The sequence below is a fragment of the Triturus cristatus genome, chromosome 1_2 (assembly GCF_964204655.1).
Source record: "Triturus cristatus chromosome 1_2, aTriCri1.1, whole genome shotgun sequence".
Taxonomy (NCBI): domain Eukaryota; kingdom Metazoa; phylum Chordata; class Amphibia; order Caudata; family Salamandridae; genus Triturus; species Triturus cristatus.
The window spans coordinates 1,183,412,496-1,184,565,928 of NC_140580.1; the positions used below are offsets into that span (position 1 = coordinate 1,183,412,496).

Consider the following 1,153,433-nt stretch of genomic DNA (forward strand, 5'->3'; position numbering starts at 1 on the left):
ACTAGTGGTGCCACTCTTAGAATTCATAATTGGAATTGATATTTTGAAAGGAATGACTTTGCATTTAGATGATGGATGTTACCAATTTGGAACTACGCATTATATATCGTCCAGGCCTATACGGGTTGGTCGTTTAAGAATGCCCCCCATAAAAGTTCCTCAGGCGACAAAAGTGGTTTGTCAGAAGCAGTATCGTATTCCAGGTGGTCATGAGGAGATTAGTACCACTATTCAGGAGTTGGTGGATGCAGGTGTTATAACCCCAGTTACTTCTGCTTGGAATAATCCTGTTTGGCCTGTACGTAAGAGTGATAATTCTTGGCGTATGACTGTTGATTATCGAGAATTGAACAAACACACACCCTCGTTGACCGTTGCAGTACCGGATGTCATTACTCTAATTGAAAGAATCCAAAAACATCCAGGTACATGGTATGCATCCATTGATATTGCTAATGCTTTCTTTTCGATTCCGATTGCCCCTGAGTGTCAGGAACAGTTCAGTTTTACATGGAATGGGCGTCAGATGACGTTTAGAAGTCTTCCTCAGGGCTATGTGCATAGTCCTACGATATGTCACCGGCTGGTGGCAGAGCATTTGGCTGAGGTACCGGTTCATCCACAAATTCAGATGTGTCATTATATTGATGATGTTTTGATCCAAGGCGAAACACAAGAGGAAGTTCAGACCCAATTGGACAGAGTCATTGAGTGCCTGCGTGAGAAAGGTTGGGAAATGAATCCGGATAAATTACAAGGCCCGTCCCAGGCTGTAAAATTTTTGGGTATTAATTGGCATGAAGGGCACCGTGAAGTGATCCCTCAGGTTAAACAGAAAATCCTTGATTTTGCAGTTCCGAGGAATAGGAAAGAAGCCCAAAGCTTCATTGGTTTGTTTGGTTTTTGGCGTCAGCATATTCCTCATTTGAGTCAAATATTGGCCCCCTTGTACCGTGTCACTCGTAAAAAGAATGCATTTGAATGGGATAAACCACAGCAAGATGCGTTCAACCTAGCAAAAGAGGCAATTCAGCATGCTTTGAATTTATGGCCCGTACGTGATGGTGAGGTGGATTTGAATGTGTCTGTACAGGGCCTTTATGCGAATTGGAGTTTGTGGCAGAAGCAAGGCAGGAGTAGAGTGCCGTTGGGTTTCTGGACCAAAAAGTTACCTGATGCTGGTGAGCGTTATACACCTTTTGAGAAACAGTTACTTGCATGTTATTGGGCTCTGGTGGATACCGAGCAACTGACTTTGGGACATGATATAATTTTGCGACCTGAAATTCCTATCATGCAGTGGATTATGAGTTCGCCGAAAACTCACCGAATTGGACATGCTCAAGAGGCGAGTGTGATTAAATGGAAATGGTATATACAAGACAGGGCACGTGTGGGACAAAAAGGAGTTGCATCTTTACATGAGCAGGTGGCGCGAGCGCCATCGACTGAGACTGAGAGTGAATGTTCCGTACCTTTAGTACAGGAGTCTCCTGTCAAGTGGGGTAGACCTTTTGATGATTTGTCCGCAGAGGACAAAAACCATGTCTGGTTTACGGATGGTTCAGCAAGGTTCATAGGGACGAAACGGCACTGGAAAGCGGTGTCCTATAATCCGGTCACACAAAAACTGCTGAGCACAACTGGTGAAGGTAAGAGCAGTCAATTTGCTGAACTTTATGCTGTTTATCAAGTTCTGAAACAAGAGTTACCTGGCACATGTCATATTTTCACCGATTCTTGGTCTACTGCCAATGGACTGGCAGTTTGGTTACCGACTTGGCATTCCCATAATTGGAAATTGCATTCAAAAGAATTGTGGGGAAAAGAATTATGGCAGGAGATTTGGGAGATGCTCCCACAGAGTACTGTTACAATCTTCCATGTGGATGCTCACACCCCGATAGATTCTCTTGACAAATTTTTTCATAACATTGCAGATGAGAAATCTAAAATTGCTGAGGCAGTGGTGGACAGGCAAGATTCTGATATTGCGGGATTGGCGAAATGGGCCCACCAGAAGGCAGGACATTTTGGAGAGAAAGCCACTAGCAGGTGGGCTGCTGATCGAGGAATTTATATTCCCCTAGATTTAATCAAAAATGTTATTTTACATTGTCCCATTTGTCAGCATATCAGACAGCGCAAAGTGCCCCAAATTGTTAAAGGTCATTTACATCGCGGGAAACTGCCCGCTCAAATTTGGCAGATTGATTACATCGGTCCACTTCCCATGAGTAGGAATTGTCAATATGTTTGCACTATTGTTGATACATACAGTGGCCTGTTGGTAGCCCTTCCCTGTAAGCAAGCTACCCAATTGAATACCATTAAAACATTGGAATTGATTATGATGTATTATGGTGTGCCATTCCAAATTCAATCTGATAATGCATCCCATTTTCGTGGAAGATTGGTACAGGAATTCTGTGTGGAAAACAATATTGACTGGGTATTTCATATCCCATATTATCCGCAGGCCTCGGGTCTTGTGGAGAGATTGAATGGTCTGCTGAAGGAGCAACTGCGTAAATTGACAGATGACAAGTATAAGAATTGGCGAGACTTTTTGCCCCAAGCGCTATTAATTTTGAATAATCGTCCTTTTCTAAATGCTGAATCTCCACTTATGCGTTTGTTTCCTCCGAATGTTAATGCTCAGCAAAATGAAATCAGAGAGACTGTGATGTACTGGGAAATTACTCCCGGAGCTTTGGCTCCATGTAGAGCGACCCCAGGGTCGGCAGGTTTAGACTTGCATGCCATGGATGACACCGTTATAAAAGGTAAAGATCGGGTCATCATCGCGACCGGTGTTGGTGTTCATATACCACCCGGGAATTTTGGATTAATCGCCCCTAGATCGGGGCTGGCTGTAAAAGGCATTCAAGTGCTTGGAGGGATCATTGACAGTGATTATCAGGGAGAGATTAAGGTGCTCCTGCTGAATAGCAGTGAGGCTGACTTACTGATACATCAAACTGACCGAGTGGCTCAATTACTCATAATGCCTGTCTTCAGCGGTGAGATGGTAAAAGGCACTGCCCCAACTTTGCTAACTGTACGAGGCCAGAAAGGTTTTGGCTCCACAGACAACCCTGGGGCCAGGGTTTGGGTGCAGTCGCCTAAGAATCCCCCTGAACATGCAGAGGTCATCGCCACCGGTCATGACAATACCATTTTAGTTATGAGACCAGGGAAAGATAGCTGGGAAGCGGTCCCGGCTGACAAATGTTACTTACGAGAATGAATAATGCCTGTATTTGATTCTCTTTCAGATCATTCTTTGGACTGTTGCTGCAGGATGTGTCGGCGTCGGACTATTTTCGGGTTGGTTCGACGAGAGAGGAGGGATCCCGTCAACCCGGGATGATTTACGCACCCGAGTGTCGCGCTCCTTCGCTGCGTGGGATTCGTCATCGAACTTTTGGACCTCACTGGCGAAAAGGGTGACTGATGCCCCTCACTTCTGTTTGATGCCGATGAGATCTGTACACGACATCTTGGCGACCTGCCTGGTTGCTGTCCCTGCTTCGCTAGAAACTTTGACTCATATTTTCAACATTTCAAAGGCTCGCCCCAATGTTCTTCTGGGCGATTTTGCCACCCATGCGTATTGCCCCTTATGTACTGAACTACCAGACCAGATACCCCCCATCCAGTCCCAAATAGTTACCTATAATATCACACAAGGAGATTTATGTTTTTTCCTTACGTGTAATCCTAGTGCAATTTCTGAATGTCTGCGTCTAAAATTGAAAGGTGCTACTTCCTTTACCCTGCATGAGCGAACTTTGTGCTTTCAAAGGACACCGAAAACATGTGCTTCTGTCCAAAACGATATGACTTGCAAGAGTTTGGTAGTTACCCCCAGTCATTATCGCATGATGTTACTACCTGCTGGATGGCTTTTCTCATGTGGTAATACTTCCTGGCCATATGTCCCCGCAAATATTTCTGGAGGCCCTTGTGCCATTACGAGACTCAGTTTACTGATGTTCTCGTCACATCCGAATGGCAATTCTCGTGTGATTCGAGATACAGTGATGTTACAGGAGGATTGTGACTCGTCTTTGCATTTATATTCCAAGTCTGAATACCTTAGCCTGGCTATTTCAATTATTGGTGTTCCTGCTTTGGCGGTTTATAATGCCAAATCTATTGGGAAAATGGCCTGCTGGATGGTAAAATCCATTAATCATACTTCTACAGTCCTGTCTGACATGCTGTTAGACGCCCAGGGTGAACGCAGAGCCATCTTGCAAAATCGAGCGGCCATTGATTATCTTTTGCTTAAACATGGACACGATTGTTCTGATTTTGAGGGTCTTTGTTGTTTTAACTTGTCTGATCATACACAATCCATTCGCGCTCACATCGATAAGCTACATGACTTGACAGAAGAAGTTAGAAAACACATTGACCAGGGCTGGTTTGACTGGCTCTTTAATTGGTTACCTGATTTATATCTGTTACGTCAAATATTAGGAGGTATTCTGATTACCATCGCTGTTTTGATTTCTATCTGTTGCTTTATTCAGTGTATTCCTTCACTACTTCAATTCTGCACATTTGGTACTAGACATAGATCAGTTAGCTTTGTTTCATATTATTCTTCCACAGATGTTAGTTCTGTTTAATGAATGTATAATAGACTGAAGTCAAGGGTGAAATATACTGCTCGATTTTCCCGGCCCTATTGTGTTGACGGGTGATTTTTGTGACTTCAGTCTCTTACCATCCAAGTCTAAGGGTTAGAGTAGTGAATGGAGCCTATTTACTAGGCACTTCGACATGATCCTGTGTTCTTCCCCATAGATCAGGGCTTGCACACATAGCCTAGGGGATAGATTCGTTAGTATTAGGGATAACCTGTCCTGTAGTGAGGGTATTTCATGGAGCCGTGCTGAATTCAGGCCTGGTAGGCCTCAAACGGGAGAGACTCCATCTTTCTTTCTGCTCCGGCAGCTTGAGATGCTTCTAGGTTAAGGGTGATGTTTTAGTTATGAGGTGTTATTCGCTTGGAGAGAACCGGTTCAGGCCAGCCCTTATCGAAGGATTGTATTTTTCTTCATGCCGAAGACACTACATCAGTCCGGCCGGCTGGGAACGTGTCCTTGGTACGGGGAGGTACAAGAATTTGGTGGGCGGCAGGTTACGGGCCGGAATTTTCCATGAGGAAATGCACCTCTATATTAGTGAAAGTCTGAGGCAGATACGGTGCACTTACTTCAGCCCGTAGGCGGCATCTAGCCGTTAGCAGTAAAGCTACTACTTATTCCAGGGAAGACAGACGAAAAACTTGAAGGCGGAATAGCCAGAGAGGAGAGAGTAGCCGATGAGGAAGAGGTCCCAGTGACTCGGAGAAGGGAGGAGGGAACAGATCCGTGACTGCGGAGGTGTGACTTCCAGACGAGCCGAGGCACAGACGAGAAGGGAACCTAGATGACCATTGAGTGCAGGCTACACACGACTAAGGTGATGTCGACCCCTTTCTTATTAGAGTGTACAACATAATCTTTCACTTTTCTTTGCAGGTTATGTGTTACATAGTAATGTTATGTGATTGCGTATGTAATGAATAATAAAGTACCCAGTTTGTAGTGAATCAACATGTGCTGCGTGTTCTTGTATAAGAGGGTAGCCTATTCTTCTAGTCAGCTGTGACTTGACATGAACAGATGTTAACCCTGATCAGGTAAGTGGTATCTGAATAAGGGAGAGAGGAGCCCCTCGAACCAGAGAACAGGTTGTGCTCAAACTGGCAGTTCTTGTGTGATCTGATAAATAGTCCCTTGTTGTATGTTATGGTAATCATAGGATGAACTTGTGCTGAGGCTGCCGTCTGGGTAGGAAGTCCTGGGTCCGTCTGGGACCGCGAGGCTGAGGCTGCCGTCTGGGTAGGAAGTCCTGGGTCCGTCTGGGACCGTGAGGCTGAGGCTGCCGTCTGGGTAGGAAGTCCTGGGTCCGTCTGGGACCGTGAGGCTGAGGCTGCCGTCTGGGTAGGAAGTCCTGGGTCCGTCTGGGACCGTGAGGCTAAGGCTGCCGTCTGGGTAGGAAGTCCTGGGTCCGTCTGGGACCGTGAGGCTGAGGCTGCCGTCTGGGTAGGAAGTCCTGGGTCCGTCTGGGACCGCGAGGCTGAGGCTGCCGTCTGGGTAGGAAGTCCTGGGTCCGTCTGGGACCGCGAGGCTGAGGCTGCCGTCTGGGTAGGAAGTCCTGGGTCCGTCTGGGACCGCGAGGCTGAGGCTGCCGTCTGGGTAGGAAGTCCTGGGTCCGTCTGGGACCGTGAGGCTGAGGCTGCCGTCTGGGTAGGAAGTCCTGGGTCCGTCTGGGACCGTGAGGTTAAGGCTGCCGTCTGGGTAGGAAGTCCTGGGTCCGTCTGGGACCGTGAGGCTGAGGCTGCCGTCTGGGTAGGAAGTCCTGGGTCCGTCTGGGACCGCGAGGCTGAGGCTGCCGTCTGGGTAGGAAGTCCTGGGTCCGTCTGGGACCGCGAGGCTGAGGCTGCCGTCTGGGTAGGAAGTCCTGGGTCCGTCTGGGACCGCGAGGCTGAGGCTGCCGTCTGGGTAGGAAGTCCTGGGTCCGTCTGGGACCGCGAGGCTGAGGCTGCCGTCTGGGTAGGAAGTCCTGGGTCCGTCTGGGATCGCGAGGCCGCCACTTGTATTGTAAGAGGTCTAGATATATATATATATATATATATATATATATATATATATATATATATATATATATATATATATAGTAGGAATTCCCTGTCCTTAGGTGGTATATATCTGTGGTTACTTGTTGTGAATAGGCCCTAGGGAGAGGGTAACGTTCTGGCTGGGTTAGAGAGGCTCTGATGAGCGGGTTCTATCTGATCCGAAAACCCAAGCAGAACAACACGGCACCAGCGTTGGCTGTGTCATTGCATTTTGTTTTAAGCTGTACCTTTAGGCATAGTTATATCTCATTGGGATTCGTGCTTTATTTCAGAGTAGTAAACTAGAGACCTGGCAGGCTAAATTACTTATTATTTATCTGAAACGCAACTATTTCGTGCCCGTTTTTTCCAGAGTGCCAGGTGTAACTCCTTTGTCATCAAACAAATATTAGGTCATTGTTTAGCATTCATGATCATCCAGTTGCTTGAGCTATCTTTGTTTTTCTCCAGACTGGTTCGTGACCGCATTGTGTAGCTATTCATGCCCTGGCGGGACAGCACCAAAATAATATGCACCATGGCTAAACACTTATAAGGTCCCAAAAGCGAGACCTATTGGCTATGCCAATGCTTATTATCTCACAATATTCCATTGTATGAGCAGTGTACAGAAGCAAGCCACACACTCGGCCCTACTCACAGAGCTTGGTGAATCTAGCTCACTGCATCCTTCCTTGTACTCTGGAGAGATATAGAAGGGGTATATATATGTTCTTCACTATTGCACATTAGACCACAGCATGTCATGACCCACACATGCAGATCTGCTGAATGGAACATGCTACCTAGTGAAATTGTTGAGGAAAGGGGGTCCCCTTTCCCGGTTGCTCAAATTGTGTCTTAACTGAATGTGCAACAATGGTAATAAAAAACAACCCCCCCCCCCACACACACCCATTAATTTGATTTAAAAAAATCATAATTACAGGTGGCAAAAGCTTTCTTAGGCCCACGCTGCTGGCGCTGTTGAATGCTGGGTTGATGGATACCATACTTGTGTCCTTCCACTGTTGACATTTGAAGCACTACTTTTTTTGTTTGAGCACTCCAAGAGAATGCATGTTTACCAGCAGTGTTCCTTGCGCACTTCTATTCCACCCTCTGCGCATTCAGTGTTACTCTTTCTTGTCCCTCTGCTTCTCCCTTGTCACCCTCCATTTTGTGCTCGCCCTTGTGTGCTTCTCCCTCATGTTGTCTTCTCACCCATGGGTTCCCCCTACAACAGCTCCATGTTCCTCTCCCTAGCCCATGTGCTTCTCTTTCTCCCTGCTGGCGTTCCTCTTACCTCCCTCGCCCATGTTAGGTTTCACACCGTCCTGTGTATTGTTTCCACCACCCATGCCATTCTAGTTGCTTCCCCACCCCGCCCTCAGTATTCTTGTGATTCTTTGTGGTGCTCCCTCTGCACCCTCGGTATTTTGTCCACACATCGGTGTCACAAATCTTTTTATAAAAAAAACGTATGTGCTACTTTTTCTTTTTTATTTACTGAGTAAAAAACAAACAAACATTGGCATAGCAAATAGGTCTCGCCTTTGGGACCTTATAAGTGTTTCACCATGCAACAGTTAATGTTGTTGCACCAAGGATATTGTGCTGCATAACTAAACACTTATAAGGTCCCAAAGGCGAGACCTATTGGCTATGCCAATGCTTGTTTCAGGGGTGACAGGGTCTTCAGTTCTTCCTGACCCAGATACTTGTGGGGGCAATGGTGTCAATTTTCAATGGGAAGCAGTTGTCATTTACTTAATTTGTTCATGTTGGCTATATTATACACATGTCAGGTTGGGGGGCACAGAGTGGGTTTCTGCACACAGTATTGCAGGCAGGCTGGCCAGGGCTATTATGTATGTGTATTCTTCCTTTATGTGTGCCCAGTGGTGTATGTGTGTGGTCATCTTGTGATGGCCAGTCATCCTAGTCCCATGGCTTACTTTCCATGTGTGCCCTTGAATGGTCAGGTAGTGTGCAGTGTGGAGGGGGTGAGTGTGTGGGGAGTGTTGATGTGTGCATGTCCCTGCATTGTCAACTGCACGTGACACCCAGGATATGTTTGCCTCTTGTTTTGATTGTTCAGCCCTGTGGATGTGGTTGTATTCACATGTGTGAGTTGTATGTTGTGCACTGTACAGTGTGTTGGTGTGTCCTTGCAGTTCTGGCTGACTCCTACTTGTTGTTTTTGTCAATTGTAAGTATGCAGAGTGTGTGTCTGGCAAATCAGTGTTGTGTTTTGTTGCACATCCATGTGTCTTGTTACTGTTTGTGGGGACTGTGCAGACCTGCTGTTCCACACTGCCATTGTGGTTGTGTTTTCTCATGCATTCCTGTCACATGGTGCCTTCTTGCCTCCAGTGTGGCATGTTGTGTGTGTTGTCATACCATCCCCTATCTGTGCTTCAGATGCCTACCCATTGTGGGTCTGCACTCCCTCTCTTTGTTTATGGTACACTCCTACCATGTCCCCTACTGACCTGCAGCACACTTCACTTTGGTATCAGCTGTTCCCTTGGTTTACATGTGTGTGTGCCTCCCATCACTTAATTTGTGACACTGTGCTTTGTGGTGCAGTTCTTTGGCGAGGGTCAATGTGTCACTCAGGGCATATTCCCCAATGGGTTGTATGTGATGTTCTGGTGCTGTTTGGCAGTCATGGTTGCTCCTATGCAGTTCAACTGTGTGTGCTGCCCAGTCCTCTGGTCAAGTTTTTTCCACCTTTGTGTCCCAGACTTGTGCATCTTTTGGTGTTGTTGGATGTATGTGTGTTGGCTGTGTTATTGCTTCACTTCCTGGGTGTGCTGTTGTCTTTGTGCTGTATGGTGTTGTGTGGGTTGCTGTTCTGTCACTGATGTCTGTGTGTGGCTGGTGTGCTTGGTGTGCACATACTGCTTGTTGTGCATGTAGTGCTGTGTGTGTGTGTATATGTTTCTCTTCAAGGGGATAATCCTCAATAGTCATAAGCACTGAATTATCTCCGCCCACATGCGGGAACCCGGAGCATATACAAAAAAATACATATATATGTATATGTTTTAGAAAAGGAGTACATAGTATTAAATTAACACACACATATACATGTATAACATAAAAATATGCAGCCCCACACATATCCAATAGGCTAAGAAGCCAAAGTTACATGTATTTCTCTAGTATGAAAATAACCCATAAACATATAATGTAAGAGAAGGACATGCACAGTAATAGCATTCTGCAATAACCTTTTATTTTCATAAAGGAAAACAGGTAATGGCAGGCAATAAGCCTAAAAAAGGCTGCATAAATAAATAACATCCTTGCACAGAAAAGGAAACTGGCACCTCGCCTTTAAGGCCTCAGAGACCCTGAGACCTCTAGGAGCCCTCTGCTCCCATCACTAACCACAGGTGACAGTTAGGTCAGTTCTTTTGTACGGTATAAGAAACCTGTAGGAACCTGCATCTAAGATGTAACAATACCGTATAAACTGTTAATGCTCGTCGGGGGAGACGGGAGGGTTGCCTATGACTTTGATGAGTATACCCCTGGAAGAGAACTAGGATTACAGGTAAGTAACTTATCCTTCTCTTCCAGGGGATACTCATCAATAGTCATAAGCACTGAATACAGTAGCAAGCCCATACCCACTTCCTCGTGGACAACCAAAAAACAGCAAACAAAATTGACATACACATGTTAAATGGTATTAGCAAACAAGTTTCTCAGCGAGGCTTGCCCAACCTGAGCATATGCCTGCGTGTCAGCATCTAAACAGTAGTGGCGAGTAAACGTGTGAACTGATCGCCATGTAGCTGCTTTACAAATCTCTGCCATGGGGACATTCCTCAGGAGAGCTGTGGTAGAAGCTTTTCCTCTAGTGGAATGAGCCTTAGGTTTCCCCGAAAGGGATTTGTTGGCCAATTGGTATGACAGTATAATACAAGAAACTATCCATCTCATGATGGATCTTTTGGAGGCTGCAGAACCTGTGTTAACAGGACCATAGTTAATAAACGTTCTGATTTCCTCAGTGTCTTTGTTTTGTCTAAGTAAAACTTCAGAACCCTCTTGAGATCTAGGGAGTGTAGAGATCTTTCCAGAGGATTCGAAGGATTCGGAAAAAAGGTAGGTAAAGTGATAGTCTGGTTAATATGAAAGTCCAAGACTACTTTAGGCAAAAAACTAGGATGTGTTCTGAGAACTACTCTGTTGGCGTGAAACACAGTGTAAGGTTCTTTACAACAGAGTGCCTGGATCTCACTCACCCTGCGAGCAGATGTAATAGCCACCAGGAAAGTGGCTTTTCGTGTTAAATGCTGCAAGGAAGCTTTATGAATAGGCTCGAAAGGGCCCCCCATCAACTTCGTTAACACAATGTTAGTTAAGCTCCCATGGAGGAGAGGGAGACATGACTGATGGGTAAACCTTTCTCAAGCCCTCAAGAAAATCCTTTACCACAGGAATCCTAAACAAAGAAGTCTGGATGGGGGACTTCCTATAGGCTGTGATAGCTGCAAGGTGGACTTTGATAGAAGCGAACTGAAGACCAGATCTAGCCAAATGCAACAAGTAGGATAAAATCACCTGTTCCTGACCCCGAAAGGGATCATGTCCATTGTCCACACACCATAGGAAGAAACGCTTACACTTGAAGGCATACGATCTCCTCGTGGAACGTCTTTTAGCTTCTTTGAGAATAGCCATACAGTCTGGATTCAATTGTAGGTGTCCATATTGTATGACTTCAGGAGCCATGCTGTCAACCGGAGGGTGGACAGATTGGGGTGGAATACTCTCCCTACCTGTTTGGATAGGAGATCCGGGCGGCATGGCAAACTCCTGTGTGACACTTCCGATAGTTGAAGGAGGTGCGGAAACCTCCACTGGCGAGGCCACTCCGGGGCTATTAGGTTTATGAAGATAAAAGGTTATTTCGGAATGCTATTACTGTGCATGTCCTTCTCTTACATTATATGTATATGTGTTATTTTCATACTAGAGAAATCCATGTAACTTTGGCTTCTTAGTCTATTGGATATGTATGGGGCTGCAAATTTTTATGTTATACATGTATATGTGTGTGTTTATTTAATACTATGTACTCTTTCTAAAACAGATATATATGTATTTTTTTGTATGATGCTCCGGGTTCCCGCACGTGGGCAGAGATAATTCAGTGCTTATGACTTTGATGAGTATACCCCTGGAAGAGAACTAGGATTACAGGTAAGTAACTTATCCTGCCTTGTCATTGCCTGGTGTGCATCCCCTGCTGTGTTTGCTATGTGACTTTTTTTTTTTTTGCCTGTGCATCTGTTTGTTTGATGTGGTTGTGTTGTTCTGTGATGGTGCACTTCTTGTGTGTGTTGTGGTATGTTGTCTGTGCATTGTTCCTGAGTGATGGTTTTGTGCACTCCTGTTGTGTCTGTGCTCCCATTGCCTTTCCACAGTTTAGCTGCACAGGATATGTGTGGTCTTGTGGTTGTGTGTGTGTTTCTGTTGGGTTATGTGTTTGTGTGTTGTTTTTATGCAGACATTTGTTGTGGCGTTCCTGTGTGTGTGTGTGTGTTTGTTATGATTGTGGCTACCCCCAGGGTGTGTGATTGAATGTTTATTGCCTAGCAAGTATTGCCAGCCTTCAGTGTGTTTGACACTGGTGTTGTGTGCTGCTGGTGTGTAGATTCCTACTGGTGTTTGTCAGTCATGGAGTGTGTCAATGTGCCCAGTGTGTAGTGCTGCTGGTGTACTCCTATGAAGTAGTTGTATAGATGTGTAGATGTGCGGCTGTTCACAGTTTGACTTCAGGGCCTTCCTTTCATCCTCGTGCCTAAACATGGCTTGCCTTGCTGTCTCCCTGTGTTATTGCACTGTGAGGTTTGACCTCACTGACTGTACCAGCCATGTGTGCTTTGATGGTCTGAGGTTGTTGTTCTCTGTTCCTTGTCTTGCATGTGATGTGCACATGCTTGTTGTATGTCTCCATGGCCTTCCATTTGTGTGCAGCCCACTTTGGTTTTCCTATTTGTTGTGCTCCATTGCTGTTGGCATGTGGGGTGTGTATGTGTCTTTGTGTCAGTCTGTGGTATGTATGTGTGACTATGCAGGCTGTGTATCCATTTGGATGTTTGCTCCTTGTATGTGTTCATTTGATGCTTGTACTTATTTTTTTCACCCGAGTGTGGTGGTGTCTGTGTTTCCCTGGCCCCATGCTACTGTGCTGTGTGTTCCTATGCAGCCACTCCTGCAGTGTCTGTCTCCCTGGTTGTTTGTTGTGTGGTGCAGGGTGTGTATTGACCTGGCTTCTTGTTGTGCATGGGGTGCACAGGAGTGGCACATGGCATGTGCCTTCATGGGGTGTGCTAGTGTGTGGTGGGAGGGGGTGTGGCCCTGTGGTCTTTGTGATTACTAAAGAAGGAAACAATACCAGTCCAAATGATATATGTTAGGGCCTAAAAAATAGGTCCCTGATAACAGACCAGACTAAACAGGAAAAGAATGGACAGATTAAATGCCATAAATCTCCCAACAAAAGCTGTGGATAAAAATATATCTCTCATATTTTTTTTTTTTTTGGTTGAATAATTATTTTCAATTTTTACAAAAGACAATACGGTTAATACATACATAAATATTCAACATTTAATCAAAAAAAGACCTACATACATATATATATATATATATATATATATATAAATCAAGAAACATAGTTTAGTGCCCCACACGAGAATCTAATTCATGCACACATTCAATCATTCCAGACTACATTCAAAACAAACAATTCAGGTCAAAGATGGAGCAAACTATCCGTTGGTGCTCAGATGGATGGTATAACTAATGTATCATCCAGGACAAACTAGGAGATACTCTAGAAAAAGAGAGGTCGACAAATCAGGCACCAACGCGCGTTTCGGTATAGGACCCACAGGGGGGCCCCACCTTCGTCAGGGCGTAGACCAAAGGGTAGTAGGGGGCAAGAACAGAACTTAAAAATGAACCACCGATGTCGGAGATGGCAACACAATATCAATCTAAAGTAGATATACACAAACGCAGTTGTGCGTTAAGGATAGTATTCACCTTAAGAAAATACTTTTATGTGAAAACAAAACTATCTATCTAACTTTCAAATACTGGAGAGCCTTGGGCCACTGTCACTAAATCCATGCTCATTATCTTAAAACAACACACAAGCTAATATTTGTTCCGTTCACAAAAAGTAGGCTATTTTAGTGCACATCATAAAAAAGAATACTAGCCCAATAGTTTCCCACCTCATAAAAACAAATTTTAAAGCAAAAATGTAGGTTAACTGACACTATCTTTGCCCTTCCAGCCTTTAACAACAGTAACATATTATATATGCATTTTTTTACATAATTAAAAATTAGAGCAATTCAAACATAAAAAATATTTATTTTACAAATCAATATAATGCTGCCTGTCAATATCTTAAAAGCATACAAGGCTAGGGTGCCCCTAATAAATGTTTATTCATTATTACATAAGCACACAAAGTTGAAAATAGTTAAATAGTTTCTTTCAACAATTTATGATACTTTTAAAACATCTAATAGGAAAAATAAGATTCTACCTGTTAATGCTACTTTTGCAGAAATAGGACAAAAACAACTTAAGCGAACACTTGCCCATTTTGTATAACAGCTCTTTACTGTTACTAACACTACCTGGCCCTTCAAGCCTTATACAACTGGTAACATGGTATTTTTGGAAAAATAAATGGTTATACCTTATACCTATTTACATTATCACAAAGTGTTTTACCAAACAAAATAAATACTACCTGTCTGTCTCTTAAAAACTGCAGGGCCTTAGCCTCCTTATTATCAAAAAAGCCACGCAGAAGTTGGAATTAGTTTATTGACACAATTTATGCAAATTTTTTATTATTTACACACAATTTCAGCTCTTCAAGCCTTTCAAAGTAAGTAACATAGCATTTCTTTATTTTAGAAAAATATTATACATTATACCTATTTACGTGATCACAGATTATTTAATAAGCATAATAAAACACCAACTATCTCTATCTTAAAGGCTGGAGGGACTGGGGCACTGTAAATTAATACTTGCTCATTATCTCTTACCATCACATTAACATCTCAATAACACTTTCTTTTACTTCCATACAGATTCCTTTGTTCAACAAAACGCAGATAAACAAAAAGGTAAGAAAACATTTTCAAAAACATTTCACACACAAAAACATCAGCACATTTACTACAAATACACATCTCTTTCAAAACGCAAGAAATAAACATAAACAGTATATAACACCTATCCCATACAAACCTATACATACACTGTGAATGAAATTTTACAAGCTAGTTAGCATCAAGGCCATCAAATATTTAATAGCAATTCACAAGAAAGACAATGCCTACCGAATAGTACTTTTGCAATTATACATAACATCTATGAATCTGTTAATACATGGGATTCAAATGATTTACATTATATTATGAAACTTGGAGATGCTTTATATACAGAAGTGCATTCCATTAACCCCTTCGCTGCCAGGCCTTTTCCCCTCCTGTGCCATGCCCTTTTTTGGCTATTTGGGGTAGTGCGCGCTTAGACCCCTGTAACTTTCTGACCACATAAGGTATCCATGCCAAATTTGCGTCCTTTTCTTCCAAAATCATGCGGATTCTAAAGGTACTCAGGGTTTGTGGATTCTCCCAGAGGGGTCACAGAAATTAGCCAAAATACAGCAAAAGTTTGGTTTTTTTCGGAAAAATTGGAAAAACAGGCTGCAAATGAAAGCATCTGGGTTTTTCCCTGCAAATGTTATCAAAAAAGGGTTTGTGGGGTTGGAATCACCATTTTCCCAGCTTTTCGGGGATACCAGACTTTTGTCAGAAACACAACATTTTTTACACAGTTTTGGCATTTTTCTGGGACATAGCCTAATTTTGCTATTTTTTGTGCTTTTGACCTCCTTCCAGTTAATGGCAGAAATGGGTACAAAAGCAACAATGGATCCTGGACAGCTATACATTTTCGAGAAGAAGACAAAATTCTGAATTCAGCAAGGGGTCATTTGTGTAGATCCATCAAGGTTTTTTCATAGAAACTAACAGTTAAATATAGGATAAATTAAAAATTAGTTGAAAAAAAAGCCTTTTGTGTTAACGTTTTCACCTGTAACTTCTTCTAATTATGACAGCTCTTTGAAAGCAATATACCATTACATCCGCTGGACATTACTGGTTGTGGGGATATATAGGACTTGTAGGTTCACCAAGAACCCGACGAACCCAGAGCCAAAAACTGAGCAGCAACTTGCAATGGTTTTTTATTATGTACCGGGTATATAGTAATTATTCTGTAAAAATGTGTACATGGAAAAATCGGTATGAAAGACACCTATGTATTTCTGAAATGGGAACAAAATATAGAGTTTAGAAACAGTAGATATTTGCACATTTCTGAAATTGGGGATACTCATACTAGCATGAGAATTATCAGTCATTTTTTAGAATGACTTCTTTTTTACACAATATCTTTCATTTGGAAGGCAGAAATGCATCGAAAGTCAATAGATAATAACAGTTCCTTTACAAAACTGAATTACCCTAAGTCTCCCGATAAAAATGGTACCTCACTTGTGTGGGTAGGCAAAACGCAACGTGGTCACACCTCAATTTCGCAGTGAAAAATGACCCTTTTTTGGCAAAATGTCTAGCTGTAGTTTTTGAACCCTAGCTCTGCGAGCACCTTGGGAAACCTAGCAAACCTATACATTTGTGAAAACTAGACACCCAGGGGAATCCAGGATGGGGTGACTTGACTGCCTCCCACCAGGGTCTGTTACCCAGAATCCCTTGCAAACCTAAAAAATTGACCAAAAAAAACACATTTTCCACACATTTCTGTGGTGGAAAGTTTCGGAATCTGCATGGATCCACAAATTTCCACCCACCTTGCGTTCCCCAAAGTCTTACGAGAAAAACGGTACCTCACTTGTGTGGGTCGGCCTAGTGCCCGCGACAGGAAACGGCGCAAAACGCAACGTGGTCACAACTCAATATCGCAGTGAAAATTTACCCCTTTTTGGCAAAGTGCCTAGCTCTAGTTTTTGAACCCTAGCTCTACGGGCACCATGGGAAACCTAGCAAACCTATACATTTTTGAAAACTAGACACCCAGGGGAATCCAGGATGGGGTGACTTGATGGCCTCCCACCAGGGTCTGTTACCCAGAATCCCTTGCAAACCTAAAAAATTGACAAAAAAAACACATTTTCCCCACATTTCTGTGGTGGAAAGTTCCGGAAACTGCGTGGATCCACAAATTTCCACCCACCCCGCGTTCCCAAAAGTCTTACGAGAAAAACGGTACCTCACTTGTGTGCGTCGGCCTAGTGCCCGCGACAGGAAACGGCGCAAAACGCAACGTGGTCACACCTCAATTTCGCAGTGAAAAATGACCCTTTTTTGGCAAAATGTCTAGCTGTAGTTTTTGAACCCTAGCTCTGCGGGCACCTTGGGAAACCTAGCAAACCTATACATTTTTGAAAACTAGAAACCCAGGGGAATCCAGGATGGGGTGACTTCATTGCCTCCCACCAGGGTCTGTAACCCAGAATCCCTTGCAAACCTAAAAAATTGACAAAAAAAACACATTTTCCACACATTTCTGTGGTGGAAAGTTCCGGAATCTGCGTGGATCCACAAATTTCCACCCACCCCGCGTTCCCCAAAGTGTTACGAGAAAAACGGTACCTCACTTGTGTGGGTCGGCCTAGTGCCCGCGACAGGAAACGGTGCAAAACGCAACGTGGTCACACCTCAATTTCGCAGTGAAAAATGACCCTTTTTTGGCAAAATGTCTAGCTGTAGTTTTTTAACCCTAGCTCTGCGGGCACCTTGGGAAACCTAGCAAACCTATACATTTTTGAAAACTAGACACCCGTGTGCTTCCAGGGAGGCATGGCTTGCGTGGATCCCCCAACGTTTCCTTACCCAGAATCCCCGTGCAAACCTCAATTTTAGCTGAAAAAATCACATTTTTCACACATTTTTGTGTGGGAAAGTTGAGGCATCACCGGGCTGACACGAATTTCCTACCACCCAGCGTTCCCCCGAGTCTCCCGATAAAAACGGTGCCTCACGTGTGTGGGAGGCCCAAGGACCCGCGACAGGCAAGGCCCCAAAACGTATTGAGGCGACATGAAAATTGCCTACCTCAAAACGACCTGGTTTTGCAAGGGGGGTCACCTGGGTTTTTGGCCCGGTGCTCAGCGGCCACCTAGGGGAACCTACCAACCCCACACATTTCTGAAAACTAGACACCCGGGGGATTCCAGGGAGGTATGGCTTGTGTGGATCCCCCCACGTTTCCTTACCCAGAATGCCCTGCAAACCTCAAATTTAGCTGAAAAAATCACCTTTTTCACACATTTTTGTGTGGGAAAGTTGTGGCATCACCGGGCTGACACAAATTTCCTACCACCCAGCGTTCCCCCGGGTCTCCCGATAAAAACGGTGCCTCACTCGTGTGGGAGGCCCAAGTACCCGCGACAGGCAAGGCCCCAAAACGTATTGAGGCGACATGAAAATTGCCTACCTCAAAACGACCTGGTTTTGCAAGGGGGGTCACCTGGGTTTTTTGCCCGGTGCTCGGCGGCCACCTAGGGGAACCTACCAAACCCACACATTTCTGAAAACTAGACACCCGGGGGATTTTAGGGAGGTATGGCTTGCGTGGATCCCCCAACGTTTCCTTACCCAGAATGCCCTGCAAACCTCAAATTTAGCTGAAAAAAATCACCTTTTTCACACATTTTTGTGTGGGAAAGTTGAGTCTTCACCGGGCTGACACAAATTTCCTACCACCCAGTGTTCCCCCGGGTCTCCCGATAAAAACGGTGCCTCACTCTTGTGGGAGGCCCAAGTACCCGCGACAGGCAAGGGCCCAAAGTGTATTGAGGCGACATGATAATTGCCTACCTCAAAACGACCTGGTTTTGCAAGGGGGGTCACCTGGGTTTTTGGCCCGGTGCTCAGCGGCCACCTAGGGGAACCTACCAAACCCACACATTTCTGAAAACTAGACACCCGGGGGATTCCAGGGAGGTATGGCTTGCGTGGATCCCCCAACGTTTCCTTACCCAGAATGCCCTGCAAACCTCAAATTTAGATGAAAACATCACCTTTTTCACACATTTTTGTGTGGGAAAGTTGAGGCATCACCGGGCTGACACAAATTTCCTACCACCCAGCGTTTCCCCGGGTCTCCCGATAAAAACGGTGCCTCACTCGTGTGGGAGGCCCAAGTACCCGCGACAGGCAAGGGCCCAAAACGTATTAAGGCGACATGAAAATTGCCTACCTCAAAACGACCTGGTTTTGCAAGGGGGGGGTCACCTGGGTTTTTGGCCCGGTGCTCAGCAGCCACCTAGGGGAACCTACCAAACCCACACATTTCTGAAAACTAGACACCCGGGGGATTCCAGGGAGGTATGGCTTGCGTGGATCCCCCAACGTTTCCTTACCCAGAATGCCCTGCAAACCTCAAATTTAGCTGAAAACATCACCTTTTTCACACATTTTTGTGTGGGAAAGTTGAGGCATCACCGGGCTGACACAAATTTCCTACCACCCAGCGTTCCCCCGGGTCTCCCGATAAAAACGGTGCCTCACTCGTGTGGGAGGCCCAAGTACCCGCGATCGCCCTCCTGTGGCGATCCCCAAGCAGGGATCCACTGGGGTACTCCCCTTTCCAACGATACCTCTCCTGTCTTTGTACGTGCTCAGGGGGCTGAGATAGCCCCCTGAGCACGTACAAAGTGAAACCTGAAATGAGCCTCTTGGCTCATTTCAGTTTCACTTTCACTGTAATGACGTCGGCGCGACGTGCGCGACGATCGTCATTGCAGTGAAAGGGGGAGGGGGCTCGGGTGCTGGGGAGCTCCCGAGGCTATTTTGCACGAAAGGGAATCCCTCTGGTGCCCGCACCAGAGGGATTCCCAAGGGTATGCCTCATGACGAGCTGGACTCGTCATGGGCACAGCGCGACTGTGCTCCATGACGAGTCCAGCTTGTCATGGGCATACAAGGGGTTAATAAAGGAACACTTATGCATCCAGATGAATTACCTAAACGTATACAGCACAATAACAACATATATTCGCTAACACTGAAAAAACCTTATTATGGTGACATTCTACATTGTATTGATCCCTTATATCCACATAATACAACTGCATTAAATTTAACTATAAATAGGCATTCTGGCATACTACTTTGTATGAATGTATATGGTATTTCAATTTTCAAAAATATACAAACATACTTTGTATTTGATTCCCATAGCAGAAATAACAAAGGGATGCCTCACCCTAATGGAACATGCATTACTATTGAAATACTTACCTTTGAAGGACTAGTGGAATATATTTAACAACTTGCAAACAGTATAAAAGTTCCAAATGAGGAATATGTCGCATTTGAATTAACTCCAATAGATATAAGTACAATAGGGGAAAAAATCACTCCAAAATGCACTTAGAAAAAAACTATATGTACAAAAAAAAAAGTATCTATAAATACAGTTAGTAATACAGTTATCCCTGCTACAGAAAATAGAAAATAATACTGGTGACGATAACAGTAATGATTTACGTCTGTCATCAACAACAATATCTATAGTGCAAACAAATCACTATAAAAAACAACTTAATAATGTAGAGAGTAATTTGTTATCAAACGCACAAAAAAGAACATGCACTATTCTTAGAACAGAACAAATAATATCCAGCAAACTAAAGTGTACCGCATAACCTACACAATGCAGTTATCAATATTAGACACATACAAACACACAAAGAAAACATAAAATCATTAGAAAATTCCGTAAGGAAATATTATATGGTCCAGAATACATTTGCACTATTTGCAATCAATAATGGCATAAACAATCCTTAAAAAATACCCGTACTATGTGCACACATCAAAGGTTTATGCAATGTAACATTAGCGAAAGCAAAACTAACTATATATGTATCACTTGCTATAAACACATTATTAAAGATAAAATACCACCATGTTCTTCTATAAATGGAATGAAGTTTCCAAATGTCCCAATGTAATTACACTTACATAATTTGGAAGAAAGATTAGTTTCAACAAGAATTCAATTTCTACAAATTAGAACATTGCCACGTGGATTTCAGAAATCATTATTAGGTCCTGTTGTTAATGTACCTGCAGATGTTATGACAACAGTTACCATTTTACCAAGGCAAATTAATGACACTATGACAATTCCTGTAAAACTAAAAAGGAAGTTAGCTTATAAATCATATACACATTTTGAAAATGTTAGACCGAATAAAGTCAAGCAAGCAGCAGTATGGCTAGCAAACAGTAGTGACATGTTCAACGAATATGGAGTCACAGTAAATCCAGATTGGGAGTATATACCACCTCAAATAAACAATTGCAGTGAAACATCAGAAACAAATGGATCATCAGATACTTGGAAGCAGGAAGTTTAGGTACTATGTTAACAAATGAAACTATTATCACTGACAGTGTTGGTATCTTAAGTTTAGCACCTGCTGAACATAACACACCAAGAAGTTTATACGAAGATAAAGATTCTGAATTTTTTGCTTTTTCAACAATTTTTAGTGGCGAGCGAAGACTGAACAATAATGATAGACACTTACCTGTACATTATAGTGCAATATGTCAATGGGAATTAAGGAGCTATTACAGAAGAGTAGAAACATCTATCACTAATATTTTCTTTAAACAAAAAAAATTGCACATTAAACTAATACAAGGTAAGATGAACATATCGCTAAGAAAACATTTTACCGATGGGAAATGTATTACCGCAAAAGACATAAAATATAATTTAGAAAACGTCTTACAGTACAATGAAGGTTACAAAATACTAAAAACTATCCGCAGTTCCCCACCGTATTGGGAAAATTGCAAAAAAGATCTCATTGCTATGATAAGGCAACTTGGAATACCAACATTTTTCCTCACTTTATCTTCAGCAGAAACAAAATTGCACAATTTAATAAATGTACTATTACGAGTAAATGAATGCACAGAAGAAGAGTTTCAAATAATGCCTTGGGAAACAAAGTGTAAATTAATTTAACAAAATCCAATTACATGTGCGAGGCATTTTGACTATCAAGTTAGAAAATTATTTTGATTGCATTCTAATGCACAAAAATAATCCCACTGGAAAATTGACTACTTAAACAGGGTAGAATTTAAACAGAGAGGTTCCCCACATATACATGCGTTGTTTTGGATTGAAAATGCACCACAATATGGGGTAACAAATATAGAAGAAGTAATTCAATTTATTGATAAATATATTACATGTAGTAAATCACAAGAGCCACAATTAGAGCCTTTAATACCTATATTAAGGCATGCACACACCAAAAATTGCAGAAGAAAAAACAAACAGACATGCAAATATCAATATCCTAAATATCCAATGCCACACACTATAATACTAGAATCTTTACCACGTGACGAAACAGATAAACAGTTACCAGAAAACATTAAATCAATTCATGAAGCTATGAATAGTCCTGAATTTAATACACTAGATTTTTCACAATTCTTAGAAGTAATACATTTGGATAATGGGCAATATATTACATGTATAAGATCAATAATAGAAAAAACAGAGAGCACCAGCAGAATGCTTTACTAATAACTATAATTCTATTATTTTACAAGCTTGGAGATCAAACATTGACTTACAGTTTACATTGGATGCTTGTGCTGTCTACATAATATCAATATCAGTAAATCACAAAGAGGAATGAGCAAAATAAGTAAATTACAATACTAATGTAAAAGAACAACTTAAACACATAGGAAACAAATTCCTAAACTGCACAGAAATAAGTGCTCAGGAAGCAGCGTACCTCCTTCTTCAAATTCCATTACGGAAAAGTTCTCGGTCATTTGTATTTATTAATACTAGCCCTCCAGAAAAAAGGACTTATTTAATGAGAGATGTAGATACTATAAATTCATTACAAGATTCAATGTGAAAATATAGTAGTAAAATATTGCAAACGGCCAAAAGCATTAGAACAATGTACATTAGCTGATTGTGTGTCTACTTATAATTATATTCCTAAAAGAACATTGAGAAAGGATAACAACCACAGTGACAATTTACTCACTCAAACAAATTTTTATAGCTCAGATGAGGAAGAACTTGAAATAAACAACATAAACCAAGAGGTAGAAAATATACACATAGACACAAACTATACCTTAAGTAAACGCACATGAAGAAAAATTATACGTTACTGCATATTTAACAAAAACACAGACTCTGAAAATTATTATAGAGAATTGTTGATGCTTCACTATCAATGGAGGGAAGAAAGCAAAATAATGTTAGATAACACATACTACGAAAGATATATGCAAGTTAAGAACATTGTAGATGGGCATCATAATGAATATAATAAAAGTAATGACATTTTTACAGATTATACTTGTAATAGCAACAATGAAATAGTAATTATACCTCCACTATCACCAATAATAATACCATCTGATATAGCATGCACTGAGGCCCAAAATACTGAACAGCAGATTATATGACTTGTCATTAGTTTTAGGTATTAGAAGCATTATTCAAGAAGAAAGCCCTACTAATTCTATCTTGCCAGATGAAAAATACTGTAATGTCATGCATAATTTAACATAGGAACAACTAAATTTTGTTTACCATAATTTACACTGGATAAAAACTAAAGAAACACCATGCTATATATTTTGCACTGGTGGTGCAGGAGTTGGAAAGAGCTTTCTCATTACTGCACTTTATCAAACATTACTACGTTATTACAATACCAAAGCTGGTGAAAATCCAGACAATATGTATATATTACTTAAAGCTCCAACAGGCAAAGCAGCACATAATATTAATGGAAAAACTCTGCATAGCACTTTCAAAATACCTGTGTCACAAAGTTTGAATTATAAACCGCTTACTCATGAACACAGAACTGCTCTGCAAAGTCAACTAATGCATGTTAAAGTGCTAATAATTGATGAGATTTCTATGGTTGGAAGAAATAAGTTCAATTTTATTCATAACAGGCTATAGGAAATAAAAGCATCTAACCAACCTTTTGGAGGCATTTCAATTTTAGCTATTGGGGACTTATATCAATTAAAGCCAGTTTTCGACAGCTATATATTTGAAAATGGAAAACATTCAAATGGACCTCTAAGTACTAACTTATGGGTAGTACATTTTAAACTATTTGAACTAACGAAAATAATGCACCAGCAAAATCGCCTTCAATTTGCAGAATTACTAAACAGATTAAGAGAGGGGAAACACACCCACAGATATTTCAGACATAAAGCAACGTGAAAAAAACCAGATGACAGTAAGAGCAAAATAATACCATATATAATGTCAACTAACAATAAAGTAAATGACATTAACAATAAAGTTTTATCACAACATAGCCAGCAATATCCAGTTTTCACTACAATAGCAAAAGATACCGTTAGTTCAGATCTTGCAAACAATTACCAAAAGATCCAACTAAAACAACGGGACTTGCCCACACATTACACATAGCTTTAAAACTACGCTATGATTTCACTTGTAATGTTGATGTTAATGATGGGTTAACTAATGGAGCTTCAGGTTTAGTCGAGTTAGATGAAAGTATTAATAATACACCAGTTATCGTTTAGATTGCATTTGATAATAAAACAATTGGAAAAATTACACGAGAACAAAACAAACACTTATATCACTCACATATTTCAGCAACATGGACACCCATGCATCCTATATCAAGACATTTTCAATTCACTATAAAATTGATATCAATTATACGCAAACAATTTCCATTAGGCAAGCATCTGCAAGAACTATACATAGGACACAAGGTGAAACTATAGACCACTTTATATACGCTTTAATAACAGTAAAAAACATCACTTGCATTATGTAGCTTTAAGCAGAGCAAAATCTATATCAAACATATACATACAAAACTTTAATGAACACAAAATTATAGTACATCCCAAAGTCAAGGAAGAAATGCACAGATTAAGAACACATATACTAGAAATATCGGTACCACAAATAGAAACATACAGCACACATTTAAATATTATCACATAAATATAAGTTCACTTCAAAATCAATGATATCAGATAAAAACCTTATGAAAGCTGACATTATTTGCTTAACAGAAATAAACACTACTAGAAAAGCAACACAAAATAACTTTTTTATTGGGCAATATCATCATATGATATTTGATAAATACCATAAGCAACAAACAAACCATGGAATTTTACTTTACTACAAAAAGGAGCTTTTCATTCTACCTATTTATGAAACACAACAAGGGATTGACATTATAAATTTTACACTACATATTAATAATACCAACTACCTAGTTGTAATATTGTACAAACCACCACATATACTAATACAAACACTATTGCAGACAATACAAAACAACCCACTTCTACCCAAATTATAAATATATCATTATGGGAGATTTTAACGTAGATTTAAAAACAAAATGCCCAAAAAGTGCACAACTTCTAGAATTTATGGACATACAATTACAATGCAAACAAATTATAAACACGTACACAACAAACTACCAAACATTATTTGATCACATATACACAAATTAAGTATTGCAAGGCTTTGGAACATTAGAATGCTACTATAGTGATCACAAAGCATTATGGGTAGCAATTTAAAATACGATTAATTATTTTTCTCATTTCAGATGCTTACTATTCAAGAAATAATTAACAAGCCAACAGAAGAAAACAAACCTTATCAAAAGCCTATCAGAATAAACGTGAAATGTTCACCAAATGCGTATAACAAAACTGCAAAACAAGACAACAAAGTACTACACCATATGGCATTAGCTGATGCAACAGGGACAATAAAAGCAACTTGTTCCCATGAAGATTTTTACACTCAAACAAAGGAAACAAATGGTTTACTAATTCGGAACATTATTATCAAAAACAATACAATTATAACAAAGCAAACAAAAATAACCAAAATTCCTGCAATGGCAATATTAGATTTCATGGTAATAGAAGCGAAAAAAATATTCCAGCCACCAGCACCTCCAGCATTGCCAATAAAGGCTATTAAAGAAGCAAGCCTAAAAACACTAATGACTGTTTGCGGAACAATTGCAGAGGTAAGTCATTATACAACACTTCTGCAAACTAAATTAGGCTCATTTCTTAAATACCTACAACTATTCGAATAAAGTACACTTAGCTAATCTTTATAGTTCAGATAATTCTAAAGTTTGCATACTATACCCCATACCTTTAGCAAAACAAGTTAATTTAAATGTACAGGTTAAAATGCACATAGTCATATTGCAAAATTAAAACTAAAAATACAGTAAGCAGTGACACATATTATGAGTTAGGGGTACTCCATAACTTACGTAGACGACTAAGAAGATCCCTTAAAAACAAAGAGCACATAATGCTAAACTATTCAGTGGTGGTCCCATCCATCAAAAAAAAAACACGCACAGTTTTATCCAAACATACATTAACAACTAATAAAACCCTCCAAAGCACTATGGGACATCATTTATTACTGCAGTAAATATTGTAGTATCCAATAAAAAAAAATTCCTAAAGAGGCAGTGGCTCTACTAGCTCAGCTGGGGGCTAATACTAGAAAATTCACTACACTCTAAATTATTGAACCATAATGCTTTGTTAGGCCTTTAATTAGCATTATATTTTTTAAACATACCTTTGCTTACGGTAATCCTACAAGGAAAGGACCACCACCAACTAATTCAACATCATATGCTCTTTATATTAAGCATATGCTTAGTCCTCCACATAGATTAGAAGTGGCAACAAAAAAGCACCTCTGTCATTCACTAATATATTTCAAAAGTCACTTTTGTTAATTAGTTATATACTATTTACCATATAAATAATAACAAATGGATGTGCAGTAAATATTCTACTTAACCCCTTCGCCGCGGCACGAATTCCGCCGCAGCGCTGGGGGGGTTTGGGGGCAGCGCGGCGCCGCCATGCTCATGACGGAACCACGCCGTCATGAGTCACGGGCGAGCTGTGCTCACGACGGAGTGGTTCCGTCACGACTCCGCCCACTCGCGCTAATCGCCCGCACAGGCGGGGAATCAGCACCGCGTGGGGGGAGCGGCCGCCAACGGCCGCAGCATGGCAGAACCACTCCGTCATGAGCACACGGCGCCCGTGGCTCATGACGGAGTGGTTCCGTCATGAGCAGCGATGAGGTTAAAATCCAATGTCAAAACATTCCTCAAATGGCAGTAACTCTCCCAAATCAGCTCAAACTTAATACCATAATAATAACTACACTCTATAATATCAAACTATCATACTTTACTAAATATGTAATCATTTTATTCTTGTGTATAACTATTCATTAAATAATACTGAAACTATAAGACCACCACCAAATAGGTCACTGTAACAAACCTTTTTATGTTCAACTCGTCTGTTTAATGCTCAACATAGGTTAAAAACAACACCAAAATAATCATCATTCTCATTCCCTTATATTTTCTAAAGTTAACTTTTAAACATTATATGCTTTTTGCTATATGCTTTTTAACATTTAGGGGCCGATTCAGATTCCGGCCGCAAAATGAACAGACCGACATGGACCCGGACCGAATACCGACTGACACGGACCAGCGCCGTACGACCCGTGCAGTACGATGCAACGTGTGTGAATTACAACTGACACGTACGGAATACAAGCCATATGACCGAGCCATAGGGAAAATAGTGAACCGACGCGATTTTCAACGACCGACACAAACCCAGAACGAACCCGACCGACCGCGTTGTACAATTAGCGCAGTACGATGCAATGCGTGTAAAACCAGACCGACTCGCACGGAGCCCAAGCCGCACGACCGACACGCACAGACAACCGGGCACACAAGCAATAGAGACCGCCGCGTACCAAACACAGAAGACAGGCAGCGTGAACGAGGCGGAGAAGCCCGCACGAGACAACAGCAGCGTCCGTTTCCGTCACATGAACGTCTCCTTCATGCCTACAAAACACAAAGGAAAAAAGACAAAAAAAGGACCAAACAAGCAATGACAAAGCCAATAAAATACCACAAAAAAAACATGGGACAAAGACACACCCACAACTCCAACTATATAAAGGACCACAATCACTACCATCATCCCTTGCAAACAGGAGACACAGCCAGCAGCAAACAGCAGTACACAGCAACCACAAACACACTCACAACTCACCCATCACACAACTAACACACCATCAGCACCTCATACAAAATCACACACACATACACACAGCAAAACCAACACCAACCCACCATCACTTGCACCCTCACACACACACACATCACTCACCACCACCACCCATCACCATGCCTCCGAAGAAGAATCCAAAGTTCACAGAAAGTGCTGGTAGACGAGATCATCAGAGTAGAGCCACATTTGTTTGGTACATTGGTTCAAAGGACCCCCATCTCACAGAAAACCAAGATGTGGGCAAGGATTGTGGACAAGGTGAACCCACAAGCACCAGCAAGGCGCACAAAGTACGACATCCAGAACAGGTGGTATGACATGCGCAGGAGGGTCAAGAAACTCATCGAAAAAGATCACGCCCTGAGTCAGTGCACCGGCAGTGGCCCTCCTGCCAAACCAGTCTACTTCAGGACCTGGGAGGAGAAGGTGCGGGACATCCTACCACCAGAGAGCGTCCTTGGCCTAACACACATCCCAGAGCCTGGTGAGTACACAAACAACATACCCAAGATTGTGTGGCAAGGGGAAAGTGAAACCATGCACCGCAAGCAAAGCTACACTAATTAATAGATAATCAGTCTAAGATGTGTATGCCAGTCACACAAACACAATACCTGCCATCTCATAGAGACTGGGGACTGTGTCATGACATGCACCAACCTACCAACAAATAGAGCAAGCCAGTGGCACTAAGCCAAATACACCCTGCCAGACAGTTTGCCACCACAAACGCACCACCTCACAGTGCAGCTGACTGTCAGGAAGGAATAGTGGGGATGCAGGTGAAGTGAGTGTAGCCAAAAGCATGATGGGGCCTGTAGTCACAGATAATGCACACCCTCCTAATTGGCCTATCAAGACCACTCTGAAACATCTCCACATCACAGGGAGTGGAAAATGACTGACAAGATGGCTGACACTGGGTCCTGCTGTGGGGAGCACAAGGCCCTGCTAGGGCTTGTGTGCAAATCACAAGCAGGACACCACTGACTGACATCATGAAAGACAACTTGCACGCCCTACAATGGAAGCACGTTTCATGATAGGAAGGAGAACTGACAGCCCTGACCAGACTACTCAGCATGGGGAGACACCCCCCTCAACACAAACTCCACACAACTCACCGGGTACAATGCATTGACACACACCTCATTGAAATATCAGCAAAAAATACCCCGTACTGGGTGCTGCTGTGTGAAGCACAGGGGTTCACTTGGGACTTGTAGCCAAACAAACACCAGGATTTCACAGTCAGCCATCTTTCCATTGCTGTCACATCCCCTCACAGGGAAGCAGAGTCAAGAGGGAGGAAGTATGGGCATGCTGGGAAGGGGGGGTTTAGTCAAGAGTATGATGGGAGTCGCAGTCACAGACAACCTACACCCACCCACATGGCCCAGCAAGATCAAACTGAAACATACTCGCCTCACAGGGAGTGGGAAGGGACTGACAAGATGTCTGACACTGGGCTCTGTTGTGGAGAACACAAGGCCATGCTGGGAAATGGCCAACAACAATAACAAACTCTGTCTGTGACAAGCTGGGAAAAAGCAGTGTACAGGCAGGCATCTGTTTGAAAAGTAGAAAATGTCATGTTTGTGAACCAACGATGCATGTAGAAACATAAATCACATTGTGTGTCTCTTCCAAACACAGGTGGTGCTGGGCACCCACCACCAAATAATGAGGATACCCAGTCCCAGACTCTGGTGGACACTGAGCTCTCTGGTCTTACTCTCTCACTGTCCTCTTCGGATGACGACGACCAACCTGGCCCCTCCGGTGTGAGCCATCATGCAGCAGCATCAACATCTGCCCACCCTGTACCCACGCCTCCAGCATCTCAACACCGACAGGGCACCCCCGCCAACACGGACAGACCAAGGACAATCAACACCCACAGCACAGGGACACAGGACCCCCCGGAAGCTACAGCCAACACCACCAGCAGCACCACCCAAGGGGTCCCAGTGTCACCTGTGCGTACCGCCGCTGGTCCTGCCCATTTAGAGAGGGGTGCTGGGAGGGGTGAGAGGCACAGGGCGCGCCTTGCAGAGGGGTCTGGACTGCATGATGACCCCCAATTGGCACGCATCTTAGATGCATACCAGGATAGCACCGGAGGATTTTGCCAGGTAGTGGGGATCCTCAAGGACATGTAACACGAGCAGGTCGCCCACCATGCCCGCATAGAGGCCAAGTGGGATGACATCACTGCGGTGCATCGGGACATACTACAATGCCTCCGCCAGATCAACACCAACCTGTCCACACCCCCCCTGTGTGCCCACAACATCTGTCGCAACACCATCTGCCAGCGCCACAGGGAGGGAGGAGGACTCTGGCAGAGAGTCCCCTGCACCGCAGAGGCCTGCACATGAGGTTCCCACCCCCCCAGAAGAAGAGGGATCGTCTGAAGAAGGACATGTGAGAGGCAGATGTCCCAGCACATCCCCCAGGGCCTCCAAACCTGTTCTTTGTGCGCAACCCATTCACCTTGTCCAATCGCAATGACTGTGGACTTTACTCTGGACATTTCATCTACCACCACTTCCAACTCCAATGTTAACTTTGGATTCCAAAACCACTGTACAGCACCCACCATCCTGTGCACTTCCCTCACACATGTTTGTAAATAAACTCACCAGTACACCATACTTGCCTCTGTTGTGATTCCAACTTGTCATGTTCAGGGAGATGTCGATCTGCTACACAACACAGTGCATGCCAAATACTGCAACAATGTGACCAACGTAAGGTGAGTCATGGGGATGTGACACATGTGAGAGAGAGACACACCACTATGGCAACACAAAACATACTCATCTTGGCCATGTTACTCATCACACACAATGATGTTGACCTGAAACACATTGGCATGCACAGACACAACACCAAGCCCAGTCAGTGGTAACAAGTCCACAGGTGAGGTAAGCAGATGTCACTCAGATGTGGGAAGACAGACAACGCACATAACAAAGCGTAGCACAGGTTCATTACACATCAGCAACACGTTTATTCCACACTAGTTGCACGGTAATTCTACGTAACAGTGGACACACGCTCACAATGTGTTGGAGAATGGATGTCCAGGGATGTGGGGTACATCAGTTGATGGGAATTGTCAACTTCCACACTGGTGTTGGCTTCTGGGTGTTGGGGGTCAGTGTTGACCACACAACAAGCAAAGTCCCCTTGGAAGGACAGACAAGATACAGTCAAAAGCACAGAAGATCAGGAGAGAAATGCAATACACATGCACAAAACATGTTGCAAAACACCTACACAAATACTAGTTAGCAGTACTACCCTATTGTGGAGTACACACCAGCTGAATGGACACATCACGGCACTCATCTAGTCAAGTGGCACACAGACACACTCAGACAGCAACAGAGCTGGCTCAACATATTCCAGGCTACCTCCATACATTCACACAACAACCCTGGAAACTCACATTCAGGTGAAGAAGTTGTTGATGAGCTGGGAGCGGACGTCACCATCATCTTCATCATCACTGGCATCTTGTCCCAGGCCGGGATCCTCCACAGGTGCCGGAGGTTGGTCGTGTAAGGAATCTGAGGTCTTTCTGCAGGAGCGTCAGGAACCAGTAGAGTATGCCTCAATCTTCCCCTGTGGTTCTCCGACTCTATCAAACACTAGAGTGTCGGATGACTCAACAGGGGAAAACAGGGAAACAAAACAAGGGAAGGAGGGGGTCCGGTTTATGGATGGTTGAAGAGGACTTCGAGAGATGGCAACACTCCGCTGTAACATAAAGAGTGGAGCCCCCTCATATCTACAGGAAATACATTCTGTATTATTGCCTACCAAAGCACAGGTACTTCTGATGTGGAACAGGATGGGGCAACACTCCGCAAAGTTTAGGCACTTCGAATGTCGACCAGGATTAATAGATGGCTTCACTCTGGAACATTCTATATCACAAACAGCAGAGGATTATTACTAATTCTTCCTAAATGTATGTATTGTCCCTCTTCCCACTCCGCTAAACTCACATGTTCTTTGGAAAGGTTCTCCTAAGAAGGGTGGAGTTGTTGTGTGGCTTAGTGCTGCATTACGACAGTGATTTGTAATCCTAGGAAAGAAACATCACAAATTACGTCCCCCTCTTTACCGTCCAAATGAGAACAAAATAAAGCAGCGCACAGCGCTGTTACCGTTTTCTTCTGTCGCTGAAGAGTTTGTGGCACGGTGGTTCACGCTAGATATCCCTTTTGCCCAAGGGGCGACAGAACCATGCTAGCAGTAAACTACCAGGAGACAGCGCGGAAGAACGAGCTCCTCCAACTCTACTTCAACAAACTTGACCCGCAAGCATAGGGAAGGATAAGGACTAACTAACATAAACCAGAATAAGGGGAAGATAGGGGTGCTGCCTAAGAGCAGACAAAGAACACAAGACAGGGAACCAACCAAGGAACTAGGTTAAAGTGGATTCTGCAACGACGGAATGGCGCAGATACACTCACTCAGGTGATGGGGATGTGAGTGGATCCACGGTGCAGCAGGAAATTCGTGGCAGCGGCGAAACACGGAGATGAGAATCTTGTGACACCGGGAAACCATGCAGCTCAAGGCACAAGTGAAACGAACTGCAACGGCGTCGCAAACGCCCACAACAATGCCGCTGAAACTTTTCTCTCTACTCGCTAGATGAACGATACGGGACTACGACGCCTCCGGGACAGGAAACAGGAAGTCTCAGAACGGAAGTCAGGCAATGGGAGCCAAAGACGGAAACAGGGCTTGGAGCTAGAACGCTAAGCGCGTTCGTCCGTGTTTCCAGTCCTTATATACTGGACCTGCGCACCCGTCCGTTCTCCAGGCATGACAGGTCGTCGTCATCCTGGATGAGAGGCACCTCCTTCCGCACCGCCATGTTGTGTAGCATGCAGCAGACCAGTATTATTTTGCACACCTTTGCAGGCTCATATGGGAGGGCCCCTCCGGTCTTGTCCAGGCAGCGAAAGCTGCTTTTCAGGAGGCCGAATGTCAGCTCAATCACCCTCCTGCTCCGACCATGTGCCTCATTGTAGCGCAGCTCGGCTGGTGTCACAGGGTTCCTGAGGGGTGTCAGCAACCACGGCATGTTGGGGTATCTGGAGTCACCTACACACACGCTGAGCTGGCATCTGTGACATCAGCGTTGCAATGCGACTACTCCTCATAATGTAGGCATTGTGCACCGAACCAGGGAACCGTGCACACACACGTGTGATCGACATGTCAGCAAGACAGACCACCAGAGCATTGATAGAATGGTAGTGCTTCCTTTTCCGGTATGCCTGCTCATGTGCCTGTGGTGGTAAGGGGATCTAGAAACTTGTGACAACTTTTTCACTTGGGTGAATTCTTTGGACCCCTATTTGAAATTCACCAGATCAGTTTCTCCAACCGAAATACATTTCCTGGACTTGACAATCACATTGCACAATGGGACCCTATCGACCCACACTTACAGAAAACCAACGGACCGGAATAGTCTGTTACAGTATGAAAGTCACCACCCTAAGACCCTCAGGGATAATCTCCCCTTTGGCCAGTTCCTACGCCTCCGCAGGAACTGCGATAAGACCAGTGACTACAAAAAGGAGGCCTCCATCCTTAGCAACCATCTAAAGGCACGCAACTATCCCACCACCATCATCAACAAATCTAACAAAAGAGCTCTCAACAACAACCGGGAGGCATTGTTAGAACCAATAATGAAGGAGACGGAGGACATCATAACCTGTGTTACTACTTACACACCAGAATCCAACAAAATACAAAGAATCATCACGAAAAATTGGAAGATCTTGACCACCGGTACTTTATCTTTACCTAAACCAAGGTTTGCTAATAAACGTACAAGTAATCTCAGAGACATCTTGGTACACACACGCCCTAAAACCACTAAAACAACAGCTCAAGGTACCCTTTGGAGTTCCACTCCAGTCAGGGGCCACTACCCATGTGGAGATTGCGGAGTATGTAACCTGACTAAGGCAACAAAAGAACTCACCCTAGAGGCAGGCAAAGTTTGGACGCAAAAAAACCACACGAACTGCAACTCTAGGAACTGTGTCTACATGATCACATGCCCATGCAACCTTTGTTACATAGGCATGACCACACGTCCAGTAAAAACAAGGATCATGGAGCATCGGAGTAATATACGATGCGGGAGAACCACCACAAAGATGAGTACCCACTTCATTGCCAATCAACATGGAGCTAATGAATTACACTGGACAGTACTTGAAAATAACCCTGCTTGGTCCAGTCAAAAACTCTTCGAAACTGAACAAAGGTGGATTTTCCGCCTTTCTACACACAGACAAGGTCTTAATGATGATATTCCTTGGACAGAAGTCAATACTACAGCAAAACGATAAAATTTATCTTCCACGTCTAATTAGATTTGAACATCTGCTCCAATCATAACTTGTTAATCCACACGACCCTGGGGTCTAGACCGTTGATATCTACAACTATGTACCATGTTTTTATCAGGACCCCTTTTGCAAATAAGAATATGTTGCTTCAACTGCTCTTTAATAGCAGTCTCCGCCTGCTTATAATCTCTGTGATCGATACCTTAGATTCCATTCAGGGTCAGGCATCTCGTCTTGTGACAAAATGGCGGCTAAATCTCACGAGATTTAGATCGCCGGTTGAAAGTTCATAACCCGGATCCTACCGCCTACGGTAACACCAAGGTGAGATGGAGACGAGTAGGTTCTAAGACGAGCCCACGTCTCGTTCAGGGTAAGTCTGACTCCGCTTCCCTCTTTCACTCCCCGAGACACGAGTGCATGTAGCCTAGCCGCAGCATGTCGGCCCGCTATTTCTCGGCACGGTCACGGCCACATACCCTTAGACCGTAACTCTGTTTTTATATTTCACGAAAGTCCGTTAAGATCCTCGGTTCCCATTATTTACGGGCTCCGTATCATATGAGCACAACTAGACTTTCTCCTTGGCACGGCACACCAGTGCCTTCACTTTTAACCCGTCCGCGGCGAGTCTGCCATAACCTCGGTTCCCATTATTTACGGGCTCCGGATCATATGAGCACAACTAGACCTTGACTTTCTCCTTGGCACGGCACACCAGTGCCTTCAATTTTAACCCGTCCGTGGCGAGTCTGCCAAAACCAACACCCCCCCCCGGTATCACGCCCAGTCCGGGTTTTCGATAACGTTGTCATACTACTTCACGATTACGGTCAGTGAATTCTCACCCCGCCGGCATGACACGCACAGTCGATACCAAGCAGGACCCGCTTTACACTCACCCCTCCCTCACTGGATCTTTAGTTATCTATGCACCGGTCTTCCCACTCACGCTGGCACGAATGTGGCACCAGGGGTTTGTGGGATGCCGTCGCTTGTCCGTTAGTGAACAATTTTGCAACCATGCATGTTATTTTTTATATAACCCCCCATTATCGACAGATCAGTATGTTCTGAGGGGAACACTTGTTGATAAAGTTTTTTGTTCAAATTACTGTTGTACAATGGTTATTGATGATATATATTAGAATCGAACAATCTAACAGTTTTTCTACCTGTATCAGTATATACATGTATGTTTTATTCAGCAATTTCTCCGCTGACAGTATCATGTTGTAGGCTTGATGTCTCCTTTACTCCCTGTCATATAGTACACCCGCTCAATTGGTCGGGTCGTCTTCCCTCATCTATGAGGCTCCACACCCTACCTAGAGGAGGTAAGATTATTTTCTCGTCCTTGACAACGTTACCCCCCGTAACTGTTTGGTCCTACCACATTTGTGTCACTTTAGTCATGTCATGCTGTGAACTCTTTCATGCCATGTTCTTTTAATTGTTCTCCTAGCGTTAGTTCTTTTATTATCCCCTTGTTATTAATAGATACCGGCCTCATTTGGCCTAATCTGGATGATATACTGTCTTTTGTCTGGATGAGATCCTGTTTTCTGTCTCAGCTGATTAGATCACAGTCATGAATTCTGATGGTATCCATATCCCTTTCTTTTCTCCTTGGCCTTATCTACACAGGACGAATGCCTTTAGGATAACCCCAAGCTGAGGATTCTACCCCTCTGAAAGGGTACTTACCACCCATGACTGTTAACTAAGCGGTCATATTATTCCGGTCCTGAAGAAGTGTCGCTTGACCTTGAAGCACATGACACGAAACATGTTGACCTGATTTAGTCCACCAATGGCTACTAGAATACCTTTAATTATCATACGTAGCCTCACTGTTTTTAACAAAGTCCCATCCTTGACCATTTAATAAAGTGAACTAAAAAGGTTAGGGGCCTTTTTTAACAATCACAATCTACACCTTCACCAAACAATGTTTTTCTTATAGCCCCACACACCGCACTCACCATACGGCGTTCACAGATCAAAAGATCTCCGATAAAGATGCCACCAGGCCCGTCGGACATTGCAGCGCCGGTCCGACGAGGAGCGCCCAATGATGAAGCATGACACCCTAACAGGTGTGTGAGGGCATTACGATCTGGATTTGCAGATCCCCCCGGATACCATTTGTAATAGTGTAGTAGGTCATTGTAACCCTCTACCCAGGCCCATAGAGAGGAACTGTTTCCCTTTTTTGATATTAATCTACTTGCTTTGGAGCATGGAAACAGGACCTCGATAAATAACTAGCTCTGTTGTCCCCCTTTTGATTATACCCCCCCCTGTGGTGGTAAGTGCAACAATATCTCAGCAGGATATATTTAGATTATTTAGACTGGTATGTACAAGACATTACAAGCAACAGCACAAAAAGAGGAGGCTTCAAGTAGTTCTTTTCAAGCGCCTATAGGCGTCATGTATTTAGAAGATCAAAGAAAGGATACAATGGTAGTTACTGCACTACAGGCTATCAATACCAAGGCAACCCTAGTGTAGAACGTGTGTAAAGTGCTCGTGCTGGTGAGGTAACGGCGCTAGTGACAACGTGAGAAAACCACAGCAAGCGGCGCGGAAGAATATACAATATATACAAGTTAAACGGTTCACTCAACAAATTATTCAATGGTATAATTGCTTTTTTTCATTGATTTAGTGAACCGAATGGACATGCGCCAGAGGAGTTGGTGCTGGTGGACAATGGTCGACGGCGTTTCGATCCTCTCAATTTAGGATCATCATCAGGACCTGGAATGCCTATGTTGTGGAGTGCTCTGGCTTCAAGAGGTGAGGCGAAAGCTGGAAGGCCGTGAATTACTGGCGGCGAATCGCGGTGCAAACCGGGGGTCCAGGGATTCCCTGGGGTGTCAAAATTGAATTATGATGTAGGGTAGTGGCAGGCAATGTCAATTAGTGCCGCGGTGCAGGAGGGCGGGACAGCGCCCGATTAATGGAGCGCGGGAGGAGGAGTGAATCCGGTGCCAGGAGTAAATCAGCGGCAGCGAAGCGAGCCACGGACGTAGTGCTGTAGTGCAGTAACTACCATTGTATCCTTTCTTTGATCTTCTAAATACATGACGCCTATAGGCGCTTGAAAAGAACTACTTGAAGCCTCCTCTTTTTGTGCTGTTGTTTGTAATGTCTTGTACATACCAGTCTAAATAATCTAAATATATCCTGCTGAGATATTGTTGCACTTACATTGTATCTACCCAGATCTCAGTTGGGTTTACGGGTAATACTCCTGCGATTGTTCTACACTGTGGTGGTATCAGGGCAACATGTGTCCCATCAATATATCCAATGACGTTTGGCATCCTCCCCAGTGAATAAAAGGGATCCTTAATTTCAGGGAGTTCATTTGGGCTCGGGAACTTGATATACAGGTCGAGGAATTTCAACATCCCCTCAAAGACATTGCGTAGCACCCGACTAAACATCGTTTACGACATACCACCAGTAGCCACAGTGTACTGGAAGGTACCGGTAGCAAAGAAGTGCAGGGCTGCCATCACCTTCACCTCTGGGGTCAGTGCTGTAGGGTATGTCCGGCCAGGTAGCAGATGTGGTGCCAACTGCTCCGCCAACTCCGCAATCAGTGGCCTGGTGAAGTAGTACCGTCTGATACAGTCACGTTCCTGCATGGTTGCAAGGTATGGGAACAGATGATGGACAGCTGGTGCCCTGCAGTACAGAGATGCACAAAGGAAGATTGTCAGTACATCCACCCATGTGGCCATGACCACGATCACTATAACATGCTAGTTCATGACACACGAGGTGTGTGCTGTTGGGCATGGACACATATGTCACCTACAAGACCACCACCTCACATCTCAATTCCACATGTCCACATGAGTCCCATGTAGTGCAATGGGCCAATCATCTGGCTGTGTCACCCAACCTATGTGCTGCTGCAACGTTAAAAAAACACACCCCAGTGACAATTGAGGCCTCATGTCTCCCAGGCATCACAGATCTTTGCCATGCAGAAACCCAGGCTCCCTGTATTGCTACATAAACACAGCAATGGACATGGCGTAGCACGTACACACCACAAGGCAAGCGTAAGTCCCACAGGTAGTGGCCACTGTTGTTCCTGCCGGCCCCACATGTACATCTCTTAGACACACACACCATCAAGGTTGATGCATATACCACATGGATGGTAACATCTGATCAGACACATCTGAGACACAACATGCACACAGACTGTGGGTGCACATCAGTATTGGAGCTACAGGTCTCACTGTGACGTACATGCCATCACCCCCAGGACTCAGGGTGTATGTGACATGTCTTAAACATATCCAACCTGACACTGTGGCCTTGACTCATGCCCATTACTGTCCAATTGCACATCACAGTGGTAATGTGCACAACACACAAAGGATTCTGCCCTCATGTACACGTGCACAGCCTGGGAGTGGCTGCACAAAGTGCCAGCCAAAAAAACTGCTGTGGCCCCCCAAACACCCAGGGAATTCAGCCTTACATGCCATGGGACACTGTGTGGCCAATGCTATAGTGTGGCAGGTGTGCGCAGGTGTCCATGGCCAGTATATTTGTGTTGCATCCGTATAATAGTCACACTAATGAGGTCCGACGCGGGTGACAATGCGTACGCATTGCACGGGTCATGTCCGAGCCGTGCGTACGCTTTGTCATTGAATGCAATGAGGTCCGACACAGGTGACAATGCCTACGCATTGCACGGTTCATGACCGAGCCGTGCGTACGCTTTGTCATTGAATGCAATGAGGTCCGATGCGGGTGACAATGCGTACGCATTGCACGGTTCATGACCGAGCCGTGCGTACGCTTTGTCATTGAATGCAATGAGGTCCGACGCGGGTGACAATGCATACGCATTGCACGGTTCATGACCGAGTCGTGCGTACGCTTTGTCATTGAATGTAATGAGGTCCGACGCGGGTGACAATGCGTACGCATTGCACGGTTCATGACCGTACGCTTTGTCATTGAATGCAATGAGGTCCGACGTGGGTGACTATCATGCATATGCGTCGGGCAGGCATGGTCCGAGACAGGCGTACGCCTTGGCTATTGAATCGTATGGAGACGGGTGCATGTGTATTTTCAAAATACGCGTTGTACAGTCAGTTGAACGAGCCGGGCGCACCCATTGGCTCAGGACTGTCATGGAGACGGATGCGGATTCAAAACTTGTATGAGTTATGCACTGGAAATTCAGTTGGATGCCTACAACAATGTTGCAATTTCAAGTGTTCCATGAAGGGGAAGATTTGAACGATGTGGAAGGCGTGTACGAGTCGTAGTTTTGAATGGATTGGCCAGATTCATAGAATGGAACCGTGTTGGACCTATCACTTAGGACACATGGCACAGAGTCTGCCTCTGCAGCACAGATATAAGGCTGGCTGGCCCCCAGGGAGCTCACTTGCCTGCACTACATGCTACTGGACCACATCCCTGCTACCACTGCTGCTGTCTCTGCATCCTCTGGCTCCTGCTATGGCACGTACTCTGGAGAGGGCCCCAGCCTTCACTGAGGAGGAGAACCAGGCCCTGCTGGACGGGCTCCTTCCAGAGTACAGAAAGCTCTATGGGACACCAGGGGAGCAGGTGAGTGGGCAGTCCACTGCATTTCCTAATTATGCATGTTGTCTGACTAGCAGTACTAGCAGTGTGTACACCAGTGGCAAGCATTCTCACTGACTACTTTCATCCCCCAAAGTGTGTAGGTACATGTAATGAATAGTTTTCCTGCTGCTAAAGTGCATTATTGCAAGCTTAAACTATCCACGCATTGTTAACATGTCAGACATGCATGTGAGTTTTCATTCCCCATGGTTGCACTACCTGTGTAATTTATTTCCCTTTGTGATGATGACATGTATATCCAAATGTGTGTTAATGTACTTCTCACTTTGTCCTCCTCACAGGTTGATGCCCACCAGAAGCAGGAGATCTGGCTGACCATCGCCCGGGCTGTTCGTTCTGTGGGGGTCTACAAGTGCCGATCCGCAACTGCCAGAAGAGGTGGCAGGACCTTCGGGGCTGGAGCCGGAGGATAGCTAGAGTCCAGCTGAAGCTGTCACCTCCACGCAGGAGGGGTGGACACCGGACCCTGACTCCCCACATGCTCCGTATCCTGGCGGTGGTCTTCCTGGACCTGGATAGGCAGTTGAAGGCCAGACAACAACAGGAAGGGGGTGAGTCCATGTCTGATCTGTGTACTATGTCTGACATGCAAATAGCAGTCTTTTGTCCTGGTCACACTTCCACATTACGTAGGTCTTGTAGTCCCAAACTCAGGTCCCTCATTTGTGTGATGCACCGTCCTCATCTGTTCCACAGGTGTGGCCCCTCCAGTCTGTTGCTTGTGTCACTAGGGCACTGTGTCCCTGCAATCAGCTATGCTTCAGGTACCGGTCAGCATCAGTTCCCGTGAATCTGTTGTGTGTTTCATGGGTGGGTCAATTGTTTACACAATGCCTGAGATCTGACATGGTATCTGTGTGTGCCCTTGAGATGTGTACCAATTGCTGGTCTGACTCGCCACATGTGGCTGGGGTATTCCAAACAAACCCATGCAGCAGGGGACTCCAATTTTTGGGCATCAGGAGTATGTATATCAAGTATGTCACACTTGCTTAGCCACCTGACTACTGTCCGGGGCAAAACACTGTTTCACTTAGTCCTGGCCAGTCATGCCCCCTCAAGGGCATTCAGAAACACTCTGTAATCCCACTCCTGTGTATGAAATTGCAGGTTGTGCTTAGTGACATGTGCCCTCAGGTGTCTGACTCTGTGTCATAAGGGTGTGGCTTGTTGCTACGTACAACTGGGGTGTCCATGATTCAGAGTGTCAGCATGACATCTGAGATGTGACTGTGAGAGACAAGACCTGTGTGACATATAGGTGTGTGATCATCTGACAGCGCACAATGGTGTATGCAACTGTGTCCTTCATACATCTGGGTTACATGCATGGCAGACTGTGATGTGTTAATGTACAGGGATTTGTGTTTGCTGAGACTCATATGAATGATTTGCATGATGTGGGGTCTTCTGGGTCCTGGATATGTTGTTTGCATGGGATGGGCAAGTGTGCCGGTCATCTACAGAGTTAGCTTTACCCCTGAGCTAGGATTGTGAGTCAGTGCATATTGTTGTTGTCTGGATGCCCTGCCCCTGTGACAGGAGACAGTGTTGACTGACTTTCAGGGCATCCCAGTGCCATGGCATTTAACTTGCTATGAGTGAGCCTGCATTGTGTTCAAGTGTGCACCATGCACCCCATTGTGGCATTGCCCATCAGGACATGAGTACATCTTAGTGTGTGTTGCTTGCATGCATCCCAAGCATGTGAAATGAGTCTCTGCCCATCCCTTCAACTGGACACCTGTACTGAGTCAGTAGCAAGAGATGTGCTGTGTGTATAGTGACATTCTCCTACATGTTCACTTGCATGTAAAACTAATGTGTGGATGGTGCATGTTGGCACATTGGGGTGTTAGCATCCAACATGCAGCGGACATATGTGTGAAAGTCAAGGAGGGATATGTGTGCCATGGTTGATGTTGAGAATGACAATTGTCTTATCCTAAACAGTGTTGGCACTTTGAGCTGTGTTCAGCTGATGATGCCAGGGATTGCCCTGTGATGTAATGTACCAACTGTGGTGTGTGCAGTCGGTTCAGGTGACTGATGTTGTTCTCTTACTTCCTTACTTCCTATTCCTATCCAGATACATCCACAGCTCCACGGACCAGGAGGAGCCACAGAGCCTTACAGGGACAGGAGAGGAGTCGGGTGGACCCAGTGGCACGGAGGGCAAGTAGAGCCACACAGAGGAGTCGTCAGCACCATTCCCCCCCAGCTGAAGGCCACAGCAGCTCTGAGGATGACTCCCTTGTGGAGGCGGGTGTCAGCAGCCACCAAACCCCAGCTAGTGAGGCTGTCTCCCCCCCCCCACCACCACCACCACCTCCCTCCCATTGGCTCCCATCCCAGAGGTCCCTGTAGGCTCCTGTGTTCGTCTCCTTTGTGCCAGGCACCACACCCCCTGCCCCTGTGTCCCCTGCTGCCATGAGGAGTCTGTGGACTTACTTCGACAGATCCATGTAGGGCAGACGTCGATGCTGAAGGTCCTCCATGCACACACAGGTCTGTTGACACAACTGGTGCCATTCATGGAGGGCATTTCCTCGGGCATGTCTGCCCGACAGAGGACCAATCAGTCCGTGGCCTCCTCCCTGACGGCAGCAGTGTCCCTCCTCCAACAGTCCCGCACCCCTCCTACCCCTACACCACCCACGATTCCTAGCACCCTACCTGTCCCAAGCACAGAAACCCCCAAGCCAAGGTCTAGATGTGCACACAAGCAAGCGCGGGGGACTGATTCCACACTCACAGGGGCTGGTCGTCACAGTCATCCACAACCACTCCACAGTCCTCCGAGACCTCTCCCTCCCAGCCCCCTTCCCTTGCCTCACCTGCAACCCCATCCCCCCAGAAGCTCTTCCTCTGTGACCTTGGCCTCTTCCCCACCGACCCTGCAGATCCTGATTACAAGGGGAAGAGTAAGTCCCCACACACAGAAGGGAGTGCCCCTCACACCCGGACACCCTCCCCCAGGCACGGTCAGACCGAGACGCCCACCCGCAAGTCCCCCCGGCGCAAGAAGAGCAAGACCCCCCGCCACCACGCAGATCCAAGGCAAAGTCTCCGTCCTCCATCCCCCAGGCCACCACTCCAGAGGTTCCCAGCCACTCCCTGCCCCGGGTTCCCCCACACACAGATACACCATCCCCAAAATGCAAAGGCCATCCCCCCCAGCACTTGCTCCTCCACACCTGGTCAGACAGTTGGTGCCACTGATGTGGGGACCGTGTCCCCCCCCCCCCTGCCCTGCAGACCTCACCTGTCCCCATTCCGCTCCCATGGATGTAGGCACAGCTTTGGAGTCCACGACCACCCCGTCTGACTTGGGCACTGCAGTGGTGAGCCAATCCACTCCATCTGACCTGCCCCCTGGAGTTGTGCCGGCACCCACCCCATCTGACTTGTGCCCCACAGTTGTGACAGCACCCACCACTTCAGTCAGCTCCACTGCAGTTGTAAGTGTCTCGCCTGCATCCACCACCTCTTCACTGCCTCCTTCTGCTGCGCCCTGATCCTGTCCCTGCGGTGCCTGCCCCCATGTATGCCCCTCCGAGGGGATGACCCCGGTCCTTAGCAGTGCAGGCAAGCAAGGTGTGACAGTTGTCACTCTAGTTCACTCCTTGGCATTTGGATATGGACTGGCCATTTACCTTTTTTTAAATTTTTTTATTATTCAACTCCAAAAGAAGCACTTACAGTATTGAAATATACAGACATCTGTTATCCAGCACAAGAAAGTACAAAAAATAAGAAAACGAAGGAGTTACAGAAATCAATTAACAGATATAAAATACATTGCTTATACAATTCAATTCATTATATTGATTATACATGGATATTTTAATCATAGCGCACGTCTACCTATTTTAATTGGCATGTTTTTTATTTTAAATCGTTCTTATGGTTATGCTCCAGGTTTCTATTGGGGCCCAGATCTTAATGCCCCGTGCTCTGGAATGCCTCCCTCTCGTGGCATAAATAGCTTTTTCTTGATTGTATATTCCCAAAAAACGGGTTAGCCACATTTGAAAGCTCGGTGGATCTACATCTTTCCAGTGTGCCGCTAATATTATTCTATATACTCCTGTACCAATGAACAAACAGGGCTCCTCTTCTTGGCTAAGTTTGATAGTATTGTCATATCCAAGATTAAATAGAGTAGGGGATTCAGCTACTTTATGCCCAAACACCTCTTCCCAAAATTCTGAGAGCATTTTTTAAAGCAAGGTTAATTTATCACAGTTATAAAACATATGTATTAAAGTGGCTGGGCCACTTCCACATCTGGGGCATTCGTCCGTTGTCCTTTTGCCCCAAGCGTATAGTTTAGCAGGGGTATAATACAGATTATAAATTATTTTATATAGCTGGGCCTTTAGGTTCAAGGATAAAAGCAGTCGTGATGTTAATAGCAAATATTTATCAATGTCAACATTTGGGTTAGCTAATTTACTGGCCCATGTTACCTCTGTTCGTTCTAGGTCATCTGGCAGTTTTTCAAGTAGGAGATTATATATGATACCGATCTTTGTTCTTTGTTTATTTATAATCTCTAGTAAGGGGATTTTTCCCAGTGTAATCATAGGAATTTTTAGCTTCAAGATAGTGTTAACTTGAATAAATTTAAGGTAATCCTTTCTGGGTACCCCAAATCTCTCTTGTAATCTTATAAAGCTGGCGGAGGAGTCTTCGCCATGAAAGTCCAATACAGTAATAATCCCTTTATTTTCCCACTTTCTAGCTAAGGCATCATTGGCTTGTGCCTATAGTATTGAGGAGTGCCATAAGGGAGAGTATCTGCTCATTTTAGGAATTGCCATATGCTTACATATTTTGTTCCATGTATTCCCTGCACTACTGATAATTTTAAATTTAGTTTTTTTAAAATAGCTCGGCTCTAATTGGCTCAGTAATAATCCTCTGGCCGTCTTTCCGATTGAAAGTTCAAATATAGAAGGTATTTCTATATTCCCTATATACTCAAAATCGGATGCGGTACTAAAGAGAGGTGCCATTTGTTGGTGAAGCGCAGCCCATAGATAAAATGTCATATTGGGGATTGCTAGCCCACCCCTATCCTGGGGCAATGATAAATAATTCAGGGACCTCCTGATTTTCCCATATTGCCAAATAAACTTGGCGATTTGTGATTCTAAAGTTCTAATGATGTAGTCATCAACCAATAGCGGAATAGCCCGAAATAGATATAATAACCGAGGAAGTATATTCATTTTTATAAAATTTCCTCTGCCGATAATAGACAGGTGTAAGGTATTTATACGCTTTAGATCTTTTCCAATGATGCTCACTAATGGATCGTAATTTAGTTTGCAGATATCTTGAATTTTTGTGCTTATTTGTACCCCTAAATATGTTGCTGTTTCTGCTTTTCTTGGGTCAGCATAATTTAGGTTATTAATGCATAAAATAATCGTCTTATCTTTATTGAGAGAATATCCGGAATATTTACTGAATAGCTGCGTGATTGCCTCTATTTCAACCATGGCTTTACACAGGTTTGATGTTAGTACAGCTATGTCATCAGCATAGGCAAGTATTTTTGTTTCGTATGGACCCACTATTACTGGCTCTATTATTTGACTCTGAAGAAATTTCATAATTAGAGGGTTAATGTACATAGCGAATAAAAGGGGGGAGCAGGGGCACCCTTGCCTAGTTCCTCTTGATATATTAATACCTCCGGATTCAATACCCATAATTTGGAGTGTTGCAGTTGGATTTAAATACATCGCCTTAATAGCTTTTAATAGATTAGGTCCAAAGTTGTTCCGAATTAGAACCCCCCATAAATATTCCCACGACACCCGATCGAAGGCTTTTTCGGCATCTAGTAGGATCATCGACATCCAGTCCCCCGTGCCGGCCATAATATCGAAAAGCGAGATAACCCTTCGAGCATGGTCAGTGGTACCTCTACCGGGGATAAAGCCACGCTGCCAGGGGGACACTAGATGCTCGATGACCCCACCAAGCCGATTAGCCAAGATCTTAGCGTATAATTTTGAATCCGAGTTAATCAGAGAGATTGGGCGGTACGATGAGGGTGAATCTGTGGGTTTACCTTTTTTATGAAAAATAATTATGTTATTCTCTTTCCAGGAGTCCGGTTGGATTCCACTCCATTGGATACCAACAAAAAGATCTAAAAGTAATGGCAAAATTTGTTTTCCTAGGATTTTATATAATTCTAGTGGGATTCTATCCGGGCCTGCTGCCTTTCCTGAAGCTAGGGATGCCAGGGCAGTTTGTAATTCTTTGATAGTAATTTCTTTCTCAAGGTCTTCCTTTGTTGTACAATCAATGGCAGTATACCAGCCTGTATTAGTTGTAAAATTGTTCCAGAATGTTTCGATTTCGTCTAAGGCAGTTATGTTATCCTTTTTTACAGCTTTTGATAATATTGTTGGAATATTTCGACGATTTCTTCAGGTTTGGTATGGTTATGACCTTCTGATTTAATAGATGTGATTGTATTATAGGAAATATGTTGTCGTGTCCGTAGAGCAAGATGTTTCCCAGGCCTTTCACCATTTTCATATATATTATTTTGATGTGTTTGGTATGTTTCTGCCGCTTTCTGTGTAAGCCCTTTATTAAGATCAGTTTTTTAGTATTTGTCGTAATGAAGTCTTCCCCTCCTCCTGGCGGGCTAATGACGCTGCATGTTCCTCTTCTGCTCTAGCTAGCTTCAACATCAGTTGGTAGTGTTCCTTATCTTGTTGTTTTTTAATTCTTGCCACATAACTGATTGTTTCCCCCCTCAAGGTAGCTTTAAGGCAGTCCCAAACCACCCCCCTAGAAGCACTGTATCTGTTTACGTCGAAAAATCCTTGAGCCCATTTGGTGATGTAAGTTATATAATCTCTGTTGACAAGGAGTTTCCTATCGAAAGTCCATTTTGAATATTGTCTGGTGAATCCCATTAGATCGATTGTGAGAATTAGGGAATTATGGTCAGAGATTGTTTTAGGACATTTAAGGATTGTAGCTTGGTTAGATAGGTCCCTTGTAGTTAATATGCAATCTATTTTAACATATTTATTGTGAGGGTATGAAAAATATGTGTAGCCTGGATCAGAGTGGTTTTTTAGGTTCCATATATCCAAAAGGTCATAGCTATCCCTAAGTTGACAAATAGATTTAAATACTCTTGGTGTACGTCCTATATATATTTGTTGCGTTTGTTTCTTAAATGCCGTCCCTAGTGATATATTAAAATCACCAGAGAATACTAATGGTCCTGGCCATGATGCTAATTCTAATTCCAAATGTTCAAATATAGATGGGTCGTCTTGATTTGATCCATACACTGAGCAGATAGTTATTCCCAGTGCCAGCTTCACAATGACCCATCTCCCTTGGGTATCTACCGACTTTCGTGTAGCTATTCCTAAAGGCGTTTTAGCTATGATGGCTATCCCACGGTTTTTTGATGTTTGAGACGTACAGGCCAATAAGTTATAGCCATACATTTTTAATAGATCTCTTTTCTCCCAAGGGAGGTGGGTCTCTTGAAATCAGATAATATCAGTAGAGTTTTGTTTAATACTCTCGGCTAGGCGGGCACGTTTATTCCTGTCATTCAGCCCTGCTACATTCCATGTACAAATTGTTATCCTCCCCATTACAGTTTACAAATCGGTCTCTTACGTACATGTATTCGAGGCAATTTTGCTGATTTCCCTTTTCGTATTACCAGGGTGTTTCGGTTTTCTTGTGCTATTTTTCCTAGTATAACTAGTTTAGTTATTGCAATTTTCTTTTTAAAATTCATCATCGTATAGGAGTTGATTCTTTTATTTATTTTGACCCTTTGCCCTCCCAGCCCCAACCTTCTCTCCCTAACCCAAGCCCTCCTACACCCAATGTGAGGCATACAGACTCTATAAGAGTCTGGTTATGATAAACATGCATCAATTGATCAGAGCTGACCCCCGTTACATTATATCTCTTCAATCCATCTCTGTATTATGATACTGATTCCGGGCTAAGTCAACTTTTTTTTTTTTTTTGAAAAAAATTATTTTTTATCCCCCCTCACCACTTCACACCTTCCCCCTCCGAAACATAGATTTAAGATACAATATCTCTTATTCTGACGGCCCTGTTTCCATACTATTCATTATAATTGCATATTAAAGCTTTTTGTTGAGGCCCTCTAAGTATTCCTTTGCTTTTATCTCAGAGGTAAAGAAGTTGATTTGACCATTATAGATTATTTTGAGCCGTGCAGGGTTATTCAAAAATGCTTGTGCTTGAATATCTTGGAATGATTTAATTAGCTGACGCAATCGCCACCGTCTTTCATCCGTAGAATGGCAAAAATCTGGGTGTACAAAATATGTAATCCCGTTTGCAGAGCGTTTCGCCTCGGGCCTCGCTTTTTCGAAGACAGCCTGACGAAGCAGAAAATTGCCAAAAAATACAAGGATGGCACGGGGGTATAATCCTGGTTTTGATTTCACATTGAAGGGTACCCGATGGGCGCGTTGCACCTCTACTTTCCAGGTCCAATGCGAGAGTTCGGGCAATGATTCGCGTAAAAGGTTATCAACAAATGAATGAATATCCCCCCCTCAGCTTTCTCGGGAACCCCCAAAATGCGCAGGTTATTTCTCCGTTGGCGATTTTCAAATTCTTCCAGCTTCCATCTAACATCTACAAGTTCGGTTTCGTGTAGTTCTGTCATTTCCTTTTTTTTGGTGATTTCTGCCTCATTAGAGACTATTCTGGATTCAAGCTCTGTCATGCGGTCTCCAAAGGTACTGCAGGTCTTGGTCAATTTTCGAACTACCCCTTGTACTTTACGAAGGGCAGCTTGTGCCTTGCGACCGTCTTGAGAAGTCTCTTCACGATGTGATGCTATTGCTTGCAAAACTGTGTTGAGGGTTTCAGCTGGTATATCCCCTGGTGTTAAATGCTTTAATTGCTGTATTGGATCAGCTTCGCAAGAGGGGCTAGTGAGTTGGTTTGAAGGGGTATAGTCCCAAGCTAAGTCTGTCTCATTAAAGTATTTTTTTTCCCCCCGTTTTACCATTGTTTTAGGTCTAGCGCTAGTTGCTTGTATTATCTCACCGCTGGCACTCTTATCCGGCTCGCATGATGTTGAATTGTCTGACCATTCCGCTTCATCCGAGAAAGAGAAAAAATCAGTGGGGTCTTTTTCAGGGTCCATATGAGCATCAGTATTAAGTGTTTCCCTCATTTCCCTAGTTTCCCTCATTTCCAGGTCAAGTGTGTTTTCGATATTTATATTCGGGTCAGGGCTTGGTGTCTGAAGTGCCTGAAGTTGATGTTTTTGAATTACGTATTGGGGTTGAAAATCTGGGGTCAGTGTTAATACTGCTTGCTTCTGATAGGGTTTTTTAGATTTCTGTGTATTTACATCAGCGTCATTTAAGTAGGGAGTGTTATTTTCATGCTCTGTGCATATGTTTGCATTATTACTATTTAGTGTTAGATTCAAGGTTACGGGAGGCGTTGGCATACCTGAATTCTCCCTGTCGTCAGTCTCATAGGGGGCGTTGGTATCACTTTTACTCACTTGAGCTCCTTCAATGTTATCGCTCGAGGCCGTAGGCACCACTACCGTCGCCGCGGCTGGAAGGATCACGCAATTAGAATCTCCTGTCGTAGCACAACTTGCGATCGGGGTCCCCCCTCCCGCTTGCCCTTCCGTGTTAGCTTCCAGATTTCCTGCGCGATGCTCGTTGGGCCATTGGCCTTTTGTTTGCACAGACGTTTAAATTTTCATATACTGAATTTGTCACTCTAGTTCACTCCTTGGCATTTGGACATGGACTGGCCATTGGCCTCTTGTTAGGACAGACGTTTCACTTTTAATATGCTGAATAAAGCTTTTTTCTTTGTCCCTGTGACCTCGATTTAGCTGTACATCATGTTGATGTTGTTTTACATGCCCTTGCACCTGTAATGCTTGGTTTACAATGTTGCATACTGATGTGTTGATGTGAGGTACTCCCTGTGGTCCATCATTGTAATAGGAGCAACTGGGGCCTCTGTGCAACTTGCTAGACATATGTTTTGGGTATGTGCAGATGGCTTAGGGGAGACTCACGTACCCAGGCTGTTGTGACCAGAGCCTTCATTGTGTGGTAACTAATGGCTGACTGACCAAGTGTGCTGCAGACATGAGTGTGACTTGCGGTGAATATGTTTGGCACAGCTGGGCCCCCACAGGAGTTGTGTCCCCTCAAGTTAGTGTGTTGTCCAGTGACATGGCCTGGGCCCATGGTGTGTGTTGTATGAGCATGTGTGTGTGTCCACATCCCTGTTCATACACAGACAGTGTTCCCTTGATATGTTCCTGTTGTTGATGCTTGCTGAGTGGTACTGGGTTCATCCCACTACTTTTCCAATGGGCTACCAGATGTGTGGGGCATGACACACTACTGTTAATTGGTGCATCATCATTGTGATTTGTCAGTTCTGAGTGGTGATGATGTTGTCAGACACAGATGGGACACAGTCAGGGTTCCTCAAGGCACTTGTTTGTTCGCAATATCATGTAGTTGTCCCTAGGTGGTAGTTTTCAGTGATTGAGACATTTGTATGTGTGTGTGACTGCTCCCACTTGTCGGGTTCACGGCTGCGATGCTGGCAGGTGTCAGAATGTGTGCCTTGTGTTTCTCCTTGGCATCTGCATTGTCCTGGGACTGTGGCAGGGATTCTGAAGGTTACATGAGCTTTGAGGTCATGGCCATGTACCGCATACTGTGCAGTATGTCTCTCATTCCCCAGGGTTGTAAACAGTCCTTGTGTGATGTGTCTGTGCACCTTAGTTCATCCCAACATTCCTGTGTTTGTCTTGGGTGTATGAGCAATGTCACCTGTCCATGTGGACTTCACAAATACACATTGTTGCAGTTCAGGGTGTGTGGTGTTGAGGGTGGACTGATGTGAAGGTTTGCATAGATGGTCCCCTAGCTCCCGTTTGTCCATGGATGAGGGGCCATGCTGAGTGATTTGTGTTTGTGTATGTGTGATGTACGTTTGTGGCACAGGACACATGTGTGGGTTTCCCAGTTTGTACGACATCTGCCTTTGTCATCACAGTGGAGGTGTCATGCATGCTTGTGTCACCCCAATGTCTGGTCCCTGGGGGTAGTGGTGTTGTGTGTCAGTCTCATGCTGTGTTAGTTGGTGTTCATTCCAGCTTGTGTCACATGTGTCTGTTGTGCTCACTCTCATCTCCCAACGCCTGATTGCCCACTGAGGGTGTCCCAATGATGGTTTACTTTTGTATGACACTGTGGAAATGTAGCTCGTAACTGAACATTATCTGCGCCATCTTGTCTCTCCCCAGCGCGACACACAGAAAAACGCACGGCAGCCATTTTCAGGCACTCTGGTCTCTCTCCCTGCTCATTGCCGATCGCCGGCGCATCCCCCTGGCGCTGCGAACACCCCCCCCGCGCGCCAGCCACCCCCGCTCTCTCATACATGGGCCATAAACCCTCTCCTTCTGCGCGACCCTGCCATGGAACCACATCCCACGCCTGACCGACATCCCATACATGGTCATACATCTCTTTGATAACCCCCTTCCTCTGCGCCCGATTGTCCGAACCGATCCCAGGCCATCACCTAGCCCTGCGGATGCAGTTTATTGCCCCTACTGTAAGGAAAACACCCCACATCAAAGGGATTACAGTAGATCAAGGCCTCCCTCCCCCTGAGACCCGGCACACACCCCCGGGAATTGGCGGAATGTCCAGCTGTGTGATAGCCATCTCCTACTGTGGGTGGGATGGGGACTTCTACTGTAGCTATGTGTGGGAGCGGATCTGAGCCGGGGATTCTGAGGATGTTCTTTCATGTATCAAAGCGATCTCAAGAATGTGCCATGTATGATAAACCTGCAATAAAGTCATAAACGTGTGTATAAGAGACCAGGTCTCAGAGATGCAGTTAGAGCACCTCGTGACGATACCTTGCTGTCTGATCTGATGTGTTCCACTCCGACGGAATAAAACTTTGTTTCCTGCCTTCCAGTCTCCGGCGCCTTCCTCTTTGTTGGTTAATTTTCGAATGGTATAAGAGGCGACTACCGCCGGGCAATACTTGAAAGGTTATCGACTGCAACTGCCTCTACCATTTAACAATTGGCGTCCCAAGCGTGGGGCCCATCAGCGACACGTGGATCCAGTGGGAGAGGTCCTGACGACAAAGTGAACGACTGCAACGATCGGGAAGAGCTCCTGCCTGATAGACCCTCGTCTGGCAGCCGATCATCCGAACTTCACTGGTTCCGAGCAGACCTCTCTCGAGTGATCTACGGTCCTGACTGGGAACCATCAGGAGTGCCGCAGCAATAACGGAGAGTAGAGGACGATCGGGCGCTGGAGGCGGAAGACGAGAAAACTGTCCACGCGGTCCGGGTAAGGTCGTGAAATACGACGAATTGCTAAATGATTGACTAATTGATTGAAAATACTAGTATTACTTATTGATTGTTCCTTTTGAGGTATTCGCTGCCTACAAACGGAGAAGAGTAGAAATACTCTCTCTTCCTTTGCAGATAGTGAAGGGTAGGTAGCGCGGACTTTTGTCCCCCATTGTAATCTGTCGCGCCTATTTTTCCTCCCCACTGATTGATTGACCGAATATTGATTGTTTTGAAGAATAGTACTTCTTGAGATATTCTCTGTTTGCAAATAACGTAGAATAGAAATATTCTGTCTAATCTTTGCAGATAGTGAAGGGTAGGTAACGCGGACTTTTGTCCCCCGTTGTAACCCGTCGTGCCTATCTCTTTCTCACCATTGATTGATTGATTGTCCGAACACTGGTTGTTCGATATTGGTTCTTTGGAGGTATTCTCTGCTTACAAATAACGAGGAATAGAGATATACTGTCTATTCTTTGCAAGCAGTGAAAAGATAGGTAGTGCAGACTTTTGTCCCCGTTGTAAACCGTCATGCCTGTCTTCTCCCCACTGATTGGTAGTTGGTTCTGCCCGGACCGCTTATTAGAGATGAACCATCCGGCTCCACTGGAAGGCACCCCTAATAAGGACATGTTTACTAAATATGGACTAGTCGCTGTAGCTTATAGCAAACTATGGCATAAATATACAAAGAAGGACTCCGAAAGTCAGTGGCCACTGATGGGATCCTTCGATGATCATAAAATAGAAGCACTAAAAATAGCTCTACGCAGTAATAAAACGACGCCTACTATGCTTGACAGTATCGGCATGTGGCGCAAAGAAGCAACACAACGGAAAAAGAGGGAGGAAGTAAAAGCAGAAAGGGAATTACGAAAGGCAGCTCACCTTGCCGCTAGAAAGTTAGAGGAAGAGATAAAGGAGAGAAAGGAAGCTAAACTAAAACAAGAGTCTGAAACATCAGGCCAGTGCCCTGTTAGGACCTCCTCTACGCTCTACCCTGAGTTACCTTCCAAGCAACGAGCGAATGACAAATTGCTATTAGGTCCCCCGATCATCTACATGCCCCCTCCATACGCTCCCTCCCAACCTGTAGTACAGCACCCGCAACCCCCAAACGCAAGTGAAAGCAGTACCAGGGCCTCGGTCCTCACGGCCTCCGCGCCGGCCGAGCCTCTTGTACTGAACACAACGTTAGCAATAACGTTAGATGACCCGGAGATGAGAAAGAAAGATTCCGCCAGAATGAATCGACTAACAAAGGATGAACAAGCCGGAATCGATAAGGTAGTAAGGACACTAGTAGAACGAGAAGAAAGTGAGGAATATGTAACAGACATGTATAACTCGTATGCCGACAACCGCAGACGACACTTTGTCGTACGACTTTGTTATCACACCCTGAATGCCTATGAGGATAGGTACCAAGATAGAGGTCCCGAAGGCTTAGCGACCTTGTATAGGAAGGTAGACATTGGGGAGGAAGGAGAGGGCGATGTAACGAACCTCTTCACTCGTACACTCGAAGTCTTCCGGCATCTTAGAGAACACAGACAGACAACCAAAGCAGAGGCCCCCATAGCGACTGAACCCCAGGCAGGGAAGGCTGATACCATGATGCCCATCAAAGAAGCCGCCCCCTACTGGGTCCCCCCACGAGGTCAGGGAACACACGACGACATCAACCACCAAGATGCGAAGGGGAGGGTTGTATATTACTGGGTTTATCAGCCATGGGACCGACAAGACATCTTGACCTTTAGAAAAACCCTACCCGACTTAAGAAAGAACCCGACGGCCTTCTACACCGAACTAGGTACGGCCTTAGGTTCAACCATAATGACTTTAGCGGATATCGATTTGTTCTTCGGGTTATGTCTGCCGGCTGATGTGTGGAAGCAAATCCGGAAAGTCGACCACGCTGAGCCGTTCGGATATACCTGGGTACAACTCGATACCATAGATAAGCAGCGAGAACCTGGACAAAAACCCCTAAAAGCCATATTGGAACTCCCAGACAAGATCGTACAGAAATTGAAGACTCTAATCCCAGAAAGAAAGGTAGACTGGTCAATAGTGACGGCTTGTCGCCAGAAACCCCAGGAGGATGTGTCTGAATACTTCTCTCGATTCGAGACAGTGTTTTCCGATTATAGTGGCCAGGACATGACCACCGCAACCGGACATCACCTCTTTGTCCAGAATTATGTGAAGGGTCTGTCACAAGAAGTCTCCCAGAAGCTACAGACCAGCGAGAGTAGTTGGGCAGCCTCCAAACCCGCTGCTATCCTCCAGATGGCCCAATACTATGAACATCAAAAGAATGAGAACGATAGGGCGTCCGAGAAAAAGAAAAAGGAACTGAAGGAGAGGGTAATGATAGCACAGTTGCAAGGGGTGACCATAGGAAGGGAGCCCCCTAAAGGAAATTACCAACCAACCGCCCCTAGAAAGCTACCCCCTAGAGACCATACACCTGCACCCTACACTGGACGAAGAGACTTAGACGGGAACCAATGTGCGTTCTGTAGAGGGTTCGGACACTGGAAATCCCAGTGCCCGGTCCTTCTGGAAATGAACAAAAATAGAGACACCAGAGACATAGTATATGACCCCAGAAGTAGAGGACAGGGACGAGGGTACACGAACGACACCGCCAACGATAGGCCAGGCAGACCAAACGCCTTTGATCGCCCCCGACAGAACCAGTGCCAGCAGTCCGACTACGAAAACACCCATGACTTTGCATAGGACCGCCAGGGGCAAGGGAGGGATCCAGTCGAACTCCGTGTTGACCAGCAAGGCCCTTACGTCACTGCTAAGGTCTTGGGCACAAAGTCTCCATTTCTGGTAGATACTGGGGCGACACGTAGTGCGTTATCTAAACGACTGATTCCTAGGGCACCCTTCTCTGGCTCACACGTAACCTCAATAGGCTTCGATGGAACGCCCTCCACTAACCCCTTGTCAGCACCAATCTCCTTTGACTTAGAAGATAACACCACTGACACGACATTCCTGCTCTCCTCCAACACCCCCGATGCTATTATGGGACTTGATTTGCTAAAACATTTCCGAGCTACCATCAGATGTTCCCCAGACGGAGTGCGAGTCATCCTGCACGATAACCCGGATCTGTTCAGGTCTTGTCTCACACAACGTATGTTCTCCATAACCAATGCTGACTTGTCCCTACTCGACACGTTACCCTCACACCTATGGGCAAAAACAGGCTCGGACGTAGGACGCATGGTGATCGACCCCGTACACATAACTGTCCGACCGGACGCGATGCTCCCAAAACTTCCACAGTATTGGATATCGCCCGAAGGCGAGAAGCCCTTGGTAGAAATCATCCAGTCCCTAGTCGATGCAGGAGTGGTAGAAGAAGTAGTCAGTAATGTTTGCAACAGCCCTATCCTGCCCATTGTTAAGAAGCAAGGCGAGGGAGATGAGAAAGCATACCGCTTCATTGTTGACTTGCGAGAGGTTAACAAAGTAGTCATACCTCAGTACCCCGTGGTCTCGGACATCACCACCATCCTCACCCTGATTCCGTCCACTGCCACCACCTTTACCGTTATTGATCTCAAAAACGCATTCTTTTCCATCCCCATCCACCCAGACAGCCGCTACCTGTTCGGCTTCACCTTAAAAGCCCGTTCATACAGATTCTGTAGGGCACCCCAAGGCTACACTGAGAGCCCCAGCATTTATAGCCAAGCCCTCAAGAGACAACTAGATGCAGTCCAACTACCAGATGGAGTTGTGTTAATACAGTACGTCGATGACATTCTTTTGGCGGCCGACACCACTCCACTTGCAGTCACAGCCACCATTCACCTCCTCCACTTCCTTGCGGAGAACGGTCACAAGGTCTCCAGGAAGAAGTTACAATTCTGCCAACCCCAAGTAACATACCTAGGCCACCTCCTATCCAAAGACGGGAGGAAACTTACACCTGACCGAATTCAGACCATCCTAGAAACCCCTGTCCCCAAAACTCAGAAGCAAGTGCGGTCCCTGGTCGGCCTCACCTCCTTCTGTCGACAGTGGTTGCCGAACTTCAGCCTTATTGTAAAGCCTCTGCTTTCCCTGCTAGCTAAAGACGCCCCCTTCCCCCTCCCCTGGACACCCGAATGCCAGTCCTCCTTTAAAGAATTGCGAAATGCCCTTTGTTCAGCACCAGTCCTAGGAACCCCAGACTACACTAAACCTTTCTCCCTCTACACCCACGAAAGGGAGGGATGTGCGTTGTCTGTCCTAACCCAGTCCATAGGTCCTAAACAACGCCCTTGTGCCTACTTCTCTGCTACTCTTGACCCTGTAGCCAGAGCTTTGCCCGCCTGCCTTCGAGCAGTAGCCGCCGCTGCTGTCTCTATCCGGCAAAGTGAGGTGATCGTGCTCTCGAACCCCCTCACTGTGTTAGTACCCCACGCAGTTGACACCCTCCTGAACCAGACCAAGACTCAACACCTGACTAGCGCACGACTGATTGGTTATGAACTGACTCTGCTTGCACCCCACATCACATTGAAGCGATGCACCACTCTGAATCCAGCTACTCTACTACCTCTCCCTGACACTGACCCCAATGCGTCCCCTATACATGACTGTGTGACTCTCACCGACGAACAGACCAAGAGTAGGGTTGACCTCCGAGATACTGCCTTCCCAGATCCTGATGGAGAGCTGTGGGTAGATGGCTCATGCATCAAGCTCCCCGACGGCACCACCTCAGCCGCCTATGCAATCACCACGGCTCGAACAGTTGTCGAGACAGCCCGCATCACACAGCGATCCGCACAGGCGGCTGAACTGATTGCTCTCACACGAGCATGCATCCTAGCAGCGGGGACAACCGCAAACATTTACACCGACAGCCAGTATGCCTTTGGGGTGGTTCACCACTTTGGGCTCCTATGGAAAGAGAGGGGATTCCTAACTTCCCATGGCACACCCATCCTACATGGAGATCTAGTCTCCGCTCTGACCGAAGCAGTCCTCCTCCCCACACGGCTAGCTGTGATCAAATGCCAGGCACACAAGAAGGTGACAGACATTATAGGACAGGGAAATGCTCTGGCTGACATCACTGCCCGAACCACAGCCGAGAATAGGTCAACAACATGCATGTACGTGACCAGGTCACAAACTGAGAAATGGAAGGATGCTAGGGAAACGATTAGGGACATCCAATTAGCCAGCTCACCACGCGAATTGACTGAATGGGCACGGGTGGGATTGAAGGACGATGACGGTTGCTGGCGAACTAAAGACACGAACAAATGGTTGCTACCTGACTCGTTCCTGATTCCCATGCTAACCATGACACACTCCCCCGCGCACATAGGGTCTGCCCCCATGATCGAACTCATCTCCAAGGTCTGGCACAACGACAAGATCCCAGACTCAGCCAAACGTCTGGTCCAACAATGCCTGGTATGCCTCCAACACAACCCTGGTAAAGGAACTGCTGTACCCCGGGGAGGGTTTGGGGTTCCTAATCATCCCTTTGAGGTCCTACAGATGGACTACATCCAGTTAGAAAGGTGCCAAAGCTTGAAGTACGTACTTGTCGTTGTGTGTGCTTTCAGCAAGTGGGTAGAAGCTTACCCGACCCGCGACAACACTGCTATGACTACCGCAAAGGTATTGCTGAAAGAATTCTTCCCCCGTTACGGCTTTTGTGGAGCGACAACGGCCCCCACTTTGTAGCCGAAGTTATCTAACTCATCTTAAAGGGGTTGGGTATAAAACAAAAGTTCCATGCGGTCTTCCATCCCCAATCTGCAGGCTTGGTTGAGCGACATAATGCCACACTGAAGCTCAAAATAGCCAAAATAGTTGCCACCACAGGACTGAAATGGCCAGACTCTCTCCCACTAGCATTGCTATCAATGCGTTCCACTCCCACCAAACACCACTTAACCCCCTACGAGGTCGTCTTCGGGCGGCCCATGAACCTTTGGACCGCACCAAAACCAACATCCATTCACGACGTCCCGGACGTCCTCATGTCTGACTATTTGTACAACCTAACTAAAACATTGTCTGTTATCCATCAGCAGGTGCTGCAAGCCATTCCCGATGCTTCCAGGGGCCCCGGACACGATATCCAACCGGGAGATTTCATCCTAGTGCGTAATTTCCAGCGTGCAAGGAGTCTGGAGCCCCGGTGGACGGGCCCCCTGCAAGTCCTGATCACCACCCGAACAGCTCTTCGAGTGGAGGGGAAACGCAATTGGCTGCACGCACATCATTGCAAAAAGGTATCACCGACCCTGTCGACAACCGACAACATCGCCGGCCAAGAAGAACTCCTGGACGAAGGCCGACCATCCCTGAGCTGCTACCCGGATACAGAGACACTTGAATTAATGAAATATCCCGATCCCACTGTGCCGTCCAAAGAAGGGTATAACCTGCGACAAAAGGAGGGAACTTCGGCTAAACAGACCACAAACTAAGTTGAAATCTCGAGCCGGGAGCCTAATCACCTCAAAGGCCTCCAGAAGAGAAATTAAACAAAGTCTGTGTTTCTGCCCGCTACCGAGTCCCTTGAAGGTGATGGAAGCGCCCGACATGAAGATGATGGAAGCAACCGGACGTCCGAATACCCACTACAAAAACCCAAAGACTGACAAAATGCACAGCTCAAAGACTATCGTACTTTATATTACCCTACTCTTTTGCCTTCTCCTCATGATCACCTTCTGGATCGTGGAAGAGAGTGCACCCGCTCATGAGACATTGTTGACCACTGTCCAACCTACCACCATGAAAGAACACTATCTGATCTCACTTTCACCCCAACTCCGAGAAAGGCGTAAGGAGTTCTGGAATAACTCTTTTGTACAGTTGCTCCACCAACACAATCTTGCCGCCAATGCAACCAACTGCTGGATCTGTGGATTGCTGCCACATGCCACTGGACATTCTATCCCTTTCATCCCTTCACCCTTCTCTGTCCATGGCTCTTGCCTCGCTTGGCTAATCCTCCTGCAAGAAAGCTACAAGGACAATGCTACTTCCGGCAAAACTATGTCACACTTCTACCATGGGTTCTGGCTGAACAGAACTGGAAAAACTTCTGCTCCCTTCTGTCCTTTGAAATCAAACGCTTCCTTTCATATGGACATCCCTGCCAAAGAGCGAGTCGAAATGCAGGTGTTCAACAACCCAGCCAGACCTACCTTCTCTTACCTCCGGAAACGAACGGCCACCACCCTGACGGTGGCCCTATCCGTCATCAACATCACAGGTCTTGTGTGTATCGAAGGTCTGGGAACGCAGTGGTGGGCCACAGTTCCTGTCTCATCACCCGAACATTGGACTCAGTTGACCCACCCTCCTTTGTTACCTCCCCAAATATGTACTTCGTCTGTGGTACTAAGGCCTACACCTGGCTCCCGAAAGGGTGGGGAGGCACCTGCTACATCGCTTTTATCCTTCCTCCAACATATGTGGCTCCAGCAAACCATCACCGGCAGAAACGTGCAAAGGACATTGTACAAGCCGACTCCACTGGAGCACAGTTCATGGATGCAGTAAAGGGACTTGTTCCACTGTGGTGTCCAATGGCAAACAGCCGTGCCATCCGGCACCTGACCCAGGCAGTCGAAACCACAATGAACATTACAGCCGGCATCCTCACCAACAACACCGCTGAGCTTCAGGCCGTCCGCCTGGTAGCTCTTCAGAACCGCCTCGTTCTAGACGTGGTTCTGGCTGATCGTGGAGGAGCATGCCGCATCATTGGGTCCAGCTGTTGTACCTACGTACCGGATAACTCACCCTCAGTCTACAAGGCGATTGAACACCTCCACAGACTTTCCGCAGAGGTCCATCAGGAGCAAGAAGGATGGTCGCTTGGGAGTTGGTTTTGGGACACTATTAAAAGTTGGGGGTGGAGGTTGTTTACGTTTATCCTAATACCAATTGTGATCCTATGTGGATGTTGCCTAGGGATTCAGTGTTTGCCACCCTTATGTTCGCTCTTCATAAACTGCATCTGCCCTAAGACTCTGAACTTTGAACGTATGAAAGCTTTATACGAGGTAGAAGTTTGTGGCATTATGGGGATAGATCCGAACTAAACAAGCTGGCGAGATATGTTAAAAGGGAGGACTGTGGAAATGTAGCTCGTAACTGAACATTATCTGCGCCATCTTGTCTCTCCCCAGCGCGATGTGGTAAATATTCTTTTACCTGGACTGAATTTCATACGGAATCTAAAATAAAATAGCTCAGAATAATAAGAGGCAGAATCCGTGGTATAAGAGGTTTCTGAATGGGCTTTATTCCAAAAATGGCTGACTCGAGTCGCGGCCTTCAGGTTCCGTCACCACGGGGGTTCAGGAAGTGAAGTACGATACTTTATTGACAGGAAATTGCTTTTATAGGACATACATTTACAATGAAACCAATATAGAAGGCGTAACAATTGATAAGAGGAAAGATACAGTAAATACGTAACCGAAACTGGGCGTAATAAGGAGCAAAAAGAAACATGATTGGCTATGATTATCATACATAGGTGGATCTATAAGATAATACTTGACATAGATGCGCGCGCAGCAGCATGACGTGTAATTGACGTGCAACTAGGGGGTGAAGGGGGCTTGACATTTAGCTCTACATGTGGAGACAAAAAGTCTGGGGGTCAAGTCAACCTAATCCCAAATCATATCTAACATCCTATGTTTAAAGAACTATGTTATCCACAAGGAAGGACTCTCGGACAGAATCTATTCTATACTGACTGTGAGTGCGTGTTCAAGCGTCTAAGTGTCTATATGAGATGCGAGGGGCAGAAAACTTTCCATGGCAACAAGGCTATGAATTACTTGCATGAGGACGGAAAGGCCGAGCCCTTCGCTTGAGAGCTAAAGGAAATGTTTACCCAAACTACTAGACAGGAATGCATCGGCTGAAGAGCAAAGTAGATAATTCGAAGGTGAAATACAGCTTCTTGGCAGGCAGGCGAAACTGGCCGAGGCAGGCACCGTTAGCTGCACAGGAAGTAGGACAAAGTTCATGGATACAGATGCGGGCTCAAACTGGTGCTGTCAGAGACAGAGAGCAGGGAAAGGCTTTGAGGACAGAATCAGGCCTCCTCTGCCTGAACTGTAAAAATGGAGTAACTTAGCCATATAAAGTCGGTGGCCTTTCATATTTAGGAATCGAATATCCAGCCCATTGATGGCGGATCTGACAGAGGACATGTTGATGGTGGGCGCACATGTGTTTGCGTCATCAAAACTGGAACTGGAGGGAACATACATGTACTTGTGACATGCACATAGAACCGTTGGGGTCCAAGATAGGGGACATAACTGATCAGGAAAATCCACATTTCCACATTCCCTCCTTGTCCCCTACTTGCCCTTCAAGAGATATCGATCTTCATTAATCCATCGATTTGCTCATGGAGCATCATTTCTTCTTCTTTCTTCTTCCGGGATTTTGAACGAAAACCTTGATATGGAATACACGATGTGGCACACAGACCACAAATCGCTGGTCCACATTGCAGGCATAAGCAGCAACTGAATAGTATAAGAAGGCCAATACCTAGGAAGGACAGAACACTCCATCCCCAGGCTGATATCACACTCCAAAACCACCCGGACCACGTCCAAGTGCCTGGATTCTCGTGTATCTGGCTCACAATCTTATGAAGGCGTGTTATAGCTTTATATATAGATGGCGAATTTTCTGGTATGAATATGCAGCAGCTGGATCCGATGACCCTACAAGCTCCGCCCCTATCGGCCAGGATGACGTCAAGGACAAGACGATTCTGAAGAACAACAATTCTCATCACCGATTGCTCCTCTGTCAGATTGCCTAGGGCGGCTATAGTCTCATTCACTACAGCTTCAAGAGTCTTGGTTAGTCTACGTATCAGCTTACTATTTGATATTGTACCTATATAGGGAAAGATACCTTTATTGAAATCTACATACTTGTCCCATGCCGTCTCAGTATAATCGACAACTGGGAGATCTCTTTGCTCTCTATTGTGTACTAAATGAACATTTCGATAATAATCAGGAGGAGCTAGGAAAACAGGTGGCAAAAGGAATGCTATGTAACAGGTACCATCCCAATCTAGAGGCAGACGCATATATGCGGTTTGACCACATATAAAGTAGGAATGGCGAGAAGCTCTAAATGAAGATTTACCCTGATCACTATATTCTACTGTAGTAACGCATTTGCTATGGCCCATATGTATGGAACCAACTTTTCTTACACATAATTCACCCTTAACTGGAAATACTGACATAGTGGGCAGAATTAGTTCAACTTCGGATTTGACATTCAGAATCATAAGATTAGGTGTAAAATTACCTAATCCATACACTTCATTTTCTAGATCAGTTCCTGTTCTACTGGGGTGACCCTCCTTATCTGGGTAACAGACTTTGAATAAAACTAGATTCAGATTTCCCCATATCCAATGTTGTTGATAAACTGCTGTGTCTGAGTCTATGGAATTTAGTAAACTAAACCATGCTCCACAGGAGCCATTATGTGTGAATGGGTGGGGGAAGAAAGGCAGAACTCCTTTGTTATTCTGATAGGGAGGGAGTCGGCCACACACCCAACAATTGGTGGCATTACTAGTCTGATGGGAATGATGTAACATACTAATGAAAGTGTTATTGCGCAGCGCAAGTCTATAAGATAATTCATGCGGAGGTAAGTCACTAAAAGAATGTTCAGTAGTAACATTATAAACATGTCTAGAAATAGGGTAATATATGTGCAACAACATACTCGTAATAATTATTAAAAGACTCAATAAAAACAGAATTAATAATGTCCCCATACAGTAGCTACGCAGTGATTTACAATACGCCTGTCGTTTCAACATTTTCCGGGTATTTTCTCTACTCAGGTCCAAGGGATACATGTCAGAGACAATTCAACCGCTTCACCTTGGAGAGGACTTAAACAATCAAATTGCTCGACTGTTTGGGCCTAAGCTTTAATTTGTAGTTCTTAGAGTCATTCGGTTCAACAAAGGGAAGTTTTGAATCAGTCTGTGAGGGAGTGCAGGGCACAGTGTCTATATCCGAGGATAGTCCATGAAATTTCTTGATGTGGCTTGAATGAATCCAGCCCTTGCGGCCCTCGATCTTCACGGCTGTTCTTGTGGTCAACAGGACTAGCTTGGGTGTCTTCCACCTGGGCTCCAGTTGAGTCTTTCTGTCAAAGTTCCTCACGAAGACATAATCACCCGGGATTACGTCATGGGGTTTCACCTCAGTGTTGTCAGGAAAGGCTGCAGCTACCTGTGAACGACAAGATTGTAGTGCAGACATCAAGGAAGCCAAGTAATCTGTCAGCATATTACAATCAACATCAGTTATTTTACGTGGTATAGGCGTCCCCCACATATTTGGTGGTCTGCCGAAGATCACCTCATACGGGGATAGCCCTGTTCGAGAGTGTGCTACCATTCTTATGTAAAATAGTGCAACTGGTAAGGCTACTATCCAGTCAACACCTTTCTCCTTACATATTTTAGACAATCTGATTTTCAAAATTTGATTATGTCGTTCCACGAGACCTGCTGCCTCGGGGTGTCGGACACAATGAAACTTCCACTGATATCCCAACAAAAGTGAGACATGTTTCATTAATTCGGATGAGAAAGGCTGGCCGTTATCTGAATATACAACACGTGGTAAACCGTACCGTGGGAAGAATTCTCGAACTAGCTGCTTGGCAGTGGTCGGGGCAGTGTAATCTGATACTGGGTACGCCTCAGTCCATCGGGAGAGAGCGCAGACAACTACAAGAACATATTTGAATCCTCGACATCGTTCCATCTGGATATAATCCATCTGGAGGACTTCAAAAGGATGATCAGGAGTCTGAAATCCACCCTGCTCTACGGGAACACTTTTTCCTGGGTTGAACTGACAACATATCATACAGGTACGGACTTTTTGTTTAGCTGCTGCTCGTAAATGTTTATTGAACCAAATGTGTTGAATGCTATCTAGCATAGCTTTCTCTCCTAAATGCGCCGGACTGTGAATTGTAGCTATAATGGCTTGGACCATAGAGTCAGGAAGAAACCATACAGATTTCTCCTTCGTCATCCATCCCTGATCTGTCTGGATCCCTCCTAGTTCAGTCCATTTCTTTATTTCTTCTGCTGTGGCATCAGTCTGTGAGGGAGTGCAGGGCACAGTGTCTATATCCGAGGATAGTCCATGAAATTTCTTGATGTGGCTTGAATGAATCCAGCCCTTGCGGCCCTCGATCTTCACGGCTGTTCTTGTGGTCAACAGGACTAGCTTGGGTGTCTTCCACCTGGGCTCCAGTTGAGTCTTTCTGTCAAAGTTCCTCACGAAGACATAATCACCCGGGATTACGTCATGGGGTTTCACCTCAGTGTTGTCAGGAAAGGCTGCAGCTACCTGTGAACGACAAGATTGTAGTGCAGACATCAAGGAAGCCAAGTAATCTGTCAGCATATTACAATCAACATCAGTTATTTTACGTGGTATAGGCGTCCCCCACATATTTGGTGGTCTGCCGAAGATCACCTCATACGGGGATAGCCCTGTTCGAGAGTGTGCTACCATTCTTATGTAAAATAGTGCAACTGGTAAGGCTACTATCCAGTCAACACCTTTCTCCTTACATATTTTAGACAATTTGATTTTCAAAATTTGATTATGTCGTTCCACGAGACCTGCTGCCTCGGGGTGTCGGACACAATGAAACTTCCACTGATATCCCAACAAAAGTGAGACATGTTTCATTAATTCGGATGAGAAAGGCTGGCCGTTATCTGAATATACAACACGTGGTAAACCGTACCGTGGGAAGAATTCTCGAACTAGCTGCTTGGCAGTGGTCGGGGCAGTGTAATCTGATACTGGGTACGCCTCAGTCCATCGGGAGAGAGCGCAGACAACTACAAGAACATATTTGAATCCTCGACATCGTTCCATCTGGATATAATCCATCTGGAGGACTTCAAAAGGATGATCAGGAGTCTGAAATCCACCCTGCTCTACGGGAACACTTTTTCCTGGGTTGAACTGACAACATATCATACAGGTACGGACTTTTTGTTTAGCTGCTGCTCGTAAATGTTTATTGAACCAAATGTGTTGAATGCTATCTAGCATAGCTTTCTCTCCTAAATGCGCCGGACTGTGAATTGTAGCTATAATGGCTTGGACCATAGAGTCAGGAAGAAACCATACAGTTTTCTCCTTCGTCATCCATCCCTGATCTGTCTGGATCCCTCCTAGTTCAGTCCATTTCTTTATTTCTTCTGCTGTGGCATGTGACTGTATGTCAATTATGTCAAGTGCGGGATCCTTAATTGTCATACACTGTGTTGGTGTCTGAACTATTGGCTTTGTCATGTCGGATGTGCGAGTCTGAGCAGTCTGTTTAGCTGTTCTGTCAGCTAAATCATTGCCTTGAGAAATGATATCAGTAACCTTCGTGTGTGCTTTACATTTCATAATCGATATAGCAGTGGGCAGATGGATTGCGTCTAACAAAGCATGAATGAGAGACCCATGCTGAATATGGGTCCCATGAGAAGTTAAATAACCCCTCTCTCGCCAAAGCACCCCGAAGTCATGTACGACTCCAAATGCATAACGTGAATCAGTGTATATGTTAACTTTCTTATTTGTGGCTTGAATACAGGTTTGTGTTAGAGCAATAAGTTCTGCTGCTTGGGCTGACAAAGTATCTATACAGTTTGTTTCAATAACTTCAGTGTCTGTTGTAACTGCATACGCGGCCACTAAATCTCCTGTACTTGTTCTCATGCATGATCCATCTACATACAAAGTCAGGTCTGGATCTAACAATGGAACGTCTGTTAAGTCTTGTCTAGGTTTCGTCTTTATTTCAATAACTTCAACACAATCATGAGCTAGTGGGTCTGTTCCAATTACAGGTAAGAGTGTAGCAGGATTCAATGTATTACAACGTCGGATCTCTATGTGTGGCTGAAACAATGTCAGTTCATAACCGGTAAGTCTTGCTATGGTCAAGTGTTGTGTTTGCGTTCGGTTCACAAGAACTTCTACTGCATGTGGTACTTGTACTGTCAATGGATGTCCTAACACTATGGCATCGCTTTGTCTGATTGCTAAAGCTGTTGCTGCCACTGATTTCAGGCACGCAGGCAAAGCCTGAGCTACGGGATCTAATGTACTGGAAAAATAAGCACATGGCTTGCGTGATCCTGCTTGTTCCTGAGTGAGTACTGACAAGGCAGTACCTTCGCGTTCTGTAACAAAAAGTGTAAAATGTTTGCTGTAACATGGTGTCGCTAAAACAGGTGCTTGACATAAAGCTTTCTTTAAGCTTTCAAAAGCTTGTGTGTGTTCCTGAGTCCAAGGGAGGACAGTCGATGTGGCTGCCTCCTGTGTTGTCAACTGAATGAGTGGTTTTGCTAGGAATGCATATTGAGGGATCCACTGCCTGCAATATGACGTGAGGCCTATGAAAGCCCGCACCTCCTTTTGTGTCTGGGGTATTGACATGTTACCAATTAACTGGATGCGATCTGGTGTAAGCTGCCTTCCCTCCTTGGACAGCGAGTGACCAAGATAAATAACTCGCTGGACACAGAATTGCAGCTTAGAAGGAGACACCTTGTGCCCCTTGTCGGCTAGAAAATGTAAAACTGTCAGAGAAGCCTTTTCACATTCGGGTTCGCTTCGGGCGGTGATCAGCAGATCATCGACGTATTGAAGCAGTGCAGTATTGACTGGCATGTGGATACTGTCAAGTTCTCGTTTCAGTGCTTGGCTGTAGATGCTGGGGCTTTCTGTGAATCCTTGGGGAGCGCGTGAGAATTTAAAACTGCGCCCATTTAAACTGAATCCGAACAAATATTGGCTTTCCGGATCTATGGGGACGCTGAAAAAGGCATTCTTGAGATCAATTACAGTAAAGAATGTTGCTTCGGAATCAATTGCTGTCAATAATGATGAGATATCGGGGACCACAGGAAATTGTGGCACAATGCACTTGTTTAGTTCACGCAAATCAATAACCAATCGATATACTGGCGGAGCAGTAGGATCAGTTCGTTTAAGAATCGGAATTATCGGTGAATTACATACATTGGAGTCTGTTTCTACAACTACTCCTTGGGCAATTAGCTCGTCAATGATTTTCAGTAGAGCCACTATAGCATCTTGCGGTAACTTGTATTGTCGCATTCGTGGTAGTACCACTCCTGCCTTCAATGTGACTCGGTATGGTGTAATGTTCATGCAACCAACATCAGTAGGGCCTTGTGCCCATAGATGTGCTGGTAAAGTCTGTAATCGGCGATCCATGTCTCTGGATACATAATGACCTTTAAAATCACGTAAAAACAATCTTACCCCTTCCGGAGAACAACAGATAATAGCCCCTAGGGCTTTTAATGTCTTTATACCTAACAAGTTTTCTGGACAAGATTTGGTAAGCAATAAATCAGTAGTTCGTGTCAAGGGACCAATCGTAAGTGGAAGTGGCTGTGATACCTCATTAACGATAGGCTTTCCTGAAAAACCAAGGGAAACATTTTGAGAGCCTGAGAGGGGTGCCCCTGAAACTTCACTACGCTTTATTGTTGTTCGACTTGCCCCTGTATCGAGTAAGAATTTCCTGTCTTGACCTAATAATTCACTATGTACATAAGGTCCTTCTTGATCTACAGGAATCTCAATAAGGGGTAAGTCAACTTCCCTCTCTAGGCTAGTTCATGCGTAACGCTGATACTCAGGATATTCATACTGTGCAGTCTGATACATTTGTCGTGTTGTGGTTTGTGTGGCAGTAGCAGGCAACGGTGGTGCAGCTGGCACAAACTGTATGGGTTGTTGTGAGGCTGGCATAGACTGTTGCTGAGCTGGCATGGACTGTCCATGCTGCGTGGCTCCTTGTTCATTCTGATCCTGTCTCAGTGGTCGTGGTCTTTCTTTTGCAATACCTATAGCTATATTACGCTTCAGGACTTGACAATCGTGTACATAATGGCCTAGTTGTTTACAGTAATTGCACGTTCCTTTTACAGGAACTGCTGATCCTCCGGAATGCGTCACACCCTTTTTGTGACCATCCGCTGGTACTGTCTGAGAAACTAGCATTTTCATTTTTGTATCCTTCATACGTCTTTGTTCGTGTTCTTGTTCATCTCTAATTCTATTGTGATGATACTGTAACATTTGTAGCATTTGTGACGGAGTGTTACTTTGCCAGGTACTCTCGAATTTCAATATTCTATTCTTCACTGGAGGCAATGCATTTTCTACTAATTTTGTCACAAATAAATGTGGATACGACTCACTACTTGCTTTTATACCACTATTTATACCAAAACATTTTTCAAATCGGGCATAATAATCACTTGTGTCTTCATCATGCTTTTGTTTACAGGCTGAGATTGCACCCCAATCTTCCTTTTTCGTAGTTAATAAACGTGGCAGTACTTGTACTAGTAAACCAGGTAATGCTTTAACTTTATCCCCGAGCCCTGAACCTGCAGTTCGGGCCCTTTCTTCTACTTCTAATGCTGTCCAATCTATCTTTTGGTCTCCCACTTCCCACTCTTTTTCTTTCAGTTTTTCATAAATGCCAGCAGGCATTAGTACCTTTAATATCGTCATAATATCAGGATAGGTATACTCTCCCATCAGTAACATGTCCTTAATTTCTCGGTGAAAACCCGCTGGGTCTTTGTCATGACTGGGTACTACTTTCTTCATTTCTAACAATTCAATTTTTGTTATGGGTGTGTATACAAATACACGGTGAAACTGATTGTCTTCGCCTTTTATTGGGTGCACTTCTCGTAAGGGATTTTGTCTATCCATATAATACGGCGTTCTTTCCTTGCTGGGCAGCGAGAAAGAATCCGGACTTACAAAAAGGACGTACTGTTTACGTGACACTAATATTTCTTTAATTAACTTGTTACTAGAACCTCTCCATCTGTTCGCGAGTAGTTCCGTTAATATATCAGGTAAAGGACCAGGATCAGCATGTTGGCTCTTATATAATATAAGGAGTTGCTGAATCATATAGATTCCAGCTAAACGTTGTTCATCTGGACTGAGGTTAAAAAACGTGTGTGCTACGGTCTCATCACCGTATTTTTCAGGACTGTCAATCCAGTGGACGGCTGATCTGGCTAATTCTTGCTCATCCATGGAATCGAGGAGGTGGTAACCCCTTCGTTCTCGGAGTATTTTATCTGCGGCTTGAAACAACTGTTCAGGAGACTTCAGATTTATTATAGGCGTCGGATACGTTCTGCTATTATTTGGACATACAGAGTGTATGGGATCAGAAAAGCATCTAGTATTATTACAGGATCTTCCTCTACCTACATAGGCTATGGTCTCTGACTGTCTTACGGAATCCCCTGATTCGGACACTTCATCTTGCTCGAACTCGTCTGTTTCCAATCTTTCTTCATGAATACGTTCTATTTCTTTACGGATTTTTCGGCACATGGCTATTATACAGTTTTGCTTATCGTGTCTCCCTTCTGATATATTCTGGCTCCATCTTGTAAGAATAAGCATTGCATTCTGGTCTACCCCCGGTCGGTCTTGATTTCTGATCACACAGTTTATGAGGAAACGTAACAGTTCCCCCTGTATCTCTACTTTCTGGAATTCCATAGCTCTATTAATACATTCTGGATCTCGCCCTGTTTGAACAAAATGATATATCTTATCTAGATGCGTAGTCATTCCTGGTAACTTCGCTAAATACCCTGCGGCTCGTCTGATGCGTAATGATGCCAGGACCATTTCGTCCTCTTTACCGACCACCGGGTCATATCTACAATCTATAAGAAGTTCCTTAAGCGCACGTTCACTTACGAATTTGGGTGTACGTGAATGCGCTGACTCTTGAAAAACAAGTTTATTTATTCTAGGTGGCGTAGAAGTATTGCTAGCACCTCCCGTGGCCCCATCTGGGGCGTCGGGTGTGAATGGATTCGTCGAACGTGACACAGCAACTATAGGTGTGGACACCACTGTAGAATCGATTGCAGAGACAGATGCGGAAACAGATGTGCTTGCCGAAGCTTGTGTCGGGACTTGCTGTTGCACGGGGACAGATACCTGATCCTGACGTTGAACCCCTCCGCCAGACGGTCTATGTGGTGCGGGGTTAGCATACTCGGGAGCTGCGTCATCTAGATATGAGGAAAGAAAAACATCTTCTGCGGTTCTGGGATGCCCTTTAGGATGTACCTTAATTGGAAATAATGGGGGTGGCAAGTCTTTTGGCATCTCTGGAGCAGCCTTAGGTAGTCCTTCGGCTAGAAGGGGATACATACCATTCATAAGGGCATTTCTTTGTCTATCTACTTGTTCTGATTTCACTCGGATACCTTCCTCAATTAATAGATTTTCTTGAACTTTATTTGAACTTTCTTTACTCCTCTCTTCTTGTCTACGTGCTTTTTCTGTACGTCTATGAGATTCTTTACGCCATAACTCAACAGCGTCTTTCTGTGACTGTCTGACTTTTCTTTTCCATAACTCTTCCTCGACTTTCATGATGCACTCTGCATCCCAGGTTCCCGCTGCGGGCCACCTTTGACTTTCTGGCAATCCGTTGGTATAATCTACCCATAAATCAAGAAATAATATGGCATCTAAGCCATGCTTGTGATACATAAAATGCCCTGGAGTGTCCCTAGGAGGAATAGGAACTGCTTCTTCAAGCACCCCTTTTCTAGTAGTAATCTGTCTTAACTTCGAAAAGAGCGGCATATTGACAACTGAATCTGATACCTGGTCTTGAACACACTTAATACGAAAAAACACAATAATGAACAATCACTCATACCACAATATGCAGGACATTTTAACACATTAAATATTGAACATAAAACATTATTAAAAAATGACCAACAATGATGACAGTCTGCATAACTAATCACCAAGCAGAATTCTCGACAACAACTAGATACTTCGGAATACTTGATATACTGCTAAACAGTACATATACACTGCTAAACAGTGCAGACCGGATTTGTGTACCCAAATCCGTCTTGACCGGCACAACCTATGTGCGCGTCAACACGCCTCCCCGGCGATGGTACTCACCGGGTAGCTCCTTGAAACGGAAGGCCTCGGAGAATGGACTGGACTCGATGACTGCGGACATCGGACCCTCTGGACATCGGGACTTCGAAAACCTGGTGGGCCTCTGTATACCTCGGATCTTGCTCTCTCAGCTAGGCTCTGGTCGGGATACTTCGCACTTCTCACCGCCTCGTCTGGGTTGATCGCAGCCTCAGTCGCCCCCGCTTGACCGGAGGGAGCTACAGGAAAATCCTGCTGGTACGCGTTATGGTCCGTCCAGCTGTGGCAGGAGACCGGGCCTGCAACGCACCGCCGGCGCGTGAGATGAGAAAGTGTCCCTATTCGGGCGCCATTATGTGGTAAATATTCTTTTACCTGGACTGAATTTCATACGGAATCTAAAATAAAATAGCTCAGAATAATAAGAGGCAGAATCCGTGGTATAAGAGGTTTCTGAATGGGCTTTATTCCAAAAATGGCCGACTCGAGTCGCGGCCTTCAGGTTCCGTCACCACGGGGGTTCAGGAAGTGAAGTACGATACTTTATTGACAGGAAATTGCTTTTATAGGACATACATTTACAATGAAACCAATATAGAAGGCGTAACAATTGATAAGAGGAAAGATACAGTAAATACGTAACCGAAACTGGGCGTAATAAGGAGCAAAAAGAAACATGATTGGCTATGATTATCATACATAGGTGGATCTATAAGATAATACTTGACATAGATGCGCGCGCAGCAGCATGACGTGTAATTGACGTGCAACTAGGGGGTGAAGGGGGCTTGACATTTAGCTCTACATGTGGAGACAAAAAGTCTGGGGGTCAAGTCAACCTAATCCCAAATCATATCTAACATCCTATGTTTAAAGAACTATGTTATCCACAAGGAAGGACTCTCGGACAGAATCTATTCTATACTGACTGTGAGTGCGTGTTCAAGCGTCTAAGTGTCTATATGAGATGCGAGGGGCAGAAAACTTTCCATGGCAACAAGGCTATGAATTACTTGCATGAGGACGGAAAGGCCGAGCCCTTCGCTTGAGAGCTAAAGGAAATGTTTACCCAAACTACTAGACAGGAATGCATCGGCTGAAGAGCAAAGTAGATAATTCGAAGGTGAAATACAGCTTCTTGGCAGGCAGGCGAAACTGGCCGAGGCAGGCACCGTTAGCTGCACAGGAAGTAGGACAAAGTTCATGGATACAGATGCGGGCTCAAACTGGTGCTGTCAGAGACAGAGAGCAGGGAAAGGCTTTGAGGACAGAATCAGGCCTCCTCTGCCTGAACTGTAAAAATGGAGTAACTTAGCCATATAAAGTCGGTGGCCTTTCATATTTAGGAATCGAATATCCAGCCCATTGATGGCGGATCTGACAGAGGACATGTTGATGGTGGGCGCACATGTGTTTGCGTCATCAAAACTGGAACTGGAGGGAACATACATGTACTTGTGACATGCACATAGAACCGTTGGGGTCCAAGATAGGGGACATAACTGATCAGGAAAATCCACATTTCCACAGCGACACACAGAAAAACGCACGGCAGCCATTTTTAGGCACTCTGGTCTCTCTCCCTGCTCATTGCCGATCGCCGGCGCATCCCCCTGGCGCTGCGAACACCCCCCCGCGCGCCGGCCACCCCCGCTCTCTCATACATGGGCCATAAACCCTCTCCTTCTGCGCGACCCTGCCATGGAACCACATCCCACGCCTGACCGACATCCCATACATGGTCATACATCTCTTTGATAACCCCCTTCCTCTGCGCCCGATTGTCCGAACCGATCCCAGGCCATCACCTAGCCCTGCGGATGCAGTTTATTGCCCCTACTGTAAGGGAAACACCCCACATCAAAGGGATTACAGTAGATCAAGGCCTCCCACCCCCTGAGACCCGGCACACACCCCCGGGAATTGGCGGAATGTCCAGCTGTGTGATAGCCATCTCCTACTGTGGGTGGGGTGGGGACTTCTACTGTAGCTATGTGTGGGAGCGGATCTGAGCCGGGGATTCTGAGGATGTTCTTTCATGTATCAAAGCGATCTCAAGAATGTGCCATGTATGATAAACCTGCAATAAAGTCATAAACGTGTGTATAAGAGACCAGGTCTCAGAGATGCAGTTAGAGCACCTCGTGACGATACCTTGCTGTCTGATCTGATGTGGTCCACTCCGACGGAATAAAACTTTGTTTCCTGCCTTCCAGTCTCCGGCGCCTTCCTCTTTGTTGGTTAATTTTCGAATGGTATAAGAGGCGACTACCGCCGGGCAATACTTGAAAGGTTATCGACTGCAACTGCCTCTACCATTTAACAGCACTGTGTCCACATCTGTGTCACTGTGGTTCAGCCCCCCTCATGTGTTGTGTAGTTGCCTGGGGATACTGTGACACACACACACACATGTTGTGTCCGATGTGCAGTGTGAGTTTGCCTGTTTGTGTTTGTGCATCTGCACCAGTGCATTGGTATTGTTGTTGTGGGCCTTTGTCTGGATGCTGTTTCTGTGATTTTGCATGCTGTCCCTGTGAGTCATTTCACATCAATGTGCACATTCATCCTGGTTGTTGGGTGCCATTGCTGGCATGGAATGTGAGTTTGTGAGCTGACACCTACAGTCTACACATGTTGTTTTGATTGGTGTGTCTATTTTCGATTTGTGTGCATGCTTGGTGATGGTCACTTCTGCTGTTGTGTCATTGTACGCTGTATGCATTGTCAGCCCCCATGTGTGGTGCTTGTCTGCACATGGCTGAGAGTGTTATGTTTTCACAGCACTATTAGCCTCACCACATCTCTGTCTGTATGGGACACAACCACTAGTTTGCCCCAGAAGTGTTTGATGTGTTGGGAGCAGGGATCATACATGCTGTTTATTATTTGCAGCTTTGACCATGATGACACTTACCTTTTGGTCACTGTGATGAGGGGGGTTTGGTCCCCATCACCACAATGCTCCACATCTGCTGCATTTTGTGAGCCCCCACTTAACTTCTGTTCTACACAGTGAGGGGGTGTTCTTTTTACATTGCCACAGTGCTATGGTGATGCTTGCCTTGTGTATGTCACACTCATGTGTTGGTCACACATGTGCTGTTACTTACATTGTATGCTCGTAGCCATAATCACTGTTGTGGGCATTTGTCACAGACTACACACTGTTGTCATGATGTTATGGGGGATGTATTTTGCGGACATACCTGATGTTGGAGTATGCTGGATGTGTTGTGCATCACCCATCCTATGGCTGGGGGTGGCAGGGGTGATGGGCAACATGAGCCCTATGGCTGGGGGTGGCAGGGGTACTGGGCAACAGGTCCCCTATGGCTGGGGGTGGCAGGGGTGATGGGCAACATAAGCCCTGTGAGTGGAGGTGGCAGGGGTGATGGGCAACATAAGCCCTGTGAGTGGGGGTGCAGGGGTGCTGGGCAACAGGTCCCCTATGGCTGGGGGTGGCAGGGGTGATGGGCAACAGGTCCCCTATGGCTGGGGGTGGCAGGGGGTGATGGGCAACAGATCCACTATGGGGTTGTTTGTGGTGCTGGCCATGCAACCCCTATGGTGGGCTGTTGTTAGTGGCCAGGATGTGGATCCCCTGTGTGTGTGTGCCAGTTTGTGGGTACGTGCCGTTTGTGTGGTAGGTGTCTGACTTACCGTCTGCGTCTGTCCCTGATCCGGTCATAGATGTAGAGTACTGGTATGACCTGCGCTATGGGATTCATGATGTGTTCGTGTCGTACACGCTGCTTGTTGCTCCGTCTCGTATCCGCTGCAAGCTGGTCTGTCTCTTAGCCGTGTATTGATTTGTGGCGCGAATCGTAGCCGATATGCTTGTTTTCCGGATGCTGTGACGTCCCGTGCGTGACGACCCATCCGGCGCATAGGAAGTACGCTTCGTACTTGTCATGCCGGAAACTGCTATGGATACTGCTTCCGGGCGACTCGGTTCATCTTTAGGAGTTATGGCTCGGACGGAGAATGGGGCTTGATTCACAGCCCACGTGTCGGTCGTGTTTTTGGCAGTTATGCGCATCGTACTTACTCGACTGGACGGACCGGCTCCGGGTCGGTCGCACGTAAGGCTACGAACAGCTGTCCGACCGGCCATCGTAATCGCCCCCTTAAAGGTAAAACTGTTTTAGCAAACAGATATAAATGTAGTAGCTAACTACGCTACATGTCAAATAAATGTTTTAGCATAAAATAAAAAATTTCAATATAACAACTACTTAGCAAACAGCAAAACACTGCTAGCACAGCAAAGTTCATTACCCACTATTAATAAACTAAATACATTATTTCAACACATCTTACAAATACAACAAATTCTTTAACACAACTTTTTACTGTCATTTTCTCTTTTCTTTCTAAAATATATCTAACTCTATTCACTAGGCCTAACATTTACATCTACATATATCTATCCCTAACTCTATACACCATCTCTACTTCAAAAAATCTCCCTTGTTATCTAACTCTCACTCACATTCTCTCTGTACTTAATATTTTTCACTAAACTTTCACTTAACATTATAACTCATTATCACTAATATAACTAAAACTTTATATCTATCCAACATCTCTCTCTATATATAAATTATTATATATATTACTTCCAATTATAGCATTATCTCTCTACACTAACCCATTTACTTTACACAAGATTTACCTCAACATATATCAATATCCTTATATCTCTCTATCACACTTTCTATCTCTCTCACTATCACTCTCTATCTATACTTACATTTTTTTAAATAAATATACCTTTCAAATATCTATTCATAATACACTATCATATAACAGCAAAACAATAAAAAACATAACTATTCTAATTGGTGTTTTTTCAGGAAGAACAAATAAAAACAGTATTCATCGGCGGACAAGAAACAAACCTAAAATCAATAACAATAAAGGATTCAACAGACTTTGTAAAAATTACATTATGGAGAGAAGCAACAAACTTTCAGATCAAAATTGGACAATATGTAAAAATAACACGTCACAGTACATGAGTTCAACGGAGAGAAAAACTTAAATACAACAAGACACAGCCAACTTCAAGTAAGTACAAAATCTAAAACTGTTAAAAAAAAAAAACGTTTTATGAACAAACCTCATGTTTACCTTAACATCTATTCACAGGCAACAGAACCACCACCAAAAACAATTCAAATTGAAAAATATGGGATAGATAAAACATAGCAAGAAATAAGTACAATAACAACGCAAGTGCACAATATTGAAACATATTAATCTATGGATATTAGTAATGAACTTCTAATGGACTGGTTTCTAAACAATATAGATGTGGAAGACTTATCCGATGCACTTATGCCATAATTACTGCGGACATGGGAAGTAATATTTTGCAATGGCATTATTACAAAAATAAAAGATATTGCGACAGAATTAATATATTTATGAAACATGTATAAATGTACATCATAACTAAAAAACATTCCACTCAACTTAATTTAAAGTACTAAAAATATTAACAACAAATTATTGGAATAATATTTAAACTATCATAAAAAATTCAGTTATTCCTGGACAAACCATTGCCAATATCCTTGGTTATACACTTATAAGGTGCCAAAAAACAACACATTTTAGCAATGCCAATAGCTCAAATCAATACAAACTACCTAGCTCTAATTGGGTGTTTTATGTGTTCTAAAACAATGTTACTGCAAATTTCTCAAAAGGTAAATTGTGTATTTTTAGCCTTCAGGCTACTTGAGCATTCTAACTAATTGTAAAGCTGTTCCACATTTGTTTTTTAAGCAAAAAGGCTACAACAAGAATTTTCTGTAGCAGACAATTCATTACTTTGTAGTTGTGTTTAGAAACATAGTTATGCTATATAAACATTGGGTAGCCAATAGGTCTTGCTTTTGGGACCTTATAAGTATTTAGTTATGCAGCACAATATCCTTGGTTCAACAACTATTGCATGGCTAAACCCTTATAAGGTCCCAAAGGCGAGACCTATTGGCTATGCCAATGCTTGTTTTGTATGCTGCCACCAGAGATAGGTCCTAAGCCCATCACTTTCCTTTGTCTTTCTAATTCCAGGAGCTGGGTTTCTAAACTCAGTAACTTGGTCAATCTTTCTAGCTGAAGGTCCTCCGCTGAGGGAGCCTCCGCTGTTTCTGAGGGGACTGAATGACGTCCACTCTCAACTTCTGTTTATTGATTCTTAGATTTAGTTGTATTTGCATACATGTTACATACTTAACTTTACAAGGTGTGATACATGCCAAATAATAATTGCAATCATACTGTCACGCCGATACATGTGATTTATCCAAGGATTATGTGTAAATTTCAATAGACTGTACGTTTGTTAAGTCCATCAATTAGGCAACTGTGCAACAGATTTAAATATGAAGAACAAGAACTTTTGAGCATAATAGTGCAGTTTCACTACACTGTGTGAGGTAAGTTGTCTGTGGCTTGCAGTTCCCCCTCGTGTTTACACAGTACTATAGTGACATAGCTGACGCTGTGTGCGTCACTGTGCCCGCAGCTTGCCACTGATAGCCCCATATAGGTGATTTAATACCGAGAGGGCTGAGATTCAACTCAACTATGGTGAGCAGTACATATGTTGCTGATATGGTATGTTTGGTTTGTGCTTGGGTATTGTATGCATGACGGTGTGAGTTGTTACCGCTGGGCCCACTCTAGTTGTGCTGTCACGCCCATGCAACACAACACCTCCAGTCCTAGGGGACGTAGATAGGGGTAGACAGGTGAGGCAACAACGTAGGGGAGACGTGGGCTGCGACCTCTCAACGAGGATGGCGACCACAGGGGGGACAGTGTCTGAGGACCCACAGTCTCCCTCCCAGGGCCTGTGAAATTCCTGCAATATGATCTCCCACTGTGTGGCAATAGGCACTTTACGGAGGCCACGGATGTCCTCTACGCAGATCGCTCTGCCCTCTGCTCTGGCCCATGCTAAGATTGATTGACTTCATGCTGCTATGACGGGGGGTTCGTTAACATGCCTAGATCTAAGAAATGGGAGGTGGCTTTAAGCTTCTTGCTTCTAGGGTGAAGGTGCAATATGCATTCTTCCCAAGTGTGTTCGGCTAACGACTCGTGGCTGCCACTAGAGCTTCAGACTTGATTCTAATATGTATGTAAGGATGTACAGGCTCACAGCATCTGTATCAAATCGGCTCCTAAGTGATTACATCTGGGGCACGCTCCATCTGCCCTACTGTAATCCTTTTTTTTCCCAGTATGAGGTAGGTCCTCTGGAGTATGTTGTTGCAGGGATTCTGCTTATGCACAGAACTATGCGCAGGAAACCAGGACCTCAGAGAATTGTGGTGTACCAGAAACTCCCCTCAGAACTAAGAACCCCTATCCGACTAGCTTAGTGTCACATTCGTTATCCGAGATTTAGCTCGGCGGTCCCAATGTATAGACAACCCAGAACAAGCGACTTAGATACTCTCAGGAGTGGTGGGAATCCGAAATACCCGTTGGTAGCTATATATCAGTCCACAACAGAATAACAAAGACACGGTAAAAGTTTAAAGAGTTTATTTTATAAACCTCGCATCCTAAGATGCAGTACTTTGGCTAACACAATCAGACAAATGGTTAGGATCAGCACCATCAGCATTGTTACAATACCATAGAAAATAAAAGGAGCAATCATAATAATAATGACCGTGGAACACAACCACCCTCCTTTCTCTAGCAACTAATAAGGTATTATTAGACTAATAGAAGGTCTCTTAGGCTTGCATGGGGGACCCCATACCTTATAGATCAGCTTAGTGGAATCACATCACAGGATCAGCTAGGCTCTCTCCTGCAACAGCTCTTCGTTTCGAATGTAACAGAAAACATGCTGCTCTGTAATATTAAAGGGCTCGTCTTTCAGGTATTGGCAGCTGGATGTATGTTATGGCTAAGAAGTAGTACGATCAACCTGAACACAACAACCTGCCCCGTCTAGTGACCCAGACTCGTTCCTTACACGGTGTACAGACCAAGGTCACTGCTCGCTGATATTAAACAACAGACGGTTCTCATGTGAAGCAAAGTCTAGTCAGCAGTTCTCGAATGAATAACATGTAACAACAGTGCCGCGTGCAAAAGCAGCAGAAGCAGCAAGCTGGCTTTCTAACAGCCATCGAGGTTATGCTAACTTAGCGTTGTACATAGGGCATGGTTAACCCACACTACATCCCCCTTTGATCGGACTACTAACCACTAGGGGCGCACTTATCAAGAACGCAGAGTTCAAGTTAGAAAGAACGGAACCAAGGGCATGAACTATAAGTCCATATAAGGTAAGTGTAAGTTCGAAAAGAAAAAATATAAAAATAAAAAAAATAAAAAATGTCAGGTGGAAAAAAAACATGAAAAAAAATGGGAAAAACGACACAGATCGATACATCAATGGTCGTGCACGATAAAAAGTCAATCCATAAAAGTATAGGCACAATAAGTTGCAACAGCCTCCAAGAGGAAATCATTGGAGCGTTCCGCAAAAGTATCTGCCATCCAGTTTAACAAGGGAAAGGAACACACGTGTTCACTCACAATCGGAGCCTCCAGCACCACATGGGGACAACAGGAAGGTTCCTTGATATAACTTCGTTCCAGAAAGTCAATCGCAGCCTCTTCGATGGCCCAATTACCAAGGACTCCATGTGCCGTACCCAAGGCCATAAACCCAACACCAGAACATTCATACTCATGAGCCGTTAAGGGGCCCATCAGTTGACCAAAATCCGGTACAGGTGACACCGAGGATGAAAGGCACAAATCCAGAGCCCACTGGAAAGGACAATCCAGGCAGTGAAAGACGGGTTGTACACAAGTAAAGAATGGAAACCGGAAGGACAATCCATACGCGACACTGAAAGTCGCCAAGGGCAACGTGCCATAGTATTCAAGCATCCGGTTGCGCAGATGAAACAGCCGGGGCATGTTGTCTCTGTACGCAAGTTGCGCAGCCATTGCGTAGGACGCAAACCAGCAAAAGTATTCCAGCAATAAGGGCAAGAAGCAAAGGAAGACCTCCGAAGACGCTGGAAAAAATAGAGTGAAAAAATGCGGGAATCACACCAAAAATAGTCTGAAAGGAGGTCACGAGGCCGGAGCCCACTAGATTAAAAAAATGGACTATACCGGCGGTAGACGAGGCATTAAAGATAGTCTGTATCAACGTTCCAAAATGGAAGGGGAGGTCAGTATTCAAAAGCGCCTGCACCTCCGTGCGGGTGTTTGCCACGTGAAGTAGAAAGGTTTCACGGGATGAAGTTAAAGCGACCTCCCTTTGAGACAAAAGAGCCCTTATTCTGCTCATCTGATTGAACTCTGCGCTCAAGGTTGGAATCGAAGGCCAGATAGAAACATCGAGCCGGCCATGCGGGGCTGGGAAAAGGACATTATTACAGCAAACTACACGCTGGGAAACAGTGACTATGTACGGAATGCCCTTTAGCATCCCACAGCAATTTTCACTATTTAAAAGCAAATAACTACCGTTAGCAAGCAGTGTAAATGAAGGGGTTATAACTGGTACAGGTACACCTTTCAAAACGCAAGCTAAATTAGGAGCGTGTACATTGCAAGCACCATGTAATTGTATGTGTCTACACACTACAGAATGATCAGGAGCAGAAGTGCGTTCCTCACCCTTCAGATAAACCTCTGTGCCCTCCCGCATGCATCTATATGTAAATGGGAGCGACCAAACTTCGTGCAGGAACGCACTACCAAGTTGTTCATACCTGCCAAGAGCATAATGTTTCATGCATGAACTAAACTTAAAAAGCGAAAAAGGTAAAGTGATTATGCCGTGGATAAGCCACGTGGCCGAATTTAACTCGGCAATAGAGAAAGGCAAAGGTTCTAATTTCTCAATGTGCAGTAATGAATAAGTGGCATCCTTCATAGACATAAACTGTTGCTTTGCAGTTAAATTGAAAGGGAGGAACAAAGAGGAAACATTCATGTAATCCCATGGCACTTTACCTGCCTTTAACGTTTGCAAAGTCCATGCAAATTGCATAACAGAACGCAACTGATTCTGGCCATGGTACAACACAGACAAATCATCCTGCACAATATCTACGACAGATGAAACTATATTATCTAAAGTATAAATTCTAGAAGACAAGGTATTTATACTATTATCAATTACAGCCAACACTTTCTCCATATTGGCCTGGTCAATAGCACGTAATCTGGAGGCAGCCTCAATTTGCGACAATTTCCAAACCTCGTTGTAAATAGCATATACCCATCTTTTGGACCTGCCTACTGCAGGACCTTTAATAAAATCATTCAAATCAATGTTGTCGTCTAAACGTGACAAATGAAGCTTAACAGACGCTAATGTGGAATGTTGCAGCCATGACTGGCATAACTTACCCACAGAGTAGGTAGTTACAGTGTGTGATGATTCAAAACGAGGATCTACCCTGACTTGAGTGTACCCAGGTGCCAGTGCTAAAAATCGACGTTGACAAGAATCTGAACCAGTTTGCCAAACCAACCAACCCTCAGGATTAAATGCCGAAACATTAAAGGTGGTGTTGGGAATAAGGGACTGCAACTTGGTAAGGGAAAGATCTGTGTAATTACCATAAGCACCCAGATCCGGGATCGTGGGGGAATTCATTCTTTTAGACGTAGACAAGCCAAAACAAGTCGTCTGAAAAATAGATGAATTTAAAAATAAAATATGGTTAGGGATAAGACAGGCACGATGCAAAGCTTCCGTCCCCTGAACCTGCCACGGTTTAGTACCCCAAACCGATTTAAGATCGATAGTAGCTTTCCATAACTCATAGCCTCCGACCGCCAATTCATCCATAAAGGACTTGGAATATAATAATTTGGTATGTGTCAACCGCACCTTCGAGGCGGTTTCAGGTGCCATCTTAAAATAAAAGGAGGCCTGTTTTGACACACTAAAATCCGAAAAGTATGTGAACTTGTTCACTAACGTTGTAGAACTACCCTGATGAGGGGCCGGACAATGTTCCCATTGTGTGTAATTAACAAATTTCGAAAGGTATTTGCTCTGTGTAGGAAATGTGTGCCATAATGTTGACAACAAAATTGTTCACCATAATTAGCAGAATATAAATATAAATCCTCAGCATCAAATGCAGCATAATATTTTAGATCAGAAAATAGTGGTTCTATTGCGTGTACATCCCAATCATCAGATCTAATATTCTGTTTAACTACATCACCCATAGAAACACGAAATACATTAGGCACGTTAATCACTTCGGTAGGTCCATGAATTTGAAATTTAACAGCATCCCAAGCGATCCCATCACGCACAGGCCAGGCAGTAATGTTCACAAAAGTCTGGTCCCTTTTCATAATGTGTGATGAGGAATGGGGGTCCAAAGTTCCAGCAATTGATCCAATTGTAGATCGTTCAGTCAGGTAGTGTCCATTTATAATTTTAAAAAACACTACCACAAAGCCAATTGTCATGAACAAAAAAATACATATTAGCACCAGCCAGATGTAAATCCATGGTGCCACTAAAAAATGTCTCTTGAACCAGGCAAAAAATATAGCAATTTTGGAAGGGGCAGTGGAAGTCATTGATTCAGTGTCAAAGGAAGAACGGGACTGGTTAAACGCTGTTGAATGTAAAAGAGGCAACGGGACACTTGCAGGATAAGCATACTCAGGATCATCAGGCAAACCACCATCAATAGGCGGTATAGGAGGGGAAGCAACAGCATGCATCTCAACGGTACCTCAGGCATGATGGTCGAGGGCGGCAGCACAACAGAATTTCGCTGAATGGAAGGGCAAGAAACTGAAGGTGTCATACTATGAAGTATCGGCCACTCGCTGTAGCTTGACATTGTCAATCGAGATATACCTGTTTTCCTTGCGACCAGGAAGTGGTGGTAAAATGACTGTACGGGTACCCTGGACTCCAAGCACCGGGACTGGTGCACGATAAGAGGGGCCAAACTCTTTCTTGTTCTCCACCTTCTCACGGACCAGATCACCAACTCGAGGTAGCCAGCCGACTACCGGAATCTGGAGCTCAGCTTCGCATGTAGAGGGTACGTGTTCCTTCACCAGAGTGTCTCTTGCTTCTTGTAGATTCTGCAATACAGCACAGTGATCATCTAGGTCAAAAGGCGCGGCAGCCGCCGCCATGTCTAGACCCTCAAGGTCTGGAACAAACATTCGTACTCCAAAGAGCATCATGTAAGGGGTCCGCCCACCCAGAGACCTTCTAGGGAGATTATTAAGTGCACGTTGCACGTCATACAAGTGGGTCAGCCAGCTTCGGCCTGTACCTAATACCCTTGCTGTCAAAGACTGCTTTAGGTCACAGTTCATTCGCTCCACAACACTATTGCCCTCAGGCCGGTATGGAGACGAAAATTAGACTTGGACCCCCAAACTTCTCATGGCTTCTTTGTAAGCCCTAGAGGCAAACGCAGGGCCCTGATCAGAATGAAGGGTACCACATGCAAAACTTCCAATAAAGACACGCAAATCCTTGATGACCGTCCGGGCATCAGTACTCCTTTGCGGCCATACCCACAGAAAACGTGTGCACGAATCCACTGCAACCAAGATGTACTTGTACGCAGTATCAGAGGAAAAAGGACCGCAGTGATCTAAATAAACACATGCAAGTGGTTGATTAGATATAAACAGCTGCGTTTGTGGTGGACGCGCGACAGTAGAAGGTTTAATCTGCTGGCAAATGTCACATAAAAGGACATAAGCTCGCGTTTGTTTGTACAAACCGTACCACCAGTAACGTTGCTGTAAAAGAGTTACAGTCGCCGAAACGCAACACCTTCGTGGGCAGCTGTAATCAGAGATGGTCTGCAGTCTGCGTTGGGAATCAATCTGTCACCAACGTCGTTAATCCTCACTAACGGGACGTTATCAGGACTTAAACGATAATGGTAGCGGGAAGGGAATCCTTTCGGAAAGCCAGTCCCTGTCTCGGACGCAGCAAAAGCTGCCAAGATGTCATCATCAATCCTAGTTTTGGATCTTGTAACTGCTGCTACTAAATATGTTGCCACTGCGTTTTTTGCTGCCTCGTCAGCCAAACTGTTACCGACAGCATGTACACCAACACGCTGGTGACCAAGAGTATGAATTACATTCACGAGGGGCAGGCCTTCTTTAAGTTCTGCCACTCGAACCCAAAGCATTTTGTGCTTAACTGTGCTACCTTTCGAATCACGAAAGTCATTCTGACTCCAAAAGTGTAAATTCTCGTTGTATGTTTGAACACAATAAAACGAGTCACTCACTATAAGAGTGGTGTCCCGAGGATCAGCAAACTCCAGTGCAAGCACCAGAGCTTTCAGCTCTGCCAACTGCGCGGTACAATCACCCAATGACTGCGTATGCACGACATCAGACTGGAACTCACCGTTCACGAAAGTACCTACTACAATTGGCAGGCCGCTGAATAGGCGTGCTTTGATCCAGTTGCGGGTTGTGCAGACCCATCAGTGTATACGACACAATGGTACTCCTCGAGCGGGCGCAAAGTCAGAGGAGCCGGATAAACAAATTCATACTCCAAGAACTCCTGTGTCTGTAATGCCGCGTCAAAGATATATGTGACGTCCGGCGAAGTCAAGGAGGTTGCCCATTGTATCCACCTTGGATGCAAAGCCTTTGAATTGGGTACACTGGCTTTAGTAACCGCCTCAAGGGCCGGGTACGGTGTTACAACCAGCATGTGCTTTCCCTGTGATAGTGCTCGCTCTTTCAAGATCGCCATCTGAACTGCTGTCAGTACTTTCTCGACAGCGGAAAAGCGCAGCTCAGCCGAAGTGTACAGATGAGATTTGTATGCAATGGGGACTGTGTCGCCCTCATTGAACGTCAAGTAGGTGAAACCCACTGCACCCGGTACGATTCTAATGACCAGGTTAGTGTGGTTATCACGAGTTTGTAAAAACTTCGAAGCTAGAAGATCAGACTGCAATGATTGCAATGCAGCCGAATGCTCAGGCAGCCAGCAAGATTTGGTAAAAGTAGGTGGTACCAAGGCATAAAGCGACTTGATACGCTGGGCATAATCAGGAATGTAGGTACGACCGAAATTCAGAAAACCCAGCAAAGATTGTAATTTCTTCAGTGTCGAAGGAGTACTGAGGCGTGCGCATTTCTCAAGGAATTGCGGAGCCAAGCCTCGACCCTCATTATTGAGTTCGTACCCCAAGAACAACACTGTGAACTCAGCAATGTGGGACTTGGCAAAGTTGAACTTGTAACCATAGTCAGCAAACATAGTTATTATGTTATCCACACGAGCAAGGTGTCGAAGCAACTCGTCGTCCGTTAGGTAGATGTCATCTACATAAGAATATGCTTCCGGGTCAATCATCTCCAAAAGTGAGACCACACGAGCAGCAAAGACCCCGAGGCTGTTTTTATAGCCCATTGGGAGCCTTTTGAACCATTTTTGTTTGCCACCCGAGGTAAACGCCGTCCACTCATAGCTATGAGGAGACAGGTTGTGGCTATAAAATCCATTGGAGATGTCAAGAGTAGTTTTAAAACGTTTTCTCACAAGACTATCGACGAGAGCCAAACTGTGTGTATTCTGTACCGCACATGTCCGGCAGTGTGAATTTAAGTGCCGGTAATCCAAAACAAGGCGGTACGATCCGTCAGGCTTCGTCACAGTGAATAAAGGATTATTCATGGGTGACACACATGTTTCAATTACTCCCTGATATTCCAATTGCTCAAGGATTGACGTGACGTGAGACCGAGCTTCGCGACGCATGGGGTATTGGGGCTGTGGCTGGGGTTCCGCCCGTAACGGAATCGTATGGTTGGGAGAAAATTTGTCCCAGCCCACCTGAGTACGGTACAACGCAGGCGCGAGCACCTGCGCCCACTCCCCGGCTAACCTATTCGAATGTTCCAATGGCACTGTGTGCCCAAAGGACGGGAGGATTACCACCTCCCCTCTAGGAGCCTCTAAAACGAAAGCCGGGGGCCAATCCGCCTCCGCCAAAAGTATATCATAGGTGGAGGTTAGATTATCCCAAAATACCACTTTAATTTTATGTTGTATGTCACCCTCAATTAAAAGGATAATTTTAAACATTCTTTCAGGGGTAGCTACGCGAGTATCAGCAGTTTCAACACTTACAAATGTATCAGTTGCTGTCGCCGCCAGAAACGGACGCAGCGCTTGTCGCGCTATTGTAACTTCCGCCGCGCTGTCTAGCAGCGTTAGTGCCCATGTCTGGTTCAGAAGCTGTGTCCGTACCATCTGAGGCATATCTCGCAGTCAGAGCAGCAACTTTCTTCTTTTGAAACGGGGGTCTTTGATGTGCAGATTTGTCCTGTTTGCCTTTACCGTCAGTCTGACGGGGTTGCTCACGACCTTGAGCACCCTTTCCTTTCCCACGATCTCCGCCACCGGATTGATAAGCCGATGTTTCCTGTGAAGAACGAGGAGAGCGTTGTTCAGGAACCTGAAATCTATCAGGTGACTTAATGTTAGAACGATCGCACAAATCATAAGTGCGTTCACTTTGTGTCTGCACCGGTGATGCAGAACGAGACCTCCGTTTCTCTTGCTGCTTCCCCTGTTTCTTAGCTCGCCAACTTTGTTTCGGAAAGTTGGGCTTTTCATCTTTTGTAGACAAACTCACTTTAGGCTGCTGTACTGCAGTCGGAATGATCACGGTGGGTTTCACACCATTCTGTAGGCTTTCGCTATAATTTTAGCGAACTCCTTTGGCCTGTCGCCTGGATCCACAAGTGCCATCATATTGCACACCTGGAATTGCATGGCATCTCCTTTGAGGTTGCCCATAACCATGGAACTAACCACATCGAAGCTATCGACAAGCCTCAATCCCAACTCAATTGCTGCCTCGGCACCATGATTGTCTTGGACCTTCTTGATGACCGAGGGCAGTACAGACATAGACGGAGTGCCGTAGCACTTCGCATAGGTCGCAGCAAAGACCTTGCCCAAATTGTCACAGTCGACAATATCCGGGACCAGGTCCTTAGGTAATGTTATAGTGAGGATCCTGTGTTTATCCACAGGAGAAGTATTGGGAAACACGGCTTCAAATTGATCACATTTTTCAGCAAGCCAGTAAGGGAATTCATCCCTCTGCTGGGGGCGCTTGCCGACAACTGAATTAACCATAACTGGACTTATGACCGTCTCATGATGGTCAGTCGTGTGTCCTGCAACCGCAGGTGCCCCCACCTGCACATTGCGAGACACGTACTGCACTAACGCCCTATGGACCGTAATCAGGGCAGTGTGTAGCACTCGTAACTCCGCCACCGCCACAGTCATGTAGCGTGGATGGGGTGTATAACCGGCTAGCACCGGCCATGTGGCCCCTGCAATTGACAACGGGCCCATTCTCGCCGGCGCTACCACATGGGGAAGGGCGCCATTAAACCAAATAGTATGCTGCCAGGCACTAAGGGGAATTTCAAGTGTCCGATAAGGGGCATAGGCAGCAGGCATCGCGGTGTGACTATAATCGTGGAACAAATTGTCGTTTGCATCCACTTTGTCAAACGTCACCGAAGAGTAAAACAACTCATACCGGAACGCCGCATCAGCGCCGACTACTAAAATAACAGCCAAGCCATCATCCGGGACCCCATAGACCCTCAAATGTGCGGTCAGGGGAACCCCACTATGCGCGGTAACGTTGACCGCCATCGGGACACCTGAAAGAACAACGAAAAGCTATACTGTAGCACTGGGGTTCAGAAAAAGAAAACCTTTTTAATTATCAAGCTTGAAAGAACCTTTAGTCGAAACCTAGGTAGGTTAAGCCGTCACTCACGTTATCCGGAAACTAGAGTGAGGGCGTTGTGGACTAATAAAAGCACTACTAAGGCGTTTCAGATCAAAAGACCAAACGTTAGGTGCGCCATGTTGCAGGGATTCTGCTTATGCACAGAACTATGCGCAGGAAACCAGGACCTCCGAGAATTGTGGTGTACCAGAAACTCCCCTCAGAACTAAGAACCCCTATCCGACTAGCTTAGTGTCACATTCGTTATCCGAGATTTAGCTTGGCGGTCCCAATGTATAGACAACCCAGAACAAGCGACTTAGATACTCTCAGGAGTGGTGGGAATCCGAAATACCCGTTGGTAGCTATATATCAGTCCACAACAGAATAACAAAGACACGGTAAAAGTTTAAAGAGTTTATTTTATAAACCTCGCGTCCTAAGATGCAGTACTTTGGCTAACACAAGCAGACAAATGGTTAGGATCAGCACCATCAGCATTGTTACAATACCATAGAAAATAAAAGGAGCAATCATAATAATAATGACCGTGGAACACAACCACCCTCCTTTCTCTAGCAATTAATAAGGTATTATTAGACTAATAGAAGGTCTCTTAGGCTTGCATGGGGGACCCCATACCTTATAGATCAGCTTAGTGGAATCACATCACAGGATCAGCTAGGCTCTCTCCTGCAACAGCTCTTCGTTTCGAATGTAACAGAAAACATGCTGCTCTGTAATATTAAAGGGCTCGTCTTTCAGGTATTGGCAGCTAGATGTATGTTATAGCTAAGAAGTAGTACGATCAACCTGAACACAACAACCTGCCCCGTCTAGTGACCCAGACTCGTTCCTTACACGGTGTACAGACCAAGGTCACTACTCGCTGTTAAGGATGTTAAACAACAGACGGTTCTCATGTGAAGCAAAGTCGAGTCAGCAGTTCTCGAATGAATAACATGTAACAACAGTGTCGCGTGCAAAAGCAGCAGAAGCAGCAAGCTGGCTTTCTAACAGCCATCGAGGTTATGCTAACTTAGCGTTGTACATAGGGCGTGGTTAACCCACACTACAATGTAGTGTTGTATAAGTCTGAAGTGTGAGTTACACGGAATGTGTATAGGACTGAGCAGCACTTCTCACCATTCCTTATCTGTGAATGTTCATCCTCTATCTACCTCCCATTTCTGTGTAATTGGTGCTGCTGTGTGGAAGTGAAGCGACTCTGCAAACCATCAGGAATGATGCCCACCCCTACCTATGATATGATGACATGTATGTATTGCACGGTAAGGTGCATGGGCCGCTCCACACTCAAGTCTCCCCAATAGCCCCTGAGTGTTGCTAGAATTTAGTAGAAATGTAAGAACTGACCAGGCGGTAGCTCGTGCACCACCGCCAACTCCACACATGGAAGTAGTGCCCCATCTTGATAAAGACCTCCCAGTGTTTGTACCCCCACAGACAATCAGGTCACCAATTCTGCAGCAAGTACCGGGCTGACTCTGCGAGGCATACCCTGTAGTGGTAAGGCTGGAGCATACAGGACTGTTGAGCGCATTATGTACAGGCTTCTATGATACACTTTATGCGCAACTTAAAGCAAAAGTTGCTCCGGTGTTCTGCATCTGGCCATGGAGGGAACATGCGGAGTATATCACCCACAGGCCAGGGAGGGTCCACCGTGCAGTGTAAGCTAGCTATAACCCCGCCACCCACTCTGCCACCAATTGGAGTTCCGATGACGGATAGTATTGCTCCATGCTGGGGACCCCGCTAGACCACCCCCGTCGGATGGAAGGTAAAGCTTTGCAAGAACTACCTGGCAGCGGGAGCCAGTCCAGGTTAATTCCGTCATCATGGTTTCAAAGTTCCGAAAAAGAGCTGGCGCCACGTAAACCGTAAGATTGGTAAAATGGTATAGCAGTCTACGCAGTGTCCACTCTCAACACCGTTATCATTGATAATGTCATCATCCTCAGTGTGGGCTACCACGTCTGGGTGATCTGTCTCAAACTGAGCTATCAGTTGTCGTGAGATATTCGGTTTTGTGACTTTTGCCTATTCTGATACCCTAACCTTACAGGTTGATCTGCAACGCTTATGGTTCAGGTCCATGTAAGGGGTCAGCTCGAGTTCCTGATCCTGGCTACTGGTTTCAGACAATATTTTACTAAAGGTTGGACCTTTTTATACAGTTACTAAAAATAACTCAAACACTTTGTCCTAACTAAAGTACAGATTTTTACATTCCTAACTACTTGTTTCAGAGACTTAACCAAAGCTCTCCACCACAGCTCTGTTGTGCTCCTTTGCTCTCTTCTTTCCCCTGCTCTACTCAGCCACAGCTCTGTTGGGCTCCTTAGTTCTTCTCAGTCCGCTGCTTTCCTCCACCACAGCTCTGTTGGGCTCCTATCTTCTTCTCTGTCCCCTGCTCTCCTCAGCCACAGCTCTGTTGGGTTCTGTAGTTCCCCTCTGTCCTCAACTCTCATCTGCCACAGCTCTGTTGGGCTACTTTGCCCTCTGCTCTCCTCCACCACAGCTCTCTTTGGCTCTTTTATTCTTCTCTGTCCTGTGCTCTCCTCCACTACATCTATGTTTGGCTCCTTTGCTCTTCTCTGTCCCCTGCCCTTCTCCTCCACAGCTCTGTTGTGCTCCATTGTTCTTCTCTGTTCCCTGCTCTCCTTTGCCACAGCTCTGTTGGGCTCCTTTGCTCCCCTCTGTCCCCTGCTCTCCTCAGCCACAGCTCTGTTGGGCTCCTTATTTCCCCTCTGTCCTCAACTCTCCTCCGCCACAGCTCTGTTGGGCTGTGCTGCCCTCTGATCTCCTCCGCCTGTTGGCTCTTTTGTTCTTCTCTGTCCCCTGCTCTGCTCCACCACATCTCTGTTTGGCTCCTTTGCTCTCAACTGTCCACTGCTCTCCTCAGCCACAGCTCTGTTGGGCTTTGTTCTTCTCTGTCCCCTGCCCTCTTCCATCACAGCTCTGTTGTGCTCCCTTATTCTTCTCGATGCCCTGCTCTCCCCTGCCACAGCTCTGTTGGGCCCCTTTGCTCTCTTCTGTCCCCTGCTGACCTCCGCCACAGCTCTGTTAGGCACCTTTGTTCTTCTCTGTCCCCTGCTGTACTCTGCCACAGCTCTGTTGAGCTCCTCTGTCCCTTGCTCTTCTCCACCACAGCTCCTGTGTTCAATGTCCCTTGCTTTCCTCTATCACAGCTCTGTTGCGCTTCTCTGTACTCCTCCGTCCGCTGCTCTCCCTCATAACAGCTCTATTGGGTTCTTCTGTCCCCCGCTGTCCTCCCCCACAACTCTTTTGAGCTCCTTTGTTCTCCCTTGTCCCCTGCTGTCCTCTGCCACAGCTCAGTTGTGCTTCTCTGCACTCCTCTGTCCCCAGCTCTCCTCCGCCACAACTCTGTCAGGTTCCTCTGTCCCCTGCTGTCCTCCCTCATAGCTCTTGTGGGCTCCTTTGATCTCCTCTGTCCCCTGGTGTTCTCTGTCACAGCTCTGTTGGGCTCCTTTGCTCTCCTGCAGACTGGGCTTCCACATCTGGGTGATCTTTCTCAAACTGAGCTATCAGTTGTGTGAGATATTCGATTTTGGGACTTTTGCCTATTCTAATACCCTAGTCCTTAAAGGTGGTTCTGCAACGTGTATGGTTCAGGTCCATGTAAGGAGTCAGCTCGAGTTCCTGATCCTGGCTAATGCTTCCAGGCATTATTTCACTGTACTGTGGACATTTTTATAGAGTTACAAAAAATAGCTCAAACACTTTGTCATAACTAAAGTACAGATGTTTACATTTCTAACTGCTTGTTTCAGAGACTTAACCAAAGCCCTAGCAGTTTATTTTTAGTAATTTAGAAGAAATAGGGCAATCAAAAATTAGACTATCTAATGGCAATTTTGTGATTTACTCGTGTGGTCACTTATCAATAAAAGTGGTCATGCAAATGCAAAATCATGTATACCACCGATGCCACCAATGTAGGACGCAGCCAGTGCGAGAGATCCCCAGAGGAAGATCGAGGCAACAAGTAGATAATACTAACTCTCTTTTTGGTAGTGTTGGCAAGCAGTTAGGCTTGTCAGAGGACAGTGTTAAGCATTTGTTGTACTCACAAAGGCAATAAATGAGACATACACTCAAGAATAAATCCAAGACCAATTTTGTAAAAACAAAAATAAGAGGATTCATTATACATGTTTTGAGAAGCAGGACTTCAATTCGGAAATATACTTTATGCAATTTCATTACTTCAATAAATACATTGTATACTTGTGGTTATTGAAATAAATGCAGTACATTTCAAAGTATGTAGTACTTTCAATACCTAGGTGCTCAGCAGATGATACCGCCAGATTGTTACCATAGCTTCGGCAGGGAAAGCAATGGAAGTGTATAGCTGCAATGGAGTCCAGTAGACTGCCAACACCGTTGCTGTCACCGGCAGCAGGTCACTGGAAGCCAATGGATAGAGAACACTTCCAACCCTGCGGTCGTGGTTGCAGGGGTGGTGTGGTTTCGGATAGCGGTGGACCGTCGACTCGGTTACCGTCGTGGTTGCTGGTAGGAGGACTCTGCCAAGGAGTTTTGGTTGACCCTGGTCCTGTGGAAGGTCAGAGATGGTCTTCACTGGTAGGATGAAGGTCTCTGGGGGCCCAGGACTTGGGTACAGCAGACAGATGAATTTTAACTGGAGCAGGAGTGCTTGAGGTTGTGAGTGCTGTCTTCATAGTTCACCAGCAGCGGTCAGGCCACAGGTGAGTTGCAGGGCAGACCGCCATGGAAGAAGCAGTTGTGCGAATGTTGCTGCTTTACACCGTCGACGCCACTGGCAAGATGGTATGGGCTCTCAGGAACGGGGCTGTTTCCAGCATCAGTTGTTGTGCTGAGAAGATCCCTCGGGTTGATGGAGGCATGCAGGGGTTGATTCCACCAGACTGATAAACCAACAGGCCTGGGATGTTTCAACGTTTCTTTCTCTGGTGAGTCATGTTGACACTGTGTGTGCCGGTCCTCAACCACAGCAGTTTCTTTACTGGCGGACACCAGAGACTAGAAAATCTAGCCCAAAGGGAGGCTCTCGGCAATTTGCAGAAGGTTGGAGGGCTCTGGGGTTTCTTTGAGGCCTCTCAGGTTTCAGGAGAGACAGTGGGTTGCAATGGCTGTTGCATTAGAAGTGGCGGGGGTCTGTGCCAGTTTCTTTTGCGTCTGGTCTCAGTCCTTGAACCACAGTGGTCTTCCGTTGTCATCTTGTGTCTGTCGAATCTGAAGTCAGGTTCTCGAGGAGCCACCTGAATGCTGACATTAGGGGCATTTTTAGGGGAGGCCAGGTAGTAGCTGTAGGAGGCTGACTTAGTATATGGTGCACACTTATTTAGGTGTAGTGCCCTGCACTAATCCAGCCAACCCTTATGATGATTTTTGTAGTCTTAGACAACTATAGAAAGCTCTGTAAGTGGTAGCTGTGTACAGCAGCCTTCAGACTTAGTCCAGAAGGAGTGTTAAGCAGCTTGTTTTACCAGATCTGATCATGTAGTGTAGGTTAAACAAAAAACATCCACACAGTGTAGTTATAAAAATAGGTCTATTTATTAAACAACACTCACTAACACATTGGTATATCTCCTACCCGGAGATATCAACAGAAATATACAAGAATACTTCAATAGCAAGAGGTAAGTAAGCACAATACACCTTGATCTCCAGGAGGATACCAAACGATATGCTAAGAAATTTGAATGTAAACTGCAACCAAAGTGAGGACTTGGACCAGGAGACTCAGAAGAGCTGGGAATACAAGGAACCACCCGAGTTAAGTATCCAGGAACCCCACGGAGGCTGTGAGCAGAGTGGAAACACAGCCGCGTACTCAATACAATTCAATGAGAAGGTTGTGTTGCAGTTTTAAAGAAGGACCCTTGTAGGAAACTGGCTCTGTATATACTGTACCAAAATGAGGTATAGTGTGCACAGAGTCCAGTGGAACCCCAAAGGTAGGCAGAGGTAAAGTTAGATAGAACCTTACTCTCTATTTGTGGTAGTGTGGTCGAGCAGTAAGTAATAATCTTTATTGCTTGATTACTTAAAATCATTGCAATCACAACACCTTCACATCTCAATCTTAAAAACTAGATTAATCATTAAAAATTAATTACGAGCAAAACATCTTCCCATCACATAAAATAAGAAACAGTCCTATACATACAATTTTAAAACTTATCAATAAAATCCAATCCCATAACATCAATAATTACAGAATAATATTGCACATTTTATATTTTAAAGGTGACGGCGGGCACAGCATACTATTTCCTTATACATAATGGAAAGATATTCTAACGAATAACCATTAATTTCAGCTGGGAAACTTTACTCATGTTGTAATTCAAAGCATTAATGCTAAGATGCTAAATTACCTGAAACAAAAAAGTTTCTAATGTACATTTCATGCACAAATTACATTTCAAAGTGCTAATGCGTCAATGTACTGTAAAGTGCTAATATGCGATTATTACGACCATCATATTAAAACAATGATAAAGTGCATCAATTTACAGTAGTAGTGGCACGTCTGTTTTAACATGTCAAATTGTCACCCTTATAGCATTATTATTAAGTAGTAAAGCTTATAATCCAGATAATACTATTAGTCAGCACAACCATAAAATACTGGAGATCTACCTTATTGTATCAAACATTTTTTTAACTGCCAATAACAATTTTGCCAAATGACACAATAATGGAATCGATTCGCCAGATAGTGACATGATTAAGGCCTGACGAGGAGATCTCACCCCGCTTTTCAAGAAATGTGGTCTCAAAACTGTACGTCGAAGCTTAATCAACTTGGGGCGCACACACACACTATATGGACTAGTGTTTCCTGTGGCCAATCACAAAGTCTGCAGTTAGAGTCCGGCCACTGCTTGATCCACAATTGCGTGCCCTCCTTTGTTGGGTTTAATCCCATACATAACCTTAAAAACGTTTTTTTTAACTTCGCTGAGAAAAAAATATTCTAATATGACTGAATACGCAGGGATTGGTATGAAATAATCACATACCATGCATAATTTTTCTCTGCGAATTCAATTTTATCCAATTTAAGCAATTCAGGGCCAGATGTAGGTGGCCAAATAGCAATCGGTAACGCTGAAACTAGAAGAATTTCAGCATTGGCAATCGCTAAAAAAGCATGTGAAATGTAGGAGCAGAAACACCGAATCGCTAAATAAGGAATCGCTAAAAATAACAGAAATCAATTACAGATTCCTTATTTAGTGAATATGCCACACCAACTCACTATTTAGCTACTCGCAAAATAAGGAATAACGGTAAAAAAAGTCGCAAACCTATGGACATAAAATCGCTATTACCGAATCCTTAAGAAATCGCTAATTAAGAGTCGCAAATTACCATGGAGTCAAATCAGGTGGTAACCAGGTGCACAGCATATAAACAGCCCCAGAATGCATCATCATGAACACAATGGCGGCCCTCTACGTCATTGCAAGGCGGTTAAGGATACGAGCTGCAGCACAAAGTATATGAAGGCGACAGGAACGCGTCTACAGATTGTGCATCACCTTATTCCAACTCACAGAGGCTGAAGTCCATGAGAGGTACAGACTACACCCAAACACTATCCTGGACCTGATATGGGACCTGCACCCATTCCTGGAGCACCAGACACCAAGGGCGCACGCAATACCTACTCATGTACAGGTACTCTGTTGCCTGCACCTCCTGGCATCTGGCAGTTACCAAGGGGTAATAGCTGCAGCAGGTGGAGTCTCACAGAGTTGCGTGTCGCATTTTCTCAATACATTCCTGGACGCCATGTTGCAAAGGATGCCACACTACATCCAATTCCCCAGCACACAGGCAGAACTGCAGAAGACCAAGATGGACTTTTACCAGAAGGCCCAGTTCCCACACGTCATAGGTTGCTTTGACGGGACACATGTACCAATCTGCCCCCCTGCTGCGACAGAGTACATCTATCGCAATTCCACCCATTCCATAAATGTACAGGTTATATGTGATGCCTCTTCCATCATCACCAACATAGTTGCAAAATTCCCAGGGAGCACGCATGATTCATACATATTCAGGGACAGTGGGATCTATACCTTGCGGATGAATTTGGAGAAGGCTACCTGCTAGGTAAATACATGTGACACCCCCTAAAGTATACACCTGTTGCTACAAATGTTGACTGTGAATAACTTACTTTCTTCTCACACTTAGGTGACAGCACCTATGCCGTGTGATCTTTCTTCCTGACTCCATACCTGCACCCATCCACCCCAAGTGAAAGGCGATATAATGTTGCACATAGATCTACGCGCGAACATTTGGACTCCTCAAAAGCAGGTTCCGCTGCCTCCACAAAAGTGAAGGTGCACGGCAGTACCGGCCCCTGGTATGCTGCAAAATCATAGCTGCATGTGCCATGCTGCATAACCTTGCCACTAAGAGGGGGACACCCGTGGAAATCAGTGAATCTGAGGAGAAGGAGGAAGGTACACAGGCACAGCACAGCGCTGCAGGCGGCGCAGCTGCAGCAGATGGGAGACAAAGACGGTTAGAGATCACACAAAATTAAGCAATGAGACAAAGCCAGTTAATGCAATTGTGTCAGGGTGTTTAATTGACCTTACATCAGGCAATTGTACAGCACACCATAACACCAATGATGGCGTCACAGTGCCTAATCAAGCACAACATGGCATAGTCACTCCCCCATGCAAAATCACTAGTCCCATCATTGTGTCCAATGGGTTACGTCACCCACCACACAATGGAATGTGATGGCAGTGCTTATCTCCTGCGCCCACGCACACCACTGCTGCGTTCAGCAGGCACACTGTCCTCACCAGTGCTGTGCCCTGCGGCAGAACCATGCCTAACACTGCGCCTCCTGTTCTCTGGCAAGGGAGGTGTTATGCTGCTGCGACTGGTTTCCTCCTCACTCTCAGCCCCATCCCCTGTACCGGTGGCAGCAATTTGGTTTGTCTGAAGCACCTCTAAAGCACTGGTGACTGTTACCAGGCCCTGAGTGACTTCACGGCTGCACTTTGCCATTTCCAGTTGCATGGCCACTGAGCGACGACTGAGCACATGGGTTGCATTGCACAGCCTGTTGACAGACTTGGTGTACCCTTCAAGTTTCTGCCTGTCTCTGCGCCTTGCAGCATGGTCACTATCAGTTCCGCCTAACAGCCTCACTGCATCCGACATCTCCTTCAAGCCCTCTGCCACAGTATTGTTGAAGCAGTATATGGCCTCCATTATGTTGTCATTCTTTCTGTTGTTTGCCACCATCTGACGATGAATGGCCCTCATTGTCTTTCCCTGCAGGCGCTGCACTTTGAGCATCTGCCCCTCCAGACCAAAGACACTGGACTCATCAGCATCAGGACTCTGTGCCCTTTGTCGTCGTCTATGGGCAACTGTGTTGCCATCCTCCACGGGGGACTGTGTCAAAGATGCCTGTGTGTTATCGTACGGCGTGGTCTGTTGTGCTCCCTGGCTGACATCCTCTGTGCTATCTATCTCCTGCAGGCTAGCCACTGTATACCTCCTTGATCGTGCTGGTGGTGGAGATGGTGGTGTGGTGCCAGCAGGTGATATGACTTACTCCTCAATTGTGTTTTCCTCCCTGGAAGCCTCGCCAGTCTCCCCTTCTGCAGCCCGGGGCGATGTTCCACCTGTGGATACAGAATGTTCTATTACTCACTTGTCTGCCAGCATTTGTCTGCAAATAAATTTAATGACTGACAATCTAGCTGTCTGTCCTCCGCTAGGTCATCAATTGGCCCCCACAACGCTAAGGATGCCTGGCCCCCACCTTGGGGGTGCCCAGGAGTGGACGCCTCACAGGGAAAGCCAGGATGGGTTCCACAGCGGTATTCGTACAAGCGCCTTAAGACCCTTGCGGGTGAGTAGCGCGCTATAAAAGTATCAATTTACATTTTACATTTACAATTGATGTGTGTGACATGCTTATGCTTTTTGGGGACTGACTGATTTGCTAATAGTTGATGGGGACTACATCTCCCATGATGCATTGCTGATTTTAGACAAAACATGTTCTGGAGTGGTATTCTTGCAGAGGGATTGGTGTTAGGGAGGGGAGACAGCATGCTGTGCATGCATCTTACCTTGTCTGTTGGAAGCTGTTGCTGAGCTGCCACGTTCCCGATGCCACTGACGCTCTCCGGCTGAAAAGTGGACTCAACCATTGGCTCTAGGGCAGTCGGAACAGGCGCAGCAGAGGTTTCCCCGCCTATCTTCCTGGCTTGTTTCAGCCGGTCAGCCACCCTCTCCTTGGCACGTTTCCTCAGATCATACCATTGCTTCTTTAGGTCATCTGTTGAGCGATGTGCGACGTCAATAGCATTGATCTTCTGCTGGATCCCCAGCCAAATCCGCCTTTTTTTGTGCCTCAGGGACGTGAAGAGATTTCTTGCCAAAGAGCTGGTTGTGATCTTTGACAACCTCCTCTATGAGGATCTCCAACTCTCCCTCACTAAACTTGTGCTTGCGCTTTCTTTCACCAGCATCCTTCCCCTTCTCCTGTGAGGCCATGGTGCAGTTCCTCTGTGTTAGCTAGGTGGTAGCTGTGCAGCTCCTGTGCTCTTGCTCCTGCTCCCTGCCTCTCCAACAGCTTCAGGATCAGTGCAGCTGCATGGGTGAGGCCACTTCCTGGTTGTGATGTCATCAGGAGGCACAGGATTGGCTGAATCTGGATTTTGCGATTTTTCAAACTCCCGGAATCGCTAATTACCGAATCGGTAATAACGATTCGGTAATGTGGATTCGGTATTTGTAATAGCGATTTTTACAGATTCGGTGATTTTTAACAAATTTTTTCCTACATCGGAAATAGCGAGTTCTTAATAGCGATTTGGTAAGAATCACTATTAAGGACTCGGTATTTCGGTTTTACCTACATAGGGCCCTCAGTTTTAATAAGCTTTTTTAAATGAACTTGTAATTGGGCATTTTCCGATCTTGCAGTGCAATTTGCAGGCCGATATCTCTTAGGGAAGTTAAAATATAAAATCTCCATTTAGCCGCATAGACAGACTTGTCTATTTCTTGCCAACAAATGTTCCCTAAGGATGCTGGTACTGATGTTGACAATGCGACCATGCATTTAGAAAAAGCTCCTTTTGATACCTGACTCTGTCCCTGGAGACCAAACTCCATTCTTATTCCTGCTTGACACACTGATTTGGCAATCCCAAAAGTTGCTTTGAAGACCTTGAAAACCAATAGGTCAAGCATCTTCAAATCTTTCCCTCTAATAATGGAAGAACCATATATGAGGGTTGGTTGTAATTTGGCTTTAATCACTTTAAGAATAAAATCATATGATTGGCAATTCAGTGACTTTTTAAGACATTTAAAAGCGTGGATCAAGGTCACTGCCTTGGCCCTTAGATCCTTAAGATGAAATTTAAAAGACACACGATTGTCAAACACCACCCCTAGGTATCTATACGTCTTAACAGTGTCAATTATACCTGCTCTGTTTTGCTACACCAATTTTCACCACTTTGGTTTTTTTTACATTCAATTCAAGGCCATTCTGTTGGGTGTAGTCATCAAAGGCGGTAATAAGTCTTTGTAGACCGATAGGAGTATGACTCACGAGGATGGTGTCATCGGCATAAGGACGTAACTAATTTTCTCCCCCCCCCCATCCTAGTAACATGCCCATTAACAACATCCAAATGTTGGAAAAGATCTGATAAGAATAAATTAAATAGACGGGGCAAGGACACAACTCTGCTTTAGGCCATTATATGTTCTTATTTTCCTTGATAAGGAATTGCCATCAGCCAACTTAACTTGAACCCAAGTATCGGTATACAAAAGAATGATAGCATTCACAGTTTCCTTGAAATGCCCCGATCCACCAATTTTTTTCATAACAGGTTTTATGGCACAAAGTCGAAGACTGCATTAAAATCAATAAAAGCCTATGTATAAATTTTGTTTATTTAAGACAGCCCTCTCGCAAGTAAGGTTAAAGCCAGCAGATTTGTGATAGTGGATTGTTCTTTCCGGAAACCAGTCTGATTAAATGGAATAATGCCCTCCTGCCTAGCCCAATCTTCCAATTCTATCAAGAGAGTAGAAGTGAACACCTTTGCATCGACATCAGTAAGTGATATTAATCGATAGTTAGCAGGGCTGGCCACCGGGCCGCTCTTATAAATGGGTTGCAGTATGCTGCCTTGCCAAGATTCTGGGACCATTCCCAGAGTCAACACTTCCCTGAATAAATGATGCAAAATGCCAGCCCACATGTCACCATTAGCAAGAAACAGGGCATTAGGCAACCCTTTGGGTCCGGGGGCACCATTTGCTCGAAGCCTACTTAGCAGGGTCAATACTTGATCACAACTCAGGATTTCCAGGTCAAGATGTGGATCAAAACTGGGGTTGATAAGATGGTCAATGGCATTCAAATCCAGGCACTCTCCATTCCCCACATTGGTTGATAATATATTATTCCCCACACATCCATCTAATGTATCAATAGGAGTTTCCCTCTGGCCCGGCGAACCATACAAATTAGCTATAAACGTTACCCAACTGGATTCTGATATATTTGACAGAAAAAGCCCTTCAGCCTCCCCTTTCGAGCTTATTAATAACCGCCCAACATTTTTTTGCATTGTTTTGCTTTGAGGCGGATAATAAACTATTCCATAACCCAGATTGGTGTTTAAGTTTAGCTTTCCAGACATCTTGTTTATAGGTCTTCTTAAGTTCCTTCAAATGTTCTTTATGCACAGAACAGGACTGGAAAAATCTATGTGCCTATGCCACCCGAACAGCTCCGTTAAGTAATTTATTTAACATTTGTATTTTGGCGGGAAACTATATTTTTTTAGTATTTACATGGGTGTTAATTTCCCTAGTCTTACCGGCTACAAATTTTCCCACAAGGGACCTTGTAATAAAGTTCCATTGATTAATCATATTCATATCACCCTGGGCTCCCAAGTCACATTCCTTTCGTAATACCTGAGTGGTTTGCATAATTTCCTCCTTTTTGTCTAAATGCCAAACCAGCCTCTTCAGGTTATATGCAGAATGTGCCATATTAGGAAGATCATTCGTTTTAGAGTGATACTTCACAAGAAGATTACATTTTACAACCTGGGGGTTGTGATCACTTTCTGGCCGGCCGATTACCTTATACTCAGACATATTTGATCTTAGGATGTCTGATACAAATGTATAATCAATGATTGAACCATGTTTAGAATTCTTAAACGTTGGAGTAAACCTAGATTTTTCTTTTAACTGGCTGACTCCAGCCTCAGACATAATGTCACAGCATTCTTCTGCCAGACCTTCAGACTTCCAGTTAAAATCTGAGAACCGGCTTAGTTGCAAATTAAAATCACCTGATACTATTAAACCAGCATCTGGGTGTTGAACTACTAATGTGGTCAGCACATCCCGCAAGATATACAACTGTGCAGACTTGTTTTTACTGGCACTCAGATGCACATTACGAATAATTATACTCAGATCAGTGGTATTTACCACAAGACATGGTAGCTGACCCAGATTGAAATCTACCATATCCACAACTAGGTGTAAGTCGGCCGCAATGTAACATGCCAATCCACATTTAGCACGGCCACATTTTTTGGTTTTCACTGCCGGTATACTATATTCATTAAATCCAGACAAAGGGGTCATCTGTTCACACCAAGTTTCTTGGAATAATAGAATTGCAAATGAATTTAGAAATAATATTGTATCTGGGTCTGACAATAAATGGAGCAATCCATGGACATTCCAGGAGCATAGACTTATTTCCTTTACATTAACATCCATAGCTCCGGCTATTCAATTACTGTCTCCACGGAAAACCTTTGCCAATGATGCAGGCAGCCAAGACCAGTCCTCCATTCGCACATTATTTTTGGGTAGCCACTCGAAGAGCCTACCCTCTGTTTGGGAACTGGTGATCAACAGCCCAGAACTGCAAGATTGATTATTTAATGGGCCCGCTCCTCCTCTAAGTACAGGATTAAGCTTGTTACTTTCTACTGGTTTGTAACCTTTATCCACTTTAAGGGCCAGTACTTTCAAGATCGGAGGATATTGTACACTAGCCCAGATCTCAACCTTAATTCCATATTCCATAAAATAGAAACTTGATCCTAAGATCTTAGTAACAATATCGTTAGAGGACCAGGTTGTAATAGTAGACTCTCGAAGAGAGTTGGGCTACCTGTTTAAACTGAACTGACTCCAAATCAGTGGATTTAATAAACGCTAAGTCAGGGATAGTAGAAAGAATTTTCAGGATTAAACACCGATTAAGACTATCATAAGGCCCCAGGGATTCATACAGGGAATGCATTACCAACTAGTTTGGTGTCCCCATTTCTACAGCTATAATCCTGTCTACCACACGGAGAGTTCAATATGCCCAATTACTATCTTTTGATAAAGCAGATTTGAAAGATATTTTTAATAGAGATAGACTCTAAGTATTAACAGATTCTGACATATCTACAGTACTTACCGCTTCAGGGTATCTTTAGGCAAAAATCCTAACCCCTTTGGTTTATTGTCCAACCTGGACACCCCTTCATCATTGATAATTACCAAATCCAATTTTATTGTACCATCAGGTTTAAGAACATCATTATTATTACCATTTGCAAATCCCTCATCATTATCCCTTATTGGAACCGGCAATACTATAGTGGAATTTCCATCTGCCATGACACCAACCTGGGGTAAGCATTTTATAACAACTGATTTAAATATAGGATAATAATCCTTAGGTTTTGCTGCTGTAACTACTAAGGCAGCTGGCCTTATTCCACGCTTTCCGCAGCCTTTTCCTTGAACGTTTAGATAACGGGGGACAATTGCTTAGACCAGTGGTTCCCAAACTTTTCACTCCTGAGTACCCCCATTGAGTCACCACTGGAAGTCGAGGACCCCCAAGCAATTTGTAGGATTTAAATTTCAAACAATAAAACAGTAATTCGACAAAAATAAACAAATACTCAAATTACTAAGGATTTTAGGGGCATATTTACAAGTCCCTATCGCCATGGGAACATCACTTTTTGCAATGTTCCTGTGGCAATAGGGGATTTGCCCTATTTACAAGGCAGTGTTAAGTCACTTATTGTGGCTTAACGCTGCCTTGTAAATAAGGACCCCTTTCACGCAATGCTTAGCGTGAAAAGGTGGGCGGTGGGAGTTGCAGTGGGCGTTTCACTCCAACACCCATTGATTTTGACGCTGCCCTCTATTTACAAGGTCAGCTTAAATAGGAGACAGCACCAGAATTAAGACCATGAAAAGCCTGGTCTTAACTTGGCGTAATGAAGAGAAATGCCTTATTTCTCCTCGTTTTTGTTTTTTCCAACGGAAAAAGCAAATCACCTTTGATTGCTTAAGTTCAGGATGGTGACCCTTCCTGCACATAAACAATCTTTAATAAAAATGACGTTTTGTAACTTCCATGTGTGCTGCATTAGGCAGCACACATAGAAGTGACAAAAAGGCATTACAAAGTTGTTCATGTACAGGAGGTGGGGACATAGCAGCATCAGGATAATGATAGACTGGGAATAAACATATGTTGCTAACTTTTACTGTGCAGTTTGCAGGCAGTTCTTTGACAGTTTATAGGGCACTGTGCTAGATTACGATTGTCCCTTATGAATTGCACAGTGACAAAAGAATCTATGTGACAAAATCAGTAGCTAACTGACCTATGCACATAAAATACTGTTTTTTAAAATGCATTGTACACGTTCTTTGCAGTAGGCATATTAACACTCTGTGTCACATTAGATAAGTCAAAGCTGCCACTAGACAAAACTCTCATCTCTCTCCAGCAGGTACATTAATCACTGGCCTTTTCTTGACACTTTTATAGTTGCTCGAAAACTGCTAATTTTACAAGAAACGTTGCAGTGCTTTTAAAACTGCTGCCTGCGGACCCCTGGGAATGTGCCACGGACCCCTGGGGGACCTCGGACCCCAGTTTGGGAAACACTGGCTTAGACTATCCCCAGCGCTTGAGCACTGTGGTTTAGCAGTAATCAGTGATTTGCCATTCTTGGTTCCATGCAAGATATGTGAAAACTAAACTTAAGAGGGCCCCTGACTAAGGAATGAGAGGGAGAGGAGGGCAGGGGGAAAAAAAAAACTAGTAACAAACAACAGAGCCTCCCCCAAGATAATTCTTAATAGGCAATATGTCCACAAATATTTAAAAACATCATTGTCCCACAGAAAATATTTTCATTTTCATTTATTTGATGAAAAAGGTTATTATTGAAACAAACTTATTACATTAGATATGTATTCAATTTAAACAATTCTAAATGTTTATGCATGTAAACTTCATCTGAGCAACCCCTTCAAGGTAAAGAGTATATTCTAAACGCAAGAAATCACAAATTCAAAATCCACATAGAAATAACATACAACCAACAAAACATAAGTAGACAAGACAAAAAAGCAAAACTGCATCAGTTAAACAATAATAACAAACGTCACAAATGAGACCTACTAACACATATCAGGCTACAAAAAGTATATAGAGCCTTCTATTTCAAATATGTAACAAACAAAGCGCCTATGCGCATTTCGGAGTGGACCTAAAATCCAACAGTTCCTTCGTCAGGGCGCAGAGGATGGAGATGGTCAGGTGGTCAAATGTCCCATCCAAGGATTCTTTTTATTTAGGATATGCAAGTAGCGAGTTGAAGGGGCTCCTAAATAATACAGTTTAGGACCATATATAATTATTAATGACAAGTCAGGGCAAGTCAATGGTTAGAGAATGGATAAGTCAACTATAATGTATCAAGACGCGTGGGCCACTATGATTGTAAGGATCATCAACATAGGTCAGTGTCCGAGAATAGATATCATGAAGTAGAAGTCCTCATCTAGAAATACGGGACTGCCTTCGTAGAAGTAAGCTGTTTAAGGCATGCCAATCAATTCACTTGGTTCGAAGTAGTATGTTAAGGGGACATCTAGGACGTCTTGGACCAAATCCTGATAGGATTTGAAAGCTTCCGATACGCGAGGTCCTAGCGTTCATCCAGGCACCCATCACTGAGCACTGTGGTTTAGCAGTAATCAGTGATTTGCCATTCTTGGTTCCATGCAAGACATGGCCATCCTCTACTTGTACATCCGAACACAAGCTGACCTTTGCCTCCCTTTCTACTTCCTCTAGAAATCCAGAGTTATCCCAACCCACCTTTGTCACAACTTCTTTCTGCATCGTGTTTTCACAATATACTTTATCACCCCCTTTCTTAGTACAAACCAAATTGCGATCCAAAACAAGATACCTTACTGTTTTTTTAACTTCTTTCACAAGAGAACCTACAATTTCTGGGAGATCAGACATTTTATCAAAAATGTGAGAACATGTGCAGCTTATCAATTGGTCATTAACCTCAGTCTGGGCCTTAACCACCAATCCTGTCAGGTTTTGTAGTTTTGAGTCAATACCGGCCACATAGAGTGCTAAAGTATTTAGAAGATCCACCTGAATTTCAAGTTTGTTGGAGTGGAAATCAAGTGTGCTTGTTATAACATTCATTGTATTTAGCAAACTTTTCTATACACCAATATCATCAGCACTTTTATTCATTGTAGTATGTGTGCATCAACATTGGGTAAAACATCATGTTTGTCCAGGAATGAAAGGTCAGCAGGGTTCAGTGAATTTTCCGGCTTACCCAGCTGGTCGCCTCAGTCAAAGATGGTTTTACGGGCCCCTGTGTAGTTGAAATCGACGTGGACCAGCGAAACCGGGGGCCGAGGTCCAAGAGTTGGTGAACTGCGAGACGCGAGGCAGCAGGCAGCGAGGCAGCAGCTCAGCGTCTTCCATGCAGACAGAACAACGTGAAAACCCGGTTCGTACTATCCGAATGGTGAGCAGGACTGAAGTGGTCGAGCAGTAAGGCAGTGTCAGAGGACAATGTTAAGCATTTGTTGTACACACCCAGTCAGCAAAAAAATTTACACACTCAAAGACAACTTCAGACCAATTGCTTTTGTATATAAATATTCTTTTACTTATTTTTTTTTTATTCCTTTTATTTATGATTTTATCACATATAACAACATTACAGCTTTGATAATCATATGACAAGCCGCGGGTATCCAGCATTTTACTCTCTTGTAAATCTTCGCAATATTAATACATTGAATGAAGCAAACCTGTAAGGCACATACTTACAGCAAATTGCATGTTCAAGAATGGTAGAGTGATAGTACATTTGGAACACCAGAGGCATATTACTACAAGCAGACAGTGTTATCTCAGCCACATCTCTCATAGATCCTAGACCCTGTATCCCCGAGCAGCAGCAGCATAGGAGGGTACTCTCAGGAGACTGAGGAAAAGAAGAAAAACAAATGTCACGTAGCGATCATGCATCATTTCGTGGGAGTGGAGTGTCCATCCCATCTGAGCCCCGCAAGAGGAGATAGCTCTCAAGAGGGCCCCATATATCCTTAGGCCTGTAGGCTCGCGGAAGTGTTTCAGCATACGTAGTTGTTTGCTCCTGACAATATAGTAAGTCTGCCAGTCAGTCCTTAAACTTCGGGGCGCGCCCCCTGCCCCATCTGTAGGCCACACTACGTTTGGCCAACAATAGCGATATGGCAAGAAATGTTCGATATGATTTGGGTACCTGCGCAGTATATCCCAGCAGCGCCATTAAGGGATCCCTCTCTAGCATGCTATCTGTCATTTTCTCAAGCGCCTCAAAGACCTGTCCCCAGAACTCCTGCACCGCCGGGCACTCCCATACCAGATGCAGGAATCCCGCCCCTGACCTTCCACATCTCTCGCAACTATCATTATCCGTTAATTTAAATCTGTATTTTTGGCAGGTGTGTAGTATAGACGTTGCAGGAATTTATAATGTATCACCCGCAATCTGCAACTGGCAGAGATTTGCGAGGTTTGAAGACAGCAGTATTACCATTGTTCATCAGTCACCTCCCGTCCCAATTCCTCGCCCCAATGTGTGCGGGCCGAACTGGTGATTCCCTCTTGTTGTGCGCCTATGCAACTGTATAGGCCTGATACTAAGTGTTTCCCGTCTGTGGACCCCAGCATTTGATGTAATGGGTTGAGGTTCACGGGTTCCTGTGGGAAGTGTGGGAAAACCGACAGTATCCCCTGTCTCAGTCGCACGTATAGGAATTCGTCCAGAGGTGCAGGCTGTATCACTTGGAACAAGAGGTCTAAGGAGCGGAATATTCCTTCATGGAAGAGGTCTCCCCAAGTGGTGACATGAATACGCTTGCATAAGTTATGAAACCCCTTTTCTTTGAGTAGTGACACACAGGGGTGATAAGACAGCGGGAGCTGTGAGGAATACAAGAGGGGTGAAGAAAGGAGATCAGTTATGTTGTTCCATGCGTCAACTGTACTTGTGACCGTGGTGGGTGGCGTTGCACGGGTGAGGGTAGGGCCATGTATGATACTACAATAATAGGCATAATGAGCCTTAGAAAATAGACTTCAAAATCTGGGATGTCGAAGCCACCCTGATCGTACGGCCTCGTAAGTATGGACCATTTGAGACTTGGCTGCGTTCCTCCCCAGAGCAATCTAATTAGTTCAGTGCGTAGGGTTTTTAAAAAATAAGGTCCACGGTGGTAAGGTATATTTAAGAAGAGATATAGGAACTGCGGAAGAATAATCATTTTTATGAGGGATGCGCGACCCGCAAGCGAGAGAGGTAGAGAGATCCAGCGCGTGACATTGCTGGTTAGTCGTGCATTAGCTGTACCATAATTAAGCCATATCGTGTCTTCCCTGTCTCTGGTCACCTGTATGCCCAGGTATCGAAGATCAGTGTCGCACCACTCCAGCGGAAATTCAAGCTGAAATTTAGGGACCGCTGGTGTAAGAGGGAAAACCTGAGATTTCCCCCAGTTAGTATTGAAGCCAGAAAATCTACCAAACACTATGAATTCCCGCAACAGGGGGTTGATGTTCGGTTGGGGATCCTTAATATATAATGTCACGTCATCTGCATACAAAGAGATCAGGATTTGACGCAAGCAGCAGCGGAACGCCTTATCTTGGTGGCATTGACGAAGCCTGGAGGCCAGCAGTTCAATCGCTATGGCGAATAAAAGTGGGGACAATGGGCATCCTTGCCGGGTACCCTCGAGATGGAGAACATGAGAGAGAGATGTCCATTTATCAATACCTTGGCTGTGGGTTGGAGGTATAGTAATCTAATCCAAGAGATGAATAAGGGCGGGAAGCCCATACGTTTCAATACTCCGAAGAGATAATCCCACTCTACAGAATCAAATGCTTTGGTGGCATCCAAAAAGACTGCAGCGAGCGGGAATTCAGGTGCTACGGTCTGGATCAAGGAGAATAAAGTGCAGAGATTATGGGTAGCGGCCCTACCAGGGTCAAAACCTGACTGGTCGGGAAGTATGAGCTTATCCATCAGAAGAGTCAGGCGATTAGCCAGAACTTTAGCCAATATCTTCATGTCGCAATTTATTAGTGACAACGGCCGGTAGGAGTCGCAGGAGCTAGAGGGTTTTCCAGGTTTCAAGAGGGACGTGACCAACGCCTCCCTGATTGAGATGGGGGGGTATCCCAACTTCCAGGGATTCCTCGTACACTTCCTTAAGAACTGGTGCCATAATGTCAATATAGCTTTTATAAAATTCAGCGGGAAGTCCGTCTAGGCCTGGTGCCTTCCCATTTATCAATTGCATTATTGCCTCTCTGATTTCATCTATCTCGAAAGGAAGGCATAGAAATTCCCTCTGTGTATCACTGAGCCACCCGTGTGCTACATCTCCCATGAAGCTGTCCAGGTCTACTTTTTCTTGTCGTTGTGTAGTAAATAGCGCTCTATAATGTGTGGTGAATGTATCAAGTATGTTGAGCGTGTCTCGTTGTACTATCTCCCCAGGCCCTTCAATTTCTAGTATATGAGTTGTGAAACGTGGACACCTAGTCACTTCAGCCAGTGCCCTTCCCGGCCACTCACATTCGCCGTATCTGCAGGCCACCCAATAGCGCGCCTTGAACTTCACCTCCCTTGCTGCAGCATCTTCATATTCCGACAGCTTCTCCCGGAAATCTTTTTGCACCTGATCTGTTTCTCCCGTTCCCATCCGCACCTCCAGCTTCTTCAGTTCCTGTTCCAGTTTCCTGATTGTTCTCTGTATGTCCCTAAGTACCCCGAAACTCTTTGAGATGCAGAACCCCCTGATTGTGGCTTTAAAAGCCTCCCATATTACCTCCACACTGTCCACTGACCCTTTATTTCTGAGGAAAAAGTACTTTATTTCCTCACCCAGTTCGGTTTCAAAAACCGTATCTAACAGCATTTGGTTGCAACCTCCAACTAGGCCTGGGCTTATCGTATCCTGGAGGTATGAGCGAGAGTTTCACGGGACAATGACCTGAAAAAGTCCTAGCAGGGTGTACAACATTACAAATAGTTGATCCCAATCCCCTTGGAAGCAGACAGTAGTCGATATGTGCCCATGTTCTTGTGTAGGACGTAAAATGTGTTCCCTTCTTCTCCAGTGGATGAGTGTAACGCCAGCTATCTATTAGGCCACCTTCCTCCATTATTCCCTGCAACACCCCCTGGGAGTTGTTATAATGATGCATAGCAGTATTAGACCTCTCCTGAGCTGGATTGAGGGCTACATTAAACCCCCCCCCCCCCCCCCCCCAGATTATATGGGTGGATCCTACGTTCAGTATTTCCCCCTATAGGTTAGTAAAAAAACTCGGGAGTGTCCACATTAGGGCCATAGCAGTTTGCTATCGTGACCGAGTCCCTGCCAAGCCGCCCCCATGCTATGACATATCTCCCTTGTGAATCCTCTATCGCACCCGCCAGTGCAAAAGGTGTCTGCTTTTTAATTAGTATGGCTGTGCCTCGAGCATACGAGGAATAGGAGGAGAAAAGCCTGCTGCTCGCCCATTTGCTGGCAAATGTGACCAGGGATTGTGAATTAATGTGCGTCTCTTGCAGCAGAGCCACTTGTATCTGTTGCCTGTCTAGATAGGCCAAAATCTGCCTGCGTTTTCTCGGATCTCCTAGGCCCCTGACGTTCAAAGACATCACCCTCAGTATGGATTTATCCTCCAGATCTATCATACCATCCTATACAGCAATATCTACTAAATTGCGAAGCTGCATAACTCGACATTTGTCCATTTAGAGAGTCATAATTCCTGCAAATATACTGCATGCTATTTTTGTCAAAGCATTAAACCTCTAGTGCACTTACCCCCCCTCCCACTGAAGCATCCCAATTATGCCAGTTGCAATCAGCCTTCCCCCCTCCCTAGTACCCAAAAACCAAACCGTTACAATAAGTGTCTCTGACTCATTCCAGAGTAGACCTGAAAGAGAGACAAACAAAACCAAATACAACAAAAGAAGAGTAGTGGGGAACACCCGTATGGGGAAGTTCTGCTGGGTGGCCCACGGATACCTCTCGCCATTCCAGGTGGTTTGCGTCGTTAATCAAGTCCCTGAATAGGCTTCGAGGGCATCCGGCTGCCTGTGATCTTTATGTCCCATCCGATAGTCGTGTCTGTCATCATGCTCCCAGTACATGGGATCGTGTTTTGTGATCGTCCGCTGTGTTGCAACATTGCTGTGTTCATGTTGAGTGACAAGGAAATAACAACGAGCAGCCACTTATCTCGGTAAATTTCATTTTATGTCCAGTGAGTGTGCTCTTGGCGAGTCTTCTGTTGTGGGTGACGCATTCTTGTGTCTCCTAAGCTTCTTTAGGAATTCTTCGACCTGCTGAGGCTTTGTGAAGAACGTTTGGGTCCCCTGGTGCGTAACTCGGAGGCGGGCAGGGTAAGGTGAAGCATAGTCAATTTGGGCTTGTCTCAGTTTTTGTTTTACAGGAAGGAATTTGCGTCGTTCCTCCTAGACGTGCATTGTAAAGTCTGGATACATGGTGAAGGGCACCCCTTTGTAAAGCAGTTGTTTTTTCTCCCTGGCCACCCGTAGGGACACATCTCTGTCCCTATAATTCAATGGGCGCGCAATGATAGGTCTGGGTGTGTATCCAGGGGGAGGTCTCGGCCCGAGGGAACGATGAGCCCTTTCAACAATAAAGTGAGGGGATAGTGAATCCGCTCCTACCACTGCTAACAGTAACTTCTCGATATACTCCTCCATCTTGCCTGTGTTCGTACTTTCCAGTATTCCCAGTACGCGGATATTGTTTCTTCTACTTCTCACCTCTATGTCCTCATTCTTGGCAGCTATGACCTTTAATAGCTTATCCATCTGTGTCACTGCACTTTGCTCATGGGCCGTAGTGTCCTCCGCCTCTGATATTCGCTGTTCAGCGTCTTTTATACGTGTCTCATGTCCATCAATTTTGCAAGCTATCACATCCATACGTGTCGTCAGTGTGTCCATCTTGTCTGCAATAGTCGCGAAGCCCTGCCGCACCTCCGAATGAATCGATTTCACGTCATCGCCCTATGCTGTTTGTTGTTTCTGTTGCGACCCTTCAGCCCCATTATCTGCCTCCACCAACTGCTGACGAGTGTTTTTCTTTGCGTCAAAGGTAAGACGCGGTTGGCGCGCATCTGGCTTCCCCATCTTGAAACACACGGCTGTAGTAGACTATAGTATGAGGCCTGACGTGAGGACAGTAATAGTATGTTGGTCTTTCTGAGTAGCTCACCCTGATCTATTGTTCTCTATTGCAGCGTGTATGACTGTGTAGTGTGAACCCCCAGCGATGGGAAATGAGCATGTCACTTGGCCTGTAGCAAGACCAACAATTCCTGCACTCCCGTCTCGGTAGTGTTTATAATGCGTCTCAGTTATACGGCTGTGGGCGGTGCGTCTCTTTACCGCCAATATGTCCGCCGTAAGCACTTCTCCCGCTGTCCAGCCTGTATTCAAGACAGCGCGGTGCCACACTTATGCGGGGCCTCACATGTGCCATTCACTCAAGTGCCCCAGCCAGGTCCCTCCACAAAATATTGTGCGTCGCACTCCCAGCCCGGGGTCGCCAGTCTTTCAGGGTGTTATTGCTCTCGTTCTGCCGCTCATGGCCGCCCTGCCATCCGCATGGTCTAAAGGGCCGATGCAGCACCTTCAGCTGATATCTCCCTCTGTCGCCTTAGCGCAAGGATTTCAGACAGTCGCCCGGCTTACCAGCATGTGTCTCGGGGTCCGGATAAAGGCGCGCCGTTCCAGGGGACACTCAATACTCTCTCCCCGCCTCCATTACACTGTGCCGGCCTGCATGCCTCGTGGGAGCCGCGGTACTTGCGTGCACGTCATATACCCACAGCAGTAACAGGATAGTCAGGAACGCAGCCCGGTCTCAGCTGCTCTATGCCGCTATCTGCCGCATTTCACCTCGGGCACCACTGAAACCAGCACCGCTTGTTCCTCGCTCGTTAGGCTTCACTTTCCCGTTCTGTCTCGGGCAAAACACATCGTCGGGACAAGGATAATTAAAGGATATCCGCCGAACTGCGAGAGACTCACACAATGGCGGCTATTCCGCTCGTGCACCACCTAGCGCCCCCATTCTTTTAGTTATTTTATTTTCTAGAACCAAGCAAGCCTGGCACAGGTAAGCAATAAATACTTTACAGTAGTAATGCAATGGAAACAGTTTGAATGATAATTGTATATGCACTTTGGTTTGATTTACAGTATGGATGCAGAGAAATGCAATACTTAGCAAATGCAGTACATAGATTGAATAGGCTTTTTAGTAAAATAGCAGGTAAGTAACTTCACTAGGCTTACACAGAGTAGTATACCTAGATACTACTCTGGGACATTTCCTGAAAACAGGTAAGTAAAATAGTTTTTGTTGATTATGCAATTTTAAACGCCACACTTAGAAACTTTTCACAGAAAAACAGTCAATGTTATGCTATGGAGGAAAATAGTTTTATTGGTTTTAAGGTAAGTATTTAGTAGTGGGAGTTGAGGTTCTGGGGGTAGACTCTGGTCCCCCAGGGTCAAGGATGCACTCTAGTTACACCCTCAGCGCCACCAGGGGGGCAGGGTGCAGAGTGTTGAGGCCCAATGGGGGGTAGGGTGCCTCTGGTTGGTGGCTGCTGGCAAGCAAGCCACTTGAGTGTGGGAGCAAAGCTCCTGGACTTTAGCACAGGGCAAATGGGGAACCAAAGTAGCACCTTCAGCGGCACTAGGGCGGCCGGGTGCAGAGTGCTGTTTCGACGTCAGACGCCCTGTTGTTTTCAATTGAGAACCTCCGGTTTGGAAAGACACTGCTGGCTTGGGGACGAAGGTCTTCTGGGTGCGACCACCACTTCGAGAGGTAAGTTAGGGGTTGGTTAGGCACCGTCGGTTTGGGCACACAAGGCCGTGGGGCGTCTGGTGCAGGGGTGCCTTTTGGGGTCGGATCTTCTTACCAGCTCCTGGTCGTGGTTAGTGGGGCCGTCTTTATTTAGGCTGCAGGCGTCAGCTGGAGGCTTGTCATGGGTCGCCCCATCTTGGGTCAGGATCTCCGGGGTGACCTCCTTGTGGTGTTTGCCCACCTGAGCTCGGGCTATGGACAGCGAGTGGGGAGGATACGCAGTGTTCGGCCGGAGCCAGAGGTTGCAGATGAACAAATCCGGTGTTCATGGGAGACAAAGTCTTTGTAGTTGAAGGCAGGCAGGTCCTCCGGGGTTTTCGAGGTTGCTGGCTGCAGGACACATTGGGATTTTGCAGGAGCAGGTTTGAGGGGGAGACAAGCCGGTAGGGCTGGGGCCAAGTCAGTGGGCGTCTTTCTCTTGTTAGCTGCTGCACGGCTGTTCAGTCCTTCTTCTTGTTGCAGGTTCTTGTCTGAGGAAGCAAGGTTCAGGGGTGCCCCTAAATACTAGATTAAGGGGCGTTACAGGTAGGTGGAAGGCAGGGACCAATGGGTCCCTTCCCTGGGGTGGGTACACCCCCTATTATGCCACCCTCCAGTGGGAGGGTGGCATGAGCCTGTCCCTGGTTGTCTGGGCCCCCCTATCTTCAAGATGACGTGGACTGAGAGTTGTGCTTCACCTCACCTCCCCCACCTGAGGGGTGGAGTTGGCAGAGGTGGGAACACCTCTCTTCCTCACTTGTTTTTCCCACCGGTTCTGCCGCTCAAAGTGGGGGTCAGGACCAGTGGGGACCTGTTGCTGAGAGCAGCAAGTGGCCTGGGGAAGCTTACAAAGGCAGTAAGCCTGCCCATCCTGGGGGAGGAGGCTTGGCACCTCGTCCCTAGATGTGCATTGTTTCAGGCCCCAAAGAGCTGCAGGCTCTCGGCCCAGGGGTCCAGAAACCTGTCTGCTGGTGGCAGCTGAAAGCAGCCATTCAGCCTGGACACTAGTGGTAGGTTAGTTTTCAGAGGGCATCTCTAGGATGCCCTCTGTGTACATTTTTCATTAAATCCCACACTGGCATCAGTGTGGGTTTAATGAGCAGAGAAGTTTGATACCAAACTTCTCAGTTTTCAGTGTAGCCATTATGGTGCCGTGGAGTTCGTAATGACAAACTCCCAGCACCATATACTCTTAATGGCAGCACTGCACTTACAATGTCTAAGAATGGACTTAGACACTGTAGGGGTACAGAGCTCAAGCACCTGTACCCTCACCACTGATGTAGTGCACCCAGCTAGAGGGGTGACTGATCTATGCCAGGGCAGTGGGTTGTAGGCCTGGCCCACAGGGATGTGTGCCATGTTGACTCTTCACTTTGTTCTGCCCCAAGACACGCAGCCTGCAAAGGCAGTGTAAGAGTGTCAGGGTACAGGACATCTATGGGTGGCACAATAAGTGCTGCAGCCCTTAGAGGCCTTCTCTGGTCACAGTGTCCTGGGTACCTGTGGTACCATTTAACAGGGGCTGACCTGTGGCCAGAGATGCCAATTGGGTATAGGCTTCAATGCAGTTTTAGGGAAAGAACCTAGGCCCTGGGTACCTTATTAGCAGAAGCCTAGGGCACACTAAGTCAAAGCACATCAGCAATTTAGCAAAAAGTGGGGGCAACCATGCAGAAAGAGGGCACTTTCTCACAACCCTTCCCAGTGGACCCTGAAGAAACCCCGTGGAAGACAGAAGGTTAGAGAGTCACCCCACCCGTGAATACCTAAGGAACCAGGATACCTACACCCGGGAAGTTGGGTGCATAGGTACGAAGTGATGTCAGAAACCGCTGTAGACCACAATGGAGGACTTTAGGAAAGATGCCACTGGCGAAGAAGGTGAAAGAGACCGGTGGAATCCAAAGGTGGAGTCTTGAAGGGAAGAACCTGCAAGCAGAGGGGAAAGAGTCTATGCCACTCTAGAGTGATCAGGAGACACGGAAAAGCAATGACCACCGGTGACGGAAGATGCAGGAGTGATGATGGTGAACTTGTCGCTGCAGCTGTGAGGTACAGGCGATGCTGTGAAAGACTTGGTGCTGTCCCACATCGAAAGTCGATAACCAGGGGGTTAGTTTCCAGCGGGAGCACTAACAAGCCTTGGAGGCAGCAACAAATATGGTAAACTATAAAGGAGCAACGTTGCGACCAGCAAGGTTCAAGGGACTCACCAATTGGAAGAGAGAGCAGGTCTCCGAGCAAGCAGGGGAGCCCACTGAAGTCAAAGACCCTCAAGAGGACCCACAGGCCAAAGGCACAGGAGTCGCAAGAGGACCTCAAGAAGCTTACCAAAGATACAGGCCCACAGTGCAGAGGATGCAGTGAGGACGAAGATCTTGGCAGGAAGAGATGCTGAAGGCTGGAGCTTCTTATAGCCCGAAGATTTCTGGAGTACAGAGCCAATAAGCCTCGGTAACGGCAAGTTGACGCGGTGCACAGGGGTTCCGTTCCAGCGGTTCCGACAAGGGATACTGGTATCAAACTTGCTGAGACCTCCTGTGTTGAGCCTTTCGAATTGCGTGGGACGTCAGGAGCAGCAGACTGGTTGGCTTCATTGCGATACCTGCAGATGCAGGGAAGTGACTCCTTCACTCCAGGGGAGATTACTTCGGGTGTCCTTGATGCCCACAGGCCTGGAGAGGAACCGGGAAGAAACACAGACAAAGAAGAGTTGCAGAACAGCTAGACCAGGAGCAGCAGGAGTCTTTCTTGATGCAGTCTCAGTTCCAGGCAAAGTCCAGCGCAGTCCAGGTGTCCAGACAATCAAAGTTGAAGTGCTTTCGGGTATGAATCTTGTTCCACGATGTGAGAAAGTGGCTCTGTATACTGTTCCTTAATAGGTACAGGGTGTACAAAGTCCACAGTCCCCCAGGGTTTGACAGAGGTTAAAGTTAGATATAACCTTACTCTCTAAAGTGGTAGCTAGGGCCAAGCAGTAAGGCAGTATCAGAGGACAGTGTAAAGCATTTGTTGTACACACTCAGTCAGCAAATGGTCTCACACACTCAATAACTGAACTCTAGGCCAATGGTTTATATATAAAAAATATATGCTTGTTTTATTTTAGAACCAACACTTGGAGTTAAAATATACTTTCTCAAAAGTAGATGTTTCATATAAATACTTTTGCAATATGCAATAGACTTTAGTAAACAGTTACAAGTGGTTGCAGTAGGCAACTCTATTTTTAAACACAACAATACATTGAGCTCAATGGTAAATTCAAGTTATTTGCAACAGTAAGGTAAGGGAGGACAGTGGCAGTGTCTCCCGACTCCGCTTGGCGTCAGGTAATCCTTTGTTAGAGCGGAGCACTTGAGCAGTCAGCATATGAAGCGTGTTACTGTCATTTGTTTAATACGATTTTAAAGTCACTTGCGGCGTAAATTTTAATTTGCACGCCTAATTACAACCACTCTCATCTTGGGTTGTATTTTAACTAAATTGACAGCCTATTGATCGTATCTGCACTGTAAGGGGCTCTGGGGGCCGGATTCTGTCTCAGCTCGGTGTTTCAGCCTGCCCGCCCTGGTCCGACTCGGTAGCCAATACCGTTGAGCGGAGGGCGGGCAGACAAGAGCAAGACACGCCCAGCAACCCCGGAACAGTCGAGCGGTTAGCGCTCTAACAACTCTCCACACAGGGCTATTTAGGCGGCGAGGAGGCCTGGTCATTTGCGGTAAGGGAGGACAGTGGCAGTGTCTCCCGACTCCGCTTGGCGTCAGGTAATCCTTTGTTAGAGCGGAGCACTTGAGCAGTCAGCATATGAAGCGTGTTACTGTCATTTGTTTAATACGATTTTAAAGTCACTTGCGGCGTAAATTTTAATTTGCACGCCTAATTACAACCACTCTCATCTTGGGTTGTATTTTAACTAAATTGACAGCCTATTGATCGTATCTGCACTGTAAGGGGCTCTGGGGGCCGGATTCTGTCTCAGCTCGGTGTTTCAGCCTGCCCGCCCTGGTCCGACTCGGTAGCCAATACCGTTGAGCGGAGGGCGGGCAGACAAGAGCAAGACACGCCCAGCAACCCCGGAACAGTCGAGCGGTTAGCGCTCTAACAACTCTCCACACAGGGCTATTTAGCCCCTCGGAGGCCATAGCGCGCAGCGGTTGCGCGCAGAGGGGCGCCATTGACGGCGCCGAAGACAAGCCAAAGACCTGCCCGTCTGCGCCCGTCCGCGACAGGACGGGGCCAGGGGCCATGGGGCCCAACACTATTGACTACCCACCTTCGCCTACTTCAAGGATGACCTATTCTGCACAGGTACTTCGTGATATAGGCGGAAAACAACGTCAGTTACAAGAGTGTATGATGGGAAGGTGTCTCCAGTTAGACAGCCCATTTTCTTGCCGCTTTTGTCGAGCTCAGTTTGGCATACTTATTCACGAGACTTGTCCTAAAAAGAGCACTATTACTCCCACCTACTCTGCTAGCGCTAGCACGAATAGTTGTAAAACCTTTATTGGATGTAAAAACCTACTCTGTAATATTAGGTCTCTTCCCAAACACACGTCAGAAGTATGGGATTTAATTTCTACTGGTGAACCGGATTTTTGTTTCCTTACAGAAACCTGGCTCAAACCCCATTCTACTCCAGCGATTACGTTAGCAATTCCCTCAGGCTACAAAATAATGAGGCTGGATCGCCCTAGTAAAGCAGGAGGAGGGATAGCAATTGTCCATAAACAAGACATTCATTGTACCATCTTGGCTGAATTGAGCTCGCCAGTTATTGAATTATTGGTTTTTAAATTCTATTATTCCCCTAAAAATATACAGATGGGTGCTTTAGTATATCGCCCCCCAGGACCATGTACTAATTTCTCTAATACGTTCATTGAGGTTCTTGCCCCACATATTAGCATTGACAGGGACTTTTTAATGGTAGGGGATTTTAACATACACAGTGATCTGAAAGACTGCAAAGAGGCACAGTCTGTACTAAATGATCTATCTCTACTTGGGCTAACTCAAAGGAATTCTGGGCCAACGCACCGGGCAGGGCACACATTAGATCTGATTCTAACAAATTTTCCTACAATCTCATGTTCTCCTCCCACTCAAGTAAGTTGGACTGACCATTCTATTATTGAATTTTATACTTCACACCCTAATAACACTCTGCACAGACCAATTTCTCTTCCTTGTCTCCGACGGCAGTGGCATAAAGTTAATAAAGAAGTCTTCACCAGTAATTTTATAGAGCCCTCTGTTACTATGTCAGAAAATGTTGAAAGCGCCCTAAAGAAGCTGGAAACAGCAACTAGAGTAGCCATAGATAATATAGCCCCTATAAAGAGTTTCAAATCTCGGCCTGCCAATAAACAGGAAATCTGGTTCTCTAAAGACCTTAAAACATTAAAACAAGCAGCCAGGAAGCTGGAGAAAATATGGAGAACCTCCCATTTGGAGAGTGATAGAAAGCACTATTGGGACTTACTATCCATCTATCATAAAGCTATCCGGAGTGCGAGAAAAATTCATATAACATCTCAAATTACGGCTGCAGGGAATTCTTCCAGGGTCCTTTATCAGGTGCTCAATTCGTTTGTTAAACCGGTAGCATGTGAAAGCACCGAACTTGCGTCTCAACAGCTCTGTAATGGTATATCATCTTTTTTCTCCAATAAAATCGATACTATTTATGAGAAAATTGTGGAGTCTAATAATGCCATGGCTACTGATACAGTCCTTGCCTTCCAAAACACAGAATTCAATCATGGCATAAACACTTTGGACACCTTTCCCCCCATTACTTATGAGGATCTATCTGTATTGGCCAAGCAGATTAAAAGTGGCAGTCCAGACGATATTATTCCAGCCAGATTAATGCCCACTCTATTTGACACACTATGTCCTACGATCGGAAAACTCGTCAATCTGTCCCTGAGTACAGGATATGTCCCCAGAGAATGGAAACGTGCACTAGGTAGGCCGATCAGGAAAAATACCACCACTGCTTGGACTGAATTATCCAACCTAAGGCCAATTTCACTGTTACCTTTTCTGGGAAAACTTACAGAAAAGTATGTTAATAGACTCCTCTCCAGCTTTATTGAAACTGAGGGCGGCCTCGACCATTCTCAATCTGGTTTCAGGCCAAAACACAGCACAGAGTCTACACTACTGTCTGTTATGGACGACCTGCACATGCTTCAAGATAAAGGCTACTCCGTGATCATGGTCTTATTAGATCTATTAGCAGCGTTCGACACCGTGTCTCATAACATTCTTATTAACCGGTTGTCGAACGTGGGGATTAAGAACAAAGCCCTCGCATGGCTGAGAAGCTTCCTTTCCGATCGTACCCAAACTGTCACCATGGGTACGTATCGCTCAACAGAGGTAAAAGTTTTGAAAGGGGTACCACAGGGCTCTTCTCTAAGCCCAACGCTTTTTAACATCTATGTGGCTCCCCTGGCAAGAGTGATGCGTAAATTTGGCTTCATCCCCGTGTCATATGCTGATGACACGCAGCTCCTCTTCCCTTTTAAAACTCTTACCTCGGAATTGAGGAGCTCTTTCTCTGCAGGCATGGAAGCTGTAGCATGTTGGATGTCCACTAATTACTTACAGTGTAACGTCAACAAAACGGAGGTCATGTTGTTCGGAGAAGCCAAAATACTCTGGACTCCAGACTGGTGGCCACCTGGTCTAGGCGTAGTACCTGAGCCCAAACAGATCGTTAAAAACTTGGGGATTCGCCTTGACCAGGATTTGTCACTAAAACAACATACTAATTATGTCGCAGGCGTATGCTTCCATACTATTAGCCTGCTACGTAAAGTCTTTCCATTACTGCCGGACCACTGCAGGAAGACACTGGTGCAGGCCCTTGTCATGAGTCGGATCGACTACTGCAACGGTCTGTTGCTCTCTGCAAATGAGGGAGTATTGAACAGACTCCAAGTGATACAAAATACTGCGGCTCGCCTTGTTCTTAATGCCCCTCTAAGAACAGCATCAAAGCCACTTTTAGAAGAACTACACTGGCTCTCAATCCGCCAAAGGATAAAATTTAAAACTTGCTGCCTAATACATAAGAGCCTAAATAGACAAGGTCCACTATATCTGGAAAAGAAATTTATTCCCTACATTCCATCCAGAATGCTCAGATCCAGCAATGGGCATTTACTGGTAGTACCGCGTGCCAAGAAGGCCAGGCACGGAAATAAGGCCCTATCAGTGTTGGGACCTAAATTGTGGAATTGTCTCCCTGTAGCTATTCGTTCGTGTTCCGAACACTTGATGTTTAGGAAACAACTTAAAACCTTGTTGTTCATAAATGCAATCTAGTGACTTCCGCTTGTTTCACTCTTGATAAAGGATTAACCCGCCAGAAGCGCAGAGATACTCCAGTTGGAGTCGATTCTAGCGCTATAAAAACCTGCAAATAAATAAATAAATAAATAAACAGATTACTTTTTAGATTACTTTTGGAATTCCAGGACTGGATCCTAGATTCAGTCCTGGGTCAGTTCTCAGAATCAAGTGATGAAAGTCGACTTAAGTACTGTAATGATTTTTAACTAATATTTAGCTATTTTAAAAGTTGACAGAAAATATTTCAGAGAAAACAGTCAATGATTCCCTATGGAAGAAAATGCAGGTTACAGGTACAGTATGTTCTCGTTACTTTTGTAATCCAGTACTGGGTGCCTAGACTCAGTACTGGGACCTTTATCCAAAACAGGTAAGCAATTAAGTTTTCAGATATTATACGATTTTTGAAGAATATTTAAAGATTGCAGAAATCGACACTTAGAAGAAATTTCACAGAAAAACAATCAATGGTTTCCTACGGAAGAAAATTGGGTTACTGGTAAGTACAGTTGTAAGTATTTTTCAGAGTCAGTGCTGGACACCAAGATCCAGCACTGGGAGCTCACCTAAGAGCAGGTGAGTAAATTTGTTTTTGTCACTCGGCTGATTTTTGGTGAATATTGTAAGATTTGAAAAGTCCACACTTAGAAGAAATTTCAGGAAAAAGCCAGTCAATGTTACCCTATGAGGAAAATAGAGTTTGCGGTTTAAGGGTAAGTACTCGACTGGCAGAGTTGAGGTTCTGGGCACAGACTCGGGGGTCTCCCAGGGTCAGGTAGGTACAGTTGGTTCACCCTCAGCGGCTCTAGGGCGGCCGGGTGCAGAGAGAGTTAGGCCCAATGTTATCCTATGAGGGATAGGGGGGCCTTGTTTGGTGGCTGCTGACTAGCAAGCCACGCGGCTGTGGGAGCTGGGCTCCTGGTCACTTACTCAGGGCAAGTGGGGAAGTAGGTAGGTGTAGAGTTTTCACTGCCAGGGCCACTCGGGCGGCTGGGTGCAGAGGGCCTTTGAGCCTTTGGGCGCTCAATGGATTTCAATGGGAAATCTCCGGTTTAGAAAAAGACTGCAAGCTCGGGGACGAGGACTCTTCAGGTGCCACCACCACTTCGAGAGGTAAGTTGGGTAGTTGGAGGATAGGTAGGTACCCCGGGATTGGGCACAGGGGGCCGTGGGGCGCCGCGTGCAGGGGTGCCTTTTGGTGTCGGGAAATCTTACCCTCTGTTGATCGCGGTTGGGGGGGCACCTTGTTCTGAGGCTGCAGGCTTCTTCAGGAGTGTCGAGGGAGGTCCTTGGGTGCCAGACTCGGGGTCACAGTCGCCGTGGGGTCGTCTTCAGGGTCTTTGTTCACTCCGGCACGGGCCAGGATCGGCTAGTGCAGAGTGTGCTGGGTTCGCGGTTTCGGGCTGCTGCCAGGGGTTAGAGATAGGTTTCGAGTAGAGCCTCTACTCATGGGAGTCCCAGGGGCTTAGAGCCAAAAGGTAGCCAGGTCCTCCGGGGTTGGTGAGGTTGCTAGCCACAAGAGATGCCGGGCAGGAGCAGGTTCGAGGGTCCACAGGCCGGTAGGGCTGGGGCCAAAGCAGTTTGTGTCTTCCTCTTTTCAGCAGCTGCAGGGCAGGTCTTCTTTCTTCTTGCTCTTCCTAGTTTTGAATCTGGGGAAGGAAGGTTCAGGGTGCCCCTAAATACTAGATTTAGGGGTGTTACAGGTAGGTGAAGGGCAGGGACCAATGGGTCCCTGTCCTGGGGTGGGTACACCCCCTATCCTGCCTCTCTCCTGTGGGAGGGGGGCAGTAGCCTAGTCCTGATAGGGTAGGGCTCTCCATCTTCAAGATGGCGAGAGCCCGGAGATGTGCTTCACCTCGCCTCCCCCACCTGAGGGGTGGGGTTGGCAGGCTGGCACATCCCCTGTCCTTATTTGGGGTTTCCGGCCAAAGCTTCCCGCCAGAGTGGGGGGTTGCAGGGGCCTGGGGAAGCTCACAGAGGCGGCATGCCTTTGAAGCTTCCCCCGCCCATCCTGGGGGAGGAGATTTAGCACCTCGCCCAGGATGTGCATTGTTGCAGGACCGGGAGAGCAGGGGCTCTCCTACCCAGGGGTCCAGCAACATGTCTGCTGGGTGGCAGCCTAGGCAGCCTCAGAGCAGACGTGGATTTGTAGGTTAGGTTTAAGGGGCCACCTCTAAGATGCCCTCTGGGGTGCTGGGTACATTAAATCCCACACGGGCATCAGTGTGGGTTTAATGTGCTGAGAAGTTTGATACCAAACTTCTCCGTCTTTAATGGTGCCATTATGGTGCTGTGGAGCTCGTGTTTGACGAGCTCTCAGCACCATGTACTCTTAAATGGCAGCACTGCACTTACAGGGCTCAGGAATGGAACTGGGCACTGTAGGGGCACAGGGCTCCCGCTCCTGTGCCCACACCATTGGCATACGCCACCCAGCTAGAGGGGTGACTGATGTATGCCATGGCAGTGTAGGTGATGGGTATGGCACACAGGGATGTGTGCCATGTCGACTTTGCTTTTGTCTTGCACCCAAACACTCAGCCTGCAAAGGCAGTGTGTGTGAGTAAGGGTACAGGGCCTCTAAGGGTGGCACAAGGAGTGCTGCAGCTCTTAGAGGCCTTCCTTGGTCACAAAGCCCTGGGTACTTAGGGTACCATTTACCAGGGGCTGACATGTGGCCAGGGTTTGCCAATTTGGGTTTGGTTTGTTTTAGGGAAGGAACATTGGCCCTGGGCACCTGATTGGCAGGAGTCCAGGGCACAGTCAGTCAAAGTACATTCAGCAATTCAGCAAAAAGTGGGGGCATTCCATGCAAGAAAGATGGCACTTTCTCACACACGACAAATCTGAAGAGCCACCCACAGGCCCTTAACTACCATAGGGAAAGGGCTTGAATGACTTGGCGGTCCCTACCAGGGGAGGGGCTTGACAGAGGGGAGGATATTTCCATGTCCTTTGTCCAATTTCGCACCAGAGCAGGAGCCAAAGGCTCCCTGAACTGGCTCAAACTGGAGTATGCAAGGAGGACACCAAATGTGCCCTTCAAAGCAGTCTGGTGACGCTGGCAATTTCCCCTACCCCGGCCCAGTACACTAAGTCCTGTCTGGGAGGGGGTCACACCTCTCTGTGACATGAAACCTACCTTCCCCATCTCAGTCTTGGCTCGGCAACAAATTACAGAATTGGGTCTGTGTTCTGCAGACCCTGAAAGGCTGTTACCGGGAATACAGGGGGTACTCCAAGGGAGCCCCAGTACATGGGATCATACTTCCGATATTGGAATCTGTGTTGCGGTATGATTCCAACTTGTTTGAAGCCAAACATGACTGGTTTCGGTGAAGCCACTATATAGTTAGACATCTTGTAATGAGTGATGTCCACTATGTATTCTAAAATGGCTGACTGCACTTACAAAGCCAGGAGAATTGACTCTGGAGTTTGTAGGAGTGCTCTGCTCATGCAGAGGCATCCTCACACTTATAACCAGGCACTATACCCTCAGGACTGAAGAGCCTGCCATTGGGATGACTTATAGGTTCTAAGTGTAGTGACGTCAGATATAAGGACACTTACATCTGCTGTGAGAGGTGCAAGCACCAACTTGCACAGATTGCAGTGGCAGGCCTGTAGTCACAGTTTAAGTGGACTCCCCTGGGTGGCACAATACATGCTGCAGCCTCGTTGAGACCTCAGGTGTACCTGTGCCCTGGGTACCTCAGTACCATATACTAGGTACTTCAAAGGGTACACCAGTAGACAATTGGGAAGGTACCAAAATACTCACCACTTTCAAATTTAGGAGGAATGTACAGTGACTGGGGTTCTGATTAGAAGGATCCTAGTCAGATCAGTCATAAAACAGATTAACACCAGCAAAAAGTGGGGGTAACCATGAAAGCAGATCTTCCTTTCCTACAGTAGCCAATGGACTGCTTACCTGTAGGGTGCCTACACCCTCGTTATGCTCACCCCACATGGAAGGTAGGCATACTATGACTCCATAGGCTCCTTTCCCCAAATTCAAGATGGTGTGTAGTAAAAAGTGGGTTCTACATCGCCTGACACACCTGAAAGAGTGGTGCAGGGTGAACATAGACCCACCTCCTACTTTACCTAATTTTCCTGCCAGTCGTCCTGCCAAAAGTGGAGCAGGACTGGGGGGAGGGGGGGTCGCCATCTGCTTCTAACAGCAGAGAGCTGGGGGCAGGTTTCAAAGCCTGCATGTCCTTTGAAGTTTCTGCTTCTGCCGAGGCAGATCCTGTAGTGGGGGAGGTGTGACCACCTTTGCCCAGAGCAGGCATTGTCTCTGGATCCGGGAAGTTCTGGTTCCCTACCCAGGGGTCTAGAAACGTGTCTGGTGAACGCAGGCTGGCTACAGCTAGACAGGGACAGCACCGGTGTTTGGTCGGTTTCAGGGGACTCTCAAGCACTGTCTCCTGGGTGAATTTACTAATAATTCCAATACTGGCATCAGCAAGGATTTATTAAGACCAGATGGTTGGTACCAAACATCTTGAAATCAGTGAACCATCCTGGAGTTAGGAAACGGATGTTGACGAGTATCCAGCCCATGTACTCTTTATGGCTTCCCTGTTCACTTATAACATCCCAGAATGGACGGGACATTGTGGGGGCATATCTGCTCATGCTGAAGTGTCCTCACATACGATATAGTGCAACGGCCTTAGGGATAAAGGCCTGCAGTAGGGGTGACATACCTATACCAGCAGTGTTTTTGGTGGCATGGCACTCAGGGCCTGTGTGCATGTGGACTCTTCGGTTTGTCCTGCACCTGGACATGCAGCCTGCGGTAGCAGCACCGCTTGGTCCGGGTGACGGTTCCCTAGGTGACCTTCTTCTGTCCCCATTCCCTGGGTACCAGCCGTACCATTTACTGGGACTCACAGGGGAGGCAGAAGTTGTGCCAATCGTGACGCAGTTTTAGGGGAAGGAGGTCTGGCAGTGGGAGCTTGGTTAGCAGGGGCCATGAGCACATACAGTTCGAAATTAAATCAGACGGCAGGCACAAAGTGGGGGCTAACCGTGTCAAAAGAGGCACTCTCTTCCATGCAGACTTCTGTTGTCTTTTTCACGCCTCCAGGAGAGAGAAAAACTATCTCATGAACAGACAATGTACTCAACCGTGGACGAACACAGGGAATTTAGGGCAACAAAGTGGCAATTCTGTAAAAGTTGTATGCTGCAACAAGTTACTTTAACTTCCACGTATTTGATAGCTTACAGTATCAACTTTAACAGTCCCATTCAGAAGTCAGAAGAGGAGCTGAGCCAGCGTGCAACCCTCCAGTCGCCAACGGGGCTACCGGCCGCTTCCACAATAAAACAAGCATTGGCATAGCCAATATGTCTCGCCTTTGGGACCTTATAAGTGTTTAGCCATGCAACGGTTGCATAACTAAATACTTATAAGGTCCCAAAAGCGAGACCTATTGGCTATGCCAAGCGGCCGCGAAAGTGATCGCGATCAAACATCAAAGCGGCCGCGAAAGTGAAAGTACTCGCGTCAAGAGCAGCGCGCGCGCCCGCGCACATGCACTGTGCTGTGGCTCTAGGCTGGCCTGGTAGCACTTTTTGGAGCCCTCTCAATAAGTCTCGCCAGACCAGCGCATGCGCTGGGTCAGGCGAGACCTAAACAATGGCTGCAGGTAAAACACGGTCCACATCTTAATATACAGCACCCTGCCGAAGGGCTCGTCAGGCCTACCATAGGGGTAACTTTGGTGCAGATAGGAGCTTCCGAATCCCCTCTACTTCCACGGACGGAGTGGTCTCACAGTCACACGCGCACACACACATCAGCCGCTGGTGGGGCCCATAACACCAACATTCATCCTACCACTCTATCCGTGCCATGTATAAGGGAAACACTTTTCCGTACCTAACCAATCTGCATATACCTTGAGGTCAATGGCATCAACTAGTTGCTATAGATTTAGTGAAACATCATTTTACACTAAATATTCAATAAACATGACAATAAAATAACCACCCGACACAGTAATTCAAACAGAATATTGTTTATCTAAAATTGTAAGAAAAGCCAATTAAATGCAAGTTAATTTCTCTCATATTTACCTATTCTGGCTAAAAGTCGTTTTCTAAGTCAGAACCGGTCCTCAGCAAAATAGTTAGAGTTTCTAGCCGTCATGTAGAGTCACCGTCCTCTCCGTCAGCATCGGGACCTCTGATCATTGGTTCGGGAAGAAGTGGCGCTAGACCTCTCTAGTCTACTAATATTTATACCAAATTTACATTCCAAATGTTGCAATTATATCTTACAAAACAGTCGAATGGCGGAAATTATGTCGTCTTGGTACATTGGGATACAACGATAGTTTTTCTCACACATTGCGAGTCTCAAATAATGAATAGAAATTAGGAGTCCATAACTAATTTGTTACTTCTACGGATGTCTCTTTAGGATAAAATGTATCTCATTCGTGGGACCATTATAAGTTCATCAGGTCGGTATTTGGATTGGCAACAAATCTTCACGTTCAGGGGCATTTGGCATCCCTCCCGGATTTGTCGTCATGATCATGGCTTTTCAGTTCGATGGGAGGGCAAGGTCGCAGTCAGCGCGAAGCCTCCTGTCAAATTTTCCATCTACTCAAATGCAGGCTGTGGGTGGTAGCCATTTTCTAGCAGGCCACAATGGTCAACTTAAGTAAAACGAAACACAAAACATAATTACTGCATGGAAATGATTATACAGTGTTATTCCCCTGCTAATACCCTTATGTGTATGCATTTACCTAGCCATTTGCGACATCAAAGCCATTAATGCGTAATAATTATAAGCGCAAAACAAAATAACATCACATAAGCAACATCTATTCTGTCAGTTTGCTCACCAACTTAGTTCACTTGTTATTTTAGCCATGCAATAGCATTCCCACGTGTAATTCTTCTGTTAATAAGGTTGGTTAGACAAGACTCGACAAATCTTTAGTAATTAATAATTAATCAGTAGTACTTTTAATTATAACATACGAAAATGAAACAGGTATTTGGTTTTAAAGTAAAAACCCTGCTCCATCAATCCCCCCTTTGGTGATATCTTATCACCGCAAAAAACAAAACCCAAAAATCAATATAATTTCCCCTTTTGAAGAAATTCAAAATGTCTTCTTGTTTATTTTTAAACCCTTGTTTCCATATCATCTTCTCTCTTAGTTTCTATATACATGCTTTCTCTCAATTCTTCTAATTCTATTTCTTGTGGATCTCTTTCTGGTTTCTTTTGTCTCTTTTTAACATTTTCTCGTCTTTTTATTCCTTCTATATCTACAACACATACACCCTAACCTAAGAATCAATAATGCAACAATTACACACGTTAATGGAAATAATATCTTACCAAAAATGGTACTACCTATTTTAGCTACAAAATTCTTAATAGCAATCATCTTATTAGCCATTTTAGTCCAGATACTATCAGCTTCCAGTGGTACTAATTCTTCATGCAAATCAGTAATATTTTTGATATAGACTTTTAGATCTTTGCTTTCATCAGGAATGTAAGTGCAACAATGTTGAACTTTCAGCATTCCACAGACTCCACCCTCTTTTGCCAAAAGAATGTCAAGGGCAAGTCGATTTTGCATCGCCATAGCGCGTAAAGCAACCATTTCAGTATTTACCAAAAGAAAGCCTCCAGCGGTGCTTGTTGACAAGCGGTCTACCACTGTTGACAGCTTCCGAATGCCAAATGCATTCAATGAAATTCCCACTGCTGGAATTAAAGCTCCAAAAATATCTCCTACAATTTCTGTCCATGTTTCTCTTCTATAGCGTGTTAAGGGATTAGTATGTTCAGCATTGTCTACTCTATCCATGTGAAAAATCTTTGGAAAGACCAGGCCAACATAACATGTGCCAAACCAATGGTCAGGCAAACGGTAATAAGCCTTGTTCCCACAAATATAATACACTCCCGGAAAAACTGGATCTTCTCCTCCTCTAAATCCCCATCCGGTTGCAATAAAGTATGTATCATGGCACTCACTAGTCCCTATGAAATAATAATCATACTGGGATCTCTTCCTGGCAATGCATAGTTTGCCTTTCTGTGGTGCATCTATATCCATAGTTGGACTGGCTCCATTTTTCAATTATTTTTCTTTCTCAATATCCCACATTGTTTCACTCATTTTATGCCCTTCTGCTTTCTTGTGCATGTTCAACCTTCTTCTCTCAACCATGTCTAGGAAAGTTTTCTCTTCTTCTTTCAAACTGCAAGTTAAATTATTTCTAAAAACATATTCTAATGTTAATTCTCTGGTTTCTAAAAAAATCTCACCTAAAGTGTTAGCTTCTTTTGCAGGATTCAGTTCTTTATTCATAGGCAGTTGCCCAAGAATATTATCTATGTTAGACATATTATAATCTAATTTCCCTAATTGATAAAATATACTAATCAACACACTACATGAAATTCCATACGTAGCCAGAAGATGATGATAAGTCACTCCTTCCGAAACAGAAGCAGGTAATTGCATACAGACGTAGCAATCCCTTACATCCATTGTCTTTACGTATTCATACAACAATTTTGAAAACACATTGCTAGAAAAATCATTAATTGACCTATCCTTATGTATATGTACATTGCTAGTTCTAGTTGGAACTATCTTCTGTGAACTCTTCCCTATATTAGTCCTGTTCTCAGTATGTCCTTCTAAAGTGTCTATAGTTACTCTAAAAGAGATCAGTAGAGCAAGCACGCTCCAAAGCAGCATTAATAATCCTGTACAGCAGCAGCACATCTTGCACCATCTTTTCAAGAAGGTACATCTACTTTGATTATTCTCAGTGTTAGCCATCTTGTTAATTTGACCGTGTCTTTTGACTTAGCCTCTTCTACTCCACTACCGAACTTTAGGGCAGCAAGTACCCAACAGATTATTACAATCTACTAGTTTTAATTTTACTTCTTTTCCTTTCTTCTCCAAATGATTTCTTTGGATTTATTCAATTTGGATTTTCATCACTTTTCACTGTTTCTTCATCATCATCAAACTGTATTAGGTCCTGAACATCCGTCTCTTCTCCAATGTCGGACAAGTTAACTCTCAGGATTCCCACTGCTTCTTCTTCATCAACCACTTTCAGCAAAGCCTCCTCTGGACTTCCTTGACTGTCTGCCTCTTCTCCTTGTTCAGGCAGTGCCACATACGTCCATTCTGGTGACTTATACTTCTGGTTTGGTTTTCTGATTCTTTTAGTTCCTTCAGATATCTTTGTTTCCTCTTCTTTCGTTGGGTTTTGACTTGACACTTCGTTCACTTGTTCAGCTTTCGAAGAGTTAACTCGTGTCAGTAGATACCTCAGTCTCTTTATCTTGTTGGGCCAAAGATCTCCTTTAGCATTTCTCTTTTGTCTTCCTTCTTTATTGTTTCTTTCTCCAATCCAAGTTCTCTTTCTCAGAACTCGTCCTCCATGTATCTCATTTTCACTTTTATCAGATTCTGTCTCAGTTGCCTCTTGTTCATCAACAGTTTTCTCTTCTCCAACAGCTTCTTTTTCTCCAATAGTCTCTTTTTCCACCAATTGAGATTTCCCTACTTCTGTCCCTCCTCGGGTCTCCGACACGCAATCTTCTTGCTGTCTACTTGTCCCTTCACCTAGCTTGTTGTTGATGTTCCCTACACCTCCTCTGGGTTTTTCCGCAATCTGTCCCTCTCTTTCTTTTTCTGTCCCTTCTTCTTCAAGAATTATCTCAGGTGGAACTTGTCCAATTTCCTCATTTGATTCAGGTGTCACTTCTGTTGGAATGTTCTTTTCTTTTCTTTCTTTCTTTTTGTGTTTGTCACTGTCAGTTGGAACTTCAGGCACTGAATCTGGACTCGTCTCAGGAGTTTGCAATGTTCTTTTTAGAACTTCCTCTGGTGGGATGAAAATTTCTCTTGACTCACTTTCCCCACTTTCAGGATTCTTTTTACTGCCTCACTGTCTGCATCATCACTGGAATCTGATTCTTCAAAGTATTCTTTTCCAGTGCCGTCTCTTGGATTTGGACCTCTCAGTGTGTGACTTGCATGTATCCAATTTTTCACTCCAGCACACTTCACAGCAGTCGTTGTGGTCAGAATGACTTGTCTTGGCCTTCCCCACCTTGGAACCAGGCAATTCCTTCTTCTGTGGACTTTTATCCTTACCCAGTCCCCTGGGCTCAGATCATGGGCTGGTTTCTTTTGCGTGGTGGCGTCTTCTCCAACCTGGTGAAACACAGATTGAACTGCATCAGCCAGGCCTTTACAGTAATCCAAAATCATGTCATCAGTTATAGTCATCAGCTTGTTGACTGGTACAAATGCATGTCTCATAGCACGTCCCATGATAATTTCATGTGGACTCAAACCTGTTGTTCTGTCTGGAGTAGACCTAATTGTCATCAGGACTAGAGGCAAGACATCGGGCCATTTCATTCCTGTGGCCAGGCACATTTTGCCAATTCTGTTTTTGATGGTACCATTCATTTGTTCAACCACACCAGAAGCCTCTGGTCGGTAAGCACAATGTAGCTTCTGCTTCACAGATCAGACCCATGATTTCATTATAAAAATGTCCTCCTCTGTCTGATTCAATGGTCACTGGGAACCCATACCTTGGGATGAATTCTCTTAACAGTAGCTTGGCCACTGTTATCCCATCATTTCTTCTTGTTGGATATGCCTCCACCCACCTGGAGAACAAACAGACCACCACCAGGACATACCTCAATCTGTTGACTTGGGGCATTTCGATGAAATCTATCTGCATTCTTGTGAAGGGTCCTCCCTCCCTGCCTATGGTACCTAGGCTCACCACTGTTCTCTTTCCAGGATTGAATTGCTGACATATCAGACATCTCTGACAGAGACTCTCTGCTATCAGCCTGAATTTTGGACTATACCAGGTCTGCTTAAAGGCCCTTATCATAGCATCCCTCCCCAAGTGTCCTTGGCCATAATACATCCTTGCCATTGTTGACAACATGCTATTGGGCATGACTGGTCTTCCATCCCTATAGATCCACACATGGTCTTTTTCTCTTGGTGCACAACCTGCGTTCACCCAATCTTTCATTTCCTCATCTCCTGCCTCATCCTGCAACTGCTTCACTTCCTCCCATGTTCCCACCGCATTAGTAAACATTAAGAAACAAGAAGACATTTCTCTTTCTTTACTCCGATTAATGGAATGATTATTCCTTGCACAGTATTGTGCTATGTCATTGGCAAATTTGTTCCCAACGGTGACAAAATCATCACCTTGACCAGGAGCAGCAGATTTTACAACTGCTAGTTCTTTAGGCAGCTGTATCGCCTCTAGCAATTTTCCAACCACTTCAGCATTCTTTATGGGAGTTCCACTTGAGGTCAGGAAACCTCTTTGTAGCCATAGCTGGCCAAAATCATGGACAACTCCGAAGCCATACTGGCTGTCAGTCATCACAGTCACTCTCACATTTCTTCCAATCTTGCAAGCTTTCGTTAGTGCCACCAATTCTGCCACCTGAGCGGATTTAACTCCTTTCAAAGGTGATGCTTCCACAACTCCTGAAACTGTACATACAGCATATGCGGCACTCAGTGTTCCTTCATCCGTTCTCAAGCAAGATCCATCCACAAACAACACATGATCACTCTCAGGCAGTGGCAGATCTCATATGTCTGGTCTTGGTTTTGTACAGTAATCAAGCACATCCAGGCAGTCATGATCAACTTCATTCCTCACTCCCACACATTCAGCATCAGGCAACAGTGTTGCTGGATTCACATTCACACATCTCTCAAGGCTCACATTTGTTGCACCAAGAATGACTTTCTCATACTTAGTCAGCCGACTATGAGACATGAACTGTGTCCGGCTCCTTGTTAAAAGGATTGCCACATGATGTGGTACGAATACCCATACAGGATATCCCATTATGATTCCCTCACTCTGTTCCAGACTTCTGCATGTAGCAGCTACTGCTTTCAGGCAACCTGGTAAACCCACAGCTACTGGGTCAAGTGTTGATGAGAAGTATGCAATTGGCCTCCTCAGACGTCCATGTTTCTGGATTAACACTGAAAGTGCACATCCATTTCTCTCACTACAGAACAGCTCAAATTCTTTTTCATAATCTGGCATTCCTAGGGCAGGAGCTTCACATAGCCTGTTCTTTAACTCTTTAAATGCTGCCATTTCTTCTGGGTTTAATTCCAATGGGTCTTTCACCTCACTTTTTGTCAATTTAATCAATGGCTTGGCAATCAAGGAAAAGTTACTTATCCACTGACGTCAGTAACCCACCATTCCCAGGAACATTCTCACTTCTCTTTGTGTCATTGGGGCTCTCATCCCTCTGATGATTTTAATCCTGTCAATGGTCACTTTCCTCAGGCCTTTCTCAATATTATGTCCCAGATGCTGGACTTCTTTTTTGCAGAATTGCAATTTGGCTGGGGATACCTTTAATCCTCCATCTGCCAAGTGATTCAGTAAAGCAATGGTGTCTACTTCACAGGCTTCACGTGTTTTTGATGCCACAAGCAGGTCATCAATGTATTGGACCAAAACTGAATTTTCAGGCATTGTTAGACTCTCCAGAGATTTCTTCAAGAATTGATTAAATATCGAAGGGCTCTCTGTATACCCTTGTGGAATTCGGCACCATGCCAAAATTCGCTCTCCAAATCTGAATGAAAAAATTGGCTGGCTGTCATGATGCAACGGGATTGAAAAGAAAGCATGGCATAAATCAAATACTGTATACCATTCTGCATCATGGGGAATCTGATACAAAATCACTGATGGATTTGGCACAATGGGACAGCATGACACAACAATTTTTTTAATTTTTCTCAAATCCTGTACTATTCTGAACTTTCCATTAGGTTTCTTCAGTCCCATTATTGGTGAATTACATGGGCTGCTCAATATTTCCCTTAACACCCCCTGCTGGATCATTTTCTCAATTGTGGGTGTTATTCCTTCAATTATTTCAGGTGTCAGTCTGTATTGTGGGATGTTTGGGTAAACCACTCCTTCTTTTACAGTAATTTTTACTGGATCTACATTTCTCATCAGGCCCACATCTTCTCCAGTAAAATCCCAAACTGCTGCTTTCACTGTCTGTTTCAATTCTGGGGGTAATGCATCTGGATTAAACACAGCATATGTCCCCAAAGCCTCACATTCCCTGTTATCCATGGTCATTCTGTATAAGACATCCTCATCTGGTGTTTCAAAGGTTATTCCATCTGGAGTACAGAAAATAGTGCAATTCATCGTGCACAGCAGATCCCTGCCTAGCAAGTTCACAGGACTAGTGTCACACACCACAAATCGGTGCATGTCTGAGAATTTCCCTATTTTAACCCTTACTGGTTCAGTAAGATGAGTTTTTATCTGTGTGTTGGACACACCAACTACTTGGATTGCTTCATCCGAGAGAGGAAGATTCTTTATATCAGCTGACCTGACAGTTGATCTCGTCGCTCCTGTGTCAACTAGAAAAGTAACACTTTCACCATTGATTTTCCCATCTACAAATGGTCCTGCCTGGTCTATTTCTAGAGTTGCGCCAAGTACGCACTCTTCCTCCTCTCTTCGGCACCGTCAGAAGTCTCCCTCAGAATCACTTCCCTCATTCCTTAGCCAATATTGTGACACAGCGCTTGCACGTTTTGGCTTGTTTACCTGCTCTTCATCGTAGAACCCCGACTCCTGGCTGTACTTCTGGGATCCTCATCTTTGTGGCAAGGGTGGTTTTGGCACCTGATTCTGCTGCTTAACAGCCTTCTGCTGTTGCTAATGCTGACCACACCCCTCACTCTGCACCTGTGAATTCAATGATGGATTGTCATCATTAGTAGACGGTGGATTCTTACACTTGGATTTCCAGTGCCCTAATTTTCCACAGTGTGGCATGGAAACTTCTTCTTTGCTTCCTCAATATTGCCTTTCCCTTTTCCTGGGCCAAACCTGGGTTTATTTCCTGGGTTATTTGCTTGTTCAACCAACTGAGCTTCCTGTCTTTCTGCAACTTTCACCTGTGCCCACGTTGCCTTTTCCTTCAGTTTCCTTTGCTTTGCCTCAATCTCATCACTGAAGTATTTTGCATGTCTCAGGATCTCATCAATCTTTTTGCTCTGCCAGTCTACGGTATGCTGCCTTATCATTTCACTGATTTCAGGTCGCAAGCCATACACAAATCTATATACAAAATGGCTCAGATCCTTGTCACCCAGATGTTCATCTCCACTGAACTGTTTGAAAGCCAGTATTAGTCTTTCATAGTTAGCATGGACTGATTCTTTCACTTCTTGATGTATTCGATCTATTTTAACCCAGTCTGTTTCCTTGGGGGGGTACCATATTTTTCAGGAAGGCCATAACCTGCTCATACTTTTTCATGACCTCCGGATCTGGAGCTCCTGTCTTTGGATCTCTTGGGTATTCTTTAGTGGGCCAGTCTATGACTATCTTACATTCTGCCTACAGGTCTGCTGGTACAATTATATCAAACAGACTATTCAGGTCAATCCACAGCACTTTTGACAACTTCACAAATCTGTCAACCTGTCTATACCACTCGACGGGCTTCTCTCTTAGTCGAGGGAAATCATTTGTAAATGACAAAATATCTTGTCTGGTCCATGGGACATGTACGTACCCTCCTCCTGGAATCTCCCTCATGGGATAAGCTGTCACTGCTTTCTCCTTTTCTTTCAGGGGGAATGTTGAGTAAGTTCTGTCTGCTGCATCCTCTCGTTTTCTATACCATCTATCTTTCCATCTTTCCACATCTCCCCGTTTTCTCAGCAAAGCAATCATCTCCTTAATCTGCCCTGTTCGGCTTTCATTATTCAGATTCTCAATGTCTTTATCTGTAAAATCCACTCTGTAAAGCTTTTGTAAAGCTTTTACCTTGTCCATGTCGATCCCCATTTCACTGGCTATTCCTTTCAACCTGTCATGTATGTTCTTTGCTCTCCATGTGATACTCTTACACAGGAATAGAATCTCCCCTTCCTGATAATTTTTCAGCGTTTCTGTAGGGATTGTTCCTACAATCAGCTCCTCCATTTCCATACGTAGTCTAGCTACATCAATTCCCTGGAATTCTTTTTCTTTCCTCTGCAAAGCCTTCAGCCAATCATTCAAATCTTCAGCAGTTATTCCCATGGATTTTTCTGCACCCCCTGGTTCTGTCACTCTTTGCGGCTCTAGGATCGATCCTCTGTTCCCTTCCATACAACCAGAGTTCAAACCTGAGTTAGTCTGCACATTCAACTCTCCTCCACATATGGTATGTCTCCACTGATTTTCTCCTGATCTCCACTGATTTTCTCCCGTTCTCATTTCTGCCTGCTCTGGAGGAACAATCAATCTGTTGGCTACATATGGAACTGTCAAACCACTTTCACCAACCCTCTGCTTTTCGAACACAGGCATAACCGGACCTATTGTTACAGGCACCGTAACTGCTTCAAGATTTTTAGTCAGTTCTCTGATTTTCTCTGTCAATTCAAATGTGGTCCTTGCTAGTTCTTTGGTCTTTTCATCCTCAATTTCATTCTCCCTTTCTCTTTCTCTCTCTTTCTCTCTCTCTCTCTCTCTCTCTCTGCAAAGGAATTACTGCTTTTCAACTCAGGAGTCATGGCTTCTGTCTTTATAATCCGCAGGGTGTCTCTCATTGGGGTACCTGCTGTTCCTACCTCTGGTTCTCGTCTATACGGGGGTGGTCTTTTGTAGAACATGTCATCTAAGACATCGTCATCAGACTCATTCGCCCCATATCTCCTTGTTTCTACATTATGTTCTTTTTCTGTACACTTTCTCCCTTCTGTCTCCTCTGCAGTTCTTACAGGATATAATCCCTCAGTCATACTGGCATCTCGCCATCATCTCATCCGGTCATGATGAGTTTCGCGATCATACTTTCGCCCAAACATATACCTGTAATTTCCTCCACTCCTCTGCTTTTCTCGCTGATGCATTTCATCTTCCCATTCAGTTAATGCCTCAAACTGCGTTGGCCTAGGCCGAGGCTCTAGACTCATCATCCGCTCCCGTAAATTCCTCAGTATGGCCAGATTAAATGAGCCATGTTCCGGGAAAGCTAAAACTCCATCCTCTTTAGTATACTTTACCCAGTTGTCTAACCAAATACAGGTATGATACCCATATTTCGCAACCATGAAGGATGCGGGGGTTCTTATCGGAGGAAGTAACTGTCCTTCCCTAGTCACAATATCCTTATCAAACCAGTTCTTAACCTTACTAAACAAGGATTTCTTTTTCTTTTCCTCAGCGTGGTAATACATTTTCTTATTTTCCGCAACCCTTTTGTCTTTCTACAACTGTACGATCTCCTGTCCAATTGCAGCGCGACTTACACTAACGCACCAATCCTGGAGCGTCTACGTCACTAACTCAGTCCACGAATCCCAGCGCGACTCACACCAACGCACCAATCCTGGAGCGTCTACGTCACCCTGTATGTCTCCCAATCCTTGTGCGGCGTACACTAGCACACCAATCACCGTGCTTCCACCGTTCTAGCCCACTGTCCAATTACAGCGCGGTCTTCCTGACGTCAGCAGTCGCTGCAGCAGCTTCAGCTCCTGTCTCCTGTCTCTCTCGTCTACCCCTCCTTTACAAAACTACTCGGTAGACTTTGTTTCATCTTCTACGAGTCTGTTAGTTACAACATACAAACATCTCCATTGTCTGCTTTGCTAGCCACAGAACAGCAAAAGACCTTTCCCACGAGAATTCTGCCTTTCCCGAGAGCAGCGCTTACCTCTGCCCTACTACGGAATCGTTACTCCCGTTGATAAAGTAGCACATCCCTCTACTCTACCCTTCTAACAAGCACCAATTAACTGTTTTCTCCGGAATGCTCCTAAAAGTTTCACAATTAACCAGAATGCCTTCTCATTCACTCACTTTCACACCAGAAAATGTAGTACATTCACACAGAATTCTGTCTTTCCCGAGAACAGCGAACAATCTGTCCTACTACAGAATTATATCACACGTTAACAAAGCAGCGCTTACCTCTGCTCTGTCCTTCTAACAAGCTCAGAGAATACCTATTACCTTCCTAGTGATAAGCGTTAACGGAATGCCATAAGGATCCCTGATGCCTAAAAACAGAACTTCACAGATAACCTTCGCTATCATATACACTTCTCTCACACAGAAAATACATTTCTAATGGTAACACACGGTGATGCTACCTCATCGAACCCAGACAATGCGACGCGCAACTTCAATTGTCACACGTTTTCCCCTGTCTACATAGAGGGCCAACAATCCCGCCTCTTCCGAGAGCAGCGCTTCCCTCTGCCCTACTACGGAACTGTCACCGACTTCCTACGTCCCAGAAGCCGTACACACTACACAAAACTCAATACGACTTCAACATACAGTGTTAGTACAAACATCGATATCAATCAATAATCAATAAGCTTATATACACGCAAATTCACCAGATCAAGACAATAGTTAACCATCATTCTGCTACCAAGAAACTGGTGCAGATCGGAGCTTCCGAATCCCCTCTACTTCCACAGACGGAGTGATTTTACAGTCACACGCACACACACACATCACACGCTGGTGGGGCCCATAACACCAACATCCATCCTACCACTCTATCCGTGCCATGTATAAGGGAAACACTTTTCCGTACCTAACCAATCTGCATATACCTTGAGGTGAATGGCATCAACTAGTTGCTATAGATTTGGTGAAACATCATTTTACACTAAATATTCAATAAACATGACAATAAAATAACCACCCGACACAGTAATTCAAACAGAATATTGTTTATCTAAAATTGTAAGAAAAGCCAATTAAATGCAAGTTCATTTCTCTCATATTTACTTATTCTGGCTAAAAGTCGTTTTCTAAGTCAGAACCGGTCCTCAGCAAAATAGTTAGAGTTTCTAGCCGTCATGTAGAGTCACTGTCCTCTCCGTCAGCATCGGGACCTCTGATCATTGGTTCGGGAAGAAGTGACGCTAGACCTCTCTAGTCTACTAATATTTATACCAAATTTACATTCCAAATGTTGCAATTATATCTTACAAAACAGTCGAATGGCGGAAATTATGTCGTCTTGGTACATTGGGATACAACGATAGTTTTTCTCACACATTGAGAGTCTCAAATAATGAATAGAAATTAGGAGTCCATAACAAATTTGTTACTTCTACGGATGTCTCTTTAGGATAAAATGTATCTCATTCGTGGGACCATTATAAGTTCATCAGGTCGGTATTTGGATTGGCAACAAATCTTCACGTTCAGGGGCATTTGGCATCCCTCACGGATTTGTCGTCATGATCATGGCTTTTCAGTTCGATGGGAGGGCAAGGTCGCAGTCAGCGCGAAGCCTCCTGTCAAATTTTCCATCTACTCAAATGCAGGCTGCGGGTGGTAGCCATTTTCTAGCAGGCCACAATGATCAGCTTAAGTAAAACGAAACACAAAACATAATTACTGCATGGAAATGATTATACAGTGTTATTCCCCTGCTAATACCCTTATGTGTATGCATTTACCTAGCCATTTGCGACATCAAAGCCATTAATGCGTATTAATTATAAGCGCAAAACACAATAACATTACATAAGCAACATCTATTCTGTCAGTTTGCTCACCAACTTAGTTCACTTGTTATTGTAGCCATGCAATTGCATTCCCACGTGCAATTCTTCTGTTAATAAGGTTGGTTAGACAAGACTCGACAAATCTTTAGTAATTAATAATTAATCAGTAGTACTTTTAATTATAACATACGAAAATGAAACAGGTATTTGGTTTTAAAGTAAAAACCCTGCTCCATCAACTTTACTTACATATATTAATAAAAAGGGAGTTGTTGGGTTTCCAGTGCTTTGAACGGCAGGGCGAGTTAGCAGCTCAAGGGATCCTTCCAGTCGGTGGGGCGGCCGGGAGCCATGCCATACCTCTGTCACACCCAGGGGAGCACAGCAGGTGTCCAGTCCCTGGAGTGGGTGATCTTTACCTCACAGACCCTGGGTACCATATCCTGAGGTGCTTTCTTGTGCAATAGTGAAGAAAAAGGGGGTGATGAAAAATAAAAGATTTGCCCAAGTTCAAACAGTTTCGTTAAGAGGCGAAGGGAAGCCGCGCTTCAACTCGGCCACAAAGTGGTATCTCTGTGCGTCTCCCTAGAACCTCAAATGTTAACGCCTTGTTGTTTCCTCGATGCTCCAGACGGTGGCAGACGGGCCCACTTGAAGGCTCGGCTCGTTGTGGGCTCGAGATTCGTGCAGGACCTCGAGCCGAGCTTGAGCCGGGCCAGGGTCCAGCTCCCAGCGACTCGCCCACCTCTAGTCAGTGCATGTGCTATGCAAGCCCCTCTCGTGTCTAATTTAAATAAACTATACTGTTGCTCCATGTAAGAATGGATGCCACATAGTGGGTGAACCGGAGGAAACCTGGATGTTTTCAAGTCCATGTTTAAAACCTCAGTGCGGTCATATGCATATGATCAGAAATGCTTCTGCACGTTAAAGAATTGCACTTGTTTTGAAGTTTGAAGAGTCCCTCCATATTTTTCTGTACTGCTTTTCGTACAGTTTACCTGCTAAACCTTGTCAGGGCTCGGCTCGGGGCCACGGGCTCGAAGAGCCAGAGCAGGTCCTTGGCTCGGCTGCTCCTCTTCATGTCTTGCTTCGCCCACCTCAACTACCCCACGTACACTACATCCCCAATGTAGGCGGCCACAAGAACTACACGCCCCATGATGCCTCTTTAGATGGTGGGCGCCCCCTGCCGGCGGCAGCAGGAGGCTGCAGTTTAAATCCCCATCTTTGCGCACAGAGGACCGGGGAGAGCTGCAGAGGAGGAGGCAGCAGCCGAGCTCCGGATCCGGGAGAGGAGAGCGCCGTGAGCCGCAGCAGCACCCCCGGAAGCCCAGCACCCCCTCACCCGCAGCCGCCAGGATGGGCAACCGCGGCATGGAGGACCTGATCCCGCTGGTGAACCGGCTGCAGGACGCCTTCTCCGCCATCGGGCAGAACGCCGAGCTCGACCTGCCGCAGATCGCCGTGGTCGGGGGCCAGAGCGCCGGCAAGAGCTCGGTGCTGGAGAACTTCGTGGGCAAGTAAGAGCCGTTCCGTGGGCCTGGGGGGAGGGACGGTGCCCTCCGTGATGGGGAGCGGTGGCTGCCATCCGTGATGGCAGGGAAGGTGCCCTCCATCCGGGATGGGGAGGGTGGGTGCTCTCCATCCGTGATGGGGAGGGTGGGTGCTCTCCATCCGTGATGGAGAGGGTGGGTGCCCTCCGCCCGTGATGGGGAGTGAGTGTGCCCTATGTGATGGGGATGGACGGAGGGTGCCCTCCATCCGTGATGGGGAGGAAGGGCGTGTGCCTAATGTGATGGGAATTGAGGGTGGGTGCCCTCCATCCGTGATGGAGAGGGAGGGTGCCCTCCGTGAGTGATGGGGGGGAGGGTGCCCTCTGTCCGTGATGGGGAGGGAGTGTGCCTTATGTGATGGGATGGAGGGAGGCTGCCCTCCGTGAGTGATGGGGAAGAGGGGGATGCTCACCTTCAATGATGGGGAGGGAGGGTGCCTTCCATAATCGGGATGGAGGGTGCCCTCTGTGATGGGGAGGGAAGATGCCCAATGTGAGTGGGGGGGGGGGGGTTAATGACCCTTAGTGTTGGGAAAAGGGATGGTGACCTTAGCAGCGGGGGTGGAAGGAGGCCTGGTGGAGCCTCTAAGGGGCACTTCGCCCTCATTCATCGGCGAGAGTGCTCTCGGGGGTGGGGGCGGTGTCGGTGGCCTCGGGGATGACTGGTATCGGTGGTGGGGATGGTGCCTTCTGTGGTGAGGAGGGTGCCGTGCCAGTGATGAATGGTAACCTCGGGTGGTGTCTTCTGTGGTGGTGCATGTGCCAGTGATGAAGGGTGGCCTCCATGATGGGGGAAGGGTTGCAGAAGGAGGAGAGTGGGTGCCTTGATGGGGGGAGGGGGCTTCCCTCTCTCACGGAGGGCTGGGGGCAGAGATATCCCCACAGTGAGGAGAGGCGTGGGGATGCGAGATGAGTGCCGATGCCGTCGGAGATGCGAGTGTGCGGAGAATGCCCCTCGCAAGAACAGGCCGAGGCAGCACCGTGTCCTGCCCCCGTGATAGAGGGCGGTCGGCTTAATAACTGGACTCGGCCCTGATATAATGTCAGGATGGCCGCAGAAGCGTTCCTATACTCCCACCCTGTGCCCTCCATAGGGCCCCCGGCCCCTCCCCTGCCCCGGGTGCCCCCGGCCCCTCTCCTGCCCCCGGCTGCCCCCGGCCCCTCTCCTGCCCCCGGCTGCCCCCGGCCCCTCTCCTGCCCCCGGCCCCTCTCCTGCCCCCGGCCCCTCTCGTGCCCCCGGCCCCTCTCGTGCCCCCGGCCCCTCTCCTGCCCCCGGCCCCTCTCCTGCCCCCGGCCCCTCTCCTGCCCCCGGCCCCTCTCGTGCCCCCGGCCCCTCTCCTGCCCCTCTCGTGCCCCCGGCCCCTCTCGTGCCCCCGGCCCCTCTCCTGCCCCCGGCCCCTCTCCTGCCCCCGGCCCCTCTCCTGCCCCCGGCCCCTCTCCTGCCCCAGGTCCCCCCGGCCCCTCTCCTGCTAAGAGCTCTTCTTAAGCTGGTGCTCTGCCGGTGCCAGGGCACCTCTTGTGCTTGGGCTGCCAGCACCTGTCCCATGTTAGGATGTTGTGATTCGTGTGTATGTGTGGGGCTGGCTATAGAACTACGGACGGTTTACACGTAGCCCCACCACTAAAGAGGCTGGAACATGTCATTTCCACTGCAGACATTCTACTGTTTACTTCCGTAGAGTAAAGATTCCATACCAGGTTTAGTCCTCCCTCCTGCACACACATGAAAGAGACTGTGCCATCTCTACTGCCCCCGTAAAGAGGCTGTGCCATCTCTACTGCCCCCGTAAAGAGGCTGTGCCATCTCTACTGCCCCCGTAAAGAGGCTGTGCCATCTCTACTGCCCCCGTAAAGAGGCTGTGCCATCTCTACTGCCCCCGTAAAGAGGCTGTGCCATCTCTACTGCCCCCGTAAAGAGGCTGTGCCATCTCTACTGCCCCCGTAAAGAGGCTGTGCCATCTCTACTGCCCCCGTAAAGAGGCTGTGCCATCTTTACTGCCCCTTAAAGAGGCTGTACCATCTCTACTGCCCCTTAAAGAGGCTGTACCATGTTTACTACTCCTTTAAAAGGCTGTACCATCTTTACTCTTCCGCGGGCACACACATAATACCTAGGCTGTGGCATCTTTACTCTTCCACGTGCACACACAATACCTAGGCTGAACCATCTTTACTCTTCTGCGTGCACACACATAATACCTAGGCTGTACCATCTTTACTCTTCCGCGTGCACACACATAATACCTAGGCTGTACCATCTTTACTCTTCCGCGTGCACACACATAATACCTAGGCTGTACCATCTTTACTCTTCTGTGTGCACACACATAATACCTAGGCTGTACCATCTTTAGTCTTCTGTGTGCACACACATAATACCTAGGCTGTACCATCTTTACTCTTCCGCGTGCACACACATAATACCTAGGCTGTACCATCTTTACTCTTCTGCGTGCACACACATAATACCTAGGCTGTACCATCTTTACTCTTCCGCGTGCACACACATAATACCTAGGCTGTACCATCTTTACTCTTCTGTGTGCACACACATAATACCTAGGCTGTACCATCGATACTCTTCCGCGTGCACTTGCCATACCTAGGCTGAACCATCTTTACTCTTCCGCGTGCACACTCATAATACCTAGGCTGTACCATCTTTACTCTTCTGCGTGCACATACATAATACCTAGGCTGAACCATCTTTACTCTTCTGCGTGCACATACATAATACCTAGGCTGAACCATCTTTACTCTTCTGCGTGCACACACATAATTCCCTAGGCTGTACCATCTTTACTCTTCCACGTGCACACACATAATACCTAGGCTGTACCATCTATACTCTTCCCAGTGCACACACATAATACCTAGGCTGATCCATCTTTACTCTTCTGCGTGCACACACATAATACCTAGGCTGTACCATCTTTACTCTTCTGTGTGCACACACATAATACCTAGGCTGTACCATCGATACTCTTCCCGGTGCACACACATAATACCTAGGCTGATCCATCTTTACTCTTCCACGTGCACACACATAATACCTAGGCTGTACCATCTATACTCTTCCCGGTGCACACACATAATACCTAGGCCGGTCCATCTTTACTCTTCTGCATGCACACACATAATACCTAGGCTGTACCATCTATACTCTTCTGCGTGCACACACACAATACCTAGGCTGTACCATCGATACTCTTCCGCGTGCACTCGCAATACCTAGGCTGAACCATCTTTACTCTTCCGCGTGCACACACATAATACCTAGGCTGTACCATCTTTACTCTTCCGCGTGCACACACATAATACCTAGGCTGTACCATCTATACTCTTCTGCGTGCACACACATAATACCTAGGCTGTACCATCTTTACTCTTCTGTGTGCACACACATAATACCTAGGCTGTACCATCGATACTCTTCCGCGTGCACTCGCAATACCTAGGCTGAACCATCTTTACTCTTCTGCGTGCACACACATAATACCTAGGCTGTACCATCTTTACTCTTCCGCGTGCACACACATAATACCTAGGCTGTACCATCTTTACTCTTCTGTGTGCACACACATAATACCTAGGCTGTACCATCGATACTCTTCCGCGTGCACACACATAATACCTATTATTATTATTATTAATTAAGGGGCATTTATAGAGCGCCTGGTTACGCAAAATGCGTGTCCCCGCGCTGAACTGAAGCACTCAGAGAGAGAAGTGGGGGAGGAGCCCACTTATTTTGAAAAGAGGTAAGTTTTTAATTTCCTCCGGAAACTAGATTCGGAGGGGTCCAGACGGAGATTAAGAGGCAAATTATTCCAGCTTTTTGCCGCCAGGTATCGGAAGGAACTTCCTCCCATACGGGCCTTTTTCACCCTAGGGACCTTAAGTAAGCCTCCATGCGAGGAGCGCAGTGCACGAGTTGGTGCATACCTTGTAATAAGGTTCTGGAGTGGTGCTGGCGCCTTTTTAGCGAGGATACGGTGGCAGGTACAGAGGGACTTAAATTCAGCTCTGCTCCTCACTGGCAGCCAATGGAGTGACTGGAGGGCGGCCTTGGAGTTCGATCTTTTTGGGAGGTTTAAAATGAGGCGAGCTGCAGCATTCTGTAGCACCTGAAGTCGATTAATCGCTTTACAGGTAGCTCCCAAGTAGAGTAGGTTGCCAAACCTGTACCATCTTTACTCTTCCGCGTGCACACACATAATACCTAGGCTATACCATCTTTACTCTTCCGCGTGCACACACATAATACCTAGGCTGTACCATCTATACTCTTCTGTGTGCACACACATAATACCTAGGCTGTACCATCTTTACTCTTCCGCGTGCACACACATAATACCTAGGCTGTTCCATCTTTACTCTTCCGCGTGCACACACATAATACCTAGGCTGTACCATCTTTACTCTTCTGTGTGCACACACATAATACCTAGGCTGTACCATCGACACTCTTCCGCCTGCACTCGCAATACCTAGGCTGAACCATCTTTACTCTTCCGCGTGCACACTCATAATACCTAGGCTGTACCATCGATACTCTTCCGCGTGCACTCGCAATACCTAGGCTGTACCATCTTTACTCTTCCGCGTGCACACACATAATACCTAGGCTGTACCATCTTTACTCTTCCGCGTGCACACACATAATACCTAGGCTGAACCATCGATACTCTTCCGCGTGCACTCGCAATACCTAGGCTGTACCATCTTTACTCTTCCGCGTGCACACACATAATACCTAGGCTGTACCATCTTTACTCTTCCGCGTGCACACACATAATACCTAGGCTGAACCATCTTTACTCTTCTGTGTGCACATACATAATACCTAGGCTGTACCATCTATACTCTTCTGCGTGCACACACATAATACCTAGGCTGTACCATCTTTACTCTTCCGCGTGCACACACATAATACCTAGGCTGTACCATCTTTACTCTTCCGCGTGCACACACATAATACCTAGGCTGTACCATCTTTACTCTTCCGAGTGCACACACATAATACCTAGGCTGTACCATCTTTACTCTTCCGCGTGCACACACATAATACCTAGGCTGAACCATCTTTACTCTTCTGTGTGCACATACATAATACCTAGGCTGTACCATCTGTACTCTTCTGCGTGCACACACATAATACCTAGGCTGTACCATCTTTACTCTTCCGCGTGCACACACATAATACCTAGGCTGATCCATCTTTACTCTTCTGCGTGCACACACATAATACCTAGGCTGTACCATCTTTACTCTTCTGTGTGCACACACACAATACCTAGGCTGTACCATCGATACTCTTCCGCGTGCACTCGCAATACCTAGGCTGAACCATCTTTACTCTTCCGCGTGCACACACATAATACCTAGGCTGTACCATCTTTACTCTTCCGCGTGCACACACATAATACCTAGGCTGAACCATCTTTACTCTTCTGTGTGCACATACATAATACCTAGGCTGTACCATCTATACTCTTCTGCGTGCACACACATAATACCTAGGCTGTACCATCTTTACTCTTCCGCGTGCACACACATAATACCTAGGCTGTACCATCTTTACTCTTCCGCGTGCACACACATAATACCTAATGTATATAGGAGTGGTTCTGTCAGGGTGTAGCAATTCCTTTTGCTCAATATAACTAATATATCATAAACTTATAAAAATCACAAACATTACAAACTATATGTAGGATTTATTGAAGATGGTTCAGCTACACTTTTCAAGAACCAAATTAGGGTAAATAGAACACACCACAGAAGGAAAAATCGTTTTTTCAAAAATGACGATTGTATTGTAAGATTATGATGTTCATATGGCTGTCAATGAGGCAATACAATATCCGGTAATAACGTGAATAAAGAGCATAAAAAGTGACTTATGGTGACTGATAAAAAAAGTGCTGTACATATAACATACAAACAAATAACAGTTATGTTGAACTGTCCATTCTTTTAAGCATGAATCCTAGGACCCAACCGGATGGTGGAGCCTGTTCGAGATCACTTCATTCCTGGAGACTACAACCTGGCGGGGTTGGTTTACTGCCCCCGTAAAGAGGCTGTACCATCTTTACTGCCCCCGGAAAGAGGCTGTACCATCTTTACTGCCCCCGTAAAGAGGCTGTACCATCTTTACTGCCCCGTGTGCACTCCCATAGTAAAGAGGGTGTACCATCCTTACTCCCCAGTGTGGCACACGTAGTAAAGAGGCTGTACCATGTTTACTCCCCCGTGTGCTCACACATATTAAAGAGGCTGTATCAACGCCCCATGTCACACACATAGTAAAGAGGCTGTACCATCTCTACTGCCCCTGTAAAGAGACAGTACCATCTTAACTCCCCCGTGTGCACACACATAGTAAAGAGACTGTACCATCTTTACTGCCCCTTAAAGAGACTGTACCATCTCTACTGCCCCCGTAAAAAGACTGTACCATCTCTACTGCCCCTTTAAAGAGACAGTACCATCTTTACTCCCCCGTGTGCACACGCATAGTAAAGAGGCTGTCCCATCTTTACTGCCCCCGTAAAGAGACGGTACCATCTTTACTGCCCCCGTAAAGAGCCCTCCCCCGCAGAGAGGCTATACCATCTATACTGCCCCCGTAAACAGACTGTACCATCTTTACTGCCCACGTAAAGAGCCCTCCCCTGCAAAGTGGCTGTACCATTTTTACTCTTCCGCGTGCACCCACATAATACCTAGGCTGTACCATCTTTACTCCACCTGCCTGCGCACACACAGTAAAAAGGCTGTACCATCTTTACTCCCGCCGCGTGCACACACATAGTAAAATTGCTGTTCTCTCTTTAATCCTCCTGCGTGCACACACATAATAAAAAGGTGTATCATTTTACACCCCTGCGTGCGCACACATAGTAAAGAAGCTGCACCATCTCTAATCCCCCTGTGTATACATATGAAATTATAGCATTCACGCCTCAAGCACATATAATGAAGAAGTTTTACTATTTACGCCTGCTTTTACACACACAGATACTAAAGAGGCTCACTAAATGTTCTCCCCCTCCGCGCACACATATACTAAGCAGACATTAACATGTTTACTCCTGCTACATGCACACACATATTTCCAGAGGTTAAATATGTTTACCCTTCACACACGTTAAGGAGGCTATAACATTTAATTGTCCACACGCATATATAAGCCGCAGTGGATGTATATACCATGTCTAGTATTCATGCCCGTATACTGCAGAGGCCCCCATGCTTACTTTTCACAATCGTATATTAAAGAGGCTATGGCATGTTTAAATAGACTAACACGTTTACTCCATTTCATAACCCATATTAAGTCAGGTGTACCCCCCCCCATGCAAGCACACATATAGTAAAGCTACTATAACACGTTTACCGCTGTGCACGCACTGTAGAGGCCATTCCTTCTTTCGTCCTGCCGCGGCTAACGCATATTTGCTCCTCACAAACACACATGAAAGCGGCTATAGGATGTTTACTTGTGCATGATAAATCCGCCCACATTATAGAGGCTATAAGATGTTTACATGTGCATGATAAATCTACCCCACATGAAAGATACTATAAGATGTTTACTTGTGCATGATAAATCCACCCCACAGCTCACATGTAAGAGGCTATAAGATGTTTACGTGTGCGTGATAAATCCGCCCCACATGAAAGGGGCTATAAGAGGTTTACTTGTGCATGATAAATGCAGCCCACATGAAAGGGGCTATAAGATGTTTACTTGTGCGTGATAAATCCATCCCACAGCCCCCATTAAAGCTGCTATAAGATGTTTACTTGTGCATGATAAATCCACCCCACATGAAAGAGGCTGTTAGATGTTTACTTGTGCGTGAAAAATGCAGCCCACATGAAAGGGGCTATAAGATGTTTACTTGTGCGTGATAAATCCACCCCACATGAGAGGCTATAAGATGTTTACTTGTGCGTGATAAATCCACCCCACAGCCCACATGAAAGAGGCTATAAGATGTTTACTTGTGCATGATAAATCTGCCCCACATGAAAGAGGCTATAAGATGTTTACTTGTGCCTGATAAATCCACCCTACAGCCCCCATTAAAGCGGCTATAAGATGTTTACTTGTGCCTGATAAATCCACCCCACAGCCCCCATTAAAGCGGCTATAAGATGTTTACTTGTGCCTGATAAATCCACCTCACAGCCCCCATTAAAGCGGCTATAAGATGTTTACTTGTGCATGATAAATCTACCCCACATGAAAGAGGCTATAAGATGTTTACTTGTGCATGATAAATCCACCTCACAGCCCCCATTAAAGCGGCTGTAAAATGTTTACTTGTGCATGATAAATCTACCCCACATGAAAGAGGCTATAAGATGTTTACTTGTGCATGATAAATCCACCTCACAGCCCCCATTAAAGCGGCTGTAAGATGTTTACTTGTGCATGATAAATCTTCCCCACATGAAAGAGGCTATAAGATGTTTACTTGTGCATGATAAATCCACCTCACAGCCCCCATTAAAGCGGCTGTAAAATGTTTACTTGTGCATGATAAATCCACCTCACAGCCCCCATTAAAGCGGCTGTAAGATGTTTACTTGTGCATGATAAATCTACCCCACATGAAAGAGGCTATAAGATGTTTACTTGTGCATGATAAATGCAGCCCACATGTAAGAGGCTATAAGATGTTTACTTGTGCATGAATCAATAAACTGAGGGGGCTATAACACACTTACTCCACCCCACAGCCCCCATTAAAGCGGCTGTAAGATGTTTACTAATCCACCCGCACGTCCCTACACCTCCTGTGTCTATATATAGAGCTGCGCTTCCGGCTGTCCCCAGCTACCATGGCTGCACGATGCGCACAGCCCCTCCCCAGGCGGATGCACGGGAGACATGCAGCCCCCCCCCCCCCCCCAGGAAAGGCAGAATCATCTATAATCTACCCTTCATCCCCTCCCGCATCCGCGAAACAGGCGCGTAGGTAGGTACCCACGTCTTTTAGGAGCCCCCCACCCCCACCCGTCCGTCGGTTTGTGGCTCGTCCAGTAACACATCTTTCGATTTCAACAGGCGCGAGGGCTGAGTGCCCCCCAAAGCCCCCTCTCGGGGGGCTGGAGGTAGCGGCCCCTTCTTGGATCCCCGAGGTACCCCCGCCAGCCCTAAGGCGCTGTCGCCCTCGTGTGCTGTTCACGGTGTATCCCCCATGGCCCTTCCCAGACCCTCCCGTCCCCCCCTCGAACCGGCACCCTCTTCTGCCCTGAATGTGGCACACGCTGGGAAGGACCCCCCCCCCCCCCCCTCACCCCACACCCCCACCAGCTTCCATTTTGCGAAAGGCATTCTCTTGACTGTTTTCCACGTGACCTTCATTCCGTTAAAATCCTCGGCCCCGCACTGCCGCCTTGTGTAGAGCTGGAAGCAATCATACCCGATGTAGGCAGCAGCGACCTGCCCTGCCCGACAGAAGCCACCCCCCTTCGGCATAGCAGATAACAAGCCCCCCTCCTTCTATGTAGCAGATTCCCATCCCCTTCTGCACAGCAGATGCAAAGCCCCTCCTTATAAACAGCACGTAGGAAGCCCCCTCCAGCAGGTACAAAGTCCCCTCCTTGGATAGAACATATAGAAAAACCTGTCCTTGGACACAGAAGATACAGCCCCCCCTCCCCTTCTATACCTCAGATACAAGCCCCCCTCCCCTTCTGTACCTCAGATACAAGACCCCCCTCCCCTTCTGTACCTCAGATACAAGCCCCCATCATATATACTGCTGATCGAATGCTTCCTCCTTGTATACAGCGGATATAAACCCCCCCTTTCACGCGCACAGCACATACACCCCTCCCCTACAGCGCATACAAGCCCCCCATCATATATAAAGCAGATGCAAGCCCCCCATCATATATACTGCTGATCGAATGCTTCCTCCTTGTATACAGCGGATATAAAGCCCCCCTTTCATGCGCACAGCACATACACCCCTCCCCTACAGCGGATACAAGCCCCCCATCATATATAAAGTGGATACAAGCCCCCCATCATATATAAAGCGGATACAAGCTCCCCATCATATATAAAGCAGATACAAGCCCCCCATTATATAAAAAGGGGATACAACCCCATCATATATAAAGCGGATACAAGCCCCCCCCCATCATATATACTGCAGATCTATTGCTCCCTCCTTGTATACAGGGGATATAAAGCCCCCCTTTCACGCGCACAGCACATACACCCCTCCCCTACAGCGGATACAAGCCCCCCATCATATATAAAGTGGATACAAGCCCCCCCATCATATATAAAGTGGATACAAGCCCCCATCATATATAAAGCGGATACAAGCCCCCCATCATATATAAAGCAGATACAAGCCCCCCATTATATAAAAAGGGGATACAACCCCATCATATATAAAGCGGATACAAGCACCCCCCCCCATCATATATACTGCAGACCCATTGCTTCCTCCTTGTATACAGGGGATATAAAGCCCCCCTTTCACGCGCACAGCACATGCACCCCCTTTCCCTTCTATACAGCAGATAGCAACCTGCTCACACGTGTATAGCAGGTTCGGAGTGCCCACCATGTCTTCATTCCTCATTATGTACACCAGAATACACATGTACATAGTGTATAAGATTATAAACACTGTGCAGTAGACCCTATAGCCTACACCTACATATACAACCGAAAGCACACAGATTCCACCGCGCATCAGTAAAGGAAAGGATCATCGACTAGCCTTATAAATAAATTGGTATATGTACTGGATCATACATATTAGCACGTAGTAGAAAGAAGGACTTCAAACAGCACATACATACAAGCACACATCTGTGTGCGCACAGAATACAGGGTAATCCGACAATACAATATTGTATAGAAAATGTCAGGCCTGTCTATACACGCAGACACAAACATCCACAGACACTATGTACAGGGTTAGCAACAGTAATTATAAAGTAAATTATATACATGTGTGTGCATGCTGTCATGTCTTGGGTAACTCCTTACATACAAGTATGCCTTGGAATGTGATATTCACATACATGAGTGACATGGGTATACTGCATGGTAAACACAAAAGTTAGAAGACTTATGTTGCAGTTTTAGTGTGCTACAATAATTTAATATAACCCCTGGTCTCTGTGCCACTCCTGCCACTGTCCAGCTATTCGGACTGCTGCTTTGCCCGCAGCCGGCGAGAACGACAGTTCTTTCCTGCGGTCCGCTAAATCAAGCTTCTGATATTTTTGCTCCTTTACTCTGTTTCCTTGTTTAATATTGTTTGCCTTGTTTTTTGCACAGTTTAGTTTGTATTTGCTTGTTTTCTTTTGTACTTGGCCCACTGTCCAGTGCCCACTCTCTCTGCTTTTCCTGCCATTTTCCTGCTGCTCTCACCGCACCCGCCTCCCCAACAGCCCCTCCCGTACTACTTTTGTAGGCTGTTGCGTGGTCTCTAGTGAGTAGCATCTGAGCCCTGGTCTCGGCTCCACTCCCCTGCTGCCCAGCTACTTAAAACTGCTATCTAGCTCGCAGCCCTCCAAGACGCCAGGTCAGTCCTGCAGTCCACTAAATTAAGCCTCTGGTATTTTTAGGTCGTGCCTAGCGTTGAAGCGCATGCGCTGCTTGCTCTGCGAGGCATGCTGTAGTAGGGTATGTTTTAGAAGTGGTGTGGAAGCCCTGCCCATATTTTTCATTGGCTGGTGTCATTGTCCATGGTAAATGCTGGCTTCCGATTGATAATGAGGCTTCTTAGTCCCTCCTTGTTACCGCCCTGTCTCCTTTTGTGACCGTCCAACAGGACTGGATCTTTTACTTGTGGGGTTACACTGTCTCCTTCATTAGTCGGTAAGCACTCTTTAAAAAAAAAAAAATGTAAGGACATGGATGGAGTTTGTTAATTTATTATAAAAAAAAGTTTGTTTGTGACGGGTGCTTTACTTGTCATTGAAAAGTAGCTTTGCTGTTAGTCTTGTAATGGTTGAAGTACTTGCCGGGCGTTCATCGGGGTTGTGTTCTTTGCTGGTCTGTGAGGGTTTAGGGTGCAGTTTTAGAACTGGATTAGGGGGCTCCTGCAGGATTTTTTTCTTTTTTAGAAGAGCATATTCTCTGTCATAGCTTCATCACAATAATAATAGCCATTTACTACAGCAGTCTTTCGAACTCGGGAGTTTCCGTATGGCAGTTCTAATGAAGGGTGGGTGCCTGGAGTGTGAAGATTGGGGGGGGGGGGGCTCCCCGTAATTGAGTATTATGTTGGTCGCTCGGTGGTGCCTCAACCTGGGTTCAGCCAGCAGCCTATAGTGACTGATAGGGCTCCTGGGAGTGGTGGACGGTGCCCCCTGTACACATCGCATTGACCATCCCCGATCCCTACGGGGGGGGGGCTGTACAAGGTGTGTTTCATAGATATAGAGCTCCCTATCAATCCATTAAGGAAGATAGGCTGCATACCACCCCTCCCTGCCGCCCTTCCACATCACTCAGTTTCTACTTGCACTTGACCGGAGCCTCCTCAGCCCACCACCCCCCTCCGAGTCTCACTCTGGGGGAGCTTCTGTGTCACATCTTTAGGGCATTGTATAGTGTATCCAACTATAGGGGAGTGTGTGATGGATCGAGAGGCACACTTCTGGTTGTGGGTAGGGGTAGGCGGAATTTGCGTTGTCGTGCTAAGCAAAGCTCAGCGGAACGGTAAAAAATCTCTGCGAGCAAGTAGAGTTCCGCGAACACGCAGAATTGCTTGTTCCGCCCGTTCGCGATGCTTTTTTCCTGTTCGCAATATGGTGTTTGCGTGCTCGGGGGGGGGGGGGGGGGAATATCCTGTGAACACGCATTTTGAAAGCGCAAACAAGCTAAAAATTCCGCGTTCTCTGCGGAACGCAAAATTCCTCAATTTCTGCGAGCGGAACAGAATTTACTGCCCAGGCCTAGTTATGGGTCACTGTGTCCGGAGTAGTTCGCATTGGTGAGGGAGGCTGGCCGTATTTTTGTGCGATGTCCATTTGGGAGGTATTTGCATTATTTGTTCTACCAAAAGACCTTTAATAACCTTTTCCCCACTGGCTTCCGGTCTGTTGTGGGGGTCGGAGGTTAGCACTAGACCGAGGTTGCCATGCTAAGCTTGTTATATTGTCTCTCCATGTATCTAACCTGTATGTTAAAGCATTACATTTAGTATATGTAACACTGACATTTCACTAATAAAACTCCTCTGTGTGTTCTGTGCCCCTGGGTCTGTAATCTATTTCTCTCGACCACCGCAAAGATAAGCATGAATATTAGGGGACCGTGGGAAATAGTAATGCCCCAGCTTCAAAACTTATGGTATTGAATCCATAAACATTGGAGGTACCTACTCTCATAGTAATACAGGACTGCACTACAAATGCTCAAACCACACAAATGTGCAACATAACATTATGGTAGTAGTAGAGCTGAGAAAGGAATGGGGCAATAAACATAAAATGGTGCCAGGGGAATGGAAAGCACCTTTATCGTATTGCTGAATGACCTGACGGTCAGGAAAACCTCTCCAGCATGGTAGCAGACATCCGTTTAGGAAGTCAGCAATTCCTCGGTCAACTGATAGAATAAGCGTAGTGTGAACAAAACCGCTACACCACATTGATGCGAAGCACAACTGTTACCAGATATCAACGAATCACCGTCTAGCTGGGTTCAAGTTATATAAATATATTCATCTACCAAACCATGTATAGACACATATTCAAACAATGACAAAAAAGTACACAGATCAGTAAAAAATTCTCACATGATTTTACAAGGAGACCTTTTGAACGAAAAGGGAGTAACTGAAGTCTGAACCAATGTATACACATGCACATTCAATAAAGCGTCACTGTGTTCTTTCAGTTACCGTGTGCTCTGCAGAGAGCCCCCCCCCCCCCCCCCCCATCCAGTGCCTCCTCTGCTGGGGTTATTTTACATTTTGTAGAATCGTCCCTGCTGCTTCCCCTGTATCTGTATTAAGTTCTGAAGGGCACTGCCTCTTACGTGCCTAAAAACTCCATGGCCGTTCCTCTTATCCATGTCTTGTTGGCAGCTTGAAACAAGCACAGGAAAAAAGGTCAGGGCAACAGAACCCCGCACCAGTCGTTGTAACATATCGTGGCTATTATGAGAAAATTAGAATTGGGTGCAAAGAGCCCAGGACGTGACCTTCATGCGTTCTCAAAGGGTGGTATACAACCTCCCCACACACATTTAAACAAGAATGGCCCTGCACTCAAATGAACAAATAAGTGATTAGTAAGAGGATAGTAATGTCCATAGTCCATTGCACAAAGGTACAGTCGTATCTTCCCAAATGAAAAGAAATGTATCTCCCAGAAGTTGACAACTTCTGGGAGATACATTTCCCATTCACTTGTCGCATTACTACTTCCCTTGTTCTTTTAAGGACCAACTTTAAAGAGCATATAGTATATGTCTCTCACTCGTTAAGCCCTGAAGAAGTCCCATGAGGGACGAAACGCATAGGCTGTCTGGTTTAATGCGTGCTGTGATTTAAAAAAATTTCAAACAAATAAAAGGAACCTTTTTCTACAACTGAAACGCCGACTTATGTATTTTCATTTGGGAAGATACAACTGTACCTTTGTGCAATGGACTATGGACATTAACATCCTGTTACTAATCACTTATTTGTTCATTTGAGTGCAGGACCATTCTTGTTTAAGCTTGAAACAAGCATTTGCAATGCAATACAGGTCTCGCATTTGTGAGAGTTTGAGCTATTGGCATTGTAAATGACAATGCCTTTTATTTACGTGTTGGTTTTTAAAAAACAATTAAAAGGCAATGTCATTTACAATGCCAATAGCTTAAACTCTCACGAATGCGAGACCTATTACATTGCAAATACTTGTTGCTTCTGTCCTCCTGTTTCCGTGTTTCGTATTCTGTTTGCCTTGTTTTTTGCACTGTTTAGTTTATGCTTGTTTTCTTTTGTACTTGGCCCAGTGCATGCTCTCGCCGCTTTTCCCACCGTTTTCCTTCCGCTCTCGCCTCCCCTCTGCTGCCCGGCAGCCTCTCCCACCTCTGAGGACTACTTATGCAGGCGACTATGGGGCCGGGCCAAAGGCAAGCACATCTGCACCTGTCCATGCCTGGACCGTGCGCAACGCCAGTAACCCTGGCACGTCGCACTTCCACACATTCTCTGCCGCGAATCTCCTTGCCCAGTACCCTGGACAAATGAACAACTACTGCCTCACATTGCCTCGCTCCACAACAGAACCTTTCACCTATATGCGCTGTCGGGTCAACTCCACCCCACCACCAACTACCATCGCAGCAACCAGTGCCACGCCAGCCCCGGAGGCCAAGAGCTCACTTGAACAACTAAGCTGCCTCCTGATCAATGCTAAATCGCTGTACAAACACGATACCGAAGTCTAGGACACCATCTCCACCCTCGCCCCTGACGTGACTTTCATTACTAAGACCTGGCTCATCCGGACATTGCCACAATGGTGCAGTTCAGAACACAAAATCTCCTTCTGCTTCCACGGACGGAATGATTTCTCAGTCATACACACATCACACGCTGGTGGGGCCCATAACACCAACATTCATTCTCTCAAACTATCCGTGCCTACAGAGGGATCTCAAATCCCGAACTACAGTTCTTTAGAGGAAACCACATATTCTGAATTGCCCTAACAGTTCCTCCATCCGGAGGTCGAATAGATCATTTAGTTGTTATGTAAATTTGATGAAACACTTAACTCTTGATTTACTCAATAAACATTTCAAAGAAATAATCACCCGACACAGTTCTTGAAATAATGATTTTCTTTATCTAATTAAAATGCAGGTTAAATCCTAATAATGCAATATTATCTTTTGTCATATTTACCTATTCTGGCTAAATGTCGTTCTCTATGTCAGAACTGGTCCTCAGAAAGTTCATCAGAGTCCTAAAGTCCCGTCCTCTTCCGTCAGCATAAGGATCTCTAGCGAAGAGCAGCATGGAGTGTCGCATAGAGTAGCATTGATCAGCTAGCGGTCTAGGTCTAGGGTAATTTCCCTCTCTAGACTACTAATATTTATACTAAAATGTACATATAACAGTAACATTTTCTTTATTCCCAGGCCACCGATTGGCTGAATTCAGATTCGTCTCAATACATTAAGAAACATTCTCAAAATTTCACATGGGGACGAATATCAACTTTTGGTGTATGGGAAAGGCGGTTCCCAGGTCACGAAAGTATCAGTCTATTGGAAATAGGTAGTTCATGTATCCACATTGGCAACAATTGCTTCACGTTCAGGGACATTGGCACCTCGCCCAGGGTAGTCTTCATGGGCCTGGTCTGACGGGTCATGGAAAGGACACGAATGAAGTCAGTGCAGGCGCCTTTCTCCATTTTCCAATTTATGAAGTCATGTACTTTAGTTAGGTTTCAGTCGGCGGCCATCTTTAGGTAGGCCAGGATGGTCAACTATAAGCAAAGAAACACAAAATCGTAATTAATACATGGAAATGATTAAAACAGTGTTATTCCCTTGCTAATACCCTTATGTGTATGCATTTATCTAGCCATATGCAACATTCAAAGCCGTTAATGCTGGTTTATTTAAACGCAAATCACATTAACACTGCCAAAACAACACTCATCGTTTTAATATGCGTACAGACTTAGTTCACTTGTTATTTTAGCCATGCAGATGCTTTCCCACGTGTATTCTCTTGGTTAATAAGGTTGATTTAATAATATCACATCATTCTATTAATCATTAGAATTAATTATTAGTCCTTTTAATATAAACTTATATAAATGGATTGGGTATATAAAAAGAAAACATTTTACCCGCTCCATCAATCCCCCCTTTGGTGATTTTATCACCACAAACAAAACCCACAAAAATCAATTTATTTCCCCTTTTATGTAAATTTGAAATGTTTTCTTGCTCAATTAAAATTCTGTTTCCCTTTCATCTTCTCTTTTGGTTTTGTCATACATACTCTTCCAATTCTATTTCATTGAGATCTCATTCTGGTATCTTTTCTTTCTTTTTGCAAATTTCTCGTTTTACCTTCTTTTTATTTCTTCTATATCTACAACACATACATCCCAATCTAAGTATTAATAATACGAAAATCACACAGGTTAATGGAAATAATAATTTCCCTATTATAGTACTACCTAATTTACCTAAGAAAGCTTTAATAGCAGCCATCTTATTACTAATTCTAGTCCAGATACTTTCAACCTCCAGTGGTTTTATTTCATCATGCAATTCTGTAATATTCTTTATATAGACTTTTAGATCTCTGCTTTCATCAGGAATGTAAGTGCAACAATGTTGAACCTTCAGCATTCCACAGACTCCACCCTCTTTTGCCAATAAGATATCAAGAGCAAGTCTGTTTTGCATAATCATAGCACACATGGCAACCAGTTCAGTGTTTACCAAAAGAAATCCTCCAGCTGTACTTGTTGACAAGCGATCCACTATGGTGGACAGCTTCCGAATATTATTTGCATTCAAAGATATTCCCACTGCTGGTATCAAGGCTCCAAAAATATCACCTACAATTTCTAACCAAGTTTCTCTTCTGCTACGCATTAGTATGTTATTTGGTCCACTATTTTCTACTCTATCCATGTGAAAGATCTTTGGAAAGACCAGGCCAACATAACATGTGCCATACCAATGGTCGGGCAACCTGTAATAAGCCTTGTTCCCACAAATATAATACAGTCCAGGGAAAACTTGGTCTTCTCCTCCTCTAAATCCCCATCCAGATGCAATAAAATATGTATCATGGCACTCACTTGTCCCTATATAATAATAATCATATTGGGATCTTTCTCTCATAATGCATAATTTGCCCTTCTGTGGTGAATCTATAGCTATTGTTGGTCTAGCATCACCCTTTGTCTCCTTGTTCCCATCTATTGCCCAAATGTTTTCCCCTTCTTTATGTCCTTCTGCATTCTTGTGCATTTTCAATTTCCTCTCCTCCACCATATCCAAGAATGTTTTCTCTTCTGTCTTCAAACTGCAAGTTAAATTATTCTTAAAAAATATATTCTAAAGTTAGTTCTTTAGTTTCTATAAAAATCTCACCTAATACATTAGCAGCTTTAGCTGCATTTAATTCATTATTCATGGGCAATTGTCCAAGAATATTATCTATATTAGACAAATTATATTCTAATTAACTTGGTAAAATATACTAGTTAAACGCTACGTGTTACTCCATAAGTTGCTGGGAGGTGATAAGTCACCCCTTCTGAAACAGAGGCAGGTAATTGCATGCAGACATTGCAATCCCTTACGTCCATTGTTTTTACATATCCATACAATAATTTTGAAAAAACATTGCTAGAAAAATCAGTTGTAGACCTATCCTTGTGCATGTGCTCAGTGCTTGTTTTAACTGGGATTACTTTCTGTGAACTCTTCACTATGTTAGTCATGTTCTCTGTATGTCCCTCTAATGTATCTAAAGTTACTTTGAAAGAGATCAAAAGAGCGAGTACGCTTCAAAGAAGCATTAATAATCCTGTACAACAACAACATGTCTTGCACCATCTTCTCATAAAGTATATCTACTCTTGTTATCATCTATGTTAGCCATCTTATTAAATTTAACCGTGTCTTTTGACTTAGCCTCTTCTACTCCGCCTCTTGTAGCTTTTCTACAAGAGCTAGAACCTTATCAGGTGATCTAAACACTTCAATCTGTTATCCAATCCTTTTAAACAAGGATCTGTTTGCAATTTCTCAGCTTGGCCTCTCGTCGTTTTTCACTTCTTTCTCGTCATCCACACACAGAATTTCCTGATCTTCCGCTTCTTCTCCGATGTCAGATAAGATAACTCTCAGGATTTCCTCTGTTTCTTCTTCCTTTACCACTCTTAGTCAAGGAAATCCAGAGGAGACTTTACTATCTGCCTCTCCTCCTTGTTCAGGCAGTGCCACATACGTCCATTCAGGTGACTTATACTTCTGGTTTGGTTTTCTCGATCATTTGTTTGCTTCAGACACTTCTGTCTTTCCCTCTTTCTCCCGGTGCTGACTGGTTACTTCATTCACTTGTTCAGCTGCTGAGGGTTTGACTCGTGTCAATCGATATCTCAGTTTCTTAATTTTGTTTGGCCAAATATCTCCTTTAGCATTTCTTCTTGCTTTGCCATCTTTGCCGTTTCTTTCCTCAATCCAAGTTCTTTTTCTCAGAACTCGACCCTCTGGTATTTCAGTTTCACTGTCTTCAGATTCTGTTTCGTTTGGTTTTTCTTTTTCAACAGTCTCTTTTTCCACCTCTTGTGTTGGCCCTACTTCTGTCCCTCCTCGGGCCTCCGGCACGCAATCTTCCTGCTGACTACTTGTCCCTTCACCTAGCTGTGTGTTGCAGTTCCCTACACCTCCTCGGGGGTTTTCCGCAATCTGTCCCTCTCTCGCTGTGACTGCCCCTTCTTCTCTTTCCAAAATTCTGTCAGGTGGAACTTCTCCTACTCTCTCATTTGGTGTAAATGTTACTTCAGACTGGATATTCTTTTCTTTTCTTCTTTCTGTGCTCACCATTGGCGTTTTGTTCGCCTCCAGAATCTGAATCATCTGAAATCTGCAATATTTTCCTCAGAATTTCTTCCCTTGGAGTCTGGACTAGTCTTGGCTCATTTTCCCCCCTTTCAGGATTTTCTTTTGACTTTATATTTTCATTGCCTGACTCATCACTCGATTCTGATTCATCGAAGTATTCTTTTCCAATGCTATCTGCTGGATTTGGAACTCTCAAAGTGTGACTTGCATGTATCCAATTCTTCAATCCAGCACACTTCACAGCAGTTGTTGTGGTCAAGATGACCTGTCTTGGCCTTCCCCACCTTGGAACCAGGCAATTTCGTCTTCTGTGGACTTTTATTCTCACCCAGTCCCCTGGGCTCAAATCATGGGCTGGTTTCTTTTCGAGTGTGGTGGCATCCGCTCCAACCTGGTGAAACACAGAATGGACTGCGTCAGCCAGGCCTTTACAGTAATCCAAAATCATGTCATCAGTTATAGTCATCAGCTTGTTGACTGGTACAAACACGTGTCTCATGGCGCGTCCCATGATGATTTCGTGTGGACTTAAACCTGTAGTTCTGTCTGGAGTAGACCTAATGGTCATCAAAACTAGAGGCAAGACATCAGACCATTTCATTCCTGTGGCTAAACACATCTTCCCTATTCTGTTTTTGATGGTACCGTTCATTTGCTCGACCACACCAGAAGCCTCTGGTCGGTAGGCACAATGCAGTTTTTGTTGTACACCCAATGCTTCACAAATCAATTTCATGATCTCATTGTAAAAGTTCCCTCCTCTGTCTGATTCTATGGTTACTGGAAACCCGTACCTTGGGATGAATTCCCTCAACAAGAGCTTGGCCACTGTGATTCCATCATTTCTTCTGGTTGGGTATGCTTCCATAAAACCTACAAAAAATAGACTGGGGGTCTAAGAGAAAGCACAATAGGTGATGTATATACTAGTTGAAGGATAGCTATTCTATCACCCCTGGCATTCAGAGCAGAGCAGGATTCCCATCAAATTGCTTCTCGTAGTAGAGCTAAAGTGTCAAGCTCTGATGATCAATGTTATCTCGTGGTTATCCGCCAATTCCAAAACGACAATCCTTTGATCATAAGGATTCCCTCTATGGCAAGCTCATACGCTCTCAAAGAATGCCTTCCCAACCCAAGGCAGACAATAGATGCCGAGAAGTGTTTAGAGTGATGAAAAAACTGATGTGATGCAGTGCAATGAAAAACATTAAAAAGATTATGTGGAAAGACTAGAACGTCTAGACAGTATATCTCTCCTCACACCTAGTAAAAAAAGGAAAACGGAAAAATGCAGTAAACTATAGTCACCGCTATTAAGTCATAGCAGTAAACACAGTGACTGCTAACAAATGGTCAACATGTTTCAGCCTAGCCGGTAATTGCCCAAGGCTTTCTTCAGGACCTATACTCTTGTAGCTACTGCATATCTAGAAATCTCTTCTGGCATAAGAGGAAAAAAAGGTTAATTAAAACCATACAACCTCGCTTGATGCGAAACCTTCAATCACGGGATGTAATCATCACCGAAGGAGATATAAATCAATTACCATACTCTGTGCTTAAAACATAGTGAAACATACAGACAGTAAGGTATGCCCACTCAAACTGCAATTCTTTGCTTACCCTGCATGATCAAGGCCCAAACCTCACCTCCCTGGAACCTTCCTCCGGTAAAGATGAGGCCCCGCTCTATGGGAAAAGAAGGAACCACATGAATCACGCAGAAGGGATGCTAAAGACCATGTCCCAAGTACAAATTCGTTAAGCATAAACTAGTATACCCAGTGTGTCTCCTCAGAATACATACTGACCTATACCTCAACTCTTAAAAATAGAAAGCACTAGTTCTCGGTCAAAAAAGTCTAAAAAAGCTAACAGTATTCGTAGCTAGTGGGGGTCAGTGTGGAGAAGATGACATTTTATCCACATCCTTATGTGGAGGCAGTGGCACAAACCCAAATTCCTGTGTGCATATAGCCCCAAACTCAATATCAAAGAACACAGTGCTATTGCATTGTCTCTATAAACCCTGGCTCTAGCACTGCCAGGGCACAGCTCTTAGGGAGATATGTAGCTAATATGTGTAAATTGCTTGGTGAAGCCCCTCATCCCAAAACCATGAAGGCTCCCCCTCCGGCACAAAGATTACAAATGCCCGAGTGAGTGAATTTCAACACATATCAGACAACGTAAATAAACCGCGGCATTAGTTAATGGCAAAAAGAATATAACGCCGAACTTCGAAAATTATTAATGTAAAAAAATATCATCAGGTCACAGACGGCTTAAATGCACTGGAAGTACTGGCCTAAACTTGTGACAAAAAGCAAGGAAAAATGTCACCGAATTTCAGGGGAGCATAAGCATTTACCCGGCATTATGTGGTTTGTCACGCCAATGTACAAAAATATATCACCCCTATCACGGGCGGTCATCCCGCAGTAACTAACCTGTCCGTCGGTACCTCTGCGTATTGCCGAGTCAGGGAAGGAGGCACCGAGGGACCATCTTCGTGGGTTTAAATACAATCGACCACTTAGTCTACGTTATTGTGTTTCCGGTGCCGGGTTATTGCGTCACGCGCATTGGCCATGGTGATCACGTAGGAGTACAACGTGACATCATGCGCTAGTCTTTTGTTGTTCAAAAGATAAAGATTGCTGGACTGTGGAATACGGCTGCAATGATTAGTGAGTGCAGTGCGTAAATAACCAGCCCACCCAACAGACTCTGATTCATAAAAGTACTCAATAGGATCCTATAGCGTTCTCAGGTGTTCTCAAACGCGTTAAATTCCATATACACTGCAAAGTGAGCAGGACATCGTCAAACACTCGGAGCCCTAATGTGATATTCAGACCAAACAGTGCATAAGCCTACAGCATGGGGTCATTCTCTCATTACTGGGTTTGGGGTAATCGCTCAAAGATAGTTCACGGTAGCATCAAAAGCTGCCATAGCTGCTAATCAAATGAAACTGTGGCTCGCTTCACACTTACACCGAACTTGGTCGGATAAAGTCATGCAGGATGTCTTTGAAAATTGGCCATCTATCTATTTACAATTTGCAACATTGTTTGTTAATATAGTGTACTTGTCATGCACACAAAGGTACCTCTGGTAGCATACATCCTATTTTTTTAAAAAACATTTTTTGTATTATTTTCGGGCCAACATCGCAATACAAATCCACAACAGCCTCAGCCCTCCACCGGAGAGTGTTACACCTAACATTGCAATCCGTTGAGCATGAGAAAAGTCACCCTTCCCGCGTGGGCTCCCCCCACCCTCTCCCTCCCTCAACCCATGTCAGTGTGACCCCCTCTGCCTGTCCTCCTCCCGATGAGATCCCCCTATCACTATGTATCATGTACGGGTACTCAAACCATTCCCTGGCAACTCGGGCTTTCCCCCATTTCTAGCCACGCCTCATATGTCCACTTCTCCCCATGACTCCCCTCCTACTCCCCACTTGCCGCTGCCTCCTGTCGATCGGATGTGCTCCCGTCCCCTCCCGTGTCAGACATCAGCCCCTGAAGTTCCACCACCAGCGCCTCCCAGGCACGGGCCGTCGCTAATGCCTTTTCATCATCCCTCCTAAGTGCTAGTTGCAATCGGAGTGTGCCCTCCGCGCCTGCCCATTTCGCAAACGCCGTCCTCCACCTCAGAAAGCTAGGTCCCACCCTTGATTTCCAATGCATGGTTAGTTCCCTCTTGGCCATAATCAACCCTAAGTCATAGAACTTACTGGTAATCTTTGTTCGGCGGGTGTGGGGAAACCAAAGCAGCATGCAGGCCCCCATTTCCGGGGCAATATCACGGTCTGTCACCTGATTCAGGCAGTCTATAACATCTTCCCAGTAGTAACCCAACTTCGCGCATGACCAAAACATATGTCGAAAATCAGCCCCATCTCCCCCACAATCCGGGCACTGAGAATGTGCACCCCCAAAATATTGCAATATCTTAACCGGCGTCAGATAAGCCCTGTGCAGTGTAAAAAACTGAACCAGCTGAAACCGGGCATTACGCGTTCCCTTCCAGGCCCGCCGCACCAGCGTGGACCATGTCGACTCGGGGATGGGCTTCCCGAGGTCCACTTCCCACCTATCCCTCAACGTGTCTAAGGGCCGCAAGCATGTTGTCGACAGCCTGCGATAGAGGCAGGTAATAGCCTTGGACGTCCCCGCCGCCATAACTACGTATTGGCAGCCCGCGGCGACCGGCGGCTCCGAGAGCCCCATATTCCAATGCCTCTGGAGGCCCACTACGAGGGCTGCGTGAAGTAGATAGTCTCCCCGCGGGAGCCCATAAGAGTCCTGCAAGTCCTGGAAGGGCAACAGCACCCCCTCCCTAAACAAATCACCCACCACTTGTATGCCCAGCTCCTCCCAAACGGCTAGTCCCGACCAATCGCCCCGTGTGGGAGCGCCGTACGCATACCCAGGGGGATCTCCGGGGCATAAGGGTGGGCTATGGCGGCCCTCTTCTGCCACCAGTTCCAGCACAACCTGAGGGTGCGCTCCTCCAGAGTGAGCCGAGCAAGGTCCATCCGCTGCTGGAGGACTATGAAAGCGATCACATGACGAGGAATCAACCTGCCCTGCGGGCCCTCTGGGCCTCTATACTCCCTAGCCACCGCCTGTGTGAGCCATTGGAGCTGGGCTGCTAGATAGTACCATTCAAAGTCCGGGACCGCCAGGCCCCCCTCCGCTCTTGACCGCCGCAGTGTGGCGTCCCTGACCTCGGCAGACTTTTGCGCGTTTGAATCGAAGCAAGAAATCTCTTGAAAACAGAACGAGGAAGGATTTCCCCTGTTCAATCTCTTGTCATGAGAATTTTTGAAAACTGATAGGTTATAGTATCAACCAGAACGCCCTGACCACAACAAAACACGAGTATCGTGGGATTTCTAGAACTCACGAAGGGTCTTATTATGCAATAACTAACTGTCCTGAAGATGGTCTGACGGACTTCTGCCATCCAAGACCGAAACGTCGACTCCATCATCATCTATTTTCCTAATATTCGATAAATGCAGTTGATTATTTTCTCAACAATGAGATTGGTCTCTGTCAAAACTGTATTGAAATAGATGTCTTTTGATGAAATGTGGATCTGATTTAACCCGCTTTTCATGATTTATTGCTCAAACCAATGGTTCTTTTGTACTCCTTTTTATTCTGATCTATATATAAAAAAAATTGTGTTTTATTCACAAAAAAAGAATTCCCGTGTGTGTACTCTTTATATCTGAAGATTGTTCTTGTTGATAAATTTACTGCTGGTGTAAAATTTGTTTAAATACACCCATAAAATAATTTGATAAGAAATAGAACCAAGTAATTAATTTATTACAAACAAAATCCCTTGTTGGCAGCTTCACTTTATCAATTTATTCGCCTAAGCCCTCAAGGGTATATTGGGCTTGCCCTCCATTTGGTGCAGTGTGGTCAAAGCCACCCGCCGCCGTCCCGAGCCCCATATGAAGCCCGTAGACAGTGCACGAAGCCGCTCAAAATACGATGCCAGTATCCATATGGGCAATGTGCGAAAAAAGTATAGGAGGCGTGGTAGCGCCACCATCTTCAGCAGCGCCACCCTCCCTGCACACGAAAGTGGGAGCGTACTCCAAAAACCTATACTGCCACGCAGGCCCCGAATGGCTCTGCCGACATTCCCTTCCAGCAGATCAGGCTGGGTGTGATAGATATTAACCTCCAAATAACGCAGACAGTGACCCTCCCATCGTATCGCGCCCAGCGAGGGAGGGGCTTGTCCATTAGGCAACAACGGGAACAAGCATGTCTTGCCCCAGTTGACTTTGAGCCCCGACAGGTGACCAAAGCCCTCCAATAAGGCGGTCGCTCCGCGCAGTGCGCCATCAGCGTCTGCCAAAAACATCAGCAAGTCATCCGCGTAAAGGGATATATAGTGGGCTTCCCCCCTCAGCTGCACTCCAGCGTAAGAGCGCCCCAGTCGGGCATGCGCCACCAATGGTTCAATGGCCAATGCGAACAACAATGGGGATAGCGAGCAGCCCTTGGTAGCATACATCCTAATAGTTGAACTAGCACCAGTTCGCCCTACAGGCCCAGTGAGCAAAGATAAGTCAAAATCCCTCTTGTTACACGGGGCAAGCTTTGCACCATAGTTATCAAAAACAGTAAACGTCTAGTAGGAAGGTGCTGGCCAGTTGGGGAATGGAGAGGTGCCAAATTATAGACTCACACAAGGTATGTCGTCATTCAGACCCAGAGTGTCACTATGGAGCTTCTATACCCATCTTTGCTCTTTAATAAACAGATATCTGGAGATGTCACTAACAGATAGGGGTATGTTAGGTTTTTCCAGAACTGTCCATTTGAAATCCTCTGGTCCGTGGTGTTCAGAGAAATGTCTCATGAGTCTCGTAGTTAGCTTCTTGCACCGGAAGGTGCTTTTATGTTCTAACATCCGCGCCTTGACTTTGCGGGTAGTCATCCCTACATAATTTATCTGGCACGGGCAGGTGATTAAATAAATCAAATTGCTGCTGTTGCAGTTGGTGAACTGATATTGAACCCATGGTTTGTTGGTTCCTATATCAATAGACGATGTATGTGAAGTCTGTGGACAAATGGAACACTCGCCACAGGGATGATGACCTGTGACCGCTGGTAATCCCCAGAGTGTACCTAGCTGTCTCAGTAACGGTGTCTTGGGGCGTGTATGTACCAGTTTATCCTTAATGTTGCTGCCTCTTTTAAATGCAAATAGAGGCAAAGCAATCTTCTCTTGACAGCAATTTAACAAGCGCCAATGGTGTCTGATGCTCTTCTGTATCTGGTTCGATAATGTACTGAATGTATGTACAAAAGTCAACCTGTCAAGAGGTGGTTTCTGCATTGGTGGCTCAAGAAGAGCCTCTCGGTGGTTATTAGTGGCTCTCTTTAGAGCGCGCCTCACTAATCTGCGAGGATAATGTCTCTCCAAGAGAAGGGTAGTCAGCATCTTAGTATGTGTATTAAAGCCCTCAGAGGTGGAGCAGTTCCTACGGACGCGAAGAAATTGTCCGTAGGGTAAATTATCTCTAAGTGCTTTTGGATGCTGGCTGTCATATCTGAGTAGTGAGTTTCGCGCCATGGGTTTCCGGTAAATCTCACTTTCCAAGCCATGTGGTGTAGAGAAAAGAGACAGGTCGAGAAATGACAGTCTGGTCTTACTCGACTCAACTGTGAAATTTCAGAAATTCATTCTGTGCGTTCAACCAGTGATGAAAAGCAATGATAGAATCTTGATCACCCCGCCAAATAACCAACACATCGTCAATGTATCGCTTCCACAAGCGAATAGATGCAAAAAAGGGGTTGGTTGGAGCTAAGACATATTCCTGTTCGAATGCGTGGACATATAAATTCGCCAGGCTGGGCGCGAAGACACTTCCCATGCTTGTCCCTGATGTTTGCAAGTATAGGGAGTCCTCGTATTTGAAAATGTTTTTTTTCATTGCCAGCCGGGCAAGCGCCATGATAAAGTGAACAGGTGTAATAGAATGCAACTCGGTAGCCTCCAAGATGGAAATAACAGTCTCCAAGGTTTCGTCTTGGGGAATTGAAGTATAGAGAGATTCGACATCGAAGGAGACTAAATAGTCTCTCTCCGTGTCGAATTCAATTGTAGGTAGTAATCTTAATACATCCTTTGTATCCTGCAAATACGTGGGCATTTGTTGTACAATGGGTCTTAAGAAGAAGTCTACAAAAGTAGACAAAGGTTCCAAGATAGAGCCCTGCCCGGAAATGATGGGTCTACCGGGAGGAGGTCTTTGGTCTTTATGTACCTTTGGAAGGATGTAAAAATAAGGAGTGATGGGAAATTGAGTTCGTAAGAACTGAGCTTCCTGTGCTGTGATCCACCCTTCATTAAGTGCCTCTTCACTACATTCCAAAATAGTGTTTTTGAGCCTGTGGGTGGGGTCCTCATTAAGAACTCTGTAGGATTTCTCATCATGAAGCTGACGCAGACATTCAGTCCTATAGTCATCCGAATTTAAGATGACTATAGCCCCGCCCTTATCAGCTGGTTTAATGATGATGTCATCATATTTGGCTAGGGCTTGTAGAGCCAGGTGTTCAGAGCGCGGTAAGTTCTTATAGCTGGTATACTGCTGAGTGCACAGATCAGTGATCTCACTCCTTACTGCATTCTCAAAGGTCAGAACCTGTGGTGGAACCACATGACCTGGAGGGTTAAACGTAGATTTTATTCTCATACCTGTGTTCAGTTCAGTGTCCACTTCTGTAGTCCGTTCCTTATCCTTAAAAAAATAGTGAAGCCTTATTTTTCTAAAGAATTTGGCAAGCTCGCACTGTATTAGAAAAGGATCGCCCTCGGAAGTTGTGACAAACCCAAGGCCTCTATTCAGTACGAGCTCCTCATCCTTAGATAGGGTCCGTTTACTCAAATTGACTACTAAGTTTGATTTAGGTTTGTCCCTGTCTGGGCAGAGTTCTTCCTTGTGTTGCTCCTCGTCCCTGTATGTGGACCGGTGGTCTGGTCCCAGTGGACCTGGGCCTGCAGATTTCTTCTTCTGCCTCTGGATCTTGGTGGGCCATAGCCTAAAAAAGACTGGTCGTCATATGTTGGTTGGTAAGAGGTCATGGGGGTTTGGAAAGGTTTAGGTGGAAAACCCCATGGGGGTGGTTGCCACCATTGTTGAAAATGTGGGGTGTATATGCCTCTTTGATTGTAAGGCCTCATCCCCCTGCCTCTGCCTCTATATCTAGGATGTTGATTGTTTGATTCATCGGTATCACTAGAGGTGTCGTCGGAACTAGAACCAGAATAAGTGGATCCGTATCTTTTTCCATTGCTTATAAATTCTGGTGGTGAATAATCATCACTGGTATAGGGATAGACTCTGTCGTGTTTAAATTTAGCTAGGTCTTTTTTAAATTTCTCAATTTTGGTCAATAAAATTGAGTCTTTGAACTCTTTGTTACTCTTATTAGATTCCTCCAAATTTTTCTTGAATAGAGTTGCTGTGATAGTAGTTTTTATTTGTGCCTCTAAAACCTGTATCTCTATCAGGATAGAGTCAGCAACTTTTTTGGCTGTGCTAATTATTAAAACTAATCAGTCTCTTGTACACCGCCAGGCTATCAAGGACCAGTCTTTGCGAAAGGTCTTATCCTCAAGAAATAGTCTCGGTGCATTGGTTACTATTAGCCCTGGGGGTGCACAGTTTGCCCGTAAATATTCAGCCATTATAGCGCCATGTATTGAGGACCGTGAGTGAGATTTTTTTAGAAGAAGAATTTTACCCCACTCATTGCCAGTATCTGGCAAAGAGGTACCGGCTACATCCAAAATACTCGGCATGTTGTCAAGGATCGCTTGGTATACTGTGTCATCATATGCCAAGCCACTAAATTCTGCCATTGCTGTCGCTCACACAGAACAGACCATCAACCGAGAGAACTAGATAAAATCTAGAAAAGGGAAGAAACTATAGAAAACGCTCCACTACAACAATGTAGAGTGGGATAGTAAACTACCTAATAGTGTAGTTCAAGAACCAGACCCGCAGCTCAACAGCTGCTCAAGAACATCAACAAACCGGTGAAAAAAAGGGTCTAAGGGAAAGTATATTTAATGACCTGCCCATGTCCTCATCCCCTACTACAAACTCATAAAACCTACAAAAAAATAGACTGGGGGTCTAAGAGAAAGCACAATAGGTGATGTATATACTAGTTGAAGGATAGCTATTCTATCACCCCTGGCATTCAGAGCAGAGCAGGATTCCCATCAAATTGCTTCTCGTAGTAGAGCTAAAGTGTCAAGCTCTGATGATCAATGTTATCACATGGTTATACGCCAATTCCAAAAGGACAATCCTTTGATCATAAGGATTCCCTCTATGGTAAGCTCATATGCTCTCAAAGAATGCCTTCCCAACCCAAGGCAGCCAATAGATGCCGAGAAGTGTTTAGAGTGATGAAAAAACTGATGTGATGCAGTGCAATGAAAAACATTAAAAAGATTATGTGGAAAGACTAGAACGTCTAGACAGTATATCTCTCCTCACACCTAGTAAAAAAGGGAAAACGGAAAAATGCAGTAAACTATAGTCACCGCTATTAAGTCATAGCAGTAAACACAGTGACTGCTAACAAATGGTCAACATGTTTCAGCCTAGCCGGTAATTGCCCAAGGCTTTCTTCAGGACCTATACTCTTGTAGCTACTGCATATCTAGAAATCTCTTCTGGCATAAGAGGAAAAAAAGGTTAATTAAAACCATACAACCTCGCTTGATGCGAAACCTTCAATCACGGTATGTAATCATCACCTAAGGAGATATAAATCAATTACCATACTCTGTGCTTAAAACATAGTGAAACATACAGACAGTAAGGTATGCCCACTCAAACTGCAGTTCTTTGCTTACCCTGCATGATCAAGGCCCAAACCTCACCTCCCTGGAACCTTCCTCCGGTAAAGATGAGGCCCCGCTCTATGGAAAAAAGGGGGAAAAGAAGGAACCACATGAATCACGCAGAAGAGATGCTAACGACCATGTCCCAAGTACAAATTCGTTAAGCATAAACTAGTATACCCAGTGTGTCTCCTCAGAATACATACTGACCTATACCTCAACTCTCAAAAATAGAAAGCACTAGTTCTCGGTCAATAAAGTCTAAAAAAGCTAACAGTATTCGTAGCTAGTGGGGGTCAATGTGGAGAAGATGAAATTTTATCCACATCCTTATGTGGAGGCAGTGGCACAAACCCAAATTCCTGTGTGCATATAGCCCCAAACTCAATATCAAAGAACACAGTGCTATTGCATTGTCTCTATAAACCCTGGCTCTAGCGCTGCCAGGGCACAGCTCTTAGGGAGATATGTAGCTAATATGTGTAAATTGCTTGGTGAAGCGCCTCATCCCAAAACCATGAAGGCTCCCCCTCCGGCACAAAGATTACAAATGCCCGAGTGAGTGAATTTCAACACATATCAGACAACGTAAATAAACCGAAGTGCGCGGCATTAGTTAATGGCAAAAAGAATATAACGCCGAACTTCGAAAATTATTAATGTAAAAGAATATCATCAGGTCACAAACGGCTTAAATGCACTGGAAGTACTGGCCTAAACTTGTGACAAAAAGCAAGGAAAAATGTCACCGAATTTCAGGGGAGCATAAGCATTTACCCGGCATTATGTGGTTTGTCACGCCAATGTACAAAAATATATCACCCCCATCACGGGCGGTCATCCCGCAGTAACTAACCTGTCCGTCGGTACCTCTGCGTATTGCCGAGTCAGGGAAGGAGGCACCGAGGGACCATCTTCGTGGGTTTAAATTCAATCGACCACTTCGTCTACGTTATTGTGTTTCCGGTGCCGGATTATCGCGTCACGCGCATTGGCCACGGTGATCACGTAGGACTACAACGTGACATCATGCGCTAGTCTTTTGTATGCTTCCACCCATCTAGAGAACAAACAAACTACCACCAAAACATACCTCAGCTTGTTATAAGGGGGCATTTCAATGAAATCCACTTGCATTCTGGTGAAAGGTCCTCCCTCCCGGCCTATGGTGCCTAGACTCACCACAGTTTTCCTTCCTGGATTGTACTGCTGACAAATCAGGCATCTTTGACAGAGACTTTCTGCTATCAACCTGAATTTTGCATTGTACCAGGTCTGCTTAAAAGCCCTTATCATGGCATCCCTTCCCAGATGTCCTTGGCCATGATACATTCGTGCCATGGTTGACATCATGCTATCAGGCATTACTGGTCTTCCATCCCGATAGACCCACACATGATCTTTTTCCCTGGGTGCACAACCTGCTTTTACCCACTGCTTCATTTCTTCATCACCTGCTTCATCCTGCAACTGCCTCACTTCATCCCAGGTTCCCACAACGTTAGTAAACATTATGGAGCAAGAAGACATTTCCCTTTCCTTTGACTGATTGATGGAATATTGGTTTCGGGCACAATACTGAGCCATGTCATTCGCGAAGCGATTCCCTGTAGTGATGTAATCACTTCCCTGACCATGAGCAGCACATTTTACCACCGCCAGTTCTTTGGGCATTTGTATGGCCTCAAGCAATTTCCCAACCACTTCTGCATTCCTTATAGGAGTTCCACTTGAGGTCAGGAAACCTCTTTGCAGCCATAATTGGCCTAAGTCGTGGACAACTTCGAAGCCATACTGGCTATCAGTCATCACAGTCACTCTCTCATTCCTCCCAATTTTGCATGCCTTGGTCAATGCCACTATTTCGGCTACTTGAGCGGATTTTACACCTTTCAAGAGTGATGCTTCTATAACCGCTGAAACTGTGCATACTGCATAGGCTGCGCTCAACACTCCTTCATCCGTTCTCAAACAGGATCCATCCACAAAAAACACATAATCACTTTCTGGCAGTGGCAGATCTCTTATATCAGGTCGAGGTTTTGTGCAGTAGTCAAGCACATCCAGACAATCATGATCCACCTCTTCTCTTATCTCCACTCTCTCTGCATCAGGCAAAAGGGTAGCTGGATTCACATTCACACATCTTTCCAGACTCACATTGGTTGCACCTAGAATGACCTTCTCATACTTAGTCAGCCGACTATGTGACATGAACTGTGTTCGACTCCTTGTTAAAAGGTTCGCCACGCTGTGAGGTACAAACACTCTTACTGGATACCCCATCACAATTCCCTCACTCTGCACCAGGCTTCGGCATGTGGCCGCTACTGCTTTCAGACATCCTGGCAGACCTATCGCCACTGGATCTAACATTGACGAGAAATATGCCTACTGGTCTCCTTTGTCTTCCATGTTTCTGTATTAACACTGAGAGTGCACATCCGTTTCTCTCACTGCAGTACAATTCAAACTCTTTCTCATAATCTGGCATCCCCAGAGCTGGGGCTTCACAAAGACTGTTCTTCAGCTGTCTGAATGCTGCCAGTTCTTTTTTGTTCAGTTCAAGGGGGTCTTTAACCTCACTTTTTGTCAATTTCACCAATGGTTTGGCAATCAGGGAAAAATTACTTATCCACTGACGACAGTAACCAACCATTCCCAGGAACATTCTCACCTCTCTTTGGGTCATTGGAGCTCGCATTCCTCTAATGATTCTGATCCTGTCTATGGTTACTTTTCTCAGCCCTTTTTCAATGGTATGACCCAAATATTGTACTTCTTTTTTACAGTATTGCAATTTTGTTGGAGATACCTTCAGTCCTCCATCTGCCAAATGATTCAGCAATGCTATGGTGTCTATTTCACAGGCTTCACGTGTCTTTGACGCCACTAATAGGTCGTCAATATATTGGACCAAAACTGAATTCTCAGGCATGTTAAGACTTTCCAGGGATTTCTTTAGCAACTGATTAAAGATGGAGGGGCTCTCTGTGTACCCCTGTGGGATTCGGCACCATGCCAAAATACGCTCTCCAAACCGAAATGCAAAAAGCGGCTGGCTGTCATGATGCAACGGGATGGAAAAGAAAGCATGACACAAATCGATTACTGTGTACCATTCTGCATCATGGGGAATCTGATACAAAATCACTGATGGATTTGGAACAATGGGACAACATGACACAACAATCTTGTTAATCTTTCTCAAATCTTGCACAATCCTGAATTTCCCACTCGGCTTTTTCAGTCCCATTATAGGCGAGTTAATGGACTGCTCAATATTTCTCTTAACACTCCCTGCTGGATCATTTTCTCGATCAAAGGGGTTACTCCTGCAATTATTTCGGGTGTCAATCTGTATTGGGGAATGTTTGGGTAAACTGCTCCTTCCTTTACAGCGATTCTCACTGGATCTACATTTCTCATCAGACCTACATCTTCTCCAGTAAAATCCCAGACTGCTGCTTTCACTGTCTGTTTCAATTCTGGGGGCAATTCATATGGATTGAATACTGCATAGGTTCCAGCAACCTCACTCTCTCTGTTAGCTATGGTCATTTTATACAGAACATCCTCATCTGGTGTCTCAAAGGTATTCCGTCTGGTGTACAGAATATGGTGCAATTCATTTTGCACAACAAATCTCTACCTAGCAAATTCACAGGACTGGTGTCACACACCACAAATCGGTGCATGTCTGCAAATTTCCCTATTGTAACCTTTACCGGTTTAGTAAGGTACGTTCTAATCTGGGTGTTTGACACGCCAACTACTTGGATTGTTTCATCCGAAAGAGGAAGATTTTTCACATCTGCTGATCTGACAGTAGATCGTGTAGCTCCTGTGTCTACTAGAAAAGTAATGTTTTCATCATTAACTTTCCCATCCACAAATGGTCCTGTCTGATCTATTTCTAGGGATGCGCCAAGCACGCACCCTGCTTCCTCTTTTCGGCATCGTCAATAAATCTCTACTGCCTCACTCTCGTCATTTTGCAACCAATACTGTGACACAGCGCTCGCGCGTTGCGGTTTGTTTACCTGTTCTTCATTGTAGAATCCCGTCTCCTTACTATATTTCTGTGTATTCCGGCTCTGTGGTAAGGGCGGTTTTGGCACCTGATTCTGTGGATTAACAGCCTTCTGCTGTTGCGGCGGTGGGCCACTCCCCTCACACTGCACCTGTGGATTTAATGACGGATTTTCATTATTAGTACCTGGTGGATATTTACACTCGTATTTCCAGTGCCCTATTCTTCCACAATTGTGGCAAGGGAACTTCTTTTTTGCTTCTTCTATATTACCTTTCCCTTTTCCTGGGCCAAATCTTGGTTTCATGCCTGGATTATTAGCCTGTTCAACCAGCTGAGCTTCCTGTCTCTCTGCTACTTTCCCTTGAGCCCACATTGCCTTGTCTTTTAGTTTTCGCTGCTTTGCCTCAATCTCATCACTAAAGTATTTAGCATGTCTTAGGATCTCATCTATTTTCTTGCTCTGCCAGTCCACGGTGTGCTGCTTAATCATGTCCCCAATTTCGGGACGCAGACCATACACAAATCTGTACACAAAATGACTCAGGTCCTTCTCTCCCAGACTGTCATCCCCACTGAACTGTTTGAAAGCCAATATTAGCCTCTCATAGAATGCGTGGACTGATTCTTTTGCTTCTTGATGTGTTCGATCTATTTTAACCCAGTCTGTTTCCTTGGGGGGCACTTTGTTTTTCAAAAACACCATGACCTGCTCATATTTCTTCATTACCTCTGGGTCTGGGGCTCCTGTTTTGGGATCTCTCGGATATTCTTTAGTCGGCCAATCTAGGACTATCTTGCACTCTGCCCACAAGTCTGCTGGCACTATTATATCAAACAGACTATTTAGATCGATCCACAGCACCTTTGACAATTTAACAAATCTGTCTACCTGTCTGTACCACTCGACCGGCTTTTCTCGTAATCGAGGGAAGTCATTTGTAAATGATAAAATGTCCTGTCTGGTCCATGGGACATGCACATATCCCCCTCCTGGAATCTCTCTCATAGGGAACTCTGTCACCACCTTCTCCTTATCTCTCACAGGAAACGCTGGAAATGTTCTGTCTGAGGTATCATCCCGCTTCCTATACCACCTACTTTTCCATTTATCCACATCTCCCCATTTCCTCAATACTGTGATTATGTCCCTAATCTGCCCTATTCGTCCTGCAGCGTTCAGATTCTCAATGTCTTTTTCTGTGAAAACCACCCGCTATGGCTTCTGTAAAGCTTTTACCTTGTCCATGTCAATTCCCATCTCACTTGCTATTTCTGCTAATCTGTTATGTAAATTCTTTGCTCTCCAGGTGACGCTTTTGCACAAAAACAATAATTCCTCATCCTGGTAATTTTTCAGCTTTTCTGTGGGGATGGTCCCTACAATTAATTCCTCTAACACCATCCGTAATTTTGCCACATCAATGGTATGAGATTCTTTTTCTTTATCCTGCAAGCCTTTCAGCCATTCATTCAATTCGTCGGTAGTTATACCCACTGATTTTTTCTACATTCCCTGGTTCCGTCAGTCTCTGTGGTTCTAATATTGATCCTCCTACCATTCTGCTTCTCTCTGCAGTATCAGGACAATAAAATGGATTCTTTGACACGTGTAATTCACCTTTACTCATAGTATGTCCCCAGGAATTCTCTTTTGCTCTCATCAGGGGCTGCTCTGCCTGTCTATTGTTCACATACGGGACGGTTAGTCCGTGCTCACTGTCTTTCTGCTTCTCAAAAATAGGCATAACAGGACCTATGGTCACAGAGACTGTAACTGCTTCTAGATTTTTCGTTAATTCTCTTATTTTCTCTGTCAGCTCTAATGTGGTTTTTGCTAGTTCCTTCGAATTTTCACTCTCTGCTCTATTTTCCTTTCCCCGTTCCCTAAGAGAATTCCTTTTCTTTACCTCCGGAGTCACATCTTCTGTCTTAATGATTCTCAGAGTCTCCCTCACTGGTGTATCTGCGGTTGGCGCTTCTGATTCCTGCCTGTACGGAGGTGGGATTTTGTAAAACATATCATCTAGGACATCATCATCTGTCTCATTTGCCCCATACCTCCGGGTTTCTACATGATTTTTCTTCTCTAGGCATTTCCTTCCCTCACTTTCCCCTACATTTCTCACTAGAAACAATCCTTCAGTCATACTTGCGTCTCGCCACCTTCTCATTCGGTCACAGTGAGTTTCGCGATCATTAGGCAGTCCGAACATGTATCGGTACCTACTGCCATTTCTCTGTTTTTCTCGCTCCTGCATCTCATCTTCCCACTCTGTCAACGCCTCAAACTGCGTAGGCCTAGGCCGCGGATCTAAGCTCATCATTCTTTCCCGTAAATTCCTTAATATTGCCAAATTAAAGGAACCATCCTCTGGAAACGCTAAAACTCCATCTTCCTTGGTATATTTTACCCAATTGTCTAACCAGATGCAAGTATGGTACCCATATTTCGCAACCATGAAGGATGCGGGGGTCTTCGCTGGAGGAAGTAACTGTCCTTCCCTAGTCACAATCTATGTCCTTTACAAACCAATTTCTTAGTTTACTGAACATAGACTTTTCTTTTTCTCGGGTGAATGATAATACATCTTCCTGTCTTCCGTGAACCCTTTAGTCTTTTCTGCAACTGTACGATCTCTGGTCCAATAGTAACGCGACTCTTACTCACGCACCAATCATGGCGCGTCTACGTCACTGTTACAATCTCCAATCCTTGCGCGACTCACACTAACGCACCAATCCTGAAGCGTCTACGTCGCTGTAACAACCTCCGATCCCTGCGCGACTCACACTAACGCACCAATCCTGGAGCGTCTACGTCGCTGTCACAACCTCCAATCCCTGCGCGACTCACACTAACGCACCAATCCTGGAGCGTCTACGTCACTGACTAGCTGTCCAATCCCAGCGCGGTCCTCCTGATGTCAACAGTCGCTGCAGAAGCTCCTGCTCCTGACTCCTGTCTCCAGTCTACCCCTCCGTTACAAACTGCTCGGTAGACTTTGTTTCAATTTTACAATACTGGTTAGTTACAACGTACAAACATCTCCATTGTCTGCTCCGCTAACCACAGAATAGCAAAAGACCTTTCCCACGAGAATCCTGTTTTTCCGAGAGCAGCGCTTACCTCTGCCCTACTACAGAATCGTTACGTCCGTTAGCAAAGTAGCACATCCCTCTACTTCACCCTTCTACCAAACATCAATTAACTGTTTTCTGCGGAATTAAGACACATAGTTGGAAACGCAATGCTCCTGAGAAATAAATCCAGAGTTCCGCAATTATTCCGAATGCTATTTCATTCACGCACTTTCACGCAAGAAAAAATATAGTCCATTCACACAGAATCCTGCCTTTTCCGAGAACAGCGAACAGTCTGTCCTACTACAGAATTATAACATACGTTAACAATGCAGCGTTTACCTCTACTTTGTCCTTCTAACAAGCTCAGAGCACACCTGTTACCTTTTCAGTGATAAGCGTTATCGGTATGCCAATTGGTTTCCTGGTACCTAAGACCAAAATTTCACAGGTAACCCTTCGCTATCATTCACGCCTTTCACACAGAGAATATCACTAATGGCAACACACAGTGATGCTGCCGAATCGAACCCAGACAATGTGCCGTGCAACTTCAATTGTCACACGTTTCTCCCGTGTACCTACGGGCAACCACAATCCCGTCATTCCCGAGAGCAGCACTTACCTCTGCTCTACTACGGAACTGTCATCAATTCCCGACTTCCTACCTCCCAGAAGCCGTACAGACAACATAAAACTCAATACGACTTCAACATATAGTGTTAGTACATATATCAATACAAATCAATAATCGATAAGCTATATACATGCCAAAAATCATCAAACCAAACAATAAAAACCATCTCTAGCTACCAGGAATACTGGTGCAGTTCAGAACACAAAATCTCCTTCTGCTTCCACGGACGGAATGATTTCTCAGTCACACACACATACACACATCACACGCTGGTGGGGCCCATAACACCAACATTCATTCTCTCAAACTATCCGTGCCTACAGAGGGATCTCAAATCCCGAAATACAGTTCTTTAGAGGAAACCACATATTCTGAATTGCCCTAACAGTTCCTCTATCCGGAGGTCGAATAGATCATTTAGTTGTTATGTAAATTTGATGAAACACTTAACTCTTGATTTACTCAATAAACATTTCAAAGAAATAATCACCCGACACAGTTATTGAAATAATGATTTTCTTTATCTAATTAAAATGCAGGTTCAATCCTAATAATGCAATATTATCTTTTGTCATATTTACCTATTCTGGCTAAATGTCGTTCTCTATGTCAGAACTGGTCCTCAGAAAGTTCATCAGAGTCCTAAAGTCCCGTCCTCTTCCGTCAGCATAAGGATCTCTAGCGAAGAGCAGCAAGGAGTGTCGCATAGAGTAGCATCGATCCGCTAGCGGTCTAGGTCTAGGGTAATTTCCCTCTCTAGACTACTAATATTTATACTAAAATTTACATATAACAGTAACATTTTCTTTATTCCCAGGCCACCGATTGGCTGAATTCAGATTCGTCTCAATACATTAAGAAACATTCTCAAAATTTCACATGGGGACAAATATCAACTTTTGGTGTATGGGAAAGGCGGTTCCCAGGTCACGAAAGTATCAGTCTATTGGAAATAGGTAGTTCATGTATCCACATTGGCAACAATTGCTTCACATTCAGGGACATTGGCACATCGCCCAGGGTAGTCTTCATGGGCCTGGTCTGACGGGTCATGGAAAGGACACGAATGAAGTCAGTGTAGGCGCCTTTCTCCATTTTCCAATTTATGAAGTCATGTACTTTAGTTAGGTTTCAGTCGGCGGCCAATCTTAGGTAGGCCAGGATGGTCAACTTTAAGCAAAGAAACACAAAATCGTAATTAATACATGGAAATGATTAAACCAGTGTTATTCCCTTGCTAATACCCTTATGTGTATGCATTTATCTAGCCATATGCAACATTCAAAGCCGTTAATGCTGGTTTATTTAAGCGCAAATCACATTAACACTGCAAAAACAACACTCATCATTTTAATATGCGTACAGACTTAGTTCACTTATTATTTTAGCCATGCAGATGCTTTCCCACGTGTATTCTCTTGGTTAATAAGGTTGATTTAATAATATCACATCATTCTATTAATCATTAGAATTAATTATTAGTCCTTTTAATATAAACTTATATAAATGGATTGGGTATATAAAAAGAAAACATTTTACCCGCTCCATCATCCGACGTGACTTTCATTACTAAGACCTGACTCATCCGGACATTGCCACAACACCACCCATCAGCTACATGATGAAAGACCGCGATGGCACCAACAAATAAGGAGGCGGCATCGCCACCGTACTTAAGGAAACGATCACCTGCACCACCACTGACAATGAGACTGTGGCGATCATGGAACATATGAACTTCCAGCTCTGCATCGACAATAACTCCACCTTCAAAGGCACCCTTGCATACAGACCGCCAGAACTATGAACCTGCCTCTGCGATGCCATTGCTGAATACATCACCCCGCTTGCCATTGAATCCGAACACTACCTCTTCTTGGGGGACCTCAATTTCCACCTGGATGACCTCATAGACATCAACTCCACTGACCTACTGGAAAGACTGGACAACATCGGCCTCAAGCAGCTGGTCACTGACCCCATGCACAAAGCAGGACAGACGCTGAACCCCATCTTTACCTCCAGCAACAGAATCTGACACAGCCACATCTCTTAACTCACCTGGCCCGCCCACTCCATCGTACACTTCGCCCTTACAGTTCCAGCCTGCACCACGCCCAGCCACCATTGCCTGCCCCCCCTTCAACAGCTGGACCAGGTTCACTTAGCAGCAATGGACTAACACCCTCATCAACATACAGCCCAGCATCACCACCAACTTGGATAAGGCAGTGCAGAATTTAAATGACTGGATCACCGACCGAATTGCTCCAACCACACAAGTCAAAACGCACAGACCCTCCAAACAAGCCAGCTGGTACACCCCTAAACTCGGCACATCAAAACACAGGTGCAAACAACTGGAGAGATGGCGCACCAGTAGGAACCAGACTGACTGAGCCACCTTCAAATCAGCCCTCAACGACTACCAACACCAGATCAAAGCAACAAAAAAGAAGGCCCTGACTTACCGGATCGAAACCAGCACCAACCAAACCATGGAACTCCTCACCATCGTCGGAGTTCACCTGCCCATCCACCAAAGAATACGCTATCTCCTCTTCGCAGGAACTTTGCGACACCCTCACTGACCACTTCCATAACAAGATAGCAGCCATCTATAGAACTTGGATCGCCAACCATCCGACCTCCTCAGCATCCCAATGACCACCACTGCCGAGCACCCGATCACTGCATGGGAACATCTCAGCACACCAAACACAACTACTCTGAGTAACTCGGTTCACTCATTTTACCCTACTTGACAGTGGAGAATCAGCTACGCTGATCCAGCTCGACCTTTGCACAGCCTTCGACAGTCTCACACCAAGCAGTCGCTGATCTACTACACCAGATTGGAATCTCAGACGATGTGCTCATATGGATGGCATTCTTTTTCACAGGTCGCACTCAGAGAGTCCGCCTCCCTCTCTTCTCCTTGCAAACCAGGCACACCATCTGCGGCATTCCCTAAGGCTCATCCCTCAGTACAACCCTCTTAAACATCTACATGACACCAATCGCAGACGTCCTCAGATCACACAACATCAACATTATCTCCTACGCCAACGACACGCAGCTCATTTTCGCCCCTCTCTCTGAGGACCCTATCTTGAGGAAGACCAACTTCCACAACTGTATGAAGAAAGGTCTCAGCCTGGATGAAGGACAACTTCCTGAAGCTCAACAAAGACATAACTGAAGTTCTTCAACAGACACACCTCTCTCTGAAACCACTCCTGGTAGTTGTCGGAACACGGTCTCACTCCCACACCGCAACCTCGGCCTCTTCCTAGAATGCAAACTCTCCATGAAATGTCAGGTTAACGCCGTCTCCTCAGTCTGCTTCTGCATGCTCTACAAAGTTTTCAGGTGGCTCTCCATCATCACCAGGAAGCCATGATGCAGGCCCTAGCCCCCAGTCGACTGGACCACGACAACAAACTCTGTGCAGCCACCACCACCTAACTCCTGAAAAGACTCCGGACGATCCAGAATGCCGCCGCCATACTTATCCTCAATCTGCCCAGTAAACCCACATCATCCAGCACCTGAAAGACCTCCACTGGCTCCCGATCGAGACAAGGTGCCTTTCAATCTCCTAATACACACCTACAAAGCCCTACATGACCAAGGACCTGCCTACATGAACCAACAACCGCATTTCCACCATCCTCCCAGGAACCTCCACTCCGCACACCTTGCATACGCCGCTGCTGCTCCGGAGGACACTCCTTCTCCCATCTCGCTGTCAAAGTCTGAAACGCCCTCCCCCTCTGCACCGCAACCTTGCTGACCTAATTCAAGAAGGGACTCATGACCTGGCTCTTCAACTGAGATCTTCAGCAAGTGCCTGGATGCCGTCTTGGTTGACATCAGCCAAGAAGACTTCTCATGAACAGGCACACTAGGTGGAAAGATCTGCCAGACACTTAGAGAGCCCATCAAACAAGGAAACAGCTCAGGCACAGGACACCATGCAGGAACATCTTAGACCCTTAAAGGGACCAGCTGTCGAAGAAATGTGTCGGGCCACCTGGAAGCGAGATCCTGCGAGGTCCCTGGAAGAACCAGCTGCCAAGGAACCATGACAAGGACACAGGGCGGCAAGATCTGCAAGACCCTTCGTTGGACCAGTTTCCAAGGAGATGTGTCAGTGGACAAGGACACAGGGTAGAGAATTGTGCCAGAACCTTAGAGCTTCCAGCGTCCAAGTAGAAAGACAAAGTATAAGTTTGTCTCCTGGCTCAGCCAGACCCATAAAGGGACCCATGGCTGACGAGACATGTTCAGGAGCGGGAAACACAGTGAAAAGATGCTTCAAAATCCATACAGGTAACAGTAGCCAAAGAGACCTAAGGAAAAGGAACACCATCTCTGTTCTCTGAGTGCGACCCGTAGATATGAAGTGGCCTAGGAGATCTGCCAAGTAAAGGAGACCTAAGGAATTTGTAGATTCACTGGGTGAAGAGAGAGACCTGGTAGACTCCTAGAGAGACTTGCTGCCAAAGAACATTGTCTGGGAGGCACTCTCATTAGGTCATCGTTTAACAACAATATTAAAAGTATGCCACCAAAACATTTTTCTTTACAAGGCCCCTTCACCCTACAGGTAAATCAAGTCACCAAGAATGCATTTTACAATCACTGCATGCTACGGAGCCCTCTTCATTCTGCAGCTCTCTCACAAATTTGCTGTGGTTCATGCTCTGCTAACCTTCCATTGCGATTACTGTAGTCTGCAATAAAAGTGAAAATCAAATCTCCACACTAGAGAGTGCCGAACAAAGCTATCTAGCAAACTTTTGGTATTGGATGCAGCAACTCTGTTGCACCTGCCTTAGGAACCCTTTACAGTTCCCAGACAAAACAAGCATTGGCATAGCCGAAAGGTCTCGCTTTTGGGACCTTATAAGTGTTTAGCCATGCAACAGTTGATGTTGTTGCACCAAAGATATCGTGCTGCATAACTAAATACTTGTATGGTCCCAAAAGCGAGACCTATTGGCTATGCCAGTGTTCAAAACTGTTACAGACGGGGCCTCCCAAAATACGTGTCCCTAGGACCCCCGACATCCTTAAGATGTCCCTGGGTGCAAGCGAACGTCCCAAGGCCTGCTCGACACTGCTAAAAAGGAAAGCCTAGGCCCGTACTCACTGGTTGGTTGTCCTGCAGCTGCTACTCCCCAGCAATGGCAGAGTCCAGAGACAGGCCCCTCTTAGCTCAATAGTGACTGGAGAACTTCAACATGGCGGAGTGCATGGGGCCTCGCTGCCGGCTGACACAGACGGGCTCTTGAGAGGACAAGATGCTGTGCCGACTTCGGGAGTGATGAGCAGCACCTCCCCTGGGGGCCCATATTTATGCGCAAGTCTTGGCATTGATGGAGCGTAGATTAAGCTGCAGTCAGTCATTTGAGACATTTGATGCCTCATGCGAGATTCAACTCCAGGAAAGCATGTGTTATGTTTCACTATGAAACAGTTTCCTATGCAATTTTCTCGCTCTCGGAGACATGCAAGACAAAGAGAAAGAACATGCTTTTAAATGTCAGTCAGGCGGCGTTTTTACGCTCATTCTGTGGGAGAAAGCCTTAGGAGCCAAATAAGATGTATTTTATGTTTAAAGGTCATATTTAGTTTGATACACTATAAACAAGGAATCGCCTGGGGAAAAGTGTTGTTTAAAAGCAGCTAGACTAATCAAGTAAGAGAGGAATGCACTGGCCGCTACGTGTCACAAGGGCATTTCCCTGCTAGAGCCCTCTGAACATTGGGGGCAGCCTCCCCTCTGAAACAACATATTGGGTCACACTGAGGTTGTTGCATGACCAAAGAGATCAGACAGCCGCATCACATGACCACAGAACTGGAGCCCTCGACATTAAACATACCAGAAGGCCCGGCTTTGAAAGTGATGAGGGCGCGAGCACCCGCCGCAGCGAAAGTGAAAGCACATAAGAACCACACTAAAGTGAATGAATCGAGATAATTTGTAAACAAGCCCGGCTTTGAAAGTGGTGAGAGCGCCCGCCGCAGCAAAAGTGAAAGCACATATGTTTCAAATTAACGCAGACGTAGCGGAGGACGGGCGGAGGAGCGTTGAGAGAGCACTGAAAGCTGGCCACTGACAGGAAAATGAAGCTGATGAGGAGGGAGTGGGAGAAGGGAGGGGGTAGGGGATGGAACGTGAATGCAATCAGTCTTAAATTCTTTGAAGAGCTAGGCTGTTGTGATTTGGAGCGTGTTGCTGCGTCTTCAACGAGAGAAAGGTTTAGCACTGCACAGGTGTGCATTGTCAGATCAACTTCGTTGGCAACTGACTTTGGCCGAGAGATCCATTGTTGCACATGGAAAATCTTTATTCCAGCGACCTACAAATTGGGAGCTGGAGTTGGAGGAGCTTAGAAGGGAGGTCAGTAAGGCGCTTCATTGGGAGCAAAGTGAACAACGCAGACAGTCCAACTATGGCTACATGGAGTGAAACGGTCTATCACCAGTTTGTATGGATTCGTTTTACAAAGTCTGTTCCCAAACACATTTATGAGAGAATGCTATTAAAGGAACACTAGGTCTATTGGTCATGACACCAGTCTGCGTTTTAAGATAGGCATGTGTAATAGATGACTATAAAATCCGTAAGAAAAATCAGGCGATGAATGCACTCGAGTGAGCTCCACACAGTTTTGAATCATCGTAAAAAGTAGCTTAGAGAATTAACGCACCTGCTGCAGAGCAGTGCCATGTCTTCACAGTTTGTGGTCTGTATAAGATAGCTGAGCTCGCTGATTTAATGCATTTGTCACAAGTTCCAGCCCTGGTGAAATAGCTTAGAGAATTATGCAGTAACTGAAAATCGCAGCACTCAATTTACAAAGCATACATTTGAAACCCTGCAAATTTAACGTGCTTCTTTTGCATGTTCACCCATTACTTTTGTAAGTGAACGCAAGCTAAAAGTAAGAAAGAGAATGATATAACCAGAAGTGTACTCGAATGATTGAAATCCTTCCGGAAGTAGATGGCCACCCGTGTTTAATGGCATGGACTCAATAAGGAACGAATGATGAGAGCACAGAGCAGCATACAGCATCCAGTACTTATCGATGACGGATGGTACAGAAAGTGACGGCGTCCCAGGAATTCCGAACGTGTAGGCGTTTACTTAAAATGAACGGCAGCCCAGTAGGGAGCGTTTTAGTGGTAGCCAAAAGTGAATTATTGCTCAGTAAGGTGATTAGTAGTTGCCACCTTGAAAGCAAGCCACAAATTTATGTAATGAATTTTCTCTTTTAAGAGACATCTGCAGTCTGTATTAGCCCAAAGCAGATAAGTGGAACCCCATTATTGGAATTGCCCATTTACCTTCCCCATTGAACATGAGGTTCCAGTTAGAGAAACGGAAGGCACACCACGAGTTGCCAGCTGGTGTATATATTTTTTGGGCAGATATTGTTTACCTGACTAAGCACAATGCTTTCAACTCAATTGGCCTTCCAACGCACACGCTAAAAGAAAATTTTAAAAAAGCACGTGAGTGGTGTGCGTGCTACGGCAAAAGTAGAAGCAGGCTGGCGAGTCCAGATGGCGCCTGATCGGGTGCTGAAAGCTTGCACCTGCGCACGTGCTCGCGCACGTAACCGCCAGTGCTAGGCCAGCAAAAGTGTGTGGCAGGACTTTGAAAAGCCACTTACTAAATGTCTCGCAGAGCAGCGCATGCACTGGCTCAGGCTAGACCTAAAAAGATGAGAATTCAAGACCATATGCCCTGGGCAAGTCATTGCTGATATAGCCACGGAACATACCTTGAGAGACTTCCGACCTTCCAAAGAGCACCCTGTACCTCATGGCCACCTCTCTACAATGAACAAATATTTTAGAAGGTGATCTCAGCAGCTTTAGGGTGTTTGCCTTCCATCGGCTCTGTCAAGCAGCTCTACAAGAAGACCTATGTCTAACTCTTAGTAAGGGCTGGATGTGCTGCACCAAGCTCCAGCTCTACTTGGACATACATCTGACACCTAGAAACGGCTGGATGTGCTGCACCAAGCTCCAGCTCTACTTGGACACACATCCAACACCTAGTAAGGGCTGTATGGGCTGCACCAATCTCCAGCTCTACTTGGACCTACATCTAATACCTAGAAACGGCTGGATGTGCTGCACCAAGCTCCAGCTCTACTTGGACATACATCCAACACCTAGTAAGGGCTGTATGGGCTGCACCAATCTCCAGCTCTACTTGAAGACATACATCTAACACCTAGAAATGGCTGGATGTGCTGAACCAAGCTCCAGCTCTACTTGGACATACATCCAACACCTAGTAAGGACTGAATTTGCTGCACCAATCTCCAGCTCTACTTGAAGACATACATCTAACACCTAGACATGGCTGGATGTGCTGAACCAAGCCCCAGCTCTATTAGAAGATGTATGTCTCACTCCTAAAAAGTGTTGGCAGACCCACCTGCGCAGAGGTATTGCTTGTGTATCTGTTTTGAGGTTAGACGTCTCTATCAGATGAACAAGTCACTTATGTACGGTAACGTCTTATCTTTTAGAGACTATCTGATTGCAGATTCCTTACCAAGTGACCCACCCACCCACCTGTCAAGAATTCCTGTCATACGAGGGGAGGAAAACGGTAACCAGCGAAAACGGACTACATCTCCCAGGATGCTTAGCGGTTGAGAGGTTATGTAAACAGGAGAGCTGTTACATAACTCAAGGGAAACACGCCCTTATGTAAACAGGAGAGTTGTTACATAACTCAAGGGAAACACGCCCTTATGTAAACAGGAGAGCTGTTACATAACTCAAGGGAAACACGCCCTTATGTAAACAGGAGAGCTGTTACATAACTCAAGGGAAACACGCCCTTATGTAAACAGGAGAGCTGTTACATAACTCAAGGAAAACACGCCCTATAAAGGGAGGAACCGGGAGGTACAAGGCTGTCGGATATTGTGTTTACACCGACGTACCTGCTTCGTGAAGAGCAGTGTTCTGGAGTGGTGCTCCAGTAAGGCAAGAACGGAGGTAGGTCGAGTCGTTACTCCCTGGGCCGTGTCTTGCCCCATCGTCACCTGTGAAGGACCCGGAAGCTCTACCGGTCAACCATTGAGCTTCGCTTTTTGACTCGGCTGAGTCCAAGCGCAGTGGCGCTTTTGCTGGTTGGAGTCGTAACTCCCAGCCCGACCAGAGACACAGGGACTGCCAGCTGTAACGCACACCAGGAGGTGTTTGCCGCGTTACAGACTCGGAAGTCCACAGGATCGATCGAGCGGCTGCTCTCGGTTCAGTCTTCTTGCTTGTGCTTGGGGTATCGGTGACGCATCACCAGGAGGTGACTCCGCGTCCCGGTGCAGTCTGAGGAAGAGGTTGAGCGGCTGCTCCCTTCAGGTAGAGACCCCGGCTGGGTGTTTCCCTGACTCCTCGATTCTCCCCAACACTCTTCGTGCCCCTCACAGCCTACCGATTGGCATTGTCGGCCATTTCATTTCTGCCCTCTGTTGGCATACGCTGGGATCGGCGTATATGCAGAGGACGGTTAGGACCATCCGTGCTGTGGGCTGGTAACGTACTTAGCCTGGAGGATTCCAGTGACTATAACTTTTGTTTGTTCTTTGTATTTTATTTGCCTTCATTAAAAGAACTAACCCTTCACAAGTGGTTGCATCCTCATTGTCGTGTCTGTTAAACGATCCTGAGACGTTCAGGGCGTTACAAAATATCCGACCATAATAACACTAACTGTCTCCCGGTCGATAACAGACATGGCAACACTTGATGATGTGCTGGCTGCTTTAGCGGCCATGCAAGTTGAAGTGGCTGCCTCTAGGCAAGAAACAGCCGATGTAAAAGCCAGACTGGATGCTATCCAATTGGACCCGCTCACGCCCAGCACCTCCCTCACGAACCAGACCCCTGCGGTAGTAGTGGAAATGCCGGTAGCCATCCCCTTGGCAACACCAGAGAGGTACAGTGGGGATCCTAACACAGTGCAGGTATTCCTCACACAAGTGGCGCTACATTTATCGTGCAAACCAAAGGCGTTCCCCACGAGTCAGGCTCGTGTGGCTTTCCTTATATCCTATTTGGCTGGAAACGCGGCACAATGGGCCGTACCTCTGGTGAGCAGGGACGACCCCCTCTTATGTGATTGGGGTGCTTTTCGCGAGGAATTCCTGAAGGTATTCGACAGAAGGGCTGACTCGTACACGGCGGACCGTGAAATGCTTGAGTTGAGACAGGGATCCAACGACCTGGTGCAGTATCTCAACGCGTTCCGAAGGCTGGTTGCGGAAACCAAGTGGCCTGTTGCTAAACAGACGGCGCTCTTCCATCAAGGGCTGTGCGATGAGCTCAAGGACGCCGTGGCTCATATTGACCCTCAACCCAAGACATGTGAGGGCCTTATCAACCTGGTATTACGGCTGGAACATAGGCTAAGTGAAAGAAAGGGGGATCATGGGAGAAAAGGAAAATCCCTTCCATCCTATGTGACGGTGGGAAGTCCTGAAACTTCCACCGCATCCAAGGGAGAACCCATGGACATCAGCGCGATACGAGCGAGCCTCACAGCCACGGAGAAAGAGTCACGCCGTAAACAAGGATTTTGCCTATATTGTGGCAAAAAAGGCCACTACGTACGTGAATGCCCTGCCAAACCGAAGACGTCACGTTATCGGGCCAACCGGTCGGTAACAGCCGTGGTGGACATACCGGCGGAAAACTAGAGGACTCCAAGACCAGAGAAGGGGCGTCTCGGAGTCACTCATCCATCCCTTCACTTTCCAACTCGGTCACTAAGGGACAACGACACCTGTTTATCACGGTGCACGTGGGAGTGCATGACCAGTGGATACCCGTTGTGGCCATGGTGGATTCAGGGGCCACTGGCATGTTTATGGACCACAACGAGGCATGCAGGCTAGGGCTAGTGCTTCTTCCCAAAGCAGTACCCGAAGACGTCTATGCGGTAGACGGAAGGCGATTGGTGACGGGGCCCATCGGACAGCACACGGGGGTCCTTCCGATGAGATATGGGAGGAACCATTTGGAACAAATCGATTTTAACATCATCCGAGCGCCCCAATATGGCGTCATATTGGGATTGCCGTGGCTACAGAAACACAACCCCTTTGTGGATTGGCCAACACATCGCATCGAAATGACGTCACCGTATTGCATCCTGCATTGTGGAATAAGAACGGAATCCCTTGACGCAGATGAGAGCGGGAGTCAGACGGTGGCTACAGCGGCAGAAAAAGATGTGGCTCTCCCCCAGGCTTATCACAGTTTTGAGGATGTATTTGATGAGGTGAAGGCGGAAGTGCTACCACCACATAGACAGTTTGACTGCCAGATCGACCTGGTGCCAGGGGCCAGCGTTCCCAGCGGCAGGCTGTATGCCCTGACGGAGCCTGAAAACGTGCATCTCCGGGGGTACCTGGATAAACTCCTCAAGCTAGGATTCATCCGCCCGTCCAAGTCTCCGGCCGCCTCGCCACTCTTCTTCATCCCGAAGGCTAATGGGGAGCTGAGAGCCTGTGTGGACTTTAGGGCATTGAATGCGATACCCATAAAAAATCGGTACCCCTTGCCTCTCATCAGTGTACTTCTGGAACAGGTCAAGAAAGCTCGTATCTACACCAAGTTGGATTTGAGAGGGGCATACCATCTGGTGCGCATGAGGGACGGAGACGAGTGGAAGACCGCCTTTAAGACCAGGTTCGGCCTTTTTGAGTACCTCGTCATGCCGTTCGGTCTGTGCAACGCCCCGGCAGCCTTTCAGTACTTTTTGAATGAGGTATTCAGAGAGGAGTTGGATATCTACGTGGTCGTATATATCGACGACATCCTCATCTATTCGTCCAGTGTGGAGGAGCACGTACACCACGTCAAAGCTGTGCTCCAAAAGCTGAGGGAAAACATGCTGTTTTGTAAACTCAGCAAGTGTGACTTCCACGTCACATCCGTGGAATTCCTCGGAGTGATGCTGAGTCCAGAGGGACAGGAGATGGCAGAACGAAAGATCAAGGCGGTGAAAGAATGGCCGGTGCCCCAAAGCGTGAAGGACGTCCAAAGTTTAATTGGCTTCGCCAACTTTTACAGGCGGTTTATAGATGGATTTTCAGGAGTGGTGGCCCCAATCACACAGCTGCTGAGGAAGTCCAAGGAGTTTGTCTGGTCCCCTGAAGCGAACAAAGCCTTTGAGGCCCTGAAAAGCGCCTTTGGTAAGGCGCCGGTGTTGGCTCACCCCGATCCGGATCTCCCCTACGTGGTGGAAGCGGACGCGTCGGATGTGGTGCTGGGGGCTATCTTGTCCCAACGCAACCACGACACAGGGGTGCTTCATCCCGTTGCGTACATGTCCCGCAAACTCAACGACGCCGAACGCAACTACCATATTGCGGAGAAGGAGCTTCTCGCAATCAAGGACGCCTTCACCGAATGGAGGCATTGGTTGATGGGGGCAAGACATGTGGTCTCGGTGTACACGGACCATCGGAACCTACAGTTCATGACGGCCACTAGACACCTTTCTCCCAGGCAGCTGCGGTGGATGATCTTCTTTGCGGGGTTCAACTTCCGCATCACATATCGGCCGGGGACGGAAAACCGGAAGGCGGACGCCCTGTCCCGTCAATCTGCAGTTAAGGAACCATTGCCTGCAACCGAGCGTTCCATCATTTCCCCGAGGATGGTATTGGGGGTTATCCAACCGGATACTTTCCTGAGGGGAATAAAGAGAGGTATCAGGTCATTCGCATGGCGGAGGTGGCTCCTCAGTCACAGAGAATGGCAGCTGAAGGACGGGATACCCCTGAAGGGCAGGTGCCTATTGATACCCACGCCTAGGCTAAGGAAACAAGCATTCATCTGGTGCCATGACTCTCCATGCGCAGGTCATTTGGGCTTTGAAAAAACGGTGGCTAGCATGGGACGGCATTTCTGGTGGCCAACCATGAGAGTGGATGTCAGGAGGTGGGGACAGGAGTGTCCTACGTGTGCTACCATGAAGGCCGACCATGGCCGAACCCAAGGGCTCTTACATCCACTTCCGACCCCGGATAGACCATGGGATAGCATATCACTGGACTTCGTGGTGGGCCTACCGGTAGACCAGGGGATGACGGCAATACTGGTGGTGGTGGATTACTTGACGAAAATGGGGCACTTCATCCCCTGCAAAAGAGTCCCTACGGCCGGGGAATTGGCGTCACTACTACTAAAGAATGTGGTACGACTGCATGGATTACCTGGGGTGATCGTGTCGGACCGGGGGTCGCAGTTTACTGCGCAATTCTGGAAGACTTGGTGCACTGCGCTGCATGTTAAGACCGCCCTGTCCACCAGCTACCACCCTCAAACGGACGGCCAAACCGAGCGCCTGAACCAAACGCTCAAACAGTATCTGCGATGTTTTGTGGACCAGGGCAGGGAAGAATGGGTCGACTTGCTATGGGTTGCAGAGATAGCCTATAACAACGCCACTCACAGCTCCACACAGTCATCTCCGTTCTATAGCAACTATGGCCAACATCCCAGGTTCTTGCCATTTCTACATCCGTTCAGAGAGGACAGGATTCCCGCCACAGCGGACAGGGTGGCACACATAAAAGACACGTTGATGCGCTCAAGGGCTGTCCTAATAGAGGCCAAGAGAAGATACAAGGCTGCGGCAGATAGGAAGAGAAGGCCCGGGCCACTGTACCGCACCGGAGACTACGTCTGGATATCCACAAGAAACATGAGGTTTCGAAAGAACAGTGTGTTCCATCCCAAGTACATGGGCCCCTATCGCATTACCAAGTGTATGGGTCCCGTGAACGTGAAGGTGTGCTTGCCCCAGTCATTGCGGATACACCCTGTCTTTCATGTATCATTGCTCAAACCAGCACCCTCCAAGCCGTCTGGGACACCTAGGCCGGTATGCGTGGAGTCGGAGGTGGAGTATGAAGTGTCGGGCATACGGGCGTCCAAATGGCGCAGGGGGAAGCTGTGGTACCTGGTTGCGTGGAAAGGCTATGGCCCGGAGGAGCATTCATGGGAACCGGCTGAAGGGGTTCATGCTCCGCGCTTGGTCTCCTTGTTCCATCGGCGTTTTCCTGCCAGCGCTGGACCCGTGGGGAGCCGCTGAGAGGGAGGATGTACTGTCAAGAATTCCTGTCATACAAGGGAAACACGCCCTTATGTAAACAGGAGAGCTGTTACATAACTCAAGGGAAACACGCCCTTATGTAAACAGGAGAGCTGTTACATAACTCAAGGGAAACACGCCCTTATGTAAACAGGAGAGTTGTTACATAACTCAAGGGAAACACGCCCTTATGTAAACAGGAGAGCTGTTACATAACTCAAGGGAAACACGCCCTTATGTAAACAGGAGAGCTGTTACATAACTCAAGGGAAACACGCCCTTATGTAAACAGGAGAGCTGTTACATAACTCAAGGAAAACACGCCCTATAAAGGGAGGAACCGGGAGGTACAAGGCTGTCGGATATTGTGTTTACACCGACGTACCTGCTTCGTGAAGAGCAGTGTTCCGGAGTGGTGCTCCAGTAAGGCAAGAACGGAGGTAGGTCGAGTCGTTACTCCCTGGGCCGTGTCTTGCCCCATCGTCACCTGTGAAGGACCCGGAAGCTCTACCGGTCAACCATTGAGCTTCGCTTTTTGACTCGGCTGAGTCCAAGCGCAGTGGCGCTTTTGCTGGTTGGAGTCGTAACTCCCAGCCCGACCAGAGACACAGGGACTGCCAGCTGTAACGCACACCAGGAGGTGTTTGCCGCGTTACAGACTCGGAAGTCCACAGGATCGATCGAGCGGCTGCTCTCGGTTCAGTCTTCTTGCTTGTGCTTGGGGTATCGGTGACGCATCACCAGGAGGTGACTCCGCGTCCCGGTGCAGTCTGAGGAAGAGGTTGAGCGGCTGCTCCCTTCAGGTAGAGACCCCGGCTGGGTGTTTCCCTGACTCCTCGATTCTCCCCAACACTCTTCGTGCCCCTCACAGCCTACCGATTGGCATTGTCGGCCATTTCATTTCTGCCCTCTGTTGGCATACGCCGGGATCGGCGTATATGCAGAGGACGGTTAGGACCATCCGTGCTGTGGGCTGGTAACGTACTTAGCCTGGAGGATTCCAGTGACTATAACTTTTGTTTGTTCTTTGTATTTTATTTGCCTTCATTAAAAGAACTAACCCTTCACAAGTGGTTGCGTCCTCATTGTCGTGTCTGTTAAACGATCCTGAGACGTTCAGGGCGTTACACCACCCACCACACTCTGCAAATGGATTTCTAGGGACAGGCCTTCCCCTTTCAGGGCCTTAGTTTTCCACACCAGTGCTCAGTGTACTTCATGGCTCAGCAATTCTGGAGTGGAAAGTCATGAAAAATATCTGGCGTCAATGTGCCTGAGTGGCGCCTATATAGGCACCGCAAATGTAAATTCCGACGTGATGTAGGGGTACTGCTCATGAAAACTTTCCTGATCCAGTCTGACGTCTGGGGATAATTCTAAGATAAAGAATCTGTGGCTAGATAGTCTCTACTAGATAAGTCGTTACCAAAGGTAAGTTAATTATTCGTCTAGTAAGTGCTGGTTATGCTGAACCAGACCCCAGCTCTACTAGAAGACATACGTCTAACTCCTAGTAAGGGCTGGACGTGCTGAACCATGCCCTGCTCTACTAGAAGACATATGTCTAACTCCCAGTAAGGGCTGGACGTGCTGAACCCAGCCCTGCTCTACTAGAAGACATATGTCTAACTCCCAGTAAGGGCTGGACGTGCTGAACCATGCCCTGCTCTACTAGAAGACATATGTCTAACTCCCAGTAAGGGCTGGACGTGCTGAACCCAGCCCCAGCTCCTCGTGAAGACATATGTGTGACTCCCAGTAAAGGCTGGATATACTGATGCTGGTGTGCTAGAGTGTCATGGCTCAACCGATGATTGCATTACCGCCCCACTCTCGGGTGCCGAAGACATGTCCTCCTCTCTTGGCATGTGTTGGGTCACAGCGGCCTCCCCTCTAATTACATCAGCCGGGGCTTTGGCCCGAGCTCATACAATGAAGGCCAGTATGTTCATGACACATCCTTTGAGGCTGCCCGTCATGCTGCCCTTTACAAATACCGAGTAACCATGCATTCAGCTCCTGCTTAGCCCCCACTCACACCTGGTTCACGCTGCGCCATCTGCTCCAAATGACACCTCGTGCCATCACCCGTGCCTCGTGGCATGGGACCTCACCTCCTGCAGCACGCCTTTACAAAAAAATTAGGTTTACGTCACAGCCCCTGCATCTACCATGCCTCCTGCCCTACACCCCTACATTGTGCCATAAAGCACACTTTCTACAGTAGAACCCACCTGGGCAGCACAGCAAAGCTCCTTTAAAGAAGCTGGTGCCACCAGCTGGGTGATGTTCTGCACCATGCATGCCTCTGCTGTGTGTTCGACCTTAGCACCCACCCCTATTGGCATGTGCGGATCTGCCACAGTCCACGCCTTCTCTAAAAGCATCTTATACCCTTCACCACAGCTGCCCTGTGTCACGCCTCAAGCTGTGGACCCCCACTCGCGTATCAAGCCCTCTTTACGAGACTATCCTAGACCTGGGTGCAGTTCAGTCGGTGTTTATTACACGGCAGCCTAGTGGCCATCAGTCACGCAGAGGGAACACAGGCCTGTGATTCAGTCTCCAATATTGGCTATAAATACCGGAACAGCAGTTGGTTATGTGTGATCCCTTCCCCTGGGCGGATGGAGTTCTTGATAAAACGTTCATGTGCTCGAGCAGAACTTTTTTTTCTTTTTCTCCTGAATTGATTTGTTAAATATACAGACCAAGGACAGAGGTCGCCCCTTTTTAGATCTCGCCTAGGCAGCGTTTGCGCTGTCTGTTTTCAGGATATGAGCATAGTTCTCCGCCCATCTTTTAAATTGGCTCCTGTCCCTGTCCTTTGTAAATGGTGGCTTTTCATTTGTCAATAGGCTTAGTAGTCCCTCCTTAGTAACACTGTGTCTCTTCTTGTTACCTCCCATGAGGGCACCCCCTGCTACATGTGTTGTTACTCCCTTGGCTTTATTACAGCCTCAAGGCACTATTTCCTTAAAAGGCTTCAGACAGGACACTCACTTGATCCTAAGCTAGGCTGACAGTGGTTACTTCACTCACTAGAACATCTCACATGTATATGAGACAGTCTATACATTTTCCTTAATCAGCTCCACACAGAATGCAACCTATTCGGAAAATAATGTATTAATTATTTTGTCACATTGCAAAGCTACTAATTGTAAATATGGAAATAGCTATTTGAATGTACTCATAGTACTGTCTTGCATGCAATGCATTATGGGTAGGATGGATTTACTATATCTTCTGCAGGGTGCAGTACCATATGTGGCCAAAGGAGGTCCCATGAGACCTCTTTTGGCCACATATGTTACTGCACCCTACAACATGGCTAAGTAAAAAACATTGCCATTTATAATGCCAATAACTCCAACTTTGCAGGGTGCAGTACTATGTGTCCAAAAGAGGTCCCATGGGACCTCTTTTGACCACATACGGTACTGCACCCTCCAGCATGTCTAGGTAAAAAAGAAATTGGCATTCATAATGCCAATAACTTCAGCAAATGCAAGACTGATTGCATTTCCAATGCAATAGGTCTCACATTTGTTAAAGTAGAGCTGTTGGCATTGAAAATGGCAATTTTTTTTTTTAGGTCGAGCCCAGAGTCCGTGCGCTGCTCTGCGAGGCATGCTGTATTGTAGTATATACTTATAACCCTGCCCACTCTCCACCCATATTTGTCATTGGCTTATGTCATTGCCCTTTGTAAATGCTGGCTTCGGATTGGTTATTAGGCTTGTTCGTCCCTCCTTAGTACTGCGATGTCTTCATTAACCTCCCATGAGGACTGGCCCTTTTACTTTGGTTGCTACACGTATGCTTTAATTAGAGCCTGGGAATACAATCTTCTTGGGTTTGTTCTGCCTGCTGTTGCAGACAGGACCTGATTCTTTTTTTCTCTCTCTCCCTCTCCCTCTCCCTCTCCCTCTCCCTCGATGGGATAATGGTGGACTTGCTTTCCTTTTACTTGAACATGGGTGTGCTTGTTTTGTTATAGTGGGTCGTCAGCTGTCCATTGATGTCACCACGGCCTATGAATTTAAACATATAATTGCTCATATTGCAAGCAGCTGTGTACTGCTTCTCGTAGGTAGTTTATGATGTTTACTAGGGACCTCTAGGCGTAGCCTGCGGTACTGCACCGAGGCATGCAGTGCTGGTGCCTTGCTTACTAGGGACCTCTGGGAGCAGCTTGCGGTACTGCACCGAGACATACAATGCAGGTTCCTGGCTCACTTGGGAGCTCTAGGAGCAGCGTGCGGTACTGCACCGAGGCATGCAGTGCTGGTGCCTTGCTTACTAGGGACCTCTGGGAGCAGCTTGCGGTACTGCACCGAGACATACAATGCAGGTTCCTGGCTCACTTGGGACCTCTAGGAGCAGCGTGCGGTACTGCACAGAGACATACAATGCTGGTTCCTGGCTCACTACGCAAGCATTTGCAATTCGCTAGGTCTCAAATTACTGAAAGTATGAGCTATTGGCGTCGCATTATTATTTGCAACGCCAATACCTCAAACTAATATTAATGCAACACCTATTGCATTGCAAATGCTTGTTCTTTGTTGAGAGTATGATCTGTGCAGAGGGACCCCAATGTTAAGCCAAAAAGGTCTGGACTCTCCAATGTCTTTTTCTAGAAGCTGCACATCGAAGTGAAATGGAAAATGTTGATTTGCGAGAAGGGAGCAGTTGCTTGTTGGGCAGCATGGTTGTATTAATGACATCTGCTGCCTCGGTGCCGCCACCGCTGATGCTCCTGGCGGATGCTGACCTGTGGCTGTCACTGAGGATGCTGTAAATAGCTGTGCTGCAGAGTGGTACAGTGTCCACACTCAGTGATGGCTTCAGGGCTTGTCAGATTCACCCAGGGCGATGCTTTGGAACACGTTTTGGCCACTAAAAAGTTATTCGCTGCAGTGAAGACTTCGAACGGGTCCTTTTTTGAATTTTCCTCCTCCATTTTAAGGTTTCTTTATCTGCGCGCATCTACGTCCCTCGGCGCTGGAGGCTGAACTGGGAATTGAACATCATGTTACTGTTACGTTCTAGCTCTTTCCCATTCCCCACCTGCGGGTATCTATTAACGATTCAAATAGCATAATGTGTGCCCAGTATCTTCGATGTGTATGCATCATACATGGCATTGTGCGGCCTCTCACTTGATCCCGTCACTCTAAAAAAAGAGCCAATCGTTGTATCCTTTTTGACCAATGACTGAGGTCAGTAGAGGACTGATTGATAGGAATAACAGAGAAACCATAAAGGCAAATGTAACCTGGTGTTAGGTCTTGGTTCTTTCACTTGGTCAATAACACCTGGATTGACAATCGGCTAGACAGAGCGAGAAAGCTGCATTGTGCAGCTTAGCTCTACTAGGTAAAAAGATTTCTTGGAGCTGACTGGCCTAACCTTGCCCTGAGAAGAAGCCACTAGAGAATGATGTTGCCAGAATGAGCACGAGGTAGCCCATGTTGCTGCCTGGCATCTATCTCCTGACAGGCACATGCCGGGGGAGTGCCACAGATCCTCCGCCATCTTGGAAGATTGTGCTTTGCACCAGATGGAGGGTGTGCCTCGTGCAGACCATAGTGATGGGGGGTGCTCGTCTTTCTTCATCTAGCGCGGGTTATGTTAGCAGGAGCTCAGCTGGAGCCATCCTCCCCAAAAGCCCTATCTGGCTGGGTCCAGATGAAAACACCAGGCGTGCTTCATGCCAAAGCGATGCTGATCTCATGAGGAATCTCGTAGGGAACTGGAAGAATGACCTCCTCCTTGCGGTGGACCTCCAGCAGCACTCTTGGCACGAAGGAAGCATGAGCCTAGAGGGTGGCAGAAGCTCATGTTTGCTCCTGGGCTATGGAGTGGCCATTAAGAGTGGGGGTGCTGGAATGCCACTCAAGAGGAAATAAATGCATGCGACGCAGCCGAAGCCTCTCAGTGGCTTTGTTGGCTACAAATAGGATTCACCAAAGGATCCAGTGTGCCTCCATAGTTCCCAGGCAGCTCTTCCAAGTGTCAGAAAGGAGCTGGTGGCATTGAAATCTGACCTTTTCACAATCCTACACCTAAGGTCAGAACTGAATCTGGGTGAAAGTTGCAGTGCCTGTATAGACCTAAGGAGGGGACACGATGGACATTGCCTTCTCCTGGACCTGGCGGAACCTTCTAGGAGGCGATCCAGCAGTAGGGGAACAACCTTTACAACGCAACTGTTACAACGCACTACACTTACAACACATTTTTTACAACGCATAATCCATTACAACGCACTACACTTACAACGCATGACACTACAACGCATTTTTAAAAACTACCTTTACAACGCATTCCATTACAACGCCTACCATTACAACGCATAATATTACACTACACTATCCAACACTTACCCTACTGTTGCACCCCCTGGAGTTAGAATAGTAATTTTTACCCCTATACTATCCAACACTTACCCTACTGTTGCACCCCCTGGAGTTAGAATAGTAATTTTTACCCCTATACTATCCAACACTTACCCTACTGTTGCACCCCCTGGAGTTAGAATAGTAATTTTTACCCCTATACTATCCAACACTTACCCTACTGTTGCACCCCCTGGAGTTAGAATAGTAATTTTTACCCCTATACTATCCAACACTTACCCTACTGTTGCACTCCCTGGAGTTAGAATAGCAATTTTTACCCCTATACTATCCAACACTTACCCTACTGTTGCACCCCCTGGAGTTAGAATAGCAATTTTTACCCCTATACTATCCAACACTTACCCTACTGTTGCACCCCCTGGAGTTAGAATAGTAATTTTTACCCCTATACTATCCAACACTTACCCTACTGTTGCACCCCCTGGAGTTAGAATAGCAATTTTTACCCCTATACTATCCAACACTTAGCCTACTGTTGCACCCCCTGGAGTTAGAATAGTAATGTTTACCCCTATACTATCCAACACTTACCCTACTGTTGCACCCCCTGGAGTTAGAATAGTAATTTTTACCCCTATACTATCCAACACTTACCCTACTGTTGCACCCCCTGGAGTTAGAATAGTAATTTTTACCCCTATACTATCCAACACTTACCCTACTGTTGCACCCCCTGGAATTAGATTAGTAATTTTTACCCCTATACTATCCAACACTTACCCTACTGTTGCACCCCCTGGAGTTAGAATAGTAACTTTTACCCCTATACTATCCAACATTTACCCTACTGTTGCACCCCCTGGAGTTAGAAAAGTAATTTTTACCCCTATACTATCTAATACTTACCTTAAATGCAATGTAATATTATGCGTTGTAATGGTATGCGTTGTAAAGGTAGTTTTTAAAAATGCGTTGTAGTGTCATGCGTTGTAAGTGTAGTGCGTTGTAATGGATTATGCGTTGTAAAAAATGCGTTGTAAGTGCATGCGTTGTAAAAGTGTGCGTTGTAACGTCATACATCCCCAGCAGTATTGCAGTGTCAGGTTATCTTCAATCAATCAATCATTCAAGACATTTGTATAGCGCGCTACTCACCCGGAGGGTCTCAAGGCGCTGGGGGGGGGGGGGGGGTCCACTACTGCTCGAACAGCCAGGTCTTGAGTTGCTTCCTGAAGGAGAGGTGGTCTTGGGTCAGACGGAGGTGGATGGGGAGGGAGTTCCAAGTGTTGGCTGCCAGGTAGGAGAAGGATCTTCCTCCCTTGGTGGCTCTTCGGATGCGTGGAAACGGCGGCGAGGGCATGGCTAGTCAATCGTAGCTGGCGGGTGGGAGTGTAAAAGGTCAGGCGGTTGTTGTGGTACCTGGGGCCCAGGTCCTGGAGGGCCTTGTGTGCGTGGGTGAGGAGTCGGAACGTGATTCTCTTGCTGACGGGGAGCCAGTGCAGGTCTTCGAAAGGAAGTAGGCTGTAACAGTCTTGGGGAAGATCTAGATGCCAAAAAAGGAGACGGATAAAGCCAGCGAGGTAAAGGACAAAGCAAGGAGAGTACGACAATTTACAAACAGTGTCAGATTACAGAAATGGGTGCAGAAGCCCCAACCTATGGGGCCCAGAGAAGTTGAAATATAACACAAAACTGAGGGACGCAAAATAGTTGTGAACTGGGAGCAGCTAAGGTTGGCTGACTTAAAATGACATGTGTCCGTACAACTTCTGGTGACTCTTGACCTGAAAGTACACGTGTGACCTGTGCGTGTTTCCTGTCTAAGCTCCGCCTTCTAATGTACCCCAGCTTCCATTGTCTGGTCTACTACTTCTCCTTCAGACCTGCCTATTCCAGCGGTTTGCGATGCTTTTGTGCTTTCTTGTCTTACTGTGTCTGACAAGCCTTGTTCTTGGTACTTGCATGTTTGTCCCAGGGCTCCTGTCAACAGTTATCCAATCTCTCTCATCTCAGCCATTTGGCTTTACAAAGATTTAACATAATTGGGCAAGTAAGCTGGGGGTGTTTTCCAATAATGGGAGCAAACCTAAAGAGGGAATCATCGAGTTGGCATGTTTGTAAATTAATCATCAAGTTTTTGCTCCTCAGAGTCCATCAACGCAGAGAAGGCATTTTTCCTGGATGTTAGAAAAATTGCTGTTTTTTGCTGACAATCCCTTCAATTTGAGACCGTGGTCTCCCACTAAGGGTTGGATTATCTGGGGAGGACTTTAGAATCTCCTCCAGGCAAGGCGCGTTGTCCGGTTCACATCCACCTCTGACAGGTAAACCGTCCTGTTCAAATCTGCGCAATTTCTAGTCAGCTGTGCCAAGTGCGAGGCCTCTTTATAGCTGAGACACCAAGACTAAACTCTGAAATAGAATAATGGACAGACCTATAGAAATCAAAAACATTAGGATTTATCAATCATTAGTATTATTCATCTACCTATGACAAAGGTTTTTAGCCTATTTTGCAATTCCAAAAATAGACCAAGTGCACCAGTCTGTGCCCAGCCCCTCAGAAGTTTAGCTCACATTGCTTTCCAGTGTCCAATCTTTGAGTGAGTACAAGCGCCCAGGCTGCGTTTGAGATTTTTATGCATGGCAGCCACTGGAAGAAGTTTGCGTGAATAAACCGATTCTAATCCTGGTGATCCTGAGGGATCCTTCCAACCCCAGATTCTTGCACTAGGCTAGATCCATGGAGGTTAAACAGTAGAGCGCCTGCGCACCCAAAGGTGGCGTTGTGCGTCTCCACATTGGGTTTGTACCGTCTCAGAGCGAAGCCGCACAGGAGCTCCACCCCCACACCGACATCAGGTCCTTCAGGTCTGCCTCTTCTGACGCGGATCCAGAGCTCGGATCCCATCTTTGTCATTCTTCTGACGACTTCTAAGACTTGCAGACAGCGTGTTAGGGAATCATGACTGGCTTCAGTCTGTGCTGAGATTGCAGGAAGCATATGTCAGTCTCAGATCAGGCAAAGGTGTATATTTGATGCCTGGGCTCCAGGCATGACTCACTAAAGTCTTGTGACGTGTGCCCTTATGCATACGAATGCAGTCTGGGACTGGGGCGTGAAACTCTATGTTGCGATACACAAAAAGAGGTTGTGGTCGGAGTACAGTCTCCATTCTCATTTTGTCTCAGGCTCTGACCCTGTACAAGAAACACATAGGCTTCCCAATGACACGGAGGAGGAGGGTACTGGGTTACTCTCCCCTCACTATACTTTTGAGGCACTATACTTAGATTTACGAAATGATAGTGGGCTAGACACTACCTTTTCTTGCCACATGGACTACCAGTGAAAGAACAGATTCATTTTCAGCGGTTGTCTGGGGAGCTAGAGTTGCAGTTGCCCTCCATTTAGATAAAAACCTATTTTTTAAAACAAATTCTCCAACATTGTCAGTGCCCTTCCTCACCGATGCTCTGATGGCTAACAAGGTCTAAGCTATATTCTTGTCCTCTTGTCAGCTGGTGCGCAGTGCGAGACATGGATCTGAATCCTGCGATCCGGTTTCCTAACTAAGCCCCCTGCACCGTAGAGCATTTTTGTGTAGGCCTTAAATAGGAGGATCAATCCAAATTCCATCCCAACATCCCCCAAAAAGCTTGACGCTTTTGGTAAGAGAATGTTTTCTTCTGTAAGCTTGGCCTCAAAGTCAATAAATGTGACCGGGACATCCACGCTTTCTGGGACATGGCTAGTGAGATCTTCCCAGCAGTCCCCGACGACCTTATAGCTTCTGTGGCTTAGACAATGCATGGCTGACCGGATGCAGCAAAGTATGTAATCCGTGCAGGCCTGGGGATTACCGATTGCTTGGCAGAGCTGTTGGCATTCGTGTTGTGCTTTGAAAACACCTATGGATGACGTCTACTGGATTTGCTGGTGATGTGCAGGCGTCCCTAATGGATATGCTGTTTGATGGGTCCAGACTCTTTGGGGGAAAGCAAATTTGGTGCTAGAGAGATTTAAAGATGGGGACCTACTGTGAGCTACTGTAAGCTCTCTGGGTTTATCTAGGCCAGAAAATCAGTTCCCTAATCAGTTCAGAACAGAACATTTAGAGACTGTCCCATCAGCAATGCCAACTCTCCCAATCAGTAGCACAGCAAACAGTCCAGTCTTATTTGTGGATGTGGTACCGGCAGACACCACTCGGGGTAGCCGGGCCGACAGTCCTCCAGTTCCTCCCCATCACTTCAGGTGCGACCAAGCAGCTGTAGTTTGTCCTCAACAGCTCATTTCAGGTAAGAGTAATGCAAGATTCAACTCTTCATCCGCGGCTGGAGATCCATTACATCAGATGAATAGAGCTTACATATAATTCAAAGTAGCAATGCACTACCCTTCATTTTCTCCTTGCCCCCCCCCCCGACCATGTTAATACTGGAAGTAAATCTTTTACTCCAGTTGTGCATCACACCCATCTCAGAGAAAGGCAATGGATTATATTTACGCATTTACGCTACTCCTCTCTGAAGAGGATGGGCGGCTTCGGCCTCTTCTGGATCATTGCCCATTGAATTGCTTTCTGCAGGAGGAAACTCCAAATGATCTTGCTGGCTCAGAATCTACCTGCCTTAGACCCAGGAGGCTGGATGGGATCCCTCACTTGCTGGACATGTATCTTGCAGGCGATATCTGCAGTTCCGGCTGAGCAAAGAATACTTTGCGTTCCTCATGCACCCCTTCGTCCTGCCCCTCAGGTGTTCACAAAAGTGATGGCAGTGGTTGCAGTCCATCTTCGGGAGTACATGTATTCCCAAACCTCGATGACGGGCTGCTAAAGTTGGGCTCACTGCAGTCATTCGGAGGAACTCTTGACATCATTGCATTATCAAAAAGGCTTGGCTCAGCTGCACCCTGCACAGTCTTCTGTTCATTGTGGCAGTTCTGGACACTGTCACTCAAGGCCTTTCCTCCACTGCAGCAAGTCAGGGTATGATCCCAATGTTTCAGGATTAGTCACAGATATCGTTGCGGAAGGTTCTGAGGCTTGTTGGCCCCATAGCCTCATGCATCTTCATTGTCTACAATGGCAGGTTGCACATGCAAGCCCTACAGTAGAACCTCAAATCCCAGAAGGCTGAGCATCAGGACTGATTCTCACAGTTGCTGCACCTAGAAAAGGTGGAAATTAGAGGCCTGTGGCAGAGAGCCAACTCCACATCAACCTGCAGGAGCTTTGGGCGATTCATTTGGTCCTCAAAGCCCTCCGGCTGTCCATCAGGGGGAGGGTCTCACTGACAGTTCTGCCACCATGTGGTACTGCAAAAAGCTGGACAGAGTGGGGCCCTGTACCAGGAGGCACTGTATTTTTGGAGTTCACAGAACAACTGAATACCTTTCTGGTTGCCAACCACCTGGCAGGGTCCCAGAATGGCAGAGCTGACGAACTGAGCAGCCGTCTTCTGGCCGACCGCTAGCGGCATCTGCATCACCAGGTGGTGCACAGTTTCTTCAAACCCTGGGATGGACCCTGGCTAGACCGGTTTTCCAAACACAAATGGAGGGCCAGGGGAGATTTTGTGAACAGCAGGTATTCACTCTGAACTTATAAATCTTTATTAGGGTGACATCCCTCACCCCCAAGAGGTGGCATGCTTCATCACAGGGATCCTCTTCACACCGTAACAGCAAATCACTGCGTGGGCTCCAACTCCCTCTAATCAGGAGGAACTCTTTGGATGTAGTATATGGTAGAAATCCCTATGAAGACAACGGGATGGCCAGGCTAGCAGAGAGTGCACTATGTGAAAAACAATGTGAAGCATGTGATTACAACTAACTACAGAGCAGGCGCACAACTTTATTCTCGTCTGCCTGGGTCAGGAGTAAAAAGAGTGAAGAGACACGGTGGTCGTGCCATGCTGAAAAAAGCAGTTGAATGACCTGTTATAATGCAGTGTGGTGTACGAGGGTGAAGAGCCCATAGACAATAGTTTAGGCTTAGAAGCAAAAAGAGACAATACATGTAAAATGCACTGTGACAGTAACCTCGCGCTCCGATAAAGCTCGCGTCTCAGCGCGGCGCGCACTGAACATGTTGACAGTGACATGCACGAGGTTAGTGGTCTCATAAGGAGACCTCCATCGACTGGGCAGTCACAGATATGGGGCACAAACAGACGGTTCAATCCTCCACAAATGCCAGGCACAGCCTAGACACTCGCTTACGGCCAAGCGTGATCATGTTGAGCACTGTATTATATTGTAAAATGGCAAAGACAATATCTAGGAGGCCAGAGAGGTGGAAGACATCTGATCTCATGGACGCCTTCTAGATAGAGCTGTGACATGCAGAGTATCCTCCAGAAGAGTCAATCCTACAGGACCTTAAACCATAGATGTGATGTCAGTGGTGGAAGCTCCTCAAAGGACAGAAGTGCTTCAGTGAGGGGTTCAGTGTATGCTGGATGATGGTGCAGACAGAGCCAAACAGTCATGAGAGAAATACAGGCCCACAGTATCTCTTCATGGAGACCATTCTCATGGCTCCTCAGCCTGAGCACCCAGCGTTGATCTTTAACAAAAAGGAAGCGGGACATATCTTGGACAGTCGTTCGTGGTGGTGGCTTGTCTAACACTGTGCAGCGCTACACATTGGCAGTGTGACCATGTTCAATAAAATGATTGGTCCGTTTAATTGAGATGTTCCTGCATCCTATGGTACTCTGATTCTCTGTAATGCGTGTTTTGATTTTCCGGATAGTCATGCCGACATATCAGACCACAGGGGTAAGTAATAAAATAAATCAATGTATTGCTGTTAGTTTGTTTTGTCTGAGCTCCCAAGGTGTGTTAGTTCCAATATTAACATGTGCGGTCCGTTCAGTGAATACATACACACATGGCAGGAGCCGCAACGGGACATGGGGGCATCGTATGGTCTGGTTCCCCATGTTCAGTATATGTCACTTGCTGCACACAGGGTCCGCAATTGGCACATACTGAACAAGGGAAACCAGACAATACACCGCCCTCTTTTTGCATTTAAACACTGCCAGAACTTGAGAGACATACTGGTACCTGCTCGGCCTCTTCCTTCTTCCAACATCAGACAGGACACATTATGAGATCTACCACCAGTGCAGGGACATTGCTTTGTGTGTGTCTCTGTTATTTCCCTGGAAAAGTCCACGAAGACCACAAACTCTTAAATGCATTAAAAAGTCACCCCTTTCAACTGTTGTTCAGCCCCTGAAAAATGGAGGTTGTGAAGTCAAGACAGATTTGAGTTGTTCTTTGGAAATCAGCATGTGTGTAAATCTGCGGGTTAACGAACCAAAGCCTCAAAGTTCCCCCCTCGTTAGAACATGAGCTTGACAAGCTCTAGTCCGCCTCCATGTTCTTCATCTACTCTCCATTCTGCACAGCCTGAGTGTCTTCAGCAGCCCCATGGAGAGGATTTTGGAAGTCATGAATGCCTCATATTGAGGCGGCCAGTTTCCCAGAGGAACCATCGGTTGTGCAGCATGAATCCTTTTCTGGATTGACATGCTGTGCATTATTCCACCATCTAGTGGTTGGGTCTGGAAACGGAAGCTGTGAGTGCACCATATTCAGGTGCCAGTTTCCCAGAGGAACCATCGGTTGTGCAGCATGAATCAGTTTCTGAATTGACATGCTGTGCATTATTCCGCCATCTAGTGGTTGGGTCTGGAAACGGAAGCCGTGAGTGCACCATATTCAGGTGCCAGTTTCCCAGAGGAACCATCGGTTGTGCAGCATGAATCCGTTTCTGAATTGACATGCTGTGCATTATCCCGCCATCTAGTGGTTGGGTCTGGAAACGGAAGCCGTGAGTGCACCATATTCAGGTGCCAGTTTCCCAGCGGAACCATCGGTTGTGCAGCATGAATCCGTTTCTGAATTGACATGCTGTGCATTATTCCGCCATCTAGTGGTTGGGTCTGGAAACGGAAGCCTTGAGTGCACCATACTCGGGTGCCAGTTTCCCAGAGAAGCCATCTGTTGTGCAGCATGAATCCTTTTCTGAATTGACATGCTGTGCATTATTCAGTCATCTAGTGGTTGGGTCTGGAAACGGAAGCCGTGAGTGCACCATATTCAGGTGCCAGTTTCCCAGAGAAGCCATCTGTTGTGCAGCATGAATCCGTTTCTGAATTGACATGCTGTGCATTATCCCGCCATCTAGTGGTTGGGTCTGGAAACGGAAGCCGTGAGTGCACCATATTCAGGTGCCAGTTTCCCAGCGGAACCATCGGTTGTGCAGCATGAATCCGTTTCTGAATTGACATGCTGTGCATTATTCCGCCATCTAGTGGTTGGGTCTGGAAACGGAAGCCTTGAGTGCACCATACTCGGGTGCCAGTTTCCCAGAGAAGCCATCTGTTGTGCAGCATGAATCCTTTTCTGAATTGACATGCTGTGCATTATTCAGCCATCTAGTGGTTGGGTCTGGAAACGGAAGCCGTGAGTGCACCATATTCAGGTGCCAGTTTCCCAGAGAAGCCGTCTGTTTGTACTTGTGGCTCAGAGTAGGAGACGGCCTCTCTGCAGATACTTTTGTTGTCGATATTCCTCTGGGCTCGTCTTCTCCACAGTTGAATATGCACCGGGTCATACTTGTTCACTTCTTTTTTGCGACAAACATTTCTGTTTATTTTAAAGATAATTATTAAAAGAAATATAATTTACACGTTCCAATTAACCTTACAAAATTAAGGGTAATGCAGATGATATAAATAATATTCATGCAGATAGTAAAAGAAAACTAAATATCAAAAACATTACAGACCCCTCCTTCATGGTGGCTTCTGTGAGTGTGGCCAGGTCCACACCCTGCCATGCCCCCCATCGGTGACGCGTGATCACATCTCAAAGCTGTGAGTTCATTCATAATCTCTAGGCATAAATTATTCAGAGGCGTCCAGAGCATCAGCAACAGTATCTTGCACTTGGGGCATTCTGGGAAAGATTCTTCACCTGGGGCGTAAATTCTAAGCAGCACAGGGGGAAGGCGGCCCTCGTCAGGAGGCTACTGTGGCTGGCACCACCCGTTGCCCCTGCCAATGACCGCACCAACGCATTACTAATCATCACACTCTTAAAAGTGGGACCATTCCTGGTGCCCAAAGCTTGAACACGCATTTGCAATGCAATAGTTCTCGCATTACTGAAAAGTTGAGCTAATGTGGTTGCATTATTATTTGCAATGCCAATAGGTCAAACTTTCAGTATTACAAAACTATTGCATTGTAAATGCTTGTTTAATTTTGATCTTACCTTGGGATCCCATGACGTTCTTCAGCAGTCCAGTGGCCTGCAGAAAGGGGCCTAAATGTTCCCCCTCTGGATAGCGGCATGGATGGACGCTGCATTGACGTGTGATGGGCTGGGGAGGGTTTGCGGGCGAGAGATGACCAGAGCTGGCCATCCAAAAGAAACTGTTGGTGGTGTCTGCTGGGAGGAAAGCAAGCACTGAAAGGCGCGACAGATGCACAATATAAACAACCAGAGGAAAGAAATGTTAACAAGCATTTACAATGCAATGGTCTCGGCATTGTTAAAGTTAGAGCTATTGGCATTGCTCATGACATTATTTTTGTTTATGTTTTTGTCTTTAAAACATTTAAAGAAACGGGGAATGTACCTTAATTAAATTCGTATGGACTACACAGGATATTCCAGCAAAACTTCGGATGTGAAACATGTTGCTGTTCAGTGCATTTTATACCGTTTACAAAACAAGGGTTTCCAGCCCAGAAGACAGCAGTTTCAGATTTGTGTACACGATACAGTGAGTATTTGGAATATTAATCAACCACTTTACTGCGTGGATTAACCCTCACCTCACACTAACCGTCCAGCTACTCACACAGCTCTTGTACTGCGTGAAGCAGGGACCAGCAACAAATGTCTCAGGGGCCGTACACGTAAAAAGAAAGGGCAGCGCCTGACTATGCACTGTCACAGCCCCAATTTTTGAGAGACGAGTGAAGCGAGGGGTTGGCTTGAAGTTACACAGTGCATGTCAAACTTAGTTTTCACTGACGTTTTATAGGCTGCAGACTCAATCTGAAATTCTAATCCTTCTCATGAGACCACCAAAGCACACAATGAGCAGATATAAATAATGTAAGATACAATGTGGACTTTTTTGTGTCTCGCCTATCCTCGTTGATTTTACAGAGGTCTGCCCATCGCCCCCCACGTGAGGCACACCAGTACCACTCTCATCACCTTTTAACTGGCAGTGTGGCGCACTGGCCCATTCTCTGAAAACACTGCGTGAACCGGTGGGGGTGCACTGGGAAAAGGTGGAACAGCTTAAAATTCTTTCCAGGGGCTCCCTTTGGAAAACCGCTAGGCCGCCCAGACTACTAAACTTTCTCATCCTGCTGCCAACTCAGCCCGGAGTTGCACCTCAGTTACATGCACCGTAGGGACTTCCAGGCGCCCCTGCTTCTCCTCGCATACCCCAGGACAGCAGCACAGAACGTGTCCCGCGGTTTCGCTGCCCTCCCTGAGGCTCTCTGCCGGCCCTGCTCCCCGGGCAGCGCCATGTTGTGGTCCCCCAGCTCCCCCGGACTCACCTTGGCGATGGCCTTCCTGTAGCGGGTCACCGCCTGCTGGATGAGGCTGGAGACCTGTAGGTTGCCGTCCCTGCAGGGCACCACCACCCGGGTCCTCCCGAAGCACACGGTCACTTTCATGCTGCCGCTGGCCGGCGCCACTCCCCGGAGTAGCACGGGGCCGGCTCAGCACCGCCTCCAGCCGCGGCTCAGCAGAGCTCTCACCCCGGGCACCGGCATGCGCGGCCACGAGGGAGCCGGAGCCACTCCAGGGATCAGGAGATTAGCGCGAGTGCGCAGAGTAATAAGACACGGAGAAGGGATTTGTGCGAGCTCTGAGTGGGATCAGCGCAAATAATGGGGGGCAGCGGGAGACGGGAGCAGGCGGAGACAGGCGACAGGGCTCCCCGGCTTACTGAGGGGGTGGGAGACAGTGAGGAGGCAGCAGAGTGAGACATGGAGAGGGGAGGGTGTGCGGGGAGAGAGAAGGGAAAGGAGATTGAAGAGAAAAGAGGGAAAGCCAGGAAAGAGTGGAGAAAAGGAGAGGAGTAAGCGGACAAAACACGAGCGAGAGGAAGAGAAACGGATAAAGGAAGCAAGAACAGGAACCCGAAGAAAAATGGGAGAAGGTAAAATGAGGGGGAAAGAGGAACAGCGTGGGAGAAGGTAAAATGAGGGGGAAAGAGGAACAGCGAGAGAAGGAGAGAAATGTAAAAATGTAGATAAAAGGAATGAGGCAGTAACAAGGATAACAAGTACTGGCAAAACTGTTGCCTTACCTGGCGAGAGCCATGAACACCGCCGCCTTTCTCAGAGGCGAAGCAGAAATGCCTCGGAGAAAGGCAGCGGCGGTTTCGGATTCGGGGGCGTGTTTTTTCTTTTCTCTCCTCTTGCCATTGGCTGGAGGAGATAATTCGAAAAGTAGCAAAAAACACGCCCCCGAATCCGAAAAGGACGGGGGCTGTTCGGAGAGACAAACCTCTTCTCCAATGGCTGGCCAGCATTCAAGAGGCCAGCCAATGGAGAAGAGGAGAGAAGAGGGGCGGGTTCAAGCCCCTCTTCTCCAAGTCATTAAATCTCGCGAGCGAGACTGCGCAAGCGCAGCCTTCGCTAGCCGAGACCTAAAAAGCAGCCCAACTAACCTCCCAAAAGCAGTGGGCGTGTCCAAAGTCCCCGATAGCCTATATACGGAATGCAGCATGCCCCCGCAGAGCAGCACATATGGTAGGCATTAATAAACAGCTGTTGTGCTTATCTCTGAATTCGACTGCCAGTGCCATGTGGCAGACTGTTATTAGTGCCAGGGTTGACAATAAAGTGCAGCTTCAGCTTAAGTGCTCCGTCTCCCTTTCCAGACTCCTGTCTCTGAACACACAGGCACACACGCCCCTGCCTCCTCACCCTACTGCCGGTCTGTCACCTGCTGATGTCTTTGCCAACCTTTCACCTCTTTCCCCTGCACATCACCCCTCTTCCACTCCACTTTCTCCTAAACCCGTTTCCTTTTTGCTCACTTCTCCGTTCTCAAATGTTCCTAACCCTCTTCTGCACCCCACTCCCATCCAACACTATAAACCCTTATGGTCCACTCCTTCATCTTTTTTTGCCTGTTTGCTCCTTCACCCCACTCTATCCTCTTCCTCTGAACCCCCAAACCTATTGTCGTCACCACGCAAAACCAAAGCCTGTACGACCCACCCTCTTCTACCGCTCTCCCCATCTTTCTCTTTCTGCTCTAAACAGCCAAGACCTCTGCAACAGACCCCCCCCCCCCCAACTCCCTGCTTTTCGCACACCCAGCTGCAGCCAGCTGCCTTCAGAGGCAGGGCTACCTCGTGTCTTCCTTCTTAATCTCTGCTTCCTTCAGTTCGCTTCACATTAACATATCCCTGACTTGGGGTTACCTGCCCTGCGCCCTGCTAAGATTGCCCCCCTTTCCAACTGATCCTGCAGTGTCTTGGTGCTTTGGAGCCCACCTTTGGCATCTGTACCTTGTTAAACATTCTCCCATCTGCTCAGCCTGTTCTCTTGTCCTCTCTGTGGAGCACGGGCCGCTGTGCACTCGGCTCTGCACTGCACCTGTTTAGGTTTCTACAAAGCAGACTTCGGGTTTCAGTGGTGTTTATGTAAGGCCGCTTTCAAGCCCCCTGGAGGAGTTTGCGACGAGAGGAACAAACAGCTCAGATCATACATGAAGCCTTTATCATATTTTATTATTTCCACACTCAGTAACTCAAAAAAGATGGCTACGTCTTTCCAGCATGGTACAGAAGGAACACATTCGGACATGGTGAAGGGGTGGAAGGACAGTTGGGAAGAGGGGGTTGAAACACATCAAGGGGAACCCCATCCTAGTCATAAACGAGAAACGTCATTCAGGTTGGGGTAGATTGTATTGGATTGGAGTGCGGTGGATTGGAGTGCGGTGGATTGGAGTGCGGTGGATTGGAGTGCGGTGGATTGGAGTGCGGTGGATTGGAGTGCGGTGGATTGGAGTGCGGTGGATTGGAGTGCGGTGGATTGGAGTGCGGTGGATTGGAGTGCGGTGGATTGGAGTGCGGTGGATTGGAGTGCGGTGGATTGGAGTGCGGTGGATTGGAGTGCGGTGGATTGGAGTGCGGTGGATTGGAGTGCGGTGGATTGGAGTGCGGTGGATTGGAGTGCGGTGGATTGGAGTGCGGTGGATTGGAGTGCGGTGGATTGGAGTGCGGTGGATTGGAGTGCGGTGGATTGGAGTGCGGTGGATTGGAGTGCGGTGGAATAGTGGAGGGCGTACGTGATGTGGAATGGGGTAGATTGGATTGGAGGGCGTACGTGATGTGGAATGGGGTAGATTGGATTGGAGGGCGTACGTGATGTGGAATGGGGTAGATTGGACTGGGATAGATTGGAGTGCGGTGGATTGGAGGGCGTACGTGATGTGGAATGGGGTAGATTGGACTGGGATAGATTGGAGTGCGGTGGATTGGAGGGCGTACGTGATGTGGAATGGGGTAGATTGGAGTGGAGTTGATTGGAGTGGGGTGGATTTAGATAGAGTGAAGTGAAGTGGGGTAGATTGGGGTAGATTGGATTGGAGGGCGTACGTGATGTGGAATGGGGTAGATTGGACTGGGATAGATTGGAGTGGAGTTGATTGGAGTGGGGTGGATTTAGATAGAGTGAAGTGAAGTGGGGTAGATTGGGGGTAGATTAAGTGGAGCAGGGTGGAGTGGATTGGATGGAGTAGAGTGGGGTAGAGTGGAGTGGAGTTGGATAAATGGTGTGCCGTGGAGGGGTGTAGAGCAGAGTGACGTTGCGTAATGTGTCTTAGAGTGGCGGGGCATAAAGTGGAATGGCATGTCGTAGAGTGGAAGTTAGTGGCGTGGCATTGAGTCGGCGGGAATACAGTGGAGTAGTGTTGTGGAGTGGTGTAAAGTGGAGTGGCATAGTGTGGAGTGTGTATGGTGTGGTACCGCACTGCCATTAGACAACACATTTTCAATTGAAATGACCATTCCAGTTTGCACAGATGCACTTTTTACTGTGCACAAGTGATGATGTCTGGACATGTCATCACCTATTGTATTGATGCCTTTTGAGCCTATTCAAATATTTGTTTCCACCACACTTCTGTAGTGCAAAAAATGTGCTTCATTTGCACTTTCCTAATTCTGACATTTTGAAATATCAGCCCAGTTCATTTTTGTTCTGTGCTAGAAAAAATAATAGCCTCTCCTCTCACATGGGCACTCGGCGGGATTGGCACGTAAATTCTCTCATGCGGAAGTCGAAGAAAGAAAAGTAAATGCCAAACTCCCCCGGAGACCGAGCCTGACATTTGACCTCTTAGTCTTTGAATCACAGCAAATGTGACCCGATGAGAACCTGATTTCAAGTATACACACTTGAGAGGGAGGGACAAGGAGCATGGAAGATGAGAAAGGGGTAGGTCCTATACCGATGCTCCTAGAGTAAATACACGTACAAATGAGGTAACAGTTCCTGAGAAAAACAGTGCCACTATGGTCTACTGTGAGGCGAGAGATAGACAGGGCAAGGGGTGGGTAGTGGATAAGGTTCGAGGATAAAGGTGTTGTGAAGACCAGGTACTCCTGGGTGGTACTAGAAGTGCCCTCACACACCCTTGCGGGTGCAAAGCATCATCATCGGGCGGTGCTCCTCGTGGGGGTGGCGCTGCAGTCCCTCACGGGCCCTTCAGGAGGGCTCTTTGTCGGAGATCTTTTGGTGGAGTCGCCGTAGTTGTGCGTGCGGGTGTGTGGGGTAGGGGAAAGACAGTGTAGTGGTGAAGCTAAAAAGACCTTGTGGTACCCTAACAATTTATTAGTGGGTCCGGAGGGTCTAGTAAAATCTAACGGGGGATAGTGTATAATGACACTCTGAGTGGGGGAAGGCTAGATGTAAATAAGCCCCACTGCTCTCGACCCGTAAGTGTGAGGGTTAAAATGAGAGAGAGGGTGTAAAAGGGGTGGTCAACATGTTTCGCGCTGCCCGCGGTCCCTAGTGGATCCTTAGCGCTTCGTCAGGACCTTGGAGGAAAATTAAATCATAGAGGAAAGGGATTCAGGAAAAAAGGAGAATAACCTATAATCCCAACATAGAAAAAAGGAGCACGTGTTATTCGTGTCCTTGGCGTCGAACCTACAGGGAGAGGGAGAGAACAGAGAAGTTAAAAAAACATGAGAAGCTCCTCTCGGACTGGGACTAAGGTACCGTACACCAGTGTAGAGAGCGTACCAGCTGAAATCATGCTGGGGTAAGTGGTTGTACCACGTGTCAAAGAGGAGGCAGGGTAAATGTACAACCGTGCCCTAATGTGGGCCAGAACAAGATACATGCAAGCTCAATTCACAGTGTGAGAGTGACAGATATCCATCCTAGTGAAACATGCGGCACGATATTTGGTCATGGGTGCGTGGCCACACGATGATGGATGTACCGTGAAAGTTTGGAAAGTCGAAGTGCCAGGCAATAACAGTAAACGTGAGCTGCCCGGTCTAGTAAACAGGTGGCGAAGGGGTGAACTAAGTAAGTAGCTAACCGTGATTCTATCGGTGCCCGCAACTAGTGGAGGCTGCATAACTGTAGGGTGAGTACTTTAGGCATAATAGTAGACAGGGAAGGATACGTAAGTAAACACATGCCAGTAGAATTAGATCTCAATATCCTACCCGCAAACGTCAGGGTCCAGGCTGTACCGGGTATTGACCGGCGGGGGCTACAGCTACGAAAAACCAAGTTAAGGGGGAATAAAAGGCTACGTAAGCAAAAGGGAGCCAGGTAAGCAGAAAAACTAGCAAATTCGACTGGTTTTTAAACAAGCGGTATATGAAGGGAAGGAGGGGGTGGGTTCGTTCGTGATCACCGCTGTAGGCGGTAGCGCATATGCGTCTAAAGTACTTACATCTGCCCCGGAAGTTCCAAGTCGGTAACCTAGGGTGCCTCCAGAGTCGCCGGTAACAGTCAATGGTGGGGCGGGACCTTGTATACTGAGGTTGATGGGGAGTTGATGTTCCGAAATCAGAACTGAAACTAAGGAGGGACTAGCCTAGGGGCCGGAAAGGTGGCGGCCATGTTGGAACGGGTAACGGTGTGGAGCTATTAGTTATGGAGAACCATCTCTTGTGTTTAGAAAAACTTATCTCGCGAATCTGGGCGATAAAAGTTGATGGCGAAACTAGTGCGCTGTATAGTAGAGTGGTGATGCGCACCTAGCAGAGTTCGGAATACCGAGTCAGTGGTATATGCTCTGTGTATGGTACCCAGCTGTCTATACGGTATGTATAGTAAAAGGTGCTGCGAGAAAGGAACAGTGTGCCAGCACCACCCAAGTTGACATCATAAGGTTGGTGCATGTGCACAAAGATTAAATGGTAGTTTAGTAGGAAACCCTAACTGCGGGTAGTGGGTGCATGTAAGTGACTGCTACATTGTAGGTGTATGTTAGTTGGCAGAAGTCGTAAGTGTGATCACTGTGCGTGAACGTGACAGGCATACAGCAGTATGTACCAAGGGTACAGCTGTGCAATTAGGGGAAGTAAAGTCACAGCTGTGCGTGTGTTCTTGGTAACTCGGGCAGTGAAGGTAGAAGGTACTCTCCAGATTGTCAAGGGAGGAGAGCACTCCATGGAATGTCGTCGTTGAGGCCGGTGACATTAGACCTGAGTCTGAAAACCCACCGTTGCTCAGTCTTGAATAGGGTCGTCGGTGTCCATGCAGGGTTGTGGTCAATCACAGTCCAGTTAAGACTATCAGGGGAGTGGTTGAGTTCCAAAAAATGGTTCTGCAACCTGGTCTGAGTTCTTTTGCACCGTATCGTGCTCTTGTGTTCCCCGATCCGGGTTTTAACAGGTCTTGCGGTCATCCCTATGTAGCGGAGTCCGCAGGGGCAGGTGAGTAGATATATGCAATTTTTAGAATTGCAGTTGGTGTGAAGTCTTAATTGCCATGGTCTGGGCAGTCCTAGATCCACCTCTTTCATAGGTTTGGTTTGTGGACAGCAAGAACATGACCCACAGGGAAAATGGCCAATAACTGGAGGTAAGTTCCAAAGGGTTTGGGGCAGTTTCGAAATGGTTCTGGGACGGGTGTGTACTAGAATGTCTCTCAAATTCTGAGTGCGTTTGAACGCAAACAGGGGAGGGGGCCCGGGTCAAATGATCCAGTTCTAAGTATCCGCCAATGTCTTTTCACTATTCTCTGGATAGTGTTGGAAAGGGGAGTGAAAGAGGTAACGCACGTAAGAGCGGTACTCTCAGATCTCATTTTAGTTTCCAAAAGGGAGTCACGATGGTTGTTCCTGGCCCTCTTATGGGCTGTTTTTATGATGCTGATGGGATAGTCCCTGGCAATAAGGTTCTTTTTGAGGATGGCCGCTTGGACTTCAAACTCAGTGAGAGTGTTACAATTTCTTCTGAGACGGAGAAACTGACCCACAGGGAGGTTGTCCCTTAATGCTTAAGGGTGGTGGCTGTGATAGAGTAAGAGGCTATTTCTATCAGTGGGTTTTTTGTAGTTAGTAGTCAGAATACCACCATCTTTGAGTGATATAGAAAGGTCCAAGAACGGTATAGACTCAGGAGATTGGGTCCCAGTGAATCTAAGGAAGGGGTCAATTGTGTTCATCCAGATGAAGAATGCAGCGCATTCCTCTACACTTCCTCTCCAAAAGATAAGGATGTCGTCGATGTATCGGCGCCAAAGGAGGATGTTGTCATGGAAGGGGTTGGAGGGTGTTCTGATTTTCTCTTCCTCCAGATCGGCCATGTAGAGGCATGCCAGGCTCGGCGCAAAGGTGCTGCCCATGCACGTACCTTGGGTTTGGTGATATAGTTTGTTGTTAAACGCAAAGAAATTTTCTTTGAGTGCGAGGTGGGCACAGTCACAAATGAAAGGTATTGGAGTGACATAGGGCCAAGGATCCACACTGTGAAGGGCACGTTCAAGGACAGCGAGGGTGGTGTCCTGAGGTATGTTCGTATATAATGCCTCGACATCCAAGGTGACAAGAAGGTCAATCGTCTCAGGGGAATCAAATTGCTGTATCAAATTAAGGACCTCCATGGTGTCTCTCAAATAGGTGGGAGTATTGATTACCAGCGGTCGTAGGAAAAAATCACAAAACTTACTCAATGGTTCAAGTAAGGAGTTGATGCCGGAGACGATGGGGCGTCCAGGGGGGGGGGGGTTTATGCCTTTATGAATTTTCAGAAGGCAGTAGAAATACGGTGTCCGAGGGTTGGTTTGGTTCAGAAACAGCGCCTCGTCATGTGATATCCAATCCTCCGCTTCAGCTTCCAGAGTCAAGCTCTGTATCTTGTTCGTAAGGCGTGGGGTCGGGTCAATGTCAGTAGGTTGGTAATACCTAGTCTCTGAGGGTTGTCGTTCGCATTCTGCTTCGTAGGTCCCTCTATCGAGGATAACGATGGCGCCGCCCTTGTCAGCAGGTTTGAGGATGATTGTCTGGTCATTTGCGATCTTGGTAAGGATGCCCCGTTCTTCCTTAGAAAGGTTATCAAAGTGATGACCGGTGGCTTTAGTATCTGAGACATCTTTAAGGACCGCCTGTTCAAAAGTGAGGACTTCATTGGGTGTCATAGCCGAGGTAGGGGTGAACTTGGATTTGTTCTTCAGGCCAGTCCCTACCGCCGGGATACCAGGTGTCCCATCGAAGAATGCCTTGAGGCGTACTTTCCTGAAGAAAAGGTGAAGTTCTTGGTGCATTCTAAAATCGTCTTCTCTGGGAGTAGGGACAAAACCGAGGCCTTTTTCCAGAAGTCTCTGTTCATCCAGAGTCAGGGGTCTGGATGACAGGTTCACTACAAGGGTCTCGTTGACTTGCTCCTGAGAATCATCTGGTCCTGGTCTTGCCATTGAACGTTTTTTGGTCCCATTCTTCTTCTGCCTCTTCCTCTGCCCCTCCCTCTGTTTAGAAAAGGGGGGTTCTGGAATTGGTTATACTGAGGTATGGTTTGATTAGGTCCCATGGGAGGGTTCCATAGAGGTTGGGGGCCCATCCAAGGTCCCTGATACATGGGTGGTTGGTAAGGGAGGCCTGGAAAGCCTTGAAACACCTTGCCCTGTCTATCTCTCGCCTCACAGTAGACCATAGTGGCACTGTTTTTCTCAGGAACTGTTACCTCATTTGTACGTGTAACCTGATTTCAAGGCCTGTGTACAGAAAGTACACTTTCAGAAGTCCACAGTGACCAGCAAGGCTCTAGCAGAGGGACACACTCAAGCTGGGCAGCCTAAAGCAAAGAAAGCCAGCCAATAGAAAGCAAGCAACCTACAAACTTCCAAAACAGAAAGCAAGCTACAAACCGCAAAGCCAATGGTAAGCAATGGGGAAGTGACTTCCAATGTCCACACGGCGTCATTCGCACACCAGACAGCGCTCTGTCCGGTGGGCCGCGACCTCAAAAGTACTCATTTGTAGAAGGAAGGGGGAGCGCATGCCTCCTCCATCTATACAATGTAATGAAGGCGTATTACCTATGTGTTCACGGCGGCAGGGCTGAAGATGTACATATATACCCAAGTCTGAATCCTTCCCTTGGAGGGAGTGTCCAGGATGATCCTGATAAGGCAATATATGGCCCATATGAGCTGCTTTTCTTCATCTGGGTTTGTAAACGCGCCTGATAGAAACATTTCACTTTGCAAAGCCTGCCACTGTTCTGAGCCGTAATCCTTCCCGCAGCATATAGGGACTCCGCGGTGCCCCACAGCGTTAGCCACATCATTGCCACGACTTCTTTTCAGCATCACTGCGCGTTGTTTTGTAGTGTATCTCGGAGGGGGTTGGGCGGCCGGTGCGTGGCAAGCAAGCAGTGCTCAGGCCTGCCCTGAAATGGGGCGAGTGGGGTCGCAATGGCCCAAGTGACAGGGACTTTCACTTACAGAGATTTCTTGTGAAATGCAAGCACTAAGGAAGTTGCATTTTATATTTTGCATTTGCCTTGGTATTACGTCATACTTGGTATTCTAATGTTTCATCGGCTTTAGCGAGGCAGAGCGTTTGTTTAATTGCATTTCTCTTCAAGAAGGAGACACCAGAAGTGCTGTGTGTGCACTGAGTGTCTGCGAAGCCAGTTAGAAATCAGTGCACGGATGTATTTCAGAACGTTTAAGGCTCCATCAGTGCGAGCTTTGCTTCTGTGTGCAACTTAGGAAGGGGCTGGCGCTGCGAGGAGGCAAGAACACGAGATCTTCTTCCTTGCAGTTCAGCTCATTGATTTTTGTTTGGCATTACTTCGATGTTTTGGGGCCATTTTCTCGATAGAAGGCACTCTCTGCTATGTCTTGTGTCCCTGAGACATTGTATTATTCATTCTTGTGTCTTGTGCTGCTGAGGCGTTCTGTTCTTCATGCTGGTGTCTTGTGCTGCTGAGGCATTGTGTTCTTCAAGCTGGTGTCTGGTGCTTTTGAGACCTTTGCTTCTTAAGGCTGGTGTCTTGTGTTGCTGAGACCTTTGCTTCTTAAGGCTGGTGTCTTGTGTTGCTGAGACCTTTGCTTCTTAAGGCTGGTGTCTTGTGTTGCTGAGACATTAAAATCTTCATGCTTGTGTCTTGTGCTGTTGAGACATTAAGTACTGGAACATTTACTATGAAGCATTTGTGGACGGTGACCTTGAAAATTGTAGAAAGGAGCAACTCCTTCTACAGAACAGCCCAATGTCTCTATAGGCAGGTGAAAAACCTAAACCTGCCCCAGGGGTATCTTGTAAGATGCAGCAGAACAGATGCCACTGAAATGTGAGGACGCTGTAAGACCTCCATCAGAAATAATGCAGTAATTCACACGAAACAAGTGGAAGCCGTAACTCCCTTGGCTGCAGTAAGTTTATTATGCATAGTTAATTAAAACCAGTGCAAACATTTTACAAAAAGTTAAAATAGCATGAAAGTTTGTTCATTATAATCATCATCTTTAAAAGCGTGCAGAAAAAAACCCAGAGTAATTGTCCAGCAGCGTTTTTTCCCTGATGCAGGGCAGCATGTTCCTTGGCGTCCTAATGACCTCCTACTTATTATCTGTGTAGTTGATCGCCGGTTTTAGTGAGTTTAACAGTCTGTGCTCGGTCATCGCAAGGAACTTAACGTATCTGCAGTTCAGATTCGTATTTGCAGGGTTCATGCAGGCGAGCACTGCTTGCCTTCTAGTGCTAGTCCCTAACTGCTTGAACTGGTCCTTTAGAAGGTGTTGTCGGGCTAGCCGAAGCTCTTCACAGAGGCAAGTCAGGTGGAGGATATCACCCTTTTCTTGATTACAGAGCGGACAGGCTTCTTGGCCTTTGCTCCTCAGCCACGGTGGAAGATGCTCTCTGCTCGGCAAGACCCCTAATCTGAGTTTCAAGAACCGCAGTTTTCTGGCCTTGGGATAGCCCTGACTGAAGTATGATTGTGGTGTCAGGGTTTTGTATGAGTTTAAGGTCATCCACGCGTGGTTTCTTTTTGTGAATGCGGCCTTGTCCTCTAATAAGGAAAGAGATTTTACGTTTTTCCAAACCAGTTTTTTAAACATGTTGTGCCCAAGTTGCATATCCCAAGTCGCAAATTAGTTGGTGACCCCCAGGGCTGCCTTCAAGTAAGTTCTTGCTTGAGATTCATCCCTGCTTTGGATGTCTTGCCATAGCAGCGAATTTAGGGTGTTAGCCGTGGCCGAGCGGAGTTTGTGGCAGCAGATGATGTAGGCTCCCTGTCTGGCAAGATCTTGTTTTAGCAAACCAAACTCCAGCCTTATTTGGGCAGGCGAAGCATAGTGCGGGAGCGAGAACATTATTCTGTAGGCTTTTGTTTGGGTTGTGTCCAGGTTCTTAGAGTCTCTTCCTCGTAGTACCTCACTGCCATAGCAGATGGAAGGGAGTAGTTTAGCCTGAATAACCTTCAAGTAAGGAGTCAAAATTGGCCCCGTCAGATGGTTGGCTAAGTTTTTCAATGAGACGGCAATGCAGATCCCTCTCCTTTTTGTTTCTTGTTTATGCTGTGCAAATGTACCATCACTGTCGAAGATGACTCCAAGGTATTTATACTCAGAAGCCGGCTCTATTTTTTGACCACCTAGGGCCCATGACTTCTGATGTTTGTTCTTGGTGTTGATTGACATGGTTCGGGTCTTGTGCTGTTAAGACGCGTTCTTCATGCTGGTGTCTTGTGCTTTTGAGACACTGTGTTCTTCATGCTGGTGTCTTGTGCTTTTGAGACACTGTGTTCTTCATGCTGGTGTCTTGTGCTTTTGAGACACTGTTTTCTTCATGCTGGTGTCTTGTGCTGTTGAGACATTAATTACTGGAACTTTGACTATGAAGCATTTGTGGATGGTGACCTTGAAAATTGTAGAAAGGAGCAACTCCTTCTACAGAACAGCGCAATGTCTCTATAGGCAGGTGAAAAACCTAAACCTGCCACAGGGGTATCTTGTAAGATGCAGCAGAACAGATGCCACTGAAATGTGAGGACGCTGTAAGACCTCCATCAGAAATAATGCAGTAATTCACACGAAACAAGTGGAAGCCGTAACTCCCTTGGCTGCAGAAGACCTAGTCATATAGAACCCAGTCTTGAGAAATATTGCTCAACCATCGGGCCTTGAGTATGAGGGAAGGTGTGAGTCGAAACCAGTGCTCTGTTTCAACTGCTTAGGAATTGGGCAGGTACTTGTAGACAGGACCACTGGAGATATGCAATACTGTGGCCGCAGTGTTTTTCTCATAAATATGGATTTGCCACATGATCTATCATTTGCTGCATACTCTGCTGACTTTAACAAAAAAAATTGTTTCTAGCTCAAACGGATCAAAAGTTACAAACAATATGGCTAATCAGATTCCTGCACACCTGAATGCTTTTGACAAAGGTTGACCAGTCATCTTCCAGTTGCTTATTGCTGTACTTCAATTGGCACTAATTCATGTGAACTCTTTTCTCAGACACTGGTACGTGGTGTAAAAATGGCAAAATAAGAAAGTAAAACTATCACAAAATGTGCCCCTTTGTGCCAAATAATGAGCCATTTCATGCTGCATAATTTAGTAAACACTGCCGCATAATTTAATCATTCTCTGCCACAGTAGCCCTGCTTATAGAGGATGGGTGTCATTTAGGGAACAGGAAAGAGTCCTGACCCAAAGCGTATATGTAACACAAAACTTCCCCTGCACACGCCTGTAGTTTACAAACAAATTAATGACCATGTAAAACGCTCGCCCCCACTGCTCGATTGGTATCCAGGGTTTAGTGTTCCTCTCGTGAGCACTTTCATTCAGAGCCTTAGCCTAGCCTATGAATACAAATCGAGCCGTGGATGAAGAGCGTTTTTACATTGTCATTAATTTGTTTGTAAACTACAGGTGTGTGCAGGGGGATTTTTGTGTTTCATGTTAGTGGTTTTACCACAGTTTAGGCAGAGGGGAGGTTCTCTCTACCCCTTTGCACCGCCCTCAAGCTAAACTACATCCAAATAATTAATGCGTACTGCCTAGGTGCACCATCACCCTATTAGAACAACCAGCGGACGTGCAGCATTCAAAGCGTCTATGTAGCCTATTGAAGACGCCCCACTGACCATAAATAGCAAAAATGTCTGTTCGAGGCATGTGTGCTGTAGATACACATGCTTTGCATAAGTCCGCCATCTAGAATTGGACTCAAATGATGACAATTTATTTTGTTCGAAGAAGTTTTCTTCGAGTCATGAGGGTGTGTGGTGACTCCTCTTGGGAATACTGTGCATGGCCATCGACGTCATCTTCAGATTGTTTTTTCTCGTCGACTGGTTAGGATGTAGTATCTTGCACTCCGGTTCGAGTCTCCTTCGGTCCATTAGATATCTCAATGGTATTGTCTTGATCGGTATAGTATACATCTCAAACTACACTTTCATAGCTGGTTTTCAACTCGTTCCTTTGGCCTACGGGCCATGCCCGGCCGGGCAACACTCCTCTATTTCGAACAAGATGGACAGTGACCCACACTCGCAGAGAAAGTTAAGAAAGGGGAGCAAAGCACTGGGAAGCGACTCTCATGCTAGGGACGATAAAGCCTGTAAAAACTGTGTAGGAATACATGTCTCTAACTCCATCTGTATGAGTTCTACAAAGAAGGAAGGCACCCTGCCAAGACAAATTAGTACCATCAGCACCATTGTCCCACGCCTACACGGACATCAAGATAATAGAGGATAGTACTATTGAGCCCATAGGACCAGTGCGCACTTTAAGACATAAGCGTCTGATTGGGGACACCCCCTCCCCTCCCTCCCCCCAGCATTAACCTCCCAACAGAGATTATATTTACAAAAGAACAGGAGCTGGGCGAGTCAGGCGATTTGTGCAATCTGGGAGGGTAGGAAATTGCGATACAGGTCAGTGGTATAGAAAGACCCACAAACAGACCCATGAACAGAAGACAGAGAAATCAGAAAACCAAAGGGAAAATGACAGCTGTAATCTCTACAAGAGCAGCAAAGACGGCCAAAAAAGAACAACTACAGAAAGGATCTTATCTGAAAGTGACTGCTTAACTACGCTTTTTTTTTTTTTTAAGTACAGGAGAAACCAGTCTTGAGATACGGGTCATCCGAATCCGGGAGGGTCACAGAGAACGAGAGCGGGATAGTGAGTAGTCAACTGAGAAAGTCCCTTCTAACACCATCAATAATGGAATCTCCCAATAGATACCAGGTACTCATGAATTTAGATACAGGACCAAACGAGGAAAACTACACTGGAGTTACCGAAGTGACACCAGAGAGGGTAGGATACCAGTTACAGGGCACTAAAATGAAGGATCAAGAGCAAGATCAAGACCAAGAAGTATCTACGCAGGCAGGAGTCAGCGATTTGGTAGGGTCATTGTTTAAGGAAATGAAGCTCCGTTTCGCTAAATCTGAAAAGAACCAGGAAAAAATTCAGGCCACCTGCGAAGCCCTAGAATCGAAGGTCAACGCTCTAGTTGATAGTCGTGGCAGTTGAAACTGCCCTGGAACAGACCAGGGAGGAAGTGCAACTCTGCCAGATAAGCATGGACAAGCTCTCGCAAGCTGAGAAAGAACTTGGGGATAAAGTTGAGACTCTAGAAAACAACTCTAGAAGAAACAATCTACGCCTGTTGAACATCCTGGAAGGATAGAATGTAAGGGGTTTCATAGTCAACTTGCTAAAGGAGTTCACCCCAGGCCTAGACGAACAAGCCCTGGACGAAGATATACAAAGGGTACATAGAGACTCTTTTAGGCTAAATAAGGATAGGAAAAACCCTAGAAGAGTGCTTGTTAACTTTAAATCCTACTCCTTGAAGGAACAAGTCTTGAATAAGGCCCTGAAATCTGGCACTCTCGAAAGATGGTTTCAACTATAAAATCCGCTCCGATAAATCCAAAGTCACGGCCGACAGGCAATGGGCCCTAGGTAAATAAATGCAAGACCTGAGGACGGAAGGTGCAACTGTCCAATTGAAATTTCCAGCTCTCGTACGAATAATGTGGAACAACAAAACTAATAACATCAGAGTACCAATGGAAGTAGAGTCACTCTTAGAGCAAATGAGAATACATAGTAAAAAATAGTAAATTGTAAGAAAATAGTCCCAAACTGTGGGCCTCTAATAGGGCAACCAATCTTGCCCAAATGAACTTAGGGAGGGTTCTCCAGGGAAGGGGTTGGTTTTAGGGGTGGTTTTAGGGATTTCACTCTTTTTCTTGTGCCCTTTAAACACTTTTTTGGGTGGGGTGGGGAGCATTCGGGAAAAAATAAAAAAATAATAGTCCGATATACAAAACTATTAGTAACCAGGGTCAAGGTGTAAGGTGGAGGAGTAAACCATCTAGCTAAATGAGTATTCTCAGGCTAGTAACATGGAATGTAAACGGGCTAAGAATAAGGGCTAGACGACAAAAGATTTTTGAGTATCTAAAGTTGTAAAATAATTATGTCGCAATTTTTTAAGAAACTCCTCTTATGAAAGAAGAGTGGTTTGAAATTATAAAACAAGAACAATGGGTTGGAGAGAGCGTTGGTACAAACCAAACTTGTAACATCAAAGGAGTAGCAATTATTTTAATAAAGACCGCAAACTTAATATTATTAGGGGAAAGGGTGGACTCAAAAGGTAGGTGGGCCATAGCCAACATAAAGTCGGCCGACATCTCTTTATTGGTGGTTGGGTACTATGGTCCTAACATAGATGACCCAGCACCCCTTCAATCCCTCTATGGTATCTTGATAACTTTGTCTTACCCAATCATTATAGGTGGAGATTTTAATATCTTAATAGACACCAAAAAGGATAGATATCCCCCTGGTAGGGCCCTAAACCTCCCAAAAATGAGAGAATGTCTGAATAGACTCAAAGACGACCTGGGGTTAACTGACATCTGCAGAGCTAAAGGAGACATGATTCATAATTTTACTTCTAGAAACTACAAATACGGTCCTGCATCGAGGATTGACTTTTTCCTAATTGATGAAACCTTAAGTAACAACGTTAATAAGGTATCTCATACGCCTGCTCATCTTTCAGATCATTCCCTAGTACATCTTGAATTAGTAACAAATCACATGCAGGGTGAGAAAAGATGGATCTTGGACCGTACATTATTACTGGACTATCAAGCAATAGATAAGTTAAGTGCTATCACGCTAAATTAATTTATAGATAACATCGATGGGGAACTCTCTAAGATGGTAACTTGGGATGCATTTAAGTCAGTTCTCAGAGGAGCCTTAATTAGCCTTGCAGCTTTTAAGAATGGAGAGAAAAAAATTAAATCAGCACAGCTAGAGGCTGACATATTAGGGAAACAAGGGAGGTTGGAGGCCACTCTCAACGAGGAAGACCGGAATAATATAAAGGAAGATTTATTAAAAAAGAAACAAGAATTAGCTGCTTATCTGGATGATAGGATATGAATAAGATGGCAGGCCAGCTCCCTATCGAATTATGAATTTGGAGAAAATAGTAGTAAACTTTTAGCGTGGAAGCTCAACACTGAGTCCAACAGAAACCATATTATGGCAATACAAAAGGCTAATGGGAAGGAAAAGTTAGAAGACAGGGCTGACCTAGAAGAAGCTTTGGTTGACTTTTTCCAACTTCTGTATGATGAAGATCTCTCCCCTTCACCTACCCTGGTAGACTCCTATTTAGAGAAGTCCCAACCTCCGAAGATGGACTACGATTCTCGCGAATCATTAAACGCTGCAATTACGGTGGAGGCGGTCTTGCAAGTAATCAAGGGCTTGAAAAGGGGAAAAGCGGCCGGGCCTGATGCAATTCCAAATGAGATCTACATCATTTTGAAGGAAGCACTGGCCCCTAAATTAGCAGACCTTTTTAATTCTATATACCTAGAGGGAACTCCGATCCCAAAAACTTGGAATGAGGCAACCATCAGTCTGATTTTAAAACCTGGGAAAGACCCTTTAAAATGCGAATCTTACAGGCCCATTTCACTCCTCAACAACGATTATAAAATATTCACCCTCATTCTGGCACAAAGGTTAGGGTCTCTCTCCAAAAATATAATCCATCAAGATCAAAAGGGCTTCATGAGAGGGAGACAGTTACACGAGCTTGCGCACCAACTCAGTGGAGCCATTGATATTGCAACTCAGGAAAAAGTCCCCCTTGCGGTCTTTACTTTCGACGCAGCAAATGCGTTTGACCGCGTTAACTGGTCATACCTGCAGAAGGTTATCCATCATTTTTGATCTAGGAAGGAATTTCTTAAGGGTCATCGCGAATATATACTCCGCACTGGTGGGGAAAATACTTGTAAATGGTAGAGTATCAAAAGATTTGCAAATTAGACGAGTCACTAGGCAGGGTTGCCCACTCTCCCCACATCTTTTCAACCAATATATAGAACCTTTAGCCAACATGATAAGGTCTTCCGAAGATATTATACCTTTTAGTTTTAATGGATGGGTCTTGAAAGTGGCGTTATACGCTGACGACTTAATGATTTTCACGAGTAGCCTGAATAAATCTCTTGCTAGCATAAACAGTTTATTATCAGCATTTGGGAGGTTTTCTGGCTACCAGATTAACCATCAAAAAACTGAAGTCATGCACTGGAATATAATGACCCTTCTGATAGAATCCTAAAATAAAATCAAATACTTGGGGATAGAAATCCTAAGAAATATATCGAAGAAACTGCTCAAGTTAACCTCTACCTCAAGACTAAAGAAATAAGGAAATTGTTAAAATCATGGAGCTGCCTACATCTTACCTTTATGGGGAGAGCAAATGTCATCAAAATGACCATTCTACCAAAATTCACATTCGTATTTAATGCTATTCCCCTAGAGTTCAATTTAATGGGTATAAGAAAGATACAGAGCCAAAATCAATACTTTTATTTGGGCATCTAAAGGGGTAAGAATAGCTTGGAGAAAGCTCTGCCAAAAGAAGAACCGGGGGGGATCGCTAGCCCAGACTTAGCCATGTACTACAGAGCCTTTCAACTAAAAAATATTTAGGATTATTTTTCGTGCCCATGAGTTCAGCCCCGCCTACTGGAAAGCTATTACTGACCATGACCAATGTCTTTACAAGTTCGACAACCCTAAATACTTCAAAAAGATCAGACTGAAGGTTTTAAGATCAGCATATAAAACCTGGTTCGAGATAAGGAAAATATGGAAGTTTCCGTATTATAGTCCTCTGGCTCCGATATGGAACTTGCCGGGAACACCAGAATGTCTGAAAGACTCCTTAGCAGGCCCTCTGAAAAAAGCAGGAATAAAGAAGTGGGGTGACCTTCTCGAAAATGGAAATCTTAAGCACTGGGACGTTTTAATGGAAAAAACTAATCATGATATATCGAGATTCAAATACTATCAGATGGCCAGCTGGACTAGAGAACAAGTTATATTACCGGATCCTTGCAGGAAGCTGGAGGAAGATATACAGAAAAATCCAACTCAAAAAGAAGTTTTGATGTGGTATTGGCATCTGATCGAAGGAAACAAGGCCGATTTCGACATACCTGACGTTGCATGGAAGAAAACCTTTCCGGATCAAGACTTGCAACACTTCTGGCAAGTATCTTCCACTTTTTTATGGCACATTGTTTCTACACCTCTCAGGAGAAATCTTCTTTTTACTTTGCACAAGTTGTCCAAGAAGAATACACAGGTGATGAAAAAGTGTCCCAAATGTGGAGAGATGGAAGCTAACGATATACACATGTTTTACTCATGCGTTTACCTTGATGCCTATTGGCACGCAGTTGGTAAGATCATTGACAAAGTCCTAGATATTAATATCAAGGTAAGCTCTTTCACTATCATATTTGGCACTTTAGACAACCATGAATCTAGCATTATTCTAATTAAAAATCAGAATCCTTTTCTATTTACTGCTATGTTACTTGCAAGACGTGAGGTGTGTAAAAATTGGAATCTTCCATCACCACCTACAGTAGAGGGTTGGGTGAGAGCAATAAAAATGTTTAGAAACTTGGACGATTTGAGAGGTGACAGTAAATGCACCTAATATTGGGAACTCTGGGATAGAGCCAAGTGGTAGAGTAGGGAGGGACGTCTTATGATTTAAAACAACACGATCAAGCAAGTTCTCGAGTTTTTTCGTGACGGGACACTGTGGTTTCAAAACTCAATGGAACTTGCTGGTTCTTTTTTATGACATCGCCTTATCTTGTCTCCCTGGGCGTTCACTCAGTGCACGATTATGAGACAACCTGGTTGCCACAATCACAAAGATCGTATAAATGAGGACTACAAAAAAAAAAAAAATGTACAGTGACCTGCTAATCGAATGTACTCTGTTTCTATGTGAATTGCCACTCCAAATACCCTCACCCTGACCAACATCCCGTTGGCAACTTATGTCTCTCGCCCGAACATCGAGAAGTCACCTGTGAGGCCTATAAGCTTTTCATACTAAAAAGACTCTTCGAGATCGAAGGGCTAGACGACAAGAAATACAAGAGTAAGAAGAGGCTACAGCAGCGCAGGAAGAATCCTTTTCCATACATGACTCAGAGTCCCAGTCACAAGAAAACTTGGCTACTCTTCAGCCAGCAAAAAAAACAACATACCGTGAGCTCTTCTACCCCTGCTACAAAAACCAAATCCTCAGCTTCCATCGAGAACTGCTCATGGGCCGCCACTGCACACAAGCGATGGCGTGCACTGATAACCTAACTCAGAAGCTGCGCCCTCTGGCTCGGCTCCGAGAATTCGGCCTACAGCAGGAGCCACTCTATCCCTTTCATCTGAGACCAGAACATCTCACTCTTCGGTCTTGGCACCGAAAAAAAAGACTTGTTCTTTCTTAACTGAACCTTCCTCCATCAAAGACAAAGCTTCCACCACCAAAATACTTTGTTTTGGCTCCGAAATCCCCTCCAGAGCCAATCCTTTGATCAATTTCACCAAAAGCTCGATCCGAAGCAGAAAACACTTAAAATCCAACTTAAAACAAAGAAAATGATGCTACAGCCATCAAACAACAAACCCCCAAGAAGCTTGCCCTTTTTCCCGCGCCATTCTCAGAACAGTGTCCTTGTCTCTGAAATGTAGCAGACGTGCAATGATCGGTCTCGGCGGGCAGCCAGGGTTAGGTCGGGGCCCAAAAATGCGGTGTGCACGTTCCACTATGAATGTGGTGGTCAAGGACTCAACTCCAAACATGTCAGTGAACAAGGACTCCACAAACCGGTCCAGCCGCCCTGTGTTTGTAGATTCGGGCACACCCATAATTCGAACATTGTTGCTGCGCCCCCAAGCTTCCAAATCCTCATTTTTTTACTGTAACGGCTTTGAGGAGCTTTTCCATTCGTTCCAGCCACCTGGTGGTCTGAGCTGTGCCTTCCTCTAGGTCCGATATTCTCTCTTCTGCAGTTGTTAAGCGACCCTCCTGGTTATCAAGCCGGGCCCCCAACGCCTCCATTCTCTTATCCAAACTGTCAAAGCATGTATCCAGGGCCTGGAACCCATCCCTCAATTCCACAAGGACGGTGTCAGGCCCCACCATTTCTGCAGTGGAGGATCCACCCCCCTCCGCCATGCTTCTTTGTTTGGCGGCTGCCGTTCTTCCAGGTGGCTTGAAACAGAGGGTGCTTTGTTTGGGGTCCTTACGACCCATGCCACAGACACTGGGCCCCACCGATCCTGCGATGCAGGCCTGCCCAGTCACCGGGCTCCTGGGGACGCACCACGCAGGTTAGACTCAATGCCCACCGCAGGTATGTAGGATGTGGCAGTCACGTAGCCCCTGCCATACCAGGGGAAGGAGAAAAGGCTGGCAAACTGAAATTTCGGATGAAAAAGGCAGTGGCTGCCTCTACCAACGCACAAAAATGGCCGATCCCGATAGTGAAGGGGGGGTAGCCACCAAGTACGCACACGGTGCACCCGGCCTACCGGCCGGTCCTCCAACACAGCTGCGGCACCCACTACCGTGTAGCCTTCGGGGGTGTGCCCCTGTATCTGCAGAACATCCAAGCAGCGCAAACCAGTGGCTCCCCGTCACCGCCCCGTGGTTAACAGCTGGGCGCTACTGCAGCCCCACAGTGCACAGGATCAATGTGCCACCCGTTGCCGTATGGGGGGTGAAAGTGAGGCAGCACGTTATGAGCAGGGTCCTCAGGGAACGTTGCGTTGTAGAGAGATGGTGCGGAGCTCTCCGTGAGCCTGATTCACCGTTCCTGTGGGTGGGGAGGGGAAGGCTGCCAGATAGGCCCCCGCAGCACCCGGCCCACCGGCCGGTCCCTAGGCTCACCCACGGCCCTTGTTGCCACGGGGCCTCCGGGGGTGTGCCTGCGTGGCCAGCAACAGAGGAACAACGCACTATGGCAGCCCCCACCTCTACTCCTTACCCCCACCCTCCATCCGCGGTCACAAACTCTGTTTACAGCTGCAGTTGTACGGGAAGCTCCGCAGCTCCAGCCACGCAAGTCCCCGGCTCCTGCTCATCCAGCCAGGCCTCAGCAGCGCACATCGGCTTCCGACGGTGTAAGCCTACACCGCACAGCTCACGAGCCCTCCAAGGAGTGCCTCGCAGAGCTCCCAGGCCCACGAGCCCTCCAAGGAGCGCCGGCAGAGCTCCCAGGCCCACGAGCCCTCCAAGGAGCGCCGGCAGAGCTCCCAGGCAGACGAGCCCTCCAAGGAGCGCCGGCAGAGCTCCCAGGCCCACGAGCCCTCCAAGGAGCGCCGGCAGAGCTCCCGGGGCCACGAGCCCTCCAAGGAGCGCCGGCAGAGCTCCCGGGGCCACAAGCCCTCCAAGGAGCGCCGGCAGAGCTCCCAGGCCCACGAGCCCTCCAAGGAGCGCCGGCAAAGCTCGCAGGCCCACAAGCCCTCCAAGGAGCGCCAGCAGAGGTCCCAGGCCCACAAGCCCTCCAAGGAGCGCCGGCAAAGCTCCCAGGCCCCTGCATGCCATTTTCAGTATGTCTGGCACCAGGATCTTCCCCCGGCGGTCTCTACGCCATGGACTCGCGGCGGAGCTTCAAGCCAGCACAGCCATGTTGGTCGGCGGCTTGGCCACGCCCCTTGTGTGTGGGGTATTTAGACAGGTTTGGTCTAATATGAACGCTTTATCCTTACTGGGTAAGCTCGTATGCGGCGCATGAATTGCAGGCTTGCCTTCAGGCCCTTACACAGTGATTCATTAGACCTTTCCCTTACTTTCCTTTCTACTTTACTTCTTTCTCCATTATTCCCCAAGTGGAGACTTCATTGAGCCATGATTGGAGCACCTTGGGTGAAAGGATGTTTCACGACACCGTTCAGGATGTTAAAGTGGTGTTTTGGTGTGTTAACACTGAGTTTGAGTAGATAAATCTGTGTTTGTGTTCAGAATATTATCGCAGTGTACGGGATGCTAGTGCTGTTTCGAAAGTTCAAAGAGCGATGAGGTTGTGGTATATTACACCTATGTCTTTTCAGATACCAACGCTGCACTTGGTACTTAACACTGCATTTGTTGGTGATGCTAACGTGTTTGAGGATATTAAATCTGTGTTTGTGGTTTTAACACTGGGAATGTTAATGCTGTCTGTTGAGGATAGTATCCTGTGTTTGTTAGGGACGTTAATGCTGTCTGTTGAGGATAGTATCCTGTGTTTGTTAGGGACGTTAATGCTGCCTGTTGAGGATAGTATCCTGTGTTTGTTAGGGACGTTAATGCTGTCTGTTGAGGATAGTATCCTGTGTTTGTTAGGGAACGTTAATGCTGTCTGTTGAGGATAGTATCCTGTGTGTGTTAGGGACGTTAATGCTGTCTGGTGAGGATAGTATCCTGTGTTTGTTAGGGAACGTTAATGCTGTCTGTTGAGGATAGTATCCTGTGTTTGTTAGGGACGTTAATGCTGCCTGTTGAGGATAGTATCCTGTGTTTGTTAGGGAACGTTAATGCTGTCTGTTGAGGATAGTATCCTGTGTTTGTTAGGGACGTTAATGCTGTCTGTTGAGGATAGTATCCTGTGTTTGTTAGGGACGTTAATGCTGTCTGTTGAGGATAGTATCCTGTGTTTGTTAGGGACGTTAATGCTGTCTGTTGAGGATAGTATCCTGTGTTTGTTAGGGACGTTAATGCTGCCTGTTGAGGATAGTATCCTGTGTTTGTTAGGGACGTTAATGCTGTCTGTTGAGGATAGTATCCTGTGTTTGTTAGGGACGTTAATGCTGTCTGTTGAGGATAGTATCCTGTGTTTGTTAGGGAACGTTAATGCTGTCTGTTGAGGATAGTATCCTGTGTGTGTTAGGGACGTTAATGCTGTCTGGTGAGGATAGTATCCTGTGTTTGTTAGGGAACGTTAATGCTGTCTGTTGAGGATAGTATCCTGTGTTTGTTAGGGACGTTAATGCTGCCTGTTGAGGATAGTATCCTGTGTTTGTTAGGGAACGTTAATGCTGTCTGTTGAGGATAGTATCCTGTGTTTGTTAGGGACGTTAATGCTGTCTGTTGAGGATAGTATCCTGTGTTTGTTAGGGACGTTAATGCTGTCTGTTGAGGATAGTATCCTGTGTTTGTTAGGGAACGTTAATGCTGTCTGTTGAGGATACTATCCTGTGTTTGTTAGGGAACGTTAATGCTGTCTGTTGAGGATAGTATCCTGTGTTTGTTAGGGACGGTAATGCTGTCTCTTGAGGATAGTATCCTGTGTTTGTTAGGGAACGTTAATGCGGTCTGTTGAGGATAGTATCCTGTGTGTGTTAGGGAGGTTAATGCTGTCTGTTGAGGATAGTATCCTGTGTTTGTTAGGGATGTTAATGCTGAGTGTGTAAGTGATGTTGGTACACCCTGAGGTACGTCTGGTACATACAAGGGAAGAGAAAACTGGGCATCATTGTCCATTGGGGAATGCTTTTCTTAGGGCTAGAACCCTCACACACCCAAAGGTAACATGCTTCATCATAGGATTCCCTCCTCACACCTGCACCACAAGGTGCCTGGTGTGGACTAAACTCTCCAATGGAGAGGAGCTGAGGTGTTTTGGATTAGATGAGCAAAAATGTTTGAGTGAGGTGCAGTGTGCGATCTCGTTTTAACAACAAAAGGGAGAGGGTAGTGTGAGTAAAACTGCCTCCTGGTGGGCTAAAAATCCATTTTATTCTGATGCTCCCCGTGGACAAGTTTAAAAAAGAGAAGAATGCCGAGGAGTTTTGATAAGAATGCTCCCTATGAGGTCAACAGGTTTCTGCCCTATAAGGATCCCACAAGGGGTTCAGGGGCATTCATCAGACCCAAAATCCTAACATCCCTCTGCAATAGCAATTATAAAAATCTTGATACTGGCCTCATAGAAGTAAGCTGGATAATTCAGAAAATGGCCCACAGTGTCTTAATCACAGGGTCTGCCTTAGAACTAAATTAAAGAAAACCCAACAAAGGAGTGTGAGGGGGGTAGGAAGGAAAAGAGGAGAGAAAAACAAGAGAAACTGCCAAGTATGGCTTCTACTCCTGGCTCTTGAAAAAGACCCTCTATGCAAAGGGAGAAACACTATTCTGCACCTGCGTTTAAGAAATAACCAGGACATGTACACTGCAACACATTCCTTATTCTTGAAAGTTCATAAGAAGTATGTATTCTGCATCTTTCTGTGTTTGCCCAATGTTTACAAGGCTAGCGCCTCTCTCTTTTGTATTTATGATGTGGGAGTTTTCTTTGTTTGAGAAATTAGAAGTTGAGTTTGCGACGTTGAATATTTACATTTAAGCGTCTTTTCAATTTGTTGAACTGTTCTTTAAAGGCTTAACTGAGTTCCAATTTTCTTTTTGTGTGTGTGTGTGTGACTGTGACTGTGACTATTTGCATCTGAGAATACAGGTCATGCTCTTTAGATAGTTCATAAACTCGAGTAAATAACTTCCAAAGCTACATTTTACTACTAAACAAGCAGTCACAAGTGCAATGAAATTGCAGGCACTAGGTTCATTTGCTGAATGGTGCAGCAGGTGCAGTGACACAGGGGCCAAAAGGTCTAGGAAACCCACTGAACACTGGATGTGTTAGTATATTTTACTACTAAGCAAGCGGTCCTGAGAGCTTATTTTTAGTTCTTTTGTAACCCTTGTGCCCAAAGTAACACATAACCTAAAGCTTCACTTTATTAAAAGCTGTGACCTATTGGACTGTTCTGTCTTCCTACAATTTGTTCCATTCAGTGCATTTATATGGCACATTTTCGCCGTTTTATATGGCCATAAAATGCTTCTGAATCCTGCCACACTCGTTCTCTGTTCTGTAACATTAGCGCTTCAGCTGTTGTCAACTCTATAGAAGTGCTTATAACGTACCACATGGCGCTCCATGTCAAGCTTTGCCAAAGCCAGTAGCTGTCGTCTATGCGAGATGTATTGGCTTTGTCAATGCTTTTTAGCCAGATTATACAGCAGTGCTAGCTTCATTGCAGCAGAACTGAATTTTTTTTTTCAACGCTATAACGTGGACAACGCTGACTGTGTCCGGCAGCTTTTTTACATTACATTCAGCCATTTGCAACATCGCTAAATACAGTAGCAAAGCCAATACATCTCACATAGGTAAGACCTATTGGCTTTGCCCATGCTTGTTTTTTTGTGTCTGAGGATAAAGCCGCTCCACCTGGCGCCGAACCAGAAAGGGTTGTGGAGCCTCGGGTGTGTGTTAGTCTGGGAAAGCCGCAAAGGCAGAGGCTCAGAATGGATGGGCCTCTCCGTCGGCGCGTGTGTGGTGCAGCCAGGCCTTGGGGTCCCTGCTGCCTTCGAGCAGTGCATGGAGGAGGGTTGGGCTGGCCACACCCATCGGACAGGCGAGCGCCTGGGGTCTGCTGCCAGCCTCCGTGTGTGACACATGGGATTGAGACTGGGGCTTGAGTTCACTTGAAGTCCCTCCTGCCAGGAAATGGAGGGGTGCACAGGACGTTTCAAGAACAGTGGAAAGAGAACAAACGAAGCGCCCAAGAAACTTGAAGTAACTCCACGCTGAAAGAAAATAAGAATAGGAACGTTAAAAAGCGCCTTTCGTTTTTAGGTCTCGGCTAGCGAAGGCTGCGCTTGCGCAGTCTCGCTTGCGAGATTTAATGACTTGGAGAAGAGGGGCTTGAACCTGCCCCTCTTCTCTCCTCTTCTCCATTGGCTGGCCTCTTAAATGCTGGCCAGCCATTGGAGAAGAGGCTTGTCTCGCAAAACAAGCCCCGTCCTTTTCGGATTCGGGGGCGTGTTTTTTCGTTACTTTTCGCTGGGCGTGTTTTTCTCTCCTCCAGCCAATGGCAAGAGGAGAGAAAGGAAAACACGCCCCCGAATCCGAAAATGCCGCTGCGTTTCTCCGAGGCATTTCTGCTTGACCTCGGAGAAAGGCAGTGGTGTGCTTGTTTAGGGAATGAGCCTGTGGATGCAGACCGCAAGGAGACAGACTTACGTGGTCGGTTTTTCATGGCGGATTCCAGCCTCCTACGGAGCCTGCACTTCTTGGCCGGAGAATCATGGCTCTAAGGGTGGTGCTGAGAGTCTCCCGGTCCCCCGGAGCTCCGCCTAAGGCGCTACTGCTGCACTGGTTCGGTCTGGGCGTAGAAGCCGTTCTGCAACTGCTGTCCATTAAAGCAGGAGGAGGTTGGCACCAAACTTCAGCCCGGGAGCTCCTCTGCACCGTCCCCCATTGCAGCAGCAACTGTCACAGGTGGGGTGCGAGTGATGGGACTTCCGGCGGACATCTTAGAAAGGAAATTTTCCGATGCATTTTAACGGAATTATTTATTTGAAAGAAGGGCATTTGCCGCTATTGATGTTACTGCATGATGCGTGTCTATGTTCAGAAGCATAAATTGGACATACATTTCCTACTTTGTTTGTCGAGGTAGGCTTACTATATATTACAAAATTTGCAAGTGGAATGTATTTTTGTATTAAGATGTTCCACAGACGGACTTTGTTTTCGAATTTGATTCCCATGATTTCGCTTACATTTAGTTACAATACAGGCAGGGAGGGATCCAAAGAACCATAGTTCACTCGTTCGCTTGTAGATGTATTCACCACGTCTTTCTTTTGTTTCCATGTCCATGCCTTCCTTTAGTTGTTCAAATGACGGGCAGAAGATGACATAAGATCTCGGTTCGTATTCAATTGTCATACATGCCAACATTTCAGAAAAGCAAAGTGGGAGATTTAAAAAAAAAAAAAAGAAAACCGGGGGAAGGGGCCTTCAATCGGGTTTCTGTCATGTATGGACTTTGGAAGTGTGCTGCTGCTGCAGGATCGGACATTTGAAAGCAAATTCATGTGTTTTTTTTATCACCTTTCAGAAGCATGGAGCGCAATGGCAGGCAGAGAAAGAGGGAGATGCAAGAGTTTGCACTGGCCTGGCAGGTTGTGGTCAGAGCATACACCCCCCCTCCTCCCCCGTCAGCCCGGGCTGAAACAGCTTCCGGGCACACACACAGCCGCCCCCCTCCCCCCCCCCACCAGTACTTCACAGAACATTCGCTTGTTAATGAGGCTCACCTCTTCTAGACCTCCTGCATCGCCACTCTGACTATTGCTGGAAGAATTAGCACGTTACACAATACCGAGCCCTGTCTGCTGAAACCCCGAGGAATCGGGTTTTTGCTTGCAGGAATCGGGAGGCGGGAGACTAGCTTTGAAATCGGTAGTCTCCCGCCTGAATCGGGAGTGTTGGCATGTCCGAATTGTTTAAGGGGCAAGGATGATGCAGCGCACATTCCCAAATTTTATTGGTGAGGGTGTGGTGTATTTTAGAGCAATACCGATTGGATTCTTAACGATGGTCCTTGTAGTGCAGCTGTGCAGGTGCAATCTCCACGCATACCATAAAATAATTTTCCAGTACAAATATTTTTATTCCCACGGTTGTAGTACTACTGTAATTCAGAGCAGTGCAGACACATTGATACCATTCCATATTACAGAAAGGCTTTGGTATAAGGGTACAAATGCGAAAATAGATTGTGGAAGCGTTGCTGAACATAGATAACACTTTTATTTGCTGATAAATCAATTTACGTTTGTCGTTAGGATTTTAACATACAAACCATTTTCCTAGAACAACCCTTTATCAAACAAGCATTGGCAAAACCACCAGGTCTCGACTGCCAGAGAGCTATTGGCTGTTTCAACGTCTGTTATTATGGTAAACGTTGGGAGCGGCAGATGAGCGTTCTTATATTTGGGCCGGGTCCAGTCGGTGCTAACAGCAGGTGCTTAGACGGGTCGCTATCAGGCTGTCCGTTTTTGCCCTTATCCTCAGGTTGAAAAAAATAAATATTAACTCTGCAGCAGTACGACCCTAAGCTGCCTTAGATGTAACTTCTTATAGTTCTTTTACAGTCTCATTCTTTCAGAACGGACGCATTTTCAATATGCTCTACAACGTAGCCATGGTTGTTGCTTATTTATCTTCTCTATGTATCAAACAACCATTTGCAAAACCAATAGTCATGGCTTGTTACTTGTATTGTATATTTGGGTGCGATAACAGAAGCATCAAAATACCAGTCGGGCTGCACACTGTGCTAAGCACAGATTTTCAGTTTACTTATTTCTAAGCACGTCCTTAATTACATCAGCCACGCCCCTGTGAGAGACCCACCCCCCCTTTGTGTTTTTCACCCCACTTAAAGCCCTGAACTTGTTCAAACATAGTAGAACCACGCATATCACGCAACTGACCCCCGCCCCTCTCAGCCGATGTCATCCTCAATTGACTTTTTTGCATCCTCCACATAAGCTACTTGCTTCCCTTACACTCAGCTGGGTACCTTTAGTTAGTTACACATTTTACTTCCTCTGTGTGGGTGGCTCTGTGTGTGTGGGTGGCTTTGTGTGTGTGGGTGGCTTTGTGTGTGGCTCTGTGTGTGGGTGCAAATGCAATAGGTCTCGCATTTGAGAGAGATTAAGCTATTGACATTGTAAATAACAATGCCGTTTCTTTAAATGTTTTAAAAACAAAAACATAAACAAAAATAATGTCATGAGCAATGCCAATAGCTCTAACTTTAACAATTTCGAGACCATTGCATTGTAAATGCTTGTTACAATCTTGCTGTAGAAACCTCCTGCGCCCTCCAACCTGGGGAGAAAGGGCAGAGATGAGAGCAGGGGAGGGATGAAAAGGAGAATGTGAGTTGGGGAGAGGGTGGCGAGACAAACTGAGGGGGAGAGGGAAAACGGGGGAAAGGTAGGAGTGAAGAAAACATCTGGATAAGAGGAGGGAAAGGGGAAGAAAGGACAGGAAAGAGGTCAGGAAGGAGATAGAGCGACGGAAGATGGAGGGGAGAGTTTAGAACGAGAGAGTATAGAGAAGGGGGAAGCAACAAGTGGAGAGAAAGGAGACGGCAAGGCAGAAAGAGAGAACAGTAAATGACGATCAAACAAGGGTTGGCGACGAGGATGTCAGAAGTGTTCTAGTCGGTGAGAATAACGAAAGGACGGCCTAGAGCCACGCGCACACCCCTCGGATCTCTGATGGCCCAGCTGTCAATGGCTCGACTTAGAGGCTGGCGGCAGCCGGCTTCAACGATGGTGGGGCCCGGTGCGACAAGGTCTGTTGGGGCCCCCAGTGACCCCACCCCAGAGGTTCCCTCACTACCACCCTTTAACAGTGCCCCTCAAGTCTCCATAACCACTCTCTCAGATGCATTTAGTTTTATAGCGCCACTCATACCATTGTAGGGCGTCAGAGCACTTTACACCACACACACATTTCACAGAGACCATCAATCAAACATGCATGTGTAAATCAGTGTATAGGAAATGTTACACAAGACAGAGGACTACAAGGTGTGGGAGTCACAAGTCACCCCTCCGGGTAGGCAGGATAGTTTGAGTGCTTGCTCTGGAGAAGCACAAACTCCGATTTTAAAACGCGCCTTCATAGTTGGTGGTTGTCTAATAAGAATCGATTTCTATCCAAAGAAACCCTTTTTTGCAACATTAATCTACGCTCTAATCTATACCTTGCAGTTTGCCTGCAGCTTAGATGACAGTTACGCTCACTGTTTTATTTTAGGATTTTAACTTATAAACTACAAGTAACAAAGGATCTCGATGACAAAAGCAGAAGCCCACTGACCGATTTACATTATATGCAGTTTGTGATCTGAATTGTACAACTTCTTTGCAGCAGGCACATTAACCGTCTGCGCTATCTTACCACGAGTCAAAACTAAACACAACACCGATCTCTCTCTACAAAGTTGCTTGAAACTTTCTAGAGGCAAAGAACGCGGTAGCAGCTGCATTTAAAACCACAATATCACAAAATACTTAAAACATGACCCCCCGCCTCTCCAGTCCGGGCCCGGTGCAGTGGCACCGGCCGCACCACCCTAGAGCTGGCCCGGGTTCCAAGAGGAGATGCTAAACCAAGAGTAGAACCCACTAGGGGACTATCCTTCAAGAAATGGATAGTGTGGACAAATCCATACCATCAGGGGGTTCTGCACTGGTTCTGATCTTTCTTTAGCTCTTGGCCAGTCCAACACCCGAGGTAGAGTTCGCCCCCTTCTCTTCCAGCAGCGGACGCACACAGGGGCAGCGCCCCGTTGAATGTGTGGGGGGCGGGTCCTTTTACTGCAAATGTCGAGGTTTGCTAAGGCAGGAAGATACCGCTCGCAGCAGAGCAATAAACTGTACAGAAAGGATACAACATGTACTACTGGACACCAAACACACAACCTGTAGTACAGAAAGGATACAACGTGTAGTGCAGAAAGGATACAACGTATACTGCTGGACACAAATCATACAACGTGTAGTATGGAAAGGATATAACGTGTAGTGCAGAAAGGATACAACGTGTAGTGCAGAAAGGATACAATTTGTAGTACAGAAATGATACAGTGTGTAGTGCAGAAAGGATACAACATGTAGTGCTGGACACAAAGCATACAACGTGTAGTGCAGAAAGGATACAACCTGTAGTGCAGAAAGGATACAACCTGTAGTGCAGAAAGGATACAACGTGTAGTGCAGAAAGGATACAACGTGTAGTGCAGAAAGGATACTACGTGTAGTGCTGGACACCAAGCATACAACGTGTAGTGCAGAAAGGATACAACGTGTAGTGCTGGACACAAAGCATACAACGTGTAGTGCAGAAAGGATACAACGTGTAGTGCTGGACACCAAGCATACAATGTGTAGTATGGAAAGGATACAACGTGGAGTGCAGAAAGGATACAACATGTAGTGCAGAAAGGATACAACGTGTAGTGCTGGACACCAAGCATACAACGTGTAGTACAGAAAGGATACAGAGTGTAGTGCAGAAAGGATACAACGTGTAGTGCTGGACACCAAGCATACAACGTGTAGTACAGAAAGGATACAGTGTGTAGTGCAGAAAGGATACAACGTGTAGTGCTGGACACAAAGCATACAACGTGTAGTGCAGAAAGGATACAACGTGTAGTGCAGAAAGGATACAACGTGTAGTGCAGAAAGGATACGTGTAGTGCTGGACACAAAGCATACAACGTGTAGTACAGAAAGGATACAACGTGTAGTGCAGAAAGGATACGTGTAGTGCTGGACACAAAGCATACAACGTGTAGTACAGAAAGGACACAACGTGTACTACTGGACACCAAACATACAACCTGTAGTACAGAAAGAATACAACGTGTAGTGCAGAAAGGATACAATGTGTAGTGCTGGACACAAAGCATACAACGTGTAGTACAGAAAGGATACAATGTGTACTGCAGAAAGGATACAACGTGTAGTGCTGGACACAAAGCAAACAACGTGTAGTACAGAAAGGATACAACGTGTAGTACAGAAAGGATACAGTGTGTAGTGGAGAAAGGATACAACGTGTAGTGCTGGACACAAAGCATACAACGTGTAGTACAGAAAGGATACAGTGTGTAGTGCAGAAAGGATACAATGTGTAGTCCAGAAAGGATACGTGTAGTCCTGGACACAAAGCATACAACGTGTAGTGCAGAAAGGATACAACGTGTAGTGCTGAACACAAAGCATACAATGTGTAGTACAGAAAGGATACAAAGTGTAGTGCAGAAAGGTTACAACGTGTAGTGCAGAAAGGATACAACGTGTAGTGCTGGACACAAAGCATACAACGTGTAGTACAGAAAGGATACAGTGTGTAGTGCAGAAAGGATACAACGTATACTGCTGGACACAAATCATACAACGTGTAGTATGGAAAGGATATAACGTGTAGTGCAGAAAGGATACAACGTGTAGTGCAGAAAGGATACAATTTGTAGTACAGAAATGATACAGTGTGTAGTGCAGAAAGGATACAACATGTAGTGCTGGACACAAAGCATACAACGTGTAGTGCAGAAAGGATACAACCTGTAGTGCAGAAAGGATACAACCTGTAGTGCAGAAAGGATACAACGTGTAGTGCAGAAAGGATACAACGTGTAGTGCAGAAAGGATACTACGTGTAGTGCTGGACACCAAGCATACAACGTGTAGTGCAGAAAGGATACAACGTGTAGTGCTGGACACAAAGCATACAACGTGTAGTGCAGAAAGGATACAACGTGTAGTGCTGGACACCAAGCATACAATGTGTAGTATGGAAAGGATACAACGTGGAGTGCAGAAAGGATACAACATGTAGTGCAGAAAGGATACAACGTGTAGTGCTGGACACCAAGCATACAACGTGTAGTACAGAAAGGATACAGAGTGTAGTGCAGAAAGGATACAACGTGTAGTGCTGGACACCAAGCATACAACGTGTAGTACAGAAAGGATACAGTGTGTAGTGCAGAAAGGATACAACGTGTAGTGCTGGACACAAAGCATACAACGTGTAGTGCAGAAAGGATACAACGTGTAGTGCAGAAAGGATACAACGTGTAGTGCAGAAAGGATACGTGTAGTGCTGGACACAAAGCATACAACGTGTAGTGCAGAAAGGATACAGCGTGTAGTGCTGAACACAAAGCATACAATGTGTAGTACAGAAAGGATACAAAGTGTAGTGCAGAAAGGTTACAACGTGTAGTGCAGAAAGGATACAACGTGTAGTGCTGGACACAAAGCATACAACGTGTAGTACAGAAAGGATACAGTGTGTAGTGCAGAAAGGATACAATGTGCAGTCCAGAAAGGATACGTATAGTCCTGGACACAAAGCATACAACGTGTAGTGCTGAACACAAAGCATACAACGTGTGGTACAGAAAGGATACAACGTGTAGTGCAGAAAGGTTACAACGTGTAGTGCAGAAAGGATACAACGTGTAGTGCTGGATACAAAGCAAACAACGTGTAGTGCTGAAAGGATACAACGTGTAGTGCTGGACACAAAGCATACAACGTGTAGTACAGAAAGGATACAATGTGTAGTGCAGAAAGGATACAACGTGTAGTGCTGGACACAAAGCATACAACGTGTAGTACAGAAAGGATACAGTGTGTAGTGCAGAAGGGATACAATGTGTAGTCCAGAAAGGGTACGTATAGTCCTGGACACAAAGCATACAACGTGTAGTGCAGAAAGGATACAACGTGTAGTGCAGAAAGGATACAACGTGTAGTGCAGAAAAGAAACGTGTAGTGCTGGACACAAAGCATACAACGTGTAGTACAGAAAGGATACAATGTACAGTGCAGAAAGGATACAACGTGTAGTGCTGGACACAAAGCATACAACGTGTAGTACAGAAAGGATACAACGTGTAGTGCAGAAAGGATACAACGTGTAGTGCTGAACACAAAGCATACAACGTGTAGTACAGAAAGGTTACAACGTGTAGTGCAGAAAGATTACAACGTGTAGTGCAGAAAGGATACAGCGTGTAGTGCTGGACACAAAGCATACAACGTGTAGTACAGAAAGGTTACAACGTGTAGTGCAGAAAGGTTACAACGTGTAGTGCAGAAAGGATACAACGTGTAGTGCTGGACACAAAGGATACAACGTGTAGTGCAGAAAGGATAAAACGTGTAGTGCAGAAAGGATACAATGTGTAGTGCAGAAAGGATACAATATGTAGTGCAGAAAGGATACAATGTGTAGTGCAGAAAGGATACAATGTGTAGTGCAGAAAGGATACAACGTGTAGTGCTGAAAACAAAGCATACAACATGTAGTACAGAAAGGATACAACGTGTAGTGCAGAAAGGATACAACGTGTAGTGCTAGACACAAAGCATACAACGTGTAGTACAGAAAGGATACAAGGTGAAGTGCAGAAAGGATACAACGTGTAGTACAGAAAGGATACAACGTGTAGTGCAGAAAGGATACAACGTGTAGTGCTGGACACAAAGCATACAACGTGTAGTACAGAAAGGATACAATGTGTAGTGCAGAAAGGATACAACGTGTAGTGCAGATAGGATACAACGTGTAGTGCTGGACACAAAGCATACAACGTGTAGTACAGAAAGGATACAACGTGTAGTGCTAGACACAAAGCATACAACGTGTAGTACAGAAAGGATACAAGGTGAAGTGCAGAAAGGATACAACGTGTAGTACAGAAAGGATACAATGTGTAGTGCAGATAGGATACAACGTGTAGTGCTGGACACAAAGCATACAACGTGTAGTACAGAAAGGATACAACGTGTAGTGCTGGACACAAAGCATACAACGTGTAGTACAGAAAGGATACAGTGTGTAGTGCAGAAAGAATACAACGTGTAGTGCTGGACACAAAGCATACAACGTGTAGTACAGAAAGGATACAACGTGTAGTGCAGAAAGGATACAATGTGTAGTCCAGAAAGGATACGTGTAGTCCTGGACGCAAAGCATACAACGTGTAGTGCAGAAAGGATACAACTTGTAGTGCTGAACACAAAGCATACAACGTGTAGTACAGAAAGGATACAGTGTGTAGTGCAGAAAGGATACAATGTGTAGTCCAGAAAGGATACAATGTGTAGTCCAGAAAGGATACGTATAGTCCTGGACACAAAGCATACAACGTGTAGTGCAGAAAGGATACAACGTGTAGTGCTGAACACAAAGCATACAACGTGTAGTTTAGAAAGGATACAACGTGTAGTGCAGAAAGGTTACAACGTGTTGTGCAGAAAGGATACAACGTGTAGTGCTGGACACAAAGCATACAAAGTGTAGTGCTGAAAGGATACAACGTGTAGTGCTGAAAGGATACAATGTGCAGTGCAGAAAGGATACAACGTGTAGTGCTGGACACAAAGCATACAACGTGTAGTACAGAAAGGATACAACGTGTAGTGCAGAAAGGAAACAACGTGTAGTGCTGAACACAAAGCATACAACGTGTAGTGCAGAAAGGTTACAACGTGTAGTGCAGAAAGGTTACAACGTGTAGTGCAGAAAGGATACAACGTGTAGTGCTGGACACAAAGCATACAACGTGTAGTGCAGAAAGGATACAACCTGTAGTGCAGAAAGGATACAACCTGTAGTGCAGAAAGGATACAACGTGTAGTGCAGAAAGGATACAACGTGTAGTGCAGAAAGGATACTACGTGTAGTGCTGGACACCAAGCATACAACGTGTAGTGCAGAAAGGATACAACGTGTAGTGCTGGACACAAAGCATACAACGTGTAGTGCAGAAAGGATACAACGTGTAGTGCTGGACACCAAGCATACAATGTGTAGTATGGAAAGGATACAACGTGGAGTGCAGAAAGGATACAACATGTAGTGCAGAAAAGATACAACGTGTAGTGCTGGACACCAAGCATACAACGTGTAGTACAGAAAGGATACAGAGTGTAGTGCAGAAAGGATACAACGTGTAGTGCTGGACACCAAGCATACAACGTGTAGTACAGAAAGGATACAGTGTGTAGTGCAGAAAGGATACAACGTGTAGTGCTGGACACAAAGCATACAACGTGTAGTGCAGAAAGGATACAACGTGTAGTGCAGAAAGGATACAACGTGTAGTGCAGAAAGGATACGTGTAGTGCTGGACACAAAGCATACAACGTGTAGTACAGAAAGGATACAACGTGTAGTGCAGAAAGGATACGTGTAGTGCTGGACACAAAGCATACAACGTGTAGTACAGAAAGGACACAACGTGTACTACTGGACACCAAACATACAACCTGTAGTACAGAAAGAATACAACGTGTAGTGCAGAAAGGATACAATGTGTAGTGCTGGACACAAAGCATACAACGTGTAGTACAGAAAGGATACAATGTGTACTGCAGAAAGGATACAACGTGTAGTGCTGGACACAAAGCAAACAACGTGTAGTACAGAAAGGATACAACGTGTAGTACAGAAAGGATACAGTGTGTAGTGGAGAAAGGATACAACGTGTAGTGCTGGACACAAAGCATACAACGTGTAGTACAGAAAGGATACAGTGTGTAGTGCAGAAAGGATACAATGTGTAGTCCAGAAAGGATACGTGTAGTCCTGGACACAAAGCATACAACGTGTAGTGCAGAAAGGATACAACGTGTAGTGCTGAACACAAAGCATACAATGTGTAGTACAGAAAGGATACAAAGTGTAGTGCAGAAAGGTTACAACGTGTAGTGCAGAAAGGATACAACGTGTAGTGCTGGACACAAAGCATACAACGTGTAGTACAGAAAGGATACAGTGTGTAGTGCAGAAAGGATACAATGTGCAGTCCAGAAAGGATACGTATAGTCCTGGACACAAAGCATACAACGTGTAGTGCTGAACACAAAGCATACAACGTGTGGTACAGAAAGGATACAACGTGTAGTGCAGAAAGGTTACAACGTGTAGTGCAGAAAGGATACAACGTGTAGTGCTGGACACAAAGCAAACAACGTGTAGTGCTGAAAGGATACAACGTGTAGTGCTGGACACAAAGCATACAACGTGTAGTACAGAAAGGATACAATGTGTAGTGCAGAAAGGATACAACGTGTAGTGCTGGACACAAAGCATACAACGTGTAGTACAGAAAGGATACAGTGTGTAGTGCAGAAGGGATACAATGTGTAGTCCAGAAAGGGTACGTATAGTCCTGGACACAAAGCATACAACGTGTAGTGCAGAAAGGATACAACGTGTAGTGCAGAAAGGATACAACGTGTAGTGCAGAAAAGAAACGTGTAGTGCTGGACACAAAGCATACAACGTGTAGTACAGAAAGGATACAATGTACAGTGCAGAAAGGATACAACGTGTAGTGCTGGACACAAAGCATACAACGTGTAGTACAGAAAGGATACAACGTGTAGTGCAGAAAGGATACAACGTGTAGTGCTGAACACAAAGCATACAACGTGTAGTACAGAAAGGTTACAACGTGTAGTGCAGAAAGATTACAACGTGTAGTGCAGAAAGGATACAGCGTGTAGTGCTGGACACAAAGCATACAACGTGTAGTACAGAAAGGTTACAACGTGTAGTGCAGAAAGGTTACAACGTGTAGTGCAGAAAGGATACAACGTGTAGTGCTGGACACAAAGGATACAACGTGTAGTGCAGAAAGGATAAAACGTGTAGTGCAGAAAGGATACAATGTGTAGTGCAGAAAGGATACAATATGTAGTGCAGAAAGGATACAATGTGTAGTGCAGAAAGGATACAATGTGTAGTGCAGAAAGGATACAACGTGTAGTGCTGAAAACAAAGCATACAACATGTAGTACAGAAAGGATACAACGTGTAGTGCAGAAAGGATACAACGTGTAGTGCTAGACACAAAGCATACAACGTGTAGTACAGAAAGGATACAAGGTGAAGTGCAGAAAGGATACAACGTGTAGTACAGAAAGGATACAACGTGTAGTGCAGAAAGGATACAACGTGTAGTGCTGGACACAAAGCATACAACGTGTAGTACAGAAAGGATACAATGTGTAGTGCAGAAAGGATACAACGTGTAGTGCAGATAGGATACAACGTGTAGTGCTGGACACAAAGCATACAACGTGTAGTACAGAAAGGATACAACGTGTAGTGCTAGACACAAAGCATACAACGTGTAGTACAGAAAGGATACAAGGTGAAGTGCAGAAAGGATACAACGTGTAGTACAGAAAGGATACAATGTGTAGTGCAGATAGGATACAACGTGTAGTGCTGGACACAAAGCATACAACGTATAGTACAGAAAGGATACAACGTGTAGTGCTGGACACAAAGCATACAACGTGTAGTACAGAAAGGATACAGTGTGTAGTGCAGAAAGAATACAACGTGTAGTGCTGGACACAAAGCATACAACGTGTAGTACAGAAAGGATACAACGTGTAGTGCAGAAAGGATACAATGTGTAGTCCAGAAATGATACGTGTAGTCCTGGACGCAAAGCATACAACGTGTAGTGCAGAAAGGATACAACTTGTAGTGCTGAACACAAAGCATACAACGTGTAGTACAGAAAGGATACAGTGTGTAGTGCAGAAAGGATACAATGTGTAGTCCAGAAAGGATACAATGTGTAGTCCAGAAAGGATACGTATAGTCCTGGACACAAAGCATACAACGTGTAGTGCAGAAAGGATACAACGTGTAGTGCTGAACACAAAGCATACAACGTGTAGTTTAGAAAGGATACAACGTGTAGTGCAGAAAGGTTACAACGTGTTGTGCAGAAAGGATACAACGTGTAGTGCTGGACACAAAGCATACAAAGTGTAGTGCTGAAAGGATACAACGTGTAGTGCTGAAAGGATACAATGTGCAGTGCAGAAAGGATACAACGTGTAGTGCTGGACACAAAGCATACAACGTGTAGTACAGAAAGGATACAACGTGTAGTGCAGAAAGGAAACAACGTGTAGTGCTGAACACAAAGCATACAACGTGTAGTGCAGAAAGGTTACAACGTGTAGTGCAGAAAGGTTACAACGTGTAGTGCAGAAAGGATACAACGTGTAGTGCTGGACACAAAGCATACAGTGTGTAGTGCAGAAAGGATACAGTGTGTAGTGCAGAAAGGATACAGTGTGTAGTGCAGAAAGGATACAGTGTGTAGTGCAGAAAGGATACATGTAGTTCTGGACACAAAGCATACAATGTGTAGTACAGAAAGGACACAACGTGTACTACTGGACACCAAACATACAACCTGTAGTACAGAAAGAATACAACGTGTAGTGCAGAAAGGATACAACATGTAGTGCTGAACACAAAGCATACAACGTGTAGTACAGAAAGGTTACAACGTGTAGTGCAGAAAGGTTACAACATGTAGTGCAGAAAGGATACAACGTGTAGTGCTGGACACAAAGCATACAACGTGTAGTACAGAAAGGTTACAACGTGTAGTGCAGAAAGGTTACAACGTGTAGTGCAGAAAGGTTACAACGTGTAGTGCAGAAAGGATACAACGTGAAGTGCAGAAAGGATACAACGTGTAGTGCTGGACACAAAGCAAACAACGTGTAGTGCTGAAAGGATACAACGTGTAGTGCTGGACACAAAGCATACAACGTGTAGTACAGAAAGGATACAATGTGTAGTGCAGAAAGGATACAACGTGTAGTGCTGGACACAAAGCATACAACGTGTAGTACAGAAAGGATACAGTGTGTAGTGCAGAAGGGATACAATGTGTAGTCCAGAAAGGGTACGTATAGTCCTGGACACAAAGCATACAACGTGTAGTGCAGAAAGGATACAACGTGTAGTGCAGAAAGGATACAACGTGTAGTGCAGAAAAGAAACGTGTAGTGCTGGACACAAAGCATACAACGTGTAGTACAGAAAGGATACAATGTACAGTGCAGAAAGGATACAACGTGTAGTGCTGGACACAAAGCATACAACGTGTAGTACAGAAAGGATACAACGTGTAGTGCAGAAAGGATACAACGTGTAGTGCTGAACACAAAGCATACAACGTGTAGTACAGAAAGGTTACAACGTGTAGTGCAGAAAGATTACAACGTGTAGTGCAGAAAGGATACAGCGTGTAGTGCTGGACACAAAGCATACAACGTGTAGTACAGAAAGGTTACAACGTGTAGTGCAGAAAGGTTACAACGTGTAGTGCAGAAAGGATACAACGTGTAGTGCTGGACACAAAGGATACAACGTGTAGTGCAGAAAGGATAAAACGTGTAGTGCAGAAAGGATACAATGTGTAGTGCAGAAAGGATACAATATGTAGTGCAGAAAGGATACAATGTGTAGTGCTGAAAACAAAGCATACAACATGTAGTACAGAAAGGATACAACGTGTAGTGCAGAAAGGATACAACGTGTAGTGCTAGACACAAAGCATACAACGTGTAGTACAGAAAGGATACAAGGTGAAGTGCAGAAAGGATACAACGTGTAGTACAGAAAGGATACAACGTGTAGTGCAGAAAGGATACAACGTGTAGTGCTGGACACAAAGCATACAACGTGTAGTACAGAAAGGATACAATGTGTAGTGCAGAAAGGATACAACGTGTAGTGCAGATAGGATACAACGTGTAGTGCTGGACACAAAGCATACAACGTGTAGTACAGAAAGGATACAACGTGTAGTGCTAGACACAAAGCATACAACGTGTAGTACAGAAAGGATACAAGGTGAAGTGCAGAAAGGATACAACGTGTAGTACAGAAAGGATACAATGTGTAGTGCAGATAGGATACAACGTGTAGTGCTGGACACAAAGCATACAACGTATAGTACAGAAAGGATACAACGTGTAGTGCTGGACACAAAGCATACAACGTGTAGTACAGAAAGGATACAGTGTGTAGTGCAGAAAGAATACAACGTGTAGTGCTGGACACAAAGCATACAACGTGTAGTACAGAAAGGATACAACGTGTAGTGCAGAAAGGATACAATGTGTAGTCCAGAAATGATACGTGTAGTCCTGGACGCAAAGCATACAACGTGTAGTGCAGAAAGGATACAACTTGTAGTGCTGAACACAAAGCATACAACGTGTAGTACAGAAAGGATACAGTGTGTAGTGCAGAAAGGATACAATGTGTAGTCCAGAAAGGATACAATGTGTAGTCCAGAAAGGATACGTATAGTCCTGGACACAAAGCATACAACGTGTAGTGCAGAAAGGATACAACGTGTAGTGCTGAACACAAAGCATACAACGTGTAGTTTAGAAAGGATACAACGTGTAGTGCAGAAAGGTTACAACGTGTTGTGCAGAAAGGATACAACGTGTAGTGCTGGACACAAAGCATACAAAGTGTAGTGCTGAAAGGATACAACGTGTAGTGCTGAAAGGATACAATGTGCAGTGCAGAAAGGATACAACGTGTAGTGCTGGACACAAAGCATACAACGTGTAGTACAGAAAGGATACAACGTGTAGTGCAGAAAGGAAACAACGTGTAGTGCTGAACACAAAGCATACAACGTGTAGTGCAGAAAGGTTACAACGTGTAGTGCAGAAAGGTTACAACGTGTAGTGCAGAAAGGATACAACGTGTAGTGCTGGACACAAAGCATACAGTGTGTAGTGCAGAAAGGATACAGTGTGTAGTGCAGAAAGGATACAGTGTGTAGTGCAGAAAGGATACAGTGTGTAGTGCAGAAAGGATACATGTAGTTCTGGACACAAAGCATACAATGTGTAGTACAGAAAGGACACAACGTGTACTACTGGACACCAAACATACAACCTGTAGTACAGAAAGAATACAACGTGTAGTGCAGAAAGGATACAACATGTAGTGCTGAACACAAAGCATACAACGTGTAGTACAGAAAGGTTACAACGTGTAGTGCAGAAAGGTTACAACATGTAGTGCAGAAAGGATACAACGTGTAGTGCTGGACACAAAGCATACAACGTGTAGTACAGAAAGGTTACAACGTGTAGTGCAGAAAGGTTACAACGTGTAGTGCAGAAAGGTTACAACGTGTAGTGCAGAAAGGATACAACGTGAAGTGCAGAAAGGATACAACGTGTAGTGCAGAAAGGATACAACGTGTAGTGCTGGACACAAAGCATACAACGTGTAGTACAGAAAGGATACAATGTGTAGTGGAGAAAGGATACAACGTGTAGTGCTGGACACAAAGCATACAACGTGTAGTACAGAAAGAATACACCGTGTAGTGCAGAAAGGATACAACGTGTAGTGCTGGACACAAAGCATACAACGTGTAGTACAGAAAGGATACAGTGTGTAGGGCAGAAAGGATACAACGTGTAGGACAGAAAGGATACAGTGTGTAGTGCAGAAAGGATACAATGTGTAGTGCTGGACACAAAGCATACAACGTGTAGTACAGAAAGGATACAACGTGTAGTGCAGAAAATATACAACTTGTAGTGCTGAACACAAAGCATACAGTGTGTAGTATAGAAAGGATACAGTGCGTAGTGCAGCAAGGATACAATGTGTAGTCCAGAAAGAATACGTGTAGTCCTGGACACAAAGCATACAACGTGTAGTGCTGAAAGGATACAACGTGTAGTGCTGAAAGGATACAACGTGTAGTGCTGGACACAAAGGATACAACGTGTAGTGCAGAAAGGATACAACGTGTAGTGCTGAAAGGATACGTGTAGTGCTGGACACAAAGCATACAACGTGTAGTACAGAAAGGATACAGTGTGTAGTGCAGAAAGGATACAGTGTGTAGTGCAGAAAGGATACAGTGTGTAGTGCAGAAAGGATACAGTGTGTAGTGCAGAAAGGATACAATGTGTAGTAAAGAAAGGATACAGTGTGTAGTGCAGAAAGGATACAACATGTAGTGCTGGACACAAAGCATACAACGTGTAGTGCAGAAAGGATACAACGTGTAGTGCAGAAAGGATACAACGTGTAGTGCAGAAAGGATACAACGTGTAGTGCTGGACACAAAGCATTCAACGTGTAGTGCTGAAAGGATACAACGTGTAGTGCTGAAAGGATACAACGTGTAGTGCAGAAAGGATACGTGTAGTGCTGGACACAAAGCATACAACGTGTAGTACAGAAAGTATACAATGTGCAGTGCAGAAAGGATACAACGTGTAGTGCTGGACACAAAGCATACAACGTGTAGTACAGAAAGGATACAACGTGTAGTGCAGAAAGGATACAACATGTAGTGCTGAACACAAAGCATACAACGTGTAGTACAGAAAGGTTACAACGTGTAGTGCAGAAAGGTTACAACGTGTAGTGCAGAAAGGATCCAACGTGTAGTGCTGGACACAAAGCATACAACGTGTAGTACAGAAAGGTTACAACGTGTAGTGCAGCAAGGTTACAACGTGTAGTGCAGAAAGGATACAACGTGTAGTGCTGGACACAAAGCATACAACGTGTAGTGCAGAAAGGATACAACGTGTAGTGCAGAAAGGATACAATGTGTAGTGCAGAAAGGATACAATGTGTAGTGCAGAAAGGATACAATGTGTAGTGCAGAAAGGATACAACGTGAAGTGCAGAAAGGATACAACGTGAAGTGCAGAAAGGATACAACGTGTAGTACAGAAAGGATACAACGTGTAGTGCAGAAAGGATACAACGTGTAGTGCTAGACACAAAGCATACAACGTGTAGTACAGAAAGGATACAACGTGTAGTGCAGAAAGGATACAACGTGTAGTGCAGAAAGGATACAACGTGTAGTGCTGGACACAAAGCATACAACCTGTAGTACAGAAAGAATACAACGTGTAGTGCTGAAAGGATACGTGTAGTGCTGGACACAAAGCATACAACGTGTAGTACAGAAAGGATACAATGTGTAGTGCAGAAAGGATACAACGTGTAGTACAGAAAGGATACAGTGTGTAGTGCAGAAAGGATACAGTGTGTAGTGTAGAAAGGATACAGTGTGTAGTGCAGAAAGGATACAACGTGTAGTAAAGAAAGGATACAGTGTGTAGTGCAGAAAGGATACAACGTGTAGTGCTGGACACAAAGCATACAACGTGAAGTGCAGAAAGGATACAACGTGAAGTGCAGAAAGGATACAACGTGTAGTGCAGAAAGGATACAACGTGTAGTGCTGGACACAAAGCATACAACGTGTAGTACAGAAAGGATACAGTGTGTAGTGCAGAAAGGATACAATGTGTAGTCCAGAAAGGATACGTATAGTCCTGGACACAAAGCATACAACGTGTAGTGCAGAAAGGATACAACGTGTAGTGCTGGACACAAAGCATTCAACGTGTAGTGCTGAAAGGATACAACGTGTAGTGCTGAAAGGATACAACGTGTAGTGCAGAAAGGATACGTGTAGTGCTGGACACAAAGCATACAACGTGTAGTACAGAAAGGATACAATGTGCAGTGCAGAAAGGATACAACGTGTAGTGCTGGACACAAAGCATACAACGTGTAGCACAGAAAGGATACAACGTGTAGTGCAGAAAGGATACAACATGTAGTGCTGAACACAAAGCATACAACGTGTAGTACAGAAAGGTTACAACGTGTAGTGCAGAAAGCTTACAACGTGTAGTGCAGAAAGGATACAACGTGTAGTGCTGGACACAAAGCATACAACGTGTAGTACAGAAAGGTTACAACGTGTAGTGCAGAAAGGTTACAACGTGTAGTGCAGAAAGGTTACAACGTGTAGTGCAGAAAGGATACAACGTGAAGTGCAGAAAGGATACAACGTGTAGTGCAGAAAGGATACAACGTGTAGTGCTGGACACAAAGCATACAACGTGTAGTACAGAAAGGATACAATGTGTAGTGGAGAAAGGATACAACGTGTAGTGCTGGACACAAAGCATACAACGTGTAGTACAGAAAGGATACACCGTGTAGTGCAGAAAGGATACAACGTGTAGTGCTGGACACAAAGCATACAACGTGTAGTACAGAAAGGATACAGTGTGTAGGGCAGAAAGGATACAACGTGTAGGACAGAAAGGATACAGTGTGTAGTGCAGAAAGGATACAATGTGTAGTGCTGGACACAAAGCATACAACGTGTAGTACAGAAAGGATACAACGTGTAGTGCAGAAAATATACAACTTGTAGTGCTGAACACAAAGCATACAGTGTGTAGTATAGAAAGGATACAGTGCGTAGTGCAGCAAGGATACAATGTGTAGTCCAGAAAGAATACGTGTAGTCCTGGACACAAAGCATACAACGTGTAGTGCTGAAAGGATACAACGTGTAGTGCTGAAAGGATACAACGTGTAGTGCTGGACACAAAGGATACAACGTGTAGTGCAGAAAGGATACAACGTGTAGTGCTGAAAGGATACGTGTAGTGCTGGACACAAAGCATACAACGTGTAGTACAGAAAGGATACAGTGTGTAGTGCAGAAAGGATACAGTGTGTAGTGCAGAAAGGATACAGTGTGTAGTGCAGAAAGGATACAGTGTGTAGTGCAGAAAGGATACAATGTGTAGTAAAGAAAGGATGCAGTGTGTAGTGCAGAAAGGATACAACATGTAGTGCTGGACACAAAGCATACAACGTGAAGTGCAGAAAGGATACAACGTGTAGTGCAGAAAGGATACAACGTGTAGTGCAGAAAGGATACAACGTGTAGTGCTGGACACAAAGCATTCAACGTGTAGTGCTGAAAGGATACAACGTGTAGTGCTGAAAGGATACAACGTGTAGTGCAGAAAGGATACGTGTAGTGCTGGACACAAAGCATACAACGTGTAGTACAGAAAGGATACAATGTGCAGTGCAGAAAGGATACAACGTGTAGTGCTGGACACAAAGCATACAACGTGTAGTACAGAAAGGATACAACGTGTAGTGCAGAAAGGATACAACATGTAGTGCTGAACACAAAGCATACAACGTGAAGTACAGAAAGGTTACAACGTGTAGTGCAGAAAGGTTACAACGTGTAGTGCAGAAAGGATACAACGTGTAGTGCTGGACACAAAGCATACAACGTGTAGTACAGAAAGGTTACAACGTGTAGTGCAGCAAGGTTACAACGTGTAGTGCAGAAAGGATACAACGTGTAGTGCTGGACACAAAGCATACAACGTGTAGTGCAGAAAGGATACAACGTGTAGTGCAGAAAGGATACAATGTGTAGTGCAGAAAGGATACAATGTGTAGTGCAGAAAGGATACAATGTGTAGTGCAGAAAGGATACAACGTGAAGTGCAGAAAGGATACAACGTGAAGTGCAGAAAGGATACAACGTGTAGTACAGAAAGGATACAACGTGTAGTGCAGAAAGGGTACAACGTGTAGTGCTAGACACAAAGCATACAACGTGTAGTACAGAAAGGATACAACGTGTAGTGCAGAAAGGATACAACGTGTAGTGCAGAAAGGATACAACGTGTAGTGCTAGACACAAAGCATACAACCTGTAGTACAGAAAGAATACAACGTGTAGTGCTGAAAGGATACGTGTAGTGCTGGACACAAAGCATACAACGTGTAGTACAGAAAGGATACAATGTGTAGTGCAGAAAGGATACAACGTGTAGTACAGAAAGGATACAGTGTGTAGTGCAGAAAGGATACAGTGTGTAGTGTAGAAAGGATACAGTGTGTAGTGCAGAAAGGATACAACGTGTAGTAAAGAAAGGATACAGTGTGTAGTGCAGAAAGGATACAACGTGTAGTGCTGGACACAAAGCATACAACGTGAAGTGCAGAAAGGATACAACGTGTAGTGCAGAAAGGATACAACGTGTAGTGCAGAAAGGATACAACGTGTAGTGCTGGACACAAAGCATACAACGTGTAGTACAGAAAGGATACAGTGTGTAGTGCAGAAAGGATACAATGTGTAGTCCAGAAAGGATACGTATAGTCCTGGACACAAAGCATACAACGTGTAGTGCAGAAAGGATACAACGTGTAGTGCTGGACACAAAGCATTCAACGTGTAGTGCTGAAAGGATACAACGTGTAGTGCTGAAAGGATACAACGTGTAGTGCAGAAAGGATACGTGTAGTGCTGGACACAAAGCATACAACGTGTAGTACAGAAAGGATACAATGTGCAGTGCAGAAAGGATACAACGTGTAGTGCTGGACACAAAGCATACAACGTGTAGTACAGAAAGGATACAACGTGTAGTGCAGAAAGGATACAACATGTAGTGCTGAACACAAAGCATACAACGTGTAGTACAGAAAGGTTACAACGTGTAGTGCAGAAAGCTTACAACGTGTAGTGCAGAAAGGATACAACGTGTAGTGCTGGACACAAAGCATACAACGTGTAGTACAGAAAGGTTACAACGTGTAGTGCAGCAAGGTTACAACGTGTAGTGCAGAAAGGATACAACGTGTAGTGCTGGACACAAAGCATACAACGTGTAGTGCAGAAAGGATACAACGTGTAGTGCAGAAAGGATACAACGTGAAGTGCAGAAAGGATACAACATAAAGTGCAGAAAGGATACAACGTGTAGTGCAGAAAGGATACAACGTGTAGGACAGAAAGGATACAACGTGTAGTGCAGAAAGGATACAACGTGTAGTGCTAGACACAAAGCATACAACGTGTAGTGCAGAAAGGATACAACGTGAAGTGCAGAAAGGATACAACGTGTAGTGCAGAAAGGATACAACGTGTAGTGCTGGACACAAAGCATACAACGTGTAGTACAGAAAGGATACAGTGTGTAGTGCAGAAATGATACAACGTATAGTGCAGAAAGGATACAGTGTGTAGGGCAGAAAGGATACAACGTGTCGTGCTGGACACAAAGCATACAACGTGTAGTACAGAAAGGATACAACATGTAGTGCTGGACACAAAGCATACAACGTGTAGTGCAGAAAGGATACAATGTGTAGTCCAGAAAGGATACGTGTAGTCCTGGACGCAAAGCATACAACGTGTAGTGCAGAAAGGATACAACTTGTAGTGCTGAACACAAAGCATACAACGTGTAGTACAGAAAGGATACAGTGTGCAGTGCAGAAAGGATACAACGTGTAGTGCTGGACACAAAGGATTCAACGTGTAGTACAGAAAGGATACAATGTGTAGTCCAGAAAGGATACGTATAGTCCTGGACACAAAGCATACAACGTGTAGTGCAGAAAGGATACAACGTGTAGTGCTGAACACAAAGCATACAACGTGTAGTACAGAAAGGATACAACGTGTAGTGCAGAAAGGTTACAACGTGTAGTGCAGAAAGGATACAACGTGTAGTGCTGGACACAAAGCATACAACGTGTAGTGCTGAAAGGATACAACGTGTATTGCTGAAAGGATACAACGTGTAGTGCAGAAAGGATACAATGTGCAGTGCAGAAAGGATACAACGTGTAGTGCTGGACACAAAGCATACAACGTGTAGTACAGAAAGGATACAATGTGCAGTGCAGAAAGGATACAACGTGTAGTGCTGGACACAAAGCATACAACGTGTAGTACAAAAAGGATACAACGTGTAGTGCAGAAAGGATACAACGTGTAGTGCTGAACACAAAGCATACAACGTGTAGTGCAGAAAGGATACAACGTGTAGTGCTGGACACAAAGCATACAGTGTGTAGTGCAGAAAGGATACAGTGTGTAGTGCAGAAAGGATAGTGTGTAGTGCAGAAAGGATACAGTGTGTAGTGCAGAAAGGATACATGTAGTTCTGGACACAAAGCATACAACGTGTAGTGCAGAAAGGATACAACGAGTATTGCTGAACACAAACCATACAACGTGTAGTACAGAAAGATTACAACGTGTAGTGCAGAAAGGTTACAACATGTAGTGCAGAAAGGATACAACGTGTAGTGCTGGACACAAAGCATACAACGTGTAGTACAGAAAGGTTACAACGTGTAGTGCAGAAAGGTTGCAGAAAGGTTACAACGTGTAGTGCAGAAAGGGTACAACGTGTAGTGCAGAAAGGGTACAACGTGAAGTGCAGAAAGGGTACAACGTGAAGTGCAGAAAGGATAAAACGTGAAGTGCAGAAAGGATACAACGTGTAGTGCTGGACACAAAGCATACAACGTGTAGTACAGAAAGGATACAATGTGTAGTGGAGAAAGGATACAACGTGTAGTGCTGGACACAAAACATACAACGTGTAGTGCAGAAAGGATACAACGTGTAGTGCTGGACACAAAGCATACAACGTGTAGTACAGAAAGGATACAGTGTGTAGGGCAGAAAGGATACAACGTGTAGTGCTGGACACAAAGCATACAACGTGTAGGACAGAAAGGATACAGTGTGCAGTGCAGAAAGGATACAATGTGTAGTGCTGGACACAAAGCATACAACGTGTAGTACAGAAAGGATACAACGTGTAGTGCAGAAAAGATACAACTTGTAGTGCTGAACACAAAGCATACAGTGTGTAGTATAGAAAGGATACAGTGTGTAGTGCAGCAAGGATACAATGTGTAGTCCAGAAAGGATACGTGTAGTCCTGGACACAAAGCATACAACGTGTAGTGCAGAAAGGATACAACGTGTAGTGCTGAACACAAAGCATACAATGTGTAGTACAGAAAGGATACAAAGTGTAGTGCAGAAAGGTTACAATGTGTAGTGCAGAAAGGATACAACGTGTAGTGCTGGACACAAAGCATACAACGTGTAGTACAGAAAGGATACAGTGTGAAGTGCAGAAAGGATACAACGTGTAGTGCAGAAAGGATACAACGTGTAGTGCTGAAAGGATACAACGTGTAGTGCTGAAAGGATACGTGTAGTGCTGGACACAAAGCATACAACGTGTAGTACAGAAAGGATACAAGGTGTAGTGCAGAAAGGATACAACGTGTAGTACAGAATGGATACAGTGTGTAGTGCAGAAAGGATACAGTGTGTAGTGCAGAAAGGATACAACGTGTAGTAAAGAAAGGATACAGTGTGTAGTGCAGAAAGGATACAACGTGTAGTGCTGGACACAAAGCATACAACGTGAAGTGCAGAAAGGATACAACGTGTAGTGCAGACAGGATACAACGTGTAGTGCAGAAAGGATACAATGTGTAGTCCAGAAAGGATATGTATAGTCCTGGACACAAAGCATACAACGTGTAGTGCAGAAAGGATACAACGTGTAGTGCTGGACACAAAGCATACAACGTGTAGTGCTGAAAGGATACAACGTGTAGTGCTGAAAGGATACAACGTGTAGTGCAGAAAGGATACGTGTAGTGCTGGACACAAAGCATACAACGTGTAGTACAGAAAGGATACAATGTGCAGTGCAGAAAGGATACAACGTGTAGTGCTGGACACAAAGCATTCAACGTGTAGTACAGAAAGGATACAACGTGTAGTGCAGAAAGGATACAACATGTAGTGCTGAACACAAAGCATACAACGTGTAGTACAGAAAGGTTACAACGTGTAGTGCAGAAAGGTTACAACGTGAAGTGCAGAAAGGATACAACATGAAGTGCAGAAAGGATACAACATGAAGTGCAGAAAGGATACAACGTGTAGTACAGAAAGGATACGAGTATTGCTGAACACAAACCATACAACGTGTAGTACAGAAAGGTTACAACGTGTAGTGCAGAAAGGTTACAACATGTAGTGCAGAAAGGATACAACGTGTAGTGCTGGACACAAAGCATACAACGTGTAATACAGAAAGGTTACAACGTGTAGTGCAGAAAGGTTACAACGTTTAGTGCAGAAAGGTTACAGTGTGTAGTGCAGAAAGGATACAACGTGTAGTGCAGAAAGGATACAGTGTGTAGGGCAGAAATGATACAACGTGTAGTGCTGGACACAAAGCATACAACGTGTAGTACAGAAAGGATACAGTGTGTAGTGCAGAAAGGAAACAACGTGTAGTGCTGGACACAAAGCATACAACGTGTAGGACAGAAAGGATACAGTGTGTAGTGCAGAAAGGATACAATGTGTAGTGCTGGACACAAAGCATACAACGTGTGGTACAGAAAGGATACAACGTGTAGTGCAAAAAGGATACAACTTGTAGTGCTGGACACAAAGCATACAACGTGTAGTGCAGAAAGGATACAACGTGTAGTGCAGAAAGGATACAACGTGTAGTGCAGAAAGGATACAACGTGTAGTGCAGAAAGGATACAACGTGAAGTGCAGAAAGGATACAACGTGTAGTACAGAAAGGATACAACGTGTAGTGCAGAAAGGATACAACGTGTAGTGCTAGACACAAAGCATACAACGTGCAGTGCAGAAAGGATACAACGTGTAGTGCAGAAAGGATACAACGTGTAATGCAGAAAGGATACAACGTGTAGTGCTGGACACAAAGCATACAACGTGTAGTACAGAAAAGATACAATGTGTAGTGCAGAAAGGATACAATGTGTAGTGCAGAAAGGATACAATGTGTAGTGCAGAAAGGATACAACGTGTAGTGCTGGACACAAAGCATACAACGTGTAGTACAGAAAGGATACAATGTGTAGTGGAGAAAGGATACAACATGTAGTGCAGAAAGGATACAGTGTGTAGTGCAGAAAGGATACAGTGTGTAGTGCAGAAAGGATACAACGTGTAGTGCAGAAAGGATACAGTGTGTAGGGCAGAAAGGATACAACGTGTAGTGCTGGACACAAAGCATACAACGTGTAGTACAGAAAGGATACAGTGTGTAGTGCAGAAAGGATACAACGTGTAGTGCTGGACACAAAGCATACAACGTGTAGGACAGAAAGGATACAGTGTGTAGTGCAGAAAGGATACAATGTGTAGTGCTGGACACAAAGCATACAACGTGTAGTACAGAAAGGATACAACGTGTAGTGCAAAAAGGATACAACTTGTAGTGCTGACCACAAAGCATACAGTGTGTAGTATATAAAGGATACAGAGTGTAGTGCAGCAAGGATAGAATGTGTAGTGCAGAAAGGATACAACGTGTAGTGCTGGACACAAAGCATACAACGTGTAGTACAGAAAGGATACAGTGTGTAGTGCAGAAAGGATACAATGTGTAGTCCAGAAAGGATACGTATAGTCCTGGACACAAAGCATACAACGTGTAGTGCAGAAAGGATACAAAGTGTAGTGCTGGACACAAAGCATACAACGTGTAGTGCTGAAAGGATACAACGTGTAGTGCTGAAAGGATACAACGTGTAGTGCAGAAAGGATACGTGTAGTGCTGGACACAAAGCATACAACGTGTAGTACAGAAAGGATACAATGTGCAGTGCAGAAAGGATACAACGTGTAGTGCTGGACACAAAGCATACAACGTGTAGTACAGAAAGGATACAACGTGTAGTGCAGAAAGGATACAACGTGTAGTGCTGAACACAAAGCATACAACGTGTAGTACAGAAAGGTTACAACGTGTAGTGCAGAAAGGATACAACGTGTAGTGCTGGTCACAAAGCATACAACGTGCAGTACAGAAAGGTTACAACGTGTAGTGCAGAAAGGTTACAACGTGTAGTGCAGAAAGGATACAACGTGTAGTGCTGGACACAAAGGATACAACGTGTAGTGCTGGACACAAAGGATACAACGTGTAGTGCAGAAAGGATACAACGTGTAGTGCAGAAAGGATACAACGTGAAGTGCAGAAAGCATACAACGTGTAGTACAGAAAGGATACAACGTGAAGTGCAGAAAGGATACAACGTGAAGTGCAGAAAGGATACAACATGTAGTACAGAAAGGATACAACGTGTAGTGCAGAAAGGATACAACGTGTAGTGCTGGACACAAAGCATACAACGTGTAGTACAGAAAGGATACAATGTGTAGTGCAGAAAGGATACAACGTGTAGTGCTGGACACAAAGCATACAACGTGTAGTATAGAAAGGATACAGTGTGTAGTGCAGAAAGGATACAACGTATAGTGCAGAAAGCATACAGTGTGTAGGGCAGAAAGGATACAACGTGTAGTGCTGGACACAAAACATACAACGTGTAGTACAGAAAGGATACAACGTGTAGTGCTGGACACAAAGCATACAACGTGTAGTACAGAAAGGATACAGTGTGTAGTGCAGAAAGAATACAACGTGTAGTGCTGGACACAAAGCATACAACGTGTAGTACAGAAAGGATACAACTTGTAGTGCAGAAAGGATACAATGTGTAGTCCAGAAAGGATACGTGTAGTCCTGGACACAAAGCATACAACGTGTAGTGCAGAAAGGATACAACTTGTAGTGCTGAACACAAAGCATACAACGTGTAGTACAGAAAGGATACAATGTGTAGTCCAGAAAGGATACGTATAGTCCTGGACACAAAGCATACAACTTGTAGTGCAGAAAGGATACAACGTGTAGTGCTGGACACAAAGCATACAACGTGTAGTACAGAAAGGATACAATGTGCAGTGCAGAAAGGATACAACGTGTAGTGCTGGACACAAAGCATACAACGTGTAGTACAGAAAGGATACAACGTGTGGTGCAGAAAGGATACAACGTGTAGTGCTGAACACAAAGCATACAACGTGTAGTACAGAAAGGTTACAACGTGTAGTGCAGAAAGGATACAACGTGTAGTGCTGGTCACAAAGCATACAACGTGTAGTGCAGAAAGGTTACAACGTGTAGTGCAGAAAGGTTACAACGTGTAGTGCAGAAAGGATACAACGTGTAGTGCAGAAAGGATACGTGTAGTGCTGGACACAAAGCATACAACGTGTAGTACAGAAAGGATACAATGTGTAGTGCAGAAAGGATACAACGTGTAGTGCTGGACACACAGCATACAACGTGTAGTACAGAAAGGATACAATGTGTAGTGCAGAAAGGATACAAGGTATAGTGCTGGACACAAAGCATACAACGTGTAGTACAGAAAGGATACAGTGTGTAGTGCAGAAAGGATACATGTAGTTCTGGACACAAAGCATACAACGTGAAGTGCAGAAAGGATACAACGAGTATTGCTGAACACAAACCATACAACGTGTAGTACAGAAAGGTTACAACGTGTAGTGCAGAAAGGTTACAACGTGTAGTGCAGAAAGGTTACAACGTGTAGTGCAGAAAGGATACAACGTGAAGTGCAGACAGGATACAACGTGAAGTGCAGAAAGGATACAACGTGAAGTGCAGAAAGGATACAACATGTAGTACAGAAAGGATACAACGTGTAGTACAGAAAGGATACAACGTGTAGTGCAGAAAGGATACAACGTGTAGTGCTGGACACAAAGCATACAACGTGTAGTACAGAAAGGATACAATGTGTAGTGGAGAAAGGATACAACGTGTAGTGCTGGACACAAAGCATACAGTGTGTAGTGCAGAAAGGATACAGTGTGTAGTGCAGAAAGGATACAACGTGTAGTGCAGAAAGGATACAGTGTGTAGGGCAGAAAGGATACAACGTGTAGTGCTGCACACAAAGCATACAACGTGTAGTACAGAAAGGATACAGTGTGTAGTGCAGAAAGGATACAACGTGTAGTGCTGGACACAAAGCATACAACGTGTAGGACAGAAAGGATACAGTGTGTAGTGCAGAAAGGATACAACGTGTAGTCCTGGACACAAAGCATACAGCGTGTAGTGCTGAAAGGATGCAACGTGTAGTGCTGAAAGGATACAACGTGTAGTGCTGAAAGGATACGACGTGTAGTGCTGAAAGGATACAACGTGTAGTGCAGAAAGGATACCGTGTGTAGTGCAGAAAGGATACGACGTGTAGTGCTGAAAGGATACAACGTGTAGTACAGAAAGGATACAGTGTGTAGTGCAGAAAGGATACAGTATGTAGTGCAGAAAGGATACAGTGTGTAGTGCAGAAAGGATACAACGTGTAGTAAAGAAAGGATACAGTGTGTAGTGCAGAAAGGATACAACGTGAAGTGCAGAAAGTATACAACGTGTAGTACAGAAAGGATACAATGTGTAGTGCAGAAAGGATACAATGTGTAGTGCAGAAAGGATACAATGTGTAGTGCAGAAAGGATACAACGTGAAGTGCAGAAAGGATACAACATGAAGTGCAGAAAGGATACAACATGAAGTGCAGAAAGGATACAACATGAAGTGCAGAAAGGATACAACGTGTAGTACAGAAAGGATACAACGTGTAGTGCAGAAAGGATACAACATGTAGTGCTAGACACAAAGCATACAACGTGTAGTACAGAAAGGATACAACGTGTAGTGCAGAAAGGTTACAACGTGTAGTGCAGAAAGGTTAGAACATGTAGTGCAGAAAGGATACAACGTGTAGTGCTGGACACAAAGCATACAACGTGTAGTACAGAAAGGTTACAACGTGTAGTGCAGAAAGGTTACAACGTGTAGTGCAGAAAGGATACAACGTGAAGTGCAGAAAGGATACAACGTGAAGTGCAGAAAAGATACAACATGTAGTACAGAAAGGATACAACGTGAAGTGCAGAAAGGATACAACGTGAAGTGCAGAAAGGATACAACGTGAAGTGCAGAAAGGATACAACGTGAAGTGCAGAAAGGATACAACGTGTAGTACAGAAAGGATACAACGTGTAGTACAGAAAGGATACAACGTGTAGTGCAGAAAGGATACAACGTGTAGTGCTGGTCACAAAGCATACAACGTGCAGTACAGAAAGGTTACAACGTGTAGTGCAGAAAGGTTACAACGTGTAGTGCAGAAAGGATACAACGTGTAGTGCTGGACACAAAGGATACAACGTGTAGTACAGAAAGGATACAATGTGTAGTGGAGAAAGGATACAACGTGTAGTGCTGGACACAAAGCATACAGTGTGTAGTGCAGAAAGGATACAACGTGTAGTGCAGAAAGGATACAACGTGTAGTGCAGAAAGGATACAGTGTGTAGGGCAGAAAGGATACAACGTGTAGTGCTGGACACAAAGCATACAACGTGTAGGACAGAAAGGATACAGTGTGTAGTGCAGAAAGGATACAAAGTGTAGTCCTGGACACAAAGCATACAACTTGTAGTGCAGAAAGGATGCAACGTGTAGTGCTGAAAGGATACAACGTGTAGTGCTGAAAGGATACAACGTGTAGTGCTGAAAGGATACAACATGTAGTGCAGAAAGGATACTTGTAGTGCTGGACACAAAGCATACAACGTGTAGTACAGAAAAGATACAGTGTGTAGTGCAGAAAGGATACAACGTGTAGTGCTGGACACAAAGCATACAACGTGAAGTGCAGAAAGGATACAACGTGAAGTGCAGAAAGGATACAACGTGAAGTGCAGAAAGGATACAACGTGTAGTGCAGAAAGGATACAACGTGTAGTGCAGAAAGGATACAACGTGTAGTGCAGAAAGGATACAATGTGTAGTGCAGAATGGATACAACGTGAAGTGCAGAATGGATACAACGTGAAGTGCAGAAAGGATACAACATGAAGTGCAGAAAGGATACAACATGAAGTGCAGAAAGGATACAACGTGTAGTACAGAAAGGATACAACGTGTAGTGCAGAAAGGATACAACGTGTAGTGCTAGACACAAAGCATACAACGTGTAATGCAGAAAGGATACAACGTGTAATGCAGAAAGGATACAACGTGTAGTACAGAAAGGATACAATGTGTAGTGCAGAAAGGATACAACGTGCAGTGCTGGACACAAAGCATACAACGTGTAGTACAGAAAGGATACAGTGTGTAGTGCAGAAAGGATACAACGTATAGTGCAGAAAGCATACAGTGTGTAGGGCAGAAAGGATACAATGTGTAGTGCTGGACAAAAAGCATACAACGTGTAGTACAGAAAGGATACAACGTGTAGTGCTGGACACAAAGCATACAACGTGTAGTACAGAAAGGATACAGTGTGTAGTGCAGAAAGAATACAACGTGTAGTGCTGGACACAAAGCATACAACGTGTAGTACAGAAAGGATACAACGTGTAGTACAGAAAGAATACAGTGTGTAGTGCAGAAAGGATACAATGTGTAGTCCAGAAAGGATACGTATAGTCCTGGACACAAAGCATACAACGTGTAGTGCAGAAAGGATACAACGTGTAGTGCTGAACACAAAGCATACAACGTGTAGTACAGAAAGGTTACAACGTGTAGTGCAGAAAGGTTACAACGTGTAGTGCAGAAAGGATACAACGTGTAGTGCTGGACACAAAGCATACAACGTGTAGTGCTGAAAGGATACAACGTGTAATGCTGAAAGGATACAACGTGTAGTGCAGAAAGGATACGTGTAGTGCTGGACACAAAGCATACAACGTGTAGTACAGAAAGGATACAACGTGTAGTGCTGGACACACAGCATACAACGTGTAGTACAGAAAGGATACAATGTGTAGTGCAGAAAGGATACAACGTATAGTGCTGGACACAAAGCATACAACGTGTAGTACAGAAAGGATACAGTGTGTAGTGCAGAAAGGATACAATGTGTAGTCCAGAAAGGATACATGTAGTTCTGGACACAAAGCATACAACGTGTAGTGCAGAAAGGATACAACGAGTATTGCTGAACACAAAGCATACAACGTGTAGTACAGAAAGGTTACAACTTGTAGTGCAGAAAGGTTACAACATGTAGTGCAGAAAGGATACAACGTGTAGTGCTGGACACAAAGCATACAACGTGTAGTACAGAAAGGTTACAACGTGTAGTGCAGAAAGGTTACAACGTGTAATGCAGAAAGGATACAACATGTAGTGCAGAAAGGTTACAACGTGTAGTGCAGAAAGGATACAACGTGAAGTGCAGAAAGCATACAACGTGTGGACATTCACTGTTGGGGTGCACAGCACCAAGCGCCCCCATGTTCCAACCTCACAGCAGTGCTGTGCTCGTTCATTCAATGTTGGGGTGCACAGCACCAAGCGCCCCCAGGTACCAGCCTCACGGCGGCACTGTGCTTGTTCATTCCCTGTTGGGGTGCACAGCACCAAGCGCCCCCATGTTCCAGCCTCACAGCGGTGCTGTGCTCGTACATTCAATGTTGGGGTGCACAGCACCAAGCACCCCCATGTACCAGCCTCACAGCGGTGCTGTGCTCGATCATTCACTGTTGGGGTGCACAGCACCAAGCGCCCCCATGTACCAGCCTCACAGCGGTGCTGTGCTCATTCATTCAATGTTGGGGTGCACAGCACCAAGCACCCCCATGTACCAGCCTCTCTCCAGACTCCACATCCTTCTCCAAGCCTCCACCATAGTGACCTGGACCGTCCCCCTGACCCTCCATTAGTACACAGCTGTGCTCCATCCGACCCTGGAAGCCTCCCTTCTAGATCCAAGACATTTAAACGCTCGCCGCTGTCCCCGTAGCTCCCGGCAACTACCCGCCCACAAGCAGCACAAGACATGTGTGTCTTCTTAATGTTTGGCCCACACACCAGCAGCCCTTTGTTTTTGGCGCTATCTTTTCCGTGGGCAGAAAGAGCAGCTGGGGCCTCACGGCTGCGCCCATCCATCTCACCCACGCACACACGGCCGTGGCAGCTTCTCCTGCCTCTTCAGCTATGTCACACTCACACATGGTACCCATTGTGTGGGGTGCAAGTGTATCAGACGCAGGAAGATCTCTGCAGTCTCTCCTCTCAGAGCCCCCTCCTACCTGCACAGCTTCTCACGCACACACTTCCAGGCCATACCACCTGTCTGGCCATCTTTTCTAACGCATGCATGCATGTGTGTCTCTCGGTCGCTCTCTCGGTCGGTCTCTCTTTCTCTCTCTCTCCCTATCTCTCTATCTCTCTATCTCTCTATCTCTCTATCTCTCTATCTCTCTTTCGGTCTCTCATCTCTAACAAATGCATGCATGTCCCCCTCCTACCTGCACCCTCTCTCTCGCTTACCCACTGTAGGAAAGTAGGATCTGCTAACATGGTTACCCCCACTTTTTGCTGATTTCAGTATGTTTTTTGACTAGTCTGACTGGGATCCTGTTAATCAGGACACCAGTCACTATGCTGCCACCCTAAATATGTAAGGGTACTTCTGTACCTCCACAGTTGGCTACTGGTGTACCCCTGTAAGTCCCTATTAAATGGTACCAAGGTACCCAGGGCATAGCTGCAGCATGTATTGTGCCACCCATGAGAACCCACTCAAACTGACTATACGCCTTCCATTGCAGCCAGTGTAAGTTTTCTTACATCTGAGGTCACTACACTTAAAACCTAGAAGTCACCCCTAAGTCAGGCATTTCAATCCTGAAGGCAGGGTGCTGGTTATAAGTGTGAGGGTGCCCCTACAAGAGCAGGACACCTCTACAAATCCCAGAGTCGATTCTCCATGCCCTGTAAATGTGGGCATCCACTTTGATACATATAGTGGCCATGCGTCATTACGCAATGGCTAACTATATAGTGGCTGTGATTGACCTGGGCATGTTTGGTATCAAATGTGTTGGACTCATACCCCAACACCATTGCCGGTGTTAGGTGTATGATTCCATGCACTGGGGGGCTTTTCCGGGAAGCTCCCAGTACTCCCGGTAACAGCCTTTCAGGGTCTACTAGCAAGCTACAGCTGCTGCTGACCCTAGACACGATTCTGCCCTCCTGCTGCTGAGCTCAAGCAGGAGAAGGTAGAACAATAGGTTTCCTGTCACAGAGAGGTGTGACCACCTCCCAGTCAGGACTTAGTGTATTGGGCTGGGGTGGGGGTGCTTGCTAGCGCCACCAGACTGCTTTGAAGGGCACATTTGGTGTCCTCCTTGCTTACTCCGGTTTGAGCAATTTCAGGTAGCCCTTGACTCCCGCTCTGGCGTAATACTGAACAAAGGACATGGTAGTATTATCTTCTTTGTCCACCCCCTCCTCTAGTAGTGACCCCTGAGGCGCCATAACCCTTTTGTTTTGGTATAAAAAGGGTTACCTGTGGGTGGGTCCTCCAGATTCGTCGTGGCTCAAGACTGAAGCCTGAAACTACGTCACTCGTCTGGATACTTGGACTTCGCTGGACTTTGCTGGAACTGAGACTGCATCAAGGAAGACTCTAGTTGCTCCTGGTCTCGCTGTTCTGCAAGTCTTCGTCAACAGTGTCTGTGCTTCTTCCAAGATCTTCATCAGACCTGTGGGCATCAAGGACACCGGAAGATATCTCCCTGGGAGTGAAGAAGTTACTGCCCTGCATCTGTAGGCACCACAACAAAGCTGACCTGTCTGCTGCTCCTGATGTCCCACGGACTTCGAAAGGCTCAGCAACAGAGGTGGTGGTTCTGCAACTACCTCGAGGCCTGGCCTGTCCTCTCAGCAAGTTAGAAGCCAATATCCCTCTTCGGAATTGCTGGGACCGAACCCCTGTGCACGGCTTCGACCTACCGTTGCCAAGGCTTGTTGGCTCTACACTTCAGAGATCTTCAGGCTACAAGAACCTCCAGCATCTCTTCCTGCCAAGATCATCGTCCTCACTGCATCCTCTGCATAGTGTGCCATCATCTTTGGTGAGCGGCTCAAGGTTCTCTTGCAACTCCTGTGCTTTCGGCCTGTGGGTCCTCTCGAGGGTCTTCTCTTGTTTCAGCTTGCTCGTGGCCTGCTCTGAATCTCCTACGCTTGGTGAGTCCCTTGGACCTTGCTGCTACCAATGTTGCTCCTTCATCTTTTACCACCTCTGTTGTTGTTGCCAATGTTTGTTACTGCTACTGCCAGACACCTACCCCCTGGTTTTCGACTTCTGACGTGGGACAGCTCGTGCACAGCTCCTGGTCTTCCTCAGCGACAATATCACCGTCATCACTGCTGCATCTTCTGTCATTGGTGGGCCTTTCTGTTCCATGCCTTCTGGTCACCCCTGCGTGCCATAGACTCTGTTCCCTCTGCTTGCAGGTTCTTCTCTTCAAGAATCCTCCCTTGAATTCCACCGGACTCTGGCACAGTCTTCTCCAGCGGCATCTTTACTAAAGTCCTCCATTGTGGTCTACGGCGGTTTCCATCGTCACTTCGCACCTATGCCTCCGGCTTCCCTGGTGTAGGTATTCTGCTTCCTGGGGTATCCATCGGAGCCTGCTACACTTCTCTCTTCTGGTTGGACTTTGTTAGGCCCCCCTTTCCACCACTACCTAGAATCTCGTCATTAGTAAAAATACTCTTAATGAACAAATTTATGTCCTAAGACTTGATTCTAGGCAGACATCGAGTCACCTATACGAACCTCTTATCACTGCCTACCTCTTGTGGTTGGAAGGAGAATATTATATGTATGTTTATTACCACAACCACCCAATGGTCGATAACTGTATATAGTGGAATGTTCTGTTGCCCTCTGGGATCACCATGTGTCGCTACGGGTCACCTATGTTAATCATTTATTATGTACCTGTTTTCTACGTAATGTCGAATACCAAATGCCTTATACTACCTCATATCTTTTATGTTTTGTAACTGTATACTGTAAAGCGCTCTGATACCCTTGTGGGTCACGTTCGCGCTATATAAAACCTTATAAATAAATAAATACCTTTACCCATCCCAGCTCTGTGGACCGGATTAGATTGTTAACGATACCTAGACCTCCGGATTAGATTGTTAACGATACCTGGACCTCCGGATTAGATTGTTAACGATACCTGGACCTCCGGATTAGATTGTTAACGATACCTGGACCCTCTCCTGTTTTGTCCGACTTGCTTACTCTTGGTTTTAGCATCCACCTAAGAGTCTCTTCTCCATGCCTGATCTTCCTGGCTTGATACGTATCCTTGCCCTTTTCTTTCCCCCTTCTCCAGCTTTGCTCCTTGGTCTTGTTTTCCATCTTTTTTTTGTTGCTCTAGAAACGGAAGTATTTTATCTTGTGCTCTATTTCAACAGATGTATTTTTGCAACATGCGGTTGTTTTCTTGCTCCAGAAACTAATTATAATCTTTGTAATCACTGTTCTGCTGTAAAAATGTCCTTATTTTAATGCACTCTGATACCTCTGGGTCTAGCCAGCGCTAGCGTTCAGTGGAGCCTGAGAATCGTTGGCCGTTGCCCGGTGGAGCTGTCCTATGCAGCTATAGAGGAGTCTGGCTATGGCTCATCCCCTTGGCATCACCTACCCAGCCGGACTTCGGACATTGTTTCAAACGGTTCCTCACAGCTTTGTCTATCTTTCACATTGACTGCTTTAAATGCTTTATTCCTCCTGAAGTACTTTCCCCCTTCTGGTCTGCCTTACTCTATCTACTTTCCTTTCCCCCCGTTTTTCCTCTCCACCTCTTCCTTCCATTCCCCTTAAGACATTAGTCTTGGCTATGCAACGCCCTAATAACATTTTTATTATGTATTCTCATGTCTTTCTCCTATGCCTGTACTTGTAATTGTAACTGATGTTACTTATGTAACTTGTAACACACTGATCCTCATGTAAAGTGCTCTGATACCTCTGGGTCTAGCCAGCGCTATGCAAAACTCCTGAAACAAATAAAATAAATAAATATAATCCGCGGTTTGACTCTTCAACTGTTTGTCTTCCACAGGGTTTCCTCAGGGTCCACGGGGATGGGTTCTTCTTCTCCAAAACTGCAACCACGTCTTTCTAGTTGACTTGTATTGAGTATGCGGCTGTGTTTCCACTCTGCACACGGCCTCCGTGGGGTTCCTGGGTACTTACCTTGGCTGGTTCCTTGTGTCCTCAGCTCTTCTGGTCCAAGTCCCGACTTTGGTCACAGTTCGCATTCCACTTTCTTAGTATATGGTTTGGTCTCCCCCTGTGTATTGTGCAATTGAAGTATTATTGTGTATTGGTGTTGATATCTTCGGGTAGGAGATGTACCAATGTGTTAGTGGGTGTTGTGTGTAATAAATAGACATCTTTTTATAACTAAACTGTGTGGTTCCTTTTAGTTTAACCTACACTACATGATTAGATCTGGTAAAACACCCTGCTTGGCACTCCTTCTGGTCTAAGCCTGAAGGCTGCTCCCCACAGCTATTAGTTAAAGAGATTTTTAGGGTTGTCTAAAACGACAATAAGGGTTGTCTAGATTAGTGCATGGTGCTTCACGTAAATACACCCACACACAAACACACAATCTCTCTTACTTCCAGGCCACACCACCTGTCTCTGGTCTCTTTTATCTGACCATCTTATGTAACACACGCATGCACATCCCCCTCCTACCTACACCCACACACACTCACTCTCTCCCTAAGTCAAAATACTTTATTCGGCCAATTTAAGCCATAAAAGCAGACCGTTAAAAACATTTTGAAACATTTACAAAATACAATACATTTAAAGGGAGAAATTGCACAAATCCATTAAGAGAAGTCCCATCCTACAGGTATTAGGTATACTAGAATTAACCATTCAGCAGAAAGAATTAAAAATCATTTCGAGGAATCTGGCTGCATATACCAATATGAACTTAAAATACAATGACTAAAATACACAAGTGACAAGTGATAAGTGGACAACTTAATTACACCATGTAAAGTGCTAGATGATGCATATGATGCCCTGGCCATGTCTAGATGAATGGCGAATAACTACAGCTGAGATATCTTCTTCCTGAGTCTTATGGCCCCTGACAGGAAACTCACAAACCCAAAACACACTAACAGGGAGGGAAGCATTTGTAAATATAATAATGCAGGCCTTACTTGAACAAAATTGGCGTTTCTAAGTAACGGCAGTATGAACTTTTTACGCAGGGCTTGTAGAATTCACAAAAAAAGATAAAAGGCAAGGTATTATAACCTATCCTGAAAGGATCGCCTCGATTCACAATGTTCACAAATCTATTATTCAAGTAATGGTTTCGTGCAGAAAATAATTCAGAGGCAGTCTTTGAATTTCAAACTCTGTGGTTTATTTAAAAAACCTTTCAAATTGTTAGATCCACACAATATAGTAACCAATCAATCAGCCAATGCGTTTCGTCCACACTTGGACATCATCAGGGCTGACTAGTAGCGAGTTCAAATCCAGCACGCCTTCTCTCCTGGCCGGTTGATAAATCCCGCCAGGATCACGTAGTACTTCAGTCTTGTCCGAGTTGAGCTTGAGGCAGCTGTTTTGTATCCAAGTGGCAACTGCCTTCATTCCGTTGTAAAGGTTTGTTCTGGCGGCCGTGGGTTTTTTGGTGAGGAAGATGATCAGCTGGGGTTCGGCGTAGGAGGCTATGTTGAGTCCGTAGCTTCTGTCGATGGCTGTGAGGGGAGCCATGTACATGTTGAAGAGGGTGGGGCTCGTAAGGAGTTCTGGGGCACCCCGCTGGTGATCTCTAGAGGTTCTGAGAGGAACTGCAGTAGTCTGACTCGCTGAGTTTGGCCAGTCAGAAAGGAGAGGATCCAGTCCAGTGCAGGGCCGGCTTTAGGGCAGTGCGACTGGTGCGACCGCAGTGGGTGCTGACCTTTGGAGGGGGCGCCAACCTCAGGGTTGGGCACTGTGTTTAGCAAAAATGTATGATTGGAGAGATGAGGGGCACTTATGCCCGGTCGTAGTGAGAGATTCCGAGGAGGCGTTCATGTGGTGTGTGGGCACTAAAAATCATTCTTGCACCGGGCGAGACTAGCACTAAAGCCGGCCCTGGTCCAGTGCCTAGTCACGGATGCCGGCATTGTGGAGTCTTGTGATTAGGGTGCGGTGGGAATCTGAAAGAAACACGTTAGTTAGATTCCTCACCTTAGAATATCCCCAGGCGTCAGACTGGATCCGGAAGATTTTTCGTCAGCAATACCCCTTGCGCGTCGCTAGGCGTCGTCTGCGGCTCCGCGTCCGTCATCGGCGTCGTGCGCCGGAATGACGTCGTCGGAGTACTTAGACGCCGCCCTCGCACGCTGACGTCAGTTCTTCTTTTTTCCGCGCCAGTAAGCGCAGATCCGGGAGAGCTACCGCTTTAGTCATTTTTTGACTAACTTTTTCAATCCTTATTGATCTTGTCTCGACTCCGGTGCCGGTAGGATGCCTGGTTTTAAAGCCTGTGCTGACTGTAGCCGCCTGATGTCGGTTACGGACCATCACCGCCGGTGCCTTTACTGCTTGGGCCTCGACCACGACGCGGAGTCGTGTTCGGACTGCAAGGCCCTGACCTCGAAGGCTAGACGGGAGCGGTCCCGTAAGCTTCTCGAGATTCGCCACTCGGCTCCGTGCCCCTCTCGATCCCGGTCCAGGAGGAGGTCCAAGGATCGGTCGCGAAGCCGCAGCCGACGTCATCATCGGTCATCGGGATCCAAGTCTTCGGGTAAGTCGAAGCACTCCAAGAAGTCCAAGAGGCGACACCGCTCTTCGGACTCCCCTCGCGCGACTCGGCCGAGCGTCAGGGTGGTTCCACCCCCGCGGCTCCGGCGGAGCCGCAGGCGCCGCGCAAGTCCCCATACCCACCGGTCCCTGGGACTGACGCGACGCCGGCGGAAGTCAGAGCCTTCCTCTCGGCCATGAGGAGCCTGGCTCCGCCGTCGACGCCCGCTGGCGCGCCTTCGGGCCCCGCGGATCCGACTGGGCAACCTTGCCTGCCGGCGGCTACGGCCCCGGCGCCGTTGACGGCCCCGGCGCCGTTGACGGCTCCGGCCTCGACGCCGCAAGCGCCCGAGGGACCCGTTCCCGAGTCCCCGCCGATGCCGGTCGACCTCGTCACGCCTCCTCCGCCGGCGTCGACACCGGTACCACCTCCGACGCCGACTCCACTCGGCGTCGAGCCCCGGTTCAGCCCCGGTCCGGGCCCGGTGCCGATACGGCGTCGATGGACGCCGCGTTCGGCGCCGCTGGAGACACATTTTGTCTATCGCCCGGCTCCGATCCTTCCTCCTGCATACCAGGAATAGGATGATGGGGACAACTGGGAGGGATCCGAGGATCCTATGGCCGCTCAGGCTCAACTGTCACAGGACTGGGCAGATGAACTGGGGGAGGCCAGTGGTCTGGATACCTCTCCGGACACTGGATTCATCTCTCCTCCGACTGTGGCTTCGGAGGAGGGTGCTGCTTTCTCTGTGGTGCTGCGCAAGGCGGCCGCAGCCCTTGGGCTCGAGCTACCTGCCGTGGCTGTGAGGACTAACGTCCTCACTGAGGTGCTTCAGTCTGCAGCAAGCTCCACTGAGCCTCTGCTGCCATTCAATGAGGTCCTCACTGACGTTCTGCAGGGCACCTGGTCCAAGCCCTCCACAGTTCCTCCTGTGGATAGGAACGTCGCCAGGCGCCACCGCCCTGCTCCGGGCGACCCCAGTTTCCTGTCCCAACACCCTACCCCCGAGAGCCTGGTTATCCAGGCCTCTACCTCCCAATCCTCCTTCCCGACCGCTCCGCCGGACCGGGATTCCAAGAGGCTGGAACAGTTTGGCAAGAAGCTGTTCTCCTCCCTTAGCTTGGGTCTGCGGTCTTTGAACACCGCCTGCCTCTTGGACCGTTATTCCCACTCTCTGTGGGATACGGTGGAGGACGTGCTGCCCCTGTGTCCGGAGGAGGTCCAGACACGACTTACCCAGGCTCTGGCCGATGGGAGGGAAGCAGCACGACATGCTATCCGATGTGGGCTTGACACTACGGACTCGCTGGGTAGGGCGATTTCTACCTCAGTGGCGCTTAGACGTCACGCCTGGCTGCGGTCCACGTCCTTTTCGGGCGATGTCCAGAGCACCCTCATGGACATGCCCTTTGATGGCACTCGCCTTTTCGGCGAGAAAGCGGACAGTGCGCTGAATCGCTTTAAGGATTCCCGGGCTACGGCCAAGTCCTTGGGCATCTCGGCCCCGCGGTCGCAAACTTCCGCCTTTCGCCCCTTTCGTGGCCAAGGAAGGGGTGCCTCCTCACGTGCGCCTAGCCACCAGCCGCAGAACCAACCTGCGCGCGGTCGCGGACGTGGTTTCCGCCGAGGCGGTTCTGGAGGACGACGCGGTCAGCCCACCTCCACCCCGGCAGCATCCGCCTCAAAACCTTCCTAGTCCGAGCTTTCAGGCCGATTCAACGCCAGTGGGTGGCAGAGTTCGCCATCACCTGCTCCACTGGCGGTCCATCACATCGGACAGGTGGGTGCTGCAAATCGTCCGAAGGGGCTACTCCCTCCCCTTCGAGACGACCCCTCCAGCCATGCCACCGCAGCACCACCGTATCTCGGGGGATCATTTGAATCTTCTCCACGAGGAAGTTTCGGCCCTCTTGGCCAAGGGGGCCGTCGAGCGCGTTCCGAGCCCAGAAGTAGGTCGTGGTTGTTATTCCCACTACTTTCTGGTTCCCAAGAAGGGCAAAGGGGGCCTACGCCCTATCTTGGACCTCCGGAACGTCAATGCCTTCCTCCGGAAGGGAAGGTTCAAGATGTTAACTTTGGCTCAGGTTCTAGCTGCCCTAGACCCTGGAGACTGCATGGTAGCGTTGGACTTGCAGTACGCATACTTTCACATCCCCGTCCTGCCGGCCCACCGGCGTTACCTGCGGTTCACGGTGGGCCAAGAGCACTTTCAGTTTACCGTGCTCCCCTTAGGCCTCACCAGTACCCCTCGGGTGTTCACGAAAGTGATGGCGGTGGTCGCAGCTCATCTGCGCAGATCAGGGGTTCCAGTCTTCCCCTATCTAGACGACTGGTTGTTGAAGGCGGGCTCGCCCCAGACAGTCGTCTCCCACCTCCAGACTACGGCGGATCTCCTGCATTTGCTGGGATTTTCCATCAACATGCCGAAGTCACACTTGAGTCCCTCTCAGAAGCTCCTCTTCATCGGAGCGGTTCTCGATTCGGCGCAGTTCCGGGTCTATCCGCCGGAACAGCGGGTCCGGGATATTCAGGCCCTGATTCCCATCTTTCGGCCTCTATCCTGGGTTTCGGTCAGGCTAGTGTTGCGGCTTCTGGGGCTGATGGCCTCCTGCATCCTACTAGTGCATCACGCCAGGCGGCGCATGCGGGCTCTGCAGTGGGACCTGAAGTTTCAGTGGGCCCAGCATCACGCCAACCTGTCCGACCATGTCTTGATCTCGGAGGGCACTGCACGGCAGTTGCAGTGGTGGCTCACGGACCGCGATTGGGTCAAGGGCAAGAGCCTCTCCCTTCCCCAACCGGAGCATGTCGTAGTGACGGATGCGTCCCTCCTGGGATGGGGTGGCCATATGGGAGAGGCGGAGATCAGAGGCCTCTGGTCTCCGGCGGAGTCTCGTCTCCACATCAACCTGTTGGAGTTGAGAGCGATCCGACTTGCACTGAAAGCCTTCCTTCCCTCTGTCAGGGGAAGTGTCGTGCAGGTGTTCACAGACAACACCACCGCCATGTGGTATTGCAACAAACAGGGCGGGGTGGGGTCGTGGACCCTTTGTCAGGAGGCTCTGTGCCTCTGGACGTGGCTGGAACACCAGGGTGTCATCCTAGTGGTTCACCATCTGGCGGGCTCTCTGAACGCCAGAGCAGACGAACTCAGCCGCCGGTGCATGATGGATCACGAATGGCGTCTGAACTCCGAAGTGGCGCAAGGTCTCTTTCAGCAGTGGGGAGAGCCTTGGTTAGATCTATTCGCCACCGAAGAGAACGCGCAATGTCAGCAGTTCTGCGCGTTGGAATTTCCAAGGCGGCACTCGCTCGGCGACGCTTTTCATCACGAGTGGAGTTGCGGTCTGTTGTACGCCTTTCCGCCTATACCACTTCTGCCCAGAGTGCTGAAGAAGATCAGGCACGACAGGGCCCAAGTCATCTTGGTGGCTCCGAATTGGGCACGAAGGTACTGGTATCCCGAGCTACTCAGTATGTTGACCGATCCTCCGATACGTCTGCCCCTTCGGGAGGATCTTCTGTCGCAGCAGCAGGGGACGGTCCTCCACCCGAACCTGTCCAGCCTCCACCTCCATGCGTGGAGATTGAGCGGCGGCAGTTGATGCCATTTGACTTGCCTCCTGAAGTCTGTGATATCATTCTGGCAGCCAGGCGTCCCTCCACAAAGACGGTATACGCCTGCCGGTGGAACAAATTTGTGGCATGGTGCACAGCAAAGGCTGTGGATCCCCTTTCCGCCCCTCTTTCTGAGGTTCTCCTCTTTCTTCTTTCTTTGGCCCGGCAGGGCTCTGCCCTGGGCACCTTGAAAGGTTATCTTGCTGCCATCTCTGCCTTCTTGCGGCTTCCTGATCAGCCTTCTCTTTTCAAGTCCCCTGTCGTTACACGCTTTCTAAAAGGCATTACTCACACGTTCCCTCCTGTCCCTTTTGTAATGCCTCAGTCGGACTTGAATCTTATTCTCACATTTCTAATGTGCGCTCCCTTTGAGCCTCTTCATAATTGTCCTCTTCGTCTGCTGACGCTTAAGACTGCTTTTCTGGTAGCCATCACCTCGGCTAGACGGGTGAGTGAGCTCCAGGCTTTATCTTCAAAGCGTCCTTTTCTCTCTGTTCATCCGGACAAGGTTGTCCTTCGACCTCGTCCCTCCTTTCTTCCGAAAGTGGTGACCCCCTTTCATCTTGGGCAGTCTGTCACCTTGCCCACCTTCTTTCCGCCTCCGCATCCTTCCAAAGAGGAAGAGAGGCTCCACCGTCTGGACCCAAAACGTGCGCTCTCCTTTTATCTGGACCGCACAAAGCAGTTCCGGGTGGACGACCAACTTTTCGTTGGATACGTGGGTGCTAAGAAGGGGAAAGCTGTGCACAAACGGACCATCTCTCGGTGGGTCGTTTTGTGCATCAAAATTTGTTACTCCTTGGCAAAAAAGGACTCTCCTGTTGGGCTGCGCGCCCATTCTACTCGGGCCACGGCGGCTACTACTGCTTTGGGACGAGGTGTCCCTTTGCAGGACATCTGTCAGGCGGCAACGTGGGCTTCGCTACACACGTTTGCCAGGCATTATTGCCTTGACAGCCAAGTCCGGAGGGATGGCTTCTTTGGCCGTTCTGTCCTCCAGGACTTTCTGGTGTGATCTTGGTTCGCAGACCCACCACCGGGGATGGTATTGCTTGGGTATCTATTCTAAGGTGAGGAATCTAACTAATGTGTTTCTTTCAGATGAACAAGTTACTTCCCTTCGGTAACGATGTATCTGTAAGAAACATTAGTTAGTTAGATTCCTCACCGACCCACCCATCCTCCCCGTTCTGCGAACTGACATCTAGGGTTAAGGTTATCCTTTTCAGGCCCCTAGATTTTATTTTTGGCACCAGTGTCGGTCTTTGCATGGCTCTGCGTTCCTGGCGCGGAAAGCTATGTACAAGAACTGACGTCAGCGCGCGAGGGCGGCGTCTAAGTACTCCGACGTCATTCCGGCGCATGACGCAGACGACGGACGCGGAGCCGCAGACGACGCCTAGCGACGCGCAAGGGGTATTGCTGACGAAAAATCTTCCGGATCCAGTCTGACGCCTGGGGATATTCTAAGGTGAGGAATCTAACTAACTAATGTTTCTTACAGATACATCGTTACCGAAGGTAAGTAACTTGTTCGACGGTGTTAAAGGTGGCTGAGAGGTCCAGTAGGATGTGGGCTGTGGTTTTGCCACGGTCAAGGAAGGAGCGGATGTCGGTGGCAGCAGGAGTGCGGTATCTGTGCTATGGTTGCTTCGGAAGCTAGATTTGGAGGTGTCCAGGATGTGGTTCTCTTCAATGACCTCGGAGAGTTGTTCGTTGATGCCCTTCTCGATGACCTTGGCATGGAAGGGGAGGAGGGAGATGGGTCTGAAGTTCTTGAGGTCTGTTGAGTCAGTGGATGGTTTCTTCAGTAGGGAGTTGATCTCAGCATGTTTCCAGTCGATGGAGAAGGTAGCGGTTTCGATGGAGCAGTTGATTGTGCGGTGAAGCTGGAGGGGCGATGGAGGCCACTGTTTTAGTGAAGAAGTGATACTTGCAAGGGTCCGATGGGGCTCTGGCGTGGATGCTCTTCATGGTCTTGGGTGTGTGGTCTGTGGTAAGTGGAGTCCAGTTGAGCAGGATCTGTGTGGGTGCGGCCTGGTGACTGGAGTTGTGGCGGGGTCATGGGTGTCGAAGCTGTCATAGATCTTTCTGATCTTGTGGTGGAAGAAGGTGCCAAGCTTGTTGCAGAAGTCTTGGGAGGGTGGGATGTCTGTGGTCTTGCTGTTGGGCCTGGCAAATTCCTTGACAATGGCGCAGAGTTCTTTGCTGTTGTGTGCATTGGCGTTTATTCTGTCCTGGAGGGCCGTTTTCTTTGTGGTTTTGAGGAGGAGGTGGTGAGCGTGGACAGTGGATTTGAAGGTTGCATAGGTTTCCGGGGTTTTGTTGTTCCTCCATCTCTTCTCAAGTCGTCAGCAGGAGCGTCTGGACTCGTGGAGGGCGGGAGTAAACCAGCTGGCTTTCTTGGAGCGTTGCTTGCCTGGTCAGTTGGAGGGTTTTCTTGTGGACTATGGCGATGCCTCCTTCTGGTCGATTGGTGCGGTCCTTGCGGGTGATGTTGTAGTCATCTGGGATGGCGAGAGCGATGTCCGGTCCAGAACTGGGGTCGAGCCAGGTTTCTGTGAGGAAGGCGACATTGAGGAGGTTCCATATTTCTGTGGGGTGCTTTTGGAGGGATCGCATGTTGAGGAAAATGCAATTGAGAATGTCAAGTGTGCTGTTGGTCGTCTGGGCGGCGGGAGGAGCTGGCACATTGGCATGGGTGAAAGTGTGGCTGCAGTTCCTGCTGACGAAGGGTCCATGGGTCTCCTCCGGCGACGCTTGGTGGTAGTCACATGGTGCACATGCCCTAGTCTGCTCCTTGCCATGCAACAGGCCTTCCCTAGCCTTATCTTCGACACAAAATGGGCCTCTCCTATCCTGCTTTTCTGCACACAATGGGATTTTCCTAGTCTTCTCTTCACCATACAATGGGCCTTTTCTAACCTGCTCTTCGGCACACGATGGGCCTTTCCTAGCCTGCTCTTCGGCACACGATGGGCCTTTCCTAGCCTGCTCTTCGGCACACGATGGGCCTCTCCTAGCCTGCTCTTCGGCACACGATGGGCCTCTCCTAGCCTGCTCTGCGGCACACGATGGGCCTCTCCTAGCCTGCTCTGCGGTGCATGATGGGCCTCTCCTAGTTTGCTCTGCAGTGCACAATGAGCCTTCCCTAGCCTGCCCTCTGCAAATGTTGGGCCTTTCCTAGCCTTCTCTTCTGCACACAATAGACCTCTCCTAGCCTTCTCTTCTGCACACAATAGACCTCTCCTAGCCTTCTCTTCTGCACACAATAGACCTCTCCTAGCCTTCTCTTCAGGAACAGACCTCTCCTAGCCCTCCCCTTTGCACACAACAATTCTCTATCAGTCTGCTCTTAAGCACACCATGGGCCTTTTCTAGCCTGCTCTGGGGCGCACAACGGGCCTTTCCTAGCTCGCTCTTCAGCACACAATGGGCTGTTCTCAGCCTGCTCCTAAATAGACAAAACAAGCCTCTCTAAGCCTGCTCTTCAGCACACAATGGGCCTCTCCTAACCTGCTCCTTGGCCCGCAACAAGCCTCTCCTAGTCTGCTCTTCAGCACACAATGTGCTTTGCCTAGCCTGCTCCTTGGCCCGCAACGAGCCTCTCCTAGTCTGCTCTTCAGCACACAATGGGCTTTGCCTAGCCTGCTCCTTGGCCCGCAACAAGCCTCTCCTAGTCTGCTCTTCAGCAAACAATGGGCCTTTTCTTGCCTGCTCTTCCGGCCTTTCCTAGTCTGCCCTTTAGCACACAGTGGACCTCTCCTAGTCTGCTCTTCAGCACACAGAGGGTCTCTCTTAGCCTACTCTTCGGCACACAACGGGCCTTTCCTAGTAGGATCTTTGGCACACAGTGGGCCCCCAATAGCCCGCTCCTTAGCACACAAGGGCCTTTCCTAGCGTGCTATTCGGCACACAACGGGCCTTTCCTAGCCTGCGCTTCAGCACACAATGGGCATCTCATAGACTGCTCTTCAGCTCATGGTGGGCCTCTCATAGCCTGCTCCTTGGCACACAGTGGACCTCTCCTAGTTCGCTCTTCAGTACACAATGGGCCTCTTCTAGCCTGCTCTTCGGCACACAATGGGCCCCAGTAGCCTTCTCTTCAGCGCACGATAGGCTTCTTCTAGCCTGCTCTTAAGCACACAATGGGCCTTTCCTAGTGTGCTCTTCAGCACACCATGGGCCATATCTAGTCTGCTCCGTGGCACAATAGGCCTCCCATAGCCTGCTCCGTGGCACACAATGGGCCTCTCCTGGCTTGCTCTTCGGCACACAATGGGCCTTTCCTAGTGTGCTCTTCAGCATATGACGAGCCTTTCCTAATCGGCTTTCTTGCGTACAATGAACCTTTCCTAGCCTGCTCTATGGCACATGATGGGCCTTTCGTAGCCTTCTCTTTGGCACAAAATGGACCTCACCTAGTCTGCTCTTCGGCACACAATGGGCCCCCCATAGTCTGCTCTGTGGCACACAATGGGCCTCCCATAGTCTGCTCTGAGGTACACAATGGGCCTCCCATAGCCTTCTCTTCGGTGCACGATAGGCCTCTTCTAGCCTGCTCTTCGGCACACAGTGGGCCTCTCCTACCCTGATCTGCTGCAAACAATGGGCCTTTTCTAGTCTGCTCTTCCGCAAACGATAGGCCTCCCATAGCCGGCTCTGCAGCACACAATGGGCCTCTCCTAACCTGCTCTTTGGCACACACAGGGTCTGTCCTAGCCTGCTCTTCGGCACACACAGGGTCTGTCCTAGCCTGCTCTTCGGCACACACAGGGTCTCTCGTGGCCTGCTCTTCGGCACACACAGGGTCTCTCGTAGCCTGCTCTTCGGCACACACAGGGTCTCTCCTAGCCTGCTCTTCGGCACACACAGGGTCTCTCCTAGCCTGCTCTTCGGCACACACAGGGTCTCTCCTAGCCTGCTCTTCGGCACACACAGGGTCTGTCCTAGCCTCCTCTTCGGCACACACAGGGTCTGTCCTAGCCTGCTCTTCGGCACACAGAGTCTCTCTTAGCCTGCTCTTCAGCACACACCGGGTCTGTCCTAGCCTGCTCTTCGGCACACTGAGTCTCTCTTAGCCTGCTCTTCAGCACACACAGGGTCTGTCCTAGCCTGCTCTTCGGCACACACATGGTCTGCCCTAGCCTGCTCTTCGGCACACACAGGGTCTGTCCTAGCCTGCTCTTCACCACACACATGGTCTCTCGTAGCCTGCTCTTAGGCACACACAGGGTCTGTCCTAGCCTGCTCTTAGGCGCACACATGGTCTCTCGTAGCCTTCTCTTTGGGGCACACAGGGTCTGTCCTAGCCTGCTCTTCGGCACACAGAAGAGGGTCTGTCCTAGCCTGCTCTTCGGCATACAGACGGTCTGTCCTAGCCTGCTCTTCGGCACACCAATGGTCTGTCCTAGCCTGCTCTTCGGCACACCAAGGGTCTCTCCTAGCCTACTCTTTGGCACACACAGGGTCTGTCCTAGCCTGCTCTTCGGCACACCAAGGGTCTCTCCTAGCCTACTCTTTGGCACACACAGGGTCTGTCCTAGCCTCCTCTTCGGCACACACAGGGTCTGTCCTAGCCTCCTCTTCGGCACACACAGGGTCTGTCCTAGCCTCCTCTTCGGCACACACAGGGTCTGTCCTAGCCTCCTCTTCGGCACACACAGGGTCTGTCCTAGCCTCCTCTTCGGCACACACAGGGTCTGTCCTAGCCTGCTCTTCGGCACACAGAGTCTCTCTTAGCCTGCTCTTCAGCACACACAGGGTCTGTCCTAGCCTGCTCTTCGGCACACAGAGTCTCTCTTAGCCTGCTCTTCAGCACACACAGGGTCTGTCCTAGCCTGCTCTTCGGCACACTGAGTCTCTCTTAGCCTGCTCTTCAGCACACACAGGGTCTGTCCTAGCCTGCTCTTCGGCACACACATGGTCTGCCCTAGCCTGCTCTTCGGCACACACAGGGTCTGTCCTAGCCTGCTCTTCACCACACACATGGTCTCTCGTAGCCTGCTCTTAGGCACACACAGGGTCTGTCCTAGCCTGCTCTTCAGCACACACAGGGTCTCTCCTAGCCTACTCTTTGGCACACACAGGGTCTGTCCTAGCCTCCTCTTCGGCACACACAGGGTCTGTCCTAGCCTCCTCTTCGGCACACACAGGGTCTGTCCTAGCCTGCTCTTCAGCACACACAGGGTCTGTCCTAGCCTCCTCTTCGGCACACACAGGGTCTGTCCTAGCCTCCTCTTCGGCACACACAGGGTCTGTCCTAGCCTGCTCTTCGGCACACAGAGTCTCTCTTAGCCTGCTCTTCAGCACACACAGGGTCTGTCCTAGCCTGCTCTTCGGCACACAGAGTCTCTCTTAGCCTGCTCTTCAGCACACACAGGGTCTGTCCTAGCCTGCTCTTCGGCACACTGAGTCTCTCTTAGCCTGCTCTTCAGCACACACAGGGTCTGTCCTAGCCTGCTCTTCGGCACACACATGGTCTGCCCTAGCCTGCTCTTCGGCACACACAGGGTCTGTCCTAGCCTGCTCTTCACCACACACATGGTCTCTCGTAGCCTGCTCTTAGGCACACACAGGGTCTGTCCTAGCCTGCTCTTAGGCGCACACATGGTCTCTCGTAGCCTGCTCTTTGGCACACACAGGGTCTGTCCTAGCCTGCTCTTCGGCACACAGAGTCTCTCTTAGCCTGCTCTTCAGCACACACAGGGTCTGTCCTAGCCTGCTCTTCGGCACACAGAGTCTCTCTTAGCCTGCTCTTCAGCACACACAGGGTCTGTCCTAGCCTGCTCTTCGGCACACTGAGTCTCTCTTAGCCTGCTCTTCAGCACACACAGGGTCTGTCCTAGCCTGCTCTTCGGCACACACATGGTCTGCCCTAGCCTGCTCTTCGGCACACACAGGGTCTGTCCTAGCCTGCTCTTCACCACACACATGGTCTCTCGTAGCCTGCTCTTAGGCACACACAGGGTCTGTCCTAGCCTGCTCTTCAGCACACACAGGGTCTCTCCTAGCCTACTCTTTGGCACACACAGGGTCTGTCCTAGCCTCCTCTTCGGCACACACAGGGTCTGTCCTAGCCTCCTCTTCGGCACACACAGGGTCTGTCCTAGCCTGCTCTTCAGCACACACAGGGTCTGTCCTAGCCTCCTCTTCGGCACACACAGGGTCTGTCCTAGCCTCCTCTTCGGCACACACAGGGTCTGTCCTAGCCTGCTCTTCGGCACACAGAGTCTCTCTTAGCCTGCTCTTCAGCACACACAGGGTCTGTCCTAGCCTGCTCTTCGGCACACAGAGTCTCTCTTAGCCTGCTCTTCAGCACACACAGGGTCTGTCCTAGCCTGCTCTTCGGCACACTGAGTCTCTCTTAGCCTGCTCTTCAGCACACACAGGGTCTGTCCTAGCCTGCTCTTCGGCACACACATGGTCTGCCCTAGCCTGCTCTTCGGCACACACAGGGTCTGTCCTAGCCTGCTCTTCACCACACACATGGTCTCTCGTAGCCTGCTCTTAGGCACACACAGGGTCTGTCCTAGCCTGCTCTTAGGCGCACACATGGTCTCTCGTAGCCTGCTCTTTGGCACACACAGGGTCTGTCCTAGCCTGCTCTTCGGCACACAGAAGAGGGTCTGTCCTAGCCTGCTCTTCGGCATACAGACGGTCTATCCTAGCCTGCTCTTCGGCACACCAATGGTCTGTCCTAGCCTGCTCTTCGGCACACCAAGGGTCTCTCCTAGCCTACTCTTTGGCACACACAGGGTCTGTCCTAGCCTCCTCTTCGGCACACACAGGGTCTGTCCTAGCCTGCTCTTCGGCACACACAGTCTCTTAGCCTGCTCTTCAGCACACACAGGGTCTGTCCTAGCCTGCTCTTCGGCACACTGAGTCTCTCTTAGCCTGCTCTTCGGCACAAACAGGGTCTGTCCTAGCCTGCTCTTCGGCACACACAGGGTCTGTTCTAGCCTGCTCTTCACCACACATAGGGTCTCTCGTAGCCTGCTCTTCGGCACACACATGGTCTCTCGTAGCCTGCTCTTAGGCACACACAGGGTCTGTCCTAGCCTGCTCTTAGGCACACACATGGTCTCTCGTAGCCTGCTCTTCAGCACACACAGGGTCTGTCCTAGCCTGCTCTTTGGCACACACAGGGTCTGTCCTAGCCTGCTCTTCGGCATACAGAGGGTCTGTCCTAGCCTGCTCTTCGGCACACCAAGGGTCTGTCCTAGCCTGCTCTTCGGCACACCAAGGGTCTCTCCTAGCCTACTCTTTGGCACACACAGGGTCTCTCCTAGCTTGCTCTTCGACACACACAGGGTCTCTCCTAGCCTGCTCTTCGACACACACAGGGTCTCTCATAGCCTGCTCTTCGGCACACACAGGGTCTCTCCTAGCCTGCTCTTCATCACACCAAGGGTCCCTCCTAGCCTGCTCTTCAGCACATCAAGAGTCTCTCCTAGCCGGGTTTTCGGCACACACAGGGTCTGTCCTAGCCTCCTCTTCGGCACACACAGGGTCTCTCCTAGCCTCCTCTTCGGCACACACAGGGTCTCTCCTAGCCTCCTCTTCGGCACACACAGGGTCTGCCCTAGCCTGCTCTTCGGCGCACACAGGGTCTGTCATAGACTGCTCTTCGGCACACACAGGGTCTCTCCGGCGCACACAGGGTCTCTCCTAGCCTGCTCTGTGGCACACCAAGGGTCCCTCCTAGCCTGCTCTTCAGCACATCAAGGGTCTCTCCTAGCCTGGTATTCGGCACACAAAGAGTCTCTCCTAGCCTGCTCTTCGGCACACACAGGGTCTATCCTAGCCTCCTCTTCGGCACACACAGGGTCTGTCCTAGCCTTCTCTTCGGCACACACAGGGTGTGTCCTAGCCTCCTCTTCGGCACACACAGGGTCTGTCCTAACCTGCTTTCCAGCACACAGAGCACACACAGGGTCTCTCCTAGCCTGCTCTTCGGCACACACAGGTTCTGTCCTAGCCTCCTCTTTGGCACACACAGGGTCTGCCCTAACCTCCTTTCCAGCACACAGAGCACACACAGGGTCTCTCCTAGCCTGCTCTTCGGCACACACAGGGTCTGTCCTAGCCTTCTCTTCGGCACACACAGGGTGTGTCCTAGCCTCCTCTTCGGCACACACAGGGTCTGTCCTAACCTGCTTTCCAGCACACAGAGCACACACAGGGTCTCTCCTAGCCTCCTCTTCGGCACACACAGGGTCTCTCCTAGCCTCCTCTTCGGCACACACAGGGTCTGCCCTAGCCTGCTCTTCGGCGCACACAGGGTCTGTCATAGACTGCTCTTCGGCACACACAGGGTCTCTCCGGCGCACACAGGGTCTCTCCTAGCCTGCTCTGTGGCACACCAAGGGTCTCTCCTAGCCTGCTCTTCAGCACATCAAGGGTCTCTCCTAGCCTGGTATTCGGCACACAAAGAGTCTCTCCTAGCCTGCTCTTCGGCACACACAGGGTCTGTCCTAGCCTCCTCTTCGGCACACACAGGGTCTGTCCTAACCTGCTTTCCAGCACACAGAGCACACACAGGGTCTCTCCTAGCCTGCTCTTCGGCACACACAGGGTCTGTCCTAGCCTCCTTTCGGCACACACAGGGTCTGCCCTAACCTCCTTTCCAGCACACAGAGCACACACAGGGTCTCTCCTAGCCTGCTCTTCGGCACACACAGGGTCTGTCCTAGCCTCCTCTTCGGCACACACAGGGTCTGTCCTAGCCTCCTCTTCGGCACACACAGGGTCTGTCCTAGCCTCCTCTTCGGCACACACAGGGTCTGTCCTAGCCTCCTCTTCGGCATACACAGGGTCTGTCCTAGCCTCCTCTTCGGCACACACAGGGTCTGTCCTAGCCTCCTCTTCGGCACACACAGGGTCTGTCCTAGCCTCCTCTTCGGCACACACAGGGTCTGTCCTAGCCTCCTCTTCGGCACACACAGGGTCTGTCCTAGCCTCCTCTTTGGCACACACAGGGTCTGTCATAGCCTGCTCTTCGGTACACACAGGGTCTGTCATAGCCTGCTCTTCGGCACACACACTGTCTCTCCAGCACACACAGGGTCTCTCCTAGCCTGCTCTTCGGCACACACAGGGTCTCTCCGGCACACACAGGGTCTCTCTTAGCCTGCTCTGTGGCACACACATGGTCTGTCCAAGCCTGCTCTTCGGCACACACAAGGTCTGTCATAGCCTGCTCTTCGGTACACACAGGGTCTGTCATAGCCTGCTCTTCGGCACACACACTGTCTCTCCGGCACACACAGGGTCTCTCCTAGCCTGCTCTTCGGCACACACAGGGTCTCTCCGGCACACACAGGGTCTCTCCTAGCCTGCTCTGTGGCACACACAGGGTCTGTCCTAGCCTGTCCTGCCTCCTCTCAGGCAGGCTCCTTTCTCTGGGAGGCTGCCTCCTTTCTCTGGGAGGCTGCCTCGGATGCCACGTACCCCACTTCCTGGTCTCAGGTTTCTCAAACTCACAGGCCCTTGGTTACACTCAGCACACGATTGCTTCCAGATTGAGGGCTGGCGCGCGCTGCTCCACACTTCCTGGCTCTCATTTCCTCTGTGCTTACCGAACAGCTTCACATAATCTCCCAGGTTTCCCCAGCTGCATGAGATATTGGGATCCCCCCGTTGTGCCTTGGACACGAGTACTGACGTAATACGCACAGCAACAAGCAGACGCTAATAGTCGAGTCAGCGAAGGGTTTACTTGTCTTACACTTCCTGCCCCATCCCCCACAGCTCTTTAACGAGGCGCAGTTCCACATTGCCTCCCGCCAGGCTTGCACATGAAACGAACTGCATCACCTGGGCACAGGGCAAACTAAGGAGGCACGTGACTAACAACCCCGAAAACAGGACCAACATCCCCGAGCACAACGCCAACAACCTCAGGACATAACCTGAGAATAGAGCAAACAACCCAGAGCACAGGGCCCACAACCTCTAACAGAGAGCCAACAACCCCAAGCACAGGGCCCACAACCCCAAGCACAGGGCCAACATCCCAGCTACCCCGAGTACAGGGTCAACAACCCCAAACACAGAGCCAACAACCCGAGCACAGGGCCAACACCCCAACAACCCCGAGCACAGAGCCAACAACCCGAGCACAGGGCCAACACCCGAACAACCCCGAGCACAGAGCCAACAACCTCAAGCACAGGGCCAAAACCCCAACAACCCCGACCACAGGGTCAACAACCTCTAACAGTGAGCCAACAACCCCAAGCACAGGGCCCACAACCCCAACAACCCCGACCACAGGGTCAACAACCTCTAACAGAGAGCCAACAACCCCAAGCACAGGGCCCACAACCCCAAGCACCGGGCCAACACCCCAGCTACCCCGAGTACAGAGCCAACAACCCGAGCACAGGGCCAACACCCGAACAACCCCGAGCACAGAGCCAACAACCTCAAGCACAGGGCCAAAACCCCAACAACCCCGACCACAGGGTCAACAACCTCTAACAGTGAGCCAACAACCCCAAGCACAGGGCCCACAACCCCAAACACAGGGCCAACATCCCAGCTACCCCGAGCACAGGGTCAACAACCCCAAACACAGAGCCAACAACCCGAGCACAGGGCCAACAACCCCGAGCACAGGGTCAACACCCCAACTACCCCGAGCACAGGGTCCACAACCCCTAACAGAGAGCCAACAACCCTGAGCACAGGGCCAACACCCCAACAACCCCGAGCACAGGGCCCACAACCTCAGGACATAACCTGACAACAGAGCCAACAACCCGAGCACAGGGTCAACAACCCCAAACAGAGAGCCAACAACCCCGAGCACAGGGTCAACACCCCAACAACCCTGAGCACAGGGCCCACAACCCGGAGCACAACGCCAACAAACTCAGCACCTCAACCTGAGAACAGAGCCAACAACCCCGAGCACAGGGTCAACAACCCCCGAACACAGGACCAACATCCCTGAGCACAGGGCCAACAACCTCAGGACATAACCTGAGAACAGAGCCAACAACCCGAGCACAGGGTCAACAACCTCTAACAGAGAGCTAACAACCCTGAGCACAGGGCCAACACCCCAACAACCCCGAGCACAGGACCACAACGCTGTGCACAACGCCAAGAACGTCCGGACCATAATCTGAGAACAGAGCCAACAACCCGAGCACAGGGTTAACACCCCCTAACAGAGAGCCAAAAACCCCAAGCACAGGGCTAACACGCCAGCAACCCGGAGCACTGGGCCGATAACCCGGAGCACAATGCCAACAACCTCAGGACATAACCTGAGAACAGAGCCAACAACCCTGAGCACAGGGTCAACAACCCCTAACAGAGAGCCAACAACCCTGAGCACAGGGCCAACACCCCAACAACCCCGAGCACAGGACCACAACGCTGTGCACAACGCCAAGAACCTCCGGACCATAACCTGAGAACAGAGCCAACAACCCCAAGCACAGGGCCAACGACCCAACAACCCCGAGCACAGGGCCCACAACCCTGAGCACAATGCCAACAACCTCAGGACATAACCTGAGAACAGAGCCAACAACCCGAGCACAGGGTCAACAACCCCTAACAGAGCCAACAACCCGAGCACAGGGTCAACACCCCAACTACTCCGAGCACAGGGTCAACACCCCAACTACTCCGAGCACAGGACCACAACGCTGTGCACAACGCCAAGAACCTCCGGACCATAACCTGAGAACAGAGCCCACAACCCCGAGCACAGGGCCCACAACCCCAAACACAGAGCCAACAACCCCAAGCACAGGGCCAACACCCCAACAACCCCGAGCACAGGGCCCATAACCCGAAACCCAACGCCAACAAACTCAGCACCTCAACCTGAGAACAGGGTCAACTACCCCAAGCGCAGGATCAACAACCCCAACCCCGAGCACTGAGCCAACCCCCCAACTACCCTGAGCACAGGACCACACCCTGAGAACAGGGCCAACAACCCCCGAGCACAGGACTACAACCTGAGATCAGTGCCAACTACCCCGAGCACAGGGCCAACAATCCCATGATCACAACCTCAAAATTGGGATAGCTACCCCGAGCACAGGTCCAACAATCACGAGCACAGGGCCTACAATCTCAGGACCACAAACTGAGAACAAGCCCAGCTATCCTGAGCACAGGGCCAACACCCCAAATACCCAGAGCACAGGACCACAACCTGAGAATAGGGCCAACTACCCCCAGCACAGGGTCAACAACCCCAAGCACAGGGCCCACAGCCCTGAGCACGCCAACAAACTCAGGACCACAACCTGAGAACAGGGCCGACTCCCGAGCACAGGACCACAACCTGAGAACAGGGTCAACAACCCTGAGCCCTACGCCAACAACCTCAGGACCATAACCTGAGAACAGAGCCAAATACCCCGAGCACAGGACCACAACCTGAGAATAGGGCCAACTACCCCAGCACAGGGTCAACAACCCCAAGCACAGGGCCCACAACCCTGAGCACGCCAACAACCTCCAGACCACAACCTGAGAACAGGGTCAACTCCCGAGCACAGGACCACAACCTGAGAACAGGGTCAACAACCCTGAGCCCTACGCCAACAACCTCCGGACCACAACCTGAGAACAGGGTCAACTCCTGAGCACAGGACCATAACCTGAGAACAGGGCCAACTACCAGAGCACAGGGTCAACAACCCTGAGTACTGGGCCAACACCCCAAATACCCCGAGCACAGGACCACAACCGGAGAACCGGGGCCAACTACCTCAAGCACAGGGTCAACAACCCAGAGCACAGGACCCACAAACCCAAGCACAACACCAACAACCTCAGGACCACAACCTGAGAACAGGGCCAACTCCCGAACACAGGACCATAACCTGAGAACAGGGCCAACTACCCCGAGCACAGGACCACAACCTGAGAACAGGGCCAACTACCCTGAGCACAGGGTCAACCACCCCAAACACAGAGCGAACAACCCCGAGCATAGGGCCAACACCACAACAACCCCGAGCACAGGGCCCACAACCTGAGAACAGGGCCAACTACCCTGAGCACAGGGTCAACCACCCCAAACACAGAGCGAACAACCCCGAGCATAGGGCCAACACCCCAACAACCCCGAGCACAGGGCCCACAACCCGAAACACAACGCCAACAAACTCAGCACCTCAACCTGAGAACAGGGTCAACTACCCTGTGCGCAGGATCAACAACCCCAACCCGAGCACTGAGCCAACCCCCCAACTACCCCGAGCACAGGACCACACCCTGAGAACAGGGCCAACAACCCCCGAGCACAGGACTACAACCTGAGATCAGTGCCAACTACTCCGAGCACAGGGCCAACAATCCCATGATCACAACCTCAGAATTGGGATAGCTACCCCGAGCACAGGTCCAACAATCACGAGCACAGGGCCTACAATCTCAGGACCACAAATTGAGAACAAGCCCGGCTATCCTGAGCACAGGGCCAACAACGCCGAGCACAGGGCCAACAACGCCGAGCACAGGGCTAACAACGCAGAGCACAGAGCCAACAATCTAGGTCAACAGCGAAAGCGTAGGCAGAGGCAATAACTATGACCAGTCCAATAAATAAGACGCAGCTCTAACAAACCAAGCTTGCCTCCAAGAACTAGGTAACATCTTGTACAAACCGAGCAAAAGGTAAACAACTGGGGAACAGGTATAACAACCTGACCTAAATTTTAACACTCAATGCATAGCAGTTATCTTTTGCACTTCTGTATAGCATATTTTTCACCGATTAGCGCGTCTCAATATAGTGACTGTACATGCGGCTCTAAAGTGAGATTGTACACTCAAAACACTGTTTTAACATCCTCCAACACAGTATTAATGCTCCAAGAAATACAATGTTAACATTCCCCCAACAAACAAAGCGTCAACATCCTCAACACACACATCTTTAACATCCCCAACAAACACAGCATTAACATCCCCAACAAACACAACGTTAACCTCCCCAACGTACACAGCATTAACGTCCCCAACACACACAGCGTTAACATTTCCAGCAAACAGTGTTAACATCCCTAACAAACACAGCGTTAACTCTACTAACAAACAGTGTTAACATCCCTTACAAACACAGCGTTGACATCCTCAACACACACAGCGTTGAAATCCTCAACACACACAGCGTTGACATCCTCAACACACACAGCAATGACATCCCCAACAAACATGGCACTGACATCCCCAACAAACATGGCACTGATATCTCCAACAAACACAGCACCGATGTCCCCTACACACACAGCAATGACACCCCCTATACACAGTGATAACACCCCCTATACACACAGTGATAACACCCCCTATACACACAGTGTTAACATCAACTTCTCTTCCAGGGGATACTCATCAATAGTCATAAGCACTGAATAGTCCCGCGCACATGCGGGGATCCCGGAGCATATACAAAAATACATATATATGTATGTTCAGCCAAATAAATGTGTACGCAGTGCCTTCAAACATACATATATACATGTGTATATACACAAACATGCAGCCTAACATCATTTAAACAGGCTAAGATGCCAAAATTGCATTGTAACACAGAACATGCACTTCTCTAGTGTTCCAACACAGCTTTTTATTTTCAAAGAAAAAGGCAAGTAATCACAGGCAATTAGCCCATACGCTGCATTTAAAAACAAAAATAATAACAGGCAGATAGTCTGCATATAGAAAACTACACTAGTAACAAACTGGCACTGTGCCTTTAAGCCCTCCTGGAGCTCCCTGCCCCCATCATGCGCCACAGGTGACAGGTCAGGTCTTTTTTCCGGCTCCTTCTGTGAGGATCCCGGAGCATTGAGCTCGTCAATATTTTATTGTTCTAGCCAGAAATTGATTTCCTGGGAAAAAAAATGTCTTCATCATTTGATGTTCTTTGACTGCTGGCAGCTTTGTTAGTGGTTTTCTGACAATTTTACCAATTTGTTCTGTCAGAAATGCCAGCTTTAGTCATCAAATGTCCCTCCTGTAGGAAGAAAATGGCAAAGTCGGACCCACATACTGTATGTATTGTGTGTTTATCGTCCCCACACAATCCAGTGAAGTGTTATTACTGCCAGCAATATTCCAAAAGGACACTTCGGGACAGAGAAAATAGAAACTGTATGCCTTACTAGGGAGAGGAAAAGGACCTTCCAGAAGTGGCCTTGAAAGCAGTCATGCTTTTGAAGAGCCCTCCTCTCTGGAACGACGCAGACCTGAGAAGAAACGACATTGTTCTGCTTCTTCAGCATCAAAAAGGAAGCAGATCCCTGACTGTTCCCTCTCAGCGTCGAGGCGTTCAGAGCCTTCGCCGTCACAATATAAGTCGCCGTTGAGGCATACTTCGGGCTCGAAGTATGGTACACCGGAGAAGCATAAGTTGACATCTGAGTCGACGTTGAAAACATTCCCATCGATGTCGAGGTACCAGTGGACATCCAGATCTCCGCCGCAGTCACAGCAAGCACGGCCAGCATTGAGAATGTTGAGGGCCCCACTGCAGTCACACAGGAGGTCGAGGAGTCCGCCGTAGTCCCACCGGCAGTCGGCATCAAGGACATTGCCACCGTCACACAGGTGGTCGACGTAGGGGACCCCGCTGCAGCCACACAGACTGTCGTAAGCGGCAGTCCGTCTCTCCGGCTGCAGTTCGACATCGAGAGGCGTAAATCCTACGACCTACGGCATGACTGGCATCACGTCGCTGAGACCTCCCTCGTCTTCAGTTGAGGTATTAGACAAGCCAAGATCGACGTTGAGTTCCATACGGTCGATGTCGAGGGAAGCATCTTCTTCTCCAGGCATCAATATAGTGCAAATCACGCTGGAAGGATTACCGGTTGCAGGAAAACCGACACCTCCTGTTAACCTTTCACCAAGATGTCTACAGAGTGTCTGACATTGGAGGGTTCCACCCAGAAGTCCTGGTTCAGACTACTCTCAAACATTTTCTCCCTCGCCCTTCTTCCAAAACAAGAACAAGTAGGCGAAGATCTCCATCATGGTCTTCATCCTCAAGGTCATCTGTGAGAGGCTATTCACCAACCCTTTCTGCTACCCCCCAGCCAGAGTGTCTCCTATACTGACATGTTTACTTTTAATGAAGTCCTCTGCAGGGGTGCCAGCAAGTTGAATAATGAGATGCCTGTGCCGACTACTTTGTCATCGGTTATATTTGAGACTGTACACCATCGGTCCTCGACAAGGCCCTTACTCCCTTTGGTTCCTGGTCTGCTTGAAGCAGCGCTGCAGACTTTTTAAACTCCAGCTTTAGTAGTTGCTGCCCCTCAACGTATCTCCAAAAAGTACAAGGCACCTGACCAGGATCCACTGTTCCTACAATGAGATCCTCCACCGGATTCTGTGATAGTGGCAGCAGCCAAGAAAACACATCCTGGAGCAACATCCTCTGCAGTCTCTCCTGAGAAGGAGAGTAAACACATGGACTCTCTGGGGAAAGGAATGTGCAGTACATCAGCATCCTTCATGAAAGTGGATAGTGCCTCAGCACTTCTTGGCAGGTACGACAGATCTCTGTGGGACTCTTTATCTAGATTCACAGAGAAGCTGCCCAATGAAGACCAGCAGGACTTTCATGAAATCTTGCAGGAAGGTGGTCTGGTTGCAAACCAGGTCATTAGTGCAGCTGCGGATACATCGGATTTGGCTGCACATGGTTCCTCCCATGGTATTTGTGCTCAGCCTGGTTGCATCTCACTGGCCTCAAACCAGAAGCTTAAAGATGGATTATGAATATTACTTTTAATGGCACTTCCTTGTTTGGCACTCATACCGATGACGAGATGTCCAAAATGAAAACCGAATTGGACACTCTTAAAGTGGTCGGCCTGGAGAAGCAGAAAGGCTGTGGACGCAAGCACCGACCATATGACTGTTGCCTTTTCCAACAGATGGTTCAAGCCCCTCACTGGTCTACGCAACAGCAACAATCCAGGTCACATTACCATCAGCGCAGACCAGGTTGAGGAAAGGAAGCTACAAGACAGACACCTTCCTCAGCAAGACAACCTGCTAAGCAATGAGCCCTGGCTGCCTCAAACTCCGTTACCCACTTCGGTGGGGGGGGGGGGGTGGGGGGAGGGGGGGGGGGGAGTATTGTTTTTCACCTGGAAGAGTGGAGAAGAATCACAAAAGACAAGTGGGTACTCAATATTGTAGAGAATGGCTACTTGCTCAGATTCAAATCCCCACCTTCATCAGTACCACCTCGGGTAAAGTGATGTTCAATGTCACCACTTGATATGTCAATTACAAAAAAGTCTATCTTCAATCCAACTCAAAAAATCCACTACTTGGGCGCATCCCTGGATACCGTAAGTGCAAGCATGTTTCCTTCGGAGGAGAGGTTATCCGCAATACATGACAAGTGCTGCAGTCTCCTCCATTCTCACCATCTCTCGGTCAGGCAAGTGTCTTCACTTCTGGGCTCGATGGCGTCCTGTATCTTCATCGGCCCACATACCAGGCTGCAAATGCGTCCTCTGCAACAAACTCTGGCGGACCAGTGGTCACAAGTATCAGGTCGCTGGGAGTATTTGGTGATTCTCCCTCAGTCAGCCAAGGATTCAATCTGATGGTGGATAAATTCACATTTGTTCAAAGGAGTTCCTTTTCCTTTTAAGAGTCAAACAATTGTCACGGATGCTTGCCTACAGGCATATGGGGGGGGCTCATATGAGGCCTCTTCAGGTACAAGGACTCTGGTCTGAGACAGCAAGGATACCACATCAGCCTGCTAGAACTGAGAGCGGTACATCTTGCACTCAAGTCACTGCTTCCTTCTTTCCGCACATGTTCCGTGTTGATTCAGACGGCCAACACCACAACCATGTAGTATCTGAACAAACAGGGGGGAGCCAGGTCTAGACCCCTCTCACAGGAGGCTCAGACCAGCTGAAAAGAAATCTGACCATTTCGGCAAAACATCTCCCATGTACTCTCAACGTCCAGGCAGACTCTCTAAGTCGGGACTTCGTAGAAGCTCATGACTGGGTGCTAAACAACGACGTCGCACAGAACATCTTCCGCCGATGGGGAGTTCCAGATATCGACCTGTTTGCGTGTGCAGCAAACGCAAAATGCCCCGTCTTCGCAACCAGGTTTCACCAACCAGGTTCCAAAGGGAATGCGCTTTTGATAAAATGGTCGCAGATATTACTTTACTCTTTTTTCCTCCAATTCCGCTCATTCCTCTGGTGATCAACAAGTTCTACAGGGCCAAGACCAGAATGATACTGATCGCACCAGAGTGGCTTCGCCAGTGGTGGTACCCAGATCTGATTCAACTATCAGAGCTCCCGCACAGAAGGTTACCAAACCAACCAGACTTGCTATCCAAGAACGGGCGGAAGGTGTTCCACCCCAACCTCTTATCTCTATGATTGACGGCATGGCTCCTGAGGTCCTCCAGTACGGACATTTAGATTTGTCTGCAGACTGTATGAACTTACTTAAGGAAGCGAGAAGACCATCGACCAGAAAATGGTACACTTTTGAGTGGAAGCGTTTTTACTTGTGGTGCATTTGTAATGACCATGATCTCATTCGGGGGCCGGGGGAAAAGTGATTTTATCATACCTATTGTACCTGGCCAAGATAGGCCTTCAGTTTTCTTTTATAAGGGTCCATTTAGCCGCTATTACAGCCTACAGAAAATCTCCTATGCAGGTCTCTTTCTTTTAACTACATGTAGTGAAAGACTTCCTTGAGGGGTTAAAAAAAAAAGTCTATCCACCGACCAGATCCCAGTCTGCTTTATGGGAACTATATTGTTCTTGCTAGGTTGATGGGTTTGATGGGTTCCTTTTTTGAACCGATCCACAAAGCCTCTCTGCAGCACCTGTGATGGAAGGCCGCTTTCTTAGTGGCCATTACCTCATTTTGCAGAGTGAGTGAGATACAAGCTTTGCATGAAAGATGAGATAAGGTTCTTTACAGCACAAAACGGGTGGTCCTTAGAACTCATCCAGGTTTTCTACCTAAAGTGGTTTTGGATTTTCATATTAACCAGACTATTATTCTCTCGACCTTTTTTCCTAATCCTTCAACTCCTCCAGAAAGGGCCTTGGATTCGCTAGACCTTAAGAGGGTTCTGAAATCCTACCTAGGCAATACCAAGGCGTTAAGGAAATCAGACCACCTATTTGTAAGCTATAGTTCCATTAATACTGGGTGTGCAACTTCCAAACAATCCATTTTTAGATGAATTGTCTCATGCATTACATTGTCTTACCAGTTGTCCAACAAAATTCTCCCTGGCAAACCAAAGGCTCACTCTACCAGGGGAAAAGCCTCTATCACGGCTCTACTTAAAATTGTTCCTATTGCAGAGATTTGTAAAGCTGCCACATGGCGATCAGTGCATACATTTACCCCCATTACTGTTTAGATTCCGACACTCTGGCGAATGCTCAGTTTGGGCAAGCTTCTTTAAGGAATCTATTTAAATGATTTATCCTTGAAGTCTTTGCTGTGCTGTAAATGTACTGATATTCGTCCGCGGGATAGTGGGTATGGGCTTGCTATTCTATTCAGTGCTTAGGACTATTGATGAGCATCCCCTGGAAGAGAAGGATATGTTACCTACCTGTGATCCTAGTTCTCTTCCAGGGGTATACTCATCAAAGTCATAAGCAACCCGCCCTCCTCCCCGGACGAATATACTCGGTATAGTACTTTTTTCCTGTCTTGCTTCATGATTCCTGCATGTTAGTACACCATAAAAAAAGACCTGGCCTAGCTGTCACCAATGGTGTATGATGGGAGCAGGGAGCTCCTGGAGGCTTAAAGGCACGGTGCCTGTTTATTACTTGTGTGGTATTCTCTATGCAGCCTATGGGCTAATTGCCTGCTTTTACTTGCCTTTTTCTTTGAAAATAAAAGGCTGTGTTGGAACACTAGAGGAGTGCATGTTCTTTGTTACAAAAATGCTACTTAAGGTTATTTTGTTTTAAATTAAAAATCCAATGCAATTTTGGCATTTTAGCCTGTTTAAATGATGTTAGGCTGCATGTTTATGTATATACATGTACATATGTATATTTGAAGGTACTGCGTACACGTTTATTTGGCTGAACATACATATATATATATATATATATATATATATCACCACTACTCCTTTCCTCAGTATGAAAGACATGGCACTCTGGGATGAAAGAAATCCAATTTAATCCATCAGAACACAACGGACAGATTATATGTATTTTTGTATATTCTCCAGGGTCCCCACACGTAGGCGGAACTATTCAGTGCTTATGACTTTGATGAGTATACCTCTGGAAGAGAACTAGGATTACAGGGAAGTAACTTATCCATACACAGTATTAACATCATCAACACACACGGTATTAACATCCCCAACAAACCGCATTAACATCCCTAATAAACGCAGCTTTAACAATCCCGAACACACACAGCGTTAACATCCCTCACAAACACAGCATTGATATCCCCAACCAACACAGCATTGACATCTCTAACAGTGTTAACTTCCTCATCACATACAGCATTAACATCCCCATCACACACAGCGTTAATATCCCTTACGAAGATAACACTGACATCCCTAACACACAGTGTTGACATCCCTAACAAACAGTGTTAACATCCTCAATACACACAGCATAAACATTCCCATCACACACAGCGTTCACATCCCTTAGAAACATAGCACTGTCATCCCAAACACACACAGCGGTAACATTCCTAACAAATGCAGCGTTCACTTCCCCAACACAGCGTTAACATCCCTTGCAAACACAGCGTTAACATCCCTTACAAAGACCATGTTAACATCCCTAACAAAAACAGCCTTAAAATTCATAACAAACAGTGTTAACTTCTACCAGTGGGGATCCTCATCAATAGTCGTAAACACTGAATATTCCTGCCCATGTGCGTGGACCCCGGAAATAATAAAAAATTATATATGAAAAACATATATATATATATATATCTATTCACTGAAAAAACCATAGGTTTCACACACGTTATAGTTAGGAATTAGCATTTAAAAAACCTTGCAAATTCACTGAAAAAACCATAGGTTTCACACATGTTATAGTTAGCGGAAATTTTACTGATAAAAAACCAGTGAAATTGCCCCGTTATAGTTAGTGCTGGCAACTATAACTCACGCGACCGCAATCCTCTGCTGATGCTAATACTGTATTTAGACACTTATTTGCCCATGTCTTCTTCCATACATTTTTAGCTATACATATATTACAAATATTTTTTTTTCATAAAGACACATATGTCATCAGCAGAAGATTGCGGTCGCGTGAGTTATAGTTGCCAGCACTAACTATAACGGGGCAATTTCACTGGTTTTTTATCAGTAAAATTTCCTCTAACTATAACATGTGTGAAACCTATGGTTTTTTCAGTGAATTTGCAAGGTTTTTTAAATGCTAATTCCTAACTATAACGTGTGTGAAACCTATGGTTTTTTCAGTGAATTTGTACGGTTTTTTAAATGCTAAGTTACTTTACGCCATTCGAGGCGTGCGCGCCCACTTAACGCAGTTCGTTCCGTGCACGGTTTTTATCAACTTTAATAAGCCCTGTACATTTGGTGGCCTTCGGCCACCAAAAGCACAGGGGGTGGGGTCAATGTGGATAGTGTTTTTTTTATTTCGATTTTATAATTTCATGTTGCCAAAATTTAGTTTTTTTTACCTATTAATAAGCCCTGTACATTTGGTGGCCTACGGCCACCAAAAGCACAGGGGGGGGGGTAAGTGTGGATAGTGTTTTTTTTTTTTTTTTTTTTTTTTTTACCGTACGCTTACGGTAAGCGTACGGTAAGCGTACTCGGCGAAATTGCCAAAAAAAAATAAAACCGTTTTTGCTCTTGGGGGATGTTTGGGGACTCCCTCAACATGACTATGTGGGACGGAGTTGTCAAAACAGCCCCGTAACATGTTTTTGGCCATCTTGTTTGATAAACAACACTCACTGCGAGAGACAAAATGGCGGCCGCCGCTTCCTGGTTTCGGCCGATTCGAATGTTTACTAAGATCTAAGAGCCAATCAGAATCGCGCTCGCGCACGCCACCGTACGCTTACGGTAAGCGTACCGTAAGCGGGCTCAGATATATATATTGATTTAAAGGCTATTTTCTCAGAATCTACTGAACAGATTTACACCAAACCTACAAAAGGCACTTCCTTGACCTAGGGACTACCTCTCTGCCAAATTTCTAGTAATTCTGTTCAGCCGTTCGGGCTGTAGCTCGTTCTAAAGGTCCTATGGAAAAATTCATGGGAAAAACGCGTTTTGGGACCCCCCTTTTATCTCAGCCCCCGCTTGACGAATCCCCCCGAGACTTTCAGGGTAGGAGCGGAGCGTAGCGCCCCACCTATTTTGAGAAATTCACGAGGATTCATCGACCGGCGCCAAAGTTATTCAAAATAGAATGTTGAGGTTTTCCTATGGAAAAGGGGTCCTAACTATAACTACCTACTGGCGACTTTGTTCACCACCCCTAAGAACGGCAGCGAGGACCGGCGCTGAGAGTCGGACGACTCGGGAAGCTCGAAGGTACGCGCTGTTGTGGGGGAGTGTAACACACTGTACGGAAGAGGAGTTGCATTGTTGTAGGACAGCGGGATTAATCCCTCGGTTGCCCTTTAACTCAGTGAGTCCACATTAGTGGTTCCAACATTAACAGCGCCATGTCTGCTGACGCCATGAGGAGTAGGGAGGAGGCGGCCATTGACCTGTTCGACGATTCACCGGCCGGTGAATCCATGTCGACCACGCAAGCAGATAACACAGCCACGGGGGCACCTAACCATCGTGAGCTTTTCAAATCTTTGGAGAAGCTTATGAAAGCAGAACAATCCAAATGGTGGGAGCATCGCTCCTTAAGTCGTTACCTGGAGGTGGGTCGTATTCCACGTGGGCTCAGGATAATGCTTGCCCCAAGTTATGAGCAACCAGATCCCAACATGCTCAGAGAGTGGGCTGAATGCAATTTGGATTCGTCACGCAAGCTAGTTACTATTTTGGTTAAATATGCCGAAAGTGATCGCGCTGCGCTTCAAGTCAGAATCGATGATGTCAATAAGGAAATTCAGGCATTAACCAGTACGATAGACTGTACAAAACTAAGAGAGGAAATGACTCTGCGTCTTCGTAAGGAGGAAGAGGTAATAAAAAAGCGCAAGGCATTCAAGTTTCAGAGCGACAAAATTGACTATCAGCAAGGTCGCATATTTACTTTTGCGAGAAAATTTGATGCCATTAAAGCGTCTAAAGTGCCAATCTCACAACCCTCCTCTGGTCAAGCCCAGGCTGCCATGCCTACCTCCCAACTGGCATCGTCAGTATCTGACCTCAGTTCAATACCTGACAGCGATTCCGACACCGAGCGCAGCAGGAATGCGGCACAATTGGGGTTTACCCGGTTCTCCTTGGCACAAGAGGTGGACTGTTTGCGACAAGATCGTCGCGAAACTTTGAGACCCAGAAGGCAAAATCCCAACAGCGCCAAAGGCGCAACCAAAAGCGCAGATGGCGACGACAAGCCCATCGCAAACACCAAGCCAAAAAGGAAATACAACAAGAGGTGGAACAAGTAATTTTAGCGCCACATCAAATTACTGAGTCTATAGATTCTCCATCTATTGTCAACCTTACGAGCATGCAATTGAGTCCGGCTGAGATCAATACTTTACATCTTGGTCTCTCTTTCAGCCCAGGAAGTAACTTCAACTACTCTAAGACCAGGATCGATTTGTATAAATTTATCCGCAAGCTGAAGCTGCAAAAACATTTTCGTCTCAATCCCAACACACGGAGACCTAGCCTTACATCTATATCAGACTCTCAACAAGGATTAGTGGCCAACGACCTGGCCTTAATGCAAGACCTCCAGGAACTGAGACATGAGGGTTCCAATGTGGATATAATGGAAGAACATTTAAGCTTGAATGTGCCGGGTCACACAAAATTCAAACCCAAATCTACCTACACGCCTTTGATGTTGCATGATAACATCGATATTTTTCATGAACTATCAATTGCAGGGATTAAAAAACTCTACTCATCTACCCTTCGTGAAAAATTCAAATACACAGCACGCAACAATTGTTATTTCCAACTGATCAGCAAACTACAAGCTGACAACAATATCATTGTTCGTCAATCTGACAAGGGGGGCAATGTGGTGCTATGGCCTAAAGAATTATATTTGGAGGAAGCCCACAGTCAACTCAATGACCCACTTTGTTATAAACGCTGTGATGCAATTTCAGTGAAGGCTGCTAGAACTGAATTTTACTCCCACCTTGTTGCCTGGCGGAGCACAGGATTACTCAGTCAAGACGAGCTGAAGTATTTGAAAAATGACTTTCCAGTAACTCCTGTTATGTACTTTATTCCGAAGATACATAAGAACTCTGAGAAGCCTCCAGGCAGGCCAATCATCTCGGCGCGAGGTGGACTATGTGAAAATACCTCTGTATATATTGATGCCTTTTTGCAGGATCATGTAAAGTTGTTGCCATCCTATGTGCAGGACACAAGTGATTTCTTAAGGAAAATAGCAGGGATTGATTGGGATCCATCTTTTTGGTTGGTCACATTAGACGTAACCTCCCTCTACACCAGCATTTATCATTCTGACGGTGTAAGAGCAGTCCAGCATTACTTGGGAACCCGACCCCTTCATATGGTCAATCACAACAAGATGTTGCTAGCTTTGCTTTCCTATTGCCTGCACAATAATTTCTTTATGTTTGGCAACCAATTCTATCAGCAAGTTAGAGGTGTGGCCATGGGGGCCAGTTTTTCTCCCAGCTATGCCTGTCTCCATATGGGCTACTGGGAGGAGCTGGTCCTCTATGGCCAACATCTGGATATTCTGTCTGATCATGTAATCCATTGGTATCGTTTTATAGATGATATCTTCATGGTTTGGCGAGGCACCAAACAGTAGATCTTTGATTTCATCGAGGTCATTAATTCCAACTCCCTTAATCTCAGTTTCACCTCAGACATTAGTCAAGACAGGGTGTTCTTTTTGGATGTTGAAGTCTTTATCGATTTTGGCAAACTCCACACTCGCCTCTATAGGAAACCGACCGCCGGCAATACGGTTCTCCATGCTGCAAGTCACCACCCTGTGCATCTCATTCGCAGCATTCCCTATGGGGAGATGCTGCGCATCAGACGCATTTGCAGCACAGAGTCTGAATGCCTAACATCACAGAATTCAAGCAGAGCTCGTTTCCTAGCTAGGGGCTACTCTGCTTCAACGATTGACAGTGCCATTCGTAAAGCTAACTGTTTAACTAGAGAGGAGACTCTAATCAACAAGGGATCGACTGTCACACCACCTTGTACCAGGGAACCAGTTAGACTGATTTGGACATACAATCGTCAACACCAAGCACTCAGAAAAATTCTGAGGAAAAACTGGAGCTTGGTTTGTAATGACCCTGTCATTGGGGACCTAATGGCAGCCAGTCCAAATATTACCTTCAGGAAAGCTCGCTCTATGAGCGATGCTTTAGTTAAATCCAGTCCTGAAGTAACTTCTAACACAACCTGGATGCAGTTTTGTAAAGGTTTCAAAAGATGCCCGAACTGCAAAGCGTGTAGGCAGGGAGTCAATAAGACGCAGTACACCTTTCCGTTCTGCGACATGCCTCGTTTCATCACAAAACCACTCACATGCAAAACTGAGTACGCGGTTTATGTACTGGAGTGTCCTTGTGGCCTGCAATATGTGGGTAGCACCAAGTTGCAGGTCCACAAACGGATACTCCAGCATCTGCGGGCAATCAGTGGCAGTGATGCGTCTTACCCGGTGGCACGCCACTTTAAAGAACTACACAATAACAAAAGCGAACTATTAAAGTTCTTTGTTATTGATGCAGTGCTCCCATTAAGACGTGGTGGAAACAGAGAAGCATTACTCCGTGCCCTAGAAACGAGATACATCCTTGAGTTAGACACGAAGTCACCGCAGGGTCTCAATGCCAGTGAAGAATTCTTCACTTGTCTGTAAATTTAGTTACATCAATTGCTATCCCCTATGTGTTAGGCTGCTATGCGTGTTGGTCACACCTCCTCTACCCATTGTAGGTTTTAAACACAGTATAGATGACACATTTTTAAATATACACGGAGTATCATATTTTTTTCAGCATCTAGACATATGTTGGCACTTGTCGAAAAATTGGGTTTAAGCATGGATTACTAAGGGAACTAAGGCTTCTTCACATTGGATTTTGAATCACATGTGGCACTGCGTTTGTGAGACAGGCAGAAGTAACAGTGTAATTTACCCTGGCTGATGGATCAATGTCTTGAACTGCCGGGGGCACCTCAATTGTAAACAGTTTGAGTATACCCACTTGGGTCCCTTTCCCAATAGTTTACAATGGATGCATGCTGAAATTTTGCAGGAATGCATATGTATTAGAGTTTGTTACACAAAACTTTATTGCTCTCAGTCTTTTGTGCACGTAATGAAAAAACAAATTTATACTTGCACAAATAATTTGTTGATTTGAAACAACGTGGTTTTAAATTGTAATTACTTGGCAGTCTTGTTGAAATGATTTTTAGCATATTTTTATACATTGTGTTATATAATGAAATTTGCAGTTTAGCACTTTCAAATCATTTAACGCAGGTGCCCTTGTTGCCAGCTCCCCGTTCCTATCCTTGCTCCAATGTATGTATATAACCTTTCTATGTCTATTGATGCAATGTTTGAATTAGCCAATGATGTCATCCTATCAATTAGCATTGTGCACTTTAAAATGCGGGATCACAACTCCCATGGCGTCATGTGATCAAGGCCTCTGGGAAGGCTGAAACGCGTCATGCAGGCGGTGCTGTGAACTAAATAAAGAAAAACAACTCACTCGCTAACAGGGTCGGTCTCCGTTTGTTCCTGCTCTCCTCTTGGATTGTTGGCGTGCAGGTGTGTTCCAGGCGGATTCCCGTCATATATATATATATCTCCAATCCAAACAGTTGCCTGCTGTAAGAACGCCCACACAAGTAACTCGGTTTACGCCATTTATTCAGTTGGAAGGAACACAATGACCAAACATCAGCTGTGCCTCGCAGTGATAAATTGTCTCGCTTAACGCGTTTCGTGTAAAGCACCTCATAAACTGCTTTTGCAAAATACATTATATATATATATATATATATATATATATATATATATATATGTATGTATATATATATATATATATATACACACACACACACAAGAGGGCAAGTAGCACTTGAACTCTGTTTTTAATGAGTAAACCTCATGAAGAAAACTGCAAAATAAAGCAGACATTGTTAGCCTACAGGCTGCAGTGTAAACCAATAGCATAGAAAATGAAAGCATTTTCATACAAAACTGGCACCGTGCCTTTAAGCCAGCCCTGACCCCTAGCTTTCCATCATGCCTCAGGGGTGACAGGTCAGTTGTTCTTTCCGGCTCCTTTAGTCAGGACCCTGGATTCACAGCTCTTCCTTTTTTTTTTTAACTTTCTGTCAAAAAAGATCTTCTAATTTTCTACTTTTTGTGCTTTCACTCGACGTCTTTTTGCCTTAGAGTGAGGGTGATACCTTTTTTGAGTTCCAGAAAAGGTTTATTTTCTTCAGAAAAGCCTTCTTTATTTGATCCCTGCCTTGCCTGTGGCAAGAAGGCCAGATGAGAGACACACCCTGTGTTTATTCTCTGCCTCCCGGATCCTCACTCTGCTACCAACTGCCATCATTGTAAGAAGTTGACGAGAAGGACCATCAAAGCCAGGGCGAGGATTTGACTTTATGGCCTACTGTGAGGCAGCAGAAAAAGAGAACTTAGTCGACGTCGAGAAGCAAGGTCCCGACCTGTTCTCCATCGGCGTCTGGATCGACGTCGAAGCTGCCGACGACAAAGACATCGGCCTCAAAGACTACGGTGATGCCGGCGCATCATTCTCCGAAATCGACAACGAGATCAGCATAGACTAAGTTAACAGGTCCTCCATTGACGTCAACCAGGGGCGATCAACTTTGAGGGACAAGTCTCCGTCGACGCTGGCTAGACGATCGACGTCGAGACACATCACTCCGTCGTCGCCTCGTCAACGGCGATCGACCTCGAGGCAGAAGTCTCCGTCGAGATGATCAGTACAAAGATCTTCGACGTTGAGGCACAGGGCACCATCTTCGACGTCGAGGCAAAAATCTCCGTCGAGGTCAGAGCAAAGATCTTCGACGTTAAGGCAGAGATCTCCGTCGACGGCAGCACACCGCCGGTCGACGTCGAGACACCGGTCTTCAGAGCAAAGGCGGCTGACGTCAAAACACGGTACTCCAGCGTCAGGTAGACGTTTGACGTAGAGAGCGGTCGACTACAAGATTGAGTCCTTCAGCCAAGAGGAGAAAGTCGGCGTCGAGACAGGCATCTCCGTCGATAACACAATCTGTGCAGAGTCGTTCCAGATCAACGTCGAGGCACCAGTCTAAAGAGGCCTCACGTCCAGTGATCCTGTCCTCGTCACCAACACCGACATCTAGAACAGGTTCTCACAGCTCTCACAGAGTATCACTGTCAAGGTCTCCGGAGGTGGTGATATCAACATCCGGCAGTCCAGTGTTCAGAGGACACCAAGGTTCCCCGACCAGACCTGTACAAGAAGAGGTGAACTCTCCTCCCCTTACAGTCTCCTGAAAGGCGAGAGAGGCACATATCACCTTCCATCTGTCGCCACGATGGAATAGGCCTTTACATCACTGGGCCACGGTCACAAGCACAGGGGCGCAGCATTACTCGAGCCCTTTTCACAGATCGCCGTTGGCTCGTCTGGTGCAGGCTGTGGATAGGGAGCGTACTCTTTCAAGAGCCAGAGCCCGCCGCCGCACTCCTGCGCATTCGCACAGAAGGAGGTCTAGATCTAGAAGCAGGAGGAGAAGACACAGATCTCCAACTCCCTCCTTCTTTCACTTGTATGTCCCACAGAGACTACTCGCCTACTTTTACTGACAGACCGCTGTCAAGGGTCTTTCCGGTGGATGATTGTTCCACTTTTCAGGACATTCTTGGTAGAGGGGCAACGAAGCTAGGCATTCCTATGCCGACTCGTCAGAGTAAATCCTCTGTGATTTTTGAGACGCTACACTAAAGGGAAGCATCTAGACCTCTGCTACCATTGATACCGGGCCTCATAGAGCCAGTGATGGACATCTTTCTCACGCCGGCGACAGTTAAGACCGCACCAGCTAGAATTTTTAAGAAGTACCGCTCACCAGAAGACGATCCGCTCTTCCTTCGATCTGATCCTCCTCCGAATTCTGTGATAATTGCTGCAGCAAAAAAAGACTCATGCTGTTGCTTCCTCCTCTACTGTTCCACCAGACAAGGAGAGTAAAACGCAGGATTCATAGGGAAGGAAGGTTTGTGACACTTTGGCCTCTATGTTGAAGGTCTCCAATGCATCGGCTCTCTTGGGCCGATATGACCGGTCTCTGTGGGATTCCCTACAGATATTCACAGAAAAGTTGCCACAAGAAGACCGCAAGGACTTTCAAGAGATCTTGCAGGAAGGCAGCTTGGTGTCTACCCAAGTTATCAGCGCTGCAGCTGATGGGGTTACTCTTTCGACTCATGCCTATGCGCATGGAATATGCGCTAGAAGAACATGTTGGCTCCGACTCACAGCGCTCAAGCCAGAAGCACAGTCATGCATCCTGAATCTCCCCTTCTCCGGTTCCTCTCTGTTCGGGGCTCACACGGACAAAGAAATGTTCCGGATGAAAACAGAGCTGGACACACTAAAGGCAGTGGGTCTCGGGAAAAAAAGAAGGAATTCCGCAAGCGATTTAGGCCTTACACTCGGCGAACTTCCCAACAGAGGGTTCAAACCCCTCATTGGCAGAAAAATTAGGATCAGCAAGGTCAGCAAAGGTCTCCGTATCAGGGGAGGCGTTCCTCCAGAGGAAGAGGAAACCAGTGTCAGAATAACACCTCCGCCAAGATGCAGACCAAACAATGAGTGCCCACTTCACCCGTCGCCGTTAACCACTCAAGTGGGGGGAAGTATTGCAAATCATCTCGAAGAGTGGTGAGCTATCAAAAAAGACCAGTGGGTGTTAGCTACGCTGCAGAATGGGTACCCTCTAGGTTTGCGCCGCCGCCCTCCCTCTGTCCCTTCGGTTCCATCATCGTGTCACCAGCTGAAAAGCTTGCAGAAAGAAGTTGCCACCCTTCTCAAAAAGTCAGCCATCGAGAAGGTGCCAATATCTCAAAGAGGGAGAGGGGTTTACTCAAGATACTTATTGGTAAAGAAGGGTCGAAAAGCAGAATACAGACCCATTCTGGACCTGCGAACACTCAACAAATCAATCGGAAAGGAGAAGATTTGCATGTTAGCTCTCCATCAAATATATCCACATCTCAAGCAGGGAGATTGGATGTGTTCGCTGGATCTGCAAGATGCATACTTTCATGTTCCAGTCAATCAGCATCACAGACAATGCCTAAGATTCCTGGTGGGATCTTCTCACTACCAGTTCAAATTACTACCCTTCGGGTTGAAGTCAGCTCTCCGGGTGTTCACGAAGTGTATGGCAGTAGTGGCAGCCGCACTGCGCCGCAAAGGCATCTTCGTGTACCTGTACTTGGACGACTGACTGACTGAAGGGTCCCTCACAACACAGTGTGAAGAGTCATTTCTTACAATGCCTAGAACTTTGTCACCGGCTGGGCCTTCATGTGAACTTCGACAAATCGACTCCACAACCAAAACAGAGAATCCATTATTTAGGTGCTCTGGTAGAGGTAGGAAAAGTGTTTCCTTCGGAGCAGAGACAGTGTTCCATCATACAGAAATGCAAACTTGTTCTGGACAACAGAAGGCTGTCTGTTCGTCGGATTGCCTCCCTGTTAGGGTCGATGGCATCCTGCATTTTCCTGGTTCCCAATGCAAGACTACGAATGCGTCCACTTAAGCAGGATCTGGAGGACAAGTGGGACCAGCAGACAGTTCGCTGAGACGACAAAATAATTCTCTCAAACTCGGCAAGAGCATTCCATCCCTTGGTGGATGAGGAAGGAGAATCTACGAATCGGGATACCTTTTCATCAAGCACCTCTCTCTCAAACGCTGATCACGGACGCTTCCCTCCAGGGCTGGGGAGCCCACATGGGATCTCTCCAGACACAAGGTCTATGGTCTCCAAAAGATCGGTCCTATCACATCAACATGCTGGAGCTGAGGGCAGTTCACCTGGCCCTCAAGGCTTTCCTCCTATTGATTCAGGCAGGTTCAATCTTAGTACAGACGGACAATACCACCACCATGTACTACCTGAACAAACAGGGGGAAACTCACTCACGCACACTGTCACTGGAAGATCAACCACTCTGGCATTGGCTCCTGGCACGGAACCTATCAATCACAGCAGTCCACCTGCCGGGAGAATAGAACGTGAGAGCGGATGCTCTGTCGTCACTTCGAAGACAGAGAAGACTGGGTTCTCAACGACAAGGTTGTCGAAGACATATTCCAGGCTTGGGGTCGTCCCACCATCGATCTCTTCATGGACGACGAAAATACAAAATGCTGAGACTTCGCCCCAAGATTCTACCACCAAGGGTCGAAAGGGAATGCCCTTTTGATCGACTGGTCGGGGGCATTTGTGTACGCCTTTCCACCCCTTCCTCTCATCCCGAAGGTGGTGACAAAGCTGTCTCATTCCCACACGAGGATGATACTAATTGCCCCGGACTAGCCAAGACAATGGTGGTACCCGAACCTGCTGCACCTGTCTGAATCCCCTCACAGGAGGGTGTTGTGCAGACCGGACCTGCTGTCCAAGATGAACGGGAGGATTCATCACCCCAACCTTCCCTCACTGAACTTGGCAGCATGGCTCCTGAGGTCCTCCAGTATGGCCATTTAGGACTGCCACAGGTCTGCATGTCCATCTTAAAAGAAGCAAGAAGGTTATCCACTCGGCACTCATATGCGTGCAAGTGGAAGCGTTTTAACATGTGGTGTGTTCAAAACAATTGTAACCCAACAAAAAGACAGGAAGTGGCCATCCTTCCATACCTGCTTTATCTGGCGAAAGTTTCCTTCCATTAAGGTGCACTTAGCAGCTATCACTGTATAAAGGCGATCACCTTTTCAACCTTCTTTCTTTCAATTACAGGTTGTTAAAGATTTTCTGCAGGGTTTAAAGAAAGTCTACCCTCCGGTCTGGCCTCCTTCACCACCCTTGGATCTAAACCTGGTGCTATCAGGGGTACGCCTTTCGAACCCATACACAAAGCAACCTTCCAATACCTTTCTTGGAAGACGGCTTTCCTGGTAGCGATCACGTCAGCTCGCAGAGTGAGCGAAATACAGGCCCTTTGCTCTAGGGAACCTTATACAGTCTTCCATCTGAATAGAGTCGTATTGAGGACTGACCCCTTTTTCCTCCCTAAGGTGGTGTCTGATTTTCATGTAAATCAGACCATATCTCTGCCCACTTTTTTCCCTAATCCCTCCACTCCAGCTGAGAGGTCTTTACACTCTCTGGACCTGTAAAGAGTTTTAAAATTCTTTCTGAATAGGTCCAAGTACAGGAGAAAATCTGATCAACTATTTGTTAACTATGGGTTGATTAGGATGGGTTTTCCAGCTTCAAAGCGGTCCATTTCCAGATGGATAATTTCATGCATCAAGTTGGCTTATCAGCTAGCGCAGAAGCCCCTTGGTTTTACACCCAAGGCACATTCCACAAGAGGAAAAGCGGCTACGACTGCTTTCCTTCATAACGTGCCTATCTCCGAGATCTATAAGGCGGCAACTTGGAGGTCTGTCCATACATTTAGGAGGCACTATTGTCTATATTCAGACACCAGAGCAGACACCCAAGTAGGCCAGGCCTCATTGAGGAATCTGTTCAATAGCTGATTGCGGCTGTTGTATGTTGGGTCATTCACTCTCATTTGCCTGCAGGTGGAAGATGGGCTTGCTATTCTATTCTAGTGCTTATGACTATTGATGAGGATCCCCTGGAAGAGAAGGATTAGTTACTTACCTGTAATCCTAGTTCTCTTCCAGGGGTTTCCTCATCAAAGTCATAAGCAACCCACCCGCCTCTCCGGGCAAATTAGATATTCTTCATTGTTAACCTTCAGGGTTACGCAGAGAACAACTGACCTAACTGTCACCCCTGAGGCATGATGGGAAGCTAGGGGTCATGGCTGCCTTAAAGGCACGGTGCCAGTTTTGTATGAAAATGCTTTCATTTTCTATGCTATTTGATTACACTGCAGCCAGTAGGCTAACAATGTCTGATTTTTTGCAGTTTTCTTCATGAGGTTTACTCATTAAAAACAGAGTTCAAGTGCTACTTGCCCTCTTGTGTTTTCATATATATATATATTATGTATTTTGCAAAAGCAGTTTGTGTTTATTACATTGTTTAGCCTCCTGGATGGGAGCTGCAATGGTATAAGAAAAAAATATATATGTGTGTTTGTGCGTATATATGACTTTGATAGGGATACCCCTGGAAGAGAACTAGGATTACAGGTAAGTAACTTATCCATCTAAACACAGTGTTTTTTTTGTTTTTTGAAACCGTTTATTACAGAATCCAAAAGATGTACAAAGATGGGCCTACAACCTTCAGGCCGGCCGCTAGCAAACAGGAAGAGCATATAATACAAGCAGTAAAACACACGCTGCGGCAGAAGAGAGGTCACAGGAGTTGAAAGAAGCGTCGGCAGCCACACCATCCGGACCCCACACAACGGTTTCATTTTTATATAAGAAACGAAAAAACAAATCCACAAGGCAACCAACAGTCGAAGCAGCAGCATGAGCTCCCCTGGGGGGGACCCTACCGATCCACAGGAATAGCAGGGGGGGGATAGGTTGGGACGGAGACAAAGTGAACTCAATGCCCAGAACCAGGGGGACAAGCAGGCTAAGGAGACGGGGCCGGTGACAGATCAGGCGTCAGCGGCGGGGTACAGATTCCCCCACGGTAGGTGTTCCAGGGGCCCCACACTTTCACCCATTTCCCAGGCTTACCTCTCGCAACATACACTACCTTTTCCCGAAACATACACCAATCCATGTTGTCCTTCCACGCCGAGACAGTTGGCAACCTCTGGGAACCCCACAATTGCGCAATATCACGCTTGGCCACCATATATCCCAGAGTCACCCACCACGTCTGCGGCACTGAGTAGTCGGTTGGCTCCCACACATTTAGGAGACATCTCCTCGCCTCGGGCAGCAGCGTCACATGCGTGACTGCCTGCAAAACCGCATGCACACCACGCCAGAATCGCGCCACCTCCGGGCATTCCCACAAAATATGGAGAAAGGTCCCCAAAGAACCACACCCACGCTTACACAACCCGTCCACGGCATAGCCCATACGCATCAGACCCGGCCCCGTAACATAGACCCTATGGAGTATCTTGAGCTGAACACACACAGTGTTAACATCCCTTACAAGCACAGCATTAACATCCCCAACAAACACAGCGTTAATATCCCTTACAAACTCAGTGTTAACATCCCCAACCAATACAGCATTAACATCTCTAACAAACACAACATTAACATCCCTTACTAACACAGCGGTAACATCCCCAAACAACCACAGCGGTAACATCCCCAAACAACCACAGCGGTAACATCCCCAAACAACCACAGCGCTAACATCCCCTATAAACACAGCGCTAACATCCCCTACAAACACAGTGCTAACATCCCCTACAAACACAGCGCTAACATCCCCTACAAACACAGCGCTAACATCCCCTACAAACACAGCGCTAACATCCCCTACAAACACAGCGCTAACATCCCCTACAAACACAGCGCTAACATCCCCTACAAACACAGCGCTAACATCCCCTACAAACACAGCGCTAACATCCCCTACAAACACAGCGCTAACATCCCCTACAAACACAGCGCTAACATCCCCTACAAACACAGCGCTAACATCCCCTACAAACACAGCGCTAACATCCCCTACAAACACAGCGCTAACATCACCCACAAACACAGCGCTAACATCACCCACAAACACAGCGCTAACATCCCCTACAAACACAGCGTTAACATCCCCTACAAACACAGTGCTAACATCCCCTACAAACACAGCGCTAACATCCCCTACAAACACAGCGCTAACATCACCCACAAACACAGCGCTAACATTCCCTACAAACACAGCGCTAACATCCCCTACAAACACAGCGCTAACATCACCCACAAACACAGCGCTAACATCACCCACAAACACAGCGCTAACATCCCCTACAAACACAGCGCTAACATCACCCACAAACACAGCGGTAACATCCCCAAACAACCACAGCGGTAACATCCCCAAACAACCACAGCGGTAACATCCCCAAACAACCACAGCGCTAACATCCCCTATAAACACAGCGCTAACATCCCCTACAAACACAGTGCTAACATCCCCTACAAACACAGCGCTAACATCCCCTACAAACACAGCGCTAACATCCCCTACAAACACAGCGCTAACATCCCCTACAAACACAGCGCTAACATCCCCTACAAACACAGCGCTAACATCCCCTACAAACACAGCGCTAACATCACCCACAAACACAGCGCTAACATCCCCTACAAACACAGCGCTAACATCCCCTACAAACACAGCGCTAACATCCCCTACAAACACAGCGTTAACATCCCCTACAAACACAGCGCTAACATCACCCACAAACACAGCGCTAACATCCCCTACAAACACAGCGCTAACATCCCCTACAAACACAGCGCTAACATCCCCTACAAACACAGCGCTAACATCACCTACAAACACAGCGCTAACATCCCCTACAAACACTGCATGCGCATCCCCAACACACTCAGCATTAACATCAAACAAAGACCGATATTAATAACCCGTACACAATACACAGAGGATCTAATGGGAGAAAGAAACCCAACCAAAAATGTACTGCTCCCTGACTAAGTAGAAACACACAGAAGTACATCTGGTTCATACAAGGGAAGAAAAAACTCTAGCGATCGTTGTGCGTTGGAGAATGCTTTACTTAGGGCAAGAAGCCTCCCTCACCCAAAGGTGACATGCTTTGTCATAGGGTTCCCTCCTCACACCTGCACAGCAAGGTGGCGGGTGTGTACTACAACTCTCAAATGGAGAGGAGCTGAGGTGTTTTGGATTAGATTAGCGAAAATGAGCTGCAGAGTGCTATAATATTGTAACAACAAAAGCGAGGAAGTAGTGTGATAAACTGTCTCCTGGTGGGCTCTATGCTAAAGCCTTTAGAAGAAAATATGGTCTCTTTGATAATCAAGTGATGCACGGTTTGTGCAGTGCTCCGGCTGCTTTTCAACATCAGGTAAATGTTATTCTGACAGAGTATTTGGACAGAGTACAGTTGTGTACATCAATGACATTTTTAATGTTCTCTGAGAATTTGGAAAACCATGTGAAACATGTAAGAGCAATCTTGCAAAAACTACATGAAAACCATCTATATGTAAAACTAAAAAAGCGTTCTTTCCACACAGAGTGAGTGGAATTTTTAGGCTTCATACTCGTCTACTAAATTAGCAGACAAAAGTACAATTCGCTTGCAGGCACTAGGTTCGTGATTTGAATGGTGCAGCGTGTGCAGTGGCACAGGGGCCAAAAGCTAGTTTTACATATAGATGTTTTTCATGTAATGTTTGATGGCTCTTAGATGTTTCACATGGTCTGCCATATTCTTATCCAGCTGGAGCATTGCACAAACCGTATGGCATCACTTGATATTCGTAGAGACCATATTTCGTTCTAAAGCCTGTCTTTCATTCATCCCCCTCTGCTACTCATACAGATGATAAGCCCCTTTCAGGTCCAATTTGGTATAGACCTTTGCTCCTGGTCCAGTAACTCAGATATTAAAGGCACAGGATTTTGATTCGTGATAGTTACTTGATTCAGAGCTCTGTAGTCAATGCAAGCGTGAAGACTTACCTCTTTCTTGGGGATGAAGAACAATGGAGATGACACTGGGGATTGTGTAGGTCGAATAAATCCATTGTGTGAATATTTTTCTAGGTATTTCTTAAGATATTGATATTCTGCTTCCGTTAGTGCATAGATGGGACTATAAGGTAAAATTACTCCCGGCTCCAACTCAATTTTACAATCGTATTCTCTATAGGGAGACAAATTTTCAGCATTTCTTATACCAAAAACATTGGCTAAATCTTGGTATTCATTTGGAATTTCTTTCAATTCATGACACAGATCATGTTAGTTTGTTGAGCCAATTCGGTGGTGGAAGAACCCTCTGAATATTTTCTCTCGTTCTGAAAACAGTGTTCCTTGCAATATTCAGAAGTCATCTCTACTGTGCATCGCACCCAATCTATTTTCGGGTAGTGCATCATTAACCATGGTAATTGTAAAAGTAAATTAAATTGGAGGGCATTAATCAGATTGAACATTAAAAACTCTTGATGTACATTTAGCTCCAATAATGCCATAGTTTCGTCTCCTCAGTAATGGGTCCTGATGTCAAAGTAGTTCCTTCCACTGCTCAAACTGTTTCAAAGATCTTTTTAAGAAAAAGCATACCCATCTTCTTGGTGTTTTTCAAGTCACGAAAATTCCCCGTGGCCCCAGACTTGATCATTATGGAAACTTCATTGATTTCCGAATTTCCAAACTTGACCGTTAATGAAACAATTAAATGATGAGCCACCGATTGAAGTGTATTGGCCACTTGTTGAGTTTCTGGAGTTGGCTCTTTATCTTTTCCCATCAGGGCCACTCCCCCCTACTGATGGAATCTGTATTTTCCCAAAAGAATTGATTTTGGTCTCTTGGAAGATTCTTTCACAAAATGTCCCGAATTTCCACAATACATGCACAGATTTTTTTATCTTCTTTTCTCTTTCTTCTTTGGACAGACAGCCTCTAATGGATCCTATTTGCATAGGCTCTTCACTTGAAGTTGATTCAGTTTTATTGATTTCCATCTTCACTTTGTTAAATCTTTGGAGGAAAAGGGCGAATGTCTCGTCTGTTTTCTGATTTCCTTTCATTAAGTCTTCAATCTGTAATACTATTTCAATTAATTCTGAAATTTCCTGCGGACACTTTGGAATTTGAGCCAGGGCATTTTTCAAATCATCCTGGAGACCTTGATAGAAAATTGTGACTCACTTACTTTCAGGCCACTTTGTTTCAGCAATTAACATATTAAACTGCACTACATATGAAATTAAACTCGCCTTCCTGGTCTTAAATCCAATAATTCATGGTCTGTTGCTTGATTCACAGATCTTCTATAAAGAATTGGAGAAACTCTGATTTAAACTTTTCGAAGTCATACAGAACTAGGTCATTTTGAGAAATAAGAGGCATGGACCATGAAACTGCATCTCCGCTAAAATAAAACAGTATGAAATGCACTTTAGATAGATCTTCTGAAAACACTTTGGGTCTACAGAAGAAGTGTAAGGAACATTGTGTTAAAAATATTTGTGCCTTCTGCGGCTCCCCACTAAATCTCTCAGGCTGGGCTAGGAAAATGATTGCGGAAATGGCATGGATCACTTGAGTAGATACTTCTGATGTACTAACTCGTATATTGTTTGCAAAATATGTTGGGTTTCTTGCAGGGATCGCTTTATTTAATCTTTTAAACTTAGATTTTCTTCCATAGTACTATTTGTTTCTACAAATTATCTTAATGGGCTTTTATAATCTAAACCTTCTGCCATTTTCTGCTCGGGTAGAATTAAATTATAGGGCACTTCAATTTGTCAGAGATACCTTGTTTAGAATTGCACAGTAGCAGAAGTTGGACCCAATGCCCCTCTACGAATACTCACGCCGACAAATATTAGTATCTAGCAGTGTAGAGCAACAGCAGGTGGGACAGAAAAAGTGAACAGAAAAACCTTGTAGAGGATGTTATGGCTTCTATTCCCGGCTCTTGATCAAGATACCCTATGCAGTGGTTGAAATGCTATACTGCACCTGCATTTAAGAAATAAACCGAACGTGTACATTGCTACACATTTCTTATTCTTGGAATTTCATAACAAGTATGTATTGTACATCTTTCTATGTTTACCCAGTGTTTACAAGCCTAGCGCAACTCTTTTGTGTTTATGATGCGGCAGAGTTTTCTTTGTTCAAGAAATTAGAAGATGAGTCTGCAACATCTTATATTTGAATTTAAGCGTCTTTTGAATTTGTTGAACTGTTCTTAACTCTTAACTGAGTTAAAATTTTCTGTTACATAGTAGAATTGAGTGTTTTTAGAGTGAATGTTAATAAGCTATATTTGTGGCTGCCTCCTTTTTTTCTTGAAAGTGAATGGGCTATAAACACTGTAAATTGCCAAACATTACCATATGTTATGCTGATGCTGAGACTGGTATGCGGTTTTGTTCGTTGTTCCTAAAAAGGCAGTTCCACAAATTAAATGGACTCGCCAAAGAAGAGGAATTTTGCAAAAAGAGGGCAAATGTTTATTGCAGCTGAAGAAAGAGATACAGTTTGAGATTGCTATGTTTAAAATGTTTTTTTTTAAAGAGCACAAGCAGGCTCCATGAAGAAAGTACGCTGCATTCCTCTTTCCTATAAATGCTCTTACTTTGAAATCAGCCGAAAGCAAAATACACACCAGGCTCCCACAAAAACACAGCCTGACATTTGACATTGGTCTTTCAATACCCAGCAAATGCAACAATATAACAAGATTTGTAGACCTGTTTATTACAGAAAACGAGTTTGTGGATGTATACTATAAACATGGCTTTAGCTTGGGGAGGAAGGAACTCAAGCTGCACAGCCTAAAGCAAATAAAGCCAGCAAATGGAAAGGCAGAAAATGTGAGTTAAAAACCACAAAGCCAATTTCATGCAAACGGCGAAATGCATTCCCAGGTAAACTTTCTGAAAGTCCCCAAGATGTCTTTCGTACTGCCAGACAACTGTGCTGTCTGGTAGGCAGAAACCTAAAAACAGACCACCAGCTGGTCTGTCACGTGCCCCTCGGACTACGGCTGATTGCGTGCTCTGCCTATCCGACCCTGCCCATGGCCCGAAACACAGGACGTGACATATGGTGAATGACACAGGATGTCACATGTGGCCCATAATCTAGCACCTGGCACATGGGACATTACACAGGACATGACACAAGGCCCTTGAAGTAGGATGGGACACATGGCCTTTGACACAGGACATAGCATGCGGCTTCAGTGGAGACTGGACAGTGTTCACCTTGTCCTTGACCGCGAGTTGGTGAGAGAGACTCAAGAATACAGTATTTAAGGAGGTTTGGGACGCAAGCACTGATGGACCTTGGCATCAGTAAATGACGATCTCTATGGACTGAATTCTTTTGAACCCACTACTCCCTGGAGGCTGATGAGCACATCCAGAGGGGTACATAGCTAAAGTTTGAAAAGCTGGTTGATTGATGATCTTTGAATAAGAACTCCTTCCGGGCTCGAAGGAGTTTATAGATTTAATCTTGTGAATTCCCATCCACCAAGGGCTGTGGCACTTCCTTCTTTCGTCCTTCCTGAAGAAGACCCTACTTGATGTATCTATAAACACATGTGTAGATATAAATATATATATATACGGGTCGAAACTTCGACGAATGACCATCTCATGTCCTGGCTTCGTATAGCAGTTATTTTTTTAAAAATAGGACTAGCTAAAGTAAAAGACCTGAAAAGGATGGAGAATTGACGTTCTTGTTTTGTTTATTGTTTGAATTTGAAAGGTCACCCATTTGCACTATATGTCACCACAGTCACCCATTGAGTTCTGTGTAATTGTTATTGTGTTTTCCATGTCGGACAGCCCCCATTTGTATTATCTGTTTGTATAAAATTGTTTACACAATTGGTGAGAAAAATAGAGAAGCAAAACAAATAATTTAATAAATATATTTTTTTTTTATTAAAACTTACTGAGGTGTGGTACACTTATAAAAGTCTAGTACAAAATCACTTTTGATTGTGAAAGCAATAATCAGGTTCTGAACCAGTACCCCGTGGTACTTACCCAACTGAACCACTTGTAGCTTTATAACTATTAACCCAGGTTCCGAGGGACAAATGGTGATCCCATTGATCCTAATGATTTCAGTGGAGACTAGACAGCATTCACTGTGTATTGTATTGTAATTGCATGTATATAGCGCTTACTATCCCTGGGGAGGCGTCCAATCGCTTTTTCGGCGAGTAGCATGCTACTCCGGAACCCATAAAGGATTAGTTGTGAATTAGTATAGTGAAATATGAAAGTAATTTCAGTGGTGGATATTAATCAGTTATTTTGATTTAAAAGGATAGCGGAGGGATAGAAGAGGGGAAAAAGGTTTGCATTCATATAGCACCTGTCACCCCTAATGCGATGTTGAAGCACTTTCTTGGCGAGTAGAATGCCACTCCGGAAGCCATAAGGATTAGTGGTGAATTAGTATTGTGAAATATGAAAGTAATTTCAGTGGTGGATATGTTAGTCAGTTATTTGGATTGAGATGGGTAGCAGAGGGATAGAAGAGGGAAACAGGTTTGTGTATATATATATATATATATATATATATATATATATATATATATATATACACATATATATATCACTTGTTACCCCTGATGGGGTGTTGAAGCGCTTTTTTGGTGAGTAGAAGGCTACTCCGGAACCCATTAAAAGATTAGTGTTGAATTAGTATAGTGATATATGAAAGTAATTTGATTGGTGGATATTAGTTATTTGGATTGAGAGGGATAGAAGAGGGAAAAAATGTTTGCGTTTATATAGCGCTTGCTACCCCAAATGAGGTGTTGAATCGCTTTTTTCAGCAAGTAGCATTCTACTCTGCAACCCATAAAGGATTAGTGGTGAATTAGTATAGTGAAATATGAAATTTGAGAAGTAGACATGTTAGTCTGTTATTTTGATTGAAAAGGATATTGGAGGGATAGAAATGTGAAGGACTTAGATTATGTATTCTTTTTTTTTCCGGAGGTCATAACAGTAGTGGGAGGCTTGGGATGAGTAAAAAGCGATGTGGAGGGGAAGAGTCAGAGGGAAGCGTTTAGAAGGGCTTGTTTGGGGGATCAGTATAGTAAAAGAGGTGTCAGATGGTGGAAGGAGGGATAGAGTAGGGGAGAGTCTAGAAAGGGCTATTTTGGGGATCATAGTAGTGGTATGGGGTTTGAGATGAAAGAGAGTGGATATAGAGGATATATTGATGGAGGTATTGGGTGAGAAATGGGGTAGTACATTGGAAAGAGTAGTAGAAAAAGGTTCGAGATGAGTCAGAGAGTTGAGGTAGAAGATATATTGAGAGAGGTATAGGGTGTGAAATAGGGTGGTGCATTGGATATGCTGAATTAGAAGAAAGTAATAAATATATAGATCCATAAGTACATGGAAAGTTTATAGATGCATAAAGGAAGTAAGTATATGTAGATTAAAGATATTGATTGAGGTATAGGTATAGGGTGTGAAACAGGGTAGTGCATTGAATATGATTTTTTTTTTTTTTTTTTTTTTTTAAGGAATGTAATACATATATAGATCCAAGTACATGGAAGGTATATAGATGCATAAAGCAAATAAGTAAAAGTAGATTAAAGATGCATTTGATATACTCTGGTTTTCAAGTGTTGTACTTAAAATTTGATTTATTTTTTTAAACATAATTATTCTACATGTTTATGCAAAACACATATATAGGTACATATCTATAGTACAAATAAATGCTTATATACAGAGGGATATGCTGTATATTTCTGTTTGTGTATGGTACTTATGTGGGGAAGAGCCAATTCTTGAGTCGTTTTTTGAAGATAAGGTGGTTGTCGGTGGATCTTATGTTGGGGGTAAAGAGTTCCATATTTTGGCTGCTTGAACAGAGAAGGATGTGCCACCCATGTTTTTTTTCTTGTATCTTGGGATTTTGAGGCGAGGTGCCACTCTAGAGCGGAGATTCCTACGATGAACGTGTTTGGTGATTTTATTCTCGATGAAGAGCGGTCTCATTCCATGTATCACTATGTGGGTGATACAAAGCAGCTTCAACGTGGATCTTCTGGCAACCGGTAACCAATGCAGGGCTTTCAAGGCAGGTGGGATGTGGTCTCGCGGTTTGATATGCAAGAGTAGTCTGGCAGCCGAGTTCTGAATCCGTTGTAGTCTTTTCATAGTTGTTAAAGGTGATCCATGGTAAAGGCTATTGGCGTAATTGAGTCCAGACAGAACAAGGGAGATGGCAGCTTGGACCTTGTGTGGAAATCCCAAATGGGGGAAGATTCATCGCAGAGTTTTTATAGTAACAAAGCTTGATCTTGCTAGTTTGTCCACTTGGGCATTCATCGATAGCTTGGAGTCCATGGTCATCCTGAGGTTTCTTACTTCCTTTGATACTTTAGGCGGTGATCCCAGTTCATCAGGCCAGGCGGCAAGCGGGTCATAATGTTTCCAATCGTCACACGTGAGTATTTCCGTTTTGGGAGCATTCAATTTGAGATGGCTCCAAGTCATCCATTGATCCACGGTTCTGAGACAACTGAAAATTGGCGAGTTTCCAATGTCTTTGGGCATACCAGTTGAAGGAGTATTTGCGTGTCATCTGCATAGTTATAGCACTTGAGTTGAAATTGATTGATCAGTACCGGTAATGACTTCATGTAGATGTTGAAAAGCATGGGCGAGATGATAGAGCCCTGAGGGACCCCAGGTTTTGTGGAGTATGGTTTGGATGAGAAATGTGGGGTATGGATGACATTGGTTCTGTTTCGAAGGTAGGACATGATCCAGTCTGAAGCAGTCCCCTCTAGTCCGGCTTCCTAGAGTCTTTGTATCAGAGTGTCATGGTCAACCGTGTCAAAGGCAGCCAAGAGGTCCAAGAGGAGTAGCGCAGCAACCCCGTTGCGGTCACTGCGTTCTTCAGATCACCCCAGATGGCAAGCAGGGCAGATTCTGTGCCTCTTCCCAGACGGAATCCTGTTTAGAAGTATGAAAGTATGGCATTGTCTTCAATGAAATGCGACATCTGGGCGAACGCTGCTCTTTCTATGTGTTTCCCCAGGAAAGGTCCATTTGTAATGGGTCTGTAGTTGTCAGGGTTCAGCAAGTCCAAGTTTGTTTTCTTCAGTAAAGGGCGCATGTATGACTCTTTGAGTTCTTCTAGAAATATTCCGGTAGTTAAGGAATCGTTGATGATTCTTCTTCCTGGAGTGGCAGCAGAGGTTGTTAGAAGAATTGTCTTGAATGTTTACGGTGGACACGGGTCAGGAGAGCTGCCTGCAGTCCTGCTTGCTTTGACCAGGTGCATAAATTCATCATGTGAACTGTATTGGAAGGAACGGAGAGGCTGAGTTAGAGTATTCTTAGATTGTTGTTTTGTAAAAGGGTTAGTGCTGCTTCTTTGTCTCTTTTTTAAGTATGAGTCCAATGCGTCTGCTTTGTCCGGGTAATGACTTGCCAGTTTGTCTGAGAAATCTTGAGTAACTGGATGAGTCTGGGGCACCCCAGTGTGTGGCTTCAATGGAGACCGGACAGTGTTCACTGTGCATGTCTCTGCAGCACACCAGTGTGCGGTTGCAATGTAGACTGGACAGTGTTCACCGTGTATGTGTCTGCAGTACCCTAGTGTGTGGCTTCAATGGAGACTGGACAGCGTTCACTGTATACATGTCTGCGGCACCCCAGTGTGCGGCTTCAGTGGAGACTGAATAGCGTTCACCTTGTATGTGTGTGTGGCACCCCAGTGTGCGGCTTCAGTGGAGACTGGACAGTGTTCTCCATGTATGTTTCTGTGGCTCCCCAGTGTGCTGCTTTAGTGTACACTGGACAGCGTTCACCATATGTCTGCTACACCCCAGTGTGCGGCTTCAATGGAGACTGGACAGCATTCACTGTATACATGTCTGCGGCACCCCAGTGTGCGACTTCAGTGGAGACTGAATAGCGTTCACCTTGTATGTGTCTGTGGCACCCCAGTGTGCGGCTTCAGTGGAGACTGGACAGTGTTCACTGTATACATGTCTTTGGCAACCTAGTGTGCGGCCTCACTATAGACTGGACAGTGTTCACCGTGTATGTGTCTGCGGGTTCAGTGGAGACTGGACTGCGTTCACTGTGTATACAGCACCCCATTGTGCTGCTTCAATGGAGACTGGACAGCGTTCACGGTATACATGTCTGCGGCACCCCAGTGTGAGGCTTCAATGGAGACTGGACAGCGTTCCCCTTGTATGTGCCTGTGGCACCCCAGTGTGTGGCTTCAGTGGAGACTGGACAGTATTCACTGTGTATACAGCACCCCATTATGCTGATTCAATGGCGACTGGACAGCGTTCACAGTATACATGTCTTTGGCACCCTAGTGTACGGCTTCACTATAGACAGGACAGTGTTTACTGTGTATGTGTCTGAGGTTTCAGTGGAGACTGGACAGCATTCACTGTGAATGTGTCTGTGGCACCCCAGTGTGACGTATCAATGGAGACTGGACAGTGTTCACTGTGTATACAGCACCCCATTGTGCTGCTTCAATGGAGACTGGACAGCGTTCATGGTATACATGTCGGTGGCACCCCAGTGTGAGGCTTGATTGCATTGTGGACAGTTTCACCGTGTATGTGTCTACAGCACCCCAGTGTGCGACTTCAGTGTAGACTGGACAGCACTCATCATGTCTGCTTCAGCCCGGTGTGCGGCTTTAATAGAGATTAGACAGCGTTCACTGTATACATGTCTGCGACACCCCAGTGTAGGGCTTCAATGGAGACAAGACAGTGTTTTCGTGTATGTGTTTGCGGCACCCCAGTGTACGGCTTCAGTGTACACTGGACAGCGTTCATCATATGTCTGCTGCACCCCAGTGTGAGGCTTCAGTGTAGACTGGACAGTGTTCACCGTGTATGTGTCTCTGGCTCCCCAGTGACCGGCTTCAGTGTACACTGGACACCGTTAATCATATGTCTGCTGCAGCCCAGTTTGCGGCTTTAATAGAGACTAGACAGCGTTCACTGTATACATGTCTGCGACACCCCAGTGTAGGGCTTCAGTGGAGACTGAACAGCGTTCACTGTGTATGTGTCAGTGGCACCCCAGTGTAGGGCTTCAGTGGAGACTGAACAGCGTTCACTGTGTATGTCTCAGTGGCACCCCAGTGTGCGTCTTCAGTGGAGACTGGACAGCGTTCACCGTGTATGTGTCAGTGGCACCCCAGTGTGCGACTTCAGTGTAGACTTGACAGTGTTCATCGTGTATGTGTCTGCGGCACTCCAATGTGCGGTTTCAGTGTAGACTGGACAGCGTTCACCGTGTGTGTCTGCTGCACCCCAGTGTACGGCTTCAATAGAGACTGGACAACGTTCACCGTGTGTGAGAAAGTGGCTCTGTATATACTGTTCCTTAATAGGTACAGGGTGTACAGAGTCCACAGTCCCCCAGGGTTTGACAGAGGTTAAAGTTAGATATAACCTTACTCTCTAAAGTGCTAGCTTGGTCGAGCAGTAAGGCAGTATCAGAGGACAGTGTAAAGCATTTGTTGTACACACTCAGTCAGCAAATGGTCTCACACACTCAATAACTGAACTCTAGGCCAATGGTTTATATATAAAAAATATATGCTTGTTTTATTTTAGAACCAACACTTGGATTTAAAATATACTTTCTCAGCATGAGATGTTTCATATAAATACTTTTGCAATATGCAATTGACTTTTGTAAACAGTTACAAGTGGTTGCAGTAGGCAACTCTATTTTTAAACACAACAATGCATTGAGCTCAATGGTAAATTCAAGTTATTTGCAACAGATTACTTTTTAGATTACTTTTGGAATTCCAGGACTGGATCCTAGATTCAGTCCTGGGTCAATACTCAGAATCAAGTGATGAAAGTCGACTTAATTACTGTAATGATTTTTAAACAATATTTAGCTATTTTAAAAGTTGACACTTAGAAAATATTTCAAAGGAAACAGTCAATGATTCCCTATGGAAGAAAATTCAAGTTGCAGGTACAGTATGTTCTCGTTACTTTTGTAATCCAGTACTGGGTGCCTAGACTCAGTACTGGGACCTTTAGCCAAAACAGGTAAGTAATTACGTTTTCAGATATTATACGATTTTTGAAGAATATTTAAAGATTGCAGAAATCGACACTTAGAAGAAATTTCACAGAAAAACAATCAATGGTTTCCTACGGAAGAAAATTGGGTTACTGGTAAGTACAGTTGTAAGTATTTTTCAGAGTCAGTGCTTGGCACCAAGATCCAGCACTGGGAGCTCACCTAAGAGCAGGTGAGTAATTTCGTTTTCGTTACTTGGCTGATTTTTGGTGAATATTTTAAGATTTGAAAAGTCCACACTTACAAGAAATTTCAGGAAAAAGCCAGTCAATGTTACCCTATGAGGAAAATAGAGTTAGCGGTTTAAGGGTAAGTACTCGACTGGCAGAGTTGAGGTTCTGGGCATAGACTCAGGGGTCCCCCAGGGTCAGGTAGGTACAGTTGGTTCACCCTCAGCGGCTCTAGGGCGGCCGGGTGCAGAGAGAGTTAGGCCCAATGTTATCCTATGGGGGATAGGGGGGCCTTGGTTGGTGGCTGCTGACTGGCAAGCCACGCGGCTGTGGGAGCTGGGCTCCTGGTCACTTACTCAGGGCAAGTGGGGAAGTAGGTAGGTGTAGAGTTTTCACTGCCAGGGCCACTCGGGCGGCTGGGTGCAGAGTGCTTTTGAGCCTTCGGGCGCTCAATTGATTCCAATGGGAAATCTCCGGTTTAGAAAAAGACTGCAAGCTCAGGAACGAGGACTCTTCAGGTGCCACCACCACTTCAAGAGGTAAGTTGGGTAGTTGGAGGATAGGTAGGTACCCCGGGATTGGGCACAGGGGGCCGCGGGGCGCCGCGTGCAGGGGTGCCTTTTGGTGTCGGGAAATCTTACCCTCTGTTGATCGCGGTAGGGGGGCACCTTGTTCTGAGGCTGCAGGCTCCTTCAGGAGTGTCGAGGGAGGTCCTTGGGTGCCGGACTCGGGGTCACAGTCGCCGTGGGGTCGTCCTCGGGGTCTTTGTTCACTCCGGCACTGGCCAGGCTTGGCTGGTGCAGAGTGTGCTGGGTTCGCGGTTCCGTGCTGCTGCCAGGGATTAGAGGTAGGTTTTGAGTAGAGCCTCTACTCATGGGAGTCCCAGGGGATTAGAGCCAAAAGGTAGCCAGGTCCTCCGGGGTTGGTGAGGTTGCTGGCCACAAGAGATGCCGGGTTGGAGCAGGAGCAGGTTCGAGGGTCGACAGGCCGGTAGGGCTGGGGCCAAAGCAGTTGGTGTTTTCGTCTTTTCAGCAGCTGCAGGGCAGGTCTTCTTTCTTCTTGCTCTTTGTAGTTTTGAATCTGGAATCTGGGGAAGGAAGGTTCAGGGTGCCCCCAAATACTAGATTTAGGGGCGTTACAGGTAGGTGAAGGGCAGGGACCAATGGGTCCCTGTCCTGGGGTGGGTACACCCCCTATCCTGCCTCTCTCCTATGGGAGGGTGGCAGTAGCCTAGTCCTGATAGGGTAGGGCTCCCCATCTTCAAGATGGGGAGAGCCCGGAGATGTGCTTCACCTCGCCTCCCCCACCTGAGGGGTGGGGTTGGCAGGCTGGCACATCCCCTGTCCTTATTTGGGGTTTCCGGCCAAAGCTTCCCACCAGAGTGGGGGGTTGCAGGGGCCTGGGGAAGCTCACAGAGGTGGCATGCCTTTGAAGCTTCCCCCTGCCCATCCTGGGGGAGGAGATTTAGCACCTCTCCCAGGATGTGCATTGTTGCAGGCCCAGGAGAGCAGGGGCTTTCCTACCCAGGGGTCCAGCAACATGTCTGCTGGGTGGCAGCCTAGGCAGCCTCAGAGCAGACGTGGATTGTAGGTTAGGTTTAAGGGGGCACCTTTAAGATGCCCTCTGGGGTGCTGGGTACATTAAATCCCACACTGGCATCAGTGTGGGTTTAATGTGCTGAGAAGTTTGATACCAAACTTCTCAGTCTTTAGTGTTGCCATTATGGTGTTGTGGAGCTTGTGTTTGACGAGCTCTCAGCACCATGTACTCTTAAATGGCAGCACTGCACTTACAGTGCTCAGTAATGGACCTGGGCACTGTAGGGGCACAGGGCTCCTGCTCCTGTGCCCACAGCATTGGCATAAGGCACCCAGCTAGAGGGGTGACTGATGTATGCCATGGCAGTGTAGGTGATGGGCATGGCACACAGGGATGTGTGCCATGTCGACTTTGGTTTTGTCTTGCACCCAAACACTCAGCCTGCAAAGGCAGTGTGCGTGTGTAAGGGTACAGGGCCTCTAAGGGTGGCACAAGGAGTGCTGCAGCCCCTAGGGGCCTTCCCTGGTCACAAGGCCCTGGGTGCCTAGGGTACCATTTACCAGGGGCTGACATGTGGCCAGGGTTTGCCAATTTGGGTTTGGTTTGTTTTAGGGAAGGAACATAGGCCCTGGGCACCTGATTGGCAGGAGTCCAGGGCACACTCAGTCAAAGTACATTCAGCAAAAAGTGGGGGCATACCATGCAAGAAAGATGGCACTTTCTCACACCGTGTATGAGTGTGCGGCTTCAGTGGAGACTGAATAGCGTTCACCATGTATGTGTCTGCGGCACCCGAGTGTGTGGCTACGATGGAGACAGGACATCATTCACTGTATACATGTCTGCAGCACCCCAGTGTGCAGTTTCAGTGCAGACTGGACAGTGTTTACGTGTATGTCTGTGGCACCCCAGTGTATGGCTTCAATGAGGACTGCACAGTGTTCACCATGTATGTGTCTGCGGCACCCCAGTGTGCTCCCTCAATGGAGACTGGACAGTGTTCACTGTATACATGTCTGCAGCCCCCCAGTGTGCGGCTTCAGTGTACACTGGTCAGCGTTCATTATATGTCTGCGGCACCCCAGTGTGCGGCTTCAGTGTAGAATGGACAGTGTTCACCGTGTATGTTTCTGCGGCACCCCAGTGTGCAGCTTCAGTGGAGACTAGACAGTGTTCACCGTGTATACGTCTGTGGCACCCCAGTGTGCGTCTTCAGTGTTGATTGGACAGCGTTCACCATGTATGTGTCTGCTGCACCCCAGTGTGCAGCTTCAGTGTAGACTGGACAGTGTTTACTGTGTGCGTGTGTGTGTTTGTGTGTGTGTGTGTGTCTGCGGTACCCCGGTGTGCGGCTTCAATAGACTGGACAGTGTTCACCATGTATGTGTCTGTGGCACCCCAGTGTGCGGCTTCAGTGTTGATTGGACAGTGTTCACCATGTATGTGTCTGCTGCACCCCAGTGTATTGCTTCAATGGAGACTGGACAGTGTTCACCATGTATATGTGTCTGTGGCACCCCAGTGTGCGGCTTCAGTGTTGATTGGACAGCGTTCGCCATGTATGTGTCTGCTGCACCCCAGTGTGTTGCTTCAATGGAGACTAGATAGTGTTCACCATGTATGTGTCTGTGGCACCCCAGTGTGCGGCTTCAGTGTTGATTGGACAGCGTTCACCATGTATGTGTCTGCTGCACCCCAGTGTGTTGCTTCAATGGAGACTGGACAGTGTTGCGGCACCGCCGTATGTGGCTTCAATTGCAACTGGATAGTGTTTACTGTGTATGTGTCTGCGGCACCTCAGTGTGTGGCTTCAGTGGAGATTGGACCGTGTTCCCTGTGCAAATGTCTGCAGCTCCCCAGTGTGTACACTGGACAGCGTTCAACATATTTCTGCTGCACCCCAGTGTGCGGCTTCAGTGTAGACGGGACAGTGTTCACCGTGTATGTGTCTTCTGCACCCCAGTGTGTGGCTTCAATGGAGACTGGACAGTGTTTCGGCACCCCAGTGTGTGTCTTCAATTGCGACTGGATAGTGTTTACTGTGTATGTGTCTGCGGCACCTCAGTGTGTGGCTTCAGTGGAGACTGGGCAGTGTTCACCATGTAAATGTCTGCAGCTCCCCAGTGTGCGACTTCCGTGTAGACTGGACAGCGTTCACCGTGTATGTGTCTGCAGCACCCCAGTATGCGTTTTCAGTGTAGACTGGACAGCGTTCACTGTGTATGTGTCTGCGGCACCCCAGTGTGTGGCTTCAGTGGAGATTGGACCGTGTTCCCTGTGCAAATGTCTGCAGCTCCCCAGTGTGTACACTGGACAGCGTTCAACATATTTCTGCTGCACCCCAGTGTGCGGCTTCAGTGTAGACGGGACAGTGTTCACCGTGTATGTGTCTGCTGCACCCCAGTGTGTTGCTTCAATGGAGACTGGACAGTGTTGCGGCACCCCAGTGTGTGTCTTCAATTGCGACTGGATAGTGTTTACTGTGTATGTGTCTGCGGCACCTCAGTGTGTGGCTTCAGTGGAGACTGGGCAGTGTTCACCATGTAAATGTCTGCAGCTCCCCAGTGTGCGACTTCCGTGTAGACTGGACAGCGTTCACCGTGTATGTGTCTGCAGCACCCCAGTATGCGTTTTCAGTGTAGACTGGACAGCGTTCACTGTGTATGTGTCTGCGGCACCCCAGTGTGCGTCTTCAGTGTAGACTGGACAGTGTTCACCGTGTATGTGTCTGCGGCACCCCAGTGTGTGTCTTCAATGGAGACTGGACAGTGTTCACCATGTATGTTTCTGCGGCACCCCAGTGTGCGGCTGCAGTGTAGACTGGACAGTGTTCACCGTGTATGTTTCTGCGGCTCCCCAGTGTGCGTCTTCAGTGTAGACTGGACAGCGTTCACTGTGTATGTGCGTGCGGCTCCCCAGTGTGCGTCTTCAGTGTAGACTGGACAGTGTTCACCATGTATGGGTCTGTGGCACCCCAGTGTGCGGCTTCAGTGTTGATTGGACAGCGTTCACCATGTATGTGTCTGCTGCACCCCAGTGTGTTGCTTCAATGGAGACTGGACAGTGTTGCGGCACCGCCGTATGTGGCTTCAATTGCAACTGGATAGAGTTTACTGGACAGGGCAGTCCGGGGCAGATTACAGCACGGGAGGCTGCCCGGGCAGATGACGGAACAAATGTAGCAGATTACTGAATACAAGTGGCAACCTGGGACAGATTACATAACATGATGTGCACTGGTGCAAAAACGGCATAAATTAATTTGCACCATGTTCGCAGATTTTGCACCAGTGCATGTTGGGACCATTCTCTGAGGGCATGGCAGCAGTAGAGCGCCTTCTTTTACAAGCACAAAGCTTTCTTCAAAGCTTTTCCCCCCGAACTGCACTAATGTTTTGCCTCTGTTAAACTATGAAGGTGCTAACAGCGAACAGCCATGTTACTTTTAATTTTTTTTTCACCGTCATGCTTGCCCTGGACTGGAGTGACGGCAGGCACATCGATGTGCGCGCGCTCACACTGCTCGCTTCTCAGTTGTGGAGAAGTTACATGCTAGGTGAGCGTTAGGGGAAGGGAAGTCCGTTAGAGAGTCATTCATTTTCTCTCTGGATTTCCCTTTCCTTTTTGAGACCCAGGAGCAGCAACATTGTCGTGGTGTCACCAGGGCTGTCCGTGGAAGCTTTTCCAATATTATATACAAGCCATAGTTGCTGCTTATTTATCCTATGCAACTAACCACCATTGACAAAGCCAATAGTCGTGACTTGTTGTAAGTATGATGTTACTTGTATCATAGATCTGGATGTAATGACAGAAACACCAAATACAAGTTGGGCGGCACACTATGCTAAACACAGATTTTTAGTTTGTGTTTTTAAGCCATGCCCTTAATTTCATTGGCCACGCCCCTTTGAGAGTCCCCTCAGTTTTTTCATCCCACTTAAAGCCCTGCGTCAAGCCATATTGATATAAGTATGTAGCTTTCTCCTCCTGCATGTTTCTCATGGACCTCGCATCACTCATCAGCTCGTGCCTGCACTTTCTCACCCCTTGCTGCCTAGTGCTGCCATGCTTGTTTTCCTGCAGCATGCCTGTCACACACCTCTGGTTCAACAGCCAGCTCATAAGGAGGGGCGTGGCTAAAGGTTCACTGAATGCAAGCCTAACACAAAGAATGTAAATCGCAACACAGGAGATTGTACCCAGTAAAATACAAGGATCAGGTGTTAGGTCAGATAGGGCATATGGAATTTTGTTTAGAGTATACTTGCAACCACAGGTGTCATTGCGTAGATTCCATGAAACGGGGGTGAGGGAAGCAGACAGCATTGGGAGGGAGGGGCTAGAGGTAATGGGACTGGGGGTGAGGGAAGCAGACAGCATTGGGAGGGAGGGGCTAAAGGTAATGGGACTGGGGGTGAGGGAAGCAGACAGCATTGGGAGGGAGGGGCTAAAGGTAATGGGACTGGGGGTGAGGGAAGCAGACAGCATTGGGAGGGAGGGGCTAAAGGTAATGGGACTGGGGGTGAGGGAAGCAGACAGCATTGGGAGGGAGGGGCTAAAGGTAATGGGACTGGGGGTGAGGGAAGCAGACAGCATTGGGAGGGAGGGGCTAAAGGTAATGGGACTGGGGGTGAGGGAAGCAGACAGCATTGGGAGGGAGGGGCTAAAGGTAATGGGACTGGGGGTGAGGGAAGCAGACAGCATTGGGAGGGAGGGGCTAAAGGTAATGGGACTGGGGGTGAGGGAAGCAGACAGCATTGGGAGGGAGGGGCTAAAGGTAATGGGACTAGGGGGTGAGGGAAGCAGACAGCATTGGGAGGGAGGGGCTAAAGGTAATGGGACTGGGGGTGAGGGAAGCAGACAGCATTGGGAGGGAGGGGCTAAAGGTAATGGGACTGGGGGTGAGGGAAGCAGACAGCATTGGGAGGAAGGGGCTAAAGGTAATGGGGCTGGGGGTGAGGGAAGCAGACAGCATTGGGAGGGAGGGGCTAGAGGTAATGGGGCTGGGGGGTGAGGCAAGCAGACAGCATTGGGAGGGAGGGGCTAAAGGTAATGGGACTGGGGGGCGAGGGAAGCAGACAGCATTGGGAGGGAGGGGCTAAAGGTAATGGGACTGGGGGGTGAGGGAAGCAGACAGCATTGGGAGGGAGGGGCTAAAGGTAATGGGACTGGGGGGTGAGGGAAGCAGACAGCATTGGGAGGGAGGGGCTAAAGGTAATGGGACTGTGGGGTGAGGGAAGCAGACAGCATTGGGAGGGATGGGCTAAAGGTAATGGGACTGGGGGGTGAGGGAAGCAGACAGCATTGGGAGGGAGGGGCTAAAGGTAATGGGACTGGGGAGTGAGGGAAGCAGACAGCATTGGGAGGGAGGGGCTAAAGGTAATGGGACTGGGGAGTGAGGGAAGCAGACAGCATTGGGAGGGAGGGGCTAAAGGTACCAGGACCGAGACGATGCGGGGAGATCGGCTGGGGGATCTGATGTGGCACTCTCTGATTTTCACTTTTCAGCCGCACAGGTGACCCCTTGCTCTGTCACAAAGACCACTCGTGTACACAAATCAAACAAGCATTTGCAATGCAATTGGTCTCGTATTTACGCGAGTTTAAGCTATTGGCATTGTAAATGACAATGCATTTTATGTGTCTTAACCCCTTCTGTGCCTATGACGAGCTGGACTCGTCATGGAGCACAGTCGCGCTGTGCCCATGACGAGTCCAGCACGTCATGAGGCATTCCCTAGGGAATCCCTCTGGTGCGGGCACAAGAGGGATTCCCTTTCAACCAAAATAGCCTCGGGAGCTGGGGAAGAGCTTCCCCAGCTCCCGAGGCCCCCCCCCCCCCTTTCACTGTAATGACGATCGGCGCGCACGTCGCGCCGACGTCATTACAGTGAAAGTGAAACTGAAATGAGCCAAGAGGCTCATTTCAGGTTTCATTCTCTACGTGCTCAGGGGGCTATCTCAGCCCCCTGAGCACGTACAAAGACGGGAGAGGTATCGTTGGAAAGGGGAGAATCTCCCCTTTCCAATGGTACCCCTCCCCAGTGGATCCCGGCTTGGGAATCGCCACAGGAGGGCATTCCCCAAGCAGGGATCCACCCACTAGACACCAGGGAGGGGGGAGCGGCCCCTTGGGCAAGGGCCTTTGCTCCCCCCATGTAAGCTTGGCCAAATTTAGTCTTTTTGCCCCCCCCTGGGGAGCAGATGGGGGCATTAGCCTCCAATCTGCCCCCCCGGGGGGGCAAAAAGCCCACTAGACCCCAGGGAAGTTTTTTAGCAATGAAAATAGGGGTGGGGGCTGCCCAAAACGGGCAGACCCGTGCCCCCACCCCACCCCCCCAATTACTACAGTCTTTCTGCCCCCCCCGGGGGCAGATGGGGCATTGGCCCCTAATCTGCCCCTTCGGGGGGGCAGAAAGCCCACTAACAACCAGGGATTTATTTCTACTTTTTTTTAGGGTGGGGGCTGCCCGCAAGGGGCACGCCAATGCCCCCACCCACCATTACAGCCTTTCTGCCCCCCTGGGGGGCAGATGGGGCATCGGCGCCCAATCTGCCCACCCCCGGGGGGGGCAGAAAGCCCACTAGACACCAGGGAATACAAAAAATAAAAAAATAGCGGTGGGGGCTGCCCAAAACGGGCAGGCCCATGCCCCCACCCCACCCCCCAATTACTACAGTCTTTCTGCCCCCCCCGAGGGGCAGAAAGCCCCCTAAATACCAGGGATTACTTTCTAGGTTTTTTTTTTAGGGTGGGGGCTGCCCGAAACGGGCACACCAATGCCCCCAACCTCCCTCCCCGCAAAAATGACAGTCTTTCTGCACCCCAGGAGGCAGATGGGAGCTGTAGCCCCCAATCTGGCCCCCCCTGGGGGGCGCAGAAAGGCCACTAGAAACCATGGATTTTTTTGTTTTATTAGTGTTGGTGTTAGGGCTCCCCAAAATGGGCATGACAATCCCCCCACCTCACCCCCAGAGAAACTCCAGTCTTTCAGCCCCCCTGGGAGGGTAGATGGCGGCAGCGGCCCCTGATCTGCCCCCTGGGGGGGCAGAAAGACCACTAGGCGCCAGCGAGTACGCAGGCTTTTTTTATGCGTGGCGGTGGGGGCTGCCCAAAATGGTCATACCAATGCCCCCACCCCCACAAAAAATAGCCACAGTCTTTCTGCCCCTTTAGGGGCATATCTGGATGAAACCCCCTTCCCCGATTCCCCCCCAGGGCGGCAGAAAGCCAACTGGGCGCCGCCTTTTTTTTTAGCAATGTGCATACCTGTGGATTTTGGGCCCTAGCGCAGTTGGCACGTAGGCAAACCTAGCAAACCTGTACATTTTTTAAAACTAGACACCGAGGGGAATCCAGGATGGGGTGACTTGACTGGCTCTCACCAGGTTCTGTTACCCAGAATCCATTGCAAACCTAAAAATGTGTCCAAAATAACAAATTTTCCTCACATTTCTGTGGTGGAAAGTTCTGGAATCTGCGTGGGTCCACAAAATTCCACCCACCCCGCGTTCCCCAAAGTCTTCCGAGAAAAATGGTACCTCACTTGCGTGGGTAGGCCTAGTGTCCGCGTCAGGCAAGGGCCCAAAACCAATTGAGGAGACATCAAAATTACCTATCACAAAACAACCTGGTTTTGCAAAGGGGGTCCCATGAGTTTTTGGCCCCGGGCTTGGCGGCTATCTAGGGAAACCTACCAAACCCACACATTTCTGAAAACTAGACACCCGGGGGATTCCAGGGAGGTATGGCTTGCGTGGATCCCCCAACGTTTCCTTACCCATATTGCCCTGCAAACCTCAAATTTACCTGAAAAAATCACCTTTTTCACACATTTTTGTGTGGGAAAGTTGTGGCATCACTGGGCTGACACAAATTTGCTACCACCCAGCGTTCCCCCGGGTCTCCCAATTAAAAACGGTGCCTCACTCGTGTGGGAGGCCCAAGTACCCGCGACAGGCAAGGGCCCAAAACGTAGTGAGGCGCACTACGTTTAGGACCCTTGCCTGTTGAGGCGCACTAAGGTTTGGACCCTTGCCTGTCGCGGGTACTTGGGCCTCCCACACGAGTGAGGCACCATTTTTATCGGGAGACCCGGGGAAACGCTGGGTGGTAGGAAATTTGTGTCAGCCCGGTGATGCCTCAACTTTCCCACACAAAAATGTGTGAAAAAGGTGATGTTTTCAGCTAAATTTGAGGTTTGCAGGGCATTCTGGGTAAGGAAACGTTGGGGGATCCACGCAAGCCATACCTCCCTGGAATCCCCCGGTGTCTAGTTTTCAGAAATGTGTGGGTTTGGTAGGTTCCCCTAGGTGGCCGCTGAGCACCGGGCCAAAAACCCAGGTGACCCCCCTTGCAAAACCAGGTCGTTTTGAGGTAGGCAATTTTCATGTCGCCTCAATACGTTTTGGGCCCTTGCCTGTCGCGGGTACTTGGGCCTTCCACACGAGTGAGGCACTGTTTTTATTGGGAGACCCGGGGGAACGCTGGGTGGTAGGAAATTTGTGTCAGCCCGGTGGTGCCTCAACTTTCCCACACAAAAATGTGTGAAAAATGTGATTTTTTTTTTTTCAGCTAAAATTGAGGTTTGCAGGGGATTCTGGGTAAGGAAACGTTGGGGGATCCACGCAAGCCATGCCTCCCTGGAAGCACACGGGTGTCTAGTTTTCAAAAATGTATAGGTTTGCTAGGTTTCCCAAGGTGCCCGCAGAGCTAGGGTTCAAAAACTACAGCTAGACATTTTGCCAAAAAAGGGTCATTTTTCACTGCGAAATTGAGGTGTGACCACGTTGCGTTTTGCGCCGTTTCCTGTCGCGGGCACTAGGCCGACCCACACAAGTGAGGTACCGTTTTTCTCGTAAGACTTTGGGGAACGTGGGGTGGGTGGAAATTTGTGGAGCCGCGCAGATTCCGGAACTTTCCACCACAGAAATGTGGGGAAAATGTGGTTTTTTTGACAATTTTTTAGGTTTGCAAGGGATTCTGGGTAACAGACCCTGGTGGGAGGCTGTCAAGTCACCCCATCCTGGATTCCCCTGGGTGTCTAGTTTTCAAAAATGTATAGGTTTGCTAGGTTTCCCAAGGTGCCCGCAGAGCTAGGGTTCAAAAACTACAGCTAGACATTTTGCCAAAAAAGGGTCATTTTTCACTGCGAAATTGAGGTGTGACCACGTTGCGTTTTGCGCCGTTTCCTGTCGCGGGCACTAGGCCGACCCACACAAGTGAGGTACCGTTTTTCTCGTAAGACTTTGGGGAATGCGGGGTGGGTAGAAATTTGTGGATCCACGCAGATTCCGGAACTTCCACCACAGAAATGTGGGAAAAATGTGTTTTTTTGACAATTGTTTAGGTTTGCAAGGGATTCTGGGTAACAGACCCTGGTGGGAGGCAGTCAAGTCACCCCATCCTGGATTCCCCTGGGTGTCTAGTTTTCAAAAATGTATAGGTTTGCTAGGTTTCCCAAGGTGCCCGCAGAGCTAGGGTTCAAAAACTAGAGCTAGGCACTTTGTCAAGCAAGCATTGGCATAGCCAATAGGTCTCGCTTTTTGGGACCTTATAAGTGTTTAGCCATGCAACAGTTGCATAACTAAATACTTATAAGGTCCCAAAAAGCAAGACCTATTGGCTATGCAAAGCGGCCGTGCGGCTGCGAAAGTTAAAGTGATCGCGATCGGGATCACGATCAAACATCAAAGCGGCCGTGCGGCCGCGAAAGTGAAAGTAATTGCGGTAAAGCACGGCGCGCGCGCCCGCGCACATGCACTGTACCTCTATGCTGGCCTGGTAGGACTTTTTGGAGCCCTCTCAATAAGTCTCGCCAGACCAGCGCATGCGCTGGGTCAGGCGAGACCTAAAAAGGGTAAATTTTCACTGCGATATCGAGTTGTGACCACGTTGCGTTTTGCGCCGTTTCTGTCACGGGCACTATGCCTACCCACACAAGTGAGGTACCATTTTTATCGGGAGACTTAGGGTAATTCAGATTTGTAAAGGAACTGTTATTATCTATTGACTTTCGATGCATTTTTGCCTTCCAAATGAAAGAAAGATATTGTGTAAAAAATAAGTCATTCTAAAAAATGACTGATAATTCTCATGCTAGTATGAGTATTCCCAATTTCAGAAATGTGCAAATATCTATTGTTTCTAAACTCTATATTTTGTTCCCATTTCAGAAATACATAGGTGTCTTTCATACCGATTTTTCCATGTACACATTTTTACAGAATAATTACTATATACCCGGTACATAATAAAAAACCATTGCAAGTTGCTGCTCAGTTTTTGGCTCTGGGTTCGTCGGGTTCTTGGTGACCCTACAAGTCCTATATATCCCCACAACCAGTAATGTCCAGCGGATGTAATGGTATATTGCTTTCAAAGAGCTGTCCTAATTAGACGAAGTTACAGGTGAAAACGTAGACACAAAATGCTGTTTTTTTCAATAATTTTCAATTTATCCTATATTTAACTGGTAGTTTCTATAAGAAAACCTTGATGGATCTACACAAATGACCCCTTGCTGAATTCAGAATTTTGTCTTCTTTTTGAAAATGTATAGCTTTCCAGGATCCATTATTGCTTTTGTACCCATTTCTGCCATTAACTGGAAGGAGGTCAAAAGCACAAAAAATAGCAAAAATAGGCTATGTCCCAGAAAAATGCCAAAACTGTGTAAAAAATGTTGGGTTTCTGACAAAAGTCTGGTATCCCCGAAAATCTGGGAAAATGGTGATTTCAACCCCACAAACCCTTTTTTGATAACATTTGCAGGGAAAAACCCAGATGCTTTCATTTGCAGCCCGTTTTTCCCATTTTTCCGAAAACCCCCAAAATTTTAATGTATTTTGGCTCATTTCTGTGACCCCTCTGGGAGAATCCACAAACCCTGAGTACCTTTAGAATCCGCATGATGTTGGAAGAAAAGGACGCAAATTTGGCGTGGATACCTTATGTGGTCAAAAAGTTACAGGGGCCTCAGCGCTCACTATCCCAAATAGCCAAAAAAGGGCGTGGCACAGGAGGGGAAAAGGCCTGGCAGCGAAAGGGTTAATAAACAAAACAAAAAAGGCATTGTGATTTACAGTACCAATAGCTCAAACTCGCGTAATTGCGAGACCGATTGCATTGCAAATGCTTGTTCCTCTTTTGAGGGTTGCCTGGCCGCGGGACCGCCTCGAGCCACCAGAGGTGGTGACTTTGCCAGCCAGACATGCTTACATGTGTTCTATGCTTGTTGCTGTGTGCATCACTGCTGTATTCAAGAAGAGCGTGGATGTGTGATGTGCGTGTCATGCTGTACCTGGTATCAAACGTGTTCTCTATGATGTGCAGCCTCATCAATGTGTCATAGGTTTGGCATCATGAACATGCATGTGCTGGGTGTAGCTTCAGTGTTCTGTGGATGGCTCCATGAACACGTGTGCGCCGCATGCAGCTCCAACAACCTGTGTGCTGTTCCCTCGATCGCTAACACGCGTGTACTGTGTTCACCATCATTAACGTGTTTCCAGTGGGTCCGTGTGTGGGGCGGCCTTAGGACGAGTGGTTTGCACCTCCGTATCACGTGTGCAGCGTCCTCGTTCACAGGCACGTGCTGTGCAGTGAGTGGCATCACTGACGCCCCTTTAATGCCATGCCGCGGTGATGGGCAAGGGAATGTGTCATGGCAGAAGGGAAGGATGGGGGCAGAGGCCTCTGCTGCAGGCTTCTGTCGCCAAGGAAACTGCGGGTCCCATCGTACAGCAGGGAGAAGCATCATATCCCGCCCCCTCGGCGAGCGCTGCTATTGGCTGGGGCGTCTGCCATGGGCGGTTGATTGATGAGTGTTGTGACTCGCTGCGCCACTTCTCCAGCTGAGACATTTTGGGTCCGGCCTTTAGCTTGCATTGTCCTTGCTTTATGCACACGCTTGAAAATGACTTCAGGGTCAGGGAGCCGATGTATTTCTTCATCAAACTCTGGTGAAAGGCAGACTCGAGTAGTGCAGGATTCCCAGACTCAGAAGGACTCGAGCAGTGCAGGATTCTAGACTCACAAGGATTCGAGCAGTGCAGGATTCCTAGGCTCACTCACAGGGACTCGAGCAGTGCAGGATTCCCAGACTGAGAAGCACTCGAGCAGTGCAGGATTCCCAGACTCAGAAGGACTCGAGCAGTGCAGGATTCTAGACTCACAAGGACTCGAGCAGTGCAGGATTCCCAGGACTCGAGCTGTGCAGGATTCCCATACTCACGAGGACTCGAGCAGTGCAGGATTCCTAGACTCACGAGGACTCGAGCAGTGCAGGATTCCTAGACTCACGAGAACTCGAGCAGTGCAGGATTCCTAGACTCACGAGAACTCGAGCAGTGCAGGATTCCCAGACTCACAGGGACTCGAGCAGTGCAGGGTTCCCAGACTCACAGGGACTCGAGCAGTGCAGGATTCCTAGACTCACTCACAGGGACTCGAGCAGTGCAGGATTCCCAGACTCACGAGGACTCGAGCAGTGCAGGATTCCCAGACTCACATGGACTTGAGCAGTGCAGGATTCCCAGACTCACATGGACTCGAGCAGTGCAGGGTTCCCAGACTCACAGGGACTCGAGCAGTGCAGGGTTCCCAGACTCACATGGACTCGAGTAGTGCAGGGTTCCCAGACTCACATGGACTCGAGTAGTGCAGGGTTCCCAGACTCACAGGGACTCGAGCAGTGCAGGATTCTAGACTCACAGGGACTCGAGTAGTGCAGGGTTCCCAGACTCACAGAGACTCTAGCAGTGCAGGATTCCCAGTCTCACAGGGACTCGAGCAGTGCAGGATTCCCAGACTCACAGGGACTCGAGCAGTGCAGGATTCCCAGACTCACAGGGACTCGAGCAGTGCAGGATTCCCAGACTCACAGGGACTCGAGCAGTGCACAGTTCCGAGACTCACAGGGACTCGAGCAGTGCAGGATTCCCAGACTCACAGGGACTCGAGCAGTGCAGGATTCCCAGACTCACAGGGACTCGAGTAGTGCACAGTTCCCAGACTCACAGGGACTCGAGCAGTGCAGGATTCCTAGAGTCACAGGGACTCGAGCAGTGCAGGGTTCCCAGACTCACAGGCACTCGAGCAGTGCAGGGTTCCCAGACTCACAGGGACTCGAGCAGTGCAGGGTTCCCAGACTCACAGGGACTCGAGCAGTGCAGGATTCCTAGAGTCACAGGGACTCGAGCAGTGCAGGGTTTCCAGACTCCCAGGGACTCGAGCAGTGCAGGGTTCCCAGACTCGCAGGGACTCGAGCAGTGCTGGATTCCCAGACTCACAGGGACTCGAGCAGTACAGGGTTCCCAGACTCACAAGGACTCGAGCAGTACAGGATTCCCAGGACTCGAGCAGTGCAGGATTCCCAGACTCACAAGGACTCGAGCAGTGCAGGATTCCCAGGACTCGAGCAGTGCAGGGTTCCCAGACTCACAGGGACTCGAGCAGTGCAGGGTTCCCAGACTCACAGGGACTCGAGCAGTGCAGGGTTCCCAGACTCACAGGGACTCGAGCAGTGCTGGATTCCCAGACTCGCAGGGACTCTAGCAGTGCAGGGTTCCCAGACTCACAAGGACTCGAGCAGTGCAGGATTCCTAGAGTCACAGGGACTCGAGCAGTGCAGGGTTTTCCAGACTCAGAGGGACTCGAGCAGTGCAGGGTTCCCAGACTCACAGGGACTCGAGCAGTACAGGGTTCCCAGACTCACAGGGACTCGAGCAGTGCAGGATTCCCAGACTCAGAGGGACTCGAGCAGTGCAGCGTTCTAGACTCACAAGGACTCGAGCAGTGCAGGATTCTAGACTCACAAGGACTCGAGCAGGGCAGGATTCTAGACTCACAAGGACTAGAGCAGTGCAGGATTCCTAGACTCAGACTCACAGGGACTCGAGCAGTGCAGGATTCCCAGACTCACAAGGACTCGAGCAGTGCTGGATTCCCAGACTCACAAGGACCCGAGCAGTGCAGGATTCCCAGACTCAGAAGGACTCGAGCAGTGCAAGATTCTAGACTCACAAGGACTAGAGCAGTGCAGGATTCCTAGACTCAGACTCACAGGGACTCGAGCAGTGCAGGATTCCCAGACTGAGAAGGACTCGAGCAGTGCAGGGTTCCCAGACTCACAGGGACTCGAGCAGTGCAGGGTTCCCAGACTCACATGGACTCGAGTAGTGCAGGGTTCCCAGACTCACATGGACTCGAGTAGTGCAGGGTTCCCAGACTCACAGGGACTCGAGCAGTGCAGGATTCTAGACTCACAGGGACTCGAGCAGTGCAGGGTTCCCAGACTCACAGAGACTCGAGCAGTGCAGGATTCCCAGACTCACAGGGACTCGAGCAGTGCAGGATTCCCAGACTCACAGGGACTCGAGCAGTGCAGGATTCCCAGACTCACAGGGACTCGAGCAGTGCAGGATTCCCAGACTCACAGGGACTCGAGCAGTGCACAGTTCCGAGACTCACAGGGACTCGAGCAGTGCAGGATTCCCAGACTCACAGGGACTCGAGCAGTGCAGGATTCCCAGACTCACAGGGACTCGAGTAGTGCACAGTTCCCAGACTCACAGGGACTCGAGCAGTGCAGGATTCCTAGAGTCACAGGGACTCGAGCAGTGCAGGGTTCCCAGACTCACAGGCACTCGAGCAGTGCAGGGTTCCCAGACTCACAGGGACTCGAGCAGTGCAGGGTTCCCAGACTCACAGGGACTCGAGCAGTGCAGGATTCCTAGAGTCACAGGGACTCGAGCAGTGCAGGGTTTCCAGACTCCCAGGGACTCGAGCAGTGCAGGGTTCCCAGACTCGCAGGGACTCGAGCAGTGCTGGATTCCCAGACTCACAGGGACTCGAGCAGTACAGGGTTCCCAGACTCACAAGGACTCGAGCAGTACAGGATTCCCAGGACTCGAGCAGTGCAGGATTCCCAGACTCACAAGGACTCGAGCAGTGCAGGATTCCCAGGACTCGAGCAGTGCAGGGTTCCCAGACTCACAGGGACTCGAGCAGTGCAGGGTTCCCAGACTCACAGGGACTCGAGCAGTGCAGGGTTCCCAGACTCACAGGGACTCGAGCAGTGCTGGATTCCCAGACTCGCAGGGACTCTAGCAGTGCAGGGTTCCCAGACTCACAAGGACTCGAGCAGTGCAGGATTCCTAGAGTCACAGGGACTCGAGCAGTGCAGGGTTCCCAGACTCAGAGGGACTCGAGCAGTGCAGGGTTCCCAGACTCACAGGGACTCGAGCAGTACAGGGTTCCCAGACTCACAGGGACTCGAGCAGTGCAGGATTCCCAGACTCAGAGGGACTCGAGCAGTGCAGCGTTCTAGACTCACAAGGACTCGAGCAGTGCAGGATTCTAGACTCACAAGGACTCGAGCAGGGCAGGATTCTAGACTCACAAGGACTAGAGCAGTGCAGGATTCCTAGACTCAGACTCACAGGGACTCGAGCAGTGCAGGATTCCCAGACTCACAAGGACTCGAGCAGTGCTGGATTCCCAGACTCACAAGGACCCGAGCAGTGCAGGATTCCCAGACTCAGAAGGACTCGAGCAGTGCAAGATTCTAGACTCACAAGGACTAGAGCAGTGCAGGATTCCTAGACTCAGACTCACAGGGACTCGAGCAGTGCAGGATTCCCAGACTGAGAAGGACTCGAGCAGTGCAGGATTCCCAGACTCAGAAGGACTCGAGCAGTGCAGGATTCCCAGACTCAGAAGGACTCGAGCAGTGCAGGATTCTAGACTCACAAGGATTCGAGCAGTGCAGGATTCCTAGGCTCACTCACAGGGACTCGAGCAGTGCAGGATTCCCAGACTGAGAAGGACTCGAGCAGTGCAGGATTCCCAGGACTCGAGCTGTGCAGGATTCCCATACTCACGAGGACTCGAGCAGTGCAGGATTCCTAGACTCACGAGGACTCAAGCAGTGCAGGATTCCTAGACTCACGAGAACTCGAGCAGTGCAGGATTCCCAGACGCACAGGGACTCGAGCAGTTCAGGATTCCCTCATTCACAGGGACTCGAGCAGTGCAGGGTTCCCAGATTCACAGGGACTCGAGCAGTGCAGGGTTCCCAGACGCACAGGGACTCGAGCAGTGCAGGATTCCCACATTCACAGGGACTCCAGCAGTGCAGGATTCCTAGACTCACGAGGACTCGAGCAGTGCAGGATTCCCACATTCACAGGGACTCGAGCAGTGCAGGATTCCCAGACTCACAGGGACTCGAGCAGTGCAGGATTCCCAGACTCACAGGGACTCGAGCAGTGCAGGATTCCCAGACTCACAAGGACTCGAGCAGTGCAGGATTCCCAGACTCACAAGGCTCTTCACGCATCTACGTCACAGACCCGGCTGCCAAGCTAAAGAAATCTGGTGGAGCAGACCCCAACAGAAGTCCGAAGCTCTTCCCTTTAAAAGTCAACAATTTGTATATATTTTTCTCTTTAAGTACTTAAAGAGAAAAATATATTCAAATAATAAGTTACTCTAATCACACCCACACACACACACACACACACAGAGTAACAAACTGTAAAGAAGTAGTCAAAGTCAAGTCAAAAATTTGCTTTATTCGGTTAAAATTTAAAACCATCAAAGCGCGATACATAATTCATAGGACGGTCAGATAACATTGGCGCATTACACAATAAAAGTATGTCCAGTAAATAAATCAATTAGCAAATCTCTAAAAACATTTCTTCCATCACATTCCCAATGTTATAAGTGGCAGACAATACTCCAGGGGCCTAGGGGTCATTGCTAATGGGATTGAACCCTATTTCTGCGCCTAATAGCACCAGTAAAAAAGCTTGCTACCCCAAAACATACCACCGGGGAGTCAAGCATTTGCAAATATGTCAATGCCGGCCTCACTTGTACAAAGTTCTGCTTCTTAAGGATAGGCACAATGTATTTTTTACGAAGTATGGAGTAAAAATCACAAAAGAAAACCATGTGCAACAAATTTTGTTCGGCAGTGTTATCACAAGGGCAAGGCCCCAGGGTTCCTTCTTTAAAGAAACCCTTAGGATAAGCCAAAAGCCAGGAAAGCATGCCATGCTTAAACCTTATTAACAAAAACAAATGAAAAGGTTTATTTATAAAGGTCAGATAAGATTGAATCCCTCTATCTGTACTTAGCATGACAAACTGTAAAGAAGTAGTATGTTGAATGAGGTAAGAGGGGCAGGCGCAGTCCAAGGCTCTGTCCACGGAGGGGAGCGAGGGAGTGTCTTTGAATGTAGGGGCTCTCGGTCAGGTCTGAAGTTGCCCAGATGTTTAGAGTTGAAGGCCCTGAAAAGGACTGAGCCACAGTGACCCCGCACACCCGCCACAGTCCCTCGTCTTCATCCTGCTGACCCCGCACGGCACACCCACCACGGTCCCTCAAGTCTTTATCCTGCTGACCCCGCACACCCACCACGGTCCCTAGAGTCTTCCTCCTGCTGATCCCGCACACCCACCACAGTCCCTCAAGTCTTTATCCTGCTGACCACGCACACCCACCACGGTCCCTCGAGTCTTCACCCTGCTGACCCCGCACACCCACCACAGTCCCTCAAGTCTTTATCCTGCTGACCCCGCACACCCGCCACTGTCCCTAGAGTCTTCCTCCTGCTGACCCCGCACACCCGCCACAGTCCCTCAAGTCTTTATCCTGCTGACCCCGCACACCCGCAACTGTCCCTAGAGTCTTCCTCCTGCTGACCCCGCACACCCGCCACTGTCCCTCAAGTCTTTATCCTGCTGACCCCGCACACCCACCACGGTCCCTCAAGTCTTCATCCTGCTGACCCCGCACACCACCATGGTCCCTAGAGTCTTTATCCTGCTGACCCCGCACACCCGCCACAGTACCTCAAGTCTTCATCCTGCTGACCCCGCACACCCACCACGGTCCCTAGAGTCTTTATCCTGCTGACCCCGCACACCCACCACGGTCCCTAGAGTCTTCCTCCTGCTGACCCCGCACACCCACCACAGTCCCTCAAGTCTTTATCCTGCTGACCCCGCACACCCACCACGGTCCCTCGAGTCTTCACCCTGCTGACCCCGCACACCCACCACAGTCCCTCAAGTCTTTATCCTGCTGACCCCGCACACCCACCACGGTCCCTCAAGTCTTCATCCTGCTGACCCCGCACACCCGCCACGGTCCCTAGAGTCTTCCTCCTGCTGACCCCGCACACCCGCCACAGTCCCTCAAGTCTTCATCCTGCTGACCCCGCACACCCGACACAGTCCCTAGTCTTCCTCCTGCTGACCCCGCACACCCGCCACAGTCCCTCAAGTCTTCATCCTGCTGACCCCGCACACCCGTCACTGTCCCTAGAGTCTTCATCCTGCTGACCCCGCACACCCACCACGGTCCCTCAAGTCTTCATCCTGCTGACCCCGCACACCCGCCACTGTCCCTAAAGTCTTCCTCCTGCTGACCCCGCACACCCACCATGGTCCCTCAAGTCTTCCTCCTGCTGACCCCGCACACCCGCCACTGTCCCTAAAGTCTTCCTCCTGCTGACCCCGCACACCCACCACGGTCCCTCAAGTCTTCATCCTGCTGACCCCGCACACCCACCACGGTCCCTAGAGTCTTCATCCCGCTGACCCCGCACACCCACCTCGGTCCCTAGAGTCTTTATCCTGCTGACCCCGCACACCCACCACGGTCCCTCAAGTCTTCATCCTGCTGACCCCGCACACCCACCACGGTCCCTCAAGTCTTTATCCTGCTGACCCCGCACACCCGCCACAGTCCCTAGAGTCTTCCTCCTGCTGACCCCGCACACCCGCCACAGTCCCTCAAGTCTTCCTCCTGCTGACCCCGCACACCCACCACGGTCCTTCAAGTCTTTATCCTGCTGACCCCGCACACCCGCCACAGTCCCTCAAGTCTTCATCCTGCTGACCCCGCACACCCACCACGGTCCCTAGAGTCTTCATCCTGCTGACCCCGCACACCCGCCACAGTCCCTAGAGTCTTCCTCCTGCTGACCCCGCACACCCGCCACAGTCCCTAAAGTCTTCATCCCGCTGACCCCGCACACCCACCACGGGCCCTAGAGTCTTCATCCTGCTGACCCCGCACACCCGCCACAGTCCCTCAAGTCTTCATCCAGCTGACCCCGCACACCCGCCACAGTCCCTCAAGTCTTCAGCCTGCTGACCCCGCACACCTACCACGGTCCCTAGAGTCTTCCTCCTGCTGACCCCGCACACCCGCCACAGTCCCTCAAGTCTTCCTCCTGCTGACCCCGCACACCCACCACGGTCCCTCAAGTTTTCATCCCACTGACCCCGCACACCCGCCACAGTCCCTCAAGTCTTCATCCTGCTGACCCCGCACACCCACCACGGTCCCTAGAGTCTTCATCCTGCTGACCCCGCACACCCGCCACAGTCCCTAGAGTCTTCCTCCTGCTGACCCCGCACACCCGCCACAGTCCCTAAAGTCTTCATCCCGCTGACCCCGCACACCCGCCACAGTCCCTCAAGTCTTCATCCTGCTGACCCCGCACACCCACCACGGTCCCTAAAGTCTTCATCCCGCTGACCCCGCACACCCGCCACAGTCCCTCAAGTCTTCATCCTGCTGACCCCGCACACCCACCACGGTCCCTCAAGTCTTCATCCTGCTGACCCCGCACACCCACCACGGTCCCTCAAGTCTTCCTCCTGCTGACCCCGCACACCCACCATTGTCCCTAAAGTCTTCATCCCGCTGACCCCGCACACTCACCACAGTCCCTCAAGTCTTCATCCTGCTGACCCCGCACACCCACCACGGTCCCTCAAGTCTTCATCCTGCTGACCCCGCACACCCGCCACTGTCCCTCAAGTCTTCCTCCTGCTGACCCCGCACACCCACCACGGTCCCTCAAGTCTTCCTCCTGCTGACCCCGCACACCCGCCACTGTCCCTCAAGTCTTCCTCCTGCTGACCCCGCACACCCACCACGGTCCCTCAAGTCTTCATCCTGCTGACCCCGCACACCCACCACGGTCCCTAGAGTCTTTATCCCGCTGACCCCGCACACCCACCTCGGTCCCTAGAGTCTTCCTCCTGCTGACCCCGCACACCCGCCACAGTCCCTAAAGTCTTCATCCCGCTGACCCCGCACACCCGCCACAGTCCCTCAAGTCTTCATCCTGCTGACCCCGCACACCCACCACGGTCCCTCAAGTCTTCATCCTGCTGACCCCGCACACCCTCCACGGTCCCTCAAGTCTTCCTCCTGCTGACCCCGCACACCCGCCACTGTCCCTAAAGTCTTCATCCCGCTGACCCCGCACACTCACCACAGTCCCTCAAGTCTTCATCCTGCTGACCCCGCACACCCATCACGGACCCTCAAGTCTTCATCCTGCTGACCCCGCACACCCGCCACTGTCCCTAGAGTCTTCATCCTGCTGACCCCGCACACCCGCCACAGTCCCTAGAGTCTTCATCCTGCTGACCCCGCACACCCGCCACAGTCCCTAGAGTCTTCATCCTGCTGACCCCGCACACCCACCACGGTCCCTAGAGTCTTCATCCTGCTGACCCCGCACACCCGCCACAGTCCCTAGAGTCTTCATCCTGCTGACCCCGCACGGCACACCCACCACGGTCCCTCGAGTCTTCACCCTGCTGACCCCGCACACCCGCCACAGTCCCTCAAGTCTTCCTCCTGCTGACCCCGCACACCCACCACGGTCCCTAGAGTCTTTATCCTGCTGACCCCGCACACCCGCCACAGTCCCTCAAGTCTTCCTCCTGCTGACCCCGCACACCCACCACAGTCCCTCAAGTCTTTATCCTGCTGACCCCGCACACCCACCACAGTCCCTCAAGTCTTCCTCCTGCTGACCCCGCACACCCGCCACCGTCCCTAGAGTCTTCCTCCTGCTGACCCTGCACACCCGCCACTGTCCCTCAAGTCTTTATCCTGCTGACCCCGCACACCCGCCACAGTCCCTCAAGTCTTCATCCTGCTGACCCCGCACACCCACCACAGTCCCTAGAGTCTTCCTCCTGCTGACCCCGCACACCCACCACAGTCCCTCAAGTCTTTATCCTGCTGACCCCGCACACCCACCACAGCCCCTCAAGTCTTTATCCTGCTGACCCCGCACACCCACCACTGTCCCTAGAATCTTCCTCCTGCTGACCCCGCACACCCGCCACAGTCCCTCAAGTCTTCATCCTGCTGACCCCGCACACCCACCACGGTCCCTCGAGTCTTCACCCTGCTGACCTCGCACACCCACCACGGTCTCTAGAGTCTTCATCCCGCTGACCCCGCACACCCACCACAGTCCCTCAAGTCTTTATCCTGCTTACCCCGCACACCCGCCACTGTCCCTAGAGTCTTCCTCCTGCTGACCCCGCACACCCGCAACTGTCCCTAGAGTCTTCCTCCTGCTGACCCCGCACACCCGCCACTGTCCCTCAAGTCTTTATCCTGCTGACCCCCCACACCCGCCACAGTCCCTCAAGTCTTCATCCTGCTGACCCCGCACACCCGCCACAGTCCCTAGAGTCTTCCTCCTGCTGACCCCGCACACCCGCCACAGTCCCTCAAGTCTTCATCCCGCTGACCCCGCACACCCGCCACAGTCCCTAGAGTCTTCCTCCTGCTGACCCCGCACACCCGCCACAGTCCCTCAAGTCTTCCTCCTGCTGACCCCGCACACCCACCACGGTCCCTCAAGTCTTCATCCCGCTGACCCCGCACACCCGCCACAGTCCCTAGAGTCTTCCCCCTGCTGACCCCGCACACCCGCCACAGTCCCTAAAGTCTTCATCCCGCTGACCCCGCACACCCACCACGGTCCCTAGAGTCTTCATCCTGCTGACCCCGCACACCCGCCACAGTCCCTCAAGTCTTCATCCTGCTGACCCCGCACACCCACCACGGTCCCTAGAGTCTTCATCCCGCTGACCCCGCACACCCACCTCGGCCCCTAGAGTCTTTATCCTGCTGACCCCGCACACCCGCCACAGTCCCTCAAGTCTTCATCCTGCTGACCCCGCACACCCACCACGGTCCCTAGAGTCTTCCTCCTGCTGACCCCGCACACCCGCCACAGTCCCTCAAGTCTTCCTCCTGCTGACCCCGCACACCCACCACGGTCCCTAGAGTCTTTATCCTGCTGACCCCGCACACCCGCCACAGTCCCTCAAGTCTTCATCCCGCTGACCCCGCACACCCACCTCGGTCCCTAGAGTCTTTATCCTGCTGACCCCGCACACCCGCCACAGTCCCTCAAGTCTTCCTCCTGCTGACCCCGCACACCCGCCACAGTCCCTCAAGTCTTCCTCCTGCTGACCCCGCACACCCACCACGGTCCCTCAAGTCTTCCTCCTGCTGACCCCGCACACCCGCCACAGTCCCTCAAGTCTTCCTCCTGCTGACCCCGCACACCCGCCACAGTCCCTCAAGTCTTCCTCCTGCTGACCCCGCACACCCACCACGGTCCCTCAAGTCTTCATCCCGCTGACCCCGCACACCCGCCACAGTCCCTCAAGTCTTCATCCTGCTGACCCCGCACACCCACCACGGTCCCTAGAGTCTTCATCCTGCTGACCCCGCACACCCGCCACAGTCCCTAGAGTCTTCCTCCTGCTGACCCCGCACACCCGCCACAGTCCCTAAAGTCTTCATCCCGCTGACCCCGCACACCCACCACAGTCCCTAAAGCCTTCATCCCGCTGACCCCGCACACCCACCACAGTCCCTAGAGTCTTCATCCTGCTGACCCCGCACACCCGCCACAGTCCCTCAAGTCTTCATCCTGCTGACCCCGCACACCCACCACGGTCCCTAGAGTCTTCCTCCTGCTGACCCCGCACACCCGCCACAGTCCCTCAAGTCTTCCTCCTGCTGACCCCGCACACCCACCACGGTCCCTAGAGTCTTCATCCCGCTGACACCGCACACCCACCTCGGTCCCTAGAGTCTTTATCCTGCTGACCCCGCACACCCGCCACAGTCCCTCAAGTCTTCATCCTGCTGACCCCGCACACCCACCACGGTCCCTAGAGTCTTCCTCCTGCTGACCCCGCACACCCGCCACAGTCCCTCAAGTCTTCCTCCTGCTGACCCCGCACACCCACCACGGTCCCTCAAGTCTTCATCCCGCTGACCCCGCACACCCACCTCGGTCCCTAGAGTCTTTATCCTGCTGACCCCGCACACCCGCCACAGTCCCTCAAGCGCTGCTGCCGGAAGCACAGACTGGTGATTGAGACATCTCCATGTGTCAGTGACGGCTGCTGCTGGAAGCACAGACTGCTGCCCCCGTGATTGAGACATCTCCTTGTGTCAGTGACGGCTGCTGCTGTAACCACAGACTGGTGATTGAGACATCTCCATGTGTCAGTTTGTGCTGCGTTAGCACAGACTGCCCGTCTGGTGATTGAGACATCTCTATGTGTTAGTGACGGCTCCTGCTGGAAGCACAGACTGCCCTTCTGGTGATTGAGACATCTCTATGTGTCAGTTTGTGCTGCGTGAGCACGGACTGCCCGTCTGGTGATTGAGACATCTCCTTGTGTCAGTGACGGCTGCTGCTGGAAGCACAGACTGGTGATTGGGACATCTCCATGTGTCAGTGACGGCTGCTGCTGAAAGCACAGACTGGTGATTGAGACATTTCCATTTGTCAGTTTGTGCTGCTGGAAGCACAGACTGGTGATTGAGACCTCTCCATGTGTCAGTTTGTGCTGCATTAGCACAGACTGCCCGTCTGGTGATTGAGACATCTCTGTGTCAGTGACGGCTGCTGCTGGAAGCACAGACTGGTGATTGAGACATCTCCATGTGTCAGTGTGTGCTCCTGGAAGCACAGACTGGTGATTGAGACATCTCCTTGTGTCAGTGACGGCTGCTGCTGGAAGCACAGACTGGTGATTGAGACATCTCCTTGTGTCAGTGACGGCTGCTGCTGGAAGCACAGACTGGTGATTGACACATCTGTATGTGTCAGTGACGGCTGCTGCTGGAAGCACAGACTGCCGGCCCCGGTGATTGAGACATCTGTATGTGTCTGTGACGGCTGCTGCTGGAAGCATAGACTGGTGATTGAGACATCTCTATGTGTCAGTTTGTGCTGCCGGAAGCAGAGACTGCTTTCCCCGGTGATTGAGACATCTGTATTGTCAGTGAGGACAGCACCAGGGCTGCTGCCTGACCACAGACTGCCCGTCTAGTGATTGAGACATCTCCATGTGTCAGTGACGGCTGCTGCCGGAAGCACAGACTGCCCGTCTGGTGATTGAGACATCTCCATGTGTCAGTTTGTGCTGCCTGAGCACAGACTGCTCGTCTGGTGATTGAGACCTCTCCATGTGTCATTTGGTGCTGCTGGAAGCACAGACTGGTGATTGAGACATCTCCATGTGTCAGTGAAGGCTGCTGCTGGAAGCACAGTCTGCCAGCCCCGGTGATTGAGACATCTCCATGTGTCAGTGATGGCTGCTGCTGGAAGCACAGACTGCCCTGCCCTTCTGGTGATTGCGACATCTCCATGTGTCAGTGACAGCTACGCCACATACATCCAATCCACACCACACAATACTACTTCATGCCACAAATTTTAACACACCACATAATTAAAGTGCACAACATACCACTACACAACACAAAAGACCATGCCACATAATTACATTTCATGACACACAATCCCACTCTACATAATTCCAGTACACTCAAAACCACATAATTACAATCCACATAATTCCACTGCACACCATGCCACATAATTCCCCAACTAACAATTCCACTCCACACACCACATACCTCCACTCCATAACACAGGGGTAAAACACATTGTCATTTACAATACCAAAAACTAAAACTCTCGCAAATGCAAAACCTAGTTGCATTGCCAATGCTTGTTTTTTATTCTTAGTTTTGACAGCTTTATATTGTGTGACCGATTATTTGAGCGCTATTCATGAGCACCAATTACACTACACAAGATCAGATTTTTTTAGATCTCGCTGAGTCAGCGCGCATGCGCTCCTCGGAGAGACTTTTAGTATGTGAGTTTTGAAAGTGCTGCTGGCTGGCGACAAGCTTGCGTTCCCACGAGCGTGCACGCGCGCATCCGGCAGCTTTGCAATATGTACCCCCGCTGCTGCGCGCGCATCCCTAGCGTGCTTTAGCGCGTCATCACAATCACTTTCGCTTTCAGACTGATCGCGAGGACTTTCGCTTTTATGGCCGCGCGGCGTTACTTTTACTGCCGCGCGGCCAATGTTTGTTAAATGTTTGTGTTCCGAGACCGAAGTTAAATGTTTTAAGATAAGTTAACCATTACTTTCCCTATTTCTGCTAGTACGTACTACCCTTTCCAGTCCCTTCCAATCAAATTAAGTCCAATGTCAATATAAGTGATGCGTGTGTTAAAGTTATAGGTAAACTTTCTTTCATATGTGATGCAGCGTTCTTTAGCGTTTTAAAATAAACTTTCTCTCCAAGTCTTGCCGTGCTCTTCAATAAACTTTTTCTTAATTATCTTGCAGCGTTCTTAAATAAACATTCAAAGGTACTGCAGTGTTTTTAAATAAGCGTTCTCCTAAATGTATTGCAGCTTTCTTCAAAAAATGTTCGCTCACATGTATTGCAGCGTTCTTAAATAAACTTTCACAGGTATTGCAGCATTTTAAATTAAATGTTTTCTCAAATCTATTGCAGAGTTCTTAAATAAACTTTCTCTCAAATGTATTGCAGCGTTTTAAAATAAAGTTTCTTTCACTTTACCTCTCTGGTTTCATTCTTCACTCCTTTTTTAGGTCTCGGCTAGCGAAGGCTGCGCTAGCGCAGTCTCGGTCGCAAGATTTAATGACTTGGAGTCGTGGGGCTTGAACCCGCCCCTCTTCTCTCCTCTTCTCCATTGGCTGTCCTCTTAAATGCTGGGCAGCCATTGGAGAAGAGCTTTGTCTCTCCAAACAAGCCCCGTCTTTTTCGGATTCGTGGGCGTGTTTTTTCGATTCTTTCTCTCCTCTGGAATGTAAACATTCCAGCCAATGGCAAGAGGAGAGAAAGAAAAACACGCCCCCGAATCCGAAAATGCCGCTGCTGTTGTATGGGGGTCTTCTGCAGCCATTGCGTCCCCCGGACTATGGAATAAGCACCAAGACTTCAGGCATGATACACATCAAAGGGATACCGGTAAACTTGATGTTATTTCTGTGCTGACATTTGTCTCCGACTTCATATGTATTTTGGTGACATTCTTATATGAAGATTAGGCGGTAATGCGGCCTCGGCATCGAATATTTATGAACATATGTTTTCGAAAACCTTAGATGTCTGGGTCATCCAATTGGTGATATAGCTTTAAGACACCCTACGTCATCACATGTGCGTCGGTTAGTTAAACGTTTTCCAGCCGCACAGGAAGTGAAAGCACGATTCGACCCCGCTCTGCGGGAGCCTGAACGGCTCTTATCGAGGTGAGACTTGGGAGCGTCTCGGTGTTTATTGGCTCCTTTCCGACCCCGATATCCGTTTGTTGACTTTTTTCAGGCTTTGCGATCGTGCCTTTGTGACTATTTTTAACATAGATCATGCACACGAGGCAGCTTTCTGTCCGGTCAGCTCGTAATAGTGCACGGAGTGTATTTACTCACTTGCTTGAATATATTGGCTTGTCTGAATTTGTCTCTTCATGGGAGAAAAATAAAAAAATTGTTTCTAGTTGCCATCTTGATTTTAATTGGCCTCAGCATTTGTATATATTTTCAGTAGTTGAACCGCGATCAGGCGTCTGGTTTAGATTGGAGCCAGATTGGTCTATCATATTTTAATCATATGTCGACACTTGCCTTTCATAGGCATACGGCGCTGCGTTTTTTCGTTATTTGAATTAATTATACCGTTGCATTTGCAGTATGAAAGTTGGCTCACGACCTTCATACATGAAGGGTTGACCCTGAACTTTCATTTGTTTCTCAGGATTTACGGCCTGCCTGGTTTTCTGTCCAGGCATAGGCTGGCCTCGGCTGCGAAGGCTGCTGACCGGGAACCGGAGGACTCCTAGTGGCGGCTGGAGAGAGAGCGTGCGGCTGTGGCCGTTGGAGCGGGCACAGTGAGCGCACGCGGGGCCGGCAGCGGAAGGAAGCGGCTAGCACGCAACGGCGGGTCCGACTCCGCAGCCCCGGGTTCAAGGGAAGGGACTGAACGAGAATGCAAACTGAGCATCAGGGTTTGAACCTAGGGGAGATGGGTCATCACACACTGAGGGGCTCTCCCAGGCCCCCCCTCCATGTCCTCGGGGTCCAACCTTGATGGGTGTGTGGAGGAATTAACAAGAAATGGAAGAGGACAGCAGAGTCTCATCTGTGATGCATGGCAGCCGATCTCAGGACGGGGGTCTCTCTTTGCACTCTGTCTGTTGACCCTTCACTCTCTTCCTGCCTGGGGAGCCCCTCTTTTGATCTTCTGTGAGGGGCTCGACAAGTGATTGTCGAGACATCCACCACTCGAACCTGAAATGGGGAATCATTCAGCAGTCTCTTTAATACCACTTGTGGCCTCACACCCCCTTCATTGAGGGCGAGGCGGGGCCTGGTCAGTCCCAAAACACACAACTCCGAGCTTCGAGATGAAGAGGGTCTGGAAGGGTCGCTCTGGAAGCAAAGATTTGAGAAAAAAAAACAACCATTGGCTAACTCTCCCATAGACTCGTATGATCATTGGAGAGAAACCCCACTCTCCGAATGAACCGAGGACAAGTTTTAAAACTAAACTGGACAATCGGGGAGCCCGCTGGATGCCTCGAAACGCACAAGGAAGGCGCACCGCTGACATTCACAGGATAGGAAGTGTAGTCGGGCGGGTCCTGTGGAGGCATGTTCATACATTGGTGAGCGGTTTGTACATTGTGTATGACAGAAACAGATCAAACCTTGCGCCAGGCGTCCCTAAATACCCTGAATCCACCTTACCAAGCAGAAGAGCTCTTGAACCTCACAGCTCCTCAGCCACACTTCACAGAAGCTTTAGAGAGTCTCTAAACCCTCCGAGCAGCATTCGGAGTAAATGACTACGTCATATGATGCACAACTCCAGGGAAACTGCTTCGGAAACCTTGCGAGCGTTTCATGCCGGGCTCCTAAACCGATGCCCCCAAGTAGAGTATTACAGCGCATGCGCGTGGGCAAGGAATGGGGCTCAAGGCCAAAGGCAACAGATCTCACACCCGGGGGTGCGGATACTGACAGGAGGAAGGGAACAGCATGGATCCCTTTAATCCTTCCAAGGCCCTGGCTGGGCACTGGAGAGGCGCTGGTAACTGATGCTGGACCAGTCACTGTCTCCCAGCCCTGCCGGCCGTGGAGAACATGCGCAGCCTGCCAGCCCCTGTCTGAGCACCGAGCCACAGTGCTCAGACCAATCACAACGCTGCTGTAAGGCAGGGTTTTGATTGGTCAGGGGATTCTGGGAAGCTATGTGCTTCCTGGGGAAGGAGGATGGAGGATGGAGAAGTGGTGGCTGCCGGCGGTATATGTGAGTGCTTTTTTTTTTATTCCTCCCTCTATCCCCCCATATAACCATCCCTGTTCAGTAGCAGCCGCTACTGCTGAAACCCGCAGCTTCAGTACACGCACACTCGGAGTTGATTTTGGGTCTGCTGCTTGCTCATGACTGAATAGGTTACTTGCCTATTTCAGCTCATGCTGCTGATTGGATGGATTTCTTCTCTATTCTTGTTTCTGCCCCACCCAGCAGGGCATTTTGTTTTCAGCATATTTTCAGGGGATGATTTGTCTCGCAAACAGCTGACATCAAGGAACAGTCTTTTCATTTTGCTAGTTTTCAAAGCATATAACCTTACTTAGTGGAAGTACCTGACTGTCCTTGATCTCTTGATCTCTCCCCTCCCTCTTTACACATGTCTCTCGCACTGTTTGAGGCTTTCATCCTTGCTCCATTAGCAGTCAGTCTCTCTCTCTCTCTCTCTCACTCTCACTCTCACTCTCACTCTCACTCTCACTCTCACTCTCACTCTCACTCTCACTCTCACTCTCACACTCACTCTCACACTCACTCTCACACTCACTCTCACACTCACTCACTCACTCACTCACTCACTCACTCACTCACTCACTCACTCACTCACTCACTCACTCACTCACTCACTCTCTCTCACACTCTCTCTCTCTCTCTCTCACACTCTCTCTCTCTCTCTCACACTCTCTCACTCTCACTCACTCTCACTCTCACTCTCACTCTCACTCACTCTCACTCTCACTCTCACTCACTCTCACTCACTCACTCACTCACTCACTCACTCACTCACTCTCTCATCTATGCTCCCATATCCCCCCCCCCCCCCCCAGTTTCTGTCATTTCCACTTCCTACACGGGTCAATTTGTTTTTTCAGCAAATTGTCAGTTGAAAACTGGGATTCATGGTTCGGTTTCAGCTCACTCCACTTCCCCACACTCCGTTCCGACATCGTTGCTGCCCCACTCTCTCTCACTCTCTGCCTGTGTTTTCCTGCTCCATCGAGACTCATTCCACCACTGTTGATATTGACCTAGCCAGTGCTTTTAGAATTACAAACCCGACAGCAGAGAGAATGGAATGTTATTTTTTTAGACTTTCTTAATACTCTTTTTACTCCAGTCGCTTCAGACATTAGTTTCCCCAACAACATGGGATGCAACTCAAACTACATACCTTCTTTGCAGTCAAAAAAGTGTATAATACAAAGTGTATTCCTGACTTTTGCGGACAGGTCCACCTTGAAAACAAGATGGTCAACTCATAAGTATCTTTTGAACTAAGTTAGATCAAACTACACCACAATATATCCCACTTAACCAAATGGCTGCAACTGCCTCATGCAGGGTTTTTTGGCAAGGACAGCAAACCGTTTACATTATGGGCCAGATTTATCAAAAATTCATGCAACCAAAGCAGCAAGCCATCTTTCTGTGCTGTATGAAAGGGAAACCGCAGGAATGCGCCGTATTTAACATCATACAGTGCATTCCTCCACTCTGCCTGCGCTGGTGCACAAACCGCTGCCCAGCACCAATGCAGGAACCCTTGCCCCATGGCGCAAGGGTGCCTGAGTCGTAGGGGCACCTTCCTGTACAAAACCAATCCCCTGAGACATTTTCATATTTCTATGTGTGCTGCAGAATGCTGCAGATGTGCAAAGAGGGAGAGGATGAGGCTAAATGGCTAGAGTGCATGGTTTTGAAGCTGGGGAACCAGGTTCAAGTCTGGCAGGAAGCTCAAACATCCTGTGAATCTGGGCCAATCACTTAGACTCCCTGTGTCTAAAAATTAATGTGTCCATCTGTAATGCAACTGGTGCACTTTTAAAGTGCGCTAATACCTTTGGGTCGAGTTTGCACTATATAAATCTGCAAAAAAAATTGAGGAGACCTATACAAATTTCTCGTCGTCATGCCTCCCCGGGGGGAGTTAGAATTTTGATGCATTGCGCCAAAATCCACGGGTGGACGAGTGGGAACACCCACGATCCACCCTTGGAATGCCCCCCCTCGGGCAGGGAACCGCAAGGCAGCAAATTGCGCTGCCTTGCGTTACTTGAGATTTACTAAGCAATGCAGAGCCAACTTGCGTAGTTTCTAGTTCAAACAAATAAAAAGTTGCTAAAATGCAGCAAAATGTGTTGCCATGTGGTGGTAGACTTTTTGCAAAAGTTGATTGATTACCTTTCAGTTTCTTTTTGCTGGAATTGAATGTTAAACTGGTACTAATGAGATGAAACCTTTTCCGGGATAGTGTTAAAGTGTTAAATAATTAATACTATCATAAAAGATGCTGCATTACGCCGCATAATTCGTTTTTCCTTGACGCATACTTTGGTGAACCCTGCCACACAATTTGGTCTTCCTCTGCCGCATAATTCCAGTAGACCTGCATATAATGACTCCAATGTGTCTAATTTTTAAAGCTCAATGGTTGCCTGATGGTGTCCTAAACTGGACTTTTAATCGCAGTTTGCTAATAAAGGGAGGACTGCAGGCCAGAAAAACGAAGTTTTGTGTGAAATCAAAGATGATTACTAGTAATGCAGAAAAAAAGAAGGTGCATGTTCTATCATCTGGACGAGGCAAGCTCATCTGGTGTGGATGAGAATTAAGAGTGACTGAGAAGCAGAGTGAAGGCTCGTGGTGGAACATAAGGAGTAAACCTATTTTGAAGAGAGACCGGGCTTTGTGCATTGCCATTTCGATGTACCAGCAAAAATTGATTCTTTCTATCACTAGAAGTCAGTGTTTTTATCTCACTCTTGCAAGATTTATTTCATCCCTGTTTTTCCCTTTGTCACTGTTCTCCTATTGCTTTCTTTCTCTTCCTACTCCCTTTTCTGACCTCCTCTCTGTTTCTCTGTGTCAAAGTCTGGTGGTGAAAAATAAATCCTGGTCCCCAAAAACGAGGGCCATGCCACCTCAAATCTGGCACATATTAAGCACCAGCACCTGGTACAAAAATTAGTTATACAATCCCAGGATAAAGGCCGTAGTCATAATTTAAAAGGGAGAAAATGCCTAGTTGTGTTACAAACTGTCAAGCTTCAAAAGAAAGTAAAGAGAGACATTTCCTTATAGTATATGGAAGAAGAACACACGTGCCAGCTACTGTAGCAGAGAAGAAAATGGTGGTATCAAACAAATGACAAGATTTCTTACTGAGTGAACTGGGGTGAAAAGCAACCCTAGTTTGGTTGTGCCACAAGTCAGAGGTCCACTGCTAATGGGGGCTGCCAAGCATCAAGGCTTCTGTCTTGCTAAAATTAAGCTTAAGGGTGTCATTGGCCATCCCACTGAAGAGGATGATCATGCAAGATGGGAAGTTGCTAGAATCAGTACTTTGGGCTCTGCCAAAGCAAAGGAGAATATGTTGAGCCATCGACATGAGCACAGAAGTGGAACCCACAGGGTCTAATGACAGCCTAAAGATGGGCCACAATGGCACTGAAAAGAGAGGGTCTTTTTGGATCTCATAACATAACACTAAATATTCAGACCTAATCTGGGATAGAGATACCTCCTGAACCACGCCAGTCAAAAAAGATGTCATCAATGTTCGAGTGTTGTGAATCGTACCCATCATGATAAAACAGGAGAGGAATGCTCAAAGTGTAACAAAGTCAAAAGTTCAGGAGAGAGTTGGTAAAATAAAGATAGTGACAACACCATCATCCAGCCTCATCCCATCGATATCCAGAGCGGCTGTCAGCACCGTCTCAGTCCTATGGGTGGTGGAAAACGGGGCCCTAAAGTATGCAAGGACTAAAAAAACCAGGAGCATTGAAAATTGATTGCTGTCTCCAAGTTTCTAGCTGAGAAGAGGCCACAGAAGTTAGGGTGGATTTATATGGCATCAAGAGGATCAACAGAGGGTTTTTGAGCAGCGATACTACAATGGGCTCTCTTTAAAGAAGGTACAATGCTTAAGGAAGTGAAGGGTTAAGATTGCTGCATGTGGAAGAAAGATTTTTGGGTGGACAAGGATCTAAGGGGTATCCACAAGAAATATAAAGTAATCTGTTTGTGACATTATCAAGGGAAATTGAGACGAAGGAATCTAGGTGAATAAAACAAATTGCTAGGAAACATGGTCAGGCAATATAGGGTAAATCACTTAACTGTGGAACAGTAGATAGTGAGTTAAGAATAAATTCTATTTTAGAAATGAAAAAGTCCAAAGATGGAATAACAATAGTTTTGGTGCTGGTAGGATTACTGAGCTCTTTACCAACTCAAAAAATTATCTTTTGTGGTAGGTAAGTTTGAAAACAATAAATACCGCAAATTTTAAAGACCTCTAGCTAGTAATCAACACGGAAGTCATATATATACTAGTTATAGTTAGGTCAGCTGTTCAATAGGAAAACACGTTTTTTTGAGTTGCTAATAACTTTGGCCTCGTTTGACGGATCTCCATGAAACTTTCCAAAATGGTGCTACTTTTTCCCCAGTTTGGGCATGGTAGGTTTTGGGGTGAATTTCAAGTGGGGGACAAGAAAAAAGGGGTGTCCCAAAACACAAAATCCCCATGCATTTTGCATTGACTTCTTTAAGAAGGGCTACAGGAAAAACTGCTGAACGGAATATAACCAAATTTGGCAAAAAACTAGATCTTGGTGCTCAGATTGGTCTTTTTAAGATTTGGTGTAATTCCATTCAGGGTTTTTGTTTAGAACTTAAAGCTAAAAAATATTTGAATATCTGGATGGTGGGGTCCACGAGAGGCTTAAGAGACTCTCTCAGGAGCGCCAAATCAAAAATAGACTTTTTTGATTAAACTACCACAGGGGCATTGGGGAGGGCAGCAGCTGAAAGGCTCTCTTTACTGGTAGGCAGTGGTTATATGGGGACTGGCCATCAGTCTTTCTGTCAATGGTGGACAGGGAAGCAGTGGGCGGAGGTCACAGGTTCGCAGTGACATCCGAGGGATGGTTTAAAGGCGGGCGTAAAAGCATAACTGCGGGTTTCGTAGAAGTGAGAGTAGAGTGTAATGGATTCGTTAGTAGCAGGCACGACAGCAGTGGTCTGTGTTTGGTGGTGATTAACTAAGCGGGCTTCGCTTGGAGGTGGGTCATCAAGTAGGAGGATGTGTTTGGTGGGCCGGCTGGAAGTAGTGGTATGTAACTTTGCTGGAGGGCGCAGCAGCAGTATTTACTGATGTATGTAAATCACCCGATGAGAGGGTGGATGTGACCAATGGAGGAACCAGTATCCTTTTTTTTATGGCTGGGGTGAGCCCATGCAGTATGGCGGTCGCTGGCCTGAGAGCTCCTGACTGGCGCGGAGAATGGGGGGCCCCCTCCATGTACTTTGCAGGGGGGCCCCCTCAAGTTTTGTTACGCCACTGCTGCCGGGAGGCTCGTTGCACCTCTGGATGGTTCTCGCAAACTCCCAGCTGCGTGATTCAATAGCTTCACTGGTGTAAGCAGCAACAATCTTCCGGCCTTGGCCTTTCTTCGTCCTCGGATCCTTCTCATCAGAGCTGGTGTCAATCAGAGGTTATTCAGATGAATGTTCTAATGAGAAACACTGAATGGTGTTCCCTTCTCCAGCTATGGAGACGCTGCCAGAGCTCGAGCTGTTCCTTGGGACTTGTCTTCAGCGCCTGGAGGAAGGGGGTAAACCCAAGCACGAGGGTAGGAGTAGATTTTCCCAGAAGGCCTTTGAAATGTCCCAGAACCTGCAGCTTCCCCCACTTTGTTTCAAGAAGTTATAGCTCCTCTACAGACGGATGGCTGCGGGTGTCTCCTCTACAGACGGATGGCTGTGGGTGGCTTCTCTATAAACGGATGGCTGTGGGTGGCTCCTCTACGATTGGATGGCTGTGGCTGGCTCCTCTACAAATGGATGGCTGTGGGTGGCTCCTTTACAGACTGATGGCTGTGGGTGGCTCCTCTACAGACGGATGGCTGTGGCTGGCTCCTCTACAAACGGATGGCTGTGGGTGGCTCCTCTACAGAGGGATGGCTGTGGGTGGCTCCTTGGATGGCTGTGGGTGGCTCCTCTACAAATGGATGGCTGCGGGTGGCTCCTTGGATGGCTGCGGGTGGCTCCTTGGATGGCTGCGGGTGGCTCCTTGGATGGCTGCGGGTGGCTCCTTGGATGGCTCCTCTACAAATGGATGGCTGCGGGAGGCTCCTTGGATGACTGCGGGAGGCTCCTTGGATGGCTGTGGGTGGCTCCTCTACAAATGGATGGCTGTGGGTGGCTCCTTGGATGGCTGTGGGTGGCTCCTTGGATGGCTGTGGGTGGCTCCTTGGATGGCTGTGGGTGGCTCCTCTAGAAACGGATGGCTGTGGGTGGCTCCTCTAGAAACGGATGGCTGTGGGTGGCTCCTTGGACAGCTGTGGGTGGCTCCTTGGACGGCTGTGGGTGGCTCCTTGGATGGCTGTGGGTGGCTCCTTTACAAATGGATGGCTGCGGGTGGCTCCTTGGATGGCTGCGGGTGGCTCCTTGGATGGCTGTGGGTGGCTACTTGGATGGCTGCGGGTGGCTCCTTGGATGGCTGTGGGTGGCTCCTCTACAAATGGACGGCTGCGGGTGGCTCCTTGGATGGCTGTGGGTGGCTCCTCTACAAATGTATGGCTGCGGGTGGCTCCTTGGATGGCTGCGGGTGGCTCCTTGAATGGCTGCGGGTGGCTCCTTGAATGGCTGTGGGTGGCTCCTTGGACGGCTGTGGGTGGCTCCTTGGACGGCTGTGGGTGGCTCCTTGGATGGCTGTGGGTGGCTCCTTGGATGGCTGTGGGTGGCTCCTCTACAAATGGATGGCTGCGGGTGGCTCCTTGGATGGCTGCGGGTGGCTCCTTGGATGGCTGCGGGTGGCTCCTTGGATGGCTGTGGGTGGCTCCTCTACAAATGGACGGCTGCGGGTGGCTCCTTGGATGGCTGCGGGTGGCTCCTTGGATGGCTGTGGGTGGCTCCTCTACAAATGGATGGCTGCGGGTGGCTCCTTGGATGGCTGTGGGTGGCTCCTTGGAAGGCTGCGGGTGGCTCCTTGGAAGGCTGCGGGTGGCTCCTTGGAAGGCTTCGGGTGGCTCCTTGGAAGGCTTCGGGTGGCTCCTTGGAAGGCTGCGGGTGGCTCCTTGGATGGCTGCGGGTGGCTCCTTGGATGGCTGCGGGTGGCTCCTTGGATGGCTGCGGGTGGCTCCTTGGATGGCTGCGGGTGGCTCCTTGGAAGGCTGCGGGTGGCTCCTTGGATGGCTGTGGGTGGCTCCTCTACAAATGGATGGCTGCGGGTGGCTCCTTGGATGGCTGCGGGTGGCTCCTTGGATGGCTGTGGGTGGCTCCTCTACAAATGGATGGCTGCGGGTGGCTCCTTGGATGGCTGCAGGTGGCTCCTTGGATGGCTGCGGGTGGCTCCTTGGATGGCTGCGGGTGGCTCCTTGGATGGCTGCGGGTGGCTCCTTGGATGGCTGCGGGTGGCTCCTTGGATGGCTGCGGGTGGCTCCTTGGATGGCTGCAGGTGGCTCGTGGATGGCTGTGGGTGGCTCCTCTACAAATGGATGGCTGCGGGTGGCTCCTTGGATGGCTGCGGGTGACTCCTTGGATGGCTGCGGGTGACTCCTTGGATAGCTGTGGGTGGCTCCTTGGATGGCTGTGGGTGACTCCTCTAGAAACGGATGGCTGCGAGTGGCTCCTTGGATGGCTGCGAGTGGCTCCTTGGATGGCTGTGGGTGGCTCCTTGGACGGCTCTGGGTGGCTCCTTAGATGGCTGTGGGTGGCTCCTTGGATGGCTGTGGGTGGCTCCTCTACAAATGGATGGCTGCGGGTGGCTCCTTGGATGGCTGCGGGTGGCTCCTTGGATGGCTGCGGGTGGCTCCTTGGATGGCTGCAGGTGGCTCCTTGGATGGCTGCGGGTGGCTGGCTGTGGGTGGCTTCTTGGATGGCTGTGGGTGGCTCCTTGGATGGCTGTGGGTGGCTCCTCTACAAATGGATGGCTGCAAGTGGCTCCTTGGATGGCTGTGGGTGGCTCCTTGGATGGCTGTGGGTGGCTCCTCTACAAATGGATGGCTGTGGGTGGCTCCTTGGATGGCTGTGGGTGGCTCCTTGGATGGCTGTGGGTGGCTCCTTGGATGGCTGTGGGTGGCTCCTTGGATGGCTGCGGGTGGCTCCTTGGATGGCTGCGGGTGGCTCCTTGGATGGCTGCGGGTGGCTCCTTGGATGGCTGCGGGTGGCTCCTTGGATGGCTGCGGGTTGCTCCTTGGATGGCTGCGGGTGGCTTCTTGGATGGCTGCGGGTGGCTTCTTGGATGGCTGCGGGTGGCTCCTTGGATGGCTGTGGGTGACTCCTCTAGAAATGGATGGCTGCGTGTGGCTCCTTGGATGGCTGCGGGTGGCTCCTTGGATGGCTGCGGGTGGCTCCTTGGATGGCTGCGGGTGGCTCCTTGGATGGCTGCGGGTGGCTTCTTGGAAGGCTGTGGGTGGCTCCTCTACAAATGGATGGCTGCGGGTGGCTCCTTGGATGGCTGCGGGTGGCTCCTTGGATGGCTGCGGGTGGCTCCTTGGATGGCTGCGGGTGGCTCCTTGGATGGCTGCGGGTGGCTCCTTGGATGGCTGCGGGTGGCTCCTTGGATGGCTGTGGGTGGCTCCTTGGATGGCTGTGGGTGGCTCCTTGGATGGCTGTGGGTGGCTCCTCTACAAATGGATGGCTGCGGGTGGCTCCTTTGATGGCTGCGGGTGGCTCCTTTGATGGCTGCGGGTGGCTCCTTGGATGGCTGCGGGTGGCTCCTTGGATGGCTGCGGGTGGCTCCTTGGATGGCTGCGGGTGGCTCCTTGGATGGCTGCGGGTGGCTCCTTGGATGGCTGTCGGTGGCTCCTTGGATGGCTGTCGGTGGCTCCTTGGATGGCTGTCGGTGGCTCCTTGGATGGCTGTGGGTGGCTCCTTGGATGGCTGTGGGTGGCTCCTCTACAAATGGATGGCTGCGGGTGGCTCCTTGGATGGCTGCGGGTGGCTCCTTTACAAATGCCCCACCCTCACCCTCGCCCCAGAGCGCACAGGAGGTGTCTTCAGCCTGATCATAGGCTGGGTGGGAATAGTTCTACATGGGATGCTGTTAGAATGGGACACTAGCACAGCAGGTGTGGCTTTCTCCCATTTATGCTGTTTTGTCGCCTGTTATATACACTCCTGGTAACAGCTCGTCCTTGCCTGATCTACTACATGACTGCTTGATAACGGATTTAATTTAGTGCATGTGTGTTAGACTGCTTGTGCTACCAACACCAGTGAAAAATGCTTCAAGAATGAGGGGGTGGGTACTCCCACCCCGCCAGTTTCCTTTATTATCTCACTTTTTGCCCACCCGGTTCAGAGACCTTTCTCCTGCCAGTTCATTCTCAAGCAAGTCCTGTCATCCAAGAAGGGTTAAAGGTTTTAGGGGAACAAGCTTGAGAGACGCGTGCAGTTTGTCTTCCCCATCCCAAAAGAAATGAAGCATTTGATTTTGATTAGTTTTTGGGATTGATTGATTTCCGACATATTATTAGTAACAAACTTCGGAACGGTCTGTGTCGGTGTCTGAGTATTTTAGATTGGGAAACAGTTCTGACATTGTCGAAGGTGAGTCCTCACTCGCGTGTTTAAGGGGCACCCTGAGACTTGCAGCTCTATGTGCGGTGTAGCCTGCTAGTTCATAGTAATCCATGTTGTGTCCATAGGATAGGGCAGTGAAGCTTCGGTGTTCGTGTGAGGTGGTATGTCCATAGCGTGTACACATGTATGTGTCTGTGTGTCCCAGTACCTGTCTGATGTTTGAACCTGAACCCAAGAGGTGGTGTGTTCTTGTATACGAGGCGTATGTGAAGAAGGGACTACTCTTTCTAGCGAGAGGCTCACTCCCTCTCCAAGGGGACTCCCTCTCCAAAGGGACTCCCTCTCCAAAGGGACTCCCTCTCCAAGGGGACTCCCTCTCCAAGGGGACTCCCTCTCCAAGGGGACTCCCCCACCAAGGGGACTCCCTCTCCATGAGGACTCACTCTCCATGGGGACTCACTCTCCAAAGGGACTCCCTCTCCAAGGGGACTCCCTCTCCAAGGGGACTCCCTCTCCAAAGGGACTCACTCTCCAAGGGGACTCACTCTCCAAGGGGACTCACTCTCCAAGGGGACTCCCTCTCCAAGGGGACTCCCTCTCCAAGGGGACTCCCTCTCCATGGGGACTCCCTCTCCATGGGGACTCCCTCTCCAAAGGGACTCCCTCTCCAAAGGGACTCCCTCTCCAAAGGGACTTCCTCTCCAAAGGGACTCCCTCTCCAAGGGGACTCCCTCTCCATGGGGACTCCCTCTCCAAAGGGACTCCCTCTCCAAAGGGACTCCCTCTCCAAGGGGACTCCCCCACCAAGGGGACTCACTCTCCATGGGGACTCACTCTCCATGGGGACTCACTCTCCATGGGGACTCACTCTCCAAAGGGACTCCCTCTCCAAAGGGACTCCCTCTCCAAGGGGACTCACTCTCCATGGGGACTCACTCTCCATGGGGACTCACTCTCCATGGGGACTCACTCTCTAAAGGGACTCACTCTCCAAAGGGACTCACTCTCCAAAGGGACTCACTCTCCAAGGGGACTCACTCTCCAAGGGGACTCACTCTCCAAGGGGACTCCCTCTCCAAGGGGACTCCCCCACCAAGGGGACTCCCTCTCCATGAGGACTCACTCTCCATGGGGACTCACTCTCCAAAGGGACTCCCTCTCCAAGGGGACTCCCTCTCCAAGGGGACTCCCTCTCCAAGGGGACTCCCTCTCCAAGGGGACTCCCTCTCCATGGGGACTCCCTCTCCAAAGGGACTCCCTCTCCAAAGGGACTCCCTCTCCAAGGGGACTCCCCCACCAAGGGGACTCACTCTCCATGGGGACTCACTCTCCATGGGGACTCACTCTCCATGGGGACTCACTCTCCAAAGGGACTCCCTCTCCAAGGGGACTCCCTCTCCAAGGGGACTCACTCTCCATGGGGACTCACTCTCCATGGGGACTCACTCTCCATGGGGACTCACTCTCCAAAGGGACTCACTCTCCAAAGGGACTCACTCTCCAAAGGGACTCACTCTCCAAGGGGACTCACTCTCCAAGGGGACTCCCTCTCCAAGGGGACTCCCTCTCCAAGGGGACTCCCTCTCCAAGGGGCTGCTTGTCCAGGTCATGATCTCCGGGTCTTTAATAGGCATGAGCTTTAGGGCGCGATTGTCATGAAGGACCCGCCTGGTGAATTGGAAGCATTGATGTCGCCTTAGAAGTGGGGGACATTGACCCAGTGAGCCATTCCCCATTGCTCCCTGAAGGCGCGGACTTAAGGATGATGATGATGGTGGTGTCTAGAGCATATGGTGACCCTAAGGGTGTCTTGGTGCTGTGAATGGTGATCAGTGACCGGGCTTTGCCATCCATCTGAAAGAAGCCATCCATCTATGTACCTTTTTGTTTCCAAACTATTTCTTTTCTTCAATGCAGATAAAGGAATGATTTTTTTACAGCTATTCGAATGTGTTCATTTCTGAAATGTGTTCGGCGGAGCTGGGGTAGAGTCACTCATATCCTTCAGAGCCTCCAGGTCTGGGGAAGAGTTGGTCACTACTATAGTCTGGTATCTCTCTACAGAGGTGGAGAAGCATGGGTGAAACCCCCAACAGCCTTTAAGATGCACCGGTCTTTCAATCATTCCGCCTGGGTTGGGTGAGATCACATCAGAGGGCTTGTCAATACATGTTTGGTTAATGGTGATCTTCTGTGTCGTTTCAGGGACTTTCTGCCCCGTGGGTCCGGCATTGTCACGAGGCGCCCCCTGGTGCTGCAGCTGGTGAACAGCAACACAGGTAAGAGAACATCTAATGACAATCCCCCCTTGTCCTCCCAAACATGATATTTAACACACCATTATTGAAGCACCATTCTCAAGCAGGACTAAGAGATCCCACGGTACTGAGTGATCTGCTTCCTGGGGTACTGAGTGATCTGCTTCCTGGGGTACTGAGTGATCTGCTTCATGTGGTACTGGGTGATTTGGTTCCCATGGTTGCGGTACTGAGTGATCTGCTTCCTGCGGTACTGAGTGATCTGGTTCGTGTGCTACTGAGGGATCTGGTTCCTGCGGTACTGAGGGATCTGGTTCCTGTGGTACTGAGGGATCTGGTTCCTGCGGTACTGAGGGATCTGGTTCCTGCGGTACTGAGGGATCTGGTTCCTGCGGTACTGAGTGATTTGGTTCCTGCGGTACTGAGTGATTTGGTTCCTGCGGTACTGAGTGATTTGGTTCCTGCGGTACTGAGTGATTTGGTTCCTGCGGTACTGAGTGATTTGGTTCCTGCGGTACTGAGTGATTTGGTTCCTGCGGTACTGAGTGATTTGGTTCCTGCGGTACTGAGTGATTTGGTTCCTGCGGTACTGAGTGATTTGGTTCCTGCGGTACTGAGTGATTTGGTTCCTGCGGTACTGGGTGATTTGGTTCCTGTGGTACTGGGTGATTTGGTTCCTGTGGTTGCGGTACTGAGTGATCTGCTTCCTGCGGTACTGAGTGATCTGCTTCCTGCGGTACTGAGTGATCTGCTTCCTGCGGTACTGAGTGATCTGCTTCCTGCGGTACTGAGTGATCTGCTTCCTGCGGTACTGAGTGATCTGCTTCCTGCGGTACTGAGTGATTTGGTTCCTACGGTACTGAGTGATTTGCTTCTTGCGGTACTGAGTGATCTGCTTCCTGCGGTACTGAGTGATCTGCTTCCTGCGGTACTGAGTGATCTGCTTCCTGCGGTACTGAGTGATCTGCTTCCTGCGGTACTGATTGGTTCCTGCGGTACTGATTGATTTGGTTCCTGCGGTAGTGAGTGATTTGGTTCCTGCGGTAGTGAGTGATTTGGTTCCTGCGGTAGTGAGTGATTTGGTTCCTGCGGTAGTGAGTGATTTGGTTCCTGCGATACTGAGTGATTTGGTTCCTGTGGTTGTGGTACTGAGTGATCTGGTTCCTGCGGTACTGAGTGATCTGCTTCCTGCGGTACTGAGTGATCTGCTTCCTACGGTACTGAGTGATCTGCTTCCTGCGGTACGAGTGATCTGCTTCCTGCAGTACGGAGTGATCTGCTTCCTGCGGTACGGAGTGATCTGCTTCCTGCGGTACGGAGTGATCTGCTTCCTGTGGTACGGAGTGATCTGCTTCCTGTGGTACGGAGTGATCTGCTTCCTGCGGTACGGATTGATCTGCTTCCTGCGGTACTGAGCGATTTGGTTCCTGCGGTACTGAGCGATTTGGTTCCTGTGGTACTGAGTGATTTGGTTCCTGTGGTTGTGGTACTGAGTGATCTGCTTCCTGCGGCACCGAGTGATCTGCTTCCTGCGGCACCGAGTGATCTGCTTCCTGCGGTACCGAGTGATCTGCTTCCTGTGGTGCTGAGTGATCTGCTTCCTGTGGTGCTGAGTGATCTGCTTCCTGTGGTGCTGAGTGATCTGCTTCCTGTGGTGCTGAGTGATCTGCTTCCTGTGGTGCTGAGTGATCTGGATCCTGCGGTACTGTATGATCTGCTTTCTGTGAAACAGAGCGATATGAAGCTCAGAATCATTAACATTTTGTGTGCTTGCACCTGTGTCCAGCAACTAACTCCTTCCCCTTGTGGCGCCACCAGAAACTTGAAACTGTTGAAATTAGGAAGATTTGGTGTTATTGCAGGTGTGCGTGTTCCTTTGCATTTCCTGCTTGCCTTTCCTCCCACGTATTGTCTGTGCATCCTCTTCAGTGTCCTGCTTCTTGCCCACCAGCATGGACTTTTTTACACTGAAACAGATTTTTCCTCTTTTGTTAGGTCTCGCTGAGTCAGCGCGCATGCGCTGCTCGGAGAGACTTTAGTAGGTGAGTTTTCAAAATCCCGCTGGCTGGCGACAAGCTTGCGTTCACGCAAGCGTGCACGCGCGAACCGCCAGCCTTCAGCGCCATTTGTCTTTCCTCTTGCTTGCTTTATGCCTTCCCCCCGCCTTCGCGCTTACAAGCGTTCGGGACTCTGTGACCATAGAATAAAGCAGGAATTGAGCTCCAGCAGCCATGTTTTAAGATGGATGGCTTTTGCAGAAGTAAACAGGCGCGCCTTTCAAGAATTACATAAATGTGGGTTTACTTTCTCTTGGTGAAATACTGTAAGTGTTTTGCGCAAACTATTTTACTTTTAAAAGTCGAGGACAGTACTTACAACTCTTCTGCGCAAACGAGCGAGTAAAAGGGATTATCTGTTTGGCAATAACATTTTGATTAGTATCCGCTTGAATGTGTGAACTTTTCATTGTCAAACCTCTATTTTGTAAAGCACTGGGATCCATCTTTTGTGTTAAAACGTCCTACATGCAATGCTACATAATTTACTTTATCCTTGCTGCATAATTCACTCAGTCCTGCCGCATAATTTCGTCCTGTATTGCTGTATCGTTCTAGTGGTCCTGCTCATGTTGATTTTAGAGTCTAAATATTGCCTGTGAGTTTAAATGCGTTCGATTGCGAGAGAGAATGATATACGATTCGTGGTGAATAGACTTGTTTGTCTCTCAAAGCTTATGATTGCAGGTCTGACTAATGGAAGTGGATGTGTAATGTATGTTACTTAAGGTTGTCTCATCCCTTTTACTTTAGATTTTCATATCTCACCATCGCCAAAGTTTTCATTAGGAGCTGTATCCTGCTTGAAACAAGTGACTAAAATAAATGTCTACTTCTCTGAACTTTTTGGTGTATGCCAATTTTAAATAAATCCCGGTTAGTTAGGCATTTGTAAATGACACATTCTCGTAAGTAATAACCCCCATCCGCAGCCCTTGTAGGGGAGTGCACAAGCCAGCATAAGTCCATGTCAGGCACCCCCTCAGTTCTCTTTGTACGTTGAAAACCTCGAGTTCAGTGACCGTGGCTAATTGCAATGCTATCCCAAAGCCTCAGCAAGCGTCGGATTCCTTCTGCAGATCTTTCAAAAGTCAGGCTTGAGAGAGAAGGGAACGCTTCCCGATGAACGGAAAGTCAAAGCTGAGCACGAACCCCCCACAAAGAGTGAGGAACAAGCTTTATTGTACAGTTAATAAAAACCATTACAAAAATTTAAAATACCTGAATTTAAAAGACAAAAGATGAGAATAAGACAGCAAATAGACAGGTAATGAATCATAAAATTTATAAAAATTAATCTCATGCTTAATAAATTGCACTATCTTGTACAGGGAGAACGTTCATGTTTGATGTAAGAGTTCATGATGGGGATTAGGACTTTACCAGGGTTCCTCTCTTTTTCTCAAAATTAATTATGAATTGGACTACTCTGCAAATTAGTTGAGGGTCCACGGAACACAGTATTTGTGTAACAGCGGACCGACAGGTACGTACTCCAATTTCATTGAACTTCGCCTTTAGTCTGCTCCGACGTTCCAAATTCATGGCGGGACAGATGCAGATCAAATGAATTAAGTCCTGTTTTCTTGCATCCGCCATTTTGGTTGATCAAAATGTGTTGGTAAGTTACCCAGCCTCAATGTGAGATATCTAGATTTGTTATATGCTGAGAAGGCAAGTTGTAAATATGCTGCCGGAACCAGCTTTTTATATGATTGTATTGTCATCCAGGCATGTTCACGATGACTCAGGGCTGACTTATCGTTAAGTAACGAATGCCTGCTGGCCGCCTTCTTTGCTGTTTGTTTAAACAGTGATACCGGAAGCCTGGTTTCCCAAAGTGGGGCCAATTCTGTTGATTCTAAAGAGGTTTTTAAAAATTTGGCATACTGGGAGTTAGGACTATTATGAATTGCTTCCCACATGGCGCGATAAATCTCTGTTTCCTGGTTCATCCAGACATTGTACCAAAATTTGACGGTCTCATATTTTTTTAGCAGTACTTGTGATTGCAGGCCAAATTCAAGTCGCACTTGTGCGGGTGATGCATTAATTGGCAAACCAAATACACGCTTGTAGATTTTTGTTTGTATTTTTTCTATGAGCTGTGCACTTATCCCGTGATGTAATACGCTCCCGTAAGATATTGTTGGCAATAACTTTGCTTTCATTACGTTTAAGAGCGGATTGAACATTGGGCCTTTAAGTTTGGTTGCCAAATTGCTAAAAGCGTGTAACAAGGCAATCCCCTTCTTTTCGATGGCATTCAAATGCGTTACAAAGTTTAGGCGCTTGTCTAATTGTACCCCCAGGTACTTATAACTTTCCACCACTTCCAATTTGATCTTATCTATTGCGAAAGTTGGTGGCGCTTTATGCCGGCGAGTTATAACCATAATCTTTGTCTTCTTGCTGTTTATTTCTAATAAGTTTGATTTTGTGTATCTGGTCAGTTCTTGCAATAGGCGTTGTAAACCAATTTTTGTCTGGCTAAGTAAAACCACATCATCGGCATAGGATAGGTGTGTAACATGCAGGTGACCTAGCCGTGGTGGATGGGCGTTGATCTGACCCAAGTTTGTTGTTAAATCAGCCATGAATAAATTGAAGAGATGGGGTGCCAGCACGCAGCCTTGTTTTAAACCATCATGGGTGCTGATCTTTCGAGTTAGCCGCTGGCCGTTGTCAATCTTTACCTGCATCCAGGTGTTAGTGTGCAGGTCAATGATTGGAATTAGGATTGAGTCAGGCAGGCCCTGCTGCTTCAGTTTGCACCAAAGTAAATGCCTGCTAACACGGTCAAAGGCCGCCTTGAAGTCTACGAAACAGGCATAAAGTGCTTGGTGATTTTGTAAACTTTTTTCCGCGATTAGGCTCATGGCCATTATGTTTGCCATCGTGCCTGTACCGCGGCGAAACCCTGTCTGATTTGTCGGGATTTTATTGTTGGTTTCAGACCATTTTGCAAGATCCGCTAATACTAGGGATGCATAGTATTTAGCTTCTGCATCAATGAGAGCTATCAACCGGTAATTGGCCGGATTTTTGCGATCTCCGCCTTTGTAAATTGGATTAATAATTGCTCCCCTCCAACTTTCTGGGAGCTGACGTGTGTTGTTTATAGATCGGAACAGGTGGTTAAATTTACCAGCCCAATATTGTGGGTCCTCCTTGTAGATTGCCTGCGGGATGCCATTCGGTCCTGGCGCACTGTCTTGCCTACTTCTTCTGATTATTTGTAATATTTGAAGTTCGTCGCTTGTCCGCAGACTTTCTGTCTAGACTTTCCTGTTGGATTTTGTACTTGTTTGGCCAGTCATAAGGCATGTCTTTCAAGGACACTGTGCTCGAGGTAGCTTCTGGCAGCTGCAAGATTGATCTTATTGAGAAGGTCTCGGCTACGTGTTGGACCCATGCGCTTTCGGTTATACAGGTCATACTTATAACTTGTGTCGATCTGCTCAGAGAGTTGACTTGCAGCCAAAAGGCCCTGGTGTCAGATTTTTTTGTGTTATACAAAAGTTTGGACCAGAACTCATTGACTTGATGTTTTTTCTCCGTCCAGATTAGCTTCTTATAGAGTTTCCTGATTCTCCTAACTTCTTGCCAAGAACTTGAAGTGGCCTTTTGGCCTTGTGCTCGTCTTGTGGATTTCTGCAAGAGTCTTATCAAAGTAAGTGTGGCTTTTGAAAAGGCAGCACTGTGTGTTGAATTAGCCTTCTTTTTGGTGTTGATACTTGTCCTGGGTAACTTGTTTAGATAATCAGTCCAAGTCTCAGAACACAGATCTTTGTCTAAGACTAAGGATTGGAGTTCCTTCTTGGCATCCAACGCTATTTGTGGCAGAGTGGTACTTGTCCACCTCAATCGCTTCAGATTGATTGTGGATACTTCGCCTACCATTGTTTGTACCTGTTGGTACCTTGAAGGTGTCAGTTTTATTTCAATATGCTGAATTGAATGGTCACTATCTAATGAACTGATTATTTGAATTTTTTTTATCAATCTTAGCAAGGGTAGTGTAACTATAGTGTAGTCCAAAATTGAGCTTGTTCCGTGACCTATGTAGGTTGTAGAAGGTGGTTTATCTTGCACGTATCTTCCATGTAACACCCTTAAACCAATATACTCAAGGTCCCACATCAAGTGCCTACCAGCTGTATCCGTCTTCTTTGCGGGTGGAATCTCCTGGGGTTCTACACACCACTGCTCATTTGCTATAATGATGTGATCCTCTTCTTTCGGACAATGCAGAAGATGGGACATTATCTTGACAGGCGATTTCAATGCCAATTTTGGTTGTTCAAGGCGAAGGTTGGAGATGACATTATTGATGCATTTAAAGAGCTCTTTTTTAGATGCGTATTTTGGGTGGGCGTATACGTTAATTAAAATGATTGTTCCAATTTTACCGTGGGACATCCCATCCAGTTTAATAATTTGCATATCTGCCGATGATGGGGGCAGTTGAGTGGCCTTGATCTTAAGTGCGGTGGATATGTATACTGACAGTCTCCCCCTTGGCACGCCCGTGGCGCTGAGTGCGGGTCGCGATGGCGTGGAAACATAGTCTACCTGGTACATCAATTGGCTCCATTAGCCATGTTTCCTGGAGGGCTATGATGTCATACATGCCCCAAGTGACTGTTTTTCTAGTATCATTTAGAATGTCTTTTGCTCCTGCAATGTTACAGGAGAGGAGTTTGATCGAATTTCCCTCTACTTTGTCTGCCGGGTAACAGGTTCAATCGTCATTAATGCGCTGTATCGGACCCCGGCTGTCATTGTTGTCATCATCTGCTCCCCTGGCACCATGTAATACAGACTGAGTGAGTTGACTTGCCTGTGTGTGCTCTTCTCTTTTTCCATGTTTCCTTAGGAGGGGAGATGGATATCCCGGTTTTGCTTCTTCTTTCAGACTGATTCCCCACTCCTCGAATTTGGTGGTTTCAGCAAGAATGCTCTTAACGTTTCTCTTGTTGCTCCATGTTGTCAATGTGCCTTCCTTTGCTACATTGTCTCCGAGGGAGATAAATTCTATTGAAAGTAGATCAGCTGTTGTTATTTGACTGAGACTTGTGATTGTAGATGTCAGATGAAGAATGTTTCCTCGGTTTAAATAGTCTTGTGTACCATGTACTTTCTAATTTGGAATAAAAAGTAGCCTTCCTGCTGTTGTGGTTTTTTAGTCTGGTGTTGGTTCACAGGTAAAGCGTGTTTTATTGATTGGCCAGGTCCTTCTTATTTTTTTTACTTCCGTGGCCCTTTGTGTCAACACGCGGGTGTTTTATAATTTGCTTATTAACATCCTTCTGAGACTGTTCCATTGGTATTCTGCCCTTGGAAATTCCGTCCTTGCAATCTCGTGTTAGGCCGCCAGTTTGTGTATGGTACCCTTTTTCCCTAGCAACAGACGTGGGACTGGGTCCAAGTTTTACTACATTTGTTGGTTCAATGTTTTGTTGTGATTCTTTATTCCCTGAAGTTAGTATTACTTGTAATTGTTCATGACGGCCCTTATCAACCTTGGCTGTGATTGTCCTGATGTTTTTGTTATCACTTTTGCCTGACCTGCAATTAGCATTTGGAATAGTGATCTGGATGGGCGATGCCTTCTTGTTATTTTCCGTGCCTTTAATGACCATCCTTTGGCATCCCTGATTGGTGGCCTCGCGCTTATTTTGATCAGGCTCATTAATGTTGAGTTTTTTGCGCTTCTGCGATGTATACGCTTTTTGATTAGGGGTGATCATCTTATGATGTGAATCACTTTGTGGACTCGCTGCGGATTGATTTTGTTCTGCTATGTCATTGTCCACTTGTTCCATGCTCCAATCCGCACTACTTGAGACAAAAGATGAGGTCGTTAGGTCGATTGTGGTACCTAGAGTTTGTGGTTGTGCAATCCCCTCACAATTCGTAGGTATTTTGGATGACACCCTATGCATCTGGTCAGTTGATCTTTTGGGCGTGGTTTTAGATCTCTCTTTTTGGGGTGTATGCTTCAGGTCTTTACAATCGATCTTTGCCCTTGTTGATGGTATCTGTGCCCTCAGGTTTGGATCAATTTCAGTTTTATTTTTTGTTTTTACACAATTGAAAATGGGGTAGCTAATCAACACCTGCTTCTCGGCAGGTAGAGAATTTGCTAGATGATTTCTGTTTTTTCTTGCTCGTTTCTTTTGTCGCTTCGTTAGACCTTTTGGATTTATCTGATTTTCCATCCCGTCCAGCTCTGGTTGGTCTTTCTCAATTGGTTTATGACAGTTGGAAAGTCCGACAGGGGATTTGGTTCGTGATGTTTGTATTCTCTCTGATGGAACATCATTTAGCTTTATTAATTAATCATTTTTAATTCTTTGATCCAATATTTGTTGTACTAACACTTCTGTTTTGTTTTTATTGCTCCTTTTGGGTGTGACTGTATCCTTGATTAAAGGGTTTATACATTGCACAAAGGAAATTAGGTCACTTCCATTTAGTGTACTGGTGGTACTTTGATTGGCGAGCTTGCATTCTCGCAAAATATCCTTCAGTATGGATGGCAGATCTTTCAATTTTTCCAATATGGGGTTGCAACTACATATCTTGGATGATCCCCACGAACGGATTTGCTCCTGGATCATATCAAATGTGATGGCCATAGTATCTAGTTTTTTATTTATAGTGGATATATATTCAGCCATGGAGCTCATTAGTTGTATTTGTATATCTAATTTGTCAGACTGCATGTTTAGGGTTTTAATTGAAGTTTCCAGTATACTCCCCATTGCACTGTGTAGTGTGATTATTGATTCTAGATTTTTATTTAATTCTTGCCTTTGTTCTTGCTGGCATTGGTTCACTTTATTATGAGTTTTGTCAGATTCCCAAAATGCCTGATCTTTGGGGTTCCTAACTGTTTTCGGCTCCTCGTCTTTTTTGTGTGATTTGCCTTGACTTTTTGATATAACTAGATCAATCCCAGATGAAACACTTGAGATTTCTATTGCAGACGTTTCCTTGAAGCCCTTTACACTGTGGCTTACGGGTGGGTGGGTGTAGGGACCCATCCGCGTCAACGTCTACACAATGATTCTGCCTGCTTGATATCTCAATTACGTTTGTATTTAGGGTTTCCATGATTGATATGTTATTTACATGTTTAAATGTTGCTTCCTTGAACTCCACTTTCGTTGCTAGTGATTTATTATGGTGTTGTGTTTGCTCCGAGTTGAGTACATTTAATTTATCAGACTGCACCATGTGTATTTGTGTAATACTTTTATTGTCCGTTTGATATTGGGATTGGTACATCAGATTGGTAGCACACTGCTACACCTACCAGTCGTGTTCCCCCAATGAAAATGGTCCCTGAAGGTCAGCGTCGGCGGATACACCTATGCTCAAGAGTGCGTGCAAGTATGCGTGGCGTGTGCCAACCCTGGACACATGTTTCGAGGTAGTTGCCTCTCGTCAGCAGGGAGTAGGAAAATGAGAGTGGGGTTGCTGTGTAAGCTGCTAAAAACATAATCGGGTCTAGTACCTCTCTTAGCGCGCAGGTGCGTAACCATGAGTCCGTCGACTCCACCGGCTCAAGGGAGCCTGATATTGGGATTGGAGTTTGCGCTCCCCCCAAGGTAGTTTGTGGTCCTTTCTCACTTTATTGAGATTTATCGCTCCCAGATTTGGGCGCGGTTCATGCCTTGGGGTTGAGTGACTGTTAGGATATTCATTGTGTACTTCGTTGTGGGCACTGGTGTTACACTGCCCGTCATTACTGCGAGCGACCTCTTGACTTTCAACCATTAATTGATCCAGATTTATGTCTGATGTTGGTGGAACAAAAACGTGATTGTACTTTCATTTATGTTCTGTATTTTACTTGTTTCCATTTTTGAAGAGGTCCCTTCGCTTGCGTCGTCCGTAGTTCTATTATTTGCTCTTAATGATTTTTGACGTTTTACTTGTCCCAAGTCTGTGTCATGATTTTTATTTTCCATGTGCACTTGCGCTTGTAATTGTATCGTGTGTTTTGTTTTTCCCCAAGCCGTTTGTACGCAGTTACTTATTTCCTCCGATCCATTTTTCCTCCCTGGGGTCAGGTTAGAACAAGACTGTGATGCCTTTGTGTCTGATATCTTTGTTGGTTTGCTTGGAGACATTGGTATTTGAAGACCATTCGGTGTTGCTGGAATTGTATACATTGCGGATACTGGGTCTTTTAAGAAGGTGAATTTGCCGGTAGAGTTCATTGTACCGAAGATGGAGTAGACCGGGGGTATTAAAGTGGTCACCGTGCTATCCTCAGTAGAGGAAGTAGAGGTTTTTGTCTTGGCTTTCTTTTTTGCTATTTGTGGGGGGTTTCTTCATGTCCTCCCCGACCTAATCTCTTAGCCGTTGCTCCCTTTTTTTTTTTCCCGTTAGTATTTTACTTTGATTTGTTCGTTGGTGACACCTTACGTATGAATGAGGGCTTCTGAGGGCTTCTGCCTCTTCTTCGTTCTTCCTTGACAATTATGTTATTTATTGTTGTTTAGTGCAGTCTGTGTTGCTTCAGCTCACAGCTCATTAGCTCTCTGGCACACTCGACTGAACACACTGCCTCTGTCCTTCCTGTCCTGCTGAATGAGTGTGACGTGTGGCTTAGGCTGGGAGCTGGGAGCGTGTGCTGACCAGCGATATGACACGATTTCTCTATGCTCTGGATGGGCTCTCTCTTGGCTCTCTCTCAGGGCTCTCTCTCAGGGCTCAGGCTTGGGGCACGAGGTTTGGGGTTTGGGGCTCAGACTCTCTGCCTCTGCTTCTGCCTCTGCCTGCTTGTCACCGGTCGAGAGTTACCTACCAGCCCTCCAGTCCTCCAGTCCTCTCAGCCCACCAGCACCCACCAGCTCTGTGCTCCGTGCGCCGCCGGTCTCTCCAACTCGTTGGTCTATAGCTCAGGGGGGGAGCTGGACAGGATACACAGGTCAAACGGCCCATTTTGCAACCTTGAAATTCACCTGCAGGTTACTCCTAGCTGATGCTGTGGCGATGTTGTATCTCAGCGCGACTGATGTCAAACCTTACAGCTGCACGCAGCTCACAGCCAGCCTGCTCTGCGCTCTGCTCTGCTTCCCGATGGTGGTTCCCCTAGCCACTTGTCCGCTTATGCCACAGGAAACGGAAAGTCCGCAGATGCGGTGAGTGCAGTGGTGGGCAGTGGGGGCGAGGTGGTGCTCCGCGGAGGGTGTGCTGCGCGGATATGGGTATGGGTATGGGTGCGGGTGCAGCTCGAGGTGCCACACTTCCCCCTCCGTGCTCCAAACACCAACGAACACCAATGAGAAAAAAAACTTGCACCAACTCACGCCAGCTCGGACTCCGCTCCACTCTGCTCCACCCGCTCCGCGGGACGTGTCGCGGCCGAAAGCCGAAAGCGGCCGAAGCGACCCCCCCGGGACCGAGTTGATTTTTGATCGGGGCTTGGTCGGGTCTTCTGACTCGCGGCTCACGGCTCACCACTCAGCCGCCCTGCAGCGTCTCACCTCGCGTCTCGCGTCCTCCCGCAGCAAGGCGGAACCGGAAATTGGAGATGGATAGTGAAAACACGATTTGTTGTAAAGATTTAGTGCAAACACCCCACAAAGGAATGTGGATGCTTTCAAGAATGCGGCACCAGTGATTAAAAGCATTTTCCCCTTTGATTCTTGACACAGACTTGTATGTTTGAAACGTACTTGTTTAAGACTTATGTGTTTGCAACATACTTTCTAACTCACATTTGCTTTTCTCTTCTATGCCTCGTCCATCAGTGGCTGTAGACCACCAAGACCCCCTCTAGTGTCTTGCTGAGCCTCCCATTAATGTGTACATCTCACATACTCTTCCGTTTTCCCATCAAGATTAGGATAGAAGAAGTAGAAAGAATTAGCCGATCAATAAAGCATATTCAGTATTATCCTTAGCTTACTCGTGTCATCGTCCTAACTATCCAATCTGCTCCAGGCCTACTGCAAAACAAGCATTTGCAACGCAATAGGTCTCGCATTTATGGAACTCTCATAAATGTGATACCTGATGCATTGGAAATGCTTGTTTGTAAAAGCGCCCATGTGGTGCTTTAACTTTAATGTCAGCCATACCATTTTCCTTAGATGAGCCATGGCTAAAGAAAGGGGCGAATCCGCCATTGTAATGAAAGTGCTGTATGGGGCGTTTTTACAAAACAAAATCTGCATCAAGTTGACAAACAAATGCTCCTTTTTGTAAAAACACCTCAATGCCCGGTTTCACTTTAATGGCGATCGCACACCTTTCTTTAGATGCGGCTTGTGTAAGGAACGGGGTGCGGCTGCCATTGAAGTAAAAGTGCGACATAGGACAGTTTAAAAAAATAAAAATGGAATAAATACTGCACAAACAAGCATTGGCATAGCCAATAGGTGTCGCCGTTGGGACATTATAAGTGTTTAGCCATGCAACAGTTGTTGCACCAAGGATATTGTGCTGCATAACTAAATACTTATAAGGTCCCAAAAGCTAGACCTATTGGCTTTGCCAATGCTTGCTTGCTGTCCGATAGCTTACTCAGCCAAAAGAGTAGACAGAAGGAAATCTCGCTGTTCGAGGCATGTGTGCTGTAGATACACATGCTTTGCACAAGTCCACCATCTAGTGTTGGGTTCGAGTGATTACAAGTTGATTTTGTTCCACGAAGTTTTCTTTGAGTCCAGGCTTACATTTGCCTTATGACTGTATGAACATTCTTTAAGAAGCTCGTAAACCAACTACACGGCGATGTTCTGCAGCAAAATGGAAATGATTTGTTATGCTCTGTCACACACAAAAAGTTAACCCTCTTCAGGTAAAGGTACAAACACTTCTCTTCTACCCATTGCATACAGAAACTGCAGGATTTTCATACACTACTTTAAGACTACATCGTGCAGCCATTGCAGCAAATCTCCAGAATACACAACACACATCAGTGTTTAAAATTCCTGTTCCAAAAGCTTTCGTGGGGGACATAAAAGAATAGTCCCCCCCCCAAGACTTCCCACCTGCCCCGGCATGGAATTTAAACATTGTCGTAACAAGATTATTGGGCCCCCCTTTTCAACCATATTGTCAGTTGCAATATCTTTCATGAAACTTGCCTTTTTAATTTCTGTTACTTTTCTTAGAAGAGTCAGTGAAATTCAGGCGTTAACACTAGAAGAGACTTTCTTTAAACTACGCATGGACAGGGTAGTGCTTAGAGCTAACCCTAAATTCCTACCAAAAGCAGTTTCCAGCTTCCGTAATAATCAGTCTGTTGATTTACCTGTGTTTTTCCCACAACCAGACACAGTTGCAGAACGGGCATTACACACTTTAGATGTACATAAAGTCATGAATGTATTACATTGACAGGACTAAATCATTTAGAAAAACAAAACAATTGTTTGTTGCCTTTGCACCTCCTCGTTTAGGAAAAGCAATTTCTAAATCTGGCTTTTCGAGATGGATAGTTGAATGCATACAGACGTCTTGTGTACAGGCCAAATGACTCTTGCCTGTTCCCCCAAAAGCTCACTCCACTGAGAACGATGGAGCTTCTATGGCTTAAGGGAATATTCCTATTGATGATATTTATAAAGCAGCAACATAGTCCACTCCACACACCTTCACAAAACAATGTTTGCACAGCAGCAAGCCAGTGTTGGTCAGGCAGTACTTAAGACTCTTTTTCAGACAACTGCAACCCCCCAAGTTAACCACTACCGAGGGAGAGGGACTGCTTTACAGTCTATGCAAAACATGCGCATCTACAGCACACATGCCTCAAACAGATTATGTTACTTACCCTGTAAGCATCTGTTCTTGGTATGTAGTACTGTAGATTCACATGCGCCGTCCCTCCTCCACAAATTCTTGTGTAGGTTGCAGTTCATACACCTTATTTCATACTAACGCATGGCCATCTCAAAGCTTACATACACACCATTCTTACATTCTCACCTACCCACGGCAAAACAATCTGAAGATGGCGTCAAGAACAGATGCTTACAGGGTAAGTAACATAATCCTTCTTTCATATTAAGGATCACAGCTGCCCCCTGGTAATTGCAGCGCACTATCGTGATGTCCATAATGTGATCTCATTGTCGATTATAATGTAGCTCAATCTGCACCGTTGCCCTGTTTGCCTCTGGGGTCATGCGCAAGATGCCAATGTACTATTGTATGCTGTAATGTTGATTGTTTGAATATGCAAAAAACTAAAAATAAAGTTATAAAGAAAAGAAAAAAAAGGATCACAGCTGCAGCCTGAGTTCAGGCTGTGCACAGTGTGCACCTGGCAGGCTGAGCAGCATCACCCTGGCTTGTAACACTAGCTTCAGTTTGGCTGCCCCAGTCACCTCCCCCCGATTTGCATCAAATTGACTCGCCCAATCTAGGGCAACATTACATTCCTCCTTTACCAGGAGAAACAAAAACCAAACAGGGAGAACCACAAACATTAACAAACTTAAAGTTCACACTGCAGTCCCGCTTAATATAATAGTCATAACATACTCTTACTTGCTTTCAGGATGCTCTGGTACCTGGCTACTGCAGTAGACTCGTCGATCACCTCGGTTCAGCCAGACACAAAGTCTTTGTATTTCTGGGATGGCTTAGGGTGTGACTGCAGACCATAGTTTCCTTGGCTACCCCTCCCTGAGGTTATTTGCAAGGAGTCTCCTTGTCTCTCTGTCACCTTCGCTCCTGAATTTCCACCGCTGGTGTCTGGGAGTACATGCTCTGTATCGTGAGAGGTACTGAAAGGGGGTGTTGTACATAGGTCTTCAGAGAGAGAGTCTGGCCCTGGGTCGCATTCACTGTTGGTATGTTGAGGGTTCGTCGCAGCAGCACCTTCTGGCTTGCCAGCTGCCGGGAACCTGTCGGTGGGGTCCTCTGGGATCCTTTTGAATTGGGACACATTCTGTGTCACAGTCTCTTGGCTGTTACTTTTGTACCGCTGACATCAACAACTACCCACAGCTCTAATTCAAACGGCAGTCTGAACTTCCCTCCAGGATGGCGATCTTGCACTAGCACTTGGTCACCCACTAGGATGGGGCGTTCTCGAGCGTGTCATCTTCAGGAGGCATCTTCATTGGTACGGGACCTCTGGGTATCTGACTGGTTAGGAGGGTTGGGTGCTTCCTCCCACACCGGTTGATGAGGGATGGTATCCGTCACAGACCTGACAAAACATAGTGTTCAAGGCATATGTGCTGTAGATACACATGCTGTGCATACTCCTGCCATCTAGTGATGGGTCCTGTGTTTGCAAGTTGTTTTTCTTTGAAAAAGTCTTTCCTAGTCACGAGGTAAGGTGACTCCTCCTCTCGGTAATAGTGTACATGGTCATCGACTCCATTGTTAGATTGTTTTTTTCCGCCATCGGGTTCGGAGGTGTATTGCTTTGCTCCGGTTCGAAACCGTTTTCTCGGGTTCCCCTTGACGCGCAATCCTCTCTACCTCGGTGGTACTGTTTCCGTATGCGTTCCCACATCTCCGCATATCGTTTTCGACATCGGAATGACCTACTCATGCTCGGTAGCTCTCTGTCGATAAATCCGACTCCATTTAAATTTTGCCCTCTGTGCCATGCGAAGTATCCGCGTACCTACTCACATGAAGTGTGCAACTTGTGCTTATCACCCGAGAAAAAAGAAGAGAATTGTGACGCCTGCAGATCGTTTAGATCAAAGAAGACTCTTCACGATCATCTAGCTCGACGTCAGGAGAAGCAGTGTCAAAAGCATTGAGGACACACCGGACATCTTCGTTGAAGACTTCGGCCAGGAAGACATTGAGGCATCGGCCGCAGAGGAGGAGGAAGCCTTCTCCGAACAAGACTCGAGCTTGGAACTCGATATCGACCTCGATGCACAGGAACTGCTGCAGGGTCAAGGTGACGTAAGGACTGAACACCCCTTGCCCCCACAAACTATCTCCAAAAAACATAAGGCTTCGGCACCACCTCTGCCTTCTGGCCAAGGTCGGCAACGAGATGACGTTTCAGATGCCCCGCCCTCAGGCCTGCACCAAAACTACCTGTCAAGCCTTCAGGCTCGGTACCGAGTCGACAAAAAAATTCCTTGGAGCCGAAAGCCTCCTGTTCCAAGCATAACTCCGGCTCGGAACCGAAATCCACTACGGCCAAGACCAAGCAACCTTCGGAGCCTAAACCTTCCACGCCAAAAGGTCACCTTCCTTCGACACCGAAACCACTGGCACCGAAAACTTCGGCACAGAAACATAAGGGTATCCCCTCGGATCCGAAAATGGACATTATTCCATTAACAACCGATCCAAAGCAAGAAAGGCTGCATATCAACCCTGATACTGGTCATATCCACATAAAACCACCCCAGAAACGTAAGCTTCAAGAGGAGGAGGACACTTCTTACAAGATCCCCTTGAAAAGAAAGACTGTGGCTACAAGTTCCTTTAATTTTCCTTCACCCTCACCTCCAGCACCCCGTCACTTCCTGAGAATCCTTCACAGATTACACCTCACGATTGTGCTCAATCTCATCATGACGATGATGATACAGATGCTGGGGGAACGCCTATGCCAATAGATCCATGGATGGATTACACACTAGACCCCCCATGATACACTGATCCAGACTTGTGCCCAACCAAACCATCTCCTCCAGAAAAGAATGCCTCACACCATGAGCTCATTGCCAGGGCTGCACATTACCATGGGGTAGAGCTCCATAAGGAATCACTGGAAGAGGATTTCTTATTTGAGACACTAGCATCCACACCTAGGTCATCGCAATCACTAACATTGCTTAAAGGCATGATGCGGCATGCTGAAGAAATTTTTAAACACCCAGTCAGAGCCCACATCCTAACTCCTAGGGTGGACAAAAAATATAAAACCTCTCCTACAGACCCCATCTTTATCAGAGGAGAATTACCTTTAGATTCCCTAGTGGTATCAAACGCTCGTAGGAGAGCGAATTCTCGATCATCAGGATCTGCTCCTTCACCGGCTAAGGAGTCTAAACTAATTGACGCCTCTGGCAAGATCATAGCTGCTCAGGCAGCAAATCATTGGCATATCGCAAATACCCAAGGCCTTTTAGCTAGGCATGACAGGGCACACTGGGCCGAAATGGAGCAACTTCTCCAATAACTCCCAGATGAGCATAAAACTAAAGCTAAGGACTTAGTAAATGAGGGTAAACTCATCTCTAATTCCTCTATACGTTGTGCTCTAGATGCTGCAGACACCTCAGCTAGGGAGATTAACACCAGCATCATACTTAGGAGGCACGCCTGGTTAAGGATCTCAGGTTTCAAACCTGAGGTCCAACAATCGATCCTGAACACACCATTTGATAAGGAACACTTATTTGGCCCGAACGTTGACCAGGGGTTGGAGAAGATGGAAAAAGGACATTGAAGTTGCTAAATCTATGGGGGCACTTCAGGCTGCATCCAGTAGAGGTTCTTTTCATCGCTCTTTCTACAGAGGAGGGTCAAAAACAACTTCCCTAGCTCAGAATACCTCCACTTACAAGGGTAATAACCAGTCCTCTCCCTCCAGAGGGTTTTTTCAAGGAGGTTATAGAGGCAACAGTTTTAAGGGTTGGGGTAAAGGAAACACACCTAGAAACTCCCCTTCCCCCAACAAACAGTGACTTGCTCACACTTCCCCCGATTATACCATACCTGTCTGGGGTAAGACTTCACCAATTTCTCCGCATTTAGTAGTCTATAACTTCAGACAAATGAGTTCTTGGAATTATCCAACATGGTTATTGCCTGGAGCTTACCACCAATCCCTCTAACATTCCGCCACAATCTCACAACTTATCTCTGGAACATGTCCACTTGCTAAAACAAGAGGTCCAGTCCCACTTACTAAAAGGAGCAATAGAGCCAGTTCCCCCTTACAGTACCAAGGTTCGGGGGTTTACTCTCTGTACTTTCTCATCCCCAAAAAGGACGGTTCCTTAAGACCTATTCTAGATCTCAGAGTGCTAAACCACTACATACGATCAGAAACTTTTCACATGGTCACAATTCAACAGGTGCTCCCGCTTTTACAAAGAGCAGACTTTTATGTCCACTCTGCATTTAAAGGACGCATATTTTCATGTTTCAATTCATTCAGCTCATCGCAAATACCTACGATTTGTGATAGCAAACAAGCACTATCAGTTCAAGGTACTTCCCTTTGGAGTAGCTACAGCACAAAGGTTTTTTACCAAATGCCTGGCAGTAGTTGCTGCTCACCTCAGAAGACAACAAATGCACATCTTCCCCTATCTGGACGACTGGCTCAAAGCAAGCACTTACCATTACTGTCTCCAGCACACACAAACCACAAAAGATCTACTTCATCGACTGGGCTTCACCATCAATGCACAGAAATTACACCTGCAACCATCACAGATGCAGACTTATCTGGGAGCTACTCTAGACAGAGTCCAAGTACTAGCCTCTCCCAATATAGCCAGAATGCACAATATTCAAACTGCCATTCTACAGTTTCACCCCAACCAAGCATTAGCAGCCAGAGTATTCATGCAGTTACTAGGGATGATGGTGCGCTGCATCGCAATTGTACTCCATGCGAGGCTTCACATGTGCCCTCTACAAGAATGCTTAGCACGTCAGTGGAATTAATCACAGGGTCTATTGACTGATCTAGTGTTGGTAGACGGCTGCACTCATCGCTCTCTGCAGTGGTGGAACCCACAAAACTTATAAGCAGGCCGGCCTTTCATCGATCCTGTTCCACAAATCGGGCTCACAGTAGACGCATCTCTAACAGGTTGGGGGGCTCATCAAAAAATTACACATTACAAGGCATATGGAGCAACAAGCACAGCACTCCCCACATAAACTATATAGAGCTCTTAGCTGTTTTTCTAGCACTAAAAGCTTTTCAGACTCCGCTCCTAGCCAAAACTCTCCTAGTCTGAACGGACAATATCACAGCAATGTATTATGTACAGAAGGAAGGGGGACACACACTCTCCAACTGTCGACACTCGCTCAAGCCATTTTTGAAGTGGGCGATACATCACAAGATTTATCTTCCGGCAGACAATCACCCAGGAGTAAACAAATCAAATTGCCGAGTGGGAACTTCACCCCAACAGTGGGGGTTTCCGCAAAAGGACCTAGTTGCCACAGCTGAAAACGCGAAATGCCCAAACTTCAGCTCCAGGTACCCGCACCCGCTATCAAAGCGCAATGCCCTATGGATGAACTGGTTGGGAATATTTGCCTATGCTTTTCCGCCTCTCCTGATCATTCCATGGGTGGTTCGGAAACTCAGGTAAACATCTCTAACACTAATTCTAGTGGCTCCTACATGTGCTCGTCAACCATGGTTCAACACTCTGTTGGAACGATCTCTAGTTCCACTTAAAAAACTACACCTAAACTCCAGTCTCCTTACACAGAGCCATGGAGAAATCAGACATCCAGATCCCGAAGATTTGAATTTAGCAATCTGGCTCCTGAAGTCATAGTTTATTTAAATCTTCCACCAAACTGTATGAAAGTTAAAAAGAAGCAAGAAGACCTACCACCAGAGCTTGCTATCCAGCAAAATGGAGATGATTTGCTGTATATTGCAATAACAACAAAATCAATCTTTTAGCTGCTTCTATACAAAACATTATTTGCTACTTGTTACATTTGCAACAATCAGGCCTCCCTTACATGTCTATTCGTTTGCAGCAGTAGCTGCGTACTTACAAAACAGACAACATTTGTCACTATTCAGAGTCCCAGTAATCAAGGCCTTCATGGAAGGCTTAAAAAGAGTAATACCTCCAAGGATTCCCCCTGACCCTGTATGGAATCTTAACATCGTTCTCACAAGACTCATGGGTCCACCTTTTGAACCATTACTCAAGTGCCCTTTACAGTTCCTCCCGTGGAAAGTTGCATTCTCATTGCTATCACATCACTAAGGAGAGTTGGAGAGCTACAGGCATTGACGTTGGAAGAACCTTTCTTTCAGCTACATAAAGATAGGATAGTTCTCAGTACCAACCCAAAATTCCCTCCCAAGGTAGTTTCTGCTTTTCATATAAACCAATCGGTTGAGTTGCCAGTCTTCTTTCCTCAACTTGATTCTGTGGTAGAATGTGCTCTTCAGACGCTTGATGTTAAAAGAGCTTTACTATACTACATAGACAGAACGAAAGATTTTTGCAAAACAACATTTTTGTTGCATTTGCTCCACCTCACAAAGACAGTCCTATTTCAAAGTCTAGTATTGCCAGATGGATTGTAAAATGTATTCAAACTTGCTATATTAAAGCTAAAAGAACTTTAACTATACCCCCTAGAGCGCATTCCTCTCACAAAATAGGGACGTCAGTGGCATTTTTAGGCAACATCCCTCTAGCTGATATATGTAAGGCACAACGTGGTCTACCACACACATTTACCAAACACTATTGTGGAGATCTGTTAGCACGTCAACCGGCTAATAATGTAGGTCAAGCAGTGCTGAAAACACTATTCCAAACAACCGCAACATCTACAGGTTAGCCACCGATTTGGGAGTATACTGCTTTATAGTCTATGCAAAGCATGTGTCTATAGCACACATGCCTCGAACGGATAATGTTACTTACCCAGTAAGCATCTGTTTTTGGCATGTAGAGCTTTAGATTCACATGCGCCCACCCGCCTCCCCGGGTACCTGTAGTTGTTGCAGTTCTTAAATTATAAATTCATATGCATGAACATCTCTATACAACACTTATTTACTCCATTCTCAACCTCTTGTGGGAAAACAATATAACAATGGAGTCGCACTATCACTGAAAGGAGGAGTCACCTTACCTTGTGACTAGGAAAGACTTCTTCGAAGAAAAATAACTTGCAAACATCCGGACCCAACACTAGATAGCAGGAGTATTCAAAGCGTGGGAATCTACAGCTCTACATGCTAAGAACAGATGCTTACTGGGTATGTAACATTATCCGTGCTTCGGGATATGCCTGTGGTGCAGTGGAACGTGAGCCGGTATTCTCTTAAGAACTGGTATAATGCTTGCTCCATGTTGCGACTCTCTGCCAGTGCAATCTGAATCGTTTTAGTAAGGGTTCTCATCAGGCGCTCTACCTCTCCATTGGCTTGAGGCCATCGAGGGGTTATCCGGCGATGCTTGATGTTGCGGGGTGCTAGGTAGTCCTTCAGCTCGGAGCTGTTAAACGGAGGTCCGTTGGTGGTGCGTATTTCTCCGAACAGTCCATGGGTTGCTATGAGCTTCTCTAGCTTCGGGATTTCCTCCTCTGCAGACATTGTCACTATCTCCACCTCTGGGTAGCGCGACTAGTCGCCCACTACAACTAGCATGTATCTTCCTCCGGGGAGGCTACCGCAGTCGGCTCCCACTCTCTGCCATGGGACACTGGGGCATGCTTCGGTGATGACTGGCGATAGCCAATCTGGTAGGCCGGTGGCCAGGCAGACGGGACAGTTCCTCACAACCACTTCTACCTTCTGGTCCAGACCCAGGAACCAGACTTTGCTTCAGAGCCAGTTTTTGGAGTTGATGACCCCTTGGTGGGCTCCATGTGCTAGGAGTGCAGTTTCTGTGCAAGATCTTCAGGCAACACGAGTCGCGGGCCTCGAAGGAGACCACCATCGTTGGTCACGGACAGTTCTTGGCGAACTTGATACAGGGCTTTCAGGATCCATTGGGCCACCTCTGTACGGAGAGATGTCGGGTTTTGTAGCATTCACCAATCTCCCGTGGTGACAGCTCTGATGGCGATCTGTAGGCAGTCATCACAATGAGTCGCTGCTACAACGTCTTCCAAGGATATCGGAATGGGTCTGGATCTTTCCATGATCATTCTCACGTAATCTTCAGTGGCAGCTGCTTCGGGAGGTGTGGCATGCCAGGCTAAGAAATCGTCTGGGTTACGGGTGCCGGGCCAGTATTCCACAGCAAATTGGAATACTTGCAGTTGCAGGATCAATTTTTCGATCCGCGGAGGGGGGGGTTCGTGATGAAGCGCCTTGAAATAAGGTAAATAACGGCTTGTGGTCTGTGGTAACAGTGAATGGGTGGCCATATAAATAGATGTAGAAGTGCTGACAGCCCCATAGGATCGCAATCGCCTTACGCTCAATTTGTGAGTAACGCTACTTCAGTCGCCTCAAATCACGTTACGCACATGAGTCACCAGTCTCCTCCCCCCCTGCGCGATCTGCAACAAATAGACTCGCCCAAACTTGGGCAACATTGCAGTCATGTGCAGCCCTCTTCTGTGTAGGTGTTAATGTTAATAATATGCATTAAAGGCCTTAATGTATGGATTCTGTTTGTGTGTTCAATTGTGTTGTAAGTACGTTCACTTCGCATTAGCACACACTAGCTCTAAACATCCATCTCCAAAGAAATGTGAGCTTTCTTGCTTTATTTTCTTCAAGACACTGTTTTGTGTGTGAAAGATTGCCACGTCGTCCATTCTACATCGCTTCAGCTGAAAGGTATGTTTTCCCCTTCCTGCGGGGTGCTATCTGTACCTGCGGCTGAGAGGCAAAGCTTTTCTGCATCATGACCTGGTGCCTGGCTTTGGTTTCCATTTTAATGGGTTCAACACGTCACAAGAACCAATGCTTCTGAATGGTTCAATCAAGGCACAGTCCTTAGCCACAAGTTGCAAACATGGAGTTGGTTCCGAGTGAGTGGCCCTCGCCTGCTTAATTGAAATACTAAGGAGAAAAATGTACATGAATAAATCGATAAACAGATTCTTGGGGGTGTGATACATGCCGTGACCTTTACCTGAGGGCCCTCTGGTCTGCAGGTCTGTTACATGTTGTGACTCTTACCTGGGGACCCTCTGGTGTGCAGGTTTGTTACATGTGACTCTTACCAGGGGACCCTCTGGTCTGCAGGTCTGTTACATGTTGTAACATGTACCTGGGGACCCTCTGGTCTACAGGTCTGTTACATGTCTTGACGCCTACCTGGAAACTGTCTGGTCTGCAGGTCTGTTATATGTCGTGACACATACCTGGGGACTCTCTGGTCTGCAGGTCTGTTATATGTCGTGACACTTACCTGGGGACTCTCTGGTCTGCAGGTCTGTTACATGTCGTGACTCTTACCTGGGACCCTCTGGTCTGTTACATTTCGTGAATCCTATATGGGGACCCACTGGTCTGCAGGTCTGTTACATGTCGTGACTCTTACCTGGGACCCGCTGGTCTGTTACATGTTGTGACTCTTACCTGGGACCCTCTGGTCTGTTACATTTCGTGAATCCTATATGGGGACCCACTGGTCTGCAGGTCTGTTACATGTCGTGACTCTTACCTAGGGATCCTCTGGTCTGTTACATGTTGTGACTCTTTCCTGGGACCCGCTGGTCTGTTGCATGTTGTGACTCTTACCTGGGGTTCTTCTGGTCTGCAGGTCTCGTACATGTCGTGACTCGTACCTGGGACCCGCTGGTCTGTTACATGTTGTGACTCTTACCTGGGACCCTCTGGTCTGCAGGTCTGTTGCATGTCGTGACTCTTACCTAGGGACCCTCTGGTCTGTTACATGTCGTGACTCCTATATGGGGACCCACTGGTCTGCAGGTCTGTTACATGTCGTGACTCTTACCTAGGGGCCCTCTGGTCTGTTACATGTCGTGACTCCTACCTGGGAACCTCTGGTCTGCAGGTCTGTTATATGTTGTGACTCTTACCTAGGGACCCTCTGGTCTGCAGGTCTGTTACATGTCATGACGCTTACCTAGGGACCCTCTGGTCTGTTACATGTCGTGACTCCTACCTGGGGACCCTCTGGTCTGCAGGTCTGTTGCATGTCGTGAGTCCTACCTGGAGACCCACTGGTCTGCAGGTCTGTTACATGTTGTGACTCTTACCTGGAACCCTCTAGTCTGTTACATGTCGTGACTCCTACCTGGGGAACCTCTGGTCTGCAGGTCTGTTACATGTCGTGACTCTTACCTAGGGACCCTCTGGTCTGTTACATGTCGTGACTCTTACCTAGGGACCCTCTGGTCTGTTACATGTCGTGACTCTTACCTGGGGATCTTCTGGTCTGCAGGTAAGTGCCATGATCCGGAAACACACTTAGTTGTAACAATATGATGCAATAATGTAACACGCATTTGCAATGCAATAGGTCGCGCATTTACGAGAGTTTGAGCTATTGGCATTGTAAATGACAATGCCTTTTATTTACGTGTTGTTTTTAAAACCGATAAATAAAAGGTATTATCATTTACAATGCCAATAGCTAATGCTCTTGCAAATGCGAGACCTATTGCATTGCAAATGCGTTCATGCTAAACATTTTTTTCAAAAGCGTTAGGAGAGAGCGTGTCCTGCCTACAACAGCAGGCAGGACAACGCTGTTTGAGAAAATAGTGCTCGGAGGCTGTAAATAAAGCCTACCGAGCAACAACAAATCTGACGGGGTGTCGCCATGGGAGGTTACAAAATGAGACAAGGCGGTACTAAGGAGGGACTACTAAGCCCTTTGAACAATGAACAGCCACAGTTTGCTGTGGATAATGACACAAGCCAATGAAAAATATGGGCGGAGCTTCAAGTCCCTACCTGCATACAGCATGCCTCGTACACAGTGCATGCCCTGCCCGGGCTCGACCTAAAAAGGGATTTTTAGACTTACCGGGTATGCGTGTGTGCTAAAGAATATCTATATTTGATTCACTTTAATAAAATGCATTATTACCGAGTTAATCATTATTACAACTTTCATTCTTATTCACAGGATGTCCATAAAATAGCCCATAAATGCTCATTGTTATAAAATTCCAATGTTTGTGTGTGCTCTTCCTGGACTCCCTGAGGGAGGCCCTTCTCTTTACCCTGCAGGAGCGAGAGATTCCCTCACAGGCCCACTGTATTCTAAGCCCCTCTTTGTTCCTCTAGGCACAACTCTTGAAGCGGTGGGGATAACTGTTCATTTTCCTTTTTCTGCCAAGGCATAAGTTGCCTTTGTGGATTTGGAAAATCTACTGTGTGTGGCCCCCTCAAATAAAATTCCAAATCTATATTTTAGAAGATTTGTTTTTGGTGCGTCTGCTCATAATGTTCCAGGATTGGTACCTTGTTTATTAAATGTTTTGCTTGCTGGTAACTCTGCCAGTGAAAGCTTGTCCTACTCGGGGGCTTCCCACTTTTATTGGATTTTGCTGATTTTTTTCCAAACACATCATCATCAGGCACAGCCTCTTGACTCTCCATACATAGCATTGTTCGCTTCTGCTAGGAGGTTGGCACGTTGGAGAATTGTTCTAAAATCATTGATGTGAAAGGGGGGCCTCTCCTTGCCCTGAAAGGGCGCTCTTCTGTTCTTCATCATCAGTGAGTAGGTCTTTTTTCATTTGTACCTTTAGTCTTCATTACAGGAGGAAGGTGCTTAAACATGTTCAATTCAGGAGAGCTGGAGAGATGACCCTCTTAGGAAATGTTATGACCTTTTTATGATCTTTTCTATGGTTGGAAAGAGTTTGTACCTGGACGAGGGACAGCTTTTGAATTCGAAATTTCAGAATAAACGTTCATGTGAGGTCAGCGAGGGGTAAGCAACCTCATGGGCAGATATGCTGGTATTTTCGTTGATTGAAGGCTGCGAGCTGCTCTGCGGATTGTCACTCCACGCTTCTTAGATCTTGTTAGGTTCAGATTGGGGTTCCCCTTCAAGGGCTCTTCATTGGAGTAACTGCCCTTAGAAGTCCTGTCCAACGTGGGCTTCTGGAGCTCATTTTGTAACAGAAATGTAATAAATGTTTTTTCTATGAAAATGCATTTTGTTTTTAATTTGGCAGCCAATCTGCAAGCTATACTGGCCCATGTTTTATGTTTTTTTTTTTTTTTAAAGACACCAATTTGAATTTTAAAAAGTCACCATTAGCAAAAAACCAACAGAAATATCTCACAAACATTTCAAAGGAAGAATTAAAGAGAGTGCAGGTAACATAGCAAGATAGTATGCAGAAACAAACAGACGGGATTCCTTTAAGGGAGCCCACATCACGAAGACCCAATCAAGGCCTGAGGGTGAGTGGTACTGTTGTTACCGAGCCTTCGGACCCTGTGTATCACACAGGGCCTTTTGTGATCTTTGCTCTGGAGAAGAGGGAGGGTTGCTTATGAAGAGATTAGCACACCTGCCCCCGACAAAGTGGTGAAAAGAAAAAACTGAAAAATCATGCTCTGCCAAAGAGTTCCTTAAGGAGGCTTGGTCCACGTAGGTGTCAGCCGTGGAGTCTCTACCAAGGCAACAGGGCCTCGTAAAGACGTGAACAGATCTACAAGCGGCTGTTTTTTCTTAAGACCGAATCAGTCAATGGTTTGTTTCTTGTAGAAGGATCCTTCAGTCTACTAAGGGTTTGTTCGGCTTTTGGTGCTATTGAGTAACTCCTAGATCCTATAATGGCTGCGCATGAGAAATACTTTTCGGGCCCAGCAGCCCACAGGCAAATCGCCAGATGCTATAGGTCTGCTCCAGTTAATCCATATATTTTCTCCTCCTATCAGTGAACAAAGTGTCTGGTGGTTCAGACGTCATCAAAACCTAATCCAAACACCTTCCCTTAAGCTATCTTGGACAGGGAATCCAAAAAGCTCGACACCTTGGGGTGCACATTTTCGCCTCTGTTAGCTTGGCTCGCTGCATGGCTAATGCCACCTGTATTTTAGGCTGATATGGCCATGGCACTTGGGAACGTAATCTTGTCGGTGTACCGCAATGTTGCAATATTTGAAGCAGCGATTCTTTGACCTGGCGAGTGATAGCCTGTATGCACCAACAATACATCCTGAAGTGTGGCTTTGACTCCGCAAATACTGTCACATGATCTCTGGTAACCGCCGTCACGCTACTTTGACACGCTTGGAGGTGTTGCATTGGATTTTCAGGAACTGTCCATGCTACAATCGTGAACATGCCATTTGATGGACAGCAGAGATCCGGCTCCTTTTTTGGAACATTTCAAGAACTACAGGGCTATGTTCGCACCTCAGGCCTGGCCCCCCTGCTTGACAGTCTCACCAACAGTGTGGAGGGCTCTGGGGTTATTGCAGGGTTGTGCAGTCCCAAGAATGGCAGCCTTGTCAGCCCATCCAGATGCCACAGTTTTCGCTTCTTTCAAGGCAGGGATGTATCTAGGATGAGTCCACAGCAGCAGATCTAGTCCGCACCATCCTATCCGGGCTCTACTGCCCCAAAAGCCCTTTGATTTCCCCCCCCCCCCCCACTCCTCTACCTCTTTTCCACAACACTATATCGCCATTTTCCAGTGAGTCGCCAAGAAGGACAGATGCCTGAAGCTATTCTGGATCTCCGCCTTCTTAACCGATTCATCCTGCGGGCCAATTTGAAGACTCTGTCCCTGAGCCAGGTGTTCTTGGCCTGCATTGGTTGGTGTCCCTGGATCTCCAGGATGCATACTTTAATGTGGGGTCCCAACACTGTCAATTTGAGATCCTCTTGTTTGGACTGACATGACACCACCAAGCATCTTTAGATATGGGCAGGAGGTTGTGCCATTTTCCATTCATAGATCTCTTTTGCCATGGCCCAGAACAGATGTCCTAATTTTTTTTCATTCATTTCTCTCTGAATGTTTCTCTGGGGAATGCCTTCAGGTTCAACCGGTCTCGCGGTCTGATATACGCATTTCCGTTCTTCCGTGCTTGTGTTAAAAATCCTACAGAAGATGAGGGAGGATTGAACAATGCTGATTCGGATCTCCCCAGACTTGGCGAAGTTGATCTTGGACATCGATCTGATGGACAGCTTTGGGCCAGATACACATTTGCCTGGTTTGACTCTGCTCTCTAGAAACAGATTTTTAATACTTGCACGGTCGGAGAACTCGAGACCCTGTTAATTCATCCACTCTTCAGAGTTTTCTACCCTAATAGGCTGGGTCTTTGCACCTGCCTATTCTTTTTACCCAATATGGTTTCTGCATTTCACATGTCCGAGACTATTACACTTCCATCTGTCTTTGCTCCTCCTCTGCATCCTACCAAAGAGCAGGAACGTCTGCATAGGCTGGATCCAGGGCTCACCAGAAATAGGATAGAGTTGATTACAGTGTTTTATAGGACATTGTGGTCACTAAACACACTGTTTTGTGCTAAGCCATCCTTCGAATAAACATCTGCTATTTCCTGTCCAAGAAAACTCCCTCCGGAGGGAGGGCATTTGTGCTCATTCTCCCAGTTCCATAGTGATTCTAGAGACATCTGGTTGCAAGCATCTGTTGGGCAGCTGTGTGGTTGTCCTTGCATACATTTGCCAAGCACTACTGTGTCGCATCTCAGGCATGCCGTGATGGTACTTCGCCCAAGTTGTGAGGCATGACTTCCTTGGTTAACCATCTCTACTCAATCCCTCCTCCCAGGAGGTGCTGTTTTGGGACTTATTCTGAATGTGAAGATGTAACCAACAGAAGAAAATCACACTTACTTTGGTGACCATATTTCTAGTGGATACATAATATTTCTGCATATTCCTCATCGCCCTCCTTCTTCCCTGATAAGCTAGTGCCATTATAAGATTCCAAGGGATGCACACAAGTTGGGTGCTGTATTTTTGTGGCTTTCACAGGCTTCACATAACTCGATGGGGCGTGGAAGACTATCAGTAACTGATTCCAGCTCATTGACTGGTGCCTAATATACCCCAGTGATCCCACATTCGAAGGCAGAGCCGGGGCTAGTGCTACACGGTGTCACCTGGCTGCAGTTGGCAGTCAGTGTTGGAGAAAGCGTTCTTGACAAGTCTGAAGTTCAGAAGTAGTATTTATAAGGTGACAAATCTGCGGAAAAGATTTTGTGTCCACCAGAAATATTGTACCCAAAGGTAAAGAAACGTTTTGTTTTGTGCCTCAAGCCTTCTAAGGTCAGGGAAATACCTTGTCTTCTGTAGAACTCAGGCAAAGGTTATTGCTCTCTGAATGCCTTGGTTCTTGGTTGTCTAGGGAGTGTGGTTAGTGGTTGTTGTCCTACATATTTTGGGTGTAAGGGGTAGTGTCCATGTTTAAGTCACTAGTTTGAGGGGGTGGCAGTTGCCAGGTTCACTTCTGCTTTTGTGGCATGCCTATCTTTAAGGGCTTGGATAGCTCCATAGTTGGGCATGGCACTATGCTGTCAATGTAAGTTGTGGAATTTGGGTCGGTGAGAGGAGGTTGCTGCGCTTACACCCCTTCAAGCCCTGACTCTCCCCGATCTCCCTGGTGGGCGCTTCCCTTGGTTGCTGCTCTCGCAGCCCTTGAAGCCCTGACTGTCCCTGGTGGGCACTTCCCTTGGTTGCTGCTCTCGCAGCCCTTGAAGCCCTGACTGTCCCTGGTGGGCGCTTCCCTTGGTTGCTGCGCTCACCGCCCTTGAAGCCCTGACTCTCCCCGATCTCCCTGGTGGGGCCGTCCCCCAGGTATTGTGTTCACAGCCCTTGAAGCCCCGACTCGCCCCGATCTCCACAGTAGGAACTGCCCTCTTACCACACACCTTGATTCTGATGTCTTGACTCCCCATGATCTCCACGGTGGAGCCTTCTCTTAGCTACAATACATCTCGATCTTCCTTCCTTGTGCCCTGGTATCAGGGTGGGAGCTTCCTCTGGTTACAGTGCACACATGCCTTGATTATCCTCTTGATTATCTCTGGTCCCAGCTTAGTTCTGCTCCCCTGGGTTAAGCACATGGCTTAAGATTCTGATCTGATTCTGTTTTGTTGTCAATGCTGCTGGCATCCTAAAGCAATTTCCACTAGCGATGTACATTTTCAGTGACTTCTTTTTATTCTTAACTAGAATATGGCGAGTTCCTCCATTGCAAGGGGAAGAAATTCACGGATTTTGATGAAATTCGCCAGGAAATCGAGGCAGAAACGGATCGGGTTACTGGTTCCAACAAAGGAATTTCGCCTGTCCCCATCAACTTGCGAGTTTATTCTCCCAATGGTGAGCATTTGTTGTGTGGGTGCTGGCATGGTTAGGAGAGGCGAAGCCATCATTTCAGAACCTCGTTCACTTCTCTGCGACTGAAGCTGCTGTTCATGGGTAGTTTCCGTAGCGCAGTCATCCCTTTGGCGGATTCGGAATCCATTTGTTGCAAGCGCAGGTTGCAAGCTATGTTTCAGGAGGTTAAGCAGAACATGACCAGACCTTACTTTCTGAACTGTGATGTGCACAGTAAGGACCCTACAGATATGATGGAAGATTCATATTAGACTTTGAGGGCTCCACAGTGCTGATCTGGGAGGCTGTGGGGAAAAGTTGTTCTGAGAAGTTACTTCCGCTTATGAAATGCCCAGGCCGCTTCGGCTCTATAATGCACACTGCAAATGTCCTAACTGACTGTGTCATTGAAATGCTTAATGAAACTTCTTGTCATCCCCAGTGCTGAACCTCACTCTGGTGGACCTCCCTGGCATGACCAAGGTCCCCGTCGGTGACCAACCAGTCGACATTGAGTTCCAGATCCGGGACATGCTCATGCAGTTTGTGACCAAAGATAATGCTCTGATTCTCGCCGTCTCCCCGGCGAACTCTGATCTGGCCAACTCCGATGCCTTGAAGATCTCCAAAGAGGTGGATCCCCAGGGTAAGTAGAGGGGAAACCTGCTCCTTCGAGACTGTGTATGTACCATGGTACTGGGAACCGCTTCTGTACTGCAAACCTTGGGGTTGGAGGGAGTAGTCTGTGCTGCAGACCCCTCCCATGCATGCCTTGCTATTAAAATAAGGTTTGACGTCAGACTAAGAAGCGTCCACCTCCCCCAACTTTATACCTCCCTTTTAAAGCGGAGTTTGTGTGATGTGGGATGTGGAGGCACACTTGCTCAGCGTTCTAAACATTGGCATTAGAACAGTCTTTGCCACTGGGGGACTGGGAAGAGGGCACCCTCCCAGGGCTTCAACTTTATTACTCCTGCACCATCCTCTAGAAGAGAATCGACAGGACTGGCAGGTTCAGCTGCAGCATTCAAACCTGCACCATCCTTGAGAGAGGGGGTTTCATCCTTGCCACACGGTTTGGCAGCAACATGTAGGGCGCTGATGTTTGACTTCTCTTGAGAATGGTTCGCAGTCCTGGCAGCTTGTGGCTCTTGACCTCGGCTGCTTTAATTCCTTACTGGTGAAGTATTAGTTGGGTGAAATCGTATTGCTGTATGAAAAGGGCATCGTTATTATGGCTATACTGAGCTACTTCTACCTATCGTTGCTAAAACAAAAGTTAAATGTTGCTGGCTACTACCAGTCACTGTCCATTGCAACTAAAAGACTACACCCCCTGCATTCCCAGCTGCAGATAAATGCCCAGAGCAGGTTGGATGTGACACAAAAGCCAATGAATGATGATTGTGCTCAAGTGCCCTAGAGAGATGGGGCTAGTACACCTTGTTCACGTGTTTTATTTGACAGTCTTGTGCAAGTGCCTGCTGTTTTTTCCCAGTTTTCTGGCCTCCAACGGCTGATTCCTTGTGCAAATAGGTTTGATGGCTGTGGGCCTTCAAGGTGTGTGTCTGTCTCTGTGTGTATACTTTGGAGATGGTTCAGATCAGGTCTCCAGCAGAGGCCGTCACCAACAGCATTTTGGGGGAATTTTTAAGACCGTGGCCAATACTGATTGTTCCTGCTTTTCTGTTCACAGGCCAGCGCACCATTGGGGTCATCACCAAGCTGGATCTGATGGATGAAGGAACAGATGCCAGAGATGTTCTGGAAAACAAGCTGCTGCCCCTTCGACGAGGTACAAACCCCTGCTCTGCGGCGGTCTCATCTTATACTCTACCTTGCTCACGCCCCACGTCTCCACAGTGGCCTCTTACTAAGGCATAGCATATCATTCTTGGGGAGCAGCAGGGGAGCATCAAAGAGATGTGTTCTTGATGATGTCTTCCTCAAGAACTAATCTTCCTCAAACGAAGAAAGCATTGGTGCATGCGTCTCCTGGCATTTGTTGAGAGGATGGGGTGATGAAGAGGGGGGAGTGCAGTTTACTTTACCCTCTTCATTTCGCTTTCATGTCAGAAGATGTTTCAATTTCTAGTGTAGTCTGTATTTTGTTAACCCTTCAGGCACTCCAGTGTTTTAAAGCTGCTCTAGTTCCTTTTGAGTGGTATTTCACAGTTGTTATCCAATAGGGGCTCAAACACCCGTGGCCCCTTCTCACCCTCTTCTTTGACTTACTGACTCCATGACCATCAGTTCTGTCCCATTTAGATAAAGCTTTACTGAGCTCTGCAGCCTGGCATAGAAGACAGTAAGTCATGCAGTCTGTTTTGAGATTGATTAGTTAACTGTCAGTACTGCAAAGCATTATTCTAATAATCTCTCCTGATGGCCTCATTTATGTAATGACCAGTGAGGGACAGAAAGAAACCTTAAGATGCCCTGAATATGGGAGGGCCACGGGGACTGACATAGAAGGCCTCAGCAATCCGCGAAATCCTACTCCACTGCAGGGTGTCCACAGACCTCAAGCAGCTCCCTTATTGAGTGCTAAGCCTCTCAAACCCCTTATGTGAAAGTGTATGTAAACAATGGTGAAAACCAAAGGCCAGCATCTAAAATAAATAAACACATTCATATCATCCTGGGCCAACTTTCAGACTTCTTCATTATGTGAGAAGCTGAGCCGCAGAGAGCCAAAGATACCAATAAGAATGTGGGGACATCATCCCTCGAGGTGGAGTAAGGTGAGTCGTGGAAGCCCAACCTCTGTGCGGAGGGAGCTGGAGGGCCCGTAGGGGGCCTGGAGATCCTGTACTTGAAGTAGGAGGGGGACTAGGGATAGTCTATACCAAGGAAGGTAATGTAGGGGGAAAGGAGGGGGGGGTTTAGAGGGAGGAGAACTATTGGACATGCTAGTTTGAGTGGTATGTTTATATGCAGGTGATACTATCCAGCTCAGCACTTAGGGTATCTGCTCTAAAATCATTCCTCTTTTCAGGTGAAACGAATGATTATCCTCCATGGGATCTTCTTTATTAGTCATAAGCACAGAACTGTCCCTCCTACACGTGGGACTCGGAAGCACTTTTTACAAATATGTATACATAATAAAGCCCATTTCATACGGCAAACACGCTATTTCTGACAGCATGTAAGATATTCTAAGGTTCACTGTAGTTAAAGTAGTGGCAAGAAAACGTTTTCAAAAACCTTTCTAAAGGAAACGCAGACCCTCATCTGGTAGGCTGCAGCACGAAAGACTTGAAAAATGGATCCGGCTGCTTTAAGAAATCGCGAACCACCACCATCCCTCACGCCCTGTTAGATCAGCCACTTCTTTCGTCCGGTTCCCTGTACAGTATCGTGGAGCACTGCTCACAAAGTGTTTAGGTTTTTACTCTCCTTGAAAACCTTTCCATACCTTTGAAAAACAATTTTACTCAATGTGTTTATGGGCAAAGAGTACATATTATCTGTATTCTAACAGAAAAATATATATTTTATTCACAAAATATCTCCTCTTTTACTGAAGTGCCCTACTTGTAGGATAAGCAGACAATTATGCTGTCTGTATTGTGTGTTTTCACACTACACATCGTCCAAATTTCTGGCAATTTTTTAAAAAAATATCAAGGAGGACTTTGAAGGACAAGGAGAAGGTTAGACTGCAGAAAGACCAGCACAGATGGCAGAATCAGCATCTGGAGGATCTGAAAGACATGAAGAGGGAGCTACCTCTAGTACAGGTCCTTCCACCATTTCCAGGGAACCCTTATAAGGGAGATCCAAGGAACGATCCCAGAAGGAAAACGCCGACTTATCCTTTTGACATTGAGTTCCATGACGTAAAAGTCAGATTAAGATCATCAAGGGCTTATCCGGAATCGAAGACTACATCGAGGTAAACATCACCTATGTTTACCGTCATCTCTCTGCAGCATGGGTCTGCAAGTCGAAGAAGAGAAAGGTTCTGCACACTCTGTATTCATACTACATCGGGATATATCACCATTCACACTATCATCTATTTCTGCTCACAGATATTCCACTCCAGAGCAGAGGGCGTCCTCAGTTCCACCACTGTTTGGCTACACCTCTAGTTACTCCTCAACCTGTGCTGTGCAGAATGTGAAGAGGGACCCCTGAGTCTCACATAAACCGGTTTTATACTGGCATGGCTGGTTCTTTGATTTCCCAGCTGGTACACAAATTTGAAAAATCATATGAAGCCGGAATTTTACTCCTTATCAGTACATACATTAAACTGTAAATGTAGAAAGAAAACACTTTAAAATGTGTTCCACAGCCTCTCTTTTGTTCACTTACTGATAAAGTATTCTAATCGAGACTTTCAGACACAGATTCCTCAAGGTTTGAATTTTCTCCCGGCATCAGACTGGTTCTGGAAAAGTTTCTGCAGTACCTTTGCACACCAGAGGGTGGTGCTGTGCAGCTCTGCAATCATGCTGCTCCACTCCGGTAATGACGTTCAGATGTCAGAGGTGATAGTCTTCCCCTACATCAATGACTAGCTGTTAAAGGCGGCATCTCCTCAGGCAGTCGTCACCCACCTTCAGACTACGGCAAATCTCCTGTCATCTTTGCGGTTCACTATCCACGTGCCGAAGTCACGCCTGACTCCTTCATCGGACCCATTCTGGACATGGTTTGGTTTTGTGCCTTTCCCACAGGAAAGAGAGTCAAGGACATTCAGGCTATGATCCACATCTTTTAGCCTCAGTCCTGGATTTCAGTGATGTCAACTCTAAGGCTGCTGGGACTGATAACCTTCTGCATTCTGTCGGCTGGGCAAGGGAGGTGGCACCTGTGGCCTCTGCAGCATGATCTGGAGTCCCAGTAGCCCAGCATCAAAGGGATCTCTCCGACCATGTTAACATTTCGGAGGAGTCTGCAAAATATCAGCAATGGTGGTTTTTGACTGTGATTGGGTCAGTAGCAGCCCCCTGTTCCTTCTCCACCCAATGATGACTGATGCATCACTACTGGGTTAGGATGGCCCTCTGGGAGAGGTGTGGGTCAGATGCCTCTGGTTGATCTCCTGGAGCTGAGGGTCATCCGCTTGCCGTTGTAAGCAGTCCTTTCATCCATCAAGGGGAGGCTGCTACAGGTACTCATGGACAACACCATCACCATGTGGTACTGCAACAAACAAGGCAGGGTGGGGTCACGGAGTCAGTGCCGGTAGATCTGTGTCTATGGAAATGGCTAGGCTGCCAGAGAATTTTCCTGGTAGTGAACCCCCCGGCAAGATTGATGAATGCCAGGGTGGACGAGCTCATTCGTCAGCTATGCGGGTGATACCCAAATTATTGTTTCCGTATGTGGAAATCAGCAGGAATCTGCCGCTAATTTTCTTAGCTGTATGCAACATGTTAATCTTTGGATGCAAAAAAAATTGTCTAAAACTAAATCCCGACAAAACTGAGGTTTTGTTAGGCAATAAAGGAAACTAGTTGTAACCACTCTCGTTCTCTCTAAAATTGATTATGGCAATGCCTTGTATATTAATCTTTAGAAACATTTACTGAATAAGATGCAGATCCTGCCGAATGCTGCTGCCCGGAAGCTGCTTGGAATACCTAAGCACCAGTCTGCCTCAAAGGCATTGGTCCACCTTCACTGGTTGCCGGTCACAAGCGTATCACCTTTAAGGCTTTTTGTATTGCTTTCATGATGTAGGACCGGGCTATTTTAAAAAGAATTTCATTAGGTATGTTCCTCCTAGATTTTAATCTGATCGTCCCCAAAGTCAAAAGAGCCTTTTGGGGAGGTCGAACCTTTTATTTATGGGACAACCAAAAGTTGGAATGCATTGCCACTCCACTTAAAATATGTCCCTCCTTCAGAAAGAATCTTAAATCCTGGCTGTTTAATTTGTAGACCCTTATCTAGGCTTCTATCTTCTTCTTTCATTCTTCTGTTGGTGTACCAGAGCCAAGATGCCCATGGGCATTCGAGCGCCTTATAAAATGTATGTTCGAGGCATATGAGCTGCAGATTACACACTTTTGCATAGATCGCCATCTGGTGTTGGGCCCGGATGTTTGCAGTTTGTTTTTCCTCTTGGAAAGTCTTTGGAAGTTATAAGGTTGGTGACTCCTCCCTTGGTTCGTATTGCGCATGGGCTTTGGCTCCATCCTCAGATTGTTTTTTTCCGCCATCGGGCTCGGATGTAATACTTCGCGCTCCGGTTCCGAACATTCCAGTTCGACGATCAAAGCGGAATCCTCGCTCTCCGCGGTATTGTTTAGATACTGATCTCCTCAATCACCTTCTTCTTCGACGCACCTTCGATTCCAGTCATCGACGGCGGCCTTTGGGCCTATCCAGGCTCCGGTCCCGGCTGATGGAAAGAACTCCATTCAAGAAGTGCCCTCGATGTGGGTCCAAATTCCCCCACACCGATCTTCATGAGGTGTGTAACCTCTGCCTCTCCCCGGAACACGAGGCTCGAGACTGTCCCGCCTGCAAGTCTTTTAGATCCAAAAAGAATATTCGAGACTGACGGGCCAGATGGAAAATGGCGCACTCCTCGACTACCGTTCCAGTCGACATCTTCGGGGACGACTTCGAAGCTCCGGGACACCAGCACACCGAAGAGGACCTCATCAGTGCTTCCGAAGCCGACGACTCGGATGTGGAGGACATCACCCCGGCGCAGAGGGTCGTGAGTAAAATACCCCCTCCCACACCCGCGCCGACACCCAAAAAGGCTTCAGTCACGCCTTCGCCTTCGGGCCTAGGCAAGACCAAAGACACTGCTTCGAACACCCCACCTTCGGGCCCAGTGACGAAGACAAGTAAGCCTTCCGGCGGCTCGGGCTCGAGCCAACCTGCCAGCGGTGCCGAAAAACACCATTCGGCACTGAAGAAAAGATTGGCCTCTACCTCGACACCGAGCTCCACACCAAAGCCCTCGGTGTCGAAACCCAGCCTCTCGGTGCCGACTAAACATCATAAGGCCCTCGGCACCGACACTCCCGCGCCGAAGCCTCTCTCGGCACCGAACAAAAAATCAAAGGTCCCCAAAAAGCACGGCACAGACAAGCCTAAGAAGCCGTCGGCCCCGAAATTATCGGCGCCGACCGAACAACCAATGTCGCAAGTACTTTTTACTCCGGATCCTTTGCAAAAGACACTTACCAAGGATCCCAAAACTGGACATTTGGCACGGTCTTATAAAAAGAGACATTTGGACAAACCAGCTCCACCTCCACCTCCAAAGAGGAAGGACTGTGCTACCTCCCCTTTCAGAGTGCCTTCCCCACCTCTTCCACCTCCTCCACCCTCTCCACCTCCACCCCCTCCACCCCCTCCACCCCTGCCTCATCGCTCTCTGACCCCGTCTCCAGACCATGATGGTCAGGGGGACCCATACTACGACCCAGCAGATGTGCCACAAGACCCCACCCCTACAGGATCCCCAGACCCCTGGGATGATTATAATAATCCAGACATTCCAGATGTCCCACAAGATGACCTATATCCATCCAGGCCATTGCCACCTGAAGACTCACTAGGTTTTCACCACCTACTTCAGAGGGTGGCACATTATCACGGGGTAGAGCTACACACTGACCCAGTAGAGGAAGATTTCCTCCTAGATACCTTTGATACAGCACATAGGTCTACTGCTATACTACCTATGCTCAAAGCGGTAATAAAACATGCGCCAGAGGTTTTTAAAGACCCAGTCAGGGCTAGGGTCCTAAACCCACGCATAGAAAAAAAGTATAAAGCTGCCCCTACAGATCCTGCCTACATCAAAGGGCCAGCGCCACTGGATTCCCTAGTGGTATCCACCGCAAGAAAAAGATCAAATTCCCAGGCGTCCGGCGAAGCACCACCACCTGACAAGGAAACAAAGCTCCTGGACGCATCAGGAAAACGCACTGCGTCACAGGCAGCTAAAATATGGCATATCGCCAACACTCAAGCGCTATTGGCCAGATACGACAGAGCGCATTATGATGAACTGGAAACCATCATGCACCATCTCCCAGAAAAATATAAAAATAGGGCCAAGGAACTAATCCAAGAGGGTAAGACCATAACCAATATCTCTATACGCTGTGCCTTAGACGCAGCAGACACAGCTTCCAGGGCCATTAACACCAGTGTCCTACTCCGTCGTCACGCTTGGCTGAGAGTTTCAGGCTTTAAACCCGCGGTACAAGCCTCCATATTAAACCACCCGTTCGATCAGGAACATTTATTTGGTCCAAAGATAGATGAGGCCCTCGAGGATGAAAAAAGATACAGATACGGCGAAGTCTATGGGAGCCCTACAGTCACACCCTCCTAGAAGCTCCTTTCGCCGCTCTTCCTTTCGGGGCACGGGCAGAGGCTATTCCTCAGATAGCGCATCCACGTCCTACAAATCCCCTCCTCAGTCCACCTTCACAAAAGGTTACCAAAGAGGCGGCTATAGAGAAAATAACAATAAAGGCAGATGCAAAACAAATACCGCCCACTCTGCCACACCGCCTACCCAATGACTTTCCCCTGCTCCCCCCAGACCATCCCACTCTGGTCGGGGGCAGACTACAAAATTTCCTTCACGTCTGGGAGTCCATCACATCAGACAAGTGGGTGACCCAAATTATTCGTTCAGGGTACTGCCTGGAACTCACATCTACCCCCCCAACATTCCACCCAGGCAACGCCCAATGTCACAAGAACATTCCACCTTACTAAAACAGGAGGTGATCCCCCTCTGGCAAAAACAGGCAATAGAACAGGTCCCCCACGATCAGCAAAATGTAGGAGTCTACTCCCTATATTTTCTGATACCAAAAAGAGACGAGACTCTACGACCTATCTTAGATCTCCGGCCTCTAAACACATACATACATACATACATTCAGACCATTTTCACATGGTAACACTTCAGCAGGTACTTCCGCTCCTCTCCCAGAACAACTTTCTCACCACACTGGACTTGAAAGACGCGTACTTTCACATTCCGGTACATCATGCCCACAGAAAGTACCTTAGATTCGTAGTGGACGGGCAACACTACCACTTCAAGGTGCTCCCATTCGGGGTCGCAACAGCACCACGGGTATTTACCAAGTGCCTAGCGGTAGTGGCGGCACACCTCAGAAGACAGCACATTCACGTCTTCCCATATCTGGACGACTGGCTGATAAAAGCCACGTCCTACAACCAATGTGTACACCACACCGCCACTACAATCCAACTACTTCACCAACTAGGCTTCACGGTGAACCACCAAAAGTCCCAGCTAACACCATCCCATATAAAGCAATACCTCGGTGCCACCATAGACACCTCAAAAGCCATTGCCTACCCCAATCCGTCAAGGATCGCAAGCATTCAGGCTTTGCGTCAAAAATTCATACTTCAACACTCACTCCCAGCAAGAGTGTTTATGCAACTGATAGGGATGATGGCCTCTTGCATTTTCATAGTGCCTCACGCAAGACTCCAGATGCGTCCACTCCAAGAGTGCTTAGCGCGCCAATGGAACTAGGCCCAGGGGCAACGGACAGATCTGGTGTTGGTAGACGGTCGCACCCATCGCTCTCTGCAGTGGTGGAACAATACCAATCTTTCCAGAGGTCGACCGTTCCTGGACCTGGTTCCACAAATAATCCTGACAACAGACGCATCGCTCTCCGGCTGGGGAGCTCATCTACTACACCTCACAGCGCAGGGCACATGGACGCCGCAACAAAGGTTACTCCACATCAATCATCTGGAGCTACTGGCAATCTTTCTAGCCCTAAAATCCTTTCACACACAGATTTTAGGCAAGGCAGTCCTTATCCGCACAGACAATATGACCGCCATGTACTACATCCAAAAACAAGGTGGCACACACTCTCCACAGCTCTCTCAACTAGCACAGAGCATATGGAGATGGGCAATTCCACACAAAATCTTTCTCCTAGCCCAACATGTCCCAGGAGTCCAGAACACCATGGCAGATCTGCTCAGCAGACAGACGCAGCAGATCCACGAGTGGGAACTTCACCCGCAGGTTCTTCACCCGTTCTTTCAAATGTGGGGGCATCCACAAATAGACCTATTCGCCACCCACGAAAACAAAAAATGCCCAAGCTTCGCCGCCAGATAACCACACCCATTGTCCAAAGGCAATGCGATATGGATGAACTGGTCAGGCAAATTTGCATACGCCTTTCCACCTCTCCCACTAATTCCATTAGTGGTGCGAAAGCTACAGCAGCACTCCCTCACACTGATTCTAGTAGCTCCAACATGGGCCAGACAACCGTGGTACACCACGCTGCTGGAACTCTCGGTAGTGCCACACCAAAAGTTACACCTCTCACCATGCCTCCTAACCCAGAACCATGGAGAGATCAGACACCCGGACCCAGCTCAGCTCAACCTTGCGATCTGGCTCCTGAGATCCTAGAATTCGGATACCTTAACCTTCCCCCTGACTGTATGAACGTCATCAGAGAAGCTAGACGCCCTACTAATAGAGCCTGCTACACTGCAAAGTGGAAAAGATTTGTTGTTTATTGCCATAACAACACAATCAACCCTCTAGACGTGTCTATACAGCACATAATATGCTACTTACTCCATCTACATAGGTGTAACGTAGCATATACAACCATTCGGCTACACCTCGCAGCAATTGCCGCTTACCTACAAAACAGACAGCACCTATCACTTTTCAGAGTGCCTGCCATTAAAGCCTTCATGGAAGGCCTCAAACGAATAATTCCCCCCAGAGTACCACCCTCACCTGTGTGGAACTTAAATATAGTTCTCACAAGGCTAATGGGACCGCCTTTCGAACCTTTGCATAAATGTGAACTACAATTTCTCACATGGAAAACAGCTTTCCTTGTAGCCATCACTTCCCTTAGAAGGGTCAGTGAGATACAAGCACTTACTATACAAGAACCTTTTCTCCAAATGCACCCGAACAAGGTTGTCCTCCGTACGAACCCAAAATTCCTACCCAAAGTCATTTCCTCCTTTCATCTAAACCAATCGGTAGAATTACAGTTTTTTTTCTTGCAACCACAAACTGTTGCAGAAAGGGCTATACACACACTGGATGTTAAAATGGCCTTACTTTACTATATCCAGAGAACACAACCTTTCAGAAAGACAAAACAACTGTTTGTCTCTTTCTCTCCACCACATAAAGGCAACCCCATCTCTAAATCAGGGATAGCTAGGTGGATTGTAAAATGTATACAGATTTGCTACCACAAGGCAAAACGCACGCTATCTGTTCCCCCTAAAGCCCACTCTACACGAAAGATAGGGGCTTCTATGGCTTTTCTAGGGAACATCCCATTAGATGATATCTGCAAAGCAGCTACATGGTCAACACCGCACACTTTCACTAAACATTACTGTGTAGATGTGCAAACCAAGCAACAAGCTAGTGTGGGCCAGGCTGTACTAAAAACACTATTTCAAACCACTGCAACAGATACCGGTGGTCGCCGCTAAGGTTGGGAACTGCTATATAGTCTATGCAAAAGTGTGTAATCTGCAGCTCATATGCCTCGAACGGAATATGCTACTTACCAGTATGCATCTGTTCTTGGCATGTAGAGCTGCAGATCTACACACGCCCACCCGCCTCCCCGGCTACCTGTATCTGTTCCAGTCTATCTTATTTAGATACAACACACATGGGTTTCTTCACTGTTATTACTACGCTCCATCTTTCCCTGTTGGCGAAAAACAATCTGAGGAAGGAGCCGAAGCCCATGCACAATACGAACCAAGGGAGGAGTCACCGACCTCGTGACTTCCAAAGACTTTCCAAGAGGAAAAACAAACTGCAACATCCGGGCCCAACACCAGATGGCGATCTATGCAAAAGTGTGTAGATCTGCAGCTCTACATGCCAAGAACAGATGCATACTGGTAAGTAGCATATTCCTTTAGCTATGTCTTATTGAGTGTATGTATGTGATATGTTGTGGCTTTATGTTGTTAGAATTGTAATTGTTAGCTGTGTGGTAGTTTGAAGCATAGCGTTAGGAGGAGAAGAGCAACGCAATAGGTCTTGCAATGCCTTTTATTTACGTTTTAAAAACCAAAACATAAATAGAAGTAACTGTCATTTACAATGCCAATAGCTCAAACTTACGTAAATGCGAGACCTATTACATTGCAAATGATTTCTTTTAATATGATGTCATTCTGAAATCTATTGAATTGTAGCTTTTGATTGTTTATTTTTGTTGGAAATGTATATAGTGTTTCCTTTCATTTTTGCATTTCACAAGCCTACTGCGCCCCTTTACATTTGTGGCAAGGTAGCGCCTTTATAACTTTGATGAATAAATCATAAATAACCCATATTTTCCAATGTGTTTATGTAGGAAAGTCCTCATTTTACTAATGAAATGGAGATGAGTTGTATGCGCTTGCAAACTGGACAAACTTACAAAGTTAAAACCTTGTCAGAACTCTGCCAGCAGAAAGTGCGTCCAACCCTGCTTGCTCTGTATTTCCGAAATGCCTGATATAGATGCCATATTTTGAAACCCGTTCCTGGCTGCCTGGCATGGGATTTACTGGCTGCGGTTTATGGGGGGTGCAGCGGGTGGAAAGTAAGTAAGGCAGATCAGTGTGTTTTTCCGACGCCGGAGCCAGCTGGGGCTTTGCTCATGGAAAGTCGGCAGCACTGGCAGTAAGACCACAAAACTTGTTTTTAGAGTGCTTTGAGACTGCAAAACCGCAGTAAAAAAAGCGCTGTTAAAGAAAAACAGGCCATTATTACCAAAACAACAGATAAGAACATTTTGAAAATAAAAGGTCTATAATAAACATAGCTGCAAATGACCTTGGGGCCTCGTCAGAAGGCAGGGGGTGGGTCCTGACCGACAGGGGCTGTAGAAAGAGCCCCAAGGTAATAGAGGGAGCTGGTCCCCATTTGAGGTGACGTCAAACCTTAAAAGAGAACTCGAAGGCCCTGATTACTGTTGGCCTGGGGTGGGGTAAAGTAATTATTGGACTCAAAATATTAAATCCATGGGTACCAAATGTTTTACAAGTTTGACACCAAGGTAGGGGTAAAACGACTGTATTATGGTGCTTATCGCACCACAATCCGCATGTCCCGGTTTTTATTGGCATTTTCCCCTCTTTCATTTCTGGCAGGTTTGAGAGTTGCTGAAGTTTAAGGAGGGTGCAGTGTTCATGGTACCCCGTGATTACGGCGAGGGATAAACAACATCACAACATTTATAAATGCGATTCCTGCGTGATTGCAATTTCCCAGGCCGCTCGTAACGAGCGCCTAGATGTCACCACTAAACAATAGAAGCGCTGCCTTCTAGGGGCACGGGAACGCGCACAATGCATGCAGCTCTGTGTTAACAAAGGATGCTCTGTGCACTTTCAGGCTTTAGAAACGCTACGTAAACTTGTCAATCTGTGAAAGAAGGAGAAATCGCTTGATCGCGGAGGGAACCGGGAAACAATGATGGCAAATCGCGCCTCAAGGAGGCACCGCTTTTTAAAAGCCTCACTACACTAATCGCTTATTATAGATAATTGTTCAAATCTTTTATGCTATTAAAAAACAAGTAATGCAACATGTGCTCCAATTAAACTTACGACGCGGCTAACTTTACCCTCCGCCTCGGGAAGCTCATGAAAAAATAAAGAGCGCAACTCTGGGAAGGTTGGGTTGGGGGAAGGGAAGGAAGGAGGGGGTAGGATTTCCAATGGGGAGCCAGTATACAAGCTACCAGCACACCCTCCTACGTCACGCCAAACAAGGATGGCGTTGGCCTGTCCAGATGGGCTGTCTGAAAAATGGACAGGGCGGTAACAAAAAAGCCCGATTCCCAATCACATGCCAGCGTTTACCCTTAACGATGACGCCAGCCAATGTAAAAGAGGGGCGGGGGCTTCAAGTCCCCTTCCGAAACTGTATCGATTCCAAGAAGCCCTCGCAGAGCGAGCATCGCATGCGTGGTGCAACGCCAGGCGAGACCTAAAAAGAAAGCAACATTAATCATCCTGAATCAGGAAGGGTCGGAACGTTTAGTTTGCATCGATATCCAGCCATTAGAAAAAACACGGGATTTTCTATTTATCTAAACATTGCAAAACTAAAAACAAAATAAAAATTGAAATTACCCCCCTCCCCCCCAGGATCTTTGGTCCACTATGTGCAGCGTAACACATTCGACGATTGCAGTCACTGATTTAGCAAAAAGGAAATACAAAACATACACATTTTTTTTAATATCTATCCCTAGTCAATAAAAGACATGAAGTAGCATGGTGTTACTCAGGTCCGGCCAGGTTGACTGAAGGGGTTATGGGAGATGTAAGTGGCGCAGGCCCAACCGGGGATGCCGGAGGGGTAAGTGAATCAAGGGCTTTGAATGTTTCTAGCAGTTGGTCCCATTCCATGGAAATAGGAATCTTACGCTGGCCTCGGAATTCTTCTTGCCTAATGATTACGGCATCTGATCATGTCCGTCTGCCAGGCAAGTGCTGTAGGGGGATGAGTGGATTTCCACCTCATTGTGATGGCTCGTTTCGCCACAAGTATAGCCAGATCTGCAAATCTATACTGAACTTTCTGTTTCTTGGGGCATTTATGCAGACCCAGCGGATAGATGTCCACAGTTGACCAAACAGCCGTGCCAGTGACCTCCTGCACTCTATAACTGATTGTTTGCTAGTATACCCGTAGACGAGGGCAACCCCATAGCATGTGAAGCAGATCCACGTCCGCCTCCTGACACCTAGGGCAGGAAAGCTGAGCAGCAGGGTAAATACAATTAAGGCGATGAGGTGTAAGATATGCCCTATGTAGTATCATGTATTGTATGTATTTAAATTTAGCATTACGAGAGACTTTCTTGGGAGATTCCTAAAACAGAAGCCCATTCTTTATCGGTTATCTCTCTCCCCAAATCCCGTGACCACTTAGCCCGAAGTGGAGTTAGCGATGTTCCTGAGTGTATTCGAATACCCCTGTAGAGCCACCGGGTAAGATGACATCCTGCTCCCATCAGGTATGTTGCATATACTAGTTCATGCTTTGGGGGTTCGATCCCATCAGGGGACCAATGGCGTTTGATATAACGGGTGATAGTAGCGTGAAGAAGAAATAGTGTTGAGGGGACCCCTTGACTACGAGTGAAATTATCATGGTCTGCTAGTGTACCCTCTATGAACAGTGCTCCAACAGTTGACACCCCCTCTTTTTCTCAGGGGGACATGATTCATTTTTAGATTAACCCGTGTGCAACAGGGAACCCAAGCAAGGGAATATTGGGAGAATATGAGAGGGCCCTCTTTGTGTATTGAAGAGTCTTCTTCCAGTACACCAGTGCTATCTTAAGTAAAGGGGGAGCTGTAGGTGGAATCTTAGCATGTGGTAGAAGTAGAGTGTGAAGAGTGCCCTGACTAAGAACTCATGAAGTATAACCAATTTCCTGGATGTGTCGTCCCGCTAGCCCACAGGACAACCATTGTAATTGACTGGCCATACAATATGCTCGAAAATCCGGTGCTCCAAAACTGCCCTCTTCAGGTCAGAGTTGTAGTTTTGCCAGGCCCACTCTCCTACGTCCCTTTCCCCAAATAAGTTCCGCCAGTAGAGTATCTAGTGCACAAAAAATTTGAGATGGGATTATAACCGGTATATTGGTGAAAAAATAGGAGGTGGGGGAGCATCACCATTTTAGAGATGGCTACCCTACCCATCACAGATATTGGCAGTGAGATCCAAAAAGAAACCTGCTTCTGGAGCGATCGTATTGCCTTCAGCAGGTTGCCATCAATTAAGTCGTGGGGAGTTCTATAGTTTTGTATACCCAAATACTTAAAAGTGTCTGAGGCAGTTGTTAGTAGTAGATCTCCCAAAGCTATTGAGTCTAGGGTATCTTTATATCGCATATAAAAAGCATATGACTTATTTGCGTTGATGACCGGGCCTGATATCTGCCCATAGTGTTTAAATATGGGCATAATGGGTTCTAGGTTTGCAGTAAGGCCCTTTCACTAAAGAATAATGTAATTGGCATATGCAGACGCTATATGCGTTATGTTAGTAATTAGAATCCCCTTGTCTATGGTCTCTTTACGGAGCTTAATGAGTAGAGGTTCCAACACCGGGACAAACAATAGTGGCGACAGGGGGCATCCCTGCCGGGTACCCCTGGTTATAGAATAAGCAGAAGATATATATGAGCCAGTATGGGCCCTAGCAGTGGGGGGGGAAGTGTATAGAAGCTCGACCCAGCTCTGGTAGCCCCTTGGGATACCAAACATTTTAGTGAAGACCGCATGTAGGCCCAATCAAGCGTGTCAAAGGCCTGTTGCATGTCGAGAGATACATCCAGTTGAGCTGGAAAGGGCTGCTGCAGTTTCCATAAGATAATGGTGGCGTCTAATACTTATGGATGTGCTGTGGCCTGGTACAAAGCTGCACTGGTCAGTATGAATACGTTTCGGGAGATAAGGGAGAAGGCGCTGAGCCAATATTTTGCTGAGTATTTTATACTCGGTAGCTAGCAGTGAGAGGGGACGATAACCTGAAATATCACGGGGGTCCCTATTAGGCTTGGGTAGGTAAATAACCTGGGCTTGCATAGTAGTGGTGGGTAGAATGCGCTTATCCAGCGCCGTCTTGTAAAGGTTCTCTAGATGTGGAGTCAGTTTCTCGGCATAGGTCAAGTAAGAGGCGTCAGGCTGTACACTCGTATATACTTTCCATTCGCTGCCAGCCAGTGGTTGTAGACGTAAGCTGTGTAAATGCCTGAGTAACCCTAAATAAAAATAATTGTTCCATGAGTGGAAGAATTTCTGTATCTGGTATTCGGACAAGAACATTCATCCACCTACCTGCCAAAGAGAAACTATACTTCCATAGTTGCTTAATTTGACCAAATCCGGCTTTCAATTCTCTTCTATTAAAGTCCATTTGAAAGCTATTACTTCCTATAGAAAATGTCCTTCACAAATCTTTTTTCAAAGTACCAATTATTAGAGACTTTCTAGAGGGTATAAAGAAAGTTTTTCCTTCAATATGCAGTCCTTCTCCTCCTTGGGAATTGAGCATAGTACTTTCATGTCTCATGGGACTTCCTTTTGAACTCTTTCATAAAGCCTCATTACAACAACTTGGAAGGCTGCTTTCCTTGTTGCTATCACTTCAGAATGTAGAGTTACTGAGTTCAAGCTTTATGTTTTTACGAAACATATATAGTATTTTATAGTAGTACGGTGTTTGAGGACTCAACCGAAATTCGTACCCAAAGTTGTTTCGAATTTTCACATTAATCCGTCCATTACTTTTCCTACTTCCTTTCAGAACCCTTCTGCTCCAACAGAGGGAAGTCTCCCCACTTTAGATGTTGGACGGGTCTTAGCATTTTATTTGGGTAAAACAAAAGACAATCACAAGTCTAATAAATTGTTTGTAAACTATGGCCTTGTACATACAGGTTTAGCCATGTCTAAACAATCTATATTCAGGTGGATAGTTTCTTGCATCCTGTGCTACCAGAGAACAAATAAAGTTTTGTCCGGTTGGCTAAAAGCTCATTCCACTTGAGGGAAAGAGCTGCTTTGATGAGATGAGGAATATTCCTATTGCTGAAATATGCAAAGCAGCTACGTTGGAAATCAGTTCACAATTTTACCAGACATTGTTGTTCGGACTCAGTTGGTAGAGCAGATGCTCAAGTAGGACAGGCTTCCCTGAGGAATCTCTTCTCTTAGCTTTCTCTATGGATCATCTTTTTTCTCTTGCACCGCAAAATGTACGGATGGACTTGCTACTCTATTCAGTGCATGTCATTTTCAGTGGAGATCTCCTGAGAGAGAAGGGATGGTTTCTTACTCGTAATCCTAATTATCTCTCAGGGGAATCTCCATTGAAATCATAAGCAACCCATCCTCCTCCCCGGTGGAAGAGACCGAGAAGATTAACAGACCGTCTGTTAAGTTATACCACTGTTTGCTCGGTAATAAAAAAGAACTGAGATACCTGCCACCTACTGGGATATTTAATATCTGCAGAGCTGCAGCCTAGAAGTCTACTTTATACTCTTCCATCGTCACCATTTTCCTCTAAAAAAGTACACTTAAGAATATATATTGTAAAGAAGGGCTCTGGGATCCCTGCACGTGAGCGGGACTATTCAGTGCTTATGATTTCAGTAGAGATTACCCTGAGAGAGAACTAGATTTACAAGTGAGAAACCATTCCTTCTCTGGAACCACTCTCTTTGGAATCCATAGGGACGACAAACTGCAGCACATGAAAACGGAACTGGATTCAAAGATGTCCGGCTTGAGAAAACAAGTGTATCGGAAACTCCAGTACAAACCTTATGATTAGCATTACCTGCACACGAGCAGTGAAGCCCCTCAGTGATTGCGGCAACCACTTTGGTATTACAGAAGGGGCCACTGATGCCGGAACGGCTCCTTCTGTAATAGCAGACAGCGCCGGCGCCATCCCAGCATGTGACCCCATTCAGATGAGAGAAACTCTTTGCCTTTACACCTGCTCTGTGTTGTGGACACTGTGGATCTCTGCCCCCCTTGGAAGTGCAGGCCAAAGTGCCCCCGCATAGTTAAAGGTAGATTGGCTGCTTCAGTCAGCGGTCTGTCTTTCAGTAATGCACTGCCCCAAGGAGTTTGCGACTGCCCTGGGGGCAGCATATTATCAGAATTAGGGCACACAGGCTCTGTTTGTGTCTGTTACTCTCTGTAAAAAGTGCACCATGATGCAACTAGGGGACACAGCACCCTTTCTATCATACAGCCCGTGCTGTTCCTAACAGAGCGGATTCTCTCAATAGAGTAATTCAAGAAAGTAGCAAATGGGTGTTAAACCACACACAGTGTCTTTTGTAAATGATGGTTTCCACAAATAGACTTATTTTCAAATGCAGAAAACAAGAAGTGCTCAAGTTATCTGTCCAGGTATTGCTTAGCAGGTACTCTGGACCAAAGACATTTGTGTCTAAGTTTCTTTGATCGTGCTCATTTCATCAGTAGTCATGAAGGTAGTGAGAGACTAAGAGAGAGAGAGATCCTGTACATGTTGAGGGGCCAGATCCCAACTTGGAAGCTTAGCTCCTGAACTCTATCTGCCAGGTGATTGTATGAACATTTAAAAAGAACAAGATGTCCACCCGTAGAACATCTTACTCTTTCAAATCAAAGAGGTTCTGCATATGGTATAGTCAGGAAACCATTGATCCAACCAGATGTCAAGAGGAATCTGTACTACCATATCTTCACAAAAGCCCTTCACAAACATCCTTCTCAAGATCTCAGTTGTAAAAGACTTTTTAGAAGGAGTTAATGTTTTTCCTCCCTTAAGAACACATGTTCCTCCTTTTGGTTGTCCCATTTAAATGAGTGCACCCACCTTTTGAGCGTATCCTTAAGGCTACTTGACAACAGCTTTTCTCATAGCTGTAACCTCCGTCCGTAGGGTCAATTAAATTCTGGCCCAGTCTGGTAAGAAGCCATATACATTTTTTCACAAACGTAAGGTTATGATGGGGACACATCCTAGTTTCCTCCCCAAAGTTACATTACTTTTCACATCAACCAAACCATTTTTCTTCTAGCCTTCTTCCAGAAACCCTTTCCTCCAGACGAAACGTTACATTCTCTGGATGTTAAAAGAGTTTTAAGGTTTTATCTCGCTAAAACCAAAGACATTATCCGGACTGACTTCCTTTTTGTAAATTATGGCCCCATATGTACAGGATTAGCCACTTCAAAACAGTCCTTTCGTAGGGATTGTTTCCTGTATTCTGCTCTGCTACAGCTGTGCGACTAAACCTCATATATTGTTGGCCTGAGTCCATTCCGAAAGATGCAGGGCTGCTACTGCCATTGCTTATAATGTAAAGCAGCTGTCTGTAGGTCCATACACACTTTTACAAGACATTATTTTCTAAATACAAATTGCATTCCACATGCCCTGATGTGGCTAATTTCTGTGCAAAATCTGCTTGTTTAATTTAGTGTTGTTGTTTTTCTCTCTGATTCTTTTCTGCATTAATTTAGTGCTTGTGACTAAAAATGAAGATTGCCTTAAGGAGAAGAAATGATCATTTACCTCTCGTCTTAGTCGTCCTCTAGGCCAATCTTCATATTGATCATAAACGACCATCTCTCCTCACTGGAAAAATGGAAAAGAAAGTAGTTTGAGTTCTACCGGGGTCCTTGAAACTGGCGCCGATGCGCTGTCGCGCTGGCTGAGACGCTTGTAGGAGATTCCTAAAGGAGCAGCGTCCGTTTTCACATCATCTTCAGGCTGCAGCCTAGGAGGCATATTCACATTCCGTGAAAGTTTTCTTTTCACTTTAATTGTACATTCATTTCTTCTTTGAAAAAAGCTTTATTGAAGAAACATATATGTGCCAAAAGTGCAAGGAGATCGCACACTCTGCTGACTGTTCATTGCTTATGACTGTAATGAAGATTCCCCTGGAGGAGAGCTAGGATTACAAGTGATGGTTCCATGGAGGCCAGCTGCGACTAGGCAGTGCCTAGTTACCGGGTCTCGCGAGACTCCACTCATGCTTAGAGTATGGTCACCGATAGCAGATATGGGTGACGGAGCATCTGCCGAACATCAAACCTTTTACAAGCAGTATACTAATGATGCGTCATCAGACTGTGGGGAAGAAGTTTACTAAGACATGAGCTGTCAGATACTGCATCTCTACTCTCAATCTTCAGATGCTGTGCAAGCAGAAGGAAGTGGGGACCAAAGTTACCCTGCTGGTGATTGTCATTCCTGGGCTGTACTCTCTTTCCTGTGTTCAGTAGCCTCCTCTATCCCTCTGCCCTTGGCCAGACCCAGGCCTGCACCACAGAGAAACTGTCTGTAAGCTCTGTTGTTTCTCCTAAAGAGGTTTGTAGAGGGGTCTTCGGCTTCACTCTGTCCCCTCATGCTCCGGACTCTTGAGGCCTCATTACACCTCTTAATGAATGCTTGCATTGAATTGCATCTCGAGTACACTGAACCATGACACATTACATTCTTTAGATCGCGTCTGTTGTATATGGAGAGCAGTCATTTTTTGCTTTGCTTTTTTAAGTAGGCTTTTGAAAAAAGATTGTAATCCGCGCTCAAGATGAAAGCCTCACCTATTAGTTTTGAAATTCTTGTTTAAAGGTGGAACAGACGTGTCTGCTTCGTTGCTGGGTAGTGTGGACTACCATAAAGATTTCCGCAGGTGTGAACTCTTCCAGCTGTACAAAGCTCTGAATTATACCTCCTATGACCGACATGTTCTAGTCCCACCAGAAGTAGCAGAAAATCCGCAGGTTGGGAATATGAGACACTCAAACATTCAGTGACCATTACCTAAAGGTAGTAAATTCTTAACCTCGTGGGACTTTCGTTAAAGTTCATAAACACTGAGATCCTATACTAATATGTGCACAATCTCAGAATGCTTACGTTAGCCCTTTCTAAAACTAACCACAAATGGCCAGCAACTCTAAACATTTTGAAAATAGTCAATTCAGAACGAAATTTTAGGCAAAGCTGCTGTTTTCCTTTATTTCCAAAGTCTGTATTTTCAACCAGAATTAACAAATTAAAACAACCAGGTGTGTAGCTAACAGTTGATAAAGAATCACATCTATTATTTGAAGGCAGCAACTCTGTGCCAGATGTTTACACTTGTGGTTTAGTGTCTGTCCCTCTTCTCGTTCTGGAGAGTAGAGGGATCTGGGGGCTAATGGAGCAGCCAGGGACTGCAGAATCTTAACCATGGTGGCTGAGGCAAATATATAAAATGATATAAGAAAACATATATATATATATATAACGCGAATCTTGCAGCTTTATTTAAGCTATTTTACAAATCTATTTTAAAACGTATTGTTACTCGCGCTGCCACTTCGGCGTTAGGCGCTTCTGCTGTTTACTATTCGGGGGTATTTAGTCAGTCCTGACTGCACCATAAAAATTTGAAAACCCACCTGCACTTTGCGGGAATTAGGTAGACTTCAGACTTCGGGGGGCTATTTAGGAAGCAAATGCGGCGTTCCGGCCGCCATCTTGGGTGAGGCTCCTTAGATCGGCCCACTTTCAGGCGCCATCTTTCGCGGGTCCAGAGGTTTTCCTCACAGGACTCCCGCGCGGTTTATTATTACAGTATATAAGGAGATGTGCGTACCAGCGCACAGCGTAGGCGCGCAGCGAGCGCGACGGAGGTGCGCCAGAGGTAAGCCCGTTTGCGCCCGTTCGCGCACAGGTCGTGCCGGGTGCCGGGGATGCTGCTTCATCTCCTCCTGTCGGGCTAACGTACTCCAGAGACATGCTTCTCAGCCTCGATCCAGGTACTTCTATACGCCGCCATTCTCACACCACCGCTAGGTGGAAGCAGTCCCTGTCATGTAGTTTGCTCAATGTTAGATCTCTTAGCAAACATCACATGGAAATTGCACTGCTCATAGAGTCCAGGGAGTTAGATGTTCTTTTCATGACAGAAACATGGACTAGAGCGGACTGTGCGGTGGAACTGGGGTTAGCCTGCCCTCCTGGTTATAAGATCAGACATAACCCGCGGGAGGAAGCTAGAGGAGGCGGTGTGGGCCTTATTTACAGGGAATCCCTGGATTTCTCTCAGCTTGAGACTAAGAGTATTTCGGGATGCGAGATATTGGGTTTCTCCCTGAAAGGGCAGGGAGGCACTCTCTACTCGGGGCTGTTGTGTTATCGACCCCCTGCAAGCACTTTGTTAGCAGTACCAGAGTTAATTGATACCATCTATGAGCTTGTTAATACTCATGCCAGGACTCTGATTCTGGGAGACTTTAATTTACGGCCAGATGGGTCCACAGGGTCTGCCTTTTCAGACCTGGTTCAGGCCTGCAGCAACATTCATCTGCAGAAGCTGGTGCCCTCACAGACTCACATTAAGGGCCATGTTCTTGACCTGATTTTTGCTGATGCCAGACAGGTATTGGTTCGAGACATCCTCCCCCAGTGTTGGACGGACCATGCCCTAGTCCATTTTTCCATCGCACTCCCTATGGAGACATCTAGGAGTGGAAGCACTGGCACTATGACTAAGATAGGCAGGCAGTGGTCGAGGCTACTGAAACAATCTTGCCTGCCGTCTTTGTTGGGTGGGGGCTCCCCTCTAGGAGACAGTGTGGATGAGAGCTATGAGTCTCTCAGCTGGAAAATCGTTGACTCCCTGGAGGTATTGGCCCCTTTGCGGAAAATTAGGGACAGATCCAAAACCGCTATGCCTTGGTTAACAGCTGAGCTGTCGCAACTGAAACTTCGTTGCAGGCGAGCAGACCGAACTTGGAGAAAACAATATCTTGAATCCGACAAAGCCCTTTTTAAACCGGCACTGACGGACTATAAGACGCAGATTAAGGGTGCCAAAGCGAGATATCTCGGAGTCGCTATTACAAGCAGCGAATAAATCGCAGACCTTATTTAAGATCTTTAGAGATCTCTCTCGACCAGCCTGCGCTGCTAATGACATCCCTGCCTCTCAGGCCCTGTGCAACTCTCTGGCGCAGGCCTTCGAAGATAAGATCGCTCTGATCTTGAGCAAGCTTGCTCCGTCGGTCATGCCTGCTACTCAGCCTGCTACTCAGCCTGTGCTTGTTTCCGTACCGGTGACCGAAATAGAGACCGAAGAGGTAGTTGGCAGACAGGCACAGCTGGACAGTTTCTCTCCTCCGTCCTTTGAGGATTTCTGTCTTCTGGCCAATAGTGTATCCTCTGGCTCCCCCCCGGGACCCATTGCCACACAAATACTGGAAATTGTTCCAGGCGGAGCTTTTTCCCCCGTTATATGCTATTTGCTGCCAGTCCCTCACTACGGCGCGAGTTCCAGAGAGCTGGAAACTTGCGGTGGTCTCCCCATTATTGAAGAAAGAAACTTTGGACCCCACCTGTCCAGCGAATTATAGACCTATATCGCTGCTCCCTTTTCCCATAAAGATTCTGGAGAAACTGGTCACTAAATATCTATCCGGTTTTATGGAGACCAATGTCCGTCTGGATGCGACTCAGTTTGGCTTTAGACCAGCTCATGGTACTGAGTCCGCCCTGGTGACCGTCTTGGATGATCTTCGTTCGCGAGTCGACACTGGACGGGCAGCCTTTTTAGTACTGCTCGAAATGTCGGCCGCGTTCGACACGGTCAACCATGACATCTTGGTCAGACGACTTGAGGAAATTGGAGTGACGGATCTGGCCCGTGACTGGCTGGTCTCCTATCTGGGAGACAGACGTCAGGTAGTAGCCTTGCCAACGTTTCAGTCCGATATCAAAGTGGTCGGGCAGGGTGTCCCTCAAGGATCTGCCATCAGCCCTATTTTATTCGATCTATATCTTCGGCCATTGGTGAACCTGATCAAAGCATTTGGCATTGCGGTCATTAATTATGCTGATGACACGCAGCTCATTTTTTCTATCGAGGGTAAGGATGCGGTGCCTCTGGAGACTTTCCATCAGTGCATGGCAGCAACCGCAGATTGGTTGAGGCAAAACTCCTTGCAATTTAATAGTTCCAAAACAGAGGTATTGCATTGCTCGATGGATTGTGTCCCTCGGCCATTGCCACTTGATTTTTGGCCTATTTCCTTCCAGGATGCTCCTTTGGTAGCAATTTCCGCCCGGAACTTGGGTGTGATGTTCGGGCCCAATCTTCAACTAGATGTTTTTGTAAATAAGACTGTGGCCACTTGCATGGCGCTGCTGCGCATGTTATGGAAAATCCTTCTGTTGTTACCGGTCCATGCTCGGCCAGAGGTGGTGCGTGGCATCATACTGAGTAGGTTGGATTATTGCAACGCACTGCTGCTAGGAGCACCCGCTAATCTGGTGGGTAAACTGCAACGAGTGCAGAATATGGCTGCTAAGCTGGCCCTTTCTCGGCGCCGCTCTGACTCTTCCACCACGGTGCTGATGGACCTTCACTGGTTGCCCATCTCACAGGGGATTGTTTTTAAAGCAAAGTGTTTGGTGTTTAAAGGGCTTCACGGGCAAGGGCCTGTCCCGCTGCAGGAAATGTTTGCGTGGTATGTGCCCACACGCTCTCTTCGATCATTGTCAGCATACCTAGTGGTGGTTCCGAAGGTTTCGAGGGTCCGGATGGGCGGACGGTCCTTTAGATTTGCGGCAGCCAAATGTTGGAATTCTTTACCCCTGGTGCTGAGAAGTATGGGGGATCTTTCCTCTTTTAGGAAAGGATTAAAAACTTATCTTTTTCCTAGGTTAGATTACATTTTTGGTTATTGTATTATCGCGTGCTATTGGTAAAATGTCAAAGCGCCAGGATACCCTTCGGGTGACAGTTTTGCGCTATATAAATACGTGATACAATACAATACAATATATATATATATATATATATATATATATATATATATATATATATATATATATATATATTACCTACTGGTGGTCGCCAGTAGGTAGTTATAGTTAGGACCCTGTTTCCATAGGAAAACCGCAACATTCTATTTGGAATAACTTTGGCGCTGGTCGACGAATCCTCGCGAAATTTTCAAAACTAATGGGGCGCTACGCTCCGCTCCTACCCTGAAAGTCTCGGGGGGATTCGTCAAGCGGGGGCTGAGAAGAAAGGGGGGTCCCAAAACGCGTTTTTCCCATGCATTTTTCCATAGGACCTTTAGACACAGCTACAGCCCGAACGGCTGAACAGAGTTACTTGAAATTTGGCAGAGAGGTAGTCTACAGGTCAAGGAAGTGCCTTTTGTAGGTCTGGTTTAAATCTGTTCAGTAGTTCCTGAGAAAATAGCATTTAAATCAATATATATATCTGTGGCAGCTTACGGTGCGCTTACCGTGCGCTTACGGTAAGCTTACCGTACGCGTACGGTGACGTGTGCGAGCGCGATTCTGATTGGCTGTTAGATCTTAGTAAACATTCGAATCGGTCGAAACCAGGAAGCGACGGCCGCCATTTTCTCTCTCGCACTCTGAGGGGGGGGAGGAAAAATAAAGGTAGAAAACATGTAAAGGGGCAGGTTAGACAGCTCCTAACCACCTTGCCTACAATAAGGTGTCCTAATAACACCCCCAATGCACAAAATTCAATTTTATATTTTTTCGAAAAAACGGCGATTACGCTTACCGTACGGTAAAAATTAATAATAAAAAAAAAATTATCCACATGTTCCCCCCCCCCCCCCCCCGTGTGCAAAAGGTGCCCGGAGGGCACCTTTTGTGCATTGCATATAGGCGCAGTACCACATTTAATAGTTTACCATTCACAACGAAGCCCCTAATATATCCTCCGTGTGCGGACGGTGCGCGAAGCGCATCGTGCGTACATGGCCCATCCAGCGTAACGTGGGCATGCGGTGCGCGTAGCGCACCGTGTGCCCACATTGCGTGCACGGCACTAACTGCGTAAAGTGGGCGCGCGGTGCGCGAAGCGCACCGCGTGCTCACTGTGCGCGCACGGTGCGCGCACGGAACGAACTGCGTTAAGTGGGCGCGCACGCCACGAACGACGTAAAGTAACTTAGCATTTAAAAAACCGTACAAATTCACTGAAAAAACCATAGGTTTCACACACGTTATAGTTAGGAATTAGCATTTAAAAAACCTTGCAAATTCAGTGAAAAAACCATAGGTTTCACACATGTTATAGTTAGCTGGACATTTTACTCATAAAAAACCAATGAAATTCCCCCGTTATAGTTAGTGCAGGCAACTATAACTCACGCGACCGCAATCCTCTGCTGATGCTAATACTGTATTTAGACACTTATTTGCCCATGTCTTCTTCCATTAAATTTTAGCTATACATATATTACAAATATTTTTTTTTCATAAAGACACATATGTCATCAGCAGAGGATTGCGGTCGCGTGAGTTATAGTTGCCTGCACTAACTATAACGGGGGAATTTCATTGGTTTTTTATGAGTAAAATGTCCAGCTAACTATAAAATGTGTGAAACCTATGGTTTTTTCACTGAATTTGCAAGGTTTTTTATTTTTTTATTTTTTTATTATTTTTTGAAACCGTTTATTGCAATCTCAAATATATACAAGTATGGGCCTACAACCTTCCGGCCGGCCGCTAAAGTGACAGAAGCACATGACATACATACCAATAAGGCACGTGGCTTTGCATAGACGATAAAGCAGGAGGTATCAACAACGTGGGCCACATAACTCTGAACCCACAATACGGTTTCGTTTTCTACAACACAACAACATAAAACCACACCCGCAAGGCAACCCACGATCAAAAATGACGACATGTGCTCCTCAAGTGGGGAACCCCAACCATCTAAAGAAAGCCAGAGGGGGGGAGGGAAACTGATCCAGGACTGGGAGAACAATGTGCCCAGGGCTGAGTGAGGGGGTCAACTATGGGGATGGAGCTGGTGACGCAGGAGGCAACAACGGCGGCTCGCAAATACCCCCGCGGTAAGCGTTCCAGGGGCCCCATATCTTCACCCATGCCCCAGGCTTACCCCGCGCCACATATACCACCTTTTCTCGGAACATGCACCAATCCATATGTTCTTTCCAAGCCGACACCGCCGGGGGCCTCTGAGATCCCCACAGCTGAGCAATGTCACGTTTAGCTATCATATATCCCAGAGTCACCCATCGCGTCTGCGGAACCGAGTAATCAGTCGGTTCCCACACATTCAGCAGGCATCTCCTCGCTTCAGGCAACAGCGCGACATGTGTAACCGCTCGCAGGACCTCATGCACACCACGCCAGAAGCACTCCACCCTCGGACACTCCCACAGAATATGTAAAAAAGTCGCCAAAGCACCACACCCACGTTTACACAATCCATCCTCGGCATAGCCCATACGCTGAAGCCTTGGCCCCGTCATATACACCCGGTGGAGTATCTTAAGCTGGACGAAGCGAAGGCGAGCCGGGATGGCCACCTCCTTCGGAGAGGCCACCGCGGAAATCCAGTCCTCGTCGTCCAACTCCAGCCCATCGGCAACCCAAGCCTCGCGGAGGCCAGTCAGTAAGCCCGAGCGGTCATTTATCAATTTCTTATAAATGAGGGAGATCGTGCTGTCCGGAACGTGGCCATCTAGCACTCTATCCTCCAGGGGGGAGGACTCCGGGATGGAGGCCACGTCTGGGAAGACGGAACCCAGTGCGTGACGGACCTGCAGGTAGCGAAAGTATTCACTGCCCTGCAGCTGAAACTCCGCCTGTAGCGTCTCGAATGTCTTGAATCCTCCCCTCGTCCAGAGATCTCCCACTGTACTGATGCCTATCATGTCCCACCTCTCGAAGCCCTTCAAGGTCCACAAAGAGCCAAGCCTCTCCGACGCATACAACGGTGACGCCCGGGTCAAACGGTCCTTCCATCCCATAGCTGCATTAGCCGCGTGCCATACTCGCACCATGACACGCGTGGGTCCCGTCAAGCGGGAATCGGGCACGCTAGTGTAGAGCGCTCAATTGTAGTCGCCACCGGGCAGGAGCATTTTGTCCATTTCAAATGCCGGGTTTAGGGCGGGCCCATAGAAGCCGTGATTAATTGCATGCAAGGTTTTTTAAATGCTAATTCCTAACTATAACGTGTGTGAAACCTATGGTTTTTTCAGTGAATTTGTACAGTTTTTTAAATGCTAAGTTACTTTACGCCATTCGTGGCGTGCGCGCCCAGTTAACGCAGTTCGTTCCGTGCGCGCACGGTGCGCTTGGCGCACCGTGCGCACACAGTGAGCACGCGGTGCGCTTCGCGCACCGCGCGCCCACTTTACGCAGTTAGTGCCGTGCACGCACGGTGGTCACGCGGTGCGCTGCGCGCACCGTGTGCCCACGTTATGCGGGATGGGCCATGTACGCACGATGCGCTTCGCGCACCGTGCGCACATGGGGGACATATTATGCGCATCTTTGTGAAATGTATTTTTTGTTAATTTCATAATTGTGATAGGCCATGCACAAATGGTGCCCTGCGGGCACCATTTGCACACGGGGTGGGGAGAATGTGGATAATTTTTTTTTTTTAATTTTTTTACCGTACGCGTACGGTAAGCGTAATCGGCGATATTCCGAAAAAAGAAAAAAAATTTTTTTGGGCTTGGGGGTTGTTTGGGGACCCCTATATCAATCCTGGGTGGTTAGGATCTCAAGAAACTGCCTCTTTACACATTTTTGGGCTTCGTTTTTGCTGCCCAACTCAGAGAGCGAGAGAGAAAATGGCGGCCGCCGCTTCCTGGTTCCGACCGATTCGAATGTTTACTAAGATCTAACAGCCAATCAGAATCGCGCTCGCGCATGCCACCGTCCGCGTACGGGAAGGGCACCGTAAGCGCACCGTAAGCTGGCTCAGATATATATATTGGTTTAAAGGCTATTTTCTCAGAATCTACTGAACAGATTTACACCAAACCTACAAAAGGCACTTCCTTGACCTGAGGACTACCTCTCTGCCAAATTTCAAGTAATTCTGTTCAGCCGTTCGGGCTGTAGCTGTGTCTAAAGGTCCTATGGAAAAATGCATGGGAAAAACGCGTTTTGGGACCCCCCTTTTATCTCAGCCCCCGCTTGACGAATCCCCCCGAGACTTTCAGGGTAGGTGCGGAGCGTAGCGCCCCACCTATTTTGAAAAATTCGCGAGGATTCGTCGACCGGCGCCAAAGTTATTCAAAATAGAATGTTGCGGATTTCCTATGGAAACGTGGTCCTAACTATAACTACCTACTGGCGACCGCCAGTAGGTAATATATATATAATTTGTCCTACAAGAAAGAAACAATGCAGCCTTACAGACACCAACAGTCTAAGCAATGCAGTGAAACCTTTTCTTTGCACATACATAAATAATCCAGGAAGACCAAAAGGCACTTGAGCTGCTTTTAATAAACAGTAGAAAAGTGGTCCTGCAAAGAGAAAAGCAAGCATTGTCAGCTCCACAGATTTTTTACTTTTCTGTCAGAAATTATATATTTTTTTTTTTCTTTTTTTTTACTTAAAACCCTTTTACTTCGACATTTTACACCTGATGGAGTATTCCTTTACTTTTTTTCAGACGTTTGTCATTTTTTATCTCTCAGAAATGCCGTCCCTTTTTGATCCTTGCCCTTCCTGTGCCAAAACAGACTCCCATTCGGTCTGTATTCTTTGCCTTCCGGATTCTCATGTTCTCTTCCAGGGGATACTCAATAGTCATAAGCACTGAATAATCCCCGCCCACGTGCAGGACCCCGGAGCATATATAAAAATACATATATATGTGTTTATTTAGACAAACAAGTACAGAGTACTTCCAAAACATACATATATACATGGATACATACATAAACATGCAGCCTATTATAGTTCCAGTAGGCTAATATGCCAAAATGTCATGGATTTCTCAACAAATGAAAATAATTCCACATATAAATACTGTAATAGAGAACATACGCTCCAATAGTGTTCCACGACAGCCCTTTATTTTCAGAGAAAGAAACCAGTAATAGCAAGCAATTGGCCCATAGGCTGCATACATGAAGAAAACATCACAGTATTATAAAAAAAACTGGCACCTTGCCTTTAAGGCTTCCAAGAACCTGGACACCGTGCCTTTCCGACCTCCGGAAACCCCCTGCTCCCATCATGCACCACAGGTGACAGGTCAGTACTTCTTTTCGGCTCCTTCTGTGAGGGTCCTGGAGCTTGAGCTCTTCAGTTTTTGATTGTTTCTAGTCAGAAATTGGTTTATTTAATCTTTATTCCACATTTTTGATTGCTGATAACTGTTTTCAGTTATTTTCTGACAAATTTTCAGTCCGAAATGCCAGCTTTGGTCAACAAATGTCCTTCCTGTGAGAAGAAAATGGCAAAATCAGTCTCTCACTCTGTGTGCATATTGTGTTTGCCATTTTCACACAACCCAGAGAAATGCTATTACTGCCAGCAATTTTCCAGAAGAACTCTGCGTGACAAAGAGATTAGACTTCATGCCTTGCTAGTGAGAGAAAAAGGACATTCTAAAAGTGGCCTTGAGAGCAATCCTGCCTGCAAAGAGCCATCCTCTCAAGAAAAACAAAGAAAATGGCGTCGATCCCCTTCCCCAGCGTCAAAAAGGAAGCAGATTTCTGGTTGTTCGCCATCGGAAAAGCAAGTAAGGCATGCAACAACGTCGAGGCACAGATCTCCGTTGAAGCGACTAGCACCTCTGTCGCCAAAAAGTAAGTCGACTTCGAGGCATACTACTTTGGGCTCGAAGTATGTTGGTCCCGAGAGACCTAAAACGACGTTGAAACATCCGTCGACGTCGAGACACCGGTCGGCGTCTAGATCTTTGCCGCCTTCTCGAAGGTCAGCATCGAGAGGCTCGACGGTGAAGACCCCGCCGCAAGTTTACATGCGGTCAACATCAAGGACACCACCTCCGCCACGACAATTGCTGTCGAAGAGGTCAACGTCGAAGACACCGCAGAAAGTCCATAGACGGCTCCATCACAGTCCAGTGGACAGTCGACGTTGAAGAGCCCGACGTCAAGGACATCCTCGCACAGACAAGAGTCCTCAAGTGTCTCCCTGTAGGATCAGTCGACGTCGAAGGCGGCACATTCCGTGTCATCAGTGAGACATCGTTCTTCGTCAAGGGAGAAAACCCCTGTGGTCACTTCAGGAGAAGTGCCAGAAAGGCCGAGGCCGACGTCGAGGACCATATGTACGATGTCGAGGGAAGGGTCATCATCCCCTGGCATTATCATGATACAGATTACACCGAAGGGATCTCGGGTTCCGGGAGAGAAGACTCCTTCTGTCAATCTTTCCCCAAGATGACTAGAGAGCATACGACACTGGAAGGTTCCACACAGGAGTCCGGGCTCGGATTTCTCTAGAACATTCTCTTCCTCCAGAGTCTCTGGTGGCCGCCCTCCTCCTACTTCATCCAGGAAGGCTTCTCTACGCAGGTCCCTGAGAAGGGTTAGGTCTCCGTCAGCTCGATGCTCAGGATCCAGGATCTCGTCCTTCTTCCACACCAAGAAGGAGGCAAAGGTCACCGTCATGGTCCACGTCCTCAAGGTCTTCCATTAGAGACTATTCTCCAACTCTGTCTGCGACACCTCCATCCAGAGTGTCCTCAATTGACGATATAGGGTCTTTTAATGAGGTTCTATGCCGGGGTGCCAGCAAACTGAACATTAATATGTTGACACTGACCGTCTCTACATTTGTCATTTTTGAAACCCTGCATCACAGATCCTCGGCGAGACCTTAGCTCCCTTTAGTCCCAGGTATGCTATAAGCAGCGATGCAGACTTTTCTGACTCCGGCTACCGTGGGTTCAGCTCCCCCACATATTTCCAAGAAGTACAAAGGCCGAAGATCAGGATCCGCTTTTCCTTCGATCGGATCCCCCTCCAGACTCAGTCATAGTGGCGGCAGCCAGAAAGACACATTCAGCGACAACCTCCTCCTCTGTTACCCCGGAGAAGGACAGTACTAACATGGACTCTGGGCAAAAGAATGTGAAACACTTTGGCATCACTGATGAAGGTGGCTAGTGCTTCCGCTTTCCTGGGGCGGTATGATAGATCACTCTGGGACTCCGTGTCACGGTTCACAGAAAAGCTGCCGGAAGAAGTTCAGCAAGATTTTCAAGAAATCCTGCAAGAAGCTATTAGTGCAGCGGCAGACGCATCAGATCTGGCTGCCCATGGCTACTCCCATGGCATCTGCTCTAGACGCTCAGCCTGGATGCATCTCATGGGGCTGAAACCGGATACACAGCAGAGAATTGTGAATCTCCCTTTCAATGGCTCCTCTCTATTTGGATCTCATGGGGATGATGAGATGTCCAAAATGAAAACCGAGTTGGACACTCTAAAAGCTGTCGGATTGGAAAAGAGAAAGGAATTTCGACTGAAGTCCGTCCCTACGACCAGCGCTCCTTCCAGCAGAGGGTTCAAACCCCTCACTAGTCCACTCGGCATCAAAATCAACCCAGGTCAACCTTCCACCAGAGAAGACCTGGTAGAGGAAGGGGAGCTGCAAGACAGTCATCTTCTACAACGAAGCAACCAGCAAAGCAATGAGCTATGGCTTCCTCCATGCCCGTTAACCACTCCGGTGGGGGGGGAAGTATTATGTTTCATCTGGAAGAGTGGAAGAATATAACAAAAGACAAGTGGGTGCTGAATATTGCGCAGAATGACTATTTGCTCAGATTCAAATCCCCACCTCCATCAGTACCTCTGCCAGAAAAATTTCTCCAAAAACCCCACTTGTTGCAAGCGGAGGTGAACAGTCTTCTGCAGAAAGAGTCCATAGAAACAGTCCCAGTTCCACAACGAAGACAAGGTATATATTCTCGTTATTTTCTGGTACAGAAAAGAGGCCCTACCAGAGGATACAGACCAATACTCGACCTGAGGTTTTTAAACAAATCCATCCGCTAAGAAATATTTCGGAGGTTAGCGCTGCACCAAATCTTTCCTCATCTACACCAAGGGGACTGGATGTGTTCTATAGACCTGCAGGACGCCTACTTTCATGTTCCGGAGTCCAAGAAACATTGGAAATTTCTGCGATTTCAAGTGGCTCGCCAGCATTTCCAATTCAAGGTTCTCCCATTTGGGCGCAAATCAGCTCCCCAAACTTGTTCAAAATGCATGGCAGTGGTGGCAGCTTTTCTTCGCAAACAAATGATATTCATATATCCTTACCTGGATGACTGGCTTCTGAAGAGCTCATCTCCCACTCTGCTTCAGAGTCATCTCTCATACTGCCTTCAACTACTGAGCAAGCTGGGCCTACAAGTCAACTACAAAAAGTTGATTTTCAACCCGACACAGAAGATCCACTACCTGGGTGCTTCCCTGGATGCCGCAAATGCAAGCGTGTGTCCTTCAGAGGAGAGGTTATCCTCAATCCGAGTGAAATGTCACAATCTTCTTTTTCAGCATCCCACAGTCAGACAGGTGTCATCGCTGCTGGGATCAATGGCATCATGCATCTTCATCGTACCAAACGCTAGGTTAAACATGCGTCCTCAGCAGCAATCTCTGGAGGACCAGTGGCTGCAGATATCGGGCCGCTGAGAGGACCGTGTTTCTCTCCTCCAATCGGCCAAGGATTCCATCAGATGATGGATGAAGCGATCCCATCTACTGAAGGGAGTTCCTTTTCACCAGGACCTTCCTACTCAGACAATCGTCACAGGGTTGTACACCTAGCTCTCAAATCACTGTTCCCTTCTCTCCAATCTCGCTCCCTATTGGTACAAACGGACAACACCACAACAATGTATTATCTGAACAAACTGGGGGGTACCAGGTCGAGACCTCTTTCTGGAGTCTCAGACCATCTGGAAATGGCTTCTCGCAAGAAATGTAACCATTGTGGCGATTCATCTTCTGGGAACTCTCATCATCCAAGCAGACACCCTAAGTCGGAACTTTGTCGAAGCCCACGACTGGGTGCTCAACAACGAGGTCACGCAAGATCTTTTCCACCAATGGGGAGTACCAGACATCGATCTGTTGGCAGACGCGGGAAACGCGAAATGCCGCCAACCAGGTTCACGGGGGAATGCCCTTTTGATAAAATGGTCTCAGACATTACTATACGCCTTTCCACCAATCCCATTGATTCCTGCAGGACCAACACCAGATTGATACTGATAGCCCCAGAATGGCCTCGTCAGTGGTGGTACGCGGACCTTCTTCAGTTATCAGAGGTTCCACACAAGAGGTTACCATGCCTTCCAGACTTGTTGTCCAAGAACAAAGGGAAGGTGTTGCACCCCAATCTCTTATCCCTATGATTGACGGAATGGCTCCTGAAGTCCTTCAATACGGACACTTAGATTTACCCTCGGAATGTATGAACATACTCAAAGAAGCCAAAAGACCCTCCACCAGAAAATCATACGCTTTTAAGTGGAAGCGATTTTACTTAAGGCGTATGGACAATGGTCATAATCCCATTCGAGGTCAAGAGCAGGTGATCTTACCGTATTTGCTACATTTGGCCAAATCTGGCCTTCAGTATTCCTCTATTAAAGTTAATCTAGCAGCCATCACTGCATACAGAAAGTCCCCTACACAGGTTTCCTTTTCCAAATTCCTGTGATTAACGATTTTCTTGAGAGGATAAAGGTTTACCCACCGATCAGGTCTCCATCTCCACCTTGGGAGCTCAACAAGGTTCTTGCTAAACTGATGGTGCTCCTTTTGAGCCTATTCACAGAGCTTCTCTGCAGCACTTGTCATGGAAGGCCGCTTTTTTAGTGACCATCACCTCTGCTCGCAGGTTTAGTGAGATCCAGGCCTTGTGTTGTAAAGCGCCCTATATCGTTTTTCATGCAAACAGAGTGGTTTTAAGAACCCACCAGAGTTTCCTACCCAAAGTGGTCTCGGATATCCATATTAATCAGGTCATCACTCTCCCCACATTCTTTCCCAATCCCTGAAATTCTCCATAGATGTCCCTTCATTCACTAGACCTCAAGAGGGTTCTGAAATTCTATTTAGACAAGACGAAGGCCTTGAGAAAATCAGATCGCCTATTTATTGACTATAATTCCATAAATACTGGTTCTGCAGCTTCCAAAAGGTCTATCTCTAGGTGGATAGTGTTTTATATATATTTGTCCTACCAACTAGCCAGCAAAGCCCTCCTGGGCAAACCTAAGGCTCATTTTACCAGGAGAAAAACCTCTATCGTGGCTCTCTAGGAATGAACCTATTGCAGAAATTTGTAAAGCAGCCACATGGCGATCAGTTCATACTTTCACTCACCATTACTGTTTGGACTCTGACACACAGGCGGATGCTCAGTTTGGGCAAGCCTCATTAAGAAATTTGTTTGGATGATTCAATGTAAGGTACTATATTTACTGTTTGTGCTGTTGCTCATCCGCGAGGAAGTGGGGATGGGCTTGCTACTCTATTCAGTACTTATGACTATTGATGAGTATCCCCTGGAAGAGAAGGATAAATTACTTACCTGTAATCCTAGTTTTCTTCTAGGAGTATACTCCTCAAAGTCATAAGCAACCTCTCCGGACGAGTATTAACAGTATAATAGTGTGTTGACTGCACCTTATGTCCTGGTTCCTACAAGTTAGTACATTGTAAAAAAGAACTGACCTAACTATCACCTGTGGTGCGTGATGGGAGCAGGGGGCTCCTGGAGGTCTTAAAGGCACGGTGTCCAGCTTCTTGGAAGCTATAAAGGCAAGGTGCCAGTTTTTTATAATACTGTGATATTTTCTTCATCTATACAGCCTATGGGCGAATTGCTTGCTATTACCTGTTTCTTCTTCTGAAAATAAAGGGCTGTCTTGGAACACTATTGGAGTGTATGTTCTCTATTACAGTATTTATATGTGGAATTATTTTCATTGGATGAGAAACCCATGTAATTTTGGCATATTAGCCTATTGGAACTATAATAGGCTGCATGTATATATGTATGTTTTGGAAGTACTCTGTAATTGTTTGTCTAAACATACACATATATATGTATTTTATATATATATTTTATATATGCCCTGGGGTCCCGCACTTAGGCATGGATTATTCAGTGCTTATGACTTTGAGTATATTCCTGGAAGAGAACTAGAATTACAGGTAAGTAACTTATCCTTCCTGAAACTTCCCAACACTGCCAGTCTTTATCAAGACGAATGTCCAGGACAGAGAGAGGATTCGCCTTTATGGCCTCTCTGAAAAAGGTAAAGCTTCTACCTCTAGAGGCAGGTCTCCTGTGAGACAGAAGAGACCCAGATCATCTTCTAGAAGCAAGATTCCGGTCTGTTCTTCATCGGCATCGGGCTAGGAGTCAAGAATGCCTCCACCGGGGAGGAAAACATCAACAACTATCTCATCGATGGCGGGCTCGCCGTCGAGAGAACCTCGTCCGTCGGCAAAGACTTCCAAACCTAGAGGTACATCAGCGACGAATCCTCAGCCACCGTCAACCTAGCGACGTTTAGCGTCGAGGAGTCCCTCTTCGTTGGTGCGGGATCACCCAACGTCGAGACACCACTCTCCGTCGTCGTCTTTTGTACGGCGTTCAGCGACGAGGCGCAGCCATCCGTTGCCCTCACCAGGCGACGGTCAACATCGAGGCCTAGGTCATCAACAACATTGAGAAGAGATTATACGTCAAGGCGGACTCCTCTGTTGCAGCCCACGAGATGATGCTCAACATCGAGGCCTAGATCGATGGCGTCGAGAGGTTCGACATCGAAGGATTTCACCATCACCTTCCCCACGTACGACGTCGAGACTTGGTACTCCGTTGGGTACTCCTCTTCAAACATCGAAGCACAAGTCTCCATGACGGGACATCGGTCGACCTCGAAAAACACACGACTGACGTCTAGGCAGAGGTCTCCTTCATTGGACTCGCAGGTCTTAGTGGAGCATAGTCGATCGACATAGAGACATTCACAATTATTGATGACATCACAACATTCGACCTCAAGGAGACCCCATTTCACTTCAAAAGACCTATCTGAACCTTCAGTGTCTGCTGCAGGATCCCCACAGGTCATCTCGACGTCGAAGTTCATCTTCTCCGTCTCCAGAACGGCACGTACAGAAATCCAACCCGCAGATCACGGCTCCACTTACGCAACGAGGGAAAGAACACAGATCTCCCTCTGTTCATCTATGCCCCAGGTGGCTTCTCCAGGTTCATCATTGGCAGAAAGAGCCTTCAGCACAGGCTCAACAGCCTTTGGACTATACAAGGCCTTGGCATAGATCCTCTCTGGCTCGGCTGGTGCAGACAGTTGACCAATTACCCACTACACTATCCAGGGGTCGCCAGAGGGACAAGTCTCCACCACATAGATCTGCTTCTCATGGACGTCATAGGAGATGAAGATCACCCTCTTGGTCATCCTCCTCGACCAACTCCTTCAAGAGGGATTATTCTCCCACTCTTACCAACAGTCAACCCTCCAGAGTGTCGCTTGTTGATGGCATCAACACCTTCCATGATGTCCTATCTAGAGGAGCACAAAAGCTAAACATAGAGATGTCTGCACCTCAGACATCTACATCTGTCATATTTGAGACTCTGCATCAGAGGTCCGCATCGAGGCCTTTGCTGCCAATAGTTCATGGTCTTTTACAGCCAGTCATGGACGTTTTTATTACTCCAGCAACAATAAAAATGGCTCCAGCAAGGATCTTAAAGAAATATAGACCAGCAGAAGAAGATCCCCTGTTCCTCAGGTCAGATCATCCACCAGATTATTGCGGCTGCAAAGAAGACCCATGCAGTGGCGTCTTCTTCAACGGGTCCTCCGGACAAGGGGAGCAGAACCCAACCTTCTTGGGGGAGAAAAGCTTGCAGCTCTGCAGCAGCATCTTTGAAGGTTTCCAGTGCGGCAGCTCAGTTGGGCCGTTATGATAGAGTATTGTGGGACTCTCTAGAACACTTCAAAGAAAAACTACCCAAAGAAGACCGTCCAGATTTTGGGGAGATTCTCCAGGAGGGAGACGTCGTGGCCAACCAAACGATCAGTGCTGATGGGGCACCTTTAGCTGCTCACTCATATTCGCATGGTGTATGCGCAAGAAGATCCTCCTGGTTGCGTCTTACAGCTTTGAAACCGGAGGTCCAATAACGCATCCTGAATCGTCTCTTTTCTGTAAATTCATTGGACACTCTCAAATCTGTTGGTTTAGAGAAAGAGTTCAGATGTCGGTACAGGCCTGACAATCTTAGGGCGTTCCATCACAGGGTTCAAGCCCCTCAATGGTACCAAAGGCAGTACCATCAGACCAAATCTCATATCGCTCTGCCAGAGGTAGATGAGCGCCCGACAATCATCCTACAACAGCCAAGAACACCGGCAAACAATGAGCATTCGCATCCTCTGACGCCGTTGCCCACTCCAGTGAGAGGAAGTATCTACGGACATGTAAAAGAGTGACGTGAAATAACAAACTATCAGTGGGTGCTGAATGTACTACATAATGGTTATGCACTACGTTTTCGTGCCCCTCAAAAGTGCATCCCCCCAGTAAAGTCAAGAGTTCACCCACTGCCGCTGTTGCGTCGTGAGGTATCCAATCTCCTACAAAAATTGGCCATAGAAAAGGTCCCTCCATCTCAACGAGGAAAAGGGGTATACTCAAGGTATTTCCTGGTGCAAAAGAAGGGTCAAAAAGAGTTTCAGGCCTATTCTGGAACTACGTTTCCTAAACAAAAACATCCAAAAAGAGAAGTTTTGTATGTGCTTCAAAAAGGGGATTGGATATGCTCGATAGACCTCCAGGACGCTTACTTCCATGTCCCGATTGCACCACTGCACAGAAAGTTTCTACGCTTCATGGTAGGCGCAAAACATTATCAGTACAGAGTCCTACCGTGGGGCCTGAAATCTTCAACTCGAGTATTCACAAAATGCATGGCAGTGGTAGCCGCTGCTTTATGATGCCAAGGTCCGTTTGTCTACCCACATCTCGACAACTGGCTTCTGAAGGGCTCATCTCCTCAAATGGTGGAAGACCACTATCCAATATGCCTGAACTTACTGCAACGCCTGGCCCTTCATGTAAATATGGAGAAATCAATCCATCAGCCCACCCAAAGAATTCACTACCTAGGGGCTACTCTGGACTCCAGCATAGGAAAAGTGTTTCCTTTGGAGGAGAGACTGTTATCAATCCAGGAGAAATGCAATCTTCTTCTTCAAGTTCATCAGCCCTCAGTTCGACAAGTTGCATCACTTCTGGGGTAGATGGCATCTTCCATTTTTCTGGCTCCCAACTCCAGACTGAGAATGAGGCCTCTTCAACAGGACTTGGAAGACAAATGGGATCAGACTTCGGTGCAATTGGAAGGCAGGATTCTTCTCTCCCAGTCTCAAAAAGCATCCTTTCCTTGGTGGACTCATCGAAAAAATCTCTTGGTGGGAGTCCCTTTCCACCAACCTCCTCCGACACAATCCCTGATCACAGACGCCTCACTTGGGGATTGGGGAGCACACATGGGTATTCTACAGACTCAGGGCAGGTGGTCGAACAAAGAACAATCGTATCATATAAACATGCTGGTACTACGGGCAGTACATCTAGCCCTCAAAGTGTTCTACCCATCGATACAATCCAAATCAATATTAGTACAAACGGACAACATGACCACCATGTACTATCTAAACAAGCACGGGGACTTACTCTCGCCCTCTCCCTGGAGGCTCAGGCGATCTGGCATTGGCTCCTGGCCAGGCAGCTCTCTATCACAGAGGTCCATCTGCCAGGGCAACAAAATTCACAGGCAGATTCTCTGAGTCATCACTTCGAAGATCAGCAAGACTGAGTATTAAACGACGAAGTGGTGACCGACATTTTTCTACAATGGGGTCATCCAACCGTCAACCTCTTTGCGGACGAGTCAAACAAAAAATGCCACGCCTTCGCGTCAAGGTTTTACCGAACAGGTTCGATAGGGAATCCCCTTTTGATCGACTGGTCAGGAACCTTTGTTTATGCTTTTCCACCTCTTCCTCTCATCCCGAAGGTAACAGGCAAACTCACACGCTCCAGGATGAGAATGATTCTGATGGCACAAGACTGGCCACAGTAGTGGTGGTACCTGGACCTGCTACATCTCTTGAAGTTTCCACACAGGAGGCTTCCGTGCAGACCGGATCTCATATCCAAAATGAACGAGAGGATTCATCATCCCAACCTTCCCTCGATTACTTCAGCTTGTAGAGTAAGCGAAATTCAGGATCTCTGTTCCAAAGAACCGTACACAGTTTCATCACAACAGAGTGGTTCTAAGGACCCACCCCTCTTTCCTTTCGAAGGTGGTGTGGGATTTCCATGTCCACCAAACGATCTCGCTACCTTCTTTTTTTCCCAATCCATCTATGCCAGCAGAAAAATCTCTTAATTCCCTTGATCTTAAGAGAGTTCTGAAATTCTACTTAGATAAGTTCAAGACCATTAGAAAGTCTGATCAGTTATTTCTAAACTATGGCGCCATCAGAACAGATTTCAAGCGTTCCATTTCAAGATGGATAGTGTCTTGCATCAAGCTGGCCTATCAGTCGGCAAATAAACCCCTTCTGGCTTCTCCCGAAGCACATTCCACTAGGGGAAAGGCAGCTACAGTGGCTTCTCTACACAATGTACCGATGGCTGAGATCTGCAAATCAGCCACTTGGAAATCAGTACATACTTTCACGAGACACTATTGTCTCGAATCTAATTCCAGAGCAGATACCCAAGTAGGCCAAGCCTCCTTGAGGAATTTATTTCAATGCTACATTCATTCTAAATGTTATGGTTTTTTATGGTACTCATTTGCCCGCAGGAAGAGAGGATGGGCTTGCTACTCGATTCAAGTGCTTATGACTATTGATGAGGATCCCCTGGAAGAGAAGGATAAGTTACTTACCTGTAATCCTAGTTCTCTTCCAGGGGTATCCTCATCAAAGTCATAAGCAACCCACCCACCTCCCCAGGCAAATGAGCCAAGATTGTTATCTCTTTGTGCCCTGAACTCCGGGTCTCCGAAAAGAACAACTGACCTAACTGTCACCCTTGAGGCATGATGGGAAGCGAGGGGTCATGGCTGCCCTAAAGGCACGGTACCGTTTTTTAATTCTCTACATTTGCTTTCAGTTTCTATGCTATTGAAATTACAATGCAGCCTATGGGCTAACAATTCCTGTTTTTCTCTTTGCAGGACCACTTTTCTGCTGTTTATTAAAAGCAGTTCAAGTGCCTTTTGGTCTTCCTGGATTATTTGTGTCTGTGGAAAGACAAGATTTCACTGCATTGCTTAGACTGTTGGTGTCTGTAAGGCTGCCTTGTTTGTAGAACAAATTCTATATGTATATATATAGATCTGTGTGTGTGTGTGTATGTATGTATGTATATATATATATATATATATATATATATATACACACACGCACACATCTATATTCACTGAAAAAACCATAGGTTTCAGACATGTTATAGTTAGGAATTGGCATTTAAAAAAACCTTAGAAATTCACTGAAAAAAACATAGGTTTCAGGGGGTTAGCTGGTCATTTCACTCGTATAAAACCATTGAAATTCCTCCGTTATAGTTAGTTCTACTAACTATAACTCGCGCGCCCGCAATCCACTGCTGATGACGTCACATATTACATCTACTAGATAATGTCATCAGTGATGTTATCAGTGATGTCACTGACCATGTCATGGATGATTTAATATGTGACATCATCAGCAGTGGATTGCGGGCGCGCGAGTTTTAGTTAGTAGAACTAACTATAACTGAGGAATTTCAATGGTTTTATACGAGTGAAATGTCCAGCGAAATGTCCAGCTAACTATAACACCCCTGAAACCTATGGTTTTTCAGTAAATTTCTAAGGTTTTTTAAATGCTAATTCCTAACTATAACATGTCTGAAACCTATAGTTTTTTCAGTGAATCTCAAAGGTTTTTTAAATGCTAATTCCTAACTATAACATGTCTGAAAACTATATTTTTTTCAGCGCATTTCAAAGGTTTTTTAAATGCTAATTGCTAACTATAACATGTCTGAAACCTATGGTTTTTTCAGTGAATTTCAAAGATTTCTTAAATGACAATTTTTAAATGTAATAATAGTTATATTTATTTTTTTGATACTGAATTTCTACATTTTAAATATTTATTTTTACATATTTTTTTTATTACATTATATACTTTTAATATAAATGGCGATTTTTTTTTCAAATATTGAAACAAATGTTTTTTTTGTTTTATATATTTTTTTTAAGATATTTATATTATTTTCTTTGTTTTTAAAAAAAAAAAAATTTGGGGGAGTCGCGCACCCAAAGCGTACCTTTCTCGATCACTGAGCGGAACCTAGCCGCCATTTTAGGATTGTTGTGTAGGATCCGCGTAGGATGTGCGATGGGTGCTTATTTTCCTGCGCGATTGCTATGCGACCGGTACGCGACTCCAGGCGCATACGCGACACATACGTATTTCTTTACGCGACGCTCGCACGCTTGCGTGTGACATCATATATGTGTTCGCGTTAGGAGTTGCGCACCCAGCGCGTGCACACCAGGGGGCCGCGCTGAGCGCCGCTCTGGGTGCGCGATTGCTAATTTGCCCGTAAAAAATATATTACTGATTTCTATTCTCCCCGGGGACCCCATCCCCTGGGGCCTATATACAACGTTGGGGACCGTTTTGCACACTTCTGTCATTGGGCTACATGTGGGTTACATCTGGGTGATATTTGTGCTGCATTTGGGCTCTTTTGTCTCAGGTGGCCATCTTGGGAGATTTCTTTTTTATGAAGTTTCATAATTTCCTCATTTACTGCAGTCTCCTCAGTAGGAAATGCTTTCAGTTTTTTACTTTGATTCCATCAAGAAGGCATTCAGATATGTCACACATTTGCCATGAATTCTGAATGTTAGCACTCTAGTTGCTCATTAGATCACTGTAGTAAAGCTACTGCTCACCAGGCAAGTCTGCTGCTGGTATTGAAAGTGCATGTTTCAGTCTGCATGTCAGAATTGTTTTATGAAATAGAAGAGGATTTGAGAAGTCACTCAAAATGTGCCCTAATTTTTCTTTCTGCAGCACTAATCATACTTTCTATGGCAAAATGAACCCCCTCATTTTGTTCCTTTTTAAATTAAATGTGTGAAGTGCTACCACTTTATTCCAATCAAGATGGCTTCAGGTGTGCAATACGTTTGTCATAAGTAGGACTGTTAGCGCTCTAGTTGTTCTTTAGAACACGCTGGGAAGCTGCAGTAGAACACAAAGGAATCAACTGACAGTTTCTGCCCTTGTTGGATGTACATGTTTTACTGAGAATGTCAGACTTCATTCTCACATGACTGAGAAAGATAATGTGAATTTACAGGAAATATGCTCTCAGGTTAGCTTATAGATCACCTTCCAAACCTCTGTGGGAAAAGCATGAGAAAATAGTTTTCTCTCGAACATGATTCATGATATCCCAGCAGAAGGCTTTCTCACATGATAAAATCACCATAGAACACACCACAATTCCTAAAATGAGTATGGTACTATCAACAAATGATTTATAATGTAACTAAAGTCTTAAAACCTTCTATTAACTGCAATGCTTTTTAATGAGGTGCTATCATGTATATTGTTCCCAAGATGGCTGCCAACACTTCTTGGATGCAGTGCTGACAGCCAATCAGATCTCACGATGAGACGTGTGGTTAGGCTCCGCCCAGATATATATATGTGATTTTACTTTTGATTTTCTCAGGAAATTCTGAACGGATTTATAACATTTAACCAAAAGGCACGAGTGTGAACCAAGGGCTACCTCTTTGCCAAATTTGATGTAATTCCGTTCAGCAGTTCGGGCTGTAGCTGCGATTAAAGGTTCCTATGGAAAATTGCATGGGGAAAACACGTTTTGGGACCACCTTTTTTCTCGGCCCCCGCTTGATGAATCATCCCAAGACTTTCAGGATAGGAGCAGACCGGAGCGCCCCACCAGTCTTGAAAATTTCGTAAAGATTAGTCAACCGGCGCCAAAATTATTCCAAATAGATTGTTGCAGATTTCCTATGGATAATAGGTCCTAACTATAACTACCTACTGGCGACCGCCAGTAGGTAATAAATATATATATATAAATATTATCTACTGGCGGTTGCCAGTAGATAGTTATAGTTAAGATCGTGTTTCCATAGGAAATCCGCAACATTCTATTTGGAATAACTTTGGCGCCGGTTGACGAATCCTCGCGAAATTTTCAAAATAGGTAGGGCTCTCCGCTCCGCTCCTACCCTGAAAGTCTTGGGGGGATTCGTCAAGCGGGGGCTGAGAAAAAAGGGGGGTCCCAAAACGTGTTTTCCCCATGCAATTTTCCATAGGGACCTTTAGTCCAAGGTACAGCCCGAACGGCTGAACAGAATTACTTGAAATTTGGCAGACAGGTAGTCCTCAGCTCAGGGAAGTGTCAAGCTGTTCAGTAGTTCCTGAGAAAATCAAAAGTAAAATCATATATATATGTGGGCGGAGCCTAACCACACATCTCATCCTGAGATCTGATTGGCTGTCAGCACTTCATCCAAGAAGTGTTGGCAGCCATCTTGGGACCAATATACATGATAGCACCTCATTAAAAAGCATTGCAGTTAATAGAAGATATTAAGACTTTAGTTACATTATAAATCCTTTGTTGATGGTACCATACTCATTTTAGGAATTGTGGTATGTTCTAAGGTGATTTCACCATGTGAAAAAGCCTTCTGCTGGGATATCATGATTGAGAGAAAAATATTTTCTCAAGCTTTTCCCACAGAGGTTTGGAAGGTGATCTATAAGCTAAACTGAGAGCTTATTTTCTGTAAATTCACATTATCTTTCTCAGTCATGTGAGAATGAAGTCTGACATTCTCAGTAAAACATGTACATCCAACAAGGGCAGAGACTGTCAGTTGATTCCTTTGTGTTCTACTGCAGCTTCCCAGAGTGTTCTAAAGAACAACTAGAGTGCTAACAGTCCTACTTATGATAAACGTATGGCACACCTGAAGCCATCTTGCTTGGATTAAAGTGGTAACTCTTAAAACATTTAATTTAAAATGGAACAAAATGAGGGGGTTCATTTTTCCATAACCAGTATGATTAGTGCTGCAGAAAGAAAAACTAGGGCACATTTTGACTTCTGAAATCCTCTTTTATTTCATTAAAAAATTCTGACATGCAGACTGAAACATGCACTTTCAATACCAGCAGCAGTTTTCCCTGGTGAGCAGTAGCTTTACTACAGTGATCTAATGAGCAAAAAGAGTGCTAACATTCTGAATTTATGGCAAATGTGTGACACATCTGAATGCCTTCTTGATGGAATCAAAGTAAAAAGCTGAACGTATTTCCTACTGAGGAGACTGCAGTAAATGAGGAAATTAGGAAACTTCATAACAAATAAGTCTCCCAAGATGGCCACCAGAGACAAAAGAGCCCAAATGTAGCCAAATATCACCCAGATGTAGCCCAAGTATAGCCCAATGACAGAATGTCCCAGAGTGTTCTTAAAAACAACTAGAGCGCTTACTGTCTTCATTATGACAAAAGTATGGCACACCTGAAGCCATCTTGATTGGAATAAACTGGTAACACTTAAAACATTTAATTTAACCCCTTCAGTGCCCGCCCCTTTCCCCGCCCTGTGCCGGCCGTTGAATTAGCGGGCGGGGTCTATGACGAGCTGGACTCGTCATGGGCACAGCGCCACCGCGGCCCATGACGAGTCCAGCTCGTCATGGGCACTGAAAGGGTTAAAACGGAACACAATGAGGGGGTTCATTTTGCCATATAAATTATGATTAATGCTGAAGAAAGAAAATGAGGGCACATTTTGAGTGACTTCTCAAATCCTCTTCTATTTCATTAAAAAATTCTGACATGCAGACTGAAACATGCACTTTTAATACCAGGAGCAGACTTGCCTGGTGAGCAGTAGCTTTACTACAGTGATCTAATGAGCAACTAGAGTGCTAACATTCAGAATTTATGGCAAATGTGTGACATATCTGAATACCTTCATGATGGAATCAAAGTAAAAAACTGAAAGCATTTCCTACTGAGGAGACTGCAGTACATGAGGAAATTAGGAAACTTCATAACAAATAAATCTCCCAAGATGGCCACCGGAGACAAAAGAGCCCAAATGTAGCCCAAAATCACCCAGATGTAGCCCAAATATAGCCCAATGACAGAAGTGTGCAAAACACTTATTATTTTGTGTTTTTTCAGTGTTATATAGTGCAGACTTGTCCGGTATTGGAGTGCTTTACGTGAGCATTGGTTACATCACACAAGAACAAATTCATTTTCGTTGTAGACATGGGGAGACTAAGTGATTTGACCAGAATCACAGAATGTCGAGCTGAAGCAGAAACTCCAACCTGGTTTCCCAGTTGCAAAGTCTGTAGTTCTGGAAGTAACAACACATCCTCTCCCCTAAGTGCAACATTTAATCAAGTGGTCAACTAGATAAAAAAACATAAAGATAACAAATAATTTAAAAGTGCTTTGTCGCTATTTGAAAACTCAGAAAATATGTCCTTATTTTAGTCTTTTAGAGCACTAACCATAATTTTGATGCCAATAAGACCCTCTCATATAAGTAATTTCTAAAGGAAATGCTCTAGGTATTACAGTTTTGATTACATCAAGATGACGTCAGGCGTTCCACACTTTTGTAATAAATATAGAATGTTAGCAATCTAGTTGTTCATTAGGATACTGTTGAGAGGCAGAGGCCAGGGGCACGGACTCTGAAAATTGAAGGCAGGTAGGAGGGTGCAAAGGCAACAATTTAACCACACTGAGCAGGCAGGAAGGGCCGTGGCAGCACGACAGACTATGGAGGGCAGTGGAAAAGGGGGCAGGGGCAACAAACCAACAATACAGGACTTGCAAGAGAGGCTGTGGCAATGTAATAGACCATTGTGGGCAGAAGGAAGAGGCAATGGTAGTACAACCATACATGCCAGCAGACCCGATTCAGCCAGGAAACGTCCAATGTTTTTAAGCTCAAATGGGCTTTATTTGATCTGTCTCCTGTCTACAATCTCCTCTTTTTCAATGTAACTCAAAGGGGAAAATCAATACCCCAGTTTTTTTTCAAAATCTCCCTCTTACCAAGTTCAAAATGTTCGCAAGTATGGTACATTGGATCATGGAAGGAAATGGGGTAGGGACATGGACTTGGATAACAGAGGACAGGAGGGACATGGAGAGGTGCACCAAACTGACCCTGCAGGGCAGGCATCAGGGTTTGCAGCAGCACAATACACCACACAGGGCATGCGGGACGGGAGTGCAGCACAACAATCCATAGAAAGCAAGAGGGAGGGGACAGGACCATGCACATGGACAACAGAGAACAGAGGGGCAAGAGGCAATGGTAGCTAGCTGACCATAATGGACAGACAGGAGAGAAAGCTGCAGCATAACAGACCATAAAGGGCAGGAGGGACGGATCAGGGGCATTACAATGGAACAGACAAGCCAGGAGGGAGAGAGTAGGGGTCTGCACATGTAAACAGAGGGCTGGGGGCAAGGGGGCAGGGAAGGAGCAGCAGGATAGCCATGGAGGTCAGGCAGGATGGGCACTAGAAGCAAGACACACCATGAAGAGCAACAGTGAGACTGTGATGGCATACACACAGACCATGGAGGGAAGGTGGGAGGGGGTCAGGGGCAGCTAACTGACCACATAGGGAAGGTGGGAGGGGCCATGGCAGCACAGAAGACCATGCATGGCAAGTGGGAGGGTTAGTGGCAGCACAATGGCTATGATGGGCAAGAAGGAGGGTGCAGGGGCATGCACAAAGGACGATGGAGGATAGAAGGGACGGTCAGAACCTGTGCACAGACAAAGTTCAGGGGAAGGGGCCTCACAACAGACCGCACGGGGCAGGCAGGAGGAGCAGTTGCAGCACAACAGACCAGGGAGGGCAGAAGGGTGTGGTAGTACAATGGACCATGTAGGACAGGAGGAAGAGGATAGGGGCATGGCATGTGGACAGGCAGGGTGGAGGTGGCAGGGACAGGTTACAGTCATCTGACAATGCTAGGCAGGTGGGAGGGGAGTGGCAGCTCAACAGAACACTCAGAGTAGATAGGAGTGGCAGCCCCATGGAACATGGTGGGCAAAAAGAATGGAACAGGGGCATGCACAAAGACATCGGAGGGCAGGGGGGGAAGGAGAATAGGGACAGCAAGCTAAGCACAGAGTTTAAGCAGGAGGTCAATGATGGGGCATAGAATTGGGCAATGGAGGGCAGGAGGAGGGGACTGGTACATCATACTAAATTGAGGGCAGTGGCAGCACATCAGACCATGCATGGCAGGAGGGAGGAGGCTAGTCCATGGATTCACACAACAGAGGATAGGGAGGAGGGGGATGGGGCAGTAAGCTAACTGTTCAGAGAAGGCGGGTATTAGGAACTTTATTGTTTTTAAAACGTGTGTCTGTGCGAACTACTTAAAATATGAACAAGTATCCAGCATAATCTCACTTTTATTCAGGAAGAAGAGGACGTTTGTGACTGTGACTCCGGGCTCACTTGGCAGAAACACCCCCTGACCCTCCACCCCCTATCGCAAAATGTAATGCCCGTGAAAAGGGTAGGTGAACACAGTGTTATATAGAACATAGTCCTGAGAGCACGATTGAAAATGAAAACTAGATATAGTGTATGGTATAAACTATGCACCAAAAAGTGTGATATAAGATGAACCGGGCGTGAAATATAATATGCAATACATTGTGCGCAATGACAGATTCATTGGAGAGCGCGAGATAGCACAGGCAATAGCGCGTGCTATGCGATGTGCGCCTTGGAGTGTAATATGCACAGGGCAGTGTTGTGTAACCTAACTAGTCTCTAAAGTTGTAATATAAAATATGTGCTGGGGAGTGTAACGTTGCATATGCACTGTGACAAAGATATGGATCCCAGATTGTAATATGTATGGCATAGCACTGTGCATTATAACATAGGCATCGAGGAAGGCACGTTAGATGGGGCAATATAACCCGTGCAAAGACAAGTGTGGCATGACATATTCACGGGGTGGTGTTACAGTGCACATGGGCTAGAGAGTGTCATAGCATATGCACTAGCTGGTGGAATACAACACAGAGGTGTGTGGCACTCGGCAGGCAATGGTGGGTGTAACACAGCATTGGGCTCTGCCAGGAGCGCGCTGTGACTCTCAAGTGATGTTCGTCCCCTTTCCAGAGAGTAAAATAAAAAGTATTACACATCCGGCAGTGGATGTGTGTTTTATTAACCGTGAGGGGGGTTTCTTACATAGTTTTGGTAAAATTTTTGTCGAATCCCCTGTGAATGGCTTGGTGTGCATGTGTATTAAATGTGTCCGTCAATAGCTACCCATGTTTGTATAAATAAACGACAAGGGTGTCTACCGGGATTAGGCACGGTAGGGCATCAGACATGTCAGAGCTTCACTAGTGGTGTAAATACATTCCACGTGGATTCATTGTATGCATAGTCGCCTTTTAATGAATATCACTCAAATCGTCATGGTGATAGGTACGTACGGTTTGTCCAGCATGTCCTAGGTGTGTCTATAAATATATATTTTTTAAAAATAATAAAAAACAGTGGCCGGCCCTGGGGATTGGGGTAAAAAAATATAATTAGGAGACAGGCCCTGGGGGATGGGGTCATCAGGGCCATTAAATTAGAATAAGAAGGGGAACCACACAGCCCCCCTTCTTAAAAAATTAAAATAAATAAAAGACCGGCATCGTGCCGGAGGCCACGCCCCCTCCTTGCAGCACTCTGCGAACGCGCCCCCTGGCGAGTTGTAAGTTGGGGAATTAATTCCTCTTCAATACTGAGGGTCCCTGAGGGCCAACTAGCCCAACAGGCATCTCCAGTATGCGCCAGGGAGCTGCGCTGCAGACAGGTGTTCTGAGGCCAAGCCCCTTTTTACACCTCTGCAACGCAGCTCTGTGGCGCTTACTGGAGGTACCTAGTGGTCTAGTTTGACCCTAGGGACCCTTAGGATTCAAGGGGATTTAATCTCTCAACTTAGAACAGCCACAGGGCGCTTTTACACAGTGGTGAAGGGAGGGGACGGGGCCTGAGGTGACGTGTGCAAACACGCACTATGGCACGTTTTAAATTGGGGATATAATTTCCCTTCAATACTGAGGGCCCCTGGGGGCTAACTAGCCCACCAAGTGCTTCCAGTAAGCGTCACTGAGCTGCATTGCAGAGAGGTGGTCCAGGCTGTGCCACTTTTTACACCTCTCTGCAACGCAGCTCTCTGGCACTTACTGGAGGTACCTAGTGTGCTAGTTGGACCCTAGGGACCCTCAGAATTCAAATGAACTTAATCTCCCAACTAAAAACAGACACAGGGCGTGTTTACACAGTGGTGAAGGGAGGGGACGGGGCCTGAGTTAACGTGTGCAAAAACGGCCTGTTTTAAGAGGTAGTTTTAATCCCCCTGCCCTATTATATACTAGGGGCTTACAGAGGAGGTAATGCTAATCACAGGGGGACCCCAACGCATAATGTTCCCTAGTGTGTGTAGGTGTTTTCACTGTATTCTAAGTGTCTTTTAACATAGCACTGGCTCTAGGACTGGTTAGTCAGACTCAGTTACCACCAGTATCCGTCTGAAAAAGTTGAGGGTACAGGATGATTTTGCAACAAGGATTCTTTCTGCTCTTCTTTTTGTTCTTTCTGCACGTTATCCTTCTTCCTGCACTTTTCTTTGTCTTTGAGGACATCTGTTGCTTCTTTCTGCACTTCTTTTTTTTTTTCTTCCTGTGCATTTTTTCTTCTTTCTTCACATGTCCTATCTCTGTAGGCATAGTTAGAAATTAGCATTTAAAAAACCTTTGAAAATCACAGAAAAAACCATAGGTTTCAGGTACGTTATAGTTAGGAATTAGCATTTAAAAAACCTCAGAAATTCACTGAAAAAACCATAGGTTTCAGGGGTGTTATAGTTAGCTGGACTTTTCACTTGTACAAAACCATTGAAATTCCCCCGTTATAGTTAGTTCAGCTAACTATAACTCGCGCGCCCGCAATGCACTGCTGATGACGTCACATATTACATCACTCATGACATGGTCAGTGACATCACTCATGACATCACTGATGACATCTCAAATGACATCACTGATGACATCACTGATGACATCATCCTTGTGATAGAGTGGCAGACCTCCTCTCACCCTAATATAACCTTTGATACACACATTCAAAAATAGAGACTAAACTTTTCAAAACAATGGACATACCAATACCAGTTACAACAACCTCTTCAGTAATTCTAAGATCCACAGACACATCCACTCATTCACCAACAGTCCTATACAGTCACTCATACATGTACTCACTCATCATATGTACTCATACACTTATACATCCTGTTACACAATGCCACTTATCCATAGAGTTACTCACACACATAGTCACTCATGCTAATAAAGAATCAAACGTACATTTACTTGCATATACAGTTATACACACACCACCACACTTACTTCTACGGAAACTTACACATACTTAGTCTTTTAAACAATCACTTATAGAAACACATACTTATTCATACAGGAACTCTTTCAATCTCTCACTCTCACATATACTCACTTATATACACCAATAGTCACATATACTAGTTTAAAACATATGTAGTTACTCATAAAGACACTATTGAGACAGTCATTCACTCACTAACATACACACTCATCCACCCATACAGTCCTGCACACATGCTGTCTTCAACACATACAAAAAGTGAGTCACTCATTCATGCACCTATGCACTACGTAATACCCCCCACCGAACCATGCAGACACTCAGACTGATACTCAAAAAACCAAATAATAACCTATATGGACACCCATGTAGCTACTCACCAACCCATGCAGCCACTTATACACAAAGTGAGAGACTGATACAGATATTTATATATTTAAACATTACTCACTAAGCCATGTATTCACTATGATGCACTTAATCAGTCAGTTACACAATCAATTTTTCAAAAACAAATCATCCATTTAGACACTTATATACCCATTTATTCTTCCATCGACCTTGAGATATACATATATAAAACATATTTAATTTTCAGAAAAACAGACATTCACTGGATGATGTAATCAGTGATGTCATGAGTGATGTCACTGACCATGTCATGAGTGATGTAATATGTGACGTCATCAGCAGTGCATTGCGGGCGCGCGAGTTATAGTTAGCTGAACTAACTATAACGGGGGAATTTCTATGGTTTTGTACAAGTGAAAAGTCCAGCTAACTATAACACCCCTGAAACCTATGGTTTTTTTCAGTGAATATATATATATATATATATATATATATATATATATATATATATATATATATATATATATATATATATATATATATATATATATATATATATATATATTCACTGAAAAAACCATAGGTTTCAGGGGTGTTATAGTTAGCTGGACATTTCCCTCGTACAAAACCATTGAAATTCCCCTGTTATAGTTAGTTCAGCTATCTATAACTCGCGCCCCCGCAATGCACTGCTGATGACGTCACATAATACATCACTCATGACATGGTCAGTGACCTCACTGATGACATCACTGATGACATCTCAAATTACATCACTGATGACATCACTGATGACGTCAGGCATGTGATAAATTACTGCATCTTCTCACACGCTAATTTAACCGTTGATACACGAACTCAAAATTTCAGACGTCCATTCTCAAAACCATAGATACTCCAATACCAATAACTACATACCCACTTATTAACTCTTAGGTCTACATACACCTCCACTCATTCACATGTACAGTCACTCATACTTACAGTCACTCCATACAAGACTATCATATGCATTTATACAGCTACATAGACACTCACACACCACCAATCATCCATAGAGGTACTGTCACACCTAGTCAGTCATGCAAATAATTAATCGCACTCCCATTTACTCACCTATGCAGTTATACACACACTCAAGTTCACTTACTCATAAAAATAGTACCACATTCTTACGCTCTTATACAATCATTGATACAAGCACACACTCATCCATACAGCCACTCTCACAATCACACATATACCCACTTATATACTCTTACACGCATATATACTGCCTTTCACATATGTAGTTAGTCACAAATGTACCACTGAGATATACATTCAATCCCTAACACACCCATACATACACTCACTCAACCATACAGTTCATCACAGATGCACTCTTAAAACCATGCACCCATAGAATCACCCACTCACACATCTATGCATAGAGTCACACACAGCCTACCCACACAAACACTCAGGCACCCATACAGATACTCAGTCACTAGTCTGCAGTAAGATACATTTAATGACTCACTTATAGAGTCAGTTACGCACCTAGAAAATCATCCATTCACACACTTGTACAGCCACTCATTCTTCCACATGCCTTTCACTATAAATATATAAAACATATTTAAAATTTACAGAAACACACAGTCACTGGATGATGTCATCAGTGATGTCATTTGAGATGTCATCAGTGATGTCATCAGTGATGTCATGAGTGATGTAATATGTGACGTCATCAGCAGTGCATTGCGGGGGCGCGAGTTATAGTTAGCTGAACTAACTATAACAGGGGAATTTCAATGGTTTTGTACGAGGGAAATGTCCAGCTAACTATAACACCCCTGAAACCTATGGTTTTTTCAGTGAATATATATATGTATATGTATATATGTATATATATGTATGTATGTTTTCATATATAATTTTATATATTTTCCGGAGTCCCCGTACATGGGCGGGAATATTCAAGTGCTTATGACTTTGATGAGGATACCCCTGGGAGAGAACTAGGATTACAGGTAAGTAACTTATCCTTCTTACCCCAGGCTTAAGTTGGACAGAAAGACTCAAGTCTTCCCACGTGGCTTCCTTGGAGTACATCTGCGTCCTTTACTCTAGTTACAGTTTAACCCTGGCGTTGCCTGAATGGTGATTTGGCTGGTCACGTGATTAGACGGGTATGGCTCACGCCTTCCACATTCACAGTAGCTTTACCTTGGCACCCTTGTTGATGTATGATTGCAGACCAGGGGCTTACAGGACAGCTTCTGCAGCAGTTGCAGCCTCTCAGTTGTCCTGTCCACTTAGTAGAAACAAGCCAGCATTCTCGGAATAACTTCTGCAGCCGTTGCGACCTCCCAGGTCATCCAGCAAGAACCGCACAGAGACCCACTTACAGTATGAGTTGCTCATGACTTCGCTCTTCAGTGCAGTCAATTTTCTCTCAATGATCCTTATGACGAGAGCCTGCTGCTTCTTCTGATGGAAGTCTCTACTCCTGTCATGCCAGGCACACTCCTCCCATCTCTTTGCCGCAGATTTCAAGCGACTGGTTAGACCCTCATCTTCTCCAGCAGGTTGTATACTTCAGGTGATGTCTGCTCACCTCTGGGAGACTGGCTGTGAGGCAGACCCTCATCTTCTCCAGCTGGTTGTAGACTTCAGGAGATGTCCTCTCACCTCTGGGAGACTGGCTCTGAGGCAGACCCTCATCTCCTCCAGCACATAGTGCAGACTTCAGGTGATGTCTGCTCACCTCTGGGAGACTGGCTGTCAGGCAGACCCTCATCTCCTCTAGCACATAGTGCAGACTTCTAGTGATGTCCTCTCACCTCTGGGAGACTGGCTGTGAGGCAGACCCTTGTCGTCTCCAGCAGGTTGTAGACTTCAGGTGATGCCTGCTCACCTCTGGGAGACTGGCTCTGAGGCAGACCATCATCTTCTCCAGCAAGTTGTAGACTTCAGGTGATGCCTGCTCACCTCTGGGAGAGTGGCTCTGAGGCAGACCCTCATCTTCTCCAGCAGGTTGTATACCTCAGGTGATGTCCTCTCACCTCCGGGAGACTGTCTGTGAGGCAGACCCTCATCTTCCCCAGCACATAGTGCAGACTTCAGGTGATGTCCTCTCACCTCTGGGAGACTGGCTGTGAAACAGACCCTCATCTTCTCTAGTAGGATGTAGACTTCAGGTGATGTCCAGGCACCTCTAGGAGACTGGCTGTGAGGCGGACCATCATCTTCAGCAGGTTGTAGACTTCAGGTGATGTCCTGTCACCTCTGGGAGACTGGCTGTGAGGCAGACCCTCATCTTCTCCAGCAGGTTGTATACTTCAGGTGATGTCTGCTCACCGCTAGGAGACTGGCTGTGAGGCAGACCCTCATCTTCAGCAGGTTGTAGACTTCGTGTGATGTCCTGTCACCTCTAGGAGACTGTCTGTGAGGCAGACCCTCCTCTTCTCCAGCACATAGTGCAGACTTCAGGTGATGTCCTGTCACCTCTAGGAGACTGGCTGTGAGGCAGACCCTCATCTTCTCCAGCACATAGTGCAGACTTCAGGTGATGTCCTCTCACCTCTGGGAGACTGGCTGTGAGGCAGACCCTCATCTTCTCCAGCAGGTTGTAGATTTCAGGGGATGCTGCTCACCTCTGGGAGACTGGCTGTGAGGCTAACCTTCATCTTCTCCAGCAGGGTGTCGACTTCATGTGATGTCCTGTCACATCTGGGAGACTGGCCGTCAGGCAGACATCGGCTATGGTTACACAGAAGCTTTTAGATTAGTCATTGGAGCACTCTGCCTTGCGCAGAAGAACGTGGGACTGGAACAAAGTCGAGTGGGTTGGATCTCACTTTTATATACATTTTCCACACAGAGTATGTGGATCCATTGTCAAACTGTTTATGGTGGTTCTGTTTTGAAGTGTTCTTCTCGGGCTGCTCTCCAGACACAACCTTTGTGTAAAGAGATGTTGTCAAAGAAGGGATCAGTGGACCTCTCTACGAGCAGAAGAACCGATCACGTGCACAATGAACTGTGCATATTCTGCACCTGGCTGTCATCAGCCTTTCTGACAAAGTAATCAAGGACAGACAAAAAGGTTGGCCTGGCCTAGAAACTTCCTTACCTTGAATTGCGAACTACAGTCCCACCCTTCACCCCTGCCATCTGCCATACGGAGGATCTCGGGGAGAGCAGTTCAGCAGCCCTTCGCTAACAACATCTTTATGGAATTTCTACATTTATAAAGGTAGCCCTGCCTCTATCCTCCTCATTTCAGGGTGTGAACTCTCACCTTCCAGCCACAGGAATGCAGGCAATACACGTCCGCTGTCGGGAGAACCTCTCCTCATCCTCCATCTTATGCTGTTCCAAAGCGGGGGCATCCAAAATAGATCCTACTGGCTTCAGTAGGTGGACCCCCACACTCGGAGTCCGACTACCACACGCATCACAGGCGCACTGTACACTCACTCGGCATACACACAGCATTCTAGGTTTCACATATGTTACACCAGAGGGGCAAGTAGTCCACACTCTCACTCACAGGTCACAGGACAGGGCTGGACTGAGCTTTGTCAAGGACGGGCCTACGCCTATATGTACATCCTAGGTTAGCCAGTGCTCTTGCCATCAGACCCGCAGGGCAGAGGAATAGACCCATAACCCATGCAGAGGGCATTCCTGTCCAAACACAACCGAGGGCTGACTGGTGATTAAGCCGCATGTCTGCCCTTATTGGCAGTGGAGCTAGTTTTAGCCTGTCCTGTAGGAATCGCTTGAACATTTCCTGATGGGTAGACTTATTTGCAACTAATTGAGGAACATACAAGATCCCTCTGAGCAAACTGTTTTCTTCATTCTATACAGAAATGGAATTAGCAACGCCCCAATGAGTTCCTTCTTCGGTTACAGTGGGCATGTGCTTTGCATTCTAATTCCTAAGCATGGAGTCCATGCTTCCACTCCAGTGTCTGCTCCCTAGACTGAAAATCGCAGCATGTACCTGCACTAAACTGACTCCTTTGAGTCATCGGGAGGGGGGGGGGGGGATGGCGGAGTCCAAGACTCATCAAGTTCTACTTCTTAGTATGGAAGAGCTTTAATGCACATTAATGTAGTTTCATTAATCCGCGTCATCTTGCTCCTCTGATTCTTTGGGCCTGAGGAGTGAAGCAGGCCCCTACAGTCTGTATGGCACAGGGAGTCCCAGCCCTCCAGGGGGCTTCCAACCCTTCAAGGGGGACCCCATTCAGCCCAAGGCCAATGACTATCAGTGAGATATGGAGGGCTCTGGCCCCTCATCATATCCTGGGGGGGCTCCTTGTTTTTGCAATATGGCACTGGTTTGGTCCTATGAACACAATTCTGTGAATCAAACACATGGTATGATCAAACAGCAGAGCGCATTAGGTTCCTTGGAAATCGACTTTGCTCCATCAACCTAAATTAGGCTGCGCTAGTTTGGCTTCCATCTTGGATGAGGTTTGATACTTAGCTTTCGACTCCTCGTCCTTGTGGTTAATTTACAAGCTGAAGAGGATTGAGGCTAGTACACACTCCAGCCTTACAACTCTGGCAGATATAAAAGGTCATTGTGTTATCCTGTCCTGAATTTCACCGTGGCTGATATTAGATTGTGCATTCATTGAAGAAACCCCACCAGCTCAAACTCCAGTCCCAATTGCCTCTGTCCTCAGCTCTGCAGGCAGCAGATTGCACAACCTCACTGATAACAACCAAATGTCTCCCTTCCTTAGGGATTTGTTTTAAATTGTGATGGACTAAGAGGTTCTGAGCCGCTGAGAGGAGTAATCTCTCAGGCTTATACTCCATGAAAATCTATTTAAGTAAACTCTGCCCGTAAATATTTCTTTAACATCGGTATCTTGAATTCTGTTCATGTCACAGACAGCTAGTACTGCCTACACAGAACAGGTATTGTCAATACATTGCCATTTTGTTGCTAATGCATGTATCTCTTCTTTCATTGTTGTTTGAGAGACCAAACATTTACACTTTCTTGAAGGTTGCTATTTTGCAGTCAATAGTGTTTGTTTCTTGCAATCTTAGAGCTTGTTAACATTAACTCCATTTGTTTGTGTTAGAGGCATCCATTTTCATCCGACCAGTTAATTTTTCATGATGCTACTATAGTTCAAAGGTTCAGGGAAAATTGCCAGTGAGCTGAAATTGTTGTCTTTTAAGTCTCAGCCATGTAGTTTTGACATATGACGCCTATAGCGGTTAACAGCGGTTGTGTATGCCCATTAATTTGTTGAAGCAATAACAGGGGTGCCTGTGCATGCTATATAGTATAACCCCCCTCACTGAGTTATCCTGCAAGAAGTAACCAGTGTGCTTAGTTGTGAACTCTGACATCAGTTCATCTAGATGTCTAATAGCTATGGAATCCACAGCTTTTATTAGCCGCTATGGCTGGACTGGGGACAAGATGGCACTCACTGTGACAGTTCCCACTGGGGACAAGACGGCACTCACTGTGACAGATCCCACGGGGGACAAGACGGAACTCTCTTTGGGAGTGTCCACAGCTTTCATTGGAAGCTATGACTGGGGACAAGATGGCACTCACTGTGACATTTACCTGTCCACAGCTTTTTTTTTTTTTGAAAACCTTTATTTCGAAATTCAGGACACAGCTATTCAGCCGACAGCCCGAAGGTTCGGCAGCATTGCAAGTTAGATACAGTAATGCGTCCCGGATACAGTACGAAGAGTAATGCAAAGGTCCAATTTTAAATAAACACAGAAAAAACACACAACAACCCCCAGCAAGGCAGAACATTGAAATCCCATGGCGAAAGCCCCCAGGGGAGGCAGGACCCCACTCATCTACTAATTATAAGACTGTGTGCGGAGGAAGAAGGGGAACAGCAGAGGCTCAGAACGGGTACCTAAACCAAAACTGTGCTGGATGGTAGGTCAGGGGGAAAGCTGTTCCTCGGGCGGTTCCAGATCCGGGGCAAGACATATTCCCCCCCTATATTGGTTCCACCGCCCCCAGATGGCGTGCCACTTCCGGGGGCGACCTCTAGAGCAGTAGACCGTCTTCTCCCTAAACATGCTCCAATCCATGTTCTCCTTCCACGCGGTCAGTGTAGGGGGACCCGAGGAGCCCCATAATCGCGCGATATCCCTCTTAGCCACCATGTTACCCAGAGTCACCCATTGGGTCTGTGCCTCATCGAGATCAGTGGGCCCCCAAACGTTCAGGAGGCAACACCGCGCCTCCGGCTGTACCACAATGCCCGTCACCTCCCCCATAACTGCATGGACTCTCCTCCAGAACTCCACAACGACCCCACATTCCCAAATGATGTGCAGGAAAGTACCCACCATACCACATCCCCTTCTGCACAGGCCATCCTCCGAGAATCCCATGTGGACCAGCCGTGGCCCCGTAACATACACCCGGTGCAGTATTTTGAGCTGCACCAGCCTCAGACGCGACGGAATCGCAACCTCCTTAGGCGAAGAAACCGCTGACTGCCAGTCCTCATTATCCAACTCGAGGCCATCCCTGGTCCACTGTTCTCTCAGGCCCAATAGCAAGTCCGCCCGGACGTTTATCAACTTCTTATATATAAGCGAAATCGTGCTCTCGGGCATATGACCATCAAGGACTCGGTCCTCAAGGGGAGAAGACTCCGGCACCTTCTCACCCTCCACTAGGACTGATCGGAGGGCGTGACGCAGCTGGATATACCTAAAGTATTCTGAAGGCCCTAGCTCAAACTCAGTCTGCAACTCCTCGAAAGACTTCACCCTCCCCTTATGCAGCACATCCCCCACCTTGGATATCCCTATCAGATCCCACTTATCAAAGCCCTTCGTATGCCAGAGTCGTCCCAACCGTTCCGATTCAAACAATGGGGTAGCGAGGGTTAGCCTGTCCTTCCAGCCCAGCGAGTCGGTCGCCATCTTCCATACGCGCACCGCCACACCTGTGGGCCCCGTGAGGGACGAGTCTAGGGACCGCGAATACAATGCCCTGTAGTAGTTGCCGCCGCGCAGCAGCCACCTATCCATGGCATACCCAGGGCTGAGGGCCGGGCCGTAGAACCCATGGTTGATCGCGCTCAACTGCGTGGCCCAGTAGTACCGTCGGATGTCTGGGAGCGCAATGCCCCCATCGTACCATGGGAGCGTCAACTTTGAAATAGCTATTCGCGGCCGCCCATCCCATAGCAACGTCCTTTGGAGGCCTTCGACCTCCCGAAAGTATTTAGCCGGTACCCAGTCCAAGGTGTTCTGGAGGGCGTAGAGGAAGCGGGGAAGAGACATCATTTTGAACATGGCCGCACGCCCAACAAGGGAGAGCGGCAGCCTCCGCCAACCCTCAACATCCCGTCTCAAGCGTGCCAAGGGGGGGAGCAGGTTCCTCTCATAGCGCACAGCAGGATCCATGGATATAAAAATCCCCAAATACACAAAACCTTGCTGGGCAACCTGTATCGAACATGTTCTAGGGATCGGTGGGACCTCGCCACTAAGAACGTACAAGTACGATTTGCCCCAATTAATCACAAGCCCTGAATTCCTACCGAACGATGCGAGGACGTCACAGACCACTATAAGGGACTTCTTAGGTGAGGCGAGATACAGCAGGATATCATCGGCATACAGTGAAATACGGTCCTCGTGATCAGGCGACCACCGAAGGCCCCGTATATCCGGGTGCCAACGTATCCACGCAGCCAACGGTTCAAGGGCGAGGGCGAACAACAGAGGCGACAGGGGGCAGCCCTGCCGCGTACCCCTTCCAAGCTGAAACGGAGCAGATGCCCGACCATTCACCACAACATTCGCTAGTGGCCCCTCGTACAGCAAACGGACCCAGCTCACAAACCCGCGACCAAAACCAAACTTGGCCAGCACGGCCCATAAATATGCCCACTCCACCGTGTCAAAGGCCATCGTGGCATCGAGAGATGCCACAACAGCCGGTTCACGCAGCGTGCCTGCCCTGGCGATGACGCCATGAAGACGCCTAAGGTTCAATGCTGTGTTTCGGTGCGGGATAAAGCCAGATTGATCCGGGTGGACCAGATCGCCAAGTACTCTAATCAGACGGGTTGCCAGGAGTTTGGCCAGAATTTTCGGCTCAGCGTTGAGGAGTGAAATGGGCCGATAGGAGGCGCATCTATCTCGGGCTTACCCTCTTTGTGTATGACCACAATCGACGCCAGCCGCTGATCCAACGGAAGGATCCCGTCTCCCCGCGCCTCCAAGAACATGGCGCGCAGGTGAGGGGCGACCCTATCCGGGAACAGTTTGTACAGGTCGATCGGCAGTCCGTTCGGTCCAGAGGCCTTACCCGAATTCAACGCGCGAATCGCCCCCGCCACCTCGTCAACCGTGATGTCGCCATCCAAATCGTCCCTATCTATGTCAGAGAGGCAGGGCAACTCGATATCGCGGAGGAGATCAGACGAGTCCTCGGGCGGCCTGTCCGACACAGAGGAATAAACCCTATGAAAATACTCCGCGAAACACTCCACAATCCCTTCAGGTTCCACAATCACCTCTCCCCCCTCTCCAATCAACTCTGGCACCACTCTATTGACCCGTTCCCTCCTGTCCAGCCACGCCAGGAGCTTCCCCGCCTTATCTCCAACGTCATACAGACGGCCCTGTTGTTCCCTGCTGAGGGTCTTGGCGGCGTCCGTCACCAGGTCCCTATACTCCGCCTGCTTCAAGCAAAGCTCATGCAACGAGGACTCTGTGACCCCCTCCTCCATATCTCCTTCAAGGGCCGCAATCTCCTCCTCTACTCGACGCACTTCGCAATCCCTCCGATTCTTGGCAGTCACCACCAGGGAGAGGGCCTCCCCCCGAAGCACGGTCTTAAAAGCTTCCCACAGCGAGATCGCCGAGTCCACGGATCCCAGATTGTCCTTAAAGTAATTATCTACCTTCTTTACCAGGGCGCTGCGCATCTTGGGGTCTCGGAAATACCAAGGGTTAATGGGGGCCACCCTCCCTCCTCCCTCTCGACCGAGATCCAGCCGGATCCACACTGGCGAGTGATCAGAGATACCACGTGCCATGTGCCTCGCCTCGGATATCAACGAGGCATGTGCGGCCAAAGTGAGCAGGTAGTCAATCCTGGAGAGGCTACCATGCGCCCCGGAGTGAAACGTGTATTGACTCTGTGTGGGGTGCCGGAGCCTCCAGCAGTCTATCAGGCCAAATGTGTCTAGGAGGTCTGGAAGCCATTTCTGAGCCCCCCCTGTGTCCCTGGGCGGGTATCTATCCAGCAGTCCGGAACCCACAGCGTTGAAATCCCCTCCCACTACCAGCATGCCCCCCGGGAGAGTCAGCAAAGCCCTGCCCAATTCAGCAAATGTGGCGGCCTGCAGGGCCGGCGGGACATAAACCGAAACCAAAACCAAAGTCCTTCCTTCCCACCGCCCCGCCACCGCCACAAACCTCCCCCTATCGTCAACAATGGTGGAGTCCACCTCAAAAGGCAGCGATGCTCTAACGAGGATGCCCACCCCCCTGGACCCAGAAGAGAATCCCGAGTGTGCAATGAATTTAAACCCCTTCCTATTCAGGGCATAGCACGTATTGCCTATGAGGTGCGTCTCCTGCAGCAGTACAACGTCTGGCAGTGAGCGTTTCAGAAATTGCAAAACAATCCCCCTCTTAATGCGATCCCCCAAACCATTAACATTCCAGCTTATAACACTTAGGCCTCTACCCCCCATCCTCAAACGGAAAGAGGCCCACCCCACACCCGAGGCGCCACCATGGAACAACCCTGAGGATAATCATCATGCCTTGCAGAAATAAACCCCCCAACAACAAACTCAAACTCCCCATAACTCCCCCCACCCTGCACCCCTGCTGCAGCTTAAAAAGCCCCCCCAACGTGCAGTGTGCCTGTCGCCCCACAAAAACAAAAATCTACAAAAAGTACCCCAAGGGAGGAAAAGAGCACCCCTCGCCCTCCCGCAACCCTCCACAGTTACTGCACTCTATCCAAATCTACAAATATGGTCAAATCAAGTCAGGCCGGCTTTGAGTTATCAGCCCTGTCCATCCCGGCCACTGTCTCCATGCTCAGCTGTGTCGTCCCCGGTCCGTCGCCGGGGCAAAGCGTCCAGCCATTCATCAGCCATAACAGGAGAGTCAAAAAAGAATGTCCGATCTTCGTGCACCACCCGTAGTCTGGCGGGGAAAAGCATGGCATACTTTAGGTCCCGCTCCCGAAGCCTTCGCTTCACCCCCAGGAAACTCTGTCTCTGTCTCTGCACCTGCTGGGTAAAGTCCGGGTAAAAATTCACCGACGCATTCTGGAAGGGGACTGGGCCCGTCACTCTCGAAGCTTGCAGGATAGCGTCCCGATCTCGGAAATGAAAGAGCCGGGCGACAATCGGCCGCGGCGGGGCACCCGCCTTGGGCCGTCCGCCCGGCACCCTATGGGCCCTTTCCACCGCGAAAAACTTCCCAAGGCCCTTAGGCTTCAGATGGTTGAGGACCAGATCTTCCACAAGCAGGTCCGCCGAAGCCTCATCCGAGGACTCCGGTACCTCGATTACGCGCACGTTGTTGCGCCTGGACCGGCTCTCGAAGTCCTCCAGCCGGCGGGCGGCGAGGTCACTCTCGGCTCTCAGCTTCCTGACCTCGTTCTGCAGGTCCGCGACCTCACCAGTGAGGCCCGTGGTCTTTTGGTCCAGGTCCTTAACGCGCTCGTTTGTCTTGCCCAGGTCCGAGCGGATCAAGTTGACATCCACCAGGATGGCATCCACCTTATGCGCCAGGGCCTCGAATTGCCTTCCCATCGAGGTCTGCATCCCATCAAGCGCGCCCATGACATCCTGCAGGGAGAGCTCCGGGGTCCCAGGCGAGTCCTCCTTTTGGGCATCCGGCGCCTGGCTCGATCCACTCGGCGATGTCTTCGGGAGGGCGTAGCGGTCCATACTATTTACTTGGGAGTACGTTCCCCGCCTGGTGGACTTAGTCTTCAGCCTATCTCCTTCTGCCTTGCCCGACATAATGGACTCCAAGCAGTCCAATGCAGTGAGGACCGTCCCCTCTCAGGGAGAGGTCTAAGGAGTGAGCAGGTCCGCCTTGTTCTTCCAAAATCGCCCACCGAGCGTCCCTGGGGTTATAGAACCACCCAGAGTACTACAGTGTCCGGGCAGACAAAGGGAACGAAACCGAAAGTGAAAGAGCGAGGGCCTCCGTCCGGTAGTTCACACCTCACCAGGCCGTTGTTGATCAACTAGGAGTCGGGCATCCTGCCAACTCTAGCCCCTGGCATCTCCGGGAGTTAGGCCGCAATCTTTCGCCAGTCATAAGTCCGGTTCCCGGTGGGCGATCCGGTCGCGGGTAGCATCAATCGCCTCCCTGACAACTCAGCAACACGGTGCCATGCATACCATCAGGATTTGAGTCAGGATAGTCGACGGAGGGCGCGAGGGTCTCGGGAGCTCTAAGCTCACGCGGCCATCTTGGTCAAGCGCTAGGCTCCTCCCCCCTGTCCACAGCTTTTGATACCAATGACCAAATGAAAAGTGGTGAGAGGTGTTGCCTGGTCATTTTATTGGTGAGAAACGTTACTGCAAAGATAAGTCAAGGGCACCCTACTTAATCTGTTGAACACAAAGGTGTCGCTTGTGGTATTTCAGAAATATAGGTTTTAGCTGCAAGACCAGGCACTTATGTTTATTGCGTCTTAGAACTTATGATCACGTACAATTAACAAAAAGGGTTTCAGTGCCATCAGCTGGTATCAGCAGATGTTTTCATTAGGCTCGAGAGCTCTAAGTAACACCTGTCAGGAGAAGGATCACTGTCATCTGACAGCAGAGTTTAGTATATTTGTGCTATCATCACTTCCTACCCCTTGCATCGTGAAGCTGAGAATAGCGACTCCTGTAAGAGACTAAAATGGGAGCAGATGAACTTGATAATGTTTAAGGAAAAGTGGCTTGTGCCTCCTTGGAATTTTTTATTAAATGGAAAATATTATAATTAATGACAAAACTGCATTATCCTCTCTGGTGAAAGGAAACTGTGCCTGGCCCACTGCAAAGAAGGGGTTTCTCAAACAATGTTGAATCAGCCTGCCAAACTGCTAGAATCGACATGTGGAAGACTTTAAAAATCCAACCTCCTATCCTAGAAGACATTACATGTCATGGCCGCCTTTTGAGAGGCTGCTGAAGACCGGATGCTTTGGCCAAAAACAAAACTGAAAATTTGCATTTTGCAGGAATCCATCTCACAATTGTGGAAAGTGTGAGGACAGATGACATAAGCAGATCCCTTTCCTAACCACAAGTGAGTCATTCATGACCAGGATTCCAGTGGGATAGTCAGTCAGTTGGGAACCTAGCAGAGCGACAAACGGAACATTATTTCAATTTTTGAGAGTTTACATCCAGCTGTCCGACTCCAAAGGAACGGATCTTTGTATCAATTGTCATCCTTTTTCTCTAGGTGAATCCTCCATCCCCATCTACCAGAAGTCCTTCTAATGCTTCGAGAATCCAGACCAGGCATGATCCTGCAGTCCCCCGTGTCAGCATGTCCACTATTAACACCGGTTAAGAGGAACCACACAGGAGATTGTAGTGCAGACCACACGGCCAGTGGTACTGACTGTATGAATCTTTTTATTTTTATTTTGTTTTTTAACAGTTTTATCATTTTGTTTGTACAGGGTCGGCATGAATCAAATCACAAATCATGTACAGGTCAGTATTATATACCACCAAGAGGGTCACAATTGCCCTTTATGGGAGCAATGAAGGGGAACACACAATAGTATACCCCCTTCCCCAGAACCCAACAGCATCACATATCTTCTGAGAGTAGAGTACCACTTGTGGATCATAAATGCTGTGGCAAATGTCCCTACAGGTAAATTATAATATGATTAGGCAGGACTTTCTGCCCCTGACGATTGTTCTTCTGTGAGGCTCCCAAGCTGACGAGGTCTAGGTATTCTTGTGTCTTTTTCACAAATGTGTGGAGGGGAGTCCAGATTCTCTCCTATTGAATAATTTGTCTCTGAGGAGAGCAGTGAGGCGTTCCGTGGTGTGGCTATTCCACAGCTTATTCCACCATTAAGCCATGGTCGGAGAACTGGAACTCTTCGACCTATGTGCCTCTGTCATCCGAGCAGCCAACAATTGGGTCAAGAGTTTTCCAAAGGCATAGGAGAAGAAGGTAATGCCCTTCTCAGGGGTGTGGAATTTAATCAAATATCTACTTGTCCATGGGACAGGTTGCTTCATAAATCTACTTGTCCTGTAACAAAATCCTCTTGCCCCTTTGGTGCCATGTAGTGCAGCCACAAATTATGGCAGTAATCTGATTATATAAGAGCTCTTGTATAGCCTCTCTGATGATGCCAGGGCTCATACCAAAGTAGTGTTTGAATACTTGCAATCCCCTTATGTTGCCATGTTTCCGCAGATCTACATACTAGGGCTGAAGATAGTGGTAACCAATAGTTCCGGGGTTAGAATGCCCTTTTTGAGTCTGTGCAAACCTACTAACTTGCATGTTTTAAGGGTTTTCAACAACTATTCTCTAATGTTTTCCCATACTGAGAAATGTTGAAAATTTACTCCTGACAATGGCAGACGTAAACCTTCTTCCAGAGTTGGGGGTAAAAAGTGGTTGGAGGGAAAGTGAACTTGCAAACACTCAGATTTTCCCATGAGCAAATCTACACATGCATAGTTCCTCATGCTGGGAGTACTATTTCTTGTCCTACTTCTGTAAATTCTTGGGAATTCACGTATAGCTGCACTTAATGCAAGGACATATACCATGTGTGCACTTTTGAGACTTTCTTTAATAATTGGGCCCCTAATTTGGTCTGGCGTTGACAGTTACCTTTTGTGTTTGTTAAAATTCTGTCTCTCTCTCTGTATTGGCTGGCTTCACTGAGTGACCGCATTCTGCTCTTTCACAATGAGCATCTCGGCACATAAAGTAGTTTTGTTCAGTGCTAGTTACTACTGTGGCAGTGTGTGCTTTTTGAGACCAAAAATCTATTTTTGCTTTTGCTAATGTGTGTTATAATGGTGAGGGCCCTGCAGCTCCCACACCAATAAGGTTTTAAAAAAAACATGCCAAAACAAGTCACACATTGACAAAACTAAAAAGCTGACCACCAATTTCAGACCTACTGGCTTTGCCAATGCTTGTTTATTTTTGTTTCCCATAATCTCATTGAAACTGGTTACACTGATTTTCTATTATGAATATTTTTGGGAAATACTAGCATGCTTCAACACGTTACTAAATGATGCTGCAAAGTAATAGTCCCTGAAATTTTGCAGTAGTTTAACAAAATGTTTTTTTCCTACTTTAATTTTTATGAACATTTTATTTTGAAAGCAAAGAATCCTCAATTTTGCTTTCAAGATTCTGCAAATATTTGCATCAAATCAGAGCATTCTGGGACCATTATACGTAGCTTCATATTGCTAAACTTTGAAAATGAGTGAACACATTGTTATACTGGAACCCATGAGCTTACAACATTTACCTAGAGCGCTCACTCTAAAAATCAAGGCTTTCAATGAATAAACCATAAATGCAAGTCTGAACTGCATTAACATATGGGCAAAATATTACCCTAACTGCAGACAGTGCCCTTCCCTTATCCATAATGTGGTACTGCAAACTAAACTGGCAGCCAAAGGGTTTGTGCTTCAGGGGCTTGGGCCTACTTGTCCCAAGGACAAAATACACATTAAAACTTGTTGCCCTTGACCCCAAACATTATGTCCTGGTCATCGGGTTATAGGAATTCCACATCCCTGCCTTCTACATAATTGGCAGTTCAGTATTAGTTATGTCCCTAATTGTCTCTGATACCTTAGCCCAAAATCGCTGGATCTGCGAGCTCTCCCACCACATGTGAAGGTAGGACCCTCTAAAACCACAACCCCTCCAACACCAATTTGAGCCCCCATGTATTCCCTTCTTGAGGATCAGGGTGAGATACTACCTGAACATGATCCTAAATACGTTAATCCTGTGTTGAAGGAAAACAGAACAGTGCGCTAAATTCTGCCATATGGGGATCCAATCCGCCTCTGACCCGTCTAGGTCGAGGTCGTCTGCTCATTATTGTGTATTTTTTAACGGCAACATGGGAATAGTTCTAGCTAATGCTTGATAGAGCCATGATAATGCCCAGTATGTGTTCACATCTGTAAATATGTCCTCTAGCCCTGTAGTGTCTATGGCCCCGTTTACCTAACCGAAGGATGCCTTGCCCAGTGTAGCAATTGAGTCTGGTGATAAAGGTCTCTGAAGTCATTAGCACATTAATCCCTACTCTTCGGGACTCCATTTGTGTATAATTGTCCCAAGCACAAAGGTTCCCACCTCCCCACAAGCCAAATACTTTGTGTCTACCGCTCCCGGTATAAAGTCAGAGTTTCCAATTACCAAGGTCAAGTGGATGGGTAAGTAGTTATCCTTCTAGATCACTGCCTTAGTCCAGTGCATGATAGTTATAGCTGCGGACCACATCAAGGGGCCTTGAACCTTATGGAACCTGGGGGGGGGACAATAAATGGTGTAGGGGAACCCTACCCATCTCCTGTTCCATCAGAAATCATGGTTTAGTAGCTTCAGGGGAACTCCGTGCTAAAGTTGGTCTCAGTTGGGCAGTTCGTATGTATCAATAACTGGGACTCCCATGCCACCCACCAGAGGACTTCTTATTAACAATGATTTTGCAGTATGCACAGTTTTATTATCCTAAATGAATTCCCACATCCTCTTCTGTATGGCATTGAAGACCTCTGGGGGTTTCTGCACTGGAAGCAATCCAAATAGGTAGAAAAGGTATGGTATAAAATTAATTTGATCTTTTCCATCCATGAACCCTAAAGTCTTCCTCAGCGAAAGAGATCTTTGCACAGTGTTTCAAGTAGTGGAGGTACACTGCAGCTAAATACCTCTGATGTCGGGGGCAAAATCATTACCCCCAGGTAAGTAATCCCCTGTGGGGCTAGTTCAAAGTCATAGTTCGATGTGATTGCCTCGCTATCTCCTCGGGCCTCTTCCACTCCCATTACCCTAGATTTAGAAGGATTAATCTTGAATCCCCCCGAAAGCGTTGCAGTTCATGCAATAGCGATGGAAGGGAGGTGGATGATTAGTGAGAAAACAAAGGACATTGCCACAAAAGTAACATCTTCATCTGTTCTCCCCCTATGCCTATTCCCCTTATGTTGTAATTTGCCATCACATTGTGGAATATGGGTTCCATTGTCTGGGCAAGCAACACCAACAAAAGGGGGCATCCTTGTCTGGTGCCCTGAGACAAGACAATCTGATGTGTGAGACAAGAGTGGACCCGTAGTTGACCTTGTCGGACTCACCTCAACCTCTGTCCTCACCAATCGATGACATAAACACCTTTCAGGAGGTTCTGGGTTTAGGCGCATCTAAATTGAAAATACCTATGGAGGTTCCCACTCCATCGACTTTGTTAATCTTTTAAACTCTTCACCACTGCATGGTCTTGAGACCTTTGCTTCCACTAGTGTCAGGTCTTCTTGAGCCAGCCATGGAATTGTTCTTCACTCCAGCTGCTGCAAAATAGGCACCCTCCAGGCTCCAGAAGAAATACCACCCACCGGAGCAATATCCACTGTTTCTGCATGCTGACTCTCCACCTGACTCAGTGGTAAAATTAGCTGCCCACAAATCCCATTTCTAGTCTCTATCTGCTACTTCTCCCCTGGATAAGGAGGGCAAAAGGTTGGACTTGTCGGGCCGCAAGCGGGCAGCACCACAGCCCTCCTAGGGAGGTATGATCGCTCCTTGTGGGATTGCAGTCTCCACTTCGGAGATCACCTTCCAAAAGAACACTGGGAGAATTTTCTGGAAAATGTCCAGGAGAGAGCCATGGTCTCTAACCTGGTTATCAGTACGGCAGAAGATTTCTCTATTATAGCTGCCCACAGTTACTGTAACGGGGTCTCCTTACGCAGACATGCATGGCTTCTTCTGACATCTCTGAAGCCTGACGCTCAGCTACTTCAGAATTTACATTTTTTAGGCTCCACTCTCTTCGGCTCGCACGCAATGATGAAATGGTGAGAATGAAGACGGAGATGGATACTATGAAAGCAGTGGGATTAGAGAAATCTAAAGAACAGTGGCGTTCATTCCGACCCTATCACCATTGTTTCCCTTCACAGAGGGTTCAAAGCCGGGAGATCACAGCGGTATCAACCGTCCTACCAGTCTCAGCACAAGCAGCGGAGTGGACGCTGTATTCAGCAAGCTAACCAAGGGGGCCAACAACCTATGGCAACAAAACCCTAAATCCTCTCTTCCATTACCCACTCCGGTAGGGGGAAGCATTGCAAATTACCAGGCAGAGTGACAACGCATAACAGATGCCTGGGTCTTGAATACTGTCGAACATGGCTATCATCTCAGATTCACGGCCCTACCACCGTCCATTCTATCGAGGTCATCCACGTCTCGCCTCAAGCTTCCACAGGAGGAAGTCAACATGCTGTGTCAGTAGAAAGCCTGGAATTTGTCCCTAGAAACCAACGAGGACAGGGTATTACTCCAGGCACTTCCTCGTGCCAAAGAAGGGCAAACAAGAGTTCAGGCCCATCCTCGACCTCTGAATCGCAAACAAATGGATCTGAAAGGAAAAGTTCAAGATGCTGGCATTACAACAAATATGTCCTCAACTTCAGCTGGGAGACTGGCTTTGCTCAATAGACCTGCACAACGCTTATTTTCATATTCCCATCACAAAGTTGCATCGGACATTCCTCAGATTTGTCGTGGTGCAGAACCACTACCAATGCACGGTTCTACTATTTGGCCTCAAGTCAGCACCCATGACATTTTCCAAATGCATGGCTGTGGTAGAAGTGCATCTACAGAAACACAGGATCTTTGTCTATCCTGAGCAGGCCAGACCTTCTCACGAAGTTCAGAGGTCAGCTACTACACCCCAATCTCTCCTTGTTGAGTTTGGCAGCATGGCTCCTGATATAGTGCAGTGTGGCCATTTGAACCTACCTCAGGACTGTCTAGACGATCTAAAGTAAGCATTTGGTGCTCTTCCAGACAGATCAATCCCACTTCTTGGCAGGAGGATGTCATCCTCCCATATTTGTTAAACCTTGCTAAATCTGGCCTCCAATTCTCTTCCATCAGAGTCTACCTGTCTGCACTCACTCATCTAGGAAAAGCCCTTCACAAACCTCTTTCTTCAGGATCCCAGTTATTAAAGATTTCCTGGAAGGGTTAAAGAAGGTATTTCCTGCAATTAGATGTCCCTCTCTACCATGGGAGCTGAACACAGTGCTTTCTTGCCTCATGCTACCGCCTTTTGAGCTTACTCGTAAGGCATCTCTTCAACACCTCAGTTGGAAAACTGCCTTCCTTGTGGTTATAACATCAGCTCGTAGAGTTAGTGAGATACAGGCCCTTTGCGCTCATGAGCCATACACAGTATTCCACTCTTCAAAGTAGTGTAGCGGACTCATCTCAAGTTTCTACCTAAAGCGGTCTCGGGTTTTCACTTAAATCAGACGATCTCTTTATCCACTTTCTTTCAAAACCCATCTTCTCCAGCGGAAAGACCCCTTCACTCGCTGGATGTAGAGTGTGTTAAAATTCTATCTGGATAAAACCAAATATATTCGCAAATCGCAACGGCTGTTTATCAATCATGGCTCTGTTTGCAGAGGTCTACCTACCGCTAAACAGTCAGTCTCCAGGTGGATTGTGTCTTGTATCCTGTGCTGCTGTCAGCTAGATAATAAATCTTTTACTGGTAAGCCCAAAGCACACACTACTAGACATCTGATTGGCTTCCAACACTTCTACCAGGAAGTGTTGACAGCCATCTTAGGACTCGGCTTGAAGCAGAGTCCCAACACAGACTCCCAAGCCCTGGGGACCACCACCTCCCAGGACAACATATACAGAAAGGGCTAAATTAAAAGGCATGGCACCCTCCCCTTGCCCAGGGACCACCACCCCCCCTGGGGCATAACTTTTAAAGAGGGAGGGGGCTGCACAGTCCCCCCTCCTGGGCCATTTACGGCCTGGGGATCATGACCTCCCTGGGGCAGTCCCTATGACAAAAAAGGTGTGGGCTGTGCCGGCCCCCTCCTGGAGTCCTACATGGCCCTGGGGACTGCCACCCCCAGGGCCAGCTCCTGCTATGTGCCAGGGTGCCCACCCCGTAGTCATAGCTGCTTGTGTTGGTTTGGCTGGAGCTTTCCCGCCAAGCCACAGCAAACGCTCCGCTTTCTGCAAGCGAGAGCTGAGAATTGCTCTTGCTTGCTTGAAGCGGAGCATTTGCTTTGACACACAGGGATCTGCATGTTTATTAGCTCCCTGTGTGTCAAAGCAATGTCCGCTCCCGCATGTTGGGGAGGGGGAGGGGAGGGGGAGGGGGTGTTACCGGCAAGGACAGCAGAGGCATTCAGGCTCCCCTGCGGTATTCAATGGAGATGCCAGGCCCTGGGGGATAGAGTCCCCGGGCAGAAATCGGCCCGTTGAGGAGAGACCGTGCGGCCCCCCTCCCCTTTCACAATAAAACAAATCACGGGTCCTGGGGAATGGGGTCGTTGGGGCCGAAATTGGCCATGAAGGGAGGCTGCAAGGCCCCCATCCCCTAAATAAATAAAAAAACGAAAACAAAAAGGCCAGGTCCCGGGCGATTGGGTTCCTGGGGCTGAAATCGGCCCAGGGAGGGGGGGCACACAGCCCCCTACCCTAATGAAACCAATAAATGGGGAAAAAATATGGTCTGGCAAGTTGCCAGAGGCCCTGCCCCTATTCACCACCACTCTGCAAACGCACCTCCTGGCGCACTACTATTTGGAGGATGAAGTCCCATCAGCTCCTGAGGGCCAACTAACTCTTCTGTTACCTCCAGTAAGTCCTACACAGCGGGATTGCTGAGAGGTCATCAGAGGCCACACCACCCTTTCTCCACCACTCTGCAAACATGCATCCTAGAGCTCTATTGGTTGGGAGATGAAGTCCCCTTGGCTACTGACGGCCCTTGGGGGGTCAAGGACCCCTCTGGTTACCTCCAGTATAGTCCCACACAGCAGGATTGATGTGAGGTGGTCGAAAGCCCCACATCCTTACTCCACCACTCTTTAAACACGCCTCCTGGTGCACTACTTGTTGGGGAACGAAGTCCCCATAGCTGCTGAGGGTCATTGTGGGCCAAGAACCCCTCCTGTCACCTCCAGTGAATTCCACACAGCGCAATTGCTGAGAGCTGGTCAGAGACCCTTCCCCCTTTCTCCACCACTCTGCAAATGCACCTCATGGCACACTATTGGTTGGGGAACAAAGTCCTCTTGGATGCGGAGGGTCCTTGGGGTCCAAGAAGCCCTCCTGTTAACCTCCAGTAAGTCCGACACCACGAGATACCCGAGAGCTGGTCGGAGGCCCTGCTCCCTTTCTCCAGCACTCTGCAAACATGATTACTAGTTAAAAAAAATTGAAATTCAATGAAAGAGCTAAAGGCTACATGGACGTTATAGTTAGGAAATAGATTTTGAAAAACCTTAGAAATTCACTTAAAAATACAAGTTACAGGGACTTTATAGCTAGGCTCAGATTTCAATCATACAAAACCATTGAATTCAGCTGTTATGGTTACCTTAGCTAACTATAACGTATGCCCCCGCAATGCACTGCTTATGACCTCACATATTACATCGCTCATGACCTGTTCAGTGACCTCACTCATAACATCTCAAATTACATCACTGATTACATCATCTTCAGAACCTCTCACACACCCACACACACCCCTATACAGCCTCTCATATGCCTGCTCACACACCCACACAACCACTCACAAACCTATTCACAGACCCATACCAGTACTTGCACACCCACTCACCCCTTCAAAAAGGCGCTCACACACCCACTCACTCGTACAGCCACTCATACAACCAGTCACACACCGTACAGCCAGTCACATAGCCACACACTCATCTATACAGCTACTCTCACACCCAGTTATTTACCTATACTGTCACTCTCAAACCAACTCACCCATACAGTCTCTTGATACAGCCACTCACTCACCCCTACAAGCCTTCACACACTTACTCACACACTGACACAACCACTTACATACTCATTCACACATTCATACAAGCTCTCACACATTCGCTCACTCACCCATTCAGCCATTCACACAGACACTCACTCTCCAATACAGCTACTCACACACCAACTCACTTAACCAAATACATGCTGAAACAGCCACTCACTCACCCTTATAGCCACTTACACACTCATTCATTCACTCATACAGCCATTCAGACACCCTGTCACTCACTCATACAGCCATTCACACACCCGATCACTCACCCATCAGTCACTACATACCCACTTACCCACTCATACGGCCACTCACACCGCTACTCAGTCACCCATACAGTCACTGACACAGCAACTTAGTCACCCACAGAGCTACTCACACAACCACTTATACATGCATACAGCCACTCCCACACCCATACACACAAGGATACATACAGTCACACAGCCACTCACATAATATATGTTAAAAGCAGTATCACTCAGTAGTACTGCACCTAGTATACTAATTTACCTTTTGTAGTAGGTTAGTATATATGTTTAAAAATCATAAAGTCTTAGAAAATAATTACTCTCACTGGATGATGTCATCAGTAATGTCACTGACCATGTCATGAGTGATGTCATATGTGAGGTCATAAGCAGTGCATTGCGGGGTGCGAGTTATAGTTAGCTCAGCTAACATTAACTACTGATTTGCACTGGTTTTGTACGAGTGAAACCGGAGCCTAACTATAACGTCCCTGAGACCTTTTTTTTTTTGTGAAAAAAAATAAATATAAATATATATATATATATATATATATATATCCACACGAAGAAAACTCCTCTGGGGATCGTAGCCCGTTGGGGGGTGGCACAACGCCGGTGGAGTAAACCGGTACAATGTATACTTCAAAAACGGGATTCCAGTCGTGCTCTCGGATCCTTGAAAAGAAATCACCGCAACCAAGGGTCAATCCAAAGGGGTTTATTCAATTCATAAACCTGTAACGTTACAGGTTTATGAATTGAATAAACCCCTTTGGATTGACCCTTGGTTGCGGTGATTTCTTTTCAAGGATCCGAGAGCACGACTGGAATCCCGTTTTTGAAGTATATATATATATATATGTGTATATATATATATATATATATATATATATATATATATATCTCTATCTACTGGCGGTCGCCAGTAGATAGTTATAGTTAGGACCTAGTTTCCATAGGAAAAGCGTTTTTTCTTTTCCCAATAACTTTGGCGCCGGTTGACAAATCTTCGCGAAATTTTCAAAACTTATGGCCCACTCTGGTCAGCTCCTATCCTGAAAGTTTCGGGGTGATTCGCCAAGTGTGGGCTGAGAAAAAAGGGGGTCCCAAAAAGTGTTTTCTCCATGTTATTTCCCATAGGAAACTTTAGACACGACTACAGCCCGAACTGCTGCACTGAATTACACAAAATTTGGCAAAAAGATAGCCCTTGGTTCAGAAAGAGACTTTTTAGGTCTCGGCTAGCGAAGGCTGCGCTTGCGCAGTCTTGCTCGCGAGATTTAATGACTTCTAGAAGAGGGGCTTGAACCCGCCCCTCTTCTCTCCTCTTCTCCATTGGCTGGCCTCTTAAATGCTGGCCAGCCATTGGAGAAGAGGTTCGTCTCGCAAAACAGGCCCCGTCCTTTTCGGATTCGGGGGCGTTTTTTTTCGCTACTTTTCGCTGGGTGTGTTTTTCTCTCCTCCAGCCAATGGCAAGAGAATAGAAAAAGAAAAACACGCCCCCGAATCCGAAACCGCCGCTGCCTTTCTCCGAGGCATTTCTGCTTGACCTCGGAGAAAGACGGCGGTGTTAATGGCGTCCTCTCCCCCTGCTGTCGGCTCCCGTGTTCGGCTGCTGCTCTGGTCTCTGATTGCTGCTCCGCGCGCAGCGTGTTTTCTAGATTACCGGACAACTCCAGTTACTACACAAGGACACATTCATATATGTTTGATACATGGGTACTGAAAATAAGATTGGTAAGCAAGAAACTTCGGTCCTGACCAATAATTTCCATTTCCGAGTAGCTTTTAGTAATATATATTTCTCAAACTGTTTGAAGATGGCGGTCTATTTTCGCAGACGATGTTTCTTTTGGCAGTTGCAACCAGATTGTCTCTTCATTTACCCTCAGTAGAGTTGAAAGCGGGAGCCTTCGCGGGTAGTCTTTCTTCTACTCACAATGTGATTGGCCGCACAGTCACGAATCGAGTAGTCTGTTCATCTTGTCCCTCATTTCGACACACACACGGACAACATTCCCAAACAGCAGCCGGAAGCCCGATGGTGTGTTGTCATAGCAACCTGCAGAAACGATGCCGCCCGTGGCGCCCAGACTGTTGTGGGGCTGGGGAAAGCTGAGGTCCAGTGGCGAAGGGACGCTCGTTATTGGGATCCGGTGACGCCGAGGTCCAAGCCTCACCAAAAGATAGCAACCGAACCTTGAGTATAGTGCGGAGAAGCAGAGTGTCCTGTTTGGGCCACCGTATTTGGTGCGTAGCACTTCTACTGCTCTTCTCCGTGAACTTAGCTGTCAAATGGAACTGTGTGTTCCCGCTGCTCCCGAGTGACAAGGGGCCACGGCTGTTTCAAGTCACCCTTTCTTTTCAATTGCACTTCACTGTTACACTTTTTAAAAGACGTATATAGATTTTTAAGGCATTATTTGAGCTTGGTTGAGCATTCCCAAAACTAATTATGACTGTCTTATAATCTGTTTGGAAAATGTCTCTAAAAATCATACTGGCAATTGTTTAAAGAAATGCATTAAATAACTAACTTTTTAAAAACATTTATGACTACTGTACAATGCAAATTGAATTTCCTCAATTGCTTTAATATTTAGGGTTTATTGTTGCTAGATTGAGTGGTACTTGTGTTATCAGCCTCAGAAGGAGTCTGCTGACACGCAGTTTAATCGTGTAAATAGCAGATGTCCGAGCTAGTGCTAAAGATTACTGAGCTACCTCATCTGTAATGATAGTGTCACAAATTCAAAAATATCGTTAATGTTTTCTTTTACATAACTAGCATGTTTTAAAAACAGCGTTGCACATTTTTGAATAACTGGAGATTTGCCGTTTGCATTTGCTCATTTTAACAAAGGCATGTGCATATATATATTTTTTTATTTACAGCAATATTAAAAAAAAACAACAATTGTTTTAACATCAGTGCATTTCCTACCGAGAATACTCGTATTTTAAACGCATCACATTTTGTATGCAGTTCAAATATGGTCAATTATTAATTGAATATGAGCTACATTTGCCTAAATTCAGATCATATGGATAGTAGTATAATTTTTAGGTCTCGGCTAGCTGCACAAAAAGATAAGGGCTTAAAAAGGAGATAGAACCAGGGTTAGGATTGTGATTTGGGTTTAGGGTTTGCATCACGGTGACAGGAGAATAGGGTTAGCGGTTTAACCCCGTCCCGTTTATTGGACCATATATACACTTCTTAAAGTGCATAAGAATGCAGCACATGTCCGTTCTAAGAGTAGCTCAAGAATGCACATATGTTTATAGAGATGGAAAGTAGAGGGCACCCTGTGAAGTGACACTGCTTGTGAGATGTAGATTAAAACAGGGAGTGCGTGCTTCGAGCTCCCCAGCGGAAGCTTTGGGGTAAATCAGTAAATTAATTAAAAATATGTAACAAAAGCATTGTCAAAGGTAGGTAAAGCTGGAGACCAGAAAGGCTTGACACACTAGCCGGAGAGTGAATCCCCCTGGTGTGCCAGGAAACTAAATTACCGTACCTGCTGCAAAAACAGCTCGGTGCCGTGCTGGACCAAGGGCCACAAGGAGACACCTCCTTAAAGGTCATTAGCTAAAGCCCGCCAGAGACTGCCTAATCACCACACACTTTATCAAATACATCAGGCTTGTAGGCTATGCACAAAGCTCTTGCACTTTTCTTGTTTAATAAAAAGAACTTGATGCTTTATTGTAATAGATGTCAAATTAACTTGTTCAGTTGTTTTTACAGTATGCTTTTTAATGATGTTTCATATTGTAATGGTTGTAATTAATCATCAATAAACAAATACTGGTGCTGGGCACTGGCACCAAAGTGGAGGTGTCTAGCATAAGTCCAGGACTCCTGCAATAGGTCTCGCATTTGAGAATGATTAAGCTATTGACATTGTAAATAACAATGCCGTTTCTTTAAATGTTTAAAAAACATAAACAAAACAAATGTCATGAGCAATGCCAATAGCTTTAACTTTAACAATGCCGAGACCATTGCATTGTAAATGCTTGTTTTAAATGGTGTAAATCCGTTCAGTAGTTCCTGAGAAATTCAAATAATAGAGGCCAAAAAATCTATTTTCCATAGGAAACTTTAGACGCGGTTACAGCTGAAACTGCTTTACGGAATTACACCAAATTTGGCAAAAAGGTAGTGCTTGGTTCATAAATCGACCTTTTTTTTAAATGGTGTAAATCTGTTCAGTAGTTTTCTAGATATTAAACGAAAAAAATCTTTATATATCTGGGCGGGACCTAACTACACAAGCACAAGCTTGGCTCTAATTGGCTGCCAACACTTCAATCCGGGAAGTGTTGGCAGCCATCTTGGTGCAATGCTTTTAAGGTCTCGCCTAGCGACGCAGCGCATTTGTTGCTCACTACACAAACGCCACTGCACTACCCTAAACCCTAAAACACTACTGCAGCACGACCCCCTACACTGCCTGAACACCACTGCAATGCCCTAAACCCTTAAACACCACCCCCAGCATGACCCCCTACACTGCCCGACCACCACTGCACTGCCCTAAACCCTGAAACACCACCCCCAGCATGACCCCCTACACTGCCCGAACACCACTGCACTGCCCTAAACCCTGAAACGCCACCCCCCTGCACGACCCCCTACACTGCCCGAACACCACTGCACTGCCCTAAACCACCACCCCCCTGCATGACCCCCTACACTGCCCGAACACCACTGCACTAAACCCTGAAACACCACCCCCCTGCACGACCCCCTACAATACCCAAACACCACTGCACTGCCCTAAACCCTGAAACGCCACCCCCCTGCACGACCCCCTACACTGCCCGAACACCACTGCACTGCCCTAAACCACCACCCCCCTGCATGACCCCCTACACTGCCCGAACACCACTGCACTAAACCCTGAAACACCACCCCCCTGCACGACCCCCTACAATACCCAAACACCACTGCACTACCCTAAACCCTAAAACACTGCCCCCTACACTACACAAACACCGCTACACTACCCCCAGCATGACCCCCTACACTACACAAACACCACTGCACTACCCTAAACCCTAAAACACTACCCCCTACACTACACAAACACCACTAAAACACTACCCCCAGCACGACCCCCTCCACTACCCAAACACTGCACTAACCTAAAACACTACCCCCAGCAGTACCCCCTATACTACCTAAACCCTAAAACACTACCCCCAGCAGTACCCCCTACACTACCCCAACACCACTGCACTGCCCTAAACCACTACCCCAGCACGAACCCCTACACTACCCAAACACCACTGCACTACCCTAAACCCTAAAATAATACCCCCAGCACGACCCCCTACACTACCCAAACACCACTGCACTACCCTAAACCACTCCTCCAGCACGACCCCCTACACTATCCAAACACCACTGAACTACCCTAAACCCTAAATCTACCCCCAGCATGACCTCCTACACGACCCAAACACCACCGCACTATCCTAAACCATAAATCTACCTTCAGCACGACCCCCTACACTAACCAAACACCACTGCACTACCCTAAAACACTACCCCCAGCACGACCCCCTACACTACACCAACACCACCGCACTACCCTAAACCCTAAAACACTACCCCAGCACGACCCCTACACTACCCAAACACCACTGCACTACCCTAAACCCTAAAACACTACCCCCAGCACGACCCCCTACACTACCCAAACACCAATGCACTACCATATACCCTAAAACACTACCCCCGCACGACCCCCTACACTACCCAAAGACCACTGCTCTACCCTTAACCACGACCCCCTACACCACACAAACACCACTGTACTACCCTAAAACACTACCCTCAGCATGACCCCCTACACTAGCCAAACACCACTGCACTACCCTAAACCCTAGATAAGTAACCACCACCCCATGCCCAATCCCCCTTACCTCTCTCTCCTCGTGGTTCCTGCTTCATGTCGTCTCTGAGGGGCGATGCACGTCGTTGTGAGGAAACGGAACAGCCTCTGTTTCCTTACAGCGACGTGGATCGTCTACATTTTTTAGAACTCTTGGTCATTTACCATACATACCTTTACAACACAATTTGTTGTAAAGGCATGCGTGGTAAATGACCATGCATTCTCAAAAAATGCATAGTAATGACTTCGCGATATACAATGCATGCGTGGTAATGCATGCGTTGTAATGGTATCGCGAAGTAAAAAAGTTGTAACGGCTGTTTACCGATCGAAGCTGGCCCCTGTTCTACAGTGAGTCCTTTATTTGATAAATTAGGAGGAAGGAATGTGTATTTTTTTACCGAAAAGTGCATTCCCGGCTGTTGTATTGTGAAAGTGTCCGCATGGCCTGGTTTCACTTCCGGTGAGAGAGTGGAAGAGTCTGGATCTGAAGGGATTCTGCTGTTGGACGGGGCCGGCGCGACACGTCATCAGAAAACATAGCTAATGGAAAGCGTTGTACCCAAAGTGTGGAGCAGTGCCATGAGAGGTCAACGAGTGTGCGTCCCACCGCAGTATGACAGTACTGCGTGACCCATGTGCTGCCTCCAGTGTACGGAAGGCAGAAGCGGCATCCATCGCAGGTTCTCTTGTAGCACTAATTCTACATTTTGGAACTAGGGCATTTTAACCTTGTTGTTCCTGTTGGATACAAAGAGAAAATCCTGTGTTATTCAGTGCCCTTGTTACCTTTTCTGTGGGTAGTGGTGCTTATCACTTCGCTGCCCCGCCGGTGCACACGACTGGGCTCCCCACCTCGTGTGCCATCTGCAGGGCCTCTGCCCTTGGATCACTGGTTTCGGTTTCTGGAGTGGCACCACAAACAGTTGCTCCCAAAGGACTAGCCTGAATACTTAGATGAATACCCCTGCGCGAGCATTCCACGGAAATTCTTTCCTAGCTATCCCACGTCGACGACTATGTCATAATAGCACGGCTCCGCTCGCGACACCGTATGACGTCTTAGGAGCCATAAGAGGACCTCGTCGGTGTGCTGACGTCAGTTCCATCCATTTTTTCCGTGCCACCGTGGTAAACCGGTGGACCGACACATTTTCACATGTCTACATAGTATACTAAATATATATATACAAATATATATATAAAACCAAGATTTGCCCACATGAAGAAGCCGCACATGAGGAGTTAAAGCCCTTTTATTGCAGAAGGCAGCAGGTACAGCATACCATCAAACTTTGAGTAAAATTGCCAAAGTTATCACCAGACGCGTTTCAAACTCCATTGAGTCCTTGTTCACAGGCTGTTTGGCAGAAGGGAAGCAACAGACTGTCAGTGGAGCACACTGTTAAATACAACCAAGTCCCGCCTTGAATGGGCGGTGGCACCAATAGCCTCCTGGTACATGTAGTCCACCTTAATGTAAACCCCTGTGGGTGCTGTTGTTGAATAGTCCACAATTAATCCCCAGTGGGCACAGCATGCCTGCTACTGCTGCTTATGTACTCTGCAACAATGACCTCCTCATTCTCGCAAACGCTCGAGATTGCAAGCGCTTAAGATCCGCCCAGTATCAGGCAGCGGGGCTCCTTCGCGGCCGGACGAGCCGCAAACATAGAAAACCAAGATTTGCCCACATGAAGAAGCCGCACATGAGGAGTTAAAGCCCTTTTATTGCAGAAGGCAGCAGGTACAGCATACCATCAAACTTCGAGTAAAATTGCCAAAGTTATCACCAGACGCGTTTCAAACTCCATTGAGTCCTTGTTCACAGGCTGTTTGGCAGAAGGGAAGCAACAGACTGTCAGTGGAGCACACTGTTAAATACAACCAAGTCCCGCCTTGAATGGGCGGCGGCACCAATAGCCTCCTGGTACATGTAGTCCACCTTAATGTAAACCCCTGTGGATGCTGTTGTTGAATAGTCCACAATTAATCCCCAGTGGGCACAGCATGCCTGCTACTGCTGCTTATGTACTCTGCAACAATGACCTCCTCATTCTCGCAAATGCTCGAGATTGCAAGCGCTTCGAAGAAAATTGCCAAAGTTATCACCAGACGCGTTTCAAACTCCATTGAATTTTACTCGAAGTTTGATGGTATGCTGTACCTGCTGCCTTCTGCAATAAAAGGGCTTTAACTCCTCATGTGCGGCTTCTTCATGTGGGCAAATCTTGGTTTTCTATGTTTGCGGCTCGTCCGACCGCGAAGGAGCCCCGCTGCCTAATACTGGGCGGATCTTAAGCGCTTGCAATCTCAAGTGTTTGCAAGAATGAGGAGGTCATTGTTGCAGAGTACATAAGCAGCAGTAGCAGGCATGCTGTGCCCACTGGGGATTAATTGTGGACTATTCAACAACAGCACCCACAGGGGTTTACATTAAGGTGGACTACATGTACCAGGAGGCTATTGGTGCCACCGCCCATTCAAGGCGGGACTTGGTTGTATTTAACAGTGTGCTCCACTGACAGTCTGTTGCTTCCCTTCTGCCAAACAGCCTGTGAACAAGGACTCAATGGAGTTTGAAACGCGTCTGGTGATAACTTTGGCAATTTTACTCAAAGTTTGATGGTATGCTGTACCTGCTGCCTTCTGCAATAAAAGGGCTTTAACTCCTCATGTGCGGCTTCTTCATGTGGGCAAATCTTGGTTTTCTATGTTTGCGGCTCGTCCGGCCGCGAAGGAGCCCCGCTGCCTGATACTGGGCGGATCTTAAGCGCTTGCAATCTCGAGCGTTTGCGAGAATGAGGAGGTCATTGTTTCAGAGTACATAAGCAGCAGTAGCAGGCATGCTGTGCCCACTGGGGATTAATTGTGGACTATTCAACAACAGCACCCACAGGGGTTTACATTAAGGTGGACTACATGTACTAGGAGGCTATTGGTGCCGCCGCCCATTCAAGGCGGGACTTGGTTGTATTTAACAGTGTGCTCCACTGACAGTCTGTTGCTTCCCTTCTGCCAAACAGCCTGTGAACAAGGACTCAATGGAGTTTGAAACGCGTCTGGTGATAACTTTGGCAATTTTACTCGAAGTTTGATGGTATGCTGTACCTGCTGCCTTCTGCAATAAAAGGGCTTTAACTCCTCATGTGCGGCTTCTTCATGTGGGCAAATCTTGGTTTACAAATATATATATATATATATATATATATATATATATATATATATATATATATACAAATATATATATATATACAAATGCATAACCAATAATAGCATAAAGAAATAGCAACAGATCAAGTATTTCTCACCATTAAAACATAAGCATGATTAAGACATATTAAAAACATTCATGCCAAAGAGTAAAAGCATTGTTTTGGTAGAAACAGGTGGACAACGGGGAGGTGGGTGGGACAGTGAGGAATCCCCAGGCAGATACTGTATCCACCAGAAAAAGCGTTACCGAAGGTAAGTAACTTGCTCTTCTGATGGATTTTTCTGCCTGTTGATTCCTCACCTTTTGAATAGAATCCTCAAGCCGTACCTCACCCGGAGGAGGGTGTCCACCTGACTAGACCAAAAAATCTTGCAAAACAGATCGAGCAAAATGGCCATACCTCCTAACCTCCGAATCCAATAATAATCGAATAATTTTTAGTTGAAATTATATTGAAAATAATAATTTAAAAATACTTTTATTAATAAATTGAGACAAACACTTAAAGGAAAACTTTTTATTTATAATTAATTTAAAGATATTTCATACTTTACAAATTACACCGAAGTCGCGACCCCAGTGGGACTTTACAAAACGGCTACCGGAATGTGCACAGCCATCGTGTAGGGTGCGCAAAGGGTCCACGACCTCTGTATAATAAAAAAAAAAAAAAAGTGAATATGTTTTCCTAACTATAAAAAAATCACAATTTTTTTAAATGTGTACATATGTGTGTGTATATGTATGTATGTATTATCTACTGGCGGTCGCCAGTAGATAGTTATAGTTGGGACCGTGTTACAATAGGAAATCTGAAAATTCTATTTTGAATAACTTTGGCGCCGGTTGACGGATCCTCACGAAATTTTCAAAACTAATGGGGCGCTCCGCTCACCTCCTACCCTGGAAGTCTCGGGGTGATTCGTCAAGCGGGGGCTGAGAAAAAAGGGGGGTCCCAAAACGCGTTTTCCCCATGCATTTTCCCATAGGACCTTTAATCGAAGGTACAGCCCGAACGGCTGAACAGAATTACTTGAAATTTGGCAAAGAGGTAGTCCTCAGGTCAGGGATGTGCCTTTTGCATATATGGTGTCAATCTGTTCAGTAGTTTCTGCGAAAATTGCAGTTAAAAGTACATAAATATCTATAGCCGAACACCGTGCGCGGTGCCGTGCGCGAGCGTAATTCTGATTGGTGGTTACATGTCAGTCAACATTCGAATCGGTCGAAATCAGGAAGTGTTGTCCGCCATTTTGTGTGTGACAGTGAAAAAGAAAGGTGGAGAACGTGAAAAGGGGGCAGGGTACAGAGTTCCTGACCCCCTAGCTTTTGTCAGGGGGTACCTGAAGGACCATGAAGGGTGAAAAAAACATTTTATTTTTTTTAGAAAAATCGCGGGGTGCGCGCACGGCGAAAAAAAATCATTAAAAAAATAGAATTAAAAATCAAATTTAAGTGTTTAGATGTTAGGTGGCTCTAAAAAGAGCCGTTGTGTTAATAGAGGGACAGAGGAACAGAAAAATGGCAAAAATTATAGGGTGCCGCACGTGTGCTGCTGTATCTTGCTCTCTATTAGGGGAATGCTGGTGTCCCCATAAGAGAGAAGAGCATTGCACGCATTGCACCGTATATGCACCCTCTTAAACAGAGGGTGTATATCCAGAGGAACAGAAGCAGGTGAAGCTGCCGCCGCAGATAATGTGCTCGGCTGAGCTGCCGATGATGTGCTTGGCTGAGCTGCTGCGGATGTGCTCGGCTGAGCTGCTGGAGGGTTTTCTCTAGCAGCTAGAGCATAAGCCACAGGATGTACATCTCTAACGTGCCTGATCATATTGAAGATACTAAAAGAGTATTTCTTTTTAGGATCTCCTCTTGATAAGTCACGATCACAAAGAGTGCAGGTGACTTTTGGAGCATTCACCTTCTTCTGCCCCTCTGGAAATGTAAAAAATTGCCATATAAAAGAGTCTTTCTGTTTCCTCTGTCTCTGTCTCACAAGGGTCTCCTGCTCACTCCCAGAAGATGACTGCTGCTCTGCCATTCTCAAGTACTGGAGTACTGGAAAAGCGGCTCAGCTCCTTCTCCCAGGGAATCAAAAGTAATAATGAGGGGAGTGGGTGTGGTGTTGGAAGTTTCTGGAACTGAAACTACTATAAACCAATGAAAAGTGTTGTTCCTAAATCACATGACTTGCCGTGCGCGCACGGAGCACGCGCGCATAGAGCATGCGTGCATGCGTATACGCGCACGGAGCACACACGCATGCGCGTACGGAGCACGCGCGCATGCACGTACGCGCACGGAACACGCACACACATGCGCGTACGCACACGCGCGCATGCGCGTACGGAGCACGCGCGTACGGAGCACGCATGATGTACGCATGCGTACGTGGAGCACGTACGCATGCGGACACGGAGCACGTACGCATTCGTGCACCGTGCGCGCACAGTGCGCGCACGGTCAAAAACACTTAAAAATAAATAAATAATTTTTAACGTGGTTATAAGTTTATAGAAGATATTAACTATGCTGTTCAACTCTATCCAAATAAAAAAAAAACTGAGCCATTCCATATTACAGGATAAAGTTAATCTATAACTATATATATAGGCAGCTTATTGTAAAATAAATAGTTAAAAAAAAATAATAATACATTCATAAATTAGCATTTAAAAAACCTTGCAAATTCACTGAAAAAACCATAGGTTTCACACACGTTATAGTTAGGAATTAGCATTTAAAAAACCTTGCAAATTCACTGAAAAAACCATAGGTTTCACACACGTTATAGTTCGGAATTAGCATTTAAAAACCCTTGCAAATTCAATGAAAAAACCATAGGTTTCACACATGTTATAGTTAGCTGGACATTTCACTCGTAAAAAACCAATGAAATTCCCCTGTTATAGTTAGTTCAGCTAACTATAACTCGCGCGCCCGCAATCCACTGCTGATGACGTCACATATTACATCACGGAACCAACTGCGTTAAGTGGGCGTGCACGCCACGAATGGCGTAAAGTAACTTAGCATTTAAAAAACCGTACAAATTCACTGAAAAAACCATAGGTTTCACACATGTTATAGTTAGGAATTAGCATTTAAAAAACCTTGCAAATTCAGTGAAAAAACCATAGGTTTCACACATGTTATAGTTAGCTGGATATTTTACTGATAAAAAACCAATGAAATTCCCCCGTTATAGTTAATGCAGGCAACTATAACTCACGCGACCGCAATCTTCTGCTGATGCTAATACTGTATTTAGACACTTATTTGCCCATGTCTTCTTCCATTAAATTTTAGCTATACATATATTACAAATATTTTTTTTTCATAAAGACACATATGTCATCAGCAGAGGATTGCGGTCGCGTGAGTTATAGTTGCCTGCACTAACTATAACGGGGGAATTTCATTGGTTTTTTATCAGTAAAATTTCCAGCTAACTATAACATGTGTGAAACCTATGGTTTTTTCACTGAGTTTGCAAGGTTTTTTAAATGCTAATTCCTAACTATAACGTGTGTGAAACCTATGGTTTTTTCAGTGAATATATATATATATATATATATATATAATCTACTGGCGGTCGCCAGTAGATAGTTATAGTTAGGACCGTGTTTCCATAGGAAATCCGCAACATTCTATTTGGAATAACTTTGGCGCCGGTCGACGAATCCTCGCGAAATTTTCAAAACTAATGGGGCGCTACGCTCCGCTCCTACCCTGAAAGTCTTGGGGGGATTCGTCAAGCGGGGGCTGAGAAAAAAGGGGGTCCCAAAACGCGTTTTCCCCATGCATTTTCCCATAGGACCTTTAGTCCGAGCTACAGCCCGAACGGCTGAACAGAATTACTTGAAATTTGGCAGAGAGGTAGTCCTCAGGTCAAGGATGTGCCTTTTGTAGGTCTGGTGTAAATCTGTTCAGTAGGTCCTGAGAAAATAGCATTTAAATCAATATATATATCTGTAAGCGCGCTCCGTGCGCTTACCGTAAGCTTACCGTACGCGTACGGTGCCGTGCGCGAGCTCAATTCTGATTGGTGGTTACATGACTGTAAACATTCGAATCGGTCGAAATCAGGAAGTGTCGGCCGCCATTTTCTGTCTCTCGCACTGAGAAACAAAGGTGTGGAACGTGAAAAGGGGGCAACGAAGAGAGTTGCAGACCCCCTAGTGTTTGTCAGGGGGTCCAAGAAGGACCCAAAAGTACGGAAAATACATTTAATAATTTTTAAAAAAAATCGCGGAGTGCGCGTACGGTAAGCTTACCGTACGTGTACGGTAAAAAAAAATAAAAAAATAAAAAAGAATTAACAATCACATTTAATATATAAATCTAAGGACCCCCAAGGGAGAAAAAAACAATTTGATATTTTGTAAAAAATGCCGAGGCGTGCACGGTACGAAATGCGCAACGTGGGTGCTCGGTGCGCAAAGCGCACCGAGGGCACATAGCGCGCGCACGGTGCACGAAGCGCACCGTGCGCGCAAAAATTAAAAATAAATACATAACTTAGCATTTAAAAAACCGTACAAATTCACTGAAAAAACCATAGGTTTCACACACGTTATAGTTAGGAATTAGCATTTAAAAAACCTTGCAAATTCACTTAAAAAACCATAGGTTTCACACAAGTTATAGTTAGCTGTACATTTCACTCGTAAAAAACCAATGAAATTCCACGTTATAGTTAGATCAGGTAACTATAACTTGCGCGACCGCAATCCACAATGTGTAATTTCAGATGTCATCATTGATGTCATGAGTGATGTCACTGACCATGTCATAAGTGATGTAATATGTGACGTCATCAGCAGTTTATTGTGGGCGCGCAAGTTATAGTTTCCTGATCTAACTATAACGTGGAATTTCATTGGTTTTTTACGAGTGAAATGTACAGCTAACTATAACTTGTGTGAAACCTATGGTTTTTTTAAGTGAATATATGAATATATATATATATATATATATATATATATATATATATATATATATATATATATAATTTTTAAATCCAATTTGGAACAGTGTATTTCACATTCTGCTGACTGGTTCTCTATGTACAGTTTAATTCCCAAACTAGGGAGGGTTCATTGGTAAATGCTTGTATCAAAGATGGGCTTGTGATGGTGAGCTTATCAGATGTGGGTTTTAATGCTCTGAGAGCAGCACTGCCATTGTGAAAGCATTTTTTTGCGAGCATGGAAAGAATAAGAAATGCTGTATTAATAATCCATTTAACTCTATTTGTGTAGGGAAACTAATTATCCTGCAAATTAATTATGGAGCTCTGTGACTTACAGGAAATGTATCCCAAGAAATACTTGACAGTGAACACGTTTTTTCTGTAAAATACAAGTTTGGCAAACTTATCTCTGTCTATATATTGCTATCCATATATCGAATATATATATCAAGTCTCACCCGGCTCTTTTGAAAGCCCCCGTCCACTTGGGAGGAATCACAGCAACCGACAGAGCAACACTCTGTGTAGAATAATTAGAATCCAAAGAACGAAATTCACCTGTTCCACTATGTGAAAGTAGGATGCAACACAATGTTTATTGAAAGCAAACAACCATGACTTGTTTCGGCCAGGCGGCCTTCAGCACATGTTGCATCCTGCTCTCGCTTCGTGGAATGGCTGAATTTTGTTCTTTGGATTAATATATATATATATATATATATATATATATATATATATATATTACCTACTGGCGGTCGCCAGTAGGTAGTTATAGTTAGGACCACGTTTCCATAGGAAATCCGCAACATTCTATTTTGAATAACTTTGGCGCCGGTCGATGAATCCTCGTGAATTTTTCAAAATAGGTGGGGCGCTCCGCTCCGCTCCTTCCCTGAAAGTCTCGGGGGGATTCGTCAAGCGGGGGCTGAGATAAAAGGGGGGTCCCAAAACGCGTTTTTCCCATGCATTTTTCCATAGGACCTTTAGACAGGGCTACAGCCCGAATGGCTGAACAGAATTACTAGCAATTTGGCAGAGAGGTAGTCCTCAGGTCAAGGAAGTGCCTTTTGTAGGTTTGGTGTAAATCTGTTCAGTAGATTCTGAGAAAATAGCCTTTAAATCAATATATATATCTGAGCCAGCTTACGGTGCGCTTACGGTACGCTTACCGTACGCGTACGGTGGCATGCGCGAGCGCGATTCTGATTGGCTCTTAGATCTTAGTAAACATTCGAATCGGCCGAAACCAGGAAGCGGCGGCCGCCATTTTCTCTCTCGCACTGAGAGTGATGTTTAAAATATAAAGCACAAAAACATGTAAAGGGGCTGTTTAGACAGCTTCCACACACATAGCAATGTTGATGGAGTCCCCAAAGATCCCCCAAGGCCAAAAACGGAATTTTTTCGCTAATTTCGCCGATTACGCTTACCGTACGCGTACGGTAAAAAATTATAAAAAAAAAAAAATTATCCACACTCTCCCCACCCTGTGTGCAATTGGTGCCCGAAGGGCACCAATTGTGCAAGGCTTATTAAAGATGAGTTAAACTAAAATATTTAAAAAAAAATAATAAAAAAAAAAATTATCCACACTCTCCCCACCCCGTGTGCAAATGGTGCCCGAAGGGCACCATTTGTGCATGGCTTATAACATATACGAAAAATTAAAATATTACCTTTCAAAACGAAGTGCATCATATGTCCTCCATGTGCGCACGGTGCGCGAAGCGCATCGTGCGTACATGGCCCATCTAGCGTAACGTGGGCACGCGGTGCGCGTAGCGCACCGCGTGCCCACCGTGCGTGCACGGCACTAACTGCGTAAAGTGGGCGCGCGGTGCGCGAAGCGCACCGTGCGCGCACGGAACGAACTGCGTTAAGTGGGCGCGCACGCCACGAATGGCGCAAAGTAAGTTAGCATTTAAAAAACCGTACAAATTCACTGAAAAAACCATAGGTTTCACACACGTTATAGTTAGGAATTAGCATTTAAAAAACCTTGCAAATTCACTGAAAAAACCATAGGTTTCACACATGTTATAGTTAGCGGAAATTTTACTGATAAAAAACCAATGAAATTCCCCCGTTATAGTTAGACTATAACTCACGCGACCGCAATCTTCTGCTGATGACATATGTGTCTTTATGAAAAAAAAATATTTGTAATATATGTATAGCTAAAAATGTATGGAAGAAGACATGGGCAAATAAGTGTCTAAATACAGTATTAGCATCAGCAGAAGATTGCGGTCGCGTGAGTTATAGTTGCCTGCACTAACTATAACGGGGGAATTTCATTGGTTTTTTATCAGTAAAATTTCCGCTAACTATAACATGTGTGAAACCTATGGTTTTTTCAGTGAAATATATATATATATATATAATATGTGTGTGTCAAAGCAGTTCACAAAGAAGCATGTTTGTCGAGGGGTCTATGCAGTTCAAGGAGGCAAATGCTCAGCTCTGAATACTCAAATTCTGACATCGAATTACTCAAATAACCCATTCCAATATCATCCTTTCATTGAATGTAGCAACAGTATCTGTAGGATTTTTTTTTTTTTTTGCAGTTTTATATAGCGCGAACTTGACCCGAATCCAATCAGGTATCAGAGCGCTTTACATAGCACCAGTTACGTTACATGAGGACACACATTTTCTTTTTTTTTTTGTTAGGCTCGGGGAGATTAAGTGATTTGCCCAGAATCACAGGATGTTTGGCGTCGTTACCGATACTCGAACCCGGTTCCCCCAGGTCGAGCGCCCTAACCGTTAGGCCAACTCATCTCCCCAAGGATTGTCCGTTAAATTGTAATTTCAATAAATGCAAGTATTTAAGTAAAAAAATTAAGTAATTACATTTAAGCCAATAATAAATAATGCATTTGAAAAATAAATGGGCAATAAACGATGGATGTATGGTTTGATTTGTTTTAAGTTTAGGGCCAATATTGTTTTTTAGGGTTCAGGGATGGGTAGTGTATGGGATGGTGTATATAGGCAACAAGGGCTGTTTGCGCTAAGGGAATGGTAGTTTAAAATTAAATGTAAATTAAAAGTAGTATTATTCTACAATAGAGCAAATATTATAAATATTGATATATAATTACATTTAAAATAAAGAAATACATATATATAAAGAGAGAGAGAGTTCAAGCACAACAGTGACAGGCTAAAGAGAGGCGAGCGGTAGGTGCACTGGAAATGAGGAGCGCCACACATAAATGTATGATAGAAGCCAACGCCGTAGAACTGTTGGGGAGAGGAGTTGGCCTGAAGGCTGGGGCGCTCGACCTCGAATCTGGGGAACTGGGGTTCGAGTCTCGGCAATGACGCTGAACGTCCTGTAATTCTGGGAAAATCACTTAATCTCCCCGTGATTAACCAAAAAAATGAATGTGTCCTCATGTAACGTAAATGTAAAGCGCTCTGATACCCGATGCGGTCAAGTTCCGCTATATACAACTCTGCAAAAAAAAAAAAAACTGTAGTTACCTTGTTTCTTCTCCAGCACGCGTTCTTTCTTAGATTCACATCTTTGAATCAGAAAAGCATGCAATGCAAGAACAGAAAACACATCAAGAAAAGTAGCATTAGACATTATGCAAATATTACTGTACAATGTCCGAGAATACAATGCCTGCAGCTGGCTGTGTGTAGGAATAAAGTAGACTCTTGGTGGGTCGGTTGCTGTTCCTGTCAGTGTAAGCATCCTCTTGGGATTGGCGTTGTGTCCGTAGAGACCATACGTTTGTGGTGATGTTCACGCCGAGTGGCTGCCTGTGTTGCATTGTACTAACGCTGTGTCTGGATCTCCACACGGTGCCCCCTTTCCAGTAGCTTCTGAAGCCGCAGGGTCTAAGCAGTAGCAGCCTCTCTGCTGTTCCCGTGAGCGGTGTAGCACCAGAAGGGTAGGTACTGCAGCAGGCACTCTGCTATGGTCGTCTTCTCCCTCCGTTCTTGGGCAGTTCAAGACTTCCTTAAGTCTCTGATAATCTTTGACACATTGCTGCGAATGTCTTCGGAATTCAAGTGCCTGTGTCTTTGCTTCTCTACTCTCACATCCCATGGGTGGTTAACAACTCTCAGATGCAGCTATACACAGGAGGAGACTCAACCTTCTGCTACAATTATTTTATTTGTAGTGAAAGGTCAATAAAAAATGAAACCTACCATGTGGTGCTCTAGTCTCAGTCAGTACCTTGATCTTTCTTCTCTGTATCCCTCTTATTCTCTCTTCCTTGCTGCACTACCTCAAGTGTTACTTTCTTTATCTTCCTCGGTTTCATGTACTCTTTCTTGGTGTCTTCACCTTCTCGTTCATCTCTTTCCATCTCCCCATATTTTGTATTTCTCTTTTGCACTTTTTCATTTCCTTTTCATCTTTGCTGCTCCTTTTCATCTTTGCTACTCCCAGTGCTTTCTTGCTTGCCTCCTTTATCTCTTTGTGTCACTCGTTCTCAATTTTGGTTTACCAGTGCTGCTTTTTTCATCTTCTACGCACTCCATGGTCCAAGGTTTTTATCCCATTTGCCCTTCTTTTTCAGGCTACATTGGGGTGGTAAACAGAAGCCAGAAAGATATTGATGGAAAGAAAGACATCCAAGCTGCACTAGCCGCTGAGAGGAAATTCTTCCTCTCGCATCCATCATACAGGCACATGGCAGATCGTATGGGGACGCCTTACCTCCAGAAAGTGCTTAATCAGGTAATGTATGCCTTCCTTCTTCAAGATCTTGGGCCAGGACCAGCTTACCTCAGAGGAGACATGGGGAAAAGAAAGAACCCAGGAGACTGAAGCTCTTGCCGCTGGGACCTTAAATGGGTTTAATGAATCCACCAAGGAGAATGAGGTGCTGACGATACAGAGGTTAAATGATGGCACCCACTATCCTATATCCCACGCATCTTACTTCCAAATCAGGGGGTCCCAGACTGGAGTCCACTCAAAAATTGGATGTAGTTAGGTGCCCCTGCTATGGGCAAATCCCCAACACATCTTGGACCCCAGGTGGATAAACAGACTTGCAGAGAAACCAGGAGCCCAAAGACTGTAAAGTCCAAATGTGGTCATTGACCCAACCAAGCTTCTTCGAGCCAATGCTTCCTAAGCTAGATTAGGTAAATGGCCCTCTTGTTAGTTCCATGCTCCACAGACCCACACAGCGCCTAAAGTTAATACCATTAGGCCCAGAATGGGTTTACTAGACCACGCATGAAGTCTGCACGCCATGCTGCCTTAATAGGGAAAATTGACCCATCTGAAACCCCATACTCCCTTTCACCTCCCCGCAGGCACTCACACATCAGTAAATTAGCCTGCCAATGCTTGAGGTTTTTTGTGGGGATGGGGTGTCATACAGATCCTACCAGGGTGGTCTGTCCAGCAACAGGCCACTTTCTGTATTTAGTGTTCCCTGCTGCAGCGGCAGGCAATGTCCTGATGTTAGTGCTTCCACTGCCATAGAGAGAAAACACGTTAGCCAGGAAAGTAGTACCATGTGGTCTTCCATTTTATGGTGACCCGATTGGCATTACCTTTGCTTCTTAGAAACAGACACCCAGATTGGGATTTTGTTTCTGAGAAACAGAATATCAGTGGGCCTTATGCATAGTGAGCTTTCTCACAGCATGTAGGGGTCATTGATTAATCCTCAGGCTCGATACTGCTGTTGACGCGCTTGATGGTTCTGGACAAAAACAATATGTGTGGGAAGAGCCACCTTACAGTGGCTGGGCCTTCCGATCCATAGACCGGGCAGCCCTCTAGTATCGGACAAACCCTTTGTGTGTCAGTACACTTTGGAAGAGTGCAGAGTTAAAAAACCATATCTTTCACAGATTGACCAGCCTCCATGGTAAACCAAGCACACCTGGCAGCCTCTTCAGATTCTTTCAAGCCAGATATTGTGCTGGTTCTGCTTGGAAAAATGTGAAATTGGTGTCAGTGGTGGAGTTTCAACCATTTCCCATCTACCCATTTTCAGCCAAGCAAGGGATATTCCAGAAAGTGTGGTAAATATTTGAAAGGCATCAATGCCGGCAAGCCAGAGGTGCAGCTGAGTACATGTTCTAAAGAAAATATGATTGTGTTTCCCCAAAGTGTAAGAGGATTCCCGTGAGGCAAAGTCTCGAGACGTACCAAACTTTGTTTAGTGTATAAAGAGGAACTCATGACATAACCCTTTGGAGCTTAACTGGAGTACAACGGACCCCACCAAGACCCTGGAGATTACAAAGAACTAATGATCAACCTCTGTGACTCCAGGGTGCTTAGATTGAGGTTACAAGCTTTCCAGGGTGTCTGCAGAAGGTCTGCAGGCTATATCAAATCTTGCGAGCCACAGCTCAACCCTGCCGGCCTCTAGTGTAACCCAGAATGAACAGAGCATGACCCAGCTCAGATGCATGCAAGTGTTTATGGGTGCAGCTCTGGGTAATTGTTTTTTTGTTTTTTGTCCTCATCTCACCTATAAACAACTTGCAGATCTTATCCGGCCGTTATTTTCTATCGGGGCACCCTCCGGCCGCCTGCACTTGTTCAGTTTATCCGACCAATCCCCTTTTTTATCCGGGATTTAGGTGTTAATCATAGGATCAGGTTCCTTATTAACATTGTGCTTCAGGATATTCTCAGCTCTCTACCCATTTTTACAAATGGTAATCAGTGATTGGGGGAGCTAGTACTGGTTCCGATTGTTTCGAGTCGGGCCATTGCTAGTGCAGATTTTAACCTATCTTCGGTTTACGGGGGGGGGGGGGGTCTTTCCATGTAAGACATATTTCCCTGCGGGCCAGCAATATCAGACACAACAGTAAACATCTTTGAGGCTGTTCCAAACATGCAATGGACAGCCGATCATTAGCAAAAAAGACTAAAGATGTATTCAGAGCGATATCAGTTTCAAAGGTCCTACATAGATACTTACACACCCCTGTCCAATATACTTCCAATTTAGAACACTCGTAGAAGATGTGTATATCGTTGGCTTTAGGGATCGAACACCTGGGCCATTTCGGTTCAGGAGTAGGTGCAAATTTCGAGATTTTTTCCGGGGTATAGTAAATTCGATTGGTATCAAAAAAGTGATTTTTCTTCAAGCTGGCTGATTTAATATACTTATACAGCAGATTTAAAGAGGGTACCAAAAGACACTTTATATCCGCTTCAAAGGCGGAGTCATTCCATACTGACGCCTGCTGTGGAATATCCGCATCATCTGCATTTATCAAAAACCTGTACCAAATTGAAATTTCCTTCTTCAGCTGTTGAGTGGTTTTAAGCATGGCCTCCACCTCCCCGTTACCACTGAAATTTTTCTTTTCCATTTCAAACCAGGATTTTAATTGTATAAACTTAAATTTTGATAGCCCCAGGCCTAGTCTTACTTTTAATAACTCCCAGGGATGTATGCCATTTTCATCCCCCAAATCCGACCAGACTCCCGCTCTTTTTATAGGGACAGCCAAACTATCCTGAAGACAGAGTAGAGTCCCAGGGGAATCCCATATCGGAGCCTGATCGGAATAATAGCCTATGCCACATCTGGTACGGATGTTATACCAAACTTCCAGAGCGTTTTTAAGGACCTTTAGCCTTACTCTTTTAAAAAACTTTGGTGAACCAAACCTATAGAGAAACCCGGCCACAGCCCCCCTCCTTCAATAGTGACCAACTCCCTTAGCAGTTTACCCCAAGCACTTGCTGATGGTTCGATCAGAAGCATCCCGATAGCTTTAAATTGAAAAGCAGCCAAATACCAACGAATATCGGGAAGGGCCAATCCCCCTTTGGCTAAACGGCGCCTCAGTTTTTTCCACGATAGCCTCACACCCTTCTCCCCCCCAAATAAAGCTCCCTATTTTGCTTTGAGCTTTGGAAATAGAATGCTGGGGGAACCTCAGAGGACCCGCATTAAACAGGTATGTTAGCTTTGGGAAAATGATCATTTTTACTAGATTCACCTTCCCAAAGATGGATGTGTTTATGGGTGCAGCTCTGGGTATTTGTGTGTATGTTACAGTTTAGAGCTGGTGGTGTCTGCTTCAGGCCTCAACTGTAACCCAGAAAAGCCAGAGCGTGCTTCGGCTCAGGTGCATGGATGTGTTTATGGGTGCAGCTCTGGGTATTTGTGTGTGTGTTACAGTTTAGTGCTGGTGGTGTGTGCCTCAGGCTTTTAGTGTAACCCAGAATGGACGGAGCATGACCCAGAAAAGCCAGAGCGTGATTCGGCTCAGGTGCATGGATGTGTTTATGGGTGCAGCTCTGGGTATTTGTGTGTGTGTTACAGTTTAGAGCTGGTGGTGTCTGCTTCAGGCATCTCCTGTAACCAGAATGGACAGAGTGTGGCCCGGCTCAGGTGCATGCTTGTGTTTATGGGTGCAGCTCTGGGTATTTGTGTGTGTGTTACAGTTTAGAGCTGGTAGTGTCTGCTTCAGGCCTCAGGCCTCTACTGTAACCCAGAACAGCCAGAGCGTGATTCGGCTCAGGTGCATGCTTGTGTTTATGGGTGCAGCTCTGGGTATTTGTGTGTGTGTTACAGTTTAGAGCTGGTAGTGTCTGCTTCAGGCCTCTACTGTAACCCAGAACAGCCAGAGCGTGATTCGGCTCAGGTGCATGCTTGTGTTTATGGGTGCAGCTCTGGGTATGTGTGTGTGTGTGTTACAGTTTAGAGCTGGTAGTGTCTGCTTCAGGCCTCTCCTGTAACCCATAATGGACAGAGTGTGACCCGGCTCAGGTGCATGCTTGTGTTTATGGGTGCAGCTCTGGATATTTGTGTGTGTGTTACAGTTTAGAGCTGGTAGTGTCTGCTTCAGGCCTCTCCTGTAACCCAGAATGGACAGAGCGTGATTCGTCTCAGGTGCATGCTTGTGTTTATGGGTGCAGCTCTGGGTATTTGTGTGTGTGTTACAGTTTAGAGCTGGTAGTGTCTGCTTCAGGCCTTTACTGTAACCCAGAACAGCCAGAGCGTGATTTGGCTCAGGTGCATACTTGTGTTTATGGGTGCAGCTCTGGGTATTTGTGTGTGTGTGTGTGTGTGTGTTACAGTTTAGAGCTGGTGGTGTCTGCTTCAGGCCTCTACTGTAACCCAGAACAGCCAGAGCGTGATTCGGCTCAGGTGCATGCTTGTGTTTATGGGTGCAGCTCTGGGTATTTGTGTGTGTGTTACAGTTTAGAGCTGGTAGTGTCTGCTTCAGGCCTCTACTGTATCCCAGAACAGCCAGAGCGTGATTCGGCTCAGGTGCATGCTTGTGTTTATGGGTGCAGCTCTGGGTATGTGTGTGTGTGTTACAGTTTAGAGCTGGTAGTGTCTGCTTCAGGCCTCTCCTGTAACCCATAATGGACAGAGTGTGACCCGGCTCAGGTGCATGCTTGTGTTTATGGGTGCAGCTCTGGGTATGTGTGTGTGTGTTACAGTTTAGAGCTGGTAGTGTCTGCTTCAGGCCTCTCCTGTAACCCAGAATGGACAGAGCGTGATTCGTCTCAGGTGCATGCTTGTGTTTATGGGTGCAGCTCTGGGTATTTGTGTGTGTGTTACAGTTTAGAGCTGGTAGTGTCTGCTTCAGGCCTTTACTGTAACCCAGAACAGCCAGAGCGTGATTTGGCTCAGGTGCATACTTGTGTTTATGGGTGCAGCTCTGGGTATTTGTGTGTGTGTGTGTTACAGTTTAGAGCTGGTGGTGTCTGCTTCAGGCCTCTACTGTAACCCAGAACAGCCAGAGCGTGATTCGGCTCAGGTGCATGCTTGTGTTTATGGGTGCAGCTCTTGGTATTTGTGTGTGTGTTACAGTTTAGAGCTGGTAGTGTCTGCTTCAGGCCTCTACTGTAACCCAGAACAGCCAGAGCGTGATTCGGCTCAGGTGCATGGATGTGTTTATGGGTGTAGCTCTGGGTATTTGTGTGTGTGTTACAGTTTAGAGCTGGTGGTGTCTGCTTCAGACCTCTACTGTAACCCAGAACGTACAGAGCGTGACTCTGCTCAGGTGCATGGATGTGTTTATGGGTGTAGCTCTGGATATTTGTGTGTGTGTTGCAGTTTAGAGCTGGTAGTATCTGCTTCAGTCTTCTACTGTAATCCAGAATAGACACAGCGTGACTCGGCTCAGTGGCAATGATGTGTTTATGGGTGCCGCTCTGGGTATTTGTGTGTGTTACAGTCTAGAGCTGGTAATGTCTGCATCTGAAAGAGACAATTAGTTATGCATTTCTCACCTTAGAATTACCCCCAGGCGTCAGACTGGATCTGGAGAATTTTTCTTCAGCAGTATCCCTACATGTCGGTAGGTGGCGTCTGTTGACTCCGCGTTCGTCGTTGGCATTGTGGTCGCCTGAATGACATCGCGGTATCTACTTAGACCCTGCTTTTTCCACGCCAGCCAGCGCAGATCCGGAGAGAGCGGTACCTCGAGTCACTTTTTGACTCTATTTTTGCCACTTTTTGTCGACGTCTTTTGAGTCATCACGGCTCCTGGTGCACAGGGATGTCATCTCGGCAGACCAGCTTCAAGCCTTGTGGCTCCTGCCACACGCTGATGCGGGTGACGGACCCACATCTTGTGTGCCTCTGGTGCCTGGAGCGCGGCCACAACCTGAAGTCGTGCTCCGACTGCCGGGCCATGGCCCCGAAGCCTTTCCAGGAGCGGTCTCGAAAGCTTCTGGAGGCCCGGCATTCTGCTCCAGTCGAGAGGGAGTTCGTGGGACCGGTCGCGGAGCCATCACCACCATTCCTCATCGAAGTCTGCGGGTGAGTTGAAGCACAAAAAGAAGGCGAAGAAGTGCCTTTGTTCTTCGCGTTCTCCTGTCCATCAGGCGACGCGGGATGCAGATGGTATTCGTCCGGCTCCGCCCACGGAGCCTGTTGGGTTAACTCCGAGCCTCTCTCCCTTTCCGGGTGCCAGAGCGACCCCTGCCCAACTTCGTATTTTTTATGAATCCCTCCATTCTTTTTTTTGGTCAGCCCCATAAGGCCCGCAGACTCGGCTGGGAGCTCTATGCCTTCTCTGGCGCCAAATCCATTGGCGACATCACCGCCCCCTCCTATGCCGGTTGCGTCTCCCAGCTGACATCGACCCCGGCCTCCCCCTCAATGTGGACAAGGAGCCGGACCGACATTGCCTGATGTCGGGACCGGTGCCGACCAGTACTTTTGACCCATGTTCCCCCCCTGGTGTTCCCTATCGCCCTGAGTGGCTGCCAGAGGAGGGTGAGGAGGACTGGGACAGGTCTATGGACCCTCTGGCAGACCAGTTCGAAGAACCGGACTGGAGAGAGGAGTTGGGTGAGGACAGTGGTCTGGACACTTCCCCAGACCTTGGCATGCTTCCTCCCCCTACCGTGGCTATGGAGGAGACAGCATCATATGCAGTGGTGTTGCGTAGGGTGGCAGAGGCCTTAAACATCAAGCTTTCTACGGTGGCAGTCAGGACTAACCTCCTGACTGAGGTGCTTCAACCGGCGGTGGCCTCTTCGGAGCTCCTGCTGCCGTTCAGTGAAGCCCTCACGGACATCCTTTTAGGCACTTGGTCCAAGCCCAACACAGGGGCTCCTGTGGACAGGATGATTACCCGACGCCACCGCCTAGACAACCTCATTTTCCTCTTCCAACACCCTACCCCTGAGAGCGTGGTGGTCCAAGCCTCGACTCCCAAGGGCGCATTCCCTACTGCACCACCTGATAGCGAATCCAAGAAGTTGGACCATCTTGGGAAGAAAATGTTTTCTTCCTCTAGCTTAGGACTGCGGTCGGTGAACACCACATGTCTCTTGGGCCGTTACTCCCACTCTGTGTGGGACACGGTCGCACAGGTGCCGCCACAGTGCCCAGAGGAGGCCAGGGCCATGCTCTCCCATGCAGTGGCCGAAGGGAGAGACGCAGCAAAGTTCGCCATTCGATGTGGGCTGGACACCACCAACTGGCTAGGCAGGGTGATTTCAACGTCAGTAGCCCTTAGACGCTACGCCTGGCTGAGGTCCACTGGCATTTTGGACATGTGCTTTGATGGCTGTCGCCTGTTTGGCGACAAAGCAGACAATGCGCTTGAGCGCTTTAAGGACTCCAGGGGCAACGGCCAGATCCTTGGGCCTCGCTTCCACATCTCTCCCCGCGCAGTCTGCTTTTCGCCCCTTTCGTGGCTACGTATGTAGTGCCCCGCCATGTTCCACCCAGAGCCACAGGCCTGCGCCAGCTGTCCAGCCTCTGCGCGGCCGGGGACGTGGGACCCACCTTTGTGGGTCTGGGAGCCAGCGAGCGGGCCAGTCCAGCAGCACCCCCTCTGCAGCAGCCTTCAAACCCTCCTAGTCCGACCTATCTGAAAGAAACACGTTAGTTAGATTCCTCACCTTAGAATATCCTCAGGCGTCAGGCTGGATCCGGAAAGATTTTTGTAGCAATACCCCTTGCGTGTCGGTAGGCGTCGTCTGTGGCTCCGCATCCGTCGTCGGCGTCGTGCGCCGGAATGACGTCGTCGGAGTACTTAGACGCCGCCCTCGCGCGCTGACGTCAGTTCTTCTTTTTTCCGCACCAGTAAGCGCCGATCCGGGAAGAGCTTACCCCTAGTCATTTTTTGACTAACTTTTTTGACTTCTTTTGGTCTATCGACTCGACTCTGGGGCCGGTAGGATGCCTGGTTTTAAGGCCTGTGACGCCAGTCATCGCCTGATGTCAGTGACGGATCACCATCGCCGGTGCCTTTATTGCCTGGGGGCCGACCATGACGCGGAGTCGTGCCTCGATTGCCAGGCCTTGACGTCGAAAGCTAGGCGGGAGCGGTCCCGTAAGCTTCTCGAGCTTCGGCACTCTGCTCCGCGCCGCTCTCGGTCCCGGTCCAGGAGGAGGTCCAAGGACCGATCGCGGTGCCGCAGCCATCGTCATCGCTCGTCGGGGTCTTCGGGTAAGTCGAAGCACTCCAAGAAGTCCAAGAGACGACATCGCTCTTCGGACTCCCCTTGCCGGTCGCGCGACTCAGCTGAGGGTCAGGGTGGTCCCACCCCCGCGGCTCCGTCGGAGCTGCAGGAGCCGCGTCCGTCCCCATACCCGCCGGTCCCTGGGACTCCGGCGGAGGTCAGTGCCTTTCCCTCAGCCATGAGGGGCCTGGCTCCGCCGTCGACGCCTGTAGGCGTGCCTTCGGGCCCCGCAGGTTCGACTGGGTGACCTCGCGTGCCGGCGGCTCCGGCCCCGGCGCCTTCGGCGGCTCCGGCCCCGACACCGCAGGTCCCCGAGGGATCCAGGCCTGGATCTCGGTCGGCGCCGGTCGATCTCACGACGCCCCTCTGCCGGCGCGACACCGGTTCCACCTCCGGCGCCGTCTCCGGACGATGCCGTTCCCCAGTTCAGCCCCTGTCCGGACCCGACGCCGGTACGGCGCCGTCCGGCGCCGCACCCGACGTCGATGGATGACCATTTCATCTACCGTCCGGCTCCGATCGTTCCTCCTGTTTATCAGGAATCGGATGATGGGGGCGACTGGGAGGGGTCTGAGGACCCTATGGCCCTCCAGGGTCAACTTGCACAGGACTGGGCAGACGAACTGGGGGATGCCAGTGGTCTGGACACTTCGCCGGACGCTGGCTTCATCTCTCCTCCGACTGTGGCCTCAGAAGAGGGTGCAGCTTTTTCAGTGGTGCTGCGCAAGGCAGCCGAAGCCCTAGGGCTGGAGTTGCCTGCTGTGGCCATGAGGACTAACGTCCTCACAGAGGTCCTTCAACCAACAGCAAGCTCCACTGAGCCTCTGCTGCAGTTTAATGAGGCCCTCATAGACGTTCTGCAGGGCACTTGGTCCAAGCCCACCACAGTTCCTCCTGTGGAACGGAACGTTGCCCAGCGCCACCGCCCTGCTCCGGGCGACCCCAGTTTCCTCTCCCAACACCCCACCGCCGAGAGTCTGGTTACCCAGGCCTCAACCTCCCAATCCTCCTTCCCGTCTGCTCCTCCGGATCGGGAATCCAAGAGGTTGGAACAGTTTGGCGGGAAATTTTTCTCGTCCCTGAGTTTGGGGCTGCAGTCTTTAAATACCGCTTGCCTTTTGGACTGTTATTCCCACTCTCTGTGGGATACGGTGGAGTTCGTGCTGCCCTTGTGCCCGGTGGAGGCCCGGGCACGACTCACTCAAGCACTTGCTGACGGTCGAGATGCAGCACGGCACGCCATACCGTGTGGACTTGAAACCACGGACTCGCTGGGTCGGGCGATTTCCACCACGGCGGCGCTTCGGCGTCACGCCTGGCTGAGGTCCACGTCATTTTCAGGGGATGTCCAGAGTTCCCTCATGGACATGTCCTTTGATGGCACTCGCCTTTTTGGTGAGAAGGCGGACAGTGCGCTGGCTCGGTTCAAGGACTCCCGGGCCACGGCCAAGTCCTTGGGTCTTTCGGCCCCACGGCCGCAAACTTCCACCTTTCGTGGCCAAGGAAGGGGCGCCTCCTCACGTCCGCCCAGCCACCGGCCGCAGAACCAACCTGCACGCGGACGAGGATTCCGCCGAGGCGGTACTGGAGGTCAACGTGCCGGTCAGTCCACATCCACCCCGGCAGCATCCGCCTCAAAGCCCTCCTAGTCCGAGCTTTCAGGCCCATTCAACGCCAGTGGGCGGCAGAGTTCGCCATCACCTGCTCCAATGGCGCTCCATCACATCGGACAGGTGGGTGCTGCAAATCGTCCAAAGGGGCTACTCCCTCCCCTTCGAGACGACCCCTCCAGCCATGCCACCGCTGAACCACCGTATGTCGGGGGATCATTTGCATCTTATATGAGAGGAAGTTTCGGCCCTCTTGGCCAAAGAGGCCGTCAAGCGCGTTCCTGGTCCAGAAGTAGGTTGTGGTTGTTATTCCCACTACTTTCTGGTTCCCAAGAAGGGCAAAGGGGGCCTACGCCCGATCTTGGACCTCAGGCGCGTGAACTCCTTCCTCCGGAAGGACCGGTTCAAGATGCTCACTTTAGCTCAGGTTCTGGCTGCCCTAGACCCTGGAGACTGGATGGTAGCGTTGGACTTGCAGGACGCTTATTTCCACATCCCCATCCTGCCGGCCCACCGGCGTTACCTGCGGTTCACGGTGGGTCAGGAGCACTTTCAGTTCACCGTGCTCCCCTTCGGCCTCACCAGTGCCCCTCGGGTGTTCACGAAAGTGATGGCGGTGGTCGCAGCTCATCTGCGCCGATCAGGGGTTCCAGTCTTCCCCTATCTCGACGACTGGCTGTTGAAGGCGGGCTCGCCCCAGCAAGTCGTCTCCCACCTCCAGACTACGGCCGACCTCCTGCACTCGCTGGGGTTCTCCATGAATGTGCAGAAGTCGCACCTGAGTCCCTCCCAAAAGCTCCTTTTCATTGGGGCGGTTCTCGATTCGGCGCAGTTCCGGGTCTATCCGCCGGAACAGCGGGTCCGGGACATTCAGGCCCTGATTTCCATCTTCCGGCCTCTGTCCTGGGTTTCGGTCAGGTTGGTGCTGCGGCTTCTGGTGCTGATGGCCTCCTGCATCCTGTTGGTACCTCACGCCAGGTGGCGGATGCGGGCTCTGCAGTGGGACCTGAAGTTTCAGTGGGCCCAGCATCGAGGCAACCTGTCCGACCATGTCTTGATCTTGGAGGGCACTGCGAACCAGCTGCAGTGGTGGCTCACGAATCGCGATTGGGTCAGCGGCAGATCCCTCTCCCTACCCCAACCGGAGCATGTCGTAGTGACGGATGCGTCCCTCCTGGGATGGGGGGGCCACATGGGGGAGGCGGAGATCAGAGGACTCTGGTCTCCGGCGGAGACTTGGCTCCATATCAACCTCTTGGAGCTGAGGGCGATCCGACTTGCACTAAAAGCCTTCCTTCCCTCTGTCCGGGGAAGTGTCGTGCAGGTGTTCACGGACAACACCACCGCCATGTGGTATTGCAACAAACAGGGCGGGGTGGGGTCATGGACCCTTTGTCAGGAGGCTCTGCGCCTCTGGACATGGCTGGAACATCAGGGCATCACCCTGGTGGTTCAACATCTGGCGGGCTCTCTGAACGCCAGAGCAGATGAACTCAGCCCCCGGTGCATGATGGATCACGAATGGCGTCTGAACTCGGACGTGGCGCAAGGTCTCTTTCTGCAGTGGGGAGAGCCTTGGTTAGATCTATTCGCCACCGAAGAGAACGTGCAATGTCAGTTCTCAGCACTCGCTCGGAGACGCTTTTCGTCGCGAGTGGAGTTGTGGTCTGTTGTACGCCTTTCCGCCTATACCACTTCTGCCCAGAGTGTTAAAGAAGATCAGGTGCGACCGGGCCCAAGTCATCTTGGTGGCTCCGGATTGGGCATGAAGGTACTGGTATCCCGAGCTACTCAGTATGTCCATCGATCCCCCGATACGACTGCCTCTTCAGGAGGACCTTCTGTCGCAGCAGCAGGTGACGGTCCTCCACCCGAACCTGTCCAGCCTCCACCTCCGTGCGTGGAGATTGAGCGGCGGCAGTTGATGCCATTTGACTTGCCTCCTGAAGTCTGTGATGTCATTCTGGCAGCCAGGCGTCCCTCCACAAAGACGGTATACGCCTGCCGGTGGAACAAATTTGTGGCATGGTGCACAGCAAAGGCTGTGGATCCCCTTTCTGCCCCTCTTTCTGAGGTTCTCCTCTTTCTTCTTTCTTTGGCCCAGCAGGGCTCTGCTCTGGGCACCTTGAAGGGTTATCTTGCTGCAATCTCTGCTTTCTTAAGGCTTCCTGATCAGCCTTCTCTTTTCAAGTCCCCTGTTGTCTCACGTTTTCTTAAGGGCATTACTCATATGTTCCCTCCTGTTCCATTCGTAATGCCTCAGTGGGACTTGAACCTTGTTCTCACTTTTCTGATGTGCACTCCCTTTGAGCCCCTTCACAACTGTCCAATTCGTCTACTGACTCTGAAAACTGCCTTCCTGGTGGCTATCACCTCCGCTAGGCGGGTGAGTGAGCTCCAGGCTCTGTCAGCTAAGCCTCCCTTCCTTTCGGTTCATCCGGATAAGGTTATCCTCCGGACACGTCCTTCTTTTCATCCTAAAGTCGTGACTCCCTTTCACATCGGGCAATCTGTCACGCTGCCCACCTTCTTTCCGCCTCCGCATCCTTCAAAAGATGGAGAGGCTCCACCGTCTGGACCCAAAACGTGCGCTGTCCTTTTATATGGACCGCACAAAACAGTTCCGGGTGGACGACCAACTTTTTGTTGGATATGTAGGTGCTAAGAAGGGTAAAGCTGTGCGCAAGCGGACCATCTCGCGATGGGTCTCGCGATGGGTCGTGTTGTGTATTAAACTCTGCTATTCCTTGGCGAAAAAGGTCCCTCCTGTTGGGCTGAGAGCCCATTCCACCCGGGCCACAGCGGCGACAACTGCCCTGGGATGGGGAGTCCCCTTGCAGTCAAGCACTATTGCCTGGACAGCCAAGTCCGGAGAGATGGCCACTTTGGCCGTTCTGTTCTCCAGGACTTTCTGGTGTGATCTTGGTTCGCAATCCCACCTCCGGGGTTGGTATTGCTGGGGTATCTATTCTAAGGTGAGGAATCTAACTAACGTGTTTCTTTCAGATGAACAAGTTACTTACCTTCGGGAACGATGTATCTGTAGTTAGTTAGATTCCTCACCGACCCACCCAGCCTCCCCGTTCTGCGAACCGACATCTAGGGTTAAGGTTCTCCCTTTCAGGGCCCTAGATTTTTTGGCACCAGTGTCGGTCTCTTGCATGGCTCAGCGTCCCTGGTGTGGAAAGCTATGTATAAGAACTGACGTCAGCGCGTGAGGGCGGCGTCTAAGTACTCCGACGTCATTCCGGTGCACGATGCCGACGACTGACGCGGAGCCGCAGACAACGCCTACCGACGCGCAAGGGGGATTGCTACAAAAATCTTTCCGGATCCAGCCTGACGCCTGGGGATATTCTAAGGTGAGGAATCTAACTAATGTTTCTTACAGATACATCGTTACCGAAGGTAAGTAACTTGTTCTTCAGGACCACCAATCTCCAGTGGGCGGCAGGATTCGCCATCACCTCCCCCACTGGCTCAACATCACGTTGTACAGGTGGGTTTTGCAGATAGTCCGAAGGGGTTGCTCCCTCGCCTTCGAAACTACCCCTCCATCCATGCCACCTCAATTCCATCGCATGTCGGAGGATCACCTGGCCCTTCTCCAACTGGAAGTTACGGCTCTCATGGCCAAGGGAGCCTTTGAGCGAGTTCCTGCCCCAGAAGTAGGTTGTGGTTGTTATTCCCACTACTTTCTGGTGCCCAAGAAGGACAAGGGCCTGCGTTCTATCTTGGATCTCAGGAACGTCAACCGCTTCCTCCGGAAGGAGAAGTTCAAAATATTGACACTGGCTCAGGTCCTATCTGCCCTCGACCCTGGAGACTGGATGATAGCGTTGGACTTGCAGGACGCTTATTTTCACATCCCCGTCCTGCCGGCCCATCGGCGTTACCTATGGTTCACAGTAGGCCACAAGCACTTTCAGTTTACCGTTCTCCCCTTTGGCCTTACCAGCGCCCCTTGGGTGTTCACGAAGGTGATGGCGGTGGTCGCAGTTCATCTGCGCAGATCAGGGGTTCCAGTCTTTCCCTATCTCAACGACTGGCTGTTGAAGGTGGGCTCGCCCCAGGCTGTCATCTCCCACCTCCAGACTAGAGCTGACCTCCTGCATTCGCTGGTGTTCACCATCAAAGTGCCAAAGTCACACCTGATTCCCTCTCAGAAGCTCCTTTTCATCGGAGCGGTTCTGGAAACAGCGCAGTTTTGGGCTTATCCTCCCGAGCAGCGAGTCCGGGATATTTGGGCTATGATTCCGATCTTTCAACCTCTATCCCGGGTTTCGGTCAGAATGACCCTGAGGCTACTGGGCCTCATGGCCTGCATCCTGCTGGTGGACTATGCCAGATGGCATATGCGGGCTTTGCAGTGAGACCTGAAGTTCCAGTGGGCACAGCATCAGGGGAATCTTTCCGATTGCATCCAGATCTCGGAGGGCACTGCACATCAATTGCAGTGGTGGCTAACAAACCAGGATTGGGTCAGCGGCAGGTCCCTCTCCCTTCCCTAGCCAGAGTTCACAGTGGTGACAGATGCATCACTTCTGGGGTGGGGCGGCCACATGGGAGAGGCGGAGATCAGAGGCCTCTGGTCTCCGGCGGAGTCCGGGCTCCACATCAGACTTCTGGAGCTTCGGGCTATCCGTCTTGCACTGAAGGCATCCCTTCTTTCTGTCAAAGGGAGAGTAGTGCAGGTGTTCACGGACAACACCACAGCCATGTGGTATTGCAACAAGCAGGGCGGGGTGGGGTTGTGGACTATTTGTCAGGAGGCACTTCATCTCGTGAAGTGGCTGGAACATCAGGGGATGTCCCTGGTGGTTCAACACCTGGCAGGTTCTCTGAACGCCAGGGCGGACGAACTCCGCCGTCGGTGCATGATGGAGCACGAATGGCGTCTTCACTCGGAGGTGGTGTAAGGTCTCTTTCAACGGTGATGAGAGCCTTGGTTAGATCTATTCACCATCGAAGAGAACGTGCAATGTCAGCAGTTCTGCATGTTGAAATTTCCAATGCGTCACTCGCTCGTCTACGCTTTTCGTCTCGAGTTGACTTGCGGTCTTCTATACGCTTTTCCGCCTATACCACTTCTACCCATATTGCTGAAGAAGATCAAGTGAGAATGGGCCCCAAGTCATTCTTGTGGCCCCGGACTGGGCACGAAGAGTCTGATGTCCCGAGCTCTTGCACATGGCCATCGATCCTTTGATCAGACTGCCCCTCCGGGAGGATCTTCTGTCGCAGCAGCAGGGGACTGTCCTCCACCCGAACCAGTCCAGCCTCCACCTCCTTGTGTGGAGATTGAGGGTGACAGTTGACAGCTTTCGACTTTCCTCTGTAACTTTATCTTGGCAGCCAGGAGTCCCTCCATCAAAACGGTATACGACTATAGATGGAACAAGTTTGTGGCATGGTGCGCAGCAAAGGCTGTGGATCCCCTTTCTGCTCCCCTTTCAGAGGTTATCCTCTTCATTCTTTCTCTGGTCCAGCAGGGCTCTGCTCTGGGCACTCTAAAAGGCTATCGGCCATTTCGGCCTTTCTTTGACTTCCTGATCAACCTTCTCTTTTCAAGTCCCCTATTGTAAATCGCTTCCTTAAGTGCATTATTCACTTGTTTCCTCCAATTCCTTTCGTAATGCCCCAGTGGGACTTGAACCTAGTTCTGACTTACCTTATGTGCGCCCCGTTTGAGCCGCTACATAACTGTTCTCTTAGACTTCTGACACCTAAAACTGCCTTTCTGGTCGCCATCACAACTTCTCGCAGGGTGTGTGAGCTTCAGGCCCTTTCTTCCAAACCTCCTTTCCTGGCTGTTCATCTGAACAAGGTTGTCCTTCACACTAGGCCTTCTTTCCTTCACATAGGACAGACCATCACTTTGCCCACCTTCTTTCTGCCCCCGCACCCTTCTAAAGAGGAGGAGAGGCTCCACTGTCTGGATCCAAATCGTGCACTTTTATTCTATCTGGATCCCATAAAACAATACCGGGTGGATGACCAGCTCTTTGTTGGCTATGTGGGCACCAAGAAAGGTAGTGCCATCCTAAAACCAACCATCTCTCGATGGGTCATTCTTTGCATCAAGATCTGCTATTCCTTAGCGAAAAAAGGAATCGCCAGTGGAGTTGCATGCCCGTTCCACCTGGGCGATGGCAGCTACTACTACTTTGGGATGTGGTGTCCCCCTTCATGACATCTGCAAGGCAGCTATGTGGGCTTGATTGCACACATTTACCAAACACTACTGCCTGGACAGCCAAGTCCAGAGAGACGGCTTCTTTGGTCGTTCAGTTCTCCAGGACTATCTGGCGTGAACTCGGTTCGCAGACCCACCTCCGGGGTTGGTATTGCTGGGGTATCTATTCTAAGGTGAGGAATCCATAACTAATTGTCTTTCAGATGACCAAGGTACTTACCTTTGGGAACGATATATCTGTAAGAGGCATAGATTAGTTATGGATTTCTCACTGCCCCACCCGTCCTCCCCATTCTGCGAACTTACTTCTAGGGTAAGGGACTTCCCTTCAGGGCCCTAGTTTTTGTGCACCAGTAGTCAGTGTCTTGCATGGCTCTGCGCTTCTGGCGTGGAATGTCGTGTAAAGAACTGATGTCAGCCTGCAGAAGCGGCGTCTAAGTAGATACCGCATCGTCATTCCAGCGACCACGACGCCAACAACGAACGTGGAGTCGACTGACGCCGCCTAATGACGCGCAGGGATACTGCTGAAGAAAAATTCTCAGGATCCAATCTGATGCCTGGGGGTAATTCTAAGGTGAAGAGTCCATAACTAATCTATGTTTCTTACAGATATATCGTTACCGAAGGTAAGTGTTCGAGGCATGTGGGCTGCCGAATTCATATCCGTGCATAGATCGCAGCCTAGTGTTGGGTCCGGATGATTGCACATTGTTGTCCTGGAAGAGTCTTTGAAGTATCATGAGATAGGTGGCTCCTCCCCTGGACTACAGTGCGCATGGGCATCCTCTCCATCCTCAGATTGTTTTTTTCCGCCATTGGGTTCGGATGTGCTTATCTTAGCTCAAGTTAGGAAAACTTTATTTAAGGCCAAAAGCCTTTAGATATCATCGGTATCGTTTGTGTTCGGTATCGATAGCTTATTATACTTGTTTTCGAACGTATTCCCCTTTATCGGATCGAGATGGAATCGAGGACTCCCTTCCAAAGATGCCCTCTATGTCACGCAAAATATCCACACGTCGATGTCCATCCGGTGTGTAACAAATGTTTATCACCGGATCATGATGAGACCAAATGTATGGCCTGCGCCCGGTTCCGGTCGAAGAAGCGGCTCGACTGGAGGCCAAGAAATCGGCACCTAACCCGGTTAACATATTCAGTACCGAGGACGAAGAAGCCGAGAGCGTCGAAGAGGTAGACCACTCCGACGACGTTGAAGAGCAGGATGTTCAAGACCAATCGGACCCTGCTTCAGAGCATTACTCCCAATATGACGACGAAGATGAGGAGATCTTCCGGGAAGAAGACGTCGTCGACGAGGTAGGAGACGACGAGGAGGCCCTTGGGGCCGAGGAAGATAGCTCAGGCGAGGAGCTAGGCCAATCCGTCGATGCGGAGGCCGAGGGAGATAGTCTTGATAAGGCTCAGGTCGAGGGATCGCCTGCGGGCCTTACCCAAGATCGGTCGGATCGTTCTACAGCCCCGCACAAAGGCCCGGCTTCGAACATTTCAAAAGAGCCAGAAATATCAAAAAAGACTGGAGTCGATTCCGTGAAATCGAAACCAAAACCTGCACCGGTCAAATCGAAACCGAAAGTGCAACTGGTTCAGGTCGGATCGAAGGCATCGAAACCTTCCAATCCGTCGACCCTAAAGAAGGACATCGGAGCAGACAAACCAAGGAAGGACTTCGGCACCGAGAAACAAAAGAAGGCCCTCGGTCCCGAGAAGCCGCAGAGGCCTATGGCACCGAAGGTTGGGGCACCAAAGACCAAGGTCAAGATGGTCGATCCGACTACATCAACACCGAGGAGTGCTGAGCAGATCGAAGCCCCGAAGACAGGAAGGAAACCGGAGACCGCGTCGAGGCCTGTCTCCAAAGAGCCTGTCGGATCGAAAGCACCGTCGACATTCACGTTGCAACTGGTGTCGGAGTCCCTAAAGCGCATCAGGGAACGAGACACTCTCGAACCGAAAACGGGTCCCGAACCGAAGAAGGTCGCCAAGGCTCACTCGGCGCCCGCACCGATCAAGTTCGGATTGCCACCACCGGCGACACCTAAGATGTTCGAACTTAGGAAGAGTATCGAACAACCACAAACAGTGTTGACAGGAAGGACAGATGTCGAAGACTCACAGGACCAGTTTATCAATGTAGACACTGGTAGACTGTTGTTCCGCAAGCGGAAAATTGTCCCAGAAAAGACTTTGGAATCATACAAAATTCCACTGAAAAATAAAATAGCGTCGGGTTCGACACCAGTGCTTGTGGAACCTTACCAAACATATCATCAGGAACCACAATCCTTTTCTCCCGCACACTCGGAGGCGGATGCAGGAGAGGGCTATAATGAGGATACCACTTATCCTGGGGATATTGACCCTGATGAACAACAGCCAGACCAGGATCAAGCATGGGGAGACCCTAATGACCCAGGAGACCCACAAAATGCTCCTGACACTCATATTTATAATATAAAAACATCTCCCACTGAAGATACTGCTGCTTTTAACGCCCTCATTGAAAGAGCGGCGGCCAATCACGGAGTGGAACTTCATTCTGACTCGGTGGAAGAGGATTTCTTGGTGGACACGTTCTCAACATCAGAAAGAACAGTCAAGACTCTACCAATGCTAAAAGGGGTTATTAAACATGCTAAGGACATCTTTAAGGAGACAACCAGAGCACGGGTATTGAATCCAAGAATAGAAAAAAAATACAAACCAGCACCAGGGGACCCAATGTACATTAAGGGTTAATTGCCGTTGGACTCGATGGTAGTTTCTAATGCTCGCAAAAGAGCTAACTCGCAAACTACCGGTGATGCTCCTCCTCCAGACAAGGAGTCCAAAGTGCTAGAAACATCGGGAAAAAGGATAGCAGCACAAGCAGCAAACATCTGGCGCATTGCCAACACTCAGGCACTCCTGGCCAGATACGACAGGTCACACTACGATACCCTAGAAAATCTAATAGAACACCTACCAGATGACTACAAAGATGGAGCGGAGCTCCTCATCAGAGAGGGAAAACTCATTAAAAATGCGTCCATCAAATGCGCACTAGATGCAGCTGACACTGCAGCAATGGCAATCAACACTAGTGTGATGTTGAGGAGGCACGCATGGTTGAGAATATCAGGTTTCAAACCTGAAATTCAAACTAATATCTTGAATCAACCAGTCAACCCAGACTTTTTATTTGGCCCCGAGGTTGATACTACACTAGAAAAGATTAAAAAGGACACTGAAACTGCAAAATCTATGGGGGCTCTACAGTCGCAGCAGTTTCGGAGTGGCTCCTTTCGTCGCCCCGGGAATAGAGGAGCAGCTAGAGGTCAGGGGTCCCAGCAGCAATACAATAAAGGAGGTACCCAGAGTACCTATAATAAGACCAATAGGGGTGGATATCGTGGATCCAGCACCAAAGGCAGAGGACGAGGAAACAACAACACCAGGTCCTCCGCCAATAACAAACAGTGACGTCTTGTCACTGCCCCCCGACCACATAACACCAGTCGGGGGGAGACTCCAACAGTTCCTGCCAGTCTGGAGATCCATCACCACAGACAGGTGGGTCAGAAAAATTGTCCAGTACGGTTATTGACTGGAATTAACATCCAATCCACCCAACATACCACCAAGACACCGTCCTATGTCCGCAGAGCACTTGACATTATTGCAGCAGGAAGTACTAAGTATGCTGCAGAAAGGAGCCATAGAGCTCGTGCCTGTAGAACAACGTGGGTCAGGGGTGTACTCTCTGTACTTCCTAATCCCAAAAAAGGACGGGTCTTTGAGACCTATACTGGACCTAAGACCTCTCAACCAATACATTCTGTCGGAGCATTTTCATATGCTCACCCTCCAGCAGGTTCTGCTGTTACTCAGTCAGGGAGACTTCCTAGCAACACTAGATTTGAAAGATGCGTATTTCCACATACCCATGCACCCATCACACAGAAAATATCTCAGGTTCACTATTCAGGATCAACATTATCAGTTCAAAGTCCTCCCTTTTGGAGTAACAGTGCCCAGGGTCTTTACCAAGTGCCTAGCGACAGTGGCTGCACACTTACGGAGACAGCACATTCACGTCTTCCCTTACCTGGACGACTGGCTTATTCAGGCAAAGTCAGCCCAGCAGTGTGCCAGCCACATATCCCACGCCATTCACCTTCTTCACAGTCTGGGATTCTCACTGAATTATCCAAAATCACATCTTCAACCCGCCCACGTATGGCAGTACCTGGGCGCGACCATAGACACTCTGGCAGCCACTGCTCAGCCAAATTTAGTGAGGATCAACAGCATGCAACTGCTGATAACAAAGTTCAGACCTCAACACTCCCTTCCAGCGCGAGTGTTCATGCAGTTGATAGGCATGATGGTCTCCTGCATCTTCATAGTCCCGCACGCGAGACTACATATGCGCCCGCTTCAAGAGTGCTTGGCACGTCAATGGAATCAGACTCAAGGACAGTTGAAAGACCTAGTGTTGGTGAGCGGTCGGGCATACAACTCTCTGCATTGGTGGAATCCACAAAACCTTTGCAAGGGCCGACCGTTCCAAGAGCCTGTTCCACAAATAATACTGACAGCGGACGCGTCTCTCCAGGGATGGGTAGCTCATGTACTCAATTACACAGTGCAGGGACTATGGACAACACAGCAAAAGAAGATGCACATCAACCTTCTGGAACTGATGGCAATCTTCCTGGCAATGAAGGCATTCAAAGTACACTTGTGCAACAAAGTCGTGTTGATCCGGACGGACAACATGACTGCCATGTACTACATACAGAAACAGGGAGGAACACACTCTCCACAGTTGTCTCATCTGGCTCAGAGCATGTGGAAGTGGGCCATTCAGAGGAACATGTTCCTCATGGCGGAACACCTCCCGGGCAAGGACAACCAGATGGCGGATCTGCTCAGCAGACACAGCCACCAAATGCACGAGTGGGAGCTACATCCGTCAGTACTCCAACCGTACTTCCAGCAGTGGGGTCATCCAGAGATAGACCTATTCGCCACAAGGGAGAACGCAAAATGCCAAAGCTTTGACGCCAGGTTTCCCCATCCACAGTCGCAGGGCAATGCGATATGGATGAACTGGTCAGGCAGATTTGCGTACGCTTTTCCCCCAGCGCCATTAATACCGCTAGTGGCACGCAAACTAAGGCAACACTCGATAACACTCATCCTGGTTGCGCCAACGTGGGCACGTCAGCCATGGTACACCACGTTTCTAGAACTTTCCGTGGTACCGCATCAAAGACTGCGGCTAACACCCAAACTTTTAACGCAGAACCATGGCGAAATTCAGCACCCAGATCCGCATCAGCTAAACCTGGCGATCTGGCTCCTGAAGTCTTAGAGTTTGGCTACCTGAACCTGCCTCCAGAATGTATGAATATCATCAAGGAGGCCAGGAAACCCACGACCAGAGCTTGCTATGCGGCTAAATGGAAAAGATTTGTCATTTACTGTAAAAACAATGACATTAATCCGCTGGATGCATCCATTCAGAACATCATCTGTTACCTGTTACACTCATACCGGTGCAATCTGGCATACAGCTCCATACGTATACATCTAACCGCAATAGCAGCCTATCTTCAGAACAGGCAGCACCTCTCTTTATTCAGAGTGCCTGCCATCAAAGCCTTCTTAGAGGGACTCAAAAGAGTGATTCCTCCAAGACACTCACCGGCACCAGTGTGGAACCTAAATGTGGTCCTCACCAGATTGATGGGTCCACCTTTTGAACCTCTACATTCATGTGAGATTCAATTCCTCACCTGGAAAGTAGCTTTCTTAGTGGCAATCACTTTGTTGAGAAGAGTTAGTGAACTCCAGGCACTAACCATTCAAGAGCCATTCATACAGGTTCACGCAAACAGGGTCGTACTACGTACCAACCCCACATTCATGCCTAAAGTGATATCGCAGTTCCACATGAATCAGACTATTGAACTGCCTGTTATCTTTCCAAATCCAGAAAATGTCGCAGAGAGAATGCTCCATACACTAGATGTAAAGAGGGCCCTCATGTACTATATAGACAGAACAAAGGATTTTAGGAAAACAAAACAATTGTTCGTTGCCTTTTCTCCACAAGACAAGGGCAACGCCATTTCCAAAGCAGGGATAGCCAGATGGACCGTTACATGTATTCAGATTTGCTATAAAAAAGCTAAACGCACATTAACGATTCCTCCAAGAGCCCACTCAACACGAAAGTTAGGGGCGTCCATGGCTTTTCTAGGGAACATTCCTTTAGAGGACATATGTAGAGCAGCCACATGGTCCACTATACATACATTTACTAAACACTACTGTGTAGATGTACATTCAAAACAGCAGGCAGCTGTAGGACAGGCTGTTCTCAAGACCCTTTTTCAGACTGCTGCAGCTGGCACAGGTAGCCGCCGCTAATGGAGGGACTGCTATGTAATCTATGCGCAGATATGAATTCAGCAGCCCACATGCCTCGAACCGAATATGCTACTTACCAGTATGCATCTGTTCTTGGCATGTAGGGCTGCTGACATTCATATCGCCCACCCTCCTCCCCGGCGCCTGTGGCGGCTGCAGCACTCAGACTTACTGTATAGCATGGTCATCACTTACTGTATCTACTCCATCACTGCCACAATGGCGAAAAACAATCTGGAGAGGATGCCCATGCGCACTGTAGTCCAGGGGAGGAGCCACCTATCTCGTGATACTTCAAAGACTCTTCCAGGACAACAATGTGCAATCATCCGGACCCAACACTAGGCGGCGATCTATGCACAGATATGAATGTCAGCAGCCCTACATGCCAAGAACAGATGCATACTGGTAAGTAGCATATTCGAACTTGTTTTTCAGAGAGCTGCTGTAACCCGGAACAGACAGAGCGTGACCCGGCTCAGGTGTGTGCGTGTGTTTATGGGTGCAGCTTTAGGTATTTGTGTGTTACAGTTTAGAGCTGGTAGTGTCTGCTTCAGGCCTCTCCTCTAGCTCAGAATGGACAGAGCGTGACCCGGCTCAGGCACATGGATGTGTTTATGGGTGCAGCTCTGGGTATTTGTGTGTGTGTGTTACAGTTTAGAGCTGGTGGTGTCTGCTTCAGGCCTGTACTGTAACCAGAAAGTACAGAACGTGAACCAGCTCAGGCGCATGGCTATGTTTATGGGTGCAGCTCTGGGTATTTGTGTGTGTGTTACAGTTTAGAGCTGGTAGTGTCTGCTTCAGGCTTGTAGTGTAACCCAGAATGGACAGAGCATGACTCGGCTCAGGTGCATGGATGTGTTTATGGGTGCAGCTCTGGGTATTTGTGTGTGTGTGTGTTACAGTGTAGAGCTTGTAGTGTCTGTTTCTCCTAAATCAGTCAGTTTTTGTTAGAGAATTGAGTAAGTAGAATGTTTCACAGCTCCGAATGTGCAGTTTTTAGTACATCTCGGATGTTATTATATTTTGTATGGTTACTGAACTGTCCACAAACCTCTTGTTTGTATATTCCTTCTTCAGCAACTGACCAACCACATTCGGGACACCCTGCCTGGGCTACGCAACAAGTTGCAGAGCCAGCTCCTGTCCATTGAGAAGGAGGTGGATGAATACAAAAACTTTCGGCCAGATGACCCTGCACGCAAGACCAAAGCGCTGCTCCAGTAAGGACCTTGCCAATCTTTTGGTGCCTTTTCTCCTGAGCCCTAACATCACTCCCTGCTGCCTCTCCTGGTGCATGTCGCACCTTGATGACCTTTGTAGGTCAATGATACTTCTCATTGTCCTCTCTAATGTCCCTCATTACCTCACCTCGCCTTTTCTCTGCATATGATGCATCTCTCTGGCCAGTGACACCTCTTCATAACATCTTACATGATATACCTTTTTGATTTCTCTCCTGGCACATGATGTCAGTCCGTGCTATGTCTCCTGGTGCAAATGACGCTCTCATGACACATAATTCCACTGCGCTCTCTAGTAGCACAGACCTCCCAAGGCTTTCTTTTCTGACATCGGGCAGTTCTCCCTTCCCCTTTGTGTGACATGCACTCTGGGCCCATGTCCCGCTCTGTGCTTTACAGCACCACCTTACACCGAGGCTGCACACTTTACTCACGCTTTACTCCACCATCATAGCACAGTAACCTTGCTGCCTGGACTGTAATTAGTTTGTGTCCTCTTCAGTCATGACTAGTTCTCCCGGGTACCAGAACTTCTCTTCAGTGGCCAGTTGTCCAGACCCCAAAGTGGTTGTTGGAAAAGCCCTGTTTGACCTCTGGGTCTGAGCTGTGTGGAACATGAACCCAGAAACGGGTCGCATGTCAGGTATTGTTGTGAATGTATACTCCACTTGGCTTAAATCGAAACCTTCATGATTTATCAATGCAGTATACGCAAAAGAGTCCGATTGCTCCAATATTGGATTTTTCATAGTTTCAATTGCTGAATCATTCCCTGTTCCAGACAGGAGCCTGACAGGTTATGATTTAAGCGTACGAGTCAATGAAAGATACTCTCATTGGAGTACTGTAGGTGCACACAAGTAACAGTGTATTATCAAAGCTCAGAAGTACAGTATATCTTGCTTATATTCCAGCTATTTGTAGAGTGCATGTTCAATAGTGATTTCTTGGCACTGGCAATGAAAACCCACTTTGGTTGAAATACCCTTCCTTCCCCAGTTTGGCCGGAATAAGAGTTTAGATTCATAGATATCTGCCAGTGGCTGCCCTCTTGGGAAAGGGCTGACTTTAAAGGTAAAGCCGAGATGTCCTCTACGATTCCAGTATGCATTGGACCCGACCACGGTCTGTCTCACTACAGTGTCTTTAACACTGAGTGCTCACACACCAAAGAAAAAACAAAAAACATGGTTTGAAAGGATTAGAAGGTAGGCTTCTTTTTAGCACAAGCCACCATCAAAACGGGATAGTTTGAAAAAAGGGGGCTCATTCCGAAACAAAATCACTACACATAAATGACTGTAAAACTGAGACATAATTAGATCTGCAAAATGTACACTCATAATACAGCTCTGAGGCCATGGAGGTGAGTTGCTGAACTTTTGGAGTAGAAAATGTAGAAACTTCATGTTTATTGAAGGCTCACTCTTGCCTCCTCCCGCACTCACCATCTTAAGCTTGCCTCTGTTCTGTGCCGTAAATGTTGAGGCCTCATGTTAAAAGCTCAGTTTTGCCTCCTCTGACACTCGCCCTCTTGAGCTTGCTTCTGTTCTGTGTCATAAATTTAGAAGCCACCATTTAGAAAGCTCCGTCCTGCCTCCTCTGACACTCACCTTCTTGAGCTTTCCTCCATTCTGTGTCGTAACTGTAGAGGCTTTGTGTTTATTGAAGGCTCACTCTTGCCTCCTCCCGCACGCACCATCTTAAGCTTGCCTCCGTTCTGTGCCATAAATGTAGAGGCTTCGGGTATATTGAAAGCTCAGTCTTTCCTTCTCCTGCACTCACACTCTTGAGCTTGCCTCCGGTCTGTGCCGTAAATGTAGAGGCCCCATGTTAAAAGCTCAGTCTTGCTTCCTCCCGCACTCACCCCCTTGAGCTTGCCTCCATTCTGTGTCGTAAATGTAGAGGCCCCATGTTGAAAGCTTAGTCCTACCTCCTCCTGCACTCACCGTCTTAAGCTTGCTTCCGTTCTGTGTTGCAAATGTAGTGGCTTTGTGTTTATTGAAAGGTCAGTCTTGCCTCCTCACGCACTCACCCCCTTGAGCTTGCCTCCATTCTGTATCATAAATGTAGACACATGCTCTGATCCACCCATTCTAAATTGATAGGATTTCCTGAAAAGCAGTCCAAGTTTATTCTCTTGTGAGAGCGGTATCCTAATGTTCGAGGCATGTGTGCTGTAGATACACATGCTTTGCATACTGCTGCCATCAAGTGTTGGGTCCGGATGTTTGCAAGTTGTTTTTCTTCGAAGAAGTCTTTTCAATTACAAGGTAAGGTGACTCCTCCTTTCGGTGATAGTGCGCATGGGCATTGACTCCATTGTTAGATTGTTTTTTATGCCATCAGTTTCGAAAGTGTATTGCTGCGCTCCGGTTCGAAACCATTCTTCTGGTTCCCCTCGGTGCGCAATCTACTCTACCCTTGATGTTATTGTTTCATGTGCATTTCCCAATTCCTTGTATCGATTCGTTCATCAAAATCTCCAATTTCGATTGGAAAGTTTCGTGGGCAGCCTTCGGGCCTAACTGCGTTGGTCCACGTCTTCATTGATGGAACGGACTCCTTCAAATTTGGTCCTCTGTGCCACGCCAAGTACCCCCGCACCGACTCGCACCAGGTATGTAACTTGTGCTTGTCTCCAGAGCACAGAGAAGAAGACTGCAACGTGTGCAAATCGTTTAGGTCAAAGAAAACTCTCCGCGATCGTTAGGCTCGACTTTTGGAGATGCAGCGCCAACACGTGATCACATGATCGGTGAAGACTCCGAGCAAGATGACCTCGAGCCCACAGCGGGTGAGGCAGACCAGACATTCCCCTTCCTCCCGCTCCCAAAAAATCTAAGGCTTCGACACCACATCTACCTTCTGTCCAAGGTCAGCACCGAGATGATGTTTCTGAAGCTCCGCCTCCAGGCTCTGCACCAAAACATGTCGTCAAGCCTTCCGGCTCTGGACCGAGTCAGCTGAAATCCACCTCTGAGCAGAAACCTTCCGGTTCTGAGCACAAAGTCGGTGCGGAGCCAAAACCCTCCACTCCGAAAAAGAAACAGCCTTCGGAGCCGAAACCTTCCGTGCCGAAAGGCCATTCCATCTCGGCCCCAAAACCGTCGGTGCCGAAAACCAAAGATGTCCCTTCAGCACCTTCGGATCCGAAAAATGACATTTTACCATCTAAATCGAATCACAAACAAAAGAAACTGTACATTAATCCTGATGCAGGACATATTCAATCCAAGCCGCCTTCTAAGCAAAAGCTTCCTGATGACGACGGTCATTACAAAATACCTTTGAAGAAGACAAATGTTGGTACCAGCCCTTTTCATCCATTACCACCATCTCCTCCACCTTCCTCTCCACTTTTAGATCCTTTGCACATCACACCTCCCGACTCTCCACTATCTCACCATGAGGGAGACGATATTGATGAGGGAGACACAAGCTTACTAAGAGATCCATGGACGGATTATACAATTGACCCTCCATTGGATAATGGTCCAGACCTTTACCCTGCCAAGCCATCTCCACCTGAAAACAATTTGTCCTATCAAGAACTTATTTCCAGGGCCACAAAGAATTCTTAGAAGAGGATGTTCGAGGCATATGAGCTGCAGAATAAATAATTGCGCATAGATCGCCATCTGGTGTTGGGCTCGGATGCTTGCACCTTGTTGTTGTCTTGGAAGAAGTCTTTTGTAGTCACAAGATAGGTGACTCCGCCCTTGGACGATAGTGTGCATGGGCATCGACTCCATCCTCAGATTGTTTTTTATTGCCATCGGGTTCGGATGTAACTTCAGCGCTCCGGTTTTCCAAACCTTTTCGACGCGCAAACCATTGCAAACTCGATGTTATTGTTTTCACGCGCTAGCTCACATTCTCCGTTCCGATCGTCAACTCAGGCTGCTGGGCCTATCGACGCCGTTCGGGCCTTCAGCAAATGGAAAGGACTCCATTCAAAAAATGCCCCCAGTGTGGAGCTGAATTCCCACACAGCGACCAACACAAGGTCTGCAACCTTTGTCTCTCGCCGTAACACAAAGAAAAAGATTGCCAAGCCTGCGCTTCCTTCCGGTCCAAGAAGACTATCCGTGATTGCCGGGCTCGACGACACGTTATGGCGCAACAGGCTGCACTGGTGCCAGAAGACATCTTCGACGAAGGCCCCGACGTTCAGAAGCAGAGGATTGGGAGGATCTCGACATCGTATCCAAAGCAGATGACTCCGACTCCGATGACCAGATCACTCCAGGTCAACGAGTGAGTACAACTGCCCCTGCCCCAACCCCAACCGAAAAAAAAGGCACCGGTCAAGACTTCGCCTGAAGGCCTTAGTTGCGACCGAAAGAAATCTTCAGATGCCCCGCCTCCAGGCCCGCTTCCGAAGACAAAGGAGAAGCCTTCCGGTGGCTTGGGACCGAGCAAGCCGCATGCCGGTATCCCAAAATCACCGTCGGCGCCAAAATCAGGAATGCATCCTACTAACTAAATATACACCCACCCCCAATGATCCCATCTCCATTAAAGGTCAGCTCCCTTTAGATTCACTAATGGTCACCAATGCACGGTAGCGTGCAAACTCTCAAACCTCCGGTGATGCTCCACAAAGACTCTAAACTACTAGATGCCTCAGGCAAACAAGTTGCCTCTCAGGCAGTTAATCACTGGAGAATAGCTAATGCACAAGCTTTGCTTGCCAGGTATGATTGGGCTCACTACGACGAGCTTGAAGGCCTAATGCAACATTTGCCTGACCAATACAAGGCCAAAGTCAATGATTTGATTCAGAAGGGCAAGTTAATCCCAAAAGCATCCATTAAATGTGCCCTCGATGTAGCAGACACTGCATCTAGATCTATTAACACTAGTGTGTTATTGCGAAGACACGCATGGTTGCGCATTTCTGGTTTCAAACAGGAAGTACAGACTACTATCCTGAATCAGCCGTTCAATCATAAACAACTTTTTGGCCCAGCTGTAGACACAGCATTCGAGAAAATGAAGAAAGACACGGAGGCTGCAAAATCTATGAGAGCATTAGAGTCTCCAACACAAGGCTCCTTTCGTCACTCCTTTTATAGGGGCGCATCCAAAAACATCAGCACTGACACTGCTACTTCCTCCTATAAAAGCCCCACACAAACATCCCCCAACAAGGGATATTTCAGAGGTGGGTACAGGGGAAATAACAAAGGGAGAGGCAGAGGGAACAATACTCGCACCTCCCCCACTAACAAACAGTGAGTTCCCTCCAGACCACTCCACTCAGGTCGGAGGGAGACTCTCACAGTTTAGTCATGGGTCCCCCATTTGAGCCTTTATACAATTGTGAATTACAGTTCCTTACCTGGAAAGTAGCTTTCCTTGTTGCAATCATCTCTCTCAGGAGAGTAAGTGAGATCCAGGCTTTAACCATACAAGAACCATTTTTAAAAATATATTGTAATAAAGTGGTTCTTAGAACAAATCCAAATTCCTTCCAAAAGTAATCTCTGCTTTGCATCTTAATAAATCGGTAAAGTTACCAGTGTTTTTCCAAAACCGTGATTCTGTAGCAGAGAGAGCTCTTCACACGCTTGACGTCAAAAGAGCTTTATTTTATTATATCAACAGGACTAAAGCCTTCAGAAAGAGGAAATAATTGTAGCATTCTCTCTACCTCGTAAAGGCAACCCCATCTCCAAAGCTGGGATTGCCAGGTGGATAGTCAAATGCATTTAAATATGCTACCAGAAAGCAAAACACACATTAACAATTCCCCCTAGAACGCATTCAACACGCAAACTAGGGGCTTCCATGACATTCTGAGGGAACATTCCTCTAGAAGACATTTGTAAGGCAGCGACATGGTCTACTACACACACCTTCACCAAACACTATTGTGTAGATGTGCAGGCGAAGCAACACGCTTCTGTAGGCCAGGCTGTTCGTAAAACACTTTTTCAAACCACTGAAACTGATACAGGTGACCACCACTAGGGGAGACACTGCTGTGCAGTCTATGCACAAGCATGCATTCTGCAGCTCATATGCCTCGAACGGGAAATGCTACTTACCAGTATGCATCTGTTCTTGGCATGTAGAGCTGCAGAGATTTATACGCCTACCCGCCTCCCCGGAACCTGTATCTGTTCCAGTGTTATCTTACTTGGATACATTCACATGGACATCTTTTACGAACAACATCATTTCCCATCATGGCGAAAAACAATCCGGATGGAGTCGATGCTCATGCGCACTATCGTCCAAGGGAGGAGTCACCTATCTCGTGACTACAAAAGACTTCTTCCAAGACAACAACATGGTGCAAGCATCCAAGCCCAACACCAGATGGTGATCTATGCATACGTATAAGTCTCTGGAGCTCTACATGCCAAGAACAGATGCATACTGGTAAGTAGTATTTTCCTTTTTATTTGAGACACTAGGATCCACACACAGGTCAAGCTAAACACTGCCTATGCTCAAAGGAATGATGAGGCATGCAGATGAAATTTTTAAAGACCCTGTACGTTTAGAAATCCTGACTCCTAGAGTTGACAAATAATACAAACCTTCTCCAACAGATCCGGTATCTATTAAAGGCCAGTTGCCACTTGACTACTTGGTAGTATCCGATGCTCACACGCGAGCTAATTCCCAAACCTTGGGGACGCTCCTCCCCCAGATAAGGAATCAAAACTCATTGATGCTTCTGGTAAACGCATAGCGGCTCAAGCTGCCAATCACTGGAGTATTGCCAACATGCAGGGCCTTCTAGCCAGATACGATAGGGCGCACTGGGACGAAATTGAGCAATTGCTACAATATCTCCCAGATGAGCATAAAGCTAAAGCCCAAGACTTGGTCCAGGAAGGAAAATTATTTTCCAACTCTTCCAGAGAGAGAACAACACTAGCGCCCTACTCAGAAGGCATGCTTGACTAGATCTCTGGTTTTGAGCCTGAAGTTCAACAATTTATTTTAAATACACCTTTTGACAAAGAACATCTTTTTGGCCCTAAAGTAGATCAAGCGCTCGAAAAAATGAAAAAGGACACTGGCGTACCAAAATCTATGGGACCGCCTATGTCTCTTTCAAACAGGGGCTCCTTTCAGCGCTCCTTTTACCAGGGAGGGTCCAAGTCACATCCTCAGACCAAAACACTTTCTCGTACAAGGGTAACAACCAATCCTCCTCCTCAAGAGGCTTTTTTTAGAGGAGGGTATAGAGGAAACAATTCTAGGGCAGAGGTAAGGGCACCACACCCCGTAACTCCCTTTCCCCTAATAGTGACTTCCCCACGCTTCCCTCCGAATATTCCACACCTGTCAGGGGGAGACTTCAACAATTTCTCCCCATTTGGCAATCGATAACAACCGACAGATGGGTGCTTGGAATTATCCAGCATGGTTATTACCACCAATCCTCCAAATATTACACCTCGCTCTCACAGTTTGTCTCCTGACCACTTACTGTTGCTCGAACTAGAAGTGCAATCTCTCTTACTAAAAGGAGCCATAGAACCATTTCCACTTCAGTACCAAGGTTCAGGGGTTTACTCTCTCTACTTTCTGATTCCCAAAAAGGACGGCTTATTAAGACCTAATCTGGATCTCCGAGTTGAACGAATACATACTATCAGATCACTTTCACATGGTGACCCTTCAACAGGTACTTCCACGTTAACAGCAGAGTGACTTTATGTCTACTCTTGACTTAAAAACGCATATTTTCACATTCCAATTCATCCAGCTCATCGCAAATACCTCAGATTTCTGATAGCAGGCAAACATTTCTAGTTCAAAGTACTTCCGTTCGGAGTCACCACTGCTCCAAGAGTATTTACCAAATGTCTGGCAGTAGTTGTAGCTCATCTCATCTCAAAAGACAACGTATTCACATCTTCCCCTATCTAGACGACTGGCTCATCAAAGCCAGCACTTATTAAAATTGTCTGCAACACACTTAGACTACAATAAACCTACTTCATCAATTGGGCTTCATGGTGAATGCACAAACTCACCTGTGTCCTTCACAGATGCAGTCTTATCTAGGATCCACTATTGATACTCTCAAGGCTCTAGCCTCTCCCAGTGCAGTCAGAATGTACCACATTCATTCTATGATACTACAGTTTCAACCCAACCAGACATTACCAGCCAGAGTTTTCATGCAGCTGCTTGGCACGATGGCGTCTTGCATCACAACGTACCCCATGCAAGGCTTTACATGCGTCCCCTGCAAGAGTGCTTAGCACGTCAGTGGAATCTGTCGCAGAGTCAATTAACCGATCTAGTGTTCATTAGTTGGCCGCACCCATCGCTGTCTGCAATGGTGGAACCCACAAATTGTATCAAAAGGACAGCCCTTCATAGACCCCATTCCACAGATCTTGCTAACAGCAGACACATCACTCATCGGTTGGGGGTGCCCATCTCCAAGATTATACAATCCACGGTCTGTGGGGCGAAAATCACAAAAGTCTCCACATCCACTACCTAGAACTTCTGGTGGTGTTCCTAGCACTCAAAGCTTTTCAAACTCACCTCATAGGCCCAGTTGTCCTAATCCGTACAGACAACATGACAGCATTGTACAATGTACAAAAGCAGGGAGGGACATACTCTCTCCAACTGTCACGCATCTCTCAAAACATTTGGAAATGGGCAACACATCACAGGATCGATTTCCTTGCGGAACACCTTCCAGGAGTCAACAATCAGATTGTCGACCTACTCAGCAGAAAGAGGCAGCAAATTCACGAGTGGGAACTTCATCCCCAAGTTCTGCATCCATAGTTCCAACAATGGGGATTTCCACAAATAGACCTGTTTGACACAGTACACAACGCAAAATGCCCAAACTTCTCAACCAGGTTCCCACACCCTTTATCCAAAGGCAATGTCCTATGGATTAACTGTCAGGGATATTTGCCTATGCTTTTCCATCTCTCCCACTACTTCCGTTACTGGTTCGGAAGCTCAGGCAAACATCCCTCCCCCTTGTCTTAGTGGCCCCCACATGGGCTTGTCAACCTTGGTACACCATCTGGTTAGAACTGTCAGTGGTTCCACATCAAAAAGTACATCTCACTTCCAGTCTCCTCATTCAGAGTGATAGAGAAATCAGACATCCAGATCCCAAGGAACTCAACCTAGCGATTTGGCTCCTGAAGTCATAGAGTTTGGATATTTTAATCTACCACCACAATGTATGACTATTTTGAAAGAAGCAAAAAAGCCTACTAACAGAGCTTGCTATGCAGCAAAGTGGAAACGATTTGTTGTCTATTGTAATAACAAGAGCAAACCTCTAGACCATGGGTACTCACAAACTTTCTCTCGGGGGCCACATTTAGTGGGGTTTGTGGCCGAGGGCCGCACTGGTGGGGGCGGGGTCAGTGGGGGAGGGGGCAGGGCTAGAGCCACAAAAAAACTGTGACCATGAGGTTGAACACAGGCCCCTGCAGCGGACACCTTCGTCCACTGAGCCTCCAGACCCGGCATACACACATATCTCTCTCTCTCCCTCCCTCTCCCCCTCTCTGTCTCCCTCTCTCTCCTTCCGTCTGTCTGTCTCCCTCTATCTGTCTCCTTCCCTCTGTCTCCCTCCTCCCTCTGTCGCCCTCCCTCTGCCTGTCTCCATCCCTCTGTCTCCCTCTGACTCCCTCTCTGTCTCCCTCCCTCGATATCTCCCTCTCTGTCTCCCTCCCTCTGTCACCCTCCCTCTGTCACCCTCCCTCTGTCACCCTCTCTCTCACTCCCTGTCACCCTCCCTCTCCCTCTGTCTCCCTCCCTCTGTCTGTCACCCTCTGTCTCCCTCCCTTTGTCACCCTCTGTCTCCCTCCCTCGGTCTCCCTGTCTCCCTCTCTGTCTCCCTCTCTCTAACTCCCTCTCCCTCTGTCTCCCTCTCCCTCTGTCTCCCTCAGTCTCCCTCTCCCTCCCTCCTTTTCCCTCCCTCCCTCTGTCATCCTCGGTCATCTCACCCTGCGTGTGTGTCAGCCGGCTGAGACAGCTTCCCGGGTACACCAATAGCCGCACCCGAGCACTTCACAGGTCTTTAAAAGACCATTTGCATGTTAATTGTTGTATTTTACCTCTTCTGAGGCCCCTCAGCTCCACTCTGACTATCCCTGGAACCGCCCGGCCCCCACAGAGCAGAGTCAGTCGCGCTGGTGCAACCGGCAGTGTTTAGGAACACTCATTATTATTTATTTTTTTTAAACACGGTTACGATGTCTGCAAGGTCCGCGGGCCGCCAAGGAAGGCTTGCCGGGCCGCAGGCGGCCCGTGGGCCGTACTATGAGTACCACTGCTCTAAACGCTGCTGTACAAAACATTATCTGTTGCACTTGCAGCAAACTGGTCTAGCTTACACATCTATTCGTTTACACCTTTCAGCGGTAGCTGCATATTTGCAAAACAGACAACATTTATCTCTATTCAAAATCCTTGTAATCAAAGCTTTCATGGAATGCTTGAAAAGAGTAATGCCACCAAGAGTTTCACCCGCACCTTTTGAACCCTTACGTAATTGCCCTCTACAGTTTTTTTCATAGAAAGTTGCTTTCCTCATTGCCATCACATCACTGAGGAGAGTTGGTAATCTACAGGAAATAACCTTAGAAGAACCCTTCTTTCAACTCCACAAAGATAGTTGTTATTCACATCAATCCAAAATGTATTTCCAAAGTGGTTTCTGATTTTCATCATAATCAACCAGTTGAGTTACCTGTGTTCTTTCCTCAACCTGATTCAGTAGCAGAACGATCTCTCCACACACTGGACGTTAGAAGAGCCTTATTGTATTACATAGAAAGGAACAAGGATTTTTGCAAACAATTGTTTGTTGCATTTGCTCCACCTCACAAAGGCAATCCCATCTCTAAATCAGGCAGTTCAAGATGGATTGTTAAATGCATTCAAACATGCTACGCAGAAGCAAAGAGAACGTTCTCCATACCCCCTAGAGCGCATTCTACATGCAGAATAGGAGCTACTATGGCCTTCTTAGGCAACATTCATCTAGCTGACATCTGTAAAGCAGCTGCATGGTCTACATCACACACATTTACAAAACACTAGTTTGCGGATGTATTAGCACAACAGCAGGCTAATGTCGGCCAAGCAGTACTTCAGGCACTATTTGAGACACCTACAACACCTACAGCTTAGTCACCGATTGGGGAGCATACTGCTTTATAGCCTATGCAAAGCATGTGTAGCTACAGCACACATGCCTTGAACGGATAATGTTACTTACCCAGTAAGCATCTGTTCTTGGCATGTAGAGCTTGAGATTCACATGCGCCCCCCACCTCTCCTGACACCTATAGTTTTTGCATTACTTCCTATTTACATTCATGTGCATGGACAACTCTATTCTACACTTACGTACTCCATTCTCTCCCTCTTGCGGGAAAACAATCTAACAATGTCGTCGATACCTATGCACACTATCACTGAAATTAGGAGTCACCTTAACTCATGACTGGAAAGACTTCTTTGAAGAAAAACAACTTGCAAACATCCAGACACAACATTAGATGACAGGAGTCTGCAAAGCATGGGAATCTACTGCTCAACATGCCAAGAACAGATGCTTTCTGGGTAAGTAACATTATCCTCCCTCTGTGTTCCACTTTCAGACAAAGGCAACTTGTTGCCTTCCACTACATTTTGCTGAAAACATCTGTATGGTTTTGTAATAACCTAGTTGGCCTCCAGTTTTCCACAAGATATCTGGGGAGATGATAGTCAATCCTTGATATAGCATTTTCAGTGAGCTGTAATTTTTAGATATTATATATGCTTACAAATTGTGTGGTAAAAACACCCATTTCTCCAATAACTATTCTTCTTCCAACGCATAGAAATACCCATAACTAAGCATGCAAAAAAGGGTACATTCCAACTATTTGTGATGATAACTTTTCCACATTCTGCTGTGTTTTAAGACCCCATTTAAACACCATATGCTTTTCTCTTTGAGGACACATTCCTCAAAGAGAAAAGCACCCCTTTTCCTTTGATTGACTGGGCAATTGGTTAGAACATCTTAATTCCCATTTGCTTTTGTTGAAGTATGAGGTTACCATGTTCCTCCTCGCTTGGTCATGGTGTGAGTCTCCATCCTGGTGCACACTCATGCTTTGTCTGACTAGAAGATATATTTTTGTGCTCCCTTTGAAGACTGATATTCTATGTCCTGTATGACCTTTCAACAACTACTGTTACATGCTGTGTATCCTTTCTTCCAATGTACTGTTTATCTCTTTTTCTATCTCTCTCTCTCTGGCCTCTGGGTACAAAGTCCTTGCATTCTTGCTGCATGCCCCATATTTTTGTGTCTGATGCATGTTCTGTGTATTTGGTGCACACTTCTTTTTCTTTTATATGGTACCAAACCCATTCTCTCTGTTCTAAAACGCACTCATTTCCTTACTCCCTTCATTCTCCAGTATTGGGGTATCTTTTATAGATTCACATTTTTTAATCATTCCCCGTCGTCGAAGTGGGAGTCCCACGGTATATAGTAAGCAATAGGTATTAATATAAAAGGCTGTAAAGAGAATGCAAGGTTTAGCTTAATAGCCTATGTATTTTTTTTTTTTTAAAGGACTAAAGTTGAAAAATGACCAATCGGGCAACAACAGCCTTTAGAACACTCCCAACAGAGGCATCTTCCCTCAGATTTTCACCGCATGTCATGTGTGAGGGAGTCTTCCTGAGCCCTGCTCAGTTCTTCAGACTTTGTGACTTTCAAATTATCTTTTCTCTATGGTCCAAGTGCCAGCAGCTCTGGAACAAGACCTCCAAAGCATGCTTCAGGACTATTACACGTGATTCCCAACACCAGCTCAAGTGCAATAACCACCTGTAGTCGTACCTACGCCTGCACCTAAATCACTGGACCATATCCCTCCTCCACCTACACCAAGAATGAGGTGTCCCGCATCGCCATGTCTATTTGGGAAGATCCAGCTACAACAGACGATGAAGATGTGACCGTGATGCAGATAGAGAAGTAGGTAAAATACCAGACAATCAAACCATTACCAATGAATGTGATGACTACCTCATTCCTCCACCTTCTCCTCCAGCTCCACAGTGGATTCTTCACTGGAAGATATTGGGGGTTTTCACTCGCTAACGGAGGGAGCAGCCAAGCGTTTCCAGCTTTCCATTACTGTTAAACAATCAGGCTGTTTTCTGTACGATTTCAAAGAGCAATCCAGAAAAAACAGAGCAATACCAATTGTGTATTATATCTGGGAGGAAGGCGTAAAGATCATGAAGATGCAAACGACCGTCACTGCCGTTCTTCCTAGGATAGATAAAAAATATAAAGCGCCAGAGGACTCACCTACCTGTTTGATTGGTCAATCAAGACCTGATTTTGACATTGTTCAAGCAGCACAGCACAGGTCTAAGAATACTTCTACCCCAATTACTTCTCCGCCTGACAAGGAGAGCAGGTGATTCGATAATATTGGGAACCGATTTTCAGTAATGTCATGGTCTACTATCTGAGCCACAAACTCTCACCATTCTCGGGTGACATGATTGCCAAATGTGGTTGGACATTGCCACATATCTCAACTTCTTACCGAAAGACAAAAAAACAGAAGCCACTCACATTTTACAGGACAGCAAAAAGGCAGCATCTGAAATGATTGACTCTGCAATGGTTATTGCATCCTTAGGCTTCCGGCAGTTAGTGGGATCTGCTTCGACGCTAGAGTTACCTAAAGGCCACATCATTCGGACCAGAGGTTCAGACTAAGATCCTTGATATGCCTTTTGAGGCCAATTCTTTGTTCAGGAAGCACATTGATGACGCCCTGCAGGCCATAAATGCAGACACAGACTGCCTGTTCCCTAGGAAATCTCATGTTCCGTGAGACTCCTTTTCACGGAGCAGGTGGCCGCTGCTCTTTTTCCTATCTTAGAGGATACCAAAGATATCAACCTCAATCCTACCAGCAGTCCTTTCGGGTGTTTACCAACAGTGTCGACCCTATTGAGCACTGCCGTCAGCAGTCGATGCTAAGCAGCAACCAAGAAGACAGGAGACTTCGGCCAGGGAACCTGCTAGGAAGCAGTGACAACTTCAAGGGGCCGGCTACTCCCCCTTCTCATCTCTCGGAGGATGACAGAATATCCCAATACCTGCATCACTGGAGCATAATCGCTACGGACAAGTGAGTCCTGAATCTCATTGTGAATGGCCACACCCTGGAGTATACTCTGGTTCCACCTCAAACTCCACCAACATTATTTCTCCCATCTCACCTTCAGCTTCTTCGCAAGGAGGTTTAAACCATGTTGTCACAAGGGACCATAGAACAGTTTCCATATTCCCAAAAAGGAAAGGGGTTTTATTCCCATTTTTTCCTAGTGAGAAAGAAATCAGGGGAGTGGTGCCTTATTCTTAATCTCGGGAAACTAAACAAGTACCGGAAGAAGCAATCTTTCAGTATAATTTCCCTCCAGCAAATTCTCCACTTCAAAGATTTTTTAACCAGCCTCAATCTCCTTGATGCCTATTTCCATGTTCCCATCCACCCCAAATTTAAAAAGAACAATTGAAGGACAGAATGCAGAACAATGTCATACATTCACCCCAGTACAGAGATCTGGGTCTAAATCCATCTTGTTTTGGCTCCCCATTCCATTTCAGTTTGAACCCAGCCATATGCAAATCACTCTTGACCCTGCACCCCATGGGAACAGTCCAGCCCGAACTGCCATGCCAGGTCCTCCGGCGTGGCATGGTGAGCAAATGAACGATGGATTTAACCCAGATCTGTTGACTGGGGGTGAATGTTTGATTTGCTCTGCATTCCGTCCATCTGTGTATCTTTTGCTTTCTCGCCCTAAGTTGGCAGGGTATGTCCAGACATGAGTCCCGGGCTCACTTTGCCACTGGATTCAAGCTAGCCTGGCTGATGAGGGGTGATGCCCCGAAACCGGTCCCAGAATGCTTGTTTCCGGTCCAGGGAGGACCGGGCTTGGCAGTTCCATCTGGACTGTTCCCATGAGGCACAAGGCCAGGACTGATTTTCATATGGCTGGGTCTAAAGTGGGGTGGCATGATGAGCAAAAGAACGATGGATTTAACCCAGATCTACTGACTGGGGGTAAATGTTTGATTTCTCTGCATTCCGCCCATCATCTGTGTCTTTTGCTTCCCCATCCATCCCAGGCATCGCAAATTCCTCAGATTCACAGTAGTCTCATTACCAGTTCAAGGTGCTCCCCTTTGATCTCCGATCTGCTCCATGGATATTTACGAAATGTCTCACCCCAGTGGTGGCTCACCTGTGGCAAGAAGGCCTTTAAGTTTTCCCCTACCTCAACGACTGGTTGATAAAGGCTCTATGTTTTCAGCTGGCGTCAAAGAGAACTTCCACGTGTCTTTACCGTTTTCAAACCCTGGGACTCGCAGTCAACTTTCAGAAGTCTCTTTTTCCTTCAATGAGAATAACCTCTCTCGGAGCAACTTTAGACACTTTGCTCATCAAGGCATTCTTGTCTACAGACAGCAAACAGAAACTCCCCATTCTGGCCAGCTGGGCTTCAGTTTGCCTGATCAAATCTATTTCAATTCGATGACATCATCCTGATCACACCTGTCATGAAAGCAGCTCTTCCCTGGTGGACAAACTCCAGCAATCTCTCTGCAGTATTAACATTCCTTCCCCCCCTTTTGGAATATGTCATTACAACAGACGCTGCTCTACAAGGGCGGAGAGCTCACTTGCAAGACCCACACATTCAGGACAAGTAGACTCCATAACAGTTCCAAAATGCATTTCATGTTCCTTGAGCTCAGAGCAATCTCGCTGGCTCTTCAAGCTTTCTTGCTGAAGATTCAAGGGTCCTCAGTGGTATTAAGAACAGGCAACACAACGAGTGTGCATTACCTCAACACACAGGGAAGTACAAGATCCAATATTCTATCTCCAGAAGCTCAAACTCTCTGGCAATGGGCACTACTTCATCAATTGACCATAAAGGCAGAACATCTCCCAGGAGAGCACAACTCTTTAATAGATACCTTGAGCAGCACGACCCAAGTTGTCACGAATGGCAACTGAAGCAACTAACTGGTCCTCGATGCCATATTTCAATGATTGGACAAGCCCAAACTGGATCTTGTCGCATCCCAAAAGAACAAGAAATCCTGGTTTTACCCCAGCAGGTACTCTTAAAAGGGGTCCTGGGGGAATGCCCTTTCGATGCAATGGTCCGGACTTTATGCCTATGTTTTTCCCCGATGCCACATATTCCTAGGCTTCTCAGGAAAATGAAAAAGGGACCATGCTGGTTAATACTCATTATTCTACAGTGGACCGGACGGCACTGGTTTACGGAGCTACTCATGTTGTCCGACGAGCACCACATTCAACTCAAGCCCCAGGTAGACTTGTCGATGAACAACAAGCAGGTCCTTCATCCAGTCCCGATTTCTCTGCATTTATCAGCCTGGCTCCTGAGCACCATGAGCTCCAACACCTAGCTATTCTAAAGGATTGTAAGAATATTCTTGTGAAGGCCAGAGCTGAGTCCACGAACAAAACACATCTCCTCAAACGGAAATGATTTTGTCTTGGATGCGAGAAATCTTGCGCTCATCCTATCACGTCTCAGCCCGAAAAAGTGTTGCCCTATTTGCTATCTCTAGCCAAATCCAGTCTAGCGCATTCCTCTGTAAAGGTGAATCTCGCTGCTATTTCCAGGTACAGGCCTCAAAGTACTCTGTAGAGCATATTCTCCAATAAAGCCATTGCCACCTGTACGGCAGCTTAATAATGTACTATCCCAACTCGTCAAAAGTTCTCTTGAGTCTATCCATAGGACTGAAATGAAGTTCCTTACTTGGAAAGTGCAACTGCTTCTAGCTCTCACTTCCGCTAGAAGAGCGAACTCCAAGCATTCACTATTAAGAATCTTTCCTACAATTCAAGGACACTATGGTAATTCTTTGGAGTAATCCCAATTTCATGCCCAAGTTTCCTACCGATTCTTTTTTTTTTTTTTTCTCATCTCAATCAACCGCTTCTGCTAAAGACTTTCTTTCCCAAACCTCAAACGCCAGTAGAAATGCGTCTTCATACTCTTGATTTCAAGAGATGTCCGAAATTTTACTTATATCGCACTAAGCATATTCCTACTACTGATCAACGTTTTATAGCTGTGTCAACAATAATAAAGGTGGACCAGTGTCCAAAGCAAGAAGGATTTCCACAGCCATTCAGCTCTGTCATTCTAAGGCAGGCAGGCCTCTAACACAATAGATTAAAGCGCACTCTATAAGAGCAGTTTCTACAACCTGCGGCTTTGTTTGCTGTGCTGCCCATCAAAGGTACATACCGTACTGCAAACTGGAAGAGTAAGCACACTTTCACCCAGCACTATTATCTGGATTTGGCAAAGAGCGCTGATACAGCCGTGGGTCAGGTGATACTTTGGCGTCTTTTCCAATAAGGTGAGCCTGTTACCATAGCATGTATAATATTGTACCCACCATCTGCTGTCATAATAATATATAGTTTTACTGTTAATATGTTGCATGTGAATCTATGAAAGATACCCCAAAACTGGAGAAAGAACTTGTTACTTACCTGTAACTCCCGTTCTCCAGTATTGGTATCTTTCATAGATTCAAATGCGACCTACCCTTCTCCCCTTAGAGACTCTCCTTCTTGGCCAATGAGGTCTATCCCACAGGTGCTTGGAAATCTGAGGGAAGATTCCTTTGTTGGGAGTGTTCTAAGGCTGTTGTCACCTGATTGGTCATTGTTCAACTTTGGTCCTTTTTTAAAAGGGACATAGATAGGCTATTAAGCTGAACCTTGCATTCCCTTTGCAGCCTATTATCTCGATACATACTGCTTACTCTATAGCGTGGGACTCCTATTTCGACGATGGGGAATGATTCAAACATGTGAATCTATGAGAGATACCAATACTGGAGAACAACAGTTAGAGGCAAGTGACAAGTTCTTTCCTGCAACACACCCTTTGCCCTCTCTCTGAAGAGCACTCAGTCTGTCCCTCTATCCAACTGTTAAGCCACATCCTGTTTCTTCACACACACACACACACACACACACACACACACACACACACACACACACACACTCCTTCCCTCTGTCCTGGCACACACTTCATGCTTTCTTCTGGTTCACACCACATACTATTGCTCTGGGGTCTCAACCCGTACCCTCTCTCTAGACACATATATGAAACTTCATGCACTCTCTCCTGACACTCGCCTTCCATCCTCTGTTTTCACACAAACCCTCCCTCACTCTCTTCTGACACACATATGCTTTCCTCTCGCCTAAAAGACACTCCTTCTCTCCCTCATGACAAATTAATGTAACTTTCTTTTTTCGTGCTGCACTGACTCCTTTTCCCCTCTAGTGACGCACAGTCCGCCTTTTCTTCCACAGTGTATACGTGCTGTCTGTGACTGTGTTCTGTGTTATTCTCTTTAGGATGGTCCAACAGTTTGCTGTAGACTTTGAGAAACGAATAGAGGGCTCCGGAGATCAGATCGATACATATGAATTGTCTGGTGGTGCCCGGATCAATCGGATCTTCCACGAGCGTTTTCCATTTGAAGTGGTGAAGGTTAGTTGGATGTGTCTGCCTCACCCATGCGATCATCCTCCATTGATTCATCATCCCTGCACTTTCACCTCTCTCTCTGATCCCTTGCACCTCCTGTCAGTACTCTCTCCCTTCCCTCATCTTATCTTCCGTCTGGCTCTCCAGAAGTGAATGTGAACAGCTAACCCCACAGCAGACACCATGTCAAAATCAAATGGATTCATCCTGGACACTGTCTTCTTCAAAGTACACATCACTAGGAAAACCAAAATCAGCATGGTTCTAAAGAAGGTGAAGCCTTTCTTCACTGAAACCAACTTCAGAACAGTACAAGCTCTGCTCCACTCCTGCCTGGAAGGAGACATTGTCCTCCACTATCTCTGACCACCCAGCATCTTACTGGTGCCCTGAAAGACATTCTACATTCTGCAGCAGGTCTCCTCAAAGGCCTGAAATTGTTTGCCTATATGTATCACTCCAACTCAACGGTGGCTTCCCCTATAGCCCCACCTCTGTAAGACCAACAGTATTTCCTACTTAATAGCAGGAAACCACACCACTGTATTCCTAGAAGTAAACCACAACAGCCAAACAGCTACACCAGCAGCTAAAACATCTCTGTAATGGAAACAAAAGACTAAACTGCAAAAAAGAGAAAACCAGAAGACAGTTCTTCTCTCTATAGCCCAAGGATCTGGTACAGCACCCTCGAACATGAGAAATGCTGTGTCCCTTCTGCACATCAGAAATACCCGCAGATTCAGGTCTTCAGCGAACCTTACAGCGCTTCACTTTAGAGACCGCCATGTAGAGCGCCATTGCATACATTGTATACTATCTTGAATCATACCCCTGAACTCTTCCCCTCCTCCTCATTTTTCTTGCTTTTACTTGCTTCTCCTTTCCTCTTGGATCATATGTCCATCTAATCCTCTTCTCCTCCATGTTCTTTTCTTGTCATCTCTTCTCCTCTCAGAGTCCTCACCTCTCCTGAAATTAGTATTCATGACAAGCCCCTTCTCCCTGAAGATCCTTCTCTTGTAACTGATCTTCTTGTTCCTGCAGATGGAGTTCGATGAGAAGGATCTGCGGCGGGAGATCAGCTACGCAATCAAGAACATTCACGGAATCAGGCATGTGTTATAGGGAATGCGCATTCGGCACTGGCACCCTGTGGAACCACAGCGCCTTTGCAGCTTTAGTCACTGTCCCTGGCCTTTTGGTAGCTATGTGACATCTCACTGTTCGACTTCAGCTTCTGAGGATTTAATAAGTGTTGTTAAAATATTGCCACTAACCCTACTCATTCCCACTCCCTAGGTGTGAGCTCCATGTGAGTCTGCATGCACCACAGCTGCACTGGGACACTCAGAGGCAGGCACCCCAAGGCCCTAGAGTATACAGCTCTCGAGACCTCCCGAGTTAGTTTGCGACCCAAGACCCCATGAAATGTGTATCCAGTGCTTTCAGCGTCACTGGCTTGACCTGAAGTATCGCAGCATCAGGCCTATGAGCCGCACTCTCCAGGATACCATGAGTAGTTGCACCCATGCCTGATAGTCGTAAGCCTCCTCTGGGGTCCATCACAGACCAGCGTCTGAGGCATCATGCGTACATGAGGGTGAGGCTCGCTGAGGTCATTGAGGCACGTGGTGTCTCAGTATACCTGACTTTGCTTCAAACCCTCGGAGAGGCATGAGGCACCAGATTCCCAGGTCAGAGGCACTTGGAGGCCCCACACAGTGGGGTTGTCCTGCCTGCCCATGCTGGGGAGACGTCATGTCTAACCTTCATATGTGCTGGTCCTGAGACCTTTGTTTGTGGTATCCTCAAAAGCCCTGTGTTTGAAGCGCTGCAAGGCTTGAGCGCCTGGGTCTGGTCGACTCCCTTCAGTTTGTGAGACGAAATCACTGTAGTGATTGTGATCCCAAGAACCACATATTGAGCCCCTCAGAACACCAGAACAGGTGGAGCTCTATCATTTAAAGCTACTGATGGAGAGTGCTGCTTCTGGAAAGGAATAATGTCAAGCGTACCCAAGTCCACCACATCCTGGTACTCACAGGCCACATGTAGCAGTCTGACACTTCATCCGAGGATAATCCAGCTACCCAGGATGTCACGCATAGCACTGTGGCTTCGCTGAATGTCTCTGCCTATCAGCGAGCCAGGTGTGTTGTCCTATATTGAAAAGGTAGAGAGTTCTTCACAACTCAGCCAGGTCTAATCCCATCCGCGAGGTGGAATCTTTGCTATTCCCTGCTCCATTTGTGATAGAAATAAGGACCAGTGTCCTGTCAGAGGTAGAGCCCTCATGAACCCCTGCATCCTCTGGAAGCGATTAACATCAATGACTACTTTCAGAAGTAGAGCCCCTGATGCCCTGTAGAACTCCTGATGCCCTGTAGAGCCCCTGATGCCCTGGCCACCCTCTACACTCATGCCCTTTCTCAATTTTCCCAAAAGAAGAGTTACACATGTATTGCCACTAGCATGGGCGGAGGCATCGTAGGAAACTGTGTTGTCACTGCAGGAGGCACTGTCGCAGCCTATTACCTTGCCCTAGAGTTGGCTGTGCATTTAATTGCCCTCAGCCCCTGTGGCAGGATTCAAACCCTTGGTTTGTCACTGGGGCAGAAGCCCCTCAGCTCTTCCCACCTCTCATAACAGTGCTGTTTTTATCCCGCCCTCAGACAAACATGTTCAGCTGTGTAGCTGTTGTGGCTGTAACACAACCTCTCCTTTAGGGGACCTTCATTGACAATCAGAATCACTGGTATGTTCGGCTCATGCCCAGGATCCTGCAGCACTTTTATAAATGTATATAATGAACACTTTTGTTTAAAGAAGAGACTTTTTTTAAACAAATGTAATTTTATGATAGCTTACCTGAAGGCTTTATTGGTCAAATTATTTTTGTTTTTCTTAAAAGGCCCTGCAGTAAATTAAGTGACTGGAAACATTCTTTCATGAATAATTTTTTAAGAACAAGGGAAGAAATAATAGGCAACATAGCACAACAGAGTGCAGTTCCAGAAGCTGTAAAACTCACACTGATCTTTTAGAGAAGCACACACCACCAGTATGACATGACCTGTCAGTGACAAACCTTCTACTCCTAACTTTGGGTGCTGTATATCTTTGTGTGGAAGACAGATTCCTGCATTCCTGAAGTACATCTACTCCATCTGTGACTCCAATGAGAATCTCACCTCCAAGTAGGACTGACACTCCTCCAAGGAGCTCTTGCACTCTGCACACACATTGCGTTCCTCATTCATCCTCACATCATTCAAGGAGCCACTGGAAGAGCCCGTACAGCTCTGTGAGCCGATACTTATAGAAAAGCCTCTATTCCTCTAAGAGCCTGTACTTTTCAAAGCGTTTGTCCCTCCTGGAGGATCTGACACACCTTGGATGATGACATCCATTACTACTTCTCTTCCATCAGAACATTCTTCTTTCTCCATGTGCCACCGAACTAAGAGGAAGCAGCTGGATTCTGAGGGCAGTAAAGTTTGCATCACATCCACAGCATCAATGAAAAGGTTTTTTCATTGTGGATGGTCTCCAACTGCTGCAGATGGTCTTCTTAGAGAGAGAAGAGCTGACTTTATATGGGGATGATGGTGTGAGACCAGTGGTGCAGCTAGCCCCTTGGCCGCCCGTGGTGGTACCTGTGTTTGCCTGTACCTGCTGGCTTTGACTCACAGGTCTTAAACCAGAAGCCCAGCAGAGGATTCTAAATCTCCACTTTTCTGGTAACTCACTCTTCAGTCATAGCAATGAATGGATGCAACGTGTAAAGTCCTAGTTGTTCAAAGCAACAGGTTTAGGAAAAAAGGAAGGAACATCAGAAACCTCATGTTCATAGCATGTGTGATGTAGATACACATGCTCTGCATACTCCTGCCATTTAGTGTTGGTCTCAGATGTTGCAAGATGTGTTTCTGTGAAGAAGTCTCTTCGAACCCCAAGGTCTCCTGTGACCCCTTCTCTAGTAAGGAATGCCCTTGGGCACCGACTCCATTGTTAGATTGTTTATCACCGCCATCCGGTTCAGACACGTACCGACAAGGCTCTCGGACTCAATGCATTTGATGTACATGTTTTGGAGGCCTTTGTGGTAAGAACTTAAATCCTCACCAGAGAGAGAAGCTTTTCACCACTAAGCACCAATAGACATCATCGAAACAAGACTGGGGAAGTTTGACACACGTTACCCCAACCATTGGGGCGGTGATGTCCCATCTCCTCATTTTTCAAGCAACACCAGAGAATGAGAGCTACAAGGGGTGATGGAATGCATGCCTTTTAAAAAGTACCCTCAGTGTGACTAAAAAAAACCCTGGACTGACTCACACGCAGTCTGCAATCTGTGCCAGATTCGAGACACCAGTGAAACCTTCTGCTTGGTGTTTCGGTGCAAGAAGACTCTCAGGCAGTGTAGAGAGCAACACCTAACTCATCTCATGATACAGTGCAAATCCATTGACACCACGCCTTAGATCTTTGGCGAGGCCAATCTCCTCGGCGCCAAGGAAGAGGATCAAAAAGACGTAAAATCCCAAGGCCTGCCAGCACACCAGCCCAGCCCAGAGGTAATCCAGTCTGATGCCTCCAGGACAGGGAAACTTGAACAGGAAGAAGTTCCCTCCATTTCTACCATGGGCCCTGGAATGAAATCAATGCCAAGGATCGGGAGTATGAACAAACCTCAACAACATAAAACTCATAAATGACCACACACGAAGGTGGAGTACTGACCCCCCTTTGGGGATGGCCATCCAGCCTATCACATAACTCTGCCTTCTCCAGGGCCTCCAAACCCTTCGGGCTTGAGTCGGCCTTGAGGCAAGGCATCGGACCCGAAAAGAGACTCCGACAATCCCTATCGACCCTCTAGCTCCGATAAACTGTAGTCAATGGCAAAGCCAAAAGTCTCGTCGGCGTCCACACCTCAGTCTGACCCGAAAAAGGCTCCGGCTTCTAATTCGACTTCAAAGTCGGCCTAAACTACGCTCGTGCTGAAAACACCATCCGCCTTTGAAGATTAGCCCCCACCTCTGCTTCTGAAGTTTCTCAAAGGCCAATCCTAGAGAGTTACAGGAAGAGATCGACGAGAGGCAACTTTGAATCACTGTTCACCCATACATGGGGAAGATTTATTTCAAGGATCCTATGACTTCGGAACTATGCCAAAGAAAAAGAGACTGACTTTTGAGGAGGCCACACTGAGATTTCAATTGGACGCTCCACCACAGCTATAATACTTTAAGGATGCAACTACTAGCCCTCCTCAAGATCCTGCTTATCCTGCTTCTCCACTGGAAGAGACTCCAGCATCACCTCTGTCACATTTCCCACCAGTGTCTCCACAGTCTTATTTAGACAGAGGCAGCCCTAGTCGTTACCTCTCCTGAGGATGAGGAACCCTTTTATCCTCACCCAACAGAAGATCTGTGGGAGAATTATGATGTAAATATGTTGGTAGTCCCAATAAGGAAGCCCCCACCACAAAGCCCCCACCACATTTGTGCCCATCCCGCCCCGCTCACTCCTCATCTTTTGTGAGAAGACTACTGTGGTTTCTTCCTCATTGGAAATAAATCACCTCAGATCACTAGTTGTAAGCATTATAGATCTGAAAGAAACACGTTAGTGATAGATTCCTTACCTTAGAATTACCTCCAGGCGTCACACTGGATCCGGAATGTTTTCGTCAGCAGTACCCCTGCGCGTCGGTAGGTGTCATCATGCGGCTCCGCGTACGTCGTTGGCGTCGTAGTCGCGAGATGACGTCGCTGGAGCTACTTAGACGCACCCACACACGCTGACATCCGTTCGTTCTTTTTCCGCGCCAGAAAGCACAGATCCGGAGACAGCGGTACCCCCAGTCAATTTTTGACTGAGTTTTTTGGGACTTTTCTCTCTGTTCTTTGAGTCTTTGACTCCTGGTGTATAGGGATGCCTGGTTTTGTCTTGCGCGGCTTGTTCCCGCACGATGTCGGTGACGGACCCTCACCATCAGTGTCTCTACTGCCTGGGGCATGACCACAGCTCCGAGTCGTGCCCAGAGTGCTGGGCCATGGCTCCGTAAACTCTGCAGGATTGGTCCCAAAAGTTGCTAGAGGCCTGGGAGGCGGCTTCGCGCCATTCAAGGTCCCGTGGAATGTCGGGGGACCGGTTGTGGAGCCACCGTTACCACCACCACCACCACCATTGTTCGACGAAGTCTTCGCACTTGGAGTCAGGTAAGGCGAAGCACAAGAAGTCGCTCTTCACCTAGCGACATGGCTGAGGCTGTGGGTGGTGCCACCCCGGCGGAGCCTACACAGTTGCCGATGGCCTACCCACCCTTTCCGGGTCTATCGGCGACTCCAGCCCAGCTGCAGGAATTCCTGTAAGCCATGGCACGAGTCTTTGGACCATCGGGGCACGCCTTCAGACCCCACAGGTCCAATTGGGGTTCTTCGCCCTTTGTCGTCGGCTCCGGCCTCCGCGCCGTGTGACCCCCATGGATCCATGCATGGATCCTAGCTGATGTCGGTTGGCCTCGTACGACCTCCATCGGTGTCTACGTCCCCGGCTGCCACCCCGACGTGGAAACTGTGCCGGACCGGTGTCAATCGACACCGATTCTGACGCCAATGGGGAATTCTATCCCTTTCTCCATCCACCTCCTTTTCCATCTGCCCGGCAGGTTGGGGAGCCCAATGCGAGTTAGACCCGGACAGGGAAGAGGATTTGGAAGATGCAGGTGACCTGGATTTTACTCCAGAACCTGGCTCTCTGTCACCTCCTACCGTGGCTACGGAGGAGGGTGTTACATATTCTGTGGTGTTGCGTAGGGCAGCCGAGGCTCTCCACCTCGAGCTCCCTACGGTGGCCGGCAGGACTAACCTCCTGATAGAAGTGCTTCGGCCGTCGTCTTCCTCTACGGAACCACTGCTGCCCTTTAATGATGCACTTTCGGACGTTCTTTTGGGCACCTGGTCCAGGCCCAACACAGGCTCCTGTGGACAAGAACGTGGCCCGGGCGACCCCATTTTCCTCTCCCAACACCCTACCCCTGAGAGCTTGGTTGTCCAAGCCTCTGCGTCCCCAAGCGCGTTCCCTTCCGCACCACCAGACAGGGAATCCAAGAAACTGGAGCAGTTTGGAAAGAAATTGTTTACTTCCGCCAGTTCAGGACTGCGGTCTGTGAACACGCATGCCTCTTGGGCTGTTATTCCCATTCTGTGTGGGACACGGTTGGGCAGGTGCTGCCTCAGTGTCCGGAGGAGGCCTGGACGGTGCTCTCCCAAGCTATTGCTGAGGGGAGAGATGCAGCCAAGTTAACAATTCATTGTGGCCTCGACACCGCCGACTCGCTGGGCAGGGCGATTTCCACGACAGTGGCGCTACGCCGCCACACCTGGCTGAGGACATCTGGCTTTTCCAGGGATGTCCAGAACACTCTGATGGACATGCCCTTTGATGGCACTCACCTTTTTGGTGACAAGGCAGATAGTGTTTTGGAGCGTTTTAAGGACTCATGGGCTACAGCCAAGTCCTTAGGCCTTTCGGCCACGCGTACTCCTTCCGCTTCTGCTTTTTGCTCCTTTCGTGGCCAAGGAAGGGGCGCCCAAACACGTTCGTTTCAGAGCCACAGGCCTGCTCAGCAACAGTCTCAGGGCAGCCGCGGATGTGGGACCCGCAGAGGTGGGTCACGGGGCCAGCGGGCAGGTCAGTCCACCACCTCCCCTGCCGCCTCCAAACCTTCCTAGTCCAGTGTTTCAGGCACACCAAACGCCAGTGGGTGGCAGGATTCGCCATCACCTCTCCCATTGATGCACCATCACCTCAGACAGGTGGGTTTTGCAGTTAGTCCAAAGGGGTTGCTCTCTCCCCTCCGAGGCTACCCCTCCAGCCATGCCGCCACAGTACCACTGCATGTCGGAGGGTCACCTGACACTTCTCCAGCAGGAAGTTACTGCCCTCTTGGCCAAGGGGGCCATCGAGCGCATTCCGAGGCCAGAAGTAGGTCATGGTTTGTACTCCCACTACTTCTTGGTTCCAAAGAAGGACAAGGGCCTGCGTCCCATCTTAGACCTTTGGAACGTCAATCTCTTCCTCCGGAAGGAGAAGTTAAAGATGCTCACACTTGCTCAGGTCTTGTCTGCCCTAGACCCGCAAGACTGGATGGTGGCGTTGGACTTGCAGGACGCTTATTTTCATATCCCCGTCCTGCCGGCCCACCGGTGTTACCTACGGTTCACGGTAGGACACGAGCACTTTCAGTTCACTGTGCTCCCCTTTGGCCTTACCAGTGCCCCTCGGGTTTTCACCAAAGTGATGGTGGTGGTCGCATCTGATCTGCGCAGATCAGGGGTTTGTCTTCCCCTATCTCGACGACTGGTTGTTGAAGGCAGGCTCGCCCCAGGCAGTCGTCTCCCACCTCCAGACTACGGCCGACCTCCTGCACTTGCTGGGGTTCTCCATCAACGTGCAGAAGTCACACCTAATTCCCTCTCAGAATCTCCTCTTTATCGGAGCGGTTCTAGATACCGGGCCCTAGTCATTCTTGTGGCCCTGGACTGGGCTCAGAGTTTGGTATCCCAAGCTACTCAGTATGAGCATGGATTCCCCGATCCGACTGCCTCTTCGAGAGGATCTTCTGTTGCAGCAGCAGAGGACAGTCCTCTACCCAAACCTGTCCAGCCTCCACCTACATGTGTGGAGATTGAGCGGCAACAGTTGATTCCATTTGACTTGCCTCCTGAAAACTGTGATATCATTCTGGCAGCTAGGCGTCCCTCCACTAAATCGGTATACGCCTGCAGGTGGAACAAATATGTGGCATGGTGCACAGCAAAGGCTGTGGCTCCCCTTTCTGCCCCTCTTTCAGAAGTCGTTTTGTTCCTTCTTTCTCTGGCCCAGCAGGGCTCTGATCTGAGCACTATTCAGGGCTATCTTTCTGCAATTTCGGTCTTTCTTAGGCTCCCTGATCAGCCCTCTCTCTTCAAGTCCCCTGTTGTCAATAGATTCCTCAAAGGCATTACTCATCTTTTCCCTCCTATTCCGTTTGTGATGCCGCAGTGGGACTTGAATCTGGTTTTTACTTATTTGATGTGCACTCCTTTTGAGCCGCTTCACAACTGTCCTCTTCGTTTATTGACTTTGAAGACTGCTTTCCTGGTTGCCATCACCTCCGCTAGGCGCGTGAGTGAGCTCCAGGCTCTTTCCTGTAAGCCTCCTTTTCTGTCGGTACATCCGGACAAGGTTGTGCTTCGCACTCGTCCTTCCTTTTTGCCAAAAGTTGTCACTGCCTTCCACATCAGGCAAACTATCACTGTGCCCACTTTCTTTCCGCCTCCGCACCCTTCCAGAGAGGAGGAGAGGCTCCACCGTCTGGACCCAAAACGTGCGCTGTCATTCTACCTGAATCACACACAACAGTTCTGGGTGGATGACCAGCTCTTTGTTGGCTATTTAGGCGCCAAGAAAGGCCTGCTGCACACAAGAGGACTATCTCCCGCTGGGTCATCTTATGTATCAAGGCCTGTTATTCTCTGGCTAAAAAGGAACCTCCGGTGGGGTTGCGCGCCCATTCTACCAGGGCGGCGGCAGCTACTACTGCATTCGGACGTGGTGTTCCCCTGCAAGACATCTGTCAGGCAGCCACATTGGCCTCGCTGCACACTTTTACTAAGCATTATTGTCAAGTCCGTAGAGACTGCTTCTTTGGCCGTTCTGTTCTCTGTGACTTTCTGGTGTGATCTTGGTTCACAGACCCACCACCGGGGTTGGTATTGCTGGGGTATCTATTCTAAGGTAAAGAGTCGATCACTAACGTGTTTTTCAGATGAACAAGTTAGTTACCTTCGGTAGCAATATATCTGTAAGAAACATTAGTTAGTGATAGATTCCTTACCGCCCCACCCATCCTCCCCGTTGTGCGAACTGATTTCTAGGGTTAAGGTCCTCCCTTTCAGGGCCCTAGTTTCAATGCACCAGTGGTCAGTATCTTGCTTGGCTCTGCGTTCCTGGCGTGGTAAGTCATGTACAGAACTGACGGCAGCACGTGGGCACGTCTAAGTAGATCTAGCGACGTCATCTCGGCGACTGCGACTCCAACGACGTACCCGAAGCTGCACGACGACGCCTACCGACGTGCAGGGGTACTGCTCCACGAAAACTTTCCGGATCCATTCTGATGCCTGGGGTAATTCTAAGGTAAGGAATCTATCACTAGCTAATGTTTCTTACAGATATATTGTTACCGAACGTAAGTAACTTGTTGAACAAGGCTATTGCCTAAAACTCCTTTCATCCCCACCAAGCATTCTACCCTGTGCACACCTCTAAGCACAGAACACCTCCACCTTCATCAAGAGGAAGTACAATGTTTCTACTCTAAGGGGCCTTTGAGACGTGCCCTTCTACCACCAGTGCAAAGCAGTGTACATCCTGTACTTTTTAATCACTAAAGTATGGCTTTCTATGACCAATCCTCGATCTCAGGCCCCTCAACAGATCTATCGTATCAGATCCTTTTCATACGATCACTCTTCAGAATATTATCCCACTACTGCAGCAAGGTGACCTCAGGACCACTCTGGAACTGAATGCCGCCTGCTACCCATTCATCCAGCTCATCAGCGCTATCTTTGCTTCATGGTAAATAGACAACACTTCCAGTTCAAGGTGCTACCCTTTAGGGTTACCACAGCTCCAAGTTTGTTCACAAAAAGCCAGCAGTTTCCACCTCGGAAGAGGAGACAAACATGTCTTTCCCTCTCTAGATGATTTTCTGATCAAGAGTGTGGCCAGATGGCAGTGCCCAGTGCACACTCAAACTGCCATTTCCTCCTTCACGGGTTGGGATTTGCAATAAAGGGCAATGAGTCTCCCTTCCAGCCTCTACACATTCAGCCCTTCCTGGGCTTAATTCTAAATGCAATCACTGACAAAACCTCCCACAACCCGCAAAGGGTGCTAGCCTTCCAGCAGCTACTACCTCTTTTTCAGCCAAATTGTCGTCATCCTGTCAAAACCAAGGTGCGTCTCTTATGAATGACAGCTTCTTACATAGCCACAGTTCCTCACAACCGATTGCACAAGTGTCAGTTGCAGAAGTGTTTCTCGACACAGTGGTCACAAGCAAAGGGTCATTGACCAGATTTAGAGTTGGTAACGGCCAATACTCATTGCTCCCTGAAGTGTTGAAATAGCTACAATTTGCTACAGGGCAGGCCATTTGTAGACACCTCTCCGCAATTGACCATCAGTACAAACACCTCCCTCTGTGTCTGTGGGGCTCATCTCCTCACCATGGCAGTTCAGGGCCTCTGGCCACCCCCAACAACAGTAGTTTAACATCAACTACTTTGAACATCTTGTTATCTACGTAGTCCTCAAAGCCTTCTTCCAGTTCATTCGGGGCAAGGTGGAGCTCATCAAAACCTACAATATGATCGCCTTGTGTTATCTGCAGATCGTCGGGGCTCTCACGTCTGCAGCTGTCCGCACTAGTGCAAAAGATTTGACATTGGGCAATTCACCATCCGATACAGCTCCTAGCAGAGTACCTCCCTGGAGTTGGACAACAACTTCGCAGACCTGCTCAGCAGCATGCATCAACAAGTCCATGAGTGGGAACTCTACCGACAAGTCCTACTTCCCTACTTTCAACGATGGGAGTTTCCTCAAATAGACCCATTTGCCAGTCAAGAAGATGCAAAATGTTAAATTCGCTTCTCCAGGTAATTCCCTTCGGATGAACTGGTCAGGGATATTTGCCTGCTGTTTTCCTCCTCTCTCACTCATTCCATATGTGTTGACGAAGCTATAGCAAACATCCCTTGCCCTCATCCTAACAGCTCCTACATGGGCCAGCCAATCATTGTTGTCAACCCTACCCGAGATGTCTGTTACCCTGCATGATAGACTGCCTAGCAGGCTGGACCGTCTCACTCAGGAACAAGGAAAAATCCGACATCCAGACCCCAAGCAGTTCAATCTAGCAATCTAGCACCTGAGGGTTTAGAGTTTGGTTATCTAAGTCCTCCCCAAAAATATACAGATATTCTAAAGAAAGCCCACAGACCTACTACCAAGGTTTGTTACGTACTAAAGTGGAAGAGATTTGTCCACTATTGTGAATCTAAGAATCTAGACCTTCTTAAACCTGTGGTACAAGACATTGCTATTTGCTCCACGTACAAGAATCAGAGATATTGTATCCTTCGATATGCCTGCATCATGCACCATTGCTGCATAAATGCACAATAAAGAGCATTCCTCACTCTTCGGCATTCCTGTCATTAAATCCTATATGGAAGGCCTTAAAAGAGTGAGTCCACCTATGGTGTCACCTGCACCTCTATGGACCATCAATAACAGTACTCAGAAGACTCATGGGTTCCCCGTTTGAGCCATTGCATTCCAGTTCCTTGCAATTTCTTTCCCAGAAAGAAGCTTTCCTTATAACCATTACATCTGTACAGCGCATAATTGAGCTGCTGTAAGCCTTCACTTTGTAAGAACCTTTTATCCATGTTCATGCAGATAGCCTGTCCTGAGAACTGATGCTAAACTTCTTCCCAAGGTGGTCTCTACCAGTCTTTTCCCCTCACCCAGACTCTGTAGCAAAGAGATCTCTTCACACTCCAGCGATCAAAAGGGCCTTAATGTTCTTCATTGACAGAACCCAACCTTTTTGTAAAACTCAAGCACTTTTTGTTGCTTTTGCTAATCTTGTACAGGCCGCTCTATATCAAAAGCTGGCACCACTAGGTGGATCATTAACATGCTATCTTAGAGCCAAGAGGGCTCTGCCCACTCCCCCCAGGCTGCATTCTACCAGGAAGAAGGGGAACTCTTGCTTTTCTAGGGAATATTCCCCTAGCTGACATTTGCAAAGCAGCTACATGATGAACTCCACACACTTTTACCAAGCATTAATGTGTGGATATTCTTGCCTTGCAACAGGCTTGAGTTCACCAAACGGTTTCAGACAGCTGCATTATCCACTGGCTAGCCACCGCTTTAGAAGAGCGCTGCTATGCAGTCTATGCAGAATATTTGTATCTAAGTCACACATGCTATGAACAGAATGTTACTTACCCTGTACGCATCTGTTTGTAGCTTGTGGTGCTGTACATTCACATGTGCCCATCTTCCTCCCCGGAGTCAGTGTCTTGGTTCCATATCACTGGGAGATTAACTATTTATTTTACTCTTGTACACCATTTGCATTGTCACCACATTCTCCTTACTACCCCTTCCATACTTGCACTCACCTGCTGTGCGGAACACTGTCTAACAATGGAGTCGGTGCCGTGCACATTCCTACTAAGGGAGGAGTCGCAGGAGACCTTGTGACTCGACACTTTTTGAAACAAAAACAATTTGCAATGTTCGCTTCCAATGCTAGATGGCAGGAGTATGCAGAGCCTGTGAATCTATAGAACTACGAACAGATACTTCCATGGTAAGTGAGATATTCCTGCAATGCTTTTACTAATGGCGGGATCAGGCTTCTCGTGACCTCAGCACAGTCATCCGCAGATGCATCCATACCAACAACCGAGGCCAGCAAGGAGAAAAAGAGGTGATCTGCCTCTGTTTGCAGTCTCTCAAGGTTAGCACTTAATACCGCTTTATCTTCTTCAGTCTCACTCTGCTAGGGGGGCGTATTTTAAAATATCAAGACTGGCAAGAGATCACTATGACAAATCAGTGCCAAATATCGCTTGAAATAGTTGTGCTTTGTTGCTCATTGAGCTTCTAGGGCAATTCCACCAAAGAAGTGACAGCATCAAGAAGTACACACCCTTCTGGAGAAACAAGCCATGGAAAAGATCCAGTTTCCCCCAAAAAAGGATTGTATTCCCATTACTTTTGTTCTTGCTTTAGTATCTACATTCAGAATTCAGACACATACTCTGCCTCAAAACCGAACAGTAAAAACCCTTCGAAATGTTGGTCAACCAGCAAATCTATCCTCAATGCTTCTAGGGGACTGGATGTGCTACAGGGATCTTAAGGAAACATTTTCACCTCTCAGTTGCAGGTAAATGTTGAAAAGTTCCTAAAATTTATGCTAGGAAAAAATCGTTTATCAGTTTAATCCATTTAGTCTGATATCCGCCCCAAGAACATTTTCAGAATATGTAGCTGTAGTTGCTGTGCACTTGAGGAGAAGAAAAACACAGTTTAACCCATACCTCAATGACTGAATCATTACAGCCTCTACTCGTAAAGCGCAACAACATTCCCACAGTTTAGTCACCTCTGCCTGTGCTTGCACATCAGTCTTCCAAAGTTGATGTCAGCTCCACTTCGATCCATTCGTTGTGTGGTGGCAGACTAGGTCATTTCGAGAAGCAAGTATATTTTAAAGAAGAGAGGCAGGCTTCTATCCATTATCCATGTGAAATGTTGAGAGCTTCAGAAAAGGATGTATCTTGCAGCCAGACGGCTATCACTTCTTCTGAGCACCACAGCATTTTGTATATTCCTAGTTTAAATGCCCAGCTCCACCATGATAACTGTTCAACCGGCCAATATTGCCAAACTTTGAGCTATTATGGGGGGCAGATTAACTGTTAGTCCAGGAGTGTTACAATCGTTCCTGTAGTTGTATCATGTGAAGAACCTACTGGAGGGTGTTTTTTTCCACAACACATTCCAACTTAAACAGTAGTTATATAACCAAATCCAGTGTTGAATCTTTCAAGGACTCACATGATTGAATCATTCTCCGTCGTCGAAGTCTGAGTCCCATGGCACATTTACAAAGCAGTCATATGTTGTACGATGTCAAACAGGCTGTAAAACAACATAATTTGTAACTAATTCACATTCTTTAAAAATAATTAAACTTCAGCCAGTCAGCCTGCAGCACCCTGTTAACACTCTCCTCAGGGGCTACCATATTTCAAATTTTCAAGTGCATGTCGTGTGATGGGAGTCTCCTTGAGCTCTGCTCAATTTTCCTCAGAAAAGAGTTTAATTTTCAAGATTTCAACTTCAAACAAATCCTCTGTCAGACCATTATGTCAGACACTACCGGCTTTGTGGTTCCTGTGGTAAGAAAATACTTTATTCAGATGACCCCTACAAGGAATGCATATGTTTCCTATTTCCTTAACACAAAGTGAAAGACTGCAAGATCTGTCTCACTTTCTCCGCAAAGACTTTGAAAGATAGAAAGGGTAGGCTACTGCGGTGCCTTCAAAAGCTCCAGACCAAGGACACATCAGTCTCTGGTGAAGAAAGGAAACTACCTCAGAATCCTTAAAAGGTCTCACAAGAAAGAGAGATGAGAGACTCATTCTTTAAAAACATCATAAATACTGCGGAACCTCCAAAAAGGGCTTAAAAGAAGTCATCACACAATTTCCGAATAGCAAAGCCCATCTTCAAAGCACTCCAAAGAGGAGGACTCCTCAAAATCCAGGTCAGAGCCCACGACCCCATCAAATACGTTTTTGATAACATTGTAGAAAATATAGACAATGAGCAAATCGTCAAAGACGTTGAAACCCTCAACGAAATCCTCGTCGGCGTCATTGAGAACACTGTCGACACCAATGTCGATGACTGTAGCTACGACAACGCCGTCCACGACGACGATCTTAACGCCATTGACGGTGACTTCTTCTTCAACAATGACATCCGCACTGCTGACAGTCAAGCTAGCGATTATGAAATTGCAAATGATGCCAAACATTAACCTGATTTCAGAATAGGATCCTCCTATGCCATTAATACCTGAACGTGCACATCCTAGTAAAGATTCACCTTTACCATCAAGTCACCGGTTTGAAATGGAGGAATCTAATAATGATGAGGAAGATGATGATGGTCCATTTGGCCCCAACAGACACCCACGTTAACTATCAGGAGGATGATTATACGGAGGGTGAATGTTTCTCCCTCATGACAACCAAGAGTTAAGGGAAGCGACACTGCCTCAGTATTTTCACAGATCTGAACCATTCAAGCAGGAAAATGCTTATCAGAAAGAGATGATGAAAGTTGCTAGAGCACTGGTTAGAGACTTAAGATGAATGCTCACAGATTACTACAAAAGGTTTACTGGGCCTTCCAAGCCATCACCACCAAAGCAACCTTCGATGCCACATTCTCTGGAGGTTCAGCCTAGAACTTCTCACAAGGTTTAAAGTCCAAAACTCAAATGCCGCAAGGAAGGACTATCCAGCCATACACGCAGGACGATGTATATTCAGATGATGACCGAGAAAAAGCTGCGGTCCAGGATGACCAGAATAAGGGAGCAGAATGGGATGAATGTTTAGCTTCCATTTCTCCACCGCCTGCTCCTAAACTGGATAACTCTCCACCGGATGACAGAGGAGAGTTTTTTGCTCTTTTGGAGAGGACAGCCAAAAGATTTGATATTCCCATTCCGGTTCATCAGGCTGTTTTCTTTGACTTCAAGGAACCATCACATAGGTCTGTGAAATTAATTTCCATAATGGACTTCATATGGAATGAGGGAATTAAAGTAATATAAAAATGTCAGCAATCGTCCCTCGTCTAGACAAGACATATAAAGCACCAGACAATACTCCATCTTGCCTTATTGGTCCTCCTAAAGATAGCTCAGTAGTCATGCAAGCAGCCCAACGCCATTCAAGAAATCCATCTGCACCATGCACTACTCCTCCAGATCGAGAAGGAAGATGTCTCGATAATATAGGCAAGAGGTTTTCCACCATAACCTCAATTACATGAAGAGCAGACAACACCCTAGCCATTCTTGGACATTATGATCGACAAATGTGGTCCGACATCAGTACGTTTATTGAGTTCTTGTCAGAAGAACACTGGTTTAGAGTGGAGTTCAAGAAAATTCTCCTGGACGGAGAAAAGGCATTGTCGGAAATGATTGATTGTGCCTTAGACAACACACCTACAGGCATTAGACAACTAGCAGGAGCAACTGTTCTCCAAAGACAGAAATGGCTGTAATTGAAATTTTTTAGACCTCGCATCCAAATCAAAATTCTTGATATGTCTTATGACGGAGAGGGCACTCGATGATGCAATTCAAACGAATAAAGCACATACTGACATTGCTAGGTCGATTGGGATTCTACAACAAAGGCGTCTGCCCTTTTGAGAGGTCAGAGGTAGAGGACAAATTTCCTGTAGAGGACTTTTTTACTCTTACAGATATCAACAATATCAGTTTCATCAGCAACCTTATTGACAACAGAATCAATAACAACAGCATTATTGTCTGCCACCCTCAGCAGCTTACCCAAAGCAAGCGCCACGAAGAAAGCAAGGACCTCAAGCTAAGGACTTAACCAGAAAACAATGACATGACTCGCGCACCGGTCTCAAAACTGGCGAAACAACATCCATTAGGAGGATAAATAACCAATTACTACTAATATTGGAATCTTATTACAACAGACCGTTGGGCCTTAGACCTAGTATGATTTGGTCACACTTTGGAGTTTTTACAAAACCCTCCCCGTCAAAGACGACCACCCTCTCATCTTAATCTACTGCATAATGTTGAGCAAATGTGCTATAGAAAACGTTCTATGTTCGAGGCATATGAGCTGCAGATTACACACTTAGCATAGATCGCCATCTGGTGTTGGGCCCGGATGTATGCACTTGTTTTTCTCCTGGAAAGTCTTTGGAAGTCATGAGGTAGGTGGCTCCTCCTTTGGATCATAGTGCGCATGGGCATCGGCTCCATCCTCAGATTGTTTTTTTCCGCCATCGGGCTCGGATGTGTTTCTCGTGCTCCAGTTCGGAACCATTACCGATTCCATTTTGACGCGCAATACTTCACCCTTTCTACTGTATTGTCTCGATCGCGAACCCTACTCGTCGCGCATCTCTCCAAGTCAAAGTCTTCAATTCCGGTCGTCGACGAAGGCCTTCGGGCCTACCTGGGCCTTAGCATCTGGCTCATAGAAAGGACGCCATTCAAGAAGTGTCCTCGATATGGGTCGAAGTTTCCACACACTGATCTGCATGAGGTGTGTAACCTATGCTTGTCACTGGAGCACGAGGCCAGAGACTGTCCAGCTTGTGCCTCTTTCTGCTCCAAGAAGACCATTCGGGATCGGCGAGTTCGGAGGACCATGGCCCGCTCGTCGAGAGCAATCCCCGACGACATCTTCCAAGACGGCGTCGATGTACCGGAGCGAGAGCGGATCGAAGAAGGCCTTGTCGGCGCTTCCGAAGCTGATGACTCCGACGTCGAAGAAATCACTCCGGTGCAGAGGGTCATAAGTGAAGACGTCGCCCCCCGACCCCCTCCATACAAAAAAGGCTTCAGTCACACCTTCGCCTTCGGGCCCAGGTGCACATCGACACACCGCTTCCCACGGCCCGCCCTCGGGCCCGGCAAAGAAGCCTACCAAGCCTTCAGGCGACTCTGGCTCGAGGCAGCCTGCTTCCGGTGCCGAAACTCAATCTTCGACACCGAAAAAGAAACCGCCCTCCTCCTCCGTGTCGACCGCTGCTTCAACCTCAAAGTCCTCGACACCGAAAACAACAAGCACCCGGAGCCGACCAAGAAGCTACTCCCCAAGAGTTCAGACTCACACTCTTCGGAGCCGGAAAAATCATCAGGACCGTAAAAACATACAGAGACTGCAAACAACACGGGTCCAAACCCAACGGCACTCCGGAGCCAGTTCCGAAAAAGCCCTCGGAACCGAAACACTCTGCGCCGAAAAACCAACCTTCATCAAAAGAGCTTTTTCGACCAGACCCTGCACAAAAAACTCTGGTTAACGACCCTAAAACTGGTCAATTGACACTAAGTTCCAGGAAAAGACCACTGGACAAGCCTACACCTGCTCCACCACCTAAGAAGAGGGACATTGCTACATCCCCTCTTAGAGTCCCTTCTCCACCTCCTCCTCCCACACCACCTTGTTCTTCTACACCATCTCCTACACCAGTAGACGATGATGACACGAAGGGGGGGTGCGGACGATCTACCACTAGGGGATCCCAATTCACCCGATTCCCCTGACCCCTAGGATGACTATAATACACCTGATGTCTCTACTCTCCCGCAAGACGACATCTACCCCTCTAGGCCTTCCTCACCAGAGGACACCATGGGCTTTAATCACCTCGTACAACGAGCTGCCCAGTACCATGGGGTCGACCTACACACAGACCCCGTGGAGGAGGATTTCTTGTTGGACACTTTCGACAACACCCAAAGGTCCACATCTACTTTACCCATGCTCAAAGGAGTTATTAAGCATGCTCCAGATGTATTTAAAGATCCTGTTAGGGCTCGAGTCATCAACCCTCGCATAGAGAAAAAATACAAAGCTGCCCCTACAGACCCAGCTTACATTAAGGGCCCTGTTCCTTTAGACTCCATGGTGCTATCCAATGCCAGAAAGAGGGCTAACTCTCAAACATCAGGTGACGCAGCCCCACCCGACAGAGTCTAAACTCTTGGATGCCTCCAGCAAGAGAACAGCCTCACAAGCAGCTAACATATGGCGCATCGCCAACACTCAGGGCCTGCAAGCCAGATACGATAGGGCACACTATGATGAGTTAGAGTCCCTATTGCAACACCTCCTGTACAAATACAAAAGCAAAGCCAATGACCTCACACAGGAGGGTAAACTAATTACCAATACCTCCATCTGTTGCGCTCTCGATGTGGCAGATACCGCCTCCAGAGCTGTAAATACAAGTGTCCTTTTGCGTAGGCACGCTTGGCTACGCATTTCAGGCTTTAAGCCTGAGGTGCAAAGTTCAATCCTGAACCAACCATTCGACCAAGAGCACATCTTTGGCCCTAATGTAGACTCCTTCCTGGAGAAAATGAAAGGACACGGACACAGCCAAGTCAATGGGAGCCTTGCAATCGCAAGCTCCCAGGCGTTCTTTTCGTTACTCCTCCTACAAAGGCAACTCCAGAGGCTACTCATAAGACAACCCCTCCACCTCTTACAAGGCTCCCACCCAGTCCACCTTCACCAGAGGTTACCAGAGAGGAGGTTAGAGGCAACAATAACAAGGGCAGAGGCAAGACTAACAACACCTGCTCTGCCTCCACCCTTACCAAATGACTTCCCTCCGCTTCCCCCAGACCATTCCACTCCTGTCGGGGGAAGACTACAACAGTTCCTTCCTGTCTGGACCAACATCACCACAAACAGGTGGGTGTGACAAATAGTTCAATCAGGTTATTGTCTCGAACTTACCTCTACCACCCCAAATATACCACCCAAACAGCGTCCAATGTCACAAGAACATCTATCACTGCTAAAGCAGGAGGTAATCTCCCTCCTGCAAAAAAATGCAATAGAACTGATTCCCCTGCGCCAACAAAACACGGGAGTTTACTCCCTGTATTTTCTCATACCAAAGAAGGACGGCTCTCTGAGACCTATTTTAGACCTCAGACCCCTAAATCTCTACATACACTCAGACCATTTCCACATGGTCACACTTCAGCAGGTCCTTCTCCTTCTTTCACAGGGCGACTTCCTTGCTACCCTAGATCTCAAGGACGCCTACTTCCATATTCCCATTCACGCAGCTCACAGAAAGTATCTCCGGTTTTTAGTGGACGGGCAGCACTATCACTTCAAAGTGCTCCCGTTCGGAGTCACAACAGCACCAAGGGTATTCACCAAGTGCCTAGCGGTAGTAGCAGCCCACTTAAGAAGACAGCACATTCACGTCTTCCCATATCTCAACGACTGGCTCATAAACCAGTGTGTACACCTCACTCACGTGACTATCCAACTACTCCATGACCTGGGGTTCACTGTAAACCACACCAACTCTCATCTGCAACCGTCCCACACACAACAATACCTCGGTGCCACCATAGACACCTCTAGAGCGCTAGCCTATCCCACTCCAGCCAGGATAGCAAGCATGCAGGCTCTCCTCCCCAAATTTCAACCTCAACACTCCCTTCCAGCTCAAGTGTTCATGCAACTCATAGGGATGATGGCCTCTTGCATATTTATAGTGCCTCACGCAAGACTCCAGATGCGTCCTCTCCAAGAGTGCTTAGCACGCCAATGGAACCAGGCTCAAGGTCAGCTAACAGATCTGGTGTTGGTAGACGGTCGCACTCATCGCTCTCTGCAGTGGTGGAACACCAAAAACCTTTCCAAAAGACGACCGTTCCTAGAGCCAGTTCCGCAAATTATCATGACAGCGGACGCATCGCTCTCCAGCTGGGGAGCTCACCTATTACATCACACCATGCAGGGCAGATGGACACCTCAACAAAAGTTACTCCACATCAACCACCTGGAGTTACTAGCCATATTCTTAGCCTTAAAAGCATTCCAAAAGCAAATATCAGGCAAAGCTGTCTTAGTCCGCACAGACAACATGACAGCCATGTACTACATACAAAAACAAGGCGGAACACACTCTCTGCAGCTTTCTCAGCTAGCACAGACCATACGGAGATGGGCTATATCTCAGAATATATTTCTCCTAGCCCAACATGTCCCGGAGTTCAAAACACCATAGCCGATCTGTTAAGTCGTCAAACACAACAGATCCATGAGTGGGAACTTCATCCGCAAGTTCTTCACCCGTTCTTTCAAATGTGGGGACAACCACAGATAGACCTCTTCGCCACCCACAAAAATGCCAAATGCCCAAGCTTCGCCGCCAGATATCCACACCCAATGTCCAAAGGCAATGCGATATGGATGAATTGGTCAGGCAGATCTGCGTACGCTTTTCCACCTCTCCCACTCATTCCACTGGTGGTGCACAAACTACAGCAACACTCGCTAACTCTCATTCTAGTTGCTCCAACTTGGGCCAGACAACCGTGGTACACCACATTACTGGAACTGTCCGTAGCTCCGCAACAAAAATTACATCTCTCACCACGCCTCTTAACCCAGAACCGTGGAGAGATCAGACACCCGGACCCAGCTCAGCTCAACCTTGCGATATGGCTCCTTAGGTCTTAGAGTTTACCTTGATCTTCCCCCTGACTGTATGACCGTCATTAGAGAAGCTAGACGTCCCACCACTAGAGCCTGCTATGCAGCCAAGTGGAAACGATTTGTGATATATTATCATAACAACACCATCATACCCCTAGACGTGTCTATCCAACACATCATAGGGTACCTTCTACACCTCCAAAGGTGCAACTTAGCCTATACGTCTATTAGACTGCACCTTGCTGCCATAGCAGCATACCTACAAAATACACTTATCACTTTTCAAGGTACCTGCCATCAAAGCCTTTATGGAAGGCCTTAAAAGGATAATTCCTCCCAGAGTTCCACCCTCATCTGTGTGGAATTTAAACATCGTTCTCACAAGACTATTGGGCCCTCCTTTTGAACCTCTACATAAATGTGAGCTACAATTCTTAACATGGAAAGTAGCTTTCCTAGTGACCATAACTTCTCTAAGAGGAGTTAGTGAGCTACAAGCACTAACTATCCAGGAACCTTTATTGCAAATCCATCATAATAAGGTTGTTCTACGAACGAATCCTAAATTCCTTTCAAAAGTCATTGCTCCCTTCCACCTCAATCAGTCTGCGGAGTTGCCCGTATTTTTCTCGCGACCACAGACAGTCGCAGAAAGAGCTCTTCATACTTTAGATGTTAAAAGAGCATTGCTTTATTACATCGAGAGAACACAACCTTTTCGTAAGACCAAACAACTTTTTGTGTCTTTCTCACCACCACACAAAGGCAACCCCATATCAAATTCTGGGATAGCTAGATGGATCGTTAAATGCATACAAATCTCCTACCACAAAGCAAAACGTACATTATCTGTTCCTCCGAAGGCCCACTCTACACGAAAGATCGGGGCTTCTATGGCATTTTTAGGGAACATTCCCTTAGATGATATCTGCAGGGCAGCTACATGGTCTATACCGCGCACATTCACTAAACACTATTGTGTAGATGTGCAAACAAAACAACAATCTAGTGTGGGCCAGGCTGTTCTCAAAACACTATTATAAACTACTGCAGCAGATACTGGTGGTCGCCGCTAAGGATGGGTACTGCTATACAATCTATGCTAAGTGTGTGATCTGCAGCTCATATGCCTCGAACGGCAACTGCTACTTACCAGTATGCATCTGTTCTTGGCATGTAGAGCTGCAGATCCACACACGCCCACCCGCCTCCCCGGCTACCTTTATCTGTTCCAGTACCATCTTATTTAGATACAGCATACATGGGCATCTTTCCGGTTTCTTACAAAGCTCCATCATTTCCCTGCTGGTGAAAAACAATCTGAGGATCGAGCCGATGCCCATGCACACTATGATCCAAAGGAGGAGTCACCTACCTCGTGACTTCCAAAGACTTTCCAGGACAAAAACAAGTGCAAACATCTGGGCCCAACACCAGATGGTGATCTATGCTAAGTGTGTGGATTTCCAGCTCTACATGCCAAGAACAGATGCATACTGGTAAGTAGCATATTCCTTTCTCAGAGAAATGTATGTTTGTAATTTCCCTTTTTCCTGATAAGGACGAATCCTGGGGACTGATATTTTCACAAAATGCCTAGTTCCCGTGGCAGCCTATTTGAGACAAAAGGGTCAGCAAATGTTTCCCAACCAGGACGACTGGCTGATAAAGGCTCATCTTCTTGTGTCGTGGACCCAAGAGGCTCTGGACATGGCTGGAACGTCAAGGCAATTCCCTGGTGGTTCAATACTTGACAGGCTCTCTGAACGCCAGAGTAGACAAACTCAGCTGAAGATGCCTAGTGGATCACAAATGGCGTCTCCACCTGGAGGTGGCTAAAGTTCTCGTTCAGCGGTGGGGAGAGCCTTGGTTAGATCTGTTTGGCACCCCTGAGAATGTGCAATGTCACCACTGCTGCGCTTTGGAGTTTCCATGGCGGCTCTCGGTTGGAGACACTTTTCATCTCGAGTGGAGCTCAGGCCTTTTGTATGGCATTCGCCCATACCACTCCTACCCAGAGTTCTCAAGAAGATCAGGAACGACTGGGCCCAAGTCATCCTTGTGGCTACGGACTGGGCACGGAGAGTCTGGTATCCTGAGCTGTTGAGCAGGCCATCTGACCTCCGATCAGGCTGCCCATTCGGGAGGACCTTCGGTCACAGCAGCAGGGGAGGGTCCGCCACCCGACCCTGTCAACTCTTTGCCTTCTTGCGTGGAGATTGAGCGCTGCAGTTGACAGCTTTCATGCTTCCTCCTGAAGTCTGTGAAACTTATCTTAAATATGTGGCATGGTGTTCACAAAAACACATTGAACTTATTTCTTCCCCCCTTTTACAAGTTCTTCTTTTAATTCTTTGTTGCCCAGCAGGGCTCTGGTCTGGGCATTCTCAAGGGTCACCTTTGTGCTATCTCTGCTTTGTTGCGGTTGCCTGACCGGCCATCTCTTTTTAAAATCCCCTGTTGTAAATGGATTCTTAAAAGGACTTTAACATGGTTCCTCCTTCACGCTTTATTATGCCTTTGTGGGATCTAAATCCTGTCTTGACATTTCTCATGTGCGCTATCTTTGAGCCGCTTCATGATTGCCCTATCTGGCTCCTTACCCTCAAGATAGCCTTCCTCATGGCTATAATATCTGCCCGGAGGGTCATTGAGCTTTAGGCCTTCTCATCTAAGCCTTCATATCTCACCATTTATCCTGACAAGCTGGTGCTTTGCACAAGAGCCTCCTTTCTTCCAAAAGTGGTCACTCCATTTCATGTAGGCCAATCCTTCACCTTGCCTACTTTTTAGGCTCTTCCACATCTCTCCAAAGAAGAGGAGCGATTCCACCATCTGGACCCAAAAAGAGTGTTGTCGCTCTACCTTGACCACACAGAGTTCTGGGTGGACGACCAACTCTTTGTGAGGTATGTTGGAGTGGAGAAAGGTCGGGCTGTGCAGACACCGACCATTTCCAGATGGGTCGTGCTCTGCATCAAAATCTGCTATGCACTGGCCAAGAAGCAACCTCCTGAAGACTTACGAGCTCATTCTTCCAGAGCTAAAGCTGCAGCCACTGTGTAAGCTTGCTGAGTTTCAGTCCTGGACATCTGTCAGACAGCAACGTGAACTGCCCTGCATACATTTACCTAACACTACGGCCTGGACAGTCAAGTCTGTAGAGATGGGCCCCTTGCCAATTCGGTCCTGCAGACTTCCTTGTGTGGAATTGGTTTGCAGACCCACCTCCGGGGAGGTATTGCTTGGGTATCTATTCTAAGGTAAGGGATCTGTGGCTAGATGTTTTGACAGATGAAGAAGTTACTTACCTTCGGTAATGCCTTTTCTGATAGAGACTCTATCTAGCTGCAGATTCCTTACCGACCCACCCTCTCCGCTCTGCAAATGGATTTCTAGGAACAAGGTTTTCCTCCTTTACAGTGCCGTAGTTTTCCACACCAGTGGTCAGTGTACTTCGTGGCTCTGCAGTTCTGGCACAGAAAGTCATGAAAAGTAACTTATGTCAACGCGCCTGGGTGGTGCCTATACAGGCACCGAGAATGTCACTTCCAGGGGGGGGGGATAACGTTAACGATGCCACGCGGATCCGAACGACGCCACCTATCGGCCCGCAGGGTACTACTCCCGAAAGATTTGCAGATCCAGTCTGACGTCTGAGGATAATTCTAAGGTAAGGAATCTGCGGTTAGAAGTCTCTACCAGATGAGCCATTACTGAAGGTAAGTTGTTCTTTACAGCCTGTTTGACATTTGCATAACATATTACTGCTTTGTAATTGTACCGTAGGGCTCCCACTTTGCCAACGGGGAATGATTCAAGCAGGGGAATCTATGAAAGATGCCAGTACTGAAGAGCTTCAGTTACAGGTAAGTAACGTTGTCCTTCCTGATGGGCTAGGGAACTCTTAAAGATCATTTACATATGAAAGAAATATGAGCACCGAGATGGCTGATCTTTCACATAAATCTTCTCAAGCTCAGTGAAGTTGCTCTGACTCTAAAATCCTTCTATCCTCCATCCAAGTCAAACTTGCCTCAAGTCCAAAAGAACAACACAACAACATACTGTTGGAATGAGGAGCGCAGCACGAAAATGAGAATTCTATCTCTTCAAGCGCAGACAGTCTGGAAGTGACACATAGTTATGAACATACAAATCGCTACAGTGCGTCTCCCAGGCGTGGACAGTGTGGACGCAGACTCCAAATGTGCTTCGATTGACTGGTCAGGGACGTTTCTATATACATTTCCTACTGATTTTCTCTGTAACAGTCCTTACCAAGCTGACCTACTCCAAAGCTTAAATGATCCTTATGCTGCGATGTGGCTCCAACAGTGGTGGTTTAGAAACATTCTGCAGCCCACTCTTCTATGGTTGAACTTGATGGCACAGAATGGCCCTGTAAGACTTCCTCAGGCCTGCATGGACATTCTAATGGCAGACAAGCGTTCATTCACCAGGCACCACATGCCTTCAAGTGGAACAGCTTCTGCATCTGACGCATTCAGAAGTTTAACCCTTCCAAGGGTGAAATACTCTAGTTACCATTTCTCCATATGTATATGGTATATCTATAATGCATTTCCTAGCCAAAAGACATCGAAGCACTGTACATGGTCAAAGACAAGCGGTATGTCAATGAGTAGAGTAGATGGAGCTGGGGCTGGATTGAGAATAGTAAAGGCAATGTAATGTAGTGTGCGTCTAAAACTCTTTCCTCAAATTAAAACAATGGTGAGGCAGTCCTGATGGCTACGGGGAAGTTCCAGATCCCATTTCTCTTCCAGGGGATCCTCATCAATAGTCATAAGCACTGAATATTCCCGCCCATGTGCGGGGACCCCGGAAATAATAAAATCATATATGTAAAAAACATACATATATACAGCTCTGTATATGTATAAACATATATTATTTTTTCCAAGCAAATGCAGCCCCTAAAAAAGAAGGCTAGGCAATGTATAAATACACATCCAATAATACATATAGGTATAATAAAACACCTAAATCTCTTTTTTTTTTTTTTTTTTAATGAGGTAAACACTCGTGAGAAAGCAAAAAAAAAGAGAAAACTGTGGGAAACACAGATCTACAACACATTGCTAGCCTGCAGGCTGCATTGCAATACAATACCATAGAGACTGAAAAGCCCTGTATAGGTAAAAACTGGCACCGTGCCTTTAAGGCAGCCCTGGCTTCCATATCCCATCATGCCTCAGGGGTGACAGTTAGGTCAGTTGTTCTTTCCGGCTCCTTCAGTCAGGACCCTGGAATTCAGCTCTCTTCTTTTTGACTTTTTAGTCAAGAATTATTTGCATAGTGATTTTTGGGACTTCCTCTTATTAATATCTGGGAAGAAGTCAGTATCCTGTATTTTTCTGACTGATTTTCTGCTATTTTTGTCAGAAAAAAGCCTTCTTTATTTATCCCATGTCCATCTTGTGGAAAAAAGAAGGCTTCTTCAGACACACATGACGTGTGTATTGTCTGCCTGCCGGATTCTCACTCTCCAGCAACATGTCATCATTGTAAAGACCTTTCTAAAAGGACTTTAAAGGAGAGAGAGAGGATTAGACTCTACGGCTTGTCAGAACGGTCGACGTCGAGGCAGCTGGTCCCTGTTTGCTCCCCATCGGCGTCGGGCTCGGCGTCGAAGACTCCAGCGGCGGGATCGTCGCTGAGAGGTGAGGAGTCCAGGGGTAGTCATGCTGCAAAAAGAAAATCGTCGTCGACTTTAGATACAGCGGCGAAGCGGATGCGTTCGTCGTCGACGACTTCGACGTCAAAGAGATCGGCGTCGAAGGATCGGCGTCACAGGTCGACGTCTAAAAGGCATCTTTCGACGTCAAGGGAAGATCGATCGACGTCGAAACAGAGACATCGTTCGACGTCGAAGGAAGGACATCATTCGACGTCGAGGAATGTGAGAGATCAGTCGACGTCACAAGAGGTGCGTAGGCGTTCGACTCCGAAGTCTACGTCGACGTCGAGACCAAGATCACCGTCAAGACCAAGTTCGCCGTCGAGGAAAGATCGATCGTCGGCGAAGAGAACGGCGACGTCGAGGCATTCGTCGTCGGAGCATTCGACGTCGAGGCGGGCGCCTCCGTCAAGACCGACGTCGAGGCAGGAGCCTTCGTCGGAGTCGACGTCGAGGCAGGTGCCTCCGTCGGAGTCGACGTCGAGGCAGGTGCCTCCGTCCTTGCAGGTCTCCAAGGCTTTGGAGAAGTCCATAACGTCGAGGCGAGATTCCCCGTCGGGGTCTAGACCTCCGTTCAGACCAAGTCCTCCGTCGACGACAAGATTCTCAACGTCGAGGCAAGAAAAATCTCCTTTGATCCTCGAGGAGTCAAGTCCCAGGTCTCCGGTGATAGGCCTATCGCCGTCGAGGCGCTCCTCTGCAGAGGGTACTCAGGAGGTGTCGCATGTTCGCCTTACGATCCGGGCAGTTTCAAGGCGCAAATCTCCTCATAGACTGGTATATACAACTTCGGAACATGATTCACCACGTCTTATATCTATCTCGCCTTCAGGATCAGAGGGCTCGAGTTCAAGGTCCGAGTCACCGCAAATTGTGAATCAATCTCCAGTGCCTGCAAGAGAAATTAGTCCGCTGGAAGAGGGACATGCTGTACCTCAAAGTCCCGCAAGAGAGATGCCTCAGGACTCGGCTATGTCTCACGCAGTCAAGGCCTCACTAACAAGGTTAAGAGACATGGACTTCTCAGCGAGACCGGTCAGATCACGTTCTCGGAGAAGAGATTCTCGACGTCGCTCTCGAACACCAAGGAGGCGATCCAGATCCTCCTCCCACAGGAGAGAGCCGACCAGATCGGAGAGAAGGCGCCGTAGGACCCCTTCTTCCTCCCCGTCATCTAGATCATCCAGAAGGGATTATTCGCCGACACTCTCGGAGACACCACCCTCCAGGGTATCTCCGGTGGATGATATCTCTACTTTTCAGGAAGTGTTGTGTAGAGGAGCTACAAAATTAAATATCCCTATGCCGGTTCAGGAGATCACCTCCTCCATAATCTTTGAAACTCTTCATGAAAGAGCAGTGTCACGTCCACTGTTGCCGTTAGTCCCTGGTTTGCTGCGACCAGTAATGGATATTTTTCTCACGCCAGCGACCACCAAATCTGCACCGGCGCGGATTCTAAAGAAGTACCATCCGGCTCCGGAAGATCCTCTGTTCCTAAGATCAGATCCTCCACCGGACTCTGTCATCACCGCTGCTGCTAGAAAGACGCATGCAGTAGCGGGGTCTTCAACGGTGCCCCCAGATAAAGACAGTAAGACGCAAGACTCTTGGGGGAGAAGAGTTTGCGGTTCGGCATCTTCTAGCCTAAAGGTGGCCAGCGCCTCAGCGCTTCTGGGGCGCTATGATAGATCTTTGTGGGACTCTCTCCAGAGGTTCATTGAAAAAGTTCCATCAGAGGATAGACGGGACTTTGAAGAAATTTTGCACGAGGGGAGTCTGGTTTCTAACCAGGTCATAAGTGCAGCGGCAGATGGGGCAACACTAGCAGCACATTCATATGCCCATGGAATCGCAGCCAGAAGATCATCTTGGCTCAGATTGACGGCCTTGAAGCCGGAAGCGCAGGCGAGAATACTGAATCTGCCTTTCTCGGGCAATTCACTTTTTGGGTCTCATGCGGACGAAGAAATGGCCCGTATGAAAGCAGAACTGGAAACCATGAAAGCCGTGGGGCTTGAAAAGAGGAAAGAGTTTCGACGCCGCAGGGGAAATGACAGGCGTAACTACCAGCAGAGGGTTCAAACCCCTCAGTGGCAGAAGAACCAGGACCAGCAAGGTCAAAAGAAGTAGCAGTACCAGTCCCGCAGACCATCCAGGGGACGCGGTAACAACAGGCAGTCAAGCGCTGGAAACAAGGCTCCAGGGAAGCAATGAGGAACCGCTTCCTCCGATGCTGTCCACCGCTCCGGTGGGAGGAAGTGTTGTGCATCATCTTCCAGAGTGGCACAAGTGGGTTCTCCATATACTGCGGCATGGGTACTCGCTTCGTTTCCGAAGCCACCCTCCATCGATTCCTCCTGTTCATTCGGCCCAGCATCTAACGCAGCTCAGAGAAGAGGTGGCGACTCTTCTGCTCAAATCTGCAATAGAAAAAGTACCCAAAAACCAAAGAGGAAAGGGAGTTTACTCCAGATACTTTCTGATTCAAAAAAGGAGTGCGAAGGTAGAGTTCAGACCCATTTTGGACCTACGGATACTGAACAAACACATAAGAAAGGAAAAATTTTGCATGCTGGCGCTCCACCAAATATATCCTCATCTCCGGTTGGGCGATTGGATGTGTTCGGTGGACCTTCAGGACGCATATTTCCATATTCCCATCCAACGGAATCATCGGAAATTTCTCAGGTTTGCGGTGGGGAACTCTCACTATCAGTTCAAGGTTCTTCCATTTGGCCTGAAGTCAGCTCCTCGAGTATTCACAAAATGCGTGGCAGTAGTAGCGGCTGCTCTGAGGCGGGCAGGAGTCTTCGTCTACCCCTACCTAGATGACTGGCTAATAAAGGGTCCATCGCCTCAGAGTGTTCGATCGCAGCTGTCGCTCTGCCTGAACTTATGTCGCAAGTTGGGTCTCAGAGTGAATGTCAAAAAGTCCAATTTTTCACCAACACAGAGGATCCACTACCTGGGTGCAACTATAGACTCCGTAGTAGGAAAAGTGTTTCCTTCGGAGGAAAGACAGTCATCCATTAACCTCAAAGGCAGGCAGATTCTATCCAACAATCTGTCGTCGGCAAGACAAATCTCATCTCTGCTAGGGGCCATGGCATCCTGCATTTTCCTAGTGCCCAATGCCAGGCTAAGGATGCGTCCTCTACAGCAAGATCTCGAGGACAAATGGGATCAAAGGAACTCCCTGTGGGAAGAAAAAGTTTGCCTTTCCTCAGCGGCCAGGCAGTCAGTCAAGTGGTGGCTGAAGCCACTGAATCTACAAGTGGGGATCCCCTTCCATCAAGAACCCCCAACTCAGACCTTAATCACGGATGCATCCCTTCAAGGCTGGGGTGCGCATTTCGGGTCTCTGCAAACTCAGGGACGGTGGTCCAGCAGCGAGCAGTTGTACCACATCAACATGCTGGAGCTCAGGGCCTTTGAAACTCTAAGCTGCGATTACTTACAGATAGCAATTGGAGAGGTGGGGATAGAAGCCGTGTCTGTTTGACTGTTATACTTCTGCACTACAGCTAGGGTGCAGACTGGTGGAATTGTCTCTGAAGCCTTTACCACACAGCCTGACATGTGGCAGGGGTGTCTCTCGTCACCCTATTTGCTTTGCAAATGGAACCCTTGGTGACTACACATACGGTCAGTTGGTCTTTGCGGTGACTTAAAAGCCATGACACAAAGAGTTGACAATTCCTTAAAAACAAGGTTCCTTTGCCCAGGGAGGCGGGAGGGTTGCTTATGACTTTGATGAGGATACCCCTGGAAGAGAACTAGGATTACAGGTAAGTAACTTACCCTTCTCGGTCCTGGGATTCTCCATGTTATTTGTATGCTGTACATTATCTCCACGCATAAGTAGGATCTTCAGAACACTTTTTTGGTTTATATTTTCACTTTTTTGTAATATTTTTGATCTTATCTTAATCGCAAAAATGACATTCAAGTAATAGCCAACCAGTACGTCTGGGTGAAAATAACCACAAATTTTAGCTCTTTTAACAAGATTTAAAAAAAGGAATCTATTTTTTTTCTTAGCACCTTGTGGGAGACTGATTCTACAGCTTCAGGAATTCAAATTAGATGGAAACCTTCCCATCATGTACTGCAAGATCAGCAAAGCTTTTAGCTTTCTGGAAAGGATCCCCAAACACTGCTGCTTTTCAAGGCTGTTTTTCCTTGGCTTAAAACGTATTTTTTGTGTTTTTCCCCACAAACAATGCATTGCGAATTTCTTTTCACAGTTGTATTATTTCTTCTGAGGTAGATGCGCTCTTTCCTGTTGCTCTCCGAGTTGTAAACTCATATCTTTTTCCTTTGGTCATCATGCTGGCTTTATTTCGCAGATGCCCTTTTTGTATTTGTAAAATGTTCTGAAGGGACAGGCACGACTGTCATCTGCCTACAGGAACCTGGTAGAAGTAGCAAGTGCCACATTTGACCCGGAACCCCTCACTGGAGACTCCGGCACAGAGCCTATTTAAGAGCTAATCTAGGGGGAGTAGGATCATGTCACTTCGCAGTCCACTAGCTCCAGCTGGGTCAGGGAGCCTCATCTTCCTCATGTAGCCTGGGTGTGATCCGGTCTGTCCCTCAAAGCCCTCCCTGCCCCACATAAGCCTGCCCGTTGGTGAAAAGTCCTTCTCTCTCATTGCCACTGTTTCCAGAAGATCTTGAGGATGTCCACTTTGAGGTATTGTTTACCGAGGCATTCAAAGAAGAGTTTCAAGGAAGGCTCACTCGACATCCATTTCAATGCTGAGAACCACAGAGTTCAATCAAGGACCTCCTATAAAGTTTCAGTGGTCATACCCTGAGACATATCAAAAAGGTAAGAGCATGGAGGTGCAGTATTAATGTCACTTTTTCTCTGGAGCCTCAGATGTCATCAGAAGGGCTACCCCCCCCCCCCCCATTCTTGTCAGAAGATGACTCCTTACCCAGAACACGTGGGTTCTTCCATTCAGGAAGTAGCCTTAGAGTCTGATACAATGCCTTACCTTACGGTGAAGGTGACCGCTCTGGCACCCACCCTTTCAGTAGCATGGCAATCCCCGCCATTGCCACCTTCACTTCTCCATCTGCCTCCAGCACTGCCTGTGAGGGACAAATCCATAAAATGTCGATGGAATTCCAGTGACCAAGATGACTTACCTCATAGGAATAGGAAACAAAATCTGTTTTTTAGCCTCTCAGGAAGTATAGAAGGTCAGAGAGAAGAAGCTTTTGTTTCTATTCCAGATGTTCTCCATGAAGAGCCACTTCCCCTAATGCTCTTTGGACAGACGTGAGCACCAGTTCTGTGAGGACCTAGGATTAGGGGGATTTTGTGGCATTCCATATGGTCCCCAGAGCATCGAAAAGGCTCAATCTTGAGGCAGCCATCAATTTGAAACCTCTATAGTATTTGACTCTGTGTCACGACCTGTGAATGGTGAAGTACAGGATATTGAGGTCAAACCCTCTCTCTCAATATGCCAGTCCACCCATCTACTAGAGCGCAGTAGCATCAGCCCTGCTTCTGGGGACCGGGCTCTCACTTCCGGGGGCAGCATATTTAACTCGATGCAAAGCCGGATGTGCAGCGGACGCTCTGGCGCGCCAAAGGCAAGCCCGTCTGCGCCAGTCCGTGCCAGATCTTGGCCAGGGACCAGGACCTATGCTGCATCAGCCACAGAACCCCTGGTCTTTTCATCTGCCCAATTGACAGGGCTAAGAGACTGTGGAAAGGCTAAATGCCACCAGTCAATGAACCCAGACATCTGCGACAGGTAATGTGCACACTGCACATTTAGGCTCCACCTGGGGTATAACACTCAGCAAAACATGGCTACCGACCTCAAAATTTACTAAATGTTTGTTCTTAATTGTAGGTCACTACCCAAACATGCGGTCAAACTAAATACCCTCCTCTCTGAAGAGCGACCAGATGTTCTGTTTTTGACAGAAACCTGGCTTCAGAGGGAGTCCACCCCAGAGGTGATTCAAACCCTCCCTCCAGGATACATTTTTCAGCGGATAGACCGCGAGAAGAAGAAAAGGGGAGGGCTAGCAATAATATTTAAAGGGTCGTACGCATGTAGGGTTGAACCCAACCTTGTAGTAGACACTGATAGCCTACATTTTTCCATTGCATTCTCAGCAACATGTTCCTTCGCAGGAGTACTCGTATATCGCCCACCAGGAAAGGTGGGGCAATTTACACATTCCCTGCCAGAAGTGGCTGCAACACTAGTTAGCTCAAGCAGTAATACTACATTACTGGGAGATTTCAATATACACTTCGATAATCAAAATAACACTGAAGCGGTAGAATTGTCCCAAGACTTAGCCGCATCCAAATGAAGCAACTAGTGGCAGGCCCTACGCATACCAAAGGACATACACTCGACCCAGTGTTCTCCAATCACAATATGTTGTCGGTGGGGACCCCAATTCCCTTGCCTTGGTCAGACCACTCTTTGATCCCCATCATCCTAAAAGGTCCTGCACTACGCTCCCACTTAGAAACTAATATAAGGAAGGACCGCCCTTGGGTTAAACTGTCTACTGAGGCGTGCTAAACCCATTTTAGGTTCCAACGTTACGGAAGTCGCAGAAAATTTACATAACTGGATCGAATCCGCATTGGATATAGTGATCCCAGTTAAAGAAATTTCCCATAGGGGGAGAGAAAGGACAACTCCATGGTACTCGCCCCAGCTCAGATTTCTCGAACAGACATGCAAACGCCAGGAAAGAAGATGGAGAAAGGACTACAGCGAGAGTAGCAAAATGGATTATAGAAAGGCTATAAAAACCTACCAAGCAGAAATTTAAAAAAGTCCAGGCACTCTATTATGAGGGTAAATTATCACCTCAGCTGCCAACTCCCCCAGGGAAATTTTCCGTATAGCAAAGACCCTGCTCGAACTCCCAATGCCAGAAAACACCATCTCTTCTGATCGGTGCAGCGAAATCGCAGACTACTTTCAAGAAAAAATCCAAACGCTCCACAACACTTTCCCCACCTCCCCATTGCCTAGTGACATCTCTGCTCCAATGCCTCTTACTGACACGGAGGAGATCAATAGAGCCCCAAACAAGAAGAGGCACACCTTGGAGAATTTTCCCCTCTCAGATCTGGCAACGCTCACAAAAATCTTCTGCCAGATAAAATCGGGCTCACCATGTGACCCGGCAACCCCCCATCAGATGGACAAGGTCAAAGAGGTGGTGTTATCACCAATAATGGAAATGCTAGACCTCTCCATTTCTAACGGTCAGGTCCCACCCCCCTGGAAACACGCAATGGTAAGAGGGCTTCTTAAGAAACCCACCTTAAATCCAGATGTTCTGAGTAACTACAGACCCATATCTCTATTACCCATGGTCTGCAAGATTCTGGAAAAACATGTCAACCTCAGTCTTTCAATCTTCCTAGAAGCCCATAATCTCTTACGCGATTCTCAGACCGGGTTCTGACCTCAGTTGGGTACGGAGCCAGCTCTGATTTCGGTGGTGGAGGAAGCCAAGAAGATCATGGATCAGGGAGGTGCAGCGGCCATTATCCTCCTCGACCTAAGCGCAGCGTTTGACACTGTCAATTTTAACATTCTTCTGAACCGCCTGGGGAAGGTAGGGGTAACGGGAGATGCCATAGCATGGATCTTATCTTACTGGCAGAACCTTTCAAGTCTTTGCAGGAGAAGCCACCTCAAGTGGTCGACCTCTTGGGTATGGAGCGCCTCCGGGATCATCCCTGAGTCCTACCTTATTTAACATTTATATGAGGCCATTAGCGGACATTGTCCTCCCTTTTGAGATAAAAATCATCACCTATGCTGATGACACCCAGCTAGTGATTTTGTTAAAACATCCGAATAATGTCCCCTCCGACCTAGGATCATGCTTGGAGAAGGTGACTTTATGGATGCAAAATTCATGCCTTAGGCTCAATGGCGAAAAATCAGAAATCATGTATCTGGGCAATCTACCCAACACTGACTTTAAACTACAATGGCCTACATGCCTAGGACAAGCGCCCACCCCAAAATCTAAGATTAAAAGTTTGGGAGTGTGGCTTGACAAATCACTTAAATTTGAACAGCAAGCGGTGGAAGTGGCAGGTATGTGTTATGGCATTATAAGAATGCTGAGAAAAATTCTCCCCCTTCTTCCCAGGGGGGCAAGGAGAACGGTGGTCCCGGCCCTGGTTTTATCGCACCTGGACTACGGTAACTCCTTATACCTAGGAGCGCCCAAAGCCACCATTAGGAAGCTCCAAGTGGCCCAGAATTGTGCGGCTAGGATGCTGCTTGGAGTCCCAATCAGCAAAACCATACCTGAAAGACCTCCACTTGCTACCGATTCTGGAAAGAGTCAAATTCAAAGCACTTTGCATAGCCCACAAAACGTTGATGGGAAAAGCTCCCACCATTTTTAATTCTTTTATCATATTTTACCAACCCAGGAGATCGCTCTGCCAATATGAGCCTGGCCGTGGTGGTGAAAATTCAGAGAACTCGTAGCATGGGCAGCTCCTTCGCTTATAGCATAGCCATGTTATGGAACGCTCTACCCCTGAAGCTACGCTCGAAGACTCATCTCTTCATGTTCCGGAAACACCTGAAAACATGGCTATTTCAAAGCATTAGTCTGTAGGCCCTCCCCCCATTTATACTCCTATTCGGCTAGTGCTGGGATACATCCGGGTAACTACGTGCTCTAGAAATGTTAAATAATAATACTGTGTCAGACTTCATGATAGCAAAGTGGACCCATGTGCAAGGCAAAAAAGAAGTTAGGAGGGAGACTGAGAGGGAGAGACACTCGTTCCAGCATGTGATTGGTTGGAACACCTGCCCTGCAATAGCTGGACCAAACGTAATAGCACAGCATCTTGAATGGGAGTTGGGGGACTCCGACTTGCCTGTTGAAAGGTAAAGCACCCAGTAAACCAGGACATTCAATGACCAAGGCACATTGAATGGAGCAAGCAAATCTGATTTTGGCTTACCCGATGCGCAGTGCAGGCAGACTGTGACTAGCCCTAAGATGTACAAGAAATCTTATTCAAGAACTGACTGCGAATGAAGGGACTCTGCAGAGCTGGGAGGGAGAAGTTTACAAGAGGGGAAACCAATCACAACTATTCTCAAAGTCCACGGAGATAAGGACTGAAGGAACTGAGAAAGGAGAAGAACAACAAAGGTGCAGATATGGAAGGCCGGATGCAAAGTGAAGCAAGTGAAGGAGTTGTAACTACGTTTGCCAGACACCTGTCTTTATACAATTCTGCTCTATTTACTTGGAAGGGTTTGTCATTATGGCTGGACCAGTGGCTGGTGTAGTATACTGAACTACAATGTCCTGGAAGTATTGTCTTGCATGTTTGTAGTTTCTACTGCCCTGAGCTCCATCTCCTTCACGTATGGTGTCATTTAGGTCTCTTCTGGGATACTCCATCTGATGACCTGATGCTCTCTTCCAAAGTGCAGAGGTGCAATCCCATAGTGTCCCTTGTTCCAGGACTTCTGACGCCTACTATGCATACATTAGTGACACCATAATCCATCAAACCTGTGTATGGAAAAAAATATATACCCTTCCTCTGGAGTTAAAGTTCATCTCCCCATTACTTGTTGATGCCCTTCGATAAATTCAATACATGATTGAGAGAGTCCACTTATTCAGCTTCTACAAAACAGGGCAACAAGAATATAGCGTGAGTGGACAGAAATGTCTGTCAGACTTCAGCTACTGTGATGAGAGCTGCCAGTTCTACTGCACATCTTGGGTAATACAATATAGAATCTTTATAGACCTCCAACCCAAGGAAAACTGAGATGTGTGAAGGACGTCTTGAAAGAAGTCACAGTACACACTAAAAAATGGACAATAGATGCTCCCAAGAGATATTTGTCATAGTTTTTCCTTGTGACGCTTCTCGTTACTTCGCCTGATCTTGCATTCTCCTCAAATGCAACAAAAGATTCTGGACATGTCTTTCTCAGGTACTTTTCTGTTGGTTGTAAATGATGAGATCCAATGCATGAAGACAAAGGCTGAAATCTTAATCTGCAAATTAAAAAAAAATGCAAGTAGTGTTCAAAGGTTCTGTTTAATGGGTATGGGTGGGGTCAACTAAGCTTCCTTATTCCCTTTTTGAAATAGTCAACTGCAAAAATAAAGATCAAACTATCCTCCTCATACATAAAAAGCTCAGAGGGTTCAAACAGCCTTTTGTCACCACAGGTATGGACACACCCTTCAAGCAGTGACTCTCACTCTGCCTTCAGCTGTATGCTGTAAAGGTCTGTGAAGTACACTTCTTGTTTGCCCAAAGAAAGGCTGACTCCGCCCACTTCCGCATAGCCACTCTGCAATAAACAATGCATATGAAGGGCCCCTGTTACGAGAAAAAAGCCACAAAGTCCAAAAAACCTCCTTAGCTCTTGATTGAAAGTGAAGATTATGCAGACATAGATAAGCAAGGCACCAAACACTCCCTAGAATCAGGGAAGTGAATAAAATCCAAGCAAAGACATCCCGTAGAAGATTCAAGAGTATCCAGACCGCAAGGTACAATAATAGTAGCAAGTGGGTGACGAAAAAATAAGGGAGGAACAATATACTCTGAAGACAGGAGACTGGGAGAAAAGGATTCATATATTCAGCAATGCCAAACAATCCTTCTCTTGGTGATGCAAGGAAGCAAGGAAACTCCTGGTGGTGCCCTTCCAGATTTTTTTTCTTCTCTGTTGTAATGGATGCTTTTATGGAAGGATTAAAAGCACACATGGTGTAACTCTTGGCTCAAAGGAAGTGGTCTTCTGTAGACCGCAACATGCTGAAGCTGAGTGTAGTCTACCCTGCTCCACAATCCGTCCTACCATCAATTTCAGCATTGTCCATTCCTCCTCAACTCCTCCTCAGTGGATAACATTAACAACTGCAGGCACCAGATACAGAGCTCAGTAAGAAGAACAGATGATCCGGCACTCATCCTAGGCAAGAAACATCTCATTCATTGAAGTGCATCTTCCAGGTTTCAGGAAGGGGGTAGCAAATGTGCTGAGTAGACATCTCTTAGAAAAGTAAGAGTGTGTACTAAATGAGCCCATTCTGAGATATCTTTCACTCTTGGGATACAACTCAGTTTGACTTCTTCACCTTGGAAAGAAAGCAAAAAGGACTTCCTTCGTGTCCAGTTTTCCAGATGTTAAGTCCATGGTAAATTCCCAGTTATTAGACTGGTTGAGGACATTGACCTAACCTCTCCTATAATGTCATTGCTCCCCAAGATGGTCACCCCCCCGGGCTGAAATTAATCAATATTGGAGGGGGGGAGGGTGTGACCCCCCTCCCCGAGCCATCACACGCCCAGGGAGCCCAACCCTGGGGCCAAAATTAATTAATATGGGGGGGCACACTGCCCCCCTCTCCAAGCCATCACAGGCCCCACGGGAGTCCATCCGGGGCCCAAATTACTCAAAATGGAGAGGAGGTAACACGGTCCCAGGAGCTCCATCCCCCAGGGCCGCTAAACGAATTAAAAAGGAACACACCCTCCTCCTCAGCCATTAATGGCCCCAGGGACCCCATCCCCCAGGGCTGCTTTACTAGCTATGTTCCAGGGAGCCTACCCCAGGACATTGCGGTTTTCCTGCCTGCACCGACGCGGGTAGGAAAACCTTTTGACTGGAGCTTTTGTAATCTCCCACCAAGTGGGAGAAAACAGTCTGCCCCCAGTGGGCGGGAGCTCTGAAAATGCTCCTGCCAGCCGGTAGCAGACTTTTGATGTGTTTCCCTTCCTGAACTGATGGGTGCAGGGAAACTGCTCCAAATATTGCTCCCACCCGGAGGGAATAACATAAGGAGCTGCTCCTTCCGGACGGGAGCATTGCCGACTCCTGCTGCACGCAGGGAGCCGGCTGGGGCCTTTTGTGCTTTTCCCCCCGTCCCAACGCACGTATGATAGGTGCCCGGGGGGGCACCCGGGCACCAACCTTTAATGATGCAAACCCTTGGGGATGGGGTCCACGGGCTGGAAAAGGTTGGGTAGAGGGGGCAAGTGGCCCCCTCCCCTTTAATTTTAGTTGTTGACCTGGGGGGTGCGGTACCCAGGGCCTAACAAGGCTCAGGGAGGGGGACCACATTGCCCCCCACCCCTTTAATTTAAAAAAACGGCCTGGGGTCCTCAGGGCCTAACAAGGCTCAGGAATGTGAGCCCCATGGCCCCCTCTCCCATTTATTTTAAGTAGTGGCAATGAAGGATGTGGTCCCCAGGGCCTGGTAAGGCGCGGGGAGAGAGGCCACATGGACCCCTCCCATTTATTTTAAGTAGTGGCTATGGAGGATGTGGTCCCCAGGGCCTAGTAAGGCGCGGGGAGAGAGGCCACATGGACCCCTCCCATTTAATTTAAGTAGTGGCTATGGAGGATGTGGTCCCCAGGGCCTAGTAAGGCGCGGGGAGAGAACCCACATGGACCCCTCCCATTTAATTTAAGTAGTGGCTATGGAGGATGTGGTCCCCAGGGCCTAGTAAGGCGCGGGGAGAGAGGCCACATGGACCCCTCCCATTTAATTTAAGTAGTGGCTATGGAGGATGTGGTCCCCAGGGCCTAGTAAGGCGCGGGGAGAGAGGCCACATGGACCCCTCCCATTTAATTTAAGTAGTGGCTATGGAGGATGTGGTCCCCAGGGCCTAGTAAGGCGCGGGGAGAAAGACCACATGGACCCCTCCCATTTATTTTAAGTAGTGGCAATGAAGGATGTGGTCCACAGAGCCTAGTAAGACTCGGGGAGAGAGGCCACATGGACCCCTCCCATTTATTTTAAGTAGTGGCAATGAAGGATGTGGTCCCCAGAGCCTAGTAAGACTCGGGGAGAGAGGCCACATGGACCCCTCCCATTTATTTTAAGTAGTGGCAATGAAGGATGTGGTCCCCAGAGCCTAGTAAGACTCGGGGAGAGAGGCCACATGGACCCCTCCCATTTATTCTAAGTAGTGGCAATGAAGGATGTGGTCCCCAGGGCCTAGTAAGGCGCGGGGAGAGAGGCCACATGGACCCCTCCCATTTATTTTAAGTAGTGGCTATGGAGGATGTGGTCCCCAGGGCCTAGTAAGGCGCGGCGAGAGAGGCCACATGGACCCCTCCCATTTAATTTAAGTAGTGGCTATGGAGGATGTGGTCCCCAGGGCCTAGTAAGGCGCGGGGAGAAAGGCCACATGGACCCCTCCCATTTATTTGAAGTAGTGGCAATGAAGGATGTGGTCCCCAGAGCCTAGTAAGACTCGGGGAGAGAGGCCACATGGACCCCTCCCATTTATTTTAAGTAGTGGCTATGGAGGATGTGGTCCCCAGGGCCTGGTAAGGCGCGGGGAGAGAGGCCACATGGACCCCTCCCATTTCATAAAAAAGGCCCTAGGAGATGTATCTGAGGGCCTAATAAGGCTCCGGAGGCGTAGGCAGCCTGACCCAGGGTAAAGTCACTTTAGAACGCTACTATTCCTAGAAGTAGTGTGGTACCACCGGCAAATTATTTTTATTGTGACTAAAATCTGTAATCCCCCTTCATATGTTTACTACCATGCACTTCAGTGGAGCATGTCATTCATTTTAGTGCGCAGAGGCCATGTCCCTGGATCCTGTAATTGCTGCTACAACTTATAGTGAGTCAGGATTGCCTAATCCCCTTTAAGTGGCCAATCAGAGCAGATCTGGACTAACAGTTCAGACATACCTTTTTTTTTCACCACTTCATGACCGCAACCGAAGGGATTTGCATCAGATCACAAAAAGCAGACTTTGAGTAAAGTTCTAATGTTTTGCCAATCCTGGCGCGACTCACCAGCTGTGTTTTCTGGATCTGCAACAGATGTTTCTATGGGAATTAACACGGGAAATCAACTCTTTTCAATTATCCCAAAACTTTCCAGGAAGGAGCTGAGGTGGATGAATGTTTTGAAAAGTTTAGCAAAGATTCATCAAACATTGGTATAGAAACGCAAACCGTTCTTCCTACGGGGTCCACCCATGCCGTGGGGAAGGAGTCAAGCATTTGACTTCAATCAAGATTCCTACGACACAGAACTAACTACACATACGTAATCCTGTCTTTTCACCTCCTATTCAAGGGCATGGCTCACTGCTGTTTCATGTGCTGGTCACCATCAAAGGTCCCAAGAAGGAGAGGCTTCTAGCCTCTTGTCATACTTATCCTTGAGGCGATTCCTAACTGCAGTCGTATACCACGCACTCTCCTCACCAGTGAGAAGATCGAGAAGGCTGTAAGTCTAAATCACAACAAGCTGAGACAGCTGTGCGGGCATGATGCTGGTGGTGTGTCATCCCTTAAAGGAGCCGTGTCCGTTCTTCAGTCTTAGAAGGCTGTGTCCTGTTTATACTTGTGACCTTTTTGTTTTAGAATTGACTGTATTTTATGGAAAGTAAACAAAATAGTGCCAGTGTACCCTACACATAAAAGGTACTTTTAGTTACACAAAATGGCTTTTCTAAATACAAACATGAATTTTATGTTTTTTTAAATAAAAGTGCTCTATGGTCCTGCCATGTGGTAGGAATATTCAGTGTGTATGATTTTCCTGAAAGAGGATTACAGGTAAGAAACGTTTCTATCCCCTCTCCTTTGAGGCTTCCAAGCCATTAGAATGGTCTATTCCTTGGGCCACATTTGTTCATTCAGTGATAAAAAAGGCTATGTTGTGGGGTGAGTTTATAACCATGTGTACTTTTCCTCGCCCCCTCCTCTCCCGGCCATGCCTCGCCTCTCGTGTTCAGGACGGGTCTCTTCACCCCGGACATGGCGTTTGAGACAATCGTGAAAAAGCAGGTGAAGAAGATTAAGGAGCCATGTCTGAAATGTGTGGATATGGTCATTTCGGAGTTAATCAATACAGTTAGACAGTGCACTAAGAAGGTAACTGCAGTCTGCACGGAGCCTGCCTCCACTCCTAGCCCAAACCCGACTAGAAACTGCTTGCTGTTCCCCTTAGCATGAGTAAACGGGCAAAAGCAGCCAGAAGACTATAGCTGACCAGAAAGGGGAGGCATGGGCGGCACCAGAGTTCTATTCTTGTCGATAGCAGCAGGGTATTCACCACCAGTCCCTTATGTCCCAGAAAATGTATTGCCCCCCTGCGCAGGGCCTTGGTAAAGGGGCGCTATTCCTAAGAGAGTTAAGACGAAGCCTTCGAGCTAACCTCTGAATGATACTTGCACATTAAAACCAAAGTAGTTGATTGGACCGTGAACACAACACACTGCTTAATCCATGACCTATTTGTTGTCCTTGTAACTCCATAAGCACCTTCATTTGTATACATAGGATCTCATGGGCTCGGATAGTACCACAGGCCAGCAGCTCAGATTAGAGATCAGAGAGTGGTGGGCTTGCTGACTCCCAGGCTCTGCTTCATCACATTCTTCTAGGTCATCACAGCTCTGTGCCTCTTCCTTCACCCTGCAGGTAGGACATACCTTCTTCTGGGTCATCACAGCTCTGTGCTCATTCCCTCACACTGCAGGGAGGGCATACCTTCTTCTGGGTCATCACAGCTCTGTGCTTCTTCCCTCACACTGCAGGGAGGGCATACCTTCTTCTAGGCCATCACAGCTGTGTGCTCCTTCCCTCACACTGCAGGGAGGGCATACCTTCTTCTAGGCCATCACAGCTGTGTGCTTCTTCCCTCACACTGCAGGGAGGGCATACCTTCTTCTAGGCCATCACAGCTGTGTGCTCCTTCCCTCACACTGCAGGTAGGGCATAGCTTCTTCTAGGCCATTACAGCTCTGTGCCTCTTCCTTCACACTGCAGGTGGGGCATACCTTCTTCTGGGTCATCACAGCTCTGTGCTCCTTCCTTCACACTGCAGGTAGGGCATACCTTCTTCTGGGTTATCACAGCTCTGTGCTCCTTCCCTCACACTGCAGGTAGGGCATACCTTCTTCTGGGTCATCACAGCTCTGTGCTCCTTCCCTCACACTGCAGGTAGGGCATACCTTCTTCTAGGCTATCACAGCTCTGTGCTCCTTCCCTCACACTGCAGGTAGGGCATACCTTCTTCTGGGTCATCACAGCTCTGTGCTCCTTCCCTCACACTGCAGGTATGGCATACCTTCTTCTAGGCTATCACAGCTCTGTGCTCCTTTCTTCACCCTGCAGGTAGGGCACACCTTTTTCTGGGTCATCACAGCTCTGTGCTCCTTCCCTCACACTGCAGGTAGGGCATACCTTCTTCTAGGCCATCACAGCTCTGTGCTTCTTCCCTCACACTGCAGGTAGGGCATACCTTCTTCTAGGCCATCACAGCTGTGTGCTCCTTCCCTCACACTGCAGGTAGGGCATACCTTCTTCTGGGTCATCACAGCTCTGTGCCTCTTCCTTCACCCTGCAGGTAGGACATACCTTCTTCTGGGTCATCACAGCTCTGTGCTCCTTCCCTCACACTGCAGGTAGGGCATACCTTCTTCTGGGTCATCACAGCTCTGTGCTCCTTCCTTCACACTGCAGGTAGGACATACCTTCTTCTGGGTCATCACAGCTCTGTGCTCCTTCCCTCACACTGCAGGTAGGGCATAGCTTCTTCTAGGCCATTACAGCTCCGTGCCTCTTCCTTCACACTGCAGGTGGGGCATACCTTCTTCTGGGTCATCACAGCTCTGTGCTCCTTCCTTCACACTGCAGGTAGGGCATACCTTCTTCTGGGTCATCACAGCTCTGTGCTCCTTCCCTCACACTGCAGGGAGGGCATACCTTCTTCTGGGTCATCACAGCTCTGTGCTTCTTCCCTCACACTGCAGGTAGGGCATACCTTCTTCTAGGCCATCACAGCTGTGTGCTCCTTCCCTCACACTGCAGGTAGGGCATACCTTCTTCTGGGTCATCACAGCTCTGTGCCTCTTCCTTCACCCTGCAGGTAGGACATACCTTCTTCTGGGTCATCACAGCTCTGTGCTCCTTCCCTCACACTGCAGGTAGGGCATACCTTCTTCTGGGTCATCACAGCTCCGTGCTCCTTCCCTCACACTGCAGGGAGGGCATACCTTCTTCTGGGTCATCACAGCTCTGTGCTTCTTCCCTCACACTGCAGGTAGGGTATACCTTCTTCTAGGCCATCACAGCTGTGTGCTCCTTCCCTCACACTGCAGGTAGGGCATACCTTCTTCTGGGTCATCACAGCTCTGTGCTCCTTCCTTCACACTGCAGGTAGGACATACCTTCTTCTGGGTCATCACAGCTCTGTGCTCCTTCCCTCACACTGCAGGTAGGGCATAGCTTCTTCTAGGCCATTACAGCTCTGTGCCTCTTCCTTCACACTGCAGGTGGGGCATACCTTCTTCTGGGTCATCACAGCTCTGTGCTCCTTCCTTCACACTGCAGGTAGGGCATACCTTCTTCTGGGTCATCACAGCTCTGTGCTCCTTCCCTCACACTGCAGGTAGGGCATACCTTCTTCTGGGTCATCACAGCTCTGTGCTCCTTCCTTCACACTGCAGGTAGGGCATATCTTCTTCTGGGTCATCACAGCTCTGTGCTCCTTCCTTCACACTGCAGGTATGGCATACCTTCTTCTAGGCTATCACAGCTCTGTGCTCCTTTCTTCACCCTGCAGGTAGGGCATACCTTTTTCTGGGTCATCACAGCTCTGTGCTCCTTCCTTCACACTGCAGGTAGGGCATACCTTCTTCTAGGCCATCACAGCTCTGTGCCACTTCCTTCACCCTGCAGGTATGGCATACCTTCTTCTAGGCTATCACAGCTCTGTGCTCCTTTCTTCACCCTGCAGGTAGGGCATACCTTTTTCTGGGTCATCACAGCTCTGTGCTCCTTCCCTCACACTGCAGGTAGGGCATACCTTCTTCTAGGCCATTGCAGCTCTGTGCCTCTTCCTTCACACTGCAGGTAGGGCATACCTTATTGTAGGCCATCACAGCTCTGTGCTCCTTCCCTCACACTGCAGGTAGGGCATACCTTCTTCTGGGTTATCACAGCTCTGTGCTCCTTCCCTCACTCTGCAGGTAAGGCATACCTTCTTCTAGGTCATCACAGCTCTGTGCTCCTTCCCTCACACTGCAGGTAGGGCATACCTTCTTCTAGGCCATTACAGCTCTGTGCCACTTCCTTCACACTGCAGGTAGGGCATACCTTCTTCTGGGTCATCACAGCTCTGTGCTCCTTCCCTCACACTGCAGGTAGGGCATACCTTCTTCTGGGTCATCACAGCTCTGTGCTCCTTTCTTCACACTGCAGGTAGGGCATACCTTCTTCTGGGTCATCACAGCTCTGTGCTCATTCCCTCACACTGCAGGTAGGGCATACCTTCTTCTAGGCCATTACAGCTCTGTGCCACTTCCTTCACACTGCAGGTAGGGCATACCTTCTTCTGGGTCATCACAGCTCTGTGCTTCTTCCCTCACACTACAGGTAGGGCATACCTTCTTCTGGGTCATCACAGCTCTGTGCTCCTCCCCTCACCCTGCAGGTAGGGCATACCTTCTTAGAAGGAAAATATAAATATTTTGAGGAGTTACTTCACCTTTCATAGCAAGACCCTGGACATTCACATTTTTCTTCCTTGGTAGGTTTATTTTATGCCTTTAAAGGTTGGTCTCAAAAATCATTTTAAAGGGTGGGAACCCTTTTTACTTCAGATACCATGTGTTATTCTTACTTTATTTGTGTATTTGGGTGAATGCGTGTTTATTCGCCTTCAGACATCAGCAGGTCAGATATGTCGCTTCTGTTCACCAAACTGCCATCAATCAAATTTCTGTTTCACAACTAAAAGATGTAATGAAGTAGATTTATCAGCTCCTATTCCTCTTCGCAATGCATAGAAATGGGAGGCCTCCTCTGAGCCCTAACCCAGGGTGTCTTCTAATTTGCTCTGTGCTTAGTTTTAGGTATAATCACATTGAGGGAGAGTGGAAGGGGGACGTTGTTGCTAATCATGAGATGAGGAGTTTTGAACCCTTGAAGAAAGCTCAGTCTCAAATGACGTTTGGTGATGTTCACTATCATTGCCTGCTCTCGAGATCCACCCGAGTGTTTGTAAGTTTATCCTGATGCAGGATGGCTCCAGGCCTGATGCTTCTTCAAGACTTTAGTTCTGCAGTAACACAGTCTGTGACCAGGGCAAGCTTCGCTTTGGCTCCAGGCCTGATGCTTCTTCAGGACACGAGTTCTGCAGTGACACAGTCTGTGACCAGGGCAGGCTTCGCTTTGGCTCCAGGCCTGATGCTTCTTCAGGATACGAGTTCTGCATTGACACAGTCTGTGACCAGGGCAAGCTTCGCTTTGGCTCCAGGCCTGATGCTTCTTCAGGACACGAGTTCTGCAGTGACACAGTCTGTGACCAGGGCAGGCTTTGCTTTGGCTCCAGGCCTGATGCTTCTTCAGGACACGAGTTCTGCAGTGACACAGTTTGTGACCAGGGCAAGCTTCGCTTTGGCTCCAGGCCTGATGCTTCTTCAGGACACGAGTTCTGCAGTGACACAGTCTGTGACCAGGGCAGGCTTTGCTTTGGCTCCAGGCCTGATGCTTCTTCTCGACACGAGTTCTGCAGTGACACAGTCTGTGACCAGGGCAGGCTTCGCTTTGGCTCCAGGCCTGATGCTTCTTCAGGATACGAGTTCTGCATTGACACAGTCTGTGACCAGGGCAGGCTTTGCTTTGGCTCCAGGCCTGATGCTTCTTCAGGACACGAGTTCTGCAGTGACACAGTCTGTGACCAGGGCAGGCTTTGCTTTGGCTCCAGGCCTGATGCTTCTTCAGGACACGAGTTCTGCAGTGACACAGTCTGTGACCAGGGCAGGCTTTGCTTTGGCTGCAGGCCTGATGGTTCTTCAGGACACGAGTTCTGCAGTGACAGTCTGTGACCAGGGCATGCTTTGCTTTGGCTCCAGGCCTGATGCTTCTTCAGGACACGAGTTCTGCAGTGACACAGTTTGTGACCAGGGCAGGCTTCGCTTTGGCTCCAGGCCTGATGCTTCTTCAGGACACGAGTTCTGCAGTGACACAGTCTGTGACCAGGGCAGGCTTCGCTTTGGCTCCAGGCCTGATGCTTCTTCTCGACACGAGTTCTGCAGTGACACAGTCTGTGACCAGGGCAGGCTTCGCTTTGGCTCCAGGCCTGATGCTTCTTCAGGACACGAGTTCTGCAGTGAAACAGTCTGTGACCAGGGCAGGCTTCGCTTTGGCTCCAGGCCTGATGCTTCTTCTCGACACGAGTTCTGCAGTGACACAGTCTGTGACCAGGGCAGGCTTTGCTTTGGCTCCAGGCCTGATGCTTCTTCAGGACACGAGTTCTGCAGTGACACAGTCTGTGACCAGGGCAGGCTTCGCTTTGGCTCCAGGCCTGATGCTTCTTCAGGACACGAGTTCTGCAGTGACACAGTCTGTGACCAGGGCAGGCTTTGCTTTGGCTGCAGGCCTGATGCTTCTTCAGGACACGAGTTCTGCAGTGACACAGTTTGTGACCAGGGCAAGCTTCGCTTTGGCTCCAGGCCTGATGCTTCTTCTCGACACGAGTTCTGCAGTGACACAGTCTGTGACCAGGGCAGGCTTCGCTTTGGCTCCAGGCCTGATGCTTCTTCAGGATACGAGTTCTGCAGTGACACAGTCTGTGACCAGGGCAGGCTTCGCTTTGGCTCCAGGCCTGATGGTTCTTCAGGACACGAGTTCTGCAGTGACAGTCTGTGACCAGGGCAGGCTTCGCTTTAATGCAAACCATTTGTCCCTATTAAAAGGTACATCATATACGTAAAGTGATAAAGAGGTGGCGGAGGCTCTTCCTCACACCATTTCCTCTCACCAAGTCAACATGTATTCTGAACCCCATTTCATGGGGACACAAAAATATATTTACTGAAAAACGCAGATTCTGGTGATGAAAGTGAAAACTACCCACCTGCCAAAATACTGCAAAATTCTACTAGTATGTGCAACGACGTGTGGTAACACCTCTGTCACATTTTAAGTGCTTATAAATGCAACAAAGAAAAATGCTGGTGGTTGTGGCAAATCTTTTCACTGTGCATATTGTGGTTCTCCTTCAGGGGAATCTCCTTTGAAATCATAAGCACCGACTAGTCCTTCCCACATGCGGAGAACCCAGCGCACCTCTTCAACATATAACTTCTCAAGTGTACATCTTCACCTTCAGGAAGGCCAATTTTGTTTGTTTTGTAATCGTATTTTCTTGATTTTACAGTGACCAAACACGTGTATAATTAAATCACATTGCAGCCTCTCCACACACCACCTCTCAGTTGCTCTGTGATGGGCCTTCGACGTTTGAGATTGTATCTCCAGTTATGGTTGCAAGACCATAGTATCTCCACCATTTGCCACATATCTTGTGATATTTCTGGGGGCAGTCTCTGGTAGTATATAGAGGTTCTTCGTGTTTCTCACACCAGTCCATCTCAAGTTTCCATTCAGAGAGTTGACGGGTTCTGAGATTTCCACTTGTGCGCAGTGCTCCTTATGGCTACAATTGTTGCCACGCCCAAAATCCTGCGGTCCCATAGAGCTCACCCCACATTTTCCAGGAGACTCAGTAAGGCCATTTTAGGTGACAACTCAAGGTCTCTCTAGTACTCGGTGAGAGTTTAGGCGATTAGCTTCCAGTAATTCACCACGCTTGGACACTGCCATTTCATGTGAAAGAAGTCTGGTTCCAGGAGCAGACATCGGGTGCACCTGTGTTCAGTGATTAGACTCTGAGGCGTAATGTAGATAGTGCACTGGCCAGCTGCACGAATAAGAGAATAGAGACCATATGCGGAGCCATGCACCCTTCTCGCCAATCAGTGACCTCTATGGTACCCTCCCACCTTTCCCATTTGTGTCTAAGATTCTCGATCAAATCAGGGGCATTGCAGACTAAAGAGCCGTAAGACGGAGATTGCGCCATGGCCTAGGTGGTCCATCAACAGTTTTACTTCCATCGGGCAAATCTGTGGTAGACTAGTAAGTTTTGCCTGATACCCAGGTAGTGCATGTCGGAGTTGTAAGTATTTGTAGAATTGGGTGTGCAACAGTTTGTATTGAAGCTGTAGGTCTTGGAACCATTTCATGTAGATCCACCTGTAGATCCACCAACTGTCTTCCAGTGTGGTCATCCTGATTTTGTCCCACTTCCCAAATCCCTCCAGTTAAGCCGTGTAACTCAGTCAGCGACTACTTCATAAAGGGGTTTGACATGTCATTTTTTTGTCCCATCCTGTAAATCTGTTTGGTTCTCGACAGGTGAGGAATACCAACTTTGTGACCTCTATAATGTGCTCAATGGCCAGAGCAAAGAGGAGGGGTGATAGTGGGCACCCCTGCCTGGTCCCTCGCCTACTTGGGAATGTGTGTAAAAGCACCGCGTTTATAAGCACTTATGCAGAGGGCTCCCAGTATAAAACTTTAACATATTTATTATATGTAAAGTCAAATTCCATACCTTGGAGGACTTGGTCTAAGTAGCTCCAGTCAACCGTGTCAAAGGCTTACTCAAAGTCTAAAAGTAATAGTGCTGTAGAGTCAGATATAGCCTGCACATGAACTGTTGCAGTGCGGTCATGCCTGATAAAGTGGCGGGTGCTACAGTTGGGCATGAAGCCACATTGGTCAGGATGTAGCAAGGTATCCAGGACCCATTGAAGCCTATTAAGGAATGCTTACTTGGAAATTTTAAGATCAGTGAGTTTATCAAGGAAATGGTGTGGTGTGAAGCACAGCTGTCTGCTGGGAGCCCTGCCTTGGGGAATACCACTATGGTAGCTAAGTCGAGGTCTGACAGGAAGGATCCTTTTTGCGCCTCTTTGTTAGAGCAGGTGTGGGGTGATGATATCTCTGAATTTACGATAGTATTTGAGGGGAAATCCATCGGGGCCAGGAGTTTTTCCGGTTTCTGCAGTATTGGATCTTTCATAGATTCACATGCTTGAATCATTCCCCTTCGTCGAAGTGGGAGTCCCACGGTACATATAAAGCAGTAAGTAAAAATTAAGCTTCGAAGTTAATGTGGAAAAAACATTCACTTTAATAGCGCGTCATAGTCATTAGAAATGGTCCGAAGTCCAACCAATCAGGTGACAGCACCCTTTAGAACGCTCACCACAGAGGCTCCAGACTCTCAGATTTTCCTGCACATCGTGTGATGGCAGTCTCCCTGAGCTCTGCTCAGTATTTTTGATTTCTGCCCTTCTTGACAGAAATCTTTTCTTCAGAAACAACATTAATTTGAACTGCTCTGCAGCTTCTCTTCACTAGGACACCATGTCTACAGCTAAAAGATCATTGTTTAGACATTGTGATTCCTGTGGGAAGTTGCAGCTTCATTCGGATGATCCTCACAAAAACGCATTTACTGCCTTCACACAGACCATCATGTGAGAATTGTAAAATGTGCTGAACTTTCTCGCAATTAGACTCTCAGAGATAGCGAAGGTAGACTCCTGTGAATACAGAAGTTAAAAACCAAACAATACCCTCTATCATATGAGGACAGTGATGCTTCTATTAAGAGTGTCTCCTCAAAAAAGACAGCAGGTTCTGTGGAGGTTTTGTCTCAAAAGCCTGTAAAGTGGCAAAAAAGCAACAGCATGCTTCTAATGCTGATCACCAACATTCACTTACTTACAGCACAAAAACAACATTCACAGCCTTCTACACCTTCAACTGCCATCACTGCAGTCAAGACAGCTTCAATGTCTTTACCAGAGTGTAAGACAATGATTTTTTCTCCTCCAAAACAAAAGACTACTCTCTGAAGTCGACGTCAACATCTTCGTTGGCGGTAGTCTCAGTTGTCACCACAACTACATCAACATCGACATTCTCGAGGCTGCTATCCAAGCTGGTGATGTCATCATCGAAATCTCCATCGACCATAGTGTCAGTAAATGTAAAACCTGCTATATCGACGGAAATGTTGTTAAAAAAAAAGGCATCGACGAAGACCCCAAGCAACTACTGTCGACGTACTCTTCGTCGTTGGCACTTACGGTCCATCGTCATCAGTAGCGTCCATGGCCCAGACACAGATGAGCCCATCGTCAACCACACTTCTGTCGACGGCGCCTTTGTTGACGGACCAGGTATCGATGCAGGCAAACGTAGATCCACTGAGACCAATGCTGCCAACGAACCCAGTGTCGATGGCGTCCATGCCGTCAACAATTCTACAGTTGACGGTGCATTTGACGGGATTACCTCCACCAGTGGTTTCAGATCCGTCTGCAAAATTGTTACCTTCATCGTCGGCAGAAGATCGAAAGAATAGGGATTATGATATTATTCCACCACCGTTGCAAGTTAGACGCACTTCTTCACAAGAAGTCTTATTGCCTGCACTTACTTCACCAGGTGAGGTTTCACCTGTTCCACCAGAGGAACTCTTTGATTATGATAATGAGGAATACTCAGATAATGAGGACATATTTGGGGGGGCACACAGCCCTTCGGATGTTCACATCAAGTGTCAAGATGACGGTGAGCAGTATTATTATTCTCATCATAATACTTTTCACCAGTATGTGCAGCAGGTGCCTGCAATTCAAATGCCTGCATCTTTAGTATCCAATCTGCAGTATATGTTGAAAGACTATTATCGCAGATTCCCACTCTGAGTTGTCTGCTTCAGTTCCACACCCACCTATTCAAATTCCTCCTCCACTTCTGGCTTCTCCTAGACGTCCCTCTCCAATTCTTGCACCACTTGCATCACCGTTGCCACCCTTACCTGAGACAACTTGGTAACCTGTACTAGAGGATCACCTGTCTACCTATGATGAAAGAGAAGAAAAGGAGCAGGATGACACGTCCCATCCCAATGAGTGGGATGAATACCAGATTCAGACACCATCTCCTACTACTCTGCCTACGTATGAGGACATAGGGGGGTTTCACATGCTCATGGAAAGAGCAGCAAGGAGGTTGCGAAAAGCAGGTCTGCACAATTCCAATAGTGGACTTTATAGAGGAGGAGGGCTTGAAGGTAATGAGGACTCCAGCTTCAATTCCAGCTGTACTTCCTTAACTGGAGAAGAAAGACAAGGCACCTGACAACTCTCTAGTCTGCCTAATCTTGCAAAAAAAGCCGGATTGATGGTGGTATGAGCATTTTTGAGCTACTGGTACGCTGTGGTTGACTGTCCCCGGTAGCCACAGCCGGGAAGGTCGTGGCAGCGGAGTTCTCGCCTTATGGATCCCACTCCCGGGCTTCCTTTGGAGTTTTAAAAAAAAAATAAGAGTGGGACTTGGAGACCAACTTCGGTTGTGCAGGAAAGATCAGCATGTATTGTAGGGACATGTAAGAAAGTGGCTCTGTATATACTGAACCAAAGTAAGGTTCAGTGTGTACAGAGTCCCCAGTGCTCAGAGGTTTGGCAGAGGCTAAAGTTAGATATAACCTTACTCTCTAAAGTGGTAGCTTGGTCGAGCAGTAAGGCAGTATCAGAGGACAGTGTAAAGCATTTGTTGTACACACTCAGTCAGCAAATGGTCTCACACACTCAATAACTGATCTCTAGGCCAATTGTTTTGTATGTAAAAATATATAGTTTTTTTATTTTAGAACTAACAATAGGTATCAAAATACTCTCAGAATAAAATGCTGTAGTTGTATACTTTAAATGAGCAATAGACTTTTAAATGCAATAGTTACAGTTGTTGCAATAGGCAACACAATTCAAACACAATTATAACATGGGAGTTTTTAAGTAAATGCAATTTCAGTTACTTTGCGTATGATTTTCTTACTCAGGGCTGGATCCTGGATTCTGCCCTGGTGCATTTCCTGTAAACAGTTCGAAGAAATAGTTTTTGTTACACAGGCGATTTTTAAAGTAATATTTGTATGTTTCAAAAATCGACAGAAGAATTTCTGGCAAAAACCAGGCAATGTTATCCTATGGAGGAAAATCAAGTTATCGGTAAGTACAGTTGTAATTACTTTTCAGGGTCAGTGCTGGGCACCAAGATCCAGCACTGGGATCTCTCCTGATAACAGGAGAGTAATTTCGTTTTCGTTGATCGGCTGATTTTTTGTGAATATTTTAAAGTTTTAAAACTCGACACAAGAATTTCCAAGTGAAACCAATCAATGTTAACCTATGGAGAAAAAGTGAGTTATCGGCTTTCAGGTAAGTACTCGACTGGCAGAGTTAAGGTTCTGGGCATAGACTCAGGGGTCTCCCAGGGTCAGGTAGGTACAGTTGTTACACCCTCAGCGGCACAGGGGCAGCCGGGTGCAGAGAGAGTTAGGCCCAATGTTAGCCTATGGCGGGCAGGGGGCCTTTGGTTGGTGGCTGCTAGCAGGCAGGCCACGCGGCTGTGGGAGCTGGGCTCCTGGTCACTTACTCAGGGCAAGTGGAGAAGTAGAATAGGATAGATAGATGTTGCACTTCCAGGGGCACTCGGGCGGCTGGGTGCAGGGTGCTTTTGAGCCATTGGGAGCTCAATGGATTTCAATGGAGAAGCTACCAGATGAACAAAGGCTACAAGCTCAGGGACGGAGATTCTTCAGGTGTGACCACCACTTCGAGGGGTAACTTGGGAAGCTATAGGTAAGGTAGGCACCCAGGAGTTGGGCACAGGAGGCCGCAGGGCGCCGGGTGCAGGGGTGCCTTTTGGCGTCGGGAAATCTTACCCTCTGCTGGTCGTGGTTGGAGGGGTCCCTGGTTCTGAGGCTGCTGGAGGGTCCCAATGTCATGGTTACGCGCGGGTGGCGTTGCCGCCGCACTCATGCAGAGCGTCACTACCGCAGCCTGAGGGGAAATCGGGTTAGCGGTCTATGCTCCTGGAACCGGAAGCGGACGTCACCATGCCTCACTTCCGGGCGACGCGCTTAACAGACGGGGATTCCGGCTGCCCAGCGCTTTGGATTCACGCCGATGCCACCGCAGAAGATACGCTGATCCTGAAACCAACCTCCTTCAGGTATCGTACCTTGCGAGGTTTCTCCATTCTCTGGTGCCAATTGTGACTGTTGCTGCCTGCCAAGCGCCAGTGGTGCCCCCGTAGAAGCCTCGTTCCTTGTTCCTTGTTCCTTGCCACTTGCACACAGGTGTGTGTTAGGTGGGCTACTCTGCAGGCCAACTTTATTATTTGCGCAGGAGCGCTGGTTTTGTTATTTTGGTTCTCCCGTGCAAGGGCGCTGACTGGCCTGGACTGCCCTAATGTACAGGCGTCTTACGAGCCTGTTTATCTCAGTAGAAGCCTCGTTCCTTGTTCCTTGCCACTTGCACACAGGTGTGTGTTAGGTGGGCTACTCTGCAGGCCAACTTTATTATTTGCGCAGGAGCGCTGGTTTTGTTTCTTATTTTGGTTCTCACACGCCGGAGCATTTCCCTGTGCGCATATGAGCATATTGGTTACTGGCGCAGGAGTGCTGGTTTGTCATTTGCCACGGATGTATCAACAAGTCTCACGAATAAGGTAATCCCATAGTCAAGAGCGGTAGGGAGGTTTGGGATGCATTGTATTAACAGTTGTTCCCTTATCCTATACAGACCTATCTTCAAGGAAGACTCCAGAGACGTAGTGAGGCTCCCAGACTTGTTACCTGTACTTCTCCTTGTCTGGCTTCTACCCCTGGTACCCCCTCTATCCTAGTGCGTATCCACGCGTTACTAGGGTAAGGTGGGAGACGGTGGTGGTGGTTCATGTCGCCTCTGCAGGATCGCCTCACAAGTATAAGGTAAGACTTGTGGGACTCTGACAGAATCCAAAGCCCACGTAGTCTATCTTGCTCCTCCCGAACGCTTTTATGGCGACAGCACGAAGTATAGCGTCTTCCTTCATCAGTGTCATCTGCACTTCATGGCTTGTGCTTCAGCTTTCCCGGACGACGCCTCTAAAATCGCCTTTATCCTCTCCTACATGGGAGGTGATGCTTCTCAGTGGTCCATACCCTTGGTGGAGAACGATGACCCCATGTTATACAACCTTCCAGCCTTCAAAGACACCATGCGACGGATGTTCGCCCGCCACACCTTTGTGCAGGCCGCAGATAATGAACTGCTCAGATTAAAGCAAGGGAACCCGGACTTGCTGCATTACATCACAACCTTCAGTAGATTGGTGATTGAAGCTCGCTGGCCTGAGTCCAAGAAAGTGTCGGTGTTTTACAGGGGCTTGCGGGACGAGATGAAGGACCTGCTTTCCCAAATACCGGATCCTCCAGAAGACATAGGCCCTTTTATTGATTTGGTGGTGAAGCTAAACTTCAGGCTACAGGAACGGAAGACCGACAGAAACAGAGGCGGTGATTCTCGATTCCTGACGCATAAAGTAAAAACCGCAGATGACTCCGTGTCAACCCCTGACACACCAGAGCCGATGCAGATAGGAAGCGTTCGTGGACCCCTCACCAGAGACGAACGGGAGAGAAGGAGAAGACAGAACCAGTGTTTGTATTGTGGCAAAAGGGGACACTTCGTTAGAGAATGCCCTGTGAAGCCATCTAAACCAAGGGGAAAGAAACCCTTTGTTCTCCCTGTTTCCAAAGGTGACTGGTCGGGAAACGGGGAAACCCAGTAGGCTGTGGGGTCCGGCTACTGGGTTCTTCATCCATCAAGATACCGACCCCTGGCATTTGTGAAGGTTACCATCATCTAGGCGTAGAAGTAACCTTACATACACGGACAGGCCTGGTATGGCAGGTAACGGCCCTTATCGATTCGGGAGCCACTGGAAACTTTATTGACAACCAGTTTATGGGGGGTATGGGTATGGCCACCATATAGAAGAAATCACCGGAAACAGTAAAGGCAGTGGACGGTACGGATCTTACCTCTGGTCTCATCCGTTTTCAAACTGAGCTCCTAGAGATGACATTCAGGAACAACCACACGGAATCCATTACCTTCGACGTCATCGACGCACCACAGTTCCGCTTGATACAGGGACTTCCATGGTTAGTGGAACATAATCCGCGGATTGATTTGGTGTCCAGGGTTGTGCGATTAGATTCGGATCATTATACTTCTCTCTGTTACCCACAGTCGGGTTCCACCAGTACGACGGAAGTACGGGCCTACGAGCTACCCCTCACCAGAACCGTCATGACCCTACAAGGAAACGTACCAGATGTGTACCTAGACCTGGCAACAGTATTCGACAAGAAGGGGGCAAACACCCTACCTCCGCATCGAAGCTATGATTGCAAAATAGACTTGATTCCTGGTTCCAAGTTGCCCTGTAGTCGTATATACTCACTCACCGAAAAGGAAAACTAACACCTCCGTGTCTATCTTGACGAATACCTACGCAATGGGTTCATACGCCACTCCAGATCGCCTGTGTCATCTCCTCTCTTTTTCGTGGCCAAGAAGGAAGGGGACTTGAGAGCGTGCATCGACTTCAGGGCTATGAATGCCATCACGATAAAAAATAGGTACCCGTTACCTCTGATATCCAACCTGCTGGACCAGGTGAAAGGCGCCAACATCTACACCAAGCTGGATCTCCGTGGGGCCTATCATCTTGTCAGGGTCCGAAAGGGTGACGAGTGGAAGACCGCGTTTCGGACTAGGTATGGTCTCTACGAATACCAGGTCATGCCTTTCGGACTCTGCAACGCTCCGGCTGCCTTCCAGTATTTCATCGACGAAGTGCTGAGGGATTTCATCGATCTGTTTTGCATCGTTTACATTGATGGCATCTTGATCTTCTCCAGGACAATAGCAGAACACATACAACATGTATGCATTGTCTTACAACGATTACAACACCACGGATTGTATGTCAAGTTGGAGAAAAGCGTCTTTCACGGCGTTGCGGTTGAGTTTCTGGGACACATCATCACTCCTGAGGGGATTACCATGGACACCAAGAAGGTCGAGGCTATACTGCAATGGCCTTCCCCTGCTTCCGTGAAACAAGTACAACGGTTCCTGGGGTTTGCTAACTACTACCGCCGTTTCATCACTGGGTTCTCTAGGATCGTCACCCCCATCACATGCTTACTGCGCAAAAGCGTCTGCTTTGGATGGGACCATAAGGCCAAACATGCCTTCCAAACCCTGAAGACGAGGTTCACTACAGCCCGTCTTAATACATCCCGACCCAGAGCGGCCTTTCATAGTGGAAGCCGATGCCTCCCAAGACGCCCTGGGAGGAGTGTTGTCCCAAAGAGATACCAACACGGGCCTGTTGCACCCCGTGGCGTACTACTCCAGGATACTACAGCCAGCAGAGCGTAATTACACGATCTCTGACCGCGAACTATTGGCCATAAAGGCCGTCTTTGAGGAATGGCGCCAGTACCTCAAAGATGCTAAACATCCAGTAACCATATACACAGACCATAGGAACCTCCAGTTCCTTCGTTCTGCACGGGCCCTGACCTCTCGGCAGCTGCGTTGGACCTTATTCTTCAACGAGTATGATTTTCTCATCACGTATCGACCCGGCAATGACAATGCCAAGGCATATGCTCTGTCACGTCTCGAGGATACTGAAGACATCACACCCATGGTTGAACCGGCTTCAATCATTCCGAAACGTTGTTTCCAGGGGCTCGTCCTGTCTTCTGGCTTTTTAACCCAACTACACGATGACTTGCAACAGAAGGACACCCTATCTTGGATAGGTGAGCATAAAGGGCTCACCGCTCTGGAAGGATTCATATACCGGGGAGATCGTTATTTCTTACCCCTACCGACCCACCAACAACAGGCCCTATACATGTGCCATGACATCCCCTATCCAACCACCCAGGCCGTCATAAGACTATGGACCTACTGCTGAGGCATTTCTGGTGGCCTACCATGGACGCTGACGTGCACACCTATATAGCACGCTGCACCGTCTGCGCACATGGAAAAAGCACATCTCAACCCTCAGTGGGATTGTTGCATCCTATCCCTGTGCCTCCGTACCCTTGGCATACCATCTCTATGGACTTTGTGGTTGAGCTGCCCAGAACTAAGGCGGGATGCACCACCATTCTCACCATAGTGGACCACCTCTCCAAGATGGCTCATTTCGTTCCCCTCAGCAGCTGACTTGGCGGGGATCGTCATGCACAACGTGGTGCGATTACATGGTATCCCGTCCGTTGTGATCACGGACAGAGGCTCCCAGTTCGTGTCCAAGTTTGGAATGAGCCGCATTCTGCACATGGAAGTTAGCTTGTCCACAGCATGTCACCCCCAGACCGATGGACAGTCGGAGAGGACCAATCAGACCTTAGAGCAATATCTCCGATGTTTATTGCTGTCCGTGGAAAAAGACTGGTCGGAGGTACTATGGCTGGTGGAATACGCCTACAATAACAGCAAACATTCTGCTATAGGCATGTCCCCATTCTTTTGCCTCCAAGGGCGTCATCCCCGTACCGTTCCCTGGGAGGAGCCACTGAACAGTCCCTTACCCACAGTGCAGGCTTACCATGGCTTTCTTCGTGATCTCTGGCAACAAGCCCGATTTGAGTTGGCCAAAGCTAAAGAATCCTACAAACTGTCCGCAGATAGGCACAGACAGGCAGAGCCACGGTACAAGGCAGGTGACAGGGTGTGGGTTTCCATACGGCATCTCAACGCTCATGGTTCCAAGAAACTGCTGCCCCAATACGTGGGTCCCTACGTCATTGCAAAGGTGGTCAACCGTGTTTCCATGAAACTATCTCTGCCCCCTCACATGAAAGTCCATCCTGTTTTTCACGTTTCCCTCCTACGGGCCACGCACCCTGACTGTGTGGCCTCCTCTCCTCCTTCTCCCGTTCTTCGGGGTGCCCACATTGAGTAAGAGGTCTGGGCTATTCTTGACTCTCGGAGGACCAAGGGGCGGCTCTACTATCTGGTGGACTGGAGAGGGTATGGTCCGGAGGAGAGGTCTTGGGAGCCCTTGTCACATGTCCGCCAAGCTTCCGGGTTGGTTCGGGCCTTCCATATAGGTCATCCCGGTTGTCCTCGCCCTGCCACCCCGGTGTGATCGGCCGGCTGTGGGGTGGGGGGTCCTGTTTGGTGGTGGGTGCTGTCATGGTTACGCACGGGTGGCATTGCCACCGCACTCACGCAGAGCGTCACTACCGCAGCCCGAGGGGAAATCGGGTTAGCGGTCTATGCTCCTGGAACCGGAAGCGGACGTCACCATGCCTCACTTCAGGGCGGACGCGCTCAACAGACGGGGATTCCGGCTGCCCCAGCGCTTTGGATTCACGGCGATGCCACCGCAGAAGATACGCTGATCCTGAAACCAACCTCCTTCAGGTATCGTACCTTGCGAGGTTTCTCCATTCTCTGGTGCCACTTGTGACTGTTGCTGCCTGCCAAGCGCCAGTGGTGCCCCCGTAGAAGCCTTGTTCCTTGTTCCTTGCCACTTGCACACAGGTGTGTGTTAGGTGGGCTACTCTGCATGCCAACTTTATTATTTGCGCAGGAGCGCTGTCTTGTTATTTTGGTTCTCCCGTGCAAGGGCGCTGACTGGCCTGGACTGCCCTAATGTACAGGCGTCTTACGAGCCTGTTTATTGCAGTAGAAACCTAGTTCCTTGTTCCTTGCCACTTGCACACAGGTGTGTGTTAGGTGGGCTACTCTGCAGGCCAACTTTATTATTTGCGCAGGAGCGCTGGTTTTGTTTCTTATTTTGGTTCTCACACGCCGGAGCATTTCCCTGTGCGCATATGAGCATATTGGTTACTGGCGCAGGAGTGCTGGTTTGTCGTTTGCCACGGATGTCTCAACAAGTCTCACGAATAAGGTAATCCCATAGTCAAGTGGGTCTGACAATCCTTAGAGCGGTAGGGAGGTTTGGGATGCATTGTAGTAACAGTTGTTCCCTTAACATCCTATACAGACCTAGCTTCAAGGAAGACTCCAGAGACGTAGTGAGGCCCCCAGACTTGTTACCTCTACTTCTCCTTGTCTGGCTTCTACCCCTGGTACCCCCTCTATCCTAGTCAGTATCCACGCGTTACTAGGGTAAGGTGGGAGACGGTGGTGGTGGTTCATGTCGCCTCTGCAGGATCGCCTCACAAGTATAAGGTAAGACTTGTGGGACTCTGACACCCAAGGACCGAGGAGGGTCCTTGGGTACTGGATTCTGGGTCACGGTCGCCGGGGGGACGTCCTTGTGGTCTTTGTCCACTCCGGCACAGGCCAGGCTTGGAAGGTGCAGAGTGTGCAGGAGTCGCGGTCCCTGGCTGGCACCAGGGCTTTGTTACTTGCTTTGAGCAGAACCACTGCTCGTGGGAGTCTCAGTCTTTTAGAGTCACAAGGCAGTCAGGTCCTCCGGGGTTTTCGAGGTTGCTGACCACTGGAGATGCCGGGGTTTAGCAGGAGCAGGTTTGAGGGTCGACAGGCCTGTAGAGCTGGGACCAAGTCAGTTGGTGTCTTCCTCTTGTTAAATGCTGCACAGCAGGTTTTCCTTCTTCTTGTTTTTCTTGCTTGTTTCGGATTCGGGATCTGAGGAAGGAAGGTTCAGGGTGCCCCTAAATACTACATTTAGGGGAGTTACAGGTAGGTAAAGGGCAGGGACCAATGGGTCCCTTCCCTGGGGTGGGTACACCCCCTATCCTGCTACTCTCGTGTGGGAGGGGGGCAGTAGCCTAGTCAAGATGGCAAGAGCCCGGAGTTATGCTTCACTTCGCCTCCCCCACCTGAGGGGTGGGGTTGGCAGAGGCTGGCACACCCCCTTTCCTCACTTGGGCTTTCCCGCCAGTCTTCCCGCCAGAGTGGGACCTAGAACCAGTGAGAATCAGTTGCTGAGTACAGCAAGCGGTCTGGGGAGGCTCACAAAGGCGGCATGCCTTTGAAGCTGCCCCTGCCCATCCTGGGGGAGGAGGCCTAGCACCTCGCCCAGGATGTGCATTGTTGCAGGACCAGGAGAGCGGAGGGCTCTTTACCCAGGGGTCCAGCAACATGTCTGCTGGGTGGCAGCCTCTCAGGCAGGACGTGGATTGTGGGTTAGGTTCAGGGGGCAACTCTAAGTTGCCCTCTGTCGTGCATCTTACATTAAATCCCACACTGGCATCAGTGTGGGTTTAATGTGCTGAGAAGTTTGATGCCAAACTTCTCAGTCTTCAGTGTAGCCATCATGATGCTGTGGAGTTCGTGATGACGACCTCCCAGCACCATATACTCTTAATGGCCGCACTGCACTTACAGTGCCCAGGAATGGGCCTGGGTACTGTAGGGGTACAGGGCTCATGCACCCACACCACTGGCATAGTGCACCCAGCAAGAGGGGTGACTGAGGTATGCCAGGGCAGTGTGTTTGTGGGCATGGGACACAGGGATGTGTGCCATGTCGACTCTTTGTTTGGTTCTGCACCTAAACACCCAGCCTGCAAAGGCAATGTGTATATGTCAGGGTACAGGGCCTCTAAGGGTGGCACAATAAGAGCTGCAGCCTGGTCACAGTGCCCTGGGTCCCTATGGTACCATTTATCAGGGGATGACATGTGGCCAGGGATGCCAATTGGGTTTAGGCTTCAATGCAGTTTTAGCGAAGGAACACAGGCCCTGGGCACCTGATTGGCAGGAGCCCAGGGCACACTCAGTCAAAGTACATCAGCAATTCAGCAAAAACTGGGTGCATACCACGCAAGAAAGATGTCTCTTTCTCACAGGACGTTATTATTAGTTTCGATTTGACTGCATCAGAGGATCTGTGTTGCTTCTGGATCACCTTTGTATAGTCCGGTAAAATCATAATGATGGCTGACTGGAAGAGCAGCTTTCCCCGAGTTTGTGCCGTGTGCAAGATTCTGTCTGAATCCTATGAATCGGAGATTTCACTGAGACCTGGTCTCTACATCTTCTGTAGGAGCCTCCAGCATACTGGTAGCAGAGATTAACTTTGTCACCTTTGCCTTAAGGTCCACCATGCCGTCCTCCAGGGTAGAGACCCTCCCCTGTGCTTCAGTGACCCTTCCAAGCACATTGCGAAGGTCTTGATGAAGGAGGGCAACATGCACTACCACCTCTTGAATTTATTTTTGTTTCCACTTCTTCGCAGGAGGTTTGGATTGCCTGTAGGATCTATGCAACTTTTGCAAAGTCAAGGTGTCTCGGGACTTGGGGGGTGGGGGGATCACGGCCTGATACAGGCCTGTCAGATTCTGAGGAGCTGGTGGTGCACTTATCTATTTTGAACTGAGTGTGCATCTAGGGGCCTTTATCCTTTCCACTGGTGGGCCTGAATGGGGGCAGGTTTTGGCATGGTGTTCTGCTGTAACTGCAGTCAGTAGGGGGGTGGTAGGTCCACAGACCTCTCATGGTGAGGTAGATCTCAATCCCGTGAGCCTCGTCATGCCCGCCTGCCAGTTGACCCGTCTGCTGTGAGGGGCACAGTGCTACTAGTGCAAGTTGTCCCAGGAGCAGGGAGAGGAGAGTCTGCACCCTCGTCTTGCCCACTCCTGTGTTTGGGAGACAGGGGTTAGCATGAACAGCCAGAGGCCCCAACTCCGTTCCTCCCGTACCTCTGCTCCCCATGTGCAAGCAGTCTCTTCTTCCAGATGCCCGAACACAGGGCCGTGCACCCGCAATTAGGCCGAACCTCACAGCCGCTCCAATTTGAGAGTTCCCAGGTCTTCCAAGCGAGGCCTCACTTTGGTGATCAGGCCGTCCCCATGTTGTCAAGCACTTTGGGCGGCGGCTCCACTGTTTGTGCCAACAACCAAATGACGATTCGGCTGCCATTGTCTCATCGGGTACTGGTGTGGAGCTGCAGGAAAACAGGGCAATGGTGTGTTTTGTCCAGCAGTAGCAGCGGGATGGCAATAGAGGAGAGAGGAGGTCCAGGAACGTTTCTAGAACGCGTCAACCATCTTGGCTGCTGTGGCCTCACCCCCACCTTTTAACATGTGTATATATATGTTCGAGGCATATGAGCTGCAGATCACACACTATGCATAGATCGCCATCTGGTGTTGCGCCCGGATGTTTGCACTTATTTTTGTCCTGGAAAAGTCTTTGGAAGTCACAAGATAGGCGACTCCTCCTTTGGATGATAGTGCGCATGGGCATCGGCTCCATCTTCAGATATTTTTTTTCCGTCATCGGACTCGGATGTGTTTCTCGCGCTCCAGTTCACAACCATCACCGATTCCACTCTCGACGTGCAATCCTTCACCCTTCTCCGGTATTGTTTTCGATCGCAATCCCTAGTCATCGCGCATCTCTTCAACATCGAAGTCCTCGGTTCCGGTCTTTGACGAAGGCCTTCGGGCCTACCTGGGCCTTGGTATCTGGCTCATGGAAAGGATGCCATTCAATAAATGTCCTCAATGTGGGTCGAAATTTCCCCACACCGATCTGCATGAGGTGTGCAACCTCTGCCTGTCACCAGAACACGAGGCCAGAGACTGTGCAGCTAGTGCCTCTTTCCGCTCCAAGAAGACCATTAGATATCGTCGAGCCTGGAGAACAATGGCTCGCTCGTTGGCACCTATTCCCGATGATATCTTCCAGGAGGGCGTCGATGTACCAGAACAGGAGCGAATCGAAGAAGGCCCCGTCAGCGCTTCCAAAACCGATGACTCCGACCTCGAGGACATCACTCCTGGGCAGTGGGTCGTAAGAAAAGTCGTCGACTCCGACCCCCTCCCTAGACCATCGAAAAAGGCTTTGGTCACACCTTCACCTTCGGGCCCAGGTGCACACTGAGAGACTGCTTCCCATGCTCGCACTCGGGCCTGGCAAAGAAGCCTACTAAGCCTTCAGGCGACTGGGGCTCGAGTCAGTCTGCCATCGGTACCGCGTGGTCACCGGCACCGAAAAGAAAATCGCCCTCCTCCTCTGTGCCGATCGCTGCCTCCACATCCAAGCACTCGGCACTGAAATCTACAGGCACTGCACCATTGACTCCGAAAAAACACTCGGATCCGAGCAAAAAGCCGATTCCAAAAGCTTCGGATTCACACCCTTCGGAACCGAAAAAATCCTCGGAACGAAAAAAAACACCCGGTTCCACAAGCGGCCACAGAGACTGTAAAACATCACAGTTCCAAGCCAAAGGAGCACAAAACCATTCCAGAGTCGGTGCCGCGCAAGTCTGCTGAACTGAAACGGTCGGCGCCGAAAGACCAGCCTCTATCAGAAGAGCTATTTAGACCAGACCCTAAACAGAAAACTCTTCTAAAAGACCCTAAAACTGATCAGCTGACTTTGAGTACAAAGAAGAGACTATTGGATACACCTGTACCGGCTCCACCACCTAAAAAAGGGACATTGCCACATCTCCCCTCAGGGTCCCTCCTCCACCTCCTCCCCCACCACACCATTCTCCTACACCATCTCCTCCACCAATGGATGATGACACCTCTGATGACACAGGAGAGGGTGTGGATGATGAGCTACTAGGGGGTCCACCTTATTCCCCTGACCCCTGGGAAGATTATAGTACGCCAGATGTCCCTAATGTTCCATAGGATGACATCTACCCCTCTAGGCCTTCCCCTCCGGAGGACACAATGGGTTTTCATCAGCTCCTCCACAGAGCTGCCCAATACCACGGGTGGACTTACATACTGACCCTGTGGAAGACTATTTCCTTATGGACACCTTTGATAACCCACTAAGGTCTACCACTATTATGCCCATGCTAAAAGGAGTCACCAATCATGCACCTGAGGTATTTAAAGATCCTGTTAGGGCTAGGTTTATTAACCCCAGGATCGAGAAAAATTACAAGGCTGCCCCAGCAGACCCAGCTTACATTAAGGGCCCCGTACCACTAGACTCCCTTGTAGTCTCCGATGCTAGAAAGAGGGCCCACTCTCAAACATCAGGGGATGCTCCACCCCCGATAAAGAGTCCAAACTCTGGAAAAAGAACCGCATCACAGGCAGCTAACATATGGCGTATCGCCAACACTCAAGCACTGTTCGCCAGGTGCGATAGGGCACATTACGACCAGCTAGAAACCCTATTGCGACACCTCCCAGACAAATATAAGGACAAGGCTAATCACCTTATACAGGAGGGGAAACTCATCACCAACACCTCCATTCGTTGTGCGCTGGACGTAGCAGATACCTCCTCCAGAGCTATAAAACACAAGTGTTTTCCTGCGTAGACATGCCTGGCTACGCATTTCAGGTTTTAAACCTGAAGCACAAAGTTCCATCTTAAACCAACCATTCGATCAGAAACACCTATTTGGCCCTAAAGTAGATTCATCCCTTGAAAAGATGAAGCTGAAGAAAGACACGGACACGGCTAAATCAATGAGAGCCGTGCAATCGCAAGCTCCCAGATGTTCCTTTCGTCGTTCCTCTTACAAGGGCACCTCCAGAGGCTACTCCTCTGACAACCCCTCCACCTCTTATAAGACTCCCACCCAGTCTATATTCACCAGAGGTTACCAGAGATGAGGCTACAGAGGCAACAATAACAAAGGTAGAGGCAAGATAAACAACACCTGCTCTGCCTCCACCCCTACCCAATTACTTCCCACCGTTCCACCCGGCCAATTCCACTCCAGTTGGGGGAAGATTACAACAGTTCCTGCCTGTTTGGAGCAACATCACCACAGACAGGTGGGTGAGACAAATCATTCAATCAGGTTACTGTCTAGAACTCACCTATACCCCCCCAAACCGTGCCCAATGTTGTTAGAACATTTATCACTGCTCAAGCAGGAAGTCATCTCCCTCCTACAAAAGAGTGCAATAGAACCAGTTCCCCTGCACCAACAAAACACAGGAGTTTACTCTCTCTATTTTCTCATACCAAAAAAGGACGGCTCTCTGAGACCTATTCTGGACCTCAGATCCCTAAACCTCTACATACACTCAGACCATTTTCACATGGTCACACTTCAGCAGGTCCTTCCTCTTCTTTCACAAGGCGACTTCTTTGCCACTCTAGATCTCAAGGACGCTTACTTCCATATTCCCATTCACACATCTCACAGGAAATATATCAGGTTCGTAGTGGACGGTCAACACTACCAATTCAAAGTACCCCCTTTCGGAGTCACCACAGCACCCCGGGTATTCACCAAGTGCCTGGCGGTAGTGGCAGCTCATCTAAGAAGACAACACATTCACGTCTTCCCATATTTGGATGACTGGCTCATAAAAACCAGCTCATACAGTCAGTGTGTACACCACACTCACGCCACTATTCAACTGCTCCACGACTTGGGGTTTACAGTAAACCACGCAAAGTCTCATCTACAACCGTCCCACATACAACAGTACCTAGGGTCCACAATAGACACCTCAAAAGCGCTCGCTTATCCCAGTCCAGCCAGGATAGCAAGCATGCAAACCCTCATAACCAGATTTCAGCCTCAACACTCTCTTCCAGCTCGAGTGTTCATGCAACTCATAGGGATGATGGCCTCTTGCATATTCATAGTGCCTCACGCAAGACTCAAGATGCGTCCTCTCCGAGAGTGCCTAGCACGCCAATGGAACCAGGCACAAGGTCAGTTAACAGATCTGGTGTTGGTATACGGTCGCACTCATCGCTCTCTGCAGTGGTGGAACACTAAAAATCTTTCTAAAGGGCGACCGTTCCTAGAGTCAGTTCCACAGATCGTCCTGACAGCAGATGCATCGCTCTCCGGCTGGGGAGCTCATCTTTTACATCACACCATGCAGGGCAGGTGAACTCCTCAACAGAAATTACTCCACATCAACTACTTGGAGTTACTAGCCATATTCCTAGCCCTAAAGGCATTCCAGAAGCAAATATCAGGCAAGGCTGTCCTAGTCCGCACGGACAACATGACTGCCATGTACTACATACAGAAACAAGGCAGGACACATTCTCTACAGCTCTCTCAACTAGCACAAAGCAATTGGAAATGGGCTATACCACACAACATTTTTCTCCTAGCCCAACATGTCCTGGGAGTCCAAAACAACATAGCCGATCTGTTAAGCCGTCAAACGCAACAGATTCACAAGTGGAAACTTCATCCACAAGTTCTTCAACCATTTTCTCAAATGTGGGGCCAACCACACATAGACCTTTTCACCACACACGAGAACGCCAAATGCCCAAGCTTCGCTGCCAGATTTCCACACCCATTGTCCATAGGCAATGCGATATGGATGAATTGGTTAGACAGATTTGCGTACGCTTTTCCACCTCTCCCACTCCTTCCACTGGTGGTGCGAAAGCTACAGCAACACTCACTGACTCTCATTCTAGTTGCTCTTACTTGGGCCAGACAACCGTGGTACACCACATTACTGGAACTCTCTGTAGTTCCGCACCAAAAACTGCACCTCTCCCCACGCCTCTTAACACAGAACCATGGAGAGATCAGACACCCGGACCCAGCACAGCTCAACCTTGCAATCTGGCTCCTGAGGTCTTACAATTTGGTTACCTTAACCTTCCCCCTGACTGTATGAACGTTATTAAAGAGGCTAGACGTCCCACCACTAGAGCCTGCTATGCAGCCAAGTGGGAAAGATTTGTTATATATTGTAATAACAACACCATCAATCCCCAAGATGTGTCTATCCAACACATCATAGGCTACCTACTACATCTCCAAAGGTGTAACCTGGCATATACATATTTTAGGTTGCAACTCGCTGCTATAGCGGCCTATTTACTAAATAGGCAACACTTATTTCTTTTCAGGGTGCCTGCCATCAAAGCCTTTATGGAAGGCCTCAAAAGAATAATTCCTCCCAGAGTACCAGCCTCACCCGTGTGGAATTTAAACATAGTTCTCACAAGACTAATGGGTCCTCCCTTTGAACCTCTACATAAATGTGAGCTGCAGATTTTAACATGGAAGGTTGCTTTTTTAGTGGCCATCACTTCTCTTAGAAGCGTTAGTGAGCACCAAGCACTAACCATTCAGGAACCTTTCTCACAAATGCATCATAATAAGATTGTTCTCCGAACTAATCCTAAATTCCTCCATAAGGTTATTTCTCCCTTCCACCTCCATCAGTCTGTAGAGTTGCCAGTGTTCTTCTCGCAACCACAAACAGTCACAGAAAGAGCTCTTCAAACTCTGTATGTCAAAAGAGCACTGCTTTATTACATTGAGAGAACAAAACCTTTTCGCAAGACAAAACAGCTTTTCGTATCCTTCTCACCACCACATAAAGGCAACACCATCTCAAAATCTGGGATAGCAAGGTGGATTGTCAAATGCATACAGATTTGCAATCACAAAGCAAATCGAACATTATCAGTTCCCCCTTAAAGCCCACTCTACACGAAAGATAGGGGCTTCAATGGCATTTTTAGGGAACATTCCCTTACATGACATCTGCAAAGCAGCTACATGGTCTACACCGCACACATTCACAAAGCACTATTGTGTACATGTGCAAACAAAACAGGAAGCTAGTGTGGGCCAGGCTGAACTCAAAACACTATTTCAAACTACTGCAACAGATACTGGTGGTTGCCGCTAAGGAGGGGTACTGCTATACAATCTATGCATAGTGTCTGATCTGCAGCTCATATGCCTCGAACGGAAAATGCTACTTACCAGTATGCATCTGTTCTTGGCATGTAGAGCTGCAGATCCACACACGCCCACCCACCTCTCCGGCTACCTTTATCTGTTACAGTATCATCTTATTTAGATATAGCATACATGGGCATATTATCGATTTCTCACAAAACTCCATCATTTCCCTGCTGGCGAAAAACAATCTGAAGATGGAGCCGATGCCCATGCGCACTTTAATCCAAAGAAGGAGTCACCTATCTTGTGACTTCCAAAGACTTTTCCAGGACAAAAACAAGTTCAAACATCCGGGCCCAACACCAAATGGCGATCTATGCATAGTGTGTGGATCTGCAGCTCTACATGCCAAGAACAGATGCATACTGGTAAGTAGCATTTACCTTTTTTGTCTTCACAGTCTACGAAATGGGCTATATTGGCCAATTACTTTCACTTAGTTTTAAAAAGGCGAAATTAATGTTAAAAAATAAGAAAAATTACTATAAACTATATAATATTTCCTTATAAATCTCCTTCACAAATCTTTTTCAAAGGAAATGGAAAAGGGGGGAATATGGCAATGTAGACACATAGGCTGTAGCTATGCTCATATAAAAACTGACTCTGCACCTTTTAAGGCCTCACAGCCCACCAGTATCCCATCATGCCCAGCAGATGGCATTTACCTCCATTCTCTTTTCTGGCTCCTGGTGACAGGATCTTGTTGCAATGAGCTGTGACATTTTTGGCTTTAAAAATCCAGAGAAAAAGACTATGTTCCCTTTTGACGTTCAGAACCACGACGTTACTCACTGTCCAGGATTGGGTCGAAGGGGAGGCATCATTCAACATTGAAATGGAGACTGTCTACATTGAGAGAAACCATGACATCCAGACATAGGAGACATTCAACGTTGAGTGGCCGCTCCACGTCAAGACACACAGAATCTGCATTCTTCATCTCTGATGATTGGATCAGAAAAATGAAGGCGAGAAGACTTCAGACAACTTCAGGTATAAGCAACCCATGCATCCTTCTATTATCCATGGAGGGTTCAACCCCCTTAGTGGCCCTACGATCACCAACAGCAGCAGCAAAGGCATTTCCAACAACAGTAAAGGTGACAACCGAAAGAGGGGTGGTCACGAATCGGTTCAGGCAGGAAAACCTTTTACATGACAAAAACAATGAGCCTCTTCTTCCACTTCTCTTCTTGCCTTGTCTTCCCTTACCCACTTCGGTGGGGGGGACACATATTTTCAATTCCTTGGAAGAGAGGAGTTCAATTGACTACTGAATATTGTATGGAATGGTTACTGTCTCAGATTCATCCATCCTCCATCAGCTTTACCACAAAAACAACATCTACATATGCTTCAACAAGAAGTAAATGCTCTTCTACAAAAGCAAGTAGTGTAGCCTTTATTTTTTTCCCCAAAAAAGATTGGGAATTTATTTCTGTTACTTTCTGGTAAAATGGACAGGTCCAAAGACCCATTCAGACACATCCTAGATCTGAAAAACAAACAAATGGATATGGAGAGTGAAATTCAGAATGCTAGTGTTACATCTAATTTACCCTCAGTTCCATGAATGGAACTGTCTATGCTTCGTAGATCTTCAGGACGTGTACTATTATATACCAATAGCCAGAAAACACTGCAAATTACTGAGATTTGTGGTTATAAACAACCACTAATACAATTGTGATGGAGTAACCCGTCCGCCAAGATCTCAATCAAACCCTTAGTCTATCCGTATCTAGACGACTGGCTCATCTAGTTTCAACACACCATTAAGCTCATCAACATTTTCAAATAACTGTCTCAACGCTCAATCGCTTAGGGACTGCACGTCAATCACTAAAAATAATCATCATCGCCAGTGCAGTCTCTCTATTATCTAGGAGCGATTCTCGATACCATAAAAGCTAAAGTGTATCCTTCGGAGGAGAAACTGTTATCCATACAGCGGAAGTGTCAATCTCTAAGGAAAGCCTCCGAGTCAACAGTGAGACAAGTGTGACCCCATGGCATCCTGCATCTTTCTGACCCTGAATGCCTGCCTCCACATGCGATTGCTACAGGAATGAGTGTAAGACCGGTGGAGTCAATATTTGAGCAATTGGGAAGACAATATTAACCTTTTCCTCAAAGTGAAGCAATCTCTCTGATAGTGGTGTCAATTGAAAAATCTCCTCCATGGGATGACTTTTCATCAGGAGGTCCCATCAAACAATAGTGGCGGACGCCTCCCTTTCAGGGTCGGGTGCATCCATGGGTCACTTTCAGATTCAGGGAATATAGTCCACAAAGGAAATGACTTTCCACATCAACCTTCTGGAACTGAGAGTTGTTCACTTGGCCCTGATGTCTCTCTAACCCTCTTTCAAGACCTACTCACCCTTTTCTCAGATAGATAACACAGCAATGATGTACTATCTGAACCAACATCGAGGAATGAGATCCAACGCCTTTTCATTAGAAGCCCAAACCATCTAGAATTGTTTGCTAGCCAGAAACCTGAGAATCACTTCAGCCCATTTTCTGGGCGTTAAGAACATTCAAGCATACTCCCTTGGCGGATCTATTCAAGAAAATCACAAGTGTGTCCTCAACGACTCCCTCGTTCATGATGTTGTCAATCAATCAATCCGGGGATTTTAAGCACGCTACTCACCCATGAGGGTCTCAAGACGCTGGGTGTGGGGTGTGGGGAGCAGCCTCGATCAGTAGAAGAGCCAGGTCTTGAGGAGCTTCTTGAAGGTGTGCATGCTGGGTGCGCGTCTAATGTCGATGGGTAGCTCGTTTCAGGTCTTGGCCGCAATGTAGGAGAAGGATCTTCCACCTGTTCTTGCTCCACAGATGCGCGAGGTTTCGGCGAGTGCGAGGGCGGCAGATCGGAGGTTTCTCTTGCGTACGTGGAAGGAGATTCTATCGTTAAGCTATCGGGGTCAGGTGTTGTGGAGGCATTTGTAGGCGTGGGTGAGTATCTTGAAAGTTGCTCTCTTCTCGACGGGTAGCCAGTTGAGGTTTTGCAGGGGTTGGATGATGTGTTTGTGTCTAGGGATGCAGAGGAGGAGTCTGGCTGTGGTGTTCTGTATGGTCTACAGTTTGTGGAGCAGAGACTTGCTGATCCTGGTGTATAGGGCGTTTCCGTAGTCCAGTCTGCTGGTTAGGAGTGTGTGGGTGACGGTCTTCCTTGATTGGGTGGAGGATCCATTTGAAGGTCTTCCGGAGGATGCGGATGGTGTTGAAGCAGGTGGAGGTGACGGAGTTGACCTGTCGGGTCATGGAGAGGGAGGAGTCGAGTATGATGCCGAGGTTCTGGGCGTGGCCTGTGGGTGTGGGGGTTGGTGCCGAGAGCGGTGAGCCACCAGGTGTTGTCCTATGCTGTGGCTGAGGGTCAGAGGACGAGGAACACTGTCTTTTCCGAGTTGAGCTTGAGGCAACTGCTGCCCATCCAGGATGCGATGTTCTTCATTCCTTCCTGGAAGTTGAGTCTGGTGGTGATAGGGTCCTGGGTGAGAGAGAGGATGAGCTGAGTGTCGTCAGCTTAGGAAACTATGCTGAGTCTGTACTGTCTGACGATGGCGGCGAGGGGGGCCATGTAGATGTTGAATATCGTGGCGCTGAGCGATGATCCTTGGAGTACTCTGCAGTTGATTTCCGTGGGTTTGGAGAGGAAGGGTGTAAGTCTGATTCTTAGGGTTCTGCCAGTGAGTAAGGAGCGGAGCCATTCGAGGACGGTTCCCTGTATGCTGGCGTTGTGGAGTCTGGAGGTGAGTGTGCGGTGGGAGACGGTGTCGAAGGCTTTAGAGAGGTCGAGGAGGATCAGGGCTGCAGTGTGTCCTCGGTTGAGGAGTGTGCGGATGTCGTCTGTGGCGGCGAGTAGAGCGGTTTCAGTGCTGTGGTTGCTGCGGAAGCTGGATTGGGAGGGGTCAAGGATGGAGTTTTCTTCGATGAATTTAGTTAGTTGGTTGTTGACAGTCTTCTCGGTGACTTTGGCTGCAAAGGGGAGGAGGAAGATGGGTTGGTAGTTCTTGAGGTCCGTAGGATCTGCTGAGGGCTTCTTGAGTAGGGGTCGGACTTCTGCTCATTTCCAGTTGTCGGGAAAAAGGCTGGTTTCGAAGGTGGCGTTGATGGTGCGTCGTAGTTCTAGTGCGATGGCGGCGACGGCTCTGTGGAAGATGTGCGGGGGCAGGGTTATGTGGGTGCTCCCGGGTGGACGCCTTTCATGGTCGATGCCGTGTCTTCAGTGGTGACTGGGGTCCAGGAGGAGATGGTGGTCTGGCTGGCGTTGCTGGAGGAGGCAGTGGTTTTGGAGTCAGGTGTCTGGTCTTTGAAGTTGTCGCAGAGGCCTTTGATTTTGAGATGGAAGTAGGAGCAAAGCTTGTTGCAGAGGTCCTGGGAGATGGTGATGTCCGTGGTTTCACTGGGGGGTTTGGTGAATTTCTGGATGATGCTGAGGAATTCCTTAGAGTTGCTGGAGTTTGCAAGGATCTTGTTCTGGATGAAGATCCTTTTGGTGGATCTGATGCATTGGTGGTATTCTGTCATGGCGTTCTTGTAGGTGGTGTGGTCTTCCGAGGATTTGCTGTTTCTCCAGTTCTTATCTAGACGTTTGCAGGTGCATCTGGATTCTTGGAGGTCGGCGGTGAATCAGATGGCCTTTCTGGGGCGCTGTCTGTCAGGGTTACGTAGGGGTGCGAGCTTTTCTGCGCAGTTGGTGATCCATCTGTTATGTTATGTTATATCCTCTTGTAACGCGCTCGGCTACTCGTAAGTATCTGTGAAATTCAAACTTTGTGCGCTCATGAACCATATACAGTATTTCATAGCAATAAAGTTGCATTGCTGTGTAGGTTTCAGATTGCTTTGGGTGACATTTTCATAATTTCAGTGTAATTAATTATGAGTGACATTCCAACGACTGAGTGACACTTTCTCGCGAGCAAGATCAAGCAATGAAGATGAGGGAAACATTAATATCAGAAATTACACCCATTTGAGCAACGAGAAACTCTAAGAAGGTATTAAAACTGCTGCAAAGTACCAGTATTTCAAAAAGACTTGGCTCAGTCTCTATTCTATAAAAAGTATCATCAATAGCCAAGTGAGCGACCGCCTCGGGGTCTGGCCCGTCACAGCGCTCGCTACCTGGAAGTTTCAGTTCATTAACTGACAGAGTGAAGCAGCCTCTTTCTAGCAGCAAAATAGCTCTGTCCTAAGATGTGTTAAATACCTGCTGTGAAAACAAGGTGTAGATTTCTAACAAATAAGCTCCTAGCACTGGCCATTCAGATGTTTAACGCTAGTAGCAGGAGATGGTATTTTCTACCAAACACTCATTTAAACCTCATTATAGTCTCTGTTCTGCTTATAAAAAATGATATACTTATTTATTTCTTTATTTGCAGAGTTTTATAAAGCTTGAGCATGGGCCATCAGGGTATCAGAGCGCTGTACATCAAGCAGGCAGGTCATACATACAAGAGAAAAAAAAGGCAGGAAGGAAAGTGCAGGGGGCAATGCATACATAGGGAAGGGGAGTGCTCCAATAGGAGCAAGGGCCCTCACACACCCCAAGGTGTGTAATGCGTCATCATAGGGCAGCTCCTCGTCGGGCCGTCGCTGCAATGCCCGACAGGTAATGCGGGGGGCTCTTTACCGGAGATCTTTAATGATGTTAAACTGTTTGGCCCGATATGGTGAAGCAGTGGGGCAAAAGTGAGGTGAGTTAGTGTGGTGTGGTGGTGTTTTAAAAATAGCTACAAGCGTCCAGAAAGTCCTTTATTCGCTGGACACTGTCGCTATGGCTTAAAACAAACTGCAAGAGTCCTGGTTGGCAAGAGAATTAAACCTGCAACAGCTCGTCCCTGGTGTCCAGACGTGGGTAGGCCCTGCACTGAGGAGCTCCGCACTGGAGGCTTCTACCTTCCGTCATTGCTGCGGTTGGTGTCGACGCACAGTCTGTTTTTAGCCATAGCACCAGTGTCCAGCGAATAAAGGACTTTCTGGACACTTGTAGCTATTTTTAAAACACCAGCACACCACTCTACTCACCTCACTTTTGCCCCACTGCTTCACCATATAGGGCCAAACGGTTTAACATCATCAAAGATCTCCGGCAACGAGCCACCCCGCTGGGCCCATCGGGCATTGCAGTGCCGCCCGAAGAGGAGCTGCCCTATGATGAAGCATGACACCCCTTGGGGTGTGTGAGGGCCCTTGCTCCTATTGGAGCACTCCCCTTCCCTACTAGTGTTTCTTCTCTGTCTGGTTGTCCTCCCTTCCACTCCCTGTTGTTCCCTCCCCATAAGCACTGCATACCCTTTGTGTACAGATATGTATTAGCAGGCATTAAATGGCAAATGTGTAGCTATGCTTTGAAGAAAGTCCTGACGACTAAGCTCGTCTTCGGTTAGTGCGGCGCTCTTGGGAAAAGCACTAGTTGGTGTTTTAGTGCATGAAGAAGGGTCCCGGCATAGGTGAACATTTACCCACCTCAAAGGTGGAGATCTTGTGGCTTCTGAAAGATAAGCTCCAGTGCCATTAGAAAGTAAGTAACCCAGGCTGCCCACTGCCTTCAGTTATCACGTGCTCTGCTAATGACCAAAAGGTCTTTTTAAAGACTTTTGCACCCAATGTCTTGAGTTTCCATTATATACGAGCTCAATCTACGGTGCCTGAGATTGGCCTCCCCTCCCAATCAACTCTCCATGATAAACGGATATCAGTCCCCTTCTGAGGTTTTCTACTCGTCTTTTTGCCTTCCGATTTTCTATTCTTTTCTAGCCCTTGCTTCTTCCTCTTCTCCTTCTTTGCCTCATGCCCCTTGCCATCGTTCCTTCTCTGTCTTGCATCTGAGTACTAATGGCAGACTTCCTCCTTCTCCGTCCCATCTGCTGAGGTTCATAGCTGCTAGATGTGTAACCTGCAACACTCACCTGCCTGCAGTGAGCTTGTGAAATGAGAAAACAAGACCATAAAAAGAAAGATGGGTTTTGACAGGTGTTAGAAGAGAGTGAGCTTGAAGAGAGGTGGAGAAGAGATGAGAGGAAACACAGAGACATGAAATGGAGTGCAAAGAGGCACAGTGTAATGGAAAGGAGCAGAGAGAGACGGGGTGATTAAAGAGGGACAAGATGTACAGAGATGGGAGGGCAAATAGCAGCACCTCATAGAAGCAGAGAAAGCACGGTGAGCTAAAGAGTGCAGAATGGAGGGGCAGAGAGACCAAAAGGTCTGTAATAGCTATTTATGTATTTGACACTAGATTCTCTACTAGTGTCTTGAGCTCAGGAGTCAAAGCCTTAGGGATGTGGATTCAGTAGGCGTAATGGTGCCATCACCGGAGGATTCCGAGCGTCTGCTTGGTGGTTGTAGTCTATTGTATTGCCATACTTCAGATTTCATGTCGCCATGTAATGGACATCTGCAATCTTACGCGTAAGAAGTCACAACCTCCACTGTTTGCAACCAGCGCCCTTAGCCTAGGGTTCCCAGCATCTGGTAGTTGGCATAGTGCCCTTCAAAGAGTTGGTGGTAGTGTGATTAATTATTGCCCTTGCAAGACTGATCTTAGTTAACGAATCGTTGCATTAAGTATTCAATGTCACTTCCCCTAGTGGTGGAATAGGAAAACTGCTTAGATTCCCAAAGCTGGTAACACAGTCTTCTCATTCATGCCATGAATCAATCAATCCATCTGTATTTGTAGAGTGCAGCTCATCACTCACATAGGTATTCAGGCGCTAGGTTGCTGGGTTCAGTCCAAAAGCCAGGTCTTGAGTCTCTTCCTGAATTGCGTTAGAAAGGGTGCTGACCAGAGGTGGAGGGGAAGGCCGTTTCAGGACTTGGCAGTGAGGTAGGAGAAGGAACGGCCTCCACTGAAGCTTCAGTGGATTTGAGGTGTCTGGAGGGTTGGTGGAAGTTCAGGCGGTGGTTGATGCATGGTCCTTGGTCGTGGAAGTGCTTTGTAGGCTTGTGTCAGTATCTTGAATTGGCATCTTTTTTAAATGGGGGGGCCAATGGAGGTTCCTGCAGTGGGTGTGATATGGGTCCGTTTGGGCAGGGTGAGGATGAGCCTAGCCACTGAGTTCTGTAGCGTCTGGAGCCTCTTCATGAGTTGGGTGATGTTTCCTGCGTACAGTGTGCTGCAGTAGTACAGCCGGCTGATGACTAGGGCTTGAGTGACGGTTTTCCTATTGCCGATGGGGAGCCATTTGTAGATCCTTCGGTGCATGCAGAGTGTGTGGAAGCAGGTGGCTGAGACTGTGTTAATCTGTCGTTTCATGGTGAGTTTGCTGTCCAGGATGATGCCAAGGTTGCGGCATGGTCTGTTGGTGTGGGAGAAGGTCCAATTTCGGCTGGCCACCAGGTGTCGGTGATATTTGTCATCCAGTTGTGGAAGTTTGTCCTCATGGTGGAGCGGTCTATTGAGAGCGAGAGGAAACGTTGGGTATCAGTGGCGTATGATATGATGCTGAGGTTATGAGTTCTGATGATGTCGGCCAGGTGTGTCATATACGTGTTTAAGAGGGTGGGACTGAGAGATGAACCTTGAGGGATGCCACAGATTGTGCTCCTTGGTTCCGAGGCAAAGGGTGGCAGGTGGATTCCACGCCTATATATCTATAATTCATTCCCCCTCTCTCGCTATTCGGCTCAGCAATTGTGTCTTTAGCAATGTATGGATTTGGCTGTTTGCAGGGGGCTGCAGGGATTAGGAAAGAGTCTACAAATAAGAGTCACCATAAAGGTAACTTAACCTCAGTCCTCCACCTCGGTCTCCCCTATTCCCTACCACTTGGGAGATAACAGCAGATTATTGAAGACAGAAGAGGATAAAGCCACATCTTTGACTGCTGTTAACATCCATATATGCAGCAATGGGGGTTCTTCCCGCGTTTATCTGTCTGAAAATCTCTGGCTCCGAGGAGAAAGAAGGCTTCGGTGTGCTTCTGAGGTGGCCACAGGAGCGCGATGCCCGTGTTCTCCAGCACGGTGAGTGTCTGAGTGGACATTCCTTGAAGCACTTTCACTAGGTCTGTAACTACCTGTTGGAAAGTGTATGCCCTCTTGCTCATTGGTGTTGGTGTCGCTGTCAATGGATGGATCTGTATCTGGTTCAACCACCGTGGCTTATTGATTTGAGGTGGGTTATAAATCATATTGGAGATTTGAAAGCGTTGCCAGAAACACTGGAGCTTGGGCAAGGACTGCCAGTGGAATAAGTGCCAGGGGTACGGTTGTGGTTTGTGGACTGGAGCCGGAATGTCCTTTGAGGGACCCCTGCGATTCTGTGCAGCGCTGCAGGTGTCGGATTCAATTCACTGGTCTTTAGTTCATTGTCCAAGAATGAATGCCAACTCCAGAAAGGAAGATGGGAGAGTGGTGAATCCACTGCGTGACTCAAACACGATCTTCACCCATGGACTGACCTATCTTTAGAGGGCCCGCATTTGTGCCTACCGTATTCTCCGGCATTCTTTATAGATTTGTCCTTTCTGGACAAAGTAACAACTAAAGGAGTCCCTTTACTGTTGGGGTCAGGCGAAGGTGGACCACTCACTGACCTGGTGGCCCTCTCCTTTTCAAGTACATTCTGCACTGATTAGAGTGTGACCTGATGACTGATGAAGAGTAGTCCTGAGTGGGATGGGCGTTTTAAGATGGTCCTAGCCTGAACGGTGCCCACAGGAGGAGGCTTGCGTTACTTTCCAGTACAACTACTGAAGTTACTAGTGCAGATCAAACTTGCCTGAAACGTGGCCAGGGGAAAAAGAGCGTTTACCCTTTTGGTGAAGCATATCTGTGTCACCATGCCCATGCAGAAAGATGAACAGGATCACACCGTGACTAAAGCCATCGCATTTCTGGGTTGGACTCATCCCGATGCTACAACAGTGTCTCTCAAGCAACTGAAGGTATGGACCCTGAAAGGCCCAAAATAGGCCTGTCACCTGGATCTAGCTTGTACCAGGGAGAAGATGAATGTACCTCCTGTCTTACTCTCTGGGGCTACTAGCAAGGGCCACTCGTGGCCTCCCACAGGACCAGGATGGTCCTTGGAGCAGGTGCCTCGCTTCCTGGCTGATTTTTCTTCTTACAAATGCGATTTAGGGTCCTCCTGACTGAGCATTTACTCTAGTCATCAGTAGATTGACCTAATCCCAGTGGTTGCATAAAGGGCACTGCATTCTCAGATTAATTGTTCCCCTGTTGAGACTAGTAGCAAGAACACATTTCAGCATTTGGCTTTTATACACAGTGTATAGGCTGTGTTGTCTGAGTTGAAGATGGGTAAAAGGGGAAAAACAAAAAGCAACATCTAATAAAGAGATGAGGGAGGGACCTTATGGCTGAGTGTGGTGAAGCAGATACTAGTCTACCCCCCATTGGTGGTAAACTGGACCCCTATTGCTGGAGAACTGGGACCCCTATTGGTGGAAAATTGGGAACTGGACCCCTATCAGTGGAAAATTGGGAACTGGACTCTTATTGGGGGAAAACTGGGAACTGGACCCCTATTGGTGGAAAACTGGGAACTGGACCCCTATTGGTGGAAAACTGGGAACTGGACTCCTATTGGTGAAGAACTGGGTAATGATGAAACTGAAGTAGGCCACATACTAGCTTCCCTTGCAAGGACAGTGCAGGGATTTGTAGTAACAGCTTTAAAATGCAGATTGCAGTCCTGTTGCTAAGCAGTAGTGTCACCAGAGGTTGGTATTAGGAGAGGCCTGAACATAGTGTCGGATCCAGGAGTCACTGCATCAGCCACTTGTAAATAGTTCCCTTGGATAAGGGGTCAGGTGGTTGGCAGGACTGTCTGTAGCTGATGATGCCACTGCATCAGGTAGCTGGCAGCATGCCCTTAGCTGAGTGATGTTACAAATGTTCCTCTGGCAGCAGTTCCCAGAGCAGCGCCTGTAAGCTTGCAGCTTCTAGTTTGAAGTAGTCAGAAGTCTCACCTCTCATTTTGCCTTGTGTTTTCTCTTTTCTTTCCTCTGTCTCTCTCTCTCTCAAATCCCTTTCCTCCTTTTCCCTTTGTCTGACTAACCCCCCTATGTCTCTTGGTCTTTGTGGTTTATTGGAATGCCTTCCTTGTCTCTTCAACATGTGTCTTACTTTGCTTTTGGCTATCTCACCCTTCTGCTCTGTCTCTCACGTATTCTCTTTTTCCTTTTCCTCTTTCCCTTTCTCCATTCTTTCTCTGTATCTCACATCCCATGTACTGTGTTCATATTGCCTTTTCTCTCCCCTCTCTGTCGTTCTCCCTACCTTTTGTTCTCTCTTGCTGGCTCATTTGTGTCTTTCTCACTTTCACTCTTCATCTCTTTTCCATTCCCCTCTGCTCATGTTCTCTTTCTCCCTCTTGTGTTTTCTGTCTGTTTGTTGCAACCCTCTTTGTCTCACCCCCATTGGACATGTATTCCTGCCATTTCTCCGTACCTATTCCCTCATTCCACTGTGTTCTGCCCCCTCTCTCTGCTCACCTTCCCTCTTATGCCGCCTCGCTGTGCAGAACTGGCCTTTTCACACCAGACCTCGCTTTTGAAGCTACTGTGAAAAAGCAGATTGAGAAGCTGAAGGTGCCAACTCTGAAGTGTGTGGATCTGGTAGTGATTGAGCTCACGTCCACCATCAGAAAGTGTAGTGAAAAGGTAAAAAAACGAATTGGGACACCCTTGCACTCTGCGAACAGTATAAACTCACACCTATCATCACAACGTGTGACACCTCTGAACCTATCAGTACAGAGATACAGAGCTTAGGTCTCCCATCAGCAGGTGTAGTGACAAAGTGCAAAATACCCTGGGGCACCCTTACCCTCCTAATCAGTTCAGAAAGTGCTGTGCAAAAGAAAAGAGCCCCCCTGCAGAACCTACACCTCGCAGTTAGCAAAAGGGAAGGACACAAAGTGGAGTAAAAGATGAAGACAAAATGCCCTGGGACACATCTGGCGACACACACTAGGTACCGAGATATAGTCAGCACAGAAAAACTGAGAGCCCACGTCATCCATCAGAAAATACATAGAAAAGGTCAAAGAAAGTATCCTAGGACAACCCTCAACATCCGTCTGGGTAGAGGGAGATAGAGAGGACTCGCGTCTACCATCGAAAGTAGAGACAAGGGTAAAACCATAATACCTTGGGCAAACTTTAGACCTCAGTCTAGGTGAAGAGAGAAGGCACATCCACCATCATAAAGTGTAGTGAAACTGCAAAAATGATCTCTTGGGACATGCCTACGCATCTCACACTTTCTGTGGAAAGAGAGCGCGCGAGAGTGCTTATGTGTATTGTCCGGAAGTCTAGTGAAAAGGATAAGAAGGGAGAACATGTAACCTACCACTGACTACACAGTGGTGTACTGGTGCAATCCACACATTGCACATTATTACAGAGAGCTCCCTCATTCTTGGAGGACAGACTGGGTGGGGGTAGGAGGTACATACCTGGAATTCAGCCCTCACCCTTCCATGTGAGAGGGCTTCAAACTATTTGGGCTTCCGAAAATGTGTGTGAGGTTTGCCGTTAGCTGAGAGCACAAGCAGGATCATTACAACTACGCAGGAGCAGGAAGGATCCTATAAAGAAATGGGATTAAACAAAAGCTGTCCAATTTAAGGCATATTTATGGGATTATGGCTCTGCAGGAGTCTGCATCACCCTGTTTGGAATGTGGGGCCCCCAAGGACCTCCAAGGCATGGAAGGTCTGCTGAGGTGCACGACACCACCGAAGACTTGGGAATTGAGTACCCCCACTTAACCACCAGTAGAGCAGGGACTCATGGCAGCTGTAGAGAGCGCAACAGTGGGGGCCCAAAAGGAGTGATTCAAAGAACACCCTGTAGGAAAGGATATGAGAATTGCAGAGGAAAGCCAAGAAGGTAGACCTCTGTAAACTCAATGATCCACTGTCCATTGAGCAGAGTAGGAGAAAGGTTCTGAGACAAGTTCAAAAGCTGTGGGAAGCCAAGGAGCTAGTCAAAAAATAAAGGAATATTTTACTCACTGGAGAGAAGCATTGTGAAGTGTCCCTACGGGAGAAAGCTGGTATCAGTGCCCTGCAGCAGTGGTACAACCAGGAGGAAACCGCATGGCGAGCAGAGAGTCCAGGACTCCATAGTGGAACAGGACCAGAGTTTGTATTCGCCACCTCAGCCAGTCCCAAAAATAAGGGTCAAGTAGCCAAGCTAACCACAAGGACCTATCGGAGGACACCGCCAACTACACTAGAAGTGCAAAAAGTGCCTGTGTTCGAGAGGATGAAGGAAGTCCTTCATCTGCTGAGGGTTTGTGATCCCTGGAAACCAGAGGACCTACCAGGAATTGAAGCCTCCGAAAGGACGAAAAATTACCAGGGACAATGAAGGCGGGGTAACTTTCGGGGGGGGAAGGGGAGGAGATTTTACACTGCATAGTGTGCCACAAAGTTGGCCCGGGAATCCCAAAAAAAGAATCCACACTAAGCATTATGCACCGTGCATAATCATTCTACTTCTCAAAAAGCCTGGCCTGTAGGCCATTCCAGAGTTTAGTCGCAGTGACAGACCGGGTTCTGCATTCTTAGCTGACTTTTCCTCGGGCATAGAAAGAGCTCTGGTATCTGGTGCGAGCAAAGCCTGCTACATTTGTAAATTTTTCATTCTGAGATAAAGTGCCGTAGCATATTCCTAAGGGAGTCTTTAATGTGGTTGCATTTCATAGAAGTGTATTGGACACTGGCAGCTGGTGGAACCCAGCGAGCACCATCGATATGTGCTTCTCATGGTTCACATATATTGTACCGCTTACAATTGTATTCTTACTGCGCAGAAGCTGGTACATGGCTTTGCAGTGCTTTTGGAACAATCCTGAAGTGACACCCAGCAGAAACAATCTTGTTGAGAAGGTATTCAGTGTTGCAAGAATTTAGAGTGAGGTCTGACTTGGAGAGTCCACCAGGAGCTCCATGAGACATGTGCTGAGGTGGCAGAAGACTTCCTGTCTTTAGACTGTGAGCTCTGTAAGATAAAGGCATAAGAGTCCGCTCCCCCAAGAAGAACATCTCCGCGTACACCATACGGAGGTAGAAGCCAAAGAGGTCCTGTCCTGTGGGGGATTTATGTGGACTGGTTCATCCGGAATGAGGGAACAAAAGCACCTTCTGTGAGGGAGCTGAGGAGGAAGTGCACATGGCTACCTTCAATGGCAGGGGTCAGAAGGCGAAGCCTGCATCGTAGAGTGATCATAGGAACTGTTGCCCAAATCCTTTCAGAAGGAGCAACTGTGACTACGGCGCCTGCGACAATAAGAAGGCTGATCCTGCTGAATGCGGTGAACAAGACCACCACTGCTATGGGAATGGGGAATATTGTATCTGAAAGACTGGAACCGAACTCCTTAAAGGGGGAGCGAGGCTACCTCACTGAGGAAGTTTAAGGACACAACAAGAATTCTTAAAAGAGTGAACAAGACCGCTTCTGGTGATGGAAGTGAGGACCAATCCATCGCACGCAAACACAACATCAACATCATCTCCTACGCCGACGACACCCAGCTGATACTCTCCCTCACCAAAGACCCCGCCACCGCCCAAACCAACCTCCAGGAAGGAATGAAAGACGTCGCAGAATGGATGAAACTCAGTCGCCTGAAGCTGAACTCAGACAAGACGGAGGTCCTCATCCTCGGACAATCCCCATCCGCCTGGAACAACTCCTGGTGGCCCACAGCGCTGGGCTCCGCGCCAACACCCTCGGACCACGCACGCAACCTGGGATTCATCCTGGACTCCTCCCTCACGATGACCAAGCAAGTCAACGCCGTCTCGTCCTCTTGCTTCAACACCCTGCGCATGCTCCGAAAAATCTTCCGGTGGATCCCCACCAAAACCAGAAAGACCGTCACCCAGGCCCTCGTCACCAGCCGACTGGACTACGCAAACGCCCTATACACAGGAACTACAGCCAAACTTCAGAAACGACTTCAGCGCATACAGAACGCCTCCGCACGACTCATCCTCGACATCCCTCGCCACAGCCACATATCCGCCCACCTGAGAAACCTGCACTGGCTCCCCGTCAGCAAGAGGATCACGTTCAGACTCCTCACCCACGCACACAAAGCACTCCACGACATGGGCCCCGAATACCTCAACAGCCGCCTCTCGTTATACACTCCCACCTGCCAGCTCCGCTCCGCCAGCCTCGCCCTCTCCACTGTCCCATGGATTCGCAGAACCACCACCGGAGGAAGATCGTTCTCCTACCTGGCAGCCAAAACATGGAACTCCCTCCCCGCACACCTATGACTGACCCAGGACCATCTCACCTTCAGGAAACACCTCAAGACCTGGCTATTCGAGCAATAGCGGCAACCCCCCCTCCATTCAGAGCCTTGAGACCCTCACGGGTGAGTAGCGCGCTCTATAAATGTATTGATTGATTGATTGATTGACCAATCCTGCATATAGTAGTGAACACTGCCTCAATTGAGGTTGCTGAGAGGAGTCATTCGTGAACAGGACTTTCCAGAATCTATTCCTTTATTCAAAATTGCCATGAGCAAGATCACATTTGTAGCAACCTGAAATCCTATGGAGGCAGAATCCCTGCTCCACTGCCAATCGGCGAGGTTCACACTATGTAAATATCACATCCATACATTCCTATCATCACAACTAACCCCAACCTGAAGAACACCTAAAATGGAGAAAATTACAATCTGTCAGATTCTAAGACACAGGTTAAAAGCAAGCACAAAATGCAGACTTAAGGTTTGTTGGAAACCTCAAGCTAGCACCGCGTGCATGCAGTTTGTTCAAGGCTCTGGTTAGCACTGGAAGCATACAGTATGAATGTAGGAGAGTAGGATCTGCTTCACATGGGTACCTCCACCTTTTGCTGGTGTTTCACAGTTTTTCGACCTTAGTCTGGCTGTGGCCCTGCTAATCAGGACCGCAGCCTAGCTGCTTCCTCTCTAAAAAGGTTTCTATGTACATTAGGTACAGTTCTAATTGGATTCTGGAGTGCCTTATAAGCCCTTAGTATATGGTATACTATGTACCTAGGGCATAGGTACCTCAGAGGTCTACCAGGGGCTGAAGCATGCATTATGCCACCCCTGGGAAGCACTCCAAAATGACACCACAGGTCTGCTACTGCAGCCTGGGTAAGGTGGTGCTTGCACCCCTTACTGTGGTATAGGCTACCTAAATCGCTACCATTGCACACACATATAAAACCTATAAGTCACTCCTATGGCAGGCCTTAACAATCCTGAAGGCAGAGTGCTTGGTTTTTATGTGAGAGGGTGCCCCTGCATGAGCAGAGCCCCTCTGCAGCGTTCGGAGTACCTCCTCTGATGCGGTTTGTGGTGCAGCCTGACCATATACTCTTAAGTGCATTTATAACCTCACGGTAAATGCTAACTTTGGACTGGCTGCACGGAAACATGTCGTGTTTGGTGTCAAACGCTTTGGAATACTACCCTCCCGCCAGTTCTGGCGGTGGGGGAAGCATTCCACCCTTCTAGAGGGAGAGACATGTTCACACTGGTCTAACCCGGTAAAGACTTTCTACAGCCCTGGCATCACAAAATGGATGTCACTGCCACAGACACGGGTCTGGCCTCCTGCTGCTGACCGAAACTCCAGCAGGGGAGGCATGGACAATAGGTTTCCTGTCCCAGGGAGGTGTAACCACCTCCCCAGACAGGCAGATGTGTAATAGGGCCAGGCGGGAGCACTCTCTGGTGCTTTGAAGTCTTGCACTGGGGGCACACTTGGTGTCCCTGTGCTTAGTCCAGTTCAAACCGGTTGCAGGGGCTACCTACCCCTTCTCTGGTGCAAAACTGGACAAAGGAAATGAGTGTAACCACACCTCTTTCCAAACCCTCCCATAGGTGGGTTCCTAGAGTATGTCCAACCCCCAATCTTTGTATAAGTATGGGAACCCAGTCCTTGCAACTTTAGATTACCCTGTACGAAACTCTGCAACATATATCCTGGACCTTCGACGTTCTACTTTAACTAGAAGACTGAATAAATCTCTCTTGGGGTCAAGGAGTGACTCCCCTGCTTGGCAGGCACCAAAGAAGCAATTGTCCGGTCTGCAATTCTGAAGCTCCTGCCGGACGCCGAAGTCTTTGCATCCCTAGAGGTAGATTTCCAGACTTCCCCGAGGCTACCCTGAGTCCACAGCAAAGCTGAGTCCTGTGGCTATCGTGGGCGACGTGGAACCGTGACCCCTGGACAGCGTGATCTTTTGCTGATCCAACATCTTTCTTGTCTTCCTCGAAATTGTGCTTTGGGCTCCGAGTAGCCCCAGCCTTAAGCACCTCCTGCACCGAAGATCTCTGGCCCCCACTCCATGAGTGACCTGTGGGCCAGTTTCAAGTGCTACCGCTCGAGGCTCCTTCGCGATCGCCAGCCCATTGGCTAGTGGGTACCCACGAAGGCGACTCCTCTTCTGATTGGGCTTTTCTGGTTGCTCCAGATGTGCCCTGATTTACCCTCGCTGGGTGAGTCCCCCAGACCTTGCTGGTCTGCACTAACGTCCTTTTTCTGTTTCCAAGTGACTTGCCGTTGCCAAGGCTTGTTGGGTCCAATCTGGTCGCCGACACCGCAGCACTCGACAGACTTCGTGGGACAGCTCGAATCCGGCTCCTGGTCATCATCGATGCCTCCTGGACCTCGTGGCTGAAGAATCAAGACACCCGTCATCTCACCTGACGCACCCGACATCTGTAGGCATTGGACTATCGTGCCCTTGGTCACTGGCTAGTGACCCAGACTCTGTCCCCTCTGCTTTCAGGTTCCTTCCATCCTCGATCCTGGCTTGGATTGCTTCGGACACTTCTCTTCACGGCAGCAGCACTTCCTGAGCAGCTTCCATTGAAAACAGCGATGCGACCCGACACCATTTAACACCTATGCACCCGGCTTCCCTAGGTGAGGTAACTCGAGTACTCCGGTGCACCCGTGGGTGTTGGCCCTTGACACCTCTAGGTCCAAAAGGGTTCACTCGTGGTCATCCTCTAAGTGTCCTTAAACTCTTAATTTCCAACCGCGACTTTCCCCATAGAAGTAAAGTGTGATTCGCGACTGTGTTCTCACACTGCACGCGTCCCCGTGGATCCCCTGTGTCACTACCTTGGGGGGTTCCTTGTGGTCCAAGCACTTCTACAGGCTATAGGCCTTGTGTCTAGTTCTGTTGTGGTTCTTATACCACTTTATTGGTATATGGTTTGGTACGCCCCTAGGGCCCAAACGTGTATTTGTGCTTTTACTGTTGAATACTGACTTGTAACCTAAGTACTTCGAACTCCAGCCTCATAAAGAGAGTAGAGGGGTGTGTTTTATCTTAAATACATATATTTTAAATATATACCTGGTGTGGTTGTCCTTTCATTTCATCATTCAAGAGATTATAGACTGGTAAAACAAGCTGCTTTACATTCTTTCAAGACTTAGCCTGAAGGCTGCTCTCCATAGCTACCACTGGTATAGCTTTCTATAAAGGTTGTCTTTAACCTATCACCATAAGGGGTTGTTTGGACTGATACAAGGTGCCCACTATAACTAGTGGACAGCACATATCAGGCCAACTTCTAACATTGGTGTGCAGCGTGTGGGATTCCAGCTTGCAGTTGTTTTACCAGATAATCTCAATTGAATTGATCAACTGAAAACCACTAAAGGTACCTGAGGTACATATAATATCAAGTTTAGCTACAGTAAGTTCTACTGAACTTAGAGTTGTGTGCTAAGGGATAGCACACCCTTTCTACAACTCAAGAGAGTTTAGTAGGCCACACTAGTGTAGGTAGTGCAATACACCACACCACATTAGTAATGTCTAACCAGCCAGGAAACCAGTGGGTCCCTACCAGGAACCAGTGGGCTTCTCCCCTATAAATTTGAGGATCTCTCCTTTGCACAGCTTAGGGCCTAATGTTCCATTCGGAAGCTGAAGACAGGCAAAAGCCCAACCACCCAGTATCTCTTAAAGATACTCTGGCTGGATTATCTCTCAGGGCCTAGTAGGCTGAAGGGGTAGGCAGAGTGGGTGGGGCAGCAGTTGAGGGTGGGCCTAGGGGCGGAAAGTCCCCTGACCCCACCTCTACTGCTGACCAGACTGATGACAATGATCAGGATCTGGTGAACCCAGCTCCCCTGGATGAGGATGAGGAGGATGACAACAATGCTCCCCTCTTTGTCCCCCCAGGAAGAGTTGAAAACAGGGGTAGAAGGGATAGATCTCTCTCAAGGGAATCTGTCCAGTCTACCTTATCTGTAGGGACCTCTGTTTCTTCTCACAGAGGGAGGGAAACCTCCCAGGAGAGGAGTTAGAGACTGCTAAAGTATGAGCAAGATAAGTTCAACCTCAGAAAGCAGCAGATGGCCCTAGATAGGGAAGCCCTGGAGCTCTACAGAGCTAGTAAAAAGGAGGGACTAGAGTCCTTTGGTGGCAGCAATTTCCCTAGAGATAGGGAGAGGTCTCATGACCATAGAAACCTTAGTAAGATTGTCCCTCCCTACCAGAGGGGGGGGGGTGACATCCACAAATGGATAACTGCCTTGGAGAGGGCCTGTAAAGTACAGAAGGTCCCCCAAGGACAGTGGGCAGCAATCTTATGGCTCTCCTTTGCAGACAAAGGTAGAGATAAGCTCCTCACTGTAAGAGAAGAGGATGCTGCTGATTACCAGGTCTTGAAAAGTGCACTGATAGATGGGTTGGGCCTAACCACTGACCAACACAGGTTAAAGTTCAGGGATACCCAAAAGGCACAAAATCAAGACTGGGTGGACTTTGTTGACTGTGCTGCTAAGGCTCTGGAAGGTTGGTTATTGGGCAGTAAAGTGTGTGACTTCATAGGATTGTACAATCTGATGAGGGAGCAGATTCTTAATAACTGTCAAAATCATCTGTTGCACCAGTACCTGGTAGACTCTGATCTGACCTCTCCCAAAGAATTGGGAAAGAAGGCAGACAAATGGGTCAGAACCAGGGTGAGGCGGAAGGTACAGAACCAAGGTGGTGACCCAAAGAAGCAAGATTCTAAGAACTCTGACAAGGGTGGGGACAAGGGTAAAGACCAGAAGTCTTCTCAAGGGCCCACAAAAATCTTCTTCAGGTGGGGATTCACAGGCTAACAAAGGGAAAGGACAAAAGAAACCATGGTGCAAAGTCTGTAAGCAAAAGACACACTGGACCAGTGATTGCACCAAGTCCAAAGAGAATACTCTAGCTCCCACCAATGCCCCTAAGGCACCTGCTCCCCCTAGTACAGTTACAATTGGTGGTGGGAATACACAGCCAAAGGGTTTAGAAGGGTTGACCCTGGGTACTGAGTTGGGCTCTGGCCTAGTCAGAGAAACCACTCAGGCTGTTCTTGTCTGTGATGGGGGCATGGATATGACCCCCTCTGTGAGTCCCAGTAACTTGGGTAAGTACAGGCAACAGCCTTTAATCAATGGAGTACAGGCTTTGGCATTCAGGGACACAGGAGCAAGTGTCACTATGGTGACAAAAGATCTTGAGGGACCTGGGCAGATTTTACTTGGTGAAATGTACCAAGTGACCAATGCTAGCAATGTCAGAACAGACCATTCTCTGGCAGTTGTTAACTTCTCCTGGGGAGGGGTAACTGGCCTTAAGAAGGTTGTGGTGAGTGCAGACCTACCAGTCGAATGCTTGCTTGGCAATGATCTAGAGACTTCAGCTTGGGCAGAAGTAGAGCTCAGGACTCATGCAGAAATGCTGGGCATCCCTGCAGAAGTGTTTGCGGTGACCACGTCACAGGCCAAATTGTCTGAAAATGAACAGGCCTTGGATTCTGGAAAAATGGACCAAGTGCCATCTAAGAGGAAGAGCAGAAGGGTTAAGGCAGAGCCTTCCTCCCTGACTCAGAAGGAGAATCAGTCTCTTGAGGGAGATGATCACAGTCCTGAAGAAGAAACTGTCCCAGAGGAGCTTGAGCCTGATCAGCTTTAGTTCTTGGGGACAGGGGGACCTTCCAGGGCAGATCTGAGCCAGAAGCAGCAGAGCTGCCCCTCTCTTGAACCCCTCAGACAGCAAGCTGCTGCTGAGGCAACTGGGAGTGCTAGTGGTACCCACAAGGTGTACTGGGATGATGGGCTCCTGTATTCAGTGTCGAGACCCCAAGCCTGGTGCCACCAGGAGGTTGGTTATACCTCTGAAGTTCAGGGGCTTCCTATTAACCCTTGCCCATGATATCCCTTTAGCAGGTTACCTGGGCCAGAACAAGACTTGGGACAGACTTGTCCCTCACTTTCACTGGCCCCACATGTCTGAAGACACAAAGGAGTTTTGTCGCTCCTGTTTAACCTGCCAAGCCAGTGGCAACGCAGGTGGCACTACAAAGCCCCCCCTGATACCACTACCTTTGGTGGGGGTGCCCTTTGAAAGGGTAGGGATTACATTGTTGGTCCCATGGATCCCCAAACAGCATCTGGGCACAGGTTTATCCTGGTTGTAGTGGATCATGCCACAGGTACCCAGAAGCTATTCCCCTTAGGACCACTACAGCACCTGTGGTTGCAAGAGCCCTGTTGGGAGTTTTCTCAAGAGTGGGTTTTCCTAAGGAAGTGGTATCAGACAGAGGTACCAACTTCATGTCTGGATACTTAAGGGCAATGTGGAAGGAGTGTGGAGTGACTTACAAATTCACCACACCCTATCACCCACAATGCAATGGTTTAGTTGAAAGGTTCAACAAAACCTTAAAGGGCATGATTAAAGGGCTCCCAGAAAAGCTTAGGCGAAGATGGGACATTCTCTTGCCCTGCCTTTTGTTTGCATACAGGGAGGTGCCACTAAAGGGGGTTGGCTACAGCCCCTTTGAACTTTTGTTTGGTCACCGTGTCAGGGGTCCATTGTGTTTGGTGAAGGAAGGATGGGAGTAACCTCTCAAGCCCCCAAAGCAAGACATAGTGGACTATGTACTTGGTCTCCGCTCCAGGATGGCTGAGTACATGAAAACGGCAACTAAAAACGTTGAGGCTAGCCAGGAACTGCAAAAAGCCTGGCATGACCAAAAGGCTGTACTGACTGTTTACCAGCCAGGACAGAAAGTGTGGGTGTTGGAGCCTGTGGCCCCAGCAGCTCTCCAAGACAAGTGAAGTGGACCCTACACTATTGTTGAACAGAAGGGAGAGGTTACCTACTTAGTAGACCTAGGAATTTCCAGGAGTCCCCACAGGGTTCTCCATGTCAACAGGCTAAAGTCATATGTAGACAGGGCTGACATGGGCTTGCTCATGGCTACTGATGAGGGACAGGAGGAAGAGAGTGACCCACTCCCTGACCTCCTCTCTCAGAACCCTGATGATGGTTCAGTGGATGGTGTGGCCTTAGCAGGCAGCCTCACTGCCCAACAGCAAACGGATTTCAGACAGGTGCTCAATCAGTTCAGAAACATGTTTTCTCTGACTCCAAGTGAGACTACCTGGTGCACTCATGAAGTGGACACTGGGGACAGTCAGCCTATTAAAAATAGGATTTGTAGGCAACTTGACCATGTCAGGGACTGTATCAGGACAGAAGTCCAGAAAATGTTGTCTTTGGGAGTTATTGAACCCTCAGATAGCCCTTGGGCTAGTCCAGTGGTCCTTATGCCAAAACCTCACATCAGTGGTGGGAAAAGAGAGATGAGGTTTTGTGTGGACTACAGGGGTCTCAATGCAGTCACTAGGACTGATGACCATCCGATTCCAAGGGCAGATGAGCTTATAGATACTTTGGCCTCAGCCAAGTACCTTAGCACATTTGACTTGACAGCTGGCTACTGGCAGATCCGACTAGCTGATGATGCAAAGCCAAACATTGAATTTTCGACCCCCAGTGGGCACTACCAATTTGTGGTGATTCCCTTTGGTTTGAAGAATGCACCTGCCACTTTCCAAAGGTTGGTGAATACAGTTCTCACAGGTCTGGAAGCCTACAGTGCAGCTTATCTAGATGATATTGCTGTCTTTAGCTCCACCTGGGAGGATCACCTGGTCCACCGAAGGAATGTTTTGGAGGCCCTGCAAAAGGCAGGCCTCACTATCAAGGCCACCAAGTGCCAGATAGGACAGAGTCAGGTTGTGTACCTGGGCCAGCTTGTAGGTGGAGGCCAGGTTCAACCACTGGAGAGCACAATCCAGACCATCATGGACTGGGTTGCTCCAACTACCCAGACTCAGGTGAGAGCCTTCTTAGGCCTGACTGGGTACTATAGGAGATTTGGCAAGGGGTATGGATCAATAGTGACACCCCTGAATGACTTAACTTCTAAGAAAATGCCCAAAAAGGTTCAGTGGACAGCTAGCTGTCAAAAGGCATTTGACCTGAAGCAGGCCATGTGCACTGCTCCCATTCTACAGAGTCCTGATTACTCCAAGAAGTTCATTGTCCAAACAGATGCATCTGAATTGGGGGTAGGGGCTGTACTGTCACAATTGAATGATGAAGGTCAGGATCAGCCAGTAGCTTTCATAAGCAGAAGGCTGACCCCTAGAGAGAAACGTTGGTCAGCCATTGAGAGGGAGGCCTTTGCTGTGGTTTGGGCTCTGAAGAAGTTGAGGCCATACTTGTTTGGTACTCACTTCCTTGTTCAGACAGACCATAAGCCCCTCTTATGGCTAAAACAAATGAAGGGTGAAAACCCCAAACTGCTTGGGTGGTCAATTTCCCTACAGGGGATGGACTTTACAGTGGAACATAGACCTGAGAGTAACCATGCCAATGCAGATGGATTCTCTATGTATTTCCACTTAGAAAATGAAGACTCAACTGGTCAAGGTTAGTTTAATGTCCCTGCGTTTGGGCGAGGGGTTGTGTAGGAGAGTAGGATCTGCTTCACATGGGTACCCCCACTTTTTGCTGGTGTTGCACTGTTTTTCTACCTTAGTCTGGCTGTGGCCCTGCTAATCAGGACCCCAGCCTAGCTGCTTCTTCTCTAAAAAGGTTTCCATGTACATTAGGTACATTTCTATTTGGATTCTGGAATGCCTTATAAGCCCCTAGTATATGGTATACTATGTACCTAGGGCATTGGTACCTCAGAGGCCTACCAGGGGCTGAAGCATGTATTATGCCACCCCTGGGAAGCACTCCAAAATGACACCACAGGTCTGCTACTGCAGCCTGGGTAAGGTGGTGCTTGCACCCCTTACTGTGGTATAGGCTACCTATATCACTACCATTGCACACACATATAAAACCTATAAGTCACTCCTATGGCAGGCTTTAACAATCCTGAAGGCAGAGTGCTTGGTTTTTATGTGAGAGGGTGCAGCCTGACCATATACTTTTAAGTGCATTATAACCTTGCGGTAAATGCTAACTTTGGACTGGCTGCACGGAAACATGTCGTGTTTGGTGTCAAACGCTTTGGAATACTACCCCCCCCCCCCACCCCCCGCCACTTCTGGCGGCGGGGGTAGCATTCCACCCTTCTAGAGGGAGAGACATATTCACACTGGTATAACCCGGTAAAGACTTTCTACAGCCCTGGTATCACAAAATGGATGTGACCGCCACAGACATGGGTCTGGCCTCCTGCTGCTGACCGAAACTCCAGCAGGGGAGGCATGGACAATAGGTTTCCTGTCCCAGGGAGGTGTAAACACCTCCCCAGACAGGCAGATGTGTATTGGGGCTGGGCGGGAGTACTCTCTGGTGTTTTGAAGTCCTGCACTGGGGGCACACTTGGTGTCCCTGTGCATAGTCCAGTTCAAATCGGTTGCAGGGGCTACCTGCCCCTGCTCTGGCGCGAAACTGGACAAAGGAAATGAGTGTGACCACCCCTATTTCCAAACCCTCCCTTAGGTGGGTCCCTAGAGTATGTCCAACCCTCAAACTTTTTATAAGTATGGGAACCCAGTCCTTGCGACTTTAGATTGCCCTGGACGAAACACTGCAACATATATCCTGGACCTTCGACGTTCTACTTTAACTAGAAGACTGAAGAAATCTCCCTTGGGGTCAAGGAGTGACTCCCCTGCTTGGCAGGCACCAAAGAAGCAACTGTCCAGTCTGCGACCCTGAAGCTCCCGCCAGACGCCGAAGTCTTTGCATCACCCGAGGTGAATTTCCAGACTTCCCGGAGGCTACCCTGAATCCACAGCAAAGCTGAGGCCCGTGGCTATCGTGGGTGACGTGGAACCGTGACCCCTGGACACCGTCATCTTTTGCTGATCCATCATGTTCCTGGTCTTCCTCGAAGTTGTGCTTTGGGCTCCGAGTAGCCCCAGCCTTGAGCACCTCCTGCACCGAAGATCTCTGGCCCCCACTCCATGAGTGACCCGTGGGCCGGTTTCAAGTGCGACCGCTCGAGGCTCCTTCACGATCGCTAGCCCGTTGGCTAGTGGGTCCCCACGAAGGTGACTCCTCTTCTGATTGGACTTTCCTGGTTGCTCCAGACTTGCCCCGACTTACCCTTGCTGGATGAGTCCCCCAGAGTTTGCTGGTCTGCACCGACGTCCTTTTTTTTATTTTTATTTCCAAGTAACTTGCCGTTGCCAAGGCTTGTTGGGTGCAATCTGGTCGCCGACACCGCAGCACTCGACAGACTTCGTGGGACAGCTCGAATCCGGCTCCTGGTCATCCTCGACGCCTCCTGGACCTCGTGGCATAAGAATCAAGACATCCATCAACTCACCTCAAGCACCCGACATCTGTGGGCATTGGACTATCGTGCCCTTGGTCAGTGGTAAGTGACCGAGACTCTGTCCCCTCTGCTTTCAGGTTCCTTCCATCCTCGATCCGGGCTTGGATCGCTTCGGACACTTCTCTTCTTCATGGCAGCAGCACTTCTTGAGCAGCTTCCATTGAAAACAGCGACGCGAAGCGACCCGACGCCATTTGACACCTGTGCTCCCGGCTTCCCTGGGTGAGGTAACTCGAGTACTCTGGTGCTCCCGTGGGTTTTGGCCCTAGACACCTCTTAGTCCAAAAGGGTTCGCTCATAGTCATCCTGTAAGTGTCCTTAAACTCTTAATTTCCAACCACGACTTTTCCCCTAGAAGTAAACGGCGATTCGGTGCTGTGTTCTCACACTGCACACGTCCCTCGTGGGTCCCCTGTGTCACTACCTTGGGTGGTTCCTTGTGGTCCAATCACTTCTACAGGCTCTAGGCCTTGTGTCTAGTTCAGTCGTGGTTCTTATACCACTTTATTGGTATATGGTTTGGTACGCCCCAAGGGTCCAAACTTGTATTTGTGCTTTTACTGTTGAAAACTGACTTGTAACTTAAGTACTTCGAACTCCAGCCTTATAAAGAGACTAGAGGGGTGTGTTTTATCTTAAATACATATATTTTAAATGTATAGCTGGTGTGGTTGTCCTTTCATTTGATCATTCAAGAGATTATAGACTGGTAAAACAAGCTGCTTTACCTTCCTTCGAGACTTAGCCTGAAGGCTGCTCTCCATAGCTACCACTAGGATAGCTTTCACATAAGGTTGTCTATAACCATTCCCCATAAGGGGTTGTTTGAACTGATACAAGGTGCCCACTATAACTAGTGGACAGCATATATCAGGCCAACATCTCACAATGAAGGACAGGGTAATGTACATGGACACTGATGCACAAAGGTATATATTCAATGATTACTTCAGTAGCATCTGCATTTGTTAGTATGTCAAACACACCCATTATCATAAAAATCATCCCATATATACAATTCTAATCAGACATCCGTTTGAATAAGGGAAAGTAACAAAGGTCCAACCGAAGAGAAGATTGGGTTATCCTGTGTTCTTCAGCATTTAGAGACATCCAGCACATGTTTCGCCCCATAGTGGTGCACCGGCCTGGGGCCTTTTCAAGTCACGTGAGAAGATGTGTAACCATTCTCATCCCGGTATGTTGGCTGTTGTCTCTAAATGTTGAAGAACAGAGAATAAGCAAACCTTATCTTACCCAGCTTACAGTCTTGCTGGCTTGAAGACTAGAACCTCCTTTTCTGCCGGTCAAAGGAGCCCTGCCTAATCGAGGCAAGAGATAATCCCTCAGAGGAAAATAATTGGCTCTGACACAGAGAAATGTGGCTCTGTTTTTGTTTGTTTTTAGATTAAATGGAATATTTCCCATTTTTGTTCACATACCTTACACACTATCTCCTGCTAAATTGTTTTCATGGTCAGACAGGACACCTAGTAATGGTGGCGCTTGGATTTTTGTGTAGTAGGGAGGGCGTGAGATAGGCAGTGTCACCCGCGTTAACCCTTAAATGAGTGAGGTCCGAGTGCACTCTGTGTTCATCCTGGATTGGGTCACCTTCAGCCAGATCCCTCACACGCATCTGTCAGCCATTGCAATAGTTTCTGGGTCCTACTGGCTGTCTTCCTCCGCCCCAATACTTGCTGCATGCCACCCTATGTGCCTCACGTGTTCTTGCTTTGTATGCATGTCTGTGGCATGACAGGAGTTCTGCAGGCTCAGTGGGCTCCCAGCCTTTGGAGGACATACCAGCCAGACTCCAGCTTCCATGGCATTTCTCGTGATTTTGTGTTGTGCGCCTTCTTTCGCATGCATCAGCGGGAGCTTCATGCATGCCCTGGCATGGGTGGAGTTCTGTGGGCTGCCAGCTTTCAGAGGGCAAACTGCCCTTCTCTAGTTCCCAGCAAACTTCCTGCTGTTACTTTGTGTAGTGCCCATTGTGATGCTCCCATTTGTTTGCATGCATGTGTCTATGAGAACTTTATGCATGCCCCTGGGAGCTGTACCTGCTCTGAGGGCTTCCGGCCTTCGGGGGTCACATCAGCCTAGCTCCTACTTCATGGCTGTATCAAAGTTACTCTCTGTGGCCTTGGTGTTGTGTCAGTTGTGATGTGTTCCTTGTGCTGTGCATGTGTGTGTGTGTGTGTGTGTAAGTCTCCTGCATTCCCTGGTTTCAGGGGTCTCTGCCTGTGTGTGTAGGGTTGACAGAGTGCCCATGCCCTTTGTAGTCTGCATCCTGGTCTCATTCCTGCTCTCAGGGCATCACTAGATGTACCTCTCTGGCCTATCTAGTCTTTGCCTTGGGCATGATGGCCTCTGCACACCATACTATCTTTGCTAGATTTCCCTGTTCTGAAAGTGATTGTTACTCTCGATATGTGGACTTGGGATTTAAAAAGAAGCAGAGCTTTGCTGAGAGATTTTCCAAGTTTGTTCTTTCTATTTAATGTGGTGTGCCTGTCACCTTCTAGCCCCGGAGGCCTTCAGAGGAAGGCAAAAGTGTTGGTCTAGCCTGTGTTTCTTGTCCATGTCCATGACCAATGCCTCGAGCTGAAGTCTTCAGTGGATGTGCTGTTGAATGTGTCTTGGAAAGATCAGTGTAGAAGACAAACGCAGGATTTGTGTCAAGTGAACACAAACTCAGCTTCTGCTCGATTTTCCGCGTATACTTTGTGCGGACTCTGAAAGAATATTAATGGGCCCCCTCAAATTCATCGACTCCAGAAATCCTTTTGTTTCTCTATTCCCCAAACCTCAGAAAGATCCAGGGCGTACGACATTATTCTGTCAATACCAATGTCACATTCTCCCAGAGTCACCTGCCCTGTGTCCTAATACACTTCTAGAAGCAGTTTAACCACTAGTCTCCTACTTTAAATCCTTCACCTTTTGGCATCTCACACACACTGGTATCCACATCTCCTTTTCAATTTCTCCTCACCAGTGGAGTTGTGTAGAAGCCTTCACTTGAAGAAAACATTAAACCTTGGTGTGTCTTCAAGGAATCTCACGTGTTCTCCCTTAACTGGCAACACGCTAGATTGTGACTCATTCAGGGAGATTCACTCATTCCCCATTACCAGTGTGGTGTATGTCATATTATAACACGGTACGGGCCCACATTACTGGCTTCGTGCCCTTCCAGGGATTTGGAGTCATTTCATGATCACTGGCCACATGTACCTTCTTGAAGTATCATTCATTCTTCTGGCTGTGGCTCCATGAGCTTTGAGGCAGCCGATCTCGTTGCCAAAGCACATGCCTTGGTAGTTTAGCATATTCCTGTTTATTATCAGCTTCATCTCGGACCCTTATTTCAACTATCCCAGGTCCTCAAGGTTTTAGGCTTCAGCTAACAAGTTTGTTTCTTGAAGTCGAAGGCTGCAGCTAGTGGTAGTGTCTATCTTGAGGTGCAGCAGGAGGGTTGTACACAGCCCTCATGCTCTGTGTTCACTTCTTATGACATTGATTGTTGGAGAGCCATCTAGTAAAAGCGATTATCCCAATCTTTTGGGTGTAAACCAGGATCGAGTGCTTCTGGGCCCACCGGGTGGGCCGGCCAGGTCCTTGCTTTTCTGTCCTTCGTACCCTTAGCCCGAGATGTGGATCCTTGCTTTTCTGTCCTTCGTACCCTTAGCCCGATATGTGGATCCTTGCTTTTATGTCCGTCGTACCCTTAGCCCGAGATGTGGATCCTTGCTTTTCTGTCCTTCGTACCCTTAGTCCGAGATGTGGATCCTTGCTTTTCTGTCCTTCGTACCCTTAGCCCGATATGTGGATCCTTGCTTTTCTGTCCTTCGTACCCTTAGCCCGATATGTGGATCCTTGCTTTTCTGTCCGTCGTACCCTTAGCCCGAGATGTGGATCCTTGCTTTTCTGTCCTTCGTACCCTTAGCCCGATATGTGGATCCTTGCTTTTCTGTCCTTCGTACCCTTAGCCCGAGATGTGGATCCTTGCTTTTCTGTCCTTCGTACCCTTAGCCCGAGATGTGGATCCTTGCTTTTCTGTCCTTCGTACCCTTAGCCCGATATGTGGATCCTTGCTTTTCTGTCCTTCGTACCCTTAGCCCGATTATGTGGATCCTTGCTTTGGAAACTTGGAAAATCTCCGCATCTCTGCTCCTTGTGTGTATTTGCCTGCAGTTCATGGCCACCCCATGGCCTTTCAGTGGGGACTGTGCTTCCCTCCCTCACTTCCATGTATGGGTGCTTTCTTCTCTGTACAGCTTAGCCAGTACCCCCTACTGCGAGAAGAGATGGAAAGAATCGTGTCAACACATATCCGGGACCGGGAAGGAAAAACCAAAGAGCAGGTAAGAGTCCAGAATCATGATGTTACAAACATTTCCAGCTAGTCTGTTGGAGAATGGGAGAGGCCCGACGGCCTCTCTTCTCCCAACACCATTGTCAATGCTCTCACATCACACACACGGGCCTCCGCGTTGAAATTAATGTTGATTCATTTCATGATAACTTTAATCTTGCAGGATGAATCTGTTGTATAATGACTTGCTGAGCCTAAAGATGGTTAAGCCATGTATTCCGTCTTGCTGTCAGTGTTTAAAATGTAGGCCTCCACCATGGGTGTGACTCCTTACGACGTCAGTTGACCCCCAAAACAGCCTATAATTTGACATCACACCAGAGGTTTTCTTACGTATTTCATTCATTCCAAAACAGCTCCAGTGGTTGTAGAAGGCTGCAGATGCCCAAAAGATTGTTGTGTTGTCAGAGGCATATAATAATGCATGAGTGATTTAAACTTTTACATTTTCTGGTATATTTGCTGGAACATGATACACAGGAAATAAAGAAAGTTGTGTAAATCGAACTCTAAAGGACTGATTTGCTAGTGGCCTATAAATTACACAAGTCACAGCAGAGCTCATGATTGTTGTCCAAAATCTCTGATTAAATAGTGCAATAACAGACAATCCCAAAACTTCCTTACTGCTCATTGAGACAGAGAACCTCTTGTTAATCATCTGCCAAAGAGAACAGCAGGCCATTATGGGGATAAGAGACAAAGAGAAAACGAACATCGAGGATATCCTATCTGCCCTATTATAATCCCATCCCCCTGATATACTTCCGTAAAAAAATCGTTGTTCAGAGATTTTCATTTTTGATTTGTGTTTTTGGATCATTAGAGAAGTAATGTAGCTTGGGTAGATATTGCTGATCCCGGCCAATTTTTTTCTGGATGACATTTTTAAAAATGGTGGATGTGGTGCAGTGATGATGTAATATTTCAGGAACCATGAGACATATATACTTCATTTTGCTGCCAAAACATAGTAGTCTTATATAGACAGAATATAACTCCTCAGAGCAACCCTTCCACCATTTTCCAAGATGGCCACAAGAAGACATATATAGAAATAAAACAAATAATAATGGAGTTTAATCCTGTTATGAATATGACAAACAATGTTTATGATCTGAATATGAAAAAAATAATGTTGATCACTCCTGTTTTAGGCGCATTTTCACAGTACACTTTATTTATTTGTTTCGGCAGTCACTCGTGGTATATTTGCAGAATGTTGAACATTTGGGAAGAGCATATCGACAGGAACATCTTTTTGTAGAACAGGTTTTGCAAGTTCATGTACGTCTAAGTCCTGTGGGTAGAGGCTTTAGCAATTTCGTAGGTTTTAGCAACCCATCAATATCTTCCCAACCAAATTGACACAGATCTTTCTCTACATATGCACGAACCAAAACGTTTACACATCTGATCATGGAGAACATTTTTTTAATGTGTCCATGCACAGAATATGACATCATTGGAAGGACACTTAGTGGGATTGATCTCTTGAACTCACTGTACCGAAGATCGTAAATGTGTGACAGTCAGAACTCGTTTTCCACACACACACCAAGGTATTTTTCTACATCTTTAAAGTCACACTATTCATCTGTCCCAGCAAATCCATTTAGAAACTTCACAGGTTCAGCAGGTAAAGCTCCAAGCTTTGCTCCAATTTTGCTCATAGTTTCATTACCCATAAGAATATGTCCCTGGATAAAAACGCTGGGAATCTCTGGGTCAAGTTTCAATATTACAAAATATGAAGCGGGGTGAAGTGTCTTTTCTCGCCTGTTCCATAACGAATCCATAACTCTGACAATTCTTGACTTATGAACGTTACAACAAATCTAAGTAGCACAATAATATTTGTGTCATTCGACAGTACAATGAATCGATTGGAACCATCTCGAACAGCCCACTCAACATGTGGCACAACACAAAGGTCGGCTTCCTCCAATTTGCTGTTAAGTTCTTGAACAATATGGCCCGTACCTTTTAAATATATCTCTGCGGGCACCAACTCCTCATGTACAATCATTCCACTTGCAATAATTGAAAATGTAGTGTTACCTGAAGCATCAGCAATGTTTTGGCGAGTTAACATCTCCAGTTTCATCTTGTTCGATGTTGATGACCAGTATTTATCCAGTTGCGCAGGTATAGGTGTCGAATCTTTGATGCAGGCAAGGTCAATTGTTCTAATGTTGACATTCATCTGAGTCTGTCACATTTTTGACAGATAGTTCACGATAACTGTTAAAGACAATGTGCAGTTCTTGCAAGGTGCGCACTGACCTTGATATCTGTAGAACAGTCCGAACGACCTCTCTGAAGTTTTTCATGGAAAACATCTTGACCATTCTCAATTGTTACATGTAGTCCGCAACATCGGCAGTTTTCAATGAGGACACCTTTTCGAATTGAAATTTCTGCCCAAAATGGTGTAATGATCGGACAATCCCACAATATGTCTGAAGTCGCCTAATAGTCCACATCCCCTGCAACAGAGATCTGTTGTATTAGGATATTTTTTAAGTTTGGTGGGGTAGCGATACCAATCGAACACCACCTTGTAATGCACTTCCCTCACTTTTGTGGAGTGGTCGAATTTGGCTATGTCCTTCCATAGTTTTTGCCATTGTGTATCGGAAATGGGATCGTCTAATAGTTCTGCTCAAATCTGCCTATAACTGGGCTACTTCTTGTGAAGGGTGCTGAGCATGTGGGCATAAAGAAAAATAAATGGCTCCTTTCATCCTCTCAGCATGGCGCACATACTTTTCAATGTGGTTAAGCTCTTTGGTCGCTGCTAGTCATATATCAGGGATATAGGTGTAGAACCCAATGCTTTAGTTGCATTTAATATTATCTCTCTGAAGCTGCCAACCCAACGTCTTGCAGGTAACTCTCAAATGTAAGAATTTCCCACCAAAGGAAAACAGATCTGAAATCATTCAACATCCGCATTCCCTCCATAAATCAAAGGGGCCAGGGTGAAGCGCCAGCGTGAACGCAGGATTAAAGTGCATCGCAGTGTATGGGGAAGGAAATGTTGCCTAGTCTTCCATCTTTGTCAAGGAGTCCTACACTCGCGAGGTCTTTCAAGTAGGTGTACTAAGGTATGCGTTGGGAGGGTCTATCGGGTTTGGGTTTCCACAACAAGTCCCATATAAAGGGCCATACTAGTGCTCTTTCCATATGGAGCCAGTGTTTGTCTTAATCCCTCAGAGCCCATTCAGATCTCACCGTAATTGTGCTGATTGATAATATAGGGAAAAATCAGGCTGTGTCAGGCCTCCCGATTCCTTTGGGAGTCATAATTGTTTAAAGGCAAGGGGCGCCTTATGACCTTGCCATATAAACTGAAGTATCAATGATTTAATTTCCAAAAAAAATACTTGAAGAAGCTCTATTGGAAGACCTTTAAAGAGGTATAGGAACCAGGGAAGTACTGTCATTTTAATTGCATTAATTTGTACTAGCCAGGAAAGGTACACAGGGGCCCATCTCTTAAAGTCAATTCTAAGTTGTCTGATCAATGGGGAGGGGGTGGTAGTTGGCACAATAGAATTCGGCAATTCGAGGTGTGATTTTGATCTCAAAATATGTAATGGCTTTTTTAGCCCATTTGAAGGGTGTCGGGTTCACCAGTGCCTCCATCTCTCGTGTGGGCACACCTTGATTAAAAATAAAGGATTTATGAAAGTTTTATGAAATAACCTGCAACCGCTTTCTAGTTATGTAATTCTTGTTGTAGTGCAGCTATGGAGGTGGCGGGAGAGGTGAGGGAGAGCAATACATTATCCGCAAAGAGAGAAATTTTGTGGTCTACCGAACTAAAGAAAATACCGCTAATGGCGAGGGTGGTCCTTATTTTAGCTGACAGTGGTTGAATCCTGAGAGCAAATAAAAGTGGGGATAATGAGCATCCCTGGCGTGTTCCTCGTTCCAATTTAAAAAAGCCAGACCCCACCCCAATAACTACCACCTGCGAGAGTGGATGTGCATAGTTCGCCTGTATCATGTTACTGAAGTGATCACTGAAGCTTGACTTGTGAAGAGTATGGAAGAGGAAGCACCATTCCACCCGGTCAAAGGCTTTCTCAGCATCTAGTGTCACCAGATCGGCTTGAATTTGTTTCTTAGTAGCCTTCTCGACCAGGTGGATCACCCTCCTCGTGCATTTGCCTCCCCTGAATAAATCCTGATTGATCTGGGTGGATCAGCTCCAATAGTATTTTCTACAATCTAGTAGCCAGCATTTTCGTGTACATTTTGAAGTCAAGATTAAGTAGAGCTATGGGCCTCTATAATGCACAGTAAAGAAGGTCTTTTCCTAGTTTGGGGATGACCGAAATGACTGCCTCGCTCATTGGTGATGTTACCATATGAATTGAGGCCATGTAGTTAAATAGCTGTGTAAGAGGTAAGAATAGGTCTGAACCAAATGTTTTCTAAAATTGGGCCGTTAACCCATTAGGCCCAGTGGATTTGTGTAATTTAAGTTCATTAATTGCTGTACGAACCTCCTTTTCTCCTATAGGTCTACTCAATGTTTCATTCTGATCTGCAGTCACTTGAGGTAGTTCCACCTCTTGTAAATATTTTGATTGTGTCTCCTCCCTTGGAGATGCAGACGTATATAAAATGGTGTAGAAGTCCCTGAATGCCTTAGCTTTGTCTATTTCAGACTGAACTATTCTTCCTTCTTCTGTATTAATATGGGGAATGTAGTGTGTTTCACGTTGTATTCTGAGCTGTCATATGACATGGGTGCCCACTTTGTTCCCTATATCTTATGTTTTATGCTGAAGGCGTAACATGGTACATTCTGCTCTGTTGGTGTATATCGCATTCAGTTTTCCCTGAAGGGCTGTAACTTTCCTTTGTAGCGTAAGAATGGGAGTTTCTTTATGCTCTTTCTCTGCTGACTGGAGCTCCTTCTCAAGAGTTAGTCTATCTTTAGTTTTCTGTTTATTTAATGTAGACATCAGTGAGGTGCACATACCCCAAATTGTTACCTTGAAAGCGTCTCATGTAATTGAAGGATTGGTATCTTTTGGATTATTTAATTGGAAAAATTATCTAATCGCTTTCCCTAAATTTTCTTGTAAGTGACGATCCCTAGTCAGAGCTCTAGAAAAATCAGCAATGGAGCTTAGGTGGAGGAGGAGCCTAATCCAACGGTCAAACAGCTTTTTCTCTTTCTATATAAATTTCTCCTGCTTCAGTTCTGCGTATAGTTTTTATCTATGTTTCAGGACATCTAGTAGACGTGTCTTTATATTGTTATTCACATATTGTTTGGTCACAAAGATGTGTAGTCCTCGCACTCAACCTCGGAATATTCAGAGACTGACAACTGGCTTCCCCAGCCTCGACCCACGGAGAGTTCTCCTTCCACCACTGCCGCCAGATGTTCTCCTTCACCCCGACTCCCGGAACCACAGACACCGCCGGCAACGATGCGCTAAGGTGCATCCTCCTCAACGTGCGCTCCATCCACAAACACGCCACGGAAATCTGGAACCTTCTCGACTCTCTCTCGCCCGACATAGCCTTCTTCACGGAGACCGCCATCCCAGACGGATACAAGATCCAGAGGAAGGACCGTCCCAACCACCCGGGAGGAGGACTCACCATCGTCCACAAGAACACCCTCCAACTCACCACCTCCAGCGAAACCTTCGCCGCCACCGAATACCTGCACTTCCAGATCCAGACCAGCCCCAACACCACACTCCGAGGAACCCTCATCAACAGGCCCCCCAGACACCCTTCGCCATCACTGACTTCATTGCACCCCACGCCATTGCATCAATAACCTACATACTCATCAGAGACCTTGACTTCCACCTAGACAACCCCAGCGACCCCAACTCCACCACCCTGCGCGACAACCTCGCCAACCTCGGACTCAACCAACTTGTCAGCACACACAGAGCAGGACACACCCTCTGTCCCATCTTCGCAGTGGGCAACAGTGTCCGCTTCAGCCAAACAACGCAACCTTCATGGACCGACCACCACTGTGTTTACTTTACCGTCGACACACCCAAGGCACCAAAACCTCCCTCCCCCCCCTCCCCGCTGACCTCGAAGGAAGTGGAGCAAGGTCACCGACGAGCAGCTGTGCTCCACCCTCCCCCGAGAAAACCCCACCTGGACATCCGACACACACGCCGCAGCCAAAGAACTCTACGCCTGGATCACCAACTGTGTGGGAAACTCACCCCGCTACGGAACTCCGGTGAACAACGCTCCAGGAAAGCCGCCTGGTTCACCACAGATCTCCAAGAAGCAAGACGCACTTGCAGACGCCTGGAAAAGACCTGGAGGAACACCAAGACAACCGACAACTACTCCACCTACAAGAACGCCATGACTAACTACCACAACCAAATCAGAACAACCAAAAGAAATTTCATCCACAGCAAAATCCTCACCAATGCCACCAACTCCAAGGAACTCTTCACCGTGATCCAGGAATTCACCAACCCATGCAGCGAAGCCACAGACATCACCCCATCCCAAGACCTCTGCGACAAGCTTGGGAGCTACTTCCACCTCAAGCTAAAAAAACTCTATGACAACTTTGTCGGCCGCACACAACATGCCACTGCCAGCTCCCCACCCCCCAGAGACACCACCCAGCCCACCATCACCGACTGGACTCCAGTCACAACCGAAGACACGACCATGAAAAGCATCCACTCTGAAGCCCCCACTGACCCATGCCCCCAGCACATCTACCACAGAGCCAATGACACCATTGCACCTGAAATACAACAGACTATCAACACCACCTTCACAACAGGTATCTTCCCAGACAGCGGAAGCGCGCAGAAGTCAGGCCCCTGCTCAAGAAGCCCACGGCTGACCCCACCGACCTCAAGAACTACCGGCCCATCTCGCTCCTCCCCTACGCAGCTAAAGTAGCAGAGAAAGCTGACAACAGGGAACTGACATGGTTCATCAAAGAAAACACTGTCCTCGACCTATCCCAATCCAGATTCCAGAGCAATCACAGCACCGAAACTGCCCTTCTCGCCACCACAGATGACATCCGCACCCTCCTGGACCAAGGCCACTCAGCAGCCCTCATCCTCCTCGACCTGTCCGCAGCTTTCGACACCGTCTCTCACGGCACTCTAGTAGCCAGACTACACAAAGCCGGCATACAAGGGACTACCCTGGACTGGAGCCGATCGTTCCTCACCAGAAGAAGCCAAAGGATCAGACTACCACCCTTCCTCTCCGCCCCCACGGAGATCACCTGCGGAGTCCCCCAGGGGTCATCGCTAAGCCCGACCCTCTTCAACATCTACATGGCTCCCCTCGCAGCCATCGTCCAATAACACGACCTCAACATCGTATCCTACGCCGACGACACCCAGCTCATCCTCTCCCTGACCAAAGACCCCATCACCGCAAAACTGAACTTCCAAAAAGGAATGCAAGACGTCGCAGTCTGGATGACCAACAGCTGCCTAAACTCAACACCGAGAAAACAGAAGCCCTCGGAACCACCCCCTCAGCATGGGACGACACCTGGTGGGCCTACCACCCTCAGGAGCCCTCCTACCCCCTCAGACCACACCAAAAACCTTGGCATCATACTAGACTCATCGCTCACCATGAACAGACAACTCAATGCCGTTCCCTCCAGCTGCTTCAACACCCTCCACATCCTCCGCAAGACCTTCAAGTGGATCTTCCTGAGTCAAGGAAGACAGTCACTCACACACTCATCACCAGCAGACTGGACTATGGAAATGCACTCCATGCCGGCATCAACAAGTCCCTTCTCTGCAAACTTCAGACCATACAGAACACCGAAGCCACACTCGTCCTCAACATCCCCCATAACGAACACATCAGCTAACACCTGCGGAGACTCCATTGCCTCCCCGTGGAGAAAAGAATCACCTTCAAGATCCTCATCTACGCCTACAAATGCCTACACAACAACGGACCCAAATACCTCAACAACAGAATAATCTTCCACGTACCCAAAAGGAACCTCCGGTCTGCCAACCTCGCACTGGCCGAAACCCCTCGCATCCACAGAGCCAGAGCAGATGGAAGATCGTTCTCCCACATTGCAGCCAGAACCTGGTACGAGCTACCAGCAGAAATCTGACTCACCCCCAACCTGAGCACCTTCAGGAAGACCCTCAAGACCTGGCTCTTCGGCTGAACGGATCTGACGCCAATCCCCCACCCCCCCTCAGCGCCTTGAGATCCTTATGGGTGAGTAGCTCACTTACAATTCCCTGATTGATTGGTTGATTGTAGTCTCACAAGCTCAGTCATTTCAAAGGGGTTTCCTTGCTGCTGCATGAAATGAAGAAGGCTTTCAACATGTTTATTAAAACGTTCCCTTCTCTTTCCCACAGGTTTGTGGTGAGGAACAGTTTCACAATGGTCCATTAATTTTGAATTTGTCATCTCTCTGAAAACATTGCAAAAAGAAAGGACTTCATGGTAAACTAGCTGCCATTGAGCAACATATTCACCTTTATGTGTCTGACCAACAATTCCCTTGGAACTTTTCGGTGATCTCTGGAACGTCTGTTCCAGTTTCATATCTGGAGCCACAGCATTGAACCTTCTCTCTCTCTTTTACCACAAAATGTCTTTTGATTAATTTTCTGTTGAGGTATGGTTTTTCCACCTCTAGCTTCTTCACTCTTTCTAAATACCAGGACCCAGGGGGCGTGGCCAAGCCGCAGACCGAAATGGCAGTGCGGAGTTGAGACTCGGCAAGCATCCCGTGTATTCGAGCCCCCTCTGGGGTTTGTGGCGTGAAATACCACAGTAATCGGCATGAATTAAACAGGTACTGACGGCAGGATCGAGCGAAGTCCGGACTCGACGTCTGAGAGGCCCTGGAACGACATGGCAGAACACGGGGATGGAGCATAATGGCAGCCTGCATCAGGCATACATCCACACTATAGATGAGAGCCCACGTGGTGGAGGAGCCTTGCCCGTCAACCTAGATCGAAGCGGGCCCTGCGGAGAATGTGGAGAAGGCGGACGGAGATTCGTGCAGGGGTCCTCGGGGGCTGCCGCAGTGGCGATAGTGCCACCGTTGGGACCGGGCTGCTGCAGGAAGCTCGCGGCGGTCCAGGAACAGTGAGCTGGGTGGCCCAGAGGGCTGAAGGTGTGGCTGGGGAGCTGTGGGCCTGGGGTGTAGTCGCGCTGACTGACACCCTTGAGATGCCGCGGGACCCGCTTGCCCCCCTCCCCACCTCGAATGCTGGAGCCTGCTGAATGGGGGTCGCTGAAGGTGGGAATGACCACCGGGCCACCGGGCAGATGACAAAGGTGAGTTAGGTTGCGGGGCACTGGGCGCTTCATGGCATGCGGACCCCCCAATGAGACGGCATTGAATGTAGAGGGACAATCACTGGACAGTGCTACCAATCCTTAAAGGCACTTGGTGGGACAGCTGGGAATACACTTCCTTAACGTTGAAGCGGGTGCTAACAGTAGATGTGGTGTTTTTGCAGGAAACGTATCTAACACCCACACGGACATCCACTCTAATAAAAAAAAAAAATATCTGGACCCATATCTCAGGTTGTTTATGCAATCAAATTCGTGAAACACAGTTATAAGTGACTCCACAGTCTTCACATGCAGCTCCCAGTCACCTTCCCGATAAGCATGTACGAAGATTTTCACTGGAGCTATCATGTGTAAAACATTTCCCATGTACTTGCAAAGTTCTGATTTTTCCTCTCATTCTTTGACAAATTCTATGAGCTTGGTTTTCTGATTTTGCACTGAGTTTATTGAACATTGCCTGGTTTTGCATTATATCTTTTGAATGAAGTGCACCCTGTGCCTTGTTCACTTCTGAGATAAGATATGCAAAACCTAATTTGTCATTCTTGTTCCAGAAAGCATTCCAATGCAATGTTTCTTTATCCTCAGATATGATAAGCATACATTATAATGAACAACCATAGTGATTTCCACTCAATACTGAGTGGACAGTTTTGCTTCCAAAGATTTCAGCCTCAATAAGTGCATTGTCTGTTTCACATCCTCTGAGATAGCTCCTTGCACACCGCAACGCAACGTTTGTCATGTGGAAAACACCCCTCATTGGATAATGATCATCAAATTCTACTGGATTGCTCATAAAATTGTCAGCTACAACACGGAAAAACACCTTCAATGCGCAGAAAATTGGCAGGATAGGCTGTTAATCAAGCTGAGCACGTATATTTTGGAAACGTTTTAGAGCTGTGTATACTGTTGCATAGTTTGTGACTGGAAATGGTATTCCTGGTATAAACCCAACCTTCTTCAGTGGGACGATATTCTAGGAGATTAGAGCATGAATTCCAGCCCACAGAGGAACTGGCTTTTCTTCATCCTTCAGTCCACACTGAATAAGCGATCTGATAAATTCAGTTAAATCACCTTTGCAGACCACAGCATTAGGCAAAGAAGATCCATGTCCTTGGCTACTTTGAAACTTTCTGGAAGACTGGGACGTGTTGATGGCTTGTAGTGATTTTGCACATGTTGGCATGGCAGTTGGGTTATAGGTTTACAGCTTCAATTGTTTGACTACAGCTGACACAGCTTTTTTTCCAGCAGCAACTTCATTGATACAGTCTTGGAAAAAGCACCGTGGCCCAACCACGTGGGCTGGATGATCCAGACAAAGAAGAGCTGTCTTCAAAATGATTAAGAGCAGCAATCGTAAATCCTTTCCTGGTAAAGTGACTAGGAAGTGGTGTGCTGTCGGATTCACAAGATTTTACAGCATGAGCTGCTTCGAAGTCTCTGCTCAGTACAATGTCATTATACCTTGTTGATACACCAATCCTATGCATTGAAGTGATTAGCTCTCTACTTTTGCACTTGTCATAGATTGCGTGGGCAGCCCTCCTGTCTAGCAGACTTTTCTTTTTGCCGTGATGTAATTCATAAAACATGGTTTGGAATAGACGGTACATTCGCACAGCATAAGCCTGTCATTTCATGGGATTGTCTTCCCCTTCTTCGCTTATATCTTCAAAGCCATCATCAATGTTATCGGCTTCTGTTCGGAACTCAAGAACTTTATTTTGCAACAGTTTTGCTTTACTGATATTAAACAACGATGTAAAAAATGTTAAGACAACATCAGCTATTCTTTTTTTTTTTCTTTTTTTTTTTTTTAAAGAAGAAACCTTTATTACACATTAAAAAGATACAAACAAGGGCCTACAACCACAAGGGCCGGCCGCTAGAAAGCTCGGGAGCTAGCAAGGCAACTCCACACATTCAAATGAGCCAGAAGCAAAAGCTCCCTAAAGTTCGAAAGCACATATAACAGGCCGCGGCCATAGTCCAAGGGCGATCAAAAAGGACGGTTTCATATTTTCTAAACAAAAAAAAAAAAAGGAAAAGAAAAACCAACAATAACACACAAACAAGGCAATGAGAGTCCGAAATAGCAGTGTGCGCTCCCCAGGACGGGGGAAGATCCACATTATCTGGAATAACTCTTGACAGGAGGTGGTAGTGGGGGGCGGCGGAGAAGAGGACAAAGCATGCACAATTACGTAGAATGCTAGGGGGACAAAGCGACGTCGACCTCTCGCGGCAGAGGCGGAGCGCAGATATTCCCACTATAGGAATTCCATGGACCCCACACCTTAGTCCACCTCCCAGGCTTGCCTCTCGCCACATACACCGTCTTCTCCCTGAACATACACCAATCCATATTCTCCTTCCATACCGAAATCGTAGGCGGCCTCGGGGAACCCCACAACTGTGCGATATTGCGCTTAGCCACCATGTACCCCAAAGTCACCCACTGCGTCTGCGCCGCATTATAGTCATTTGGTTCCCAGACATTCAACAAACACCTCCTGGCCTCTGGTAACAAAGCGACATGCGTGACTTCCTCCATTACAGTATGTACCCCGCTCCAAAATCGTACGACCTCCGAACATTCCCAGAGGATATGAAGAAAGGTACCCAACAAGCCACAGCCACGCTTACACAGTCCATCCCTCGAATAACCCATACGTATCAAACCAGGCCCTGTAACATACACTCTATGGAGTATCTTCAGCTGCACAAATCTAAGGCGGGCTGGGATCGCCACCTCTTTCGGAGAGGCCACCGCCGATACCCAATCCTCATCGTCCAGTTCCAATCCGTCGGCCGTCCACGCCTCCCGCAGATGGGTCAGCAAGTCCGTACGATCATTAATACGTTTTTTATAGATCAGGGAAATAGTGCTGTCGGGCACATAGCCGTCTAACACCCTATCTTCCAACGGGGAATATTCTGGGATAGCAGCAACATCCGGAAAAACCGAACACAGCGCATGGTGGACCTGTGCATATCGGAAGTACTCCCTATCATTTAATTTGTATTCAGTTTTGAGCATTTCAAACGTTTTAAAGGACCCTTTCGCCCAGAGGTCACCCACCTTACTTATACCAATCATATCCCATTTCTCAAAGCCTTTCGTTTTCCACAGACAACCCAAGCGCTGGGAGGCATACAACGGCGTCGCTCGAGTCAAGCGATCCCTCCACCCCATCGCAGCATTCGCCGCATGCCACACGCGTACCGCAACTTGCGTTGGTCCTGTCAACCGTGCATCCGGAGTCGCCGAATACAGTGCCCTATTGTCATCCCCGCCCGGAAGTAATAACTTATCCATCTCGAAGGCCGGATTCAAAGCAGGACCGTATATCCCGTGGTTCACCGCCGCCAATTGAGACGCCCAATAGTATCTTTTAATATCGGGGAGGGCAACACCCCCATCATACCAAGGGAGTGTCAACCCGGCGAGAGCGATCCTCGGTCGCCCGTCCCAAAACAGTTGGCGCTGAAGACCCTCCACCTCACGGAAGTAACAGGCCGGCACGACATCTAGCGTATTTTGTAGAGCATACAAAAAGCGAGGCAGTGACATCATTTTAAACAATGCCGCCCATCCCAGCGGCGGGAGCGGAAGCCGTCGCCACCTCACGACGTCGGCCTTCAATCGCTGGAGTGGAGGGAGAAGGTTTCGCTCATAGCGGACCGCGGGGTCCAGTGATATGAAGATTCCCAAATATTTGAACCCCAATGTAGCAATCTGAATAGGGCACCCCCGCGGCAGGAGGGGGGCCTCGCCCGAGAGGACGGAAACACATGACTTGGCCCAGTTGATAACCAGGCCAGAGTTACGACCGAAGGAATTCAATACGTCCACCAATACAATTAGCGACTGTCGAGGAGAGGTGAGATACAGAAGAATGTCATCCGCATAAAGGGAGACACGGTCCTCAAATTCCGGCGTCCATCTAATGCCCCGCAGCGACGGCTCCCAACGCAACCAGGCGGCGAGAGGTTCCAAAGAAAGTGCGAAGAGAAGGGGCGACAACGGACAGCCCTGTCGCGTACCTCTCCCCAGCGCGAAGGGAGCCGACGCCCTACCATTCACCACAACCTGCGCCAATGGGTCAGCGTATAGCAATTTTACCCACCCAATGAATTCAGGGCCAAACCCGAATTTAGCTAACGCAGCCCAAATATACGGCCACTCTAAAGTATCGAACGCCATGGTAGCGTCCAAAGACGCCAAGATGGCCGGCTCACGCATAAACTCCGCTCTAGCAAGCACGCCATGCAACCGCCTCAGGTTCAGGGCGGTATTACGATGAGGTATAAAACCGGACTGGTCCTGATGAATCAAGTCGCCCACGACCCGAACCAGACGATTGGCCAATACCTTAGCCAGAATTTTGGGTTCCGCGTTCAACAATGAGATAGGCCTGTAGGAGGCACAGCAGTCTCGCGGCTTCCCTTCTTTATGTATCACAACTATGGTAGCGAGACGTTGGTCAAGGGCGAGGGAGCCCGCCGCCCGTGCAGCGAGGAACATCTCACGGAGATAAGATGCTATCTTATCTGGACGCAACTTATATAGTTCAATGGGGAGACCATTGGGACCCATGGCCTTACCAGAAGCGATCGAGCGAATGGCCAGCGCAATCTCATCCGGCGACAACTTCGCCTCCATCAATATGCTATCAGCCTCCGAGAGGGACGGCAATGCAATATCTCTAAGTAACAGATGAGAGTCCTCCTCCGAGCACCCAGAGACCGGAGAGTATACCCCACAGAAGTAATCCGCGAAGCAGTCAACAATGTTTACCGGGTCAGTCACACACACGCCATCCACTCTCTCCACAACCGGCACCACTCTACTCGCTCTCTCCTTCCTGTCCAACCAAGCAATCAACTTTCCGGCCTTATCTCCCACATCATACAGTCGTCCTTGTTGCTCTCTACTCATCCTTTTAGCAGCATCCGTGACCAGCGCTCTATAATCTGACTGTTTAAGGCTGAGAACGTGCAGTTTCTCATCCGTGACACCCCGCTCCAAATCCCCCTCCATCTCAGCTATGTCAGTTTCCAGGCGGACCACCTCTTCCCTCCCGCACCTCCTAGCATGGGAAATAAGAGACAAGGCATGCCCCCGGATCACCGTTTTAGAACCTTCCCATAGGGAGACAGCAGACGACACTGACCCTACATTATCATTGAAGTAGTGATCAATGGACTTAACCAGTTCAGCGCGAACATTAGGGTTACGTAAATACCAGGGGTTAATTGGCGCTACTCTTCCCTCTGCCCCAGGAACAACCTCCATCTGCAACAATAGAGGGGAATGGTCAGAAATACCTCGGGCCAAATGACGCACCTCCCCGATCATTCCAGCCTGGAACGCTGGCATAAGTATGTAATCAAGTCTCGAGAGACTCCCGTGGGCCCCCGAGTGGAAGGTGTATTGTGCCTGTCCCGGGTGCATCAGTCTCCAGCAATCTATAAGTCCTAAAGTATCTAGAAAGCCACCCAGCCAGGCCTGGGCTCTAGGGAGATCCCTGGGGGGGTGACGGTCCTCCATACCGGATACAACAGCGTTAAAATCACCCCCTAACACCAGAACCCCCCCAGGGAGTCCCAGGACCAAACGCCCCAAATCCGCAAATGTAGCCGTCTGCAATCCCGATGGCACATAAACAGCAACGAGCGAAACAGTTCTACCCTCCCATCTCCCCACCAATGCTGCATATCGCCCTCTATCATCGTGGAGCACCTCGTCCACCTCCAACGGGAGAGAGGCCCTGACCAAGATACCCACTCCCCTAGAGCCAGAAGTGAAACCAGAGTGAACAGCAAGGCGATAGCCCCGCCTATTCAGGGCATGGAAGGAGTTCCCAATCAGATGTGTCTCCTGCAGGAAAACAATGTCGGGCGAGATCCGTTTCAAAAACTGCAACACCACCCCGCGCTTGATCCTATCCCCCAGTCCGTTCACATTCCACGAAAGTATTCTCAATCCCTTACCCCCCATCCCGCTCCCGTGCATGATGCCCACATCCCGGAGAACACAACCAGGACAAATCAGCAGCTAACCTCACATTGCCTTGTGAAACAAACAAACATTCCCCAACTCCCCCCCCTCCCCCCCCAACCTTACCGTTACAACTCCCCCCACCCTGCACCCCTGCGTGAGCCCATGTAGCCCCCCCAACTTGCAGTGTGCCTGTCGCCCTAACATTAACTACGCTACAAAAAGAAAACCCAGAGGAGGAAAGAGCCTCACTGAGCACCCCACAAACCCCGGGCATTGAAGGATAAGGCGCTGAATAGAAACACCAAACCAAAATATGGAAGTGCCATCACAATAGTCAGTCACCGGGAACCAAAAGTCTACTCCTGTTCAGCCGAGCCCACTCCGTTCCCTTCGGTCTGTCCCTCTCGACGTCGTTTCTGAGGCAGGGTATCAAGCCAATCTCCAACCTCCTCCGGCCGATCAAAGAAGTGCGTCCGATCCTCAAACTCAACCCGCAACCTGGCCGGAAAGAGCATCGCATATTTCAGGTCCATGTCTCTCAGTCGCCGTTTGACACCCATGAACTCCTGTCGCTGCTTTTGGACCAATTGTGTGAAGTCCGGGTAGAAACTTATGAGTGTTCTCGAACTTCGTCGGCCCACTCACCCTCGAGGCCTGCAGTATAGCATCCCTGTCCCTGAAATGAAAAATTCTGGCGATGATGGGCCTTGGGGGAGCGCCCGGTTTGGGCTTACCACCCGGAACTCTATGGGCCCGCTCAACCGCAAAGAATTTACTCAAGCCTTTGGGTGCGAGATGGTTGATCACAAGGTCTTCCACAAAGAGGTCAGCTGCAAGGACCTCCGATTTCTCCGGCACCCCGATTATGTGCACATTATTACGCCGAGCCCTACTTTCAAAATCCTCCAGTCGACGGACAGACAAAGCAGTGGACGTCCGCAGATTACGGACCTCGGCTTGCAGGTCAGACACGTCCGTTACCAGACTCGACGTCGTCAGACCCAAGGATTTGACCTTTTCATTCGTTTGTGAAAGGTCCGCTCTGACTAGTTTAACATCGATCAAAACTGTGTCCAATTTATGGGCCAATGTATCGAATCGCTGGCCGACCGCCGCTTTCATCTCCTCGATGGCACCCATGACGTCCTGCAATGTTAACTCCGTTGACGATCCCGGGCCATCCTTGGGTCTCTCCGGCGACTTATGCGGGCCAACAGGGGAACCTCTCGACTGGGTATAGCGGTCCATGTTGTTAGCTTGGGTATGAGCTCCCCGCCTAGTCGTCTTGGATTTTTGCTTATCTCCGTCCAATCTAGCCGCCATTGTCTGATGGTCGTCAAGGGTGTCGGCCACCAACACGATGGGCGATCACCGGAGAACCAATCTAGGAAACCTCGGAGACCCCAAGGGGTAGTCCCAGCTAGTGTCCAAGAGCAGGCAGGTTACCCAATCGTCCCACTATAAATGTGTGCTGACAATCCAAGGCCCCTCAGTTTCAGCGAGGAGACCCGAAAGTGAAAGTAGGGGGTGCGCACCGGCCCAAGTCCTGCATGCCGTTGTTGTTCACTTTCTGCCCGGGCACCATGCCAACTCGAGTCCGGGGCAAGGTCCGGAGTGGGCCGCCAACTTGGAATCGATACTATTCCGGCTCCCGATGTCCGATTTGAATTTGGACAGCAGGTATCACCTCCACGTAGGTTCGCCCGTAGAAGCCCGTCGATAGAATCAGGATAAATTCAGGATAGACGTGGGAGGTTGTGGAGGCCCTCGGGAGCCCTGTGCCTACGCGGCCATCTTGGTTGCGTGCTAGGCTCCTCCTCCAACATCAGCTATTCTTGTTGACTCCCATTGTTTGCGGAGCTCAGGGGCCTCACAAAATTTGTCATTAAGTCCAAAATCTAAATCTTTCAGGACATTTCTTAAAATGTTTCCTGCAGATTTTACTGCATCCTAGGATCTTATTTTGGCAGCAGGAACTTCAGGAGTCAAATCAGCTGAGGGACATTATAAGTGGCTCATTCTTTTTGTTAGACTGACACAAACTAATTCTGTCATTGTACATTCTCACCGTAAAAATCTTTATTTCATTACTATGGCTCAATACAGTTTCATCAATGTTGACCATTATTTCTCTGATCTCAATGAGTGTGAACCTGTAGCCAGCACTCGAGTGGCTTTAAAACTTCATTTGCTTTTTCAAAGAGTGCAAATATAACTGAAGGCTGGTGGTTACGTTGCTGCTGGGAGCTCGTTGTACACTCATATTTTAGAATGTTTGCAGGCATGCAATTCAGGTGGGCATACAAATCCACTGCAAATACATTCACCTCGCTGTTAAGATCAGCTACTTGGCTGAAAACTTCATCTTGGAAGAAACTAGCTGCAGATAAAAACATGCTTGCCTTTGAGACTCACATACTCTTTGCTTTGTTCTATCGTCAATCCCTTTGGCCCTTGGTCTGGCTAAACCACAGATAACACATTGAAGATCCTCTGCTTTCTGATCAGTTGTGGAGGTGGACGAGAGGAAGCCATCGATCTTCTAAGTGGATGGGCATTGGGTTTGGTTGTCATCGCTTTCCCAGAAGACTTGGATTCTTTTTCTGATTCACTGGTTTCTGCTATTATTTGACAATTTTTCCATTGTATACGACTTGTAGCACTTGTTGTTGTTACAATGATAAAATATTTGACCCTCTTCACCCATCATTTTCAATCTTTTGTGAACTTCGTCTTGCTGTATTTCTGCAGCATCCCAAACTCTCTTCTGTCCAGCTGCACTTGATTTGAGCTTTACTTTCAGATCAGTTTGGCATATGACACATTTTTTTTGTTGAAGGAGTGCTCCTATTTTGTAGCTAGCAACACTGTTAAGAGGTAAAGATCCCCTGCTACAACCTGCTTCGCTCATGTTTACAAATTTGAATCAACGGAAAACCTGAAACAAAAACAATATTAAAATAAATTAACAATATGATGGCCAAAACACATCATTATAGAGCCACCATTTTGGAAAATGGTGGAAGGGTTGCTCTGAGGAGTTATTTTCTGTCTTTATAAGACTACTTGACTCCCAAAACCTATGTTTTGACAGCAAAATGAAGCATATAGGTCTCATGGTTCCTGAATATTACATCATCACTGCAACACATCTACCATTTAAAAAAATGTTGATGAGAAGAAATCGGTCCGGATTAGCAATGTCTACCCAAGCTAAGTTACTTCTCTAATTATTAAAAAAAAACAAATCAAAAATGAAAATCTCTGGACAACTATTTTTTAACTGAGGTATATCAATGGGCCAGGACTATTACAAGTACTGTGGACTATGCACTAGTAATATAGTGAACAGGATAGTCTGTCACAATCATGGAGGCTATCCTGTCAAATGTGTTACAAGTACCATGGACTATGCGCTAGTAATATTGCAGACGGAATAGTCTGTCACAAAAATGGAGGATGTCCTGTTGCCAGTATTACTACAAGTACCATGGACTATGCGCTAGTAATATGGCGAATGGAATAGTCTGGCACAAACATGGAGGATGTCCTGTTGGCAGTATTACTACAAGTACCATGGACTATGCGCTAGTAATATTGCAGATGGAATAGTCTGTCACAAACATGGAGGATGTCTTGTCTGCCATATTACAAGTACCATGGACTATGCGCTAGTAATATGGCGAACGGAATAGTCTGGCACAAACATGGAGGATGTCCTGTCTGCCGTATTACAAGTTCCATGGACTATGCGCTAGTAATATGGAAGATGGACTATTCTGTCTCAAACATCGAGGCTGTCCTTCCTGTCTGCCGTATTACAAGAACCATGGACTATGCGCTAGTAATATGGCAGACGGAATAGTCTGTCACCAACATGTAGGATGTCCTGTCTGCAGTATTATAAGTGCCATGGACTATACTCTAGTAATATTGCAGACAGAATAGTCTGTCACCAACATGGAGGATATCCTGTCTGCCGTATTACAAGTACCATGGACTATGCGCTCGTAATATGGCTGATGGAATAGTCTGTCACAAACATGGAGGATATCCCATCTGCCGTATTACAAGTACCATGGACTATGCGCTAGTAATATTGCAAACCAAATAGTCTGGGACAAACATGAAGGATGTCCTATCTACCGTATTACAAGTACCATGGACTATGCGCTAGTAATATTGCAGACGAAATAGTCTGTCACAAACATGGAGGATATCCTGTCTACCGAATTACAAGTACCATGGACTATGCGCTAGTAATATGGCAGACGGAATAGTCTGTCACAAAAATGGAGGATGTCCTGTTGGCAGTATTACTACAAGTACCATGGACTATGAGCTAGTAATATTGCAGACGGAATAGTCTGTCACAAACATGGAGGATGTCCTGTCTGCCATATTACAAGTACCATGGACTATGTTCTTGTAATATTGCAGACGGAATAGTCTGGCACAAACATGGAGGATGTCCTGTTGGCAGTATTACTACAAGTGCCATGGACTATGCACTAGTAATATTGCAGACGGAATAGTATGTCACAAACATGGAGGATGTCCTATCTACCATCTTAAAAGTACCATGGACTATGCGCTAGCAATATTGCAAACAGAATAGTCTGGCACAAACATGGAGGATGTCCTGTCTGCCGTATTACAAGTACCATTGACTATGTACTAGTAATATGGCGGATGGTACATCTGTCACGTTTCTGACAGAGTATCTCGTCTGAGATCTGCTCTTAGTCGAGCCTAATGGCTGGTTTTAGATGAGGGTCACTCTGTATAAGAAGGGCAGGGTCAATATGCATGGATTTTAAGAGGGTTAATTCATGGGTTGCTTCGGGTACACCTGGTAAAACATCGCCTCCTGGGCATCGCGTGGACACTACAGGGTGGTACTGCAGTATAACACCATTCCCTTGATAGCACTGAGACTGCACATCGCGTGGACCCTGCAGTACAACATCCCACCATTCCTTTGGTAGCACTGAGACTGGCCCTTGCGTGGGCACTGCAGTACAACACCGCCACCATTCCCTTGGCAGCACCGAAACTGCACATCGCTTGGACCCTGCAGTGTGGCACTTCAGTACAACACCACCACTATTCCCTTGGTACCACTGAGACTGGACATTGCCTGCTTTAGATAAGCTTATGACAACACCAGCTACACCTTTGAAGAAAAGGTTTCCATTTCTGTCACCAGCATTGACGATGGTATCTTTCATGAACTGCGAACGAAGATGACACAGACTAAGTGTAAGACTGTATTACTGATGCACGGTCAGCAAGAAAGACATCCGCATTATTGACAAATTCTCAGATGGCCGTGTTGATGATGGTGGGTCTTTTGAGGCATTGGCTACAATTCCATTTGACAAAGACGATCCCAACAATGAGGTAGACACATTCAATGGCCCATCATTGGCCATGCCCTTGGTAAAGTTCTCTTTGGTTTGACCAATGATGGTTAATTTGTCAATGATGGAGGGTTTTCCAACTAGTAAATCATCCGAGGTTAACAAAACTACACTTTCAGCGACTATTGTACCTCAGTACACGTATTCTGGCAGAGTCTCAGCCCTACTACTTCGTAGACTTCTGGACATGGAAGAATCTGATTATAATGGATCTTTTTGATCAGCCTCAAACTCATTCTGAGCTACAATCACAGCTGTAACCACCCGTGTCTCCGCCCTTTACCATAAGATGACAGATCATTTGATGATGATGATAATGACCATGAAGATGGTGAGCCTCAAGATAATACTCCTCAGATAGGGGGACAGAATGGTATGAATGTCTTTCCAGTAGCTGAACCGTATACACCACCGTCCATGGACTCTCCACGGACAACATTGGAGATTTTCACTCTTTAATGGAAAGAGGTTCAAAAATGTTAATTGCCATTGGTTAGTAGGGAAACTAATTTTTGCTTTATTATTTTAAAGAGCCATCAAGGAAAACTGTCCCAGCCACTCTAATAATTGACCACATTTGGAATGAGAGGCTGAAGGTGATTGATACTCCTGCTACAGATGTGGCTGTCATACCCCCACTTTAACAAAAAGTCTAAAGCTTCTAAGAATACGCCTGAATGCCTTGCCTGTCATCTATAAGCAGATTCTGTAGTGACAACGAAGATCACAAAATCCCACAATGCCCTGTGCCACTCCTCCTGATAGGGAAGAAAGGAGGTTGGAGGTGGTCCGATACGTTCCATTGCTGGATCTAATTCCAGATGATGCGCGGGCTAGGGCCAAGGAGATACAGCAGACAGTATATAGAGCTTCTTCAGCCATTATTGACTCTGCAGTGGATGTGGCCACTACGGAGTTCAGGTAATTAGCAGGCGCAGCTGTGTTATGGCAACAGTTTTGGCCACAATCAACTTTATTTAAAGCTGAAGTTCAATGTAGGATACTACATAAGTCCTTCAATGGGGAATCATCATTTAGTAAACATGTTGATGAGGCTATGCAGTGTATTACGTTGAATATGTATCCTTCCAGGTCACTGTAAATCTTGCAACAGAGGTGTGAGAAGCCTTTTTGGGGTGCCCGTGGAAGAGGGCAATCTTTATGCAGAGGAGGATACCAATTTTACAGATACCAACTCTATCAAATACCCCAATAGTTGTATTGTTTGTCGTATCCGCAGCACTAATATAGGACTCAGCCATAATCAGCCAACTGAAAGCATACGCCACGCCACATGCAAGGAGCTCGGTCTAGAGGTCAAGACAGTGCAAGAGGACACTGCCATCAGGCACAGGCCACAACCTTCATTTCACCGCAAGGTGTCTTCGACTGCGTGAAGAAGTTCGGGTTGCCATGATTAAGGGAAAGCTATCCTAACCTATGTATGGGTCATTGTTGTGGTGAGTTGTGGTAATCCTATAAAAGTCATTCAGAAGCCACTTCTTACTCTTCCACAGGCCCACATCTAAGTCTCTTGCAAGCTGAGATGTCCTCTTTTAGACAAAGATGCAATAGAATTTGAACCCAGATCCCCAACAAAATGGATGATTCTTTTTGCGCTTCTTTCTCTTCCAGGAGACAGGTGAGTAGAGTACAATTGTAGATCTTTAGCAATTAAACGATTACCTCAAACAATCATTTTGCACAGTATCCCTACACAAGAGTCTTCAATTCTTTATGGGAGTAGAATTTGTAACATCTTTTGACCAGTAGGATGCTTATTTTCACATCGCAATCCACCCTAGGCACCAAAAATATCTGTAGTTTGTGATGGCTGGCTCCCATTATTAAGTCAAGGTCTTCCTATTTCGACTAAAATCAGCCCCAAGAATATTTCCGAAGTGCATTGTTCCGGTGGCTGCCTTCTGTATTTCTCTACTTATACGATTGACGGTTCAAGGGAAACTCCCTCCAATCCACACAAAAACAGCAAGTTTGGCTTCTCCCGTAACAAGGAAAAATCACCTCTCACACCTTGACAGAAAATACTGTTTTTGATAGATACTTCTACTTGCAGATTTCTCTCCTTCTGAATATCTCAGAAGGCAGGCGGTATCCAGTAACGCTTCCAGTAGCTCTTGCATGTCGATAGTGTGCGCCGGCTGCATTTCTGACACCACATTGATGTCACTGGAGCCATAAAGTGCCTATTGGTTCTCTTTTTCCATGCTTTTAACACTTATTCAGAGCTTGTTTTTTGGAAGAGATTCCTCACACAGCACACTATTTGTCTGTGGTGTTGGAGTCCTGACCATAGAGTTGTGCTGGTTTTGTCTTAGCATGACCTCCAACACCCTTAAAGAGAGAGAAGCAGAGTTTTTCATGGACTAAGCTTGGGGTGTTCGCTAAGGCAAGCATAGCTCTCATCCTTATACAAGTTCACTTTTTGTGCTTTGACTGTTGCACAGGTATATCAGATTCACTTACTGCTCTGTTGAAGAGGGAAGTAAATAAAGAGCGCTATCTGAAGTCAAGTGTTTGTAACGGGAAAGGCCATCTGCACATGGGCCTTCTCAAAATCCTATCAATATGTGGCACATCACTGTGTTCATATGGATCATCATCAATGAGGGGGAATGATTCCACCTCCTGATCACCCTCCAAGTCTGATTCTTCATCTGAAGCTGGCTGAATAATTAATGGTCCTCGTTTGACATGGCTACCTCAGTGCCAAATCCCATTGAGCGGAACCACTCTGTGCCGAAATCACAAACTCCCCTCTCCGCTGATGGTCATTCACCTCAGACGTATTCCAAGGTGACAAACTGTGTAGCACCAGTAAGGGCTTCTCTGAAAAGGAACACTGAACTGGGAAGTGAGAGTGAAGGTTGCCCTCCATGTAGAAGCCAGACCCAAGAGGCCATTATACCTTTTTGAAGGAAGAATTTGTCCTTGGCGTAATAGCTGCCTAGGGGGTCTGGGTTGGGCAAATGGCCTAGAGGATTTAAAATGGTATACTGACAACCGCTTTAACTGTCTCTTCCCTGATCCCCCGGTATCTCAATTTCAGGCAGTGCCTGCACTCCGAGGCTTCATGCGATCTACATCAGACTTCAGTGGTGATCAAGAAAAATGCAATTTCTCACAGTAAGATCTCTTTTTAGGTATTCACTCTCTCAGCAAGTGGTAGAGGGAGCCTGATCTCCCTGTTTCTCAGAAAAGCATAGGTGGCTACACCACGCCATGATGCAGTCACGGCAGAAGCTTCACAGTGAGGGCCAAGAAACTTTGGAATAGCCTTCACAACTCCATTATGACTCTGCCTTCTTTGACAGCCTTCAGGAAGGCTCTCAAAACTTGCTTATTTAATAAATAGAGGCCTCAGCTCACTCAGGAATGCTAGCGCCAAGATACCGTTTGGCATTCATGTGCTTTATAAGTTTTAATAACATAACATAACAAAAGCAACCTTCCCATAGCGATCTAAGGCTGTGGCGTGATGATGAAACCGAGGTGACACTGGGGTAATGATCCAGAACCGAGGAGATTGATGTCAAACACAAAAAGGAGTAGTTGACAAAGAAAACACGTGAAGAGAACTCGGCGACTAAAATGTAGTCAAAAGATGGGATCAACGGGTATACCCTCACGGCTGCGTCTTGTGCAGCTTCGTATTCTACATCGCTCATATTTCACCAGAAGCCTATTGCACAGACTGGGCAGAGCACCACATCCCTTCTGCCTGCGGGGTTGCGGGGAGGAGGGAACCTTCTATCACCTGCTCTGGGACTGTCCGGTTCTCCAACTCTTCTGGAGGCGAGTGCTGCGAAAGATGTCGCAGGTGTGCGGGGTGTCACTGCTGCCAGAACCCAGACGCTGTCTGTTGAATGTGTGGGAGCCCACGGATCTTAATCGCCAGGCGCAGGGCAGGGTGACGCTAGGGAACATGATGGCTAAACGGATCATAGCCCAAAAATGGGGAGCGGTGGAGACACCGCTGCTGTCGATGTGGAAAAAGGAAATGGATGGGGCTATGTTTGCTGAGCGTTTCGTATTTATCAGGCGGGGTTGTCCTCGAAAGTGGATCAGAGTGTGGGGAGCATGGAACAAATATAGGGGCAACATATGTGATCCGCCACCTCTTTCTGATGAGGAGTCTTCTGACTCAGATGACTAGAGAAACTGAAGGGGAGAAGGGGAGGGTGGATGATAATGATGGCCTCAGGATGCCCGATCTAGGTCTACTTGGAGAAATGATGATTATGTATGGTGTTTTGTCTATTGCAATGTGTATACGATCTGATTTCGTGTCCTTTTGTTGCAGTTATTGTGAAAACAATAAAACTTCTTTAAAAAAAAAAAAAAAGATGGGATCAAGCCAAAAGCCTAGATCAGTGGTAGACCCTCAAAAGTTGGCTCACCCCCAAAACGTGATCAAGAAAGGGGAGGAAAAAGGAGATTGATGCCAAAGAGAAAGGTGTTCTTGACGCTGAACAAAGGGCACTCAATGTAAAAAAGGAAGAAGCACCAGCTCAAGGCAGAGATCGCAGCTGTGAGCCAAAGAAAGGATTTTGATGACTCCCTAAAGAGATTTTGAATTCCACCAAAGGTCAAAGAACGGGAGGAGGGACACATGGAGCTAGAATCTCCACAACGATCTAATCATAAGAGGAAGAGGAAAAACTCTTCTCTGGTGAAGAATACCAAGATGAAGACCAATTCAAACAGGGCTTCGTTCAGTATCTAGGAACAACGAAGGGAGCAGGCATGACCTTGGACAGTGACTTGCCAGTAATGGGTGTTGTGACATACCCCCTAAAGACCTTAACCTCCCTAACTACATTGCTGTTTATAACATTTTCATAAAGAGAGCAGTGGACACATATGGGGGTACACCAGGAAGAGGAGCCAACTGAGTTGGGTTTCCTGCTAGAAACTCTGCCACCATTGCAGAGAGAGTACCAGTACCTGCCCATCTGCCTCGTATCTTGGATCAGGAGAAGGAAGCCTTCAGCAATACAAGCATGCCTTCCAAGTCCACACCGACTCCAAGGGCAGTGCAGTGGCAGACTCTAGAATTGTAATCTTAGCAAGGAAGAGAGTCAGTGCTCCTACAGCCACAGTACCACCACCAGTCAAGGAGAACCAGAGGATGGAAATGGTGTGCTGAAAGTCAGAAAGAGCTGCTGCCCCACAGTGGCAAATAGTCAGTTCAAATGCCTAGCAAAACGCTTATGGCCATCTGCAATGGGAGAATATTGAGGAGTCGACACCTCCTCCAGCGCCAAATCCATTGGCGACAGCTCCGCCCCCTCTGATGCCGGTTGTGTCTCCAACCGAAGTCGACCCCAGTCCCACTCGATGTGGACACAGACGGCGATACCGGCACTGACCGGTACTTTTGTAACCTTGTTCTCCCCTGGTGTTCCCTATCGCCTTAAGTGGCTACCAGAGGAGGGTGAGGAGGACTGGGAGGGGTCTGTGGACCCTCTGGCAGATCAGTTAGAAGAACCGGACTGGAGAGAGGAGTTGGGTGAGGCAAGTGGTCTGGACACCTCTCCAAACCTTGGCATGCTATCTTCCCCTACCGTGGCTACGGAGGAGGGTGCATCATACGCAGTGGTGTTGTGTAGGGCGGCTGAGGCCTTAAACCTTGAGCCCAACGGTGCGGTCAGGACTAACCTCCTGACCGACTGCTTCAACCAGAAGCGGCCTCTTCGGAGCCCCTGCTGCCATTCAATGAGGCCCTCATGGACATCCTTTTGGGCACTTGGTCCAAACCCAACACAGGGGCCCTTGTAGATAGGATTATTGCCCGACGCCACCGCTCGGCTCCGGGCGACCCCATTTTCCTTTCCCAACACCCTACCCTCGAGAGCTTGGTGGTCCAAGCCTCAACTTCCAAGGGCGCATTCCCTACCGCTCCACCTCCAGCTTAGGACTGCGGTCGGTGAACACCGCATGTCTCTTGGGCCGTTACTCCTAGTCTGTGTGGGACACGGTTGCGCAGGTGCTGCCACAGTGCCCGGAGTAGGCCCGGGCCGTACTCCTTTGTGCAGTTGCCGAAGGGAGAGACGCAGCCAAGTTCGCCATACGATGTGGACTGGACACCGTCGACTCGCTGGGCAGGACGATTTAAATGTCGGTAGCCTTGAGACACTACACCTGGCTGAGGTCCACTGGCTTTTCGGGTGATGTCCATGCTACACTTTTGGACATATGCAAAAACAACAATTGATGGACAGAATGCAGAACAATGTCATACATTCACCCCAGTACAGAGATCTGGGCCTAAATCCATCGTTTTTTTGCTCACCATGCCGTTCCAGTTTGAACCCAGCCATATGCAAATCAGTCTTGACCCTGTGCCTCATGGGAACAGTCCAGCCCGAATTGCCAAGCCAGGTCCTCCCTGGACTGGAAACAAGCATCCTAGGACCGGTTTCTGGCATTTCAGCCGTCTTCAGCCAGGCTTGCTTGATTTCCAGTGGCATGGAGAGCAAGAGACCCACGTCTGGGCATACCCTTTCCACTCGGGGTGACAAATGCAAAAACAACAATTGATGGACAGAATGCAGAACAATATCATACATTCACCCCAGTACAGAGATCTGGGCCTAAATCCATCGTTTTTTTGCTCACCATGCCGTTCCAGTTTGAACCCAGCCATATGCAAATCAGTCTTGACCCTGTGCCTCATGGGAACAGTCCAGCCCGAATTGCCAAGCCAGGTCCTCCCTGGACTGGAAACAAGCATCCTAGGACCGGTTTCTGGCATTTCAGCCGTCTTCAGCCAGGCTTGCTTGATTTCCAGTGGCATGGAGAGCAAGGGACCCACGTCTGGGCATACCCTTTCCACTCGGGGTGACAAATGCAAAAACAACAATTGATGGACAGAATGCAGAACAATGTCATACATTCACCCCAGTACAGAGATCTGGGCCTAAATCCATCGTTTTTTTGCTCACCATGCCGTTCCAGTTTGAACCCAGCCATATGCAAATCAGTCTTGACCCTGTGCCTCATGGGAACAGTCCAGCCCGAATTGCCAAGCCAGGTCCTCCCTGGACTGGAAACAAGCATCCTAGAACCGGTTTCTGGCATTTCAGCCGTCTTCAGCCAGGCTTGCTTGATTTCCAGTGGCATGGAGAGCAAGGGACCCACGTCTGGGCATACCCTTTCCACTCGGGGTGACAAATGCAAAAACAACAATTGATGGACAGAATGCATTACAATGTCATACATTCACCCCAGTACAGAGATCTGGGCCTAAATCCATCGTTTTTTTGCTCACCATGCCGTTCCAGTTTGAACCCAGCCATATGCAAATCAGTCTTGACCCTGTGCCTCATGGGAACAGTCCAGCCCGAATTGCCAAGCCAGGTCCTCCCTGGACTGGAAACAAGCATCCTAGAACCGGTTTCTGGCATTTCAGCCGTCTTCAGCCAGGCTTGCTTGATTTCCAGTGGCATGGAGAGCAAGGGACCCACGTCTGGGCATACCCTTTCCACTCGGGGTGACAAATGCAAAAACAACAATTGATGGACAGAATGCATTACAATGTCATACATTCACCCCAGTACAGAGATCTGGGCCTAAATCCATCGTTTTTTTGCTCACCATGCCGTTCCAGTTTGAACCCAGCCATATGCAAATCAGTCTTGACCCTGTGCCTCATGGGAACAGTCCAGCCCGAATTGCTAAACTGGGGTGGTGTAGTGGGCAAAAGAACGATGGATTTAACCCAGATCTCTTGACTGGGGGAGAATGTATGCATTGTCAGCATTCCGTCCATCATTTGTTTGTTGTAACGCTTTTCGCCCTAAGTGGGATGGGTATTCCCAGACGTGGGACCCGTGCTCAATACGCCACTGGAGTCAAGCTATCCTGGCTGATGACGGCTGATAGCCAGAAACCGGTCCTAGGATGCTTGATTCCGGTCCAGGGAAGACATGGCTTGGCAGTTCGGGCTGGACTGTTCCCATGAGGCACAGGGTCAAGACTGATTTGCATATGGCCATGTCTAAACTGGGGTGGTGTAGTGGGCAAAAGAACGATGGATTTAACCCAGATCTCTTGACTGGGGGAGAATGTATGCATTGTCAGCATTCCGTCCATCATTTGTTTGTTGTAACGCTTTTCGCCCTAAGTGGGATGGGTATTCCCAGACGTGGGACCCGTGCTCACTACGCCACTGGAGTCAAGCTATCCTGGCTGATGACGGCTGATAGCCAGAAACCGGTCCTAGGATGCTTGATTACGGTCCAGGGAAGACATGGCTTGGCAGTTCGGGCTGGACTGTTCCCATGAGGCACAGGGTCAAGACTGATTTGCATATGGCCATGTCTAAACTGGGGTGGTGTAGTGGGCAAAAGAACGATGGATTTAACCCAGATCTCTTGACTGGGGGAGAATGTATGCATTGTCAGCATTCCATCCATCATTTGTTTGTTGTAACGCTTTTCGCCCTAAGTGGGATGGGTATTCCCAGACGTGGGACCCGTGCTCACTACGCCACTGGAGTCAAGCTATCCTGGCTGATGACGGCTGATAGCCAGAAACCGGTCCTAGGATGCTTGATTCCGGTCCAGGGAAGACATGGCTTGGCAGTTCGGGCTGGACTGTTCCCATGAGGCACAGGGTCAAGACTGATTTGCATATGGCCATGTCTAAACTGGGGTGGTGTAGTGGGCAAAAGAACGATGGATTTAACCCAGATCTCTTGACTGGGGGAGAATGTATGCATTGTCAGCATTCCGTCCATCATTTGTTTGTTGTAACGCTTTTCGCCCTAAGTGGGATGGGTATTCCCAGACGTGGGACCTGTGCTCACTACGCCACTGGAGTCAAGCTATCCTGGCTGATGACGGCTGATAGCCAGAAACCGGTCCTAGGATGCTTGATTCCGGTCCAGGGAAGACATGGCTTGGCAGTTCGGGCTGGACTGTTCCCATGAGACACAGGGTCAAGACTGATTTGCATATGGCCATGTCTAAACTGGGGTGGTGTAGTGGGCAAAAGAACGATGGATTTAACCCAGATCTCTTGACTGGGGGAGAATGTATGCATTGTCAGCATTCCGTCCATCATTTGTTTGTTGTAACACTTTTGGACATGCCATTTGATGGCCATCGCCTGTTTGGCGACAAAGCAGACAACGCGCTCTAATGTTTTAAGGACTCCAGGACTACGGCCAGGTTCATGGGCCTCGCTTCTATCTCTCGCCCCGCACAGTCTGCCTTTTGCCCCTTTTGTGGCTACGGAAGGGGTGCCGCGCCCAGAGTCACAAACCTGTACCAGCTGTCCAGCCTCTGCGCGGCCAGGGACCCACTGTCGTGGGTCTGGGGGCCAGCGGGCGAGCCAGTCCACCAGCACCCCCGCTGCAGCAGCCTCCAAACCCTCCTTGTCCGACCTAACAGGCCTACCATTTGCCAGTGGGCGGCCCACCTCCCCCACTGGCTCAACATCACGTCGGACAGGTGGGTTTTGCAGATAGCCTGAAGGGGCTACTCCCTCCCCTTCGAGATTACCTCTGCATCCATGCCGCCACAATCTCATCGCATGTCAGAGGGTCACTTGTCTCTTCTCTGCCAGGAAGTGATGTCTATCTTGGCCAAGGGAGCCAACGAGCGAGTTCCTGCCCCAGAAGTAGGTCGTGGTTGATATTACTTTCTGGTGCCCAAGAAGGACAAGGGCATGCGTCCTATCTTGGATCTCAGGAACGGCAACCGCTTCCTCTGGTAGGAGAAGTTCAAAATGTTGACATTGGCTCAGGTCCGGTCTGCCCTCGACCCTGGAGACTGGATGGTAGCTTTGGATTTGCAGGACCCCTATTTTCACATCCCCATCCTGCCTGCCTGCCGGCATTACCTACAGTTCACGGTAGGCCACAAGCACTTTCAGTGTACCGTGCTCCCCTTTGGCCTTACCAGCGCCCCTCGGGTGTTCACGAAAGGGATGGTGGTGTTCGCAGCTCATCTGCGCGGATCAGGGGTTCCATTCCTCCCCTATCTCGATGACTGACTGTTGAAGGTGGGCTCGCCCCAGGCTGTCGTCTCCCACCTCCAGACTACGGCCGACCTCCTTGACTTGCTGGGGTTCACCATCAATGTGCCGAAGTCACACCTGACTCCCTCTCAGAAGCTCCTTTTCATCGGGCAGTTCTGGACACAACACAGTTTTGGGCTTATCCTCCCCAGCAGCAAGTCTGGGATATTCGAGCTATGATTTTGATTTTTCAGCCTCTATCCTGGGTTTCGGTCAGAATGACCCTGAGGCCTTTGGGCCTCCGGGCCTCCTGCATCCTGCTGATGGACTATGCCAGGTGGCATATGCGGGGTCTGCAGTGGGATCTGAAGTTCCAGTGGGTGCAGCATCAGGGAAATCTTTCCGATTGCGTCCAGATCTCGGAGGGCACTGCACACCAATTGCAGTGGTGGCTAACGAACCAGGATTGGGTCAACGGCAGATCCCTCTCCCTTCCCCAACTCAAGTTCACAGTGGTGACAGATGCATCACTTCAGGGGTGGGGTGGCCACATGGGGGGGGTGGTGGCAGAGATCAGAGGCCTCTGGTGTCCGGCAGAGTCTGGGCTCCATATCAACCTGCTGTAGCTCCGGGCGATCCGTCTTTCACTAAAAGCATTCCTTCCTTCTTTCAAAGGAAGAGTAGTGCAGGTGTTCACGGACAACACTACTGCCATGTGGTACTGCACCAAACATGGCATGTTGGGGTCGTGGACTCTGTCATGAGGCTCTTCGCCTCTGGAATTTTCCTGGAAGATCAGGGCATATCCCTGGTGTTTCAACACCTGGCAGGTTCCCTGAACGCCAGGGCAGACGACCTCAGCAGCCGGTGCATGATGGATCACAAATGGCGTCTTCACTCTGAGGTGGTACAAGGTCTCTTTCAGCAGTGGGGAGAGCCTTGGTTAGATCTATTCGCCACCGAAGAGAACACTCAATGTCAGCATTTCTGCGTGTTGGAATTTCCAAGGCGGCACTCGCTCGGCGACGCTTTTTGTCCTGAGTGGAGTTGCGGTCTTCTGTAAGCCTTTCCGCCTAAACCACTTCTACCCAGAGTGCTGAAGAAGATCAAGCCTGACCGCCATTCTTGTGGCTCCGGACTGGGCACGAAGAGTCTGGTATCCCGAGCTCTTGCACATGGCCATTGATCCTCTGAGATTGACCCTTTGAGAGGATCTTCTGTTGCAGCAGCAGGGGACGGTCCTCCGCCCGAACCTGTTCAGCCTCCACCTCCATGCGTGGAGATTGAGCGGCAACAGTTTACAGCTTTCGACCTTCCTCCCGAAGCCTGTAATGTTATCTTGGCAGCCAGGCGTTGTGAGAAAGTGCCATCTTTCTTGCATGGTATGCCCCCACTTTTTCCTGAATTGCTGATGTACTTTGAGTGAGTGTGCCCTGGGCTCCTGCCAATCAGGTACCCAGGGCCTGTGTTCCTTCTCTAAAACTGCATTGAAGCCTAAACCCAATTGGCATCTCTGGCCGCATGTCAGCCCCTGGTAAATGATACCCTAGGTACCCAGGGCCCTGTGACCAGAGAAGGCCCCTAAGGGCTGCAGCACTTATTGTGCCACCGTTAGAGGCCCTGTACCCTGACACACACACACTACCTTTGCAGGCTGAGTGTCTTGGTGCAGAACAAAACAGAGAGTCGACATGGCACACATCCCTGTGTGCCATGCTCACAAAACATACTGCTCTGGCATACCTTAGTCACCCTTCTAGCTGGGTGCCCTATGCCAGTGGTGTGGGTACAGGTGCATGAGCCCTGTGCCCCAACAGTACCCAGGTCCATTCCTGGGCACTGTAAGTGCAGTGCTGCCATTAAGAGTACATGGTGCTGGGAGATCCTCATCACGAACTCCACAGCACCATGATGGCAACACTGAAGACTGAGAAGTTTGATATCAAACTCCTCAGCACATTAAACCCGCACTGATGCCAGTGTGGGGTTTAATGTACGATGCACGACAGAGGGCATCTTACAGATGCCCCCTGAACCTAACCAACAACTAGCATCCTGACTGAGAGGCTGCCTAAGCTGCCACCCAGCAGACATGTTGCTGGACCCCTGAGTAGAGAGCCATCCACTCTTGTGGGTCTGCAACAATGCACATCCTGGGCGAGGTGCTAGGTCTCCTCCCCCAGGATGGGCAGGGGAAGCTTCAAAGGCATGCCGCCTTTGTGAGCTTCTTCAGACCACTTACTGGCCCCTACCAGTTCTGACCCCCACTCTGGCGGGAAAACCTAAGTGAGGAAAGGGGAGTGCCAGCCTCTTCCAACCCCACCCCTCAGGTGGGGGAGGCGAGGTGAAGCACAACTCCGGGCGCCTCTAAAAGACTGGGACTCCCACGAGCAGTGGTACTGCTCAAACAAGCAACAACCCCTGGTGCCAACCCAGGAACCGCGAATCCAGCACACTCTGCACCCGCCCAGCCCGGCCTGTGCCTGAGTGAACAAAGACCACAAGGACGTCCCCCCGGCGACTGTGACCAAAAATCAGCACCCAAGGACCCACCTCGACGCTCCTGACGATGCCTGAAGCCTCACAACCAGGGACCCCCCCAACCACGACCAGCTTAGGGTAAGATTTCCCAATGCCAAAAAACACCCCTGCACCCAACTCCTGGGTGCCTACCTAACCTACAGCTCCCCAACTTACCTCTCGAAGTGGTGGTCGCACCTGAAGAATCTTCGTCCCTGAGCTTGCAGCCTTTGTTCGTGTTGCAGCTTCTCCATAGAAATACATTGAGCGCCCGACGGCTCAAAAGCACCCTGCACCCAGCCGCCCGAGTGCCCCTGAAAGTGCAACATCTATCCTATCTTACTTCCCCACTTACCCTGTGTAAGTGACCAGGAGCTCAGCTCCCACAGCCGCGTGGCCTGCCTGCAAGCAGTCACCAACCAAAGGCCCCCTGCCCGCCAAAGGCTAACATTGGGCCTACTCTCTCAGCACCCTGCTGCCCATGTGCCGCTGAGGGTGTAACAACTGTACCTACCTGACCCTGGGAGACCCCTGAGTCTATGCCTAGAACCTTAACACTGCCAGTCGAGTACTTACCTGAAAGCCGATAACTCACTTTTTCTCCATAGGGTAACATTGACTGGTTTTTACTTGGAATTTCTTCTAAGTGTCGAGTTTTGAAACTTTAAAATATTCACTAAAAATCACCCGATCAACGAAAATAAAATTACTCACCTGTTATCAGGAGAGATCCCAGTGCTGGATCTTTGTGCCCAGCACTGACCCTACAAAGCAATTACAACTGTGATTACCGCTAACCAAACTTTACTCCATAGGATAACATTGCCTGTTTTTTGCCAGAAATTCTTCTGTGTCGATTTTTGAAACCTACAAATATTCCTTAAAAATCGCCTGTGTAACAAAAACTATTTCTTTCAACTATTTACAGGAAATGCACCAGGGCAGAATCCAGGATCCAGCCCTGAGTAAGAAAAACCTATACAAAGTAATCAATATTGCGTTTACTTTAAAATTCCCATGAGCTCAATGTTATAATTGTGTTTAACTTGTGTTGCCTATTGCAACAACTGTAACTATTGCATTTAAAAGTCTATTGCTTATTGAAAGTATTTAACTAAAGCATCTAATTCTGAGAAAGTATTTTGATACCTGCTTGTGGTTCAAAAATAAAACAACCATATATTTTTATATCCAAACAATTGGCCTAGAGTTCAGTTCTTGAGTGTGTGAGACCATTTGCTGACTGAGTGTGTACAACAAATGCTTTACACTGTCCTCTGATACTGCCTTACTGCTCAACCAAGCTACCACTTTAGAGAGTAAGGTTATATCTAAATTTAGCCTCTGCCAAACCTGTGGGGACATTGAACCTTACTTTGGTGCAGTATATACAGAGCCACTTTCTTACAGGCGTCCCTCCAGCAAAATGGTGTACGCCTGTAGATGGAACAAATGTGTGGCATGGTGTGCAGCAAAGGCTGTGGATCCCCTTTCCGTCCCCCTTCTAGAGGTTCTCCTCTTCATTCTTTCCTTGGCCCAGCAGGGTTCTGCTCTGGGCACTCAAGGGCTATCTTTCAGCCATTTCGAGATTTCTTCGCCTTCCAGATCAACCTTCTCTTTTCAAGTCCCCTATTGGAAATCGCTTCCTTAAGGGCATTACTCACTTGTTTTCTCCTATTCCTTTCGTAATGCCCCAGTGGAACTTGAAACTGGTTCTGACCTACCTTATTTGTGCTCCTTTCGAGCCGCTACATAACTATCCTCTCAAACTTTTGACACTCATAACTGCCTTTTTGGTTGCCATCCCCTCTGCTCGCAGGGTGAGTGAGCTTCCGGCCCTTTCTTCAAACAAGGTTGTCCTTCGCACTAGGCCTTTTTTCCTTCCCAAAGTGGTTACTTCCTTCCACATAGGACAGACCATCACTTTGCCCATCTTCCCCCCCTCCCCATGTCCTTATAAAGAGGAGGAGAGGATCCACCGTCTGGATCTAAAATGTGCGCTTTCATTCTATCTGGATCGCACAAAAATATTCCGGGTGGATGACCGGCTCTTTTTGTTGGCTATGTGGGCGGCAAAAAAGGCTGGTCCTTGCAGAAACGGACCATCTCTCAATGGGTCATTCTTTGTATCAAAATCTGCTTTTCCTTAGCGAAGAAGGAACGTCCAGTAGGGTTGCGTGCCCATTCCACTAGGGCGACGGCAGCCACTACTGTTTTGGGACGTGGTGTCCCTCTTCGTGACATCTGCCAGGCAGCCACATGGGCTTCATTGCACACGTTCACCAAACATAACTGCCTGGTCAGCCAAGTCCGGAGAGACGGCTTCTTTGGCCGTTCAGTTCTCCAGGACTTTCTGGTGTGAACTTAGTTCACAGACCCACCTCCGGGTTTGGTAAAGCTGGGGTATCTATTTTAAGGTGTGGAATCCATAATTAATAGTCTCTTTCAGATCAACAAGTTACTTACCTTCGGTAACAATATATCGGTGAGAGACATACATTAGTTATGGATTCCTCACCGCCCCATCCATCCTCCCCGTTCTGCGTACTGACTTCTAGGGTAAGGGACTCCCTTTCAGGGCCCTAGTTTTGTCCACCAGTGGTCAGTGTCTTGCAGGGCTCTGCGCTTCTGGCATGCAATGTCGTGTAAAGAACTGATGTCAGCGCGCAGGAACGGCGTCTAAGTAGATACCGCAATGTCATTCTGGCGATCACGACGCCAACGACGTCGACGTACGCCACCTACCGACGCTCAGGGGTACTGCTGAAGAAAAATTATCCGGATCCAGTCTGACAACTGGGGATAATTCTAAGGTGAGGAATCCATAACTAATATATGTCTCTTACAGATATATCGTTACCGAAGGTAAGTAACTTGTTCGTGTAGAGGGTTCCTCCCGGAGTGGAGAGCAATCGGCTCCGACAAATGGATACTCAAAATCATACAACATGACTATTGCATAGAACTTTTACAGAGCCAATGATGTACTAATGCGAAAAATCAGCCAGGGATTTTATTCTGTTTACTTTTTGGACAGAGACCTATTTTGAACTTCTGATTTTTTTTAATAAGTTCATTAAGACACAAAAGTTAAAAATGGCCACACTGCAATAAATTATCCCACTCTTCAGGAAAGGTGACTGTGTGGCGGCCATAGCCCTTAAAGGAGACTTAGCTGCACATGCCAATTAACGGCAGACACACAAAATTCCTGATTTGTCATGGACAAAATACATTGTCAGTTCAAGGGACTTCCCTTCGGCATAAAATTAGCGAGTGGGGTTTTACAAAATGTCTTCCAATAGGGTCAGCATACTTGAGAAGACAGAGATTCAGGTGTACCCATACCTGGACAATTGTCTGGTAAAGAAACGTTGCTGGTAGAACGCCAAAGAAGCATATACACAGTGAAAACACTTTACAAACTGGGGTTCTGTTTAAACCTAGAGAAGTCACTCCCCGTCCCAAAGAGTTAAAAAATTAATTTTGGGTGCAAGGCTGAATTTGTGGGAGTCAAAAAGGATTCTTGCAATGCCACTGCTAACCCACCTCCACTAGAGTGGACAGGCTCTGATTTATTATATACTGAACTAATAGGCATGACGGCATTGTGCACAACTCTGATACATGAGACTGATTCAGGAGAGGATGCGGCCTAATGACCAGAGCTGCCGACTTTGGATCTGGGGAACCAGGTTCGAATAATTCTGGCCAAATCACTTAATCTCTCGGTGGCTAAAAAAAGTGAATGCGTCCTTGTATAATGTAACTGGTGCGCATGTAAAGTACTCCAATACCTTTGGGTCGAGTTTGTGGTATATAAACCTGCAACAACAGAAATAGTTTAAAAAACAATGGTCCCATGTAACTTGGAGTTGGGAATATATAGTAGTTGACGCAGAGAAAGTTCAGAAAGAGACAATATGCTGGAACTTGAGACTAGGCAGAACCTTCAAATAAACATCTCCCTCTTTGACCATCACTAAAGATGCATTCCCACACAGGGTGGGGAGAGCGTATGAGGAGACTGGACATCACAGGCCTATTGAACCCATTAGGACCAGTGAAGTACATACATGTGCTGGAATTAAGTAGTCATCCTGGCTCTTAACGTCTTCCAGGCACAGCTCATGGGAAAACCAGTGCAAATTCACAACAAACAGGGAGGAAGAAGATGACAGTCACGGTCCAAACTATGCCAGGACATATGGAAATGGACCATACTGAGAAATACAACCATAGTAGCCATACGTGTCCTGGGCATGCAAAAAAACAGAAGAAGGTGAGTTGAACAACAAGTATGTGCCTTGCAGGAGTGGGAGCTAAAGCTGGTGGGGGAAGTTTTCCTGGAATGGAGAACACCAGAAATAGACTTGTCTAATAGTCATCCAGCTGCAGATTCCTTAACTTTGAATTCCCACAGGCGTCAGACTGGACCCAGAAGATTTTTTAAAAGCAGTACCCCTGCACGCCGGTAGGTGGTGTTGGTCGGCTCCGCGTGATATCTTCTGCGTCGTCTGCACCAGAAGTGACGTCCGCGCCAGAAGTGACTTCCGCCTCACTATATAGACGCCACCTCGGTGTGCTGACGCAGTTCTTTTCTTTCCGTGCCAGACATCGCTGATCCTAGAAAAGAGCTACCCCTCTGACAGGCTTTTTGCGATGTTTTGTAGTTCTTTTCGAGGTTTCCTCCTGGTGCGTCGAAGATGTAATCGAGGAAGACTAGTTTTAAACCCTGTGGCACCTGTCACCATGCCATGTCGGTGATGGATCTACACCTCATGTGTTTGTGGTGTTTGGAGCGCGACCACGACTCCAAGTCATACTCCAACTGCTGGGCCATGGCACCGAAGGCTTTGAGGGAGCGGTCCCTGAAACTGCTAGCAGCCTGGCATGCGACTCAGCAGAAGTCACAGTCCTGCTCGAGACGAAGGTCTCGGTACCGTTCCAGGATTCCAAAGTCCTCTTCATCCCACTCCAATCGGTGGGACACTCAGTTAAGAGGCACAAAAAACACAAGAAGCCAAAGCATACTTCAACTTCTCCTCGTCTGTTGGCCGATATGATAAAGGAAGATCGGCATTCGAGTCTTGGTTCTTCGGAACCGTCTACTGGGCCGACTCCACACCTCCCCAGTTTTTCTGGAGTCGTAGTGACCCCCGCTCAAATCAAAGAATTTTATGAGGCCATGCGCCTCATTTTTCAGCAGCCCAGCCCGTTCTGCACGCCATCGGGCCCTGCGTGGTCAGAGGAGGTCCCATCTGGTCCCACGTCGGAGGCTGCGGCCCGGCTTTGATGGGCCCCCTTGAATTCGGTCATAGATCTGGACCGGAAAACAGTTGTTCCACTGTGGCCTTCCCCACCCCAATGCTCCCAGTGCCACCAGCAGCACCAGCCCTATTCTGATACTGACATGGAGCCGGAGCCACGTAGACCGATGCTGACTCCGGCGCTGTTAGGACCCTGTTTGATAGGTCGAAGCCTGAGCCCTATTCTGAAGGGCTAGGCCTCGGATAGGAATGGGAGGTGTCAGCTGATCCTTTAGAATACCAGTATGTGGGCTAGTATGAGGAACTGGGGGATGCCAGCAGACTGGACACATCTACAGATATTGGCATGCTTTCTCCCCCTACCGTGGCTATGGAGGTTGGAGCTACATATGCAATGGTGGTGCAAAGGGCTGCTGAGGTCCTTGACTTTCAGTACCCTTGGTGGCAGTCAGACTAACATCTTGACGGAGGCGCTACAACCGGGAATCTCCTCCTTTGAACCCCTACTCCCATTCAACGAAGCCTTCACTGATGTCCTTCTGGGGACCTGGTTCAAACCCAGCACAGAGGCTCCAGCAAATAGAACGATTGCCCCTCCACCATCTCCCCACTTCAAGGGACCCAAACTTCCTCACCCTACCCCGGAGAGCTTGGTGGTCCAAGCCTCCACTTCCCATGCTTCATTCTCTGCCACTCCCAGGGAATCCGAGAGGCTGGATAGCTTGGGTAAGAAAATCTTTTCTTCCCTGAGCCTTGCATTGCAGTCGGGGAACACTGCATACTTATTGGGCCGCTATTCTAACACGCTGTGGGAAACGGTTGCGCAAGTGCTGCCACAAGTCCCAGAGGAGGCCTGAGCCATTCCCTCTCAAGCAGCGGCAGACGGGAGTGATGCAGAGAAGTTCAATCAATCAATCAATCAATGACATTTATAGAGCGCACTACATACCCGTAGGGTCTCAAGGCGCTGGGGGTGGGGGGGGGGGTGCCGCTACTGCTCGAACAGCCAGGTCTTCAGCTTCTTCCTGAAGGAGAGGTGGTCTTGGGTCAGGCGCAGGTCGGTCGGGAGGGAGTTCCAGGTCTTGGCAAGTTCACAATACACTAGGGTTTGGACACGGCAGACTCGCTGGGCAGAGCGGTTTTGTCAACGGTGGCACTCAGACGCCACATCTGGCTTTTCAGGGGATGTTCAGTCTTCCCTCATAGACATGCCCTTTGATAGCATTCATTTCTTTGGAGACAAGGCAAACTCTGTGCTGGAGCGCTTTAAGGACCTGCGGTCTACGGTCAAGTCCTTGGGCCTCTCCACTGCCCCACATCCCCTGTCTGCCTTTTGTGGCCACAGAAGGGGTTTTCAACCACGCCAATCTTATCCCAGCCACCGAGCCGCGCAAGCTTCCCAGCCTCTGCGTGGATGAGGGTGTGGTTCCTGCCAGCCTTGTGGGTCGGGTGGACAGCAATCTGGTCCAACCACCACCCCCGGAAGCTGCAGCCTCCAAGCCCTCCTAGTCTCGCACTTTTAGATCATGATCCATCATCATGTCCATCACTGGCAGTCAATCATTCGGACAAGTGGGTTCTGCAGATCCTCTGAAGGGGCTACTCCCTCCCCTTTGAGACTATGCCTCCCTCTATGCCTCAATCTTACGATCGGCTGACAGAGGATCATCTCTCTCTGCTCCAGGAGGAAGTCATGGCTCTCTTGGCCAAAGGAGCCATAGAGAGGGTTCCGGTGCCAGAAGTAGGCTATAGTTGCTATTCCCGCTACTTTCTGGTACCGAAAAATGACAAGGGCCTTCGTCCTATCCCAGACCTCTGAGCCCTCAACAACTTCCTCAAAAAGGAGAAATTCAAGATACTCATATCTGCCCTGGACCCAGGAGACTGGATGGTAGTGTTGGGCTTGCAGGACCCTTATTTTCACAAAACAGACTCCTTTTCCTTCCCCAACCAGATCCCACTGTAGTGACAGATGCGTCACTCCTGGGATGGGGTGGCCACCTGGGAGAGGTGGAGATCAGAGGACTCTGGTCTCCGGTGGAATCCAGACTCCACATCAACCTGTTGGAGTTCTGAGCGATCCCATTGGCATTGAAAGACTTTCTACCCTCCATCAAAGGAAGTCTGGTATAAATGTTTATGGACAACACCACCTCCATGTAGTAATGCAACAGATAGGGTGGAGTGGGGTCGCGGACCCTTTGTCAGAGACCCTGCATCACTGGACATGGTTGAAACAGCAGGACATATCCCTGGTGATTCAACACCTGACAGGTTCTGTGAACGCCAGGGCAGGCGAACTGGGCCATTGATGCCTAGCGGATCACTAATGGGGTCTCCACCTAGAGGTGACACAAGGTCTCTTTCAACAGTGGGGACAGCCTTGGTTAGATCTGTTCGCCTCCACCGAGAAAGCGCAGTGTCAGCAGTTTTGCGCACTGGAGTTTCCAAGGTGCCTCTCGCGCGAAGACGCTTTTCATCTCGAGGGGATCTCAGGCCTCCTGTATGTCTTTCCGCCGATACTACTTCTGCCCAGAGTTCTCAAGAAGATTGGAAATTACTGGTCCCAAGTCGTCGTCGTGACTCCGACTGGGCATGGAGAGTCTGGTATCCCATGCTTTTGAATACGAGCGTCGATCGTCTGATCTGGCTGCCTCTTCAGGAGGATCTTCTGTTGCAGCTGCAAGGAAGTGTCCTCCACCCAAACCTGTCAACTCTTCGCTTTCTTGCGTAGAGATTGAGCGGCGGGAGTTGATAGCTTTCGATCTTTCTCCTGAAGTCTGTAATGTTATTCTGGCTGCCAGGCATTCCTCCACTAAGACGGTTTACGCCTGCAGATGAAAAAAGATTGTTTCATATTGTACAGAAAAATCTATTGACCCTCTTTCTGCTTCCTTTTCTGATATTTTACTTTTTATTTTGACCCTCGCCCAGCAGGGCTCTGCTCTGGGTACTCTGAAAGGGTATCATTCTGCCTTGTCTTCCTTTTTGCGGCTGCCTGACCAGCTATCCTTATTTAAATCTCAGATTGTACATAGAGTTCTGAAAGGTCTTGTACATATGTTCCCACCTACCCCTTTCATTATACCTCAGTGGGACCTTAATTTGGTTCTCATATTTCTGATGTGTGCTCCCTTCGAGCCTTTGCACAATTGTCCGTTCAGGCTGCACATCATCAAACCAGCATTTCTTGTGGCCATTACGTCGGCCAGGAGGGTGAGTGAGCTGCAGGCGTTATCATCCAAGCCTCCCTTCCTATCGGTTTTTCCTTACAAACCGGTGCTTCGCACTAGAACCTCTTTAATGCTGAAAGTGGTAACACCATTTCATGTGGACCAAGCCATCAACTTGCTCACTTTAAACGCTCCTCCACATCCCTTCAAATAAGAGGAGTGACTCCACTGTCTGGACCCAAAAAGAGCGTTGTCGTTCTAATTTGACCACACACACGAGTTCCGGGTGGATGACCAACTCTTCGTGGGGTAAGTTGGTGCGAAGAAAGGTCGGGCGGTGCAGAAATGGACCATTCTCTCGATGGGTCATTCTCTGCATCCAGATCTGCTATGCACTGGCAAAGAAACAGCCTCCTGAAGGCGTAAGAGCTCATTCCACCAGAGCTAAGGCTGTGACCACTGCATTAGCCCGTGGGGTTCCAGTCCTGGACATCATGTCAGGCAGCACCATGGATGTCCCTGCACGTGTTTTCCAAGCATTAATGCCTGGACAGTCAGGTCAGCAGGGACGGGCACTTTGCCCGTTCGGTCCTGCAGGACTTTGTAGTCTAAATTTGTCTGCAGACCTACCTCCGTGGATGGTATTGCTTGGGTATCTATTCAAAAGTAAGGACTCTGCGTATAGATGTCTCTATCAGATTAACAAATTATTTACCTTTCGGTAATGCCTTATCTGGTAGAGACATGACCTAGCTGCAGATTCCTTACCGACCCGCCCATCCTCTCCGCTCTGCAGACAGATTTCTAGGGACAGGGCTGATCCCTTTCAGGGCCCTAGTTTGGATACACCCGTGTCAGTGCACTACATGGCTCTATGCTTCTGGCATGGAAAGTCGTGAAAAGTAACTGACGTTAGCGCACTGAGATGGCTCCTATATAGGTGACGCAGACGTTACTTCTGGTGATGATTCCGCCGACACCTAGCCGAGCCGACCGACGCCAGTTACCGGTGCGTAGGGGTACTGCTCATGAAAAATCTTCCGGATCCAGTCTGACGCCTGGGGAAATTCAGAGGTAAGGAATCTGCTAGATATTGTCTCTACCAGATAAGGCGTTACCAAAGGTGAGTAACTTGTTTGTTTGCTACACAAGAATTAGCATATGATTTTCCTCCAATTCCACTTATCCAATTAGTGCACAGCAAGTGCAGACAGGCACACATTACTCTTAGAATTGAAAGCTCTGCAATGGACCAGGCAAACATTGTTCGTGCCTAGAGGAACTGTCACAAGGCTAAGAGATAAAGTTTCCTGCCTCTGAGGACCTGCTAAAACTGCAAAAAGCACAGATACCAATCAAAGCAGGCCCGTCTCCGCTTAGGAGCATGGCTCCTGAAGAACCAGAATTTGAACACGAAGGGCTTCCTCAAAGATGCATGGCAGTCCTTTGAGATGCTAGTTGCCCAGCTACACAAAGGTGATATACGGCCAAGTGGAACAGGTTTGTCCGCTGGAATCGTTGGCCAGTGAGTTGCAAGCAACCACAATATAAGAGCCTTAAATACAGATTCACAAGGAAAGGGTGGTCACAAGGGCAAAGCCAGTTTCTCTCATACCAGCAAAGCTATCCAACTACCAGTCTTTTCCAACAGCCAAAGATGCAATACGAACGGGTTCTGCAGACATTAGACGTCAGGAGGCCAAACATGTATTATTTACATATTACATATTTAGCGCCTGGACACCTCTGTTTGAGGCAGCTGTTGCACTTTATAAAATGTATTATTATTATTATTTACCTGGGTGAGTAGTATTGCAGCTTGAATAAGTTTCTGGATTTGCAGGCGACCCTCCCATCGCCCCAGAAATTAGGTGATTAAGAGGTGGAGGCAGTATGTACAAGGTAAAAGGAAGCTCAAAATAATTATAGAAGAGACTAATAGGAAAAATAGAATCTGAAGATGATTTTCATGTAACTGAGGACCAGTTGGCTGACACTTCAGGTGTTCTACTATTTCTGTAGGGGAACACTACACTGGGATAGAGCCACATCATGATCAGGGGGTAATAGTCTGTAATTATGTCCATTGATACCAAATGGCTTTGGGCGATGCACCACAATTCACTCTTGTCGATCAGTTGTTTTCTATTCATTAGCTGCCAGGAGCTCGAAGTGGGCGCTTCTTCGGCCTGCTCGCAGGCAGGTCGCTCCCCACGCCGCTGTACTGCCTCGGTTGTACTGGTGTTTTCCTTCTGCTGCACTGCTTTGACTGCTTTGACTGTACTTGTCTTGTTGTAGCTTGCCTAATTTCCTTTTTCCCCTCCTGCTAGTTTCTGTGCCCTGCTTGCCTTCTGTTACCCCCGCCATCCGTCACCCATTTTTACCGCTCTTCCCGCCGCTGCGGCCCCGCCCCCATGCTCACCCATTCACCACCCTGCTCCCGCCTCCCAGCTGCTCCTACCTCCCAACTCCCCTTATATGGAGGTCGGGCAGCGGTCGGGTGCAGCTGGCGCGCCGCTGGCGTGCCGCAGTTGTGCCTAAGGCAAGTCCGTCCGCGCCTGGACCGTGCCCAGCGTCAGAACCCCTGGCCCCCGCTACCACCACGACGCCAGACACCGCAAAATGCCAGCACCCTCCACGCACTTAATACCAGACGACCACACACCTGCTTCCTGGCCGCCCCGGAGCGCACCCACGGACCTTTCACCTGCCGGAACTGCAGCTTCACCAGCATCCGCCCTGCCAAGCTGCCAACCAGGAGAAAACCCAACAACCTCTGATGCATCCTCCTCAACACCTGCTCTGCCCGTAAACACGCCGTTGAGCTCTGGGACCTACTCGACTCGACTCAACCTCCCCACCCGACATCGCCATCCCGGACGGCTACAAGATCACCCGCAGGGACCGCACCAACGGAGTAGGAGGAGGAATCGCCATCGTCCATAGGAACACTCTGAGTATCGACCAACACAGACGACACCCTCAGCACTGCTGAACACCTACACTTCCAGATCCACACCGACCCCAACACCACCCTCAGAAGAACCGTCGTCTACAGACCACCTGGACCCTGACCACAGTTCAGCGACTCCATCACCGACTTCGTCAGCACACACACCCTCGCCTCCACGGACTACATCCTCCTCGGTGTCCTGAACTTCCACCTCGAGAACAACAAAAACATCAACTCCACCACCCTGATCGACAACCTAGCCAACCTCAGACTCAGACAACTCGTCACAACACCCACCCACTCTGCCGGCCACACGCTCAACCCCATCTTCTCCGCAAGCCCCCACGTCGCCTTCAACCACACCACCGAACTCCACTGGACCGACCATCGCTGCATCCACTTCATCTTCAAGAAGCCCACCACGCACCACCGCACCCAACAGATGCCTCGCCGCCGCTGGAGCAAAGTCATCGAAGACCAGCTAACCACCTCCCTCGCCCAGAGCCCACCCGCCGACCCCACCGACCCTGACACCACCGCCCGCAACCTCAGACAGTGGATCGACAACTGCGCCAACACCCTCGCCCCGTTCAAGAAATCTTCCAACAGTCACACCAGCAAGAAAGCTAGCTGGTTCACTGAAGACCTCCAGGCCTCCAAGCAAACCTGCCGAAAACTGGAGAAGAACTGGCTCCGTGAACAAACACCGGACAGCTACGCAGCCCACAAGAACGCCACCCGCAGGCACCATCACCTCATCAGATACGCCAAAAGGGCCTCCTTCAAAGACCGCCTAGACAAGAATGCACACAACAGCAAAGAGCTCTTCAACATCGTGAAGGAACTCTCCAACCCCAGCTCCAACACCAACGACGTGTGGTAAATAAAATATATTTATCCATTATCGATCGGAATTTCATGCTAGGACTTTAAACAAATAGCTCAGAATAATGAGAGGCAGAATCCGTGGTAATAGAGGTTTCTGATTGGGCTTTATTCCAAAATGGCCTACTCGAGTAGCGGCCTTCAGGTTCCGTCACCAAGAAGGTTCAGGAAGTGAAGTACAATAATTTATTGACATACATACATTTTTATAGTTATTACATTATAATGAAAACGAATGTAGGAGGCGTAACATTTGATAAGAAAAGTGACATATTGATTGTGTAAACGAAACTAGGCGTAATAAGGAGTAAAAAGAAACATAATTGGTTAACGTTATCAAATATAGGTGGTTCTATAAGATAATACTTGACATAGATGCGCGCGCGGCAGCATGACGTGTAATTGACGTGTAACTAGGGGGGTGAAGGGGACTTGACACTGACTCTACGTGTGGAGACGAAAAGTCTAGGGGGTCAAGTCAACCTAATCCTAAATCATATCTAACATCTTATGTTTAAAGAACTATGTTATCCACAAGGAAGGACTCTCGGACAGAATCTATTCTATACTGACTGTGTGCGTGTACAAGCGTCTAAGTGTCTATATGAGATGCAAGGGGCAGAAAACTTTCCATGGCAACAGGGCTATGAATTACTTGCATGAAGACAGAGAAGCCGGGCCTTTTGCTTGGTAACTGGGAGAATGTTTACTTAAGCTACTAGGCAGGAATGCATCGGCTGAAGAGCAAAATAGATAATTCGAAGGTGAAATACAGCTTCTTGGCAGGCATGTGAAAACTGGCCGAGGCAGGCACCGTTAGCTGCACAGGGAGTAGGACAAAGTTCATGGATACAGATGCGAGCTCAAGCTGAAGCTGTCAAAGACAGAGAGCAGGGAAAGGCTTTGAGGACAGAATCGGGCCTACTTGCCTGAACTGTAAAAATGGAGTAACTTAGCCATATAAAGTCGGTGGCCTTTCATGCTTAGGAATCGAATATCCAGCCCATTGATGGCGGATCTGACAGAGAACATGTTGGCGGTAGACACACATATGTTTGCGTCTTAGAAACTGGAACTGGAGGGAACATACATGTACTTGTAACATGCATATAGAACCGTTGGGGTCCAAGATAGGGGACATAACTGATCAGGAAAATCCACATTTCCACATTCCCTCCTTGTCCCCTTCTTGCCCTTCAAGAGATATTAATCTTCATCATTCCATCGATTTGCTCATGAAGCATCATTTCTTCTTCCTTCTTCTTCCGGCATTTTGAACGAGAACTGTGATACGGAATGCATGATGTGGCACACAGACCACAAATCGCTGGTCCACATTGCAGACATAAACAACAACTGAAGAGCATAAGAAGGCCAATACCTAGGAAGGATAGAACTCTCCATCCCCAGGCTGATATCACATTCCAAAACCACCCGGACCACGTCCAAGTGCCTGGATTCTCGTGTATCTGGCTTACAATCTTATGAAGTCGTGTTATAGCTTTATATACAGATGGCGAATTTTCTGGTATGAATATGCAGCAGCTGGATCCGATGACCCTACAAGCTCCGCCCCTATCGGCCAGGATGACGTCAAGGACAAGACGATTCTGGAGAACAACAATTCTCATCACTGATTGTTCCTCTGTCAGATTGCCTAGGGCGGCTATAGTCTCGTTTACTACAGCTTCAAGAGTCTTGGTGAGTCTACGTATCAGCTTACTATTTGATATTGTACCTATATAGGGAAAGATACCTTTATTGAAATCTACATACTTGTCCCACGCCGTCTCAGTATAATCGACAACTGGGAGATCTCTTTGCTCTCTATTGTGTACTAAATGAACATTTCGATAATAATCAGGGGGAGCTAGAAAAACAGGTGGCAGAAGGAATGCAATGTAACAGGTACCATCCCAATCTAGAGGCAGACGCATGTATGCCGTCTGACCACATATAAAGTAGGAATGGCGAGAAGCTCTAAATGAAGATTTACCTTGATCACTATATTCTACTGTAGTAACGCATTGGCTATGGCCCATATGTATGGAACCAACTTTTCTTACACATAATTCACCCTTAACTGGAAATACTGACATAGTGGGCAGAATTAGTTCAACTTCGGATTTGACATTCAAAATCATGAGATTAGGCGTAAAATTACCTAATTTATACACTTCATTTTCTAAATCAGTTCCTGTTCTACTGGGGTGACCCTCCTTATTAGGGTAACAGACTTTGAATAAAACTAGATTCAGATTTCCCCATATCCAATGTTGTTGATAAACTGCTGTGTCTGGGTCTATGGAATTCAATAAACTAAACCATGCTCCACAGGAGCCATTGTGTGTGAACGGATGTGGAAAGAAAGGCAGAACTCCTTTGTTATTCTGATAGGGAGGGAGTCGGCCACACACCCAACAATTGGTGGCATTACTAGTCTGATGGGAATGATGTAACATACTAATGAATGTATTATTGCGCAGCGCAAGTCTATAGGACAACTCATGTGGGGGTAATTCACTAAAAGAATGTTCATCAGTTATATTAATAGCACGTCTGGAAACAGGATAATACACATGCAACAATATACTTGTAGTAACTATTAAAAAACTCAAGGAAAACAAAATTAATAAAGTCACAATACAGTGGTTACGCAGTGATTTACAATACGCCTGTCGTTTCATTATGGTTCTGGACTCTACATGATTCAGACCTAAGGGATACATGTCGGGACAGATTCAACCGCTTCACCTTGGAGAGGACTTAAACAATCAAATCGTCCGACAGCTTTAGGTCTGGACCTAAGTCTTTGCTTATAGAGTTCGGAGCTACTGGCCTCAGCCAAAGGTAGCTTTGAGTCAATGGGAGAAGATGCACGGGAAGTATTGTTCATATCAGGAGGAAGTCCATGAAATTTTTTGACGTGACTTGAATGAATCCACCCTTTGCGTCCCTCGATCTTCACGGCTGTTCTTGTGGTCAACAGGACCAACTTGGGTGCTTTCCACCTGGGCTCCAGTTGACTTTTCCTGTCGAAATTTCTCACAAAGACAAGATTACCCGGAACAACGTCATGGGGTTTCGCCTCAGTGTTGTCGGGAAAGGCTGCAGCTACCTGTGAACGAGAAGATTGTAGTGCAGACATCAAGGAAGCCAAGTAATCTGTCAGCATGTTACAGTCAATGTCAGTTATTTTGCGTGGTATAGGCGTCCCCCACATATTCGGTGGTCTACCAAAAATCACCTCATACGGGGATAGCCCTGTTCTAGAGTGTGCTACCATTCTCATGTAAAAGAGTGCAACTGGTAATGCTACTATCCAGTCGACACCTTTCTCTCTACATATTTTGGACAGTCTGATTTTCAGTGTCTGGTTATGTCTTTCTACGAGACCTGCTGCCTCGGGGTGTCGGACACAGTGGAATTTCCACTGATATCCCAACAAGAGTGAGACATGTTTCATTAATTCGGATGAGAAAGGCTGACCGTTATCTGAATATACAACACGTGGTAAACCGTACCGTGGGAAGAATTCTCGAACTAGCTGCTTGGCAGTAGTCGGGGCAGTGTAATCTGATACGGGATACGCCTCTGTCCAACGGGAGAGAGCGCAGACAACTACGAGAACATATTTGAATCCTCGACAACGTTCCATCTGAATATAATCCATCTGGAGGACTTCAAAAGGATGGTCAGGAGGCTGAAATCCACCCTGCTCTACGGGAACACTCTTTCCTGGATTAAACTGACAACATATCATACAGGTACGAACTTTTTGTTTAGCTGCTGCTCGTAAATGTTTGTTGAACCAGATGTGCTGAATGCTGTCTAGCATAGCCTTCTCTCCTAAATGTGCGGGACTGTGAACTGTAGCTATAATGGCTTGAACCATGGAATCAGGGAGAAACCACACAGATTTTCCCTTCGTCATCCATCCTTGATCTGTCTGAATCCCTCCTAGTTCAGTCCACTTCTTTATTTCTTCTGCTGTGGCATGTGTCTGTATGTCAATTACGTCAAGTGCGGGATCCTTAATTGTCATACACTGTGTTGGTGTCTGAACTATTGGCTTTGTCATGTCTAATGTGCGATTCTGAGCAGTCTGTTTTGCTGTTCTATCAGCTAAATCATTGCCTTGAGAAATGGTATCAGTAACCTTCGTGTGTGCTTTACATTTCATAATCGATATAGCAGTGGGTAGATGTATTGCGTCTAACAAAGCATGAATGAGGGGTCCGTGCTGAATGTGGGTTCCATGAGAAGTCAAATAACCTCTCTCTCTCCAAAGCACCCCGAAGTCATGTACGACTCCAAATGCATAACGTGAGTCAGTGTATACATTAACTTTCTTATTTGTGGCTCGAATACAGGCTTGTGTTAGAGCAATAAGTTCTGCTGCTTGGGCTGACAAAGTATCTATACAGTTTGTTTCAATAACTTCGGTGTCTGTAGTGACTGCGTATGCGGCAACTAAATTTCCTGTACTTGTTCTCATACACGAACCGTCTACATACAACGTCAGGTCTGGATCTAACAACGGAACGTCTGTCAAGTCTTGTCTAGGTTTCGTCTTTATTTCAATGATTTCAACACAATCATGAGCTAGTGGGTCTGTTCCAATTACAGGTAATAGTGTAGCAGGATTCAATGTATTACACCGTCGGATCTCTATGTGTGGTTGAAACAATGTCAGTTCATAACCGGTAAGTCTTGCTATGGTCAAGTGTTGTGTTTGGGTTCGGTTCACAAGAACCTCTACTGCATGTGGTACTTGTACTGTCAATGGATGTCCTAACACTATGGCATCGCTTTGTCTGATTGCTAAAGCTGTTGCTGCTACTGATTTCAGACACGCAGGCAAGGCCTGAGCTACGGGATCTAATGTGCTGGAAAAATAAGCACATGGCTTGCGTGATCCTGCTTGATCCTGAGTGAGTACTGATAAGGCAGTACCTTCGCGTTCTGTAACAAAAAGTGTAAAATGTTTGCTATAACATGGTGTTGCTAAAACAGGTGCTTGACATAAAGCTTCCTTTAAGCTTTCAAAAGCTTGTGTATGTTCCTGAGTCCAAGGGAGAACAGTCGATGTGGCTGCCTCCTGTGTGGTTAACTGAATGAGTGGTTTTGCTAGAAATGCGTACTGAGGGATCCACTGCCTACAATATGAAGTGAGGCCTATGAAAGCTCGCACCTCCTTTTGTGTCTGGGGTATTGACATGTTAGCAATTAACTGGATGCGGTCTGGTGTAAGCTGCCTTCCCTCCTTGGACAGCGAGTGACCAAGATAAATAACTCGCTGGACACAGAATTGCAGCTTAGAAGGGGACATCTTGTGCCCCTTGTCGGCTAGAAAATGTAAAACTGTCAGAGAAGCTTTTTCACATTCTGGCTCGCTTCTCGCGGTGATCAGCAGATCATCGACATATTGAAGCAGTGCAGTATTGACTGGCATGTGGATACTGTCCAGTTCTCGTTTCAGTGCTTGGCTGTAGATGCTGGGGCTTTCTGTGAATCCTTGGGGAGCGCGTGAGAATTTAAAGCTGCGCCCATTTAAACTGAATCCGAACAAGTATTGGCTTTCCGGATCTATTGGGACGCTGAAAAAGGCATTCTTGAGATCAATTACTGTAAAGAATGTTGCTTCGGAATCAATTGCTGTTAACAATGATGATATATCAGGGACCACAGGAAATTGTGGTACAATGCACTTGTTTAGTTCACGCAAATCAATAACCAATCGGTACACTGGTGGAGCAGTAGGATCAGTTCGTTTAAGGATCGGAATTATCGGTGAATTACATATATTGGAGTCTGTTTCTACAACTACTCCCTGGGCAATTAGCTCATCAATGATTTTCAGTAAAGCCACTACAGCATCATGCGGTAACTTGTATTGTCGCATTCGTGGTAGTACCACTCCTGCTTTCAATGTAACTCGATAGGGTGTAATGTTCATGCAGCCAACATCCGTAGGGCCTTGTGCCCATAGATGTACTGGTAAATTCTGTAATCGGGAATCCATGTCTCTGGATACATAATGACCTTTAAAATCACGTAAAAACAACCTTACTCCTTCCGGAGAACAACATATTATGGCTCCTAGTGCTTTCAGAGTTTTAATTCCTAACAGATTTTCTGGGCATGATTTAGTAAGCAATAAATCTGTAGTTCGTGTCAAAGGTCCTATCGTAAGTGGTAGAGGCTGTGATACTTCATTAACAATAGGTTTTCCTGAAAAACCAAGGGAAACATTTTGAGAGCCTGAGAGGGGTGCCCCTGGAACTTCACTACGTTTTATGGTTGTTCGACTTGCCCCTGTATCGAGTAAGAATTTTCTATCCTGACCTAATAATTCACTATGTACATAAGGTCCTTCTTGATCTACAGGAATCTCGATAAGCGGTAAGTCAACTTCCCTCTCTAGGCTGGTTCATGCGTAACGCTGATACTCAGGGTATTCATACTGTGCAGTCTGATACATTTGTCGTGTTGTGGTTTGTGTGGCAGTAGCAGGCAACGGTGGTGCAGCTGGCACAAACTGTATGGGTTGCTGTGAGGCTGGCATGGACTGTTGCTGAACTGGCATGGACTGTCCATGCTGCATAGCTCCTTGTTCATTCTGATCTTGTCTAATTAATCGTGGTTTCTCTTTTGTAATACCTGTAGCTATATTACGTTTTAGGACTGGACAATCGTGTACATAATGGCCTAATTGTTTACAGTAATTGCAGGTTCCTTTTACAGGAACTGCAGAATCACCAGAATGTGTCACACCCTTTTTGTGACCATCTGCTGGTACTGTCTGAGAAACTAGCATTTTCATTTTTGTATCCTTCATGCGTCTATGCTCGTGTTCTTGTTCATCCCTAATTCTATTGTGATGATACTGTAACATTTGTAGCATTTGCGACGGAGTGTTACTTTGCCAGGTACTCTCGAATTTCAATATTCTATTCTTTACTGGAGGTAATGCATTTTCCACTAATTTTGTCACAAATAGATGTGGATATGAGTCACTACTTGCTTTTATACCACTATTTATACCAAAACATTTTTCAAATCGAGCATAATAATCGCTTGTGTCTTCATCTTGTTTTTGTTTACAGGCTGTGATTGCACCCCAATCTTCCTTTTTTGTAGTTAATAAACGTGGCAGTACCTGTACTAGTAAACCTGGTAACAGTTTAACTTTATCCCCGAGCCCCGAACCTGCAGTTCGGCCCCTTTCTTCCTCTGCTAATGCTGTCCAGTCTATCTTTTGGTCACCCACTTCCCACTCTTTTTCTTTCAGTTTTTCATAAATGCCAGCAGGCAAAAGCACCTTTAATATCGTCATAATATCAGGAAAGGTGTACTCTCCCATTAGTAACATGTCTTTAATTTCTCGGTGGAAACCCGCTGGGTCCTTGTCGTGACTAGGTACTACTTTCTTCATTTCTAATAATTCCATTTTTGATATGGGTGTGTAAACAAATACACGGTGAAACTCATTGTCTTCGCCTTTTATTGGGTGCACTTCTCGTAAAGGATTTTGTCTATCCATATAGTACGGTGCTCTTTCTCTGCGGGGCAGGGAGAGAGAATCTGGATTTACAAAAAGGACATACTGCTTACGCGACACTAAGATCTCTTTAATTAGCTTGTTACTAGAACCTCTCCATCTGTTTGTGAGTAGTTCCGTTAATATATCAGGTAAAGGACCAGGATCAGCATGTTGGCTTTTATATAATATAAGGAGTTGCTGAATCATATAGATTCCAGCTAAACGTTGTTCATCTGTACTGAGATTGAGAAACGTGTGTGCTACGGTCTCATCACCGTATTTTTCAGGACTAACAATCCAGTGAACGGCTGATCTGGCTAATTCTTGCTCATCCATGGAATCGAGGAGGTGGTAACCCCTTCGTTCTCGTAGTATCTTATCTGCGGCTTGAAACGAATGTTCAGGAGATTTCAGATTTATTGCAGGCGTCGGATACGTTCTGCCATTATTTGGGCATACAGAGTGTATGGGATCAGAAAAACATCTGGTATTTTCACCGGATCTTCCTCTGCCTACATAGGCTATGGTTTCTGACTGTCTTGCGGAATTCCCTGATTCGGACACTTCATCTTGCTCAAACTCGTCTGTTCCCAATCTTTCTTCATGAATACGCTCTATTTCTTTACGGATTTTTCGGCACATGGCTATTATACAATTTTGTTTATCGTGTCTCCCTTCTGATATATTCTGACTCCATCTTGTAAGAATAAGCATTGCATTCGGGTCTACCCCCGGACGATCTTGATTTCTGATCACACAGTTTATGAGGAAACGTAACAGTTCCCCCTGTATTTCTACTTTCTGGAATTCCATAGCTCTGTTAATACATCCTGGATCTCGTCCTGTTTGAACAAAATGATATATGTTATCTAGATGCGTAGTCATCCCTGGTAACCTTGCTAAATACTCTGCGGCTCGCCTGATACGTAATGATGCCAGGACCATTTCGTCCTCTTTACCAACCACTGGGTCATATCTACAATTAACAAGGAGTTCCTTAAGCGTACGTTCACTTACGAATTTAGGTGTACGTGAATGCGCTGACTCTTGAAAAACAAGTTTATTTATTCTGGGTGGTGTAAAGGTACTGCTAGCACCTCCCGTGGCCCTATCTGGGGCGTCGGGTGTGAATGGATTCGTTGAACGTGACACAGCAACTATGGGTGTCGATACCTCTGTAGAGTCGACTGCGGAGACAGATGCGGAAACAGATGTGCTTGCCGAAGCTTGCATCGGGACTTGCTGTTGCACGGGGACAGATACCTGATCCTGACGTTGAACCCCTACACCAGACGGTCTATGTGGTGTGGCGTTAGCATACTCGGGAGCTGCGTCGTCTAGATATGAGGAAAGAAAAACATCTTCTGCGGTTCTGGGATGCCCTTTTGGATGTACCTTAATTGGAAATAATGGGGGTGGCAAGTCTTTTGGCATCTCTGGAGCAGCCTTAGGTAGTCCTTCGGCTAGAAGGGGATACATACCATTCATAAGAGCATTTCTTTGTCTATTTGCTTGTTCTGATTTCACTCGGATACCTTCCTCAATTAATAGATTTTCTTGAACTTTATTTGAACTTTCTTTACTCCTCTCTTCTTGTCTACGTGCTTTTTCTGTTCGTCTATGAGATTCTTTACGCCATAACTCAACAGCGTCTTTCTGTGACTGTCTGACCTTTCTTTTCCATAACTCTTCCTCCACTTTCATGATGCACTCTGCATCCCAGGTTCCCGCTGCGGGCCACCTTTGACTTTCTGGTAATCCCTTGGTATAATCTACCCATAGATCAAGAAACAATATGGCATCTAAGCCATGTTTATGGTACATGAAATGTCCTGGAGTGTCTCTAGGAGGAATAGGAACTGCTTCTTCAAGCACCCCTTTTCTGGTAGTAATCTGTCTTAACTTTGAGAAGAGCGGCATATTGACAACTGATCTGATACTTACTCTTGAACTTACTTAATATGAAAAACACAATAATGAACAGTGAACAATGAACAATCATTCATACCACAATATTTGAACACTTTAAACATTAAACATTAAACATTTTAACAATAATCGACAATGATGACAGTCTGCCTAACTAATCACCACGCTGAATTCTTGACAATAACTGAATACTTCGGAATACTTGATATACTGCTAAATAGTACATATACACTGCTAAACAGTGCAGACCGGATTTGTGTACCCAAATCCGTCTTGACCGGCACAACCTATGTGCGCGTCAACACGCCTCCCCGGCGATGGTACTCACCGAGTAGCTCCTTGAAACGGAAGGCCTCAGAGAATGGACAGGACTCGATGACTGCGGACAGCGGACCCTACGGACATCGGGCTTTCGGAAAACCTGGTGGGTCTCTGTATACCTCGGATCTTGCTCTCTCAGCTAGGCTCTGGTCGGGATACTTCGCACTTCTCACCGCCTCGTCTGGGTTGATCGCAGCCTCAGTCGCCCCCGCTTGACCGGAGGGAGCTTACAGGAAATCCTGCTGGTACGCGTTTATGGTCCGTCCAGCTGTGGCAGGAGACCGGGCCTGCAACGCACCGCCGGCGCGTGAGATGAGAAAGTGTCCCTGTTCGGGCGCCATTATGTGGTAAATAAAATATATTTATCCATTATCGATCGGAATTTCATGCTAGGACTTTAAACAAATAGCTCAGAATAATGAGAGGCAGAATCCGTGGTAATAGAGGTTTCTGATTGGGCTTTATTCCAAAATGGCCTACTCGAGTAGCGGCCTTCAGGTTCCGTCACCAAGAAGGTTCAGGAAGTGAAGTACAATAATTTATTGACATACATACATTTTTATAGTTATTACATTATAATGAAAACGAATGTAGGAGGCGTAACATTTGATAAGAAAAGTGACATATTGATTGTGTAAACGAAACTAGGCGTAATAAGGAGTAAAAAGAAACATAATTGGTTAACGTTATCAAATATAGGTGGTTCTATAAGATAATACTTGACATAGATGCGCGCGCGGCAGCATGACGTGTAATTGACGTGTAACTAGGGGGGTGAAGGGGACTTGACACTGACTCTACGTGTGGAGACGAAAAGTCTAGGGGGTCAAGTCAACCTAATCCTAAATCATATCTAACATCTTATGTTTAAAGAACTATGTTATCCACAAGGAAGGACTCTCGGACAGAATCTATTCTATACTGACTGTGTGCGTGTACAAGCGTCTAAGTGTCTATATGAGATGCAAGGGGCAGAAAACTTTCCATGGCAACAGGGCTATGAATTACTTGCATGAAGACAGAGAAGCCGGGCCTTTTGCTTGGTAACTGGGAGAATGTTTACTTAAGCTACTAGGCAGGAATGCATCGGCTGAAGAGCAAAATAGATAATTCGAAGGTGAAATACAGCTTCTTGGCAGGCATGTGAAAACTGGCCGAGGCAGGCACCGTTAGCTGCACAGGGAGTAGGACAAAGTTCATGGATACAGATGCGAGCTCAAGCTGAAGCTGTCAAAGACAGAGAGCAGGGAAAGGCTTTGAGGACAGAATCGGGCCTACTTGCCTGAACTGTAAAAATGGAGTAACTTAGCCATATAAAGTCGGTGGCCTTTCATGCTTAGGAATCGAATATCCAGCCCATTGATGGCGGATCTGACAGAGAACATGTTGGCGGTAGACACACATATGTTTGCGTCTTAGAAACTGGAACTGGAGGGAACATACATGTACTTGTAACATGCATATAGAACCGTTGGGGTCCAAGATAGGGGACATAACTGATCAGGAAAATCCACATTTCCACAGACGTCCCACCTTCACAAGACCTATGTGACTCGCTGGCCACCTTCTTCCACCGCAAGATCACAGACATCCACGACAGCTTCAACGCCACGACCACCCCGACTACCATTAAGACCTCCGCCCCCACGACCACCATCCGCACCAACCGCCTGCTCGCCTGGACCAACATCACCGACGACGACACCAAGATCATGAACACCATCCACTCCAGATCTCTGTCAGACCCTTGCCCACACCACATCTTCAACAAATCCAGAACCGCCATCACACCCCATCTCCGTAAAGTCATCAACATCTCCTTCGAGACAGCAACCTTCCCGGAGAGCTGGAAGCACGCTGAGATCAACGCCTTACTCAAGAAACCCAAGGCGAACCCCAAGGACCTCAAGAGCTTTCGGCCCATCTCCCTGCTCCCGTTCCCGGCGAAGGTCATCGAGAAGACCGTCAACAAACAACTGACCCGCTACCTCGAGGAGAACAGCATCCTGGACCCTTCCCAGTCCGGGTTCCGCAGCAACCACAGCACCGAAACTGCCCTCATCGCCGCCACCGATGACATCAGGACCCTGCTAGACCACGTCGAAACAGCGGCACTCATCCTTCTGGACCTGTCCGCCGCCTTCGACGCGGTCTGCCACCGCACACTACGAACACGCCTCCATGACGCTGGGATCCAAGAGAAGGCCCTGGACTGGACCACCTCCTTCCTCTCCGGCAGAACACAGAGCGTCCGCCTTCCCCCCCTTCCGCTCCGAAGCCACCAAGATCATCTGTGGCGTACCCCAGGACTCATCCCTCAGCCCAACGCTGTTCAACATGTACATGGCACCACTCGCCCACGTCGCCCGACTGCACGACCTCAACATCATCTATTCCCGACGACACCCAGCTGATCCTCTCCCTCACCAAAGACCCCCTCACCGCTAAAACCAACCTCCACAAAGCAATGAAGGCCGTCGCCGAATGGGTGAGGAACAGCCGACTGAAGTTGAACTCGGACAAAACGGAGGTCCTCATCCTCGGATCCACCCCTTCAGGCTGGGACGACTCCTGGTGGCCGACCGCACTGGGAACAGCCCCAACACCCACCGACCACGCACACAACCTAGGGGTCATCCTCGACTCCACCCTCTCCATGACTAAGCAGGTCAACGCCGTCTCTTCCTCCTGCTTCAACACCCTCCGCAAGCTCTGCAGTATCTACCAGTGGATCCCCACCGAAATGAGAAGAACGGTCACCCAGGCCCTCGTTAGCAGCAGATTGGACTGCAGAAACGCCCTCTATGCAGGAGCCTCGGCCAAACTCCTGAGATGGCTTCAACGCATCCAGAACGCCTCTGGACGCCTGATCCTCGACATCCCTCGCCGCAGCCACATCACACCACACCTGAGAGACCTGCACTGGCTCCCTGTCAACAAGAGGATAACCTTCAAGCTCCTCACTCACGCACACAAAGCTCTCCACAACATCGGACCAGCGTACCTCAACAGACGACCGCTTCTACACCCCCACCCGCCAGCTCCGCTCCGCCGACCTGACCCTCACCACAGTCCCCGCATCCGAAGAGCGACCTCCGGTGGCAGATCATGCTCCCACCTCGCCGCCAAAACCTAGAACAACCTCCCCATCCACCTACGGAAGACCCAAGACCTGCTGACCTTCAGAAGACTCCACAAGACCTGGCTTTTTGAGCAGTAGCAGCATTCCCCACCCCCCAGCGCCTTGAGACCCTCACGGGTAAGTAGTGCACTTTACAAATGTTATGATTGATTGATTGATTGATTGATTGATTGATTGATTGATTGATTGATTCGGAGAGCATGTGTAAAAGCTCCATGTCTGATTCATTTTACTCCCACAAGGGGTTCCACACACACAAACAAACAATGGCAATTGTACGCATCTAAACAATAAGATCTGGCGTCTCTAGAGAATACACTGTTGATTGATTGCTTCAGAGCATCATTATATATCTTCCTCTAATTCCATTGATATCAACAACTCTTTGTTTCCAATCGGGCGGGACTGTATGATACTCAGATCTGCTGGGCCGATCTGTTGCATGTCTCACGTGGGTTCCATGCCTGTCCAAGGCCTGTCCTTCAAGGGGCAGTAGGTTATTTACCCACTACATGATGAGGTTCTGTGTTTGAGAAGCTGGTACCTGAAGTTTGAAGAAAACAAGACCTTTCCCCACCCAGGACATTAGATTCCATATGTGGTGGATTTTGTCCTTTGTTGTAGGGAGAGAGTAGTGCTTTCATACTTTTTTCAGCTTGCTAAATCGAACCTCCAATATTGCTCTATTCTTGTAAAACTCCAACGTTACAGCCTATATAGAAGTTACTTAGAATCCTATTTTAAAGTCCTTGTGACACACAGATGTCTGGGAGGCTTGTGATGAATCTGAGAAGTATCCCTTGCTGGAGAGGAAATAATACTTGGCTATAACAGCAGCTTGAGGCATCTGTATATCTAATGCTTGCCACACTCCTGCCATCTAATGCAGGGCTCAAAACACTCGCCAGTTGATTTGCTTTCGTCAACAGTGGGTTGTTTGTTGTTGAGAAACAGCACCACAAAGCCTAGATAGCCCTAGGTCTCAGAGCAGCCAGATGATTCTACAGTGGGTGCACAGGATGGCACTTCTTGGGGACCTCACCCATAGAGGACCTCCCAGCCTGACAGAGTGGCAGCGTATCATAAGGTCCAGCTACATGTAGTAGAAGACGAGTACTTCCTCATAAAAATGCTAACAAAAAGAAAGTTTGGTGCATAACTTTTGCTTATGCTAAAAACAATGTTAAAATGCTACTTGCAAAAAAGTGAAATACCTTGTTAAGGTGCCACATTCACCCATACATGTGCTGCTTGATTTGAAGGTAGCGCACATAGCATGAACAAAAGCGTTAGTGCAAGAAACTGATGATACGCCACCACCCAATAAGGAGAGTAAAAAGATCAACATAGCAGCTCATACTCTACTATGGGAGTGGCTACACAGTGGTGCATTTCTAGCTCCATGACACTTCTACTTTCAAGATATGATACGCTTGGCCTCCCTCTTTCAGTATGTAAGCATATTTGAGCGACAATGCTTGCTTTTATATGAGGGGGTAAGTCTCCGAGTATCGGGGTGACCTTGAGCAGCCGGTCTCGGAGGGTGGTTTGGGGTTCCCGGTCATTTCCTCTTACATTTTGGTGGCACAACTCCGCCCCTCCTTGGACTGTAATTCCAGCCTGGTCAAGAAACCATGGGTCCAGGTGGAGCAGGTTTTTTTCCCTTCCCCTTTGGCAGGGTTATTGTGGCTGCCCTTGTTTTCTCCGGTTCACCCCCCTCCCTTGTTGCCCTTGACATTGTTGCTTTTGTTTTACTGGGGAGAGGTGCATCTGCCTAGGGCATTCCTGACTTACCCTTTTTGCCTGACCCCGCCTCTCCCCCCCTCCTCTGCGCCCCCCCCCCCACCACCACCACCCCTACCCCAAAGCGCACAATTTTGATTTTGACCCAGGCATGACTGATCCTGGTTCCTGGAATCAGGGGCGTCCCTCCCCCCCCCCTCCCCCCCCCCCCTCTTCCTGGGGGATTTTTTGACAATGGGGATTTGCAGGCGATGGGAGACTTGATTGCTGGGTTTGCCCTCACCTGAGGACAGGACTCCAGATTGGCACAGGCAGTTCATTGGGCAAGCGGCGAGCATGTCAACGTGACGTTGCACCTAAGGAGACCCTCTATTTGAATGATACGCTCCGTAAAGGCATCTCATAGCTTTATCAATGTCTGCTGCAGCGGACTCCTTCTAAGCAGCATGCTTGTGTGTTATACTGAGAGAGGGATTTGGCTACAAAGTTATCTGCTGATGCTTGAGGGGCGATCTGGCAAAGAGCAGCCCGATAGTCGATCTGTTTTCATTATAAAGAGAAAGCCTACAAGATATTGACTGGTCGGTACTTCACACCCATTAGTTTGGCCAAGATGTTTGGGGGTTCTGCTCTATGTTGGAAGGGCTGTGGTGAGAGGGGAATCTTTTTCCATACTTGGTGGACATGTCTTGTGATTCAGGCTTTCTGGGTAGAGATACAGAGTACAATGTGGGCCATCACCAATGTCTACCTTCCCCTCGAGACTCAGATGTTTTTATTGGGTGATCCAGGGGCTGATTGCATTTTTCCCTCAACGACCCCACAGGGCCACCTTATGTCTCAACTACTCCTTGCAGCATGGCTTTGTGTGGCACAACTGTGGAAGCAACCACTTTCTCCGTCTTTAAGTATGTGGTGGGGGAAGGTCTGGGCTCTCTAAGCAATGGCGAAGATGACTGCTCTTCTCTGGGATCGGGTGGCCAAATTTGATGCAACCTGGCACCCCTTCACCACCTATGTTAAGCAATTGCAAGGAACAGGAGGTCTCCATATGTCGATGTCACGAACATTACGCGCACCTGATATTCATATGATGACTTCTTCAGCCTCAAACGATGGCTCAGCTGAACTGTAAATACTGCGTGGGGGGCTAGGGGGCCATTGTTTTAGCTAATGCTTCCCTTTGTACACAGGTTTATGTGATTTGCTGTTTCCAATCTGTGTGAGTCTGATATATTATCTTGGGTGACTCTGTGCAGTGTCTCTTGTTAACTGTTTTCATTCGAAAATGCAAAATAAAATTGTTAAAAAAGATAGGATACTCATCAGTGGAAGGAGACTGAAAAACAAATATAACATCTCCCAGACGCCTAATAAAAAGGGCAAAAGACATGATCGATGAAGAAAAGAACATTCGAATCTCCTTGGATGCTGTGACAGCCTCCAGACGAGTAAACACAAGGTTCCTGCTAGAGTCTCATGCTTGGTCGTACATTTCTCATTTCTGACCTGAAGTGCAGCACCGACACTTTGGGGTACTATTGATGGTGAACACCTCTCTAAACCACATCTTGCTGAGATGTTGGAGAAAATGAAAAAGAACCCATAAGAAAACCAAGCCTAAGAGGGACCTCCAGCTGGAACAATCAAAGGCAGGATTCCATGGGTCGCAAACATGCTAGCACCAAAGGCAAATCCTAGTACCGCTAGGCAACCCTATCACCAGCAGCAGCCCGTTCATCAAGCTCAGCAGTCGGAACGCCAGGAACAATACACCTGAGAAACCTGATGTGGTAATGCTAGAGGCAGAGCGGCCCAAGACAGAGGCCCTTCTACCGCAAGCCTGTGACTGTAAGATGATCATCTAGTAGCAGTCGGGGAATGCTGGGTTTTTACCTTCCGCATTAGGAGTACTAGACCTCAAGTTAGTCGGTGTTATCCACCATTTTCCAGGGTTGCTGCTTGGGGTTTCAGACCATCCCTCTACGTCTTCCACCACTGCTCTGTAAAATCTGTGTCCGCATCTTAGAAGGAAAGGTGCGGGCACGTTTACAAAATGGGGCCGTCAAGAGAGTGCTAATAAACCAGAGGGGACAAGACATGCATCCTCTATACCCGTCTTCAGTCCAAAGAAACCCAAAATGGCGGCATGCTCAAATGCTACATGAAATGAAACCACTTCAAGATGGCCGCCAGCCAGGATGCTTCTGCCTATGGGAACTCTATGGGTGCACTCGTTCTCTCTCAGAGGATCTCCATTGATGATCATAAACGCTGCAAAATCCTGGCCATGCGCGAGCACGCTTTCCAAAGTCACATTTTGTGTAGTATATTCGCCTTACTTCAGAAAGGTCAGGAGGCCAAAAGTAACATTTCTGCAGCCTTAAAACAGGCTACACTGCCAATTCCATTAATTTACTTTAAAAGATGGAAAAAAGAAAATGCATAATGCGCCTGGAGGGGGTTCTGCGGTGACATCTGGTTTCATGACTATCTGTCAAACAAAGGATACAGAACCTGTGTCTGTTTTTGCCATTTTACTGCCACATTCTGGGAAATTTGCAAAAAGAGATGGGATTATTTTCTGGCAGGAAATTCCCTGAAAATTCTCTTGGCCCTAAAGGATGTAGAGTGTACCCCTTTTAAAAAGGTTTTTAAGTGAATTTAATAAGAAAAAAGCCTTAAAAAGGCAGAGCTCTATGCTCCAGGATCCTATCACCGGGGGCCGTAAAAAGAACGGAGTCAGCTGCCATTTCCAGGGAATGATGGGACACTGGAGGTCCGGGTGCAAGTAAATGCACCGTGTTCTGCTGTCTAACTTGCATCGCTATTCAGTAACATTTCCCCATCCTCCCGTCATTCACGTTTAAAGACGCGAACAATGATTTGTGAAGCATGTTTTTTAAAATGTCCCTTTGCTTATGTTCAGTGACCTTTAAAAACTGTGTGTTTTCTTCCATCTTTTAAAGTCATTTACTGGTTTTGTGAATGTAGCTTGTCTTAAGGCTGCCAAAGTTTACAGTTTTGTCACATTTGTCTCCGGACGGCTAAGATACAGCACACTATGTGACTCTGGGTCCCCGCACGGTGGCGGGACTATTCAGTACTTACGACTGTAGTTCAAGATCCTCCGTACTAGGTTATAGGCGAGACACCTTCAGTTTGAAGGACCCATCATTTCACAAATCGGGCACATTGCTGGTATTTGTGGTAAGTGGATCACATTATCAATTCAAGATCAGACACTTTGGAATTGGCTGTTGAGCCATCAGATACACATGCTTAAAGATTGCCTCCCAAGAGTGGTAAAAATGTTTGTGGATTTTTTCAGCAGAACACATCAAGAAAATGTGTGCGACCAGCTCCTAGGTTCTGAGCCAGTGCTTCCAACCGTGGTGGGCTGTGGACTTGTTTGCCACAAATGAAAATGTCAAATAACAAAACCTTGTATGTAGGTATCTACACCCACCTTCCCTGGACAATGTTGTATAGTTCACCTGTCTATGGCTATTTGTCTACTCTTTCCTCCATTGCTATTACTTCCACATGAATTATGGAAAATGCATCGGGCACCAATGGAGCTAATGCTCATAGCACCGACATGGGCGCGTCAACCTTGGTACTCTGTTTCCCTAGCGATGCCCATGAGACAATTCTTCCCAAAGCTCCAAGGTGGTGGGGAGCTCCTGTATCTCAGCCTCAATTCGATCAGTCTTGTCAATTGGCACCCAAAGCCTTATTGGGCTGCCTGTCCCTGCAGATGAATGTACGATTCTCAAGCTTGCGGAGGCGTTGCCTCTTCTGCTCTTCATGTCGCCACATTCATCGTTCAACGGCAACTTTACAAGATGTTGTCTCTTAAATGCTACACTTACAAAACCTTCCATACATGCCGCTTGGCAGTAATTGTTACATCAAGAACATCCACACATTTTCAAAACTCCTCTAATTAAAGTATTTATGGAAGGAACAAATGGCTAATTCTCCTCAGCTGCCCCCTGTTCCCTCATGGCCCTTCACATTGCCCATACTGAACTCCTGCTGGTCGCAGGTCCTATTTTGGAAGGTCGTTTTTTTCTAGCAGCCATTACATCTCTTAGAAGAGTGAGTAAAATTCAAGACTTTCCAGTTGAGCAATCATTCATTCAGGTTCACAGAGACAGAATGGTGCTTCACACTTATCCTCATTTTCTCCCAAAAGTTGTAAAATGTGCTTTTTCCAAAGCTAAACCTGTCATTTAGAAATTATTATAAGTTTGTGAATATAGTGAGAATCCGTTGCTGGAGACCTACTGGTACAGATAAAAAATGTATTCCGTACGAATATTGTTTTAGCTATATATTATGAATTCACATGCAACTCTCCCATCCTTACCTTGACATTGAAACGCACAATACCAAGGTGAGACATTCGATATTTGCTGATTGTTGATGTTCTGCTCAATGCACATATGGTATGGAGTGTTGACTCAATCAGTAGATAGTGCGACAGTGCGCAGCGTTTGGTCCTGCAACTGATATCAACTTCCAAAATTGTCATTACGTGGAGGTGTCTTTGTCCCCAAGGAACGACGTTCGGCTCAGTGATTAAATGACTGTGTGTCTCACTAGTCCCAACACTTCTCTTACTATGCATTTTGCATTTTCAGGTCATGCTGCTGATAGACATTGAGTTGTCCTACATGAACACAAACCACGAGGACTTCATTGGCTTTGCTAAGTAAGTACTTTATTTCAGGTCCAACCTCTTGCATGCATCCCGGCATCTCTGCACGTGGCGCATCACTGTGCTAGGATTCACCCTATGTGCAGTGCCCTGTCCATGGCCCTCCCAGTGCTCTCACTCAGCCCCAGCACTGTACTAGGATTCACCCTATGTGCAGTGCCCTGTCCATGGCCCTCCCAGTGCTCTCACTCAGCCCCAGCACTGTACTAGGATTCAACCTATGTGCAGTGCCCTATCCATGATGATTGATTGATTGATTGAGGTACTTATAGAGCGCAGCTATCACCCTACGGGCATCTTGGCGCTTGCATTGGGAACCCATCCTGGTTTTTCCCTATAAGATAACCCGTACTGGGCATCCCCAAGGTGAAAGCCAGGCATCCCACCGCGGGGGGCCGTTGTGGAGATTAAGCAGGCTTGTTGCCCAGAGCTGCATAGTGTGAACTCGTGCTTAGAGTGGGCACCGAAGCGAGAATTATCGAGTCCATGGACAATTGGGTTCTGGACCCTGCCGCGTCGGGAATCGAACCCAGGTCCCGGGTCTGATCTCTGCTTCAGGGTATGCCTCCTCTAACCAGTGAGCTACACTTCTCCACTCCATGGCCCTCCCAGTGCCTTCTCCCTGTGACGCCTCACTGTACTAGGATTCAACCTATGTGCAGCGCCCTATTCATGGGCCTCCCAGTGCTCTCACTCTGCCCCAGCACTGTACTAGGAGTCAACCTATATGCAGTGCCCTATCCATGGCCCTCCCAGTGCTCTCTGCCTGTTGCGCCTCACTGTACTAGGATTCAAGCTATGTGCAGTGTCCTATCCATGGCCCTCCCAGTGCTCTCTGCCTGTGGTGCATCACTGTATTAGGATTCAAGCTATGTGCAGTGCCCTATACATGGCCTTCCCAGTGCTCTCTGCTTGTGGTGCATCACTGTACTAGGATTCAACCTATGTGCAGCGCCCTATCAATGGCCCTCCCAGTGCTCTCACTCTGCCCCATCACTGTACTAGGATTCAACCTATGTGCAGTGCCCTATCCATGGCCCTCCCAGTGCTCTCTGCCTGTGGCGCATCACTGTACTAGGAGTCAACCTATGTGCACTGCCCTATTCATGGCCCTCCCAGTGTTCTCTGCCTGTGGCGCATCACTGTACTAGGAGTCAACCTATGTGCACTGCCCTATTCATGGCCCTCCCAGTGCTCTCTGCCTGTGGCTCATCACTGTACTAGGAGTCAACCTATGTGCCGCTCCCTGTCCATGGCCCTCCCAGTGCTCTCTGCCTCATCACTGTACTAGGATTCAACCTATGTGCAGTGTCCTATCCATGGCCCTCCCAGTGCTCTCTGCCTGTGGCGCCTCACTGTACTAGGATTCAACCTATGTGCAGCGCCCTATCAATGGCCCTCCCAGTGTTCTCTGCCTGTGGCGCATCACTGTACTAGGATTCACCCTATGTGCAGTGCCCTATCCATGGCCCTCCCAGTGCTCTCACTCTGCCCCAGCACTGTACTAAGATTCAACCTATGTGCAGTGCCCTATCCATGGCCCTCCCAGTGCTCTCACTCTGCCCCAGCACTGTACTAGGATTCAACCTATGCGCAGCGCCCTATCCATGGCCCTCCCAGTGCTCTCACTCTGCCCCAGCACTGTACTAGGATTCAACCTATGTGCAGTGCCCTATCCATGGCCCTGCCTGTGCTCTCTGCCTGTGGTGCATCACTGTATTAGGATTCAAGCTATGTGCAGTGCCCTATACATGGCCTTCCCAGTGCTCTCTGCTTGTGGTGCATCACTGTACAAGGATTCAACCTATGTGCATCGCCCTATCCATGGCCCTCCCAGTGCTCTCACTCTGCCCCATCACTGTACTAGGATTCACCCTATGTGCAGTGCCCTGTCCATGGCCCTCTCAGTGCTCTCACTCAGCCCCAGCACTGTACTAGGATTCAACCTATGTGCAGTGCCCTATCCATGGCCCTGCCTGTGCTCTCTGCATGTGGCGCATCACTGTACTAGGATTCACCCTATGTGCAGCGCCCTATCCATGGCCCTCCCAGTGCTCTCTCTCAGCCCCAGCACTGTACTAGGATTCAACCTATGTGCAGGGCCCTATCCATGGCCGTCCCAGTGCTCTCACTCTGCCCCATCACTGTACTAGGATTCACCCTATGTGCAGCGCCCCATCCATGGCCCTCCCAGTGCTCTCTCTCAGCCCCAGCACTGTACTAGGATTCACCCTATGTGCAGTGCCCTGTCCATGGCCCTCCCAGTGCTCTCACTCAGCCCCAGCACTGTACTAGGATTCAACCTATGTGCAGTGCCCCATCCATGGCCCTGCCTGTGCTCTCTGCATGTGGCGCATCACTGTACTAGGATTCACCCTATGTGCAGCGCCCTATCCATGGCCGTCCCAGTGCTCTCTCTCAGCCCCAGCACTGTACTAGGATTCACCCTATGTGCAGCGCCCTATCCATGGCCCTCCCAGTGCTCTCTGCCCCAGCACTGTACTAGGATTCACCCTATGTGCAGTGCCCTATCCATGGCCCTCCCAGTGCTCTCTCTCAGCCCCAGCACTGTACTAGGATTCACCCTATGTGCAGCGCCCTATCCATGGCCCTCCCAGTGCTCTCACTCTGCCCCATCACTGTACTAGGATTCAACCTATGTGCAGTGCCCTATCCATGGCCCTCCCAGTGCTCTCTGCCTGTGGTGCATCACTGTATTAGGATTCAACCTATGTGCAGCTCCCTATCCATGGCCCTGCCTGTGCTCTCTGCATGTGGCGCATCACTGTACTAGGATTCACCCTATGTGCAGCGCCCTATCCATGGCCCTCCCAGTGCTCTCACTCTGCCCCATCACTGTACTAGGATTCACCCTATGTGCAGCGCCCTATCCATGGCCCTCCCAGTGCTCTCACTCTGCCCCATCACTGTACTAGGATTCAACCTATGTGCAGTGCCCTATCCATGGCCCTCCCAGTGCTCTCTGCCTGTGGTGCATCACTGTATTAGGATTCAACCTATGTGCAGCGCCCTATCCATGGCCCTGCCTGTGCTCTCTGCATGTGGCGCATCACTGTACTAGGATTCACCCTATGTGCAGTGCCCTATCCATGGCCCTGCCTGTGCTCTCTGCATGTGGCGCATCACTGTACTAGGATTCACCCTATGTGCAGCGCCCTATCCATGGCCCTGCCTGTGCTCTCTCTCAGCCCCAGCACTGTACTAGGATTCACCCTATGTGCAGCGCCCTATCCATGGCCCTCCCAGTGCTCTCTGCCCCAGCACTAGTCCATTCAAGACCCAGGCACAGTTCCACTCCCTCTGGGCGGTGCACACAGACTGCACTTACTGTTCCCAGTTTCGATTCCCCGAAGCTCTAAATAAGACAGCACTACTTTTGAGGACCCTAATTACTGTTTCGACCCCTGGCAAGAAAAATCCAAGTCCCACCCGTATTGTAGCTGCTAAGCTTGTCAAGAAAAGCCAAAGAGCCGCGTTTCACTGAAAGAGTTAGGGGGAATGTACAGTGTTGTGGAGTGTTAACCTTTCAACTTTGAACTCCCCATCGTTCTTACATTTTATACATTGGCCATTTGATTTGAATGACCTGCAAACATGCAGGAAGGTTTGGTAAGCCTTTAACACAGCTTGAAGCAGTGGTTGTGTCTTGGTGATTGTCAGCACATTCTTTACTTTCCATGTAGTGCCCAGCAGAGGAGCAGCCAGACAAGCAAGAAAAAAGCATCCGGCAATCAGGTAGGCTGAAGCCATCCCTGTCGACTGATTGGGGTATTTCTGAGTCACATTTGTGTCATCTGTGCCATTTTCTGGTATTAAGCAGAGATTTGTGGTGATGTTAGGGAGGGACTGTAAGCCACAAATTGGGGCTGAGTTGTACACTGTAGCTTCAGAGTGTGGGTGGAGGATCAAGTGGGTGTGAGGACTGTGTTAGGGCTCAGAGTATCAAGCTGTTCTGCTGGGTCAGAGATGATAAAGAAGGCTGTGCCTGGTCAGAGAGGGGTGAGGAAGCAATACCAGGTCAGAGGGGAGGCAGAGACTGGACGGTGAGAAGGCAATGACTGGTCAGTGAGCGGTGATGAACCAATACCAGGTCAGAGGGGAGGCAGAGACTGGACGGTGAGAAGGCAATGACTGGTCAGTGAGGGGTGATGGACCAATACCTGGTCAGAGGGGAGGCAGAGACTGGACGGTGACAAGTCAATGACTGGTCAGTGAGGGGTGATTGACCAATACCAGGTCAGAGGGGAGGCAGAGACTGGACGGTGAGAAGGCAATGACTGGTCAGTGAGGGGTGATGGACCAATACCAGGTCAGTGGGGAGGCAGAGACTGGACGGTGAGAAGGCAATGACTGGTCAGTGAGGGGCGATGGACCAATACCAGGTCAGAGGGGAGGCAGAGACTGGACGGTGAAAAGGCAATGACTGGTCAATGAGGGGTGATGGACCAATACCAGGTCAGAGGGGAGGCAGAGACTGGACGGTGAGAAGGCAATGACTGGTCAGTGAGGGGTGATGGACCAATACCAGGTCAGAGGGGAGGCAGAGACTGGACGGTGAGAAGGCAATGACTGGTCAGTGAGGGGTGATGGACCAATACCAGGTCAGAGGGGAGGCAGGGACTGGACAGTGAGAAGGCAATGACTGGTCAGTGAGGGGTGATGGACCAATACCAGGTCAGAGGGGAGGCAGAGACTGGACGGTGAGAAGGCAGTGGCTGGTCAGTTAGGGGTGAGGGAGCAATACCAGGTCAGAGGGGAGGCAGAGACTGCACGGTGAGAAGGCAATGACTGGTCAGTGAGGGGTGAGGGAGCAATACCAGGTCAGAGGGGAGGCAGAGACTGGACGGTGAGAAGGCAGTGGCTGGTCAGTGAGGGGTGATGGACCAATACCAGGTCAGAGGGGAGGCAGGGACTGGACAGTGAGAAGGCAATGACTGGTCAGTGAGGGGTGATGGACCAATACCAGGTCAGAGGGGAGGCAGAGACTGCACGGTGAGAAGGCAATGACTGGTCAGTGAGGGGTGAGGGAGCAATACCAGGTCAGAGGGGAGGCAGCGACTACCTACCGAGGGCCAGGAGGAGGGGGTACATATAAGTGAGGAATAATGAGGGAGTGACAGGTCAACAAAAGGGGAGGAGGCAGTACATGGTTAGCAAGGGCCAAGGAGCAAGTGACAGATCAGCAAGGGGCAAGTCGGTGTATGTGGCGAGTGAGAGGCGAGGAGGCAGTGACTATTCAGCCTAGGGTGAAGATGCAGTACCTGGTAAGATAGGGTGAGAAGGCAGTGACTAGTCAGGGACATTTGAAGTGGTAGTGATTTGTCAGGTAGGGGTTTTTTATCTGTACACCCCATCTGGGTGAAATAACAGTGTGGGGTGGGGTGATGAGGGTGAAGCGTGGAGATTCTGAGTAGCCAACCTGCCTGCAGGTGGAGGATGATGGGGTGCAGGTTTGAGTGCCACACTCATGGTGTGGGTGGAGCGGAGAAGGTGTTGTGGGGCATTCGCTTGATGTGAGGCATTGCTGTGCCTCGTACGGATAACTCTTGTTCGAATGAAGGATGTAGTTTGTAATTGGCAAACTGTGTCTCACATGTTCAGTAAAGAATGGAATGAAGCCCATGGTTTCTAAATGGTTTAAGTTGCGACAAAAACCAGTGCCAGAGGTGCTCAAAAGGTAGAGTTGGAAACTTTGCTTCAAGCTCTCAGACTTTATTGCTGAATCAACTGTGATGTGTGGCATGTGTGTTTGTCATATTCCGAGAGAGAAAGGGGTGTGTGATTAGAAAAGAACAGGAGAGATTCTGGGGTTCTGATGGATACTTCTAACTGCAGATTCATCACCTTAGAAAGTCCCACAGATGCCAGACTGGACCTGGAGGCTTTTCATAGCAGTGCTCTGGCATGCCGCTAGGTAGTGTCACGTGGCTTTCTGTTGGCTCCACACCACTCCTGAAGTAACAGAGCGGAGTTGCATATTAGTACCACCCTGGTGCACTGAGGACAGTTCTTTTCTTTCATATCTTCAGGCATGGATCCGGAGCTCTACTTCTGATTATTTTGGCTTGCTGATGACTTCCAAAACGGTTTCACGGTGTTCTATAGAAGGATGTGCCCACCAAAAAGGACAGGTTTTAAGCCATTTTCTGACTGCGGGAAGCAAATGACGGTCACAGACCCCAGGAGGTGTGTCTTCGGTCTCTGCGCTGTGGACATGACTATAAATCACTTGATAAGTGCACCTGAAGGAAATTCGAGACCGCAAGTTGAAGTTGTATGCCACCCAACACAAGAAGTATTCATGGCAGTTGTGTGGGTCGTGAGCTTGCTTCAAGCCTCAGGCTCAGAATGAAAGTTAGGTGGGAATCGACCCGATACCGCCACTCTGGCTCCAAAGGAAAGGTGCAAGAGCATCACAATGTAAGTTGCACCCCTTTGAGGTCACCGGCCATGGAACCGATGCACCCTGAATGTCCCACACCTCCGTCGACCTCTCAGCAGATCGAGGCCTTCAAGGACCATGCTTCAAATGTTCAGTACGCTTCTGGTCCCTCTGGCGTGCCTTTAGTCTCCCCGAAGCTGCAGAGACCTCCAGTCAAGTTACTGCTGGCAGGTCCCCCCCCCCCCTGGCACCATCTGTCCTCTTTGGACCCCTTAGTGGCCGGTACCGACTCTAGTAGTCATCCATTTCGACTCCACAATCCACACTGGTTCCTACCACCCCGATGCTAGTGTTGATGCCACCAGCGCCGGAGGATGATTTGGTGGCCAATGCCAACATTGGACCCAAAACCCATATCCGCCTGAGCTCAATCAATGTCATGCTACAAGAGAGGATGTGGCTTAACAGCAGTGTCCGACTTTGAAGCTGGGGAACCAGGTTAGAGTCTGGCGAGAGGCTCAAACATTGTGTGATTCTGGGCAAATCACTTCACCTCCCCGTGTCTAGAAATGAATGCGTCCATCTGTAATGCAACTGGTGCTCATGTAAAGTGCTCCGATACCTACAGGTTGAGTTCACGCTATATACAACTGCAAAAAAACTACAAAGCGCAACCAGTCATCATGCAGCCTGACCCTAACCTTGTGCCTTTGTCCCGTTGCAACTACAAGCAGAGGCTCAATTGTCTTTTTGGTTCTGACTCTGACCCTGTATCAGAGCCGGGTGCATCCTAGGATGTTAATATTGGTAATGCTCAAGGGGATGGCTTGCTCCCCCCTCATTGTACCTATGATGCATCATACCTTGATTTTCATAACACAAGTGGGCTTTCTATCCCTCCTTAGACACAGCCGGAGTAGCCCAATGGGCCACCAATGGAAGCTAGCGCCTCATTCGAAGATTTGGTTCGGAGGGCAGCTGAGGTGCTAGGATTATAGCTGCCCTCCGTTGAGACCAAAACAAACATTGTGACCGGAATTGTGCAGCCTGGGTCAGCAACATCTAAGCCTGTACTTCCATTTAATGATGGCCTCACAGATACCTGTGATGGCTACTTGGACAAAACCATGTTCTTGCCTTGCCTGCCTGTGTGACAAGATGTCATACACCAGTGCCTGGTACCCCATATTTTCTCACTAGCACCCCACTCCAGAGAACCTTATTGTGAAGGCTTCAACCAATAAAGTAAACCAAAATTAATTTCAACCACTACTCCAGACAGAGATTCTAAGAGAATTGATGCTTTTGGCAAAAGCATATTTTATTCCGTTAGTCTGGCATTGCCATCTGTGAATTCACCGTTAGTCTGGCAGCGCCATCTGTGAATTCAGTCTGCCTACTGTGATGCTACACTCGTGCCTTTGGGACATAGCCCACAAAATCTTAGGGCCTCTGTGGGCCAGATGATACATGATGGGCAGGATTCAACCAAGTACGTTATATGCGCAAGCCTGGATACCACAGATTTCCTGGGTACGGCTGTCGATACCTGTGTGGCTCTGTAAATATGCTCAGATGAGGTTTTCTGGATTCTCTGACGATGTCAGGCTTCGCCAATGGATCTGCCCTTGATGAGTCTCAACTTCTCGGAGAGAAGGCGCACTCTGCTTTGGAACACTTTTTTATTTTTAAAGACAGCGGAGGTACAGCACGTTCCTTGGGACGGTTGACTCCTTCCAAACAGTTTTTGCGTCAGTTCTGAAGTCCCAGGGGGCCATCTTATAGACAGAGGCAGCCTTCCCACCTGGCGAGCCATCTTTTCCAACAGAAGGCTCTTACAGATTGTTCAAAATGGCTATGCCCTGCCTTTTCTTTCTTCCTCACCCACTGTCCCTCCCACAGCAGAACGTATTTTGGAAGATTGTCTGTCCATCCTTCAATAGGAGATGCGCATGTTCCTCTCCAAGGGTGCCGTCAAGAGCGTACCAGATTTGGAAAAGGTAGAGGTTTTTACTCTTGCTATTTCCTCATCCTTAAAAAAGTCGTCGGGTCTCAGGGCTATCCTAGACCTTCGACCCTTCAATGCTTTCTTGCGCCAAATTTTCATATTGGTCCAGATGTTACCTGCTGGGTTCCTGGGGAACTATATGAAGTCTATAGACTTGTAAGGCATATTTCAAGGATATTCAGGCTATCAACCCATTGTTTCATGTTCAGTACTGCAGCACAGTGAGAGTGACTCTGAGGCTTATTGGCCTCGTGCATCCTCCTTGTCAACTATGCCAACTGGCACTTGCATGCTTGGCAGTGGATCTTGAAGTTCCAGTTGGTCAAGCATTGAGACAGCGTTTCTGAAACCATCCAGGTCTTAGAGGAGACAGCTTGAGATGTGCAGTTGTGGCTGATGAAAAGCAATCGGCCCACGCAGAGTTGAGGTGGTAATGGATACCTCACTGCTGGGATGGGGAAGTCATCTGTTGGAGTTGGAGATCAGAGGACTCTGGATTTCCACAGAGACCTGGCTCCTCATCAGTTTGCTGGAGCTGCAGGCCATTGATCTGGCTTTTTAAGGCCTTCCTGCCATTCAAGAAGGGGAGGCTGGTGCAGGTTCTTGGATACAACTCCACGAAGGGGTCATGGGGCCTGTGCCAGATGACTTGTTATCACTGGAGGAGGTTGGAGCACCAGGTATCTTCCCACAAATGACCTGGGAGGATCCCTCCATGCCAGAGCAGATGAACTGAGCAGACGTTGCCTGGCAGATCACAAGTGACTTCAGCTTTCTGAGTTGGCTCCAATAGTGGGTTGAACCCTGGCTAGGTATTTTCCCGGCTGTCCAGAACACACAATGTAAACAATTCTGAATGTTTGAGGTTTTGCAAGAATACTTGTTAGATGATGCATTCTGGCTAGAAGCACTAAGGGACTCCTGTAAGCCTTCCCAATTCTGCCTCATCTGCCCAGAGTTCTGCGGAAGATCAGGAGCAACTGGACCCAAGTCCCCCTAGTGGCCCTAGATTGGGCCAGGAGAGTGTGGCAGCTGAAACTGCAGGACATGGTCATCTATCCCCTGATCAGGCTGCCACCTTGCAAGGGCTTCTTGTCTCGGGAGCAGGGAAGGGCCCTCTGCCCAAATCTATACAATCTTCACCAACACACAAGGAGATTGAGCTGTGACCGTTGAATAGTTGACTGCTTTTGATCTGTTTCCTGAAGTAGTGGATGTCATCCTTGCCCCCAGGCACAGTGCCACAAAATCCATTTATGATGGGACGAATTCTTAATGTGTTGTGGTGTTGGCAACACAGACCTTGAGGCAAAGCTGTCAGATGTCCTTTTGATGGCTTCGTCTTCAGCCCAGAAAGGCCTTGCACTAGGCACTTTTAAAGGGTATTGTTTGGCCCTTTCCACTTGTGTACGTTTGCTATACCATGCTTCCTTGTTCAAATCACCTGTCGTGATGAGGTTTATTAAAGAGTTGACACACATGCTTCCTCCCACACCATTTGTCATGCCACAAGTGTACCTTAACTTGATCTTGACATTCTTCTTGCGTACGCCCTTCAAGTTGATGCTCAGCTGTTCGCTGCATCTCCTGACCTTGCAGAGGGTTGTCCTCATTGGTATTCCATCAGCTTGTCACATGAGGCACTTTCATTGCAACCGCTAAAGACATGTTCACTACAACCACTCTACACCACTTTTTTTCCCCAAGCAAATTGTTGCTGAGGATTCGAGCAGCCTCCTTACCAAAAGTTGAGACTCTCTTCCACGTTGGGTAGTCCATTACTCTACCAGCGTTTTTGCTCCTCCTCCTTGCCCCTTGAAAGTGGAGGGAAGGCTCCATTGGTTGAACCCAAAAAAGGCTTTAAGCTTTTACGTTGATCATACCAAGAGCCATTGAGTGAAGGATCAGCTTTTTGTGGACTTCTCTGGAGCAAAGAAAGTGTAGGCTGGGCAGAAAAGGACCTTGTCGAGGTGGATGGTCCCCTACAATAAGATGTGCTATATACTGTCCAAGAAACAGCCCTCCTGAGATGAGAGCCCATTCCACCAGGTCAAAGGCTCCTACCATTGTGTTGGCACAGGAGTGCCTGTTCTTGACATCTGCAAGGCTGCGACATGGGTGTCCGTGCAAACATTCCCAAAGCACTACTGCCTTGACAGCTAGGTCTGACTGGAAGGATATTTCAACCGTCTGATTCGGCAAGACTTCTTGAACTGAGTGCACTTCACAAACCCTCCACCTCGGGTAGGTGCTGTGTTGGTATTTATTCTAAGATGCAGTATTATCAGAAATATTAGACATGTACTGCAGCCTCCCTCCCACTGTAAACTGAGACACTGGGAGGCTCTTGCTCCGTCCCTTGGGTTGTCTGCCTTCTTATGGCAGGTGGGTGTACCATATCCTTCACAAGAACAATGGTGTCCATTTCTCCACTCAGGAGAAAAGGTGCACTCAAGGGACGGGTTTGTGAACTCCCCCTTTCTGAGTCAAACATTTCTTAAAGCCAAGATACAAAGTAATAACTACTGCATACGTGAGAGACTGACACCAAGAGTGTTCTAGGATATTTAATAGCAATCACATAACACCATGCAGTGTGTTCGGTTGGCTCTGCTCTGACATACAGGGCTAACAGGTGTGACATTTATACATCAGGTTAACAAAGAGAAGTAAAAGTGCGCATGTGCATACACAATATTTTTCCTTATATTAACTTATCTTGACGTAGGATGAAAGACATTTTCCTAGCTTACTCTCCTATTCCATTCTGTGTGTAGGAGAGTGCAACTGTTTGGTTAGAAAGGAGCACAGATCACACCACCCAAGGCCTACAGAAAGGGAAAAGATTTACACGAGAGAGGTGTGGAGCTTGCGTGTTGGCGCGTCCTTAGGCCCTTCTTCCAGGGGCGTCTGCAGACACACATTTCTGAACGGCTGGGAAAGGAATGAGCGATGCTTTGCTATTGAATGAATCCGAGGACAATGTTGAAGACTATTTTAACTTCAGCATGTAGATCATAGAAATCCAAAATGTGATGCACAATTATACGTTTATACGTTATACAATGATATGTAAATAAACTATAATATGAAATCGATATAAAATGCTACAAAAGTCAACAGGAATTCACAGCTAGAAGTATCCATCAGAAGAACAAGTGACTTACCTTCGGTAACGCTCTTTCTGATAGAGACTCTATTCTAACCGTGGATTTCTCACTGCCTTCCCACCTACACGTACGTGGGATTGGCCTCCTTTTAACATCTAAAAAGGTTCCAATTAGTTTTCAGCACACTGTTAACAGCAATTATTCATGCTCCGCGGAAAGAGGGAAGATAGGAAACTGGCTTTAGCATGCAGGTGTGGTGCTTGTATGTGGCTCCATCCCATCATATCCTGGGTAGGATGGAGCCAACGCAGAGCCTCAGGACTCCACATAACGGCCCCTGAGCACTGCTACGAAACAATCTCTGGATCCAGTCTAGCTCCTGGGGGATATTTCTGAAATAAGGAATCTACGGTTAAATAGAGTATCGACCAGAAAGAGCGCAACCAAAGGTAAGTACGTTGTTTTTTTGGGCTAATATTAGAGTACACATGGGAAGAGGTTGTGACATACATCACTGACACATGGAGATGTTTCTGGCTGGTGAGTGGGGTGCTGAATACTCATAAGAAAATAAATCCCTCTGTATGGAAGAGATTCTGTGGAATAAGAGAGAATGATGCTGTGGTAGGGTGTGCTGTCCACATGCAGCCATCATGTCTCTCATTGCAGGTGCTTCTGGCATTTATAGGCTTTGCTCCTTCTTGTGTCCTCCTTAGCAGCTACCCTCCCTCCTTCAGAAGCTGCTAGTCTTCCTGCTCCTGTACCTTTCCATCTTCTCCATCCATTCTCCGCCATACCACTGAGGAAAGCCTGACTTTATATCATCCTTCAGAACCTGTGCCCAAGCCAGGAGACCGGAATCTGGTTCCAGTAGGCAGTAGACACGTCCGCAGGAAACAATATTTCCAAAACTACTACCATTCAGTCACAAAGGGCAGAGCATCTCCTTATCGCACTCAATTCCATATTTGTATTACTTTTTTTCCGTACAAAACTGCAGAGAATTGATCCAAAAGCACTCCTGTCAAATTCAGCTCACATTGCTGCTCTGCTGGGCTTCAAGGCACCTTGTATTTTTTGTCAGTGTTTCAGTGGTCGGGGAGTCATGCCAGTACTGGTTGTGGGGCTGTGCCAGTATTGGCCAAGGAGCCGTGCCAGGAATGACTGTGCCACACTAGCTCAAGTTGTAGATGCATGCAGGACATGTCCCCAACCCTCACAGTGATTTCTTGTAGCGACAGCTCTAGGCTGCTGCTACTCATAATCAGTCTCAAATTAGTGTTACTTGAAGACTGGTACCATCCAGTAACTTCTCAAATTCTTTACACAGCAACTGGGTGACACTAATCCTGGTCTCAGTTGAAAGCTGTGCTCCTCAGTAACCCTGCAATCACAGTCCCTGGAACCTGCTGTAATCTTTGTTCTTCTCAGCGTGGAGCTGCACTCCTCTTTTCTCAGCCCTGAATCCCGTAAGTTGATCACTAGAAGACTAAAGAGGAGGCCCCCTGGCTGGACGCAGAATGCAGCATGCTAAAAGCTGTTTTTTAGTATAAATAAATAGTTTGTGGCATTGTTAAAGGATGCCTAAAAAAACATATGTAATGAGAACCAACAGCAAAACTATTGGAGATGGAGGAACACGCCGAACAGAATATATGATGCCTCCAATTATTAGTTGTAAAATCTCATATTGGTACATGATGATCAAGAGGCGCTCCCTTCCTGGCGGTCCTCGTGCGATGTAGGCATTGTGTACCAGCGGTACCTAATCTTGGCTTGTAAGGATTCTCCCATTGGATGAATTCTGTTGGACTGACTAACTCAAGTTCATAGACCCCAAAATATCGGCCCGACTTGAGAGGAGGTGGGGGAATGATTTTTAGTGAGATTCTTTCCGAACTCTCCATGACTTGTTCTGCTCTCGCTCACCAGGTAACATGTGTCTTCTCTTGTGCTCTCCCCTCTCTCTCTCTCTCTCTTTTTCTCCTGCCTCTATGCTGTGCTGCTGTTGCTATGGTTACCCTGTGCAGGATGAGATCCTGGTGAGTAGAAGCCTGCAGTGGGCTGTCATGATGAGCTTTAATGGTGCATCTAGGAGAGCAGTGTCAGGACAATGCCACCCATGTGCAGACTGGGGATGAAGAAACGTTAGGGCTCTCCTTTGTTGCTAACAGAGACACACCTGGAGTATTTCTTTGGAGGTACACTTGGCACCAACACCCGGAGGTTCCTGACACCTGCACCAAGAGATGAAGGCTCAGACACCTCAATAGCAACGCCCGTACCAAGAGAACCTGACATCAAGACCCAGACAACCAAATATCAACATCACCACCCAGAAACCCTGACTCCAGTACCAAAAAACCAAGAACCAGAAACACCAATAACAACGTCCAGAGAGTCGTACCCCAAACACAAGATGCTGGCACCAAGACAGAGACACCCTAGAATCCGCACTAACTCCTAGACACTCTTTACACTCACACCAAAAGACACTGGTGCCCACAGTTAAAGGTACTGATATCAGTGCCCGGAAGCTCTGGCAGCCAAAGAGACTGGCATGAAGTTCATTGACACGAAGAGCCTCAGTTGTAATCGCCTCGAGACCTTGTTCCCAAAACCCAGAGATCCTTCTATCAACACCAACATCCACAGACCCTGATGCTAACACCAAATCGCCAAAGATTCACCTAGATAGTAACACCAAGACACCCTCGATATTGATAGCATCACCTAGGGACCCTAAATTCAACATCAGTGGTCAAATCTGTCTCTGAATGTTGGAGGTTCCTGGCACAAAATTATCATTCCGGGAGACAAAGCAGTGACTGAACCCTTCTTACTCTGGTGATGTACTATTTCTAGTTAAGTACAGCATCATCTATACTGACAACTTGATAAAAGTGCTCCAAATGCTGCAACTGTTTTAAAAATACTTATCTTTACTTGAATTCTAACCCAAATAGTACCGAAGCAATATCCATTTACCAGCCAAATTCAGACTGTGGTTTGCCTTATAGCAGTTCCGTTCTCTGCCCTTCAGCTGTTTAAAATGTTGTTGTTCAGCAGATCAGGTTTAAAACATATTGGCTGCCATTCTTGACCTAGGACAAACCTTGCACTGTGTTGCCCTTTGCTGCACAAAGAATTCTACTTGTCTGATTCTTAGGTCTCTGCCTCCTTTCCTTGGAAATGAGGAACCCGCCACTCCTACATCAAAGGTTGTTAGTGTCGAGGCATCATGTATTGGTGCATCTGTCAGTGCCTCGTTGAGGTGCCGCCCAGAATACTCCAACCTAAACAAGACTTTTATGTCCCAAGTGTTTCTTCTCAAAATGCATTGCTGGAAGGCTCTTTATTTACATAGAATGGTGAAGTAGAAGTCACAATCAGAGGGATGCTCACAACTTTATGGAGTTTGGGGTACCTTTTGTGCTCCCCAGAGCTGGTGGTGTCAAGGGCAGACACGGTTGGTCAAATTTAAGGGCCCTCTGATGAAGTCATGTGTTTGCAAATGTACAGAGACTCAGGATCTTGTGTTCCAAGCAGTGACACGACCAACACACTTCGGACCAAACCTACAAACCTCCTCCCTTAAGAGTGATGGGATGTCTGCACTCGCGGAGTACGTTTTCGGAGGGCTTGTAGCGGAGCAGTTGAGTGAAAGCAAAGTGGAAGTCTGAGTGGCTTCTCCTTTGTGCGGGCCTCTCTTCGAACATGTCTGTTGACTTCCTCAATCAAAGCCTTTTTTCACCAACTTGAGATATTTGGGCACTCAATGTTGCTTGTTTTTCTTGGGCTCCTCTATTTTTTGCAGCTGCCGTTTTCTCCATCTTTATGGTTTCCTGCTCTTGTAGATCCTGCTTATTTCACTGGTCATCAGCTTCAAATAGGTATCTTTACACTGGTACCAGCTCTCACTGCCTGAATCTGTGAAGCTTGCACGGGGAACCCGCCTTATACTATCTTAAAGACTGGATCTTTTGTCTCAACAGTAAACCCTTCTTCTTTGTTGAGGTTTGTGTCCTGCCTGGGAAGAGCATGACTTTTTGTCCGCTTGCTTTGGCCAAGGAGAATGTACATAACTTTTGAGCAGCTAGAAGTTTTTTCACCAGACACTTGTGCGGGGCCAGTCAGCTCAGGTTTTATGTGCCAGTTAAGAAGGTGAATTCTCGGTTGTGCAGTCTTCATCACCGTGTTGGTCTTTCTTAAACCTAGCAAATTCTGGCATACAGCTGGATCGCTGTAGGGCTCCCTGCCTGGCATTGGAGCCACATGACCCCCAAAGATTGCCGTTCAATCCAACTTGAGATTAAGACTCTTGGACAACCTCACAGAGCACGTCCCTGTTGGCAGTCCCCATCTAGATAAGGATTTTAATATTTGTCTTTAAGTACTAGCTTTCAGTGTTGTAAAAACAGGGCCTCAGAAAATTAAACTAGTACCACAAAAACTGTCCTCTTAATGATGTCAACAAGGACGGTAAACAAGATTTAGATATTCTCCACCAACGTTGATCTGATATCCACATGGAAATAATACACAGTGTAGTGTTTCCTTCTTCCAAAGGTGTTGTCAGAGTTTCACATAAATAAAAATGATGTTCGAGGCATATGAGCTGCAGATCACACACTGAGGATAAGATCGCCATCTGGTGTTGGGCTCGGATGATTGCAGGTTGTTGTTGTCTTCGGAGAAGTCTTTGGTCACGAGGTTGGTGACTCCTCCCCTGGACAACAGTGCGCATGGGCATCCACTCCATCGGCAGATTGTTTTTTTCCGCCATTGGGTTCGGATGAACTTTTTTCCGCTCCAGCAGAAAACTTCCAGCAATCAATTTAACTCTTTAATCTTCATTTCATCGACGTCGACATCAACTCGGACCGGTTCCGGAAGCGGCTGATGGACAGGACACCCTTCAAAAAATGCCCCCAGTGTGGAGCGAAGTTCCCCCACAGTGACCACCACGAGGTTTGCAACCTCTGCCTGTCGCCGGAACACAACGAGTCCACCTGTCCAGCTTGTTCCGCTTTCCGTTCGAAGAAGACCCTCCGGGACCGAAGAGCTCGACGCCATATTATGGCCAAACCAGCTCCAGAACCGGAGGACATCTTTGCTCAAGATGTTCCCGAAGACGACACCGAAGATCTCGAGATCGTGTCCGAAGCCGACGATTCCGATGACCTCATCACTCCAGGGCAGCGTGTGAGTACCACCCCCCCTGCCCCTGCCCCATCCAAAAAAGCATCGGTCAAGACTCCGCCAGTTGGGCCCAGTCGCGACCGGAAATCCTCTTCAGAAGCCCCGCCCTCGGGCCCGGCTCCGAAGACAACTAAGCCTGTGGGTGGCTCGGGCTCGAGCAAACCTCACCTAATTGTGCCTTTAACACCCTCGGCACCCAAACACCCATTGTCGGCACCGAAACAGGCTCCAAGACCGAAATCTCCTTCGGCACAGAAACGTTCCTCGGCACCGAAGTCTCCACCGGCACCGAAACGTTCTTCAACATCGATGCCTGAAAGTCCATCGGCACCGAAACCTCAGTCGGCACCGAAACCTCAGTCGGCACCGAAACCTCAGTCGGCACCGAAACATCAGTCGGCACCGAAAAATCAGTCGACACCGAAAAATCAGTCGACACCGAAAAATCAGTCGACACCGAAAAAATCATCGGAGCCGAAAACTGCGTCCCCGCCGAAACAAGCTCATAAAGACCCGAAGCGGACGTCACAGACACCACCTTCGGAGCCAGATGATCTTTTTCGACCAGATCCTACTCAGAAGCGGATCTATATCAATCCTAAAACGGGACATGTGACTGCCATCCCATATAAAAAGCGGAAGCTGGACACTACACCTCCCCCAGCTCCCATACGGAAAAAGGACTGTGCTACTTCACCACTTCGTCCTTCCTCTCCTGTTTTACCTCCTAACCCGTCCCCCCCTCCTCCTCCTGATTCTCCTTTACCTTTACCTTTACCATCTCCCTATCATTCACCTCCTCCACAGGATGATAATGATGACTTAGGGGGAGGGGGCGGACCCTGATTTATTTGATGATCCTGTTGACCCAAACGACCCTTTTACGTTCCCAGACCCAGCACCCATGGATGACTGGTCTTATCCTATACCTGACATGCCTGACCCCACTACCTACCCTTCCAAGCCCTCCCCTCCTGATGACCACCTAGGGTACGGCCAACTTATAAATAGGGCAGCAACATTCCACGGCGTTACTATGCACACAGACGCCATTGAAGAGGACTTCCTCCTTGATACCTTTGAGCAGTCACAAAAGACTGTTCACATACTGCCCATGATCAAAGGGGTCATAAAGCATGCTACTGAAGTCTTTAAAGACCCTGTTCGAGCTAGGGTTCTCAACCCACGCATCGAAAAAAAGTACCGACCAGCCCCGCAAGACCCTGCATACATTAAGGCCCAGCTCCCTTTAGACTCCCTAGTCGTATCAAATGCCAGGAAGCGCGCTAACTCACAGACAACTGGAGAAACGCCTCCCCCAGACAAGGAGTCTAAGCTTTTAGAAGCCTCGGGCAAACGGGTCGCCGCGCAGGCGGCTAACCATTGGCGTATTGCGAATACCCAGGCCCTGTTAGCCAGGTATGATAGAGCGCATTATGACCAACTTGAGGACCTTATGCAACATCTGCCTGAACCTTTTAAGTCCCAGGCCTCTGACCTCATCCAAGAAGGCAAATTAATATCTAATGCCTCCATTAAATGCGCCTTAGATGCAGCAGACACTGCTTCTAGAGCGGTCAATACTGGCGTCTTACTCAGACGACATGCCTGGCTCCGTATTTCCGGTTTTAAACCGGAGGTTCAAATCGCAATTCTAGCTCAACCTTTCAACCAAGAGCAGCTATTTGGCCCTGCAGTGGATACTGCATTAGAAAAAATGAAAAAGGATAATGAAACTGCCAAGTCTATGGGAGCACTGCAGTCTCATCAAAACCGGGGTTCCTTTCGTCGCTCCTTTTATAGAGGAGGCTCCAAAAACACATCAACTGAGACCACGTCCACCTTTAAAAATTCTGGACAAACATCCCCTAACAGAGGTTACTTCCGGGGAGGTTATAGGGGAAACAATAACAAAGGTCGAGGACGGGGCAACAACAACAACACCCGCACCTCACCAGCCACCAAACAGTGACTTGCCACCACTCCCCCCAGACCATTCCACTCCGGTCGGGGGGCGACTCCAACAATTCCTGCCTGTCTGGACTTCCATCACCACAGACAGGTGGGTAAGACAAATTATCCAGTCTGGCTACTGCCTCGAACTCATACAATCCCCCCCAAACATACCGCCCAAACAACGTCCAATGTCCTCGCATCATCTCTCTCTCCTCAAACAAGAAGTTCAATCCCTGTTACAAAAACATGCGATAGAACCAGTCCCCCTTCAACATCAGGGAAAAGGGGTATATTCTCTATACTTCCTCATTCCCAAAAAGGACAAAACACTAAGGCCCATACTGGATCTCAGACTACTAAACCAGTATATACATTCGGATCATTTTCACATGACCACTCTCCAACAAGTCCTCCCACTTTTACAACAGGGAGACTTCCTCGCCACATTGGACCTCAAGGACGCATACTTTCACATCCCTATGCATCCCGCTCACAGAAAATATCTACGATTTGTGGTAGATGGGCAACACTATCAATTTACAGTTCTCCCATTCGGAGTAACAACAGCACCCAGAGTGTTCACCAAGTGCCTAGCAGTCGTGGCAGCGCATCTCAGAAGACAACAGATCCATGTCTTCCCCTATCTGGACGATTGGCTCATAAAAGCCAATACATACCAAAAATGCGTTCTCCACACTCATCGCACAATTCAAACTCTCCACGATTTGGGATTCACTATCAACTACCCCAAATCCCACCTACAACCTTCCCACTTACATCAGTATCTAGGAGCAACCATAGATACATCCAAAGCCATTGCCTATCCCAGCACAGCCAGGATAGCCAGTATACAAAATCTCATCTCTCAATTTCAAACTCATCCATCTCTTCCAGCAAGAGTGTTCATGCAGCTCCTAGGCATGATGGCGTCGTGCATCTCCATAGTCCCACACGCACGACTTCAAATGCGTCCCTTACAAGAATGCTTAGCACAACAGTGGAACCAAGCTCACGGACAACTTACCGATCTGGTGTTGGTGGACAGTCGCTCACTTCGATCACTAAAATGGTGGAACACCATCAACCTGTCCAAAGGGAGACCGTTCTTAGAGCCTCTTCCACAAGTTGTGCTAACTACAGACGCATCTCTCACGGGGTGGGGAGCCCACCTCCTTCACCATACCACTCAGGGCAGATGGACCAGTCAACAAAAACTGCTCCACATCAACCACCTGGAACTCTTAGCAGTGTTCCTAGCACTAAAATCCTTTCAAATTCACCTAAAGAACAAAACTGTCCTCATACGCACAGACAACATGACGACAATGTATTATATACAGAAACAGGGAGGGACACACTCTCTCCAACTGTCCCAACTGGCACAGCAAATCTGGAGATGGGCAATTCTCCAAAACATCTACCTGTTAGCAGAACATCTCCCAGGGATCCACAACCAAGTGGCCGACCTCCTAAGTCGCCACACACAACAGATCCACGAATGGGAACTACACCCCAAGGTTCTACTCCCCTTCTTCCAAAAGTGGGGACAACCAGACATAGACCTGTTCGCCACTCCCGAAAACACAAAATGCCCAACCTTCGCCGCCAGGTTTCCACACCCACAGTCGAAGGGCAATGCCCTATGGATGAACTGGTCAGGCAGATTTGCGTACGCCTTTCCGCCTCTCCCACTAGTTCCATTTGTGGTACGCAAACTGAAACAACAGTCACTAACACTAATACTAGTGGCTCCCACTTGGGCACGTCAACCGTGGTTCACCACACTTCTGGAACTATCTTTAGTTCCACATCAAAAGCTACGCCTCTCCCCGGATCTCTTAACCCAGAACCATGGAGAAATCAGACACCCAGATCCTCAAACACTGAACCTAGCGATCTGGCTCCTGAGGTCTTAGAGTTCGGTTACCTCAATCTCCCTCCAGACTGTATGAATATCATAAAAGAAGCCAGACGCCCTACTACTAGAGCGTGTTATGCCGCTAAATGGAAACGATTTGCCATCTACTGCGCTAATAATGACATACATCCATTGGATGCTTCCATCCAAAACATCATTTGCTATCTACTACACTTGCAAAGATGCAATCTAGCGTATTCCTCTATACGATTACACCTAGCAGCCTTGGCAGCCTACTTGCAAAATAGGCAACACCTGTCCCTTTTTAAGGTACCAGCCATCAAAGCGTTTATGGAAGGTCTCAAAAGGATTCTTCCCCCAAGATTGCCACCTGCCCCAGTGTGGAATCTCAATGTGGTTCTAACAAGACTCATGGGCCCCCCATTTGAACCTATGCACAAATGTGAATTGCAATTCCTAACATGGAAGGTAGCCTTCCTTATCGCAATCACTTCCCTGCGCAGAGTAAGTGAAATACAAGCCCTTACACTTCAAGAACCTTTCTTACAACTACACCGTAACAAAGTGGTTCTTAGGACAAACCCTAAATTTCTTCCAAAAGTGATTTCCCCTTTCCACCTTAACCAATCAGTAGAACTACCGGTCTTTTTCCCAAATCCAGACTCGGTAGCTGAAAGGGCCCTACATACCTTAGATGTTAAAAGAGCATTGCTTTATTACATCGACAGAACAAAACCTTTTCGAAAGACAAAACAACTCTTTGTTGCTTTCGCGCCACCACACAAAGGCAACCCGATCTCCAAATCAGGAATAGCCAGGTGGATAGTTAAATGCATCCAAATATGCTACCTCAAGGCTAAACGTACACTCACAGTTCCCCCTAGAGCGCACTCCACGCGTAAAATAGGGGCTTCTATGGCCTTCTTAGGCAATATTCCCTTAGAAGACATTTGCAAGGCAGCCACATGGTCTACCACGCATACCTTCACTAAACACTATTGTGTTGACGTGCAGGCCAAACAACAGGCCTCCGTGGGCCAGGCTGTCCTAAAAACTTTATTTCAAACTGCTGCAACGGATACAGGCGACCACCGCTAAGGGGAGCACTGCTGTATAATCTATCCTCAGTGTGTGATCTGCAGCTCATATGCCTCGAACGGAATATGCTACTTACCAGTATGCATCTGTTCTTGGCATGTAGAGCTGCAGAGTCACACACGCCCGCCCGCCTCCCCGGGACCTGTATCTGTTCCAGCATCCGTCTTACTTAGACATTACACATGGACATCCTTTCTTTCTTTTCTATATACTCCATCTTTTCCCATCATGGCGAAAAACAATCTGCCGATGGAGTGGATGCCCATGCGCACTGTTGTCCAGGGGAGGAGTCACCAACCTCGTGACCAAAGACTTCTCCGAAGACAACAACAACCTGCAATCATCCGAGCCCAACACCAGATGGCGATCTTATCCTCAGTGTGTGACTCTGCAGCTCTACATGCCAAGAACAGATGCATACTGGTAAGTAGCATATTCCTTTCTGCTCTACTTTCTTTACCGAGTCTCTCTTACCAAAAGGATCCTCTACATTTTTGATGAGAGATGGGTCTTCCTGCTTCATAAGGATTTCATGAAGGCTTCCACACCCACTGCAAGTCTCTTTCTAACATATGGGGTTGGAGCATGTGCTGCTGTAGATCATGTCAGCACTCTCCTGCCATCTCGCACTGCGAGCAGATGTTACACGTTGTATTTAATCAAAAAAGAGGTTGCACATTGCACGAGGACAAAGACTCTATCTCAGATCATTTTCTCTTCCACCATCTGGTTCAGACGTACATCCTTTAAGCATCAGGACCACAGCGTTACAAAGAACAATTGCTCAACTCCATCACTGAAATCACTTCCTTCAACACACGGAAGCACCATACCACAGCTTACCACTTTATCATCAATCTGGACCTGAGAATTTCGGGGCCAGGTTGTATGAGAATGACCCGTGCTAGAGTGGAGTGGTTGATCGAGCACATGCTCTTCCAATGTGTACTAAAATGCAATAGTGAAATTACCCTGACAAGCCAGTTCAGGGTCGGTAACCTCGGTCTACCCAGGGATCATGAGGAATCATACAGTTCGACTTTTCATGCATTTACATATAATAACTAGCCGTTGCTGGAGGTTGCATTGGTGGGCACATTATAAATACAGTGCTCAATCTCTCCGAGTCATCAACCACTTTTGGTGCCAAAGTCATCATGGGCAGGTACTCTGACGGAAAGTGCAATGGGCCATCCTGTATGCCAGAGACTGCGGAGTTCAGGAATGTCTGTCCTCAGGGGACTCTGACTTCTGAGACCAACAGCCTCATGGCAACCAGGGATACCTGCACTCAGGACATAGACTGCACTCAAGATGCCCACCCAATTCAAGGATCTTCCCTTCGGGACTCGTCCTTAGCATCCCACAACACAACCACATCACCCAGCACCTCTGCGACCTCCACTGGCTCCCTGTCGAAAAGAGTTACCTTCAAGCTGCTCACACACACCTACAAAGCCCTCCACAACTCCGGACCACAATACCTCAAAGAAAGAATCTCCTTCAACGCCCCCAGGAGAAACCTCCACTCCGCCTAGCTAGCCCTTGCCCAAATCGCCCACATCCACAGAGCCAGAACGGGTGGCAGATCCTTCTCCTACATCACAGCCAAGATCTGGAACAAACTCCCCCTCAGCATCAGACGAAGCCCTACACTGCAAGACTTCAGAAAAGACCTCAAGACCTGGCTCTTCGGATGATCTTGGAGCTGCCCGACAACAACCGAACCTAAGCCTCAGTGACCAGTGTCACCTCTCCCCTGAAGTCCTCTTTGAACAGATATTGACATAGGCGCAGTGCAGCCTAAGATGAGGAATCTCACTTTTGATGTAGCCATATAGAGGGACATTAGAATGTGCCCCATGCCTAAAGAAGACGGACCTAGAGGCGCTAGTCCTGCATCTCCAGCCGAGTCACCAGAACATTTGCCTTGACCTCAACTGTCGGCACACACGGCCTTTGACCATCAACAGGAGCTAGATCTTCATGCTCCAAAGGACAAAGGAGGAGCTCATCCCAATCAAAGATGGAGATGACCAGTGGCACGAGTATGTTGTGGACTCACAGTACAAGCCCTTCTTAGAGCCCTACCTGTGAAGTCTTCACCACAACCAGATAACACTGCTGCATATCACACCATCATCCAGGCTAGGGCAGCAGATCATCATAAGGTGGAGCCGCATGTGGCATAGGAGACAACTTTCTGGTCGAAAGACTCTCCAAGGCTGAAAGATCAGTCCAGTTCCTGTTCATGCTGAGGAGCATAAACAAACGTGTGAGCAAAAACTTCAAATACCTGGTAAAAGGCTATAACCTGGTGGGTTGAAAAGAACCAAAAGGAGAAGGAGCACCTTTGGTGTGGACCACTCGACTCTCATCACCAACTCACTGGGCCTGCTCTCCAGGGACAACAGGTACCACAGGGGGAAATGGAACAGCTGGTGAAGCACCTGCCAGAGGCCTTCGCAAGAGAGGCAAGAAATTGGTGCAGGAGGGCAAAATAATCTCATACGCCAACATACTTTGTGCTCTTCCTACACCAGTGTCCTGTTTCAAAGACATGCATGGGTCAGGATTGCAACCAAGTACAAGAGGTACAACATCTTCTCAATGTCCATTTGATGGCGAACACTTGTTTGGAGCTCAAGGTGACTCAATGATTGTGAAAATCGAGAAGGACATGGCTATATCCTAACATATAAATGCACTTCAAACCCATTTTCTGCACCAACAGTTGAGAGGACACAGCACCCCAGACGTGAGAAGCAGCAGCTTCCAGGTTATGTCATTTCTTCAAAGTAGAGGAGCCGAAGCAAAGGGTCCCTCTACTCCAAAGCAAATACTTCTGCATTCCCTGACCCCGATCACACCAGTCAGAGGGGAAAATACGGTTATACCTTTCACAGTGGGGAAAGATAATGTCAGACAAATGGGTCTTAACTATTGTGCAGCAAGGTTACCGTTTCCAGTTCCATACCACACAACAAGCATTCCGCCTCGCTGTGAAACCATCAGCCAAGAACATCAAAAGCTCGTTCTATTCCCCCAAAAGGGATAAGGAATATACCCCCTGTACTTCATAATTCCCTAATGGGGCATGTGTTTACCAAAGGGCGTGCTGTGGCTGCACTGCATATGCCTCGCAGCACCATTCACATCTTTCCTTACCTGGACAACTTGCATATGAAGAGGAGCAATGAGGGCAATACTCTCTTGCACTCAGCACGCAGCGTCACTCCTCCGCAAATTAGGCTGATTGATAAACGCCAAAGAGCTGCACTCTTCTCAACAAATACAACCCTTCTCTGGAGCTATATATGTAGGCACCTCCCACTCCTACAACTAGAAAGTTGACTGAATTTCAAATGCTGCTCCCTTTTCCCTGAAATTACAAACTCCGATAGTGAGAAGGATTATGAAACTGCTTGGACTCCTTGCCTCCTACATTGTGATAGTTCCAAAGGCTCGCTTGACTATGCACTCGCTCGTAGAGTCTAGCCAGGCAGTGGTCATAAACAACTGGTGAATGGGAGATCTGGTGCTGGTTGAGCCTAGTGCTCACCACAAGTTAAAACGAGGAAACAGCATCTTGTTACTGAGTGGATTGTTCTCCAACCCACAGTAGAAAATTATTATTACCACAAACATCTCGGTCACAGGGTGGAGTGCACACTGGAGCATTCTGTCCATCAATTGTTTTTTTTTTGCATTTGTCACCCCGAGTGGGACGGCTATGCCCAGACGTGGGTCCCTACTGGATTCAAGCTAGCCTGGCTGATGAGGGCTGTTAGCCTGAAACCGGTTCCAGAATGCTTGTTCCCGGTACCAGGGAGGACTTGGCTTGGCAGTTCGGTCTGGACTTCTCCCATGAGGCACAGGGTTAAGACTGATTTGCATACGGCTGGGTCTAAACTGGGGTGGCAGAATGAGCAAAAGAACAATGGATTTAACCCAGATCTATTGACTGGGGGAGAATGTTTGATTTGCTCTGCATTCCGTCCATCATCTGTGTGTCTTTTGCTAACTAATGGCAGAGCAGATAGCATCTTGCACCCCCTACACAATGATTTGCATCAAAACTGTACTTGTTTTCATGGACTACATAATCACCATGAACTACATTCAAATGCAGGGGTGCCCACACTCGCCTCACTGTCAACCTTAGTACATGAGATATGGTATTGGGCCGTACATCATCATGTCTTTTTTTCCAGGGGAAAACATGTCGGGAGTTGTCACTTTATGGACTCGGAGTTGTCACTTTATGGACTTGCTCAGCAGATGTAGGAATGCGGATCAATACCCTAATACTTCTTCAGTACTTTCAATGATGGGGCACCTACAATCGACCCCTTTGCCTCTGCATTACAATGCAAAATGCTTGTATTTCTTCTCCTGGTATCCACACCCAATCCATGGACAACGCTGTATGCGTGAATTAGTCAGGGATATCCGCCTACTCTTTTCCGTTGCTGCCACTGGTTCCATATGTGGTGTGGAAGATAGCACATGCACCCATGCGGTACATCCTCATCGCACCCACATGGGTAATGCAACCATTGTTTTTCTTCCTTATAGACATGACTGTTCACCCACACAAGAAGTTGCCTCAACAAGCAGAGTCGATCACTCAGCATCAGGATCGGCCGTGCCACCAAAAGGTCAAGACCCTGAGGGCCTGATTCAGAGTTTGGCAGACGGGGTACTCAGTCGCAAGTACAGCAGAGTATCCTGTCTGCCAGACTCTTGATGAGCCCGTCTCATATGGAGATTAAGCTTTCTGTTGATAGAGGACCTGTGGGAGGAAGCTTCCTCTAACAAACTCGATGAAGTAGGGTTCGTCCGTGGAAGGACATTACACTACCCGTTTGGGGAAGGAGACGAAGAAGATCCCCATCTTGGTCAAGCACCCCCAGCTTGTCAGTCAGAGGTCATTCACCAACTCTGATAGATCTTCCTCCACCAAGAGTTTCTCCAATTGATGATCTTCTTACTTTTAACAAGGTCTTAATAAGAGGAGCGACAAAGTAGAATATAGATATACACATTCCTACAGTGTCCTCTTCTGCAATATTTGAGGCTTTACGACTTTACATCAAACAACGACAGTATTGTCTTTACTTCCTCTTGTTCCCAGCTTGTTAGAACCTGCAATACAATTGCTTCTTACAGCTGCGTCAATGAAGTCTGCTCCATCACGACTTCTTAAAAAAACATAAGCCGCCGTGCCAAGTCCTGCTCTTCCTTAAAGCAGACCCTGCACTGGAATCTGTCATTGTGGTGGCAGCAAAGAATTTGTACCCTCTTGCTTCTTCATCTTTCGTTCCACCGGATAAAAAAAGTAAGCAAATAGATGCGCTTGGAAAAAAGATGTATGGAACATCAACTATGAAGGTTGCCAGTACTTCTGCTTTGTTGAGAAGATCCGACAGATCTCTATGGGACTCATTACATAGATTCACAGAAAAACTCCCCAAAGAAGACTTAAAAGATCTGTACACGTAGTTCACCTTAGCTCAGACTCACCGGTCTCAAACCAAAAGCACAACATTGTATTCAGGATTTGCAGTTTTCAGCAAACACACTTTTTGTGCATCATTCGGATGACAAAATGTTCCGAATGCAAACTGAGCTGGACCCCTTTAAGGCTGTTGGCCTAGAAAAGCGGAGAGAACAGGAGATGCAGGCCCAACGATAGGAGATATTTTTCTCAGAAGGTTCAAATCCCTCATTATTCTCACCAACACCACCAACACCACCAACAACAGCTGAAACAGCCCTATCACCCTCGAAACCCATCAAGAGGAAGGGGAACACAGCAGCAGTCTGCATCCACTGAAAACCTCCGGCAAAACAATGAGCCTTTCCTTCCTCCTTCTCTGTTTCCCACTCTGGTGGGGTGAAGTATTACCAAGCATCTAGGAGTGACGCTTAATAACATCAAACAAATGGGTCTTAAAATATTGTTCAGAATGGTTATTCTCTTCACTTCAGGTCCCCTCCGTCTTCAGTTCCGCCATCCAAAACATAGCTTTTACAGAAAGAGCTGCTGCAAGGGCAGATCAACAATCTAGGAATGCGGTGGAGGAGGTTCCTCATCAGAAAGGATTGGGAATTTATTCCTGATATTTTTGGATGCTGGAGAAAGGACCATAGTAAGAATTCAGACCCATACTCGATCTTCGAGTACTAAACAAAATACATAAAGGAGAAGTTCAGAATGTTGGCGTTACACTAAATCTATCCTCAACTTCACCTAGCATACTGGATATGCTCAATAGACCCCTAAGATGCCTACTTTCATGTTCCAATTGTAGCAAAATATCGAAAACAAAATGCTTTGGGCTTAAGTCAGCCCCTCATGCAGTCGCAAAATGCATGACAGTTGCTGCAGCGTATCTAAGGAAACAGAAAATCTTTGTCTATCCTTACCTGGACGATTTGCTAATAAAAGGCATATCGGCTATGAAGACAGAGAAACATTTCTAGTATTGCCTGAGAACTAACCAACCCGAGTCTCCAGGTGAACCTCAGAAAGACTACTACCCACCCAAATCAAAAGAAAAAATACATTGGAGCAATCCTGGATACTCAGTTGGCAAAACTGTATTCTTCGTTGGAGAGGTTTTTATCAATCAGTCTGAAATGTCACAGGATCATACGTACTCGTCTTCCAACGGTGAGGCAGATAGCATCCCTTCCGGGGTCAATGACTTCTTGCATCTTTCTAGTTCCACATGCAAGGCTTCACATGAGGCTCTTACAACAACGCCTAGAAGATTAATGGCATTAGTTCTCGGATCACTAGGAAAACAAACGGACCCTCTTGCAGCATCCAATCCAGGCTCTTCCATGGTGGAATCAGCCGAAGAACTTATTAGTAGGGATACCAATCCATCAAGGTCTGCCAATTCAAACTTTGAGCAGATGCCTCTCTCCAGCATTGGGGAGCTCACATAGGACACTCAAGGGGTATGGTCAGACAAAGAGAAGACTTATTATTTCAGTCTTCTAGAATTGACAGTGGTCTTTCCGGCCTTGAAGTCCTTCCTTCCATCAATACCAGCAAATTCCCTGCTTGTTTAGACCGACAATGCATTACCTGAACAAGCAAGGAGGAACTCATTCTCGACCTCTATCTCTAGAAGCTCCAGCCATCTGGAAATGCTTAATAACCAGGAACTTAACCATAACGGCTACTCATCTCCCAGGTGTTCAAAACATGCAAGTGGATTCACTCAACCGAGTATTTCAAGAAAAGCATGACTGGGTTATAAACGACAAAGTATTGCAAGACATTTTTCAAGAGTAGGGCTGCCCGCAAATAGATTTGTTTGTGGACATAAACAACAAAAAATGTCAAGACTACGCTTTCAGTTTCTCCCAACCACGGTTAAAAGGGAATGCCCTTTTGATAGGCTGGTCCAGGAAATTTCGGTACACATTTCCCACAATAGCCTCTCATACCGACAGTGCTCATCAAATTCTACAAGTCCAATACCAGAATGATAATGAAAGCACCAGAGTGTCCTTGTTGGTAGTGGTTCATGGATCTTCTTCACCTGTCAGAGCGACCACACAAGAGATTGCCATGCAGACAGGGTCTCATATACAAGTTTGGACGACATATTCTGCACCCCAAACTTCCATCACTGAGCTTGACCACATGGCTGCTGAACTCCTACAATATGGCCATCTAGGTCTTTCACAGGAGTGCATGAAAATTATAAGCTAAGCCAAGAAAATCATACTCCTTCAAGTGGAACGGATTTTGCATTTTGTGCATCCAGAGTAACCGCAATCCATCCTGCTGTCTGGAACGGGTTCTGGCACCATATCTTGTTCATCTAGCACGGTCTGGCTTACAGTTTTCTTCTATTAAAGTTCGCTTTGCAGCTATAACTGCCAATAGGAAGTCTTCATCACAAACTTCCTTTTTTAAAATACCTGTGATTCAAATTTTTCTAGAAGGCCTTAAAAAGGTTTTACCACTAATTAAGCCAATTTCTCCACCTTGGGAATTTAACATTGTTCTTTCTGAATTAGTGGGGCCCCTTTTGAACCCATGCACAAAGCCACTTTACAATATCTTACATAGAAAGCAGCTTTTCTAGTTGCTGTTACCTCTGCACGTCGAATTAGTGAGTTTCAGGCTATCTGTGCCACGGAACCATACACACTATTCCATGGTAATAGAGTGGTTAGGAGGACACACCCCTGTTTAGTCCTTAAGGTGTTTGGGGATTTTCATATAAACCAAACTATTTCCTTACCAACTTTTTCCCGTAATCTTTCAATGCCAGCAGATAAGTTCTTGCATTCTCTAGATGTTAAGTGTCCTAAAATTGTATATAGACAAAACCAAGGATATAACACAGACCGACCATCTTTTCATAAACTATGGTCCAACTCGTACAGGCTTGCCTTCTTCTAAACAATCTATTTCTAGATTGATTGTATCATGCATTATTTTTTCATACCAGATAGCAATGAAACCCCTACCTGGTAGGTCTACAGCACATTCTACTCTGGGAAAGGCTGCTACCATAGCTCTTCAAAGCAATGTTCCCATTTCAGAGATTTGTAATGCAGCTACTTGGAGCTTTGTGCATACATCTACTAGACACTCCTGTCTAGATTCAGACTCCAGAGCAGACACTCAAGCAGGCCAGGCTTCTTTAAGGAACCTTTTCTGGTGATTGTTGCAGCTGTTTTATTTCATTTCCTCCTGTTTGTGGGATCGGCTTCTATTATATTCAGTGTGTATGACAACTGGTGAGGATCCCCTGGAAGAAACAGAAAAGTTACTCACCTGTAATCCTAGTTCTCTTCCAGGGGAATCCGCATCAGTCATAAGCAACCCTCCCACCTCCCTGGATAGGAAGTATTTCAGCTCTCAACAATGAACGGCTTCACCCAGGATTCCTAATCTCCTTAAAAATGACCTGACCTAACTGTCACCTGTGAGGCATGATGAGGTACAGAGGGTGCTGTGAGCTTTGTATTCTACCCTTTGCATTACAGCCTATTGGCTAATAATGTCTCCTATTCACATTATTGTTTCTTTAAGAAAGATTTGTGATCCCTGTCGTATGTACCATTGTTATAATAGAAGGCTATTGAAATTTAATAAAAATAGATTTGAACCACAAAAAGGTTTGTGAAAGATTTTGTTTGGTCACCTTTTTATAGTGACGCATGTCTATGCATTTGGCTTCTTTTTAAAATGAAAATTCAATAAAATCCGGCCACTGTTAGCCATCTTTATGCTGCAAACATATATATGTACACAGTCCTATGGTACATATTCTTGTTATACATATATATATATACTATTTGAAGTGCTCCGGGATCCCTGCACGGGGGCGGGTCTATTCATTGCTTATGACTTTGATGAGGATTCCCTTGGAAGAGAACTAGAGTTACAAGTGAGTAACTTTTCCTTACTGTGCTCTTTTTCGAGCTTCCATCCAGTGCCCCTTTGGTGTTAACGAAAGTGATGGCTGTAGTCGTTGGCCATCTTCAGAGGTCGAGAGTTGCTGTATTCTGGTGCCTCGATAATAGACCGCTTAAGATGGGTATACCGCAGTCAGTTGTAGACAACCTCTGGATGATTGTGGATCTTTGGATATCTTTGGGTTTTACCTTAAACAAGCAGAAGTCCCATCTGATTACCTTCAAGAGGGTTACATACATTTGGGCAGTTCTGAATATGGTGGAGTTCAGGATTTTCCCTCCACAGAAGTGAGTCCAGGGCATTTGGGCTATGGTCCTGATGTTTCACACTCGCTCCTGGATCCAGCTGGTGGATGTCATCCTCGCCGGACGGCACACGTCATGAAATCCATTTGTGTTGGGACACATTTGTAACCTGGAGGGTGCCTGGGTCACAGACCCCTAACAGGCAAATGTATTGGACGTCCTTTTGTTTATATTTTGTCTTTTGCCCGGCAAGGCTTTGCCCTGGGCAATGCAAAAATGATCAAACTGCCCTTTCAGCAGTTTTGCGTTTGCTGGATCAAATGCCTTTGTTCAAATCCCCTGTTGTAATGAGATTTATAAAAGGTTTCATAAACATGTTCCCTCCCACGCCACTTGTAATGCCACAGTGGGACCTTCACTTGGTCTTGGCCTTGCTCCTGACCTTTGTGCTCATGCATAACTTCTTGCTGCATCTGCTGATGTTGGAGGCTGTCTTCTGCATTGCAATTATGTTGGCTGTTTAGTTCTGCATGATGTTTCCGTCTGAGTCTACCCCACAGACCCTCCAGCTTGGGGAGGTTCTGCTTTGGTGTCTATTCTAAGGTGAGGAATCTGCGGTTAGAAGTATCCATCAGAAGAACAAACATTTCTGCCTCAAAACTAATCATTGCGTCTTCAAAAGAAATGCTGAAAACCTCTTTTTTCCTCTTCTTATGCCGTTTTCTCATATCGGTCATTCTCTTGGTAATCTAGAGCTAGGTCACCCTTTTCTGGGTTAAAATACCCTCTGCTTATTGCCAGACATAACATACCCAGATAGAGAGGTTTGAAGCAGGAGTACATGAATCATTTTAATGAGTAGCTCATGTACTCTGTCATTAGTTGCCCATTCCTTGAGATGGTATGAGGGTATTGGGGGAAGGGTTGGGTCTGTGTGGGCACTAAGGGAGCATCACGTGCGGACAGAATGGCAGGCTGCTTTTGTGTTGTGCAATAAGTACTCCAGTCACATCAACTTTAATTCTGGATGACCAGTCGTCTGAGCAGAGATGATTTATACCTTATTTGTACAAGAATCACAACAGTGAGAACCCGTACTAGCCCTGTATTTTGTGGAAGAGAGCCGACCCTGGCACCAGCACTGGAAGACCCCTGCACCCAGTGACCTGTACAGAAAGACCCCAAAACATGTACACTAACACCCAGCGAGTTGGGCATTAACATCAAGAACCTCTGCCAAGATCACTTGGAGAACTTGGCACTAGCACCCTGAGATTTGGTCACCAGTACCCAGATACCCATCCGCCAATCCTCCAAGACCCTGACACAAAGAGACTCGGACATAAGCACCTAAAGGTGGTGGCGCCAACATCCAAAGTCTCTGCCATGGATCACATACACCCTGTCTTCCCACAGAAAGGTTCGTGCTTGTCTGAATCTCTATAGGAGTATTCAGACGCCACGCCCAAACGCCATTCAACAATCGCTTTATTTACCCACATTGAACTTTGAGAGTATGCTTACTCTAGCTTAGGAGACCTTAGATTGAATACTAGATGCACCATAGCTCATAGCCCTTGGCATCCACTTGTGCTCCCTGTGTGCCCCAACCTTTCATTTGATGGACACGCGGGCCCGATGCAGGACTGTGGCTCGTTGCCACTATCAGACACCCCTGCTGTTGTACACTGTGTGCATTGTTTTGACTTCAAATGCTTCCCTGTTTGCTCTGTTGGTCTCCACCAATAGCACTGCAGCGTCCTCGAGATGTATCTGGTATCAACCATATGTCATGCCTTGATGTGTGCTGCACTTTGTGTACCCTGGGGTACACTACACGCTATATCTTTATCTGCAGTGCCATTGTGCTTGAAATGCTGTGTGCCCTGCTGTCACTCTGTAGCTCTCTAAATTGCTGCCTTCATGTTCTAACCTTTGTGTCCAATACTCTTTTATGTCTGGTGTTCAATCCCATGCTTTGGTGTGTCTCGTGCTCTCTGCTTTCGTGCTCTCTGCTTTGGTGTGTCTCGTGCTCTCTGCTTTGGTGTGTCTCATGCTCTTTGCTTTGGTGTCTCATGCTCTTTGCTTTGGTGTGACTCATGCTCTTTGCTTTGGTGTTTGGTGTCTCATGCTCTTTGCTTTGGTGTGTCTTGTGCTCTCTGCTTTGGTGTGTCTTGTGCTCTCTGCTTTGGTGTGTCTCATGCTCTTTGCTTTGGTGTGTCTCATGCTCTCTGCTTTGGTGTGTCTCATGCTTTCTGCTTTGGTGTGTCTCGTGATCTCTGCTTTGGTGTGTCTCGTGCTCTCTGCTTTGGTGTGTCTCATGCTCTTTGCTGTGGTGTGTCTCATGCTCTTTGGTGTGTCTCATGCTCTCTGCTTTGGTGTGTCTCATGCTCTTTGCTTTGGTGTGTTTCATGTTCCACACACTGGTGAGTGGCTTAGTGTCTCCCATGATCTGTGCTCGGATACATTCCATGATGTCTACCCTGGTATGTCATTCTCTGTGCCATAATGTTCCCCAGCTGTGTGCTGCATCACCCCTGTGTTCTCTGTCCTAGTGCCTCCCATGCTGTGTGCTCTGAAGTTTCATTTGCATTCCGCTCTGCTGTCCCCTCCAGGTGAATCTTCCTCTCCAGCCATACGCACTGTATTATACTGACCACGTGCGATTCTGGAGCACTTTTTATCAAATATATATTGTGCTTTTCGATCTCCAAAATCCTATTTTAAATATCAAAAGCAAAGCTTTAGCCAACCTACACAGACTTTATTGGCAAATGCCCATTTATTTTCTATAACAAAAAAACAAATTTACAAAAACGAGAATATCACTTTTTAAATATGTGGCAAATAAACTCTTTTTTGCAAACCATTTTTAAAGGAAAGAAGTGAGAAAAGAAGGGCAAAATAGGCTGCAGCCAGGAGAGCTCAAAACTGGTGCTGCTGCTTGGAGAGAGCACTCTGCCAGTATCCCAGCACGTCTGCCAGTATCCCACCACGTCTGCCAGTATCCCACCACGTCTGCCAGTATCCCACCACGTCTGCCAGTATCCCACCACATCTGCCAGTATCCCACCACGTCTGCCAGTATCCCAGCACGTCTGCCAGTATCCCAGCACGTCTGCCAGTATCCCACCACGTCTGCCAGTATCCCACCACGTCTGCCAGTATCCCACCACGTCTGCCAGTATCCCGGCATGTCCTGCCAGTATCCAGGCACGTCCTGCCAGTATCCAGGCACGTCCTGCCAGTATCCCGGCACGTCCTGCCAGTATCCAGGCACGTCCTGCCAGTATCCCGGCACGTCCTGCCAGTATCCAGGCACGTCCTGCCAGTATCCCAGCACGTCTGCCAGTATCCCAGCACGTCTGCCAGTATCCCGGCACGTCCTGCCAGTATCCCGGCACGTCCTGCCAGTATCCCGGCACGTCCTGCCAGTATCCAGGCACGTCCTGCCAGTATCCCGGCACGTCCTGCCAGTATCCCAGCACGTCTGCCAGTATCCCAGCACGTCTGCCAGTATCCCAGCACGTCCTGCCAGTATCCAGGCACGTCCTGCCAGTATCCAGGCACGTCCTGCCAGTATCCCGGCACGTCCTGCCAGTATCCCGGCACGTCCTGCCAGTATCCAGGCACGTCCTGCCAGTATCCAGGCACGTCCTGCCAGTATCCAGGCACGTCCTGCCAGTATCCAGGCACGTCCTGCCAGTATCCCGGCACGTCCTGCCAGTATCCCGGCACGTCCTGCCAGTATCCCGGCACGTCCTGCCAGTATCCCGGCACGTCCTGCCAGTATCCCGGCACGTCCTGCCAGTATCCCGGCACGTCCTGCCAGTATCCCGGCACGTCCTGCCAGTATCCCGGCACGTCCTGCCAGTATCCCGGCACGTCCTGCCAGTATCCCGGCACGTCCTGCCAGTATCCCGGCACGTCCTGCCAGTATCCCGGCACGTCCTGCCAGTATCCCGGCACGTCCTGCCAGTATCCCGGCACGTCCTGCCAGTATCCCGGCGTGTCCTGCCAGTATCCCGGCGTGTCCTGCCAGTATCCCGGCGTGTCCTGCCAGTATCCCGGCGCGTCCTGCCAGTATCCCGGCGCGTCCTGCCAGTATCCCAGCACGTCCTGCCAGTAAGTTAGGCCTGTTCTTTTTTCCAGCTCCTGGTGACAGGATTCTGGAGCACTGAGCTTGGCCTGTTTTGGCTTTTATGCTGGGAAAATCTTTCCAAACCATTCTAAAACTGGCAACACTTCACATAGGTTAGGACTTAGAATAATTGTTTTCTGTTTCCTGCCGTAAAATCTTTTTTTTAGCAAGAGTTTACAATTTTTCTTTGTAAAGTGCCCTTCCAGAGGCTGTAAAAAAATCACAGACAGACTCTCACAATGTCTGCGGTCAACGTAGAGATCTAGGACCTTTGGGAAAGACAGGGTTGCCACAAGCTCACTGTTGAGAGCAGGGTCGACATTGAAGGATCCAAAAGCATTGAGGTCAAAATTCTTGCTGTCGAAACAAACCTCATCTCCAGAAGGGTCGATGTTGAGAAACCCCTGTACCTTTCAATGGAGAGGAAGTGTAAAGAGAAGAGTGCCAGACACCTTGGACTCTGAATACTAAGGTGCATTTTCCACCAAGCCTTAGTTTACCCGTGGTGAGTGAGTTGTTGACACTGCATTTCCACAGCATGTTTCCCTGCCACCTGTCTGTCGCTCCTGTCCTCATCCCTGCTGCTATAGAATCACTACCTCCTGCAGCTGCGCAGCCAGTTTCTTCTCCACTGGCTTTTCAAGCAATGGGTTCCACTTCAACACTTTTACCAACCTCTGTTAAGGTTCTGCCCTTTAGGTGGCCTTCTAGAAAGCCTGACTGGTGCTCCAGGTGCTCTAGATACCATTACCCCCACTCAAGATCCAGAAGATGATTGCAGTGATACCTTTCACCCTCAAGACCTCAAGACCTCATACCTGCTCATCTTGGTCTTCATCAGAGACTACATTCCTACCTCAAAGATCTCACCTGTAGATGATTTGAGCAAGCTAAACCGTTCTATCCCAACTCTTCTAATTACTACATCTTTTGGACTCTCCTTCAGGTCCGCTGCTTCCTTGGATTCCAAGCTTGTTGGAGCTTGCGGTTGGAATATTCTGGCCCTGGCTTCCAGCCAGACTGCAGAAAGTACAAATCACCAGGTTAGGATCCTCTTTTTCCACTTACAGATCCTCAATCCGATTCAGTTATTTCTTCTGTAGCAAGAAAGCACTATCTTACTTCTCCAGCTTCTACCGCTCCTCCTGAAAAGGAAAGTAAGCGCCATGATGCTGTTCCCTGTAATGTCTGTGGAACATCTGCATCTACATCTGCTATGAAAACAGCTGGTGCCGCGCCATTGCTTTGATGATATGGCCATTCCTTGAGGGACTGTTTTCAACACTTTTCTGAAAAACTTCCTTGAAGACAAGTTAGACTTTAAAGAAGTCCTTCGGGTGGCACAGTAGTCTCAAACCAAGTGATCTGTGCTGCTGCAGACTCATCAGATCTGGCAGGACACGATTATTGCCACAGCTTAACTATGAGAGAGGATTAAAGCCAGACGCCCATCTGAGAATACTATAGCTACATTTTTCAGGGACTTTCATATCCGACTCTCATGTGGTTGAAGAAATGCAATTCATAAAGTCTTGAGTTGGAAAAATTAAAGCTGTTGGCTTGGAAAAAAGGAAAGAATAGCCTAAGCATTAGCTCAAGCTCAATTACTGACACTATTCTCAACAGAGGGTTAAAAGCCTTCAGTAGCCACAACAGTCCCACGAACAGCAACAAAAGCAGCTGTATCCACCAATGAAATCAGCGAATGGCAGTGGTACATATCGTGCTTCTGTGGCACCAAGAAAGCCATCTACCAAATGGCGACTTCTCTTCCGTTCACCACTCCAGTGGAGGGGAAATATCATCGATCACCTAGAAGAGTGCTAAAACATCTCAGGAGACAGACGAGGTCTGAATATGGTGCACAATGACTTTTCTCGGAGGTTTATATCTTCATTTCCAGCGACTCCTTCAAAAAAGTCTTCTGACTAGATTGATTCCAGCAGAGGTCAACATCCTTCCAGAAAAGGAAGCTGTATAGAAGCACCCTCCTTCCCGAAAATATGAAGAGGAATCTATTTCTGCTACTCGCTGCTTCGAAAGAAACGTCTATCACAATCATTCAGGCCTGTTCTCAATCTCAGGTTGGTAAGAAAGGAAAACATTCTAATGCTGGCTCTCCATCTGATGTACCCTTAACAACATTGAGGGGACTCAAATTGCACAATAAGTCTGCATACTGTGTATTTTCATATTCTGATTGCAAAATATGTCGGACATTCCTAAGGTTTATAGTGGGAACGAGTTATTACCAATATGAAGTCCTTCACTTTGGACTCAAGACTGCACCAAGATCTTTTTTGAAACGCAAGATATTGGTGGCTGCACATCTCAGAAAGAAAAAGATCTTCATCTGACCTTACCTGAATGACTATCTTCTAATTGCGTCCACGTTGCAAGATTCTGCAGCACTTCTGGCTGCTGATCCGTTCTACAGTGCTTGATTCTATGAATAAATCACACAAAATGAATGTTGGCTCCAGTCTAGTCCAGCTATAGTTTGGAAGTGCCGCAAAAGTATATCATTCACAAGAGGGACTTTCATCGATCTATCTGAAGTGTCACAATGTTCTAAAGGCATTGCATCCGCCTGCGCCTCAGATGTCTACTGCTGGGGTCCACTGCATTGTGTATCTTCCAAGTACCACATGCCCGCTAGAGATGAGACTGTCTCAACAGTAAGTGGAAGATTAGTGATGCCAATTTTCAGGCAGTTGTAAGGACACATTTTTTCTCACAAAAGCTGTCATCCGATCTCCCTTGGCTCTGTCTGTCAGAGAACCTTCAAAAAGATGTCTCATTTCCTAAAGCTACGCTTTCACATTCTGCTATGAGGGATGTCTCACTTCTGGGATGGTTAACACATCGATCCCCTACAGATTCAAGGCGCATGGTCAAAGTAGTCTTTCCATATTCATCTGCTAGAGCTAAGGTTAGTCCACCTGGCTGTCAAATCTTTCCTTCCAGCTGTAAAATTGACCTGCCTATGAATACAGACAGTTCGATGACAATGCATTATCTGAACAAGCAGCGAAAAACCGGATCTAGCGGATTCCCAAGGTACATCTTCTGGGAATTCAAAACTCAGAGGCAGACTCTCTTAAGGATATTTCTTGAAAGTCATGAGTGGGTACGAACGGTAGTAGTGCTGCACCGCATCTTCTACGAATAGGGATTGCCCCCTGATTGATCTGTTTGCAAAGTCAGAAAAAGAAGAAATGACCCAACTACGCCCCAGGATTTACAAACTGGGCTTATCGGGAACTGCCCCTTTGATAAGCTGTTCATGGTAGTTTGTGTTCACTTTTCCTCTGATACCCTTGATTCCATCAGTCATTGTAAAATTGAAAAGGACCTGGCTTGGATGATTATAATAGGCCCGGAAAGGCCAAGTAAATGGGGGTTCATAGACCTCCCATACCTCTCCAAGTGTCCACAGAAGATGCAGCTGTGCAAAGCAGACGTGCTTTTATAGTTTGGGTGTCAGATCCTGCATCTCTGTTTACCTTCGTTGAACTCGGCGGCTCGGCTCTTGAACTCTTGCAGTACGAACTTCTAAATGCTCCACAATAATGTATGGACATCTTGAAGGAGACTAGATGTCCATCCACAAGGCATCCTATGATTTCAGTTCAAAGAAATTCTCTATCTGCTACATCCAGAAGAATATCCACCGTGCCAGATTCCGTGGGGAATGTGTACTCTATTATAAAACTGCAGCCCGCCATGGGCAAACAGAGAAAATAATGAAGGGACATCTTGCTTCCATTACTACTTATAGAAATTGACCTCCCCAAACGAGTACCTGCGATAAAGGATTTTGTTTTAAAAGAAATTACAAAACCTTTCCTCTCCGTAGGGAGTCTTTCTCTTTCTAAGGAACTTCAAATAGTGTTCTCAAAATGAATATGTCCTCCTTTTGAACCAGGTCATAATGTTATCTTACATCATATATCTTGGAGGGGAGCTTTCATTGTAGCCATCACTTCTGCTGCCAAGAATTGTGAGATTCAGGCACTTTGCTGTAATGGACTGTATAGATTTTCTACAAAATATAGTTGTCACGAGAACTCATTCAAGTTTCTTCCCAAGAATAGTCTTTCACATCAGTCAGACTATTTCCCTTCTAACATCTAATCCTCTCGAGCAGAGACATCTTAATTTTCTGTGGACATCAAGAGGGTTTTGAAGTTTTGTCTGGATAAGATAAAGGGAATTAGATAGCCTAACCACCTTTTGGTCAATTGTGGTCCCGTTTGTACATGTTTAGCGTCCTTGAAACTGTCTATTTCTAGACGGATTAGTTTGTGTGTTATGTTAAGTTCTTGTAATACTAACAACACTTTACCTGTCAGGCCCAGGTCCCATCCAAAATGGTAAATTAGCTACTGCTCCGTTACTAAAGAACAAATCCTTTTCCAAAATATGTAAAGCTGTACTAGGAGATGTATGCATACCTTTACAAGACATTATTGTTTTGATTCAGACTCCAAGGCAGATGCTCACTTGGACCAAGCATCCTTGTGGAATCTTTTTGCATAGAGAACGTCTTCGTTGTCTCTCCCTTTGCTGTTTATAGAGACGAGTTTGCTACTCCAATGAGGGCTTATGACTATAAATGAGAAACCTCTGGAGGCGAAAGAGTCGTTATTTCCTTGTAATCCTAGTTCACCTACGGGGGAATCTCCAATATACTCATGGGGAGCTCCCCCTCCTGCCTGGAGATGAGACAGAGAATCAGGATATTTTTCCATTTGGGCCCTTGATGTCTGTAAACGTGCTGCTAGCGCCAGTTTTCAAGCCTCTCTAAGCTGCAGTTTTTGATGACAGAAGCCCTTTCTTTCTCATAGCTTTCCTTCAAAAAAGGTTTGTGAAAAAGTTTTTCTTTCACATTTAATTAAAATGGGACTTTATCTGTGTTTTTCAGATTTGTTGCAAAGTGGGTTATAGGTCTAGGGCTCAATCCAGGTGTCAATAAATTATACCCATGCGCGTCCCTGGGACGCGTGGCTGCGAGCACGCAGCCTTACCTTAAGAGACTGGTGTGTAAAGCATTTAAAAACACCAATTCAGTAAATGATTAAGACACAACACCCAATAAAAATACCATACCAATTTATGCCAATAGGAAACATTTTCATCTTTAAAATGACACCAAAACAACAAACATCCAATGTAGGGAACTGGAGATATGAATTTTTAAAGAACAAAGACTTTCTAGCACGTAGTCCCCTTATGGGTTTTTTTTTTACCAAAAGTTGCTCCACACTTCTCCAAACTTCAGGAGGGGTTTCCTGGAGGTCACTTCGTGGGTTAAACGTGCCAAACACAAATCCAAGGGTGTGGAATCTCCTGGATGGTCCTTGGAAGGTTAGGACCACAATTCCCACAATGCACCTATGCCAAATCTTTTAAAGTCCACAGGATGCACTCCAGGCGGGGGACTCTTGTTGGTGACAGTGCAGATGAGCTTGGTGTTAACCTGTAGCTTGCAGGGAGTCCACACTTTAATCCTTTTGAAGCATGGTATGTCCACAGGGCTGTAGTTCCAGATAGTGCAGCAGGCACAGTCAGTCAGAGTGCAGGGCCTGGTGGTGCAAATTAAGTTTCCAGAATGGCAATTCTTCCTCTTAGTTTCAAGCTGCATATCTGAGAGGCTCTGCACTTCTCACATATTTATTCAGTGTTCTGTGGGGTCATATAGGGGAGCATTCCTGCCCAATGAGGTGCAAGGCAACACTCCAGAACATGACCACTTCCTCCAAAGTGTGGCATAATCTTCTCCCGGAAAGCACTAGTCCTCAAATTCAACGTGGCTGAAATCTCAGTAGAGCATTAAGAGCTAACTTAAGCAACTCTCAGTATGGTTCATTCCCTCAGCTCTCCATCCCCTAACATCGGCAGATTCCTTCCTTAAGCCTCTCATCTGGCTGGGTCAGAGGGGATGGCGGTAGATGGACCTGGCAGTCCCTGCCTGTCCTATTCCTCCTTTGACGCTTCCTGCTTTACGACCCCTCCCTCATGCTCTGGCATTCCTATGTAGCATAGCTCTCTCCAGCAGATAGCCTCTCCCTGCATGAGCCACTTATCACTTCATCAAAAGAGCCTGGTAATCCTGTTAACTCTGGCCAATCAGGGAAGACTGCAGGAAGGCTGAATTTTGGCTTACAGACAAGAAATTCTTATAAGTTCTTTTCTGTACAAGTTAGTATACATTCAACACTAGCATATTTATTGTTGGATATGTCAATACCATGCTCCTAAGTCTGTGAATGATATTTTATTCAATTCCTAGCAAGACCTATGCATTCATAAACTATTGCAAGATTATCCCATGGGGCTAGGAATCTACGATGGTAAAACTGAAATGTGCAATTTCTACATCAACAGGGCTCATACAAAGTCTTTTATATGGGCCCAGCTTATAGATACATGCCCCCCTCCACCCCTGGGACAACTAGGGGAGACCTTGGGGGTTCTGAATATGCAAATATAGTGTCGATCTTCCTCCACCGTGCTCACTGCACCAAAGTCGATTTTGGGAGGCACTTTACAACAATGGGGGAAGTGAAATGTGCAATTTCTCTATCCCTAGGGCATATAAAACATATTTTATAAGGTCCCTGGTCATGATTACATGACCCCTCCCCTTGGGACACCTAGAGGATACCCTGAGGGTACTGAACTTGGAAAAATATTGTAGGTTATCACTTTTCAAGTGCCTCTACCACCAAAATGGAGTTTGCAATCCATTTACTTTTAAAAAGAGTGCTGCAAGGCAGGGCTGCTTTTAAAATGACCTCAGGTGCTCACATACAAGTGCAGAAAGGGCTGCTGGCCTCTAAACCGCCATGCCCTATTATATACTAGGGACTTATAGGTAGTTTTAATCCCCCTGCCCTATTATCTACTTGGGATTTATGGGGTTGGTCATGGCAATATTAAATGTACCCTAATACATAGTGTACCCTAATGCATGTCTGTGTTTTCAACATAGCACTGTCCCTGGGCCTTCGTAGGCAGAGCCCACGCACAGTCCGAGCCAGATACCACCAGTACCAATCAGCAACAAATGGGGGTACACAGGGCACATAGGATGGCTTTGCAACAAAATTGGCTTCTTTTTAAAAAAAGAAATGTAATGGAAATCGGGCCAGTACAGCCAGCCTTGAGCTGGCAAAAGCTTTGCTTTTATATAAATAAAATTGGCTTTTCCTGATACCCGATTCGGGTCAAGTTCGCGCTATATAAAACTCTGTAAAGTAAAAAAATAAAAAGTAGGATATATATTTTATAAAAAATTCCCTGGAGGAGAACTAGGATTACAGGTAAGTAACTATTCTTTTTGTTCCATGGCATGTGCATTATTCTGTGCCTTGTTTTGTGCTCAAGGTATATCCCATGTTCTCTACCCTGGCATGCACTGTGCTCCTCGCGCTGGTCTTCGGTGCTTTATGCTTAGTGTGTTCTGTCCTGTGTGGTTAAGTGTCCCATGCTGTCTGCCCACAAGTATCCCATGCTTTCTGCTCATTTGTATCCTACATTCTCTGTATCTTGTTGCCCTGTGCCCATGCATTCTTTCTACTCTGTATCTTGTTGATTTATTTTTCTTTGCCCTTGTGTGTCCCATGCAGGATATTCCATACTTTGTGCATCGCATCTTCTATGTATTCGTCTTCAGTCGGTCATATGCCTTATACCCTCTGTGTCCCATGGACGTTTCCTTGTGTTGCCTTGTTTCTGCCCTTACTTCTAAACTCTTGACTTTTGGTCCCACCTGTGCTCTGCAGTCATGTGTGTCTGATGCCTGTGTCTTTGACCTTTACCGGTCCCTGTCCCTGGTGTATTCATAATTTCCCATGCTTTTGCCCTGGTATGTGTCGTGATCGATGTATTCCCAGGTTTCTTGGATGCTCTTTTCCTTTCTGTGTCCTCTTATCTTCCCTGATATATCCTACAAACTCTCTTTTGCTGTGTGTATTTTGCTGTATCCTAGTGTGTCCAAGGTTGTTGGCTTTGTGCTGTATTTCCTAGTGTGGCCCCTGCTCTGTTTCCTGGTATAGCCATGCTACGTCCTAAGCTCTGTGATCTGGTGTGTCCTTGTTCTATCTGCTGTTGCACACCAGTGCTCTAGTTCTTTTCATACACACTCATGTTTCGGTATTTGCCTCTTGCTGTGTCAACGAGTGATCACTGCTGTGGGAATTTAACTCCGTGCCATGGTGTGCTCCATGCTCTGCTTCCTGGTGTGCATCTCATCCTCTCGTACCCAATGTGCCCCATACTCTCCATCCTGGCGTGCGCTGTGCTCCTTTCATTGGTGTGTCTCATGCTGTGTGTCCTGTTGGGACTTAGCTTTATTCCCCACACATTCTGTTTTGGTGTGCGTCACACTGTGCCCTAGTCTACTCCTAAGTTTCTTTGCTGTCTCTGATGTTGTAGTCTGTTCCTTAGTTTATCACATGATCTCTGCCCCTGGCCTCAATCCCTGTGCCTTCGCATGCCCCAAACTCTGTACCCCAATGTGTCCCAAACCATGTGCCCTTCTTTGTCCCAAGATATGTTGTGTAGTTTACACGATTCTTCCTGCCCTAGTGTCTACCTGACTGTCTGCCCTGCTGTTTCCATGCTCTGTATCCCAATGTGTCCTATGTTCTATTTTCTCTGATGTGTCCAAAGTTCTCTCTTTTCTGGTGTGTCCCATGGTCTCTTCCCTGCTGAATCAAAGGATCTCTGCCCCAGTGTGCCCCATCTTCTGTGCCTCTGGTACATGTACTATGCCCTTTCTTATCCCATGCTGTGGTCTGTCATGTGGCCCAGGCTCTGTGCCCTGATGTGTTCCATGCGTTGTTCCATTGTGTCCCAGGTCCTGTACCCTGGTATATCGCTTGCTCCGCAACCCATTGTGTCCCACCCCTGTGCCCTGGCGTGTCTCAGCCCCTGTGCCCTGGCGTGTCTCAGCCCCTGTGCCCTGGCGTGTCTCAGCCCTTGTGCCCTGGCGTGTCTCAGCCCCTGTGCCCTGGCGTGTCTCAGCCCTTGTGCCCTGGCGTGTCCCAACCCCTGTGCCCTGGCGTGTCCCAGACTCTGTGCACAGGTATATTCCAGGCTATCTGCCATGGAATGCCTCAGGCTCTGTACCCTCCAGTGTATTGCATGTATTGCTCCACTGTGCATCTTAGGCTCTGTGCCCCAGTGCATCCCAGGCTCTGTATGGTGGTGTGCCCGAGCCTCTGAGCCCCGGTGCTTCCCAGGCTGTGTGCCCCGGTGCGTCCCAGGCTTTGTGTCCCGGTGCGTCCCAGGCTCTGTATGGTGGTGTGCCCGAGCCTCTGAGCCCCGGTGCGTCCCAGGCTCTGTGCCCCTTTGCGTCCCAGGCTCTGTGCCCCTTTGCGTCCCAGGCTCTGTGCCCCTTTGCATCCCAGGCTCTGTGCCCCTTTGCATCCCAGGCTCTGTGCCCCTTTGCATCCCAGGCTTTGCGCATCGGTGCGTCCCAGGCACTATGCACTGGTGAGCCTCAGGACCTGTTTTCTGGCACATTCTGTGCTCCCTGCTCTTGTATTGTCTTGGCTGTGTGCCCATAGCTCTGTGCACTGTTATCTCCTGTGGTGTACTCCATGTTCTAAGCTCTGGGCCCTGGTGTGTCCCATGCTGTATGTGCTGGTGTGTCCCATGCTGTATGTGCTGGTGTGTCCCATGCTGTATGTGCTGGTGTGTCCCATGCTGTATGCGCTGGTGTGTCCCATGCTGTATGCGCTGGTGTGTCCCATGCTGTATGCGCTGGTGTGTCCCATGCTGTATGCGCTGGTGTGTCCCATGCTGTATGCGCTGGTGTGTCCCATGCTGTATGCGCTGGTGTGTCCCATGCTGTATGCGCTGGTGTGTCCCATGCTGTATGCGCTGGTGTTTCCCATGCTGTATGCGCTGGTGTGTCCCATTCTGTAAGCGCTGGTGTGTCCCACGCTGTATGCGCTGGTGTGTCCCGCACTGTATGCGCTTTTGTGTCCCACGTTTTTTGCATTGGTGTGTCACCCGCTGTATGTGCTGATGTGTCTCATGCTGTATGCTCTGGTGTGTCCCATACTGTATGCGCTGATGCGTCCAGCGCTGTATGTTATTGTGTGTCCCACCCTATATGCGTTGGTGTTTCCCACGATGTAAGCGCTGGTGTGTCCTGCGCTCTATGCTCTGGTGTATCCCATGCTGTATAGACTGGTGTGTCCCACATTGTATGCGCTGGTGTGTCCCACACTGTATGCGCTGGTGTGTCCCACACTGTATGTGCTGGTGTGTCCCACATTGTATGCGCTGGTGTGTCCCACGCTGTATGCGCTGGTGTGTCCCGTACCGTATGCGCTGGTGTGTCCCACACCGTATGCGCTGGTGTGTCCCGCGCCGTATGCGCTGGTGTGTCCCGCGCCATATGCGCTGGTGTGTCCCGCGCCATATGCGCTGGTGTGTCCCGCGCCATATGCGCTGGTGTGTCCCGCGCTGTATGCGCTGGTGTGTCATGCGCTGGTGTGTCCCGCGCTGTATGCGCTGGTGTGTCCCGCGCTGTATGCGCTGGTGTGTCCCGCGCCATATGCGCTGGTGTGTCCCGCGCTGTATGCGCTGGTGTGTCATGCGCTGGTGTGTCCCGCGCTGTATGCGCTGGTGTGTCCCGCGCTGTATGCGCTGGTGTGTCCCACGCTGTATGCGCTGGTGTGTCCCACACTGTATGCGCTGGTGTTGCCCGCGCTGTAATTGCTGGTGTGTCCCGCACTGTTTGTGCTGGTGTGTCCCAGGCTGTATGCGCTTGTGTGTCCCACGAAGTATGCGCTGGTGTGTCCCACGGTCTATGTGCTTGTGTGTCCTAGGCTGTATGCGCTTGTGTGTCCCAGGCTGTATGCCCTTGTGTGTCCCACACTGTATGCGCTGGTGTGTCCCACACTGTATGCGCTGGTGTGTCCCACGAAGTATGCGCTGGTGTGTCCCACGCTCTATGTGCTTGTTTGTCCTAGGCTGTATGCGCTTGTGTGTCCTAGGCTGTATGCGCTTGTGTGTCCTAGGCTGTATGCGCTTGTGTGTCCTAGGCTGTATGCGCTTGTGTGTCCTAGGCTGTATGCGCTTGTGTGTCCCAGGCTGTATGCGCTTGTGTGTCCCAGGCTGTAAGCACTGGTGTGTCCCAAACTGCATGTGCTGATGTGCCCCACACTGCATGTGCTGATGTGCCCCATACTGAATGCACTGTTGTGTCCCATACTGTATGCGCTGATGCGTCCAGCGCTGTGCGCTTGTATGTCCAACGCTGTATGCGCTGGTGTTTCCCACTCTGTAAGCGCTGGTGTGTCCTGCGCTCTATGCTCTGGTGTATCCCTTGTTGTATGGGCTGGAGTGTCCCACACTGTATGCCCTGGTGTGTCCCATACTGTATGCGCTGATTCGTCCAGCGCTGTGTGCGCTTGTATGTCCAACGCTGTATGCACTGGTGTTTCCCACTCTGTAAGCGCTGGTGTGTCCTGCGCTCTATGCTCTGGTGTATCCCTTGCTGTATGGGCTGGAGTGTCCCACACTGTATGCCCTGGTGTGTCCCATACTGTATGCGCTGATGCGTCCAGCGCTGTGTGCGCTTGTATGTCCAACGCTGTATGCGCTGGTGTTTCCCACTCTGTAAGCGCTGGTGTGTCCTGCGCTCTATGCTCTGGTGTATCCCTTGCTGTATGGGCTGGAGTGTCCCACACTGTATGCCCTGGTGTGTCCCATACTGTATGCGCTAGTGTGTCCCTCGAAGTATGCGCAGGTGTGTCCCACGCTATATATGCTGGTGTGTCCCAGACTGTATGCGCTGGTGTATGCCGCGCTGTATGCGCTGGTTTATCCCGCGCTGTATGCCCTGGTGTGTCCCGCGCTGTATGCCCTGGTGTGTCCCGCGCTGTATGCCCTGGTGTGTCCCGCGCTGTATGGCCTGGTTTGTCCCATGCTTTCTTGCCTTGGTCGTCTCATGCACTGTGCTCTAGTGAAGCACAGGCTCTTTTCTGATGCGTCCTATGCTCCCTGCCCTTGTACGGTCCTGGCTGTGTGCCTGTTCTTCTGTGCACTGTGCTCTGGTATGTCCCATGCTGTCCATCCTGGTGTGTCATGTCCCCTCTTGTGTCCCAGTCTGTGTGCCCGGGCTTGATCCACGCTGTGTGCCCTGGTTTTCTCCAGGCCTGCCGTGCCCAATGCTCGGATACCCTGTCTGTGCACTGTTTACCTAACTGGGGTACACTCTGTGCTCTTATTTGTCATTCTTTGCCTAATTGTGCAACCTCCTCTGCCATCTTGCACCACTTTGTGACAGCTTGTTGCACTGTTTGCCTTGGTGTGTTTTAATGTGTGCTTTAATGTTCTGTTTACAAGGTCTATGTGAGGGTATGTGTGCCATATTGTGTGTCCTTTTGCAGGTCGTTCTTTCAGTATGTGAACCTCTCTGTACCCTGTGTTGATGCTTTGCCATCTTGTTCCTCATTATCAGCCCTTTCGGGCAGCACTGTGTGCCATCATCTCAATCCATCTCGACCCTGAAAACAATGAGCTAGTATGCTTCCCCAGGGAGCTGCCAGCTGCTGAGATGATTTCAAGAAATCCAGCCATCACGTTTGTGTTTCTAAATCATCTCAAGATGGCCTGGTATGTGCCCCATCGTTGGCCTTGGTGGGCCATCCCATCTGCTCCGGAGACCCATAACCTCTTCCTAGGTGCGCCACATGTGTATGAAGTGTGCCACACGTCCTGCCCTGCTGGGCCACACGTGTGCTCCACATGTGTATGAAGTGTGCCACACGTCCTGCCCTGCAGGGCCACACGTACGCCACATGTGTATGAAGTGTGCCACACGTCCTGCCCTGCTGGGCCACACGTGTGCTCCTTTGTGAAAGCGCTCAGTGGCCAGTTCATCTCTCACTCTATCTCTCCCCCAACCCCCCTCTCGCCCTCTATCTATCCCCCAACCGCCCCCCTCTCTCCCTCTATCTCACCCACCCCCCAGCCCCCCTTCTCTCATCACCCTCTGTGCCCTTGTGATTAACATTTGAATCCCTTCATTGTGAGAGTGGCCTGCGACATACTCTCGTGTACCTCAGTGTGTATCCAGTTGGTCCACTTTCTCAGTCATTCAGTGTTTCTTCTGTGACTTGGAATGCATCGCCCTGCCGGCGGCCTGGTCTATGCAGCTCTGCTCGGTGGTGACTTTGTGTCTGCCATGATGTGCTTCCCTCTCAGCTCGGTGTGCTCCAAGCTGTGCCGCTGTGATCCACACGGCCTCAGTATGCTACACTTCTCTGATTGCCACATTCTGTGCCCCCTGAACAGGCAGCTCTTGCTGTGTCCTGGTGTGCCACACTGTGCTCTGGCATGCCACAACCTACGCCCTAGTGCTTCACAATCCGTGAGCATTTCTCTGATACCGTTTGTTAAGCACTGTGTTGTTTGCCCCCTACTGTTCCCTAGTGTGTACCCTGAGTGACCTCACTCTCTGTAAACAGCTTTGCCACTGTCTGTGACCTGACAGCACTGGCTGTGCCTTAATGTGCCAAGTCCCTCTCTGTGCCTTGGTGTGCCATACAATTTGACCTGGCTTGCCCTGTGTCCCACATTCTTTGACCTTGTGAGTCACACTGTGGCTTGATCTGCCATGCTGTGCCTTTCTCTGCACCCTCAGTCGTCTGTGTCCAATAGTGTCTCACTCCATGCCTTTCTGTGGGACACATGTATTCTAGGTTGCCACCAAGAATTGATGAGTGTTTTTTCTTGTTTGAAACTGTATCATCCTTGTTTTTGACTCTGCGTTGGTAGACCACTCTCTGAGCCCCCTTTTGCCTCACTCTGTGCTCTGTCCTGTTGTGCCAGTGTCTCTGTCTGGTGACCCACCCTTCTGACATAGCATGCCACTTCTCTCAGGCAGTATGCCACACTCTTTTCCTGGTGTGCCACACATTGCATCTTAGTGTGTTGCCTCGGTGCCCTAGAGTGCCACTCTCTGGCATCCTTCGGCCACACCTCCACGAAGAGTGCCTTGGTGTGAGTGCCCTGTTCTTCTTGATTCTGTGATTGAAGTCTCTTTCGATGACGTTCTCCTAATGCTCACTTTCCTCTGTTCTCTTAGGTGATCCGGAAAGGTTGGTTAACGATCAACAACATTGGCATCATGAAGGGTGGCTCCAAAGAGTACTGGTTTGTTATGACGGCTGAGAATCTCTCCTGGTACAAGGATGACGAGGTACGCCAGCCAGGGTGGAATCATCAGTGTTAACATGTGCTGCCTGTAATTCTGTATTCCCCATCTCCCTTTTCTGACACTATTTCTCCTCCTCCACACCTGTCATTGTTTTAGACTCCATGAAACATACGACCACATACATGTGTTAGTGTAGGGGTGCAAAAGATCTCCTGCATTGCTCTGGAGAGCAGGCATCTCTGTCCTGCATTTCTCAAAGCAAGTTTGTGATGGCTTTTTGATTTAGTTTGTCCCACAACAAGCATGAATGTACACTGAAGGCCCCCTATGTCATGGAATGCAGCCCAGAGCTTGGCTCTTTGAAGAGACACAGAGCAATTCTCACTGAGCCCCACTACTGTCATTCCACTGAGCTTTGGAGCACTGTCAATGATGGTAGCAGTAGACATGCATTGTTACCAGTCCCCTGCTGGGGAGAGTTGCTGACTGGCCTGTCCAGTTCTAAGTTGGTCCGTGAGACCCCTGCAGCCGGGTCCCTTGCTCCATGAATGGCACATGTATGCTTGCTGTCTGTACGTGCAGTAGGATGTGCATGGAGCATGTGTGTAGTAGGATCCGTCCAGTTTTGTTTCAGGTGGGACTGTCAGTAAGCGCTACAGTCCCGTGAAGCCATTGTGGACAATTGCGGGCAAAGCTTAGTGCCAGAGTGCTTTGTGAGTGTGGTTCATGCCAACCCATAGAGTTCACTGCAGGGCTGGCGATGGGCTTGGCGTTCCGAGTGAAGGCAGGGTGGAGGGTCTAAAGTCCTCCGCCACCCTGGCTGCCTTTACTCCATCCGTCAACCTCTGACATGCAAACCCATAGAATTCACTTCAGGGCTGGCGATGGACTTGGCGTTCAGAGTTAAGGCAGGGTGGAGGGTCTAAAGTCCTCTGCCACCCTGGCTGCCTTTACTCCATCCGTCAACCTCTGACATGCAAACCCATAGAGTTCCCTGCAGGGCTGGCGATGGACTTGGCGTTCGGAGTGAAGGCAGGGTGGAGGGTATAAAAGTCCTCTGCTACCCTTGCTGCCTTTACTCCATCCGTCAACCTCTGACATGCAAACCCATAGAGTTCACTGCACGGCTGGCGATGGACTTGGCGTTCGGAGTGAAGGCAGGGTGGAGGGTATAAAAGTCCTCTGCCACCCTGGCTGCCTTCACTCCATCCGTCAACCTCTAACATGGAAACCCATAGCGTTCCCTGCAGGGCTGGCGATGGACTTGGCGTTCAGAGTGAAGGCAGGGTGGAGGGTCTAAAGTCCTCTGCCACCCTGGCTGCCTTTACTCCATCCGTCAACCTCTGACATGCAAACCCATAGAGTTCACTGCAGGGCTGGCGATGGACTTGGCGTTCAGAGTGAAGGCAGGGTGGAGGGTCTAAAGTCCTCTGCCACCCTGGCTGCCTTTACTCCATCCGTCAACCTCTGACATGCAAACCCATAGAGTTCACTGCAGGGCTGGCGATGGACTTGGCGTTCAGAGTGAAGGCAGGGTGGAGGGTCTAAAGTCGTCTGCCACCCTGGCTTCCTTTACTCCATCCGTCAACCTCTGACATGGAAGCCCATAGAGTTCACTGCAGGGCTGGCGATGGACTTGGCGTTCAGAGTGAAGGCAGGGTGGAGGGTCTAAAGTCCTCTGCCACCCTGGCTTCCTTTACTCCATCCGTCAACCTCTGACATGGAAGCCCATAGAGTTCACTGCAGGGCTGGCGATGGACTTGGCGTTCAGAGTGAAGGCAGGGTGGAGGGTCTAAAGTCCTCTGCCACCCTGGCTGCCTTTACTCCATCCGTCAACCTCTAAACCAGGCCTAAAATTGACAATGAGCAAAATAAATTGGAAATGGCATTAACTTATGAGGGGAGTACCACTGAACCAAATGAGTTTAAAAGATGTGATGAAGTTAGATGATGCTCTTAAAATTGCATGGACATTGTTAGAGAATCCCTCATCTCGCTGGGTCTGGCGGATTTGTATGTTACTCCAGTTTGCGAACGCTTTCTTAAAAGTAAGTTGAAAGAAATTTTCATGAAGAAATGTAAAAGGGACAGATGGGAGAGCCATGAAGGGAAACGTACAGTGCTGACATACCAAGCCTTACCGGAAGCACAGTATCGCTCTTTGTCATACCTCTGTTTTGTAGAAAATACCCACCACCGTGTTATTCTGACGAGATTTCGCCTGAACTATATACCGCTTATGCTGGGTTATCCTCTAAATGTATATTCATTCAGCCATCTCTCCCTCTGCCCCAGTGACGGAAAGTCGAAACGAACTACTCTGCACATACTATTCTTTCGGGGGGTTTTTGTCATAGAATGGAAGAAGTTTATTGCACCATTGGTGCGAAAATTTAACTTGCGTTAATTTAAGGAGGCATTATTGGTTATTAAACACCTAGAAACCCCATTTGTATGTTATACAATTGCCTCTTATTTATTGGCAGCTATAAAATCGCGAGGTGTCACAAATACTGTAACAACGGAATAAGGGGATGAGCGCAATGGTTGCTTTAAAAGGATTGTCCATTTTTAGAAATTGTGATACATCACGTTTTATATGACCCATTTTAAACTATGGCTCTTTTTAAAAATGATTGTTTATAATCTTAATTGATTTACCTGCTGCTTTAGATTGTGTTGCAATAATTTTTAATGTCTCGTATGTACGAAATGAATTCTGTCAAATGTACTTTTATGTATTTTATCTTTGAAATGCGAAATAAAGTCTAAAAGTTTAATGATGATGAATGATGAGGGAGTGTTCAATCAATCAATCAATCAAAGACATTTATAAAGCGCACTACTCACCCGGAGGGTCTCAAGGCGCTCGGGGGGGGGGGGGCGGGGGTGCCGCTACTGCTCGAACAGCCAGGTCTTGAGCTTCTTCCTGAAGGAGAGGTGGTCTTGGGTCAGGCGCAGGTCGGGAGGGAGGGAGTTCCAGGTCTTGGCGGCCAGGTAGGAGAAGGACCTTCCTCCTGTTGTCGCTCTTCGGATGCGGGGGATGGCGGCGAGGGCGTGGCTGGTTGATCGGAGATGGCGTTTGGGAGCGTAGAAGTTGAGGCGGTTGTTGAGGTAGCTCGGGCCTTGGTCGTGTAGGGCTTTGTGTGCGTGGGTGAGGAGAAGGAAGGTGATTCTCTTGTTGACGGGGAGCCAGTGCAGGTCTCTCAGATGTCCGGAGATGTGGCTGCTTCGGGGGATGTCGAGGATGAGTCTGGCTGAGGCGTTCTGTATCCGCTGGAGTCTCTTCTGGAGCTTGGCGGTGGTTCCGGCGTAGAGGGCGTTGCCGTAGTCCAGTCGGCTGGTGACGAGGGCCTGGGTGACCGTCTTCCTGGTCTCAGTGGGGATCCACCGGAAGATCCTCCGTAGCATGCGCAGGATGTTGAAACAGGACGAGGAGACGGCGTTGACTTGTCTGGTCATGGAGAGGGAGGAGTCCAGGATGAAGCCCAGGTTGCGTGCGTGGTCCGTCCGTTTGGGTGCGGTGCCCAGGGCGGGGGGCCACCAGGAGTCGTCCCAGGCGGAGGGCGAGGAGCCCAGGATGAGGACTTCCGTCTTGTCTGAGTTCAGTCTCAGGCGGCTGGTCGTCATCCACTCGGCTACGTCTTTCATCCCTTCATGGAGGTTGGCTCTGGCGGCGGCGGGGTCGTTGGTCAGGGAGAGGATCAGCTGGGTGTCGTTGGCGTAGGAGACGATGTTGAGGTTGTGTTGGCGTGCGATGGCCGCAAGGGGGCTCATGTAGACGTTGAAGAGGGTGGGGCTGAGCGAGGATCCCTGAGGGACGCCGCAGATGACTTCGGTGGCCTCTGACTTGTACGGTGGTAGGCGGACTCTCTGTGTCCTTCCGTCGAGGAAGGAGATGATCCACTCCAGTGCCTTCTCCTGGATTCCGACGTTGCTGAGGCGTTGCACTAGGGTGCGGTGGCAGACAGTGTCGAATGCCACGGAGAGGTCTAGGAGGATGAGGGCTGCTGTTTCTCCGTTGTCCAGCAGGGCTCGGATGTCATCGGTGGCAGCGATGAGGGCGGTCTCGGTGCTGTGGTTGGCTCGGAAGCCAGACTGTGAGGGGTCGAGGGATCCATTTGTCTTGAGGAAGGTGGCCAGCTGCTTGTTGACGGTCTTCTCGATGACTTTGGCTGGAAACGGGAGGAGCGAGATGGGGCGGTAATTCTTGAGTTCGGTGGGGTCCGATGTTGGTTTCTTTAGTAGAGCGCTGAGTTCGGCGTGCTTCCAGCTCTCAGGGAAGGTGGCGGTGTCGAAGGAGGTGTTGATGATGTCCCGCAGGTGGGGTGCGATGACAGCGTCGGCCCTGTTGAATACGTGGTGAGGGCAGGGGTCGGTCGGAGATCCGGAGTGGATAGAGTTCATCGTGCGGATGGTGTCTTCTGTGTTGATCGGGGTCCAGGCGCTGAGGGTGGTGGTGGGGGGCGTTGGTGCGGTCGTGGGGGGCGTTGTTTGTGGGATGAAGCTGTTGTGTATGTCAGCGATCTTGTTGTGGAAGTAGGAGGCGAGGGAGTTGCAGAGGTCTTGCGATGGGGTGATGTCGTTGTTTCCGGCGTTGGGGTTGGAGAGCTCTTTCACGATGTTGAAGAGTTCCTTGCAGTTGTGTGCGTTGTTGTCCAGCCGGTCCTTGAATGCTGTTTTCTTGGTGGCGTGGGTTAGTTGATGGTGCTTCCGGGTGGCGAGCTTGAGGGTGGTCATGTTGTCCGGTGTTGGCTCCCTTCTCCAGGCTTTCTCGAGGGCTCGGCAGTTCTTCTTGGAGCTCTTGAGTTCGTCGGTAAACCATGGGGCCTTCTTGCTGCCGGGTCTGCTGGGCGGGGTCCTCAGTGGGGCGAGTTCGTCCGCGCAGGTGCTGATCCACTTCGTGAGGTTGTCGGCGGCCTGGCTAGGGTTCGCTGAACTGGCTGGAGGGTGCTGGCTCAGGGAAGCGGCGAGCTGGTCGGCTGTGATCTTGTTCCAGCTTCTTCGAGCAGCCTGTTGCTGGTGGTGGTGGATCGTGGTTCTTCTGAAGGTGAAGTGGACGCAGCTATGGTCCGTCCAGTGGAGTCCAGTGGCGTGGCTGAAGGTGATGTCTTTACTGGATGAGAAGACGGCGTCGAGTGTGTGTCCGGCGAGGTGGGTGGGGGTGGACACCAGCTGCTTGAGTCCGAGGTTGGCGAGGTTGTCAAGCAGGGTGGTGGTGTTGCGGTCGTTGTTGTTCTCCAGGTGGAAGTTGATGTCCCCCAGGAGGATGTAGTCAGCGGAGGGGAGGGCGTGCGGGCTGATGAAGTCGGCGATGTCTTCGCTGAATGGTGTGCGTGGTCCCGGGGGTCGGTAGATCAGGGTGCCTCTGAGGGTGGTCTTAGGGTCGGTGTGGATCTGGAAGTGTAGGTGTTCGGCGGTAGTCAGGGTGTCGTCGGTGTTGGTCGTGATGCGGATGGTGTCCCTGTGGATGATGGCGATGCCTCCTCCAGTCTGGTTGTTGCGATCTCTCCGGGGGATCTTGTATCCCTCTGGGATGGCGATGGCGATGTCAAAACCCTTTCCAACTTCACACTGATATAATTATAAATCCACAACCTATGTATTAGACATAGCATAGGCTGGACTAATTGTATTAGTTTGATTAAATTTGGTGTACTTCAAGCATTCTGCAAGTTTGGTCCTGGATAAACTACTTTTCTCACTTAATTACTCAATTCGGTCACATGTTTTATTATGATTCAAAATATAGAACTTTCCATATATAAAACAGTCTAACCCTTAAGATGTGACAGCAATGTCACAGTGCGGTGAACAACATGTTGTCTTTTTTCATGCCCATATCTCAAAGAGTGTTATTTAATCCGATTCAATAATCTAGAATCAAATTATCGATCAAATAAAGTATTAAGAAAATCATGTAAGTCCAATGTATCATTCAGGCCTGTGTACTCTAAGTCACTACAATCTTGTCATGCTGCGAAAAGTAGCTGCAGCCGGTGTCTCCATTGATTTACAAAATGTGTGGGTCCTGCAGCGGCGGAGGCAAAGCGTTTCTAAGTCCGAGCCCACTTCCTTCTACTGTGCTCATAATTGCTTCCCTCGATTTCTCCTGGGTCCAATGGGTGGTTTTCTGGGTGGTCCTTCGCAGATGCGGTGATTACACCCATATCTCTTTCCGCCCGGGTGGTGCAATCAAGGGTGTTAGACATACTATTGGACTGCTAGCATTCGTTTGGCAAGTACAAGGCTGATGCCCTGCAAGATATTAACAGCGAAACTAAGAAGACTTGCTCTCATAGTACTCACAGATATGTTAGATATCAGTTGTGTGGCAGAGGAGTGCTAATCGATAACCATCCTATACTTTTCACCCATTCAGCAAAATTACTACCAGCAAGGCCAGTTCTACTGCCCCAGCACCTTATTCTGAATTTAAAGGTACTTAACAGATCAATAAAAAGTCAAGACATCTGAATGGTGTCTCTGATCAACATCCTTCAGTCATCGATGGAGTAGATTTCCTAGTATCCAACGATCTGAAAGATGCATACATTCATGTTCTCTTCCAGGGGATCCTCATCAATAGTCATAAGCACATGAATATTCCCGTCCATGTGCGGGACCCCGGAAACATACAACATATATGTGGCAACCTATATATAGCTCTATATATATATATATATTTATATATATATATATATATATATATATATATATATATGTATAAAAAAACAATGCAGCCTTCCATAGCAATGCTGAACAATGTTGTAAGAAATTCCCCTGTATATAAATACACTCCAATAAAAGCAGGGAGAAAATGCACATTTGAAAACTGCTTTAGTAAAACAGCAGAAATCACCATCTTACAAGGAAGAATGAGAAACATTGTCAGCACATAGGCTGTATTGCATAAAAACCTCACTGTAGAAAGCTGAAAAGCTAACCCACAGAAACACACAGATAAACTGGCACTGTGCCTTTAAGGCAGCCATGACCCCAAGCTTCCCATCATGCCTCAGGGGTGACAGTTAGGTCAGTTGTTCTTTCCGGCTCCTTCTGTCAGGACCCTGGTTACTTCAGCTCTAACTTTTTTGTTGTTGGAGTATATCTCTGCTATTTTTGAGAGAGTTGAACATTATTTTCCAGTCAAAAATGCCCTCTCTATTTGACTCTTGCCCTGCCTTGCCCTGCCTGTGGCAAGAAGAAGGCTAAAACAGACTCCCATCCTGTCTGTATTCTCTGCCTTCTTTCTGATCATAATCCAAAGACCTGTCAGCATTTCCAGCTACTGTCCAAAAGAACTCTTAAGGATAGGGAGAGTATTCGCCTCTGTGGGCTGGCTGAGAAGAAGAAATCTCCTTCAAGAGGCAGGTCTCCGATGAAGAAGAGGAAAGAGAGAGCCCCTACTCCGTCTAGAAGTAAGGTTCCAATCTGCTCTCCATCTGCATCGGGCTCGGCGCCGCAAATTTCTTCATCGGCAACGAAAAATGTCGACAAGAAGACCATCGACGTCGGGCTCGCTGTCAAAGACAACAGGTACATCGGATCCTCTGCCGTCGTCAACCCGGGTGATGATCGCCGTCGAGGAGTAGATCTCCGTTGATGCGGGCTCACCCAACGGCAAGGCATGGTTCTCCGTCGTCACCGGTGAGGCGGCGTTCGACGTCAAGACATGTTCTGCCTTCGCAGGGTCACCAGTGATCGGCATCGAAGCGAGTGTCTCCGTCGACCAGGCGGCGGTCGACGTAGAGAGATGTTCCACCGTCGCAGGGTCACCAGCGATCGGCGTCGAAGCAGGCGTCTCCATCGACGTCAACCAGGTGATGGTCGACGTAGAGGCAGGCCTCATCACCAGAGGCAAGGCTATCATCACCTTCGTCGTCGTCCAAGTCGACGTTCAATGTCGAAGGCCAGCTCTTCACCGACATCGAAGAAACATTCGTCGTCGAGGCCCAATGTGAAATACACCAGACGTCGTTCGACGTCGAGACGGCGGTCTCCGTCGGCGACGAGCAGACGGTCCGTGTCGAGAAAGGGATCGAACAGGCACCAGGATGCGACATCGAAGGATTTCTCCGTCCATCCATTCTTCGTTGAGGTCTCCTACACACTCAACGTCGAAGGTGCAATCTGTATGTTCCAAGGGTTCGACGTCACATCCTACAACGTCGAAGGTGAGACAATCACGATCAAGGGACTCACCAGTGATGGTGACACAGAGCCGGTGGACGTCGAGGTATTCTCCATCGAACGTCACATCGCTCATCAAGACGCCGATCTCGCTTCAGAAGTCACAGAGAGTTCTCTCATTCTATCCGGAGCTCAGCCCGGACAATTGCGACATCACACAATTCTTCTGTTCACTCACCTGAGCCTCCAAGGTCACCAGGAGGATCGTCAAGGAGACGGCGAACTCCTTCAATTCATCTTTCGCCCAGATGGCTCCAACCTCTCCATCATTGGCAAACAGTACCAACGGGTCACGCCCAACGACCTATGGACTATTCCAGTCCTCTGCACAGATCACCCTTACAACGTCTTGTGCAGGAAGTGGACAGGTCCCCCACTACTCGGACCAGAGAACATAGAGTCAGATTTCCTAAGCGCAGATCGACTCAGAGTCAGTGCAAGAGGCGGCGAACACCATCGTGGTCCTCCTCTTTGACACACTCATCCAAAAGGGACTACTTACCCACGCTCACGGATAGTCCTCCTTCTAGGGTGTCACCCATCGACGATGTGAACACTTTTCATGATGTTCTCTCCAGAGGAGCACAAAACCTGGGAATCACCATGTCGGCTCCTCAGACCACCACGTCTATCATTTTCGAGACCCTCCATCAGAGGTCTGCGACTAGACCATTACTGCCCTTGGTCCCTGGTATCATTGAGCCGGTAATGGACGTTTTCCTTACTCCATCATCGGTGAAAGCAGCTCCTGCAAAAATATAGAACTGCTGCCTCAGATCCTCTTTTCCTCAAATCGGATCCGCCACCGGACTCTGTAATTGTGGCAGCGGCAAAGAAGACACACGCAGTTGCTTCTTCTTCCTCAGCTCCTCCGGATAAGGAAAGTAGAGCACAAGACTCTTGGGGGAGGAAGGCTTGCGGCTCTGCAGCGTCTTCTCTTCAAGTTTCTAACGCTGCGGCTCTGTTGGGCCGTTATGACAGGTCCTTATGGGATTCACTGGAGCGCTTCAAAGACAAACTCCCGAAGGAGGACCTTCAGGATTTCTCAGAATTTCTCCAGGAGGGTGCGCTGGTGGCCAACCAAATAATCAGCACTGCGGCGGATGGGGTGTCTTTGTCAGCTCACTCTTATGCACATGGCAAATGTGCACGAAGGTCTTCCTGGTTGCGTCTGACTGCGTTGAAACCAGAGGCACAACAATGCATCTTAAATCTCCCATTTTCGGACCACATGCAGATGAGGAAATGGCTAGAACGAAGACTGAGTTGGACACCTTAAAGGCCGTCAGCTTTGAAATGAAAAAGGAATTTAGACGACGCTACAGGCCCTACAATCGTAAAAATTACCAACAGAGGGTTCAAACCCCTCAATGGTCGCAAGACCAGCAGAACAAGTCGAAGTTTCAGGGCCGTCATTCTTTGAGAGAAAGAGGAGGACACCAACAGAAGTCCTCTTCCACAACAAAAACTCAAGGGAAGCAATGAGTCTCTGCTTCCTCTAGCACCGTTGCACACTCAAGTATTTCAAACTAAAGTGAAGAGTGGCGCAACATCACCAAAGACCAGTGGGTGCTGAATATACAAGACAATGGTTACGCACTACGTTTTTGCGCGTCCCCAAGACAGGTTCCTCTGGTGAAATCCGGTCAGTTACATCTAGATCTCCTACGTCAGGAAGTGTCGACCCTTCTCAGGAAACTGGCCATAGAAGAGGTCCCTCCTGCACAGAGAGGACAGGGGGTCTACTCAAGATACTTCCTTGTTCAGAAAAAGGACCAACCGAACAAGTTCAGACCAATTCTAGACCTACGTTGTCTGAACAAGTTCGTCAAGAAGGAAAAGTTTCGAATGTTGGCGCTCCATCAAATATTTTCACATCTGAGAAAAGGCGATTGGATGTGTTCGGTGGATCTCCAAGATGTGTATTTTCACATCCCAATCACACCACGGCATCGCAAGTTCCTGCAGTTCATGGTGGGCACAAAACATTACCAGTTCAAAGTCTTACCCTTCAGTCTAAAGTCTGCCACGAGGGTTTTCACAAAATGCATGGCAGTGGTAGCGGCAGCATTACATCGCCAAGGTCTGTTTGTGTATCCATACCTGGATGACTGGCTGGTGAAGGGATCATCCCCCCACATGGTGCAGGAACACCTTCACCTGCCTGGACCTCCTGCAATGCTTAAGTCGTCATGTCAACGTGGAAAAATCGGTTCTTCAACTGACCCAATCACTCCACTATTTGGGCGCCACCCTAAACTCCGACCTCGGAAAAGTGTTTCCTTCGGAGGAGAGATTGTCATCAATGAGTATAAAAAGCAACGTCATCCTCCAAACTCATCAGCCATCAGTAAGACAAGTGGCTTCTCTGCTGGGGTCGATGTCATCTTGTATTTTTCTCATACCCAACGCCAGATTGAGGATGAGACCGTTACAACAAGATCTGGAGGACAAGTGGGACCAATCCTCGGGTCAGTGGACCGACCGGATTCTCCTCTCACCATCAGCGAAGATGTCCATTCTCTGGTGGTTACAACCAAAGAATCTTCTGGTGGGAGTCCCATTCCATCAAACTCTGCCAAAACAATCCCTGATCACGGATGCGTCCCTACAGGGATTGAGAGCACATCTGGGTCATCTGCAAACTCAGGGCAGGTGGACCAGCAGGGAACGAACCTATCATATCAACATGCTGGAATTGCGGGCGGTTCATTTAACCCTCAAGGCTTTTCAACCATCGATTCAGTCCGAATCGATCCTAATACAAACAGACAATTCAACCACCATGTATTACTTGAACAAACAAGCTGGAACACGCTCTCGCCCCCTGTCTCTAGAATCCCAGGCGATCTGGCACTGGCTGCTAGCCAGAAACCTATCGATCACAGCAGTGCACCTACCGGGAGAGCAGAACGTGCGAGCAGACACCCTCAGTCGTCACTTCGAACAAGAAGACTGGGTGCTAAACGACAAGGTGGTGGCAGACGTTTTTCATCAATGGGGTCATCCCTTCATCGACCTCTTTGCAGACGATCAAAACAAAAAATGCCAAGCGTTCATATCCAGGTTTTATCGACCAGGAACGAGGGGAATGCTCTTTTGATAGACTGGTCAGGGACGTTTCATACGCCTTTCCACTCCTCCCTCTCATTCCGAAGGTTGTGGCCAAACTGATCCAATCCAGCATGACAATGATCCTCATAGCACCAGACTGGCCTCGCCCATGGTGGTATCCGGACCAGTTGCACCTCTCAGTGCACCCGCATCGGAGACTCCCGTGCACGCCGGACCTCCTGACCAAAATGGGAGGGAAGATCCTGCACCCCAGCCTTCCCCCGCTCAGCTTGACTGCATGGCTCCTGAAGTTCTGCAGTACGGGCATTTGAACCTCCCTCAAGATTGCAAGGACATTTTGCGGGAGTCAAAAAGACCATCCACGAGGACCTCATACTCCTTGAAATGAAAAAGGTTTTACTTGTGGTGTGTCCGTAATGGGTGGAATCCAATTCATGGGCAAGAAGAGGTAATCTTGCCCTATTTGCTCTACTTGGCCAAATCTGGTTTGAAGTATACATTCATAAAAGTATTTGGCTGCCATCACAGCATATAGAAAATCGCCTAACCAGCCTTCGTTTTTTCAACTTCAGGTGGTCAAGGATTTCCTACATGGGTTGAAGAAGGTTTATCCTCCTGTCCGACCTCCTTCTCCACCTTGGGAGTTGAATCTAGTCTTGTCTAAATTGATGGGTCCTCCTTTCAAACCCATACATAAGGCCACATTACAACACCTTGCATGGAAAGTAACTTTTCTAGTGGCTATTACATCAGCACGCAGAGTGAGTGAAATCCAAGCACTCTGTTCAAAGGAACCGTATACGGTTTTCCATCATAATAGAGTGGTTATGCGAACTCACCCTTCCTTCCTGCACAAAGTAGTGTCTGATTTCCATGTAAATCGGACGATTTCTCTTCCCTCTTTCTTTTCCAATCCTGCTACACCAGCAGAAAGGTCTCTTCATTCATTAGACCTCAAGAGGGTTCTCAAATTCTACTTTGAGGGAACAAAGTCCATTAGAAAAGCTGAGCAATTGTTTGTAAACTACGGCTCTGTTAGAACAGGCTTTCCAGCTTCTAAAAGATCCATTTCAAGATGGATAGTGTCTTGTATAAAGTTGGCTTAGCAAACAGCGAACAAGCCTCTGTTAGCCTTCCTTAAAGCTCACTCTACTAGGGGCAAGGCTGCTACAATAGCTCTCTTACACAATGTACCGATGGCCGAGATTTGCAAGGCTGCAACTGGCAAATCGGTCCATACATTTACCAGGCATTACTGTCTGGATTCTGACTCCAGAGCGGATACCCAAGTAGGCCAGGCCTCCTTGAGGAATCTGTTCCTTTGTTAACTGGTTTTGGAGTCTTTGTATGCTTTTCTGTTTACTATGTATCTTGATTGTACTATGGTTACTTGCCCGCAGGATGAGGGGATGGGCTTGCTATTCTATTCATGTGCTTATGACAATTGATGAGGATCCCCTGGAAGAGAAGGATACGTTACTTACCTGTAATCCTAGTTCTCTTCCAGGGGTATCCTCATCAAAGTCATTAGCAACCCTCCCGCCTCCCCGGGCAAAGGAACAAGATACATATCAACTCTCTGTGCTATGGTCTGCGGATCTCCGCATAGAACAACTGACCTGTCACCCCTGAGGCATGATGGAAAACTAGGGATCATGGCTGCCTTAAAGGCACAGTGCCAGTTTATCTGCATTGCCAATTCGAAGCTTTGCGGCCTCTAGTTTGCAACTACACTTTTGACCCAGTGGTGACCCACTGCTTCACTAGATGGTTCTGGTGTTCCTGTACTTGGGCGATTGGCTCATCAAGGCGGCTTTGGAGCAGCTGGCAATACTTTTGTTTTGAACGGTGCTGTGTCTTCTGTAGTGCTTTGGACTAATGATAAATTTAGGAAAATCTATTCTAATCCCAAGCCTTCTTTCTGGAAGTACAACTGTACATAGACACCCAATACATTAACTTCTCAAGAATAGGGAACAAGACTCATGATGCTGGCTCAGGGCATCCAATCCAGACCAGTCATCACTGTCTGCAGATACAAAGTCCTCAAGAGCATGATCTCTTCCTTCCTTCCTTTTGTTGGTCTCACAAACTGCTTGAGTGGCAGCCCATGCACAAATTACTGTCCCTCTGGTGGCACCAGACAACCTAACAATGGGATAATCCCATTATTGTAACATAGATAGTAAAGAATGCTTCCCGATGGCGCCGAAAGAAAAGAAATCAGGTCCGAAACCGAGAAATTCGGAACCAAAAATGATTTCCGCCTCCACATCTAAGCCGAAGGACCCAACACCACCTCCCAAGGCTCCGGAGCAGAAATCCAAACCTCGCTCGGACCCGAAAAAATCGGCGCCGAAGCATCTATCGAAGAGGAAGAACTTTTTCAACCAGATCCTATCGATCCGAAACAAAGACCTCTCCACAAAGACCCCAACACAGGACATGTGGCTGCTGTTCCACACAAGAAGAGGAAATTGGACACCCCAGGCATTCCTGCAGTGCCTGTAAAGAGGAAAGACTGTGCTACTTCCCCTTTACGACCCTCTTCTCCTGTTCTTCCTACTAAGCCTGTCTCTCCTCCACATTCTCCTATACTTCCACCAAACTCACCACCGGATGATGATGATTTAGGGGATGGGGGAGGCAACAATGACCCTTTTACTGACCCTGATGATGACACAGACGCACCACAGGACGATTGGGACAATTATGATGACCCAGCAGATCCTCCAGACCTCCCTGATCCCCAGGCATACCCAACAAAGCCATCTCCCCCAGATGACAATATTGGTTTTAGTCAGCTTGTAAATAGGGCTGCTCAGTACCATGGGGTTCCAATGCATTCGGACCCCGCAGAGGAGGACTTTCTAATCGACACCTTTGAACAGTCACTAAAGACTGTACAAACTTTATCAATGTTAAAAGGTGTCATTAAACATGCCCCCGACATATTCAAGGACCATGTTAGGGCTAGAATTCTCAATCCGAGAATTGACAAAAAATATAAACCCGCTCCCAATGATCCCACCTACATCAAAAGTCAACTCCCTTTAGATTCCCTAGTGGTAACTAACGCTAGAAAACGTGCCAATTCTCAGACCTCTGGTGATGCGCCACTTCCGGACAAGGAGTCTAAATTATTAGATGCTTCCGGCAAACGAGTTGCTGCCCAAGCAGCTAATCACTGGCGGATAGCCAGCACACAGGCATTACTTCCTAGATACGATAGGGCTCACTATGACCACCTGGAAACCCGATTGCAATAATTACCTGATCAATATATGACCAAGGCCAATGATTTGATTCAAGAGGGGAAATTATTAACAAATGTATCAATCAAGTGTGCCCTTGATGCAGCAGACACCCCCTCTAGGTCCATCAACACTAGCGTGTTACTCAGACGACATGCATGGTTGCGCATCTCTGGGTTCAAACAGGAGGTACAAACAACTATCCTCAATCAGCCGTTCAACCAGGAACAACTTTTTGGACCGGATGTAGACACCACTCTAAAAAAAATGACAAGCATTTGCAATGCAATAGGTCTCGCAGTTGTGAGAGTTTGAGCTATTGGCATTGTAAATGGCAATGCCTTTTATTTACGTGTTGCTTTTTAAAACATAAATAAAAGGCATTGTCATTTACTATACCAATAGCTTAAACTCTTGCAAATGCGAAACCTATTGCATTGCAAATGCTTGTTCTGCTTATTTTGCCATTGTTGTCACATACCAAGCTCAGTGTTCCATTACAACTCACCCGATCGCCAAACTTTCCAGCCAGGCAGGTTGTATTCCGTCTGAAAAACAAGACTTTTACAAAACTGCATAAATGTTTTATATTTTTAGCTCCTTTCTTTGGAGGCTCGACGATGCAAACGATCAGGTCTTTTAATTTTGAACTTAAAAAAAACTTTAAAGTCATGACTGTCGACAGAGCCGTGCAAACCACCATCACAAAAGCAGGGAACATGTTTACAATGAAAAAAACCGGCAGAAACAAAAAAACAAACCTCATGCTGCACCCTTTATAAGGCCCAGATCATAGGGATGCATAGAGTCCGCATTTTATCCAGAAGTGAATATCGTTTACTGCTAAGGCAATGGAGAGCCTAGAGCGCGCTGTAGACCATTATTAATACTTTGACATGCCCTAATCTCCCGAGCTCTTAATGGCTCATGTTTTGTTGTGACCCTAGCTGCTCCCTTCGCCCTAATGGAGACGCTTGATTAAGTCAGACGCCTTTGCAGGTATGCAGACTGTCGAAGTCAGCTTTCCATCCTCCCGAGGTCGGTAAAATGAGTACCATTAAATTGGTGAACATTAACACCCGCAATTGACAGCGATTATAAAATGCGTAAGTGCAGCAAGAGGGGCAAAATAAAACATCGAAATCCAACAGCTTTTCTGTATGCTCAGCGCACGAGGTTCAATGAAAAACAAGCCCGAGCTGTTCCCACCTCTTATCTCCAAGGCTGGGGGAAAAGTAGTGATCAGCACACAGACCACTGAAGGAGCATTGTGATGGCAACGCTCCCGTTCAACATACCTGTTGGAAACGGGTAGCGTGGTGCAGAGCGGGCGGGCCAAACTCCGGAGGAAATGTGCAAAGCATCCACGCAGTACACACAGGCGACACACAAGGCACACTACAAAAAGAGACAACACAAGTTTAGGTAAAAAGAACTTTTGTATTGTCCAAAACCACAAGGTGTCAATAGGCAATCTCTGTACCGCGCCAACTGGCGCTCGGTTAACATTTACAGGGGGGGAATTATGTACAGGGCAGGGCCAATCAGGCCCCTGCCGTAATCATTGCGATTTAGAAGATAGTAGAAGTAAGTCCATTAGCTGCAACCTGCAATAAAGTCAACTCAGGGCATAACCTTAGGCGTTAGACCGGACCACCTGTAATAAAACACATCATGACCTGACCATATCCCTTAACAACCTGAAGGTCCCCTGAGGTAGGAATCAAAATAGGCAGTTCATTCACATCACAACCTGGCCTTTAAACACAGTGCCGCACATAACAAATTCTTAGCGCTTCACATATGGCCTGCTAACATAGCGCTGCACATAACACATGACTAGCACTTTAAATCAGGCCTAGGAACATAGCGCTGCCCATAGCACGGCGGAAGCGCTTCAAAACATAGCCATTGACCTAGCGCTGTAAAATACGGCATCTCAGCATAGCGCTGTACATAGCAACTCAATAGCCCCCAGAACCTGGCAGATACACCTAGCGCTGCCCGTAGCAAGGCATCAGCGCTTTAAAACGGGGCATTTGACATATTCGCAGATACATTGGCAGGAAGTCATTAGGCCTACTCTCATTGTCACAGTGCACGCATGGTAGCGCCCACAGTCTTTGCCTCTGACGCTGCCGGTGCGCTGCTGGCGCCACTGCCCACTCACCAGGGGCCTCTACATTCACAAGGACCCCCACACGTGGTATCTGCGGTGAGTAATTAAACCTGGAGTTGGTGCGAGCCCCACTCCGGGGTTAGGGAAAGGAGAAACAGGCCCCAAAAGATCGCCGTGGGAGCCCTCACTCCGGGGAGGGGCTTCACCACCATGTGGCTGGCTCGTTGCAGCTGCCCGCTGTCAGGTGGGGCAGCTGTGCAGGCTCCTGGCACCAGGGGCGGGCACCGGCAATGTACCCCGTTGCCCCCCCTCCTCCACTACCAGTCCCACATGACGCAGGGGGCGGGCACCGACAATGTGCCCCGCTACACCCCCCCCAACCTTCCACACGCTGAGCCCTACTCACCAGCTCACTAAAGGGCTCCTGACGTCTTCACCCGGCGGTGGGGCAGTATTTAAAAGATACTCCAAAGAAGTCACAGGTTGGAAATCCACTGGTACATTAGTTAAAATAACCTAGGTGCATTTTCCGTTCTTTATGTGTTAAAGATGCTGCCCTTGCCGGCGTTACTCACATTGTTGTCCCCGGAGAGGTCGGGGTTGCTATATTCATCGCTACTTAGCTTCTGTTTCTTGCCCAGCATCTCGCTGTTTCCCGCCGGAGCCGCCCCGCTCTTGGACATGTTCCGCTCCCTAGACTGACTCCAGACTCTGGTCAAGCAATGGCGGCCATGCAGCGGTGCAGCAAAAGCTAACAGTCTATCGACATAGAGATAAGACCAAAATAAAATTGCGGGAAGGCAGCCGCTGTTTATTTTTGCATCGCGCTTATGAAAGCGCGATGCAAAAATAAACACGCGGCGCCCTGTCTGCTTTTGGGACTGCCCAGCCGGACTGGATCTCGAGTCGTGTTTATATAATACGCCACATAAAGATAAGAAATTGCTTTGCAACAGACGCAAAGCAGACAAGCCAGTCTGAGTGGGCCGGCCAAAAAAGCGAAAAGGAGACACCCTGGAAACGTTATGTTCGAGGCATATGAGGTGCACATTACACACTGTGCATAGATCGCCATCTGGTGTTGGGCCCGGATGTTTGCAGTTGTTTTTTCTCTTGGAAAGTCTTTGGAAGTCACGAGGTATGTGACTCCTCCCTTGGATCGTATTGCGCATGGGCTTCGGCTCCATCCTCAGATTGTTTTATCCGCCATCGGGCTCGGATGTGATCTTCGTGCTCCGGTTCCGAACAGTTTCCAGTTCTTCTATCGGCGCGCAATCCTCCCCCCCTTTCGCGGTATTGTTTTCGATCGCAATCTCCACACTCGACGCGGCTCTCATCAATCCAAGTCTTCGATTCCGGTCGTCGATGACGGCCTTCGGGCCTACCCAAGCTCCGGTCCTGGCTGATGGAAAGGACTCCATTCAAAAAGTGTCCTCGATGTGGGTCCAAATTTCCCCACACCGATCTCCATGAGGTATGCAACCTCTGCCTTTCCCCTGAACACGAGGCTCGAGACTGTCCGGTGTGCAAATCCTTCCGGTCCAAGAAAACCATTCGAGACCGAAGGGCGAGAAGAACCATGGCACACTCGTCGACAGCGATCCCAGATGACATCTTCGGAGAAGGCGTCGACGCTCCAGAAGGACAGCACACCGAAGAGGGCCTCGTCAGCGCCTCCAAGGCCGACAATTCAGATGTCGAGGACATCACTCCGGCACAGAGGTTCGTGAGTACCAACATCCACCCCCACCCCACATCCTCGACGGCATCCAAAAAGGCTTCGGTCACGCCCTCGGTCCTAGGCATGACCAAGGACACTGCTTCCCACACCGCGCCTTCGGACCTGGTAAAGAAGCCTATTAAGCCTTCCGGCAGCTCGAGCCAGCCTACCGCTGGTGCCGAGAAACACTCCTCCGCACCGACGCCGAAAAAGAAAATGGCCTCCTCCCCGGCACCGAGCTCCACACCGAAGCACTCGGCGCCCAAGACGAGCACCAGCTCCTCGGTACCGACACCGTCCCCGGAGCCGAGCAACAACGCAATCGACACCCACACCTCGAAGCCGAAAGTCATCTCGAGCTGAGTAAACAACCAGTCATTCCAAAGCCGCACAGTTCAATACAACGAACTGATGCCGACTCCAAGACTAAAAAACCTATGGCCCAACGCTTTCGGCGCCGACGGATCGGCCACTCACTGAAGAACTATTTAGGCCTGATCCATTACAAAAAACACTGGTCAAGGACCCTAAGACTGGACTTTTGATGCTCTGCATCAAAAAGAGACCGCTGGACAAGCCTGCCCCGCCTCCACCTCCAAAGAGGAAAGACTTTGCTACCTCCCCTTTCAGAATACCATCACCCCCTCCTCCACCTCCTCCACCTCCTCCACCTCCTCCACCTCCTCCAGCTCCTCTACCTCCTCCTTCTCCTCCCCCCACCTCATCATTCCCCCACACCCTCTCCGGATGATGATGATGTCTATGATGACACAGGGGACGAGACCCATGACCAACCCACAGTGGACCTCACTCCTACAGGTTCCCCAGACCCATGGGACGACTATAACATTCCAGACATCCCTAATGTCCCGCAGGATGATCTTTAGCCCTCGAGACCATCCCCCCCGGAAGACTCAATTGGGTTTAACCAACTACTACAAAGGGCTGCACACTATCACGGTGTGGATCTCCATACTGACCCCGTGGAGGAGGACTTCCTCCTAAATACCTTCGACACAACGCACAGGACCACTTCCATCCTGCCCATGCTCAAAGGCGTTATCAATCACGCGCCGGAGGTCTTTAAAGACCCAGTCAGAGCCAGGGTCATCAACCCTCGCATCGACAAAAAATATAAAGCCGCCCCTACAGACCCCACCTACATCAGAGGGCCAGCACCACTAGATTCCCTAGTAGTGTCCACTGCAAGAAAGCGTGCAAACTCCCAGGCATCAGGCGACGCACCACCACCTGATAAGGAGTCCAAACTCTTGGACGCATCGGGCAAGCGCACTGCATCCCAGGCCGCCAACATATGGCGCATCGCTAACACACAAGCGCTCCCTGACAAATATAAAAATAGAGGCAATGAGCTAATCCAGGAGGGTAAAACCATCACCAACACCTCCATTCGCTGTGCCCTAGATGCAGCTGACACCGCCTGTAGGGCAATTATCACCAGCATCCTCCTCCGTAGGCATGCCTGGCTACGAACTTCAGGTTTCAAACCAGAGGTGCAAGCTTCCATCCTGAACCAACCCTTTGACCAGGAACATCTGGTAGGCCTAAAGTTGATGAGGCCCTAGAAAAAATGAAGAAAGACACAGATACGGCGAAGTCTATGGGGGCCTTACAATCGCACCCTCCCAGGCGGTCCTTTCGCCGCTCTTCCTTTCAAAGCACCTCCAGAGGCTACTCATCTGACACCGCTTCTACTTCCTATAAAGCCCCTACCCAATCCAGGCGGCTACAGGGGCAACAATAACAAAGGCAGAGGCAAGACAAACACCTCCCGCTCTGCCTCCACCCCTACCCAATGACTTCCCTCCACTCCCCCCAGACCATACCACTCCGGTCGGGGGCAGACTCCACAATTTCCTTCCTGTCTGGACTACCATCACCTCAGACAAATGGGTAACACAAATAATTTGGTCAGGCTACTGCCTCGAACTAACATCTACCCCCCCAAACATTCCACCCAAACAACGCACAATGTCATAGGAACATTTAATCCTACTAAAGCAGGAGGTAATCTCCCTCCTACAAAAGAGTGCGATAGAACTAGTTCCTACCCACCAACGAATATGGGAGTTTACTCCCTATATTTTCTCATACCAAAAAGGGACGACACTCTAAGGCCCATCCTAGACCTCAGACCCCTGAATCACTATATACACTCAGACCATTTTCACATGGTCACACTCGAGCAGGTACTTCCACTGCTCTCCCAAAACGACTTCCTGGCCACCTACGACCTCAAGGACGCCTATTTCCACATTCCTGTTCACAACACTCACAGGAAGTTTCTCAGATTTGTGGTGGACTGTCAACACTATCAATTCAAGGTGCTCCCCTTCGGAGTCACCACAGCACCACGGGTGTTTACCAAGTGCCTAGCGGTAGAGGCAGCACACCTGCGAAGACAACACATCCATGTCTTCCCATACCTAGACGACTGGCTCATAAAAGCCAACTCATACAACCAGTGTGTACAACACACTCACGCCACTATCCAACTACTTCACGACCTGGGCTTTACAGTAAATCACATGAAGTTCAATCTGCAACCATCCCACGTAAAACAATACCTCGGTGCCACCATAGACACCGCAAAAGCGCTAGCCTATCCCAGTCCTGCCAGGATAGCAAGCATTCAGGCTCTCCGCGCCAAATATCAGCCAGAACACTCTCTTCCAGCTCGAGTGTTCATGCAACTTATAGGAATGATGGCCTCTTGCATATTCATAGTACCTCATGCAAGACTCCAGATGTGTCCTCTCCAAGAGTGCTTAGCGCGCCAATGGAACTAGGCCCAGGGTCGATTAACAGATATGGTGTTGGTAGACGGTCGTGCCCATCGCTCTCTGCAGTGGTGGACCACCACAAACCTTTCCAAAGGGCGACCGTTCCTGGACCCGGTTCCTCAAATAGTACTGACAACGGACACATCGCTCTCCGGCTGGGGAGCTCACATACTACATCACACCATGCAGGGCAGGTGGACGCCTCAACAAAAGTTGCAACCATCTAGAGTTACTAGCCATATTCTTAGCCCTAAAAGCCTTTCAAACGCATGTCTCAGGCAAGGCCGTCTTAGTCCGCTCCGACAACATGACAGCCATGTACTATATACAAAAACAAGGCGCACACACTCTCTGCAGTTCTCTCACCTAGCACAGAGCATATGGAGATGGGCCATACCCCCAAAAATCTTTCTCCTAGCCCAACATGTCCCAGGAGTCCAAAACACTATGGTGGATCTGCTGAGCAGACAAACACAAGAGATCCACGAGTGGAAACTCCATCCACAAGTTCTTCACCCGTACTTTCAAATGTGGGGGCATCCACAGATAGACCTCTTCGCCACCCACAAACGCCAAATGCCCAAGCTTCGCCGCCAGATATCCACACCCATTGTCCAAAGGCAATGCGATATGGATGAACTGGTCAGGCAGATTTGCGTACGCTTTTCCGCCTCTCCCACTAATTTCATTAGTGGTGCGCAAACTACGACAACACTCCCTCACTCTCATCCTAGTAGCTCCAACTTGGGCCAGACAACCGTGGTACACCACGCTGCTGGAACTCTCTGTAGCACCGCACCAAAAATTACACCTCTCCATGCCTCTTAACCCATAACCATGGAGAGATCAGGTACCCGGACCCAGCTCAGCTCAACCTTGCGATCTGGATCCTGAAATCGTAGAATTCGGTTATCTAAATCTTCCCCCTGACTGTATGAACGTCATTAAAGAAGCTAGATGACCTACCACTAGAGCTTGCTACGCAGCCAAGTGGAAACGTTTTGTGATCTACTGTCACAACAATAACTTTAATCCCCTAGATGTGTCCATTCAACATATCATAGGCTATTTACTACACCTACAAAGATGCAATCTAGCCTACACGTCCATTAGACTGCACCTTGCAGCCATAGCGGCTTATCTACAAAACAGGCAACATCTATCTCTCTTTAGAGTACCTGCCATAAAAGCCTTCATGGAAGGCCTCAAAAGAATAATTCCCCCAAGAGTGCCACCCTTACCGGTGTGGAACCTAATCATCGTTCTCACCAGACTAATGGGGCCTCCATTTGAACCTCTACACAAATGTGAACTTCAATTCCTAACATGGAAACCTGCTTTTCTTGTAGCCATCACTTCTCTCAGAAGGGTCAGTGAGATACAAGCACTTACCATTCAAGAACCTTTTCTGCAAATGCACCATAACAAGGTGGTTCTCTGCACTAATCCAAAATTCCTCCCTAATGTCATTTCTCCCTTTCACCTAAACCAATCTGTGGAACTACCCGTATTCTTCTCGCAACCACAAACCGTTGCAGAAAGAGCTCTCCACACATTAGATGTCAAACGAGCATTACTCTACTACATCGAGAGAACTCAACCCTTTCGTAAGACAAAACAACTGTTCGTTTCCTTCTCATCACTACATAAAGGCAACCCCATCTCCAAATCTGGGGTAGCTAGGTGGATTGTCAAATGCATTCAGATTTGCTACCACAAGGCAAAACGAACACTATCTGTTCCCCCTTAGGCCCACTCTACACGTAAGATAGGGGCTTCCATGGCATTCTTGGGGAACATCCCCTTAGATGATATCTGCAAATCAGCTACATGGTCTACACCGCACACTTTCACTAAACACTATTGTGTAGATGTGCAAACTAAGCAACAAGCTAGTGTGGGCCAGGCTGTACCCAAAACATTGTTTCAAACCACTGCAACAGATACTGGTGGTCGCTGCTAACGGTGGGTACTGCTATATAATCTATGCACAGTGTGTAATCTGCAGATCATATGCCTCGAACGGCAAATGCTACTTACCAGTATGCATCTGTTCTTGGCATGTAGAGCTGCAGATCTACACACGCCCACCTGCCTCCCCGGCTACCTTTATCTGTTCCAGTTTATCTTATTTAGATAAAACACACATAGGCATCTTCACTATTTATTACTACGCCCCATCATTTCCGTGCTGGCGAAAAACAATCTGAGGATGGAGCCGAAGCCCATGCGCAATACGATCCAAGGGAGGAGTCACATACCTTGTGACTTCCAAAGACTTTCCAAGAGGAAAAACAACTGCAAACATCCGGGCCCAACACCAGATGGCGATCTATGCACCGTGTGTAGATCTGCAGCTCTACATGCCAAGAACAGATGCATACTGGTAAGTAGCATTTGCCTTCCAATGGCAGCTCACCGTTTAACATAAACGGTGACACAAGCCAATGGGAATGAGGGGCGGGGCTTCAAGCCCTTTTCTGAAAGTACTCATCTGCAATAAATCTCGCCGAGCGAGCTACGCATCTGCGCAGCAACGCTAGGCGAGACCTAAAAAAGGACACAGAGACTGCTAAATCCATGGGAGCATTAGTCTCCATCCACACGTGGTTCTTTTGACGCTCCTTCTATAGTTGAGCATCCAAGAACATCAGTGCAGACACTGCTTCTTCTTCCTACAAAAACACCACACAAACATTCCCCCAACAGGGGATATTTTAGAGGTGGATACAGGGGAAATAACAACAAAGGAAGAGGCTGAGGTAACAACAACACTTGCACCTCCCCCACTAATACGCAGTGACTTCCCTCCAGACCATTCCACTCCGGTCAGAGGGAGACTACCACAGTTCCTACCTGTCTGGAATTCCATCACTACAGACAAGTGGGTAAGACAAATTATCCAGTATGGTTACTGCCTGGAACTTACAGCGACCCCACCCACCATACCACCCAAACAGCGTCCAATGTACACAGAACATTTCACGCTCTTAAAACAGGAAGTTCGCTCACTGCTTCAAAAGCATGCAATAGAACTAGTTCCCTTACAGCATCAAGGAACAGGGGTTTACTTGCTGTATTTCCTAATCCCCAAAAAGGACGGCACCCTAAGGCCAATACTCAACCTCAGACCTCTCAATCTCTACATAAAGTCAGATCATTTTCACATGATCACTCTCCAACAGGTCCTCCCACTACTTCAACAGGGCCAGGGCGACTTCCTTGCCACACCTGATCTCAAGGACATCTACTTCCATATTCCCATACACCCTGCTCACAGGAAATACCCAAGATTCATGTTGGACGGACAACACTATCAGTTCAAAGTCCTTTCATTCGGGGTGACCACAGCACCCAGAGTGTTCACAAAGTGCCTTGCAGGAGTAGCAGCACACTTGAGAAGATAACAAATCCATGTTTTTCCATACCTCGACGACTGGCTGATAAAAGCCTAGAGTTCGGTTACCTTAACCTCCCACCGGACTGTATGAACATTATTAAGGAAGCCAGACGCCCCCCAACTAGAGCTTGCTATGCAGCTAAATGGAAAAGTTTCGTAATTTACTGCAACAACAAAATAGATCCATTAGATGCTTCAATTCAGATCATTATCTGCTATTTGCTACATCTACAAAGATGCAATCTGGCATACTCATCAATCAGATTACATCTAGCTGCCCTTGCAGCCTGCCTACAAAACAGACAACATTTGTCATTGTTTAGGGTACCCGCTATCAAAGCCTTTATGGAAGCCCTTAAAAGAATAATTCCACCCAGACTACCACCCTCTCCAGTATGAAACCTTAACATTGTTCTTACTAGACTCATGGGTCCCCCATTTGAGCCTTTGCATAAATGTGAATTACAGTTCCTTACATGGAAGGTAGCCTTCCTTGTCGCAATCACATCTCTCAGAAGAGTAAGCGAGATCCAGGCTTTAACCATACAAGAACCATTCTTACAAATACATCGTAACAAAGTGGTTCTCATGACAAATCCAAAATTCCTTCCAAAGTAATCTCTGCTTTCCATCTTAACCAATCAGTAGAGTTACCAGTTTTTTTCCAAAACCCTGATTCGGTAGCAGAAAGAGCTCTTCACACACTAGACGTCAAAAGAGCTTTAATTTATTACATAGTCAGGACTAAAGCCTTTAGAAAAACTAAACAACTTTTTGTAACTTTCTCACCACTTCATAAAGGCAATCCCATCTCCAAAGCTGGAATTGCAAGGTGGATAGTAAAATGCATTCAAATATGTTACCAGAGGGGAGGAGCCAAGATGGCGACCGGAGCAGACGCTTGAGCGCCCGGCTCCGTCGGTCCGTGGCCTCGGACTACTATCCTGATGCTCATCCTTGCCGATTCTCGAGGTGCACCGTGTGCGAAGACGCGCTGACCGCGCTGCTGCTTTCCCGGAGTCTCAACCCGCCCGGATGCCCGAGTTCTGGGTGCTTTTGTCCTCGGCACTGAACCCTGCGCCCTTACGGCCTTTGCCGGCCTCCTGGAAGCTCCGCAGTTACCGGACCAGCTAGCGCTAACCTGAGCCCCGCGGTCCCGATCTCGCCTTGCACCATGGATCGTTGCCGGATGAGCCCGAGGAGAGACGGCCGGACACCTTCTGCACCCTGTGCCTGATGGGCTGGAGCTGTGGGGTGGGCCCCGGTGCGGTGAGTCTCCTGCCCCGCTCTGAGGACCGAGCTGCGGGGGGCTGCTGCCCCCTTTGCCTATTGCCTAGCCAGCGGCGAGGGGGACCGGCGAGAAGATAAGCGACTGTCGGCCTTTCCTGTTGCGGCGTAGACCTGAGGGGAATTGACCCCTTGCCACGACCCCCCCCCCTGGCCATTGCACCGTATAGCGGCAAAACATGGCGTTGAGTGCCTGCTCGCGGCTGGGGGGTGATACTCCGGTCTCGCCCGCTGCCCACTTCGCCCTCCCTCTTCCGGACACCAGCTCCACAGTGCCGTCCCGGATTGCTGCTGATGTTGGGGCCCAGCTTCCGCTGACATGCGGCTCCGTTCTGGCTGTCCTGCGGGACTTTCAACTACAGATGTGCGTTGGCCTGCAGGCGCTGAGTGAGAGGTTTGACCCCATACTGTCGGCTGCGGGCCGTGAGCGCACTGTTTGTCATCCACAGGGCGTAGGTCTCCCGGTGCTCTTGTCCTCTTGCGGGGACGCAGCGGCGGTGTATGATTGTGCTACACTGGTGCCTTCATCTAGCGCTCCCGGCGCCCAGGGTCCACCGCTCTCCACCTCAACTGCGGATACTTTGTCCCCCTGGTCATGGCAGCCTGCTTCATTGTTCCCTGCCTCACCGCGTCCGCGAGGCTATCCTGCTGAGCGATACCTAACGGCTTCGAGGGACCGTCCGCGGTGGCCCACTGCTACCTTTTTCTGGAACTCCTGTACCTTACTTGCCAGGTTTGGATTTTATGTGGTGCAACGAGGGACCCCAATCGGTGGTCGGCGGCCATTTCGTGATCCTACTTCATCATCCTCTCACAAGCGGCCATCTTGTCTTTGTCTGCTCGGGACATGGGGCCTTCACGCAGGAGCTGGTTTAATCCCAAGCCCGCGATCGGGCCAGGGCTAGACTGACTTCTATCGCTATGGTTTATGGACGGGCTGGCCTGGGACTGGGACTGTATGTATGTTTTGCGCGCACTCGTCGCGACTTGTATCCCTTGCTTAAACTGTGGTGCCATGGTATCTTTGCATGCCGTTTTTTGGCGTAGAGGGCTTCCAGTGTGTGGGGGCCATAACTGGCTGATGGTTCGGGGCGCTCTGGTGTCCAGTGGGCTCCTCCCCACCTTCTTTTCTGCTTTCTTCCCTTCTTTACTCTGTTCCTACTTTCTCTCTTCTCTATATTTCGGGTTCATTGGGCGACAGGCACTATGCTGGGGGGGGGGTAGGCCGTAGCCTCCGCATTGGTGTAGGGTGGGGGGGTAATACTCTGTTCTCAATTAGTTCTATGGGCCTTTCTTCTTTTATGTCTCTGTGCTCTACTTTCTTCGATTCGGGGTCCGGGTGTGGGGTGGATCGAGTGGGGGCGGCTCTGGAGGGGCGCGTACTTGCTCATGTGACTATCCTGATATATCTCTGCACCGCCTCACTGATTGAGATTTTACTCCCATTGTTGTTCTTACTGATGTTGCTGCTCGCCCGTGTGGTGAAGCTATCTTGCGGACTCGAATCTACTTTGCTCTTATCCTTCATTGACTTTTTTTTTTCTCTGATAAAATCATCAAAAAACTTAAAATTAACCTTCACCTCTCCTTCCCCGGGTTTCAAAGATATCTCCAGTATGTAACTTATAACCTGTTGTTAATCCTGACCGTTGATGCACGGGGGCTGTAATGTGGGTATCAGTGCTTTACTGTATCGTGGCCGGCCTGACGGTTGTAGGCCCGTATTTGTTCTTTTAAGATGCACGAATAAAGGTTTTTAAAAAAAAAAAAAAAAAAAAATATGTTACCAGAAAGCAAAACGTACACTAACAATTCCCCAAAGAGCGTATTCCACTCTCAAACTGGGGGCTTCCATGGCATTCATAGGGAACATTCCCCTAGAAGAGATTTGTAAGGCAGCAACATGGTCTACAACACACACCTTCACTAAACACTATTGTGTAGATGTGCAGGCAAAGCAACAAGCTTTAGTAGACTAGGCTGTTCTTAAAACACTTTTTCAAACCACTGCAACGGATACCGCTAGGGGAGACACTGCTGTACAGTCTATGCTACAGTATGAATTCCGCAGCTCATATGCCTCGAACGGAAAATGCTACTTACCAGTATGCATCTGTTCATGGCATGTAGAGCTGCGGAGATTCATATGCCCACCCGCCTCCTCGGAGCCTATACATGTACCAGTGTTATCTTAATTAGATACATTCACATGGGCATCTCTTCTACTTCTTACTGACTCCATCATTTCCCATCATGGCGAAAAACAATCTGAGGATGGAGTCGATGCCCATGCGCACTATCGTCCAAGGGAGGAGTCATCTATCTCGTGACTACAAAAGACTTCTTCCAAGACAACAACAAGGTGCAAGCTTCCGAGCCCAACACCAGATGGCGATCTATGCACAGAGTGTGAATCTCTGCAGCTCTACATGCCAAGAACAGATGCATACTGGTAAGTAGCATTTTCCATATTCTGTGTGCTAGATAATACTGTTCTAGTATGAGGAATGCTCTGAAAATGTTATTTTCAATAGAATTATAAACTAATGCAAATTTAGTGCGAAAGGGGTCCTTATTTAATGAAAAAATTGTGGATTCTATGGAGATAAGATCAGATTGGGAGCTGTGCCCTACCCCAGTACATCTGCTTTACAGAAATCCTAAAAGAAACATTTAGAAATGTATCCTTTAAAAGAGATCTTGAATAAACTCAGAGTTTTCAAACAAGTGCTGTATTCTCCAAATTACTTGCACGTCACGCAAGCTGCAACCATATTTGTTGGATGTTTTAGGACAGAATCTCAGCAAAAGATTTTGAGGTTTAGGCACATCCTAATAGCAAAAAAAGACATAGATAAAAATTTGAGAAATGCAACATCGGATTATAAATGTTGCTGTGTGTACAGAGCTAAGTTGGAATCACTTCTGCTCTCGGTATGTGTATATCCTGATATGTATTTAAGAGGTGCTTGTAAAAATGTTAAATCCACTTTTTGCTACATACAAGCATGGGCAAGAATAAATGTTCTGTTTGTGGGGAATGGGCCATGACATTGACTCCCATGGAGTGGGAGCAGCGTCAGTTCCGGTACCTGGTTATCTGGGTGAGTCCTTACCCAGTAGCTCAATATGATATTAATGTTGGTAAAAAAATGTAAATACTGAGCCGCTCAATGGATTTCTGGACATTTTTATCCCTTACCATCATGGGCCGAATTTCTTTAGCCAAAATTTTGTTTTCTCCTCACTATCTAAAGGGGCTGCAGAATACTATGTGCCCAGTCGGTCCAAACCATTGTATCCACTTAGATAGTTTGATCTGTACACTGGTCTGGGCTGGGAAGAGCAGCCATGTAACGCTAGACACACTAACGCTTCCATGGATTGAGAGGGGCCTGGTACTCACTGAACTGTATCTTTAATATGCTGCTGCCCAGCTTCAGCGTGTGGTCCAATGGTTTGAGGGTAGCCCTATTTGTGAAAAGTAGCTTTTTATTATGAGCAGGGGAGTCCTGAGTGACATCCCTTACTTAACTTGTCAGATGGAGGGAACCCTGCCGAGAGTTTTCATTAGTTTTGAAAAGAGCTCTGTTTGTGTTGACCCTCCCTCTTTAGTCCCCGAGACACTTTTGAAATATGTTGAACAATATATCCTTCCTCAGATGGTGGGAGGGAGGTTATGACACGGTGGGGCAATCTATTTGTCTCCAACTGATTCATTTCCTTCTTACAGTTACAGGAGCAGTTGGGGCTGAGGCAATCTTTGCCCTATGCCACATTAGCGCATGCAGCCTGTGGTATTTGGTCGTTCCGTCCAGAGGGACTCGCAGTTCTCTCTCAGGGGATCTCCATTGATCATCATAAGCACTGAATAGTCCCATCCACGTGTGAGGATCCCAGAGCACAGTTGAGATGTTTGCTTTCCTTCAGCAATGCCAAAATAAGCACTTCATTTATTAAAATGTTTTGTGGCCTATAAATGAGACTATATTGGCCAATTGCTTTAATTTGCATTAAAGAGGGTTAATATATAATTTTAAAAACTGGAAAAATCAGCAGGAGCTGTGTTATTTGTCCTTATAAATCTAATCCACAAACCTTTTTTAAAAGAATATTGTGAAGAAGGAAGAAGACAATGTAGACTTAAAGGCTGCAGCTCTACAGATATGAAAAGAGACTCTGCCCTTAAGGATACACAGCCCGCCAGTATTCCATCATGTCCAAGAGGGGACAGTTGCCTCAGTTCTGTTTTCCGGCTCCTCGTCTCAGGATCTTGAAGCACTAAGCTTGGCCTTTTTAGCTTTTTCCTTCAAACTTTCTCTCAGAATTTTTTGTCAGCACCCTCACTCGATGGATTTCAACATTACCAGTGTTTTTCTGCCATTTTCTGACAGGAAAATTATTTTCTACCCACATAAAATGCCATCTTTATTTGACAAATGCCTTGCCTGTGGCAGAAAGAAGTATGTATTAAATGCCTTACTGACAGCCACATCCCTAACATATGTCAACAATGCAGGGTTTCCCAGGCATACCCTGAGGGACACGGAGAAGATTCGTCTTCATGGAGATGGTCAGTCCTCTACCAGGGCTCTTCTACATTCATCTGAGGACTCCAGAAGAGAGAGATGCAAAAAGAGAGGAAATCCTCAAAACGTCATTCCAGGTCGACTTTGAAGACATTGATGTAGAGACAAGGTACATGCTCGCTGTCGCTAACTGGGCCGCCGTCAAGAAGGAAACCACATTCAAGATCGAGACACAGGAGGTCAACATCGAAGGGTTCCATGAGGTCAAGACGCTCGATGTCAAAAAGTCTGTTGATGTTGAGACATAGATAAAAATGTCGAGGCATTCCAGACCTGCAAAAGGGGTCAGGAGATCGAGACCAAGAAGAATACAATCAACTTCTGACTCAAGATATTCCAGGGTGAACTCGCCATTGTCGACCGTCCTTATGCCTAACTCTCCACCATATCCTCTACCGCCGTCAGCTCCTTCAACGCCTATTTCATGTATTTCGCCTCAACCTCTTCCTCAAACAGACACCTTTGAGAGCTCCTTCTCCGACAAGGCCTCTAGCTTCCCCTCGAAGATCAAGGTCTCCTCAGTCCAAATCTCGCTATAGATTGCGAACACGAGTGCCTTTGAGATATCGTCATTGTTCTCGACACTCCTCAAGATTGGCGCATTCAAACATATCACCCTAGTTCGAGATCCAGATCTATGTCACGATCAAAATAGAGATAATTTTTTTTCCACCTCTTCCTTAGTATTGGAAGATACTCAGGGACACTGATGGATTCTCCCCAGCTAAGGCACTTGCCAGTTGATGATATCAACACGTACTTGTACGAGGGGCTGAAAAACTGAACATTTCATTACCTGCTCCATCAATGTCTACAATGATTTAGGACTATCAATCAATGATAAACAAAAATACACTACTGACCATAAATAAATAACAATGACACAATTAACTTGAAAAAAATGCGAACAATATATTAGGAAATCATATATCGTGTGCAATGATACATATATACATAATAAAGGACAAAACAGTTAGACTGTACAAAAATAAAATTAAACAAAAAAATATTTGTGACATACAAACGTGCCTGATCAATTATACAGATACTAACATAATAGACAATGATAACATTGGACACAGATTTCTTTTGTCACACAATTTTATTGAATTTTATTCTTATTAACGATATATCCAACCATATCATTTATTCTGGTATAAACGACAGAGGCCATTGGCAAGACACATACAGATATGCATGCACATTCCTTCAATCAGTCTCTGTAAAACCAATGGTGCACTTCCATGACCCATGGTGACCCTCGTATTGGTAACGGGTTAACAAACTTGCACACGTTTACAGTTCTCGTTACAATCTTGAGTTAACAAAACAGACCCTCCTCCCTCCAAGCTCCCGTAAGGCTCACCCTTACACTTGTTGCCGCCTTTTATTCTGTACAGTGTTCCAATAGATAGCGTTTCTCCCAGTAGTGCCTATATCATACCTGTGTGGCCTGGGTGGAAGTTTCTTAATCACATTGCGTATCCAGTGAATACTCTACACTGTCTGAGAACTTGCAGGTTCTGTTATGTCTGTAGCCTTTACCGACTCTAGCATTCGGTCCCACTCCATGGATATTGGTATCTTGCGCTGCCCTCTTTGTTCCTCTCGTCGGAACGTGGCGCTCTCCGCCACTCCCCACCGGAATATCTCTGCATGCCATGAGTGTATCTGAGGAGGGAAGGCAGGTTTCCATCTCATGGTAAGGGCCCTCTTTGCTAATATTGCCTTTTCTGGTTCTTCGGGCGAGGGTGTATGCCCAGAAGGCAGCTTTCTGCTGCGTCCCATACCAATGTGTCTGTTGTGTCCCTTAGTATTTCTCGTATTGTAGCCCAGAACATCCCCAATTTTGGACATTTCCATAGCATGTGAATTAAGTCCGCATCTACCGTCCCGCACCTGGGGCAACTGAGGCTGGTTGTTTGTGTATATGCAGTTCAGGCGGTGGGGTGTGAGATATGTCCTATGTAGCACCATATATTGGATGTATTTGAATTTAACATTTCGGGATATTTTCTTGGGGAATTCTAGGGCAGCCGCCCATTCCTTATCAGTGAGGCTCCGCCCAATGTCCCCTTCCCATTTCGCATTCAGAGGGTCCAGTGAAATTCCTGCGTGCGCCCGAGTGCCCCTGGAGAGCCCACGGATCAAGTGTCTTCCCCTACCCATCAAGTGTTCTGCATGTACCAGTTAACGTTGAACACAGACAACATATAAATAGAAACTTGTATGGGTGTCCAAAATATGCTGGATGGCCCTAAAAAGACATATGATTTTCATTCTAGCATGGAGATGTCTATTTGGGCATGGGACGCTTGTTCAGTTTATGTAGACGTTTCGACCCCCACAGAAGCGAGTGTGGTTGGATAAGAACACCATTGGGTCTTCATCAGGACTATAAACGTGATAATAAACAGCCTGTTATAGAAAGTTTCTCAGGGAGTATAGGGATCGCGCACTCTCCTCGCAACTCAGTCGAGACCTTAATGGATGTAAACCATTACACGTATGTCCAGTATCAGGAAGGAGCCTATTAAGTGCTTCCTTTGTGCTTCAGCAATGATTGCTGCATGGACACGCTGCAGAGCAGTACTGATTTTTCAGCATGCCGGAGGAACCTGGGAAGCACTTGTAGCTCCTGGAACTGGGATTCCCACTACGTTTTTAATTTGTGGAATAAAGCACAAAGGAAGCACTGAATACGCTCCTTCTTGAAACTTATTTAGCGACTAGTGCTAATACACTAGTATAAACGGCAATGATCGTCTGTCTTCCTGGCACAATGCTGCCAAATTTTAAAATTCATTAATATCTATCCTTTCCTGCCCCTCCTTATTTTAAAAGTCACTAATCCAACGTTCCAAGTGCAGTGGCATTTTCTTAACCTTGAGGCAGCCACTGCACTATAAAGTGGAAAGTTAAAATGCAAAAAAGATCTGTAACATGAACAGTATCACACAATTGACGGACTGCATTGAGAATAGTTGTCCTGAAATCTTCAGCAAATGTTCTCTGAATATTTGCCTAGCTTAGAACATATCATAATATTTTCACATTTCATAAATATACTAAAGAATGCAGCAGAAGCCCTAATACCTGTATCTCTAAACACTGCGAGTAGCAGCCGCCTCCTTTCATCTGTAAATGCTGGACAAACAACTAACCGATGACTCCATGACCGTAGGACACTTTTACAAAATGGGTCATTTCTGGAATTTCGTGCAATACAAGGATAGTCACTTTTTGGAGGCTGCCAGTCTGAATTATTGCATCTGTCCCAGTCTCAGTTTCATCATCCACTGTCTAGTTCCCCGTGCCCTTATATCCTTTAAATATGGCTGCATTTTTCCTGACCCCCAAAAAACAAATGTACATGTGTGAGCTGAGGGCGTTGCCCACAATTCCTATAATCACATCGTGTGGCGGAGTCCTTAATGAGGCATTTAAATGATTCCTTGCTAACAGCATTTTGAGCTATAGCAGCATCCAAAGACCCCTTTGGATCCACACTGCTCACAATTCTCCTCAGTTCCACACCCACAAGAGTGAATTCTCAGCTTGAAGGTAAGATATAACCTTGCCCTCTGCAGCTACTGCCATACTCTCCCAGTAGTTTAAAGATCTTTGAAAGTATTTATATTTGATGCTTGTAAACCCCAACTCATGTCGAATCGCTGCATTAACTGACCCCCTAAGGAGACCGGACCACAACTTCAAATAATCATTTCAATTCCTTCCAATTGCTTTGTTTCTCTCCCAAGATTTCAGGGGCCTATGTAAGCACACTTATAATGTTCAAGTTATAAGCCTCTCTTAACATCTCCACAGAATTATTAGCCATCTCCACCTCCAGTCTCACCAGAGCTGCAGCGAGCTGTTTGCTCTTGGACTCCTGTGCTCTAAAATGTGAGGTGAATTTGAGGGTCCAACTAAAAGTCATACCTAAGTATTTACACTCTGAGACAAACGCTACTGGATGGCCATTTAACCATAACTTATGCCTAATTGATTTATTTAATCTACACCCTTTTTGACACATTAATAACTAGATCACTCTCCCTGCAGTAACCAGTAAAGGCCTTTAATGACCTCTGCATACCCACTACAGTGAGATCCAGAATGATAGTGTCATCTCCGTAAAATTGGTGTGGTAGTTCCTCCTCTTCCAATCTTGGTGGAAAAGACCTCACTTGATTTAGATTACAGGGGATATCTGCTATGAATATAGAAATAAGAGGGGAACAACGACACCGCCTTGCCTTATGCCGTTGGGAGTTTCGATTTACAACTTCCCCAAAAAAAGGTGTACGGGCTTGGGCCCATATGTATGATTTAACTGTAGTATTTGTGCAGACAGCCCATCAGGCCCCTGTGCGCTTGATTTATTTAAGCACATAATTAGAACAGATGGGATCTGGACTGACTGCAAGACTTTCGCACGACCTCCCTTAGCCGCCCTCTCCCACAGTAATAAGTCTACCTGATTGCCAGTATCATTTACTCTGTACAGTGTGCTAATATATTCAACCCAGGTTTCTTCTCCTATGATACTAGCTGTAATCTTTTTTTGATGTGCCCAATGTATTTCCAACCAAATTCCTAAAGCTTTGTTTAGCTTTACTTGTGCTTTGTCATAATCTGATTTCCTGACTGAAGAGACCCTTCCCCTCTGTAGCTTGTCTGAACAGATCTTCATATTCTTTTGCAAAATACCATACTTATGTGTGGTCTCCTCAGAAGATTGCTGCCCGTATTGTTTCTGCAACCCCATATCCACCTCCCTGTTTCTCTTCTCACCCTGGTCATCCAGATGATCTTTCTCAAGCTCTTACACCAGATCTCATGGCTGATGCCCCATAATTCACTATTTCTCACAAGCAAATTGAGTATTATTTGTAAGGGATTATGATCGCTACCCTCCGAATCCCCCACCAAGAAATCCGCTACCCAAGAAAAAAAACCTGTGAATATAATTGCATATTCAATAAGTGAGTCCATTATCAAATTTAACTTGAGCGGGCAATCATCAATAGTCCTACCATTAATAACAGTCAAGTTAAGTCTCTTGAAGCTAAGCTCAATTTCCTATTTAATAGAGTACTCTTTACCTCACCCAGAACTTGCGCTAGGATACCCAGAGCTCTGTCAACTTCATACACCTCACCGTCTTCCTTTGCTGGCGGTGGAATTTTAATGAAAAAATCCCCTACAAGTAATATTGGTACCGCTGGATAGCTATATCCTTAACCCTTAACTCAACATATAAATTCAGTCAACTCTCCCATCATCCTGCAGCAACGCTGAGACTTTAGACCAATAATGGCCTAGCTAAGGAGTGAGGAGATCCCCTTCAGCTGGGGCCCCCCCTTTAGGAGTATCTTTCGCAGGGAGGACTGCCTGCATCAGCTGAAATCCTTTTCTGAGGTCGCTTGCATCCTGGGCCTCCCGAAAGAAAGACCCCAGAAGGATACGCCGAAGTCGGACCGTGGCTCGAATGGACAGAGCTGTCAGTGGCAAAGGGTCACCAAAACCAAAAGAGGCGCTTGGCCAGACCCCGAGTAGATCGAGCTGGAGAGGCAAGAGGTCCTGAACAAGCTGGTGTTTGAGAGGCTGGCTCTCGAGGATGACTGCAGGACATGTGGCCAGCAGCAGACTGGACAACGTTTGGGCGGGAAGGGGCCGACTGAGTCCCCACAGCCTCAGCTTGGGCGAGCAATGCTGGATGTCCTCTCTCCTTACCCATAGTGGATGGACTAAGTTCAAGTTGTTTGTTTTTGTTTTAGGTAGCAAACACATACACTCATCAGGGCTCACTCAGAAAGACGAATGGACACACGCATCTGTCGCTTCCCCCACCATTAGCACTCTCCCATACTAGATAGACGGGTCCTGCCCCTGGCAGAAGCAACCTCCAGCTACATTGCTTTACATTAATTAACTTAGTACTACAGAGATCCGAGATACTAGCCTCGATGTGAGAGGCTTACCCCACCACACCAAAGGATCAGCCGTGCTTTCTTTCCTGGAGCAGAATAGGGGGAGGTAGAAGCTTGACATATTGTGCATCCAAGTTATGGAATGAATTACCGGACGACATTAGACTACAATCCTCTAGACCTCTGTTCAGGAAACTGCTGAAGACTTGTCTCTTCACCCGGCAGAAATAAAGCACACCTCCTTTGTTAACCCGTTTTCCTGTTATAGCGCCAAGACGTAGTCATTCTTGCGCTCTATAAGCTTTTACTTACTTGCTTACTTATGTCTTCTACAGGAGATGCATTTGTTGCCCACTGAAGACCATAGGATGAGGTCCTGATGGCCCCGCAAGGCAAATTTTCACCTCAGAAACCACGAAAAGGGAGGAGGGGGCCATCTTGTTCTCTCTGAATTTCAGTGGGGAGGTCCAGAGCAAAATAGCTGCAGACCTTTGGCTTACCGGGTTCTCCTGGGCACCCTACACCTCCCCATCACTACGGTGTATGCGCCCAATGCTCACCAGGAGTGCTTCCTTCGGGATGCTCTTCCTGGGGTCCTGCAATTCCCTGACCCTGTGGTCTTGATTGGTGGCCATCTCAATCTGGTCATGGGCAACACCCAGGACAGATGTGGTCAGCGTTATGGCCAAACGGGGCTATGTCCCCGAGGGGTGTAGCCTGGCTACAAGAAGGCAGCCTAAAGCACCTATGGCGCCTCCACCACTGTATGCTTCCCAAAGAACGTTTGTGAGAATAGATCACTTCTTGGGCATGCCTGCAATACAGACAGCTTTGCAATGTGAAGAAATTCAAGACAATTGGGGGGGTGGAAACTTAGAGACAGCCTTATAAATCATAGTGAGGGTAGAGAGGTGACCAATACTGTCCTCGCCAACTACCTTTTGGCCAAGTAGCCCGCTTTTACGTAATTAATCCATACACGGACCAGGAACGAAAGCGGGTCCCGCTTACTTCTCCATGAGAGTGGCAGATGGAAATAAGTGCTGCTTTTGAATTTAATGCTTGTATACTTTTCTGATTATTCATACTGGCTTTTTGTCGGCTTTACATGCCTTCTATCCTTCCCACTTTTACAGTTAATGGCTTGTGTCACCCAATAATTTAGAGACGGCTGCAAACAGGGCGCACACATTGGATGTGTGGACCCCACATCCCTCCCATTCATTCTTTGAGGAGACCAACACTCATTAAGTAGGTGTATTCGCACACACACGCGATTGAATCTTTGCCGCCAGGACGTGCTATTGCTTCTGTTTTGAAATATATATGGTGAACACATACCCGTGTTCCTCCCATTTGCCAACAATACTCTGAATTGACTTTCACCGCATTTCGGTTGGATTTCGTCCACTCGTATTTCTAGTATTACCTGTGAATTACTTCTCGTCTTACTTGCGGCATTATCACTTAGCAAATTTTATTTTAGATTCACTTGCTGCCCCTTATTCTTTCCATTTTCACCTTGTACCCAGCCAGGTTGGAATTATCACCGGTTTTGGGAATACACTTCGCTCAAGCAACCATATACAGCCCTGAAGAGTCTTGGGATTACTTTTCCCCGATGAAACACGTGTCGGCTGGTTGCGTTTCTCATAAAGAATAAAGAATTTCCAGTGTCACAGAAGCAATCTGAACGTATCATTTGTTGTTAACATTACATCTATGCATTTTATTTTGTATTTGTGCGCAGGACCATGTTGTACTATTTTGTTGTAGGGTTTTCCCTATACACATTGAGAGGTTATTCAGGGTCTCCCCTTCCTGTTTAGCACCATACTTACTTACTCACCTAGACTCACCTAGACTCACTATACGCATATTTGCTGAGCGCCATTACTTCCTACCCACTAAAACCCTCAACTCATTTCTTTTTAGGTGTATTCGCATGTCAACGTTTTTTTCCTTTCCTCTTACCCTGGATAATCTCCTGATTAACATTCTGTTCGAGGCATATGAGCTGTAGATCATATGCTGTGCATAGATCACCATCTAGTGTTGGGTCCAGATGTTTGCACTTTTTTTTCTTTGAAGAAGTTTTTCCAGTCATGAGGTAGGTGAGGCCTCCTTTCGGTGAGAGTGCGCCTGGGCATCAACTCCATTGTTAGATTATTTTTTCTGCCATCTGATTCGGACGTATATCGTTGCGCTCTGGTTCGACACCGTTCCTTCAGTTTCCCTCGGCACGCAAGATACTCGCCCTCGACGGTATTTCTTCGATCGCTTCTCCCTTTCTATCGCGCATCGTACTTAAAATAATCTTTCGGACGTAAAGTTTGTGGAAGGCCGTTGGGCCTATCCATGTCGGGTCCACCTGCTGTCGATGGAACAAACTCCCTTCAAATTCTGCCTTCTGTGTCACGCAAAATACCTGCGCACCGACTCACACGAAGTGTGTAATCTGTGTTTGTCCCCCGAACACAGAGAACAAGACTGCTACATGTGCCAAGCTTTCAGCTCCAAGAAGACACTCCATGACCGTCGGGCTCGACGTCACGACATGCAGAGCCAGCACACAAGCTCCATTCCGGACAATTTAGATCAACAATCGGACGAAGAGACCGGCAAGGCAATGGGAACCGAGGAGCAGCAGGAGCCGGTCGCCACTTCAGAAATCGACTCTGACCAAAGGAGGACATCCCACATGGTTAACGTACCGTGAGTACAGCTCCCCCTCATCCCAAGAGACCATTCCAACTAAAGAGAAGGCTCCGGTTCAACTCGGGCCCCGTCGGCAACGAGATCACGTTTCTGACGCCCTGCCCTCTGGCTCGGCACCGAAGCCTACCAAAAAGCATTTCAGCTCCGAAAATACTCCATCCAAACCGAGTTCGGAGCCAGACCTTCGGGGTCGAAACACAGGTCCAGCACCGACCTCCACCATTCGGCCCTGAAAAAATCATCGGATCCGAAGACCTCAGCGGTTTCGACTCCGGCACCGAAAGTTTCGGCGCCTATGCAGACAGAAGTACAGAAAACAACTACAAAGCCCAGTTTTGAGGCCCCAACTGAAAAACCAGATCCGAAACAAAAGATTTTGTATATCCATCCATAGACTGGCCAGATCACCACTAAAGTGACTCTAAAATGAAGGGCTGATAGAGAATAAGATAATCTAATCATACCCCTTTAAAGAAGAGATTTTTTGGAACGAACCCTTCCCCTTCTCCTCCTCCTCTTCCTCCACCTATTCTTCCTTCATCACCACCTTCCCCTCAGCTTCAACCAATTTCACCTGAACATTCACCACCACATACACCTGACAACCAGGATGATGTGGATGATGATCAGGATAGGGATGGTGATCAGCCATTACAAGACCCATGGTACGATTATAACCCCAATTCGTCCACGGGCAATGATCCCGACCTGTACCCAACCAAACCCTCGGCACCATATGGTACTGTAGGCTACATTGAGTTACTGGGTAGAGCTGCCAACTACCATGGGGTGCAGCTACATAAGGAGTCATTAGAAAAGGATTTCCTCTTTGAAACCCTCAGCACCACACAAAAATCATCACATACATTGCCCATGCTTAAAGGGATGGTCGGGCATATCGATTACATTTTTAATGACCCAGTTAGAGCTCGTATTCTTACCCCTAGGGTAGATAAGAAATACAAGCCAGCCCCGTTGGACCCAGTATATATAAGGGGACAATTACCACTAGACTCCCTGGTTGTGTCCAATGCAAGAAAAAGAGCCAACTCCCAGACTAAAGGAGAGGCTCCACCGCCTGATAAGGAATCAAAACTCATTGACGCTTCCGGGAAAATAGTGGTCTCTCAGGCAGCCAATTTCTGGCGTGTTTCCAACACTCAGGCACTGTTAGCGCGATACGACTGTGCACACTGGGACGAGATGGAGCAATTAATACAATATTTGCCCCAGGAGCACAGATCTAAGGCACAAGACCTTGTGCATGAAGGGCAACTTATTTCCAATAATGCTGTAAGATGTTCCCTAGATGCTGCAGACACTGTTGCTAGAGTGATAAACACCAGTGTCCTCTTGAGAAGACATGCTCGGCTTTGCATATCAGGGTTCAAACCAGAGGTGCAAACCTCCATTTCAAACACTCCCTTTGATAAAGAGCATCTGTTTTGCCCAGTGGTAGATTCATCACTAGAGAAAATTAAAAAAGACACTGAAGTGGCCAAATCCATGGGAGCCCTTCAGTCAGCACAAAGCTGTGGTTCCTTTCAGCGCTCCTTTTACCGCGGAGGCTCTAAAAATACCTCCTCAGAGACTACCTCCACCTATAACTGCAATAACCAACCCTCTCCATATAGGGGTTACTTCAGAGGGGGTTACAGAGGGAACAAAGGCAGGGGCAGGGGCTCAAACACATGTACCTCCCCCTCCAATACAAAGCAGTGACTTGCCTCCACTTCCCCCCGACCACTTAACACCTGTTGGGGAAGACTGTCAGATTTCCTACCAATCTGGCAGTCAATAACAGACAATTGGGTACTACAAATTATCCGTTCTGGTTACTGCCTGGAGTTCATCAACACTCCTCCAAACATTCCACCAAAATCACACAAACTTTCACCAGATCACCTACACCTCCTCAAACAAGAGGTTCAGTCTCTAGTCCTAAAAGGAGCTATTGAACCTGTACCACCCCAACATCACGGGTCGGGCGTTTTCTCTTTTTACTTCCTAATACCCAAAAAAGATGGCTCTCTCAGACCAATATTAGATCTCAGAGAACTAAATCTTTACATTCAGTCAGATCATTTCCATATGGTGACACTGCAACAAGTATCACCTCTGCTGCAAAAAGGTGACTTTCTGTCTACTTTAGATCTGAAAAACGCCTATTTTCATTTTCCAATCCACCCCGCTCATTGTAAATTCCTCAGGTTTGTGGTAACGGGTCAACACTTCCAGTTCTATCTATGCACAGCATCTGATCTACAGCTCACATGCCTCGAACGGATAATGTTACTTACCCAGTAAGCATCTGTTCTTGGCATGTAGAGCTGTAGATTCACATGTGCCCACACACTTCCCCGGATACCTGTAGTGGCTGCAGTTCTCTATTTAATTTACATACATACGCATGGACATCTCTATTCTTTACTACTACACCATTCTCACCTTCTGCGGAAAACAGTCTGACAATGGAGTCGATGCCCATGCGCACTATCTTAGAAAGGAGGAGTCACCAATCTCGTGACTGGAAAGACTTCTTCGAAGAAAAACAAAGTGCAAACATCCGGACCCAACACTAGATGGCGAGCTAAGACCAGCATGTGAATCTACAGCTCTGCATGGCAAGAACAGATGCTTACTGGGTAAGTAACATTATCCTTCCATGACATAGAGAAATGTACTCTGAACTTGTTTGAACATAGCCTTTATTTCCAAGGAAAAAGGCAAGGTGATAGCAGGCAGATTAGCCCAGAAGGCTGCATATAGAACACTCATCAAAAATGGGCGCCGTGCCTTTAAGACCTCCAGGACCTCCAGGCTCCCATCATGCCCCACAGGTGACAGTTAGGTCAGTTCTTTTTTCCGGCTCCTTCTGTGAGGATCCCGGAGCATTGAGCTCATCAGTTAGTGGGTTTGTATTGCTAATTTGTCTTTTCAAGTGGAATTTTTTGTCCTCACTCAACGTTTTTAGTACTTGTAGTACTTTTTCCATAATTATTTCTGATTTTCCAGCTATTTCCCAGCCAGAAATGTCAGCCTTATTTAATAAATGCCCATCCTGGGGAAGAAATTAGCTAAATCAGATCCACACTCGGTCGGTATTGTGTGCTTACCATCCTCACACAGACCTGACAAGTGCTACTACTGCCAGCAGTTTTCTAGAAGAACTCTTCGCGAAAGGGAGAAGATCAAACTGCATGCCATGCAGGAGAGAGGAAAGGAGTCTACAAATGGCCTGGAAGGACATTCCTCTAAAGAACCCTCCTCTCAAAAAAGGTCAGAGCACTAGAAAAAGGGAGAAGAAAGAAGGCATTGGTCGAATTTGGCATCAAGGGAAAGATCAACGTTGAGTATACCCCTGTGCTCTCCTTCAGCTTTTAAGTTGCCTATGTCACAGTCGGCGTCGAAGAATCTGTCGCCGTCGAAGCGGACGACACCAGGTATGGCAAAGTCTACATCGAGGCATGTGTATGCTTCTCATCGGCCGTCGTTGACCCCCCCCCCCTTGTAGACGGTCCAAGTCCAGCCCCCCTACGACGGCTGGTGGCAAACATTCGCCCTCGAAGACTCATCGCTGACAAGGGCAGTCGCCGTCGAAGGCTACAGTGCTGACCTCAAGGACACCACCGACGTCGAGGGGACATCAGAGATTTACACCAGATCCAACGTCGAAGACCCCGATGTCGGTAGGTCGTGGTCAGAGATTCATCACCGACGGCAGAGCAATCATCGCCTTCGAGAACGGAGCCAGCAAGAAGAAGGTCGTTTTCGACGTTGAAAAGGTCACTGGCGAGGAGGTCGACGTCGAAGGTCAGCGTCGAGGAGTTTGACGCCGAGACCTAGATCCTCTCGGATGTCTCCAGCAGCCAAGAGACAGAGTAGATCGGTCATCAGTACAGACGTCTAGGAACCCTTCAACGTTGAGGGAAATTGAGGACCTAACGGCGAGGAGTGATTAATCCTCCCCGGACTTAAAGATTGTTCCAATCACGCCGGAGGGCTCTCCGGCTCCAGAACAACAGTCCACTTTTGACCGACTGGTCAAAGAAATTACTTAACGCCTTTCCACCAGTCCCTCTCATATCACTGGTGATCAACAAGCTCTACAAATCCAGGACGGAGATGATCCTGATTGCGCCAGAGTGGCCTCATCAGTGGTGGTACCCGGACCTGCTACACCTTTCCAAAACACCACACCGGAGGTTGCCATGCCATCCGATCTGTTAACCAAGTTCGGAGTGAAGGTTTGTCATCCCAACCTTCCATCACTGAGATTGACAGCATGGCTCCGGAGTTCCTCCAATATAGTCACTTAGGCCTTTCGCAGGACTGTATGCAGATTTTAAAGGAAGCAAGAAGCCCTTCTACGAGGAAATCATACCTTTTCAAATGGAAGCGTTTTTATTTGTGGTGTACAGATAATAGACATAACCCTATCCTGGGCCAAGAACAGGTTATTCTATAATATCTTTTGTACTTGGCTACAGCCGTTTTACAATTCTCTTCTATTAGAGTGCATCTGGCAGCAATTACAGCTTATATAAAGTCTCCTACTCGCGCATCTTTCTGTCAAATGCCAGTTGTTAAAGACTTTCTGGAAGGGCTGAGAAAGGCCTACCCGCCAATTCAGTTACCTTTCCCTGCCTGGGAACTTAGTGTTGCCCTCTCTAAATTAATGGGCCCTCCCTTTGAACCCATTCACAGAGCTTCTCTGCAGCACCTCTCCTGGAAGGCCGCTTTTCTAGTAGCAATTACCTCTGCTTGCAGGATGAGCGAGATTCAGGCCTTATGTTCTACAGAGCCTTATCTTGTTTTCCATGCTAACAGAGTGGTTCTGAGAACTCACCCGAGTTTCCTACCTAAGGTGATCTCGGATTTCGATATAAGTCCGTCGATCACCCTACCCACATTTTTTCCAAATCCTTTCACTCCTCCCGAGAGGGCGTTACATTCACTTATGTCGTGGACCAGGGCCAGCGGACTCGATAATTCTCTCCTCGGTGCCTACTCTAACCAGGGATCACACTCGGCAACTCTGGGCATTAGCTTGCCTCATCTCCACAACGGCCCCCCACATTCGCCGGGGATGCCTGGTTTCACCTTGGAGATACCCAGGAGGGACCATCTCACAGGGATAGCCAGGACGGGTTCCCCAGCGGTCTACAGCGCCACGACGCCTCGGCAGCAGTGCGCTTTACAAAAAACACATACATTTACATTTACTTCATTTGAAAAGGGTGTAAAAATTCTACCTTGATAGAACAAAGGCTATAAGAAGGTCGGACCATCTCTTTGTTAATGGTCCAATGCACACTGGTTTTCCCTCTTCTAAAAGGTCCATAGCTCGGGTGATAGTATCTGGCATCACATTCTCTTATCAGCTAGCTCACAAGCAGCTCCCAGGCAAGCCAAGGGCTCAGTGTACAAGAGGTAAATCTGCTACTACTGCTCTTCTTAGAAATGTACTCATTCAAGAGATGTGCACAGCAGCTACATGGCGCTCAGTCCACACCTTTGCCCACCATTGCTGCTTAGATGCTGATGCTCAGGTGGATGCTCAGTTTGGGCACGCCTCCTTGAGGAATCTTTTCGGATAACAAATTGTGAACGGTTTTGATATGTAGGTATTCGTCCACAGGATTCAGTGGATGGGCTTGCTACTGGATTCAGTGCTTACGTCTATTGATGAGAATCCCCTGGAAGAGAAGGATAAGTTACTTACCTGTAATTCTAGTTCTCTTCGAGTGGTATACTCATCAGTCATAAGCAACCCTCCGTCCTCCCCGGACGAATACCATGTTTATAACATCAATTCTGTTTCATTATAATCACTACACAGTGTTTCATGCCGTTGAAAAAAGACCTGACCTAACTGTCACCTGTGGGGCATGATGGGAGCCTGGAGGTCTTAAAGGCACGGCGCCAGTTTTCTGAGTGTTCTATATCCAGCCTTCCTTCTGGGCTAACCTGCCTGCTATCACCTTGCCTTTTTCCTTGAAAATAAAGGCGTTGTTCAAACAAGTTAAGAGAACATTTTTCTATGTCATGGAAATTTAGTTATATATGATTTACTTTAAATGAAAAATACAATGCAATATTGGCATATTTAGGCCTAATTTGGGGTTTTAGGCTGCATATGTATATGCATATTATATATATTTGATGTGAACAAGGGCGAGTGACGCCCGAAACGCATCTTCAAGAGAACTAACAGCTTCAATAAAACACCTTGTTGCTTTAAATCGGTGGTTCGTGGTTCCTTGGTGCAAAGGTTGGTGTTATGGACGCTGCTCACTAACTCGCTATCTGAGGACCAGGTGTTTCGATATATATATATATATATATATATATATATATATATATGTTTACACAGGACCAGTCCTTAGATGAGTAAACAGGTATATATATATATATATGTGTGTTTGTTAATGCTCCGGGGTCCCCGCACGAGGGTCTGGGACTATTCAGTGCTTATGACTTTGATGAGTATACCCCTGGAAGAGAACTAGGATTACGGGTAAGTAACTTATCCTTTTTCTCCCTAACTAGATTTGGGATTTCCACATTAACCAAACTCTTACCTTACTGAGATTTTTTCCCCACAATCCATCATTGCCAACAAAATTGGCCTTGCATTCTCTGGACTTTAAATTGTATATAGACAAAACCAAGGATATAACACAGACAGTCTTTTCATAAACTATTCAGTGTGTATGACAACTGGTGAGGATCCCCTGGAAGAAACAGAAAAGTTACTCACCTGTAATCCTTGTTCTCTTCCAGGGGAATCCGCATTAGAGTCAAAAGCAACCCTCCCACCTCCCTGGATAGGAAGTATTTCAGCTCTCAACAATGAACGGCTTCACCCAGGATTCCTAATCTCCTTAAAAATGACCTGACCTAACTGTCACCTGTGAGGCATGATGAGGTACAGAGGGTGCTGTGAGCTTTGTATTCTACCCTTTGCATTACAGCCTATTGGCAAATAATGTCTCCTATTCCATTTCTTTTTCCTTTTAAAAAGGTTTGTGAATGATCTTCCATGGTCACCGTTTCTATAGTGCCGCATGTCAATGCAATTGGCTTCTTTTTAAAATAAAAATGTAATTAAATCTGGCCATTTTTAGATTAGTTTGCACTGCAAACATATGTATAAACTATTTGGTACAAGTTCTTCGTGTGTGTGTGTCTGTGTGTGTGTGTGTGTGTGTGTCTACGCACGCCACCTTTCTGACTCCAGCTGTTATTTTATTGTCAACACTTGAATCAGGTGAAAGGCAATGTCTTTAAACATCTTCAGCAATGGAAGAGACAGGGCCTACTATTCAAAAATAAATTTCTTTCCTATTAATGACTTTCCTACGACTCCCATTTTGTACTTTATTCCTAAGGTGCATAAGGGGACATCCCCTGTTCCCCGTAGACCTATCATATCAGATAGGAACAGTGTGTTAGAAGTGGTGTCTAAGTATGTTGACTTTTTTTTACAGCCACATATGATCAGTTTGCCCTCCTTCATCTAAGATACAGGAGACTTCTTGAAAAAAATAATTGAAGTTGAGTGGCAGCCTGATCATTTGTTAATAGCTTCACTATATACTAGTATCCATCACACTCTCGGTCTGGAAGCAGTCAAATACTTTCTTAATGACCGCGCCATTTGACTTCATGACCATAACTGTATGCTGCTCAAAATGATTGATCTTTTCCTTAATAACAATCTGTTCCTGTTCAACAACATTTTGTACAAACAGTTGAGAGGGGTTGCAATGGGGGCGTGCTTTTCTCCCATCTACGCCTGTCTGCTGGTGGGATGGTTGGAGGAGCACGTCCTCAAAGTGACCCACAAGGACATTTGGGACACCCATATTAAATATTATTGCAGATACATCAATGATGTATTCATTGTATGGGAGGGCACCAAACAGGTAGCTTCACAATTTGTAACATCTATCAATGACAACCAATTGAATCTTCATTTTACCGCCACTATAAGTGAACAGAGGGTAGAGTTTCTAGATGTGGAAGTATACATCTGTGACAATCGCATTCAAACTAAATTGCACAGAAAAAGTACTGCGGTTAACTCTATGCTACACGCTACCAGCTCTCATCCCCCACACCTTATCCGCAGTATACCACATGGCAAATTTCTTCGCCTACGCCGTATCTGTAGTCTTGGGTCCGATTTAAGACAGTGTCAAACTGAGGCTCTTGACCGGTTCCTGGCTCGCGGGTACAAATTTCCAGATTTACAATTAGCCTTGGACAAGGCCAATTCCCTACCACGTGAGCTCTACTTCAAAACAAAAAAAATATGCAATGCTGAATTGATAGTTCAGTCTTCATCTGTTGAGGAGAACAGTAACACACAACCCGTTGGACTAATCACCACACATAGTAAGCAGGAAAAACGAATTCGAAAAATTGTTTACACTCATTGGCCCATTGTGCTTACGGACTTAACATTAAAATGACTGTTGCCAACTCTCCCTGCTGTCACTTTCAGGAGAGCACCCTCTATGCGGGACGCCCGGGTACAATCCAGCCCTGAACTGGCATCTAAATCCACCTGGCTTTCTAAATCTGGCGTCTTTAAATGTTCTTCTTGCCGGGCATGTAAGTTTGGGGCCAATATGTCTGAGTACTTACCGGCTTTTAGTGACATTCCAGTACAGATAAAAGAACACTATACATGTCGTACTGAATATGCGGTGTATCTGCTTGAATGCACATGTCACCTCAAGTACATCGGCAGCACTAAGCTCCCGGTGTTCAATAGGATATTGCAGCACTTGCAAGCTATAATCATCTCAGACCCCAACTATCCAGTTGCCAGGCATTTTAAAGCTATCCATCAGAACAAAGTAAGTGACCTAAAATATTCTGTTATTGGGGCTGTTCCCCCGTCTACAGAGAGAGGAAGCTGCGACAGTTAGAGTCCTCTTTCATTATGACCCTTGATATGAAGATGCCTAACGGGTTAAATACCAGTGAGGACTTGCACAGCTACTTATAGCAGTGTCAGTTGTAGGGCCTCCTGATGTACATTTGGCTATTTGATCTGCTTATGGGCCGCAGACTCACTGTCTTTTCCTTTTTTCTATATAATGTTTACATTTTCCCTGTTTTTTTACTACTGTATTCATGAATTCGTATTGCATTCCTTACATATATTTGACTGATACTATTTGTGCTGTATTTTTTTGGCACCAACACTTTATTCATTAAGCATTAGCGCTTTGATTATAACCTTCGGGTTGTGTTTCTATAGTACTGTTTGCGCCTTTTGCACAGCCCCACTACTTAATATATACCAGTGTATATAGGGTATTTTTATCTGTTTTTATCACTTCTCTTGCAATTTTGCACATGTCTTGAGTATGGAGCTTTTAGCAATTGGGTGACGCTTGTTTTTACTTCATATTCACAATATTTGATGCTACCTAGATTCGTTCCATCTGGCCCTTATGGTGTATTTTAAATTTGTTGTTTTGGATATTGGAGAGATAATACCACTTGGTATTCAAACATGTCAGTAGATCTATAATCTGAAAGAAACACGTAGTGATAGATTCCTTACCTCAGAATTACCCCCAGGCGTCAGACTGGATCCGGAAACTTTTCGTCAGCAGTACCCCTGCTCGTCGGAAGGTGGCGTCGTGCGGCTCCGCATCCGTCGTTGGCGTTGTGGTCGCCGGGATGAGGTTGCCGCATCTACTTAGACGCCACCCTCACGTGCTGACGTCTGTTCTTTCTTTTTCCGCGCCAGCAAGCGCAGGTCTGGAGAGAGTAGTACCCCAAACCATTTTTTGAGGCTTTTTGTCTCGATTTTTTTCGAGTCGATCGACTCCTGGTCTCGTAGGGATGCCCGGTTTCAAGTCTTGCGAGGAATGTCATCGAATGATGTCGGTGACGGACCCGCACCGCGTATGTCTCTACTGCCTAGGGGCGCGAACACGACCCTAAGTCGTGCCCCGACTGCCGGGCCATGGCACCGAAGTCTTTGCTGGAGCGTTCATCGAAGTCTTCGCACTCGGGGTCACGTAAGATGAAGCACAAGAAGTCGAAGAAGCATTATCGCTCGATGACTTCCCCTCGCCTGACGCAGCTGAGGGTGCGGTGGTGCCTCCCCCGTGGCTCCGGTGGAGCCTACGGTGTCGCCGTCGGCCTATCCGCCCTTCCTGGGTCCGTCGGCAACTCCGGCTCAGCTGCAGGACTTCGTCAGCCACGGCCCGCCTCTTTGGGCCGTCGGTCCCCGCCGGCGCACCTTCAGACCCCGCGGGCCCGACTGGGGGTCCTCGCCCTTCACTGTCGGCGGCTCCGGCATCGCTGTTGGCTTCGACCCCGGCGCCACAGGGCCCCCAAGGATCCAGGCCTGGATCCCGGTTGACCTCGTTACACCTCCACCTCTGATGTCGCCCGTGGCACCGGACAACGCCGGCCCCGGTTTCAGCCCCGGCGTGGACACGGAGCCAGAAAGGCATCACTCGACACTGATTCCGACGCCGATGGGGCCTTTCTACCCCTATGTCTGGCTTCCTTATTTTTGGCCTGTACATCAGCCTGAAGAGGAAGGGGAGGACTGGGAGGGGTCTGAGGACCCTCTCACAGCTCAGTGTGAGTATGACCCAGACTGGGTTGAGGAACTGGGGGAAGCGAGTGGTCTCGACACCTCCCCTGACCTTGGCATGCTCACTCGTCCTACGGTGGCTACGGAGGAGGGTGAAAGTTATGCAGTGGTGTTGCGTAGGGCTGTGGAGGCCCTCAACCTCCAACTCCCTACCGTGGCCGTCAGAACTAACCTCCTGACAGAAGTGCTTCAGCCGACGGCTACCTCTGCCGAGCCACTGCTGCCTTTTAATGATGCACTTTCTGACGTTATTTGGGCACCTGGTCCAGGCCCAACACAGGGGCTCCTGTGGACAGGAACGTGGCCCGATGCCATCGCCCGGCCCCGGGTGACTTCCTTTTCCTCTCCCAACACCTCACCCCTGATAGCCTGGTTGTCCAAGCCTCAATGTCCCAGAGCGCATTCCCTACCGCACCCCTGGATAGGAAATCCAAGAGACTGGAACAATTTGGGAAGAAGATTTTTTCTTCCCCCTGTTCAGAGCTGCAGTCTGTGAACACCGTATGTCTCTTGGGCCGTTACTCCCACTCAGTGTCCGGAGGAGGCGTGGACAGTGCTCTCGAAAGTTATTGCTGAGGGGAGAGATGCAGCCAAGTTCGATACGATGTGGCCTTGACACCGCCGACTCGCTGGGCAGGGCGATTTCCATGATGGTGGCGCTATGCTGCCACACCTGGCTGAGGACTACTGGCTTCTCTGGGGATGTCCAGAACACCCTGATGGACATGCCCTTTGATGGCATTCGCCTTTTTGACAACAAGGCAGATAGCGCGTTGGAGCGTTTTAAGGACTCATGGGCTACTCGCCCTCCTCCGCCTTCTGCTTTTCGCACCTTTTGTGGCAACAGAAGGGGCACCCCATCACATTCGCTTCTGAGCCACAGGCCGCAGCAGCAGCAGTCTCAGTACGGCCATGGACGTGGAAACCGCAGAGGCGGTTCAGGGGGCCAGCGGGCAGGTCAGTCCACCTCCACCCCGGCCACCACTGCTTCCAAACCTTCCTAGTTGGGTTTTTTAGGCCCATCAAACACCAGTGGGCGGCAGGATTCGCCATCACCTCCCCCACTGGCGCACCTTCACTACGCACAGGTGGGTTTTACAAATAGTCCGAAGGGGCTACTCCCTCCCCTTCGAAACTACCCCTCCAGCCATGCCACCCCAGTACCACCGCATGTCTGGGGATAACATGGCACTTCTTCAACAGGAAGGGGCCATCGAGCACGTTCCTGCTCCAGAAGTAGGTCGTGGTTGTTATTCCCACTACTTTCTGGTGCCAAAGATGGACAAGGGCCTGCGTCCTATCTTAGACCTTCGGAACATCAATCGCTTCCTCAGGAAAGAGAAGTTCAAGATGCTAACTCTGGCTCAGGTCTTGTCTGCCCTCGACCCTGGAGACTGGATGCTAGCCTTGGATCTGCAGGACGCATATTTCCATATTCCCGTCCTGCCGGCCCACTGGCGTTACCTGCGGTTTACGGTAGGCCACGAGCACTTTCAGTTAACCATGCTCCCCTTTGGCCTTTGCATTTGCTGGGGTTCTCCATCAATGTGCCGAAATCGCACCGATTCCCTCTCAGAAGCTCCTCTTCATCGGAGCGGTTCTGGATACGATGCTCTTTCGGGTCTATCCTCCCGAACTGCGAGTCCAGGATATTCAGGCTTTGATTCTGATCTTTCGGCCTCTATACTGGGTTTTGGTCAGGCTGACCCTGAGGCTTCTGGGCCTCATGGCCTCCTGCATCCTGCTGGTCGATCATGCCAGATGGCATATGCGGGCTCTGAAGTGGGACCTGAGTCCATCCGGATCTCGGATGGCACTGCTAGACCGTTGCAGTGGTGGCTAACAAACTGGCATTGGGTCAATGGCAGATCCCTCTCCCTTCCCCAACCGGGGCACACAGTGGTGACAGATGCGTCCCTCCTGGGATAGGGCGGTCACATGGGAGAGGCGGAGATCAGAGGCCTCTGGTCTCCGGCAGAGTCCTGGCTCCATATCAACCTTCTGGAGCTTCGGGTGATCCGTCTTGCACTGAAGGCATTCCTTCCCTCTGTCAAGGGGAAGAGTAGTGCAGGTGTTCACAGACAACACCATCGCCATGTGGTACTGCAACATACAGGGCGGGGTGGGGTCGTGGACCCTATGTCAGGAGGCTCCGCACCTCTGGACATGGCTGGAACATCAGAGCATTTCCCTGGTGGTTCAACACCTGGCAGGTTCACTGAACGCCAGGGTGGACAAACTCAGCCGCAGGTGCATGATGGATCACTAATGGCGTCTTCACTCGGACGTGGCGCAAGGTCTCTTTCAACAGTGGGGTGAGCCTTGGTTAGATCTATTCGCCACTGAAGAGATCGAGCAATGTCAGCAGTTCTGCACATTGGAATTTCGAAGTCGGCACTCGCTAGGCGACACTTTTCGCCGTGAGTGGAGTTGCTGTCTGTTGTACGACTTTCCGCCTATACCACTTCTACCCAGAGTGCTGAAGAAGATCAGGCGCGACCGGGCCCAAGTCATTCTTGTGGCTCCGGACTGGGCTCGAAGAGTATGGTATCCCGAGCAACTCAGTATGAGCGTGGATCCCCCGATCCGACTGCCTCTTCGAGAGGATCTTCTGTCGCAGCAGCAGGGGATGGTCCTCCACCCGAATCTGTCCAGTCTCCACCTCCTTGCATGGAGATTGAGCGGTGGCAGTTGATTCCTTTTGACATGCCTCCTGAAGTTTGTAATGTTGTTCTGGCGGCCCTCCACTAAGTTGGTATACGCCTGTAGGTGGAACAAATTTGTGGCATGGTGCACAGCAAAGGCTGTGGATCCCCTTTCTGCCCCTCTTTCAGAAGTCCTTTTGTTTCTTCTCTCTTTGGCCCAGCAGTGATCTGCTCTGAGCATTATTAAGGGCCACCTTTCTGCTATTTCGGCCTTTCTCAGGCTCCCTGATCAGCCCTCTCTCTTCAAGTCCCCTGTTGTAAATAGATTCCTCAAAGGCATTACTCACCTTTTCTCTCCTATTCCTTTTGCGATGCCACAGTGGGACTTGAACCTGGTCCTTACCAATTTGATGTGCGCTCCCTTTGAGCCTCTTCACAACTGTCCTCTACGTCTCTTAACCTTGAAGACTGCTTTCCTGGTTGCCATCACCTCCGCTAGGAGAGTGAGTGAGCTCCAGACTCTTTCTTGTAAACCTCCTTTTTTTATCTGTCCATCCGGACAAGGTTGTGCTCAGAACCCGTCCATCTTTTCTGCCAAAAGTTTTCACTGCTTTTCACATCGGCCAAACCATCACTTTGCCCACCTTCTTTCCGCAACCTTCCAGAGAGGAAGAGACGCTCCACAGACTGGACCCAAAATGTACGCTCTCATTTTACCTGAACCGCACACAACAGTTCTGGGTGGATGAACAGCTCTTTGTTGGCTACGTAGGTGCCAAGAAAGGTCGGGCCATACACAAGCAGACCCTTTCCCGATGGGTCATCTTGTGTATCAAAGCCTGTTATTTTTTGGCTAAAAAGGAGCCTCCGGTGGGGCTGCATGCCCATTCCACCCGGGCGACGGCAGCCACTACAGCATTGGGACGTGGTGTCCCCCTGCAAGACATCTGTCAGGCAGCTACGTGGGCCTCGCTGCACACTTATACTAAGCATTATTGCCTGGACAGCCAAGTCCTGAGAGATGGCTTCTTTGGCCATTCTGTTCTCCGGGTCTTTCTGGTGTGATCTTGGTTCGCAGACCCACCACCGGGGTTGGTATTGCTGGGGTATCTATTCTAAGGTAAGGCATCTATCACTACTTGTTTCTTTCAGATGAACAAGTTACTTACCTTCGGTAACTATATATCTGTAAAAAACATTAGTAGTGATAGATTCCTTACCGCCCCACCCATCCTCCCCATTCTGAGAACTGATTTCTAGGGTTAAGGTCATCCCTTTCAGGGCCCTGGTTTCAAGGCACCAGTGGTCAGTATCTTGCATGGCTCTGCGTTTTCTGTTGCGGAAAGTCGTGTACAGAACTGACGTCAGCGCACAAGGGCGGCATCTAAGTAGCTGCTGCGACATCATCTCGGCCACCACAATGCCAACGACGGACGCGGAGCCTCACAACGCCACCTTCCGACGCACAGGGGTACTGCAGACAACTTTCCGGATCCAGTCTGACGCCTGGGGGTAATTCTAAGGTAAGGAATCTATCACTTATAAGGTTTCTTACAGATACATCGTTACCGAAGGCAAGTAACTTGTTCTTTTCTGCACTTTATCAATTATTGGCACTTGCCATGACTTCTAGCATATGTGTGCTCTGACTTCGTTTTTACTCCATGTGCAATCTAGTTCTCATTATTTATGCTACTTTGCACATGGAGTATTTGCTGTCTCTTAACCTCCATGCAATATCTACTTCTATTTATTGTTTACCCAGGGCTTATGCAAATTTTGTATCATTTCTATTTATGTATTGAAGTATTTATCTCATGAGCTATGCTATATTGCCAGTAAGGCTGTTTCCATCTATTTGCTCCGTACAATAGTGTGTTTTCTATTTTTATTTGCACTGAACTTTGACCAGTCCTTTGCTGTGATTGGCTGCACTATTTGTGTAGTGAGTCGTCACCAGTGCGTCAGGTGATCAAGATCGCTGTGGCGATCGAAACGCATCTGGGGCGGACCCTCGTCTGTTTCATCTTTGTGAACACATGAATAAATAATGGAACTTTGAACATGCGCTTTCGATTTATCGGAGTATTTTGCTGGTCCGTACCTGCTGTGTTTCCCTCTCGCTGTAGGAGGGACAGGACTTTGGTTTTGATATACATATATATATATATATATATATATATATATATATATATATATACACACACGTTTTCCCCACGTGGGCAGGACTATTCAGTGCTTATGACTTTGATGAAGATTCTCCTGGAAGAGAACTAGCATTACATGTGAGAAACGTTTCATTACCTGACACTGAATGGATTGGGCAGCTCTTTCGCTGCAAAATTGGCTGAATGGCGTGGACCAATGTGCTGCTGCCGAAAAAACTTTTCTACAAATCACATGGCTGTGTGAAAAAAACACATACAATATGGGATGCATGGTTCAACCACTGTCACAAGCAGTAACTGCCTGTTTGAATGGTTTGCGTCAACGTGATTTTATTCTGGTCTGCTTTGCATACTAACACTAAGGGGGTGTGGCACACTGGCAACTGTTTTGCTGTTTGTTAATATCATAAAACAAGTAAAAGGATTTATCATAAAAAGAATATGGAGTCTGGTGTTTATAGCCAGTGTGGGGAAGTCAAAGGGACATGTTTTGGGGCCTTGTCTATGGACGCAGAGTTGATGGGTGACCAGCTGGTGACTGGCTGCTTACTTTACAGGAGAAAGAGAAGAAGTACATGCTGCCCCTGGACAACCTGAAGCTGAGGGACATTGAGAAGAGCTTTATGTCCAGCAAACACATCTTCGCTCTCTTCAACACCGAGCAAAGGTTTGTCTCTACACTTGCATTTCTCACCTTGTTACACGGAGCAAACACTCTGCCCATCTCCTCCCTCTTAGTCTCCCCCATACTGGCCAACTTCACCTAATCTTATGAGGTCTAGAACTACCACTTGGTCAATCTCACCCGCTCTAGCATCACCAACAGGTTAGTTTCACAATACTACACACCTCAACCTAGTCGGTCTTAACAGGTTTAGCGACACCACCTCTAGTCAGTCTCACCAGGTCCAGCGCCACCATCTGACTAGTCTCATAATGCTTTACACCTCAACCTGGTCAGTCTTAACCGGTTTAGTGCCTCCACCTAGTCAGTCTCACCAGATCTTTCACCGCACAGCATTGGTCTGTCTTTTAATGGCACAGGTCAGTCTGCACTCTGGGGTGGTTTGTGATGGATTTTCTGTGTTTTACCCTCAACAGGTGCAGTGCTTGTGCTGCTGGTTTCTTTGTGCCAAGTTCCCCAACTGCAAATCATGAATTTTGTGCTGTTTTTACAGGAATGTCTACAAAGATTACCGGCAGCTGGAGCTGGCCTGTGAGACCCAGGAGGAGGTGGACGGCTGGAAGGCTTCTTTTCTGCGTGCAGGAGTCTACCCTGAGCGGGTTGAGGTATTTATTTATTCTCATTTTTCTCTTTTTCTGACCCTGGTCAAACTGATATTGTAGGCTTTTACAGAATCAGGGACATTCCAGCTCCGGTTCAGAAGAAGAAATAAAAGAATAAACACAGCAAGAGAAAGGCATAGGTTTGTGGTGCCTGGGAGGGGTATGGTACAGGCAGTTCCGTGCTGCCAGGATAAAGTAATAAGAGCAGGTTTTCAGTTTGTAGTAGGCTGGTTTGAAGGATTAATATGGAGTTCACTTAATAGGGTTTTCCAAATAACTGAGCCACAAAGTGTACAATTGAGCAGCTCTTCTGTTTGGAGGTAGCCATATGTTGGTGGGTGAAGAGACATATTAACTCATATGTGCAAGAATATTTTGGATATGCTTATCAAGTGGATTTCTTTGTAACAGTGGCATGCTCTCTTATCAGGCATCTGTTTCAAGAAGAAGCCAAAACTGGGGGGTTAGGGGGTGTATGCTGGTGACCTTAATGGCGGCACTAATAATGCGGTCTCTCTTAAGGTTGGTTTTGAGTGAGTGGATGGAGAGTCTGGCATTCCTGAAATTGAAACTCTTGAAGTACTGCGGAGGTCAGGGTACCGAGAGTTGGGCTTGAGTCCAAGATCAGAGCCTGTATGTCTGGGTTTGAACCTTAAGAAATACTGGGGCTCACACACCACTGCTGATGCTAAAGTCTGTAGATTTAGGCATGAGTCTCGAAAAAGCACAGAGGTCTGAGGCTGAAATTCTGGGCTTGAATCTAAAAAATACTGGGGCTAACCTACCGGAGAGTTGGCCTTGAATCTTGAGAGCACCAGGACACTATTACTATTGGAGATGTCAGACTCTGGAGAGTTGGGCTTCAGTCTTGAGAGCACCAGGACACTATTACTACTGGAGATGTCAGACTCTGGAGAGTTGGGCTTCAGTCTTGAGAGCACCAGGACACTATTAGTGCTGGTGAGGTCAGACTTGGAGAGTCTGGCTTCACTCTTGGGAGCACCAGGACACTATTAGTGCTGGTGAGGTCAGACTCTGGAGAGTTGGGCTTCAGTCTTGAGAGCACCAGGACACTATTAGTGCTGGTGAGGTCAGACTTGGAGAGTCGGGCTTCACTCTTGAGAGCACCTGGAAACTATTAGTGCTGGAGAGATCAGACTCTGGAGAGTTGGGCTTCACTCTTGAGGGAACCAGGACACTATTAGTGCTGGAGAGATCAGACTCTGGAGAGTTGGGCTTCACTCTTGAGAGCACCAGGACCCTATTAGTGCTGGTGAGGTCAGACTCTGGAGAGATGGGCTTCACTCTTGAGGGAACCAGGACACTATTAGTGCTAGTGAGGTCAGACTCTGGAGAGTTGGACTTCACTCTTGAGAGCACCAGGACACTATTAGTACTGGTGAGGTCAGACTCTGTAGAGTTGGGCTTCACTCTTGAGAGCACCAGGACACTATTAGTGCTGGAAAGATCAGACTCTGGAGAGATGGGCTTCACTCTTGAGAGCACCAGGACACTATTAGTGCTGGTGATGTCAGACTCTGAAGAGTTGGGCTTCACGCTTGAGAGCACCAGGACACTATTAGTACTGGTGAGGTCAGACTCTGGAGAGTTGGGCTTCACTCTTGAGGGAACCAGGACACTATTAGTACTGGTGAGGTCAGACTCTGGAGAGTTGGGCTTCACTTTTGAGGGAACCAGGACACTATTAGTACTGGTGAGGTCAGACTCTGGAGAGATGGGCTTCACTCTTGAGAGCACCAGGACACTATTAGTACTGGTGAGGTCAGACTCTGGAGAGATGGGCTTCACTCTTGAGGGAACCAGGACACTATTAGTGCTGGTGAGGTCAGACTCTGGAGAGTTGGGCTTCACTCTTGAGAGCACCAGGACACTATTAGTACTGGTGAGGTCAGACTCTGGAGAGATGGGCTTCACTCTTGAGAGCACCAGGACACTATTAGTACCGGAGATGTCAGACTCTGAAGAGTTGGGCTTCAGTCTTGAGAGCACCAGGACACTATTAGTGCTGGAGAGGTCAGACTCTGAAGAGCTGGGCTTCACTCTTGAGAGCACCAGGACACTATTAGTGCTGGAGAGATCAGACTCTGGAGAGTTGGGCTTCAGTCTTGAGAGCACCAGGACACTATTAGTGCTGGTGAGGTCAGACTCTGGAGAGATGGGCTTCACTCTTGAGGGAACCAGGACACTATTAGTGCTGGTGAGGTCAGACTCTGGAGAGCTGGGCTTCACTCTTGAGGGAACCAGGACACTATTAGTGCTGGAGAGGCCAGACTCTGGAGAGCTGGGCTTCACTCTTGAGAGCACCAGGACACTATTAGTGCTGGTGAGGTCAGACTCTGGAGAGTTGGGCTTCACTCTTGAGAGCACCAGGACACTATTAGTGCTGGAGAGATCAGACTCTGGAGAGTTGGGCTTCAGTCTTGAGAGCACCAGGACACTATTAGTGCTGGTGAGGTCAGACTCTGGAGAGATGGGCTTCACTCTTGAGGGGACCAGGACACTATTAGTGCTGGTGAGGTCAGACTCTGGAGAGCTGGGCTTCACTCTTGAGAGCACCAGGACACTATTAGTGCTGGTGAGGTCAGACTCTGGAGAGTTGGGCTTCACTCTTGAGAGCACCAGGACACTATTAGTGCTGGAGAGATCAGACTCTGGAGAGTTGGGCATCAGTCTTGAGAGCACCAGGACACTATTAGTACCGAAGAGTTCAGACTCTGGAGAGATGGGCTTGAATCTCGAAAGCGCAGAGGTCAGAAGTTAGAGATCTGGGCTTGAATCTCGAATACTGAGGTCACACAGTGCTGCTTAGTTCATAGGCTTGAGAGCTGGGCTTGAGTCTCAAGAGCAGTGGGAGGGCTCACATAGTACTAAGAGCCTGGAGGCAGGAGCGACCTGTTTTTTACCTTTTTGAGTCAGAGGTGTTGTCATTGTTTTTGGTGTGCAGATCAATGTTAAGCTTGGGTGAAGTGTAAATCCCCAGGATTTCTATTGGATGGTTAGGGTTGGAAGGATCAGTATACAGAGCTTAGAGAGCCATTTGTTTTTATTTTTACTGTCTTTCGCCACCAAGATATTGCTGGTGGTGAAGGACGGTGAAAGAAATAGCCATCCAACCACCCACTCTAACTAGGGCAGATGGACGGATAACTTACCTCATACGGCCCATACTCCCTTGACCGTCGGATGTAGGTTTATGTTGAGGGAGTAAATTTTACTCAGTCATCGTAAACCTGGTGGTGCACCTGACTCCCAATATAGCGGGCTGACCAAGACTTTGCGGACATGGAACTCAATCAGCGTTGTGACTGTGAATACAGCTTTATCAGTAAACTTGTATGTCTGTGCCAATTTAGTGGCCATTTCAGTAGAAAATGTGCTGTCTGTAAATGACAATGTGCTACCACACAGTGCTTTATTTCATTAAAACATTGCCTGCCTCATGTTCTTTAGAACTAGGTGTGTGAAAATGTGTATTTCTTAAAAGCTGGTCATGGTGCTAAAATGTTTGTTAAGCACCGGTGTAAACCAAATATGTTATAATTACATTACCCCAAGGTGAAATCTTTGAATTTGGCAGCATGGTTCCTGAGATCGGGGAATATAAGCACCTAGATTTACCTGAAGATAGTAAGAACATACTTAAGGAAGTTAAAAAACACACCCACGATGGTATCCTATGCTTTCAAGCGGAAGACAGTTTGCTATGGTGTCTTTGAACTAACCATGACCCAGTATCCCTTTAAGAGGGTGTAAACATCCGTTACACCTTAATCTGGCTCAGTCAAAAAACTGGCCTTCATAAAAGTACTTATGACTGCCATCACAGCATACAAAAAGGTCCCTCACACATATATCTCTTTGCTGTGCCTGGCATAAGACTTTTTGGGTGGTTTGAAAACGGCATTTCCCCTGAGACTGTAGCTTTTTCACAATGGGAACTCAAGTTGGGTCTTTCTAAATGAGTTACTCCACTTATTGAGCCAATCCATAAGGCATCATTGCAGCAATGTACTTGCAGGGCAGCTTTTCCTGTGGCTATTCCATCTGTGAGCTTCAAGCCCTATCTGCCCTAGAACCAAACATAGTTTTTCATCAAAAAGGGTTATATTGAACACCTCCTTCTTTTCTACTAAAATTATATTAATGTCCATGTTAATAAAGCTATTTCAAGTTATATAAGCTGGTGTTCTTTAGTAATGTTGCTTCTCTGGCAGAAAGGTCCCTCCATTCTCTGAGAGGAGGGTCTTGAAATATTGCTTGGATAGGACAACGGTCTTGCGAATATCTCTTGAAATCTTTGGATAATTAGGGCCTTTTTGCGCCTCTCTGACCACTTCCAAACAGCCCATTTCCAGATGTATATTCTTGTGTATTGCCTCAACAAATCTCTCCCTGGCAAACCTAAAACTCAATGTGAGGAGAACTGGATATTGCAGCTCGGTAGAGTGATACCACAGTGGCATATGTGACGGAACCAGATGGACGTCTGTTCATGCATCACTGTTTACTGTTTAGATTACCATTCCAGAACTGACTCCTTATTCAGTCAAAATGCTCTACAGAATCTTTTAGGATAAGATTCTACTTTCTATTTTGTGCTTTTGCTGTTCATTACGGACAACCACAAATCTCCGCGCTAAGCTTGCTATTCTATTCTACGTTTATATATATCCGTGACGACCCTACCATGCAGAAGGAAACGTTACTTGTATTTCTAGTTTTACATCCTGGGTATCCTCTTTGAAGTTATAAACTACCCTCCCTTTTCTCAAATTTGTCAATTTTGAATAGCAAAGGATAACTCAGTTGATTGACAAAAGGTTCTGACATCCTGAGACTGGGCAGAATGGAGCCTTCTGGGATAGCTTAATGCCACACTTTATACAAAGTTGTCACCAGGCAGGAGGTAACCTAGTAGCCCATTGGCTAGTGACCTCCCTTGAGGGCACTTTCTGGGCACAAAAGAGGCACTTCTGGCACTCAGATCTCACTTGACTGGATGAAGTGAACCAAAGAAGGACTGCCCTGCTGACCTGGGAACCGGCGACGAAGAGGCTACACCGAAGTTGGACTGCACCTGCTGCTCCGTGGGCTAGCAAAGAAAGGACTGCACCTGCTGCTCCTTGGGCTAGTGAAGAAAGGACTGCACCTGCTGCGAGCAGCTAGCGAAGAAAGTACTGCACCTGCTGCTCCTTGGGCTAGTGAAGAAAGGACTGCACCTGCTGCTCCTTGGGCTAGCGAGGAAAGGACTGCACCTGCTGCTCCTTGGGCTAGTGAAGAAAGGACTGCACCTGCTGCTCCTTGGGCTAGCGAAGTGAAGGACTTCACCTGCTGCTCCTTGGGCTAGCGAAGAGAGGTCTGCACCTGCTGCTCCTTGGGCTAGTGAAGAGAGGTCTGCACCTGCTGCTCCTTGGGATAGTAAAGAAAGGACTGCACCTTCTGCTCCTTGGGCTAGTGAAGAAAGGACTTCACCTGCTGCTCCTTGGGCTAGCGAGGAAAGGACTGCACCTGCTGCTCCTTGGGCTAGCGAAGTGAAGAACTTCAACTGCTGCTCCTTGGGCTAGCAAAGTGAAGGACTGCACCTGCTGCTCCTTGGGCTAGCAAAGAAAGGACTGCACCTGCTGCTCCTTGGGCTAGCAAAGAATGGAATTGCACCTGCTGCTCCTTGGGCTAGCGAAGAATGGAATTGCACCTGCTGCTCCTTGGGCTAGTGAAGAAAGGACTTCACCTGCTGCTCCTTGGGCTAGTGAAGAAAGGACTGCACCTGCTGCTCCTTGGGCTAGTGAAGAAAGGACTGCACCTGCTGCTCCTTGGGCTAGTGAAGAGAGGTCTGCACCTGCTGCTCCTTGGGCTAGTGAAGTGAAGGACTGCACCTGCTGCTCCTTGGGTTAGCGAAGAGAGGTCTGCACCTGCTGCTCCTTGGGCTAGTGAAGTGAAGGTCTGCACCTGCTGCTCCTTGGGCTAGCTAAGAGAGGTCTGCACCTGCTGCTCCTTGGGCTAGCGAAGAGAGGTAACTGTTCAGTTGGACCTTGCAGGTTCATCATCATCATCACAATATCTTTATTTCAGGGCAAATCGCCTTAAAAACACAAACAAAAGACACAATTCATTGTGCATTAAAATGGTCAATAAAATATTGTAATCATAACTATAAGTCAAAAGTATTTGCACAGTAGTAAACGCCCACCACACACATGAATTAATCTAAAGGGACAGTTAGCGGCTTGTGTGAATGCAAAATACTCGAAAGAGGACTAATTTATATAGCATCCAATCAAAAACTGTTTGTCAGTAATTGCTGAATGTAATTCAGCAATTGTACACGTATCAGTCAAAGATAAACTTGTGCCTTCTCTCATGCTTTCAGGAGAGCTAAGTTGAATTAGGCGATTTCTTAATAACCAAGCTGAGAATAAAACTTGATTAGTCCAAAGACAAACAGTCTGGTTGTGTCAAATCTAAGAATCCTCATTGCATCTTGATCTCTCCTTATGTCCTAATTGAGACAAAGAGGCCTAATCCACTCAGACCTTAATTTGTGGTAGGCAGCGCGAATAAATAGCAAATGTTTGATTGACTTAATGGTCTGTGGGCAACAAAAACATGTGGAAACAACACAGAGGAAGGAAGTCACTTGGAAGAAAAGGATCTCAGAGGTAGAGTTCCAAGCCAGGACTTAGAGCATTGCTAGAGTAGGTTGAATCTTGTCACGGTAAGGTTTGAACTTAGGAGACGGCTTGTGGGCTAAAGATTGGTCTGTAAGATTCCCACTCATGGTCCGATGCCACTGCTCGATGATGAATTCTCAATATCTATTTGTAAGATGGTTCTTTGTGGCTTTCCTAATTTTTGTGGGATCGTTCCACATAGTTTGCAATCCAAGTTTGAAGAGTCATGTTTTCACATGACAGAAACATTTTATTTTTGTACTAGTGTCAAGCTGGAGGACTTCAACCATATCATTTCTAAAGGGTTCCAATTAACACTGGGACTACAACCTTGTCCAAAGGAGAAGAGGCTTTGGAGCAGCTAGGTGATCAGTAGTCCTGAGATCAATGTCTAAGATCAAGTGTATAGTAGGAGAATTCTGGGGGAGGCTTATTAGTGATTTGATAAAATTGTTCTCTTTAACAGTGAATGGCCTCACAGACTCCTCTCCGCATGTTTCTGCCTCATATAGTGTAGCTGATTGAGCTTTCATTTTGTAAACTCGGAGGGCAGGAAGAATTGATCTGGGCTGGGTGTTCCTTTGTATTTTGAGAATTGTCATTGCTTTATGCTGAACTAAAGAATTGTGGTCTGCATGATAATGAACTAGCTACTCCGAGACCAAGATAATCAAATGTTTGAACTTTATCAAGAATGGCTCTTCCCAGTCTCAAAGGGCCACTGGGTCCGTTGTGAGGATTAAATGTCATGTACTTGTTTTTTGGGTGATGATTTCTAGGCTTTTCAGGTGAAAAAATTCCCCAAATTTAGGAGAATAGGAATGCCCTTTCAGTTGGAATATGTTCTCTTAAATTACTTGTCTTACCCCTTCTAACTTGGGCATAATTGGATTGATGTAGTCTAATTAATGTGTTTAAACTAGGAGGAAGAACACGCATTCTGCCAAGGACCTCGTATAGCTTCTTCCATGGGACCAAGTCGAATACGGTCCTTAAGTCAACAAATGCTACATATAAGAGGTCTTTTTGCAAATTAGTGCATTTCCATAGTATCAGTGTAAGAAGAAAGGCTTGATCGATAGTGCCAATTTTTGCTTGAAACCCTGTCTGTAGAGGGGATAGAATATGTGCCCCTTCCACCCACTCTTGAAGCTTTGCCATTAGTTCTTTACACACTTTTTTGAAGATTGTCTAAAAGACTGATTGACTTGTAATTTCCAGGGGAACCTCTATCGCCTTTTGTAAAAAGTGGAATTATATGAGCCCTAGTGCAGATATCTGGTAGATCAGCTGTATCGAGAAAAGCATTGGATAATATATTTATGTAAAGTGCCGTACGGCAATTACCGACTTGAATACATTTCCCGGGATCAGTCTGGTCCGGGGGCCTTACCCGAGCAGAAATACTTGATAGCACCAATTGTCTCTGTCATAGAAAAACCAATACACTCTTTATCAGAAGTAGATGGCAAGCCATGGGCTAGGTCTTTGTCTAAACATTCGAAATATGTAGTCGCCTGGTTTGAATAAAGGGCCAAGAAATGGTTGACTCGCAGGCGTGGCTGTAGGTAGTGATCTATCAACATACAAGAGATAAGCTACCATGAGTTATTATATGCCAAAAAGCGGCATTATCATTAGAACAAGATGCCATTAGAAAGGCAGGTCGATTACTATTGTCCCATTTATTTCTTTTTGATGGCAAGAACATGCTTGTATTCTACTCTTGCTCACATGAAGGCTTTTCGAGATTGTTTTTTAAGTGCTGTTATGAGTCAACCAGGTGGCGGTCAACGTTGAGGCCCATGTCATCAACTACGTTGAAGAAAGATTTGTCATCGAAGCCTCTGTTGAAGTACTCAAAACATCTCTCAACGTCGAGGCAAAGATCTCCGGCAACGTCTAGAAGAGCTTCGACGTCGAGACGAACACCTCCATTGCGGCCCATGAGACGCTCAACGTCGAGGTCAAGATCGGTGTTCGACGTCGAGAAGGATCTCACCATCACCTGTTCCTCGTATGATGCCGAGGTTTGGTACTCCGGTGGGCACTCCTCTTCCGGCGTCCACGTTTATTAGAGAGAGGGGTCTGTACGACTCGCAATGTTTGGAGTCTTTTCCGGGTTTGGGTATGGATATAATATGAGCTTCTCGCATACAGGGGGAAAGAAAACCCGATTCCCTGGCCTCCTCAAATACATGTCGTAGGATCGGGATGAGCAGGTGATGAAAGGTTTTATAAAATTCCGCCGGAAGGCCGTCCGGCCCCGGCACATTTCCGGATGACAGCTGCATAATTGCGGTAATCAACTCCTCATCCTCGTGATGGCACAGCAAGAAGTTCAGTTGGCCATCCCCCAGCCACGCAATCGCAGTATCTGCGAAAAAGGAGTCAAAGTCGATAGAGTTGTCCCTTTGGGCTTTGTACAGATCTTTATAAAAACGTCGGAACGTTGCTACTATCGCCTCCGTGTCCCTGTGGGTCTGGCCGTCCTCATCCTCGATCTCTAGGACTGTGTTTGAAAAACGCGGAGGTCGGATGAGGGATGCCAGTCACTTGCCCGGCCTATCTCCCTCCCCATATTGGCGTGCCTTAAAGTATTTTCCCCTGAATTTACATTCTTGTTCCGCAGTGTCCTGATATTCACCCATTGCTGAAAATGAATTAGCCAGTTTGAGGGCGGAATACGCGCCGGTGGAAAAGTAGAACATTGGAATGTTGGGAGCTCCATTGAAAACAATGGCGCGCTCCGGGCTTATAATGGCTGGTATAAGCCCGGAGCTCCAGCATTCCAATGTGTCTTTGTTCACAGCTCTGGCTGTGAACAGAGGCTTCAGGGAGCCCGTGGGGATTTCAATCGCCTGCGCTCCCTGAAGTACTCTGTAGGGACTGTCACTTAACCTCTCTCCTCCTGTTTAATATAAGGCGCTCTGGGTGGCTGTGCGGCTGAGATCCACCAGATACAAATAGAAATCCGCATTAGTTCTAATACGCGTGATGACCATCCTGCTGAAGAATTACCTTAACGTCTGCCAAATCTCACCCGAGGCTGCTATCTAGAATAAAATAGTACATTTTGCTTTTGTAGGCGCCTCTGTTAAAAGGGTGGGCTCTAGCCACATCGGAGGGTGTGCTACCACTGCAAGCCCTTAGGCTGGGGACAAGTTTAAGGAAGCCAAGCTTGGCATACCTGGGATCTCATCCCCCATTGCATTGGGTCAGTCATACAGGCAGAGGTTCAAAAGTAGTGTTAAAAGCTCCAGGAATAATTAGTCGAGGTCCATTAGTCACACCAGCTAATTAGTTATTAAGAATTTGCAAATTTAAAGACTCTTTTTTCTGAGTTTTTGCCCATGTTTCTTGTATTAGGGAAATGTGATATGAATCCTTGCTGGTTCGCTAAGTAAATGCATTTCACTCTGACAACGTTTTTCTAGAAAAAGTTTTTAAGTGTCAATGTTCGCAGTTAAGTGAAAAGACTTGATTTATTGTTTCTTGTAAAATGCATTTCTCCTGAAATCTCCGGTCGATCCTCTTTGTCTTGGTGTCCATAAATTCACAAAAATATTCTCTATATTTATATAAATTGGTTTTGGATTTCTTTTTTTTTCCCAAGACCTTTATTGACAGTTTACAAGTGGACACAGCAAGGTGTCTACATCCCCGCGGGCCGGCACTGCCTCTCACAAGAGTTCATAGCAGAGGGGGCAAAGAAAGAAAAATTCACAGCAAGCCGCCTACAACCCATCGGGCCGGCCGCGCAAGTTATTCAGCAAACTGTTCAAGTCTGTAATGAACATTGGTATCCCGAAGAAAGAGAACAAATAAGAAATCAAACAGTAAAAAGGCCATAGTTTTCTTACCACCGATCCTCATCTACAACAAGGATTATTACCCCCGTTCCTCGCCATGTTCCCGCCTCCCTCTCCTCCGCCCTTCTCAGAATCACAGATGGCACATCCCCCATCAGACCGTCTTCGCCATCCATTCGAAAATTGTCCTTCTCTCGAGGGTCCTCGTCCCTCCCAGCCTCCCCCTCCCTTGTCAGGGGGCCTGAGTTGGAAACGCCATTGTCAGCATTGTTCGGGAGATATATTTGCAAAGGGGCTCAAATGTCCTGTGGGCGAGTTGTAGGTGAGAGCAGTTCGGCATAAGTATGAAGCTGATCTTGAAAAAGGATAAGGTCATTGATCCACTCCTTAAATTTTGGGGCTCGCCCTCTCCCCCACCGGCATGCAATCCGTCTTTTCGCTACCAGAAGGGCCAAGGAATTATATTTTCGGATCATAACAGGCAATTTCTCAGTGTAGCCCAGGAGAGCTACAAGGGGGGTGTCAGGAATGTGCAGCTCGGTCATCTCATCCAATGCGTTATGAACCACCCCCCAGTAAGTCCGGACCGGTGGGCAGCCCCAGGCCAGGTGTCCAAATCCTGCCCCCCCTTCTCCACAGCGGTCACAGCGGTCATGGTCCCGCAGCTGGAGACGATGCAGTCTAGCAGGGGTATAGTACAATTGGTGTAAATACCTATAATGTATGAGTCGTAGTCTGCTATTAGCCGAGATGTCCCCAGTCTGCCGACAACAGAAAGCCCACTGTTCTTCCGTGAGGGGGTGTCACATGTCGCTCTCCCACCTGACTTTAGCCGGCGCAGGATCCCATTCCCTATCTGTCTGTGTAATGTTGTATAGGCGCGAGACTACGTGGTCTGGGGAGTCCTGGTGCAGTATAATGTGCAAGGGGGCCATAATGGATGGCTCCAGGGGGAAGCAGGGCGCAAGGGTCCGAACATCTTGTCTTAATTGCACATAATAGAACCGCTCTAGCGGGGTAGGGGAAGAGGCTCCAAAAAATTCTGCACTAGTGCAAAAAGTCCCGCGTATGTACAATTGGCCCCAAGTGAGCAGAGAAAATTTCCGCAGCATCCGACAACATCCACCCTCCTGTGTAACCGGTATGTCGTGCCGTCCTTGCAGAGGCACCAGAGGTGAATACAAAAGGGGGGTTTGGAGTTTCTGTGCCAGGTCCCACCAAGCGCTGGTGGTACATTGGACGGTCGTGGAAGCCAGGTGCCTAGGTACAGCGGGGCGCTCAAATATGCCGAGTAAGGGGTGGGAGCCATATACCCATCTTCCACTGCCAAGTGAGGCATATATGGGGGGGATGGATCCAAGAGGCCGCAAAGTGAGCCTGAGCACAGGTAAAATATAGCTCAATGTCAGGAATTTCCAGGCCTCCAACCCTGAAAGGGCGCGTGAGGATCTCCCAAGCCAGCCTGGGCTTCCTCCCTCCCCATGTCAATCTGATCAGCTGTGACTTGAGACTGTTAAAAAACATAGCAGCTCGGAGAGTATGGGATATTAGTGAACAGATAGAGAAGCTTAGGTAAAGTCACCATCATAAGCAAAGAGACTCTGGCAGCCATGGATAAGGGCATCGCAATCCACCGGGTTATTCTGTCAGTTAAGAGATCTAATACACGGCCATAGTTATCCCTCATCAACTCTTCCCGACAGCGGGATACACGAATACCCAAGTACGTGACCGATTCCGCGCACCAAACCAGGGGATAGTTCGGCCCGAACCACGGGGTAGCTTCAGTCAAGGGGAATATCTGGGACTTACCCCAGTTCACCTTTACTCCTGACAGTCTACCGAAGAGTATCATGACATGAAGAATTGGATTAAGGCTTACGTCCGGGTTACGCCGATAAAGCGTCAGGTCGTCCGCATATAATGATATTAAAATTTGCCTCTTCGGGTAGGCCAGGGCATACTCCCTATGATGCTGTCAGATTTTCGCTGCTAGCGGCTCGATAGCTATGGCGAATAGCAGGGGTGACAGGGGGCATCCCTGTCACATGCCCCTGGTGATCACGAAGGGAGACGATTGCGCCCCGTTAAGAAGGATCCGTGCCTTCAACCCCGAGTACAGTGAATTGATACATGACAAAAAGGGAGGGGGGAACCCCATTCTCTGCAGTACGAAAGCAAGGTAATCTCATTCCAAGGAATCGAACGCCTTGGTGGCGTCGAGGAATATGGCTGCAGCGCTGGTTGCTGGATCAATATCATGCAGTATCGCAAACAGCGTGCGCAAGTTATGTGAGGTACCCCTGGTAGGCACAAAATCCGACCGGTCCGGGAGGACCAGGGCGGTCATCAGGGGGCTGATTCGGTTGGCGATTAATTTAGCTAGGATTTTCGCGTCCACGTTTATTAGAGAGAGGGGTCTGTACGACTCGCAATGTTTGGAGTCTTTTCCGGGTTTGGGTATGGATATAATATGAGCTTCTCGCATACAGGGGGAAAGAAAACCCGATTCCCTGGCCTCCTCAAATACATGTCGTAGGATCGGGATGAGCAGGTGATGAAAGGTTTTATAAAATTCCGCCGGAAGGCCGTCCGGCCCCGGCACCTTTCTGGATGACAGCTGCATAATTGCGGTAATCAACTCCTCATCCTCGTGATGGCACAGCAAGAAGTCCCGTTGGCCATCCCCCAGCCACGCAATCGCAGTATCTGCGAAAAAGGAGTCAAAGTCGATAGAGTGGTCCCTTTGGGCTTTGTACAGATCTTTATAAAAACGTCAGAACGTTGCTACTATCGCCTCCGTGTCCCTGTGGGTCTGGCCGTCCTCATCCTCGATCTCTAGGACTGTGTTTGAAAAACGCAGAGGTCGGATGAGGGATGCCAGTCACTTGCCCGGCCTATCTCCCTCCCCATATTGGCGTGCCTTAAAGTATTTTCCCCTGAATTTACATTCTTGTTCCGCAGTGTCCTGATATTCATCTAATGTGCTCCTAAACTGCGCCTGTAGCGCAGGCGCTATCTGTATGTTCCTTTCGAGATGTTGCAGATCCCCTTCGAGCCGCCGCAACCTGGCCCTAATATCTTTCAACACACCTCCGCTCTTAGCGATGCACAGGCCTCGAATAGTGACTTTAAATGCTTCCCAAACAGTGACGTATTGCCCGACCGAGTTTTCGTTGCGCAGGAAGAAGTTGGCGATCTCCTGCTCAAGCTCTTGTTTAAAAACGGGGTCAAGCAGGGAAAGTGGATTCAGGCGCCAACTCCTGAATGGAGAATGCTCATGCGGAGGGGTAAGGACTATGAGCACCGGGGAATGGTCGGAATAAGTACGTGGAAGATGAAGGGCATGCGTTACCCAAGGAATAAGTCCTTTAGTAACCAGCCACATATCTATTCTGGACCAGGAGGCCCGAGCCGTGGTGTAGCAGGTCCCTTCCCTCTTTAGCGGGTGCATGTGTGGTCACGCATCTACAAGATCATGGTCAGCAATAATCCTTTTTAAAGTAGATTGGTATGAGGACCAGTGGCGGGGTTGCGGGTGTGAGCGATATAAGGCAGATTCAATAGTGATATTCAGGTCTTCCTCCCCCCCCCCTCCCCACAGCACGTGCGTGGAACCTATTTCCAATATTTTACCCCAGAGTATCCTAAAAAATTCAGGGTCATTCGAGTTAGGCCCATAGCATGACGCGCATGTGAAGGTCTGCGCGGCTCACCTACCCCAAGCAATAGCATACCGACCCTGCTTATCCACCATAGATCCAATAGGGGTGTATGGAAGATTTTTCCTCACAAGTATGCACGTGCATACGATGAGTAGGAAGAAAAACTGGCATAGCTGGCCCACCTAGCGGCAAAGGTAGGAGTGGCGCTAGAAGTGAAGTGAGTCTCCTGCAACAGAGCGCATTGTATATTATGACGGTCTAAGTATGCTAGGATATGTCTGCGCTTTCGCGGGTCTCCTAATCCTCGTACGTTCCAGGTTAGGAACCGATACGTAGTCTGAGTCGGGGGATCAGTCATAGCGTCAGGCGTAGGAAGGCAGATACATCAGCAATGTGTGTTAAGTGGCGGTCACAGATCAATCGTACAATGATGGTCTGAGGAATAGTGGCTAGTGGCAAGGCATTGGTCTGAGCATTGCTATGGCCAGAGATAAACTTCCCCCCCCCCCACATCAGCAGCCCAATCCTGCCGTGGTCCCCAACCCTCCCGCTCCCCCCCACCCCCGTGTCCCTAGAAACATCATCTCTGCTGCCAAAATAATACAACTGAGTACAAACAGCAAACAATCAGAGCTTTACAGCCCCACCCAAGGCACACAAACAGTAGATAGGGTTCGCCTGATGGGTGCGGTCTAGAGGGCCTCCAAAGCCTCCTCGCAAAAGCGAGGGTGTTCGGGCATCGTTAGGAAATCATCCCGTACAATTTCAAATATTAAGCCTATGGCGTACTGGGTGACCAATGCAAAAATATCAGTGTTCAACAGGATAAAGTCATTACCAGCATACAGGTCACAAAGGTGGGACAGACAACTCACCAGGCCTGCTCCCTCCACTTTGCTGCAGCCTCAATAGTTCCGATCAGAGGGGGGGGGGATGGGAGCGCATCCCCAGAAAACCAAGCAGATCACTCTGGTCAATGTCTGTCGTGGTGCGTCATCCTCCGCCCCTCGGAGCAATGCCAAATGGGACTTGTCTCGAAGAGAGAGGTCGTGGCGGCAAGTTCCTGTCCTCGATACAAAGGATAGTGTAGGGTCAATGCGGTAGATCATCACTCTATGTCAGAGGCACCGCCATGTTCTTCCAGGGGGCGCGAAGGAGAGGCGCGAACCGTCTGCTGTCTCGGCAATCCTTTGAGAAAGTCCTGTGCCTGTTGAGGGGTATTAAAAAAGACCCGCTTCCCCAAATGCGTGATTTTAAGCCGTACCGGGAAAAGCATAGCGTAGGGCAGGTTGAGCTGCTGCAATTTCTTTTTGACTGGAAGGAATTTACGCCTCTGCTCCTGTCCTGCAATGGTAAAGTCAGGGTAGAGAGAGATGTCCATGCCTTCAAACCGGAGCTGCCCGTGTTCGCGGGATAGGCGGAGGGCGGCATCGCGGTCCCGATAGTTTAGCAGACGGGCTATGATTGGTCGGGGAATAACCCCTGGGACCGGCCGCGCAGACAAGGTGCGGTGCGCTCTCTCCACCACCAGAACCGGTGAGAAGGCTTCCCTCCCAAACAGCGTGATCAGGAGACGCTCTACAAATTCCTCCATTCTCCCCGTTGCCGTTGTCTCGGATATCCCAAGAATGCGGAGATTATTGCGGCGAGAGTGAGATTCCAAATCCTTATTCTTAGCCGCTAGCACTTTTAAAGCCCTCTCCATATCCAAGGTCTGGGACGTGGTGGCAGTGGCAGTGTTTTCGAGATCTGAGATCCGACGCTCCGCTTCAATCAGCCGGTCCTCATGCTTGTCTACTCTATGTGTGACGCCGTCCAGCGGTGCATTCATTGAGTCCATCTTAGATTCGATGGAGGTCAGGCTGGACTGCATGATGAGCAGGAGTTCTTTCAAATCTGCCGTCGAGGGGGGTTGGAAATCCCCGTGGTCATCCTCCTGTTCTGCCTGTGATAGGGTAGTTTTTCGCGCCTCGAAGGGCAGCTTAGACTGGCGGCTGTCTGGTTTCCCCATCTCCAGGACCCAGGAGGCGCAGTCATATATCAAAATGATGGGGAGAGTGGTCGACCGCAAGGCCCAGAGACTGCACCTCTCGCCACTCGGAATGTGTGTCGTAAGCGTACTCTTCCCGCGTTGCGCAGTTTTCCAGGAAATCTCGAGTCCTCCAGTAACTAGTATGAATAGCTGCCTCACAGCGGCTATCCAGAAGCAAGCTTCACCCCCTCCAACCTGGTGTCCAGTCTCCGCCCGAACTCCACCCCACCCGACTCGCTCCCCCGCTGCAAGGCCTCAATCTCCAGGTTGTGATCCCAGTGCCTCCGCGATGGTCTCCTGTCAGTCTCCGCACCTCCCTGGCACCGTAGAACAATCTCCCCCGCCGATCTAGGGCCTCGCCAGCAGAGGTCGATTGTCTTGAAACTCGCTGGGGGAGGGAGGAAGGGGCGCTGCGCGTGGCCCGGCGGGGCACAGCTGCCGCGCCCGATCTGGCTCCCCAGGCTCCGATGGCCAAGTGTCGGCTCCGTCACCTCCTCCTATGTAGGGGCAGTCGCGGGAATCCCTCCAGTGACAAGATGGCGCCGCCAGGCAGCGCGCGACTCACCAGCCGCCTCGGGTGTGGGGCCCGCCGCCGAGTCCATAGGCACTGTATTCTCAAGCAGAGTCCCACACACGGGCAGGGACGGGCGGCTCTTCCTCCAGCCAGCGCCAACTCCTCACTCAGGACAGTGTGGTTCGCGTCCTCCTTACTGTAACCCTCCTCCGCAGCCGCCGCCATCTTATGAGAGGCAGCTCCGACGCCAGGCGGAATAATCTCGGTCTCCTCTGCTGACCGATAACTGCAGTAATAAATGTTCAGTGCCGCATCTTCCCTAAAGCTTGTGCAGTGTATGAGAGCAGTTTCCAGTACAGGATGACACGGATATCGGGCGGATAGTGGCCCGAATGACAAGAGCCTCACACGAATGCGGCCATCTTGCTCGGCTCCCTCTAGCGCCCCCCCAATTGGTTTTGGATTTCTTGAGTGTTGAGTTTCTTTCTTCTTCAATTGTATTGTTCCTGCTTTAAATGCTTTACACTTGTTCCTTTGTGTAAGCCTTGCTGCTCACAGCCACAGATACCCAGGGTTGAGCTAATGTTTAACAAACAAAACCTGACTGGTCCTGAAGGGGCTGGTAGTGTATTACATGGTGAGGTCACACAACCACATGCATCAGAACCAGGGTTGCCTGATGAGATAAAGGCGGGTAGATCTTAGAGTACATGTGGGATCACGGGCACAACTTACTGTGAATGAATGAAGCGCTGGAATTCAACATGGCTTTATAAACAATGCACAATGATTTGAAAACGGATCTTTTCCTAACAGGAAGCCAGTGTATGGTGGGCAGATACAGAAAGGTTTGCATGGAGGTATAGCATCAGTTGCGCTGCAGAGATCTGAACCTCCTAAAGGCTGGAGGCACGATAATGAAGCAACTATAAGTAGGAGTTGCCATAGTCCAGCTGAGTAGAGATCAAGTCTTGAACTGTGGTCTTATGGGAGAAGATGGGGAGTAAAAGAGTGAATGGGCATAGGGTTCTGAAAATGGAAAAACAAGTGTCCGAAACCTGATTAATGTGCAGACAAAGCTCAGATTAGAATCAAGGAGAAACTGCAGGTTTATAGCAGGGAGCCTTGGGAATGTGCGATTCTTAATCCCACAGGCCAACAGTCTGACACAATGGTATCTTTGCCAAAAAGAACTATTTCTCTTTTCGCAGGTAAGCTTTAAGTAGTGGGCGTGTATCCATTTTGCAAACGAGGACATGAAGGCAGTAAACTGGTCTTTGGTAGAACTTACGATCTGATAGACACTTCTAGCCGCAGAATCCTTAGATTAGAATATTCCCCATGCGTCAGACTGGATCTAGAAATTTCAAGCAGTACCTGTCCACGCCAGTAGGCGGCACTGATGAGCTCCACATCGGCATTATCCTTGCTTGATATGACATGCGCCGTGCCTATATAGGCACCACCCCAGTGCGCTGACAACAGTTATTTTCTTTCCTCGCCATCAGCGCAGATTGATAGAGAGCTACCTCGGTCTGTTTTTTTTGGACCTTTTTTCAGAGTGCTTAGGAATATTTCACTAGAAACCTGTGGGTTTACACCCTGTGGTTCCTGTCAGACAGATGTCTGTTTCAGACCCACTCTTGGTTTGACTCTGGTGCCTGGAACTATGCCACGACTCCAAGGCCTGTGAAGACTGTCGCACCATGAACCCCAAGTCGCTCGGGAGCGGTCCCTGAAGCTTCTGGTCAAGCAAAGTCAGTTGACTTCGCAATGCTCCAGGTCCCTGGCCTATTTGCGGAGCCATTCCTGGCGCTTGTCATTGCACTAAAAATTACTGGGTTAGTCCCACACAAAGTCTAAAAAATCTTAAGAAGTGAAAGTGCTCTTTGAGTTTGCCATGCCGGTCCAGATCTTTGGAAGGGAATGACGCCAAAAATCTAGGCCCTGCTCCCATGCATCAGCTGTGGAGCCTGGGTCTGCACCCTGTCTCCCGGTGTTTCCCGGAGCCGGAGTAACCCCGCCCAACTAAAAGAGTTCAATGAGGCAATTCTCCTTATATTTGGGCCGACCAACTAATGTGGAGCGCCTTTGGGCCCCACGGGTTCGGCGAGTGCCCCCACTGATTTCCGCGAGCCGGTCTGCCCTCGGTGCTAATCGGCCCCTTTGCATCCAGTTCTGGATCAAGATCAGCTTTCATCGCGAGACCGCACCCTTCCCCGGAGCTCGTTAAGTGGCGTTGCTCACAGTGCCACTGATATCCCGTGGCAGGACTGACCCTATCGGTATACCTGACTCCAATAAGGAGCTGGAGTGGCGTTGCCCGACATCAACTCTGAGGCCGGCCAGGGTCCACTTTTTTGACAGACCCTATGAGGAGTACGATTGGGGCCGATCTGAAGATCCTTTGGGCTACCATATCCTCTTTGAAGAGCCCTTGGATAACTGGCTGATGTCAGTTGATTGGATACCTCCCCAAGCACTGGCTTAGTTTTTCCTTCTAATTTGGCTATGGAAGACGGGGTTTCCATTGCCATGGTATGGAGGTGGGTGGCTGAGGTCCTAGGCCTTATGCTGTCCTCCGTGGCAGTCTAAACAAATGTCTTGTCTGAGGTGCTTCAGCTGGAAGTTGCCCCCATAGAATCTCTTCTCCCTTTCAACAATCCACTCACTGATATCCTGCTCTGGGTATGGGCCAAGCCCTACACAGGGGCTTCTGTGCACAGGACAATTGCCCACCAGTGCCCTGCCCTTGGGGACCCAGCTTTCCTCACCCAGCACCCCATCCCAGAGAGCCTGGTTCTCCAAGCTACCACCTCTAAAGTCAACCCTAACATGTGCCCTACCCCACCAGTGGATAGGGAATCCAAGAGACTCAATACATTTGGCAGGAGGATGGTCCCTTCCACCAACCTTGCACTGTGGTCGGTGAACACCATGTGCCTCTTGAGCCGATACACCCACACAGTTTGAGCTCCGGTTGCAGAAATGCTGCCTTTGGTCTTGGAGGAGGCCCGAGCCATCCTGACCCAGACTATTGACGATTGCATGGACCCAGATAAGTTTACCGTGCACTATGGACTGGATACATCCAACTCACTAGGTAGAGCGATTAAGTCATCTGTGGCACTCAGATGCCCTGCCTGTCTGAGATCTAATGTCTTTTTGGGGATATCCAGGCATACCTTTTGGACATTCCCTTCGATGACACCTTGTTCGGTGATAAGGAAGTCGGTGCTCGGGTGCTTTAAGGACAGCAGAGCCTCTGTGCGGTCGTTGAGTCTCTCCATGGCCCCACGTCAGCCCAAATCTGCCTTTCACCCCTTACATGGCTTTGGTAGGAGCTACCAGCCGCATCCATTCTCGCCAAGCTACCAAGGCCAACAGGCTCCCAGCCCTTTCATGGCCATTGCTCACACAAGCCTTGTGGGACCCAAGGTCCATCTAGTTCCCCGGGAGCTGAAGCCTCAAAACCCCTTTGGTTTGCCCTTACACCACCACGAGCAACTGTTTGGTGGCAGGATTCAGCTCCACCTGCCTCTCTGGCAGTCCATAACATCAAACAAATGGGTGCTCCAAATTTTTCAGTGGGGTTCCACCCTTCCATTGACAGAAAACCTGCCACTCATACCACCTTCCTTAGATTGCCTGATGGAGGGCCACCTCTCCTTGCTCGGTCAGTGTTAGAAATGAGGGGACTCTGGTTGGTGCAGGTAAGTACCAGCGACAAGCAGGGACCCCTTACTTCCAGTCAGGGCGAAGGATGACTCCTCAGAATAACCCCTGCTCACCCTCTAGGTGCGTGGCGTGAGCAGTCAAGGCTAAACCTCAGGCGTACACGGTTAAGCAATTGCAATTACACATACAGTAAACCCCTTGCATGCACCACAAACAGACACCAATCTGGTTATATATGAAAATAAGGCTTTTATATAGTTTCAGCAGATTTAGTACAAGGCCCAGTAACGGTGAAATGGTGGGGCCACAATTTCTATAAATACGGAAAGTTCTTAGGCGGGCACAAAGGTGACTGCGGGCCTCAGCGCACTTCGCGCTGAGGCTGCAACCGGGAAGCACGCGGCAGACGACAGGGAAATCATAACGTTGCGGACCCTGGATCCGATGCGAGCTTGCGGTTGAGTTCGTAAGTACAGTACCTTGTTTCTTGATGCCAAGGCGGGTGCGGGATTTCAGCGGCTCTTCGTCAGAAGGGCGAGGCGGCGTCCGGGGCTCCCACACTTCACGATGGGGGTCTGATCCTTTAGGCTCACGGCAAGAGCGGGGTGTTGCGGGTGGCAAGTGAGCCGGGCACGCAGTCTGCGTCCGAGGCTTGAGGATGCTCACAACGCTGATTCCGGCGGGAGGGGTGAAAGTGCACAGCGAGCCTCCGGCGAGCGAGGTGACGGGCAGCCCAGCACGGCGTCCGGGGAGCGGCTCAGATCGAGCGAGGCTCTTCCCAATGCAGGGTCGGCTAAGCAGTCAGGTCACGGCTCAAGGAGGGGCTGGGGGGCACAAGAGTCACGACTCCAGCGAGGGAAGGAACACCACAGTCCAGCGGCAGGCGAGTGAAGGTCAGGTTGAGCCCAATGGTCCAGGGGCTCAGTTCAGGGGGCAAGCTCGCTTCCAAGCCCTTGGAGATCGTTTTGAAAAGCACAAGTCTTGAAAGTACAAATAAAGCAAAGTCTTCAGCAGGGCTCCTACATTTATACTGCATTTCTTTTGTTCTCCCAGGCCAGGGGGGCCCTTGCCTAGTTCAGTCCGGTTCTGGTGCACTTTGTTGACGCGATGCAGGCTTCTTCCTTCAGATTGCAGGGCAGGGTGATCAGACGCTCCACAGGGGGCGGAGCCGGCATTGTGGTGGCAGAGCACTGTCCTATTCAGAGTCCAGGTGTACTCCTCCCACCCATCTACCTGTCAATCTTCCTATTCACCACCAGGCTACCTAGCCCTGCCCATCTGGGTTTCCCCAGCCCTGTCACTCACGCAAGCCAGACAGCAGATACACATCACGCAGAGGCGGGCTGAAATGGTTAGGCAAGCAAAGGCCAACTTTCTAAAAGTGGCATTTGCAAACACAGAATATTAAAATAAACCCTACGAAAAGATGTACCTTATTATTCCGAGTTCAGGCATACTAAACTCGATCTTCTACCATGTTCTCTGGGTCGGTTAGGATCATAGGGTGTAATAATCCTAACCGCCCATTCTGGCCTATGAGAACAGGGTAGCCTTACAATAGTGAACAACGAAAATGGCGGTCATTCACTATTGGGACATGCCACGCACATCAGGGCTTGTCCTACCTTATGCTTACAATGCACCCTGCCCTTGGGCCTATCAGAGGGGTGACTAACATGAAGTTAAGGGAAGGTTCAGGGAATGGCAAGTGTGGGCACTTGCCAGTCAGCATGTCAATACCAGACTGCACGCGAGTTCTGCCATGGCAGACCCTAGACACATTTTACCAGGCTGCTTCTGTGGGTGGCACAACCAGTGCTGCGAGACCACCAGCGGCATTTGTATTTACACGCCCTGGCACTCCTGGTGCACTTTACTGGGGTCCGACAGTAAACCAAATAAGCCAATTATGGAATCCAACCAACATAGCAATTTACAATGGGGAGAGCATATGCACTTTAGCACTGATCAGCAGTGGTAAAGTGCCCAGAGTCATAAAATAGCCAACAACAGGTCAGAAAAAATGCAGGAGGAAGGCAAAAAGTTAAGGGATGACCCTGCAAAAAGGGCCAAGTCCAACAGTCAGGAAGTATAGACTCTCTTGCCCAAAGGATCAATCAAGAGGGTGCTAGAACCAGAAGTAGGCCATGGTTACTATTCCCGCTACTTTCTGGAGCTCGCGAAGGACAGAGGTCTCTCCTCTATTTTAGACCTGCACCTTCTCAACTTCTTCCTGAAGAAAGAAATTCAAGATGCTCACGTTGGCTCAGGTCCTCTCTGCCCTGGACCCTGGATAATAGCGTTGGACTTGTTGGAATACCTATTTTCACATCCTTGTCCTTCCTGTCCACAGGCAAAACCTGCCATTCACGGTAGGCCAAAAGCACTTTGTTTGCTGAGCTAACTTTTGGCCATGCCAGCTTCGCTCCGGTGTTTACTAAGGTGATTGCAGTGGTTGTAGTCCATCTGTGGAGGTCGGGTTCCAGTTTTTCCCTACCTCAACGACTGGCTGATGGCAGGCTCGCCCCAGGCAGTCCTCTCCCACCTCCAGACTATGATGGACCTCCTGCATTAACTGTGGTTCACTATCAATGTACCAAAGTCACACCTAACTCCCTCTAAAATAGATCTATTCATTGGTGCCATTCTAGACTCAACTTGGCTTCGGGCCTATCCTCCAGAACAGCGAGTTGAGGATATTCACACTATGATTCCGATGTTTCAGCCTCTATCCTGGATTTCAGTGAGACTGACTCTGAGGCTGTTATGGCCTCCTGCATCCTGCTGGTGACACATGCCTGCAGACTTGTGCTGACTGTGCTGTGGGACCTGAAGTCCCTGTGGGTGCAAAATCAGGGGAATCTCTCCAACCTGGTCCAGATATCTGAGGGAACTAAAAATTATCTGCAGTGGTGTCTGATGAACGAGAGTATGTCAGTGGCAGACCCTTTTCCCTTCCCCACCCAGTGCTGACTAGTGACAGATGCAGCACATCTGGGAGAGGGGGGCAGAGGACTCTGGTCTCTGGGGGAGTCTCAGCTCCACATAAACCTGATGAAGTTGAGAGCGATTCACCTGGCATGTAAAACCTTCCTTCCATCAAGGGAAAGCTGATTTAGGTGTTCACGGGAAACAACACTGCCATGCAATATTACAACAAACAAGCGGGTGGGGTCGTGGAACCTGTGTCCAGGGACCCAGTGACTGGACATGGCTGTGACGTCAGAATATTTTCCTGGTCATAGGCAAACTCAGCAGTCAATGCCTCACAGATCACAAATGGCGGCTCAACCGCGAGGTGGTGCAAGGTCTCTTCGTAACTGGTGAGAACCTTGGTTAGATCTTTTCAGCACCGCCTAGAACGCAATGTTAGCACTTCTGGGCGCTGGAACTTTCAAGGCAGCTGTCGCTCAGAGACACATTTTGTGTTGAGTGTAATTCCAGCCTCTTATACGCCTTCCCGCTGATACCACTCCTGTCATTCTTGTGGCTACTGATTGGGCGCAAAGAGTATAGTATTCCGAACTCCTGAGCATTAACATTGGTCCTCCGATCAGGCTGCCTTTTTGGAGGATCTCCTCTCACAGCAGAAGGGCAGGGTTCTGCATCCACACCTGCGTACGCTCCACCTTCATGTATGGCGCAGCGGCAACTGATGGGCTTTGATCTCCCTTCTGAAATCTGTGATGTCATTCTGGCAGCCAGGCGTCCCTCAACCAATGCAGTATAAGCCTGCTGGTGGGACAAATGTGTGGCTTGGTGTGCTACCAAAAATGTTGATCCCCTTTCCGCACCTTTATCTGAGGTGTTGTTTGTTCTAATGTTAGCCCGGCTAAGCTTTGCTTTGGACACAATTAAAGGGTACCTTTTGGTTATTTTGACTTGCTTACAATCACCAGACTAGCCGCCTCCCTGTTTAAGTCACTTGTTGTGACTCGTTTTCTAAAAAAGACTCCCAACATGTGCCCTCAAAAACCCTTCATCTTGGCCCAATGTGACTTGAACCTACTCTTAAAGATCTTAAGGTGCTTGCCCTTCGAGCCTATACACAACTGCCCTCTGCTGCTTCTGACCATTAAAACTGCCTTTTTAGTCCACGCTTTAGGCAGCCCATACACAAGCAACTGAGGCAAAAATAACTCAATACCTTGAAGAGGTCGAGCTCCCCTGTCTTGCCCCTGTTGAGAGGGATAGGCTTGATGAGGATATCACTCTAGCAGAGGTCACAGAGGCCATTGGCCAACTAAAAGCAGGGAAAACCCTGGGTCCTAATGGCCTCCCAGGGGAATGTTAAAACAAATAGTGCCCTCTTGGCGCCACATTTACTTCAGATGTTTATGGCCTCTAAAGAAGATGGGGTACTCCCGGCAGATCTTAGACTGGCAACGGGGGTGGTGATTCCCAAAGCGGGGAAACCCCCAGATGAATGTGGGTCTTATCGCCCCATTTTGCTATTAAATATAGAAACTAAGATCCTGGCCACTATCCTGGCGACACGTCTCATATCCGTTATCAACGCTTTAAGCCGAAACGAGCCACACGTTACAAGCTACGGTGAGTAGCCACTTGGATGGACGAGTTCAGAGGCCGAGAGGAGGCTCATCTGTTACTCTCCCTAGACGCGGAAAAAGCATTTGACACCATCCATTGGCCCTTTATGAGACAATTTAGAGAAATTTGGATTTGGCTTGGGATTCCGGGAATGGGTGGCCTTGTTATACAATGCGCTCGAGGCCAGGGTTAGGGTCAATGGAACTCTTTCTGAGACCTGGCCGATCTGGCAGGGGACTAGGCAGGGATGCCCGCTCTCCCCCCTACTGTTTGCCCTTATCTTGGAACCCCTGGCATGTGTCATCAGAGCCTTTAGGGGCTGGGTGGTATACGCAGATGATATTTTACTGTATGTGACAAATCCGACGGAGACGCTCCCTCAAATCCTGCGACTCTTTGAAGAATATGGGTGCCATGCGGGATATAGGATCAATTGGACTAAGTCTACCCTATACCCAGTGGGGAGGGTGGTGGAAACCCGGAATTTCCCTAGCTGCCTGCACTGGTCCACGGAAGTATTTACTTCCCTTGGACTTTACATTACTATGGATGTCGACACCAGCCTAGTTCGCAACATTAGGCGGGTCTTCCTAAACTTTCAAGAGGACGTTAAGAGATGTCGTAAGCTTACCTTACCCATTATGGGGAGGGCTGCCATGTATAAAATAGTACATGGCATGCTTGATTCCGGTCCAGGGAAGACATGGCTTGGCAGTTCGGGCTGGACTGTTCCCATGAGGCACAGGGTCAAGACTGATTTGCATATGGCCATGTCTGAACTGGGGTGGCGTAGTGGGCAAAAGAACGATGGATTTAACCCAGATCTCTTGACTGGGGAGAATGTCTGCATTGTCAGCATTCCGTCCATCATTTGTTTGTTGTAACGCTTTTCGCCCTAAGTGGGATGGGTATTCCCAGACGTGGGACCAGTGCTCACTACGCCACTGGAGTCAAGCTATCCTGGCTGATGACGGCTGATAGCCAGAAAACGGTCCTAGGATGCTTGATTCCGGTCCAGGGAAGACATGGCTTGGCAGTTCGGGCTGAACTGTTCCCATGAGGCACAGGGTCAAGACTGATTTGCATATGGCCATGTCTGAACTGGGGTGGCGTAGTGGGCAAAAGAACGATGGATTTAACCCAGATCTCTTGACTGAGGAGAATGTCTGCATTGTCAGCATTCCGTCCATCATTTGTTTGTTGTAAAATAGTAACACTCCAGCAGTTGCTCTACGTACTGCAAAATACCGACATTAAGATTCCGGATACAATATTTAAAGCCAATGATAATGAACTGCGCTTACTCCTCTGGGATGGGGCCCATCCACGCATTGCACTTCCAACACTGGAAATGGGGGTTTGGCCCTACCAGACATTAGGTCGTACTAAAGAGCGGCTCACCTTATTGTAATTAACTAATGGATCCACGCATCTGGGGATCACCCGACATATAGGCTCGAAAGGCTGCAGTATAGAGTCCATACCCATCTTCACGATCTCTATGGAGGTAAGGGATGTAGTAGACTGCTCCAAGCGACCCAGAGGACGCTGGAGGCATGGAAGAGCGAAGAGCGACAAATGAAGTGAGACCAAAAATGCACCAGAGAAACCCCACTGTGGGAGGGGACTCGGCTAAAAGAGATTGGATAGTTGAGTGGCTTTAGGCAGTGGGACCTGATAGGTATTTCTAAAATAGGAGATGTCCTGGAACATGGTGTGTTGGCCTCTTTCAACACGCTCCAAGCTAGATATCAACTTCATGACACTCAGACATATGCGTACCTCCGTTTGCAGCATGCATGGGTGGCGGAGGGGTTGGATGGGGTGGCACTACCGGAATAAGCCCCATTAGAAGGTCGTCTCCTCCAGGAGGAAATCCTGGCTAAAGCTTTTTCATTTACCTACTTAACATTACTTAATAACATGCCCGATAAACTGGGTCCACTTCGAGCAAAATGGGAAAAGATCGCTGGTGTATTGGAGGATATAGATCAGGAGGCCGCTCTCATGCATCCTTCGTGAAGTGCAGTTAAATTATGGTTACGTCTCATTCAGCACAAAATACTGCACCGCACTTATTTTGATAGAGCCAAATTACACACAATAGGGAGAGCCAAGAGCCCGGAGTGTCTTCGATGCCACACTGAACTTGGGACGTTTATACATACTGGGAGTGTAATGCGATACAGGCATATTGGGGATGGATTGTGGGGGTGCTCAATCACATATTGGGAGTCCAAACAGAACTGGAGCCACGGTTTCTCCTTTTGGGTATTCCGACCGAGGTAGACATCCCAAGGCGCAAACTTGCTCTAGCTAACCTGGGGTTTGTAGTAGCCAAACAGATATAGCTAAATACTGGGGGGCTCCGCAAATACCTACCCTTAACGAATGGAGGGCAAGTCTTGACTTGTATATAGTTGCAGAACTGGTGACATACAAGGCCCGGGGCTGTTCCCAAAAATTCCGGAAAATATGGGCCCCTTGGATAAAATACTACGGTATGGAGGTAGAGGGAGAAGCAGAGGGTGAGAGTCCGTCACTCGTAGGACCGGGGGAAGAGACTTGAAAGATGTACTGTTTGTTCCAAGTATTTGTAACCATGAGAACTGTAACAATGTTTTCTGATTTTTCTTTGCGCCCAGGCCGCTCCAACCAATGTGCAGATTCAATCGCGAAAGACATTCTGTTCTCTAATTGCCCTACAGGGCCAATGCGGACAGCTATGCAATGTATTTTGTGTATTCGTGCTTTGCTTAATGTTTTGTTTTATTTGAAAAACGAAATAAAAATATATATATATATATATTTTTTTTAACTACCTTTTTAGCAGCCATTACATTGGCCAGGAGGGTTAGTGAACTGCATGCTTTCTCGGTGCACCCTCCATACACTACATTTTTTCAAGGCAATCTGGTTCTGAGAACACGTGCCTCTTTCCTGCTGATAGTGGTGAAGCCCTTCCATGTTGGCCCGATCATCAGACTGCTGACCTTCCTTGCTCAATCTCACACTTCCCTTCCAAAGAGGAAGAGAGATTCCATCGCCTAAACACCAAAGGAGCATTATCATTCTACATTGATCTTGATGGCTGCGGTCAATGCTTTCGCTCGCAAAGTCCCTGTCCTGGACATCTGTCCGGCTGTGACATGAGCGTCGCTGCACACTTTCCCCAAGTCACAGTCAGATCCATCATGAGTCCTCCAGGGCTTCCTGGTCTGAATTTGTTCGCAGACCCACCTCAGGGGAGGTATCGTTTGGGTATCTGTTCTAAAGTAAGGAACCTCTATCAGATGAACAAGTTACTTACCTTCGATAATGCTTTATCTGGTAGAGATTCGATCTAGACAAAGATTCCTTACTGACCTTCCCATCCTCCTGCTCTGGAATTTGTCCAGCTAGGGAATGATCCCTGTAGGTCCTCAGGGTCTGCACACTGGTCCATCAGCTTTCTGTTGTGGCTCTGTGCTTCTGGCGTAGAAATGTCATGAAAAGAAACTGATGTCAGCGTGCTGGGGTGGCCCCTATATGGGCTCCACGCATGTCACTTCTGGAGCAGATGACACTGACACGGGGCCAATCAATGCCACCTACGAGCATACAGTGGTACTGCTCAAAACGTTCCAGATCCAGTCTGACACCTGGGGAATATTCTATGGCGATGAAACTGCGGCTAGAGAGTCTCTACCAGATAAAGCGTTAGCGAAGTTAAGTAACTTGTTCTTCTCAGAGATGAGAAGAATAATCTGAGTTTCATCAGTACAGGAAATATTTTGAAAAGCAGAAATCGAACCAATGCTGCAGGAGTAACATAGGAATTAAATATGGTATGGCTCAAGGAAGGAGGGAGGCTGAAAGGAATAGACAGAGTATGGTCAGGAAAGGGGGAGAGAAAGACCGCTTGAGTATGGTTAATGAGAAAGGAACAGAATCTGGACAGAATGTGGTGAGGTACACATGTGGAGCTCTGAAATAAGGATGTCATGAGGCACCATATCAAACCCAAAGCAAGGTCAAGTAAGATCAGAGTCCACCTGATCTAAACTAGACCCGATATTTTCTTGGAATGCTAAGAGAGCTGACTCAGTACCATGTCAAGGCCTGAAACCACACTGAGCGTGGCTACGAAGATTAGTAGTTACCAGAAGTTGGAAAAGGATTTCTTGATGTTTTTCAAGAATTGTAGTGGGGAAAGGTAGTAGTGATATCGGGCAGTCGTTACTTAGTGAAGCAGGGTCTGCTGTTGATTTTTGTTAGAAGAGGGACTACCAGTGTATACCTCAAAGTTTGGGATTGACACAGATCTCAGTGAGAGGTTGCAGAGGTCCAGTAGAGTCTGAACGTAATGCAAAAAGCACAAATGAACAAGGGCCCAGTGGAGTTCCAGATTTAATGATATTGATATAGGCTGTCCTCCGAAGCGGTTTTCCCTGCCTTCACTTACCGCTTTCAACCTGCTGCTTTCGGCTGGGGTGGGGTGGGATTTTGTCCCCCAGTTTTTCTGCACCCAGGAGGGGCAGGACTCAGTGAATGTGCTCAAAAGCGCCGGCAGTATCCTGCAGCACGGGTGTCCTTCAAAGCGGTTTTCCCCACACTTACTTCTTTCAACATGCTGCTTTCGTCTGGGGTGGGACTTCGTCCAATAGCTTCTTTGCACCCAGGAGGGATGAAACTCCGCGGGAGCAGTCAAAACCACTGGCAGTATCCCACAATGCGGCTGTCCTCCGAAGGGTTTTTCCCTGCCCGCACTTACCACTTTCAACCTGCTGCTTTGGGCTGGGCAGGGGTGGGACTTTGTTCCCCAGCATCTTTGCGCCCAGTAGGGGCAGGACTTAGAACGCGCCCAAAAGCACCAACAGTATCCCGCAGCATGGTTTGGGTAGGGTGGTGAGCTATAGTTAGTGTTTTCTGGTTAGCAAGCTGAAAAGAGTGTGTAATGAGCCTGCTACTCATAATAATTTGAAGGTGGTGGATAAATTGTAAATGGAAGTTAGAACTATAACTTTAGAATTTTTAACGTGTGTCGCTTAAACTCTCTTTATATAGGAAAAATAAGATTACCTAACTATATAACTAAGCTTTAACCTTTAGTTTGTCATTGAATTTCAATGTTATTTAGAATATTTAATAAAAATGTGTTTCAAATCGTAGAGTCTAGTGTCGCAAGCTGAGAGTTGTCATGTGTTGTAGAGTACAGTGGAGGAGAGTGTCATGGAGTGGAGTGCCGTGTCAGATAGTGGAGTGCTGTTTCACAGGGAGAAGTTGAGTTGCGTGTCGTCAAGTGTGATGCAGTGTAGTACAGTGGCGTTGAGTGGAGGGGCATAGAGTGACATAGAGTGTAGTACAATGTTATAGTCCGGAGTTGCATACGTTAGAATAGAGTGTCGGACAGTGGAGTGGCGTAGACAGGAGTATAGTACAGCAGCATAGAGTGGGATAAAGTGTAGTAGAGTGGAGTGGAATACACTGGAATGGGGTAGTGTAGAGGGGAGTAAAGTGTCTTAGACTATAGTGGCGTGGAGTGTAGTTGAGTGGAGTAGAGTACCATACAGTAGAGTCAAGTGTCATACGTTCAAGTACTGTGTTGGGCAGTATAACGTAGTGGTGTGTTGTCAGTATTGGGAAGTGATGTGACTACAGTACAATAGAGTGGCATACAAACTAGTTGATTTTTCTGGACTGATGTACAGTACTGTACTTTAGAGTGTGGCAGAAGGATTGGCATACAGTGTAATAGAGTACAATGACATTGAGTAGCGTAGAGTGGAGCACAGTGTCAGAGTAGAGTACTGGAATTGGGAGTGCTGTGGCATACAAAGAGTTGTGTGCTGTGTTATATAGTGGACTAGAGTATCGTAGAGTGGAGTAGAGTTTTGTACGATGGCATACAGTATAGTACAGCATTGTACAGTGGAGTGAAGAGGTATAGACAGAAGTAAAGTGTCAGAGTGACATACAGTGTATTAGAGTGTTGTAGAGCGGTGTTGCATATAGTTGCATTGTTCTATGCTAGCGTAGGGTGAGGTAAAGTCATGTACTGTGGAGTGGTGTAATGCGTGGATTAAAGTACAATAGAGTGTATTGGTGTGTCGTAGAGTACAGTGGCATTGAGTGGAGTATACTGGCATATCATAGGTAGTAAACTGTTATAAATTGGAGTAGGGTCTCGTACAGTAGAGTGGAGTGCTGTGTCGTATAGAAAAGTGTTGTATAGAGGAATAGAATGTTGGAGTGTACGGACATAGAGTGAAGTATAGAGTTGGACGATGGAGTGTATGTGGATAGAGTGGAGTAGAATGTCGTAGAGTGATGTGAAGTGTGGTGGACTTTTAGATGTTTTAAGTTATATAGACTGGAGGATAATGTCATACAATGGATTGGCGCAGAGTGCCGTACACTGTAGTGGCGTAGAGTGGAGTAGCATACAGTGGAATACTGTACAGTGGAGTGTAGAAGAGTAGGACTTTGTTCCCCAGCATCTTTGCGCCCAGTAGGGGCAGGACTTAGAACGCGCCCAAAATCACAAACAGTATCCCGCAGCATGGTTTGGGTAGGGTGGTGAGCTATAGTTAGTGTTTTCTGGTTAGCAAGCTGAAAAGAGTGTGTAATGAGCCTGCTACTCATAATAATTTGAAGGTGGTGGATAAATTGTAAATGGAAGTTAGAACTATAACTTTAGAATTTTTAACGTGTGTCGCTTAAACTCTCTTTATATAGGAAAAATAAGATCACCTAACTATATAACTAAACTTTAACCTTTGGTTATTTAGAATTTTTAATAAAAATGTGTTTCAAATCGTAGAGTCCAGTGTCGCAAGCTGAGAGTTGTCATGTGTTGTAGAGTACAGTGGAGGAGAGTGTTGTAAAGTTTTTTTGCATAGGGTGGAGTATTGTAGATTGAAATAGAGTGGATTAAAGTGGAGTAGCGTATCGTTCAGTGGAGTAAAGCGTTATATAGTGTCTCATATAGTGGAGTCCAGTATCGTAGACTGGAGCAGTGAGTTGTACAGTGGAATGGCGTGTCGAACAGTAGAGTAGGGTGTTGTAGACTGTCATAGAGTGTAGTGGTGTTTTAGAGTGGAGTAGGTTGAAGTAGAGTGTAATAGAGTGGAGTATCGTAGAGTACAGTGGAGCACAAATAGAAGTTACAAATCGCCATTCTGGATTATTTATGTGCAGGAAGGAACACCTTCCTGCACATAAACAATCATTCCCTCAATCATGCACCCTTGTACTATGGTGCAATGGTGCCTGCGTTGGGGCTAGGCAGAGGAGTTTAGCACCAGCGCAGGGAGAAACGCAGGGCTGCAACTTATTATTGTAAATAAGGCACATTCCTGCGTTTCTAAAGTGAAGGAGTGCGCCGTTAGCAATTTTGGAGCTAACCCGTGCTCAGCCACTTTCTTATACATATGCTCCTCTGTCTTTGGGAATTGCGAAGAGAGTCCCACTGGCTCGGCAGGTACAACATCCTTTGAGCATGAAGCCCCTGGTGCCTCCAGATCTCTCACTTACCTGTTCACTTACCTGCTCAATTACAGTCAAACACAACCCATTGCTTCATTTAGCCAAAACAAACTGTACGTTAATACATAAAGTAAGAAGTGAAATCTTTTTGACCAACTAAAATATATTTTGTTACTTTTTTTTGTGGTTGTTGCTCAAAATCTGACTCCCAGGACAAGGACAAAGTAAGTGGCAGGGCACTGGCTGCTCTGCGCGCCAGATGCTCCCAGAACATTCTCTCTGCCTTGTTTTTGTTTTTTGAGTGTCTTCTCTTCTTTTGGACCCATCTCTCTGAGGGGAGTCTCCCTTCTTATTGTCACTTGTACCAGAGACTTTTTTCCATTCCTTTTATTGACTTATTTTCATTCATTTTTTTCTTCTCCGTTTAATCCGATTCTGAATTCTCATATTAACGTTGTTCGCCCCTAATACTTCAGTTTCCACTTTCTGATCAAAACCCTCTTTTTATTTTGCATGCTGTAGAGTATGGACATGAGTAGCACATGTTCTTGGTGGTCCTTCTGAAGAAAGGCCTGTGAGATTGTGGAGAGGGACATATTTGTAGGGGACTGTACTGGGGAGAGGCTCTGGGCACAAGAACCCAAATTTACATGTCTCCTTTTCTCTGAGCCTCTGAGTGTGACTCCCACTGTCATCTCCTGGAACTGCCAGGGCTTCAAGAGGGTTGAACTGTCAGGCAAATCGTCCTGGGGACTCCTTTCACTTCCTAATGGGACAAATGGAGCAAAGAGGATTTTTTCACCATTTCAGCTCAGTGCAAAAACTACATAAAAACTGAGTGGAGAAAACTAAATTTGCCTCAGTTTATAAACAGTTAAGTGTAGCCACATCTGGGGCAAACTTAGTCAGAAAATATGTTTGTAGCATGTGTAGCTGCAGATGCCTGGCATACACCTGTAATCTAGTGTTGGGCTCCAACGTTTGCAAGTTGTTTTTTTCCCAAAGATGTCTTGCGAGTCACGAGATGTCGTGAATCCTCCTCTCTGTGTACATTGCACATTGGCACAGACTCCGTCCATTCTCCACCCTATCACATCAGGTTCCGTCCGACTTGGACACTGTCCACCGCTCCGATGGGCACAGTCTCCCATAGCCTCCGAAAACTGCTGATGCCACAGCAAGACATCGAGGGCCTCGTCCCCTTGGGGATCCAGCACACGTCCGGCCCTGCCGTCGCCTGTGAACGGTCAGCAGCTGATGGAATGTACACCATTTCAACATTGGCTTTGCTACCATGCCAAATGTCTGTGGGCAGACCATCAGGAGGTGCGCATTCCCTGCCTATTCCCCAACGACGACAGTGCCACTTGCCCATCATGCCCTACCTTCGAAGAAAACACCTTCGAGCACACAGTAACATGCAGTGCCAGCACCTTTCTGGCACCCCAGACATTTTCGAGCATGAAGATCTCTTTGGCACCCAGGAACGGGAAAAAGCGGGTCCATCACGGCTCCTAGTAGCGCAACAGTGGCCCAGCTCAGAGCCTCTGACGACCAGGCAGGGGACATAAACCTGGCACCAATAAAGGGGCTCCTCATGAAGACAATGCCCAGAGTTATAAGTATACCTGCAACTCAGGGCAAAACCAGGCCCCACAAAACACCACACGAGGCAGAGCACTGCTCCTGAGGGAATCGGGCATCGAGCCCTGAGTACAGCCATCGCAGCACGACAAGTCATGGGCCCCTGCCACCTTAGGGCTCCGGTCAGCACCATTACAATGTGTCAATGCCTGCCAAGCCTCTAGCTAAGGGCAAACTCATCAACCTCCATCAACAGTCGATCACCAGCCACTCAAAGGGCATCAAACATCAACACCACCATTAGAGGCCCTCACCAGCACCTCCATCAGCAACCAGCCACAAACTGGCATTGACTCTGAAACCCTACTCAGCACTGAAACCATCTGGGGCTTCAACGAGAAAGAAGAGGATGAAACTACAGACGCCGAACCACCGGGTTGGATGTTACAAAACTGCATCTCTTCATTCACCCAGCTACTGGCAAGATCTCCACCATACCGCTTCCACCTTCGGAGTCAGTGCCCTTGCAAGAGGAGACTTGCTTCTGAGAGAGAACCTTCTTTGAAGGCTCCTTCCCTGTGACCCATACCCAAGAGACGCAGCACACCGTAAAGTTGACATGTGTGTCATCCGAAAGGAGGACAACTTCTGGATGGCGAAGCTTTCTAAATCTGAATGCTCAGTACAGTTCCTTCCTTTGCTGAAGGCTGTGTTAAAATCCTCCCCTGAGAACGTTAAGGAGCCAGTCAAGGCCAATGCCATCACTCCTAGGTTGGAAAACAGGTTAAATCTCCCTCCAAATGACCCCACATACCTTGGGAGACAAGTCCACCAGATTCCCTACTGGTATGCTTCTGCCCAGGACACTGGCAATGCTCCTCAAAACAAGGAGATCAAAAAGATAGATGTTAAGGGCAAAAGAGTGGCAGTAGGAGCAGCTTCCCATTGGCAGATAGCCAATTCGTTTGGTCTTCTATTCAAGTATGATGAAGCACACTTGGAGGAAATGGAGGAACTCCTTCATCACCTCCCGGAGGGGGTGGGGGGGAGGGGTGTGTGTGTGTGTGGTGTGTGTGTCTGTCTGTCAAGACCACCTTGCCTGATCACCCCCACTCCTACCAAAGGCAGCAGCGGGCTTTCCATCACTAGGTTGGCAGGAGGTACAATAGGTGTCATATGGAAGAAAGAACAGGGGGGATGTTAGAAGGCTTCAGCAAGAGAGATACCTCCTCCAAGGAATGGCTTGCCCTGATTCCCCCTCCAACACAAATCACCTGTCTGTGGAGGTTATGTGATTTCCTCTGCTATTGGGAGAAGGCAACATCAAGTTTTTCCTAGCCCTCGACCAACGCAGCTACTGGCTCAAACACTGCACACACCCTGAGTAACGATCTCGTGCTCATCCAGGAAGAGGTCCAATGCCATCTTCAGACGGACGCCATAGAAAGGTTGTCTTCGCAAGATCAGAAGAGCAGCATATACTTCCTTTTCTTCCTAATCCCCAAGAAGGAAGGCTCCCTCAGACTCTTCCTTGATCTGAGGCTCCTCAACTGGTTCATCGTATCTGACCATTTTCGGGAGACAACCATACAAAATGTCATCCCCCTCCTTCGATAAGGGGATTTCATGATGGTGCTTGATCTCATAGACTTCTGTTTTCACATCCCCATCCACCCAGCCCACTTGAAGTACCTTTACTGGCACGTGGACAACACTACTAGTTTAAAGTACTTCTCTTCTGGGTCAACACGGCCCCCAGCTGTGTTTACAAATTGCCTACCAGTGGTGGCTGCACAATTTCACAGGGACGGCATTCATGCCTTCCTCTACATCGACGATTGGCTGATCAAGTGCAGCAGGAAGCTCCAGTATCTGACACACTCAAGTAACAGTGTCCTTGCTTCACAGCTTCAGCTTCATTATAAACTCCACCAAGTCCCATCTGCAGCTGCTTCAAATCCAGCCCTTCCTGGGGTCCATTCTAAATGTAAAGGCAAAGTCCACAAAACCTCTTCTCCGCACCTGCTGCCTCTTTTTCAGCCCACTAGTCAGCTCACTGTTCGTACTGTTCATGCACCGTCTACGAATGATGGCTTCATGCATTGTAATCTTCCCCCTTGCAAGGTTGCATATGCACCCCAATCAAGAGTGACTGGCAGTCCAGCGGAAGGTCACTGAGAAGATCTAGTGCTGGTACAGGCCAAAGCACACCGATCTCTGCAATGGTGGGCAACCACCAACTTGGTGCCAGGCAGGCGTTTTGTGGACCATGCCTCCCAGGTGACCATTATCACAGATTCCAGTCTCTTGGAGTTCAGATGCACAGCTCAACCAATCCACAATCCAAATAAAGTGGCCCTCTCAATACCAGGATCGCAACCCCAATTTCTTGCAACTGCTTTCCTTTCAGCTAGCCCTGAAGACTTCCAGGAGATTGTTACCTACCTTTTGCACTTACAAAAGGCAGGCCTTGCACACACCTTCATACACCTAAACTTAGCTGCAGCCTTCATGCACAACAGATAACATACATTTCTGTTCAGGATACCTGTGGCTTATGCCTTAATGGAGGTCCTCAAAATGATCGTAGACCCTAGAGCACTTCCTGCTCCTGTGTGGAACCCCAAAATAGTCTTTACCAGGCTCATGGGTCCACCCTTTGAACCTAATCATTCATTTCCTCTGCAGTTTCTCCCCTGGAAGGTAGCCTTTCTTGTAGCTAACACTTCACTTAGTAGCATCAGTGAATTGCAAGCGATCGATCTGTAGGAGCCTTTCCTGGTCCACAAGGATAGGGTCATTCTTAGAATTAACCCTAGGTTCCACCCTAAGGTGGTATTGCCCTTCCACCATAGCCAAACCGGCCTTCTTCCACCAGCTCAATTCCTTTGCATAAAGAGTACTGAACACATTAGATGTCAAAAGGACCCTCAAGTACTACATCGACAGGACCAAGTAAATCCGTAAATCAGATTAGCTCATTGTCTCCTTTTGAAAGTGTCCCAAGTGCCCTCTGTTATCCACACACTAGCCGCCGCTTTCTGGAGGGTACTGCTGTGCAGTCTATGCTAAGCATGATCATCTACACCACACTTGCTATGAATGGAAAATCGTACTTTGCTGTAAGCATCTCTTCGTAGCGTGTAGTGGTGTAGATTATCATGCAAGGTGAATGTGAACTATGCAGACCATCTTCCACTTATCACAGTTTAATTGTACATTGTGCTGTTACACTATACACTGCATTCACACTCCATACATCCTTTCACCCGCAGTGTGAAAAAAAAATCTAAGATACAGAGTCTGTGCCCATGTGCAATATACACCGACAGGAGTCTCAGCACATCTCTTGACTCGAAACATTTCTTTGAAGAACATCAACTTGCAAACATCCAAGCCTAACACTAGATGGCAGGAGTATGCTAAGCATGTGACTTTGCAGCACTACACACTACAAACAGATGTTTACATGGTAAGTAGCATTTTACTGACATTTTGCAGTGGGCAAACTGGTGCTAAATCCGACTTGGCACATGCAAAATCTTAATGGAGAAATGGCTTGTGGTCTCTGTGTTGTAACCTTTGCTCCCTGCTCTGTTCCTCTTAGCACCCTCTCGACCTGGGAATCAACCAGGACATCTCAAAGCCTTTCCTTTAGTTGTGGAGTGTCTTTGAAGATGCAGATCTTGTGCCTGATCCATCTCTCCTTCCCTCTTATTCAGACAAGTGATGCAGAGGATAACGGCTCTGACAGCTTCATGCACTCCATGGATCCCCAACTGGAAAGGCAAGTGGAGACCATTCGAAACCTTGTGGATTCATACATGGGAATAGTCAACAAAACCGTCCGGGATCTCATGCCCAAGACCATCATGCATCTGATGATCAACAATGTACGTATCTCTTTGATCTCTCTTCCAACACCCATATCAAGCATAGGGCTCCATGCCACTTATTGCCATCTATTATGGATATGTAAGAAAGAGCCTTACTCCTTTCAGGTAGGACCTTCCAAAACCCTTTGGTGAAGAGTAATACATCTTCGTTAGAGTCTCATGCAGAGAATTTCAGTTACAGGTAAGTAACATTAATCACTTCTTTTATGTAGCACACACCCGTCCTAGCCCCCTGCATGAGGCTGCACAATGTCAACATTTACCTCCATCATGTAGTTACACCTATCACCCACTGTGAGGCTGTATAGTTTTCACAGACTACAAAGAACCTCTCAGTCTCCAGGCTGAAGCTCTCTTATCCAGATTTGCTTCACCCAGGTAGGAACTCTTAGGCCTCAGTCTCTTTTTTAATGCACATATTATCCTCCCCTGATAGCGACAGTGCTCTTCCAACTCCATGTATGCCATTTGTACCAGGCATAAGTGTGTTTATTGAATCCTGCATATGACTTTCTCTTGCACTTCGCTTTTTTATTGAACAAGCAGGATGAGCGTGTGCTTGAAGAGTTCTAGGCATTCTGACTTTCATCTTGATTGCTCGTTAAAGCAGTCAGCTGTGTCAGCATTCATGCATCCTGGAAATCGTGCTCAAGGGAGAGACAAGTCAGAACAATGAGAAATTAGTGAATCGGGCCCATTTTCACGCTGCCCTTTCAGTTAAGATGTAAGAAGCATCAATGATCATTTCTGCAATAAATATTAAAGCAGAAGCTAAATGACAATATTCTAAATATCCAATGACACAGATGATATTTCATCTCCTTGCTCTCTGCAAATCCTGTTTTCCCTTCTATCTATATGTCATGTTATTTCATTCCCTTGCACATCATATTACCTCTTCTGCTTGCAGATCCCATGGTCTTTTCTCAGATCATCCTGTTACTCTTCTCCCCGATGTTTTGTTCATTACTGGGTACATCTTCTGCTGATCATGGAATCTGTTCTCCCTGAACAGCCAGTGGTCTCTTCTCCCTCCAGATCCTGATATCTCTACTCCCTAAATATCATATGAGCTAGTCTCCTTGCGGAGCCTCAAGATATCTCTTCTCCTTCCAGATCCTGATATCTCTGCTCACTAAACATCATATGAGCTCTTCTCCCTGCGGATCCTCAGGATATCTCTTCTCCCTAAACATCATATGAGCTCTTCTCGCTGCAGATCCTCAAGATATCTCTTCTCCCTAAACATCATATGAGCTCTTCTCCCTGCGGATCCTCAGGATAACTCTTCTCCCTAAACATCATATGAGCTCTTCTCCCTGCAGATCCTCAGGATATCTCTTCTCCCTAAACATCATATGAGCTCTTCTCCCTGCAGAGCTTCAAGATATCTCTGCTCCCTAAACAGCATATGAGCTCTTCTCCTTTCGGATCCTCAAGATATCTCTTCTCCTTTTGGATCCTCAAGATATCTCTTCTCCCTCCAGATCCGGATATCACTGCTCCCTTAACATCATATGAGCTCTTCTCCCTGCGGAGCCTCAGGATATCTCTTCTCCCTAAACATCATATGAGCTCTTCGCCCTGTGGATCCTCAAGATATCTCTTCTCCCTAAACAACATATGAGCTCTCCTCCCTGCGGATCCTCAGGATATCTCTTCTCCCTAAACATCATATGAGCTCTCCTCCCTGCGGATCCTCAGGATATCTCTTCTCCCTTAACATCATATGAGCTCTTCTCCCTGCGGATCCTCAAGATATCTCTTCTTCTCCAGGTCCTGATATCTCTGCTCCCTAAACATCATATGAGCTCTTCTCCTTTCGGATCCTCAAGATATCTCTTCTCCCTCCTGATCCTGATATCTCTGCTCCCTAAACATCATATGAACTATTCTCCTTTTGGATCCTCAAGATATCTCTACTCCCTCCAAATATCTCTGCTCCCTTAACATCATATGAGCTCTTCTCCCTGCGGATCCTCAAGATATCTCTTCTTCTCCAGGTCCTGATATCTCTGCTCCCTAAACATCATATGAGCTCTTCTCCTTTCGGATCCTCAAGATATCTCTTCTCCCTCCTGATCCTGATATCTCTGCTCCCTAAACATCATATGAACTATTCTCCTTTTGGATCCTCAAGATATCTCTTGTCCCTCCAGATCCTTGTATCTCTGCTCCCTAAACATCATATGAGCTCTTCTCCCTGTGGATCCTCAAAATATCTCTTCTCCCTCCAGATCCTTATATCTCTGCTCCCTAAACATCATATGAGCTCTTCTCCCTGCGGATCCTCAAGATATCTCTTATCCCTCCAGATACCTCTGCTCCCTAAACATATGAGCTTTTCTGCCTTTGGATCCTCAAGATATCTCTTCTCCCTCCAGAATCTGATATCTCTGCTCCCTAAACATCATATGAGCTCTTCTCCCTGCGGATCCTCAAGATATCTCTTCTCCCTCCAGATACCTCTGCTCCCAAAACATATTAGCTTTTCTGCCTTTGGATCCTCAAGATATCTCTTCTCCCTCCAGAATCTGATATCTCTGCTCCCTAAACATCATATGAGCTCTTCTCCCTGCGGATCCTCAAGATATCTCTTCTCCCTCCAGATACCTCTGCTCCCAAAACATATTAGCTTTTCTCCCTTTGGATCCTCAAGATATCTCTTCTCCCGCAAGATTCTGATACCTCTGCTCCCTAAACATCATATGAGCTCTTCTCCCTGTGGATCCTCAAGATATCTCTTCTCCCTCCAGATCCTGATATCTTTGCTCCCTAAACATCATATGAACTCTTCTCCCGTCTGAACCTCAAGATATCTCTTCTCCCTCCAGATATCTCTGCTCCCTAAACATCGTATGAACTCTTCTCCCGTCTGAACCTCAAGATATCACTTCTCCCTCCAGATATCTCTGCTCCCTAAACATCGTATGAGCTCTTCTCCATTCGGCTCAAGATGTATCTTCTTCCTGCAGATCCAGTTATTTATTCTCCTTGCTGACATTGTTGTCTCTTTCCCTGCAGATCCTGTTATCTATTCTCCCTTCAGATCATGTTCTAATTTCTCTCCGCAGATCCTACCACATTTCATTTTCTCCATGCAGCTCGTGTGATCTCTTCTCCCTGCACAACATGTTATCTCCAGCATTGGATCTTTCATAGATTCACATACTTGAATCGTCCTTATCATAGCTGGTTTCATCTCAAGGTTCAGCCACCACGTGTTTTGAGACAACCCGGTTGGGTTTCCAAGACTGAGTGGAAATAAATAAAGACAAAATAATAAGCAATGGACAAATTACTAAATATTATTCATATTATACAGTGCATTGTGATAATACAATCCCCAACATAATGTTACAGTTTATTAAAACAGCACAACCATTCAATATTTTATTAAATCAGGCAGAAAGATAAACAGTACACTTCAAAATGTGCAACAGCATACAAAAATTTGTTTTATATCTGTGCACAAATGTTATGTAAATCCTGTCTTTACAGAGAGTGGAACCCAAAAATATTTTAATGTTTTTCTTCAAGCTTCCTTGATTAGTATGCCCTGAAGTGATCTTTCTTATGAAGGAGGGGCTTTTCGACCAACCACATTTGAGTGATTCACTATCTAATTCTGAATAAATATATGAATGTGTCATTTACAGTAAATAAACTCTGTATAACAAAAAACAAGTTGATTCAGTTAATAGTTGGTATGAGACCCCAACATCATAGTGTCAAACATAGCCAAACATTCAAACATTGCTACTCCATTCACGTATGTAACCCTTTTAATCAGAGATAAAGGATTGTCAGATTCCTGTGCTAGCCAATAAACAACTGGAGTCCAAATATCACTTTGACAACCATCAAACGGCCTGCTTCCCAGTTCCCCAAAAATGATCATTCACCTACTGTTCACTATGTCTCTCTAATAGATCTGATGCATTTAACATTTGCGTTTATATATACGTGTGAGGTCTTTTGTGACAGTGTAACACAAGTGAGGACACCATCGACATCAAGACCCTCCTGTCAACAATGCAAGAAGCAGAAGAGCACACTTGAGGTCTGCAGCAACAGTCGCAAACTCCACGTAAACGTTCCTATGCAGCAGCGCATGCCAGCAGGAAGGGTATGAGGTAGTACATGAGGATGAACCACTACAGCTGAGAAGTGAAAACTCTTCTATGAGGACAACACCCCAGTGATGGGAAGGTTGAGATCTTTCCCCACAAGTGAAGCACCATCACATCCGACTGGTGATTGCAGAGTACACATTCTAGTTGATATCAAATTAAATATGAAATAGCGCTTCTACCAGTTTTGCCAAGTTCAATGGAAACAATAGACATGGGCCACCTGTCCATATTTGGCTGATTTTTATATTTTTGACCATCCTCTGTCTAATCTGAGCAAGAGAGGCCTTTAGTGTCATCTTTCAAGTCCCCTCCGGATAAGAATGTATTCATTGGTTGTGATTGTCATGACCAAGATCATTGCAAACACCAAGGTAATGAATACAACCAAGCCTGGAGCTCTTGTCACTTCTATGTCTAGGAAGAAAATGATTGACGCTGGGACTGCTTTAGACAAAGGTACAGGGAAGGGTACAGGGAAGGGTACGCTACCTGTTATGAGGAGAGGTCTCGTTACGAGGAGCCCCCATGCTGCAGATTACATTGGTCCTCAGCAGAGACCTGCAAGCCATGATGCAGGACTTAGCACTAGATATCTTGACCTTTTTCCCAAAACCCCTGCCACTTTCACATTCATGCATCTCAGCAGTTTCAGGCACACTGGGCCATGAATGCCACAGATGACAAGGCTGAAGAGAAAGATAAAAAGGAGGAGGAAGGGTCTCTGAAAATGCAGCTATAGGCAAAAAATGGGCCAGCATTGCCTCACCAGGAGGCATCAGATCACCACCCAGCCCATAGCCGGTGCACCTCTCATCACTGTGATCTCCATACCAAGCCAGCATTGCCACACCAGGAGGCATCAGATCACCACCCAGCCCATAGCCGGTGCACCTCTCATCACTGTGATCTCCATACCCAAGCCAGCATTGCCACACCAGGAGGCATCAGATCACCACCCAGCCCATAGCCAGTGCACCTCTCATCACTGTGATCTCCATACCAAGCCAGCATTGCCACACCAGGAGGCATCAGATCACCGCCCAGCCCATAGCCGGTGCACCTGTCATCACTGTGATCTCCATACCAAGCCAGCATTGCCACACCAGGAGGCATCAGATCACCACCCAGCCCATAGCCGGTGCACCTCTCATCACTGTGATCTCCATACCCAAGCCAGCATTGCCTCACCAGGAGGCATCAGATCACCACCCAGCCCATAGCCAGTGCACCTCTCATCACTGTGATCTCCATACCAAGCCAGCATTGCCACACCAGGAGGCATCAGATCACCGCCCAGCCCATAGCCGGTGCACCTCTCATCACTGTGATCTCCATACCAAGCCAGCATTGCCACACCAGGAGGCATCAGATCACCACCCAGCCCATAGCCGGTGCACCTGTCATCACTGTGATCTCCATACCAAGCCAGCATTGCCTCACCAGGAGGCATCAGATCACCACCCAGCCCATAGCCGGTGCACCTGTCATCACTGTGATCTCCATACCAAGCCAGCATTGCCACACCAGGAGGCATCAGATCACCGCCTTGCCCATAGCCGGTGCACCTCTCATCACTGTGATCTCCATACCCAAGCCAGCATTGCCACACCAGGAGGCATCAGATCACCACCCAGCCCATAGCCGGTGCACCTCTCATCACTGTGATCTCCATACCAAGCCAGCATTGCCTCACCAGGAGGCATCAGATCACCACCCAGCCCATAGCCGGTGCACCTGTCATCACTGTGATCTCCATACCAAGCCAGCATTGCCACACCAGGAGGCATCAGATCACCGCCTTGTCCAGGTGGCCTCCCCAGCCCATAGTCAATGCACCTGTCATCACTGTGATCTCTGGGTTGGGCAGGGAGATTGACCCGCACACGTCTAGTAGCCCTCCTTTATCCATCCATCCATCTTTCAAAGTTCTATGCTGCCTTAACTGACTTGTGGATTTTGTCTGTGACACACACACAGCGCTGAACACATTGAAGGCAGAGTCTCCACTAGAGATCATACCACTGAGCATGAGGCAGGTGCCAGATAAATGAGACCATGAAACCTAATAAATGTCCACACCAGAACCCAGGGCAGAAACATCGGCTCATTTCCTGCATGTGCCTGACTCACTACGGGGGCAGAAAGGCTTTGAATGTCTCCTTGTTCACAACTGCCCTTATAAAGTGCCTCCTCTGTGCAAGACAGAGGTGGGATTTTGACCTGTGAGATGGCCATTCATATGTGATTCGTAACCAACTGTAACAAGCCCTCTATCGACAGCCAGTCATCGAGGCATGGGAAGGCATGCACTCCCAACCTGTGAAGCTGGGGCACAACCAGTGCTGTCACCTTCATGAATACCCAGGGGCCAAGGTGACCCCTATGGGCCGAACACCAAGCTGAAAGCATTTCTTCCCTATGGCAAAGTGGAGGGAAACGCCTGTGGGACTGCAGGACTGACACATGAAGTATGCATCGTTCAAGTTCAACGAATCATCCACTAACCTGGGTCTGAAACAGACAGAACATGGGCTAAAGTTAGCATTTTGGGTGTGTCATCTTAAGGAAAGTGTTCAGGAATCGAAAGTCTCCCTGGGGCCACCTTCCTTAGTAGGCATCAGAAGATAGCAGGAGTAGTCCCTGCCATTTCTCCCCTTCTCACTTTGGCCAGAGGTCTGGGTGAAAACAGAAGGAAATAGAGGGGAGACTGACAAAAAGGGAAAGCAGTCGCTTTGAGTGACTGCCTGCAGGACCCACTGATCTGAAGTCATTGGGTTTCAGTTGGCAGGTAAAAATGTATTCTTCTCCGTACTAGCCACAAGAGACTCCCTTAGGGGTATTCAGTTGTTTCGCTGCAGTACCAGGGGAAAGGGAAGGTGAGGACTGGCTAGGCTGCTGCTGACCCTGTTCTGTACTACCACCACACCCCGCGGAGCCCCAAATGGGCTGCAATTAGAAACCCCTGAAGTTCCAAACTCACTGGTGGAACTGGTAGGTTGGACCTAGGAAGCCTAAGGAGCGAGCCGTAGCACAGCTATCTGTGAACCACTTCAGAGCTGAATGAACCTCCCGTATGTCCCAGGATGACATGAAGGCAGATGACTAGGAGAAGGAAGGGCTCAGTGCATGGAGCAGGACCGATCCTGTTTCATGTGCTTGATGACCGCCAGCTTCATATTGCGCTCCCTGATGGCCTTCTGGGTGCATCAGGGGGCATTTGTCAAGGACTTCGAATCCTGCCTCTACCCTAGACACCCCAAGCGGATGTTGTCAGTGTGTAATTAACATCTGCTTTCTGAAGTCGTGGAACAGTTTGACATGTTTCCATGCACTCTGTCCTGAAAAGGAATCTTTTGGAGTCTATAGGAGGCCAGCAGAAAGTTTGGAAGCACAGTTCCGGATTTGTGTTCAAAGGGCTCAGAAAGAGAACAACTGACCTCTACAAGCAGCGGTGGCACCTATATACAGCTCCATGAGAGCAGTAGCTGAAAAGGATTCTGTTTGGTGCCTGAGGGAATCTGCCGTTAGAAGTATCCATCAGAAATTAGCAGACATTGCACCCTACTGAGATTTCATCTCAGGGGACAAGGAGGAGGAAGTCAAGGCCATTCTAGATGGCCAAACCTTCTCAGAATTGATTCATTTGGCCCTGTAGCAGTTGTTTGCTGCCTTGAGTACATCCTTCAGGTTCAGATAACCGAATACAGTGAAAAGCCCCTACACTGGGATACAGCTTCCATGTAACATTTCATCACTCCCCAAGCAATGACAATCAGATGGATGTGACTAATGTTTTAATATTCTTGGTGTAAAATCAAGAAATACAATTAACACCAGATCAGACTGATGGATCCTACTTTTTATCCATCATCTTTTATCCATGATCTTCTCATATCCCACTGCGGAAGGAGAAATGTGGAAATCTACTCTGCTGCTCACTGCAGTCCAGTTCAATGTGAAAAAAACGTTTTTTAATCATGCTTCTGTCTCATACAGAAACTGTAGGTGGCCTGGACCTGCTCCAGCTGAATATGTTTCACAGAAACAGTTGTTTCACATGATGACTCTGCAAGAAGTCCTGGAATCACTTCAAGGAGAATTTATGACTTATTGGACTTAAAAGATCAATGCTTTTTTACCCTCATCCATCCCAAATACCTTGGATGTCATCATTTCAAAGTGGCGGCAATTCACGGTGCCGCACACCTGTGAAGGCTTACCATAGGAAACAAGGTCATCAGGTCTTCTCTTAGTTGGGCGACTGGTTTATGAAAGGCAAATCGCACTGACTAGCCAAGGGCTTTATGGAAGCCTTCTTCCACCTTTTATTCAATCTGGGGGTGACACTTTCCTTGGTGCCAATCGTGCCATGATAGCCATAGAACACCTTCCTGGTCCGCCAGCTAATGTTTCTCTGTGAGGGATTATTTGCCAACACTATCAGAGACGCCACCGCCTGCAAGGGTTCCTCCAGTGGATGACTTGATCACATTCAGTGATGTGTTAATTAGAGCCACATCAAAATTGAACATTGACATCCCAGCACCTACTACACCGTCCTCAGTCATCTTTGAGACTTTGCATGACAGAGCGGCATCGAGACCACTCCTACCTCAGGTCCCAGGTCTGCTAGTACCGGCGAGGCAACTTTTCCTGATGCCTGCCTCTGTGAGATGCAACCTCATGGATCCTTAAAAAATATAACGCTCTGGATGAGTATCCACTATTCCTAAAGACTGATCCTCCATCAGACTCGGTCATCATAGCAGCTGCTCGAAAAACGCACTCTGTCACAGTTTCATCACCAGTCCTCCCAGACACGTTCAGCAAGCAGAAGGACGCTATAGGCAAAAAGATGTGCAGCACGTCTGCTTCTTTCATGAAGGTGGCCAGTGCCTCTGCCTTGCTAGGGAGGTATGATAAGGCACTTTGGTACTCTGTCTAGATTCACTGACAGACAACTAAAAGAAGATAGGCAGGACTTTCAAGAAATCCTCCAGGAGGACAGACTAGCCCCCAACCAGGTCATTAGTGCAGCAGCGGATTCATCAGACCTAGTTGCACATGGATACTATCACGGCATCTGTGCCAGAGGTGCTCATGAGTTAGATACGCTCAAAGCTGTGGGCCTCGAGAAACGGAAAGAATTCTGATGAAGAAACAAGCCCTATAATATGCGTCTCTATCAACGGTGGGTTCAAACCCCTCACTGGGTGACATAACAGCAACACCAGATCCATTCACATTATCATGCTCACAGACCAGCTCGGGGAAGAGGAGCACAGCGCCAACCTACATCCTCTTCCAAAACTCCAGCCAAGCAAAGAGCCCTCACTTCCCCCTTCTCCGTTACCTGCTCCGGTTGGGGGAAGTAGCATAAAACACCTAAACGAGTGGCTCTCCATCATAAGCAACAAGTAGATCTTGAATATTGCTCAAAATGGTTACTTCGATTCAAGTACCCTCCTCCTGCTGGCCCACCTATAAAAGTATCATGTCACCAGCGAGTCCTCCTACAAAGCGAGGTTGCCAGTCTGCTCCGAAAGGAGACCATAGAGGAGGTTCCAATCTGCCAAAGAGGACTGGGAATATACTCTTGCTACTCCTTGGTGAGGAGAAAACGCCAAAACGAGAATTCAGTCTCATTCTGAACTTACGGCTACTAACCAAGTTCATACAAAAAGAAACATTCAGGATGCTTGCCCTTCACCAGATCTACCCCCAGCTCCACCAAGGGGGCTGAATGTGTTCCATCGATATACAAAATGCCTACTTCCATATTTCGATTGTCAGAAAACTTGTGAAGTTTCTGCGATTTAGAGTGGCATTCAAACACTACCAGTACAAGGTGCTACCGTTCTACCTGAAATCAGCACCCGGCACATTCTCGAAATGCATTGCCGTAGTGGCAGCATCTTTAAGAGGGAGGAGAATATTAGTCTACCCATACTAAAGGTTCCTCCCCGAAACAAACAGAAATGCATCAAGACCTTCCAAGATCTAGAGCCCCAGATCAATTTCAAGAAATCAATACAAACACCAACCTAAAAGTTACACTACCTGGGTGCAATGCTAGACACAAGGGCTGAAGAGAATGTCCTTCAGAGGAGAGGTTATCCTCAATCAATCTGAAGTGTTACAATCTCCTGCACACTCCGCATCCATTTGCCAGACGGGTGGCATCTCTTCTAGGATCGATGACCTTCATTGTCCCCCATGTCAGGTTGCACATGAGACCTGTGCTACAAACTCTGTAAGATCAGGGGTTTCAGTTCTCTGACCGCTGGGACGACAAGCTGACTCTTTCACAAGATGCAAGACAATTGCTCCCATGGTGGTTTCAACGTCAAAACTTGTGGTTGGAGTTCCCTTTCACCAGGACCCTTTCACACAAAATCTCATTGAGGATGCTTCCCTCCAAGGATGGGGTGCTCACATGGGCCTCCTGCAAACCCAGGGTCTGTGGTCAGACAGTATCACATCAACATGCTGGAGCTGAGGGTGGTCCATCTAGCCCTCAAGTCATTTCATCCATCTATAATGACAAACTCTCACCTGGTCCAAACAGACAACACGACCACAATGCCCTACTTAAAACAAGCAAGTGGGGACTCGGTCTAAACAAGCAAGGGGGGGACTCGTTCTCGTCCCCTTCCACTGAAAGTGGCTAATAGCCAGGAACTTCACAATTTCAGCCATCCAACTGCCTGGGGACCAAAATACCTTAGTCGCAATTTCGCTGAAATGTGCTACTGGACTCTACACAACGACGTCATGCAAGACATCTTTCAAGAATGGGGACTGTTGCAAATCGACCTGTATGTGGACGAAAACAAGAAAAATGCCTACACTACGGATCTAGGTTCTCCCAACCAGGATCAAAAGGGAATGCCCTTTTGATAGATTGGTCCAAGAAAGGTCTTTACCTGTTTCCCGCGATTCCTGTGGTAATCGACAAACTGTACAAGCCCAAGACCAGAATGATCCTTATAGCACCGGATTGGCATTGCCAGTGGTGGTTCCTGGATCTTCTTCAGCCCACCAAAGATGTTGCCATGCAGACAGGATCTCCTCTACAAACTCGAAAGGCAGATTTTCCACCCCAACCTTCCTTCGCTGAGCTTGACCGCATGGCTCCTCAATTCCATCAGTATGGACATTTAGGCCTTTCACAGGAGGGCATGGACATTCTGAGAGAGTCCAAGAGACCTTCTGCCAGACGTTCCTATGCCTTTAAGTGGGACAGGTTCTACGTGTGGTGTGCTCAAAATAATCCTCATCCAATCCTGGGTCAGGAGGCTGTAATTCTACCTTATCTTCTCCATTTAGCAAAATCTGGTCTGCAGTGGCCATCCACTAAGGTACATCTCGCAGCCATTACAGCTTATGGACAGTCTCCATTTCCTTTTTTCAAATGCTTGTTAAAGATTTTTAAGAAGGCCTTAAATGGTATTCCCACCTATATGATCTCCATCTCCACAGTGGAAGGGAGCTTAATGTGGTTCTCTCAAAACTCATGGGTCCTCCTTTCGAACCTGTAGACAAAGCATCATTACAACTCCTCACCTGGAAAGTTGCTTTTCTGGTTGCACTTACCTAAGCACGTAGGGTCAGTGAGATCCATTCTTTGTGCTAAAGAGCCATAAACAGTATTCCACGCTAACAGGGTGGTCATGAGAACCCACCAGAGTTTCCTTCCTATGGTGATTTCTGGTTTTCACATCAACCAGACCCCTTCCCACCATCTTTCCTAACTCTTCCACTTCAGCATAAATCGCATTACATTTGTTAGATCTCAAGCGAGTCCTGACATTTTACTTCGATAAAATAAAAGATATCAGACAATATGACCGAGTCTTCGTCAACTATGGCCCTATTAGAACAGGCATGGCTTCCTCCAAGTAGACCATCTCTAGGTGGATAGTCTCTTGTATAGTACTTTCTTGACAGTTAGCCAACAAGCGCTTACCTGCTGGATCTAAGGCCCATTTCACGAAGGGTAAGACGGCAACTGCTGCTCTACTAAGAAATATACCCATTTCCAAACTATTCAAAGCTGCAAAGTGGAGATTGGTGCAAAGTCTCTCCTGGTCTAAACATTACTGTCTAGACTCAGACACTCAAGTAGGGTAGGCTTGTTTATCTATTTGGATAATTGTAGTAAATATATATATAGTTATGTGCATGGATGGCACTATTCAACCTCATGACTATGATGAGGGTTCCCCTGGAAGAGAACTAGGATTACAGGTAAGCATTTTATCCTCATAGCTAAGTAACTTATTTTCTCCCTAAACCGAAGCTTTGGGTCTACAGGCTTACCCGAAAGTTGAGTTCTTCCTGCTCCTCAGTCTTCCTGCTTCACAAAGCCGTACCTGGGAGGGGGGTTCTTTCTGTGTTAGCCCCATTCATTTGGAACCATCTTCAATAAAATTGATGTCTTCTCTCTGAACAGAAGAGCTGGTTGTTGATCCTGCTACAACAGCTAGACCAGGGACCCTTCTCTGCCAGTTGGATTCTTTCTCGAAGTCTCCTGGGTGTACAAGCGCTTTCTAAAAAGACTTAACCAGGCAGTGGTTTCCAAGCAGTCACCGATCTCCCTTCCCACCTTTGACTGGAGAGCCTGCTTAGTAGTAATAGTATTAGTCCATGCAATGGGTCCTGTGATCTCTTCCCTCTGCAGACTAAAGACTTCATCCATTCTGAACTGCTGGCAAACCTGTACTCTTGTGGCGACCAGAACACGCTGATGGAGGAGTCTGCTGAGCAGGCCCAGCGGCGAGATGAGATGCTGCGCATGTACCACGCGCTGAAGGAAGCCTTGATCATCACCGGTGACATCAACACCACAACCATCAGTACCCCAATGCCACCCCCCGTGGACGACTCCTGGCTCCAGGTGCAGGGCATGCCGTCCGGCCGCAGGTGAAGTACAGCGCTTGATGTGAGGGGGTCAAACGTGTCAAGCACTTCTGGGCGTTTTGTTCCCTCAGGCCTGGGTGTGTGGGAGAGAACAGGGCAGACAATCCTTAATATTCCCTACATTGGAAAACAGGGTGGATCATCGTGGTTATGGTCTTTACAGCTCAGACATGTGCACAATAAATGTGCCTGATAGGGAAGGACTGCCCCTGGAGCTTACAGATGCTGCCAGAGGTTGACAGAGGCAAAGGCGGCACCTAAGAGTTACAGTGACTGGCAGAAGACAGGGAGGGATGACACAATAAAATAAGAATGTTGGATGGGGTAGAAAGCCCACTAGGGTTTACAAGGCGCTTTAAGGTTGAAAAAGACTGAGGGAGAGACCATACAAGTTATATTTGGCATTTGATGGTGACACAGACTAGGGCACATATTGGGAGTGTTTGATTGGGGACAGCTGATCAGCAAAAGGCTACAATAGGCCACAGGGCACAAAGGCATTTCACAGCGCCAGCAAGACGCAGCCGGAGGCATATAGGAAACCTTATAGCTTCCATACCCTGGAAGATGGAGCCATCGGGCTGTAGAAGGTTAGAACAGAGCCAGCAGATCAGGAGGCAATTCAATGCCAATAGCTTCCATAGCTGTTACCACAGATCCCCAAAGTAACTACCCAGACACGGTGGGCCTACAGAGGGGGCAGACAAGACATCAGGGGCAGGAGATGAACGGAGGCAGCATATGAACGGAGGCAGCATGAGTCACAAAGAAGGGCACATGTATGAACTGAGACAAGAGGGGTCACTAGCACACTCATCGTAGAGAGAAGAGGGCATAGGGTGATTGCATGGGGGCAGCATCCCTCAGAGGGGTTACACACAAACATTAGGAGCTACGAAGGGACTGCGTACACACAGAGTCAGAGAGGCAGCTTGGAGATGGAAAGGCTCAAGGAGGTCCCACAGGGACAAGTGGGCCACTGGCAAGGCACATTGAGAGTAGGGTCAGAGGGGTCTGCTTGGCCACAAAAAGGTCACACAGAAATATCAGGACTACAGGGGGGTATGACACAGATAGCTGAGCTACAAAGGAGCTACACAGACAACAGAGCCATAAGAAAGCAACACAGACAATAGGAACAAGATTCAGGGGCATGGGGACACAGCTTACTGACTGCAGGAAGGTTACATAAAGACTGAATGGTCATATAGAGGTCAGTAAACTAAAGGGAGGTCATGTAAAGATAGCAGGGTCACTGTGTGGTCACTCAAAGACAGCAGTATTACAGGGAAGTCACAGAGAGACAGCAAGGGCGCGCACACGTAGACAGAGTGGGGCCACAGGGAGATCGGAGAGAGATAACCAACACTGAGAGGTCACAAAGAGTCAGCAGGGGCCACAGGATCACAAGGCGGACACACACAGCAGGGTCACGAGAAGGGCCCTCAGACACACTATGGCCACAGGGAGATCAGAGAGAGATAACCAACACTGAGGGGTCACAAAGAGTCAGTAGGGGCCACAGGATCACAAGGCGGACACACAAACAACAGGGTCACGAGAAGGGCCCTCAGAGACACTAGGGCCACCGGGAGATCAGAGAGAGATAACTAACACTGAGAGGTCACTGAGAGGTCACAAAGAGTCAGCAGGGGCCACAGGATCACAAGGCGGACACACAAACAGCAGGGCCACGAGGAGGTCACAAAAAAAGGCACGGCCACATGAAGGGCACACAGAGACCGTAGGGCCACATAGATGTTGCACATAGACAACAGGGCTATAAGGGTTCTCCCATGAAGGCCACACAGGGTCGGGCAGATACGAAGATCCCAAAAAGACTGCATGGCCATGGGAGGAGAACATAGACAGCAGAGCCTCAGGGGAGCTGTTTATTGGGGGTGGTAATGTCACACAGAAGCTTTGGTGATGACACAGGGCCATCATACCCCATGTGTGGAGAGTAAGGTGTGGGGATATGAACAAGGTGAGGGCTGTAACTAGGGCTGCAGGGGGGTTCCTGTATGGAATGATGTGGGTTGGCAAGTAGGAGGAACAGCAGCTCGCAGACAGCTTGATGGTGAGGTTGTGGTGGACAGGACATGGCTACAGTGAGGGCTACATTTGAGTATGCTGAGGGGTGTAGAAACCAGCAAACTCATAGTTGGGGGGACCTGACCACAGTGGTGGGTACAGATGGTTATTACAAGCAATATTCTTTGTTGGGGGAAATGACACAGGGTGGAGGTCACCTAACTAGTGAGGTGCTGGTGAGATGTTCTATGGGTCCATAGCAAGTTCTCACTTGTATTTTTGCAGGTCTCCCGCATCCAGTCCAACGCCACAGAGGAGAGCTCCAGCTGTCCCTCCAACCAGGCCTGGATCTCGGGGCCCCGCTCCAGGACCCCCTCCTGCTGGATCCACTTTAGGTAGTGCCCCACCAGTTCCCTCCAGACCAGGGGCTTCCCCCGATCCTTTCGGGCCTCCACCTCAGATTCCATCCCGGCCCAACCGCGCTCCCCCAGGTGTCCCCAGGTAAGTCATGAGGTGCTCAACTGGTGCACAGGTGGAAGCCCTGTGTTTGAAGTTGCAGCCCAAGTACAAGCACTGCCTTTCTGCCCTGTCGATTCACTCACTGAGCTTACTGAACCGTAAAATGAAAAAAAAGAGAAAGGGCACAGTCTCCTCACCTCAGTTTCTTTCATTGTGGAAGACAATGTTACTTTGGTTTGTTGGAGGGGAGACCCTGATCACAAAGTGGGTGAGATATCCGGGAGCTTCTTGCTGTGGCACAGGAAGGAATCACATGATGCGCAAGGTATCAAGGGGGCAACTCATTGTGACTGACAGGAGGGGTGATGAGATGAAGTACTAAAAGGGCTCCTCAGTGTCACTAAGTGGAGTCTGGAATCACAGGTGAGGTGACATACTAAGGGAGTATCTCATTGTGACGCAGACAAGGCAGCACATGTGCGAGTTATCAAGGGCCCAACTCTCTACGACTGAGGGGGGTGGGAGAATGAGATTGGATCCCAAGGGGGCTCCTTGGTGCCACTTAGAGGCTGGGATTGCACAGTGAGGTGGCTACTAAGAAGGCATCTCTATGGCTAATCATATCCAGGAGATGATGTGTGCTGTGCCGGAGTGGAGATAAGGATCACAGAAGTCCGTTACCAAGGGGCGTATCTCCATCACTGACAGGAGGCACAGACCAAGAGAGTAAAGAAGGGCAGTCAGGGCATTACAGCAAAAGATGAGCAACCAATTGGGAACATTGACGTCTATGAGGGGAGTCTGTGGATAAAAGAAGCGATACCAACAGGGCCTTTCGACTTGGCTGACCAGAGTCCGGGGGTGAGATTTGTGGCACCAAAATGACAGCTCAGTGTGACTCAAGGCAATGAGGCGAAGTGCTCAGGATGGGCTGCAGTGTAACTGAATGGAATCACATTTGAGACGGAGTATACCTCAGGCAGAGATTATTCAAGAAATGAGACATGGGCTACAGAGACGGTCTTGGTGGGACAGGATCTTTTCTGAACGTGACCATATGAGTCCAATGCTTGTGGAATTGTGGCGCTCTCAGACAGAGGTTTTCTGATGGATACTTCTATACACAGATTCCTCCCCTTTAGAATACCCTAGGCACCAGACTGGATCTTGAAACTTCTTGCAGCAGTGACTCCTGAGTACCAACAGGCACCACAGCATGACTCCCCTGCTATCTCAAACATCCCCACAAGTGACGCAATGGCCATATATAGGTGCCACTCTTACATGCCGCCATCAGTTCCTTTATTTCTGCATCCTTTGATACGAATCCCGAGCTTTGCTGCCATTTTTCTCAATTCTCTGGTGACTTTTAAGACTGTGTGTGAGGAAAGATGTGTTCGAGGCATATGAGCTGCAGATTACACACTGTGCATAGATCGCCATCTGGTGTTGGGCCCGGATGTTTGCAGTTGTTTTTCCTCTTGGAAAGTCTTTGGAAGTCACGAGGTCTGTGACTCCTCCTTTGGATCGTATTGCGCATGCGCTTCGGCTCCATCCTCAGATTGCTTTTTCCGCAATCGGGCTCGGATGTGTTCTTCGCGCTCCGGTTCCGAACAGTTTCCAGTTCTTCAGTCGACGCGCATCCTCCTCCATTTTCATGGTATTGTTTGCGATCGCGATCTCCACACCCATCGATTCCGGTCGTCGACGACGGCCTTCGGGCCTACCCAAGCTCCGGTCCTGGCTAATGGAAAGGACTCCATTCAAAAAATGCCCTCGATGTGGATCCAAATCCCCCCACACCGATCTCCACGAGGTATGCAACCTTTGCCTCTCCCCTGAACACGAGGCTCGAGACTGTCCAGCGTGCAAATCCTTCCGGTCCAAGAAAACCATTCGAGACCGTAGGGCGAGAAGAACCATGGCACACTCGTCGACAACGATCCCAGACGACATCTTCGGAGAAGGCGTCGATGCTCCAGAAGTACAGCACACCGAAGAGGGCCTCGTCAGCACCTCCGAGGCCGACGACTCAGATGTCGAGGACATCACTCCGGCACAGAGGGTCGTGAGTACCAACATCCACCCCCACCCCACACCCTTGACGGCATCGAAAAAGGCTTCGGTAATGCCTTCGCCCTCGGGCCTAGACACGACCAAGGACACTGCTTCCCACACCGCGCCTCCAGGACCGGTAAAGAAGCCTATCAAGCCTTCAGGCGGCTTGGGCTCGAGCCAGCCCACCGTCGGTGCCGAGAAACACTCCTCCGCACCGACGCCGAAAAAGAAAATGCCCTCGGCACCGAGCGCCACACCGAAGCACTCGGCGCCGAAAACCAGCACCGGCTCCTCGGTGCCGACACCGTCTTCGGAGCCGACCAAAAAACACAAAGCCATCGACACCCACACCTCGAAGCCGGAACAGAGTGACCAACCAGCCCTTCCAAAGCCGCACAGTTCAAAACAGCGAACTGGTGCAGACTCCAAAACAAAAAAACCTACGGCCCCGGTGCCTTCGGCACCGACTGAGCGGGCACTCTCTGAAGAACTATTTAGGCCTGATCCATTACAAAAAACACTGGTCAAGGACCCTAAGACTGGATATTTGATGCTCAGCATCAAAAAGAGACAGCTGGACAAGCCTGCCCCGCCTCCAGCTCCAAAGAGGAAAAACTTTGCTACCTCCCCTATGAGAATACCTCCTCCTCCTCCTGCCCTCAGCTCTACAGACGCAACCTGCTGTTCACCGCACCCATCTTCATTCACCTGCCCTCAGCTCTACAGACGCTACCTGCTGTTCACCGCACACATCTTCATTCACCTGCCCCCATCTCTACAGACGCTACCTGCCGTTCACTGCAACTAACTTCATTCACCTGCCCTCAGCTCTACAGACGCTACCTGCTGTTCACTGCACAAATCTTCATTCACCTGCCCTCAGCTCTACAGACCTGCTGTTCACTGCACACATCTTCATTCACCTGCCCTCAGCTCTACAGACGCTACCTGCTGTTCACCGCACGCATCTTCATTCACCTGCCCTCAGCTCTACAGACGCTACCAGCTGTTCACCACACGCATCTTCATTCACCTGCCCTCAGCTCTACAGACGCTACCTGCTGTTCACCGCACTCATCTTCATTCACCTGCCCTCAGCTCTACAGACCTGCTGTTCACTGCACACATCTTCATTCACCTGCCCTCAGCTCTAAAGACACTACCTGCTGTTCACCACACACATCTTCATTCACCTGCCCTCAGCTCTACAGATGCTACCTGCTGTTCACGGCACGCATCTTCATTCACCTGCCCTCAGCTCTACTGACGCTACCTGCTGTTCACCGCACACATCTTCATTCACCAGCCCCCCATCTCTACAGACGCTACCTGCCGTGCACTGCACGCATCTTCATTCACCTGCCCTCAGCTCTACAGGCGCTACCTGCTGTTCACCGCACGCATCTTCATTCACCTGCCCTCAGCTCTACAGATGCTACCTGCTGTTCACCGCACACATATTCATTCACCTGCCCCATCTCTACAGACGCTACCTGCCGTTCACTGCACACATCTTCATTCACCTGCCCTCAGCTCTACAGACGCTACCTGCTGTTCACTGCACACATCTTCATTCACCAGCCCTCCGCTCTACAGACCTGCTGTTCACTGCACACATCTTCATTCACCTGCCCTCAGCTCTACAGATGCTACCTGCTGTTCACTGCACGCATCTTCATTCACCTGCCCTCAGCTCTACAGACGCTACCAGCTGTTCACGGCACGCATCTTCATTCACCTGCCCTCAGCTCTACAGACGCTACCTGCTGTTCACTGCACGTATCTTCATTCACCTGCCCTCAGCTCTAAAGACGCTACCTGCTGTTCACGGCATGCATCTTCATTCACACGCCCTCTGCTCTACAGACTCTACCTGCTGTTCACCGCACGCATCTTCATTCACCTGCCTTCAGCTCATCAGACGCTACCTGCTGTTCACTGCACGTATCTTCATTCACCTGCCCTCAGCTCTACAGACGCTACTACCTGCTGTTCACGGCATGCATCTTCATTCACCTGCCCTCAGCTCTACAGATGCTACCTGCTGTTCACCGCACGCATCTTCATTCACCTGCCCTCAGCTCTACAGACGCTACCTGCTGTTCACCGCACACATCTTCATTCACCTGCCCGCAGCTCTACAGGTGCTACCTGCTGTTCACTGCACACATCTTCATTCACCTGCCCTCAGCTCTACAGACGCTACCCGCTGTTCACCACACGCATCGTCATTCACCTGCCTTCAGCTCTACAGACCTGCTGTTCACTGCACGCATCTTCATTCACCTGCCCTCAGCTCTACAGACCTACTGTACACCACACACATCTTCATTCACCTGCCCTCAGCTCTACAGATGCTACCTGCTGTTCACTGCACGCATCTTCATTCACCTGCCCTCAGTTCTACAGACCTGCTGTACACCACACACATCTTCATTCACCTGCCCTCAGCTCTACAGACGCTACCTGCTGTTCACCGCACGCATCTTCAATCACCTGCACTCAGCTCTACAGACGCTGCCTGCTGTTCACCGCACGCATCTTCATTCTCCTGCCCTCAGCTCTACAGACGCTACCTGCTGTTCACTGCATGCATCTTCATTCACCTGCCCTCAGCTCTACAGACCTGCTGTTCACTGCAAGCATCTTCATTCACCTGCCCTCAGCTTTACAGACGCTACCTGCTGTTCACGGCACGCATCTTCATTCACCTGCCCTCAGCTCTACAGACGCTACCTGCTGTTCACCGCACGCATCTTCATTCACCTGCCCTCAGCTCTACAGACGCTACCTGCTGTTCATTGCACGCATCTTCATTCACCTGCCCTCAGCTCTACAGATGCTACCTGCTGTTCACTGCACACATCTTCATTCACCCGCCCTTAACTCTACAGACGCTACCCGCTGTTCACCACACGCATCTTCATTCACCTGCCTTCAGCTCTGCAGACCTGCTGTTCACTGCAAGCATTTTCATTCACCTGCCCTCAGCTCTACAGACGCTACATGCTGTTCACTGCACGCATCTTCATTCACCTGCCCTCAGCTCTACAGACGCTACCTGCTGTTCACTGCACGCATCTTCATTTACCTGCCCTCAGCACTACAGACGCTACCTGCTGTTCACTGCACGCATCTTCATTCACCTGCCCTCAGCTCTATAGATGCTACATGCTGTTCACTGCACGCATCTTCATTCACCTGCCCTCAGCTCTACAGATGCTACCTGCTGTTCACTGCACGCATCTTCATTCACCTGCCCTCAGCTCTACAGACGCTACCTGCTGTTCACTGCACGCATCTTCATTCACCTGCCCTCAGCTCTACAGATGCTACCTGCTGTTCACTGCATGCATCTTGATTCACCTGCCCTCAGCTCTACAGACCTGCTGTACACAGCACACATCTTCATTCACCTGCCCTCAGCTCTACAGACGCAACCTGCTGTTCACAGCACACATCTTCATTCACCTGCCCTCAGCTCTACAGACCTGCTGTACACCGCACACATCTTCATTCACCTGCCCTCAGCTCTACAGACGCTACCTGCTGTTCACTGCACGCATCTTCATTCTCCTGCCCTCAGCTCTACAGACGCTACCTGCTGTTCACTGCATGCATCTTCATTCACCTGCCCTCAGCTCTACAGACCTGCTGTTCACGGCACGCATCTTCATTCACCTGCCCTCAGCTCTACAGACGCTACCTGCTGTTCACCGCACACATCTTCATTCACCTGCCCTCAGCTCTACTGACGCTACCTGCTGTTCACGGCACGCACCTTCATTCACCTGCCCTCAGCTCTACAGACACTACCTGCTGTTCACCACACGCATCTTCATTCACCTGCCCTCAGCTCTACAGACGCTACCTGCTGTTCACGGCACGCATCTTCATTCACCTGCCCTCAGCTCTACAGACGCTACCTGCTGTTCACCGCACGCATCTTCATTCACCTGCCCTCAGCTCTACAGACGCTACCTGCTGTTCACTGCACGCATCTTCATTCACCTGCCCTCAGCTCTACAGATGCTACCTGCTGTTCACTGCACACATCTTCATTCACCTGCCCTCAGCTCTAAAGACACTACCTGCTGCTCACCACACACATCTTCATTCAACTGCCCTCAGCTCTACAGATGCTACCTGCTGTTCACCGCACACATCTTCATTCACCTGCCCCATCTCTACAGACGCTACCTGCCGTTCACTGCACACATCTTCATTCACCTGCCCTCAGCTCTACAGACGCTACCTGCTGTTCACTGCACACATCTTCATTCACCAGCCCTCCGCTCTACAGACCTGCTGTTCACTGCACACATCTTCATTCACCTGCCCTCAGCTCTACAGATGCTACCTGCTGTTCACTGCACGCATCTTCATTCACCTGCCCTCAGCTCTACAGACGCTACCAGCTGTTCACGGCACGCATCTTCATTCACCTGCCCTCAGCTCTACAGACGCTACCTGCTGTTCACTGCACGTATCTTCATTCACCTGCCCTCAGCTCTAAAGACGCTACCTGCTGTTCACGGCATGCATCTTCATTCACACGCCCTCTGCTCTACAGACTCTACCTGCTGTTCACCGCACGCATCTTCATTCACCTGCCTTCAGCTCATCAGACGCTACCTGCTGTTCACTGCACGTATCTTCATTCACCTGCCCTCAGCTCTACAGACGCTACTACCTGCTGTTCACGGCATGCATCTTCATTCACCTGCCCTCAGTTCTACAGATGCTACCTGCTGTTCACCGCACGCATCTTCATTCACCTGCCCTCAGCTCTACAGACGCTACCTGCTGTTCACTGCACACATCTTCATTCACCTGCCCGCAGCTCTACAGGTGCTACCTGCTGTTCACTGCACACATCTTCATTCACCTGCCCTCAGCTCTACAGACGCTACCCGCTGTTCACCACACGCATCGTCATTCACCTGCCTTCAGCTCTACAGACCTGCTGTTCACTGCACGCATCTTCATTCACCTGCCCTCAGCTCTACAGACCTACTGTACACCACACACATCTTCATTCACCTGTCCTCAGCTCTACAGATGCTACCTGCTGTTCACTGCACGCATCTTCATTCACCTGCCCTCAGTTCTACAGACCTGCTGTACACCACACACATCTTCATTCACCTGCCCTCAGCTCTACAGACGCTACCTGCTGTTCACCGCACGCATCTTCAATCACCTGCACTCAGCTCTACAGACGCTGCCTGCTGTTCACCGCACGCATCTTCATTCTCCTGCCCTCAGCTCTACAGACGCTACCTGCTGTTCACTGCATGCATCTTCATTCACCTGCCCTCAGCTCTACAGACCTGCTGTTCACTGCAAGCATCTTCATTCACCTGCCCTCAGCTCTACAGACACTACCTGCTGTTCACCACACGCATCTTCATTCACCTGCCCTCAGCTCTACAGACGCTACCTGCTGTTCACGGCACGCATCTTCATTCACCTGCCCTCAGCTCTACAGACGCTACCTGCTGTTCACCGCACGCATCTTCATTCACCTGCCCTCAGCTCTACAGACGCTACCTGCTGTTCATTGCACGCATCTTCATTCACCTGCCCTCAGCTCTACAGATGCTACCTGCTGTTCACTGCACACATCTTCATTCACCTGCCCTTAACTCTACAGACGCTACCCGCTGTTCACCACACGCATCTTCATTCACCTGCCTTCAGCTCTGCAGACCTGCTGTTCACTGCAAGCATTTTCATTCACCTGCCCTCAGCTCTACAGACGCTACATGCTGTTCACTGCACGCATCTTCATTCACCTGCCCTCAGCTCTACAGACGCTACCTGCTGTTCACTGCACGCATCTTCATTTACCTGCCCTCAGCTCTACAGACGCTACCTGCTGTTAACTGCACGCATCTTCATTCACCTGCCCTCAGCTCTATAGATGCTACATGCTGTTCACTGCACGCATCTTCATTCACCTGCCCTCAGCTCTACAGACGCTACCTGCTGTTCACTGCACGCATCTTCATTCACCTGCCCTCAGCTCTACAGACGCTACCTGCTGTTCACTGCACGCATCTTCATTCACCTGCCCTCAGCTCTACAGATGCTACCTGCTGTTCACTGCATGCATCTTGATTCACCTGCCCTCAGCTCTACAGACCTGCTGTACACAGCACACATCTTCATTCACCTGCCCTCAGCTCTACAGACGCAACCTGCTGTTCACAGCACACATCTTCATTCACCTGCCCTCAGCTCTACAGACCTGCTGTACACCGCACGCATCTTCATTCACCTGCCCTCAGCTCTACAGACGCTACCTGCTGTTCACTGCATGCATCTTCATTCACCTGCCCTCAGCTCTACAGACCTGCTGTTCACGGCACGCATCTTCATTCACCTGCCCTTAGCTCTACAGACGCTACCTGCTGTTCACCGCACGCATCTTCATTCACCTGCCCTCAGCTCTACTGACGCTACCTGCTGTTCACGGCACGCACCTTCATTCACCTGCCCTCAGCTCTACAGACACTACCTGCTGTTCACCACACGCATCTTCATTCACCTGCCCTCAGCTCTACAGACGCTACCTGCTGTTCACGGCACGCATCTTCATTCACCTGCCCTCAGCTCTACAGACGCTACCTGCTGTTCACCGCACGCATCTTCATTCACCTGCCCTCAGCTCTACAGACGCTACCTGCTGTTCATTGCACGCATCTTCATTCACCTGCCCTCAGCTCTACAGATGCTACCTGCTGTTCACTGCACACATCTTCATTCACCTGCCCTTAACTCTACAGACGCTACCCGCTGTTCACCACACGCATCTTCATTCACCTGCCTTCAGCTCTGCAGACCTGCTGTTCACTGCAAGCATTTTCATTCACCTGCCCTCAGCTCTACAGACGCTACATGCTGTTCACTGCACGCATCTTCATTCACCTGCCCTCAGCTCTACAGACGCTACCTGCTGTTCACTGCACGCATCTTCATTTACCTGCCCTCAGCTCTACAGACGCTACCCGCTGTTAACTGCACGCATCTTCATTCACCTGCCCTCAGCTCTATAGATGCTACATGCTGTTCACTGCACGCATCTTCATTCACCTGCCCTCAGCTCTACAGACGCTACCTGCTGTTCACTGCACGCATCTTCATTCACCTGCCCTCAGCTCTACAGACGCTACCTGCTGTTCACTGCACGCATCTTCATTCACCTGCCCTCAGCTCTACAGATGCTACCTGCTGTTCACTGCATGCATCTTGATTCACCTGCCCTCAGCTCTACAGACCTGCTGTACACAGCACACATCTTCATTCACCTGCCCTCAGCTCTACAGACGCAACCTGCTGTTCACAGCACACATCTTCATTCACCTGCCCTCAGCTCTACAGACCTGCTGTACACCGCACGCATCTTCATTCACCTGCCCTCAGCTCTACAGACGCTACCTGCTGTTCACTGCATGCATCTTCATTCACCTGCCCTCAGCTCTACAGACCTGCTGTTCACGGCACGCATCTTCATTCACCTGCCCTTAGCTCTACAGACGCTACCTGCTGTTCACCGCACGCATCTTCATTCACCTGCCCTCAGCTCTACTGACGCTACCTGCTGTTCACGGCACGCACCTTCATTCACCTGCCCTCAGCTCTACAGACACTACCTGCTGTTCACCACACGCATCTTCATTCACCTGCCCTCAGCTCTACAGACGCTACCTGCTGTTCACGGCACGCATCTTCATTCACCTGCCCTCAGCTCTACAGACGCTACCTGCTGTTCACCGCACGCATCTTCATTCACCTGCCCTCAGCTCTACAGACGCTACCTGCTGTTCACTGCACGCATCTTCATTCACCTGCCTTCAGCTCTACAGATGCTACCTGCTGTTCACTGCACACATCTTCATTCACCTGCCCTCAACTCTACAGATGCTACCCGCTGTTCACCACACGCATCTTCATTCACCTGCCTTCAGCTCTACATACCTGCGGTTCACTGCAAGCATTTTCATTCACCTGCCCTCAGCTCTACAGACGCTACCTGCTGTTCACTGCATGCATCTTCATTCACCTACCCTCAGCTCTACAGACCTGCTGTACACCACACACATCTTCATTCACCTGCCCTCAGCTCTACAGACGCAACTTGCTGTTCACAGCACGCATCTTCATTCACCCGCCTTCAGCTCTACAGACCTGCTGTTCACTGCAAGCATCTTCATTCACCTGCCCTCAGCTCTACAGATGCTACCTGCTGTTCACTGCACGCATCTTCATTTACCTGCCCTCAGCTCTACAGACCTGCTGTTCACTGCACGCATCTTCATTCACCTGCCCTCAGCTCTACAGACCTGCTGTACACCTCACGCATCTTCATTCACCTGCCCTCAGCTCTACAGACGCTACCTGCTGTTCACCGCACGCATATTCATTCTCCTGCCCTCAGCTCTACAGACGCTACCTGCTGTTCACTGCATGCATCTTCATTCACCTGCCCTCAGCTCTACAGACCTGCTGTTCACTGCAAGCATCTTCATTCACCTGCCCTCAGCTCTACAGACACTACCTGCTGTTCACCTCAGGCATCTTCATTCACCTGCCCTCAGCTCTACAGACGCTACCTGCTGTTCACGGCACGCATCTTCATTCACCTGCCCTCAGCTCTACAGAAGCTACCTGCTGTTCATTGCACGCATCTTCATTTACCTGCCCTCAGCTCTACAGACGCTACCTGCTGTTCATTGCACGCATCTTCATTCACCTGCCCTCAGCTCTACAGACGCTACCTGCTGTTCACGGCACGCATCTTCATTCACCTGCCCTCAGCTCTACAGACGCTACCTGCTGTTCACTGCACGCTTCTTCATTCTCCTGCCCTCAGCTCTACAGACGCTACCCGCTGTTCACCACACGCATCTTCATTCTCCTGCCTTCAGCTCTACAGACCTGCTGTTCACTGCAAGCATTTTCATTCACCTGCCCTCAGCTCTACAGACGCTACGTGCTGTTCAATGCACGCATCTTCATTCACCTGCCCTCAGCTCTACAGACGCTACCTGCTGTTCACTGCACGCATCTTTATTTACCTGCCCTCAGCTCTACAGACTCTACCTGCTGTTCACTGCACGCATCTTCATTCACCTGCCCTCAGCTCTACAGATGCTACCTGCTGTTCACTGCACACATCTTCATTCACCTGCCCTCAGCTCTACAGACGCAACCTGCTGTTCACAGCACACATCTTCATTCACCTGCCCTCAGCTCTACAGATGCTACCTGCTGTTCACCACACACATCTTCATTCACCTCCCCTCAGCTCTACAGACGCAACCTGCTGTTCACAGCACACATCTTCATTCACCTGCCCTCAGCTCTACAGACCTGCTGTACACCGCACGCATCTTCATTCACCTGCCCTCAGCTCTACGGATGCTACCTGCTGTTCACTGCACGCATCTTCATTCACCTGCCCTCAGCTCTACAGACGCTACCTGCTGTTCACCGCATGCATCTTCATTCACCTGCCCTCAGCTCTACAGACCTGCCGTTCACTGCACACATCTTCATTCACCTGCCCTCAGCTCTACAGACACTACCTGCTGTTCACCACACGCATCTTCATTCACCTGCCCTCAGCTCTACAGACGCTACCTGCTGTTCACGGCACGCACCTTCATTCACCTGCCCTCAGCTCTACAGACGCTACCTGCTGTTCACCGCACGCATCTTCATTCAACTGCGCTCAGCTCTACAGATGCAACCTGCTGTTCACTGCACGCATCTTCATTCACCTGCCCTCAGTTCTACAGACGCTACCTGCTGTTCACCGCACGCATCTTCATTCACCTGCCCTCAGCTCTACAGACCTGCTGTACACCACACACATCTTCATTCACCTGCCCTCAGCTCTACAGACGCAACCTGCTGTTCACTGCACACATCTTCATTCACCTGCCCTCAGCTCTACAGACCTGCTGTTCACCGCACGCATCTTCATTCACCTGCCCTCAGCTCTACAGACCTGCCGTTCACTGCACACATCTTCATTCACCTGCCCTCAGCTCTACTGACACTACCTGCTGTTCACGGCACGCATCTTCATTCACCTGCCCTCAGCTCTACAGACGCTACCTGCTGTTCACGGCACGCATCTTCATTCACCTGCCCTCAGCTCTACAGACGCTACCTGCTGTTCACCGCACGCATCTTCATTCACCTGCCCTCAGCTCTACAGATGCAACCTGCTGTTCACTGCACGCATCTTCATTCACCTACCCTCAGTTCTACAGACGCTACCTGCTGTTCACCGCACGCATCCACATTCACTTGCCCTCAGCTCTACAGACCTGCTGTTCACCGCACACATCTTCATTCACCTGCCCTTAGCTCTACAGACCTGCTGTACACCACACACATCTTCATTCTCCTGCCCTCAGCTCTACAGACGCTACCTGCTGTTCACCGCACGCAGAAGTCTGTATTAGATGAACAAGTTACTTACCTTCGGTAACGCCTTATCTGGTAGAGACTTTATCTAGTTGCAGATTCCTAACCGACCTTCCCATCCTCCCCGTTCTGTGAACCAGTTTCTCATTCTAAAAGTGCCCCCCTAGGCCCTTAGTGTCGACACACTGGTTTTTCAGCCTTCTGACGTGACTGCGTGTTTCTGCCACTGAAATAGTAACATAAAGAAACTGAAGTCAGTGTGCTGGGGTAGCGTCTTTACAGACACCACACACCTCACTTCTGGCACGGACGAAATTGATGCCGAGTAGATCGGCGCCACCTTCCAGTGTGCATTGGTACTGCTGAAGATTTTCCGGAGCCAGTCTGATGTCTGGGGAATATTCTAAGGTAACAAATCTGCGGCTAGACAGACTCTCTACAGATGAGGTGTTACCGAAGGTAAGTAACTTGTGAATTTGGAAGTGCCTAAGCTGTGCCTTTCGTCTGGGTATTAGTTTTTTGTGCAGCCAGGTATCTTTCCAGGTTGGAATATGTTGCCCTTTTCATCACCATCCCCTTAACAGAAGCCCATCTCTCAGCTAAACATCAGCACTCTAACAAGGAAAGCAGCCTGAGATATTGGATACATACTGCATCTGCAACCACAAAAAGAACATGCAGCTGTGAAGACTTTGATCCAACTCATCTACTCCCCTTAATAAATGCAGAGATTGTGTACCTGATGCACAGTGTCTCTTGTATCCAAGGCATCTCTTCGCCCCGAGTAACCGCACAAAGCGGGTCTGCAGCTGATGCCCACAGTGTATGTACGATCCAGGGTTCTAGTTCACTGAGTAATAACACCAAGCAAGTCGGTGGCTGATGCACACAGTATCTTTCCAATACAGGGCATCTCTGCTCCTCTCAGTAACCATACAAAGTGAGTCTGTGACTGATGGACACAGTGCCTCTTTGATATAGAGCATCTTCACCCGCTTGAGTAACCCCACACTGATAGTGTGCAGCCGATGCACAACGTTTGTCTGCTCCAGGGCTCTCCTACCCTGAGGAACCACAAAATGCATGATTGCAGGTGATGCTCAGTGTCTTTTCGATCTAGGACGTCTCTGCTCCTCTAAGTGTCCACTCAAAGTTAGTCTGCTGCTCTTGAATAGAATCTCTCTCCAATCCAGAGCATCTCTGCACCTACGAGTTACCACACAAAGCAAGTCTGTGGCTGATGCCCACAGTCTCTGTAATCCAGAGCATCTCTGCCCCCCTGAGTAACCACATTAAGCGGCCTGCAACTGACGCACGCAGTGTTTCTCTGATCCAGGGCCTCTCTGCCCCCCTGAGTAACCACATTAAGTGGCCTGCAGCTGATGCAAGCAGTGTTTCTCTGATCCAGGCCCTCTCTGCCCCCCTGAGTAACCACATTAAGCGGCCGGCAGCTGATGCACGCAGTCTCTCTAATCCAGAGCATCTCTACCCCCCTGAGTAACCACATCAAGCTGCCTCCAGCTGATGCATGCAGTGTTTCTCTGATCCAGGGCCTCTCTGCCCCCCTGAGTAACCACATAAGCGGCCTGCAGCTGACGCACACAGTGTTTCTCTGATCCAGGGCCTCTCTGCTCCCCTGAGTAACCACATTAAGCGGCCGGCAGCTGATGCACGCAGTCACTCTAATCAAGAGCATCTCTACCCCCCTGAGTAACCACATCAAGCGGCCTGCAGCTGACGCACGCAGTGTTTCTCTGATCCAGGGCCTCTCTGCCCCCTGAGTAACCACATTAAGCGGCCTGCAACTGACGCACGCAGTGTTTCTCTGATCCAGGGCCTCTCTGCCCCCCTGAGTAACCACATTAAGCGGCCGGCAGCTGATGCACGCAGTCTCTCTAATCCAGAGCATCTCTACCCCCCTGAGTAACCACATCAAGCGGCCTGCAGCTGACGCACGCAGTGTTTCTCTGATACAGGGCCTCTCTGCCCCCCTGAGCAACCACATTAAGACGAGACCGCAACTGATGCACACAGTGCTACTCTGATCCAGGGCCTCTCTGCCCCCCTGAGTAACCACATCAAGCGGCCTGCAGCTGACGCACGCAGTGTTTCTCTGATCCAGGGCCTCTCTGCCCCCCTGAGTAAGCACATTAAGCGGCCTGCAACTGACGCACGCAGTGTTTCTCTGATCCAGGGCCTCTCTGCCCCCCTGAGTAACCACATTAAGCTGCCTGCAGCTGATGCACGCAGTCTCTCTAATCCAGAGCATCTCTACCCCCCTGAGTAACCACATTAAGCGGCCTGCAACTGATGCAAGCAGTGTCTCTCTGATCCAGAACCTCTCTGCCCCCCTGAGTAACCACATTAAGAGGCCTGCAACTGATGCAAGCAGTGTCTCTCTGATCCAGAACCTCTCTTCTCTTCCCCCCTGAGTAACCACATTAAGCGGCCGGCAGCTGATGCACGCAGTCTCTCTAATCCAGAGCATCTCTACCCCCCTGAGTAACCACATGAAGCGGCCTGCAGCTGACGCACGCAGTGTTTCTCTGATCCAGGGCCTCTCTGCCCCCCTGAGTAACCACATCAAGCGGCCTGCAGCTGACGCACGCAGTGTTTATCTGATCCAGGGCCTCTCTTCCCCCCTGAGTAACCACATTAAGCGGCCGGCAGCTGATGCACGCAGTCTCTCTAATCCAGAGCATCTCTACCCCCCTGAGTAACCACATCAAGCGGCCTGCAGCTGACGCACGCAGTGTTTCTCTGATCCAGGGCCTCTCTGCCCCCCTGAGTAAGCACATTAAGCGGCCTGCAACTGACGCACGCAGTGTTTCTCTGATCCAGGGCCTCTCTGCCCCCCTAAGTATCCACATCAAGCGGCCTGCAGCTGACGCACTCAGTGTTTCTCTGATCCAGGGCCTCTCTGCCCCCCTGAGTAACCACATTAAGAGGCCTGCAACTGACGCACGCAGTGTTTCTCTGATACAGGGCCTCTCTGCCCCCCTGAGTAACCACATTAAGCGGCCGGCAGCTGATGCACGCAGTCTCTCTAATCCAGAGCATCTCTACCCCCCTGAGTAACCACATCAAGCGGCCTGCAGCTGAAGCACACAGTGTTTCTCTGATCCAGGGCCTCTCTGCCCCCCTGAGTAAGCACATTAAGCGGCCTGCAACTGACGCACGCAGTGTTTCTCTGATCCAGGGCCTCTCCGCTCACCTGAGTAACCACATTAAGCGGCCGGCAGCTGACACACGCAGTGTTTCTCTGATCCAGGGCCTCTCTGCCCCCCTGAGTAACCACATTAAGCTGCCTGCAGCTGATGCACGCAGTGTCTCTCTGATCCAGAACCTCTCTACCCCCCTGAGTAACCACATTAAGAGGCCTGCAACTGATGCAAGCAGTGTCTCTCTGATCCAGAAGCTCTCTTCTCTTACCCCCTGAGTAACCACATTAAGCGGCCTACAGCTGACGCACGCAGTGTTTCTCTGATCCAGGGCCTCTCCGCTCACCTGAGTAACCACATTAAGCGGCCGGCAGCTGATGCACGCAGTCTCTCTAATCCAGAGCATCTCTACCCCCCTGAGTAACCACATTAAGCGGCCTTCAGCTGACGCACGCAGTGTTTCTCTGATCCAGGGCCTCTCTGCCCCCCTGAGTAACCACATTAGGCGAGACCGCAACTGATGCACACAGTGCTACTCTGATCCAGGGCCTCTCTGCCCCCTTGAGTAACCACATCAAGCGGCCTGCAGCTGATGCACGCAGTCTCTCTAATCCAGAGCATCTCTACCCCCCTGAGTAACCACATCAAGCGGCCTGCAGCTGATGCACGCAGTGTTTCTCTGATCCAGGGCCTCTCTGCCCCCCTGAGTAACCACATCAAGCGGCCTGCAGCTGACGCAGGCAGTGTTTCTCTGATCCAGGGCCACTCTGCCCCCCTAAGTATCCACATCAAGCGGCCTGCAGCTGACGCACTCAGTGTTTCTCTGATCCAGGGCCTCTCTGCCCCCCTGAGTAACCACATAAGGAGGCCTGCAACTGACGCACGCAGTGTTTCTCTGATACAGGGCCTCTCTGCCCCCCTGAGTAACCACATTAAGCGGCCGGCAGCTGATGCACGCAGTCTCTCTAATCCAGAGCATCTCTACCCCCCTGAGTAACCACATCAAGCGGCCTGCAGCTGACGCACACAGTGTTTCTCTGATCCAGGGCCTCTCTGCCCCCCTGAGTAAGCACATTAAGCGGCCTGCAACTGACGCACGCAGTGTTTCTCTGATCCAGGGCCTCTCTGCCCCCCTGAGTAACCACATTAAGCTGCCTGCAGCTGATGCACGCAGTGTCTCTCTGATCCAGGGCCTCTCTGCCCCCCTAAGTATCCACATCAAGCGGCCTGCAGCTGACGCACTCAGTGTTTCTCTGATCCAGGGCCTCTCTGCCCCCCTGAGTAACCACATAAGGAGGCCTGCAACTGACGCACGCAGTGTTTCTCTGATACAGGGCCTCTCTGCCCCCCTGAGTAACCACATTAAGCGGCCGGCAGCTGATGCACGCAGTCTCTCTAATCCAGAGCATCTCTACCCCCCTGAGTAACCACATCAAGCGGCCTGCAGCTGACGCACACAGTGCTTCTCTGATCCAGGGCCTCTCTGCCCCCCTGAGTAACCACATTAAGAGGCCTGCAACTGACGCACGCAGTGTTTCTCTGATACAGGGCCTCTCTGCCCCCCTGAGTAACCACATCAAGCGGCCTGCAGCTGACGCACGCAGTGTTTCTCTGATCCAGGGCCTCTCTGCCCCCCTAAGTATCCACATCAAGCGGCCTGCAGCTGACGCACTCAGTGTTTCTCTGATCCAGGGCCTCTCTGCCCCCCTGAGTAACCACATAAGGAGGCCTGCAACTGACGCACGCAGTGTTTCTCTGATACAGGGCCTCTCTGCCCCCCTGAGTAACCACATTAAGCGGCCGGCAGCTGATGCACGCAGTCTCTCTAATCCAGAGCATCTCTACCCCCCTGAGTAACCACATCAAGCGGCCTGCAGCTGACGCACACAGTGTTTCTCTGATCCAGGGCCTCTCTGCCCCCCTGAGTAAGCACATTAAGCGGCCTGCAACTGACGCACGCAGTGTTTCTCTGATCCAGGGCTTCTCTGCCCCCCTGAGTAACCACATTAAGCTGCCTGCAGCTGATGCACGCAGTGTTTCTCTGATCCAGAACCTCTCTTCTCTTCCCCCCTGAGTAACCACATTATGCGGCCTACAGCTGATGCACGCAGTGTTTCTCTGATCCAGGGCCTCTCCGCTCACCTGAGTAACCACATTAAGCGGCCGGCAGCTGACACACGCAGTGTTTCTCTGATCCAGGGCCTCTCTGCCCCCCTGAGTAACCACATCAAGCGGCCTGCAGCTGATGCACGCAGTCTCTCTAATCCAGAGCATCTCTACCCCCCTGAGTAACCACATCAAGCGGCCTGCAGCTGATGCACGCAGTGTTTCTCTGATCCAGGGCCTCTCTGCCCCCCTGAGTAACCACATCAAGCGGCCTGCAGCTGACGCACGCAGTGTTTCTCTGATCCAGGGCCTCTCTGCCCCCCTGAGTAACCACATTAAGCGGCCGGCAGCTGATGCACGCAGTCTCTCTAATCCAGAGCATCTCTACCCCCCTGAGTAACCACATCAAGCGGCCTGCAGCTGATGCACGCAGTGTTTCTCTGATCCAGGGCCTCTCTGCCCCCCTGAGTAACCACATCAAGCGGCCTGCAGCTGACGCACGCAGTGTTTCTCTGATACAGGGCCTCTCTGCCCCCCTGAGTAACCACATTAGGCAAGACCGCAACTGATGCACACAGTGCTACTCTGATCCAGGGCCTCTCTGCCCCCCTGAGTAACCACATTAAGCGGCCGGCAGCTGATGCACGCAGTGTTTCTCTGATCCAGGGCCCCTCTGCCCCCCTGAGTAACCACATTAAGAGGCCTGCAACTGACGCATGCAGTGTTTCTCTGATACAGGGCCTCTCTGCCCCCTTGAGTAACCACATCAAGCGGCCTGCAGCTGACGCACGCAGTGTTTCTCTGATCCAGGGCCTCTCTGCCCCCCTGAGTAACCACATTAAGCAGCCGGCAGCTGATGCACGCAGTCTCTCTAATCCAGAGCATCTCTACCCCCCTGAGTAACCACATCAAGCGGCCTGCAGCTGACGCACGCAGTGTTTCTCTGATCCAGGGCCTCTCTGCCCCCCTGAGTAACCACATTAAGCGGCCGGCAGCTGACGCACGCAGTGTTTCTCTGATCCAGGGCCTCTCTGCCCCCCTGAGTAACCACATTAAGAGGCCTGCAACTGACGCACGCAGTGTTTCTCTGATACAGGGCCTCTCTTCCCCCCTGAGTAACCACATCAAGCGGCCTGCAGCTGATGCACGCAGTGTCTATAATCCAGAGCATCTCTACCCCCCTGAGTAACCACATCAAGCGGCCTGCAGCTGATGCACGCAGTGTTTCTCTGATCCAGGGCTCCTCTGCCCCCCTGAGTAACCACATTAAGCGGCCGGCAGCTGATGCACGCAGTGTTTCTCTGATCCAGGGCCTCTCTGCCCCCCTGAGTAACCACATTAAGCGGCCTGCAACTGATGCACGCAGTGTTTCTCTGATCCAGGGCCTCTCTGCCCCCCTAAGTAACCACATTAAGCGGCCTGCAACTGATGCAAGCAGTCTCTCTAATCCAGAGCATCTCTACCCCCCTGAGTAACCACATCAAGCGGCCTGCAGCTGATGCACGCAGTGTTTCTCTGATCCAGGGCGCCTCTGCCCCCCTGAGTAACCACATTAAGCGGCCGGCAGCTGATGCACGCAGTATCTCTAATCCAGAGCATCTCTACCCCCCTGAGTAGCCACATTAAGCGGCCTGCAGCTGACGCACGCAGTGTTTCTCTGATCCAGGGCCTCTCTGCCCCCTGAGTAACCACATTAAGCGGCCTGCAACTGACGCACGCAGTGTTTCTCTGATCCAGGGCCTCTCTGCCCCCCTGAGTAACCACATTAGGCAAGACCGCAACTGATGCACACAGTGCTACTCTGATACAGGGCCTCTCTGCCCCCCTGAGTAACCACATTAAGCGGCCGGCAGCTGATGCACGCAGTCTCTCTAATCCAGAGCATCTCTACCCCCCTGAGTAACCACATCAAGCGGCCTGTAGCTGATGCACGCAGTGTTTCTCTGATCCAGGGCCTCTCTGCTCCCTTGAGTAACCACATCAAGCGGCCTGCAGCTGACGCACGCAGTGTTTCTCTGATCCAGGGCGTCTCTGCCCCCCCTGAGTAACCACATTAATCAGCCGGCAGCTGATGCACGCAGTCTCTCTAATCCAGAGCATCTCTACCCCCCTGAGTAACCACATCAAGCGGCCTGCAGCTGACGCACGCAGTGTTTCTCTGATCCAGGGCCTCTCTGCCCCCCTGAGTAACCACATTAAGCGGCCGGCAGCTGATGCACGCAGTCTCTCTAATCCAGAGCATCTCTACCCCCCTGAGTAACCACATCAAGCGGCCTGCAGCTGACGCACGCAGTGTTTCTCTGATCCAGGGCCTCTCTGCCCCCCTGAGTAACCACATTAAGAGGCCTGCAACTGACGCACGCAGTGTTTCTCTGATACAGGGCCTCTCTGCCCCCCTGAGTAACCACATTAAGCGAGACCGCAACTGATGCACACAGTGCTACTCTGATCCAGGGCCTCTCTGCCCCCCTGAGTAACCACATTAAGAGGCCTGCAACTGATGCAAGCAGTGTCTCTCTGATCCAGAACCTCTCTTCTCTTACCCCCTGAGTAACCACATTATGCGGCCTACAGCTGACGCACGCAGTGTTTCTCTAATCCAGGGCCTCTCCGCTCACCTGAGTAACCACATTAAGCGGCCGGCAGCTGATGCACGCAGTCTCTCTAATCCAGAGCATCTCTACCCCCCTGAGTAACAACATCATGCGGCCTGCAGCTGATGCACGCAGTGTTTCTCTGATCCAGGGCCTCTCTGCCCCCCTGAGTAACCACATCAACCGGCCTGCAGCTGACGCACGCAGTGTTTATCTGATCCAGGGCCTCTCTGCCCCCTGAGTAACCATATTAAGCGGCCGGCAGCTGATGCACGCAGTCTCTCTAATCCAGAGCATCTCTACCCCCCTGAGTAACCACATCAAGCGGCCTGCAGCTGATGCACCCAATGTTTCTCTGATCCAGGGCCCCTCTGCCCCCCTGAGTAACCACATCAAGCGGCCTGCAGCTGACGCACGCAGTGTTTCTCTGATCCAGGGCCTCTCTGCCCCCCTAAGTATCCACATCAAGCGGCCTGCAGCTGACGCACTCAGTGTTTCTCTGATCCAGGGCCTCTCTGCCCCCCTGAGTAACCACATTAAGAGGCCTGCAACTGACGCACGCAGTTTTTCTCTGATACAGGGCCTCTCTGCCCCCTTGAGTAACCACATTAAGCGAGACCGCAACTGATGCACACAGTGCTACTCTGATCCAGGGCCTCTCTGCCCCCCTGAGTAACCACATTAAGCGGCCAGCAGCTGATGCACGCAGTCTCTCTAATCCAGAGCATCTCTACCCCCCTGAGTAACCACATCAAGCGGCCTGCAGCTGATGCACGCAGTGTTTCTCTGATCCAGGGCCTCTCTGCCCCCCTAAGTAACCACATTAAGCGGCCTGCAACTGATGCAAACAGTCTCTCTAATCCAGAGCATCTCTACCCCCCTGAGTAACCACATCAAGCGGCCTGCAGCTGACGCACGCAGTGTTTCTCTGATCCAGAACCTCTCTTCCCCCCTGAGTAACCACATTAAGCGGCCGGCAACTGATGCACGCAGTCTCTCTAATCCAGAGCATCTCTACCCCCCTGAGTAACCACATCAAGCGGCCTGCAGCTGACGCACGCAGTGTTTCTCTGATCCAGGGCCTCTCTGCCCCCCTGTGTAACCACATCAAGCGGCCTGCAGCTGACGCACGCAGTGTTTCTCTGATCCAGGGCCTCTCTGCCCCCCTGAGTAACCACATTAAGCGGCCGGCAGCTGATGCACGCAGTCTCTCTAATCCAGAGCATCTCTACCCCCCTGAGTAACCACATCAAGCGGCCTGCAGCTGACGCACGCAGTGTTTCTCTGATCCAGGGCCTCTCTGCCCCCCTGAGTAACCACATCAAGCGGCCTGCAGCTGACGCACACAGTGCTTCTCTGATCCAGGGCCTCTCTGCCCCCCTGAGTAACCACATTAAGAGGCCTGCAACTGACGCACGCAGTGTTTCTCTGATACAGGGCCTCTCTTCCCCCCTGAGTAACCACATCAAGCGGCCAGCAGCTGATGCACGCAGTATCTCTAATCCAGAGCATCTCTACCCCCTGAGTAACCACATCAAGCGGCCTGCAGCTGATGCACGCAGTGTTTCTCTGATCCAGGGCGCCTCTGCCCCCCTGAGTAACCACATTAAGCGGCCGGCAGCTGATGCACGCAGTCACTCTAATCAAGAGCATCTCTACCCCCTGAGTAACCACATCAAGCGGCCTGCAGCTGACGCACGCAGTGTTTCTCTGATCCAGGGCCTCTCTGCCCCCCTGAGTAACCACATTAAGCAGCCGGCAGCTGATGCACGCAGTCTCTCTAATCCAGAGCATCTCTACCCCCCTGAGTAACCACATCAAGCGGCCTGCAGCTGACGCACGCAGTGTTTCTCTGATCCAGGGCCTCTCTGCCCCCCTGAGTAACCACATTAAGCGGCCGGCAGCTGACGGACGCAGTGTTTCTCTGATCCAGGGCTTCTCTGCCCCCCTGAGTAACCACATTAAGAGGCCTGCAACTGACGCACGCAGTGTTTCTCTGATACAGGGCCTCTCTTCCCCCCTGAGTAACCACATCAAGCGGCCTGCAGCTGATGCACGCAGTCTCTATAATCCAGAGCATCTCTACCCCCCTGAGTAACCACATCAAGCGGCCTGCAGCTGATGCACGCAGTGTTTCTCTGATCCAGGGCTCCTCTGCCCCCCTGAGTAACCACATCAAGCGGCCTGCAGCTGACGCACGCAGTGTTTCTCTGATCCAGGGCCTCTCTGCCCCCCTGAGTAACCACATTAAGCGGCCGGCAGCTGATGCACGCAGTCTCTCTAATCCAGAGCATCTCTACCCCCCTGAGTAACCACATCAAGCGGCCTGCAGCTGACGCACGCAGTGTTTCTCTGATCCAGGGCCTCTCTGCCCCCCTGAGTAACCACATTCAGAGGCCTGCAACTGACGCACGAAGTGTTTCTCTGATCCAGGGCCTCTCTGCCCCCCTGAGTAACCACATTAAGCGGCCTGCAACTGATGCACGCAGTGTTTCTCTGATCCAGGGCCTCTCTGCCCCCCTAAGTAACCACATTAAGCGGCCTGCAACTGATGCAAGCAGTCTCTCTAATCCAGAGCATCTCTACCCCCCTGAGTAACCACATCAAGCGGCCTGCAGCTGATGCACGCAGTGTTTCTCTGATCCAGGGCGCCTCTGCCCCCCTGAGTAACCACATTAAGCGGCCGGCAGCTGATGCACGCAGTATCTCTAATCCAGAGCATCTCTACCCCCCTGAGTAGCCACATTAAGCGGCCTGTAGCTGATGCACGCAGTGTTTCTCTGATCCAGGGCCTCTCTGCCCCCTGAGTAACCACATTAGGCAAGACCGCAACTGATGCACACAGTGCTACTCTGATCCAGGGCCTCTCTGCCCCCCTGAGTAACCACATTAAGCGGCCGGCAGCTGATGCACGCAGTCTCTCTAATCCAGAGCATCTCTACCCCCCTGAGTAACCACATCAAGCGGCCTGTAGCTGATGCACGCAGTGTTTCTCTGATCCAGGGCCTCTCTGCTCCCTTGAGTAACCACATCAAGCGGCCTGCAGCTGACGCACGCAGTGTTTCTCTGATCCAGGGCCTCTCTGCCCCCCCTGAGTAACCACATTAAGCAGCCGGCAGCTGATGCACGCAGTCTCTCTAATCCAGAGCATCTCTACCCCCCTGAGTAACCACATCAAGCGGCCTGCAGCTGACGCACGCAGTGTTTCTCTGATCCAGGGCCTCTCTGCCCCCCTGAGTAACCACATTAAGCGGCCGGCAGCTGATGCACGCAGTCTCTCTAATCCAGAGCATCTCTACCCCCCTGAGTAACCACATCAAGCGGCCTGCAGCTGACGCACGCAGTGTTTCTCTGATCCAGGGCCTCTCTGCCCCCCTGAGTAACCACATTAAGAGGCCTGCAACTGACACACGCAGTGTTTCTTTGATACAGGGCCTCTCTGCCCCCCTGAGTAACCACATTAAGCGAGACCGCAACTGATGCACACAGTGCTACTCTGATCCAGGGCCTCTCTGCCCCCCTGAGTAACCACATTAAGAGGCCTGCAACTGATGCAAGCAGTGTCTCTCTGATCCAGAACCTCTCTTCTCTTACCCCCTGAGTAACCACATTATGCGGCCTACAGCTGACGCACGCAGTGTTTCTCTGATCCAGGGCCTCTCCGCTCACCTGAGTAACCACATTAAGCGGCCGGCAGCTGATGCACGCAGTCTCTCTAATCCAGAGCATCTCTACCCCCCTGAGTAACAACATCATGCGGCCTGCAGCTGATGCACGCAGTGTTTCTCTGATCCAGGGCCTCTCTGCCCCCCTGAGTAACCACATCAACCGGCCTGCAGCTGACGCACGCAGTGTTTATCTGATCCAGGGCCTCTCTGCCCCCTGAGTAACCATATTAAGCGGCCGGCAGCTGATGCACGCAGTCTCTCTAATCCAGAGCATCTCTACCCCCCTGAGTAACCACAGCAAGCGGCCTGCAGCTGATGCACCCAGTGTTTCTCTGATCCAGGGCCCCTCTGCCCCCCTGAGTAACCACATCAAGCGGCCTGCAGCTGACGCACGCAGTGTTTCTCTGATCCAGGGCCTCTCTGCCCCCCTAAGTATCCACATCAAGCGGCCTGCAGCTGACGCACTCAGTGTTTCTCTGATCCAGGGCCTCTCTGCCCCCCTGAGTAACCACATTAAGAGGCCTGCAACTGACGCACGCAGTTTTTCTCTGATACAGGGCCTCTCTGCCCCCTTGAGTAACCACATTAAGCGAGACCGCAACTGATGCACACAGTGCTACTCTGATCCAGGGCCTCTCTGCCCCCCTGAGTAACCACATTAAGCGGCCAGCAGCTGATGCACGCAGTCTCTCTAATCCAGAGCATCTCTACCCCCCTGAGTAACCACATCAAGCGGCCTGCAGCTGATGCACGCAGTGTTTCTCTGATCCAGGGCCTCTCTGCCCCCCTAAGTAACCACATTAAGCGGCCTGCAACTGATGCAAACAGTCTCTCTAATCCAGAGCATCTCTACCCCCCTGAGTAACCACATCAAGCGGCCTGCAGCTGACGCACGCAGTGTTTCTCTGATCCAGAACCTCTCTTCCCCCCTGAGTAACCACATTAAGCGGCCGGCAACTGATGCACGCAGTCTCTCTAATCCAGAGCATCTCTACCCCCCTGAGTAACCACATCAAGCGGCCTGCAGCTGACGCACGCAGTGTTTCTCTGATCCAGGGCCTCTCTGCCCCCCTGTGTAACCACATCAAGCGGCCTGCAGCTGACGCACGCAGTGTTTCTCTGATCCAGGGCCTCTCTGCCCCCCTGAGTAACCACATTAAGCGGCCGGCAGCTGATGCACGCAGTCTCTCTAATCCAGAGCATCTCTACCCCCCTGAGTAACCACATCAAGCGGCCTGCAGCTGACGCACGCAGTGTTTCTCTGATCCAGGGCCTCTCTGCCCCCCTGAGTAACCACATCAAGCGGCCTGCAGCTGACGCACACAGTGCTTCTCTGATCCAGGGCCTCTCTGCCCTCCTGAGTAACCACATTAAGAGGCCTGCAACTGACGCACGCAGTGTTTCTCTGATACAGGGCCTCTCTTCCCCCCTGAGTAACCACATCAAGCGGCCAGCAGCTGATGCACGCAGTATCTCTAATCCAGAGCATCTCTACCCCCTGAGTAACCACATCAAGCGGCCTGCAGCTGATGCACGCAGTGTTTCTCTGATCCAGGGCGCCTCTGCCCCCCTGAGTAACCACATTAAGCGGCCGGCAGCTGATGCACGCAGTCTCTCTAATCCAGAGCATCTCTACCCCCCTGAGTAACCACATCAAGCGGCCTGCAGCTGATGCACGCAGTGTTTCTCTGATCCAGGGCCTCTCTGCCCCCTTGAGTAAACCACATCAAGCGGCCTGCAGCTGACGCACGCAGTGTTTCTCTGATCCAGGGCCTCTCTGCCCCCCTGAGTAACCACATCAAGCGGCCTGCAGCTGATGCACGCAGTCTCTATAATCCAGAGCATCTCTACCCCCCTGAGTAACCACATCAAGCGGCCTGCAGCTGATGCACGCAGTGTTTCTCTGATCCAGGGCGCCTCTGCCCCCCTGAGTAACCACATCAAGCGGCCTGCAGCTGACGCACGCAGTGTTTCTCTGATCCAGGGCCTCTCTGCCCCTCTGAGTAACCACATTAAGCGGCCGGCAGCTGATGCACGCAGTCTCGTTAATCCAGAGCATCTCTACCCCCCTGAGTAACCACATCAAGCGGCCTGCAGCTGATGCACGCAGTGTTTCTCTGATCCAGGGCCTCTCTGCCCCCCTGAGTAACCACATTAAGAGGCCTGCAACTGACGCACGCAGTGTTTCTCTGATCCAGGGCCTCTCTGCCCCCCTGAGTAACCACATTAAGCGAGACCGCAACTGATGCACACAGTGCTACTCTGATCCAGGGCCTCTCTGCCCCCCTGAGTAACCACATTAAGCGGCCTGCAACTGATGCACGCAGTGTTTCTCTCATCCAGGGCCTCTCTGCCCCCCTAAGTAACCACATTAAGCGGCCTGCAACTGATGCAAGCAGTCTCTCTAATCCAGAGCATCTCTACCCCCCTGAGTAACCACATCAAGCGGCCTGCAGCTGATGCACGCAGTGTTTCTCTGATCCAGGGCGCCTCTGCCCCCCTGAGTAACCACATCAAGCGGCCTGCAGCTGACGCACGCAGTGTTTCTCTGATCCAGGGCCTCTCTGCCCCCCTGAGTAACCACATTAAGCGGCCGGCAGCTGATGCACGCAGTCTCTCTAATCCAGAGCATCTCTACCCCCCTGAGTAACCACATTAAGCGAGACCGCAACTGATGCACACAGTGCTACTCTGATCCAGGGCCTCTCTGCCCCCCTGAGTAACCACATTAAGCGGCCGGCAGCTGATGCACGCAGTCTCTCTAATCCAGAGCATCTCTACCCCCCTGAGTAACCACATCAAGCGGCCTGCAGCTGACGCACTCAGTGTTTCTCTGATCCAGGGCCTCTCTGCCCCCCTGAGTAACCACATTAAGCTGCCTGCAGCTGATGCACGCAGTGTCTCTCTGATCCAGAACCTCTCTACCCCCCTGAGTAACCACATTAAGCTGCCTGCAACTGATGCAAGCAGTGTCTCTCTGATCCAGAACCTCTCTTCTCTTACCCCCTGAGTAACCACATTAAGCGGCCTACAGCTGACGCACGCAGTGTTTCTCTGATCCAGGGCCTCTCCGCTCACCTGAGTAACCACATTAAGCGGCCGGCAGCTGATGCACGCAGTCTCTCTAATCCAGAGCATCTCTACCCCCCTGAGTAACAACATCATGCGGCCTGCAGCTGATGCACGCAGTGTTTCTCTGATCCAGGGCCTCTGCCCCCCTGAGTAACCACATTAAGCGGCCGGCAGCTGATGCACGCAGTCTCTCTAATCCAGAGCATCTCTACCCCCCTGAGTAACCACATCAAGCGGCCTGCAACTGACGCACGCAGTGTTTCTCTGATACAGGGCCTCTCTGCCCCCCTGAGTAACCACATTAAGCGAGACCGCAACTGATGCACACAGTGCTACTCTGATCCAGGGCCTCTCTGCCCCCCTGGGTAACCACATTAAGCGGCCGGCAGCTGATGCTCGCAGTCTCTCTAATCCAGAGCATCTCTACCCCCCTGAGTAACCACATCAAGCGGCCTGCAGCTGATGCACGCAGTGTTTCTCTGATCCAGGGCCTCTCTGCCCCCCTAAGTAACCACATTAAGCGGCCGGCAACTGATGCAAACAGTCTCTCTAATCCAGAGCATCTCTACCCCCCTGAGTAACCACATCAAGCGGCCTGCAGCTGACGCACGCAGTGTTTCTCTAATCCAGAACCTCTCTTCCCCCCTGAGTAACCACATCAAGCGGCCTGCAGCTGATGCACGCAGTCTCTCTAATCCAGAGCATCTCTACCCCCCTGAGTAACCACATCAAGCGGCCTGCAGCTGATGCACGCAGTGTTTCTCTGATCCAGGGCCTCTCTGCACCCCTGAGTAACCACATTAAGCGGCCTGCAACTGACGCACGCAGTGTTTCTCTGATCCAGGGCCTCTCTGCCCCCCTGAGTAACCACATCAAGCAGCCTGCAGCTGACGCACACAGTGCTTCTCTGATCCAGGGCCTCTCTGCCCCCCTGAGTAACCACATTAAGCAGCCGGCAGCTGATGCACGCAGTCTCTCTAATCCAGAGCATCTCTACCCCCCTGCGTAACCACATCAAGCGGCCTGCAGCTGACGCACGCAGTGTTTCTCTGATCCAGGGCCTCTCTGCCCCCCTGAGTAACCACATCAAGCGGCCTGCAGCTGATGCACGCAGTCTCTCTAATCCAGAGCATCTCTACCCCCCTGAGTAACCACATTAAGCGGCCTGCAGCTGACGCACGCAGTGTTTCTCTGATCCAGGGTGCCTCTGCCCCCCTGAGTAACCACATTAAGAGGCCTGCAACTGACGCACGCAGTGTTTCTCTGATCCAGGGCCCCTCTGCCCCCCTGAGTAACCACATTAAGCGTCCGGCAGCTGATGCACGCAGTCTCTCTAATCCAGAGCATCTCTACCCCCCTGAGTAACCACATCAAGCGGCCTGCAGCTGATGCACGCAGTGTTTCTCTGATCCAGGGCCTCTCTGCCCCCCTGAGTAACCACATTAAGCGGCCGGCAGCTAATGCACGCAGTCTCTCTAATCTAGAGCATCTCTACCCCCCTGAGTAACCACATCAAGCGGCCTGCAGCTGACGCACGCAGTGTTTCTCTGATCCAGGGCCTCTCTGCCCCCCTGAGTAACCACTTTAAGCGAGACCGCAACTGATGCACACAGTGCTACTCCGATCCAGGGCCTCTCTGCCCCCCTGAGTAACCACATTAAGCGGCCTGCAACTGATGCAAGCAGTCTCTCTAATCCAGAGCATCTCTACCCCCCTGAGTAACCACATCAAGCGGCCTGCAGCTGACGCACGCAGTGTTTCTCTGATCCAGAACCTCTCTTCCCCCCTGAGTAACCACATTAAGTCGCCGGCAACTGATGCACGCAGTCTCTCTAATCCAGAGCATCTCTACCCCCCTGAGTAACCACATCAATCGGCCTGCAGCTGACGCACACAGTGTTTCTCTGATCCAGGGCCTCTCTGCCCCCCTGAGTAACCACATTAAGCGGCCTGCAACTGACGCACGCAGTGTTTCTCTGATCCAGGGCCTCTCTGCCCCCCTGAGTAACCACATTAAGCTGCCTGCAGCTGATGCACGCAGTGTCTCTCTGATCCAGAACCTCTCTGCCCCCCTGAGTAACCACATTAAGCGGCCTGCAACTAATGCAAGCAGTGTCTCTCTGATCCAGAACCTCTCTTCCCCCCTGAGTAACCACATTATGCGGCCTACAGCTGACGCACGCAGTGTTTCTCTGATCCAGGGCCTCTCCGCTCACCTGAGTAACCACATTAAGCGGCCGGCAGCTGACACACGCAGTGTTTCTCTGATCCAGGGCCTCTCTGCCCCCCTGAGTAACTACATTAAGCGGCCGGCAGCTGATGCACGCAGTCTCTCTAATCCAGAGCATCTCTACCCCCCTGAGTAACCACATCAAGCGGCCTGCAGCTGATGCACGCAGTGTTTCTCTGATCCAGGGCCTCTCTGCCCCCCTGTGTAACCACATTAAGCGGCCGGCAGCTGATGCACGCAGTATCTCTAATCCAGAGCATCTCTACCCCCCTGAGTAACCACATCAAGCGGCCTGCAGCTGACGCACGCAGTGTTTCTCTGATCTAGGGCCTCTCTGCCCCCCTGAGTAACCATATTAAGCAGCCGGCAGCTGATGCACGCAGTCTCTCTAATCCAGAGCATCTCTACCCCCCTGAGTAACCACATCAAGCGGCCTGCAGCTGACGCACGCAGTGTTTCTCTGATCCAGGGCCTCTCTGCCCCCCTGTGTAACCACATCAAGCGGCCTGCAGCTGACGCACGCAGTGTTTCTCTGATCCAGGGCCTCTCTGCCCCCCTGAGTAACCACATTAAGCGGCCGGCAGCTAATGCACGCAGTCTCTCTAATCTAGAGCATCTCTACCCCCCTGAGTAACCACATCAAGCGGCCTGCAGCTGACGCACGCAGTGTTTCTCTGATCCAGGGCCTCTCTGCCCCCCTGAGTAACCACATTAAGAGGCCTGCAACTGACGCACGCAGTGTGTCTCTGATACAGGGCCTCTCTGCCCCCCTGAGTAACCACATTTAGCGAGACCGCAACTGATGCACACAGTGCTACTCTGATCCAGGGCCTCTCTGCCCCCCTGAGTAACCACATTAAGCGGCCTGCAACTGATGCACGCAGTTTTTCTCTGATCCAGGGCCTCTCTGCCCCCCTAAGTAACCACATTAAGCGGCCTGCAACTGATGCAAGCAGTCTCTCTAATCCAGAGCATCTCTACCCCCCTGAGTAACCACATTAAGCGGCCGGCAACTGATGCACGCAGTCTCTCTAATCCAGAGCATCTCTACCCCCCTGAGTAACCACATTAAGCGGCCTGCAGCTGACGCATGCAGTGTTTCTCTGATCCAGGGCCTCTCTGCCCCCCTGAGTAACCACATTAAGCGGCCTGCAACTGACGCACGCAGTGTTTCTCTGATCCAGAACCTCTCTGCCCCCCTGAGTAACCACATTAAGCGGCCTGCAACTAATGCAAGCAGTGTCTCTCTGATCCAGAACCTCTCTTCCCCCCTGAGTAACCACATTATGCGGCCTACAGCTGACGCACGCAGTGTTTCTCTGATCCAGGGCCTCTCTGCCCCCCTGAGTAACCACATTAAGCGGCCGGCAGCTGACCCACGCAGTGTTTCTCTGATCCAGGGCCTCTCTGCCCCCCTGAGTAACCACATTAAGCGGCCGGCAGCTGATGCACGCAGTCTCTCTAATCCAGAGCATCTCTACCCCCCTGAGTAACCACATCAAGCGGCCTGCAGCTGACGCACGCAGTGTTTCTCTGATCCAGGGCCCCTCTGCCCCCCTGAGTAACCACATTAAGTGGCCTGCAGCTGATGCACGCAGTCTCTCTAATCCAGAGCATCTCTACCCCCCTGAGTAACCACATCAAGCGGCCTGCAGCTGATGCACGCAGTGTTTCTCTGATCCAGGGCCTCTCTGCCCCCCTGTGTAACCACATCAAGCGGCCTGCAGCTGATGCACGCAGTGTTTCTCTGATCCAGGGCCTCTGCCCCCTGAGTAACCACATTAAGCGGCCGGCAGCTGATGCACGCAGTCTCTCTAATCCAGAGCATCTCTACCCCCCTGAGTAACCACATCAAGCGGCCTGCAGCTGACGCACGCAGTGTTTCTCTGATCCAGGGCCTCTCTGCCCCCCTGAGTAACCACATTAAGAGGCCTGCAACTGACGCACGCAGTGTTTCTCTGATACAGGGCCTCTCTGCCCCCCTGAGTAACCACATTAAGTGGCCTGCAGCTGATGCACACAGTGTTTCTCTGATACAGGGCCTCTCTGCCCCCCTGAGTAACCACATTTAGCGAGACCGCAACTGATGCACACAGTGCTACTCTGATCCAGGGCCTCTCTGCCCCCCTGAGTAACCACATTAAGCGGCCTGCAACTGATGCACGCAGTTTTTCTCTGATCCAGGGCCTCTCTGCCCCCCTAAGTAACCACATTAAGCGGCCTGCAACTGATGCAAGCAGTCTCTCTAATCCAGAGCATCTCTACCCCCCTGAGTAACCACATTAAGCGGCCGGCAACTGATGCACGCAGTCTCTCTAATCCAGAGCATCTCTACCCCCCTGAGTAACCACATTAAGCGGCCTGCAGCTGACGCATGCAGTGTTTCTCTGATCCAGGGCCTCTCTGCCCCCCTGAGTAACCACATTAAGCGGCCTGCAACTGACGCACGCAGTGTTTCTCTGATCCAGAACCTCTCTGCCCCCCTGAGTAACCACATTAAGCGGCCTGCAACTAATGCAAGCAGTGTCTCTCTGATCCAGAACCTCTCTTCCCCCCTGAGTAACCACATTAAGCGGCCGGCAGCTGACACACGCAGTGTTTCTCGGATCCAGGGCCTCTCTGCCCCCCTGAGTAACCACATCAAGCTGCCTGCAGCTGACGCACGCAGTGTTTCTCTGATCCAGGGCCTCTCTGCCCCCCTGAGTAACCACATTAAGCGGCCGGCAGCTGATGCACGCAGTCTCTCTAATCCAGAGCATCTCTACCCCCCTGAGTAACCACATCAAGCGGCCTGCAGCTGACGCACACAGTGTTTCTCTGATCCAGGGCCCCTCTGCCCCCCTGAGTAACCACATTAAGAGGCCTGCAACTGACGCATGCAGTGTTTCTCTGATCCAGGGCCTCTCTGCCCCCCTGAGTAATCACATTAAGAGGCCTGCAACTGACGCACGCAGTGTTTCTCTGATACAGGGCCTCTCTGCCCCCCTGAGTAACCACATTAAGCGGCCGGCAGCTGACGCATGCAGTGTTTCTCTGATCCAGGGCCTCTCTGCCCCCCTGAGTAACCACATTAAGCGGCCGGCAGCTGACACACGCAGTGTTTCTCTAATCCAGGGCCTCTCTGCCCCCCTGAGTAACCACATCAAGCGGCCTGCAGCTGACGCACGCAGTGTTTCTCTGATCCAGGGCCTCTCTGCCCCCCTGAGTAACCACATTAAGAGGCCTGCAACTGACGCACGCAGTGTTTCTCTGATACAGGGCCTCTCTGCCCCCCTGAGTAACCACATTTAGCGGCCGGCAGCTGACGCACGCAGTGTTTCTCTGATCCAGGGCCTCACTGCAGTGTGTGTTCTCTCCTGGATAAACGTCATACTGTCCTGCAGTGTGCGGTCTGCAGGGTTCATATCACAAGCACTGCAGTGTGTGCTGTCTCCAGGGTACACATCATACTGGCCTGCAGTGGGCGGTCTCCAGGGTTCATATCACATGCACTGCAGTGTGTGTTGTCTCCTGGGTACACGTCATACTGTCCTGCAGTGTGCAGTCTCCAGGGTTCATATCACATGCACTGCAGTGTTTGCTGTTTCCTGGGTACACGTCATACTGTCCTGCAGAGTGTGCTCTCTCCAAGGTCCGCTACCTTGGAAATTGTGCTGTTTGCAGGATCTCAGTGACATTGTTCTATAAAGAGTGCTATATGTGAAGATTAGGCCACCCTCTTGTGCATGTGTGTCTTTTCTCCAAGCTCGGTTCTGTGTTCACTCTATGGTTCATTTAACGCTCTCCTGCAGAGCGTACACTTTCCAGGGTTTTAGTGGCACACATTTATGGATTGTGCGCTCTACAGGCTTTGTCTCACTGTCATACAGAGTCTGCTGTCTCCAGTTTCCATATCACATTTATCTGCAGAGTGTCCTCCCTCACAGGTGCATTTCATGTTAGTTACTGAATGCATTCTCTCTAGGGTACTTGTCACACACCTCTGCCGAAAACTCTCTGTTCTAGGCATGCGAGCTGTAGATCACATGCTTTGCATAAGATCGCCATCTAGTGTTGGTTCCGTATGTTTGCACTTTGTTTTTGTGGAAGAAGTTTTCCTTAGTCAGGAGGTAGGGGATTCCTCCCTTAGGTGATAGTGCGCATGGTCATCGACTCCATCTTCAGATTGTTTTTTTTTCCACCATCGGGTTCGGATGTAAATCGCTACGCTCAGGTTCGACGTCAATCTTTCCGTCCTCGGCGCGTATCACTTCACACTCGACTGTATTGTTTCCGATCGCGTTCCCCTTTCTTCACGGTCCTTGAGTCCTAAAGACAATTTCGATTGGAGAGCTCGTGGTAGGCTGTTGATCCTAGTCCCTGGTTCGACTCGCAGTCGATGGAACGAATGCCTTTCAAGTTCTGTCCTTGGTGCCACGTGAAATACATGCGCACCGACTCACACTAGGTGCGCAAATTGTGTTTGTCACCCAACCACAGAGAAGACCACTGCGACGCGTGCCGAGCTTTCCGCTCCAAAAGGACTCTCCGCGATCGTCGGGCCAGATGACACGACATGCAAAGACAACACACAGGCTCGATTCTGGACCTTTTCGGACCTCAGTCGGACGAGGAGGAAGGCGACGAGCCCATCGGAGTCGATGAGGAACAGGAAGACACTCCGATGAGGATGAAGACATCCCGCATAGACCATGTACCATGAGTACAGACCCTACCTCTCCCCACCTACCACTTCCATTGAAGAAAAAGGCTTCGGACCAACCTGTGCCTTAGGGCCCCGGTGGGAGCCGAGAACAAGCTTCCGAAGCACCGCCTTCGGGCTCGGCACCGAAGCCTAGTACAAAGCCTTCCGGCTCCTAAAAGCCCCATGCCAAATTGGGCACTGAGCCAAAGCCATAGGAGCAGTAGAAAAAGTCTAGCACCGAACACCCGCTGTCGGCACCGAAACAAACTTCGGATCCGAAAACTCTCGCCAAGAAACCATTCGGTGCCAAAAGACAAGGACACACTCAAGTCACCTAAAAAGCATGTTTTTGATGATCTGCTCAACATACCTGATCCGAAACAAAACAAAAAATTCTGGTTATACACCTTAAGACTGGACATATCACCACTAAAGAGACTTTAGAGAGGTGCTACTACAGAAGAGGAATATCACAAACCACTGAAGAAAACTGTAGGGACAAATCCTTCCCCTCCTCCTCTTCCTCTTCCTTTACTTTCTCTACCCCAGTCTATTCCTGTGCCAACTTCACCTGAGCACTCACCACCACACACACCTGACAATCAGGGTGATGAGGATAATAATGATGACGATCAGCCTGGAGACGTGTGGGATGACTGATTTTCCCCCTGACAATGACCCATACAAATATCCTACCAGGCCATCTCCACCAGATGACAGTGTAGGATTTGTTGATTTGAAAAGTAGGGCTGCTACTTACCATGGAGTCCCGCTACATAGAGAATCCCTTGAAGAGGACTTCCTTTTCGAGACACTACACAACACACAAAAGTCTACACACATGCTGCCCATGTTGAAAGACATGACCAGACACGTAGACAACATTTTCAAGGATCCTGTTAGAGCACGTTTACTTACCTCTAGGGTTGATGAAAAATACAAACCTGCTCCATCGGATCCAGTCTACATAAAGGGTCAACTACCATTAGATTCATTAGTAGTTTCTAATTCACCTAAAAGGTCAATCTCCCAGACTACTGGAGACGCACCACCCCAGATAAGGAGTCTAAACTCATTGATGCTTCAGGAAAAAGGATATCCCCCCAGGCTGCTAAGTTCTGGCGTATTTCCAATACACAAGCGTTGCTAGCACGCTATATCCGCGCACACTGGGATGAAATGGAGCCACTCATCCAGTTTCTCCCTCAAGAACACAAATCAAAGGCGCAAGACCTGGTTCGTGAGGGGCGATTAATTTCTAACAACCAAATTAGATGCTCCCTAGATGCTGCTGATACATCTGCCTGAGCTGTAAACACCAGTATTCTTTTAAGGAGACACGCCTGGCATTTCAGGGTTCAAACCGGAGGTTCACACTTCCATATTAAACACGCCCTTTGACAAGGAACACCTTTTTGGACTGGTGGTAGACACTTCACTTGAGAAAATGAAGTAGGACACTAAAGTGGCTAAATCCATGGGAGCCCTTCAGTCTCCACAAGGGCATGGTTCCTTATGTCGCTCCTTCTATCGAGCAGGATCTAAAAATACTTCCTTTGACACTGCGTCCAGCTATAAGCGCAATAACCAACCCTCAGGTTCCACGGGTTTCTTTCTACGCAATTACAGAGGTAATAACGGCAAGTGTAGAGGTAGAGATTCCAATACACGTACCTCGCCCTCCAATACAAAACAGTGACTTGCCAATAGTTCCCCCGACCACTTAACACCAGTAGTGGGACGACTGTCACAATTTCTAACAAAGTGGCAGTCAATAACAAATGACAAATGGGTTCTCCAAATTATCCATTCTGGTTACTGCCTGGAGTTCATCAACACTCATCCAAACATTCCCCCAAAGTCGCACAGACTTTCACAGGATCATCTAGACCTTCTCGAACAAGAAGTACAATCCCTGTTACTCAAACCAGCCATAGAGCCCGTACCACCAGAACATCAAGGGTCGGGCATGTACTCCTTTAACTTTCTGATTCCAAAAAAGGACGGCTCTCTCAGACCCATATTGGATCTCGGAGAACTCAATCTTTACATACAGTCAGACCACTTCCACATGGTAACACTACAACAAATACTGCCTCTTTTGCAAAAGGGTGATTTTGTTTCTACTCTAGATTTAAAAGACGCCTACTTTCATATTCCAATCCATCCGGCTCACCGCACATTTCTCAGGTTGGTGGTAGCAGGTCAACACTACCAGTTCAAAGTACTCCCATTCAGAGTCACCACTGCCCCCAGAGTCTTCACAAAATGTCTTGCTGTAGTAGCTGCGCATCTCAGAAGACAAAGCATACATGTCTTTCCCTATCTGGACGACTGGCTCTTCAAAGCCAGCACGTACCAGCAATGTCGCAAGCACACTTCAGTAACCATTCAGCTGCTTCACAGCTAGGGTTCTCAGTCAATGTGTTAAAATCACATCTTCAGCCAAACAAAGTTCAGGATTACCTAGGAGCCACTCTAGATTCTCAAAGCTCTAGCGTATCCCAATGCAGCCAGAATTCAAAACATTCAGGCGCTCATTGTGAAATTTCAACTCACTCAGTCACTTCCAGCTCAAGTATTCATGCAACTATTGGGAAGGATGGCATCTTGCATCATGATGGTTTCCCATGCCAGGTTACACGTGCGTCCACTTAAAGTGTGTTTAGCCAGTCAGTGGAACCAGTCTCAAGGTCTATTAACCGATCTAGTGTTGGTAAGCGGCCGTACTCATCGCTCTCTGCAGTGGTGGAACACACAAAAGCTGTCATAAAGGCGGCCGTTCATAGACCCCATTCTACAGACAGTGTAAACAGCGGACGCATCCCTTACTGGCTGGGGAGCTCATCTTCAACAACACACAGTGCAAGGGCGGTGGACCCTACAGCAAAGGTTGCTTCACATCAATCATTTAGAACTCATGGCAATCTTCCTAGCGCTCAAATCCTTTCAAGATCCCCTGTCTGGCAAAGCTGTACTAGTCCAAACAGACAACATGACAGCTATGTTTTACATACAGAAGCAGAGGGGAGCACACTCTCTCCAACTGTCCCACTTAGCCCAAGACATCTGGAAGTGGGCGATACACAACAACATTTATCTCCTTGCAGAACATCTCCCAGAAGTCAACAATCAAATTGCGGATTTCCTCAGCAGGCAAAGTTATCAGATTTATGAGTGGGAAATTCACACTCAAGTTACCCACCCATACTTTCAAGCCTGGGGAGTCCCTCACATAGACTTGTTAGCAACACCCGAAAACTCAAAATGCCAAAGCTTCGCCTCCAGGTATCCACATCCGTTGTCCAAAGGCAATGCTCTATGGATGAACTGGTCAGGGATATTTGCCTATGCTTTTCCGCCTCTCCCACTGATTCCATCAGTGGTTCGGAAACTTAGGCAAACATCTCTCACTAGTAGCTCCTACATGGGCACGTCAACCCTGGTTCACAACCCTGTTGGAACTCTCTGTGGTACCTCACCAAAAATTACATTTAACTCCCAGTCTCCTCACACAGAGCCATGGAAAAATCAAACACCCAGATCCCAAACAGCTCAACCTTGCGATCTGGCTCCTGAAGTCAGTTTGGTTATCTCAACCTTCCACCAGACGGTATGAACATTATTAGAGAGGCCTGAAAGCCTACCACACGAGCCTGCTATGCAGCCAAATGGAAGCGTTTTGTTATCTATTGCAATAACAATAAAATCAACCCCCTTAATGCTTCCATACAGAACATACTGTGCCTCCTATTCCACTTGCAGCAGTCCGCATTGGCCTATACATCCATCAGCCTGCATCTTGCTGCCATAGCAGCTCACCTTCAAAATAGGCAACACTTATCGCTATTTCGAGTGCCCATCATCAAAGCATTCATGGAAGCGCTAAAAAGGGTAATACCACCAAGACTTCCACCGGCCCCAATATGGAATCTTAACATAGTCCTCACAAGGCTAATGGGTCCGCCATTTGAAGCCATGCACAAATGTGAACTACGGTTCCTTACTTGGAAAACAGCTTTCCTCGTTGCAGTCACTTCATTGAGGAGAGTGGCACTAACCATAGAAGAACCCTTCTTCCAGTTACACAAAGATAAAGTATTCCTTCGTACCAACCCTAAATTCCTACCGAAGGTTGTATCTGCATTTCACATTAATCAGTCGGTTGAATTACCTGTGTTCTTTCCTCAACCTGACTCTGTTGCAGAACGAGCTTTACACACCTTAGATGTCAGAAGAGCTCTTTTGTATTACACTGAAAGAACAAAATCATTAAAACCAAACAACTCTTTGTATCTTTTGCACCACCTCACAAGGGCAACCCGATCTCCAAATCAGGAATTGCTAGGTGAATCGTTTAATGTTTTCAGATTAGTTATCAAAAAGCCAAAAGGACTCGCACAATACCCCCTAGAGCTCATTCCACTCACAAGTTAGGGGCCACAATGGCTTTCTTAGGGAATATCCCTATTACTGATATCTGGAAAGCTGCCACATGGTGCACACCACACACATCCACCAAACACTATTGTGTAGATGTGTTAGCGAGACAGCAAGCTAATGTGGGCCAAGCAGTGCTAAACCCGTTATTTCAAACAACTACAACAGTTACAGGATAGCCACCGCTTCCGGGAGACTGCTGTATAGTCTATGCAAAGCAAGTGATCTACAGCTCGCATGCCGCGAACGGAAAATGCTACTTACCCAGTATGCATCTGTTCTTGGCATGTAGAGCTGTAGAATCTCTTGCGCCCACCCACCTCCCCGGGTACCTGTAATGGCTGTAGTTATCTGTTTACGATACATACTTACGCATGGACATCTCTATTCTTTACTACTACTCCATTCTCTCTCACTCTGCGGAAAACAATCTGAAGATGGAGTTGATGACCATGCGCACTATCACCTAAGGGAGGAGTCCCCAACCTTGTGAATAAGGAAAACTTCTTCCACAAAAACAAAGCGCAAACATCCAGACCCAACACTAGCATGAGATTCTACAGCTCTACATGCCTAGAACAGATGCATACTGGGTAAGTACCATTTTCCATCGGAAGTGTACATCAATCTATGATGCTTACTGAGCACTCTCGTTTGTATTGAATTTCCTCTTGCATATCACACTTTCCATTATTTACCACCTATTCTATTTCTCCATTGTGCAGACAATCTCCAAGTTTTTGCCACACACCTTTGTGCAGCGTGAGCTCGTCACAGAGCCCATAGCACTCCCTGCTGAAGAGTGTACTCTCTTTCAGGTCTCCATCATATTGCTTCTCTCGGAGTGTCCTCTCTACGTGTCACTCTTTTTTTAAGGTTGCAGTGTCCCACACTCTTTCACACCTCCAGCAGGTTGAGCTCTCCCAAGGTCTCTCCCTGCACGCTGTCGCTCTCCACTTGCACACCTTGGGGGTCTCACATGCAGAATGCTTTCCTGGTAGCCTTGAAAGGTCTGTCCATCTCCCCTTTGGAAGGTTATCACAATGTCATGCACGTTGTACAGAGTATTAGTGTTGGACTGATAATTACAGAACTGCTTTCATGAGTCGTATTAAAATGTTGTCTGAATGTTCACTTCTTGGGAAGATGTCGGTTTCCGACAGTTTCTCTCTGTCCTCTCTGTATGTGGGTCTCATTGGTTGTCCCACCTGTAAGTTCTCTCTAACTTGTCTCTGGAATATGTACTCTTCTCTTATCATTCACTCTCGTATCTTCATGTGCTCTTTTTGTCATTGACCAGTGCATGTTTATGTTTTAATAATGTCTCTATTTGTAATTTCTAATTATCCATAGAACACTCTTTCTTTATTCTATATACGTTATCCTTCACCGTCCTTGTCTCACTTCCTCCTCCCAGCCTGCTTCCTACCTCTTGGCTCGTTACACCCTTCATCTGCCTTGTCCAACAGGCTAAAATAATTCCTATCCACTGTGGCAGCAAAATATTAGGATATTAGACTTCGAGCTCCTTCACCCGTCATCATCCTTGTTCAACGACCATACACCTGGGGCTATCAATTTAAACCTAGTCCAATCAGAAGTGAAACGCTACTTAACTGTTATCCTAGTTCTCTAGCCTCAAATCCATAAATCCCACATTCTTCCAACTTGCTGTTAGACAACACCACTTTCAGATTCTGTCATACTCTCCACTTTTTCAAGGTAGAACTAAAAAATCTAGTTAGCCACAAGGAGTGTTAAATCCCCTTTCCATCTACTTTTGAATGAAAGCTACAGGACATGTCTGACAGACACCTTTCTAAGGTGAAATGTTTGACTGCTTTAAGGCACCAGATTGCGAAGTTCCTTCAAACGAGGGCCTATCAAATTGTTGTTGTGAAATCTGGTAGAATATTGGAGTAGTGTTGTCCCTGTTGGTGAATGCTGAACATCCCTTTACTGAATGTAGAAAACATCTCAGACATAGTTAAATCCCTCTCATCCCGACGGGAAAGCAAACTGTGAGTCGCCATCCATCCATACTCTTAGGAATCTAACGTCATGGCTTCCTTTAAATTTGAAGGTTGAAAGAGGCCTGGAGGATGTATGATTCTTCACTCCACTTTAGTAAAGGCCTCTTTGGTGGTTTACAAATCTCAATTTGATCTCTCTCTTGATCCCAGGAGTTTGAAAGATGAATCTGTATATTTATTGTCTTTAATTTGGCCATCACCTCTTTTAAGCTGCACAGTGCAATGAGTCCCAGCAGTCTGGAACCACCAGTCAATGTCTGGTCTGTTGTGAAATGTGATAATGTGCAACCCAGGGTAAAGGATCACTTTAGAGGATAAATACCCTTGCACAAACCAGGGTCTTATGCCAGCTCCCAGGAGTTGTGGGTAGGAAGTAGTGTTGTGAATATTCAGACTTTAAGAGAAAAGTCCCGATCAAAGAGACCCTGAACTAATAAGTTGAGGTGGATACTTGCTTCCAAAAGTGTGCACATCATTCGTCAACTGTCCAGGTACGGATAGACATGGATTATCCACTTCATGAAATGGGCAGCCACAGCAGGTATGACTCTAGTAAATATCCCTACAGCTCAGTTGAGTTCAAATGACAGAGCTCTGTACTGATTTTTTTTTTTTTGTAAAACCGTTTTTATTGCAGAACAATAATAGCAGCAGCATACATTATTACTTTGCCTGCATCGCTGATAACAATGCCACATATCCTGTGGCCATTCAGACAGCCGTACACAGCTCATGAGCCCACATCCCGGAGGCCGGGCAGCGATGTTCAGGGATCATCATACTGAACTGTAGTTTAAGCTTTACTTTTGCCGCTAACACGGTAGGGTGACTACGTTCCGCTTTAGAGTTTTCCCCCCCTCCCCGTCCCCCGCCCCCAACACTGCCCCTCCCCCACCCCATTCCCCGTTCCCCTCCCTGAGAGCTCTGTACTGATAGTCAACAGGCCCACACACCTGCTAAAAACCAAAGATGCTATAAATGAGGTGGCCATATTGGATTATGGAAGCATGTGTCGTCCAAATCAGTTGTCGTGATTGAATGCCCTTAACTGAAGGAGTGCCACAGTCTGGGCTACAGTGACCATCTTGAACTTTTCCACAGCATGCATTCCTTTAAGGAGAAATGTCCTTAATAATACAAACATACCTGGACGACTGGCTGTTCAGAGCTGGTTTACCACAGGTGGTGCTTTTCCACGTGTGCACAACAGCATCACTAATGGTCAACTTGGGGTTCTCAATCATCGTACCTATTTCCTACCTGTAGCCCTCCCGGCCCCTCCTTCTCATAGGGGTAGTACGGGATACAACTTTTCCCCAGGTTCTCCCTCTTCCACAGAAGATTTGGGATACGAGTCTTGGATTCTGGTCTTGACAGCTCTACTCCTGCTCAGGTTGTTGGCTTCCTGATCGGCCTGGTCACACACGCATGCTGGCATCACAGGCCCTTCAGTGAGGCCTCTGCCGGTAGTGGTTCCAGTATTAGGGGGATCTGTCAGACTCCACAGGGATCTCCAGGGCTGCTGCAGCAAACTTGAGCTGATGGGCAAAGGAGGAGAACCTGTCTATGAAGGTCTTTCTGGCTTCTGCCTGCAGTGACCTCAATGGTGGCAGACACCTCCACCTTTAAGTGAGGTGTGCATCTGGGAAACTGGTGATGCCAGGCCTCTGGTCACCGGAACAACAGAGATTATGCATGAGTCTGCTGGTACATTGGGCGATTTAGCTGGTGCCAAGGCCTTATGCATGTCTCTTCACAGGCAGTCCATCCAGATCTTGATGGACAATACAAACAAGATGCGGCACATCAATAAGCAGGGGGAAAGTGGGGCCGCACATTTATGTCGGGAAATGGTGAGGCTCTGCACCTAGGTGCGCCAACAGGTACTGTAGCTTGTAGCCAACCATCTGGTGGGGTCACTAAAGGACAGGGACAGGGTCAGTCAGTGTCATCTTGCTGACCACAAGTGGCTTCTCCACCCGGAGGGGGCTCAGGACACCTTTGGCATGTGGGGCACACCTTTTGCTCCTCACACCAAAACCCAATGTTCTGCGTCCTCCAGCATCCGACACAGGGAGTCTTAGGGGATGCATCTCAGGTGAAGTGAAAGTTTCTGCTTTACTAAGCATTTCCTCCATACCTTTCATTCCTTGAGTTCTGAGGAAGATTCACCAGGACCGGGCGCTCATCATTCTCGTCAGCCGGGACTGGCTGAAAAGGGTGTAGTACACAGATCTTAAAAGAAAAACAAACTTACTTATGGTAACAATCTTTCTAGTGCATACTCTGTTTACCTACAGATTCTTCACTGATCCCACCCTCCTCCTCTTCCCAGGGGAAATTCATATGGCTTTATATAGCATTGGCGTTCTACCCTGGTCACACAAAAGAGTTCCTGGTGGATGATCAACTCTTCGTGGGCTTTGTCGGAGCCAGAAAAGGGAAGGCTGTGCAGAAGCGGACCATCTCGCGATGGATCTCCCTGTGCATTAAGATCTACTAACTGGCCCAAAAACAGCCCCGTGAGGGCTCATGGGCACACTCTACCAGAGTCAAGACTGCGACCACTGTGTGTGCGCATGGTGTTACTCTCCTGGAAATCTGTTAGGCAGCAACGTTGGCATCATTGCACAGATTCACCAAACATTACTGCCTATAGGTGCAAACTGCGTTCGCGCGTAGGTTTCCCCTCCTAGAACCTATGGCACCTATATAGGCATTGCACATGTGATTTCTTGTTCGGGCAATGCAGACGCGGAGCCGAACTACGCCACCTACCGTCTCTCAGGGGTACTGTTCAAAAACATTTTGGATCCAGTCTGACACCTGAGGATATTCTGAGGTAAGGAATCTGCAACTAGATGGAGCCTCTACCTGATAGGTTAAGTCACTTTTCTTTGTGCTTGTATATGTTTTTTTGTGGCCCAGGTTCAAGCCCATGAATTTAGTACTGTGAAGCAATGTGTTACAGGAATTTCAGCGAGTCAAGTACAAATGGGACTACAGTGGAAGTTTAGAGAGGGGAGATCAGAAGAAACTGTGTGTTCATAGAGTTCGGTATTAGGTGGAGGAAGCTTTTCTAAGATAGAATGTCACCAAGAGTCAGAGCCAAGAGTGAGATGCTGACGGGGAAGGTAGCAAAGGTGTCCCAGGAGTGAATGCCATGGAGGATCAGATTATGGGGGAGAAGTCATTTCTGCAGAGCTGACATATCGGATCCCCTATATTCTACTGATATTTAGAGCGATTGAGAACAGAGCCAGTGGAATTCAGAGCGGAGAGGGTGGCTACCTGCACTGCCTCTGGCTCTACAGACGAGGTTCAGCTAGGGTGCTGCTTATTTTTATTGCTAGTTGTGGTATTCTAAGTAGGAGGAGAGCTCCCTGTGGACCTTTCCACCCAAATCTATGCATATTGAGGATTAACTGGTTTGAACTCAGTGGATCGCTCTGAAAGAATGAGGAAACTAAAGCCACCATAATCCAGGATGAGCAAAATACTGAAAAATATTGGCTGTCTGAGCTAGATTTGTGTTTAAAATGATGGACAAGATGTATTACGAGTAACACAAGATGTATTACAAGTAACACAAGATGTATTACAAGTAACCTTTCCTTCCAGTATATGTGATGCAACATTCACTTGAGGGGAGCAAGAGACTGCCCAACCCCTTACAAATCTGTGCTCTCAACGAAAAGGTTAAGAATCAATAAGGATAAGGAAGGAAAAACTGGAGAATTTCACAACATTAGAAGAGCTCTTGTTTGAATGAGTCTCTCCGCCTATTGCTGTAAGTGTGTTGATACAACGGAATCCATTCCCACGTATCCAGCAGGGAAGCAATACTTCGACAAGCAGAACATTCTTTGAATTGTCAGAGCAGTTTCATTGTCTTCCTTGGTGGTTGATAGTTGCACTTCGGGACAAGGGGCATTTGTTACAAGGACGACCCTTGCTCTCTTAAATCATGTATGAGAAAGAAAAGCCAGGCAACCGTCCACAGAGTCTAGCAGCCTTGCAAGTGTCCATCGGTATATCAGTGTAGAAATGTATATATAGGGCCTAGGAAACCTTTGCAGATAGTCCACTCGGCAAGGCCCTGTAGGAAACACTTTAAGTGTGCAGATTGGGTATTCACCATTTTCACAATCAAAGGAAATGAGCCGAGGCCTGGAGAGTCATTCAACAAAAGAAAAAAACAAATGCCTCAGTACATTTTACATTGCCTCAGACTGAGGAACACAAGAGGTGGAAGAGAAATTAAATGAAAGCTCCAGGCTTTTTATTCAAGACCCAAGCACATGACACCGAAGTGTCAAAGCATCGCCCTTCAAGCAGCAGCCAGAGCATAGAAACGGAAGATGCCAGTTGATGACGCACTTTGTCATAGAAGTCCATCAGTGGGATACTGAGAAGATGTTTAATGATCATAGAAGGTGTGAAGAGCAAGGAGGTACACACCCCTGCTTCAAAGGTTTACCATTAGGAGAAGAAAGGGGAGCACACCTCTGCTTCAAAGGTTTACCATTAGGAGAAGAAAGGGGAGAAAACCTCTGCTTCAAAGGTTTACCATTAGGAGAAGAAAGGGGAGAAAACCTCTGCTTCTAAGGTTTACCATTAGGAGAAGAAAGGGGACCAAACCTCTGCTTCAAAGGTTTACCATTAGGAGAAGAAAGGGGAGCAAACCTCTGCTTCAAAGGTTTACCATTAGGAGAAGAAAGGGGAGCAAACCTCTGCTTCTAAGGTTTACCATTAGGAGAAGAAATGGGAGCAAACCTCTGCTTCAAAGGTTTGCCATTAGAAGAAGAAATGGGAGCAAACCTCTGCTTCAAAGGTTTGCCATTAGAAGAAGAAATGGGAGCAAACCTCTGCTTCTAAGGTTTACCATTAGGAGAAGAAAGGGGAGCAAACCTCTGCTTCTAAGGTTTACCATTAGAAGAAGAAATGGGAGCAAACCTCTGCTTCAAAGGTTTACCATTAGGAGAAGAAAGGGGAGCACACCTCTGCTTCAAAGGTTTACCATTAGGAGAAGAAAGGGGAGCAAACCTCTGCTTCTAAGGTTTACCATTAGGAGAAGAAAGGGGAGCAAACCTCTGCTTCAAAGGTTTACCATTAGGAGAAGAAAGGGGAGCACACCTCTGCTTCAAAGGTTTACCATTAGGAGAAGAAAGGGGAGCAAACCTCTGCTTCAAAGGTTTACCATTAGGAGAAGAAAGGGAAGCAAACCTCTGCTTCAAAGGTTTGCCATTAGGAGAAGAAATGGGAGCAAACCTCTGCTTCAAAGGTTTGCCATTAGAAGAAGAAATGGGAGCAAACCTCTGCTTCTAAGGTTTACCATTAGGAGAAGAAAGGGGAGCAAACCTCTGCTTCTAAGGTTTACCATTAGAAGAAGAAATGGGAGCAAACCTCTGCTTCAAAGGTTTACCATTAGGAGAAGAAAGGGGAGCACACCTCTGCTTCAAAGGTTTACCATTAGGAGAAGAAAGGGGAGCAAACCTCTGCTTCTAAGGTTTACCATTAGGAGAAGAAAGGGGAGCAAACCTCTGCTTCAAAGGTTTACCATTAGGAGAAGAAAGGGGAGCACACCTCTGCTTCAAAGGTTTACCATTAGGAGAAGAAAGGGGAGCAAACCTCTGCTTCAAAGGTTTACCATTAGGAGAAGAAAGGGAAGCAAACCTCTGCTTCAAAGGTTTGCCATTAGGAGAAGAAAGGGGAGCAAACCTCTGCTTCAAAGGTTTGCCATTAGGAGAAGAAAGGGGAGCAAACCTCGGCTTCAAAGGTTTACCATTAGGAGAAGGAAGGGGAGCAAACCTCTGCTTCAAAGGTTTCCATTAGGAGAAGAAAGGGGAGCAAACCTCTGCTTCAAAGGTTTACCATTAGGAGAAGAAAGGGGAGCAAACCTCTGCTTCAAAGGTTTACCATTAGGAGAAGAAAGGGGAGCAAACCTCTGCTTCAAAGGTTTCCATTAGGAGAAGAAAGGGGAGCAAACCTCTGCTTCAAAGGTTTCCATTAGGAGAAGAAAGGGGAGCAAACCTCTGCTTCAAAGGTTTACCATTAGGAGAAGAAAGGGGAGCAAACCTCTGCTTCAAAGGTTTACCATTAGGAGAAGAAAGGGGAGCAAACCTCTGCTTCAAAGGTTTACCATTAGGAGAAGAAAGGGGAGCAAGCCTTACATTCCCAAGTCTGACTCCCATTGTTGCACTTTTCCATTTTAAATGAGGAATACATCTTATTTTTAAATGGTGTTTTCTTTAAAAAAAAAGGATTTGTTGACCGTAGGTAATTCAATCTATTGTTGTTTGAAGTAAACCTTTCGGAGAGGCCTCCACAAGCAGACACCTTCAGTTTTCCTTAATATTAATGAACATCCTCTTTTGGAGGACTAGGATATCTCTGCTGCTGCAAAAAGAAAGCCTTAGAAAGGTTTATAAAAAAGCAGGTACAACGGGTAGGATGAGAAGAGGCAGAATGAGGCCATAGGTAAGTTGTCACTCAGAGCGGTTACCTACAGCAGCGGTGAGAGAATGACTGATGAAAACAACACACTGAAATTACTGCTTGCCTCTTTCTTGATCTAGCAGATTTCCATTTCCACAAAATAGATTGTAGTGCAAGTCTAGTGCTCTTTTCTATACAAGTTGTATCTCTTTGTTTAAATTGAAGTAAAACTGATGAGGGATTCACCTTGGTCAAGACAGCCAGTGTTAAATAGGAGTACAATCCTTCAAATATCCAATGTAGTGATCTCGAAATCCAGCAGCATCAAATAGGGGTATTTTCAGCCTTGTAAGATCCCATGTAAGAGTCTCGAAGGCCAGCAATGTCAAACAGGAGTATTACTCTTGTAAGATCCCATGTAGTGGTCTCCAAAGCCAGCAATGTCAGATAAGGGTATTATCACCCTTCTAAGATCCCATGCAGTGGTTTCGAACACCAGCAACGTCAAACAGGAGTATCACCCTTGTAAGATCCCTTGTAGTGGTCTCGAAAGCCAGCAATGTCAAACAGGATTATCACCCTTGTAAGATCCCATGTAGTGATCTCGAAAGCCAGCAATGTCAAACAGGATTATCACCCTTGTAAGATCCCTTGTAGTGGTCTCAAAAGCCAGCAATGTCAAACAAGATTATCACCCTTGTAAGATCGCATGCAGTGGTCTCGAAAGCCAGCAATGTCAAACAGGATTATCACCCTTCTAAGATCCCATGCAGTGGTTTCGAACACCAGCAACGTCAAACAGGAGTATCACCCTTGTAAGATCCCATGTAGTGATCTCGAAAGCCAGCAATGTCAAACAGGATTATCACCCTTGTAAGATCCCATGTAGTGATCTCGAAAGCCAGCAATGTCAAACAGGATTATCACCCTTGTAAGATCCCATGTAGTGATCTCGAAAGCCAGCAATGTCAAACAGGATTATCACCCTTCTAAGATCCCATGCAGTGGTTTCGAACACCAGCAACGTCAAACAGGAGTATCACCCTTGTAAGATCCCATGTAGTGATCTCGAAAGCCAGCAATGTCAAACAGGATTATCACCCTTGTAAGATCCCATGTAGTGATCTCGAAAGCCAGCAATGTCAAACAGGATTATCACCCTTGTAAGATCGCATGCAGTGATCTCGAAAGCCAGCAATGTCAAACAGGATTATCACCCTTGTAAGATCCCATGCAGTGGTTTCGAACACCAGCAACGTCAAACAGGAGTATCACCCTTGTAAGATCCCTTGTAGTGGTCTCGAAAGCCAGCAATGTCAAACAGGATTATCACCCTTGTAAGATCCCATGTAGTGATCTCGAAAGCCAGCAATGTCAAACAGGATTATCACCCTTGTAAGATCCCTTGTAGTGGTCTCAAAAGCCAGCAATGTCAAACAAGATTATCACCCTTGTAAGATCGCATGCAGTGGTCTCGAAAGCCAGCAATGTCAAACAGGATTATCACCCTTCTAAGATCCCATGCAGTGGTTTCGAACACCAGCAACGTCAAACAGGAGTATCACCCTTGTAAGATCCCATGTAGTGATCTCGAAAGCCAGCAATGTCAAACAGGATTATCACCCTTGTAAGATCCCATGTAGTGATCTCGAAAGCCAGCAATGTCAAACAGGATTATCACCCTTGTAAGATCCCATGTAGTGATCTCGAAAGCCAGCAATGTCAAACAGGATTATCACCCTTGTAAGATCCCATGTAGTGATCTCGAAAGCCAGCAATGTCAAACAGGATTATCACCCTTGTAAGATCGCATGCAGTGATCTCGAAAGCCAGCAATGTCAAACAGGATTATCACCCTTGTAAGATCCCATGCAGTGGTTTCGAACACCAGCAACGTCAAACAGGAGTATCACCCTTGTAAGATCCCTTGTAGTGGTCTCGAAAGCCAGCAATGTCAAACAGGATTATCACCCTTGTAAGATCCCATGTAGTGATCTCGAAAGCCAGCAATGTCAAACAGGATTATCACCCTTGTAAGATCCCTTGTAGTGGTCTCAAAAGCCAGCAATGTCAAACAAGATTATCACCCTTGTAAGATCGCATGCAGTGGTCTCGAAAGCCAGCAATGTCAAACAGGATTATCACCCTTCTAAGATCCCATGCAGTGGTTTCGAACACCAGCAACGTCAAACAGGAGTATCACCCTTGTAAGATCCCATGTAGTGATCTCGAAAGCCAGCAATGTCAAACAGGATTATCACCCTTGTAAGATCCCATGTAGTGATCTCGAAAGCCAGCAATGTCAAACAGGATTATCACCCTTGTAAGATCGCATGCAGTGGTCTCGAAAGCCAGCACTGTCAAACAGGATTATCACCCTTCTAAGATCCCATGCAGTGGTTTCGAACACCAGCAACGTCAAACAGGAGTATCACCCTTGTAAGATCCCTTGTAGTGGTCTCGAAAGCCAGCAATGTCAAACAGGATTATCACCCTTGTAAGATCCCATGTAGTGATCTCGAAAGCCAGCAATGTCAAACAGGATTATCACCCTTGTAAGATCCCATGTAGTGATCTCGAAAGCCAGCAATGTCAAACAGGATTATCACCCTTGTAAGATCCCATGTAGTGATCTCGAAAGCCAGCAATGTCAAACAGGATTATCACCCTTGTAAGATCGCATGCAGTGGTCTCGAAAGCCAGCACTGTCAAACAGGATTATCACCCTTCTAAGATCCCATGCAGTGGTTTCGAACACCAGCAACGTCAAACAGGAGTATCACCCTTGTAAGATCCCTTGTAGTGGTCTCGAAAGCCAGCAATGTCAAACAGGATTATCACCCTTGTAAGATCCCATGTAGTGATCTCGAAAGCCAGCAATGTCAAACAGGATTATCACCCTTGTAAGATCCCATGTAGTGATCTCGAAAGCCAGCAATGTCAAACAGGATTATCACCCTTCTAAGATCCCATGCAGTGGTTTCGAACACCAGCAACGTCAAACAGGAGTATCACCCTTGTAAGATCCCTTGTAGTGGTCTCGAAAGCCAGCAATGTCAAACAGGATTATCACCCTTGTAAGATCCCATGTAGTGATCTCGAAAGCCAGCAATGTCAAACAGGATTATCACCCTTCTAAGATCCCATGTAGTGATCTCGAAAGCCAGCAATGTCAAACAGGATTATCACCCTTCTAAGATCCCATGCAGTGGTTTCGAACACCAGCAACGTCAAACAGGAGTATCACCCTTGTAAGATCCCTTGTAGTGGTCTCGAAAGCCAGCAATGTCAAACAGGATTATCACCCTTGTAAGATCCCTTGTAGTGGTCTCGAAAGTCAGTAATGTCAAACAGGATTATCTCCCTTGTAAGATCCCATGTAGTGGTCTCGAAAGCCAGCAATGTCAAACAGGATTATCATCCTTGTAAAATCCCATGTAGTGGTCTCGAAAGCCAGCACTGTCAAACAGGATTATCATTCTTGTAAGATTCCATGCAGTGGTCTCGAAATCCCGCATGTCAGATAAGGGTATTATCATCCTTGTAAGATCCCATACAGGATTATCACCCTTGTAAGATCCCATACAGGATTATCATCCTTGTAAGATCCCCTGTAGAGGCCTCAAAAGCCAGCAATGTCAAATAAGAGCATCATCCTTCTAAGATCCCATGTAGTGGTCTCGAAAGCCAGCAATTTCAAATAAGGTATCATCCATGTAGTGCTCTTGCGAGTCCGCGACGTCCGATATGAGTATCATCATCTTTGTAAGATCCCATGCAATGGTTTTGAACGCCAGGCACTCAGATAAGGGTATTATCATCCTTGTAAGATCCTATGCAATGGTTTTGAACGCCAGTAACGTAACATACGGGTATCATCCTTGTAGGATCCCATGTAGTGATCTCGAATGCCAGCAACATCACATAAGGGTATCATCTTCGTAAGATCCCACATGGTTATCTTGAAAGCCAGCAACGTCAATTTAAAGTATCATTCTTCTAAGATTCCATGGGCTGGTCAAATAAGATACCATCCTTGTTACATCCCATGTGGTGCCGTTTCATGTTTTTGAAGTACAAACATTCATAAAGAATAGCTTGCTAATTGACAAGAAAACTATTTTTAAAGAAAGTTGGTGTATGTAAAGAACTCCTAAAACAGGCAACAAGCCAGAGGAGCATCTCAGAGCAGCAAATGGTGGTAACGGTGGGCATAGACAACATATATACCAACACAATAAGCCACAGGGAAAGAAAAAAACAAGTGAAAACACATTAGTCATTATGCACTGTCTGCCTCAACTATTTTTTGCACAAGTTACAAACCAAAGAACAATACACATTGAAACAATTTCTAGGAAGCAACACAGTGTTGAAACACAGAGTAAAACATAGAGTGAACACGGCAAGAACAGGACATCTGTCAAATTAAGGCAGACGCGGGGCAGAATTTGGGTTTGAGACCCGTTTGCCCATGTTAAAAACCTGTGGCCAATGTAGAAACACTATTTTGCGAGTTACAAATAAATTGCGACTCACAAAATTGTGTTTTGCGATTTGCTATTAGGAAGGTGCATTCCCTTCATAATAGCGTCCGCAAAGCCATTCGCAAATTACCACCCTCTTCAAGAGGGTGGTAATGTAGTTGCAAATGGGAAGGGATCGCACTCCCCCTTTGTGACTGGCTCAGAAATATTTTTTGGGGGGCAGGCAGTGGTCCCAGGGATGACTACCTGCCCTTAAAAAATGAAACGAAAACGGTCCATTTTTTTTTTTTTTTAATGCATCCTGTTTTCCTTTAAGGAAAACTAGCTGCATTTAAAAAAAAAAAAAAACCTGCCTTTTTGAAAAGCAGTCCCAGACTTGGTGGTCTGCTGAGCCCAGCAGGCCACAGTCCCCGGGAGGGCCAGCCATTCCGAATGGGGTCACAAATTGCGAGTAGCTCATTAATATTCATGAGCCTCGCATTGTGTGACCTCATTGGGAATCGCTTACAGTGTCTCTGACACTGTTGTACATTTGCTTTTGCAACTCTCAAAAGCAAATGGTCGTACATCTGATCTGGCCCATGGTCTTCTGTCTGAAAATATAACTTCCAGACCTGGAGGGGTGATGGAAAGTCCTGGTAGCCCACAATAGGAAGATTGATTGCCTTAGCATAGGGACAGTTCCTGGACAGGTCAGTATTTGGACTCCGCGGTACCCAAGTTATTTGTTGTATATTATAAGCCTTACCGCAGCTCATACTCTAAAGGCCAAGAGTACAGCCAGCTCCCCAACCTTGAATCTACAGTGTACATGCACCTTCCATCCTTGAAGATTGTGACAAATGACGTCCATCCCATATTATTTATGTATGCCCTCCACCCCTGACCCTGTAAAAAGAATGTCACAGACACCAGCCACCCCTGACGCTGTATAAAGAACGTCACAGGCACAAGCCACCCCTGACCCTGTAAAAAGAATGTCACAGACACCAGCCACCCCTGACGCTGTATAAAGAACGTCACAGGCACAAGCCACCCCTGACCCTGTATAAAGATTGTCACAGACACCAGCCACCCCTGACGCTGTCTAAAGAATGTCACAGACACCAGCCACCCCTGACGCTGTATACAGAACGTCACAGACACCAGCCACCCCTGACCCTGTATAAAGAACGTCACATACACCAGCCACCCTGACCCTGTATGAAGAATACAAAAACAACAATTGATGGACAGAATGCAGAACAATGTCATACATTCACCCCAGTACAGAGATCTGGGCCTAAATCCATCGTTTTTTTGCTCACCATGCCATTCCAGTTTGAACCCAGCTATATGCAAATCAGTCTTGACCCTGTGCCTCATGGGAACAGTCCAGCCCGAACTGCCAAGCCACGTCTTTCCTGGACCGGAAACATGCTTCCTAGGACCGGTTTCTGGCATTTCAGCCAGGCTTGCTTGAATCCAGTGGCAAAGTGAGCAAGGGACTCACGTCTGAGCATACCCAGCCAACTTATGGCGAACAAAGCAAAACCAGTGCTTGCAATGGTCAACACTCCGTCCATCATTTCCTTTGGTTTTGCTGTATAAAGAATGTCACAGACACCATCCACCCCTGACGCTGTATAAAGAACGTCACAGCCATCAGCCACCCCTGACGCTGTATAAAGAATGTCACAGACACCATCCACCCCATTCGCTGTATAAAGAACGTCAGACACCAGCCCCCCCTGACGCTGTATAAAGAACGTTAGACACCAGCCACCCCTGACACTGTATAAAGAGCGTCACAGACAACAGCCACCCCTGACACTGTATAAAGAATGTCAAGGATGCCGCCCACCCCTGACTCTGTAAAAAGAGCGTCACAGACAACAGCCACCCCTGACACTGTATAAAGAATGTCACAGATGCCGCCCACCCCTGACTCTGTAAAAAGAGCGTCACAGACAACAGCCACCTCTGACACTGTATAAAGAATGTCACAGATGCCATGGATCCCTGACCCTGTACAAAGAATGTCACAGACGCCGTCCACCCCTGACGCTGTATAAAGAATGTCACAGACGCCATCCACACCTGACGCTATATAAAGAATGTCACAAGCGCCACCCACCCCTGATGCTCTATAAAGAATGTCACAAACGCTGTTCAATTCTGACTCTGTATAAAGAATGTCACAGATGCCATCCACCCCTGACACTGGATAAAGAATGACACAGACGCCATCCACCCCTGACGCTGTATAAAGAATGTCTCAGATGCTGTCCATCCCTGACCCTGTACAAAGAATGTCACAGACGTCGTCCATCCCTGACCCTGTATAAAGAATGTCACAGACGCCGTCCATCCCTGACCCTGTATAAAGAATGTCAGAAGCACCTTTCATCCCTGACCCTGTATAAGGAAGTTCACAGATGCCATGGATCCCTGACCCTGTATAAAGAATGTCACAGACGCCGTCCATCCCTGACCCTGTATAAAGGATGTCACAGACACCAGACACCCCTGACACTGTATAAAGAACGTCACAGACACCATCCACCCCTGAGGCTGTATAAAGAATGTCACGGACGCCGTCTATCCCTGACCCTGTATAAAGAATGTCACAGACGCCGTCCATCCCTGACCCTATATAAAGAATGTCAGTAGCACCTTTCATCCCTGACCCTGTATAAAGAAGGTCACAGATGCCATGGATCCCTGACCCTGTATAAAGAATGTCACAGACGCCGTCCATCCCTGACCCTGTATAAAAATTGTCACAGACGCCGTCCATCCCTGACCCTATATAAAGAATGTCACAGACACCAGCCACCCCTGACGCTGTATAAAGAATGTCTCAGATGCCGTCTATCCCTGACCCTGTATAAAGAATGTTAGAAGCACCTTTCATCCCTGACCCTGTATAAAGAATGTCACAGACGCCATCCACCCCTGACGCTGTATAAAGAGCGTCTCAGATGCTGTCCATCCCTGACCCTGTATAAAGAATATCAAATCACCATCCATCCCTGACCCTGTATAAAGAATGTCACAGACGCTGTCCATCCCTGACCCTGTATAAAGAATGTCACAGACGCCGTCCATCCCTGACCCTATATAAAGAATGTCAGAAGCACCTTTCATCCCTGACCCTGTATAAAGAAGGTCACAGATGCCATGGATCCCTGACCCTGTATAAAGAATGTCACAGACGCTGTCCATCCCTGACCCTGTATAAAGAATGTCACAGACGCCGTCCATCCCTGACCCTATATAAAGAATGTCACAGACACCAGCCACCCCTGACGCTGTATAAAGAATGTCTCAGATGCTGTCCATCCCTGACCCTGTATAAAGAATATCAAAACACCATCCATCCTTGACCCTGTATAAAGAATGTCAGACGCCGTCCATCCCGGACCCTATGTAAAGAATGTCACAGACGCTGTCCATCCCTGACCCTGTATAAAGAATGTCACAGACGCCGTCCATCCCTGACCCTATGTAAAGAATGTCAGAAGCACCTTTCATCCCTGACCCTGTATAAAGAAGGTCACAGATGCCATGGATCCCTGACCCTGTATAAAGAATGTCGCAGACGCTGTCCATCCCTGACCCTGTATAAAGAATGTCACAGACGCCGTCCATCCCTGACCCTATATAAAGAATGTCACAGACACCAGCCACCCCTGACGCTGTATAAAGAATGTCTCAGATGCCGTCCATCCCTGACCCTGTATAAAGAATGTCAGAAGCACCTTTCATCCCTGACCCTGTATAAAGAATGTCACAGACGCCATCCACCCCTGACGCTGTATAAAGAATGTCTTAGATGCTGTCCATCCCTGACCCTGTATAAAGAATATCAAAACACCATCCATCCTTGACCCTGTATAAAGAATGTCAGACGCCGTCCATCCCGGACCCTGTATGAAAAATGTCACAGACGCCATCCATCTCTGACTCTGAACAAATGATGTCACAGACGTCATCCACCCCTGACCCTGTACAAAGAATGTCGCAAGCACCATCCACCCCTGATGCTCTATAAAGAATGTCTCAGACACCGTTCATTTCTGACTCTGTATAAAGAATGTCAGAAGCACCTTTCATCCCTGACCCTGTATAAAGAATGTCACAGACGCCGTCCATCCCTGAACCTGTATAAAGAATGTCAGAAGCACCTTTCATCCCTGACCCTGTATAAAGAAGGTCACAGATGCCATGGATCCCTGACCCTGTATAAAGAATGTCACAGACGCCGTCCATCCCTGACCCTGTATAAAGAATGTCAGAAGCACCTTTCATCCCTGACCCTGTATAAAGAAGGTCACAGATGCCATGGATCCCTGACCCTGTATAAAGAATGTCACAGACGCCGTCCATCCCTGACCCTGTATAAAGAATGTCCCAGACGCCGTCCATCCCTGACCCTATATAAAGAATGTCACAGACACCAGTCACCCCTGACGCTGTATAAAGAATGTCTCCGATGCCGTCCATCCCTGACCCTATATAAAGAATGTCACAGACACCAGCCACCCCTGACGCTGTATAAAGAATGTCTCAGATGCCGTCCATCCCTAACCCTGTATAAAGAATGTCAGAAGCACCTTTCATCCCTGACCCTGTATATAGAATGATGTCAAAAGCAGTAAGGGCCTTCACCCTCTGCTGCTTGTCTTACTGTTTCCATGCATGCTCTTTGTGGTGCCATCCTGCCATGTCATTATATGGGGCACACCGCTGGGCCTTGATCACTGTTACCACAAGGGTGCTTGAGGGGCATGCCCACTGTGCTTTGTGTCATGTGTCGGCCTTGCTTGCGCATGCTTGGTGATATATGTGTCATACGTTAGTGTCTGCTGTCAGAGCTTTTTTGTCTCTTTCCTGTGATTGTCAGATCTCGCTTGCAATCATTCTTAGGTCAGGTCAGTGATATATTTGATATGATTGGATCTGATGGAGGCAGTTGCACAGTGCTGCTTGCTCAGAGCAGGGTTTTTGTGGCACTCAAGAAACATCCACATGGGACAGCCATCTAGAGAACACACGCCAAGGCGGAAACTAACACAAGGGACAGCCATCTAGAGAACACCCTCCAAGGCAGAAACAAACACAAGGGACAGCCATCTAGAGCACACACGCCAAGGCAGACACAAACACAAGGGACAGCCATCTAGAGCACACACGCCAAGGCAGAAACAAACACAAGGGACAGCCATCTAGAGAACACACGCCAAGGCAGAAACAAACACAAGGAACAGCCATCTAGAGAACACACGCCAAGGCAGAAACAAACGCAATGGACAGCCATCTAGAGAACACACGCCAAGGCAGAAACATCCTCATGGGACAGCCATCTAGAGAACACACGCCAAGGCAGAAACCAAAACAAGGGACAGCCATCTAGAGAACACAGGCCAGGACAGAAACAAACACAAGGGACAGCCATCAAGAGAACACATGCCAAGGTAGAAACATTCACAAGGGACAGCCATCTAGAGAACACACGCCAAGGCAGAAACATCCACAAGAGACAGTCATCTAGAGAACACACGTCAAGGCAAAAACAAACACACAGGACAGCAATCTAGAGAATACACGCTAAGGCAGAAACAAACGCAATGGACAGCCATCTAGAGAACACACGCCAAGGCAGAAACAAACACAAGGGACAGCCATCAAGAGAACACACGCCAAGGCAGAAACAAACACAAGGGACAGCCATCAAGAGAACACATGCCAAGGTAGAAACATGCACAAGGGACAGCCATCTAGAGAACACACGTCAAGGCAAAAACAAACACACAGGACAGCAATCTAGAGAATACACGCTAAGGCAGAAACAAACGCAATGGACAGCCATCTAGAGAACACACGCCAAGGCAGAAACAAACACAAGGGACAGCCATCAAGAGAACACACGCCAAGGCAGAAACAAACACAAGGGACAGCCATCTAGAGAACACATGCCAAGGTAGAAACATCCACATGGGACAGCCATCTAGAGAACACACGCCAAGGCAGAAACCAAAACAAGGGACAGCCATCTAGAGAACACAGGCCAGGACAGAAACAAACACAAGGGACAGCCATCAAGAGAACACATGCCAAGGTAGAAACATTCACAAGGGACAGCCATCTAGAGAACACACGCCAAGGCAGAAACATCCACAAGAGACAGTCATCTAGAGAACACACGTCAAGGCAGAAACAAACACATGGGACAGCCATCTAGAGAACACACGTCAAGGCAAAAACAAACACACAGGACAGCAATCTAGAAAATACACGCTAAGGCAGAAACAAACGCAATGGACAGCCATCTAGAGAACACACGCCAAGGCAGAAACATCCACAAGAGACAGCCATCTAGAGAACACACGTCAAGGCAAAAACAAACACACGGGACAACAATCTAGAGAATACACGCTAAGGTAAAAACATCCACAAGGGACAGCCATCTAGAGAATACACGCCAAGGCAGAAACAAACCACAAATATAGTCCAACATTATCCCTAAAAGTCTGCATCTCAGCATTATTAATGACATACGATTTTGAATGTGGAAAAACAAACATATGAGCACTCTGAAACACAAGATATATAAATCTTCTTAATCAATGAGTAGAGAAGAATTACAAGCTAGCAGCTCAATGTCCTATATTCGCCCAAAGGTGCTCAGAGGGTGACACGATCATTCATACAACGGAAGAAAAAGCACCAGTTAAACCAGGAGGTTACAACAATGCCATGTCCAAGTAAAGTTAAAAGTTGTAAACTCTCCCTAGGCTAGTCATTGAATGTAGTAAGCGTATCTCCAGCTCTTTTTCGTGGCCTGCGGCTATGACTGGAGCCAATTGGATGTGGCCAAATGCAAGACATGTGGCCACATCATTCACTTTGAGACAATATTCATGGCTACAGATTTCAGCTTTTCACTCAGAGGTTTATGCCTTAATACAAAATATACCTTTAATAGTACTTCTGTTTGATCAACAGGCAGATCATGAAGGGCAGATTAATAGAACGGAAAAAAGGGGACGACAGCCTTGGGAGTCCCAGCTGTGCTTCTGCAGCGTAGCATTCTCACTGATATTCATAAGCATACACTAGTCCCGCCTGCTGCCAAAAGCGGTTGTAGGACGGTACAACGCTAGTAAAAACATTGCCTGTCCATAAAATGCATTTGTTACCCCGCATTTGTTTAGCACGCATATGCCTTTACCTTGCATGCCATTACCACACATTACTTAGGTAAGTTTTAATAAATATGTATATATATATAATGACATGCCTGCATAAATAAATATCTATGCAGCACAGAACTCAGGAGTCTGTGCACTTTGTGATGAAACAAATGCATCTGGGACTGTTCAGTTTTAGATATATATATATATATATATATATATATATATATATATATATATATATATATATATATTTATTTTTTAAAAATCTACCTTAAATGCGTGGTAAAGGCATGCGTAGTAAAGGCCTATACGTGCTAAACAAATGCGGGATAAGACATGCGTGGTAAAGGCACTGTGATGTAAAACTCGCGTTGCAAAGACCTTTTCCCGACAAAAGCTCGACAACAAGGCTTGCTAGAGGTGTTGAATAAAGAACAGGTTTTCTCCAACTAGGTCATAAGAGCAGCCATAAATTCAGCGGATATTATACTTTTAGAGCCAGATGTGCGCTAGAGGATAGTGAATCTGCAGTTTGTAGGACCTGTCCTCTTTGGCCCTCAGGCAGATGAAGAACTAGAGAGGATAAAAAAAGGAGTTGGAGACTCTCAAAGCAGTGGGTCTGGAACAGAAACAATTATTCAATTGTTCATAATCCTGCCACAGGGATCCGAGGCAATACCAGTGGCAGAGGATTCTGCCCCCTCAATGCCATACAACCGCAAATCTCCAGGGCAATAGACACAGCAGCATCGTCCGTACCATATCGAGGTAAGACGAGTCGTGGTAGACAACTGGCACAACAGTCGAGTAGAGACTGTACTCCAGGACAATCCCTCTCCCACAACAGGAAACGATGAGTGAATCACTCCACCTACTCTGTTCCGCAATCTGGTGGTGGGAGTGTGACGAACCATCTGGAAGAATGGCAACCGACAAACGGGGCTTACAAATTATTCAGAGTGGCTACAAAGTCCTGGTCTAGTTTCCGCTGCCCACAGTTCCACTGAAACGAGTACCACAGCACCAGATGCACTAGTTACAAGTGGAAATAACAATGCTACTCCAAATAAAAACACATGGTAGAACTGGTTCCTCCACTGCAAAGAAAAAAGATATCTATTCCAGAGATTTTTTAGTATCCAAGACAAGCCAACAAGGAGATCACAAATGAAATATTCAGGATGCTAGCACTGCATCCAATCTATCTAAACCTCATGAAGGGAGACTCTGTGGATCTTCAGGAACAGTATTTCCACATTCCAACAAGTAAAGCATTGGCAAGTTTTCTGATTCCTTGCAACAACAAAAAAAGCTGACTCCCAGTATGAGATTTTACACTCTGCCTCAAGTCGGCCTCATATACATTCTCAAAAAGTATGGACGAGGTTGTGGCCCATATCTGTAAAGATAGAATCGTTGATTACCCATATTTATACAACTGGTTAGTAAAGGCACGCACTTCATCGCAAGCCTTCACTGTTGTGTTATTAGACCAACTAGGTCTGTGTGTGAGGCTAGAGCAATCCACCATCTCGGCTCACATTCTGGCCTATCTGGGGGCATCGCCCAACTCTAGAGAAGCGTTTCCTTCGGTGTGTACCGTTGCTAAGGAATGTAACGCGCTGGCACATGCCACAAAGCCAATGGTGACGTAAGACTCTTCCCTGCTGGGGTCCATGGCTTCTTGCACTTTCTTAATGCCCAATTCCCATCTCTACCTGGGATCACTGCAGCGATGCTGGGAAGACCCTTGGTCACAACTTCACGGCAACTGGGAAGACAAAATCTGCTTGAGTCAACAAGCACAGCAGGCATTTATTTATGACTCCACAAACAATCTACTCAAGGGAGTCCCATTTCATCTGGATCTTCCTACTCAGACCAGTGTGAAGGATGCCTCTTGCCAGATGGGGAGCACATCTGTATGATCTCACAATTCAGGGTTAGTGGTCACTGCAGCAATAACTATACCACATCAACTTTCTCGAGCTCAAGGCAGACTGCCTTACGCTCAGGGCTTTCCTACCAGCACCCTGCACAGACCGAGTTCTAGTACCAGTGCACAATACCACCAACATGTCGTACTTGAACAAACAACAAGGAACAAGGTCAAGAACTTTGTCGCTGGAAACCCAAGTGATTTGGCATTGGCTGCTGGTGAGGAATCAAACCTTTATTGCTGCTGGCGAAGGCTCTAACTTTTCAAATGGTGCATTTGCCAGGTCTCCAAAACCGTTAAGCTGCCCCACTCAGCAGATGCTTGTATGTGGGAGCTCAACGACGACACATTGCCCTCTGTATTTCAAAACTGGGGTTTTCCAGAAATAGACTTATTTGCCACTAGAAAACCTCAAATTGACCAAGCTACAGGTCAAGAATGTGGGACTGACAGTCAATGGGCAATGCTTTCGAACAGACTTCTTTATGCTTTTTCACTGATTCCAACAATACGGTCAGTTGTCATGAAGTACAAACTATCTTACACGACCAGGCTCCTCATAACTGCAGAATGGCAGGGACAATGGGGGTTTCTGAAGCTACTTCCCTTATCGTGCAAACCCCACGAGACCGCCATACAACCACAATCTAATTTCCAGGAAAGGAGGAAAGAACCTCCATCCCAACATATAATCCTTGAATTTGGCAGCATGGCTTCTGAGATCATACAGTATGGACGTCTAAATCTACCATCATACTGTATGAAGTCTTCAAAAAGCAAAGAAACTATCTGTTGGGAATGTGTTGCATGTGCACAGTCGAAGCTTCAGTTCTCACAGCTTACTGTAAAGGCCCAAATCAAAGATCCATCTTTACAGTCCCGGTGATCAAAGACTTTATGGAAGGATTAAAAACGATCTACCCTCTGGTTGAGAGACCTGCTCTACCATGGGAGTTAAATCAGTATTTTTCTAAACACGCCATTCGAGTGTATTCATAAGGCCACTGAAAGTAGCGTTCTTACTTGCCATTTCAAAGGTAAGCAGGGTTAGTAAGTTGCAGGCTTTATCCGCCGTTGAGCCCTACTTGATTTGCCATCACAACAGGATCGTGTTAAAGACACATCCTTGTATTCTGCACAAAAATTATGAAAGATTTTTAGATTATTCAAAGTATTTCTCTTTTCGTCTTTTCGCCCAAACCATCATGTCCAGCACAGCGAGCTCTACATTAGTTAGATCTCAGAAGGGTCCTAAAGTTATATTTGGATACAACTAAAACCATCAGGAAGAAGAGTCAACTTTGTGTAAATTATGGTCATTTATGGACAGGATTGTTGTCCTCCAAGCAGATTGGTGCTGGATGGTTTGTATCCTACATTTCGTTGCCAGTTAGCAAACTAACCTCTAGCTGGTAGACCCACAGCACACTCCGAGAAGAAAAGCAGCGTCTGCCTCTTGGGCCGGCTATGCTCCTCGGTCTGAAATATAGAAGGCAGGAAACATACGCTCTCTAGACGACATTGTCTTCGTGAAGAATCCTGAACTGACACATTTGGTGGTCGGGCGACTAAGTTATTTAACCCAGAGCTCATCACAACAGTACCGCACACCTTTGTTAGAAACTGTTTTCTCCTTACATTGACAATCATGCTGTGGTAATATGCTTGCTAGTTCGTTCTATGTTTGACTATCAGTGACAATCCTACGATGCAGAAATAAATGTTACTTGTTGTGCTAGTTCTTCGTCATCGGTAGTCAATGTAAATCATCTTTTCGAGGCATTATAAACTATGGGATGTCATCTTTTCAAAAAGATCTGAGGCTGTGAGGCAGAGTGCCAGTCCATTGCATGCTGGGTTGGAAGCTGCTGGTTTCCCTAAAGCTGCAGTGTCTGCTGAGTGCAGCTAGTGCACTTTTGACCTGAAAGGCGGCAGTCCATTGCATGCTGGGTTGGAAGCTGCTGGTTTCCCTGAACCTGCAGGGTCTGCTGAGTGCAGCTAGTGCACTTTTGACCTGAAAGGCAGCAGTCCTTTTCATGCTGGGTTGGAAGCTTCTGGTTTCCCTGAAGCTGCAGTGTCTGCTGAGTGCAGCTAGTGCACTTTTGACCTGAAAGGCGGCAGTCCTTTTCATGCTGGGTTGGAAGCTTCTGGTTTCCCTGAAGCTGCAGTGTCTGCTGAGGGCAGCTAGTGCACTTTTGACCTGAAAGGCGGCAGTCCATTTCATGCTGGTTTGGAAGCTGCTGGTTTCCCTGAAGCTGCAGTGTCTGCTGAGTGCAGCTAGTGCACTTTTGACCTGAAAGGCAGCAGTCCTTTTCATGCTGGGTTGGAAGCTTCTGGTTTCCCTGAAGCTGCAGTGTCTGCTTAGTGCAGCTAGTGCACTTTTGACCTGAAAGGCGGCAGTCCTTTTCATGCTGGGTTGGAAGCTTCTGGTTTCCCTGAAGCTGCAGTGTCTGCTGAGTGCAGCTAGTGCACTTTTGACCTGAAAGGCGGCAGTCCATTGCATGCTGGGTTGGAAACTGCTGGTTTCCCTAAAGCTGCAGGGTCTGCTGAGTGCAGCTAGTGCACTTTTGACCTGAAAGGCGGCAGTCCTTTTCATGCTGGGTTGGAAGCTTCTGGTTTCCCTGAAGCTGCAGTGTCTGCTGAGTGCAGCTAGTGCACTTTTGACCTGAAAGGCGGCAGTCCATTGCATGCTGGGTTGAAAGCTGCTGGTTTCCCTAAAGCTGCAGTGTCTGCTGAGTGCAGCTAGTGCACTTTTGACCTGAAAGGCGGCAGTCCATTTCATGCTCGGTTGGAAGCTGCTGGTTTCCCTAAAGCTGCAGTGTCTGCTGAGTGCAGCTAGTGCACTTTTGACCTGAAAGGCGGCAGTCCATTGCATGCTGGGTTGAAAGCTGCCGGTTTCCCTAAAGCTGCAGTGTCTGCTGAGTGCAGCTAGTGCACTTTTGACCTGAAAGGCGGCAGTCCATTGCATGGTGGGTTGGAAGCTGCTGGTTTCCCTAAAGCTGCAGTGTCTGCTGAGTGCAGCTAGTGCACTTTTGACCTGAAAGGCGGCAGTCCTTTTCATGCTGGGCTGGAAGCTGCTGGTTTCCCTAAAGCTGCAGTGTCTGCTGAGTGCAGCTAGTGCACTTTTGACCTGAAAGGCAGCAGTCCATTGCATGCTGGGCTGGAAGCTGCTGGTTTCCCTAAAGCTGCAGTGTCTGCTGAGTGCAGCTAGTGCACATTTGACCTGAAAGGCAGCAGTCCTTTTCATGCTGGGTTGGAAGCTGCTGGTTTCCCTAAAGCTGCAGTGTCTGCTGAGTGCAGCTAGTGCACTTTTGACCTGAAAGGCGGCAGTCCATTGCATGCTGGGTTGGAAGCTGCTAGTTTCCCTAAAGCTGCAGTGCCTGCTGAGTGCAGCTAGTGCACTTTTGACCTGAAAGGCAGCAGTCCTTTTCATGCTGGGTTGGAAGCTGCTGGTTTCCCTAAAGCTGGAGTGTCTGCTGAGTGCAGCTAGTGCACTTTTGACCTGAAAGGCGGCAGTCCATTGCATGCTGGGTTGGAAGCTGCTAGTTTCCCTAAAGCTGCAGTGTCTGCTGAGTGCAGCTAGTGCACTTTTGACCTGAAAGGCAGCAGTCCTTTTCATGCTGGGTTGGAAGCTGCTGGTTTCCCTAAAGCTGCAGTGTCTGCTGAGTGCAGCTAGTGCACTTTTGACCTGAAAGGCAGCAGTCCTTTTCATGCTGGGTTGAAAGCTGCTGGTTTCCCTAAAGCTGCAGTGTCTGCTGAGTGCAGCTAGTGCACTTTTGACCTGAAAGGCAGCAGTCCTTTTCATGCTGGGTTGAAAGCTGCTGGTTTCCCTAAAGCTGCAGTGCCTGCTGTGTGCAGCTAGTGCACTTTTGACCTGAAAGGCAGCAGTCCTTTTCATGCTGGGTTGAAAGCTGCTGGTTTCCCTAAAGCTGCAGTGTCTGCTGAGTGCAGCTAGTGCACTTTTGACCTGAAAGGCGGCAGTCCTTTTCATGCTGGGTTGGAAGCTGCTGGTTTCCCTGAAGCTGCAGTGTCTGCTGTGTGCAGCTAGTGCACTTTTGACCTGAAAGGCAGCAGTCCTTTTCATGCTGGGTTGAAAGCTGCTGGTTTCCCTGAAGCTGCAGTGTCTGCTGAGTGCAGCTAGTGCACTTTTGACCTGAAAGGCGGCAGTCTATTTCATGCTGGGTTGAAAGCTGCTGGTTTCCCTGAAGCTGCAGTGTCTGCTGAGTGCAGCTAGTGCACTTTTGACCTGAAAGGCGGCAGTCCATTGCATGGTGGGTTGGAAGCTGCTGGTTTCCCTGAAGCTGCAGTGTCTGCTGAGTGCAGCTAGTGCACTTTTGACCTGCAAGGCGGCAGTCCATTGCATGGTGGGTTGGAAGCTGCTGGTTTCCCTGAAGCTGCAGTGTCTGCTGAGTGCAGCTAGTGCACTTTTGACCTGAAAGGCGGCAGTCCATTGCATGCTGGGTTGGAAGCTGCTGGTTTCCCTGAAGCTGCAGTGTCTGCTGAGTGCAGCTAGTGCACTTTTGACCTGAAAGGCGACAGTCCATTTTATGCTGGGTTGGAAGCTGCTGGTTTCCCTAAAGCTGCAGTGTCTGCTGAGTGCAGCTAGTGCACTTTTGACCTGAAAGGCAGCAGTCCATTGCATGGTGGGTTGGAAGCTGCTAGTTTCCCTGAAGCTGCAGTGGCTGCTGAGTGCAGCTAGTCCACTTTTGACCTGAAAGGCACCTTTCCCTTCATTTTTCTTTTGCCGCTATTAGAGCAGGGTCTAAGCTTGTTTAACTATACAGCACATTTGTACAACTAGAAGTCACCGATTTATGGGGTAGCCAACAAACTGTTCGGTTTTGAGGTGTCTACCTCCAAAATATTATACATATAAGTGTTCCGGGGCCCCTGCATGCAGGTGGACTCTTCTTCGTTGAATGATTTCGGTGAGTGTGCCTACATTGCAGAATTAGGATCACAAGTAACCTTTCTTTTCTCAGGAAAAGAAGAGTGCTATTGGGTAGAACCTCCCTGACCTAGCATGGAAGATTGGCCTTCATTAGCACTTACAATGAACTGTTTGCCGATTCCCCACCTGCTGAACCCAGCACTCCGATCAGGGGAAGGCTGAATTTATTTCAGAACCGACAACCTTTGAACCTCAGACAGATGTTTGTTGGTCACTGTGGGTCACGGAGGCTGTACCCAGTTCAACAGGAAACCTAAGAATCTATAATCTAAGGGCAGGAAAGTACAAAAAGAAAAAGTTGCTATTGTCAAAAGAGGGGAAGCGGATCTCAGAGAACGGATCATAGATGAATAGTAAAGCCATACTCGAAGGAGTGGAAAAGCGCCGCGACTCACTGCGCTATCGCACTGCAGCGTTCACACGAGCCAATGGTCCTCAGTGTACTTGAAGAGGGGTGATGTTCACTCGTGGATTTGTTCGCCAGAAGTGAACACAGAACATGCATCCCAAAGCATACCAGGGCAATGCCGTGCTCTACAGCTGGTCCAAGACACTTCCATGTGCCCGTCCACCAGGGCAACTGATACCTCCATAGCTCGATGTCAAGGACTGGACGCAGTGATGCTTTCTCTGGTTTTCTTTGCGATTGCAGACAAAGATGACCCTCAGTAGCCACCCTGCACTCAACATACATGTGGAAAGTGTCTGCTGTTTTCTTAGGAAGCTCCCAGTTTGTAGGAAAAAGCCGCAAAGGGCAGAAAAAACCTCCATGTAGAAACCCTTCAGCGCTTTTGCAGCTGTGCGCACACCAACACCACCCGGGATTCTGGGTGAAAACTTCCTGCAGCCAAAGCACTTCGCCTCCATGCCCGCTCCTGTGGATCCACATAATTACACCACTCCCTCCGTGGAACCAAGGCCACTGTCCAGCGGGTTGTTTGCCGAGCAGTATTCACATCCAGTGGTAATGTCTGTTGGACCACTGAAGAACATGCTCTTAATGTGGACACAACATGGGCTCATACACATGAACTCTAGATCCATGACCCTGACTCTGAATATGGGGGCATATTTACTAGGAAACTGTTGGTGCACGGCATTAAGCCAGGAAGCCTAACGCTGCGCTCCGACAGTTTCCAAACAAGAATATGGCGCACCCCTGCCTTTCCCTTAGTGCTGGCACTAAATGTAGATGCCTAGCACCAACGCAGGCCCTCTTGCACCATTGTGCAAGGGTACCTGTGTTGCAGCGAAAGAAGGGACACTTTCCTGCACATAAAAAATCAGTAACGGTGTTTTGTAACTTCGATGTGTGCTGCAGAATGCACCACACATGGAAGTTGCAACTCGTCATTTTTTTAATGATTGTTTATGTGCAGGAAGGGGCACCTTCCTGCACATAAACAATCAACTGCGTTTTGCTGTTTCTTTGTGTGCTCTACAATGCAGCATACATAGAAGCAGCAAAAACAAGGAGAAATAAAGGATTTCTCCAAGTTAAGACCAGGTTTTCCCTCGACTCTAGACTCTACAGTGGTTTTCCTTTCCATGCCAGTTGATTGTGTGGCTTTTTGTTAAGTCAGCTTTACATGTGCATATGTGTGTGTGAGAGAGCAAACTCCTGCATGCGCAGCTGCTGCTTTAAAGTGTCTGAACTGCCATGTTGATTTCATGTTATCTTTCAGAATCACTGTCAGTGACCCCTGAGGATTAACCTCCCACGGTATGTTTGCACTTTCACCCCCCTACCCCTTGGTCATGTTCTTCTTGGGTCTCCATTCCTTCTCTGTCCTTTCTGCTTGGATTGATACCATGCCCTCCACCAACTAGCATTGGGAGTAGTAGTCCAGTCCCCCCACAGCACACACTGCACGGCATTCATGGTCTCCTACTGAGCAGTCCCCGCACTGTTGGGAGGAAGGAACGGTGAGCAGCTGAGCCCACAGGTGGTGGGCGGGATATGTGCCTCACCAGAGACGGAAGTCTAAGGCACGGTGAGCAGATGAGGCCACGGGTGGTAGGCGGGATATGTGCCTCACCAGAGACGGAAGTCTAAGGCACGGTGAGCAGATGAGGCCACGGGTGGTGGACGGGATATTTGCCTCACCATAGTTGGATGTGTAAGTTACGGTGAGCAGTTGAGGCCACGGGTGGTGGCCAGGATATGTGCCTCCACAGAGACTGATGTCTAAGGCACAGTGAGCAGCTGACGACACGAGTGGTGGGTAGGATATATGCCTCACCAGAAATGAAAGTCTAAGGCGCTTGGAGCATGCCTGCAAACAACAGATTCATTATAGTGCATCCTGAAACTCCATTGTTCTCTCATCTGGATGGGTATCGTGAGGAGGCTGGGCTCAGTGTTGAAATCTTTAGCAGTCAATAGAGCAGGGGTTGCTGGTAGCTGGGCCTCTCCTTGCAAACAGATATTCTTGATCAGCAGAGGCAATAGATTTGCTAAGTTCCTGGGCTGGGCAGAACAATGGGTTTCTCAGCTTCAAAGTAGTTGTGCCTCCAGGTTCTGCTCTCTACTAGTGACAATAAAGTTACCTGAACACGTCTCCAGTGGTCTGTCTGGTCACTGCACAGGCTCCTTTTGATGTTGCTGTTGCATGTGATGACAATCTTTCCATGGCTGTTGAGGGACACCACCCATATGAAGTCCGGTTTCGAGACAGTTGTCATCATGCCTTTGTCGTGTGAGTGACCATTTGGAACATGCGGGCTGCACACACACACACTGTTTATTCTGAGGATTCAGAGGCACACTTAGGACTCTTTAGCCCCCCTCTAAGGGACAGAAAGATGGAAGGGGAAAGCCCACAAGCCTTGAATGTTCTGTCTGACTTATCGCTGTCCTTGGCGGGGTGTATACATACTTGCCAATCAGTTCCAAAAGTAGAAGCATTTCTTGAACAGCAGTACGAACCCAGTCTCCGTCACACTAAACATAGGTGCATGCTATATTAACAAAGGAGAGAGCAGTGTTGGCCCTGAATGGCGCACCTGTGTAAATAACCCATTGTAGCAAGTCAGCGCTCTACCTCTTATAATTCCCCATCTTGAAAACCACCAACCATAAAGAGAAAATAATACCCAAAAGGCAATGCTTAGCAAGTCCAAGTAATTTGCTAAAAGTTCATTTGATCAAGTTTTCATTGTAGCCCAATAAACTAGTGATTTTCTTCTTTTTAGTCCATCACAGGTGGGAGCCATAATATGGTATAAGAAATAATTAAATTTTTGTTCTTCAAACATCTCAATCCAGTCTAGCCAACACGTTTCATCCTGAAACGGTCTTCATCAGGGTTTGTTAAATCTTGTATTATCTTACTGGATTATAGTGGACAAGAATACTATAGCTGTTGATAGAAAAGTCACTCCCAAGTGGGTCCTGCAAAGTGTAGCAGTATAAGCATGCCGCGGCACCGACACAAAACGTCCTGGTGAACTTTTAGCAAACACCTTGGACTTATTAAGCATTCCCTTTTGTGTTTTCTGTGTATGATAGGTGAATGCTGCCTTGTCCCCAACATACAGCAGGAAGTTTGCACACAGTCACACTGGACAGGCGCACGCACGTACCATTGAAAGTTGGCTGCACCCATCATACTTGCCCAACACCATCAACCAGACAACTCCGGATCCTTTCAAGATGCAAATGATTTCAGTGTTAAAAAGTATCCTGTGTTCGCAGTGAGGAATGAACCTGTCACGAAGTTTCTTTCGCAAGGGGGCTGACTTTCCACTCCCACAAGACACTCATAACCACTGAATACCTGCACCAGATAGATATGCTATCTGAAACAGCAATACCATGTACAGATCTCTGTAGCTTTCAGGTAAAAAGGAGCCAAGCACAAAGCTCTCCTGTCCTCTGAACACTTCCGGTTTAATATCTTGTCTGGGTGAATGCATTAAGCCGCCTTGCTCTTCTCAGTCATAGAGTAGCACCAGTGCTGAGTCTGTCCATCACGTCTTTATTCACAGTCCCTCATGCTGAGACGGCCTTCATTCTCTATTCATCCGCTGCTCGTAGAGAATACCTAGTGTCCATCCCTTAGCTACTTGGGCTTAGCTTATGGTATTCTTCTCGCAAGATTGCCCTGTCCAGCCTTCTCCACTAATGTTTACATGTCTCATGCTAATGTACCACTATCACCGAGTGTTTATCCATCACTAGAGGCAGACTCTCAGTGCATCTCTGTCTCTCGCTGGAAGCACCACTTTAAGTTCTGGTAGTGCCTGCTGTTTAGTTTCTCGCTAGAGCTAGTCCCTCAGTGCATCTCTGCCCCTCAATGGATGCACCACCTCATGTTCCGCCCGTGCCTGCTGTTGGTTTAATGCTTCACTAAAGGGAGCCTCTCAATGTATCTCTGTCCCTCAGTGGATGCACCACCTCACGTTCTGGCATTTTCAGCTAACCAGAGGTAGCCTCTCATTGCATATCTGTCCCTCAATGGACGCACCACCTCACGTTCAGGCAGTCATTTCATTAGTCTTTATTATCGATGCATTTCATCATAAAAGACATTTACAGAGCATTAAAAGATAAAAATACATATTTTAAAAGACACGATTTTAAAAAGAAACATGAACAAAGTGCTTAAAAATGGACCAATGTCTTAATGCCTCTTGTTTCTAATAAACCAAACCCAGGCCAAGAACTTAGCAACAGCAATAGCAACATATTCACTAGGCTCAAATCTCAACATTTCTAGAGCTTCTGACCCTTGTCTAGTGCCCAATGTTCGACATAAAGGCTTGAGCCATTTAGCTCGGGGTGCAGCATAGGCAGGACATGCAAAGAAAATATGACCAACAGAATCAATACAGTCAGGGCAACTTTTACATGAGTCACTAGACATACCCTTCCACTTTTTGGTGAAAGAGTTAGTCTGAAGTGTGCCTACCCTAAATTGATGATAAAGTTTCCTGTCACAAGGTCTGGTGATGGTATCCCAGTAAACTTCGAGGAATGGGGTTCTTTTTTGGGCCAGGAACCTTCCTGTCAAGGACTCTGCAGTAACTGAATTGATATGTTTCTGCTGCACCATAGACCAGTAGAGACTCTTGAAGTCTTTCTTAGAGGGAAAGGGGTTGTTAACCGGGTCGGTCCATAAATTGACCAACCCCATGGAATTCAGGAGCTGCTTGGTCTGTTTGAACCAAGGAATGTTGCCAGCCCCCAGAATAGAGCGCACATCAAGGAAGGCCTTTGCATAGAGGTCCAGCTCAGGAACTGTCCATAAACGCCTCCAAAAGGCCAGTGGCTTAAACCTCGCAATATCTTCAAACGAATGACAGCCAAGGTCCAGCAGGAGGGGTTTAACTGGGGTAGAACATGGAAGGCCCGTAAGTAATCTAAAAAATTTGTATTGTGCCTTAACCAAAGGAGAAAGATCTGCAAAGCCCCAGAGTTCAGCGCCATAGAGGATCGCAGAATTTATCCTCGCATTAAAGATTTTGATGGGGGGGCCTATCATTCTCGACTTGGATTGCTTATGTTCTTTAACTAGGCAACCAGAAAGCTGGGCAAATTTTAGAGATAGAACATCAATTTGCGGCCTCCAGTCCAACTTATTTTCAAAAACTACCCCTAGATAGGTCATAACATGTGTACGCTCAAGCAAAGCTTTGTCCATAAAAACATGTCCCTTTATGCCTCTCCCTTTATTAAAAACCATATATTTGGTTTTGGACACGTTGACTGCCAGGTCAAAATCAGAACAGAAATGCGTAAAAACATTAAGTGCCGCCTGTAGTCCAGATAGGGTCTGAGAGAGAAGTAGGGTGTCATCAGCGAACATAAGGAGTGGGATTTTAATACCTCCAAGCGTAGGAGCGTCCGTCGATGTGTTGGAGTAGTACTTAACAACACTGTTGATAAACAATAAAAACAAAGTGGGAGCAAGGACGCACCCCTGCCTGACACCCCGATTGACCCTGAACCGACCAGTAACCTGGCCCTGTTTTCCCCAGCGGACTTGTGCGTAGTTATTGTCATGGAGCCTAATGATGATATTCAGAAGATCTGGAGGAAGCCCTAGCTCCGCCAATACGCTCCAAAGTTTAGTTCTATTGACTAGGTCAAATGCTGACCGGAGATCTACAAAGGCAGCATATAAAGTACCGCCACACAAATAGACCGTTTTCCAGACAATCAGTTGGAATTTGAATGCCTGGTCGATGGTACTAGTACACGGTCTGAAACCGGCTTGGAGAGGAGAGATGATATCCTCCTGCTCAATCCAAGCCTGGATTCGTGCCAAGATCATTCTAGCGATAATTTTCTGAACCGAGTCAATAAGACTAATTGGGCGGTAGTTCCCCGGGCATGAACGATCACCTTTTTTGAAAATGGGGAGAATCTCAGCCCCCCCCCAAGAATCGGGAATATCTGCCCCTCTGGCTACGGCATTGGCAAAATGTGCGATGTAGGGCACCCAGTTCACTGTATCAGATTTAAAGAGATCCGCAGGAACACAGTCCATGCCCGGCGCCTTGCCACTTGAAACCTTACTTAAAGCCTGTTTGACCTCAGCGCAGTCAAAAGTTAAGGTTATGGGAAGGGAGAGGTCCCCCGTTATAGCTGGGGCAGGCCCCTCAACAACTGTGGGATCTGAAAATTGGGATTCAAAATGGGTCACCCAGGCTTCCGGGGGGACATGATTAGAAGGGACCTGGCTATTCTGGGAGTTACCCCACTTAACAGTATGCCAGAAGAGGGTTAGGTTCCGGTGCTTACTGGCAGCCAAAAGGTTGTTCCAGTGATCATTATCCCACTCCTGTTTGGCCTTGGCCTTAGCCTTTTTATAGTTTATCCTGGCCAGTCTGACATTGTCTGGTTCTTTGTTAGCAATGGCAGATTTTAATTTGCTAAAAGATTCTCGGCAAGTTTTGTTGTACCAGGACGATGGTTTTAGAGTGACGGATTTCTTGGCCTTACAAGGTTTTAAAAAAAGGGATTTAAGGCCAGTGAAAAGATGATCATGTATGCATGTAGCTTTACCAGTCACATCCTCGGTGTACTGAAGAGACTGAATGTCAACCAGAGCACCGGATACCATGGAACTAATCCTGGACAATAATTCAGCATCCATTGCAACTTTGTCCCAGCGTACCCGCCGTTGATCATTAGTTAAAACGGCTTCCGCAGTGACTATTTCTGAGGGTTTGGCTCTCTGGGCTGGGCAAAGTAAAAGACTTAAAACCAACGGGTTGTGGTCACTCTCCGGGCGGTCTAATATCGCCATATCACTTAGAGTGAACCAGAACTCGATTTTAACAAGGGCATAATCAATTCTGCTGCTACAACGTCGGCCATCTGAGAAAGTCATCTTTCCACCCCTGTCAGAGGCAGTCCTCCCATTGGCGGCCCTGAATCCCCGCTCCATACATAGTCCCATCCACTGTGTGGCTGACTCTGTCCACCTCTTGATAGGAGGGAGATCGAGGGGAGGAATATTTAAAATTGCATCTACTTCCCAGGTTAATGAGTCTAGAGTAGAGAGCAGCGGTTCAAAACAGCAATTTAGATCACCCACAATCAAAACATTTGTATGCGTGTCAATAGTGTCCAGAAACCCATCTAATAATAAAAAGGTATTTGTGCCACGTCCCCCGGGGAGGCCTCTGTTATAGACGTTTACAATTAGGACTACAGGATCATTGTCGTGTTGCAAGGAAATAATTAATAGGTCAGGGCTATCAATAGCTATTTCCTTGAGTGAATACCCAAGGGATTGCTTAACCCAGATACAGAGCCCACCAGACGGGCGGCCCCTTGTGCCACGAATTGCCCCCTTAAAAAAGTTCACATACCCTGGAAGATAGATCGGGTCCACAGCCCATGTCTCCTGGAAAACCAGGATATCATGGGTGTCGACCCAGCCTACCCATTCTTCAGAGGATACCCTGGTACCAAGGCCCGCAACATTCCACGAAACCAGGGTCAGGGGCATAGAACTAAGTGGCATTGTGCATGGTACTGCAAATGCGGGACCCTTGGTAGTTGGGGTAGTATCGATATTAATGGGGCCCCTAGTCTCGCTATCAGTTATGGAAGGATCAATGGGGGGAAGGGACGGACTAGTTGGGTGGGAAAACGGGGTACTGGAAGACATATTTACCAAGCCAACTTGAGCCCCCCGGAAACACCCACTCCCTGCTTGCACTGGGTTTACTGAGCCAAAACAAACTTCCCACAAGTTATTCGAATCTACCAGATGGGGTAACTGTCAGTCAACCCCATCTAATGAACTCAAGGGTGTGTAGAAGTTTGACAGGGGGAGATGGAAATCCGGCCTTATCTGGTGGTAGGAAGGCCTATTAACCCTTTCCCAAACATAGGACATATCACGTGTAGTGACAGTGGGTTTGTGTGGAAGAAAATATGACAAATCCACTGTAGAAATGCCAGTCCCTCTCAGGGTATTGGAAAAGGAACAGATATGCCTAACAACCCTCGGGTCGCGAAAATTTATGATCACACAATCTCCCTGCACCTGTTTAACTCTATTGCCCAACCAACATACCCTACGGACGGTCATTATTTCGGTCCGTAGTCCAATAGGTAAAGGCCTGTTGGTATTTAGCCAGTGTGAGACTTTATTCTTTAGGTCGCTATGACACTCGGACTTTGTCTGAGGAAGCCGGGGTACATCCACCATTATAATGGTATATGGCTGCGACTCAGGTGGGAGGTTGATAGACGGGAAGTTTTGATATGAAACAGCAGCCCCAGGGTTGATATTACAATCTGTTTCTCTCGGGACCTCAATGTTAACCTGAGGACATGGAACGTCCACCGCCTGGACATTGTGTGTCGGGATACTGGGTAGTACTCCATCCAAGGGTGTATGGGCAGTGGAGGCAAGCCTAGATTTATCTACAATATCATTGTTAGAAGAAGATGCATGGTCAATAGAAGACACTGCAATCTTTTCTAACAGGGACGTGTTAGCAGATACCATACCCTCTAGCTTCTCAAGTGAGGAGGCGAGACGCGTAACTCGCTCTAATAATGGGAGGAGTAGTGATTTAAATAACTTCTCTATAGGCTTGAGAAGATCGAAGGTAAAAGAGTCTGCGTTGGATTGAACGGGGGGAGGGAACGGGGACTTCAATCCACCAGATGCCAAATGTAAACTAGCAGACGTAGCAGGGTTTTGAGCTTCACAGGTAGGGGCAGATTTGTGAGGATAGGACACTTTGGGGATTTTGGCTCGTTTCCCCTTAGGGGGTGCTCCCATACGTTTCCTTTTACTTGGGATGTGCCTGGGCTTGGGGACCTGGATCATTGTTCCTGTAGTTTGCTGGTCAGTGGTAGGTGGCGGGATATCAGTACTATCAGTGGTTTGGTCACCACTGGTATCAGGGATGCTAGTTATCTCCTGAATATCCACCAACGGGCAATGATCAAGGGTGTCCGGCAGTACATTTAAAGTAACACCAGGCAAAGTGGAAGGAAGTTGAGGTTGGCTGTTTTCAGGCGAGACAGCTAACATAATATTGCCAAGGGATGATCTTTTGGCAGAAAGTTCTAGGGACAGTCTTTTTTCCGTTAACAAAATTTCGTGTTCAAGAACACGAGCAGCTCTAGTAATAAAATTGTCAAGGGTCCCTGTAACCTGACCCCCTACGCTGTTCCTGGCCACCTTCCTGCCAGACCTTAAGGAGGTCATGATTTGGGGAATGAACAAACAGGCGAACAAACTCACAGAATAGGAAACAGATGAACCTCCGATTGTAACAGGAAGATAAATATCACAAAAAATGTCCAGCACACACTGCAATGTTTATACACAAGATATGGGCGACCAATGCTACGTAAACAGGCCACCGGTTGGCAAAGGCGCTTGTACTCACAGTACCAGCTGGGTATGTGACCTGTTCGAGTCGGCTCAAATTAGGGAGGGGGCCCGCCCCGACCACAGCCGCCCACGAACGACCACAAACGGCCCGCTCTTTGTCCGGTCTTCGTCCGGGCTGCGTCCCGCGCTGCGGGAGTAGGATGTTAATTTGAAGCCTCAGGAGGGCGGGGGGCGGGCCAGCAGGGAGAGCGGACCGGAAGCTCTCCGTCGGTCTGGCAGGGACTTCTGGGAGTTGAAGTCCCCGCACGCTCGCAGCCCTGCTGCAACTACTCGCCAGATGCCGCTTTCTTCCTCGGTGATCCTCGCAAGTGACAGGTATAATCCTCTCCACAGACGGTCGAAGGGGCACCCGCGAAGCGGGTGCGCCGAGAAGTAGACGGGCGCCGGGTGATTGGCAGGTAAACTGGCAGTTAGCAGTGATAAAGACCTCCGCTTAAAGTCCAAGCATTTGACCAGAGTGACCCACTCGTTTATCTACACACAGGTGTTTTGAAGCCTCAGGAGGGCGGGGGGCGGGCCAGCAGGGAGAGCGGACCGGAAGCTCTCCGTCGGTCTGGCAGGGACTTCTGGGAGTTGAAGTCCCCGCACGCTCGCAGCCCTGCTGCAACTACTCGCCAGATGCCGCTTTCTTCCTCGGTGATCCTCGCAAGTGACAGGTATAATCCTCTCCACAGACGGTCGAAGGGGCACCCGCGAAGCGGGTGCGCCGAGAAGTAGACGGGCGCCGGGTGATTGGCAGGTAAACTGGCAGTTAGCAGTGATAAAGACCTCCGCTTAAAGTCCAAGCATTTGACCAGAGTGACCCACTCGTTTATCTACACACAGGTGTTTTGAAGCCTCAGGAGGGCGGGGGGCGGGCCAGCAGGGAGAGCGGACCGGAAGCTCTCCGTCGGTCTGGCAGGGACTTCTGGGAGTTGAAGTCCCCGCACGCTCGCAGCCCTGCTGCAACTACTCGCCAGATGCCGCTTTCTTCCTCGGTGATCCTCGCAAGTGACAGGTATAATCCTCTCCACAGACGGTCGAAGGGGCACCCGCGAAGCGGGTGCGCCGAGAAGTAGACGGGCGCCGGGTGATTGGCAGGTAAACTGGCAGTTAGCAGTGATAAAGACCTCCGCTTAAAGTCCAAGCATTTGACCAGAGTGACCAGGCAGTCACCTAACCAGAGGTAGCCTCTCATTGCATTTCTGACCTTCAATGGACGCACCACCTCACGTTCAGTCAGTCACCTAACCAGATGTAGCCTCTCATTGCATTTCTGTCCCTCAATGGACGCACCACCTCACGTTCAGGCAGTCACCTAACCAGAGGTAGCCTCTCATTGCATTTCTGTACCTCAATGTACGCACCATCTCACGTTCTGGCATTGTCCGCTAACCAGAGGTAGCCTCTCAATGCATTTCTGTCCCTCAGTGGACGCACCACCTCACGTTGAGGCAGAGTCACCTAACCAGAGGTAGCCTCTCATTGCGTTTCTGTCCCTCAATGGATGCACCACCTCACGTTGAGGCAGAGTCACCTAACCAGAGGTAGCCTCTCATTGCATTTCTGTCCCTCAATGGATGCACCACCTCACGTTCAGGCAGTCACCTAACCGAAGGTAGCCTCTCATTGCATTTCTGTCCCTCAGTGGACGCACCACCTCACGTTGAGGCAGAGTCACCTAACCAGAGGTAGCCTCTCATTGCGTTTCTGTCCCTCAATGGACGCACCACCTCACGTTGAGGCAGAGTCACCTAACCAGAGGTAGCCTCTCATTGCATTTCTGTCCCTCAATGGACGCACCACCTCACGTTCAGGCAGTCACCTAACCAGAGGTAGCCTCTCATTGCGTTTCTGTCCCTCAGTGGACGCACCACCTCACGTTCAGGCACTCACCTAACCAGAGGTAGCCTCTCATTGCATTTCTGTACCTCAATGTACGCACCATCTCACGTTCTGGCATTGTCCGCTAACCAGAGGTAGCCTCTCAATGCATTTCTGTCCCTCAGTGGACGCACCACCTCACGTTGAGGCAGAGTCACCTAACCAGAGGTAGCCTCTCATTGCGTTTCTGTCCCTCAATGGATGCACCACCTCATGTTGAGGCAGAGTCACCTAACCAGAGGTAGCCTCTCATTGCATTTCTGTCCCTCAATGGATGCACCACCTCACGTTCAGGCAGTCACCTAACCGAAGGTAGCCTCTCATTGCATTTCTGTCCCTCAGTGGACGCACCACCTCACGTTCAGGCACTCACCTAACCAGAGGTAGCCTCTCATTGCATTTCTGTCCCTCAATGGGCGCACCACCTCACGTTGAGTCAGAGTCACCTAACCAGCGGTAGCCTCTCATTGCATTTCTGTCCCTCAATGGACGCACCACCTCACGTTCAGGCAGTCACCTAACCAGCGGTAGCCTCTCATTGCATTTCTGTCCCTCAATGGACGCACCACCTCACGTTCAGGCACTCACCTAACCAGAGGTAGCCTCTCATTGCGTTTCTGTCCCTCAAAGGAAACACCATCTCATATTCTGTCAGCACCATCCTTCACCAAAGCGACCACTCATGGTGACGTATCATCATCCCTCACTAGACTCAGCCTCTCATGCTGAGGTAGTTGTGTCACTGCATATCATGCTACGCGAGACACAAGCTTAGTTGGCCACGTGTGTGTGTCTTTGCCTCACCAGCAGCAGCCTCTTTTGCAACCTTAGCATTGTCGCTGTGTGTCTGCCCCCTTGCCGTACAGCACCCCATGCTCTGTTAGCACCATTGCTTTGTGTCTCAGCTTTGTCACTCTGTGCTGTCACTGTTCCTAATGACTGTGTGTTATCTTTGTTCTTGTTGTGTTTTGCTTTTTTTGCTTTTCCACAGCAGAAAGGCCCCTGCGTCACCTACGCGACCCACCATCATCCGACCATCTGATTCATCCCTCTTAGATCTGTAACTGCTGCAGACCGGTGCTGCTCCCGCTGCCCTCCACTCAGGCGTGATGCACAGCGCCCCTCATCTCCCCTCATACCTCCATTGCCATGCTGACGTCATTCTGTAATGTGTGTGCTGTTTCGATAGCCTAGATTAGATGTTGATTCTCCGCAGGTCCATGGTGTGAAGCATCAGGAGCCAGGCGTTCCCAGGTGACTGACTGAGGCACCCACGAGGGACCGCTGGCCTCACAGCTGCCCACTGCTGGAGGGTACCACTTCTGCCCCAATGATCCTGCCTGCAAATGTTTGCTGTAGACTCGACATCTAGAAGTATTTCATGTCCATCTATGATTTGAATTTTGTTGTCATAAGAAGACCAAGTGTATCACTTCAAAAAACATAGTGTGAGAAATGTGACGTTGAGAACAATATGAAGAGTTCAGTGTTAGGAACTTATTTGAACTGCGACAGAATATTCCGGAGAGTGGTGTTGTTAATATGCAAGATTGCTGCAGCTCGTCTTAAGCCGCCTCCCTCCAAGGCTGCATCGGCTCCCACTGGGAGAGTCGCTGCTGGACTTGCATCACACATCAGTTTCTCAGATGACATGCAAGACTCTCCCGCCCTCCTGGAGCAAATCTCAAGTCGTCATGTCTGGGGCATGGCAGTGCACCAGCACCGCAACTCTTGCGTTCAAGGACTCCCCAGGCTCTGAATGCTGGGGTTACTGAAGAACCCCTTAATGTACAGTTACGTTTGTTGTTTTTTGCATGTCATGTTACCGTATGTTGGAGCACACGTGTACCTTCAATGGCTTTACATGTATGAAGAATTCCTTCTCGACCACTGTGGTCTTTGTAAGCCACCAATATCCATTCCAGAGCTCTGGCATCTTTGTAAGCTGCACCCTTGCACCAAAAAATGTTATTCTTGCGCTCTGCACATAGTACTCAAGTAAAAAATGTTGGTCTTGTTTTGTTATTCTTGTTTCCTCACTGCTCCTATGGCCTCCCCTCATTATTTAAGGGGTGCAGACCTGGCAGGGTCTGTCCTCTGAGGCCAAGAAGCTTGATGCTGCTGTATGACTAGAAGGCCTCTGCGGCGCCAGGGCCTTGCTCGCCATATCTTGGTATGAGTGTCGTCCCATCGCACAGCTTGTGATCAGACATATCCAGTGTGATTTATCGTGACATTGTTGCTCTCCCAGTTACTTAAGAAGTGTAATAAAGTATATGGTAGTAAGAATGACATATCCTTATATAAATATATATATGCATATAGGATCGAAGAGATTACAGGCACTGTGCTTCCATGTGGGTTTTAGTTCAAACTGGAGTAGAAACAGATCCATAAACTGCTCAGTCGTGCTGAGTGTTTGAGCTGGTTGTGTCGCTGCTGTGTAGAGGCAGCAGCCTCTGTGCTTGTGGTCAGCCCTGATGTTACACTGTCTGTTGAATGAATAAAGTACATTTGTGTATAACACCAGACTCCTTTCTTTGCCTAATGATATTCGCTACATAATCACCCTAAGTATGCCTATAGAAGCAAGTTAAACAACTTCATAGTAGATGCTGCTTGGAAATGTACACCACACAATGTTGCACAATGCTGGAAAGTTGTGTAAGCATCACTTCAGCACGTCACAGTACTTACTGAAATAAAGGTAAAGATTGCTGTATTTTGGAAAAACGAATTCTTCAACTTAATGCCGCTAGGGAAGGAGAGATTCCAAGAATTCCTTACGTAGCTCTTTTGAATGGAAATCACTGTTTCTCTCTTAGGAGATCTCCATTGATAGTCATAAGAATTTGAATAGTTCCCCCCACACGCCAGAATCCCGGAGCACTTTTCCATAGAATATCTTAAGTGTAGACAGTTGCGTTTCTTTAGGAAGGCCTGTAGAAGCACTTAAGAAAGAAAATACTATGGAGCCTATAAACATAGGCTACAGTGGTGAAATACTTCAGATTGTACCTCCAAAACAGTTCAAATACCCCTATATAGCTAGAATTGTAAGTGAATATGTTATAAAACAGCTTAAATCTCTTTCACAAACCCTGTTTGTAAAGCTAGAAGAGAAAGTATAGCAGGACAGTGTAGCCCTAGAGGCTGCAATTATGGGAGTTTAAAACAGCATCTGTGCCTTGAAGGACCCGGACACCACCAGCATCCCACCCTGCCTAGCAAGTTGCAGTTGCCGCACTTCTTTCTTCCGGCACCTGGTTACAGGATCCTGGAGCGCCGAACTTGGCAACTTACGCTTTTTGTTTTCAAAATTCACTGTGAATTTTGGTTTAAACTGGTTCACTTGACGTCTTTCATCATTCTCTCACCTTTCAAGGCTTTTTCTGATTGAAGCTTAAGGCATTTTTTCATTTATTATGCCTTCTCTGTTTGAGTGCCCTTCCTGTTGGAGAAAGAAGGCTTAATCAGAACCTCACAATGTCTGTATTCTCTGCCTTCCCTTCAGTCATCTTCCAGAGCTGTGCCAACACTGCAAAAAGTTTTCACGACGTACCCTGAGAGAGAGGGAGAAGATTTGCATTCATGGCACAGAAGAACAGCGCACACAGCCAGTCCAGTCTCAAGGTGAGACATCAGAGCGAGGAGAGGGTCAGTCCTCTACCAGGGCTCTTACATCAGCGTCTGAGGAACTTGGAAGGTCCAAAAAGAGGGGGCCTGCTTAAAAATGCCATCTTTCTTGGTCAACGTCGAGGGTGGTCGACATCGAGACCAGGTACTGCAGCAAGTTGCTCGCCGTCGAGGGCTAGTTCACTGTTAAAGCAAAGACAGATTGACATCGAGGCAAGGCAGAACCCATACACTGTCGACATTTACTGTAAGATTGACGTTGCGGAGCATATCAACATCAAGGCCGAGGAGCAGTTCGACGTCAGAGTCGATCACCGTCAGGGAGCAGATAGACGTCGAGTCGTTGATGAAGGTCGAAGTCGAAATCCATCTTGATGCCGAGAACAGAAAAGAGGAGAAAAAGGAGATGCTTCTATTCCTCATCAGATTCGGAAAACTCGAGGGCCCACTCTCTCTCTTCGCCAATAGTACTACCGGACTTGCCTCCTCTTCCTCCACCACCACCTGCTCCTCCACCACCTACGCCTACCCTCCAGCCCTAACGCCAGTGCTAATACCTAGATCGCGCTCCAGAATGCACCATTGGTCACACCATTACAAGCGTCATTCCATATGTTCATTCTCTTCAAGGCGCTCTCATCATCAAAGCCACCAATCTCAAACCCGTCCAACTCAAGGGATCGGTACAGACACACAAGGTCCACATCATCATCAACAGGACAATACTTGCCGACACTGACTGATTCTCCACCTCTTTGAATCTCTTAAGTGGACAAAATCACCACCTTCCAGGCGGTTCTGGTGAGAGGTGCGGCAAAACTTAATATACAGATGTTGGTCCCCACTTCTACCACTTCTGTTAAATTTGAGGAGCTTCACCAGTGGTCAGCACAAGACCTCTGCTCCCATTGATGCCAGGACTTTTAGAGCCTGCAATGGAACTTTTTCCGACCCCAGCCTAAACCAAAACAGCCCCTTCGAGGCTACAGAAAAAATATATGCCTCCAGAGCAAGATCCTCTATTCCTTAGAGTGGATCTTCCTCCTGACTCGGTTGTCATTCTGGCAGCTAAGAAACATCACACTATCACTCCTGCTTCATCTGTTCGTCCTGATAAGGAGAATAAGAAACTAGACTCTGTGGGTTGCAAGATGTGCAACCCGGTCGTATCCACCATGAAAGCTGCCCTCTTGGGTAGATACGATAGAGCGCTCTGGGACTCTACCCAACAATTTGCGGATGATCTTCCCTTGGACAGGAGGGAGGACTTGTTAACTACAGCCTCATGGTGTCCCACCAAGTCATCTGCGACACACCAGACTCCTTGTTGGAGGCACATGAATATTGTCATGGAATTGCCTTAAGTCGGCATTCTTGGCTCCACCTCACATTTCTTGAATCAGAGTCGCACCTAAGGATTTTAAATCTTCCTTTTTCGGGGTCTACCGTCTTCGGCAGTCACACAGACAAAGAGATGTTTTGCATGAAGTCTGAAATGGAGCCTAGAAAGCCCAAAAGACGTTCCTTCAGGTCTTGCCAACACCGGATGTACCCTTAGAGGGTTTAAACCTCTCCTTGATACCAGAGTCGCCAGCAACCGCAACACCAGTGGCCTTACCAGCAGCAGCAGTAAAGGCAATCTAGAGGGCGATCTTCCCAACAGCCTGCCCAAGGGGGTAGCCCACAACAGGTGCCAAGCCTTGAATTTTCCCTTCTCCCTCTTCCGTTACCCATTCCAGTCGGGAGAAGCAACTCACACTTTCTGGCAGAGTGGCAGAAAATCATGAAAGACGCCTGGGCTCTGAATATTGTGAAAAATGAGTATTGTCTGGGATTCACCAGTCCTCTCGCGACCATACCACCAAAACCATTAAGCCATCATTCGCACATGCTTTGGGAAGAAATAAACATCTTGCTACAGAAGCATGCAGTGGAGGCTGTCCGCCACAATCAATGGGGTAAAGGCATCTACTCCAGATACTTTCTGGTGAAGAAAAAAGCAAAGAACGAATTCAAACCCATTCTCAGCTTAAAAGTAGCCAACAAATGGATTCAGCTAGAAAGGTTTCGGATGCTTGCATTTCATCAGATCTTATCCCCAACTACACCTGGTAGAATGGCTTTGTTCCATAGACCTCCAAGACGCGTACTTTCATGTATCCATCGCCAGGAAGCACAGCAAGTTCTTGAGGTTTGTAGTGGGGCAGGACCACTATCATTTCCAGGTCCTCCTATTTGGCCTCAAGTCAGCATCCAGAACTTTCTCGAAGTGCATGGCTGTAGTTGCTGCCCATCTCAGGAGGCATTGAATCTTTGTCTATTCCAATCTAGACAATTGGTTAATCAAGTCATCAACTTCACAAGAAGCCCAGCGGTATTACAACTGGTCATGTGATGTCCTTCAACAGTTGAATCTTCACATCAACCACAGCGAGTCAATCTCCACTTCGGTTCAGTCTCTGCAGTATTTAGGGGGTACCATAGACACCATGCAGGCAAGAGTGTGTCCTTAGGAAGAGAGACTTTCATTGATCCGTCAGAAATGTCTCTCTCTAATGAAAGCCTCTTATCTCATGGTAAGGTCACTCCGAATGTATGCCTCCACATGCCCCGCCTTCAGTAATGTCTCATGGACCAGTGGGACCAGGCAACTGGGAAGACAAGATCACTCTCTCTCCTCGTGTGAAGCAATCTCTGACATGGTGGTGCTCTCTGACTAACCTCCTTCACGGAATGCCTTTCCACCAGAAAGGCTCCCTCTAAAACCATAGTGACAGATGCATCATTACTGGGGTGGGGAGCCCACATGGATCATCTCCAAATTCAAGGCACATGGTCTCTGAAGGAGATCATATGTCACATCAAGCTCCAGGCAGTCCACCTAGTGCTGAAAGTGTTTTGTCCATCATTAAAGATCCAGTCCCTGCTTGTTTAGATGGACAATACAATCACCTTGTACTACCTCAATAAGCAGGAGGGTACGAGGTCCAGACCTTTATCCCATGAAGCCCAAGCAATATGCAGATGGCTCATAGCCAGAAACCTGTGGATCACTGCAACTCATCTCCCAGGTGTGCAAAATGTGTAGGCAGACGCCCTCAGCAGGGTTCTCCAAGAAAATTATGAGTGGGTTCTCCACGACAATGTCATGCAAGACAACTTCAGGCTATGGGGCTCTCTGCATATGCGCCACTGCAAAAAAACAAAAAATGGCAAGACTTCGCCTCGAGGTATTTCCAACCAGGGAATCCGTGGGAATGCCCTATGGATTGACTGGTCAGGCATATTTCTCTATGCCTTTCCACCAACCCTTCTGATCCCAGCAGTCCTCAAGCTGTCCTACTCGAGAGCCGGACTCATCCTGATAGCCCCAGTGTTGTGTAGTCTCCACCAGTCGGTAGGAACTGCGTGTATGCAGACAAAATTAACTTAAGATGGTGCCAGACTGATTCCATGCACCCCCCTAGATATGTTGCCCTCTTGGACTAGCTAGATCAGAGTGCCAATGTTAGTCCCCGTAAACATAAACATGGAGCGAATAGTTTTGGCAGCCTCTGAACAAGACAACTCGGTTTCCTCCGGAACCGTGGTGACAGACCTCAAACTTTCGCACAGTCACTCATGCTTACTTTTGCTCAGAGAAATATACAAAGAATACACAGAGGGGCGTTATCAATATTTATTAAACCAGAGTGATTCTTGTGTTCGAGGCATATGAGATGCAGATTACACACTGTGCATAGATCGCCATCTGGTGTTGGGCCCGGATGTTTGCAGTTGTTTTTCCTCTTGGAAAGTCTTTGGAAGTCACAAGGTATGTGACTCCTCCTGTGGATCGTATTGCGCATGGGCTTCGGCTCCATCCTCAGATTGTTTTTTTCCGCCATCGGGCTCGGATGTAATCTTCGCGCTTCGGTTCCAAACAGTTTCCAGTTCTTCTATCGACGCGCAGTCCTCACCCCACTTCGCGGTATTGTTTTCGATCACGATCTCCACACTCGGCGCGGCTCTCATTGATCAAGACCTTCGATTCCAGTCGTCGACGACGGCCTTCGGGCCTACCCAAGCTCCGGTCATGGCTAATGGAAAGGACTCCCTTCAAGAAGAGCCCTCGATGTGGGTCCAAATTCCCCCACACCGACCTTCACGAAGTATGTAACCTCTGCCTCTCCCCTGAACACGAGGCTCGAGACGGTCCGGCGTGCAAGTCCTTCCAGTCCAAGAAAACCATTCGAGACCGAAGGGCACGAAGAACCATGGCACACTCGTCGACGGCGATTCCAGACGACATCTTCGGGGAAGGCGTCGACGCTCCAGAAAAACACCACACCGACGAGGGCCTCGTCAGCGCCTCCGAAGCAGGCCCAGTCAGAGCCAGGGTCATTAACCCGCGCATAGACAAAAAATATAAAGCAGCCCCGACAGGTCCCACCTACATCAGAGGGCCAGCACCACTAAATTCCCTAGTAGTGTCTACAGCACGAAAGCGGGCAAACTCCCAAGCATCAGGCGAGGCACCACCACCTGATAAAGAGTCAAAACTCTTGGACGCATCGGGCAAGCGCACTGCATCCCAAGCTGCCAACATATGGCGCATCGCTAATACACAAGCACTACTGGCAAGATACGACAGGGCCCATTATGACGAACTAGAAGCCATAATGCAACACCTCCCTGACAAATATAAAAATAGGGCTAATGAGTTAATTCAGGAGGGCAAAATCATTACAAATACCTCCATCCGCTGTGCCCTAGATGCAGCTGACACCGCCTCCAGAGCCATTAATACCAGCATCCTCCTCCGTCGCCATGCCTGGCTAAGGATCTCCGGTTTTAAACCAGAAGTAGAAGCTTCCATCCTGAACCACCCCTTTGACCAGGAACATCTGTTCGGCCCAAGTGGATGAGGCCCTAGAAAAAATGAAAAAAGACACCGATACGGAGAAGTCTATGGGAGCCTTACAATCTCACCCTCCCAGGCGCTGCTTTCGCCGCTCTTCCTTTCGGAGCACATCCAGAGGCTACTCCTCTGACACCGCTTCCACTTCATATAAGGCCCCTACCCAATCCACCTTTACAAGGGGTTACCAAAGAGGCGGCTACAGAGGCAACAATAATAAAGGCAGAGGCAAGACAAACACCGCCTGCTCTGCCTCCGCACCTGCCCAATGACTCCCCTCCACTCCCCCCAGACCATCCCACTCCGGTCGGGGGCAGACTCCAAAATTTCCTTCCTGTCTGGACTACCATCACCTCAGACAAATGGGTAACACAAATAATTTGGTCAGGCTACTGCCTAGAACTAATATCTACCCCCCCAAACATTCCACCCAGACAACGCCCAATGTCACAGGAACATCTAGCATTACTAAAGCAGGAGGTAATCTCCCTCCTACAAAAAGGGGCGATAGAACACGTTCCTACCAACCAACAAAATATGGGGGTCTGCTCCCTATATTTTCTCATACCAAAAAGGGTTGAAACTCTACGCCCCATCCTAGACCTCCGGCCCCTAAACAGATACATACACTCAGACCATTTTCACATGGTAACACTTCAGCAGGTACTTCCACTGCTCTCCCACAACGATTTCCTGACCACTTATACCTCAAAGACGCCTATTTCCACATTCCAGTGCACAACGCTCACAGGAAGTTCCTCAGATTTGTAGTGGACGGCCAACACTACCAATTCAAAGTACTCCCGTTTGGAGTCACAACAGCACCACGAGTATTCACCAAGTGCCTAGCAATAGTACACCCGCGGAGACAACACATCCATGTCTTCCCATACCTAGACGACTGGCTAATAAAAGCCAGTTCATACAACCAGTGTGTACAACACACGCACGCCACTATCCAGCTACTTCACCAATTGGGCTTCACAGTAAACCACGCAAAGTCCCATCTCCAACCGTCCCACGTAAACCAATATCTGGGTGCCACTATAGACACCTCAAGAGCACTAGCCTACCCCACTCCTGCCAGGATAGCAAACATTCAGGCCCTACGTGCCAAATTTCAGCCTCAACACTCTCTTCCAGCTCGAGTATTTATGTAACTAATAGGGATGATGGCCTCTTGCATATTCATAGTACCCCACGCAAGATTCCAGATGCGTCCTCTCCAAGAGTGCTTAGCGCACCAGTGGAACCAGGCCCAGGGTCACTTAACAGATCTGGTGTTGGTAGACGGTCGTACCCATCGCTCTCTGCAGTGGTGGACCACCAATTTTTCCAAAGGGCGACCGTTCCTGGACCCGGTTCCTCAGGTAGTACTGACGACGGACGCATCGCTCTCCGGCTGGGGAGCTCACCTATTTCATCACACCATGCAGGGCAGATGGACACCTCAACAAAAGTTACTCCACATCAACCATCTGGAGTTACTAGCCATCTTTTTAGCCCTAAAATCTTTTCAGACACAGGTTTCAGGCAAGGCAGTCCTAGTCCGCACGGACAACATGACAGCCATGTACTATATACAAAACCAAGGCGGCACACACTCTCCACAGCTCTCTCAGCTAGCACAGAGCATATGGAGATGGGCCATCCCCCAGAAAATCTTTCTCCTGGCCCAACACATCCCAGGAGTCCAAAACAATATGGCAGATCTGCTCAGCAGACAAACACAACAACTCCACGAGTGGGAACTCCACCCGCAAGTTCTTCACCCGTACTTTCAAATGTGGGGGCATCCAAATGTCCAAGCTTCGCCGCCAGATATTCACACCCATTGTCCAAAGGCAATGCGATATGGATGAACTGGTCAGGCAGATTTGCGCACGCTTTTCCGCCTCTCCCACTCATTCCATTAGTGGTGCGCAAACTACAACAACACTCCCTCACACTAATCCTAGTAGCTCCAACTTGGGCCAGTCAACCGTGGTACACCACACTGCTGGAACTATCCGTAGTACCGCACCAAAAGTTACACCTCTCTCCACACCTCTTAACCCAGAACCATGGAGAGATCAGGCACCCGGACCCAGCTCAGCCTTGTGATCTGGCTCCTGAAATCCTAGAATTCGGGTACCTAAATCTTCCCCCTGACTGCATGAACGTCATTAAAGAAGTTAGGAGACCCACCACTAGAGCGTGCTACGCGGCCAAGTGGAAACGTTTTGTTGTCTATTGTCACAACAATACCATCAATCCCCTAGATGTGTCCATTCAACACATCATAGGCTATTTACTACACCTACAAAGATGCACTCTAGCCTATACGTCCATTAGACTGCACCTTGCAGCCATAGCAGCTTATCTACAAAACAGGCAACATCTATCTCTCTTTAGAGTACCTGCCATTAAAGCCTTCATGGAAGGCCTCAAAAGAATAATTCCCCCCAGAGTGCCACCCTCAGCTGTGTGGAACCTAAATATCGTTCTCACCAGACTAATGGGGCCTCCCTTTGAACCTCTGCACAAATGTGAACTTCAATTCCTAACATGGAAAACCGCCTTTCTTGTAGCCATCACTTCCCTCAGAAGGGTCAGTGAGATACAAGCACTTACCATTCAATAACCTTTTCTCCAAATGCACCATAACAAGGTTGTTCTCCGTACCAACCCAAAATTCCTCCCTAATGTCATTTTTCCCTTTCACATAAACCAAGCGGTAGAACTACCAGTTTTCTTCTCGCAACAACAGACCATTGCAGAAAGAGCTCTAAACACATTAGATGTCAAACGAGCCTTACTCTACTACATCGAGAGAACACAACCTTTTCGTAAGACCAAACAACTGTTTGTCTCTTTCTCACCACCACACAAAGGCAACCCCATCTCCAAGTCGGGGATAGCTAGATGGATCATCAAATGCATTCAGATTTGCTACCACAAAGCAAAATAAACGCTATCCGTTCCCCCTAAAGCCCACTCTACACGTAAAATAGGGGCTTCAATGGCATTTTTAGGGAACATCCCATTAGATGATATCTGCAGAGCAGTTACATGGTCAACACCGCACACTTTCACTAAACACTATTGTGTAGATGTGGAAACTAAGCCACAGGCTAGTGTGGGCCAGGCTGTACTCAAAACATTATTTCAAACCACTGCAACAGATAGCGGTGGTCGCCGCTAAGGTTGGGTACTGCTATATAAACTATGCACAATTGTGTAATCTGCAGCTCATATGCCTCGAACGGAATATGCTACTTACCAGTGTGCATCTGTTCTTGGCATGTAGAGCTGCAGATCTACACACGCCCACCCGCCTCCCCAGCTACCTTTATCTGTTCCAGTTTATCTTATTTAGATACTACACACATGGGTTTCTTCACTGTTGTTACTACGCTCCATCTTTCCCTGCTGGCGAAAAACAATCTGAGGATGGAGCCGAAGCCCATGCGCAATACGATCCGAAGGAGGAGTCACCGACCTCGTGACCTCCAAAGACTTTCCAAAAGGAAAAACAAACTGCAAACATCCGGGCCCAACACCAGATGGCGATCTATGCACAGTGTGTAGATCTGCAGCTCTACATGCCAAGAACAGATGCATACTGGTAAGTAGCATTTGCCATCTAATACGTGGGCTGCGATTATTAATAGACATATGCAGATAAATATTCCAATGAGTGTAAAAACAGAAACTAAAACAAAGTGTTTCACCACCTTGTTGAGACAAGTTATATATGCATACATAAGAGATTGTAACAATCAAGCGTATCCCTATGATGTTAACCCTAACCTAGATGTCTAGGGTGTGAATATATATTTGGCCAAGAAAACCCGCATCTGGATGATCTAACCCCTTTAGCTGGTGGGTAAGTGTGTATGGGCCCGTCTTAGTCATGAACTGGACACCCCTCATGGAGATGTCAGTCAGCTGCCAGGTGAAATCTCCAGCATGCAGGGGCTCCTCGAGATCAGTAGAAGTGGATCCTCTGATTATGTTAGGAAACAAAAGACTACACGTATAGAAAATAGCATCCTTGCCTGGGGTTGAGATTGTAATCCGGTAACCATTGTTTGTGTTCCACAGATAGCTGCGCCGCCACATGGATGCGATCATAAATCACACCAATATATTACGCACATGAGAGGCCTTGCATCAAATGTCAAGGAAGTGTGATCGTCTTCTCACGAAGGGTTCTGTGTCAGCAAGGTCTGTTCTGTTAGGGTAAAGTAGCTACTGCCTCTTTGACGAGAAATGTCCCTATAGCGGAAATTTGTAAAGCGGCTACCTGGAAATCTGTTCACATATTCACCAAGCACTATTGTTTGGATTAGGATGCTCGAGCAGACACTCAAGTAGCACAAGCCGCGCTCCAAAATGTATTTGCTTAATTCAGGCCTATCGTCACTCCTCTGTTGTATTCCACAGCTCTTGGTGGGATGGCCTCGCTATTCTATTCAAACGCTTATGACTATGAATGGAGATCCCCTAAGAGAAAAGGTATGGTTTCTTACCTGTAATTCCAGTTCTCTCTTGGGGGAATCTCAATTGAAGTCATAAGCAACCCACCTGCCTCCCCGGTGGACATAACAGAGGAAATAATTGGACCTACCTTTCACTAAGGCATCGCAACAAAAAGAACTGAGGTAACTGCCGCCTGCTAGGCATGATGGGATACGTGTGGTCTCTGGGTCCTTAAACGCTCAGATGCTGTTTTAAACTCACATAATAGCAGCATCTATGGCTACACTGTCCTGCTTTCCCTTATCTTCTACCTTTAGAATAAGCATTGGCATAGCCAATAGGTCTCGCCTTTGGGACCTTATAAGTATTTAGTTCTGCAGCAGGTCCAAAGGCGAGACCTATTGGCTATGCCAATGCTTGTTGTTATATCTGGGCATGTTGAGAGGCTAGGGGACTGGGTCTCGAGGTCGGGTTGGGAGCACAGCAATGATCTACTCAATTTGAATGCGTAGGTAATAAACCAGAGGGGTGAAATGAAAGGTTCACTACCAGGAATAACAGGAAGGTAGAAAGTTAGGCTGGTTAGTAAGGTAAGGAGGGGTAGAGGCAGGCATGGTGGTGAGGGGAGAAACAGATGCATGCTAGGAGAGCGCTGTGAGGGAGGGAGGCGAAATGGGAAGAGGCACTGAAAGGTGGGTTGGGTAAAGACCGTAGTGAGGCAAACAGAAGGTTAGCGAGGGGTGAAGGGTAGACAAAGAAGTGCGGTGTAGAAGAAAAAGATTCAGGAGCAGAGACAGGTAAATCAAAGCTGGAGACGGGACAATAACGCAGTCTTAGAATGTGAAAGGGCCGGGTAGAGAGAGGGAGAGGTGTGTCAGAGACAGGTAGAGACAGCTGAGGAAGAGGGAATAATAAAGGGGCATATCATCAAGGGCTTTAAAAGCCAGAAAAGCGGAGATAAAACCAACGCCCTATCAGCAAGAGGGTGCTAACATGCGTATTCGCATGTTAGCACCCATTTACACTATGCCTACCTTTGTATCTCTAATGAGATGCAAATTGGGCGTTCCTGACATACACTACATGTCAGGAGAGCAATAACGCGTCTTTGCGCTATCAGCAAGGATGCCCATGCATTTTAGCAGACGTTAGTTTTTGGAGAAAACTGCTGTTTTCTTCAAAAACTAATGTCTGCTAAAATCCCGACAAAGCCACCCCTAACATTGGGTGTGGATTATGCTGATACGACCACAGGGTCGTATCAGCAAGGTTATCGCCCTTTTGCAGGGAATATCGCTGGAAAACCAGGGCGATAAAAAGCAGAGATAGCCTGCGATAATATAATTATCGCTAAGCACGGCCAGCGATAATTATCGCTGGCCGTTGCTGATATGGCCCAAAGTGAGGTAGACAGGTGAGGTAGAGGGGTGCGTTGATATAAAGGAAGTGCAGAGATGTGTCAGAGAGATGTTACTGAAGAGGAAAAGAAGTAGAGGTATTGACAAAGGAGTAAGGTACTAAAAGAAGTAAGGGAGTGAATGGAGGTAGAACGAGTGGAAGGGGAGAGATCACGTAGAAGATGAATGGCAGGGTAAAGTGAGCGATCAGGCAGTGAGTGTGAGGAGTGGGATACAGAGGGATATGTGGCAGTGAGTGCGAGGTGTGGGGTACAGAGGGATATGTTGTGGCAGTGAGCGCGAGGTGTGGGGTACAGAGGGATATGTTGTGGCAATGAGCATGAGGTGTGGGCTACAGAGGGATATGTTGTAGTGAGTGTGAGAAGTTGGCCTGATGTATGATGTCACTAGTTCTAGTGTACACCTTATATCAGTCCAAATACCCTTATGGTGATTGGTTGTAAAGTCAACCTTATAGACCAGCTATCCTAGTGGTAGCATGGACAAGAGCAGTCTTAGGCTAAACTCTGAATGGCATGTGAAGCCAGCTGTGATACCATATATAATCCCTTGAATACCAAATGAAAGGACACCACAACAGATATATATATAAAATAAAGTGTATTTATTCTAGTCAAACCCTCAGCACTCTTTATGAGATTAGAGGTAAGTACAACACAGTCTTATTCAAGCATACATTAAGTCACACAGGTAAGTAATACAGTTAGGCCCTAGGGGCCACGCAAACCATATACTAAGTAAGTGGTATAAGGACCACTGTCACGGAAATAGGATAGGCCTAGGCCTAGGGAATCGCTGGGGCTACACTATACTACCAAAGGTTAGGAAGTGGGAGGCCCACGGGATACAGGTGCAGAGTGGAAACACTCACGCGTAATGCGTAAAAGTCACTAGCAATAGTACAGTTTAGAAATAGATAGATTTAGGACACTTCCGGAGTAGCTAGGAAGTCGAGACTGGAAAACTAGACACTAGGATAGTCACTATCCTGATGAGCACCGGAGTACCCAAGTTACCTAGCCCACAGGCTGCGGGTGCATAGGGGTGAAGTTTCGTCGGGTTTCGTCGTCGACTCCTATGGATGCCTGAAGAAAGATGCTGACAGGCAGTCAGTGAAGAGTGTCCGGTGGATCCCAAGGCTGGGATCAAGAAGAGAGGAGACCTGCAAGCAGAAGGGACAGAGTCAAGGTCACTAGCCAGTGACCACGTGGAACCAGGAAGGAACCAGGCGATGTCGTGAAGATTGCAGGTGAAGGTGAAGCTTGTCGCTGCAGCCACGAGGACCAGGAAGCGTCGAGGATGACCAGGACCAGAAGGCGAGCCGTCCCACGAAGGCTCTTGCTGTCGGCGGCGTCGAAGTTGGACTAGGACTCACCAAGCCTTGGCAAGCGGAACCCACGCAGAACGGAGGACTTGCTTCTGGTGCAGACCAGGAAGGTCTGGGGTGCTTCTCTTTTTCAAAGAAGCAGGAGCCAGTCTGGAGGAGCCAAACCAGCGGTGAAGATTTCAGGGTGCGTCGTCACAAAGGCCACTAGCCAGCGGGCAAGCAACCGGACAGACGCGGCAAGCAGGAAAATGCAGAAGGGCCCCACGCAAGACTCGTGGAGTGTGGGGGGCTGGTCTTCGGTGCAGATGGTGCTTGGGGTTGGGGCTTCTCAATCCCCGGTGCACAACTTCGAGGGTGCCTCAGAAGCTGCGCTTGAAGATACTAGCCACTTTTCCCAGGTAGCCGGTCCCACGTCTCTCGTCGCCTCCACGGATCTCAGCTCTGCTGTGGATGTGGATCAGGGTCGGAGAAGTCTGGAAGTCAAGGCTCTGGTCGGGCTCTGCAGTCGGTCCCTCGTAGAACTTTCGCAAAGCAAAGGGTAGTCTCTTGATGGTGCCTGTTTTCACAGGGTAGCCACTCCTTGGCCACAAGGGAGATTCTTCAGTCTTCTTCTTTCGTCGAATGTCGAAGGTCCAGAGTTTCTGTTCAAGTTTGCAGGTTCAGGATAATCTAAAGTATTGAGGCCCAGCTCCCACTCTTATACTAATCTGGGGGGCTGGGATACCTGCTAGGTCACGCCTTATGGGTGGGACCTGGGAGGGGGTGGTTACACCCACTTCCCTTTGTCCAGTTTCGCGCCAGAGCTGGGGCTGGAGTGCCCCAGCGCCGGTTTGAACCGAACTATGCAAGGAACACCTTGTGTGCCCCAGGCATGTCTCATTCCTTTTAGCCCACCCTGCCCCAATACACTAAAGGCTGTCTGGGGAGGTGCTAGCACCTCCCCAAGCAGGAAACCTATTGTCCAGGCCTCCCTGGCTGGGATCACTCCCAGCAGCAGGAGGTCAGACTTGTGTCGTGGCAGCAGCATCCATTTTGTGATGCTGAGGCTTTGGTCAGAGGCTAACAGTGAAGTATGATTTTAACATGTCTTTCCCTCTAGAAGGGGGGAATAATATTCTCATGTCCAGAAATGGTATGGGGGTATTATTCCACAGTGTTAGACACCTTACACGACATGTTTCGATAAAGCCAAACCATAGTTACCATAACCGTTTAAGATTATAAGGCACTTTAAGAGTATATGGTAGGCTATATCATAGAACAGCTATAAGGACATGGTTCCGAAAGCTGCAGACAGGCTCAGCTCATGCTAGAGCACCATCTCACATGTTACCAAGCACTCTGCCTCCAGGATTGTTAAGGCCTGCCATAGGAGTGACTGATAGGTACACATGTGTCTATATGTAAGTTAGGTATAGGAATACTACACCTAAGCAAGGGGTGATTACACGACCTTGCCCCAGCTGAGTGATCAGCCAGTTGTGTCAAAATGGAAGGCCAGGCCAGGGGTGGCATAATACATGCTGCAGCCCCTGGTAGGCCTAGGGTACACCTATGCCCTGGGTACCTAGGGTACACTGTACAGGGACCAATAAGGTGATCCTATCCAAATGGGTTATGCACCTAAATTACATAGTATTAATTTAGAGAGAGAACAGCAGGGCTGTGGGTCTGATTAGCAGGCCCACAGCCACATCTAAGTCGAAAACCAGTAAAGCAAAAGCAAAAAGTGGGGGTGAACATAGAAAGCAGACCCTGCTCTCCTACACAACCCCCCCCCCCAAACTTAGGGACATTAAACTAACCTTGACCAGTTGAGTCTTCATGTTCTCAGTGGAAATATCTGGAGAGTCCATCTGCATTGGCATGGTCAGTCCCAGGTCTATGTTCCACTGTGAAGTCCATCCCCTGTAGGGAAATGGACCACCTAAGAAGTTTGGGATTTTCACCCTTCATCTGATTTAGCCACAAGAGGGGCTTATGGTCTGTCTGAATCTTGAAGTGAGTGCCAAACAAGTATGGCCTCAGCTTCTTCAGGGCCCAAACCACAGCAAAGGCCTCCCTCTTAATAGCTGACCAACGTTTCTCTCTAGGGATCAGCCTTCTACTAATAAAAGCAATGGGCTGGTCTTGACCATCTACATTCAGTTGTGAAAGAACAGCTCCCACACGTAACTCAGAAGCATCTGTCTGGACAATGAACTCTTTGGAGTAGTCTGGACTTTTCAGAATAGGTGCACTGCACATGGCCTGCTTCAGGTCATCAAATGCTTTTTGACAGCTTACTGTCCACTGAACTTTCTTTGGCATCTTCTTGGAGGTCAAGTCATTAAGTGGTGTCACAATGGACCCATAGTTCTTAACAAACTTTCTGTAGTACCCAGTCAGGCCCAAGAAAGCTCTGACCTGAGTCTGGGTAGTTGGAGGAGTCCAGTCCTTTATGGTCTGGATCTTGCTCTCCAGTGGTTGAACATGACCCCCACCAACTAGGTGGCCCAGGTATACAACCTTGCTCTGCCCTATCTGGCACTTAGTGGCCTTGATAGTGAGGCCTGCCTTTTGCAGGGCCTCTAAAACATTCCTCCGGTGGACCAGGTGATCCTCCCAGGTGGAGCTAAAGACAGCAATATCATCAAGATAAGCTGCACAATAATCATCCAACCCAGTAAGGACTTGATTCACCAACCTTTGGAAAGTGGCAGGTGCATTCTTCAAACCAAAGGGCATTACCACAAATTGATAATGTCCTCCTGGGGTCGAGAAAGCAGTTTTGGCCTTTGCATTCTCAGCTAGTCTGATTTGCCAGTAGCCTGCTGTCAGGTCAAATGTGCTCAAAAACTTAGCAGCTGCCAGTCTGTCAATGAGCTCATCTGCCCTAGGTATTGGGTGGGCATCTGTCCTAGTGACAGCATTGAGACCTCTGTAATCCACGCAAAACCTCATCTCTCTCTTACCATCTTGGGTGTGAGGTTTTGGCACAAGGACTACAGGACTAGCCCAAGGGCTCTCTGAAGGTTCAATGACTCCCAGCTCCAACATCTTTTGTACCTCAACTTTTATGCAGTCCCTGACATGGTCAGGTTGCCTGTAGATTTTACTCTTCACAGGCAGACTGTCACCAGTGTCCACCTCATGGGTGCACCAGTTTGTCTGACTTGGGGTCAGAGAGAACATATGTCTGTAGGACTGCAGAACTTGCCTGCAGTCCTGTTGCTGATGGACAGTGAGGCTGTCAGAAAAGACCACACCATCAACTGAGCCATCATCAGGGTTCTGAGTCAACAGGTCTGGGAGAGGGTCACTCTCTTCCTCCTGCCCCTCATCTGTAGCCATGAGTAGCCCCATGTCTGCCCTGTCAACATATGCCTTCAATCTGTTGACATGAAGCACCCTGTGGGGGCTTCTGGGAGTCCCAAGGTCCACCAAGTAGGTGACTTCTCCCTTTTTCTCAACAATAGTGTGGGGTCCAGACCATTTGTCTTGGAGTGCTGCTGGAGCCACTGGCTCCAACACCCACACTTTCTGTCCTGGCTGGTAAACAGTCAGTACAGCCTTTTGGTCATGCCAAGCTTTTTGGAGTTCTTGGCTTGCCTCAAGGGTTTTAGAAGCCTTCTTCATATACTCTGCCATCCTGGAGCGGAGACCAAGTACATAATCCACTATGTCCAGTTTGGGTTGTCTGAGAGGTCTCTCCCATCCTTCCCTTACCAAACACAGGGGTCCTCTTACAGGATGCCCAAACAAAAGCTCAAAAGGGCTGTAGCCAACCCCCTTTGGTGGGACCTCTCTGTAAGCAAACAGAAGGCAGGGTAAAAGGATGTCCCATCTTCGCCTAAGCTTGTCTGGTAAACCTTTTATCATTCCCTTTAGGGTCTTGTTGAATCTCTCAACAAGCCCATTGCACTGTGGGTGATAGGGTGTGGTGAACTTGAAGTTCACACCACACTCCTTCCACATTGCAGTCAAGTATCCTGACATGAAGTTGGCACCTCTGTCAGAAATGACCTCCTTTGGAAAGCCCACTCTGGAGAATACTCCAAGCAGGGCCCTTGCCACAACAGGAGCTGTTGTGGTCCTCAGGGGAATTGCTTCTGGGTACCTGGTGGCATGGTCCACTATCACCAGTATGAATCTGTGCCCAGATGCTGTTTGTGGGTCCATTGGTCCTACAATATCTATGCCCACTCTTTCAAAGGGGACCCCCACCACAGGTAGTGGTATGAGGGGGGCCTTTGTGGTGCCACCTGATTTGCCACTGGCTTGGCAGGTGACACAGGAGCGACAAAACTCCTTAGTATCTTCTGACATATGGGGCCAGTGAAAGTGAGGGACAAGCCTGTCCCAAGTCTTGTTCTGGCCTAAATGTCCTGCAAGGGGAATATCATGGGCCAAGGTAAGAAGGATGCCTCTGAACTTCAGTGGTATGACCAACCTCCTGGATGCACCAGGCTTGGGGTCTCTAGCCTCTGAAAACAGTAGCCCTTTATCCCAATACACTCTATGGGTACCTTGAGCATTCCCTGCAGCCTCAGCAGCAGCCAGCTGTCTGAGGGGTTCAAGAGAGGGGCAGTCTAATTGAGCCTGCCTCAGATCTGCCCTTGAAGGTCCCCCTGTCCCAAGAAACTCAACCTGATCAGGTTCAAGTTCTTCTAGGACAGTTCCTTCAGGGCTCTCAGAATCATCCTCCTGGGAGGGCTGATCCACCACCTGAGGCAGGGGGGAAGGCACAGCCTTAACCCTACTGCTCTTTCTCTTGGGTCGTGACTGGTCCATAGTTTCAGGATCCAGCACTTGTTCAGTGGTGCACTTTTTGGCCTGTGACCTGGTCACAGCAAGGACATGTGCATCTATCCCCAGCATTTCTGCATGGGTCCTATACTCCACTTCAGACCAAACTGAAGTTACAAGATCATTGCCCAGTAAACACTCTACAGGAAGGTCTGAACTAACAACAACTTTCTTGAGGCCAGTTACCCCTCCCCAGGAGAAGTTAACAATAGCCACACTATGGGAGGTAGTGGCATTGCTAGCATTGGTCACTAGGTAATTCTCACCTAGCATGATCTGTCCAGGGTCCACAAAAGCAGGTGTCACCATTGTGACACTAGCCCCAGTGTCCCTGTAGGCCTGAGCCATTCTTTGGTTGATAAAAGGAGTCTGTCTGTACTTGCCCAGGTTACTGGGGCCTACAGTAGAGGACAAAGCCAAGTCCCCATCACAGATCAGAACAGCCTGAGTAGGTATTCTGACTAGGCCAGAATCCTCCTCAGTTCCCAGGGTTAACCCTACTACACCCTTTTGCTGGGAACCACCACTTACAGCTGAACTAGGGGGTACAGTTGCCTTAGGGGCAATGTTGGCTGGGGGCTTATCCTTTTTGGTGCACTCACTAAACCAATGTGAGTTGGACTTACAATAGTTGCACCATGGTTTCTTTTGGCCTTCTTTCTTTTTATCCTTTTTGGGACCACCCTCCCCCTGAGCCTTTTGGGGGCCTGGTGAAGACTTCTGGTCTTTTTGTTTCTGATCATTACCCTTCTGGTCTGCCCTTTTCTGATCACTGCCCTGGTTCTGGTTTTTCTGCTTAACTCTAGTCCTGACCCATCTATCTGCCTTCTTTCCCAGTTCTTGGGGAGAAGTCAGATCAGAATCAATCAGGTGTTGATGCAATAGCTGTTTTTGACAGTTGTTAAGTATTTGTTCTCTCATGATCAAATTATACAATCCTGTATAGTCCTTAACCTTACTTCCCATTAGCCAGCCTTCCAGAGCCTTAGTGGCACAATCTACAAAGTCAGTCCAGTCCTGAGTCTGTGTCTTCTGGGTATCCCTGAACAACAACCTGTATTGTTCAGTGGTTAGGCCAAACCCATCAATCAGAGCACTCTTCAGGACAGTGTAATTATCTGCATCCTCATCACTAACTGTGAGGAGCTTGTCTCTACCTTTCTCAGAGAAGGAGAGCCACAAGATAGCTGCCCACTGACTTTGGGGTACCTGCTGTACTTTGCAAGCTCTCTCCAAAGCAGTTATCCATTTGTGGATGTCATCCCCACACTTGTAGGGAGGGACAATCTTGCTCAGGTTTCTATTATCATAGTGCCTGTCTCTATTCTTAGGGATATTGCTGCCACCAGTGGGTTCTGACCCACTTAACTTTTGCTCTCTAGCCAGAGCAAGCTTCTCCTTGGCAAGGGCAAGTTCTTCCCTCTGAATCCTCAGATTAGCTTCCCTCATTCTGGCTTCATGTTCCTTTCTCTCAGGGGAAGTCATTCCCCTGTGAGAGGAAACACTAGAGATGCTAGAGACATGTGAGTGGATGGATTCCCTTGAAGGGGATCTATCCCTCCTGCTTCTCTGTGTAAGCCCACTTGGGGGTCTGTATGGGGGGACCCCATGCAAACTCCCATGTAAGCTTAGGTTAGCCTGGCTAAGTCTTCCTACTTGGCCCTGGCTGTCTACCTCTTCATCTGAAGTCCCATCTGACTCATCTGTGGTGGGTAGACCCTCCTTTGTACCTAGGGTACCTGCCTGTGGGGCTTTAAGAGCATCATACTCCTCTAGGAGTTGTCTTAACTGAAGGAGGGTAGGGTTTGCACCCTGTTTTATTCCTCTGGAGGTACACAATTGTCTCATCTCCTGGAATGTTAGGGTATCATATCTAGAGGGGGTCTTCTGCAGACCTGACCCTCCTGAGAGAGCATCTACTTGATCTCCTCCCAGAGACATGATCTAGTGAGGGTGTGGTGTGTGCACCTACCTACACTAGTTGTTTCTACTAAACCTCTCTGGTAGTTGTAGTCAGGGTGTGTTACTCCCTTCAACCTACAACTACTAAGTCCAGTAGGACTTAAGTATTATAATCTATGTTATATGTACCTAGACAATATCTGTGTGATCTTTCAATTTAGTATCTCAAGATTACAATGGTATTACAACAGCAAGCTCAGATCCCAACCGCTGCTCACCAATGTGAGAAGTTGGCCTGATGTATGATGTCACTAGTTCTAGTGTACACCTTATATCAGTCCAAATACCCTTATGGTGATTGGTTGTAAAGTCAACCTTATAGACCAGCTATCCTAGTGGTAGCATGGACAAGAGCAGTCTTAGGCTAAACTCTGAATGGCATGTGAAGCCAGCTGTGATACCATATATAATCCCTTGAATACCAAATGAAAGGACACCACAACAGATATATATATAAAATAAAGTGTATTTATTCTAGTCAAACCCTCAGCACTCTTTATGAGATTAGAGGTAAGTACAACACAGTCTTATTTATGCATACATTAAGTCACACAGGTAAGTAATACAGTTAGGCCCTAGGGGCCACGCAAACCATATACTAAGTAAGTGGTATAAGGACCACTGTCACGGAAATAGGATAGGCCTAGGCCTAGGGAATCGCTGGGGCTACACTATACTACCAAAGGTTAGGAAGTGGGAGGCCCACGGGATTCAGGTGCAGAGTGGAAACACTCACGCGTAATGCGTAAAAGTCACTAGCAATAGTACAGTTTAGAAATAGATAGATTTAGGACACTTCCGGAGTAGCTAGGAAGTCGAGACTGGAAAACTAGACACTAGGATAGTCACTATCCTGATGAGCACCGGAGTACCCAAGTTACCTAGCCCACAGGCTGCGGGTGCATAGGGGTGAAGTTGCGTCGGGTTTCGTCGTCGACTCCTATGGATGCCTGAAGAAAGATGCTGACAGGCAGTCAGTGAAGAGTGTCCGGTAGATCCCAAGGCTGGGATCAAGAAGAGAGGAGACCTGCAAGCAGAAGGGACAGAGTCAAGGTCACTAGCCAGTGACCACGTGGAACTAGGAAGGAACCAGGCGATGTCGTGAAGATTGCAGGTGAAGGTGAAGCTTGTCGCTGCAGCCACGAGGACCAGGAAGCGTCGAGGACGACCAGGACCAGGAGGCGAGCCGTCCCACGAAGGCTCTTGCTGTCGGCGGCGTCGAAGTTGGACTAGGACTCACCAAGCCTTGGCAAGCGGAACCCACGCAAAACGGAGGACTTGCTTCTGGTGCAGACCAGGAAGGTCTGGGGTGCTTCTCTTTTTCAAAGAAGCAGGAGCCAGTCTGAAGGAGCCAAACCAGCGGTGAAGATTTCAGGGTGCGTCGTCACTAAGGCCACTAGCCAGCGGGCAAGCAACCGGACAGACGCGGCAAGCAGGAAAATGCAGAAGGGCCCCACGCAGAACTCGTGGAGTGTGGGGGGCTGGTCTTCGGTGCAGATGGTGCTTGGGGTTGGGGCTTCTCAATCCCCGGTGCACAACTTCGAGGGTGCCTCAGAAGCTGCGCTTGAAGATACTAGCCACTTTTCCCAGGTAGCCGGTCCCACGTCTCTCGTCGCCTCCACGGATCTCAGCTCTGCTGTGGATGTGGATCAGGGTCGGAGAAGTCTGGAAGTCAAGGCTCTGGTCGGGCTCTGCAGTCGGTCCCTCGTAGAACTTTCGCAAAGCAAAGGGTAGTCTCTTGATGGTGCCTGTTTGCACAGGGTAGCCACTCCTTGGCCACAAGGGAGATTCTTCAGTCTTCTTCTTTCGTCGAATGTCGAAGGTCCAGAGTTTCTGTTCAAGTTTGCAGGTTCAGGATAATCTAAAGTCTTGAGGCCCAGCTCCCACTCTTATACTAATCTGGGGGGCTGGGATACCTGCTAGGTCACGCCTTATGGGTGGGACCTGGGAGGGGGTGGTTACACCCACTTCCCTTTGTCCAGTTTCGCGCCAGAGCTGGGGCTGGAGTGCCCCAGCGCAGGTTTGAACTGGACTATGCAAGGAACACCTTGTGTGCCCCAGGCATGTCTCATTCCTTTCAGCCCACCCTGCCCCAATACACTAAAGGCTGTCTGGGGAGGTGCTAGCACCTCCCCAAGCAGGAAACCTATTGTCCAGGCCTCCCTGGCTGGGAGCACTCCCAGCAGCAGGAGGTCAGACTTGTGTCGTGGCAGCAGCATCCATTTTGTGATGCTGAGGCTTTGGTCAGAGGCTAACAGTGAAGTATGATTTTAACATGTCTTTCCCTCTAGAAGGGGGGAATAATATCCTCATGTCCAGAAATGGTATGGGGGTATTATTCCACAGTGTTAGACACCTTACACGACATGTTTCGATAAAGCCAAACCATAGTTACCATAACCGTTTAAGATTATAAGGCACTTTAAGAGTATATGGTAGGCTATATCATAGAACAGCTATAAGGACATGGTTCCGAAAGCTGCAGACAGGCTCAGCTCATGCTAGAGCACCATCTCACATGTTACCAAGCACTCTGCCTCCAGGATTGTTAAGGCCTGCCATAGGAGTGACTGATAGGTACACATGTGTCTATATGTAAGTTAGGTATAGGAATACTACACCTAAGCAAGGGGTGATTACACGACCTTGCCCCAGCTGAGTGATCAGCCAGTTGTGTCAAAATGGAAGGCCAGGCCAGGGGTGGCATAATACATGCTGCAGCCCCTGGTAGGCCTAGGGTACTACTATGCCCTGGGTACCTAGGGTACACTGTACAGGGACCAATAAGGTGATCCTATCCAAATGGGTTATGCACCTAAAGTACATAGTATTAATTTAGAGAGAGAACAGCAGGGCTGTGGGTCTGATTAGCAGGCCCACAGCCACATCTAAGTCGGAAACCAGTAAAGCAAAAGCAAAAAGTGGGGGTGAACATAGAAAGCAGACCCTACTCTCCTACAGTGAGCATGAGGTGTGGGGTACAGAGGGATATGTTGTGGCAGTGAGCGCGAGGTGGGTACAGAGGGATATGTTGTGGCAGTGAGCATGAGGTGTGGGGTACAGAGGGATATGTTGTGGCAGTGAGCATGAGGTGTGGGGTACAGAGGGATATGTTGTGGCAGTGAGCACGAGGTGTGGGGTACAGAGGGATATGTTGTGGCAGTGAGCGCGAGGTGTGGGGTACAGAGGTATATGTTGTGGCAGTGAGCATGAGGTGTGGGGTACAGAGGGATATGTTGTGGCAGTGAGCATGAGGTGTGGGGTACAGAGGGATATATTGTGGCAGTGAGCGCAAGGTGTGGGGTACAGAGGGATATGTTGTGGCAGGGAGCACGAGGTGTGGGGTACAGAGGGATATGTTGTGGCAGTGAGCGCGAGGTGTGGGGTACAGAGGGATGTGTTGTGGCAGTGAGCACGAGGAGTGGGGTACAGAGGGATATGTTGTGGCAGTGAGCACAAGGTGTGGGGTACAGAGGGATATGTTGTGGCAGTGCGCATGATGTGTGGGGTACAGAGGGATATGTTGTGGCAGTGAGCATGAGGTGTGGGGTACAGAGGGATATATTGTGGCAGTGAGCACGAGGTGTGGGGTACAGAGGGATATGTTGTGGCAGTGAGCACGAGGTGTGGGGTACAGATGGATATGTTGTGGCAGTGAGCGCGAGGTGTAGGGTACAGAGGGATATGTTGTGGCAGTGAGCGCGAATTGTGGGGTACAGAGGGATATGTTGTGGCAGTGAGCGTGAGGAGTGGGGTACAGAGGGATATGTTGTGGCAGTGAGCACGAGTTGTGGGGTACAGAGGGATATGTTGTGGCAGTGAGCATGAGGTATGGGGTACAGAGGGATATATTGTGGCAGTGAACACGAGGTGTGGGGTACAGAGGGATATGTTGTGGCAGTGAGCACGAGGTGTGGGGTACAGAGGGATATGTTGTGGCAGTGAGCATGAGGTATGGGGTACAGAGGGATATATTGTGGCAGTGAACACGAGGTGTGGGGTACAGAGGGATATGTTGTGGCAGTGACCATGAGGTGTGGGGTACAGAGGGATATGTTGTGGCAGTGAGCGCAAGGTGTGGGGTACAGAGGGATATGTTGTGGCAGTGAGCATGAGGTGTGGGCTACAGAGGGATATGTTGTGGCAGTGAGCATGAGGTGTGGGGTACAGAGGGATATATTGTGGCAGTGAGCACGAGGTGTGGGGTACAGAGGGATATATTGTGGCAGTGAGCACGAGGTGTGGGGTACAGAGGGATATGTTGTGGCAGTGAGCGCGAGGTGTGGGGTACAGAGGGATATGTTGTGGCAGTGAGCACGAGGTGTGGGGTACAGAGGGATATGTTGTGGCAGTGAGCATGAGGTGTGGGGTACAGAGGGATATATTGTGGCAGTGAACACGAGGTGTGGGGTACAGAGGGATATGTTGTGGCAGTGAGCACGAGGTGTGGGGTACAGAGGGATATGTTGTGGCAGTGAGCACGAGGTGTGGGGTACAGAGGGATATGTTGTGGCAGGGAGCACGAGGTGTGGGGTACAGAGGGATATGTTGTGGCAGTGAGCATGAGGTGTGGGGTACAGAGGGATATGTTGTGGCAGTGAGCGCGAGGTGTGGGGTACAGAGGGATATGTTGTGGCAGTGAGCATGAGGTGTGGGGTACAGAGGGATATTTTGTGGCGGTGAGCACGAGGTGTGGGGTACAGAGGGATATGTTGTGGCAGGGAGCACGAGGTGTGGGGTACAGAGGGCTATGTTGTGGCAGTGAGCACGAGGTGTGGGGTACAGAGGGATATGTTGTGGCAGTGAGCGCGAGGTGTGGGGTACAGAGGGATATGTTGTGGCAGTGAGCGCGAGGAGTGGGGTACAGAGGGATATGATGTGGCAGTGAGCGCGAGGTGTGGGGTACAGAGGGATATGTTGTGGCAGTGAGCACAAGGTGTGGGGTACAGAGGGATATGTTGTGGCAGGGAGCACGAGGTGTGGGGTACAGAGGGCTATGTTGTGGCAGTGAGCACAAGGTGTGGGGTACAGAGGGATATGTTGTGGCAGTGAGCGCGAGGTGTGGGGTACAGAGGGATATGTTGTGGCAGTGAGCATGAGGTGTGGAGTACAGAGGGATATATTGTGGCAGTGAGCATGAGGTGTGGGGTACAAAGGGATATGTTGTGGCAGTGAGCGCAAGGTGTGGGGTACAGAGGGATATGTTGTGGCAGTGAGCATGAGGTGTAGGGTACAGAGGGATATGTTGTGGCAGTGAGCGCGAATTGTGGGGTACAGAGGGATATGTTGTGGCAGTGAGCGCGAGGAGTGGGGTACAGAGGGATATGTTGTGGCAATGAGCGCGAGGTGTGGGGTACAGAGGGATATGTTGTGGCAGTGAGCACAAGGTGTGGGGTACAGAGGGATATGTTGTGGCAGTGAGCGCGAGGAGTGGGGTACAGAGGGATATGTTGTGGCAGTGAGCGCGAGGTGTGGGGTACAGAGGGATATGTTGTGGCAGTGAGCATGAGGTGTGGGGTACAGAGGGATATGTTGTGGCAGTGAGCGCGAATTGTGGGGTACAGAGGGATATGTTGTGGCAGTGAGTGCGAGGACTGGGGTACAGAGGGATATGTTTTGCAATGAGCGCGAGGTGTGGGGTACAGAGGGATATGTTGTGGCAGTGAGCACAAGGTGTGGGGTACAGAGGGATATGTTGTGGCAGTGAGCACCACCAAGAAGACAGCATTCAAAGAACGACTGGACAACAACGCCCACAACAGCAAGGAACTCTTCGGCATCGTCAAAGAGCTCTCCAACCCCAGCGCCGGGAACAACGACATCACTCTCTCGCAAGACCTCTGTGACTCACTTGCCTCGTTCTTCCACCGCAAGATCGCCGAGATACACAACAGTTTCAGCGCACCAACCACGCACCCAACTTCCGAACCAACGCCCCCCACCACCACCCTCTGCGCCTGGACTCCAGTCAGCACTGAAGACACCACCCGCACGATGAACACCATCCACTCCGGATCCCCAACCGACCCCTGCCCCCACCACGTCTTCAACAAGGCCGACTCCATCATCGCACCCCAACTCCGGGACATCATCAACGCCTCCTTCAACACCGCCACCTTCCCGGGAAGCTGGAAGCACGCCGAGATCAGCGCCCTCCTGAAGAAACCCACGGCGGATCCCACCGACCTCAAGAACTTCCACCCCATCTCGCTCCTCCCTTTTCCTGCCAAAGTCATCGAGAAGACCGTCAACAGACAGCTGGCCGCCTTCCTCGAGACGAATGGATCCCTCGACCACTCGCAGTCCGGCTTCCGAGCCAACCACAGCACCGAGACCGCCCTCAACGCAGCCACTGACGACATCAGATCCCTGCTCGACAACGGGGAAACAGCGGCCATCATCCTCCTGGACCTCTCCGCAGCGTTCGACACTGTCTGCCACCGTACTCTAGTGCAGCGCCTCAGCAACATCGGAATCCAAGAGAAGGCACTGGAGTGGATCATCTCGTTCCTCGCCGGAAGAACCCAGAGAGTCCGCCTCCCCCCGTTCAGATCCAAGGCCACAGAAGTCATCTGCGGCGTACCACAGGGATCTTTACTCAGCCCCACCCTCTTCAACGTCTACATGAGCCCCCTCGTAGCCATCGCACGCCAACACAACCTCAACATCATCTCCTACGCCGACAACACCCAGCTGATCCTCTCCCTCACCAACGACCCAGCCACCGCCAGAACCAGCCTACATGAAGGGATGAGAGACGTCGCCGAGTGGATGAAGAACAGCCGCCTGAAACTGAACTCAGACAAGACGGAAGTCCTCATCCTGGGATCATCGCCCTCCACCTGGGACGACTCCTGGTGGCCTCTGGCCCTGGGCACCGCACCCAAGCCAACGGACCATGCACGCAACCTGGGCTTCATCCTGGACTCCTCCCTCACGATGACCAGACAAGTCAACGCCGTCTCAACATCGTGCTTCAACACCCTGCGCATGCTCCGAAAGATCTTCCGATGGATCCCTACCGAAACCAGGAAGACGGTCACCCAGGCACTCGTCACCAGCCGACTGGACTATGGCAACTCCCTCTACGCCGGAACCACAGCCAAACTCCAGAAAAGACTCCAGCACATCCAGAACGCCTCTGCACGACTTATCCTGGACATCCCCCGACACAACCACATCTCCGGCCACCTGAGAGACCTGCACTGGCTCCCCGTCAGCAAGAGGATCACGTTCAGACTCCTCACCCACGCACACAAGGCCCTCCACGACTAAGGCCCCAAGTAACTCAACAACCGCCTGACTTTCTACACGCCCACCCGCCAGCTGCAGTCGACTAGCCATGCCCTCGCCGCCGTCCCACGCATCCGCAGAGCCACCGCCGGAGGAAGATCCTTCTCGTACCTGGCAGCCAAGACTTGGAACTCCCTCCCCATCCACCTTCGGCGAACCCAGGACCATCTCTCCTTCAGGAAGCTACTCAAGACCTGGCTTTTCGAGCAGTAGCGGACCCCTTCCCCCAGCGCCTTGAGACCCTACCGGGTGAGTAGCGCGCTATACAAATGTCATGATTGATTGATTGATTGATTGAGCACAAGGTGTGGGGTACAGAGAGATATGTTGTGGCAGTGAGCGCGAGGTGTGCGGTACAGAGGGATATGTTGTGGCAGTGAGCATGAGGTGTGGGGTACAGAGGGATATGTTGTGGCAGTGAGCGCGAGGTGTGGGGTACAGAGGGATATATTGTGGCAGTGAGCGTGAGGTGTGGGGTACAGAGGGATATGTTGTGGCAGTGAGCGCGAGGAGTGGGGTACAGAGGGATATAAGGCAGTGAGCAAGAGGTGTAGGGTACAGAGGGATTTTAGGCAGTGAGCGCGGGGAGTGGGGAACAGAGGGATATAAAGCAGTGAAACACAGGGTCGGCATGTCCTGCCAGACATGATAGGGTGCATACTGGCAGATAGATATGTTATTGACTCGAGTCTGTGTACGTTTTAGTGGGATCTGAAATCCGGGCTATGCTGCAACCTCAATTTTTAACTTGGGAGGATAATGCATGGACTCCCCCCAGAACTTCATTCAGAAGACCCCTCGCTCTCAGGCTACACAGTGTTCAAAGGAGGTCTGGTGTCCAGACCTGACCACTTGTGCGCGTAGCCCAAACTGGCCGTTGTCATTCTGTTTGTGATAATCAGGCAAAGACAGAATGGCAATGGGCGGGAGGGGCTGCGAGGAGGCGTGCCAGGCGCCCCCCCCCCCCCATCAGGGAGTTGAGGCCTCTGGCAGGGAACACCTCTGCTCCCTGCAGGGCCCGGAATTAGGGACAAAAGGCGTCCGTAAAAGCATGGGCGGCCGCAGGGGGGCAAGGAGGGGCGATCCAGGGGGGGGGGCAGGCGCCTCTCCAGGCCCCCCCTCACGGACGCCCATGCCTTAGCGGCACCCTTTCGAGACCCGCGTTCGTGCTGCCAGGTCTGAAATGCCTAGGAATGCCCCTAAAGCAGCTTCTGGCTTGCAGGCGGAACTTCTTTCTCGCTAAAATACTCTTCAGTTCGGTGGGAATACCCGGCCTCCATCAGCGTGGCTGAGATGAGCCTTGCGTCAGTCCGGCCCAATGGAAGGCTCATTGAGGCCCGGAGGAGAGCTCGACACGGCGCCCCGTCTGAGCGAGCAGGGCACCGTAGGAATAGCCTGGTCGGGCAAGAAATTGGAACATTTCGACAGGCTGGGATCCCTGAAGGCCAGTATTGCTGTGAAGTCAGTCGCAGGTCCAACACTGGCTTGACATGTGACGTCACTCCGCCAGCCCCAATTAACTTTCTAATAGTAAACTGTGTAGTGTGCGCTCTAGTCCTCGCACGCTGCGTGGCTAAAACTGAGATATGATCGGCTCTGTCTTAGTTCTAGACCGATGGATAAGGGTTGCTCTCTCTCTCGCTGTTTGTTCCAAAGCTGCAGTTACTGAGCTGCTGCAGTTCTGGCAGTGACCTCTAGAGGGCGATGCATACTTTGTTTCTTTTCCCCGATTCCAAAATTGTGGCTATAGTTGATCCCTTTATTCTTCCAGGGTTTAAATACCCACCGGGAGGGGCGCCTCCTGTAATAACAAATATGCTTCTGTAAAGTCTTCGTTTTTTCTTTGAAGCTAGTCTGCACTACATCACATAGCTAAAGTAAGGGATAATTAAATCGTTTCATACGCAAGTTAACAACGGAAGTCAGGTTTCAGCTCATGTTCGTCTTCTGAGAAACAAAATCAAGCATTGGCATAGCCAATAGGTCTCGCTTTTGGGACCTTATAAGTATTTAGTTATGCAACCTGTGCGTGGCTAAACACTTATAAGGTCCCAAAGGCGAGACCTATTGGCTATGCCAATGTACACTAAAGGCGATGGAGAACAGCGCTGGAAAGTGGCGCCGGGCTACAGTGTGATCCAATTAATAACAAGCATTGACCGCGCGGCCGTAAAAGTAACGGCCGCGCGGCCGTGAAAGCGATCGCGATCAAAGCGAAAGTGATGCGATCGCAAGGACGGGACGCGCTGTGTGGTAAGCACGCGAGTGGTGCGCGCGCAGCAGTGATTGGCGGCTGCACGTGTGCACGCTTGCGTGTACGCAAGCGTTAGGCCAGCGAGGTCTGGTAGCACTTTTGAAACCCGTATACTAAATGTCGAGCAACAGCGCATGCGCTGTTCTAGGCTCGACCTAAAAAGTAATTATACATTTAGATTGAAGTCTGTATGGATAGGCTTGAGTTTTAAAATACTTCATTTAACAATCAAGTCCATCAAAGTTACAGCAACACAAAAAAAATGTATAAGTAAAAGCAATACATTACAAGCGCTCGCCATGACGTATACTTATCTCTTTTTCTGCCGTCCCACTTGGACGGCCTCGCCTGATAAAAGGTTTCTTATCTTTATGAGGCCATGTGTTTGGCCCCATAAAGATAAGAAACCTTTTACTTCAGAGGGAAATCAGGTGAGGCCGTCCAAGTGGGACTGCAGAAAAAGCCAAACGAAAACATCACTACCAACTCTTTTCCAATGGCTGGCCACCATTTAGCATAAACGGTGATGCCAGCCAATGGAAAAGAGGGGCGGGGCTTAATGCCCTTTACACAAAATACCCCAAATCATTAAATCTCGCCAGGCGAGACCTAAAAAGGGTTTGTAAAGAGATTTAAGCTGTTTTATAAAATATTCAATTACAAATTATACATATAAAGGGTTACTTTAACCCTTTTAATAAGTACAATCTGAAAAATGTCACCACTGTAGCCTGTGTTTATAGGCTGCATAATATGGTCTTAAGTGTTTCTACAGACCTGCCTGAAGAAAGGCGAACATCTACACTTAAGAAGATATTCTATGAAAAAATGCCCCGGGATTCCCACACATGAGAAGAACTATTCAAATGCTTATGACTTCAATGGAGATTCCCCTAACAGAGAACTGGGATTACAGGTAAGAAACCATACCGCACCTGTGTTTGTGTCGCAAGATTTCCTGGTCAGATATGGACATGGGCCACCTACAGGGGGACAGTAAAACCATCAAAATATCTCGATGACTCCTTTATGAAATGCGTTAATGCTGAACCTCTTTTAATAGTCTTCAATTGAAAAGATATCCTGTTTTCTCACACTTCGGAATGCATAAAAGCTATAGTGACGTTGCATAGACACCCTCTTTCTCCAGCTGTCAAATACGCTTAGATTATACAAGCATTGGCCTATGTACAAATGCTTCATTGTGTGACCATTGTATTGATAACATTTGTGTTGACAGTGTACTTCTGTCACTAGAAAGCAATGGTGAGTTTTAACACTATGTCTGATCTTCTACTTCTCAAAACGTTGCTGGTGACTTTTTAAGCTGTACGACTAATTCAGTTTCTAATCATGATTTGGAATTCGAAATTATTTATAATGATAGAACGATGATTAATTTTCTGGTGGCCCTCATTGTACTGAAACTCTTATAAGGGTCATTCTTAGTGACCAGACTTACTTATTCTGCCCCTTAAGAGTTAAGGTAATTTAGCAAAAGGATTATATAAGCAATATTAGATACACATCTTTATTTAAAATATACATTCCCCATCATCTCTCTCCACAAGAAGTGACATCACCTCATTTCCCATCATCTATCTGCACAGAATATTACATCACTGCTTTTCCCATCATCCATCTGCACAATAAGTGACACCACTGGTTTAATGCCAAAACCATATTTAAAAGAAAGAGCTAGACGAAGACTTCATTCCTATTCATCCATCTCCACAAGATGTTACGGCATTGCATTTTCCATCACCCATCTGCACAGGAAGTGACAATACTAGTATATGATTGACTTCTAGCCGTAGATTCCTTACCTTTTGAATTATCTCCAGGCGTCAGACTGGATCTGTAATTTTTTTTGAAGTAGCCCTGCACGCCGGTAGGTGGCATTGCTCAGCTCCGCATGGCGTCGTCCGCACCGGAAGTGACGTGTGGTGCAATAGGCGCCACTGAAGCGCACTGATGTGAGTTATTTTCTTACCGCGCCTTTCAGCGCAGATCTGGAGAAGAGCTACCCCTTAGTCAATTTTTGACTAAATTTTTTCCAACTTTTGTTGAGTCTTTTTGAGGTTTTCCTTCCTGTGTGGCAGGAGTTTCCTCTCGGAAGGCAGACATCAAGCCCTGGGGCACCTCTCACCGCTCGAAATTGGTGACAGAACTGCATCTTGAATGACTTTGGTGCCTCGAGTGCAACCACGTTCCCGAAGGCCTGCTCTGATTGCTGCACCATAAACCCAAAGGCCTTGAAGAAGCAATCCCTCAAACTCCTGGTGGCTCAACATGCATTGCCACAATAAACCAGGTCTCAATTGAGAGGAAGGTCCCGGGAGTGGTCACAGATTCCAAGATCCTCGTTGCACTCAAATTTGTCAGGACATTCGGGTAAGTCCCACCAGAAAAAGTAGTCAAAGAGATCTTTGACCTTGCCTTGGCTGCCAAGATGAGGCAGCGTCGACATTCAAGACCTGGCTCTGCAGTAGAGCCAGTCCCTGGCCCGTCACTGTGCCTCCCCGAGTTTCCGGGAGCCAGAGCGACCCAAGCCGAATTAGGATGCATCTTCTATTTGGGTGGCCTGTGCCCTCTTGTATGCCTTTGGGCCCCGTGGGTTCGAGAGGGGCCCCTACTAAATCCAAGCTGGCAGCTCCGGCTCCAGCACCATTTGGGCCCTTTAGACTCACAGATAGTTCTGGATCGGTGCTGGTCCTATCACCTTGACCTTTCCCCACCCTGCTGCTGAGAGCCCCGGTGCCCACCAGTGTTGCGGTCCCCATTCTGATTCCCGGGTCCAATACGGAGTCGGAGGGGCATTTACCGATGTCGACTCTGGCACCTACATGAGCCTGAGCCCTATTCCTATGGGATAGGTCTCAGGGAGGAGTGGGATGGGTCTCTGGACCTTGAAGAATACCAGCCTTATGATGCAAACATGGACTTGTGTGAGGATTTGGCGGACACCAGCGGACTGGATACCTCTCCAGATACTGGCATGCTTTCTTCCCCTATCGTGGCTACAGAGGAGGGAGCGTCATTTTCAATGGTTTTGAGCAGAGCGGCAGAGGTCCTGAACCTTAGCTTGCCCTCAGTATCAGTCAAGATGAACTTTTTGATAGAAGTACTTCAACTGGGAGTGTCCCCCTCAGATCTGTTTCTTCCATTTAATGAAGCTCTTACTGACATCCTACTTAGGACTTGGTCCAAGCCCAATACACGGACTACTGTGAGCCTCCAATCTGCCTTTCGCTCCTTTCATGGCCACAGTAGGGGCTTTCAGCTGCGTCTATACCCTCACAGACACTGCGGCAGTCAAGCTTCCCAGCTTCTGCGTAGCCGAGGACACTTTACCCACAGACCCCATGAATCGGGCAGACAAAGGTCGGGCCAGTCCCCCTCCCCATCAGTCACAGCCTTTAAACCCTTATAGAATACCCTCTTACCATCATGGGCACCCAGAGAGGGTCAGGATCCGCCATCACCTGCCCCACTGGCGGTTCATAACATCAGACTAGTGGGTTTCGCAAATTGTCTAGCTGGGCTGCTCACTTCCCTTCGTGACTACCCCTCCATCCATGCCACCTGCTCACAACATATTGATGGAGGACCACCGATCCCTTCTCCGCAAGAAAGTAACAGCTCTCTTGGGCAAGGGAGCCATAGACAGGGTACCGATACCAGAAGTAGGTCGTAGTTGCTATTGCTGATACTTCAGAAGTTCAAAATGCTCATGCTCGCTCTAGACCCGGGGGACTGGATGGTAGCACTGGACTGCAGGACGAATAATTCCACATTCCCATCCTGCCTGCCCATGGCAACTATACAAATGAAAACTCACAATGGACACATAAGGGCCAAGCAAACATGAATATCCAAAAAGAAGGCAAACTATACTTGGAGTGTACCACCAAGTCAATGTCCAATAGATATCAATCCAAGTAGTCATATGTAATCCAAAAGTAATCTTTATTTTTCCTAATGATGTCACCGGACAGCCAATGCATTTCGTTCAATTCAAATGAACTTCATCAGGGCTGTAAACATATACATGCAAAGTGTGAAACTGTAAGCATACAACACACATGTCATAAAGCATAGACATTATACCTTTTCACAGTACTAACAATGAGTAGTATATTAACATAATTCAAAATGAAATATACAGAAAACCCAGAAGACATGAGGGAAATTGTGCGAGGATTAGCATACTATCTACACAATCAACATATGACAAAACAATATGACCGGTATATTTAAAAGGCAGTATCAGAGACCAATAGACAAACAAACAATTACTAAAAATAGGGTCTGGCCTGTGTGTTTTGTCCATTAATTCCCAAAAATATAATCTTAGTTTGAAAACATATGTATAAAAAATATCTACTTTTACAAATAGTGTCCAAGACAAAGATGAAAAGAGAAAGGAAATGAGGGCAAGTTAAAGTTGCATATACTGAAAAATACTCAATATCGTGTAGAGATTAATACTTATGATGTAATTTCATCCATCATAATGTTTGTAGCTGTAAAATAGATCTTTTTCTTGTCCTTAATTCTTCTCTAATTCATTCTCTCACCCAAGAATGGCTTGTCAACTCTTCATTTGTGTTAATGTGTGGATATGATCAAAAGGGGCATGTAGAGGTCACATGGGGCACCTTCAACCACATAGTAGAATTTTCTCATGTTTTTCATTAGGTATGTGCAGAAATTATAATTACAATGAATCCCCCTACAGTAGTAAACATATATAGTTAACTATAAAGAGCGTAATTACCTAAGCCATAAATATAAATGTATGCAGGCATTGTTAAAAATATCACAACATATTTTGTTGACTGTAAATGTCTTATATAACATACGCCCAACAATCAGCTTTATTTTAAAAATTGGTATTGATGGCTCTAGTCTCTACCGCCAAAAACAGGGATCCTTTAGCATTTCATCAAGTGAGGACATCTGGGACAGCCATAAAAGCAATAGAAGTATACCAACACCGATGTACGGCTACCCTATTGGCCCTTATCCAGGCCCACCACCAGTTTGGTACCCCCGCTATCATATACCCCAACAACAACAACCCCCTTTTTACCAGCACAACTTCGCTCAACAACCTTTTTTTTAGGAGAGACTGGGGCAGGAGCAAAAGAAGAGGACACCAGCGAGTACAATGGCAAGAACCACCAGAACCCCAGATGCAACTCAGAAGCAGGGCGAATGAGTGGTGATTCTCTCATCAGGAACTCTCACTCCCCTGGAACAAAAGGTGCTGGGAAAGGGGTTAGGGGGTCGGATCGACCCCACACGGGGACAAATTCCGCCTGACTAAGGAATTACACAATTATTTCAGAAAACGTAGAGCCTAGTTCCAGGATAAAACCTTGCCTAATACTGAAGACCCTGGTCTTAAGTCCACCTTCTAGATTTACCCCCACGAGGGGCGGAAACCCTGTGAAATTCTTCCCTTTGGACGAGCCGCAATCAAGGGTGTATGCAAGCTGGAGAATGACAGGCCTTTTCACAATATGACGCTGCAGGAAAAAACAGCAGCCAGGAACCTGCCCGATGATGGATCAATCACAATAAAACCGGCTGAAGAAGGAGGAGCTATTGTGATCCTCCAAACAACTGATCACAATCAGGAATGCCTCTGACAACTGTCCGATGGCAGGTACTATTGCCAAATAACCACTGATCCAACAATTAATCTACTGACCAGAATACAAACCCTTGTTGACTCGGCTGAGCCACAAGGCTGGATCTCCCACCATGAAGCAGAATGTCTGGTGAACACCACTCCCAGAATACCATATTTCTACACTCCACCAAAAATCCATAAAGGTGTGCCCCGCCCCCCCCCCCCCCCCCCCCCCACCTCAGCCTCCGGGAACCTGGTAATGTCAGTGTAGGAGGCTGGCTTAGTATATGTTGCACACTTATTTAAGTGAAGCACCTAGCACTTATCCAGACAACCCTTATGGTGATTTTAGTGGTTTTAGACACCCATAGAAAGCTCTCTAAGTGGTAGCTGTGGAGAGCAGCCTTCAGGCTTAGTCCAGAAGGAGTGTTAAGCAGCTTGTTTTACCGGAGCTAATCATGTAGTGTAGGTTAATAAAAAAGAACCACACAGTGTAGTTATATAAATAGTTATATTTATTTTACACAGTCACTAACACATTGGTATAATTCCTACCTGGAGATATCAACACAATACACACAATATTTTCTAAAGGAAACAGGTTAGTAGCACAAATACACAGTGGTCTCCAGGGGGGAGACCCAACTATATACTAAAGAAGTGGAATGCAAACTGCGACCGAAGTTGAGACTTGAACCAGAAGACTCAGAAGAGCTGGGGACCCAAGGAACCACCCAAAGTAGTTACCCAGGAACCCTACAGAGGCTGTGTGTAGAGTGGAAACACAGCTGTGTACTCAATGCAAGTCAAAGGGGACGTTGCGGTTGCAGTTTTGAAGAAGAAGGACCTTTTACAGTGGACTCTGAAGAAACCCTGTGGAAGATAGAAGGGTGGAGAGTCACCCCACTCGTGGATACCCCAGGAACCATCGTTCCAAAGTGACGTCGGAAACCGCCGCAGACCACAATGGAGGACTTCAGTGAAAATGCCGCTGGTGACGAAGGTGAAAGAGTTTGTTGGAATCCAAGGATGGGTTCTTGAAGAGAAGTACCTGTAAGCAGAGGGAACGGAGTCTATGCCACTCGGGAGTGACCAGGAGGCACGGAAGACCAATGACCACTGATGACGGAAGATGCAGGAAAGTGGACGGTGACCTTGTTGCTGCAGCTATGAGGACCAGGAGCTATTTATGAGCTGTCCCACATCAGAAGTTGAGAAGCAGGGGATCGGTGTCCAGCGGGAGCACCAACAAGCCTTGGCAGTAGCAACAGACATGATGAACGAAGAAGGTGCATTGTCGGGACCAGCAAGGTCCAAAGGACTCACCAAATGCAGGAGAGTCAGAGAAGGCCCTGAGCAAGCAGAGGAGCCCAATGAAGCCAAAGAAGACCCTCAAGAGGATGCACGGGCCGAAGGCACAGGAGTCACAAGAGGACCTCGAGCAGCTCACCAAGGATGCAGGCCCACGGTGCAGAGAATGTGGTGAGGACGAAGATCTTGCTAGCAAGAAATGCCGGAGGCTGGGGCTTCTTTTAGCTCGAAGATCTCTGGAGGACAGAGCCAACAAGCCTAGGCAAAGGCAGGTTGATACGGTGCACAGGGGTTCTGTTCCAGCAGTTCTGACGAGGGATACTGGCCTCCAACTTGCTGAGAAGACAGTGCAGGGCTCGAGGGAGGTGCAGAACCACCACCTGTGTTGCTGAGCCTTGCGAAGTCCGTGGGACCTCAGAAGCAGCAGACTGGTCAGCTTCGTTGCGGTGCCTGCAGATGCAGGGGAGTGACTACTTCACTCCAATGGAGATTACTTCAGGTGTCTTTGATGCCTGCAGGCCTGGAGAAGATCCTGCATTAAGCATAGGCACAGACAACGCAGAAGACTGGCAGGACGACGAGACCAGGAACAGCAGGAGTCTTCTCAGATGTAGTATCGGCTCCAGGCGAAGTCCAACAAAGTCCAGGTTGCCAAGTTGGCTGAAGTTGAAGTGGTTTCGGATCTGAATCTTGTCCCACAATGAATTTGAAGAGCCACGTACAGGTAAGCCCTTAAGTGCCCTAAGAAAAGGGTTTGGACAATTCAGGAATCCCTCTCAAAGGAGGGGCTGGACAAAGGAGAGGATACTCTCATGTCCTTTGTCCAGTTTCACACCAGAGCGGGAGCCAATGGCTCCCTAAACTGGTTGCAATTGGAGTATGCAAGGATGGCACCAAATGTGCCCTTCAAAGCAGTCTGGTGGCACTTACAAGTGCCCCCATCCCAGCCCAAGTCATGTCTGGGAGGTGGTTACATCTCCCTGCAACAGGAAACCTATTGTTCTACCTTCCCCTGCTCGAGCCTGGCTCAGAAGCAGGAGGGCCGAATCGTGTCCGGGGTTGACAGCAGCACTAGCTTGCTGTTAGACCCTGAACGGCTGGTACCAGGAATACAGGGGGGTCCCTAGGAGAGCCCCCCAGTAGATGGGAACCTACACCCAACACTAGAATGAGTGTTGGGGGTAGGATTCCAACATGTTTGATACCAAACAGGACCGGTTTCGGTGCAGCCAATATATTGTTAGACATCTCATAATTGACTTGATGTCCACTATATGTATTAAAGAATCCTGGGTTTGTAGGGGGTGTCCTGCTCGTGCAGGGCACCCTCACACATATAACCTAGCACCCTGCCTTTAGGATTGAATGGCCTGCCTTAGGGGTGACTTATAGGTTTTAAGTGCAGTAATCTCAGATATAGAGAAACGTATATCTGGTTTAAGTGGTGCTAGCACAAACTTACACAGACGTCAATGGCAGGCCTGTAGTCACAGTTTGAGTGGTCTCTCATGGGTGGCATAATACATGCTGCAGCCCATGGGGGACCCTTGGTGTACCTGTGCAGAGGTACCAGAGTACCATATACTAGGGACTTGCCTGGGTACACCAGTAACCAATTGGGAAGGTACCAAAGTACTTACCACAGTTCAATGTAGGGAGAAAGCACAGTGATTGGGGTCCTGATGAGCAGGATCCAAGTCAGACTATTCCAAAACACAGTGACACCAGGCAAAGAGTGGGGGTAACTATGCCAGAAGGATCCTACATTCCTACATCAGGTATTTGATCTCTTCTGGAGCCCCTGAGCAAATATTGCGACTACTTTCTACAACCGCTAGTTAAGGAAATTCCTTCCTACTTGAAGGACACTAGAGATGTTCTGAATTTGAGCATAGAGATGGACCACCTCGATGACATCACCCTCTTTATGACTCTGGGCGTGGAGTTGTTATACACGAACATTCTACAGGGGGCTGCACTTGCAGTCATTGAGACATGCCTCTTGGCTGAGACTCTAGTGAATTTCATAATTGAATGTGCATCAATAGCCTTGAGAGAAATACTTTTTTTAATTTCAGGATCTTCTGTTCCATCAGATCCAGGGGACATCTATGGGCGGCACCTTTGCCTTGAGCCTGGCCTGTTTGTATATGGTGAAATTTGAATGCCTCCTTATTTCCAACAACGACCCGTACCCGGCAAATATAAAACTGTGTCACTGCTACATAGATGATATCCTATTTTGGAGTGGCGATCACAATACCTGTGAAGCTTTCTACGAATGGAACCTCCGCGCCCAGATGGATCAGCAGCCCCCTCAGTGCTTTGAGACCCTCACGTGTGAGTAGCCGCGTTATACAAACTCCTGACTGATTGATTGTACTCACTCAATCCCTTTTTAAGATTTACCTAAACAGTCTCTGACAAAGAAGTTGCCTTCTTAGATCCCCTGATCACAGCAAAGAATGGACATATAACCACTACTACTTTCAAAAAGCAAACTGACTGCAAAAACCTTTTATTTTACGACAGCCACCACCTGAAAGCACTAAGGGATAATCGAACCTTTGGACAATTTTTACACCTATGCCAACACTGCAGCTCTATCAGAGAGTATGAAAAAGAAGCAACGACATTGAGAAAAGCTTGAAGCTTGCAATTACTCCCCTTTAGTCATTAAAGGGGCGTGGAAGAGGGCAAAAAACAAATACAAAGAAGCTCTGCTTGAACCAAAATCCAAAAAGGAGGAGGATGCTATCACATGCGTCACCACTTTTACTCCCAATTCCAATCGTAGTAAGAAAATAGTATGCACACATTGGCGTATTCTTGAGTCTGGACCTTTGGACATTCCTGTACCACATTTTTCATTCAAGTTTACAAACAATCTCCGAGATCTTTTGGTACATACGAGACCACATGAGAAATCCAAAGAAGAACAGAGAACACTATGGGACTTGGGGTATGCCCACTAACGGAACACACAAAAGAAATAATTCTGGACAACACCCAGACTTGGATTTTAAAAAAACATACTAACTGCAACACCAAGAATTGCATGTATTTAATTGAATGGCCATGCAAACTCCAATATATTGGCATGACCACCAGGTCAGTAAAAACACGCATAACTGAACACTCCAGCAATATACGCTGCAAACGAGGCTCCACGAAAACGAGTGCCCATTTTGTAGAAAAACATCATACCTCAGATGATCTTAGATGGACTGTACTAGAGGCAAAGAATCAGTTGAACAAGAAATCGCTCTTTCAAAAGGAACAGTGGTGGAATTTCCGTCTATCCACAAATGTGGTTGGATCAAGGATGAGATCCCATGGAATGAACTTGATCGCTAGAAAATACTTTATCCTACTTCTCCTAAACCACTGTTGGAAAAAGGGTTAAAAGAAACTAGTTCACATGTGTAGAGAGTGTGTGATCATCACTATCGAAACCCGGGAGTAGGGAACATGTGTCTTTCTTTAGAGCAGAAAGGGCAATAGTGCCCCACCCCTAATACACAACCCTGACGATGTCCAAAGTAAATACGCTGGTGATATTAACACTATCATCAGAGGGGGTGATATTAACACTATCATCAGAGGGGGTGATATTAACACTATCATCAGAGGGGGTGAAATTAACACTATCATCAGAGGGGGTGAAATTAACACTATCATCAGAGGGGGTGATATTAACACTATCATCAGAGGGGGTGATATTAACACTATCATCAGAGGGGGTGATATTAACACTATCATCAGAGGGGGTGATATTAACACTATCATCAGAGGGGGTGAAATTAACACTATCATCAGAGGGGGTGATATTAACACTATCATTGGAGGGGGTGATATTAACACTATCATCGGAGGGGGTGAAATTAACACTATCATCAGAGGGGGTGATATTAACACTATCATCAGAGGGGGTGAAATTAACACTATCATCAGAGGGGGTGATATTAACACTATCATCAAAGGGGGTGATATTAACACTATCATCAGAGGGGTGATATTAACACTATCATCAGAGGGGGTGATATTAACACTATCATCAGAGGGGGTGATATTAACACTATCATCAGAGGGGGTGATATTAACACTATCATCAGAGGGGGTGATATTAACACTATCATCAGAGGGGGTGATATTAACACTATCATCAGAGGGGGTGAAATTAACACTATAATCAGAGGAGACATGAACATATCCATCCTACTCACGTAATGACCATTCTATGATGGCCACCACTATTCTGTCACCTACCATACCTTAGGTTCATGTCACAACATTGCGATAAGGATTGCTCTGTGGGTGGTATCACTAATATACCTCAACTTTAATTAATATTATCAAACCGACAACAGTACCAAAACATTGTATGATCTTTATTGTTAGGATTCCAATGATTAGGTACATACACATCCTGCCCGACGACGACCACTCCAAAACGGCTGCAGTAGCATTGAGGATGAGTGATTACGTGGCTTACACGTTGGGACATCATGACGGGGGCCCAGGGAGTGACCGTGGGCTGAACCGCAACCTGAGAAGTAAGCAGCGTATGAACACCTCTCCTCCCGGCTAACATAATACGCTAAAACGTTGCACCTTACCTGCTCGGCCATCCATAACGCTCCACTTCCAGGTGTTACCTTGCTGACACTACTCCCACTTGACCAGAGTAATTGTTTCCAGCTGCTACTGATCGAGATGAGATTAACATTGCATGGTTGTTCCACACCATATAAACCTAACCAATTCCCTCATTCCGAACCTACAGGCTGGCAGAGGAGGGTAGGTCTGGGGAAACTCTCCCAGAAGGACCACATGAGTGCACAACCACGTTGTATGTTGTCCCTAGCTACTCTGTATTGCATCTTACTTACTGGTGTAATTTATCTTTATTTTTACTTAATACCTCACTCCCCTATCTACTGGGCATCGGCTTACCGGTACTGTTTGTTTTATATCAGTTATTGCCGCAGCTGAGTCGCAGACCTCTGCCTAAACTTAAGGGGTACCTCTATCCTGATTTTTTGGTAAGATCTTGAGAAATGTATTGTTTATGCTCACAGGAGCATCATGATTTTACCACGCTCTGCCCCTAAATGATTATGAGGTCTCTAGTGCCCAATTGAAATTTAATATTTTCTTACCTCTGTCCCTAACGCACAGAGTAGCATGTACGAAATTATGTGTATTTTAAGTGATGTGTGTCTATTTATGTTTCTTCTCTTGAAAATACTACATTTTCAACTGTGCAACACCGCATTGGGAGCGCTACAATGACCATGATTTAAAAAGTGTCATTATCTAAGTCAGAGTGCATGAACCCCCACGAATACTATAAATATATTCCCCTTTTTTCCATAGGTGAAATCAACCCCACTGCATCTATTCAGTGGGCACCCTAGATCGTATGGTGGGCCCATATACACTAATATATAGGGTGGGAATAAAACGTTTTTCGGTCCTGATGAAATGCCGCTTGACCCTCCTGGCAACTAAGGCATGACACATGTCAACCCAACTACATCTTTCACGTGTTAGCTATTAGGGTGCATAGTGACCTCAAGATAGCGTCCTTGTTTTTACTGTGTCAAGAGACCATTACCCTATAAATATTCCCCTGGTTCCCTTAAACTCTTTTACTCTCACTTCTTTTTTTGTGTTGAAATTGTTTATTAGCATTTATTAAATATAATAAAATAAAATACAGAAATGTGCAATATGGTAACATACATTACATTGGAATTAATGCATACATAATTAAATATATGAATTCAAAAGAATGAAGACCTTATCTTACTAAAATACAAGCAATACAATAATAGGATGCAAGAAGGATAAAGGAACCCAGTTGTGAATAAAACAACAAGCAATTTGATAGAAAAACTAGTGACAGATGGTAAAATAAAGAGTACATTTAAAGCCACAACATAAAGAACGTGATACAAGGTTAGGCATAAAATTGCAATTGATTATGTGGGAGAACAACAGAAAATGTGAGTAGAAGGAAAGTGAAGAATAATAAAAAAGAAATGGCAATGGAATAAAATATAAACGAATAGAACGTATAGTATAGAAAATTATATAGGAAGATCAACCAAAGGTAAGAGAAAGAAAGTGAAGAAAATGAGATGAGAGCAGATTTAATACATGTTCTCAGTGTTAGTATGCAAAGCTATAGTAGTAAAGGTGAGAGAAGGGAAAAACAGAAGAAAAATAGAAGCGAGAGAAAAATAAGAAGAGAGAACGAGTTATGATACAATGGAATCCAATATGGAGTGAGCGGAGGTGTCTATCACAGAGTCAGCATTCAATTGTAAAAAGGGGGCCCAGATTTGATTAAATAATTGTGTCTGATCATGCAAAGTGTAGATAACTCTTTCATGAGAGGCAGTTTGGACCATAGTCACCAGCCAAGATTTTTGAGAGGGTGGAGTCGGAGATTTCCCTTGCCTTAATATGCATATTTTAGCTGTGGTTAGAGCAATATATAAAAGACGGCATTGTGATTTGGAAAGGTGTGGCAAAGCTCGTAAATCATGCAAGAGGATGATGGCTGATGTTAACGGTAAATCCAGAGGCAGAGTATGTTGAAAAACCTGACCGATATAGGACCAATAGGATTGTATGATAGGGCAAGAACAGAGAATGTGGACTATGTCGCAACCAGGAGCATCACACCTCCAACAATTAGTATGAGGAAGAAGTCCGGCTTTATTTAGTTTTGATGGAGACCAATGCCAATAATGTAAAATCTTGAACAAGCAAAATTTCTGTCGTGCTTCTCTGACCCCTCTGGTTAAAGTTTCCAGAAGAGCAAGCCAATCTTCATCATCATATGTAAGTGATAGTCGTGCTTGCCATTTGAGACGGAGAGCACATGATAAGGGTTGGGAGAATAAATGGAGTGTGAATATTTTTTATAAACTGGAAATAACTCCTTTATGAGTTCCCCAAGTATATAGGTAGGATATTATTGGTGAAGTTTGGAGAGACCATGGGTGCGCCCCTACAGCTTTGTTAAGACAAAGATGAAGTTGAGTATAATTTGTGAATTGATGCGATGGAAGACCAAATTCTTCAGACAGTTGGGCAAAGGGTTTAAGTTCACCAGCATGCAGAAGTTGATCTAGAGTAGAAATACCCGCTTGTTTCCATTGGGGCCAAAAGATGTTTTTTCCCTTGACATGTATGGCAGTATTGTTCCATATTGGAGCTTTGATATGAATGCGTGAATTAGAACCTAAGAGGCGATGAGCTCTCTGCCATGTTTTGCGCATTGCAGCCAATAGTGAATTGCGAGGGTCTTGGCGACTGGTGGTATAAAGAACTGAGAGACCAGACTCAGCGGATAATAGATGATGTTCTACATGCACCAATTGTGGTGTGTCAGAATTATCTTGCAACATGTATATGGTTTGGGATAATTGTAATGCCAAAAGGTAATGTTCTATGGATGGGAGACTCAGACCTCCATGAGAATGATGTGCTTTCAGTTTTTGTATAGCTAAACGGGGTTTGGTAGAGCCCCAGATAAAGGATTTAATTTTTTAATCTACAAGACGTTGTGAGGATAAAGGTATCTGAAGGGGGAGCATACCAAGAGTATAAAGGAAGCGCGGGAGTGTGACCATCTTCACAGCTTGAACTCTTCCCCACATAGATAATCCCAATGCTTTCCATTTATCAAAATCCTGCTGCATCTGTGTGATCAAAGGACCGAGATTATCTGCACCCATTCCAATCGTTCCCTTATTCACCAGGATACCTAGGTATTGTAGTAGTGAGGATTTCCAATGGAAGGGAAAGCCCTGAATGGCTGATTTAGTAGTACCATTGGATATGGGAAGTGCTTCACTCTTATCCCAGTTAATTTTATAACCAGAGAAATAGGAGAATTCATCTATGATTTGAAGCAATGAGGGTATGGAACGCGGTAAATCAGTAATAGTGAGCAATATGTCATCAGCGTACAGATAGATTTTTGAGTCCCCCACCGGAAGAGAGACTCCCACAATATCAGTTGATTGACAAATTGCTGCTGCTAAAGGTTCTAAAGCAAAAAGGAATAGATGAGGGGAGAGGGGACAGCCTTGACGTGTTCCTCTAGAAACTGGAAAGGAGTCCGAGAGGAAGCCTCCACAGTTAACTTGAGCAGTAGGGTGTTGGTATAATAATTTAACTTTTTCTATAAACTGGAATCCCAGACCAAATGTCTCCAAAATGTGAAAAAGATAAGACCATTTCACTTGGTCAAATGCCTTTTTGGCATCAAGTGACAGTGCCAATGCATCATTCGGAAGGGATTTAGCCGAGTGGAGTGTATGCGCCACAGTACGCAAATGATTTCTAGAAGAACGTCCAGGTATGAATCCCACTTGAGTATGATGAATTAAAGAGGGCAAGACTTTACGAAGGCCAGAAGCGAGAATACTGGCTAGGATTTTAACATCACAATTAAGAAGGGATATAGGACGATAGCTGCTACAAATCAATGGGTCTTTTCCTGGTTTAGGTAGAACTGCAAGTATCGCTTTATTAGATATATAGCCTAGGGAGGTTTTGCGGTCTGCTTCCTGAAAAGCAGCATAGAGACTGTCAATTATTTGTTCACCTGACCAACGATAGAATTCTGCTGGAAAACCGTCTTCCCGTGGAGCTTTATGATATGGGAGCTTAGCTATGGCTTGTGGTATTTCTTCTTTAGTAACGTCCCCTTCAAGAAGTGCTCTGTCCCCATCAGACAGAGAAGGGAGATGTACCTGGGAAAGGAAAGAAAGCATTTTATTGTGGTCTATCTGTACATCTGGGGTATATAATGATTGATAATAAGAAGCAAATTAATTAACAATATCTTCTGGACGAGTTAGCATAGTCCCCTCAGATGTTTTAATAGCTGGAATAGCCATTGCAACCCCTCGTTGTTGCAATTGGGCCGCCAAGAGTCGCCCTGCCTTTTTGTCTTGTTCGTAATGGTGTCCTTTCATTTTTTGTAAAGCATATTCAGCTTTGGAAGTAAAAAGGCTGTTTAATGCCATACGTGCCTGTTCTAGGGACTTGCGATGTTGTAAGAGAGGTGTTTTAGTATATAGTTGAGTAAATGTTTCAATATCTTGTTCTAAGTCTTTCTGTCGAGCAGCATTTTGCCTATTGGCCTGTGCAGCGTCTTTCATAAGTGGACCCCTGATGGTAGCCTTACCTGCAGCCCATAGGGTTCTGCTTGAGTGCACAGATCCATGATTAAGGGAAAGATATGTTTGAAGATGAGTTTGAAGCTGTGATTTACCGAGAGGAGATTTATAGCGCTGAATATTCATTCTCCAAGGTTAGAGTCCCGGTGTAATCAGTCCTGTCTGGAGGGATAATAAAACTGGGGAATGATCAGAGATTGATGCTTCTAAAATATGAGATTCATGGACCAACTGAACAACCCTTTGGGAGCCTAAGAAATAATCCAGTCTGGAGAGAGTACCATGTGTGGGAGAGAGAAAGGAATATTCAGTATCAGTCGGATGGGAAAGGCAGCAATGGTCAATTAGACCATGATCTTCAATAATGTCGCCCATAAGAGCTCTGTCCGCTGCATTATTCTTGTCAAGAGGACCTGTTTTGTCTAGCACTGGGTCTCAGACTAGATTCAAATCCCCACCTATCAGGTATTGGGAGGCACCTTTCTCAGACAAAATGTGATTTAATTGAAGAAGAAATGATTTTTTTGTACCTGTTGGGGCATAGACGGAACCTTTGCAAAGATGTGTATTGCCAATGAGCATTTTGACAAACACATATCTGCCATCTGGATCTTCCCAGGTTTTTGAGACTGTAATTGGTAAAGATTTACGAATCAAAATTGCCAGTCCACATTTACGAACGGGGGTAGTGTCTGAAGGTCAGTCCTTATGAATACTGCTGTGATATACTTTACCTACCCATTCTCTGCGTAACTTTTTACACACTGATGTTTCAAGATGAGTTTCCTGAAGGAGAGTCACATCTACGTTTTTTTGAGTTCAGATAGGAAAGAACTTTTTTCCTTTTTATATAGTGTGTTAAACCATTTACATTCCATGTTATAACCCGCAGAGAATGAGTAGTAGTCATACTCCAAGTGGAAACCAGAACGCTTGAAAAAGTAAAAAAAATAATGGAGTAAGATAAAGGTAGAAATGAGTTAGAAGGCAAGCGCAAACTTTATTAAATGATTAATCCAAGATGTAATGTGAGAGAAAAAAAAAAGGGGGGTGGGGGAAGGGAAAGAGAGAATATTAATAGGATAACTTGTAATGTCAGGGGATTTAGTAGGAGAAAAAAGTCTAAAGAAAAAGATCTTAGAAAAAAGAAGAACAAATAAATGTAAAAGGTAAAAAGGAAAACAAAAAAGAAAGGAAAAGAAGAACTTTAGCCGCGGGTCTGGGCTCACTAGAGCACCGCCACGGGTAGGATACCCGTCAGGAGGGTATAAACGTGATGAGGACTATGTAGGAGAAAAGGAAGGATTGGAAGTGCCAAGCGTGTGTAAAGAAGATGTAAAGAGCCAAGTATGTATAAGAATGAGTGCTGAAAGAGAAGAGACATAGGTTGACAGAATATGGAAAGATACATAAAAATATATATACATGAATTCAATATCACCTAAACATAAGCCAAAATATAGAATAAGCTATTGATCATTGATAACTGTAAATAAGATTCATTGAAGAATAAATATGTGTATATGAAATAAGAGTAAGATAAAGTTAGATACCAACATATATATATATAAATAGTAGCGAGGAGTATGGAGGGACATATCTGTAGAAGGGGAGAGGTTGAGAACTGATAGAATATAGAAATACACAATAAAAGATGCATACATTTATGAATGTATAAGTAAAAGTACAAAATGTGTAACAATTAATTGATAATTTACAATCGTAAATAAGATACAGGAAGCAATAAATATGTTTGGTTTAAAAAGTAGTAATACAAGCTTAATGATAAGTATAAAGAGAGAGACGAGAGAAACGAGGGAAAGAAAAGAACTGCAGAAAAGGAAAGATTGAAAGCTAGTAAAATACATAGCTAGACCTTGGATATGTAGGAATATAGGAACAAAGAAAAGTATAATCACAGAGTATAGAAAATGGTGATTGAGTGATCAAATATAGACAAGATACAGTAAATAAGATAGTAAATAATAAATGCGCATTATATTAGAAAATAGTAGTATAAACTTATATATGAATATAAATATACATATTATTAAAGTGAAATATCTATAATTTCAAGAATATATAGAAGATTAAGTAAGAACCAATAGAATACAGATATATATATTAAAAGATGCATTAATTCATGAATGTATTAGTAACGGCATAAAATGTGGAACCATTGACTGATAAGTCACAACATGAAATAAGATAGAGAGAGCAATAAATATGTGTGGTTTAAAAACAGTATTAGAAAGTTATATGTAAATATAAATAGAGAGACGAAAAAAAATAATGAAAGTTAATTGAATACATAGTTAAATACAAGAGACGGAGGAATAGAGTAACAAAGAAAATAAACACAGAGTACAGAAAGAAGTGATGAAAAGTGTACAAATATAAACAAGATATAGGAAATACGCATATACGAATATAAATATGTATATCATTAAATAGGTAACATTTAAGAACAAAATGTGGTTATGAATGAATGTTATTTAATATATAATAATATATGTAACATTAAATATTAAAAGGGAAAGGTGAAGCTAATAAGACGTAAAAGGGATATAATGAAATATCTATAATTCTAATTTATAGAGAAGAGTAAATAAATTACTTGTTGAGAGTGAAATAATAAACCTTAGCACTAAATGTCAAATATAAGAAATGTTATACAAGGCAAACTCTAATAGTACAACGCAATAAATGATAGGTAATAAATAATCCTACAACTGTTCTATGTTGAGAAACAATGGTGTGAAGAAGGTAGATAATCCCCCGCTATAGAAGGTAGACTCCGATGTGGAGAGCTTGAAAGAAAGAAAAATAAAAATGTTTGCAGAGGACATGATCATGTCAATAGTGAAATATAAATGGTATCAAGGCCATTCTTCATCCGAAGCAGATTTTATAGGAGACCGGGACTTGTCTCTATGTTGATTCTGTGTGAAAGTAGATACTGTTTGAAGGGCGGAGATTTTGTCTTCATAAGTCCTAATTGATCGCTCAATATCTGTGCCACGATGACGAACTTCACTAGTGGTGCGGCGATGAGTATCTGATGTCTGTTGAGGATGTTGAGAACCGTGATGAGACTGTGTAATAGGGGGATGTTGTAAGTCCATTTTGTGGACATGTAGATCATCAACAAAGTGTCCCAGATCGTCAGGATTATAAAAGTCTTTGGATTCGCCATTTTTAGTGATGCGAAATCGGGCAGGATCAAACAAACCATATTTGATGTCCATTTTCCGTAACTGCGGCCTCATAGAGAGGAAAGCCTTTCGCTTTTCATTAGTTTCTCGTGAGAAGTCAGCCGCAATGCGTATTTCATGGCCATCATAGATAAATGAACCTTGTGCGCATACTGCCATTAATACTTGTCATAGTTGCTCATGTCTCAAAAAGCAAGCAATTAGGGGTCGCGGCCTGCACTCTGTTACAGCACATGGAGGACCAATGCGATGAGCATGTTGAATTTCAAGCAGTGGAGTGAAGGTGATGGCCAATAGCTTAGGAAGAACATTGCATAAGAAACTTTTAGCATTCTGACCCTCAATCTTTTCAGGAAAGCCAAAAAAACAAATATTATCTCGCCAGCTGCAATATTCCAAATCAACTAGCTTCCTGCGGAGAAGTGAGAGTTCTTGATCTGCATTGTGCAGGGAGTCAATCCTGTGTTCCACCATTGTTAATCGTTGGTCCAATCCGTCTATTTTAGTGTTAAATTGAACAATATCTGTTCTAATAGACTTGGTTTCCGTGGTGAGGGCAGAAATATTAGCGTCCATTGCTGTCAAACGAGAATTGATAGTTGATATTTTGTGTAGAATATGATCCATAGTGTCTCCTTACATTGTAGAGGAAGTGGTCAAACACGAAGGAGTCACCGACGAAGCTGAGTTTTTCCCAGCCACACTTGGTGACTGTTTTAGGACGTCTGCAAAGAGGGGTTGTTTGCAATTTTTATTTTCGTGCTTAGGGTTAGGCATCTGAAGGCCGTCTGTTGTATACTGAAAGTATAGTAATAGTAGTGGTGCAAGACCGCTGTGTTGAAGTAAAGCAGTGGTTAATCCTAACAAATTAAGTATGTGTAATATATATGGAAGCCAGGGAGAGAACAGTAATGAGATAATGAGCTCTTACAGAAGCAGAAAGTCCTGGAAATCACAAGTAAAAGTGTGCGTTGTATATGCGTGAGAAGCACTGTAATTGCACTTTATAAGGAACACTATAGAAGCAGTGACGCATCCAATGCAAAATTATATATCCGAAGTAGGTCAGAGTAAATTACATAAGGAAACACTGTGATTACTATAAGATGCAAGAAGCCCAAAAAGTGAAAACGTTTCACAAATAAATGGTCATATCAACACATTGTAAATGTTTTACAAAGTGAATGGGCGCAAATAGCTGGAAAAAAGGCACCTCAGACCAAAAGCCATAAGCACCAGAAATTAATAAAGCATTGTATGAGACAACAGCAGTAGCACTGCTGATAAATAATGCAGAAGGAGCTCCGACCACAATGAATGAGGCTTGAGACGTCTTAATTATTTCATCAAATAATGACATTAATACGAGGAGCTGTAGGTTAATTAATTTATAATGGCCTGAGAGAGTAAAAATCCCATAGATGCGAGTCTGACATTCAGTGTCTTCAAAAGAGTCTGTTTAATGATGGTCTGAACATAACCCCCTCTCAGATGCTGTGATAATAAAGGTCCTTTCGTCTTCCGCGCATAGAGGCTGCCAAGAGAGAGCAGAGCTCCTTTCAAAGCAGCAGCTGAAGAAAAGCCAGAAGAGCTCACCTTTGTATTTTCCATGTATAGAGGCTTCCAAGACCTGAGCAAAGATCCTTTCAGAGCAGTAATGGAAAAAATGTCAAAAGAGGTCACCGTGTTTAAATATCCGGAGGTCGTCTCCTCAGCCTCGGTGCAGCGTGATGACAGAAGCCGGGCAGCCTGGTGACCGACGGCGCGCACCCGTCACGAGCTACAAATAAATAATACTACAGAACTAGGAAGGACATTTAATGCTAAAGGCATCTCTCCACGAATTACAAGAGAGAGATGTCAATGGTATAAACGATATATATGATATGCCAACAGTAATAATTGTATACCTCGTTAGTGGCAAAAGGAGGATTTCGGAGGGTCACCAGCTTGGAGAATACAGTATTTCACGTTAAACAACATGCGGGATGCACAAGATGTGATTAAGACATCTTACGGAAATAGCTGCAAAAAGAAAGCAGCTTCATTAGGCGACTAATACATAAGATGAATATGAGCAGCACGAAAAAATAAATCCCTCTATTAAAATCTACAACATGCGTTGGATGTTTACCCAAGCCTGAAAATGACCGCACAGTCTTGATGGCAGTAATGTCGGAAGTGCAGTTAAAATCGTTCTGATGGTGCCACAATTATAATAATGTTGGTAAGTTCATCTTCAAGGAAACTGGAAAAATCAATCCTCCTGGCCAAATGGGGCTATGGAAAGGGTTCCTACATCAGAAGTAGTTAGTGGTTGTTAATCCCGCTACTTTATTATACCCAAGAAGAACAAGTGTCTTCGTCTTATTCTAGACCTCCTTACCGTCAATCTCTTCCTCAAAAAGGAAAAATTCGGGGGAGGAGCCTAGCGCGCAACCAAGATGGCCGCGTAGGCTTGTGGCTCCCGGGGGCCTCCGCAACCTCCCACGTCTATCCTGTCATAATCCTGGTTTTCTCGATGGGCTTCTGTTTATGATCTTGCGCTAAGGTGCCACTCATTTTCCAAATTGAAATTGGACTCCGGGAACCGGTTTTGTGGCGATCTGAAGTTTGCGGCCTTCTTCGGCCTTGGTCCCGAACTCGAGTTGGTGAAGTGTCCGTGTGCGAAGTGAACAACAGCGGCATGCCAGGTTGGGCCAGCCCCGGACCCCGTGCTTTCACTTTCGGTTTCGTGTTGATCTGCGGAAACTGACGTCGGGACATTGGGTGAGCAGCGCCGAGGACGGAGTGCATAGCCTGATTCTTGAACTGTAAACGGGCCTAGTTGGTGGCCCTGGTCTCCTGGCCTTCCTCCGGGTGCTGGAGGGTGCTGACCTTGGTGGTCGCCGACGATGACGACGAGAGTGGACGGCGATAAGCTGAAACCCAAGTCTACCCGGAGGGGAGCCTATTCCCAGGCCAACAATATGGACCGCTATGCGCAGCCAAAGGGATCCCCTAGTGGATCACGTAAATCGCCTGAGCCGCCCAAGGAGGCCTCGGGCGCATCATCCGAATTGACTCTGCTGGATGTCATGGGGGCCATTGAGGAGATGAAGGCGACTGTGAACCAGCAATTTGATACCTTGGCTAATAAATTGGACTAGGTGTTGATTGATGTCACTTTGGTCAGAGCAGACCTGTCCAAAACTAATGACCGGGTCGACTCATTGACTCAAGCGGCGTCGAGCCTAACGGTAGATGTGGCCGCTTTGCAGACGACGGTGCGGAGGTTGCAGCTCGCCAGTGACCTGACTGATCGTCGCCTTGAGGACTCCGAAAGCAGGGCCAGGCGGAATAACGTCCGTATTATCGGGGTGCCCGAACGATCGGAGGAGTCTGCTGTGGATCTTTTTGTGGAGGATCTAGTGGTGACTCATCTAGCACCCAAAGGGCTGAGCAAGTTCTTCGCCGTGGAACGGGCCCACAGGATTCCAGGGGGTGCACCGAAGGTGGGTGCCCCCCCCGCGGCCTATCATTGCCCGACTTTTTAATTTTCGGGATAGAGACGCTATCCTTCAGGCATCGAGGGTGACTGGGCCAGTAAAATTTGAGAATTCTAATGTTAGCTTTTACCCAGACTTCACGCAAGCGGTTCAAAAGCAACGGATGGGATTCTCGGCCATCAAACGGCGCTTGAGAGACATGGAGTTGAAGTATGCGATGCTATTCCCGGCTAAGCGGGTCGAGTTAGATGGTCGCTCACACTTCTTCGACCGGCCGGAGGCGGTGGGAGAGTGGCTGGACGCCCTACCCAGGAGTCGCGGTCGGGAAGGTCGGATGGCGGAGAGCGGAGAGGGTTTGACGGCGTAGGAATGGAACTGTGATCCTGTCGATGGACTGGACTGGTAACGTTTTGTAACTCTTTGCCCCGTGGTATTTGGAGGTTGCGGGGGGCTAGCTGGGGCCCTTTCCTCCTTCAGGGGGTTTTTTCTTTTCCCCTTTTTTTTTGTCCTTTCTGTAGTGAGTTTCATATTGGGGCGACAGGCACACTGCATGTTGGGGGGGCTGTTCGGGCTCACGCAGGGGTGCAGGGTGGGGGGAGTTCTGTTGGGGTTGATGGGGTGGGGTTGGGGTTTGTTTGTTTGTTTCACAAGGCGGGGTAATGTTTTTTTGTTGTGTTATTATGATTGTGCTCTCCGGGAGGGGGATAGCTTGTGCTGGGAGGGCTGGGGGGTAAGGGGTTGAGACTTCTTTCATGGAATGTGAACGGACTGGGGGACAGGATAAAGCGGGGGGTAGTCCTGCAGTTCTTGAAACGTATTTCGCCTGACATTGTGTTTCTGCAGGAAACACACCTCATAGGGAACTCTTTCCATGCCATGAACAGACGTGGGTATCGCTTTCTGGCCCATTCTGGTTTCACCTCTGGCTCGAGGGGAGTGGGCATTTTAGTCAGGACCTCTCTCCCGTTGGTGGTGGATGAGGTGCTCCATGACGACAGAGGGCGGTACACTGCGCTGGTGGGGAGGTGGGAGGGTAAGCTGATTTCGCTGGTCACGGTTTACGTGCCGCCGGGCCTGCAGACGGCCGCCTTTGCTGATTTGGGGCGCCTGCTACTTGGGCTTCCGGGGGGGGGTTTGGTCTTGGGGGGGGGGATTTTAACGCGGTGGTTTCCGGAGTTGAGGATCGACACCCCCCTAGGGACCTCCCTCGGGCCCAGAACTGGCTGGGGGGCTTTCTGGATACCCTGGGACTGATAGACTGCTGGCGGTTGAAACACCCTGGACAGGCGCAATATACCTTCCACTCTGGGGCCCACGGTAGTCTTTCGAGGCTTGACTATATGCTAGTGCCTGCGGCCCAAGCTGGGATGATCGGGGAAGTGCGACACTTGGCACGCGGTATATCTGATCACTCCCCTCTTTTGCTACACCTAGATATCGCCTTGGGGGCGGAGGGGAGGGTGGCGCCGATCCACCCCTGGTACCTACGAATCCCCACGATCCGTGCAGACCTGGTTAAGTCCCTGGAACACTATTTTAATGACAACGTGGGGTCGGTGTCTTCCGTCATCTCCCTTTGGGAGGCCTTTAAGACGGTGCTCCGGGGCCAGGCTCTGTCTCTCATTTCCCATACCAAAAAATGCGCAGCGCAGGAGGTTGTTCGGCTAGAAAATGAGATCACCGAGTTGGAGATTGATTTGGAGCAAGGTGTTACGGATGACAGACTGCATGTGTTGGCGCTTAAACAGGCCGACTACAAGGCGCTGGTTACCGAATCTGCTAGGAGTATGAGCAGGGAGCAACAGGGGCGTTTGTACGATATGGGTGATAAGGCCGGGAAGTTGATTGCCTGGTTGGATAAGAGGGAGAGAGCGAGTCGAGTGGTGCCGGATGTTGAGAGGGTGGATGGTGTGCGTGTGACAGACACCGGTGATATTGTTGATTGCTTTGCGGAGTATTTTCACGGGGTTTACTCTCCAGTCTCAGAGCGATCAGAGGAAGACTCTCAACTACTGCTTCGAGACATTGCTCTGCCATCTCTATCTGATGAGGATAAATTATTGATGGATGCGGCCCCGTCGCCGGATGAGATTGCTTTGGCCATTCGCTCGATTGCCTCTGGTAAGGCCATGGGTCCTAATGGCCTTCCCATCGAATTCTATAAGTTGCGCCCAGATAAGATTGCGCCGTATCTCCGGGACATGTTCCTTGAGGCTCAGGCGGCGGGAAAAAAAAAAAAAAGGAAAAATTCAAGATGCTTACTTTGACTCGGGATTTGTCTGCCCTAGACCAAGTATACTGGCTCGTAGCGTTGGACTTGCAGGAGGCCTATTTTCACATCTCCATCCTGCCTGCCCACAGACATTATCTGCAGCTCAAGGTAGGCAGCAAGCATTTTCAGTTTACCGTGCTCTCTTTTGGCCTTACCAGCGCCCCTCGGGTATTTATAAAGGTGATGGCGGTGACTGCAGCTCATCTGCGCAGATCAGGGGTTTCAGTCTTCCCCTACCTCAACAACTGGCTGTTAAAGGTGGCCTCGCCCCGGACTGTCGTCTCCCACCTCCAGACTACAGCAGACCTCCTGCATTCGCTGGGTTCACTATAAACGTGCCAAAGTCACACCTGACTCCTTCTCAGACACTTCCTTTCATCGGAGCTGTTTCTGACAGTGCAGTTTCAGGCTTATCCTCCCGAGCACCGAGTCCAGGATATTCAGGTTATGATACAGATGTTTCAGCCTCTATCATGGATTTCCTTGAGAATGACTCTGAGGCTGCTATGTCTCATGGCCTTTTGCATCTTGTTGGTAAAGCATGCAAGATGGCATATGCGGGCTCTGCAGTGGGACCTGAGGATCCAGTGGGTGCAGCATCAGGGTAATCTCTCCAACTTTACCTCCAGATTTCAGAGGAAACTGCAAAAGACCTGCAGTGGTGGTTTACGAACAGCGATTGGGCAAAAGGCAGACTCCTGTCCCTTCCCCAACTAGTCCTGATGGTAGTGACAGATGCATCACTCCTAGAATGGGGCGCTCATCTGTGAAAGGTGGAGATCAAAGGCCTCTGGTCTCCGGCAGAATCCAGACTACACGTATACCTGTTAGAGCTACGAGCAATCTTGCTGGCATTAAAAGCCGTCCTACCCTGCAGTAAGGGAAGGCTAGTACAGGTGTTCCCGGTGAACACCACTGCCATGTGGTACTACAACAAACAGGGTGGGGTGGGGTTGTGGATCCTTTATCAAGAGTCCCTGCATCCCTGGACATGGCTGGAACTTCAGGGCATATCCCTGGTGGTTCAAAACCTGGCGGGCTCTCTGAAAGCCAGGGTGGACACACTCAGCCGAAGATGCCTAGCAGATTAAGAATGGTGTCTCAATCCAGAGGTGGTCCAAGGTCTCTTTCAGCAGTGGGGAGAGCTTGGTTAGATCTGTTTGCCACCAACGAGAACGAGCAATGTCAGCAGTTCTGCATGCTGGAGTTTCCAAGGCGGCTCTCACTCAGAGACGCTTTTTGTCTCGAGTGGAGCTCAGGCTTCCTATATGCCTTTCTGTCCATACACTGGTATACACCTGCCATTGGGGAAAATGTATGGCATGGTGTACAGAGGACAGATTGATCCTCGTTCTGCCACCCTTTCTCAAGTTCTTCTCTTCATTTTTTCTCTTGCCCATCAGGGCTCTGCTCTGGGTACCTTCAAAGCTATCTTTCTGCTATTTCAGCTTTTCTGCTGTTGCCTGGCCAGTCACTTCTCTTCAAATCCCCTACTGTAAATAGATTTTTGATAGGTTTGCAACATTTGTTCCCACCTTCCCCTTTCATTATGTCTCAGTGAAACCTCAATCTTTTCTTCACTTTCCTTATGTGTGCTTAGCACAATTGTCCTCTCCTGCTCCTTACCATCAAGAAAGCCTTACCCGTGGCCATCACATCTGCCCGGAGGGTCAGCGAGCTTTAGGCTTTGTCATCTAAGCCTTCGTATTTTAACATCTACCCAGCCAAACTGGTGCTTCGTACGAGAGCTTTCTTTGTACTGAAAGTGGTCACTCCCTTTCACGCAGGCCAATCCATCACTCTGCCTACTTTTTACGTTCCACCACATCCCTCTAAAATAGAGGAGCAACTTCACCATCTGGACCCAAAAAGAACACTGTTGTTCTATCCTGACTGCACACAAGAGTTCCAGGTGGACAGCCAACTCTTCATGGGGTATGTCGGAGCCAAGAAAGGACGGGCCGTGTAGAAACAAACAACATCTTACAACGGATCATGCTCTGTATAAAGACCTGCTATGCTTTTGCCAAAACAGCAACCCGCTGAGGGTTTGCCTGCTCATTACACAGAGCTAAAGCCATGACCACTGCATTAGCACTTGGAGTTCCGGTCCTAGATATCTGGAAGGCAGTGACTTGGGCTTCCTTGCACACGTTCACAAAACACTACTGCTTGGACAGTCAGATCTGTTGGGACAAGCACTTTGCCCGTGCAGTCCTGCAGAATTTCCTCATATGAAATTGGTCCGAAGACCCACCTCTGGAGAGGTATTGCTTGGGTATCTATTCAAAAAGTAAGGAATCTGCTGTTAGAAGTCTCTAGCAGATAAACAAGTTACCTACTGTAACGCCATATCCGGTAGAGACTGTTTATCCAAAGATTTCTCACCAACCCACCCATCTTCCCCGCTCTGCGAATGGATTTCAAGGCACAGGGTCTTTCCCTGTTGAGGGCTTTAGTTTTTCAACGTTAGTGTTCTTCATGGCTCCGCTCTCCTTGCGTGGAAGGTAGCGAAAAGAAACTGATTTCAGTGTGCTGGGGTGGCGCCTATATAGGCGGTACTAAGGAGGGACTAACAAGCCAAATAACGAATCAGAAGCCAGCATTTGCGAAGGACAATGACACAAGACAATGACAAATATGGTAAGAGAGAGGGCGGGGCTTCAAGTCCATACTCCAATACAGCATGCCTCGAGAGCAGCGCATGCGCTGCCCAGGCTCGACCTAAAAAAATGATATAACTGATCATAGGGCTTTGTATGAAACTATTAAAATAAATAAAAATGCTAAAAGGTGGATGTCTTTTTCAGGCTATCTTTACATTGCGTGCGAGGTGTTTTTTGTTGCCAATACATCTTACATTTATGTTTTCCCTACAGGATGCTCAGCTCACTTTCGGTTTTGAATACCAATGCTGGTTATTTGCTGGTATTTTCACATCTGAATAGTAGTAAAGCCCTGCTCCATGGCCTTCCAGGTGATGCACTGGAACCCATTGAGGGCAGTCAACACGCTGCAGCATGTCTCATCCAGGGTCTGAAAATATATGGTCACATGACCCCCATCCAGGTGGAACATTGGCTCCCCTTGTCAGCCTGCACCATCATCAAAACCAGCTGCATCATTTACAAGGCACTTATGACCAGCCCCTCCGATTACCTTCCAGGCAAGCTCACCATCTCTGGTGGTTCTCGGCACACCAGCAGGCAGGACACCATCTGACTGCAGACTGAGAAGTATAAAAAACAGAATAAAACAGGGTAGCAGGACTTTTCCATTTGTGCACCCAGGATCTGGAACAACCATCAGGACTGCTCCAATGTAGTAAAGAGATGAAGATGCAGCTCTCGAAAGAACAGTACATCACAGTACATGATTAGAGCTCAAACCACCCCCTCTCTATCCCTCGTGGACTCTATGCTGGTCTCTGACCCTATACAGTGTACAACTGCCTTTAGGTGAGATAGGCGTTATAGAAATACCACATGCACAGAAACACATTTTCAACCGCAGTATGTGAAACAATATTATCTTTTTATTATGCTGTGTCATTCAAGCCTAATAAAACAGATCTTGGCACGTTCTGGCTGGGGAAAAGTTCTGCATATATAAGTTTAAATGCCGAGCATAGGTGCAAGGCCTAAACGTGGCGATGCAATAATGGCTTCTGATTTGGCAGAATTATTAATATACATTTGTGTCTTTGGTCCTAACAGCGTGGGTGTAATTTTACGCTTCCCTTGCAGATGGAGACGGATACGCTTATGTCAAGTGTGTGATAAGGTGATCACCTCTGTTCTTGTGGTCGAAATAACAACCATAGCAAAACTAGAACACAAGGCTCGATATAGTGTAGAGTTACCAGTAAATCTATAGTAAACCTCCCCAATATTTCAGGAGTCGGCATTGCGACCACCATGACCTGTTGGTGATGCAGGGGTCAGTGTGGCATGCAGCCTCACTGCAGCACATGCATGTGTTGAACCAGGAGAGGGGGTCAGTGTGGCATGCAGCCTCGCTGCAGCACATGCATGTGTTGAACCAGGAAAGGGGTCAGCGTGGCATGCAGCCTCGCTGCAGCACATGCATGTGTTGAACCAGGAGAGGGGGTCAGCGTGGCATGCAGCCTCACTGCAGCACATGCATGTGTTGAACCAGGAGAGGGGGTCAGTGTGGCATGCAGCCTCACTGCAGCACATGCATGTGTTGAACCAGGAGAGGGAGTTAGCGTGGCATGCAGCCTCGCTGCAGCACATGCATGTGTTGAACCAGGAGAGGGGGTCAGCGTGGCATGCAGCCTCGCTGCAGCACATGCATGTGTTGAACCAGGAGAGGGGGTCAGTGTGGCATGCAGCCTCACTGCAGCACATGCCTGTGTTGAACCAGGAGAGGGAGTTAGCGTGGCATGCAGCCTCGCTGCAGCACATGCATGTGTTGAGCCAGGAGAGGGGGTCAGCGTGGCATGCAGCCTCGCTGCAGCACATGCATGTGTTGAACCAGGAGAGGGGGGTCAGCGTGGCATGCAGCCTCGCGGCAGCACATGCATGTGTTGAACCAGGAGAGGGGGTCAGCGTGGCATGCAGCCTCGCTGCAGCACATGCATGTGTTGAACCTGGAGAGGGGGTCAGCGTGGCATGCAGCCTCGCTGCAGCACATGCATGTGTTGAACCAGGAGAGGGGGTCAGCGTGGCATGCAGCCTCGCTGCAGCACATGCATGTGTTGAACCAGGAGAGGGGGTCAGCGTGGCATGCAGCCTCACTGCAGCACATGCATGTGTTGAACCAGGAGAGGGGGTCAGCGTGGCATGCAGCCTCGCTGCAGCACATGCATGTGTTGAACCAGGAGAGGGGGTCAGCGTGGCATGCAGCCTCACTGCAGCACATGCATGTGTTGAACCAGGAGAGGGGGTCAGCGTGGCATCCAGCCTCGCTGCAGCACATGCATGTGTTGAACCTGGAGAGGGGGTCAGCGTGGCATGCAGCCTCGCTGCAGCACATGCATGTGTTGAACCAGGAGAGGGGGTCAGCGTGGCATGCAGCCTCACTGCAGCACATGCATGTGTTGAACCAGGAGAGGGGGGTCAGCGTGGCATGCAGCCTCGCTGCAGCACATGCATGTGTTGAACCAGGAGAGGGGGTCAGCGTGGCATGCAGCCTCGCTGCAGCACATGCATGTGTTGAACCAGGAGAGGGGGTCAGCGTGGCATGCAGCCTCGCTGCAGCACATGCATGTGTTGAACCAGGAGAGGGGGTCAGCGTGGCATGCAGCCTCGCTGCAGCACATGCATGTGTTGAAGCAGGAGAGGGGGTCAGCGTGGCATGCAGCCTCGCTGCAAGCACATGCATGTGTTGAAGCAGGAGAGGGGGTCAGCGTGGCATGCAGCCCCACTGCAGCACATGCATGTGTTGAACCAGGAGAGGGGGTCAGCGTGGCATGCAGCCTCACTGCAGCACATGCATGTGTTGAACTAGGAGAGGGGGTCAGCGTGAGATGTGGGAAAGGCTGGTGCCAAGCTACAAATAGTCCAACAACCTACTGCTCGCAGAAAGCTAAGATTTCACAGATAGATGTATCCAATTAGCGCCTCCACTTCACCATTTAAGATTACAGCGAGGGGGCCAAGGTCTCGGCATAGAAGCCCGTCTTCAATAACTTCTGGACGCTGTAAATGTTCTATAAACGCCAGCACTCCAAACTCTAGGCACATATCATGCAATGCAGGGAGACAATCAACAGTTTGGACTAAATCCATTCTGTAAATCTTTTTAGCTTAATGCATACATTCGGAAATAGAACACAGAGGGCACCCAGCACCTGTATGTAAACTGAAATGAACGTCATGTCAGTAAGTAATAACAGCGCTACAAGCAATACCTCATCGAGCGGTTCCTCGTAAAGCTGCGCAGTCACCCATGAAGACACCATGTCCGATAGTGACCTTAAAAAATATGTCAAGAACTCCTGTCTTTAAAAAACCTTTACTCTAAGAGGCTAGCTTGGTTTATACCTATCTGAAGATTTCCGGGGGGGGGGGGGTGGGGTGGCATATATTCTAAGCTGCTCTGCATTTATGTCCCTTAGTATCAGTTTTCTATCCATATGTTCGACATGCGATCCCAGCGCATATGAATCCACAGTTCAAGCCACGCAATGAAAGTTACATTATTTCACTCAAATTTGATCAGCTACCATTTGTTTGAATCTCAGTGACGTAGATTCGTGGAGCGCTCGCTTCGATCCCCTGCTGCCAGAAGTACACAGTACTCAACGAATTCCAAGTTTCGAGAGGCCTGGGCAAGTATTAAAATGCTGGTGATAACAATCATTTGCAATGCAATAGGTCTCGCAATTGTGAGAGTTTGAGCTAAATGGCATTGTAAATGACAATGCCTTTTATTCATGGGTTTAAAAAACCTGCAATAATAAAAGGCATTGCCATGTACAATATCAATAGGTCAAAGTTTCTAAAATGCAAGATCTATTGCATTGCAAATGCTTGTTGTTTACAAGCGCCCCATGCTGCGCTTTCACGTTAATAGAGGCCACACCCCTTTCTCTAGACGCACCGTCTCTAAAGAAAGGTATGCGACCGCTATTAAAGTGAAAGAGCGGTATGGGGCGATGTTACCAAAAAAAGCCTTTGTTTGTCAAATGTTCTTTGTAAAAGCACCCTGTGAAAGCGGGCATGGCAGGCTGATTGTTGCAGGAAAGCATGGTGTGCCTGCAGTAGGAGAAACTCATTAAAGAAAATAGTGTACACTAAATAAGACACCCCATGTAATACCCGAAGTAAAAGGGCCAGTCCTCATGGGAGGTTACAAATGAAGACAAGGCGGTACTAAGGAGGGACTAACAAGCCAAATAACGAATCAGAAGCCAGCATTTGCGAAGGACAATGACACAAGACAATGACAAATATGGGAAGAGAGAGGGCGGGGCTTCAAGTACATACTCCAATACAGCATGCCTCGAGAGCAGCGCATGCGCTGCCCAGGCTCGACCTAAAAAAATTATATAACTGATCTTAGGGCTTTGTATGAAACTATTAACATAAATAAAAATGATAAAAGGTGGATGTCTTTTGCAGGCTATCTTTCTATTGCGAGCGAGGTGTTTTTTGTTGCCAATACATCTTATATTTATGTTTTCCCTACAGGGTGCTCAGCTCACTTTCGGTTTTGAATACCATAAATGCACAGTGTGTTTTGGTAAGAAAAGTGCAGAATAAATTAAAACATTTATTATTTTCCATTTCATTTCTTTCACTTCCCACCATGTTTTGGGTATTTCGAAGTACTCATTAAATTACAATAAATATTTTTACTGCACCTATTTCTACTCTTAATGAAATCTCGCTAACAATCTTCTCGTATACAGCAAAACAGGTATCTCCGCCACCTAAATTAGTTCTATAAAAAGTTATAGAACTGGGTGGACAATTATTATCCAAACTGGCAATAAAAGAATAGCTAACATTAAAAATCCAACATTGGAATCAGACGACAACGATGTCCATTGTGTTGTAAGCGACAAGCTCGCCTTGAATTATAGAGCGAAAATACAATCTTGGGCCATTTGTTGGACATTACCTCATCTATGGAAGTCGAGAGGTCCATAAAGGCTCTCATTCTAGATAACGACACTGAGACGGTCTCTGTAAAATCCAACCACTATTGATAACTGGTCACCTGTGGACAACTAGTAGAAGCTAACTCATTTACTGCAGAGGCCATTAGTGGTAGCTCCCGGAAAAACAACGGTCAGACATACAAACTTGGAAAACTATTGTCCGCTAGTTTCAGTTTACTATAAATACCTGTATATAAATGTCAGCTGGCCTGAATCTAAACTCTTTGGTTAATACACAATATGTTAAGTAAGTACGGAACAGCAATAAACATGTGTATCCATCTACAGGCAAGAAGACTACAAATAAAGAAAGGTTTTCAAAAGACTGAACAGAGAACCAAATGACAAGTCCAAAGGTTGTGGGGAAAAACCTGCACAATTCTGGTGAAATCCAGAGATCTGTGAGCGCAACTGACTGGACTCACGACCTCGCCGAAAAGTAATATTTCATACGACAGCCATACGAACGCAAGGATACTGAAGGTAGCCCTGACAGGAGGCTGAGGTGAAGTGGTAAAGTCCATAAGATTGGGAGACGGAGCACTTTAAAACCAGCAACTGCTGAAGCGAAACTGTGATGGCAGGAATGTGAGGCGAGAACAATAATCAGCCAAAAGAATGAAACAAACGGAATTTACAACAACATGCTGCACCTGAAGTGTATTACATACTCACTAAGGGGACTGCAGGGAGAACAAACCAAGTTTACGGACCACACATTGATTGAATGCCTAAAAAAAAACCTGGATTTGCGCCTGCCACATGTGTGGCACTCCAGGTGTCAACCTGAAAAGGATGCAATCAACAATCTATTTTTAAAAATTCAAACACATATCTTTGGTTTGGTATCAGAGATGTTCAGAATTGCCGAGCGCCCTGGTATCCATCTGACAAGAGTTGGTGGAAACACGTAAATGGGGTTGGGGGTCAGTGTAGCAAAAGAGGTGTGAAACTTGGTGGATTTTAGTGTTGCTGTGCATTCTCAATGGTTGTTTCGGGCAGAAGAGCACTTGCGGTAATGGTTTAGATTTAGAGGAGCAGATTTACAAGCCCCATGCGACACTTTTATGCCGCCGTTGCGTCACTTTTGTGATGCAACAGCAGTGTGAACAATGCAGCCAATTTACAACGTGATGCATCTAGGGAGATGCGTTGATGCATCACGTTGTAAAGCCCTGAAATCTACCAGATTCTAGGACGCAACTGCATGAAAACCTTACGCCTGCTTGGAGCAGGAGTAAGGAGTGACGCAGTACAATAAGTATAGGCCTCGAAATGCATTGCTGGAGTTGCGTCGTGCTTTCGACATGACTCCAGCAATGCATGAACTTTGGGCCAACAAATGTGTCAGAATTTCTGTCGCCTCTGTTAATCCTTGCGCCATGGTGCGCCGTATTGTAAATACGGCGCATCCATGGTTGTGCAAGGGTATCCCAGACTGGCGCAGGGAAACTGACGCATCTCTACAGATGCGTCAGTTTCTTGTACGTCTGCCCCAATATATCTCTACTTCACACCACATACCTCCGAGATACTCTGGTTTCAGGGAAGTTATTTCCGGAGCCTTTTACAACAATGCATGCAGACATTTGACCACCTTTGGACACCAGCTGCTCACCAGGAATTGCCGAGTAGATATTCTGTGGCAGAGTAACCAAGAGCAGGGGCGACAATCACTGCTGACACGGCACGAAGACGAAGACCTCCTATAACCCCTCACACAGCTCGCACGTGGCTGGCAGCATTTGTAAGCCATTAGATATGCCCTTATGATGGGAAGTATCCACTCTCTGCATTTTCATGTCAAAGGCCATATAATGTTACTTGTTTTGTTACAATAAGGGTGAAAGGTCACAATACGTTATTTACAATGAGCTCGGCAGCATTCAGGTGATCTCACTGTTACCTATGACGGATGAAACTGCACCTGTGTATCCTGGCGCACAACTTTTCAAATAACAATGCGCCGAAAAGGAGTTCGGGACAAACTCGCTAATGTTGTAATATTTCATAGTTATCAGCGCTGGAAAGTAGCATGGGAAAACTCTACCAAACTTATAAATCCATTATTACAGCATTGTTTCCTGTGTATAAGGTCAATTTCAAAATATATAATACAAAACGGAAATAATCGACTTTATGGAATGCGGGAAACAACTTTGTCACACAAGCATTTGCAGTCCGGAAACAAGCACTTGCAATGCAATAGGTCTCGCATTTATTAGAGTTTGAGCTATTGGCATTGTAAATGACAACAGCTTAAACTCTCACATATGCGAGACCTATGGCATTGCAAAAAACTTTTTTGTTGTTAAAGCCCCCATGCCGCACTTCCACGTGCAGGAAGGCCGTGCCCCTTTACTTAAAAAAGCTGTGTCTAAGGAAAGGTGCACGGCCACTATTAAAGTGAAACCGTGGCATGGCGGCTTTTACTAAAAAGGCATCTGTTCGTCAAACAAATGCTTTTTTTCTGTAAAAGCCCCCCTGCGCGGTTTCACTTTAATAGTGGTTGCGCACCTTTCCTTAGACACGGCTCTTCTAAAGAAAGGGGCACGGCCTTCATGCATGTGAAAGTGCAGCATGGGGGCTTTGACAATTTAAAAAAAATGTACAATGCCAATAGCTCAAACTCTTGTAAATGCGAGATCAATGGCATTGCGAACAAGCGCCCGCCATTGTCCCGGCTGCTTGGAAAGTGAAAGTACGCATGGCGAGCTGAATGTAAGGAGAGCACGTCATGGCTGCAGTAGGAGAAACTCATTAAAGAAAATAGTGCTACAGACAAATTAGAACATACCGTGTCGCAACAGAAATAAAAGGGCCAGTTGCCATGGGAGGTTTCAAATGAAGACAAGGCGGTACTAAGGAGGGACTAACAAGGCAATTAAGGAATCAGAAGCCAGCATTTACAAAGGACAATGACACAAGCCAATTAAAAATATGGGCAGAGAGTGGGTGAGGCTTCAAATCCCTAACTCAATACAGCATGCCTCACAGAGCAGCGATTGCACTTCCCAGGCTCGACCTAAAAAAAGTATAGATAAACTCCTCTTCTTACAACATGATGGGGATTGTACAGTGTTGGGATGGGGTTGGAATGTTCTTTCTAACATCCACCAAACCCCTCAATCTAGCATCATCAACATCATTCCGGTTCATTCACTGGCGCTTCAATTTAGAACCCGGGACTCTGCCCCTGAGAAGAACAAAAGGGGCAACTCCAGTGGAACAAATAGGAGTCATCCTATACGCCCACAGCATATCATCCACAACTGATTTCCAATCCAAATTGTTGACACACGCGTTGAGCGGCGCCCGAGAGAAGAGGGCGGCGGCGGATGCCGGGCAGGTTTGTGGCGGCGATCCAGGGCCGCAGTCACCAGGATTGACTTCTGGCCGCTTAGTAGTGGAAGAAGAGCCGTACGGTTAGTGAAAGGGGGGGCTCTTGGGGGAGCTCTGATTAGCGGCTTACCAGATACCCTGTGTTTACAGCGTTTACAGCGTTACATTATAGGTGGCTGTCCGGAAAGATACAGATTGCCTGTTGTTGAGTTCCCTGCGAGATGCACTTTGTATAGTTTGTGGACCCAAACAGGGATGGACGTTTTATTGAAAGAAGGATTAAAAGCTCCCTGCAACGAAGGATTGCTTGGGGATGAGGGAGACCAAAAGTGTAGGGAGAGGCAACTTGGAGCTGTGGTTAATGTGGGAGAGGAAGAGGGAGCAAAAAGGGATATATCTGAGAACCGGACCGGTTCATCGCATATTAAGCTGCCCGAGATTCTGAGTAATTCTAACTCTCTATCTAAGAGAAATAGGTATCAACTTCGCTCACAGATAGAAAGCGAGTTGCAACCAGTTTTTTTCTGGTGAGGGTGGTACAGTAGTTCCGACTACACCACGCCAGAGAAAAAAGAAAGAAAAAGACAGTAAGACGGGAGAAAAAAAAAGTCAAAAGGCTCCTGAAGGTCGTGCTCCCCTATTTAAATCAACTCCCTCCTTAAAATCCTTCTTCAAAATAATGGAGCAAGTAGCTACCTCCAAGAATAAAGTAACCCCCCCTATCGCATCCTCTAATATTTCGGGTGTACTCTGTGCCTCCAGTATCTCTAATGTTAATAGTATTGGCTCCAATGAGCACGATAATGTGGACTTAGTGCATCCTCAAATACAGATAGAGAATAGATTTTCTCCACTGATGTCTGAACTCGACGGATTGGCACAAACAACTCCTCCTGACGAATCTCCTGAAATGTCTCTAAGTCTCAGACCCCCCAAAAATCTGGTGGCGCGATCCCATTCAGTCTTTCAAATGATATCGACAAGACAGCCGCAGCAGATATTGACGGAGGTTCTGATGGTGGAAGCAGTCAGTTAGTGCAACTTTTCTACTCTCTCCGTGGGGACATATTGTCTAAATTTGAAATTTCGGAATCCAATTAGAAGGAGATAAATAAGAAATGTATAAGTCTGGAGCAGAAGATGGATGATATCAGTAATCGAACTAAGGCGCTGGAGACTGAGGTTGCTACCCTATCTCAAGTTACCCATAAACATTCTGAAGACTTAGCGGACTTAAGGGCTCAGAATAGACTGCTTCAAATTGATGTTGAGAGATTAGAGCTTCACGCCAGAAGAAATAGTCTTAAATTTTTGAATGTACCTGAAAGGGTAGAAAATGGTGATGTTAAGACTTTGATATGTAAGCTTCTTAGAGAGGGGATATTAAAAGATAAGCCCGAGATTGATCTTGAAAAGGAAATTCAGAGAGCGCATAGGGACCCTTTCAGGCAGCACCCTAACAGGAAAGCCCCAAGGAAAATTCTGGTCAACTTTCATACATTTGCAGTTAAGGAGCTGATATTAGGTCGTGCACTATTAAATAAATCTTTACAGATAGATACCACAAAATATCTAATTCGCTCAGACGTGGGCCGGGCAACAGCACAGAGGCAGTGGGAGCTAGGCTCTAGAATGCCAGATCTGAGGAGTTTGGGGGCGCAGGTGCAAATGAAGTTTCCAGCTGCCCTACAGGTCGTCTGGTGCAATAAAACATATAATTTCACATCACCACAGGAAGTAGATACTTTTCTGTTGGACATTAGGAAGACCCCACAATAATTAGGGGAAAAAAAAAAAGGAATAGAGGGAGAAAACTATTTATTTTCCTTTTGTTAAAAATAAAATAGAAGACGTCACTATTTTCCTCTCTATACTCTCTCTTTTTAGTTGCTGTTTTCTGAAGTTTTTTAAGTCTCTTCTATAATGTTTCACACAGTAAAAAAAAAAAAGGGAGAGGGATGTAACAGTTAGAGAATAGTGAGGGGAAAAAAAAACAAAAAAAAACAAAAAAAACCCCCAAAGGATAAGAGGGAAAATGGCATGTCATTTTATGCCACTTTACTATGATTTTATGTTCTTGCGGTTCATGGGTTCTTCTGTCCAGTGTTGGGTTCATCGACTCCCAACAGGCGACAAGATCGCCAAAGATCATAAGGGGGGGTGGGTTCTCATGGGGGGAGGGGGATGTAGAGGGGGGAGGGGGTAAAAGGGGTAAAAAAGAAAAGTTTGTTCCTCATATAATTCTAGAAATGAGAAAAGGGGCTGAAATTTGTGTAGGTCTAGATTTGGAAAGGAGAATGGCTCAACCTATGAGAAATGTAGAAAAGCTAGGAAAACCACCTGATGAATAATATTCCCATCAAAATAAAAATTATTAGCTGGAACGTTAATGGTCTAAGAAACAGTAGGAAACTGGCTAGAGTTTGTGAATTTTTAAATAAATCAGAGGCCCATATCTGTTTTCTAGAAGAGACACATTTGGAGGCATATGAATGTGAGGCAGCGTTTGGTAAGCGCAGGTGGATACAGGAGATTTGTTGTTCCAAACAGATAGGTAATACAAGGGGAGTGGCAATCATAATTCGATCCAATAAGGGGATTCGAGTAGATAACTTCGAGACTGATCGTTCAGGGAGATGGTTGGTTGCATCTCTTTTAGTTGAAAGCTCTCCATTAACATTCGCAGTATATTATGGGCCTAATCAGGATTTGCCTGGAGCGTTATTATGTTTAAAAACCAGTCTCTCAGCTTTGACAACACCAGTTGTGTTGGGAGGGGACTTTAATCTGGTTTTAAATGAAAAATTAGATCGTACATCCAGGGCTAAATATACTCTCCCCGTAAGTCGTTAGCAGAGTTGGAAAACATTATTAATGACTTTAACCTCATAGATATTTGGAGGGTAAAAAACGGTAATAGGAGGGATTTTTCTTTCTATAGTCGTAAATATAGACATCACTCGAGGATTGATTACTTCCTCCTGGACCAAGCTCTTTACTCTAAAGTAGATTCCATAGCGTATATTCCAGCAATATTTTCTGATCACTCCATGGTGGAATTGACCATAAATTTAAAGACAGAAAACCAGCAGAAGAGGTGGACACTAGATAGGTCCATATTGTTACAGGATGAGGTTATAAGTAATTTAAAATTAGGTATAGAGGAATACTTTCGGTTCAACTCTGGGACAGCAAATGATCAGACCACATGGGAGGCATTTAAGGCCTATATTAGAGGGACGTTAAGCGCATGGATGATTAAGAGAAATAAGGTCAGGAGGCAGACCGAAAAGGAGAGTCTTGCTAAGATTAAGCAAAAAGAAGAGCAATTACAGCAGGCCTCTGCAGACTCTCAAAATAATACAACAAATATAATAAACATCCAAAGTGAATTAGATGCTTTGGGTGCAGAATACCAAGCAAGTCTCGATAAAATTTTAAAAGACAGGTGGGACTCAAGCAGGCTTCAGAATTTTTCTTATGGGGAAAAATGTGGCCGACTTCTCGCTTGGAAGGCCAGAACAGATAGAGTCCGAAACCAGATTGAATGTATCTGCCTGCAAAATACAGGTTTAATTACACATGATGACACCCTTATCCGAGAGGAAGCTAGATCATATATGCAAAATCTATATAATGAAGATATTTGTCCCCCCACCCAGAATATAGAATATTGGCTAAACCAGATAGAGATCCCACAGTTAACGGAAACTGATAGAACTGTTCTGGCCTCAGGTATCAGAGAAGAAGAAGTCCTCGCCCAGATAAAAAAAATGGCTAGAGGTAAAGCAGCCGGTCCAGACGGACTCCCAATTGAAATATATCAGACGGAATCAGGGGAAGCCGTCTCTGCTTTGACGGTTTTAGTTAATAGAATATACCTACAGGGTGATACTATTCCATATGCTTGGTCTGAAGCCACAGTAGCCCTGATCCTGAAGCCCAACAAAGACCCCTTAAGAATTGAGTCGTATAGACCTATATCATTGCTGAATTCCGACTACAAAATCTTTGCAGGGGTCATGGCAGCAAGGTTGGCTAAAGTAATCAAAACAATTGTTCATCGGGATCAAAAGGGTTTCATCCCGGGTAGACAGTTAAATGAGTTAACTTTTCAAGCCATAGCAGCAATAGATGTAGCCGTAGCTAAGAAGCTTCCGTTGACCCTTACAGCTATTGATGCTGCTAAGGCCTTCGACCAAGTATACTGGCCTTATTTGTGGGCGGCTCTGTCCAGATTTGGGTTTCCCCTCAATTTTGTTTCAGCTGTTCGGTCCCTATACAAGAGTCCTCGGGCAAAAGTATTAGTAAATGGTGTACTTTCAGATTGGTTTACATCTCACGTGGAACAAGGCAGGGGTGTCCCTTATCACCCCTGTTGTTTAATCTCTATATCGAACCTTTTGTCTGTCTGTTAAGGGCTGATCCGGTGATCTACCCTTTCAGAATTGCAGATCTGGAATTAAAATTTGCTCTGTACGCCGACGATCTTCTTATGTTCTCTTCCAATCCAGTCGAGGCTATCCCGAGACTGTTTGAACAAGCAGAATTATTTGTGGAAATCTCGGGATATAAGGTTAACGAGGAAAAAACAGATTATGCACTGGAATCAGGCAGGAGGGACAATTGAAGCTAAGATACATATGAGGTATCTGGGTATAATTGCCAAAATAAATTTGATGAGAATATATAAGGATATCTGTGGCTTATTACAAAGATGGGCTGGCCTCTCTCTGAGTATTTTCGGGAGAGTAAACTTAGTCAAGATGATCATTTTGCCAAAGATTACATTTCTTTTTAATTCCATTCCGTTGACGTTCCCAGCATCTGATATCGCCAAAATACAGGGGAAAATTGGTTCCTTTGTCTGGAATGCTAAGTCATCAAGGATCTCTTGGAAAAAATTAAGGAGAAGCCTTAAAATGGGAGGGTTAACCCTCCCGGATATATCAGTTTACTGTCACTCATTTCATTTAAAAAATTTCAGATTGCTAGCTGGAAAGACAGATGCCTCCTCCCAAGGTCTTCTCTTTCAAGCCATACTACATGATATACCTAAGGGGCAAAAATATTTTTTATTTAAGTATGGTGATCCAAGGTTTTTCAAGAGGGTGAGATTAAAGGTACTGGAAACGGCTCTGAAGAATTGGGTATATGTTAGGAAAAGCTTGAAAATCCCGTATTATGCACCTCAGGCTCCGATCTGGGATTCCCCAGGTACACCAGAATGTCTCAATGACCCATTATCTCGCCCCCTTAAAATGGCTGGCTTGTTTTACTGGCAGGATTTAGAGAAAGACTCGCAGTTGTTGAACTGGGAGTCGCTATCCAGCCTGACAGGTGGAACTTTATCTAGGTACAAGTATTATCAGCTGGCAGGATGGTGGGCAACCAAACCTTGGGATTTTGATTCACTGAACCCAAAGCTTGACTATGTATTAAGAAGGGGCAGGTGGAAGCAGGAGGTTTCTTTCTGGTATTCGGCCATTTTAGAGCCAGAAGGGATAACAGAATCTGAACTTCATACACTTTGGGGCAATGTTATTAGTACGGATTCAAATAATCTTATGGAATTATGGGGAGACTCTTTTATTATGCTACATGCTGTGGTAAAATCAGCTCCTCTTAAAAGAAATCATCTATATACCACATATAGAGTATATATATCCCCCAAAAAGCTAACAAAGATTACAGTTCTGTATCATCAATGTCCAAGATGCAATCTTCCTGCGGTAGATGATCATCATATGTTTATAGGCTGTCCGGAAATAGCAGGTTATTGGGTAAAGGTGCAAGTTTTTTTGGCCGAGGTATTAGATAAACAGATTGAAGTTGCCCCAGGATTGATTATGTTTGGATTACATACAGATTATAATCTTAATGATCCGGTATCTAAATTCATATTCTATGTGATCATCCTGGCAAGACGAGAGATATGTAGAGCCTAGAAGAATATAAATGCTCCAACTTTTATACAATGTCTGAAATATATAATTTATACTAGTGAATCTGATATGGCATGTGACAGTAATAGTTACGGAAATGTTTGTGCAGCCTTGGTTGCATGGCGGAACAGATAGAGAATATTCCAATGATTTCACCTGGGCACTGCTTGTCTGGTCCCTTCAAAATGACGCTGGGTCATCTAGCAGCGCTAAAAGAAGTGGACAGCGGAAGCGGTGATTGCTTGAGGGTTTGAGCCTTTCCTTTTTCCGCATCGGTCTTAAACATCAGGGCTGGGATAGGATGACCGTTGAGGAGAGGTTACGGCCTCCCATCAGGAATGCCCTTTATTCTTTGGTATATGAGGAATATTAAGAAAAAAAAAAATTGTTGACACACGCTAATTGCAAATGGTCCTTCAAAGTACGATTAAAACGTTCAACAAGACCATTGCTCCTAGGATGACACAAGGACGTTTTTTGTGCCTGATTCCCTGCAAAGCCAGAAATGCTTCCATTTTGTTGGACATCAATTCTGTACCATTATATGTCACTATTTCAGCTGGAAAACCTTCTCTCAAGAAAACCTTGCATAAAAATTGTATAATGGCATCCGAAGTAATGTTGTTTACAAAACCCACTTCAGGTGATTTTGACATGTAGTCGATAAGAACAATAGCAAATTTGGACCTGTTACCTAAAATCTTAAAAGGTACCCACAATATCGAAAGCCACCTTTGCCCATGGAACCAAAGGAGAATTAACCGAGTAAATGGGGGAAGGATGAGCCACTTGCGACTTATCACTCACAACACAGGGACCACAATCACGCATGTGGCTCTCCACCGTTTTATCCATGCTAGGCCACCAGAAGTCTTCACATATGCTAAGTTTCATTGCTCTTATGCCGCAGTGACCCTCATTGGCCAATTCCCAAATCTTACCCCTCAAACTCACTGGAGCTACTAACTGTCCGAGTCTCCTCAAAAGTCTGTCTTCACACATCAATTCACACGCAACCTTGCCCATATGGCATGGCAAACTCATCCAAAGACTTCAAATTGGGCCAACCTTAGGCAATCCAACTCATGACCTTGCACAACATGGGATCCTTACTCAACTCTGTCCTCCACTCACTCTCATACAACGTACTGTAGTGAAGTCAGGGTTTTATGTGCACACATTGCTATGTTAGCATAAGAGCTTTAGAAGTAAAACGCCATCTTGCCACTTTGCTGCTTTTGCACATGACACTGCAGGTAGCTGTTATTACAAGTATAACTGCTTGCTTGCTTTTTCTTCACATGAGAACGGTCTGTTGTTCTCATCCCTAGACGTGCACCGCGACCTTAGTCTAAACACTGTATGCAGAAGCCGTCAAGGTCAAATAAAAATGTATGCTGTTGAATTCAGGTTGATCGGCCCACGCTCTAGACACAACACGCACACAGCTGCAAATATCTGAAACTCGGGTGGCTTTAATATTGCCTTTGCATGCATGATTCAGACACTTGGAGAAAACCTTTCCAGACACAGAGAGCAAAGCTGATCCTGTGATGTGATTCACCTAAGCTGATCTTTGAGGTATGGGGTTCCCCATTCAAACCTAGAGACCTTCTATTAGTTTATAAAACTAGTTTACTAACCAAGGGAGGGTGGTTCACAAAGTATTATAGGACTTGTTTTCCACCATCATTTTTAATATGATTTCTCCCTTCATTTTCTATGGCATTGTAACAATGCTGATGGTTTTTAGTTTTAATCATTTGCCTGCTTATATTAGCCAAAGTACTGCACCTTAGAGCACGTAGTTAAAAATAAAGTTGTAAACTTTTCCCTGTCTCTGATTACTCTTGTTGTGGACTGATATGAGAATAATAACGAAAAGGTGTTTCTGATTCCCACCAATCCAAAGAGTACTCTAAGTCGCTTGTTCTGGGTTGTCTAATCATTGGTAGCTTCGAGATGATACTGAGAACGAATGAGACACTGATGCTAGTCGAATAGGGGTTCTGGGTGCTGAGGTGAGTTTTTTGGTACACCACAATTCACTGAGGTCCTGGTTTCCTATGCATAGTTCTGTGCATGTGCAGAATCCCCGCAACATGGCGCACCTAACGTTTTGATCTTATGATTGAGACGCCTTAGTAGTGCTTATATTTGTCCACAACACCCTCACTCTTGTTTCCGGTTTACGGGAGTGACGATTTAAACCTACCTAAATAGTTAATATATAGGTTCTCTCAAGCTTGACAATCAAAAAGGTTTTATTTTATCTTATACCCTTTTTGTGCTACAGTTTATATAGATTGTTTTTCTTCTCTGTGTCCTTATGGCTGAAGTCGCTATTTGTATTGTATTGTATTGTAATTAAATTTATAACGGCGCACAGCTACCCGCCATGGGGTCTCCCGGCGCCAGCTATTGCAGCGCATAGTCGCGCACCCCTCCGGCGTCACTTGACGCAGTTCGGGGTGCCTGACGATGGGATGTCTATTATCTTTATAGTGAGTGCCAATGCATCGTTTCCCTATGAGTTGTTCTACTCTTGGGTTACTTTGCCGGAGGTGAATGCGGATGATAATACGTTTCACACATACACTCCTACGGCGGTCCCAGCTAATTACACGCCGTATAGGACGCAGGAAATTCCTAATTCCACCTGACAGCATCGTATTTGGTTCAATGGCACCCTCCCCCACACTGTTACACCGGTTCGTTTAGGTCCCTTGTCCATTCCAGGGGCCACTTGGCCAGTCTTGGCCGGGTTTACACCACATCCACGTTATTTGCAAGCCCCGCTGGATGACTTACGTCAACTTCATACTGCCTTGATTACGGTACATAGGGCTTTAGTGCAATACGTTTCTTGCAATGTCCAGGTGGGGGCACCTGGAGTTGCGGCGCAACCAGCTGGCCCGGCCGGGATTACTATTAGTCCCATCATTGTTAATTCGGTAATGGGCAAGCGCCCCCCTGAATAAGGACGATATGCCTTATTTGGCTTGCAGAGAAATTTGACCAGCTGGAAGCAGTGTTTCCAAATTCTACTCCTGTGAAAAAACACAAGATCACAAGATCTTTACCATTAGTTTGCAGAAAGACTTGGTCCCAGAGGTAACTGATTGTGAGAACTGGGGTAAAGTATTTGCAGTAGTCTACTCGAAGTGCTTCGGCACTCCGTCTATGACTGTACTGCCCTCCGTGATCAAGCGTGTTCAAGATCAACACAGTCCGGAGGTGGCAGTCGAGTTAGGAATGAGGCTTGTCGGTGTGTTCTACGTAGTTGCTGATCTCATCCTTGCTAATGTCAAGGGAGATGCGGTTAACTTTCAGGTGTCGAATGAACTACGCCTGGTCGCCGACGTTGATAAATCCCGACAGTTACCGAAGATTATTGCGGGGGCTTATAAGACCATTGGCAGCAACAGTTTGGGGCTTAAGCCTTTTGCTAAAACTATAGCGCAACCGCAAACTCAGACGGTTACGCCTCCTAAAGACGACCGTCCAGCGTTTCCTAAACAAAATTGGAAAACTAAAACAGGGGAAGCAGCAACAGAAACAGGGGTCTCGGCCCGCGTCACCAGTACAAGTGACTACTGAACGCACATATGAATTGCACGATCGCACTAGAATTAGGTCTCCTGATAGATTTCAGGTTCCTGAACAACGTTCTCCTCGTTCTTCACAGGAAACATCAGTCTCACAGTCCGGTGGAGGAGAACGTGGCAAAGGTCAGGGTGCCCAACAAGGACGTGAGCAGCCCCGCCCGGCTGATGGTAAAGGCAAGCAGGAAGAATTTGCACGCCAGCGACCCCCGTTTCAGAAAAAGAAGGTTGCTGCACTAACAGCGAGGTATGCCACAGATAGTGAGAACGCAGCTTCGGAACCTGACATGGGCACTAACGCTGCTAGACAGCACGGCGGAAGTTACAATAGTGCTGCAAGCACTGCGTCCATATCTGAAGGGGACAGCAACTGATACGTTCATTACTGTAGAAACTGCTGACACTAGAGTGGCTCCCCCTGACAGACTATATGACATAGTCCTTTTAATAGAAGGTGACATACAACGTACCATAAAAGGGATTATTGGGGAAAATCTGACCTCTACATATGACATTTTGTAAGCAGAGGTGGACTGGCCCCCAGCTTTTATTTTGGCAGCTCCCAGAGGGGAGGAGGTAATCCTCCCATCTTTCGCGCACACTATGCCAAAAAAGCAAGCTCAAAACTTTGCAGAAGAGTGGGCACAAGTGCTTGCTCCAGCATTGTACCGTACTCAGGTTGGGTGGGATAAATTGTCGCCTAGCCATGAGATTCCATTACGATCTACGCCACAGCCACAACCCCAATATCCCATGCACCGCAAAGCTAGATCTCATGTCACAGAAATCCTTGAAAAATTGGAATATCAAGGTGTTAATGAAACATGTGTGTCACCCATGAATAATCCTCTATTCACTGTAACCAAACCTGATGGGTCGAACCGACTAGTTTTGGATTACCGGCATTTGAACTCTCATTGTCGGACCTTTGCCGTACAGAATACCCACAGTTCTGGCCTCTTTGATAGACTTGTGAGAAAACGGTTTAAAACCACACTTGACATCTCCAATGGCTTTTACAGCCATAATCTGTCCTCTATTAGTAGTCAATGGACAGCCTTTACTTCGGGCGGCAAACAGAAACAGTTTAAAAGATTAGCCATGGGCTATAAAAACAGTCCAGGTGTCTTTGCCGCACGTGTAGTCTCTCTGTTGGAGAGCATTGACCCTGATGCATACTCGTATGTTGCTAATATCTATCTCACAGACGAATTATGGCCGCATCTGAGTCGCGTTGACCGCATCATTGTTATGTTTGCGGACTTCGGTTACAAATTCAACTTTGCAAAATCACACATTGCAGAGTATACAGTGTTGTTTTTGGGCTATGAACTCAACAACGGAGGTCGAGGTTTAGCACCTCACTTCCTGGAGAAATGCGCATGTTTGCGCACTCCAACAACCCTGAAAAAACTACAATCTTTGCTGGTTTTCTTAAATTTCGGACGTACTTACATTCCCGATTATGCCCAGCGTATCAAGCTGCTATATGCCTTGGTACAACCAACATTTTCCAAATCGAGCTGGCTGCCAGAACATTCAGCTATCCTGCAGTCTTTGCAGGCTGATCTTCTTGCTTCTAAATACTTACTGACGCTTGATAACCACGCAAACCTGGTAATAAGAATTGTGCCTGGCGCAGTGGGTTTCACGTACTTAACGTTCAATGAGGGTGACACAGTCCCTATTGCTTACAAGTCACACTTGTACACATCGGCTGAAATGCGCTTTTCCACGGTCGAAAAAGGTTTGACTGCAGTGCAGATGGCGATTTTGAAAGAGAGAGCGCTGTCGCAAGGGAAACGCATGTTGGTTGTCACACCGTATCCTGCCCTAGAGGCAGTAACAAAAGCCAGTGTACCTAATTCTAAAGCTTTGCATCCGCGTTGGATACAATGGGCCACTTCTTTGACATCTCCGGATGTCACTGACATCTTTTATGCCTCATTGCAGACTCAGGAGTATTTGCAGTATGAATTTGTTCATCCGGCTCCTCTGTCCTTGCGCCCGCTTGAGGATTACCATTGTGTCATTTACACTGACGGTTCAGTGCAACTGGCAACGGAATCTATGCATGCTTACTCGGCGGCCTGCGCAATAGTGGCTGGTACTTTCGTGAATGGTGAATTCAAGTCTGATGTTGTGCACACGCAGACATTGGGTGATTGTACCGGCCAGTTGACAGAGCTTCGTGCTCTGGCGCTTGCACTGGAGTTTGAAGATCCTCGAGTGACTACTCTTATAGTGAGTGACTCTTTTTACTGTGTTCAGTCTTACAACGACAATTTATTCTTTTGGTCTCAAAATGAGTATTGTGATTCCAAAGGTAGCACAATCAAGCATAAAATGCTTTGGGTTCGAGTTGCAGGACTTAAACAACGTCTGCCGCTCGTGAATGTGATTCATACTCTTGGGCACCAGCGCGTTGGTGTCCACGCTGTTGGAAACAGTTTAGCTGACGAAGCAGTGAAAACAGCAGTGGCAACATATCTAGTAGCAGCAGTTACAAGATCCAAAAGTAAGATTGATGATGACATTTTGGCAGCAATTCTGCGACAGAGAAGGGTGATGATTACCCTCGGGGTTTCCCTTCTAAATACTCTTATCATTTAAGTCCTGATAAAGTTCCCTATGTAAGAATTAACGACGTTGGTGACAGATTTATTCCCAACGTGGACTGCAGACTTTCCTTGATAACAGCCGCTCACGAAGGTATGGCTTCTGCCCATGCCGGCGTTTCTGCGAATGTTACTATCTTACAACAACGTTACTGGTGGTGCGGATTGTATAAACCAGGGGTAGCCTCAAGGTAGCTCTCAAAAGACAAGCCAAGCCAATCTCCAAGAGCCAAAACATATTAAAGAAGGCAGCACCACTCATCTCAAAACCCTCAGAGTGAAAGCTAACCAAACCAATGGCAGTGCCTTACAATTGCACTCAAAAACAAACTGTGTTGGCTTATAGGGTCTGCTCCCTGACCCTCTGTATCCACTCTTAATATAAGTCACAAGGAGATTGGCCAGGCCATACACCCCGCTCGATCAGTCACACCACACATGTGAACAATGCACTATCAAATAAATATATTTGCAGTAATCAGTGCTGACCCACCAAAATAAGGGACTGCAGGAGCCAGAGTGAAAATGTGCTAGTTGGCAGCATGATCAGCCGAAGAGCTGGGAAGAGCAGGGCATGGATCCAGAGGAGAGAGAAATTAAGAGCCTCATCAGTATTTATTTATGTGTGTGTCTGTCTGACATAGTGTCCCTCCCTAATAAATGGTGTTATTTTCTGGAAGCTACTATTAGTGTCAAAGACCGTCAAATTTGTATGATGACTCACATCATAAGGTTTTTTTTAAAATCTCTGGTGCAATAGTGTCCGTTCATGGAATAATAGTAGCAGTGGCATAATAATAGTCATCCTTGACTATAATGCCCATTTTTTAGTCTAGTTGTGTTCTACAGGCTGCCATCATTGACATATTAAGAGCATGACTGGCCTACTTTCTGTCACCTCTGACAGAAAGATGACTGCTCCTCGCAGAATAATGGGCATGACTGCTATACGATGAGCATCCTGGATGTTATGGCATTCAGCCTTGGTAGAATGGTGGCCCTTTTTATTGGTGGCCATTATTGGCATAACATAGGCATCTTTGGTGTTATGGTGAGTATTCATGACCTACATTTGTAATACCTTCTATTCAAACCAGAATCTGTTCATGTGAGGCCTTTTTACACGGTAATACTAAATGAAAATGACAAGGTGATATTTGATGACTTTTTTTTTTCTAACAATGAAAACAGATATTTTAATAGTAAACGTTATGGGCCATATGTAGGTACCTAAATACCGGTCGGTAACGGCCGAAAATCGGTAAATATCCCGTTACCGACCGGTATTTAGGCAATTGAGATGTAGGTGGCTGGATTTCAGGATTCGGTAATTTACCGAATCGGAATTTTAAGATATCGGTAAAATACCGATTCGGTAAATTACCGAATCCTGAAATCCAATGTAGGGGGCACTCAAGTGAGTGCATTTTTGGTTTCTGGATTCGTTATTTACCACCAACTACAAGTTGATGGTAAATAACGAAAACCTTTTAAAAAGCAATTTTGTGCTTTTTGAAAAGTGCCATGTGGCAGACATATATGCCCTTAGGGCATGTATGTGCACCACATGTGCACACATGCACGATTCAGGGGTGCAACAGGGTGTCAATGTGACACCCTGCCACCCATGAATATGCTCCCCCTATTACCGATTCGGTAATTACCGAATCGGTAATAGTGAATGGCTTCCCATTCATTCCTATGGGCCTCCAGGCCCATAGGAATGAATTGGAAGGGATGCATTATTACCGATTCGGTAAATACCGATTCATAAATACCGAATATTACCGATTCGGTAATAATTACCGAATGTTTACCTACATTCTATTTACCGATTCATAAATACCGAATCGGTAAAATTCGGTATTTATGAATCGGTAAATAGAAATTATCTACATATGGCCCTATGTGTTTTCAGAACAGGCTTTACTTCTGGAAAATTGAGTTTGTTTTCCCAAAATGGAAAAAGGTATTTGTTAGAAAAATTTGTATTTGCAAAAACTAATTTGCTGACGAAGGCAAAATATTACAATTCCAAAACACATTTAATGTTAATAGTTGAATGATAATTCAAGCGGAGTTGGGGGACTTAATGCTGTGGTTATATCTTTTGTGCCTCACAGCATGTGACAATTTGAATGTTACTTCATTAGTCTGGTGGAAGCATTTGATACTGAGAAACGTTTTCCTCGCATTTCTTTTGGTAACCTTGTCTGGAATGCTTGGGTGGTCACTACTAATAATTCTGCTTAGGGTGGTCATAGTGTAATGTTAACATATTTTAAGATGATAACATTTGCTAGTAGCTCACTCGACATTCCTTGAGCAAAAGTAGCTCTCAATACAGAAAAGGTTGGAGACCGTACTTATGTCCTTAATTGTGACATTTGCCAGCAGATTAAACCTTCGACTGCTGCGCGTCCACCACAAACACAGTTGTATATATCTAATAAACCACTTGGGTGTGTTTATTTAGATCACTGCAGTCCTTTCTCCTCTGATACTGCGTATAAGTACATCTTAGTTGCAATGGATTCGTACACACGTTTTCAATGGGTCTCGCCACAACGGAGTGCGGATGCTCAAACTGTCATCAGGGATTTGCATGTCTTTGTGGGAATTTTTGCATGTGGTACCCTCCATTCAGACCAGGGTCCAGCGTTCGCCTACAAGGCGTACAAGGATGCCATAAGATCTTTGGGGGTCCAAGTCAAATTTTCGTCTCCATGCAGGCCTGAGGGCATCAGTGTTGTGGAACGAAGGAACTGTGACTTAAAGCAATCCCTGACAGCTAGGGTTTTAGGTACTGGCAGGAACTGGTTGGCCCATTTGTATAGCGTTCAACGTGCACTTAATAATCTCCCTAGAAGGTCTCTGGGTGGGCGGACCCCATACGAAATGCTCTTTGGCATAAAGATGTTTGTCCCGGACCTTGATGGTCTAGACATGGCGGCGTCGGCTGTACCCTTTGATGTAGATGATCATTCTGCTGTATTACAGAATCTACAAGAGACCAGAGACAGTCTTGCAAAGGAACACTTGCCCTCCACAACTGATGCTGCGCTTCAGATTCCGGTAGTCGGCTGGCTACCTCGAGTTGGTGACCTGGTCCGTGAGAAGGTGGAGAACAAGAAGTTCGGCCCCTCTTATCATGCACCGGTTCCAGTGCTTGGCGTGCAGAGTACAAGAACGGTCATTTTACCTCCACTTCCTGGTCGCAAGAATAACAGGTACATCTCCATTGACAATGTCAAACTACGAGTGGCCGATTCTTCTTAGTATGACTCCAGCGGTCTCTTGTCCAGCAATGCTAAGAAATTCTGTTTTGGCTCCGGCAAATACCAACAGGGCTGACGTTGCCATCGAGATGCATACGGTTACTAATCCTTTATTGACTCCACCGGCTGGTGGTCCAGTTGAGGACACTGAGTATACTCATCCCACAGATGTGTTGTTGCCTGGTTTACAATCAAGTGCAGTTGACCAGTCACGTTTTTCATTTGACACTAACTCTACAACATCGAATGCCCCATCGAAAATTTCTATTTTTGCCGTTTGGTTTAAGAGACATTTTTTAATTCCCCCTTGGACTTACATTTGGCTGGTGCGCATAACTATTTTTTTGTTTATGTCAACTGGATTTGTGGTTGTATTTTTTCGTCTAGTAAATAGACACTATCTCACCGAAAGATCTACAATTAGATTAATTGATGGAACTTTGGCGCCCCACTCCTCATCACACATCATGAAGAGGGACCAGACTTTTGTGAATATTACTGCCTGGTCTGTGTTGGATGAGATTGTATGGGATGCTGTCAAATTTCAAATTCATGGTCCCACAGAGGTGATAAATGTCCCCAAAGTACTTTGTGTTTCTATGGGGGATGTTGTTAAACAAAATATACGCTCTGATGATTGGGATGTCCAAGCCGTAGAGGCTCTTTTTTCTGATTTGAAATATTATGCTGCTTTTAATGCTGAAGATTTGTCTTTAGACACAGCAATTATGGAGAGTTGTTTTGCTACCAACACTATGGCAGTCATTTCCTGCATAAAGCAAATACATTTAGAAATGTCGTCAATTATACACAATGGGAACATTGTCCAGCACCAATGGAAGGCAGCTCCAAAACACTAGTGAAAGAATTTACATATTTTACTGATTTCAGTGTATCTGAACCTGAAGCCTTTTATTTTAAAATGACTGCTGAGTCAGCTTCTAGAGTTAGACTGACCCACACTAAATTATTGTATTCCAAGGCCTTTATGGGTGAATTAGCTATAGGGGGCTATGAGATGTGGAACGATACCATTGATCTTAAATCTGTTTGGGGTTCTAAAGCATGGCAGGTACAAGGCAAAGAAGCACTCTATTGTGCATGCCTTATACCTAACCACCTGTTGTTTTTGAATTCTACTATTTTTCAAACCACCTGCTTTGGATTGGCTAATTCTAAATAGATGAATTCCCCTTCTATTCCTGATCTGGGCGCTTATCCAACATGGGCTAATCACACGGATCTGTCCCTTGATGAATTGCAGTCCTTCATTATTAATACATCCTTCAATATTTCCAACTTAGATCCTGAAGGATGGCTATTATGGCAGAAAAGTTCAGATTCCTGTCAACATCGTTTTCTGGGTCTGCTCCCCGGTTATACACAGGTTAGGGTAGACCCCCCGATTTGAATCTTCCCATTCTGTTACTACCTATTCTGTAGGGAAGTTATGTCAAACCTGGCTGCAACATTCCACCTTGGCATCTGTTAAACTTCATTTATCCAAATTGAATGACAAGGTAGATTTGAATGATTTTGTTAGAGGCCATGTGGGTGAAATGTCCAAAAGATGGGTGTATGCTGTTTACAACGAAGTTTGGAAATTATCTCAAATTGAAGCTGCTTCTAGATTAAGGGCTATTGATCAAGCCAATTTAGAAAAGGTGCTAGCTGTCATCGATAATAGCATTAACACCCTTTCTTCCAGAATTTACACGTTAGATAATATAGTTTCATCTGTTGTGGCTATTGTACCGGATGATATGTCTGTTTTATACCATGGTCAAAATCAATTGCGTTCTATAATGCAGTTTGCATGGACTTTACAAACATTGAAGGCTGGTAAAGTTCCCTGGGACTACATGAACACATCATCTTTATTCCTGCCGTTTAATCTGACTGATAAACAACAGTTCATGTCCATGAAGGATGCGACATACTCATTATTGCATATTAAAAAGTTGGAACCTTTCCCTTTCTCTGTGGCCGAATCGAACTCAGCTGTGTGGCTTATCCATGGATTGATCACTTTACCATTTCCATTGTTTAAGTTCAGTTCATGTATGAAACACTATGCCTTAGGCAGGTACGAACCATTGGGTAGCGCTTTCCTGTATGAAGTTTGGTCACTCCCATTTACATACAGGTGCCTGAGAGAGGGTAAAGAGGTTTATTTAAAAGGAGAGTGTAGGACTTGGCCCTTTTTCCCTCATTTGTTTTCGTTTTTGTAGTATTGATGCAGATTCAGCTAGCCATTTTATCTACCCCTGAAACTGCTGTCTGAGGCCCTGGAGCACAAAATGGTGGCCACCTGTGACATCACCAGCACCCTCTGGAACCTACTAGAACCTTCTGCAACATTCTGGAGCCCTGTGACAGTTGGAGGCGGTTTAGAATGTTGGGAAGCTAAGACAGAGAGTTGGCAGTTGGAGCTGGCAGTTGGCACCTGACTGGTGAAGAGTGAGCAGCAGAAACTTGAAGGAGGAAGGAGTGAAGCAGCAGGGGTGGAAACTTGTGCCTGGAGTGGGGTCCATAAACCCACCCTTGATACTAGTCCCTACTGACTGAGCCCAGCCTGGAGCCCTGTGTGGGAAGAAGTCAGAAAAACCATCCTAAGGACCTGGACAGCAGGAACAGGCCTTAGAAACAGAGAACAGCAAGATCCTGACCTGGAAACTGGTTTCCCTGGAGTCCGACGTCGAGTAGCCTGAGACCTGGAGCCCGAGGTGGAGAAGCGGCACTGACTGGAAAAGCCGACGTCGTACCCGGAGCCGCCAGAGGTCGAGAGAGGGCGCCGTCAGAGGTCGTGAGGAGTACCAGAGGTCGAGGAGGAAGTCACCCGAGGTCGAGTGAGCGGCGTCATCGGAGGAGTGAAGTCCGCCCTCCGGAGTCGTCGGAGACCAAGGTGAAGTGTACTGGAGGTCGGGAGTGAGGATCGCACTCCGGAGTCGCCGGAACCTGAGAGAATCGTGCCGGAGGTCGGGAGTGGAGGTCGCACTCCGGAGTCGCCGGAAACCTAAGGAGAGGAGCACCGGAGGTCGGGAGTGGAGATCGCACTCCAGAGCCGCCGGAAGTCGACATCGAGCCAAGGCCGGCCGACGTCATCGAATCCGAGGTCGCCATCGGACCGGAGCCGCCCGAAGTCGACATCGAGTAAAGACTGCCCGACGCCATCGAATCGGAGGTCGAGATCGAGCCGAGGCCGCCGACATCGAACCGGAGCCGCCTACCGGCGTCGTCAAAGAACTGACATTGTGCCGAGGCCGCCGACATCGAACTGGAACCGCCTCACGGCGTCGACACGACTCCAGCGGCGTCGGAGCATCAGAAAAAGGGCAGTAAGTGGAGTAGAGGGCGCCTAAGGCCCTGTGGAGACCTGAGAGACTGCTCTAAGGGGCTAGGGAGGTGCTGGAACCAACCTGACTGTGCCAGGGGTGAGCTGGGACTAATCTAGAGAAGTTGTGTGGAGGGAGAGAGCCAGGTCTCTGGTATTCCCCCCTTGATCTACCTCAGTTTAGGCCTCAGCCTTGTCCAAGCCAGGGAGTAGACACCCTCAAGCCTTCCACATCCCCACAAGCTGTGCCTGGGCCAAATCAGCCCTTAAGAATTCAAAAGTGATCTGATTCTATGAGTGTCACTGTCAGCTTTTAATTATTTATTGGAGGCACTGTATTTATTGTATTTAACCTATTTATTGTTTCACTGTATTTATTGGTCCACAGTATTTATTGATGCACAATATTTATTGGTTTACAGTATTTATCGCCTCAGAATATTTAATTGCCTGTATGTATTGCACTTATATTTATGCCTTCATTATTTATGATCACCCCTATTTATTGAATCATTAAGCCAGTATTTATTTGACCTGCACTATTTAAAAAGTTTGTATATTGTGATTGTTATTTATTTTATCCAATCAGCAACTAAGAGAAAAAGAAGATAAAGAAAGATATTTTCATAATTTTTACGGTGTAGAGTCGTTTTTGGAACGGATGCACGCATGGTTATTGTTTGGGTATGTCGTATGCTTAGCACGGAGCCTGATTCCTGACCACTCGAGCCAAGCTACCACAGTGTGTTCCGGAAGACCACCACCACCCTTTCAGAGTGGGAGTGTGGTTTTCCAACATAAATTGGTGGCAGCGGTGGGATAGAGCTGTGCCTACGTATACTCAACAATAACTGTGGGTAGTCCATAGGCCTACACCGGGAGTTTTCTCAAAGCGGCCTTCCTAATTGTGGGTTTTTGTTCTTTCCAAATTTACTCTGGTGGTGGGAGGAGGTATTATTAAAGGTACCCCCCTGCATAGTTACTGCACAAAACTTGTCCTCTAACCTGAGTGGGCAAGATGGAGTTTGTACTGGAGAATTTAGAAACGTACACTGTGGCCCAACTCAGGGAATTTTGTCAGCGGGAGGGGGTGGATTGTCCCCCAGGAGCAAAGAAGGGTGCACTCCAAACCAGCTTAAGGGCTTGGGTGGAGGCACGCCGAGAAAGCAAGGCTGAGGAGGAGGACAGGGATAGAGAGCCCGACAGTGAGGGAGCTGGTTTGTACCAACCTGAGGTGGGGAACCTGTCAGCGGGGCCCAGGACACTTTCCAGGAAGGGCAGCAGTGCCTCTAGCGGTGGCTTGTCTAAAGTGGAGTTAACAGACCGGAGGGAGAAAAGACAGCTCACATGGGACTTAGCAAGGCTGGAGAAAGAGATGGAGGAGAGAAGGATGGCGCACGAGCTTCGGATGAAGGAGTTGGAGCTGCGTGCCCTCCAGATGAGTGTGTCCAGCGAGGACACTGGTGGCAGCATACCGGAAGCTCCACAGGAGCTAGAAGTTTATTTACCCCAGGATGACATCACCAGGGTGTCTGAGGAGGCATTGGGGTGGGAACCTGAAGGGGGTAGTGCAGGGATCTCCCAACCCAGCGAGGTGAGAGAAGTGGCAGATAGCCCAGCTAGGTCCCAGGGAGAGAGGGTTGTAGGGCCTCACGACCTATCTGTAGGAAGGCGTGAGACGGGGAGGTGTCCCGAGGTGCCCCAACCGAAGTCTCAGGGCCTGGAGAGTTCCGCAAGGGAGCCCCAGGTTGGGAGCCTAGGCTGTCCCGATGTGCCCTCCAGTGCAGGGGAGCCCCTAGTGTCAGGAGGACCCAGGGCAACTGTAACCAGCGCGCCTGACGTTCTGGGGTTGGTCCAGTTTCAGGGTTTAGGTCCTGGGCTGGGATGCCAGGCTCAGGGGTTGCCTGACCTGGCGGGTGGGGCCTCTGTTAACCGGGTCCCCCCGAAATTGACTTCCAGGGGTACTTTTCCCGTTAGGAGGGTGCTGAAATCTGGAAGGGGGTGCAGAGGGAGGAAGGTCTCGCCTCGGGCACCGACTCAGCCTAAGGGTTTAGACCCTAGGTTGAAGGATCAGTTGAGGGGTCAAGGCCCTAGACTGAGGAGGAAGTGTTGGTCTGAGGGTGCCTCGCAGGGTAGGGTGAGGAACCCCAGAAGGAGAGTTAGGGGGAGGAGAGCCTCGCCCCTGAAGGCTGGTCAGCCTAAGGGTGTGAACCCCAGGAGGAAGGACCAGAGGCAGTTTAGGACTGCAAGGAGGAGGACCGGAGTGGTCAACGGGCACTACAGGCCTGGGGCTACTGCCCCCCACTCCGCGAGATCACCCGGGCCAGAGACATCTGGACAGCCCAGGGGCCGGTCCTGGCCACAACTAGCTAGGGAGCCCCAGTGGGGTGGTTTTGTTGGTCCAGGGAGGCTTGTTAGGGAACCATTGGGTTCCAGAGCGGAGGAGAACTTGCGGGAGCTCCTGCCGTTGCGGGCCGGCGTCCACCTTTTCTCGCCCCAAGCAGGGAAGACCATCAAGGCATTGATCGGTCTACCCTGGCTTTTGGCTGGAAGGGGGTTATGTAGGACTTGGCCCTTTTTCCCTCATTTGTTTTCGTTTTTGTAGTATTGATGCAGATTCAGGGAGCCATTTTATCTACCCCTGAAACTGCTGTCTGAGGCCCTGGAGCACAAAATGGTGGCCACCTGTGACATCACCAGCACCCTCTGGAACCTACTAGAACCTTCTGCAACATTCTGGAGCCCTGTGACAGTTGGAGGCGGTTTAGAATGTTGGGAAGCTAAGACAGAGAGTTGGCAGTTGGAGCTGGCAGTTGGCACCTGACTGGTGAAGAGTGAGCAGCAGAAACTTGAAGGAGGAAGGAGTGAAGCAGCAGGGGTGGAAACTTGTGCCTGGAGTGGGGTCCATAAACCCACCCTTGATACTAGTCCCTACTGACTGAGCCCAGCCTGGAGCCCTGTGTGGGAAGAAGTCAGAAAAACCATCCTAAGGACCTGGACAGCAGGAACAGGCCTTAGAAACAGAGAACAGCAAGATCCTGACCTGGAAACTGGTTTCCCTGGAGTCCGACGTCGAGTAGCCTGAGACCTGGAGCCCGAGGTGGAGAAGCGGCGCTGACTGGAAAAGCCGACGTCGTACCCGGAGCCGCCAGAGGTCGAGAGAGGGCGCCGTCAGAGGTCGTGAGGAGTACCAGAGGTCGAGGAGGAAGTCACCCGAGGTCGAGTGAGCGGCGTCATCGGAGGAGTGAAGTCCGCCCTCCGGAGTCGTCGGAGACCAAGGTGAAGTGTACCGGAGGTCGGGAGTGAGGATCGCACTCCGGAGTCGCCGGAACCTGAGAGAATCGTGCCGGAGGTCGGGAGTGGAGGTCGCACTCCGGAGTCGCCGGAAACCTAAGGAGAGGAGCACCGGAGGTCGGGAGTGGAGATCGCACTCCGGAGCCGCCGGAAGTCGACATCGAGCCAAGGCCGGCCGACGTCATCGAATCCGAGGTCGCCATCGGACCGGAGCCGCCCGAAGTCGACATCGAGTAAAGACTGCCCGACGCCATCGAATCGGAGGTCGAGATCGAGCCGAGGCCGCCGACATCGAACCGGAGCCGCCTACCGGCGTCGTCAAAGAACTGACATTATGCCGAGGCCGCCGACATCGAACTGGAACCGCCTCACGGCGTCGACACGACTCCAGCGGCGTCGGAGCATCAGAAAAAGGGCAGTAAGTGGAGTAGAGGGCGCCTAAGGCCCTGTGGAGACCTGAGAGACTGCTCTAAGGGGCTAGGGAGGTGCTGGAACCAACCTGACTGTGCCAGGGGTGAGCTGGGACTAATCTAGAGAAGCTGTGTGGAGGGAGAGAGCCAGGTCTCTGGTATTCCCCCCTTGATCTACCTCAGTTTAGGCCTCAGCCTTGTCCAAGCCAGGGAGTAGACACCCTCAAGCCTTCCACATCCCCACAAGCTGTGCCTGGGCCAAATCAGCCCTTAAGAATTCAAAAGTGATCTGATTCTATGACTGTCACTGTCAGCTTTTAATTATTTATTGGAGGCACTGTATTTATTGTATTTAACCTATTTATTGTTTCACTGTATTTATTGGTCCACAGTATTTATTGATGCACAATATTTATTGGTTTACAGTATTTATCGCCTCAGAATATTTAACTGCCTGTATGTATTGCACTTATATTTATGCCTTCATTATTTATGATCACCCCTATTTATTGAATCATTAAGCCAGTATTTATTTGACCTGCACTATTTAAAAAGTTTGTATATTGTGATTGTTATTTATTTTATCCAATCAGCAACTAAGAGAAAAAGAAGATAAAGAAAGATATTTTCATAATTTTTACGGTGTAGAGTCGTTTTTGGAACGGATGCACGCATGGTTATTGTTTGGGTATGTCGTATGCTTAGCACGGAGCCTGATTCCTGACCACTCGAGCCAAGCTACCACAGTGTGTCCGGAAGACCACCACCACCCTTTCAGGGTGGGGGTGTGGTTTTCCAACAGAGAGGAATGCACTTCCACACCTGATCACTCAGTAGTCTGTAGGAACATCCAATTGCATGGCGCATGCAACGTTCAGGCACCAAATTTAGCTTGCATTCTGAAGGGAAATCCTGTGCCAGCGATTACACCCACTTTCACGTTATTAGCTAACGGTGGTTATTTGCTTTTAAATAATGAACCATGCTGCGGGATGCTAGTGGGGATTCTGTACATTGTAACTGTCTCACAACGAGTAGTCTGTTGTAAGAATGTCCTTTTCCCACCCCCGCATGGGCGACTGGATGTATCCATCTGGCCTTCCATACCAACCTTGAAAGCAGATTTTAACAAGATGGGCAGAATAAGGGCTCTACTGCCGCAAAAAGAAGTCGCCCTGACTTCCTCGCGTGAAACATTTGTCCTTCACGTAGCAAACACCCGCACTGAGGTGCATGCTCTTTTCAATACTGATCTCCCCCTTCATTTCGGTGCTCTGATTCATACTATATTCAATGCCTCGTCAACAACTGGTTTGGTGCATTTTTTCAAAGTTGTGGGCTCCGGCCTTGTGACCTCCTTCCAAACAATATTTGGTATGATACCAGCATTTTTTCATTCTATTTTTTCCAGCGTCTTCGGCGGGCTTCCGTTGATTCTCGCCTTGACTGCTGGTGTGCTCCTGTTGGTTTGCTTGCTCCGCAATGGCTGCACGATCTGTATCACATGACAGCCTGTCCCGGCTGCTTCAACTGCGCAACCAGATGCTTGATTACTATGGAACATTACCACTGGCCACTTTGAGCGTAGCCTATGGATTATCCTTCCGGTTCTCATACTTTACTTGCGTGCAACCTGTTTTCCATTGCCTAGATTGTCCATTCGAATGGGCTCTGGATTTGTGCCTGTCGAACACGGCGTCTCCTGCCCCGAATTATGATCGACTAAGTCCCTTAATGGCTCCTGAGTTGGACTGTTCTGGTATCGGGATTATGACCTGTGGAGCGGCGCACAGAGTCCTAGGGACTTGGGATATATAAATGCGGCAGCATATGACTTCTTGGCGAGAAGTTATCTTGAAGAACACGCAAGTTGACCTCTGATGGTGCTAGAGGCTCCGGTTATCGAAGAACATGCATGTTCATTTACTTTACTTGACTGGATGGCTGACTCTTTACTGAACATTATAATGACTTCCTCTTGGAGGCAGTTGCAACTTATTGTGCCTACACGTTGATGGATTAAATTGGCAGTTGTCCATCTTCTGCACGTCCTAATCCAGATTTTTTATTTTTTCTCTTTTACTACACATTGGGCTGTGTAACGCCCCTGAGAGATGTTTAATTTTTTACTTTTCCCAACAAATTTTTCGAACTGTCACTACCAATTATATGGATTGGCAATACATGAACTTGGTTCTGTCTCACTTGAACTTGAACTCTACGTTCATATGTTGCTTCCCTAATCTGTTCGTGGTCCGATCAAGGGAGGGTGTAGTGAAGATAGGGTTTTATGTGCACACATTGCTATGTTAGCATAAGCGCTTTAGAAGTAAAACGCCATCTTGCCACTTTGCTGCTTTTCATTTCAACACGACACTGCAGGTAGCTGTTATTACAAGTAAAACTTCTTGCTTGCTTTTTCTTCACATGAGAACGGTCTGTTGTTCACATCCCTAGACGTGCACCGCAAACTTAGTCTGAACACTGTGTGCAGAAGCCGTCAAGGTCAAATAACAATGTATGCTGTTGAATTAGGGTTGATCGGCCCACGCTCTAGACACAACACGCACACAGCTGCAAATATCTGAAACTCGGGTGCCTTTAATATTGCATTTGCATGCATGATTCAGACACTTGGAGAAAACCTTTCCAGACACAGAGAGCAGAGCTGATCCTGTGATGTGATTCACCTAAGCTGATCTTTGAGGTATGGGGCTCCCCATTCAAACCTAGAGACCTTCTATTAGTTTATAAAACTAGTTTACTAACCAAGGGAGGGTGGTTCACAAAGTATTATAGGACTTATTTTCCACCATCATTTTTAATATGATTTCTCCCTTCATTTTCTATGGTATTGTAACAATGCTGATGGTTTTATTTTTAATCATGTGCCTGCTTCTATTAGCCAAAGTACTGCACCTTAGAGCACATAGTTAAAAATAAACGTTTTAAACTTTTCCGTGTCTCTGATTACTCTTGTTGTGGACTGATATGAGAATAATAACGAAAAGGTGTTTTTGATTCCCACCATTCCTGAGAGTACTCTAAGTAGCTTGTTCTGGGTTGTCTAATCATTGGTAGGTTTGAGATGATTCGGAGAACGAATGAGACACTGATGCTGGTCGGATAGGGGTTCTGGGTGCTGAGGTGAGTTTTTTGGTACACCACAATTCACTGAGGTCTTGGTTTCCTGTGCATAGTTCTGTGCATGAGCAGAATCCCCACAACAGTACCTTGCAGCACATTATTGATGGGATTGGCTAAACACACCACATCATCGTCCCCGTCCATGGTCCCTTCCGCACACCAATTCAAATAATCCAATGGCATGCAGGAAAAAAATCCACTAGGATATTCATTTTGCCGGGAACATACTCAATGTCATACTTGAATTCTTGTAACCGATATTTGCACTTAGCAATCCTAGGAGTGGCCTTATCACCCCTTTTAGTGTTGAACAGTTCAACCAAAGGTTTGTGGTCAGTCTTTAACAAAAAAGGAACACCCCATACATGTGTGCGTAAAGGCTGAGTTCCCCACCATAACGCTAAAGCTTCCTTCTCAATGGTGGCATATGTATGCTCAGCACCTCTGAGAGCTCGGGAGGCAAAAGCAATTACTTCTTCCTTGCCATCACCCCTCTTGTGCATGAGTACTGCCCCAAGCCTGAAATTGCTTGCATCAGTAACTATGATGCTACTATCCCTGGTTTCGAACAATTTCAAAGAACATGCTGACATTATGGCTGATCGTACCTTGTCAAAAGATTCTTAATACTCATCGTCCCACATATACATTGCTCCTTTTTTCAACAAATTTCTCAATGCGTTAGTTTTGTCAGCGAAATGGGGTACAAACTTAGAATAGTATTCAGCTAAGCCTAAGAAGGATCGCAGCTGGTCTTTTTTTACCTAGAATGGGCATTCCTCCACAGCTTTTATCAACTTCATCTTGGGACTTATGCCATCTTTAGATATATAGTTGCCTAAATAGTCAACTCCTGGTTGTTCGAACTTGCACTTGTCTTCCTGCAGAGTTACACCCTTTTCCTGCAATATGCCTAGAACCTTGTTCAAACGCTCATTATGTTGTTGCAAATCCTGACCAAAAATTAAAATGTCATCCTTAAAGTAACAGGCACCCTCACAACCCTTGAAAATCTGCTTCATGAGCCTTTGAAAAACAGAGGAGGCAGGTGCCAACACAAATGGCATGCGCTTGAACCTAAAAGCGCCTTCAGGGGTGACAAATGAAGTTAAATGCCTGGATTCTTCACACAAGACTACTTGGTGGTTCGCAGCAGACATGTCCAAAGTGGTGAACACTGACACCCCTTCCAAGGTAATTAGCATCTCACCAATGTTAGGCAGAGGTTCCCTATCCACCCAAATGCTACGATTAAGGTCCCACAGATCAACACGTAAACGCAAAGATTTGTCCCCTTTACATGCTAAGACCACAGGAGCAAGCCATTCTGAACATTCAATGGGCTCAATCACGTCAAGATTACACAACTTATCACTTTGTGTTCGACAGGAATTTACCCCGATTTTAGCATTATTTTTTGTTTGAACCCTGACAATTACCCAAGCTCTTTGGTAAAAACTTTGGGAAACTTGGTTATCCACTCACAGGAAACAGAAACATTGAAACACGTCGGAACCAAATCCAACCTAGACCTCACACAACTAGGGTGATTAGGATCCAGAATTATATCTATTTCACCTTGATCATGCCACCCCAGTAAGTTAGAACCTTTCTTGGCCACAAACACAATCCCATGCTCAGTTTTTCCTTCAAACTCAAGAAAACCATCAAATTGACCTTCAACCTCAATCTTCTTACCGCCATAAGCACACATGTTCACTTTGGATGGTTGAAGCTCTTGAGGTTTGAATCTCGCAAAAACATCAGGACCAATTCATGTGAAAGGTGGTCCCAAGTCAGCCATGAGGCACACACTGACTCCATTGATCCGCACATTGCTAAAAGGAGGTTATTCTACAAACCAGCTCCAACTCTCCAACCATTGAATCATCCTCACCAACCAAACCCTCATCAGAAACACATGCACTACAACCAATCGGACACTATTGTTAGAACAACATCATCTTCGCTCTCGAATGCAGATTCATCCATTATCACTGTTTTACGAGTGTTCCTGCACATTCTCGCAAAATGCCCTTTACGATTGCATTTGAAACATGAAACAGATAAACCAGGACAATTCCTGGCAGAAGCCACATGGTTGTGACTCCCATATCTGAAACAAACAATAGTGCCACTTCGATTCCTCTTGCCTGCCAACTAACTTTTTCCCTCTTTCTCTCCAAGGGTGTACTTTTTTACATCCTTTCGCTCTTTCCCTGAAACCACATTAACACCCTTAGCCAAACCAGATTCCCTTTGATCTGCTAACTCCTTGAAGTACGCATCTAAATTCCCACAGCTCTGGCAATGGTGATAGTAGTTTCCAAACAGGGGTCATCTGTGGACAACAATCTTTCCTGGATTCTCTTGTTATGAGTTTTCTCAATTAACTGACACAAATTAACTCATCCTTTAAATCGCTGTAATTGCAGGTAATGGTCAGCTGGCGCAAAGCTGACACAAAGTCATCAATCAACTCCCCTTGATGTTGCGCTCTTTGTAAAAATGTATGTTGTTCTAATACAACGTTTCTAGATGGAGAACATTTTTTTTGTCCAGAGTTGATATTACTGAGGCATAATCATCCACTACATCAACAGCAGACAACTCCCCAGAAGCTGCTTCTTGCAGTATATGTACTTTAACTTCAAGTAGCGGTAGTGTCTTTAAGATAGACCTGCCCTCAGGACCTCAATTATGAATCAGTAAAGCTTTCTTCTTTTTATTGGTAAAAATGTCACCATCTATAGCATCTAGATACGCTACAAAAGCTTCCTTCCACTGTGTCAACACAAAGGAGTGCCAGGCGCAGACAAAAATGCTGGCGGTGGACACACACTTTCCATTTTAAAAACGAATGCTGATGGTAATAATGTAGGACAAATGCAATATTCACTGAACGGCCATAAAATGTATTGAGAAACCTTAAGAAAAATGGCCACAAGGCTGCTCCAAGGTCACAGAGAAAAATCCAGGCAAGTAACGAAGATCAGCCGAGCATGCAGATGGCGCCCACACTGATGTCATCAAGAAAAAAAAACAACCTGAGAAACAGGACTCGCTGAACACGCCCTTAGAAAACCCTCTGCCCCAGGGAAAACAGCAGAAACCAGGACCGTAGCTCAGACAGAGTTCGTTTGAAGTCTGGCCGTGGCACTGGGTACTCGGTGACCGCTCGTCGCCACTGACAAGAAGTAGGCACTTCCGATGATCTGTAAGTACTTTTTATTTAGTCTTCAGCTCAGGATAATAACACCAGCACATCACATCCGCAGTTTCCCATATTTTTCCAACCGCCAGTCCTAGAACTCCATGTCCCAGAACCCTTCCACCCTAGGTTCCACAAATCCAGCAATAACATTCCAACCCATCCCAACATACAGGACTCTAATGTTATTACGCTTAAAGGAAACCTACTTTTCTGCTAAAGGGCTACATGGTGAATAGCACAAAAATACCTGATTTCGACCTTCTAAAATGATAACTTTAAAAAACATGTTCTAAATAAAAACTCTACATTTCCTGTAAGAGTTGATGTGAGAGCATCACGAAAAAATTGAAAACAAATATGTAGCCTTCATTACATACCTGTTTTCAATTTTAGGTATGTAAAGAAATCTTATCTGTGAACGGTCTATTGCCATCACCTGAAAAGGAAAAGAAAGAAAACAGACTTTTGTTTGAGAGGGTCATGGAGATGGAGAGAAGAGAGTGAAAGGTGTACACAGGGAGAAGGGGGAATCCCACCCTGACGCTTGTGTATTATTTTAGTCTACAGAGCCTCATACCCAATAAAAGGTGAGGAAAAGTTGGGATTAGTATGTAATGTCGACGAGAAAGCAAGGACCCGACTGACAGTGGAGGCACCGAAAGAAGAGGCATGTCCTGCAAGGCACCAGCGTGGAGCGGAGAATAAAACCCCGGCAGCGGTGTTTCACCAGAATGAGGAGGGTTGCTGCCAGAACCCGCCGCTCCGAGCCCTGGACCACCATGGCCCACAGAGGGGTCATGGCATACCAGGGGGAGTCCCCCACCAATTGCTTAAACACTTAGGGCTACATGTACGTAGCTTTCATTCTGTGATGTACTAATACCCAATTTTTATGATTCATTATTATGAAATCACCAACACCTATGTACTAATGTGTCTTCAACACATTTACCGATTACTAATGGGGTCGCAATTGACCTACCTCGTTAACATTCATGAGGTAGTTCGCAATTTGCAACCCATTGGGAATCGCTAAATACACATATCGGTGTCTGCTTTTAAATCAAGCAACTTTTCTTTAAATGGAGCCTGTTTTCCTTAAAGTAAAATGGGCTGTATTTCAGAAAGAAAAAGAAAATGTTTCAGTTACATTTTTTTAGAGTAGGCAGTGGTCCGTGGGGTCACTGCCTGCTCTTAAAAAACATTTTCGCATACACTCACAAAGGGAAAGGTGTCCCCTAAGGACCCCTTCTTGTTTGCAAATCGGTTACCACCTACTTTAAGTAGGTGGTAAAATGTGAATGTTTTTCGATCATATTCCGGTCGCAAAACACTCGTACTTAGCACTGTGAGTCACTATTAAGAAGGGACGCCCTTCACCTGCCCCTTCCTAATACCGAATCGCAAAATGGGTTTGGTACACAGGAAAATGCATTCTTCCAGTCACAAATGGCATGTCCATGCGAATTGGGTTGTTTGTGACCGTAAAAAACCTACATACATGTGGCCCTAAATCTTCTCCCACGCTAACCCTCACTCCCAGGCCACCTGCCCCGACAAGGGAAGAGAAGGGGAGGGTACGGAGGGGAAGGAAACTAGAGGGGTACAAGGCACTCCATTAATTGGGTAGAGGAGTTGACCTAACGGCTAGGGCGCTCGACCTCGGACCTGGGGAACTGGGTTCGAGTCTCGGTAATGACGCTGAACATCCAGTGATTCTGGGCAACTCACAATCTCCCCATGCCTAACAAAAAATGAATGTTGTTCTCATGTAACGTAACTAGTGCTATGTAAAGTGCTCTGATACCTGATTGGATTCAGGTCAAGTTCGGGCTATATAAAACTCTGCCAAAAAAAAAAAAACAATTGGACCCCCATGAAGGAATGTGGTCTCTTTACACCACAGGGGGAGATTTCAATTGCTAATAACACATGCAAACCCCAAAAGAGGGCAAGAAAACCTAGTCAAAACCCACAGAAAGGAGGAAAACAAATTGTGTATGTTTCCTGTGGTTGCTGCATATTGTTTGGTGTTGGCGTTTTGCCTAAACTTGATAAGATTTCAAGGAGGTTGTCTGGCCCACCTATATAAGGAACCTAGAAACTAAGGAGAGTTCCATATTTATAATTTATTTTCCTCATTTGTTTTTTCTTTCTTTTACCTTCTAAGCTACTGGAAGGAGCATCTGCACCTAATAGTCATTTCCATGAGGGTAGGGAAATAGTGCGCACACATGAAAGGGGAACCTAAAGAATAACCTAAAGAATAAAGAATACACACCAGAGAGAATTAATAGGAAAAGTCTTTATTTCTTACTGTAGATTTCTCTCCACTAAAACATACCATATACTTACCTCAAGGTCTGTGGAAGGTGTGGAGGTGCTCCAGCTGACGAACCACCCCAAAGAGCTAGGAAAAAGGAAGAAAAGAAAGAATGTATTCAAGAAGCCATCCTACTTTATAAACCTTCTCAAGTCTGTTGCTTGTGGTCAGACTCAAGGGGAAGGACATTTATTTAAGCACGCTGGGTAACAACAAAGCCCCCAAATATGTCTGACCTACCACGGTAACCTTCATTTGTTGACCCATGTTTCACAGGTGGTGTCAGAAGTGGGATATTTGGGCCAAATAGCACCACTAAAATGGAAACTGTAGCACACTAGTTAGTTGAGGGCCAGTAGAAACTCCAGTTGACCCTCTAGAGCCATGTGAAAGTCCCTGACCAAGACCAGGAGAACTTGCAGCCAAATTTACAGTCACAAGGTGAACAATTATCAAAGGCGGGGATTCCTCAGACTGCAATTCTAGTTAGACCGATAGAAATCCAATCCTAGCCATGAGAGAATATATACATACCTTCAGTTGTACTACAAACATTCACGCCTGAGGAGGACTCAGGCTGTTTCCTTAGCAAATTTGAAAGCATAGCTCCAACTGTTATGTCCTTTAGGATAGTTCTGTCCTGTATACCCTGTTTTAAATGCATTGTCCCATCCACACGACAATAAGGATTCTAAACAGGTGACCTTTTACCTAGTAGCTTGCTCCTGTCCTTTGACAATAGGTTCTCAGTATTGTATCATAATTCCTGTACCTGAGGTACATAAACATGTCTCCAGGCACTGTATAATTATTCTGTATAAGGATCACCACTTTTTTCATCCTTGGCCAACAGCTAGCTGGGCATGATCGCATTTGTTTGGGAAAACATTCATGATAGTTTCCAAAACATTTATGGTTGTTTTCAAAACATATTGATTCTAGAAGAAGCCCTGGAGTGACCACTTTAGTATAAAAGACCCTCACTCCCCCCTACAAATTTGAGGAGAATTCCTTCCAAGCTGACACGGCGTCCTTCACGCTTAATCTTCGACATGCAGCGGTCTGACATCCCCTGCGGGCTGTCATCCTCCAAGCAGAGATGGGGTCCTTCGTTCTCAACCATCAGGTGAGGGGGCTGGTTCTTCCCTAGGGGTTTCTTGGCTACATACACACATACATATACGAATATACATGCTACACATACAGATCTAGGCTAGGTACAATTAGGGAAATTACTTAGGGCGAGCATTTTAGGAATATGCAAGTGATACTGTTTTTATCTGAGCTGCTTATGTTCATCTTATTAGCACTATGGTAGAAATGTATCTACTAATTACTATGTTGGTAGTAGCAATCTCTTTCGTATGCTTCTGTCTCCTGATTGTCGCAGCACATATGCCTTACACAAGGCTGTCGCTGGACCAGTAAATACATATTGAAACGTTCTAATCGCCATCCTGTGTATTTTCTGAGAGAAAGCATGCATGAGTGTCTGACCGAAACGTACTGTACTGTTTTCCACAATCCCTGAGGAAACAGGGTTGTCATGTTCAGTGGTTGCCAGAGACGACCCACTGGCCAATTGGCTGGAAGTTTAGCAAGCTTGTAAAGATAAAAAGTTCTCACATTGTGCAAAGCCCTTAGTTACTAGAACTTTGGTTATTCACCTGAGAATGACTGAGTCCACGAGCAGTGATTCAGGCACGGGGGAAGACGAAGTTGCAAATGCTCTTAAAATCACAGAGAATTGCAGACATGCAGTAACTATAAATGGAACATGGCGTACCCTTAACAAGTGGCTGTGTTAACTTCGTGATTGAGGCACACAAGGTGTTTGTATCAGAGGTGTTCTATTCTTGGGTTCAGTTCCCACCTGCAGATCCACAGACTAAATTGTTCCACACATACATTGTAGTTGAAACACAGGAAGAATACATTCCAATCGAAGACATTGAAGTCCCGTTAACTTACCAGCAACACAAAAACCGGCTTAAAGGCGCCCTCCCACACACAACATCCATTGTGAGACTCTGTCCGCTCAGCATTGAAGGAGCGACCTGGCCAGTCTTAGTGACATATACTCCACATCCAGAGATAGATACACTACCAGTGGATGAAGTCCGTACAATATACAGAGACATAGTTAAACTGTACAGACACATCGTCATGCAAACGTTAACAGTCCAACCTGTGGGGTGGAGGGGTGTGGCCAACCGCCGAGAGACATGGCTGCTTTCTAAGGCGGCTCCGACCGAACCGCGCCCGTTCCAGTACAAATCGGCCCATAAATCTGTTCCTAAACTGGTCAAAAATAATATTGTAAGGCACCGGAACACACCACGGATAGAATGAGCCGTGAGACTGTCGATTCCAGCTAGCGGTTCTGGCTATTGGCCTGACGACTCACACCGCTACCCGGCGGAGGTGCTGCGGGGACTACACATGGGAGTAACCCGAACAGCCGACTTACGCTCCGTTCCAGGCAGTCAGTTTTGCCGGAGATGGCCACGTCTCTACCTCCTTGCGGCGCCAGGGGCTGATTGGAGGCTGGGCGGCAGCCCCTGGGCGAAAGCTGTGACGAGCGGTGGCCGGCTGATGCAAGAGCCACACCGCTGCTTTATTGAACATTGTGCTGGGCTCGCGCCGCGCAACACACTTAGTGCGGATCAGTACAGCACCCGCTAAAACGCCGGGTACTACAATCCCCGGAAGTAAAGGGTGCTCGCCTGCATCAGGAGAGCACAGAAGCCTACCACCCTACTGCTCCGAGGGTGTGGCCCTGAGACCAACTGTTGGGCCCCAAGGCGGGGAAGATCACTGACTGCCCCAGTTGTTCCAGTCCTGAGCGCTGTCCGCCTTTTGGGACAGGAGACGGGGGAAGGACGTGACCACAGTAGTCCCCCGGCGCCTGGGCCCCACTTACTGCCTTCCTGGCCAATCGCTGCTCCTGTCCGAGGCCACCACAAGACGCAGGGGTGGCCGCTGCTAGATGCTGTGCAGACGACGACTTCACCCCCCGAGGCGGTGGGGTAAGCTGCCAGGAGGCCTTGTGGCCGGATTGGGCTCTGAGCAGGTGGAGGGGGCTGAAGACAGAGACATTGTAAGGTGAAGCCTGGCTGCCATCATTATTTCTGCGCACTTGTCGCGCTCGGTGCCTTACGCAAAGCTGAGGTGGTAGCCTGCGAACTGGAGGAGGGTCTGAAACCTTGTCCCCGGGGGTGTGGTATATCGGCCTGTTACTATTGCCCGTTCCCCGACAGCCCTCGGCCCACAGCACCATACACAGCCCCGCAGGAAAAGCTCCATTGGCAATTGGTATTGATCACCAGCTGCACAGAACTGATTTGCTCCTTTCCCCCGGATCACACACTGATCAAAACGGCTTAGTCATGGCTGGGGGTCGTGGCACTAAAACGGAGGTCCAGGCCAAGCTGAACAAATTTGCATGGGACAAGGCCCCTGGGGCAAGTCCGAAAGCGGGAGCGGCTGCAATGGAGAAGCAGCAGTCCGGAGAAGAGGCGAGAGAACCGACACTGCAAGACATTCTCACAGCCATCACGACTGTTCGTACATCGTTGGAGTCACACATTGACTCTGTGTCCACTGAAGTATCCCTTATTCGGGCAGATATGCGCTCCATGAACACGCGACTGAAGGATGTGGAAGTCAAAGCAAGCCCCTTGGTCGAAGACACCTCTGAACTGCAGCACAGGATGGATGACCTTCAGGCCCACACTACTAAGCTAGAAGCGCAGCTGGATGATTATGAAGGGCGCTCTAGACGTAACAGTGTCCGCATATTGGGGGTCCCGGAGAGGGCGGAAGGACCGGCAGCGGACTTGTTCGTAGAGGAACTGGTCACCACTTACCTCAAACCAAGCGGACTCTCCAACATCTTCTCCGTGAAAAGAGCGCACCGGTTGCCGGGCGCCAGACCACAACCAGGGGCCCCTCAACGGCCCTTACTGGCTAGGATTTTTAATGACAGGGACATCATCCTTCAAACAGCTAGATCTGCGCCCCCACTGAACTTCCTGACCAGTCAAATCACCTTTTTTCCAGACTTCACCCTCAAAGTGCAGCAACAGCGACGCAGCTTCCTAGACGTAAAAAAGGCACTTCGCGAGAAGGATCTGAAATACGCCATGCTCTTCCCAGCCAAGCTGAGGGTGGAATCAAAGAGGAAGGCTTGGTTCTTCGTCACCCCGAGGAGGCCTGGGACTGGTTTGATGGATGGCGCACTGCAGGCCGGAAAAACAACCGCGCCCGGGGAGCGAGGGGCAAGAAGGGCTCTGAAGAATCCGATGGAGGCCTCCTACCTGGCGAGCAGGAAGCGGCGATGAGAGGGTCTGAATGACTGGTCTGTATGCTATTTTATTTGTGGGTTGGGGATCTATCTACGTGCCGCTGGACTGAGTTGCGGTCCGGGCCCTCTCAGTGGTTGAACCGCTATTGATCTGTGGTTCCAGGACTCCTTCATGATGGACACACTGTGCTTTGGATACTGAATGGTAGCCTAATGCTCATTTTTGACTAAATGATATGTTTACCAGTTGCTCAAGCCTCTGGGACGGGGGCCCGGTTGGTCACACGCACCCACAAGTTTAAGGGGTGGGCGATAGGCACTCTGCAAGTTCGGGTGGGCGAGAGGTTATGACACTGCCATGCAGGGAGGGGGGGTTCAGTTAATGTTATGTATGACATATATGATTGGCTCCATGAAAGGGCAGTTACTGGTTACATGCTTTTGGTATTTCTGTTTGTGACGGGGAAATGGTCTACTGATGTGTCTCCTCCTGGGGGCGCTCACGGATGGTTCACCCCCACGACTGAGTGAACACAAAATAAGGCGTGATGGGCATGACGACTAGACAGGGGCTCAAGCTGCCTGTGTGGATTGTCAATGGGCTGGGAGACAAGATCAAGCGGGCATAGTGCTCTAATTTTTAAAACGATACTTGCCAGATGTAGTCCTCCTACTAGAGACACACTTGCTTGGGAATGCATGCAAGGCCTTGTCGGGATGGGGTTTCCAGCTGGTGGCGCACTCGGCCTTCGGTTCTGGCTCCCGGGGAGTGGGTATACTGGTCCGGAAATTATCCCCCATAACAATTGACTCGGTCCACACCGACGTCCTAGGTAGATTTGTTGCTGCCTCCGGGACCTGGGAGGGGCACATACTCAATCTCCTTTCTGTCTACATACCGCCGGGACTGCACACCCATGCCTTAACAGACCTTGGGGATCTCCTTTTAGATTTGCCGGACAGCAGAGTGTTGATTGGGGGTGATTTCAACTCTATTGTCTCCGATTCCCTCGACCGATGGCCCCAGAGGGCCTTGACGTCCTCCTGCATGCAGATCCACAGCTTTCTGGGAGCGAATGGCCTGGTGGACGTCTGGAGGGGACTGCACCCAACCTAGCAGCAAACCACCTTCTACTCAGGCCCACACCGTAGTATGTCCCGTATAGACTATGTGCTGACGCTAGCACATCAACTCAACAACATAAAGGAAATACAGCACCTTACCAGGGGAATCTCCAAACATTCACCTATCCTGTGTCGCATGAAAGTGGAAGAGCCCACGGTTGGCCGCATTGCCCCGATAAACTCCTGGTATCTTACGACTCCCCAAACCATCATCAAAGGCTTTATTTCGGTTTTACAGTACCATAAAAGAGACAAGCACATGCAGCTTGGTTGACAGTGTTCAGGATCAAAGGTACTATGAAATGCTCCCTGAAAAAGACTCTTGTGAAAAGAGAAGAATAAAATTGACAGATTTATGATACAAATGTACAAACACAATAAGAGAACAAAGCTAAACAGATTTCAATATTTAAATGATTCTGCCTATCGGGACAAAGCTAAAGTGCCAGTGCATTGATAGATATTGTTTCTATCTCATTTTGCTAATGAATGCGGCCCGATTATGCGACAACAGCCATTTTAAAACCCGTGCCCCAAGTGACCAATAAAAAGATAAAAAGCTTAAAATAATGACCTAAAACCAATTACTTACAAGCCAAAATACTGGTGTAAAGTACACATCCGACCGGACTAATCATTATAATTTCAGTTTGATTTATTCATACCAGTCGGAGAGGTAGATATAACCCTCCTTCTAATGGCCCAGAACTGGCCAAGACATTTAGCAGTTGCACAAGCATAGAGAGGTCTCGCATCTGACTTTAAAATGCGTAGGGCGTCTTTATGGCTGCGTGTCATAAGTTGTCTACATACCGGAACTAGCCAATTCCTTCTAGGTCTCGCATAGGCAGCCCAGGCAAAAAAACATTGCCTATTGTTTCATGCAGTCATGGACAAGAGGGACAGCCCTTTGGGTGAGTTTTATTTGCCAGCCAGAAATTTGTGAAAGCATTAATGGATAGACAGCCATGTCTGGACTGGGTGTACAATTTCCTGTCTGCAGGAACCTTAATAAAATCAATATAGCTTTCTAGCGGGCTGATGGATTTTATGTCAGTAAAAGCATCAGTTAAACAGCCATGGCGGATTTTCATGAACTTTTTCTGCTCTACCCATGCCCAGTACTGAGATTTTAGCTGATCCCTCGAGTATGTGGGCCGGAGACCATCTAGCTCCTTAGGCACACTTATGCCTGCCCGGATGGTATCTATGTGTTTAATCCACCCAATTTTATGGTTTCTATCCAGGGCAGAAACTTCAATAAAAGCAGCGGCATAGGGGGCCAAGTCAGGAGGTGTGACCATTCTATGCCAAAAGAGCAATGGGCGTAGGCTCACCTGGTTATTAATAGACTTGACACCCAGGTCAAGTTTCAAGGGGAGAAGGGGAGTGCGTGGGCGAGAGATACCAAGCTCCTAAGGAACTTGTTTTCCACTGTTGAAAGAGTGTTAACATTTATGGAACCCCACAGTTCTGCCCCGTAAAGCACACTTCTCACTACCTTGCAAATATGCAGCTTGAGTGCGGGGGCTACAGGCTTGGTATAAGAAAGGTAATGCTCTCGCAGCAAGGCCCCGGTTAACTGGGAACATTTCAGGGACTAAGAAAATGACCAAATTGTGGTACTTAAGACTCACGATAAGTTGGATCAACGTAGGTGTAGGGGGGAAATTCTCCTTTTCAATATAGTGCCCTCACACACCCTTGCGAGTGTCATGCTTCATCATCGGGCGTTGCTCCTCGTGGGGGTGGCGCTGGAATCCCTCACGGGCCCCGCGAGAGGGCTCTTTGGCGGAGATCTTTTGAGGAGACGCCGCAGTTGTGCATGCGGGTGTGTGGGCTTATAAAAAAGGTGAGTGGGTGTTTTAAAATTACCCAGTGGTACCTAGAACCAATGTTTATTCAAGGGTCCATATGGTAAATTAAAAGGAAGTGGATTCTGGAGCTCCTCTTTAGAACAAATACAGAGGGCAGATGTGTGACTAACCGCTGCTCTCAGGATGTGTGCAGTAGTGGAAAAAGTCCTACTTAAAACGGGGTTAACATGTTTCGCGCTCTCAACTGGTCCCTAAAGGATCCTGTGGTGCTTCGTCAGGACCGGAGTGTGAAGTGAAAAACACATGAAACAGGTTCCAGGGAAGAAAGAGCCTGTGGACCTGTAATTTCTTATTCCTAAGGAGTTTAGCGTCCTTGCGATGATAGGGACTCTTTCTGTAGGTACCTACCCAACCCCTCTATTCAGGAGATCAGGCTTCGTCGGCACCCTCTCGGTTGCAGGCTGAGTAAATGTGCTCGCCTGTCAAGGGTCCAGTAGTCTACCCCGCCGTCGTGGTGTGCTGGAACCTGTTTCATGTGTTTTTCACTTCACACTTCGGTCCTGACGAAGCACCACAGGATCCTTTAGGGACGAGTTGAGAGCGCGAAACATGTTGACCCTGTTTTAAGTAGGACTTTTTTCACTACTGCACACATCCTGAGAGCAGCGGTTAGTCACACATCTGCCCTCTGTATTTGTTCTAAAGAGGAGCTCCAGGATCCACTTCCTTTTAATTTACCATATGCGGGGCCCGTGAGGGACTGCAGCGCCACCCCCACGAGGAGCAACACCCGATGATGAAGCATGACACTCGCAAGGGTGTGTGAGGGCACTATATTGAAAAGGAGAATTTCCCCCCTATACCTACGTTGATCCAACCTATTGTGAGTCTTAGGTACCACAATTTGGTAATTTTCTTAGTTCCGAGGAACTGTTACCCCCCTAGTACATACACATTATCTTGTGGGAGCACGGGTACTGGACCTCCTTCTTTTCTAACTCCGCTTCCGGTCCCCAATTCTCTTTGTGTGACTATTAAAATTTCAGGGACGCCTTCTCTAAGTGTTTCTTCCAGGCCATTCCCTCAGACAGCTTGATTTCCAGGTAGTCGAAAGAACCAATTCACTCGAGCAGAACATTATCTAGAACCAAGTTACCTTTGAAGGATTTGTGGGGATTTAACATCATCAACTTGGTTTTAGCAGTGTTGATGATCAAACCCCTCACGTGACAAAACGCCTTAAAATGATTTTAAACGTTTTTGGAGACCCATGGGAGTTTTGGACACCAAAAGGGTGTCGTCCGCAAACAGTAATGTAGCTATTTTATGGTTTGCCAAGAGATGGGCCACCTGATTTACGTATAGGGAAAAGAGGGGGCCAATACACACCCTTGGCGTACCCCCTGCCGGATCTTGAATGGCTTGGTGGTTTGAACCCTGGTTACCCCACCTCACAGAGGCAAAATTGTCCTCATGCAGCCTAATTAGTGGGTCTAGAATTTCCAAAGGCATTCCCATGTCCCAAAGGACTTGCCAAAGTAGATCCCTGGGGACTAGGTCGAAAGCCGTTTTAAGATCTATGAAGGCAAGCTATAAACTGCCTTTACCCAACACAACTACCTTCCAATACAGCAGAACCAGGTGAAACGCTTAATCGATGGTGCTGGTCTTCCACCGAAAGCCCGCCTGGAGAGCAGAGAGGATGTCATTCTCATCCATCCAGGTCAAGGAGCGAACGGCAGAAGACCTTCTGGGCACAATCTATCAGGCTAATTGGACGGTAGTTGGCGGGCTTCGACCTGTCCCCTTTCTTAAAAATGGGGACTACTTCTGCCCCCTTCCTGGTGTCTGAAATGCTTCCCCCGCCAGGAATATCATTGGCCAATTTCATGAACTAGGTTGCCCAGTTGTCCCTATCAGCACGAAAGAGGTCGCCAGGGATGCCATCGAGACCGGGGGCTTTTGCAGGAACTGTGGCATCTAGGGAGCGCATTATCTCCTCCCTAGTGAATGTAAGGATACATGTAGGGACACCAATATCGTGGAACATCTGGGAACCATCATTGGCATAAGCACTAGAGTATAACTCACTAAAATGTTTATGCCATTCTAAGGCCGGAATGTTATTTGCCAAGGGAGGTGAGCGTTCAAAGTTACTTTTAGACACAAGGGACCAAAATACCCGACTGTCAGGATGTCCTTTGGCCTCTCTTAGCTCTTCCCAACTCTTTTCATCCCATTCTTTTTTGGCTTTGCCCTGCGCCTGTTTATATTCCTTCCTGGCTTTGCGAATACTGGCTGGCTCTCTATTCTTGATAGCAACAGTTAGTCTCCCTCTCAGGGCCCTACACTCTTTGTTGTACCATGAATGTCTTCCCAGAGGCCTTCCTTGAGATAACCTGGTCTTGTTAATCGGGGCATGGAAAAAGCAGGCCAGGCGATCAAAGAATTCCCTATGGAGGGTACTACAGCTGCTCTGAAAGGGCAAGTCAGTGGTCACTGGTATTAGGGACGCTAAATGCTTAGTTAGGGCGTCCTTAATCGATTGGATCTTTGCTTCACCGCCAGAACCAAAGGCCATTTAAGTTGGCGCTTATCGTTTGAGGGGATTAGAATCTTTGTACTTAATAGTGTTGGGGGCTCACTCCCAGTGCCACCCCAAAGGTTATCAATAGACAGAATAAGGGGGTTATGATCACTGTCGCAGGACGGGACTATAGCCATGTCCTGTACCAAGGGCCAAAGTGTCAGATCCACTAATAAATAGTCAATCCTGCTTGACCCATTTGGTCCAGTGAAAGTAATTCCTCCTCCTCTGTCAGAAATGGTTCTACCGTTGGTAGCCCTTAACCTGAATTCTAGGGATATCGCGTTCAGCTGAAGTGCAGCTTGCGACCATTTTTTGATCGGAGTAAGCTCTAGAGGAGGAACCCTCCAAAGTTTGTCCTCCTTGCTCACGTCATTGGCCTCTGCCCAATCGAGTGGCTCAAAGGTTACATTGAAGTCACCACCAACTATTAGTGGATGACTTTCGTGCCTGGCTTCCAATAAATTATCCAGATCCTGTAGAGTTGGCGAACTACCACCTCTGGTGCTCCTAGCATATACATTGAATATATCGGCCGTCTTACCCTTGCCGTTGGTTAGCCTAATCCCAAGATTATCTGGGCTATTAGTAACCAACTCTTTTACATCGCAATTTAATGTGAGACTTACAAGTATGAGCAGCCCTCCTGAGGACCGGCCATATTTGGATGGTATTGCTGGTCTATGAAAGGTCATAAACCCTGGAATGAACGTGGCGGTCAAACTCCAGGTTTCTTGGAGAATGCATATCTCGGTTTGAGCGATGCGCTTCAGCTAATGCGGGCAATCAAGCTTCCCCCTTATGCCCGCCACATTCCAGGAGATGATTCTCAACATTTGCCCATTGCCTTTAGGAGAAAGAGCCGGGAGAGGAGTTGGAACGTCCGATTTGGGCGATACATGGCAACCAATGATTGTATCCGGGTCGCTGGCCTGGGTACAATCATTCAACACTAATAATGGGTCAGAGACCTGTGCCATCTGTGTGGGATGTAACGTACTCTCTCGCTCACTAGAAGTTTTATCAAGATAAGAGTTTGCACGGTCAGTGTTGTTCGTAGGACCTATGGTAGAGTTGCTTACGGAAAGCCTTATTAGGAACTGGGGTTAGTCAGTCATTCTGCGATAGGGATGAGATAGGAGAATCGCCAGGAGACTGGCGTGCGTTTCGGGCTTGGTGTGATATTGAGGGGATGCTTAATCTCAGCCTAATTTTCATTAATGGGGTTGGGTAAGATCTAGCCTCTAGGGCAATTAGATCATGCACCAGGTGCTCAGAAGCTAGCCTTTACTCGATTGCATCAACTGTACTCTGGTTTGAAACGCACCTTTTGGCATATACAATGTCGTCTCTATTTACTGACCTGCACCCCCTAATGTGCCTCAACCAATGAATGGCTTTATTTTTTAAGGCATCATCATTCTCATATTTAGTATGTTTTGGGTCTACTTTAGGAACATTAGTCATGTAGATTGGTAACGATAATGGATTGTTTTGCTTGCAATGGGATAGTGAGGGAAGCTGGCAAGGTTGGGGCGCCCTATTGCAACTTGTGGCCATGCTCAGCAAAGCTGGCCCTGTCGTTAGCCCATGCCCAACTTGGTCCTGTGGCAAGCCCACGTTTTTCCTACCGTGCCTGATGTTTAACCTACGTTGCTCTAAAAGCCTACTGTTAGTGCTATGCAAATGTTGATAGTCAGAATGCGGGGGCCAGACATTACAATCAGGTTGTTTTCTAGGGGGCTTAGGAAGTTCCATCTTTGAGCCAGCATTGGTGGATGATGTAGGTAATTGAAGTGGTAGCGGCGGCAAGTGTAGTCTATTAGTTCCATCTATTTGTTGGTAGAGTTTAGATACCAAGGTGGTTAGTGCCTCGACGTTACATCTTAAAGCTATAATTTCCCTTTGGAGATCAAGGTTCGAGGGTATAGGGCCGGTATTTGCTTCCCTAGCTCCCTGTGATATGTTTTAGCTGAAATCATTATTAGTTATATGAGAGCGGTCCGTGTTAATGTGCACATTTGTTGTGGGTGGCTCATCAGCGAGAAGGGAATATCGGTTACTCAGAGGGAGCTCGTCTGGTGTAACACTAACAGAAGGACTCGCTTCCCTTTGAGTGCTCAGGGGGCTTGAGGTGTGGCTATTGCGCACTTCTGTGGCTGGGGGCATTTTACTTTTCCTTGCTGCTTTCTTAAATAGGTTAGGGATATTCCCATACCCTATGGCAGTGGGTCCGATGGAGATTAAGGGACATGGGCACTTGATGTGGATGGTATCATTAAAGCGGGTGGTAGGAATTGGTGCAGGTGAAAGGAGCAGCTCTTCACAGTCGGCAACAATGTTCTCAATGCGGCCCAGGACTTCCTCTCCTGCACCCCATCACAACCAGTCCCCTGTGCTGGGGCCGTTTTTTAGATCTTTTCCTAATAGCACCTCCCAGCCCAATCTCAGTCCCCTTCCTTTTCCCCATGACACAGTTAAACAAAAAAAGAATCAGAGTTCAACAATGGTGCTGCAGACAGTTCTAGCCCCAACAGAGAGACAATGGCCAATAAGAAAATAGGCTTAGAGTCCAACTAGGAGACCAAGAATTTGTGGAATAACAAGAGTGGATTGTCAACAGTACCTTTGTAAGATGTGGCCTATGTGACTCCCCAATTCAGGGATAAGGTCTTGAGTGTGTCAGACCTTTACTTTCAGGAGAACGAAGGATCAGTAGACTCGATGACAACGCTTTGGGAGGCCTACAAGGTTGGTATATGGGGGTGGCTTTGACCCAGTTCAGGGGACAGTGTAAAGAGAAGGGTGCAGATATGACTCGCTTAGAGGGGGAAATCTTAAACTTAGAGAGCGCACTTCGGATACATGATTCGGCGGAGGTCCGACAGAAACTGCGTATTAAAGTCAAGGAATTCACTGACCTGGCTACTGAGGTTGCCAAGACGCACTATAGGGCCATGCTCAGCAGAATCTACGACGTTGGCGATAAGGCTGGCAAACTGCTGGCTTGGCCAGATCGCAGGGATCAGGCTCATCGCGTCGTGGTTGAGATAGAAACAGACTCCCACTCCCGCCTCACTGCACCCCAGGATATAGCGGATGCATTCGGGCAATACTATTAGACACTTCATACGTCCCACACAACGCATACGGAGGAAGAGGCTTCCTCACTTTTATGTGATATTTCATTGCCCTCACTCACTGAAGAGGAGCGTTCAATCTCGACCTAGATATCACAGTTGCGGAGGTCAACAAAAGCCATCCACGACTTACGAGGGAGGAAGCATCGGGCCCTAATGGCTTGCCTATTGAGCTGTTCAAGCTTACAGCGGGCAAGACAGCACCCTATCTCACCGAAATGTTCAGCAAAAGTAAGAAGGGGGTATCCTGCCCGAGGACTAGAGGCTCGCCAATATTGTTGTCATTCATAAAGTGGGCAAGCCGGCCAACAAGTGTTTATCCTACAGACCCATCTCGTTGCTCAACTACGAAGCAAAAATCTTAGTGAAGGATCTTGCCTCCCGACTGCTTAGGGTCCTTACCTGGACCAATCGGGATTGTGCAGGCTCCATGGAGTGCTGTGCCGACACAATCAGGTAAGACGCTGTCGTGGTATCCCTTGATGATGCTTCAGCATTCAACACCATCGAGTGGCCCTACATGTTTGCAGTCCTTCATAAATTGGGGTTCGGCCCCCAATTTATCAGTTGGATTCGGCTTCTATACCAACAACCGCTCGCCCAAGTAGTAGTCAACAACTTGAAGACTTCCGCTTTCACTCTTGGCAGGGCACCAGGCAGGGCTGCCCCTTGTCTCTGCTTATCTTTGCCTTGGCCCTTGAGCCTCTGGCAATGTGGGTCCGCTAGGACCCCGTCATAAGGGCCTCAAATGGATGTCTGGATGGGAGGACCGCATATCGCTATATGCGGACGATATTTTGCTCTATCTGGCTGCCCCGGCTGCATCCCTCAACGTGGTCCTGCACATATTTCAGGTGTTTGGTAGGTTTGCTGGTTATTCCATAAATTGGACTAAATCAGTGCTTTATATCCTCTATGGCAAGTGGCCTTCACTCCCTCGGGGCTATCAATTGGCGGAAGCCACTGATGGCTTCAAATACCTGGGGATCTGGGTCTCTAACGATCTATCCAGATTTTACAATCGTAATCTCCTGCCGCCTCTCTAGTGCATCTTAAATCGGATGTCCTACATTGGAAATCACTCCCGTTGTCCCTCTTGGGGCACGCAGCCCTATTCAAAATGATGCCCCTTCCCAGATTCTTGTATGCGCTTCAAAACACTCTGCACCCTGTTGGCTCCTCGTACTTTAAGGAACTCAACTGTATTATACGGGACTTGCTGTGGGAGGGTAAGCCACCTTGTATTGCAACACACAAACTCACGTTAGGGTGGTTTGATGGGGGCATCGGACTTCCAGATATAAGAAAGTACTACTGGGCATCACAACTCGCAGCAATAAACCAATGTCTGTACAGGCCGCAGGGCGACCCGGCCTTTCAGATAGACAGATGGCTCCTCCAATAGGTGGCAGCTTTGAAGGGGTTCTTTATGTGCGGTCGTTGAAGCCTGCTCTGATTGGTCCGACTGGGCATGCGGCGCATGTGTGGAAAGTGGCTACCAAAAGCTTGGGATAGGAGGGAACACTCACACAGACCACACCATTCTGGCACAGTGAGCAATTGGACAGACTGATTCGCTCGAGGGGCTTCGATCGTTGGGACCTCATAGGTATATCCAAGGTGGGCGATTTTGGAAGTCTGGTGAGGTGGTCCCTTTTTCCCGGCTGCAGCAAGAATACGAACTAGCCCAGTCTGAATATTTCAGATATCTCCAAATTAGACACGCCTTGCTTGCGGTTCTTCCTAAGGGTAGTGCACTTCCCGAGTCATCCCCGCTCAAAGACAGAGTTTTGGATGGCAACCTACAGGAGAAGGCCATATTACTTATTTACAAAAAGCTGATCAACAACATGACAGTTTCCCTGACCCGCTTGAGGGCTAAATGGGACCACGATGTAACAGGATTGGATGGCGAGGAGTGGCTGGCAGCGGTGGCCTCTCCTCCAGGCTCCGCCTGGTGCAGTTAAAGCTTCTCCATTCATCCTACCTGTCTGGGCTCCTAAGGGTTAGCATGGGTTATAGTTCAGATGGTAGCTGTGTACGACAATGTTGGCAGGAGGGAACCTTTATCCATACACTCTGGGAGTGCACATTTATCCAGAGATACTGGGAGGCAGTGGTGCGCCTGATGGAGGAAGCGTTGGAGCAGCAGATTGATTGCAATATTAAATTGGCCCTCCTGAATGTATGGGGCCCTACTGACTTGAACTCCAGGGAGCGAACATGGGTTACCTTGGGGCTGATGGTGGCAAAAAGAAACACTGCAAGACTGTGGAGGGCTCAGAGCCCACCCAGTATAGCAGAATAGGGTAAAGATATGGATGGTTGTATGGTCACGGAAAAATCCATATACGAAGCCAGGGGGTGCCCGAATAAATGGACGCAAATATGGGGGGCAATGGAATGTCCACACGGGGAGATATGTGAACCTCCAAGATCGAGAGGATATTATCAGTGGGACCTAACTATGTTCAATTGGAAAATTTCACTTTTGTTTCGAGACAATTATTTTTTAATGTTCCACTTGCAATGTAACAACTACTGCCAATCTGCGATGGTTACTCATATGTCATGCCTTTTTTTCAATAAAAAAGAGTTAATAAAAATAAAAACAGTCCAACCTGTGAGAAATGCTACAGACGGTCCACATCAGACCACACCCACCATTAACCCACAGACACTAAATCAGTGATAGGATCAATACCTTCCAAACGGGAGCAGATTCTGTTCTGGATAGCACAAAAATTGCACAGCTAGAAGCAGTATTTCCCCATACGGGTTCGCAGGAGAAACACAGAATGCTAACCATTTGCTTGCTGATTTATTTATTTATTTATTTTGTCAATTTATAGAGCGCAACAGCTACCCAACAAGGGTTTCCCGGCGCCTAGACACAGCTAGTTTGAGGACCGAGGAAGGGATGACTGTTTAATGATTATTGTTCATACAGCCAGGTCTTTACAAGCTTTCTGAACCTACAGTAGTTTTCTTCCCTCCGGATACCAGGGGGAAGCGTGTTCCACAAGGAGGGTCCCAGATGGGCAAAAGATCTACCACCTGTTCTTGCACGTTTAAACCTTGGTATGCAGAAGCAGGCTGCTGTCTGTGACCGGAGGTTTCTCTTGGGCACATAGAGGCAGGCAAGAGATTGAAGATATTTTGGTGCTGTTCCTGCTTTTATTCTGAACATGTAGTTCAGGGCCTTGAATCGGATTCTGCTCTCTATCCTGAGCCAGTGAAGATTCCGACGATGGTTCGAGACTCCAGAGTTCTTCGGTATGTTACAAAGGAGTCTGACCGCAGCGTTCTGTGCTACCTGTAGTCGACCTATCACAGATTTATTTGCGCCTAGATAGAGGATGTTGCCGTAGTCAAGCCTTGATGTGATAAGGGCATTGACTACGGTCTTTTGCGTTGACACTGGCAACATCCACAGGATCTTCCTCAACCATTTAGCTATGGTGAGACACAGGCCGGTGACTTTACTGGCCTGTTTGTCCATGGATAAGGTGTTGTCCAATATAAAGCCCAGATTTCGAGCATGGGGTACCGGGGTGGGAAAAATGCCCATCTGGTCCGGCCAATGTGCAGGATTCCAGAGAGCTTGATCCTTGCCCAAAATCAGTATTTCCGTCTTGTCGCCGTTCAATTTTAACTGGTTAGTTGTCATCCAGTTCAGGATTTTTAATAGTCCTTCCTTGAGTAACGACGGGGAGTGGGGACAAGATTCAGATAGGGAAAAAATGATTTGGGTATCATCGGCATAATTCATAAGCGTTAGGCCTAACTTTTCAACGAATTCTGCCAGAGGTTTGAGATAGATATTAAAAAACAGAGGGCTCAGGATGGACCCCTGAGGCACTCCATGTGATGCAGGTAGGGTGTCTGACACGGCTTGTGCAGATGTGATCTGAAAGGTTCTATTAGCCAGGAAGGATTTGATCCAATCCAGAGCCTTCCCTCTTACACCATTTCTATATAACTCTTTAATAAGCGTTTCATGAGAGATGGTGTCGAACGCCGCACTTAGGTCTAATAACACAAGTGCAACCGTCTGGCCTTGATCAAGGAGTTTTCTAATGTGTTCAGTGACACCTAACAGGGCGGATTCAGTCGAGAAACCAGCCCTGAAGCCCGATTGCGAAGAATGGAGTAGGGAATTTTCTTCTGCAAAAGTGGCTAAAGTAAAGTGTACGTGTCTCTCAAGACATTTAGAAAAAGCAGGGAGCAAAGATATAGGTCTATAATTGGCCATTACTTCTGGGTAAGCAGTAGGCTTTTTCAAAAGGGGCGTCACCATGGCATGCTTCCATATGGCTGGGACAGTGGCGAGATCGAGCGATAAGTTTAAGAGATTGGCAATGATCTCCAAAGACTGGTCATCCAACTTCTTAATAATTTTAATAGGGATGGGGTCCCTAGGGGAGCCGGATTTAACAGTCTTTAGGATTCCTTTCAATTTCTCTAATGAAAGAGTAGGCCATACTTCCAGTAAATTTTCACCCAGAGCAATGGGCTGAGGAAAAAAAGGGTCAGAAGGAGGGAGAGGATCAGAAGCCGAAATTTTTGTCTTGATGTCTGAGATAATTTTATCGATTTTCTCAGTAAAGAAACAAGCTAGCTCCTGGCATTGTTGTGTGCTTAATGGGGGAGCGACAGCTGAGGTATGTGCGCCCGCCAATTCCTTAACTTTGGAAAAAAGAGTTTTGGGCATGTTAGTTGCTTCGATAATTGTTTTAGAGACAAAAGCAGCTCTCGCTTTTGTACAGGCAGCATGATAGTGATTTCTGGCTTCATGATAGCTTCTTTTGGCATTAGGATCGTACTTTTTACGCCATTTGCGTTCTAGCACTTTGCATTTTGATTTTTCTATTTTAAGGCTGTCGTTAAACCATAGGGCTGGAGGACGATGCCTACTCCCTTTGGTGCGAGTAGAGGGCAGGCAATTATTATTTGCTGCATTTGTTAGCCAGTTTTGTGTTTCTATTGCTACGCGGTCCATGTTGGAGTTTAGTCTAGGAGGGTTTTGTTTTAGTGCCGCGTTTAAAGCATCGATATCGACTGACTTCCAATTTTTCCTGAGAGTGATATCAGTGTTTTGTTCCAACCTGGGGGTGGGTGGAAGAGTAATGCTAAAATTAATAAGATGGTGATCGGACCAGCCGGAGGGAATGGTGGCAATATACGTAAGTTCCCTGATGTTGGATATTATGGGGTCCAACAAATGGCCCGCTATGTGAGTAGAGCTGGAATTCAATATGGACAAATTGAATGCAGCTAGGTCTTCCAACAGATTAGAACATGAAGGGATAGTGGAATCTTCAAGATGTAGATTTAGATCACCCAGCAGGGAAAAATTGCTTGATGACATATAGTAAGGAGTAATAGAATTTGCAAAGTTAGATACCCATTGAGAAGGGCTACCTGGGGGTCGATAAATCAGAAGGCCTGACATTGTAAAATTAGGGTTCAATGAGATTTTAAAAAGACCCGCTTCACAGTCTGGAATAGATACAGATTCCAAAGTGCATTTAAATTCTCTGTTAAAAATGATAGCAATCCCACCCCCTACCTGATTTTCCCTATCTATTCTGACAATGGCATAGTTATCGGGGAGGGCAATAGCAACATCCGGGCCGGCGCTGTCATGCAGCCATGTCTCAGTTAAAAAAACTGCGCTAGGACTTTTTTCTGCAAGGAGATTGAAGATATCATGCTTGTGTTTGGGCAATGATCGACAGTTTGTACTATAAAAAACGTATGTTGGCGGCACGTTTTTACGTAGCAGTTTGCATTTCCTGTGTCTCCTAGATGGATCGGGGTGGGGTTGGTAAACGGTGGTGGATAGATTACATTCGGAGCAAACGTGATTTCCAACTTTGTGAAGGTTGAACAGAGAGCACTTCAGATTGAGGTTGGGGCGCAACGCTTTCAAAGCAGAGGACGTTCTTACCAGCCTCGAGGATGTAGTTGGAGTAGGAGCCTCTGCCTCGTGCCCCGTCCTGGCACGGACGGGCACAGACGGGCTAGTCTTTGGCGTGTCTTCGGCGTGCTGATGGTGTGCCCGCTGCGCTCGACCGCTGCGCTGTCGAGTAGTGAGCATGATAAAGAGGGGATAGAGGAGTGGGCGTGGCTACGTGGGTGGGCGTGGCCCCGAGTCACGTGGGTGCAGAGACGCTGAGAAAGGGATTTTGGTCTTCCCCCTCGGCGCAGTTACTGCAAAATGAGCCAAGCCGCTGACTCAAAGTAAGTGTTTAAGTCTTTAAAATAACACAAGAACACAGTGCAATTTAAAATGGTTACAAAAACACACAAGTCTAGCAGCATATAACAGACACCCCGGCTTCCGCCTCAGGGTATTACGCTGGTCAACACCGGCTTAGAGCGAGCACGGCGCTTATCTGCTTCCTGGAGTGGGCGTGGCTACGTGGGTGGGCGTGGCCCCGAGTCACGTGGGTGCAGAGACGCTGAGAAAGGGATTTTGGTCTTCCCCCTCGGCGCAGTTACTGCAAAAGGAGCCAAGCCGCTGACTCAAAGTAAGTGTTTAAGTCTTTAAAATAACACAAGAACACAGTGCAATTTAAAATGGTTACAAAAACACACAAGTCTAGCAGCATATAACAGACACCCCGGCTTCCGCCTCAGGGTACTACGCTGGTCAACACCGGCTTAGAGCGAGCACGGCGCTTATCTGCTTCCTGGAGTGGGCGTGGCTACGTGGGTGGGCGTGGCCCCGAGTCACGTGGGTGCAGAGACGCTGAGAAAGGGATTTTGGTCTTCCCCCTCGGCGCAGTTACTGCAAAAGGAGCCAAGCCGCTGACTCAAAGTAAGTGTTTAAGTCTTTAAAATAACACAAGAACACAGTGCAATTTAAAATGGTTACAAAAACACACAAGTCTAGCAGCATATAACAGACACCCCGGCTTCCGCCTCAGGGTACTACGCTGGTCAACACCGGCTTAGAGCGAGCACGGCACTTATCTGCTTCCTGGAGTGGGCGTGGGGATGGCATCCTCAATTGAAGATTGTACCACTTGGGGAACAATCTTTGCTGCCATGTACATTAGAATACACGGTACCCCTTCCATAGCAGTCGTTCCAAAAGTTTCGATACAGAATGAGTACGAGGCAGGACCTGTCCTGGGGTGAAACTGATGTATAATGTTGCCCAAGACGCTGCGATAATGCGAGCAACTTAAAGGGGAAGGCAGCTGCAGTGGCTATACACAGCCGCCTAAGGGAAATAGCACCTAGACATAAGGAGCGAGAATTATCAAACATTATTGAAGAAAACTATGCAGCATTAGGTAGAGATAATCTGGGAACTAAAGCAGGGAAACAACAAATGGCGGGTAGTCCTGACAAGGACAACTCGAAGCAAGCCCCCGTTTCTTCTAAAAAGAAATGGGAAAATAAAAATTCTAAAAATAATAATTCAGAAAAGAATTCACAATCAAGGGGTGGGTATCCCCAACGGGAGTCCTCTGAAAAGAGGTATAACCTTAGGAATCGTGATAAAATTAGGAAACCTGACAGGTATCAGGGCACTGATACACATTTATTTCGTTCCTTTCAGGGTTCATCAAAAAGCTCGGAGAGGGATCGGTGATCACAACAAAAGCAAGAGGATCGACCAAAGACAAAAAGGTAAACACAGCGAAATTAAGATTATATTATCAAACAGGAAGAGCAACCTAAACGAAAACCTCAATTCAAAAAGAAGAAAGTAGCTGGCTTAAAAATTAAACATCCCCAGATTACTGAGGAGTCAGTTTCTGAACGGGGAATGGGCTCTGACAATGCTAGACAGCGCAGCAGAAGTAACAATAGCTCGCCCGAACCTGAAGGATTTTCTGGTGACAGCAGTATTGAATGAACATATCACGAAGGAAACACCTAATATAAGAGTGAGTGTCCCACATCGCCGATATGACATTACACTCCAAATAGAGGGGGACATCTCAAGTAACGGTTAAAGGTCTCTTTTGGAAGAACTTAACATATGGATATGACTACTGCTAGCAGAAAACGATTGGCCGCCTAAATTTGTGATGGAGTGCCTATAAGGGGAAAGTGTTATTTTGCCTGCTTTCTCCGACCTCATTCCAGAATCTTTAAAACATTCATATGCGCAGAAGTGGGCGCTAGCGCTAGCTCCAGCATTATACCGCAACCATGTATGGTGGGACAGGAATCTACCCACCACGAAACCCCTAAAAAATCTACTCCAAATCCACAGACACAGTACCCCATCACAAACAATACAAAAAGACAGGTCAAAGAAATCTTAGACCAACGCGAATTCCAAGGTGTCATTGAGACTTGCACCTCCCCGATGAACAATCCTTTGTTTCCAGTAATGAAATCTGACAATTCATATTGTCTAGTTTTATATTGCTGACACTCGAACACATGTACACGAACATTTACCGTTCAAAATGCACAGTGCCGCATTAATGAATAACATTGTGCAGAAAAAATACAAAACAACATTAGATATCTCGAATGGATTCTTCAGCCAGAATATAGCTCCAGAAAGCAGATATCTGACAGCATTTTCAGTTCTCGGCACTACTTTTTGTCGTTTTGCCTCAAGGGTATAGGAACAGACTGGGACTATTCTCGGCAAGAGTGTCAGAATTATTACAAACATGTAGGATGGTGTGTCCTATGTAGATGACATCTATCTAACGCACGATGAATTACTTGAACATTTGTGCAGGGTGAACAACATAATTGTGGGATTCGCCAATATAGGACACAAATTTATTTTTAAAAAATCAAAAATTGCCCATCTTAATGTCCTGTTTCTGGGATATGAGCTCTCAAGTGAAGGCAAGAGCCTGGCAGCCAACTTTTTAGAAAAGTGTGCGCTGCTCCAACCTCCAAAGACTCTCAAAGGTTTGCAATCCATTTTAGGATTTCTAAATTTTGGCAGAACATACATTCTGAATTACGCAGAAAAGTAAAACCTTTCTACAATTTAATCAGACCTGATTTCACACTATACCAGTGGACACAGCAACACAAAGATACTCTGCATTCAGTTGAGGCTGACATGATAGCATCAAAACACTTGCACACACGAGCGAATACTACCAACTTGGTGATGCGGGTGGTCCCGGGTTTATCAGGATATACCTACATCACTTTCAATGAATCTGAGACAATTCCAATTGCATACAAATCACATTTATACCAATTACTTACAAGCCAAAATACTGGTGTAAAGTACACATCCGACCGGACTAATCATTATAATTTCAGTTTGATTTATTCATACCAGTCGGGGAGGTAGATATAACCCTCCTTCTAATGGCCCAGAACTGGCCAAGACATTTAGCAGTTGCACAAGCATAGAGAGGTCTCGCATCTGACTTTAAAATGCGTAGGGCGTCTTTATGGCTGCGTGTCATAAGTTGTCTACATACCGGAACTAGCCAATTCCTTCTAGGTCTCGCATAGGCAGCCCAGGCAAAAAAACATTGCCTATTGTTTCATGCAGGCATGGACAAGAGGGACAGCCCTTTGGGTGAGTTTTATTTGCCAGCCAGAAATTAGTGAAAGCATTAATGGATAGACAGCCATGTCTGGACTGGGTGTACAATTTCCTGTCTGCAGGAACCTTAATAAAATCAATATAGCTTTCTAGCCGGCTGATGGATTTTATGTCAGTAAAAGCATCAGTTAAACAGCCATGGCGGATTTTCATGAACTTTTTCTGCTCTACCCATGCCCAGTACTGAGATTTTAGCTGATCCCTCGAGTATGTGGGCCGGAGACCATCTAGCTCCTTAGGCACACTTATGCCTGCCCGGATGGTATCTATGTGTTTAATCCACCCAATTTTATGGTTTCTATCCAGGGCAGAAACTTCAATAAAAGCAGCGGCATAGGGGGGCAAGTCAGAAGTTGTGACCATTCTTTTTTTTTTTTTTTTAATATGTTTATTGAGTTTTTTGATTGAAAAGGTAAAATAACAAATAAGAAAATAAAAAAAGAAGCAAACATTACAACCAGTAATAACAAAGGAAAGACACAGTCCAAACATAAACAGCCTCCAGTAGCATGTCCTATACATACAGACAAATCATAAGTCAGAGATTGAATCAAGCAATAATAGATACAGAGGATTTAGAATGGAAACAAAAGAGTGGTCCCACTATTTAAACAAGCCGTAGCGCCCATGCTGTGCATCACCGTGAAGGGGGGAAAGAGAAAGGGGGGGGCTGGGGCAAGCAGTCCATATCATAGGTTGTACAGTCCCATCGAGCCCTAAGAAGTGGGAGTAGCCCCCAACGGGGATGTAGCCTCTCCCTGCTCAGCAGCGGCTGGGGACGGTCTCCGTTCCAAATACAGGGCCCAAAAGTTTTTAGGTCTGTTACGGGGTGGCAATAATTTGCTGTAATTTTCAGTTTGAGTACAACAGTATAGCATATTTCTAGTCCATTGTTGCAAAGTCGGCAGTGGACCACGAAGCCAGCAGACAGCCACACATCTCTTCGCAAGTAGCAACGCCATATCGACCAGGCGTCTGTGGCTCTTGGGGAGTGGCAGTGAGTAGCGTAGTAGAGCAAGGAACGGGTCCGGGGTCAGCGACATGTCCGTAACGCGATTAACTTCTAAGAATATATCATCCCAGAAGTGGGCAATCCCTGGGCAGGTCCAGGCCACATGTAGGAAGTCAGCTGAAGGCTCTCCGCATCGATCACACTGGGGGGTGTCACGTAGACCAAAGCGGTGTAATCGCTCCGGGGTATGATAAACCCGGTTGAGAAATTTAAAGTGGGCCAATCTATGGCGCCCATTAAGTCAGATTCGTTTGGTGCTAAGGCAACAGTATCGCCACTTATCATCGGTCAAATCTATCTGCAGATCCCGTTGCCATGCTAGCCGCGGCTTCGCGTATGCACCATCTCTAGCAGTCAGCGTGGAGTGGTAAATTCTAGAGACCAACTTAGCCGATGACTGAGCTTTAATGATGGCGGTCAATATCGGGATCTCTGGAGGTTCCGCCATGTCCTCCCCCAATATTTCCCTAAGGGCGTGTCTAACCCTATGAAATTGAAACAGAGCAAGGGGAGTACAGACGGCATCCCCCTCAGTGACGTCCCGCAGGGAACGGGCAGTACCGCCCTCAAAAAGGTCCCCCATGGTATGTAGATTGAGTGACTGCAGTGCCTGGATCACACCTCTGTCCCTACATGGCGCCAGCCAGCTGCACCAGTCCAAACGGGCTACAGGGGCATACAGGAGATTACCAGCGTGAGCAGCCAGAATATGGTGCCACGCGTGGACGACCGAATTAAGAGAGTCCATTATGCCCGTACGCCTGTCACAAGGCGAAAACAACAAAGCAGGCAAAGGCCTGGGATCGGCGACGATAGTCTCAATCAACAAGTGGGGTATATCCAAAGGTCCATGAATCCAGTAATGGGCATGTGAGGATTGGGAGGCTCTATAGTACAACTCCAAGTCAGGGGCACCAAGGCCCCCCATCTCATATGGTAGTGTCAATATCCTCCAGGCAACGCGAGGCTGCTTGCCCCTCCATGCCAGGCGCACCAATAGAGAGTGAAGGCGACTGAAGAATGCCCTGGACAAAACCATGGGTATGTTCATAAATAGAAAGAGAAACCGCGGTAGGATTATCATTTTCATGAGCGCCACTCTGCCCATTAGAGAGAGCGGAAGAGCAATCCATCTGTCCACGTCGTCCTCCAGTTTGGAGATGGCAACACCATAATTTTCTCGCAGAACAACCTCCGAGTCCGTATGTAGGCGAATACCCAGGTACCGTACCGCCTCAGTGGACCATAAAAGGGGGTATTCCGGCTCAAAGCGAGCCGTGGCTGGGGTGAGCGGAAACATGATGGACTTACTCCAATTGACCCCTATACCCGAAAGCGAACCGAAGAGGACCACCTCCTTCAATACCGGGGACAGATGGGTCGCAGGCTCCCTAACATAGATTAGCGTATCATCCAGGTGTGACTATTCTATGCCAAAAGAGCAATGGGCGTAGGCTCACCTGGTTATTAATAGACTTGACACCCAGGTCAAGTTTCAAGGGGAGAAGGGGAGTGCGTGGGGGAGAGATACCAAGCTCCTAAGGAACTTGTTTTCCACTGTTGAAAGAGTGTTAACATTTATGGAACCCCACAGTTCTGCCCTGTAAAGCACACTTCTCACTACCTTGCAAATATGCAGCTTCAGTGCGGGGGCTACAGGCTTGGTATAAGAAAGGTAATGCTCTCGCAGCAAGGCCCCGGTTAACTGGGAACATTTCAGGGACTAAGAAAATGACCAAATTGTGGTACTTAAGACTCACGATAGGTTGGATCAACGTAGGTGTAGGGGGGAAATTCTCCTTTTCAATATAGTGCCCTCACACACCCTTGCGAGTGTCATGCTTCATCATCGGGCGTTGCTCCTCATGGGGGTAGCGCTGCAGTCCCTCACGGGCCCCGCGAGAGGGCTCTTTGCCAGAGATCTTTTGAGGAGACGCCGCAGTTGTGCATGCGGGTGTGTGGGCTTATAAAAAAGGTGAGTGGGTGTTTTAAAATTACCCAGTGGTACCTAGAACCAATGTTTATTCAAGGGTCCATATGGTAAATTAAAAGGAAGTGGATTCTGGAGCTCCTCTTTAGAACAAATACAGAGGGCAGATGTGTGACTAACCGCTGCTCTCAGGATGTGTGCAGTAGTGGAAAAAGTCCTACTTAAAACAGGGTTAACATGTTTCGCGCTCTCAACTGGTCCCTAAAGGATCCTGTGGTGCTTCGTCAGGACCGGAGTGTGAAGTGAAAAACACATGAAACAGGTTCCAGGGAAGAAAGAGCCTGTGGACCTGTAATTTCTTATTCCTAAGGAGTTTAGCGTCCTTGCGATGATAGGGACTCTTTCTGTAGGTACCTACCCAACCCCTCTATTCAGGAGATCAGGCTTCGTCGGCACCCTCTCGGTTGCAGGCTGAGTAAATGTGCTCGCCTGTCAAGGGTCCAGTAGTCTACCCCGCCGTCGTGGTGTGCTGGAACCTGTTTCATGTGTTTTTCACTTCACACTTCGGTCCTGACGAAGCGCCACAGGATCCTTTAGGGACGAGTTGAGAGCGCGAAACATGTTGACCCTGTTTTAAGTAGGACTTTTTTCACTACTGCACACATCCTGAGAGCAGCGGTTAGTCACACATCTGCCCTCTGTATTTGTTCTAAAGAGGAGCTCCAGGATCCACTTCCTTTTAATTTACCATATGCGGGGCCCGTGAGGGACTGCAGCGCCACCCCCACGAGGAGCAACACCCGATGATGAAGCATGACACTCGCAAGGGTGTGTGAGGGCACTATATTGAAAAGGAGAATTTCCCCCCTATACCTACGTTGATCCAACCTATTGTGAGTCTTAGGTACCACAATTTGGTAATTTTCTTAGTTCCGAGGAACTGTTACCCCCCTAGTACATACACATTATCTTGTGGGAGCACGGGTACTGGACCTCCTTCTTTTCTAACTCCGCTTCCGGTCCCCAATTCTCTTTGTGTGACTATTAAAATTTCAGGGACGCCTTCTCGAAGTGTTTCTTCCAGGCCATTCCCTCAGACAGCTTGATTTCCAGGTAGTCGAAAGAACCAATTCACTCGAGCAGAACATTATCTAGAACCAAGTTACCTTTGAAGGATTTGTGGGGATTTAACATCATCAACTTGGTTTTAGCAGTGTTGATGATCAAACCCCTCACGTCACAAAACGCCTTAAAATGATTTTAACCGTTTTTGGAGACCCATGGCAGTTTTGGACACCAAAAGGGTGTCATCCGCAAACAGTAATGTAGCTATTTTATGGTTTGCCAAGAGATGGGCCACCTGATTTACGTATAGGGAAAAGAGGGGGCCAATACACACCCTTGGCATACCCCCTGCCGGATCTTGAATGGCTTGGTGGTTTGAACCCTGGTTACCCCACCTCACAGAGGCAAAATTGTCCTCATGCAGCCTAATTAGTGGGTCTAGAATTTCCAAAGGCATTCCCATGTCCCAAAGGACTTGCCAAAGTAGATCCCTGGGGCTAGGTCGAAAGCCGTTTTAAGATCTATGAAGGCAAGCTATAAACTGCCTTTACCCAGCACAACTACCTTCCAATACAGCAGAACCAGGTGAAACGCCTAATCGATGGTGCTGGTCTTCCACCGAAAGCCCACCAGGAGAGGAGAGAGGATGTCATTCTCATCCATCCAGGTCAAGGAGCGAACGGCAGAAGACCTTCTGGGCACAATCTATCAGGCTAATTGGACGGTAGTTGGCGGGCTTCGACCTGTCCCCTTTCTTAAAAATGGGGACTACTTCTGCCCCCTTCCTGGTGTCTGAAATGCTTCCCCCGCCAGGAATATCATTGGCCAATTTCATGAACTAGGTTGCCCAGTTGTCCCTATCAGCACGAAAGAGGTCGCCAGGGATGCCATCGAGACCGGGGGCTTTTGCAGGAACTGTGGCATCTAGGGAGCGATTATCTCCTCCCTAGTGAATGTAAGGGTACATGTAGGGACACCAATATCGTGGAACATCTGGGAACCATCATTGGCATAAGCACTAGAGTATAACTCACTAAAATGTTTATGCCATTCTAAGGCCGGAATGTTATTTGCCAAGGGAGGTGAGCGTTCAAAGTTACTTTTAGACACAAGGGACCAATACACCCGACTGTCAGGATGCCCGTTGGCCTCTCTTAGCTCTTCCCAACTCTTTTCATCCCATTCTTTTTTGGCTTTGCCCTGCGCCTGTTTATATTCCTTCCTGGCTTTGCGAATACTGGCTGGCTCTCTATTCTTGATAGCAACAGTTAGTCTCCCTCTCAGGGCCCTACACCCTTTATTGCACCACGAATGTCTTCCCAGAGGCCTTCCCTGAGATAACCTGGTCTTGTTAATCGGGGCATGGGAAAAGCAGGCCAGGCGATCAAAGAATTCCCTATGGAGGGTACTACAGCTGCTCTGAAAGGGCAAGTCTGTGGTCACTGGTATTAGGGACGCTAAATGCTTAGTTAGGGCGTCCTTAATCGATTGGATCTTTGCTTCACCGCCAGAACCAAAGGCCATTTAAATTGGCGCTTATCGTTTGAGGGGATTAGAATCTTTGTACTTAATGGTGTTGGGGGCTCACTCCCAGTGCCACCCCAAATGTTATCAATAGACAGAATAAGGGGGTTATGATCACTGTCGCAGGACGGGACTATAGCCATGTCCTGTACCAAGGGCCAAAGTGTCAGATCCACTAATAAATAGTCAATCCTGCTTGACCCATTTGGTCCAGTGAAAGTAATTCCTCCTCCTCTGTCAGAAATGGTTCTACCGTTGGTAGCCCTTAACCTGAATTCTAGGGATATCGCGTTCAGCTGAAGTGCAGCTTGCGACCATTTTTTGATCGGAGTAAGCTCTAGAGGAGGAACCCTCCAAAGTTTGTCCTCCTTGCTCACGTCATTGGCCTCTGCCCAATCGAGTGGCTCAAAGGTTACATTGAAGTCACCACCAACTATTAGTGGATGACTTTCGTGCCTGGCTTCCAATAAATTATCCAGATCCTGTAGAGTTGGCGAACTACCACCTCTGGTGCTCCTAGCATATACATTGAATATATCGGCCGTCTTACCCTTGCCGTTGGTTAGCCTAATCCCAAGATTATCTGGGCTATTAGTAACCAACTCTTTTACATCGCAATTTAATGTGAGACTTACAAGTATGAGCAGCCCTCCTGAGGACCGGCCATATTTGGATGGTATTGCTGGTCTATGAAAGGTCATAAACCCTGGAATGAACGTGGCGGTCAAACTCCAGGTTTCTTGGAGAATGCATATCTCGGTTTGAGCGATGCGCTTCAGCTAATGCGGGCAATCAAGCTTCCCCCTTATGCCCGCCACATTCCAGGAGATGATTCTCAACATTTGCCCATTGCCTTTAGGAGAAAGAGCCGGGAGAGGAGTTGGAACGTTCGAGTTGGGCGATACATGGCAACCAATGATTGTATCCGGGTCGCTGGCCTGGGTACAATCATTCAACACTAATAATGGGTCAGAGACCTGTGCCATCTGTGTGGGATGTACCGTACTCTCTCGCTCACTAGAAGTTTTATCAAGATAAGAGTTTGCACGGTCAGTGTTGTTCGTAGGACCTATGGTAGAGTTGCTTACGGAAAGCCTTATTAGGAACTGGGGTTAGTCAGTCATTCTGCGATAGGGATGAGATAGGAGAATCGCCAGGAGACTGGCGCGCGTTTCGGGCTTGGTGTGATATTGAGGGGATGCTTAATCTCAGCCTAATTTTCATTAATGGGGTTGGGTAAGATCTAGCCTCTAGGGCAATTAGATCATGCACCAGGTGCTCAGAAGCTAGCCTTTACTCGATTGCATCAACTGTACTCTGGTTTGAAACGCACCTTTTGGCATATACAATGTCGTCTCTATTTACTGACCTGCACCCCCTAATGTGCCTCAACCAATGAATGGCTTTATTTTTTAAGGCATCATCATTCTCATATTTAGTATGTTTTGGGTCTACTTTAGGAACATTAGTCATATAGATTGGTAACAATAATGGATTGTTTTGCTTGCAATGGGATAGTGAGGGAAGCTGGCAAGGTTGGGGCGCCCTATTGCAACTTGTGGCCATGCTCAGCAAAGCTGGCCCTGTCGTTAGCCCATGCCCAACTTGGTCCTGTGGCAAGCCCACGTTTTTCCTACCGTGCCTGATGTTTAACCTACGTTGCTCTAAAAGCGTACTGTTAGTGCTATGCAAAGGTTGATAGTCAGAATGCGGGGGCCAGACATTACAATCAGGTTGTTTTCTAGGGGGCTTAGGAAGTTCCATCTTTGAGCCAGCATTGGTGGATGATGTAGGTAATTGAAGTGGTAGCGGCGGCAAGTGTAGTCTATTAGTTCCATCTATTTGTTGGTAGAGTTTAGATACCAAGGTGGTTAGTGCCTCGACGTTACATCTTAAAGCTATAATTTCCCTTTGGAGATCAAGGTTCGAGGGTATAGGGCCGGGATTTGCTTCCCTAGCTCCCTGTGATATGTTTTAGCTGAAATCATTATTAGTTATATGAGAGCGGTCCGTGTTAATGTGCACATTTGTTGTGGGTGGCTCATCAGCGAGAAGGGAATATCGGTTACTCAGAGGGAGCTCGTCTGGTGTAACACTAACAGAAGGACTCGCTTACCTTTGAGTGCTCAGGGGGCTTGAGGTGTGGCTATTGCGCACTTCCGTGGCTGGGGGCATTTTACTTTTCCATGCTGCTTTCTTAAATAGGTTAGGGATATTCCCATACCCTATGGCAGTGGGTCCGATGGAGATTAAGGGACATGGGCACTTGATGTGGATGGTATCATTAATGCGGGTGGTAGGAATTGGTGCAGGTGAAAGGAGCAGCTCTTCACAGTCGGCAACAATGTTCTCAATGCGGCCCAGGACTTCCTCTCCTGCACCCCATCACAACCAGTCCCCTGTGCTGGGGCCGTTTTTTAGCTCTTTTCCTAATAGCACCTCCCAGCCCAATCTCAGTCCCCTTCCTTTTCCCCATGACACAGTTAAACAAAAAAAGAATCAGAGTTCAACAATGGTGCTGCAGACAGTTCTAGCCCCAACAGAGAGACAATGGCCAATAAGAAAATAGGCTTAGAGTCCAACTAGGAGACCAAGAATTTGTGGAATAACAAGAGTGGATTGTCAACAGTACCTTTGTAAGATGTGGCCTATGTGACTCCCCAAATCAGGGATAAGGTCTTGAGTGTGTCAGACCTTTACTTTCAGGAGAACGAAGGATCAGTAGACTCGATGACAACGCTTTGGGAGGCCTACAAGGTTGGTATATGGGGGTGGCTTTGACCCAGTTCAGGGGACAGTGTAAAGAGAAGGGTGCAGATATGACTCGCTTAGAGGGGGAAATCTTAAACTTAGAGAACGCACTTCGGATACATGATTCGGCGGAGGTCCGACAGAAACTGCGTATTAAAGTCAAGGAATTCACTGACCTGGCTACTGAGGTTGCCAAGACGCACTATAGGGCCATGCTCAGCAGAATCTACGACGTTGGCGATAAGGCTGGCAAACTGCTGGCTTGGCCAGATCGCAGGGATCAGGCTCATCGCGTCGTGGTTGAGATAGAAACAGACTCCCACTCCCGCCTCACTGCACCCCAGGATATAGCGGATGCATTCGGGCAATACTATTAGACACTTCATACGTCCCACACAACGCATACGGAGGAAGAGGCTTCCTCGCTTTTATGTGATATTTCATTGCCCTCACTCACTGAAGAGGAGCGTTCAATCTCGACCTAGATATCACAGTTGCGGAGGTCAACAAAAGCCATCCACGACTTACGCGGGAGGAAGCATCGGGCCCTAATGGCTTGCCTATTGAGCTGTTCAAGCTTACAGCGGGCAAGACAGCACCCTATCTCACCGAAATGTTCAGCAAAAGTAAGAAGGGGGTATCCTGCCCGAGGACTAGAGGCTCGCCAATATTGTTGTCATTCATAAAGTGGGCAAGCCGGCCAACAAGTGTTTATCCTACAGACCCATCTCGTTGCTTAACTACGAAGCAAAAATCTTAGTGAAGGATCTTGCCTCCCGACTGCTTAGGGTCCTTACCTGGACCAATCGGGATTGTGCAGGCTCCATGGAGTGCTGTGCCGACACAATCAGGTAAGACGCTGTCGTGGTATCCCTTGATGCTGCTTCAGCATTCAACACCATTGAGTGGCCCTACATGTTTGCAGTCCTTCATAAATTGGGGTTCGGCCACGAATTTATCAGTTGGATTCGGCTTCTATACCAACAACCGCTCGCCCAAGTAGTAGTCAACAACTTGAAGACTTCCGCTTTCACTCTTGGCAGGGCACCAGGCAGGGCTGCCCCTTGTCTCTGCTTATCTTTCCCTTGGCCCTTGAGCCTCTGGCAATGTGGGTCCGCTAGGACCCCGTCATAAGGTCCTCAAATGGATGTCTGGATGGGAGGACCGCATATCACTATATGCGGACGATATTTTGCTCTATCTGGCTGCCCCGGCTGCATCCCTCAACGTGGTCCTGCACATATTTCAGGTGTTTGGTAGGTTTGCTGGTTATTCCATAAATTGGACTAAATCAGTGCTTTATATCCTCTATGGCAAGTGGCCTTCACTCCCTCGGGGCTATCAATTGGCGGAAGCCACTGATGGCTTCAAATACCTGGGGATCTGGGTCTCTAACGATCTATCCAGATTTTACAATCGTAATCTCCTGCCGCCTCTCTAGTGCATCTTAAATCGGATGTCCTACATTGGAAATCACTCCCGTTGTCCCTCTTGGGGCACGCAGCCCTATTCAAAATGATGCCCCTTCCCAGATTCTTGTATGCGCTTCAAAACACTCTGCACCCTGTTGGCTCCTCGTACTTTAAGGAACTCAACTGTATTATACAGGACTTGCTGTGGGAGGGTAAGCCACCTTGTATTGCAACACACAAACTCACGTTAGGGTGGTTTGATGGGGGCATCGGACTTCCAGATATAAGAAAGTACTACTGGGCATCACAACTCGCAGCAATAAACCAATGTATGTACAGGCCGCAGGGCGACCCGGCCTTTCAGATAGACAGATGGCTCCTCCCGGGTGGCAGCTTTGAAGGGGTTCTTTATGTGCGGTCGTTGAAGCCTGCTCTGATTGGTCCGACTGGGCATGCGGCGCATGTGTGGAAAGTGGCTACCAAAAGCTTGGGATAGGAGGGAACACTCACACAGACCACACCATTCTGGCACAGTGAGCAATTGGACAGACTGATTCGCTCGAGGGGCTTCGATCGTTGGGACCTCATAGGTATATCCAAGGTGGGCGATTTTGGAAGTCTGGTGAGGTGGTCCCTTTTTCCCGGCTGCAGCAAGAATACAAACTAGCCCAGTCTGAATATTTCAGATATCTCCAAATTAGACACGCCTTGCTTGCGGTTCTTCCTAAGGGTAGTGCACTTCCCGAGTCATCCCCACTCAAAGACAGAATTTTGGATGGCAACCTACAGGAGAAGGCCATATTACTTATTTACAAAAAGCTGATCAACAACATGACAGTTTCCCTGACCCGCTTGAGGGCTAAATGGGACCACGATGTAACAGGATTGGATGATGAGGAGTGGCTGGCAGCGGTGGCCTCTCCTCCAGGCTCCGCCTGGTGCAGTTAAAGCTTCTCCATTTATCCTACCTGTCTGGGCTCCTAAGGGTTAGCATGGGTTATAGTTCAGATGGTAGCTGTGTACGACAATGTTGGCAGGAGGGAACCTTTATCCATACACTCTGGGAGTGCACATTTATCCAGAGATACTGGGAGGCAGCGGTGCGCCTGATGGAGGAAGCGTTGGAGCAGCAGATTGATTGCAATATTAAATTGGCCCTCCTGAATGTATGGGGCCCTACTGACTTGAACTCCAGGGAGCGAACATGGGTTACCTTGGGGCTGATGGTGGCAAAAAGAAACACTGCAAGACTGTGGAGGGCTCAGAGCCCACCCAGTATAGCAGAATAGGGTAAAGATATGGATGGTTGTATGGTCACGGAAAAATCCATATACGAAGCCAGGGGGTGCCCGAATAAATGGACGCAAATATGGGGGGCAATGGAATGTCCACACGGGGAGATATGTGAACCTCCAAGATCGAGAGGATATTATCAGTGGGACCTAACTATGTTCAATGGGAAAATTTCACTTTTGTTTCGAGACAATTATGTTTTAATGTTCCACTTGCAATGTAACAACTACTGCCAATCTGCGTTGGTTACTCATATGTCATGCCTTTTTTTCAATAAAAGTTAATAAAAATAAAAACAGTCCAACCTGTGAGAAATGCTACAGACGGTCCACATCAGACCACACCCACCATTAACCCACAGACACTAAATCAGTGATAGGATCAATACCTTCCAAACGGGAGCAGATTCTGTTCTGGATAGCACAAAAATTGCACAGCTAGAAGCAGTATTTCCCCATACGGGTTCGCAGGAGAAACACAGAATGCTAACCATTTGCTTGCTGATGGGGATGGCATCCTCAATTGAAGATTGTACCACTTGGGGAACAATCTTTGCTGCCGTGTACATTAGAATACACGGTACCCCTTCCATAGCAGTCGTTCCAAAAGTTTCGATACAGAATGAGTACGAGGCAGGACCTGTCCTGGGGTGAAACTGATGTATAATTTTGTTCAAGTGCTGCGATAATGCGAGCAACTTAAAGGGGAAGGCAGCTGCAGTGGCCATACACAGCCGCCTAAGGGAAATAGCACCTAGACATAAGGAGCGAGAATTATCAAACATTATTGAAGAAAACTATGCAGCATTAGGTAGAGATAATCTGGGAACTAAAGCAGGGAAACAACAAATGGCGGGTAGTCCTGACAAGGACAACTCGAAGCAAGCACCCGTTTCTTCTAAAAAGAAATGGGAAAATAAAAATTCTAAAAATAATAATTCAGAAAAGAATTCACAATCAAGGGGTGGGTATCCCCAACGGGAGTCCTCTGAAAAGAGGTATAACCTTAGGAATCGTGATAAAATTAGGAAACCTGACAGGTATCAGGGCACTGATACACATTTATTTCGTTCCTTTCAGGGTTCATCAAAAAGCTCGGAGAGGGATCGGTGATCACAACAAAAGCAAGAGGATCGACCAAAGACAAAAAGGTAAACACAGCGAAATTAAGATTATATTATCAAACAGGAAGAGCAACCTAAACGAAAACCTCAATTCAAAAAGAAGAAAGTAGCTGGCTTAAAAATTAAACATCCCCAGATTACTGAGGAGTCAGTTTCTGAACGGGGAATGGGCTCTGACAATGCTAGACAGCGCAGCAGAAGTAACAATAGCTCGCCCGAACCTGAAGGATTTTCTGGTGACAGCAGTATTGAATGAACATATCACGAAGGAAACACCTAATATAAGAGTGAGTGTCCCACATCGCCGATATGACATTACACTCCAAATAGAGGGGGACATCTCAAGTAACGGTTAAAGGTCTCTTTTGGAAGAACTTAACATATGGATATGACTACTGCTAGCAGAAAACGATTGGCCGCCTAAATTTGTGATGGAGTGCCTATAAGGGGAAAGTGTTATTTTGCCTGCTCTCTCCGACCTCATTCCAGAATCTTTAAAACATTCATATGCGCAGAAGTGGGCGCTAGCGCTAGCTCCAGCATTATACCGCAACCATGTATGGTGGGACAGGAATCTACCCACCACGAAACCCCTTAAAAATCTACTCCAAATCCACAGACACAGTACCCCATCACAAACAATACAAAAAGACAGGTCAAAGAAATCTTAGACCAACGCGAATTCCAAGGTGTCATTGAGACTTGCACCTCCCCGATGAACAATCCTTTGTTTCCAGTAATGAAATCTGACAATTCATATTGTCTAGTTTTATATTGCTGACACTCGAACACATGCACACGAACATTTACCGTTCAAAATGCACAGTGCCGCATTAATGAATAACATTGTGCAGAAAAAATACAAAACAACATTAGATATCTCGAATGGATTCTTCAGCCAGAATATAGCTCCAGAAAGCAGATATCTGACAGCATTTTCAGTTCTCGGCACTACTTTTTGTCGTTTTGCCTCAAGGGTATAGGAACAGACTGGGACTATTCTCGGCAAGAGTGTCAGAATTATTACAAACATGTAGGATGGTGTGTCCTATGTAGATGACATCTATCTAACGGACGATGAATTACTTGAACATTTGTGCAGGGTGAACAACATAATTGTGGGATTCGCCAATATAGGATACAAATTTATTTTTAAAAAATCAAAAATTGCCCATCTTAATGTCCTGTTTCTGGGATATGAGCTCTCAAGTGAAGGCAAGAGCCTGGCAGCCAACTTTTTAGAAAAGTGTGCGCTGCTCCAACCTCCAAAGACTCTCAAAGGTTTGCAATCCATTTTAGGATTTCTAAATTTTGGCAGAACATACATTCTGAATTACGCAGAAAAGTAAAACCTTTCTACAATTTAATCAGACCTGATTTCACACTATACCAGTGGACACAGCAACACAAAGATACTCTGCGTTCAGTTGAGGCTGACATGATAGCATCAAAACACTTGCACACACGAGCGAATACTACCAACTTGGTGATCCGGGTGGTCCCGGGTTTATCAGGATATACCTACATCACTTTCAATGAATCTGAGACAATTCCAATTGCATACAAATCACATTTATACACAAATGCAGAAATGAGATTTGCAGCAACAGAAAAAATACTGATGGCAGTCCAGACTGCTGTAGTGAGAGAAAGAGCGCTAGCACAGGGGAAACGCATAATTGTGGTAACCCCGGCACTAACTTTAGAAGCCGTTACCAAGGCAAGCATTCCAAATGCAAAAGCATTGCATCCGCGATAGATACAATGGGCTAATTCTCTCACTGCAACAAATGTAGATTACAAATACAATTCTACATTAAAAACACAAGCGTTCCTGCAGTATGAACAAGAATACCCTCTCCCGAATGAAATCTTGCCTCTAGAGAAGTATGAATACATCATTTATACTGATGGTTCTGCTCAGCCTGCCATAGTAAGTAAACAACAGTATAGGGCAGCATGTGCTATAGTGAAGGGACGAATGCAGGGGATGGTAAGTTCCACCCCAGCAATACGACTACGCAATCTCTAGGAGATTGTACAGCACAGTTGACAGAGCTGAAAGCACTACAATATACGGATTGGGAATTCCCTACACTGATAGTGTGCGATTCTTTTTACTGTGTGCATTCCTATAATGAATATCTTCATTACTGGGACCAGAATGGGTTTAGAGATTCAAAGAGTTGCACAATTAAACATAAATTGTCATGGGAACAAATGGCAAAGCTGACAGCATGCCTGCCACAAGCTAGTTATTCACACCTTGAGTCAACAGCGTGTTGGCATACACGTTGAAGGAAATTTACTGGCTGATGAAGCCGCTAAGGCAACAGTGCGAACTGCTGCCGTTGCTGCAATCACTCGTTCTAGCAGGAGCATAGACGGATACATACTGATAGCTGTCAACGCCTCAAAGAATGGTTCTGCCGTCTCAAAAGACTTTCCACTCAAATATTCCTATAAATTAGATGCGCAAAACACACCATATGCTCAAATTCCAGGACTGGGGGATAGAGTTATACCAAACATGGATCGCAAATTAGGTTTAATTCTAGCTGCACACGAGGGTCTGGGCTCAGCACACCCAGGAGCCACCGCTACAATTTCATTACTGAAGTGGCGATTCTGGTGGCCAAGTTTGTCTAAACAAACAAAGGCTTTTGTCTTAAAGTGCGACAGCAGATGAAGGGTTCCGCCTTAGCACGGCCACCACAAACACCATTACTCATTTCAGACAGACCTCTCGCATGTGTCTATTTGGATCACTGTGGCCCCTTAAATTCAGACAAGGCTTACAAGTACGTCTTGGTGGCAGTAGATTCATGCTCTAGATTTCTATGGGTTTGGCCTCAACGCTCGGCTGTCGCTCGGACTGTAATAAAGGATTTGCGAGTCTTCATTGGGACCAGTGCTAAATTTGTGCCGGTGCTTTCCGGTGTTTAGCACCGGCACTTATTTATCAGGGCTGGGTCTACTATAGTCCTGAGTGCCAGGACCACCTCACATCAAAGACTGCAGTACTACACAATGTGTGTTACACATAATACTTTATTTAAAATCGACTGTTCACAATCACACTGTCTCCCTGTATAAAAGCTGAGCTAGCAAATAATAAATCCATGCAGATGCCTTAAGTCAGTGTTGATGGTGGGTGGGCCACTTATTCTATGCTTGATTTGGCCCTGTCGGGCTGTGGCAGCTACAGCAGCGTGCGTAACAGTTTTTAAATTCCACTCCGCCGGCCCGCCCAGGCACACGCACACAACGCACAGGGTGGCGCCAGCAGTCCGGCACTGTAATTTGAAGCAGCATGTCTTGCAGTGTGGAGCAGCAGGCCTCTTAGGCAGTAACGTAACCGCAACTGCAGTAGCATTACAGTAAGTGACCAATGCTGCTTTTTCTTGAGTGTGGTGGTTGGTATTAACATTATGTGAGTGACGACTCCGAGTAATCATTCCCCCGGGCACAGTGTGCAATCCCACGTTAGGGAGGCTCGACGGTTTGGGGCCAAGCCAGTTTTGAAGTAGGGGGCTGGCCTGGTTTTGTTACTGGGAGCCTATTTGTTTTTTAGAAAAATCAGCCCACAGTAATGTTGACAGGTAAGATGTGACAACTTATGACACTGAGTATCTCCAGAACAGGGTGCAAAAAGCATTCCTAGCATTGCCATCACATCACACGATTGATGGATTAAAAATCAAAAGTAATTGTGTTCCGCAGCGTTTTTGTCCAGCAATATAGTGTTTTTTTATGCTGACTTGTTGCTAAGAAGTTATTGTGTATTCGATTGAAAAGGAAAAATGAATGCTGTACTCAAAACTGCTTGGGTGCAGCAGAAAACATGGTACTCTTCTCATTGTCCTGCGTCATAGACGTGAACGTGAGTAAATGCGCAGGGCACACCTGTGAACCTCTTTTTATGCTATTGCACTGTCCAAAGCAAATACAGTTACCTCAGAACTTGCCTGTGTTACTGCTCGAGTGGATTCACAGCTCATGAACACTGAGCGCTGATTGCTCCGTTCTCATTATTTCTGAGCTGTGCTCTATGCAGGTCATGCACTAACTCAGAGGACTTACCAGTTAAATGTATCTGCTTTAAAAGCGCACTCACATAAAACTAGGCTCACAGCCGAGTCCTCCGTCAATGAACACCTTCGTAATGAGGCTCCTGTTTTAAGTGACTGTCTTTGAGTAAAGACAGGTGCAGACATTTCACTCAGAATGTTTCTGTATAATTGCATGAGCTGCAACAGCACTGCTTTGAAAGAGGGACACGTGATTGCCTCTCTCTGTTTCTGAGCTGTGTTGCCTGCAGTCCACCCACAAGCTAGCTAAGAGACATTGTAAGTTAAATGTATGGGCATCAGACAGTGCAATCACATAAATCACACAGGTGCACATATGTGCGCCCGTTATTGCACACTTTGATAATAGGGCCTTTAGTCCAATAGCATATATTTTCGGGCAGATAGTATTGTATATTTTACTCAGCTTTAATTTAAATCAGCCAGAATTGAATCGGTCTACGTGTAGAATGTGTGTAATTTCAACTGCTCACCTGCAAACATACTTCTATGCAAAGGTGTAAATGTACAACTTTTCATAATTCGCTTTCAAAGTTCTATGCCTGTAAAGCCAAGCCAGTATAACAGCTTTCCGGGCATACCATTGACACAGTCATGTGGCCTCTTCCAATTCACAGCAGCAGCTGATGTATTCCATATAATTCTATATACTCAAATAAAGTGTTTATACCCGTTGTCCAATTTTGAATACACTTTTTAAAAGTCCCTTTACTGGTGCAATCATTTCTTGGTCCGCTACTCCCAAAACCCCACTTGGGTCAACTTGTGAATATTTCCAAAATATTTCCAATATAATGTGCACTCAGCAACTTCAATCAGTAATAATTTAAATACCTTTGTATCATCTTATTGTTTTATCCAAACACGTTTTCAGTTGAGATTCAAAATAAAAAAATGCTCTTATTATTCAGGATTGAAACGTCCATTAGATGCATACTTTAACCATCATAGATCTTTTTTTACAAGCACAGCCTACGCGTTCCGTTTCCTTTAGAGAGGTCATATGCCCTGATCCTGGAGGAAGGAGAAGGTACGTGGCTGTATACATGAAAATGTGGCTTTCTTCAATGCCAGTTGAAGATGTGGGTGGAGCCAGTGGAGGAAGTGGGTGGAGCCAGTAAAAGTGGGTGTGGCCTCAGAAAAACATTTCTGCACCTGGACTTCATATTTTACAAATTAAGCACTGGGCTAGGGGGTGGATGCACAGGCACAGCACCCAACAATGATGGCTGTGCTTGGGGAAGCATGCACACGCACAGCACCCAACAATGATGGCTGCGTTGGGGAGCTGGGCATGAACGCACAGGCACAACACCCAACTATGATGGCTGTGCTGGGGGGAGTAATGTTGTGAGATGTGACGAGCACTAGGACCAGCCCAGCACGTGTATTGTGGGAAGGGCACAGTGAGGAGGAAAGGGAGCAGTTAGAAAGGACAGTAAGGAGCAGGAGAAGTACGAGGGCAGAAGTATAGTAGTAAAGCTCCTACCACAATACCTTTGTGTCAGTGTCATCTGTTCCCGTCTACCGACACTACAGCTGGTGACGAAGGTGGTCGTGGATCCTGATGTGAGTAACTGGTGCCAGGGTGTCCTGCTGAGCGCTCCGCTGCCCTGGAGCTGATGTGTTGTTTTACGATCCAGGAGTCCACCCCGGTCCGTGTCTGCCGCTCCTGCCCTGCCGGCCTGGTGAGTGCTCCGCTGCCCCGGAGCTCTCGTGTGATATCGTGACCTGGGAGCTCACCCCAGTCGTGTGTGCCTCCTGCGGTGCTATCGTGAGCCGCGACCCGGGAGCCCACCCCGGTCGCGTGTGCCTTCCTGCGGTGTCATTAATAGACGCGACCCGGGAGCCCACCCCAGTCGCGCAGGATTTGGGTTGGACAAGTGCCCGTGTTGCAGCCCTGTGCCTGCGTATGTTTCCTGAGGCTGTGCGGTGGATCAGGCAGCCGGTCGCCTGCGTGTCCGTAAGTCCCCGACATCTGCTTGTACCCGCGTTACTTGCAATCCAATTCTGGCCCATAATCTCGTGAGGAGCGAAATCTTCCCCCGGCGGCCATCTTGAGGTCAGGTGCCTCAACCAATCGACTGCAAGGAGGGTACGGCAGCCATATTGAAGTCAGGCCAGTGTCAAAAATCATTCTAGATCACCACTGAAGGCATTTTTGCTTAATTTTGCCTTCAAAAAAAGATTGATTTACAATAGTGGAGTGGGCTACACAGTTTTGCTACAGACATCTGAAGTACATTCATGTCAATAGTGCCAGATCCATGTTTCTTAATTGTTGGGACAAATGTACTCTAACGTCCATCGCTGCTGATTCCACATGGTCCTCCAAATATTGACAGTATAACCTTTGCTGCATCCGCGCCAAGTGACAAGGAGCTGCACAGTTTCCAGTGGTCAGACATATCTGTGCTCAGCCGTTACATACCTTGGCGCTGCCCGTCCATACACCATGTCTGGGTCTCCATCGTCGAGACAGCGTCATGCCTCCGCTGGCGCCAGCACCAGGCCGGAGTCCCCTACATCAACGTCCCAGACTCGCCATGATCGGAGTCCCATTTCTGCATCCACCGGAACCCCTAGTTCTCATCTCTGGGGGTGGCATGGGTCGTCGCTGGCAAGAATGGCTTGAAGATTTTGAGGACTTCATGAAAGGGTCACATGTGACTGATGAAGGTCAGCAGCTCACTGCCCATCACAATTTAATTGGGAAAGGGGTTGGTCAGATTCTAAAGGAACTTCCGACTGAGTGTGTTGTCTTACACAGATGTGAGTGATGCTCTAAACAGGAAATTTCTTCACAAGAAGAACATTGATTATGAAAGGTACACATTCAATCTGGCGTCTCAAGAAAAGGATGAATCCATGAGTACATTCATCACGCGCCTCTGACGTTTGGCTCACTACTGTGAGTTTGATTCTTTCACGAAGGAAGACGCTCTTCGTCTGCGAATCATAGAAGGATGCCAGTCTGTGTTGTTTCGAAGACGTCTCTTAAAGAAAAGTTACTCTCTTGACGAGACTGAAGAAATGACGCAAGTCCACGATCAGGCGGAAGAACATGCAAAGCGAATGGAAGCTGGAAGAGGCGAAAAACGAGAACAGGCATTCCGGCTTCAATCTCGTACCACTGATAGGCACTCCCCTGCAAAGCAACGATCCTCGAGATCCAAAACTCAGTCTCACCGTACAAATCGTCGTCACAGTCAGACTGACAAACGATGGGAGCGCCAACTTAAATGTTTTCGCTGTGGATATGATTTCCCTCACATGGACACTTGCCCTGCGCTAGGCCAAAGATGTAGGAAGTGTGGGAGGGACAATCATTTCGTGAATGTCTGCTAAACACCTCGCAAAGGCACTCACAGAGATAATTAAAGATAATCCAGAAAATCCAACACTCTGCATCATGCCACGGCGGTGTGGGACCGCAGAGATCCGTTTACTGGGTCCTCAAGATCCAGCCTTCATTCTCATGGCACATCCAAATCACGACGATCACAATCTCGAGAGTCGAGATCACCATCACCAGTATCTCAAGACAGTGATGAATATGTATGCATGGTCACAGATCCTGATAGGCTGAAGAAATACCTGTGACTCCATCTACAAATGGATACACACATGGCCAAATTTGTACTGGACAGTGGGGCATCCCTCAACTACATTTCAGTTGCAGGATACAATAAAATGGATCCACAACCACACCTGCACAAAGCTGCTGTGTGAGTATGCACATGGATGTCAAAAGAACCCTTACCGTGCCTAGGACAATTTCAGACTACTCTTACATACAAGGATAGGACCATTTCAGCTCGCATTCATGTCATTGATGGTTCTGAAGTAGATTGTCTTCTTAGCCTGCCCACAGCGGAACAACTTCAATTAGCCGAAATATTGTACCGAGTTGATGACGAACCTGACATAATTCAAAAATTTCCAAAGCTATTCACCGGGCTCGGAAAAATGGCTCATTGTCAAGTTCGCTTGCACACAATGAACGTGTGACACCCGTAGCGCAACATCACAGGAAAATTCCATTTCATCTTCAACAGTCTGTAGAGGAGGAACTGCAGGATCTTCTCCGGACTGACACCATTGAGAGAACATCAGGGTCCACTCCCTGGGTCTTTCAAGCGGTTGTAGTGCCGAAAAAGGGCTTCCCTGGCAAAGTGCGTCTCTGTGTTGATATAAGCGCACCTAATACAGCCATCGAAAGAGAGAGACACCCAGGACCGCATATCAGTGACATGATTGCGTCACTCAATGGGGCGCAAATATTCTCCAAATTAGACCTCACAAAGGGCTATCATCAGCTTGAACTTCATGAAAAATCGAGATATATCACCACATTCTCGACTCATTAAGGACTGTTCAGATTCAAAAGGCTCAGTTTTGGGGTCTCGTCTGCTGCGGAGATCTTTCAAGAGGCAATCAGAAGAGTAATCCATCACATTCCCAACACTCTCAATTACAGTGATGACATTATCGTGTCTGAACACGACAAACCGCTGGACCGGGGGTGTCACGCTCTTTTGGACGCCAACCTCACATTAAATAAAGACAAATGTGAATTCCACAAATCCACATTGAAGTTCTTTGGACACATTTTCTCAGGCGCGGGCATGAGACCTGATCCTGAAAAGATTGCAGCATTGAATGATACTCCCAGACCTCGAGATGCTGGGGGTGTGCGCTCGTTTCTAGGAATGGCAAGCTACTGTGCACGTTATATTAAGGACTACGCCACTATCAATTACCCTCTGAGAAAGCTAGCCAAACAAGGCCACCCATTCCAATGGACCACAAGATGTGATCAAGCCTTCCACTCAATTAAAGCTTCTGTTGAGTCTGCCAATAACCTTGCTTATTTCAACCCTAGGCGAAAAACTGAAATCATGGTGGATGCGAGTCCCGTAGGACTTGGAGCTATACTAGCTCAATATGACAGAGAGGGTGAGCAACGGTACATCGTAGCATATGTCAGCCGAAGCCTAACTGACACACAGAGAGCGTACTCTCAGCCCGAGAAGGAAAGCTGTGCAGCCATCCATTCAGGAAGGAGATTGGGTGTTGGTACGGCAAGAACAATCAAGAAAAGCTGACTGTCGATATCAGGCTTGCCCACTGCTAGTGACCAAACAAAAAGGAACTATGGTTACAGCTGAATCAGAGGACAAAAGGATCACAAGGAATGTGTTGCACTTTCAGAAATGCACGCCCACTGTCAGAGAAAAGTTGGTTGTGTCTGATAGTGCATTGAAAGAGAATGCACTGGAGATAGGAAGTGAGCATCGGCTTTCCACGTCTTCTGGTGAAGGGGAGATGGCGACTCAAGAGGTGGCTCCTCGACCCCAGCGAATTCATCGAAGACCTGTTCGTCTCATTGAAGAACTGTAACTATGGTGCTTTCTTTCTTTTGTTGTTTAGTTTGATATGGACAGACACCTCTCGGTGTTTTCAAATTGTGTAAGAAGGGGGGGAGATGTATTGTTGTGGGATGTGACGACCACTAGGACCAGCCCAGCACGTGTCATGTGGGAAGGGCAAAGGGAGGAGGAAAGGGAGGAGTTTGAAAGGACAATAAGGAGCAGGAGAAGTAAGAGGGCAGAAGTATAGTAATAAAGCTCCCACCACAATAACTTTGTGTCGGTGTCATCTGATCCGGTCCACCGACACTGCAGGGGGGCTGGGGACGGACGCACAGGCACAGCACCCAACAATGATGGCTGCGTTGGGGGGCTGGGCATGGACGCACAGCACCCAACAATGATGGCTGGGCTGGGGGATGGACGCACAGTCACAGCACCCAACAATGATGGCTGTGCTGGAGGGGCTGGGGTAAGGACGCACAGCACCCAACAATGATGGCTGTGCTGGGGGGATGGACGCACAGTCACAGCACCCAACAATGATGGCTGTGCTGGGGGGGCTGGGGACGGACGCACAGGCACAGCACCCAACAATGATGGCTGCGTTGGGGGGCTGGGCATGGACGCACAGCACCCAACAATGATGGCTGGGCTGGGGGATGGACGCACAGTCACAGCACCCAACAATGATGGCTGTGCTGGGGGGGCTGGGCATGGACGCACAGCACCCAACAATGATGGCTGGGGGATGGACGCACAGTCACAGCACCCAACAATGATGGCTGTCCTGGGGGGCTGGGGGATGGACGCACAGGCATAGCATCCAACAGTGATGTCTGCATTGGGGGGGCTGGGCTTGGACGCACAGCACCCAACAATGATGGCTGGGCTGGGGGGGCTGGGGGATGGACGCACAGTCACAGCACCCAACAATGATGGCTGTGCTGGGGGGGCTGGGGTAAGGACGTACAGCACCCAACAATGATGGCTGTGCTGGGGGGGCTGGGGTAAGGACGCACAGCACCCAACAATGATGGCTGAGCTGGAGCGGGCTAGGGGATTGACTCAGCAGTGGCTAGGATGAGGAATCCATGATTAAAGCTTGTGATATAATCGTTCCTACTTAATTATTTAAAAACAGGCATAATCAGCAGACCCCCGTATAATGAAGAGCTGACCTTGGAGAAACATGACTGTAAGAAATTGAAAAGAGTAAGGCGCCAGTCTTAATCTAAATTGGATAAAAGGGTTACAAAACTACCCTTTGCACTACATCTGTGAAATAATTGAGTGATCTAATGACTGTCAGACATCAATTCATAAGAGGTGTGTAGGGCCCTTTCTACTCACTTTCAGGACAAGAGAAGGAACCTTGAAAAGGAATTCAATCAACCGTCTGAGTCCTTCTATAACTATGATAGATATGGCTGCCTACCTGCAAACACCTGTCAGTTGGGACGTTTTGAGCCTTTCGTTTCCATGGAAGCGCAACAGTTTCTCAAAGTTAAGTCGGGATCACCGGATGACCCCTTTTTAGCTCATAGCTCTCCTCCCCCCCTCCTGCCCCTCTTTTGGGGCCCCATTTCACTGAATTATTAAATTTCTCTTTAAACACAGCTGAAGTCCCGAAGGCCTGGAAGCTTGCTTATGACTTGCTGATACTAAAAAAATACCTTCCCCATACTCCAACTATCGGCCGATTTCTTTACTGCCATTGCCCAATAAAGTTTTGAAGAAAGCGATTAATAAGCAACTTTGCAGAGATATCAAGGACAAACGCATAGAGTATCCCTCTCAGTCAGGGCAGTACCCAGCATGGATACAACCTTGTTAGATGTCACTAACTCTTTGAGGTCCCCTCTGGACAAAGGGCGCACATCCATAGACGTCACTGACTCTATGAGGTCCGCTCTGGATGAGGGGCGCACAGCCATAGACGTAACTGGCTCTATGAGGTCCCCTCTGGACGAGGGGCGCACAGCCATAGACGTCACTGACTCTATGAGGTCCGCTCTGGACCAGGGGCACACAGCCACAGACGTCACTGACTCTATGAGGTCGACTCTGCACAGGGGCCGCGCAACTACAGACGTCACTGACTATGAGGTCGACTCTGGACCAGGGGCACGCAGCCACTGACGTCACTGACTCTATGAGATCAACTCTGGACCAGAGGCGCGAAGCCACTGACGTCACTGACTCTATGAGGTCCCCTCTGGACGAGGGGCGCACAGCCACAGATGTCACTGGCTCTATGAGGTCCACTCTGGACAAGGGGCGCACAGCCATAGACGTCATTGACTCTATGAGGTCCGCTCTGGACGAGGGGCGCACAGCCACAGATGTCACTGGCTCTATGAGGTCCACTCTGGACAAGGGGCACACAGCCATAGACGTCACTGACTCTATGAGGTCCACTCTGGACGAGGGGCGCACAGCTGTACATGTCACTGACTCTATGAGGTCCGCTCTGGACGAGAGGCGCACAGCCATAGACGTCACTGACTCTATGAGGTCTGCTCTGGACGAGGGGCGCACAGCCATAGACGTCACTGACTCCATGAGGTCCGCTCTGGACGAGGGGCGCACAGCCACAGATGTCACTGGCTCTATGAGGTCCACTCTGGACGAGGGGTGCACAGCCGTACATGTCACTGACTCTATGAGGTCCGCTCTGGACGAGGGGTGCACAGCCATAGACGTCACTAACTCTATGAGGTCCACTCTGGACAAGGGGCGCACAGCCATAGACGTCACTAACTCTATGAGGTCCACTCTGGACAAGGGGCGCACAGCCATAGACGTCACTGACTCTTTAAGGTCCGCTCTGGACGAGGGGCGCACAGGCATAGACGTCACTAACTCTATGAGGTCCACTGTGGATGAGGGGCGCACAGCCATAGACGTCACTGACTCTATAAGGTCCGCTCTGGACGAGGGGCGCACAGCCATAGACATCACTGACTCTATGAGGTCCACTCTGGACAAGGGGCGCACAGCCATAGACTTCACTGACTGAGGTCCACTCTGGATGAGAGGCGCACAGCCATAGACGTCACTGACTCTATGAGGTCCGCTCTGGACGAGGGGCGCACAGCCGTATATGTCACTGACTCTATGAGGTCCGCTCTGGACGAGGGGTGCACAGCCATAGATGTCACTGACTCTATGAGGTCCGCTCTGGACGAGGGGTGCACAGCCGTACATGTCACTGACTCTATGAGGTCCGCTCTGGATGAGAGGCGCACAGCCATTGACGTCACTGACTCTATGAGGTCCGCTCTGGACAAGGGGCGCACAGCCATAGACGTCACTGACTCTATGAGGTCCACTCTGGACGAGGGGCGCACAGCCATAGACGTCACTGACTCTATGAGGTCCACTCTGGACGAGGGGCGCACAGCCATAGACGTCACTAACTCTATGAGGTCCACTCTGGACGAGGGGTGCACAGCCGTACATGTCACTGACTCTATGAGGTCCGCTCTGGACGAGGGGTGCACAGCCATAGACGTCACTAACTCTATGAGGTCCACTCTGGACAAGGGGCGCACAGCCATAGACGTCACTAACTCTATGAGGTCCACTCTGGACAAGGGGCGCACAGCCATAGACGTCACTGACTCTTTAAGGTCCGCTCTGGACGAGGGGCACACAGACATAGACGTCACTGACTCTATGAGGTCCGCTCTGGACGAGGGGCGCACAGCCGTATATGTCACTGACTCTATGAGGTCCGCTCTGGACGAGGGGTGCACAGCCATAGATGTCACTAACTCTATGAGGTCCACTCTGGACAAGGGGCGCACAGACATAGACGTCACTGACTCTATGAGGTCCGCTCTGGACGAGGGGCGCACAGCCGTACATGTCACTGACTCTATGAGGTCCGCTCTGGATGAGAGGCGCACAGCCATTGACGTCACTGACTCTATGAGGTCCGCTCTGGACGAGGGGCGCACAGCCATAGACGTCACTGACTCTATGAGGTCCACTCTGGACGAGGGGCGCACAGCCATAGACGTCACTGACTCTATGAGGTCCACTCTGGACAAGGGGCGCACAGCCATAGACGTCACTGACTGAGGTCCACTCTGGACGAGGGGCGCACAGCCATAGACGTCACTGACTCTATGAGGTCCACTCTGGAAGAGGGGCCCACAGCCATAGACGTCACTGACTCTATAAGGTCCGCTCTGGACGAGGGGTGCACAGCCTTAGACGTCACTAACTCTATGAGGTCCGCTCTGGACGAGAGGCGCACAGCCATAAACGTCAATGACTCTATGAGGTCCGCTCTGGACGAGGAGAGCACAGCAATAGACGTCCCTGATTCTATGAGGTCCGCTCTAGATGAGGGGCGCACAGCCGTAGACATCACTGACTATGAGGTCTGCTCTGGACGAGGGGCGCACAGCCGTAGACGTCACTGACTCTATGAGGTCCACTCTGGAAGAGGGGCCCACAGCCATAGATGTCACTGACTCTATGAGGTCCACTCTAGATGAGGGGAGCGCAGCCATAGACCTCACTGACCCTATGACTTCGACTCTGGACCAGAGGAGCGCAGCCACTGACGTCACTGACTATGAGGTCGACTCTGGACCAGAGGCGCACAGCCACTGACATCACTGACTCTATGAGGTCGACTCTGGACTAGGGACACGCAGCCACGGATGCCACTGACTCTATGAGGTTGACTCTGGACCAGGGGGGCACACCCACTGACGTCACTGACTCTATGAGGTCGACTCTGGACCAGGGGCGCGAAGCCACTGACGTCACTGACTCTATGAGGTTGACTCTGGACCAGGGGCACACAGCCACAGACGTCACTGACTCTATGAGGTCGACTCTGCACAGGGGCCGCGCAACTACAGACGTCACTGACTATGAGGTCGACTCTGGACCAGGGGCACGCAGCCACTGACGTCACTGACTCTATGAGATCAACTCTGGACCAGAGGCGCGAAGCCACTGACGTCACTGACTCTATGAGGTCGACTCTGGATGAGGGGCGCACAGCCACAGACGTCTCTGACTCTATGAGGTCGACTCAGGACGAGGGGCGCACAGCCATAGACGTCACTGACTCTATGAGGCCAACTCAGGACAAGGGGCGGACAAACACAGATGTCACTGACTATGAGGTCGACTCAGGACGAGGGGGGCACAGCCACAGACGTCACTGACTATGAGGTCGACTCAGGACGAGGGGCGCACAGAGAGAGGGGCGCACAGCCACAGATGTCACTGACTCTATGAGGTCGACTCAGGACGAGGGGTGCACAGCCATGACGTCACTGACTCTATGAGGTCGACTCTGTGTGAGAAGTTTGCATGGTATATGCTGTCCACTAATTACAGTGGGCACCTCGCACCAGTCCAAATGACCCTTATTGATGATTAGGTTAAAGACAACCTTTATGGAAAGCTATCCTAGTGGTAGCTATGGAGAGCAGCCTTCAGGCTAAGTCTCGAAGGAATGTAAAGCAGCTTGGTTTACCAGATTATAACCTCCTGAATGACCAAATGAAAGGAGAACCACACAAGGTATATATATATAAAATATATGCATTTATTACTAAACACTCTCTACTAACCTCTTTATGAGATTAGAGAGCAAGGCACACCATATTAAAGCACTAGAATGACAGTAAATAGCACAATACACAGTGTGCTCCAGATGGAGCCCAAACCATATACTAAGAAAGTGGTATAACAACCACGACTTTACTAGACACAGTGCCTAGAGCACGTAGAATCGCTGTGACCCCAAGGAACCACCCAAGGTAGTGACACAGGGGACCCACGGGGGACACGTGCAGTGTGAGAACACAGGCACGAGCTCCGTACAATCCTATGGGAAAGTCGCGGTTGGAATTTTAAAGATTAAGGACACTTAGGAGAGGACTTCGAGCAAACCCTTTCAAACATAGAAGGTTCTAAGGCCAGCACCCATGTGGGCACCGGAGTACTCCTGTTACCTAACCCAGGTAAGCCGGGTGCATAGGTGTCAAGTGATGTCGGGAATCTTCGTCGTTTTCAGTAGCATGATGCTGCAAAGTGCTGCTGCCGTGAAGATGAAGTGTCCGGTGTGATCTAAGCCTGGATCGGAGCTGAGAAAAACCTGAAAGCAGAGGGGACAGAGTCTGGGTCACTTCACAGTGACCAGGGGCACGATAGAGGAATGCCCACCAATGTCGGGTGTTTAAGGTGAGATGAGGTGAAGCTTGACTCTGCAGCCACGGGGAGCAGGAGACGTCGACGACGACCAAAGTCCGCAGGCGAGCTGTCCCACGAAGGATGTCGAGTACTGGGGGGTCAGTGTCTGGATTGGAGACCCACAAACCTTGGCAACTGCAACCCACACGGTCAGAGAAAAGATGCTTTGGTGGGGACCAGCAAGGTCCTGGGGACTCCCCAAGCGATGAAGAGTCAGGGCACGCCTGGAGCAACCAGGAAAGCCCACTGAAAGTTAAAGTTCCCTTCTCAGGAACCCACAGGTCGACGGACCAGGGATCGCGAAGGGATCGCGAGAGGAATCACAAAATACCAGCCCACAGAACACTCGTGGAGTGTAGGTCGGTAATCTTCGGTGGAAACACTGCACAGGGTCTGGACTACAAGTAGCCCTAAGTACAGCTTCAGGGATCACCAAAAAACATATACTGCTGCAAATGTACACGGTGCCCAGGGGTTCCGGTTGCACGGTCCCCACGAGCGATGCGGATCTCAGAATTGCTGAGAGCACGGATCAGCCTCAGAGACCACAGGAACCCACCTCCTGTGTTGCAAAAATCTTCGGAGTCCTTCAGGATCTGCGTAGATGCAAACCGGTCAGATGCGTTTCAGGTGCCTGCCTTGCAGGAGAGTAACTCCTTTACTCCAAGGCGAGATTCTTCGGTCATCCAACGGAGTATAGACAGTTGAAGTACTTGGTTTCTGTAGCAGAGTTTCATCCAGATAAATCTAAAGTCCTGTAGCCAGGGGTTCCTACTTTATACCCAAGGAAGGGGTGGGGCAAACTCTGGGGACCCACCTATGGGAGGGTCAGGACAGAGGGGTGGCTACACTCATGTCCTTTGTCCAGTTTCGCGCCGGAGCAGGGGTTGATAGCCCCTGCTACCGGTTTGAGCTGGACTATGCACAGGGACACCAAATGTGCCCCCAGTGCAGACATCAAAGCACTCTCAGAGTGCACCCACCCAGCCCCAATACACTGAAGCCTGTCTGGGAGGTGGTCACACCTCCCTGTGACTGGAAACCTATTGACCAGCCGTCCCCTGCTTGAGTTTTGTCCAGCAGCAGGCGGGCAGACTCGTGTCTGTGGCTGGCAGCATCCATTTTGTGATGCCAGGGTCAGTAAAGCTTGTACCAGGTGTACCAGTGTTGTCATATTTCTCCCTCTAGTAGGGTGGAATCATACCTCCCACACGAGTTACTGGTGTGGAGGTATAATTCCAAGGTGTTTGACACCAAACATGACATGTTTCCATGCAGCCATTTTAAAGTTAGCATTTACCGTAAGGTTATAATGCACTTAAGTATATATGGTTTGGCTGCATCACAAACAACCCCAGAATAGAGGTTCCGAAGGCTGCAGAGGGGCTCTGCTGATGCATGGGCACCCGCTCACATAACACCCGGCATCCTGCCTTCAGGATTGATAAGGCCTGCCATAGGGGTGACTGATAGGTTTATATGTACAGTGATAATGATAGATATAGTGAACCTATATATAAGTAAGGGATGCATGCACCACCTTACACAGGCTGCTGTAGCATACCTGTGGTGTCATTTTGAATGGTCTCCCAGGGGTGGCATAATACATGCTGCAGCCCCTGAGAGGCCTCTGAGGTACCTATGCCCTAGGTACATGGTATACCATATACTAGGGACTTATAAGGATACCCCAGAATCCAATCTGGAGTGTACCTAAAGTATATGAACAACCAATTTAGGGAGAAAGCAGATGGACTGGGGTCCTGATTAGCAGGATCACAGTCAAACTAAGTAGAAAACCAGCAAAACACCAGGCAAAAAAGTGGGGGTAAACATGCAGTCAGATTCTACCTTCCTACATAACCCGCCCCCCCCCAAACGAAAGGAGATAAGGTTAACCTTGGCCAGTTGAGCCTTTATTGACTAAGTGGCCATATAATGAAGATCCTATACTAGCATGGATACCCCCTGTCTTATGGTCCACTAGGCAGTCCCTACCCCTAAGGGTATGGGATGGTCTCCAAAAGTTAAGATATCTACCTGTAGGATTTTTTGGCAAAGTAAAAGGCTGGAGGGGAGTCTGAGTGGAGAAGTGAGGCCCTAATAAAGTTGGCCTCATCTTCTTCAGATCACTGGTCACCATGGAGGCCTTTCTTTCCTTTCTGGAGGGACATGGTAGGTTTGGAACCACTTGGTCCCAGGTTTGCCTTTGCCGAGCAGAGTCCATCTGGCGGTGGTCCCTATTCAATGATAAAAGGGATCCCTCAGTGTGTTGAGGATTTTTCACCTGGCTAGGGCTACTAGACTGGGTGCCCCTAATCTGTTGATGGTGGGGTTCCTCTGGACAGTGGGCCCTTTGGGGTCCACTGACCTCTCTGACCTCTGCAGCCCTAGGCTGATTAAGGTACGGTAGAGAGGGGCAGGTTACCTGCTTCAGACTGGGTACCACCTTGGTACCCAAGGTGGTACATCAGGGGTGTTGCCAGGACAGGCCTGACTACCTCTGGGGCAGTTCCTTCACTATGGTAGGGTCAGTTCCCTGAGGAGGCTGACCCTTACCTATAGTCTGGGGGGAAGAAGACCTTTCTTCGACCCTTGTGTTCTCTTGTGGAGTGGAGTGGGCCATTCTTTCAGGCTCTATCACTCCAAGATTTCCCTGGGGTTGGGCTGTGACCCTAAGGGCACCAAATGTGCCCTTCAATGCAGCCTGATGGTGCTGTAAAGTGCCCCCAGCCCAATACACTAAGTCTTGAATGGAAGGGGATCACAGCTCCCGGTGACAGGAAACCTATTGTTCTACCTTCCCCTGCTCGAGCTCAGCTCAGCAGCAGGACGGCAGAAGTGTCTGTGGTCGGTGGCAGCACTAGCTTGCTGGCAGACCCAGAAAGGCTGTAACTGGGAGTACAGGGGGCTCCTATAAGGAGCTCCCCAGTACATGGGATCATACCTCCAGCAACGGAATCGGTGTTGGGGTATGATTCCAACATGTTTGATACCAAACATGACCAGATTCATTGCAGCCATTATATATTTAGACTTCTTGTAATGACTGATGTCCACTATATGTCTTAAAATGGCTGGCTGCTCTTACAAAGCCTGGAGAATCGACTCCAGGGTTTGGAGGGGTGTACTGCTCATGCAGGGGCATCCTCACACTTATAATCTTGCACCCTGCCTTCAGGATTGAAAGGCATACCTTAGGGGTGACTTATAGGTTTTAAGTGCAGTGACCTCAGATATAAGGAAAGCTAAATCTATTGTGAGTGGTTCAAGCACCATCTCACACAGGCTGCAATGGCGCACCTGTAGTCAAAGTTTAAGTGAACTCACCTGGGTGGCACAATACATGCTGCAGCCCATGGGAGACCCCTGGTGTACCTATGCCTTGGGTACCTCAGTACCATAAACTAGGGACTTATAAGGGTAAGCCAGTAGCCAATTGTGGAGGTACCAAAGTACTCACCAAAGCATTTTTGGGAAAGAGAGCACAGATGCTAGGGTCCTGGTTAGCAGTATCCCAGCAAACTACAGTGAAGACATACTGACACCGGGCAAAAAGTGGGAGTAACCATAAAATAAGGATCCTACTTTCCTACAACTACCCTCTGATAAGCCTAAATGTGCGCCCACACTATCACAAAAAGAGCATTAGAATGATCTGCTTTTATCTCTGTGTACCATTTGGGGGGTCTCTGGACGCTGCACAGTGTACTATTTTTTAGTATATTATATAGAGAGCCAGCTTCCTACCCTAGGGCTTTATTTCCTCCTTCCCTGAGGCAGCCCCTTATAAATTAAAGGAGGAGGCAGCACGGCCCGCTTTCTGGAGCCATAAATGTCCCTGGGGACCACCACCCACACCGGTCTCCCGAGATGCCCATCTTTGGGCGATAGCTATCTGCTTTTGCCTGGCAGGATCTCACAAATCCAGCAAAGCAAAAGCAAACACTCCGGTTCCAATGGGCTGGAGCTGTCGAAGTGCTCCCACCTGCTGGAAGCGGATGTTTCATCTTTTGTCCTGCCCACAGAAATGCAGGTAGGGAAAGAGATGAAACTTTTGCTCTTGCACACAAGAAGTTGCATTTCCAGCAGCTCCATGTGTGCAGTAGCAATACCGGCTCCCGCAGGTGGCGGGGAGTTGGCTGAGACTGCTGGAGCCTTGAGGCTCCCACCCGTGGTCCCAATCCTGTACACTGGGTGCCCTAGGTGAGCTCCAGGACACCCAGGAGATATGGCTGGGCCATGGGGTCCCCACGGCCAAAATTGGTGGCCCTCCTGCCCCATCCCCGGCCTTAATAAACTAATAATCAAAAGGGGAGAGGGGCCACCCGGCCCCCTATCCCATTGTATTTTGGCCGGGCCCGAGGTGATGGGGTGGGGCGGGAGCCCCCTCCCCCAATAAGTAACTTAGTAGTTAACCAGTAGAAACTGTGGACTCTTGTTGGATAAAAGGGCAGGTATGGTTCCTTTGTGGCTGAGACACTCACATGGCTTCTGACATACCCATACAGATATGTAGATACCCACTCAGACATACACAGACCTACTCAGACACTGATACACCCATTCACAGATCCATACAGCCAATCACAGACCCATTCATATGCCCATGCATCCACTCACAGACCCTCTCAGACACATACACTCACTCACAGACCCATTTTGACAGTCATGCATCCACTCAAAGACCCATACAGCCACTCACAGACCTACTCAGACTTACAGACCCACTCACAGACCCACTCAGACACTAAAAAACCCACTCACAGACCCACACAGACATTCATGCATTCATGCACTCACTCACAGACTGACTCATACACTCATGGAGCATTCGCAAACCCACTCAGACACTCTCATACCCACTCACAGACCAAGTGAGACACTCACTCAGACACTCATGCACCTGCTCATACACCCACTCAATCACTCATGCACTCCCTCACACACCCACTCAGACACTCATGCACTCACTCTCAAAGGTTACAGGTTCTACTTAGGAAATAAAATTTTAAAAAACCTTAAAAACATTCACTTACTAAACCAATGGTTACAGGGACGATATTGTTATGAAATATATTTTTTTTAAACATAGAAATTCAGTGAAAAAAACCAAAGGTTATAAGGACATTATAGTTAGGAAATAGGATGAAAAAACCTTAGAAATTCACTGAAAAAAACAGGCTACAGGGACATTATAGTTAGGCTCACATTTCGCTCGTTCAAAACCAGGAAAATTCAGCAGTTATGCCCCCGTAATACACTGCTTATGACATCACATATTACATCACTCATGACATGGTCAGTAACATCACTCATGACATCTTAAATGGCATCACTGATTACATCATCCACAGAAGCACTCACACACCCACTCACACCCCTATAAACCTCCCATACAAACACTCATACACCCACACAACCATTCACATACCCATTCACAAACCCATACAAGTACTCACACAACCACTCACTCATCCATAGAACCACTCACACACCCACTCACACAGCCACTCATATAACTACACACTCACCCATACAGCTACTCACACAGTCACTTACCTGTACAACCACTCACAGAGCCACACACTCACCCATACAGATAATCACATATCCACTTATTCACCTATACAGCCAGTCGCTCACCCATACAGCCTCTCACTATAAACGCTCACTCATCCATACAAAGACTCACTCATACATCCACTTACATACGGCCATGCAAGCACTCACACATCCGCTCACTCACCGATACATCCACTCACATACTAACTCACTTAACCAAACACCCACTCAAACAGCCACTCACACATATTCATCTGCTAACACAGCCAGTCACTCACTCATACAGCCATTCAATAACTCACTCACTCACGCATACAGTGACTGACACACCCACTCACTCACTTATACAGCTACACACACAGCCGCTCACTCACCCATACAGCCACTCACACACCCAGGCACTCAGACACCCACTCACACACAGATACACAGTCATAAAGCCACACACAATATATGTTAGAAACAGTATCACTCATTAGTAGTACACAAAGTATACTATTTTAACTTTTGTAGTAGCTTGGTATATATGTTTACTACTCATAAACCTTTAGAGAACACTCACTGGAAGATATAATCAGTGCTGCCATCACTGATATCATTTGAGATGTCATAAGTGAAGTCACTGACCATGAAGTAATATGTGAGGTCATAAGCAGTGTGTTGTGGGGGCCTAAGTTATAGTTACCTCAGCTAGCTATAACTGCTGAATTTCACTGGTTTTGTATGAGTAAAATGTGAGCCTAACTAGACTGTCCCTGCAGTCCCAATATATCCAGCCCCAAATCTCATAACTCAAGGGAAGAGAGAGACAGCGCTCAGTCAAGGGTGAACTCGGTTGCTTTATTCAGCCAAGAAAACAAATAGGACGCGTTTCGGCTTCGCGCCTTCTTCCACTGTTACAATGAGCCGGATGTTTTCATCAAACTTGTAATAACACAATATATTTACTTCCGGTGCACCTTATTTCACAGAAACAGATAACGGACTGTTACTATCACAGTTTCTTGAGCGCCATCTTTCAGATGTAAAAGACCAAATAAAAATCAAAATTAATCCTTTTTACACTTTTTAGCACTTTTTTACATCGAATCGATTGTGAATATTGTAATGAAATACACCTTGTTCCAGCTCTATATGAGCCTTTTGTTGAAATATTTGCAAAATCAAATGTAACAACGACAAACTGTTTATTCTATGTGCAAAACAAGCTCTATCTTGAAATCATTCTCAAAATTAATTAAAGATAATCTTTCTACTGCAATTAATGTCTTTGCATTATTCCTTGTAAGTCAGAGTACTCTCGGGGTCAATCCTTTATATATTAAGGTAGACGCATTAGAGTAAACCATGCCTTTCTCAATGCCTCTGCCGTTTGGATGAAGTTGGCACCATTATGTCCGCTTTCTATTTCAAAACAATTTCTTTCCTTAACAGTAACATTTTCTAGAGCTGTGTAGGTCCTCCGTATTTTGTGTTTTTTTCAACCCTAGGTAAGATACAATAACTTAGGACTCTGGGGCTGAAGGACTTTATGTAATGCATTTGGTAAATTAACTGTGTCATTCCTTACACAAGGGATGTGATGATGTAATTACTTGCTGAATTTTGTGTTTTTTCTTTGTCTCACCTTTACCCAACTTACCCTTCCCATTGATTCAATAAACTCCTAACCCCCTTCCCCCTGGTTGTGTGATATATTGAGGTAATAATTTACAGCATAAATGGATTATACATTTGGCGAGGTGGATGTGGTGAACACAACATCAACTCACTGTTACAGGATCCTCTGGACAATTGTCTACACCAGCCCTACTATCCTCGCTCAGGCATGAAAGGGGCGTCATCATCATCATAGTGTAGTGTCCTACTTAGAACAATGTTTGTGCCAGGTAGCACTAGTGTACACTATGACCTGGTTCAAATAGGTAAAGTAAAGTTACACTTTTGGTGTAAGTTTACTCTTGCAGTGTAACTGTACTACCAGCAACTAACTATGTGAGTAGTAACTAACTACGAGTAGTGACAATAACTGCTTTACAAATGATAGGAGTTACTTACAACTTGCATGGTTACTACTAATAAAGTTAAGATACTGATGGAAAAGTTACTAGGCACAAGCTTATACTGCAAGAATAAAGTAACATCAAAAGTGTAACTTACTTTACCTTTGTGAATCAATCCTACTGTTGCTTACAAAATCAATGCGACATGGAGTTACCTTCTCCTTCATCCTGACTCCCGAGTCTTGAGTCAAGGTTTTTGTTAAGTTTAGTTAGAATTTATAAAAAATAAATTAAATAGTTACTAGCTCACCAGATTGCTTAGAAGAACTATTGCTAATTGTTGTTTGTATGATTTTTTTCTCATGGTGGTCTTTCAGTCTTGGATTACCTATGTACTCTGCATTTTATTTCAGTCTAGTTTCCTGTGATGGATAATCCTTCTGAATAATCAAACAGTTGGAATTCACCATGCAAACATCATCATTCGGAATGGGTGGCATTGGGACCTTGTTTTGTCAATGTCTTCCCTGTTAGTGCTAGCCCACTACTACTACCACCAGCATTAAGAAGGCTCTTTGGCAAACCCTGCAATAAGGTTTGGGAAGACTGGGAGAGGTAACAGCCATTCTTTACTCTGTTCAGTTAAGAATTGAGAAGTGAAATAGTTAAGAACGTATTACTGAAGTTGTTCTCGGGAAGCAGAGGTAGATAAGTAAAATTAAGGTTTTTGTGTATGTTGTTAACATACCCCCCTAGTGGTATTTAGTTGCAGATGGTAGGACAAAGACATTAACTAACTAGTATACACTTTGATAGCTGGTTGGATGCTGCAAAACCTCATTAAGCAATAAGTCAAACAGAACTGTATCCACTCTGGTAGTGGGGTATACTGGGATGCAGGAAGAGGTAAGTAAAGTAACCTACTGAAGAATAAATACATGATAAGGGACTTCTGGTAGGGAAGGTCTAGGGGGAAAAGTTGATGTACAGTATAATACGTGACAATTGCAGAGGACAGTTTCTTGTATTGCCAATGAATAAACCACAATGCAATGCTAACCAGCAATTCAAAGACAAAAGACAGATAGCAGGTGATATGTATAAAAAGGCATTTTATTTTACATAAGAAAAAACACACCACCAAAACGCCTCCCATCCAAAAACATTTTCAATAAAAAAGGGCCTTGAGGGCATCCATTTTGGACCTTAGGCGAGCCATGTCTCAGGCTAGGTTCTGCTGCCCACGCCGAAGCAGCACCAGCTTACGGCGGAGGTGGTCTGTTTATGATGATGAGGAGGAAGAGGAGCTGAAGGTTTTCTGCTGGGTAGCAGTAGACCCGGCTGCATGTGGAGCTGGAATTCGTGTGGCCAGGATGGAGGTGTGCCAGGCTGGTAGCCCAAGGAACTGGAGGCATATGCCTCCTCCTAGGCCATCAGCCGGTGGTTTTTGGTTGTGTTACCTCCCAGCCTCTGGCGTCGCAGCTAGGCTGCTATCTCCAGCTGGGATGAGTGACCTAGCAAACACAACAAGATGGACGGAGTGCTGAAACTTTTCAACCACTCAACCACTGTCAACAGATCTGGGTTTAATCCATCATTCTTTTGCTCATTATGGCACCCCGGTTTGGACCCAGCCATATGCAAATCAGTCTTGACCCTGCTCCTCATGGGAGCAGGACAGGTCCTCCCTGGACTGGACACGCATCCTGGGACTGGTTTCAGGGTATCACCCCTCATCAGCTAGACTAGCTTGAATCCAGTGGCACAGCGAGCAAGGGACCTACATCTGGGTATACCCTTGGCCACTCAGGGCTAACACAGCAAACACAACAAGATGATTGAGTGAGTGCTGAAACTTTTTAACCACTCACTCCCAGTCAAGGGATCTGGGCTTAATCCATCATTCTTTTGCTTACTATACCACCACAATTTGGTCCCAGCTATATGCAAATCAGTCTTGACCCTGTTCCTCATGGGGACAGTCCAGCCCGAACTGCCAGGCCAGGACCTCCCTGGATCAGAAACATGCATCCTGGGACCGGTTTCAGGGTATCACCCCTCATCAGCCAGGCTAGCTTGAATCCATTGACACAGTGAGCAGGCAAACCCAACGAGACTTCCGGCAGCAGAAGTAGTTATAACAAGAACGAAAAAAAAAGACAAAACACATATTGCAATGCTCAGTGCAAACACTTGTTTATACTATAGTAGCAGAACACTGCTGGTCTCCTGGGGCCATTGGAATGTTTGATGTGATTAGTCACAGGACCAGGTTTTTCCTCACACATGCATCACCAGATGCAATAGCACTGACAGCCGGGAATTAATCAGACTATCAACATAATCAAAAAGTGATTTTCGTTTAAAGAATTTCCAAGTGAAACTGAACGGACACTTTGTGCATTATGAATTACCTCTTTAATAATGAGTAAGGCATATATGCTGCACAATTAATAGTATACTTGGCTATAGTATACGTGCAACATTAATGGAGTAATGAAGGCGGGTCTACTACTCGGCAGAATGGTTTTTGGGCTGCTGTAATGGCGTGATAAACCACTTGGCAGTAGGGAAAGTTACTCTACGGGAGGTACGTTAGAGAGATTAAGTTAGGTAGAGGTTTAGCTGCGGAATGGTTGGGTGTCACTGATCATGGGCTATGCTTTTGCTTAGCCACATTGGTTGACGAATGATTACTTGGTGGAAAGAAAATAATTTTGAACAAGCGTGAATCTGTTAAGGAAGCCAATAAATTTAAGTCACTTGGGCAGAAAAATGTGTCACGTGCCGAGATGGAATTTACAATTTTTGGTAGGCTGAGACAGAAGGAAAAATTATGAACTGAAGTAGTAGTAGTAAGTGACTGAATGGGCACCAGGAAACACCTTGTTTTCGGTTTGTAATGCTATTTCAAACTTTATAATGCCACCCTTTTAACTGAAGCAAACGCGCATTTCACAGTCTACACTTCAGCGCCAAATTAAACCATGCTGTAGTTTTAGATGGAAAGCAAGGTGACTTACCACTTGTCGATGTCACAGCTGGGACTGTGCCCCCTTCGACTGCCTGGGACTACTTCGTCCCTGGATGCTGGCTGCGGCACTGGTGGGGATGTGCGCCTAGAAAAAAACATAACACTCATTTTAGATACCAGATCACCTACCTAAGTAATTATTTTGCACAAAGTACAACAACACTACGTCACAACAGTTCGGTTAGCAGTATCTTCCATAAACACTATTCCTTTGGGAGGTTTGTTAATTGACATGTTATAAAAGCTGGGTAGTCGAGTCGACCTAAAATAACCTCTCGTAATAAGGTTACGAAAGGGTGAGAGTGAAATGCAACGAAGGGTCCCTGTACTTTGTGACTGTTAGATCAAGGAAGCCTTCTCAACCAACATGTTTGACGAATAGTTTACTTGGGCTCACCATCCTCTTCACATTACCAAAAATCTGTTTCCTTGACACTAATACACAAGACATATAACAGAGGGGCGAGGGAAAGCTTATTAAAAAACAAAGCAGTAGAAAGCTACAAACAGGAGAAAGTCAGCTAAGAAAACAGAAAATACAGAAAACACAAGGTAATGCAGGGATAACAAACATTAGATAAGGGAGATGAAAAAAATGTAGACAGTATAAAATACACAAGGCCATCATTTTACTAGTGGGAAGAGGTAAAAGTAAGAAATAATAATGAAAATTACTTACTGGGGCCAGCAGAACCATCTGCATGGCCAAGGTGCTGCTGGTGGTAATCCCATCTGCCACAGCGCTGGTGGTGGCAGCCGCCTGGCCCTCGGATGCCCTCTTGCCCTTGGGTGCTTGCGAAAGGAATAAAGGAGATTTTAAAAAAATGATTAGTGGTGCTCTCTACAAAAACAACATTCTGACAGGCACAGCATTGTCATTTCTAAATCAGATAGCCTAATCCAAGTCTCCAAACCTAAAATTAAATTTTGAACTACTCATGCAATTCAATGAATGATGTTTGCTTCTCTGCCCACTGTGATGGGTTCAGCAGGAGGCAGCACTCGGTGAGCCAGCATAGGGAAACAGCAGGAATGCAACATATCTGGATAAATGAATCCATATTTTGCAATCCTGCCCTCACTCTTTGACGCAGCGCAGCAAGCAGTCTTGCTGCCCGGCGCTGCGTGATATTTTGCCAACTCTGGGCCCTGATGCACTCAGTAAAGTGTATAGATAACCCCTGGTGCATTACATTGCATGCCCACTTCTTTCGGAAGAAAGACAGCGGACACGACTGCAATCACTCTCTGATGCTAAAAGTGGCACGCAAAATCAAAAAACACTCGCCTGAGCCGAGCGGGACAGCACGCTCAATAAAATTTTCTTTTTGCAACACAGAGCACATGAGCCCACAATAATGGTTGCAAAGATATCTCTAAATATTGCGTGTTTGTACATACATGTGTGTATATATATATATATATATATATATATATCTCTAAAATACTCCACCAGCCAAAGGCGCTTCAATCTGTTTTGATGAGAATGGAGCACGGACCACCAGATTAGGGCTGTATGTTTTTCTTTATTCCGCCATCACCATCACAGTCATTACGCGTTTCAGCCCCGAAAGGCCTTGGTCATATACATACATACATGCAGGCATAAACATAACAATTACACACATGTAATGCTTACATTTTATATTTATATATATTTACTCACACCATGAAAAATGAATATGTGCTCTTATTAACCGGTGTGAAAATATATTTATTTTTATAAACAGAAAAAAAGAAACAATTATATATATATTATACATATGTGCACATATATTTGTGTGTGTGTGTGTGTGTATATATATATATTCACTGAAAAAAAAAGGTTACAGGGAAGTTATAGTTAGGCTCAGATTTCACTCGTAAAAAAACCATAGAAATTCAGCAGTTATAGTTACCTGTGCTAGCTATAACTTACGCCGCAGCAATGCCCTGCTTATGATATTACATCACTCATGACATGATCAGTAACATCACTGATGCCATCACAGATGACATCTCAAGTGACATCCCTGATGACATTATCAAGTGAGTGTGAGTGTTTTTAAGAGTTTAGGGGTGGGAAACATATATACTAGCCTACTACAAAAGTTAAATTAGTATACTAGGTACTACTACTGAGTGATACTACTTCTAACATATATTAGGTGTGGCTGTGTAACTGTATGTATCCTTGTGTGTATGGGTGTGTAAGTGGGTGTGTAAGTGGGTGTGTGAGTAGCTGTGTGGGTGAGAGAGATGCTGTGTGAGTGGTGGTGTTGGTGAGTGAGTAGGTGTGTCAGTAGCTGTGTGGGTGAGAGGGATGCTGTGTGGGTGGTGGTGTTGGTGAGTGAGTAGGTGTGTCAGTGGCTGTGTGGGTGAGAGGGATGCTGTGTGAGCGGTGGTGCTGGTGAGTGAGTGGGTGTCAGTGGCTGTATGGGTGAGTGAGTCGCAGTATGAGTGGCTCTATGGGTGAGAAAGTGGGTGTGTAGTGACTGTATGGGTGAGTGGATGTCTGAATGGATGTGTCAGTGAGTGGCTCGGTAGGTGGTGTGTAGGTGGCTGCATGGGTGAGTGAGTGGAGGTTTGAGTGGGTGTTTTGTTAAGTGATTTGGTGTAAGGAGTGGTATCTGTAGTCATAGATTATTGAGGTCGTTGGAGAATGGTATCCTCTTTAGGTTGAACCTGTCGCTATGGTGATGCTCTATCGTGGTTTTAGCCCGCCCACACTCCCCATTGGTTATTAGTCTATTCACTCTCCTTTGCTGCCTTCTTTTTCAGCGGAAGTCCTGATAGGTCACTTCCTTTCAAGTACCAATTGATTAAGCTTAATTAGCGTCCCTCCGCTGCTAGTGCTGTGATTGAGGTGCTATTTCTAATTTCTTTGTGAATTACGGCACGATCCTTTTTGTTTGACTCTGCGTGTGCATTATAATGATGCGTTCGTCTTTTGTTTACTTTGTGCTGGCTTGAAACAAGAAACGTTTGCACCAGCGTTTCATCTTTCTTCGCGGCCGCGAAGCTCTTTTGTTGACTTTGAGCCAGGGCTGTGTTTCTGCGTCACCGTCTCCCCCACATTCATCCCGCGTCCCCTTTAGCCCCCCCAGTCAGGTTACATACTTCGACATTTGAAATGCTTGCAAATTCCTGCCCCTTGGTTCGGCCCCCCACCCCAAAGGGGGGGGGGGGTTGTGGCTGGACCGGGGGCCTTAGTGGAGGCCACCCCCCGGGAGCAGAACCCGGGCTGGAAAGGGTGGGGTTAAGGGGAGCGTAGGCAGGGTACTGGCTGGCTGGGTAGCAGATTAAGACACTGGGTTCAGCCCAGCCATAAATTTAAGAAAGGAATTTGGCTGGAGGTGGTGGGGTATTTAAGCAGAAGCGCGGTTCGCAACACCCTCTTTCTCCTGGGAATGTTACGGAGAAGACCCACCCGCCCACCCGCTGAGAAATTCAAAAGTGGAGAGCGGGGTACACTTAGGAAAAGTCAGTCGCAGGGGCAGAGGAGACTTACAGGAGGGTGTGTTACTAGCAGAGGATAGGGATCCCACTTAAACTTAGCATCTGCAGAACTAGAACAGGCCACAAACAGGTAACAGTCAGGACCCAGGGGGCACTGGCAAGCTACCGCAATGGCCTTGGAGGTTGAACCGGAAGTAAATAGTAAAGGGCGAAGCCTGTGGCCCGGAAGAAGTTAGGAGGCGTGATGGCACCGGATGGGTAAGCTCACATGGTCAGGTTGGAAGCAGGCGCTTACCCGGAAGGAAATGCATGGTGGTACCTACCGGAAGTGAAAGGTCACCAGGTCGGGTTGGAAGCAGATGCTTACCCGGAAGCAAAGGTGGTTGCACCAAAAGTGAAAAGGTCACCCGGTCGGGTTGGAAGCAGAAGCCTACCCAGAATGGAATGTGTGGGGCACCGGAAGTGAAAGGGCACCCGGTGGGGAAGTGAATGATGGCCGGCACTGAATGTAGGGCACAGTGCTTCTGGCTATGGCACAGAGGTCACAGGCTTTCAAATAAATGGAAGTAACGCAGGTGGAAGGATCGCTTGTAAGTCTAAATTGCCTAATAAACTGCGGCCTCAATTCTGCCATAAAGTGAAATTGGTGTGGTCTAAGTTTGTGGGATCCGGGTGGGGCGACCAGGTGGGGGGTGCCTTCGCTATGTAAGAGCCGCGTGCAGCTTCTGAAAATAAAATACGTCATGCAACCTTAATAATAATAAATAATAAAACCACTTATAGAGCGCCTGGTTGCACTCAAAACGGTGTGTCCCCGCACCTTGGCCGCAGTAGGAAGAGAGGCCGGTGTGCAGTGTCCCTTCATTATTCCATCAAAGGCCATTTTGTCAGTCCAACATTGTGCAGGTTTGAGAGAATTGTGCACAAAAGAACGCAAACTTCATAACGTCGAAGACACTTGCGGATCGTGTGGCAAACGCCCTCTCTCTCTCTCTGCTCAGTCATTGCTTGGAGAACAGACCACATCTGACTTGAGGAAACTGGTGGCCGGCTGCTCATGGTCCGCTGTTTGTAGTACATGCTTCTACCAGCCGCTCCGCCATACCCTCGGGGGCAGAAGTGCTATAGAAAATAACTGCAAACAAATAAGGCAGTTGCTTGTGGGTGTGCACATTCCCAGACGATGGAGCCTCTTTCTGGAGAATGTGGGGTTTCCAGGCTTGTGTGACCTCATGTCTAGAAAGTAAAACAGATAAACATGCAAAGACAACTAATGGACAGCGCTGTGATGATCGAACAGTCTAAGGCATTCAACAAGCAAGCACGTCCTACACGAGGAAACCATAAAACAGCAAGTAACATGTTAGTGTGTCAGCAAAGTAAATACACCCAAGAGCACACACTGACTCTACCACTGCACCTTTTCCCTGCTTCGTGCACTTTCCTTAATTACATTATGCTGCGGCTGGCAGTCTGAGACTCCCTTATGTCTGGCACAGTAGAGCAGTAAATGTTGCTGAACCCACAAAAATCTGCTGCATGGCTAACTTCTAAGGTCCCAAAGGTGAGACCGATTGCATTGCAAATGCTTGTTATTATTGGAGACATAAATGTTTGCTGTGAGACAATTCTCGGGGAGGTGTTTAACGGTTGCAGAGCCTCTTGGAGAAGTCCTCAAACGGAACTTTTGGCTTTAGTGGCCTTAATGGCAAAGAGTGGGGATCTGCTACTATCAAGACTAGAAACAGGCTTCGACCTAGGTCCACCAGCTACTGATGCAACTTTTCATTAATGCAATTACTTAATGTGTTTTCTTTCATAAACAGATGATAAAGCCCACCGCAGCCATGCACTTCACTTCCAGTCAACCAGCCGTCTAGTTCTTTCACTGAGTAGTCTATGAGGTCAACCCAGGACTGACTCGAGGTTTTGGGAGCCCCCCGGAATCCAATTCTAGATTCCTCAGTGGGGACTCTAAAGCCCTCAATCCGGATGCCCTTCATGAGATCACAGGACTCCGCATCTGCCCCAGTAAGGGAGACGAGTCTGTCTCCGCAGTTACCAGTCAACAGTTCCCAAAACAATGCTCCCCAGTGTCTCCATGCACCGGCCCTCGCAAACGCTGTGAACCATTTTGTGCTATCGTCACCTTCCTCAAATTTGGGGACAATCCCTTTGGGGTTTTTTAGGGGCATAAGAATTCTCTCTGTCCCAAGGTATTTATGTATTTGTTACGCTTCACTTGTTTCATAAAATCTCTTCCTACCACCAGGAGCATCTGAACTGAGCAACCATTTACCGCAAAAAGTCAACTTCAAAGGCTCAGCCATACCTCTTTTACCTAAAAATGAAACAATTGTCACAGAATACACTACTAACAACCCTAACTCTGCGGAGAAGTTACTAGAATCGGCCAAAACTCTCCTTCTTCAATATCACAATTTAATGAGGAATCCCCTACTAGCATGGGAACATTTCATCAAGAAGTTCGATGACACATTTGCGAACGACATAGCTGTCAGGAAGGTGTCTCAGGCTAGGAGACTCCCAGTCAACCACAATCTCTCCCAATCTGTAAGGCTTAAGCGCTCTCTAAATCAAACCCTAAGGAAACTTTACAGGAAAGCATAAGAGCTCACACTGCAGCGCGAACCGAGAGAACTCAAAGCCACCCGAAAAAAGTTACATTGGACCCCAAAAACGCAAGAAAATGAATCAATAGCAACGCTGCTGCAAGACGATGAGCAACGACAGCGTGCGGTCCTGGCGAACAATCAATGCGTTACAATGTCTGTCTCACCCAGGAACAAACTCCCACTTATCCGAGGAAGCCTGGGTTCAGTTTCTGCATGAGCCCCAACTGCCGGGAAAAAAAGAAAGCGGTCTGCTTCCGACCAGAAGAAGCAAATCCATGCCCTACATATTGCAACAACCGAACCAATGCAAGCAAAGCAAAGCTGGATTACGATGCGCCTCAAATCATAGAGGAGGAAGGGGCATATTATCAAGGACGGCGTTAAAATTATCGCCGGTTTAGCGGCAGAACACTGCCGCTACAGCGGCGATAATGGGCTTGATAATGGGCCTCAGAGAATTCCAATAGAAGTCCATGTTCAGGTGTGAACATGGGCTTCTATGGGAGTTCTCCAGGGCGTATCATCAAGCCCATCATCGCCGCTTTAGTGGCAGTTTTGTGCCGCTAAACCGGCGATAATTTTAACGCCGTCCTTGATAATATGCCCCGAAGTCTTTAGCATCACGCCGAAGCAAATCTGGAGGTGAAGAGCTAAAGGGAGGTTGGAAGGTGCCCCAACCTCCAACGGATTCCACCCATTCTGTACAAGCAAGACTCCTTGTATGGATACAAAACCCTTGCACCAGTCTTCAACCAGATACTGATGGATGAAAATACTGGAAAGGATCAATAATTTCTCCTATTTATCAGTAGGGTGGGAAGCGCAATGCAAAAAACTACCGCCTTGTCATCCTGATCGACAACGATGCCAAATACTATGAAGGGGTAATCTTGGAGTAATTTACATCATGGGCTGCAACTAAGTCCATCATACCCAAAATCAAACCAGCTTCTGCCAGCACATGGGAACAACCACCAATATCACGGCCGTAGCACTATTGATCGATGCTGCAAAGGAAGCCAAGTAATCGCTATTCTTCTGCTTTATTGATTACCGATCAGCATTTGATCACCTTGATCGAGCAAGACTATGGCAGAAGCGGAACAACTGGGGCATTCCTCGAGTCCTCATAAATCAGTTAGTCCTACTACATACGGACTCGAGGGTAAAAGTAAAGTTGGGATCCGGGGTGCACCTCTCTCGGCGATTCACCACCACCAAAGGGTTAAAACAAGGGTGCGTCCTCGCTCCACTTCGTTCAATCTATTTATCGCTGACGTGCCCGCGACATTGCACAACCGTACATTTCACGTTCCGAAATTGGGAAAGATGACCCTTTCAAATCTTCTCTATGCGGATGATATGGTGCTGATAAGCCGCACCCCAATTGGACAACAGTACTTACTGGATGCCACACATGAATATTCACAGGAGAATGCCCTGCAAATTAACCTAGGAAAAACAAAAACCAAGGAAATAAATCACATGAAAAAGAGAAGTGTGAAATAGCACCTGGACGCACATTGCCCGAACAAGTGGCAGGATACACATGTCTTGGAGTCATTTTAGACAATCAAGGATCTTATAATTCACAGAAAGAAGCGCTGAGACGAAAGGACATCACTGCAACATTAGCCATGAGATCCCTGAAGAAGATGGTGTAATAGGCGTAATATGGATTGTTCGTCAACGGCTAAAGTTTTATCATGCGGTTTTATTAGAGCTGTAAAATATATGTGAGATTTTGGGCTGGGAACCATATTTAGTGACGGTATGAAGACAATTTTATGTTTGATATGTTTGTAAGTGCACAAATTGTAATAATATGGGGTTGCAAAATGCAATCATGAAGTGTTGTTTTAGGCGATTTAACTAAATATTGTATACTTATAAAATGTGCGTAAATTTCTATAAGATTTTATTTCTTGGAAATAGAGCCTTCGGCTAACTGAAGAAGATAGTGGCTGGTCCCACTTGAACCCTCTACTCCAGGTACTTCAAACAAAACTCCTCCCAACAATAACATGCATGAGTGAGCCAATGCGAGGGAGAGATGCTACCATCTTGGATAACGTCATCACCAGGGCATACAAAACGCGTTTTAGCCTCCCAAACTATGCTTCCCCTGCACAAATATAATTAGAATTCGGCCTACAGAATTTGGCCTACAGACACAGGTCCACGCTAGAAGGGGGGCGTTCATAAAAAGCTGGCATAAGTTTAACAGAGCCGGGGAGGATACACTGAACGTGCCTCTCTGGGCTGAACTGTTACTATGAGGAACATCCCCAGCCAGAGCACATCTGCATGAGTCCTTACGGACTTAGGTTTGAATGCCCTGTGGGAGATGCCAGTAACCCACACCAGCTTCAACAACCTGGTCTCCACAGCGATTTCCATAATAGAAGATAAGTCTAAGATGGTGAAAGGTCACACGGCTGGTTTGTACTAAGTGATTATGTTGTCGCCAAACCCCAACCTGACTTAAGTTCAGGGTTTAATTTATTAGTGAAGGAAAAATCCTTAAGATACCGTTTGGGCAATACCCATCCTCCTTCACCTACCTCTCCGGAAGCGGAACTCAGCGGTAACTACTTGTCGCCTATGTGGAACTGGAGGAGACCTTCCACACACTCCACACATAATACGCATTTGCACAGGTTTACTGAAAGATCGACGCGCAATGCTTCACTCACTTTTGAACCCTAAAGCATTCGAACCTACAGACAGGCGGTGCTGGCCTGCTTTGACCCAACCGCGATGTAACTGCAGCTTCACAAGATTTCTCAACATAGTAGATAAGAGACTGGCCCAACTGCCATCTTGGAATGGAAGAATAGGTGAGCAAACTGATAAAGCTGACAACAGTGACCACACGCAGGACCTGACCTGGCCAGGATGGATTCGACTAGACCGCTCTATGCCGTGAAACCCCCGCCATTTGTTTTATGCACCCAGATCTCTCAACCAGAGAGATATCAAAAGATCCTATATCCGACAAGTCTGACCAGCGGCGAGCATTCACTACGCTTATTTACATTCCTGGTGTTTAAAAGCCTAACTTATCTGGCGACATTGCACTCCTGTCCAGCCAGAAGAGGGTCGCAGATCTTACTCAACTGTTGAAAAGCCCGGGATCCCACACATTGCTCCAGGAGTCTATGGTGATAACAGCGACCCTAGCATCGACCATCTGGCAACTTTTCACCTCTGAACTGAACTCAACTGGTGCAGCACTAGGCTGGAAGACTTTCTTCTATATGTTTTATCTTGGCTTTAAAAGTTTAATTTGTGGTTGAATTGAAAAAGTTTTTTTGCTGTTATTATTACAGAAGAGGGATACATACAAGTGAAAGCAGCTGACCAGATCTGCCGGTTAAATTGATAAAAAGATATTCAACACAACGGTCAGATTGGAATAGTGACAAGTACGTCTCTGCAGTTTCAAACTGTTCAAGAATCCTAAATTTGATGCTAAGTACTGCACGAAGCACTTTAATTGGCTCTTTTCTTAAATATTGGTATTTGTCTTGCTTCTCCTTTCTTAAAGCTCGCACGCATTCTATTCCTCGAAGTTTAAACTCCAGTGGCATGTGACTCAACTCCGTTTTTACCTATTTTTAAACATTTTGCCTGATTTTTGTCTAAGAATGCATACAATGCCATGTATATGCAACAGTTTTTATTAATCACGCATAATAAACTCACTTACTGTCCCGAGGTATTACTTTGCTTCCACCATTTATGGGTGCCAGACCCCATTCTGCTCTTTCCTTCTCTAGAGCCAGGAGTCTAACTCCAGGGCTAGTCTTTTAGTCAATCTTACTATAAGATGTCTTCTCCATTGAGGCTGTCCTCAATGTCCCTTTGGGTGCCTGTCCCACCTGTGTGGGATCTAGGTACCCCAATCACTACTTTTGGGAGGACGGGTGCAGGGGCCACTTCCTCTATAAGTAGGTGAGTAGGGTGGGTGTTGTCCTCCTCTTCAGTACTTTCTCCTTCTGTACAGAGGTCGTCTTCTTCAGAAGCTGTGCCTTCGCATATTCTGCCGAGAGCTCCAAGAGGTGAACCTCGGTAGGAATGGAACTCGTTTTTATGTTTCTAAGTGTGCAGAAGGTCATTAGCTTCTTCCAACCCTAGATGGAGGTAAGGGGTGAGGTTCAGTTCCATATAGTCTGCGTTCTCATTATTTTACTAATAGTTGGGGTCTTTTTAAAAGGACAAAAAAACTCCTTAGCACTTTTACCCCGAATAAAAGTAGACTTTTTAAACTTTTAAAGTACTAAAGGTACTTAACCAAGGCCCTGGAAAGACTTAAAAAATTAGAACAATTGCCAATTCAAAAATACAGTTGAATCTAAAGGCTATTTTTTGATTGCAGTTGTGTGCTCACTTATTGTCAGAGTGGTCCAGAAAATGCAAAGTCGTAGACCCGACTGCTGATCCGCCAATGTAAGAAGCTGGCTCTGTTTATACTATACCAAAGTAAGGTATAGTGCGCACAGAGTCCCGTGGATCCCCAGAGGCCTTAAAGTAGATAATACCTTACTCTTTTGTGGTAGCGTGGTTGAGCAGTTAGGCTTATCAGAGGGCTGTGTTAAGCATTTGTTGTAGGCATTCAGTCAAGAAAGGATGTCACACACTCAAAGACTGAACTTCAGTTATTTTAGAACCAAAAGAAACTCAGTTTCAGGTGAGTGCCAGTTTTAGAATAGCAGTAATTTTCAGGTACAGTAAAATGTGTTGGCAAAAGCATTAGAAATACTGTACAGTGATACGGAAATACTTTGTGGTGTCAAATCAACAGTAGCTGTAACGTAGCAATAGCTGAAAGACTGACACTTAGTGCAATACCAAGAAATGCAATGCAGTCCGGTGGCGTAACAAAACTTGTGGGGGCCCCCCTGCAAAGCACATGGAGGGCCCCCCCGGCGATTCGGCCCACCACCTACCTACCACTTTGCCCCACCACCCAGAAATCTAGTATATTTTGATTTGAAACCTCCAACATTTAAATGAAATGCCTCTATATTGTCTTTCTCTAAGTTCTAATGAGAAAATAGGAAACACTCTTAGCATACAAGCTACGCCATTTGTAACATTATTGTCAAAAGCAGATTATTTAACTGAGGCAGCAATCAGAACAAAGCCAAGGAGCGGTCCTATTGCCTCAGGAACTGCCTATGGCTGAAGAACAAAGAACAATTATGAAGGGTCTGAAATAGAATTGACATTAATGGACAATAACTTGAAACTTTGAAAGACAAACCCAAACCTGCAATTCCATAAAAGCTCGACTGACCATATACATGAGAAGTACACAAGATATAACTCAGTATCCTGCGAAAGTCAAGAGAAATAGACTGGTGAATTATCTGCAGCCACACACTAGCCACTGTCAAGGGTTGTGCATGATAATAACGTGAACTGTGGAAGCAATTTCAATTCCTACCATCAGGTCTTTATTAGTAAGCGCTGCAAAACAGGCAGGCAAACAAGGCTGAGGAAGAAAACTGTTTGGATACTTCAGAACATTGATGCAGACGTTTGTCTGAATTTATCATGCCTGTAGTGTAAACAATGCTAAATACAAGATTTAAGGCACACTTATTGCAGACAAGTGCAAGCAACACCATAAATTACACTGCATGTAGAATAAAAACAAACCATATCAGCAAGTACCTAATGACAATCTATACAAACTGTAGTTGGTAAAGCAAAAGAAAAATTGCAAGTATTTTCAAAGTGCAGAATAAAGCAATCAACAGTCCAGCAATGTATAAAAATCAAGCATGTTTTGTAAAACAATCGACTTTCTTCTTGCATCACGGTGAAAATACTTTCAAAGTGCATGGTAAAAACAAGTCCAGCAGTATGCAAAAATGAAGCCAGGTTACTCAAACAATTCCCCGTTTGGTGTGTGCATAAAGGCACATATATTTCAAAGCAACTGGTAAACAATAACAACTACAGCACCACACAATAATCAAACCAGTTTAGACTAACAATTCCCTTTTAGAATGCTCAAATATTTCAAAGTGACTAGCAAAACAGTAACAAGTACAGCAGGCAGCAGCATACAAAAATCAAGCCACTTTAGTCAACCAATGCCTTTTGGTTTGTGCCTGAAGGTGCAAATATTTCAAACTTACTGGTAAAACAACAAGTACAGCAAGCACCTGCATACATAAATCAAACCTATTTAGTCAGACGAATTCCCCCTTTGTTTGTGGATCAAGGCATAAATATTTCAAAGTGCCTGGTAAAGGAATTAACAATTTAGCAGCTTGGGGCGTGGCTTGGCGCGCGGCAAGATGGCCGCACTGTAGTGCTGCTCCGCCGGCCGCCGTAACTATCCTGCATTATCCTTGCTCTCAGGGTGCCCATCGCCGAACGACCGGGTGGGAGACTGAAGCTCCGGACTTGGGGCTGGTGGAGGCTGCTATCGGGATGCGGATCCGTGGCCTGGGGCTCTGATCGGAGAGCCGCGCTGGGTGAGGCCGCCATCTTGGAGGTCGGCTGCGGGGAGCGGAGAAGCCGCAGCGGCGAGGATCGGAACCGCGCTGGGAGGCCCCTGCGCTGCATGCCTGGTTGCTGGTATTGTGTGCACGGACGCTGGTGAAGAGTAGCAGCGGTGGCGGAGGGCGTTGGATCTGAGGCTCCCCTGCCGACGCAGCGGAAGAGACCAGTGGCAGCCCGGCGGACGTGGAGGTGAGGCGAGCGGTGCGAGACGCACGCGAGCTGCCGGCTTTGAGCGGGTGAGTGGGTCCTGTGGCTGGCGGCGAGCTCCCCCCTTCGAGTCCTGCTCGAGCTGGTACAAGGGTGCACTGACCGTGACACTTGCACGCGGAGCGGAGAGGTGATCTTGTGGAGGTGGAGGCTGTGTGCGCAGGGGGCGAGGCTGTGGATTGCCCCGCTGCGTCCTGAGTGAGCCGCCCAGTGTTGGTCCGCGGGAGACCGGGTTCCCTGCCTGACTGCTGGACGCACACACTGCGAAGTGGCCTGGTGCGCTGCTGCCTGTGAGGCTGGGCTGGCCTTTGTGGGGTGGACGAAGCCGGACCCTGTGGTGAGGAATATACCGCTGATCAGGGGCGTTGGAGGCGCGCAGGCCGGTTGGCGCCGAGTAGTGTGCATTGCGAGGGACTATCCTTGTGGCGTTCCCCCTACTAACGTCTGGTGCTCTGCTCCCCACTGACCTGGGGGTGCGCGTCTGACCCGGATTGCCCTACTGCTACATCTTGTCCGGGCTGGTCGCGGCCATGAGCAAGCCGGATAAAACTCAGCCGCGGCTCACGTTTGAGTTGTGCAAAGGGGGTAAATCCTCACACGCCGTGACATCGGACTCGGAATTGGAGTCTGCCGCGCCGACCCCCACGGCCCTGGAGACAACATTGTCGGCGATTCAGGCCAGCCTGCAGTCTATTGATGGCAAGATAGAAGCCCTTAGTGGTCGCATGGACTCCATCTCCGCCAGGCTGGACAAGCAGGGGGTGCGCCTGGGTGAGGCAGAGCAGCGTATTTCGGACAACGAGGATGGTCTCAAGCAGGTCTCTGATAAGACTGCGGACATTGCACGGCTGCTAGCAGTGATACAGGCCAAGAACGAGGATATCGAGGCGCGCTCTCGGTGCAATAACGTACGGATTTTAGGCCTGCCGGAATCTACCAATGTGGGCAGGCTTGAGGATTACATCGAAACTATGATCCGAGATATTTGTGAGCCTACAAATCTCTCCACCATGTTTGCCGTTGAGCGCGCCCACAGATCTTTAAACGCGCGCCCGCCGCCGGGCGCTCCTCCGCGCCCCATTATAGCCCGACTGTTAAACTTCAGAGATAGGGACGCACTACTCCGTATCTCTCGACAGAAAGGCACTATCAGCTATCAAGGGAATGTCCTCTCCTTTTTTCCAGACTTTACTGCCGCGGTTCAAGCTGCACGCAAAGACTTTCTAGGTGTTAAAAAGCTACTCATGAAGGAACGAATCCCTTATGCAATGTTTTACCCAGCGCGTCTTCGGATTGGCAATGATGACGCTGCTAAGATATTCACTAGCCCAAAATCAGCTATGGACCATGCTAAGTCGCTGAGGAGAGGGCGGCAGCCCTCCACTCCTACCTCCGAGATTGATGACTGATTGTAGCTTTCCCTATATGTTGAACCACTGCTGGGTCCGATCTGAAGTTTGATTTACAGGATTGCTGTGTAGTTAAACTGAGTACTATGCTTGTTGGTTTATCCACTATACATGGTTTGTAATTGCAATGCACTTGTACTGTTTCATAGGCAGCTTGCTGATGGTTACTGTTGGGTATTACAACTGGGGCATGCACCCATTACTGCTCCAGGGCCCATCTAGATATCGCGCGCACGTTGTCTCAGCCGTTTGCTCATAATGGTACGGAAGGGGCTGCTGGGTCCCCTTGGCTGTTTACTTCGTGGCGACACTTTCCTGCTGTAGCTGGGGAGCTTGAATTGCACGCTGGGCGACTGCACGGCGCCTCGAGTGGTGGGTTAACCGTTGGGAGCACTAGACACAGTATGGCGACCCCTCCCCAAAAGATTGGGAGGTGTTTGCGGCCGCTACGTTCCCCCAATGGGTGCTCCCCACCTTTCTCTACTATTGCTATATTGTAGGTTTGTTTTTGGTTTTGTTTTTGTGTTATTTTGTACAGTATTGGGCTCTGTCTTTGGCAAGGTTGGGTTGCTGAAGTGGGTGGGGGGTGGGTGTTCGATACAGTTCCGGATGCGATTGGGGACACGGCTTGGAGTGCATGCTGGGAAGATGAGGCGAGCTGCGTGTTGCAATGCGGGGAGTGGGGTGGCAGTCGGCTCCGGAGAGGTGCCATCACATACAGAAAACGGGTGACGAATGCCGCTGCTGGACTTGGAATGTCCGCGGGCTTAATACCCCCAAAAAATACGTCACGTATTACACTACTTAGATAGGCATAATATACAGATTGCGCTACTACAGGAGACGCATCTCACTAAACACACTGAGGCTGCGATGGCTCATAGGTGGGCGGGGTTTCGGCTCGCTTCCTCCTACTCAGCTTATGCGCGAGGAGTGATTACACTGGTCAAAAAAGGTGTCCCATTCCTACCTACGCGCACCGCTACGGATTCAGAAGGGCGCTGGGCGGCGGTGCAGGGTAAGCTGGGCATGACTTATGTTACGATTCTGAATATATATGGTCCAGTAGTGGATGACCCACTCCCCTTTACGCAGATGCTTGCTGGGGTGCGCTCCTGGCCAGACGCTGCGGTGCTCTGGGGGGGCGACCTCAATACACATCTCAATCCACAGGTTGACAAGTCTAATCCAACGGGTGCCCGTACACTTAAGGTGGCTCAGTGTGTCCGGGATGCAATGGTGGAGATGGGACTGGTGGATGTCTGGCGGTTGAGGAATGAACGGGCTTGCATGGGTACGCACATCACACCTGCCCACAATAGTTGGTCCCGGCTGGACTACTGGCTGTTGAGTGAGGAGACAAACAGATGGGTGGTCGGCGTCAGCAACCTGCCGCGCACGCTCTCGGACCATAGCCCTGTATATCTCCATTTGCGCATCCCTACTAACCCACGCCGCCCCTTCACGTGGCACTTTCGAGCGGAGGCGCTGCGGGATCCTTTATACACAGACACCATTAGAGAGGCCATCGTGAACTATTTCGCTGAAAACACTCTGTGACTAGCCAGGCGTCTCTCTGGGAGGCGTTCAAGGTAACGATTCGAGGGGTCTGCATTAGCACCACCGCAGGTATTCTGAAAGATATTCGGGGGCAGCTTGCTAAAACTGAGACTGCTCTGGAGGGGTTGGAGCGGGAATACTACGCAGCGCCGTCTACTGCGGCACTGGCGCGCATACAAGAATTGCTCACGGAATAGGACAAACTGGCAGATACAGAAGTTAAATACAGGGGGAAATGGCATGTGGCTAGAGCATATGGGGAGGGAGGACAGCCCGGCAGAAATCTGGCTGCTAAATTACAGTTTCGAGCAAATCACCAGCAGATTGACAAGATTGTTGATGCTGCTGGGACGGAGCACTTCCAGCCGCAGGCTATAGTGGAACAATTTAAGGACTGCTATAAGACACTGTATACCACACAGGGGGCGGTGGATGGGGAGGATTTGAGAGACTACTTATCGGACATAGCGTGTGCGTGGCTCTCCGACTCACATAGGGAATACCTATCCATGCCTATAGATGTGAACGATGTCCGCGACGCCATTAATTCCCTTCCCAACAATAAGGCTCCTGGGCCAGATGGCCTAACGGCCGAATTTTATAAGGCGTACATTGATCTACTTGCCCCACATGTATTGGAACTGTACGCTGAGGCGCACGAGGCTGGCATCTTACCTCCGTCTTTGAGACAAGCCATGATCATAACCCTCCTCAAAAAGGATAAACCACCCTCCAGTTGCGACTCATATCGCCCCCTCTCGCTGATCAATCTGGATGCAAAAATACTGGCTAAGATTCTAGCCACAAAACTGCAGCCGCTGATGACCTGTCTGGTGCTCCCCGATCAGTCCGGGTTTCTACCGGAAAGGTCCACTTCCCACAATCTACGGACCATTTTCTCCATGCTTCACATACTTAATCCTGAACTGCCGGCGGCCGCTGTCATGCTGGATGCGGCTAAGGCCTTCGATTCCGTAGAATGGCACTATATGTTTTACATATTACGTAAGACTGGTTTCCCGGAGGTCATGATATGGTGGATTCAGCTTTTATATACTGACATATCGGCTGTAGTGCGCGTGGGTAACCACACGTCAAAGCCATTTCGGATTGCTCGGGGTACGAGGCAGGGGTGCCCGCTGTCCCCGCTGCTATTCGCCCTGGCCCTCGAGCCGCTGGCTTGCAAGATTCGGCAATGTCATAGGGCATCCGCCCTCAATTTTAATCACCGGCCGGTGGGCATCTCGATGTACGCTGACGACATGGTTTTGTTCATTAGAGATCCTCAGACCCACTTATCTCCGGTCCTCCGGGAATATATTAAATTTGGTCTGTACTCCGGGCTTGCTATTAATTGGGACAAGTCGGTTGTCATACCACTTACGATGATAACGTCCCAGCCCCACATGGAATACCCCTTGATTTGGACGACGGAACCAGTGAAATATCTCGGGGTGTGGGTCCACCGTGATCCCGAGGTGGTGATCAGGGAAAATTATGGTAGGGCGTATGACGCGCTGGTGCAGCAGGTGGACGGATGGTTGCGCCTCCCCTTGTCCCTGGCGGATCGCATCGCTGTGATAAAAATGGTTGTCCTCCCACGCTTTCTATATTTGTATTGCAATATACCAATTAGGCTGACCCAACAATTTTTTTAAACGCTACGCACCCAGCTACTGTGCTTAATTTGGGGGGGAAGACACCCTAGGATTAGCTGGAAAACGTTGACCCTGTCGTACGACAGGGGGGGCTTCGCGGCGCCGGACTTTTATGTGTATTATCTATGCGCACAGGCGCAGTATGCGTACTTTTGGTACAGACCGCATAATTTCGTCCCACATGTGGCGGTGGAGGATGGGGACGCCCATCCCATCCCACTTAGAGGTATACTAACACACACTGTCCGACACACGCCACGCACCGAAATCAATACATTGGACATGACTATTGAGGCCTGGCAGGCGATTGGACGTAGAACGCAAAGACTGCGCTATATGCGCCGGCACTGCCATTGGCACACCACGCGGCCCTATCGGTCGCACAGGAGGTGGGCCCTCTGACATCGCTTAAAGAAGCGGGTATAACGCATATGCAGGACCTGTATACACGGGGCCGCTATCTAGAACAGAGTGATTTGGCATATATACAGAATCCCACACCCTTGTTTGTGTATACCTGCTACCGTCTAAAACGAGCCATGAAAGATCACTACCCCTGTTTCCCTGCTGAACCCCCCGCTCTTAAGGCCCTGCAGCTGATGCTGGTGACTCCGTCCAGGAAGAAACTAATCACAAAATTATACAGGGCCGTGCAGGAGGAGACGGTTGGTGGCCCTGATGGTAGTTTAGCAAAGTGGAATAGACCCCCAGATCACGGGTGAGGACTGGGAGCGGATTTGTCAACTGACGGGCCGCCTCTCCCCAAATGGTAACCTGCGTATTATCCACTTCAAATACTTGCATCAAATATACTATACCCCGTCCAGGCTGCACAAAATGGGGTTGAGGGAGTCGGATCGATGCAGGCGGTGTGGGCAGGAGGCTGCGGACTTTCTGCATCTTGCGTGGAGCTGTGTGCCGGTGTTTGGGTACTGGGAAGAGGTGATACGACACATTCACAAAATGACGGGGGCGGTGCTTTCCTGTGTGCCTGCTGACCTCTGTGCCTCAACTGAGGGGTGTGGTGGGCAGGTTCGTGAGGGTTGCTCTTCTGCTGGCCAAGCGGCGCACTCTGTTTACGTGGGACAGCGCAGCTAAATCAAAAGTAAGTGGATGGTTGTCGGACATGGTATATTGTAGGGAAAACTTAGAATTGTACGCAGAGGAGTTGCCCACCTCTTCCAAACCGAAGGATATCTGGGAGCCGCTTAGACGCTTTCTTGCTGAGGCGACGCCGAATGATGCTGATTGAATCTTTTCCTTTTGTAGCCAGGTACACTGCTCAGGTGGTTGCTACAAGACTGTCGCTACTGCGTGTCCGCTGCAGGACGCTCGCTGTGTTTCAGAAGTGCACTTTATGTCCTGTGAATTTGCCCGTAACTGTAATGTTGTTAATATGTTTTGTTTGTCTGTACGCTGCTCACAGATGAAGGTGAGATGTACTGTATTTCAAATAATAAACAGATTTAAAAAAAAAAAAAAAAACAATTTAGCAGCTTAAACATCAAACCCGTCCAGTTAAACAATGCCCCTTTTATCTGTGCATAAAGGTGCAAATATTTCAACGCGAGTGGTAAAAACAAAAGCAAGTTTAGCAGCATGAACATTAAACCAGTCTCGACTAAGTATGCCCCTTTAGTTTGTGCATAAAGGCACAAATAAGTGACCGGCAAAACAATAACAAACTCAGCAGCAAAATAAACAAGGCTGTTTACTCAAATGATGCTCCTTTTGTCTGTGCAAAATAAAGTGTCCAGGGGGTGCATATAGTCAGGTTCAACTGAATACATTTCTTCTTGCCTCTATAAACGTATGTTCAGAAGATTGAGGTAGCCTTTAGATAAGCAAACAATATTTAAATTATGATTTACTGGCAGAATACCATATTACTTACTGCTTCCTCTTGTGATTCAAAGGACAGATACATTTAGAAAAACAGACTATGAGCAGGAACAGTACTTGCAGGATCCTGATGAAATTAATTGCAGAGTTTGAAGGCTGCTACAGCAGAAAACCAATACTTAAAGAGTGGATACAAGGCTGAAGACTGCTTACACCAGGAAGCGTGACTGGCAAATTAGACTGGTGGCTGACGGCTACTACTGCTTGGTTCACTGAATTGGAGAGATGTACTTGACTGAAAGAATGTTTGCCTATTTTCCTTTCTTCGTGCAAACTCTTCTGCTAGAGCTTTCACATTTAATTTTTTGCCAGGTCACTCTCAATGCTTAAAGTTGCAAGCCCCGACAGCCTTTCCTGCGTCATTGTGCTTCGGAGATAGTTCTTGATTAATTTTAACTTTGAAAATGACCTTTCTGCACTGGCTACAGTAACTGGAATTGTAAGAAAAAGTTTCAGTGCTGTTGCAACATCCAAAACACTGGGCAGAATTGCATGGTTTCGGAAAAATAAAAGGTCAGCCAGATCCTTTATTGTACCACCGGAGATAAGTTGTATTTGTCCTTTCAACACTGCTTTGAACGCGATGAGTTGTTGTGGAAACTCTAGGGACAAGTCTTTTTCATGATGAGCTGCCAGGGTCATTGCTGCTTCAAACAACTCCTCCTCACTAGTTCTGAGGATTTCTGTTGGCATCATGAAATGAAAGCATGGGATTATGGTGTTCATACCAGCAAATCGAGCTTTTATCTGATTTACAGCAATATCTATGTTAGCGTAAAACACAGACACCTTAAAAAAAAATCAGGATTGCACAGCCTTGTCTTCCGACTGTATCCCATAACGCTGAGCGGGCATCATCTCTCGTCAAAGTGCAGTACTCAGGACTGGTTCCTCCCCAGATCCATCTCTGGAGATACGTCCTTGTCCAGAAGGCCCTCTGCCCTTGGTGTTTTCGGGCATGTTATTACCCTGTGGTCCTCGTTGAGGAGCTCGACCAACAGGCTCCATATTTTACAGAATTCCACATCCAAATCTTTGGTGCTGTACACAGACGGTCCATGACTCAAGAGTCGCCATGTCCACTATAACCACAATTCTAACCTTGGGATCTGGTCTTTCCCCACTACGCTGCTATTGTTGGCCTGGCTGGTACTAACAGTGCGGATGTTGTCTTCCTTCTCACAGGTGGGATGCGTTAGCTCTCCAAGGACCGCACAATCCAGGCTCTTTCCTCTTATCAGCCTGATGCCCTCTAGGATCCCATCCCGAAACGTGGATTGCCATGGGCAGCCCCACCATGTGTGTGATCCTCTCCTTACAACCCCTACAGCACCACTCAGACCTCCCGCTGTCTATGGTGTGTAGTTTGGTGTGTGTTTAGTGACATCTTCTTTCTTTCCCCTGGCTGTCTAGCGAAGTTATCTGCGCTGACATATTTCTCCTCCCATTGCTTTACCCTTCAAGTACTACCCATTTCATCCTCCGACTGCAGTTGGGAGGAACATTTGTACCCTGGGTCTGTGAATTAAGAAAGTGACACTAAATGTCTTGCAGATGTTGGAGTACGGGGGACATTCCAAACCACGCCCACGCCCATCGAGGTCCTTTTCTGACCTCAGGTAGGACCCAGTGCCGTATTTGCAAGTAGTGGAATCTTTCTGATTCTGGGATTCATGGTCCCTCCTCAGATCCTCAAATGATTTAATGGTTTTGCCAGTAAAGAAGACTTGTAGCCTGTAACACCGTCCTCTTTCCACATTTTAAATGTACCCCTATGTAGCCCTGGTGTAAAGTGTGCATTGCTAAAGAAAGGGGTACATATGGACAGGTGGGGCCTCAGATCTCTTTTTATTGTGTGAGTGAAAAGCAAGGTAAGGAGGCTTTTTGCCCTAGCGAGTACCCCTACGGCTTACCATATACTCTCTATGATGCCCACAAACTATAATTTTCTCCCTTAATATCTGAGGAACACCCATCTCGTATGGCGTGGGCCAAACCCGAACACTAGTGGAGGTTAAATACTTTTCTAGCATTGAGGGATAACAATATAGTGTTCTTCCCGCTCCTTCGCGTTATATCAATGAGATATACTCCCTTCTTCGTATTATCCCTGCACCTACAGCCCGGATTAAAACCAGCTCCATCCACATGTATCGGCAACAGAAGCCTCCTCAACCAGCTAATTTGCCTGGATCCTGGACCTTCATCTTGGCATCTAGATTGAGGAACAATATGGGCTGCTATAAAGCACATAGCTTTGGGTTCTTATTTGGTTTATGAAACAAAGAAATAGTGGCATCTCAGATCAATGGGCAAACTCCACCACCGTCCGAGAAGCCATTGGCCAATGTGATTATCTCTGTTTTTTTTCAATCTTAAACATATGCCCAAAGAGGGTCAACAACTTAATGTGGCCTACACATGCTTGCAATTCAGATTTAAAAAAATAAAAAGCGTTTCAGTTGCGCCATGATTGGTTTGCAATATGCATGGCACAGTTTGCAAAGTGCATCGTTTATAGAAGCTCTAAATTGTTGTCAGTTACGGAATCTAGGCATAGTGAAATAAAGATTCACTCGAGATCATACAATTTGAAACCGGTTCAGACAAGCTGAGCCAGTGGAGAGGATGTGCACAAATCCAATGACTGCCGGTAACCAAAGGCCGTGCTGCAGAAGGTTAATCTCACCAAATATGTGTCCTGGCATTAACTGTCCTCCAAAACAATGTGCCGGCTAAACCAGAGCACCGCTCCATGCAGTCCACACACTGTGGACGCCCATCTCAGCTGTCATCGAATGTACATGCGAGCTCCAGGGTTAAATTAGATCCCAAAATCTGGCCCCAATGTATTCATTTCTATAGTTCCCCGAAGCCTCTTGACTTCCTCTGCTTGCAGTGTGTCACTGGGTTGCTTTGAGCCACCACCCACGGACCACTCCAGTGCGGCTGCCTGGGACAGACACAGACTCACTCACTCACTCACTCACCTGAGGAGGGCTGAGGGCGGCCTGGCCTGCAGCAATAATTTAAATTATGGTGTGGCCGGTGACGGACGTTCTGGGTCCCGACTCCCGGGACCTTCTTAGTCTCTGGTGTGGCTGGGACGGTCCTGGCCTGGGATCGGATGCCTCATGTCAAGTCACATGCACTTTGAATTGTGCTCCAGTCCGCAATGCGCATAACAATTGACCAGGCCAGCCTCACCCACCCTGAAGACTGCACAGACGCCAAGACAGTAAACTGCATGCCGTGCGCCCTCCATTTAATTGATGAGAGCCTCAGAGGCCCGGCCCTGCGCACCATTTAATTTATTAAGGGGGGCGTACTGCGCAGTGCGCACCATTATGATGAAGAGGCTTGCGCTTGCCCTTGCTAGGCTCCACTGCTGAGTCTGAGTGAGGGGGGCCCCCGCGGGGCCCCTGGAGCACGGCGCCCACCCACAATGCGGGCACGGGCCCACCCACAACGTGGGGGCTGTGGGGGCCTGTGTTACGCCCCTGATGCAGTCCTAGGGGAAGAAAACAGTTATGTGCATTTACAGGTAAGTACTCGACTTACACATCCAGTCTTCAGGAGTTTAGACCTACACTGGGCAAGGGTCAGGTGAAGGTAGGGGACGCGCTCTCAAGCCATTAAACCTTGGTGCCATCGGAATCGCCCGGAAGACTGCCGTGAGGGGAACGGCCCGACCTGGGAGCTAAATACAGAGGTTGTCAGCGTTTTTCGCCGCCGTGAGGGGAACGGACCTTTGAACATCATTTCCCGGCGTTCCTTGCTCCGGGCGCTAGCCGCTGACGTCACCTGGCAGCGCCCGGGCTGCATTTAAGCCCCCGGAGTGCTCCGCAGCGCAGGACACGCGCGGGCAGCGCCCGGGCCAAGCCCGGGCCAAGGGCGGGCCCGTTTAAGCCCATTAAAGACCGGGTAAGACTGGACTGGGCCCCCCCTCTTTTATTTTCTCTATGATCTGCCGCCCTGTCAGATGCTATATTTCTTCCAACTGCTTAAACTGTAATCTGCTAATTGTTTGGTTTTACTATCTGGCAGTCCATATTGTATTATCTTTGGTATGATGACTAGGGGTAGTAGGAGCAAAATTGCACATGGGGCAGTGCACGCATCTGGCCCAATCGATCAATATATTACTAGGGCAAATGAGGCGATTAATCAAGGTATATCACTTTTGGAGCGTAGGGTTTCTCAGGACTTGGCTTTAGCCAGGCGATCTTCAATAGGCCCTTTGGCACTAGCCAAGATACCCACAAACCTAAGGGATATTAGGCCTCTAATTGAAGCTCAAGTTGAAACACATGGCGTGCCTAATATGGTTGATCTTTCGGCATCTCTGGCTCTTTCGGACATGCAATTAAGTGAGGCGCTCGAGAGGACGCCTGAACTTTTTACGAGCCCGAGGCAGGAGGTCCCTAATATTGAGCATTTAAGGGGGAAGAGGGAAGGTGCTATCCCAAAACAGAAGAAGCCTAGGGAAGCGAAAAAATGTAAACGCAAATCCAATAAAAAAAAAACCCCTACTCGTACGCTAAGTAAAAGTAAAAATGCATTCACACAGAGTGGCTCAATTAACATAGCTACAGGTATATCAGCCCTTTCCTCGAATCCTATTAATCTCAGTGAGCCTGGTAGTTTGGGTGAGGGTTGTAAAGTTTGTGAGGCTAATAACCAACTTCTACTTAGACTAGGAGAACTTATTAAAATTTATATGCAACCCATAGAACTATCTCTTTCAAATGTTGAAAAACAGATAGCTTCTATGAATGCATCTCCTAAGACTCAGACGGGTGCTGGGCTGGCTAAACCAGGGGAGCCAAAAGCAACTAGTATAAATTTAATGACGGAGCGGAAAGTGTCGAAAGCACCTTCTAATGAACCGAATATAAAACCAAAGCCACTGCCAGCTGCATTGAAGAAGGTTGTAGAGCCATCTAAATCCCCAGTCCCTTCCGAAATCACGAAAGCTATACCATTCCAACCATCAGGGCCAGTGCATAATAATGATAAGAATAGGGGTGAGAGCGGGCACCGCATACATTTACCAGTAGAAGCAGACCCATATGTTGTGATTATGACCGGTGTTCCCGAGTTAAGCCCAAATACAGAGGAACCGACGTGGTCCTTAAAAAATAAGGTACAGCATTGGCTCACTACCAACAGACCGCTTCCACCTCATTGCGGTAGTAGGATCCTAATGGTGCGTAGGGTGCCCTGGTTAGGAAACGAGAAGAAAATGACTCGGGGTGGGGGGGGGGGTGGGGGGGGGGAGACTGCGTCATAGTTAACTTTGACGACCCGCGCACGGCTGATTATATTTGCCGTCGTGGTATGTAGGCAAAGCATGATGGAATTGAGATGAGAAGGCTCTATTTCTTCTATCCCCCTACAAATTGTTGCACTGCCACCCCTGATAGGAGCAGGCCACAAATAAGTAATTGGAATAGAAGAAGGGACTGGGATGATTGGTCAGGCTATGAGGGTAGAGATACAGTTCCTTCTGTAGGTTGGAGAGGCATACCAGTTGCTAATAGATTCAGCTGCCTAGAAGCAGTGGATTGACCATTATCGTGCACAGGATATGGCCCTGAGGACACTGAACACACCAGTCCCAAATCACCACAATCTATAGATCGCTCTATGACTAATAAAAGCATAGACACTAACTATATAACTCCAACCCCGAAGACAATCGATCAAGAAATCTTGAAGGCTTCAGCTCCATGTCCATGCCCTACTCATGTATCAGGGCTTAGTATTGTACTGCCTATGCCCTCTACTGATTTTACGTCTCCTGTTGCAGCCATGCCCTCTATTGAATACTTGAGTCTCCAAAATAGTGATGCTCATGATCTTATGGGTACTCTAAAGATCCTAAGCTGGAACCTAGCAGGCATCCAAAGGAAATTGTGTCTACCAGAGTGGAATGCCTTAGTGGAGGCGCACAAGATCTGTCTGTTTCAGGAGACCTGGTGCTTAGAACCACTTTATCGAGTGGGATATGTTACCTACTTTGTCCCTGCAGTACTCCCCAGAAATGGGAAGGGTCGTCCTTCGGGAGGCCTACTCATTTGGGTAAGCATCGCCTTAAACTGCCGCATAGAACCTAAACTAATTAATTGCCCTGACATTTTAGGAATCTCTTTGAGAGGCCCTCGTAGGGGACCAACCCTCGACTTGTTCAATGTATATGTCAGAGGTACTAAACATGTCTCTATGTCCCCGACAGTGTCCATTCTTGAAACGGAATTTAGAGAAAATTCAGCTGGAGCCCAAGTCCTGGTTGCGGGAGACTTTAATTGCACCTATGAGCCTCTCACAACAGATGATATTCTCGACCCGGGCGAGGATGACGCTAGATGGGGTATCCCAGTCCTAACCATTCCTTCGATTAAAAAATGGTCCCAAACTGCGATTCAGCTGAATGCCCTAACGCTGGAGTTCGGTCCAAGAGCCACTAATGGCCGCACAAGTTCAGACACCACGGGCGCGGCCACATTTAATAGAGTTAACCATACCTCAAGGATCGACTACATCCTGCTAGATTTTTCACTTTGGGGTCTGGTACAGGATATGATAGTCCTACCTACTGTCGAAAGCGACCATAATTCACTTTCCTTGTCTCTCAAAAATCCTTGGCCCAATGAAACAATTAAAACATCCCCTAAGCAAGTTCACACAATCTCTGTCTCCTCTTGTGGGAGACGATTGAAGTGGAATTTGGTCTCAGCTGATGAAACTAAACTTAACACTATCAATGCAATGCTTATTGCCTCACAAATGGAGCTGGATAACATCGACCTGGCCCCTCCAATTTCTGGAAGGGTCACATCCATCTTTGAGGGAACTCTTAGGATTATTGGGAATGTATTTTTGAAAAAGGAGCGTGTGGGCAAGAATACGGCAATTCGGAACCCTTGGGGTAAGCATGAATGGTACACATCTGCTTGTAGGCATGCAAAAACTCTCTTGATTAGGGCCATTAAAAGTAAATCTCAAGTAGCGATACAGGGAGCTAGAAAAAATTATAAGGAAACCCTGGCAAGTGCAAGAAAGGAGTGGGAACAAGAGTATTGGAGCACCTTAAAAGAGGCAAGCTCTGGGAAAGACTCAAGGCGCTTCTGGGATACAATTAGAGCCAAAAGTAGACCAGACAGCGACCTTATAACATGTAATCTCACCAGCCAAGTGTAGGTTAATCACTTTTCCAAATTGTATACTCGCCAAACTGGTGATATTCCTACAGCTATTTCCAATGATGAACAGGCCTGGGAGGTGGCTCTAGTTAACTCCGACCTTCCAATAAAAAGAGTAAAGCATGTAATTGGCACTATTTGTACTATTATGCCCCTTAAGGACTGGGAGGTAGATTTGGCAGATCCCATTTTTTCCATTAAAGAATTGGAGTACGCAATTAGTACCATCAGGCCCCAAAAAGCAGCCGGTCCAGATGGTATCCCTGGGGATCTGCTACGTTCAGACATCCCGAAATGGGGTAAATTCATCCATTGCCTGCTCAATGCTATCAGTAGGGGTGCACCTATTCCCACATCTTGGAAAGAGGCGGAGGTTGTTCCTGTTTTTAAAAAGGGGGCTAGGGACGACCCATCGAACTATAGACCCATAAGCCTGCTGGACATAACTCAAAAGGTAGTCGGCAAGGTGTTGTTGGTTAGAATATTACAATGGATCGGTGAAAACAACATCCTTTCCGACTACCAGGCAGGTTTCAGAGCAGGCACTGGCACAATTGAACAAGCGTTTAGATTGTTGTTAGTGTACTGGAAGGTGGTGGTCTTAGGCAAGGGCAGTCTCTATCTCGTGTTTATCGATTTAAAGACTGCCTTTGACCTAGTACCTAGGGAGACTCTTTGGAGAGTCCTTGCTGACATGGGGATACCCCACTACATTCTATTGTTAATCGTAAGGATGCATGAAAATACCTTTGCCCAGATTAGATGGGGCAGGGACGGAGAGAAAACTAGTAGACTCCCGGTAGAGAGAGGGGTTCGCCAGGGATGTGTTCTAGCTCCCACCCTTTTTTCTTTATATGTCAACGGTGTGGTCAAGCATCTGCTGAAAGATCCTTCAGACGAACCATCCCTGGTGGGGGAACGTATCCCTACCCTCCTCTTCGCGGATGATACACTCTTACTCTCCAAATCCCCAATGGGCCTCCAAAAATTACTTAATAACTTCCAGCTTTTTTGCGCAGAACGGGGCCTGGTAATCAACACTGATAAAACGAAATATCTTGTGATGAACCCCCCTAAAAAACCTGTGCGCCCTCCGAGGTTGAATGCCGTACCTTTGGGGAGGGTGGATGTGTTTGATTACCTAGGGATCCGCTTATCGCATAATATGCAGTGGGCTCCTCATTTATGTAAGATGTTGCTAGCCCACAAGAGGGTAACAGGGGCTCTTTTGAAGGAGCAGCGCTCTTCTGCAATTAGACCCATAGCCCCTGTTATTGAAATCTATGCAGCAAGGGGAGTCAGCTCTGCTCTTTATGGGGCTGAGCTGTGGGGCTCATGCAATACTAGCGAGCTGTCAAGATCTGAGAGGAAGTTCTGTAGGGCCATTATGTCACTTCCCCAAGGTACCCCTATGATTCCATTGATGCTTGACTTAGGTTGTCGTCCCATTGGTGATTTGGCAAAATTTCGACCTCTACTGTTATGGGCTCGGTTGTGGCGAGTCCCGGAGCTAGCTAAATATGCTAAAGGCCTCTCTGAAGTTATGTCACTTCCCGGGTGGCATAGGATAAAATGGTTGAGAGGCATGAAAGCCCTCCTGTGCAATCTGGGGCTAAGTGTAGCCTGGGAAAATAGGTCTTCCCCTCCGAAAGCAACACTTAAGAGTCTATACTGGAACTGGATTGCGACCCAACGGAATACTAACTGTACATTGGGCAGACTCACGGAGGACTTTCTGAAATTCAAGGACTTGCCGATCCGGGAATTATATCTAGATATTATTGAGAGACCTTTTGACAGGACCCTTTATTTTAAATTCAGGTCCGGGACTCTTCCACTTCATGCTTTTACATCTCGGTGGAAACCCCCAGCCCAGACCACAGAATTTTGCCCCTTTTGCACATCTAGACAAGAGTCTGTGGCACACTTTTTGTTCGAATGCCAGGAGTATGTACACCCAAGTAGAAGATGGCTTAAGCAATTGTGTCGCTCGCTAGGAACCAGGCATCACACTGAGGCGCTACGCATTTAATGTCAGACTCTCGCCCTTTGTATGCTTGTGCCCTTTCAAAATTTCTATCATGGGCATGGTGTATCAGAAGCAAAAGGCTTAAAGGAATTGTTTAATCTGTTTTTAACAATTATTTATGATGTGCTTTTTTTATTGAAAAAATTGGATTTTAAGGTTAAATGTAATCAAATTCTCTTTAATTGTGAAGCTTTTATGATAAGTTTTTATCGAAATAAAGCCTTTGACTTGACTTGACTTGAGGTGAAGGTAGGTACCACACACCACCAGCGGCACCGGGGCGGCCAGGTGCAGAGGTCACTGGGCCTAATGTTAGTAAATGGAGGCTGGGGGTACCCACAGAGGTGCTGGTTGCAAGTAGATACTCGCAGTTTCAGGTCCCAGGGGTTTAGGCACTCACAAGAGGGCCACAAGGCAGCACCAACCATACACCACCAGCGGCTCCGGGCAGCTGGGTGCAGGGTGCAAACACAGCGTCAGGCGTCCAATGTAATTCTATAGAGATTCTTCCTTTGGAAACAGGCTACAGGTGTCAAATTGGAGGGTGCAGGCAGAAAACCAGTGACAGCACAGCTAAGTTGGGATGTTGTGGGTCACAGGGGCACTGCTGGTCAAGCTTCCCAAATCCAAATGGCTGCGGGTGCAGGGGTGCCTTAAGATTTCTCCTTACTGGGACGGTCACAGTTGAGGGGGACCCTTCGGATTCACACTGCCGGCGTCGTCAGGGAGATCAACCAACGCTGAATTTCAGCTCAAGATCGCTGGGGGACCTTCACTGGACTGGTGGCTATCTGGACACGGCCCGTAGGCTTCAGGTACAGAGGGTCAGGACTCGCTGTTCTACATGTCACAGGAGTCCTTGGAGTTGATTTCTTCTGGACAGGTCTGATGTCCATGGAAGATTGGTGTCTTTTTGGAGGCAGCAGTCCTCCGAGGGTCTTCAGAGGTCGCTGGCTGCAAGACAGGTCACCTTTTTGTTGCAGATTCTTCGAAACTGGAGACATGCCGGTAGGGCTGGGGCCAAGGCAGTCGTAGTCTTCAGGCTTCTCTGTGGGGTTAGCTTCAAGGATGTCTTCTTTCTTCTTAGGTCATCGTTGATCTGAGGCTCAAGTTTCAGGGGTGCCCTAAAAACGAAATCTAGGGGCATTACAGGCACTGCCAAGCAGTAGCCAATGGGCTACCTCTGTATGTCCCCTCCCTTTGGGGAGGGGGCATCCCCTAACCTGATTGGCTAAAATCCTTCCATCCAACATGAAGGATTTTCCAAGGAGGAGGGTCACTTTTGATCAGGACACTTTAGGGGTGGTCCTGGCTGAGAGGGAACACACCTCTCCTGCTTACTAATTTTCCTGCCGACCTTGCCACCAAAAATGGGGCATGGTCGGGGGGATCATCTCCCCTGGCTGGAAAGGCCCTGGTCTGCATCACAAAGGGCAGGAAGCATTTGATGCTCACCACCCTGAATGCTGTTCCTGCTGCGGGGGTAGGTGAGAAGCACCTCCATCCAAAGCATGCTTTGTTTCTGATCCACAAGAGCACAAGGTCCCCACCTCAGGGGGTCACAAACATGTTGGTGTGTGACAGGCTGGTGCAGACCAGTCAGCTACACACCAGAGAGTTGGTCGTTTTTCAGGGGGCATCTGTGGATGTGTGGTAAATATTTCATTACCGGTACTATTTTTTATGCGGTAAAGTCTAGTAAGAATAACTCAGTAAAAATAAGAGGCAGAATCCGTGGTATTAGAGGTTCTAAAAGGCTTTATTCCTTTACAAAGGAAATACAATTCGAATTGCAGGCTTCTATTCCATCACCACGAAAGTTCAGGAAGGAAGGGCATACATTATTGACAGATGATCAGTTTTATAGGAAATGCATTACAGTGAAACAGATGCAAGAGGCGTAACAGCTGATAATACAGATAAAATGTGCATACGTAACTAATAGAGGCGGACATATAGGCGTAACTTAGTAAACGTCATTATACATGATGTCACAAGTGGGCGGATCCATAAAAGAATCCTGCAATGTCAGCAGAAATATTTGGCAGAGATGCGCGCGCAGCCGCATGACGTGTGATTGACGTGCAACTAGAGGGTGAAGGGGACTTGACATTTAGCTCTACATGTGGAGACAGAAGTCTGGGGGGTCATGTCAACCTAATCCCAAATCATATCTAATATCCTATGTTTAAAGAACTGTGTTATCCAAAAGGAAAGGTCTCTAGGATAGAATCTATTCTATACTGACTGTTAGTGCGTGTACAAGCGTCTAAGTGTCTACATGAGATGCGAGGGGGTAGGAATATTCCATGGTAACAGGGGCTATGAATTACTTGCATGAGGACAGCGAGGCCTGGCCCTTTGCACGGTAGCTGGAGGAATGTTTACCTAAACTACTAGACAGGAATGCATCGGATGAGGAGCGAAGCAGATAATCTTGAAGGTGAAATACAGTTTTTGGCAGGCAACAGGCTGGATCAGGCACCGTTAGCCGCGCAGGGAGTAGGACAAAGTTCATGGATACAGATGCAGGCTCAGACTGGAGCTTTCAGAGGCAGAAGGCAGGAAAAGGCTTGATGACAGAATTCAGGGCCTACTCGCCTGAATCTGTAAAATGTGGAAAGTGAACCACATAAAGTCGGTGGCCTTTCATACTTAGGAATGGAATATCTGACCCATTCATGGCGGATCTGAAAGAGGACATGTTGACGGTGGACGCACATATATTTGCGTCTTCAAAACTGGAACTGGAGGGAACATACATGTACTTATAGCATGCACATGGAGCCGTTGCGGTCTACGATAGGGGACATAACTGATCACAAAATTCATATTTCCTCATTCCCTCCTTGTCCCCTACGGACCCTCAGGAGATATCGATCTTCATCAATCCATCGATCTGTTCATATAGCATCATTTGTTCTTCTTTCTTCTTCCGGGATCTTGAACGAAAACTTGGATGTGGGATACACGATGTGGCACACAGACCACAAATCGCTGGCCCACATTGTAGGCATAAGCAGCAACTGAATAGTATGAGAAAGCCAATACCTAGGAAGGATAGGATTCTCCATCCCCAGGCTGACAACACGCTCCAAAACCAACCAGACCAAGTCCAGGTGCCTGGATTCTGGTGTATCTGACTCACAATCTTATGAAGGCGAGTTATGGCTTTATATACTGACGGCGAATTTTCTGGTATGAAAACACAGCAACTTGATCCGATGACCCTACAAGCTCTGCCCCTATCGGCCAGGATGACGTCAAGGACAAGACGATTTTGAAGCACAACAATCCGCATAGCAGACTGCTCTTCTGTTAAATTGCCTAAGGCGGAAGTAGTCTCGTTCACTACTGCTTCAAGGGTTCTAGTTAATCTACGTATCAGCTTACTATTAGTGACTGTACCTATATAGGGAAAGAAACCTTTATTGAAATCTGTGTATTGCTCCCATGCCGTTTCAGTGTAATCGACAATTGGGAGATCTCTCTGCTGTCTATTGTGTACTAAATGGGTATTTCTATGGTAATCAGGAGGAGCTAGGAAAACAGGTGGCAGAAGGAATGCTATGTAACAGGTACCATCCCAATCTAAAGGTAGGCGTATATATGCGGTCTGGCCACATATGAAGTAGGAATGACGAGAAGCTCTAAATGTAGACTTGCCTTGATCACTGAATTTTATTACAGTGGTGCATTTACTATGACCCATGTGTATGGAGCCATTCTTTCTTATACATAGTTCCCCTTTTACTGGGAATACGGACATGGCGGGCAAGATTGGTGTAGCTTCAGATTCAACGTTCAGGATCATGAGGTTAAGTGTAAAATTACCTAATCCATATACTTCATTTTCTAGATCAGTTCCTGTTCTTTTGGGAAGTCCCTCCTTGTTAGGGTAGCAGACTTTAAGCAAAACTAGGTTCAGGTTTCCCCATACCCAGTTGTCTTGATAAACTGCGGAATTTGAATCTAGGGAATTAATCAAACTAAACCATGCCCCACAGGAGCCATTGTGTGTGAACGGATAGGGAAAGAGGGGCAAAACTCCCTTATAGTTCTGATAGGGAGGGAGTCGGCCACATATCCAACAATTTGTGGCATTGCTGGTCTGATGGGAATGATGTAACATACTAATGAACGTGTTGTTGCGCAGCGCAAATCTATAGGACAACTCATGCGGAGGTAATTCGCTAAAAGAATGTTCTGCAGTTACATTGTAAGTACGCTTAAAAATAGGGTAATACATGTGCAATAGTATACTGGAAATGATGATCAGAAGACTTAGAAAAAACAAAATTAATAATGTTACTGTGCAGTGACTACGAAGTGATTTACAATACGCATGCTTTTTAAGCTGCATCTGTTGATTTCTTTCTCTATTCCGGTCTAGAGGATACATGTCAGAGACAAATTCAACCGATTCACCTTGGAGAGGACTTAAACAATCAAATTGTCTGACTTGCTAGACCTTAACTTCAGTTTATAAAGTTCAGTGTTTGTTAGTTCAACCAAGGGGAGCTTTGAGTCTGTCTGTGAGGGAATGCAGGGCTGAGCGTTCACACTAGATGGTAGTCCATAAAATTTCTTGATATGACTCGAGTGCAACCACCCTTTACGTCCCTCGATCTTCACGGCTGTCCTTGTGGTTAGTAGAACCAATTTTGGCGATTTCCATCTAGGCTCCAGTTGGGTCTTCCGGTCAAAATTCCGGACCAGAACCATACCAGAATTTTCTGGTATGAAAACACAGCAACTTGATCCGATGACCCTACAAGCTCTGCCCCTATCGGCCAGGATGACGTCAAGGACAAGACGATTTTGAAGCACAACAATCCGCATAGCAGACTGCTCTTCTGTTAAATTGCCTAAGGCGGAAGTAGTCTCGTTCACTACTGCTTCAAGGGTTCTAGTTAATCTACGTATCAGCTTACTATTAGTGACTGTACCTATATAGGGAAAGAAACCTTTATTGAAATCTGTGTATTGCTCCCATGCCGTTTCAGTGTAATCGACAATTGGGAGATCTCTCTGCTGTCTATTGTGTACTAAATGGGTATTTCTATGGTAATCAGGAGGAGCTAGGAAAACAGGTGGCAGAAGGAATGCTATGTAACAGGTACCATCCCAATCTAAAGGTAGGCGTATATATGCGGTCTGGCCACATATGAAGTAGGAATGACGAGAAGCTCTAAATGTAGACTTGCCTTGATCACTGAATTTTATTACAGTGGTGCATTTACTATGACCCATGTGTATGGAGCCATTCTTTCTTATACATAGTTCCCCTTTTACTGGGAATACGGACATGGCGGGCAAGATTGGTGTAGCTTCAGATTCAACGTTCAGGATCATGAGGTTAAGTGTAAAATTACCTAATCCATATACTTCATTTTCTAGATCAGTTCCTGTTCTTTTGGGAAGTCCCTCCTTGTTAGGGTAGCAGACTTTAAGCAAAACTAGGTTCAGGTTTCCCCATACCCAGTTGTCTTGATAAACTGCGGAATTTGAATCTAGGGAATTAATCAAACTAAACCATGCCCCACAGGAGCCATTGTGTGTGAACGGATAGGGAAAGAGGGGCAAAACTCCCTTATAGTTCTGATAGGGAGGGAGTCGGCCACATATCCAACAATTTGTGGCATTGCTGGTCTGATGGGAATGATGTAACATACTAATGAACGTGTTGTTGCGCAGCGCAAATCTATAGGACAACTCATGCGGAGGTAATTCGCTAAAAGAATGTTCTGCAGTTACATTGTAAGTACGCTTAAAAATAGGGTAATACATGTGCAATAGTATACTGGAAATGATGATCAGAAGACTTAGAAAAAACAAAATTAATAATGTTACTGTGCAGTGACTACGAAGTGATTTACAATACGCATGCTTTTTAAGCTGCATCTGTTGATTTCTTTCTCTATTCCGGTCTAGAGGATACATGTCAGAGACAAATTCAACCGATTCACCTTGGAGAGGACTTAAACAATCAAATTGTCTGACTTGCTAGACCTTAACTTCAGTTTATAAAGTTCAGTGTTTGTTAGTTCAACCAAGGGGAGCTTTGAGTCTGTCTGTGAGGGAATGCAGGGCTGAGCGTTCACACTAGATGGTAGTCCATAAAATTTCTTGATATGACTCGAGTGCAACCACCCTTTACGTCCCTCGATCTTCACGGCTGTCCTTGTGGTTAGTAGAACCAATTTTGGCGATTTCCATCTAGGCTCCAGTTGGGTCTTCCGGTCAAAATTCCGGACCAGAACCAGGTCGCCTGGAACCACGTCATGGGGCTTCACCTCAGTGTTATCAGGAAAAGCTGCAGCTACCTGTGAACGACAAGATTGTAGTGCAGACATCAAGGAAGCCAGGTAATCTGTCAGCATATTACAGTCAACATCAGTGATTTTGCGAGGTATAGGCGTCCCCCACATATTTGGTGGTCTACCGAAGATCACCTCGTACGGGGATAGCCCTGTTCGAGAATGTGCTACCATTCTCATGTAAAAGAGCGCAACTGGTAAGGCTACTATCCAATCGACACCTTTTTCCCTACATATTTTGGACAATCTAATTTTCAGAGTTTGATTATGGCGTTCCACGAGACCTGCTGCCTCGGGATGTCGGACACGGTGGAATTTCCATTGGTAGCCTAACAAAAGGGAAACGTGTTTCATTAGTTCGGATGAGAATGGCTGACCGTTATCTGAGTAGACAACACGTGGCAAACCATACCGTGGGAAGAATTCTCGAACTAACTGTTTGGCAGTAGTCGGGGCAGTGTAATCTGAAACCGGGTAGGCTTCCGTCCAACGGGAAAGAGCACAGACAACTACGAGAACATATTTGAATCCTCGACATCGTTCCATCTGGATATAATCCATCTGGAGGACTTCAAAAGCATGATCGGGAGGTTGAAATCCACCCTGCTCTACGGGGATGCTTTTTCCTGGATTAAACTGACAACATATCATACAGGTACGTACTTTCTGTTTAGCTGTTGCTCGCAAATGTTTGTTGAACCAGAGGTGTTGAATGCTGTCTAGCATAGCTTTTTCTCCTAGGTGCGCTGGACTATGTATTGTGTTAATGATGACTTGAACCATGGAGTCGGGAAGAAACCATATAGATTTTTCCTTCGTCATCCATCCTTGATCCGTTTGGATCCCTCCTAATTCAGTCCATTTCTTTATTTCTTCTGGTGTAGGATGTGTCTGTATGTCAATTACATCAAGGGCGGGATCCTTAACTGTCATGCAATGTGTTGGTGTCGGAACTATTGTCTTTGTCGCGTCAGTTGTGTGAGTCTGATTCTGAGCAGTCTGTTTAGCTGTTCTGTCAGCTAGGTCATTACCCTGAGAAATGATATCGGTAACTTTTGTATGGGCTTTGCATTTCATAATCGATATTGCAGTAGGTAGATGAATAGCGTCTAATAGGGCTTGAATGAGGGGTCCGTGTTGGATGTGGGCACCGTGAGAAGTTAAATAACCTCTCTCTCGCCACAGTACGCCGAAGTCATGGACGACTCCGAATGCATAACGTGAATCTGTGTATATGTTGACTTTCTTATCTTTGGCTTGAATACAGGCTTGTGTCAGAGCGATGAGCTCTGCTGCTTGAGCTGACAAAGTGTTAATACAATTTGTTTCAATGACTTCAGTGTCTGTTGTGACTGCGTAAGCGGCCACTAACTCTCCTGTACTTGTTCTCATACATGACCCATCTACATACAATGTCAAGTCTGGATCTGACAAAGGGATATCTGTCAAGTCTTGTCTGGGTTTCGTCGTGATAGTAATGACTTCGACACAATCATGTGCCAATGGATCTGTTCCGCCTACTGGTAACAGTGTGGCAGGATTTAACGTATTACAACGTCTGATTTCTATGTGTGGCTGAAACAATGTCAATTCGTAACCAGTGAGTCTCGCTATAGTCAAGTGTTGTGTTTGTGTGCGGTTCAAGAGAACCTCTACTGCGTGTGGTACTTGTACTGTCAATTGGTGTCCTAACACTATGGCATCGCTTTGTCTGATTGCTAAAGCTGTTGCTGCCACCGATTTCAGGCACGCAGGAAGAGCCTGAGCTACTGGATCTAATGTACTAGAGAAATAAGCACATGGTTTGTGTGATCCTGCTTGTTCCTGAGTGAGTACTGACAAGGCAGTACCATCGCGTTCTGTAACAAAGAGTGTAAACTGTTTACTGTAACAAGGTGTTGCTAAAACAGGTGCTTGGCATAAAGCTTTCTTTAAGCTTTCAAAGGCGTGTGTATGTTCTTGAGTCCAAGGGAGGACAGTCGATGTGGCTGCCTCCTGTGTTGTCAACTGGATGAGTGGTTTTGCTAGAAATGCATATTGAGGGATCCACTGCCTACAGTATGAAGTGAGGCCTATAAAAGCCCGCACCTCCTTTTGTGTCTTGGGTGGTGGCATGTTAGCAATTAACTGGATGCGATCAGGTGTAAGCTGCCTTCCCTCCTTGGACAGCGAGTGCCCAAGGTAAACAACTCGCTGGACACAGAATTGCAGCTTAGAAGGGGACACCTTGTGCCCCTTGTCGGCCAGAAATTTTAAAACCGTCAGTGACGCTTTTTCACATTCAGGTTCGCTTCGGGCGGTGATTAGCAGATCATCGACATATTGAAGCAAGGCAGTGTTAACTGGCATGTGGATACTGTCAAGTTCTCGTTTCAGTGCTTGGCTGTAGACGCTGGGGCTTTCTGTAAATCCTTGAGGTGCGCGTGTGAATTTAAAACTTCGCCCATTTAAACTGAATCCGAACAGATATTGACTTTCCGGATCTATTGGGACGCTAAAGAAAGCATTCTTGAGATCAATTACAGTGAAGAACGTTGCTTCCGAGTCAATAGCTGTTAGTAATGAAGAGATATCTGGGACCACAGGGTATTGTGGTACAATGCATTTATTTAGTTCGCGCAGATCAATAACTAATCGATATACTGGTGGTGCTTTCGGATCCGTTCTTTTAAGAATCGGAATTATCGGGGAATTACATACATTGGAGTCGGTTTCGACAACCACTCCTTGTGCAATGAGCTCGTCAATGATTTGCAGCAAAGCCACAACAGCATCTGATGGTAACTTGTATTGTCGCATTCGTGGTAGTACTACTCCTGTTTTTAGTGTGACACGATATGGTGTAATGTTCATGCAACCAACATCAGTGGGGCCTTGTGCCCATAAATGTGTAGGTAAATTCTGCAGCCGGTGATCCATGTCTCTGGACACGTAGTGACCTTTAAAGTCACGTAAAAATAGTCGTACTCCTTCCGGAGAACAACATATAATGGCTCCTAGAGCTTTCAATGTTTTTATACCTAACAAGTTTTCTGGACATGATTTAGTAAGCAATAAATCTGTAGTACGTGTCAATGGACCAACCGTGAGTGGAAGAGGTTGTGTTACATCATTAATGATAGGTTTTCCTGAGAATCCAAGGGAAATATTTTGTGAGCCTGAGAGGGGTGCCCCTGGAACTTCACTGCGTCGTATAGTTGTTCTGCTTGCCCCTGTATCAAGTAAAAACTTTCTGTCTTCCCCTAATAGTTCACTATGTACATAAGGTCCCTCTTGGTCTACAGGAACCTCAATAAGGGGTAAGCCAACTTCCCTCTCTAGGCTATTTCATGTGTATCGCTGATAATCGGGATAATCTGCTTGTGCATACTGATACATCTGTTGTGTCGTTGCTTGTGTTGCAGCAATAGGCTGCGCTTGTGGTGGTGCTACGGTCTGTTGTGGAGCTGCCTGTTGTGGAGCTAGTTGTTGCGGAGCTGACCTAAGTTGTACATGCTGAGGGATTTGTTGTTGATTCTGATCCTGTCTAGGTGGACGTGGTCTTTCCTGGGTTCTACCTGTGGCAATATTATGTTTCAGGACTGGACAATCGTGTATATAATGACCTTGTTGTTTACAATAGTTACATGTCCCTTTCGTTGGACCTGCGGAATCACCCTTTTGATGACCATCGGTTGGAACTGACTGGGCAACAAGCATTTTCATTTTTGTATCTTTCATACGTCTTTGTTCATGTTCTTGTTCTTCTCTAATTCTATTGTGGTGATATTGTAACATCTGTAACATCTGTGATGGGGTATTACCTTGCCAGGTACTTTCGAATTTCAATACTCTATTCTTGACTTGCAGCAGAGAATTTTCAACTAATTTAGTCACAAACAGATGTGGATATGACTCACTACTGGCTTTTATGCCACTATTTATACCAAAACATTTTTCAAATCGGGAATAGAAATCACTAGTGTCTTCATCTGGCTTTTGTTTACAGGCTGATATTGCACCCCAGTCTTCCTTTTTCGTAGTTAATAAACGTGGCAGTACCTGCACTAGTAATCCTGGTAGTGCTGTAGTCTTTTCCCCAAGCCCTGCTCCTGCAGCTCGGGCCCTTTCTTCGTTTTCTAATGCTGTCCAATCTATCTTTTGGTCTCCTACCTCCCATTCCTTTTCTTTGAGTTTCTCATAAACACCGGCGGGTAATAGGACTTTTAATATTTTCATAATGTCGGGGTAGGTATACTCTCCCATGAGTAACATGTCTTTTATCTCACGGTGGAAACCTGCTGGATCCTTGTCATGGCTGGGTACTACTTTCTTCATTTCTAATAATTCCATTTTAGTTATAGGCGTGTACACAAACACGCGTGTAAAGTTATTACCTTCACCTCTGATTGGGTGTACTTCGCGTAACGGATTCTGTCCATCTATGTGATACATTTTTCTTCCCATAATGGGAACTGGAACGTGTTCTGGACACACGAAAGTTAAATATTGGTTTCGAAATTCTAGAATTTCTTTAATCAAATCAGTACCTGACCCTCTCCATTTATTCGTGAGTAGTTCTGTCAATATGTCAGGTAAGGGTCCTGGATCGGAGTGTTGGCTTTTATATAATATAAGGAGGTGTTGAATCATGTATATACTAGCTAAACGCTGTTCGTATGGGTCAAGATTCAGAAACGTGTGTGCAAGTACATCATCATTGTATTCGCTGGGACTGTCAGCCCATTGTACTGCTGACCTGGCTAATTCTTGTTCGTCCATGGAATCGAGCATGTGGTACCCCCTTCGATCTCGGAGTAATTTATCAGCGGCTTGGAATAGGTGTTCAGGGGATCTTGTACTTAACATAGGGTTTGGAAAATGTCTATTACATTCTGGACGTATCGGACGTATCGGGTCATTAAAGCCTCTAGTACTATTATGGGGTCTTCCTCTACCTACGTAAGCTATCGTTTCTAATTGTTCTGAATCTTGCTCCTCCTCTTCTTCTGATTCTACTCTGTCTGCTTCTCGTCTTTCTTTATGTATTCGTTCTACTTCCTTGCGGATCTTTCGATACATGGCGATTATACACGCCTGTCTATCATGTTTCTCTTCTGATATGTTCTGACCCCATTTGGCAAGTTTTTGCATGGTATCATGATCTGCCCCGGGCCTGTCTTGGTTCCTAATCACGCAATTTATGAAAAAACGTAGTAGTTGTCTTTGTACATCCACTTTCTGGTATTCCATAGCTTCGTTAATACTTTCTGGACCTCGCCCTGTTTGGACAAAGCGATATATATTGTCTAGGTGTTCAACCATTCCTGGTATCGTCATTAAATACAATGTAGCTCGTCGTATACGTAGTGATGATATGAGCAATTTGTCCTGTCTGCCTGGCACTGGATCGTATCTACAATCCACAAGCTGTTCTTTAAACATGTCGGATGTCGCTAATTGGGGTGTACGTTGGAGTGCTAAATCTCTAAGGGTCTGTTTATTTCGCGGCGGTGTGGCAAACATGTCTGTCGTACCTCCTGTAGCACCATCTGAGGTGCTGGGCAAGAAAGGATTCGTTGGACGTAAAATGGAAATTGTAGATGCGGGAAAAACAGTGGAAACGGACGGACCTGTTGGGACTTGTGTAGGAGTTTGTTGTTGCGGGGGTACAGACGAATGCTCTTGGTGTTGAACACCATCGGCAAGCGGTGTGTGTGGTATGGCATTAGCATACTCGGGAGCTACGTCATCTAAATAGGAGGAAAGGAAAACGTCCTTTGCTGTTTTGGGATGTGTTTTGGGATGTGCTTTTATCGGGAGCAGTGGAGGAGTCAAGTCTTTTGGTATCTCCGGGGTAGCCTTAGGTAACCCTTCGGCCAGAAGAAGATACATACCATTCATAAGAGTGTTTCTTTGTCTATCTACTTGTTCTGATTTTACTCGGGTACCTTCCTCAATTAATAGATTTTCTCGGGCTTTATTTAAATTCTCTCTACCTTTCTCTTCCTGTCTGAGCGCTTTTTCTGTACGTCTATGTGATTCCTTACGCCATAATTCAATGGCATCTTTCTGTGACTGTCTGGCTTTCTTTTTCCATAATTCTTCTTCTACTCTCATGATGCAATCTGCATCCCAGGTCCCCGCTGCGGGCCATCTCTGACTCTCTGGTAACTCTTTGGTGTAGTCCACCCATAAATCAAGAAATAATACGGCATCTAGGCCATGCTTATGATACATAAAGTACCCTGGAGTGTCCCTAGGTGGGATGGGAACAGCTTCTTCGAGTACCCCTTTTCTAGTTTTGATCTGTCTTAATTTCGAAAAGAGCGGCATTTTTAGATGGTTGCTAGAACACACTTTATACAATAAACACAATAATGAACAGTCATTCACACCACAATATATAGAACGTATTAAAACATTTAACACTTAACAGTTTTACGAACGATGATAACTAATAGAAAACTAGTTACTGACATAATATTGACACTAGATAATACTTATTTATATGCAAGACATACTAGATATACTGCTAAACAGTACAGATACACTGCTGAAACAGTGCAGACCGGATTTGTGTACCCAAACCCGTCTTGACCGGCACAGACTATGTGCACGTTAAATGCCTCCCCGGTAATGGTACTCACCGGGTAGCTCGGAACGGAAGGCCTCGGAACGGAACTGAAACTGGACCAGACTGGACTCGACTCGACTGGACTCGGAACTTCGGAACCTGGTGGGCCTCTGTATACCTCGGATCTTGCTCTCTCAGCTAGGCTCTGGTCGGGATACTTCGCACTTCTCACCGCCTCGTCTGGGTGTTGATCGCAGCCTCAGTCACCCCCGCTTGGCCGGAGGGAGATACAGGAAATCCTGCAGGTACGCGTTTTTGTCCGTTCAGCTGTGGCAGGAGACCGGGCCTGCAACGCACCGCCGGCGCGTGAGATGAGAAAGTGTCCCTATTCGGGCGCCAATTTATGTGGTAAATATTTCATTACCGGTACTATTTTTTATGCGGTAAAGTCTAGTAAGAATAACTCAGTAAAAATAAGAGGCAGAATCCGTGGTATTAGAGGTTCTAAAAGGCTTTATTCCTTTACAAATGAAATACAATTCGAATTGCAGGCTTCTATTCCATCACCACGAAAGTTCAGGAAGGAAGGGCATACATTATTGACAGATGATCAGTTTTATAGGAAATGCATTACAGTGAAACAGATGCAAGAGGCGTAACAGCTGATAATACAGATAAAATGTGCATACGTAACTAATAGAGGCGGACATATAGGCGTAACTTAGTAAACGTCATTATACATGATGTCACAAGTGGGCGGATCCCTAAAAGAATCCTGCAATGTCAGCAGAAATATTTGGCAGAGATGCGCGCGCAGCCGCATGACGTGTGATTGACGTGCAACTAGAGGGTGAAGGGGACTTGACATTTAGCTCTACATGTGGAGACAGAAGTCTGGGGGGTCATGTCAACCTAATCCCAAATCATATCTAATATCCTATGTTTAAAGAACTGTGTTATCCAAAAGGAAAGGTCTCTAGGATAGAATCTATTCTATACTGACTGTTAGTGCGTGTACAAGCGTCTAAGTGTCTACATGAGATGCGAGGGGGTAGGAATATTCCATGGTAACAGGGGCTATGAATTACTTGCATGAGGACAGCGAGGCCTGGCCCTTTGCACGGTAGCTGGAGGAATGTTTACCTAAACTACTAGACAGGAATGCATCGGATGAGGAGCGAAGTAGATAATCTTGAAGGTGAAATACAGTTTTTGGCAGGCAACAGGCTGGATCAGGCACCGTTAGCCGCGCAGGGAGTAGGACAAAGTTCATGGATACAGATGCAGGCTCAGACTGGAGCTTTCAGAGGCAGAAGGCAGGAAAAGGCTTGATGACAGAATTCAGGGCCTACTCGCCTGAATCTGTAAAATGTGGAAAGTGAACCACATAAAGTCGGTGGCCTTTCATACTTAGGAATGGAATATCTGACCCATTCATGGCGGATCTGAAAGAGGACATGTTGACGGTGGACGCACATATATTTGCGTCTTCAAAACTGGAACTGGAGGGAACATACAGGTACTTATAGCATGCACATGGAGCCGTTGGGGTCTACGATAGGGGACATAACTGATCACAAAATTCATATTTCCTCAGATGGGTGGCTTGGGTACGGCTGTTACTCGCCCCATAGCCAGGGTTAAGACCGGCAAAACCGTCTCCCCCACAATATCACGTAACACGAGGTACCCGACAGGGTTGCCCCCTGTCACCACTTCTTTTCACCTTGGCGATAGAACCCCTGGCTGAATTTTTCCTACAGGGGGGAAGGCATGGGGTTGACAATAGGGGAACGCACATATACTATTTCTTTTTATGCAGCTGATTTATTAGTGTATCTCTTTGATGCTGTTCAGTGGCAGAAACGGCTTTGCAACATATGGAGGCGTTTGGGGAACTGTCCGGCTTGCGAGTTAACAAGCGCAAAACGTATCTTTTTCCGGTGGCTGGGCCATTGGTCCACCCTCCAGAGGCACCCGCGGACCTTAACAGGGCATCGGATACCTTCAAATACCTGGGTGTCCAGATCTTCCACTCGTTGGAGGATTTAAAGGAGGGAAACGTGGGTAAAGCACTGCGGTCTCTTAGATCTAGTGTTCAGTTTTGGAGTGCGCTACGTCGCTCCATTATGGCTAGAATATATTTGCCAAAAATGGTTTGCTCCCCCGCGTGTTATACTACTTTGCTAATATGCCAGTGTTAGTACCGGCGGCCTGGTTCTGCAACCTGGACTCCCTGGTGAGAGATTTAGTTTGGGGGGGAACGGTAGGCGTAAAGTGTCGCTCAAGGTATTGAGACGTCATATAGATGCGGGAGGCTTGGGAGTCCCTGACTTCGAGCTATACCAGCTCGCTGCCCAGATGCAATGGTTGGCCCAAAGGCTGGAAGGAGTGAACGTAGATGGGACTTTCTTAGCTGAACCTGGCCAGAGTCCCAGTCTACTGTTGGCAAAGCTTCTGATACATTCAACAAAAGTTCCCTACACTACAATATTGCAGACCACAGCACTACAGTGCTGGAGACGTAGCATTAAGAAAATACCCGATACCCCAAAATACTCGCCGGAATTGCCATTAGTGGGACTGCCCCACGGCGAGCCGCAGCAGGTCATGACTGCGGAGCCGTTAGCACCTTGGGCGGTGGTGGGGCTCGAAACCACAGGAGACTTATCAAGAGGTCACCTTGCTTCCCTACGCGGAATTGGTGGAGGGGTGTGGCCTGCCCTCGGGCCAGTGCCTGGTGTATGAGGCTCTGCGAAGAGCGTTTGCAAAGCTATGAAGCCGAAATAGAGACGAACCAGAGACGCGTGGAGCGCTGCACTCACTGACCACTTTGGACACAGCAAGACTCCAAATTAAATGGTTCTACGCGTCCTTACGCGAGGCCTCACTGACCCCTCTGTCCCGCTTGTGGGGAAAAATGGGAGAGTAATCTGGGGTGAGGCAGAATGGGGCAGAGTCCTGGAATCCCCTAAGAAAATATCGCGGAACACACAACAGAAATACGTACAGTTTAATTATGTACACATGACTTACTTGACGCCGCACAGTATCTTTGGGGGAGAGCCGGGGCAATGCCCGAGATGTAATTGGGACGACACAGACTTCTTACATATGACCTGGGAATGCAGGGTTACATATTTTGGCACAAAGTCCTTCCTACACTCAGTAATACACTAGGACGCATGCTTACCTGCCCTGCGGAAGTCTCTTTACTGGGACTCTATCCTAGGGGGATATCCCAGCGGCAAACAGGGTTATAGACCTGGGGCTGGCACTGGCTAAGAGGCGTATAGCAATCACGCGGAGAACGCCTATGGGACCACAGGGGAGCGCATGGCAGAAGGAGGCGACTACCTGGGCCGGGGCAGAAGAGAGGGCACTGCGTGGGGAGGAGTTGAGAGATGCGCCTGCGTCCAATAGCAGAGGGACATATTGCATGCCTGGGAATATCCGAGCTCTCCAAGTAGTACGGATGGAGGAAGGGAACCCCCGCTCAGTACAAAATAAGAGACCAGGAGAACCCTGGCCGAGAAGGCTGGTCCCGACCTGCGAGATCGTCTGTGTGAAAGAGACACTAGGGAGAGGCGCCCCCCCCCCCCCCCCCCTGCATGGAAGGAACAGGGAAACTAGGTCGGCCAGCCCTGTACCACAGGGTTGAGGTGAGATCAGACATTTATTGAGTCCTGAAGTAGGCAGATGGGGGGACTTCCCCGCCCCCTCCCCCTGGCACGGAATGAGACGTATGACTGACATTCTATATACAATCAGTGCCGCACTGGACATAGACAGGCAGCTCGAACCCCGGGTCTTCATTCCCTGTTTGTCAAGCTTCATATAAACACGATCCTAGGATGGCGGAGACACCACATACCCAGGCGTAGCTTCCCTCAGTGACAAGAGAGAACGTAACACCTTACAGGGCTACATGGGCACGGGCACAGACACCCTAGGATGAGACAATGTCATGGCAGAACGGAGTCATGTTAATTGCTGAGAATCATGCCCGCTGGGTCCTTTCTGTAGAGAGTGCTTCGTAACCATACTAAACTCTGCATTATTCTGCTCGTTAGAGTGAATATTTCATTTCAGGTTTGGAAAATGAAAGAAAATGTAGCAGAAAATGTATATGGATACATGTATAATAAAATTCTAATAAAAATCTGTTAAAAAAAAAAAAAATGAAGGACACTTCTGGAAGGCATTTTGAAGAACATTTCCTCTCAAGATTCTGGATAATTGTATGTCAATCCACAAAATAGGTTTAAGAATGTTGAGCGAAGATTCTGAAATCTATCAAATATTAATTTTAATAAAAACACTGAGGTTAAACACCTCTCTGTGCTCTCATAGTACTGTTCACATGAGCCAGAAGAACACATTTTTTTTGTATTTAAATTTTTCAAAAACCTTTATTGAACAAGTTTGCACAGCAGGGTTACAAGATTGCACTTCTTCAAGACCTTATATACGAGCAGAGGAACCCCAAACATGTGGGGGGCCCCATTCAATATTAGGCAACAGAGGTCACCTCAGACGCGTAAAACCTGCTAATTATACAGAGAAGAAAATGCGGGAGCGGCACGGGGGGGGGGGGGGGGATGTAAGCCAAGGGGAGAGGCACATCAGATGGGGGAGAGAAGCTAGGGAAGCAGAGGAGGGAGTAAGCGAGGAGACGGCACCTCACTGGCCATCCCCGGCGGCCGCCACAGGCGGAACGCCGGCGGGGAGTGCGGGAGAGGTCGCAAGATGCTGAGAGTTACGACTTGAGAGGTAAGATACAAGTGGACCCCATATGTCAATTGGGCAGGATTTGCCCGGCATTAGGTCCCAGAATTTGGACAGGAGTGTCTGACAACAAGAAGCATCCTCAAGCCAAGCGTCAACCCTAGGTACAGGCCTGCGACCCCAGCACATGGAGACCCTACGCCCTGCCAGTACAAGAAGCATCGCAGTCAGGCGGCGTGTAGCATCTGGGCAGAATTTCACGAAGCCTAGAAGGCAAAGCAGAGGGTCTGGCTGGACCGGCGACAAGGTGATCTCAGAGATAGCGGCACACACCTCACACCAGTATGCAAAGATCTGAGGGCCAGCCAGGCTAGGTGGGAGAAGTCTGCTGCAGGAGCGGAATGTCTCAGACATCTGTCGCTGGGGATAAGTCTCATTTTGTGCAGCTGAGCAGGAGTTCGGTAAAGCCTATGCAAATACTTAAAGTGAATGAGGCGCGGGCGGTAATTTGGGGATAGCCATTTAATTTGATTGCAACAATAAAGCCAGTCCTCTTGAGAGAGTTCGACACCCAGGTCCTCACACCACGCCACTCGTACACAGAAGGGTAGTCTCAGTGGAAATAGTTCACAAAGTATCGACCGCCAATACATGGTAAATGAAAAATGAAAATATGACAACACCAAGTAAATGTCAAACAGTAATGTAATTTAATCGATCGACGATTGTCAATAGATTCATAATTCACAAGATCAACTGTATTTTTCATTCTAAAATTTAAGAAGACAGGTGCAAATAACGTGAGGTGACACATGGTGAAAATCGGGATAAGTGCAGGTGATTGTGCAGTGGAAAGGTGGTGCATATATATACATCAATTTACAATAGTAGAGAACCTATCCAGCCAGACTTCTGGCACATACAATAAATGCAAAATCATAAACAACTGATGCAGTTAAAAATTCACTGTCATCCAGGTTTGATCTGAACAAAGGAGAAAAGTCGACGTTTCGACCCCTAAGGGAACCAGTGGGATATGCGTCTTGGAAGTGGGGTCTTCATCAGGACGGAAAGGGCGGGTGAAGAGGGAGGGGCACCAGCATCAGCAAGAATCCTTCGTGCTGGAAAATATAGATGTAGGCCTTCATGGCTCGGAAGGTAACTTGTATGGGGTAGCATAGGATCAAAATTCTCTATGGTAGGATAACACTACGTTCATTAATGACCTGTGGCTGTTAGGGAAGCGTTGGTGAATCAGAGGGCGTAATTCTTGGTGACCAGCTTTCGGGGGGAGGGGGATGTGTAAAGAAAGTTAAGAGTGGCCATTGAGAAAGGAGGCTGGGGAAACGTGGGGTGAAGCTCCCTGTAAATAGCCCTTAGTTGATAGTAGAGCAGAGTGTCCATGGGGACGGAGTCGACAGCAAGGGCGAAGAACGTGTCCCCAGGGTAGAGGTCCGACACTGTGGAGAGCCCCAAGCGGGTTGCGTGTTTAACCATCCCCGCTGACTGAAGGGGGGGGAAAGCCGGGTGATGAGCAATAGGCATGGCATTCGCGGAGAGCATGCTGGAGCCGGAGAGTTTCCAGAGCCTGTCCCAGGCCCAGCGCAGAGTTTCTACCGTATCAATCTCGGTGTGTGGAAGTTTTGCCGGGGAGAATGTGGCTGAAAAGGAGTTGGGTGGAGCCAGAAGTGGAGAGAACTGGCCTGGGCGCTAAGGGCGTACAGTTTAAAATCAGGGGCACCAAGACCACCACGTGACATCGGGAGGGTGAGGATATTATAAGCGATTCTGGGCTGCCGACCAGCCCAGACCAGGGTGATGATCAATGAGCGTAATCTGCGAAACAAAGTGGGCAGTGAGAGGGATGGGAATATTGACAAATACAAAAACTTCGGGAGCACCACCATCTTGGCGATGGCTATGCGACCCGCCAGTGACAAGGGTAACCTACGCCAGAGGGGAATCTTGGACTCGAACAACTCCACAGCGCGGCCAAGGTTAGCCCTCCAAAGTTCGTCTACGTCCCTACTAAGCCAAATACCCAAGTATCTTGTATGACCCGATGCCCACACAAAAGGGTAGTCCGGAGTAAAGGAGACCGTGGCATCAGTGAGGGGGAAAGTACAGACTTACTCCTGTTAACCTGGATGCCGGAGTTCCCCCCGAACCGTATCACCTCGGGGACCAGAGGACTGAGATTCTCCTGAGGGTTGCCGACAGAGTGTAATGTCGTCCACATACATGGAGACGACAAGGGCATGAGCCGCGAAGCCAAGACCTCTCTGGGTGTGATGCTGTCGGAGTCTAGCGGTGAGGGCTTCCATGGCGATGGCAAAGAGCATGGGTGACTGCAGACACCCCTGCCTAGTACCTCTTACGATGAAAATAGGCTCCGATATTTGACCGTTAATCCGGAGGCAGGCAGTGGGAAGGGTGTAGAGAAGTTGTACTTTGCGCATAAAGACCGGGCTAAAGTCCAAGCGAGGGAGGAGATAAAAGAGTAATGGCTACTTGGGGGTGTCAAAGGCTTTGGTGGTGCCTAGCAGGGTGGCCACTGCTGGGAGCGTGGGATTAATTTGATGAAGGAAGGAGAAGATGGTCTGGAGATAATGGGAGGTCGCGCGACCAGGAATGAAGCCGGACTGGTTCGGGCGAGCGGTGAGCATCATGAGGGGGAGAAGGCGGGAGGCGAGTCGTTCGGCAAAGATCTTGTTATCCGTATTTATTAATGAGAGGGGACGATAAGAGTCGCGGAGCTCTGGGGGTTTGTCCGGTTTTAGAAGTAGTGTGAGTAATGCCTCGCGGAGCGAAGGGGTAAACCGACCGTTCTCAAATGATTCATGATACATGGCAGCTAAGTGCGGGACAAGGAGGGGCGCGAAGGCCTTATAAAAGGATGCTGGCAGGCCGTCCAAGCCGGGGGCCTTATCACCGGGCAGGCCGTTAATAGCAGCAAGGATTTCTTCTTTGGAGAAGGGTTCATCAAGGAATTCCCAGTGAGGGTTGCCAAGCCAGAGGAGCTGAAGGGTAACAAAATATTGATTGAGAATCTCGCGCAGTGGCACGGTCCCAGCTGTATAAAGTTGAGAGTAAAATGTGATGAAACATGCCTTGATCTCCTCAGGAGAAGTAGTTCTATCTGGGCATCCGACCCAGAGGGCAGTTATATAGGAAGCAGAGGAGGTTGGCAAGGGTCTTGCCAGGGCAGTCTCCCTCACTGAAGCGGGGCGCCCTCGCCTTCCTGCCCAGAAACGCAATTTCTCTGTTGGCCTCATCAGCGAAGTCGGTGAGCGTCCCCCGGATCTGAGCGAGCGTGTTGTGGTTAGGATCCAGGGAATGGGAGGAGTCCAGAGCCTTAATCTCCGTCTCCAATTTTCAAGAGTGCCGCGAATAGAGCGTAATACACCGGACTGCTTAGAAATGAATTCCCCACGGATTACAGCCTTGAGTCCTTACCAAAGCGTGGAAGGGGAGTCAACAGTGCCCTCGTTAAGCTCAAAATAATTTGTAATCGCAGTTTGTATCTCATCGCAGAAGACAGAGTCCAGCAGTGCGTTAGGGGGAAGCCGCCAAGAGAACACGCGACGTGGAGAGTGAGGGAGGTGCAGACAGAGACGAACTGGAGCGTGATCTGAGAGGGTGCGTGCCATATGCTCAACAGAGGTGAGCCACGCAAATACGTCCGGAGTGGTAATCCAGAGGTCTAAGCGGGACCAGAAGCCACGGGGCGGGTGGCAGGCAGGACCCAGCAGGTCAGCGAGGTGAAGAGGCCCTGAGGCGGCGTGGCGCGGGCTCCAGCCTCGCGCCCGCCGCTTGATCCAGAAGGTAAGCGTTGCAGCCGGCGATTAATGGGCAGTGCAGCAGAGAGGTCAGGAGCCCAGGAGTGGTGAGCGAGTTGGGCCATCGGCAGAACAGCAGGTCCCCAGTGAGGAGGGTGGAGCAGCGGCGTGAGGAATCAGCAGGGCCGGAGACTAACAGGCGAGGAATGGCCGCATTGACGTCAGCCCCCGCCGTGAGTGCTGCAGAAGATGGCAGAACCGCACGGGACAATGACAGCGGGGAGATGCGGGGGGCATGCAGCCCTCGTCGCGGGGCCAGTGCAGTGAGCTCGACCGAGAGAGGCAGAGCAAGAGAGCCACAGCTGTGATGGAGGTAGGCCAAGGCCCCGCGGTGCGGCGTGCACGCGCCCAGCCTTGCCGTGGAAGCCCCCACGGCAGCGCCACTCACTGGGATCAGCAGGGGTCAGGCAACAGGTAGGCCCCCGTGGGGCGCCGCAATTTCAGTGAGGCGACTGGTGCGAGGAGCGGGGGCAACGGCTCCACGGTAGCGCGGCGCGGGCTCTGGCTGCGCATCCTCAGATAGGCCCAGTAGTCCCGGGCAGCCACCAGCTGGGGGAAGGTGGTGTAGCCGCAGGCCAGAAAGGAAGTAGTCGATGCCCCAAGATTCGCCGGAACAGGATCGCAGGGAGCGAGGTGAAAGCTCCGAAGTTATCTGCAGGATCGTGGCCGATAACAGGCTTGGCCGGCAGAGCCCACTCAATGTGCGGCCATCTTGCAGCTGGCTAAGCCACGCCCCCAAAGAAGAACAAGTTACTTTACCATTGATAATGCTCTTTCTGGTGAAGACTCAATCTAGCTGCCAGCTCCTCACGTCTTGAATATTCCCCAGGTGCGAGACTGGATCCAGAAACCCTTTAGCAATACCTCTGTACCATGCGGCTGAGCACAGATGCTGTTCTGCTCTGAAAACGCTGTGCTAGGTTTATAAAGGCGTCACTTCCACATGCTGGTGTCAGCTGCTTTCAAGACTGTCCGCACCCCCAGACGCAGAGTGTGAGAAGTTGGCCTGGTATATGATGCTCACTAGTTAAAGTGATCACCTTGTACCATGCCAAGCAACCCTTATGGTGTGGTTGTAAGTCAACCTTTTCGGACTAGTTGCCCTAGTGGTAGCGTAGGCTAAGCAGTCTTTGAGGCTAAACTCGTGAAGCGTGTTAAGCCAGCTGTTTTACCAAATGCAACCCCCTTTTATACCAATGAAAGGACACCACACAGATATATATTCAAAATATATAGGTATTTATTTCTCAAAGTAACCCCTAGTCTCTTTATGAGCACAGGAGCACAAATCGTCAAACAAGATTATCACAGAATACACAGAAGTTGCACGTTATATGGATAGGCCCTGGTGGCCACTCAAACCATATACTAAAATAGTGGTATAAGTACCACGAACAGAAAAGGGAAAAGGCCTAGGGCCTCTAGAATCGCTGGGCCTACAAGGAGCTAACGTCAGTTAGTGACCAGGAGGTCCACGGGTGGCGTGTGCAGAGCAAATAGTCACACGCGTGCTCCCATAGGTTTCAATGGGTGCGTAAAAAGTACAAAGTTACTGCAAAGAGGATCTTCCGGATGGACTAGGAACTCAAGATTTGGAACACAGGCACTAGAGATGTAATACTACACTTGGGCACAGGTGTGCCAGCTTTACCTCACCCACAGGAAGCGGGTGCATAGGCCTCGAAGTGCGTCGGGTTTCTTCTATCTGTTCCGTGGAGCTTGAAGACAAAGATGCTGCAGCGGGCGGTCCGGGAGAGATGCAGTGGATCCAAGAGTGGATCGGAGATGTTGAAGACCTGTAAGCAGAGGGGACAGTGTTCACAGTCACTAGCCAGTGACCAGCGTGGCACCAGGTGGGTACCAGGCGATGTCGGGTGCAAACAGGTGATGAGGGGTAGCTTGTCTCCGCAGCCACGTGGTCCCTGAAGGTCGACGACGTCCAGGAGTCGGCTCACAAGCTGTCCCACGCAGGCTCTCGCTGTCGGCGGTGTCGGCGACTTGATCGAAGCAAACAAGCCTTGGCAAAAGCAATTGCAGGAGGATTCAGAAATCAGCTGTTGGTTCTGACCAGCAAGGTCAGAGGGATTGCTCCTTTGGAGGGGAGCAAGGGCCAGTCTGGAGCAACCAGACCAGCGGTGTTTGTCGTAGATTTCGTCGCCAAGATGGCCACTAGCCAGCGGGCCAGCAACCGGTTAGGCGCGTCGAGTGGCAAAATGCAGAAGGGCCCCACGCAGATCGTGGAGATGCTGGAGGGCTCACCTTTGGTGCAGATGCTGCTCGAGGGTTGGGCTTCTCAGGACCCAAAGCACAACTTGGAGGGAGCCTCGGTTGTTGCACTTGTCAGCTTGTCGTAGTCGTTCCAAGATGGCTGGCTCCACGTGTCTCGGTGCCTCCACGGGTCTCCTCTTTTCAGGGACTGTGGATCGGGCGGTGAGAGGTCTGGAGGTCCAGGTCTTGTCAGTCTCTGGGCTCGGGCTCCGGCGGGAGGCGGCGGCAAAGCAGACGTTGATGCGCTGGATGGTGCTTGCGTTAGCAAGGTGGTCACTCCCTGACCACAGGGGAGATTTTCTTCAGTCTTCTGTGCAGCAGAATGTCGAAGTTCCCGTCGTCTTCTTAGTTTCAAGTTGATTCCAGGATGTCTGAAGTCTTAGGACACAGCTCCTACCTTTAAGCGGATTCTAGGGGCCGGACTACCTGCTAGGTCCCTCCCTATGGGTGGGACCAGGAAAGGGGGTGGTTACACCCCCAATCCTTTGTCCAGCTCGCCCCAGGCCCGGGACTGGTGTGCCCCAGGACCGGTTTGAACTGGCATATGCACCGAGGCTCCTTGTGAGCCACAGGCATGTCTGGTTTCTTTCAAGCCCTACCTGCCCAATACACAAAATCCTGTCTGGGGTGGTGCACGCACCTCCCCTGGCAGGAAACCCTTTGTCCACACCTCCCAAGCTGGAAGGACTCCCAGCAGCAGGAGGGCAGACTTGTGTCTGTGGTGGCAGCATCCATTTTGTGGAGCTGAGGCTATGTCTGATTTTACCCGGGTTTCAGGTACTGTACATGTCGTGTCCCTCTAGAAGGGTGGAATGCTAACCCCGTCGCCAGAATTGGCGAGGGGTTAGTATTCCAATTCGTATGACACCTTACTCGACATGTTTTGATAAAGCCAAACCAAAGATAGCATTTAACCGCGAGGTTCATAATGCACTTAAGAGTATATGGTATGACGATATCTGGAAACAGTAGAAGGAAGTTGTTCCGACCACTGCAGACAGGCTCAGCTCATGCCAGAGCACCATCTCACATGGAACCAAGCACTCTGCCTTCAGGATTGTTAAGGCCTGCCATAGGAGTGACTTATAGGTTTCCAGGTGTCCCATTTAAGGTTAGGTATAGGTATACTACGCCTAAGTAAGAGGTGATTACACCAACTTACCCCAGCTGAGTGATCAGCCAGTTGTGTCAGATTGTTAGGCCAAGCCTGGGGTGGCATAATACATGCTGCAGCCCTTGGCAGGCCTTGGGTACACCAATGCCCTGGGTACCTAGTGTACACTGGTACAGGGGCTGACAGGGTGATCCACTTCCAATTGGTTATGCACCTAGGGTGCATAGTTGTAATTTAGTAGAGAGAACAGCAGGCTGGGGGTCTGATTGGCAGGCCCACAGCCTCAATATGTCAAAAACCAGTGAAGCAAAAAGCAAAAATTTGGGGTGACCATAGGATAGCAGACCCTACTCTCCTACACAACCCCCCCCCAAACGCTGGGACATTAAACTAGCCTTGACCAGTCTCGTCTTCATGTCCTAAGTGGAAGTACCTGGAGAGACCATCTGCATTCCCATGGTCAGTACCTGGCCGGTGCTCCACTGTAAAGTCCATCCCCTGTAGGGAAATGGACCACCTAAGCAGTTTGGGGTTTTCACCCTTCATCTGATTTAGCCACAAGAGGGGCTTATGGTCGGTCTGAATCTTGAAGTGAGTGCCAAACAAGTATGGCCTCAGCTTCTTCAGGGCCCACACCACAGCAAAGGCCTCCCTCTCAATAGCTGACCAATTCTTCTCTCTGGGGGTCAACCTTCTGCTAATAAAAGCAATGGGTTGGTCTTGACCATCTACATTAAGTTGTGACAGCACAGCTCCCACACCCAACTCAGAAGCATCTGTTTGGACAATAAACTCTTTGGAGTAGTCAGGACTTTTCAGGATAGGTGCAGAGCACATGGCCTCCTTCAGGTCATCAAATGCCTTTTGACAGCTTACTGTCCACTGAACCTTTTTGGGCATCTTCTTGGATGTCAGATCATTAAGAGGAGTCACAATGGACCCATAGTTCTTAACAAACTTCCTGTAATACCCAGTCAAGCCCAAGAAAGCTCGAACTTGAGTCTGGGTGGTTGGAGGGGACCAATCCTTGATGGACTGTATCTTACTCTCCAGTGGTTGAACTTGGCCCCCACCTACAAGGTGGCCCAAATACACAACCTTACTCTGCCCTATCTGGCACTTAGTAGCCTTGATAGTGAGGCCTGCCCTCTGCAGGGCCTCAAGAGCCTTCTTCAGGTGGATCAGGTGATCCTCCCAGGTGGAGCTAAAGACAGCAATGTCATCAAGATATGCTGCACAAAAGTCATCCAACCCAGTCAGGACTTGGTTCACCAGCCTTTGGAAGGTGGCAGGTGCATTCTTCAGACCAAAGGGCATCACCACAAACTGATAATGCCCACCTGGGGTTGAGAATGCTGTTTTGGCCTTAGACTCCTCAGCTAATCTGATTTGCCAATAGCCAGCTGTTAAGTCAAATGTGCTCAAAAACTTTGCAGAAGCTAGTTTGTCTATGAGCTCATCTGCCCTTGGAATAGGGTGTGCATCTGTCCTGGTGACAGCATTGAGTCCTCTGTAATCCACACAGAACCTCATCTCTCTCTTGCCATCTTTGGTGTGAGGTTTGGGGACCAGAACCACTGGGCTAGCCCAGGGGCTCTCTGAGGGTTCAATGACACCTAATTCCAGCATTTTATGTACCTCAGCCTTTATACAGTCCCTGACGTGGTCAGGTTGTCTGTAAAGTTTGTTCTTTACAGGCAGACTGTCACCAGTGTCCACAACATGGGTACACCAGTCAGTTTGACTAGGTATCAAGGAAAACATATGTGAAAATGATTGTAGAACCTGTCTACATTCATTCTGCTGATGGGCAGTGAGGTTGCCTCCAAGGGTCACTCCTTCAACTGAGCCATCTTCAGGGTTCTGAGACAACAGGTCTGGGAGAGGGTCACTCTCTTCCTCCTGTCCCTCATCTGTAGCCATGAGCAAGCCCATGTCTGCCCTGTCAACATATGCTTTAAGCCTGTTAACATGGAGTACCCGGTGGGGACTCCTGGGAGTTCCTAGGTCCACCAAGTAGGTGACCTCTCCCTTCTTTTCCAGGATTGTATGGGGTCCAGACCATTTGTCTTGGAGTGCTGCTGGGGCCACTGGCTCCAACACCCATACCCTCTTTCCTGGCTGATACTCAACCAAGACAGCCTTTTGGTCATGCCAAGCTTTCTGTAAGGCCTGGCTTGCCTCAAGGTTTTTGGATGCCTTCTCCAGGAGAAGTGTGGCTCACTGGTTAGAGGAGGCAGACCTGGAAGGAGAGGTCAGCCCGGGACCAGGGTTCAATTCCCGGCTCGGCTGGGTCTTGAGTCCATAATGTCCATGGCCTCGACAATTCTCGCTCCGGTGCCTACTCGATTCATGGGTTCACACTCTGCGACTCTGGGCAATAGCTTGCTTAATCTCCACAACGGCCCCTCGCGGTGGGATGCCTGGCTTTCACCTTGCGGATGCCCTGCCGGGTTATTTCACAGGGGAATACCAGGACGGGTTCCCTAAGCAAGCGCTTAGAGACCGCTTGGTGATTTGCGCTATATAAATTCCTGTACATTTACATTTACATTTACATTTACATATACTCAGCCATCCTGGAGCGGAGACCAAGTACATAGTCCCCTATGTCTAGCTTAGGCTTTTTGAGAGGTAACTCCCATCCTTCCTTCACCAAACACAGTGGGCCTCTCACAGGGTGCCCAAACAACAATTCAAAGGGGCTGTAGCCAACTCCTTTTTGTGGGACCTCTCTGTAAGCAAACAGAAGGCAGGGTAGAAGGATGTCCCATCTTCGCCTGAGCTTTTCAGGTAATCCTTTGATCATACCCTTTAGGGTCTTGTTGAATCTCTCAACAAGCCCATTGCATTGTGGGTGATAAGGGGTGGTGAACTTGTAGTTGACACCACATTCCTTCCACATAGCTGTCAAGTATCCTGACATAAAGTTGGTACCTCTGTCAGATACTACCTCCTTAGGAAACCCCACTCTGGAGAATACTCCCAGCAGGGCCCTGGCCACAACAGGTGCTGTAGTGGTCCTAAGGGGAATTGCCTCTGGATACCTGGTGGCATGATCCACTACCACCAGTATAAATCTGTGCCCAGATGCAGTGGGAGGATCCATGGGACCCACTATGTCTATTCCCACTCTTTCAAAGGGGACCCCCACCACAGGTAGTGGTATTAGGGGGGCCTTTGTTGTGCCACCTGATTTGCCACTGGCTTGGCAGGTGACACAGGAGCGACAAAACTCCTTTGTATCTTCATTCATATGAGGCCAGTGAAAGTGAGGGACAAGTCTGTCCCAGGTCTTATTCTGGCCTAGGTGTCCTGCTAAAGGAATGTCATGGGCCAAGGTAAGAAGGAAGCCCCTAAATTGCAGAGGTATGACCAACCTCCTGGTAGCACCAGGCTTGGGGTCTCTAGCCTCTGAATAAAGGAGCCCTTCATCCCAATACACTTTATGGGTACCTTGAGCATTCCCAGCAGCCTCAGCAGCAGCCAGCTGTCTGAGGGGTTCAAGAGAGGGACAGGATAACTGAGCCTGCCTCAAGTCAGCCCTTGAAGGTCCCCCTGTCCCCAGAAACTCAACCTGATCAGGTTCAAGCTCTTCAGGGACAGTTCCTTCAGGGTCCTCTAGATCAGCTTCCTGGGAAGGCTGATCATCACTCTGAGGCAGGGCGGAAGGCACAGCCTTGACCCTCCTGTTCTTCTTCTTGGTAGGTGCTTGGTCCATTGTTCCAGGATCCAAGACCTGAGGTTCAGTGAGGCACTTTTTGGCCTGTGACCTGGTCACAGCAAGGACATGTGATGATATACCTAACATCTCTGCATGAGTCCTGTACTCCACTTCTGACCATAGAGAACTCTCTAGGTCATTGCCCAACAAACATTCTACTGGGAGGTCTGCACTAACCACAACCCTTTTGAGGCCAGTTACCCCTCCCCATGAGAAGTTAACAACTGCCACACTATGTGAAGTAGTGGCATTGCTGGCATTGGTCACCAGGTAGTTCTCACCTGGTATGTACTGTCCAGGGTCCACAAAGCCTGGTGTCACCATAGTGACACTGGCACATGTGTCCCTGTAGGCTAGAGCCACTTTGTCATTAATTAAAGGAGTCTGTCTGTACTTGCCCAGGTTACTGGGGCTCACAGTCAGGGACAAATCAATGTCCCCATCACAGATCAAGACTGCCTGTGTAAGGGTTCTGTCTAAGTCAGAATCTCCTTCAGTTCCCATAGTGATTCCCACTACACCCTTTGTCTGGGGACCAACACTGCTAACAGTAGTACTGGGAGCAGGTGCCTTAGGGGCAACAGTGTTGGGGGCTCCACCCTTTTTGCAATCACTAGTCCAGTGAGTTGTATTTTTACAATGATTGCACCAGGGTTTCTTCTGACCTTCTTTCTTCTTCTTGGACTGTTGGGACCCACCCTCCTTAGCAGTAGTTTGGGGCCCTGTTGAAGACTTCTGGTCTTTAGGTTTCTGATCTCCACCCTTTTGGTCTGTTTTCTTCTGATCACCCCCTTGGCCCTGGTTCTGGTTCTTTTGCTTAACCCTGGTTCTGACCCATTTGTCTGCCTTCTTTCCCAATTCTTGGGGAGAGGTCAGATCAGAGTCAACCAAGTGTTGATGCAGTTGCTGGTTTTGACAGTTATTTAAAATCTGTTCTCTCATCATCAAATTATACAATCCTGTAAAATCAGATACCTTACTTCCCAGCAACCAACCCTCCAAAGCCTTAGTGGCACATTCAACATATTCAG

The 1,153,433-nt window shown here is 47.6% G+C and overlaps 1 protein-coding gene across 13 annotated transcripts; it reads left to right on the forward strand.

Annotated features, from left to right (window-relative positions):
- The first annotated feature begins 141,085 nt into the window (after window positions 1–141,085).
- On the forward strand, window positions 141,086–937,559 carry DNM1 (dynamin 1). Of its 13 annotated transcripts, none has more exons than XM_085614096.1 (22): window positions 141,096–141,368; window positions 368,857–368,930; window positions 398,773–398,922; window positions 399,362–399,565; window positions 400,616–400,714; window positions 492,311–492,471; window positions 515,998–516,140; window positions 534,653–534,788; window positions 535,833–535,900; window positions 577,214–577,352; window positions 633,773–633,859; window positions 698,779–698,849; window positions 702,560–702,611; window positions 712,407–712,418; window positions 748,471–748,584; window positions 803,644–803,753; window positions 804,265–804,376; window positions 842,088–842,258; window positions 855,081–855,322; window positions 857,639–857,854; window positions 924,983–925,020; window positions 936,030–937,559. In XM_085614096.1, exons 1-21 carry the CDS (start codon window positions 141,208–141,210, stop codon window positions 925,002–925,004), a joined length of 2,544 nt encoding a protein of 847 aa, XP_085470222.1. In that variant the 5' UTR covers window positions 141,096–141,207; the 3' UTR covers window positions 925,005–925,020; window positions 936,030–937,559. The 13 variants fall into 13 exon arrangements, with proteins under 13 accessions (XP_085470225.1, XP_085470222.1, XP_085470223.1 ...); XM_085614097.1 differs by having other exon boundaries at window positions 936,252–937,559; XM_085614092.1 differs by lacking the exon at window positions 924,983–925,020 and having other exon boundaries at window positions 936,027–937,559.
- The last annotated feature ends 215,874 nt before the right edge of the window (window positions 937,560–1,153,433 follow it).

Excerpts from the sequence above, each read along its gene's own strand:
- DNM1 (XM_085614092.1), top strand. The coding sequence starts at position 141,208 with ATGGGCAACCGCGGCATGGAGGACCTGATCCCGCTGGTGAACCGGCTG. Across the intron at positions 534,789-535,832 it reads TTCCATTTGAAGTGGTGAAG|ATGGAGTTCGATGAGAAGGA; the intron begins GTTAGTTGGATG and ends TTGTTCCTGCAG. Across the intron at positions 698,850-702,559 it reads GACTTCATTGGCTTTGCTAA|TGCCCAGCAGAGGAGCAGCC; the intron begins GTAAGTACTTTA and ends CTTTCCATGTAG.